The 849,564-nt window shown below is 35.2% G+C and overlaps 13 protein-coding genes and 9 long non-coding RNA genes across 46 annotated transcripts; 13 read left to right on the top strand and 9 right to left on the bottom strand.

The window, feature by feature from the left end:
- Positions 1–248: 248 nt before the first annotated feature.
- Positions 249–7,061, bottom strand: LOC127875041 (uncharacterized). The gene is made up of 2 exons (XM_052419842.1): positions 6,534–7,061; positions 249–841 (listed from the first exon to the last, which is right to left on the bottom strand). Exons 1-2 carry the CDS (start codon positions 6,869–6,871, stop codon positions 583–585), a joined length of 597 nt encoding a protein of 198 aa, XP_052275802.1. The 5' UTR covers positions 6,872–7,061; the 3' UTR covers positions 249–582.
- Positions 7,062–25,534: 18,473 nt separating this feature from the next.
- Positions 25,535–30,252, top strand: LOC127871224 (zinc finger protein 862-like). 3 transcript variants are annotated; one of them, XM_052413963.1, is made up of 7 exons: positions 25,535–26,320; positions 27,906–28,028; positions 28,309–28,523; positions 29,053–29,191; positions 29,388–29,664; positions 29,815–29,925; positions 30,130–30,252. In XM_052413963.1, exons 1-7 carry the CDS (start codon positions 25,881–25,883, stop codon positions 30,232–30,234), a joined length of 1,410 nt encoding a protein of 469 aa, XP_052269923.1. In that variant the 5' UTR covers positions 25,535–25,880; the 3' UTR covers positions 30,235–30,252. The 3 variants fall into 3 exon arrangements, with proteins under 3 accessions (XP_052269923.1, XP_052269924.1, XP_052269925.1); XM_052413965.1 differs by lacking the exon at positions 25,535–26,320 and adding an exon at positions 27,611–27,670 and having other exon boundaries at positions 27,910–28,028; XM_052413964.1 differs by lacking the exons at positions 27,906–28,028; positions 28,309–28,523; positions 29,053–29,191; ... (1 more) ...; positions 29,815–29,925; positions 30,130–30,252 and adding an exon at positions 27,034–27,298 and having other exon boundaries at positions 25,535–26,721.
- Positions 30,253–70,998: 40,746 nt separating this feature from the next.
- LOC127872545 (uncharacterized) lies at positions 70,999–107,130 on the top strand. The gene is made up of 4 exons (XM_052415870.1): positions 70,999–71,073; positions 71,957–72,163; positions 78,198–79,058; positions 106,893–107,130. The coding sequence occupies exons 1-4, from the start codon at positions 71,036–71,038 to the stop codon at positions 107,128–107,130; spliced, it is 1,344 nt and encodes a 447-aa protein (XP_052271830.1). The 5' UTR covers positions 70,999–71,035.
- LOC127871206 (uncharacterized) lies at positions 74,050–81,050 on the bottom strand. Its single transcript, XM_052413944.1, has 2 exons — positions 80,949–81,050; positions 74,050–76,555 (listed from the first exon to the last, which is right to left on the bottom strand). Exon 2 carries the CDS (start codon positions 76,444–76,446, stop codon positions 74,194–74,196), a length of 2,253 nt encoding a protein of 750 aa, XP_052269904.1. The 5' UTR covers positions 76,447–76,555; positions 80,949–81,050; the 3' UTR covers positions 74,050–74,193.
- Positions 87,958–705,893, bottom strand: LOC127871207 (uncharacterized). 7 transcript variants are annotated; one of them, XM_052413945.1, is made up of 18 exons: positions 705,166–705,892; positions 690,954–691,936; positions 689,755–690,116; positions 459,771–459,836; positions 275,861–276,213; positions 114,713–114,778; positions 109,726–109,872; positions 107,813–108,706; positions 105,536–107,239; positions 104,607–104,741; positions 103,080–103,152; positions 102,405–102,473; positions 101,673–101,942; positions 100,038–100,218; positions 99,377–99,617; positions 92,434–92,625; positions 89,869–91,824; positions 87,958–89,413 (listed from the first exon to the last, which is right to left on the bottom strand). In XM_052413945.1, the coding sequence occupies exons 1-3, from the start codon at positions 705,498–705,500 to the stop codon at positions 689,764–689,766; spliced, it is 1,671 nt and encodes a 556-aa protein (XP_052269905.1). In that variant the 5' UTR covers positions 705,501–705,892; the 3' UTR covers positions 87,958–89,413; positions 89,869–91,824; positions 92,434–92,625; positions 99,377–99,617; positions 100,038–100,218; positions 101,673–101,942; positions 102,405–102,473; positions 103,080–103,152; positions 104,607–104,741; positions 105,536–107,239; positions 107,813–108,706; positions 109,726–109,872; positions 114,713–114,778; positions 275,861–276,213; positions 459,771–459,836; positions 689,755–689,763. The 7 variants fall into 7 exon arrangements, with proteins under 7 accessions (XP_052269905.1, XP_052269907.1, XP_052269911.1 ...); XM_052413947.1 differs by lacking the exons at positions 87,958–89,413; positions 89,869–91,824; positions 92,434–92,625; ... (2 more) ...; positions 101,673–101,942; positions 102,405–102,473 and adding an exon at positions 102,495–102,652; XM_052413951.1 differs by lacking the exons at positions 87,958–89,413; positions 89,869–91,824; positions 92,434–92,625; ... (12 more) ...; positions 690,954–691,936; positions 705,166–705,892 and adding exons at positions 264,666–264,836; positions 266,206–266,318; positions 266,809–268,168; ... (2 more) ...; positions 485,661–486,640; positions 503,032–503,514.
- On the bottom strand, positions 108,551–128,420 carry LOC127872544 (uncharacterized). Its single transcript, XM_052415869.1, has 4 exons — positions 127,975–128,420; positions 116,805–117,603; positions 109,804–109,872; positions 108,551–108,706 (listed from the first exon to the last, which is right to left on the bottom strand). The coding sequence occupies exons 1-4, from the start codon at positions 128,307–128,309 to the stop codon at positions 108,551–108,553; spliced, it is 1,359 nt and encodes a 452-aa protein (XP_052271829.1). The 5' UTR covers positions 128,310–128,420.
- LOC127872543 (uncharacterized) lies at positions 313,328–313,975 on the bottom strand. Its single transcript, XM_052415868.1, has one exon. The coding sequence runs from the start codon at positions 313,973–313,975 to the stop codon at positions 313,328–313,330; it is 648 nt and encodes a 215-aa protein (XP_052271828.1).
- On the top strand, positions 353,982–359,287 carry LOC127871208 (piggyBac transposable element-derived protein 4-like). Its single transcript, XM_052413953.1, has 4 exons — positions 353,982–354,334; positions 356,190–356,324; positions 356,726–356,827; positions 357,328–359,287. The coding sequence occupies exon 4, from the start codon at positions 357,365–357,367 to the stop codon at positions 358,715–358,717; it is 1,353 nt and encodes a 450-aa protein (XP_052269913.1). The 5' UTR covers positions 353,982–354,334; positions 356,190–356,324; positions 356,726–356,827; positions 357,328–357,364; the 3' UTR covers positions 358,718–359,287.
- LOC127871217 (uncharacterized) lies at positions 375,502–605,109 on the top strand. The gene is made up of 3 exons (XR_008045224.1): positions 375,502–376,004; positions 376,883–376,998; positions 605,043–605,109. It is a non-coding gene; the product is annotated as an uncharacterized LOC127871217 (long non-coding RNA).
- LOC127871222 (uncharacterized) lies at positions 377,214–378,337 on the top strand. The gene is made up of 2 exons (XR_008045236.1): positions 377,214–377,407; positions 377,636–378,337. It is a non-coding gene; the product is annotated as an uncharacterized LOC127871222 (long non-coding RNA).
- Positions 381,187–384,116, top strand: LOC127871216 (uncharacterized). Its single transcript, XR_008045223.1, has 3 exons — positions 381,187–381,671; positions 382,920–383,109; positions 383,524–384,116. It is a non-coding gene; the product is annotated as an uncharacterized LOC127871216 (long non-coding RNA).
- LOC127871212 (uncharacterized) lies at positions 439,501–449,761 on the bottom strand. 4 transcript variants are annotated; one of them, XR_008045217.1, is made up of 6 exons: positions 448,899–449,761; positions 448,333–448,471; positions 447,492–447,714; positions 445,898–446,021; positions 444,694–444,933; positions 439,508–439,579 (listed from the first exon to the last, which is right to left on the bottom strand). XR_008045217.1 is itself a non-coding variant. In XM_052413959.1 (4 exons), exons 2-4 carry the CDS (start codon positions 445,972–445,974, stop codon positions 439,510–439,512), a joined length of 387 nt encoding a protein of 128 aa, XP_052269919.1. In that variant the 5' UTR covers positions 445,975–446,021; positions 447,492–447,737; the 3' UTR covers positions 439,501–439,509. The 4 variants fall into 4 exon arrangements, 1 of the variants encoding a protein (XP_052269919.1); XR_008045218.1 differs by lacking the exons at positions 448,333–448,471; positions 448,899–449,761 and adding an exon at positions 448,224–448,246 and having other exon boundaries at positions 439,514–439,579; XR_008045216.1 differs by lacking the exon at positions 448,333–448,471 and having other exon boundaries at positions 439,516–439,579; positions 448,899–449,588.
- LOC127871215 (uncharacterized) lies at positions 466,327–468,309 on the bottom strand. Its single transcript, XR_008045222.1, has 3 exons — positions 467,842–468,309; positions 467,174–467,284; positions 466,327–466,554 (listed from the first exon to the last, which is right to left on the bottom strand). It is a non-coding gene; the product is annotated as an uncharacterized LOC127871215 (long non-coding RNA).
- LOC127871221 (uncharacterized) lies at positions 504,576–506,671 on the top strand. Its single transcript, XR_008045235.1, has 3 exons — positions 504,576–504,846; positions 505,613–505,714; positions 506,214–506,671. It is a non-coding gene; the product is annotated as an uncharacterized LOC127871221 (long non-coding RNA).
- LOC127874932 (uncharacterized) lies at positions 605,452–624,017 on the top strand. Its single transcript, XM_052419626.1, has 7 exons — positions 605,452–605,737; positions 621,121–621,332; positions 621,598–621,777; positions 622,244–622,519; positions 622,716–622,956; positions 623,084–623,280; positions 623,444–624,017. The coding sequence occupies exons 1-7, from the start codon at positions 605,452–605,454 to the stop codon at positions 623,858–623,860; spliced, it is 1,809 nt and encodes a 602-aa protein (XP_052275586.1). The 3' UTR covers positions 623,861–624,017.
- LOC127871210 (uncharacterized) lies at positions 635,432–644,035 on the top strand. Of its 2 annotated transcripts, XM_052413957.1 has the most exons (5): positions 635,432–635,554; positions 636,738–636,953; positions 639,471–639,601; positions 640,968–641,433; positions 643,426–644,035. In XM_052413957.1, the coding sequence occupies exons 4-5, from the start codon at positions 641,014–641,016 to the stop codon at positions 643,765–643,767; spliced, it is 762 nt and encodes a 253-aa protein (XP_052269917.1). In that variant the 5' UTR covers positions 635,432–635,554; positions 636,738–636,953; positions 639,471–639,601; positions 640,968–641,013; the 3' UTR covers positions 643,768–644,035. The 2 variants fall into 2 exon arrangements, with proteins under 2 accessions (XP_052269917.1, XP_052269918.1); XM_052413958.1 differs by lacking the exons at positions 635,432–635,554; positions 636,738–636,953 and having other exon boundaries at positions 639,398–639,601.
- Positions 667,622–683,107, bottom strand: LOC127871213 (uncharacterized). 2 transcript variants are annotated; one of them, XR_008045219.1, is made up of 7 exons: positions 682,473–683,107; positions 681,513–681,586; positions 678,173–678,368; positions 677,064–677,232; positions 671,983–672,084; positions 671,153–671,291; positions 667,622–670,516 (listed from the first exon to the last, which is right to left on the bottom strand). XR_008045219.1 is itself a non-coding variant. In XM_052413961.1 (4 exons), the coding sequence occupies exons 1-4, from the start codon at positions 682,520–682,522 to the stop codon at positions 677,169–677,171; spliced, it is 384 nt and encodes a 127-aa protein (XP_052269921.1). In that variant the 5' UTR covers positions 682,523–683,107; the 3' UTR covers positions 676,601–677,168. The 2 variants fall into 2 exon arrangements, 1 of the variants encoding a protein (XP_052269921.1); XM_052413961.1 differs by lacking the exons at positions 667,622–670,516; positions 671,153–671,291; positions 671,983–672,084 and having other exon boundaries at positions 676,601–677,232.
- On the top strand, positions 673,441–675,658 carry LOC127871214 (uncharacterized). Of its 2 annotated transcripts, none has more exons than XR_008045220.1 (4): positions 673,441–673,780; positions 674,053–674,255; positions 674,555–674,721; positions 675,226–675,658. It is a non-coding gene; the product is annotated as an uncharacterized LOC127871214 (long non-coding RNA). The 2 variants fall into 2 exon arrangements; XR_008045221.1 differs by having other exon boundaries at positions 673,443–673,780; positions 674,555–674,717.
- Positions 687,835–688,410, top strand: LOC127871223 (uncharacterized). Its single transcript, XR_008045237.1, has 2 exons — positions 687,835–687,959; positions 688,284–688,410. It is a non-coding gene; the product is annotated as an uncharacterized LOC127871223 (long non-coding RNA).
- A 16,534-nt stretch (positions 705,894–722,427) lies between the features above and the next one.
- On the top strand, positions 722,428–728,649 carry LOC127871209 (uncharacterized). 3 transcript variants are annotated; one of them, XM_052413955.1, is made up of 5 exons: positions 722,428–722,557; positions 724,102–724,160; positions 725,456–725,574; positions 726,172–726,247; positions 727,146–728,649. In XM_052413955.1, exons 3-5 carry the CDS (start codon positions 725,476–725,478, stop codon positions 727,712–727,714), a joined length of 744 nt encoding a protein of 247 aa, XP_052269915.1. In that variant the 5' UTR covers positions 722,428–722,557; positions 724,102–724,160; positions 725,456–725,475; the 3' UTR covers positions 727,715–728,649. The 3 variants fall into 3 exon arrangements, with proteins under 3 accessions (XP_052269915.1, XP_052269914.1, XP_052269916.1); XM_052413954.1 differs by having other exon boundaries at positions 724,102–725,070; XM_052413956.1 differs by lacking the exon at positions 724,102–724,160 and having other exon boundaries at positions 722,461–722,490.
- A 95,816-nt stretch (positions 728,650–824,465) lies between these two features.
- On the top strand, positions 824,466–841,179 carry LOC127871218 (uncharacterized). 7 transcript variants are annotated; one of them, XR_008045230.1, is made up of 5 exons: positions 824,466–824,560; positions 837,932–838,080; positions 838,590–838,798; positions 839,777–839,933; positions 840,685–841,179. It is a non-coding gene; the product is annotated as an uncharacterized LOC127871218 (long non-coding RNA). The 7 variants fall into 7 exon arrangements; XR_008045229.1 differs by lacking the exons at positions 824,466–824,560; positions 837,932–838,080; positions 840,685–841,179 and adding an exon at positions 828,345–828,692 and having other exon boundaries at positions 839,777–840,256; XR_008045228.1 differs by lacking the exons at positions 824,466–824,560; positions 837,932–838,080; positions 838,590–838,798; positions 840,685–841,179 and adding exons at positions 828,345–828,692; positions 833,896–834,104 and having other exon boundaries at positions 839,777–840,256.
- LOC127871220 (uncharacterized) lies at positions 825,258–837,785 on the bottom strand. 3 transcript variants are annotated; one of them, XR_008045232.1, is made up of 2 exons: positions 837,652–837,785; positions 825,258–825,749 (listed from the first exon to the last, which is right to left on the bottom strand). It is a non-coding gene; the product is annotated as an uncharacterized LOC127871220 (long non-coding RNA). The 3 variants fall into 3 exon arrangements; XR_008045233.1 differs by lacking the exon at positions 837,652–837,785 and adding an exon at positions 832,958–833,091; XR_008045234.1 differs by lacking the exon at positions 837,652–837,785 and adding an exon at positions 828,264–828,397.
- Positions 841,180–849,564: the final 8,385 nt, after the last annotated feature.

The following is an 849,564-nucleotide window of genomic DNA, read 5'->3' as shown; positions in this document are numbered from 1 at the left end:
TTTAACTTAAGCTTCCTGCCTTTGGCAATCTGGCTCTGGCTTACTGTGATAACTGGACCTCATAATTGGCCACATAGCCACTGCAACTCAGTGGGTGTGATAAGAACATTTCCTGTATGATTCCATCCCTGAAATCCAAGTGACTCACCACCTGGTACTGCTGGTTCAGAAGCTTTACTCTCTTATTATTGGAGTCTGCAACCAGTAACTGTCCATTTGGGAGAGCACATACTGCTTTTATCGGCATATGTGTAAATCACTTGGCATTTTTACATTGTGCACAGACTTCCCATTCACAGTGAAAACATGGTTTGGAAAGTTCTCTTTTATAAATATATTAGACTGTTGTATATTTTCCAGACATTTTTTACTGGCAATAAAAGAGATTTCTTTACCCAGTACTTTCGGTATGGCTACATGGAGATGGAACAATTCATAGTGAAGTCTAATGCAGCTGTTTCTCACAACCTTGAGAGCAGCTTGTTTCAGGTTTAGCTCTTCTTTCTTCTCCTTAATAGTGCTTTTCTCAAAATCTGCTAATAAATATTTGATTTCCTCACGCATTTCACTGATTGGGTATTGCTATGTTTTATGTGTTGTATTAACTGTGCTGGTTTCACATTCGCGTAAATATGATACTATATTCACACGCGCATCACCATCCACAATAAGCCTCTCATGTTCTTTGTATGAAACCTTAAGAGACTTGATTCTGTCCTCCTGATACGTCTGACATTGTTTCAGTTGTGAAAGAGTATTTTCCGTGCTGACAGACAGGTTCTTGAAGTTGGTTGACTTCCCTCCGGCAGCCTGAGGTAATGGAGTTACTTGTACGCATAGTCTGAAATACACCACATGGGAGACAGTAAGTGATTGAATAGTAATCAACTGACCAATAACCAACTGTTACCCCGAAACGATATTAATTAGAATACAAATTAAAAGGGGCATTTTAACAAAAAAAATATTTAGGCACATACAATAACAATGCATATGTTACATCAATTCACATGTTACTTTTCTAGAGGCAATATTATATTGATTATTATTAAAATAAAAATATATAAATAAATATGTATCCATCTACTGTGTGTTTGGGAAATAATGCAAACCGCATTGAACAACAAATTGTGCATTTATTCATTATAATGATATTACCACTTTTAAGTAATGCCATTACTAGAATACATGTGTATAACATAAAGTTATGTATATTCAACTCATCATTATTATACTCATTGAAGTGCCACAAGACAAAATGTGTTTTTATTAAGACATTTTCAGTGTTTTCAGTGTTTCAAATTGAAACAAGGGCTGTTTGTAAAATGCATGCCCCCCATATGGGCTGTCCGTTGTAGTGGCAGCCATTGTGTGAATACGATTTTGTCACTGTGACCTTGACCTTTTGACCTTTGACCTAGTGACCTGAAAATCAATAGGGGTCATCTGTGGGTCACGATCAATGTAACTATGAAGTGTCATGATCCTAGGCAAAAGCGTTCTTGAGTTATCACCCAAAAATCATTTTACTATTTCGGGTCACCGTGACCTTGACCTTTGACCTTGTGACCTCAAAATCATTAGGGGTCATCTGCAAGTCATGATCAATCTACCCATGAAGTTTCATGATCCTAGGCGTATGCGTTCTTGAGTTATCATCCGAAAACCATTTTACTATTTCGGGTCACCGTGACCTTGACCTTTGACCTAGTGACCTCAAAATCAATAGGGGTCATCTGCGAGTCATGATCAATGTACCTATGAAGTTTCATGATCCTAGGCCTAAGCGTTCTTGAGTTATCGTCTGACAACCACCTGGTGGACGGACCCGACCGACCGACAGACCGACATGAGCAACGCAATATACCCCCTCTTCTTCGAAGGGGGGGCATAATAATTCTTATGAAATGGCAATCTAAGTATAAAATAAAATATGTGTTTGCATAAGCAGTTAATATGTTGTTTTTTACAATAATATTTTTCTTCTCTTTAAGGTTATAATTATGAGAACTTAATTCCTCTTTACTAATTGCTTTCTTGCATAAATTGGCATTAGCTTCACATACATAATAGATGAAGAATGATGTGATAATTCATACTTATTGTTAAATACTGTAAAAATTAACAATGGACAAGCACATACACTCAACCATTTCAACACAAAATCACAAGTATATTGACAATATTTGAAACTCCATTATTTTAATCAAGAGATAAATTCTTATTACCTTCTAACTGTAAAGCAATGGACAAATTCAAGTGATATTCAAAAGTATAATTTGCCCCCTTGGTGCAAAAAGGTATCATATGACATTGACAGAGAAGGCACATAGCAATCTTTGCACCAACATGGCAAATTGATCTTGCATATAAACATGTTATCATTTATGAAACCATTTCTTTGAATATAATAGTTTCAAAATGTTTAGCTCCCATCATAATTGTTGCATAATAGCCCACACTTGACTTTTCTTCTGTTTATAAAGAATGTAGAGCCTCATGTCATATAAGAATTAAAGATCAACATAGCATGAATAAAGAGGGCCATCATGGCCCTTAAGGGATAATCTGAGGTCCTGGACATGAATTGTGGAAGACTTCAACTGGTGGTCTATTGTTTGACCCCACTAGAAGTGTTAAGAATTTAGATCAAGATTTGACTTGGTGTCATTGTTTTCAAGAGGCATGTTATTAACGGTCATACCTCATACCAAGTTTCAATGAAATCAGGCCAAAGCACTTCCAAGATATGGGTCCGGACACAAAGTGCCGGACGGACAGACAGTCGGACAACGCCAAAACAATATCCCTCCACCTATGGCGAGGGATAAAAAAAAATGTGCAATTAATGTTATTCTACAAAGATGTCAACAAACCTTACTTTCAATTTTACCTAGTGATCTAGTTTATATCCAACATGACCAGTTTTGAACTCACTGATATCATATGAACAAAATTTAATGTTTATTACCAAGTTTCATAAAGATGGACTATACAAGTGTGTAATGTACTTTGTTCAAATGAATGATTTGTTTTTTAACCAAAACATGCATAATTATTGGCTGTTTGTATATACTTGAATTAAATATTTGTATAATTTTATGTCGCTTGATATGGTCCAAAAATAAAAAAAGTATGTTTGCTCTGATAGACCATGAATATGTTTAAGTGATTACATATTTATATTGTATTGGTCTGTAAATATGGTTGCTGGGCTGAATGTCTGATACTCTTCTTGAGCTTTCAGGAAGAATGCAATCTGGCTAAGATTTTAATTGGATAATGTTACTAAGTTTCATTAGACAATAATGTGGTCTTTAAGTGTTCACATGCTTTTTTTATTTTATCTAACAAACTATTTGTTTATAAACCATACACAAACCCAGTTTAATATGCATCGGGTATATCATTCTGACAAAAAGTTTCATAAAAAAAACTGGGCAATTTTTTTGTCCTCTAGAGTGTTCACAAGATTGTTCTTTCATGTTTTTTACCTCACATGGCCAGACTTGACACGTGGCTGACATATCATTAGGACAAAATGTTTTGAATGAATTTTATGAAGATTTTCCACTAAATTCCGTCCTTGGGTGTTCAAAAGGCAAATGTTGATAATGGACAAAGGATGACAAAGGACGACACAATTTCATCAAAATAGTTTCACCATGGGAATGTAGTGCTCAGGTGAGCTTTTAATGTGACGTGTAGAGCATTTGCAAGGTATCACCATCAGCATGTAAGAAACATGTCCCTCTGTCCGGCATGTATTTAAAAAGCTGGAACTAGTTTTTAACTTAGTGGCTATATGAATAGAAAAAACTCTGAAATAGTTTAATGAAGATCGGACAAATCAGACATTCCCAAAAGTATTTTAAGGTCACAGGATATGGGTCAAAGACATATATTTCCCGGTCTGGAAATTACATGAAAACTCAGATTTAAACTACAAATGTCAACAAACCGGCCACAAAATTATAATCAAAGCGCTGAAGGCACTGAAGTTGTTCTCTGTTGTCGTCCTTGATTAGCTTGTGTGCATTGCACAGGCTAATCAGTGTGCACAGGCAAATCAGTGTAAACAGGCTTATCAGTGTGCACAGGCTAATCAGTGTAAACAGGCTAATCAACAGGCTAATCAGTGTGCTAAGGCTAATCAGTGTGCACAGGCTAATCAGTGTGCACAGGCTAATCAGTGTACACAGGCTAATCAGTATGCATAGGCTTATCAGTGTGCACAGGCTAATTAGTGTACACAAGCTAATCAGTGTGCACAGGCTAATCAGTGTGCACAGGCAAATCAGTATGCACAGGCTAATCAATGTTCACAGGCTAATCAGTGTGCGCAGGCTAATCAGTGTGCATAGGCTAATCAGTGCACACAGGCTTATCAGTGTGTACAGGCTAATCAGTGTACACATGCTAATCAGTGTGCACAGGCTAATCAGTGTGCACAGGCTAATCAGTTTACATAGGCTAATCAGTGCACACAGGCTAATCAGTGTGTACAGGCTAATCAGTGTACACAGGCTAATCAGTGTACACAGGCTTATCAGTGTGCACAGGCTAATCAGTGTGCACAGGCTAATCAGTGTACATAGGCTAATCAGTGCACACAGGCTAATCAGTGTGTACAGGCTAATCAGTGTACACAGGCTAATCAGTATGCATAGGCTTATCAGTGTGCATAGGCTAATCAGTGTACACAGGCTTATCAGTGTGCACAGGCTAATCAGTGTGCACAGGCTATCAGTGTACACAGACTTATCAGTGTACACAGGCTAATCAGTGTACACAGACTAATCAGTGTGCACAGGCTAATCAGTGTGCACAGGCTAATCTTATTTGACATGCATTTAACCCTGTTTTCTATGCAAGCAGCCAATATGTAAAAACAGATTTAAATGATAAACACTAGACAGGCCAATGTTGTCTTACAACCTGGTAAATACACTCACTGAGTAGTAGAGCAGACGCTCCTATTGCGTTCGTTGTCTGCAGTGCAGACGGGCAGCGGTAATTGTTCCTAGCATAGAGAGTTATGGTTCTTATTATAGCTAAGGCTTCTAAGCACATACAGATTTGCAAAACAAGGTCTGTAAATTGACTCGACCAATCTAACGCGACCAACTAAAAAATCTATGAAAAGGCACTATTGACGTATATTTAATCTACACGAACTGTTAATACAAAGTTCCATGAATATTGGGCAAGACATGTGGCGCCTCTATAGTGTTCTTATGCAAATTGTTGATAACAGACAACAAACAACCATCATAAAGAAACAAAACTGAGAAAAGGTCACGATGAGAAGGTTAAAATGCAGGCTCAAACAAGCAAACATCAAGTGTGAACTATCCTCCATAAATAGAGTAAAGGAACATATGCATGAGACATTATACAGGCAAGTTGATTAAAGCCTTAAGGTATTGCTATAATATATACTACATTTGTTGCTGAAATGTTGCCAATGTCTTGTAATCCATATGCTTGAACTTTAAAATGTTATTTCAAAACAAACACAAATAAACAAATTAAAGCTCAAGAAAAATTCCACACAAGAAATGATTTTGAAAACCTAATATAACTTAATAATAGAATAATCCAAACAAATTAATGTGGATGATGGTAATAGCACAGAGGCAACGGAGCTGGGGCGGCTGGGGCAGCGACCGCCACCCCAATATTTTCGGCAAAAATGAAATTTCATCAAAGACATTTTTTTAAAATCATTTCAATACACATATATTTGAAAATATCTTTTCCACAAAGCAAGGTAATCATGCTTTCCGCGGTTATGACATGGTGTATTGTTGATTGTCATCACTCGCACGCGGAAATGTACGTGTCAATTATGTTGTGACCGGGGGTAATTAATTGGTCTCTTTTATAACAATAATCCCTTAATTATTGAGTAATTAAACCTGGAATCTTAAATTGTCTGTATGATCTAAGCCTTTGCTTCTTTCTATTAATATAAGGAAAGTATGACATGAAACAAATGTGCCTATATCCAATAGTCCTTAATTATCACAAAATTAAAGATACCTCAAGATACCTGAATTAATTGTAATAACTCAAAGTAATTCTATAATTTTTTAAACTTATTTAATGTTTTTTACCACTTTTGTGTCATTTCAATATGTGTACTCCAAACCAACAAACGAATTTCTAATTTCTAAAACGGAATTTCGGCACAAAAAAATCCTGAAGAACATTCTTTCAACCCACATGATACATATTGTTGTGTTGCCTGCTACAAAGTACAAACTGCTACATATAGTGATCACTTCTCCATCGTGTGTCTGTCTGTCACAACTTTTGTCATTCAAAAAATGCCTGCAATAGACGTGTATAAGGTCAGGTATCAGGCATAGCAACGCACCAAAATGCGCCATTTGATGCTAAAATTTGAAAAAAATTCCGGGGTACGCCGGACCCCCACCAACGGGAGGGGGATACCCTCTCCCATACCCACCCCATCCTACGCCCCAAATTGTTAATGTGCTTCCGACGCCCCTGTAATAATACGCTACCTGTGATTAAGCTCAACACATTTACAGCAGCACAGCTGACTGTGGTCTGCGCAGTACATTGTTATTTGTTCACACTTGTGTATGATGCATATTAAAAGAGAAGTCTCCATCTTCTGAGAAAGTGGCCACTTCATTATTTTATCCTTTCCATAAGGAGATTTTTTGAAAAACAACCAACCATGCTGTCTGTGGGAGTTTATACATCTTCTGCAGAAGTATTTAAGACATGTTTTACAATAAAAATCTGCATCTATTTCTACAGACCGTTCTTTCTCGCAGATTGTACAACAATAATATTTAAGCAAATCAAAATTTCTAGAAAATGCAGATGTCGCCATTTTGATAATTCACTTTCAACAAACAAGATTATACAATCTAAAATCAATTGAAATATTTATGTCCAAGTATATGTTTACAATAAATATCCCAGAAAACACACACAATTATTATTGAACACAGGCAAGTTATATGAAATTTTGAACTGAACTGAACAGCAACCAAGTTTACTGTCAAATGGCTCTTGTATGATAGGAGCAAACAGTGTAACTATGTAAACTGTCACCGTACTATTGGGTACTGAGTGTATTGATTACTTTAAACTGCACAAACAAGCTGTGTAGATAAAAACTTTATCCCAAAGTATTTAACACACCACATTTTTAATTGCTCTAATAATGCCATGTTATGAACATAGAATTATAATGACAATAAAGTAGGTTCTTACATAAATCAATTTTAGTATAATATATCTGATCATTTTCCTCAAACAGTATTTAAAACTGACAGTTAATATAATGATGTACATAATATGGAAGGGAATATTGGCCAGTACATGCATGCTGTTAGTTGATATTCTTATTTAACTACTGGCATATGCTTTCTGATACATGGCAGTTGCATTTTTCCTAGTTATCCACATGCTTTTGAAAATCTCCGCCGTCTGTATGTCCGTCCGTCCGTCCTGGCCACTATCTCTTCCTACACTATAAGCACTAGAACCTTGACACTTACAAACATGGTAGCTATGAGCATAAGTGCAACCCTGCACTATTTGGAATTTTGATCTTACCCCTGGGTCAAAAGTTATGGGGGTTGGGGTGGGGCCGGGTCAGGGATTTTCATTCATTTTTGTTAGGTTATTTTACACTAACTTCTTCATTTCTACACCGATTTACTTCAAATTGATACTGAACCTCTCTTATGACAATAGGGTCAATCTCAACAATGCATGGCCCCCCATTACCAGCCCTGGAGCGCCCCACCAACATAGACCACACCCACCCAAAATTGCCTTTTACTATAACTTCTTCTTTTCTACACCGATTTTCTTCAAATTGATACTGAACCTCTCTTATGACAATACGGTCAATCTCAACTATGCATGGCCCATTACCAACCCTGGGGCGCCCCTCCCACATAGGTCGCAGCCACCCAAAATTGCCTTTTACTAAAGCTTCTTCATTTCTACACTGATTCACTTCTAATTGATACTGAACTTCTCTATTAACAATACGGCCAATCTCAACTATGCATGGCCCCATTACCAGTAACCCTGGGGCGCCCCTGGGTCAAACATGCGGCGTGGACATACGCGTCGGAACTGCCGCGACATTTCTAGTTACAATTGATGTGCAAACATTCCATATTCTATGCCACATATTGATAAGTTTATAATCACTTCATAATTTATCTATCTTTACTTTGTGTGTGTTATTGACAACTGAAGTTAAACTTTCGAAATTTGTATTAACGCTATTTCTAAAGATGTTCTTTGTTCTTTAATGTTTAAACTATGTGCATTTGGCTATGCTGCTACTGAATTTAACTATCTGTTAACATCTTTGTGGATCTAAAGTACTTCTTATGTCGATTGCTATTGCGTCTCTGATTCAGAATTGGTCTTCTTTTCTGCATACACAGTCATTATATAATATTTCACGTTACAAAAAAGGGAACCAGTATTAAAACCCAAAAATTCCAGCATAAATTACTATTGATGGGTGATCACTCTTAACATCAAAATAAGACTTCCGATATCAAATGTGATACAGCAACTATATCCGAAATCCTCTGGAATGCGGTGAGCTAGTAAAAAACGTCCCCTTCTACATAGTGTCTATTGTTTTGACCAAAGTGATTTAAATCCCACTCTTAACACCTTATTCTTGTCAAATTGATTTGATACTTTTGATAATTGTACTTAGGCAGGGATCATATTTTCCAGCAACATCAATCGGTCTGGATTTAAATGGGGAAAAAGTGTCTGAATTTTTTTATCCGAAATTATGACAAATTGCATTAAAATATATACCATTGATTTTGCCATTCATGAAGAGGGTATAATAATGTACAAGTTAAATTGCCTTAAGCATATTTTTTAAACGGAACATACGAGTTTTCTCAATTGGTTTTTTCATTAGGGTTTTCATTGTTGTTTTGGTAACTGTTTTATCTGACTTTTCATCGTTGTCAATATTATTAATCTGTGTAAGTCTATACTGATGTTTTAAATCCTTGTCGACTCGATACTAGCTTACAAACATGCACTGAACCAAACAAATGTCTGTGCGTAGGTTGGCTACTGGCAATAATAAAACCAAATAGTTGAAAAACAAATTGTGTACATTATAGTTTGTTGTCGAATAAACCACGGCTGATAGTTAAGATGCGTAGGAATTAAATCACGAGTGCAAAGCACTAGTGATTAGAAACCACGCATCTTAACTTCCGGTCGTGGGTTATTCAACAACAAACAATAAAGTATACGAATTATTCCGATTCTAACACGATTTTTACTAAAGATTTATACAATGTTTATTATTTTTCTTGTGTACTATTTTATGTGAAGTTCCGCCCATAAAAATAACTTTCGGCTGTTCTTTCAATCAAAACCGCAACTTTCATTCATTTATTGCCGGATTATTACGCTAGTGGAAAATGTATCGGCATGTTTTGTTTAGTTACAGCGCGTGCTTTCAGTGTATAAGGTCCGCCCACAATTATTGCAGAATATCCAATTTTCTTCTTTGTTTATATGAAAGTTTACTGACTGTATCATGCACGAAATGCACAATTTCCACGAGGATAACATCGAGGTTTTAATCTCCGAAGTAACTGTCAACAATTTTATCGTGGACGAGCACACAATACGGACCGATTAATGTGCTAGGTATAAGCCAGTGAAATTATTGATTGATTTTCACACTGGGTTATTCACGCTTGACTAATACACAACCGCGTTCGTTGTTTGGGGTCATATGCTGATACTAGTAGGCTGACGAGCAATATACTGGTCCTGACCGGTTTAGAGACTGCAGTGAATGGTTATCACACCTTCGAGATAAGAATGTAATTAGGGTATGCTAGCATGTGCACTGCGTAATCGATTTCATGACATGGGAATTTTAGCAAACAGAATCGGACCGACTCTTTGGGATTTTCAATCGGTCTTTCATGACCCCAATCCGTTTAGGACCGACAAAAACCGAAAAAAATATGATCCCTGTACTTAGGTACACTTATGTAATTAGTATATTATACGGCTATTGTATATCTTTGTTTTGAGCAATTATCGATGTTAAGATAATGGGTAACTATAGTATTCTCCAAAATTTGCATAAGCAAAGGAAAAGACGGTTACACATCAGCCTCGTTATGAAATCCTATATAGCAGTAATACTAATAAATCATTATTATTTGAACTTGATTTTAAATAGACATCAAAATCCATTGAAGCTATAGCTTGTGAACGGATATTATTATCTGATAAGAGTATTCCATTTTATAAACAGTTATTCAGGTGGTATATCGATGGTCCCCATTCAAAATGCTGAACCTACATTTTTTTTGACATATTGTGATTTTTGCACTGTGTTACAGGGCAGGAAATCAGTGCGCACATGCCCAGAAAACGGTGAACCACCTAACCAATCAAAACACGCCAAACTGGCCATATGATAAAATGCTGAACTGTGATTGTGAGAATAAAATTATGCAAACATTCGAAGCTGATACTCAAAAATGTGAAGCTGAATATTATTGTAAAATGCGAAGCTGAATAATTTTTAACTGCTGCTTTTTGCATATAGTTATGAAAATGAAAAATTAGCCCTTCTGGAAAGTTGTGTTTTTGTAAGTTCGGCATTTGAAATGGGGACCATCAATATGCAAATGTGAAGTTTACAGTACATATCAAACTAAAAATAGTATAAATTACTTTTAACCCTTTCCCTGATAGACCCCTTATCTGATTTGCCACCCCAGGCCAATACCAGTCCTGCTGTTCTGATAACAGTGACTCCATATACAGCTGATAAGCCTGACTACACCATCTCAATAGGGTTATTTGGAAAATATTGGAAAATTTCTCAACTGTTACACCTGTCTTGTTTAGGCTTAATTTTCACTTAGATGCTTGCATTTTACATCATTTGTGTCAATGTAAATATTGTAGAGAAATAAATTCTCCTTCCAACCATATAAATTTTAAGTCTGTATTCTAATAAATAATACGAGGATATAACAAGTAATACAAGCGTATGCGAATGCAACAGGAAATGCAGTGAGAACCCCACCTTAAAATATTGAATTGTATACTGAAACATTCGGCGATTTATCTTTTGAATTGTCTGCATTTTGTTTCATTTCAGACTCCATGCAGTTTAACGATCATAATCTCTGTGCTTTATTACCCAAACTCGTTAGTTTCTGGACACATGTGCTACTGAAAATAGCCACCGCGATTGCGTTTTATGGCCCAGTGTCTAGTATCCCGTGTGTTTTATCCCTAAATGTTAGATAATTAATGCATGATTAATTATTATGTTGGTCAGTACAAAAGGCCTACTGAAAACCGCCGACTGCGTCTTTGTTTTATTGCTCAATTAAGCAGCGATAATCCAATATCCTGTGCCGTATTACAAAAACACCAACTTTAGATAAGCACGTGTCTGTCAAAACCATGATTTTATATGTCAGTAAATATATTGAAGTAATTCTCGTAAATGATCTCGGAAACGGGACTTGCTTTAAACATTTATCATTAAGATATTAATTTTCATAAGATAAATAAGAACCATACAAACATACACAGACAACATAAAATATAAATAATTATGACAAATTAAATGGAAAAAAAACGTTGGTAAATTTTCGAAAAATCACTTTTACTTTCTCCCAATTTCCAGAAAATGACTTGTACATATTGCATAAAATCTAAATATAGATGACGCTGTTAATTGGTCGTTGTAAAAGAATATTCATGAACTGCACACGTCACTTTGTGTGCAATCAGATACAGTACAATAATTGTTGCAATATTTAACAAACTAAAAAATGATAATGATACAGCGTTTATTTCTTTTATTTTATTCAAGGAAATGTATAAATCATTTGCAAGATACCCCGATACTTAAATGGAAATTCAATGCGAAGCTTTTACGTTGTTGTCTGCGCTACGCAGTTTTTGTGTATAAATAAATACACTCACGCCTATTTTCGCGCGCTTTTTGTCCAAACAAAGACTTGACACGAAAATATCATGGGCATATACATCTATTTATATCTGGCTACAATTTGTAACAGAACATTAACTGTACATGATGCGCGCACACCACATTAAGTTATTTACGCGTGTTGGACTACCCTTGTACCGATTGGACACCTATTTCTTCAAATCTTTAAATATAAACATATGCCGAAATTCATGTGATACTTGAGAAAAATGTCCGATGTTTGTGTTAATGAGTTTTTGGAGCACTTTTATCGTCAATATCAATCAGAATTTGCATTTGAAAATGGACATTGGGAATATACGGGATTATCGGGTAATGGATAGACACGGACAAATTCGCATGTATGCGGTAATCGATAGAGACGGTAATAAACGCATGTATCGGGGAATCGATAGACTCGGGATTATACGCATCTATCGGGGAAAGGGTTAAATAAGCAAATTGACTTTCATACATTTAATAATTCAGTTTGTATAGCAAATTATACATTTAAAAAAACGTTACCGTAAGACAACAACTAATATTATGATATATTATGTTTAAGATATTTACCATCAGTGTTCTAGTTTTTCATACAAATTTAATCCCCCATCAACGGCAGAGGGATATAGTTTTGACGTCAGTCTGTCAGTCCCTCCATCCGTGTGTCACAAACCTTTTAGTTATAGCCGTGGATATCAATTCAATGAATTTTGATCACTTGTTATCCCCCGCCAAAGGCAGGATATAATTTTGGCATTGTTTGTCCATCCATCAGTCCGTCCTTCTGCTGTCAGCCCATCTGTCAGCCGGTCAAACACTTTTTAGTTATGGTGGAGGATATCAAATCAACAAATTTGCTTGTTTCAAATTGCTCTAAGTGTATCAAATACCTATCGCAATACCGGTTAATGAGTATTCAAATATATTAAAATATGGATTGGCTGAATTTTTTTGCCCGCTCAAATTATAAATCAGTAAATTTTAAAAACACGAACTACGTTTGTGAAACACAATGCCTTCTACTGCACTTTGAAACTGCACAGCAGCTAGATCTATTATAGAGAAAAGTTTCAAGTCCAAGTCATGTTACTTTGTCAAAAATCAAAATGTTCAAGAACGAAACTCAAAGTTGATCTGTAAGTCAATTAGGGGTTTTCCTGCTATGTAAAATAGGCCGTAAAACAGACCCGATCCTAAAGCAAACCGACCCAATCCAAACCCGAAATTATAAAAAAAATCCCAATTCCCCATTCCCCCCCTTAGACACTTAGAAATAAGTGTCTTATGATTATTAGACTCTATATCTCAATTTAATTTTTTAAACATCCTACATGATATATAAATAAAATCTATAAAATGTTTTCCCAAAATGGCCAGGAAAATAAATGTTGTGTCAATATTTGATGATGAAAAAATCCCGAAATGGTCCTTTTTGTTGATACAAACAATTCCCAAATTTGCCACTTTTCTCGATAAAAACAAAACTCTATTTAACCAGATTTCTTTTGCAAAAACGGCTAGAAAACTCCATGGTAATGTAGGTACACTCTTACACCAAAACGTAGGTCAGTGTCTGAAATAGTCAAAAACCGATTCCAGACAGACAGACTGACGGACTGACGGTGAACAGTGAGACTGCCATATGCCACTCTATTGGGGGCATATACACACAATTGACCATTCACCAGCTGTCAATCAAACTCAAGCAATACTCAATCAGATTTCGTTTATTGCGGCCACAGTGTACGACAAACAAAGACTGTCGGAGTAATGGATAAAGCGTTTTATGAAAACACAACTCAGTGGGCGGTGCAATCGCGTATTTGGCGACTGGTCAATTATTTTTAATTTGAAAGTTATTTTCATTTAAGTAACCTTTTAATAGGTATAATATATCTTATATTGAGCTTGCATGGCCATTTATCTGAACGGAATTCACTGGGGAGAGATATCATGTTTAATATATTCAAGGCGTAACGGCTCTCACCAAGTACGTTTCTTTAATTCTCAATGACAGGATCAAAGAAGCACCCATAGCTTTGTATGAAAGACCTATTGAAGAACTATACATTCACTTAAACACTAATGGCTGCTTTTTGTATGATATAATAAATTTCAATTTAAAGTTGCAAAGTCATTTGAAAGTGACATAAATTCAATTAATTTGTAAGGCCACGACTTTTATTTTTATTGGTTTACAAAAATTATTTTGAAAATGGTCCATCGGGCGGTCGAAAAAAAAAAAAAAAAAAAAACATTGGAAAAAAAAGTTAATACTAATAACATCAGAACAAAGACAACATATCTTTTATAACCTTAACACAGAGACAAAAAATCAAATTATGCAATGAAACACATCTATATCTTTAAATGAAATGAGTCCTAACAGCACCTTTTGTAACATCAGGCAATTTTTAACACTCCATTACATGACATGCGTTCTTCTCTCATTAAAACGAAAAACTGCGCTTAATTTCCATAATTGGATGCGCACCATTACGCAATGCGATGCCCGTTGCATAAATCTTATATAAGATAAACTACTCATACACAAATTACCCGGTATGTGTTTGCTCTTACTCGACTTATGAGATCGTACATGAAAAAAAAAATCGAGGTAGATCGATCCATGCGTCGTCGCGGTAATGTTTGTCAAAGTTGTTGTTGTCATGAAAACTCGTTGATTTACAACGCAAAACGTCTTATTTGAACTGACGCGAATTAATTTAATCATATTTGTCAACTTCGCTTTTGCTTTATTTTGATAATTTAATCCAAAGTTTAATGTTAGCAAATGTTTTTTTACTGGAATTGTAAACAAGGAGTCAGTTAAAGTCTTTCGAAAATGTGCAGTCTGTGTGAATTGACAGTTTGACATCATCAAAGGAAAGCCGCTTTCTGTCGGAAGCAATAAAGCGACAAATTTCGCGCCGAAAAAATTGGCTTCCTTTGTCTAGCAATCAACATGCCGAACCAATCGTGTGTTGGTTTCTCAATTGTAATCCTCCAATTTAAAAATGCACGTGCATAGCTCCGCCTTCGAATCTTTTGCAGAGAACGGAGGTGGAGTTTAACGGTTAATTGAGCTAGTGTTTTACGCAAGTTGAGTTCCGATTTGCCGAAATTACTCGGCCCTAAGCATTGAAACGACAAATACATTTATCAATGATTTTCCGAGATATACCGATTTGTTCCGATTTCCAAACTTTCTGTACAGTTCCTATAAACTATGGCGGACGTGTTTACAAAATTCCTAAACACATATATCGTAAATAATGATAGTGTTTTATTGGATTATTTATACTAATTACCAAATACTTTTGTATCTACTATAATATCGGGTTTGTTTAATATAATTAACATGTTAAACAATATAGTTGCGTCACAGACTCGGAAATAAATTTTGATGGGGTCGACATTTTACTGACGCTGATTTTCTTATCGTCTGTAATTTTTACCCGAAATAAATTTTGACAAGTGCCCTTAAAAGGACTGGTACATAATGTGTCACATTGAAAAACATCCCGATCTCTGCAATATATGTGAACCAATCGTTGATTGTACTTACTTGATTTAATTCGCAACCGTACTCAAACCGGATCGTTTTTTTTCTCGTTTCGCTCGTTTTGCAGTGCGGTCGGGAATAAAATATTTTTAAAAAAGACGATTTTCCGATTTTATTTTTTTTCCCATTTTCCAAAAATTAGGGTCGGCGGTTTTGTAAACCAAGAAATATAAAAGTCGTGGCCTAAAGCAACTTAGTAAAACAATAGTTAGTTAGTTACACTAATTACAATAACAATTTAAGACCAATAATGGATTAATAGTTCATGTTATCAAAATAATTATAAAAATTAATCATTATCGGTAACAGACTTCTTATTTAAAATACTCAAACATATTGAAAATCCACAGATTATAACAAACAAGATGGTCTGAAAAGCCCAAATTCGCTCACCTCAGATACAAAGGAACTGACATGTTCTGTCCAGCCCAAGTTTCATGAAGAGTGAACTATTAATGTAACTTAAATAGTGCTAACAAGATTTTGATATAGCCATATAAGGATAAATTGCAAGCCCCCCTTGTGGCCATGTTTTTCAATAGACCAGAACCATTTTCAAACTCATCCAAGATATCATTAAAACAAATCTGACCAAGTTTCATGAAGATAATGGACAATAAATGTGACTTTAAGAGTGTAAACAAGTTTTTACCAAAACCGTAATTATAAGGAAAAATTTCCTGCCCACTGGCAGCCATGTTTTTTAACAAACCGGAACCATTTTGCAACTTGACCAAGATATCATTGCGAAAAAAATTCTGACAAAGTTTCATGAAGATCAGACAATAAATGTGGCCTTTACAGTGTTAACAAGGTTTTACGAAAGAAATATATAGCCACATTAGGAAAAAAGCCAACCAAAACCATCTTTCTTACTCATCCAGGATATCAAATATTCTGATAAGTTTCATGAAGATTGGACAATAAATGTGACGTTTGGAGTGTTAACAAGTTTTTACTACAGCCATACATGTATTATGAAAAATGCCCCAACCCTGGTGGCCATGTTTTTCAACCTACCAGAACCATTTTCGAACTCGTCCAAGATATCATTGGGACTATTCTTCTGACCAAGGTTCATAAAGATAGGACAATAAATGTGGCCTCCAGAGTGTTACCAAGGTTTTAATATAGCCATTTAAGGTAAAATGCCCAGCCCAATGGCTGCCATGTTTTTCAACCAACCAGACACATTATCGAATTCGCCCAAGTTATCATTAGGACAAATCTTCTTACCAAATTTCACGGAGATCGGACAATAAATGTAACCTCTAGAGTGTAAACAAGGCAAATATTTACGCCGCACGACGCCAAACACACAACAGACAAGGTGATCACAAGGTGAGCTTGTGCTCTGAGGTGAGCTAAACATGTACTTGAGAACCTCATTATTATCAAAGATGGACCACGTTTGACCAACTCTTTGCCAAACACTTTTTAAATAACTTAAGTGTTCCTCAATATTGAAATTATGACACTTCATTTGAACTTGCATATTCAACAAGAGCACCGCCTTGCGGGTGCAGACCGCTCATCTATTTTCTTTTTAAAGGTGAAGGGACTCTCATTTTCAATCACAAAGGAGGGAGGGGTGGAGTGAAGAGCGGTGCATTGTGTGGGGGGTGTGGACATTTATTACATTTTCTTCCAAAAATGCGAAAAAAAAGGGAAAAAAAAATCGGGGGGGTGGGGGGGGGGGGGGTGGGGGGGGGGGGTGGGATTCTTGGGTGCGATGGTTGGACGGTATTTCAAACATAAAATAATAAAATAAATATTTGTGTTTTTTAACCGTTTCATAAAAAAAAATGGGGGGCGGGTGAGGTGGGGGGATATAGTGTGAGGGTGTGGTGGTAATTTGTGAGATGATCTTAAAAAAAAAAAAAAAAAAAAATAGGGGGGGGGGGGGGGTTCGGGGGGGGGAGGGGGGGGTGGGGGGGGGATTGTTGGGTGCGATGGTTGACGGTATTTCAAACATAAAATAATCAAAATAAATAGTTTTGTTTTTTAACCGTTTAAAAAAAAAATTGGGGAGGGGGTGGGGTGGGGGGGGGGTATAGTGTGAGGGTGTGGTGGTCATTTGTGAGATGATCTTAAAAAAAAAAAAAAAAAAAAATAGGGGGGGGGGGGTTCGGGTGGGGGGAGGGGGGGTGGGGGGGGGGGGATTGTTGGGTGCGATGGTTTGGACGGTATTTCAAACATAAAATAATCAAAATAAATAGTTTTGTTTTTTAACCGTTTAAAAAAAAAATTGGGGAGGGGGTGGGGTGGGGGGGGGTATAGTGTGAGGGTGTGGTGGTCATTTGTGAGATGATCTTAAAAAAAAAAAAAAAAAAAAAAAAAAAAAAAAAATAGGGGGGGGGGGTTGGGGGGGGGGGGCACGGGCGATGGTTTGGGTGGAGTCTATTGTGGTATGTCAGGTAAGAGTAGTTTTGTCAAAGAATCAATCAAATCTAATCATAAATAAAGAAGTTATGGCAATTTTAGAGAAATTTAATAATTTGACCTTGAGAATCAAGGTCATTCAAAGGTCAAGGTAAAATTCAACTTGCCAGGTACAGTAACCTCATGATAGCATGAAAGTATTTGAAGTTTGAAAGCAATAGCCTTGATACTTAAGAAGTAAAGTGGATCGAAACACAAAATTTAACCATATATTCAAAGTTACTAAGTCAAAAAAGGGCCATAATTCCGTAAAAATGACATCCAGAGTTATGCAACTTGTCCTTTTACTGTACCCTTATGATAGTTTGCGAGTGTTCCAAGTATGATAGCAATATCTATGATACTTTAGGGGTAAAGTGGACCAAAACACAAAACTTAACCAAACTTTCAATTTTCTAAGTATAAAGGGCCCATAATTCCGTCCAAATGCCAGTCAGAGTTACATAACTTTGCCTGCACAGTCCCCTTACGGTAGTTAGTAAGTGTTGCAAGTATGAAAGCAATAGCTTTGATACTTAAGGAATAAAATGGACCTTAACACAAAACTTAACCAAAATTTTCAATTTTCTAAGTATAAAAAGGGCACATAATTCTGTCAAAATGCACGCCAGAGTTATCTAACTTTGCGTGCCCAGTCCCCTCATGATAGTAAGTAAGTGTACCAAGTTTGAATGCAATAGCATTGATACTTTCTGAAAAAAGTGGACCTAAACGCAAAACTTAACCAAAATTTTCAATTTTCTAAGTATAAAAAGGGCACATAATTCAGTCAAAATGCACGCCAGAGTTATCTAACTTTGCCTGCCCAGTCCCCTCATGATAGTAAGTAAGTGTACCAAGTTTGAATGCAATAGCATTGATACTTTCTGAGAAAAGTGGACCTAAACGCAAAACTTAACCGGACGCCGACGCCGACGCCGACGCCAAGGTGATGACAATAGCTCATAATTTTTTTTCAAAAAATAGATGAGCTAATAAAATCACTATTTCACACCAATAACTCTGGCCCCCACTTCAGTTATATGCAAGTAAAAATCTATTAGTAATATTGAAATTATATAACTATCTGTAAACGTGCAATTAGTTCAAAAGCTATTATTATCACAATGACGCCATTACCAAAATGTTGATCTTAAATGGATTGTACAGATTGCACATGATTTAAGTTATTTAGAGGAACAAATATTTCTACATCAGTAAAATTGACTTGAGCTTTGGCCAGACCAACACCAAGTGCGATCCACAGTGCCACTATAAAGCATACATCGATCTAAATTTATAGAAAGAAAATCATTTGCGTATTAAGAGTAATACTCTTTAAATTTACCATGAATTCAGCCAACAACCCAACATGAATTTATAAGCAGGATCATAATATAAGGTTTCTAAATTTCAATGAATAAAGTTGCTTAATTTGTTGCAATTGAGTAATTCCGGATTTTCATAATTCCGTCTTGACAGAGTTGTCGTTCGTGTGGGACAGTATACCTACTTCTGGTTTCAATATAAACACTAGGAAAATACTACTGCTGCATCTTTGAATGCCACAATTTTATAAGCAGAGTCAGTACATTTTCTGAAAAAATTACCAAAGGACTAATATAGTAATTATTCAAAAACAGACTGGGAAAGAGCAAATAGCCAGAAGAATTATATTCCAATGTTTTATAGACAGGTTTTTTCAGACCACTTCCCAGACGGTATCATGCCAAACTTTGTCGACCTAAAGAATCTTCAAAATGAGAATTTAACTCAACAAAGAGTTTTACTACAGCATGAACAAATCAGCGTTTATTTCTACAACCCCATCCAGAACTTTAAAACATTGTTTGTCTTAGATCATGATGAATTATAACACAAATTGGGACATACAATTATGATTTCAACAAATAAGCATCTTGTTTGGAACACAGTTAAAATGAAAAATAACGAAATTATAACGATATATATATTTGATAGTGACATATTCTTTTCAGAGAAGTTGACATTTCGTTATAATTTTTTTTTTTTTCAAAATGATGTTTTCGCTAATTGATATCATTAATTCACACGCCACCTGTGATTTGGAATGAGTATATACCAATGTGCAAGTACCGGTAATTTTTTTGGTCATATTTTCATTCACTTTCGAGATACACTTTAACCGTCAACAATGATGAAATTAGTAAAGGAGTGAAATAACGTGTTGTAAAATATATATCTTAAATTAAGCAATTTCCAACAGCCTTGCTGTTTAGCTAGCTGCTTAGTGACGCAGCTAGAGTTTCTGGTTACCACTTAGAAGACCGTGGTTCAATCCCCGGTTGGAGCTCAGGAATTTTCACTTTACTATTATTAACTTTCTACATTTGAATCACAATAATGGAGTTTATTTTGCAGCAAGATGAACATGAAAGTTATTTTTTAATGTTTTTGAAATTTTGTTTTCTCTTTAGAACATTACATACATACGAGCATTGTATATAGTACCGTAGGTTTCCACGTATAGCGCGCTCCCGTGTATAGCGCGCAGGCTGTTTTTTTAATGCAAAAATGGAGAAAAAAATATATAAAGACAATAAAACCACCAAATCGGACCGAAAATGGCCGCCATATTACTATCGCACAATCCAATAATCCGGGGCATTGGAAAGCTTAATTAAGCATTCAAAATATGAAGCGTCATTATGATTAGGAGCATGGGCTGCATAGCACTATACTTTTCTGACAATTTTGTAATTTTCTAGCAAAAGATTAACAGTCCACGTGCATTTCGTGAAAAACGTGAGAAAATAAGAATTAGTGTACATCGTGGGATTTTTCCACGGGGAAAGCATGGGCATTACCGGTAAATTTGAATGTCGCATGGGAGACAGGGATACAGTTGTTGAAGTACACCACTGTTGAACGTTCAATATTTATACTCACAAAATGCAATTGCATATCTTCACGTTCTCAAGTGTCATTTAGTGTCTCAAATGTCAATTAGCATCTTAACAAGTCGTGGCACATATTACTCAATAACATCTGCCAATTACGAAGTGCAAAATGACTCCCTTTCACACCTACTGCTACCCGCAAAAAAGACCTCGTTCGCACCTACCCTTGCCTGCTCTCCGGACTGTCGACAACAATCCCCATCGGAATTCATCAATAAAGAAGTGTAAAAACACAAACAAAGAAATGTCCGCAAGTTTATTCAAACAAATTTATTTTCGACCAAAACTTCTTCTACAGCATTCATATCTACAAGTAGCGACTTCTTGTTGTTTCGACAATGGCCCCCTCAGTTTGTACGATTATACTATACTTAAATTAAACTGCGCGTGTTTTTCACGTTTTCCTTTGATTAAAATACGCCGCTGTTAGTTAGCATAGTGTGGGAGTAAAACGATCAAATTAATTAATTATCACCTTTTTATTTCAATTGAAATTCGGCAGAAAGTTGTAACATCGACGACAAAGAACTAATTATTTAATTATCTTTAATTTAGATAGATAGTCAGCTTGGACATAATTAATTTATTGTCACGCTTATTTTCATTTTTAATCTTATAATATGACATTTGCGACCGGCCGCTATTTTGTTTGCAGACGACAATATTAACTGTGTATTCATAGCTCCGACCATTTTTACGTTTCATTCAATAACGTCTTTTCATGTGTAAGCGAGCTCAGTTTTGATTGGCCAGCTACCATGTGCACTTCAATAACAATAAGGTCAAGCGATGTCTCGATACAGGTGCAGACCAGTTTTCGTTCACTGTTCAAATTGCGAATACTTTCATTGAAACAAAGAGAAAAATATAGAAATCCAGTTTCGGGTTAAAATGGCGGCTGTTTTCAATGAAATTTTACGAGATTTTAATATTTTCGCAAATCGGATTTTTCTTGAGCCAAATTCTCAATATTTTCGCAAATGGCTCAAGTGGCGAACGACAGCGCGAGCCCTGATTATAGGGTGGTAGTTTTCTGGAAAAAAACATGGCGGACATTTTTATTATTTACTATTACACAACATATTTTTTACCAATTTAGCAGCCAGGATAGTGTTGTATCAATGTATAGCGCGCACCAGCTTTTTAATTTGAATTTTGGAGGTAAAACACTGCGCGCTATACGTGGAAACCTACGGTAATATGTATTTTATATATTAGTTTGGTATTTTATATACAGAGTATTTCATGTGCAGCTTTTTGATGGGTTCATGAATATAATTGTCTACTAACATTAATGTAAAAATCTAATTTGTATTTCAAGAATTGTACAAAAAACTACCTTTTTACATACAAATTAAATTAAGTTTGAACATAAGTATATATAGCATTTATAAATAAAATGCTGCATGTTAGAACAAGTTGCTATCTTCAATATTGCAAAAGTATTCATAAAATGAGCGATTTTGGCCACATATATTTGACCTCTGACCTTCAAGGATGACCTTAACCTTGACCTTTCATCACTCAAAATGTGCAGCTTCATGAGATACACATGCATGCCAAATATGAAGTTGCTATCTTCAAAATAGCAAAAGTTATTGCAAAATGTTAAAGTTGGCGCAAACAGACAGACAGACCAACAGACCAACAGACAGACAGGGCAAAAACAATATGTCCCCCACTACTATAGTGGGGGACATAAAAATAATTAGAACATGCTTAATTAAATTATATAATATGTTATGATTTGTTATATCATTATGGGAGACATAAGTAAATATTTTGACAAACTGACCAGACCCGTAATTGTTCATCTGCTTTAATTGTATTGTGTATACCGGTATGTCAAATCTGTGTTTAATACTATTTACAAATCTATACTGTGTAGGTCTTTTTAAATTTCCTCTGACAATAAAATATATACCGTCAATCTCTAGCCACAATGTGTTTATATCATTAATGTTTATTTCCCCCAGTCTATATATATTGTGTTTGCCCTGTCAGTTTGTTTGTTTGCATCAAACTTTAACATTTGCCATAACTTTTGCAATGTTGAAGATAGCAACTTAATATACAGTATGCATGTGTATCTCATAGAGCTGCACATTTTGAGTGGTGAAATGTCAAGAGAAACCTTCAAGGTCAAAGGTCTAATATAGGGGGGTGGGGACATAGTATTAAACAAACACATCTTGTTGTATTTGTAATACCAAGTATTATTTCCTTACATTTAATATGAATAGGTACTGAATAGTATGCTTTGTCTACTGCTATAATCAATAGTGCTGCAACAATACGCCAAAAACCGTATTGCAATATAATGTCAGTTTAAAAACCCGTATTGCAATATATTGCAATATATTGCTAAGTTATAACTTGTACTAAGTGCGAGAACAAATTGGATGTTCCGTCGCTACATTTTACACCATCATTACACCGCTTACAATATCCTACTCCTTCCTCCATCTCATTCATTTCTCTCTTCCTTTTAAGACTAAATATTCCCAAACAGCACTTTTTCCCTTGGAATTCTCTATAAAGTCAAACTCGGCGTTTGTTTCGTCTGCCATCTTGAGAACTATTATAAAAGCCGACAAAAAGGATAATAACCTTAAAGAGAATTGTGGATGTTGTAACTTATCAGAATGCTGTTACGTAATTTTTTTTTTGTCATTATTACTTCTGTTTATGATAACATCAATTTACATTTTTATCATGTAATTAATTGTTTTTTTTTCCTATTTCCATAAGCTTCTTCTTAAATTTAACAGTATGACATGCAAATGCAGATCTTGCGGACTCCCTTGTTACAACGCTACTCTGTAAAATAGACCTTTTAGAATGCTTTTTTTACGTAACAATTTATTTTTACTAAACAGTAAAACCGATTTGTTTTGTTCACCTTGATATCATTATTTCGGATGGATCTTCTGGCCGAAATGTGGATGAATTTTTGTAGAATGTTTGTACCGGTATGATGAAAATCGCATCGCAATACAATATGAGTATTGCGTATTGCGATACATACCGATATACCGGTATATTGTTGCAGCACTAATAATCAAGCTCAACAAAAAAATTAACATTCTGTAAAAATAACACTATAAAGAAGCATATAATTTCCCCATTAACAATACTGTTTTCAAGTCATATTATACAATACATTACATTATTTAAGGCTGATGGCCATGGTGCTAAATATTTTTCCAAAAATAACTTTTTCAATTTTGAATAAATCTATATGTTTGGGGTGCAAAGATAATGTTGGTTTATTAAAGGATTGTTATGAATACAAGCAATATAGGATTTATTAAACAAGCTGACTCTTTAACTAATTTCCAAACAATAACTGGATTTTACGACGTTTTTGCAGACAGTTCTAAAAAATACGGGATAAAGAGATATTGCTCTTTTGAGAATGTTCAAAATACTTGGGCGCAACCCTGTCCAAGGATGGACCATTACCGCTGAGGTCCTAATATGAACTGCTACAGCGTTGGCCAGACTGAGCCGGTTGTGGACAAGCAGTTCCATCAGCTTCCCCACCAAGTACAGGCTCTACATGTACCTCATAGTCCATCCTATTCTATGGCTTAGATACCTGGAGGCTTCCCGCAGACACAGAACACAGGATACAGGCATTTGAACATAAAAGTCTCCGATGATATATTAATTATGTATTAAAAATGTAATTCGATAACTTGAGAAATATAAAGGTGTCCTTTTGAAAACATACCTTGACAAAACTTCTGACAAACTGACTGACCAAAAAAAACTTTGAAATACTTTCTCCCTATTACTTTCACATGGAGTTGTATTATGGAATGGTCAGAAACTCAGTTGAATTCAGCTAAAATATCATGATAATAACTGTTTTGATAAGCGTTATGATGATTTGAAAAAAAAGGCTTCTAAGTTGTTCACAAAGCTTCATAACATCCACATAAAGAAAACGTCTCAGCCCAAAAAACAAGTTCATTTTGCAATTATTATACCAGATGTCATTTACATTGTGACCACTATGGTAAGGCCAAGTTTTCTTTACCCCAGGGGCATCAGTGCTATAACAAGTATAACACGAAACCATCGGAGACGGGTGATGCTCCCCAAAGGTTTTTTTGTCACAATATTGCACTATATATTCAGATAAAAGGAAACGTCTTGAGGGGCATAACTTTGGACAAAATAAAACGATGGATAGTTTAGCAATTTAAAAATTTCAAAGGGCCATAACTCTCTAAATAAATCATCTAACCAATCTAACCAGAACCCACAAATAACATGCGCATCTCCTCAAGGTAATTAAGCTTCCCATAAAGCTTCATTCAATTCCGGTCAGTAGTTGAGGAGAAATAGCCCGGACAAGAATTGCACTTTATGTACAGTTTATAGAAAATTTCAAAGGGCCATAACTCTGTGAAAAATCATCCGTCCAACCATAACCGGCTGATAATATGCACATCTCCTGTTGGTAGTGACTTCCCATAAAGTGTCATTGAATTCCCGTAATAAGTTGCTGAGAAATAGCTCGGACAAGAATTGCACTATATGTTAAATGGACAATTTCAAAGGGCCATAACCAGTCTTCGAATTAGCCTATAAGCCCGAAGCCCGAGTCGATTTTTTGGCCGGTCGGTCGATCATAAATGCATATAAAATAGCCCGACCGGTCGATTAAATTTTTGAGCGTAAAATTGTAAACATAGTGAAATAATTACATGAACACCGGTCAGTCACTTCGGGTTAAAGGCGTATCGGTCAATGGAAGTAGTCGGTACAAATCGTTAGCCAATAAACACGTCCGTGTTCCACTCTTACGGGACTCCGGAGATGGACGTAGTGTTACGATTGGTCCGTTTGTTCAAAGCGGACATCGACGTATGATGACTCATTAAAAAAAAATCCTTGCGTTAAAATCGCGCTCAAGATGGCGTTCAGCCAACTTCGATACCAGAGCGGGGCGTTACCAGGTAAAAAACGTAAGCAGCCGACCGACCCTGTATCTTCTAAAAGAGCTTACGAAGTCAAGAGAGTTCGAACATTTCAACAATCATGGCAATCAGGTAGAGAATGGCTGCAATACGATCCTGAAACGCAATTGATGCGGTGTCAATTATGCATCGAATTCTATGGACCCAGTAGCAATGACAATATATTTATAAAAGGCTCGTCGTATCTCCGCATTGATGGCATACAGCTACACGAAAATTCTCCGAATCATTTTAAAGCAGTTCAAGCCAAACAGGCAAAATCAACACCCAAGTCGTCTAGCACTGCAGCCAAAGCATTGAAGACCTTAAGACAGGCGGATTATGACAAACTTGTAAACAAGTTCAGAAATGCTCATGCTGTTTGCAAGAACAATTTAAGTTTTAAAACTTATGAGATGATATGCCAGCTCGATAAAATGAAGGGGTTGCCCACCAGTAGCCAGTATGAAAGTGACAAAGCTTGTGCTGAGTTTTGTACCTCCATATCCAGAACCACTCGCAATGACTCTTTATCAAGCATTAAAAGTGCAAATTGGTGTAGTCTCATGATTGATGGATCAACCGATTTCACTGGAGACGACATGGAATCCCTGTATGTGAGATCATCATCAAATGGTTATGTCCGAGACATTTTCCTCGACATTGGTTGCAGCGCATCAGCTTGTAGTGCAGACATTCATAGTCATGTACTACAAGTATTACAGGATCTGGAACTTACAGATGTCATGAAAGAAAAACTGGTTGGATTTTGCTCTGACGGGGCTGCAAATATGATGGGTAGGTCTTGTTTAAATGTATACGTAAAGGTTGAGGAGCTGTTATATAAGTTGATATTTATCAGTATAAAGAAGTGAAACTCCAGCTGTGTCAGAGTATAGCACTTTTATCATTTACCATCTTTTGTCCTTTTAAATGGCAAATTGCTTAACAGCACGGCACAATGGGAAACAACACAAAATAAAACATCATTGAATAAAGCTGGGGCCACCGCCTAAACTGTGTCATTTTACAATCTTTTATTCCAACATGTATCACGATTACCCATCAATGTTAAAAAATCGTCCACATATTGTCATTCATTGTATTCAGGTATCCACAGCGGTGTATCCTCTCTCCTGAAGAAGGATTGGCCCCACCTTGTGGTGACACATTGCGTTGCTCACAGGTTAGAGCTGGCATTTAAGGATGCCATGAAAAAGTGTGCCCCCAAGAACTATGAGAAGCTCACTAGTCTTCTCATGGGCCTCTTCTATCTGTTTCGTCGAAGTCCAAAGCAGAAGAAAGGTACAATGCAATCAGATATAATATTGATTAATAATAAAATTGAGAATTTGTAATGTTATCTGCAAAAGAAAACCACCCTTTATTATGAACTGTTTTCATATTTTTTGCAAATTATTAAATGATTTATTTATAATCCAATTTTATTAAATTAATTTAACTTTCAAGGAATTATCATGAATGTCAAAATAAAAAAAATATATGTGTTCAATTGTTAGGTCTTGAAAGAGCTGCGGAGGCTCTTCACATGAAAAGGCATTCTGATGTGATGCGTTTTCCAGTTGATACAGGAAGAGTTTATACCCTCTCGAGAATATATTGAGAGCTTTCTCGAAGTGTGGCAACCACCGTGTTCCCCCAATTCTAGTAGGTAGAAGCAAAGGCAGAAGGGTTAGCTAAGATGATGAGGGATGGAAACCTTATCCTGTACATGCTGTCACTAAAGGTAACTTGAAGGTTTTGCTTATTTTTTCTATAGTGAACTTCTAGCACTCAAACGTTTCTAACATATTTTTTTTTTAACATTAATGATTAATGATTACATATATTTGCAAAACAATAAAAAAAAAAAATTAAAATTATTAACAAAACATTAAAATCAATCTTATCTTGTTTTGTTAATGATTTTAATGTCAGTGTTCTTTGTTAAAATTTTTATAATAAAAGTTTTAAATACATTTTCAGCGCGTCATCAGCAACTTGCAGAGCCTCTCCCTGTACCTACAGACAGACCTCATCAGCCTCGCAGATGCTGCTCGACGAGTGCAGTCCTCAAAGACTGCCATCTCACAGCTGTGTGAGAAGTTAGTATTTTTGTAGTATTGATATTTGTATTGTTGTATTATATAAACTCACAGGGAAATATTATCCAATTGTTAGCCAAATTTACTGAACACAATAATGTATTCAACAATAAGTGGGTTTTCATGAAGAACAAGTTGTAGCAAATTTGATTTTTCTTCGGCAGCATTTTCTAATTTGAAGCTTGTGGTTAATTTTGTGAATAGCAGAGTAAGTCCTTGCAATTTTTTGCTAAAAGCTGATTTAGGTAATGATATTATCAGAGAATCGCTAAACTTTCAGAGATGATAGCACTGTCTCTGATGTAAGCGCATCAGAAACCTACAAGCAAGAGAAGCTTGTATTCAGAGGTGTTAAGGCTAAGGCAGATCAGAGTTCTCTTATAAAAGAGATTGTTGAAAATCTAGAGGCTAGATTTCCAACATCAGATCTTGTATCTGCAACGATGGTTTCTTCATTTAAAAACTGGCCGGACCTTACATCGGATGAAATTAAAGGTTTAACAACGTTGAAAGTGTTTGCTGGTGTTTGAAGTTAATTTCATCAAGTTGACAATGAAAGGGACCTGTTCACCGATTTTGATTAAAAAAATAAAATTGTGTTACTTATTAAACCGAAACATTTGAGGTTGAACAGGCCCCTTCCCATGTTTTTGTTTAAAGTGTTGTGTTCATGTAAAATGACATTATATTTCAGTTACTACAGTTACTTTGATTATCAGTTTTTTCAGTACCTTATAGGGCTGCCAGTGGATTCCTTTTTAAAATTATATTGTTTTACATTTTTAATCTTAGAAGAATTTACCCTCAAACATAATGTTTAAAACGATTTTGTAAACTAGTATGACGAAGTTAGAATGCAACTATTACCGGTATTTTCAAAGATTTCAATGGTTCCATAATGCTTTTGACATTCAGAAATAATATAAATTGATATTTGTCAGTCATTCACTTAGATTAAATATGCGTTGAAATTTGATAAGTGATTAAACATGATTTTGTATTTCTTAATGTGTATCCAATTTAGATAGCACTTTCGGAGACAAAGAAGTTGAGACTCTCTACAGGCAGTTTGAAGATGTTGCATTTGGGAAATCTAGTGAGGGCATCGCCTTAGAAGATGTGTTGGACCAATGGGCAACACTGAGGACACTGATCTACCACAGGTTTGTAATCTAAACTTACATAATATTCATTTCTTGTGATTAAAGTATGCTTTGAAATCAATTTCGCACTGTCCGTCTGTCTGTCCTTCTGAAATTCCGTCACACTTTGCGTTTAGGTTTTGTGTTTAGGTTTCGAAAAATGTTGAAAAAGGGGGCATATGTAATCCTACGGTGACAAGCCTTGTTTTATTTATAGATATCCATTCCAAGACAGGCAGAAGCTGACTTGGGTCACTGTAATGGGCAGCATGGCGGATCAGCAACTATATGCAGTGTTCACACTGATTGACATTACTCTGGCCCTGCCCCCCACCTCTGTCAAGTGCGAGACATCATTCTCCGCCATGAAGCTCCTCAAGAACAAGCGAAGGGGCCGTCTCCGTGCTGGACGCCTCAACGATGTGATGATGGTGAAGCTCACGTCTCCATCCATCAATGAATTTGACCCAGACCTTGCGATCAAGCACTGGATGGTAATTTTAAAGCCTATGTTATTATAGTTTTTTATTAGAAAAAATTAAATTTCAATTGTTATCATAACCGTTTCCTCATCAATGATGCAGGAATTAGTTATACTGTTATATAATTATTCATGATTGATTTAAGAGTAATTTCTTATTTAGACTTCAACACCCAGTGGACAACCCCGCAGAATCAAGAGAGAAGCCCCAGGATCCCAAGGGGACTGTATCGTGGTGTCAGAAGAGGACGAAAAAGATGTTGCCAGCAACAAGGTTACAACCCCTTAAATATATATTTAACTATAACTCATGTATACATTCATTAATTAATTGAATGATTAATGATAGGCAACCACAATTTTTGACAATAAAATAACGCATTGTTTTGGAAAATGACTTTTTATTTAGACAGACATCATTCTACTAAAAACAATCTAGCAAACATAACATTGTATGTGACATTGTGTGTCTTTCCAGGTGCCAGAGAACTCAGAATATGAAGATGATGATGATGATGATGACGATGAAGATATGGAGATGTCGGCGGAGCATGCCTTTTCTGTTGTTTTGAAAAATGAATAATAAATGTTGTAAATGGGACAGGCATATGTTTTTACTCATTAGAAGTAGTTATTTCTGATTAGAAATGAATATTTTTGTTGTTCCTAGCGAAACATTTATGTTTACCTTTTCGGGCTATTGAAAATGTCTTCGGGCTATTAAAAATTCTATCTAATTAGCCCGAAGGGCTATTGGTCTAAAAAAGTTAGCGTGAAGACTGGTTGATAGGGTTTAATGTTTAAGATGCAAAATTGATTTAATTACGGGGAGGGCTAATCTCTTATCTGATATTTAATATCTCAATATAACATACTGAATGGTGCAGGAAATAATAATATAATAAATATTATTCTAATTGCCTTTTAAAATGTCTGTTAATAGCTTTAAATCAAAATTCGTTTCAACTGTCGTGAGTCAAGTAATCAAATTAGGTAGGAGTGCTGGGACACACTCTGGGTCTTCACATAATGCGGCCTCTGGCCCGGAAAGTCACCTCATAAACAAGGTTTTCAGTAGATTTTCAAAACCAGGAGTCAAAATGACCCTAGGTCTCAAAATTATGAGGGGTCAAAATGAAAATGATAAGTTTATGGTCAAAATACTTTAGAAACTTGAAATGTTCCTAAATGCATGTTTAAGGTTTTGTAATAGCTTATTTATCATAATAATGAAGAAAACACTTTCTTAAAAGCTTTATTATTTCCATAAACGAGCATTTCTGTTGTTTTTTTCAAGTTGGATTGTAGAAAACAAATGTATCAAAATGATGCAAGGCTAATTTTTGGCAGGGTCAAAAATGAGAAAATTGCAAATTGCTTGCATCAACATGCAGGATTCTGCTTCAATTGAAATCACTGATAAAACTTAAAAATACACACACATTATCTATGATTATGATCATTCATTTTTTTTATAACACCCCCACTTCAGCTTAGGTAGATCATGTCTGATGGGTTAAACAATGCATGATCATCAGCATGGTTCTCAGTATCATTCCTGCCAATCCCTCTTAGAGTTATATTTTTGTCTACATTTAATCTCGATTAACATCACACACACCAGGGTGTAAATGAAAGGGTATATTACATATTTTAATCTCATCGGGATAGATTAATCAAACATCGTGGCATATTCACATTATTCAGGGATTGGCTACAATATTTTACCATTGGAAATGGATGTGAGATATAGGTACGAGTAATGATAGTCCAAGGGAGACAACTCAAAATTAAAAATTGTACCAAACTTTTTCCATTGGAAATGGAAGTGAGATATATCAGTAACGCAAGTCCAAGGGAGACAACTCAAAATTAAAAAATGTACCAAACTTCTCTGTTTGTCCAGGAATTATAAGTAAATTCACTTCATTGAATTTTAAAAGTTCTTAATGTCTTTATAAAACTGAAATACATACTGCATATACTTTTAGATATGAACTTAAGGCATGAACATGTCATAAACATGCTTTAATGTTACAGGTTAATTAATGAATTTTATGAAAAACACAATTTTAAATAATTTTACTAAATTGATACAAGTAATAAATAACAGGCTTGATAATGCCTTGATAATTGCTTAGAACAACTTAATATTGACTGCAATGAATAATGGTCTAAAATTGCAATTTTAAACACAAATTGACGACAGTTTACACACTGTGTGACACAGTATCAAATATGGATTTCTTCTTAATTGGGTTAGGACTAGTGACACTTTTCCAGTTTTTTTATCTTCTTTCCTGTTGCTTCAATGAAGACGTCAAACAATTATACTTGAAATGATAGGCAACACACATTTGACACCAGACAATGACTGACCAATATAGCATTTGAACCTCAGTTGATTGGGCTGCATGCCACTGATGCTGCGGCTGTTATTTATATCTATGTAATCTTACCTGACACGACTTGGCTTGTGATTCTTGCCTTGACAACTATCCGAGGCACATTCACTTCCACCCAAACAGGAGGGAGGTCAGTTCAGGTCCAGTGTCTGGCTTGAATGGTATTTCTGCTGCTCACTAGACAACCACTTTCACTTCCAACTCAACAGGAGAGAGGTCAGAATATGTCCAGTGTCTGGCTTGAGTTCTATTTTTGCTGCTCATTAGACAACAACTTTTACTTCCAACTCAACAGGAGTGGGCCAGAATAGTGTCAAGTGTTTGGCTTGAATTCCATTTCTGCTGCTCACTAGATAACTATCCCAACCACTGTCACTTCCACCTAAACAGGAGGGGGCCAGTATAGAGTCAAGTGTCTATCTTAAGTAAAATTTCTGCTGCTCACAATATAACTATTCCAACAACTGTCACTTCCACCTAGACAGGAGGGAGGTCCATAAATGTCCAGCATCTGGCTCAAGTTCTATTTCTCTTGCCTGCAATGCTTAAGCCCCTTGCTTGCCAAAGTGTCCTCTGTACATCAACTGTGTATTCAAAACAGAACAATAATTAGCTTATTAATTATTTCCCAAAAAGGTAAACAAACCTCTGTGAATACATATTATTAATGCCTTTATACATGTTTAGCCACCACCCACCCTACAGAATCTCAAATTATGTGTGAACAACATCTAATTGACATCAACGTACCAACATTGCTACCTGATTGTTTTTGGGAGGGTGCAGGGAGTGTTTTCATCTTAAACCCCCAACATATTTCAATGTTTTATTAAAGATTAATTATATCTTATTATTAAACTGAAATCATATTACAATTATCTCACTCAAATATGTTGCTATGTCTGCTCTACAAAACAAGTCAGGGATACAGGATGTAGAAGTAGACTAGTGTAAAATTGTGATTTTTTTAGAATGCAAAAAAAATGAAGATTAAGGAAAGTACTTGTGTTTTGTGTGTTCCTTGGCTATTAAAGAGCAATATGAATATTGCATTTATCAGCTAATCAGGTGTTTTCATGACTCTATTGATAGTAAAATAAAATACACCAATTAAATCAATGTGATGTTGTCCAGGCGTTCTCGTTCTTAATATAAACAACATCATTCACTACTTGCTTGGGTGACATAGTATATCGTCATGTTACTACTTGCTTGGGTGACGAAGTATATCGTTATGTTACTACTAGCTTGGGTGACGTAGAATATAGTTATGTCAGTCTACTTGCTTGGGTGACGTAGAATATAGTTATGTCACTACTTGCTTGGGTGATGTAGTATATCGTTATGCCACACCAAAAAGGAGATTTCTCTATTGAAATAAGCATAAGGACAACTAAACTTTAAACTTTGATTCACTTGTATATAAATGTAAACAGTATTCCTTCTTCTCATTATTGACTTTCCTCATTGTATCACAGGTGTTATCAACGCAATAGTATAAGGTAAGATTTGTTTAGATTCACAGTTCTCAATTTATAAAACATTGAACAAGAGTTCACAAATAACTATAGGTATACTATAGACAAGGACAAAAATGCTTTATAATCGCTAAAACAAAATATAAACAAGAGATGTGTTCGTCAGAAACAAAATGCCCCCTATTGCGCCGCTTTGAAATTAAAAAAATATTTTTTTTTTGACCTTTGACCTTGAAGGATGACCTTGTACTTAAACTTCCACCACTCAAAATGTGCAGCTTCATGAGAACGCCGCTTTGAATTTTTTTTTTGACCTTTGACCTTGAAGGAAAACCTCGACCTTGAACTTCCACCACTCAAAATGTGCAGCTTCATGAGAACGCCGCTTTGAATTTTGTGTTTTTTTTACCTTGAAGGATGACCTTGACCTTGAACTTCCACCACTCAAAATGTGCAGCTTCATGAGATACACAAGCATGCCAAATATCAAGTTTCTATCTTCAATAATGCAAAAGTTATGGCCAATGTTAAAGTTTTTTTTTCGGACGGACGGACGGACAGACTGACATACACACATACTGACATACTGACTGACAGACAGTTCAACTGCTATATGCCACCCTACCGGGGGTATAAAAACAATTAAATATTACAATAAATATCTTAACAATAGATATTCCACTTAAATGCTGACTTTGAAATAAAGTTTGAAAATTTACGTGTCTAAATAATTAAATAGGAAACACAAATTTAACTATTGTGGGTTTTTTTCACAATTTCGCATAATCACCACATGAAATGTGTGTTTTTATAGTCAAACCACACTAAGTGTTAGACGATACAAACAAGAGGCCCATGAGGGCCTGAATCGCTCTACTGCTATAAACACTGAGAAAGTTTGGAAAGAATAAGATGGAAACTGTGTACTTAATCGCGCAAACAAGGATAATTTTCTCAAATTCAAGGGGAGATTATTGTGTACTTATTTCTCCGATACTGCTCATATTCAATAGGGTTCAAGTCCTCATTGATATAAAGATACTGTGCAAATTTCTAAATAATTGGATGAAAACTGTGGAATTAATTGTGTAAACAAGCGGGACAGGGGGTTTTATCAAATTTTGGGGAAAGGGCCTGGCCTTTTTTGTGGGGAAAAAAATCGCGCAAAATGCCAGATTTTGGGGGAAAAAATCACACGAAACGCCGGATTTTGGGGAAAATAAGGAAAGTCTTAAATAATCAATTCATTATATTTTGCTGTTTTTAAAACAAAATCAAGGCAACAGATAATTTAATTATGCAATATGTTATATTTTCTAAACTGGATCAGGTTAACTTATGTATTTAAAGTTAAAAAAAAAAAATGTTTTTTTTTTTTTTTTTTTTTTTTAAAGCGGGTATATACGATTTTTTATATGTGTTTAATTGTAATATATTGATAAAATATGTTACAATAACACAAAATAGGCAAGAAAAATTATACATTAAAGCCGAATTTCATAAAATGCAGCAAAGACAAATTAGCGCCCCGAGCCGATAGTGACGTACATATTTTCCTACAATAACCGAAGCATTCGTCTGTGTATTAGGATCGGAGATAGTGTTCGTGTGTCGTATGAATAGATATAGTTGCAGGAATTCAAATAAACCGTTAAACTAAGTTTAGATGCACATCGTACATGTATGGTATACATGCTGGCGAATTCGGCTGTACAGCCGTTTTCAATTTCAGAATTAAATATCTGGCTTATTTTGCATTTTTCGACACATGTTCTTCTTAACTTTTATTTTAATTTATATTGAAACGTATATATAATAAGTTTTTTACACAGTTTATATAAATTCATAAGTATTTGACAAAATCGTATATACCCGCTTTAAGGGGAAAAAAAGGAAGTCTGGGGGAAAATTTACCTGCTGAGGGGGAAAAAAATCTGAGGGGAAAGGGCCGATTTTCGGCGGGTCCCAAAGAAGGAAAAAAAGCCCTGAATCTAGGGGAAAATTTACCAGATGAGGGGAAAAACAATCCGAGGGGAAAGGGGCGATTTTCGGCGGGTCACAAAGAAGGAAAAAAAAACCTGCGGGATTTCAAAATTTTCTCATATTCAATGGGAAGTCATTCTGGACTTATTGCTTGGATATTGCTCTTTTTAAAAAAGGGTATGAGTCCTCATTCATACAAAGACACTGTGCAAGTTTGCCAAGAATTGGATGAAAATTATTAACTTTATCACATAAAACAAGGGCTGTTTTTAAAACATGCATGCCCCCCATATGGGCTGTCAGTTGTAGTGGCAGCCATTGTGTGAATACGTTTTTTGTCACTGTGACCTTGACCTTTGACCTAGTGACCTGAACATCAATAGGGGTCATCTGCCAGTCATGATCAATGTACCTATGAAGTTTCATGATCCTAGGCGTAAGCTTTCTTCAGTTATCATCCGGAATTGTTTTTACTGTGTTGAGTCACCGTGACCTTGACCTTTGACCTAGTGACCTGAAAATCAATAGGGGTCATCTGCGAGTCATGATCAATGTACCTATGAAGTTTCATGATCCTAAGCGTAAGCGTTCTTGAGTTATCATCCGGAAACCATTTTACTGGTTCGAGTCACCGTGACCTTGACCTTTGACCTAGTGACCTGAAAATCAATAGGGGTCATCTGCGAGTCATGATCAATGTACCTATCAAGTTTCATGATCCTAGGTTAAGCGTTCTTGAGTTATCATCCGGAAACCATTTTACTGGTTCGAGTCACCGTGACCTTGATCTTTGACCTATTGACCTGAAAATTAATAGGGGTCATCTGCGAGTCATGATCAATGTACCTATGAAGTTTCATGATCCTAGGCGTAAGCGTTCTTGAGTTATCATCTGGAAACCATTTTACTGTTTCGAGTCACCGTGACCTTTACCTTTGACCTAGTGACCTGAAAATCAATAGGGGTCATCTGCAAGTCATGATCAATGTACCTATGAAGTTTCATGATCCTAGGCGTAAGCGTTCTTGAGTTATCATCCGGAAACCATTTTACTGGTTCAAGTCACCGTGACCTTGACCTTTGACCTAGTGACCTGAAAATCAATAGGGGTCATCTGCAAGTCATGATCAATGTACATATGAAGTTTCATGATTCTAGGCGTAAGCGTTCTTGAGTTATCATCTGGAAACCATTCGGTGGACCGACCGACGGACCAACCGACATGTGCAAAACAATATACCCTCTCTTCTTCGAAGGGGGGCTTAAAAACAGAATTTTTATTTTTTTCTCAAATTCAAGGGAAGATCATTCTGGACTTATAACTCCAATATTGCTCATTTTCAATAGGGTTTGACTCATCATTCAGATAAAGACACTGTGCAAGTTGGGAAATAATTGGATGAAAACTGTGGACTTTATTGCGTAAACAAGCCCTAAATTTCACAATTTTCTCAAATTCAAGGGGAGATAATTCTGGACTTTTTACTCTGATGTAACTCATTTTCAATAGGGTTCGAGTCCTCATTAATATAAAGACACTGAACAAGTTTGAAAAGAATCGGATGAAAACTGTGGACTTTATCGCCTAAACAAGAAAAAGTCTAACGCACGCACGGATGGACAGACGACGGAAACCACGCCATGACATAAGCTCTTCCGGCCTTCGGCTAGTAGAGCTAATTATACTACTTGAGTTCACATCATATTGTCCTCATAAAGATGGGTTGGGTATATGGAGAACTTATACTGCCTTGCTGAAGTTGCTGTATGAGCTAGCTTTTATAACGACGCGGTAGAGTGTCTGCCTGATTTGGATGCGGGAGGTCCCAGGCTCAATCCCCATTGTGGTTGGGGATTTTTCTGGCTGGGTAACATTGGCGCCCAACATGAAAAACCCTACATGTGTGTCAGACGTCCCTCATATGTCGTGGCTTCGGGAAATTTGTGGATGAATTTCACAATTGGAGGGTGTTTGTGTACAATTAAGCTGGGTTGGGAATAAGGAGAACTTGAACTGCCTTGCTATATGAGCTAGCCTTTATAGCGACACGTTAGTATCTGATTTGGAACCGGGAGGTCCCGGATTCGATCCCCATTGTGTTTGGAGATTTTTCTGGCTGGGTTACACTCATATGGCTTACTATGTGTTTATTTCTCTACCATCGGAATATATGGTATGTAAATATTTGATAAACACGCAGTTTTTGTTTTGATACATTCAAATCACACTTTCATTGCCGCTTCATGCAAAATGGGTCTTATGGCGTTTAAGCCAGCCCAGCTCAGGCCCCGTCTGCGCAAACAGCCTGAGCATTGGCGCAGTCTGGACAGAGGCAAAGCTTTCCCCTATAAATCACTCAAAAGTGGTTTATAATGGTCTCATTATGTATCTCCTGATCAGACAGGGCCCTCGTTTGGCCGGTTTTGGGTCCGAAATTCGGCCCCATTCCCCCCTTAAAATAGTATACTTTTTTCCCCTATTTCAGCTAAAAATTCCCCCCTCAAAAATATTTATTTTTTAATTTTTTTACTTGTATACCTATGTTGCCAGCTGGTATCTTGCTATAAACCTTTGATTAAATGTTTATGTAAATTACATTAAAATATAACCAGGGTTTTTTTTCCACTTTTTGGGAAGATGGCTTTGGATTTGGGAATTTTATCGGCATTTTCATGAAATTGGGAAAATAAATTTATTAGCCTTTTTTTCCACATGAAAAGTCCACTGATTAGGGAAATACTAAATTTGATATAACTCTTTATAATCATTCAAATTAAAAGAACAAAGTCATATAATACTTTGTTAGATGTAATTGAATTGAAATTGAGATAAAATACGCATTAGACTTCTTTCTAAAAAAAAAAAAAAAAAATTTTTTTTTTTTTTTTTTGGAAATTGGGAATTTTTTGCCACATTTTGGGAAAAAAGTATACTTTTTGGGATTGGGAACATAGCCGAATTTCGGCTATAAAATAGGGCCAAAAAAAAACCTGATAACAATTTTAAGTGTTGAATGGTTGGTGAAAAGATCTTGTAAAATTCCCCTTTTCGCCCAAAACAATGCGAAATTCCCCCCTCTAAGGGCCCCGGCTCCAAACCCCCAAAGTGTAGCAAGGGCCCTGCCAGACTGCAAGATGCGTAATCTGGGTGGGATATAGCTATGATTGGCGCATATGGCATAAGACCCATTTTTGCATGACGCAAGTCTTTAAAAACCTCATTGCTATTTGTAAATGGCACATTTTAGCACAATGCTTTACAATATAAAATTGAATTCAAAATAGCAAATATAGCAAACTGGCAAATTAGGGTAGCCTATTCAGGCGTTCAGGAACCATTTCCAGAGGTGCTGACAAGTACAGAAAACATTTGTGGTTAGATCATTAAACGATTTCCATCTCATTGAGACACTACTATTTCAGTAGTGTTTGTTAATCTCATCTTGAAAGCAAAACTGTGTTTATTTTTGACGTAGGAACAAAATGAAAGGATGTGCATAATGTCCATATTGCCATCTATCCATGTTTCAATTTTCATGAAAAAATATGAAGAACTTTTCAAGTTATCGCAGGATCCAGAAAAGCGTGACAGACAGACTGACAGACTGACTGACAGACTGCCTGACAGACAGAGCGCAAACCATAAGTCCGCTCCGGTGAAACCGGTAGGGGACAAAAAAATACATACATACCCTACCTAATGTTTGTTCAGCCGTTACCCGAACCGTACAATTTATTTTGTTTGGCCTGATCTTCATCAGGGTTTTCATTAGGATTCTTGTTAGCAGGCTTTTGAGTTATTTGAGGAGGCCAACCTGCTAGGGGGGTCCGGGCATGCCCCCCGGTAATTTTTGGTAATAAAGGTGCCAAATCGTGGCTTCTGAGCGATTTTGGGCACATATTTTACATGATTTTCGTCAGTTAAAATAGAGGATATTAATGTGAATTTCAAAGTCCTCAGGTTACATCAACTCTCAGGGGTGTCAATTGTCCCAAATTTGAAATCCTGAAAATAAAATCTGGGTGCCGATAGGGCCCATGGTAGGTTTAGGGCACACCCTGGACAGGGGTCCATGGGGCCAGAGGCCCCCGGAAGCACCTGCAATTTAGCTTATTTGAAACAAAGAAATCGCTTCTCCTGAGCTTTAAGACACCTGTATTTTAAAGAGATTCAAAACAGAAAAAATACTTTGGCTAGCAAATATCATAATCTATTTCTCTAAATTGTCATGTAGATGCATGGGTCTGAGGTGGAATGTCCCCGTCGGGTGCGAAGGGCCCGAGCACTAGCTTAATGTATAATTTCTGTGCAGTACATAACATGCATTCTTTACAGTATTAATGAAAATCAGTTAAACAAACACTGGACATTTTAACATTTTAATAAGTTGTAACTTCCAATAATGACAATGACATTTCAAAATATATAACTAAACCAATTTAAATGACTAGTCCACAAGTAGTAATTGCAAATAAGAAGAAGCAGTACAAACTGTAAACATCTTTATCACCTGTCAAACCAGGGGTGGCGAAATCAAATGTCCGAGTTGCCCGAGTCGTACATTTGCTTGACCTGGCAACTGATTTTTTTTCAATTAAGTTGTCCGTGGACAACCAGTCGGGTTGAGAAATACAAAAAAATAGATTGTATTCAAGCCGTTATTAAGTTTTACAAAACCGGATGTTGACACCCGATAACATTGTCAGTGCTATTTGCGGAGCAATCAAGCTAAAATATGGGCACTCTCCTGCGCAGTGGTCTCGCTTATTCTATAAGCATGATAAGAGACCAGGAGGCTAGCATGCCGCATTTTCAACATTCGGCCCGTCTGTTTAATAGGCAGTGTACAGACTGATTTGCTCGTTCATTCCGTACCTAAATGTTGAACGTTCGTCTTAAATTTAAAAATGCATTATTTATACCAGAGGGGAGGTATAAAACCCGGAAATTTCCGGAAAAACCCAGAGTGTGTCACATCGCTCCTACCTAACTAATTTTCTAGACTCACAAACGTCGGGACATTGGGACGTGAAAAGCCGATAGCCGAGACGGATTACGTACAGTTCCGTTGATTGGGTAAAGTATTCCGTTTGAATCAACTACAATTTATATTAAAGTTGAACAAAGACGGTAAAATAGTCATTATGTATAAAAAACATATATTTAATGTATAATTTGAACATTACATTTTCCGGCTTATTTCATCTGCAAAAATGAAAATTATATATTGAAATACTGTTTTAAAACACCGCTGTGGTTTTAACCGAGTTGAATGGTAGAACTCACTACATACAATTACGACTGACTTATAACATCATAACGTATTTTCAGGTGAGCTTATGAAGCAATAGTATACATTTAAAGCAAAATCACACTACTTCCTGAAGTGCAACTTACTCGCGTGTGCTTGATTGGTTTTCCAATTTTATAATTCAAACCCGAAACTAAAAAAGACAGGAAGAAATTAATTGAAATTCAACTGACACGGATGTAAAGACCGGAATATTATGTTGAGATAAAACACCAAATAACACGTAAACAGGAAAAAAATAGTTTTCCCTGACAAAGAAGAAAACTTGAACAATTGATGATATGATACGACACAATTGGACAGGAAGAAAATTCATTCAAATCCAACTGACATGGATGTAAAGACCGGAAGATTATGTTGAGATGATCATATGATACGACACAATTGGACGCGTTTGGCCAATCCGAAAACAATGGCGTAAATATTGAGCGAAGATATTTGGTAAACAAAATAATTATGTCAGCAATATATTTCGGCGTTTTACTAACAATATCCCGCTTATAAATCCGGTTGTGTACGCAAATATAAACACGTGTAATGTTTCAAGACACTTCATTTTTATACTTTGTTAATCAGTGCTTGCTAGCCTTCCTAATGCTTCATTTCTTATCAATGGCGTTGATACCATTTTTAAAATGCTGTAATACGTGTTAACCATGTAACAAACAACCCAAAACGTTATAACATAATACTACTGTTCTGAATGGTTTGATATAATGCAACCTTTGTGTCATAAACGCCTCATGATATTGTGAATAACCAGGATGACTGACCAAAAAGGTCAAAACACAAAATGCATTTGCAAAATGTGAACTCCTTTTGCCTGATGACAGGTTATCAACAACTATGCGGGTTTTGCAAGTCTATTATTTTAATAAAATACTTTTAAATACTGTTGCTCACAAAGATACAGGGCAGCGTATACATACAAGTCGTATTTAAAGACGAATGTGCTGTTCATGTACAACTTGGTTTGAATAAAATAAGATAATAAAAATGTCAAAACAAAAGCTAAATGGAAGAAGTTCAGGATTTATTTCGTTATTTCATTTAAAAACTTGTACTTTCGTAGTAATGGCAGTCAACATAGTTTTAAAATTAACCTGGAGATATGGTATGTGTTTGTCTTGTGTTAAACTTATTTTATTTACAACTTATTTTATGCGTTGTTTTTAAACGTGTATTCAAAAACAAACCATGCAAAATACGAAATTTGATATTGATCAAGTGTTACATTAATAGTTGTAATTGTATAGGTTAATAACATTTAAATGATGTGTCAATATTATATTCATGTTATTATCAAAATATGCTATGACGTAACGTCAAAAAGTCCGTCCATACAGAAAATTGCGCATGTGATGTACATGTTTTCTTAATAAAATTTTAATTTTTTAACATAGCGTCATGATAATTATATCAAACGAATCAGCTGAAAAATGCGCATTTCACAATATATAATACAAAAAAACCCCAGATATACCGACATTTAAGGAAAACCTATGCTTAAGTGATTATAAAGCTATTTATTTTTTCTATATTAATTATAATGTTATCCTAGTAGAGAGGTTCTCTAAGGTTTGTAAAACATGCAACAATAATGTTTTACAATATCAAATTAGCACTCTTGCAACATGTTAGCGTCCAAAGTTGGTAAAGTTGATTTCTTATGCCTAATTATGTTTTGCGTAAAATTCGGAAAAGATAAAAGTAATTATAAAAGCAATATTTTCTACCGACTTGAATTAAAATAATATCGTTGTGAAGGAAAATTTATGACGTTCCTAAAATATGCAAAAGAATTTTTTCAATATCAGATGAGCGCTGTAGGTTGGTATAAGTTGTTTGATTTCCCTACCAAGTTATGACATTTTCTGTTTTAAAGGTACAGTTTTAAAGCGTAAAATTGTTTCGGGTAACCCAACCCTACGTTTTTTTCCTTGCCGACCCTAAAATTTAGTTTGGAGTATTTAAAGTCGATTTTCGTGCAACACGTTTTTCTTTCGACATTATCACTTTACATGCATATATAAGGGATATAAGACATCCGGATAAAAACCCTCCCGTCAATTTCATAGGGGCGGACATAAGCTCTCCCGGCTTTTATTCGGAAATTTAAATATCGCTTACCGTTAAACTGAAATAATGACCCTTGGATTATTTTTTCAATATACTTAGTATAAGAATAATTTCTTGTGAACGCATCTCCTTTTATAATTTCAATGGATTTTCATTTATACTCATGGACAGTCTTCAGGGCGACATGCAGATGTACGTTAATGCCGGAAGTTATATATTGCCTATTATTTAGAAAGTTCTGGCCCTTGTAATTTTTGCCTCTTTTGACCTCAATTGCACAGGAATCTGTCGGACTCTACCTAATTCCCCCATACAGAGGCTGTATACTTATGTGTAAAGCTAATTCATGCTAACAATTCACTGTCTCAGTAAAACGGTTATTACCGTCAAAAACAGAATGTATATTAAAAATAAAGTTTTTATTTAGGAATGCATGTATGTTTCCTAATTAATAAAGAACACAATAATTTATACACTGTAACTCCAATATAACGCGGATGACGGGGTCCAAGCCACGCAACAGCGTTATAAACGGACAGCGTTATAAGTTTTGAGCTTATTTATTTAAGGGGCTATAAAAACAGGTATAGTATAGCCTATAATATAGGTCCTGTGTATTGTCATGCTGTGTTGTCATCCGCAAATACATGCATATATAAACTGAATCGAACGATAACAGTATACATACCGCTTTTCTAATGAGCACATTTATCCGATAATCCAATATAATTACATCACTTACGAAAAAATAATGTTAAACATTTATGACACGAAATATGTTTACGAACTTCGTAAACAAATTCATATGCCTACGCCATTTTTCAGAAAAATTAGTACAGTGCATTATGGGACACAGCTTTCATTGGACGAGCGAATTTAAATTTAGATTGAATGCAATACGATACATGTACAAAGAAATGTTTTATTGCATCATACGCAGCATGTAAAAAACGTGCTTTCCGTGGACTTTCTGATAACGGGCAAAAATTTAAGTGCATCTCTGTTAACTATTACACTGCGTTAGCATGTAAATAAATCGTCAGGATTTTACAATTTATTTTTCGTATACGTACTGAAACATTAAACACACACAAAGATATTTTTATTAATCAAGCATGTGTAGCATATAATAAACGATAACACACTTACACAGCCATAGTTTATACAATGAAATACAATACACGAAAAATACAAAACATAAACAGGTAATCGTTTTAAATAACTTTAATTTGATAATTATTCCGCTTGCACTTGCCTTATTGAAATTAGCGCACCGAACTGCTCTGATAGGGAATACATGTAACAAACACGGACTCGCGAGTTTTCACACCTTTATTTGCATTACACAACAGATTAACACCAATTAGCTGTCGAGTGTCGTTTAACCTCTAATCGATTAAAATCAATTAAACGGATGGAAAAAGCAATCAAGCTGTGATCGCTGGCTTCTTTGAATTTATGAAAATACATGAAGTTGCATAACATGGATTTGAATCAGAAATGGAAGGTTGGAGAAAAAACGGGATCCAAGGACCCCCCGCGTTATATTGGACACAGCGTTATAACGGACCGCACTATATTGGAGTTACAGTGTATGTTGAATAAGGTTGAGAATGTAATTTTGATCGAGGCAATTTTAAAACCCGCTTGTTAGTGATAATGTTATTCTATAATATCATAAAATATCCCTGTAAATGATTGGCAAATATGATGATCTTCTAAACACATCTAGAATATCACAACAATACTACGGAATTAAAAAAAAAACATGTTATTTTTTTAAAGATCGATTGTGTATTTTTGTAAATACTTATATTGAACTATATACAGTTTAATCCGTATCAACTCGCCATTTCACTTAAGTTTCTGTTTCTGGAATTATTTTCATTTGCATTATTTAGTCGTACAAAGTACGGTGTGTCATACCAGCAATAATGAGATTTGAGCTATGAATACACTGTATCAAAATTGAATAAACAAGATCCTTATTAGTAAATTCATTGTGAATTGGTCAACACTGGCCTAGCTGCTGATAGGATCTTCTCCAGAAATGAGATGCACGGTAGATTCGCTGCAGCCAAAACACAACTCATAGTGACACATATTTGTTCTTGAAAAAAATAAACACCATAGAAACGTCATTATAACCATCATGTTTCTTGATATTACTTGTTTTATCGCCCGTAATGAAGGAGGACGAGATTATTAATGGCACTATCCGGATTCCGTACTTTGATAATACTTGTTAAGATTTTCAAATACATTTTTAGAGTCCCCCAAACCGAAATTTTCATAAAGCACCACACTCGTGTCACTTATATTCAACGTTCTGAATGCCCAAATAACGATCGTTTGGTCACGCTTTGGTCAAGATTTGTGCCCGCCTCCGCCCCTCCCCTGTGATAACCTCACCAATTTCATGTAAAACTAAAGCGGTGGTATGCATGCGCGATAAGGATCTTCATCCTGCTTTGTCCCCACGACAGAAATGTCACATTTTCACGAGACTGAAACTTATTTTTCTCAATTTCTCTTGTATATACGGAAAAAGGATATATTATATTTTATTCACATCAAATCCTGTTCATTGTACATTAAACCATCATTACAGGTTGTTGTGTTCGTTATCGGTTCAAACGACATCGGCACAAAGACCCCGGTAATTGGGCAATGTTTTACACGTGTTGTGCATGACGTAAATTACATTAGCTGAGGTTTCTTTAATCTTAATTGCTGTTTTCCACATGTTACATTTAAGGGACTTGTGATATCGTCGAAGACATATAAACTTACTTATCTTCATTTTTACTATCGGTTACAAGTACCATCTTGGAAGTATAGTTGACTCAATAAATAATACAACTCCAAACAGAGGTGGCGCTAGAGATAACCGAACGTGATATGAAGCTCCGTGTTTTCATCAATAATAACGAAAAGAGGGCAATACAAGTAATTTACGCAAATATAATTAGATAACGCATCTGTCAGGATTGTACAAAATATCGTCATTCTATCATAATGTACGATTATTTTGGAAACACACACAATAGGGTTTTGAAAATTCTAATAAGATACATCGCTTCATATTACGTTAAGCGAATTATCAGGGTTTTTTTTTACTAAGAAAGTGACGCCGATATTTGGCGTCTTCCCCTACCAGAATTTTTCCCCTTAAAATACAATTTCCCCACCAAAAATATCATTTTTCACCAAAATATAATATTTTCTCTCTAAGAAATGTTTATTTTTCCTTGGGGCATTCGACAATTATCCAATTTGCACGTACGTACCATGTCCAACGAATTCGCGCTCTCTCTCTCTCTCCAGACGAACACACAACATCTGGGAATCCCAGTTATTCTAAATATAGCTCTTAAATAACGTCATGTAAACTGGGCAACTAATCGTAATAATCATGTGACTATTTTACTGGATACCGGTCTTGCGCGAGAAGGGTGTTTCGTCAATTAATTACCAGAAACCAGTCGAATTTTCATCCGGGCTATGTGCAAGCCGAGGTATAAACTAGTCCAAATAATTAGACGTAAGCTACCCCGCTAGTCCAAATAATTAGACGTAAGCTACCCCGCTTACGAATGTGCTTTCGATGTAAATCGACCTCATATTTATAGGGTCGATGTAAATCGACCTCATATTTATAGGGTCGATGTAAATCGACCTCATATTTATAGGAGTAAATCGACCTCATATTTATAGGAGTAAGGTATAAACGTGAAAACAGAAAAAAATGTCTCACAATTAGCGTTCTTACACAAACAAAATAAAACTTTCGAACTCGGAAGATACTGAACGCATCGAGGCATTTTTTAAGAAAGAATCATCGAAAACCGTTATAACCCAGCAGGATTCCGAGGTAATCAACATCGAACATTGTGAAAGTGAAAGTAGACAATCGGCAGCTGCCGCTCCTTTCCCTTCCAATACTGTAGCAAATCAAGATCGTCAACCCATTCATCATGAAATTGAAATCACAAAATTGACATCGTTCCCCGGCCCCAGTACAAAAATATAGTTGAAAACATTTCCCATTATTAGATCTACACCTGCAACTTTATTAAGGACTTTGACTTTAATACCTGTTAAATGTGTTTAAGAACAAAAAGGACAGAGACAAGTCTCTTTTGATGAGTTATAGACATTGAAATGAACAGTTTTTATTTTTTCCCCTTATATCTCTCTTTCGCACTCTTTTTTTCCCCTTTCACCCAGCGTCCAGCGTCTTCCCCTTTCTCTAAAAAAAAACCCTGATTATGCTGATGAATGTACGCTGTTTAATAATTGTGCATTATGGATGAACTAACAGATTCGAGTCCAATATCAATTATAAATAACGTTAATATCAAGTTGCATCTGCAGGAAGTTATTGTATCGTCAAAACAAGGCCGGTCATTTTAGGCATGTGGCAAATTGCAATTTAATTAGACACACGACAAAAAACACGACACACACTGGGGTCAGCGCATTAACATGGCCAATGCAAAGCAATGCATTGCCTAAGGTTTAGACACGGTTTAAGGGCGCCGAAACATTACACTTTGCCAAAAGAAAAAAAAAATTCAACAGCAAAACACTTATTAACCTAATTGCATGACAATTTCAATCAAACTACAATAAAAGAGAATACGCTTAATTTGATTAAACTATTCAACTACACAATGGTTGTATGTTCACCAGAGCAAAATAACTGTAACTTTCTAAGGCACAATGAAACAAGAGTTCCGCGGTCGGAGATGACCGCATTGAAGCCGGATTTTTGATTTAAATGACAGGAAAGTACCTTTCGTGTTTTTGTCAATGCAATACTTAAATTACTGAAATATTGTTCAAAGGTCAAAATGAAATGTAAGTACTTTTCAAGGCATGAGCAAACCTTGTGTTATGTTTTGAATGCATGCATATACATGAACAACAATGAACAACAATAACATTTAAGGTCACAAATATGAAAAAATCTCGGCTTATAGATTGATGTTGTCGGGCGGGCGGGGGGGGCGGGCTGGCGGGCCAAGCATACCAAAGTTATAACAATTTTAACATTTTAACATTGAAGGTCACAGTGACCTTGACCTTCAAATGAATGACATTGAAATGAGCAGTGGTGATCTTCTAGTACTGGCCAACCTTTATGTCAAGTTTGAAGACTCTAGGTACAAGCATACCAAAGTTATAACATGGAATAAGAACTTTAACATTTTTACCTACCAAAGTTATAAGAACTTTAACATTTTTACATTCAAGGTCACAGTGACCTTGACCTTAGAATGAATGACCTTGAAATGACCAGTGGTCATCTAAGTGTGCTTGCAAACCTTCATGTCAAGTTTGAAGACTCTATGTCCAAGCATACCAAAGTTATAACAATTTTAACATTTTAACATTTAAGGTCACAGTGACCTTGACCTTCAAATGAATGACATTGAAATGACCAGTGGTCATCTTCTAGTACTGGCCAATCTTTATTTCAAGTTTGAAGACTCTAGGTACAAGCATACCAAAGTTATAACATGAAATAAGAACTTTAACATTTTTACATTCAAGGTCACAGTGACCTTGACCTTCAAATGAATGACCTTGAAATGTCCAGTGGTTACTTACTAGTTCTGGCCAACCTTCATGTCAAGTTTCAAGACTCTAGGTCCAAGCATACCAAAGTTATAACAACTTTAACATTTTTACATTCAAGGTCACAGTGACCTTGACCTTCAAATGAATGACCTTGAAATGTCCAGTGGTTACTTACTAGTTCTGGCCAACCTTCATGTCAAGTTTCAAGACTCTAGGTCCAAGCATACCAAAGTTATAACAACTTTAACATTTTTATATTGAAGGTCACAGTGACCTTCACCTTCAAATGAATGACCTTGAAATGACCAGTGGTCATCTGTTAATCCTGGCCAACCTTCATGTCAAGTTTGAAGACTCTAGGTCCAAGCATACCAAAGTTATACCATGAAATAAGAACTTTAACATTTTTACATTCAAGGTCACAGTGACCTTGACCTTCAAATGAATGACCTTGAAATGACCAGTGGTTACTAACTAGTTATGGCCAACCTTCATGTCAAGTTTCAAGACTCTAGGTCCAAGCATACCAAAGTTATAACAACTTTAACATTTTTTATATTGAAGGTCACAGTGACCTTGACCTTCAAATGAATGACCTTGAAATGACCAGTGGTCATCTGTTAATCCTGGCCAACCTTCATGTCAAGTTTGAAGACTCTAGGTCCAAGCATACCAAAGTTATACCATGAAATAAAAACTTTAACATTTTCGAGCACGCATTTTCGAGCACGGATATTATAAAATAATAAGTTAACTCCAGAAATATGATCATGAGGGAAAATAGTCAAACCACCCTCTGTCATTTCCTTATTGCTCTCACGACAACAAAAGCCATCATATATACTATTTACCCTCAATATAATATATAAATCAAAATCATTCGTAGGCACTTATCAGGATCCTCTTTACAAAGGTACCATTATAATTAATATCGAATTTATAAAACTGTTTCCTCTAAACCACTTTTACCTTTTCCGGGTTTTCCATTAGGCATTTTTTGTGTGCGAAAAAAAACCTAAAAGTAGACCGACTTTGACCGCGATTTACAGACCAACCCCGACCCTGCAATACAATATGTTTACATCGTTAGAAGCTTTGGAGGCTCTTCTTTCCAACGGTACCATTATAATTCATATCGGACGAATAATAATGCATTTATAACCATTTTTACCTTTTCCGGGTTTTACCTAAAAGACTTCCGGGTTTTCCGGACATTTCCGGGTTTATACCTTCCCATACCAAATGTTGGCTTAATTTTAGCATCATTTTTTTCTCATGTTATTTCATACAAATTCGAGCATTGCCGGATAGTTACATTGCATATGGAAATGGCTGTCATAAAAATTCAGAAGTGTTTGTCGGATTACACATTTACTTATGCTCATTTGAGAATAAAACAAAACGTTTACAGTTGTGTGTAATTAATTTAACGAGTCTTTGTTAAAACGCTCAACGTGATGCAAAAATGTTTTGACAATATTACGCATGAAATGCACAATTTCCACGAGGATAACACCGTTGCCATCATCAGTTTTTTTTTTAAACTGGCCACTATTTTATCTGATTAGAATGGTACATGTGTAGGTATAACAATAAATGCATTTATAATTTATATAAATATTAAGTTTAACGGACAAGTGTAGTTCAGCAACGGACAAATTAAATTTCCTAAATTGTTGTCCGTGGACAACTATAGTTTTTTTGAGATTTCGCCACTCTTGCAAACAATAACATTCAATATAATTAACCTCTACTTAACACGCTCCCATTTTACCAAGAGTATGTGACTAGCAATTCAAATAATATTACCAAATGAGTAAGTTACCTTAAGAAAAATAAAGTCTGATAAACATCACAATAATTAAAACAATATTACTGAAGCATTTTATGAGCAAATACCTGAACATTTATAAGTAATACTGTGTTAAGAGTACACAATAAAACAGTACAATTACAGTGTTAACTCTTAGCACATGAGATCATTAAAACAGTTGCAAAAATTGACCTGTCAGACTGACAAAGAACAAACTCAATATTATGAACCTCCACTTAACACAATAACATTTTAACGAGAGTTTATGTCTAGCACTTCAAATGAAATTACCAAACGAGTATATTACTTCATAAATTACAGTCTGATATAAGATGAGTATATGTCTGGCACTTTAAGTGACATTAACAAATAGGTACATGAACATGACTTAATTAATAATTGCCACAACAATCATCATCTTATAATTCACTATCTGATTCAGATAGCGAATTAGCGGATGATGATTGTTGTGGCAACTAGACTAGATAATTCACTATCTGATGATTGTTGTGGCAACTGGACTAGTTGCCACAACAATCATCATCCGATAATTCACTATCTGATTCTGGATCACATTCCTTTGATTCCAGGTTAAGAATCAGGAGAGTTTGGGGCTCGAAAGCATTTATCCTAATGAAAGACTCACCCTCCTGTAAAATGTGGTAACAAATAAATCCACTTACCGCTCGGAGGATCAAAATTCCGCGGAGAAACCAAACATCAACGAAATCTGTCGAAAATCGAACAGAAAACGAAATGTAAGTGTAGCAGGAAAGTGCATTTATCCGGAGGTGCCGGTAAATGATAAACGTTAACAAAACTGGAACAAGATAACTTCAACAGCGAACTATCGTTCTTACTCGAAACACAAACGAAAAAGTCGTTTTTTGTGTGTTTTTTGACATATCCAATTGTTGCATTTGTCACAGTTTGTGACCTTGAATCAAAGTCGTACAGTCTCGTTACCCGCTCCGCGATTGGACAATTATATCGATACGACCAATGAGAAAGCAGTTAACATATATCGGTTAAGGTTGTTTACTTCCATTTCAGACAGTAAGTATATTAACGAATACTAAATATCTCGTCATCGTCATGAAAATTTGCCGATGTTTTTTTTTTTTTTAATTTTCTTTCCCAATTTGAGCCGGCATGAATAACATTTGAGGCGGTCAAATCGGCCGCCGGCCGCCTCCTAATGAAAACCCTGCTTCATATATTTAAATTTCAGATGGAGGACAAGATTTAAAAATACACAATAGCATGCATGTATCCCATTCGTGCAATTCTCTCTTTTTCGTGGGCCTGATCATTTATCCCTTAAGCCACATATTGCGAAAAAATCAGTGGCAGTCTTGCTTTGACCGTTGTACAGTACTGGACATGATTTCAATCAATATTATCCGGATTTAATCCTTTTAAACACCACTATCACTGTTCTGGCTTAAATAGTAATGTCTTAGCTTTGTTTTACCTGTGGACCTACATTTTAGTTTAGTTTTAGTTGGTTGATTAGCGTGTTGTTTTGTTCAATTTTTTATTTGTGTTAGGTATATCCCATACACCATCAGTCACTAACTGTGTAATGATTATATCTCAACCGGCTAGTACTCGATTACTCTGGGTGTATGGAAATAACAAGGGGTATAATGGAAAATACAGCATGGGCACATGACCCCTCTAAGCCAATCGGATTAGGTCATTTTTGCAGGAGGTGAGATATAATGACATACGCAACAGATGCGCACAGCAACGTACAATCTTATATGCCCTGCTTCATTGGCAAATCTATAATGAGCCTGTTGTTGTTCAGCAACAACTTGACATGCTCAGTTTGACATGCTACGAAATTATCCTTGTATAATCTTCTTATTGAGTTTATTGGTCCTGGAAAAGTTTGGCATTTGGGGAGGAAGGGAAATTTGGTCAGACTTCCAGGACAAATTTTGTACTATTTACCATTGACAGGCTGTACAAGGCTGCTATTTTGAGCAAAAACAATCAATGCTTTAGATAGAGTAATCAAACTAGACCTGCATTACATGTTGTATTGGCAATTCAGAGCATGGTATCAATTAACTTTAAACCTATTAACGGCCTAGTTCTGGCTACCATAACTTTAAATGTCGCTTTTTATGATTTTTGACTGGCGCGACTTTATAGTTATGGACCAACCCCAATAGGAAAGTCAACCAGAAATTCCCCAAAAGTTGACAGTTAACAAAGTCCGGTCCAAAACAGCTTTTAAATGCAGTTAGTGGCCCAAATCAACCACTTGATTGGAAAGATTGACATTTTTCACATTTAACCAATATATTCTTTCACAAAATACTATCTTAAACATTTAAAATGTATCTATTCTGCTCTTACATATCGAGAAAAACAGCGATGTGACAGACTTTCTTGAAATGCGAATCTCCGAGATTTCACGGTCATATGACGTTATATCTATTTTTAGTAACAAACCATGTGCTCAAGTGTTTTCAAATTCAGAATGACATTTCCCGGTACTAATGATTATTCTGGCTTGTTTTGTAAACAAATTGTAGTGTAAATACAAATTCAAAGTAAATATTATTTAAAATTACCTGATTCACACTGAAATCAGTCTTATAATCCACCAGATGTAAGTTGTTAAGCAAAAATAATATATTTCAGAAAACGAAAGTAATGTTTACAATTTAAGCATAAAATGTCCACAGGTACTTGAAAAAAAAATGTTGGTCCTTATATTTATAATAAGAGTAAAGGTATCCAACGATGATTTCACAGGTGTATTGAATAACACAATGCAACAGCATAAAAGATCAAACAATGCACACATATGTCATTGTGGTTGCCAGCAGGAAGCGTCCATCTATGATAAAAAACCTTTTATTTGATGAAAATCATCCAAAACAGCTAAAAGTTTCACATATAGCACCCCAAAATGAAAGTGTGCAATTCCGGACATCCAGCTGTCAGTAATGAATGAAGGCAATTTTCGGTCGATTGTTCACACTTAAACAAGAACTTTGCTATAAACTCCACGTACGTTTGTCATTTACTCAGTTTGCCATCGAATTATGTCGTTCTTTGGTAACAGCACAACAAAAATACTCAGAAAAAGTAGTAAATACACCAAATATTATATTTTATGTTCAAACTGAATCCATTTTATTGATGGAACGCGGTAAATGTTTATCTTGTTATCGATTGGTTGAATAAGTCGTAAATTATAGAACAAGTTTACCAATTTTATTTTCAACCAATGGAAACGTCTTCTGTCCGAAACACCGACTTCTGCCTCAAAATGATGGTCGTGAAAGTGAAAGTACACTAAATCTGTTGTTTCTTCTGAATTTCCGGCTTTTTACCGTTCAACTGGGACTTAAGCATGCCATAGCAGGCCTTGAAGAATCCACTCGACCGCTCGCATATGCGAGTGAAGTTGATGGTCGGGCGAGTAAAGTTTGTTAAATACTCGACCGACCGGGCGAGTGCTGTTTTTCAAGTTGAGAAATATAAATTCAGTTCCAGACTTCCTGCCACATAGAGACAAATTGCGAACAATTTTTGAACGAACAAAAAAAGAATTAGTACACAAAGAAACAGCACTTTTGTTTTGACAATGAAAAATGACGTCACAGGCACAGTAAAAATAATTCTCGTAATCGGCTGCGCTGTTTTCGTAGGCGTCAGTGCTCTTAGCTAATGGATTAAAAGTGAAAAAAACAGTGAAATATATTGGTCATTCCGTGAAGAATAAAATTTCATTTTAATGTAAATATAAACAAAAACAATACATAATTGGTTAATTATAATTCTTAATTAAAATTTAATTAAAAATAAACAGAAAAATAATTATTAATAAACAGAATATTTCATAATCAGAAGCCTTAGCCAAAATTTACCATATTGTAACCATTTGTCAATCAAGCGTGTCTTTCAGTAAAAGTTCGTCTGAGATATTTAAACTCAGCATGAAAAAGGGTTCTATTTAAAAATATCTGCAAGGTGGTGGAGACAGGGAACAGAAAGAAAGGTCATCAAAACGAGAAGCGGAAAGTATTGAAAAAAGGAAACAGGTGCAGAAAACGTAAGGAAAGCAAATAAAATCCATCAGATAATGTAGTTAGTGTCACTACGTTACGTAGGTTAAAGATTCTTGTTGATCATAACTATAAATATAGATATATTTTTTTAATGCAGGACGAGTTAAGATTTAAGTGAAGGGTGAGTGGATTGTCAGACTGGCTCTGGAAAAATTCTTCGAGGCCTGGTTCGAAGGCAAACTTAGTAAATGAAAAACATTCGTGGACTTTATAGCAATGTTCTTATTTTATTGTGAAAAATCGCCCGAAAATCGCCTTCATTCATTACTGACAGTTGGACGTCCGGAATTACACACAGTCCTTCCCAAAATTATAATTTATTGCCGGCCATGAGGTCCTATAATCATGCAGCTATTTCCGACCCAGACTGATTATTTCAGGCCCAAAAAGTAAAAAATGACGACGAAAGACAAAGATGATATTTTTACAATATTTTAATATTATCAGATTAATATACAAATCATGCATTTAATCATTCAGAATTGCCAAGATTTCTTTAGCATTTGTCTCTTCATCCTGAATATCTGAATCCTCTACTGAAGACACCTCCTCTGACTAATCTTCTTTCGTTAGATACCCATCAGGCATAGCCTTGGGTGGGCGCTAATAAGTAAATCGAGGAAGACCATCTCCCTGTATCATGAGCATATACTACTTAATCTTTTTTGCTAAGCTGTTGTAGGCTTGCATACCTTATAGTATTATACTAGTCTTAAAGTCAATCCCAATGCTTTTGAGGGAATTATTTGGATGTTGTTTTTTTTAATTATGGCAGAAAACTTTGTTGGTCCTGTATGTAGGTGTGAGTTTGTTACGTAAAAACCTCATTAAATATTTAATTTTACATAAAACCATCGAATCTTAACAGCCATTTGTCTACAGCTGCTGAAGGGTCATAAGCTGTAACATCTGCAGTGCTGAGTTTGATCATCATGAGAGTTTGGTTTGGCTCCTTCACCAAATTTTAATTGAAATGTTTTAAGATATTAAAAAATAAAATGAAAACAAAATCACCAGTTATATACAGTCGAAACTGACCTAACGGCCACCTGAATTTACCAGTCACCTGCAGACAACGGTCAGTCTGGAATCCCCCCGACGAAAAACACTATATTACACCTGAATTTAACGGCCACCTGTCCATAACGGCCAACGGCCACTATATTCAACCCCGAAATTGATGTTTGAACTGAAATCAACGGTCACGCGTCAGTTGTCTCGAGTCACGAAAATTAAAAACACTGCACATCATTAGTCCGTCTATTTTGCGGTTAAAGCGTTTGATAGCGGTAATTGCCTTTGATAATATAAAAGCGGCCCGCTGCGAGTAAACAAATAATAAGGTGTTGAGAAGGTTTGTTTTCCGGGGATAATTGTGGGGGTTTCTTCAACAGAAAGTATGTCAGAGTTTTTGACACGTTAAAAGTAATAATCGCTAATTAAATGACCGCTAATTAGTACATTGACTTACAAAATTGAGTATCGATTTTAAAATAACATTTTCGGATCACTCTTTAAAAGAGCTTTCTAGCGTCCACAACAATTTAAAAAGCAATCGGAATAATAAATTTCGGAATAACAATGAGTGGTTAACGTAAGTTCCTCACAATAAAGGAGCGAGTCAAGTGTTTGAAACTGTTTGAATCTGGAAAAAGTTTGCGTGTAATAGCAAGTGAGCTCTGTGTTGGATGTACGCAAGTATAGAGTGTGCTCAAGCGTAAGCGAGAAATTATGGAGTAGTATGAAACGAATGCAAATGTGAGTTTGAAGCGTTGTATTTTGTATGAGGTTGTTAAATTAAAATGCTTTTTGTGTGATGTTTGCGTACGAATAAATTTTAACAACCTTTTTGCGTCTTTTTCTTTGAATTAGAACGGTACAATATCACTGTACTATCGGTTTATGAAAGCGAATCCGCTTTTTAGACTTGTACGGACGTGACATCAACGGCACGTGACAAGTTTTATTTACTGAATGATCGAGATGCATGAGGAAACAATTATACTAGCGTTGCTAAAGTAATTGCTTTAGTTTAATAACGATATGAAATTAAATCAATCTATAAGATATTATGATATTATGCTTAGTTAAAGGCAATGAGCATTTGTTTAACACTGTATGCAAACTACTGGGTGGGGTAACGACGTAGCAATACTACCAACTGACAAACCATCTGAAAATTGTGATTCGAATTCAACGGTCACCTATGGACAACGGTCACTTTGGTCATTTCCCTCGACTGACAGCTGAATTCAGGTTTGACTGTATCTGGATACTGTGTAGATATTGTCAGATCGCTTCAAACACCTGTGTAGGTGTTGACAGATCGCGGGAAGATCACAATGACCTGTTTTAATTCCCTGCTTGCTAACGAATTAATCGGATATAACGGGAACCAAATGTATATGGTATCGATTCTCTCCCTTTGCGAATCTACTCATATAGTGATGACGTAGTGTGTAATTTGCATTGACGACGCAGCAAAAATCTTCGGATACCAGGGGTTTTCATCTGATTTTGGGGAAAGGGCCTGGCCTTTTTTTAGGGGAAAAAAATCGCGCAAAATGCTGGATTTTAGGAGAAAAAATCACACGAAACGCCGGATTTTGGGGAAAAAAAGGAAAGTCTTAAATAATCAATTCATTATATTTTGCTGTTTTTCAAAACAAAATCAAGGCAACAGATAATTTAATTATGCAATATGTTATATTTTCTACACTGGATCAGGTTAACTTATGTATTTAAAGTTAAAAAATTTTTTTTTTTTTTTTTTTAATTTTTTTAGGGAAAAAAAAAGGAAGTCTGGGAGAAAATTTACCTGCTGAGGGAAAAAAAAATCTGAGGGGAAAGGGCCGATTTTCAGCGGATCCCAAAGAAGGAAAAAAAGCCCTCGATACCGTATATGCACGTACGTCATTCAAGAAATGCAACCAATGAAACAATGTTTTACATGATTTGAGTATTCATAAATAGCTCGGTAAATTCCCACTTTTACCTTGAAACTTTAATGGAAATAGCTTATGGAATACCAAATTTGGCCATAATTTTATTACCGGACCCGAGGTCTGGCAATATTAGATTCATTTCCGGATTTTCCAAATTATTATCGGAAAAATCCGAGGGCCGACGGTATTTTGGAAAGACTGTACACACATTGATTTTGGGGTCATATTTGTAAAACTTTTAGCTGTTTTGGACATACTTGGTGGATTTTCATCAAATAAAGTTTTTTTTATCATAGATAGACCCTTCCTGCTGGCAACCACAACGTCATATGTGTGCATTGTTTGATCGTTTATGCTGTTGCATATTGTTATTCAATACACCTGTTGGATACCTTTACTCTTATTATACATTTAAGGAACAAATTTTTTTTTCAGGTACCTGTGTAAAATGTCAAGGTCGATCCAAAAGTATCCAAATGAAAACTAGTCACGTGACAAAGCGACAATGGCGTCAAAATTGTGAATTTCAGACTGATGATTTATTTTCATCTATTGTAAGATGCATTTGAAATATTTGAACCTTAAAATATTCCTCGATGGGGTAATTTATATTCATTCACCAATATATACCTGGATACCTGGATACCTGGATAGTAGGGCCATAAATTTTAGCTTTGAAGCTATCTTGGCCCGTCTTGTAAAGGTCTTCTTGTAAATTTTCTCACAAATTAGTATTTTACTAATTAATTTCATTGTGCGCATAACATGATGGTGCAAATTTTTTGACGTTCCAATTTTCCTTGTTCAGTCGGGTTTTAAAAAGGTTCACATTATTTGCAGAAATAGTTTCTTCACTCAGACTGTTCCAAAAAGAAATAGCTCTTATTGAGAATGAATTTAATTTGATGTTCTTCTTGCACTTAGGTGTTTGGAGTTTCAAGGAATGTCCACGCAGATCATTTTGAGAAAGAGAGAAAAGTTTATCCCATTTCAGACTGTCAATATTGTGCATGGATTTAAACAATTGGATCATATCAGCTCTATCACGTCTATACTCCAAGGTGACAAGACCAAGTTCCTTCAATCTCTTAGTGTAAGGAAGGTGATACAAGTTTGGCACAAGTTTGGTAGCTCTGCGCTGAATATCTTCAATTTTCTTAATATGTTTTTTTAAATGTGGAGACCATACACTTGATCCATATTCCAATGTGGGTCGCACAAGCGATTTATATAAATAATTAAACATGTCCTTGTCAAGATATTCAAATGTTCGGTGTATCAATCCCAGAATTCTTTGTGCTTTACATGTGATGTTAGATATGTGTTGATCAAAATTGAGCATGTTATCAAAAGTTATTCCCAGATCTTTTTCATTTGACACAGATTCTACATATACAAAATTTCCATCCTTCACTCTCATAGAGTATCTAAACACTTCTTCATTACTTCCTATGTGCATGACCTTACATTTATCGGCATTAAAGGACAATTTCCACTTTTCACTCCAATCACAAAGTTTGTCAAGATTAGTTTGAAGCTTTTCACACTCCTCAATGTTGGGAACTTGTGAATATAATTTAGTATCATCAGCAAAGATTTTCACTATTCCAGTGACAACATCGGGCAAGTCATTGATAAAGCAGAGAAATAAAATTGGTCCTAGTACGCTTCCTTGGGGTACTCCGCTTACTACATTAGCCAATGATGAGACAGATGAACCAACCCGTACGCACTGTATCCTATTATGTAAAAAGTCTTTCACCCAGTTGAAAAGTTGACCAACAATTCCCAATTTTTTCAGCTTAAACAGCAGCAAATCATGAGATACACGGTCAAACGCTTTGGCAAAATCAAGATAAATAATATCTATTGGTACTCCAGAGTCTTGCATATTTGCCCATTCATCAAAAATTTCTAGAAGCTGAATTACACAAGAACGTCCTGACATGAAACCATATTGAGCATCTGCAAAAAGTTTATTGGAAATCATATGAACTGTTAATCTTTCCCTCATCAATTTTTCACAAAGTTTGCATACAACTGATGTTAGACTAACAGGTCTATAGTTCGATGGGTCTTTTTTATTACCTTTTTTGAATATAGGCGACACAATGGCCTTTCTCCAATCATCTGGAATAACTCCTTCATTCAATGATTTATTGAAAAGCAATGTTAATGGTTTAACCAACTCATTTGAAGCTTCACTTAGTACCTTAGGATGAATACAGTCCGGTCCTGGTGACTTTTCTGGGTTTATTAACTTCAACACTTTTAAAACTTCAATTTCACTAAAAATTATGTGATTTAATATTTCAATATCATCTGTGATCTCTACATGTTCATTTGTTTCAATCTCTGTTTCTACAAATACACTGCTAAAAAAAGTGTTAAGTACATCAGCTTTATCTTCATTCGTTTCTGCCTCCGAATGATCAGGCTTGGTCAATGCACCAATAGTGTCTTTAGTTTTTCTTTTTGAGTTCACATACCTCCAGAAGGACTTATTATTATTTTTAACTTCTGAAGCTACTTTCTTCTCGTAAGATTTTTTACTATGTTTTATTGCCTTTGCACACTCTTGTCTGCTGCTTGCATAATTCTGATAAGCTATAGGTGATCTGGAGTATTTATACTTTTTCCAATACTTATTTTTCTTCTGTATTGCTAATCTAGCATTTTTATCCAACCACAATGGTGTCTGTGCACAACGATCATTTTCAAATTTACGTGTTGACTTAAGTGGAATATGTTTAGATGTTACCTCTTCCATAGTAGTTTTAAATAATGTCCATGCACTGTTTGTATCACTGTTAGTAAATAATAATTCCCAGTCCACAGAAGAAAGATCAGCCCTTATACTTTCGTAGTCACCTTTGAAATATTGACGCCTTTCTTGGTGTTCTGATTGATCATCTGTATATAAACATAGTTTGCAGCACACAACAGAATGATCACTTTTACCAATGGGCGCTGTAACAACAACTGAATTGTCCAGTACTATAGATTCATCTGTAGTGAATAAAAGGTCCAGACAGCTGGGATTATGACCCTCTCTAAAACGCGTACATTCCTTTACATGCTGATACATAAAACAATCCAACACTGTATCAAAGAATTGATGACCATCTGAGTTAATGACATAATTACATTCTAGAGTTGTCCAATTAATGTCTTTAAAATTAAAATCTCCCATTATAACATGGTGTGAATATTTTAATTTACAGGCTTTGTTGATTAATTCAAACAGTCTTAAATTGTTGTCACAATTAGAGTGGGGACTCCTGTAAATCATTCCAATTAAAATATTGTCTTTCCCTTTTAGTTTCAAATCACACCAGACATGTTCAGCAAATTTATTTGAATCCAATGCAACAACACTTGAAGCTTTCAGCATTTTTTTTACTAATAACATTACACCTCTGCTTCCATCTGTTATTGGGCAAAACACATCATATCGGTAGAAATGTATCCAAGAAAATGAGCTTTCTTTGATTTATAGCGTGACATAAATATGTTCCGACTATGGTTGACTTTCGATACGGGGTTGGCTTCAGCGTACAGGTATGTCAATACTATATTTATAAACTGTACGCTGAAGTTTCTTTAGCTATTAACGGCCATGCAAACGGGGTCGAACTTATCGTGGGGCGAATCATATCAGTGTCTTGATGTGGTTCAACGTCATTATTTATAATTAAATATATGGTTAACAAACAGTATGAATTCATTATTAAAAAGGCCTACCACACTTTCATCGTTGTTGTTGCAGAATGGAGCTTTATGGTCGTTTATTGGAAATGCACGAAATATTCCCGCGTTGTTTTCTGCGTCGATAATTTTTGAGTTAGTGAAAATAGCTTCTTTTAGATCTATTCGTTCCTCCGAATTTCGTACCAAAAATGTAAATAAATTCCGTTGCTATGCCGAATAATGATAAATGCCGAATAATGATAAACAAATGTATACATTTTCCTTGAAAATAATTTTGCCAAATAATATCAGTTGCTCCATAATCACATAAATTTCACAACAAGAGGCACTTTTGCTGCCTTCGTCGCAAGGGATATGATTGAAGACCGCAGAGGGCCCATATCCGCGGAAAGGGTTTTAAGTGAACGGAAATGGCAATATGTACTTTATTTTTAACCTTTACAAGCGTATAAACAATAGTATAATACATATCTCTTTTTAATACGTTCGCACGGAAAATTTCCCCCATTGTCATGAAATATTCATGATTCGCGAATTATTTTCAGGTCCAACGATAGTTAGATACTGAAAATGCCAAACACAGTGAAAAGGGCCAAACAGTTTCGTAAAAAGAACGAATGATGTCCTTTGTCGTTGAGTAAAATAAGAGCCTTGTGTCATATCGTACACAGCTTTATCTAACCAGTATCGATAATCAGTGTAAATATATATATATTACACATAGCTAAGTATATGTAAAGTCAAAATACGTATAGATGTAGGTCTACGAAAGTCTACATTTGTATCATATGCAATCACGAGATTTCGTAATTTTTGTATAATGTTCCACTGATAAGACGGAAACGCAAACCACAACGGAAAGCGGAAAGTCTGTACACTCGCGAACTATATTAATAGAACGTGAAACATATTAACAGATCGTTAATCAAGTACTATTATTTGTAAGCGACGGAAAATAAAAAAGTTAAATCATATTAAATTCTTAAATATTGTGTGCAATGCGTCCAACTAGACGTGTGAGCCGTTATACATGCCGCAAAAACTGTTACACTGATCTGTTTTTAAACACCTACTGTTGTAGCAGTATATATTACTTATGAAAGCTTGTAGGCGTAGTAATTTGTACTTTTGATACTTTCATCAAACGTTATAAATGATAATCAATAAAGCCAGTAAACAGCACTGTTACTTCCCCCGTACTACGAATGGGACTATAAATTAATTTTCTTTGAAATCTGTTTGGAAAACCATGCTTGGGAAATTTTTGTTCGATAAAAATGTCAATTCAAAAAGAATTTCATCAACTCGACAAATCATTTTCTGAACATTAATGATACATAAATGATTCATTTACACGTTTTATCTAAATTTATAGATTTCTGTAATCATATAAAAAAACTTTCAACGAAAATAGATAAGGCATAAGCACGCCATCGGCGGGACAGTTTATTAATGGACCCCGATGGACGGAATGCAGTGAGATTGTCGTAGAGTCTCAAGCGATCCAGGAACCATTTCTGCGTCGTTCCGCGGAAACCCAGCGTCTGCGTCTCATCGGTGTATCGTTGCGTTCTTCCGAGTTGCTGTTGCAAAGACGCCACCAGTAAGATGAACTTCGGGTTTTACTTAGAGGTATTTCCCGCGACATGGGGCGCTATTGCTGTTCCACCAAGCAAGATGTCCGTTTAACGCTGGTTCGTATACGAGCTTCTCACGTTGGCGCCCCGGGTTCGATCCACGCCCAAGGCCTATTTCGTTTGGTGGTCACCATTGAATGTATTTCAGCAAACACTTAAATACTGAGTAGCTGGAAATTGCAACTGTAGTTAAAAGTTAATTATGACTTTGTGAGTCGAGTCAGTAAATTAATTATAAGTGCTCGGACATACTCCGGGTACACACATAATGCAGCCTCCGGCGCGGTAGGACCTCATAAACTTCGATATGCACATACACGCTCGGTGTTCCCATGGCGTCTTTATGCTTTCTGGACACGTTTCAACGGCGCTATATTGTCATTAAAATCGTGTAGCGTAATATGCTCAGCAATTAATAACAATTTGTTTTGAGGCCGCAGTGGTTAACGGCCCAAGCTCTCTCAGTCGCCAAATTGATGTGAAATATATATTTTTTATTTTTGTTTAAAGTATATTATTGTACTCAGTGTGAAAAAGCGGATTATAATAACTCTCACCAAATACAACAATTGACATATGTATACTCTTTGTTTACAAGATTAATCAAGGTGTTTATTCGTAAGGCTTTAAGCTTCGGTCAGGTTTGTATCCATTTCAAGAAGGCAATGCGTTCGGTTATGATCCAACAATAGTAAAACATATCAATTTTCATACAGCCCATTGGTTTGGACGTCCTTTTTATGCATATGCATATGCGGCGTTAAAAATATACTGTAAACGGGTATTTTAAATAGTTTATGCCAACGTTCAATAAGCGCAATTATATGTTGTTGTTGTTTTTTTATTTTAAAAGTTGTTTTTAAATATTGTTTGACAAATAATTGCACTGAATGTTTGAACATGTTCTTAAATACATGTATATAAAACAATATCAGATGCCGGGCCATATGAAAACAGCATGATGCACTCCTGCTTTATGTAATTTAACGTGGATCAGATTCAAAAGCACACATATAAAATGTAAGTAAGCGCAAACCTGTAACGTTTGTATGTGATGAACAAAAATACGTATAAAGAACCGCTAAGACATCGTAATTGTCACCGGAATGTGCAAAATGTACCCTAAATCTCTCGCTATACAGACAAGTAGTTACCGAGTGAGCCTAACGGGCCGCGTACACAGCTACAGTTTGGTACAGGGACGGAAGCATATTTTCATTAAAACACTCACATATTTTTCCATAACATTAAAGAAAATAATGGTTCTTAAAAATTGTAAGACAATTTATTAAAACAAGTATAAGATACCATTAAAACAATTCTTCTGATATTCGAAATAAAGATTTCTTATTACAGCATATCGATGTTTCTTATTTGTAAATGTACTATAACTTACGTTACCTTATTAGAAAGGAATTTTACATTAAAATTCCTCTATGGAAGTGCATTGGTCCTTGTTCTCAGGAGTGAGAATATGCCCCGTTATAGTTTGAGCCGCTCTACGGGATAACTGGGCTAAATACATGTGCGAAAGTGTGTAAGTCTAATTAGGGACGACATTTACCGTCTAAACTGGATTTTAAATTTGGACGACATCTCCTTAAACGAACAAAAAATTCATTAAAAGTGGTAAGTGTCGTCGCTGATAAGCCGGTGCCGACTGCAAGACTTATCTAAGATGACACTTTACGCATTAAGCCCAGTTTTCCCAGAACGCTTCTCATTTGTATACGTGTATGTTATTCAAATGATTTAACTTTTTTATGTACCGGCATCTAAGATTATTGTATTTAATATAATATATTTTTTTATTAATGTTTTCAAGTTTCTTTTTTTTTCAGGAACACTCATTCCATGAATGTCTTATTTTTAAATATTCATGATTGAGGTATTGCTTTGGAAGATCACGGACCTTATTGCTTAATTGGTCAGCACACTTCTCGTGTTTCTGAACTATTATGACTTACGCAATAATAAGATGTCGTTTAAAGACTGCTCATAAGACAGATATCGATGAGGCGTAACGGCGTTTCCCTTATCGTCTGTGTTCTCTGGAAACTACATTAGCCATATTTGGTATTTTTTCGGAGAGCGAAACACGAGTTATTAAGGGAAATTGAGGCTGATCTACCGTTTATCATTATACACGCGATTTTATTCATTAAATATATGCGTGTATGCCATAAATAATTGCCCACGTGCATGTTATTGATAATTTGGTGATCTGTTCCGTGCACAGTACAGAATAGAGCCTCGTTCTGGAAAACCTGGGCTTCATGCATGTGGGTAAATTATCGTCCCAGATTAGACTGTGCAGTCCGCATATTCTAGTCAGGGACGACACTTGGTCTGCATGCATGTGGGTAAATTATCGTCCCAGATTAGACTGTGCAGTCCGCATATTCTAGTCAGGGACGACACTTTCCGCCAACACAAGATTGGCTTTTAGAATCCACTTTGTGTAAACGCAAAATTTCATAAAAGCGGCGTCTCTGAAAAGCCTGTGCAGACTACACAGGCTAACCTGTAACGACACTTTACGCATGCATTAAATCCATTTTACCAAGAGCGTAGCGTAAAGTTTTCACGAGGTTCTTGACTTTGACCAAGTGTTGACTAAATCATACGCAGTTTTGGATGTTACATCGTGTTCCAATTGTCGTGCAGGGTTTTTCTCACAGACCATAGCTATGCCTTATGATAAGATATTATCTAATATATTCTGGTCATATTCTTGCAAAATGTGTATCATGAAGCCGCCGTTCAAATAAAAATTAAAATACAATCCGCTTCAAAATTGACTAAGGTGGTTTCCGGAGAAAACAAACAGTAATATGTTTAGAGAAGTCTGCGCTATTAAACACGTGAAAGGATGAAAGAAGATTGCTAAGAACTATATGGACATGCTTAGTACGTATTTATTTAAATCTTTGACAACTGAGCTAAATGCTTGTTCGTGTGCACAGGCAAATCTGACACAACTCTTTCCGTCTAAACTGGATTTCTTTAAGAAGAGATTTCCTTTCAACGAAAATTACTACATGTATTAAAGCGGAAAGTGTCTTTCCTGAATAGCATGTGCACACTGAACAGGCATATATGAGACGGCACTTTATGCAAATGCATTAAACCTAGTTGTCAAAGGAAAAGGCTTATTTGAGGTATGTAGATTGAGAGATAATACAAACAGAAGTGTTGTAACATGAGTATGAACTACCGGTTCACGGGTATATTTTTTAAGAAATAATCGACGTGTAAGCGTTGGTTATTGTGGTAATACCTAACGGTTTGGAGTTCCGATGCGTAATAATTAAACCACGAGGGCGTAGCCCGAGTTGTTTGGTAACAAGCATCGGAACGACGAACCGTTGGTTATTACCGCAAAAACCAACGCTTACACGTCGATTATTTTGATTCTAACACAATTTCATTAATAAGTTATCCGCGATTTAAAGGTTATAAATGCGAATTATATTAACCGAACGTCCTCCACTTTCGCGAAAACGTGACGTCACCACAACGATGAAATCAAATGACGTCGTCTTCATTCATAAACAGTGCGCGGATAATCAAAGTGACGTCATACTAACAATCGTTGGTATATCGGGGTAATAGCCCACGGTAAGCTCCCTTCTCATTCTTATATGCATGCGTGTTCGACTGTGGTAGAATATGCATTTAATGTACCGGTATATAAATAAATAAATTATTACAGTCAGTTAACTTGTTCATTAATAACATCGACACTAACCATACTCATAAGGTAAAGGGATTAGTATTCCTATGTTATGAATAATAAGCACTCCGCAATCGAAGGGTTTTAGATCTCGTATGAAAAGCAAATGTATACCCTGAATGTTAATCCTAATATACCCACAGAGATGAATTAATGTATGTTTTTGATCTCAGTGCATGTTTATCTTAGCTCGAAGAGAATACACGTTTATCTTTATTTAAATGAAGTCACATGCTGACCGTGTATAATTTGTCACACGGTTTCTTATTTACTCCGTATGTTTTGATATAAATCGATTGGTCATTGTAGGCTCAGGTATTACTTAAAAGTACCCCGGGTATAATCTTTAGTATACTACAAAGTACGGGGTACGGGAGATGTATACTTAAATACCCTGGGGTATAGTCAAATGGCTTTAAGCGTATTTCCGTACCCAGGGTTCATTTAGTAAACTACTTTTAAGGAGTAGCTTAGTCGATAACGACCAATTGAGCTTTAATATTGGTTAGTGATTAATATACGTGTGCTGTCCTGTATCACATCGTGCGGGCCAGTAAGAAGACGTATAACAAATTTATCTTACCGAGCACCATTCATTTTCAAGCAAACCGTAAAGACAGAGCAGATTATAATGTATCTAATGACGTCATTTTGACGTTTTCATTACTTCCAGGAGGTCATTTAATGATACTGACTGCATATAAAAAGCAACTTGCCTAATATAGATAAAAACATGTACATGAGACCTAGCTTTGCCAACGAAAACAACGAGTATACTGAAAGTTAGGATAATTGTCCATGTTAAATCATGTTGCTTTTGATATTCAATCAGAAACGTTAAATGACGCAACGGAAGTAAACACAATTACGTAATAAAATAGGGTATAGCTAACGTTTGTCATAATATTACGTCGATGGTTGGGAAAGCATGGTACTCTATAACATCAATTAATGTTACGGCTGATTACTTGCCTCGCACGATGTATGCGCAGCCTTAAATGTATATTGAGCTAAGTAAAAAGTCGTTGTACTTACAATTCATCTGACAAAACCTGATACATGACTTGCATTGACTATAACAGTATATATGTGCAGAATAAGAAAGGTATAGAAAAAGAGAACACCCCTCTATATAAACCGTCGAATAATGAAAGAACGCATACTTGTTTCAAAATGCTGTTTTGAAAGAAGTAATTGCAAACATTTTCACTTGTTGTTTACTGCATTAGTTTCAATGTAATCGTGCATTCTTCTCGTTAGTGTCTTTTAGTTTTAAGATTCAACAACTGCGGCGTGTTGTCCGTAACATAATATTCAACTCTCTTCTATCTGAAAGCCCCAATCCCACTTATGAACCTGGTTCTGGGACAACTGAGCTTAGGCCATGTGCGTTAAGTGTCGTCTTGGATTAGAGTGTGCAGTCCGCAGAGGCTAATCAGGGACGACAGTGTTTCCGCTTTTATGGAATAGTTTGTTTAAATGAAGTACATGTATCTTTAACGAAAACCCATTTTGGGCGGACATTTTTCTAGAACGCGGCTCCTTGGTATACGTGTATGCTATTCAAATACTTTTTTTCATATACCGGCATCTAAGATTACTTTATTAAACCTTAATATAGTGTTCATTATGTTTTTAAATTTTTTTTTTCAGGAACACCTATCTTCAAATGTTAATTTTTAATATTCAATATTAAGGTAATGGTTTGCAAGATCATTGAACTTATTGCTTATGTTGGTCAGCACACAACTCATAATTCTGAACGAATAGGAGTTACGCAAGAAAGATTGCTCGCTCATAAGACGTATATTGAAGTGGCGTAACATTTTCCCTTATCGTCTGTGTTCTTCGAAAACTGCGTAAGCCATATTGGTTTTATTTTCGAAGACGGAAATATTTAAGATCATTAAACACTTCCCAATAGATTATGCTAAATAAAAACTCCCCACAACAAAAAGTGCCATGCGAAGGTTTATGTAAAGGGCTTAGTAACTGCTATGAGCTTTATATCTCGAACGAACAGCTTATGTACACCATGAATGTTAATAATATACCCACAGATATGAATTAATGTTTATTTTATTTTCGTTGGCATTTTTATCGTATCGTGAAAACAGAATACACGTTTTCATTGGTTAAATGAGGTCACATGCGGTCTGTGAGTTCAGGACCGTTTGTCATATCCGGGAGATAGTGCCGTCAGATGCGAGACAGGACGCGATATCCGTTCGGAGTGCATACGAAAGGACAACGGAACCATCTTGCTCGTCCGGGTACCCCAAAAGCGCCACCAGTAACAGAAGCACCGCACTTCTGTGTGCATTTGTCATACACAATCACCTTCTAAAAGTAATGGTCTTGACTGACAACGCATGTACATGTACCAACAGTTTTACAAGTACTAAATATAAGACTTAATACTTGGTTTTTCTCTTAATGGGCTTTAATCACAGATCGTTCAGACGGCAAAAAAAACAATGTAGATTTAATTGAGAAAGCAGACATTATATTTAAACAAACAGATTAAGCTCTTAAACAAACAAAAATAGCACGTTTTATGATAATAAATCAATCAAGATAAATCTTTGAATCGTTTGTAGTTTTGCTGACAGCTTGGGAACACAGGTGGTTAGCGTGTGGCTATGATATTAATTAGTGAAAACATCATTTTGAATGATAAATAATCATATTATAACGAAAAATTAACTTTTATGAAAAAAATTTTTTCACTATCAAATATATATATAACAAGGTATGCAACTCAAAATCACCCCAAAACGGGGTACATTGCTTTGAACAGCCATATCTTCATCAATTGTGCAGCGATTTTCACGATCTCGGTCTTATTCAACGCAGAAATGAATTTCCTTTCTGGAAATGTATATGTATTGCAGTATTTTTACAAACGCTGTGTCAACGTTTAAGAAATAACACGATACACAACTCGCATGACCCAGTTGACAGTGATCATGCTGTCTTTAAGACTGAAATTTTCACGGAGTAAAGGGCATCTTCCCTGCCAAGTTAATGTACCTCGATACCATAATTCAATAAAACGTATGAAAAAACATTACTACCGTGCTTGTCGTTTCATTATGCATCAAAACTAACTGTCCAGCGCCGTTTGAAACCTTTGTTTACATATATTTCAAGTGACCCATATTTTCAAAAACAAACGGTGTGCGTGCGGAGTTTTGTTACGGGTGATTTCATTGGTCCAAAGCGAAGGTGTGTCTTGGTTCCCAGCTTCTACACGATCTCATTAGTAAACGTGGGAACCGAAGTTTCCCGCGGTATGTCAAATTTGTACACTACGCAGTTTGTGTATACTGATTTTAATTACATAATGGATTTAAATGGTGAACAAATCGATGCGTTAAACAAGGTAACAAACGGTCACAATGTTTTAATACTTGGCTCAGCAGGCACTGGTAAAACGCACTTAATTAAACAGATAGAAAAATCATTAAAAAAGAATAACAAAAATGTAGCAATAACAGCCACCACTGGAATAGCATCTGCTCTCTATGCAAATGCGATGACCATTCACAAATGGTCGGGAATAGGCGACGGTCGCTACAACACGGGTGAAGTCAAGAGCGTAGTCGAACATTATGCTGAATTCGCAATTGTAAGAGACAGACTGAAAACAACAGATGTCCTTATAATTGACGAATGCTCAATGTTGAGCAAGAAGTTCTTCGAGTCATTAGACCAAGTTTGCCAAATTAGAAACCCGGATAAGTTGTTTGGTGGAATTCAACTAGTATTAAGTGGGGATTTTAAACAACTCCCCCCTGTTCCAAATCCCTTGTATGCTGAAGAAGGTGAATTTTGTTTTCAATCAGAATTATTTACAAAAGTGATACCCCACAGGATAATCCTTAGAGAAGTAGTAAGACAAAGCGAACCACATCTTATCAAGGCTATTAAAGAAGCTGCTGATGGTGAAATGTCAATTGATAGTATCAATTTCATTAAAACCCTAGAGAGACCATTGACAGACGCAAGTGACTGTGTAAAGCTGTTTTCTCGTAATGAAAAGGTTGATCAACACAATCGTGATTGTATACTTGAATACCCTGGAGAACTGTACGAGTTCAAGTCACACGATGACGGGGACAGACATTTTTTAGAAAAAATGATTGCACCAAAAATACTGTGGCTTAAAATTGGCTCACCAGTCATGCTGTTGAAAAATATATCAGATAAACTTGTAAATGGACTTCAAGGACATGTGCATAGCATCACAGACATGGGACCAGTGATAGAATTTACATCTCTGCAAACCAAATTACAGTTAGAAAAACACAGATTTGCAGGTAATTTATTTTTTGTTTGCTTATATATAAACAATAATATAATACATGACTATTGTGTACATTGCTTATCAATCTAGAATCTAGAATACATGGTTGATTATGTCTTAAACAGTTTAATTTAAAGTTATGAAAGAAGAAAGTTTAGATCAAAGATAAGATACAATACGATTTTTCACCTTGTAGATAGCTAAACAACTAAGTTACTTAATATTTAGTTTTCAGTCCATCAAAAAATGCAGAAGTTGCTGTACGCACTCAGTATCCAGTTAATCTGAGCTTTTCGATGACCATTCATAAATCTCAAGGATTAACTCTAAATAGGTGAGTAAATTTGTACATTTGCATGCAATCAAATACAATATTTGTTATTATTTAATATTACTGTGTAACTGGTCAAAATTTTACCTAAACATCAGTTACATTGTTACATTTCATTGTTTATTGGTCACATGCTTAAAGTTTTATTGCATAATATGAGCATACCTATTAACATATGCCACTGGTAAAGTACCATTTAATAACATTCCATAACAAACCCAAAATTAATTCCATCCATTAATACAACAAACATGTGACATGTCTGTCACTGTCAAAGTATCACATACATTTACATATGATATTTTCTTCAAAATTTGCTCAAAAATTCCCAATCTTAAGAATAAGCATAAATAATACAAAAGTTTACTTCTTTCTTTCAGTTAAAAATGCATACATTCTAAGATGCTATGTCCACAGTATTTTAATACATACTATACGTTATCCTTGTTTACAAATAAAAAGAATACCAAAATTCCCAATTGTGCATGTACTTTTTCCTGAAGAGATCAGAAAAAGACCCGTCCTTACATAACAGCTATTGATACACTACAGTGATAACAGACTTGGGTCCTATATTAGAACTTCTAAGAGAAAATTCAGTAAATTCTTAAATTTGTTTAAGTCATAGCCAGATGCATTAGTTTACTGGTAACTGTGCCTTACATAACATAATATATAAACAATAATATACATAATATTCGGAACAGTTTATTTTGTTTTCAATATTGTGAGTTGAAATTATTGGAATGAACGCAGTAAAATTAATCCCAAATGTTTATATTAGGAAGACTTTGTTTAATATTTCACTAAGAAGCTTTTATGATACCTGAACTTAACAATTATAACTATTTTCAACACAGTTTATCTAAATATGGTATATTTGTAGATTGGAAGTGGACTGTCACCAAATATTCAAACCAGGACAACTTGGGGTTGCACTTGGCCGTGCTAAATCTTCAGAGGGACTGAGGGTAATCAATTTCGATCCAACCTGTCATGTAATTAGTCAGCCAGAAGTGGTACAACTCTTCATGAACCAGCCCTCAATTTTGGAACATGAAGACCTGAGCTGCTGTAGACCAGGATTAAAGGGGTAATTACATTTCAGTATTTTAATATATGTACACAATACAGGTACTTTAATCTAGCAAAGATTTTGTTGAATTTGAGATTAAATGTAGGGTTCATGATTATATTGGAAAAGGCAACACACACATTTAAGTTATGGAATATCAAACAGTAACAAATCAAATATGACAATAGACATAATAATACACAGTTTACACCAAAATGATATACATGTAATTGCAAAAATGTACTATGACATTCATAAATGTTGATTTCCAATTATGCTCAAAGAAAGTGGTGAAATGGTTTAAATATCAAAAAGTCAACATTTTTTACTAAAGCAGCATCTCTTCCTAAACCACCTGGTTATTTTTGCCAAAACTTGGCAGGAATGAAGCTTTTTCAAAGTTGTTAATGGCCCTTAAGTCAACATCAGACCTCCCCAGGGTGTCATTGTGTTTTCCTTTTATTTTTAATTTCTGTAGATTTCTTAAAATATGTTGTCTTTGAATACATAATTACTTGCGAATGATAATATTTATGAGAAAGAAAAATAATAATTTTAAAGCTACAGTATCAGGGCAATACACCTGGATTAAGTAATTAATGACCAACAGCTTGTAAACTACTGCTCAGGTGTAGAATGTAAACACTACCTTTTTAACTCTAACTCAGTATTATGTGAAGTTGGGATAAGACATCAATTTGGGAATAATTTGTGTTTTTTCAAAAGTGCATATTATGCAGTTTTATATGTTGTATTTATTTAGTTTGGCAAATTATAATTAAAACAGATACTTGCATATATAATAGCATCATTTAAATTAATTTTACTGCAAAACTGGATTGTTTTTTTTTAATCCTCATGAAATGAAACTGTCCATGTGGTGCATGGACACAGTTTAACAATACAGTAAAAATGATGAAAATACAATCTTTGTTAATAAAAAAGTCATGGAAAATTGCTTATTAAGCTTGTAGTATAGATAAAATATTACAAAAAAAAATTGATTTCATTAAATTAATAGTTTTATTTGAGAAAATCACCAAAATGATGTCCATTTACAGTTTGATGTCTTATTCCAAATTCACATAATACAGTGTTTTCTGGTCTTTTTCAATTAAGTCTTATTCTTTAATGCCCTCTAAGAACGGCATATTAGTAACTTCTTAAAATATGCAGGCCAAGGTTATATTTGTACTAGTGTGCCAGCATTGGTTGACAATTATAACATTAAATTTTAACTCTTTACCACTTATATAAGTATTTTTATGCATTTGTATTTCCTATGAAAGTTAAATTTAATTAAATACCTTTCTTACTAGATAAGTTTTAAAGGCTTCATTTCAAACCCTTTGATACTGATGAGCAGCAAACAGCATAAAACTTGAACAGACTGCGAGTTACTCGCAGACTGTTCTGGTTTTATGCTGTTTGCTCATAGCCATTTTCACTTAGCTTCTATGTGGGAAAGGGTAAAAACAGTATACTTGTCAGAGAAAATATATCTGAGTGTTTTATCAAATTTATCAAATGAAAAAATAAAATAAAATTATGCACATATTTATTAACATTACACTAGTATCAAATAAGAACTTAAATATTTCTCCAGTTGTTCACATGGGGAAACTTCCAACATATCAGAATACCGGTAGTAGTACATCTTAGTATAATATGAAGTTAAGTGGGTTTTTTATATAATGTGGCATGTACTATAAAGTGAAACTGCCAATTAACCGTTTGCATGCTGGGAAATTTGTCGTCTGCTAAAATGTCGTCTGCTTAATTTCTAAAATTAGCATTTTCTTCGATTTTTTTCAAAAATTATCAGAATAGCAAACAGTTTGGATCCTGATGAGACGCCATGTTCTGTAGCGTCTCATCGGATCCAAACTGTTTGCAAAGGCCTTCAAAATTCGGTTCCCGCACTGAAAGGGTTAAGACAATCATTGTATTATAACAGGCTTATTTATAACCATACATTAATGGATTGAAACATTCTTGGAAAATAAATATCTGACAAATCTGGTCAAAATTTACACAGAACATGATCTTTACATTCTGATCACTTTTACTTTGCTTTTTTCATGGGATGTTGTTTTCATACTGATATTAGAAGTACCTTTTCTTAGTGCTAAATTGTAAGGTATAGCTGTAGCACGATTTTTGCCAGCATTTGCCTTTTGAGAAATAATTCCCTGACCAAGCACAATGCTATTGAGTGCTTTTCTATACTGCATTGCATTAGGGTTAGAATTAGCTCCATGGTATGTGGATCTCTGTTGATTAAATGTATTTTCTACAACATCCGAGTTAATTAATCCTGGTGTAATATACACTAGAGATTTCATGCCGAGATACACTTTACATAGATCTATCATCCCCAGTATACAAGACTGTATGTCTTCATGACATTGAATAGACATTATTTGTTTATTCCTTTCAACAGACTTTAATGAAGAATTATTCAATGAGGCAGTTTTCCAATCATCAAAGAAATTTGCAACACTCAACAAGTCATGCAATCGTGTATCATTCATTTGCTTTACAGGACGCATGTCTCTAAAAAAACTGACAAGTTTACTGGTGTACCTTAGAAGTTCAATTGCCCCATTTAAAACTACACCTTTAGAACCTAAATGTGTTTGATACTGAATCATAAGGTTAAGCATATCTGAATTAAGAACTTCATCCGCTAAATGATTCCGCATTTTTGATTGTGTGGACGGAAAAAAATGTTCATTGGATAATTTTCTGTGGATTTGCAATGCATTTCCTTTGTCCCAATGGTAACAATCAATGAACATTAGCCACTGTATAGTGTCACTTGTTGTCAAAGTAAGGAGTCGTGTTGAAGATTTGCATATCCCACTTTTTAGCAGATTATTTCTTATTTTTTTGATGACATGAGAACTGTCCATTATGAAAATCATGCTGGAAAATGAACAAGGGCTTAAAGCAACAAAATTTGAATTGAGGTTATTTATGTGCATAAATGTGCGGTTGCACTGGGCCCCATCCATGCATGTGTACAAGACGTTAAAGCCGAACATTCTTAAGAGATCCACTGCCTCCCAGAATAAGGGGTATAGCTCAGGTGCCTGAATTCCCCCTGACACAAAATGTGCAACAGGAAATCTGAACCCTGTTACACCTAGAAAGACAAGCTGTAAAGCATGGGACCCCAAACTCTTCTCATTTTTTCCTTTCCTCAATGTGTTTGACATATTTCCTTCTTCCCCAAGATCCACTAGACCAATTAACTCAATGACATCCCCATTTTTACAAAGTTGTACATCAGATTGAATTGACATTTCGTCAAATATCAGACCACCATAGAACCCTTCTGGAGGAAGTTTTTGCCTGGTGGCCTCTTCAAGCATCCATGTAAAGATGTTTCTGTCAAAACCCACATTCTGTTTGACAATATTTTTGTAATGGATAAGTGTAGATTTAGATGGAAGTAATAGGTAACCACTTTGCCTAAAAGATTCATAAGAATGTGGACTTCTGCAGTACCATTGGAGGCAAATGGATATCATTTCTTCAGTCCACCTCCTGCCTCTTGGGTCTTTATCTACATTTGACGCCTGACTTAAAAATAGTTGAACCATTTGTCCAGTTGCACCTGGTATTATTTTTTTTAATTTGTCAACTATCTCATCACCTTCTGAGTAAATGTCAGATTTCGTTTGATATTCCATTGTTGGTACATTTTGTAATGAAGCAGTTTTAGTCATTCTTTGGCACTTAATGCATGTGTTTGTCTTACAATTTAAGGGAGTAACCCTATTACATAGAACAGATCTCAAAATTCTGGATGATGCTTCAGTGCCAGTAGCCAGATTTTCAAGGATGTGGAAACGGGTCATTATTGTTTTATTGTTGATAATGACACCTTCACATAATCTGATTAAGCTCACAATCTTCAGGACAGTACCAATGCCTTTGCTGTTTTTTGTGAACCTGTTCGATATAGAAAGGTTGCCTAACTCAATTTCCTTACCAGATATTTCCAAAGACCATAAACCATTTTCCAAAAATGTTATCTCTTTGAAAATGTTATTCCCATTACTTCTAATATTGGCATCAATGGAGCATTTAAGATGGCTTGAGGTACATTCCACAATTGCAACATCATGGGGTAAACACTTCACTAGGTCAGACATGGTGCATGCTTCTTCTTGTAATGTTTGTAAAGCAAGCAATTTGACGCCTTTGTACTGGGTAACTCTACTTTTCAAGTTTGTTTGAAGTGTCTTTTTTTCTGTTGATGGAAATATGTTTGTAAACTGTTCAATTAGCATTCGTTTTGTAACAGGAACATAATTTTCATCCAATTCCGACTGGTAGGCCGAGTATAACTTATCTACTTGTATGCAGCTATTTTCATCTGCTTCTAACCGTTGGACCAGCCTGTGTTAAATAAATATAATGCGTAAATTATATGTGTTATTGTAACAGGGCTTTCAATTACTTTTGAAATTTGGAAGTCTTAACTTCATTGTCTCTGAATTTGGATTTTTTCTCACAAAATTTTGGTGTATAAGGTGACATTAATATGTTTATAACACTTTTCCATAGCTTTATGTAATCAATTATTATGTTCATTTATATATTTTTGCACATATTGCTAATTTGAATTATAATCAGTGATTGCACTTAATACCTCATTTATTGGATTTCAAAAATTTTGAAACTTCAAACTTTTGTTCATGAAAGCCCTGGTATTGGATACAAAATAGACGAAATCAACTAAATAATCAAATTATTTTGAATATGAAGTATTAACAAAATATTTTATAGAGTAATTGCTTAATATAATAAATATCATTCATTTCAATCCATAATTTAAAGCATTTCATAAGGTGAATATTTCAAATAAGACAGTAATTCTGATAATGTGTGTAATAAAGTACAAAGCAAACCGTTTCAAAATATTAAAATGAACAAAAAGGGTAACATAAATTTAGTTTAAATCACTGACTTACAATGTATATCACTGAGCACTTAATAAAATAAATTACAATTTGGTTATTAACCAACTCTTAAAGGGGCCTTTTCACAGATGTTTGCATGTATTGAATTTTGTCATAAAAGCTTAATTTTGATACATGCAAACATGGGATCAAGTAAAAAATCAAGAATACAATTTAAAAAAGAAGAAAAAAAGTAAACTTCAACAGGGCTCGAACCACTGACCCCTGGAGTCCTGGAGTAAAAGCCTACACACTTAGATCACTCAGCCAGCCGTGCTCTTACCATGATGGTTGTATTGAATTCTTTATATAAGCAATCCTCGTAGTTTCACTAAATATAACAACAACAACAGAACTCTACAAATTATTCAATAGTTTCATGCTGCAACACTCTATAATTTTCAGGTTTTAATGTCCCCCACTATAGTAGTAGGGAACATATTGTTTTTGCCCTGTCTGTTGGTTGGTCTGTTGGTTGGTTGGTTGGTCTGTTGGTTGGTTTGCGCCAACTTTAACATTTTGCAATAACTTTTGCTATATTGAAGATAGCAACTTCATATTTGGCATGCATGTGTATCTCATGAAGCTGCACATTTTGAGTGGTGAAAGGTCAAAGTCAAGGTCATCCTTCAAGGTCAGACGTCAAATATATGTGGCCCAAATCGCTTATTTTATGAATACTTTTGCAATATTGAAGATAGCAACTTGATATTTGGCATGAATGTATCTCATGGAGCTGCACATTTTGAGTGGTGAAAGGTCAAGGTCAAGGTCACCCTTCAAGGTCAGAGGTCAAATATATGTGTCCCAAATCCCTTATTTTATGAATACTTTTGCAATATTGAAGATAGCAACTTGGTATTTGGCATGCATGTGTATCTCATGGAGATGCACATTTTGAGTGGTGAAAGGTCAAGGTCATCCTTCAAGGTCAAAGGTCATATATAAGGGGACATAGTGTTTCACAAACACATCTCTTGTTTTAATTTTGTTAATTTACCAAAATGTGAAAAGGCCCCTTTAAAAGTGTAATGTGTTACTTTTGGGGTTATACTAAGTTGCTTCAATTCTCATTTCAGAAACACACAAGAGCCAAACCCACCAGGGATATATACATTGCAAGACATGCAGCTGATACAAGAGAGCATAGACAATGTGGAGATGAATGAAAATGTAACTAGCCAGGAAGAATTTGATAGTGAATTTGATGAACTGATCCTAAAAATAAGTAGTGTTAAAGATGATTTGAATCTTCCAGATGATTTAAATCTGGATCAAATTCTAGATCAGATATATTTCAAGAATCCAGTCACTGCAATGCAAGATCATGTAAATAGGATCATAAATGATATGAACAAAATAAAATACATTCAGTTCTGCAAAAAGGAGTATGCATTTTATTCAGCACTGATTGAGTCTTCAAACACTGAACCAATTCGGCCTTTTACAGCTAAACAGCAAACAGAGTTTTACTCTAATGTGCATGCTCATCAAACTAGTGCTGAATTCCGAATGAACTGTTTAACTTTATTCGAGGACTCGCGATTCACAGATGATCATGTCCACATTTGTTTTAATGTGTCTAATCAAATACGAAAATATGTGTTGCAGAGCAATGTTGAACGATTGCCAGTTGTTCAGCGACACATATCAAATAGATCTGTGACAAATGAATCACATGCAAGAGTAAGATACATTGGCAGTTACTGCATAGCTAAAATCCTGCACAAGAATAAACAAAAGAAAAAAAACAATATGTACAATTTAGACAGTGCCTCAATTAGTAAATACAATGATTCATTGAAGTTGGTTAATGTGTTAGAAAGTCTGAAGGTAGAAGAACAGTACATTCAGTCCATCACCAAAGAACCAGAGTCACTCATAGACATTGCATGCAAGCAATACGGACAAAGATTACTTACCAACATATCAGATGAATTGTACCATTTTTTCCTGGAACTTACTCGAAGAACCTTAGAATTGTTGATTGATGAAAATTTAAACAAGTATGGGAGTGAAATGTTTGAAAAGATCAAAGAAAAAATTCTGTCAAATAATACACTTTTCAAATCCTTTGCCAATACTATAGAACACAGTGTAAAGGACAAGCAGCTAGAACATGGTGTAACAAAGCAAGTTTATAATCTGATAATTGAACTTTTCCTGATGGTTATGGTTAATCAGTTTCGCAAAGACCTTCTTGAGAGTTTTAATATTAAGAAGAAAATGGCCCACAGGAAGCAAGTACGAGTTTCAGAGACAGGCATTCATGACAAAAAAACTTCAAGAAAAGGTAAGGCCCCAGCCGTTAAGAAGGCACAACTCAAAAAAGATGAACAACATGTGGAAGAAATTTCATCAGAGGAAGAATATGTAAGTGTTTCATATGATGAACCTAGTACATCTAGTGGTATATATGCTAAAAAGGGAGCGAGAAAGAAGAACATATCTTCACCAGTTTTTGAAGGTGAAATTTCTGAAGAAGGAAGTATTGCTGTTAAGTCCCAAATGGCTACTAAAGTCAAAAAGTCACACAAAAAAGGGAAAACAAGTAGCACAGGTAAAGGCCCAGCACCGAAGAAATTACAACACAAAGCAGGTCAACAAGGTGCACCAGGAATGTGCTCAAAGGAATTAACTTCTGGTGATTTGCCTGATGAGTCAATCACTTCAAGTGGTGTAGTAACAAGAAAAAGTGAAAGAAAGAGAAAGAAAATCCATATACCAGATTTTGAATGTGACTTCTCTGAAAACGAGTATACTGAAACATCCTCTCCAACTGACAAGACTGTTATGTCTTCTGGAGGAGATGAGGTTAAGTGTAAGATTTGTAAAAAGACTGACAATTATTTTCAAGGTCAGAATCAGTGGATACAGTGTGGTGGTTGTAAGTATTCGATACATCGACAGTGTGCTGGACTTCAACACCATATGAAGTGGAAGAAAGTGTTAAAAACAGGGAATCTATTTTTATGTTCATCATGTGAATAACAGTGGGTGTTTGTTAAATTTAGGAAACTTAGGTCAGTAATATTCGAGGTGATTAGCTGTACATTTCAGTTATTTTAAATTAAAGAAATTTAAACTTCAGATTTTGAAGTTTTAAGAGTGTACACAACAGAAGTATATTTTGTGTAATGTCTTTTTTTCTGTTTACTATGTGTTAACATGACCATTTCTTCAGTTTGCCAGTTAAACAGTAATAAAATGTAATGTTTTTTAATCACATAAACTGATCAACTGGGTTGGGATATTTGTGTAATACCTCACTTCAAAAACACATTTTTCTCATTATTTTATTTAAGAGTGATAAATTAATTAAATAGTTCATGCATGCTGCATTTACAAACCATAAGTTAATCTAAAAAGTGTTATATGGAAACAAGTACTCAATGAATTCATCGAGTACTTGAAATTATATCCATCTTTTTTATGTTATAAAATAATAATAAAAAATATTTGGGTAATACCCTTTTCTGGGCGAATCCTTATCTGTTGCTAAAATGAAACATTGTTGTTTAACAAAAACAATTAAAAACTTAATTATTTTTTCAAATGCAACTTCTGATTTCTTACAAAAATAAGTAATAAAGTAATGTCAGATGTGCTATTACTCTTGCTATTAAATAGTTTTCCTTCATTATTTTAGATACTATTATTGTGTTTTGGTAAGTCATATGTCACTTTTAATGTACCATGTTTTTTTAGTTTCATATTCTATTGCACATTTACAATATTTCCACAAATTGAAATTTTTTAATCTTAACATATACAGATCATAACTGAACCATGTTTACTTCTATACAAGCTGTATTTATAGGAATACATACCAGTCAAAATTTAATGTCCAAACCAAATACTTGTTTAGTTAAAGAAGTTTTAATTGTTCTACTTTTTTTTCTATTTGACAAGCAGTATAGCTATTATTTGGCATTATCAGTTAAATGTACATGTATAACCCATCATGTCATTAATGGGTTTTATGATAAACATGTATGGAAAGTTATTTTAATAATCAGGTCAAGTAAAATGGGTTGCAATTTACAGCGTTGTTTTGTTGTATGTATGCAAATATTGATTGTATTTGTTTGGGGATGAAAAGAGAAGTGATTGTTTCAGTTTATTGAAATCAGTACAATCTGGTAGTACAAAAATTAAAGTCTTTAATTAAAAAAAAATCGTTTTTAAGTTTAAAACATATAACAATTTCATTGTATGTATGTTTCACCAAAAATGTCTACAGCCGTTACTTGGTGTCTACCAGGGATGTATAATAGATCTTTTATACATCCCTGGTGTCTACTTTGCGTTGTTCAATCTATCTAGATGTATTCAAATGTAAACTGAAACAAACACTAATTAGCACCTCCCCTTTTTATTGTATTCCTAACAAAATCGATGTCGCGGCAATTACCAAGTTACTGCAGCCATAACTGGGCGTGTGCTGTTGTAAGGTGATCCACCAAACTTTTTTTCTGTTTAATAACCACACTGAAAACTACTAAAAGCAGATGACACAATCGAAGTGAATGTCTGATGATAATTCCGCCAATACGGTTCCCACGTTTACTAATGAGATCGTGTAGAAGCTGGGAACCAAGACACACCTTCGCTTTGGACCAATGAAATCACCCGTAACAAAACTCCGCACGCACACCGTTTGTTTTTGAAAATATGGGTCACTTGAAATATATGTAAACAAAGGTTTCAAACGGCGCTGGACAGTTAGTTTTGATGCATAATGAAACGACAAGCACGGTAGTAATGTTTTTTCATACGTTTTATTGAATTATGGTATCGAGGTACATTAACTTGGCAGGGAAGATGCCCTTTACTCCGTGAAAATTTCAGTCTTAAAGACAGCATGATCACTGTCAACTGGGTCATGCGAGTTGTGTATCGTGTTATTTCTTAAACGTTGACACAGCGTTTGTAAAAATACTGCAATACATATACATTTCCAGAAAGGAAATTCATTTCTGCGTTGAATAAGACCGAGATCGTGAAAATCGCTGCACAATTGATGAAGATATGGCTGTTCAAAGCAATGTACCCCGTTTTGGGGTGATTTTGAGTTGCATACCTTGTTATATATATATTTGATAGTGAAAAAAATTTTTTCATAAAAGTTAATTTTTCGTTATAATATGATTATTTATCATTCAAAATGATGTTTTCACTAATTAATATCATAGCCACACGCTAACCACCTGTGATACGAACGTTGATTGTTATTGTTTACATTTCGATATTTCCGCGCATGCGCATTGACTGGAGGGCAAAAACACTGGTTACATGTATAAAGGGCTTTTGCTTCGTCAATATTTTGATAACAAATGCGAAATAAAAATGAATATCTTTAAAAAAAATAGTGCTAATATATTATATTTAGTACCAATAAATGTATATTCACATATATATATATCGATCCCTCTTCATAAAAACAATGTAGTTATAAGCATCAGAGTAAACGTGGTGGGAATACTAAATACTGACAATCCCACAAAACAAAACAATGAAATTGCCTTATTGTTTCTGATAGTAAGACTTTAATAAATGCTATTGCAAAAATAATAAAACACTTATTAATTTGATAATAATTATTAGTGGTATGGATAGGTTTTTTTTTCATCAGCTTGTAAGAGGTGCATTTAAAGGGATCTTTTCACGCTTTGGTAAATTGACAAAATTGAAAAAAGTTGTTTCAGATTCGCACATTTTCGTTTTAGTTATGATATTTGTGAGGAAACAGTAATACTGAACAATTACCATGCTCTAATATAGCCATTATATGCATCTTTTGACGATTTTAAAACCTAAAAATTATAAAGTGTTGCAACGCGAAACGATTGAATAATTTGGAGAGTTCTGTTTTTGTCGTTAAATTTTGTGAAACTACGAAGATTGCTTATTTAAGGTATAAAATACATCAACTCTGTGTACTCGGCGGAATAGCTCAGTAGGCTAAAGCGTTTTTACTTCAGGACTCTGGCAGGACTCCAGGGGTCACTGGTTCGAAACCTGCTCCGGGCAATGTTCTTTTCCTTTTTCTAATGTTATTCTTGATTTTTTACTGGAGCTTTTACGATCCAATGTTTACATTTATCAATATAAAGCATTTAATGAATAAGTTAAAAAATGCCAAAATCTGTGAAAAGGCCCCTTTAATCAATTATCAAACAAAGCCAAAAACGGAATACATAAAAAATTTAAATGTTATGGTTATATACTTTTCCAATCAATAAATTTTCGTTTCGTTAACATTGAATGCCAATGTTAATAAATTTTATCATACAAACGCGGAAAAAAACCTGCATATTATGCAAATTGAATTGTCTTCGCATGTATATTGAAATCTCTTTACTAGTGACACGGAGCGTATATTGTCATCTAGAGTCCGTGCTGGTGATAATTAGTGATAGTTTAAAGTCTAGCATTCTATTATAAACACATTATAAATTTCATTTCTTTAACGCAAGTATTTTTTACCTTATTGTGATAGCTTCTTTTCATGATGGTATTGTGTACACTGAAGTAACGTAAAATCTTTACACGTACTAGCGAAGTTTACATTTGCCGGATCCCTTAATTACGTAGCAGTAATACTGCACAATATGTTAAAATTATATTTATTGAACACTGTATTATAATGATTCAATTAACTGGCTAATATAATGCACTAGTTCCTGTTAATCCATTTCTGACAGATTTCGTCATTTTGTAATGTTGAAATATTTTATTGAAGCCACTTTTCTTTTTTGCTTTAAAATTTGGCTTTACTGATTTCTCAAAATGCCAATTGATGTCATGGAGGTATCGTGAATTGTGTTTAATGAACAGACAATCGTCTGCAACATGTGGTTTATGGCATGGACCCAATGTGCCTTGGTTTATGACACCCTGTTGTCTTTGTCTGGACGGTCTCCGATCATAACGAGATAATCGATTTGTGATGAACAAAGGTGCAATTTAACACCTATGCTGCAGTCAAAACTGGTGTAACAATTAAATAAATCAATAACATTAATCGATAAAATTTATTTAATGTGTAACAAGGTTAGTTTTTTTAGACATATAGAGGTTACTACATGCATACAGGTATGTTGCTAAGATAAAATCTATCTATTTGTTGTTTGTCTTCATCCTCAATTGTTTTCGTTCATTAAATCTATTTTATTCTGAAAGAATTACAATTTCTGAGACTTGTTTTAACTTCAAATGGTCGCAAAGAAGTGCAAGTAGAGAAATTTTGTGGTAACCATATACCGTATGTGCTCTTAAATGGTTTTCCACTCCCGAGTTCGTTTGAAGTAAAAACAAATAATAACAATATTATTCAAAAATAAAGTTCCTTGCATGCTTATGTCTTTTCAGACATCATAATTAAAATTATATTTGATATTATGCATGATTATCAACAAAAACGTTGATTTTGTCAAGGCAGTACTATGAGATAGATATTGAGATAGAGCTTCTGTATATGCGCTTTTTGCCCTCCAGTAGAAACTCGGGTCATTTAGCAGGTGCGCGTGACGTCACTCGTCAACGTTCGTATAACAACACCGGAACATTATCCAGTGGTAACCATGACGATTTGTTCATCCACACGACGCGGGTCCGAAATCAGATGAAAGGAATATTTATATACTGCAATACATTGTAGTTATATGACGGAATTCCAAAAAAATATAGCATTGTTTCTAAATAAAGTGAAATTTTGTTGTTTTGTTTTGTAAATAAAAACGAACATCTGTTAACTTGTCAATTGAAAAATAAACTGAATACAGATGCGAATTCTGTTCAAGTACGAAGATATTCAAACCTTTAACTTGTTATTTTGGATTTTAATTTTAAAGAAAAATATAACGATAAACATTGAGTGAATTTTTGTAGGAGCGGAGCAGTTATGAACCTCGTTCTGGGAAAACGGGGTTTAATGCATTTGTGTAAAGTGTCGTCACAGGTTAGCCTGAACAGGCTTATATGGGACGACGCTTTACGCATTAATGCTTAAAGAAAATTGCAGTTTTAGAATAGTAAGTATTCGCTACTTAGTGAAATATTTTTTCTCTCGCTAATTTGCATTCGGTCTAAAAAAAGATCGAAATCCACGGGGTTATATATCGTCATGAAAACTGAGGTAAAGAACTAAAACAACTTTTGTCGACTTGTGAATATTCATGAGACACAAGTGCATATAACAGTAAAAAGTAGTTTGTACCTAGAGATTAGTTAAGTGCCTCCTCGTTTAGAAAGCAGAAAAGTAGCGAAAAAATAAGACCCTACAATATAACAAAGCCGCTTTTAGTTATCTGGGGGGGGGGGGGGGTCGGGTGGACTGAATAGATCCTGGAGGTGGTAAGAAAATAATGTTCTAAGGGTATCAATACGATAGACCAGCATATTTATCAAAATCCTCTCAAGGGTGACATATCATGTCTACCAAATGCCCCCTAAAAGGGGCGGGGCGTATATAAACGTCATAATGCTTGGTAACAAGCTATTTGTTGATTGATAATGCATATCTTCCGTTGTTCATATGCAATATCGAGTTGCAAGCGTTTTTTTCTTCGATAAATCAATCTCTGACACATATATTGATATGGCAAAGCCGTCACTATTGACCTACTAAACACAAATCAACACATAAATACCGACCACCATATGTAATATGAAAGCTATGTAATAAAGGATTCTCATGATTTTAAACGGAATAAAAGTGTGACCGCGGACTGATATACTAACAGAATTCGTTTGTATCCCAGTTGAGTGTGCATTTTTAGGCGTTTAAGATATAAAATAACATGACTTCTATGGAAAGAAATAATTGACAACCTATCGTTAAATTGCACTGTGAGAACAAATATACCGAAATAGAATAGTATCATGAGATAAGGAAAATTGTGTAATTATCTAACCACACGTGTGAGCTGTTCATATCTGATTAAACGAGTGCTTGATAAATATTTCATTTATTCAGTAAATAGACACAGTGACACTATTCTTAAATTATATAATCCAATATATACGTGAACACATCGCGATATATACAATAATAAATCGTATAAACTTTATAAACAGTGTATGCAATAAAAAAAATACAGTTACTAAATAATAGATTTACGACGGATACAAGATAAACATGTGGTGCACGTTGAGCAATATTAAGTTTTTAACTTAACTACGTCTAATTATATAAAATTGTCTGTTTTGAAATCGTATGTTTGCAATTAACGTCTTTTTATAGATATTCCATGTACTTTATATCTGGAGCGCTCATGTCGTGTGGTTGACCAGGCGATTTATAAGTAGAGTGACACACCACATCTTCATCTCCAAGCTTGTTTTCACAAATTCTAGCCTTCGTTGGACATTTTACAGTATCGGAGTAGGGTCTCTGATATTATTATATGTATGTTCGTCCTCATTTAAACTTATATGCATATCATCCGACTGAGAATTGTTCAGAAAATCCCCGACATGAGTCATAACTTGATCTTATTTTCAAGACGATCCTTTAAAACCAACAAAAACAATTAACATCAACGCCGTATATCTTTGAAAAAGATATTTCTTGTTTAAAATAATGAAGTTATATAGAAGTCGGAAAACGAATTTGATTTTTTTTCAATTGTGATAGCAACACAGAGTCAAGGTACAATAATATGACAACTTCAGGGATAGATATATACCTTAGCAACATTGGAACAACAAACTTGGTTTATCAAGTACACAAATATACAAACACATGATTATATCTCTCTACAAATAAACCACTGATTATAGTAGTGGTTGACCCTACATCATGATTCATATCATCAACAAAACACTCGTAATTGAATGAACTACTATAGAAAATATTCAATATAATAACAAAGACAGTTAAACATGTTTAAATAATTTTATCAAATATTCGGTTACACTTAACAGAAATACTTCAACATGTACTAGTAAAATACTCTTAACAATAAGGTCACAATTTAGAAAATATCAACGAAGGTCAAACTGGTGTGTAAAAATCATGCAGTCAATTAAGAAATCCCTGATAATTATGTGGTACACAAGCAATCAAAAAATGCCTTGGGGCTTTTTTGATTAAGTTCATTTTATGCAACAGAGCCTTTCCACTGCAAAAGGTCACTTTTGAGTAAGACGAACAAATGAAGACATGATTTTAAAATGGCATCCCACTTTTGTAAAATTCTAATAATAAGCATACATGTACTGGTATGGTTACCATTTAATTTTACTTAACATGCACACAAATTAATCAAAAAAGGTTTATTTTGTTTTCTATGTTACAATCAATATGATATGATTGAAATATGACATGTAGTTTAAATATTAAAACCTATTTGAATTAATTAACAACAGAACAAAAACAGCCATCCAAACAACTTGAATAAAAAAAAAGCACATTTTTTGGAAAATCTGACATTTGTTGCAGTTTTAAATCGAGAGATTTATTGAAACTTGCTTTTGTGATTGCACTTTTGGTTAATATGGAGAGGTCAACGTGAAGAATACTGTAACTCAACTGGTAAACTATCACAATTAAATATCAGCCATATATCAAGCATAGAATAATTAGCAAGTATTATATCATAGTTATAGTATAAAATATATCTCAAAGTGACATTTTTTTCAGAACATGTGATAATAAAAGTAAGAATAACAAAAAAATCAACACTGTATTGTCATTAAATTTAATATTTTTTTAAAATAAATTTGATTACATATAAATTCTGTTACAACACATAAATAAGTGTTTGTGGTGCAATGAGAATTCAATTGTATCTAAAGTTATAATAAAACATTTATTAACAATTGCAGTTATTATTTGCCATTTAGGTTCTTTCTATTGCCTTGCATCTAAAAGATGTACATAAAAAATTATAACATAAAACAGTTAATTGATCGAAATGATTTTTTTTACAATTGACACCAGCAAATGATTTGTTTTGCTTAATATCCACAATGGCACAATGTAAATATATATTGACTTGGTAAAAATATTCACTCATTTACTCACTTACAAATTTGTTTTTGTATATGAGTATGCACAGTTTATACAAAGCATCATGAAGTATTGTGTCCCAATACAAAGATCAAAACTAACGATAAACATTAAAGTAATAATTCAAATTGTGTCATTTACAATTAGCTACAGAAAATCAAATCATGAGCAATTACTAACAAGTTATGTCATCTTGATGCATGCTTACTAAAAGAAAAATTAAAATCTTAAGTTTAAAAAAAAATAAAAGCATTCCACTTAATAATAGATAGTTTCTAATCATTTAACAATCCATCACAATTCAAATTAAGATAATCTTCCAAATTTCATTTAATTAAAATAATCTTCCATCAAATGATGATAATTTAGGTTTTGTGTCTATTATCAGCTTACGGAAGATAAAATAATTTTGTCCTTAATTGATTAATATTTTTCTTTTATAATTTTCTGACACTACTCAAGATTCTTGTTTAAAAAGTCACTATAATGTGCAAACTGATGAGTATTGTATACAGACACAAAGACAGGCAAATCAAAATAGAAGCGTCCATGAATCTTTCTTAACAATTTCTTTAACTAGCACGTCTTACTATATTACTGGCAAAAACAATACTGTAGTTTGTCTTATTTCATGAAAAAAGCCGATAAATGTTTGAAAATTTATTCAAGTTAACAATACTATTTAAACAACTTTGCTTAAGTTTGAAATCAATGTAATAAAAAATAAGTTTATGTTCTATGTTTTATCAACATCTGGATCAAACTTTCGGAATACAGACAAAGTAGCAACACAGGCTTGCACTCTTTTGAACTTAAAAGAATACTTTACATAATTACTTTAAACAAGTAATCTTCACTTGATTATAATTAACTATATATATCACAAAAACATATAACAGCAAATCACTGAAAGCGTCATAAATCCCACAAGACACGAACTATAGTTTTCTCTTTACGCACAGCTTGGCTGGTCACATGACACAACATAGCTTGCCACATTAGTTTATTGCTGGTCACAGGGCTTGTACTTCTTTGTCATTCTGCAATGTTAGTCTGCACAATGCCACTGGGCTTCAACCTATCCCAAAATTCTAAGATGAGGGCTTCCATTGTAAGTGTACAGAACGGACAGCAAGACTTTAACACAGCCAATGCAGGCAATAAGAGACTAGCAAGTGTTAATTTATGTTTTTCACTGAGCATCCTAGATTGGACTAACCGCTGCAACAGACTGTCTTTCTGTTTCTGATTGGACGGTTTGGATTTGTCAATTGGCGTCTGAAAGAAAGGAAGACACGTTATTGCAAATTTCAGTTTATCTTTTTGTCTTGTTACCAATAAAAGCAGGAGATTATGAAAAGTTCTGCCATAGCGTGGTATCCCTTGTTATAATGCTATAATAAATAACAAGAGCACCGCATAACAGGTGCCACGCTCGGCTGCGGGTGCAGTTTTGAATAAATGAAAGCTTGCCAGATTTTTTTTTGTCTTGAAACTCCTTCAACCTCAAAAGAAACAAAACACAAAGATCAAAGAATGCAAGTTCAAATGCTGGTTTATATGTTTGGAGAGTTTTATAAACTGCAGAATTAGTATTCTTTTCTAAGTTAAGCTCGAGACAAATTTAAGACGAAAAGAATGACATATGGAGGAACAAAGGGAAATCTATATGATTCCACCCTCCTCTGTATGTGGGGCCATAACAATAGCCTGCACTTGTCTTGCAAACTCACCCAAGGTTCAAGCTCCACAATATTCATAGACTGTGGGTCCTGCACCATGGAGATAATGGATTCCTGTGAGGATGACCTTTGCTGGCTCGAGTTCTGCGATAGTAACTGCTTCCAAACCAAACTCAATGCCATGCAATCCATGTTTACTGGAAAAAAGTCGGTTGAGAAAAGGAACAAATAGTTTAAGAGAAAATGCAATCATATTTTGGACAAATGTACAGGACCGATGTTATGGTTCCACCCAGTAAACAGACTTGAGTGTCTCAGAGATTCATAGGCTTTCACATACATGTAAGCAAGCTTAAATAAACAGATATCATCAAAACCAATCTTCTTGCATTTAAATTTGGAGTTGGAAAACTACTAGAAATTGTGTAGTCATTCCTTGAATCAAACTAAAATAAACGATATTTGATGATTTTGGCGATAGAAAACAACAAGTTCACGAGTTTCTAAAACTATGATTGACAACAAGTATTTAATTAATCACCAAAAGCAACAAACTTTCTTTGTATTTGATTCCTATGTACAATAAAAAAAAATACGACAGCAAAGATAAAACTTTTTATATATGTGTATTGTGACATCATTGACGTGTGTGTTCAAATGTCAAACATTGTTGTTTTTCATAAGTATGATGGGAATGAAGCATCATAATTTGTGAATCTTCATCGCTAATAGATAGGTTTGTTGATATTTTATGATGGCGCATGTTTGTAGATATTCTACACACATTTTCATTTGTCAGGGAAAGTAACTGACAATGTTTGGCTGACGATGTTGCACAAAAAACAGTGCTTTTATTAATATATTTTTACTGCATTAAAAAATACAATGTCTTATATCTATCACTGATATTGAGGTTTCTTTCACCAAAAACATTCTTCATTCAACTGCAAATTTTGTTAATAAGGTTTGAATTAAAAAAACAACATATATGCCAATTTTAAGTAAAGCTGTTAAAAATGTTCATAGTATTTCTTTGTCTCCTCCCTTTTCTTGGGGTGTATCACCTCCTCATTGTAGTCATAGATGCAATGTTCAGATGTTACTTTTTTAACTATTAATGACAGAATAATATTTAAAGGTAGATTTTCATTAATATATTCGTGTTCCATAGGTAATTCATTTACTGTAAACAAATGAACACTTTTTAAAAGGACATGTCCATTTTTGTCCTCATGTGATGTTGTGCAGTCATTTTGTTACCTTGAAAAGATGAAACTGTAATTAAAAAGGAACTTGTTCATAATTGTTTAAATCAATTCTTTGGATATGTTATTGAAACGCAAAACATACAGTGTAAGGAATAATAAAAAAACAGAGATGTGTTTGTCAGAAACACAATGCCCCCTAATGCGCCGCTTTGATTTATTAATTGTTTTTTTATCATTTGGCAGGTACAGATAATTGTCTCCCTGTGAAGCTTATTACTTCCCTTGGATTTGTTTTTTTGACCTTTGACCTTGAAGGAAGAGCTTGACCTTTTACCACTCAAAATGAGCAGCTCCATTTAATACACATGCATGCCAAATATCAAGTTGCTTTCTGAAGAGACATAGAAGTTATGAGCATTTTTTGAAACCTAAACGCAGAAACGTAAACGCAAAGTGTGACGGAAAGACGGACGGTCCGATCACTATATGCCCTCCTTTGGGGGCATTAAATGTATTAAACAAGAGCACCACATAACAAGTGCCAACGCTAGGATGCGGGTGCAGTTTTGAATAAATGAGAGCTTGTCAGATTATTGTTTTCACAGTGACCTTGACCTTTGACCTAATGACCCAAAAACAGGTGTGGCGTGTAGAACTCATCAAGGTGCATCTACATTATAAAGTTTCAAAGTTGTAGGTGGAAGCACTTTGATTTTGGAGCAAAATGTCAAGGTTTTATCATGGCTCCGTCGCTGGCTATGACAGTACCTCAGGAAATACCTCTCTGAAAACAGCCGAGCTAAAAAAGAACAAAAAATAAACTCACAAAACTTGCCTTCAAAGCTATTCAAAACTGGAATCTTTAAAAATAAACAACCCCATGCATTAACCTATCAGTTATTCAAACTTGTACAGTAATTAACACAATGTTAACGTTAAACGTTAATTTAACAATAATTGTTAAAGTTTGGCTTTTTCTTTATTGTCATAACATTTCTTTCTCCTATGAAGGCTAGCATATAGCTGCAAATGCCAGTAAGATAAAGTAAAATAAACATGGGTTTTGTCGTAAAGGTAGAATGGACATGGGGCCTGCCTTGCAAACAAGATGTCCCTAGTATGATCCCAAGCTTTCAACAGTTTATTTATAAACTTACTTTCAATCATTGGGCAACCTAAGCTAGGTTTGCATACAAGCTACCAACACAAAATGTCAGTGTAACATCTCCTTCCAAACTAAAAATTTTAGCGAAAAAACATTTTTTTAGTTTCACTTGGTCTCCATGCACGACTTCTAAGTCCTGCCTGTAATATCCAAATCTAGTAACCAGGATTTTTAAACTTCGTTGTAAACATGCTTAATAAATAGGGTTAAACTACACTAAATATTGACTTTACAACAACTTACTTCTTTCATGAAGATCTTCTGAATTTCTAAAGTGACGTCTAAATGGCCCATTGATTAAAGATCTTGTTGCTCCTGCTGCTGCTGTTGCTGATGAAGCTAAGCCATCATCTGTTACTGCTATTGTTGGTGTTGTGGCCATGGCTGCTGTGTCTGTCTATTATGCTGTTGCTCTATTCTTAACTGTTGTTGTTGCTGCAATGCGCAATCTTGCAAAAACAGCATTTTTTAAAAATTAAACAACTTTATCCAGGCTGTCAAGTGACCTTTTTTCAAAAAGTAGGAAAAAATAGGAACTACTTTTGCAAGAAAAGTAGGAAAAAAGTAGGAAAAAGTAGGAACTTTTCCCTCAAAAGTAGGAATACATAATACTTATTTTTTAGACACAGGTCCAGGAAACATAGCTTGAAACAGAGCAGGAGTGCAATCACATGTTCTGTATGGATACCCACTTGAAGCTACCTTAAGGGCCCAGAAGATTTCAGCCTTTTGTACCTGTTCCTTGTGTGATGGATGTACTTGCATACAGATAGATTTATCCCCACAACCCTGAGAGCTGCTTGGCTTTTGGGCACTTCCAAACAAACGCTTTTGTGAATTATCATGCATGTATTTCATGTTTTCCTTGTGTTTTTATCCATCTGCATGACTTATAAGTTGATTAGCACCAGAATTACTACAAGATGGACTTCATTCAGACAGTACAATATCTTGCAAACTCATTGCCGGTATCTCTCTTGCACCATGATCCCAATGTTTTTCCACTGTTGTCCAACTTCTCCATCCATGAAGGGTTAAACTTTGTTTTCCCACTAGGAATTTTAGCACTTATAGTGTATCTATGATAATTAAGTTTCAAGCAAAGCTACCCTGATAAAGAAGTATACATGTAATTAGATGCTGTTCATTTTGGTGTATCATCAAATAAGTGGTCAGAGGTCTTCTGTGTATCGATATAAAAATGGTAATTATATTGTGCATGTTATATCCTTAAGCAGAAGACCAAATTTATTTAGTGATACACCAACTTGTTGTACAAGATTAATACTAGTATATAAAGCAGTGTAAATGCTCTGCTACAGCTACATTGTGAAACCTTTAAATTGACAATAGGGTGCAGTTATAATGACTTAAGTTACATTCAAAATGACTGGTCATTGCAGAGCAGATTATGCAACTGGAGATAGGACCTTATCACCTGACATCTTTTATGACAGCATTGATTGGGCAATGAAACAGTTGCACTACATTGTTTATTCCAGTTTCAAATAATGGCTTTTACATTATTGATGACTTTGCGGGAGTGTAACACCTTGAAGTTACCTCACTAGCAATGGCATCATTAGACAAGAATTGTGTTTGTCAGAAACACAATGCCCACTATTGCGCAGCTTTGAAATAAAATTTCAATATATCATTTGACAGGTTTAGAAATTATCTCCCTTTTAAAGCTTATTACTTCCCTTGGATTGTATTTTTTTACTTTTGACCTTGAAGGATGACCTTCACCTTTCACCACTAAAAATGTGCAGCTTCATGAGATACACATGCATGCCAAATATCAAGTTGCTATCTTCAATATTGCAAAAGTTATGGCCCATATTAAAGTTTTCGGACGGACACACACACACAGACAGACAGACAAACGGACTGACAGTACAACTGCAATATGCCACCCTACCGGGAGCATAAAAATGTATCAGGGCATTTAGGCTCTGTGCATTTATCTTTAATTACTAAACATGATGTACCTATGATATCAATAGAACATCATATCCGTTATCATGTAATACAGAATTTATTACATTATATTTGTAAATGATGAAAACTCGGCAAAGCATCAGTTTTATCTTTTTTCCAATAACTTGTGTAATAAATTCCATATTACATAACCACTCATACAATACATGTATCTCTATATCTCTACATTCCAAACAGCAATATCATGTAAACATGCATAAGGTTTGGTCAAATTGTTGTCAATGGAAACAAAATAAAACTGGAATAAACAATGGGTTCCCTCAGCTCTTGCATCACTGGGAACTGTGTAAGGTAGTGAAGTCTGCAGTGTACAAATGCTAAGGAAGTAAACAAGGCACTATTGTTACTTCAAAAAAAAACTTGGCAATAATTTTAAAAGTTACATAAGAAATAAATATTTATGCTCCTGAAGAGGTGCTAGCAGACAGTCAGCATGGGTTGTCAGGTCTCATCTAGATGAATGCACATTAACAGGGATACAGTCATGCCATAGATTCATTCATCCTGCAAGTTTACTAAATTAACTCTTTAAAAAAAAAAAATTCTCCATTGAAAATGAAAAAGTAGGAATAGTAGGAAGATTTGGTAAAAAAATAGGAAAAAGTAGGATCCTGATGAAAAAGTAGGAAATAGTAGGAAAAAGTAGGAAAAAGTATGACCGCTTGACAGCCTGTTTATCTCTATATCTCACAACAACAAAATTAAGTGGTTAAACAAATGCATAACATAATGCGCCTTCCATTTTATATCCAGGTGTACATGATATTATACACATTGTTCCTATACGTTTTCACAGAGCTTTTATGAATGAATATTTTCACCATTAACATACAAACAACTCGGATTTGTTGTTTGTTGAATTATGGGGACACAAAATAAAATGGAATAACTAATTTTGTTTTTCATTACATTATATGCGTATTGCAATACCATACAATATATATGTACTACAATATATTGGTATAATATTGGGTAATATAATTCTTTATTTGCATTTGCCGCTGTTTTAAACAGTATTTCAGTCATATAAATGCCATCAGTTAACATACTCACCCTTTTTTTTTGGGGGGGGGGGGCTATTCTGGTTATATTTGGTTGATCTAAATAACTGCCTTTCGTGAATCAGAGGTACGATATGAATGACCGTGGCAATAATTTCATGACTAATCACAGCCGATGTTATATGGCTTGGCTAAAGGTCAAACCTGTCATTTTCAGTTGTTTAGTCCAGCACTTTACAAACTGAATTAGCTAGCTCAGTTATGTCCATCATTGCATAATGCAATCATAAAAGTTGTGCTACATTTATGCATTTTGCGATACAATATGATTTAATGAAGTGAGGATAAAAGCATAAAGCAACACAATATAACTAAAGCTCAGCATAACATAAGTAAACCATGAAATGTGTTTGTCAGAAACACTGTCCCCTTCTGCGCCGATTTTGTTTAGTTTTTTTGACATTTGACTTTGAAGGATGACCTTGACCTTTTACCACTCAAAATGTGCAACTCCATGAGATACACATGCATGCCAAATATGAAGTTGCTATCTTCAATATAGCCAAAGTTATTGCAAAATGTTAAAGTTGGCGCAAACCAACAGACCAACCAACCAAAAGACAGGGCAAAAACAATATGTCCCCCACTATAGTGGGTGGGTGACATAAAAAGCATAAATACGCATTTGATTGAACAAACACAAAACATTTTGATTTCAAAATTCTTGAATAAAAATACGCATAAAAAGTAAGCCAACTTTGATCATTTTGTCACTTTACAAAAAGTACATGTAAAATACATCAATATTTGATAGTCGTCATCCAACACTTGTCCAACATGTCAGGTTTTGAAGTGGCCAGTCAATGGCTTTTTAAAGAATATAATATTTCGATGAACTTGTGATCTATGCTATTTTTACCTTTACTAAACCAATGTTTAGAAGAAGAGCACCGCACTGCGCATGCAGACTGCTCATCTATTTTTCTTTTTAAAGGTGTAGGGACCTATCTCAATTTCAATCACAAAGTAGGGAGGGGTGGAGTGGAGAGGGGTGTATAGTGTGGGGGTGTGGTCATTTATTACATTATCTTCCAAAAATGCCAAAAAAAAAATGCAAAAAAAAAAATTATTTATTTGTTTTGGGGGGGGGGGGATTCTTGGGTGTGATGGTTGGACGGTATTTCAAAAATAAAATAATAATAAATATTTGTTTTTTAACCATGTTCAAAAAATGGGGGGGGGAGGGTTGGGGGTATAGTGTGAGGGTGTGGTGGTCATTTGTTAGATGATCTTAATAAAAAAAGGGGGGGGGGGATTCGGGGGAAGGGGGGGGGGGCAGGGGCGTGGGGGATGGTTTGGGTGGAGTCTATTGTGGTATGTCAGGTAAGAGTTGTTTTGTCAAAGTATCAATCAAATCTAATCATGAATAAAGAAGTTATGGCAATTTTAGCAAAATTTAATAATTTGACCTTGTCTCTCAAGGGTCAAGGTAAAATTCAACTTGCCAGGTACAGTACCCTCATGATAGCATGAAAGTATTTGAAGTTTGAAAGCAATAGCCTTGATACTTTAGAAGTAAAGTGGATCTTAACACAAAATTAACCATATATTCAAAGTTACTAAGTCAAAAAAGGGCCATAATTTTGTAAAAATGACAACCAGAGTTATGCAACTTGTCCTTCACTGTCCCCTTATGATAGTTTGTCAGTCTTCCAAGTATGAAAGCAATATCTATGATACTTTAGGGGTAAAGTGGACCAAAACACAAAACTTAACCAAATTTTCAATTTTCTAAGTATAAAGGGCCCATAATTGCGTCAAAATGCCAGTCAGAGTAACATTACTTTCCCTGCACAGTCCCCTTATAATAGGTAGTAAGTGTTGCAATTATGAAAGCAATAGCTTTGATACTTTAGGAATAACGTGGACCAAAACACAAAACTTAACCAAATTTTAAATTTTCTAAGTATAAAAAGGGCACATAATTCTGTCAAAATGCCAGTCAGAGTAACATAACTTTGCATGCACAGTCACCTTATGATAGTTAGTAATTGTTGCAAGTATGAAAGCAATAGCTTTGATACTGTAGGAATAAAGTGGACCTAAACACAAAACTTAACAAAAAAATTCAATTTTCTAAGCATAAAAAGGGCACATAATTCTGTCAAAATGCAAGCCAGAGTTATCTAACTTTGCCTGCCCAGTCCCCTCATGATAGTTAGTAAGTGTACCAAGTTTGAAAGCAATAGCATTGATACTTTATGAGAAAAGTGGACCTAAACGCAAAACTTAACCGGACGCCAAGCTGATGACAATAGCTCATAATTTTTTTTTTCAAAAAATAGTTGAGCTAAAAACTGTCAAAGTAATTTCGAATGAGGAAAACATACTTTTGTGACTGTCAAATAATTGTTTAATCATACAAAAGTGTACTTTAATAATATGTTTCTCATTATATCATTATATTGTAATAATTTCTAATAAAAATAAAGTATTACAATAACGAATTCCCAAAACCATCAACGATATTCTACAGAGGACAAAGGTTTGTTCTTGATAACGTATAAAACAATATTCACGTTTTCAATAAGGGATTAAATTCAAAATAGAAAGTGCCTTAGTGACTCCATTTTTTCCCTATGTGTCTTGACAAGTCTTGGACACTACAACATGTTAATGACTAAGACCTTCAAACATTGGTGTAAAATGTGCAATTGTAAAAACATGAATTGATGATTTTTTTTAAGAACACAAATTTAAATCAGGGAGTAAAATATGAATTGCCATTAAAATTATCTGATATAATGCCTTTTTTCCAATATATTTACGTAAGTGAAATATGAAACTATGAAACTTTAGGGTGATAATTAGCTGTGGAGGCCAAAACTTCTGCAAGTGAATTTATATCTGAGATCAATATCTATTTAGATCTTTATCTCTCTTACTGCAATGGATTATAATAATGTTAATTTGATATTAAGCTGCAATGGCTTACATTTTTGCAAGATTTGTTTTATGGACGTTTTTGTTTTCGTCTAGAGAAATATATATATAAATTAAATCAAAATGTATAAAAGAAGTTTAGTATAAAAAAAGTTTATCTACTATTTATATTGTGATATTTTAACAATGTCATGTAACAACAAGTTATACAGGTCAACATCATACATGCCATAATTTTTCAGACCAATTCCGGGACATTGAGTTAAATTGTCCGGGACTTTTGCCGATTTTCCGGGACATGTATAAAATGTAGCGATATTAATAGACATATGCATTTTTGGTACGTTTATTTTTTGTTTCGCATCGTTAATTGCAAAAGTTAGAAAGCCTATCCGAAATACACTTGATCTATTAACGTCAAATTAAACATTACTACTTCCGTTACTCGATACAAGCCACGTGTTTTCAGTGTAAGCGTTCTAAACATAGATGGTTACGTAACTACCTTATTGTTATTAAGACCGGTGTGTAACGCGTAGTGGTTGATACACCTTTATTCATTTTTAACATTTATATAATAAAAATTACAACAATACAGTACCGTTAGATCGTCAACTCAAATCAATTCACAATACATACAACCAATCACAATAAAACAAATACAACAAAACAGTACAGGTAGATTGTCAACTTAAAATCCGGCCAGTCACACATTAATTTTTTACTCATCGATGTTGGACTTTAGATGTGTGAACAACTATCCTTTGCTCTTACGCAGCGGGAAATAATGACGTAGTAGATTAAAGTCAATTAACAACCACATTGAACAATGCCGCCTTTTCAGTTTGACCGCGAGTTCACCGGAGACAATCGATATGATAACAGGACCCCTATTAATTGATCGATTTTGACACGTAGCGTAGTCTGCCTATTCGGGTAGGCATTGTCATGGAGACGCTGCAGATATACACAGATTCGAGTTGCAGTTAAGCCTAAGATAAGGTACATGTATATATGGATTTTGTTAATTCCGGGACATTTGACAGATTTCCGGAACAGCGGGACAAGTTCTTCATTTCCGGGACTGTCCCGGACAATCCGGGACGTATGGCATGTATGTCAACATCATGTTAAATGGACCAAGGCAAACAATTACTTTAATAATCATTGTGTTATTTAAATATTTAAAACAAAAAGTTTGCACCAAGATCTTAATTTAAACGGACCATGTGCCATCTTACCTGTCTAACATTCCCATCTTGCCCAGACCACCAAAGCCCATGAGGCCTTGAACCTGACCCTGACGCAAAAGCGAGTACTGGGGCGAGTTGTAGGACTTCATCGTCATAGAAACGGCTCTGTACAGAGGACAGACCTGCTGTTGCGCCAGCAGTGGAATGGATCCGGATGAGATATTGTGCTGTGACATAAGTAGTGGATTGGCTAAGCAACACGGCAAGCCGATTGGCTCTGAGAGACAACCTAGAAAGAAGAGTGGGAGCTTTTTAGTTCAAATGTGTACATGTATTAATTTAAATCATTTATTGACAAACTTCAATACATGCCAAAATCTGTGAAAAGGTCCTTTTAATGATTTTTTTTTCTGATTAAATTACAGTTTTAAAGAAATTCATATTTTTGTTGTTGCACTACTAATTTATTAGTTTTCAAGCATATGCATTAGTGTTTTCGATGCATTATGCAATACAATATATAAATGATATATACTGAATTATAAAATTTGCAATTATATGTTTTGTATATATTGTTTTCTTAGTAACTTTATCAATATATCTATGTTTCTTACATGAATGAAGAGAGGGATTACATTAGGCAGATACAACATTCAAAATTACAAGTAACGTTCTAAACTCCACTACACAATATTAAAACAAACCATACTGAGCAGAAGTTAAAACGGCTAACTCCATCCCTGCTCCTGATTTAGCTGTTGCTGAGTGATCAAGGTTTGGTTGCATGGATACTGCTGGTAGCTAAATATGAAGCGCTGGTTTGGCTTCGTGTAAAGCTGTGCGCCATCAGAGAGAGATCTGTGACAATTGTTGTACCATGGGGCATCATGCTGTGAAAGAAAATAATCTACGGTTACATGGCTTCTTATGTATCACGTACGGTCAGAGAGTGTAGCTTAAACCAAATATATATTCACTACTCTGTATCACATCGTTCAGATTCAGTATGAAGCCCTGAAACAAATTTATGTTACCCAGTACATGTTTCATTTAACAGTATCAAACTTATAATAAGGCAAAATTAGCTACACTGCATGACGTCATCATGTTTATTTCCATGACGCCATTTAGTTTAAACCTATTTACTTTAGCTCGATTGCATAGAAAGCCTTAGGCTTATATAAACGCTCTCGAGTCTGTTTCCTAGGACTAGAACCAGTACTTGGTGTCTTTTGGGGAGATCTAAAGAACACTTCCACTTTGGGGATTGAACCCGTGACCTCCCAGTTGCTAGGCGGACACCATATCTATTACACCACGGCGACCTTATGACGCCATTTAACAACTCTAGAAGATGTAAAACTTGAGTATAAGTACTATTAATTTAAAAAATGTTGTCATTAGCTACCGGTACTTTACAATAATCACATGCAAAGACAAAAAGCTTTATATTGATTATTTGAATCATGTGCTTTTCTTCAAGGGCACATAACTCTGCAACAAATAGTGTGACATAGACAAAATGTAAGTCTTGCACTTCCAGGTAGTATGAACAACATACATAGAAAGTTTCATGTTGATATGCAAAAAACTAAACGATCAGTTCAGGACACGAGTATACATAAATTTACAAAGATGTTTCAGACCAAGATTTGTCTAAATTTAAGGGCACAAAACTAATATAATATTACAACATATGAAAACAATGCCTTGAACTTTTACATGGTGTAAACAACGTATAAATAATTTTCTATGTTAAAAGGCGGAAAACTACGCGACACAAAGTACACATGTACAATGTGGCAGGCATACATACCTACCGATAGATTGATTCAAATATATCCATGCAAACCAACCCAAGCAAACTTACTTTGAGGAGTATATTGGTTTCAGAATATCAGTTATGCAGTTTCAAACTGCCACTCTTCGATATGATACAGGGTATGTTACTTTATATTGGGCACAAAGCATAGCTTGGCCAATCAAAACCTTTATCTGTGAGAAAACCATCTCCACTTTATGGTGATGAGACAAACTATTATAAATTAAAAAAAAAATCCCCTGACCTACCAACCAACTGACAGAGTGACTCCTATATACCAATCATTATGGAACCTGACCTTACTTTCATCCTTTCACTTTCTTTATCTCTAATACCAATCACTATTACTAGTATTACTATGAACAGCAATGGGTTGTTTCACATACAAGCCTGCTAAACCCTGACCAAATTGCTAAGTTTTATATGATAATCGCTTGTTTCAAACGCTAATGACAATCTTGGATATACCCAGTCTCAAGCTTGGTTTGTGAGGGGTTAATAATTGTAAATTGAGATTCCCACCTGATATGCCATGTTGATCTACTGCTATTGGGAAGAGCCCGACAAGAGCTGTTGTCCAGGGGCATCATAACAACACATTGGGGCTAATGAGGCTTGTGCTAGGGGGCGGCTGGTGGACATCTTTGCGAGATTCGAACCAGGTTGATATTGGGCCTAGGATCCTGTTCCTCCTAAAAATCATGTTCTACGCACTGGCTCTGTTCATTAGCTCTGCGAGGTATTCCTGGAATGGAACCATGTTGATTGCCGCGTTGTCAAATAATTGAAGAGCTACAAAGGAATACATTTGAGCATAGAGGTGAGATTTAAGACCAACCTCATAGGAAGAGTGCTTTAAATACTTTACCCAACTTACCATATTGAAAAAACTGAAATTTGCAAAAATGTTAATGTTCATAAATAGTTGTATCTTTGCATTACAAATTAAATACTTGCACATATTTGAAATAGGTAAAGTTTAATTTAAGGGTGGTACACAACATTTAAATTAAAATCAGAGGTAGATTTTCCCGTCCGTTTATCAAGTATATATGGTATAACATCATTATAAAGCATGTGAAAAGTTGTAATTAACCAGTCAATAAACAAATAATTCACCAAAGGTGTGTGTATCAATATAAGTATTAACAATTACTACACATTTAATTTAATCCAATTTATTAAGCACGATACTAAAACAACCTAAGGTTTATGGAGACACTTTTGAGCCTGTTTTCTGGCTAGAAGGATTACTTTATGTCTTTGGAGGACTCCTTATAAGAATGCTCCAAGAGTGAGGATCCAAGCCTGACCTCCCAGTCGCTAGGAAGACAACATGTCTACTATGTCACACCAACAGTACATTTGAAAGCCTTGTACAGGGATAGGCTATTGATGCTGAAGCAGCTATTTGTTCTTATTGGGTCTTATCCTGTGGCTTTCTTTCTTCCTTGATCATGATCAAATTTTGGGCACTCTTGTTGTAAGCAAGACAACTAGACCTTTAAACATTGAAGCAAAAGTTTAGTATTTTTGTTAGTCAAATTCATTGCTTTACAAGTATTTAAAAAAAATGTTTAATTATATATTCATTAAAAATGCAACAATGTTCAATATCAAAAAACAAAGTACATGTTTATGACATGATATTTTGTGGATTTGTTGAATCAGAAATATTTGGTACATCCTAAATTACTGGATTAAATAATAATTAATATAGGTTTTAGACATAATGTTTGTTGATAATTTTATTTCATTTTTGAGCAGATCTACAAATATCCACAAATATTACAGATCAAGAATCAATAATGGCTGTACAGTATCAATTTAAATACTCCCAGGGGGGTGATCATATCCAGAACCTAATTGCTTAGTATACACCACATTAAATACATAACTGCCACCAATTATGCATGAGAAAAGACTCACCTGTTGAGATATAGGGCCACATTGGATTTGGGGAACATGGTCCTCTAAGCTTGAACTGGCAACGGTATGACCCCTGGAAACAAAACAAGACATCTATTTCAAAACATGTATTCCAAAACATAATACCAGTATATATCACCTTAACAAGAGCCGTCTCAAAGACAGCAAAAGCTTCACTACATGTATTCTCCAGCTTTGATAGAATAATGTATGTTTTCTGTCAGTCAACTTATATAAAATTACAACAAGGGCTGTTTGTAAAACATGCATGCCCCCATATGGGATGTCAGTTGTAGTGGCAGCCATTGTGTGAATACGTTTTTTGTCACTGTGATCTTGACCTTTGACCTAGTGACCTGAAAATCAATATGGGTCATTTGCCAGCCATGATCAATGTACCTATGAAGTTTCATGATCCTAGGCCTAATAATTCTTAAGTTATCATCAGGAAACCATTTTACTGTTTTGAGTCACTGTGACCTTGACCTTTGACCTAGTGACCTGAAAATTTATAGGGGTCATCTGCCAGTCATGATCAATGTACATATGAAGTTTCATGATCCTAGGCGTAAGAAGTCTTGAGTTATCATATGGAAACCATTTTACTATTTCGAGTCACTGTGACCTTAACCTTTGACCTAGTGACCTGAAAATCAATAGGGGTCATCTGCCAGTCATGAGCAATTGTAACGGCCAGGGTTACAGAAGCTGTGATAACCCAGCGCAATAACCCCTCCAGAACCAGATACAAATAAACGTGAACAATAAATCAATTTATTTACAACATTAAAATAAACTATTTACAGTATGATATGACTATGAAAAGAAATAAACAACAAAGTATGAACGTTAATGGCCAGTTAACGTAGTCACACTGTAGATGGTAGATGTAGTGGTGGAGCACTATTGAGTGTCACAACCTGAACCTATGTCCAGCCGTCAAATAAGTTTTATAAAAATGACATTGAATAAAAAAATGTGGCTGTTTGTTCCTCCTATTCAAGGGATATTTTTGTCATATATAAGGGAAAAACAAAACAAACGTTTGGCTTAAAGGCTTATTTTCAGCCAAAAAACCAGACACAACTTAATAATGATTTATGTCAACTGTTACCTATGGTATTTACCCAGTTTGACCAATTTCAAACAAACAATTCCCAATGGATGCCTTTCCCCAAAAGGTCAGAAGAATTATTGAAAAACTGACGTTGATGCAGCCCGCAGAGGTTAATCACTGAAAACACTTCCCTCTTTTATGGATTTTTTTGCATAAGTGATGTTTCTTCTCAACAAAAAAAAAATTTAAGCATATCTGGGAAGAAACTTAACGAACATGCATTAAACACCATTTTCCAAGACCATGAATCAATAATACCCAATAAGCGAGTATTTGTTTGAGAAAGTTGGGATTGTCATTAACATTCACTTAGATGATGTTTGTCTTGTTGGCTAATAATGTTTACTAAAACGGCAATGGAAAGTAAACTAAAACTAGAGTTATATTAGTGACAAGTGAATATGCCTTACAGGTCATGTTGCTGTACTGTTGCTGTTGGGAAAGAGATGTTCAGAGAGCAATGAGACCACGGTTGCATCATGAACCTGCCCCCCACGGCTACGGCTGCTTTTTGGGCACAGATTGGTACTAGTTTGACATTTGGCCTGAAATCCCAAACGGTCATGTTTAACGCAGTCAAACTGTTTAGTAGTTTGGTGAGGTTTTCAAGGAAGGGTGCCTTGTTCATTGACATGTTGTCCAATGAAATAATCACCAATGACATACAATTAGACAAAGGAACAAAACACAACAAAGCACTACAAAGTTTATCCATGTGAGCAGTACACTCAAATGCATATGCACAGTCGAGAAAATTACGCCTACTTGCAGAAATTCTGATTGCTTTTAAGCATAGAAAAGACCCAACTTTTCAGACAGTTTATACACCAATGAAACAAAGGACAAGAATGCCGACAAACTTCAACTGTTCAAAGGCTGTGTTACATTTAAGTGCAAAGGCAGACACGGATGATTTGCCAATTTTACCTTCATGCCAGGACCATATTTTTGAGCTGCTACAGACAATCTGGCTGGTGACTATAAAACTTGTCATGATATGAGCCGCGTTATGGGAAAACTGGGCTTAATGCATGTGCTTAAAGTGTCATCCAAGATTAGCCTGTGGTGTCCACACAAACATTTATATAAGGTCATCACGAAAGATAATGTTTGTTGGCAAAATATTAGCCTCATTCTTGGAAAAATGGGCTTCATGCATCTACATAAAGTGTCATACCAGATTAGCCTGTGCAGTCAACACATGCTAATCAAGGACGACATATTCTGCGTTTTTTGTATGTTAAGTTTAAAGAAAGGTTTTTCTTAGCAAAAATCCAGTCTATGCAGAAAGTTTCATATCTGAATAGCCTGTGTGTCATGGACACATATCCATACATACCACCCATACACAGAAAGTGACCCCATGCGTTCAGGCCTGGCTTAGGAGAGAGAGCCTGTTGTTCAGCTGTGCACCAGTCTGTAATTGTACGGGGTCCTGTAGGAAACAGCTAAAAAGTACTGGAATTTTATCTTTTTTTTAAATTGATCCTACACACACAAAAATGCATTTTAGTCGTAGTAGTGTGGTCATTAAGTTAACCTTTTCCTGGCCTTACTGAGTACATATACTTATGCCAGTAACAGACAATTGCCGTACTAGAATCAGAGAGAGAATGGCCATAGAAATTATTTCATAACCATTAAATTATTAAATTAACAAGTTATGAGGCTGACTCAATCCGAAAGCAAAATATGGCTCTTTTTTTTCAAAATACTTAGAAGAAAACAACATCTAGTCAAACAATAATTTGTAACCATTGTTACATAGAATATCCCCCAATGCCACAAGTCTATGAAGCATGAGGTTATATAATGTCTAAGTTTTGTAATTTTTAGAGTATTATGATACAAAATGTACATGCACAACCACGTATGAGATTAAACAATACCTGAAAGTTTGAATGCTTAACGTTGAATTGTAAGTGAACGCCCACAGACATATGAAAAGAGAGACAGACGTCTGTCCAAGGTGATTCCTATATACCCCAATTAGCCGGGGGCAATAATTAATTAATATCTTCACTTCATATTCTCACTCCAGGGGCATATTTGTAAACTGAAAACCTGGACAGGTGATTAATTTCAATTTATGTAAAAATATATTAAATTTTGTTACCTAATAATAAATGAAATGCAGATAATTTTTTTTAAATGTTGCCTGCATTTCAATAATTGTTTTATTTAAATAAAACATCAGTATTTTGTATAATTTATGCAAGGGGTTAATATACAAGTGAAAACAAACAAAAAAGTATGAAAATATGCCCTTACCCCCTATGGTTAAAACTGATATCAAATCAACTCTAATATGCATTTTATTAACTCAGTTTGAACAGTCAAAAACTGCAAAATTCCTGATTGGTAATAAGAACTTTTCTCCAAAAAGGTCAGTAAAGCTGATGTAATGTGAACTAAATGTGCAACTCTAAAGTCTTTAAAAACTGGGCTAAATGCATAAGTGTAGAGTTGTTCCAGATTTGCATGTACAGTCTGCACAAGCTAATCAGCCACGACACTTTCAGCTTTTATGGAATTCTTTGTTTTAAGGTACATTCGGAAAGTGTGGTCACAAATTAGCTTGGACAGACTTAACACGCTTTCGTGGGTAAAACACTTTAGGCACATGCATTAAGCCCTGTTTTCCCAGAGTGCAGCTGAAATACTTCCTGTTTTTGTTGCTGCTGCTGCTGCGACAGGGCCATAGACAGAGATTGTGTGAGTCTTGACGCCAAAGTCACCGCCCTGAACAGGGAATGTAGGCCAACACTGCTCCTCAGGCACAATATTAGAGAGCAACATATGGAGGTCAGTCACGTTAACAGACGAGTCACTCAGCGTCTGCTCTATCTGTGGATCAGATTGTTTCACCTCGAGCGACTCATCGGGACAGGAGTGGAACTCACCAAGGCTCAGCTATTGGAAGTGCTGATGTAGCCGCCTTGCGAGAAGATGTTCATAAGTGACGTGCTGAATTTCTTAAGCGAGTTTTAGTATATGTGCGAAATGATTCAACGATGTTCGTCTTGTTGGCTTATAATTTTATCTGAAAAGGAAATGGAACGTTAACCATAAAAAGTGTTTTTAGTGACAAATGAATAAGCCTTGAATATGAATACTGCTACACCTTTCTTACCATCTAAAATGTGTTTTTACCGCAAGTTATCACTCACAATAGCATTGTAATAATGAATAACATGCACACACAAATTAAATTGAAATGTTTGGGGCTTTAAACAGCAAGGAATACATGGAAAAGTACAGTATGTAGCAAGGTGTCATAATTATATATATATATTTTTTGAAACCGGCATAACTTCAGAAATTTAAAGGTGAGACTATACCACTTTAAATGTCACTGTGACACAATACAACTGTTTCTTAACAAATACTTAAAAAATTATAATTAGTGATATAAATATTAATGTCACTTATGACAATGTTAAACTTAAACGTGTTGGAACCTATTAAATATAAATAATTTTTTTCAAGCAAATCTTTAATTGGGAACTTAAGACAGTAATTATGGGACAAATATGGAATAGACTTTTTGATATTAGGAATGGTGCTGAATTTTTGCCCCAACTTTTACAAAGTAAATAACACTGTAAGGTCTCACCTGAAGCTTAAGAAGCAGAGATGACCTTCGAGCCTCGCTGATAACGCTAAATGCTGAGTTTGCGTTCTAACTAACGTTGGGTTGAGAGTCGAAGAGCAAACTGGATGACACATCAAAACTGCTGTCATTTTTCAACGCCTTCTTTATCGTCGAATCAATGTGAGGCTGTTTGGTCTTGAAGTGGTTAGTAACACACTCTGATGGGTTCACCTATAGCACCTTGTTGCAGATGGAATTCCCATCTGAGGCATGCCCCAGGGATGTACCATGCTTGACTCTTCACAACGAAGTTGGTACTGCCTTTCTTTGTTAGCAACTGCGTCAAAAATAAATGCATTCTCTTTGGACAGTTTGGACACCTGAGAGGACAAACCTGGACTGTCCCTTAAGTTTAGACCATCCAGGAGTATCCCCGGTGGAAAGCTTACACTTCTGACTTAAACTCTTCAAACATTCCCGTGATTTTTTCCTGTTCCTTGCTGCAGGTCTGTTTGTCCCAAAAAGAATGGAATGAGTTATCCAGCTTTGTATTTTTTCGTAATATTCAATTTAATGTCAAACAGCGAGAGCTGACTGTTAGTGTTACCATAACTGCTGCAATACCTTTTTATGTCTGTAACACTTCTACCACCTCCGGCACTTGAGTCTATCAAACCAATCAGGGCTCAAGTGCAGACTCAACACGGACATTGCGCTTGTTGAGAAAAATGTACAAACACTCTATGTGCTCAGAAATTGCTATGGGATGGAATTGTTAAACAATGCTGACTCTTTGATGCCGGAGGTCAAATGGGAGGAGCTAGGGGTCAGGGGAGGGGTCGTGCTTGACTGGGGCTCCAGCGGGCCCGACTTGTGTCGTTGCCGTACCAACTCTATATCAAGGCTGGTGCTCTTCTAAAAACATGGGTAATATGAAATAGTAAAACAGGTTTATATTACAATCTATAACAAAATATGCCTCTTGATAGGATGTGAAGGATTTCAGCGGCAAAACTTCAGTCTCATGAGTTTTGAATCTGGAATTTCACTGGTTCCTTGTCCGAAATAGCATGACATTTGATTCAGTCAAACCATTTGGTACTCAAACATCTAAATTGTTGGTCAATACTATATTAACCTGTCAATTCATAATTTATATTTTTAACTTGCAGATTGATGATGTAATTTTAAAAACCAATATGCATCTCATTAATATTATAAGGTGTTTTCCCAGATTAGCAAGTCAACATAATCAGGGAGGACAATGTCCCACTAGACTGGATTTTTATAAACAGTAGACTTCCTTTCAAAGAAAGATAACTTTAAAGAGGAAAGTTTTGTCCCTGATTATCCTGAGCGGACTGCACAGGCTAATCTGGGACAACAATTTAAGCGCATGTGTTTAGCCCTATTTTCTCAGAGCGCGGCTTATTTAGCTTTTTAGCCACTTCTTTCCTGCATAACAATAAAAATATCAGGGAACATCAACTTGTTAAAACTCTAATATGTTTAAATGGTACTCGTTCTATTAAGAACTTTTCTTTTATAATGCCCTCACTGATGTTTTACTGTACATTTATGTTTCAATAAATTGGAGGCAAAAAGTTAACATTAATGTCTTCTCAAAGTTAAAAAAACACAAACAAAATTTTACCATGCCAGATCCTTGATTGTTAAAATCTGATTAAATTTACAAAAGAAAAACATTCAAAAGTAAATTAATATGTAACGAAAGTTGAAGACAAAATAAGACCGCAACTAAAGAGAAACAACTCACTGCTGATGCAAATCTTCAGTTACTTCCTTTGTTATTGTAGGCTAAATAAATAAAAAGCAACTTAAGGAAACAACTCACTGCTGGTGCAAATCTTCAGTTTCTTCCTTTTTATTGTCCGTTAAATTAATTAAACAGCAATTAAAGGGGAACAACTCACTGCAGGTGCAGATCTTCAGTTCTCTCCCTTGTTAGTGTCGGCTAAAATGCAAACCCCAAACATGGAACGGCCACATACCCCGACATCACTGGACTTTGATACGGTCGAGCCTTTCACCAGACAGTTGTATTCTTTGCTGAGCAGTAGCTGTAACATGGAGCAAACCAATATGGAATATGGAAGCCCAGTTAGTCTTTTGAACTAAAACGTTAGTAATACACCAGCAATATTTTTCCCCAATTGTTTAAAGTACCTGAACCACACCAATTGGGAATAATAAGCCTGCTAATACCTGACAATTGGACAATTTGCAGTGTGAAATAATCTTCAAATTGGGAATTATGGGTCTTTTTGATTTCATGGAACTTAATTTCACAAATCCATCAACATATTCTTTTACATGTGTTTTTAGTGAAATGTTCAATTTCGGTGCTCATTTTATTAGTCCAATAGCATATAAGAAGGTGCCTTTTACGTGTTCTTTAAAAAGAAGAAAACACATGACTGTTCACATACACCTGGGAGTAAAATTCTAAGTAAAAGGCCACTTAACATAAACAACTACCAGCTAACACAACTAGTTTGCCCGTACTGTGAAGATGCCCAAAACTCCACATTTTCACAGTAACTAATACCATGGCACCGGTTTTTCCAAGTAATTTGCAAACATTAATTTGGTTTCATATGTTCAGTTGAGGAAAAATAAATGTTTCAGTTTAAAAATAACCAAAATCCCACAAACACAAATCAAATCACAGGGCTTGTTTTGTGTCATCCTTGTGAAGGGGCTGTGGCCCCCTCAGTATGTGAAAAAATGAGTCGCAAACTTTTCAAAATTGTGAACAAATGAGTCACAAACTGTTTAAAATTGTCAAAAAATGAGTCGCAAACTTTTCAAACTTATGAACAAATGAGTCATGAATTGTTCAAAATTGTCAAAAAATGAGTCGCAAACTTTTTACAATTGTGAAAATTTGAGTCACAAACTTTTTTAAATTGTGAATATTTGAGTCGTCAAATTATCAAATTTGTGGTAAAAAACAGCCATTACGTAAGAAAGAAAAAAAGCTCTAAATGTTCATGTCCCTTCCAGACAAAAAAACGTGCTGACTGACACAAAAAATTGGGTCCCCATCAATCAGATATATGTTGACATAACATTTTGGAGTTTTCAAAAAAATTACTTTTTTCTGGACACGTAAATTCATGGATTTCTGATTCTGGTGTTATGTGTTTGAATTGAATTCATGAATCAGTAAACCCACAAATTCAACGACAATTAATGTCCCACAAATAATAACGATTTTACAGTTTATAAAGTGTTTGCAATGCTTTATTTAAGTTTATTTCTACTATACATCAATAGCTTCTCTACATACGTTTTAATTGTATTCTTGCATTTTTTCTTCTTTCTTTATTTAAATAAATTAAGATTTCACAATCTAATAAGACTATGTTTACTAGCTTGACTACCCATTTACAGTAAGTAATAAATATCTCATACATTCCTAAGATAAGTATCGTTCAACAATTGTTTTTAATTTGCATGTACATGTACATCATTGTCTCATATTTGTTCTCATCAGAATTTATAAATACCCCTCTACAACAGATTTGAAGTAGACTTAACTTAAGCCCTGTTCTGGCAAAACTGGGCTTAATGCATGTGTAAAGTGTTGTCCCAAATTAGCCCGTGCAGTCCTCACAGGCTTACCTGAGACGACGCTTTCCATCAAGACTTGATTTTTGTTTAGAAGAAATCCCTTTAAACGAAAATTTCCTAAAAGCTGAACTATCATACTTGGATTAGTCTGTGTGCACACTGCATAGGCTTACCTGTGGATTGCACTTACAATGCCCCGTTTTCCAAAAATGATGCTCACATTATATCACCTTGTAAAACTCTGTAAAAGATTGTAGACTGTCTTCCTAGATTAGCATGTGCAGCCACACAGGCTTATCATGGAATTTCATTTAAATTAAAAAATCCATAAAGGGAAATGTGTTGTCCCTGATTTGCCAATATGGAATATGCAAACTGCACAGGCTAATCTGGGACAACACTTTACACACATGCATTAAGTCCTGTTTTCCCATGCAACCTTACATTGTTGCCATTGCATGCATGAAAACTAACTCTAAAGCTTTTATTACACTGTTCTTGGAATAAGGCCGGGGTCTTTCTTATTGAGAACAAATACATTCCATGGAATCATATTTATAAGCTTTATTAAATATCTCACAACTTTATAAAAACTCAAGGCCTAATGAGGATGACAGAAATTCTCGGGATGTTGTATAACTGAGGTTCCTGTATGCTAAGTTGGAAAGCATCGAGCTGAAGAAGAGTTTGAGTTTTTGATCCTCAGGTAAAACAAGTCCTGCTGTAAACATGATATACACAATAAAAGACGCCATTTTATGTTTTGTTAAATCATATCATTCTTGTCAATTTCATCTTTAACATTCTTAATACACAGGTTACACTGTAAACCATTATTATTTGAGGGACATTATTTATGTTGATTTTAAGGGTTCACTGATCCACAAATTTATCACACACAGAAAAATAACTAACACAAATTCATCATTTATTTTTCTGAACTGAGAAATCCACAAAATAAACTAATGTGAGTTTACACTATACAAACAAGTTAAGAGGATATTTTATCTTAAGTAAATTCATACTTTTCTTTTCCACCTCATATTTTTTGCATTCTTAATACATAGGGAATACATAAGCGGGTCTTTTCCTGGCATATTTATGGGTATGTGAAACGGACCCATAAGCAAAGCGTTTTTCTTTCTTTAACAAAGGCAGTTTGTAAAACATGCATGCCCCCAATATGGGCTGTCAGTTGTAGTGGCAGCCATGGTGTTAATACGTTTTTTGTCACTGTGACCTTGCCTTTGACCTAGTAACCTGAAAATCAATAGGGGTCATCTGCCAGTCATGATCAATGTATCTATGAAGTTTGATGATCCTAGGCCTAGGAGTATTCTTGAGACATCATTCGGAAACAATTTTACTGTGTCGAGTCACCGTGACCTTGACCTTTGACCTAGTGACCTGAAAATCAGAAGGGGTCATCTGCGTGTCATGATCAATGTACCTATGAAGTTTCATGATCCTAGGAGTAAGCAGTCTTGAGTTATCATCCAGAAACCATTTTACAGTGTCCAAGTCACCGTGACCTTGACCTTTAACATAGTGACCTGAAAGTCAATAGAGGTCATCTGTGAGTCATGATCAATGTACCTATGAAGTTTCATGATCCTAGGCATAAGCGTTCTTGCAGGGGGTTTTATCTGATTTTTGGGAAAGGGCCTGGCCTTTTTTGAGGGGAAAAAAATCGCGCAAAATACTGGATTTTGGGGGAAAAAATCACGCGAAACGCCGGATTTTGGGGAAAATAAGGAAAGTCTTAATTAATCAATTCAACATATTTTGCTGTTTTTAAAACAAAATCAAGGCAACAGATAATTTAATTATGCAATATGTTATATTTTCTACACTGGATCAGTTAACTTATGTATTAAAAGTAAAAAAAAAAAAAAAAAAATTTTTTTCTTAAGGTAAAAAAATGAAGTCTGGGGGAAAATTTACCTGCTGAGGGGAAAGAAAATCTGAGGGGAAAGGGCCGATTTTCGGCGGGTCCCAAAGAAGGAAAAAAAGCCCTGTCTTGAGTTATCATCCAGAAACCATTTTACTGTTCCCGGTCACCAAGACCTTGACCTTTGACCTAGTGACCTAAAAATAAATAGGGGTCATCTGCGAGTCATGATCTATGTACCTATGATGAAGTTTCCTGATCCTAGGCGTAAGTGATCTTGAGTTATCATCCAGAAACCATTTTACTGTTTAGGTCACTGTGACCTTGACCTTTGACCTAGTGACCTGAAAATCAATAGGGGTCATCTGCGAGTCATGAACAATGTACCTATGAAGTTTCATGATCCTAGGCGTAAGCGTTCTTGAGTTATCATCCGGAAACCATTTTTCTATTTCGGGTCACTGTGACCTTGACCTTTGACCTAGTGCCCTCAAAATCAATAGGGGTCATCAGCGAGTCATGATCAATGTACCTATGACGTTTCATGATCCTAGGCGTAAGCATTTTTGAGTTATCATCCGGAAACCATTTTTCTATTTTGGGTCACTGTGACCTTGACCTTTGACCTAGTGCCCTCAAAATCAATAGGGGTCATCAGCGAGTCATGATCAATGTACCTATGAAGTTTCATGATCCTAGGCATAAGCATTCTTGAGTTATCATCCGGAAACCATCTGGTGGACAGACATACAGACATAAGGACGGACCGACCGACATGAGCAAAACAATATACCCCCTCTTCTTAGAAGGGGGGCATAAAAAGAGAATTAGATCTCAAAGTGTGGATTAAAAGCGTTCATTGGTGACACCACATGTCTGCACATGTGTAGATACAGTTATTACGACAAGGGCTGTTTGTAAAACATGCATGCCCCCCACATGAGCTGTCAGTTGTAGTGGCAGCCATTGTGTGAATATGTTTTTTGTCACTGTGACCTTGACCTTTGACCTAGTGACCTGAATATCAATAGGGGTCATCTGCCAGTCATGATCAATGTACCTATGAAGTTTCATGATCCTAGACCTTAGCGTTCTTTAGTTATCATCAAGACACTATCTGGTGGACGGACAGAAGGACCGACTGACAGGCCGACATGTGCAAAACAATATACCCCCTCTGCTTCAAAAGGGGGGCATAATAAGTGCCTTATGATTAATATGTCTCAATTATATTTCAATAAGATCTAAAAAAAAGTATATTACTAGCATAATATGATTTTATTCTTTTAATTTTAAGTATTAGAAATAGTTATATTAAATTTGTTTTTCTGAAATCGATGGACTTTTCGCACGAAAAAAATAAAAATCCCAAAATTGCATTTTTTCCCAAATTGGCCATGAAAAGGCCTGATAATTAAAAACGTCTTCGTTACCTTCTGTGTATTCAGGTCATCCTTGTCCACCACATCCTCAGCATCCTTGTCCTGACTCAGCAGCGACTGGAGCAGCAAAATAGCTTGATGTTTTTCTTGTATGTATATTTAGGACTCACACAAATTTATATAAATGTAATGAAAATCAATAACAATGCTCAACAGCATAAAATATGGCAAATCAATAAATCTCACATCAAGTATTACCTTTCTGTAAACATTGCGTAAAATATCAATATATGCTTCTTCAAAGATAACTTAAACAATATTTTATTTAAAAAATATTCATCCATATACATTTTTTACATGGCATGGTGTTTATAGAAATGAAAGTCTCAAAATAGCCTCAGTTGCTATGTACATGTGCATCTATGTACAAATATGAAATTTTCAGTTGAAATGCTTTGTTTTTTCATGCACAGTTTACAAGAACTAAATGTTAGGACCATAATGACACAAATGATATGACAACATAACATAATATGCATTAAATCTAATGTTCCAACAAAACCCCTCACATTGTATAATCAGATAACAATATGTGCACATAAATTATTTGTATCTTTCACTACACACTTTACGTTGTATTGTAACATCACACACTACCATGTTCGTATGCTAAATAACACATTGTCATTAAAATACTAATCACTAATTACAACAACTAATACATACATGTACACACTATTCCACTCTGAACACCAGGATTGTGTTGCTATCCCACTGTCCCACAATGATGGAGGATGTTATGCTGCTGTAGCAGACTGACCGTGGGTCCCACACTCCATCCTCCCATGTAGCAAGATTAGCCAGCTTACTCTCTCCCTCCCAGCTCACCTGTAGTACAGTGTGGGACCAGTCTCCACAGACCAGCAGCACCTGGCCTGCAGGGGTCACATGTAGACCAGATGGGCGCAGTAGTGCTGAGTCTGGGTATGTAGCCAGGAGTGTGCCATCCCTGGCCAGGGTGAGAAGCTTGTCCCAGTAGCTGATGATGTACAGCCTGTCTCCTGTGGGACTCACAGCACACTTGTATACTGCAAAACAGAGTAACATCAAGATATTGAATTACTGTCAATGTTAAATAATCTTATTAAACATACTGCAGTGATATTGTATTACGCATATGTTGCTATAAAGAGGCCTTTACACATCTAAAATATATGCATACATTTCAATAATTTAATAGTTAAGCGTGACAATAAACTTCAGTAGCAGAGCTATTTAGTTAACGTTTGACATGTTGAAATGCGACTGTTGAGTAAGATATGAATTGAAGCAAAACAAGTACACAGATGGAAACAATTACACATACTGAAACAATTGAACAGTTCTATCAACAGGTAGACATATTGTACATGTACAATCATTTTACAACCACAAAATTAAGACCAGGTCAGAAAGTGTCTCTCTCCCAGGAACACAGTTTCTATTTATAGACATGTCATGTAGTGACAGTCAAAATACTTCATTACTCATGTTTATAAATCAATATTTCTGAATCTTGTTTTGGCTACAATGTACTGTAGCATTCAAAGGGCACATATGAATTATAGAACAAATATTTTATAATACATCAGCAGGTTTTCTGCTATTACATCTGAATTTTATTTTATTATCATCTCACAAAGTATGTAACTATAATTTATATTATTATTTTTTCAAAATAACAAGATAAAGGCCTAATGGGTCAATATTTGTTGATTAAAAAAATAAATCCCAACTCGGTTCATTTTGTCAATAAAAATTCCCAAATTTGTCATTGTATGGATTTAAAATAACACTTGTCATTGTATGGATTTAAAATAACACAATTTGACTAGACTCCTTTGTCCACAATGGCTAGACAAATCCCTGTACATAATACACATGTTATCAGGATGGATTCACCATGATTCTTACCTGTCCAATCAGCTGATCTATCTTGGTAGAGACTGCAGATCAGTTTGCCACTCAATGTGTATTTGTACAATTCTTTACCAGAGGTGACAAAAAGGTCTCCTTGGTGATGGGTAATACATGTACATTCATGTTGTAACTGAAACTTCCTGCCAGAGACAAGCTTTCCCTGGTTGACAGTGATAAACTGGACCTCATGTATCTTGCTATCATGGTCATTCACAGCCACTGCAACCTCACTGGATGTGATCAAACATATGTCATCTGGCCGAGCATTCACATCCCAGTGATTCACCACCTGGTACTGCTGGTTCAGCAGCCAGATCCTCTTTTTCTTCGAGTCTGCGACCAGCACCTGCCCATCAGTCAGAACACATATGCCTGCAATACTACATTCATATGAAACACTTGGTATTCTCACATTGTGCACAGACTTCCGCTGGACGTTAAACGCCTTGCCTGACTTTCCTAGCAGAGTCAATGCCTGCTGTATTATATGCTTACATTTTATGCTGGCTATAAGACAGAGCTCCTTATTATCTCCAATTTTCTGAACAAGTTCATGGAATTGTGACAAGTCATTGTGAAGAGTGGTGCATTTATGAATAGAACTTGTAACTGACCCTTTAATGCTTATAACTTCATCTTTCATCTCGTTAAGTTCCTTCGCAGTAATATTATCAAATTCATTCACGATAGAGAGAACACTCCTACACATCTCTTCTTTTAAATATTGCTCATTTCCGCCTGATGTACCCACAGAACTATTATCACATTCATCTATATAAGTATTTAAATTGCCACGCATTTGCTCTATCATAACTGCACTATGTTCCTTGTATGTTTTCTGCAATGACTGAATGCTGGCCTTCTGACTGATCTGCAGGGTTTTAATTTCCCCCAGGACAGTTTCCAGCTCCACTGACATCCCCTCCAGGCCAGTGGGCTGCGAGTTGGTCAGCTCCGAAATCTGGGTCACTTTACTGCACTGGCTGAAATAAACATGTACCAGCAAGGAATAGTCAGTGATATTATGTAATGCTTCAAACAAGTATAAAGTGTCAAATAAAAACATACATGGACAATAAATTAACGCTTCTTGGGCTGAATATGGGGGTATATAGATTTGCACTTTTCCATCCATCTGTGTGACTTTTCTGTCATATATAACTCAACATGTATCCCTGCAACTTTACAAGTACAGTAACCAGGCATGTGAGCTAATGCTCACCTCTATATGTTGTTTCTGTTGTTTTCATCATAATTGTAGTAATGTCTCATATTTATACATAAATGACATTTTAGAATATGTGTAGTGTAAAATAAACAGTATTGCTAGAAGAGGACTAACACTTTACATAAATATTTATCATTGTGTAATTTTACCCACATGCATAGTTTGATGTCTTTTTTCAACATACCCAGAGTTATGGCCCCTGTTTAGCAAAGAAATCACATTTAAAATTGTGTTGTGAGTAACTCAAAGAGTACAGCTGATAGAGGGATGAACTATTCTTAAAGTATAACCCACAGGGCCCTCACACTACTTTGGGGGAAGGGGTCCGCAGCCCTTAGGAGGGGGAATTTTCGCGGTGTTTCCCTTTTTGGGGGATTTTTTTACTTACTCTCTCATTATTTCATTTGTACATGTTTGCACTATATCCATTGCATTTTTCATAATTTAGTATGTTTGAAAAGATTAAATTGAAACAGAATTGAGATATAATAATCATGAGACACATCTTTCTATAAAAAAAAAAAAAAAAAAAAAAAAAAATTTTTTTTTTTTTTTAGGGGGAATTTTTCCCCCCAAAAGGGGAAAAAAGTATACTTTTCAGGTGGGACTGCCACCGAAATTCGGCGGCAGATTTGATAGATTGAGGGCCCTGACCCACCATGTAAAAGTATGCACCTTGATATTTTTTTTAAGTTTTTTTTTTAAATAAGAAGAGTTATGTGACAATCCCTTTAACCAAACGATAATATTTTTTCAATTGTGAGAAGCGTTACTCAAATAGAGGGATACTTCTACAGTAACATAGTAATTGTCAGGTTAACGTGTGCAACTCCATATGTTTGTTCATAATTTAAAGACATTTGTGCAGTTGTGGGACAAATTGGATTGTAGAGGTATCCATGTACTAAGAATACATTTCTAGTAGTTTATAATGTTTTCAGTTTTAGTATCATTGTACACCTTGACCACACTATCCATAATAACACATGCAAGAAAAGATCATTAATGCTCTACCATCCCACAAAAAACAAGCATGACGTATATTAAATGTCTATTCCCAAACTCAGTATGTACAGTCTAGCCTGTGATGAGCGACATATGACATGCAACCTGGTCTACTATCTCCCAATATTTGTTGTTATTTAACCTCTTGTGATTATTTTGCTATTGTTGTTGTCATGTGATCTATTTGTGGAAAAGTAAAGACGCCATTGTTAAATGTTTGAATGGTCTAGTTAGCGTGTGCAACTCCATATGTTTGTTCAAAATGTTCCTAATTATTCTTGAGTAATCATCAGGAAACCATTTTACTGTTTCGAGTCACTGTGACCTTGACCTTTGATCTAGTTACCTGAAAATCAATAGGGGTCATCTGCCAGTGATGATCAATGTACCTATGAAGTAAGCATTCTTGAGTTATCATCCGAATACCATTTTTCTAAGTTGAGTCACCGTGACATTTTAATTGTCAGGTAAACTCGTGCAACTCCATATGTTTCTTCATAATTTTTTGACATTAATGAAGTTGTCTTAAATGGGTTAAAATTCAATGATTAAATGCATTTAATAATGGCAGTACTGTAATATAACTTTTATCATAATTGAAAATCTGCTTATAATATTATTATGGGTATAACAGGAACTAAAACTGACTACTAAATCTTTATAATTTCATGTTATAATCTTCTGTGACCTTTGACCAATTGACTTTAAAATGGATTGACCTCTTAATTTTTCTCTATGTAAACATAAAACATGTTGCCTGGCTGTAGGTCAAAGCATTCCTTAGATATATTGTAGAACACAATTGGTCTACGGACCAACGGACTAAAGAACAGATGCAAAGCAAAATGACCCTGCTTCTTACAAAAGGGTCCTCTATTTCTAAATATAGTCCGAGTATTATCATTCTAGCCTGTGATAAGCGTCTTATCAAATGCAACCCAGCGATTTTTCTTCTTCTTTATAAAGTACCTATAAAAGGTAAACTTTCCCAATTGAAGAAAAACTACGAAATTCCAAATTGCTGTCTGAAAATTTCCAAAAAGAAAGGCAAATTAATTCTTTTTTTTTCAAGAAGTGCATTTTCTGCAAGTTAACAAACAAGTACAAGAGGGCCATGATGGCCCTGTATCGCTCTACTGCTGAAAAAGGCTGAACATTTTCTTGGCGTGTGCAAATACTTAAATATAGGCCCTATTTAAGCAAATGTACACTTTTGTGACCCCCTGGGCTAGGTCAAATTTAACCCCAGGGGCATAATTTGAGCAAACTTTGTAGAGGACTACTGTATCTCACTACATACGAAATGTGGTAGCCCTAGGTCCTAGAGTTAAGGGCAAAAATATTTTGAAAGTTTTCACAAAATAAGCAAGATATAAGCGTACACTACGCGCCCCGCGATTTTTGCCTAAATCACCGACCACCGCTTTAGGGCCGACATGGCAAATCGCAGTGATTCGCCGCAAATTGCGGTGAATCCACTCTGTGGTTGATTCACGGTGATTTCACTGCGACCATCTGGCGATAAAGATCAGCTGTAGAATCATTGCGAAAACACCGCAAATCGCCTTGATTCGCGGTGACAACTAGATTTAAATTTCAACTTATTAACTAATGTCATCACTATTGACGATCACATTAGATCGCGAAAATGTATTCCAATATATAAGTAAGTAAACACCGTACTTGCTGAATGTCAAATCCTGATTTACAAACAATATCTTTATTTGTTGAAATAACAATTGTACAGTACGGCTCACGCAAAACCAACAAAGTTCGCGGCTACAGATTCTTTTGTTCTCGAAGTTTCTCCGCAGCCACAACGAGTATTCACTTCGAAAGAAACAGGTACAGATAATAACCTGATATTTTTACTTCTACGCGATTGTTTTAACATTTCGTCAGCTTCTCTGCATACTTCATACAATTACAATCGGATGTCATCTGTCAATGATTGTGTAGGTCAGTTACCATACCGAGGAAATTTTTATAGTTTAATATCGGAAACGAGACTTGCTTTAAACGTCGAAATAAACGATATCTATTTGCTTGAGAATTGCTCAAATACACAGACGACACATATATATATAAATAATGTTGACCATTTGAATAAAATCAAATGTTGGTTTATTTGTAAAATTAATACTTTCACTTCGTCCTGATTTTCAGAAAATGACTTACATGTGCATCTAAATTTAAATTTACATATTGCTTCAGGTGATGTACGCTTCTCCAATCGCCATTGGGCTGCTAGATCTATTTAATAAAATAGAAGCGTGTAAAATTCATTTAATGAAACATTACTAATCGTTTGTCTTTACAATTTCTTGAGCAATGTTGAACAGCCTATACTTTTGAAAATGGAAGCTGTGATCATTCGGAATTATCGTTATTTTAAATGTTTCAAACATAGTTTGTTACACTTAAAATTAGGCGGTGAATTGTTTGATTTGGTGGCATTCTGTTTCATTTCGGACCCCATGCAATTTTTCAGATCATAATCTCTTTGCTTTATTACTCGAACTTGTTAGTTTCTGACCACGTGTGCTACTAAATGTAACCATAGGACTGTGTATTATGGTCCATGCAAGTTGCTTGGACCCGTGTTGAATGATCCTTAAATGTTAGATATCTACACTGTAACTCCAATATAGTGCGGTCCGTTATAACGCTGTGTCCAATATAACGCGGGGGGTCCTTGGATCCCGTTTTTTCTCCAACCTTCCATTTCTGATTCCAATCCATGTTATGCAACTACATGTATTTTCATAAATTCAAAGAAGCCAGCGATCACAGCTTGATTGCTTTATCCGTCCGTTTAACTGATTTTAATCGATTTGAGGTTAAACGACACTCGACAGCTAATTGGTGTTAATCTGTTGTGTAATGTCAATAAAGGTGTGAAAACTCGCGAGTCAGTGTTTATTACATGTATTCCCTATTAGAGCGGTTCGGTGCGCTAATTTCAATAAGGCAAGTGCAAGCGGTATATCAAGTTAAAGTTATTTGAAACGATTACCTGTTTATGTTTTGTATTTATCGTGTATTGTATTTCATTGTATAAACTATGGCTGTGTAAGTGTGTTATCGTTTATTATATGCTACACATGCTTGATAAATACAAATATCTTTGTGTGTGTTTAATGTTTCAGTACGTATACGAAAAATAAATTTAAAAATCCTGACGATTTATTTACATGCTAACGCAGTGTAATAGTTAACAGAGATGCTATTAAATTTTTGCCCGTTATCAGAAAGTCCACGGAAAGCACGTTTTTTACATGCTGCATATGACGCAATAAAACATTTCTTTGTACATGTATCGTGTTGCATTCAATCTAAATTTAAATGCGCTCGTCCAATGAAAGCTGTGTCCCATAATGCACTGTACTAATTTTTCTGACAAATGGCGTAGGCATATGAATTTGTTTACGAAGTTCGTAAACATATTTCTTGTCATAAATGTTAAACATTATTTTTTCGTAAGTGATGTAATTATATTGGATTATCGGATAAATGTGCACATTAGAAAAGCGGTATGTATACTGTTATCGTTCGATTCGGTTTATATGCATGTATTTGCGGATGACAACACAGCATGACGATACACAGGACCTATATTATAGGCTATACTTTACCTGTTTTTATAGCCCCTTAAATAAATAAGCTCAAAACTTATAACGCTGTCCGTTTATAACGCTGTTGCGTGGCTTGGACCCCGTCATCCGCGTTATATTGGAGTTACAGTGTAGTTGTCCGCCTGGGCAAGTGCAAAAAAGAACAAAGAGCATTTAATTTAGACTTTAATTACACTTTAATTGCTCTAATCATTTTGTTAAATGTTCAAAAATAAAAAAGGTTTTGTGGTGTATCATTTTGATCTTTATTAAAAAATATGAGGTTTAAAGTTAATGTGATATTTCCTGTTTGGGCAAGTGGCTTTACGTTCAGGGCAAGTAGATTTTTTAAGTTCTTGCCCAGCAGGGCAAGTTGGTTTTTAGGTTAATGTAGAGCCCTGGTTGGTTTGTACAAAAGTTCTACTGAAAACCGCCGACTGCATCTTTGTTTTATTATCCAATCAAGCCCCAAACATCCAATATCCGGTGTATTACCAGAAACAAACTTAAGATAAGCACGCGTTGTCTGTCAAAACAATGATTGTATAGCTGTTACCCATATATGCTCTCAGAGACTTTTATTTTTTAAAATTTAAATTGCTTAAAACATTTAAAATAACGATATTTATTTTCATTAGAATTGCTAATATATATATATATATATATATATATATATATATATATATATATATATATATATATATATATATATATATATATATATATATATTATATATAAAAGTTTGACAAATTCAATAAACAGATATTGGTTTATTTTCAGAAAATAAACTCACTTTCTTGATTCCCAGAAAATGATGTGTAAATGTTGCATTTAATCTAAATATAACTTAAGTTGTTTATTGGTCGTTGAAGAAGATCATGAACTGAACATGACACTTAAGTGTGTAGTCAGTATACAATACAATAATTGTTTGAGTAATAAAGGAACTGAAACATCGCAACGGTTACAATACAGCGTGTATGACATTCTTTAGGACTCTTATCATCAATATTAACCAGAATTCGCTTTTAAAATGGAAATAGAGCATATGCGGGATTATCGAGCAATGGATAAAGACGGAAGAAGTTGCATGAATGTGATTGAGACAGTTGAAACGTATGTATCGGGGAATCGAGAGACTCGGAGAAAATACGACGATTACATTACAATCAGTTATGAGTTCTCCATGGCTTCAAACTGTTAATTGCATAACCAATAACGCAATTATCACTCCTCCAGTTGCAGCATCATACAGCTAGGTATGAACACTGTTTTGTTTTATACGCAGCATTTAAAAAGTAAAAAATAACCTGTTACGCACAATGTTAATGTTTCATTTGATTCTGAAATGAGCTTTCTTAAATTTGTAATCCGCAACACACTTCCGAATTTTAATGCTAATGCTACATTAACAAATTCTAGCGTCAAATAAACAGTGCTAAAATATCCTTTGTCTCCATAAAAAGCGCGCGAAATTATGCAGACATGTACAACGTTGCATGGAAAGTTTGGGTGTATTTTGTGTTGTATAAAAACATTCATCATGTCAGATGATTTATGCGTGTTCAATGGGAAAAAAAACGCCCCGATTGGGCGTTATTTCATCACATCTTTAAATGGTAACAAACGCCAAAATGTACTTGATACTTGAGAATACAAAATGTAATTGCGAATGTGTGTGTGTCTTGAGAACTTTTATCGTAAATATTTACCGGAATTTCCTTTAAAACTGGAATATACGGAATTATCGGGTAATGATTAGCGATATCAACTGCATAATGTAAACGAAATGAAACTAATTTATATACACATAGTCAAACAATAGTTATAATAAGCTGATAATTAACAAAACAACAATTAAGTGTTGGTTATTGATGTGGCTTCATCTGCTAATTGTCTCAGCTAAAATATAATTGCAAAAACAACAAGCAATTATAAATCAACCAACTGCTGGATTCTTGACCACTCGTATGAGCCAACACATAATTACATGACATTTATGTGTGAAATACATACACTATGGGCAGGAAACAAACTAACTTGGCCAGCCACATTAAATGTGCTTATATGCTAATACATGTTGTCGTAAAAATAAAAACCAAAACAAATATGTCTGTTGATCGTTTTAATATAAAGACAATAATCATACAGTGCAATAAATGCACTCAAAGTAACTTAAAGTAATTAAGCCAATTCTATAAATGACAATGGCAAATGATTATTGGAATTTTATTAATACATGCCTGTGATAATCGTATTTTGTTTTAATTAATTCGATTTTTTTTATTTGCATTCTTTTAAAATAATTATTATTTATATCCGGATGACAGCAATTTCTTTAGAAATGGGAATGCAATCACTAAAAAAAAACAACAGCATGTTTTTTTATTAACTAATTAATCTTTTTTGAATCTGTGCCCATTAAATTAATTCTGATTTTAAATATAATTATAATTGTTCTTTTAAATTTCTTTGACTAACTAATCATTTAAAAAAGATTTTGATTTGAATATGCGCATGGACTCGGCGTCATGCCCCGGATCGCGGCTTGCCTTGGCATGTCTCGGCGGAAAGATGCGAAGCTTCGCTGCGAAATGCTTCAACGGCCGACTCGGCATCGACTCGTTGCGCATTGCCGCCGCGGATCGCAAAATATGTTTGTTCCACGTTGGCTGTACTGTAATTATTCTATTCTATTTTTTTTTTAAACTTTGATCAGTTTTTCCTCTTTGTTCTTTTTTTTGGTACGAATGTCGCCATGTTGTATTAGTCAAAGATTGTTGATGAATGTCCCAGAAGTGGTTTAAATGCAATGCCAAAGGCTTGAATAATGACAATAAGGATAAATCCAGAAATAAGCATTAGTGAAAAATATAATTGCCAACTAAGGCAAATGTGAAGTAAATACAAATGGACGGATTGGTCAATCAATATATACCTCACACATCAATCAAGGCCGGGGCATACACACTTTTGACTGATAAAATCCTAACAAGGGCTGTTTGTAAAACACACATGCCCCCAAATTGGCTGTCAGTTGCAGTGGCAGCCATTGTGTGATTACATTAGAAACCATTTTACTGCTTCAGGTCACTGCAGGGTTTTTTATCTGACTTTGGGGAAAGGGCCTGGCCTTTTTTGAGGGGAAAAAAATCGCGCGAAATGCCGGATTTTTGGGAAAAAAAGCACACGAAACGCCGGATTTTGGGGAAAATAAGGAAAGTCTTAAATACTCAATTTAACTTATTTTGCTGTTTTTAAAACAAATTCAAGGCAACAGATAATTTAATTATGCAATATGTTATATTTTCTACACTGGATCAGGTAAACTTTTGTATTTAAAGTTAAAAAAATAATTTATTTTTTTAGGGGAAAAAAATGAAGTCTGGGGGAAAATTTACCTGCTGAGGGGAATAAAAATCCGAGGGGAAAGGGCCGTTTTCGGCGGGTCCAAAAGACGGAAAAAAAGCCCTGCACTGTGACTTGACCTTTGACCTAGTGACCTGAAAATCAAAAAGGGTCATCTGCCATCTGCCATAATCAATGTACCTATGATCCTAGGCATTAGCGTTCTAGAGTTCTCATCCAGAAACCATTTTACTATTTCGGGTCACCGTGACCTTGACCTTTGACCTAGTGACCTGAAAGTTGCTAATCCACCGATAATTACGAGTAACGCCCATATTATATAAACTGGAATCACAGGTCATTTTTTATACTAACAAGTCATAATACTACAGATAAACATTAAGAAAACACATTTCCTCGATGAGATACATAAATTATCCGAGTAGAATTAATTGCTACGTCATGACCTTCGACATTGTATATGGCGGACGTATTTAAAATTAACATTGAACTCGTGTTCAATTAAAAAATGGCAATTCAAATTACAAGTAATGGTGATTCAATAATGGAGAAAGCATCAACTGGATGTAACAAACATTTGATAAGGTTTGTTAAACCAGATAACAAGGAAAATTTGGATAATTAAAGTTAAACTACTACTGGTAAGGCATTCTTAAGTGTATATAATTCGGACATGTATAGTAATCGGATAAACAGTAATAGATATACTAGATGTTCCATGCATTTAGATTGTGTTTTTGTACAAAAGCTATCATAGGGATGATGATAATATAATGAGGATAAATATGTGATGGAACGGTGCTACTGGTACACATCTTAAATTACTTAAATGTGTTAAAGACTTAAATGTGTTATGATGAAGTAGATTTAATGAGCATTTATTGTTTTTACAAATAAACATAGTATAGTGATAGAAATAATAAAAAGTTGTAAAATGAACATGTTTTGTTTTAGAAAAACTTAGTCGATATTGTTCGCACAAATTATTGATAAGTGTGTCCTTATCTTTGTGTACCAATTCATTAAAATATGTTGTGTTATTTATCATGGTATTTTTTATTTAATAAAGCAGTATAACTTTTTCAGATATTGTGTTACTCTTAGAGCATATTTGTATTAAAAAAATTGAATAATACAGACAAAAACACAATAAGCACGCTTCAAATTTGACCCCAGCATTTTTAAGTTTGACTCCTCAAAATTTCAGTCCAGGGGCATTGATGACTCCTGGTTTTTAAAATCTATTGAAATCCCTGATGATCGGTCCTCGCAGTGATTTTTTACAATTTTTCTCATCTGAGTCCTGAGACTCCATAACATGCAAAACTGCAAAGTCTCCGAATAAAAAAAACGAGTCAGGGGTTTTCCTCTCTTCATTGGAACCCTAACCTATGGATTTTGGGAAAAATTCTCGCTAAAATTACTGCTTTGGGAAATGAAAAAGCTGGTGTAAGTAAATATCTTTGGAAAATCTCCATGATTTTAATGAAATTTTTAATTGGGAAAGGGGCCTTTAACAGGCTCCTGATATATAAGGCTGAAAACCGCTGCTACTGCGAGTCCAAGTATTAAACTTTATTTTGTTGAAAATTCTATGCATTTTTGGGACTCACATAACTCAAAACTTTGCATCCCCAGATATTTTTGTGAGTCCAGGACGCAGGACTCACAGGTAAAAAAAAGCACTGTCCTCGATGCTCTCAAATTGCGTCACGTGATTCACACATTTTCAATGGGAATTCCCCCCATCCCACAATTCAATTTGTATATGAAATTGTGTAAAATGGCGGACATTTGTGTTTATGAAATTCTTTGAAACATTCATTGTCAATATTGGCCGTATTTTGGTTTGAAAATATAAATCGTAATAATACTGGATTATCCGGTAATGGATAGAGTTGGAACATGCAAAGATCTATCAATATTATATGTTTATTTATAGATTTAAGGAACATGTTTGTATCCATTGAAATCACAAGTAGGGTCTATTAAAATTATGAAATAAAAGTGGGACTTCAAAATTTATGTTTGGGATGTCCAAAATTTATGGTTTGGTAGTCAGGACTGCCAACTTTTAATTGCTAGCGGAAGCGCTGTTAATTATTAAAAACTAAAGGAATATAAATGTGTGAGATACCTGTGAATTGTTCCAACACATGCAGAGCAGCACAGCTGACTGTGGAAATGGCAAAACTTTGTCAGTGTTTCATCCTCATGCACCTCACACTTCCTGAGAAAATCTTCCACCGCCTTAGAAACTGGCCATTTCTTAATATCCTCCCTTCCACATGTCATATGTATTGTAAAAAACTGACTATGCAGGATAACACATTTTTTACAATAAAACCTTAAACATTTTTCACAATAAATGTCTGCAGATTCCGTAAGATTCTGCTCTAAGCAACGTGTGCAAGAAAAGTCTTCAACCATACGCAAACGTTTTGGAACCGAAGACAATGAACCTGTTGCCATTTTGTTACTGTTTATAATGTTAAAACCTTTTTGTTCAAATCGTTCAAGTATATTTCTTGTGAAATATGAAAGAAATAAAGCTAGTTCCAAAAGTTTATCAACCTTAGAAGTTAAACATAACACTGAAACACAGATAAATTCAAACACAAGATGTGCGATAAAACTTTTCAACCATAGGCCAACGTTTCACAACATTTGACAATGAACCTGCCGCCTATTTGATACTCTAGTGTATGAAGTTTTACATGTTAAAGTACATGTAGTTAAAGTATAATTCTGTTAAAATAGTCTATAATTCTGTAACCCGGATGGTTACGGCTGTGTTGTATCCCAATAAGCAAGACATCATAAATAAGATAGTTCACAGTTCACTTCTTTTAATAATGTAGGAATGCTTTTCAGTCCTTTATGAAATACATGCAGACGAGAATTCAAAAAGCGGCTAATCTTTCAGTATAAATCAGGATCTGAAATATATAAAACAATAAAATACTAAACAATAAAACAATAGTTCTGTTCTAGTGGCCTTAACATTTATTTTATATGACTCGACTACTCATATAAGATTCTGGTACAATAATGACAACAATATTCATAAATACACAAAACGCAGCATCAAAACCTGAAAAACAAGGGCTGTTTGTAAAACATGCATGCCCCCCATATGGGCTGTCAGTTGCAGTGGCAGCCATTGAGTGAATACGTTCTTTGGCACTGTGACCTTGACCTTTGACCTAGTGACCTGAAAATCAATAGGGGTCATCAGCAAGTCATGATCAATGTACCTATGAAGTTTCATGATCCTAGACGTCAGCGTTCTTGAGTTATCATCCAGAAACCATTTAACTGGTTCGAGTCAGTTTGACCTTGACCTTTGACCTAGTGACCTGAAAATCAATAGGGGTCATCTGCGACTCATGATCAATGTACCTATGATGTTTCGTGATCCTAGGCGCAAGCTTTCTTGAGTTATCATCCGGAAACCATTTTACTGTGTCAAGTCACTGTGACCTTTGACCTAGTGACCTGAAAGTCAATAGGGGTCATCTGCGAGTCATGATCAATGTACCTATGAAGTTTCATGATCGTAGGCGTAAGCGTTCTTGAGTTATCATCCGGAAACCATTTTTCAAAGTTGAGTCACTGTGACCTTGACCTTTGACCTAGTGACCTGAAAATCAATAGGGGTCATCTGCAAGTTATGATCAATGTACCTATGAAGTTTCATGATCCTAGGCGTCAGCGTTCTTGAGTTATCATCCAGAAACCATTTAACTGGTTCGAGTCAGTTTGACCTTGACCTTTGACCTAGTGACCTGAAAATCAATAGGGGTCATCTGCGAGTCATGATCAATGTTCCTATGAAGTTTCATGATCCTAGGTGTAAGCGTTCTTGAGTTATGTTCGGAAACCATATGGTGGACGGACCGACAGACATGAGCAAAACAATATACCCCCTATTCTTCGAAGGGGAGCATAATAAATTTTTGTATTTGAGGGGGGTATAATGTGGGGTATTGTCATTTATAAGATGATCTTTCAAAAATAAAAAAAGGGTTTTTTTAATATTGTTTTTGGGTGGGGAGGGGGGGCTGGGATTCTGGGTTGGGGCGTGGGGCATTGTTCGGGTGGAATCCATTGTTGTATTCAGTTAAGTGTTGTTTTGTCAAAGTATTAATAAAATCTTATCATAAATAAAGAAGTTATGGCAATTTAACTAAAATTTACTCTTGACCTTGAGAGTCATGGTCATTCAAAGGTAAAGGTCAAGTTGAACTTGGCAGGTACAGTACCCTCATGATGGTAAGAAAATATTTGCAGTTTGAAAGCAATAGCTTTGATACTTTATAAGTCAAGTGGATGTAAACACAAAATTTAACAAAATATTCAGTAACTAAGACAACAAGAGCTTGTCACAGTAGTGCCAAATCCCCGCCGAAATGTGTTTGCTTGTATGACAACATTTGTTTTAGAGAGTAGAATAATATTTGTAAAAACAAATAAAGGGAGATGATTCATTATGCTCCGGACAAAAATTAACTTTGAAATTAAATAAAGGGATATAATTCAAACACTAAGGTAGATAGAATTATGGTTCTTAGTCACTGCACTTCTCCTACTTGCCATATGTTTAAGTTTGAAGTTTCAAGTATTAATCCCTTCAGCAGATTTAGAGTTATGCTCCTGACAAAAATTTACTTTAAAATTATATAAAGGGGGAGATAATTAAAAAATTAAGGTAGATAGAGTTATGGTTCTTAGTCACTGCACTTCTCCTAGTTGCCATATGTTTATATTTCAAGTTTCAAGTAAATCCCTTTAGTACATTTATAGTTATGCTCCGGACAAAATTTACTTTAAAGTTATATAAAAGGGGAGATAATTCAAAAACTAAGGTAGATAGAGTTATGGTTCTTGGTCACTGCACTTTTCCTACATGCCATCTGTTTATATTTCAAGTTTTAAGTAAATCCCTTCAGTAGATTTAGAGTTATGCTCCGGACAAAAATTTACTTTAAAATTATATAAAAGGGAAGATAATTAAAAAACTAAGGTAGATAGAGTTATGGTTCTTGGTCACTGCACTTCTCCTAGTTGCCATCTGTTTATATTTCAAGTTTCAAGTAAATGCCTTCTGTAAATTTAGAGTTATGCTCCGGACAAAAATGTACTTTAAAATTATATAAAAGGGGAATTAATTCAAACACTAAGGTAGATAGAGTTGTGGTTCTTGGTCATTGCACTTCTCCTCGTTGCCATCTGTTTATATTTCAAGTTTCAAGTAAATCCCTTGAGTAGATTTAGAGTTATGCTCCGGACAAAAAATTACTTTAAAATCATATAAAAGGGGAGATAATTAAAAAACTAAGGTAGATAGAGTTATGGTTCTTGGTCACTGCACTTCTCCTACTTGCCATCTGTTTATATTCTAAGTTTAAAGTAAATCCATTGAATAGATTTGGAGTTATGCTCCGGACAAAGTTTAAGCCGGACGGACAGAGGGATGGACAGATGGATGGACAGACGGACAGGACCAATTACTATATCCCCTCCGAATTTTTTTTTTTTTCAGCGGGGATAAAAAAGGGCCATAATTCTTACAAAATGCTTGATACAGTTGTCTGCTCTTGTTTATAGGTTGGGGTAATGTTGGTAAAGAAGTATGCAAAATATTAAAGCAATATGTCCAGGGACATAAGAAATATTTGGGGTAGTACGCAAACTTTAACATAGATTTTAATAATATGCATATTGTAAGTGAAAAAAGGGCCATAATTCTTACAAAATGCTTGAAACAGATGTCTGCTCTTGTTAATAAATTGGGGTCATGTTGGTAAAGAAGTATGCAAAATATGAAAGCAATATGTGAAGGGACAATGAAATATTTGAGATGGTACGCAAACTTTAACATTTGCACACTTAGGCTAAAGGGAATGGAAATGCCGACGCCGGGGTGAGTAGGAAAGCTCCAATATATATATTTTATATATAAAAGTCGAGCTAAAATTAGTGAAAATCTCTGACTCGACCCCATCCCAACCCCCATTGGCCACTATCTCCTCCTACACTATTAGCATCTCAATATTTTGGTTAAGAGATTTTTTTCATCAGGGCTCAACATTAACAGTTGTCCTATTGCCCCTGACAAGTAAAAGTTGGGTCCGGGCAAGTTATTTTATAATCTAGTTGTCCGCCCAGGCAAGTGCAAAAAAGAACAAAGAGCATTAAATTTAGACTTTAATTAGACTTAAATTGCTGTAATCATTTTGTTAAATGTGCAAAAATAAAAAAAGGTTTTGTGGTGTATCATTTTGATCTTTATTAAAAAATATGAGGTTAACAGTTAATGTGCTATTTCATTTTTGGGCAAGTGGCTTTACGTTCAGGGCAAGTAGATTTTCTAAGTACTTGGTTTTGAGGTTAATGTTGAGCCCTGTTCATAACCAGATCAATGGCCATTTTAGCAAAAAATATTGTTGTTTAATTGTGAGAAGCGTAAATACAAAAATTATTGTTGAAATAGGGTTCAATGTTAAGGAACATATTAAGCCTTACTTGCACATCTTCATATTTGTTTATCATAATTGTTTAACATTTGTACAGTTTTAAGACAAATTATATTATATGGGTATACATGTACATTAACGTAAAGCATAATTCTATGTGTTTGTATTGTTTTCTACTTTAACCCTTAAAGCGCTGGAGCTGAATTTTAAAGGCCTTTGCAAACAGTTTGGATCCAGATGAGACGCCACAGAACGTGGCGTCTCATCAGGATCCAAACTGTTTGCTATTCTGATAGTATTATTTGAAAAAAAAATGAAGAAAATGCTAATTTTAGAAATTCAGCAGAAGACATTTTAGCAGACGACAAATTTCCCAGCATGCAAAGGGTTAAGTATTTGAAATCTTAACCACACTATCCATAATCTCATATGCAATCAGATATAATCAATGCTTCTCCACCCCACAAAAAGATGCTAAAGGCCCTTAGTATAATGTGGTCAGAAACAGCATTAGAGCAAATACATGTTTTTACTATAAACATTAAACTCAACAAGACTACTGCCAAGCAATAATTGTCCCCTACTGGCCCCAGCATTGTCAGAATTTTTCCACCATTGTCAGACTTTTTATATATGTGTTGCCATAGCAACCAGAAGTTTTGACGTAGGAAGAAAATGAAATGACATGCATAATTTCCATATTGCCATTTATCCATGTTTCAATTTTCATGAAAAAATATGAAGAACATTTGAAGCTATCGCAGGATCCACCATTTTCAGCAATATTTCTAATTTCAGCAATATTTCTAGTGTATTTGTTGCAATAGCAACCAGAATTCTTCACGTACATGTTGGAACAAAATGAAATGACGTGCATAATCTCCATATTGCATTTGTCCATGTTAAAAGTTTCATGAAACAAGATATGTGTTTGTCAGAAACACAATGCCCCCTAATGCGTCACTTTCAAGCCATAAATTTGACATTTGACCTTGAAGGATGACCTTGACCTTTCACCACTCAAAACATGTAGCTCCATGAGATACAAATGCATGCCAAATATCAACTTGCTATCTTCAATATAAAAAAATAAGGACCAAACTTTAACGAAGGTTAAAGTTTTAGGTAAGAAAAATACAATGATATTTGACCTTTGACCCTAAAGGATGACCTTGACTTTTCACCACTCGAAATGTGCAGCTCTGTGAGATACACATGCATGCCAAATATGAGTTGCTATCTTCCTGACTGACTGACTGACTGACTGACAAGACAGACAGACAGACAGACAGACAGACAGACAGACAGACAGACAGACAGACAGACAGACAGACAGACAGACAGACAGACAGACAGACAGACAGACAGACAGACAGACAGACAGACAGACAGACAGACAGACAGACAGACAGACAGACAGACAGACAGACAGACAGACAGACAGACAGACAGACAGACAGACAGACAGACAGACAGACAGACAGACAGACAGACAGACAGACAGACAGACAGACAGACAGACAGACAGACAGACAGACAGACAGGACAGACAGACAGACAGACAGACAGACAGACAGACAGACAGACAGACAGACAGACAGACAGACAGACAGACAGACAGACAGACAGACAGACAGACAGACAGACAGACAGACAGACAGACAGACAGGACAGACAGACAGACAGACAGACAGACAGACAGACAGACAGACAGACAGACAGACAGACAGACAGACAGACAGACAGACAGACAGACAGACAGACAGACAGACAGACAGACAGACAGACAGACAGACAGACAGACAGACAGACAGACAGACAGACAGACAGACAGACAGACAGACAGACAGACAGACAGACAGACAGACAGACAGACAGACAGACAGACAGACAGACAGACAGACAGACAGACAGACAGACAGACAGACAGACAGACAGACAGACAGACAGACAGACAGACAGACAGACAGACAGACAGACAGACAGACAGACAGACAGACAGACAGACAGACAGACAGACAGACAGACAGACAGACAGACAGACAGACAGACAGACAGACAGACAGACAGACAGACAGACAGACAGACAGACAGACAGACAGACAGACAGACAGACAGACAGACAGACAGACAGACAGACAGACAGACAGACAGACAGACAGACAGACAGACAGACAGACAGACAGACAGACAGACAGACAGACAGACAGACAGACAGACAGACAGACAGACAAGTGTGACAGACTGATGGACTCACAGACTCACGGACACACAGAGGGCACACCATAATTAAGTCCCCTCCGATGTTAAACACCAAACATTAAACCCCAGACCTTGTGGTTTCAGAGAATACAATTTTTAATCTTATTTACTACATCAGTCTAAATAAATCATTTGACCCATAGGCTTGGTAAGTTTTGACCACAGACTCGTGATTTGAGCAAACTTTGAAGAGGACTACCATACTTTGTTACACACAAAATATCAGTTTAAGAGAAGATTTTTTAAGGTTTATTTAGTTAACAATAAAGGTGTTTCTACATCTGATCACTTGGGGTGGAAAGTTTTGACCCCATCAACATGATTTGAAACAAACTGAGCAGAGAACCACTTAAAGTATTACATGCAAAATAACTAACAATCTAGGACCCTGTGGTTTCTGAGACGATTTGGTCAACATGTATATACTCACTGACAGATCAACAGACCAGAACAACCTCACAAAATGCTCACAACTCTTGTATACCTGACTAAAAAAAGTACATGATATTGGCTTACGTGTTTCAGATATCTACTTTTTACAAAGTATTAATAACGTCCAGAAGAATTATTACACCATTTAATATACATAGGTTCAGTTGTTCATGAAATTGTGTGCAAACACGAACAATTTCATATAATATTGTCTTACTTATTGTTAACCAAACTGCAAAAACTCAATGAAATTTAATCAAAGCAGATTTTTTTTTTGATCTGTGTGCATGTCCCTTTATGATATATTTTAACTGTTTGATAATAGGTTAACTTGTCAACCTTTTAAAAAGGTTTCAACTGTTTTGTAAATCCTGATCATTATTTTCTGAGGTCTAACCCAGAAACTAGTTACCTGAGTCAAACAGACAAAAGGATGGGCAGACGAGCATGGAGTATGACAGATATAATTAGCGGAGAATCTTGATTTACACACAAGTTAACTCAATTCCATTGAAACTGGAAATCAAACTTTATATTGATTATCAATAAAGTGATACATTAAGCTCCCATACGGTTGGAGAACATAAAATATATACATTGATAAAAAGGTTTATTGTTTAATATAAGATGTAGCCTGAAAGCCAAGTTGCGGACAGGTCATTAAGTAAATGTATGTAAGTTTGTTTTATCTGCAAAAATGTTATAAATCAAAGTCGATATTAGTTGACTGATTTTGTTCATTTATAGTTAAGGATAACATTAGAATGGGGCAATGATTTAGGTTTTCTTGAATTAAGTTATTGAAGATTTTATTTACATCTGTATAGTTATTATTTAATTGAATTTAAAAATGGCATTATATAATAAACATCTTTTTCAAACAGTAAGTAAATTAAAAGCTGACCAACAAATAACACGCATGTAATGATTAGGACATAAAAATAAAGTAACTGCTAACAATAATCTCAATGACTAACTATGGACGATAGTAATTTCATCATACAATACCATTATTTAAAATACTGATTAACAACATCTAAATTAAATTAATTAATTAAATCAGGTACCTGTGATTAAGCTCAACAGATTTGGAGCAGCACAACTCACTATGGCTATTACACAATGCTGTTAATTTTTCATTTTTGAGTGACTGTCTTGAAATTGCAGATGTCGCCATTTTGATAATTCCCTTTCAACAAACAAGATTTTACAATCTTAAATCAATTGTAATAATTATGTACAAGCATGTCTACAATGAATATCACAGAAAACACACAAACAATGTTATTAAAAACAAGCAAGTAATACGAAATTTCAAACTGAACAGCAACCAAGTTAACCGTCAAATGGCGTTTGTATGATAGGAGTAAACAGTGTCACTATGTACACTGTCACCTGACTATTGGGTTATGAGTGTATTGATTATTTTAAACTACACAAAACAAGGCTTTGTAGATAAACACTTTAAACCAGATTATTTAACACACCACACTTAATTGATCTAATAAATGACATGTTATGAACATGTAATTATAATTATAATAAAGTAGGTTCTTACATAAACCATTTTTATTATAATACATCAGATCCTTTTCCTCAAACATCAGGGCCGTCGTCGAACTTTTGAAAGTGGTCAGGCTCTAAGTGCCTTAGGCCTGCGAGCGCCGAAGTTACTAGGGGAGGGGGGGGGGGGGGCATGACCCCCCCAGCCCCCCCCCCCCCCGCCCCTGAAAACATTTTTGAACCAAAAAAGCTGAATTGTGACATCTGGGAGGTTTCGAGGATAAAGTGCACAATATTACTAAGTTACACGGCGACGCACCAGGCTCAATATTATTTGCAAATGCGATAAACTATGGAAAATAGTTTGAAAACAGTTTGTTAATTTGCTAAGTTGCAGTGCTGTGACACCTTTAAAAGTTATTCTCGAGCAACAAACTCCTCTGCAATTTTAGCTAAGTCAAGAGTGTCCGTTCTTTGCTTATGAACGTGCAGTCATAAGGTTGTTGGGTCTAGTTTGAGACATTGTGCTTAATAAGATATGTCCTAATTCGACGAAGCGCAGAGAACGTCCTCTTGCTTGTGGCATTTGTAGCTGGCATTGTCAGTAAGATTCGTGTACATATAATTATTATATACAATATGGCCTTCTTAGGTGTGCACCTTCTGTGGTAATAACTGCCAATGTTGGGATTCATTATTTGCAGTATAATATAAGATTAATTCTAAGTAGACATGAGCAGATTTGATTTATAAAAAGATAGGAATGTCCCGAATTGGCTTCCGTAGTTTTATATTTTGAGCAGAGGGACACCATGATATCGCCCTTTTTTCTTTTCTTTCCTTTTTTTGATTTGAAAAAACAGGGTCAAATGATTCTGATACAAGATCTGTCTCGTACCTTCAATTGAACGTCAGGCAGAAATCAACATCTGCACAAGAATTGCCGTCCTAGTTACGGTACAATATTGCATTTCTTATGTTCAGCTATAAGTATGGGTTTCTTGGACTATTCATTTCCTTCAATATGTGAACGAAGGGTATATAGCATTTTTCGTGTATTTTTATTATTGCAATATAGCGAATGTAATCATTTTACTTACTTTGATGTATTTCCTTTTCCTGTACCATCGTTTGTACCATCAGAAAACAACAAAGTTAGAAAACGGATAGAACTACCAGGATTTTATCACCTTTGCATCAGTTTTGTTTTAAAAATCGGTGTTTTTTTAAAATAAGGAAGCATGATAAAATATGTCTGATCCAGAGAAGATTAAGCAATTCATCTCCTAGCTCAGCCTTCTTTTCTCTTTTTTTTTGTCAAAAAGTGGTCAGGATATAGCCTCACCGGCCAACGTCCAACGACGGCCCTGAACATTATTTAAAACTTACAGTTACCACAATGATGTACAGTGATATATATGGAAGGGAATATTTGCCACTACATGCATGCTGTTGAATGATATTCTTATTTTAACTACTGGCATACCGTTATGCTTTTGATACATGTCAGTTTCATTTGTCCTAGTTACATTTGATGTGCAAACATTCCATCTTCTTTGCGGCATATTGGTAAGTTATAATCACTTCATAATTTATATATTTTTACTTTGTGTGTGTTATTAACAACTGCAGTTAAACGTTTTAAATTTGTATTAATGCTATTGTTAAAGATGATCTTTGTTTTATTATGTGCGTTTTGCTATGTTGCTACTGAATTTAACCATAACTAGCTGTTACCCTTGTCAAAAAATAACCCACTTTCATACCAAAACACACTTAAACCAACATAAAACTGTGTTTTTTCTTAGTTTTTCTTAGCGGAAGTTGGTTTTTGCTAATAAATGTGAGTTTTATGTGCGCTAAACTGTGCTTAACTGAGTTTAAAGTTGGTTATTTTAAGAAGATGTGTGTTTAAGCGAGTTTTTTTCTGTAAGAAGTCGGTTTTTTGTGTGTCAAAAGTGAGCCTTTTTATTTATGAGTTGGTTTATGTGTGTTTAAGTGTGTCTTTTTGTTTCATAAGGGAGTCTTTTACAACAGAAGTTGGTCTTTTTATAAACAGAAGTGGGTTTAAGCGAGTTTAACTTGGTCTTTTTGTAAATAAGTTGAGAGCTGCAACGAGGCTTAAAGACTCACTTTAACACACTTTTCAACAAGTTGGTCTTTTGTTTATTAATATAACTCATCAATGAAACAATAATTCTTCAATTGGGTCTTTGTTTGATGTTTTTAGCCATAAATAAAACAAGTCAATTGTAAAGGGGCTTTTTTTACAGCTTGTTTGCCATTGTCCCTATTGTACATTTGTGTGCTCCCCATAATTTTTAGGGAATATTGGATGAAAATGGCTCTTTCAGAACATCACAGTTTCACAGATGGACAACAAGTTTCACTGACAAAAACTATAACAATGGTCAAGCTTAGTTTTATACATGAAAATGAAAGAGTTTGTGTTTCACTTTGAATTTTTATCTTTATGTTTGTTTTTATTATTAACAATATCTTATGATTGTTTTATGTCTTAATTTTTTATTTTAAAAAAAAATCTCATATGATTGTTTATATTTGTTTAAAACAGTATTTACTTGTTAAATCTGCATATTTAAATAATTATGGTATTGGAAACATTATTTTGGAAATAATCTATTTATTTTTGTACATAAGTTATGCAAGATTTTGATATTTGCATATGATACCATCATATCCATTTTCTTAATTTGCAATAAAATAATAAAATGCCAAACATGACCTGTTTTACATAAACTGTCAACAAAATAACAAGACAATACCTAAAAACACCCTTATTTCACACCACTAACAATAAACAGATAACAATCTGTCAGGCATTCAGAGCTAAACAGGGTACTGATTAAGGGGCAGATAAGGCTACTGATGGGGTTTGCCTAGAGATAAGGCTGTGTGGAATAAGATATAAGGCTTTTGATTGGCTATTGCACTGAGGAAGTTATCTTTTTGAAAAAAACAACTTTTGAAAAACAAGCTGGTGTCAGCAATTGAATATTGAGCTAAATTTAATTCAGCAACATTAATATAAAGAAGTGAAAGACTAATAATGTTAGTGTAAAATGTCTTGAAATTCTGTCAGCATGAAGTATTGTGTGATGAAAACAATGTGTTTTTACTGCAATGTGGAAATCAATAATAAGTTGGTTGGAAAGGGGGTTGAACTGCCTGTTGTTGTTTTTGGAATACTGAAGAACAGTTTTAACAGGTTTGTATTGTCATTTCTTCACCCCTTTTCTATTTAGTTTATTGAATTAATTATGATCATTATCATATTTATGTATTGTCACTGGGAAATGTAAATGGATAAGTTATTGTATTGCAATTTAAAGGATAAACAACACATTTTGAAGCAAAAATAGATAAACTTACACATGAAATAGTGTAAATGTTGTGTACAGTGAATAATTATGGTTGTGTTTCATGGTTATTGTCATCTAAAATTTTATTTATATCTATTTCTGGTTATTACTGAACGGATTTCTTTCCCTCATACTTAATTAGAACTTATATATTTTCATTTTGAAGGTTAAACTCTTGCCACAAGGCAAAATTGACATCGATGGGAAGATCCTTTGGAAAGAATGTGCATCATCGCCTGCCTGATGTATGGACTTATAAACCTGGTTTTTACCCTGCCCAAGCTGGCAAACTTGAGGGGAACAAGAGTGGGAAAACCTCGCCCTGTCCTTGACCAAGAAAGCTCGATTTGTTGAGAGGTAAACTATACAGGTTATTGCATTTACAATGCCACCAGACCACACAGCCAAATGAGACCACGCATCTTGGTACATTTTCAAACTGCATTTTCTACCAAACGCAATTTCTTTTAATAATTGATGAAAAGTGCTAAGTCACATGTGATCACGGGATTAAAATTTCAAAAATAAACAAACAAAAACAACAAGCAAATAACTTAAATTTATTATTATTAAAGCAACAAGATTACCATAACAGCAATATTTCATAGTTAAGTGGAACGAAAACATAACCAATCAACATGTTTGAAGAATGCCTTGCCCTTTTGAAAGTGATATGGTATTAATCCTTTGCAGATCAACTGGCATAAGAGATGCTCAAGAGGAGAAGGACACAAGCAGCATCAATGGTACAACTACATGTCGCTCCAGCGCCCGCTTTCCAGGTCTCTACCAGCTGCTTTCCAGGTCCCTCCACCCGCCAAGATCAGGTCTAGGTCCCTGCACTGGCTGCTTTCCAGGTCCCCTAGCGGTCAAGGTCTCTCCAGTCGCTGCTGTGCAGGTCCCAACACTGTATGCCGTCAAGGTCCCTCCATAAGCTGAAATCCAGGTTCCTCATTCCACTGCGGTTCAGGTACCTCCAACAGCTAAGATCCAGGTCTCTGCAGCAGCTGCGGTCTAAATACTCCACCCGCAGTGGTCCATTGCGGTCAACCTTTTGTATCAAAATCTTCCATAAATGTCTATTATTGTATAATGTATTGTAAAAATAATCTGTTTTTATTAATTTACGGTGTACTATATTTGTCATATAAACATAATTTTCGTACACATTGTGTTTTTTTCCCTTTTAACCACATGGGGCTTATAATGAACTGTTGTAATTGCTTCACAAAAACCATTTTTTCTAGAACATATCAGTCCAAAATTATTTTTTTTCACACTGCAAAATCCCACAAAAGGCTCACAAAAAACCTACTTTCTTAAAAAAAACTCACTAAAACACTGTTAAAACCCACAAAAATCAACTTACCCAAACCCACAAATTGCTTTTGTTTTTTTCACAGATAAAATACTGTTAACTAGGTTTAAAGCGAGTTAAAAGCATGTTTTCACTGTGAAAAAAACTAACAAAGGCGTGTTTTCAGCTCACTTTTCGCTCACTTAAAAACCGTGTTTAGCCTGCTTATAGCTCACATAAAAAACACACTTTTTACCCACTTAAAACCAACTCCACAGACAGATGTTGGTCTAAGCATGTTTAAAAAACCTCAAAAAACCAACTTGTAGAAAATCATACTCAATTTAAACACACTTAAGATGGTTAAAAAACCCACTATGTTGGTTTAAAGCGAGTTAAACCAAGATTTAACTCAGAAAAAACCAAGTCGGTAAGCTAAAAAACCCAGTCGGTAAGCTAAAAGCGTGTCTGAAAAACCCGCTTTTAGCACAGTGCAAATACCGCAGAGTTAAACACAGATGCCTGAAAAAACTCACTTTAAACCCACTTAAGACGGTTAAAAAAAACACTATGTTGGCTTTAAGCGAGTTAAACCAAGATTCAACTCAGATAAAACCAAGTCGGTAAGCAAAAAGTGTTTAAAAGACTCGCTTTTAGCTCGGTGCCAATACCGCAGGGTTAAACCCAGTTTAAAACTGGGTTATAACCGGATTTTGCTCACTTTTTTGACAAGGGTAATATCTTTGTGGATCTATAGTACTTCTTAAGTCGAATGCTATTGCGTCTCTGATTCAGAATCAGTCTTCGTTTCTGAATACACAGCCATTATATAATATTTCACATTACAAAACAAGGAACCAGTATTGAAACCCCTCTAGCAAAAATTACTATTAATGGGTGATCACTTTAAACATCAAAATCAGACCTCCGATATCAACTGTGATAGTACAAATTAAAGGGTAACTCGTATTCTCCAAAGTGTGCATTAGCAAAGGAAAAGACAGTTACACATTCAGCCTCTCTATGTAATCCTATATGGCAGTAATACCAATAAATCAGTATTATTTTAACTTGATTTTAAATATACATCAGAATCCAATGAAGCCATAGCTTGTGAATTGATATTATTATGTGACAGAGTATTCCATTTTATAATCAGTTATTCAGGTAGTATATGCAAATATGAAGTCTACAGTACATATCAAACTTAAAATTGTATAAATTACTTTTTAATAAGCTAATTGCTGAAATGTATACCTTGAATCATGTTTGACCATGTTTAACCATGGTTGATTGTGCCATTGGCTTTGACTCTGGTTGATCATACTACATGTATGATCAGCAATCATTGGACATTGGTCTGACTGTGTTAAAAAGAACATGAAATATTGTTAGTTTAAAAAATTGTCAAATTCAAGTTTTTAAACATTGATATTAATTGTATAACTAGTGTCTGGTTCTAACTTTGTACGCAATAATGTAATATTTTAATCATGGTTTATAGTCTTTGTTTGACCATGATTGGAGGTCAACAGCAATTTCTATCTAATAAATCACTGTCCGTTTGATAAACATTCCACATTTTGATGAAAAAACAAGATGCTAGCTTTTATTATTAACCATGTAGTAAAATAAAAGTTTCTCAGCAGGTTCATGTTGTTGTTAATCATGATACTGATGTATTGTCCCTTGCTGACAATGATTCATGGTCAGAAGGCATCTTGTCTCTGTCTGTCCATGATTCATAGTCAACAACAAACTAAAAAATGTTTAGATGATACTTTATATTAAAGTCAGACAATGAATCATGGACACAATTTAGTTTTCTGACCATGATTAACAAATAATCAAACACATATACATTGAATAATACACAAACTTATGTCAGAAGCTGACATTACTAAAACACATTGTGCTAATGTTCCTTATTTATTCTGTTTTGTATTATCTACATGTATGTACAGGCTACATAATTGTGCAAAGGGCAGGCAATTAGCTGAGGCAATAGCTAGGGTTTCAGCCCAGTGAAAGTTTCAAGGACTGTTCAAGAACTGTTGATGAACTTCAAGAACTGTTGATGAACTTTAAGAACTGGTGATGAACTTCAAGAACTGGTGATGAACTTCAAAAACTGTTCATGAACTTCAAAAAACTGTTCATGAATTTCAAGAACTGCATGATCATGAACTCACAATATATGGGATGTTTCATTCAATAACTGTTTCATGAACTCTAGTGCATGCAACTTTAGTTCCTGACATGTAAGTTCATGAATGAGTAAATGAACTTGAAGTGCTTCTACCTACGAATTTCAAAGTTGTAGTCATTAGTACGATATTGCAATATGCAGCTGAATGCTGTACCTTTTATAGCAACTAAAATGCTGCTATAATTGGACCAAACTGAATGTGTAAGCCAGTTCAATAAGAAAAACAGGCATTAACTTCTTATATCGTGATATTACATATATTGACATATAATGCTAACAAAATAGTATGCAGGGATATGCGAGTACTTCTTGGCATGAAGGTGGGGGGGGGGGGGAAACACAGCACAACCATGAAGCATGTGGCTTGAATATACATTTCAGTCAACTAAAATTACTTTGCTTAGCATCTTGTGGGTATCGTTTTGGGAATGGGGCCGGGTCCCTTTGAATTGGGAAAATTTGTGGCGTTTAGACTAAAATTGGGAAAATAGTGTTGATGTTGTTTTGCTAAAAAATGCTTCAAAATTGAAGATACAAGTGTGTCCAGTATTATATTTACCTGCATGTTGGTTTAATTGAAATATAAAACATAAATATTTTTTTTTTGGAAACCTTCGATTATACTTTTTTCCATGTTGAATGAGTCAGATTACAGGACTCGATTTTGAATGAAAAAAAAACACTGACACATTGAATCTTTCCAAAACAACCACAGTTGTTGATTTGATAAACTTTGTTCATGGGTCTGTGAAAATCCTTGATATACAGTATAATAAATAAGTGTAGGGTAATAATTAAAAGGTAGCTATAAGTGTAGGGTAATTGTGTTAATGAATTGCAATTCTCCTCATTGATATCTACACACCCATAACGTTTCATATTCAAATCTTATAGCCTATATATACCCTTAACAAGAGCTGTGTTTGTGGAACACAATGCCCCCTACTGCGCCGCTTTGAAGCCATATATTTGACATTTGGCCTTAAAGATGACCTTGACCTTTCACCACACAAAATGTGCAGCTCTATGAGATACACATGCATGCCAAATATCAAGTTGCTATCATCAATATTGCAAAAGTTATGACCAAGGTTGAAGTTTTGGCACAGACACACACATGCAATGACAGACATACACATACAATGAAAGACATACACATACAATGACAGACATTCACATACAATGACAGACAGACACATACAATGACAGACATACACATACAATGACAGACAGACAGAAACAATATAACCCTGATCATTCGATCCGGGGCATAAACAGTTTCTTCGATTGGCATTTTTGTTTGCAGATCACTACATTTTAGGGGATTATTTCTATATAATTCTTTCAGTTAAAGATCCATGTTACAATAGCCCATGTCAGGATGGAGAAGAGTGTACTGGTTCCACGGCAAGATCTGTATTTGTATGGATGGGTGGCTGGGACTATTCTGTGAGACAGGTATGCATTTGCAGAAACAAGTATTGCTTTTAATGGAATTAACCGATTAATATATTTAACTCAGATTGTTGTCAATTAATTTAAATGAGCCGTGCTCTGGGAAAAGCGGGTTTAATGTAGTCAACACGGGCTAATCAGGGATGACTCTTTCCGTCTAAACTAGATTCTTGCTAAGAAGAGACTCTCTGTAAACGACACATACCATACAATGAAACGTTTCATCTCTGATTAGCCTGTGCAGACTGCACAGGCTTATCAGGGTTACACTTTACGCACACGAATTAAAACACCTTTCAGGGACAACACTTTCCGCCTAAACTAGATTTTTGCAAAGAAGATACTCTCTGTAAACGAAACATACCATAACATGACAAGTTTCATCTTTGATTAGCCTGTGCAGACTGCACAGGCTTATCTGTGTTACACTTTACGCACACGCATTAAAACCTTTTTCACAGAGCATTGCTCATTTAAGTAAATAGGAATAGTTTATTCTGAGTAACATTAAAAGTGAATTATTAAATAAAACTATCGCAGTTTAATTTGAAAATATTTATAACAAGCAATTTGTTTGTGAAACACCATATCCCCATAAATGTTACCTTTGACCTTGAAGGATGACCTTGACCTTTCACCACTCAAAATGTGCAGCTCCATGAGATACACGTGCATGCCAAATATCAAGTTGCTATCTTCAATATTGCAAAAGTTATGACCAAGGTTAAAGGTTTGGGACAGAATGACAGAGTGACAAAATGACTGAGTTACATAATGACAGAGTGACAGAATGACAGACACCCAGGCCAAAAACAATATACCCTCGATCATTGGATCCGGGGACGTAACAACAACACAGGGTAAAAACCCTTTAAAAAGTGCAGGGTTAAGGTTCTTGTGCATTGCACATCTTCCCATTAATTTCTACACAACCATGAAGATTCATGTTGAAATCTGTTAGCCTATCTGAGATATAGCCCTGAAAAGTTCTATCATACCAAAACAACACTTACATTTTCTTATCAATAGACCATCTGTCTATAATCTTTCTTGTTAAGAAGAACACTCACTGTTCTCAAGCAGTGGTTGAAGTGTGCGCTTATGACTTGGTATTAAAAACTTCCTTCTGCAGTATTTAGAGGTCGAATATTAAATTACAAGAATTTAATGTGACCATACAAATTGTTCAATTAAAACGTTAAATATCATTTACATCGTCTGTGCTCTAAACTTCGAAATGGTGTTGTTAAGTCTGAGAAAACATCACGCACTTAATAATGTAGTACAGTGACCCCGCGTTTATCCAGACACGTCCGTTCTGGTAGAAATTTCTGAATAAACAAATCGAACCAGTGCCGTTTCAAGAGTTAAATATTTACCTTATGACATAAACCTTATGTTTATGTACATTAACATACTTATTTTGCATCAAAAATGATATTTTCTTGTTAGGCAGACATTTATTTTAGTTAAAACTAGAGCTTTGACACAGACGTGACGTATACCCCATGTGACGCATTGACACAGACTATTTTGCACAAAACAAGAGAATCTAATTTATGTCGATTTTTAAGAATTATTATGCCATTATCATTTATAGCCATTTTGACCTTTGAACTCTTGAATTCTTTCACATGACACACAGTCCAATGACTGTGAACAAAATTAATGTACACAGTCATTTTAAAATCTCACAATGAATGACATTATATACTTATGTCACAGACAAGCTCATTTATGGCCATTTGTTACCTTTGAACTCAAAGTGTGACCTTGACCTTGGAGATATCGACGTAATTTATTTCGCGCAACACACCGTCCAATGATGGTGAACAAATGTGCCAATTGATTTTAAAATCCCACCATGAACGACATACTTATGGCCTGGACAAGGTCATTTATGACCATTTTTTACCTTTGAACTCAAAGTGTGGCCTTCACCTTGGAGATATCGACGTAATTCTATTGCGCAACACACCGTCCAATGATGGTGAACAAATGTGTCAAATGATTTTAAAATCTCACAATGAATGACATTAGAGTTATGGCCTGGACAAGCATTTGACCTTTGAACTCCAAGTGTGACCTTGACCTTTGAGATATCGACATACTTTTTTCACACAACACACTGTCCCATGATAGTGAACAATGTACCAAGTCATTTTAAAATCTAACAATAAATAACATAGTTATGGTCCGGACAAACTTTCAGTTTAAAACATACTTAGTGTCCCCGTGACCTAGTTTATTACCTTGCATGACCCATATTCAAGCTTGAACTAGACATCATCTAGATACAGCTTCTGACCAAGTTTGGCGAGGATCGGATGAAATTTCGGGACAGACCGACAGACCGACCGACGGACGGACAGACCAACAAAGTGACTCCTATATAGCCCCCATTACCAATGGTAATGGGGGTATAATAAAATGTTTGTTAAACAATGTAAATACAAAAACGTGTAACCGAAATTAAGAACATGTACATGTACACACATCAAGGGTGTTGAAGGCAAATGACAATAAAATATAAAACTGCGATACTGTTTGAATATCCTTATTTATAATTTGCTCATACAACAGAATGTTGAAATGATTAAAATAGCGGCGCGTTCGTTTTAAATGGATTGCTTAAATAATCCTAGCACAACTTTTCACGAACGATGACGGTCCGATTGTAATCAGCGTCTTAATTGGTCGTGTGTTCAGCTCATTAAAGACAATTAAGAATATCATTGCATCTTTTAAGATGCATTGTGTAATGCCAACATCAATCTTAGTTTTAAGTCGGAGTCGAATCATGTTTAGTCACGCCTATTAGCTTAAGCGCCTAATCACAATAATATTTCACGCCTCTGTGAGCGCACTTGTGTATAAACGATGGGATGGCCATTTAGCCTAAAACGACAATACTTCACGCCTCGGTGATTGTGCTTTTGTTTATACGGCGGGTGGGCGATTAAGCCCCCATGTTGGGAAGCATCCCTATTAACGAGACTTAATTAGAGCTAAATACACAGATCTGTGGCACGAAATCTACGTCCGGATTTGGAACGCGAGATGCCGGTCTAAACGGGGCAAAATACTGCATAATAAATCCGTTCCTCTTGACTTTCGTCCAGATCGCGAGATGGCTGGACTATCAAGATCCGGATAAACACGGGGTCACTGCATTTATATTAATGCAAATGTGGAAAGTGAAAGTAAAAACACAACAATTATACTATTTAACAAAAGAGATTCATTAAACTGATTCTACAATACTCTTTATTAAGTGTTGCTTACAGTCCTTATTATATAAGAAACAAGAAATATCTTTAAAAAGATATACGGAGTTGATGTTGTAATGTTTGTGACCAGTGAAAGGAGATGGAATGAAGCGACCATGTATTTTAATGAAGGTAGTGAGTGATAATAAGATAATATATTTTAATGTATTAACACATAAAAATGAAGAACAAGAAGAGGTGAAATTGCATGTTTTATTGTCAATAAGTATTGTAATAACTAGTTTTTCATAATTGAACGAGTAAGACATTAGTTTCAATAGAAAAAGAAAACATTCGCCACTGAAAAACTATGAACATAATGTTTGAATGAAATAAAAAGATAATGTGTTATAATGTGTACAGATGCTAGAAGAATGTAAACATAAAAGAGTCAATATTAGAAGCATCATAGTGATATGAAGTTTTTGCAGAAAAACAGAACTTTATAGAAACAAGAGGGCCATGATGGCCCTGTATCGCTCCACTGTTTTTTTATGCGAAAAAACGCGCAATGCGCATGGGTTGAAATATACTCAAGCATGTGACTTTCTATGTCTATCCCTCGTCCCATTAGGCGCTTAAAGTTGGAAGGGTGAGCATTTTTATATATGGAAAAAGTTACTACCGTGTTAACTAAACAGACTAAAAAGCCCGGGCATTGTTCCTTTGAAGCACAGTCCCATTGCTTATAACGTAAGTACATTTATCTCTCCAAAAGATATTGTCGTTCTTTCTATTTCACATATTTTTAGATGCTGAAGATCAAATATACGCATTTGATTTGAAACAGATTCACAAGACCCGTAGGAATCAAAATGCCTTAACCCTTTACCAAACGACACATTTTAGACTTTCCCAATTTGAACAAGATGTGTTCGTGAAACACAATGTCCCCCTATATGATGTTTGACCTTGTAGGATGACCTTGAATTTGTGAAGGATGACCTTGAACTTTCACCACTCAAAATGTGCAGCTCCATGAGATACACATGCATGCCAAATATCAAGTTGCTATCTTCAATATTGCAAAAGTATTCATAAAATAAGCGATTTGGGCCACATATATTTGACCTCTGACCTTGAAGGATGACCTTGACCTTGACCTTTCACCACTCAAAATGTGCAGCTCCATTAGATGCACATGCATGCCAAATATCAAGTTGCTATCTTCAATATTGCAAAAAGTATTTATAAAATAAGCGATTTGGGCCACATATATTTGACCTCTGACCTTGTAGGATGACCTTGACCTTCACCTTTCACCACTCAAAATGTGCAGCTCCATGAGATACACATGCATGCCAAATATCAAATTGCTATCTTCAATATTGCAAAAGTATTCATAAAATGAGCGATTTTGGCCACATATATTTGACCTCTGACCTTGAAGGATGACCTTGACCTTGACCTTTCACCTTTCAAAATGTGCAGCTTCATGAGATACACATGCATGCCAAATATGAAGTTGCTATCTTCAATATAGCAAAAGTTATTGCAAAATGTTAAAGTTGGCGCAAACAGACCAAGAGACAGACCAACAAACCAACACACCAACAGACCAACAGACAGGGCAAAAACAATATGTCCCCACTACTATAGTGGGGGACATAAAAAGGTTGCAGACGACAATTAAATTGTAATGGAATATTAAGGAAATAATCAGGTAGGGTAGAAATAATTGTGATAAAAGAAGAAATTGCTCATCTTGAGCAATTTCTCATTTTATCATAATTTTTTATAAAGTCGTCAGCTATAAACCTGTAAAATCCTGTTGGTGTTTGGTAAAGGGTTAATAATCTCTGGTTCCTTCTTAGAGCCTTTCACACATTTATAACAAATACAATAGTAGCATCTTTCTTTGTAAAGAATCATCTCAAACAAGGGCTGTTTGTAAAACATGCATGCCCCCCCATATGGGTTGTCAGTTGTAGTGGCAGCCATTGAGTGAATACATATTTTGGCACTGTGACCTTGACCTTTGACCTAGTGACCTGAAAATCAATAGGGGTCCATCTGTGAGTCATGATTAATGTACCTATGAAGTTTCATGATCCTAGGTGTAAGCTTTCTTTAGTTATCATCCGGAAACCATTTTTGTGTGTGAAGTCACTGTGACCTTGACCTTTGACCTAGTGACCTGAAAGTCAATAGGGGTCATCTGCGAGTCATGATAAATGTACCTATGAAGTTTCATGATCCTAGGCATAAGTGTTCTTGATTTATAATACGGAAACCATTTTCTAAGTTGAGTCACCGTGACCTTTGACCTAGTGACCTGAAAATCAATAGGGGTAATCTGCGAGTCATGATCCATGTACCCATGAAGTTTCATGATCCTAGGAATAAGCGTTCTTGAGTTATCATCCAGAAAACATTTTACTATTTCGGGTCACAGTGACCTTGACCTTTCACCTGAGAATCAATAGGGGTCATCTGCGAATCATGATCAATGCAACTATGAAGTTTCATGATCCTAGGCATAAAACGTTCTTCAGTTATCATTCGGAAACCATTTTACTATTTCCGGTCACCGTGACCTTGAACTTTGACCTAGTGACCTGAAAATCAATAGGGTTCATCTGCGAGTCATGATCAATGTACCTATCAAGTTTCATGATCATAGGCATAAGCGTTCTTGAGTTATCATCCGGAAAACATTTTACTATTTCGGGTCACCGTGACCTTGACCTTTGACCTAGTGACTTCAAAATCAGCAGGGGTCATCTGCGAGTCATGATCAATGTACCTTTGAAGTGTAATGATTCTAGGCCTAAGCGTTCTTGAGTTATCATCCAGAAACCATCTGGTGGACGGACATACGGATGACGGACGGACCGACATGTGCAAAACAATAAACACCCTCTTCTTCGAAGAGGGGCATACATATAATTAACAACCCACACATCCCTTAGACCAACAGGCCTGAGAATATTATGAAAATCTAAAGATTATTTCTTATATTTATAAATGTATTTAATTAAGTAATGCATATGACTTCTAAGATCAATTCATAACTTATATTAAGAAAATTATAAAATGATCAGAAATTTATATAGATGGTTGAGCAATTGACAATCATATCTCCACAATTCATGAGTCACAATTCACAAATGGAACAATGAATCATTAGTTATTAAAAAGCAGCATATAGACAGTTAAGAACATTGCACTTCATTAATTCCAACACCTTCTCTTGGATACAAAGTTTGAGTTTACAATGCAGAATCATATATTGACTTTTATGGAAATAATTATGTTCATGGAAGTTGTGTTTTAAAATCAATAAGATATTATTAAACTGGTTTAAACACAACAAAAAAGACATTAAATAAACACGTCATCAGAATTTTTTTTATCCGGATATATGGTCACTTTCGACATATTTAAATAAATCCCGACTTTTTTCAGTTTATAAGAAAAACATTCAGAACACAAGTTTTTACTTCAATTCCTTTGTAAGCAGTCACCATCTGATCTAAAATGGCACTAAATGACAGGGTTTTATCTAATGTTTACAAGATGTTGTTGTTGTTGTTGGTCACAGCCACACAGCCGCAGTAATCTCCCCGGGTAAACGTCATATGTTCAGTTTTGTGACCTCCCGGGACAGGGTCAAATTTGAGCCCTGGGGAATAATTTGAACAAATTTGGTAAAGAACTATTAGATATCACAACATACCAAATTTAGTAGCCCTAGGCTCTATAATTATGAACAAGAAGATGTTTGAAGTTTGCACAAAATAGGCCTTATTTAAGCATACATGTATGTTCATTTTTGTGACCCCTGGGGCAAGGTCAAATTTGTTCCCAGGGGCATAATTTGAAAAAACTAAGTAGAGAACTATTAGATGCAGGGGACAAAAATATTTCTAAACTGCACTCGTCCTGCAGGACAAGTGCATTAAAATTTTCACTCGTCCTGCAAACACATGCACTTGTCCTTAAAATATGGGTGAAATGAAGATTGCAAAGGGCTGATATGACTAATAAAGTTTCTTGTATCACTGCTAAATTGCTGCTTACTCAGTTGTTCATGCCAGCTGATCACAAAATAAATGTTAAGCAGTGAAATAAATTACTTTATTTATGAGGAACACACAATAAATAATTGAAGACAATTTTGTGTTTGCCGTTTTTCTAATACTCCCGTGCTTTCCGTTTCGGACGTTTGAACATCGCTACCGCCAACTTTAAAGAACGCTCGTATGTCAGACATTTTTCTGACGAAATTCAGACTGGTTTGAAACCGTAGATTCTACTTCGCGTTTAAATAATTCTTTAAAAATCAATACTTACAGTGAATGCATAGGTTGGTTCCCTGTCACCATGGACGCGCAAAGTTTACACCAAAAAGCCAATATTTACTGGGGACACAGTCTCGCATAACAACGTGCACCTGCTGTATGAAATTTACAATTACAATTTCCGGTTCATTCGCGATCTACTTTCGGAATAGATATGATTTAAGAAAATGATTTTATTTAATGAAAACAAGTCTTACTCGTCACAAAATACATATTTTAACATCAGCTTTTTTCACTCGTCCTGTAGGACGAGAGCTTTAGGGAAATTCACTCGTCCTTTCGAGATTTTACTCGTCAATACGAGCGGACGAGTGGTATTTTTGTCCCCTGAGATGTCACTACCTACCAAATTTGATAGAAATAGGCCCAATGGTTATGGACAAGAAGATTTTTATAGTTTGCACAAAATGGGCCCAATATAAGCATATGTTCAATTTTGTGACCCCTGGGGAACGGTCAAATTTGATCCCAGGGGCTTAATTTGAACAAACTTGGTGAGGACTATAAGATGTCATTACATACCAAATTTGGTAGCCCTATGCCATACGGTTATGGACAAGATTTTTAAAGTTTGCACAAAATAGGACTTATATAAGCAAATTGTTGATTTTTTGACCCCCCAGGGTGGGGTCAAATTTGACCCCAGGGGCATAATTTGAACAAACTTGGTAGAGGACTATTAGATGTCACTACATACAAAATTTGGTAGCCCTCGGCCCAATGGTTATGGACAAGAAGATTTTTAAAGTTTTCACAAAATAGGCCTTATTTCAGCAAATTTTCAATTTTTTGACCCCCCGAGGTAGGGTCAAATTTGATCCCAGGGGCTTAATTTGATGTCACTACATACCAAGTTTGGTAGCCCTAGGCCCAATGGTTCTTGACAAGAAGATTTATAAAGTTTGCACAAAATATGCCTTATATAAGCAAATTTTCAATTTTTTGACCCCCAGGGGCAAAGTCAAATTTGACCCCAGGGGCATCATTTGAACAAATTTGAAAGAGGTTCACCACAGAAACATTCCTGAGAAATTTCATCAAAATTGGACCAGTAGTTTAGGAGAAGATGTTTTAAGAATAAGTTAACGCACGCACGCACAGACGCACGCACGCACACACGACGGACACAGGACCATGACATAAGCCCCGCTGGCCTTTGGCCAGTGGAGCTAAAAATGAACAAAACAAAGTACAAAGAAACATATTTACACTAATAAACGCAAATATGGATTGCAATAAATCAAAGACAGATATATTTCCAACACCAAAATATTTCCTTAGTATCGCGGGCTACCGCCCCCAAACCTCCGCTTTGTCAATAGTGGTAAACAACTGTGTACCGGTAAAGTGCAATCTAGCCTGTTTTTGTAGTGTTTAGTGTGGCCGCTACGGCATGTAAACAATAGATTCGTTGAATTGTACAGACATGTGATTAATGCTATACTGATTCGTAAACTAATGAGAAACGTTTCGATGTAATGTTAAGAGGATGTATTGTATCATGACAGTTATTAATTTATTGTAATTAACATGTTATTTACAATATATTCATATTTCAGTTCAAATGATACTGTATGCATCCAATCTTTTAGTCTGGGAGCCAGACTACCAATGTTTACGGTGATTTTTGTATTATTAGCCAAAGTACAATTCGGTTTATTAATTTCGGACCTATCATGAATGAAGGTCATCTAAGGTCAAAAGTGACATTAAACAGCTACGCCAAAAAACAAGAATATAAGTAAAACTTATCAATGCTCCCCAATAATGCGCTAAGTTAATATATGAGTTAATTTTAAGAATGAGTTCCAGAAAAAGGCAATATATGTGTAAATCAACGAGCAAGAACAATTATTTATATCTCCCTTGAGATAAATTGTAAAGGAAAAACCTTCACTTTATAGGGATAATGATCGAGTTTCGTAGATATTTGTTTAGAGTATAACTTCTATTTAAAAAAAAATATGCACAAATTATAGATATCAGACTTAAGGGACACGCACAGAAATCATGTTTACAAAACTATTTATTGCTTTAAAATGTATTCCAATTCTAATTCAGTTTTCTATTACTGTTATAATATATTAAATCATATTAATAATATTTAAATCAGATTAATTGAGTGTCTGTATTATTGGCAGATGTTTTAAGCTATTATATTTGTTTATATTATTTACTATAAATATATATGTATATTCAACATGTACAATTTAAGAAACTTGCACTTTCGGACAAGCATAACTTTTCGTTTGGGAAGCAGTTCTGAGTAGCAAGCATAAAAGAGCCGGGAATCAGTAGTGAGTTGTAAGCTGGGAAACAGTAATGAGTAGTAAGCATAAAAAAAGACACATTGGAAAACCATGAGAATATTGGGAATCAGTACTGAATAGTAAGCATCAAAGAACCACAATGAATAACCATGAGAATATCAGGAATCAGTACTGAGAACATGTAGTAAGCATTAAAGAACCACACTGAAAAACCATGAGAATATCAGGAATCAGTACTGAGTAGTAAGCATTAAAGAACCGAGAATCAGTACTGAGTACTAAGCATGAAAGAGCTGGGAATCAGTACTGAGTGCTAAGCATGAAAGAGCCAAGAATCAGTACTGAGTACTAAGTATGAAAGAGCCCGGAATCAGTACTGGAATCAGTACTGAGTACTAAGCATGAAAGAGCCGGGAGTCAGTACTGAGTACTAAGCATGAAAGAGATGGGAATCAGTACTGAGTACTAAGCATGAAAGAGCCGGGAATCAGTACTGAGTACTAAGCATGAAAGAGATGGGAATCAGTACTAAGTACTAAGCATGAAAGAGCCGGGAATCAGTACTGAGTACTAAGCATGAAAGAGCCAGGAATCAGTACTGAGTACTAAGCATGAAAGAGCCGGGAATCAGTACTGAGTAGTAAGCTTGAAAGAGCCAAGAATCAGTACTGAGTACTAAGCATGAAAGAGCCGGGAATCAGTACTGAGTACTAAGCATGAAAGAGATGGGAATCAGTACTGAGTACTAAGCATGAAAGAGCCGGGAATCAGTACTGAGTAGTAAGCATGAAAGAGCCAGGAATCAGTACTGAGTACTAAGCATGAAAGAGCCGGGAATCAGTACTGAGTACTAAGCATGAAAGAGCCGGGAATCAGTACTGAGTACTAAGCATGAAAGAGCCGGGAATCAGTACTGAGTGCTAAGCATGAAAGAGCAAAGAATCAGTACTGAGTACTAAGCATGAAAGAGCCGGGAATCAGTACTGAGTACTTAAAGCATGAAAGAGCCAAGAATCAGTACTGAGTACTAAGCATGAAAAAGCCGGGAATCAGTACTGAGTACTAAGCATGAAAGAGCCGGGAATCAGTACTGAGTACTAAGCATGAAAGAGCCGGGAATCAGTACTGAGTACTAAGCATGAAAGAGCCGGGAATCAGTACTGAGTACTAAGCATGAAAGAGCCGGGAATCAGTACTGAGTGCTAAGCATGAAAGAGCCAAGAATCAGTACTGAGTAGTAAGCTTGAAAGAGCCGGGAATCAGTACTGAGTAGTCAACATGAAAGAGCCAGGAAATAGTTCTGAGTAGTAAGCAGGAAAGGGCCGGGAATCAGTACTGAGTAGTAAGCAGGGAATCAGTACTGAGTGCTAAGCATGAAAGAGTTGGGAATCAGTACTGAGTAGTAAGCTTGAAAGAGTCGGGAATCAGTACTGAGTAGTAAGTAGGGAATCAGTACTGAGTACTTAGCTTGAAACAGCCGGGAATCAGTACTGAGTGCTAAGCATGAAAGAGCCGGGAATCAGTACTGAGTACTAAGCATGAAAGAGCCGGGAATCAGTACTCAGTACTAAGCTTGAAAGAGCCGGGAATCAGTACTGAGTTAAGAGCTAGGAAATAGTACTAAGTAGTTAGCAGGAAAGGGCCGGGACTTCAATCAGTACTGAGTAGTAAGCAGGGAATCAGTACTGAGTAGTAAGTAGGGAATCAGTACTAAGTACTAAGCTTGAAACAGCCGGGAATCAGTACTGAGTAATAAGCAGGAAAGAGCCGGGAATCAGTAATGAGTGGTAAGCAGGGAATCAGTACTGAGTAGTAAGCAGGGAATCAGTACTGAGTAGTGAGCATGAAATAACCACAATGGAAAGCCATGAACATATCAGGAAGCAGTACTGAGTAGTAAGCATGAAAGAGCCGGGAATCAGTACTGAGTAGTAAGCAGGAAAGAGCCACAATGGAAAACCATGAGAATATTGGTATGACATGGTTGAAGACAAGATCATCAAGGGGTAAATTGGGTAAACATGTTACTTCTAGAATGCTCTTTTTTTTCATTTGACGTAGCCATCTAGTTTTTTCGACCTAGTTTTGTAATAGACATATTTTTTATTTAGACCAATGTTCTGACAAAGTTTCGTGAATATTTGAAATAAATATAATCTCTAGTGTGTTAACAGTGTAATTTTTTATAACGGGCAATGTGTGTTTAACAATGGAAATAAATGTCATCACAAAATCACTACGTAAGCACATTGTGCTTATGTTAGCTAAGAAGAAAACAAGCTAGGTACATCTGTATTAGAATTGACAAAGCACTGTGAACAGGGTTTTTATTCAACAAGTTTGTAAATAGGCTGGGGTCCTTGGCGTTGCAAGGCATTTGACTGAAACTGGTTAATCAAATTTATTATTTTTTTGCTTGCATTAACTATAAACTTGACTATAAAAGTGTTTTACCATAATAATACAATCATGTGCTCATTGAATCTTCTGAAAAAAAAGTTGTTGACCGGACTGGGGTTTTCATTCCATAAAAGCAAAATACTTTTTCTAGTGCTTACTCACAATGGGGGTATTGTTCTATTCTGTGTATGCTTCCGACATCACTTAGTTTTGATTGAACACTTCTCACTATCAACAGACCAGCTGTCACTTATCTTCCTTGTTATTGAAGAAGAACACTCATGTTTTTCGAGTAGCGGTTAAAGAGTGCTGACATGACTAAGTATTAAAATCTTCCTTTCGCAGTATGTAGATGGTGTGTATGTAGAGAGTGAATATTAAATTCTTACAATTGTAATGCTATCATAGCAAATTCAATTAAAAGCTTCTATATATTTGACAAGTTCAGTGTTTTAAACTTCAAATTGGCATTGATAAGTCAATGTTAACTTCATAACGTAGTATTCCTGTTTTATGCTAAGTTACTATTGATGAATATATTAAAATATATTTATATTAAATGTAATTTCCATGTCAGTCAGCAATTTAGAAGTTTATCAAATAATATATTTAGTTTAAAAGTACTACATGTTGTGTATAGATGATTGCTTCCGAATGTAGTTACCCTTTACCACTTTGATGCACATTTTGACTCATTTGAAGTCCCTTAGAAAGTTTAATTTAATACAATACCTTTCTTACTCGTTTTAAGTTTAAAGGCTTCATTTCCAACCATGAGCCACTGCATGATGAGCAGCAAACAGCATAAAACCTGAAGAGCATGCAAGTTACTCGCAGGATGTTCTGGTTATCCCCACGCTTTTTGAAAAAAAGGTGGGGATATTGTGGTTATCTCCGCCGTCCGTCCGTCCGTCCGTCTGTCTGTCCGTCCGTCCTGGCCACTATCTCCTCCTACACTAAAAGCACTAGAACCTTGAAACTTACACACATGGTAGCTATGAGCATATGTGCGACCCTGCACTATTTGGAATTTTGATCTGACCCCTGGGTCAAAAGTTATAGCGGTTGGGGTGGGGCCGCGTCAGAAATTTTCACTCATTTTTTTAGGTTATTTTACATTTACTTCTTTATTTCTACACCGATTCACTTCAAATTGATACTGGACCTCTCTTATGACAATACGGTCAATCTCAACCATGCATGGCCCCATTCCCAACCCTGGGGCGCCCCGCCCACATAGGCCACACCCACCAAAAATTTCCATTTACTGTAATTTTTTCATTTCTACACGGATTCACTTCAAATTGATACTGAACCTCTCTTATGACAATACGGTCAATCTCAACTATGCATGGCCCCATTACCAACCCTGGGGCCCCGCCCACATAGACCACACCCGCCCAAAATTGCCTTTTACTATAATTTCTTCATTTCTACACCGATTCACTTCAAATTGATACTGAACTTCTCTTATGACAATACGGTCAATCTCAACTATGCATGGCACAATTACCAACCCTGGGGCGCCCTGCCCACATATGTCACACCCACCCAAAATTGCCTTTTACTATAACTTCTTCATTTCTACACCAATTCACTTCTAATTGATGATGAACTTCTCTTATGACAATACGGTCAATCTCAGCTATGCATGGCCCCATTACCAACCCTGGGGCACACCTAGGTCAAACATTCGGCGTGGGGATACGCGTCGGCCTCTGCCGCGCCATTTCTAGTTTTATGATGGTTCCAAAAGCCATTTTCACTTTTATTTCAAGTGGCATGATATTAAGAAACTTTTTTTAGGTTTAAACAAGATATGTGCTTGTCAGATACACAATGTCCCCATTTGGACCGCTTTGAATCTATATATTTGACCTTTGACCTTGAAGGATGACCTTGACCTTTCACCGATCAAAATGTGCAGCTCCATGAGATACACATGCATGCCAAATATCAACTTGCTATCTTCAATATATTGCAAAAGTATTCATAAAATGAGCGATTTTGGTCCATATATTTGACCTCTGACCTTGAAGGATGACCTTGACCTTTCACCACTCAAAATGTGCCGCTCCATGAGATACACATGCATGCCAAATATCAAGTTGTTATCTTGAATATTGAAAACGTTATTGCAAATGTTTAAGTTGGAGCAAAGAAACAAACACTGTCAAAAACAAACCAACAGACAGGGCAAAAACAATATGTCAACCATTATCACTGGGGGCTGACGAGGTATAAGCGTAGTCCGTTTCGCTACGAAGTCAGGTATATGTTTTACTATGAAAACATTGTGTACATACACTACTTAATCAGGCGAGTTTCATCTTTTCTGGTGTTTATGGATTAGAGAACGGAACATCCAGAAACGGTAGGTACTTGTTTTCAATAACAAACTAATAACAAATGTGCGTAGTTTCAGCCTGTACATTTATTTTGAGGTAAAATCGAAATATTTTGATTTGAAGCAATGCATAAAGTGGTTATTATGTTAAAATAGCCAATTACGATAACTTAAATCGAATAAAACTACATTTTACTTTGATTCATTGTACATTACACATTTTAAAGTACAAAAACGTTTAGGAACATGTATTTTAATTATTCAAATGCTTTGTTTCGAAGGAAATTACAAGTCGCTTTATGTATAGGTTTCGCACAGAGTATGTATTGGTTGTGCTACGAAGTACAAATATAATGTATAGGTTACTCAACGAAGTCTCTGTATCCTTTTCAGGACATATCACATGCGGTTTGCAGTTACTGCAGACTACCATTTCCCAGTGCAAAAGATGCTGTGCTTAATTGTGCGCATGAGCATCCAAACGAAAAAGTTCCCTTTATGTGAGAGATGCCTTGTGACAGTACTGCACCAGGTGTACAATACAAAAATCGCACGTTCAATATTATGGGTGGCAACATTAAAAAGTATGCTGAAAATAATACATTCAATCCGGTTTCTGGCAAATTGATAATTCCGACAAAATCTACAGTGACAGAAAGTCCTGTCCGAAAGATATCACGAATTAACACGCCAATTGTCAGATATTTCCCGAGCCAGTGGTACCTTCGGACAATGTAGACACAACCGGGATGGAACCGTCAGAGCGCCGATTTAATTATGTACCGTAGCTATACCGGGACTCTGTCGGCATTCACCAGGCTCCCTGTAGCTCTGCCGGGGTCTGTTTGGGCCCCGGTGGAGCTATGGTGCCGTACCGGTGCAGTCCCGGTTGTTCACAGTGCCACGCCGGTCGTTGTTGGTCCTTCCCGGTGACTCGCGGTTCATCTCGGAGGTATTTAACATTTTAATATTTACCGGTGGAGCCCCGGTTGTCCCCGGTCGTCTACGGTTCATCCCGGTGCAGCACTGGTTCATCTCGGTATTGCCCCGGTTCATCCCGGTAGATGCCTGATCACGCGCCGGGGCTCCGCCGGCATCATAGTGAGACCGGACCTAAAGCGCATTGTAACACGAGGTAAATTTACCGGCCGTCATGTACACAGTAAACAATAACCTGTGACAGAAACCCACTGTCAAGCCTTAACAACAATACATTGATTAGGAAATTGCGGATTTGTGCCATTGGGATCCTACTTTCCACACCTTACGGCTGTTACAGGTGTTGATTTTACAGGTAAAATCATGTATACGAACATGAAATTCATCTCAAAATTAGTTGGCGATAACCAATTTTCAAGAAAATCGCTTTGACAGATAAAATGTAAAAATCAAAATCCGTATGAGATAAAGAAGGATCGAAGTTGGGACATGGGATTTACTTTGACATAAGCAGAGTTTCGAGATAACATAACGAGCATCGAATGTTATTTGATAAAGAATACCGTATGCTAAAAACCTATCGTCGGTCTCTATCCAAAAGAACGTATAAGGGATTGGCACAAGGTGAAGATGCGTAATTTATATTGAGACCGACGACAATAGGTTCTTGACTCTCAACTGTCGTCTTATATATGGATTTTCGATTTTGATCGTTTCCTTTGGCCTAGTCGTGAATTTAATTATATCATAATAATGTGCATTACCATGTCGACTGTGCGCTTCGGATCATGTTGTGTCGTTGTTACTATCTCTTCCTCAAAGGAAACATCCAGCCACTCCATGACTCTGTATTTAAAAAAAATCATGTTCTTTATTTCGCCTTTGAGAGATAACCAATACGTCCTCTGTGAGGAACGCATACACGCTAAAGCGTTGTCGTAGCGAGGCATATACGTATACTGTCAGAGACATGATCATACATAGTAATACTATTTAGCCTTTATTTCTGACAACTGGGTCACCCTATACATTTCTGAACACACCAAAGGCTTAACGATACATACATCAATATGGAAATTGTAAAATTGTGTCAATGAAACATAGTTGTACACCTTAATTGCATTTTTGTAAAATAAAACTTGACTTCGGTTTGATAAATCAGCGGTAAATTTAATGTTTAACGCATAAACCAGACACATGTTGAATCATAATTTGATGTAACAGACCTATGAAATGTCATTGTGCTTAAATTCAGAGTTTTGTTATTACAAAAGCATAATCTTACCTGTTTTAAACACAAATTTCCACTAATCCGTTCTTCGATGTCATGTGTATGTACACAATGTTTTCGTAGTAAAACATATACCCGACTTCGTAGCGAAACGGACTACGCTTATACCTCGTCAGCCCCCAGTGATTATTATAAGTGGTGGGGGACATAAAAATATATTATCTAGATCTCTGATGTACGTTGCCATAGAGGTGACATTTACTCCTCTTTTGTTTTAAATGCAATCCTCTTTTTCTATCGCGCTCCCACGACATATTAACTTGATGGAACGAAGTAGCTATGTCGTGGGAATGACTAAGTGAGTCGAGAAAATGAGTGTAGATAAGAGGTGTATATTATATTGAGTAATAAAGAGGGATGCAAAACTAAATGCATGAGAGAGGCAATGAAAATAAAAGCAGTGCTTTAAATAAAGGAGGATTGCACAAAACAATATACTGCACTCCTCTTTTATTTTGTTTTGCACTCCTCTGTTTTCTATCTGGATTTTTTCCCTATACTTAGTAAGCCTTCCCCACGACATAGCTAACTTGTAACATTCCCACGGAAAATAAGTCTATCCCCTCAATCGGTTAGCTGAAAAGCCAATAACCACATTAGCTAAAACTATTTTTAGAGGACCAAAATACAAGATGCAAGGAATATACTAAAGCAAAGAATATTTAACAGTCATTTTGTTATACAAATTGTGTGAACCTCTTTTTGTGACCAGCTTATACAACTGCATTCAAATTTAAACCACTGTTGTAGAGAATCACTATGCATTTACAACATTAGACATAAATTTACAAAACCTAAGTGACAAGCCCATTCAGAATATAGCATGTAAAAGTAGTTTTTTTTGGTCTATCTAAGTGTTTAAAAGGATGTGGTCCATGGAGTTCGGAATGTAATCTAGACTCCAGGATCATAACTATCATTTAGGATGTTAGTCAACATACAAAATAGTAAACCTATTAGCTTTGCATGTTGAGGGCGCTGATGGTGCATAGTATGTTGATATTTATAAAATCTACATAAACCATGTGACCCTTAACCATTCAGACCAAGTTTCTTTTGACTAAAACAAAATATAGCATTTATAGTGTCTATAAGTTTTTCTAAGCATTTAAATGGTAACCTAAGTTTTTAATACACTTAACTTAGAATTGACAGTTTTTGTGATATTGCGATGATACAAATTCGGACCAATGAATCATAAGAGTAGCTTCTACAGTTTCAACAATTTTTGCGTAACCTTTAACCTGTTGACCAGTTTTTATATCCATTGACCCAAATTTTATCGAGACCTAAATATTTTTCAGATAAACAGTTTTATTTCTATAGTGAAATTATGTGCATGAATTCGCTTGGAATATGTTTTTATTTGCCTTATCTTAATGTCGGAGTTTGCTTTACTAGATCTGTACTGTAACTGTGATCTACTTTTAGTGATTTTTTTCACCCAATTGGGAAGGGGTCCGGTACACATGCCCTTGGGAATTTTTCGCGTCATGAAACCATCAGATTGGGAAACAAGAGGGCCTGAAAGGCCCAAAGTCACTCACCTGAGATAACAAGATATTATTGGGACAAATCTTCTGACCAAGTTTCACGAATATCGGAAAATAAATGTGGCCTCTAGAGTGTTAACAAGGTTTTACTAGAGTTGCGACACCTTAAGGGTTTCGCGGGATGGAATGAGTGGAGAGTTCAAATCAAATTGAAAATCGATTATTTCAAAATAAAAAATTGGTACGAAAAAATATGTGGGCAGTGGGTACGAAAAAAAAAAAATTTGGGTAAGAAAACAAATTTGAATACGAAAAAAAAAGGGTACGAACAAAATAAAGGTACGAAAAACTATTTGGGTACGAAAAAAATGGGTACAAATAAAAAATTAGGTATGAACAAATTTGTGTACGAAAAAAATTTGAGTACGAACAAATGGGTACGAAAAAATTTGGGTACGAACAAATTTGTGTACGAAGAAATAATGGTTACGAACATAATATGGGCAGGAAAAAAAACTAATTTGGTTACGAAAACAAATTAGAGTACGAAAAAATAAAGGAAACAAACAAAATTAGGGTACGAAAACTATTTGGGTACGAAAAAAATGGGTACAAATAAAAATTTGGGTACGAAAAAATCTGGGTACGAAACAAATTTGGGTACTAAAAAAATGGGTACGAATTTTTTTATTTGGGTACGAAAAAAATGGGTATGAAAAAAAAATTGGGTACGAACAAATTTGGGTACGAAAAAGATTGGTACGAAAAAATAAATGGGTACGAACAAATTTGGGTACGAAAAACATTTGGGTACGAAAAAAATGGGTACAAAAAAAAATTGGGTACAAAAACAATTGGGAACAAAAAACATTTGGGTACGAAAAAATGGGTACGAAAAAAAAAATTGTTACGAAAAAAAATTTGGTACGAACAAAAATTAAGGTACGAAAAAAATGGGTACGAAAAAAATTGGGCACGAAAAAAAAGGGGTACGAAAAAAATGATTACGAAAATCGAAAAATTGGGGTATGAAAAATCTAATTTGAATTGTCTAGCCCGTGAATTGTCTCCTGGGGGTGAATTGTCTTGGGGTTGCTATTAAGGCTACATGTACTTCCGGCCAAGCCACGTGTTTATAGCGATTGCGCAATAAAAAACACCACTTTTTCGTGATTTAATCAAAAACTAGATTTTTCACAGTAATAACGAATACGCCAACAGGTAGATCGCGTTATATGTACAGTTAATGGAAAATTTCATAGGGCCATACATTGTAACTCTGTGAAAAATCATCTGACCAGAACCGGCTGATAATAAGCATGTCTCCTCTTGGTAGTGAAGCTTCCCATTAAGTTTAATTGAATTCCAGTCATTAGTTGCTGAGAAATAGCCCGGACAAAAATTGTGCACGGACGGACAGACGAAGCGGCGACTATATGCTCCCCCCTTAAAAAATTTGGGGAGAGCATAATAAAAAAGTTGTGGCAATTTAAAAGTGGTACGCAAACTTTAAAATAGATTTATCAATTATATGCTTATTCTTAGTGAAAAAAAGGCCATTATTGTTACAAAATGCTTGATACAGTTATCTGCTTTTGTTTATACATTGGGGTCATGTTGGTTAAGAAGCAAAATACATGTATGAAAGCAATATGTCAATGGACATAGGAAATATATTCGAGGTAGTACGCAAACATTCCAATGTGCGCACCTACGCCGGGGTGAGTAGGATAGGTCCACTATATATATTTCAAATATAATAGTCGAGCTAAAAAGTAAATATACTATAAACAACAAGCTTACCTCAATCACAATTTTAATGCAATACAGTTAAACAACAAGGGACAAAATTGTCACAAAACCAGGTTTTCATTGTGAAAAAAAATTCTGATAAAGGGAGAAAACTCAAACTGAACTTTTGAAATGACCAAAAAAAATTAACCCCCTTTGTAAGTTTTTTTTTTTTTTTTAAATCTATTTTTAGTCGTGGCGACCTTGACATTGGAGATATTGACGTGATTCTTTCGTGGGACACACCGTTCCATGATGGTGAACAAATGTGCCAAATGATTTTAAAATCTCACAATGAATGACATAGTTATGGCCAGGACAAGCTCATTTATGGCCATTTTTGACCTTTGAACTCAAAGTGTGACCTTGACCTTGGAGATATCGACGTAATTATTTCGCGCGACACACCGTCCAATGATGGTGAACAAATGTGCCAAATGATTTTAAAATCTGACAATGAACGACATAGTTATGGCCCGGACAAGCTTATTCCGCCAGCCCGCCAGCCAGCCAGCCAGCCCGCCCGCATTCGCCAATCTAATAACCAGTTTTTTCCTTCAGAAAACCTGGTTAATAAAGTTACAATGATATGCCAGGGATTGAAACTAACTTTTTGCTATTGTGGGCAACCATCTTTAGTATTTTGGTTGCCCAGATAAAGAATAACGAGCCCAGAAATATGAACATGTGAATATTATTATACATTTTTTTAATAAAATAATAGATAATTATATACATTTGCTGACAATACACATGTTCAATGCATGATGTATTATTATGAGCCTGAATTGAGTCATGTCCTATTCCTAAATAATGAATGTTATTTAACTAGTATTGATCCATGGTGATCAATTGTTTTTCAATTTTTATTGCACTGAATTGTTTTAAGATTTAAAAAAAAGAAGTTTACCAACTTTTGAAATTGAGTTGCCCAGGCCAAAATCTACTTGCCCCAGGCTCACGGGAAACCACATATTTCCATCCCTGTATGCTCTTCATTTTCTGATCTTCCATCCCATTCTCAAAATTAATTTTAAAGCACAATATTTTTTAATAACATTTGTATAAATTACTAACCATTATCACCCAAAACACAATTTTACAACGCTGTAATCGTGTCGTAGAGATTTAGTTTACTATTATCAGTGTTCTCTTTAAATACCGTCAGCCAGCGATTCTGCCGGTTACATTTACTCTTACATTTACATGACGGCTTCTTTTCCCAAATATATCAAGTAAATGTCATAAATGCTTTTGTTTTACTGCATAGTTGCCGGCCATATAACTGGTACTCAATTTTCTGGAAAACACTGAATTATGCATGACAAACACACAATACTTAAAATCTTAGATTCGTTTTTAAAATAAATTGACACTTCCAGCTTGTCGCCATTAAAATCCAAAGATTCAAATAATTTTCCACGAGGTACGTCAACAATTGCGTAATCAAATGAATGAAAAATAAAAGTAAAGAAAGCCGGTGTTTACATAAATTCCAGGTTGATAAACACAACAAGGTAAATGTACCTTGTAGTCGGTGAGATATAATAATAATACAGTTAGTAAGGCTCGTACCCTGGGTACGGTAAATATACTAAAACGTACCCAGAAATTTTAACACTAAATCGGTTGTTGTCGGGTATTTTGTAAAAATTAATTATGTTTACATTTATGTCAATTTTCTGTTCAATGGCATTTATATTATCAAAACTCATTGTTAAAATCAATGATGTGATTTAATTTTAAATCTTAAATTGTTTAAAGTCGCGTCATTGTATGACGTCGTCAAGTATAATATTTTCCGCGACATCGCACGCTCACTTTTTACCGTCATAGATTTTTTTAAAGAAACATTATTTGGTTTGCAAGGTCCGTTAAATGGGGAACACCATATTCGGTATTTATATTATGTTTTAAGAATTAATTCATGCTGTGTAATAAATATTGTATAAGATATTTCGATATTGATTGAAAATGTTTCAAATTGTTATTTATGAAACCTCTTATTCTAATGAGTGTATGCTATTATATTATACTTTGAAAAGCATATCTGTTGTACTATAATCTTATTATTCAAATTAAATCGTTAATTTAACAATGCTTGTCGTCAGTGTTAGTTGTAAATGCTTGTGATCATTGTCGTCAATGTTAGTCGTCAATCCTTATCGTCATTATACATGAAGGAAATAAAAGCAGAAACAGAGACGTATTCTTGATTACTTGCTTATTCCTACGGCGTCCTCTCAACACTCAAACTAAAAAGCATGTTGATGCAGATTTTTTAAAAGAGAAGGTTGTTTAAGGTTAACAATATTGTTTTACGTTATCGGTAGCATGTTTAACGACATCGGATTTTTGGCGGATATACAACTCGGATACAATCTAATATTTGCGGGTATGTTTAAGTTTATTTACCATACCCGGGGAACATGTAAGTAAAGTTAAGAGTACCCGGGGTACATGTACCGGTAAGTAGTACCCGAGCCGACAATGACCAATCGAGCATTCGTAAGTGATTGATGGTGTATGGGATAACATGCACTGAGGGTGTATATTTTTCATGAACAAGTCAATTGAAGGTGTTAGAGATGCATTGATCCATAACATTAATAAGGGTAATTAACCAAGGGCTTATTAAAATTAAAACGATGACATTACATTGTACCAGCTGTTTATTGTTGAGTACTGTAAGCTTGCAATATTTTAAATAATGTAAACAACCCACCTTGTATTAAGTTGGCACATTGTTGTCAGGTGTAGAAACTTTTTATACTTATTTCTGTAAAGTTGCACTGGCTGAACCAAAAGAATTATGTAGTCGTTTCTGAATAATCACGAAACAACCTACTAATGCATATATGCTTGCCAGTTACTGAGTTTGTGCATTTCCATTCATTATATTATCGGCCTTGGCAAACAGCGTACACCCAGATGAGACGCCGTGTGATGTCTGCTATTTCGTTACGCTGAAGATTTCCATATCCACGGGTGTTTTTGTGTCAAATGTTATGGTTTTTCAATAGATCGTATACTTATCTACAAAACAGCGAATTAGCGTTCACTTTACATCATCTATGTTATTTTGTTAATACTTTCTCGCGTTCTTTTCGAACCTGTATTGGCAGCCATTGGTCGACGCCGTCTGCTATTTCCAACGATGAAGATTTCCATATCCACTGGCGTTTTTTTATGTCAAATGTTAGTGTTTTCCAATTGATTGTATACTTATCTACAAAACGGATAAGTAGCGTTCACTTTACATCGTTTGTGATGATGTTATTTTGTAAATACTTTTAAAGCGTTCTTTCTGTCGAAGTCGGCCATTTTGACGTGTGTGAAAAAAATACCGACATTCCCGCAATTACCAAAATCCCCAGGAATCCCCGAGATCCCACGAAATCCCCATTAATATTGATTATTTATCGAAAAACTGCGTATTTTAATATAGATTGTAGCGAAATACACTGAAATCACTGATGAAACATTGTTTTTATCAAAGTTTGATTTCGGGGATTTCGGTAGGGTTTTCGGTATATCCACATACCGCATTTTGTAATTCCGGTTTTGTCAAACTTGCGAAACTTTTTCGTGATTTAATCAAAAACTAGATTTTTTCCCAGGTATAACGCCTACGCCAACAGGTAGATCGCATTCTGGTCCATTTACATGTCAAATTTCAGCAAAAGATACCGACCAGTTTTCAAGCGCCTCAAATCGCGACTATATGCCTCAACTTAATGAAACTTAGCCCCCTTTATCATTCGTTCGAATGAACGTCATCAATGATGACGTCCAATACATCACTCATTCCATATAAGGAAAAATGCCCCGCCCCCTGGCAGCCATGTTTTTCAACCAACCGGCATCATTTTAAAACTCGTCCAAGATATTATCTGGATGAATCTTCTGACCAAGTTTCATGAAGATCAGACAGTAAATGTGGCCTCTAGAGTGTTAACAAGATTTTACTATAGACATATATAGCCATATAAGGAAAAATGCCCCGCCCCTTGGCCATGTTTTTCAAGCAAACGTAACCATTTTCTAACTCATCCAAGATATCATTGAAACCAATCTTCTGACCAAATTTCATGAAGATTGGACAATAAATGTGGACTCTAGAGAGTTAAGAAGGCAAATGTTGACTGCGCACAACGGACGACGGACAAAATGCAATCACAAAAGCTCACCATGAGCACGCTGTGCTCAGGTGAGCTTAAATGAGTCGCAAAATCTCCAAATTGGGAAAATCAAGTTGTGATTGTACCAATTGAAGAATGGTATTTTAATGAATTTGCCTACACCATCTTCAACTTGTCCCACTGTTTCCAGTGTTTCATGAGCACCATTGCTCGGTGCATAGACTTTGTCATCAACATACTCAAGTATCATAGGACTTGTACAAATAGCTTCGTCATGTTCGTCATCAATCTGCATTTGGCTACTGTCATCTTGGACAATTTTTGTTGCAATTTGTGTCATGAAAACACATTAATTAATGCAAAATCAGAATACTTGTAGAAATTGTAAAATTATGTTTCTATGCATAGATATAGTACACTATTATCATATTTTCTTTGGCTGGGCACTTGTGCGTTCAAAAAATAAAATCATATATCATCTGAGCAACATTATTCTGACAGGTTAACTGTATCGTCAATGATCCATAGTCAATACTTTTGACAAACATTAAAATGTTCTCTATGTTATGTGCGTTCAAAAAATAAAATCATATATCATCTGAGCAACATTATTCTGACAGGTTAACTGTATCGTCAATGATCCATAGTCAATACTTTTGACAAACATTAAAATGTTCTCTATGTTATGTCTATTGCTTGGTTTGACACATTAGTAATAAATTGATTTTTGTTCACTTGTGAGAAATGTTAGCAATATATTTTTTTCCAAGTTGAAACTCTTTGTCAATAACAATTGTTCCATGTCACATGCCCGCAGGATTCCCTACACTGTCTGAAATTTTAACGCATTTCACGAAAATGCAATTAAATCAATTTGTAAAGAAAGATTCAAACAATATTTAAACTTATAAATGGATAAGACTACAAAATCAACTCCAGATTGCTGCATTTATCTGGCTATTGGTCATCACCACATTACTCATGTGTTTTCTTATTCAAGCTATTTCCGTTGTAAAAGTGCATGCTTTAATCTTATGTGATTTCTTTAAAGTGAATCTACACTGACTTTTTTAAAGGGGCCTTTTTATGTTTTGGTAAATTGACTTAATTAAACAAAGTTGTTTCAGATTCGCAAATTTTCGTTGCAGTTATGATATTTGTGAGGAAACAGAACTATCGAACATTTATCATTATCTAAAATATCCACTAAATATGCATCTTTTGAGAATTTAAAAATCTGATAATTATAAAGCGTTGCAATGCAAAACGATTCAATAATTTGGAGTGTTCTGTTGTTGTTGTTATATTTTTTGAAACTACGATTGCTTATATAAAGTATAAAATACATGTACATCCCTCATTGTATTAGCACAGATGGCCGATTGGTATAAGAGGTAGACTTTTACTCCAGGGGCCAGTGGTTCCAGTTGAGGGTTACTATTTAATGTTTATAATTGAATTTTTGCTTTTTTCCTGGAGCTTTTTAGATCCAATGTTTACATGTATCAATATAAAGCATTAAGTGACAAACTTCAATACATGCACAAATCTGTGAATAAGCACTTAAACAAGGGATCTCAAGTTTGACTATACAATTTACTTATGGCCAAATGCAATGGTGTTGTAACTGTGGTTTATAAGCCGATCTTACGTCATAACAGTGGTTTCACCAATTTTATAATTTTCAATTCTTAACAAAAAGCAATTTCGTTGAATTGATATCCCCCGCCTTATCCTCATTAATATCTAAACACCTATGAAGTTTCATGTTGAAACTTATATAGTGTCTGAGATATAGCCCTAAACGTTAGGGACAGACAGACAGATGGACGGACTGATAGGCAGACTGATGACTGACGCACGGACAATGACAAAGCTATATCACTCCGCCTTTTGCATTTAAATAAGCATAACACGTCATCTGAGTGGGAAACACAATTTGCAAAATCAGATATGCAAACAAAAAACAGCAACACATATTGTACTTTTGAATGTCAAATGTATGCTTTTGACAGTGTAAAGCTTAAAAGTAAATGCCAAACAGTTTAGAAAGGCTGTTTTTTGTGACATATTGTGAATATATTCGATTTGTAAAACTCTTGCATCAAAATTGTGAGATGGCTGACCCATGCAGGTCACACTCAAAGAAGTGAAAAAGCCCATCAATATGTATAGGTTTTGATTGCAGAATAACTCCATGATTTATTGCAGTAAAACCACATGATTTATCGCAAAACATCCTTGGATTTTAGTCTATGTCTACAGAAAATAGGTAGCGGGTGTTTGTAGAAGGATAATTAACAAGACTATTGCCAAGCAATAAAAGTCCCCTACCGGCTCCACCATTGTCAGAAATTCCACCATTGTCAGAATATTTTTTATATTTGTTGCCATAGCAACCAGAATTTTTGACGTAAGAACAAATTGAAAAGACGTGCATAATGTCCATATTGCCATCTATCCATGTTCCAAGTTTCATGAAAAAAATATTAAGAACTTTTAAAGTTATCACAGGATCCAGAAAACCACCATTTTCAGCATTATTTGTAGTCTATTTGTTGCCATAGCAACCATAATTTTTGACGAAGGAACAAAATTAAATGACGTGAACATTGTCCATATTGCCATCTATCCATGTTTCAAGTTTCATGAAAAAATATTAAGAACTTTTAATGTTATCGCAGGATCCAGAAAAAAACACCATTTTCAGCAGTATATCTAGTCTTTTTGTTACCATAGCAACCACAATTTTTGTCGTAGGAACAAAATAAAGTGACGTGCATAATGTCCATATTGCCATCTATCCATATTCCAAGTTTCATGAAAAAATATGAAGAACTTTTAGAGTTATCGCACAGGATCCAGAAAAAAACACCATTTTAAGCAGTATTTCTAGTCTATTTGTTGCCATAGCAACTAGAATTTTTTACGTAGGAACAAAATGAAATGACGTGCATAATGTCCATATTGCCATCTATCCATATTCCAAGTTTTATGAAAAATATCTTAAGAACTTTTAGAGTTATCGCAGGATCCAGAAAAAAACACCATTTTCAGCAGTATTTCTAGTCTATTTGTTGCCATAGCAACCACACATTTTGACGTAGGAACAAAATGAAATGACGTGCATAATGTCCATATTGCCATCTATCCATATTCCAAGTTTCATGAAAAAATACTAAGAACTTTTAGAGTTATTGCAGGATCCAGGAAAGTGTGACGGACGGACGAATACAAAACCATAAGTCCCCTCCGGTGAAACCGGTAGGGGACCAATTAGAACAAAATTAACTAGAGCTTTGTCACAGACCTGACGTATACCTCCACATGCTGCATTGACACAGACTAATTTGCATGCTGTCTTCACAAAACAAGAGAACCTAATTTATGGCAATTTTTAAGAATTATTATGCCATTATCATTTATGGCCATTTTGAACTTTTAATTCTTGAATTCTTTCACATGACACGCCGTCCAATGACTTTGAAAAAAACATTGATATAGTTATGGCTCGGACAAGATCATTTATGGCCATTTTTGACCTTTGAACTAAAAGTATACTGACCTTGGCCTTGGAGATATCCACACAATTCTTTCGCGCGACACACCGTCCAATGATGGTGAACAAATGTGCCAAATGATTTTAAAATCTCACAATGAACGGCATAGTAATGGCCCGGGCAAGCTCATTTATGGCCATCTTTTACCTTTGAGCTCAAACTGTGTGACCTTGACATTTAAGATATCGACGTAATTCTTTCTCGGACACACCGTCCGCTGATGGTGAACACCTATGGCAAATTATTTTAAAATCCCACAATGAACAACAAAGTAATGGCCAGGACAAGCATTTGACTTTTGAACCCCAAGTATGACCTTGGCCTTGGGCATATCGACGTAATTCTTTCGCGCACCACACCGTCCCATGATGGTGAACAAATGTACCCAGTCATTTTAAAATCTAACAATAAATGACATAGTTATGGTCCGGACAAAATTTCTGGACAGACAGACAGACCGACAGACAGACCGACAGACAAAGTGACTCCTATATAGGCCCTATTACCAATGGTGAAATTATAATGTAAATTGCAGTGAAATTTTTAACTCGTTAAAATTCACTTATGACTTCAATTTGAACCAAAACGTTTGCTCAAGACATTATTATAAGGCAAAAGGGACATTATTTATTGTATCTAGGTATGAAAACCATTGACATAAATGATAACAATAATTGTATATGCAGTTATATGCAAGTACTATACTGTCATAGATGATCTAGGAGAAAACATAGCACATTGATATATTTTATGTTAACATATACATGTCCGTCAATTACAATTTGTTTGCAAAGTTTATTGTGGGGCTTGTTTGAAATTGCATAATAAGAGTGCAGATTGAATCTTTTAAATACAAACCTCTTTAACCAATGCTTAGTAATACTAAAAATACTTTTCCAAGTAAGAAGTAACAATGAAAGCATTGTTAATTGAGTGTGTCTTTCAGTTTCAGTTTAAAATTTGTCATCATTAATAGACTAGCCCGCCTAAAATCTTCCTTGTTACGGAGAACACTGATTGTTATGAACTAGTGGCTGAAGTGTGTATTCTTGACTCTGTATTGAACCACTAAAGGACAATGTACCATTTATCCTCCTCCAGTCTGAAGGTTTAAATATCAAAAGTGCTTTTTGAAAGAGGCAGTAACAAAATTTCCTACTAAAAGTGTTTTTTTATAGATTGAACAATTTCAAGCATAAATGTTGTAAAAGAAAAGTTGGATTTCAGACTGAAATCTGCAAACAAAACTAGAGCTTTGTCACAGACGTGACGTATACCCTCATGTGCCGCATTGACACAGACTATTTTGCATGCTGTCTTCACTAAACAAGAGAATCTAATTTATGGCAATTTGGAAGAATTATTATGCAATTATCATTTAAAGCCATTTTGACCTTTGAACCCTTGAATTCTTTCACATGACACGCCGTCCAATGACTGTGAACAAAATTAATTTACAGAGTCATTTTAAAATCTAAAATAAACCACATAGTTATGGCCCGGACAAGCTCATTTATGGCAATTTTTTACCTTCGAACTCAAAGTGTGACCTTGACCTTGGAGATATCGACATACTTTTTTCGCCCGCCACACCGTCCAATGATGGTGAACAAATGTGCCGAATGATTTTAAAATCTCACAATGAATGACATAGTTATGGCCCGTACAAGCTCATTTATGGCCATTTTGACCTTTGAACTCAAAGTGTGACCTTGACCTTGACGATATTGACGTATTTTTTTTTCTTGCGACACACCTTCCAATGATGGTGAACAAATGTGCCAAATGATTTTTAAATCTCACAATGAACGACATAGTTATGGCCCGGACAAGCTCATTTATGGCCATTTTTGACCTTTGAACTCCAAGTGTGACCTTGACCTTTGAGATATCGACGTAATTATTTCGCGCGACACACTGTCAAATGATGGTGAATAAATGTGTTGAATTATTTTAAAATCTCACAATGAATGACATAGTTATGGCCCGGACAAGCTCATTTTGTGACTATTTTTTACATTTGAGATATTGACCTAGTTCTTTTGCATGACACGCAGCGTCCGTTGATGATGAGTAACTGTGCCAAATGATTTTAAAATCTTACAATGAACAACATATGAACGACATAGTTATTGCCTTGACAAGCTCATTTAAGGCCATTTTTTTATCTTTTAACTCAAAGTGTGACCTTGACCTTGGATATATCGACATAATTCTTTCGCGCGACACACCGTCCAATGATGGTGAACAAATTTGCCAAATGATTTTAAAATCTCACAATAAATGATAAAGTTATGGCCCAGAAAAGCATTTGACCTTTGAACTCCAGGGGTGACCTTAACCTTGGAGATATCGACGTACTTTTTTCACAAGACACACTGTCCCATTAGGGTGAACAAACGTACCAAGTAATTATAAAGTCTAACGATAAATATCAAAGTTTTGGTCCGGTTAAACTTTCTGTTTAAAACTCACTAAGTGTCCCCGCGACCTAGTTTTTGACTTGGCATGACCCATATTCAAACATGACCTAGACATCATCTACATACAAATTGTGACCAAGTTTGGTGAAGTTTCGGTACAGACCGACAGAGCGACAGACCAACCGACCGACAGACCAACCGAAAGACCAACAAAGTGACTCCTATATAGCTCCCATTACCAATGTTAATGGGGGTATAATAAAAAAATTCTTACACAAAAAAAGAGAACAAATGTTAATATGTATGTGCCACTTTCAGTCCATATCATACAGAACTAGATATGTCACAGACACTCATCCCCCATGGACACAGTCAAATTTAATCAAATATAAATTATAACCAAAAAATCTTCTTAATATACTTAATACTTGAGCAAAAAACTACAAACAGTCATAATTTTATGAAGCGCACATATATATATATCTCAACACATGAAAAATGACAGACATAATTTTGCAATAGTTGATTGCACAAAAAATGACTCCCTTTAAGATCACTTAAATATGACCTTTCTAAGGCTGTTAAGTGAAATTTGCCAGCATTTAAAGAAAAGTTGAGTTAAAAAACATATTTATTTTTTTGACCGTTGACCTTGAAGAATGACCTTGAGCTTCCAACACTCAAAATGTGCAGCTTCATGAGAACGCCGCTTTGAATTTATTTATTTTTTAATTTTATTTTTTACCTTTGACCTTGAAGGATGACCTTGACCTTGAACTTCCACAACTCAACATGTGCAGCTTCATAAGAACGCTGCTTTGAAATTATTATTTATTTGACCTTTGACCTTGAAGGATGAACTTGACCTTGAACTTCCACCACTCAAAATGTGCAGCTTCATGAGATACACATGCATGCCAAATATCAAGTTTCTATCTTCAATAATGCAAAAGTAATGGCCAACGTTAAACTTGATTTTTTTTTTCGGATGGACAGACAGACTGACATACACACATACTGACGGACAGTTAAACTGCTATATGCCGCCCTACCTAGAGCATAAAAAGTCTGATAAAGAGAGACAACTCAAAATCAAAATGTGCATTGTTACTGATTGTTCATAGTTACATAGTTGTTTCAAAATCAATATATTTTTAGTTGTGGCGACCTTGACCTTGGAGATATTGAAGTAATTCTTTCGCGCAACACACCATCCAATAATGGTGAACAAATGAGCCATATGATTTTGAAATCTCACAATGAATCACAAAGTAATGGCCCAGACAAGCTCATTTATGGCCAATTCTGACCTTCAAACTCAAATTGTGACCTTGACCTTGGAGATATCGACGTAATTCTTTCGCGCGACACACCACCTAATGATGGTGAACAAATGTGCCAAATTCTTTTTAAATCTGACAATGAACTACAAAGTTATGGCCCGGACAAGCTCATTTATGGCCATTTTTGACCTTCAAACTCAAATTGTGACCTTGACCTTGGAGATATCGACGTAATTCTATCGCGCGACATACCATCTAATGATGGTGAACAAATGTGCCAAATGATTTTAAAATCTGACAATGAACGACAAAGTTATGGCCCGGACAAGCTTGTGCCGCCCGCCAGCCCACCAGCCCGCCCGCCGACATCGCCAATCTAATAACCAGTGTCCAATAATGGTGAACAAATGTGCCAAATGATTTTAAAATGTCGCAATGAATGACATTGTAATGGCCCAGACAAGCTCATTTATGGCCATTTTTGACCATCAAACTCAAGTTGTGACCTTGACCTTGGAGATATCGACATGATTCTTTCGCGCGACACACCGTCTAATGATGGTGAACAAATGTGCCAAATGATTTTAAAATCTCACCATGAATCACAAAGTTATGGCCCTGACAAGCTCATTTATGGCCATTTTTGACCTTCAAACTCAAATTGTGACCTTGACCTTGGAGATATTGACGTAATTCATTCGCGTGACACACCGTCTAATGATGGTAAACAAATGTGCCAAATTATTTTAAAATTTGACAATGAACCACAAAGTTATGGCCCCAACAAGCTTGTTCCGCCCGCTGGCCCACCAGCCCGCCCGCCGACATCCCCAATCTAATAACCAGTTTTTTCCTTCTGAAAACCAGGTTAAAAACACAAAGGGCCATAACTCAGCACAAATTGGTGGCTGTCAAAATTCCGTTCTTTACTGATGTACTTAAACTATGAAAGTTATGGAAAGATTCACACAGAAGTAAAAGAGGAAATAATTAAACACATTTTGAGAATATATATTCTTTAGTGGCAAAAAACAGACACAAGGCCATAATTTTGGCAACACTCCACACATCAAAATTCCTTTCTTTAATATCATTTAAACATAAGGCTTCTCTTCAGTGCTTAATCAGCTCAGAAAAGAAGTTGTCCACTCCTGGAGATTTCCCTGCCTTCAGACTACGCACTCTCTCCTCCACCTCTTCCTTTAGTAAGCACGGACAATTGTCAACCACTTTCTGGTCTGAGATCGTACTGACAGAGAAAGCGCGCTGGTCAAAGCAGGTAGTTAAAGTAGTCGCTGGGTTAGATTTGAACAAAATACTATAAACAACCACTGATGATGTGACATAACAACTATGAAATCTGTGCTTTTTGATGAAAATACGCTTGGCGGTTTGGAGCTAATTGACAACTGACCTCTTACAAATGACAACAGACGACACGCCGCTGTGCCAGCTACTACCATAGCTCACCGCATTTTGTACTCAGGTGTGTAAAAAAAGAACCAGTACATTCGTTGAATTCATATCCCCCGAAACATAAATTGAGTTGTGGATGGGTGCAAATCCTTTGATATAAAGGTATACTCATAAATAATAATTAAGTGTATGGTAATTGGTTTATGAATTCTCCTCATTGATATCTAACACCCATGAATTTACATTTGAAATATGGTATTGCATCTGAGATATAGCCTTGAAAAGTTACATCATACAAAAACAGCCAAAGGCTTTAACTATGAGTTAAGAAAATGCAGGGTTATGGTTATGTTCATGTAACTTCTTTTCATTGATTTCTTCACATCCATGAATTATCATATCTGAGATATAACCATGTAAAATTCCATTGTACAAAAACAACAAAAGACAATAACTCTAATTTAAGAAAGTGAAGGGTCATGGTTCTTAGTCACGGAACTTCTCCTAATTACTATTGCTACACCCATGAAGTTTCATGTTGAAATCTTGCATGGCATCTGTGATAAAGCGCTAAAATGTTCCATGATACGGAAACAAAGGGCAATAACTCTTATTAAAGATAGTTTGAGTTATGTGTATTGTGCATGGCACTTCTCCTAATTGATATCTACACATCCATGAAGTGCCATGTTGATATCTTATATAGTTTCATAGATATAGCCCTAACAAGCTTTTTGACAGAAAGATGGACTAACTGACCGACTAACAGACGGAAAAGGCCATTTCTATATCCATCAGCCTTTGAGGGGGATAACAAGGACCATTATTCTGCCAAAAAGTGTTTCACTTAAAACCTCTTTACAAGCATATACATATAAAAACCATCCAACTGTGAAAGTTTAAAAGAGATCCACCCATTAGCTATAAAACAAAAGAGATACACAGCATAAGTTTCAAGACGGATGTTATCAAGGACAAACTTACGGATGGACAGTTTGATTGACAAGTACATTGCTAAATGCCTCCCACTCGGTGGGCCCATAAAATAATAAAAAATGACAAAATTCTGCTAAAATGGCACAAATTCCTTTCTATATAATTATATTTACATTAAGGTCATTCTACTATAAAAGTGTGAGCAAAATCGGCTCAGCAGTATAGGAGGAGTTGAGTACACACTTTCAAGGCCTATATAGTCCATAGAAAAATCAAAGCGCTAAAGGCACTAAAGTTGTTTGCAATTGCATAATATTAGACGCAATTCATTTTCCAAAATTAATCGCAAGATTGAAATTAACACAAGTCATTCAAATTTATAAAGAGTCTTTCTCGGCACGGATGCCGCAGTTATCAGGTTTATCGTACCTAAAAAAACTTGCTTGAAAAACGTGGTATTAATCTTGGTTTTTCAAAAGCAAAAAAGAAATTAAGCTGTGAAAGTTTTTTACAAACATTTGGCGCAAACTTAAGGAGAAATTGAGTACACAAAATATTTGGGCTTATATATTATTGAAAATCATACAATGGGCCATAATTCTGACACAACTAGTTGTCTTTACATGTATTTACGAATATTTGCACATAATGTCCCTCAGCTGTGAAAGTTTGAGCATAATCCACCTACAAGTTGAAAACACATTATTGATATCGGACACGGAAATAAAAAGTCCTTTTATTAATTTAACAGCAATAACTAGGTTAACAACCCAATTGTTCAATTTGGGATTGAAATATTCAATAATTGCTAAATTAATCGAGACTTGATGAAGATTGATTAAAATTCTATCAAACCAGTGTTCTTAGGGTTTACACGAGAGAACAGAGTGTGAAGGTCAAGGTCATTCTTTAGAGAAATAATAATGACTGATCAGTGCTGGGTGGGAACGAGCATGGTTAAGTAACCTAATAGCTCGGGTGGGCGTGTAAACCCTAAAAACACTGGTTTGATAGAATTTTAATCAATCTTCATCAAGTCTCGATTAATTTATCAATTCTATCAAACCAAGTGTTACTTAGGTTTTCCACGAGATTTTAGAGCTGCACTCAGTCATTATTAAAAAGGAGTATTAACCCCGCAATCAATTACGATTATAATCTGAATAAATATCACCATTATTTCATTATATTATAGCTATCATATATATAATAATGGTTATGTGTACGATACCTGTCCAACTAGTTACCACCTGTGGGTTGCAATATAGCCCTATTGTATGAGGACTCTGGAATAACTCTTTTGTAATATTGCTTGAAAGTCTTTGCAGAACTCCAGCCTGCCGCTTTCATGATGGTTCCTAACTGTAAACCACTTGCTCCTGCTGCCGATGTTGAAGCTGCTCTGCAGCTATGCGATTGAAACACAGCAGTGTCAATCCCGGATTTTTTCATTATAGACTTTATCCATCGTGCAATTGTACTTTTTGTTACCCCTTTAAAAGGAGGCGTAGTTGATATGAATAACTTTTCATCACTTTCAGTTCGAAAAGTTTTTGTTCTTGAAATGTAGTCATTAATTGTTTTTACAACACATAACTTTTCGTTAACGAAATATTTATCTAAGACTAATGGCTCTAAATGTTTATTTGGTTTTGAATGTTTTAATGGACTTGAGAAGTAAAGGACAACTGTATCACCCTCAGTTTTTACATCTTGTAGTTTTAATAGATGAATAGTCTGTCCTCTTTGTCCACTCAACAGCATAAGAAGAATAGCCAGTTTTTCAGACAATATCAGTAATGGCAATGTTTCATTAGATGACAATGACAGTATATGATTGAAAACTTTATTTACATCCCAAATAGTCCCATATTTTGGTAAATTTGGTCGTTTAGTGAACACTCCCCTCATAAATCGCTTAATTAAGGTTTCACTACCAATATCTCTATTGTGTAAAAGAGCACTAACTGAAGATATAGCTGACTTAGCAGTATTAATTGCGCTATAGCCTTTTCCATCTTCAAACATATTTGATAAAAATTTCAACACTATATGGGTAGGTGGATTAAACGGATCAATTTGTTCCTCACTAGAAAAACACAACCATCTTTTGAGATACGACCCATACTGCTGGCAAGTTGATTTTCTCCACGACTGCAAAATGATGTCGGTTGTAATTTCTGAAATTCCTCTATCTCTGAGACTCTGCCCGATAAGATGAAAGCTGCTAAACGCAGATTCCTGATTGGATGTTTCCTGTCTGTTTGTGCTGGAAGATGCAGACAGTTCATTGGGAGAATATAGGATTGGCCCGATATGTGATGCAGAAGAGTCGAAAACCATACTTGCGTTGACCAAATGGGTGCTATTAACACCACCCTGTATACTTGCTCTTTCACCACCTTTTGTATAGTTCTGCTTATGACACTGAAAGGAGGAAACATATACATATTTGCATAAATGTTCCAACTCATAGTGAAAGCATCTATCGCAATGGCACATTTATCTGGTTGGAAAGACACATATTTTGACTTTTGATTATTGAGTTTAGACGCAAACATGTCAATTTCAATAAATCCGAGTGTTTCTTCCAATTTATGAAATATTTCAGTCTTTAACATCCATTCCATATCATCGTTCAAATTTCTGGACAATCTGTCTGCTTCAAAGTTGTCCCCTCCCGGTACATGAGCAGCACTTATCCAAATGTGTTTATCTATAGCCCACAACCATAATTGTTTAGCAAGATTGTGTAATTTCTCTACTTTGCCCCCATAATTATTTATGTAAGCCACCGCAACGGAATTATCCATATATATCTTTGCATGCACTTTTCTCTCATTACAAAGTAACTTTTTCATAACCATTAACGCGCCTTTAAGTTCTAAGTAATTAATGTGTTCTTCTTTTTCAACCTCAGACCAGACTCCTTCAATAGTTGATCCATTAATATTATTTAAATCCCCCCCATCCTTTTTTACTAGCATCACTATGAATGATAACAAGCGGTTCTGGTAAAAAGATGGGTTTGTAACTGAGTTCTATATTTTTAATCCACCAGTCTAGAATCTCTTTCACATCCTCATGTATAGTCATTTTTGAATTAAAATTCCCAAAACATTTTTTCAGATTCTTGTCTCTCAAATGTTCCAAGTCTTTGTAATATAAAGCAGCGAATTGAACCCCTGGTTCACTAGCTACCATTTTTCCAATCAACTGGGAAAACTCACGAATAGTGACACTATATCATTTCGACATAGTGATGCACATTTGTAATAGATTTTCCGCTGGATCGGGTGTAAGCTGAACTGTCATATTGATCGAGTCTAAAATAAAACCCAGAAAAGTTATTTTCTGTGTGGGTATGAAAACTGATTTTTCCGGGTGAACTGTAAATCCTAATTTATCAACTAATCTAATAGTGTCATGAATGTTTTCCAAACAATCTTGGTAATTCTGACCTTTTAATAAACTATCATCAATATATGGAGTGTTGAAATGCCCAATTTTTCGAAGTGATGAATAAACAGGCTTTAAAACTTTGGTAAATACCCTCGGGCTGCAAGCCAGACCTTGAGGTAAAGTACAAAATTGATATCTTTTGTTATTCCAAATGAATCTCAAATATTTTCTATCAGATTCAGCTATAGGTATACTGAAATAAGCATCCTTTAAATCAATTGATCCAAAGAAGTCTCCTGGTTGAATGTTTGCTATAGCAGACTTCAGAGTTTCCATCTTGAAATGAATCTTTTCAACACAGTCATTGAATCTATTAAGATTTAATATAACTCTTACAGTTCCATCTTTCTTTGGTCTCATAAAAATATTGGAATAGTACTCATGTTTGTCAATTTTTTCAACTTTTTCAATTATCTTTTTGTCTAAAAATTTAGAAATTTCATCATCTATTTATTTTTGTTCCATTTGATTGAATTGTATTGGATTAGGCTTGAATGGCTGCCATGGGCTAAAAGTAATTTCTAATTTGTAACCACAAATTGTTTGGAGAATCCAGTTGTCAGATGTGACTTTTTCCCATTCTGATGTAAAATGCCGTAATTTTCCACCTTGAAACATATCTGGTGTATTGTTTATAAACAAACGAGGACTTACATCTAATATGGTCTCTTTCCCCTGTAGGACTGAGTCGAGGATTTCCCCCGGTAACTCTGACCTCTGCTTTTCCCGTAATAACCTTGGTTTTTTGACTGGGATGGGCCGGCTTTGAACTGGTATGGATGAGAAGTCCCTCTGCCCCTTGGGGCAGGGCGCTGGTATAAAAAAGGGGTTGATGTGAATTTTTGAGACCTTTTCTCCTCCTTTTCAATTTCCTCCACTTTGGAGTCAATATTATCTCCAAAAAGGTTTTAAGTGACAGGAATATCCAAGTCACAAACCTTTCTGTACCCAGCAGGGACAGCTGTCTTGATAATAGATTTTCTCTTCCTATTGCATTGATAAATGCCATTCGTAAGAATTTTAAAAGTGTCCTTTATTAGCTGAGGCAGTTTTGTTTGGTCCCCTTTGTTTTTCAGTATATCAAGACCCATTAAAGTAGGGATCATGGCTAACTTTATTTGTTTTTGAATATTTTGGAGAGCCAAATCCCCCTCTCTTTTGTCGCGAAGAGCAGTCCATAGTTCCTTATTGATTACAGGTACCTCTAAACGACAACAATTTTCGGGTACGAGGTACTTTGCCGACAATTCTTTAAATTGGTCCTCGGGCATTCCTTTATCTATGGCTTTATTAAATAATCCCGCGATTTTTTCGTCAATAGGCGGCCCGAAAACTTGGGAATCCTCGTACAATGAATTGAATTCCACCATGAAAGAATCAGCGTCATCTGTGCGGTCTTCATTTTCGGAGACTGACCCCTCCATTATGTCCGACAAACTATCTCCGATCACCGACCTTTCGGGCGATGATGATCTCTGAGCAGCCAAAGATGGTAGGGTTGACTCAGTACCCGTATGTTTGTCTAATTTTTGTTGCATTTTCGCAACAGTCAACACTAGATTTGACAGAAGTTCTGTCTGATCGCTATCGTACTTTCGTTTTTGACGTTCCATATTGTTTATTCGCTCCCACAATGCATTAGCGTTTCCGCCCTGCGCCAAGTCACATTGCGCATCCTCGCCGAGTCGATTCTGATTTTCAGAAATGGCGCAGTCGATTTCAATTTCTTGGGGCTTTCCCCCGAATTGAGTGTGAAACGAATTTGTTTCTGAGGGCCTTTCCGGATTTCCCGGAGTTTCGTTGGCCTTTCCAGCACTTATTTTTGCTAGTTCACGCGTTCTTTTCAGAACACAATCAAAGTACGAATCGTTCTTTTGTCCTTGCTTATGAGCCATTTCGGCTTCGATCTCTTTGTTCTTTCGATCAAAGAAATTAGCAATTGTTATCCAACGAATATCACAATAAATAACGGTTAATCCGCACTGTCAACACTTTATTATATCCGTCCAATTGTTCCCGTTTGTTTTACTGTTATTATTTTTGGTATTCCTGTACTTAAAAACTATTAATTAATTAATTATAAATTCAGATTTTTTCTCATGCAATGACCCTTCTATTCACTTTCTGTAAATGACCTTGACCTTCACACTCTGTTCTCTCGTGGAAAACCTAAGTAACACTTGGTTTGATAGAATTAAGTGTTTCATTACCAGTAAATGTCATGGTATCGCTATTTTTAAACAAGAGCACCGCATAACGGACGCCACGCTCGGCTGCGAAAGCTTGTCATAATTTTTTTTTTTTTTTAGAGGTCACAGTGACCTTGACCTTTGACCTAGTGACCCAAAATGGGTGTGGCGTGTAGAACTCATCAAGGTGCATCTACATATCAAGTTTCAAAGTTGTATGTGGAAGCACTTTGATTTTAGAGCCAATGTTAAGGTTTTTGTTAAAGTTTTATATTAGAGGTCACTATGACCTTGACCTTTGACATAGTGACCCAAAAATAGGTGTGGCATGTAGAACTCATCAAGGTGCAAGTACATAAAGTTTCAAAGTTGTAGATGGAAGCACTCTGATTTTAGAGCCTATGTTAAAGTTTGATATTAAAGGTCACAGTGACCTTGACCTTTGACTTAGTGACCCAAAAATGGGTGTGGCGTGTAGAACTCATCAAGGTGCATCTACATATGAAGTTTTAAAGTTGTAGGTGGAAGCACTTTTAGAGACAATGTTAAGGTTTTAGCACTACGCCTACGTCGGACGGCGGACGAGCTGGCTATGACAATAGCTCGGGTTTTCTCCAAAAACAGCCTTGCTAAAAATACATTTTACAAGTCAATGTCTTTAAATGAGACAACTGTCAATAAAATTATAACCGACAAGATGTTTTTCCTAAATATACCCAGTGTTTTTGTTCACTATTTTGAGAATGGGGCTGGTTCACTTTGATTTAAGAAGTATCACGTCTTATGTACTAAAAATTTGTAATTAATCTTGTTAATTTCATGCTAACAAATACTTTATAACGGATAATATGGAATGGGCCCCCATACTGGACCCAAATTTGAACAAAAAAAAACCACTGATACCATAGCAGGACAAATATGATTGGTTAATTGTCTTCTCAGCAGGGCCCTTAATTTTTGCACCATATAAACTATATTTATTCGGTCAAAAACACACATTCTTTATTTGACATTTAGTTTAACACTATCATTATAAATAAACTGTTCTGTGAATAATTCCATGAAATACCACCCCAAATATACATCAGTGAAATACCGCCCCATATTCACATCAGTGAAATACCACCTCACATTTACATGTACATCAGTGAATTATCATCTGATATTTACACTAATGAAGTACCACCCCATATTTACATCAGTAAAATACCACCCCATATTAACATCAGTGAAATACCACCCCATATTTACATCAGCAAAATACCACCCCATATAAACATCAGTGAAATACCACCCCATATTTACATCAGTGAAATACCTCCCCCATATTAACATCAGTGAAACACCACCTCATATAAACATCAGTGAAATACCACACCATATTAACATAAGTGAAATACCACCCCATATTTACATCAGTGAAACACCACCCCATATTTACATCAGTGAAACACCACCCCATATTTACATCAGTGAAACACCACCCCATATTTACATCAGTGAAACACCACCCCATATTTGTTGCGTAAATGCAAAGTTTTTGTTGTTGTGAAAGTTAGTTTTAATTAAGTTACGTTTCAAACTAGAAGTGTTACGCAAAATGTGCATGGTTCACGGACGATCATGCCTTTTCCGCCCATTCCTGTAGGGCCCCATTTCTGCCCAATTCCCAATCCAAAATCGAAAACTTTAATAAAGTAATAAAGAGCTTTTTCATTTATCTTTTGTTAGTTAAAAAAGCTAAAACTCATAAAATGCACAAAAAATGCTCAAATTTAAGTGCCTGGTTGACCACCACTAAAAGGCCTGTTGGTTTCACATTTTGGCCTGTTGGCTCAAAAGTTATTGAGATCCCAGCATACCACCCCAAATTTACATCAGTGAAATATTACCCCATATTTACAACAGTGAAATACCACTCCACATTAACATCAGTGAAAACAAGAGGGCCTGAAAGGCCCAAGGTATCCCCCGCAACATATGCTTTGTTTGAGGATGGGTGCAAATTGGACGGATGAACATAATGATAGATGGACGGACTGAGGACAATAACACAAAACTAAGACAAAGGAAGGTTCTTAAGCCTTCACAATTTATTTCATACCAAGTTTCAAAGAAATCCGCCAAAGCGCTTCCAAGATATGGCTCTGGACACAAAAATGCCTATAGTAAAAAGCATTTTTTCAAGATACAAAGGGCCATAAGTCTGTTTTTAACAGATGGTGTACAATGCCATTTGGTGTGCATCATCCTCTTATGCATATATATACTCATACCAAGTTTAAATGAAATCCGCCATAGCACTTCCAAGATATGGCTCCGGACACAAAAGTGCCTATAGTAAAAAGCATTTTTTCAAGATACAAAGGGCCATAAGTCTGTTTTTAACAGATGGTGTACAATGCCATTTGGCGTGCATCATCCTCTTATGCATATATATACTCATACCAAGTTTCAATGAAATCTGCCAAAGAACTTCCAAGATATGGCTCCGGACACTAAAAAGCATTTTTTCAAGATGGATACAAAGGGCCATAAGTCTGTTTTTAACAGATGGTGTACAATGCCATTTGGCGTGCATCATCCTCTTATGCATATATATACTCATACCAAGTTTAAATGAAATCCACCAAAGAACTTCCAAGATATGGCTCCGGACACAAAGTGCCGGACGGACGGACAGCCGGACGGACGGACAACGCCAAAACAATATCCCTCAGCCTCTGGCGGGGGATAATAACCTCAATCTTTAATGTTATTTTTTCGTAGCGCCCCCCCCCTTTCTCTTTTGTTCGAATGTTTTATCTAGTGCAGTATGGTTCCTTTTTCAGTTATTAATGTTTTTCTGTCCCTGACAACCATAATTGAATGCTGATGGGGCAAAGGTCCTGCAATAAATATATTATTAAATATTTATTAAATTTTATAAAATTATTTATTTAAATAATTAAGTAAGCCTTGTTCCAGCATTATCACTTTATATCAAATATATATATATACGTCTATATACGGCCTTAGTTCAATTACTTCAATATTCTAAATATTAATAGCTACGCGAACATCCTTAATTTTAATTTTGGACTAACATCCTGCGCCTTGCAGATATCGTCAAATGTTTGCGTAAAATCTACTTTTGTTTACATGGAAGGCAGATTGTTAGCCTGAAATCTATTAATGTTGACATTGAAGGCAGATGCAAACAGCATAAACGTGCAAAGAATATGAACATGAGCGCAATTATATCTGCCATTAATTTTCTTGCTGCATACAAGTATGGTAAGAAATCTAGGCCAAAACATCTGGATAAGACAGCTTCAGTAAAACAAGAGGGTCAACATTCATCCTTGTTGACTGTGAGTACTTAAATAGTGGATTTCTAGGAATAGCAGTTAATAAAAATTGCATCCATTTTCTGAATAAGTGGCTCTTGACTGACTTCATAGAAATACATGTTGAATGATATTAAGCACAAATCTTTCCCCATCACTGCCATGTCATGATAAAGATTCATAATTATATATATTGGGCACCTATTATACATATTTCCATGTGAGCTGGTAGGGTGTTGGTAGTGAGATTATGTTTAAAGCTGGACTTTTAAAACACATGATGAGACAGCAAACTTTTCACAAGAAACAGCTTGTTAGATACGATGTATAGATCAGTATCAATGTACAGTCAGTACTTGGTCCCTAGCTTTAAAAAAATACACAGTTTTGGATACAATGTTAATTGTATAAGTAAATGTTAAGGACTAGACATATAGCATGTGCATTGTGACCAGAGTGTTACTTTTTTATCAAAGATATTGGTGTTGTAGAATTTTATTTTAAAGCAGAACCACAAACATTGATAGGATGCAATGTGCTCACATGAGATAGGTTATTTTGGTTAACAGTGAAAATAAAATAAAGTACCAACTTGTCATGATTTAAGATTAGCAATGGTTAGCATCATTAAACTCAATTCCTGATTGTTTTAATCCAGTCAAAGGCCTGACTGGCCTTGGAGGTATACAAGAAAGAACACAAGAGCGCAAATGGTTCTGTGGCATTCATCTAAAACTGCATGAAACTAAACAAGAAATATCTTTTAAAAAAGATATACGGCGTTGATTGTGGTTGCAGTTAACGAAAGGTAAAGACTTCAATGAATGAGATCAAAGATAGCGAATGTCTTTTTCTGTGCAGTTCTTAGCTGCAGACAACGCAGTACGGGATGATACGGGGAGTTTTCGCGGCTTATTTTACATTATTACATATTGCTGGTCATAAATGTATAGATACAAAACAGAAAACCAAAAGAAGAATGGAAGTGAAATTAAAACATATAAGTCAACCGGCCACACGCGAAGTATCCGTATATATTTTTAATATTTATACGCGCGTTCTTCGAACAAACCTGTTTTAGTGGTTTGTCTGGCGTTGCTATTTGATTCGATTTTTAACAGTATCGAGAATCATTGCGCTCATGCTTAATTCATTAGTCGATATGATGGCATAATTCTTGTTAAATTAATTAAAAATAATATTTATCATAATATTGTTGTAAAACACATTAAGAATCTATTATTGACATACCATATGATATCGCTGGATATCTTCATTTAACATATGTCTGGTCTAAAGAAAATTCCAGTTCACCTAGTTCACGCTATATAATAGCGTCTTTATTATGTAACTATTATTTTCCTGGCCGCGAACTCCGATCAGCACATAGGGTAGAAACGCAGCGATGACCTGTATGTAAACTCTGACATTCAGACACAGTGGCCGCAAATTGACCCGATATACCTCGCGAGTTGAAATGCAATTCATTAAAGTGAGTCTTCGCTTCCACTGCTCTCTATACTTTAACATGTTAACATGTTGACAGGAATATAGAAGTTAGTAATAAATATGAGAAAATAGCCTTTAAGTGCAAACGCTCTCGCGCTGAAAATCTTCTGAAAATAAAAGGTGGACGCACAAACTGTATTGATGTCGAGATTGAGTGCAAAACTGTTCTATCTATTAAGCCTTTTCATTAGATATAAAATTGTTTCATGCTGAACACGCAGTAAAACAGTGTTACAAAGACGCGGACATGTTTCCAATGTTCTGGTCGTATTCTCAAATCAGCCAATGCAGTCAATGAAGTGTATTCATCTGTACTTGGCCGCGGGAAGTTTTATTTGAATTCTATTGGACGCTAACAAAGGTCAGGCTAAGGTGAAAAGCTGGCTTAACACAGCTTACGCCGAAAAAAACTTAGCAGGTGGTTTTCCCAAGGTTTTATCAAAAATTTTTAAAGAAAATTACCCAGCACCTTAAAGCCATGATTTTGAGATTTAAAAAAATAAATAAATATGAGTAACAAGAGTCAGAGCATTATCATCATTTTCTTCATCATCATTATCATTATCACAATCATCATTATCATTATCAAATAATAATCATAATATCTGTATAAATTTCATAATAATCGTCATCATCACCATCACCATCATGACAATCATGACAATCATCACCATCATCATCATCATCATCATCATCATCATCATCATCATCATCATCATCATCATCATTGTCATCATCATCATCATCATCACCATCATCATCATTAACATCATCATCATCAACATCATCATCAACATCATCATCATCGCCATCATCATCACCATCATCACCATCATCATCACTACCACCACCATCATCATCATCATCATCATCGTCATCATCATCATCATCATCACCATCATCATCATCATCATCATCATCATCATCATCATCATCATCATCATCTACTCCACCACCATCACCATCAACATCATCATCATCATCATCATCACCATCATTATCATCATCGTCGACTCCACCACCACCACCACCACCATCAACATCATCATCACCATCATGACAATCATCACCATCATCATCGTCATCATCGACTCCACCACCACCACCACCACCACCATCAACATCATCATCACCATCATGACAATCATCACCATCATCATCGTCATCATCGACTCCACCACCACCACCACCACCACCATCAACATCATCATCACCATCAGCATCATGACAATCATCACCATCATCATCATCATCATCATCACCATCAACGTCGTCGCCGCCCCGCGGCCACCGTCGTCATCATCATCATCATCATCATCGACTCCACCACCACCACCATCGCCATCATCATCATCAGCAGCAGCAGAAGCATCATCATCATCATCATCTTCCTCCTCCTCCTCATCATCATCTTCAACATCATCAACATCATTATCATCATCACCACCATCATCATCACCACCACCACCACCACCACCACCATCACCATCATCATAATCATCATCATTATCATCCTTCTCATCATTCTCATCATCATCATCATCTACATCATCATCTTCATCATTAACAATGATCATGCTTTTTTTGTCACAAACAGAAAAATACATGTACTATATTATATCATGTATATAAATGATGGGAAGATTAAATATTGTCATTTACAATAGACATTTGTTGTACACCATATAACAATTGCCTGTGTTATATGTTCTTTCAGAAACATACTGTTATAATTTATTGAACATACTGAGACCAATTTGTGTCAATTATTATCTGTCTTTTTTTTTAACACAGACCAACTCCACACAACTCAACAAAACCTTTTTTTGTAATATTATTTATAATTATTATTTATTTAAAAAAAATGTACACATGTTCTTAAATATCATTTATTGTGAAATCCAAATGTTTAAATAAATCATTACCCCAAAAGAATAAATAAATGTTTTACTGTAAAATCTTAGTACATGTATTGAGCATCTGTTTACAGGCTTTTAAGTCTTCTATTTTGATATGACAGAAGTGGTTGCATTTAATTATTAAAGATCTATATGCCTGATCTGATAAAAAAAATCTACTTGAAATAAGAATTTTATTAAGCAATGAGCATTATTTTTTGTGTTATACTACTGTATTGAATGACAGCGTTTTGTTTCTCATAGATGGTGACTAATTCCCCAGAAGTGGTTGTCACACTCTCCTCATTATTGCTTGTTATTAAATGTTACAATAATCTGACTTGGTCAGTGGCATCTCAGTTAGACCCCAAAGAAGTGCTTGTTAAGTTTGAGGTCAATGTCAAATTAAAAATGAAGTCCGGTATATAGGATATCCTAGCAATTGTCAAAATACAATGCCCTTGCATGAAACAAAGCTCTTCATACTCATAATTGATGCAAGATCAAATATGTCAATGATGGTTACTCTCAAACAGACAGACATAAAACAATGACTGGACAGCAAATTGAAATAAAACTTAGGGCAATACAAGGAGCTTGAATACTGACAATTATAACTAGAGCTTTGTCACAGGCGTGACGAATACCCCCACATGACGCATTGAAACAGAATATTTTGCATGTTGTCTTAACAAAAAAAGCGAACACCATGCTCAATGTTTAAAACGCACTAAGTGACCCCGTGACCTAGTTTTTGACCCAGCATTGCCCATGTTTGAACTTGATCTACACATCATCTACATTCAACTTCTGGCTAAGTGTGGTGAAGATCAGATGATAACTACTTGAATTAGAGAGCGGACACCATGCTCAATGTTTAAAATGCACTAAGTGAACCCGTGACCCCAGTTTTTGACCCGGCATGACCCATATTCGAACTTGACCTAGACATCACCTAGATATAACATCTGACCAAGTTTGGTGAAGATCGGATGAAAACAACTTTAATCAGAGAGCGGACACTTAATACGGAGCAACCGACACACTGACCAACAGACAAGCTCAACTTTGTTTGGTGGGGCATAATTAACCAAAAACTAGGCCAGAGTGAAAAATCCAAGTACAAAATGAGGTTAATTTCAAGAAGAAACTAAAGATGGGTAAATTTGGTGTAACCAAAATTTAGACTTTCTGAAGTTCCAAAGTTGGTCAATGTCAAAGTCAAGAAAGCAGGTGATTTTAGTTTATTAAGAGTGTTCATAGAAATCATCCATGTCAGCGTTTAAGCATTGTAGAAAGCGAAAATGTCGTTAGATGGAATGCATAAATTTTAGTTAACCCTTTCCCACTCGAAGCAATGTAAAAATGGCTATGTGAAAACAGCATAAAACAGAACAGCCTGTGAGTAACTTGCAGGCTGTTCAGGTTTTATGCTGTTTGCTGCTAATCAGTATTTAAGAGTTTGAAATGAAGCCTTTTAAACTTGCATCTAGTAAGATAGGTCTTTATTTAAATTTAACTTTCTGAGGGAATACAAATGCGTCAAAATTCGTATCTAAGTGGTAAAGGGATAAACAACAACAACAATATTTATTCAGCAATAAAGCTTATACAAGCTCTCAGCCAATATAAGCACTTAGCCTACAAGAAATTGGACTCTGCAGGCTACAAGAGATTGGACTCTGCAGCCTACAAGAGATTGGACTCTGCAGCCTAGAAGAGATTGGACTCTGCAGCCTACAAGAGATTGGACTCTGCATTATTCTAAACCAAAAGTAGGTAAGCGTCAACAGCAACGTGCAGTAAGGTTGATATGGGTGTGTTGGTAGTGTTCAAGTACAAAATCCATGCAAGTAAGAAAGATATGTGTTCACCGTGTAGAGATGGAAGGATGGGTCAATCAATATGTACCTCCCAAATCAGTCAATGCAGGGGCATACACAATATTTTTGGTCTTCTCATAAATATATTTATTTTAGTACTAGACACATTTTGCTGTCACTTATTATTATTATTGTGATCAAAGGAAATAACCACTGGTGAGGAGCGTCAAGCAGATCTGGTAAACGGAAGGGCATGCTTAAATGTTGACTGTGGAGAATAGATAGCTAAGTATTACAATCATGTACATCCTAGTTCATGCATACAACTACAACCAAATTAAAGATGATAAAGAGTAAACCACTTTACAGTCATATATGATAATTGCTAAAAATTGTTCTTTTTATTCATAGCTTAGGGTTAATACAAACAGTGCGAATTATTATCAGAAAACATAAGTGGGACAGCCACATACATTCGTACAAGAAAAGCCTAGCAAGGCAACATTAAGGTTATACAACTATCTACAACATAACATGTCTGCGCATTTTACTACAATTACCTAACAATTGTTTATATTAATTTTGTATGAGAGAAGTTTTGCCTAACTGCTCCAGATGTATGTTTTTGTTGTTAAAAACAATAAATACAGTAGAAATGTAATGAAGTAGTTTTTGGATAATTAACATGTATTAACTTACAAAAATGAGGTCTATGCCCTGCTATGTTGTAACCTTCTAGCTCTTGAGAAATATATCTAAGGGAACAATATGATATAACGCTGCCATTTGAAAAACTTGGATATCAACAAGAGCAGCAAATGAATGCAAAATCAATTGCATACATTACTGTAAAAAACAATTTCTTTGTCAAGGGATCGATCGCCATGATTGAGTTGTATTATGCAGCAAACACAATGACCTTAATGTTGTTTTATGCAGTGAACACGTTGGTCTCATTTACATGTATTTGTATTATGCGGCGAACATGTTTACCTTATTTAGTTGTATTATGCAGCGAACACAAGACCTGATTGTTGTTTTATGCAGCGCCCCCACATCAATTTACGAAGATCATTTCTAAGGGGTTAAACAATGTATGATCATCATCATGCTTCTAAGTGTATAACAGTCCTGCAAATCCCTCTTAGAGTAATATTAACCTCTACCTTTAATCTTGATTAACATCACAGGCATCAGGGTGTTATATTTTACTACACAATTGTACCACTCTTACCACACAGGCTTTTTTACTTAAATGAAGCATAAGACCACAAAAGCCAATAAGAAACATACAAATATTGCTACATTTATGAATATAATCAGTCAATTTGTTAGGGTCGAATGGTATAGCAAGACATTATACAAAATAAAATAAAATTCTGCAACAAAATTTGCTTTAATTTCCTTTGTTAAAATTATAAAGTAGTTTACTTAAGTTCAAATACATGTAATTCTTCAGAATGTGATTCAAACAGAAAAAAGGGAGAACAAACATAAATGTATGTTTCTCTCCTACCAGTTGATAATTTACAAATTATAATAAGTTTAAACAAAGTGAGAAATTTGAGTTGTAACCTATGTTACTATTTTTTATAACAGACAATGGGTATATTAAATATTCTAGTCTGATCGGGATATATGTTATTCCAACGTCATGGCATATTTACATTATTCAGGGATTGGTTGCAATATTTTACAATTGGTAGCATGAACCAATGATTTTTTTAAACATAAGTTATTGATCACAAATGATTGCAGGACTCCTATTAAGGGTTTCAGAATGCATTTTCTGTTTGTTTAAATGAATTACTCCGCGTATTTGTTAATGATTTTTATTTCGGAACAAGGGATTGCAAACTTTTAAATAATGCTATTGGATTTCTATCCAAAAACTGGTACTATGAGATTACTGGATAAAATGCTCACATTCTAAAAAACATTTATAATTCTGATGTTTATTCTTGAAAATGTATTTTCTTCACTAACAATAAATGCCACTTTTGCTCAGAAAGAACAGATACTGATGCTTAAGTTGTTTTTTTGTTTTTAATTTCAATCAGCATAAAGCCTATTTTCAAGTGCATTGTATATTCAGCAACAATGCAGAGTTCATTGACTTTTTATACTGAATAAAAACATGTTCAAGAAAAGTAAAACATTTCATTAAACACTCCATGTCTAAACAACAAAATAAAGGCAAAGTATATAGACATATCAGGTACTGTGAAACCATTATTATTCGTCAGACATTTTCGTCTTTTTCGTCCTTCGACCAATGGACGAATTCAAGATCCTAACGAACAATCATGTCCCATATTTGAAACAAATAAGACTGAATTACTGTAGGCATGAGGCAATTAAATCCAGCGTAATCCACGCATATACACAGGGCTCAAAATTAAGACTCGCACACTCACAAAATGCGAGTAAAAAAAGATTGGAAGGTAAGTTATAAGCCACTAGTATTTTTTGCAAGTAATGAAAAAGTGAAAAAAAAAACGAGTTATATTGCTAAATGCGTTCGACAGCATGAACGCTAAAGCGTAGGTCAATTTTTTGAACGTCCGAATACCCATATGCTGAAGCGCGCACCTTGTTTGTAGACTGGTATACTTATAGTATAGTACCCGGATGGTATTGATACAAAGAACATGAAACAGTCGACTATTCACACTCAAGTTAAATCCGGTTTTGACACAAAGGGGTGTACATTATACAGTGTACTGACAACTGACATTTCCTGTAAAACGCGAATGCAATAAGGCTGTATCGAATGCATCAACTTTGTTTAGGTAGAATAGTGTTGATTAGCGCTAATTGTTAACAACTTTATTACCCATTGTGTGTATTGTGTTTTTCAGGGGTCTTGCAGATTATACAGCCAATACGCGGTGAATCCAGATTAAAGACAATACTATTAAAAATATAAGGGACAGTTACTATCACCTGAAATAACAGACTTGTTAATTGGCATATGCCAAACAAGGCACACCTCCTGCAAGTGACTACCAAGTGTCACCCCTCTTTCCTCAGCACGAATTTTTTGCAACCGTGTATTACATGTATTACAAACATTGCAAACAAATCCGACGCTTTTTTATCAAAACCAGAAATGGACGAATTTAAGTGCTGACGAAATAGTCATTTTTTAAAAAGGACGAAATTTTGTGCCGACAAAAATAAATGGTTTCACAGTACTTCCTAATAGTAACATGACAATCCTAGGATGGCATCCTAGCAACCCAGTGATTAGTTCCTATGTTCCAATCAATCTGTTATGTTATTATTTTTTTAGGAAAACATTTTATGTTTGTAATATTTTTTTAATAAATCAATAAATTAACAAGAGTTCCGCGGTCGGAGATGACCGCATTGAAGCCGGATTTTTTATTTAAATGACAGGAAAGTACCTTTCGTGTTTTTGTCAATGCAATACTTAAATTACTGAAATATTGTTCAAAGGTCAAGTAAAGGACCTTTACGTCAAGTTTGAGATTCTAGGTCCAAGCATACCAAAGTTACAACAATTTTAACATTTTAACATTTAAGTTCACAGTGACCTTGACCTTCAAATGAATGACATTGAAATGAATGACCTTGAAATGACCAGTGGTCATCTAAGTGTGCTTGCAAACCTTTACGTCAAGTTTGAGATTCTAGGTCCAAGCATACCAAAGTTATAACAATTTTAACATTTTAACATTGAAGGTCACAGTGACCTTGACCTTCAAATGAATGACATTGAAATGAGCAGTGGTGATCTTCTAGTACTGGCCAACCTTTATGTCAAGTTTGAAGACTCTAGGTACAAGCATACCAAAGTTATAACATGGAATAAGAACTTTAACATTATTACCTACCAAAGTTATAAGAACTTTAACATTTTTACATTCAAGGTCACAGTGACCTTGACCTTAGAATGAATGACCTTGAAATGACCAGTGGTCATCTAAGTGTGCTTGCAAACCTTCATGTCAAGTTTGAAGACTCTATGTCCAAGCATACCAAAGTTATAACAATTTTAACATTTTAACATTTAAGGTCACAGTGACCTTGACCTTCAAATGAATGACATTGAAATGACCAGTGGTCATCTTCTAGTACTGGCCAATCTTTATTTCAAGTTTGAAGACTCTAGGTACAAGCATACCAAAGTTATAACATGAAATAAGAACTTTAACATTTTTATATTCAAGGTCACAGTGACCTTGACCTTCAAATGAATGACCTTGAAATGTCCAGTGGTTACTTACTAGTTCTGGCCAACCTTCATGTCAAGTTTCAAGACTCTAGGTCCAAGCATACCAAAGTTATAACAACTTTAACATTTTTACATTCAAGGTCACAGTGACCTTGACCTTCAAATGAATGACCTTGAAATGTCCAGTGGTTACTTACTAGTTCTGGCCAACCTTCATGTCAAGTTTCAAGACTCTAGGTCCAAGCATACCAAAGTTATAACAACTTTAACATTTTTATATTGAAGGTCACAGTGACCTTCACCTTCAAATGAATGACCTTGAAATGACCAGTGGTCATCTGTTAATCCTGGCCAACCTTCATGTCAAGTTTGAAGACTCTAGGTCCAAGCATACCAAAGTTATACCATGAAATAAGAACTTTAACATTTTTACATTCAAGGTCACAGTGACCTTGACCTTCAAATGAATGACCTTGAAATGACCAGTGGTTACTAACTAGTTATGGCCAACCTTCATGTCAAGTTTCAAGACTCTAGGTCCAAGCATACCAAAGTTATAACAACTTTAACATTTTTTATATTGAAGGTCACAGTGACCTTGACCTTCAAATGAATGACCTTGAAATGACCAGTGGTCATCTGTTAATCCTGGCCAACCTTCATGTCAAGTTTGAAGACTCTAGGTCCAAGCATACCAAAGTTATACCATGAAATAAGAACTTTAACATTTTCGAGCACGCCGCCACCCCGCCACCCCGCCACCCCGCCCGCCCGCCCGCCCGACAACATCAATCTATAAGCCGAGATTTTTTCGAAAAAAATCCGGCTAATAATGTTTTAGACTAATAAATAAAAACGTACTGATTTAAAGTGAATATTTTAAAAATTATTGGCATTTTATTTTACATGTGTAGCAAATTTAGCAAAATCTTAAACAAAGGCCTTTTTTCCAAACTATATATAATATTAATATTTTGTTAACAAAAAAATAAATTATGTGATAGCATTTTTAAATACAAAGAAATAACTCAAGATTTATCAGATACATGTATGTGGCATAATGTCCAAAATAAGTGGGTGGTCGAAGTTATAGGAATTTACGAAACTATCGAAAAAAAAATAACATGAAATATGTAGGGCCTGGGGGGTTCAAATATTGTATTCATTAAATTTGGGGCTTCTTTTTTAAGCAATTATATAAAGACTTCCTGACCAAAATCAAGGTAATATTACTTTAAAATCATTAACGTATTGGCATACACCAAGAAAGTTGTAGAATATTTGAAGGAAAACATACGCATTTATACGAAAACTTGTGATGTGAAATGTCCAATGGTTACGAAAACTACCGATCATTGTTTTTCCGAAAAACAGCATGTCGCAGTGTAAAAGAAACAAATGACTGCACCCAAATATTTTAATGTTACTGACTATAACGGCTTGATACATGTATGATTTTGCTTCTCATTTTATAAAGTGACAATATCAAGGCCGACACACTTGAAATATGAAGGATATTCTGTCCTTTGGACTATGTCTATCAATACAGTGTATATAAATACGATCGGCAACTTCCAAAACCAATCGGAAAATGTCGACAGGCACAAAATGTTTTTAAAATTCTTATTTATGCAAATATTCTACCACATTATGACATTTCTTGTGTATACCAATAAATAAATGATTTTCAAGCAATAGCACGTTGATTTTAATTAGGAACACTGTCTATAACTGTGAAAACATATATTCCAATCTTTTTGGTTTACAATTTTTGTGATGTTAATAGCTTGCATGTAGCATGGAATTGAATGTTCTGTCAGTATTTTGACTTTCTGGAGTGGGTGATTTCAGACTGTTTAATCCAACTAGAAAAGAGCTCTTAAACGTTAGTTAGACTCATGTAAAGTGAAGTAATAAAGAACCACTTTTGGTAAACAACCCAAATGTGACCTCCCTTGTTGGATCATGCTACATTTGGAAATGGAAGTGACATATACGAGTAATGCCAGTCCAAGGGAGATAACTCAAAATTATTTTTTTTACCAAACTTCTCTGTTTGTCCAGGAATTATTACTTAATTTCACTTCATGGAATTGTAGTTCTTAATGTCTTTATTAAACTAAAATACATACTGAATATACTTTTAGACATGAACTAAAGTCATAAACATGATGTTTGAGGTAAATATATTGAATTTATGAAATACTCATTCAAAATAATTTGACCACATTAATACTGGTGATAAATAACAGGCTTGATAATGAATTGACCAGTCGCCAACTCCGCCCACATTTTGTCGATCAGCCAATCAGATATCGATTTTTCACACACCCCTCAGCAACGCTTATCTGGCCGCCATTTTGTCCGACAAACAAAGCGTGTTGTACATATGGAATGGACGTAATTTTGAAGAGTTTACACAGATTTGATATCAAATGCATGATCATTACTGTTCAATCATTATTCAAAATTGTAGGTGCTATACATACTTTATAAAAGGTTATTATTTTATCTTTATTTCTTGAACATATGAACGAGTAATGAGAAAACAAACACAATAAATAGTTTAACCACACCAGGTGTGTGTTCTATAAAACGTGTTATACCGTTTGATGCACAATATTATTAAGCAGTTTGGGCAACATAATAATTGCCACACGTGCTTATTAATCTCAGCGTAATTGTCGATGATTAATAAATAACAGTATGTTGCATGGATCTCAGAATGAAGGAACATTAAGGCATTGTTAGGTACTGTACACAAGAAAAGAAAACTATTTCATTACTTAAATGATTTCCAATTATATATTTATTTTCTGTGGATCATAAACAAGGGAAATCCTTATAAATTGTTAACTTAAATATTGTTTTAACTAAAGTAAAAACGAAAAAAGGTGATTTCAACGCGGCTTAGCCAGCTTAGAGCGACTTCAAGTGTAAAATGTACGGCTTATAATACAACAACAACATTTCTAATACAACATATATTGATACGGGGAGAAATGTGAAAATTGCAATAAACATATAAGGGCCATCTTGTTATTAATAAGCAAATGCATAATATGCTAAATGTTTTCAATTCGAATGTTCGTGAACAGCACCGTAATACCAACATTTCATTTTTTGATTGTGAAATGTAACAGGTTCGCATTAAACATAAATGAAATAAAATGCATATTAGACTATCTGTTAATGAAACCACGAAATTAGGCCTGTATTAAATTATGGTTACAATCAAAATTTAATTTATATCTAAATAAAAAAAATCGGTGTCTTTTTAAAAATAACACAATAAAACAAAGATCTAAACATTTTTAATAAACAAAAAACCCATCATGATATGGATATGTCATTTGCATTTAATAAAAATATTTTCAAAATTATATATGAATAGCCACCGGGTTCACTGTCAGACGGTTGAATACAAGTTCAAATTCAATATGAAATAAATGCTCATTTTTACAACGGTTTTTTCATCAACTCCCTATATAATATGTATAAGAAATGTTTCTGATAGTCAGTCTGCCATTAACTCATTTATTTTGATTACGCCATTTCTCTCAAAAGTTATGATTGTATTAACGTTTTACAAAGCAGTTTAGTTTTGTGTGCGGCTTTAATAATTTATATTATAGAAAAGAGCATAATACATCATTACAAGTATAGAATTTCCCTCACGTAATCCGCTATACAGTCAAAACTGACCTAACGGCCACCTGAATTTACCGGTCACTTGCAGACAACGGTCAGTCTGGAATCCCCCCGACGAAAAACACTCTATTTTAAACCTGAATTTAACGGCCACCTGTCCATAACGGCCAACGGCCACTATATTTAACTCCAAAATTCATGTTTGAACTGAAATCAACGGTCACGCGTCAGTCGTCTCGAGTTGCGAAAATTAAAAACACTGCACATCATTTGTCCGTCTATTTTGCGGTTAAAGCGTTTGGTAGCGGTAATTGCCTTTGATATTATAAGAGCGGCCCGCTGCGAGTAAACAAATAATAAGGTGTTGAGAAGGTTTGTTTTCCGGGGATAATTGTGGCGGTTTCTTCAACAGAAAATATGTCAGAGTTTTTGACACGTTTAAAGTAATAATCGCTAATTATATGACCGCTAATTAGTACATTGTACTTACAACATTGAGTATCGATTTTAAAATAACATTTTCGGATCATTCTTTAAAAGAGCTTTCTAGCGTTCACAACACTTTTAAAAGCAATCGGAATAATAAATCACGGAATAACAATAAGTGGTAAACTTAAGTTCCTCACATTAGAGGAGCGAGTCAAATGTTTGAAACTATTTGCATCTGGAAAAAGTTCGCATGTAATAGCAAGTGAGCTCTGTGTTGGACGTACGCAAGTATTGAGTGTGCTTAAGCGTAAGCGAGAAATTATGGAGAAGTATGAATCAAATGCAAATGTGAGTTTGAAGCGTTGTATTTTGTATGAGGTTGTTAAATTAAAATGCCTTTTGTGTGATGTTTGCGTACGAATAAATTTTAACAAACTTTTTGCGCCTTTTTCTTTGAATTAGAACAGTACAATATCACCGTACTATCGGTTTATGAAAGCGAATCCGCTTTTTAGACTTGTACGGACGTGACGTAAACGGCACGTCACAAGTTTTATTTACTGAATGATGAGATGCATGAGTAAACAATTATACTAGCTTTGATAAATTCATTGCTTTAGTTTAATAACAATATGAAATTAAATCAATCTATAAGATGTTATTATCTATTATTCAATGTAAGTAAATTCTGTTATCATGCTTAGTTAACGGCAAAATGAGCATCTGTTCAACACTGTATGCAAACGACTGGGTGGGGTAACGAGGTAGCACTACTACCAACTGACAAACCATCTTAAAATTGTGATCCGAATTCAACGGTCACCTGTGGACAACAGTCACTTTGGCCATTTCCCTTGACTGACCGCTGAATTCAGGTTTGACTGTAATTGCGATCTGCTTGTCGGAGTTTTCTAATCACTAGACCACGTGACTATGTGGGCGGAGCGATCGATAATTTGGCGACTGGTCAATTGCTATGAACAACTTGCTATTATCTGGAATTAATAAATAATTTTCTTAAACTTCAATGTTCAACACAAATTTTCAACACACAGTATCAAATATGGATTTCTTCTCAATTGGGTAAGGACTGCAAAGACATGTCCAAATTTTCCTGTGGTTTAAAGGAAGATGTCAAAAGCCAAAAGTGGTACTTGAAATGACAGGCAACACACATTTGACAGCAGACAATGACGGATCACAATATCCCATACCTTAGAACTTAAACCATAGTTCAGCACGCAATCTGTGATTCGGCTGCATGCCACTGAGGCTGTGGCTGTTATTTAAATATAGTTGATCTTACCTGACAAGACTTGGCTTGTAATTCTTGACTTGACAACTATCCCAGCCGCAGTCACTTCCACCTCAACAAGTTGGAGGTAAGTACAGGTCCAGTGGCTGACTTGAGTTCAATTCCTGCTGCTCACTTGACAACTATTCCAACTCAAGTCACTTCCACCAAGACATGATGGAGGTCCGTACATGTCTAGTGTCTTGATTTAGTTCTGGTACCACTTTACTCACTAGACTACTATTCCAAGCAGTCAATGTCACCAAGACACTGGATCTTGTCAGTAGATTTCCAGGATCTGATTTAAGTTCAATTATTAATTCTGCTGCTCAACAGAAACTATAACAACTACACTCACTTCCACATGGACAGGAAACAGGTAAGTAGATGTCCTGTGTCTGGCTAGAATTCCATTTATTCTCAATACCCACAGAACATCTTTCACTGGCTGACCAATCTGTCTCCAGTACATCAACTGTGAATATACAAAAACAACAATGAATGAGATAATGAATCTGATTTTTGTAAGTAAAATTATTTGTAAAGAAATCCATTTTGTTCTCTATGTACATGTACTAAGTAGACCACCTGTTAGGGCAAAAAGTGCACCTAAAAGATAAGCATGTTTTTGCAAAAATTCATACCTGTATCTACGAATACTAATACGAATATTTATTTGCAGTCAAAGGCCACCAGCCCATAATACAGACACTGTTATTGCATTATTATATAAAATAAACTGAGTAGTTAAATAATACAAAGTCATATGATGCAACACACACATGCACTTTTCTAGAACAAATACTGCTATACATTATAATTTCAAGATTTTAAATATCAAAATGCAAGTATAAACATATTTATAAGGTAAGCCACAGATTATGATTCATTATCTATGCCAAACAATGTAATTATGCAGTTTTTTAACCAAAACATGGTTTACCTAATAATGAAATACCTATGACAAGTTAGCATGCACAATAGTAACATACGTATAAAGTAATCTAAGAATCATTATTCATTATCAAATATGAATAAACAATTTAATACAAGCATGCAGTATTAAAATGAACGCTAGTTTGCATGATAATTACGTAATTATTACATATTAGCATACACATACATATATATGTGTATATTTTATGGCAGTCTAAATACATGGGATTTACATTTTGGACATCTAATCCAAACGTTATAAATGCTGTGTGATATTGAATTGTCTTTGTACTTTATTACATTCAGACAAAAATTTGGCTATCAAAAATATGTGCTTGTCATTTTCATCGGCCATAAGCATATTAAATAAACATAAACGAACAGTTGCTATTTGATTCAGCCACTGCGGAATAAACAAATCGTGTCTAAGTGTGTTATACAATGGGCACTGCATAAACATATGGTACTCATCCTCTACAATATAGACATTTCGCATTAGACAAAATTTACAATATCTATGATTATGTGGTATGTTCAAGTGTCGGCCTTTCTCAATCATGAGATCGTGTCCGGAACATCGGGAATTTGAAAGACATCTTTTTAATGCGTAAGGCAACTCAATTGACAGATATTGTTCAACATTAAGTAATGTTTTGTATTCCCGATAATATTTCGCCTTATGAGAACTATCCATTTGAGCTTGGAGATTTTGCATAGCACAATCTTTAAGCCTTTTTTTGAATAAGAAGATGAACATTTTAGCATTTCCGACTTCGTTTGCTAACCAAATATAGCCAAAGCCATTCTCGAATATTACACTTTTCACATGTGTAGCCCAATTGGTTTTGCCTGATGAGTTGAGGTTTCGAAGAAGCATATACATTTGTCTCGGGTATCTGTTTGTTGGCATCTGAAGAATCCTGACCCAGTATGCTATGAGTTTACCCGTGTATGTCACATACAAAGGCAGTCGTCCACATTCAGACAAAGCAAAGAAATTTGACACATGTTTGTTCAAACCACAAAGCCGCTTACAGTAGTTGATGTGCACACGTTCAATACACTCTGCGTACTGGAAGCCCCATATTTCGGCTCAGAAGCACAGAATGGGCGTGATCATAGTGTCAAAAAGTTTGAACGCTTGTTTTGGGCTAAAATATCCAAAATGTTTCTGGTACCTATAAATGCTTCCTAAAGCTCTCATGGCTTGTTTTGCTAGCGTTTCTTCGTCATTGTCCATGATAACTTCGGCGTAAAGTACGGACCTAAATACTTATAAAAAGACACGACTTCTACATTTGCTCCTTTGTATGTCCAGTGTTCATATCGGCGTAGAGGACCACCATTTCTAAAAACCATGATCTTGGACTTGTCCAGATTCACTTTCATTTTAACTTTATCACAGAAAATTTGATATTGTTGATAAGTCGCTGCAATTGCACAGCTGTATCTGCTAGTCCCGAAACATCATCAGCATACATTAATACAAATAATCTATCGATTTCAGGACAGACATATATTCCATCGCCTTCTTTTGATCTCAAAAAGTTAACCAGATCATTCATGAACATGGACAAAATAATCGTCGACGACAAACAGCCTTGTTTTGTACCTATTTTACAGTCAAAGAAGTCTGTCAAGCCATTTTTAACTTTTAAACATGCTTTCATTTGACTATACATAGATTTTAACATATTTAAAAAACGACAATTAACACCATTTCTCGATAGACATTGCCAAATCTTCATATGATTACAATTGTCAAAAGCCTTAAGGTAGTCCACATAGAATACGTAGAAACGGCCTCCTTGTTTTGTTATATACTTTTGAATGATAGCTTGTAAATTGAATATGTTATCAACAGTTGAGTATCCGACCTAAAACCAGCCTGTGATTCATCAAGGACCATGTTGTCGTCACACCATGACATAAGTCTTAAATTGTTAAAATATTGACAAACACTTTGCTTATACTATTTGATAGCGAAATTGCCCTATAATTGTTTGGCTCTAAGGTTGATCCTTTTTTGTGAAGGGGAGTAATGATACTGCCACTCCAGTTTTCTGGAAATACCCCCGTTTCAAATATATGATTGAAAGTTCTTGTCAAAAATGGCACAATTCGTTCAGCAGTGAACTTAAACATTTCTATACAGAGACCATCGTAACCTGCTGCAGTATTGCTTTTTAGATCTTTTAAGCTCTTGCAGATCTCTTCACCCGTTATATATAGGTTTAAATAATCGGCATTTATCTCCCTTGCTAGCTCAGGAAGTGCGTCGATATGGTCACCATCATCCATTTCCGCATTGTCAAATAATTTACGGAAATAATTATACCAATCATCAGAAATCAAATCACTCGAATCGTTTCTACTTATATTAGCCTTTTTTAATTGATCCCAGAATTTCGCTGGATTGGCGCTATTGTTACATAACTGTTCACGTTTCGATCGCTGTAACTCTGATTTGTTTGTGTTACACGTTTGCTTAATCTTATTTCTGTTTAATTTATATTGTTCGAAGTCACCACTTGTGTTTGTCGTACGGAACTTCCTTAAAGCTCGATACTTCTCGTATAAAAGATTCGAACATTCTGTGTCCCACCATTCAGGTTGAGTAACATTATTTGATCTGTTATGCGGGCCGCAACGTTTCTTCTTCATACACGCGCCTGCCTGTTCAAAAACATTCATGAATGCGTTTAATTTGTCAAAAGCGTTTCCGTTTGGTGGCAGCCGTTCAAAGGCGGTATAATGCGTTTAGAAAAGTTCTATAAACGTTTCACAACAGCCTTCATTCCATTTAAAACAAATTTTCTTAAGTAAAATTCATTTTAATTATTAAATACTTACCTGTTATCTCTAGCTTACCCCTTTCCAAGGGAGTTATTTCATCCGGAAAATATTCAAGCGCTGGGAATCGTCCACCTCTATAAGAATCCAAATCAGGTTAAACATAGTACAATGCAACCTAACAGGAAATCAAGAACCACAACTCATCTTTCCTTTACGCAAACATAAAAAGGCGATGAGCGGGGTGGGAGGTGGGACTTACCGATAACAGGTAAGTATTTAATAATTAAAATGAATTTTACTTAAGAAAATTTGTTTTAATATCATAAATACGTTACCTGTTATCTCTAGCTGATTTTGCAGCTGCGGCGGGAAGGTTCGCATATTTTTTCCCATCACAGCAAAACCCATATAGAGGGTTTACAGCCAGAGATAGTAGAATCAAGTCCTCTTATAATCTTTGTTAGTACAGTATAGTACTTAATTCTCGGATGGCACCAGTGTACTTACGCCATAGAAGAAACTACAGTTTGAGCCACTACAAGAGGACCCAACTTATACAAATTGTCTTGTTGGCACTCAAGAGAACGAAGATAAAAAGAGGAAAAGGTGGTCGGATTCCTCCAGAAAGCAGCTTGAAGCACTTCAGATAGTGGGGTCTGATTAATATAAGCCCACGAAGCCGAAAGAGCTCTTAATTCATGCGGTCTTATCTTAAACAGGGATAAATCCCTCGATGAAAGAGAAGAATAAGCTTTCCTTATAGTCGAGGCTATCCAACGAGAAATAGAAGCCGCAGACACATCGCCCCCCCCTTTTAATGGAATGAAAAGTCTCTTGCGAGAACCTCGAATAGACTTTACCTTTTTAAGGTAGAACTTCAAAGCCCTAACCGGGCAAAGGAGTCTATCATCATCTTCATGTCCACAAGTTCTAGATAGACTTGGAACTTTGAAGGGTTTGGAAGCCATAGAGGGGAGTTGATTTTTAGCAAGGAATCCTGACTGACACAACAATGTAACAGAACCATCAGAAGAGTCAAAACGAAGATGACTATCCTCGATAGAAAGAGCATGAATTTCACTTCTCCGTTTGGCTGAAGCCATAGTAAGAAGGAAAACGGTCTTCCATGTTAGGAATTGTAATGAAGCCTGATCAAGAGGTTCATAGGGAGCCTTAATAAGGGAACCAAGCACACAAGCTAAATCCCATTTAGGAGCAAGTGTACGAGATACAGGACGACTAAGTTCCATAGCTCGAACAAGTTCTGAAATAGCTGGATCAGCACAGACTTGTGAAGACTTAGTGAAAGCCAATGTATGCGAAATCATAGATCTGTATCCTTTGATGGAACTAAGAGAAAGTTTCTTATCATCAAAAAGATAAATGAGAAAATCCGCTATTCGTCTAGCAGAGGGATTGAGGGGATTAATTTTCCCTCGAAAACACCAATTGGAGAAGAGTTTCCAACGAGCATCATAGACTGCTCTGGTGGATTTTCTCCTTGCCGAAGCAACGAGGGTTGAAGCCCTGACAGAAAAACATTTCTTCTGCAAAGATTGCCTGATAACGGCCAGACGTGTAAGTGGAACATTTTTGGGTCCGCATGTAGTCTGCCGCTTTGAGACAGAAGATCTGACCTGTGAGGAAGATTCCTGGGATAATCGTACAGGAGACTGAGAAGATCGTTGAACCAAGATCTTCTGGGCCACCAAGGGGCAATCAGGAGTATCCTGCAAGAGCTCACCCTGATTTTCCCCAATATTTGGGGAATTAGAATGGGTGGGGGATAGGCGTAAGCATCCAGTTGGTCCCATGCGAACGAAAGCGCGTCGATTGCCCACGCTGCTGGATCGTAAACTGGACTCACATACAGAGGAAGTCTGTGATTGTGTCTGGTTGCAAATAGATCGACCAGGGGATAACCGAACTTGAAAAAGATCTGGTTGGTCACTTCTTGATGAAGTGTCCACTCCGATGGAAGTAACTGGTGTTTGCGAGACAAACCATCCGCCAGGGCGTTGAGGCGACCTGGTATATATTTTGCCAGCAGATGAATGTTGAGTGTTTTGCAAAGAACAAGTAATTTTCTGGTTTCCAGATACAGGGATTGAGAATGTGTTCCCCCCTGTGCCTGGATGTAAGCCACCACAGATGTGTTGTCTGTTGACACCATCACACAAGAGTCTCGAAGATGTGATTGGAAATGAGATACAGCTAGAAATACTGCTCGCATTTCTAGATTGTTGATATGAAAGTGAGATTCCTGATGAGACCACAACCCTGAAATTATCAGACTGAGAGGTTCCAGGTGAGCACCCCACCCTTCCTTGCTCGCATCCGTTATTAGATATAATGACGGTTGCGGGGGAAGAAGGGGTACTCCTGCCAACAGAGTCTCCTCGTCTAGCCACCACTGAAGATGAGACCTTAAGGAGGGAAGGATTGGAATCTGTGTTAATAGATTGCCTGGAGACCATTTCCAACAAGCTGAGAGATAGTGCTGAAGAGGACGTAGGAAGAGACGTCCCAACTGCACAAAGTCTGCTACTGAGCTCAGGATACCGTTGAGAGAGAGGAATTCTTGAGCTGTTATATAAGATTGGGACAAAACCCAGTTGACCTTCATCAGAAGGTCTGATATACGTTGAATAGACACTCTGACCCGATTGATGTGGGTCAAGAAATTCATTCCCACAAACGTAAAGTCCTGTGAAGGAATGAGGTCTGATTTGTCTGCATTGAGAAGGAGCCCTAACGAGAGGAGCTCCTTCCAAGAGAATTCTAGGTTGTACAGAAGCAATTGACGATCGAGCTGGTGTAAGAGCCAGTCGTCGAAATACTGAAGAAGAATAATCCCGTGAACTCTGAGGTGTGATCCGACTGCCGACATTAGTTTGGTAAAAACTCGTGGGGCTGTCGCCAACCCGAAAGGCATAGACCGGAACTGGTAGACTTGGCCTTGAAAGGCGAATCGCAAGTACTTTCGGTAGTTGGGATGTATAGGAACATGGAAGTAAGCATCTTCCAGATCCAAAGACACCCCCCAGTGCAGGGGTTTGATGGATTCCCGTATGAAAGAAGGAGTCTCCATTTTGAAAGTTGGTTTGAGGAGATACATGTTGAACACTTTTAAATCTATTACTGGTCTCCAGGAACCATTTTTCTTTTGAACAAGAAAAAGACGACTGTAAAATCCTGGAGAATAAGGATCTTGAACCCTTTCTACCGCCTGTTTTTCCAAGAGCCCGAGAATGGACTCTGGAATATGTGGATGCCGAGATACCAGCTCTATAGGGACGCGAGAAAGTGGAGGCCTTTTTTCGAATTGAAAAGTCAGGCCTTTTGTCACAAGAGAATGAACCCATGCGTCTGAAGTAATTTGAAGCCATCGATTTGAGAAGTGGAAAAGTCTGGCCCCGACTGGTATTTCCGGCATCGGAGGTTGTGGCGGTAGAAAGGGAAGGGACCTAGGGCTGATAAGCAGGAGGTGCGCCCCTGCCGGTAGAAGGTTTGAAATTCCTCTGTCCCGGCTTGGGTTTGCCCTTTTTCCCAGAATCTTTATTAGAAGACTTGTGTGACAAAGAAGGTCTGTTATAGGAAGACTGCCTATTAGGACCTGACCGTGGATTAAAAGAAGGCTTTTTAGAGAAAAGGTTATTTCTCTTAGCCGTCTTGAATGCTGGAACTGCTGGTGGCCTAGAAGCAGGATGCTTAAAGACCCCTTGGGGTTGTCCAGAGTTGTTTCTAGCTAAAGAAGCATGAAGTTGGTCATCCTTGTCAGCTGTGATTGCTTCTTGTATCCTTCCACCAAAAAGAAACCCTGATGTGAGAGGAGCTGTTCTGAGCGAGTTCATACCAGGTTCCAACAGAAAATCTTTAGGTAAAGAAGTAAGGATAAGATCTCTACGAATCCTTAGCATCTCGGACATTGAAGAAGCAGAAGTGTGAGATAAGGCCAGTGTGGTCCGTGAGAGATGAATTAACAAATCACGGAGTTCCTCCGGAACAGATTCCGACCAATCACACACCATTTGTAAAATTGTCGCTAGCATGAAGTCAATTTGGTTAGTCAAACCTAATGATCTACGTTCCCTCATTTCCCAAGTTTCCAACATTGAAAACGGAACAGAAACTGAATTGGAACCACTTGGCATTACAAGAGATAGCTTGCTTATGTCCGGATCTGGAACCGGAAGTTTTGAAAAATCCAACCCAGAGGTTGCATGTGGTACAGGAGGTTTGTAACTTTTACTACCTTCCTGGTGTTTTGGATCAGCTAGTTCCTTAGGAATTTTCCATGTTTCTCCTCGTTTTGGAATAGTCTTATTAGCTGATTCCAATGATTGAAGAACAGATAGAACAGTAGAACCAATGGGAAGTCGTGGGTCAGGACGAGCCGTCGACTTAATAACCCTGTTGGGATCAAATGTACGAAAAAGTTGTTCTGTCACAGAAATCGTCGCATTTGAAGACAGTTCAGCAGGTCTTGGACAGTAATCTTCACCAAGAGTACGAAACATCAGTTCATAGATCTGACCAATCGGAGCTAAATATTGATCCGTCTCAACATTAGATTCTGCATCTGAATCAGCCTCACTCTCTACAACACCAGCGGTTTGTATAGAATCAGCAGGAACAGAAGTGAGAATATCTTGTACCGGATTGTAATTGTCTGGTAACAGCGAATGATCATCCCCGACGTCAGTAAACTGATAATGTAAACCGGAAGAAGGTAAATTATCAGCATTGACCGGTACAAAATGTCCCGCCGAATTCTGTATCCATAGTGTATCAGGATTCGACAGGGTAGCTGTAGGGGGTACACGACTAGATACTGTAGATGATACCCGTGGTGTTGACACTGACGCCGTAGTAGTGAGGTGAGCTCCTGAAGATGCAATACGTGTGGCAGTCAACGTTGGAACCGACACATTTGGCATGGAAACATGCGATTCCATAACGGAACACGATGGTGAACGACTATACGTATGGTAAGTCCGATGCTGTCTACGTGAACGTTGCCGACGTCCTCGTTTCCTGCAATGTCGAGATCTGGATCGGCTGCGCTGTCGAGATGTGGATCGGCTGCGATGTGATCGAGATTTTTTGGAATACCGTCTCCGTGAGTGACGACGTGATCGCTTATGAGCGCCGCGACGATGATAACTGCTCGACGAAGAAGAGCGTGTCCGATGTCCACTCCTTGATGAAGACGATGTATTCGACGACGAATCGGATGTAGAAGAATACGCCGATGATGAAGACCGAGTTCTTCTTGACCGGCGATTGGTGTTATAGGTGGCAGGCCCAACTGATGACTGTTGACCGGTGACCGGACCGGACCGGTGACCGGTGACCGGACCGGACCGGTGACCGGACCGGACCGGTGACCGGACCGGACCGGTGATCAATGACCGGACCGGACCGGTGACCGGACCGGACCGGTGACCGGACCGGACCGCTGACCTGACCGGACCGGTGACCGGACCGGTGACCGGACCGGACCGGTGACCGGACCGGTGACCGGACCGGACCGGTGACCGGACCGGACCGGTGACCGGTGACCGGACCGGACCGGTGACCGGACCGGACCGGTGACATGACCGGACCGGACCGGTGACATGACCGGTGACCGGACCGGACCGGACCGGTGACCGGCCGGTCATATTATGACCGGTTACGTCACCGGACAAAGACCGTAGAATGGCGGCTGCCATGTGGTCTGACATTGATCCAGTCGTTCCATGATCAATGTCGCCGGTATGCATGGTGTGAGTCATAAGATCTGATGACGATCGACTGACAACAACACCATCTTGCCCGGTACTCGGTGACTGACAAAACCGCTGGTCATCCTTGACCAGTGGAGTCACCGGGTAATCAACGTCGGATGGAGGTTCGTTGCGTTTGCGGCTGATCGACGTCCTCCGGCGACCTGCTTTTGTCCATACGTCGTAAGCCCACAAATCGCAAACCGCACATTTGTTATTAAATGTGCAACCGGTACATGCCAAGCAAGTATCGTGGGAATCCCACCATATGACCACAAGAACCTCTATCCTGTAAGTTCATTCTGAAATAAAAGAAACAGAAAGAACCTACAAAAAAACAAATTAATGATTATAAATTCAAATAAAAAGTTAAACCACAAAATGTAAACACAAAGAACGCTGTCCAATTGACCTCAATTACTTATTGGGGAATAGGCACGAATTCCTCGTGGTTCACGTGCTCATGACGTCATGTACATGAGCGACGATACAAACAAAGAAACCCAGCAAAAGCAGAAATATGACAATTACTGCAACAAAAAGTATAGAAATATAAACCGAATGATACAAATAAAAGATAAATAAACTTTATCCTTTTAAACTCCGCCAAAAACACAGTGAAAAGAACACATAAGTCCTGAGCCTAAAATAGGCGTGCACATGGTTTTATCCGGAAAGGAAAGATGAGTTGTGGTTCTTGATTTCCTGTTAGGTTGCATTGTACTATGTTTAACCTGATTTGGATTCTTATAGAGGTGGACGATTCCCAGCGCTTGAATATTTTCCGGATGAAATAACTCCCTTGGAAAGGGGTAAGCTAGAGATAACAGGTAACGTATTTATGATATTAAAATGGTGTGCAGTTTTTAGGTTTGAATAATCAACTGGGTGCGTATTTTTGCTGTTACACTTAAAATGCAGTTTTAACGGAAAGTGATCCGAAAAGTCTTCGCTCCCAACCTCGAAGTGACTAACATGCTCAAAAAGCGATGTTGGGAACAATATATAGTCAACTACACTTTTCCTGCCGTTTGTGGTACATGTGAATTCGCTTAATTTGTCACCATCTGATCGTCCGTTTAATGCATGAATGTCAAAAACGGAGCAAAGTTCACAGAGAGCAACACCAAACCTATTAAAGTAACATCTTTATTTCTTCGTGGCGTACAGAACGTGTCACTTGGATATGCAGTTTCACCGAATATATAATTGACGTCATCGTTTGGTATATAGTCTAGTTTGTCACTTTTCCTTGCGTTCAGGTCCCCGGCTGCTACTAAGTGTGCTGATGGGAAGTCTGATACAATGGCAAGAAGTTTATCCTGCAGACTTTCAATGCCATTTGTGGTAATGTCGTCGTAAATTGGTGATCTTTCTGGGGCAATGTACGTTAAGTACATGATTAAATCCTGCATAAGGCATAGAAACTCTTTCGATACAGTTAATATTACACAATCATCAAATTTGTCGTATATTTGCTTAAAGTGCTGACTAAACGTATTCCGCACAAAACTGTGACGCCCCCTGAGCCTCGCTTATTTCCACAGAACCTCATATTTGAGTAACACGTATAGCCACTTAAAAATTGATTAAATTCATCTGCACTTCTCTGCCAGGTTTCATAAAAAGCGATTATATCGAACGATTTACAAAATTTATCAAACAGTACATCATTTTCGTATTTCTTCAGAACTTGAATGTTTAATGAGCATATTTTAATATATGTACACCTATTTACATTGACACTGCAGTTTGGGCTTCAGCAGGACCCCTATTTAGGAACTAAAATGGGCATTTTAGTGTTGACGTTGAACACGTAAGTATCGCCGTCAACTATAAGTTTGTCCTACTTAAATCTCGCGGATTTGTTCTCTGATATGCACTGTTGCAGAAACGGATACAGTCCGGTGCGCGCTTTTACGATCCTTTCCGGTAGATCTTCCACTACCCTACCGGTTACGTGCCCCTGTTTTCGCTTTTGTCGAAAAGCATTTAACACTGCGTCGCGACTTTTTAACGCACAAAATCTAGCTAATACAGGACTATCTTTTTTGTTTGCAAGTCTATATGCGTAGTCCAATAGTGGTTCATCCTGATTCAACCCTAATTCGGTCGAAAAATAATAACAAAGTTTTTGTTCTATTTGAGAAGCGGTTTCATTTTCAGAGAAAGCTATGCCGTATATTTTAAGATTGTTTTTTCTAAGAGCCATATCATATTTTTCTTGTTTAAGTTCCATTTCGCTTAGTTTTTCCTCGTCAGTTTCATTTGTTCTGATAGTTTTGTAACAGAGGATTTTAGTTCCTCATTTTCATTGTATTTATATTCTTTATTAAATACCAAACACTACTTTGAAATCATGAATCATAGGATAAAAAATGTTCCAACTCTTATTGTGTTGAGTGTTGTTTTTTCAAATGTTTGTATAGCTCGATTAAATAAGATTTGAACAAGAGCTGTCAGAGGACAGCACGCTCCACTATCGAGTGCTTGACAGTATAACGTAAGCCATCATGGGGAAATTGTTCATATTCAATAATTTATTAGACGATCTTTCAAAAATAAAAAAAGGAAAAATAATTTATTTTTATTTTTTTTTGGGGGGGGGGGGTGCGGAGGGTTGAGAGGGGGTATAATGTGGGGTGTGGTCATTTATTAGACAATCTTTCGAGGGGTAGGGGGGGGGGGGTGAGAGGGGGGGTATAATGTAAGGTGTGGAAATTTATTATATGATGTTAAAAAAACATAAAAAATAAAAATTTGGAAGGGGGGGTAGGTTAGGGGGGGAAGGGATTCTGGGTAGGGGCGTGGGGTATTGTTTGGGTGGAATCCATTGTGGTATTCAGGTAAGTGTTGTTTTGTCAAAGTAATAATAAAATGTGATCATAAATAAAGAACTTATGGCAATTTAAGCAAAATGTTGAATTATCTAAGTGTAAAAGGGGCCATAATTATGTCAAAATGCTTGATACAGTGGTCTGCTCTTGTTTATAGGTTGGGGTCATGTTGGTAAACAAGTATGCAACATATAAAAGCAATATGTCAAAGGATTTAGGAAATATTTGGGGTAGTATGCAAACTTTAATATAGTTTTATCAATAATATGCATTTTTAGTATAAAAGGGGCAATAATTATTACAAAATGCTTGATAGAGTTGTCTGCTCTTGTTTATAGGTTGGGGTCATGTTGTTGAACAAGTATGCAAAATATGAAAGCAATATGTCAAGGGACAATGAAAATAAATGGGGTAGTACGAAAACTTTAACATTTGCTGCATATTCTAAGTGGAAAAGGGGCAATAATTATGACAAAATGCTTGATAGAGTTGTCTGCTATTTTTTATAGGTTGGGGTCATGTTGGTAAACAAGCATGCAAAATATGAAAGCAATAAGTCAAGGGACAAAGAAAATATTTGGGGTAGTACGAAAACTTTAACATTTGCACGCTAACGCAGACGCTATTTTTTTTTTATTACATCAAATATTTGTTCATTATATGATGTTAATTGCTCAAATGCATTTGTAATTATTTAACAGCCAGACAGCTTTTATTTTTAACTTAAACCTTTCCCTTAAATTGGGCTTAATTAGCATGCAACAAGCATTGAAGGAGTGTAGAAAGACAGCCCAAAGTCTTTAATGGAAAAATTCAGACATGGCGAAAGACCGTCACATTTTACAGGCCAGACTTGCCTACCAGGAGGAACAATTCAGTTGAAATTTGTACAGGCCTCAATTTTAAGTGTTTGACCGGTTAGTGCATAGTCTCGGCATGGCAAAGTAAATTCATAAAAGGGCAAACTGAACATTATTATAAAGCATTATTTCTTCTTGAATGCTCTGAGCTTTTATGAGTACATACGTACAGCTCAGAGGGTCTGGGAGTTGTATTATTGCAACTAACATAAGCATGAAAACTTTATTTGGGGAAATAAATTAAGGGTGTTAGTTTCAGTTTTTGGATATAATAACGCTTTAAACATATATACTTGAGTGTTATCGATGTATTAAGCTAAGAGTCTTTAATATATTTAATAAGTTTACCTTTACATATCCATTTCACTAACATGCCATTACAGTAAACTGTTTAGTGTGGCAAACATAATAAAGCAGAATATGCACATGAATCTGATTAAACACAGATCCAGTTGCATATAAATCAAATCATGTTTGTCTTTTATTTTGCATTTTCGAACGATAATCCTGTAACTGTTAGATGCATTTTTCTTTGCGAGTAGACTGCATTCCAATTTTCAAACACTTCGCCTACTGAATGTTATAAGTCATGTAACTGACATTTTTATACATTTTTACTTTTTTCCATTTTTGTTTATATTTAGGTGACATACCTCAACTGTTTAAATATTAAGTCAACCTTTTTGGTAAAAATAATGCTTTTATCAAATTTTCAAAATTGACTTAACAAACACATGAAATTTTCTGAATGTAAAAAGTAGCGTAACTGACATTTTGTTAAATTTTCAGGAGAAGCAAAAAAATGTTTTATTAAAATAATAAACATTTTTCCGTACTCAAATTTTCTGATAAGTATTATAATAACACTTGAAAAACTAAACAAAACTCCAAATTGATATGTCTTTTTTAAAACAATAAAAAAAATAAGAAAGGAGCAGTTACCATAATTTCAACACTGAAATATTATGAGCGCAAAAAATAACGTAAGTGCTCTTACTGTATTTTGGAAAATGTCTGAAAATATGCATTCCTGAACAATTCACAAAATGTCAGTTACCCTAGTTATTACATTCAGTAGACGACTTGTTCTGTGACATATAGTTCATACATTTCCAAAAAAAAAAAGAGTTTTATTTGTATCTAAAACGTATGCTCCATCGTAGAATGACACGCTCTTTTCATTAATCCATACTAATTATATGATGTCCGTCGTAAATTTGATAGTCATTTGTCCTCGCTGAGCATCGTTATTTCTTTTAATTGTCTGCCATCGTGGATCACGTTAACAACATGTGTACAACGAACGTAAACTCGTATATGTCCGACTACTTTCGCGAACCAATAGTTAAGTATGATGTCTTTCTGCCATTTTCACAGAACACCGCTGATCGCGAATCTGGTTATAGATGCTTGCATTACTGTCTATTCTGGGGCATATGAAAATCCAACCATCGGAGCGACCTAGATCGGTCAGAGGCCATAATAATGGACAGGGATATAGATACGCGCACGAATAAATATTGCAGTCGGCTCTTTTATGATCGGCGAAAAAAAACGAAAATAAAAAAAAATACGTTTTCAGAAATCGCAATACAAAATTTTGGGTCGGGAGGTAAAAAGTGGGTCGGTCGGTCGGTAAAGGGCAAACAAACTCAATTCTAAGTTAGGCCTAACGCTAAGGCAGACACTCACGCAGACGCTCACGCCGACGCCGGGGTGAGTAGGATAGCTCCACTATATATATTTCATATATAATAGTCAAGCTAAAAATTGGTTACCAATTGTTGAAGACATTACTAGGTTTTCTAGTTTTTTACCACAATTGACTTTAATTCAGACATACATGTACACTGTAGCCTTTATAATGACAAGATGAAGTTTCAATAAGATTTATAATTTAATAATGATTAATAAAACAGTACATTTGGATTTCATTTTGTAAATTAATGATTATTTTGTTATGATTAACATAATAATGCAATAAAGTATCAATATATTCACATCTTGAATCATGATGCAGTTAAATGTTATATTTTATTATGCTTGGGTTTTAAATTATGCATATTCTCTTATACATGGTGTTTATCTAATATGTTATTATTATAGTTTGTTCCCTTAACATTCTTGCAGTAATGTTTTGTTGTAAGATATAATAATCAACAAGATTTCTTTGAGAAACACAATGCCCCCCAGTAAGCCAAATATGAAGTTGCTATGTAGTTTATCAGGGTTGCCACCAACCTGATGAAATAAAATTCCCTGACTGCGAGTCATGATCAATCTACCCATGAAGTTTCATGATCCTAGGCATATGCGTTCTTGAGTTATCATCCGGAAACCATTTTACTATATTCGGGTCACCGTGACCTTGACCTTTGACCTAGTGACCTGAAAATCAATAGGGGTCATCTGCGAGTCATGATCAATCTACCCATAAAGTTTCAAGATTCTAAGCGTATGCGTTATTGAGTTATCATCCGGAAACCATTTTACTATTTCGGGTCACCGTGACCTTGACCTTTGACCTAGTGACCTGAAAATCAATAGGGATCATCTGCAAGTCATGATCAATCTACACATGAAGTTTCATGATCCTAGGCGTATGCGTTCTTGAGTTATCATCCGGAAACCATTTTACTATTTCGAATCACCGTGACCTTTGACCTAGTGACCTTAAATTCAATAGGGGTCATCTGCGAGTCATGATCAATCTACCCATGAAGTTTCATGATCCGAGGCGTATGCGTTCTTGAGTTATCATCCGGAAACCATTTTACTATTTCGGGTCACCGTGACCTTGACCTTTGACCTAGTGACCTCAAAATCAATAGGGGTCATCTGAGAGTCATGATCAATGTACCTATGAAGTTTCATGATCCTAGGCCCAAGTGTTCTTGAGTTATCGTCTGACAACCATCTGGTGGACGGACCGACCGACCAACCTACCGACCGACCGACATGAGCAAAGCAATATACCCCCTCTTCTTCGAAGGGGGGCATAATAAAAGTTTAAGAAATAGCTTCTCTTTTCTTTATGTTATTATCCACCGCCATAGGTGGACGGATATAGTTTTAGCATTGTCCGTCCGTAACAATATCTCAGAATTGCTTGAACCGATTCCATGGAAACTTGATATAAGTGTATATATCATTATATAATGATGTGTGTAAAATGCTGTTGCAATTCATTTGCAAATAACAGAGTAATGGCCTTTTTTACTTGAAAATAATCACACTATTGTGTCTGAAGCGAAATCTTTTTCAAATCGCGGTTGCAGATTTCGAAACCTGAACGCTGACCTCAAGTTCAAAGTCAAGGTCACAGGGGTAACAAATTATATGTGCATGGAAAGGTGTTGTCTAGATACATATGCATACTAAATATCGAATTGTTTCGAATCGCGGTCCAAGAAAAACCTCTGACCTGGCCTGACCAGGGTCAGATCAAAATGCCCAATAGCTCACTGTCGCACATATGCTCATAGCTACCATGTGTGTAAGTTTCAAGGTTCTAAGGCTAATAGTGTAGGAGGAGATAGTGGCCAGGACAGACAGACTTTTTCTCCAAAAAGTGTGGGGATAACAATATTGGATAACCATATGATATTGATAAAATAATTATGCATTTGTAATTATTTTCCTCAACAATCTGGAAAATATGTTGCGCAGCGTTTATATTTTGCTTTTAAATACTAAAGTCTGCATGGCTCCGTGGTAGCGCATTAGCTTTGGCTTCAAGAGGTCCCTGCTTCAAATTCATGGTATTTTTAATCATCTGTATTTTCTTGCTATAATAATTAGTTAAGAATATTTAAAACATTATTATAGATTTGTTAATCAACAATGACATGTTTCAAAAATACAAAACGTGAAATTCAATGTGAACTGTAAACAATTCCCTTTAAGTAATGAAAATAGGACATAAAACCACCCATTAAAAAATTGTGGGCGCAGTAATAGGGGCTTGTGTCTTCCATGGCCAAGTATTATTAACGTCAATATGTTTACCCAATTTTGAGGGTTTTTTCAACTTTTGACATGATAAAAAACCTTGCTTAAATTGATGTTCATTAAATGTTTTTAGCTTTGATTCTTACTCAACCATGAATTGGAGCAACAATATTTGAGTTAGCCTTCTACCTGTCAAAAGTTCTTAAGTAAAGCAGGGTTCGACATTAACTTTTGAAGCCACTTGTCCAGTCGGACAAGTAGACCATAATTTCACTTGCAAAAAGCAAATTGTCCTAACCATTATATCTTTATTCTGCTCAGTACTTTGCAAAATAATGAAATAATACCAAATGCTCAAATCATTAAGACTTGAATCGTTCAAATTACATGTAAACATAATTGTAGGCAATTTCAACACAAGAAAAACTGACTAGAATAACAGGAAAACTCAAGATTATTGATTTTTAAACATTATACAAAGCCATAATACCTGACAAAAACTTGTGTGTTGCCAGCATCAAACAGAAAATGTTAAAACTGATGTAAATGTACAGTACTTAACTAATATTTAAAAAAAAATCATTCTATACATAGGGAGGACGTCACTTCGTTAATTGTCTGTAAGATCGGTGTGTACCGGTGTCGTAAAATGCATATTCTTTACAAGGGAGAATATTCTTGCTATCTTGGCAAAGAAAAAAATGTTAAGGGTTGCTTCCCTTGTGAACAGTTCAGTGTAGTACATGTATCACATGGAACTATCGGAATATCTCGGGCTTCGACGATTAAACGTATACAAAATATACTCGGAAAAGTTGAGTGATATCTCCACAGAAATAATGGCTTTAAAGGCATTTTTTCTAAGTTATACAATTATAATTACCACTTGTCCTGTCAGACTAGCAAATTTCTTTATTTACTTGTTCGGACTAACAATTTGGTTGTCCGGGACAGTCGGACTACCTTTAATGTCCAGCCCTGTAAAGCTCAAGGTTCCAATATACTAAATCATAATGTATTAGTGCTGCAACAATACGCCAAAAACCGTATTGCAATATATTGTAAGTTCAAAAACCCGTATTGCAATATATCGCAATATATTGCTAACTTGTACCAAAATTATAACTTGCCAATTACCCAATAATCCCATAAATTCCAATTTTAAAGCAAATTCTGGTAAATATTTACTATAAATGTGCTCAAGAATAATAAGAAACACAAACATTTGCAAATTTTCTTAAGTATCAAATACATTTTTGCAATTGTTACTATTTAAAGATGTGATGAAATAACGTCCAACCGGGGCGTTTTTCCCACTGAACACGCGTAATTCAGCTGACGTGATGTTCCCGTTTTTATACTACACAAAATACACCCATACTTTCCATGCGACGTTCTACATGTCTGTATAATTTTCGCGCGCTTTTTATTGAGACAAAGGATAAAGCACTTTTTATTTGACGCTATAATTTTTTATTGTCGCGTTAGCATTCAAATTTGGAAGCGTGTTTCCAAAATTCGGATTACAAATAATGCTCAAATCAGAATCGAACGAAACATTTACAGCTGTGCGCAATTAATTCAACGATAATCTGTTTAAAAGCATCGAATGAATGCTCCCATGTAACAATGCTACTCCGTATAATACACTTTTTAGAATGCTTTTTTTACGTAAAAAATAATTTACACTGCAGTGCTTTGTTTTGTTTACCTATTTATCATTATTTTGGATGGCTTTTCTGGACGAAATGTGAATGAATTTTTGTAAAATTTTCGTACCGGTATGATGAAAATCATATCGCAATACAATATGCGGATTGCGTATTGCGATATATACCGATATACCGGTATATTGTTGCAGCCCTATAATGTATCCCTCCATGGTAGACAAAAGTGCTTATTTCTAACCAGTTTCTATTCTGCTATAAATGCCATTTAGCATTTGCAACCAAGCCTTTTTATGATTATTTCCTTTAAGTCTTTCTTTCCTATATGTGTGTTATATGTGTTGCGGCAGTTTATTTAACCGAGAATATATTTATAGCATCATCGATGATGCTATTATCACAACTCAATATTTTTGTTGTCAGTATCGTCAGAAATGACCGAGTTGGTTCATAATTCAAATGTCAGTGGTTCGATCCCAGGTGGGGTAAAAAAATTTGTTTACGTTTTTTTATATCCTCAATTTATTTCTTGTTTTGTAGCTTTTAAGTCATGTCGTTTAAATTGATCAATTTAAAGCATTTAATCACAAACTTCAAAACAAGCTGAAATCTGTGAACAAGTACATGTTAGTTGTTAATGATTAAGGTCGAGTTTGATACTGTATGGTATTATGTTTGTGATTAAATATTGTTTTTTATTAATGTCTTTTTGTAAGCTGTTGTGATCCCAGTTAAGATTGTAAACAATTTCTAATGTTTATGCATATTTCTTAGCATCTATGTACCGGTACTTGGGTTTTGCCAAATTGATGTATTTTTATAAAATTTGACGTAGACAATAGGGATAGGTACAACAAAAAATCTCGGTTAAAAGTGCGGTGACCCCCTTTTTTATTTGTGTTTTATGATGACAATACGTAGATGAAGATATTTGAGCAGTTTTGCAGAATTCTATTTGACAGAATTATTTTAAATTACATTTTGGTGTTAAAAATAGTAAAAAATTGATGTTTTTTGGGTCGACATAAAAATTAACAAAATTTTTGGCATTGTGTTGTTTAATTAAATGGTATTTTATGTATCTCAGCTTATATAACATCTATATGTTGTCTATTTCATAGGTTATTAATTGGTTTCAGGCAATTAGAGATTTTCCAGTTTAAATGAAAAAGTACATGTTATAAAAATGATGAATAAAATCAAAACAAGGCCGGTGACCCTATATTTTTATTTCATTTTTCATATAGTACGGGCAAAAGCCCTCCAAGCGGGCGTTGACCGTTCATACATATGAAAATTTAGACATAAAATTACATAAGAATACCACATATGGATGCGTCTCAAAAACATTTGCCACGCGACATATATTTTCGCGATGCTATTTATGACTTTGAACAAATCAAAAACACTTTGACATATGCTAAATCACATGTAAATACATACCTCAGGAAAAATTATATCAATGACACCATAATTGTGTAGCGAATCGCACTAAATATTCTCGCATTATTTGTTTTATTTTGCAACCGTTACAGAATTAAGACATTACTCAATTAATATCTCCCTTGAATACTCTTCTTCAGTGGGTATAAGCCGAAGACAGTGGTTCACTACATATAGTGACAGTCTGTACCAAACACAATTTACATGAACATAACCCGTCTTAAATATATTGTCGAATCTCAGATTTCTGTCGAATTTATTTGCTTTGATCTTTTCGATATCTTATTGTTATTATTATCCTGACAAATCACAAACGCTTGTTAAAAAATTATTTGTTTTAAACATTATAGTTGGCAACACTATTCTTCCAGTATTCTCGCGGTATTTCAATAACGACACCCTTCTGTTTATTTGTCAGAATTTGTGACGCATTTTCCATTCGCTCTCAGAAAGAAGTTTTACGTGTGATCATGAGCAATATTCTGGTAAGTTGTCCTTATTATCCACCAGAAACACATTTATTCACAAAATTCACAAAATTTAGAGATATCCCGATACCGTTGGATTTTCGTACCACAATATTACGTAAAAAATCTTCCAGATTCGAAATCAACAAAAAACAAGACATTTATCAATGGTCTGCATTATTGATCAAATTTTAAGATATTTGTTGGTTTTCCGTTTTTAGAAGCTGTTCTGCAAAGGCAAGAGCTGGGCATCATACAAGCCATTCTATCCAGCAAAACTGACAGTTTTGGTTTACAGAAATCAACAAAGGAGGGATTCCTGAACTATCAAAATTTCCAAGCTATACACACAGTTATTATCTGTTGGTTTACAGAAATCGACAAAGGAGGGATTCCTGAACTATCAAAATTTCCAAGCTATACACACAGTTATTATCTGTGGTGATCTTTATTGGTTCTGTTGGTTTACTTGGATGGAACATGTGTGAACTTTTATAGAACTTTGAAAAGTCTATATATGTCTATCTATAAACAAAAATCAGCTATGGTATAATAAGATCAGATGTGCAAACAATGTCAAAGGGTTGTTAAATTAACAATTTGAAGGCAATTATGCTGAAAAAATATGAAAGTTCCCATGCAAATTTTGTCTGTATGTATATATTGTCTGTAAGTGTATGCCAATAAATGTCAAACTAGTAATACAAAACTTACCACAAGTATGTAAAAGCACTACGTACCTGTGATCATTTTTAGTAAGAAAGTGTAATTGTAAACAGTAGCAAATAGCTTGTTTAGTAAATGCATAATGCAATTAATATGAATGCTGTTCTATTGTGTAATTAATAAATTGGTTGTTACTTGTAAATCCATGATAAATGTTTTATGGCTAGTACAAAACCAGGAAATAATCTACATGCGCATCCCGCGTCTATGACGCACAAATATCCAGGGTTTTATTGGGTTGTGGGAGAAGGGGCCTTTAGCCCTTATGTGGGGGAAATTTTACGCGGGATTTTCCACTTTGGGGAAAAATTGTGCTCGTGGGAATTTTCACGGCGTTCCCCTTTTTGTGGGATTTGTTTACTTACTCTCTCATTATTACAATAACTTTGTACATGTTTGCACTATATTCATTGTTTTTTCCATAATTTATTACTTTTTGCAAGATTAAATTGAAATAGAATTGAGATATTATAATCATGAGACACATCTTTCTATTAAAAAAACAAAAACAAGATGTGTTTGAGAAACACAATGTCCCCGTATATGATGTTGACCTCGTAGGATGACCTTGACCTTGACCCTTCACCACTCAAAATGTGCAGCTCCTTGAGATACACATGCATTTCAAATATAAAATTGCTAGCTTCAATATTGCAGAAGTGACATTACATGCGCAATTTTGACCCATATACTTGACCTTGAAGGATGACCTTGACCTTGACCTTTCACCACTCAAAATGTGCAGCTCCATGAGATACACATGCATGCCAAATATCAAGTTGCTATCTTCCATATTGCAAAAGTATTCATAAAATAAGCAATTTGGGCCACATATATTTGACCTTTGACCTTGAAGGATGACCTTGACCTTGACCTTTCACCACTCAAAATGTGCAGCTCCATGAGATACACATGCATGCCAAATATCAAGTTGCTATCTTCAATATTGCAAAAGTATTCATAAAATAGCGATTTTGGCCACATATATTTGACCTCTGACCTTGAAGGATGACCTTGACCTTGACCTTTCACCACTCAAAATGTGCAGCTCCATGAGATACACATGCATGCCAAATATCAAGTTGCTATCTTGAATATTGAAATACTGCAAAAGTGTACATTAAATTAGCGATTTTGACCCATATATTTGACCTTTGACCTTGAAGGATGACCTTGACCTCTTTACCACTCAAAATGTGCAGCTCAATGAGATACATATGCATGCCAAATATCAAGTTGCTATCTTCAATATTGCAAAAGTTATTGCAAAATGTTAAAGTTGGCGCAAACAGACAGACAGACAGACCAACAGACAGGGCAAAAACAATATGTCCCCCACTACTATAGTGGGGGACATAAAAACAACTTTTTTTTTTTTTTTAAGGGGGAATTTTTGGTTCTGAAAGGGGAAAAAACCAGCCTAGTTTGGTGGGGGAAGACGCCGATATTCGTCTGTTATATAAGGAAAAAAAAAACTGATATCGAAATAGACGCATAGTTTTGAAATATGTGCGTCCACTCGGACGCATTGCTGAAACGAATCAGTTTGCGCATACGCGAATCATCATAAGTACGAACCATCTTGGGTATGAGTCAAAAGTGTAGCGATGAACGCTGAGCTTAACCGAATGAGGCTTAAAGACAGCAACAATACTTTTGATTGGCTCCAGTCGAGCAGCTGCTGTATAATACGAACCAATTAGAATCGACCTTTTAAATAGATTGTGTTATGATATTTTTTAGAGTCCCCGGATAAAAACCTGCCTTCACTTTTTGTAACTTAGTCATAAATAATACAGAAAAATGCCTCCGAAATAAGATGTTGAAGCTAAATCCAAAACAAACAAGTCAACGGCTCGCAATTCGGACATTAACAATACTATAATCAGGTTCAAAATTCGGACGTTAACAATAATATTATAATTGACTTGCATCAAGTTGTAATGTTGTAACAGGTTACATTTATGAAACAGATAATGTAATAGCCTATGTGAAGGCAAACAAGATAGTGACAAACCTGAATTTGTTGTTTTGGTTTGCACATGTTTTGAGATTTTTTAAAGTTTAATGCAAAATATACTGTGAAACCATTTATTTTCGTCAGCACGAAATTTCGTCCCTTTTAAAAAAATGACTATTTCGTCAGCACTTAAATTCGTCCATTTCTGGTTTTAAAAAGAAAGCCTCCGATTTGTTTGTAATGTTTGTAATACATGAAATATGCGGTTGCAAAAAAAACATGCTGGGGAAAGAGGGGTGACACTTGGTAGTCACTTGCAGGAGGTGTGCCTTGTTTGGCATATGCCAATTAACAAGTCTGTTAATTCAGATGATAGTTACTGTCCCTTATTATTTTATGTTATTGGCACGGATAAGTGGGACTGAATAACCGTTAGCGAGTGTTTTAAACAACAAAGGTACGGGTTTTTATGTATATGTACAAAAATAGTAGATGCAGTTAACCCTTTCCTTGACAGGTACGCGTTTCCAAGACCCTATTGATTCCCTGTCAAATACGCTTATCTACGCCTGTATCGATTCCCTGTTATCTACGCATTTCTACTACCCTATCTATTACCTGATATAAACGCGTTTTTACGCGTCACGATTTAATTTGCTATTTAAATGCTTAAAATGACGTTTTAAGTGTAACAGAAATGCATATACACCTGCGTTCATCATTTTTCTAAACTGTCGAGTAAACATCCGGTAATGTTGCTATTTAAAGTTATGATGCAATTGGCGACCAATCAAGACGAGGGTTTACCATTTGACATGCGTAAATCACGTTCCGGGATGTGCGCACTTCAGGCATTTCGTAATGTCCTAAAATAACTGCTATTCTCGAACCATATTTAATTTGGACATTTTCCGAAAACGTATTAATAACTCGTTAAAAATGTCGCAAAAATAAACACGTCCCATAGGGATATAATATCATTTGGGTGTAAATCGATTTCATTCTTATTGTTGTTTGATTCCATTATATCGTAAATGTTTGTTTCCGAGATCATATACGACTATTACATCGATATGTTAAATGGCATGTACACTAAACTGTTTTTACAAACGACACGTGCTTATCTAAAGTTTGTGTTTCGTAATACACAGGATATTGGATTATCGGTGCTTGATTGGGCAATAAAACAAAGACGCAGTCGGCGGTCTTCAATATGCCTTTGAACTGACCAATAATAATTAATAGCGCACATGCTAATCTAACATTTAGGGATAAGAAACACGGGTTCTTGACACTTTGAATAAACATGTTTACCGGACGCAGCAGTAGTCTTCAGATGACATTGGCGCGCGTGCCATGTTACCTCGGCGTTTTGTAATTTGGTACACAAATACACGGGTTTGTTGGCGACTTCTGGGTTATAAAGTTATATGTCGGCGATCAGATAAACTGGAGTATTTGATAATAAACTTGGAATTTTGCAAATAAATACACAAATTGAAGACTTATTGAAGACGCCGACATTGCCGGATTTCGATCGGTAATAAAATGCAAAATGCAAATTAATTATATGAATATTCATGGCACATTATGCAACATCCAATTAAATTGTTACCGGTATCTATAAATGTTTGTAAATCATTAGGTGAATTAATGTAATAGAAATACCAAGTATCGTACGAATTTTATAAGAAATAATACAATTTATTTTGAAAATGCATGAAGTTGTTTGAGAAACTCTGTGTTTTTCTATAGTTATTTATAAGAATTTACATGAATTTTGAGGCTTGCAGAATGAATTTATAAAATAAAAAAATCTTCAAGAAAGAAGAATTGTAGTTTGGAAAGTAAGAAAAAAAATTAATATTCCAAAATATAATTATTTGTATTTGATTCAACACACCAACTTCGCAAAGTTTCTATATGAGCTGGAAAGAGATTTGCATTTAAATGCAGTAAAACACACAACGGTCAACTCTGCATGACTATAACTGACCAATAAATCAAGGTATAAACATACAGTTTACACCACAGGAAAGGAAATTTTATTAGCTTAAACTTTCATATTGTGTATTTTTCAATAATATTTCAATTTTTATGAGAATATCACGTTTAAAAGCAATGAGGGTCATAAAACAGCGTTTTTCCAATAATGCCTGTAAAGATGGGGTACTGATATTGATAAGATGGCTATCAGCCACTGGTCAGCAGGCAGCTAGGTCTTGTGGTAACTGGAGAGGCTTATATTGGCTAAATGGCTGTCAAGGAAAGGGTTAAAACCAAACAACCAAACACAATATGTTCTTTATTAATTTGTAATAAAAGCGCAGAATATATTTTAGTCAGGTGTTGATCACACATCGTCATATTCTAATTGCGTTTAATAGTATTGTCTTTAATCCGGATTTGTCGCGTGTTGGCTGTATAATCTGCAACAACCCTGAAAAACACAATACACACAATGGGTAATAAAGTTGTTAACAATTAGCGCTAATCAACACTATTCTACCTATTCTACCTAAACGAAGTCGACGCATTCGATACAGCCTTATTGCATTCGCTTTTGTCAGGAAATGTCAGTTGTCAGTACACTGTATAATGTACATCCCTTTGTGTCAAAACCGGATTTAAATTGATAGTCGATTGTTCCATGTTCTTTGTATCAATACCATCCGGGTACTATACTATAAGTATACCAGTCTACAAACAAGGTGCACGCTTCCGCATATGGGTATTCGGACGTTCAATCATTTATTCATTCAATCATTCGACCAGACCCCGCTGATGATATGCACATCTTCTCTTGGTAGTGAAGCTTCCCATAAAGTTTCATTGAATTCCGGTCATTAGTTGCTGAGAAATAGCCCGGACAAGAATTGCACTATATGTACAATTAATGGAAAATTTCAAAGGGCCATAACTCTGTGAAAAATCATCTGACTAGAATGCGCTGATAATATGAACATCCCCTCTTGGTAGTGAAGCTTCCCATAAAGTTTCATTGAATTCCGGTCATAAGTTGCTGTGAAATAGCCCGGACAAAAATTGTGCGCGGACGGACAGACACACGGACGAAGCGGCGACTATATGCTCCCCCCAAAATTTTTTGGGGGAGCTTTATAATAATTCAATTATGCTTTGGTAAGACATATTTTCTGATTTATAAAATATTTTGTAAAAAGTAAGATTTTTATATGATGTCTTATGTCAGGAAATTATACTTAAATTCTGCAATAAAAGTGAAATTTTATCTTTTTATGTTCTTTATAAAATCATTTATTAATCAAGTCAGCAACAGTCAATCTTGTTTTTTAATAACACTGTTTTAATTATGGAAGTGTGATAGTAATAAACTTTTTGTTTGTGTTTCAGTATAGAACAGATATCGGTATTTCATGAAGTGTATAAAGGCGATTTAATATTAACTACATGTACCTGGGCAGATGCATCCTGGTTGAAAGGAATTATATTGACTTACCGTAATAACTCTATGTTTTCGGACACTTAAAAATAATATTTTTTTTCGTGTCCGAAAACTTAGATACGAAAAATATTAACAAAATACAGGTGTCCGAAAACTTAGAGTCTAAAATGGAAGTGTCCGAAAATAGCGTCAATTGTATCAACGACTACCGGTAATAGCACGCGCTTGTAAAATACCATGCCGTATAGTATAAATTACAGTTTTACATGTTTGCACTGCATTTTAAATAATTGTAAATGCTTAATTTATTTGACAGAAAGTTACTTCAAGGTTGTACTTTCACCAACGAGTTCAAAAATGAGCATGTGATGTACCGATACACGCTTGTATGAACCTGTAATTAACGCAATAAAAAAGCAAACTATGAATTCTTTGTTTGTTCATTTCCGATAGTTGTTGTGTAACACCTTCCATTGTCTGAAAACTTGTAATAGGTTGCATCACAATTTGAAACATTTAGTATTTGTCAGTTATTTTACTGAGAAGGGGTAATACCATTGTGGTAGATAATTGAACTGTTAATTGGCACTACCCCTGGTTATTGTCATAACGCTTATACTATCGGGCGAAACCATTGTTTAATACCGGTTTACAAGGTTATTTATCCAATAACACAAATGTAACGGTCCATTGCCCTCAGGCATGCACCCGCAATGTTTTATGATGCTAATCTTGTTGTAAAACCCCATGATCGAAGTGTCATTAGATATCGAAAAAAATTCGAAATTTGGTAAAATAGCGCTGTAAAATATACTGTCCGAAAACTTAGAGACATAAATAACGGACGAAAACTCGTGTGTCCGAAAATAAAGAGTCACGAAAAATAATTATTTTTGCTAAAAAAGGGGGTGTCCGAAAACTTAGAGTGTCCGAAAACATAGAGTAATTACGGTACTTGGGCAACAGATTAGTCAACTGCATGTAATAACTTATGTTTTGTATATGCCATTAGTGACTGTTATCATTATTAGATTTCATACCCATTTACAATACCAAACATTGTAACTTTAATTTTGTTAATACATAGGCATCTGAACAATACAAAAGAACAAATAAAAACAATATTTATAGTTTGAATGTTTTGATACTTTTAATAGGAAGTTTTAATTAAGAATTTGCATGTGTAGGGTTTCCATTAAAGACAAAGATTTCATAACATACATGTATCTAAATTAATATACATGTAGTAACTGGTACATGCTCGAGTTTGGTGCATCGTGATGATTAACAGCCATGAGGGTTTCAATCATGACTGACAGTTTTGTTTCATTCCAAAATTAATTAAGGATACATTACATTTTGCGCTGGTACTTTTTATGTTCAATTTTTATTTAAAGAAATGTTGATATGGAATCAATCAAGGGATTTTTTGGGCCTCTTCTCTATGTGGACATAGAGCGCTACAGCTTGTTGGAGATTAAGAATACCGAGTACTTTTTTAAATAGAAAATCTGTGAATATTTATTCTAACAATAGAAATTAAAAACCAAAATATAAAGTAGAGAACATTTTCATGCTGGAATTTCATTCCAACAGTAAAAACTGAAACGATTGAAAATTATTTTTTCTTTTTGTATAAACTTATATTTTTAAATAACAACACAATATAAACCTTATATATAAGATTTTCATGGCTATGTCTTACTATGAGTAACCAAAATGTGCAAATAAGATTAATCAATGCCATAACATATCACATATTTTTTACTTCAAATAAGTGATGCATAAAATTGAGTGGACCCATTTAAAGTTTGGTTCTGTTGTAATGGTAATCCAAATAATAATATCAATAATACCAGTATGCTCACATCTTTAGGGTTTCAATATTTAAGGGACGTGTTCACAGGTTGATTAATTTTGACTTATGTAGGTAAAAGCCTTACATTGCTAGATTTTAACCACAGAATAGAATTTTAGAAGCAAAAACAACAGTAGAACAAGAGTACCGCCTTGCCGGTGCAGACCGCTCATCTATTTTCTTTTTAAAGGTGAAGGGACTCTCATTTTCAATCACAAAGGAGGGAGGGGTGGAGTAAAGAGGGGTGTATAGTGTGGGGTTGTGGACATTTATTATGTCATACATTTTTGGGTGCGATGGTTGGACGGTATTTCAAACATAACCGTTTAAAAAAATTAATTGGGGGGGGGGGGGGTGGGGTATAGTGTGAGGGTGTGGTGGTAATTTATGAGATGATCTTAAAAAAAAAAAAAAAAAAAAAAAAATTATTGGGGGGGGGGGGGGGTGGGGTGGGGGTATAGTGTGAGGGTGTGGTGGTCATTTGTGAAATGATATTAAAAAAAAAAAAAAAATAGGGGGGGGGGGGGGGAGGTGGGGGGGATGGGGGAGGGGGGGAGGGCACGGGGGACGGTTTGGGTGGAGTCTATTGTGGTATGTCAGGTAAGAGTAGTTTCGTCAAAGTATCAATCAAATCTAATCATAAATAAAGAAGTTATGGCAATTTTAGCAAAATTTAATAATTTGACCTTGAGAGTCAAGGTCATTCAAAGGTCAAGGTAAAATTCAACTTGCCAGGTACAGTAACCTCATGATAGCATGAAAGTATTTGAAGTTTGAAAGCAATAGCCTTGATACTTAAGAAGTAAAGTGGATGGAAACACAAAATTTAACCATATATTAGAAGGTACTAAGTCAAAAAAGGGCCATAATTCCGTAACAATGACAACCAGAGTTATGCAACTTGTCCTTTTACTGTACCCTTATGATAGTTTTTGAGTGTTCCAAGTATGAAAGCAATATCTATGATACTTTAGGGGTAAAGTGGACCAAAACATAAATCTTAACCAAATTTTCAATTTTCTAAGTATAAAGGGCCCATAATTCTGTCCAAATGCCAGTCAGAGTTACATAACTTTGCCTGCACGGTCCCCTTATATAGTTAATAAGTGTTGCAAGTATGAAAGCAATAGCTTTGATACTGTAGGAATAAAGTGGACCTAAACACAAAACTTAATCAAATTTTCAATTTTCTAAGTATAAAAAGGGCACATAATTCTGTCAAAATGCCAGTCAGAGTTATATTACTTTGCCTGCACAGTCCCCTTATGAAAGTTAGTAAGTGTTGCAAGTATGAAAGCAATAGCTTTGATGCTTAAGGAATAAAATGGACCTAAACACAAAACTTAACCAAAATTTTCAATTTTCTAAGTATAAAAAGGGCACATAATTCTGTCAAAATGCATGCCAGAGTTATCTAACTTTGCCTGCCCAGTCCCCTCATGATAGTAAGTAAGTGTAACAAGTTTGAATGCAATAGCATTGATACTCACTGAGAAAAGTGGACCTAAACGCAAAACTTAACCAAAATTTTCAATTTTCTAAGTATAAAAAGGGCACATAATTCTGTCAAAATGCACGCCAGAGTTATCTAACTTTGCCTGCCCAGTCCCCTCATGATAGTAAGTAAGTGTACCAAGTTTGAATGCAATAGCATTGATACTTTATGAGAAAAGTGGACCTAAACGCAAAACTTAACCGGACGCCAACGCCGACGCCGACGCCAAGGTGATGACAATAGCTCATAATTTTTTTTCAAAAAATAGATGAGCTAAAAAAAGATATGTCATGTTCAAACAAAGAAATAACTTGACACAAATCAAAATTGATTTTGATTTTTGATAAAAAATCACTAAACCATCCAACATACACCCCAGATTTATTGAAGCATAGTTGACAGCCGCAAAACCATGTTCCATAAGCCGCAGGGTCATGATTTATTGAAACCTAGTAGACTGCCGCTAAACCATGTTACATACGCGCCATGGTCTTGATTTATTAAAACATTGTAGACAGCCACTTAATCATGTTAAATACGCCCCAGGGTCATGATTTATTGAAACATAGTAGACAGCCACTAAATCATGTTAAATAAGCCACAGGGTCATTATTTATTGAAACATAGTAGACAGCCACTAAACCATGTGACATAATCTCTAGGGTCATGATTAAATAAAACATAGTAGACAGCCAATAAACCATGTTACATAAGCGCCAAAGCCATGATTAATCGAAACATAGTAGACAGCCACTTAACCATGTTATATAAGCCTTAGGGTCATGATTTAATGATAAATAATAGGCAATCACAAAACCATGTTACAATACATTTAAACCTAGTGTAAAGTAAATATTGTAACTGCACAAATATGTTTGGAATACCAACATTATTAAAGGCACCTTTCACAATGCAATAGTTTCCAGTGAAATAAACATAATTGTTTTGCATAACAATTGATGCCTTTCAATGTACATTTAATTATATTTGGTGAACTGAGGCTTTAAGAATCTCCTCAATTAAATCATTTCATTTAGTAATGTTACTTTAAAAATGCACCGCTCCACAGATTGGCAAAAGGACATTTATATTTTCAATAGATCCCAAAAAAGAAACAAGAGATGTGGTTGTCAGAAACACAATGCCCCCTATTGCGCCGCTTAGAAGCCATATATTTGACCTTTGACCTTGAAGGATGGCCTTGTCCTCTGACCACTGAAAATGTGCAGCTCCATAAGATACACATGCATGCCAAATATCAAGTTGCTATCTTCAATATTGCAAAAGTTATCGCAAAACTTTTACCAATGTTAACGTTTTGGGACAGACAGACATACAGACAGCCAAAAACAATATACCCCCAATCATTCGATCTGGGGGCATAAAAAGTACATTACATGGTAATATTGAAAAGGATCAAACATGTTTGCATAAAACTCTAGTAACATTTTTTGATGCTAGTTTGGAAATGACATGTATCACATACTTTATATAAAACTACACAGCAGATGTATACGTGAGTAGTAGAGCTGTGAGCACATTGGGCAATGGTAATATTCATATTTCAACCTATAAAGCTAAGACAAAATCTGGAATACAAAAGGTACAGGGTGTTCCCCTGAAGGAATAAGGTTTTAAAGCACACACTACTCATTAGCCATTGTATCTTTGCGAAATTGTATTACATTTCCACACAATTCTTCACATTTTGATATTAACCAACATGAACTTTAACTCATAAAGTTATTATTCAGGCCATATTATTCTTTTTAGTCATTGTCTACAGACTACATGTATAAACACTGTTACTCCAATGTAACGCGGATGACGGGGTCCAAGTCAAAGACAGAGATATAAACATACTATCATTATAAGTTCTGAGCATAAATTATGTAAAGGATGTGTGCAGTCCATATAAACAGACTCCCAGAGCCTTTGATAATTTGTGTTGTGACAGCTCAGCAACCCTTTGGGTAATACAGCTGAGAGTTGAATTATTGGAACAAAGTTGGGTTGTCATTGGCCAATACATGCGTATAAATCCTATTGTAGTGATGACTGCATACATACTGCTCTTCTAATACATGTAAAGATATATCCAAGCATCCTTTATAATTACTACATCAAACTAAATAAATTATTATGACCATAAATGACGCTAAAGGTGTTAACGAATTTCATCAACACAAACCAGTGGTTTTTCTTTCGTTCAAATTTGGTTCCAGTAGGGGGACCCATTCCAATTTAAAACAAGGGCACCGCCTAGCGGGTGCAGACCGCTCATCTATTTTTCTTTTATTTTTCTTTATTTTTTAGGGGGATTCAAGGGTGGGATGGTTGGACGGTCTTTTAAAAACAAAATAACAAAAATAAATAGTTGTGTTTTTTAACCATGTTTAAAAATATATATTTATTTTTTGGGTGGTGAGAGAGGGGTATAGTGTGGTCATTTATTAGATGATCTTTCAAAAATAAAAATAAAATTAAAAAAAAAAAATACTTTTTATTTGGGGGGGGATTCTGGGTTGGGGCGTGGTGGATGGTTTGGGTGGAGTCTATTGTGGTATGTCAGGTAAGTGTTGTTTTGTCAAAGTATCAATCAAATCTGATCATAAATAAAGAAGTAATGGCAATTTTAGCAAAATTTAATAATATGACCTTGAGAGTCAAGGTCATTCAAAGGACAAGGTCAAATTTAACTTGCCATGTACAGTGACCTCATGATAGCATGAAAGTATTTGAAGTTTGAAAACAATAGCATTGATACTTTAGAAGTAAAGTGGATGTAAACACAAAATTTAACCAAGTATTCAAAGTAAGTCAAAAAAGGGCCATAATTCCACCAAAATGAAAATCAGAGTTATGCAACTTGTCCTGTAGAGTCCCCTTATGATATTAGCGCGTATTCCAAGTCTCTAAGCAATAGCTATGATAGCTATAAAGTGGACCAAAACACACAAGGTAACGAAATTTTCAAATTGTCTAAGTATAAAGGGGCCATATATAATTCTGTCAAAAGGCCAGTCAGAGTTACATAACTTTGCCTTCACAGTCTCCGTATGATAGTTAATAAGTGTTGCAAGTATGAAAGCAATAGCTTTGATATTTTAGGAATAAAATTGGCCTAACACAAAACTTAACCAAATTTTCAATTTGCTAAGTATAAAAAGGGCACATAATTCTGTCAAAATGCCAGCCAGAGTTATCTTACTTTGCCTGCCCTGTCCCCTCATGATACATAGTAAGTGTACCAAGTTTGAATGCAATAGCTTTGATACTTTATGAGAAAAGTGGACCTAAACACAAAACTTAACCAGACGCCGATGGCGACGCAAAGGTGATGACAATAGCCCATATTTTTTTTTTTTAAATAGATTATTATCAGAAAAGCTTGCTAAAAGAATTTGCCACCTTTCCCTTACATGTATTATCATAAAAGCCTGCTGGAAGAACTGCCACTTTTCCCTTATTATCAGAAAAGCCTGCTTGAAGAATTTGCCACCTTTAATTCCCTTATTATCATATAAGCGCGCTTGAATAACTCGCCACCTTTCCCTTATTATCATATAAGCGCGCTTGAATAACTTGCTACCTTTCCCTTATTATCATATAAGCACGCTTGAATAACTTGCTACCTTTCCCTTATTATCATATGCGCTTGAATAACTTGCTACCTTTCCCTTATTATCATATAAGCCCGCTTGAATAACTTGCTACCTTTCCCTTATTATCAGAAAAGCCCGCTGGAACTTTCAACCTTTCTCCGAAAGGTTAAAAACAACACTGATTTCAATACCAGAGGTATTTTACGCAAACATGTCTAGTCAGTAATACAATACCAATAGTTTCTTTAGCGTGATTTTGATTTGCTTTATATTTTACAGCCTGTGCCTTTTCGATTGGGAAAAATAACACGATAAACCTGAGTTTGGAAAAATTTAAACATTATTTATAAGTATATAAATAGCAGTAAACATGTTTTTATACCAATTGTTTATAAGTGCATGTTTTAATTTATATAATAAAGTTCAGCTTAAATTTTTTCTTACAATCAAGATGGTGACAATCTTTGATTAATATCCTTTCATATGCATGTTAAAGGTGCCTTTCCACAGATTTTGGCATGTATCGAAGTTTGTAATTAAATGCTATATATTTATAAATGTAAACATTGAATCTAAAAACCTCCAGTAAAAACAAGAATACAATTAAACAAAGAAAAAAAAGTAACACACAACTTGGCTCGAACCACTGACTCCTGGGGTCCCGGAATAAAAGTCTACCGCTTTAGACCACTCGGCAATCTGTGCTCATACAATGTGGGATGTATTTTATACTTTATATAATCAATCCTTGTAGAATCACAAAATACAACGACAACAACAGATTATTCAATTGTTTTGCGTAGCAACGCTTTATAATTTTCAGGTTTTTTAATTGTCAAACGATGCATATAATGGATATTTTAGATCATGGTAAATGTTCAGTAGTGCTGTTTCCTCACAAATGTTATAACTAAAACGAAAATTTGCGATTGATCTGAAACAATCTTTTTTAATTTTGTCAATTTACCAAAACGTGAAGAGGCCCCGTTATACTTGCAATAATCTATATAATGACAAGTACACAGTTTTAACATAGACTTTTTCAATGTTATGAATTTAATACTGTAAATGATGTTTTTCTTTTATTAAATAAACTACAGTGAAATAATTAACAAATGTAAATATATACATTTAAGTGTTCTTGTTATTTTATTGATGTATTAATCTGAGTTTAATTTATATTTACCTTATATTCATATGTACCTTTCAATATCTTGCAACACTTTTTTTTCCTTCTTTGAGACGCGCAGAATATCGACCCTTTTTCCATGATCTATTTTTCCCCTATATAAGTTTACCTGATTCAGTGTAGAAAAAAGAAAAATATTGCATAATTAAATTATCAGTCGCCTTGAATTTCTTATAAAAACAGTAAAATATGATATATTGATAAATTAAAACTTTCCGTATTTTGCCCCAAAATGCGGCATTTCGCCTGATTTTTCCTCAAAAAAGGCCAGGTCCTTCCCCCATAATCAGATAAAAAAAACTATTGCATTATCAAATTCCAGTCCCATGTTTTTTTACTTAACTGCATATTGTGACAAGCAAAATAAAGTAGAATACGCATATTATAAATCTGATTATATAAAGATATGCTAACATATAAATCAATTCATGTTTGTCATTTCAAATTATAATCGTCAAAACTATTTTTACTTTATACAAGACTAAACACCAATTTATTAACACTCATTTCCGTGACATACAAAAGTAACATTCAATGTGTAAATTTCAAATAAATATGTGATGTTTGTAAATAAAATGTATTCACCATTATTAATAGAAATATGCATGACATTTACAGGGCTTGACACTAACTTTTTTTACCTACTGACCCAAAGGACCACCAGCTTTCAGAAATTACTGGTCCGCCAAGTTTTCAAGTGGTCCGACAATTTCTGTAATTTTAACTTAATTTCAACTTACTTTACGGACTATACACAATATATTGTGCATTTATAAAAAGAAAACTATACTGTATTAATTCAATATTAATTGTACACATGGTACAATAACATAACTCTAGCGCATAGGCTAAACACTATTTCATTCAACCAGAAAACAATTTTTGTACCTTAATCTTTAATCAACTACCAGTAAGTCCAGTTTGCAACAGAATCAAATCTCTGTATTATTACATCTCGAAAACTTGTTATCTTGAAAGCACGCACGTTTACTCTCCGGCAATATTAAAACATTATTCCGCGCCATACAGTGTAAATTCGCACGGTAAACAAAGTATATTCTGATGGTACTAAGATCGATAAAATGCTGATTATTGCTGCTTTTTCAAAATAATAAAAACCATTTTTTTCATTTCTCGATCCGAACGCTTCGAATTGTATGTTAATTTGTGTATCGATCAGGGCAAAGTCCGGAGACATTTGCGGAACGCAAATAGATTTTTTGATCTGACAACAGGTTTTTGTAATTCGAGCATGTAGAAAAATTAGAATTTCCAATATGTTGCTATTTTTATCCCGGTCTCGAGTTGGTACATAAAATTATGATGAAATTATCGGTTTATTATGAACATATAAAATTGTTTTATTGATGAAACGGTTTTCCACCAGTATTTCACAATAAGCTGGCCAGGATGTTTATCTGGTCCGACGGATCAACTAAATTTCTAGCTTCACTGGTCCTCCCTATTTTTTACTGACCCCGGGTCAACGGACCACCGTTAGTGTTGAGCCCTGCATTTATCCTGAATAACTATATTACATTGTGTATGTCCATAATTAAATTTGATTGTTTTTGTCATTTTCATGATAATGATATACGCGACAGAAGAACAAACCAACGTACAATAATTAGTCTGTTGTTTTTCAGCGACAACTTGACATGTTCAGTTTGACTAACTATGAAATTATCGCCGTATAGACCAGTTCACGCGTGACGTCACGCGCACCTGCGTGTTTACATCCGGGCTATATTGGTAGTCAAAAGAAAGATACAATCAATGGGGAGAAATTGAGCGTGATCAGTTAAATTTAAACGATTATATTTAGATTTTATTTTTCAACATGCCAACAAGTTGTTCTACGTTACTGAAACAAATAAGATTGAACACAATGAATAAATAGATCAAAACCAAATTAAAAACATTTACAAATTAACCATAATGTCTGGGCAGGGACCTTTACCCTGGTCCGGGAAAACTAACATTTTGAAACATTAAATAAACATTAAATTAAATTAAATGCAATAGTTTTCATTTGATTGTTTGCATCAATCTTAAAATCGTTTAAGCCTTTGTATACCGGTGTTTAATTGCCCCTTTGTTCTGCCTAATCCGATTATCTCGTTTTGATCAGATATTGTCCAGACCTAACTAACGCTCGATTGGTCATTGTCGGCTCGGGTACTACTTACATGTACCCCGGGTACTCTTAAGTATACTTACATGTACCCCGGGTACGGTAAATATACTAAAACATACCCGGGAAATTAAACGCTAAATCGGTCGTTGTCGGCTATTTTTTTTAAATTAATTATATACACATGTATGTCAATTTTCTGTAAAATGGCCTCTATATTATCGAAACTCATACTCACAAAGCATGTTGACGCAGTTTTTTTTTTAAAGAGAAGTTTGTTTAAGATAATCGGTAGCGCGTTTTACGACATCGGATTTTAGACGGGAATACAACTTGGGTACAGTCTAATATCGACCGGGTACGATTAAGTATATTTACCGTACCCGGGGTACATGTAAGTATACTTAAGAGTACCCGGGGTACATGTTAGTAGTACCCGAGCCGACAGTGACCAATCGAGCCTAACTAACAACATGGTGTCATAAATCACACTAGGTGGCAGATGACAGTCTGGTCATTAAACGCAATTGATGATGCCCCCATGTCTTCATTCTGGTAGTATTAAGTAACTAGGCATTTGGTTGAATAAATTTACCACCGACATACTTAACAGTTGCTTAAATTAGATATGTTACATAATTATTGTACAAATTTGAAGTCTATAGATTATTGGAAATTGAACACGGTAAAGAAAAAGACCCGTTTTATTTATATAAAAAAAAAGTATTTATGAATTATAAAATGTAAAAAAAAAATATTTAACATATTTAGCGGGCATCGGTTAATTATAAATACGTCATTCCGTATGAAGATGCAATGTTACGGCAATGAACGAAATACATCATAAAAACAAGAAATTACGTTTGACATCAATGGGGGTAAATAATAATGAAACAATGTGTATATATTATATTATATATGTATATATATTATTTTGTGTGTGTGTGTTTGTGCGTGTGTGTTAAATGTTAGATAGTTGTCACTCATACTCTATCACCAGTAACGAGTTTACAAAATACATGAATACACAGTTCAATTTGCATCATGTGAGGTTGTGTTTTTCCGTTAAATGTTAATATTCCTCAAGTCATTCTCTGAACAACACCCATCCAAATTAAAATTACATGTAAATACCGTCATGAATTTCGCTTTTAATAGGGCTTTGTAGTACGTTTATTTTCAATGAAACACTGACACATTCTAGCTATCACTAATTTTTTATTATTCTAGTTTACACATGCAATTGATATTTATAATTTTATAATAAGATGTATCATTATTTTTATTGAAGCTTTTCTGCAAATTATATACGGCTAATGCATAGAGCTCTTTGTTGCCTCGAATTGTCTGTCGTTCAGTCTTCAGACAATCTTAATTACTTTTATGCTAATGACGCGTTCTTTTAAAATGCAAATAAATGTGTTAATGCATTCTTTTGGCACTAAACATTATATTTTTAAAATATTATTTAGGTGTTGTTTTTTTAGTTTCTTTTCAATTTATTGACTAAACAAGTCTCGTTATCCATATGCTTTGCGTTAGCTGTAAGCAATGCTTTTGACTACCAGTGCATTGCGCATGCATGAAAATCGGGAATCAAAACAATAACAATGGACTGGCCTATAACCATCTTATTGAGCTTATTGTAAAAGCATGGCATTTTGGGGGCAAATTTCAACAAAACAATCACTGCTTTATATAGATTAATCAAACTAAACATGCATTACAGAAACCACGTGTTGTCTTAGCAACTAAGAGCACGGTATGAATTTACTCAAAAACCTGTTAAAGGAAGTTTATTAGCATCGGGCTCGGCCATGCAAACTGGATCGAACCGTCGTGGGGCGAATCATCAGTGTCATGATGTGGTTAATTGTACTTTTTTATGATTTAATATATGGTATACAAACACTATGAACTTATTATAAAAAGGACCTACCGCTCTTTCATCGTTGGTGTTGCAGAATGGAGCTTTGGTCGTTTATTTGATATACACAAATTATTCCCGCGTTGTTTACTGTGTCAATATTTTTTATGGTCGTGAAAATCGCTTCTTTTAGATCAATTCGTTCCTCCGAATTTCGTACCAAAAGTGTTAATAAATTCCTTATCCAAACTCGGTGATAGCGTCGCTGCTATGCCTAATCATGATACAGAAAAGGTATAAAATTTCATTTAAAAAAATGCCAACTAATATCAGTTGCTTCATAATCACATAAATTCAACAAGATGCCCTGTTGCTCCCTTCAGAATATCGCGAGGGGTATGATATCTACATCTACATCGACATCTACATGGTTTCATTAAAGTGTCATGGCTTGACATTTCTTTGACGGTGCGCAAGACAAAAGTATAAAGTAAAGTTAAAATAGTTAAGGTAGAAAAAAGTAAAGTAAGAGAGTGTAGTAGAGGCCCCAGTTACTTTTCACAGCCATCAGGTCAAGACCAATTTAGCTTCCGTGACAATACCAGGGCACAAGGCCCCGCCAACAAAGCTCAAGTCCGTCATCTAAATGCTTAGTTCGTAACAGGGAGGGTGTCCCCTTAGAAGGTTAGGCTGGATAGCCCACTTTTGAAGGATGCCAGAGAGGGGGCCTCAGCAACGGATGCTGGTAGGTTGTTCCAAATTGGTATACTGCGTGGGAAAAAGCTGTACTTGAGGGTATCAGATGTAGGAGTGACAAGCAAGAAGCCTGATCCGTGCGGGTGTCTAGGCATCTTTTTTGCGGTTTCAGGTATTTGTTGGCATCAATGTTAACCAGCTTGTTTACTATGCGGTGGAGCATTGTCAGTTGATGTTTAGTGCGGCGTGATTCGAGTGTTTCTAGGTTGAGCTCCTCCAGCATACTATCAACACTGCTTGTATTATGGACTCTGTTGGTTATAAAGCCACTGATACTGATATGACTAAGGAGCACAGAGGGCCCATATCCACGGAAAGGGTTTTAAGTGAACGGAAAGAGCAATATGTACCTTATTCTAAACCATTTCAATCGTATAAAAAATACTGTAATAAATATCTCCTTTAAAACGTTTGCATTGAAATGTTTCCTTATTGTCATGAAATATTCACAAATTATGTTCAGGTCCAACAATAGATAGATACTGAAAGGGTCAAAAAGTTTCGTAAAAAGAACGAATGATGCCATTTTTTCGTTGAGTAAAATAAGAGCCACATTATAAAACGTAATAACCAGAATCAATAAGCAGTGTAAATATATATTTCATTTATAATTGAGTATAGGTGTAGCCTACATGTACGTATAGATCTAGGTGTATTAAAGCCTACATTTCTATCATATGCAATCAAGTGATTTAGTAATTTGTGTATATTCCTCTGCCTAGACGAATACACAAACAACAACGGAAAGTCGGTAGTCTGTACACTCGTGAACCATATTGATAGAACGTAAAACATGTTCACAAATCGTTTATCAATTACTATTATGTGTAAGCGACTGAAAATAAATAAGTTAAATGCATATTAAATACTGAAATAAAGTGTACCATGAGTCCAACTAGACCTAAGAGCCGTTATACATGCCGCAAAATCTGTTACACTGATCTTTGTTTAACACCTATAATTATAGCTATATATATTACATATGAAATATATACCACCGCAGATTGCTTGTAGACGTAGTTATTTATACGTTCAATACTTTCAGCTGTTATTCATGTTATTAATTATATACAGCAAGGCCAGAAAACAGCAATGTTACCAATGTTACCTCCACAGTACTACGGGCAGGACCATAATTTAATATTCTTTAATATCTGTATGGAAAACCAAGCTTGGAATATGTTTTCGATAAAAATGTTAATTCAAAAAGAATTTCATCAACTCGACACATAACTTTCTTAACATTAATTATACATTTACCTGTTTTATCTAAATTTAAAATTTCTGTATTCATATTAAAAACTGCCAACGAAAACAGGTTGGCCAACCCACCAACACTATAAATTGAAAATATAAGTGAAAACTGACAATTAATATTAGCATAGAAGTAATGGTGTATCTTCTAGTGTTATAAACGTTAGACCTCAGTAAAAAAAATGAGTCCAGCCCATAAGGCATACGCACGCCATCGGCGCGACAGTTAAATACTGGACCCTGTGGACGGAATGCAGTAAGATTGTTGTAGAGTTTCAAGCGATCCACGATTGATTTCTGTGCCGTTCCGCGGATACACAGCGTCTGTTTTTCATCTGTGTATCTTTGCGTTCTACCTGGTCGCTGTTGCAAAGACGCCACCAATAAGATAAACTTCGGGATTTACTTAGAAATATTTCCCGCGACATGGCGCTATTAGTTCTCCACCAAGAAATATTTCCGTTTTACGCCATGGTTCGTACACGAGCATCTCACGTAGGAAACACGGGTTCGATCCCCGCTAAAGGCCAATGCCACCATTGATTGTTTTACAACAACCACTTTAAAACTGAGAAGCTGGGATTTGGAACTGTAGATAAAAGTTAATTCAAACTTGTGTGAGTCTAGTCAGTAAATTAATTATTAGCGCTCGGATATACACCGGCTACACACATAATGCAGTCTCCGGTGCCGAAGGACCTCATAAACTGCGATGTGCGCATACACGTTTGGTGTTCCCATAGCGTCTTTATGCTTTCTGGACACGCTTCAATGGTGTTATATTGACATTAAAATCGTGTAGCGTAAGGCTTTATGCTTTAGTCAGGTTTGTATCCATTTCAAGAAGGCAATTCGTTCGGTTATGATCCAACAATAATTTACATTATCTCCTTTCGTACAGTCCATTGGTTTGGTCATCCTTTTTATGCATATGAAACGGGGTAAAAATATACTGTTAACGCGTATTTCAATCAGTTTATGCCAGCGTCCAACCAGCGCAATTATATGTTCTCGACAAAACGTATGAATACAAATAAAATTAAAATAACTGTTGACGAAAATTGGAAATGAATATTTGAACATGTTCCTAAATACATGCATATACAACAATATCAGATGCCGGGCCATATGATAACAGCATTATGCACTACTGCTTCTATGTTATTTAAAGTGGAACAGATTCAAAAGCATAAACTAAATGTTTAATAAGTAAGCGCAAACCTGTAACGTGTGTATGTGATAAACAAAAATCCGTATAAGGTACCGCTAAAACATCGTGTCACGAATGTTGAAAATGTACCCTTAATCTCTCGCTATACAGATAGGTAGAGTTACAGAGTGAGCCTAGCAGGCCGAGTACACAGCTTAGCTGCTATACAGATAGGTAGAGTTACAGAGTGAGTCTAGCTGGCCGAGTACACAGCTTAGCTGCTATACAGATAGGTAGAGTTACAGAGTGAGCCTAGCTGGCCGAGTACACAGCTTAGCTGCTATACAGATAGGTAGAGTTACAGAGTGAGTCTAGCTGGCCGAGTACACAGCTTAGCTGCTATACAGATAGGTAGAGTTACAGAGTGAGCCTAGCTGGCCGAGTACACAGCTTAGCTGCTATACAGATAGTTAGAGTTACAGAGTGAGCCCAGCTGGCCGAGTACACAGCTTAGCTGCTATACAGATAGGTAGAGTTACAGAGTGAGCATAGCTGGCCGAGTACACAGCTTAGCTGCTATACAGATAGGTAGAGTTACAAAGTGAGCCTAGCTGGCCGAGTACACAGCTTAGCTGCTATACAGATAGGTAGAGTTACAGAGTGAGCCTAGCTGGCCGAGTACACAGCTTAGCTGCTATACAGATAGGTAGAGTTACAGAGTGAGCCTAGCTGGCCGAGTACACAGATTATCTGCTATACAGATAGGTAGAGTTACAGAGTGATCCTAGCTGCGAGTACACAACTTAGCTGCTATACAGATAGGTAGAGTTACAAAGTGAGCCTAGCTGGCCGAGTACACAGCTTAGCTGCTATACAGATAGGTAGAGATACAGAGTGAGCCTAGCTGGCCGAGTACACAGCTTAGCTGCTAAACAGAGAGGTAGAGTTACAGAGAGAGCCCAGCTGGCCGAGTACACAGCTTAGCTGCTGTACAGATAGGTAGAGTTACAGAGTGATCCTAACTGCGAGTACACAGCTTAGCTGCTATTCAGATAGGTAGAGTTACAGAGTGAGCCCAGCTGGCCGAGTACACAGCTTAGCTGCCATACAGATAGGTAGAGTTACAGAGTGAGCCTAGCTGGCCGAGTACACAGCTTAGCTGCTATACAGATAGGTAGAGTTACAGAGTGAGCCTAGCTGGCCGAGTATACAGCTTAGCTGCTAAAGTTTGGTACAGACACGAAGGCATATTTTCATTAAAACATTCACAAATTTTACCATAATATTAAAATAAATAATGAGAATTTCAAAATTTAAGTAAATTCAATAAAACAAGTATCAGATGCCATTAAACACTTTTTCTCAAATAAAGATTTATTTTTAAATGATATCGATGTTTCTTATTTGTAAATTTTCTAAAACTTATATTTTCTCCGTGGAAAGGAATTTTACATTGAAATCCCTCAATGGAAGTGCATTGGTCGCTTATCACAGGAGTGAGAATATACCCTGTTATAATTTTAGACGCGCTGTCTGATAACTGGGCTTAGTACATATAAGTGTCGTCCCAGATTAGCCTGTGCAGTCCGCACATGCATGCCTTGTAATTTAGACAGACTCGACATGTTTCTGTTCAGACATGTCACTGGTTTCGAGCATCAAATATTTCACTGGTTACGATCATGTCTCCGATCAACACATTGTCCTTCTAATAAAAACAACAGCATGCGATGACGTCATTTTGATCCATTATTATTTTCTTACACTTATTTGTTTTCGTTTCAACAAGTACAGCACGTACGGATGTAGTCAACATTATTGAGATTTGTTATAGGTAATTGACTGCAAATAATATATATAAACACGCTCACAATTATTAAATTTACGACAAGCTCGAAGCAGTTTTCGATCAGCAGAAAGGATATAGCTGATGCGATTACTTTAATATGTCAGTATGTAGGATTTGTCTCAATTGATTGAGCGAACTATGCAAACACTAAACTGAATTACGAATAAAGGTATTATAATTTTCAGCGCAAATATGCAATTAATGGAGACAATAGTGACATGTTTATTATAACAAATTTCACATTGCTATAAAAATATTTTTTCCTATAGAAGTGCAATAAAAAGTTTTTTACAATCACTACTCATACATTTTCTTCTTTATCGCGATTTTTTTAATTAAAAAAACACTTTGTTTCGGTCAAGTATCCGCGTCGACCATGCGCAGTTAGCTGACTTATCATATTTCAGCAGCCAGTCAGTCCTTTCCAATACCAGAAGTTACTCGCTCTTGGTTTCCGGCCAAGTATCCTCTTGCTGGATCCGGACTGCGTGTATGATGCCACCTGTCACCGCGCCTGTAGTACGCATTCACCGCGATCCCGGAAGGAGAGCCCACAGAAACCGGACGCACCTAGCGGAATCGCGGCACGGAGCGCTGTTGATCCTCAGATGTAAGTATCACGAGTCATAAGTAAATGATTGATGTTCGCTATAAATCTTTCACACGGTATCCTTTTGGTTGTTTGTTTATCGTTTTTTTCGCTCTCCGGTGCCAGCCTGTATGTTTAGATTACTTTTCTATCCATCGGGTGCTATATAGGAAATAGCACTGCACAAAAACAATCTTCCCTTTTTCCCATCCCTGATGAAATTTTACAATGCTCGTTCTGGGAATTCTAAGCTTAATGCATTCGCCCTAAGTGTCATCGCAGATTTACCTGTACAGTTCGCACAGGCTAAGCAGTGAAACCGCTTTCCGCCTTACCTGGATTTTCGATAAGATGACACTTCCTATTACACAAATTTCCATTAAAGCGGATTGGATTTGCTAAACACAAAAAACAACAACAACCGAAAAATTGTAAACCGTTATACAGGCCAATTAACATATTTTCTATAAAATGTATATTTAATGAATTTTTTAAAAATGAAATTAACAATTTTATGTATACTCGTCAAACAAAATAGATGCAATGCTTTAAAGGGATCTTTTCACGCTTTGGTAAATTGACAAAATTGAAAAAAGTTGTTTCAGATTCGTAAGTTTTCGTTTTAGTTATGATATTTGTGAGGAAACAGTAATACTGAACAATTACCATGCTCTTATATAGCCATTATATGCATCTTTTGACGATTTTAAAACCTAAAAATTATAAAGCGTTGCAACGCGAAACGATTGAATAATTTGGAGAGTTCTGTTTTTGTCGTTAAATTTTGTGAAACTACGAAGATTGCTTGTATAAGGTATAAAATACGTCAAGAGTGTGTACTCGGCGGAATAGCTCAGTAGGCTAAAGCGTTTTTACTTCAGGGGTCACTGGTTCGAAACCTGGTCCGGGCAATGTTCTTTTCCTTTTTTATTTTTTTTTCTTGATTTTTTACTGGAGCTTTTATGATCCAATGTTTACATTTATCAATATAAAGCATTTAATGAATAAGTTAAAAAAAATGCAAAAATCTGTGAAAAGGCCCCTTTAATTAAATCAGTTCCAAATGAATAGCAAATGATAGTAATTACCTTAAACAAGCGTTATTATATGAAAAATGGCGACCCCTGTCAACGATGACGCCTTGTTAATTGGGACATTTTTTTAAAGTAACTTTACCTATTAAAGGAAATGCATAAGATTATTTTTCACTTGCAACGCAAGTATTTGAAATTAACGCAGTGTTTTTGTCACGCGTTTCCATGTAATATGTTTGCCTCATTTTGATAAATGTCCGCCCCTTCAAATTGTATGATCGTTTTCTTCTTCAATAATTTAGCTACGTAACTATGTTTTTCATACTGTTTTCTGCCGCTTAAGCCGGTCCAGCCCTCTTGGTTTCAGTGACGCGGCAACGCCGGACGATCTAGCTTGCCCGGACGCCAATGTCGTGCGCAGTGACAACATCGACCGGATCGCCCCAGGTCTGCACATGCGCAGTGACAACATCGACCGGATCGCCCCAAGTCTGCACATGCGCAGTGACAACATCGACCGGATCGCCCCGAGTCTGCACATGCGCAGTGACACACCACCCAGTCGTCCGAACGCCGCAGTTTTCAGTTTCCGGAACAACGAAAACGTGTCCCACTCGAAGGTAAAAAATGGTTAAGACTCCACTTACACGATTGTATCTTTTTAACATTATATGTCCAGTTTTTGATAATGTTCTCAAACAACGTAACTTATTTAGTCCTGTAATGTTGGTGAAAAAAAATTAATTAAGTTGTATCTACCAGCTACTGATGATACTTTAAGTGATGCTTGATTGGTCAATTTAGACTGCACCCGAATATTATTCCCGCCTAAAATCCGACGTCGTAAAACGCGCTACGTAATACTAAACAAAATTATCTTTGAAGAAAAACTCAGCATGCCTTTAAGGCAGGAGTATCGATCATATAGTGGCTTTTTTCAGAATATTGGCATTAATATGAACATTATTAATATAAAAAAATAGCCGACAACGATCAATTACGCGTTAGAATTCCCGTGTGCGTGTTACTATATTGACCGTATCCGGGGTACATTTAAGTATACTTAAGCGTACCCGGGGCACAGTTAAGTAGTACCCGAGTCGACAATGACAAATCGAGCATAAGCGACACAAATCATAAAATGTATTAAAATTGCAAATACGCACCTTGATAAAATTAACCGTGTCGTAACTTAGTCACGTGACTGGTAGCTATCGATTAGCGCACATGGAAGCGCCGAAGTTATACATTTGGATGTACCCATATATCATTAGAAAGTCTACGTTTCGTAGCTTTCAGATATATAAATATGTATATAAAGTTTTTTTTCTGATTTGGGCAGCGAGTTATAACTTTAACTTTTGCAAATATCATACCGTTTTAGAATCTAGATTTACGGTTAACATGTTCGTACTTTATACAGATTTGAGGCGTTAATAATTGGAGTTCGGTTTTTAAAACTACCTCTTGCTTAGAAGAATAGAATTCTGTATACGATAGAAAAAAAGGGTTTAAAAATGAAAGTAAATAAGGAATGAAGGCGTACGAAAGTAGCGCGCGATCCTAACGCTCCGAACGTTTGGAGTTTTATAATCTAGGTTGACATGTTCGTACTTTATACCGATTTGTAGTGTTAATAATTGGAGTTCAGTTTATAACCTACATCTGACTAAGAAGAATAGAATTCTGTATACGATAGAGAAAAAAAAAACGGTTTTAAATGAATGTAAATAAGGAATGAAGGCGCACGAAAGTAGCGCGCGATCCTAACGCTCCGAACGTTTGGAGTTTTATAATCTAAGTTGACCTGTTCTTACTTTATACCGATTTGTTGCGTTTATATGTGGAGTTCAGTTTCAAAAAATTCATCTTGCGTAAGAGAATAGAATTCTGTATACGATAGAAATAACTGCAATAACCACTGTTGCTGCCGCTAGTATAACTTCTAATAATAATTATGAGGAAAATTAAATTAAGAATGCTTCTACTACAACACCCAGTATATCCAGTAATACTACTATTACTGCGTCTACCGCTATTGCTGCTGTTACTGCTATGACTACTACCCCTACTACAACCACTACTTATAAAATCACGAACATGGGCAGTGCCTAATACAGACTCAACTCAACGTTCCGGTGTGAAGTATCCAGTTTGATCCCCTCGATATCCGGTAGTCGCGACCAGGTGTCGAATCCCGCTGGGTCGTCGAATTTCGTACTACAGCGGATGTGTCAAAAGCTGTACAGTCGGGACTTCTGGTGGACACGGACCGGTTGGTGTTTTACCAGCACGATGACGTCACTATACGCGAAACCGCGGCCTATAGAAACTACACAGAGGTTGTTAACGCCCATGCCGTGATAGCGGCGTCTGCTGATAACGCAGTGCTCGGGAAACTTAAACGCGCAGTTTCCAGCGGTCGATGTCACTCAAGACGTTTAAGATATTATCAAGATAACTAAATGGAAGTGACTTTATGAAACTATGTGACTATGTCGTTATGTTAATTAAGGTTGTTTGAGATATGTACGCTAGCATGTACCAACAGTGACTCTATTAGTACTCATTCAAGTGGAATACTTACATAAACGCCATTTAAATTCAAAAATCCATATTCATTGTTGACAAAAATACGCTTCCCTATTGTTGTCGAAGCTTTTGTTTGTTTTGAATACTTAGGAATAGAATACATGTATGGATAATACTAACTTTTAACATATTGAATCATTTCTCACTTCAAACACAAAGTTATATCATGTATACATTAAACATATTTAGTACAAATATTCATCAGCTTTGTTGTCAAGACATTTTAGTTTAAAGCCCTCCCCGTCAGACAAATTGTGTGGACAAATTTGTGGACGGACCTACGAACTGACAGACAGACATGATGATGGACAGAGGGTTAGCCTACGGCCACCTATATCAGAACACATCTCTGAACACAAAGTCGTGTGTTGTTTTTTGGATCCATACAAACAAAACAATTTATTTGATTTTGTAACAATATATACAATAAACAAATATGACATGACACACATATAATATGTATACTATAAAAACAGCATGTTTAATATATCTGAAACAAGATTTTGGTACCAAATATATATTTATAACTTATTATGAACCATAATATCTTTCCTTTTGGTATACAAACCAATTTTGTTTACACCCTATAAAAATAACAATATATGATTTAAGAGCCCAAGAAAGTATCGCCCCTGATTAGCCTTTGCAGACTGCACAGGATAATCTGGTACTACACTTTACGCACATGCATAAAGCCCAGTTTTTCCCAGAGCCAGGCTCAAATAAACAATTCAAACTTATCCCTCAACATTGTTTCGTTCATAAACACATATAATAACAGCCATACTGATAAGGAAAGAACACTAGCTGTGGATAATTGATTCAAGTAAAACACTTTGGTTGCTCACTTGTAAAGATTCCCACATAAAAAGAGATTGCCCAGCAATATTGTCCCCTACCGGTGAAACTCAACCATTGTCAGTCTTTTTTAAAATATTTGTTGCCATAGCAACCAGAATTCTCGACGTAGGAACACAATGAAATGACATGCATAGTCTCCATATTGCCATCTATCCATGTTGCAAGTTTCATGAAAAAATATGAAGAACTTTTAAAGTTATCGCAGGATTCAGAAAAGTGTGACGGACTGACAGATAGACTGACAGACAGACTGACAGATGGAGCGCAAAACATAAGTCCCCTCAAGTTTAACCAGGTGGGGGACAAAAAGCAATAGATACAAAAAACTTGGAGATGTCGAGTTTTGCAATTCATTCAGAAAGCAAGTGACAGCAGTAAAGTTTTCCTCATAAATTTTTTTTTAGATACCAAACACTTGTTGGGAATTATGATTTATGCAATTCCTTATTAAAGTAAGTTATCGCAAATATTTTACCGAATGAAGATAGTGGGCTTTCTCTACAAATTGATACAGGAAAGTTGACTTATTTACCTAATTAAAAGAAAAAGTAAATTGATAAATATCTGATTGATCAATTAATTTAAAATAGCACAACAAGCTATAACCTAGAGAAAAATAAATGGTTGAATATAAGCATTGAATAGCACAGGGCTAGAATTGTTTTTATTATGTGAAAAATACTGAATAGGGGCAAGGTTTAGCATTTGATAATATCTACTGTTATCACTCATAACAAAATAATTGTTAAAAGACAAAAAAATTGTACGTGTGTTTCAATTCCTTGAAATGCTCAATTAAAATGTTACTGTGGGCATTATTTTGGGTTTACGGACATAATGAGATATCACAACAAAGCCAAACGGACTGTATTCTATATGAATGTTACTAGCTTGATTTGTAAATAGCAGAAACATTAAAATGTAATCAACAGTTAAGGTATAAAAACTAGCCTTGCTCTGTCAGTAAAGGCGTAATAATGTGTGTGTAAAGCGTCGTCCCAGACTAGCCTACGCAGTCCGCACAGGCTAACCAGGGACGACACTTTCCCCAAGACAGGATTTTGATAAAAGACTTCCTTAAAAAATTCACATAAATGGGATTATTGGGCTACATGCAAGTGCATGAAGTGTCGGCCCAAATTATCCTTGTCATAACAGGGATGAAACTTTCCGCTTTTTTGAAATTTATTGTTTAAACACAAATACAATATGTGCAGAAAGCATCTTTCCTGATAAGCCTGTGCAGTCCTGGGACGACACTTAACACACCATGCATTAAGCCTGTGCAGTCCTGGGACGACACTTAACACACCATGCATTAAGCCTGTGCAGTCCTGGGACGACACTTATCACACAATGCATTAAGCCTGTGCAGTCCTGGGACGACACTTAACACACCATGCATGAAGCCTGTGCAGTCCTGGGACGACACTTAACACACCATGCATTAAGCCTGTGTAGTCCTGGGACGACACTTAACACACAATGCATGAAGCCTGTGCAGTCCTGGGACGACACTTAACACACCATGCATTAAGTCTGTGCAGTCCTGGGACGACACTTAACACACCATGCATTAAGCCTGTGTAGTCCTGGGACGACACTTAACACACAATGCATGAAGCCTGTGCAGTCCTGGGACGACACTAAACACACCATGCATTAAGCCTGTGCAGTCCTGGGACGACACTTATCACACAATGCATTAAGCCTGTGCAGTCCTGGGACGACACTTAACACACAATGCATGAAGCCTGTGCAGTCCTGGGACGACACTTAACACACTATGCATTAAGTCTGTGCAGTCCTGGGACGACACTTATCACACAATGCATTAAGCCTGTGCAGTCCTGGGACGACACTTAACACACCATGCATTAAGCCTGTGCAGTCCTGGGACGACACTTAACACACAATGCATGAAGCCTGTGCAGTCCTGGGACGACACTTATTGCACCATGCATTAAGCCTGTGTAGTCCTGGGACGACATTAAACACACAATGCATTAAGCCTGTGTAGTCCTGGGACGACACTTATTGCACCATGCATTAAGCCTGTGTAGTCCTGGGACGACATTAAACACACAATGCATTAAGCCTGTGCAGTCCTGGGACGACATTAAACACACAATGCATTAAGCCTGTGCAGTCCTGGGACGACACTAAACACACAATGCATTAAGCCTGTGCAGTCCTGGGACGACATTAAACACACAATGCATGAAGCCTGTGCAGCGATGTGACGACACTAAACACACAATGCAATAAGTCCGTTTTTTCCAGAACCATGCTCAATTTAATCGATTTTTTGACACATTAGCCTTCCTTGCAACTACCCTTAACTAAGTAGCCTTCTTTGCAACTACCCTCAACTAAGTAGCCTTCCTTGCATCTACCCTCCACTAAGTAGCCTTCCTTGAATCTACCCTCAACTAAAAAACCTTTCTTGCAACTACCCTCAATTAAGTAGCCTTCCTTGCAACTACCCTCAACTAAGTAGCCTTCCTTGCAACTACCCTCAACTAAGTAGCCTTCCTTGCAACTACCTTCAACTAAGTAGCCTTCCTTGCAACTACCCTCAACTAAGTAGCGGCTCATCTGTATACGTGTAAGTTATTCACATAATTATTTTGTTCATATACCGGCATCTAATATTTTTTTATTTAACCTTTATATGTTGTTGATTAAAGTTTTTGTCAAGTTTCTTTTTTTCAGGAGCACTCATTTTTTAATGTGTATCTTTTAATATTCAAGATTATGGTATTGCTTTGGACGATCATTGAACTTATTGCTTAAGATGGTCAGCACACTGCTCATGGTTCTGAACTAATAGGACTTACACAATAATAATATGGCATTTAAAGATTGCTCAGAAAACGTATATTGAAGTGACGTCAAAATACCCTTATCGTCTGTGCTCTTCGGAAAGAGCGTTAGCCATATTGGGAATTCTTTTCGAAGACGGAAATATTAAAGATCAGTACTCACTGACCAATACGATAATGCTATATACAAACTGACCACAACGAAAAGTGCTATACTGTAGGAAAACCCTGTACAAGAAACTTTGGTGTAAAATATTAGAGTACAAACATTATGTAACTGTTCAGGATCTAAAAAGCGTTTCACGATGTCAAGTTCTTCCGTTTTACGGAGGATCTCTCATCAGGATCGGAATCATTTGTTTTGCGTAATGTGTACATAAATCTGCAGCTGCCGTCATCAAATTCGGAAATTCAGCTGCGTTTAAAATACAATTGAGCATTTTGTTTCTTATTAAGTCAACGTTATACGACAAAATATAGCATTGAAATGATGTTAGTTTTTTAGCGTTGAAATATTGGTTATTACTATAAGGATCATGTATTTGTTATGGTTAAACTTTATTTTACGAAGTATTCTTTGATTTTAGCATGTTTGTATCTTTCATTACATAATGATTATTTACGAGAAATACGTCATGCTTTCAAAGCTGCCCAAAGCCATTATTGCATTCGGTCGTAAATGTTTGGATATTGTCGCGGGAAGTTTAAATTTGTATATTGTCCCACAAAATATAAAAACGAGCATTTTGTTTCTCGTTAAATCAATTTTACCAGACCACATCTAACATTGAAATTTTGCTATTGCTACAAAGAACACGGATTGTGTTATGTTTAACTGTAATTCGTTGATTTCAAGCATTTACGGATCTTTATGGAAAATTAAAGACGATTTACCGTTGATCATTATTAACGCGGGTTATTAATTGATTATTGCCCATGTGCATGTTATAATCTGCAATTAATACTTAGGTGACATGTTCCGTGTAAAATACAAAATGGAGCCTCGTTCTGGAAAAAAGGGGGTTATGCATGTTCGTTAATTGCCGTCCCAAATTAGACTGTGCAGTTCACACAGGCTAATCAGTGAAGACACTTTGCGATAACACAAACTTGTCTTTTATAAAAGACTGCCTTTAAACGCAAATTTGTATAAAGCGTTAAGTGGCGTCTCTGATAAGTCTGTGTAGACTACACAGGCTAATTCGATACGAAACTTTAAGCATATGCATTAAGCCCAGTTTTCCCAGGTCGTAGCTCAATGTTTCAACGAGGTTCCTGTCTCAACTGACTGTGACCAGGTGTCGACTAGTTACATAGTGTTCCACCGATTGTCGTCAACGGATTTTTTCACAGACCATATAACTATGCCTTCTGTTTACTAGTATATGTCATATTCAGTATTTTCGCGTAAGGTGTATCATTAAGTCGCAGTTCAAATAATAGACATGCTCAGTAAGTATTTATTTAAGCCTCGGTCTGGGAAAACTGGGCTTAATGCTTGTTCGTATGCAATGGCTAATCTGGGACGACATTTTCCGCCAAACCTGGATTTTCGCTAAGATTGGACTTCCTTGAAATGCCAATAAGATATGCCTGTATGCACTGAACATGCTGACCCGGGACGATACTGTACGCACATGCATTAAACCCAGTTTTCCGAGAAAGAGGCCAATTTCATGTTTGAATTTTGGGAAAGTGTACACAAATAACCATTGCAACAGGAGTATGAACTTGTTAATCCACGGATATATTTTTATGCCTCTAATATACTGGTATATAAATAAAAAACATAAAAAACACATTATTACAGTCAGTTTACGTGTTCATTAATAATGTCTACACTAGCCACACTATAATGTCAAGTGATTAGTATGTATATGTTCTAAAACAATAGCACGCAGTTTCATATCTCGTGTGAACAGCTTATATATAGCCTGAATTTAAATCATAGTATATACCGCAGAGATGAATTCATGCATATTGTTGTAGTAACACGGCTCCTTATTCGCTGCGTACGGTGTAATAGGGTTAGTAAAATTCACTCTCGTTTACTTTCCTGTATCACAGCGTGCGGGGTAAGTAATATTGCGTGAAATGAATTTATCTAATCGAGTCAACTGCATTCTCCCGCAAAATCTTAAAACAGGACGAAAGTAAGGTATATTGTTTTTGAAGGCGTCATTCAACAGGGTGCAGGATCACGTGACTTTGATGGATTCCCAATTAAACGTTAATGAATGAAAACACACCGGTGGTGATTTTTTCAAATAACTTTTTAAAATATGTTATCTTAAGAATTTCGACTAGTGCTTAAAATAAATATTTTTATGCTGCTTATGGCAATGGGAAAAAAACATAAAAACTACTTTATTTGATAAGCGTGCTCCTGAAAAAAGTCGTTGTGTACTTCACGGTTATGCTGCACGCAACTTGAACTGTTGTTACCGATTTCAAGCGTATTCAAGAACTTATTCTTATACCTTAAGATATCTTTTATTTACGAAATACTTTTGCAAATGTATTGCAATAACTTAAGGTATTTAAAAAAAAATCATAACGGTGTGTTTGCATTATGTCCAGCCCGAGTGTAACTCCCTGAAAACCCCATTTAATTTGCACCCTGTTCAATGCTACTGACTGCGTGTGAAAAGCTACGGACCTCATATATATATATAGAACAAGATATGTGTTTGTCAGAAACACTAAGTCCCCTTCTGCGCCGCTTTGAAGCTATATATTTGACCTTTGACCTTGAAGGATGACCTTAACCTTGACCTTTGACCACTCAAAATGTGCAGCTCCATGAGATACACATGCATGCCAAATATCAAGTTGCTATCTTCAATATTGCAAAAGTTATGGCAAATGTTAAAGTTTGACGCAAACACACAAACAAACCAAGCAACAAACCAACAGACAGGGCAAACAATATGCCCCCACTATAGTGGTGGGGGACATGCAAATACATTGTCAACATGTGATCTTGCTTTGCAAAGAAATAAAGAGTATTATGTAAGGTGAGATAATTTTCTATATAAGCTTTGAGGCTTTTCACGTGCAGTTGGCAACGTTAAAACAGTAAGGTTAATGTTTGTCATGTTATTGCGTTGTATGCTGGAGAAGTAAAGGTACTCGATTAAATAAATTCATGACACGGCTTCTTATTGACCTCGCACAATGGGATACAGCTTAACATGTTTAATGGGCTAACTAAGAAGCCGTATAACTAATTATCGTGTCTACAATAATTTTTCAATATCTTGAATTAGCGATAACAGTAATTATGTACATCATTAGAAAGGTATGGAAGACGAAAACATCCTCTCTATATTGTCGAAAAAGTGCCTGGCTAAACCATCGAATAATTCAAAAAGGTATATTTGCTGCATTATGCTGTTTTACAATTAATTGTAAACACATATGCCTGTTCTTTAGTGCAACATTTTAAATGTTGCGTTAAGCGCATTCTTTTCATTAGCGTATTTTAAGTTTAAGATTCAACAACTTCAATGTGCTATCTGTAACTTTCATTCCCTTTTATGTAAAACCCCCGCTCCCTCCTCTTAAATAGAATATTGTCTCCGCATCTGGTGTCCCACTTGCCCCCTTCTCGCCTCTATTCCCAACGCCACTTCATCTAACACATAATCATGTCACCGCGTCTCGTTAACTTCGCGCCCAATATTACCCACGCTACCTCCTCTAACACATAATAACGTCACCGCGTCTGGTTTCTTAGTCGCCCACTACTCGCCTCCTACCCCTCCCCTTACAAATGATTATGCACACGCGCCTGATGTCCTACTCGCCCATACAACCTGGAGCTGGGGGACACAAGCCTCTCCGCGCTATCGTCGCGCTGGTCAAACGCACTACTCATATAATGTTTCAAATGATTTCTCACACTGTTCCACGTCGAGCCGTTGCAGCCGGAGCCGGCGGATTGCAGTGCGACTGTGAAGTTTGCTGAGTGTGAATACCGGACTGTCGGTCATATCCGGGAGGAAGCATCGTTTGCTGCGCGTCCAGGCATGAGGTCCGTTTCGAGTGCTTCCGGAGGGACCACAGACCAATGGTGCTCGTCCGGGAGCGGCAAAAGCGCCACCGGAATCAGAAGCGCCGCTCTTCGGTGTGTACCTGTCATACACAAATGACCTTGTAAAGTTAATGGTCTTTACTTACAACGCATGGACCAACATTGATAAAAGAACTCAATCTAACACTCTAGACTTTGTCCCAGTTTTTTTGTCGATACATTGGAAAACACATGCCTTACAAACATATATCAGACATTTAAACGTGAAAATGTAAAGCTTAATTTACTTATTGGTAGGGTTTAAGATGTGTGCATCCAAACGATATACGGTGAATGAAATATTTGTATTTAACAATTAATTCATATTATATATCACATTCCAAATGTTATAGTTTTGTTTGTAAAGTCATTGAACAAATTGTTGTTTTTGTTTCAAACATCTGAGAACAAGCCCACTTAAAACTTAGCTGGTTATTGAGCTACGGGAATAATATTTGAATTATTTTCTGATATAACTTTAAAACAAATTACCTATGATTTTAATTTTAAAGAATAAGACTATAGCTAACATTAAAAGAACGTTTGTAAGAGTGGAATAATAAAAAATAGTGATGACGCTTAATACAATAATAGTAACAACGTGTGTCGAAAGTAAAGGGTAGACGGAATTGGGATACTTATCAGGAAGCATGAAAAACGGATATGGATACTTACCTCTTCGTTCAGGAAGCAGAAAACAACGGAAGTGGGATACTTATAATATGTATTTATTATTTATTATTTTTATATAAACGAAGGTATACGCGATAGCATACAACTTCGCACGAGTTCAGTACAACCGTGTTTTTACACATTGTTCGTGCATATCAGGTACCTGTGCATATGTACACATTGCATGTATATTACCACGATTAAGACCAACTTATACGACTTTCCATAAAAAATTAACAGTTTGTTTTATTGAACAAGACCGCTGTGTGCTAATATAATAGATCCGTATTAAAAGGGAACAACAAACAATCAGTACTTTTGCGCCTTTTACAATTTCACCAGTCACAGTTATAATAGATGTCTTAACATTATGGAAGTAACCAAAGTTTCAATACAAAATTTTAAGCAGATTGGTTGCTTGATAAAAGCGCTCATCAAATATACGACAAATATCGGTTTACCAATATAAAGAAGTGAAACTCCAGCTGCTGGAGCAGTATTTAATTTTCATTATAAACAATTAGTTGGTCCTTTATCTTAGGCAAGTGACCGATTGCCCAAACAGTACAATACAGCACAATACATGTACAAAACAACATGAACACATATAAGAATAAAGCTGGGATCACCGCCTTGGAACGGTCAATGCAAAGCAGTCAAAACAAACCGTATTACGACCGACTTGGCTACATAGTTATATTTGCAAGTTACTATCGTAAAGTAATTAGTGCGAACATTGCACGATCATAGTTACACATCGTATCAATAAACTTGTATCGAAAGGATATTATATCTTGTATTTTCATAAGATTTACAATATTGAACATTATTTAGTGTTAAACCGTTCACAACAAATGAATTTTACTGCGGGAATGGTAACAATAGCTCTGCCTAAGCCCAATGTTACAACAGTGTCGTGTTCTGTTTAATGTATTTATTCTTCATTTAACAACTTAAGCTGATGAAACTTTCCAATCAGAATTCATCCAAATGTAATCGATTCTTTCTTGCTTTATGCGATTACCATGGGCCATGTTTGAACTAACATCTTAACCCATTTATGCCTAGCGTCCTGAAAAAAGGACATTGCAAACAGCGTAGACCCAGATGAGACGCCGCATAATGAGGCGTCTCATTTGGATCTGCGCTGTTTGCTCAAAGGAATTTCTGTAAGAAATATTCTAAAAATAGAAATAAATATACCAGACATCCGTAATTTTGGAAATAAATTGATCCAATTTAGAAGGATGGGAAAGTCCACTTAAGGCATAAATGGGTTAAACTTAACCTTGAATAATATCTTATACCATTTTTTTATCATATGTAATAATTGGCTTTGAGCTGTGTGTTATGTAAGGGGCATTTCCACGTTTTGGAAAATTGACCAAACTAAAAAAAGTGTATGATTTGCAAATTTTCGTTGTAGTTATGATATTTGTGAGGAAACAGTAATACTGAACATTTACCATGCTCTAAAATATCAATTATTTGCATCGTTTGACGATTTAAAAACCTGAACATTATAAAGCGTTGCAACGTGAACCGATTGAATAATGTGGAGCGTTCTGTTGTTGTGGTAATATTTTGTGACACTACGAGGATTGCTTATATAAAGTATAAAATACATCACTCATTGCATGAGCACTGATGGCCGAGTGGTCTAAGCGACAGACTTTTACTCCAGGAGTCAGTGGTTCGAGTCCAGTTGAGGGTTACTTTTTTTATTATTTAATATTATTCGTATTTTTTTCCGGAGATTTTAGAAACACTGTTCACAATTATCAATATTAAGCATTTAATGACAAACTTCAATACATTCAAAAGACTGTGAAAAGGTCCCTTTTAAATATTGTAACATAATTCTCGCTTTATTTTCCGTAGAAAAATACCACAATGTTTGTTTTTAAAACATAAATACAAAAAATACATTAAAAAGAGGTGTACGGACATCTTTGCTGTTATTGTATAAGCAAATTATAATGGTTTCTAGTATTATCAATAAAGACTCTGCCTTAATATGTAATTGACTTATGACAAATAACGAGGTATTAAATTTGCTTCGTATAATGTTTAACAAAAAATATTTGTTTACATAGTTGTCCTTAATTAAAAGTTGTTTCCGATGCCTTAAGTATATTTTTCTCTTCAGAATGTGTTTTGCTGTATTATTTTAACAGTTCAATTCATATATTGTCATTCACACAAGCAATTTTTTTTATAACAATGGTACGTAGAAATGAATGTGAAATATGATTTGTAAGGAATATGTTTTTCTTAAAATTATGAAGAATAATGAAATGTGACATAAGTGTTATACAGGACTTACGGGCGAGAGAACAGTTACAATAAAACAAAATGTGCTCCCCAGGTTCAATAGGGGAAAGCTATATATAAGTGGCAAGCCAATCCTTGAAGATTTTATTAGTTATAACAACAAACTATAACTAAACAATACTAGTCCACATAAATGGTTATGTACTTTATTGAGTGCATCATCAATATTAGATCAGGAAATACATTATTACCAACATCAACATGTTTAATTATTTACATACAACATTTTGTATAGAAATGATGGATAAAAACAACAGCATAAGTGTAGTGCGCTTTGTCTAAATACGAAAACCACAATAAAAGTACGTACGATTATATACAAAATTAAGCACAGTAAGGCAGAAAATATAAACACGTAAAAATAAATGCAACAAATGACCGGTTACAGTTTAGACACTATTTTAACTTATAATATTAAAATCCTCTTTAACAGTTATTTAACAGATATTTACACAATTCAGACATAGGCATAAACAATCATGCATGAATTTAGAAAGACCCTGATCAATATGAAGTACACAAGCGATTGATAAGTGCCTATGTGTACTTTCTATAGAGATTATTAATGTATTAATTTGCTTATTCAAAATGCTTATTTGGAGTGGACGAACATATTTTAAACATTATATTTCAACTTGCATTTGATACTGTTTTACGAATATATCTTATATTTGTGTTTGGTAACATTTTTTGTTTAGCTAAACATAAAAATTAACGCATAATGAGTGTAAGCCTCTATGTATCAATTTGATCAACATGTCACACAATTTACAAACATCAAGCTATTTTTAGCTATTCTACAACATAACAAACATGTTTCATGCATTCAATAAATGTTAAATATACACAACTCCAAGTTTAAGGAATTCTTAAAACATTTGCTGAACTTTAACAGTGGGAGATTTACAGAAAATGGCTCCATTGAAGGCACTGCACTGACATCAATTGTGGGAATGTTAACATTAAAGGTCAAACACATTGTTACAAAACTAATAAAATGTCAAACTTTATTATCAGCAAGACGTCAATACGTTCATGTTTACTATAAGCACAAACATAAGTGTTTATTCCACATAGCAGACATCCTTGTTTTTATTTTTTTAAGCAAATACTATTGCTCTCTAATTTACCAATAGAGACAATTGCATTTTTTGCCAATTGTTAGCATATGACAACCCTCTTCCTTAATTTGTGAAAGACTGATTTCAACTAACAAGGTACTAAATTTTCTTTAGATAATGTACAACAAAATTAAACCTATTTTAAGTAGTTGTTCTTAATTAATAGCAGTTGATATAACAAGGTGTTTGTATTTCATTGAGTACATTTTCCTCCTCAGAATCTGTTACTGTGCATTATTTTAACAGTTTAATACATATAATGAGGATTCACACAATCAATATTTTTATGACTATGGTTTGTACAAATTAATGTAAACAGTAAATAAATAATGTACATTTAAAAAACTATTGTTTCACAGTTGCTCTGTGTATAAATGTCAAAATATACCTCTACAATGTATGCAGTGATCAAGAGATATTGATTAAGATACTCAGTGATTAAAGAGAATACATTTTGGTCGTCTTCATATGCATATACAAATATAAAGCATTATAAACTATTATGTCCGAAAATAAATTTAAACACTTATGAGCATCTAAGTCTATGATCTAACAACACAAATTAACATTTATAACTTTTGCCATTTTTAATAAAATTTTCAGTTTTCCTTAAAGTTTTCCCAAAAATGCAAGAGCCATTCTCGACTATTAAACACACATTATCCATTGAAATCAACAAAGTACTGGTAGTAAATACAGAATCGATACTTTTAGGTACATTACATAAGTGTGCACACAATTGATTTAGATTTCCAAGAATGCTATTAAACAAGATTCTTGTTCGAATACTGACCCGAATGAGCAAATTTACTAGTTTTTTTTTTTAAGAAAGATTGATAAACAGAAAAAGCCGAAGCGTAAAACTTCTAAACCTTTCTTTACACTACTTTTATCTAGCTTATCTATAATACAGGTAAAAAAACAGAAAACTGAAACATGTTTTATAACATGAAAAAACTCCAATATTTTTTTAATGTTGTCCAAGTTATCAACCTCATTAAAACAGCTTTGTCACACTTTGAAAGTCTTTAATAAAAGTGTATTTCCCATTAGTTTACCATATCAGGATCACAATATGTAGTGATATTATAAAATAGACAAAGAGATTGCATATACGTGCAATATGCGTGCTTTTAAAATACTTAACATGCTATATTGAACACAATATTTCAACAAAAAGACTGACAGCATAACAATTCCCATAAAACATAAACTATTGTTTTTGTATGAATATAACATGGTTGGTCACATATAACATAAAACGTAAGCTATTGTGTTTTTTAATACAACTTGGCTGGCAACATACAACATGTGGCTGTTGACATGACTTTGTGGCTTTCCACTTGAATTGTTGTGATGTGTCATTCTGCCATTTCGATCTGAACAAGGTCATTCATTTTCACCCGTCATACCATTCAAAGAATCAGAGTAAGTGCTGACCAAACCAGGAGGTATGTGAAGACTAGCATATCTAAAACAGTATGTAACTGAGCTTCTTAGGTTTGACTGGGGTCAATATGTTAACAATTGCTGCAACAGGCTGTGTTCCTGATCGGATGGTTTGATTTCCTCAAATTGCATCTGAAATAAGAAAGACTCGTTACTGTAGATGTCAGTTTTGTATTTATTTTTATACCGATGACAAATCAAGAACAAGCACAGCACTTGGTATTTCAGTATGTAACAACTAATCTGACTTGAATCCATTGAGGCAATGATTGTCCTGAGCCTTTTTTTAAAATAATGATAGATAATAAATAGTTAAACTGGTTTGCCATCATGCCCCAACATTTTGCTTTTGTCTCCAAATTCCACTAATTTAAAAGACAAAGAACCAAAATACACAAGTAGGCAAGTTCACAGAATGGCAAATATCTTTGGTTTAATCACACTAGAAGCAATACTTTTTGAGTTTAGACTTGACATACAAATCCAACAGCTGGATGTACGTATGGACGAACCAATGTACATCTACATGCACTCACACAACTCTGAACTTTGGAGCATGTAAAAAACATTGACACAACAAGAACACTCACCTGTAGTTTGTTCTGCAAGGGTCCTGTACCTTGGATATACCAGAATGTTGAGATGATGACTGCTGCTGGTTCATGTGCTGTTATGATGTTCATAGACTGAGGGTTCCACACCATGACATGCCAGAAACTCCAATGATGACTGTTGCTGGTTCAAATGCTTCAAAAACAAACCAAAGCTTTTCTATCCGGGTTTCTGGAATTAAGTTGGTCATGTGTTAATTAAGACAACAATTTTTTAACACTTTACTAGCATTTCATAAAAATTGTAAAGTATCAAAATGCGGGTTCAACCCTGGCAACACACTTAATACTCTCTGAAAAAGCCATTAACTTTAAAAAATAGAGCTTTGTCATAGACATGGCGAACACCCCCACATGAAGAGCTGATGAAAAGAACTTGAAATGCTAGATGTATAAAACGCACCCATGAGCCAGCGACCTAGTTTTTGGCACGGCATGGCCCATGTTCGAACAATGCCTAGAGATCATCTAGATTAAACTTCTGACCAAGTTTGTTGAAGAGCGGATGATAAGTACTTGAAATAGAGAGCGGACACCAAACTGAATGTGTAAACCGCATTTAATGACCCCATGACCTAGTTTTTTGCCCGGCATGGCCCATGTTCGATAATGGCCTAGAGATCATCTATAAAAAAACTTCTGACCAAGGTTGGTGAAGAGCGGATGATAAGTACTTAAATAGAGAGCGGGCACCAACTGATTATGTAAAACGCATTAAGTGACGCTGTGACCTTGTTTTTGGCCCAGCATGGCCCATGTTCAATTGTTTCCTAGAGATCATCTAAATAAAACATCTAACCAAGTTTGTTGAAGTTTGGATGAAAGGTACTTTAATAAGAGAGCTGACAACATGCTGAATGTTTAAAACACACTAAGTGATACCATGCCCTAGGTTTTGATCCTGCATGACCCATATTCAAACTTGACCAAGACACCATCTAGATACAACTTCTGACAACGAGCGTAACTTCTGACAAAGTTTGGTGAAGATCGGATGTGAACAACCTGAACTAGAGAGCGAACACTTAATACGGATCGACCGTCAGACCGACAGACAGACAAGTTCACTCCTATATACCCCCTAAACTAAAACATCACTGACCCCTCTTTGTACTTCAATGTTATTTTAAAAACCACACTTACAGTTGATATGGAACATGATTTTGTAAAGAGTGAGAGTCAGATATGTTGGTACCTGCTGATAAATTGTTTGCTGTTGTTGTTGTTTTTGTTGTGGTTTTGAGTTTTAATATAACTCTATATGTTAAATTTAAAATGCAAATTTGAGGGTTTAACTTAAAACTTGTGCACTTTCTTCAAATTTCTTTATTTATAAGATAAAGTAGTTTGTGGTTGAACCCTTAAACTTAGATTAGATAAACTGGTCAATTAATTGAAGAGCAGAAACCCCAGTTTGTATTGGGTTTTACCTATTTGGTATTTGTGAAAGCTTTATTGCATCAAAGGGTTTAGGCTATTACGACTGGGTCTCCTGAATGCTTTGCCACAGTGGCCCCTTTTGCAAGGGCAAGGACACTTACCTATTGAGATGCAGAGTTTCATAATGTGAACATCGCTCACTGGGCTTGAACTTGTGAGTATAAGACCTCTGTGAACAGATAGAAAGACCTTAGGGCATCCCAGGAATGTGTCCCTGTAAACAAAATAATTCAATGCATTCTGAAATGGCATCAGTTATATTAGAAGTCAATCAATGTTGTTTGAGTAAACAAATATTTAAGAAATAAATTCTGTTCGAAGGATCTTTATACAAATGGGATATAAACTAAACACTTGATACAAACATAGCCTTCTATATATTGTACCCTTGATACAAACATTTTGTGTCCCTCTGGAACCAATATTTAAGTTACGTGCAACACTAAAAAGGTGGGACGGACATAAGGATGAAAGTAAGGACGGGGAGAATTACAGACAAGGACACATGTGTACGCCTCCCCCACTGAGCCCTTTCAAGGCAATACAAATTGCGGCTATTAAAAATATTTAACACTTACATAAATGATTTGTTTAAGTTAGCAGCCAGTATAGAGTTTTATCAATATTAAACACAAACTGTTTAAATTAAAATTTGGAGTGAAACACTGCACATTATAAATGGTTAAATTACATTACCTTCCTACCTTATTGACGAGGTAATCTTGGCCCCTGGCCAAGAAAGTATGGAGCCCCAGGTTCAGAGTGGCTCCACCCTGCGGGTAAAACTAGTTGAGCATTATACTCCAATGTCCTGGGCCAGGAAGTGTCACTGGGCGTCTGGGCCCAGCTGACCAGACAGCCTGTTGTTCAGCTAGGTATGGATCTATGATTGCATGGGTTCCTGTAGGAACAGGCTCTTAAAACAAAATCCAAGAATTTAGATAAATATTGAAAATAAATGAAGAAAATAATTTTAAAATGAGCTCAAGGCTTTAACATAATTATTTTACTAAAATTAAATATAATTTAACAATTCTATTAAAGCAGATTTTTATGCAAGGATAAACTTTTGGTTCAGAGGCTCACTTTCTGTCGAAAATATACAAAACTTAATTCCCTGACCTTCTATGATTAAAATTGATATCAGATCAAGTGCTATTTGCATTGTATTTACTAATTGTGATCAATTTAAAAGCACATAATTCCCATTTGATGATAGGAACTTTTAAGTCACATAAAATACTGATGTTAAGTGAAGTATACGAGTCTCATTCTGGGAAAATAGGGCTTAATGTATGTGCAGTCTGCACAGGCTAATCTGGGATGACACTTTAATAGGACTTGATGTATGTGCAGTCTGCACAGGCTTATCTGGGATGACACTTTAATAGGACTTGATGTATGTGCAGTCTGCACAGGCTTATCTGGGATGACACTTTAATAGGACTTGATGTATGTGCAGTCTGCACAGGCTAATCTGGGATGACACTTTAAGCACATACATGAAGCCCCATATCCCAGAACACCGCTAAGATACTACTTATTCTTATTGCTGCTGCTGCTTTGACCGGGCCAGCACTGCTCCGATACTTGTTGTTCTTATTGTTGCTGCTGCTGCTTTGACCGGGCCATAGACAGAGATGGAGCGAGTCCCGACGCCAAAGTTGCCACCTCAAACCCGGGAATTCTCAACAACAACTGTTGTTAAATGGTGTCAATCGCATACTGGCATAAGGTTCACATTATTCGAGAGCAACTTATCGAGGTAAGTTGCAATGAGGGACAAGTCACGCAACGCCTGCTCTATCTGTTGGATCAGATTGTTTTTGTGTAAGCGACTCGTCTAGAACAATTTGCTAAGCAACATCGATGCTGAAATGGAAGTCGAACTCGCCAAGGCTCCGCTGTAAAAAGTGTTGATGTAGCCAACACGGGAGAAGATGTTTGGAGGCTTGCTACTCTGACCCAAGACGATTTTGTGCTGAATTACTTAAGCGAAGGGGTCAGGATTGTCATCGACTTTCACTTCAACGATGTTTTTATCTTGGCGGCTTAAAGTGTTTGCTGAAAAGAAAATAGAAAGTAAACTAAAACCCGATTGGTTTAGACTTAGTGACAAATAAATTTGCCCTGCAACAAAATACTTAACACACCTGCTCTTCAATGCCAAACGTTGCGTCTATAATTGATATTTAGAATATTGCAATTATTGTTTTACCAATAAGAACTCAGAATAGCGTTGTATCAATATGTTATGCCCCAAAAACTTAATATTGAAAATTTTGGGTTTTAAACCGCAAAAAATACATAGTAAAGTACAGTTCATAGCAATGTGTAATACTGTTTTTTACAAGGGATGTGTTTGTCAGATACACACTGCGCCGCTTTGATTATATATTTTTGTTCTTGATTATACCCCTTTACAAATATTACTTCCCTTGAAAAAATGATATGTACCTGCCAAATGATAAATATAAATTATCTCCCTTTTAAGCGTGTTACTTCCATTTGATTCGTCTGTTTTATCCTTTTATCTTCAGGATGACTTTGACCTTTCACCACTTAAATTGTGCAACTCCATGAGATACACATGCATGCCAAATATCAAATTGTTTTTTTTTTATAATGCAAAAGTTATGGCCTATGTTAACGTTTTTGAGACGAACGGACTGACAGACAGTTCAACTGCTATTTTGCCACCCTACCGGGGGTATTAAAATAAATATAAAAAAACAGGCATGACTTCAGTAATTTTAAGTGCGAGACTTTCCCCATAAATAGTTTTGACTAAAACAACTTTCATTGTGAAACTTTACAACTTTAAATGTGAGAATTAACAACTTAAAATGTAAGACTACATTATTTTAGATGTGATACTCGGCAACTTTAACTGTAAAACAATGAACTGTTAACATGACACTAAACAACTTAAAATATGAGACTGTACACATTTAAATGTGCACAACTTATTACGCAAGATACTAGTTGATGTCTACATTTTATGCCATTGTTTTTGTAAGACAGACCTTAGATGTAAAGTTTAGTCACTGGCGTTGAAAGTGTGTGCATAAGGATATAAAAGCAGTATAGTGATTTTGTCTTTGCAAACATCCGGTTTCTAATTTAAACAAGCGTTCTTGAGTTATCATCCGGAAACCACCTGGTAGACCGACCGACAGACCGACCGACATGTGCAAAGCAATATACCCCCTCTTCTTCGAAGGGGGGCATAATAAAAATCATAATCAGTTATACATGAACACAAATACTTAAACAATTTAGAATTTTTGATTTGTATTTTAATTGTACTAAGTTTCAACTTATACAGCTTAATAAGGCAAGTAACTCATTGTTGCAACCTATCAAACACTTTTTTTGGCAAATATTGCATTGTAAATTTTAACCAGTAAATATTTATAAAAACAATATAGACTTTTTGAGGAATGGGGCTGAATTTAGGCCCAATCTTTGACAAAATTAATAACACTGTACGGTCTCACCTGAAGCTCAGAAGCTGAGCTGATATGCTGGCTTCGCAGATATTGTTAAGGGCCAAGTTTGAGTTCTGATAAACTTCGGGTTGAGAGTCGAAGGGCGTACCTTACAACAAAACTGGTGTCATGTTTTTAAGCCTCCTTTAGTCTCAATTCAATGCAATGCCGTTTGGGCTCGGAGTGCAAAACTGGGCGTGTTTACTTTTAGCAACTTGTTTTCAATAATGGGGGGAATTTGCGTCTGAGGTGCACCTCATGAATATATTGTGCGCTGAGGACAGTCCGTAACACTACTACTGTCCTAACTATCTACAGCAGATATTCTTCTGAATGAATCGTTTCGATTGTTCCTTGATTTGCTCCCGTTCCTCGCTGAATATATAGCTGTCTTATAAAGAATTAAACAAATTATTCAACGTTTCATTCTTCGTGAGATTCTTCGTGATGTCCACAGCGAGAACTAACTGTTAGCGTTAACTGTTAGCGTTACCATAAGTACTGCTATAACGTCTCGCTTCTGTAACACTCATCCTACTCGGGCACTAGAGCTAAACAAAACTACTCGGGCTTGCTTGGGGAAATCTCGACACAGACATTTTGGTTGTTCATAACAGCGCGTGAAAACTTGACGTGCTGAGGATTTATTGCAGAACAGACTTGTGTAACGATGCTGACCATTTGAAGCCGGAGGTCCAGTGGGAGGAGCTAGGAATCAGGGGAGGGAAAGGATTGTTTTGTGTTGGGGCTCCTGCAGGCCCGACTGGTGCTGTTGGTTGGCCAACTCGATATCAATGCTGGTGCTCTCCTGAAAACAACAACACTAGATTGGGGGATATGAACTTGTAACACATTTTTATATTACAATGTATAATACACTACATATATGCCTCTTGATTGGATGTGAAGGTTTTCAACAGCAAAACATAATTATCTGAATTTCTAATTTGGCATTTCATTGGTGCCTTGTCCCAGAGCTCCAGATAAGGGTCGTTTTTTCGTAATTACGAATTATTTTCAAGTCCGTTACGTATTTATTTTAAAATCTTGTCGTACCATTAAGAATTACAAAATCAAGTTATGAATATTATTTTTACATCGGTTCGTATCGATTTTTATTGAGTTCTTTTTGCGTATTAAAGATCTTTGCGGTGCTTATATAGAATGGTTATCGTGTTTATTTAACAAAGCGCATTTTTCCAATAAAAGCGGCGTATACAGTCTATCTGTCAAAAAACAATGGCGGCGCCCAGAGAGCGTCCTTAAAAACTGCAAAGCGTCCAAAACCACGCTTTTAACATATTGTACGCAAAGTGAGCCGAAGTTAAATGTTTAGAAAGACATTATAGAAAAGATCTTATTCGATGTTGTATGTTCAGTTGCCGACACAGTCGGAAAAGCTTAACAAAAACGCGACACGACGGGTCCCAACTTAAACACACAAAAAAAAAACATTGAACGAGTGGAAGGGACATGTCCCATGGCTAATCGTTGAAAAGATTGAAGGGGAGACCCGTTTAAAATGTGAAATATGTAAAAATGCATCTAAGGCATGCAATCTAAACACAGTTTGGTCATATGAAGGTATTGAAAAATTAAAATTGTAAAATACTGAAAAGACACTGTTGAACTCGTATAAATTAAGTTGCTAGTATGTTTATTTAGATTTTTTTGCATGAAAATAACCATAATTATTTATTTTTAGGTCATTCAGAAAAAATAAGAATTATTTTCCAAAACTTAGTAGTAACGTTAAGAATAAAATTTCAGAGTTAAGAATTATTTTTGAAAATCTGGTAGTAATTTAAGAATTTCACAAAACCTTATCTGGAGCTCTGCTTGTCCTAAATAGCAATTAATGAAAATTAATGCAATTAAACCATTTCGTATTAAAACATTAAAAGTGTTGGCTAATGCTTTAATAACCTGTAAATTCATAATTATTATTCTTACTTAACTTTCAGTGTAATTTTATAAGCCAAATTGCCGCTCATCAATATTTGAAGCTTTCTTCCCAGATTAGCATGTGAAATCCACATAAGCAAATCAGGGAGGACACTTTCTGACGATACTGGATGTTCACAAAAGAAGATACTTTATTTTCAACAAAACATACCTTTAAAGAGGTAATTGTTGTCCCTAAGTAGCCTGTGCGGACTGCACAGGCTAATCTGGGACTACAATCTAAGCACATGCATTAAGCCCTATTATTTCACAGCGTGGCTCATTGATGTTTCCTGCATAACAGCAAAAAAGAATGAACAATCATCAAGTTAAAAATAATAAATTGTTTATTGTACTCATAATCATAATCTGTTAACTTTTACAATTCTTTCACAGAGGATTCACTGTTGATACAAGTTTCAACAGGCAAATTCTTTGAATTGATATCCCCCGCCAATATGCTTCTGGACACAAAAGTGTTATATTTGACACTCAAAAAAGCATTTTTCAACATACAAAGGGCCATAGCTCCGTTATTAACAGATGGTGTACAATGCCATTTGGCGTGCATCATTCTCTTATCCATATATATACTCATACCAAGTTTCAGTGCAATCCGCTTAAGCACTTCCAAGATATGGCTCCGGACGAATGGACGGACGGAGGGACAACGCCAAAAAAATATACCTCCACCTATGGCTGGGGATAATAATAAATGGGAGGCAACAACTTCATATTAATGTATTCCCAAAGTAACAAAAACACACACACCATTTTTACCATGCCTTTACAAGTCTTTGGTGTTAAACTCTGAACGTAGAAATGTTTGAACAATGAAAATTATTATAATAATGCCTAATAAGACATATGGCTTCCATTGTCGGTGCTTAGATTTATAAAGGGCTTTCAAGAGCAAATAACATTAACTTATATAACAGAATACAGTAAATATGCTGTAAACTTCTTATATCTATATATAACTACTATATCGAAGAAGAAATATAATATTATCAAAACGTTTTTGGGCTTCTTTCAGTGTGAATTTGTGAGTTTAGAGGTGCTGAATACGAGTTTCTGTACTTTTTATTATCCCCCGCCATAGGCGGAGGGATATTGTTTTGGCGTTGTCTGTCAGTCTTTCCGTCCGTCCGTCTTTCCATCAGTCTGCCTGTCTGTTCGGAGCCATATCTTGGAAGTGCTTTGAAAGATTTCATTGAAACTTGGTATGAGTATGCATATGGATAAGAGGATGATGCACCCCAAATGGCATTGTACACCATCAGTTAATAACAGAGTTCTGGCCCTTTGTATCTTGAAAAATGCTTTTTGTGTGTCCGGAGCCATATTTTTGAAGTGCTTTAGCAGATTTCATTGAAACATGAAATGAGTATATAATATGGATGAGAGGATGATACACGCCAAATGGCATTGTACACCATCTGTTAATAACGGAGTTATGGCCCTTTGTATCTTGAAACAATGTTGTTTTGAGTGTCAAATATAATACTTTTGTGTCCAGAAGCATATTGGCGTGGGCTATCAATTCAACGAATTTGCTTGTTTAAATTATTTTCCCATACAAATTTTCCCATTTAATTATTTTTCTTTACACTTTTCAATACTCGTTTACTCCATGAAACAAAATGCATTTATTACATGTTACTAACAAGAACGCATAATATCTCGTGAAAAAATGGTGGTTTTATGTAAATCATGCTCCTTTGTGACTTGGCCTGTTTTGACAAAAAAAAACAACACTGTATACACAATGAAAACTTAACACCTCCTCGCAAACAGACTTTATACGGCATTAGATGGAATAGATTCCAATCAAATAGGCTTAATTAAATATCTCACAGCTTTATAAAAACTCAAGGCCTGCATGGGGGTGACAGAAATTATTGCGGTGTTATGTTTCTGAGGTATCTGTATCGGTAAGTTGGAAAGCATTGAGCTGGAGAAGGGTTTGAGTTATTGATCATCAACAGGGCTCGACATTAACTTTTGAAAGCCTCTTGTCCGATCGGACAAGTAGACCATATTCCACTTGTCCTGCACAAAAAGCAACTTGTCCTGATTATTATATCTTATTCTGCTCAGTACTTTGCAAAATAATGAAATAATGCAAAATGCTCAAATCATAAAGACTCTAATCGTATTTTTTTAAGTGTCCTGTGATTTTAAAGACAAAAAACCAAAGGAAAGCAGAATAGACATTTTTAAGCAGACGACATTGTACTAACGAAAACAAACCACAAATGAGAATGATGTCATAAAATCATTCTATACATAGAGATGACGTTGTTACGTTAATTGTCTGTAAGAACGGTGTGTGCCGGTGTCATAAAATGCATATTCTTTACAAGGGAGAATATTTGTGTTATCTTGGCAAAGAAAAATGTTAAGGGTTGCTTCCCTTGTGAACAGTGCGGTGTAGTATAACATGGAACTATCGGAATATTTTGCGCTTTGTCGTTTAAATGTAAACACAATATAATTGAAAAAGTTGTGTGGTAACTCCACAGAAATAACGGATTTAAAGGCATTTTTTTTCTAAGTAATTAATTTATAATTCATAATGACCACTTGTCCCGTCGGACTAGCAAATTCTTTATTTACTTGTCCGGACCAACAATTGGTTGTCCCGGACAGTTGGACTACCGTTAATTTCGAGCCCTGATCAAGTTAAATAAGTTGTACTGAAAACACGATAAACACAAGAATAGACGCCATTTTACCTTCTGTGAAATCATATCATATCATTCTCGTCCACTTCACTCATTTATATACTGCAAAAACATTATTATTCGTGGGACATTATTTTTTTTTTATTTTAAGGGTTGAACGATCCACAAATTAAATACAAACACACTGAAAAATAACTGACACAAATTCCATATTTATTGTTTCAAAACTGAGAAAGTCACACATTAACTACCACGTCCATGAAAGTCTTTTTTTAACAACAAAATAACATGCCGACGAATTTATATGATTTTACAAAAAACAAACAATTTAAAAGGATATTTTACCTTATGTAAATTCATACTATTTTTTTCCACCTCATCTTAATAAACAGGAAATACACAAGCAGGGCTTTTCCTGGAGTATTTATGGGTCTGTTAAACGGACCCATACCCAGCGATAGGCATATCCACTGTAAAGTACTGCGTCTTTTTAACGCTTCATATAAAGGTTATATATTTTTAAACCAATAGATTTTTATTAAGGCACCGCACCAACACTGCAAAGTTTTAAATTTATATCAATGGTACAGCCCAGTATAATCAGCTGTACATTTTATGGCCGTTTTCGACCTTTTTAAGCAGAGTTATATGTTAAGCAGTGTGCTCGGGCAATGGTTTTTAACCGAAGTCCCGAGGGTAAATAACCCCATTAGTCAGACCCATACCCAAAGTGTGTTATATGCTGTTCCTTATGAAAATTATATCTCAATTATGTTTCAATTATATCTAACAAAGTTTATAACTATTCTAATAGGATTTTATTCCTATTATTTGAAGTATTATTAATACTTATATTAAATGTGTTTTTCCCAAATCAATGGACTTTTAGCACGAAACAAATTCAAAATCCCAAAATTGCATTTTTTCCCAAAGTGGCCAAGAAAAGGCCTGACTAAGCGTCTCTTTTACCTTCTGCGTCATGCTTGTCCCCCACATCCTCAGCATCGTTGTCCCGATCCAGCAGCAACTGGAGTAGCAGAATAGCTCGATGTATTTCTTGTATGTATATTTAGGACTCACACACATTTATATAAATGTAATAAAAATCAATAAGACATGTTCAACATCATAAAATATGGCTAATTAATAAATCTCACATCAAGTGTTACCTTTCTGTAAACATTGCGTCAAATATCAATATAAACTCCTCCAAAGATTACTTAAACAATGTCATATTTTATTAAAAAAGTATTCATCCATATACATTTTTTACATGGCATGTTGTTTATAGAAATGAAAGTCTAAAAATAGCCTCAGTTGCTATGTTCATGTGCATATATGTAGAAATATTAAATTTTCAGTTGAAATGCTTTGTTTTTTCATGCAAAGTTTACAAGAACTAAATTTTAATGACACAAACGTTATGACAACATAACATAATATGCATTAGTTCTTATGTTCCAACAAAAACCCTCACATTGTATAATCAGATAACAATATGTGCACATAAATTATTTGTATCTTTAACTACACAAACAATGTTGTATTGTAACATCACACACTACTATGTTCGTATGCTAAACAACACATTGTCATTAAAATACTAATCACTAATTACAACAACTAATACATACATGTACACACTATTCCACTCTGAACACCAGGATGTTGTCATTATATTGTCCCACAATGATGGATGATGTGGTGCTGCTGTAGCAGACTGACAATGGGTCCCACACTCCATCCTCATGAGCAGCAAGATTAGCCAGCTTACTCTTCCCCTCCCAGCCCACCTGTAGTACAGTGGGGGGCCAGTGTCCACAGACCAGCACCTGGCCTGCAGGGGTCACATGTAGACCAGATGGGAGCCCTAGTGCTGGGTCTGTGTATGTAGCCAGGAGTGTGCCATCCCTGGCCAGGGTGAGAAGCTTGTAGCAGCTGGTGATGTACAGCCTGTCTCCTGTGGGACTCACAGCACACTTGTATACTGCAAAACAGAGTAACATCAAGATATTGAATTACTGTTAATGTTAAATAATCTTATTAAACATACTGCAGTGATATTGTATTACGCATATGTTGCTATAAATAAGCCTTTACACATCTAAAATATATGCATACATTTCAATGATTCAATAGTTAAGCGTGACATTAAACTTCAGTAGCAGAGCTATTTAGTTAACGTTTGACATGTTGAAATGCGACTGGTGAGTAAGATATGAATTAGAGCAAAATTACACAGATGGAAAGAATTACACATACAGAAACAATTGCACAGTTCAATCAACAGGTAAACATATTGTACATGTACAATCATTTAACAACCACAATATTAAGACCAGGTCAGAAAGTGTCTCTTTCCCAGGAACTCAGTTTCTATTTATAGACATGCCATGTAGTGACAGTCAAAATACTTCATTACTCATGTTTATAAATCAATAATAGTGAATCTTGTTTTGGCTACAATGCACTGTAGCATTCAAAGGGCACATATGAATTATAGAACAAATATTTTATAATACATCAGCGGGTTTTCTGCTATTAAATCTGAATTTTATTTTATTATCATCTCACAAAGTATATAACTATAATTTATAAGATTTTTTTCAAAATAATAAGATAATGGCCTAATGGGTCAATATTTGTTGATTAAAACAAGATGTGTTTGTGAAACACAATGTCCCCCTATATGATGTTTGACCTTGTAGGATGACCTTGACCTTGTGAAGGATGACCTTGACCTTGACCTTTCACCGCTCAAAATGTGCAGCTCCATGAGATACACATGCATGCCAAATATCAAGTTGCTATCTTCAATATTGCAAAAGTATTAATAAAATAAGCGATTTGGGCCACATATATTTGACCTCTGACCTTGAAGGATGACCTTGACCTTGACCTTTCACCACTCAAAATGTGCAGCTCCTTTGACCTAGTGACCTGAAAATCAATAGTGGTCATTTGCCAGTCATGATCGATGTACCTATGAAGTTTCATGATCCTTGGCATAAGCATTCTTGAGTTATCATCCGGCAACCATTTTACTATTTCAAGTCACTGTGACCATGATCTTTGACCTAGTGACCTGAAATCAATAGGGGTCATGTGCCAGTCATGATCAATGTACCTATGAAGTTTCATGATCCTAGGCCTAAGCATTCTTGAGTTATCATCTGGAAACCATCTGGTGGACGGACCGACAGACCAACATGTGCAAAATAATATAACCCCTCTTCTTTGAAGGGGGGCATTATAATATATGCAATCAAAATTAATTAATTATAGACAACGCATTTTTACTTAAACTTTTCATTAGAAAATAGTGCAAAAAACAACAACAGTTAAAAAATGTATGTTATATGACACTCAGATCATGCATATTTATACATGTATGTAGCAATATTATTCAATAACATTTCAAAACATCAAACCTTTATTTCTAGCTTATCACTTAGGCACTTGGTTATTTGAATTTGAGTATGAAGTACCTCCTTTGAATATAAATTGTATTGTTATTTGCATTTAATCAGTATATTTGTTTGTTGTTGTATTTATATAAAAGAAACATGCATTCATATCTTGCTATTACTTTTTTATAGGTGTTTGAAAGTGCTTATCAGTCATAATGACTCTTCAAGTCCAACGAGTTAGAGTAATTCCAGGGATCAGATTGAATGATTTCATGTGTAATAATATCAATATAAAGCGTCTCCAAAAATGGCTATTTATTCTTTATAAGGTTTGGCATTTATGTATATATTTATGTAGATATAATTTTAACTCAACAGTAACATGCCTCTAGTTCAAAGATTCTTAAGATTAACAACCACTTTTTTAATATGGATGTGAATGGTTTTTGTGAGAACAAAACATAACATACTTTATGTGGTAGGACTAGGAAATTAATATTAACTTTATTGAAAACCATTCAAATAAACATTAAGATTAATGTATGTATAATGATAAACTTATTTATTTTAGCTAGACTGCATCCAAAGCCTTAGGCTTATTGAGATACTCTCAAGTCTGTTTCCTGGGAAGAACCAGTACATAGTGTTTTTGTAAATATCATGAGAACCCTCCCCAAGAAGAGATCAAACCTGTGGCCTCCCAATGGCTAGGCAGGCACCATATCTACAATGCCACAACAAAATTATTAAACAATACAATATATAAATAAATAAATAAATATACACTACAGATCCGTTATATCGCGATTGACGGGGTCCAAAGATCGCGATCGCGATATATCCGGAGCGCGATATAAATCAAGACATGTCTGACTTAGTTTTTAAGCAGTTGATGTGCAGTTAATGTGTCAAATTTCATCAGTGTTTTCATTTTATGTACGGCGCTGCTTTATCTTTGTATCATAATAATTGCAAACCAATTTTACATGTACTTTTGTAAAACAACAACAAAAAATTTATTTGTATAAAATAATATCGTAATTAAAGTTTTGATTACCATGGAAATTGTAATGCCATTATTAATTTTTATTTTCAGGTACGCTCAGCGTAATATGCACCTACATTTGTGTAGTGTATTAAAGATATACACCTACATTTGTGTAGTGTAGAAACCTAGATTTACGCTACTTTCCTAGTTATTATTTTCACGTTTTAATTAGCGATATGGCACGTAATGCGCTTAAACAAATTATCGTTGCATTAATTACGCACAATGTTAATGTTTCGTTTGATTCTCAAATGAGCTTTACTAAATTTGTAATCCGAAACACGTTTCCGAATTTCAATGCTAATGCGACATTAACAAATTCTAGCGTCAAATAAACAGTGCTAAAATATCCTTTGTCTCCATAAAAAGCGCGCGAAAATTATGCAGACATGTAGAACGTCGCATGGAAAGTGAGAATGTATTTTGTGTTGTATAAAAAAATGAACATCACGTCAGGCGATTTACGCGTGTTAAGTGGGAAAAAAACGCCCCGATTGGACGTTATTTCATCACATCTTTAAATAGTAACAAATGCCAAAATGTATTTGATATTAAGAATAATTGCAAATGTGTGTGTGTACTGAGCACTTTTATGGTAAATATTTACTGGAGTTTGCTTTAAAACTGAAATATACGGGATTATCGGGTAATGATGAGCGATATCAATTGTATAATATAAACAAAATGAAACGACTGTAGATACGCATAGTCAAACAATAGTTATAATAAGCTGATAATTAACACAACGACAATTTAGTGTTTATTATTGATGTGGCTTCAAACTGCTAAATGTCTCAGCTAAAATATAATAGCAAAAACAACAAACTGACATTATTATCGAGAATGAGACACTAATAACTCAAGTGCTGCAAACAACTCAATCCGTGTTAAAGCAACACTGTCACTTAAGGTCTGTTTTCACGCTTCACTGCGTGTCAAGTATAAGCCGCGTAAAACGGGTGATCAATTACTAGCCAGAACCGGTTGTTATCGCAGTTTGCATATTGTCAGATTATAGCTTGTCAACGAATTTTTAAAAAAATGTGTTTTTGTGATCATTCTTGTCGGATTTTTGGGAGCCATAGCCGACTCGCGATATAATGGACAGCGCGATATAACGGATCGCGATGTAACGGAGTTGCAGTGCATACATATAAGAGTTATGTATTCCATTTATGCCAGGTCACATGCTGATGACACCAGTGTCGGTGATGGCAGCTCTGAAAGTGTCGGTGGGCAGGCATCTCCTGACGAGCATGAAATCTCCACAAATAACAAGCAAGAGGGCCATGAAAGCCCTGTATCACTCCACTGCTGAAGAAAAGGCTGAAACAAATATTCTTGGCATGTGCAAATACTTAAATATAGGCCCTATTTAAGCACATGTACACTTTTGTGACCCCCTGGGTTGGGTCAAATTTAACCTCAGGGGCATAATTTGAGCAAACGTTGTAGAGGACTACTATATCTCACTACATACAAAATGTGGTAGCCCTAGGTCCTATCGTTTAGGACAAGAATATTTTAAAACTTTTCACAAAATAAGCAAGATATGAGCGTATATAATGTTCAATTTTGTGACCCGCGGGTCAAATTTGACCCAAAGGGCATAATTTGAACAAACTTGGTATAAGAGGACCATAAGAATGATGTAACTGCATACCAAATTTGGTAGCAAAAGTCCCAATGGTTTTTGACAAGAAGATTTTTTTTAAAGATTTTACAAAATAGGCGCTATATACGCATTTATTCAATTTTGTGAATCCCCGGGGCAGGGTTAAAGTTGACCCAGAGGCATTATTTGAACAAATGTGGTAGAAGTTTATTAGATGTCTATTATATATGTAACATACCAAATTTGGTAGCCCTAGGCCCAATGGTTATGGACAAGAAGATTTTAAAGTTTTCGCAAAAAAGGCCCCATTTGTGTATGGTCAGTATTGTGACTCCCCGGGCATGGTAAAAATTGACCCAAGGGGCATAATTTGAACAAACTTGGTAGAGAACTATTAGATGTCACTACATACCGAATTTGGTAGCCCTATCATGCCTTGTAACACTTTTGTCCTAGTAAGCTGACTGAACTCAATTCGAACTATCATACATGTAGGGATGCTCTTAAGCCTTGGTTATTTGGCAGTCAGACCGATGTTAAAACGGTCACGAACTGCTTGTTTACTGGAGTTAGAATAAAATACTCCAATTAGACAGGGTGATGGAAAGTTTTGTTTACTTGCTGAGATCACGTTTTCTGGAACATGACCGTTTGTATAAGCATTTACATAAGCATTAGTATAAAAGAGGGGTATTTTAAATCGAGCCATTATTGATAGCAACTCGCACAGTAAACATTATAATTTTACGGCTTTACGGTAAGTGCAGGAGAGAGGGACATTTACTTTCTTGACGGATTATATTTGTGTTGGAGTATCTTGTTTCTTTCTTGTTTAGATCTTGTTCAATTTCTTTATAAGAATTACATACATTTACAATACAAATAAGAATAATATACATTTACAATACAACATATACAAACATTTTAAACAAGAATAAAAGACTATATATGCTATAAAAAGACTTGTTGCATTTAAACGAACCTGGAACATTTTAGTAAAAACAAAAAATTACACAACGCGACTTAAACGAACCTTTGAACACTAATATATTCACATAAGGGTAGAAGTGCCACAGCCTTATGGTTAAAGGACAGGAAGATTTTGTAAGTGTTCACAAAATAGGCACTATATAAGCATATAATCGATTTTGTGGCCCCAAGGGCAGGGTCAAATTTGACCCCTGGGGCATAATTTTACCAAACTAAATAAAGGACTATACAATGTCACTACATACCAAATTGTGTAGCCCTAGGCATAATTGTTATGGACAATATTTTTTTTTTAGTTTTCACAAAATAGGCATTATATAAGCATATGTTCAATTTTGTGACCCCCGGGGCAGGATCAAATTTGACCCCATGGATAAAATTTGAACAGATTTGGAAGAGGACTATTAGATGTCACTATATACCAAATTTGACAGCCCTAGACCGGATGGTTATGGACAAGAAGATTTTTTAAGTTTTCACAAAATAGACCTTATATAAGCATGTGTTCAGGTTTGTGACCCCGAGGCAGGGTCAAATTTGACCCAAGGGATAAAATTTGAACAAACTTGGTAGACAACTATAAGATGTCACTACATACAAAATTTGATAGCCCTAGGCCCGATGTTTATGGACAAGAAGATTTTTAAAGTTTTCACAAAATAGGCTCCATATAAGCGTATGTTCAATTTTGTGACCCCCACAGCAGGGTCAAATTTGACCCCAGGGGCATAATATAAACACACTTAGTAGAGGACTATAAGATGTCACTACATACCAAATTTGGTAGCCCTAGGCCCAATGGTTATGGACAAGCCATTAATAAGCATATATTCAATTTTGTGACCCCCGGGCAGTTTTAAATTTGACCCAGGGGCATATTGAACAAACTAAGAAGAGAACTATTAAATGTCACTACATGCCAAATTTGGTAGCCCTATGCCATACGGTTATGGACAAGAAGATTAAAAAAAAAATCCCACAATAGGCCTTATATAAGCATATGTTCAATTTTGTGACCCTCGGAGCAGGGTCAAACTTGAACCCAGGGGCATAATTTGAACAAACTTGGTAGAGTACTTTAAGATGCTACTACATACCGAATTTGGTAGCCCTATAGGCCCAATGGTTATGGACGAGAAGATTTGTAAAGTTTTCACAAAATAGACCCTATATAAGCAGATGTTCAATGTCGTGACCCCTGGGGAAGGGTCAAATTTGTCCCCAGGGGCATAATTTGAACAAATTTGGTAGAGGACTATTAGATGTCTTTACATACTTAATTTGATAGCCCTATGCCCAATAGTTATGGACGAGAAGATTTTGAAAGTTTTTACAAAATAGGCCTTATATAAGATTTTTTTATTATTTTGTGACCCCCGGGGCAGGGTCAAATTTTACCCCAGGGGCATAATTTGAACAAATTTGAAAAAAGTTTACCTCAGGAACATTCCTGAGAAATTTCATCAGAATTGGACCAGTTGTTTAGGAGAATAACATGCTTAAAGGAAAAGTTAGCGCACGGATGGACGCACGACGGACACAGGACCATGATATAAGCCCCGCTAGCCTTTGACCAATGGAGGCAAAAATCAGAAATAACCATCAAATATGTTAATGCCTCAGACGATAAAATCATGTTTTATACTGGCTTGCCAACTTTCGTTTTTTTTAATTCTTTGTTTTTGACATCGATTGAATTTGGTGCCTACGAGTTATGTTCTGAAAAACTGAAAACTGTTAAGATTGAGAAGGGCGTAAAAAAAGTTGACCTGTTGATGAGTTTCAATGACATAAAATAAATAAACAAATTATTTGAATTGTGATTCAACAAATTGAAAAAAAAAACTCTTCATTGCAAGTACTGTATTGATAAATAAAACATTTGTTAATTTTTAATGAGTTGTATCTTTTCATTGTATTGTTGTTCTTTGAGTGCTATGTACAGTCACATGTGACAGTAACATATACTTTTAAATCACATATATCACAGGCCATATAAGTATAGATTGATATATTTATCACAACAGTCCATATTTATTTCCCAATTGATTAAAACTAAGCAATTGGCCATGTGTTTATATAATGAACCAACAAAGACTTGAAGAATAATATGAAAATAGTTTTTATTGTTACTGTGCCCATATGAATTTATAAATGTATTTCTTTGATGTCAAAATGAAACACTTCAGGTATCTGTAAAAAAAAACTGTTGGAAACTTTCTTGGTTCATTATAAATGAGCATATATCTAATTACATAATTTTGCAGACATTTCTAAAAATTATGGGATACAGAGATATTGCTCATTTTTAGAATTTTCCACTTTTACCACAATTATTCCTAATTTTAATTGTATCTCTATTGATGGTTTTACTATATATATGAAGAACAAAAATTAAGGAGACACTCATCAAAAATATTCATAATCCAAGCAATTTAATTTCACGTGATTAAATCATTATCAGTAAAAAGCATTAATATTAACCGACTGGAAATTAAATCAGAATCTTAAAGCAAGCAGACGAATAAGGCACTTACTTAATAAATTAACTCTTTTTGGGAGGCACAAAACATTTGATCTAGAAAGACATTCTCCTAGCAGAGTTGTTGTTTGTGCCCCAACATACAACATCTCTATAGCGGGCTCAATTCCAGAAATCTTGGCGAAACACATCAATGTAATTTTACGCTCTTTCATGGAAATATCTAGGACACCAAGCATAATTTTTTAAGTATTTACCTTTAAAAACTGCATATATTGTTAATTTATTGAGATATTTAATAACAATTATGAGAACAACTTTCATGCCCATTTACGCAGATGACATCACTCCGCTAAAATGTAAACAAAGGCCAAAATGGTGATGAAAAGCAAGTGTTAATTTACAAACACATTGAAAGTTTTGTGTATGTTTATGTTAAATGTGTAATCAAATGAAATAGCTAATTATAGGAACATATCGTAAGTTTGCAATTTGGATAGATAGATAATATTTATTTTTGATAATTAATAGTGTATCATTGTATGAAGATAATGATCAATGTTTTTGTTTTGTTTTGTTCTGCTTATTTGGCTAGGCTGGTCTTGGTTATTGCTCTGTCATATATTTGTATACTACCATGTGCTTAATAACCACTTTGCCATGCTTATTTTATGTCTTTAATTGTCTTCATTAATTTGTAAGCTTACGGTTTAGATCAACGCAAATGTCTCAGTTATTATTTATTACTATTAGGTGCTTATCATTTTGCTTTATCTTTTGCTTTGTGTTGCTTATTTGGCTAGGCTGGTCTTGGTTATTGCTCTACCTCATATATATATATATATATATATATATATATATATATATATATATATATATATATATATATATATATATATATATATATACTACTATGTGCTTCTAGCATTTTTTTAAATTATTTGTTTTACGGGAGCGCCCGACCCTATTTTTCGACAAATAGAAATAAAAATAAGTCACTTTCGTTTTTTTAAATTTATATTTCACCCGCCGACCTGGTATTTTATCCAAAACTAGAATTTGCGGAGATTGCCGAAAGTGTTGTTCAAAATGTGTTTCTAATACGGGTTGTTTCGTTGTGCCAAGTCGACTTGTAAAGCGTCAGCGATTTTCATTGGCTATTGCAGCCAATACCACACGCTATTAGCCAATAGATGAGTATTTAACAAATGATTTTCATATTTCATTTCCGAAATGACCAACATTAACAACAACGAGACAAATGTAGCATATTTTAAAATCAAATTAATAAAAAACGGAGCAGAAACAATTTCAATTAGAAAAGTTAATCTTCAGAACACCATTGTTGATATCATGCCCATATTATGTGATATAAAATTAAACATAATAAGAGTTTTTGCAGAGGTGTCACCATCGATTATTTTCTGTGTGTTTAAATGATTTGGGAAGGTTTAATAAATGTGCGTATTTATTAAAATGTAGATCCTGTAATGTTTTTATAAAACATTTCTTTTTAGATAAAAATCAACATCCCGAAAATGTCCAAGAAGTACTACTTCACATTTCTTTATAATGAACATGAGGAATGAACCACAGGTACTTGCATCAATAATCCCATTCTCCAACCACCCATATATATTTTTTATTTAGAAAAAAAGTATTCAACACAGCTTCTGAAGAAAATTAGATTGGGTCCGGATGTCCGTATGGCCGTCAAAGTCACAAGAAAGTTTTAATTATATTTCTTAGCAAATTAACATGCTTATTATTCTACATTAACTTAAAACAAAACATTTTTTCTATATATTAAACTTTATAACTATTTTTATATCAACATTTTAACCATTTTCCCGGTACCTTTTGACCAAGTTACGTCAGTTTGGATCAGTTCATTTAATTGAATTTCTACAGAAGAAACCAAAGTTTTGACTTTCAAAATGTAATGAAAAAGCAAATGGAATTTATTTCTTAATTATTTGATCAGTTTTGTAAATCAGAAATACATCTTAATGTATTTTTCAAAAATGAGTTATTATTTAGCCGAAATATGATGTTCTATCAACTGTACATAATGTTTTCATACTGCAGGATTTGTTCTGCAGGGAATGCAAGTAAATTTATCACACCTCAGGCTCTGTTGATAAAATGTGCTCAATTGGCTCTATGTATTTGTTCCAAGGGTTATTATTATCTTCACTTTTATATAGCTCTCTCTGTTTATTATATATCCAAAACATGTTATTGCTGTTTCTCCTTAAAATAATACAGACAACACATTCCATAGAAATTTTCATTTGAACTTTAACTGTGAATAAGAGAGGAACAAAATAATATGTGCAAAAGTTTACACCATTTTATTTTTTACTCCAGGACTCCGGGGTCACTGGGTTCGAGCCCTGCTGCGGGCTACCTTTTTTTCCCTTTTTATATTATTCTATATTTTTTACTGGAGCTTTTTAGATCCAATATGTTTACATTTATCAATATAAAGCTTTAATTGACAAACTTCAAAACATGCCAAAATCTGTGAAAAGGCCCCTTTAATACTTACCAAGCACTATTAATTACTTTAGAAATGTTACTTCTGTGCTTGTTCAATATTTTGCTTTTAATGCTTTTTCAGTAAAAATCACAGGAGTTTGAAATTCTATCCATGAAGCTAATAATCTAATGGCTAAATAATAAAAACTAGACCCCTATATACTAATATAGTATATAGACTTACTATATAGGGGTCTATTTTTATTATTTTGCCACAAGATTAGCTTCATGTATAGAATTTCAAACTCCTGTGGTAAAAATTATACACATAATTAATGCTCAAGCATAATACATACTGGGCATTGTAAATATACTATGGTATTTTATGTTTTGATGACACATGATGAGAAAATTGTGCAGCCAGTCCGGGATTTTAACCAGGGACCCCTTGCTTTTCTGATTGAGCTAATGATATGCCAAAAAACATCTTCTGTTTAGTGACAATCACTAAGTTCGTGCACTAACATTTTCTTCTGCCAAGCTGGAATTTTTTCGAGAATTCGAGTCACGGGATCATTGTAAACTGGATCCATTCAAACCATGAACAGGTTTTGTTGAGAATAGATTGTGCCATGGTCCCACATTGGGCACCAAATGTTGCAGGATGGGACAACTGTACAGCCAATCCGGAACTCGAATCTTTTACCCCTGGCTATCAGGGCCAGTGTCTAGGATTATGCTGTTTACATGTGTACAATTAATAAACATGTAGTTAATTTCTTGATCACTATTTATGGTTACCTGTAACCTGCTAATTTGGAACTGCCACCATTGTGCGATCATACTATTGGACCTTTATATCAAGTTATGAGTAAATTGACTACCGTAACCTACATGTACATGTAGAATAGTAGATGATTGTTTCTTTGTTATAATGCTTAAAACTATAAATGTATAAACAGCAGTTCTAGGTCTTTATTGCCACTTACAGATATAATAAATTATGATAAATGAAATGCTTAACGTTGCTGAATTCTTAATTCCTGCCCTTGCTTTTCAAGAGAGAATACTTTCCAGTCAACCCATTTGAAAAGAGGTCAAATTTTCTTACACTTTCCTTTAAACAGGTTTACTAGGATATATGTGCTATCTTTAATTTCGATACATGACTAAGATTACATTTAGAACCATTCTTAATGTAATGTACATGTATCATGAAATTTGTTTAAAGTTTTATAATTCCAAGCATATTCTGAAACAGCTTGTGGTACAATAGGCCCCATATACAAATTATTCACAATATAAATAATATATTTTTAAACAAAAATACTATAAACATTTATTATCTTAATAAGTTAATTGTAATTATTACAATATAATAGTAATTAGTAAATTATCACAGTTATTGTTTAATGAATAAACTTCACTCCAATCAATGTTTACATTTATCAGTGCACTATTATGTACCCATTCATAATAATAGAATTCATGATTATGAATAGCATTCATATAGATAGAAATGGTTAGATCAAATTTTAATGCTAGAATATTTTTATTTTGAAGTGCTTGCATGTGCATGTATATTTATTGTTGTTTAGATTGAAAAGAGACTCAAAAATATGCTATTGGTATGGTACTGTATGTTGAAAAATAAATAAAGCTGAACATGAGGGATTAAACATTAAAAGTCAAGTTGTGTTTTCCTTTTTATTTTAATCATTTATTATTTAAGGAAAAGTATGCAAGTGTATGAAAGAAACAAGAGATGTGTTCATAAGAAACACAATGCCCCCTAGTGCACTGCTTTGAATTAAAAAAAAAAAAATTTACCTTTGACCTTGAAGGATGACCTTGACCTTGAAACTTCCAACACTCAAAAAGTGCAGCTTCATGAGAACGCCGCTTTGAAATATTTTTTTTACCTTTGACCTCGAAGCATGACCTTGAAGGATGACCTTGACCTTGAACTTTCACCACTCAAAATGTGCAGCTTCATGATAACGCTGCTTTGAATAAAAAAAAATGACATTTGACCTTGAAGGATGACCTTGACCTTGAAGGATGACCTTGGCCTTGAACTTCCACCACTCAAAATGTGCAGCTTCATGATAACGCAGCTTTGAATTTTTGTTTGACCTTGAAGAATAACCTTGACCTTGAAGGATGACCTTGACCTTGAACTTCCATCACTCAAAATGTGCAGTTTCATGAGAATGCCCCTTTGATTTTTGTTTTGTTTTTTTTTACCTTGAAGGATGACCTTGACCTTGAACTTCCACTACTCAAAATGTGCAGCTTCATGAGATACACATGCATGCAAAATATCAATGCTATCTTCAATATTAAAAAAATTATGACCGATGTTAAAGTTTTCGGACGGACAGACGCCATATATTTGACATTTTACCTTAAAGGATGACCTTCACCTTCACCTTTCACCACTCAAAATGTTCAGCTCCATGAGATACACATGCATGCCAAATATCAAGTTGCTATCTTCAATATTGAAAAAGTTATGACCAATGGAAAAGTTTTCAGACAGACAGACGCCATAAATTTGACATTTTACCTTGAAGGATGACCTTGACCTTTCATCACTCAATGTGCAGCTCCATGAGATACACATGCATGCCATATATCAAGTTGCTATCTTCAATAGTGAAAAAGTTATTTTTTTACCTTTGACCTTGAAGGATGACCTTGACCTTTCATCACTCAAAATGTGCAACTCCATGAGATACACATGCATGCCAAATATGAAGTTTCTATGTTCAATATTTCAAAAGTTATTGCAAAACTTACCTATCTTAAAGTTTGAAATTTTTTACCTTTGACCTTAAAGGATGGCCTTGACCTTTCACCACTCAAAATGTGCAGCTTCATGAGATACACATGCATGCCAAATATCAAGTTGCTTTGTTCAATATTTCAAAAGTTATTGCAAAACTTTACTATATTAAAGTTTTAAATTTTTGACCTTTGACCTTGAAGGATGACCTTGACCTTTCACCACTCAAAATGTGCAGCTCCATGAGATACACATGCATGCCAAATACCAAGTTGCTATGTTCAATATTTCAAAAGTTATTGCAAAACTTTACTATGTAAAGTTTTAAATTTTTGACCTTTGACCTTGAAGGATGACCTTGACCATGACCTTTTACCACTCAAAATGTGCAGCTCAATGAGATACACGTGCATGCCAAATATCAAGTTGCTATGTTCAATATTTCAAAAGTTATTGCAAAACTTTACTATGTAATGTTTTAAAAATTTTACCTTTGACCTTGAATGATGACCTTGACATTTCACCACTCAAAATGTGCAGCCCAATGAGATACACATGCATGCCAAATATCAAGTTGCTATGTTCAATATTTCAAAAGTTATTGCAAAACTTTACTATATAAAAGTTTGAAATATTTGACCTTTGACCTTGAAGGATGACCTTGACCTTTCACCACTCAAAATGTGCAGCTCCATGAGATACACATACATGCCAAATATCAAGTTGCTATGTTCAATATTTCAAAAGTTATTACAAAACTTAACTGTAAGGTTAAAGTTTTGGGACAGAATGACAGACAGAAAGACAGACAGACAGGCCAAAAGCAATATACCCCAGATCATTCGATCCGGGGGCATAAAAAGTATTAATTAAGGACATTCAAATTTACACCCCACCATCCCTTTTTCTCGTATTGCTTTCTATTATTAAACTCATCCTCAACACTTGCGAAGAATACCTAAAAAATCCTGTTATATGTAATCAAGTTTGTTTAAATGTGTGTACTTTGATGCATTGCTGAACCTTCTGAATATCCTGAATAATGATATTGACATTGAACAAAACAAGGACATGCACTACTGTATCAGCAATGCAGGTCTTTCCCCAGAAATTTGCACAGGGGAAAATATGTGTGATTTACAGGGTACTGGGTTACTCCTTTGAATTTATTTAATGTTAGGCACTTAACCAAATGTTATTGTACTTAAGAAAGTGCAATAATTGAACAAATATATATTTAAACTAATCAGCCTTTAAAAACATGATGAACCTTTAATGTCTTTCATGATATTGAAGAATTACAGCAACACAAATTGGTGAGATAAAGTAATAAATTAACTTAGATTCAGGCAGTAAGGTGCTTAAAGAGCCGGAGAAAAGGCATGAGTATTACAAGTATTGCAATTTATTATTTATTTAAAAGATCATGTAAAGAATTGAATTTATGTTATAGCAGCTTAATTTGATTCTGTGCAGTTTGGATTCTGTACTTTTTTGACAGATTGTCATATTTCTCTTATAAAATTTTGTATTTTTTAAACATATTCCTGAATGAACTTGTAAGTGTATGATAGATGCTTCCAGTTGTCCCCTTTCAGGATAAGCATGCGACAATGAAATGTATATTGTTAAAACAAAAATAACAAAACAACTGTACTGATGTTGGCCTGCAATTTATTTTAAGATGTGTATTTTACCATAGAATTAGTTTGAGTAAACATCTTCAGGGTCTACGTGCCAAACTGGCATTGCATTGGTAAAACATTAACAGACTGTTTACCTTTGTCAATATTTATATTCAACATTTCTCATTCACTCAAAATCTTGTCAAAGCAGCAACTAATTATTGATGATTTTGTATAATTTTATACTATTTTCTAATACAGATATACAGCTTTGACTCATTGTTAATATTGCAATATGTTCATTTAGTTAAATATGTGCATGAAATAAAATTTAATAGCACGCGCCCAGTTGTAAACTTCAAATACTATCAGATAAAGCAAAGCCAATGGGTGCGGCCATTTTGAATATGCGACTATGATCATGTGACTAAAAGTCACGTGTGGCAGAAAGTAGTCCGTGAGCCCATGACAGAGGTGAATGTAATGAACCGTAGTGTAAGAGAGTGCTAGGAGTGCTGTATTCGTAGAAGAACCCGGTCAATTAATTTTGTCCGTGGACATTCAAAATAAACAACACAACACTGAACTATGACCAATCGCAACACTCTAACACAATGTTATCAAGAAGATATTTAAACAGAAAAATCAGTTGAAAAACATCATAATGTATTCATCGTAAAATCAAGAAAATAATGTACTAAGTAAACTGGTATGAAATTACTGTTAAAACAATTTTTCTTTCAGAAACTGATAGTCAAGTGTGACAGTGACAGAAGAATATCAATCAATATTTAAAATAAACCCACATTACTGAGTTGAATGAATCAATGAAATACTTGACAGGAACGTAATATATTTAGGGAATCAATTGAATAATGCAACAGGCACAGTTTTAAAAGCAGAAAGCTTAATTATCAGTGGTGCTTAACTTTTACTGATGAAGAGCTTTTGGTTGTAAAGTTATATGGCAATACAGCATTAAAATACTAATGTACACAAACTAGTATATAAGTATATCTATCAATAAAGGAATAACTGTATACGTAAATTGAAATGAACAGTAAATATTACGATTTCAGAGATCTGAGAAGCATAAGTTAACTTGTTTTCTTTTGGTTCGTTTACTGGTTACCCGATACCTACCTGAATGCGAGACAACTCTTGTTTGCCCTTAGTTTCGAAAAGACCGAATATTTGATGTTAAGAAAAAATCGTTCCATTTAGTCGATAACGAAATTCCCCAATGTCCCATTTTATCGATTATAAAAATATCAATTTGACCAGACTCTTTTTCCTAAAATAGCTAGAAAATCTCTGTACATATCACACATGTTATTAGGATGAATCCACCATGATTCTTACCTTTTACACCACCTGATGTATCTTCATAGAGTCTGCAGACCAGTTTGCCACTCAATGTGAACTTGTACAGAGCAGTATCAGAGCAGGTATATAGGTCACCCTGGTTGTGGGCAATACTATGACAACTATTTTGTAACTTAAGCTTTCTGCCTTTGGCGAGTTGGCTCTGGCTTACTGTGATAAACTGGACCTCACCATTCACAGTCACTGCAACCTCAGTGGGTGTGATAAGACACATGTCCGGTGGGTCATTGTAGTGACTCACATTACAGTGGCTCACCACCTGGTACTGCTGGTTCAGAAGCTTGACTTTATTATTGCCATAGTCTGAAACCAGGACCTGTCCATTTGGGAGAGCACATATTGAATCGATCCCGCATGTGTTTGAATCACTTGGCATTTTTACATTGTAGACAGACTTCCCATTCACAGCTAAAGCCTTGTTTGAAAAGTTCTCTTTTATAAATATATCAGATTGTTGTATATTTTCCAGACATTTTTTACTGGCAATGAAAGAGAGTTCTTTACCCAGTACTTTCCGTATGGCTACATGGAGATGGAACAATTCATATTGAAGTCTAATGCAGCTGTTTCTCACAACTTTGAGAGGAGCTTGTTTCAGGTTTAGCTCTTCTTTCTTCTCCTTAATAGTGCTTTTCTCAAAATCTGCTAATAAATATTTGATTTCCTCACGCATTTCACTGATTGGGTATTGCATATGTTCATGTGTTGTATTAACTGTGCTGGTTTCACATTCACGTAAATACGATACTATATTCACACGCAAACCATCCACAATAAGCCTCTCATGTTCTTTGTATGAAACCTTAAGAGACTTCATTCTGTCCTCCTGATACGTCTCACATTGTTTCATTTGTGAATGAGTATTTTCCGTGCTGACAGACAGGTTCTTGAAGTCGATTGACTTCCCTCTGGCAGCCTGATGTAATGGAGTTACTTGTAAGCATGGTCTGAAAAACAACCACACAGGAGACAGTAAGTGATTGAATAGTAATCAACTGACCAATAACCAACTGTGTACCCCGAAACAATATTAATTATAATACAAATTTAAAGGGGCATTTTAACAAAAAAAATATTTCGGCACATACAATAACAATGCATGTTACATCAATTCACATGTGACTTTTTTAGAGGCAATACTATATTGATTATTATTAAAATAAAAATATATAAATAAATATGTATCTATCTTCTGTGTGTTTGGTAAATAATGCAAACGGCATTGAACAACAAATTGTGCATTTATTCATCATACTACGGTGGCACTTAGATGACATCACCGCTAAAAAAAAAGTCGGGAAAACGCAAGTTATGTTTTCCCGTCGCCCCCAAAAAAATGAACTCGGGGAAACACAAAATAAGTCTGTTTTAAGGATTTTTTTTTGCGACGGGAAAACAAAAGTTCTGTTTTCATGTCTTTTTTTTTGGAGCGGAAAACACAAGTTCTGTTTTCACGTCTCTTTTTTTTGAGACTTGAAAACACAATCGCTATATTGTGCGCACAAGATAATCGGCCAGTTTAGACGCGGATTATATGGAGGGAACATTTGAAAACGTCCTAAAGGCTAGTTCTGATATTACAAAAATACTACTACTACTACTACTAGTAGTAGGAAAACATAACTTGTGTTATCCCGACTTTTTTTTTTGGAGCGGTGATGTCACCTTAGTGCCACCGTATTATACTGATATAAACACTCTTTAGTAATGTCATTACTAGAATGCATGTGTATAACATAAAATTAACTCATCATTATTATACTGATTAAAGTGCCACAGGGCAAAGTGTGTTTTTATTAAGACATTCAGTGTTTTCAGTGTTTCAACTTGAAATAATTCTTATGAAATGGCAATCTTAGTATAAAATAAAATATGTTTTTGCATAAGCCGTTTATATGTCTCTTTTACTATAATATTTTTCTTTTTTTTTAAAGTTATAAATTATGAGAACTTAATTCCTCTTTACTAATTGCTTTCTTACATAAATTGGCATTAGCTTCATTAACAAATAGATGAAGAATGATGTGGTAATTCATACTTATTGTTAAATACTGTAACAAGGGCTGTTTGTAAAACATGCAGGCCCCCCTATTTGGGCTATAAGTTGTAGTAGCAGCCATTGTGTGAATACGTTTTTTATCCCCACGCTTTTTGAAAAAAAGGTGGGGATATTGTGGTGATCTCCGCCGTCCGTCCGTCCGTCTGTCTGTCCGTCCGTCTGTCCGTCCGTCCTGGCCACTATCTCCTCCTACACTAAAAGCACTAGAACCTTGAAATTTACACACATGGTAGCTATGAGCATATGTGCGACCCTGCACTATTTGGAATTTTGATCTGACCCCTGGGTCAAAAGTTATAGGGGTTGGGGTGGGGCCGCGTCAGAAATTATCACTCATTTTTTTAGGTTATTTTACATTTACTTCTTTATTTCTACACCGATTCACTTCAAATTGATACTGGACCTCACCTATGACAATACCGTCAATCTCAACCATGCATGGCCCCATTCCCAACCCTGGGGCGCCCCGCCCACATAGGCCACACCCACCAAAAATTTCCATTTACTATAATTTTTTCATTTCTACACGGATTCACTTCAAATTGATACTGAACTTTTGTTATGACATTAGGGTCAATCTCAACTATGCATGGCCCCAATCCCAACCCTGGGGCGCCCGCCCACATAGGCCACACCCACCAAAAAAATCCATTTACTATAAAAAAAATTTAGGTTATTTTACATTAACTTCTTCATTTCTACACTGATTCACTTCAAATTGATACTGAACCTCTCTTATGACAAAACGGTCAAACTCAACTATGCATGGCCCCGTTGCCAACCCTGGGGCGCCACGCCCACATAGACCACACCCGCCCAAAATTGCCTTTTACTATAATTTCTTCATTAATACACTGATTCACTTCAAATTGATACTGAACCTCTCTTATGACAATACGGTCAATCTCAACTATGCATGGCCCCATTACCAACCCTGGGGCACCCCGCCCACATAGGCCACACCCTCCCAAAATTGCCTTTTACTATAACTTCTTTATTTTTACACCCATTCACTTCTAATTGATACTGAACTTCTCTTATGACAATACAGTCAATCTCAACTATGCATGGCCCCATGATCAACCCTGGGGCGCCCTTGGGTCAAACATGCGGCGTGGGGATACGCGTCGGCCTCTGCCGCGCCATTTCTAGTTGTCACTGTGAATGGTGGTGGTGGTGGTGGTGGTGGTAGCAGAAGAAATAGTAGTAGAAGTAGTAGTAGTAGTAGTAGTAGTAGTAGTAGTAGTAGTAGTAGTAGTAGTAGTAGTAGTCTTAGTAGTAGTAGTAGTAGTAGTAGTAGTAGTAGTAGTAGTAGTAGTAGTAGTAGTAGTAGTAGTAGTAGTCGTAGTAGTCGTCGTCGTAGTTCGTCGTAGTCGTAGTAGTAGTCGTAGTAGTAGTCGTCGTCGTAGTCGTAGTCGTCGTCGTTGTCGTCGTCCTCGGTCGTCCTAGTCGCCGTAGTCGTCGTCGTCGTCGTAGTAGTCGTCGTCGTAGTCGTCGTCGTCGTCGTCCGTCGTAGTCGTAGTCGTAGTCTAGTCGTCGTCGTCGTCGTCGTCCCGTCGTCGTCGTCGTCTCGTAGAGTCGTAGTCGAAGTCGTCGTAGCCGTCGTCGTCGTCGTCGTTGTCGTAGTCGTCGGTCGTCCTCGTCGTCGTGTCGTCGTCGTCCGTCGTCGTCGTAGTCTCGTCGTCTTCGTCGTAGTAGTAATAGAGTCGTAGTAGTAGTAGGTGGTGGTCGCCGCCGCCCTCGTCGTAGTCGTAAGTAGTAGTAGTAGTAGTAGTAGTAGTAGTAGTAACAGTAGAAGTAGAAGTAGTAGTAGTAGTAGTAGTAGTAGTAGCAGCAGCAGCAGCAGCAGCAGCAGTCTAGTAGTAGTAGTAGTAGTAGTATGCATTACAAAAATGCTGTTAGCCTTACATTTGGTAGAATTTAAATATATTACAAGGGAGGCAAATCTGTAACAATAAATTTTAACTTATTGCAATTGTTTCCCCTGTAGTGTATTACCTCCCCTGTCCTGCTTATATTTATATTAATCAACAAAATTAAACATTAACACAATATTTAATATACAAAATATACAAAAAATCTCATATTCTGATAATATTTTTACTGATCCAGTAAAAGGATGATGTTTCATTGGACTGATAATTATAGATTTAGGATTACAGACCAGTTGCTTCAGTAATATTGTTCAGAGTGTGCCCTGTTGGCGTATGCATAAGTTGCATTATCATTCAAAAACCATTTTACTATTTCGAGTCACCTTGACCTTTGACCTAGTGACCTCAAAATCAATAGGGGTCATCTGCGAGTCATGATCAATGTACCTATGAAGTTTCATGATCCAAGGCTCAAGCGTTCTTGAGTTATCATCCGGAAACCACCTGGTGGACGGACGTACCGACACCTGGTGGACGTACATACCGACCGACCTACCAACATGAGCAAAGCAATATACCCACTCTTCTTCGAAGGGGGGCATACAAATTAACAATGGACTTGCACATGCACACATACACTCAACCATTTCGACACAAATCACAAGTATATTGACAAATATTGAAACTCCATAATTTTCAATCAAGAGATAAATTCTTGTTACCGTCTAATGTTATGCAATGGACAAATTTCAAGTGATTTTTCAAAAAGTATAATTTGCCCCGTTGGTGCATAAAGGTATCATATGACATTGAAATGAGAAGACACATAGCAATTTTTGCACCAACATGGCGAATTGATCTTGCATTTAAACATGTTATCATTTATGAAACCATTTCTTTGAATATAATAGTTTCAAAATGTTTAGCTTCCATCATAATTGGTTGCATAATAGCCCACACTTTACTTTCTTCTGAGTATAAAGAATGTAGGCATCATGTCAAATTATAATTGAACAAAAAACATAGTATGAATAAAGAAGGCCATCATGGCCCTTAAAGGGACTGTCAACCAGGACGACGAAGAAAAGAAAAGTTGTAAAATACCGCATTTGTTTTCAATTATTAGTTTATATTGATGGAAAAATCACGACTGGTATATTGCATAACTTGAAAAAAGTTCATATTTTCAGTATATAAGTTAATACAATTTCGCAAAGTGAAATTGAATGTACATCGCAAAAATATGTGACATAACGATATACACACTATAAATAACGCAAGTATATTGATCATTATATATATATATATAATGTATACACTTCACTACGCATGCACAATTTGCATTCCTGGATTTACCACGTGACGATGGTGTTCAATATACAGGCGTTATTTATATTTTTGCCTGGTAGTTACCTGGTAGACATACCCAGTAAAATTTATTAACGAATATACTGAAAATATGAAAACTTTACAACTTTTTTTCAAGTAATGTAATATACCAGTCGTGCTATTCTAATCAATATAAACTTATAATGGTAAAAACATACGGTATTTTACAACTTTTCTTTTCTTTTCTTGAGTTCCTGCACATGAATTGTGGAAGGCTTCAACTGGTGGTCTATTTTTTGACCCACTAGAGTGTTAAGAATTTAGTTTTAGATTTGACTTGGTGACATTGTTTCTAGACGCATGTTATCCACTTTCAGACTTGGCCTAGATATTGTCAAGATACCAGTACACATTCTGAGTTGTTTTCAGAATGAGTCATGAAATATGGTCTCTGTAGTTGCTTAAAGGATTTTCTTATTGTTCATCTGGTAAACTACTTTCAACACACAAATGACACAAAATTTGAACTCGGCCTTGACATATATTCAGGAAGCAGGATCACATGTCTTTAAAGGGTTCACTAATTCATGTCAATGGATGTAAACACACCGGTAAGTGATGCTTTTTTCACTCTAAATTCATGTAAATGGATGTAAACACACTGGTAAGTGATGCTTTTTTTAAATAACTTTTAAATCATTTTTTTTAAGAATTTCAAACAGTGCATTCACGACAGTTTTATATACGGTTTATGAAAGTGTGAAAACTATTACTTTATTTAATACGCCTTTGTTATTGGCCAAACATATGATGTGTAATGAATTCATATACACGGTTGTGCTGCATGCAACGTGAAATCTTGGCACCAATTTCAGGCGTATTCAATAATGAAGTTTTGTATGCGCCAGCTGCGCACATGAATCAGATTCATATTTGGCCTTAATACTGTCTAGATAAACATTCTAACAAAGTTTAAAGTTTCATTGATAATATATTAAAATGTGAATCTAAAGTGGTAAAAAAGATGGTACAAAACGGACACCTAACACTACAGCCACACACCGAACTACACCGAAAAGGGTGATTACAATTATAGCACTTCCTGGTCTGGTGATTAGAACAGCCCCAACATCTGGTGGTCATTTAAAAAAAATTGTTTAATGTTTATGCAGAACAGATATTATGACAGCACACTTTATCAATGTTTTGAGCAAGTTTCATTAGAAGTGGGTCACACATGTGACTTTTTGAGTGAAAAAAAAGATACATGTAATTTTACTGTAGCATTATAAGCAAAACTACCTGCTGCATTGAAGACATGTTTATTAATTGACTTTAATCATATCCTATTTTGTGGATAAATAACTCAAATAAATGTTCAGCAAGTTTCTAGGATATTGAGGAAGCATATAAACTTTCTACTGTGTGTTCATAATATTTGCTTTAAATATGACCTAGTCATCTAGCTTTGAACTCAACCTTGAAATCATTTTGACAAATGTAAACTGGACAAGTTTAAAAAGAATCGGATGAAAACTGTGGACTTTATCGGATAAACAATAAAAGTCTAATGCACGCACGCACACACACACACACAGACAGACAGACACCATGCCATCCCATAAGCTCTTCTGCCTTTGGCAGTAGAGCTTAAAAGTATGTTTGCTGTGAAAGACCATGAATATGTTTAAGCGATTACATATTTATATTGTATTGGTCTGTAAAATATGGTTGCTGGGCTGAATGTCTGATACTCTTCTTGAGCTTTCAGGAAGAATGCAATCTGGCTAAGATTTTACTTGGATAATGGTACTAAGTTTCATTTGACAATAAATGTGGTCTTTTAATGTTCGCATGCTTTTTTATTGTATCTAACAAACTATTTGTTTAAACCATACACAACCCAGTTTAAAATGAATTGGGTATATCAATCTGACAAAATGTTTCATAAAAAACTAGGCAATTTTGTTGTCCTCCAGAGTGTTCACAAGATTGTTCTTTCATGTAACCTAGTTTTTACCTCACATGACCAGACTTGAAATGTGGCTGACATATCATTAGGACAAAATGTTCTGAATAAACTTTATGAAGATTTTCCACTAAATTCTGTCCTTGGGTGTTCAAAAGGCAAATGTTGACGATGGACAAAGGACGACAAAAATTCATCAAAATAGTTTACCATGGTGATGTTGTGCTCAGGTGAGCTTTTAACATGACGTGTAGAGTATTTGCAAGGTATCACCATCGGCATGTAAGAAACATGTCCCTCTGTCCGGCATGTATTTAAAAAGCTGGAACTAGTTTTTAACTTAATAGTGGCTATATGAATAGAAAAAAACTCTGAAAAAGTTTAATGAAGATCGGACAAACCAGTCATTCCCAAAAGTATTTTAAGGTCACAGGATATTGGGTCAAAGACATTTATTTCCCGGTCTGGAAATTACATGAAAACTCAGATTTAAACTACAAATGTCAACAAACCGGCCACACAATTATAATCAAAGCGCTGAAGTTGTTTGCTGTTGTCCTCCTTGATTAGCTTAGGCTAATCAGTGTGCACAGGCTAATCAGTGTACACAGGCTAATCAGTGTGCACAGGTTAATCAGTGTATACAGGCTAATCAGTGTGCACAGGCTAATCAGTGTACACAGGCTAATCAGTGTGCACAGGCTAATCAGTGTACACAGGCTAATAAGTGTGCACAGGCTAATCAGTGTGCACAGGCTAATCAGTGTAAACAGGCTAATCAGTGTGCACAGGCTAATCAGTGTGCACAGGCTAATCAGTGTGCACAGGCTAATCAGTGTACACAGGTTAATCAGTGCGCACAGGCTAATCAGTGTATACAGGCTAATCAGTGTGCACAGGCTAATCAGTGTACACAGGCTAATCAGTGTGCACAGGCTAATCAGTGTGCACAGGCTAATCTTATTTGACATGCATTAAACCCTGTTTTCCCAGAAAGCAGGCAATATTTTAAAAATTTAAATGATAAACACTAGACAGGCCATGTCGCCTTACAAGCTGGTAAATACACTCACTGAGTAGTAGAGCAGACGCTCCTAAGTATTCGTCGTCTTCAGTGCAGACAGGCAGAGGTTATTGTTCCTAGCATAGTGAGTTACTGTTATTAGCATAGCTAAGGCTTCTAAGCACATACTGATTTGCAAAGATAGGTCTGTAAATTTACTCGACCAATCTAACGCGACCAACTAAAAATCAATGAAAAGGCACTATTGAGCGTATATTTAATCTACATGAACTGTTAATACAAAGTTCCATGAATATTGGGCAAGACATGTGGCGCCTCTATAGTGTTCATATGCAAATTGTTGATGACAGACAACAAACAACCAACATAAAGAAACAAAACTGAGAAAAGGTCACGATGAGAAGGTTAAAAATGCAGGCTCAAACAAGCAAACATCAAGTGTGAACTATCCTCCATAAATAGAGTAAAGGAACATATGCATGAGACATTATACAGGCAGGCTGATTAAAGCCTTAAGGTATTGCTATACTATATACTACATTTGTTGCTGAAATGTGGCCAATGCCTTGTAATCCTTATGCTTGAACTTTGAAATGTTATTTCAAACAAACACAAATTAACAAATTAAAGCTCAAGAAACAAGAGCACCGCCTTGTGGGTGCAGACCGCTCATCTATTTTCTTTTTAAAGGTGAAGGGACTCTCATTTTCAATCACAAAGGAGGGAGGAGTGGAGTGAAGAGGGGTGTATAGTGTGGGGTTGTGGACATTTATTACATTATCTTCCAAAAAAGCGAAAAAAAAAAAAAAAAAAAAAATCGGGGGGGGGGGGGGGGGGGGGGGGGGGGGTTGGGGGGGGGGGCGATGGGAGGGGGGGGGGTTTGGGTGCGATGGTTGGACGGTATTTCAAACATAACAGTTTTTAAAAAAAAAATGGGAGGGGGGGGGTATAGTGTGAGGGTGTGGTGGTAATTTGTGAGATGATCTTAAAAAAAAAAAAAAAAAAAAAAAAAAAATTGGGGGGGGGGGGGGGGGTTGGGGTGGGGGGGGTGGGGGGGGGTATAGTGTGAGGGTGTGGTGGTCATTTGTGAGATGATCTTAAAAAAAAAAAAAAAAAAAAAATTAGGGGGGGGGAGGGGGGAGGGGGGGGAGGGGGGAGGGGGGGAGGGCACGGGGGATGGTTTGGGTGGAGTCTATTGTGGTATGTCAGGTAAGAGTAGTTTCATCAAAGTATCAATCAAATCTAATCATAAATAAAGAAGTTATGGCAATTTTAGCAAAATTTAATAATTTGACCTTGAGAGTCAAGGTCATTCAAAGGTCAAAGTAAAATTCAAGTTGCCAGGTACAGTAACCTCATGATAGCATGTAAGTATTTGAAGTTTGAAAGCAATAGCCTTGATACTTAAGAAGTAAAGTGGATCGAAACACAAATTTAACCATATATTAAAAGTTACTAAGTCAAAAAAGGGCCATAATTCCGTAACAATGACAACCAGAGTTATAAAACTTGTCCTTTTACTGTACCCTTATGATAGTTTGTGAGTGTTCCAAGTATGAAAGCAATATCTATGATACTTTAGGGGTAAAGTGGACCAAAACATAAATCTTAACCAAATTTTCAATTTTCTAAGTATAAAGGGCCCATAATTCCGTCCAAATGCCAGTCAGAGTTACATAACTTTGCCTGCACGGTCCCCTTATGATAGTTCATAAATCTTGCAAGTATGAAAGCAATAGCTTTGATACTGTAGGAATAAAGTGGACCTAAATACAAAACTTAATCAAATTTTCAATTTTCTAAGTATAAAAAGGGCACATAATTCTGTCAAAATGCCAGTCAGAGTTACATTACTTTGCCTGCACAGTCCCCTTATGATAGTTAGTAAGTGTTGCAAGTATGAAAGCAATAGCTTTGATGCTTAAGGAATAAAATGGACCTAAACACAAAACTTAACCAAAATTGTCAATTTTCTAAGTATAAAAAGGGCACATAATTCTGTCAAAATGCATGCCAGAGTTATCTAACTTTGCCTGCCCAGTCCCCTCATGATAGTAAGTAAGTGTACCAAGTTTGAATGCAATAGCATTGATACTTACTGAGAAAAATGGAACTAAACGCAAAACTTAACCAAAATTTTCAATTTTTTAAGTATAAAAAGGGCACATAATTCTGTCAAAATGCACGCCAGAGTTATCTAACTTTGCCTGCCCAGTCCCCTCATGATAGTAAGTAAGTATACCAAGTTTGAATGCAATAGCATTGATACTTTCTGAGAAAAGTGGACCTAAACGCAAAACTTAACCGGACGCCGACGCCAACGCCAACGCCAACGCCAACGCCAACGCCGACGCCAAGGTGATGACAATAGCTCATAATTTTTTTTCAAAAAATAGATGAGCTAAAAATTGCACACAAGAAATGATTTTGAAAACCTTATATAACTTAATAAAATAATCCAAACAAATTAACATGGATGATGGTTATTGCACAGAGGCGTCGGAGCTTGGGCGGCAGGGGCGGCAGCCGATGCTCCAATATTTTCGGCAAAAATGAAATTTCGGCAAAGACCTTTACAAAAAATCATTTCAATACACGTATATTTGAAAAAATCTTTACCACGAAGCAAGGTAATCACGCTATCTCGGTTATGACACGTGTATTGTTGATTGTCATCACCCGCCCACGGAAATGTACGTGTCAATTGTGTTGCTATGGGGGGTAATTAATCGGTCTCATTTATAACAATAATCCCTTAATTATTAAGTAATTAAACCTGGGAATCTTTAATTGTCGGTATGATCTAATAAGCCTTTGCTTCTTTCTATTAATATAAAGAAAATTATGACATGAAACAAATGTGCCAATATCCAATAGTCCTTAATTATCACAAAATTAAAGATGCCTCAGGATACCTGAATTAATTGTTATAACTCAAATTAATTCTATAATTCTTAAAACTTATTTAATGGTTTTTACCACTTTTTGTGTCATTTCAATATGTGTACTCCAAACCAACCAACGAATTTCAAATTTCCAAAACATAATTTCGGCACAAAAAAATCCTGAAGAACGTTCTTTCAACCCACATGATCCCTATTATTGTGTCGCCTGCTACAAAGTACAAACTGCGACATATAGTGATCACTTCTCCATCGTGTGTCTGTCTGTCACAACTTTTGTAATTCAAAAAATGCCTGCAATAGAAGTGTATAAGGTCAGGTATCAGGCATAGCAACGCACCAAAATGTGCCATTTGCTGCTAAAATTTGAAAAAAATATCCGAGGTGCGCCGGACCCCCACCAACGGGAGGGGGATACCCTCTCCCATACCCACCCCATCGGCCGCCCCAAATAGTTAATGTGCTTCCGACGCCCCTGTTGCATACAGGTAATACAATGCAATAATTTATACTGATATAAAATAAGTAATAATAAGCTACCTGTGATTAAGCTCAACACATTTAGAGCAGCACAGCTGACTGTGGTCTGCGCAGTACATTGTTATTTGTTCACTCTTGTGTATGACGCATGTTAAAAGAGAAGTCTCCATCTTCTTAGAAAGTGGCCACTTCATTATTTTATCCTTTCCATAAGGAGATTTTTTGAAAAACAACCAACCATGCTGTCTGTGGGAGTTTATACATCTTCTGCAGAAGTATTTAAGACATGTTTTACAGTAAAAATCTGCATCTATTTCTACAGATCGTTCTTTCTCGCAGATTGTACAACAATAATATTTAACAAAATCATAATTTCTTGAAATTCCAGATGTCGCCATTTTGATAATTCACTTTCAACAAACAAGATTTTACAAACTAAAATCAATTGAAATATTTATGTCCAAGCGTGTGTACACTAAATATCCCAGAAAACACACACACATAATGTTATTAACACAGACAAGTTTTAAGAAATTTCGAACTGAACAGCAACCAAGTTAACCGTCAAATGGCGATTGTATTATAGGAGTAAACAGTGTAACTATGTATACTGTCACCTGACTATTGGGTACTGAGTGTATTGATTACTTTAAACTGCAAAAAACAAGCTTTGTAGATAAACACTTTAAACCAGATTTTTTAACACACCACATTTTAATTGCTCTAATACATGCCATGTTATGATAATATAATTATAATGATAATACAGAAGCTTGTTACATAAACAAATTTTATTACAATATATTAGATACTTTTCCTCAAAGAGCAGTTATAACTGACAAGTAATACTTGGCCATTTAAATGCAATTGCGCTAATTGACTATCGTGAATATTGCATACTGACATAGCAAAAGCCTAAGAGATACACCTTCTGTTTTAAACACATGAATGAATAACATTGACAACAAATGTGTTGGATGCATTCATTATTAGTTTCGGATGGGTCGTTGAGCCGTCTACTGAGAAAGTTGTGACCTTAATATTTTGTTAAACAATCAACATACTTGAAAGCTTTTCATACATATGTCCAACTGTTGTGTTTTTTTTACTTTTATTATATGGTTCCACTGATTAAGTCATTTTAAATATGGTACAGACAATAACTACCATTTAATAAAAATCTTGAAGCAGTCAATTACTACAAACATTCATTATTGTAGCTTGGGTGAACCAAATTTTCTTAAATCTTAGAATATACATTTAGTTGATGTGAATGTCAACTTACATTGGCAAAATGTTGAGTAGCAATCTTCAAATAGGTCCCAATCTAGGAGTGGATTAACAATATCATTAAGGTAAGCGTGACTTTTATACTATATTAAGTTTTTTATAAACTCTTGTTAAAGCTGCAATTGTATCATCAACTTATCCTACAAAACAGTTTCAGTTGCAATAGATATTTTAATATCCCAATTGTGTGCTTCGTTAAATTACAATTGTGTTTGATCATTTTGTTTATTTCTTAGACACTTTATGATGCTAATGATGTGTTGCTCATGGCAAGCCTCGCCATGTAATCCTTTCTTTAACGCATCTGACATATTCCAGTACTCAATGATACTTACATAGTATTCTGTCATATCTCTTTGAAAAACCACACACTGCATAAAATGCAGGCATTTGTATTGATGGTATTTAAACAGAATAAATGTGTCCTAGTTTATTGACACAGTCTGACAAGAAACTAACAAAAAGCTTAAATAAAGATAATATTTTAATTAAATTTTAACATTTCACGAAGTTGTTGTTTAGAATAAAGTATAGTCGTTTGTAGCCGTTTCTTTAGCTCATTTTCCTTAGGTCAATTTTCTAACATTTCAACCAATCAAATGCCCGAAAATAATAAACATCGGAACTACAGTGCTAAATTGACGTCATCGAACAGGGAACTCCCAGGATGAAGACAACTGTTTTACACAAAGAATGCTGATGCGTTGTTCGAAATTTAGTCACAATAAATACAGAGAAGAATTTAGAATATTTAAAAGCCGTAAATTTGATCATTTTTATATATTGTATCATTATGATCAATCAGGAGACGCTGGTTATTTACTCTGAAAATTCTCAGTTCCGGTTTCCGGTTCCGATATTACATGTGCAGATACCAAACTTTTCAAAAAAACAACCTGTAGATCTAAAGTCAAATATATGTGTTAACGTACATGTAATGCTCGCTTCTTGACAGTCTACTGATCAACCGAAGGACCTACCAACAAAAAGCAGAAAAACTCTTATAAAATTGGGAGCCCGAAGGACCTATTAACGAAAAGCAAAAGAACTCTTCTAAAATTGGGAGCACACTCTTTTTGGTTTGTTGATTTTGTTCAATAATAGTTCAGTCATGTTCAGTGTTAAGACCTACACTTGCACTTTTCTGGGATGAGCTCAGGTTTACCATTGAACAGTTTACCAGTGCAAAGTTCACATACCAATGCCAGTATCTGACAACTGTTATGGTTGCATCAGAGCTTTGGTTAGAATGACTATAGAACAATATGGGCTGGCAATACTTAACGGATCTGTAGACAGTAAGGCAGATGTGCAGGCTGGACTGCAGCTTTGCTGGTCGCTTTTGTTCAAAGACACATTTCGCACGACACCGCTAATAAACATCACAAGCTCACATTTTTGTAGTTCAAAAGGTTTCAGATTACGGTGCCAGGATGATTTCCTGTTACAAGCCCGGAGCTGTACCGTTGATAACTGACCTCATTACCCCTTGATCAATAAGTATCCACTGTTCTTTCTCTCAAGAAACCAATATACATGTATACCTTTGCATGATAACGATAATGGGTCGAAGAATTCTCAAGATATGTAGAAACAAATATACTGTGACAAACTCTTGTGACCTTGACCTTTGACCTGTAACCCTCAAAATTAATAGGAGCATTTTTGTTCTCACAAAATTATGTCATACCAATTTGCGTGGTTTTAGACAGACCAACTGACGGTCATGTGCAAAGCCATTCCTCAAAGCGACAATATTTAAGGCAATTAACAGGATTGATTTTAAACATTTTTATCCCCACGCTTTTTGAAAAAAAGGTGGGGATATTGTGGTTATCTCCGCCGTCCGTCCGTCCGTCTGTCCGTCCGTCTGTCTGTCCGTCCGTCCTGGCCACTATCTCCTCCTACACTAAAAGCACTAGAACCTTGAAACTTACACACATGGTAGCTATGAGCATATGTGCGACCCTGCACTATTTGGAATTTTGATCTGACCCCTGGGTCAAAAGTTATAGCGGTTGGGGTGGGGCCGCGTCAGAAATTATCACTCATTTTTTTAGGTTATTTTACATTTACTTCTTTATTTCTACACCGATTCACTTCAAATTGATACTGGACCTCCCTTATGACAATACGGTCAATCTCAACCATGCATGGCCCCATTCCCAACCCTGGGGCGCCCCGCCCACATAGGCCACACCCACCAAAAATTTCCATTTACTATAATTTTTTCATTTCTACACGGATTCACTTCAAATTGATACTGGACCTCTCTTATGACAATACGGTCAATCTCAACCATGCATGGCCCCATTCCCAACCCTGGGGCGCCCCGCCCACATAGGCCACACCCACCAAAAATTTCCATTTACTATAATTTTTTCATTTCTACACGGATTCACTTCAAATTGATACTGAACTTTTGTTATGACATTAGGGTCAATCTCAACTATGCATGGCCCCAATCCCAACCCTGGGGCGCCCGCCCACATAGGCCACACCCACCAAAAAATTCCCATTTACTATAATTTTTTCATTTCTACACGGATTCACTTCAAATTGATACTGAACTTCTCATATGACATTAGGGTCAATCTCAACTATGCATGGCCCCATAACCAACCCTGGGGCCCCGCCCACATAGACCACACCCACCCAAAATTGCCTTTACTATAATTTCTTCATTTCTACACCGATTCACTTCAAATTGATATTGAACTTCTCTTATGACAATACAGTCAATCTCAACTATGCATGGCCCCATTACCAACCCTGGGGCGCCCCGCCCACATAGACCACACCCACCCAAAATTGCCTTTTACTATAATTTCTTCATTTCTACACCGATTCACTTCAAATTGATACTGAACCTCTCTTATGACAATACGGTCAATCTCAACTATGCATGGCCCCATTACCAACTCTGGGGCCCCGCCCACATAGACCACACCCGCCCAAAATTGCCTTTTACTATAATTTCTTCATTTCTACACCGATTCACTTCAAATTGATACTGAACTTCTCTTATGACAATACGGTCAATCTCAACTATGCATGGCACAATTACCAACCCTGGGGCGCCCTGCCCAGATATGTCACACCCACCCAAAATTGCCTTTTACTATAACTTCTTCATTTCTACACCAATTCACTTGATGATGAACTTCTCTTATGACAATACGGTCAATCTCAGCTATGCATGGCCCCATTACCAACCCTGGGGCACACCTAGGTCAAACATTCGGCGTGGGGATACGCGTCGGCCTCTGCCGCGCCATTTCTAGTATGATAATGAATTTCAATAAGAAGCAATTCAAAAATTTATTTTGTAAAAATACAATTTCACAAAAATGCCTTGAAAATCGTTCATAAAGGAATATTAATATGTTGATAAGGGTAAAATTCTTACTGGAGTGGATTACATAGACAATAGGCAAATTTCTTATTGAAAATACTTTAACTACAGTTTTTACTGTGAACTAAATGCAAAACCTTGTATACCAAAGTTTACAGTTGTTTGAACATTTTTTTTCATAAAAGGAATATGCGGGAGAGGACAATCTAATTTGCTAAGATAATAAAATCTTATCATGTGTATTGACTTGTTTTCAAACATTATTAAAACTTGTTGGGCCATAGAACCTGTATTTTCTTTCCTATAATGTTATATGCATGTCTGTGTCAACTGAAAGGATTACAGTAGCTTAAAGCAGCATAAGGATAGACTTTCCTCTAAATTTAGGCACTATTTAAGAACTGCATTAATAATCATTAATTTAATTTATACCTCTTTTCAAGCTGAAATTAATCATTAAAATCAATGTTCTATTGATTAAATGGTTGAGACAAAAGAACCAAGAATGCCCTTGATCACTCAACTGTGTAATAGGGTCAACTGTTTCATACAATCCTTATAGAGGACAAACATACCACATGCATGTATCAAAGCTGTGTAATTTGTGTGTGTTTTTTAAGTTGTTAAGCTATGTAATTAATTTTTAAAATATTTAAGTTCCCACATCAACAAGCATGGCCAATTTTCATCCAAGATAATTATTTTAACAAACTTGGTAGATGACCGCTAAATGATGTTGCATGCCTGGTATATAACAACTCTGACTTGGCCTTTAAAGATGAGTTGTAATCTTATTCAAATATGTTCATCTATATCGCTTATTTGTCACTTGATCATGGTCAGTTTTGAAACCTGGGGTTGTAACTGTAACATTTGCAAAAGTCTCTTTAATTGATGATCACCAGTGATTTTTGTATAGACAATTTTAAGTATGGTTCTCATATTACAGCCATTAAAACTATATAGTCTAAGGCCTAAATTGATTTGGCAGGTATGAAAGCAATTCAATCTATTAAAAATCTTATTCAAATTGCCTGACACTACACTCACACAAAGAGATTTGCAGAGCGATTATATCTTATAAATATATTACAATGTTCAGGTATTCAATGGGTAGGGTAATCTGATTGTAGGAGCTATTGAAGCATGGGTACTGAAGAATTTTTTAAAGTTATAATTTGACCATAGAGGTATGATATTTCCACTATAATTATTCAAGTGTGTTATCAATTCAAATGATCAAATAAGCAATGTCAATTTTGTGTCATTAGTATAGTCAAGAGAAACATGCAAATAGATCTGTTATTCAGCTTTTAAAAATTGCTTTCACATTCCAACAGACCTAAGTTAAATTAATATACTCTATGGGCATTTCTTTTTGCAAAATTCTTTTAAAGCTATTGAGTTGGCCACAATTTATACATTATCTTATGCAACTACATTTCTTAATTTTATAATCAAACTTCAAAAATTTAAGATGTGTTTGTCAGAAACTCAATGCCCGCACCGCTTAGAAGCCATATATTTGACCTTTGACCTTAAATAATGACCTTGACCTGTCACCACTCAAAATGTGCAGCTCCATGAGATACACATGCATGCCAAATATCAAGTTGCTATCTTCAATATTGCAAAAGTTGTGGGCAATGTTTAAGTTTTCGGACGGACCAACTGACTGACGGACTGATTGACGGACAGTTCAACTGCTATATGTCCACCCTATGGGGGGCCATAAAAACCATTTACTGCTTCTGACATTAAATGATTGCGTTAACAATGATTTATTCATGTTAAGTTTTTTTATTTTCTAACAAGAAATATCTTTAAAAAAGATATACAGCGTTGATAGTTCAATGAATGAGATCAAGGATAGCGAATGTCTTTTTTCTGTGCAGTTCTTAGCTGCATCACACGCAGTACGGGATGTTACGCGGAGTTTTCGCGGCTTATTTTACATTTTTACATATTGCTGGTCATAAACCTATAGATACAAAACAGAAAACCAAAAGAAGAATGGAAGTGAAATTAAAACATACAAGTCAACCGGCCACACGAGAAGTATCCGTATTTATAGGCGCGTTCTTCGAACAAACCTGTTTTAGTGGTTTGATTCGATTATTAACAGTATCGATAATCATCGCTCTCATGCTTAATACATTGGCCAATATGGTGGAATAATTATTGTTAAATTAATCAAAAATAATATTTGTCATTGTTTTGTTGGAAACACATTAAGAATCTACATATTTCTGGTCTAAAGAAAATTCCAGGTCACCTAGTTCACGGATAGCGTATTTATTATATAACTATTATTTTACTGGCCGCGAACTCCGGAGATGACCTGTATATAAACTCTGACATTCATACACTGGCCGCGAATTGACCCGGGTTGAAATGCAATGTATTAAAGTGAGGCCTCGCTTCCACTGCTCTTAATACTTTTACATGTTAACATGTTGACAAGAATATGGAAGTAAGTACTAAAAATGAGAACATAGCCTTTAAATATAAACGCGTTGCACTGGTAATTCTCTGAAAATAAAAGGTGTACGCACAAACTGTATTTATGTCGAGAATTGAGTGTAAAACTGTTCTATCTATTAAGCCTTTTCATTAGAAATAAAATTGTTTCATGCAGTAAAACAGTGTTACAAAGACGCGGATATGTTTCCAATGTTCTGGTGGAATACTCAAATCAGCCAATGGAATAAATGTATTCATTCGTACCTAGCCGCGGGAAATTTTATTTGACTTGATTGGACACTTACAAAGGTCAGGAGAGGTGAAAAGCTGGCTTAATTCAGCTTACGCCGAAAAAATAGTAAACTCAATCTTGAATGGCCTTGTTACAATGTACACCGATCAAGGACATACATAACAAGTAAATTTGTTAAATTGATATCCCCGCTAAATAAAGTTTGTTTATGGATGGGTGCTAATCTCTTGATATACAGTATAATCCTTAAACAAAATAATTAAGTGTAACGTTATTGTTTATAAGCAGTTTAATTTTCCTAATTTATGTAAATAAATCCATGAGTTTCATGTTGAAATCTTGTAGCATATCTGATATAAAGCCTTGACATGTTACTTGATACATGTACAACAACAACAAGGGGTCATAACTCTTATTTGAGAAAGTGTAAGGTTATGGTTCTCGTGCAAAACAATTCTCCTTATTGATTTATACATCCATGAACTTTCATGTCGAAATCTGTATCGTATCGGATGTATTGACCTGAAAAGTTGCATCATTAAAAAAAAAGCAAGGGTCAATAACTCTTATTTAAGAAAGTGTAGGGTTATGGTTCTTATGCATAGCACTTCTCATTGATATCTACACACCCATGAAGTTGCATGCAAAAATATTGTACCATATCTGACATATAGTCCTGAACAATTACATCATACATAAATAACAATGGGCAATAACTCTTGTTTAAGACAGTGAAGGATTATGGTTATTGTACAAGGCATTTCTCCTTATTGATATCTATACACCCATGAAAATTCATGTTGGAATCTTGAATGGTATGTGATATATAACCATGAACATTTGCATGAAACAAAAAGAACAAACTTAAGGGCATTATAACTTTTGTTCGAAAAGTGGAGGGCTATGGTTCTTGTACAAGGCATGTCTCTTGCCGCCAGGGGAAGCCACCCACATCCCTCATGAGGGGGAATTTCGCGTCATTTTGGGCGAAAAGGGGAATTTTAGAAGATCTTTTCACCAACCATTCAACACCTCAAATTGCTATATTTTATTGTGATTCATATAAATATACATTAAATCAAAGGTAAGTAGCATTATACCAGCTGGCAACATAGGTATAAACATTTGGAGAGGGAATTTTTAGCTGAAAAAGGGGAAAAAAGTATAATTTTTTTGATGGGGGAAGCTGCCGATATTCGGCGGTAAAAAGTGCAAAACGAGGGCCCTGTACAACGTATATACACACATGAAGTTTCACGTTGGACTATTGTATGTGTGATAAAGCGCTGATAAAATACACCATAAAAAAGGGAAATAACTTTATTTAAGATAATGTGGGGTAATGGTTCTTGTGCATAATACACCTTCTCATTGATATCTATGCACACATGAAGTTTCATGTTGATATCTTGATTAGTTTCTGAGATTTAGCCCTGAAAAGTTATTGACGGACGGACAGACTCACAGACTGAGGCACAAGCTTATTCTATATCCTTCTGCCATTTTTGGGGAATAATAAGTGAGTAATGACAAAAAGGAGTTGATTGTTTCAGATCAGATAAATACACAGTTTTAAGGTGGTGAAGTACAAAGGTTTATAAAGACATGTTAAAGTTCTACATGAAAATAAGAATGTTAACCACAGACAAAAGCATTTCTAAAATAGCATACAGATATTTCTCTAGAGTACTGAAACAAGGTAATTTTCCAAAAGTATTCATACTTTATTAGTTTATTTTAACCCAAATTATTAGTGTTCTTTCTTGGGTTACCATAAATGGTGGAATTGCAGGGGAAGGGCTAGTTTATGTTATTATGTGTGACAGATTTTTTAAATCATTTTTTTATTTTGTTTTATAACTTTTCATATTACACTGTAACTCCAATATAGCGCGGTCAATGGTGTCCAAGCCGCGAAACAGCGTTAAAACGGATCCGCGTTATAGGTTTTGAGCTCATTTACTGCAGGGCGCTATAAACAAAACAGGTATAGAATAGCCTATAATATAGGTCATGTGACATGTTGCCATGCTGTGTTGACGCAAATACATGCATATAAACCGAATTGTATCGATAACAGTATACATACCGCTTTTCTTATGTGCACATTTATCCGATAATCCAATAAAATTGCAACATCACTAAAAAATAATTATCTTGAACATTAATGACGATATATGTTTAAGAAATTCGTAAACACAACTGTACGCATATATGCCATTGTCAGAAGTGTTAAAAGTACAGTGCATCTTCTTCTTCTTCTTCTTGGCGTTCGCTCTACACGATCACACCAGTTTCTTCGATAAATGATGTGGTCCGTCTCAGGTCATCCACGTCTCCATAAAGTTTCTGATGGAGGGTTGTGTCCTGGGGCCACTTTGTAGCTCGCTCCTGGTCGTGACGTTTACATCTTTGGAGGATGTGTTCGGCTGTTTGGTCTTCTGTGCCACACGGACAGGTCGGTGACGGGGCCAGTCTGTATTTTTTATGCATGTGTGCATTGAGTCGGTTGTGCCCTGATCGGAGTCTGACCATTATCACTTGCTCTGCCCTGCTTAGGAGATGATATGCATCTGCCTCTTGTCTTGGCCGGGTAAGTGATTTAATGATGGTAACTTTCTCCTTGTAGCTTACTTGCACAGGTGGCTGATCTAACTGAGCACCTTGTTTTGCCAGTTGGTCAGCATCTTCATTTCCGGCCACTCCACAGTGTGCTGGGATCCACTGGAGGGTCACGTTTAGGTTGGTGCTGATTCTTTGTAAGGCATTTGCAAGCTGAGGAACCTTGTTGTTGGTCAGGGCTTCTAATACAGACATGGCATCTGTAAAGAAGACTATCGAGTTGACATCTTCGGTCGAGTCTTCAATCATTGACACTGCCTTCATGAGGGCTAAAGTCTCTGCCCTGTAGTTGCTACAGTGCATTATGGGGCAGAGCTTTCATTGGACGAGCAACTTTAAATTAAGATTGAATGCAATACGACTCACGTACAAAAAATTGTTATATTGCGTTATACGCATGCAAAAAACGTGTTTCCCGGGGACTTTCTGATACCGCGCGAAAATGAAAGTGAAACTCTGTTAACAATTGCCAGTACACTGCGTTCGCATGTAAATAAATCGTCTGCATTATTTAATTTCTTATACACGAACTGAAAGAGATTAAATGACATAATACTAGAATGATAATAAAATGACAGAAAAAGTTGTTTTATACAGTAGGCAGTATATTTCACAGCCGCTCATTAAATATAGTTAAACTGCAACCATATCAAAGTAAGAATGTTTCAATCGTTTTGAATTACTTGAATTGTATAACTATCCCGCTTGCACTTAACTTATGGAAATTATCGCACTGAACCGCTCTGATGAGAAATACATGTAATAAACACTGACACGCGAGTTTTTCACACCTTTATTGACATTACACAACAGATTAACACCAATTAGCTGTCGGTGTTGTTTAACCTCGAGGCGATTATAATCGGTTCAACGGACGGTTGAATAAAGCAATCAACATGTGATTGCCGCCATCTTTGAATTGTCTTAAAATACATGAAGTTGCATAATACGGATTTGAATCAGAAATCAAATGGAAGGTTGGAGAAAAAATGGGATCCAAGCACCCTCCGCGTTATATTGGATTCAGCGTTATAACGGAGCGCGTTATATTGGAGTTACAGTGTAGTGCATAGAAAATATGACAGGAGCTGGAAACTAAGATCAATTGATAATGTTATCAATTATTGCAACACATAGATATTTTGACAGTTGTAATTTGATGATATGAGGTATCATGAATTATCTAAATTAAATATATTGCTAAAATGTATGTTATGAAGAATGAACTAATAATTATTAAAAATAAAAACCTAAGACGAAGTTAATATCTGCTTATTAAAAGTGAAAAGATACACATATATAAAAAAATAAATATTATTCATTAAATGACTTTTAATGGCAACCTTAAAGCCTTCTAACCTGTTGACCTCTGTGAGTGACTCAGGTAAAGAGTTCCAGAGTTTAATGCTGTTAAAAGAAAAGGATTTGGAACCATGACATTTGACCTTGGGTAAACAATACCCACCCTTTTTACTAAGCCCAGTGCTGTAATTATGCATAGAATCTTGGGAAACAAAGTGTTCACTCAAGTAATCTGGAAAAAGGCCATTTCTTATTTTGAAGACATGACATAACATTATTTGATTTACTCTCATGTGAACTGGTAACCAGTTGAGGGACTTAAAGTGAGATTGGTCAATATGAACTCTAGAATCAAGGTCAAGAACAAACCTAATTAACTTATTTTGACAGGTTTGTAACTTATTTCTTAAAGACTGAGTTATACTATTATACCAAACAGAACAAGCATAATCATAATGACACTGAATCAGTGACATTACAAGAAGTTTCTTCGTATGCAAAGTAAGGAAATCTTTCTTACGATAAAGGAATTTTAACCTAGAATTGGCCTTTTTCAAAAGAGACTCAGCCATTGAGCAGAAAGAGAGGTTTTGGTCAAGGGTAATTCCAAGATACTAAACGGATGATGTAGAAGCAATGGGTGTACCATTACAAGATATATCAATGCTAGATTGTGACCTAAGTTTTTGCTTTAACCCAAACACAATTGACTCAGTTTTACCTAAGTGCAATGACAACTTATTGTCGATCAACCATTGGCTAACCAAGTTCATATCATCTGTTAGTGCCTTTTCAACATCAAGTACACTTTTACCAGAAACAAGGATTCCAGAATCATCAGCATATAATAACAATTTATTTTTAACCACAGCTGACATATCATTCACGTAAATTAGAAAAAGAAGGGGTCCAAGGATTGAGCCTTGGGGTACACCACAGGTTATACTGGGCTTAGAAGAAAAGGTACCGGAGACATCAACAAGCTGGTTTCTATCCGACAAGTATGATTTGAACCAGTTTAAAACGCTATCACTAAGACCGGATGCACGAAGCTTCATGAGAAGAATTGAGTGGTCGACTGTATCAAACGCCTTCTGTAAATCTAACATAACCATGCCAACAATATTACCTTTATCATTTTCATACCTGATAAAATCTGTTAGGTGAATTAAACAAGTATCCGTGGAGAAGCCACTTCTAAAACCTGACTGAAATTTATACAATAATTTATTATCTTTAAAATAAGATTCAACCTGGTCATAAACTACCTTTTCAAGGATTTTAGAAATAACAATTAAAATGGACACAGGGTGGTAATTACCTACAGACAATTTGTCATCATTTTTATAGTAGTGTATTGCTTGTTTTTCACGAGGAAACAAAAGTATTATTTTTTCTCAGTGGCGCAGCAATGAGTAAAAAAGCTTATTTCCTATGAGCGCGAATGAATAAAGTCAACAATCTATGGAAACCAACAATTAAAAAATACCTGTTTAATGCTTGTTAGCCGTGTATTTATATTTTAAAATATTTAAATTTGATACTTTTGCGAGAATGATACGTCAAAATAATTTCGTCATTTTACAGTGTACCAGTTGACAATATCGATAATGTTCACCGTCATTGTTGGTATTTGAAACAATTCATTGATGATATTTCTCATTAAACCACGTGAGATAATTACAATATCAGTTATTAAGTTTTATGAGTTTACATAAAATGACAATTCGAAAATAACACGCTCTGTGTTTCATAAAAAACAATTGTACCATACAATGGTGTTTAAAGTTAATTAAAATTTGTGCGATAGTTTTAACCGCCTTAATCAAGTAATGTGAACTGTACATATAGAATTATTAAAGGATTAAAACTATTTTGAAACACATGTAAACACTTAAAATGTTAGATGCTTAATACTTAAACCACGTATCTGCCATTAATGTGAATTTCCTAATATGGCAACACAATTTCATTGTAAAAAGGTGATAGACCGAATAGTGTTCCCATATAATAATGCAAACAATCAAATAAATTAGGACAGAACAGAAGAGAACAGAAAGTTTATTCATATAACTTGAACATTTACAGTTCATCTTACATATACAAAACTGACAATATATAAGCAATAGGCACATGCATAGAAATGCGAAAGTGACCAAACTAGTACATAAAAAGGTGTTAAAAATGCACTAAGGCCATCGAATTACTCAACGTTTGCATTCAATGTATCAGTTCTCATTTTAAAAGCATTTTTACAATATATCGCGAGTTTATTTAGGACTTTGGTTTTATTATTTGTTAACAAAAGAATAAATGTATGCATACTAGGTCGGTTATAATAGAATTTGTCAATATACATTTTTCTTATATCTGTATAAAGAGGACATACAATTACAAAATGATATTCGTCTTCAATATCATTTGAGTTACATATATTACATTTGCGTTCGTTTTTAGGAATATCTGTATGTCTCCCAGATTCAAATTTTAACATGTGGGACGAAAGTCTTAATTTTGATATGTATTTCCTAAAATTAAAGTTTTGGATTATGTTAAGGTAATCAGATAGTTCAAATTAGGCAGAGATATTAATTGATATTAGATTATGGTTTCAACATCAAACGCAGATAGCTATCATACAGTTTAAGTTCCTATTTAAAGCTCAAATGTTGATGACAAAACTATATGTAAACACAGGGCGTTTACGGCCTGTAATTCCCACTATTTTATTTCAAAAATATATATATCAATATGTGTCACACCGTAACCTGGCATGGACGTGTGTATTACCCAATTATGCTCAGCTGGCTGACTCTTAAGACAAGGTCATATAAAGTTCAAAAGATAGCACCTTATTAAAGTCCCAGTTCATAGCTACATGTATATAAAATTTATATTAATAGGGCACTACGATCTATGAATGACATTAAAAGGTGTTCTCATACAAACTAAATTGTAATAAAGTTATTCAATTATTACAATTGCTTGAAAAACTGAATTGTTATAACGCCCGAAAGTGTGATACACTTATTTATTGGTTTAATATTGCCTCTGATCGCATTTTCAAACACAGATTATTGCAAAAGATAGTGTATACATGTATATAAAAGTGTATCTTAGTAAGATAATACAACCTATGAATGACAAAAAAATGTCTCCACATGCAACCTGAATTGTAATAAAGTCATTACATTATTACAATTGCTTGACAACCTGAATTAACCTTTAAATTATTTTTAGAGTTAAGCCCCTTTTTAACTTAGAACTTCTGGTTCAATAATTTGAATACTATCAAAGATAATCAATTTAGTCTTGGACTACTTCCTTATGGCGTCAAGACACTTGTTACAGTCTAGCTGGATAACTCTGTCCTCAATATTTTTAAAGTAATGACCATTTTTAACTTAGAATATGTTGTTAAATTTCTTAACCTTTAACACTATCAAAGATATTTAACTCAAACTTGAAAAACTTCTTTATTGCAACAAGACAATTGTGTAGGTCAAGGTCATAACTCGGTCAGCATATATTTGTAGAGTTATGCCACTTTTTAGCTCTACTATTATATTTGAAATATATATAGTGAAGCTATCCTACTCAACCCGGCGTGAGCGTTGGAATTTTAAAGTTTGCGTTCCACCTCAAATATTTTCTATGTCCCTTGACATATTGCATTTATATTTTGCATTTTTTTTACAAACATGACCCCAATCTATAAACAAGAGCAGACAACTGTATCAAGCATTTTGTAAGAATAATGTTCCTTTTTATACTTTGAAAATTGAAAATGTTGTTAAGTTTTGTGTTTAGGTGTACTTTATTCCTAAAGTATCAAAGCTAATTGCTTTCATACTTGCAACACTTACTAACTATAATTAGGGGACTGTGCAGACACCGTTATGTAACTCTGACTGGCATTTTGACAGAATTATGGCGCCTATTATTATTAGAAAATTGACAATTTGGTTAAGTTTTGTGTTTTGGTCCACTTTACTGCTCAAGTATCATAGCTGTTGCTTTCAGAACTGGAACACTCGATAACTATCATAAGGGGACTGCACAGGAAAAGTTGCATAGCTCTGGTTGGCATTTTGACGGAATTATGGCCCTTTCTTCTAAGTTACTTTAAATATTTTGTTAATTTGTTTGTATAGATCCATTTTACTTCTAAAGTATCTAGAATATTGCTTTCATACTTCAAATACTTTCTTGTTATCATGAGGGTACTGTACCTGGCAAGTTGAATTAGACATTGACCTTTGAATTAAATTGACTCCCAAGTTCAAATTATTAAATTGTGCTCAAATTGTCATAACTTCTTTATTTATGATCAGATTTGAATCATACTTTGACAAAACAACACTTACCTGACATACCACAGTGGACTCCACCCAAACAATACCCCATGCCCCACCCTAGAACCCCCCTCCCTCCCCCCAATTTGTTTTTGTTTTATTTTGTTCCTTTCTTTTTCTTATTTTTGAAAGAACATCTAATTAATGACCAAACCCCCACATTATACCCCCCTCTCCTCCCCGACCCCAATCCCAACCCCAATTTGTTTTAAACATGGTAAAAAAAAATATATATATTTATTTTTTTTTTGATGGACCGTCCAACCATCCCCCCATCCAAGCTATTGCTATCAAACTTGAACTAAAATATTATTAGTTTGTTTTATGTCTTTACAAATAGTCAATAGATTGTGGCAAATATTCCTGAACTCAAAATCGTCTATAAAGTACAACTTCTTTAAAACATAAGCGATCAATATGTTTCAATTATGGTCCTCTTCCACTTAGAATTTCACTATATTACCTTGAACTTATTGAATATGAACAATTTTCCATTGATGGCTTACATTATACTGTCAAGCACTCGAAAAATCGAAATCTGTTTTTTGACAGCTCTTGTTACATTATATTATTTTACGGATTGTATTATTATAGGATGTAACATAGTTAGTTATATTAAGAAGAAACATGCGGAAATAAAGCCGAGGTTTTACATATCCTTCATAAAGAAATACATTTGTAACATGAATATTAATCAACTGAAATGATCCAACAAACTGACTTAACAAATTCGTCACATTAAATCACATCAACCAACCCTCCTTGCACCATGTCAGCCCACAGGTGGTTAGCGTGTGGCTATGGTATTAATTAGTAAAAACATCATTTTGAATAAAAAAATAACCGAATTATAATGATAAATCAACTTCTCTGGAAAGAAAATTCACTATCAAATATATATTAAACAAGGTATTGAACTCAAAATCAACCGAACACTGGGTGCATCCCTTTGAACAGCAATAACTTCATCAATTTTGCAGCGATTTCCATGCACATGGAAATGAATTGCCTTTCTGGCAGTGTACATATCTTTTTTACATTCTGATTTTCACAGGACGATAAACTGCGTTTAAGCTGATGTTCTTCAAACTTTGATTTTCGCATATTTTAAGTCTACCTGTGCACTTTTTAACAACCTAAAGGGGTGTATGAATCTATACTGAAACACAATTCAGCTACTATCAAGTATATTTACTCAGTCATTATTTATGTGGTTAAATTGTCTTCATTTTTTAGGGGCCACAATATATCCATTTTACAATTATTTAATTAGAAGTACAAGATATTTCAAAATTGTTAACTGAATAGGATTACTGTACTTGTAATTTGATTCCATTCCAAGTATGGAGCTATTTTTCATGGTTGTTATGAGTGTAAAACTTGTAATGAAAGCATTCAACAGGTTTCAATTGAAATTGCCTGACATGACAATTTCGCAAAGAGTTATACAAGGCAGTTATTTGGAAAATATTTAACGCAGGTCATTAAGTTTGCATGGATATAACCGTATTCAAACATTCTGAAATATCCTATTGATAGTTTTGACAACTTAAGTGTAGATAATCAATATTGTGCGATTATAACTCAGCATGTGGTTATTGGATGAGATCATCATTTACCATAAATATATTCACTTGGGAGAGTGAATTCAGTTTTGAGCTATTGAAAGTTTTTTTTTCACAGAATTCAAATATAATTGGGCCATATACTACTTTGAAATTTGTTATTTGCACTCAACCTTGTCAAATAATGTATTCAACTCAAAGAAGGGAATGTTTTTCAAATCGCATACTAGAGAAAAAAATATAGCTCCTATTGTTCTGTTCCCACATGAATATTTATTTAAGTGACATGAATGAAATTGAGATAAGATAAGTGACGTCCCATGGGGTAACTTTTGTTCATAGAGGGTGTTTTCAATACACAGGAGTGGTGTCAATAAATTACATAGCTGGGTCATTACAATGGCACGTGAATGTGTATGTTTGATGTTGAATCACTAGTGACAATATTGATGGGTTGGTACTCAAGAAAAAAATCCCTTCTGTCAAAAACAAAGCAAATTCAATGTATTTGCTTAAAAATGCAATAATCTGCGGCTATTGAAATCTCTAGTCATATTTAGAAATGTTTTACAATGACCAAATTTGACCATAGGCAGTGTTTTATTTTCAACGTTTTGGGAATGCCGGCCAAGTTCCTATGGATTGGGAAAATTCGCGGCGTTTGGACTAAAATTGGGAAAAGTATTGTTGTTGTTGTTTTGCTAAAAGTGCTCCAAAAATGAGGATACAATATGTGTCACACCCTAACCTGGCATGGACATTGATTGATTGATTTTATTTGGTAAACATATGAACATTACATAGTTACTACATAATGCAGACAAGAGTTCCGCGGTCGGAGATGACCGCATTGAAGCCGGATTTTTGATTTAAATGACAGGAAAGTACCTTTCGTGTTTTTGTCAATGCAATACTTAAATTACTGAAATATTGTTCAAAGGTCAAAATGAAATGTAAGTACTTTTCAAGGCATGAGCAAACCTTGTGTTATGTTTTGAATGCATGCATATACATGAACAACAATAACATTTAAGGTCACAAATATGAACTTGAATTGACAATTAGGAAAGTTTGATCTGAATTTTTTTATTAGCAAATTAGTAACATATTGTTTGAAGTTTCCATCAATTTCATTATCAAATGTAAGAAAATAAACTTAGATGAAATAATACTATTTATTGTTTTGCTTTCACATACCTACACAGAAATCCAGACAGCCTTATGATCACTCCAAAAGGTTTCTATCACACCAGTTCTAGCAGATAGATTGGACACATAAATGTGCTTGCAAACCTTCATGTCAAGTTTGAAGACTCTATGTCCAAGCATACCAAAGTTATAACAATTTTAACATTTTAACATTTAAGGTCACAGTGACCTTGACCTTCAAATGAATGACATTGAAATGACCAGTGGTCATCTTCTAGTACTGGCCAATCTTTATTTCAAGTTTGAAGACTCTAGGTACAAGCATACCAAAGTTATAACATGAAATAAGAACTTTAACATTTTTACATTCAAGGTCACAGTGACCTTGACCTTCAAATGAATGACCTTGAAATGTCCAGTGGTTACTTACTAGTTCTGGCCAACCTTCATGTCAAGTTTCAAGACTCTAGGTCCAAGCATACCAAAGTTATAACAACTTTAACATTTTTACATTCAAGGTCACAGTGACCTTGACCTTCAAATGAATGACCTTGAAATGTCCAGTGGTTACTTACTAGTTCTGGCCAACCTTCATGTCAAGTTTCAAGACTCTAGGTCCAAGCATACCAAAGTTATAACAACTTTAACATTTTTATATTGAAGGTCACGGTGACCTTCACCTTCAAATGAATGACCTTGAAATGACCAGTGGTCATCTGTTAATCCTGGCCAACCTTCATGTCAAGTTTGAAGACTCTAGGTCCAAGCATACCAAAGTTATACCATGAAATAAGAACTTTAACATTTTTACATTCAAGGTCACAGTGACCTTGACCTTCAAATGAATGACCTTGAAATGACCAGTGGTTACTAACTAGTTATGGCCAACCTTCATGTCAAGTTTCAAGACTCTAGGTCCAAGCATACCAAAGTTATAACAACTTTAACATTTTTTATATTGAAGGTCACAGTGACCTTGACCTTCAAATGAATGACCTTGAAATGACCAGTGGTCATCTGTTAATCCTGGCCAACCTTCATGTCAAGTTTGAAGACTCTAGGTCCAAGCATACCAAAGTTATACCATGAAATAAGAACTTTAACATTTTCGAGCACGCCGCCACCCCGCCCGCCCCCCCGCCCGCCCGACAACATCAATCTATAAGCCGAGATTTTTTCGAAAAAAATCCGGCTAACAATATAAAATATATTATCACAGCAATATACATAGCAAACCATGAAATGCACACACAATACCAAGGATAACACAAAAAAGAGAAAAATGATTTTCACTTATTTCCATTGTGGTCCTTGATATTGGTGGCAGTAACCATGAAACAAACATGTATTAGATTTTAATAATGTATATGTATCAAGTATGTACTGTTTGATAAAGTATATTACTGATTAAGAATGAATAAATATAATCACATGCTCATTATTATCCCAGAAGTTGCATAAGAAAGTTACACACTGCATAGGTAGTTAATAAACACACTTTGTAGCATACTATAAGTTAAAGAATAATTATGAGATCCTTGCATCTTATTGATCATAAGACTTAAAAATGTATCACAGTATTTTAACAGAACATAAAATTCATAATAAAAATTATACTATAAAAAGCTATAAAGACTCTAAAAACTGTTTCTTGATGGCACCCTTGAAATTGTTAGGTTCAGGTACATCCGTGATGTTTTGAGGAAGATTGTTCCATAAACAGATACCATTATATGTAAATGTTTTAGAACCAAAACTTCCTACTCTTGGTTTGGAAAAACGACCAGAGTCTTCAAATGTAAAATTTTCAGCAAAATGATCAGATTCTGGCTGAGCTACCATATTAGACCTAGTACAACGATTATGTACGCCAGACACTGGCTTAAAATTCTCACCCATATACTCTGGTGCAAGGCCATTTTTAATCTTATGTACATGACAAAGTATGATCTGTTCTACTCTTTTTGAAACAGGCAGCCAACCTAAATGTGAAAACTGTTCTTGACCAACATGTGATCTGTTATCCATATTCAGACATGTGCGTTACCCAATTATGCTCAGCTGACTGACTCTTAAGATAAGGTCATATAAAGTTCAAACGATAGCACCTTATTAAAGTCCCAGTTCATAGCTATATATATGGGCAGAATCATAAGAAAACGTGTTTTTATTGAGGATATCACTGAAAATCCGGTTGAAATCGGTTGAAAACCAAAAATATAGTATTTTTAATTTGGGGTTGAGACGGTAAAGTACGAAAACCACCTAATAAATATTCATGATTCGACACGTTAATTTAAACCTAAACAAACAAAATTGCGGATACGGGCGCATTTAGCGGAGAGAATATTAGAACTGATGCAAATAAATCTGTTACAGACGGAGATTGAGTTTGCTAAATCTATGTAGGTATATTCCAAATGCTAATAATGTTTATCGAAAGCTAAACATAGATATAATTTGCATAACTCGCGACGCTGCAATGATTTTCATGTATTTATGATCATTTATATACATGTATTATTTTATCGATTCAAAACCGATTTTGACCAGGTTTTCGATTTTTCAATGAATTGAGGTAAAGTTTAGTTCTCGCTATACGATTTATATGCAAAACAACGATCTATTCCGCGAACTGGAACTTTTAAGTAAATGCATGGACTGAAAACACACGTGAATATTTAAAAATGATATGCATATATATCTTTCATGACTTTACATCCCTCAGTTTAAGTATAAATATATACATGTATATAGGTTAAACACATATGTTTTATCATAAACACTCTTTCTTTATATTTTCTATTCTTAAACACATTATTAACAAACTGAAATTATGACCCATATATTTTACTTTTTATGCACTTTTTATGCTACCATTGTTCTCAAAACAATTTATACAAACTACTCAAACTTTATCCGATAAAGGCTTAAAGGCTATGGGGTCGCTTTTTGCAATCACCAAAGACATGCATGTTCCTGTTAAAATAATGTTAAATTTGTTCGATTCTTGCCGTAATTACTCTATGTTTTCGGACACTCTTAGTTTTCAGACACTCCCTTTTTTAGCAAAAATAATTATTTTTCATGACTCTTAATTTTCGGACACACGATTTTTCGTCCATTATTTATGTCTCTAAGTTTTCGGACAGAATATTTTACAGCGCTATTTTACCAAATTTCAGTCCTGTTTTCGATATCTAATGACACTTCGATTACGGGGTTTTACAACCAGATTACCATCATAAAACATGGAAGGTGCATGCCTGAGGGCAACGGATCATTACATTGCGTTATTGGGTAAATAACGTGGTAAACCGGTATTAAACAATGGTTTCGCCCGATAGCATAAGCGTTATGACACTTACCATGGGCAGTACCAATTTACAGTTCAATTATCTACCGCAATGGTCTTACCCCTTCTAAGTAAAATAACTGTGGCAAATACTAAACGCTTCAAAGTGTGATGCACCCTATTGCAAGTTTTACGAACAATGGAAGGTGTTAGAAAACAACTATCTGAAATGAACAAACAAAGAATTCATAGTTTGCTTTTTTTGCGTTAATTACAGGTTCATACTAGCGAGTATCGGTACGTCACATCTCATCTTTGAACTCGTTGGTCAAAGTGCAAACTTGTAGTAACTTTCTGTCAAATAAATTAAGCATTTGAAATTATTTAAAATGCAGTGCAAATATATATTACTGTAATTTATACTGTACGGCATGGTATTTTACAAGCGCATGCTTTTACGGGTAGTCGTTGATACAATTGACGCTATATTCGGACACTTCAATTTTCGACCTCTAAGCTTAAGGACACCTGCATTTTGTGAATATTTTTTGTACCTATGTTTTCGGACACGAAACAAATTAATTATTTTTAAGTGTCCGAAAACATAGAGTAATTACGGTATGTTATTTCAATACTGTGTTATGCGTGTGAGGTTTGGGGGTTTGTAAATGCTGATGATATTGAAAGAGTTCATAGAAGATTTTTTAAACGAATACTTGGTGTGAAAATGAGTACCCCTATTTCAGCTGTGTACGGGGAACTAGGGCGATACCCATTATATATAAATCGCTATGTACGAATTATAAAATATTTTATAAAATTGTATACTGTTAAACAAACTAATTGTATATTATATAGTACACTATGTTATATGAGAAATGGTGCTGAAAATATAATACGATGTACCGGTAACAATTGGATTACCAAAGTACGGGACTTGCTTCAAAACACTGGTTTTGTAGATGTTTGGATGTATCCAGAATCAGTAAATGCAAGTGTATTTATTCCGATATTTAAAAATAGACTTATTGATATTTACATGTTGTACATAGGTTTGTGGCTTATAATGATTTAAATGTTAAAAGTTTATTAACTCTATACAAACAATTGAAACATCTATTTGAACTATCTGATTACCTTAAAATAATCCAAAACTTTAATTTAAGAAAATACATATCAAAATTTAGACTTTCTTCCCACATGTTAAAAATTGAATCTGGGAGACATATAAAAGGTCCTAAAAACGAACGCAAATGTATTATATGTACATGTAACTCAGCTGATATTGGAGTTAACAAACATTACAACCAAAGTCCTAAATAAACTCGCAATATATTGTAAAAATGCTTTTAAAATGAGAACTGATAAATTGAATGCAAACGTTGAGTGATGGCCTAAGTGCATTTTTAACACCTTTCTATTCTGTTCTGTTCTGTTCTGTTTTCAAAACCAAAGAAGAGCATTAAACAAAATTATATTGATTTTTTTTTTTAAATTATAATCTGCAATGCACTTCCGAAAAAAACACTCATGCAAATTTCTTTGTAAGTATTAAAATACAATTTAAAAGCAAGTGTGACACTTTCTTGTAAACGGCTATCAAATATTGATGTTTAGTCTATGTTTTGGATGTGATGTCTGTATGATGCATACAATTGTTAAATCATTAAAAAAAATCCATCAATGTATTACTATGACCATAAAATATATATGTATTTATCTATCGTATGTGTGTGTTTTAATTTGCCTTAAATAATGAAAAACATTATTATAGTAGACAATTTTAATTTGTAATTAAGTGCTTAATTGTCTGCGTAGATTCGAGCTATTTTTCAAAACTGGACACACAGCCTATGTGTCATCTCCTTTGGATTGATATGCCAAACACGGATGAGGCTTATCTATCTCTGCCGTCAAGTAAATTTGGTTCGCTATAGCATTTGACAGAGTAATTATTTGTCCTGGGCTAAGTGTAAGATTAACCTACCCCTCTAAAAGATTACAAACATCAATCATTTGCATTAACCGTTTCAAGGCGTTGATCCCAGTTTTTATTTAACAATATACTCGTACATTACATATAATCAGATCCGAGCAAAACGCGTGATACAAAATGCATATTGTATCCATATAAATTGCAATTTTATGCACAACACATGTTGTCCTTCATTTTGATTGTTAAAATTACCTATGATTTTAGCCAATTTCACATGAAGGGGAGATACTAATTCGTTTAACCTGTTCTGCCATTCTGTTAGCTTTAATAACAGCCGTCTTATGCAACACTATTAGTCAAACAACCACAGCTCATTCAATAAAATACCATAATTTTATAAGGATGCATATTATTAGTACGTCTGTTTGTTGTATTTTTTGCCTCATCAGATTTATTCAAAACCCACTTGTTCTTCATTGAAACCATTCCGGTGACATGTCATATTTAGAAGTAGGGGGCGCTGAGGGAAATAAATATGCAAGCATATGTGTAACATACTTATTCGGCTCAGCCAGAGGAAAAAGGGATGCACAAACAGACATCTTAATGCTGCAATTGTACATCATTGATGTTTTAGCAAAAACGACAGTATATGTCGAAACAATGTACTCGTTAACAAACATTGACAAAATGAAAAGGAAACTAAATATTTAGTGAAAAAAACGTTTGCGTTTCAAACTGGACACTTCGGGATAAATAAATATAAGTTCATTTCACTGCATGAATTTGAACTATAACCACTCGTGTACGATCTAGGGAGTTAAATGCGAAATTACTGTATCCGTTAAACCTTTATTATAAAAAAAATACACATAATATATATATAAATGAGAGAAAAAATCAAACATGAATACAGCATGAATCACTATAATGTAAAATGCACATGAGATCTTATTCATATACATAATTAGTATTTATCGATTAAGGGCAGGAACACTAAATTGAATGTTAATTTAGGATATAACTGATCTAGTCACAAATTACTGTCAAACCATTACGATTTGACAGGATGAGATTTCGTGTTTTTGTTTATTTAATGTGCTGTTAAATTCGTGGATTTCCTTTGTTCAAAAAACTAATTGCATACACATAACTGTACTATGTGAGCCAGACTTTACTGTCAAAAAGTGTGCTTCACTGTGGGAAGTGAGTCCCAAAATCGACATGTCTATTAAATAAACGACGCGTGCTACGCAAAACATGGAAGGTCACCATTGGAGAAGAGGTCATTCTCCCAAGCGTCATGTTAAAAGTGCATGTCCATTAAATGAACGACACCTGCTACGCAAATAATGGCATGTCACCATGGGAGAAGCTTCATACTCCCAAGTGTCATGTTAAAAGTGGATGTCCATTAAATGAACGACGCCTGCTACGCAAAACATTGCATGTCACCATGGGAGAAGAGGTCATACTCCCAAGTATCATGTTAAAAGTAGATGCCTATTACACAGATTAAAAAAATCAAATAAAACATTACGAAGCCATTGACTACACAATGTTTATACAGATCTGGTTTCACCTTGGCAGGGTTTAAGACGACAACGGTCAAATGCTGTCACCAGATGGTCCAAAAGGTCATACATTGTAATTCAAGGGGTGAATGGAAGACTGTTGTAACTCATATTAAATAAAGAAGGAGATACTGCAGTTTTCCGTTCAGCCCTCGGTATATTCTTTATATACAATTAAATACAACACACTGATTTGAAAAACTGTAAAGTGCCATTTAAAATTGCAGTACCGCCAATCCGAAACAAAACACCTTAAAGGGGCTTTTCACGTTTTGACTAAAAGATCAAGTTTAAAAAAAACAGTGTTTCAGATTCGCAAATTTTCTTTACAGTAACGATATTTGTGAGGAAACAGTAATGCTGAACATTTACCATGCTCTCAAATATCAATTATATGCATCTTTTGATGAATTAAAAACCTAAAATCTTATAAAGGGTTGCAACACGAAACAATTGAATAATGTGTAGAGTTCTGTTGTTGTCGTTATATTTTACGATACGACGAGGATTGCTGATATAAAGTATAAAAACATCATTCATTGTATGAGCACGGAAGGCAAATTTGCATCCTATCATCCTCAAAGTCGCATATACACAAACATTATAAATCCGCCCTCCGGTGCGTCTTTTTACTTAACACCTGAACTCGGTTAAAAGCTCTCATACATATGTATTACACCACTCACAAATCCATCCAAATCTACCAAAATCTACATAAGACTTTGTAAAAATAATAATCTTGCATCATGTTTGTGTGACGGGCACTATTGTTTTGTTTTATGCTTCATCTTCACTCGAGACAATGTGTAATTTCTTAATAATGGGTAGATTTGGGAAGATTTGGGTAGGTTTGGGTAGATTTGGGTATTAAGTCGTGTCGCCCGTCGCGAAATTATGCAAAATTTAACTGAATAACTTTCCAGCCACACTCGATCCACTACCGTTGTTTTTAATACAACTCAGAGAGACAATAAGGATTGAAAACTTACTTATTTCCATTAGAAATTGCATTTGTCATGTGTAAATTCTACATGATTTTGAATTAGTTTTGCTTTACGGAATGTCCAATGACACTCTTAGGCAATAAAAGCTGAAGGATCTGGAATGATCTGCTATTTGACTGTCACACATCAATAAATATCGACTTTTATATGTATCTTTTATCTTTTAAACAGAACCAGTCTGCATAAAAACAATACTCCTGAAAACAGTGCTAGGTTACATACAACTATGAAAATAAATATTCAGAACCGAAATTTTCAGGGGTGGATCCGTACCCGCGAATCTGAAGTTGGATCCGATATCATGGGATATTTCGGGTACCCGTTGCAGCCCTAACTACTACTACTACTACTACTACTACTACTGCTATTACTACTACTACCTCTACTACTACTACTCCTACTACTACTACAACCACCACCGCTACTGATACAACAACAACTACAACTGCAACTGCTACTACCTTTACAACAACAACAGCAACAACAACAATTTTGTCTGAAACAGCACTCAGATTTTTTTGTACAAAAATGCCTAAGTCCAGAATACTTGTAATCAAAGTACTGAAAGTACTGGTTTGACGATGCTTTTGAAGAGGATGGATATATAGAAGGTATTTGTTGGATTCGGTGGCATATCGATTTTCCCAGAAAAAATGCGAAAAATATCGATATTTTCACTGTTATTTTTCACTGTTAAAAAAGTGAAATACCAGTATATTTCAATGATATTTCTGTATAAATCACCGTAAAGCATAACATAAATAAGCATCCATTTATTAAGTTAATCTACATCACCGCAATTGTGTAATTTTTATTGCTTGTCATTTATCCGCAGGCCAATAGTTAATGGTTGAGGTGCAATCGTTTTCGTTCTTGGACACTTCATCCCTTCAATCAGTTCAATGAAATTTATTTACCAAAATATCTCATATTTGAACTTAAAATTCTTTTGGGAGAAATGGTCCAGACAACTGGATAAAACAGCAACAATATGCTAACCCATTATTTTTCGAGGAACATAATTGAGAATTCCTGTGCTAGCCCCCAATCACAGTATGTTGGGGTATAATAATTATCAAACTTTGTTTTTCTTCTCAAAAGATTGTCGTAGATTACAAATTGATGAATATATCATCCAAGACTACAAGTTTTAGAAAGCCATTTTTTCATTTATTTTTATTGATAAACAAGGTTTTGTAACAATCTATACTATACATAGATAGCTTTAACAGCACAATGTGGCTCATCTGAAACTGATTGTTTCCCAGTGGTGTTAACTAACTTTTCATGAAGATCTAGAAAAAAAGGCATTGTGAGTATGAACAAACTATTTGCGTCTATCCGATCTAGTTGAGTCTTGTTACCAAGATCCTACTTTTATTTATTTGAACATTCTGATCAACTGCCATGAAGATCAGGTAAAAAATGTAAGTTTTAACATGGATTTTAATGATTTTAGTTATTGATCAACTGCCTGGAAGCACATGACCCACTTTGGAACGTGACCTGTTAATCACTGAGACTAGACCTAAATGTTAAATATGCTACTTTCATGCTTGACTTTGAAATCATTTAAAATAATGTTCTTACCAATTTACAAGTGGATCAGAGAATGTGACCACTAAAGTATTAACAGACCTTTTCTTATATTTGACCTAGTTCCCTAATTTTTGATAAAATATGAAAACAAAAATGACAAAGAGGTGACTAGTTTCATAAGAATCTGGCAAAGAGGTGACACCCAAATTATCTTATGTGTTCACAATAAACTTTGGATTAAATACAACAAAGAGTGATAACAAAAGCTCACCTTGTCACATCATAACAAGTGAGCAAAATAACCAAAACTATGACATCATATAATTGCTCAGTTACTTCCAATAACAATAAAATGTTACTTTTGAAACAAATACAATACCTTCCCTTTCTTACTACAGGCTGTTCTAAAACAAGATAGACCTGTATCGCTCACCAAAAACTCCTTCTATAGTGTCAAAAACATGTGTATGATTTGACTAAGTTGTAACCTAGCTTTAGCCTGCCAGGACCAACTTGCAAATTCAGTTTTTGATTTGATTAAGATCATTGTAAGCAATTTTCATGAAAATCAGGAAGATAATGTGACCTGTAGAAAGGTAAAGGAAGTTTTCTATATTTTAACCTAATGACCTAGTTTTTGACAAACTACCAACTTTCAAACTGAAACTTTATTTCATCGAGATAACATTCAATTCTGTCCAATTTTCATGAAGATCTGGAAGAAAATGTGACCTCTGGAGTGTTCACTAACCTTTTCTGTGATTTGGTTTGTTGACCTAGTTTGGACCACATATGACCTACTTTCAAACTTAACCTAGAATTGACAGAGATGAACATTTACCACCATAAGACAAACAAGGGCTGTTTGTAAAACATGCATGCCCCCCATATGGGCTGTCAGTTGTAGTGGTAGCCACTGTGTGAATACATTTTTTGTAACTGTGACCTTGACATTTGACCTAGTAACCTGAAAATCAATAGGGATTATCTGCCAGTCATGATCAATTTACCTATGAAGTTTCATGATCCTAGGCCTTGCTTTTCTTGAGTTATCATCAGGAAACCTTTTTACTGTTTTGAGTCACTGTGACCTTGACCTTTGACCAAGTGATATGAAAATCAATAAGGGTTATATACCAGTCATGATCAATGTACCTATAAAGTTTAATGGTCCTAGGCGTAAGCATTTTTGAGATATCATCTGGATACTAGTTTAATGCTTTGAGTCACTTTGACCTTGACCTTTGACCTAGTGACCTAAACATCAATAGGGGTAATCTGCAAGTCATGATCAATGTACCTATGAATTTTCATGATCCTAGACGTAAGCATTCTTGAGTTATCATCTGGAAATCATTAAACTGTTTTGACTCACTGTGACCTTGACCTTTGACCTAATGACCTGAACATCAATAGGGGTCATCTGCGAGTCATGATCAATGTACCTTTGAAGTTTCATGATCCTATGCATAAGCTTTCTTGTGTTATCATCAGGAAACCATTTTACTGAGTCAAGTCACCGTGACCTTGACCTTTGGCCTAGTGACCTATAACTCAATAGAGGTCATCTGCGAGTCATGATCAATGTACCTAAGAAGATTCATGATCATAGGCCATTTTTCAAAGTTGAGTAACTGTGACCTTGAACTTTGACATAGTGACCTGAAAGGGGTCATCTGCAAGTCATGATCAATGTACCTATATAGTTTGATGATCCTAGGCATAAACGTTCTTGAGTTATCCTGAAACCATTTTACTATTTCGGGTCACCGTGACCTTGACCTTTGACATAGTGACCTGAAATTAAATAGGGATCATCTGCGAGTCATGATTAATGTATTTATGAAGTTTCATGATCCTAGGCATAAGCGTTCTTGAGTTATCATCCAGAAACCATTTAACTATTTCGGGTCACCGTGACCTTGACTTTTGACCTAGTGACCTCAAATGGGGTCATAATTTATGCGAGTCATGATCAATGTATCTATGAAATTTCATGATCCTAGGCATAAGCGTTCTGAGTTACCATCCGGAAACCATTTTACTATTTCGGGTCACCGTGAACTTGACCTAGTGACCTGAAAATCAATAGGGTTCATATGGGAGTCATGATCAATGAACCTATGAAGTTTCATGATCCTAGGCATAAGCGTTCTTGAGTTATCATCCGGAAACCATTTAACTATTTCAGGTCACAGTGACCTTGACGTTTGATATAGTGACCTGAACATCAATAGTGGTCAACTGCGAGTCATGATCAATCTACCTATCAAGTTTCATGATCCTAGGCATAAGTGTTCTTGAGTTATCATCCGGAAACCATTTTACTATTTCGGGTCACTGTGACCTTGACCTTTGACCTAGTGAACTGAAAATTAATAGGGGTCATCTTCGAGTCATGATCAATGTACCTATGAAGTTTCATGATCCTAGGCATAAGCGTTTTTAAGTTATCATCCGGAAACCATTTTACTATTTCTTTTTTTTGTTAAACGTCGTCAATTATTAATTGTATATAGATTTCTCTATAGTTTGAAAAACATTTAGGCAAAAAATTCTCATGTAAGATAAAATGCAAATAATTAATAAAATATTCCCTTTAATCAGTATGTTGGTTTATGGGTCAATAACAATATCACTTTGAACATTGAATTATTTAAAAGTTATAACAAACATTAAATGTTCTCCGAACAAATGACTCATAACACATATAACAGATTGATAGGAAGATATGAATAAATCAAGGTTGCTAGGTTGCCCGCCTAGAATGGTCCTGTTAGTATGGAATTACTTGATATATAAATTTATTAGCCTGTCGGTGTTGTAAAGACATAAAATATTTTATGAATGTCTCAAAGTGTAGAATTATTTTGCATTTAGTAAAAGAAAGGCAACATATAACCCTTAAGTGGCTGACAAGAACTTGTGGCTAAATACAACTAAAAAGAGGTATTATGATTCTTAAAAATAAAAGTAAACATCATTTTATATGAATTTTCTGATCAAAAGTGTTATTTTTAATGAATAGGGGAAATACATTTTCAAGAATAAACAATATAATTATAAATGTTTTGGCGAAGTGCATCATAGTATTATCATAGTACAGTTTTGGTCTGAAAATCCCGTAACATTTTTTAAATTTCATTATAAACACCTTGTTGCAAAAAAAATCATGAAAAATAGAAGTAACCTTTTAAAATAAAATAAACAAGGGCTGTTTGTAAAACATGCATGCCCCCCATATGGGCTCTCCGTTGTAGTGACAGCCATTGTGTGAATATGTTTTTTGTCAATGTGACCTTGACCTTTGACCTAGTGACCTGAAAATCAATAGGGGTCATCTGCGAGTCATGATCAATAAACCTATGAAGTTTCATGATCCTAGGCCCAAGCGATCTTGAGTTATCATCTGGAAAACCACCTGGTGGACGGAGGGACAGACCAACAGACCGACCGACATGTGCAAAGCAATAAACCCCCTCTTCTTCGAAGGGGGACATAAAAATGCTTTATATGACCTTAGATATTATTTTTGCAATCATTTTTCATAAATTACAAATGTTTAAAAAAATTATTGTTTCATGCTACTCATGGTACCAGTTTTTTGTCAGAAAATTAATCACACTTTTTAAAAATGCATTACCCCTTGTTGCCAAAAAATTCATGAAAAATATAATTTTCAAAGATATCCTTTAAAACAAAAAGAAAATGCCTTCTTAAACCTTAAATATTATTCCTTCAAGCATTTAACATCAATAATTTATGTTTGAAAAAATCATTGGTTCATGCTAAATACTGTTTGATATACTGTAAATAATGTAACTACACATCCAAGGAGTGAGTCCATCCATTGTCAGAAACCGCTCTTAAGCAAACAGCTTTCAAGCAACTGCAGGCTGAACTGGATCTAAACTGGCCACAATCGCCTCAATGTCTCTTTTACTGGGATATGGTTCATTTAACTTTAAAGGGATCTTTTCACGTTTTGGTAAATTGACAAAAATTGAAAAAAAGTTGTATCGGATTTGCAAATTTTCATTTTAGTAATGTTATTTTTAGGAACAGTATTACTAAACATTTACCATGGTCTAATATAGCCATTATATGCATCTTTTAACGATTTAAAAATTATAAAGCGTTGCAACGCGAAACGTTTGAATAATTTGGAGAGTTATGTTGTTGTTGTTTAATTGTGTGAAACTACGAAGATTGCTTATACTACGTATAAAATACGTCAACCATTTATACTTGCCAGAATAGTCGAGCAGGCTAATGTGTTTTTACTCCAGGACTAAGGGGGTCACTGGTTCGAGCCCAGCTGCGGACTACTTTTTTTTAAAGAATTTTATTTTGGATTTTTAACTGGAGCTTTTAATATCCAATGTTTACATTTATCAATATAAAGCATTTAATGACTTACTTCAAAACATGTCAAAATCTGTGAAAAGGCCCCTTTTAACATAATATCTACTCCTATAAATATGAGGTCAATATACATGGACTAAACGGTAAATTACGTCTAATTATTTGGACTGTAATGACATCAACTACTTAAATAGAAAGAAGAAAGAATTCATACTTACCAGTAATTTGACTAAAGAGTTTGTATTCAATGTTGTATTTCAGGACAGCTTGGTGATATGCAAATCCCATATGACATGTTGATATTGGGTATCATAGCCATTCAATAAGTCGCAAAATGCTTAAACAAAATTTATAAAGCAAAATGTGACTTAAATTGATAACTAAAAATACCAGTATCATCAGTATGCCAGTTTTGCCTTGTCAAACTGTCGAGATCCAGAAAGTGCTTCATTCACATTGAATATATCCTTCGAATTCCATTAATTGTTGCATTACTAAATAGCGAAACAAGCCGATTTAAGCTGTAAGAAAGTTTTGACACGAGTGTTATCAAGTCTCTCATGGGCGAAGCCATAGAAAGTGATCCATTCACATCGAATATATCCTTCAAATTCCATTCTTTGTTGTCATTAGCGGAGATTTAGTGAATAAATAATTCATATATCATAAATGACAGCTTCTAAATAGCGAAACAAGCCAATTTATGCAGTAAGAAAGTTTTAACTCGAGACTCTCATGGGGGCAGCCATTGTTGAATGTTGAAACACGAACGACAACTCTGCTAGGAGAATGTAATCAATGACGAGCAATCTCCTACGCAGTGGCGAATGCAAAAGGGAAGTAACTGAAAAATCGAGTTATCTCAATCGGACTGGCTCGGTCTTTTACATAGGCCGCCATTGTGAGAAAATTTTCTACTGGTTATGAAACCTTGGACGACGCTGTTCCAGCATCGTCAAAAATGACAAAGTGTTTTCAGCACACATCTGACTGTGAAATAGCCTGAAATAAACTAAGTCCTAATTTTCCGCATATAAAAGTGTATTTTCCGCATACAAAATCATTAAGCTTTCCGCATACAAAAATCTACTTTCCGCATATAAAAACCAAATGTCCGCAACAATATGCGGACAAATTATGCGGACATTTGTCCGCAATCTCATACAAAAATCAAATGTCCGCATTTTTTCAGTCTTTTTCCGCATTATTCCACATATTTCTTCATACTTTTACTCCTTTTCTGCATGCTTTAATACGGAAAATGTATAGCTGGGATGTATGTAATTATTTTGGCTAAAAACAATGATTGTGTTTAAAGCTTAATGTAAATAAAAAAAGTGTTTTATATATCTACATAATATTATGTGCATAGGAATTATGAGTTATATGTAAAATGTAAGTTTAAAAACAATTTAGAATTCTCTTTAAAAATCCTGAAATTCCTCCTAGAAACATTTTCTAAGACCAAAAATCCGTCTAGCCAAAGAGACTAAGTCAAGAATCCGTCTAAGAACATCATACAAATGTTTTTAAGTGTTTTTTTTCCAGTTATCATAGAAAGAAAAGTTTTTTTTTCCGCCTTTCTTACACGGAAAAAAATATTGCCCTCATTTTCCGTCTAATTAATTCTATTTTCCTACTAAGCCTTAGACGGATTTTCAAATTCCCTCAGGCGTTTAAAAAAAATAATCCGTATCCACCTAGTACTAGCAGGAAAAACTTATTTTTTCACATATTAAGGGCGGAATCCGTCTTATTTCCTGGTGGATTCTGCTTAATATTTTTGTACGGGTGCCACTCTCACCCTGCCACTGGGGGGAGTTACTATCAATTATATTCAAACAACACACGACAAACAATATTAACTGCCATGTTGTAGCCACTTTATGGATAAAACAAGAGATGTGTTTGTAAGAAACACAATGCCCCCTATTGCGCCACTTTGAAGCCATATATTTGACCTTTGACCTTGAAGGATGACCTTGACCTTGACCTCTCACCACTCAAAATGTGCAGCTCTATGAGATACACATGCAATCCAAATTTCAAGTTGCTATCTTAAATATTGCAAAAGTTGTGAGCAATGTTAAAGTTTTCGGAAGGAAGCACAGGCGGACTGACGGACATTTCAACTGCTATATGCCACCCTACCGGGGGCATAAGAAGCAGATTTAAAAATCAAAAGATGTTATCTAAATGTAACTTGTACGCAAAACACTGAATCATGAAGGTCACACACAACTATTATCAGATTTTGCAATAAACAAGCAATTTATGGCTTCAACAAAAAACACTCAAAACTGACATGGGATTGGTTTTCACAATAATAATAATACTAATACTGAACTATATGCTTATTTCTCAAAAACAGCAATCCCTGAAAGAAATGTGGAAATATTTTCTCCACCATCACAATATCTATGAGCATGCTTCATGTAGCAGCATACACATGCAAAGAACAAAACAAATTAATAACAAGAGATCTGTGCAAAACATGGATCCCTGCATTCCCACCCATTTGATGATGTCTATACCCTAAAGTTATAAATCAGCCAGCACAGGAATTCAGTACATTATTAAATATATAACTGGATCAGTTGATTGGCATATTCCTGTTTTCTCAAGTATAACTGTCATACTTATTTGCATTACTGTACATGTAGGTCAAAGCAATCTAAACATAGTCCATGCACATTTTAGTTGGTATAGGACAGACCTACAGATCTTCAAAGTTATTGTAAGACTGCATGATGAATAATAAAGTTAATATCCAGACAAGATTTTTTATGTCACAGCAGATTTAACTTAATTGGACCTTTAAGAGTGGGGAGACACATGTTACATGAAACAAAAATTATCTTATGTTTGTCATTAATTTTCTGGAAATTTTATTTTAAAATTGAATAGTGAACAACTATTCATTAAATCAGCTAAATTTCGCATTAACATAATAACTTTTGTATCTTATACTTTAAATGCATTTCTTTAAAACAGGCAGCAATAAACAATTATTATAGAAGACACAAACAAGTTTAATATTCATACCATTTAAGGATTGCATTAAATTGTGTTTGCTTTCATATGAATATGAACGCAATGGGCAAACCAATGCAATTGCATGATTCGCGCTATACCCAATTCTGCTATTATGATTCAATTAAGTATTCCTTATTAAAATGACTAAAATGACTAATTGCAATATATATATATATATATATATATATATATATATATATATATATATATAATATATAGTTGAATTGTTGAGTTGGAAGACTTTAATAAGCAAATATGTAATCAATATATAATTTGGTTAACATATTGCTTTACGATATGCTATTGAACTGCTTTTCTTTGCTAATCAATCACTTAGAACATTTCAAGATGGCAGATATGTGCAACGTTTTGTTGACTTGTAAGAATTTCGGAAAGAAGCGATGATTTTCCGTCAGTTATTGTTCATGTTCAATAAAAAACGGGCAAAATTGGTACCGAGCGCAAAGACGATGAAGCCTTAACAAATATATTAATTGTGTTCTCAATTGATTGCGCTTTTAAACAAATTTTCCCCAATCATCCCATCCTAAAAAAAAATCCAATCGGATTTGCATTGATCTCAAAATTGAACCTGGTGGGCTAAAATCTGGATTTCCGGAATAATCCGGAAAATCGACACCCCTGTGTGATCTACATGATTTCATTTGAAATCAATTTTAATGCTTAACTATTGAAAATCACAATTGTTTTATGACAAGAGGACCAGAGACTTCAGAGAACTGAACTTCTCGCAGCAATTTTTGAGACGTTTAAGATATAATTTTTAAACTTGGCCAAAATATCAGAGTTAAACAAGCTTTAACTATAGCCATATAATGAAAAATGCCCAACCCGCTGGCAGCCTGTTTTTCAACAGACAGGAACCATTTTCAAATTCAGCCCACTGATATCATTAGACTAAAATGTTTTAATCAAGATTATTTACAGAATAACCTGATGATTTATAACAGAATATCCCTATGATTCATCACAGAATAACCCTATGACTTATTGCAAAATAACCCCACGATTTATTGCAGAATAACCCAGAATAAGCCATTGATTTATTACAGAATAACACCATGAATTTTTGCAGAATAACTATATGATTTATTGCAGAATAACCCAGAATAACCCCATGATTTATCATTCTATACATAGATGGTGACGTCACTACGTTATTGTAACCTCTATGCTAAGAAGCATCACATTCCCCTGGTTTGGGGAATTATGCTTCCGCCAAAGTAGTACTGCGTAGGAATGAAAATGTTAATAGTGAAAGAAAAATTGTTTTCTATTGTGTGTTTAAAACGGAATGTTGTTTAAAGAAATGTTATTTTGTTTAAAGAAATGTTATTTAATTATGTTTAAATCTGATTTTGAATCTCTAGCTAACAAATTGAATCTCAGCTCAGATATCCTTAGTTTGACCTTATATTGTTGTTTTTTTTCAGACTCTGATGTGATCTGGTTACTAGAAAAATCTGATTATTGAAAGAAAACTTTCAAATTTCAGTGAAAGAAGGCATACATGCCATAATTTTTCAGACCAATTCCGGGACATTGAGTTAAATTGTCCGGGACTTTTGCCAATTTTCCGGGACATGTATAAAATATAGCGATATTTATAGACATATGCATTTTTGGTACGTTTTTTTTTGTTTCGCATCGTTAATTGCAAAAGTTCGAAAGCCTATCCGAAATACACTTGATCTATTAACGTCAAATTAAACATTACTACTTCCGTTACTAGATACCAGCCACGTGTTTTCAGTGTAAGCGTTCTAAACATAGATGGTGACGTCACTGCGTTATTGTTATTAAGACAGGTGTGTAACGCATAGTTGTTGATACGCCTTTATTCATTTATAACATTTATATAATAAAAAATACAACAATACAGTACCGTTAGATCGTCAAGTCAAATCAATTCAGTTTTTATATGCTTACTTTTTTACTCAACTTCTTTGTCGGTTAAACGTGCGAACTGCTTTTAATTTTTTACTCAGCGATGTTGGACTTCAGATGTGTGAACAACTATCCTTTGCCCTTACGCAGCGGGAAATAATGACGTAGTAGATTAAAGTCAATTAACAACCACATTAAACAATGCCGCCTTTTCGGTTTGACCGCGAACGTGAGACAATCAATATGATAACAGGACCCCTGTTAATTGATCGATTTTGACACGTAGCGTAGTCTGCCTATTCGGGTAGACATTGTCATGGAGACGCTGCAGATATACACAGATTCGCGGTGCAATGAAGCCTAAGATAAGGTACATGTATATATGGATTTTGTAAATTCCGGGACATTTGACAGATTTCCGGGACAGCGGGACAAGTTCTTCATTTCCGGGACTGTCCCGGACAATCCGGGACGTATGGCATGTATGAAGAAGGGCTACACAGACTTGACCATTGAGTCCAAAATAAAAATAAAAAAAATACTTTTTTCAACAGTTTAAAGGATATATGAAAACATACTTTAATTTATATTTCATGGTTTAGCATTTGCAACAAGTAAACTGAATAACAAACAAATACAAAAGAAAATTGCAAGTATTATCAAGATTTTTTATTTGTCAATTATAGAATGGTATTACAGAAATAATACCGGTTTGTTTCTGTCTTTTCTCACCAATATTGTTTTTTGTGAACATAGTAAACAGCTAGAGCTATCACTGAAGGTGATAAAAAAAACCTGCACTACCAAATACACAAATATAGAAAAACATGTTTCATTGTCACTATAAACTGTTTGAAAAGTGGTATTTTATTTGCACGTGACATTTTAAGATGCTATCATGTATTTAATGATATGCAAGGCGCCTACCTGGCTACCGAACACCTGAGAGCAATAAAACGCAAAGTTAAAATATGCTATCCCTCTGAAATAAACCCACCTATCCAAAACAAATTAACATAATTAATGTGGTATGTGATATCAAAATTATATTACAGACGTTGTCCATTGTATCATATTAACACCAAAAAATGTTGTTTTTTTAATTCACCACATGACATGGCAGTTAAGTTTCTAAAAAGAGATTATAGCTGATTGGTTACGAAATGTTAAATGTGTATATGATTATAAATGTAAATTTAGTTACAACCGGAATATAATGTTTCTTTGTATGATAAATACCCTGCTTTGGAATTTGTAAATTCCATCTATCAATTGAATCGCATAGAATGAAAATGAAATGCATAACAAAATATCAAGAAAAAAGCAAGTGTTATACAGAGGATAAACTCCTTTCGATGAATTCCTTTAAAAAAGCTATTTTCAATAATTCGGTAAAGTAATTCTTACTTTTCATACAGGACTTGAATACTTAAAAGGAAAGTCAACAAACCAGAGCTGTACCAAGCCATCTGTGTGACCTTGACAGTACCACCATCTTTGTTTGAAGATAAACTGGTCCATCAAGCTTTGTATTACTGCCAAGTTAGCATACAGTAAATGTAAATGTAAAACATTTATTTAGTCCATTTTTGGTGGACAACTTTGCTTTGGATTAAGTAATAAAAAGGAAAACGATATGCATGTACAATACATTGGCAATAACAACAAGTTGACATGTACATGCTATTATTATGAAAATCACATAAACTGGTTACTGAGCGGAAATTGCATGTTAAAAGGACTTTTTTAAATTGGCAATTACACATGATCTATCTGACATCAAAATATATAATTTCTGCAAACCTGAAAATAAAACGCTGTAATTATTATTAGGAAGACATGCCTTATTGGTGACCATTTTTAAGTTTTGCCAAGCTGTATAATGCTCCAATATGACAACTGACATCTACATTGTTACCTTACCTTAAAAAGGGAACATGAAATAGGTTTCTACATGGAACTGTTTAACATATTTGGCAAGTTATTTTGAAGAAGTGCATAATTACTATTGAAGTATCAGTCTGGATTGACCTTCGACCTGTAAGTGTGCGCTTGACTTTTAAGTAAGGTAGACAGGTGTTACATGTTAAACACCGTCTCCTAATGATGGTCTTATGTAATTATTCATTTTAAAATTGCATGCTGCATGATGAAGTTACTGTCTGTACAAACCTAAACACACACACATACAATAAGAGACACACAAATGCACACTCATACACTCAACCATTTCAACAGCTATACCATTGTTTCTGAAGCTGTCTCGTATAAAAAAAAAGATTTGTAACAAACATTACCCATGTATACCATCCAATGCTTTGACAGAGGCTTTGCAAACCTGCCATGGCTAAGTTCATGTGCACATAATTCTGGAGCATTCACATAACTGCGATTGAAAATTGTGTCATTTACAGTACAGCCAACGCGGAACAAACATACTTCGCGATCCATGGCGTCAAGGCGCAACAAGTCAATGCCGAGTCGGCAGTTGAAGCCGCATCAGTATGCAGCCGCACGTTGCATTTCGCCGCGATACTTCGCATCTGTCCATCGAGGCAAGCTGCACGATACGACGCCGAGTCGATGCGCATCATAAAATAAAATTATTTAAAAAATGTGTAGTTAGTCTATAAATTTGAAACGAACAATTATAATAATATTTAAAAACATAATTAATTTAATGTATCTATAACTGAATACTTTCTATATTTTCCATCACTACTCATTACCCGATAATCCAGTATATTCCATTTTTAAAGCAAATTCTGGTAAATATTTACGATAAAAGTTCTAATGAATTTCAAATAATACAAACATTCGCAATTTTTTAAAATTGTCAAATACATTTTGGCATTTGTTTCTATTTAAAGATGTGATGAAATAACGTCCAATGAGGTTTTTTTTTTCCACTGAACAGGCGTGAATCGCTTGACGTGATGTTCATGTTTCTATACAACACAAAATACATCCACACTTTCCATGCTTCGTTCTACATGTGACGTCTGCATAATTTTCGTGCACTTCTAATTGAGACAAAGGATAAAGCACCGTTTATTTGACGCTATAATTTAATTGTTAATGTTGCGAGCATTTTAATTCGTAAACATGTTTTGGATTACAAATTGAATATAGCTCATTTGAGAATCAAACAAAACATTTACAGTAGTGTGTAATTAATTCAACAATAATTTGTTTAGGTGCATTTAGTGTCGAATATTTTTGAGTGATAAGTATAATTATATAAATTATATAAATAGTCTATAAAGCATCATATAAAAATCATATTAAAACGTGAAAATAATAACTATGAAAGTAGCGTAAATCTAGGTTAAGACAGACCCGGCATCGTTGCGCGGATCGATGCCGCGTGCCTCGGCAATACGCCGCGTGAACACACGCCGCCGCCGAGTACTAATGTTCCGGCCGTGGCGTGACCGAGGATTATGTTTGTTTCGTGTTGGCTGTACTGTACATCGACACTTAATAGATCGCTTCACAAACATAGAACATATTATACAGACAAACCGACAGACTGACACACAGAAGGACGCCCTCTCTACACGGCAATAATGAGAAATAATATCTTCAATTCTTTGTTAAACATTTTTAGAGCACTGTGTGCTTGTGTATGTTGTTTATGAGTTTTTAAGAGTCTTTTCTCTGTATCATGTACAAACAAATACAATTGTAAATACAAAAAACACAAATGTTAACCCTTCCTGTGCGGCGACCGGATTTATCCGGTCAGGCAATTCTTAACCCGGCTCATGCGGCAACCGGATAAATCCGTCAAATCATACAATTTCCCATACTCCATTTAATAATCCTCCTTGTGAGGTTTACCGCATTAAGTTTAGTGGCATGTAACCTTGTTTGTTGAGTCAATTCGATTCGGCATAACTTTAGTTTATCGTTTGGCTTCCGTTCTTCAACGGCGTGGTCTCGCAGCCTTTTCAGGCGTATAATACTGTTTGTACAAGCTGTATACCACAACAGTGTACGTATAATTATTGTATACCCCAAGCCAGTTATTCTAAATTAGCACTTTCATATATTTATTCAGTATAAGTCATTTTTACAGTTTTGATGATGTTTTCGTACACGTGACGTTACGTACCAAGCTTTTTGAACATTTGTTCTAGTATTATTACTTTTATGTAATGAAAACTCTTTTTGATAGTATAAATTAATGTCACTGATATTAAGGGTTAAACGTTAAAATAATTGTGTGAATGTGAATCTGATTGATATCTTATATCATTGTGTTTCAGTCTAAACCTGTGAATAGTATCATGAATGGTGTGAATACAGAGTGAAAATATTCCTGGTTGTACTATTCCTGGTTGTATTATGCCTTTGAGGCAGAAAAGTTTAGAACTGTTCACGTACAATTTGTACAAGGAAGATGAACTGTGTATCCCTACACGAAGTAAATAATCTGATGACCAGATGACAGTGGTACATGTACTTGATGTAATTTCAGTTAAATGACTTTCAGAGTTAGAACATTAACGTGGAAAGCCATGGGTTCTTACGAAGAGAAGGTAAGCAAGTTTGAATCTCAGCTTGAAAAACATTGGAAGGTCATCTCAGATAGTATTGAAGAAAATGGAAACATTGACGAGTTAGACGAAATTCAAATTAAGTCGTTGAAGACTCAAATTGTGACAGATTTTAGAGAAGTTGATAGGATTGCCACAGAATTTCGAAGATTTCTTGAAAACACAAGAACGAAAGAAAGCATTGATAAAGATCGTGAAATTGCAGACAAATTAATTAGTTACCGTCAAATAACCAATGACTTTTTACGGTCTCTCAATCAGTCAGACGCTAAATCGTCTAGTTCGAGAACATCAAGTCAAGCCAGACTTAGAGCTGCTAAAGCACGTGTGGCCTTCGCGGAAGAACAAGCTTATTTAGAGAAAAAGAGAGCAGATGTCGAAAGACAAAAAGCAGAGCTGGAAATAGATTTGAAACTTCTGCAACAAAAAAGGGAGGCTGCACTCACAGAGGCAGAGTGCGAAAGTGTTAATGAAATTCCTGAACTTCCTGAAACTACAAAGAAACAACTAACTGCGGAATTCATTAACAATTTACCAGATAATGTAAACGTTGTGAATGAAACTGCAAGTGATCTAACAAAATTTCTGCTAAAAAAGGACTTGCTCTATTCAAGAATAACTTCATTCAATGACCAACCTGAAAACTACAATTCATGGAGACAGACTTTTAAAGCAGTCATGAGTGAAATTAGTGCCTCGCCGAGTGAAGAAATCGATATGTTGATAAAGTGGCTGGGTCCAACCAGTAAAAGACAAGCACTTTCCCTAAAATCAGCATATATCACTGATCCAGTAGAAGGACTTAACAAGGTTTGGACAAGACTAGATGAAAGGTTTGGCTCTCCCGAAAGTGTCTACCATGCTACCATGAAAAGACTGTCAGCTTTTCCCAAGATACCACCAAGGAATCCAACATTACTTTACGATCTGTCGGATCTGTTGTCCGAGATAGAGGGACTCAAAACCAACCCCAAGTTTTCCACAATATTATCATATTTTGATGCAGCGATAGGTATCAACCCCATAGTGTGTAAACTTCCGCACAACATTCAGGAGAAGTGGACCGCAGCAGCAACAAGGTACAAAGAAGTCAACGATGTTGCTTTCCCTCCCTTCAGTGAATTCTCGAAATTCATTCGACAACAGAGTAAGATAAGAAATGACCCAAGTTTCCATTACGAGACCGAGAGTCCGACGTTTGCGAATAGGTCTACTGCCGTAAACTCATGTCGTCACGAGAAACCACCAGTAACAGTCAAGAAGACATCGGTTCCTGAAAACAAGTGTCCCATACACAGAACACCACACACACTACAAGAGTGCAGAGTGTTTCAGGAAATGCCATACGAAAGTAGAAGAAAGTTGCTCAGTGAAAAAAGGTTGTGTTTCAAGTGTTATAGTAGTCAACATGTGGCCAAAGAATGTGGCAAAGATCTTTCTCATAGTGTCTATCAGAGTGATATTAAGAGGAATTCAGGAGCATCAGGGTACGACAAGAATCCAAGAGTCACCCCTCAACCTTCAGTATTCCAAGGCGGGGAGCAGAAGCCAACAGTGTCTGCTTCATGTACAGAGATAGAAATCTGTGAATCACAGTTTTGTTCAAAATCATGTTCAAAAATTGTTCTTGCAAATGTGTACTCTGAAAACAATTCTGATCATATGACTAGATGTTATTGTATTATTGATGAGCAAAGCAATAGATCTTTGATCAAACCAGAGCTCTTCTCATTGTTAGGCATTACTGGTGACAATTATGAATATGTGCTTAAAACATGTGGAGGTAGCAAAGTTGTTAGTGGCCGCAGGGCTAGCAATGTTGTTGTTGAATCACTTGATGGTAGTTGTTCCTATACTTTGCCAACTCTTATAGAGTGTTCTGACATACCAAATGATAACAAGAGCACCGCCTTGCGGGTGCAGACCGCTCATCTATTTTCTTTTTAAAGGTGAAGGGACTCTCATTTTCAATCACAAAGGAGGGAGGAGTGGAGTGAAGAGGGGTGTATAGTGTGGGGTTGTGGACATTTATTACATTATCTTCCAAAAAAGCGAAAAAAAAAAAAAAAAAAAAAAAAATCAGGGGGGGGGGGGGGGGGGGGGTTGGGGGGGCGATGGGGGGGGGGGGGTTTGGGTGCGATGGTTTGACGGTATTTCAAACATGGGGGGGGTAATTTGTGAGATGATCTTAAAAAAAATAAAAAAATAAAAAAATAAAATTGGGGGGGTGGGGTGGGGTGGGGGGGGGGTGGGGTGGGGGTATAGTGTGAGGGTGTGGTGGTCATTTGTGAGATGATCTTAAAAAAAAAAAAAAAAAAAAAAAAAAAAAAAAATAGGGGGGGGGGGGAGGGGGGGGGAGGGGGGAGGGGGGGGGAGGGGAGGGCACGGGGGATGGTTTGGGTGGAGTCTATTGTGGTATGTCAGGTAAGAGTAGTTTCATCAAAGTATCAATCAAATCTAATCATAAATAAAGAAGTTATGGCAATTTTAGCAAAATTTAATAATTTGACCTTGAGAGTCAAGGTCATTCAAAGGTCAAAGTAAAATTAAAAATGCCAGGTACAGTAACCTCATGATAGCATGTAAGTATTTGAAGTTTGAAAGCAATAGCCTTGATACTTAAGAAGTAAAGTGGATCGAAACACAAAATTTAACCATATATTAAAAGTTACTAAGTCAAAAAAGGGCCATAATTCCGTAACAATGACAACCAGAGTTATGCAACTTGTCCTTTTACTGTACCCTTATGATAGTTTGTGAGTGTTCCAAGTATGAAAGCAATATCTATGATACTTTAGGGGTAAAGTGGACCAAAACATAAATCTTAACCAAATTTTCAATTTTCTAAGTATAAAGGGCCCATAATTCCGTTCAAATGCCAGTCAGAGTTACATAACTTTGCCTGCACGGTCCCCTTATGATAGTCCATAAATCTTGCAAGTATGAAAGCAATAGCTTTGATACTGTAGGAATAAAGTGGACCTAAACACAAAACTTAATCAAATTTTCAATTTTCTAAGTATAAAAAGGGCACATAATTCTGTCAAAATGCCAGTCAGAGTTACATTACTTTGCCTGCACAGTCCCCTTATGATAGTTAAAAAGTGTTGCAAGTATGAAAGCAATAGCTTTAATGCTTAAGGAATAAAATGGACCTAAACACAAAACTTAACCAAAATTGTCAATTTTCTAAGTATAAAAAGGGCACATAATTCTGTCAAAATGCATGCCAGAGTTATCTAAATTTGCCTGCCCAGTCCCCTCATGATAGTAAGTAAGTGTACCAAGTTTGAATGCAATAGCATTGATACTTACTGAGAAAAGTGGAACTAAACGCAAAACTTAACCAAAATTTTCAATTTTTTAAGTATAAAAAGGGCACATAATTCTGTCAAAATGCACGCCAGAGTTATCTAACTTTGCCTGCCCAGTCCCCTCATGATAGTAAGTAAGTGTACCAAGTTTGAATGCAATAGCATTGATACTTTCTGAGAAAAGTGGACCTAAACGCAAAACTTAACCGGACGCCGACGCCAACGCCAACGCCAACGCCGACGCCAAGGTGATGACAATAGCTCATAATTTTTTTTCAAAAAATAGATGAGCTAAAAATGAGATTTGCACACCAGACAATGCTAGATGTCATGATCATTTGAAAAACATTGCTGATTATTTGCCAGATTTTGATGCTCAGACTGATGTATTGTTGTTGTTAGGTCGAGATGTAATAGAAGCACACCATGTGTTCGATCAAGTGCTTGGCCCTCCGGGTGCACCTTTTGCTCAGCGCTTAGGTTTGGGATGGGTAGTTGTTGGTGAATTATGTCTAGGTCAAATGCATGTACCAACTGTTGTAAATGTAAACAAGACATATGTACTTGATGATGGCAGAACCTCATTGTTTCAGCCTTGTTGTGATCATGTTTTGTCCGTGAAAGATCCGTTGTTCATTCGAACCCCTTCAGATGACAAGGTTTCCCTATCGATTGATGATCGAGAGTTTCTTAGTTGCATGGATGAGAAAGTCCATAAGAATTCTGATGGTAGTTGGGTTGCGCCTTTGCCTTTACGTTCAGACCGACCTCGGTTACCCAATAACAAGACTCAGGCTGTAAGAAGGACAGAATCTCTTCTCAAAGGTCTAGAGAAGGATCCTGGTAAGAAAACTCACTTTTTTGAGTTCATGGATAAGTTGTTTAAGAACAAACATGCTGAGTTAGCCCCTGATTTAGGTCCAAATGAAGAATGTTGGTATTTGCCAATATTTGGGGTGTATCACCCAAAGAAACCCAGTCAAGTTAGGGTTGTATTTGACTCGTCGGCCAAGTTTGAGGGTACTTCTCTCAATTCTGTGCTTTTACAAGGCCCAGACTTTACAAATAGTTTGCTTGGGGTCCTGCTCAGGTTTAGGAAAGATAAGATAGCTATTGTAGCTGATATAGAGCAGATGTTCTATTCATTCAGTGTAGAAGAGAGTCATAGAAATCTGATTCGATTCTTTTGGTTCCTGGACAATGATCCATCAAAAGAGTTAGTTGAATACCGTATGTGTAAGCATGTGTTCGGAAACAGTCCGTCACCAGCAATTGCCACGTACTGTCTTAGGAAGTCTGTTGAGGAGTCTGATAGTGAGGTCAAATCGTTTGTTAACAGAGACTTCTATGTCGATGATGGGTTGTCATCGCAGCCAACAGTAGAGAAAGCAGTTGATCTAGTTCAAAGAACTCAAAAATATTTGAGTGCTAGTAAGTTGCGTTTGCACAAGATCGCTTCAAATAGTCCAGAAGTTCTGAAACAGTTTCCCAATGATGACCTAGCTAAAGGTTTAAAAGATGTAGACCTTGATTGTGGTGAATTACCAATTCAGCGTAGCTTAGGAATTGTGTGGAGCATAGAAAATGATCGTTTCATGTTCAAAGTAGACATGTCAGCTCAAGCTGTCACAAAGAGAGGTATTCTGTCAACAATTAACAGTTTGTTCGATCCGCTAGGATTTCTAGCCCCCGTAGTGCTTGAAGGAAGATTGATCCTTCGAGAATTAGTATCTACTAAGGTAGATTGGGATGAAACTATTCCCCAGGACATTGCTAGGAAATGGGAAAACTGGATTAGTAAAGTAGCTAAGGTTACGTCTCTTGACATTCGTAGGAGTTACTTTGAGGGCTCAATAAGTGAGATGTCTGGACTTGAGTTGCATGTGTTTGCAGATGCTTCAGTTAGTGCAATTTCGGCAGTGGTGTATGTACTAGGGAATGCCTCAAACGGGGATAGACAAATAGGTTTCGTGTTGGGCAAAAGTAAATTGGCCCCAGAGCATGGTCACAGTGTCCCTAGGTTAGAGCTGTGTGCAGCAGTGTTAGCCTGTCAATTGTACCAATGTGTGTCGGAGCAGCTTGCCGTCAGTTTAACCAAGGTAGTGTTTTACACAGATAGTAGGGTAGTGCTCGGCTACATATGTAACAAAACAAGACGATTCTATCAGTATGTCAGTAATCGTGTTCTAAAGATTTTGCATGTTAGCAGTCCAAATCAATGGAACCATGTTCCCACCGAGTTAAACCCAGCAGACATAGGGAGTAGAGGAGCCAGTGTTGAACAGCTAAAGCAGAGTTCATGGTTAGTAGGACCAAATTTCCTTCTAGAGGAATGTCTGTCAAATCCTGAGCATTATCCTCTTATGGAACCAGATTGCGATAAGGAAATTCGTCCTGAAGTGGTAGTCAGGTCAACCAAAGTTGTTGTAGGGCAGTCGCTTGCTAGAAAAGTTAGTAAGTTCTCTACCTTTGATAAGTTAGTTAGAGCCCTGTCGACTCTCAGACACATAGCAGTTTCTTACCACAAGAACCTGCCTTGTAAAGGTTGGCACCTTTGTCCTGCAGCTAAGGATGTGCAGTTAAGGAATGAGGTCAAACTGTCATTGTACCGTGATGTCCAACTTGAATTTTACAGTAAAGAGGTTGAATGTCTCTCAGTTGGTAAGGCCCTACCTAGAGATAGTACCATTTTGTCTCTAGATCCAAAGCTTGGTTCTGATGGATTATTGCATGTTGGTGGTCGTCTGAGTAGAAGCAAGTTACCTTTGCTAGAGAAAAACCCAATAGTCCTACCTGGTAAACATGCCCTGTCTAGACTTTTGGTAGAACATCACCATAATTTGGTTCATCACCAAGGTAGAACATTTACTGAAGGTGCAGTCAGATCTGCAGGACTTTGGATCACTGGGGGTAAACGTCTCGTGTCATCAGTCATTCAGAAATGTGTAGTATGTAGACGACTAAGAGGACGTTTTGAATGTCAGAAAATGTCTGACTTACCTGAGGATAGGGTAGAGGAAGCATCACCCTTTAGCTATGTAGGTGTTGATGTTTTTGGCCCTTGGGAGGTGGTAGCTAGGCGGACCAGGGGTGGACATGCAGCTTCCAAGAGATGGGCTGTTCTGTTCACGTGTTTGGTTTTAAGGGCTGTCCATATTGAGGTTTTAGAGGATTTATCTTCTTCAGCCTTTACAAATGCTCTCCGTAGGTTTGTTTCGGTCCGAGGCAAGGTCAAAATGTATCGCTCGGATCGTGGCACTAACTTTGTTGGGGCCATTGATAACATTCAAGTTACAGCCATTAATGTAGAGGATGAAAGTGTAAAGGGATATCTTAAGAAGTCTGGTTCAGTCTGGGTATTCAACAGCCCTCATAGTTCACATATGGGAGGGGTCTGGGAACGGATGATAGGTGTTGCACGTCGGATCTTAGAAGCAATGTTACTTGGAGTGAAGAGCTTGTCTCATGATGTACTTGTGACCTTGATGGCTGAAGTGTCAGCTATCATCAATTCGCGCCCTATAGTGCCAGTCTCAAATGACCCTGAGGTCCCTGATGTGTTAAGCCCTTCCGCTCTTCTCACTCAAAAGTTGGAGTGTGATCAAGTGTCACTTGGTAACATGGATGTTAAAGATTTGTACAGAAGTCAATGGCAGCAAGTGCAGTATCTTGCTAATCAGTTTTGGGTCCGTTGAAGAAAAGAATATCTCCAGTCCTTGCAAGGTCGTAGGATATGGCATGAAGATCATGACCCTCTTAGGGTGGGCGATGTCGTACTTCTACGAGATGCAGAAGTTGCTCGAAACTTTTGGCCTATGGCCAGAGTAACGAGAACATTTTCAAGTCAAGATGGTTGTGTCCGCAAAGTGGGGGTCTGTGTTGCTAAAGACAAACAGAAGGTCTTTTATACTAGACCAGTTGTTGAGTTGGTGCTGCTTGTTAGTGCAGGCTCCAGTTAAGCATCAAGTTATGAAAAAGTGTAACATTTACTGACAGTATGGTTATATTGAGGTGTATTGAACTACTGGATAAGGTATATCCATATAAGATGTTAGCATTTAAATTGTTAGGATATAACATAAGATTACATGTGTAATGCTGTATTTTTTGTAAGTCTAGAGTGTATGTATGTACTATGTTCTTAAACTGATAATTGTGTATGTAAGAATGCAGAATATTCATTCATGAAAGTGTTATTTTGAGAAATAACAGGCGGGGAGTGTGAGGTTTATCGCATTAAGTTTAGTGGCGTGTAACCTTGTTTGTTGAGTCAATTCGATTCGGCATAACTTTAGTTTATCGTTTGGCTTCCGTTCTTCAACGGCGTGGTCTCGCAGCCTTTTCAGGCGTATAATACTGTTTGTACAAGCTGTATACCACAACAGTGTACGTATAATTATTGTATACCCCAAGCCAGTTATTCTAAATTAGCACTTTCATATATTTATTCAGTATAAGTCATTTTTACAGTTTTGATGATGTTTTCGTACACGTGACGTTACGTACCAAGCTTTTTGAACATTTGTTCTAGTATTATTACTTTTATGTAATGAAAACTCTTTTTGATAGTATAAATTAATGTCACTGATATTAAGGGTTAAACGTTAAAATAATTGTGTGAATGTGAATCTGATTGATATCTATATCATTGTGTTTCAGTCTAAACCTGTGAATAGTATCATGAATGGTGTGAATACAGAGTGAAAATATTCCTGGTTGTACTATTCCTGGTTGTATTATGCCTTTGAGGCAGAAAACTCCTCCTAGATAATCCAATGTTGTCATCAACATTCTTAAACATAATCCATTTCCTAAGTCTTTTCTCCAATATCTTTTAATATCCTTGTAATTGTTATTTGTATATTTCTTGCAACAAAATAAATCGTTTGTTGTGGTTTATATGTAACAATTTTTCCGCCATTTCGAACAAAAACAACAACTGGAAGTGGATTGCTTAATCTTTAAATTAATTAATAAATTAGAATGTCATGCTATATGTATTATATAATTTAAAATATAAATAGTTTTTCTATTTAATTTTGGTGATAGTTGATCACCTTGTCTTTGAAAATAAATAGCTTTTGTTAAAATAAAACGAGATTACTTCCTGTCAAAATGGCGGCCGCAATAGATGAAGTTACAATTGTCAGCACATTTGTGCTTGGAAAATACTTTTGTAGCAATGACATCTAAAATTAACGAGGTAAAAGCATACTATTTCTTGTGCTTTTAATGGATTTATTTTATTTACTATGTAATCAGATGGATTATGACGAAATCTTCTTCTGCAAAAGGTAGGTGAAAAAGTAGGTCATTATGTAAATTTGTGCATTCTACTTTCGTTTTGCATTGAACTTTAAAAATTTGTTTTAATGTTATTTTAAAATATAAATGATTGTAGAAACGTTAATTTTATATGAATAGTTGACTATACTTAAATTTTAATGAATATAATTGTTGCTCAGTTGATAAATCCGGAAGTGATCTAAGTGAAAAATTTGTCGTCTGTTGACATCGTTGTTGTTGTCAGTCCAAACCGTATACTGTCATATTCATTGAAATTTGCTAAAAGTAGGTATTAAAATATCATAATAAAATGAAGACATAGATTTTCTATAAACCCAAAACATTTTTGAACTTAAAATTTTTAACAATGGCAGATTATTTAGACTTTTTTCAAGAGCATTTTGCAGACCAAGACTCTGAGTTTTCAGATTCCGATTTTGAAGGGTTTGAGGAAGAGGACATTGTGGAAAGGGTGAGTTGTAATGTGTTAAACAGTACTCATATGAGTCAAAAACAATGATTTGTACATATTGACTTTATTTTTTATTTGAGTTATCTATATATTTTTATGCACCCTTTCGAAGAAAAGGGGGCATATAGTGATCGGACTGTCCGTCTGTCCATCCGTCTGCCTGTCCGTCTTTCCATCACACTTTGCGTTTAGGTTTTGAAAAATGCTCATAACTTCTATGTCCCTTGAGATATAACCTTCATATTTGGTATGCATGTGTATATAGACAAGGTGTTTCCATATGCACAATTTTTTTTTACCCCTGTGACCTTGACCTTGAACTTAGTTTCAGCGTTAAGGTTTCGAAATCTGCGTTTAGGTTTTGAAAAATGCTCGTAACTTCTATGCTCTTGAGATATAAACTTCATATTTGGTATGCATGTGTATATGGACAAGGCCTTTCCATACGCACACAAATTTTGACCCCTGCGACCTTGACCTTGAACTTAGTGTCCGTGTTTAGGTTTCAAAATTTGCGTTTAGGTTTTGAAAAATGCTCATAACTTCTATGCTCTTGAGATATAACCTTCATATTTGGTATGCATGTGTATATGGACAAGGCCTTTCCATACGCACACAAATTTTGACCCCTGTGACCTTGACCTTGAACTTAGTGTCCGTGTTTAGGTTTCGAAAACTTTGTTAGGCTTCGAAAAAAGCTCATAACTTCTATCAAGCGTTTATAGGGGGCATGAGTCATCCTATGGTGACAGCTCTTGTTGTTTGTATCATGTATAACATTGTAAACATGAAAATATTAAATGCATGCTAGTTTTTTTTCTTATTTCACATTACAACTTTAAGCATGTGTGTCTTAACTCTGTGGAAAAACAAAATGTTATTTATGTTGTTTTTTTTATGCATATGTAGTTATGTTTTTTATGCATATTTAGTTTTTTTTAATGCATATTTATGTATGTTTTCTATGCATATTGTTGCAGTTTTTAAAAAGATCATACATTGGCTACTTTATTAGTGATTCTTTTACTTTTTGCATCTAAATTGTTTTTATAGCAATAATGATTATTTTCACTTTTTGAGGTATTATTCATTAATACAATATTTTACTACATAAAACATGTGCATGTATCTAAGGTGATAGTTCTTCAGGTAGATTACAATATATTATGTAAACTCAGGTACACCTACAACTCTCATTACCAGGTCAGTTCTGGATAATTGCTTATCAATAAGGGATAATTGCTTATCAATGGGAATCTGGCACTAGTGTGTATTGAATGGTCAGGTTCATGATTTAGTGGATTTTTAGGTTAACCTTAAATTTAAGGTACATGACCTACATAACTGAATTTCAGGTACACCTTAAATTTAAGGTACATGACCTACATAACTGAATTTCAGGTACACCTTAAATTTTAGGTACATGACCTAAACTGTTTATTAGGTTAACCTAAGATTTCAGGTAGGGGGTTTACTATATAAACCTGATGTTATATTCAAAAGGGGGGGTTTTGGAATTAATTGCTAGGAGAGATGTATATATCATAAATATCAAATGCTTGACTTTAGTTGGAAATGTGAAAATAAATAGTGTATATAATGTAAATAAATGTAGTAGTAGAAACGAATGACTTTACTTAATTTCTACTAGCTCTGCTAGTTAAATGAGTTAAAAGAGAGTTTGTCCACTTTATGGACTGGTGGCAGCGTATTAACTTGACTGAATTATAAAATTCTAGTCAGGATATTTGTGCAAGACTAGACTTCGAGTTACTACCATCGAAGTTCTAATTTTGCGACAATATTTAGGTATGTTTTCTATGCATATTTAGGTATGTTTTTTATGCATTTTTAGGAAGAGGAGGAGGAAGAAGATCCGTTTGAGAACTGGATAGATGGCGACGGCCAAAAGGAAATTCTCAACTTTTCAGGACGAAAAGGCTTGTTGGTGGAAATGGACGTCGAATCAAACGCCCATGGATTATTTTAAGTATATATTGACCGAATTTTAAATGCATCACGCCATATTTATATATTTAGTTTATTTTTTAGTTTGATCCTATTTACCGGCGAAACCGGAGGTGACTTATGTGTTGCACTCTGTGTGTCTTCTGTGATTCTGTCTGTCACACTTATCTGGATCCTGTGATAACTTAAAAAGTTCTTCATACTTTTTCATGAAACTTGATGTCTTTGTTGGAGATCTAAAGAACACTTCCTCAGTGGGGATCGAACCTCTTGGGTCGCTTTTAAAGTATTTGTTTGGATATAATTATTAGAATGTCAATATGTAACAAAACTGATAAAGTGCCTTACAATACTAAATGAATTCGCAGCAATTCCCATCAAACAATGTTAAAAAAACTTGAGCATATTTTTGTACTTTTGCAGCAAGTTGATTGGCGATGTTGAATGCAACGAGATAGCTGTTGAGACGAACCGCTACGCGGATCAGCTAATAGCTGCGAAATAGCCATTGCCACCTTATTCAAGGTAAGCTAACCAAATGTTGAAGTCTGATGACATTATTAAGAATGTGAATTGAAAATATGATTTTAATCAAAAAGGACTATTTGAAATATTTGATAAACATCCCTTTCTCAAAATTTGTTAAAAACAAACTATTTTTTAATAATATTTGTATTGAATGCTAACCAATCTGAACCAACACACGATTTACGATTTAGCGTAATCCTGTCGCAGCGAGTTATTTTATTCCTATGGAAGATAAAATTACGCATGACAAACACACTATCGGAAATACTTTTGGATTCAGTTGATGCTTTAAAAAATGATGACAAGTCGAATGCGTTATTTTATTTAACAGTAAAATAACACATATGACTTGTCGTAATTAAAATCCAGAGTTTAAATGAAGTTAAGTTACACGAGATATGTATTTCATACTATTCGAGAGAAAAGGAGTCAAATAGTACAATAAATAATGCACGTGTTGGATTATGTTCTAAATAAAAATTGAAATATTTATTTAGGTTTAAAACATGGAAACCTACCACAGGTCCCGAGATCATGAGGTTCATAGCCATAATAATGGCCATGGGAATCGTCAACCAGTCCAACATCACCGATTACTGGTCAAGGGATCCAGTGTGTGAAACCCCATTCTTCCCATCCATCATGAATAGGGACAGATTTTTAAATTTAATCAGCTGCTTACATTTGGCCAATAATGAATTGTATGTGTCTCGGGGGCAGCCTGGATATAATCCATTGTTTAAATTGGGTACTGTGTATTCAACTGTCCTTGCCAGGTATCCTTTGCTATTCGGTCCAAACCAAGAATTGTCTATTGATGAAGGAAAGGTACCTTGGCGAGGCAACTTGCATTTCAAGGTTTACCACAAAAACAAACCCGTCAAATATGGTCTGCAGGCTTATATGCTTTGTGATGCATCAACTGGTTATTGTCTTAAGTTTCATCTGTATACAGGTAAAACATTTCGCCAAAACATTCTTGAGACAGGTCACGGCCGTACTTATGACTTATGCATGCACCTCTTAAAAGGTTATTTTGGAAAAGGTCATATTATGTATTGTGATAATTATTATTCATCGCCACGTCTATTTGTTGACCTATGGGAGCTTGGAGTTGGTGCATTGGGTACTGTAAGATCAAACCGAAAAGGAATACCAGCCTCTATTAGAGAAAAACACTTGCCTAACAGAGGTGACACGTTTTCACAACACACTGGTCAACTGTCAATTACAAAATACCTTGATTCAAAACCAGTCTTTTTGCTTTCCACCACATTGACGTCAGAAAAAATGTATACAGGAAAGAAAAATCCAGTTACACAAGAATTGATTAGCAAGCCCAAGATGGTCATAGCTTATGACAAATTTATGGGTGGTGTTGACAGAGCTGATCAGATGGTTTCAAATTCCAGGTCGAACATTAGAACAATGAAATGGTGGAAAAAGGTTTTCTTTCATGTTTTGAGTCTCACTGTTCTTAATTCTTACATAGCATACAAGCATAACTCTATCCACCCAATGTCACATTCGTCTTTCCGTAAAAAACTTGTATCACAACTTATTGAGTCTCATCCCCTTGACGCTTTGGTCACCCCTGTATCAGGACGTCCTAAGACACAGTTTCTGGAAAGACTAACAGCCAGACATTTCCCTTCCAAGATCCCCAATGACGGAAAGTCAAAGTCTCTGCAATGTGTTGTGTGCAATCCTGCAGTTGCACAGATGCTTGCCAGTCAGGGCCTTCCCAAAAAACGAAGACCAGGTCACGAAACTTCATTTAAATGTAGACAGTGTGATGTGTCACTGTGTATAGTCCCTTGTTTTGAGCTTTACCACACCATGCAGGATTACATACTGGCCTATAAAAGGTTACAAGCTGAAGAGTAGCTCACTGATGCATCAAAGCATCTCCCTGTCTGTGAATAAACCTTGAAAAGTATATTTTATAAATAAATGTACTAAAAGTTAATGTATTGACTTGTATGATATGTATTTGTATTGCAAATAATGCTATTAACTATAGATGAGTCTCATGCAAATGATATTATTGAAGTAGTACTATGATCGTCATACTTTTACATTGTAGTTTTTAGTAGATGTGTTTATTTGAAACATGGATACATTTTTACTGCACAAACAAGTGCTATTTAACTTTAAAAAAGCTAAATGTTAGTAATATTATAGATAATTACAAAGCTCCCAAAGTGTGTGTTGGAAGTAAAATGTTGCCATTACAATTGTATGTTTTATTTTTCATGATTAATTATTTGGTGTCCTTTCATTATGCAATAGCAAATGAAATTATGTTGATATAATAGCAGGTAAGTATAACCAGGCTGCCCCTTCAGACTTCATTTTATAATGTATTAAGCCTTGTTGCTTGAAATTAGATTTTATATAAATATATGCATATAAATATATATATATTTATAATATACATGATGGTGTTCTGAGAAAACTGGGCTTAATGCATGTGTGTAAAGTGTCATCCCTGTGCACAGGCTAATCAGGGACGACACTTTCCCTTTTTATGATATTTTTAGTTTCAAGGAAGTCCCTCCTTACCGAAAATCAGTTCTAGGCGGAAAGTGTCGTGCCTGATTAGCCTGTGCGGAGTGGACACGCTGATCTGGGATGACACTTTAAGCACATGCTTTAAGCCCAGTTTTCTCAGAACGCAACTCATATATATATTTATATGCATATATTTATATTATATATATATATAAGAAACACCCACTTATTATGATTTGATAAGGGGAATTAAATTCAATTAGTAATAACAATGTGCTATTACACTATCACAGTTTTATGATATTATTTAATTTTGCAAGATTATTTCTAATATTGTTAAATTTAACAGTGTTTTATGAAATGTAAGTTTATATTGTTGTAAAAAAACTTAAGTGTCTACTAAAATGTATTATAAAATCCACATTTTAATTTAATGTATATGTAAAAATAGAACATGATCCGTTTGATATGGGAATAACTTATTGTGTTTTTCATAACATTATTGATATGCTCAAATTTGAATAAAGACTTTAAAACTGCATTTGAAGTACAGACCAGGGTTTATTTCAGAAAAGAAAGTTAAGTTATAAAGTTACTGTTTGTATATTGTTCTTTGTACATTTTTGGTGTAGAATCTGTTCACTCTGTCTTCTATATTATGAAATTTCTTTAATATGTATTATCAAAATCGGAACTTAACAAAAGTGCTAATGACATGTGGATGTATGTTTAGATGTCCTGTTAGAAATAAGATTGAAACTGACCATGGGAAGTGTTATAATGATTTTTTAAACACAAAAAACCTGTTTTTTATCGTTGTTTCTATGGTAACCATTGTGTAACCATGGCTACAGATCAATCAAATGTGTATACGGTATGATTATTGTCAAACAAAATGTGTGACCAGTTAACATGGCAAAGTGTGTATTAATTGGACAGTTAAAACCAATGTAACATGTAATGCAAGTGAAGTAGGTCAATTTAGCATTATCAGGCCTTTTTTTGGTGTAAAATCTGTTCACTATGTCTCCTATATTATGACATGTCTTTAATATGTATTATCAATATCCGAACTTAACATAATTATGAATGCTATGTGGATGTATATATAGATGTCCTGTTAGAAATCAGTTTGAAACTGACCATATGAAGTGTTAAAAAGATGATTTAAACACAAAAAACCTGGTTTTTATTGTTGTTTCTATGGTAATCATGGCAACCGATCAATCAAATGTGTATATGGTATGATTATCGTCAAACAAAATGTGTGACCAGTTCACATGGCAAATTGTGTATTAATTGGACAGTTAAAACCAATTTAACATGTAATGCAAGTGAAGAAGGTACATTTAGCATAATCAGACCTTTTTTGGTGTAGAATCTGTTCTCTATGTCTTCTTTATTATGAATTTTCTTTAATATGTATTATCAATATCCGAACTTAACAAAAGTACAAATGATATGTGGATGTATATGTAGATTTCCCGTTAGAAAAAAGATTGAAACTGACAATTTAAAGTGTTATAAAGATGATTTAAACACAAAAAACTTGGTTTTTATCTTTGTTTCTATGGTAACCATGGCAACCGATCAATCAAATGTGTATACGGTATGATTATCGTCAAACAAAATGTGTGACCAGTTCACATGGAAAATTGTGTATTAATTGGACCGTTAAAACCAATGTAACATGTAATGCAAGTGAAGTATGTACATTTAGCATAATCAGGCCTTTTTTGGTGTAGAATCTGTTTACTATGTCTTCATTATTATGAAATTTCTTTAATATGTGTTTATCAATATCCGAACTTAACAAAAGTACAAATGATATGTGGTGTATATGTAGATTTCCCGTTAGAAAAAAGATTGAAACTGACAATTTAAAGTGTTATAAAGATGATTTAAACACAAAAAAACTGGTTTTTATCTTTGTTTCTATGGTAACCATGGCAACCGATCAATCAAATGTGTATACGGTATGATTATCGTCAAACAAAATGTGTGACCAGTTCACATGGAAAATTGTGTATTAATTGGACAGTTAAAACCAATTTAACATGTAATGCAAGTGAAGAAGGTACATTTAGCATAATCAGACCTTTTTTGGTGTAGAATCTGTTCACTATGTCTTCTTTATTATGAATTTTCTTTAATATGTATTATCAATATCCGAACTTAACAAAAGTACAAATGATATGTGGATGTATATGTAGATTTCCCGTTAGAAAAAAGATTGAAACTGACAATTTAAAGTGTTATAAAGATGATTTAAACACAAAAAACCTGGTTTTTATCTTTGTTTCTATGGTAACCATGGCAACCGATCAATCAAATGTGTATACTGTATGATTATCGTCAAACAAAATGTGTGACCAGTTCACATGGAAAATTGTGTATTAATTGGACCGTTAAAACCAATGTAACATGTAATGCAAGTGAAGTAGGTACATTTAGCATAATCAGGCCTAAACAAGTCAGCAATGGGATATATAACCTCATAAAACAATTCAGCACAGGAAGGGTTAAATTTAACAGTATGACATGCAAAAGCAGATCTTGCGGACTCCCATGTAACAACGCTACTCCGTATATTAGACTTTTTAGAATGCTATTTTTACGTACAATTTATTTTAACTAAACGCTGTTTTGTTTACCTTGTTATCATTATTTCGGATGGGTTTTCTGGACGAAATGTGGATGAATTTTTGCAGAATTTTCGTACCGGTATGATGAAAATTGTATCACAATACAATATGTGGATTGCGTATTGCGATATATACCGATATACCGGTATATTGTCGCAGCACTACTATCAGGGTTTTTTCTCCACTTTTTGGGAAGATAGCCAATGGCTTTGGAATTGGGAATTTTATCGGCATTTTCATGAATTTGGGAAAATTAATTCATTAGCCTTTTTTTCATATGAAAAGTCCACTGATTAGGGAAATACTAAATTTGATATAACTCTTTATAATTATTCAAATTAAAAGAACAAAATCATATTATTCTTTGTTAGATGTAATTGAATAAAAATTGAGATAAAATACGCATATGACACTTCTTTCAATTTTTTTTTTATTATTATTTTTTTTTTATACCGGTATATTTTTTGGGAAATTGGGAATTTTTTGCCACATTTTGGGAAAAAAGTATACTTTTTGGGATTGGGAACATAAATGAATTGTTATTACTTTACGGAATGGATAAAACGGTTAGTGCTCAAGACAAATATGTATCCATCTTTAGAGTGAATGAGCTCGACTTATCAAACAGCGTTTTTTTAAAATAGATTTGTAAGATATTCTACAAGTCTTCATTAACAGAGTCCCAGTTTTGACCAAGAGTTTGTTATTTTGGTAGTGTATCATTAACATAATCAACTCAAATGCTAATTCTTATGGTATTTTTTTATATCTCTTATTCAAATCAGACATTACAAACATTATGGCAAGTCATTCAGTAAACACCCATAAAGAGTAGTTTTTGTCTTAAAAACTAATAAACACAATACAATTGCAGAGAAATTATGTATCGTTATCGTGATTTAACAAACACCAAAACAGGAAGATTTATTTCAAAGCTTCACATGATAGAGATCTGAACAAGCAATTGGAATATTTCAAAATAAGCGAGCAAACCACGTACATGAAACAAAACCTGCCTATCCATGAATACACATGACAGCTTAGGCAAAATGTTATCTGAAGCATCACGAAGTTAATATAAATTCCTTTAGTTGAACGGTTTAAGACTAAACACACTTAGATGTTCGCTTCAAAATTGAATCGCTTGCCTACGCGAAAATCAGAACATGGTGCTGAAGTAATTAAATTTGTGAGTACCTTACCAGTGCACCTTGAAAAAGTGAAGATACGGAGAACATATTTGTTAATACAAACTGCACTAAGCGGTAATAATACAAAGTTCTTGTCAATGATGAGGAATAAGGAAACACGTACTGTTTAAAAAGAAGTAAACAAATCAATTTAAAGAGGAATTGTTACCAATTGCGCGAACAACTTAAATAACAGATACCCTGACCACAAACATTGTTTTAATAAACTGATGCATTTATTTAGAATAATTAGCTTTTAATTATGTTAAATACTATTTTGTTAAATATTTCATTGAAGACTACTTGGTTTAATAATGTTAATACTAATATTACGCAGTACATCCCACACTTTAACTATATGTTGCCTTCATGCACTATTGAAATTTACATTCTCTTTAAAGGAGCCTTTCAACATTTTGTTAAATTGATAAAATAAAAACAATGCTTCAGATTTGCACAGTTTCCTTGTAGTTATGATATTTGTGAGGAAAAACAAAAACTGAACAGTCATCATGCTCTAAAATATCTATTATATGCATCTTTTGACGATTTAAAAAATGAAAATGATAAAATGTTGCCATGCAAAATAATTGAATAATTTAAAGAGTTCTGTTGTTGTCGTTATATTGTGTGATACTACAAGGATTGCTTATATAAAGTATAAAATACATCACTCATTGTAATTGGCCGAGTGGTCTAAGCAATATACTTTTAGGTAAGTTGTCAGTGGTTCAAGCCCAGTTGAGGGTTTTCTTCTTTAATTGTATTCTTGTTTGTTACTGGACCATTTTAGATCCAATGTTTACATTTATCAAAATAAAACATTTAATGAAAAACTTCAATACATGTCTAAATCTGTGAAAAGGTCCCTTTAAAATAGGCATTACTACATGTAGTTGCCAACTGATACAATTTTCAGAAGTTCTTACCAATTTACATGCTTTTAGCAGCCCTTTTTCTGTCACAGTAAATTGTAAAGCTGTAATTTGCATCAGTTATTGGATTTTTTTTATGAAGCAGACACAATAAACTGCTGGGAAAAAAAAAATTACAAAATAAAAACTTAGTTATAGATTGTGGAGCAGTCAGTGAATACAGCTGGTAACAGTTGTCACCCCTGTAGAGTGGCAGTATTTCGCACACTGAAAAAGGGTTCTTTAAGGGTCTTTAAATACCTGAACGTGATCAGGGCTTTTTTTCCTGACTTTGTGAAGCGGCCCTGGCCCCTCACTTTGTGAAAAAATGAGTCGCGAACATGTCAAATTGTAAAAAATTGAGTCGCAAACTTTTTAAAATTGTGAAAAAACGAGTCGCAAACTTCTTAAAATTGTGAAATTCAAAGTTCAATGCATTAGTATAGTTAAAGCATGTTAAACACTTGAATATTATCATAAATTTCATTTCCTTAAGTAATGCAATAAAGGCATATTTTCCTTCTATGAATACTGTATTTGATACAATAACAACACATATACATATATCTGATTTGCAAAACATTCATGTACCAAATGCAACTAAAATACCTGGTCCCAACAATTCTTTACCACAAGAATAACATTTATAAACATAGAACATTTCAAGGGCACATAACTCAGACATGTTCTGGACTTTACAGCTTTAGAACTCTGTTCTTTTTACTCTTGAAAATGTCAATAATTCTCTCAAAATCTGAAGAGGAAAATTCCTTCTTCATGATAATTTTCATGTTCTGTGAGCCTGACCCTCGCCAGTGTATGATGATCTCCCTGGGAGGTTGTCATTTGATCTGAAACATTAGGTATACATTGAAAAACAGTACTTTTGTAAGAAATGTAAACAAGTTATTTTATTTTTCACATTTTTTCACAAAGCATAAATAGACTACATACAAATTTTGAATCATGAATATGTGTCATGAATATGCATTTAAATGAAAAAAATATATATGAAAAAACCACATTATTACATGTACTTTAACCAAGATTTCCAATCGTAAACAGATACGAATAACAAGTCTCGGTCATCAATACTAGGGGACGTTTTGACTAGGGGCCGTTTTGACTAGCTTCCATCATGATCAATACATAAGCCGCGGCAGATACTTTCACTTTTATCAAATGACTTTCCTTATAATGTTATCAATGTGCATGTTTCAAATCTTACCCTTCTGTAGAAAGCTTTTGTTTCTTTACTGTTATCCCAAATTTAAATAAATCGGGATTATTTGCGTTTTTTTTTTATTTTCTTCGTGTAGTAGAGAGCGTTCGGCGTCGCCATTTTTTATAGTGACGTTGCTGGGCAGAGCTTTTACTATTTACGCCGGTTTCACCGGTTACACAACACTTTAAAATCGATTAAAACAAACAAACATCGGTCACGCGAGTCGACAGTTTTTCGCGAATTCGGAATTAAAAACGAGGTTATGAAACTTATATTTCTGTTCCGAAATGGCCGTTTTTGACAGTTTTGAGCACAAAAAGTCCGTTTTTCACGATTTAAAACGGCCGTTTTTGTAAATATTCACGGCCATGTCAGGTTTGTGAATTGGCCGTGTCAAAATTGTGAAATGTCCGTCCACGGCCAATCGCAAAGAAGGAAAAAAAGCCCTGGAATTAAGTATCTTCTTTAATAAGCCAGTTATGGCGGAAAGTGTTGTCCCTGATTTGCCTTTGCAGACTGCACAGGCTGATCTGGGATGACACCTTATGCAAATGCCTTAATTTCCTTTTTCTTCGAGGGTGGTTTACATAGAGAAGATCTTTCCAATGTGTGGAAACCTTCAGATTGTTGAGCAGACACAGTATCAACCATGATATTATTAAGCTTGTTTAACCCATTTATGCCTAGTGGACTCTCCCATCCTTCTAAATTGGATCAATTTATTTCCAAAATTAGGGATGTCTAGTATATTTATTTCTATATTTAGAATATTTCTTAGAGAAATTCCTTTAAGCAAACAGGGCAGACCCTGATGAGACGCCGCATGATGATGCCATCATGTGGCGTCTCATCTGGGTCTACGCTGTTTGCCAAGGTCTTTTTTGCTAGACGCTAGGCATAAATGGGTTAATAGTTCTAGCAACTTAAATTATACTTTTAAAAGGGAAATCAAGTTGAAACAATATAGACCATTTTTAGTTAGTTATATGTTGTTTTTTGTGCAACCATATCATACCCAACCAACACCCATTACCAGTGACAATTGGGTAACTGTACCTTTGATGAGAATGATGAATGATTCTGAGGAAAAAATGCAAGTTACACGTGACTAATAGCATTATTACCATTCCAACCGGTCTCTAACAGGGTTGTCTAATTAGGTTACACAGCAAACAGAGAAGCTCCCATTTATTAACAGAATGATAATAAGCCATTTCTACCAGAATGATAATTTGCCTATTTCTCCAAATTGGAGGTATTCTCCCCATTACATTTCTGCCAAGTGATTACCCAATTTATCCTCCTGTTAGCTCATAACAAGCTATTGTTAATTGGCTTCATGAGATAATAACTGTTCATTTCCCCATCTCTCCCATTCACAAGCTATCTATAGATCACAGCTATCTTATTTTCAGGAAACTGATTTCGATACAAGATGTTACTTCTTGGTATTGCTGTAAGTACTATATGGGAAGTTCGTACTTATACATAGTACGACCTAATTATTTTTTTGTTGTTGTTGGTTTTGGTATTCCTCCCTTAAAATAATTTGAAAATCCAAAAAGACATCAACAGTATGAATAATTTCACAAAACAAAAAGTAGAAAAAGATTTGCTCCGTGGACAGAGAACTTGCTCTTGATTGGTCCTTGTTGGCTCAGGTACTACTTAACTCTTTCAGTGCTGGAACCGAATTTTGAAGGCCTTTGCAAACAGGTTGGATCCAGATGAGACGCCACAGAACGTGGCGTCTCATCAGGATCCAAACTGTTTGCTATTCTGATAGTATTCTTTGAAAAAAATATAAAAAAATGCTATTTTGAGAAATTCAGCAGACGACATTTTAGCAGACGACAAATTTCCCAGCATGCAAAGGGTTAAAAGTACTCTGGAATTTTATATTCAAGTTGATTGTTACCTAGCTTACAAAGGTCAGCTAAGATTTAAAGCTGGATTAGACAGCTATGCTGAAAAATACTTTGTGTGACTGAAAATATACTACAACATTTGATACAATAGACTATGCTGACTTGATTTATAGTAAAGCAGCATCACCAGCTGACTTGTGGGCAGAAACTATAAGACTATTAAGTAACAAATTGGTATTATCTATTAAACACATGTCAATGTATTTGTTTGAATTGTGGATAGTAAGATGTCAATTATAAACAATCTCAGCAAAGTTTAATTTTATGAAAAGTTTTGAGAGGTGGTTCTTTATGCATAACCGGTATTGTAGCTATATGGACTTTCGAGCTCAGATTTCAGAACTTTATAGTTTCTAGAGTAAGACAACTTGATGATTCTATTTGTTCAGCAGTACTGTTGGTGCATCCATAACAGCTCGCTATGTGTGGACACAACTTTGAATTATAGATGAGTTGAAAAAGTGCCCCTTTACCATTTAGATACGTATTTTGACGCATTTGTAGTCCCATAGAAAGTTAAATTTAATTGAAGACCTTTCTTACTAGATTCAAGTTTCTTAAAGGCTACATTTCCAACCCTTAGTTAATGAACAGCAAACAGCAAAAAACCTGAACAGACTGCGAGTTACTCGCAGGCTGTTCTGGTTTAATGCTGTTTGCAAAATCCATTTTCACTTTGCTTCTTATGGGGGAAACGGTTAACAGAAAACAAAAATTCTATTGAAGTGTCATCATTTTTGTAAGAACACATATCAACAAATTTCTTACATGCTTCAATTCCAAGACTACTTCTGGTGACAAATTATTGTTCTTATCAACTACTTTTATAACAGAACTATATACATTTCTTTTCTTTTTTTAATTAAGCTTTTGGCTTTTGATGCAATAGGTTTTTAATTGATAGTTGTAAGCTGAGCATCCTTGTCAGCTTGAAGTTCTTCAAAAGTTTGAATTATGGTTCAGTAATATAAAACTTTGTAGAGAGATGAAGACCTTTTGAATGTAACTAATTTATCCTGCTTAATTTGATATTTTGATTTATCATTTTTCACCACAAGAAACTATCGGAAACGTGCTCTAATAGGACGATTGATAATGGGACTGAATAAGAATTCAGAAGGTGTGATATTTAAGAAATAGTAAATCCCACTGAGGTCCCTATGGCATTATAGTGACCAGCCAGGCAGCCACAAACCCTATATGGACCGAAGCCGTAGGCTGAGGTCCATATACAGTTTTTGGCTGTCTGGCTGGTCACTATAATGCCATTGGGACCGAAGTGGAGTTTACTATTTCTTATATTACACCGAAGAGTATCCCCTGTATCACTGTACAGTGTTAAACCGGCTTTCCGTAGTTTTATTTTTCATGCAACTGAATGCGCAAACGATGACGTAAATTGTGTGACGTAGTTTCTTTGACGAAACATTCCAGTTGGAGCTAAATGCTCTGGATGTTTAGGACATGTCGGACGTGCTTTTTTGTTAACAGTTAGTTATTTGTTTAAGGCATCAAACGAATACAAAACGTATTTTGGATTGTGTGTTTATCATACATTATGTAAACTTCGATAGGAATACAATAAAATAGTGTGATTTAAAATGAGTTTCGGTAAAGGGATGGAAGAATAGAAAATGGAAGTGAATATTGTTTCGACTTTATTGTTTAAAAAATTGTATTAATGTTAACGTTGGCATTGAGGTTAGCGTGTCGTTTATTCTAAATTAAGTTTTTTTTGTACTCTTGTTAAAGCTGAAATAGTGTCAATGCTGTTCAATGACGCGTCAACACAGTGCACATATAGCGGTGTGTCACCCCGAAGGTCCATATACAAAAAAATAGTGACCGGTCCATATGCTCTAAGGTTTTTCGATCGCATTTTACAGACTGAAACCGGTCATATAGATATAGAAGGACCAATATCTCTGAGGTGTAATATTGACAAATATATCACCAGCAAGCGCACTAGTGTATTCCGTATGACACAAAAGTGCATTTTAATGACATTACCGTATTTTACCATGTAAAGCGCGCTACCATGTATAACGCGCATGCGATTTTTTAAAGCCAAAATGGAGAAAAAAAAGAATTCAAGACCAAAAACCTGAAAATTTGGCCGAAAATGGCCGCCATTCTTATATTGCGCTATCATTTAATCTGAGTTTTTCGGGCGCTTAATTTTTTGTTTTAAAGTAGGGAGCGTTTATACGATCAGGAGCATGGGTTGCATAGCACTATATTTTCGACAATTTTTAAGATTATTCTCTCGAAAACACCGTTATGTCCTTATTGCCGCTGCGCATGTTTTTTCAAGACCCCTGCGCGTTAAATTCGAACCACTATTACCTATTCCTCACATTTGAACAGTGTAACATTTTCATTACCTGCCGCTCACAACATCGTATGACATCTTCTTCTGCAGACCCGCAACATCTCAATGTCCAATTTTACGCAAATCGTCCGTGGATCCCATTTTATTTTTCATCGACTTAAATATTTCCCCATTAAGAGATGCTCCCCAATAAATCCAGTTTGACCCGGTATTTCGCGCCTTCACTGCGTCTAGTTGATAAGTATTTATAGTAAGACAAACAATACACCCGAACGCTCAATTCTATACAGTTGGCGTTATCGGCGTAAAGCCATTTGACAAATATTATTTGTTTGTCTCTATAAAAAGAAAATAAAACGAGTCTATATCTCTATTGTTGGTTTGTAACCTACGTAGTATACTCGCACAGTAGCATATTTATGCAGAGATCGGAAAATCATTGATAAATGTATTCGTCGTTTCAATGCTTAGGGCCTAGTAATTTCGGCAAATCGGAACTCAACTTACGTAAAACACTTGCTCAATTAACCGTTAAACTCCACCTCCGTTCTCTGCAAAAGGTTCGAAGGCGGAGCTTTGCACGTGCTATTATTTAATTGGACGATTGCCATTGAGGAACAAACACATGATTGGTTCGGCATGTTGATTGCTAGACAAAGGAAGCCAATTTTGTCGGCGAGAAACTTGTCGCTTTATTGCTTCAGACAGAAAGCGGCTTTCCTTTGATGACATCAAACTGTCAATTCACATAGAGTGCAAATTTTTGGAAATGCTAACATTAAACTTTGGATTAAATTATCAAAGTAAAGCAAAAGCGAAGTTGAGAAATATTATTGAAATAATTAGCCTCAGTTCAAATAAGACGTTTTGCGTTGTAAATCAACGAGTTTTCATGACAACAAAAACTTTAACAAACAATTCCGCGACGCACAGGGATCAATATACCTCGATTTTTTTTAATGAACAATCAATGAAGAAGTGTGAAAACACCAACAAAGACATTTTTTTTCATCTTTTAATTTTTGTCAAAACTATTACTACCCCGTTCATTCCTAACCTTTCTTTCGACAACGGCCCTGTCAGTCTATAACATTATAGGGTGTAGTTTTTTTGCAATAACAAAAATGGCGGCAATTGTGAAGATTTACGATTACGAAATGGATTTTTTGCAATTTAGCAACCAGGAAAGCGTTGTGTCAATGTATTACGCGCACTGAATTTTTATTTTGAAATTTGAAGGTAAAAAACTGCGCGCTATGCATGGTAAAATACGGTAAGCACTGGTTATTTGAAACCCTTGGTGTCGACAACATGGTACGGCCATTAACAATAAACAGGTGACAAATTTCATAATGGTTGCTAAGATATTAAAATGTCACTGATTAAAAGGATGATATTAATGAATCGAGAGCTTACCGAAGAGGCATGTTGCTTTTGATGTAAAAATGTGGAAAATATGTAAATATTAAAAAAAAAATTATGGGGCCATAACAATAAGTGTCTGTTTGAGGCATAAATTGCTCTAAAGCCTTTATGCGAGCTTGAAAGAGAAAGACTGAATCATTACAGGCCTGACCAGTAAGGTGTTAACCCTTTCAGTGCGGGAACCGAATTTTAAAGGCCTTTGCAAACAGTTTGGATCCAGATGAGACACCACAGAGTGTGGCGTCTCATCAGGATCCAAACTGTTTGCTATTATGATAGTATTCTTTGAAAAAAATCGAAGAAAATGCTAATTTTAGAAATTCAGCAGACGACATTTTAGCAGACGACAAATTTCCCAGCATGCAAAGGGTTAAAGCTCTTGTGTGTTTCATTACGTTTTAAGATATCCAATTTGTCAATAAACAGCTAGGTTAAAAAATAACCTTTGAATTTTGTTTGATTGATAAAGAATAATTTATTTTTTTTGCTTACGAAGATCTGTTGAAAAGATTTATGTGATGTGAAATGTCCAATGGTTACGAAAATTACCGATCGTCATTTTTCTGAAAAACAGCATGTCGCGGTTTACAAAAAACAAATGACTGCACCCAAATATTTTAATGTTACTGACTATAACGGGTTGATACATGTATGATTTTGCTTCTCATTTAGTAAAGTGACAATATCAAGGCCGACACACTTGAAATATGAAGGATATTCTGTCCTTTGGCCTATGTCTGTCAATACAGTGTATATAAATACGATCGGCAACTTCCGAAACCAATCGGAAAATGATGACAGGCACAAAATGTTTTTAAAATTCTTATTTCTGCAAATATTCTACCACATAATGACATTTCTTGTGTATACCAATAAATAAATGATTTTCAAGCAATAGCACGTTGATTTCAATCAGGAACACTGTCTATAACAGTGAAAACAAATATTCCAATCTTTTTGGTTCACAATTTTTGTGATGTAAATAGCTTGCATGCAGCATGAAATTGAATGTTCTGTCAGATAAGTGTTTCGACTTTCTGGAGTGGGTGATTTCAGACTGTTTAATCCAACTAGAAAAGAGCTCTTAAAAGTTAGTTAGACTCGTGTAAAGTGAAGTAATAAAGAACCACTTTTTGTAAACAACCAAAATGTGACCTCCCTTGTTGGATCATGCTACATTTGGAAATGGAAGTGACATATACGAGTAATGCCAGTCCAAGGGAGATAACTCAAAATTAAATTTTTTACCAAACTTCTCTGTTTGTCCAGGAATTATTACTTAATTTCACTTCATGGAATTGTAGAAGTTCTTAGTGTCTTTATTAAACTGAAATACATACTGAATATACTTTTAGACATGAACTAAAGTCATAAACATGATGTTTGAGGTAAATATATGGAATTTATGAAATACTCATTCAAAATAATTTGACCACATTAATACTGGTGATAAATAACAGGCTTGATAATGAATTGCTTAGAACAACTTACTTTTATCTGGAATTAATAAATAATTGTCTTAAACTTCAATGTTCAACACAAATTTTCAACACACAGTATCAAATAGGGATTTCTTCTCAATTGGGTAAGGACTGCAAAGACATGTCCAAATTTTCCTATGGTTTAAAGGAAGATGTCAAAAGCCAAAAGTGGTACTTGAAATGACAGGCAACACACATTTGACAGCAGACAATGACGGATCACAATATCCCATACCTAAGAACTTAAACCATAGTTAAGCACGCAATCTGTGATTCGGCTGCATGCCACTGAGGCTGTGGCTGTTATTGAAATATAGTTTATCTTACCTGCCAAGACTTGGCTGGTAATTCTTGACTTGACAACTATCCCAGCCGCAGTCACTTCCACCTCAACAAGTTGGAGGTAAGTACAGGTCCAGTTGCCGAGTTCAATTCCTGCTGCTCACTTGACAACTATTCCAGCTGCAGTCACTTCCACCAAGACATGATGGAGGTCCGTACATGTCTAGTGTCTTGATTTAGTTCTGTTACCATTACTCACTAGACTACTATTCCAACCAGTCATTGTCACCTAGACACTGGATCTTGTCAGTAGATTTCCAGGATCTGATTTAAGTTCAATTATTAATTCTGCTGCTCAACAGAAACTATAACAACTACACTCACTTCCACATGGACAGGTAAGTAGATGTCCTGTGTCTGGCTAGAATTCCATTTATTCTCAATACCAACAGAACATCTTTCACTGGCTGACCAATCTGTCTCCAGTACATCAACTGTGAATATACAAAAACAAAAATGAATGAGATAATGAATCTGATTTTTGTAAGTAAAATTATTTGTAAAGAAATCCATTTTGTTCACTACATACATGTACTAAGTAGACCACCTGTTAGAGCAAAAAGTGCACCTAAAAGATAAGCAGGTTTTTGCAAAAATTCATACCTGTATCTACATTGTATTTATATTCTTTATTAAATACCAAACACTACGTTGAAATCATGAATCATAGGATAAAAAATGTTCCAACTCTTATTGTGTTGAGTATTGTTTTTTTTTCAAATGTTTGTATAGCTCGATTAAATAAGATTTGAACAAGAGCTGTCAGAGGACAGCGCGCTCCATTATTCGAGTGCTTGACAGTATAACGTAACCCATCATGGGGAAATTGTCCATATTCAATAATTTATTAGACGATCTTTCAAAAATAAAAAAGGAAAAAATATTTATTTATTTTTTTTTTTTGGGGGGGCGGAGGGTTGAGAGGGGGTATAATGTGGGGTGTGGTCATTTATTAGACAATCGTTCCAAAAAAATCGGGGGGGGGGGGGGGGTAGAGGGGGTGAAGCTGAGAGGGGGGGGTATAATGTGAGGTGTGGAAAATTATTAGATGATGTTTAAAAATACATAAAAAATAAAAATTTGGGGGGGGGGGGTAGGTTGGGGGGGGGGGGGAAGGGATTCTGGGTAGGGGCGTGGGATCTTGTTTGGGTGGAATCCATTGTGGTATTCAGGTAAGTGTTGTTTTGTCAAAGTAATAATAAAATGTGATCATAAATAAAGAACTTATGGTAATTTAAGCAAAATGTTCAATTATCTAAAAGTAAAAGGGGCCATAATTATGTCAAAATGCTTGAAACAGTGGTCTGCTCTTGTTTATAGGTTATGGTTATGTTGGTAAACAAGTATGCAACATATAAAAGCAATATGTCAAAGGATATAGGAAATATTTGGGGTAGTACGCAAACTTTAATATAGTTTTATCAATAATATGCATTCTAAGTATAAAAGGGGCAATAATTATGACAAAATGCTTGATAGAGTTGTCTGCTCTTGTTTATAGGTTGGGGTGATGTTGTTAAACAAGTATGCAAAATATGAAAGCAATATGTCAAGGGACAATGAAAATAAATGGGGTAGTACGAAAACTTTAACATTTGCTGCATATTCTAAGTGGAAAAGGGGCCATAATTTTGACAAAATGCTTGATAGAGTTGTCTGCTATTGTTAATAGGTTGGGGTCATGTTGGTAAACAAGTATGCAAAATATGAAAGCAATAAGTCAAGGGACAAAGAAAATATTTGGGGTAGTACGAAAACTTTCACATTTGCACACTAACGCAGACGCTAATGCTAACGCAGACACTCACGCAGACGCTCACGCCGACGCCAGGGTGAGTAGGATAGCTCCACTATATATATTTTATATATTATAGTCGAGCTAAAAATTGGTTACCAATTGTTGAAGACATTACTAGGTTTTCTAGTTTTTGACCACAATTGACTTTAATTCACACATATACTGTAGCCTTTATAATGACAAGATGAAGTTTCAATAAGATTTATAATTTAATAATGATAAAACAGTACATTTGGATTTCATTTTGTATATAAATGATTTTTTTGTTATGATTTACATAATAATGCAATAAAGTATCAATATCTTCACATCTTGAATCATGATGCAGTTAAATGTTATATTTTATTATGTTTGGGTTTTAAATTATGCATATTCTCTTATACATGGTGTTGATCTAATATGTTATTATTATAGTTTGTTCGCTTAACATTCTTGCAGTACTGTTTTGTTGTAAGATATAATAATAAATAAAAAATTTAAGAAATAGCTTCTCTTTTCTTTTTGTTATTATCCACCGCCATAGGTGGACGGATATAGTTTTAGCATTGTCCGTCCGGAACAATATCTCAGAATTGCTTGAACGGATTTCATGGAAACTTGATATAAGTGTATATATCATAATATAATGATGTGTGTAAAATGCTGTTGCAATTCATTTGCAAATAACAGAGAAATGGCCTTTTTTACTTGAAAATAATCACACTATTGTGTCTGGAGAGTAATCTTGGAACTGCTTGTGCAGATTTCATTTAAACTTGGAATGAGTGTACATATTGATAAGAGGATGGTAAAGGTCAAATTGTCACTCAAACAATTGGTCAATAATGGAGTAATGGCCACTTTTTACATAAAAATACATGTTTATAATATTGGTATTTTAACTGCTTTTTGGATTTGATTGAACCTTTATTTAAGTGTATCATGTATGAATCTAAAGCAGTAGTTGTTTACAGAATTTGGCGTTGCAAGCATGTGGCGTGTGGTATCAATTTAACAAATGTGCTTGTTTGTTTATATTTTTATTAGGGATGGCAACGAATACCGATTTCGGTATTCGAATATTTGGTCATCCTTCCGAACGAATATTCGGATATTCGGTCAACATCTGTTGAAAAAAAGTCAACTTTGTTTACCGTACCATTACTCCATGAATTCTACTTTACAAAACAAAAATAAATTGTACTTATTTACAGTATAACATTATTAGGGGCGAAGATTTCCGACCAGAGTTCCGACAAATTGGGGAACTGCGCAGCCTGACAGAACTGATGTACCCTTGCTTGCAGTTACTGCTACAGCAACAGAGAAGGTACAGCAGAATATACACCAAGGTCTGCTGTTGTCCGACGATGCGTTATCCGTCGGCGTATTACCCGACAGGTAAATGAGACAAAATACCACAATCCTCGTAGCAAATATTAAATGCTTAGCAGTAAGTTTTATATAATTACAATTAACAGCAAACGTTGTATAAATAAAACTGTATACACTAATAAACGGTTTTATGAATCGCAATTGGTTCTAAGTTATGTAAAAACGCAATGCGGATAGGAATTGTGCCCTTTGGTTGACTCATTTTGCATAACGGGTCAGCCAATCAGGGGGAATTGTGCCAATAGGTTGCCCATTTTTGTGTAACGGGTCAGCCAATTGTGCGCTTTGATCTGAGTCATGTTCACTTGACAGTTAACATTTCCCGCGCCTAGCGTGCCCTTCTCGCGACTAAGAGAACGCTTTTAAAAGAAAGTTGCTTAAAAAAAACACTTCCATTTCACCTCCGGCATTTTTTTTCATGTCGCGTTCCATGTGTGCTTTTAACTCATGCCTTTAACATTGTCATTATTAATTAAGACTAATTTAGATTTTGTGTTCAAGTTAACGACATTTTGCAATACAAGTCCTAAGATTGGTTTTCTGTATATTCTTCGTCACTCCATCCTAATCCCCTGGTGGTGAAAGTCACTATGTTAGTGGAAAGGCAATTCCTAAAATTATCTGGGAACTATTTAAAGAAGCTACTTACGTTTTCTGATCGGGTGCGCATATTTATAATACAATCCATGCTTCTTAATTAACTAATAGTTTGATAATAATTGGTAGTAATCTTTGAAAAATAAATAACATACAATTAAATTAAACTCCCTGTGTACGTCAGATATTTGCGTTAGTAGTTAAATTAGTAAAAGTGTACCCAGATAATTAAATACAACGCTATAACTATTATAATTATGATACTATTTGTATGATAAAATCTTCAGACCGAATATTCGACTGGCGGTTAGAAATCGACTGATCACGCTGAGGAAGAGCTGGTGTGGTTGCTGCAACAGTTTCAGACAACACCCACACTGGTCAAGACTATAATATTCTGCAAGTGTGTAATTTTAATTCAATTCAATTCTGTTTTAATCAGAATGTTGGCTTGTTTGTTTAAAATTTATGTATGATGTACAATAGTGTGAAGATCTTTGTAATTGGGTAAACTACACTGTACTATGCTTTTCTATGTCTGTGTTCCTATACAAAAAAATCTTATATTACATGTATGTCAAAAAGATCTTCCTTTTGCGATTTCAGGTCATACAGGTGTGTATATCAAGTGTGGTCATGGTTGGTTATTCAACTCGGTGACACGTCTTACGACGGGGAGCACCGTAGCTACAACCGCGTTGTTGAAATGTTTACATCTTCAACAACGGACGCCACGAAGGAGAGGATTTCTAAATGATTTCCGGGCCGGAAGAGTTAGCGTTGTTGTGGCAACAGTCGCCTTTGGGCTTGGAGTAAGTTACTTTCACAATGATTATAATTCACTTCGACATTTTTTTCTCAATAAAACTATTATTTACTTAGTTAATAAAGTTTCTCTTATTCAATTTTGCTCAATCACGTTCATACCATATAAATTAAACTTGTATATCGTACGAAGTTAAAACATGAGTATGTATTTTTATTTAAAAAAAAGGTAAATCTTGATACTCAACAATGACATTTATTTTCTGTGATGGTAGATCGACATTCCAGACGTGTGGCTCGTGGTCCACTGGGGCGCAACGCGCTCTATCCTGTCTTACTGGCAGAGCCGGTAGCGATGGAGATCCCGCTCTTGCTCTAGTTTTCGCGTACCCTCGGTCCATAACGGATTGCCATGACGCTATGAAGACCATGGTGAATGGGACGGAATGCGTCAGACGTACCGTTCTGAAGGAGCTAAGAACTAAAGACATGAATCCTATTCCTGCCCAAGGCGATGGTTGTCAAGATGACACATGTGAAGTGTGTGTTTGCCAGTTGTGTATTTGTTGTAACAGATGCTCACGAAGCTGTACATGTTTTGGAGCGTGTCCGGACAAACTATTATGAAGTTCTCTTTATGTTGATTGTTTTGTGACCATTATCATGGGTTTAGCATTATTTCGATTGATTTTTTCTAGTAAATGTATGTCTATAATTAACACTTACACTGAATAGTACTAGTAGTGCTTATTTCACTGTTTACTGGCAGGTAGTAACATTTGTGCATGACATTGTTGATATTTATAATTATAATTGCCAAAGTACTTTGTCATTGGGGATACACAGCGTTGGGACAAGAACCAATTAATATGGTAGCATATTTTTCATTTGACGTGTTAGACTTGTTTCAATGTTCAATGTAGATGTATTCATTTTAACATGCTATTTTCATTGATGAAGTAAAGTTTTCTAATGTTGATGTGATCGTTTTGTGACCATTATTATGGGTTAAATGTTATTTCGATTGATTTATTTTCTTAAGTTTGTGTTTATAATTTAGACTTTCACCAAAACGTCGGTGAATACGGACCCATAGCACCTAGCAGAGTTGATGTTCATCCGTTGTGCAAACAATTGGTGTAATGCGCTAGCCAACAGCGACATTTTAATTCGGGAAATTGCGAACTGATCCAATATGGTTGATAAAAAGTACGAAAGAAAGACGAAGTCAATAAAAAGCAATTATTGCTTGCTTAAATGGTACCATTCGCATGAGTTTGTGGTTTAGGTTACAATATACTAAATACTCGTTTCATGTAGGGCTGTACTCTCTAAAAAAATATCATAGTTGACTCGAAGGCATGTTTTACTTCTTAAACTATTGTTCGGGTTTTATCTTTCGGAGATAATGGTAGGGCATAAATAGGTGTTCACCACCGAATCCCGGAAATATGATGAACTTGGAGACTTAAGTAAAGCCTTGCACTGAAAAAGGTTACATTCCACTAAGAAACGGCCGAAAAAAAGTTGCAAAAACAGTCGATTTTGATTAGCGTCAAGTTCTTTTTTGGTTTGAACATGACATATCTTTTTTATTGCATAAATCGATTCCGCTTAGAATGGCCTTTAAGAAAAGGTATGGTTATGGGGGTCTCTATGTTCAAAATGTTGAATTTATTTTCGCTCAACGTTGTCGCTTTTACATTGAATTATAGGGAAACTATTTAGTATATTGTGACCTTTAGAAAGGTAAACTTTGATAAGATCTTGCAGTTTCAGTGTTCCTTAACCCTTGCATTGTTGATAACATTTTGCACCCATGGCCAAGAGAGAGCGCATTGCAACTATCAGCAACCCATTGGGTTATAAAGCTGATAGTTGAATTATTGCAACTATATGGGTCTCTATGGCAGCATTGGCGTTTGATTTAGTGTAAAATAACCTCAAACATAAATTAAACGTATACGAAGCCGTCAGTCAATTGAACGCGTATTTGTGTACCGAATCAACCCACAAGTACGGGCAAAAGCCCGTGAAGCGGGCGTTGACCGTTCATACATATGGGAATTTAGACTTAAAATTACATGAGAATACCACATATGGATACGTCTCAAAAAAAATGGCCACGCGACATTTATTTTCGCGATGCTATTTATGGCCTTGAACAAATCAAAAACACTTTGACATATGCTAAATCACATGTAAATGCATACCTCAGGAAAAGTTATACAGGTTTTTTTTTCCACTTTTTGGGAAGATAGCCCATGGCTTTGGGATTGGGAATGTTATCGGCATTTTCATGAAATTGGGAAAATTAATTCATTAGCCATTTTTTCCAAACGAAAAGTTCACTTATTAGGAAATACTAAATTTGATAAACCGTATTTTTCGGGTTATATGTCGCACCGGAATGTAAGACGCATCCCCGCACATAAATCATCATAAAATATTCCCAAAAATGCAGTCACACGTTTATCCATTAAATGTTTAATCCTCTTTCGTGTTTTATTTCAGATAGAAAATTCATCTTAAAAACGATGCTGGCATTTGTTCTCTCACATGCTCATTGTATTGATATATTTTTTTCCATTAAATTTATTTGAACGTATTTATTTAAACAAAAACGTCATTCAGAACAATGTATTACCGGTAATATTTGACCCTATCCGCAAGCCGTTGCATTCGCACATTAGTATCGTTTTGTCAAAACATCGCAGTGTAAACACTGCTGATCATGTTTTCACAAATACCAAAAATCAATCAAGTCTTGACCAGATTTTCCTGTAAATCAGTACACAGAACATTTTCTGTTTCAATAATAAACTACCTAAATGAGCGTAACGTCAAAGATACAGCATTCTCTTCGCTACACAGTTTTTCTTCAACAATGTATACACCCACGGTAATTTTCGCGCGCTTTCTACCAGAACAAAGAAAAGTACATGAGCTATAGATGTGACTAGCATAAACGTGGCGTTAGCAATAAAATTGGAAATACGAATTTAAATAAGCGCATTTGATAATACAACAAAACAAAATAAAAAACAATTATTGTGTAATAAACTGCATTTTGGCTATAAATGCAGCATTTGCTGTTTCATAAAAAATAAATGTACCTTTTTATTAAAATAGTATAGCGATGTTTGTTTGTTTTAATGTGTATTGTTTGCAAAACTTTTGTAGCATAAAGTATACTGGCATTCTTTAATTGGTAACACGAGCATTTTTATGATGAATATTAAAATGAGGCCTGTTATGAGAAGGGCTAATATTCTTATCGTGATAATCTTAATATATAGAGAATATATGGTTGGTGACTTTTGATATCATGTGATATAAGACGAGTCGGATATGGCGTAGGAAAAGGCGAGGCTTGCCGAGCCTTTTCACACGCCATATCGGACGAGTCTTATATCACATGATATCAAAAGTCACCAACCATATATTCTATTTATTGTGCCACATTTTAAAGTAAATAAGAAAATATTCACAAAACAAACAAAAACAAACAACCGCTAAATTCATTGATAAATATGCAAATTAGAAGCAACCTGATTACATCCGCTAGCGTCTATGCATATATATTTACACATAAAAAAATAGTTCGAAAGTAAGCAACAATCAATCAAATTAAAACGCACATAATACAAAAACTAAAGCGAGAAATCGAAACTTAAAAGAACAATTTCTGCACTAAAAACACAATACCATATATATTTTACAATAACACATTCGACATGTACTTCCAAGAGTACACACCAACCGCTATTTTCAAAGCGAATGTGTAGAGTGAAAATTTCAAACAATTAATACAATAATCAAATGGAACGGGATTAAAACGTAGTGTGCAATTTGGAAGTGATAAGAGTGATTTATTTTTCAACTTGTCCATCTCCGTAATATACGTTTAGTTGTGAGATGTTCACAGTTTTCCCCAAAAAACAGGCAGGCCTTCACGTGCGAAATCAAAGTGGGTGGGGAACGTGTATTTCGAGTCGCTGGAACTTCATAATGAAGCTGCTTTTGTGCAATATTCAGCGACGTTACCAGCTGTGTGTTAGACGAAACGAAAATGCTTTGGTTTTGCATCGTGTTTTGAGACTGTCAGGGTGACATGATGGATTAATTGCTGTTTGACTGACAATAAATGAACATGTTTGTGTTTGGAGATTGCTGAGGTTAATATCTTCACAATTGGGAAATCACAACATAAGTTGACTGCCAGTTTGACCACTGATCTGCATAATATCAGTGGGAGAGCATGCTGAATCCCGCAGCTTCTGCACCATATGTTTCCTGGCCGAGTGGTTGGTAAGTTTCATTGTTATGTATGCATGCTTAAACACACATGTTTCGTTATTTGTGCCATTTTTTACACCCATTCTCATGCTGATGAACCAATGATCAGTGCCAGTTGTTCTACTGTCGCGAACTGTTTATTCAAAATTGTGGAAAAATGAGTTGCGCACTGTTCGAAATTGTGAAAAAATGAGACACGCACTGTACCAAAATTTGAAAAAATGAGTCGCGCACTGTTCAAAATTGTGGGAAACATTAGTTGCCCACTGTTTATTATGATTTCAAAATTGTGGAAAAATGAGTCGCACACTTTTCATAAATTAAATTTTGAAAAAATGAGTCACACGCTGTACAAAATTTGTAGAATGAGTTGCTCACTGTTCAAATTTTTGCAAAAAAATAAGTCATGCACTGTTCATTCAAAATTGTGGAAAAATGAGTTGCGCACTGTTCAAAATTGTGAAAAAATCATGTAACGTGCTGTACAAAATTTGGAATAATCATTTGCGCACTGTTCAAAAATGGGGGACAATTTTGTGGGGCACTGTTCTTTCAAAATTACAAAAAAATAAGTCACAAACTCTTAAATTGTGAAAACACATGAGTTGCGCATTGTTCAAAATTTGTAAAAATGAGTCGCGCACTGTTCAAAATTTGGAAAAAAAGGAGTCGCGCACTGTTTATTCAACATGGTGGAAAAATGAGTCGCGCACTGTTCACAATTTTAAAAAATGAGTTGCACACTGTTCAAAATTGTGAACAAATTGAGTCACGCACTGTTCATAAAAAAATTCACTGTTGAAAACTGTGAACAAATGAGTTGCGCGCTGTGCAACTTTTTTGAAAACATGTGTCGAAAACTGTTAAAAATTGTGTCGCCCACAGATCAACATTGTGAAAAATGAGTTGCAAACTTTTTTTAAATTGTGAAAATTTGAGTCCCGAACTTTTTTAAATTGTTAAAATTTGAGTCGCAAATTTCTCAAATTAGGAAAACAAACACATATTCCCTTAATAAGCAAAAAAAGCCCCGAGTCCATAATAAAAATATTTTAAGTTAAAAGAAATTCTTAATTATTTTTATATAAAGTGGAGTTTATACATTTTCATTTTGTATTAATAATATTGTGTCTATTAAAGTTGCAATTTGTTCAAGTTGTGCCATAAAAATGTTATTAAAACACTCTATTTTGAAATGTTATCTCCTGTTGGATTTGTTTTATTTTATTATAATATGAAAAGTTTTTCTTTTAATGGCAGAAAGTTGCGACCACACATTCCATGGGTGATGATATCTACCAAAATTCTTGGCGGCACAGTTCTACCCTTGTCAGTTGCACTTGTCCGAGTTTTTCTCTGCCTCTCAACCAACTCGAGATATCCCCCCCCCCCCCCCAACTGCATCCCGGCACAGCTTCACATCAACCCATCTAATTAATTTGTCGGAAAGGTAATACTTTTTTGTTGACAAATTTATTTTTGAGAGTATTTATGTAATTGTTTTATCTGAACATGTCATAAATCTATATGTCACTATATTTATAAAGTTTCAATTTTAATGCAAATTATATATCTGGATTTTTATTTTTAACCCTTTGCATGCTGAAAAATTTGTCGTCTGCTAAAATGTCGTCTGCTGAATTTGTAAAATAAGCATTTTCTTCATTTTTTTCAAAGATTACTATCAGAATAGCAAACAGTTTGGATCCAGATGAGACGCCACGTTTTGTGGCGTCTCATCTGGATCCAAACTGTTTGCAAAGGCCTTCAAAATTCGGTTCAAGCACTGAAAGGGTTAAAGCAGTTATGCAATGAATGTTTGATGATGTTTTTTCTTCTAAAGGAATCTTTATTTTATTTTCAGGTTGACCACACAAATTTCCTGTTTGGTTGTGGAGATAGAATCATTTTTTGTGTGAAAGTTTGATTTCAGACACTTAAAAATAATGAAATTGTCATGTATTATTAGGCATGGCAGGCATTAGCAAAGCATCTCAATCAAGTATTAATTATTTTACTTTGTCAATGTTAATTCTTTGTGTATGCTATTCACCTGTTTGCCTTGCTTTTTATAAGAATGACACAAAAAAGGAAAGCATTTGTCAAGTATTAGTTAATTTTTTTTATATAATCTTAGACGAGATGTTTAGTGAATATTTGTCATAAATTCTTCTTTAACTTGATCAAATCTGTCATATTTTATTTAAAACGTGTTAAGTATATTTGTGTTACGTTTTAAATGTTTATCATTACTGTTTTAAATTGTGTTCATCTGCAGCCAATGAATGGTAGGCTAGCGGTGCACATTTGTATTTGTTTAATTTTTTTCGATTGATTAATGCTCATTTAATTTATATTTCCCTATAGATATATACTTAATAAAGTGTTAGTTTTGTTTAAAAAAAAACAACTTATTGTTTATTAATGTTATAACTTCTGAATAAAATATGAATCGCTGTTTGTTTCCATTTAAATCAAAGGAGCGACATACCACGCCTACAAAAAAGAAGTTCTCAGAATGGGCGGGGCTAAAACATGGAACGCTAAAAAAAATCATTGAGTAAACCAAATATGGGCGGAGTTTTAAAACGGATATTGATGGGCGGAGCTTAAAAATGTTATCGGATGGGTATCCGATAACACTTTAAAATATCATGTCAGCGTCTCCAACGTAGATGCGCTGTCGTGGCATAATAAAAGTGTGCAGACGTGTGTCGTACCAGGCTTACCAATAAACGCTATTAATCCACACTGGGGACATCGTCTCCCATGGAGAGATTATGTTCGTTCATCTATCGCAGATGGTTAAAGGGTATTTGAGATCTCAGGTTTGCAGACATGTGGTATTGCAGGCATACCAATAAACGCTTGTAATGCACACTGGGGACATCGCTGACGGATTCTCCGATGTCGACGACCATGGCGAATAAATGATGTGAATTTGTATTGTCGACTTTACGCTCAGTGCATACAATGTAAGTTGTAACAGTTTGACGTCATAGCTTACACAGCGCGCGCCACCCATGACAACGTCTGAATTCATCACCCATGTTACACACAGTCCACGTTTTAAGTGTATACAGTGACTAAAAATTAAATCAGCACTGAACTATCTCATGTTTATATACATGTGCTCTTTTCAAACACGCAAAACACGTGGCTTGTATCTAGTAACGGATGTAGAAATGTTTAATTTGTCAATTGTTTAAAAGCAATTTACGATGTTAATTATAATTTATTCTTCTTGTTTAAATAATGTTTTTTTTGTGCATTGATCTTAAATGGATGTTAAATTTGTTTATTCCAGGTAAGATACATAAGTAATTTAACTAATTGGATATCGCGAAAAAATGTACCAAAAATACATGTATGACTTCATATATCGCTATTTGTATACATGTCCCGGAAAATCGGCAAATGTCCCGGAAAATTTAGCACAATATTTGTCCCGGAATCGGTCTGAAAATTTATGGCATGTATGGTATTGTGCCGTATCTGATTGTATACTTATTGTTGTATACTCTGCTTCTCATTGATATTGTGTTTGTTTGTTGTACTTTATTATTTTTTGTTTCAAATTGTTGTAAAAATCGTCAGGTTAGCTCGTAAAATAAATTTAGCAGACGACTACTTTTTTTGTTGCGGTGTTTAATTTACGTTACAGTACTGTATAGTACCCCAATAGTATCGTTAGTAGTGTGTAATCAACAATGTGTAAAATAAAATTGTGTGACAAAAAAAACAGCGAAACAAATTACCGGCAATGGTTATCAAACTCGCGGATTTATGCAATTCTGACTTAAAAATTTCACATTCTGACTTTAGAAAAATCGATTTTGTACATACATAAGACGCTCCGGGGCATACGACGCATGTTACTTTTGCCTGTAAAAAAGTCGCGACTTATACCCCGAAAAATACGGTAACACTTTATAATCATTAAAATTAAAAGAACAAAATCATAAAATACTTTGTTAGTTGTAATTGAATTAAAATTGAGATAAAATACGCATAAAACACTTCTTTACTTCTTTCTAAAAAATCTATAAAAAAAAATATAAAAAAAATATAATTTTTTTTTTTTTTTTTTTTTTGGAAATTGAGAATTTTTTGCCACATTTTGGGAAAAAAGTATACTTTTTGGGATTGGGAACATAGTCGTATTTTGGCTATAAAATCGGGCCAAAAAAAAACCTGTTATATCAATGACATCATAATTGTGTAGCGAATCACACTAAATATTCTCGCATTATTTTTTCTTCGCAACCGTTCCAAAATTAAGTCATTACTCAATTATCTCCCCTGAATGCTCTTCTTCAGTGGGTATAAGCCAAAGACTGGTTCACTACATATAGTGACAGTCTTTACCAAACACAATTTAGGTGAACATAACCCGTCTTTAATATATTGTCGAATCTCAGATTTCTGTCGAATTTATTTGCTTTGATCTTTTCGATATCTTATTGTTATCATTATCCTGACAAATCACAAAGGCTTGTTAAAAAAATATTTGTTTTAAACATTATAGCTGGCATCTCTATTCTTCCAGTATTCTCGCTGTATTTCAATAACGACACCCTACTGTTTATTTGTCAGAATTTGTGACGCATTTTCCATTCGCTCTCAGAAAGAAGTTTTTACTTGTGATCATGAGCAATATTCTGGTAAGTTGTCGTTGTTATCCACCAGAAACACATTTATTTTCAAAATTTAAAGATATTCCGATCTAACTTTTTAGTCTTTTAGCTTTAATTTTTAACGTATTTACACCTCGTCTGCTCGCACTTTACCGATATCCCGAAAGGTTACATATCACTATAATTAGTTAAGGCCTCAAACCACAAAATCCGATACCATTGGATTTTCGTACAACAATCTTACGTAAAAAATCTGCCAGATTCAAATCAACAAAAAACAAGACACTTATAAATTGTCTGCGTTATTGATCAAATTTTAAGATATTTGTTGGTTTTCCTTTTTTTAGAAGCTGTTCTGCGAAGGCAAGAGCTGGGCTTCATACAAGCCTATCTATCCAGCAAAACTGACAGTTTTGGTTTACAGAAATCAACAAAGGAGGGATTCCTGAACTATCATAATTTCCAAGCTATACACATCTGTTATTATCTGTGGTGATTTTTATTGGTTCTGTTGGTTTACTTGGATGGAACATGTGTGAACTTTTATAGAACTTTGAAAAGTCTATATATGTCTATCTATAAACAAAAATCATCTATGGTATAATAAGATCAGATGTGCAAACAATGTCAAAGGGTTGTTAAATTAACAATTTGAAGGCAATTATGCTGAAAAAATATGAAAGTTCCCATGCAAATAAATTTTGTCTGTATATCGACAAGTGTCTGCCGATAGTTGTCAAACTAGTAATACAAAACTTACCACAAGTATGTAAAAGCACTAAGTACCTGTGATCATTTTTAGTAAGATAGTGTAATTCTAAACAGTAGCAAATAGCTTGTTTAGTAAATGCATAATGCAATTGACCTTTCGACAGCGAGAGTGAAGCCACGCCCCCCGATTTCAAGGGAGGTCACTCCGCCGAAGTCCGTCATAAAACTGGCTACGCGAATCGGTACGTTGGAAGATATTCACAAAGATTTCGGTCCAAATTACATGAAATGTTTCTATTGCTATCATGTTTTATTTAAAATGTGTTAAATGTAATGTATTAAATAGGTGTTTAGCTCCCCTCAAAGATATAGTACCAGAAAGGCCGTTTACCAAAAAGGCTTCCCAAAAAGTCCGCATCAGTGAACCAAAAACGCCTCATGGTATACCAGAAAGGCCATACAATATTTTTATTATCATTGAATAGTTATGCTGAATATAATTATCATATCTATGAAATAGTCATAACTTTTTTATAAGTCTACTTAAAAGTTGTTAATCTATAGTCAAAGTCGGCCAATTATCGCAAATTATCACATACAGTATGCATTGTCGTTTGTCACAATACTTTTCATTGAGTAATAGATGTTTCAGTTTTTTAATTAAAAGCCGTTAATTTTGCAACCGATGGCAATATTGCAAATGTGGCAAAGGTAAGTAAATTTATTATATAAGAAGACAAAGAACGTTATATTGAAATCCGATATAACACATATCTATAATGCGTTTGGTCAAAATGACCCATGAGCATTGTTATAATCGTGTAACATAGTCAATGTCGTCAAAAAAGTAACATACACAATATATTATTAATTTCCTCTTAAACTATTTTTTGCAATGTTTAAAATATAAGAAGTTGAAAGAATTTTCATGTACAAAAAAAACTCGCTAATCAGACTGGCTATCAAAGTGTCAAGGGTCATTCACAGTTTGCGGCATCTGTTTTGATAACGGATTAGTAGAAAGCCCACATATGGTGTAAAATGACATTTATTGGCAACTATTGATAATTACATGCGCATTTTAAAATAGTTTCTTAACTTTTAACGATATACAACTAGCTACATTAAATTCGGAAGATTTAAACCGAAAGAAATAAAAATGCTCTATTTTATGTGATATTATTAAAAATTATAACTGATTGTCTTTATTATTACGCATTTCATTAGCATTAATAATCTAGTTAGCAAAGTTTAGAATATTTTTTTATTAGCCGACTGCATTAGAATGTCAAATTTATTTAACGTTAGCCACCTTTGAAAATATGGTTTTAAATGTTCCTTTCTAATTTCTCTATATAGAGGAAAAACAAGTAAAAAGTGATACTCGTTTTCTATAGCGTGTCCGGTGCAAAACTTACATATTCTATTTTCGCGTAGTATCTTATTATGACGACCTTAGAACAAACGTCGAGGTGTTTTGCTTTCGGGCGATAGCTTAATATGTTGAGATTAAGCTGTTCGTTGAGACGACTACAAAGACGAATCCAACGTTTGCATTTTTTAAAATTAGTACCCGGTTAATGGAACGGAAAAAACGTAGTTCCATCTTTTAACCGTTCTGGATACATTGTGTCTGAATAACAAGTGCCATAACAGCACCTTTTAAACATTTTCTTTGTTTAAAACACAGCATTACGTATAAGCTTATGTGACTAACAACGGCGAGTTTGACGGACAAAATGGCGGATAGAAACGGGCCTAATCTATGCAGTAATCTGATTGGTTAATAAGCCTGTCAATCAATCGGCTGTCGAAAGGTCAATTAATATGGTTTCCATTCTATTGTGTAATTAATAAATTGGTTGTTACTTGTCAATCCATGATAAATGTTTTAAGGCTAATACAAAACCAGCAATGTTAATTTTGTAAAAGGTAATACAATAACACCACTTTGTAATTTCATATACGTTAATATTCTTGAAATGTAGGTTGATGACAGTGTTTTAGTTTTACTTATTTTGTAACTATTATTTTATGTGCAAATAAATGATGTGAAGTGTTTGGTATCTCCACACAATACCACATACCTTTTTATATATGTACTGTGTTATGTGTTATTTGAATGTTTAAATAAAAAAATATGGATGATATAACATGATGCATTCTAATATTTGCATTCAAATTGTGACTATAGACAGAGCTCCAGATAAGGGCCGTACAGCCGTAAATACGTTGAAAGTCTACAAGAAGTACTAGGTAGAACAAGAAATGTACTTCGACGTACAATTTTCACCGACCCTTGAGTGTTAGCCAATCAGAAGACACCTTACGTCTGTTGCTTTTAGAGATATTTGACATTGAACATTATTATTATTATTATTATTTATACTGAATTATGCGACTATCGACCGCTTACTCATAGATATTGTGCGTATTTATTAAACATTATTATTATTATAATTAATACCAAATTATGCGACTATCGACCGCTAACTCATAGATATTGTGCGTATTTATTGACCTGGCGTGGCGGAATTAACCTCTGACTTATGCTAGTTATGGTTATCACAAAATACGACCAACGGGGAGGTTATAATACATTATTTATCCCGTTAATGCTTTGTAACTGTTTGGTTACCGTTGGGAATTTCCTACACAGTAATGCGCTGGACGGTCGTGATACTCCGCCCCGCATGATCAATAAATACTCACAATATGCTGAATAATTTTAATTTTAAAATGGTAACAATTGAATCTTCTTCAAATTTGTATGTAATCTATTTCAATGCATTAAATACTTAAAACTTCTATTTGTTGTTTTTTTGCCATTCTGATATTTTTATTCATTTTTTCCTCAATTAAAAAAGAGATTTTAAACATTTATTATGAATAAATCTGAAGGAAAAGCGGCTCAAGAGACTAGTGTTTTGATTGGCTGTTCAGAAAATGTGTACGTAGAAGTACAAACATGTATGTCGAAGTACAAATTGTACTTTGACGTACAAATATATACTTTGAAGTGTATTTTATATTTATGTCGACGTACAATTATTGTACTTTGCCGTACATTTCTCTTTTTAACTTGTAGGTCTTCTTGACTCAACCCAAATGGTACACCATAGTATGTCTTTAGGGTTATCTAAAGAATGCTCCCACTAAAGGGTTCAATACAGACACCTCCCAGTAACTAAGCCAGTTAGCAGACACCCCATCCACTAAACCACAGACACCGAACCAGCTATAAATTCTGTGGCTAGAAAAAAAAAATAATAAGATGCTAGATCTTTAAGCTTGGAACATGTATCACGTTTTAAGATTGATTTTTTTGGATGCATTACTAAATTATTGCAACAATTACAATATTTTGAACACAATCATGTCCATGTTTTTATTAAAAATACATGGTTATCAAAAAAAACTTTAAAAGCTTTTGCCCGTAAATTAGGTAGCACCTATAATCATATTATGAATTTGATGCCGTTAAAGCTTCCGACATGAATTCATGTCGGAACGATGCTATTGCAAAAAAACGTTAAACGGTTACATCGACCTCATATTTATAGGAGTAATTTTTAATACGGGCAAAAGCCCGCAAAGCGAGCGTTGACCGTTTATTTGTATCACTTTTCTGAAATACAAAGAGACATTACCTTATAGGGATACAAGTCAAATAATTTCTGCCGTCACCTATTTTCGCGATGGAAAATCATAGAGCGCTGGAGCACATAGGCACTTCGACAAACGCTATATGACACGTAGATGCATTCCTCGTGAAATAATACGGCATGGCAGTAATTATTAAGAAGCGAATCGTACTCTATGTTATTGTATTATGACTTTCTACGATCAAAATACGTCTGTTTGCCTCCCTGTGTGACACTTCCTGTTTCCCATAATGCATTGCAAATTGAAAATTGCTCTAGATGTTGTTAACAAAATCTTAAAAAAGATAACCTGTCTAAATTATTTGCGTACTTCCGGTTTACAAAACCGAATAAGATTAGTTTCGAATTAACTTCTTCAATTAAAAACCAATATTCTATAGTTAATATTATCCCTTTACATAAATAAACAATTGTTTAAAAGTTTAATTTGTTCACAACATGAACGGCCGCGTTTCTTTCGTCGACAACTATACATGTCTGTGTGACGTCACTGCTTTCGTCGATACGTCATTAAGAAGTAAAAATTGAAACTGACATACTCTGGTGGATGTTTACATTGTTGAAATTTAATAAACTAATGGAATGCACTCGATTGGTAAGTCATTATTCAATTAAAATATTGCGTTTGGTTACATGTCATAAACATCAATCTATATACATGTTATATTGCTAAAGATTACCTTTGATAACATGGGAACTGTTTTCGGCACATACAAAAATTCGCCGATTTTAAATTTAAGGTCATTATTATTCAGTCAAACTAATGGAACATAAAAGTTATCATTTTATTAAGTTTTGGAGTTATTTCTTGAGTATATTCTACGTGATTATTCTCAAGACCCTTTCTTTTGTGATGTATTAAGTTACGTTGTGATTGTAAACAATATTTCATCTCCGACTCATACTCGATCATTTTCGTACCAAACTGTTTCAAACTTTAAAAAATCAAACTGTGCTTACATACACATTGCAAATAGACTAATTCATATAGATTCTTTTTGATTTTCTTTTAGAAGCTGCATTGTCAAATGCTGGACTTCCCACATTCCATGCAGCATTCTGCTGAGCAAAACTGACTGCATGCTTTGTACTCAACAACGAAGCAATTCTGGACCTATAAAGCTTGACCGGGACTGAAACATTAGCAATTGTGACTCTGTAATGTTCAACGTTAGTGGACTGAAACTGCAATTATTGTTAAGAGACTCTGTATGTCTGTAAGCAAAAAGAATATACAGCAAAACAAATATCAGGTGTGAAAACAATGTGAAAGAATAGTGAAATTAACAATTTGCAATCAGGCATGTCAAATGAATTGTTGATATTAAAAAATGATAGTTCCCAGGCAGCTCTAGACGTTGTTTTCTGTATTTTTATTACTAGTATTATTTCATAAAATGTATGCCACAATTAAAAAGCACACTCTGTTTAGAGACCATTGTGTTGTCTCATTGTGTGATGATGACTTTGAGTAATACATTGTGCATCAAACAATATCTACTAAGTTGTTTTTAAGTATCAGATTTCTTGTTTATTACGTGCAGCTGCATGTGAAGTTTCAAAGTTGTAGGGGGAAGCAATTTGATTTTAGAGCCAATGTTAAGGTTTAAGCACAGCGGACGCCGGAAAACGAACTGGCTATGAAAATACCTCAGGTTTCTCCGAAAACAGCTGAGCTAAAAATGAGTTTCACATTGATTTTGTAAATTAGTAATGTAGTTAGAAGAACAAAATAATCAATTATTACATTTATTGATTATAAAAAAGTGCTGCTGGCATATTGGATGTGTACATCTAGCTATAAGAAGGTCCCTGTTTGATCCCCACTGGCACGGAGTGAGGGTTCTCAAAATCTTAAAATAAAATGAATAAGTAAAGATAGGGCTAAGTAAAGCCTTGTTGATTTGGGAGCTAAAAAAACTAAAATCTAATCGACCCAGGTTAAAGGCCGAGGCAAAATAAACCCAAGGCCGCATGAGCCTGCTATACTCTGAACAAGTATTGTGTCTACCCAGGAAATGGGCTTGAGTGTCTTAAAAAGCTTCCGACTTTCAGTGCTATCTATCTAAAATAAATTGATAAAAATTATTATTTTTAAAGAAACATTCTACACTAAGTCAATTATTTACCTGTGTACATGAATCATTTCAGTCTTGAAGGTTAATGAACTAGTCTTGATGGTTAGTGAACTATATAAAAGCACTATAACAATGAAACACTAGCATTTATAATATTGCAATTTTCCACAGAAATTATGCTGATGATAATTCTACACAATGATGCATTAATTTATAAGATATTTCTAAATTCCATTTCCACCAACAATTCCACTACAAGTTCAATTGCTTTGAACACAGTTGAAAATAACACTATACCACTCTAGTCTAGAAACTTGACACATGTGCTCAATTTCTCAACTTCTAAAATCATCTTCCACTGTGTGTTTTTTCGAGCATCCTCCTGACTTAATCAGCGTTTAATAGTATTGAACGCAAGAAAATTTATGTTCAAAACATTCCTCACAATGTAAAAATCTATATATATTTGCTTGATATAAAAGAAAACATGTCCCTCTCTAGTTTGAAGCACTAATCACTAGTGCTGCAACAATATACCGGTATATCGGTATATATCGCAATCCGCATATTGTATTGCGATACGATTTTCATCATACCGGTACGAAAATTTTACAAAAATGCATTCACATTCCGTCCAGAAAAGCCATCCGAAATAACGATATCAAGGTAAACAAAGCAAAGTCGTGTAAATAAATTTTTACGTAAAAATAGCATTCTAAAAAGTGTATTATACGGAGTAGCATTGTTACATGGGAGCATTCGTTCGATGCTTTTGAACAGATTATCGTTAAATTAATTGCGCACAACTGTGAATGTTTTGTCCAATTCTGAATTGAGCATTTTTAATTTGTAATCCGAATTTCGGAAACACACTTCCAAATTTTAATGCTTACGCGACAATAAAAAAATATCGCCAAATAAATAGTGCTTTATCCTTTGTCTCAATAAAAAAGGCGCGAAAATTATGCAGACATGTAGAACGTCGCATGGAAAGTATGGGTGTATTTTGTGTTGTATAAAAACGGGAACATATCACATCAGGCGAATTACCCGTGTTCAGTGAAAACAAAAACGTCCCGGTAGGACGTTATTTCATCACATCTTTAAATAGTAACAAATGCCATAATGTTTTTGATACTTAAGAAAATTTGCGAATGTTTGTGTTTTTTGTTATTCTTGAGCACATTTATAGTAAATATTTACCAGAATTTGTTTTTAAACTGGAGTATACGGGATTATCGGGTAATTGGCGAGTGATAATTCTGGTACAAGTTAGCAATATATTGCGATATATTGCGCTACGGGTTTTTGTACTGACAATATATTGCAATACGGTTTTTGGCGTATTGTTGCAGCACTACTAATCACATTCGGGCATGTGTACCGACATTCTTTCGGCCATTTTGAATTTCAAAAGTAGTCTGAAAACAAAATGGCGCCCACGTTAATCCAGAGGCTACTTGATGCAATAAAAAACCGGTTGGGTCCAGAGTGACTCAGGTTAAACATCTGTCCATTGTTTTTAACCTTTGATCTGTAACTCTCAACTTCGCTTCATATTTTCCTCAAGCCTTACTAACATACTAATTTATATGATCCTACCCTTAAGTGTTTTCTAGAAAGTGTTTTCATGCTACAAGCACCTGTGACCTCCACCTCTGATTGGTGAATCTTTAACTGAAAAGCTACTCCTTTCCTCTTAAAAACTCAGATAACTTTCATGATCATAGATGAAACCATTCTCTGCATATACCGGTATATCCTGCTGACAAAAACTGGTATAAGGTGAGCATTATTTTCAAGTTACAAGCAACTGTGACCTTGAACCATCTGACCAGTGTCTTCAAAATTGATAGGTGTTTGCTTCATCACGACTAACCAGCATTTCAATGAAGTTTATCATAGGTAACAGGGTTTTCGAGATGTCGTGTATAAACACATTTCATGTTACAAGCCTCTGTGACATTCACATTCGACCTAAAAATAAATAGGCATATTTTTGTCAAGCAACTAGCATACCAATATTAGTTATCCTAGGTCAAATTGTCTTCTTTTTTAATAATGCACGGAAATTAAACAGTCTACGGACCTACCAACGAAAAGCAAAACAAAAAAACATCTAAAATTGGGAGCACACTCTTTTTTGTTTGTTTATTGTATTCAATAATATTTTAGTCATGTTCAGTGTTAAGTTAACCTACACTCTCACTTTTCCTGGATGAGCTGGTTTACCAGTGCCAAGTTCACATACCAATGCCAGTATATGACAACTGTTATGGTTTTATACCCTTTAAAAACTTGTTGTTTTTTTTTAAATCCGCCCACTTTCCAGCCACAACAGCAAGACAGTTACTGGTGTTTATTTCATAGTAATATTCGCTCTATATCTCGACTTTACTCGGTGGGAAATTTCTTAGTGGGATGACCTAATTATGGCTCCACTAAGAAAATTTGCAGGGAGTAAAGTCGAGATACAAAGCGAATTTAAATATGAAATAAACGCTTATCACTTTTTAACTGATATGGCTGAAAAGTGAGCGTCGTTTAAAAATTAAACAAGAGTAATATAGGGTATAAAACGGCGATAAATAACTGTCTCGGCGTGGATGTCCCCATGTTGACGATCACGTGATTAACACCTCTGTTTAAGCAATACATATTTCCTTTTTTCCAGCAGAAATTTATCATTTAAAACAATGTTCAATTGATTAAATAGTTGAGACAAGAGAAGAATGCCCTTGATCATTCACCTGTGTGATGGGATGTGTCAAAATTTGGCAATTTAACAACTGCGACATGGAGTAATAACTGTAACAATATCTTTAGAGGATTCCTATCTGATGTAATATACCAAATGTCAAAGCATTAGACATTGCAGTTTCAAAGAAGGTTTTGAAAATTATTATGCTAAATAAGCCTATACAAAATGAAATCATGCGATACTAATGTAGTGTAACCAATTTTGACCTCAACAACTTTGTTCAAGACTTACACAATGTGACATACCAAATATAGGGGCCAGAACATACGAATTTGTTGTAGGTCTTTATTAATCATGAGACCACCAAAGCGCGGCCAGTTTTGACCGCAAGGGCATGGTTTGAACGAATTGTGTAGTGAATAATCAGAAGATAAATATTAAAGCTATGTTTTGTTTTAAGGATGATGATCTTTTTATTTATTTGAATAATATACGTCTATAGTAAGTCATTGACCTGTTGGGCTTGGTCAGTTTGGACAGCAAGGGCAATGCATATAAATGTTTACGACGCCATCTTGGAATTAAATTCCAACTAACCTGACTCAAATCCAGTAAGCTCCTGTATACACATGCCCCCATGAACATTCCCAGTCAACAAATAACAGCAGAAATTGACTGACCATAATAACAAGCCTGACAGAAATATTATATTTTCAATCATAAGGGAACTCATGTGTGAATTTTGTACCCTTAAATGACAATTCTAAAGGTGAAAATTTCATCCTGTCTTTTTGTCTAAACTTGAAAACTTAATAGAGCAACTGTTTGGCTAAAGCACCCAACATATATTTATACTGGTGTGTTTAAATCTATATATTTTAGCTTGATTGATAAAAGGCCCAAGATTTAATTTAGACACTCTAGAGTCTGTTATCTGAACCAGTCCTTGGTGTCCTCGAAGTAGATAGTGAGAAGACTTCCAACATGAAGGTAGACCCAAGACTGCCACACACCAAAAATAAGGTCAATGTCTGAGAGAGTTTGAAACGGATTCAAGACAGATGGATGAACAGTGAAACTGCCATATTCCACCCTACTGGGGGCATACAAACAAAATTATTTGTAATTTGAAAGTTATTTTCATTTTAGTAACCTTTCAATAGGTATTATAAATCTTCTATTGAGCTTCAAGCCTTGCAAGACCATTTAGCTGAACGGAATTCACTGGGGAGGGATATTTATTGTATTTAAGGCGTAACATTACTCTCCCCAAAGTGCGTTAATCTTCGTTTCTCAATGACAGGAACAAAGAAGCCCTGATTGCGTTGTATGAAAGACCTATTGAAGAACTATGCATACACTTATACACAAATGGCTGCTTGTTGTATGATACAGTTTCTTTTTTAATTGGAATTTAAAGCTGCAAAGTCATTTGAAAGTGACATTAATTCAATTACTATGTAAAGCAACTTATTTAAACAATAGTTGCACCAATTAAGATAAAAATTAAGGACCAATATGGGATTAATAATTCATGTTATCATTATTATTATAAAAACAAATAATTGCGAATCAAATACTTCTCATTTAAAATACTCAAACATACTGAAAGTCTCACAGAATAAAACAAACAAGGACAGTCTTCACGGTAATATGTTTAAACCACTAGCCAGAATTATGAAGCTTTATCTGAAACAGACAATAAATGTAATAGCCTGACTATTTAATGTAAAGAAGTGAAACAGTATTGCACTTCTATCATACACACCTTCGTGGTCATTTTTTTATGGCAAGGAACCAATTGCCAAAACGGTACAGCACGGCACAAAACGAAACAACATATACACATAGTAGAATAAAGCTGGGGTCAATAAAATTAATATAAATTATCAATTTTTAGTAGCCCGAATAACATTTCATCAGTCCCGGGCTGGCGGGCTTATAGTTAGTGTGAAGACTGCAAGAAGGCCTGAAAGGCCCATATTCGCTAACCTGAGATACAAAAGAACTGACACATTCTGTGCAGCCCAATATATCATTAGAACAAAATAATGTTCTGAACAAGTTTCAGAACAACGAACTATAAATGTAATTTTAACAAGAAATATCTTTAAAAAAGATATACGGCGTTGATTGTGGTTTGAGTTTGTGAAAGGTAAAGAGTTCAAAAAATGAGACCAAGGATTAGCGAATGTCTTTTTCTGTGCAGTTCTTAGCTGGATCACACGCAATACGGGATGTTACACGGAGTTTTCGCGGCTTATTTTACATCATTACATATTGCTGGTCATAAACCTATAGATACAAAACAGAAAACCAAATGAAGAATGGAAGTGAAATTTAAACATATGAGTCAACCGGCCACAAGCTAAGTATCCGTACATATTTTAAATATTTATACGCGCGTTCTTCGAACAAACCTGTTTTAGTGGTTTGTCGGGCATTGCTTTTTGATTCGATTATTAACAGTATCGAGAATCATCGCGCTCATGCTTAATACATTAGGCAATATGGTGGAATAATTCTTGTTAAATTAATTAAAAATAATATTTATCATGGTATTGTTGAAAACACATAAAGAATCTATTATTGAAATACCATAATTATATCGCTGAATATCTTCATTTAACATCTTTTGTGGTCTAAAGAAAATCTCAGTTCACCTAGTTCATGGATAGGGTCTATATTATATAACAAACTGGCCACGAACTCAGGTCAATACATAAGCGTCTTCGGACGCAGCGATGACCTGTAAATAAACCCTGATAACTCGCGGGTTGAAATGCAATGCATTAAAGTGAGGCCACGCTTCCACTCTTTTTATACTTTTACATGTTAACATGTTGATAGGAATATGAAAGTCAGTACTAAAATGAGAACATAGCCTTTAAGTAAAAACGCTGTTGCCTCTGAAAATAAAAGGTGGACGCACAAACTGTATTGATGTCGAGATTGAGTGTAAAATTGTTCTATCTATTAAGCCTTTTCATTAGAGATAAAATTGTTTCATGCTGAACACGCAGTAAAACAGTGTTACAAAGACGCGGACATGTTTCCAATGTTCTGATGGTATGCTCATATCAGCCTATGGGATAACTGAAGTGTATTCATTCTGAACTAGCCACGGGAAATTTTATTTGAATTTTATTGAACTAGCGCGCAGTTACAAAGGTCAGGTAAGGTGAAAAGCTGGCGTATACAGCTAACGCCGAAAAAAGCTAACAAGCTTTTACTATAGACATATAAGGATAAATTGCCGACCTGCTGTGGTCATGATTTTCAACAGACCGGAACCATTTTCGAACTCATCCAAGATATCATTAACATAAACGGTCTGACCAAGTTTCATGAAGAATGGACCGTAACATGTGACTTTAAGAGTGTCTACAAGTTTTTACCAAAATAATTAGAAGGAAAAATGCTCTGCCCCCTGGCGGCCATGTTTTTCAACCAACCGGAACCATTTCAAACTCTACCATCATTTCGACAAATATTCTGACTAAGTTTTATGAAAATTTGAAAATTAATTAAGCCTCTAGTTTTTTAACAAGGTTTTACTAAAGTCTAATAATTGAAAACCACCCCACCCCCTGGCGGCCATGTTTTGCAGGCCAACGGAACCATTTTCAAACTTGTCCAATATATGATCATTTGGACAAACCTTCTGTTCAAGTTTAGTGATGATCGGACAATAAATGTCACGTCTAGAGTGCTAACGAGGTTTTAATAATGCCATATAAGGAAACATGCCCCTCCCATGACGGCCATGTTTTTTAACCAACCAGAACCATTTTCAAACTCGTCCAAGATATCATAATGACAAATCTTCTAACCAAATTTAATGGAGATCAAGCAATAAATGTGGCCTCTAGTGTGTTAACAATGCAAATGTTTAGGCCGCACGACACACAACACACTACCTTACCATTAAACAATAATCGTGTTGCTATGTTAAACAGATTTTTAAATACATCAAATATTCGCGATTTAATTGCAATTTGGGATTTCAATAAAGAAACAAAAGATTTCTACAGAAGGGTTTTTTACAATGCACTTCTAAAATGAACATGGATTAAATTATAAGAAAAGTCATTTGAAATTTTGATGAAAGCACAATTGATTTATGTATTGATAACCAAGAGCAAAACTTGTTACTTTCATATGTTTGGGAGCGCCCTTCAACATGCAAGTTAAAATCTATTAGCAATTCAAATTAATAAAATATCTGTAAATGTAAAATTATAATGTTCAAAAGCTACTATTATCACTATAACGCCATTACCAAAATTATTATCTTCAATGGATTGTACAGATTGCACAAGTGATTGAGAGGAACAAATATTTCTACATCAGTAAAATTGACTTGCACTTTGATCAGACCCACACCATGTTTAATGCACAGTGCCGTTATGATAGCATCCATTAAAATTTATAGAAAGCAAACCATTTGTGACAAATATTATGAGTTATACTCTTTAAATTCACCATGAATTCAGCCATCAACCCAACATGAATTCATAAGCAGGATCATAATACATGTACAGTACACTCCACGCGTTTTGCCAAATTTCCTTCCATACTCCGCGGAGTTTGACCTGGAGGGAGATTAAGAAAATCCCGCGAGACGCTGCGTTTGCATGATTTTGGACGCGGCGGTTAACGATCAGGAAAACTGATAAGCTGACGCGGCGGCCCTCAGCGTTGGCAACGCGGGGGAAACTCCGCGTTTTACGAGATAACGATCAATTTAATTTTGTTTGACTTCCTGATTTTCAAATAAAATTACATTTATTACAAGTACATACATGTACATGTAGTATAATATTTACAATAAAAAAAAAACAACCAAGATAGATCGATCCCGACGTGGTTGCAGAAGTAGTTGTTGTTGTATAGAAAACTCGTTGATTTACAACAAACAAAACGTCGTCTTTTAACTAATACTTACCAATTAATATAAACACAGTTTGCAACATTTTATTTTGATAATTTAATCCAAAGTTTTCATGTTATCAGGTGATTTTCTATACTGAACATGTATACAAATGACCAAGGACCCTAAAAATCTCGCAAATCTAAGTGAATTGAAAGTTTGACGTAATCAAATAAAAGCCGCTTCCTGTCTGAAGGCATAACTTACTCAAGTAAACACGTTCAACGAATGCATAAGGAATGGTTTTAATTGTCGGAACAAAGTCAATTCTCTGCTCGCTAATGCATTTATTTTCTCTTTGAAGTTAGGTTATTCCATTGATTGCTAAAAGAAGGTGGTAACTATTGAGTTGATAGTTGCATTTAATATTCACAGTTGTATTCTTGTTGCGTCGACATTCAAAACAATGTTTACCAGTAATTATGGACCAAATCGGCAGTGACAGTCACACATTTTAATCCCTTTTGTCAAAACACGTCCACAGACAGCAGTCTACACAATAGGTCAGTACACGTCAAACACTTAAAATCCAGTTCCGCCCAAATGTCTTCTTTAATCAGTTTACAGTACAATTACTGTTAAAATAATTACTCTACTAAAATACCGTAACGATAAAGATTCCTCGTGTTCGATTTGAAATTACTTTGGAGGAAAACTTATTCCCGATATAATTTTGTTAAAAAATACCAAAGAAACTACCGAAAAATACCGAAATCAACAAAATTCAATGTTCTCTGCGCTACAAAGTTTGTATTAAAAAAATCAATTCACACATGCTTTGCAGGAGTATACCTTGACCTTGTACATTGCAGCATAATTTTCGCGCGCTTTTGTCGGGAAATATACATGATGACTGTATATTGGAAGCATTTGTAAACGTCGTGTTAACATTAAAAATCATAGTGTGTTTCGGATTACTAATTATTATTCTCATTTGGAAATTTTACGGAACATTTATTCTTCTCTTATATGTGTTATGATTTAAATATTAATTTGTCAAATGTCTTATATTCATTCATATTGTAGACGTACCTGTGAATTAAAAAACATAATTGTTATATGTTTTAATTTTCTATACAATTATCTTTTTTATACATGTACTACAGCATTTAAACAATTTATTATAACAATGTTTTTATTTTTTGGCAAGCCCAGTAGCACACTGCTAACGCGGCGTTGCGCAGCGGTCACTGATAAGAACGGAAATTGTCTGCATTTACCGACTAGGCTAAAGTAATACACGCCGCGGGAATTAGCGAACGCGGCGTAACGCCGAGCGTTTTATCGAGTTCACCTCGCTCTCTCAACGCCGCTTGAACACTCGCTAGCAGAAAAAACCCGCGGAGGGAGCGCGTTTTTTGGGTAAAAAACGCGTGGAGTGTACTGTATTAGTTTTCAAAATTTCAATGAATACATTTGCTCAATTTGTTGCAATTGAGTTATTGAGCGGAAACTATTATTTTATTTTAATAGTTGCGATGTAAATGAATGTCAGAATTCTTCTCTGGATTATCCGTATGAGTTTGTTTATATCCTTCTTTTGGGCTAAATTGACCATGTCTGAAGTTGTTTAGACTTAAATATTATGTATTGTACTTGTATTACGTTGCATAACAACTTTACAAACACAAAGAACACACATTTGATGTGGTATGTGACCTCAGATTTTAGTCCTCGATAATAAAACTGTTCAAAACATGCTCCTGGGGTAAAATTTGGCCATGACACAGGTCTTGATTTATTGAAACATAGTAGACAACCACTCAACCAGGTAACATAAGCCCCAGGGTCATGATTCATTGAAACATAGTAGACCGCCACTCAACCATGTTAGGTACGCCCCAGGGTCTTGAGTTATTGAAACATAGTAGACAGCCACTTAACCATGTAACATAAGCCCCAGGGTCTTGAGTTATTGAAACATAGTAGACAGCCACTAAACCATGTAACATAAGCCCCAGGGTCTTGAGTTATTGAAACATAGTAGATAGCCAATTAACCATGTAACATAAGCCAAAGGGTCTTGAGTTATTGAAACATAGTAGACAGCCACTAAACCATGTAACAAAAGCCCCAGGGTATTGAGTTATTGAAACCTAGTAGACAGCTACTCAACCACGTTACATAAGCCCCACGGTCTTGAGTTTTTGAAACATAGTAGACAGTCACTCAACCACGTAACACACACCCCAGGGTCTTGAGTTATTGAAACATAGTAGACAGCCGCTCAACCATGTTACATACACCCCAGGGTAATGATTTATTGAAACATAGTAGACAGCCACTAAACCAGGTTACATAAGCCCCAGGGTCATGATCTATTGATACATAGTAGACAGTCACTAAACCATGTTACATAAGCCCCAGGGTCATGCGTTATTGAAGAATTATGCAGGGGTTGCACTGGCCCCCTAAAAGTTGTTGCAACTTTTTTGCGACGAGAAAACCTTCAATTAATCTGACCTTATATTTATTAATCTGACCTTATATTTAATGACAATCATTGAAAAAACAAGCAAATTCGTTAAATTGATATCCCCCGCCAATATGTTTCTGGACACAAAAGTGTTATATTTGACACACAAAATAGCATTTTTTAAGATACAAAGGGCCATAACTCCGCTATTATCAGATGGTTTACAATGCCATTTGGTGTGCATCATCCTAGTATCCAATATATACTCATACCAAGTTTCAACTAGAAATGGCGCGGCAGAGGCCGACGCGTATCCCCACGCTGCATGTTTGACCCAAGGGCGCCCCAGGGTTGATCATGGGGCCATGCATAGTTGAGATTGACTGTATTGTCATAAGAGAAGTTCAGTATCAATTAGAAGTGAATGGGTGTAAAAATAAAGAAGTTATAGTAAAAGGCAATTTTGGGAGGGTGTGGCCTATGTGGGCGGGGTGCCCCAGGGTTGGTAATAGGGCCATGCATAGTTGAGATTGACCGTATTGTCATAAGAGAGGTTCAGTATCAATTTGAAGTGAATCAGTGTATTAATGAAGAAATTATAGTAAAAGGCAATTTTGGGCGGGTGTGGTCTATGTGGGCGTGGCGCCCCAGGGTTGGCAACGGGGCCATGCATAGTTGAGTTTGACCGTTTTGTCATAAGAGAGGTTCAGTATCAATTTGAAGTGAATCAGTGTAGAAATGAAGAAGTTAATGTAAAATAACCTAAAAAATTTTTATAGTAAATGGAATTTTTTGGTGGGTGTGGCCTATGTGGGCGGGCGCCCCAGGGTTGGGATTGGGGCCATGCATAGTTGAGATTGACCCTAATGTCATAACAAAAGTTCAGTATCAATTTGAAGTGAATCCGTGTAGAAATGAAAAAATTATAGTAAATGGAAATTTTTGGTGGGTGTGGCCTATGTGGGCGGGGCGCCCCAGGGTTGGGAATGGGGCCATGCATGGTTGAGATTAACCGTATTGTCATAAGAGAGGTCCAGTATCAATTTGAAGTAAATCGGTGTAGAAATAAAGAAGTAAATGTAAAATAACCTAAAAAAATGAGTGATAATTTCTGACGCGGCCCCACCCCAACCGCTATAACTTTTGACCCAGGGGTCAGATCAAAATTCCAAATAGTGCAGGGTCGCACATATGCTCATAGCTACCATGTGTGTAAGTTTCAAGGTTCTAGTGCTTTTAGTGTAGGAGGAGATAGTGGCCAGGACGGACGGACAGACAGACGGACGGACGGACAGACGGACGGACGGATGGACGGCGGAGATAACCACAATATCCCCACCTTTTTTTCAAAAAGCGTGGGGATAATGAAATCCATCAAAGCACTTCCAATAAATGGCTCCGGACAGACAGAAAGATGGACGGAAAGACGGACGGAAGGACGGACGGAAAGACGGACACACAACGCCAAAACAATATCCCTCCGCCGATGGCAGGGGATAACAAATTACAACTGAATAATGTCATTGACTACGTTATTACTGTAGCAACTATAATTTCCTATAATTTCCTTAATTACAAGAAGGCACTTTTATAAGTCTTAATACACTTTATTTATATATCTATATGATAAACATCAGAGGTGACCAAAATAATCAAATAATGTAATGTTGAGGCAGGCAAATCTTTTAATTGACTTAAACACAAGAGTTGGCACTGACAAGGAAGGAGTTCTTTGACACCATGGAGTGGTCCCCAGCAACAGCAATTGTCTTCTTTTTCTCCAGATGAACATGAACTTCTGATCACAAACACTACCTTGCCCCTTCACACCTGTTACAGAACATTATGGATGCACCCTCGCTCAAAACACTTGCATCTTATTGATTATGTTATCTCGAGAAAGAGTTACAGGCGGGATGTACAGGTGACCAAGTCAATGTCGGTTGCTAAATGCTGGACAGATCACCGAATCATCATTACCAAGCCCAATATACATATTCAGCCCAAACATCGTTGGCAAAGAAAGAAGACTCCTTAAACCTTAAACATTGCCAAGATAAAGACTGCCGGCTGCAAACTGTGCTTTGTGAATGCTCTGGAAGAGTGTTGCATTGGGCATCACTCAGAAAGCTGTTTTATGCTACAGCCACAGACACCCTTGGGGCAAGAAACACGAGGCCTGGTTTAGTAACGGCGTGTTGAAAGAAGTGTACAGACCCACTATGTTTGCTACCAAGCTTGCATAGACATGCGCATGGGGTCAACACTAGGGCTGTCACGATACGCCGTGAGCGTACCGCGGTATATCGTGGAACGTCAACACTGTATCGCGGTACGTACCGCGATTTTTTACAGAATATGTATCTGCGAAGAAAACAGCAGAATAACAAGTTTTACAAACTTTATTAAACTCAATAATCAGAAAACACTGGTATCATAGTATGACTAGAAACTGTAAAAGAAACTGTAATAAACTTGATAGAAGTAGTCATTGTTATTGTTCGCGTCTTTTTCTAAAATGTCCGCCATGTTGTTTACAATAGCTGTGACTACGATCTGTGTAAATCGAACGCTTCAAGGGCATGTTCAAAATGCGGAGTCAGCGGGCCCAGTATTGAAAATCCGTAGCGTTCTGACTCTTCCTCAACTTTCAGAATCTTAAGATAACATGATTCGGAAGTGCCATGCTTTGAACGATCGATATACTAAAGAAAGAAAATAAGAAATAAAATAAACATCTTTTGGATAATTATGAACTTATTTGCAAAGGAAATCTGTCCCTAATTCCAAAAAAGTTACGGACCCATACATCGCCGTATTTTAAACGTGAAAGTTAAACATCTACAAGTGGAAGCGCTTGCTTGACCTGGATATTAACGGATTATTTATTTAGCCCTTTTGAACCGCTTCTACATTTTTCAAAACGATATCTATATCAAAATTATTATGTAATGTATTTATATCTGTGCTAATATAATAATATTAAAAAAACCGGTGCGGCAACGCCGTACCGCGGTGCGATTTTTTTCACGACATGCACCGCGATATACCGGTATACCGGTGAATCGTGACAGCCCTAGTCAACACTTAATGACCCTTTGTTAATGAGTGTTTGTGACTGTTGTATGATATACGTTATAAAAGAAACTCATGTATTTGAAATAGTATGAGTGAAAATAAATGTTTTCAGGAAATGTTAAGTAATGCAGACCAACATAGAGACACATTGACTAAGTGATTTAAGTTTCTTCCCATTTACACATATTCCAAGTGGGAATATATTACTTGTTATGCAACTTGCCATGTACAGTCCCCTTATGATAGTTAGCGAGTTTTCCAAGTCGAAAAGCATTAGCTATGATACTTAAGGAGTAAAATGGACCAAAACACAAAATTTACCCAAATGTTCAATTATCTAAGTATAAACAGGGCCATAATTCTGTCAAAATAGCAGTCAGATTTACATAACTTTGCTTGCACAATCCCCTTATGATAGTAAGCGTTGCAAGTACATGTTTGTATGAAAGCAATAGCTTTGATACTTAAGGAATAAAGTGAACCTAAACACAACAAGATGTGTTTGTAAAACACAATGTCCCCCTATATGATGTTTGACCTTGAAGGATGACCTTGACCTTGACTCTTCACCACTCAAAATGTGCAGCTCCATGAGATACACAAGCATTTCAAATATAAAATTGCTATCTTCAATATTGCAAAAGTATTCATAAAATAAGCGATTTGGGCCACATATATTTGACCTCTCACCTTGAAGGATGACCTTGACCTTGACCTTTCACCACTCAAAATGTGCAGCTCCATGTGATACACATGCATGCCAAATATCAAGTTGCTATCTTCAATATTGCAAAAGTACTCATAAAATGAGCGACTTTGTCCACATAATTTTGACCTCTGACCTTTAAGGATGACCTTGACCTTTCACCACTCAAAATGTGCAGCTCCATGAGATACACATGCATGCAAAATATCAAGTTGATATCTTCAATATTGCAAAAGTATTCATAAAATAAGCGATTTGGGCCACATATATTTGACCTCTCACCTTAAAGGATGACCTTGACCTTAACCTTTCACCACTCAAAATGTGCAGCTCCATGAGATACACATGCATGCCAAATATCAAGTTGCTATCTTCAATATTGCAAAAGTACTCATAAAATGAGCGATTTTGTCCACATAATTTTGACCTTTGACCTTGAAGGATGACCTTGACCTTTCACCACTCAAAAGGTGCAGCTCGCTGAGATACATATGCATGCCAAATATCAAGTTGCTATCTTTAATATTGCAAATGTTTAAGTTGGCGCAAACCAACCAACAGACAGGGCAAAAACTATATGTCCCCCACTACTATAGTGGGGGACATAAAAATTAACCAAAATTCCAATTTTCTAAGTATAAAAAGGAAACATAATAAATTATACAAAATGCTTGATACAGTTGTCTGCTCTTGTTCATAGATTGGGGTACCGTTATGTTGGTAAAGAAGTATGGAAAATATGAAAGCAATATGTCAAGGGACATAGAAAATATTTGAGGTGGTATGCAAACTATAACATAAATTTATCAATAATATGCATATTCTAAGTGCAAAAAGGGTCACAATTCTTACAAAATGCTTGATACAGTTGTCTGCTCTGTTTATATATTGGGGTCATGTTGGTAAAGAAGTATGCAAAAGATGAAAGCAATATGTCAAGGGACAAAGAAAATATTTGAGGTAGTATGCAATTTTAACATATTAGATTAATCAATAATATGCATATTCTAAGTGGAAAAAGCGACATAATTCTTACAAAATGCTTGATACAGTTGTCTGCTCTTGTTTATAGATTGGGGTCATGTTGGTAAAGAATTATGCAAAATATGAAAGCAATATGTCAAGGGACATAGAAAAAATTTGAGCTGGTACGCACACTTTAACATAGATTTATCAATAATATGCATATTCTAATTTGAAAAAGGGCGTTCATTCTTACAAAATGCTTCATACAGTTGTCTTTAATTGTTTATAGATTGGGGTCATGTTGGTAAAGAATTATGCAAAATATGAAAGCAATATGTCAAGGGACATAGACAATATTTGAGGTGGTACACAAACTTTAACATAGATTCATCAATGATATGCATATTCTGGAAAAAGGGACATAGTTCTTACAAAATGCTTGATACAGTTGTCTGTTCTTGTTTATAGATTGGGGTCATGTTGGTAAAGAAGTATGCAAAATATGAAAGCAATATGTCAAGGGACAAAGAACATATTTGAGGTGGTACACAAACTTTAACATAGATTTATCAATAATAAGCATATTATTAGTCCAAAAAGAGCCTTAATTCTTACAAAGTGCTTGATACAGTTGCCTGCTCGCTTATATATTGGGGACATGTTGGTAAAGAAGTATGCAAAATCTGAAAGCAATATGTCATGGGACATAGAAAATATTTAAGATGGTATGCAAACTTTAACATAGATTTATCGATAATATGCATATTCTAAGTGGTTAAAGGGACATACTTTTTACAAAATGCTTGATACAGTTGTCTGCTCTTGTTTATAGATTGGGGTCATGTTGGTAAAGAAGTATGCAAAATCTGAAAGCAATATGTTATGGGACATAGACGATATTTGAGGTGGTACACAAACTTTAACAAAGATCTATCAATAATATGCATATTATTAGTCCAAAAAGAGCCTTAATTCTTACAAAGTGCTTGATACAGTTGTCTGCTCTTGTTTATAGATTGGGGTCATGTTGGTAAAGAAGTATGCAAAATCTGAAAGCAATATGTTAAGGGACATAGAAAATATTTGAGGTGGTTCGCAAACTTTAACAATCCAAGCCTCACGCTCACGCTGACACAGGGGTGTATAGGATTACTCCAATATATATATTTGGTATATAACAGTCGAGCTCAAAATTGTCGCCATGGCAATTTTAGTATGCATTGGACAATATAATGGTAGTAGTAATAATTAGTGCTGCAACAATACGCCAAAAACCGTATTGCAATATATTGTCAGTTCAAAACCCGTATGGCAATATATTGTTAACTTGTGCCAGAATTATAACTCGCCAGCTAATCACCAACAACCAACTTAATTACATGAACATAACCTTTGTATTGTTTGTTTAGGTTCTAGTTATAGCCTGACAGAGAATTGGGGATGTTTAAAAGCTGGTTGTGTAACTTATCAGAATGCTGTTACGTAAAAAAAAATTTTCATCATTATTACTCCTGTTTATAATAACATCAATTTACAGTTTTACAATGTATTATGCATTTTTTTCCCATTTCCACAAGATTCATCATAAATTTATCAGTATGACAAGCAAACACAGATCTTACGGACTCCCATGTATAAACGCTACTCCGTATAATAAACTTTTTAGAATGCGATTTTTACATAACAATTTATTTTTACTAAACACCAATTTGTTTTGTTTTTGTAACCTTGATATCATTATTTCGGATGGCTTTTTTGGACAAAATGTGGATGAAGTTTTGTAGAATGTTGTACCGGTATGATGAAATCGTATCGCAATACAATATGCGGATTGCGTACTGTGATATATACCGATATACCGGTATATTGTTGCAGCACTAGTTATAATATATAATATAATTTACATTAAGTTCCACTATACACATGCACACTATTAATAAGCGGACTTTAGTGAAGTTAAAATTTCATGGAAGTAGGTTTTGTATGGGAATGAGTTCAAATCCCACTAAAGGCATGTATGTAAAACAAAAAAATAAAACATCTTTTTAGATAAATACCGTTTTGAAAAGAAAGAATATGCATTGTCATGGGGAAATATTATGCATATGCCCCCTTTCAACATTTTGGATTTTCTGATAGGATACGTCACTCAATTAACTAACTTTGATTGAAAGAGGATAGGTTTTGAGGAGCCTTAAATCTTCTTGTGCCCACTGATGTCTGCTGATTCTTTTCAAAATTTTTGAATCTGTATATATGAACATAGAACAATATAACATTTATAAAGACGTATTTGTCACAGCTTAAATTGTTTTCAACAGACAGGGTCAAAGACGCTCAAGATAAATCGAAGACCAGTATGATAATAGACCAGTGTTGGTAGTGCTTTTGTTATTTAATTATGGCTATTACATTCAGTCAGATTAAAGAGATATGTTCCATTGTTTAAATATGCTTTGTAACTGAAGGATCTCAAAGCCCAAATTACAGCAATCATGTTAGAGGTCAACTTGTTATTATGTTGCAAAAAATATCACTGCTCAAGGGGAATTTTTTACAGTTAAACATTAGTCATTTTTTAAATATTAAGATTTTGAGATATTCTTTATAAATTTTTAGGGCTGGAAGGAGGACATACTTTTTTAAACATTTGTCCAATACTTAAGCAGTGTCTTTTCCGTGAAGAATCCAGTCCGGTATTTGGCCCCATTCTGAATGGAACAAAACTACATGTTTGTGAAACACAATGCCCCCTACTGAGCTTTGAAGCCGCAAGGCAGCTATTTTAGAAAAAATAAGACTTTGACCATGAAAGATGACTTTGACCTTTCACAACTCAAAATGTCCAGCTCCATGAGATACACATGCATGCCAAATATCAAGTTGCTATCTTCAATATTGCAAAAGTTATGAACAACCTTAAAGTTTTGGGACAGACAATGACAGACAGACAGACAGGCCAAAAACAATATACCCCCAAACATTTGATCCGGGTAATACAAAGTATACATTTTTCCCAAAAAGGGGACCTAAAAATTCCCAAATGAAGGTTTCGAAAAAACATTAGGACCTTAGTAAAATAATACTGAAAACACTTCTATCCCTAATTTGAAGCATTTTTTTTATTTTATAGCTAAGCAATAACAAGAGCACCGCCTTGCAGGTGCAGACCGCTCATCTATTTTCTTTTTAAAGGTGAAGGGACTCTCATTTTCAATCACAAAGGAGGGAGGGGTGGAGTAAAGAGGGGTGTATAGTGTGGGTTGTGGATATTTATTACATTATCTTCCAAAAAAGCGAAAAAAAAAAAAAATCGGGGGCGGGGGAGGGGGGGGGTGGCTGGGTGGGGGGGGTGGGGGGAAGGGCGATGGGGGGGGATTTTTTGGGTGCGATGGTTGGACGGTATTTCAAACATAACCGTTTAAAAAAAATAATTGGGGGGGGGGGGGTATAGTGTGAGGGTGTGGTGGTAATTTGTGAGATGATCTTAAAAAAAAAAAAAAAAAAAAAAAAAAAAAAAAAATTATTGGGGGGGTGGGTGGGGTGGGGGGTGGGGTGGGGGGTGGGGTGGGGGTGGGGTGGGGGTATAGTGTGAGGGTGTGGTGGTCATTTGTGACATGATATTAAAAAAAAAAATAGGGGGGGGAGGGGGGGATGGGGGAGGGGGGGGAGGGCACGGGGGACGGTTTGGGTGGAGTCTATTGTGGTATGTCAGGTAAGAGTAGTTTCGTCAAAGTATCAATCAAATCTAATCATAAATAAAGAAGTTATGGCAATTTTAGCAAAATTTAATAATTTGACCTTGAGAGTCAAGGTTATTCAAAGGTCAAGGTAAAATTCAACTTGCCAGGTACAGTAACCTCATGATAGCATGAAAGTATTTGAAGTTTGAAAGCAATAGCCTTGATACTTAAGAAGTAAAGTGGATCGAAACACAAAATTTAACCATATATTAGAAGGTACTAAGTCAAAAAAGGGCCATAATTCCGTAACAATGACAACCAGAGTTATGCAACTTGTCCTTTTACTGTACCCTTATGATAGTTTTTGAGTGTTCCAAGTATGAAAGCAATATCTATGATACTTTAGGGGTAAAGTGGATCAAAACATAAATCTTAACCAAATTTTCAATTTTCTAAGTATAAAGGGCCCATAATTCCGTCCAAATGCCAGTCAGAGTTACATAACTTTGCCTGCACGGTCCCCTTATATAGTTAATAAGTGTTGCAAGTATGAAAGCAATAGCTTTGATACTGTAGGAATAAAGTGGACCTAAACACAAAACTTAATCAAATTTTCAATTTTCTAAGTATAAAGGGCCCATAATTCCGTCCAAATGCCAGTCAGAGTTACATAACTTTGCCTGCACGGTCCCCTTATATAGTTAATAAGTGTTGCAAGTATGAAAGCAATAGCTTTGATACTGTAGGAATAAAGTGGACCTAAACACAAAACTTAATCAAATTTTCAATTTTCTAAGTATAAAAAGGGCACATAATTGTCAAAATGCCAGTCAGAGTTACATTACTTTGCCTGCACAGTCCCCTTATGAAAGTTAGTAATTGTTGCAAGTATGAAAGCAATAGCTTTGATGCTTAAGGAATAAAATGGACCTAAACACAAAACTTAACCAAAATTTTCAATTTTCTAAGTATAAAAAGGGCACATAATTCTGTCAGAATGCATGCCAGAGTTATCTAACTTTGCCTGCCCAGTCCCCTCATGATAGTAAGTAAGTGTAACAAGTTTGAATGCAATAGCATTGATACTCACTGAGAAAAGTGGACCTAAACGCAAAACTTAACCAAAATTTCAATTTTCTAAGTATAAAAAGGGCACATAATTCTGTCAAAATGCACGCCAGAGTTATCTAACTTTGCCTGCCCAGTCCCCTCATGATAGTAAGTAAGTGTACCAAGTTTGAATGCAATAGCATTGATACTTTCTGAGAAAAGTGAACCTAAACGCAAAACTTAACCGGACGCCAACGCCGACGCCGACGCCAAGGTGACAACAATAGCTCATAATTTTTTTTCCAAAATAGATGAGCTAAAAAAAGATATGTCATGTTCAAACAAAGAAATAACTTGACACAAATCAAAATCGATTTTGATTTTTGATAAAAAATCACTAAACCATCCAACATACACCCCAGATTTATTGAAGCATAGTTGACAGCCGCAAAACCATGTTCCATAAGCCGCAGGGTCATGATTTATTGAAACCTTAGTAGACTGCCGCTAAACCATGTTACATACGCGCCATGGTCTTGATTTATTAAAACATTGTAGACAGCCACTTAATCATGTTAAATACGCCCTAGGGTCATGATTTATTGAAACATAGTAGACAGCCACTAAATCATGTTAAATAAGCCACAGGGTCATTATTTATTGAAACATAGTAGACAGCCACTAAACCATGTGACATAATCTCTAGGGTCATGATTAAATAAAACATAGTAGACAGCCAATAAACCATGTTACATAAGCGCCAAAGCCATGATTAATCGAAACATAGTAGACAGCCACTTAACCATGTTATATAAGCCTTAGGGTCATGATTTAATGATAAATAATAGGCAACCACAAAACCATGTTACAATACATTTAAACCTAGTGTAAAGTAAATATTGTAACTGCACAAATATGTTTGGAATACCAACATTATTAAAGGCACCTTTCACAATGCAATAGTTTCCAGTGAAATAAACATAATTGTTTTGCATAACAACTGATGCCTTTCAATTCACATTTAATTACATTTGGTGAACTGAGGCTTTAAGAATCTCCTCAATTAAATCATTTCATTTAGTAATGTTACTTTAAAAAATGCACCGCTCCACAGATTGGCAAAAGGACATTTATATTTTCAATAGATCCCAAAAAAGAAACAAGAGATGTGGTTGTCAGAAACACAATGCCCCCTATTGCGCCGCTTAGAAGCCATATATTTGACCTTTGACCTTGAAGGATGACCTTGTCCTCTGACCACTGAAAATGTGCAGCTCCATAAGATACACATGCATGCCAAATATCAAGTTGCTATCTTCAATATTGCAAAAGTTATCGCAAAACTTTTACCAATGTTAACGTTTTGGGACAGACAGACATACAGACAGCCAAAAACAATATACCCCCAATCATTCGATCTGGGGGCATAAAAAGTACATTACACGGTAATATTGAAAAGGATCAAACATGTTTGCATAAAACTCTAGTAACATTTTTTGATGCTAGTTTGGAAATGACATGTATCACATACTTTATATAAAACTACACAGCAGATGTATACGTGAGTAGTAGAGCTGTGAGCACATTGGGCAATGGTAATATTCATATTTCAACCTATCAAGCTAAGACAAAATCTGGAATACAAAAGGTACAGGGTGTTCCCCTGAAGGAATAAGGTTTTAAAGCACACACTACCCATTAGCCATTGTATCTTTGCGAAATTGTATTACATTTCCACACAATTCTTCACATTTTGATATTAACCAACATGAACTTTAAATCCTAAAGTTATTATTCAGGCCATATTATTCTTTTTAGTCATAGTCTACAGATTACATGTATAAACACTGTTACTCCAATGTAACGCGGATGACGGGGTCCAAGTCAAAGACAGAGATATAAACATACTATCATTATAAGTTCTGAGCATAAATTATGTAAAGGATGTGTGCAGTCCATATAACACGCCGGGTATGCGAATACTTCGTTTACGGATGGCACTTCACTTACAGAGAACAACAAACGCCACGCGCGAGAGGTGAGTTCTTCAGCTTTTTTGTATTTATGTTCTGTTTATTTGGTTTTTAGACACAGAACATTGTTTGGGTGATTAATGGTATAGCACTTCGCATTGCGAAGAAAGAAATTCGCGGAAAAACGGTGAATTATTTAAAAAAAACGATAAAATTTCATCGATAATCAGCATGAATTGAATGATCAGTACATATTTAAACAAAATAAACATACTTGGAAATAAATCAAGAACGTGCTTACTATTCGAAATAAAAGATCAATATATCCAGTAATGTTACAACATGTTACATTTTAGTTTACTAATGTATTTGATAAAATTCAAATGTTTTAAGAGTCGCATGCACATTTTTCATCTGCACTTCGTTTACCGATCATCTAAAAAACAATGGCACTTCGTTTCCTGACATCTAGACACTTTTTTCCAGATATAACACACTCGTATTTTTTGAATCAAAAATGCAGAATTCGCTGTGGAATACTGTTAAAGTAAGCAGGCAATAAATAAAAATGTATGTACTTAGTACGCAAATAAAAAACGAATAACCGAAGCATGTTCTTATCCCTTTGAAATATGATTATGATTTGGTATAAATGTGAAAGATAAATGTTAAACAAATTGGATATGTCTAATGAGTAAAATCTATATGACCATATATTTTAAATTACGTTCTAAGCGGTTGATCTAAAGCATTTATCTTTATGTCCAAATGAAGGTACTAAGGCTATTTTCTTTTATATTAGATAGCATGTCATGAATAATCACTCTGCTTACACTGCCTCTCAGAGATTTATATCAGCAGCGATGCAGGTTCGAAATTCTATTGGAACTTTTTGGCTCAATGCCAATAAACGAAAATAGCAATAAAAGAACGGGCGGGGTTGATTTAATCACACGATAGTGGTGTAAAAATTATGCATATCCGTCTTTTTTTAAATATAAACACAACACATGCTGCATATGAAGTTCTATCCAATATAGCACCCTAAACTTCGTTTGTGTGGGTATACTAAGTATTGACTCCATAATATGACATTTAAACATTTTATGTACGCATTCCTTTTTTTCCAGAATCAGTTGATTTTACGATTTAATTTTAACCGTGATTCTTAAAACTCAACCAATACAGTGATTTAGGGTCAGGTGAATCGCACTTCGAGCAAACGTTAGCGTTGCGTAAGGGGAAGTGCTCCCTATAAGCAGGGCTCAAAATAGAGGGAGTTTTACCATTCTCTTTTTAATTTTGTTGCTACGCATAAGTATCGTCTTGATGATGCGATTCAAATAAGCACAACCGACATAGGATTTTATGAAGAACAAATGTGTATTTGCGTCATAAAGACCCCTTCACTACCGTTATCTAGAGCCCTGCTATAAGTAAAATTAAACACGATTGTGTTGATTCGCGTTATCCGTACACATTTATTTAATAATAAATATTATCTTATTTGAAAATTGCAATTATAATAAACATAGTATAAATTAATAGTCATGTGATTTTTGAAAAATATATTTAAAAAATGTTTCGTATGAATAGCCATAATATAAATAAATGCATTTGAGGTAGAAGATAAAACTCAGTTATTAGAGTGCTCGCTTTGTTGAAAGTCTCCGTAATCTGAAGTGCCCTTTATCGGTAAACAAAGTGCCTGCAACTTTATGTATGCCACCTATTACAAAATGTACTATCTTTGTTTATATTTCATTAAATGCTATCAAAATTTCAGTATTTGAAGCACAGTGATTACTCTACATGCTGGAATAGCAAAAAATTTCTTGCAATAATTCTAAGTAGTTTTATTTTGTTAAAATGTTTACTGTTCATCCAGTTTATGCTGTTTTCCGATCAAATTTTCTATTTTTTGGGCAAAACTGTTCCATTCTTCCGTGAAATTGTGTATTCCCAATACAAAAGGATACACCATTTATCAACTCGACCATGTGTCTTGTCTTAAAAACTAATCTTTAGGATATAACTTTAAATAAAACAGAGGAACTTACCTCTAGCGCGTGGCGTTTGTTGTTCTCTGTTAGTGAAGTGCCATCCGTAAACGAAGTATTCGCATACCCGGCGTGTATAAACAGACTCCCAGAGCCTTTGATAATTTGTGTTGTGACAGCTCAGCAACCCTTTGGGTAATACAGCTGAGAGTTGAATTATTGGAACAAAGTTGGGTTGTCATTGGCCAATACATGCGTATAAATCCTATTGTAGTGATGACTGCATACATACTGCTCTTCTAATACATGTAAAGATATATCCAATCATCCTTTATAATTACTACATCAAACTAAATAAATTATTATGACCATAAATGACGCTAAAGGTGTTAACGAATTTCATCAACACAAACCAGTGGTTTTTCTTTCGTTCAAATTTGGTTCCAGTAGGGGGACCCATTCCAATTTAAAACAAGGGCACCGCCTAGCGGGTGCAGACCGCTCATCTATTTTTCTTTTATTTTTATTTATTTTTTAGGGGGGATTCAAGGGTGGGATGGTTGGACGGTTTTTTAAAAACAAAATAACAAAAATAAATAGTTGTGTTTTTTAACCATGTTTAAAAAAAATATTTATTTTTTGGGTGGTGAGAGAGGGGTATAGTGTGGTCATTTATTAGATGATCTTTCAAAAATAAAAATAAAATTGAAAAAAAAAAATTACTTTTTATTTGGCGGGGGATTCTGGGTTGGGGCGTGGTGGATGGTTTGGGTGGAGTCTATTGTGATATGTCAGGTAAGTGTTGTTTTGTCAAAGTATCAATCAAATCTGATCATAAATAATGAAGTAATGGCAATTTTAGCAAAATTTAATAATATGACCTTGAAAGTCAAGGTCATTCAAAGGACAAGGTCAAATTTAACTTGCCAAGTACAGTGACCTCATGGTAGCATGAAAGTATTTGAAGTTTGAAAACAATAGCATTGATACTTTAGAAGTAAAGTGGATGTAAACACAAAATTTAACCAAGTATTCAAAGTAAGTCAAAAAAGGGCCATAATTCCACCAAAATGAAAATCAGAGTTATGCAACTTGTCCTGTAGAGTCCCCTTATGATATTAGCGCGTATTCCAAGTCTCTAAGCAATAGCTATGATAGCTATAAAGTGGACCAAAACACACAAGGTAGTGAAATTTTCAAATTGTCTAAGTATAAAGGGGCCATAATTCTGTCAAAAGGCCAGTCAGAGTTACATAACTTTGCCTTCACAGTCTCCGTATGATAGTTAATAAGTGTTGCAAGTATGAAAGCAATAGCTTTGATATTTTAGGAATAAAATTGACCTAACACAAAACTTAACCAAATTTTCAATTTGCTAAGTATAAAAAGGGCACATAATTCTGTCAAAATGCCAGCCAGAGTTATCTTACTTTGCCTGCCCAGTCCCCTCATGATTATAGTAAGTGTACCAAGTTTGAATGCAATAGCTTTGATACTTTATGAGAAAAGTGGACCTAAACACAAAACTTAACCAGACGCCGATGGCGACGCCAAGATGATGACAATAGCCCATATTTTTTTTTTTAAATAGATTATTATCAGAAAAGCTTGCTTAAAGAATTTGCCACCTTTCCCTTACATGTATTATCATAAAAGCCTGCTGGAAGAACTGCCACTTTTCCCTTATTATCAGAAAAGCCTGCTTGAAGAACTTGCCACCTTTAATTCCCTTATTATCATATAAGCGCGCTTGAATAACTCGCCACTTTTCCCTTATTATCATATAAGCGCGCTTGAATAACTTGCTACCTTTCCCTTATTATCATATAAGCACGCTTGAATAACTTGCTACCTTTCCCTTATTATCATATATGCGCTTGAATAACTTGCTACCTTTCCCTTATTATCATATAAGCCCGCTTGAATAACTTGCTACCTTTCCCTTATTATCAGAAAAGCCCGCTGGAACTTTCAACCTTTCTCCGAAAGGTTAAAAACAACACTGATTTCAATACCAGAGGTATTTTACGCAAACATGTCTAGTCAGTAATACAATACCAATAGTTTCTTTAGCGTGATTTTGATTTGCTTTATATTTTACAGCCTGTGCCTTTTCGATTGGGAAAAATAACATGATAAACCATGAGTTTGGGAAAATTTAAACATTATCTATAAGTATATAAATAGCAGTAAACATGTTTTTATACCAATTGTTTATAAGTGCATGTTTTAATTTATATAATAAAGTTCAGCTTAAATTTTTTCTTACAATCAAGATGGTGACAATCTTTGATTAATATCCTTTCATATGCATGTTAAAGATGCCTTTCCACAGATTTTGGCATGTATCGAAGTTTGTAATTAAATGCTATATATTTATAAATGTAAACATTGAATCTAAAAACCTCCAGTAAAAACAAGAATACAATTAAACAAAAAAAAAAGAGTAACACACAACTTAGCTCGAACCACTGACTCCTGGGGTCCCGGAATAAAAGTCTACCGCTTTAGACCACTCGGCAATCTGTGCTCATACAATGTGGGATGTATTTTATACTTTATATAATCAATCCTTGTAGAATCACAAAATACAACGACAACAACAGATTATTCAATTGTTTTGCGTAGCAACGCTTTATAATTTTCAGGTTTTTTAATCGTCAAACGATGCATATAATGGATATTTTAGATCATGGTAAATGTTCAGTAGTGCTGTTTCCTCACAAATGTTATAACTAAAACGAAAATTTGCGAATGATCTGAAACAATCTTTTTTAATTTTGTCAATTTACCAAAACGTGAAGAGGCCCCGTTATACTTGCAATAATCTATGTAATGACAAGTACACAGTTTTAACATAGACTTTTTCAATGTTATGAATTTAATACTGTAAATGATGTTTTTCTTTTATTAAATAAACTACAGTGAAATAATTAACAAATGTAAATATATACATTTAAGTGTTCTTGTTATTTTATTGATGTATTAATCTGAGTTTAATTTATATTTACCTTATATTCATATGTACCTTTCAATATCTTGCAACACTTTTTTTTCCTTCTTTGAGACGCGCAGAATATCGACCCTTTTTCCATGATCTATTTTTCCCCTATATAAGTTTACCTGATTCAGTGCAGAAAAAAGAAAAATATTGCATAATTAAATTATCAGTCGCCTTGAATTTCTTATAAAAACAGTAAAATATGTTATATTGATAAATTAAAACTTTCCGTATTTTGCCCCAAAATGCGGCATTTCGCCTGATTTTTCCTCAAAAAAGGCCAGGTCCTTCCCCCATAATCAGATTAAAAAAACTATTGCAATATCAAATTCCAGTCCCATGTTTTTTTACTTAACTGCATATTGTGACAAGCAAAATAAAGTAGAATACGCATATTATAAATCTGATTATATAAAGATATGCTAACATATAAATCAATTCATGTTTGTCATTTCAAATTATAATCGTCAAAACTATTTTTACTTTATACAAGACTAAACACCAATTTACTAACACTCATTTCCGTGACATACAAAAGTGACATTCAATGTGTAAATTTCCAATAAATATGTGATGTTTGTAAATAAAATGTATTCACCATTATTAATTGAAATATGCATGACATTTACAGGGCTTGACACTAACTTTTTTTACCTACTGACCCAAAGGACCACCAGCTTTCAGAAATTACTGGTCCGCCAAGTTTTCAAGTGGTCCGTCAATTTCTGTAATTTTAACTTAATTTCAACTTACTTTACGGACTATACACAATATATTGTGCATTTATAAAAAGAAAACTATACTGTATTAATTCAATATTAATTGTACACATGGTACAATAACATAACTCTAGCACATAGGCTAAACACTATTTCATTCAACCAGAAAACAATTTTTGTATCTTAATCTTTAATCAATAAGTCCAGTTTGCAACAGAATCAAATCTCTGTATTATTACATCTCGAAAACTTGTTATCTTGAAAGCACGCACGTTTACTCTCCGGCAATATTAAAACATTATTCCGCGCCATACAGTGTAAATTCGCACGGTAAACAAAGTATATTCTGATGGTACTAGGATCGATAAAATGCTGATTATTGCTGCTTTTTCAAAATAATAAATACCATTTTTTTCATTTCTCGATCCGAACGCTTCGAATTGTATGTTAATTTGTGTATCGATCAGGGCAAAGTCCGGAGACGTTTGCGGAACGCAAATAGATTTTTTGATCTGACAACAGGATTTTGTAATTCGAGAATGTAGAAAAATTAGAATGTCCAATATGTTGCTATTTTTATCCCGGTCTCGAGTCGGTACATAAAATTATGATGAAATTATCGGTTTATTATGAACCATGGTTAAAACAGAATTCTCAAACCTAAATTCAAGCTCTTTTCAAGGACTTTTCAAGGCCAAATTTTCATTTTCAAGGCCGAGAACCGTACGTTAGTTTCCTTAAAAAGTGCATTTTCAAGCAAATTTAACACAGTAAATATCATATATTTGCCTAAACAAATTAAACTTATTCCACAATAACACATACATGTTATTTCTAGTTATTACATACATGTTATCCATCCTTAACTCAATGAGTCTCACATACAGTTTGTCAACCAGTTCCGGATAATCAGCAGTTCCGATTAATTTGTATTTAATTTTCCATAATGCCCCAATAAAAACAAAATGATAAGTGTCTAAGGTATAGATTAGGTAAAGGAATAAATTAACAAAGTTTTAGCAAGAAATCTTTTGTAAATAGCTTACAGGGTGGAAAAATGCAGCAAAAAGGTGACCGGAACTGATTGAATGAGTTATGTTTTGAAATGTGCATATGGATATAGAAGGCTTTATTATTTTCAAATAAACTTTTTGCTGATTGAAAACAAATGCTATGACAATGTTTTGAAATACTAATTCTGTAAGCTGAATGATTTTTAATAATTTTCCTAAGGTTGAACTTTAATTGGCTATTTATGACAAAAACTGCATATGCCGTCTGACCTAACCTGTTATCATACAAAATAAATATTACCCTTTATTTTACATCTTCTCACATTGATACTAAATCCCGAAAAAAATTATTGTGGTAAAAAGAATAAACGTTTTTGCCTCGCGATTCTAAACTGGTGTACTGACTGTATGTATTTACTTTTGAAAGTTATTACAAACAAACACATTGCTCCTCAATTTCATGTTTTCTTTGTGGGTTTCCCCTTTCTCATGGCTTCTCAAAGCGCTTTCCCCCATCCCCTGACATCAACGGTCTTCATAGAGACCCGACAATGTGCTTTTTGAATGTCATTTGTTTTCTGTACCCAGGAATATTCAGTTAACCACCCTGGTTTGAAATGACACTTCCCCATCGCTGCGTTTTCACTCGCGAAAATTGATCACAATTGAGAACCTCTGACGTAGTACACATAATATGTGATGTGTATACATAACGTTTCGTACTCAATAGTTTACGAAACTTATATATTTCGTACTCAACTTTTTGCGCGAAGGAATTTATGATAATTTTCCCCTTAAGAACGATTTAAGTTTATAATAAAAGCGATGATACATGTAATTTTGAAAAGAAATAAACATTTTCAAGGCTTTTTTACATGAAATAAGCACTTTTCAAGCACTTTTTCAAGGCCAACCTTTGTTCAAGGGCTTTTCAAGCCTAGGACTCGTTTTTAAGCACTTTTTAAGCCCTGTGCGAACCCTGTGAACATATAAAATTGTTTTATTGATGAAACGGTTTTCCACCAGTATTTCACAATAAGCTGGCCAGGATGTTTATCTGGTCCGACGGATCAACTAAATTTCTAGCTTCACTGGTCCTCCCTATTTTTTACTGACCCCGGGTCAACGGACCACCGTTAGTGTTGAGCCCTGCATTTATCCTGAATAACTATATTACATTGTGTATGTCCATAATTAAATTTGATTGTTTTTGTCATTTTCATGATAATGATATACGCGACAGAAGAACAAACCAACGTACAATAATTAGTCTGTTGTTTTTCAGCAACAACTTGACATGTTCAGTTTGACTAACTATGAAATTATCGCCGTATAGACCAGTTCACGCGTGACGTCACGCGCACCTGCGTGTTTACATCCGGGCTATATTGGTAGTCAAAAGAAAGATACAATCAATGGGGAGAAATAGAGCGTGATCAGTTAAATTTAAACGATTATATTTAGATTTTATTTTTCAACATGCCAACAAGTTGTTATACGTTACTGAAACAAATAAGATTGAACACAATGAATAAATAGATCAAAACCAAATTAAAAACATTTACAAATTAACCATAATGTCTGGGCAGGGACCTTTACCCTGGTCCGGGAAAACTAACATTTTAAAACATTAAATAAACATTAAATTAAATTAAATGCAATAGATTGTTTGCATCAATCTTAAAATCGTTTAAGCCTTTGTATACCGGTGTTTAATTGCCCCTTTGTTCTGCCTAATCCGATTATCTCGTTTTGATCAGATATTGTCCAGACCTAACTAACGCTCGATTGGTCATTGTCGGCTCGGGTACTACTTACATGTACCCCGGGTACTCTTAAGTATACTTACATGTACCCCGGGTACGGTAAATATACTAAAATATACCCGGGAAATTTAACGCTAAATCGGTCGTTGTCGGCTATTTTTTTTAAATTAATTATATACACATGTATGTCAATTTTCTGTAAAATGGCCTCTATATTATCGAAACTCATACTCACAAAGCATGTTGATGCAGTTTTTTTTTAAAGAGAAGTTTGTTTAAGATAATCGGTAGCGCGTTTTACGACATCGGATTTTAGGCGGGAATACAACTCGGGTACAGTCTAATATCGACCGGGTACGATTAAGTATATTTACCGTACCCGGGGTACATGTAAGTATACTTAAGAGTACCCGGGGTACATGTTAGTAGTACCCGAGCCGACAGTGACCAATAGAGCCTTACTAACAACATGGTGTCATAAATCACACTAGGTGGCAGATGACAGTCTGGTCATTAAACGCAATTGATGATGCCCCCATGTCTTCATTCTGGTAGTATTAAGTAACTAGGCATTTGGTTGAATAAATTTACCACCGACATACTTAACAGTTGCTTAAATTAGATATGTTACATAATTATTGTACAAATTTGAAGTCTATAGATTATTGGAAATTGAACACGGTAAAGAAAAAGACCCGTTTTATTTATATAAAAAAAAAAGTATTTATGAATTATAAAATGTAAAAAAAAAAATTTAACATATTTAGCGGGCATCGGTTAATTATAAATACGTCATTCCGTATGAAGATGCAATGTTACGGCAATGCACGAAATACATCATAAAAACAAGAAATTACGTTTGACATCAATGGGGGTAAATAATAATGAAACAATGTGTATATATTATATTATATATGTATATATATTATTTTGTGTGTGTGTGTTTGTGCGTGTGTGTTAAATGTTAGATAGTTGTCACTCATACTCTATCACTAGTAACGAGTTTACAAAATACATGAATACACAGTTCAATTTGCATCATGTGAGGGTGTGATTTTCAGTTAAATGTTAATATTCCTCAAGTCATTCTCTGAACAACACCCATCCAAATTAAAATTACATGTAAATACCGTCATGAACTTCGCTTTTAATAGGGCTTTGTAGTACGTTTATTTTCAATGAAACACTGACACATTCTAGCTATCACTAATTTTTTATTATTCTAGTTTACACATGCAATTGATATTTATAATTTTATAATAAGATGTATCATTATTTTTATGGAAGCTTTTCTGAAAATTATTATACGGCTAATGCATAGAGCTCTTTGTTGCCTCGAATTGTCTGTCGTTCAGTCTTCAGACAATCTTAATTACTTTTATGCTAATGACGCGTTCTTTAAAATGCAAATAAATGTGTTAATGCATTCTTTTGGCACTAAACATTATATTTTTAAAATATTATTTAGGTGTTGTTTTTTTAGTTTCTTTTCGATTTATTGACTAAACAAGTCTCGTTATCCATATGCTTTGCGTTAGCTGTAAGCAATGCTTTTGACTACAAGTGCATTGCGCATGCATGAAAATCGGGAATCAAAACAATAACAATGAACTGGCCTATAACCATCTTATTGAGCTTATTGTAAAAGCATGGCATTTTGGGGGCAAATTTCAACAAAACAATCACTGCTTTATATAGATTAATCAAACTAAACATGCATTACAGAAACCACGTGTTGTCTTAGCAATTAAGAGCACGGTATGAATTTACTTAAAAACCTGTTAACGGAAGTTTATTAGCATCGGGCTCGGCCATGCAAACTGGATCGAACCGTCGTGGGGCGAATCATCAGTGTCATGATGTGGTTAATTGTACTTTTTTATGATTTAATATATGGTATACAAACACTATGAACTTATTATAAAAAGGACCTACCGCTCTTTCATCGTTGGTGTTGCAGAATGGAGCTTTGGTCGTTTATTTGATATACACAAATTATTCCCGCGTTGTTTACTGTGTCAATATTTTATATGGTCGTGAAAATCGCTTCTTTTAGATCAATTCGTTCCTCCGAATTTCGTACCAAAAGTGTTAATAAATTCCTTATCCAAACTCGGTGATAGCGTCGCTGCTATGCCTAATCATGATACAGAAAAGGTATAAAATTTCATTTAAAAAAATGCCAACTAATATCAGTTGCTTCATAATCACATAAATTCAACAAGATGCCCTGTTGCTCCCTTCAGAATATCGCGATGGGTATGATATCTACATCTACATCGACATCTACATGGTTTCATTAAAGTGTCATGGCTTGACATTTCTTTGACGGTGCGCAAGACAAAAGTATAAAGTAAAGTTAAAATAGTTAAGGTAGAAAAAAGTAAAGTAAGAGAGTGTAGTAGAGGCCCCAGTTACTTTTCACAGACATCAGGTCAAGACCAATTTAGCTTCCATGACGATACCAGGGCACAAGGCCCCGCCAACAAAGCTCAAGTCCGTCATTTAAATGCTTAGTTCGTAACTGGGAGGGTGTCCCCTTAGAAGGTTAGGCTGGATAGCCCAGTTTTGAAGGATGCCAGAGAGGGGGCCTCAGCAACGGATGCTGGTAGGTTGTTCCAAAGTGGTATACTGCGTGGGAAAAAGCTGTACTTGAGGGTATCAGATGTAGGAGTGACAAGCAAGAAGCCTGATCCGTGCGGGTGTCTAGGTATCTTTTTTGTGGTTTCAGGTATTTGTTGGCATCAATGTTAACCAGCTTGTTTACTATGCGGTGGAGCATTGTCAGTTGATGTTTAATGCGGCGTGATTCGAGTGTTTCTAGGTTTAGCTCCTCCAGCATACTATCAACACTGCTTGTAGTATGGACTCTGTTGGTTATAAAGCCACTGATACTGATATGACTTAGGAGCACAGAGGGCCCATATCCACGGAAAGGGTTTTAAGTGAACGGAACGAGCAATATGTACCTTATTCTAAACCATTTCAATCGTATAAAAAATACTGTAATAAATATCTCCTTTAAAACGTTTGCATTGAAATGTTTCCTTATTGTCATGAAATATTCACAAATTATGTTCAGGTCCAACAATAGATAGATACTGAAAGGGTCAAAAAGTTTCGTAAAAAGAACGAATGATGCCATTTTTTCGTTGAGAAAAATAAGAGCCACATTATAAAACGTAATAACCAGAATCAATAAGCAGTGTAAATATATATTTCATTTATAATTGAGTATAGGTGTAGCCTACATGTACGTATAGATCTAGGTGTATTAAAGCCTACATTTCTATCATATGCAATCAAGTGATTTAGTAATTTGTGTATATTCCTCTGCCTAGACGAATACACAAACAACAACGGAAAGTCGGTAGTCTGTACACTCGTGAACCATATTGATAGAACGTAAAACATGTTCACAAATCGTTTATCAATTACTATTATGTGTAAGCGACTGAAAATAAATAAGTTAAATGCATATTAAATACTGAAATAAAGTGTACCATGAGTCCAACTAGACCTAAGAGCCGTTATACATGCCGCAAAATCTGTTACACTGATCTTTGTTTAACACCTATAATTATAGCTATATATATTACATATGAAATATATACCACCGCAGATTGCTTGTAGACGTAGTTATTTATACGTTCAATACTTTCAGCTGTTATTCATGTTATTAATTATATACAGCAAGGCCAGAAAACAGCAATGTTACCAATGTTACCTCCACAGTACTACGGGCAGGACCATAATTTAATATTCTTTAATATCTGTATGGAAAACCAAGCTTGGAATATGTTTTCGATAAAAATGTTAATTCAAAAAGAATTTCATCAACTCGACACATAACTTTCTTAACATTAATTATACATTTACCTGTTTTATCTAAATTTAAAATTTCTGTATTCATATTAAAAACTGCCAACGATAACAGGTTGGCCAACCCACCAACACTATAAATTGGAAATATAAGTGAAAACTGACAATTAATATTAGCATAGAAGTAATGGTGTATCTTCTAGTGTTATAAACGTTAGACCTCAGTAAAAACAAGAAATATCTTTAAAAAAGATATACGGCGTTGATAGTTCAATGAATGAGATCAAGGATAGCGAATGTCTTTTTTTCTGTGCAGTTCTTAGCTGCATCACACGCAGTACGGGATGTTACGCGGAGTTTTCGCGGCTTATTTGACATTATTACATATTGCTGGTCATAAACCTATAGATACAAAACAGAAAACCGAAAGAAGAATGGAAGTGAAATTAAAACATACGAGTCAACCGGCCACACGAGAAGTATCCGTATTTATAGGCGCGTTCTTCGAACAAACCTATTTTAGTGGTTTGTCGGGCATTGCTATTTGATTCGATTATTAACAGTATCGATAATCATCGCGCTCATGCTTAATACATTGGTCAATATGGTGGAATAATTATTGTTAAATTAATCAAAAATAATATTTATCATTGTATTGTTGAAAACCCATTAAGAATCTACATATTTCTGGTCTAAAGAAAATTCCAGGTCACCTAGTTCACGGATAGCGTATTTATTATATAACTATTATTTTACTGGCTGCGAACTCCGGTGATGACCTGTATATAAACTCTGACATCCATACACTGGCCGCGAATTGACCCGCGTTGAAATGCAATGTATTAAAGTGAGGCCTCGCTTCCACTGCTCTTTATACTTTTACATGTTAACATGTTGACAAGAATATGGAAGTAAGTACTAAATATGAGAGCATAGCCTTTAAATATAAACGCGTTGCGCTGGCAATTCTCTGAAAATAAAAGGTGTACGCACAAACTGTATTGATGTCGAGAATTGAGTGTAAAACTGTTCTATCTATTAAGCCTTTTCATTAGAAATAAAATTGTTTCATGCAGTTAAACAGTGTTACAAAGACGCGGATATGTTTCCAATGTTCTGGTGGAATACTCAAATCAGCCAATGGAATAAATGAAGTGTATTCATTCGTACCTAGCCGCGGGAAATTTTATTTGAATTTTATTGGATACTTACAAAGGTCAGGAGAGGTGAAAAGCTGGCTTAAAGGGATCTTTTCACGATTTGGTAAATTGACAAAATTGAAAAAAGTTGTTTCAGATTCGTAAGTTTTCGTTTTAGTTATGATATTTGTGAGGAAACAGTAATACTGAACATTAACCATGCTCTAATATATCCATTATATGCATCTTTTGACGATTTTAAAACCTAAAAATTATAAAGCGTTGCACGCGAAACGATTGAATAATTTGGAGAGTTCTGTTTTTATAGTTAAATTTTGTGAAACTACGAAGATTGCTTATATAAGGTATAAAATACGTCAACCATGTGTACTAGGCGGAGTAGCTCAGTAGGTTAAAGCGTTTTTACTTCAGGACTCAGGCAGGACTCCAGGGGTCACTGGTTCGAAACCTGCTTCGGGCAATGTTCTTTTCCTCTTTTAATTTTTTTTCTTGATTTTTTACTGGAGCTTTTACGATCCAATGTTTACATTTATCAATATAAAGCATTTAACGAATAAGTTAAAAAAATGCCAAAATCTGTGAAAAGGCCCCTTTAATACAGCTTACGCCGAAAAATGAGTCCAGCCCATAAGGCATACGCACGCCATCGGCGCGACAGTTAAATACTGGACCCTGTGGACGGAATGCAGTAAGATTGTTGTAGAGTTTCAAGCGATCCACGATTGATTTCTGTGCCGTTCCGCGGATACACAGCGTCTGCGTTTCATCTGTGTATCGTTGCGTTCTACCTGGTCGCTGTTGCAAAGACGCCACCAATAAGATAAACTTCGGGATTTACTTAGAAATATTTCCCGCGACATGGCGCGCTATTAGTTCTCCACCAAGAAATATTTCCGTTTTACGCCATGGTACGTACACGAGCATCTCACGTTATTATTAGCGCTCGGACATACACCGGCTACACACATAATGCAGCCTCCGGTGCCGAAGGACCTCATTAGCTGCGATATGCGCATACACGTTTGGTGTTCCCATAGCGTCTTTATGCTTTCTTGACACGTTTCAACTGCGCTATATTGACATTAAAAATTGTGTAGCGTAATATGCTCAGCAATTAATAACAATTTGTTTTGAGGCCGCAGTGGTTAACGGCCCAAGCTCTCTCAGTCGCCAAATTGATGTGAAATATATATATATATATATTTTTTTTATTATTTTTAAGTATATTATTGTACTCGGTGTGAAAAAGCAGATTATAATAACTCTCACCAAATACAACAACTGACATATGTATACTCTTTGTATACAAGATTAATCAAGGGGTTTATTCGTAAGGCTTTATGCTTCGGTCAGGTTTGTATCCATTTCAAGAAGGCAATGCGTTCGGTTATGATCCAACACTAGTAAAACATATCAATTTTCATAAAAGCCCATTGGTTTGGACGTCCTTTTTATGCATATGCATATGCGGCGTTAAAAATATACTGTAAACGGGTATTTTAAATAGTTTATGCCAACGTTCAATATACGCAATTATATGTTGTTGTTGTTTTTTATGTTAAAAGTTGTTTTTAAATATGGTTTGACAAATAATTGCACTGAATATTTGAACATGTTCTTAAATACATGTATATAAAACAATATCAGATGCCGGGCCATATGAAAACAGCATGATGCACTCCTGCTTTATGTAATTTAACGTGGATCAGATTCAAAAGCACACATATAAAATGTAAGTTAGCGCTAACCTGTAACGTTTGTATGTGATGAACAAAAATCCGTATAAAGAACCGCTAAGACATCGTAATTGTCACCGGAATGTGCAAAATGTACCCTAAATCTCTCCCTATACAAACAAGTAGAGTTACCGAGTGAGCCTAGCGGGCCGCGTACACAGCTACAGTTTGGTACAGGGACGAAAGCATATTTTCATTTAAACACTCACATATTTTTCCATAACATTCAAGAAAATAATGGTTATTAAAAATTGTAAGACAATTTATTAAAACAAGTATAAGATGCCATTAAAACAATTCTTCTGATATTCTAAATAAAGATTTCTTATTACAGCATATCGATGTTTGTTATTTGTAAATGTACTATAACTTACGTTTCCTTATAAGACAGGAATTTTACATTAAAATTCCTCTATGGAAGTGCATTGGTCCTTGTTCTCAGGATTGAGAATATGCCCCGTTATAGTTTGAGCCGCTCTACGGGATAACTGGGCTAAATACATGTGCGAAAGTGTGTAAGTCTAATCAGGGACGACACTTTCCGTCTAAACTGGATTTTAAATTTGGACGACACCTCCTTAAACGAAAAAAAATCATTAAAAGTGGTAAGTGTCGTCCCTGATAAGCCGATGCGGAATGCAAGGCTTATCTAAGATGACACTTTACGCATTAAGCCCAGTTTTCCCAGAACGCTTCTCATTTGTATACGTGTATGTTATTCAAGTGATTTAACTTTTTTATGTACCGGCATCTAAGATTATTGTATTTAATATAAAATATTTTTTGAATAATGTTTTCAAGTTTCTTTTTTTTCACAAACACTCATTCCATTAATGTCTTATTTTTAAATATTCATGATTGAGGTATTGCTTTGGAAGATCACTGACCTTATTGCTTAATTGGTCAGCACACTACTCGTGTTTCTGAACTAATATGACTTACGCAATACTAAGATTCGTTTAAAGACTGCTCATAAGACGGATATCGATGAGGCGTAACCGTTTCCCTTATTGTCTGTGTTCTTTGGAAACTACATTACCCATATTGGGTATATTTTCGGAGAGCGAAACAGGGAAATTGAGGCTGATCTACCGCTTATCATTATACACGCGATTTTATTTTTTAAATATATGCCATTATCAATTGCCCACGTGCATGTTATTGATACTTTGGTGATCTGTTCCGTGTAAAATACAGAATGGAGCCTCGTTCTGGAAAACCTGGGCTTCATGCATGTGGGTAAATTATCGTCCCAGATTAGACTGTGCTGTCCGCATTCTAGTCAGGGACGACACTTTCCGCCTTCACAGGATTGTCTTTTAGAATCCACTTTCTGTAAACGCAAAATTCCATAAAAGCGGCGTCTCTGAAAAGCCTGTGCAGACTACACAGGCTAACCTACAACGACACTTTACGCATGCACTAAATCCATTCTTCCAAGAGCGTAGCGTAATGTTTTCACGAGGTTCTTGACTTTGACCAAGTGTTAACTAAATCATACGCAGTTTTGGATGTTACATCGTGTTCCAATTGTCGTGCAGGGATTTTCTCACATACCATAGCTATGCCTTATGATAAGATATTATCTAATATATTCTGGTCATATTCTTGCAAAATGTGTATCATGAAGCCGCCGTTCAAATAAAAATTAAAATACAATTCGCTTCAAAATTTACTAAGGTGGTTTCCGGAGAAAACAAACAGTAATATGTTTAGAGAAGTCTGCGCTATTAAACACGTGAAACGATGAAAGAAGATTGCTAAGAACTATATGGACATGCCTAGTACGTATTTATTTAAACATCGGTCTGTGACAACTGAGCTAAATGCTTGTTCGTGTGCACAGGCAAATCAGATACAACTCTTTAAGCATAAACTTTAAGTAGAGAATTCCTTTCAACGAAAATTACTATTAAAGCGGAAAGTGTCTTTCCTGAATAGCATGTGCACACTGAACAGGCATATACGAGACGGCACTTTATGCACATGCATTAAACCTAGTTGTCAAAGAAAAAGGCTTATTTGAGGCGTGTAGATTGAGACATAATACAAACAGAATAGCTGCAACATGAGTATTAACTACCGGTAATTAATTCACGGGTATATTTTTAAAGAAATAATCGACGTGTAAGCGTTGGTTATTGTGGTTATTACCAACGGTTTGGAGTTCCGATGCGTAGTAATTAAACCAAGAGGGCGTAGCCCGAGTTGTTTGGAAACAAGCATCGGAACGACGAACCGTTGGTTATTACCGCAATAACCAACGCTTACACGTCGATTATTTTGATTCTAACACAATTTCATTAATAAGTTATACGCGATTTAAAGGTTATAAATGCGGATTATATTAACCGAACTTCATCCACTTTTCCGCGAAAACGTGACGTCACCACAACGATGAAATCAAATGACGTCGTCTTCATTCATAAACAGTGCGCGGATAATCAAAGTGACGTCATACTAACAATCGTTGGTATATCGGGGTAATAGCCCACGGTAAGCTCCCTTCTCATTCTTATATGCATGCGTGTTCGACTGTGGTAGAATATGCATTTAATGTACCGGTATATAAATAAATAAATTATTACAGTCAGTTAACTTGTTCATTAATAACATCGACACTAACCATACTCATAAGGTAAAGGGATTAGTATTCCTATGTTATGAATAATAAGCACTCCGCAATCGAAGGGTTTTAGATCTCGTATGAAAAGCAAATGTATACCCTGAATGTTAATCCTAATATACCCACAGAGATGAATTAATGTATGTTTTTGATCTCAGTGCATGTTTATCTTAGCTCGAAGAGAATACACGTTTATCTTTATTTAAATGAAGTCACATGCTGACCGTGTATAATTTGTCACACGGTTTCTTATTTACTCCGTATGTTTTGATATAAATCGATTGGTCATTGTAGGCTCAGGTATTACTTAAAAGTACCCCGGGTATAATCTTTAGTATACTACAAAGTACGGGGTACGGGAGATGTATACTAAAATACCCTGGGGTATAGTCAAATGGCTTTAAGCGTATTTCCGTACCCAGGGTTCATTTAGTAAACTACTTTTAAGGAGTAGCTTAGTCGATAACGACCAATTGAGCTTTAATATTGGTTAATTATTAATATACGTGTGCTGTCCTGTTTCACATCGTGCGGGCCAGTAAGAAGACGTATAACAAATTTATCTTACCGAGCACCATTCATTTTCAAGCAAACCGTAAAGACAGAGCAGATTATAATGTATCTAATGACGTCATTTTGACGTTTTCATTACTTCCAGGAGGTCATTTAATGATACTGACTGCATATAAAAAGCAACTTGCCTAATATAGATAAAAACATGTACATGTGACCTAGCTTTGCCAACGAAAACAACGAGTATACTGAAAATTAGGATAATTGTCCATGTTAAATAATGTTGCTTTTGATATTCAATCAGAAACGTTAAATGACGCAACGGAAGTAAACACAATTACGTAATAAAATAGGGTATAGCTAACGTTTGTCATAATATTACGTCGATGGTTGGGAAAACATGGTACTCTATAACATCAATTAATGTTACGGCTGTTTACTTGCCTCGCACGATGTATGCGCAGCCTTAAATGTATATTGAGCTAAGTAAAAAGTCGTTGTACTTACAATTCATCTGACAAAACCTGATACATGACTTGCATTGACTATAACAGTATTTATGTGCAGAATAAGAAAGGTATAGAAAAAGAGAACACCCCTCTATATAAACCGTCGAATAATGAAAGAATGCATACTTGTTTCAAAATGCTGTTTTGAAAGAAGTAATTGCAAACATTTTCACTTGTTGTTTACTGCATTAGTTTCAATGTAATCGTGCATTCTTCTCGTTAGTGTCTTTTAGTTTTAAGATTCAACAACTGCGGCGTGTTTTCCGTAACACAATATTCAACTCTCTTCTATCTGAAAGCCCCAATCCCACTTATGAACCTGGTTCTGGGACAACTGAGCTTAGGCCATGTGCGTTAAGTGTCGTCTTGGATTAGAGTGTGCAGTCCGCAGAGGCTAATCAGGGACGACAGTGTTTCCGCTTTTATGGAATAGTTTGTTTAAATGAAGTACATGTATCTTTAACAAAACCCATTTTGGGCGGACATTTTTCTAGAACGCGGCTCCTTGGTATACGTGTATGTTATTCAAATACTTTTTTCATATACCGGCATCTAAGATTACTTTATTAAACCTTAATATAGTGTTCATGATGTTTTTAAAGTGTTTTTTTTCCAGGAACACCTATCTTCAAATGTTAATTTTTAATATTCAATATTAAGGTAATGGTTTGCAAGATCATTGAACTTATTGCTTATGTTGGTCAGCACACAACTCATAATTCTGAACGAATAGGAGTTACGCAAGAAAGATTGCTCGCTCATAGGACTTATATTGAAGTGGCGTAACATTTTCCCTTATCGTCTGTGTTCTTCGAAAACTGCGTAAGCCATATTGGTTTTATTTTCGAAGACGGAAATATTTAAGATCATTAAACACTTCCCAATAGATTATGCTAAATAAAAACTCCCCACAACAAAAAGTGCCATACGAAGGTTTATGTAAAGGGCTTAGTAACTGCTATGAGCTTTATATCTCGTACGAACAGCTTATGTACACCATGAATGTTAATAATATACCCACAGATATTAATGTTTATTTTATTTTCGTTGGCATTTTTATCGTATCGTGAAAACAGAATACACGTTTTCATTGGTTAAATGAGGTCACATGCGGTCTGTGAGTTCAGGACCGTTTGTCATATCCGGGAGATAGTGCCGTCAGATGCGAGACAGGACGCGATATCCGTTCGGAGTGCATACGAAAGGACGACGGAACCATCTTGCTCGTCCGGGCACCCCAAAAGCGCCACCGGTAACAGAAGCACCGCACTTCCGTGTGCATTTGTCATACACAATCACCTTCTAAAAGTAATGGTCTTGACTGACAACGCATGTACATGTACCAACAGTTTTACAAGTACTAAATATAAGACTTAATACTTGGTTTTCCTCTTAATTGGCTTTAATCACAGATCGTTCAGACGGCAAAAAAAACAATGTAGATTTAATTGAGAAAGCAGACATTATATTTAAACAAACAGATTAAGCTCTTAAACAAACAAAAATAGCACTTTTTATGATAATAAATCAATCAAGATAAATCTTTGAATCGTTTGTAGTTTTGCTGACAGCTTGGGAAAAGGCATTTATTACATGTATAACGACACCGGAACATTATCCAGTGGTAACCATGACGATTTGTTCATCCACACGACGCGGGTCCGAAATCAGGTGAAAGGAATATTTATATACTGCAATACATTGTAGTTATATGACGGAATTCCAAAAAATATAGCATTGTTTCTAAATAAAGTGAAATTTTGTTGTTTTGTTTTGTAAATAACAACGAACATCTGTTAACTTGTCAATTGAAAAATAAACTGAATACAGATGCGAATTCTGTTCAAGTACGAAGATATTCAAACCTTTAACTTGTTATTTTGGATTTTAATTTTAAAGAAAAATATAACGATAAACATTGAGTGAATTTTTGTAGGAGCGGAGCAGTTATGAACCTCGTTCTGGGAAAACGGGGTTTAATGCATTTGTGTAGTGTCGTCACAGGTTAGCCTGAACAGGCTTATATGGGACGACGCTTTACGCACAAGCATTAATGCTTAAAGAAAATTGCAGTTTTAGAATAGTAAGTATTCGCTACTTAGTGAAATATTTTTTCTCTCGCTAATTTGCATTCGGTCTAAAAAAAGATCGAAATCCACGGGGTTATATATCGTCATGAAAACTGAGGTAAAGAACTAAAACAATTTTTGTCGACTTGTGAATATTCATGAGACACAAGTGCATATAACAGTAAAAAGTAGTTTGTACCTAGAGATAGTTAAGTGCCTCCTCGTTTAGAAAGCAGAAAAGTAGCGAAAAAATAAGACCCTACAATATAACAAAGCCGCTTTTAGTTATCTGGGGGGGGGGGGGGGTCGGGTGGACTGAATAGATCCTGGAGGTGGTAAGAAAATAATGTTCTAAGGGTATCAATACGGTAGACCAGCATATTTATCAAAATCCTCTCAAGGGTGACATATCATGTCTACCAAATGCCCCCTAAAAGGGGCAGGGCGTATATAGACGTCATAATGCTTGGTAACGAGCTATTTGTTGATTGATAACGCATATCTTCCGTTGTTCATATGCAATAAAGAGTTGCAAGCGTTTTTTTCTTCGATAAATCAATCTCTGACACATATATTGATATGCCAAAGCCGTCACTATTGACCTACTAAACACAAATCAACACATAAATACCGACCACCATATGTAATATGAAAGCTCTGTAATAAATGATTCTCATGATTTTAAACGGAATAAAAGTGTGACCGCGGACTGATATACTAACAGAATTCGTTTGTATCCCAGTTGAGTGTGCATTTTTAGGCGTTCAAGATATAAAATAACATGACTTCTATGGAAAGAAATAATTGACAACCTATCGTTAAATTGCACTGTGAGAACAAATATACCGAAATAGAATAGTATCATGATATAAGGAAAATTGTGTAATTATCTAACCACACGTGTGAGCTGTTCATATCTGATTAAACGAGTGCTTGATAAATATTTTATTTATTCAGTAAATAGACACAGTGACACTACTCTTAAATTATATAATCCAATATATATGTGAACACATCGCGATATATACCATAATAAATCGTATAAACTTTATAAACAGTGTATGCAATAAAAAAATACAGTTAACTAAATAATAGATTTACGACGGATACAAGATAAACATGTGGTGCACGTTGAGCATTATTTAGTTTTTAATTTAACTACGTCTAATTATATAAAATTGTCTGTTTTGAAATCGTATGTTTGCAATTAACGTCTTTTTATAGATATTCCTTGTACTTTATATCTGGAGCGCTCATGTCGTGTGGTTGACCAGGCGATTTATAAGTAGAGTGACACACCACATCTTTATCTCCAAGCTTGTTTTCACAAATTCTAGCCTTCGTTGGACATTTTACAGTATCGGAGTAGGGTCTCTGATATTATTATATGTATGTTCGTCCTCATTTAAACTTATATGCATATCATCCGACTGAGAATTGTTCAGAAAAAAACATCCCCGACATGAGTCATAACTTGATCTTATTTTCATGACGATCCTTTAAAACCAACAAAAACAATTAACATCAACGCCGTATATCTTTGAAAAAGATATTTCTTGTTTAAAATAATGAAGTTATATAGAAGTCGGAAAACGAATTTGATTTTTTTTTAATTGTGATAGCAACACAGAGTCAAGGTACAATAATATGACAACTTCAGGGATAGATATATACCTTAGCAACATTGGAACAACAAACTTGGTTTATCAAGTACACAAATATACAAACACATGATTATATCCCTCTACAAATAAACCACTGATTATAGTAGTGGTTGACCCTAAACCATGATTCATATAATGTGATTTGGCTCAACAAAACACTATGGTAATTGAATGAACTACTATAGAAAATATTCAATTTAATTACAAAGACAGTTAAACATGTTTAAATAATTTTATCAAATATTCGGTTACACTTAACAGAAATACTTCAACATGTACTAGTAAAATACTCTTAACAATAAGGTCACAATTTAGAAAATATCAACAAAGGTCAAACTGGTGTGTAAAAAATAAGAAATCCCTGATAAGTACCGGTATGTGGTACACAAGCAATCAAAAAATGCCTTGGGGCTTTTTCGATAAAGTTCATTTTATGCAATAGAGCCTTTCCACTGCAAAAGGTCACTTTTGAGTAAGACGAACAAATGAAGACATGATTTTAAAATGGCATTTACTTTTACTTAACATACACACAAATTAATAAAAAAGGTTTATTTTGTTTTCTATGTTACAATCAATATGATATGATTGAAATATGACATGTAGTTTAAATATTAAAACCTATTTGAATTAATTAACAACAGAACAAAAACAGCCATTCAAACAACTTGAATAAAAAAAAGCACATTTTTTGGAAAGTCTGACATTTGTTGCAGTTTTAAATCGAGAGAATTATTGAAACTTGCTTTTGTGATTGCACTCTTGGTTAATGTGGAGAGGTCAACGTGAAGAATACTGTAACTCAACTGGTAAACTATCACAATTAAATATCAGCCATATATCAAGCATATAATAATTAGCAAGTATTATATCATAGTTATAGTATAAAATATATCTCAGTGACATTTTTTTCAGAACATGTGATAATAAAAGTAAGAATTACAAAAAATCAACCCTGTATTGTCATTAAATTTAATATTTTTATAAAATTAAATTAATTACATATAAATTCTGTTACAACACATAAACAAGTGTTTGTGGTGCAATGAGAATTCAATTGTATCTAAAGTAATAATAAAACATTTATTAACAATTGCAGTAATTGAAAATTTAAACCACATCACATTGCTCTCCCTTGTATGTAATTGATTTCAAATTTTCCAGTATAAATATTTTTAATTAAATATTTTTTCAAGCATTTGCTTAAATTATTATTGGACAGATAAAAAGTATGGTATACAAGTGTTTTTATTTGTCATTTAGGTTCTTTCTATTGCCTTGCATCTAAAAGATGTACATCAAAATTATAACATAAAACAGTTAATTGATCAAATTGATTTTTTTTTACAATTGACACCAGCAAATGATTTGTTTTGCTTAATATCCACAATGGCACAATGTAAATATATATTGACTTGGTCAAATTATTCACTCATTTACTCACTTGAAAATTTAATTTTTTATACGAGTATGCACAGTTTATACAAAGCATCATGAAGTATTGTGTCCCAATACAAAGATCAAAACTAACAATGAACATTTAACACTAACAAGTTATGTCATCTTGATGCATGCTTACTAAAAGAAAAATTAAAATCTTAAGTTTAAAAAAATTAAAAGCATTCCACTTAATTATAGATATTTTCTAATCATTAAACAAACCATTACAATTCAAATTAAGATAATCTTCCAAATTTCATTTAATTCAAATAATCTTCCATCAAATGATAATAATTTAGGTTTTGCGTCTATTATCAGCTTTTTGAAAATGCATACAGCTTTTATACAATTATTAAAAATTGTAACTAATTAATAAAGTACCGGTTTTCAATACAAAAATTGACAATTTACGGAAGATAAAATAATTTTGTCCTTAATTTATTAATATTTTTCTTTTATAATTTTCTGACACTACTCAAGATTCTTGTTTAAAAAGTGACTATAATGCGCAAACTGATTGTATTGTATACAGACACAAAGACAGGCAAATCAAAATAGAAGCGTCCATGAATATTTCTTAACCATTTCTTTTAACTGGCACGTCTTACTATATTACTGGAAAAAACAATACTGTAGTTTGTCTTATTTCATGTAAAAAGCCGATAAATGTTTGAAAATTTATTCAAGTTAACAATATTAGTTAAACAACTTTGCTTAAGTTTTAAATCAATGTAATAAAAAATATGTTTATGTTCTATGTTTTACCAACATCTGGATCAAACTTTCGAATACAGACAAAGTAGCAACACAGGCTTGCACTCTTTTGAACTTAAAATAATACTTTACATAATCACTTTAAACAAGTAATCTTCACTTGATTATAATTAACTATATATATCACAAAAACATATAAAAGCAAATCACTTAAAGCGTCATAAATCCCACAAGACATGAACTATAGTTTTCTCTTTACACACAGCTTGGCTGGTCACATGACACAACATAGCTGGCCACATTAGTTTATTGCTGGTCACAGGGCTTGTACTTCTTTGTCATTCTGCGATGTTAGTCTGCACCATGCCACTGGGTTTCGACCTATCCCAAAATTCTAAGGTGAGGGCTTCTATTTAAGTGTTCAGAATGGACAGCAAGGCTTTAAAACAGCCAATGCAGGCACTTAGGGACTAGCATGTGTTATGTTTATCACTAAGCATCCTAGGTTTGAATAACTGCTGCAACAGACTGTCTTTCTGATTGGACGGTTTGGATATTTTTCAATTGGCGTCTGAAAGAAAGGAAGACACGTTATTGCAAATTTCAGTCTATCTTTTCGTTTTGTTACCAATAAAAGCAGGAGATTATGAAAAGTTCTGCCATAGCGTGGTATCCCTTGTTATAAGGCTATAACTGGTAATAAATAACAAGAGCACCGCATAAAGGGTGCCACGCTCGGCTGCGGGTGCAGTTTTGAATAAATGAAAGCTTGTCAGATTATTTTTTTTAGGTCACAGTGACCTTAACCTTTGACGTAGTGACCCAAAAATGGGTGTGGCATGTAGAACTCATCAAGGTGCATCTACATATGAAGTTTCAAAGTTGTAGATTGAAGACTTTGATTTTAGAGCCAATGTTCAAAGATTGACAAAATGTCAAGGTTTTAGCACGACCCGAACGGCAGACGACACGACGGCGGACACAACGAGCTGGCTATGACAATACCTCGGATTCTCCGAAAACAGCCGAGCTAATACTACATAGTTTAGGAGAATAATAAGATTAAATTATAGATATTTAAATGTTTGTGTCTTTGTTTACCTCTTTATTCTAAATACCTTAAAGTCAAACCATCAATTTGGCAATTTTGGATGGAATATCGGAAAAAGATAATTTTTGCTGTAAGAAACAATATTACATATTATCAAAAGAATTTCTGAGAAAACTCTTACGTCCTAAATGAAGTAGGAACAAGGTTTTAAACCATGGTCACGAATGACCCAACATTCCACTTTTGTCTTGAAACTCCATTAACCTCAAAAGAAACAAAACACAAAGATCAAAGAGTGCAAGTTCAACAGCTGGTTTATATGTTTGGAGAGTTTTATCAACTGCAGAATTAGTATCCTTTTTTAAGTTAAGCTTGAGACAAAAATTAAGACAACAAGAATGACATATGGCGAAACAAAGGGAAATCTATATGACTCCACCCTCCTCTGTATGTTGGGCCATAACAATAGCCTGAGTTTGTCTTGCAAACTCACCCAAGGTTCAAGCTCCACAACGTTCATAGACTGTGGGTCCTGCACCATGGAGATACTGGATTCCTGTGAGAATGACCTTTGCTGGCTCGAGTTCTGCGATAGTAACTGCTTCCAAACCAAACTCAATGCCATGCAATCCATGTTTACTGGAAAAAAGTCAGTTGAGAAAAGGAACAAATAGTTTAAAAGAAAATACAATCATTTTTTGGACAAATGTACATGGCCGATGTTATGGTTCCACCCAGTAAACAGACTCGAGTGTCTCAGAGATTCATAGGCTTTCACATACAAGTAAGCGAGCTTAAATAAACAGATATCATCAAAACCAATCTTCTAGCAATTAAATTTGGAGTTGGAAAATTACTAGAAATTGTGTAGTCATTCCATGCAACCAAGCTTAAATAAACAATATTTGATGATTTTGGTGATAGAAAAAAACAAGTTCACGAGTTTATAAAACTATGATTGACAACAAGTATTTAATCAATCATCAAAAGCAACAAACTTTCTTTTTATTTGAATACGCAAGCAAAGCTTAAACTTCTTATACATGTGTATTGTGACATCATTAAAGTGTGTGTTCAAAAGTCAAACATTTTTTTTCTCCATAAGTATGATTGGAATAAAGCGTCATCCAGCTTCATAATTTGTGCATCTTCATCACTAATTGAGTTTTGTTGATATTTTATGATGGCGCATGTGTAGATATTCTACACACATTTTCATTTGTCAAGGAAAGTAACTGACACTGTTTGGCTGACGATGTTGAACGAAAACCATTGCTTTTATTAATATATTTTTACTGCATTAAACATGCAAAGTCTGATATCTTTCACAGATATTGAGGTTTCTCTCAACAAAAACATTCTTCATTCAACTGAAAACTTTTTTAATAAGGTTTGAACTAAAAACACATATATACCAATTTTAAGTAAAGCTGTTAAAAATTTCTTTGTATTTCTTTGTCTCACTTCCTCATTGTAGTCATAGATGCAATGTTCAGATGTTACCTCGTTTACTATTAATGACAGAATAATATTTAAAGGTATATGTTCATTAATATTTTCGTGTTCCATAGGCAATTCAGTTACAGTAAACATATAAACAATATTTAAAGGACATGTAATTTTTTTTCCTGATGTGATGTTGTGTAGTCATTTTGTAAGCTTCAAAAGATGAAACTGTAATTAAAAAGGAACTTGTTCATAATTGTTTAAATCAATTCTTTGAATATGTTATTGAAACGCAAAACATTCAGTGTATGGAATAATAAAAACAAGAGCTGTCTCCATAGGATGACATATGCCCCGATAAACGCTTTGATAGAAGTTATGAGCATTTTTTCGAAACCTAAACGCATTTTTTGAAACCTAAATACGGATCCTAAGTACAAGGTCAACGTCAAAGGGGTAAACATGTGTGTGCCTATGGAAAGGCCTTGTTCATATACACATGCATACCAAATATGAATGTTACATCACAAGCAATATAGAAGTTATGAGCATTTTTCGAAATCTAAACGAAAATTGTGACGGACAGACAGACGGATGGACAGTGTGATCACTATATGCACTCCTTCGGGGGCATAGAAAAGTATTAAACAAGAGCACTGCATAACAGGTGCCAACGCTTGGCTGTGGGTGCAGTTTTGAATAAATGAAAGCTTGTCAGAATTAGTTTTTTTTAGAGGTCACATTAACTTTGACCTGGTGACCTCAAAATAAAGCTTGTAGAACTCATCAAAGAGCATCTACATATGAAGTTTCAAAGTTGTAGGTGGAAGCACTTTGATTTTAGAGCAAAATGTCAAGGTTTTAGCACGATGCCGGCGAACGGAAGACAATAAGCTGGCTATGACAATACCTCGGGTTTTCTCCGAAAACAGCCGAGCTAAAAAAGAACAAAAAAGAAAATCACAAAACTTGCCTTCAAAGCTATTCAAAACTGAGATCTTAGAGATAAACAATCCCATGCATTAACATATCGGCTATTCAAACCTGTACAGTTGACCTTAATAACTGATAACTGCCTTTCGCAAATCAGAGGTACGAGATGAATGACCGTGGCAATAATTTCATGACTAATCACAGCCGCTGTTATATGGCTTGGCTAAAGGTCAAACCTATCATTTTCAGTTGTTTAGTCCAGCACTTTACAAACTGAATTAGCTAGCCCGGTTATGTCCATCATTGCATAATGCAATCATAAAAGTTGTGCTACATTTATGCATTTTGCGATACAATATGATTTGCCGTAAGTGAGGATAAAAGCATAAAGCAACCCAATATAACTAAAGCTCAGCATAACATAAGTATAAAAAGCATAAATACGCATTTGATTTAACAAAAACACCATTAAACATTTTGATTTCAAAATTCTTGAATAAAAATACGCACAAAAAGTAATCCAACTTTGATAATTTTGTCACTTTACAAAAAGTACATGTAAAATACATCAATATTTGATAGTCGTCATCCAACACTTGTCCAACATGTCAGGTTTTGAAGTGGCCAGTCAATGGCTTTTTAAAGAATATAATATTTCGATGAACTTGTGATCTACATCATTTTGACCTTTACTAAACCAATGTTTAGAAAAACTGTCAAAGTAATTTCGAATGAGGGAAACAGACCTTTGTGACTATCAAATAATTGTATAATCATACAAAAGTGTACTTTAATAATATGTTTCTCATTATTTGAATAATTTCTAATAAAAATAAAGTTTGCAATAACGAATTCCCAAAACCATAAACGATATTCTACAGAGGACAAAGGTTTGTTCTTGATAACGTATAAAACAATATTCACGTTTTCAATAAGGGATTAAATTCAAAACAGAAAGTGCCTTAGTGACTCCATTTTTTCCCTATGTGTCTAAGACCTTCAAACATTGGTGTAAAATGTGCAATTGTAAAAACATGAATTGATGATTTTTTTTTAAGAACAGAAATTTAAATCAGGGAGTAAAATATGAATTGCCATTAAAATTATCTGATATAATGCCTTTTTTCCAATATATTTACGTAAGTGAAATATGAAAATATGAAACTTTAGGTTGATAATTAGCTGTGGAGGCCAAAACTTGTGCAAGTGAATTTATATCTGAGATCAATATCTATTTAGATCTATATCTCTGTTACTGCAATGGATTATAATAATGTTAATTTGATATTAAGCTGCAATGGCTTACATTTTTGCAAGATTTGTTTTATGGGCGTTTTTGTTTGTGTCTAGAGAAATAAATATAAATTAAATCAAATGTATAACAAGGGACAAAATTGTCACAAAACCAGGTTTTCATTGTGAAAAAAAAATCTGATAAAGGGAGAAAACTCAAACTGAACTTTTGAAATGACCTCTATTTTTAGTCGTGGCGACCTTGACATTGGAGATATTGACGTGATTCTTTCGTGAGACACACCGTCCCATGATGGTGAACAAATGTGCCAAATGATTTTAAAATCTCACAATGAATGACATAGTTATGGCCAGGACAAGCTCATTTATGGCCATTTTTGACCTTTGAACTCAAAGTGTGACCTTGACCTTGGAGATATCGACGTAATTATTTTGCGCGACACACCGTCCAATGATGGTGAACAAATGTGCCAAATGATTTTAAAATCTGACTATGAACGACATAGTTATGGCTCGGACAAGCTCATTTATGGCCATTTTTGACCTTTGAACTCAAAGTGTGACCTTGACCTTGGAGATATCGACGTAATTATTTCGCGCGACACACCGTCCAATGATGGTGAACAAATGTGCCAAATGATTTTAAAATCTGACAATGAACAACATAGTTATGGCCCGGACAAGCTTATTCCGCCAGCCCGCCAGCCCGCCAGCCAGCCAGCCAGCCAGCCAGCCAGCCAGCCCGCCCGCATTCGCCAATCTAATAACCAGTTTTTTCCTTCGGAAAACCTGGTTAAAAAAAGTTTAGTATAAAAAAAGTTTATCTACTATTTGTATTGTGATATTTTAACAATGTCATGTAACAACAAGTTATACAGGTCAACATCGTGTTTAATGGACCAAGGCAAACAGTTAATTTAATAATCATTGTGTTATTTAAATATTGAAGACAAAAAGTTTGCACCAAGATCTTAATTTAAACAGACCATGTGCCATCTTACCTGTCTAACATTCCCATCTTGCCCAGACCACCAAAGCCCATGAGGCCTTGAACCTGACCCTGACGCAAAAGCAAGTACTGGGCGAGTTGTAGGACTTCATCGTCATAGAAACGGCTCTGTACAGAGAACAGACCTGCTGTTGCGCCAGCAGTGGAATGGATCCAGATGAGATATTGTGCTGCGACATAAGTAGTGGATTGGCTAAGCAACACAGCAAGCCGACTGGCTCTGAGAGGCAACCTAGACAGAAGAGTGGGAGCTTTTTAGTTCCAATGTGTACATGTATTAATTTAAAGCATTTATTGACAAACTTCAATACATGCCAAAATCTGTGAAAAGGTCCCTTTAATGATTTTTTTCCTGATTAAATTAAAGTTTTAAAGAATTCATATTTTTGTTGTTGCACTACTAATTTATTAGTTTTCAAGCATATGCATTAGTGTTTTCGATGCATTATGCAATACAATATATATGATATATACTGCTTTATAAAATTTGCAATTATATGTTTTGTATATATTGTTTTCTTAGTAACTTTATCAATATATCGTTGTTTCTTAAATGAATGAAGAGAGGGATTTCATTAGGCAGATACAACATTCAAAACAAGATGAGTTTGTGAAACACAATGTCCCCCTATATGACGTTTGACCTTGAAGGATGACCTTGACCTTGACATTTCACCACTCAAAATGTGCAGCTCCATGAGATACACATGCATGCCAAATATCAAGTTGCTATCTTCAATATTGCAAAAGTATTCATAAAATAAGCGATTTGGGCCACATATATTTGACCTTGAAGGATGACCTTGACCTTTCACCACTCAAAATGTGCAGCTCCATGAGATACACATGCATGCAAAATATCAAGTTGCTATCTTCAATATTGCAAAAGTATTCATAAAATGAGCGATTTTGGCCAAATATATTTGACCTCTGACCTTGAAGGATGACCTTGACCTTTCACCTCTCAAAATGTGCAGCTCCATGAGATACACATGCATGCCAAATATCAAGTTGCTATATTCAATATAGCAAAAGTTATTGCAAAATGTTAAAGTTGGCGCAAACAGACCAACCAACCAACAGACCAACCAACCAACAGACAGGGCAAAAACAATATGTCCCCCACTACTATAGTGGGGGACATAATTACAAGTAACGTTCTAAACTCCACTACACAATATTAAAACAAACCATACTGAGCAGACGTTGAAACGGCTAACTCCATCCCTGCTGCTGATTTATCTGTTGCTGAGTGATCAAGGTTTGGTTGCATGGATACTGCTGGTAGCTAAATATGAAGCGCTGGTTTGGGGCATCATGCTGTGAAAGAAAATAATCTACATTTACATGGCTTCTTATGTATCACGTACGGTCAAAGAGTGTAGCGTAAACCAAATATATACTAGTATTCACTACTCTGTATCACATCGTTCAGATTCAGTATGAAGCCCTGAAACAAATTTATGTTACCCAGTACATGTTTCATTTAACAGTATCAAACTTATAGCAAGGCAAAATTAGCTACACTGCATGACGTCATCATGTTTATTTCCATGACGCCATTTAGTTTAAACCTATTTACTTTAGCTCGATTGCATCGAAAGCCTTAGGCTTATATAAACGCTCTCGAGTCCGTTTCCTGGGCCTAGAACCAGTACTTGGTGTCTTTGGGGGAGATCTAAAGAACGCTCCCACAGTGGGGATCGAACCTGTGACCTCCCAGTTGCTATGCGGACACCATATCTATTACACCACGGCAACCTTATGACGCCATTTAACAACTCTAGAAGATGTAAAACTTGAGTATTAGTACTATTAATTTAAAAAATGTTGTCATTAGCTACCGGTACTTTACAATAATCACATGCAAAGACAAAAAGCATCATATTAATTATTTGAATCATGTGCTTTAGTTCAAGGGCACATTACCTTGCAACAAGTAGTGTGACATAGACAAAATGTAAGTATTGCACTTCCAGGTAGTATGAACAACATACATAGAAAGTTTCATGTTGATATGCAAAAAACTAAATGATCAGTTCAGGACACGAGTACACATAAATTTACAAAGATGTTTCTGAACCAAGGTTTGTCTAAATTTAAGGGCACAAAACTTATATAATATTACAACCTATGAAAACAATGCCTTGAACTTTTACATGGTATAAACAACGTATAAATAAATATTCATGTTAAAAGGCGGAAAACTACGCGACACAAAGTACACATGCACAATGTGGCAGGCATACATACCGACCGACAGATTGATTCAAATATACCCTTGCAAACCAACCCACGCAAACTTACTTTGAGGAGTATATTGGTTTCAGAATATTAGTTATGCAGTTTCAAACTGCCACTCTTCGATATGATACAGGGTATGTTACTTTATATTGGGCACAAAGCATAGCTTGGCCAATCAAAACCTTTATCTGTGAGAAAACCATCTACACTTTATGGTGATGAGACAAACTATTATAAATTTTAAAAAAATCCCCTGACCTACCAACCAACTGACAGAGTGACTCCAATATACCAAGGGTTGTCATTAGTAATTGGTTGCAAATCGAATTCTTTGTTTCAAATCATTATGGAACCTGACCTTACTTTCTTTATCTCTCATACCAATCACTATTACTAGTATTACTATGAACAGCAATGGGTTGTTTCACATACAAGCCTGCTAGACCCTAACCAAATTGCTAAGTTTTATATGATAATCGCTTGTTTCAAACGCTAATGACAATCTTGGATTGTGAGGGGTTAATAATTGTAAATTGACGTTCCCACCTGATATGCCATGTTGATCTACTGCTATTGGGAAGAGCCCAACAAGAGCTGTTGTCCAGGGGCATCATGACAACACCTTGGGGCTAACGAGGCTTGTGCTAGGGGGCGGCCGGTGGACATCTTCGCGAGATTGGAACCAGGTTGATATTGGGCCTAGGTTCCTATTCCTCCTAAAAATCATGTTCTACGCACTGGCTCTGTTCATTAGCTCTGCGAGGTATTCCTGGAATGGAACCATGTTGATTGCCGCGTTGTCAAATAATTGAAGAGCTACAAAGGAATACATTTGAGCATAGAGGTGAGATTTAAGACCAACCTCATAGGAAGAGTGCTTTAAATACTTTACCCAACTTACCATATTGAAAAAACTGAAATTTGCAAAAATGTAAATGTTCATAAATAGTTGTATCTTTGCATTACAAATTAAATACTTGCACATATTTGAAATAGGTAAAGTTTAATTTGAGGGTGGTACACAACATTTAAATTAAAATCAGAAGTAGATTTTCCCGTCCGTTTATCAAGTATATATGGTATAACATCATTATAAAGCATGTGAAAAGTTGTAATTAACCAGTCAATAAACAAATAATTCACCAAAGGTCTGTGTATCAATATAAGTATTAACAATTACTACACATTTCATTTAATCCAGTTTATTAAGCACGATTCTAAAACAACCTAAGGTTTATGGAGACACTTTTGAGCCTGTTTTCTGGCTAGAAGGATTACTTTATGTCTTTGGAGGACTCCTTATAAGAATGCTCCAAGAGTGAGGATCCAAGCCTGACCTCCCAGTCGCTAGGAAGACAACATGTCTACTATGTCACTACAATATTACATTTGAAAGCCTTGTACAGGGATAGGCTATTGATGCTGAAGCAGCTATTTGTTCTTATTGGGTCTTATCCTGTGGCTTTCTTTCTTCCTTGATCATGATCAAATTTTGGGCACTCTTGTTGTAAGCAAGACAACTAGACCTTTAAACATTGAAGCAAAAGTTTAGTATTTTTGTTAGTCAAATTCATTGCTTTACAAGTATTTAAAAAAACTGTTTAATTATATATTCATTAAAAATGCAACAATGTTAAATATCAAAAAACAAAGTACATGTTTATGACATGATATTTTGTGGATTTGTTGACTCAGAAATATTTGGTACATCCTAAATTACTGGATTAAATAATAATTAATATAGGTTTTAGACATAATGTTTGTTGATAATTTTATTTCATTTTTGAGCAGATCTACAAATATCAACAAATATTACAGATCAAGAATCAATAATGGCTGTACAGTATCAATTTAAATACTCCCAGGGGGGTGATCGTATCCAGAACCTAATTGCTTAGTATACACCACATTAAATACATAACTGCCACCAATTATGCATGAGAAAAGACTCACCTGTTGAGATATAGGGCCACATTGGATTTGGGGAACATGGTCCTCTAAGCTTGAACTGGCAAAGGTATGACCCCTGGAAACAAAACAAGACATCTATTTCAAAACATGTATTCCAAAACATGATACCAGTATATATCACCTTAACAAGAGCCGTCTCAAAGACAGCAAAAGCTTCACTACATGTATTCTCCAGCTTTGATAGAATAATGTATGTTTTCTGTCAGTCAACTTATATAAAATTACAACAAGGGCTGTTTGTAAAACATGCATGCCCCCATATGGGATGTCAGTTGTAGTGGCAGCCATTGTGTGAATACGTTTTTTGTCACTGTGATCTTGACCTTTGACCTAGTGACCTGAAAATCAATAGGGGTCATTTGCCAGCCATGATCAATGTACCTATGAAGTTTCATGATCCTAGGCCTAATAATTCTTAAGTTATCATCAGGAAACCATTTTACTGTTTTGAGTCACTGTGACCTTGACCTTTGACCTAGTGACCTGAAAATTTATAGGGGTCATCTGCCAGTCATGATCAATGTACCTATGAAGTTTCATGATCCTAGGCGTAAGAAGTCTTGAGTTATCATCCGGAAACCATTTTACTATTTCGAGTCACTGTGACCTTAACCTTTGACCTAGTGACCTGAAAATCAATAGGGGTCATCTGCCAGTCATGAGCAATTGTAACGGTCAGGGTTACAGAAGCTGTGATAACCCAGCGCAATAACCCCTCCAGAACCAGATACAAATAAACGTGAACAATAAATCAATTTATTTACAACATTAAAATAAACTATTTACAGTATGATATGACTATGAAAAGAAATAAACAACAAAGTATGAACGTTAATGGCCAGTTAACGTAGTCACACTGTAGATGGTAGATGTAGTGGTGGAGCACTATTGAGTGTCACAACCTGAACCTATGTCCAGTCGTCAAATAAGTTTTATAAAAATGACATTGAATAAAAAAATGTGGCTGTTTGTTCCTTCTATTCAAGGGATATTTTTGTCATATATAAGGGAAAAACAAAACAAACGTTTGGCTTAAAGGCTTATTTTCAGCCAAAAAACCAGACACAACTTAATAATGATTTATGTCAACTGTTACCTATGGTATTTACCCAGTTTGACCAATTTCAAACAAGCAATTCCCAATGGATGCCTTTCCCCAAAAGGTCAGAAGAATTATTGAAAAACTGACGTTTATGCAGCCCGCAGAGGTTAATCACTGAAAACACTTCCCTCTTTTATGGATTTTTTTGCATAAGTGATGTTTCTTCTCAACAAAAAAAAAAATTTAAGCATATCTGGGAAGAAACTTAACGAACATGCATTAAACACCATTTTCCAAGACCATGAATCAATAATACCCAATAAGCGAGTATTTGTTTGAGAAAGTTGGGATTGTCATTAACATTCACTTAGACGATGTTTGTCTTGTTGGCTAATAATGTTTACTAAAACGGCAATGGAAAGTAAACTAAAACTAGAGTTATATTAGTGACAAGTGAATATGCCTTAAAGGTCATGTTGCTGTACTGTTGCTGTTGGGAAAGAGATGTTCAGAGAGCAATGAGACCACGGTTGCATCATGAACCTGCCCCCCACGGCTACGGCTGCTTTTTGGGCACAGATTGGTACTAGTTTGACATTTGGCCTGGAATCCCAAACGGTCATGTTTAACGCAGTCAAACTGTTTATTAGTTTGGTGAGGTTTTCAAGGAAGGGTGCCTTGTTCATTGACATGTTGTCCAATGAAATAGTCACCAATGACATACAATTAGACAAAGGAACAAAACACAACAAAGCACTACAAAGTTTATCCATGTGAGCAGTACACTCAAATGCATATGCACAGTCGAGAAAATTAAGCCTACTTGCAGAAATTCTGATTGCTTTTAAGCATAGAAAAGACCCAACTTTTCAGACAGTTTATACACCAATGAAACGAAGGACAAGAATGCCGACAAACTTCAACTGTTTAAAGGCTGTGTTACATTTAAGTGCAAAGGCAGACACGGTTGATTTGCCAATTTTACCTTCATTCCAGGACCATATTTTTGAGCTGCTACAGACAATCTGGCTGGTGACTATAAAACTTGTCATGATATGAGCCGCGTTATGGGAAAACTGGGCTTAATGCATGTGCTTAGTGTCATCCAAGATTAGCCTGTGGTGTTTACAAAAACATTTATATAAGGTCATCACAAAAGATAATGTTTGTTGGCAAAATATAAGGCTCATTCTGGGAAAAATTGGCTTAATGCATCTGCATAAAGTGTCATCCCAGATTAGCCTGTGCAGTCAACACATGCTAATCAAGGACGACATATTCTGCGTTTTTTGTATTTTAAGTTTAAAGGAAGGTTTTTCTTAGCAAAAATCCAGTCTATGCAGAAAGTTTCATCCCTGATTAGCCTGTGTGTCATGGACACATATCCATACATACCACCCATACACAGGAAGTGACCCCATGCGTTCAGGCCAGGCTTAGGAGAGAGAGCCTGTTGTTCAGCTGTGCACCAATCTGTAATTGTACGGGGTCCTGTAGGAAACAGCTAAAAAGTACTGGAATTTTATCTTTTTTTTTAATTGATCCTACACACACAAAAATGCATTTTAGTCAAAGTAGTGTGGTCATTAAGTTAACCTTTTCCTGGCCTTACTGAGTACATATACTTATGCCAGTAACAGACAATTGCCGTACTAGAATCAGAGAGAGAATGGCCATAGAAATTATTTCATGACCATTAAATTATTAAATTAACAAGTTATGAGGCTGACTCAATCCGAAAGAAAAATATGGCTTTTTTTCTTCAAAATACTTAGAAGAAAACAACATCTAGTCAAACAATAATTTGTAACCATTGTTACATAGAATATCCCCCAATGCCACAAGTCTATGAAGCATGAGGTTATATAATGTCTAAGTTTTGTAATTTTTAGAGTATTATGATACAAAATGTACATGCACAACCACGTATGAGATTAAACAATACCTGAAAGTTTGAATGCTTAACGTTGAATTGTAAGTGAACGCCCACAGACATATGAAAAGAGAGACAGACGTCTGTCCAAGGTGATTCCTATATACCCCAATTAGCCGGGGGCAATAATTAATTAATATCTTCACTTCATATTCTCACTCCAGGGGCATATTTGTAAACTGAAAACCTGGACAGGTGATTAATTTCAATTTATGTAAAAATATATTAAATTTTGTTACCTAATAATAAATGAAATGCAGATAAAAAAATTTTAAATGTTGACTGCATTTCAATAATTGTTTTATTTAAATAAAACATCAGTATTTTGTATAATTTATGCAAGGGGTTAATATACAAGTGAAAACAAACAAAAAAGTATGAAAATATGCCCTTACCCCCTATGGTTAAAACTGATATCAAATCAATTCTAATATGCATTTTATTAACTCAGTTTGAACAGTCAAAAACTGCAAAATTCCTGATTGGTAATAAGAACTTTTCTCCAAAAAGGTCAGTAAAGCTGATGTAATGTGAACTAAATGTGCAACTCTAAAGTCTTTAAAAACTGGGCTAAATGCATAAGTGTAGAGTTGTTCCAGATTTGCATGTACAGTCTGCACAAGCTAATCAGCCACGACACTTTCAGCTTTTATGGAATTCTTTGTTTTAAGGTACATTCGGAAAGTGTGGTCACAAATTAGCTTGGACAATCTTAACACGCTTTCGTGGGTAAAACACTTTAGGCACATGCATTAAGCCCTGTTTTCCCAGAGTGCAGCTGAAATACTTCCTGTTTTTGTTGCTGCTGCTGCTGCGACAGGGCCATAGACAGAGATTGTGTGAGTCTTGACGCCAAAGTCACCGCCCTGAACAGGGACTGTAGGCCAACACTGCTCCTCAGGCACAATATTAGAGAGCAACATATGGAGGTCAGTCACGTTAACAGACGAGTCACTCAGCGTCTGCTCTATCTGTGGATCAGATTGTTTCACCTCGAGCGACTCATCGGGACAGGAGTGGAACTCACCAAGGCTCAGCTATTGGAAGTGCTGATGTAGCCGCCTTGCGAGAAGATGTTCATAAGTGACGTGCTGAATTTCTTAAGCGAGTTTTAGTATATGTGCGAAATGATTCAACGATGTTCGTCTTGTTGGCTTATAATTTTATCTGAAAAGGAAATGGAACGTTAACCATAAAAAGTGTTTTTAGTGACAAATGAATAAGCCTTGAATATGAATACTGCTACACCTTTCTTAACATCTAAAATGTGTTTTTACCGCAAGTTATCACTCACAATAGCATTGTAATAATGAATAACATGCACACACTTATTAAATTGAAATGTTTGGGGCTTAAAACAGCAAGGAATACATGGAAAAGTACAGTATGTAGCAAGGTGTCATAATTATATATATATATTTTTTGAAACCGGCATAACTTCAGAAATTTAAATGTGAGACTATGCCACTTTAAATGTCACTGTGACACAATACAACTGTTTCTTAACAAATACTTAAAAAAACTATAATTAGTGCTATAAATATTAATTTCACTTATGACAATGTTAAACTTAAACGTGTTGGAACCTATTAAATATAAATATTTTTTTTTCAAGCAAATCTTTAGTTGGGAACTTAAGACAGTAATTATGGGAAAAATATGGAATAGACTTTTTGATATTAGGAATGGTGCTGAATTTTTGCCCCAACTTTTACAAAGTAAATAACACTGTAAGGTCTCACCTGAAGCTTAAGAAGCAGAGATGACCTTCGAGCCTCGCTGATAACGCTAAATGCTGAGTTTGCGTTCTAACTAACGTTGGGTTGAGAGTCGAAGAGCAAACTGGATGACACATCAAAACTGCTGTCATTTTTCAACGCCTTCTTTATCGTCGAATCAATGTGAGGCTGAAGTGGTTAGTAACACACTCTGATGGGTTCACCTTTAGCACCTTGTTGCAGATGGAATTCCCACCTGAGGCATGCCCCAGGGATGTACCATGCTTGACTCTTCACAACGAAGTTGGTACTGCCTTTCTTTGTTAGCAACTGCGTCAAAAATAAATGCATTCTCTTTGGACAGTTTGGACACCTGAGAGGACAAACCTGGACTGTCCCTTAAGTTTAGACCATCCAGGAGTATCCCCGGTGGAAAGCTTACGCTTCTGACTTAAACTCTTCAAACATTCCCGTGATTTTCTCCTGTTCCTTGCTGCAGGTCTGTTTGTCCCAAAAAGAATGGAATGAGTTATCCAGCTTTGTATTTTTTCGTAATATTCAATTTAATGTCAAACAGCGAGAGCTGACTGTTAGTGTTACCATAACTGCTGCAATAACTTCTTATGTCTGTAACACTTCTACCACCTCCGGCACTTGAGTCTATCAAACCAATCAGGGCTCAAGTGCAGACTCAACACGGACATTGCGCTTGTTGAGAAAAATGTGCAAACACTCTATGTGCTCAGAAATTGCTATGGGATGGAATTGTTAAACAATGCTGACTCTTTGATGCCGGAGGTCAAATGGGAGGAGCTAGGGGTCAGGGGAGGGGTCGTGCTGGACTGGGGCTCCAGCGGGCCCGACTTGTGATGTTGCCGTATCAACTCTATATCAAGGCTGGTGCTCTTCTGAAAACATAGGTAATATGAACTAGTAAAACAGGTTTATATTACAATCTATAACAAAATATGCCTCTTGATAGGATGTGAAGGATTTCAGCGGCAAAACTTCAGTCTCATGAGTTTTGAATCTGGAATTTCACTGGTTCCTTGTCTGAAATAGCATGACATTTGATTCAGTCAAACCATTTGGTACTCAAACATCTAAATTGTTGGTCAATACTATATTAACCTGTTAATTCATAATTTATATTTTTAACTTGCAGATTGCAGATGTAATTTTAAAAACCAATATGCATCTCATTAATATTATAAGGTGTTTTCCCAGATTAGCAAGTCCACATGATCAGGGAGGACAATGTCCGACTAGACTGGATTTTCATAAAGAGGAGACTTCCTTTCAAAGAAAGATAACTTTAAAGAGGAAAGTTTTGTCCCTGATTATCCTGAGCGGACTGCACAGGCTAATCTGGGACAACAATTTAAGCACATGTGTTTAGCCCTATTTTCTCAGAGCGCGGCTTATTTAGCTTTTTAGCCACTTCTTTCCTGCATAACAATAAAAATATCAGGGAACATCAACTTGTTAAAACTCTAATATGTTTAAATGGTACTCGTTCTATTAAGAACTTTTCTTTTATAATGCCCTCACTGATGTTTTACTGTACATTTATGTTTCAATAAATTGGAGGCAAAAAGTTAACATTAATGTCTTCTCAAAGTTAAAAAAACACAAACAAAATTTTACCATGCCAGATCCTTGATTGTTAAAATCTGATTAAATTCACAAAAGAAAAACATTCAAAAGTAAATTAATATGTAACGAAAGTTGAAGACAAAATTAGACCGCAACTAAAGAGAAACAACTCACTGCTGATGCAAATCTTCAGTTACTTCCTTTGTTATTGTAGGCTAAATAAATAAAAAGCAACTTAAGGAAACAACTCACTGCTGGTGCAAATCTTCAGTTTTCTTCCTTTTTATTGTCCGTTAAATTAATTAAACAGCAATTAAAGGGGAACAACTCACTGCAGGTGCAGATCTTCAGTTCTCTCCCTTGTTAGTGTCGGCTAAAATGCAATCCCCAGACATGGAACGGCCACATACTCCGACATCACTGGACTTTGATACGGTCGAGCCTTTCACCAGACAGTTGTATTCTTTGCTGAGCAGTAGCTGTAACATGGAGCAAACCAATATGGAATATGGAAGCCCAGTTAGTCTTTTGAACTAGAACGTTAGTAATACACCAGCAATATTTTTTCCCAATTGTTTAAAGTACCTGAACCACACCAATTGGGAATAATAAGCGTGATAATACCTGACAACTGGACAATTTGCAGTGTGAAATAATCTTCAAATTGGGAATTATGGGTCTTTTTAATTTCATGGAACTTAATTTCACAAATCCATCAACATATTCTTTTACATGTGTTTTTAGTGAAATGTTCAATTTCAGTGCTCATTTTATTAGTCCAATAGCATATAAGAAGATGCCTTTTACATGTACTTAAAAAAGAAGAAAACACATGACTGTTCACATACACCTGGGAGTAAAATTCTAAGTAAAAGGCCACTTAACATGAACAACTACCAGCTAACACAACTAGTTTGCCCGTACTGTGAAGATGCCCAAAACTCCACATTTTCACAGTAACTAATACCATGGCACCGGTTTTTCCAAGTAATTTGCAAACATTAATTTGGTTTCATATGTTCAGTTGAGGAAAAATAAATGTTTCAGTTTAAAAATAACCAAAATCCCACAAACACAAATCAAATCACAGGGCTTGTTTTGTGTCATCCTTGTGAAGGGGCTGTGGCCCCCTCAGTATGTGAAAAAATGAGTCGCAAACTTTTCAAAATTGTGAACAAATGAGTCACAAACTGTTCAAAATTGTCAAAAAATGAGTGGCAAACTTTTCAAAATTATGAACAAATGAGTCATGAATTGTTCAAAATTGTCAAAAAATGAGTCGCAAACTTTTTACAATTGTGAAAATTTGAGTCACAAACTTTTTAAATTGTGAACATTTGAGTCGTCAAATTATCAAATTTGTGGTAAAAAACAGCCATTACGTAAGAAAGAAAAAAAGCTCTAAATGTTCATGTCCCTTCCAGACAAAAAAACGTGCTGACTGACACAAAAAATTGGGTCCCCATCAATCAGATATATGTTGACATAACATTTTGGAGTTTTCAAAAAATTACTTTTTTCTGGACACGTAAATTCATGGATTTCTGATTCTGGTGTTATGTGTTTGAATTGAATTCATGCATCAGTAAACCCACAAATTCAACGACAATTAATGTCCCACAAATAATAACTATTTTACAGTTTATAAAGTGTTTGCAATGCTTTATTTTATTTTATTTCTACTATACATCAATAGCTTCTCTACATACGTTTTTATTGTATTCTTGCATTTTTTCTTCTTTCTTTATTTAAATAAATTAAGATTTCACAATCTAATAAGACTATGTTTACTAGCTTGACTACCCATTTACAGTAAGTAATAAAAATCTCATACATTCCTAAGATAAGTATCGTTCAACAATTGTTTTTAATTTGCATGTACATGTACATCATTGTCTCATATTTGTTCTTATCAGAATTTATAAATACCCCTCTACAACAGATTTGAAGCAGACTTAACTTAAGCCCTGTTCTGGCAAAACTGGGCTTAATGCATGTGTATAGTGTTGTCCCAAATTAGCCCGTGCAGTCCTCACAGGCTTACCTGAGACGACGCTTTCCATCAAGACTTGATTTTTGTTTACAAGAAATCCCTTTTAACGAAAATTTCCTAAAAGCGTAAACTATCATACTTGATTAGTCTGTGTGCACACTGCTTAGGCTTACCAGTGGATTGCACTAACAATGCATTAAGCTCCATTTTCCAAAAACAATGCTCACATTATATCACCTTGTACAACTCTGTAACAGATTGTAGACTGTCTTGCTCTGAGAAAACAGGGCTTAATAAATGTTGCCCTAAGTGTCTCCCTAGATTAGCATGTGCAGCCACACAGGCTTATCATGGAATTTCTGCATAGATGGAATTTTGATTTAGAAAAAACTTCATTTAAATTAAAAACTCCATAAAAGGGGAATGTGTTGTCTGTGCGAACTGCACAGGCTAATCTGGGACAACACTTTACACACATGCATTAAGTCCTGTTTTCCCATAACATGCATCCTTACATTGTTGCCATTGCATGCATGAAAACTAACTCTAAAGCTTTTATTACACTGTTCTGGGAATGAGGCCGGGGTCCTTCTTATTGAGAACAAATGCATTCCATGGAATCATATTTATAAGCTTTATTAAATATCTCACAACTTTATAAAAACTCAAGGCCTTGTGAGGATGACAGAAATTCTCGGGGTGTTGTGTAACTGAGGTTCCTGTATGATAAGTTGGAAAGCATCGAGCTGAAGAAGAGTTTGAGTTATTGATCCTCAAGTAAAACAAGTCCTGCTGTAAACATGATATACACAATAAAAGACGCCATTTTATGTTTTGTTAAATCATATCATTCTTGTCAATTTCATCTTGTCAAAATTCCCCCTATTAATGCATGTGCTCAAATTCTTATCCCTTATAAGTCTGCGCAGTCTGCACACACTAATAGGGACAACACTTTCCTCTTCAAAGGTTTTTTTCGTTGAAAGGAAGTGTCCTTTTTACAAAAATCCAGTCTAGTCGTAAAGTGTCCTACCTGATAAGCTTATGTGGACTTGACATGCTTATCTGAGACGACAACAATTAATATTATTGATGAGCCGCATATTGGCTTATAAAATAACATCTCTGAAAGTTTAGTGAAAATTATCATTTTGAATTCACAGATTAGTATAACATTAGCCAACAATGTTTTAATACAAAATGGTTTAAGTATGCCCCCTTTCAAAGAAAAGGGGGCATATAGTGATCTGACTGTCCGTCTGTCTGTCTGTCCGTCTTTCCGTCACACTTTGCATTTAGGTTTCGAAAAATGCTCATAACTTCTATGTCCCTTGAGATATAACCTTCATATTTGGTATGCATGTGTATATGTACAAGGCCTTTCCATACGCACACAAATTTTTACCCCTGTGATCTTGACCTTGAACTTAGGGTCCGTGTTTAGGTTTCGAAATCTGCGTTTAGGTTTCAAAAAAACCTCATAACTTCTATGTCCCTTGAGATATAACATTCTTAATACACAGGTTACATTGTAAACCATTATTATTTCAGGGACATTATTTTGGTTGATTTTAAGGGTTCACTGATCCACAAATTTATCACACACAGAAAAGTAACTGACACAAATTCATCATTTATTTTTCTGAACTGAGAAATCCACAAAATAAACTAATGTGTCCGTAAAAGTCTTTTTGACCACGAAATTTCGGATGAATATATATATATATATATATATATGAGTTTACACTATACAAACAAGTAAAAAGGGTATTTTATCTTAAGTAAATTCATACTTTTCTTTTCCACCTCATCTTTTTTGCATTCTTAATACATAGGGAATACATAAGCAGGTCTTTTCCTTTTATGGGTATGTGAAACGGACCCATACGCAAAGCGTTTTTTCTTTCTTTAACAAGGGCTGTTTTGTAAAACATGCATGCCCCCAATATGGGCTGTCAGTTGTAGTGGCAGCCATGGTGTTTATATGTTTTTTGTCACTGTGACCTTGACCTTTGACTTAGTGACCTGAAAATCAATAGGGGTCATCTGCCAGTCATGATCAATGTATCTATGAAGTTTGATGATCCTAGGCTTAAGCATTCTGTAGTTATCATCCGGTAACCATTTGACTATTTCGAATCACTGTGGCCTTGACCTTTGACCTAGTGACCTGAAAATCAATAGGGGTCATCTGCCAGTCATGATCAATGTACCTATGAAGTTTCATGATCCTAGGCCTTAGCGTTCTTTAGTTATCATCAGGACACTATCTGGTGGACGGACAGAAGGACCGACATGTGCAAAACAATATACCCCCTCTTCTACAAATGGGGGGCATAATAAGTGCCTTATGATTAATATGTCTCAATTATATTTCAATAAGATCTAAAAAGAGTATATTACTAGCGTAATATGATTTTATTCTTTAAATTTAAGTTTTAGAAATAGTTATATTAAATTTGTTTTTCTGAAATCAATGGACTTTTCGCACACAAAAAATAAAAATCCCAAAATTGCATTTTTTCCCAAATTGGCCATGAAAAGGCCTGATAATTAAAAACGTCTTTGTTACCTTCTGTGTATTCAGGTCATCCTTGTCCACCACATCCTCAGCATCCTTGTCCTGACTCAGCAGCGACTGGAGCAGCAAAATAGCTTGATGTTTTTGTTGTATGTATATTTAGGATTCACACAAATTTATATAAATGTAATGAAAATCAATAACAAATGCTCAACAGCATAAAATGTGGCAAATTAATAAATCTCACATCAAGTGTTACCTTTCTGTAAACATTGCGTAAAATTCCAATATATGCGCCTCCAAAGATTACTTAAACAATATTTTATATAAAAAATATTCATCCATATACATTTCTTACATGGCATGGTGTTTATAGAAATGAAAGTCTAAAAATAGCCTTAGTTGCTATGTCCATGTGCATTTATGTACAAATATGAAATTTTCAGTTGAAATGCTTTGTTTTTTCATGCACAGTTTACAAGAACTAAATGTTAGGACCATAATGACACAAATGTTATGACACCATAACATAATATGCATTAGATCTAATGTTCCAACAAAAACCCTCACAGTGTGTAATTAGATAACAATATGTGTACATAAATTATTTGTATCTTAAACTACACACTTAATGTTGTATTGTAACATCACACACTACTATGTTTGTATGCTTAACAACACATGGTAATTGAAATACTAATTACAACAACTCATACATACATGTACACACTATTCCACTCTGAACACCAGGATGTCGTCGTCCCACCACTGTCCCACAATGATGGATGATGTGGTGCTGCTGTAGCAGACTGACCATGGTTGCCTCACTCCATCCTCCCCAGTAGCAAGATTAGCCAGCTTACTCTCTCCCTCCCAGCCCACCTGTAGTACAGTTTTGGACCATTGTCCACAGACCAGCACCTGGCCTGCAGGGGTCACATGTAGACCACATAGGCCACCTAGTGCTGGGTCTGTGTATGTAGCCAGGAGTGTGCCATCCCTGGCCAGGGTGAGAAGCTTCTGCTGCGGCCTGTAGCTGGAGATGTACAGCCTGTCTCCTGTGGGACTCACAGCACACCTGTCTACTACAAAACAGAGTAACATCAAGATATTGAATTACTGTCAATGTTAAATAATCTTATTAAACATACTGCAGTGATATTGTATTACGCATATGTTGTTATAAATAAGCCTTTACACATCTAAAATATATGCATAGATTCCAATAAAAAAATAGTTAAGAGTGACAATAAACTTCAGTATCAGTGTTATTGTGTAGAAGTTTGACATGTTGAAATGTGACTGAAGAAATATTGATGCGTTTTTATCTATTTTCTCACAAAACCAATAACAACCGCATAATGCTAAAATTAATTATTAAAATTATTACCTACCTTTGAACACTTCTTACAATCCAACCACAAGGCACAACAACTTAAATCTTTTAAGAGTACTTATTTATACAATGTTTTGAAATTTCTCAATTAATTGCATACATACGTTTGAAAACTTCTTAAAATCCAACTAAAGCTATTTAAAGAGTATCCATTTTATATAATTTGTTATTTGTTTATTTATAAAATATATTGCACTGTACAGTAATCTGACAACCACACAAATGCAAACAAGGTCAGAAAGTGTCTCTTTCCCAGGAACTCAGTTTCTATTTATAGACATGTCATGTAGTGACAGTCAAAGTACTTCATTACTCATGTTTATAAATCAATAATTCTGAAAACATGTATTATTTTGGCTACTGTAGCAATAAAATGGCACATATTCATTATAGAACAATTACTTTATATTATATCAGGGAGTTTCTGCTATGTAAAAATTGCCCTAAAAGGTACCCGATTCCAAACCAATATTGAACAAAAAAAATCCCAATTTCCATTGTTGTCTTTTTTTGTGTTTTTTTTTAAAGAAAGAAGTGTCTAATTAAGAAATAATTCGTGTACGTTATAGTTTGTTGTCGAATAACCCACGGCCGGAAGTTTAGATGCGTAGGGATTAAATCACGAGTGCGAAGCACGAGTGATTTGAAACCACGCATCTAAACTTCCGGCCGTGGGTTATTCGACAACAAACTATAACGTACACGAATTATTTCGATTCTAACACGATTTTTACTAAAGATTTATAGAATGTATCTTATTTTTCTTGCATACTATTTTATGTGAAGCTCCGCCCATAAAAATAGCTTTCGGCTGTTCTGTCGATCAGATCTCCGCCCTCAATAACAGCCAAACTGGATGGAAAAAAACCATTTCATTTCTCACGTTTGGTAAACTAAGAACAACAGCAACTTGCGTAAACTAACATGTTTTCACTAACGCCAGAGTGTTAAATCTACAAGAAAACAACTCCGATTCGAACTTCAGCCATTTTAGTATCGAAGCAGCAGACTAACACCGTGGGAAATTGGGTCAATTTTACGCAATCTGTTCATAGCGTAGTAGTTTGTCACGTGACTTTCATTCATAAAATACCGGATTATTACGCTGGTGGAAAATGTATCGGCATGTTTTGTTTTGTTTTGCTCAGCGCGTGCTTTCAGTGTATAAGCTCCGCCCATAAGTTATTGCAGAATAACCCACGCTTGATTTCCTTCTTTGTCTATAGAAAACAAGTCAAGTGCCGTGTTAGAATGCTTATTATATATGAATTTTATTCTATAATAACCTTACAAAGTATATAACTATAAATTATATGATTTTTTCCAAACTCCCAAGGTAAAGGCCTGATGTGGGACAATTTGGCATATATGAAATCATGCCACGAAAACCGCATGGATTAGAGCTATAAGCAGGCAAGATGCGATGCCAAACGGGAAGGTATCATTAGTGTATCGATATCTTATATGTCGATGTACATAAATATCGTATTTTTAGGAGTATTACACCATGTAGATGGCAAGCAGTATTATTATAAACATTTTATTTAGTATAAATCGGTAAAAAAAAAGAATTTGATTTAATATGGCCTCATTTTTTTTCTTTTTTTTTCTGTATTTATTTAAACCCTTGTGCGTATATTGATGTTGCAGATACACCAGGGTATGCTCTAATAATTGGTGGATAGAAATGGTCCAAACTCCATGAACAGGAACAAGGTGCCAACAAAATACCACGGGCAAAAGATCATTTCTATCTAGAAAGTAAAGACATGTAAATCTCAAATAAAGGTGATGAATTACCGTTTCAGCCTATCAACCCGTTTTAAATTATTTATACATCTCATGCTGTTATAGTATGTGAATATAATATAAACAAGTGCTGTTTGGAAAAAAATGCATGCCCTCCACATGGGCTGTCAATTGTAGTGGCAGCCATTGTGTGAATACGTTTTTTGTCAGTGACCTTGAACTTTGACCTAGTGACCTGAAAATTAATAGGGGTCATCTGCCAGTCATGATCAATGTACCTATGTAGTTTCATGATCCTAGGCCTTATTATTCTTGAGTTATCATCAGGAAACCATTTTACTGAGTCACTGTGACCTTGACCTATGACCTAGTGACCTGAAAATTAATAGGGGTCATCTGCCAGTCATTATCAATGTACCTATGAAGTGTAATGATCCTAGGCGTAAGTGTTCTTGAGTTATCATCCGGAAACCATTTTACAATTTCAAGTCACTGTGACTTTGACCTTTGATCTAGTGAGCTGTAAATCAATAGATTTTATCTGCCGGTCATTATCATTGTACCTGTGAAGATTCATGATCCTAGGCATAAGCATTCTTGAGTTATCATCCTGACACTATTTTACTGTTTCGAGTCACTGCACTGTGACCTTGACCTTTGACCTAGTGACCTGAAAATCAAAAGGGGTCATCTGCCAGTCATGATCAATGTTCCCATGAAGTTTCATGATCCTAGGCGTAAGTATTGTTGAGTTATCATCTGGAAACCATTTTACTGTTTTGAGTCACTGTGACCTTGACCTTTGACCTAGTGACCTGAAAATCAATACAGTTCATCTGCCAGTTATGATCAATGTACCTATGAAGTTTCATGATGCTAGGCCTAAGCATTCTTGAGTTATCATCCGGAAACCATTTTACTATTTCGAGTAACTGTGACCTTTACCTTTGTCCTAGTGACCTGAAAATCAATAGTGGTCATCTGCCAGTCATGATCGATGTACCTATGAAGTTTCATGATCCTAGGCATAAGCATTCTTGAGTCATCATCCGGAAACCATTTTACTATTTCAAGTCACTGTGACCTTGACCTTTGACCTAGTGACCTGAAAATCAATACGGGTCATCTGCCAGTTATGATCGATGTACCTATGAAGTTTCATGATCCTAGGCCTAAGCGTTCTTGAGTTATCATCCGGAAACCATCTGGTGGACAGACAGACAGACCAACATGTGCAAAACAATATACCCCCTCTTCTTCGAAGGGGGGCATAATCATATATGCAATCAAAGTTAATTAATTATAGACCGTGCATTTTTACTAAAACTTTTCATTACAAAATAGTGCAAAAAACAACAACAGTTAAAAAATGTATGTTCTATGACACTCAGATCATGCATATTTATACATGTATGTAGCAATATTATTCAATAACATTTGAAAACATCAGACCTTTATTTCTAGCTTATCACTTAGGCACTTGATTATTAGAATTTGAGTATGAAGTACCTCCTTTGAATATAAATTGTATTGTTATTTGCATTTAATCAGTATATTTGTGTGTTGTTGTATTTATATAAAAGAAACATGCATTTATATCTTGCTATTACTTTTTTATAGGTGTTTGAAACTGCTTATCAGTCATGATGACTCTTCAAGTCCACCAAGTTAGAGTAATTCCAGGGATCAGATTGAATGAATTCATGGGTTATGATATCAATATATATCGTCTCCAAAATTGGCTATTTGTTCTTTATAGGGTTTGGCATTTAAGTATATATTTATGTAGATATAATTTTAACTCAACAGTAACATGCCTCTAGTTCAAAGATTTTTAAGATTAACAACCACTTTTTGAATATGGACGTGAATGGTTTTTGTGAGAACAAAACATAAAATGCTTTATGTGGTAGGACTAGGAAATTAATATTTACTTTATTGAAAACCATTCAAATAAACATTAAGATTAATGTATGTATAAAAATAAACTTCTTCATTTTAGCTAGACTGCATCCAAAGCCTTAGGCTTATTGAGATACTCTCAAGTCTGTTTTCTGGGAAGAACCAGTACATAGTGTTTTTGTAAAGATCATGAGAACCCTCCCCAAGTAGGGATCAAACCTGTGGCCTCCCAATGGCTAGACAGGCACCATATCTACAATGCCACAACAAGATTATTAAACGATACAATTTATAAATAAATAAATAAATACTGTATATATAAGATTTATGTATTTCATGTATGCCAGGTCACATGCTGATGACACCAGTGTCGGTGATGGCAGTTCTGGAAGTGTCGGTGGGCAGGCATGTCCTGACGAGAATGAAATCTCCACAAATAACAAACAAGAGGGCCATGAAAGCCCTTTATCACTCCACTGCTGAAGAAAAGGCTGAAACAAATATTCTTGGCATGTGCAAATACTTAAATATTGGCCCTACCCGGGTGTACTTTGTCCAGGGTTTTCCATGGAAATCCATGGAAAATATGAGGCTGGAGTATTCTGACTAAGTTTCCAGCCTTTTCCAGCGTCAATATTTAAAAAAAAAGGGTGGAAAATTGTCCATGGTATGTGGAAATAGCCTGGAATAGTTTCCATGGTTTTCCAGGCTCCCTGGAATAATTACCATGGAACAATTTCCAGGGTTTTCCAGCCAGTATGGAATAAATACCGTCCGAATACTCCATGTAATCTGGAAAACCATGGAAAACCATGGATTTTTTTCCAGGGTTTTCCAGATTACATGGAGTATTCGGACGGTATTTTTTCCATGCTGGCTGGAAAACCCTGGAAAATGTTCCAGGGTTTTTCTTTGTTTAATATTCCATGGATGCCTGGTATAACATGGAAAATTGTCCAGCGTTTACCATGGTCACTGAATAGAAAAAGAAATTTCTGGTCTAAAAACAATATTCATGTATTAAATGAATACAATACTCGCAGCTTAAATAAATCATAATTTAAGGTTAGATTAAAACAAAACAAAAAATCAACATAATGCCTTAGTTTCTTCGATGTATTATTTTGTTCACAATTCATCAAAATATAACATCAGATTACAAATTGTGTTACATTTATTTAACAAATTATTCAGATCAAACAAGTGTTGTCTAATACATGCTTACAAAGCCTCTAGGTCCATTATCATAAATCAGGCCCTTACATAACAGAACAGGCCAACTTTAAAAGTTAAAAAGTATAATGCAACCTTAACAACATGTATTCAAAGTAACAAAATACAAGCAAGTCAAATAATATACAGTAACAATTCACGAACCCTGTACAAACAATATACAAGAAACAAAATGAAAAATTTAAGTTATTTTAGCTACTTCATGTTTGTCACAATACATGTAGCTGCCCATGAGCACAAGGATACTATTTTTCTCAGCTACTTTCACTTTAATGCAATTTAGGTGCTCAATTTCATTAAAATACTTTCATATAATTTTATTGTTCAAAGAAATTCAGAACATAATGCATGTACATGTATTACTTTCCAAGTGACAGTTTAAAATATAATTGCAAGTCTAAAACTTGTGAAGGCAGCTTAGTAAATTATAAGTACCCAGGTGGGATAAAATTACAGTTTTTAAAAACTTTTTTGTTAATTAGCTGGGCTTCAGTAGGTCGTGGATCTTTTATAGAACTTGTACTGCTGTTATACTGTACGGCTCCTGCATGATCTCTGAAAGAAAAACAAAGCAAACAATATTACAAGAAAGTCATAAGTTTTTTACATTCATCTGTAAAAGTAAATGTGCAGCAATCATATGATTGAATATCTATACTTCAATGCTCATTTATATTTTAATCTATTTTAGATATTTCATATCACTGCTCAATTCGGTACATCTGGCTTTTTTGTATTTGAGCGAACATTTACGATCCTAAGTAGTTAGCAAATATTTCTTTTCCATTTACTGAAATTTATTCTCTTAAAGTTTGCAAGCGGGCTTTAATCTACTTGCAAACAGGCAACCACACAGGAAAACTGAGACTTTCAAGTGAATAAATTGGTGATTTAACTTATATTTTTATATGACTCTCTTTTATTTTGAAATATATATTGTTGTTTTCTTAAATGCCCCAAAACGGGGTACACTAGCATGTATCTGGAAACTCAAACATATATAGGAATTTTATATTCAGATATTGCTATATGAAAGATATGCTAATTTGCTAATTCATATAAAAATAACCTGTAATTGAAACTAGACCAAAATATTGGATACCAAAAAGACAAAATACTTTCAGGTGGTTAACACTAAATTACTTATATGAGCCCGGGGCATAACAATATTTACCATGAATTTGTGGCCATGTTAGTCCTCTTGGTAAATGCGCCAAAAGAGCCGCTTTGCTGTCTTGGGTTATTTCCCTGCCAAACTCTGCAGTATCTTCCATCAACTGGTCAGCTACAGTTAAAGCACATAATGAAAATGTATATAGAAAATAATTCAAGTATTGTTTTAAATATTTAGTAAAATTGTCTTTAAATAATAACTTACAATGAAGTTAATACATCACAAAGCAAAGCATAACAAAATTTGTAGGTATGATTAGTACAAATTTATTATTGCTATAATTAGAATGATGTGTCATTCTATTGGTATGAAAATGCACAGTGAAACCTAAAACACAATGCTATTGGTTTAATTAATTTATTTATAAACATTAACAGCATTAATGAGCATTGAGTTCTCATCATGCACAGCACATAACTCCCTTAGCCTCAGTTCCCTAGCCATGCATTATAAACTTCCGATACTACATTCCAGCTTATTAATATCTCCACATAGGACTTCCTTTATCAAGCTGCAAACTGCACTTAGTGAAAATGTGTGTGACAGCTGCTTTTAAACTTCTATATTTGCCATACTTTTACCTAAAATGTCACATAAAAAAGGTCTACAATGATGACATAAGAAGAATAAATTTAAAGGAATATTTAGAAATAATGAAAAGCACAAACCTTCAGTTGTTGTTCTATTCCTAGACAGACTTCTGAAACACTTGTATGCATCACTTTTTAACAACATTTCATGTCACTTTCCAAATGATATCCATACATTATTATTTTAAGAAATTCTTGTTAATGGAAAAACTCATTAATTCTACTGTTTGTGAACATTACATTAACTTCATTTTAACAACAAGTTTAACCTGCAAGTTTTCTACAATACGCCAGAATTTCAATCTAACAGGTAAACTTTCTGTATTTGAACTCAGCCAATCAGAAAAGGCTGTGATATTTTATAACCAATAGATTAGCAGCAGACATATCTGACTCACACACAGGTTTATCAGATAGTTTGTTAATTGCAAACCTGGACTGTAGTTAAATATTGAGTGTGTATACACCTTGAACAGGGTTAAAGAATTTAAACTTGTAGACATTGCTTTGAAAGTTACTACTATTACTTCTACTACTAGTACTACTACTACTACTACTACTACTACTATTTCTGCAAAACTACTACTACTATTACAACAGCCACAACAACAACAACAACAACAACTACTACTACTACTACTACTACTACTACTACTACTACTACTACTACTACTACTACTACTACTACTTCTACTTATACTACTACTACTACTACTACTACTTCTACTACTACTACTATTACTACTACTACTACTGCTGCTACTACTGCTACTACTACTACTACTGCTTCAACTACTACTACTGCTTCAACTACTACTACTACTACTGCTACTGCTGCTGCTACTGCTGCTGCTGCTACTACTCCTCCTGCTGCTGCTGCTACTACTACTGCTACTGCTGCTGCTACTACTACTACAACTCCTGCTGCAGCGACTACTACTACTACTACTGCTACTGCTGCTGCTGCTGCTGTTACTACTACTACTACCACTACTACTACTACTACTACTACTACTAGTACTTCAACTACTATTGCTACTACTACTGCTACTGATGCTGCTGCTGCTGCTACTGCTACTACTGCTGCTGCTGCTACTTCTACTACTACTACTTCTACTACTACTACTTCTACTACTACTACTGCTGCTGCTGCTAATGCTACTTCCTTAACTACTACTACTACTGCTGCTACTAGTATTGTTATTATTATTTATACTACTATTGCTACCGTTACTGCTACTATTCCTGTAAATGCTAAAACAACAACACAATAATAACTGCTACTACTGCTACTGTCACTTAAATTTGCACCAATAGTATAATTATCAGTAGTTTAACTGCTTATACAACTTATACAACAACCACTTTTACTTCTACTCCTACAACATATTCTACTGCCAGCCTCAGCATTACTACTTCTACCACTACTACTACTACTATAACTACTACTATTTCTGCCCAAACTATGCACATTGTTTTATGTTTTATTCATATGTTGTGTAAATTGTTGAACTCTGATTTACTTTGAATAAAATGTGTTGCATTTTTATAAGTTATTTTCTCCTCTTATAAAGTCTAAGTTTTTTCCAGGGTCAGCTGAAAATGTTAGAGTCTTTTCCATGCTTAAAAAATTCTATGTTCCACTTTCCATGCTATCTGGAAATATTTTCCATGGTTATCCAGCCTTAATCCAGCGTTTTCCATTCCTTTTCCATGCTTTTCCATCCAAGGCTGGAAAATGCTTGGAAAAAAAGTCCACGTTTCATGGACATTTCTAGAAAAAAAGCCTGGAAAACCCTGGAAACTGTTTCAAATTCCAGGGATTTCCATGGAATTCCATGTTATACCATGGATTTCCAGCCTAAGTTCCATGATTACCCTGGACAATGTACACCCGGGAATTTAAGCACTTGTACACTTTTGTGACCCCCTGGGCTGGGTCAAATTTAACCTCAGGGGCATAATTTGAGCAAACTTTGTAGAGGACCACTATATCTCACTACATAAAAATGTGGTAGCCCTAGGTCCTAGAGTTAAAGACAATAATATTCTAAAAGTTTTCACAAAATAAGCAAGATATGAGCGTATATAATGTTCAATTTTGTGAACCGTGGGTCAAATTTGACCCAAAGGGCAAAATTTGAACAAACTTGGTATAAGAGGACTATAAGAATGATGTTACTGCATACCAAATTTGGTAGCAATGCTCCGAATGGTTTTTGACAAGAAGATTTTTTTTAAGATTTCACAAAATAGGCGCTTTATAAGCGTTTATTCAATTTTGTGAATCCCCAGGGCAGGGTTAAAGTTGACCCAGAGGCATTATTTGAACAAATGTGGTAGAAGTTTATTAGATGTCTATACATACCAAATTTGGTAGCCCTAGGCTCAATGGTTATGGACAAGAAGATTTTTAAAGTTTTCGCAAAATAGGCCCCATTAGTGTATGGTCAGTATTGTGACCCCCCGCGCAGGGTCAAATTTGACCCAAGGGGCATAATTTGAACAAACTTGGTAGAGAACTATAAGATGTCACTACATACCGAATTTGGTAGCCCTATCATGTTATAAAAAGACTTGTTGCATTCTTTCGCAAACTGATGAGTAGTTAAACGAACCTGGAACATTTAAGTCAAAACAAAAAATTACACAACGCGACTTAAACGAACCTTTGAACACAAATATATTCAAATAAGGGTAGAAGTGCCACAGCCTTATGGTTAAAAGACAGGAAGATTTTTTAAGTGTTCACAAAATAGGCACTATATAAGCATATAATCGATTTTGTGGCTCCCAGGGCAGGGTCAAATTTGACCCCTGGGGCATAACTTCAACAAACTAAATAAAGGACTATACAATATCACTACATACCAAATTGTGTAGCCCTAGGCATAATGGTTATGGACAATAATTTTTGTTTAAGTTTTCACAAAATAGGCATTATATAAGCATATGTTCAATTTTGTGACCCCCGGGGCAGGATCAAATTTGAACCCATGGATAAAATTTGAACAGATTTGGAAGAGGACTATTAGATGTCACTACATACCAAATTTGACAGCCCTAGACCCGATGGTTATGGACAAGAAGATTTTTAAAGTTTTCACAAAATAGGCTCCATATAAGCGTATGTTCAATTTTGTGACCCCCACGGCAGGGTCAAATTTGACCCCAGGGGCATAATATAAACACACTTAGTGGAGGACTATAAGATGTCACTACATACCAAATTTGGTAGCCCTAGGCCCAATGGTTATGGACAAGCCCTTTATAAGCTTATATTCAATTTTGTGACCCCCGGGCAGTTTTAAATTTGACCCCAGGGGCATATTGAACAAACTAAGAAGAGAACTATTATATGTCACTACATGCCAAATTTGGTAGCCCTTTGCCATATGGTTATGGACAAGAAGATTTAAAAAAAATCCCACAATAGGCCTTATATAAGCATATGTTCAATTTTGTGACCCTCGGAGCAGGTTCAAACTTGACCCCAGGGGCATAATTTGAACAAACTTGGTAGAGTACTATAAGATGCTACTACATACCGAATTTGGTAGCCCTATAGGCCCAATGGTTATGGACGAGGAGATTTGTTAAGTTTTCACAAAATAGACCCTACAGTACAGCCAAAGCGGAACAAACGTATTTCGCGATCCGCGGCGGCAAGGTGAAACGAGTCGATGCCGCATCAGTTGTTGAAGCCGCATCAGTATGCGGCGGCAAGTCGCATTTCGCCGCGAAACTTTGCATCTGTCCGCCGAGGCATGCCGCGATCCGCGACATGATGCTGAGTCGATGCGCATCATGAAATAAAATATCTTTTAAAAATTATTAGTTGCATGTAATTAACAAATTTTGAAATAACAATTATAATAATAATTACAAGAGTTCCGCGGTCGGAGATGACCGCATTGAAGCCGGATTTTTGATTTAAATGACAGGAAAGTACCTTTCGTGTTTTTGTCAATGCAATACTTAAATTACTGAAATATTGTTCAAAGGTCAAAATGAAATGTAAGTACTTTTCAAGGCATGAGCAAACCTTGTGTTATGTTTTGAATGCATGCATATACATGAACAACAATAACATTTAAGGTCACAAATATGAACTTGAATTGACAATTAGGAAAGTTTGATCTCAATTTTTTTATTAGCAAATTAGTAACATATTGTTTGAAGTTTCCATCAATTTCATTATCAAATGTAAGAAAATAAACTTAGATGAAATAATACTATTTATTGTTTTGCTTTCACATACCTACACAGAAATCCAGACAGCCTTATGATCACTCCAAAAGGTTTCTATCACACCAGTTCTAGCAGTGACCTTGACCTTAGAATGAATGACCTTGAAATGACCAGTGGTCATCTAAGTGTGCTTGCAAACCTTCATGTCAAGTTTGAAGACTCTATGTCCAAGCATACCAAAGTTATAACAATTTTAACATTTTAACATTTAAGGTCACAGTGACCTTGACCTTCAAATGAATGACCTTGAAATGACCAGTGGTCATCTGTTAATCCTGGCCAACCTTCATGTCAAGTTTGAAGACTCTAGGTCCAAGCATACCAAAGTTATACCATGAAATAAGAACTTTAACATTTTCGAGCACGCCGCCACCCTGCCCGCCCGCCCGCCCCCCCGCCCGCCCGACAACATCAATCTATAAGCCGAGATTTTTTCGAAAAAAATCCGGCTAAAAATCATAATAAATTTATTGTGCGCGGATTTTATTAGCATATACATGTAAGCATAGTTAATGTGTCTGACCAATTAAGTTTGTTTCCCGCCCGTAGTGTATGTATTTCACACATAAACAAGGTCACGTTATTATGTTTTCGCACATACAAGTGGTCAAGGCTCCAGCAAATGGTGGATTTATAAATTAATTGCATGTTGATTTTGTTATTATATTTAAGCTGAGAAAATTAGCAGTTTAAAGCCACATCAATAATCAAGACGGTGACGACGTATTTGTTGTTTTATTAATTATTAGCTTATTATAACTATTGTTTAAATATGCGTATATAAACACGTTTTATTTTGTTCATATTATATAGTTAATATGGCTACTAATTACCCGATAATCATGTATATTCCAGTTTTAAAGCAAATGCTGGTAAATATTTACAATACACAAACATTCTCGATATTTCCTTTAGTATCAAATACATTTTGGCATTTGTTACTATTTATAGAGATGATAAAATAACGTCTAATCGGGGCGGTTTTTTTCCACTTAACACGCGATTTACGCCTGACGTGATGTTCATGTATTAATACAACACAAAATACACCCAAAGTTTGCAAACGACGTTCTACATGTCTGCATAATTTTCGTGCGCTTTTTATGAAACTAAGGATATTTACGCACTGTTTATTTGACGCTAGAATTTGCCAAATGTCGCATTAGCATTAAAATTCGGAAGGGTGTTTCGGATTACAAATTTGATAATGATAATCGAACTAAACATTAACAGTTGCGTGTAATTAATTCTACGCTACACATACAGTCATGTATGTACATGTTGGTGGATATCTTTTCACTCGATCCACCGCGTACGTATGCGGCGGATTTACTCCGCGAAAGTACGCGAGGTTAATATAGACTCGGCGTCGTTGCGCGGATCGATGCCGAGTGCCATGGTGATACGCCACGTCAACACACGATTCGGCCGCGTACTTATAATCTGGCCGTGGCGTAGCCGCGGATTATGTTTGTGCCGCGTTGGCTGTACTTTATATAAGCAGATGTTCAATGTTGTGACCCCTGGGGAAGGGTCAAATATGTCCCCAGGGGCATAATTTGAACAAATTTGGTAGAGGACTATAAGATGTCTCTACATACTGAATTTGATAGCCCTATACCCAATAGTTATGGACGAGAAGATTTTGAAAGTTTTTACAAAATAGGCTTTATATAAGAATTTTTTTTATTTTGTGACCCCGGGGCAGGGTCAAATTTTACCCCAGGGGCATAATTTGAACAAATTTGAAAAAAGTTTACCTCAGGAACATTCCTGAGAAATTTCATCAGAATCATGTTTTATACTGGCTTGCCAACTTTCGTTTTTTTTAATTCTTTGTTTTTGACATCGATTGAATTTGGTGCCTACGAGTTATGTTCTGAAAAACTGAAAACTGTTAAGATTGAGAAGGGCGTAAAAAAAGTTGACCTGTTGATGAGTTTCAATGACATAAAATAAATAAACAAGTTATTTGAATTGTGATTCAACAAAATGAAAAAAAACCTCTTCATTGCAAGTACTGTATTGATAAATAAAACATTTGTTAATTTTTAATGAGTTGTATCTTTTCATTGTATTGTTGTTCTTTGAGTGCTATGTACAGTCACATGTGACAGTAACATATACTATCATATCACATATATCACAGGCCATATAAGTATAGATTGATATATTTATCACAACAGTCCATATTTATTTCCCAATTGATTAAAACTAAACAATTTGCCATGTGTTTATATAATGAACCAACAAAGACTTGAAGAATAATATGAAAATAGTTTTTATTGTTACTGTGCCCATATGAATTTATAAGTGTATTTCTTTGATGTCAAAATGAAACTCTTCAGGTATCTGTAAAAAATACTGTTGGAAACTTTCTTGGTTCATTATAAATGAGCATATATCTAATTACATAATTTTGCAGAGATTTCTAAAAATTATGGGATACAGAGATATTGCTCATTTTTAGAATTATCCACTTTTACCACAATTATTCCTAATTTTAATTGTATCTCTATTGATGGTTTTACTATATATATATGAAGAACAATGAAGAAAAATATTCATAATCCAAGCAATTTAATTTCACGTGATTAAATCAATTTATTAGTAAAAAGCATTAACATTAACCAACTGGAAATGAAATCAGAATCTTAAAGCAAGCAGACGAATAAGGCACTTACTTAATAAATTAACTCTTTTTGGGAGGCACAAAACATTTGATCTAGAAAGACATTCTCCTAGCAGAGTTGTCGTTCGCGCCTCAACGTACAACATCTCTATAGCGGGCTCAATTCCAGAAATCTTGGCGAACACACATCAATATAATTTTACGCTCTTTCATGGAAATATCTAGGACACCAAGCATAATATTTTATAATTACCTTTAAAAACTGCATATATTGTTAATTTATTGAGATATTTAATAACAATTAAAAGAACAATTTTCGTGCCCATTTACGCAGATGACATCACTCCGCAAAAATGTAAACAAAGGCCGAAATGGTGATGAAAAGCAAGTGTTAATCTACAAACACATTGAAAGTTTTGTGTATGTTTATGTTAAATGTGTAATCAAATGAAATAGCTAATTATGGGAACATATCGTAAGTTTGCAATTTGGACTGATAGATAATAATTATTTTTGATAATTAATAGTGTGTCATTGTATGAAGATAATGATCAATGTTTTTGTTTTGTTTTGTTCTGCTTATTTGGCTAGGCTGGTCTTGGTTATTGCTCTGTCATATATTTGTATACTACCATGTGCTTAATAGCCTCTTTGCCATGCTTATTTTATGTCTTTAATTGTCTTCATTAATTGACATGACGCCTTATCTATGATCGCTCCGCCCACTAGAATTGATCCACCAATCAGCGATCGATTAATCGGGCGCACTCGTTAGCAATGACCTGTCCGCCATTTTCTAGACAAGCTACATGTTTAGGTTCACTTTTATTCCAACGAGTTTCTTTTGTTTTCCTCTTTAAAAAAACGATTAAAAATGGTTAAACGGTGTCAATGGGGATTATGTAACTCGGACAATCAATATCCGGACAGATTAGTTGGTGACATTGAATTTATTTCGTTTCCAAAGCAGAAAAAAGATCTTGAGAAGTGTAAGAGATGGATAAAGTCATGCTGAAAATAAGGGATTTGACGTCCATTTCATCGTTATTTCCCCTAAAAATTCGGACAGAGTCAATGTACGGCTCATTAGCAAATTTTTTTCCTTGAATTCGTTGACGTAGAGAGCATCTATACGGCAAAAAATGTTCACCAAAATCATCGGGTATATCGCTTAACCGTATCATAGACATGTTCATCTGCATTACTTTATGAGAACTGAAACCCAGCATGAAGCCTAATTCATGCTGTGTTTTATTACTCTGATAGTAATGCACTTAATTGACATCATACATGTTATTTGAAGGTGACATGTGATATATAATCTTATTAACGGTATCTACACATTTGAACTCATGTGGTGTCACCAATAAACGCTTTTAATCCACACTAGGAGCTCGAATGCCTAGATCTCATTTTTAAACGAGTTTCGTTTATTTTGTTCGGATTAAAAAACGGAAATGAAATATGGCAAAAACGGTGTAAAAAGGGTTAATGCAACTCTGACATTTGTTATCCAGAAAGATGAGTTAGATGAATTAAATTTATACCATTTCCAACGCGGCAATGCGGTCTTGACAAGAGCGAGTGGAAGCTTCAAGAATTACCGAGATCCCCTTTATAGAACATTAATTTATTTCACAAACTTGAAATGTCGTATAAGCAATAACTAAGCATTATTTAGTATGTATTATGTCACGTGTGCATGTAAAATAATTCAGAATTTTGGTACCCAATTCGTGTAACTTTACGAAATCCCCGTTAAAAATCGCGTTTCTGTGTGTGTGTCAGAAACAAGTGAAAAACATTTTGTTATTATTTTAATAAAGACGTATCGATAAATGCTATTATAAAAGAGTTATTATTACTGATTTAGTTAACCAATAAATGCGGTAACTTCGGGGAAGTCGGTACCTGCGCGAGCGTCTGATATTGGTAGCCTTATTAATTTATAATAGCCTGACCGTATTCCATTTCGTACAACGCTAATTTTATATCAGACAATGTCCAAACTTACTGTGTTGTTTTTGCGCTTTAAATTATAGTGATTGATAAATGTCCCATAAGCAATGTTTAATATGATTAATATCACATTTATACGCAATAACATGTTGGATTGAGGTACCCACCCGGCGTCAGAAAGCGCGTAAAACTTCACCGAATTTCCATTGATAAAGCGCTATTTCGTGTCAAATACACGGGTAGGGGGGAATGTTTCGGTAATAATTTTGTTCATAACACGGGTAAATACCGGTGAAGTGTTAATTTATTGCAAATACCACCATTACACGTAATAACGGGTTCGATTTCGGTAAGCGCGCAAGCGTTTGAGAGCGTGTTTAATGTACCGACTTACCTGTTATAAATAGCTGATGTTCTCTTTAATCGTATATTTTTTGCATTTGCAGAATAACTAAATGGCATCAACCCCTTTACAAGTGTAATATGGTGTTAAACAAGTCCATAAAATCATTCAGAATATCGCGTAAATCTATATGCAGTCTATAGGCAAAGAAGCCATTTTGGTGTTAGCTTGTCTAGGTTTTCTTCCCGCTGAGCCACGTGATTAAGTGGGCGGAGCGATCACTAATAAGGCGTCATGTCAATTTGTAAGCTTACGGTTAAGATAAGCGCAAATCTCTCAGTTATTATTTATTATTTATTACTATTAGTTGCTTATCATGTTGCTTTATCTTTTGCTTTGTGTTGCTTATTTGGCAAGGCTGGTCTTGGTTATTGCTCAACCTCATATATATATATATACTACTATGTGCTTCTAAGGCCAGCATTTTTTTAATTATTTGTATTACAGCCGACCTGGTATTTTATTCAAAACTAGAAAAAAAAATTGCGGAGATTGCCGAAAGTGTTGTTCAAAATTTGTTTATAATACAGGTTGTTTCTTTGTGCCAAGTCGACCTGTAAAGCGTCAGCGATTTTCATTGGCTATTGCAGCCAATACCACAAGCTATTAGCCAATCGGTGAGTATTTAACAAATGATTTTCATATTGCATTTCCGAAATGACGGACATTAACAACAAAGAGACAAATGTAGCATATTTTAAAATCAAATTAATTAAAAACAGAGCAGAAACAATTTCAGTAAGAAAAGTTAATCTTCAGAACACCATTGTTGATATCATGCCCATATTATGTGATACAAAATTAAGAATAATTAGAGTTTTTGCAGAGGTGTCACCATCAATTACTTTCGGTGTGTTTAAACGATTTGGGTAGGTTTAATTAATGTGCGTATTTATTAAAATGTAGATCCTGATCTATTTTTATAGATAAAAATCAACATACTGAAAATGTCCAAGAAGTACTACTTCACGTTTCTTTATAATGAACATGAGGAATGAACCACAGGTACTTGCATCGATAATCCCATTCTCCACCCACCCATATATATTCTTTATTTAGAAAAAAGTTTTCAACACAGCTTCTGAAGAAAATTAGATTGGGTTCGGATGTCCGTATGTCCGTCAAAGTCACAAGAAAGTTTTAATTATATTTCTTAGCAAATTAACATGCTTATTATTCTACATTAACTTAAAACAAAACATTTTTTCCATATATTAAACTCTATAACTATTTTTATATCAACATTTTAACCATTTTCCCGGTACCTTTTGACCAAGTTACGTCAGTTTGGATCAGTTCATTTAATTGAATTTCTACAGAAGAAACCAAAGTTTTGACTTTCAAAATGTAATGAAAAAGCAAATGGAATTTATTTCTTAATTATTTGATCAGTTTTGTAAATCAGAAATACATCTTAATGTATTTTTCAAAAATGAGTTATTATTTAGCGGAAATATGATGTTCTATCAACTGTACATAATGTTTTCATACTGCAGGATTTGTTCTGCAGGGAATGCAAGTAAATTTATCACACCTCAGGCTCTGTTGATAAAATGTGCTCCATTGGTTCTATGTATTTGTTCCAAGGGTTATTATTATCTTCACTTTTATATAGCTCTCTCTGTTTATTATATATCCAAAACATGTTATTGCTGTTTCTCCTTAAAATAATACAGACAACACATTCCATAGAAATTTTCATTTGAACTTAAACTGTGAATAAGAGAGGAACAAAATAAAATGTGCAAAAGTTTACACCATTTTATTTTTTACTCCAGGACTCCGGGGTCACTGGTTCGAGCCCTGCTGCAGGCTACTTTTTTTCCCCTTTTTATATTATTCTATATTTTTTACTGGAGCTTTTTAGATCCAATATGTTTACATTTATCAATATAAAGCTTTAATTGACAAACTTCAAAACATGCCAAAATCTGTGAAAAGGCCCCTTTAATACTAAGCAAGCACTATTAATTTCTTTAGAAATGTTACTTCTGTGCTTGTTCAATATTTTGCTTTTAATGCTTTTCAGTAAAAAATCACAGGAGTTTGAAATTCTCTCCATGAAGCTAATAATCTAATGGCTAAATAATAAAAACTAGACCCCTATATACTAATATAGTATATAGACGTACTATATAGGGGTCTATTTTTATTATTTTGCCACAAGATTAGCTTCATGTATAGAATTTCAAACTCCTGTGGTAAAAATTATACACATAATTAATGCTCAAGCATAATACATACTGGGCATTTTAAATATACTATGGTATTTTATGTTTTGATGACACAGGATGAGAAAATTGTGCAGCCAGTCCGGGATTTTAACCAGGGACCCCTTGCTTTTCTGATTGAGCTAATGATATGCCAAAAAACATCTTCTGTTTATAGTAACAATCACTAAGTTCGTGCACTAACATTCTCTTCTGCCAAGCTGGAATTTTTTTGAGAATTCAAGTCACGGGGATCATTGTAAACCGGATCCATTCAAACCATGAACAGGTTATGTTGAGAATGGATTGTGCCATGGTCCCACATTGGGCACCAAATGTTGCAGGATGGGACAATTGTACAGCATGTCCGGAACTCGAATCTTTTACCCCTTGCTATCAGGGCCAGTGTCTAGGATTATGCTGTTTACATGTGTACAATTAATAAACATGTAGTTAATTTCTTGATCACTATTTATGGTTACCTGTAACCTGCTAATTTGGAACTGCCACCATCGTGCGATCATACTATTGGACATTAATCAAGTTCTGAGTAAATTGACTACCGTAGGTTTCCACGCATAGCGCGCAGTGTTTTACCTCCAATTTCAAATTAAAAAGCTGGTGCGCGCTATACATTGATACAACGCTATCCTGGCTGCTAAATTGGTAAAAAATATGTTGTATACGGGTAATCGTAAATAATCAAAATGGCCGCCATGTTTTTTTCCAGAAAACTACCACCCTATAATCGTACAGACTGAGGGGCCATTGTCGAAACAACAAGAAGTCGCTCCTGGTAGATATGAATGCGGTAGAAGAAGTTTTGGTATTAACATTTGAGAAACTAATTGACACTTGAGATCGTGAAGATATGCATGAGAACGTGAAGATATGCAATTACATTATGGGTGTATAAATATTGAACGTTGAACAGTGGTGTATCTCAACAATTGTATCCCTGTCTCCAATGCCACATTCAAATTAACTGGTAATGCCCATGCTTTCCCCGAGGAAAAATCACACGATGAACACTAATTCTTATTTTCTCACGTTTTTCACGAAATGCACGTGGACTATTAATCTTTTGCTAGAAAATTACAAAATTGTCAGAAAAGTATAGCGCTATGCAACCCATGCTCCTAATCATAATGACGCTTCCTATTTTGAATGCTTAATTAAGCTTTCCAATGCCCCGGATTATTGGATTGTGCAATAGAAAAATGGCGGCCATTTTCGGTCCGATTTGGTGGTTTTATTGTCTTTAAATATTTTTTCTCCATTTTTGCATTAAAAAAACAGCCTGCGCGCTATACACGGGAGCGCGCTATACGTGGTAACCTACATGTACATGTAGAATAGTAGATGATTGTTTCTTTGTCACAATGCTTAAAACTATGAATGTATAAACTGCAGTTCTAGGTCTTATTGCCACTTACAGATATAATAAATTATGATAAATGAAATGCTTAACGTTGCTGAATTCTTAATTCCTGCCCTTGCTTTTCAAGAAAGAATACTTTCCAGTCAACCCATTTGGAAAGAGGTCAAATTTTCTTACACTTTCCTTTAAACAGGTTTACTAGGATATATGTGCTATCTTTAATTTTGATACATGACTAAGATTACATTTAGAACCATTCTTAATGTAATGTACATGTATCATGAAATTTGTTTAAAGTTTTATAATTCCAAGCATATTCTGAAACAGCTTGTGGTACAATAGGCCCCATATACAAATTATTCACAATATAAATTATATATTTTTTAAACAAAAATACCATAAACATTTATTATCTTAATAAGTTAACTGTACAGAGCTCCAGATAAGGTTTTGTGAAATTCTTAAATTACTACCAGATTATCAAAAGAATTCTTAACTCTAAAATTTTATTCTTAACGTTACTACTAAGTTTTGGAAAATAATTCTTATTTTTTCTAAATGACCTAAAAATAAATAATAATGGTTATTTTCATGCAAAATAATCAAAATAAACATACTAGCAACTTTATTTATACGAGTTCAACAGTGTCTTTTCAGTATTATACAATTTTATTTTTCAAATACCTTCATATGCCCAAACTGTGCTTAGATTGCATGCTTTAGATGAATTTTTACATATTTCACAATTAAAACGGGTCTCCCCTTCAATCTTTTCAACGATTAGCCACGGGACTTGTCCCTTCCACTCGTTCAATGTTTTTTTTTGTGTTTAAGTTTGGACCCGTCGTGTCACGTTTTTGTTTAGCTTTTCCGACTGTGTCGGCAACTGAACATACAATATCGTATAAGATCTTTTCTATAATGTCTTTCTAAACATTTAACTTCAGCTCATGTTGCGTACAATATGTTAAAAGCATGTTTTTGTACGCTTTGCAGTTTTTTAGGACGCTCTCTGGGCGCTGCCATTGTTTTTTGACAGATAGACTGTATACGCCGCTTTTATTGGAAAAATGCGCTTTGTTAAACAAACCCAATAACCATTCTATATAAGCACCACAAAGATCTTCAATACGCGAAAAGAACTCAATAAAAATCGATATGAACCAATGTAAAAATAATATTCGTAACTTGATTTTTTAATTCTTAATGGTACGACAAGATTTTAAAATAAATACGTAACGGACTTGAAAATAATTCGTAATCACGAAAATACGACCCTTATCTGGAGCTCTGTTGTAATTATTACAATATAATAGTAATTAGTTAATTATCACAGTTATTGTTTAATGAATAAACTTGACTCCAATCAATATTTATTGTTGTTTTGATTGAAAAGAGACTCAAAAATATGCTATTGGTATGGTACTGTTTGTTGAAAAATAAATAAAGCTGAACATGAGGGATTAAACATTAAAAGTCAAGTTGTGTTTTCCTTTTTATTTTAATCATTTATTATTTATGGAAAAGTATGCAAGTGTATGAAAGAAACAAGAGATGTGTTCATCAGAAACACAATGCCCCCTAGTGCACCGCTTTGAATTAAAAAAAAAATAATTTTTACCTTTGACCTTGAAGGATGACCTTGACCTTGAGACTTCCACCACTCAAAAAGTGCAGCTTCATGAGAAGGCTGCTTTGAAATATATTTTTTTACCTTTGACCTCGAAGGATGACCTTGACCTTGAACTTCCACCACTCAAAATGTGCAGCTTCATGATAACGCTGCTTAGATTAAAAAAAAAATGACCTTGAAGGATGACCTTGACCTCGAAGGATGACCTTGGCCTTGAACTTCCACCACTCAAAATGTGCAGCTTCATGATAACGCAGCTTTGTATTTTTGTTTGACCTTGAAGGTTGACCTTGACCTTGAAGGATGACCTTGACCTTGAACTTTCACCACTCAAAATGTGCAGCTTCATGAGAATGCCCCTTTGAATTTTTTTTGTTTTTTTTTACCTTGAAGGATGACCTTGACCTTGAACTTCCACTACTCAAAATGTGCAGCTTCATGAGATACACATGCATGCAAAATATCAATGCTATCTTCAATATTAAAAAAGTTATGACCGATGTTAAAGTTTTCGGACGGACAGACGCCATATATTTGACATTTTACCTTGAAGGATGACCTTCACCTTCACCTTTCACCACTCAAAATGTTCAGCTCCATGAGATACGCATGCATGCCAAATATGAAGTTGCTATTTTCAATATTTCAAAAGTTATTGCAAAACTTAACTATCTTAAAGTTTGAAATTTTTTACCTTTGACCTTAAAGGATGACCTTGACCTTTCACTTCTCAAAATGTGCAGCTCCATGAGATACACATGCATGCCAAATATCAAGTTGCTTTGTTCAATATTTCAAAAGTTATTGCAAAACTTTACTATATTAAAGTTTTAAATTTTTGACATTAGACCTTGAAGGATGACCTTGACCTTTCACCACTCAAAATGTGCAGCTCCATGAGATACACATGCATGCCAAATACCAAGTTGCTATGTTCAATATGTCAAAAGTTATTGCAAAACTTTACTATGTAAAGTTTTAAATTTTTGACCTTTGACCTTGACCTTTTACCACTCAAAATTTGCAGCTCCATGAGATACACGTGCATGCCAAATATCAAGTTGCTATGTTCAATATTTCAAAAGTTATTGCAAAACTTTACTTTATAAAAGTTTGAATTTTTTTACCTTTGACCTTGAAGGATGACCTTGACCTTTCACCACTCAAAATGTGCAGCTCCATGAGATACACATACATGCCAAATATCAAGTTGCTATGTTCAATCTTTCAAAAGTTATTGCAAAACTTTACTGTAAGGTTAAAGTTTTGGGACAGAATGACAGACAGAAAGACAGGCCAAAAACAATATTCCCCCGATCATTCGATCCGGGGGCATAAAAAGTATTAATTAAGGACATTCGAATTTACACCCCACCATCCCATTTTCTCGTATTGCTTTCTATTATTAAACTCATCCTCTACACTTGCGAAGAATACCTAAAAAATCCTGTTATATGTAATCAAGTTTGTTTAAATGTGTGTACTTTGATGCATTGCTGAACCTTCTGAATATCCTGAATAACGATATTGACATTGAACAAAACAAGGACATGCACTACTGTATCAGCAATGCAGATCTTTTTCCAGAAATTTGCACAGGAGAAAATATGTGATTTACAGTGTACTGGGTTACTCCTTTGAATTAATTTCATGTTAGGCACTGTACTTAAGAAAGTGCAATAATTGAACAAATATAAGTAAACTAATCAGCCTTTAAAAACCGGATGAATCTTTAATGTCTTTCATGATATTGAAGAATTACAGCAACACAAATTGGTGAGATAAAGTAATAAATTAAAGATTCAGGCACTAAGGTGCTTAAAGAGCCGGGGAAAAGGCATGAGTATTACAAGTATTGCAATTTATTATTTAGTTAAAAGATCATGTAAAGAATTGAATTTATGTTATAGCAACATAATTTGATTCTGTGAAGTTTTGATACTATTCTTCTTTGACAGATTGTCATATTTCTCTTATATAATTTTGTATTTGTAAACATATTCCTGAATGAACTTGTAAGTGTATGATAGATGCTTCCAGTTGTCCCCTTTCAGGATAAGCATGGGACAATGAAATGTATGTTGTTAAAACAACAATAACAAAACAACTGTACTGATGTTGGCCTGCAATTTATTTTAAGATGTGTATTTTACCATAGAATTAGTTTGAGTAAACATCTTCAGGGTCTATGTGTACCAAACTGGCATTGCATTGGTAAAACATCAACAGACTGTTTACTTTGGTCAATATTTATATTCAACATTTCTCATTCACTCAAAATCTTGTCAAAGCAGCAACTACTTATTGATGCTTCTGTATATTATTTTCTAATACAGATATACAGCTTTGACTCATTGTTAATATTGCAATATATTCATTTAGTTAAATATGTGCATAAATAAAATTTAATAGCATATGCACCCAGTTGTAAACTTCAAATACTATCAGATAAAGCAAAGCCGATGGGTTGGCCATTTTGAATATGCGACTATAATCATGTGACTAAAAGTCACGTGCGGTAGAAAGTAGTCCGTGAGCCCACGACAGAGGTGAATGTAATGAACCGTAGTGCAAGAGAGTGCTAGAAGGAGTGCTGTATTCGAAGAAGGACCCGGTCATTTAATTTTGTCAGTGGACATTCAAAATAAACAACACAACACTGAACTATGACCAAACACAACACTCTCACACAGTATTATAAAGAAGATATTTAAAACAAAAAATCAGTTAAAAAACATCATAATGTATTTATCGTAAAATCAAGAAAATAAAGTTAACTGGTATGAAACTGCTGTTAAAACAATTTTTCTTTCAGAAACTGATAGTCAAGTGTGACAGTGACAGAAGAATATCAATCAATATTTAAAATAAACCCACATTAGTGAGGTGAATGAATCAATGAAAAACTTGACAGGAACGTAATAAATGTTGGGAATCAATTGAATAATGCAACAGGCACCGTTTTAAAAGCAGAAAGCTTAATTATCAGTGGTGCTTAACTTTTACTGATGAAGAGCTTTTGGTTGCAAAGTTATATGGCAATACAGCATTAAAATACTAATGTACACAAACTAGTATATAAGTATATCAATCAATAAAGAAATAACTGTATATGTAAATTGAAATGAACAGTAAATATTACGATTTCAGAGATCTGAGATGCATAACTTGTTTTCGTTTGGTTCGTTTACTTGTTACCCGATACCTACCTGAATGCGAGACAACTCTTGTTTGCCCTTAGTTTGGAAAAGACCAAATATTTGTTGTTAGAAAAAAATCGGTCCATTTAGTCGATAACAAAATTCCCCAATGTGCCATTTTATTGATTTTAAAAATATCAATTTGACCAGACTCTTTTTACTCAAATACCTAGAAAATCTCTGTACATATCACACATGTTATTAGGATGAATCCACCATGATTCTTACCTGTTACATAAGCTGATGTATCTTGATAGAGTCTGCAGACCAGTTTGCCACTCGATTTGTACTTGTACAGAGCAGTACCAGAGCAGATATATAGGTCACCCTGATTGTGGGCAATGCCTGTACATTCATGTTGTAACTTAAGCTTCCTGCTTTTGGCAAGCTGGCTCTGGCTTACTGTGATAAACTGGACCTCATCATGCACAGCCACTGCAACCTCAGTGGGTGTGAGAAGACACATGTCCAGTTGCATAATTTTATATTCAACCCTGAAATTCAAGTGACTCACCACATGGTACTGCTGGTTCAGAAGCTTTACTCTCTTATTAAAAGAGTCTGCAACCAGGACCTGTCCATTTGGGAGAGCACATACTGCTGTGATCCAGCATTCGTATGAATCACTTGGCATTTTCACATTGTGCACAGACTTCCCATTCACAGTGAAAACATGATTTGGAAAGTTCTCTTTTAAAAATATATCAGATTGTTGTATATTTTCCAGACATTTTGTACTGGCAATAAAAGAGAGTTCAGGTTTATCCAGTACTTTCGGTATGGCTACATGGAGATGGAACAATTCATAGTGAAGCCTGATGCAGCTGTTTCTCACAACCTTGATAGGAGCTTGTTTCAGGTTTAGCTCTTCTTTCTTCTCCTTAATAGTGCTTTTCTTAAAATCTGCTAATAAATATTTGATTTCCTCACGCATTTCACTTATAGGGTATTGCATATGTTCATGTGTTGTATTAACTGTGCTGGTTTCACATTCGCGTAAATACGATACTATATTCACACGCAAACCATCCACAATAAGCCTCTCATGCTCTTTGTATGAAACCTTAAGAGACATCATTCTGTCCTCCTGATACGTCTGACATTGTTTCAGTTGTGAAAGAGTATTTTCAGTTCTGACAGACAGCTTCTTGAAGTTGGTTGACTTCCCGCTGGCAGCCTGAGGTAATGGAGTTACTTGTAAGCATAGTCTGAAAAACAACCACACATGAGACAGTAAGTGATTGAATAGTAATCAAATGACCAATAACCAACTGTTTACCCCGAAACAATATTAATTATTATACAAATTTAAAGGGGCATTTTAACAAAAAAATATTAAGGCACATACAATAACAATGTATGATATATCAATTCACATGTGACTTTTTTAGATGCAATACTATATTGATTATTATTAAAATAAAAATATATAAATAACAAGGGCTGTTTGTAAAACATGCATGCCCCCCATATGGGCTGTCCGTTGTAGTGGCAGCCATTGTGTGAATACGTTTCTTGTCACTGTGACCTTGACCTTTGACCTAGTGACCTGAAAATCAATAGGAGTCATCTGCGAGTCATGATCAATGTACCTATGAAGTGTCATGATCCTAGGCAAAAGCGTTCTTTAGTTATCATCCGGAAACAATTTTACTGTTTCGGGTCACCATGACCTTGACCTTTGACATAGTGACCTGAAAATCAATATGGGTCATCTGTGAGTCATGATCAATGTACCTATGAAGTTTCATGATCCTAGGCGTAAGCGTTCTTGAATGATCATCCGGAAACCATTTAACTATTTCGGGTCACTGTGACCTTGACCTTTGACCTAGTGACCTCAAAATCAATAGGGGTCATCTGCAAGTCATGTTCAATCTACCAATGAAGTTTCATGATCCTAGGCATATGAGTTCTTGAGTTATCATCCGCAAACCATTTTACTATTTCGGGTCACCGAGACCTTGACCTTTGACCTAGTGACCTGAAAATCAACAGGGGTCATCTGCGAGTCATGATCTAGCTACCTATGAAGTTTCATAATCCTAGGCATATGCGTTCTTCAGTTATCATCCGGAAACCATTTTACTATTTTGGGTCACCGTGACCTTGAACTTTGACCTACTGACCTAAAAATCAATAGGGGTCATTTGCGAGTCATGATCTATCTACCTATGAAGTTTCATGATCCTAGGCATATGCGTTCTTGAGTTATCATCCGGAAACCATTTTACTATTTTGAGTCACCGTGACCTTGACCTAGTGACCTCAAAATCAATAGGGGTCATCTGCGAGTCATGATCAATGTACCTATGAAGTTTTATGATCCTAGACCCAAGCGTTCTTGAGTTATCATCCGGAAACCACCTGGTGGACAGACCGACCGACAGACCGACCGACAAACATGTGCAAAGCAATATACCCCCTCTTCTTCGAAGGGGGGCATAAAAATGTATCTATCTACTGTGTGTTTGGGAAATAATGCAAACCGCATTGAACAACAAATTGTGCATTTATTCATTATACTGATATTACAACTCTTTAATAATGTCATTACTAGAATGCATGTGTATAACATAAAGTTATGTATATTTAACTCATCATTATTATACTGATTAAAGTGCCACAGGACAAAGTGTGTTTATATTAAGACATTCAGTGTTTTCAGTGTTTCAAATTGAAATAATTTTTATGAAATGGCAATCTAAGTATAAAATAAAATATGTGTTTGCATAAGCAGTTAATATGTGTTTTTTACTATAATATTTTTCTTTCTTTTAAGGTTATAAATTATGAGAAATTAATTCCTCTTTACTAATTGCTTTCTTGCATAAATTGGCATCAGCTTCATTAATAAATAGATGAAGAATGATGTGATAATTCATACTTATTGTTAAATACTGTAAAAATTAACAATGGACTAGCACATACACACATACACTCAACCATTTCAACACAAATCACAAGTATATTGACAAATATTGAAACTCCATTATTTTTAATCAAGAGGTAAATTCTTATTACCGTCTAATGTAAAGCAATGGACAAATTTCAAGTGATTATTCAAAAGTATAATTTTCCCCCTTGGTGCAAAAAGGTATCATATGACATTGAAATGAGAAGGCACATAGCAATTTTTGCACCAACATGGCAAATTGATCTTGAATTTAAACATGTTATCATTTATGAAACCATTTCTTTGAATATAATAGTTTCAAAATGTTTAGCTCCCATCATAATTGGTTGCATACCGGTAATAGCCCACTCTTGACTTTCTTCTGAGTATAAAGAATGTAGGCATCATGTCATATTATAATTAAACAAAAAACATAGTATGAATAAAGAAAGCCATCATGGCCCTTAAAGGGGCTGTCAACCACGGCAACGAAGAAAATCAAAGTTGTAAAATACTGCATTTTTTTACAATTAGTAGTTTATATTGATTTAAAAAAATCACAACTGGTATATTACATAACTTGAAAAAAGTTCATATTTTCAGTATATTAAGTAATACAATTTCGCGATGTGAAATCAAAAGTACATCGGGAAAATTTGTGACATAACGATATACACACTACAAATAAGTATATTGATAATTTTATACATAAAATATATACAATTCACTACGCATGCATAATTTGCATTCCTGGGTTTACCACATGACGATGATGTTCAATCTACTGGCGTTATTTATATTTTTGCCTGGTAGTTACCTGGTAGACATACCCAGTAAAATTTATTACCGAATATACTGAAAATATGAAAATTTAACAACTTAGTTCAAGTAATGTAATATACCTGTCGTGCTATTATAATTCAGGGGTGGCGAAATCAAATGTCCGAGTTGCCCGAGTCGTACATTTGCTTGTCTGGGCAACTGACTTTTTTCAATTAAGTTGTCCGTGGACAACAAGTTTTTTAAAATTCGCGTCCAGGTATACAAAATACATTGTATTAAAGCCGTAATTAAGTTTTACAAAACCAGATGTTGACACGCGATTACATTGTCAGTGCTATTTGCGGAGCAATCAAGATAAAATACGTGCACTTTCCTGCACAGTGATCTTCCTTATTCTATAAGAGACAGGGAGCATGCCGCATTTTCAGCATTCGGCCCGACTGTTAGACATGTGTACAGACTTGTTTCTTTATTTTTACAATCAGACGGAAATAAAAAGTATCAATCTAAGATAATCAAAACACGGTCTACCTTGTTATTTAAGACGACTTTAATGGTAAAGATGAAACTTTTTTTTTAATCTTCAACAACGGACCAGAAACCCGAAGCTTTGAGCAGCCCACCTCCCAAAAAACTAAGAAAGATTATGATAAAAAATATGATCTAAGTAAACGCACCAGAACTTTTCAAGAAACTTGGCTAACAGATTTTCAATGGTTATATAATCAAATTGCTACCAGTAGCGGAGCCTCAGTCTGATTAGGTCCACATATTGGACTAGTTTAATTTGTTAAGATTACAATGTACTTATGTTCAGCACATTTGCAAGATTTAAAGTTTGAGAAAGTCTTTATATTGTTTATAATATACTGCTATAATGAATGTACCATTGAAATACAATTATAAACAAAACAAGCAAATCATACTCATTTTGATATATTCCACATTATTTAACATTAATCAATAAATGCGTTTATAATTTATATAAACATTAACGGACAAGTGTAGTTCAGCAACGGGCAAGTTAAATTTCCTAAATGGTTGTCGGTGGACAAGTATAGTTTTTGACGATGCTGGAACAACGTCGTTTAAGGTTTGATAACCAGTAAAAAAATTCTTCACAATGGGAACCTATGTAAAAGACCGAGCCAGTCCGATTGAGATAACTCGATTTTTCAGTTACTTCCCTTGGCATTCGCCACTGCGTAGGAGATTGCTCGTTGATTTTCATTGATAACATTCTCCTAGCAGAGTTGTCGTTCGTGTTGATAAAGGTAAATATTAATAGAACAGCATATCCTGGGGAAATAGATTCAATAAGTGTATCAGAACGTTAATTTAAAATTAGTAATTTTACATCCATTTTATTTTTATGGACCAATGAAACAACTATATATTTTCTCTATTTTGTTTGATATTTGTTCTCGATTTAGTAAATAAATTGCGAATAAAACATGTAATATTAACTTTTTACGTGATCACAAAACTAAAGAATGCGAACAATTTCGAACCTGCAAATTGTAAACGCTGCACTGCTATGATATATATAGATATAACAACATTTCTTTGCGTAATTGTCTGTCCCGCTAGCGCAGTGGTAAGGACGTTCGCTTTTTCACCTTTACGACACCGGTTCGATTCCCGCTTCCGGCGCAATGTTATATTTTGTATGTTTTGTGGTCACCATTCCGGACAGGTGTTTTTTTCCGGATAATCTCATCCCCCCCGCAGCATTTGACCATATAAAAAATTAAAAAAGTATTTCAGTACAAAACAAATAGCTGGAAATTGCAGCTATCATTCAAAATTCGTCCCAACTGTCGTCAATCTAATCTTATTAGGTAGGAATGCTGGACACACTCTGGGTCCCAACATTATGCAGCCTCAGCGCGGAGGTAACTCATTACCTTGGAAAAACACAAATACACAGACTGGGTGCAGCCTAGGCGCGTATAGACTCAAACAAGGCAACAAACTCAAGTGCGGGCACAATCATTAAAAATTTACATACTGTGAAACCATTTATTTTCGACAGCACAAAATTTCGGCATTTTTGCAAAAATGACGATTTCGTCAGCACTTAAATTCGCCGATTTCTGATTTTGAATTTTTAAAAAAATGCGTCAGTCACTATCCGATTTGTGTGAAATACATATTCGCGATCAATCGCAGTTGCGAAAAATCGTGGTACAAATGCGGGAACACACTTGATAATCACTGCAGGAGGTGGGGCCTGTTTGTCACATGCCAATTAACTAGTCTTTTGTTATCAAGGGACAGTAATGGACCCTCTTAATGTATGCCATTCACATGTTCATTGTTATGATTAGCGGACAAGTGGGATCGAATAACCGTTAACGAGTGTTTGTAACAACGAAGCCAATTGCCAATTAGTCTTAAAGCTGGACTGATTTAAAAAAAATTGTCCATGTTGTGTTGATGAAACAATGTTGTTTCCTGTTTTTTTGCTCTCTAAATGAAATGAAGTATTTTTTTGCAAGCAAATCAAACTAGTCACTTTTGTTTATTTTCTTGGGTATGTGTTCTAGTTGGTATGATTTTTATTAAAATGCTGTCAATACCATTTTAAAACTGTTTGTGTTATACGAAAGAGGTTCCAGTTTCTTAAGTGTTTTTTTTTCAAATAAAATGCTTTTTTATTCTGATATCAACATTAAAATTATAAACTCTATGTGTGTGTTTGTTCTTTAAAAGTAAACTACCGGTATATAAATCAATAATGTCAATAATTTAAAAATAAATAAATTGATACATATAAAATAGTAATAAGTGTGGTTAAACGCAAACAATCGAACAACAAACAGCAATTAAAATATTCTTTATTAATTTGTGATAAATACGCATGTTGATCACACATCGTCATCTTTTCATTTGGTTTATTATCTTTCATCGGCATTCGCTGCGTGATGGCTAATATGCAACACCCCTGAAAAACACAATGCACCTAATGGGTAATAAAGTTATAAACAATTAGCGCTAATTCATTACCATTCTACATAAACGAAGTCAACGCATTCGATACAGCTGTACTGCACACGCGTTTTAAAGAAGTGTAACGTGTCAGTTAAGTACCTTGTGTAATCTACATCCCTTTGTGTCAAAACCGGATTAATCTTGATTACGAAACAGCAGTGAATGTGTGCATGGATTATGTTGGAATTTAATGCCTCATGTCTACGGTAAAGTTTAAAATATTGTTCAACTAAGTGTTTGTTTTTGTTCAAACATAGAGCATGATTGTTCGTTAGGATCTTAAATTCGCCGATCGGTCGACTGACGAAATTTATGAAAATTAATGCCTGACGATTAATAATGGTTTCACAGTATTGAATACGATATTCTAACAGAAATTACACAACCACCTAAGTGTACATACCATATTTGATATTTCGTTCGATTGTAAGATTTCAGCATATACATGTATAAGGTCATTTTGCTATTAGTTAACTTATCCATATGTTCGTGGGCGAACTCGGATAGTCAAGTGCTCATACGATTGAGCTCACATGGTCCGGCTATGTGCTCATACCTACTTTCGAGAATCATCATGAAGGTATTGCCATACTTAATGAACAAGAATGTGACCCGCCTCCCAGTTTCGTTCAATGGGTCAAGTTACCCACGGGTACTACTTCCCCGTACCCCTAAACTTTTTTTCGTACCAAAAATGTTTCGTACGCAAATTTTTTTCGTACCAAATTTTTTTTCGTAACCAAAATTTTCGTACCCAAATTTTTTATCCTACCCTAATGTTCGTATCAACATACACAATTGTGGTGATATAGATAGACTTAAATTGATGTTTTATATCCTTCCTCTTCAAAAGCATCGTCACAGCAGTACTGTCAGTACTTTGATTTGAGATTTCGCCACCCCTGTAATCAATATAAACTTATAATGCTAAAAACATACGGTATTTTACAACTTTTCTTTTATTCGTCGTCGTGGTTGACAGTCCCTTTAAGGGCTAATCTGAGTTCCTGGACATGAATTGAAGGCTTCAACTGGTGGTCTATTGTTTGACCCCACTAGAGTGTTAAGAATTTAGTTTGAGATTTGACTTGGTGACAATGTTTCTAGACGCATGTTATCCACTTTCAGACTTGGCCTAGATATTGTCAAGATACCGGTACACATTCTGAGTTTTTTCCAGAATGAGTCATGAAATATGGTCTCTGTAGTTGCACAAAGGATTTTCTTATTGTTCATCTGGTAAACTACTTTCAACACACAAATGACACAAAATTTGAACTCGGCCTTGACATATATTCAGGAAGCAGGATCACATGACTTTAAAGGGTTCACTAATTCATGTCAATGGATGTAAACACACCGGTAAGTGATGCTTTTTTTCACTAATTCATGTCAATGGATGTAAACACACAGGTAAGTGATGCTTTTTTCAAATAACTTTAAAATCATTTTTTTAAAGAATTTCAAACAGCGCATACACGACAGTTTTATATATGGTTTATGACAGTGTGAAAAACATTGGAATTACTTTATTTAATAAGCCTTTGTTATTGGTCAAACATATGATGAGTAATGAATTCATATACACGGCTGTGCTGCATGCAACGTGAAATCTTCGCACCAATTTCAGGCGTATTCAATAATGAAGTTTTGCATGCACCGGCCGCGCACATGAATCAGATTCATATTTGGCCTTAATACTGTCTAGATAAACATTCTAACAAAGTTTAAAGTTTAATTGATAATATATTAACATGTGAATCTAAAGTGGTAACAAAGACGGTACAAAACGGACACCTAACACTACAGCCACACACCGAACTACACCGAAAAGGGTGATTACAATTATAGCACTTCCTGGTATGGTATTTAAAACAGCCCCAACATCTGGTGGTCATTTAAAAAAATTGTTTAATGTTTATGCAGAACAGATATTATGACAGCACACTTTATCAATGTTTTGAGCAAGTTTCATTAGAAGTGGGTCACACATATGACTTTTTGAGTGAAAAAAAAGATACATGTAATTTTACTGTAGCATTATAAGCAAAACTACCTGCAGCATTGAAGACATGTTTATAAATTGACTTTAATCATATCTTATTTTGTGGAGAAATAACTCGAATAAATGTTCAGCAAGTTTCTAGGATATTGAGGAAACATATAATACTTCTACTGTTTTTTAAATATTTTCTTTAAATACAACCTAGTCATCTAGCTTTGAACTCAACCTTGAAATCATTTGGACAAATGATATTACTTCAAAAGTTTTCAAATCGGCCGAGATATCATTGAAACAAATGCTTTCACGAGCATTATAAAATCAATTTGACCTATAGAGTTTTTATAAGATTTGTAATCATGCAGTTTTACATAGTGACTTAAACACAGTATTATGTGAAGTTGGAATAAGACATCAATTTGAGGAATAAATTGTGTTTTTTCAACAGTGCATAATACGCAGCTTTACAAGTTGTATTTATTGAGTTTTACAAAATATAATTAAAATATAAACGTGCATATATAACATCATTTAAATTTATTTTACTACAAAACTGGATTTTTTATTGATTTTTTAAAAATCCTAATAAAATGAAACTGTGTCCATGCGGCGCATGAACACAGTTTAAAAATGCAGTTAAAATTATTTAAAAAAAATCACTGTTAATGAAAGAGTCATAGAAAATTGCTTATTAAGCTTGAAGTATAGATAAAATAATACAAAAATAAAATCAGATCATGAAATGAATAGTTTTGTTTGAGAAAATCATCAAAATGATGCCCATTTCCAGTTTGATGTCTTATTCCCAATTCACATAATACATTGTTCTTAGTTTTTCACCCCACTTATCATTTATGATCTAGTCTGAGATATGAATGGGACAAATGTTCTTACCAAATGTCATGAAAAAAATATGCAACAAATGTTATCTACAAGTATGTCAACAAACCTTTTCTTCAATTTTACCTAGTGATCTAGTTTTACATCCAACATGACCAGTTTTGAACTCCACTGATATCATTTGAACAAAATTAAATGTTATTACCAAGTTTCATGAAGATGGACTATACATGTGAGTAATGTGCTTTGTACAAATGAATGATTTTTTTTTACTAATAACATGAATAATTATTGTCAGTTTGTATTTATTTGTATAAAATATTTGTATAATTTTATGTCGCTGGGGGCCTAAATTGCTCTACTGCTAAAACACTGTGCAAGATGAAAGCATAAGATGGAAACTATGAACTTAATCGCGCAAACAAGGAGAATTTTTCTCAAATTCAAGGGGAGATTATTGTGTACTTATATCTCCGATACTGCTCATATTCAATAGGGTTCAAGTCCTCATTGATTTTAAAGATACTGTGCAAATTTGGAAATAATTGGATGAAAAATGTGGAATTAATTACGTAAACAAGCGGATTTCAAAATTTTCTCACATTCAAGGGGAAGTCATTCTGGACTTATTGCTTCTATATTGCTCTTTTTAAACAGGGGCTGTTTGTAAAACATGCCCAATATGGGATGTCAGTTGTAGTGGCAGCATTGTGTGAATACTTTTTTGTCATTGTGACCTTGACCTTTGACCTAGTGACCTGAAAAATCATAAGGGGTCATCTGCCAGTCATGATCAATGTACCTATGAAGTTTCATGATCCTAGGGGTAAGCAATCTTGAGTTATCATCCGGAAACCTTTTTAATGTTTCGAGTCACTGTGACCTTGACCTTTGACCTAGTGACCTGAAAATCAATAGCGGTCATCTGCCAGTCATGATCAATGTACCTATGAAGTTGCATGATCCTAGGCCTAAGCATTATTGAGTTATCATCCGGAAACCATTTTACTATTTCGAGTCACTGTGACCTTCACCTTTGACCTGGTGACCTGAAAATCAATGGGGGTCATCTGCCAGTCATGATCAATGTACCTATGAAGTTTCTAGATCCTAGGCCTAAGCGTTCTTGAGTTATCATCTGGAAACCATCTGGTGGACGGACTGACAGACAGACCGACCGACGGACCGACATGTGCAAAACAATAATCCCCCTTTTCTTCGAAGGGGGGCATAAAAATATTCTGAAAAAGTTTAATGAAGATGGGACAAACCAGACATTCCCAAAAGTATTTAAAGGTCACACGACATTGGGTCCTGATGACTTCAAAAAATGTACAACCGGACTGGGATTCATAAGACCTATACATCACGTCATCAACTCAAATTTATTGACATAATGATAATTGGAACAAGAGCTGTCACCATAGGATGACATATGCCTATAAACGCTTTGATAGAAGTTATGAGCATTTTTCGAAACATAAACCCAGATTTCAAAACCTAAATGCAGACCCTAAGTTCAAGGTCAAGGTCACAGGGGTCAAAATGTTGTGGCGAATGAAAAGGCCTTGTCCATATACACATGCATACCAAATATGAAGGTTACATCTGAAGCGACATAGAAGTAATGAGCATTTTTCGAAACCTAAACGCAAAGTGTGACGGACAGACAGACAGACAGTGCGATCACTATATGCCCTCCTCCGGGGGTATAAAAATGAAATGAAAAACAAGAGGGCCATGATGGCCCTGAATCGCTCACCTGACTAACCTTGCTTCATGAACTTAAATTTTATTAGACCCATATACAATCCCAAGCCAAATTTTATTAATTAATACATTCTGACAAAATTTCATTAAGACGTGATGAAAACTGTGACCTCTCTCATCTACACAAGGTTTTACTAGAATTTGCCCGGTGACCTAATTTTTGACCCCAGATGACCCATATATGATCCAAAATCAGATATTATCAAGATAAACATTCTGACCATATTTCATTAAGATCATATGAAAACTATGACCTCTATTGTCTTCACAAAGTTTTTCTATGATTTGACCTAGTTTTTGACCCCAGATGACCCTAATACAATCCCAACCCAGATTTCATCAAGATTAATATTTTGGCCAAATTTCATAAAGATTTAATGAAAACTGTGACCTCTACTGTCTACAAAAGTTTGTTTTTTTAATCTGACCTAGTTTTTGACCCTAGATGACCCAAAGTCAATCCCAATCCAGATTTTAACAAGACAAACATTCTGACTATATTTCAATAAAATCTGATGAAAACTGTGACCTCTATAGTCTACACAAGGTTTTTCTATTATTTGACCTAGTGCCTAGTTGCTGACCCCAGATGACCCAAATACAATCCAAACAGGGCTCCTCTTGCCCAAAAATTTCTGTGGCCAACATTTTAGCCAAATGGAATTTTGTGTAGCCAAATTTTAGAAACTGTAGCCAAAGTTTTAGCAAAGCATTTGCAGGGGTCAAAGTTGGATATTTTGAAAATTCTGAACTTAAAGCTGGGGGCCAGGGGGGCCGCAGGGCCCTCGGTGGGTCCAGGGGACAAGGGGGCCAGAGGCCCCCAGAAGCTCCTGGATTCGACACATTTAAAGGGTGCCTGTACCTGTTCTGGTAATTCTATTTTCTTAAAAAAACAACATACACATATATTTAAAAATCTTCATGTATTTGATAAGGAAAACACAAAACTTAGTCAAAAGGCAATTCATTCACATGCACCCTCTGTCTGGCATGGACTCGACTGCAGGTGTTGCTTTTGAAGAACCAGATAAAACCTGTAACAGTGGTTACAAATTATATTTTTCACACATACTTTAAAAAAGTCAATAATACATGTTTAATTAATGCAGAATCAAATGTCACCATTTATATTCACAGAATCATGCTGCCAGAAGCCTCCACATACACCTAAGAAAATTGGGTATGGTGGCTTCTGCTAAACAGTTAAAATTGAAAATTTCAGCATGGGTTCCCCTAGTTTTTATCCCAATCGTTGTTTAAATGCTAAATAATTGTATCCTGGTGTGACCCAAATTTGACGATGTAACGGTTACAGGAAGCAATATTTAGCAAATAATTTAAGAAATAATGAATGTTTAATAGCACAAAATAATAATTTTAAACTTGGCTGTATTACTTTGAAATGATTCCAAGACAATAATCATCCATTTAATCGATAAAAATAGAACATCGTCGAATTAAGGTGTCTGCGAATTTGGATTACGGTAGGTTGCCCATATTTGTTTTACAAAAGTAAAAAAAAAAACATTTCTTGCTGCTGGGCTCATATGTTGGGGACAATAAAACATTTTATTTAACTAAAAATGACCTGTCCCAGTCAGCAAAAATGGCGTATTTGATCGTATTTTCAATTACTGTTAAAATTCTTTTCCTGATTTATGCTTTATTCAAAGGTCAAAATGTTTTAAAAGCTCACAATCAATGAATCATACGTTATTAATAAAAAAAAATTGGCAAATTTGCTAGATCTATCTTGCCGATTTTTGATGCAAAACAACCTAACCAGTAAACTTTAGCAACAGAAAATACAACCAAATTCGGGGTGTTAGTTTAAAAAAATAAAAACCCTACCTGGTTGGTCTTGATGGTTCTTATATTCTTTATGTGATAAGGGCCCTCTGCGTGGAGACGCAATGCCTTCTTCCCACAAGACTGATAATTTAGGGTTTTCTTACAAACTTCTCAAACCGCTTTTCCACAAGCTTCCACTTTTCTCAACCAGTTCACTACCCGCCCGTAGACTACAGCTGGGAATGGCCACCCATTATAAACTGTACGCTGAAGTTTCTTTAGCTACCAACAGGCAAGTATCTCGTTGCCATTTTTCTCAACTTAAGTCTAAACACAGCTTCCCATTCGGCATCAAATATACGCAAAAAGTACTCAAATTGATTTAAATCGGCAGCAATCTTTAATCTTTAATCAGATGTAATTGTTTATTTAATCCTCTACGATGTACAATTTGTTTTCACATCAGTAATTTGTCTCTATGACCGGTGTTAATGCCGACTGCGTATGAATTTTCAGGTCAATAACACGACGATGTATTGATGCACAGTCTACAGCTGAAAGCGGTTAATATCTGGGACGGCATGTCAGGAAAAAAATCAATACCGATAATTCGCATTGTTCATTAATTAAGCAACGATTAATAACACTTATCCTTTATGGATTTTCATGAAAGAAAAACCATAATAAAGAAAATTTTATTCTCTTTAATCTGATATATAAACAAGTTTGGAAAGAATTGGATGAAAAATTTGGACTTTATTGCATAAACACCATTTTCTCAATTCAAGGGGAGGTAATTCTGTACTTCATGGACCAATAATGCTCATTTTTTGTAGGGTTTGTGTCCTCATTGATATAAAGACACTGTGCAAATTTGGAAAGGATCGGACAAAAAATGTGGAAGATTTTTGAAAGTTTTCACAAAATAGGCAAAAACGAATAAACATGCAAAGTTCAACGAGCTCCTGCAGCCATGTTTTTTGACGAATCAAATTTCTTTGAACAACTTTTTCAGTGGAGCCTTCAAAGGTCCCTGTGAAATTTTTTGAAAATCTGATGAGCGGTTTCTGACAAGAAGATTTTTTAAGGTTTTTACCATATATGGTCATGGCGGCCATCTTGGTTATGTGATCAATTTTTTTTAACAATTCTTTTGTCCCATGACCTAGGGATGCTCCACATGAAATTTAGTTGAAATTGGCTCAATGGTTTAGTAGAAGAAGATGTTTACAAATTGTTTACACAGACAGACGGACGGACGGACGCCGGACGCTGAGTGATCACAATAGCTCACCCCGAGCTATCGCTCAGGTGAGCTAATAAACACAGCACTGAACAATTAACACTAACAAATCACAACACAATCACAGTATTCTTAAGAAAAATATTTAAACCAAAATGAAGTTAAAGACAATGCAAGTGTTCAATTGAAAATTCAGTAATTGTATACTGGCATGCACATTTCTGTGAACACCAATGTTTTCAGATGCCTATAGTTAGGTGTCACAATGACTGAAGAATGTAAATAAATTATTTCTACACAAAAACATCGCCTTTATACTTGAAAGGACTCAATGAAGTACCTCAAATAATTTAAACACATCTTGCTATCAATTACATAATTTTACAGACTAAGTTTTAAAAGCAATTCTAGGTATTTACAATATTATAATGAAATACATTTCCCGGTCTGAAAATTATATGCAAACTCAGAATTAAACTACAAATATCAACAAACCAACCACAAAGATATAAAAATCAATGAAAAAGCACTATTAAGCGTAAATTAATATCAACATCAACTGTATTAAATACCCGAATACAAGGATCTGAGTTGCAGAACATGTTTTGGTTTAACAGTAAAACCTATTAACACATTTACTTGCATAGGAGAAAGTATTCGGTGCGCATGTGCAGTAAAATTTCATGACTGTTAACAAAAAACGAGGTAATTTGTACTGCTCATATTTCATTCAAGCTCGCTTTTAGTTTTTTATGTTTTAATTCTATGAAATAAAGAAACTTTTGCTCTTTAATTATTTACTGGACATTTGGACCGACAACAAAGCATTTTCATTCGGACCTGTTTTCATAACGTTGGTCAGGTACGACGGTTTGGCACATTTAAGAATGTATGCGAACAATGCTTTTGTTGTATAGAGTTGAAAAACAGTTGTTTTTTTCAATTTGACTATGTGACCTACATTTTTTTATCTCACATAGCCCAGTTTCAAATTTGACAGAAATATTATTGAGGCAATTTATGTTCTTACCAAGTCCCATGAATATTGGGCAATACATGTGGCGCCTCTATAGTTTTCATTAGCTAATTGTTGGACAGACAACGAACAATCAACATAAAGAGATCAGGCTGAGAAAAGCTCACAATGAGCAGGTTATAAGCTCAAGTGAGTTAAAAAATGCAGGCTCAAACATTCAGCCATTAAGTGTGACCTATCCTTCATACATGTAAATTGGGTAAAGGAATACATGCATCAGACATTATACAGGCAGGTTGATTTAAGGTTTTTCTGAAATAAAGCTCGCATTGCCGCATGGGAGTCATTACATTATTTATGAGAAATTTACTGTTTATTAACTGTTGATTGTCACAGCTTTAGGTCCATCATGATTATTGCATTTACCATTTTGGGTGTACGGAAGAAACCCCCTCCGGAAGAAACCCCCTTCGCTAAAAACGGCAGGGCGGAAGAAACTCCCTTTCATTGTTTGCATACGCGGAAGAAACCCCCTCGCTAGTTTCGCATAGGCGGAACAAACCCCCTTCGAGTTTTCAGACAGGCGGAATAAACCCCCTTCCATAGCGGAACAAACCCCTTTCCAGACGATTTAGTTACATTCAAACGCATGGTAATTGTTTACAGAAATTCACTTTCATTGTCAGAAAGTTCCCGGGAAGCACGTTTTTTTGCATGATTCAATTTATTTTTAAAGACGAATGCTTCGGTTATTATAGGAAAATATGTACAAAATATCTTCGTCACTATCGGCTCTGGGCGCTAAATTTGTGTTTTTGTTATTTTTATCAATCTAGTACAAATTAACGCATATAAATGGTATAATCTCACTGAAACGAGTGCAAGACAAATTCACATGAGCATCTCATCATTAACAACTTGTGAACATACGGCCGGTACACCTCTTTACTCAGCACATAACAGTTTGGAAATAGATATTCGCACCTTCATTTAATTATATAAAAGGTCCTTTAATGTACCGGCTATTGTAAATAATGATGAGAAGTTGTGTCATGATCGGCGCCTTTGCGGCTCGTGTGAAGTTATGTTTTATTACCATCTTGATTAATTCTTCAGCTTGTGAACAAACGGCCGTTACACTCCTTTAATCAGATTTTCGCACCTTCTTTCAATTATCACGATAACGATGTTTGAGTTTCACAGATTGAATATTAGTGTGTATCATTAACAACTTCATTAACAACTTGTGAACAAACGGCCGGTACACTTCTTTACTGTAAATCCGAAACACATTCCCGTAAGTTGGTGTTAACGCGTTTTTAATACGAAACACACTTCCGAATGTAAATGTTACCGCAACGTTGAAATATTTTTGCAGTGTAAATTCTATTTTGTGTTTACTCTTTTTCTCAATAAAAAGGGCGCGAAAATTATGCAGCATATAAAGCGTGGGTGTATTGAGCGTTGTAACAAGCACACAACTAGTCAGGGGATTGATGCATGTTTGGTGGGAATATTTCATCAAGTCTATAAATAGTCACATATGCCGAAATTTATTTGATACAAGAGAAAAAATGGCAAGGTTTGTGTTAAAGAAATTATTGAAAGCTTTTATCGTTAATATTTACCAGAAAGTGCTTTAAAAATGTTATAAACGGGATTATTGGGAAATGAATATAAACTTGAAAAGTAGCAAGCATGCAGTAATAGAGTCGGGTTAAAACGTTTGTATTGGGGAATTGTTCGAGTCGGGATTTTACTACCTCTGCGGGAAAGACTTAACACTTAGGAAGGGGGTTTATTTCGCCTGTCTGAAAAAACGAAGGGGGTTTATTCCACCTGTCTGAAAACTCGAAGGGGGTTTGTTCCGCCTATGCAAAACTAGCGAGGGGGTTTCTTCCGGGTATGCAAACTATGAAAGGGGGTTTCTTCCGCCCTGCCGTTTTTAGCGAAGGGGGTTTCTTCCGAAGGGGGTTTATTCCGGTAATCACCATTTTGACTTGAAACAACAAAGAAAGAGTTTATAATTTAGTCATTTCAGTGAAGGACTTTTTACACTATGTTTTTTGCTGAAATATGGCCAATATCTTGTAATCCATATACTTGAACCATTGAAGAGTTATTTATTAACAAACACAAATTAACAAATTAAAGCTGAACAACAAATAGTTCACATGCACTGATTTGGAAATACTTACATAACTAATATTACAATAATCCAAACAAACTAAAATGGATGATGGTAATTGAATTATACAATGCAGTAATTTATACTGATATAAAATAAGCAATAATTTTAGCTACCTGTGATTAAGCTCAACACATTTAGAGCAGCACAGATGATTGTGGTCCGGGCAGAACATTGTTAACTTTTCACGCTTGTGTATGATGCATATTAAAAGAGAAGTCTCCATCTTCTTAGAAAGTGGCCACTTCCTTATTTTATCCTTTCCATAAGGATATTTTTTTAAAAACCACCAACCATGCTGTCTGTGGGAGTTTATACATGTTCTGCAGAAGTATTTAAGACATTTCCTACAGTAAAAATCTGCATCTATTTCTACAGACCGCTCTGTTTTGCAGATTGTACAACAATAATATTTAACCACATAAGAATTTCTAGAAATTCCAGATGTCGCCATTTTGTTAATTCACTTTCAACAAACAAGATTTTACAATCTAAAATAACTTGAAATAGTTATGTCCAAGCATATGTTTTACACACACCCACACAATGTTATTAAACATAGACAAGTGATATGAAATTTCTAACTGAACAGCACCCAAGTTAACCGTCAAATGGCACTTGTGTGATAGAGGTTAACAGTGTAACTATGCATACTGTCACATGACTATTGGGTAATGTGTGTTTTGATTACTTGAGTTTAAACTGTACCAAACAAGCTGTATAGATAAAACCTTTAAACCAAATTATTTAACACACCACATTTTTAATTGCTCTCATAAATGACATGTTATGAACATGGAATTATAATGATAATATTAACCCTTCCTGTGCGGCGACCGGATTTATCCGGTCAGGTAATTCTTAACCCGGCTCATGCGGCAACCGGATAAATCCGTCAAATCATACAATTTCACATACTCCATTTAATAATACTCCTCCTAGATAATCCAATGTTGTCATCAACGTTCTTAAACATAATCCATTTCCTAAGTCTTTTCTCCAATCTCTTTTAATATCCGTGTAATTTCTTATGTATATTTCTTGCAACAAAATAAATCTTTTGTTGTGGTTTAAATGTAACGATTTTTCCGCCATTTGGAACAAAAACAACAACTGGAAGTGGATTGCTTAATCTTTAAATTAATGAACGAATTAGGATGTCATGCTATTTATATTATATAATTTAAAATAAAAAAAGTTTTTCTATTCAATTTTGGTGATATTTGATCTTCTTGTTCATGAAAATAAATAGCTTTTGTTAAAATAGAACGAGATTACTTCCTGTCAAAATGGCGGCCGCATTGGATGGAGTTACAATTGTCAGCACATTTGTGCTTGGACAATACATTTGTAGCAATGACATCTAAAATTAACGACGTAAAAGCATAGAATTTCTTGTGCTTTTTATGGATTTAAATTATTTACTTCGTAACCAAATGGATTATGACGAAATTTTCTTCTGCAAATGGTAGGTGAAAAAGTAGGTCATTATGTAAATTTGTGCATTCTACTTTCGTTTTGAATTGAACTTTGCAAATTTGTTTTAATGTTATGTTAAAATATTAATGATTGTAGAAACGTGTATTTGGTATGAATAGTTAATATGGCACTTAAAATTTTAATGAATAGAATTGTTGCTCAGTTAATAATTCCGGAAGTGATCTAACCAAGTGAAAATATTTGTCGATTGTTGACATCGTTGTTGTTGTCATTTCAAACCGTATACTGTCATGTTCATTGAAATTTTCTAATAGTAGATATTAAAATATCATAATAAAATAAAGACATAAAAACTCAAAACAATTATGAAGTTGAAATTTTTATAAATGGCTGATTATTTAGACTTTTTCCAAGAACATTTTGCGGACGAAGACTCGGAGTTTTCAGACTCAGATTTTGAAGGGTTTGAGGAAGAGGATATTGTGGAAAGGGTGAGTTGCCATGTGTTAAACAGTACTCATATGGGTCAAAACAATTATTTGTACATAAAGACTTTATTTTTTAGTTGAGTAAACTATATATTTTGTTTTGTCATACATAACATTGCAAACATGAAAATATTAAATGCATGGTAGTTTTTTTTCTTATTTCACATTTCAACTTCTAACATGTGTTTCTAAAATCTGTGGAAAAAAAACAAAATGTTATTTATTGTATGTTTTTTATGCATATGTAGTTATGTTTTTTTATGCATATTTAACCCTTTGCATGCTGGGAAATTTGTCGTCTGCTAAAATGTCGTCTGCTAAAATGTCGTCTGCTGAATTTCTAAAATTAGCATTTTCTTCGATTTTTTAAAAAGAATATTATCAGAATAGCAAACAGTTTGGATCCTGATGAGACGCCACGTTCTGTGGCGTCTCATCTGGATCCAAACTGTTTGCAAAGGCCTTCAAAATTCGGTTCCCGCACTGAAAGGGTTAGGTATGTTTCACTGGTAGGGGACCATATTGCTTGACAATAGTCTTGTTTAAGCTAGATAGCTGGGCCTAGAACCAGTACTTGGTGTCTTTGGTGGAGATCTAAAGAACGCTTCCTCAGTGGGGATCGAACCTCTCGATCGTTTTTTAAGTATTTGGTTGCGTAAAATTATTAGAATGTCAATATGTTACAAAACTGATAAAGTGCCTTACAATACAAAAATGAATTTGAAGCAAACGACGTAAAAAACTTAAGCATATTTTTGTACTTTTGCAGCAAGTTGATTTGCGATATCGAATGCGAGGAGATTGCTGTGGAGACGAACCGCTACGCTGATCAGCTAATTGCAGCGAAACAGCCATTGCTACCTTTTTCAGGGTATAAGCTAACCAAATGTTAAAGTCTGGTCACATTTTTAAGATTGTGGATTGAAAATATTATTATAATCAAAAAGGACTATTGAAATATTTGATCATCATCCCTTTCTCATTAAATTTATTTAAACACACTATTTTTTAATAACATTTGTATCGAATGCTAATGAATCTGAACCAAAACATGATTTACAATTTAGCGTTATCCTGTCGCAGTGAGTTATTTTATTTCTATGGAAGTTTAAATTATGTATGACAAACACACAATCCGAAATACTTTTTTATTGTTTTGATGCTTTAAAAAATGACAAGTCGAATGTGTTTTTTTATTCAACACTAAAATAACACATCCGACTTGTTGTCATTAAAATCCAGAGTTTAAATGAAATTACGTTACATGAGATATGTATTTCATACTATACGAGAGCGAAAGAGTCATAAAGTACAATAAATAATGCACATGTTGAATTATGTTATAAATAAAAATTGAAATATTTATTTAGGTTTAAAAAATGGAAACCTATCACAGGTCGCGAGATCATGCAGTTCATAGCCATAATCATAGCCATGGGCATCGTCAACCAGACCAACGTCACAGATTATTGGTCAAGACACAGTTTCTGGAAAGACTAACAGCCAGACATTTCCCTTCCAAGATCCCCAATGACAGAAAGTCAAAGTCTCTGCAATGTGTTGTGTGCAATCCTGCAGTTGCACAGATGCTTGCCAGTCAGGGCCTTCCCAAAAAACATAGACCAGGTCACGAAACTGCATTTAAATGTAGACAGTGTGATTTGTCACTGTGTATAGTTAATGTATTGAATTGCCATGATATGTATTTGTATTGCAAATTATGCTATTAACTATAGATGAGTCTTATACAAATTATACCATTGAAGTAGTACTATGATCGTCATACTTTTAAATTGTAGTTTTTAGTAGATGTGTTGATTTGAAACATGGATATATTTTTTAGGGCTGCAACAATATACCGGTATATCGGTATATATCGCAATACGCAATCCGCATATTGTATTGCGATATGATTTTCATCATACCGGTACTAAAATTTTACAAAAATTCATTCACATTTCGTCCAGAAAAGCCATCCGAAATAATGATAAAAAGGTAAACAAAACAAAGCAGTGTAAATTATTTTTTACGTAAAAAAAGCATTCTAAAAAGTGTATTATACGGAGTAGCGTTGTTACATGGGAGCATTCATTCGATGCTTTTGAACAGATTATCGTTGAATTAATTGCGCACAGCTGTAAATGTTTCGTTCGATTCTGATTTGAGCATTATTTGTAATCCGAATTTCGGAAATACGCTTCCAAATTTGAATGCAAACGCGACAATAAAAAATTATAGCGTCAAATAAAAAGTGCTTTATCCTTTGTCTCAATAAAAAGCGCGCGAAAATTATACAGACATGTAGAACGTCGCATGGAAAGTATGGGTGTATTTTGTGTTGTATAAAAACGGGAACATCACGTCAGCTGAATTACGCGTGTTCAGTGGGAAAAACGCCCCGGTTGGACGTTATTTCATCACATCTTTAAATAGTAACAATTGCAAAAATGTATTTGATACTTAAGAAAATTTGCAAATGTTTGTGTTTCTTATTATTCTTGAGCACATTTATAATAAATATTTACCAGAATTTGCTTTAAAATTGGAATTTATGGGATTATTGGGTAATTGATTAATTGGCAAGTTATAATTTTGGTACAATTTAGCAATATATTGCGATATATTGCAATACGGGTTTTTGAACTGACAATATATTGCAATACGGTTTTTGGCGTATTGTTGCAGCACTAATATTTTTACTGCACAAACAAGTGCTATTTAACTTTAAAAAAGCCAAATGTTAGTAATATTATAGATTATTACAAAGCTCCCAAAGTGTGTGTTAGAAGTAAAATGTTGCCATTACAATTGTATTTTTTATTTTTCATGATTAATTATTTGGTGTCCTTTCATAATGCAATAGCAGGTAAGTATAACCAGGGCTTACCTGGCTGTCCCTTCAGACTTCATTTTATAATGTTTTCAACCTTGTTGCTTGAAATTAGATTTTATATAAATATATGCATATAAATATATATATATTTATAATATACATGATCGTGTTCTAGGAAAACTGGGCTTAATGCATGTGTGTAAAGTGTCATCCCAGATTAGCCTGTGCACAGGCTAATCTGGGATGACACTTTCCATTTTTATGGTATTTATGGTTTCAAGGAAGTCCCTCCTTACCGAAAATCAGTTCTAGGTGGAAAGTGTTGTCCCTGATTAGCCTGTGCGGAGTGGACACGCTGATCTGGGATGACACTTTAAGCACATACATTAAGCACAGGTTTCTCAGAACGCAACTCATATATAACATATATATAATAAATAAAAAAAAAACACCCACTTATTATGATTTGATAAGGGGAATTAAATTCAATAAGTAATAACAATGTGCTATAACACTATCACAGTTTTATGATATAATTTAATATTATTTAATTTTGCAAGATTATTTGTAATATTGTTAAATTAAACAGTGTTTGATGAAATGTAAGTTTATATTTTTGTAAAAAAAACTTAAGTGTCTACTAAAATGTATTATAAAATCCACATTTTTATGTATATTTAAAAAAGAACATGTTCCGTTTGATATGGGAATAACTAATTGTGTTTTTCATAACATTATTGATATGATCAAATTTGAATAAAGACTTTAAAACTGCGTTTGAAGTACAGACCATGGTTTATTTCAGAAAAGAAAGTTAAGTTATAAAGTTACTGTTTGTATATTGTTCTTTGTACATTTTTGGTGTAGAATCTGTTCACTATGACTTCTATATTATGAAATTTCTTTAATATTAAAAATCCGAACTTAAAATAAGTACTAATGATATGTGGATGTATGTATACATGTCCTGTTAGAAATAAGATTGAAATTGACCATGTGAAGTGTTATAAAGATGATTTAAACACAAAAAACCTGTTTTTTTATCGTTGTTTCTATGGTAACAATGGCAACAGATCAATCAAATATGTATACAGTATGATTATTGTCAAACAAAATGTGTGACCAGTTCACATGGCAAAATGTGTATTAATTGGACAGTTAAAACCAATGTAACATGTCATGCAAGTGAAGTAGGTCAATTTAGCATTATCAGGCCTTTTTTGGTGTAGAATCTGTTCACCATGTCTTCTTTATTATGAAATGTCTTTAATATGTATCATCAATATCCGAACTTAACAAACTTACGAATAATATGTGGATGTATATATAGATGTCCTGTTAGAAATCAGATTGAAACTGACCATGTGAAGTGTTATAAAGATGATTTAAACACAAAAAACCTGTTTTTTATCGTTGTTTCTATGGTAACCATGGCAACAGATCGATCAAATGTGTATACGATTATTGTCAAATAAAATGTGTGACCAGTTCACATGGCAAATTGTAATTGGACAGTTAAAACCAATCTAACATGTAATGCAAGTGAAGTAGGTCAATTTAGCATTATCAGGCCTTTTTTTGGTGTAGAATCTGTTCACTATGTCTTCTATTTTATGAAATGTCTTTAATATGTATTATCAATATCCGAACTTAACAAAAGTACGAATGATATGTGGATGTATATATAGATGTCCTGTCAGAAATCATATTGAAACTGACCATGTAAATTGATATAAAGAGGATTTAAACACAAACAAACTGTTTTTTATCGTTGTTTCTATGGTAACCATGGCAACAGATCAATCAAATATGTATACGGTATGATTATTGTCAAACAAAATGTGTGACCAGTTCACATGGCAAATTTTGTATTAATTGGACAGTTAAAACCAATGTAACATGTAATGCAAGTGAAGTAGGTCAATTTAGCATAATCAGGCCTAAACAAGTCAGCGATGGGATATATAACCTCATAAAACAATTCAGCACAGGAAGGGTTAAGCAGGTTCTTACATACACCAATTTTATTACAATATCAGATCCTTTCCCTCATACAGTATTAACAAGAGGGTCATGATGGCCCTAGCTGAATCGCTCCACTGTTTTTTATGCGAAAAAAGCGTGCAATGCGCATGGGTTGAAATGTACTCACGCATGTGTCTCTTTCTATCCCTCGTCCCACTGGGTTCTTAATATTGGAAAGGTGAGCATTTTTATTAATGGAAAATGTTACTACGGTGTTAACTAAAAAGACTAAAAAGCCCGGGAATTGTCGCACAGGTCCTTTGCTTATCGCGTAGGTACATTTATCTCTCCAAAAGATATTGTTGTTTTTTCTATTTCACATATTTTTAGATGCTGAAGATCAAATCTACGCTTGTTCTTCAAGATTAATGAAAGTTCCTTCATTCAATCATGAATCTTTTTCCATTAAATTCCAAAAAGTGTATGTAGGTTTCAAAGTTTCTGTTACTTATATACTTCAAGACAGCAGACTTTTTCCGCTCCATTTTGGGAAAACGCCTTACTGGAATTTTGGGAATTTCGCGTCGTGAAAACCCCAATTTTGGGAAAAAAGATAATCGCAAAATTGGCTAAATTGGGAAAAATTATCGCATGTAAATAGTGTTTCTTATATTTCAAAGAAGCCGTTAACTGGTAAAAAACGACTTTTAAAATTTTACAAAATATTATGAACATGTGTGATAAGTGCAGGTTTTTTCATCTGAATTTGGGGAAAAGGCCTGGCCTTTTTTGAGTTGTAAAAAATCGCGCGAAGCGCCGGATTTTGAGGAAAATAAGGAAAGTCTTAAAAAATCATTAACATATTTTACAGTTTTTAAAACAAATTCAAGGCAACAGATAATTTAATTATGCAAGACTTTTTTCTATTTTCTACACCGGATCAGGTTAACTTATATATTTTAAGGTTAATTTTTTTTTTGGAATTGGGAAAAAAAAATTTCAATTGGGATTTTTTTTTACCAGATTTGAATTGGGAATGGGGCCGAATTTCGGACCCGTGGCATAGGGCTGAAAAAGCCTGAGACATATGCAAAATATCTAATGACGTAGATCACCTGAACTATACTTCATTCTTGAGGCATTAGTGAGTGTAGCAGGATTGTTAATGTGGCGAAGAAATTGTTAATTGTACAAATAAGATATTTGCCTGAGGAAACATAAAGTTACGAGTTTTTTTGGTTCAGGTTCATGAGGTGCCGAAAGGCAGTAGGAATGATAACTTTGTAGAGGTTGTTTGTTAAACAAAGTAAATGTTTATGAGACAAAAATTTGAATTATAATTCATCAAGATGTTGATATCATGGCAACACTACTTGTATATGGCGTGAGGTTTAAAGAGATATCATGACAAACAATTAGCTTTAGAGCTCCAGAAAAGGGTCGTATTTTCGTAATTACGAATTATTTTCAAGTCCGTTACGTATTTATTTTAATATCTTGTCATACCATTCAGAATTACAAAATCAAGTTAGGAATATTATTTTTACATCGGTTCGTATCGATTTTTATTGAGTTCTTTTCGCGTATTTAAGATCTTTTTGGTGCTTATATAGAATGGTTATCGGGGTTGTTTAACAAATCGCATGTTTTCCAATAAAAATGGCTTGTACAGTCTGTCAAAAAACAATGGCGGCGCCCAGAGAGCGTTCAAAAAAATGCAAGGCGTGCAAAAACACGCTTTAAACATATTGTACGCAAGACATTATAGAAAAGATCTTATACGATGTTGAATGCTCAGTTGCCGACACAGTCGGAAAAGCTATATAAAAAAACGCGACCCGACTGGTGCAAATTTAAACAAAAAAAAATATTGAACGAGTGGAAGGGACAATTCCCGTGGCTAATCGTTGAAAAGATTGAAGGGAAGACCCGTTTTAATTGTGAAATATGTAAAAATTAATCGAAGGCAAGCAATCTAAGCACAGTTTGGGCATATGAAGGTATTTGAAAAATAAAATTGTATAATACTGAATAGACACTGTTGAACTCGTATAAATAAAGTTGCTAGTATTTTTATTTTTATTTTTTTGCTTGAAAATAACCATTATTATTTATTTTAGGTCATTTAGAAAAGTTAAGAATTATTTTCCAAAACTTAGTAGTAACGTTAAGAATAAAATTTCAGAGTTAAGAATTCTTTTTGAAAATCTGGTAGTTACATTAAGAATTTCACAAAACTTTATCTGAAGCTCTGAACTTGACCTAACTTACCTTTACTTTTTCCATCTGACGTTCCAATAGACCATAACTCCTTCTGAAGAGTTTGTTTTCGTTTTGAAAACAGGACTTCCGGTTTCAAAAAGGAGAAATTGCTCATTATGAGCAATTTCTCCTTATATCACAATAATTTTTATCCCACCCAGCCACTTTATAAATAGTCCTTTACAATTTTATTTCTCGTCTGCAATCTCTTTCAATTTGGGGCAGTCCAAAATGTGTTGTTTGGTAAAGGGTTAACATTTATGGAAAGTTAACATGTTGGTCTACCATTCACGCTCGACATGTATGCATTTCTCTCTTATAATTAAAAAGTTATTCCAAGTGTATTTCGATAAACTTTTAGTTTGAGACGAAAATAGTTTATTCATCCCATATCGAATAAATAGCAAAAACGCATAAACATGCAAAGTTCAACTTCCTGTGGCCATGTTTTTTGACGAATCAAATTTTCTTGAACAACTTTTTAATGGTAGCCTTAAGATGACTTTTTTTAACTTAGCCCTTTTTGATGTCTAAAATGTTGAACCACATATGTAATTTATCCATAGGAGTGGAAGGGTTGCTGTTCATCAAATGACCTAGGTGCTTAAACCTGAACAGAGTTACTTTTAGTTTTTCGTTCACATAATTTAGCTGTTAATTAATATAATTAAATACATTTTTTTAAAATTAAATATAAACAACAAAAGCTATACAGTGAATGGTACTAAAGCCTTTGAAAATTACTTGTCCATTTGTGCTGAAAAATGCTTCAAAATTGATAATACAAGTGTTTTCAGTATTATATTCACTAAAGTTGAACTTACATAGCTGGATGGAAGATGAACAAGATGTTGAGATCTTAAAAAAAAAATCAATTTGGAAATGTTAAGGTCTTGTTACTTGGGAAAAACATACTTTGTTTGCAAGTATCTTTAGTTACTTTCCGAGATATTGCAGGATCTAGTTCAGCGGACATTCAGACTGACGGACACGAAGAAGGACATACATACATAAAGATAGGTAGGGTAAACCTATAGTCCCCGTTAGTAAAACTAGTAGCGAAATAAACATATACATGAAACTGTTAAAAGTTCTAAACATCAAGGGCATAACTTCAGTTGTAGTTTTTTTCAATTTCACGAAGATTGGTTGAAATATTGCCCTTAGATAGCAAAATAATGCAAGGTCTAAGCACAAGAACAAAATTGTTAAGGTTTTATTAACTGGTTCTCAATCATAACACAAATACAGGGTATTTTTTTGCTTTGGTAAATTATATATTTTATATCATCAGCGATGATGATGTTTTAGAGATAACAAAAGATGTGTAAGTCAGAAACACAATGCCCCCTACGGCGCCACTTTATGGCAATATATTTGATTTTTGGCCTTGAAGATGACCTTGACCTTGACTTTCACCAATCCAAATGTGCAGCTCTATAAGATACACATACATACCAAATATCAAGTTACTATCTTCAATATTGCAAAAGTTGTGGGCAATGTTAAAGTTTTCGGACAGACTGACAGACAGACATACGGACTGACGGGCAATTAACTTCTACATGCCAACCTACCATGGGCATAAAAAAAAAGGACAAATAACATCGACATCTCTCTTTTTAGACTCGTTGAAAGTATAGCAAGTATGATGAAAAAATGCTTTATTTGAACCATTAAAGATAAATTATATGCAATCATCAACACATGAATATGCCGTCAGACTATCGAATTCTTATTAGGCAAGGAATACAATATCCTGATACAAATTTTATTTACAAAACAATTAAATATTACTATCATATATTCATTCTAAAATACACAGTTTGATAATTGATTAATAGATCTAAAACAAGATGCGTTTGTGAAACACAATGTCCCCCTATATGATGTTTGACCTTGAAGAATGACCTTGACCTTGTGAAGGATGACCTTGACCTTGACCTTTCACCGCTCAAAATGTGCAGCTCCATGAGATACACATGCATGCCAAATATCAAGTTGCTATCTTCAATATTGCAAAAGAATTCATAAAATAAGCGATTTGGGCCACATTTATTTGACCTCTGACCTTGAAGGATGACCTTGACCTTGACCTTTCATCACTTAAAATGTGCAGCTCCATGTGATGCACATGCATGCCAAATATCAAGTTGCTATCTTCAATATTGCAAAAGTATTTATAAAATAAGCGATTTGGGCCACATATATTTGACCTCTGACCTTGAAGGATGACATTGACCTTGACCTTTCACCACTCAAAATGTGCAGCTCCATGAGATACACATGCATGCCAAATATCAAGTTGCTATCTTCAATATTGCAAAAGTATTCATAAAATAAGCGATTTGGGCCTCATATATTTGACCTCTGACCTTGAAGGATGACCTTGACCTTGACCTTTCACCACTCAAAATGCGCAGCTTCATAAGATACATATGCATGCCAAATATGAAGTTGCTATCTTCAATATAGCAAAAGTTATTGCAAAATGTTAAAGTTGGCGCAAACAGACCAACAGACCAACAGACAGACAGGGCAAAAACAATATGTCCCCCACTACTATAGTGGGGGACATAAAAATAACAAGGGCTGTTTGTAAAACACGCATGCCCCCCAAATGGGCTGTCAGTTGTAGTGGCAGCCATTGTGTGAATACCTTAAAAACAATTAAATGCTTCAGGTCAGTGACCTTGACCTTTGACCTAGTCACCTGAAAATCAAAAGGGGTCATCTGCCAGTCATGATCAATGTACCTATGAAGTTTCATGATCCTAGGCCTAAGCATTCTTGAATTATCATCCGGAAACCATTTTACTGTTTCGAGTCACTGTGACGTTGACCTTCGACCTAGTCACCTGAAAATCCAAAGGGGTCATATGCCAGTGATGATCAATGTACCTATGAAGTTTCATGATCCTAGGCCTAAGCTTTCTTGAGTTATCATCCGGAAACCATTTGGTGGACGGACAGACCAACCGACCGACCGACCAACATGTGCAAAACGATATTACCCCTGATCTTCGAAGGGGGGCATAAATAGCAGGGAAATATTGAACTCATTAATTAATTAGCCATACAGACGGCTATGTTGATTAACATTTCGGTGTGTTGTAACCCTAAGATCTCAGTTTGGTGTAAACCAGATTTTGACCAAAACTTAGGTATACACACTGCCGCGAGTTTGATATGTTTGATTACTATATACACACTTCCGTGCGTTTGATATGTTAGGTTACTATATACACACTGCCGCGCGTTTGATATGTTAGGTTACTATATACACACTGCTGCGCGTTTGATATGTTAGATTACTATATACACACTGCCGCGCGTTTGATATGTTAGATTACTATATACACACTGCCGCGCAATTGATATGTTAGATTACTATATACACACTGCCGCGCGTTTGATATGTTAGGTTACTATATACACACTGCCGCGCGTTTGATATGTTAGATTACTATATACACACTGCCATGCGTTTGATAAGTTTTTGTTTTGATATGTAGTTATAGTGATAACAGAAGTGGTTTGAAGTGGTACCCAATCTTATCATCATACAGTTCAAATGACTTGGTCGTAACGCGTGCAGAAAAATGAAAGCCACTGTTGTAACAGCAATGTATAGAGCTTTTCACAAGCGGAATCAACAAAAAGTACCTCTCCAAATAGGGCTCTATGCCCCTCCATCCAAAGATTAGTTTATGAGGTCAACATGAAGTTACAGTTCTTTTGAGACCAAAAACAAAATAGTCTATAATGTGATTAAGCTGAAACACTTTTTTGTTCTGAACAGCAAGGAATAAACTCTGTGCCTTATTAAACCCCCGTTATAAGGCTGGCTATTAATTATTTTATTCTGGGGGGAGCCCTTCAGATTCCCATACATTGATGTTTGATAGTGACTGGGTTTGTTAACATAACAATGTTGGTTCGTGTTCTGAAAATTCTGGAAAAGATATGTAGTTTAGTCTTATTCTTCATTTATTTAACTTCATTTTTATCAGGAAACATAAACATATTAAATCTTAACCCTTGCATTTGTAAAGGGAGATGTATTTAATGTTTTTGCTATTTATTTCAATACTACACTTTAGTGACCTTCATATGCAGAGAAGCATATTGCTTTTAATAATTTTGAATACTCATTGACCTCTCATTAAAAAAAACTTTTATTGATGGCCATTGTTGTTTGGTTTTACACTCTGTATTAATCTTATTTCTGTCATTTTTAAATCCATCCATGCTTCAATAACAAGGTTATAATCCAGACAATACCTTGACTTCAACCTTTCAAAGGGCATTTCTTTATGTGCAAGTCGCTCTGTCTAACAACACTGGAAAACCATGCAATCTAATTTGAGAATATACATGTATTATAAGGCTGCATAAACTGTTGCTGCAAACAAAGTGATATGTGTAGATTAAATGCATATGACCTTTGACCTTGAACTTTGGTCTTGGACATAGGGACATAGGGACCTGTTATTTGCAAGTCACACAGATATTTTTAGATACATTCATGCTTGATAAAATATAACGAACACTTATCCAACAGTCCACGCGCCCATTCATAATATTCTAGTCAGAGCTATGGAAGGGAATATCCGCCAGTGCATGCATGCTGCTAAATTACAATTTCATTTTGCTTAATGACAATTGTAGTTTACTTCATGACAACACCATGTTGATATATTATATTACAATTGGCAATACCCGCGATTACATGCATGTTGCTAAATGACAATTGCATTTTGCTTTGTTTTATTTGTTTTAAAATAACTGCGTCTTCCTTGCGTGTTTATGCTTTTTTGTATCAGTTAGTGTTACATTACTTGCATACTTCGTTTTAATGTTTACTCGATGTATGCAAATCATGTATTCTTGCCAGTAAATGACAAATGAATCATTTCTGTTAAAAAGTTCATGTGCCTATCTTCATGTTGCTGAACTATCATCATTTTAATACTAAGTTATGCGTGAAAATGCATATTTATTGTAAGTTTTACTAAGCAAAATGACTTTAAAGCACAAGGCAGCAGCTATCATGAAGTAAGCCGAACGCCAACTGCACTAAGACGAACGCATTAGTAATACTAAATTCATATAAGAGACGGGGAACCAGAGTTTTCTATTAATTTTCGGTAGTTATCGGTAGTGTACGTAAAAATGTTAATTTTATGCACGGTGTTGTTACATATATACCCTGACAAATTTCTTCATCGCGCCATTTTAAATGTGTGGACACCTTTCAATTCTAAAAGGTCAAGTATTATTGTTTATTACGTAAATTGCATAATATTTTATTCTCCATTTCGAGCGCTAGGCTTTCATTTGGCTTTCGAGCAAATTGGCGTGATCTCTGATTATAAACTTGTTTTCATTTACGTTACAAACGTCGTGTTGAGCGAGTATTATCTGGATGTAGTGTTTTCCGGGGACGACACGAATTACCTAAATCTACCCAAATCAACCCAACTATTGTTTTGTTTTATGCTTCATCTTTACTCGAGACCATATGTAATTTTTCTCACAAAATTACTTTAATACATATAGGTTACACACCACTTACATAATGATATTCCCAAATCTACACAAAACAGTTGAAGTCTACACTGTGTATTAGCAACCTGCTGTGGTGATCCCAATCTTATCAGCTCAATACACAGGCACCTGGCTACTGCTTTAAAAACCCGTTGAATACAATAATACGAACTGATTAACCTTTTAATCCGTTTTATTTACCATATATTATTTTATATACACGTTCTATGCTAAATAATACAGGTAAAATCATTAGATACATTAAAAAAAAGCACGTTGTCACATATAAATAAGAAACATTAAAGACACCCTTACAGAAATGAAAAGGTAGCGGCTATCTAGCTGCTAGGCAGCCGAAATGGGTATCCTTGAGGTAGCGAAAGTCAGCCAGTAGCGGCTAGGTTGCGGCTGAATAGCCAAAACCTATAGACGGTACTGGCAACCTAAGCCGCAAGCCAAAAGGTAGCCAGAAACAGAACACAGTGGACTATTTCCAGTCTCTATAACGCTCACAATCTACAAAAAATTTGTGAAGTATTGCGTAAAATAAAGTTAACACCTTAATAATCAGTGTTCCTTATAGCAATAGCCAAAATTTTAACGCTATGTGTGGTATGATTACATAGATTTTTGTAGATACAAAATGCTCGTTTTTATTTATTTGTGGCTACAATTAATTCCCACGAATATATCAATTCATACGACACACTAACACCATTTTAGTGTCCATGTGTCGTATGAATAGATATGCAAAACAATAATAAAAACGAGCATTTTGTATCTAAAAACATCTATTTTACCAGACCACATCTGACGTTGAAATTTCGGCAATTGCCATAAGGAACACTGATTTTTAATTGGTTAAGTTTATTGTACGAACAATTGTACGAAATTTTCGTTGATTTTGAATAGTAATGTTACTTTAATTTGACAAATTTTCAGCCGCGAGTGGAAACTGTAGCCAAAAAAGTAGCCGAAAACTAAACTTTGGTACAATAACCTGTATTAAATGAACAAACTGTCAGCCGCTAGCGAAAACTGTAGACGGATGAACGAACGAACAGACGAACGGAAGAAGGGACGAACGAACGGACGGACGAAAGAATAGACAAACGAACGGACGCATGGATGAACGAAGGCATTGTGAACTCCACGGCACAAAACAGTCAAGAAACTCGGTCAGTGGAAACATCCGACTGCAGAACGAACAACCAAAAGCTTAGTTTAAATAGTGTTCAAGACAAACGAATTGACGGACGGACGAACGAATTGACGGACGGACGGACTAAATAAGGGACAAATGGCGCAAGGACAAACGAAGGAACGACCGAAGGTACGGATGGACATATGCATATGCGGACTGCACAGACTAATATGGGACGACACCTTACGCACATTCATTAAACCCCGTTTTCCAAAAGCGCATATGCCTAGAGTATTATTCAAGATTAGCCGACTCAGGCAACACAGGTTAATCTGGGACGCCTAAACTGGATGTTTGCTTCCTTTAAAGGAACAGTGCTATAAAAGCGGAAAATGTTGCGCGGGACTAGCTTGTGCAGTCCTAGAGTGTCAAACCAGACTAGTCGGCGCATTCCGCACAGGCTAATAGGGGCTGAATCATTACGGGATTTTGCTTAGAAAATACTTTCTTTAAAGGAAAAATACCATAAAGGCGGAAAGTGTTGTGCCGGATTAGCCTATGCGCACTTCAGAACATAGTCTCTGATGACACTTTAAGAACGTGAATCCAGAATAAGGCTCACTTTAACGCTTGTGAGAAATAGGGCGTGTCGATAGATTTTCCTAGCGTTTAATATAAAAAGAATAGATACAATCAAATTACGACTTTCGTTTTTTTTTTCGGTTTCGAAAATCTTTCCTGGAAAACCGTAAATATTTAAAATGCGGTCAAGTAGCATATTTTTGAAACCGCATCCTAAAAAAATATTTTCGCACATAAATTCCCAGGCTTTAAACCTGCCAATACAATTAAGGAAGGGAAACTATAACTGGGTTACCTTTGTTTCAACTCTATTTTGTTAGTTTAATATATATTAAACTAACAAAATAGAGTTGAAACAAAGGTAACCCAGTTATAGTTTATATTAACATGTGTATTTAGTATCCCTTTATTGGCCATATAACTCATTCAGCTTGACACTCATGTATAGGCTTATTATTGACTATACTTGTAATGCCTGCTGTAACCACTTTCGGTAATAGTTTTAATACACTGGGTCATATGAATGACAAGTTGCCTTCTCAATTTTTAAGTAATTATTGGAATTTTTGTTTATTACTTTAATAATTTATATGATAATATTGTGCATTACAAATGTAATTAATGCGTGTATTAAGTATCGTTTAAAGTACCTATCGAATTTCATTTAGTTTTTTTTCTAATCAAAAATATAGTTTAGGCGGAAAAGGTTGTCCCTAATTAGCCAGTGCGCTCTGCACATGCTAATCTAGGACGACACTCTACACACAAGCATTAAGCCACGTTTTCCCAGAATGAAGCTCATATACAAATATGAATGTTGCGTGTGATGGGAAAGATATGGGCAGAACGCCATAAACCAGGACGCTGGTGTGACAGGAAGGCGAAAAACAGTATTTTTACCGAAAAAGTCATTGGCGTCCTTACTACGACAATCGGAAATTTCCAGAAACACAATCTTAGGTCGCCGTAAGGACGCCAGTCCGGTGTGACAGGGCTAACGTAGTAACAAAGTAATACAAAACAATAAACCTCTCAAGTCATTTGTTTCACAAAGTCATGTCGAGCCTCGTGGTTCCGGTGTTACTTATTTATTAGCAAATAGGTCTTTAAAACTACTAAATTAGTACATCGGTATATGTGAGTTAGGGGGTAGGTAGCTATAGTGTAAATAGCAGACATGTAATATGAATACACAATTAGAGGTAGTTAGTGAACGAGAACAAAACTTATCCGTAACAAATATTACTAAAGATCGATGACACGAAACAATTAAGTGTCATTATTACACAAAGAAATCGCCTTCAACCCTTTATTTGCGTCCTCATTCCGCAGTCAGAAAAATGATATCAAAGGGTGAGGCATAGTCTTATTTTTTTTCGACGAAAAATGCCTAATGTTTCCTTATCAATTTCTTAAAACATGTTCGAGATTCTCAACAAAATAGCTGATATGCGTCATGAAAGTAAAAACATCAACATTAAATTGCTAATAGTAATTTGTGACGCAGCATTAGGCATGTTGCAGACAGCTATGTTTTTACCCACTCACCGCTTTTTAGTAAATGAGGCTATTGGAAGACGGTATTTCGACATAATGAATATTCATTGTATTTAAATGAGGCATTTATTTACGGAGGATTCCAGAGATAGTCGATATATCACGATCGATACCGAAGATTTTGATTTTTATGTTTAGAGTGATCTCCCGGCAATAGTAATTTACGCTGCAATTTGTGCTGGAATTATGTTTTTGAATACTGGTTCTCCTTTTCGTAACGTGAACTATTTATAATGGCGGTGTATGCAAAACCGAAAACTAATCCTAAATCAGAGACGCACTAGCAATCGACTTAAGAAGAAATATAGATCCACAAAGACATTAACAGCTTGTTAAATTCAGTAGCAACATAGCCAAATGCACATAGTAAAACAAAGAACGCCGTTAGAATTAGCATTCATACAAAAAGTCCAAAAGGTTAACTGCAGTTGTCAATAACACACACGCAGTAAAGATATATATGAATTAAATATCAATTTATCAATATGACACAAGTATATGAAGTGCTTGTGCAGCTAATGTAACTAGGCGAAATGCAACTACCATGTTACAGAATGCACATGACAGTTGTTAAAATAAGAATGTCATTTAACATCATGCATGCACTGGCGGAAATCCCCTTCCATAAGAGCAGCCTGATACTATGCACTGTTTCCAAACGCCATATACAAATCTTTATCCTTAACTAACACATTTCAGCTGCTTATACAAATGGTGTAGGTCTGAATAGTGAAAACATTTATCAGTAGCTCTTGTTATTTGATTGAAACTGAGATGTGCAAATTATTTATAACTGCTAAATGCATGTCTTAGAATAATATAGCAATATGCAAGAGATTATGCTGCACCTTTTATAGCAGCTAAAATGCTGCTATAATTTGGACCAAACATAATGTTTAAGCCAGTTCAATAAGAAAAAGAGGAATGCACTCTTATATCGAGATATTACATATATTTGACATATGATGCTCACAAATTTGTACGCAGGTATATACAAGTACTTCTTGGCATGAAGGTGGGGGAGGAAACACAGCACAGCCATGAAGCATGTGGCTTGAATATACATTTTAGTCAACTTAAATTACTTTGCATAGCATTTTGTGGGGATTGATTCACACAGTGCTTTTTCACCGTTTTGGGAATGGACCCGGTTCCTTTGGATTGGGAAAACTAGCGGCATTTAGACTAAAATTGGGAAAATAGCGTTGCTGTTGTTTTGCTATATAATGCTTCAAAATTGAGGATACATGTGTGTCTAGTATTATATTTACCTGCATGTTGGTTTAATTGAAATCTAAAAAATAATTTATTTTTTTGGAAACCTTCGATTTTATGTTTTTTCATGTTGAATGAGTCAGATTTCAGGACTCGATTTTGAATGAAAAAAAACTGACACATTGAATCTTTCCAAAACAACCACAGTTGTTGATTTGATAAACTTTGTTCATGGATCGGTGCAAATCCTTGATATACAGTATAATAAATAAGTGTGGGGTAATAATTAAAAGGTAGTAATAAGTGTAGGGTAATGGTGTTAATGAATTGCAATTCTGCTCATTGATATCTACACACCCATAACGTTTCATATTCAAATCTAATAGCCTATATGAGATATAGCCTTAACAAGAGCTGTGTTTGTGAAACACAATGCCCCTACTGTGGTTTTTCAAGCCAGATATTTGACATTTGGCCTTAAAGGATGACGTTGACCTTTCACCACACAAAATATGCAGCTCCATGAGATACACATGCATACGTTACTACCGTAAATTTGCGGCCATAAGTCGACCTAAAAACGCTCCCAAAATTGACTTTAAAAGTCAACTTATGGATGAGGTACTAAATAAAAATTAAAAAAAAAATATTTCTGTGCCGTTTTTTTTTAAGTAATAAATCTCCGAAGCGGAGGAATGATGACTGTTTACGGTAAGGCCGACTCGTCTTTTACTTAAATGTCCGCCGATAACAAAATACTGCATGTTTACATTGGTTTTTAATTCATTAATCTTCGTAATAAGTCCAAATAAAAACATGTAAAAATAACTTCGAAAATATTAAACATGTGTGACGTACGGTAAAGTGGCGAAATTTATACATAGCAATTTGTCTATTGATACATCGTCCGTTGTCTGCTAAGAACAATAGAAAATCGACTGCTGACACTTGTACCCATTTAAAGTTAATCCGTGTAAATACAAACTGTCAACAGGTGCAGGTGTCTTTATGCCACCAATTATCGCTTCTCGGCCTTTTGACAAAGATCAAAGTGTAAAGTGTAGTGTTGGCATCCTTTTGATCATTTGTCTTTATTGCGTCACGCCTAAAATAGTTATCCGTTAATGATATGCACAACGGTTCTGCTACAAACTACTTCTGACCAATCAAAAAAAATTACTATATCGTTGGAAACGCCTTAAACCAATTGCTATTGTTCAACTTCACATGGTATATTTTTTTATTGGATGAAGGTGTGGTTTCGTTGATTTATTCACAACTGTCCCACAATTTATGCATAATCGTTTCGTAAATAAATAGATCTTATCTTAGTGAAGATTTCATTCATTGTTTGATTATAATAATATTACGCACTCACCCTGGATTATTAAAAAGTGTAATAAGACATATTAAATACACAATTACTTTCGATTAGCTGCTTAGATAAGACGTTTTTCCAGAATGCAGAAAATATTCCTCGGATATCTCGTGATTTACGAATATGTATATAACAGTCGAATAACGAGCGATGCAAGTGTTGGTAAATTCACGTGTTTCATGCATAATGGCGAAAGCGTTTTTGATTATTTGAGAGCAAGCTACAATTATTTTGACCATACTGAGTATAATGAATTTCTGCGTTCAACATTTTAACGAATTTTCACATCAATAGCACTAACTTTTGAATACAAAAATATCTGCTCATAATATAAACACTGAAAGTTATTACGTTAAATGGGAAACTAATTTTGATTTGTGAAATATATATTAGGTTCTAAATAATCAATGATATGTTATTATGATTTTGAACAATAAAATATATTTTTCGTGATTATAAATAATTGAAACGTTGAATGTTTCGTTTTAAATATATTCTTATTATTAATATCCCAAATAATGTCAACTGCCAGTGCAAAAGCCCTCAGAACCATGACTAAAACGTCACTTAAACATGTCTGAGATATTGAGGAAATTTACCCCCCGACTTATGGCAGAGTCAAGGCAAAAAACCAAGATTTTCTAGCCACATTATACCCCTCGACTTATGGCCAAGGTAGACGTATGGCCGCGAATGTACGGTAAATATCAAGTTGCCATCATCAAAATCGCAAAAGTTATGACCAAGGTTAAAGTTTTGGGACAGACACACACATCATACCATGACAGACAGACATATACTATTATAAACAGACGCATACAATGACAGACAGACAGACAGGTCAAAAACAATATATCCCCAATCATTCGATCCGGGGCATAAACAGTTTCTTTGATTGGCATTTTTGTTTGCAGATCACCAAATGTTAGGGGATTATTTCTATATAAGTCTTTCAGTTAAAGATCCATGTTACAATAGCACATGTCAGAACAGAGGAGAGTGTACTGGTTCCGCGGCAAAGATAAGTATTTTTACGGACGGGTGGCTGGGACAATGCTGTGAGATAGGTATGCATTTGCAGAAACAAGTATTGCTTTTAATGGAATTTACCGCTTGATATATTTTACTCAGATTGTTGTTAATTAATTTAAATGAGCTCCGCTATGTGAAAAGCGGGTTTAATGCATGTGCGTAAAGTGTCGTTCCAGATTAGCCTGTGCAGTCCCCAGAGGCTAATCAGGGACGAAACTTTCCGCCTAAACTAGATTTTTGCAAAGAAGATGCTCTCTGTAAACGAAACATACCATAACATGACAAGTTTCATCTCTGATTAGCCTGTGCAGACTGCAAAGGCTTATCAGGGTTACACTTTACGCACATGCATTAAAACCCCTTTTCACAGAGCATGGCTCATTTAAGTAAATGTGAATAGTTTTATACTGAGTAAAATTATAAGTGAATTATTAAATAAAGCTATCGCAGTTTAATTTGAAAATATGTATGACAAACAATATCCAGTTGCTATCTTCAATATTGCAAAAGTTATGACCAATATTATAGTTTTGGGATGACAGAGTGACATAATGACAGAGTGACAGAATGACAGACAGACAGGTCATTAACAATATACCCCAATCAATCGATCCGGGGACATAACAACAACAAAGGGCAATAACTCTTAAAAAAGTGCAGGGTTATGGTTCTTGTGCATTGCACATCTTCCCATTAATTTCTACACAACCATGAAGTTTCATGTTTAAATCTTGTAGCATATCTGAGATATAGCCCTGAAAAGTTATATCCCAAAACAACAAACACTTTTCACTATCAATAGACCATCTGTCTATAATATTCTGTGTTAAGAAGAACACTCACTGTTCTCAAGCACTGGTTTAAGTGTGTGGTTATGACTTGGTATTAAAAACTTCCTTGTGCAGTATTTAGAGGTTGAATATTAAATTACAAGAATGTAATTTGACCATACAAATTGTTCAATTAAAACTTCCAATAGCATTTGCATCGTCTGTGCTCTAAACTTCGAAATGGTGTTGTTAAGTCTGAGAAAACATCACACACTTAATAATGTAGTACAGTGACCCCGCGTTTATCCAGACACGTCTGTTCTGGTAGAAATTTTCTAATAAACAAATCTTCCGGATTATCGAACCAGTGCCTTTTCGAGAGTTAAATATTTACCTTATGACATAAACCTTATGTTTATGTACATTTACATACTTATTTCGCATCAAAAATGATATTTTCTTGTTACGCAGACATTTAATTTGTTGAAAACAATAATTGAAGTAGAGCTTTGTCACAGATGTGACGTATTCCCCCACGTGCCGCATTGACACAGACTATTTTGCATGTTGTCTTCACAAAACAAGAGAAACTAATTTATGGTGATTTTTAAGAATTATTATGCCATTATCATTTATAGCCATTTTGACCTTTGAACTCTTGAATTCTTTCACATGACACACAGTCCAATGACTGTGAACAAAATTAATGTACAGAGTCATTTTAAAATCTCACAATGAATGACATTATATAGTTATGGCACAGACAAGCTCATTTATGGCCATTTGTTACCTTTGAACTCAAAGTATGACCTACACCTTGGATATATCGACGTAATTCGTTCGCTTGACACACCGTCCAATGATGGTGAACAAAAGAGCCAAATGATTTTAAAAACTCACAATAAACGACATAGTTATGGACCCAAGCTCATTTATGGCTATTTTTTACCTTTGAACTCAAAGTGTGACCTTGACCTTGGAGATATCAACGTAATTCTTCCGCGCGACACACCGTCCAATGATGGTTAGCAAATGTGCCAAAAGATTTTAAAAACTCACAATGAAGGACATAGTTATGGCCCCGACAAGCTCATTTAAGGCCATTTTTTACCTTTGAACTCAAAGTGTGACATTACCCTCGGAGATATCGACGTAATTCTTTCGCGCGACACACCATACAATGATGGTGATAAAATGTGCCAAATGATTTTAAATTCTCAAAATGAACAACATAGTTATGGCAAGGACAAGCTCATTTATTGCCATATTTGACCTTTGAACTTTAAGTGTGACCTTGACCTTGGAGATATCGACGTAATTCTTTGGCACAACACACCGTCCAATGATGGTGAACAAATGTGTCAAATGATTTTAAAATCTCACAATGAATGACATAAGAGTTATGGCCCGGACAAGCATTTGACCTTTAAACTCCAAGTGTGACCTTGACCTTTGAGATATCAACATACTTTTTTCACACGCCACAAGTACCAAGTCATTTTAAAATCTAACGATAAATAACATAGTTATGGTCCGGACAAACTTTCAGTTTAAAACACACTAAGTGACCCCGTGACCTAGTTTTTTACCTGGCATGACCCATATTCAAACTTGACCTTCACATCATCTAAATACAACTTCTGACCAAGTTTGGTGAAGATCAGATGAAATTTCAGGACAGACCGACAGACCGACCGACAGACGGACAGACCGACAAAGTGACTCCTATATAGCCCCCATTACCAATGGTAATTGGCGTATAATAAAATGTTTGTAAAACAATATATACTCAAACATGTAACCGAAATTGTACATGTACACACATCAAGGGTGTTGAAGGCAAATGACAATAAAATATAAAACTGCGAAATGATTAAAATAGCGACACGTAATGTTTGATGTGTTTTAAACAGATTGCTTAAATAATCCTAGCACAACTTTTCACGCACGATGACGGTTTGATTGTAATCAGCGTCTTAATTGGTCGCGTGTTCAGCTCATTAAAGACCTTTAAGAATATCATTGTATCATTTAAGATGCATTGTGTAATGCCGACATCAATCTACGTTTTAAGTCGGTGTCGATTCATGTTTAGTCACGCCTATTAGCTTTAGCGCCTAAACACAATTTTATTTCACGCCTCGGTGGGCGCGCTTTTGTTTAAACGATGGGATAGCAAATAAGCCTAAAACGACAATACTTCCTGCCTCGGTGATTGCGCTTTTGTTTATATGGTGGGTGGGCGATTAAGTCCCCATGTTGGGAAGCATCCCTATTAACGAGACATAATTACAGCTAAATACACAGATCGGTGTTGCGAAGTCCCAAGATTCCGGACTTAACGGGGCAAAATATTGCATAATAAATCCGTTCCCCTTGACTTACGTCTGCATCACGAGATTTCCGGACTATCGAGATCTGGATAAACGCGGGGTCACTGTATTTATATTAATGCAAATGTGGAAAGTGAAAGTAAAAGCACAACAATGATAATATTTAACAAAATAGATTCATTAAATTGATTCTACAATACTCTAAATTAAGTATTGCTTACAGTCCTTATCATATAAGAAAAACAAGAATATAAGTAAAACTTATCAATGCTCCCCAATAATGCTCTATTATATGGGTTTATTTTAAGAATGAGTTCCAGAAAAAGGCAATATATGTGCAAATCAATGAGCCAGAACAATTAGTTATATCTGCATTGAGAAAAATTGTAAAGGAAAAACCTGACAATATGCACAAGTCCACCCTAAAAGGACACTGTGATCAGTTTCACCATATAGGGATCATGATCAAGTTTCTGAGATATTTGTGTAGAGTATTTAAGAAAACATTATGCACAAATTATACATATCAGAATTATAAACAAGACCTTCAGATGACAGCGCGCTCTACTATTCGAGTGCATGACAGTATAACATAAGCCAGCATAAAGAAATTGTTTATATTCAATAATTTATAATGGAAGATCTTTCAAAAGTAAAAAAAGGAAAACAAAAAAATTGGGGGGGGGGGGCGGGGGGGTAGGGGGGTGAGAGGGGGGTATAATGTGGGGTGTGGGCATTTATTAGACGATCTTTCAAAAATAAAAAAAATGTTGTTTTTTTTTGGCGGGTGGGGTAGGGGGGTTGAGAAGGGGGTATAATGTGGGGTGGGGTCATTAATAAATCTTTCAAAAATAAAAAAATGAAAAAAAATGGGGCGGATGGAAGGTGAGGGGAGGGAGGCAGGGATTCTGGGTTGGGGCGTGGGGTATTGTTTGGGTGGAATCCATTGTGGTATTCAGGTAAGTGTTGTTTTGTCAAAGTATTAATAAAATCTGATCATAAATAAAGAAGTTATGGCAATTAATTTAAGCAAAATGTTTAATTATCTAAGTATAAAAGAGGCCATAATTCTGTAAAAATGCTTGAAACAGTTGTCTGCTCTTGTTTATAGGTTGGGGTCATGTTAGTAAACAAGTATGCAAAACGCAATATGTCAAGGGACATAGGAAATATTTGGGGTAGTGCGCAAACTTTAACATAGATTTATAAAAAATATGCATATTCTTAGTATAAAAGGGGCAATAATTATGTCAAAATGCTTGATACAGTCGTCTGCTCTTGTTTATAGGTTGGGGTCATGTTGGTAAATAAGTATGCAAAATATGAAAGCAACATGTCAAGGGACATTGAAAATATTTGGGGTAGTACGAAAACTTGAACATTTGCACGCAAACGCCAACGCGAACGCTAACGCCAACGCTGGGGTGAGTAGGATAGCTCCACTATATATATTTCATATATAATAGTCGAGCTAAAAAGCATTAATAATACAAACAAGGGACACGCACAGAAATCAGGTATTCCAAATTTAATGCATTTTTCAATCAATGTTATAATATATTAAATCATATAAATAGTATTTTAATAATCTATCAGATTAATTGAGTGTCTGTATTATTGGCTGATGTTTTAAGCAATTATATTTGTTCATTTTATTTATTATAAATATATATGTATATTCAACATGTACAATTTAAAAACTTGCACTTTCCGACCAGCATAACTTTTCATTTGGGAAGCAGTACTGAGTAGCAAGCATAAAAGAGTCGGGAATCAGTACTGAGATGTAAGCATGGAAGCAGTAATGAGTAGTAAGCATGAAAGAGACACATTGGAAAACCATGAGAATTTCGGGAATCAGTACTGAGCAGTAAGCATGAAAAAGCAGAGAATCAGTACTGAGTAGTAAGCATGAATGAACCACACTGGAAAACCATGAGAATATCGGGAATCAGTACCGAGTAGTAAGAATGAAAGAACCTCTATGGAAAACCATGAGAATATCGGGAATCAGTACGGAGTAGTAAGCTTGAAAGAGCCGAGAATCAGAACTGAGTAGTAAACATGGAAGAGCCGGGAAATAGTACTGAGTAGAAAGCAGGGAATCAGTACTGAGTAGTAAGCAGGAAATCAGTACTGAGTAGTAAGCATGAAAGAGCCGGGAATCAGTACTGAGTAGTAAGCATGAAAGAGCCGGGAATCAGTACTGAGTAGTAAGCATGAAAGAGCCGGGAATCAGTACTGAGTTGTTAACAGGGAATCAGTACTGAGTAGTAAGCAGGGAATCAGTACTGAGTAGTGAGCATGAAATAACCAAAATGGAAAGCCATGAGAATATTGGGAAGCAGTACTGAGTAGTCAGCATGAAAGAGCCGGGAATCAGAACTGAGTAGTAAGCATGAAAGAGCCACAATGGAAAACCATGAGAATATTGGTATGCCATGGTTGAAGACAAGACCATCAAGGGGTTAATTTGGTAAACATGTTACTTCTAGAATGCACTTTTTTTTTTCATTTGACGTAGGGATCTAGTTTTTGGACCTAGTTTTGTAATAGACGTATTTTTTATTTAGACCAATGTTCTGACACAGTTTCGTGAATATTTGAAATAAATATACTCTCAAGTGTTTTAACAGTGTAATTTTTGATAACGGGCAATGCATGTTTAACAATGGGAATAAATGTCATCACAAAATCACTACGTAAGCACATTGTGCTAATGTTAGCTAAGAAGAAAACAAGCTAGGTACATCTGTATTAGAATTGACAGAGCACTGTGAACAGGGTTTTTATTCAACAAGTTTGTAAATAGGCTGGGGTCCTTGGCGTTGCAAGGCTTTTGACTGAAACTGGTTTTTCGAATTTATTTTTTTCTGCTTACATTAACTATAAACTTGAGTATAAAAGTGTTTCAGCATAATAATACAATTATGTACACATTGTATATTCTGAAAACAAAGTTGTTGACCGAACTGGGGCTTTCATTCCATAAAAGCAAAATACTTTTTCTAGTGCATACTCACAATGGGGGTATTGTTCTATTCTGTGTATGCTTCCGACATCACTTAGTTTTGATTGAACACTTCTCACTATCAACAGACCAGCTGTCACTTATCTTCCTTGTTATTGAAGAAGAACACTCATGTTTTTCGAGTAGCGGTTAAAGTGTGCTGACATGACTAAGTATTAAAATCTTCCTTTCGCAGTATGTAGATGGTGTGTATGTAGAGAGTGAATATTAAATTCTTACAATTGTAATGCTATCATAGCAAATTCAATTAAAAGCTTCTATATATTTGACAAGTTCAGTGTTTTAAACTTCAAATTGGCATTGATAAGTCAATGTTAACTTCATAACGTAGTATTCCTGTTTTATGCTAAGTTACTATTGATGAATATATTAAAATATATTTATATTAAATGTAATTTCCATGTCAGTCAGCAATTTAGAATTTTATCAAATAATATATTTAGTTTAAAAGTACTACATGTTGTGTATAGATGATTGCTTCCGAATGTAGTTACCCTTTACCACTTTGATGCACATTTTGACTCATTTGAAGTCCCTTAGAAAGTTTAATTTAATACAATACCTTTCTTACTCGTTTTAAGTTTAAAGGCTTCATTTCCAACCATGAGCCACTGCATGATGAGCAGCAAACAGCATAAACCTGAAGAGCATGCGAGTTACTCGCAGGATGTTCTGGTTTTATGATGGTTCCAAAAGCCATTTTCACTTTTATTTCAAGTGGCATGATATTAAGAAACTTTTTTTAGGTTTAAACAAGATATGTGCTTGTCAGATACACAATGTCCCCATTTGGACCGCTTTGAATCTACATATTTGACCTTTGACCTTGAAGGATGACCTTGACCTTTCACCGATCAAAATGTGCAGCTCCATCAGATACACATGCATGCCAAATATCAACTTGCTATCTTCAATATATTGCAAAAGTATTCATAAAATGAGCGATTTTGGTCCATATATTTGACCTCTGACCTTGAAGGATGACCTTGACCTTTCACCACTCAAAATGTGCCGCTCCATGAGATACACATGCATGCCAAATATCAAGTTGTTATCTTGAATATTGAAAACGTTATTGCAAATGTTTAAGTTGGAGCAAAGAAACAAACACTGTCAAAAACAAACCAACAGACAGGGCAAAAACAATATGTCAACCATTATTATAAGTGGTGGGGGACATAAAAATGTATTATCTAGATCTCTGATGTACGTTGCCATAGAGGTGACATTTACTCCTCTTTTGTTTTAAATGCAATCCTCTTTTTCTATCGCGCTCCCACGACATATTAACTCGATGGAACGAATTAGCTATGTTGTGGGAATGACTTACTGAGTCAAGAAAATGAGTGTTGATAAGAGGTGTATATTATATCGAGTAATAAAGAGGGATGCAAAACTAAATGCATGAGAGAGGCAATGAAAATAAAAGCAGTGCTTTAAATAAAGAAGGATTGCATAAAACAATATACTGCACTCCTCTTTTATTTTGTTTTGCACTCCTCTGTTTTCTATCTGGATTTTTTCCCTATACTTAGTAAGCCGTCCCCACGACATAGCTAACTTGTAACATTCCCACGAAAAATAAGTCGATCCCCTCAATCTGTTAGCTGACAAGCCAATAACCACATTAGCTAAAACTATTTTTAGAGGACCAAAATACAAGATGCAAGGAATATACTAAAGCAAAGAATATTTAACAGTCATTTAGTTATACAAATTGTGTGAACCTCTTTTTGTGACCAGCTTATACAACTGCATTCAAATTTAAACCGCTGTTGTAGAGAATCACTATGCATTTACAACATTAGACATAAATTTACAAAACCTAAGAGACAAGCCCGTTCAGAATATAGCATGTAAAAGTAGGTTTTTTTGGTCTAACTAAGTGTTTAAAAGGATGTGGTCCATGGAGTTCGGAATGTAATCTAGACTCCAGGATCATAACTATCATTTAGGATGTTAGTCAATATACAAAATAGTAAACCTATTAGCTTTGCATGTTGAGGGCGCTGATGGTGCATAGTATGTTGATATTTATAAAATCTACATAAACCATGTGACCCTTAACCATTCAGACCAAGTTTCTTTTGACTAAAACAAAATATAGCATTTATAGTGTCTATAAGTTTTTCTAAGCATTTAAATGGTAACCTAAGTTTTTAATACACTTAACTTAGAAATGACAGTTTTTGTGATATTGCGATGATACAAATTCGGACCAATGAATCATAAGAGTAGCTTCTACAGTTTCAACAATTTTTGCGTAACCTTTAACCTGTTGACCAGTTTTTATATCCATTGACCCAAATTTTACCGAGACCTAAATATATTTCAGATAAACAGTTTTATTTCTATAGTGAAATTATGTGCATGAATTCGCTTGGAATATGTTTTAATTTGCCTTATCTTAATGTCGGAGTTTGCTTTACTAGATCTGTACTGTAACTGTGATCTACTTTTAGTGATTTTTTTCACCCAATTGGGAAGGGGTCCGGTACACATGCCCTTGGGAATTTTTCGCGTCATGAAATCATCAGATTGGGAAACAAGAGGGCCTGAAAGGCCCAAAGTCACTCACCTGAGATAACAAGATATTATTGGGACAAATCTTCTGACCAAGTTTCACGAATATCGGAAAATAAATGTGGCCTCTAGAGTGTTAACAAGGTTTTACTATAGCCATATAAGGAAAAATGCCCCGCCCCCTGGCAGCCATGTTTTTCAACCAACCGGCATCATTTTAAAACTCGTCCAAGATATTATCTGGATGAATCTTCTGACCAAGTTTCATGAAGATCAGACAGTAAATGTGGCCTCTAGAGTGTTAACAAGATTTTACTATAGACATATATAGCCATATAAGGAAAAATGCCCCGCCCCTTGGCCATATTTTTCAAGCAAACGTAACCATTTTCTAACTCATCCAAGATATCATTGAAACCAATCTTCTGACCAAATTTCATGAAGATTGGACAATAAATGTGGACTCTAGAGAGTTAACAAGGCAAATGTTGACGGCGCACAACGGACGACGGACAAAATGCAATCACAAAAGCTCACCATGAGCACGCTGTGCTCAGGTGAGCTTAATTGAGTCGCGAAATCTCCCAATTGGGAAAATCAAGTTGTGATTGTACCAATTGAAGAATGGTATTTTAATGAATTTGCCTACACCATCTTCAACTTGTCCCACTGTTTCCAGTGTTTCATGAGCACCATTGCTCGGTGCATAGACTTTGTCATCAACATACTCAAGTATCATAGGACTTGTACAAATAGCTTCGTCATGTTCGTCGTCAATCTGCATTTGGCTACTGTCATCTTGGACAATTTTTGTTGCAATTTGGGTGTGGTGTTGTCATGAAAACACATTAATTAATGCAAAATCAGAATACTTGTAGAAATTGTAAAATTATGTTTCTATGCATAGATATAGTACACTTTTATCATATTTTCTTTGGCTGGGCACTTGTGCGTTCAAAAAATAAAATCATATATCATCTGAGCAACATGTTATTCTGACAGATTAACTGTATCGTCAATGATCCATAGTCAATACTTTTGACAAACATTAAAATGTTCTCTATGTTATGTCTATTGCTTGGTTTGACACATTAGTAATAAATTGATTTTTGTTCTCTTGTGAGAAATGTTAGCAATATATTTTTTTCCAAGTTGAAACTCTTTGTCAATAACAATTGTTCCATGTCACATGCCCGCAGGATTCCCTACAATGTCTGAAATTTTAACGCATTTCACGAAAATGCAATTAAATCAATTTGTAAAGAAAGAATCAAACAATATTTAAACTTATAAATGGATAAGACTACAAAATCAACTCCAGATTGCTGCATTTATCTGGCTATCGGTCATCACCACATTACTCATGTGTTTTCTTATTCAAGCTATTTCCGTTGTAAAAGTGCATGCTTTAATCTTATGTGATTTCTTTAAAGTGAATCTACACTGACTTTTTTAAAGGGGCCTTTTCATGTTTTGGTAAATTGACTTAATTTAACAAAGTTGTTTCAGATTCGCAAATTTTCGTTGCAGTTATGATATTTGTGAGGAAACAGAACTATTGAACATTTATCATTATCTAAAATATGCACTATATATGCACTTTTTGAGAATTTAAAAATCTGATAATTATAAAGCGTTGCAATGCAAAACGATTCAAAAAATTTGGAGTGTTCTGTTGTTGTCGTTATATTTTTTGAAACTACAACGATTGCTTATATAAAGTATAAAATACATCCCTGATTGTATAAGCACAGATGGCCGAGTGGTATAAGAGGTAGACTTATACTCCAGGGGCCAGTGGTTCCAGTTGAGGGTTACTATTTAATGTTTATAATTGAATTTTTGCTTTTTTCCTGGAGCTTTTTAGATCCAATGTTTACATGTATCAATATAAAGCATTAAGTGACAAACTTCAATACATGCACAAATCTGTGAAAAAGCACTTAAACAAGGGATCTCAAGTTTGACTATACAATTTACTTATGGCCAAATGCAATGGTGTTGTAACTGTGGTTTATAAGCCGATCTTACGTCATAACAGTGGTTTCACCAATTTGATAATTTTCAATTCTTAACAAAAAGCAATTTTGTTGAATTGATATCCCCCGCCTTATCCTCATTAATATCTAAACACCTATGAAGTTTCATGTTGAAACTTATATAGTGTCTGAGATATAGCCCTAAACGTTAGGGACAGACAGACAGATGGACGGACTGATAGGCAGACTGATGACTGACGCACGGACAATGACAAAGCTATATCACTCCGCCTTTTGCATTTAAATAAGCATAACACGTTATCTGAGTGGGAAACACAATTTGCAAAATCAGAAATGCAAACAAAAAACAGCAACACATATTGTACTTTTGAATGTCAAATGTATGCTTTTGACAGTGTAAAGCTTAAAAGTACATGCCAAACAGTTTAGAAAGGCTGTTTTTTGTGACATATTGTGAATATATTCGATTTGTAAAACTCTTGCATCAAAATTGTGAGATGGCTGACCCATGCAGGTCACACTCAAAGAAGTAAAAAAGCCCATCAATATGTATAGGTTTTGATTGCAGAATAACTCCATGATTTATTGCAGTAAAACCACATGATTTATCGCAAAACATCCTTGAATTTTAGTCTACGTCTACAGAAAATAGGTCGCGGGTGTTTGTAGAAGGATAATTAACAAGACTATTGCCAAGCAATAAAAGTCCCCTACCGGCTCCACTATTGTCAGAAATTCCACCATTGTCAGAATATTTTTTTTATTTGTTGCCATAGAAACCAGAATTTTTGACATAGGAACACAATGAAATGACTTGCATAATGTCTATATTGCCATCTATCCATGTTCCAAGTTTCATGAAAAAATATTCAGAACTTTTAAAGTTATCGCAGGATCCAGAAAAAAACACCATTTTCAGCAGTATTTCTAGTCTATTTGTTGTCATAGCAACCAGAAATTTTGACGTAGGAACAAGATAAAATGACGTGCATAATGTCCATATTGTCATCTATCCATGTTTCAAGTTTCACGAAAAAATATTCAAAACTTTTAAAGTTATCGCAGGATCCAGAAAAAAAACACACCATTTTCAGCAGTATTTCTAGTCTATTTGTTGCCATAGCAACCACAATTTTTGACGTAAGAACAAAATTAAATGACGTGCATAATGTCCATATTGCCATCTATCCGTATTCCAAGTTTCATGAAAAAATATAAAGAACTTTTAGAGTTATCGCAGGATCCAGAAACAAGATGTGTTTGTAAAACACATTGTGCTCCTATATAACGTTTCCTCTACTGAATGTAATAAGTCATGTAACTGACATTTTTATACATTTTTACTTTTTTCCATTTTTGTGTTTATTAAGGTGACATACATCAACTGTTAAAATATTAAGTCAACCTTTTTGGTAAAAATAGTGTTTTTACCAAATTTTCGAAATTAACATTATCAATTTTCATGAGAAGCAAAAAACTGTTTTATTAAAACATGTTTTCGTACTCAAACTTTCTGATTAGTATTATAATAACACTTGAAAAACGAAACAAAACTCCAAAATTGATATGCCTTTTTTAAAACAATAAAAAATTAAGAAAGGGCCAGTTACCATAATTTCAACACTCAAATATTTTGAATGCAAAAAACCACGTAAGTGCTCTTACTGTATTTTAGAAAATGTCAGAAAATATGCATTCCTGAACAATTCACAAAATGTCAGTTACCCTAGTTATTACATTCAGTAGACGGTTTGACCTTGAAGGATGACCTAGACCTTGATCCTTCACCACTCAAAATGTGCAGCTCCATGAGATACACATGCATTTCAAATATAAAATTGCTAGCTTCAATATTGCAGAAGTGACATTACATGAGCAATTTTGACCCATATATTTGACCTTAAAGGATGACCTTCAACTTTCACCACTCAAAAGGTGCAGCTCCATAAGATACACATGCATGCCAAATATCAAGTTGCTATCTTCAATATTGCACAAGTATTCATAAAATAAGCGATTTGGGCCACATATATTTGACCTCTGACCTTGAAGGATTACCTTGACCTTTCCCCACTCAAAATGTGCAGCTCCATGAGATACGCATGCATGCCAAATATCAAGTTGCTATCTTCAATATTGCAAAACTACTCATAAAATAATCGATTTTGGCTACATATATTTGACATCTGACCTTGAAGGATGACCTTGACCTTGACCTTTCACCACTCAAAATGTGCAGCTCCATGAGATACACATGCATGCCAAATATCAAGTTGCTATCTTGACTATTGAAATACTGCAAAAGTGTACATTAAATGAGCGATTTAGACCCATATATTTGACCTTTGACCTTGAAGGATGACCTTGACCTTGACCTTTCACCACTCAAAATGTGCAGCTTCATGAGATACATATGCATGCCAAATATCAAGTTGCTATCTTCAATATTGCAAAAGTTATTGCAAATGTTAAAGTTGGCGCAAACCAACCAACAGACCAACCATTGACCAACAGAGCAACCAACAGACCAACCAACAGACAGGGCAAAAACAATATGTCCCCCGTTACTATAGTGGGGGAAATAAACATCACCATTTTAAGCAGTATTTCTAGTCTATTTGTTGTCATAGCAACTGGAATTTTCGATGTAGGAACAAAATGAAATAATGTGCATAATGTCCATATTGCCATCTATCCATATTCCAAGTTTCATGAAAAAATACAAAGAACTTTTAGAGTTATTGCAGGATCCAGAAAAGTGTGACGGACTGGCGGACGGACGGATACAAAACCATAAGTCCCCTCCAGTGAAACTGTTTGTGGACTAATTAAAACAAAATTAACTAGAGCTTTGTCACAGACCTGACGTATACCTCCACATGCTGCATTGACACAGACTATTTTGCATGCTGTCTTCACAAAACAAGAGAACCTAACTTATGGCAAGTTTTAAGAATTATTATGCCATTTTCATTTATCGCCATTTTGAACTTTTAATTCTTGAATTCTTTCACATGACACGCCGTCCAATGACTTTGAAAAAAACATTGAAAAAAACATTGATATAGTTATGGCTCGGACAAGATCATTTATGGCCATTTTTGACCTTTGAACTAAAAGTATATGACCTTGGCCTTGGAGATATCCACACAATTCTTTCGAGCGACACACCGTCCAATGATGGTGAACAAATGTGCCAAATGATTTTAAAATCTCGCAATGAACGACATAGTAATGGCCCGGACAAGCTCATTTATGGCCATCTTTTACCTTTGAGCTCAAACTGTATGACCTTGACATTTAAGATATCGATGTAATTCTTTCTCAGGACACACCGTCCGCTGATGGTGAACACATATGGCAAACTATTTTAAAATCTCACAATGAACAACAAAGTAATGGCCAGGACAAGCTTTTGACTTTTGAACTCCAAGTATGACCTTGGCCTTGGACATATCGACATAATTCTTTCGCGCACCACACCGTCCCTTGATGGTGAACAAATGTACCAAGTCATTTTAAAATCTAACAATAAATGACATAGTTATGGTCCGGACAAAATTTCTGGCCAGACAGACCAACTGACAAAGTGACTCCTATATAGGCCCTATTACCAATGGTGAAATTATAATGTTAATTGCAGTAAAATGTTTAACTCATTAAAATTCACTTATGACTTCAATTTGAACCAAAACGTTTGCTCAAGATATTATTATAAGGCAAAAGGGACATTATTTATTGTATCTAGGTATGAAAACCATTGACATAAATGATAACAATTGTATATGCAGTTATATGCAAGTACTATACTGTCATAGATGATCTAGGAGAAAACATAGCACATTGATATTTTTTATGTTAACATATACATGTCCGTCAATTACAATTTGTTTGCAAAGTTTATTGTGGGGCTTGTTTGAAATTGCATAATAAGAGTGCGGATTGAATCTTCTAAATACAAACCTCTTGAACCAATGCTTAGTAATACTAAAAATACTTTTCCAAGTAAGAAGTAACAATGAAAGCATTGTTAATTGAGTGTGTCTTTCAGTTTCAGTTTAAAATTTGTCATTATTAATAGACTAGGCCGCCTAAAATCTTCCTTGTTACGGAGAACACTGATTGTTATAAACTAGTGGCTGAAGTGTATATTCTTGACTCTGTATTGAACCACTAAAGAACAATGTACCATACATCCTCCTCCAGTCTGAATGTTTAAATATCAAAAGTGCTTTTTGAAAGAGGCAATAACAAAATTTCCAACTAAAAGTGTTTTTTTTATAGATTGAACAATTTCAAGCATAAATGTTGTAAAAGAAAAGTTGGATTTCAGACTGAAATCTGCAAACAAAACTAGAGCTTTGTCACAGACGTGACGTATACCCTCATGTGCCGCATTGACACAGACTATTTTGCATGCTTTCTTCACAAAACAAGAGAATCTAATTTATGGCAATTTGGAAGAATTATTATGCAATTATCATTTAAAGCCATTTTGACCATTGAACTCTTGAATTCTTTCACATGACACGCCGTCCAATGACTGTGAACAAAATTAATTTACAGAGTCATTTTAAAATCTAAAATAAACCACATAGTTATGGCCCGGACAAGCTCATTTATGGCAATTTTTTTAATTTGAACTCAAAGTGTGACCTTGACCTTGGAGATATCGACATACTTTTTTCACCCACCACACCGTCCAATGATGGTGAACAAATGTGCCGAATGATTTTAAAATCTCACAATGAATGACATAGTTATGGCCCGGACAAGCTCATTTATGGCCATTTTGACCTTTGAACTCAAAGTGTGACCTTGACCTTTGAGATATCAACGTAATTCTTTCGCGCGACACACTGTCAAATGATGGTGAAAAAATGTGTTGAATTATTTAAAAATCTCACAATGAATGACATAGTTATGGCCCGGACAAGCTCATTTTGTGACCATTTTTTACCTTTGAGATATTGACGTAGTTCTTTTGCACGACACACCGTCCGTTGATGATGGGTAACTGTGCCGAATGATTTTAAAATCTTACAATGAACGACATATGAACGACATAGTTATTCCCTTGACAAGCTCATTTAAGGCCATTTTTTTATCTTTTAACTCAAAGTGTGACCTTGACCGTGGATATATCGACATAATTCTTTCGCGCGACACACCGTCCAATGATGGTGAACAAATTTGCCAAATGATTTTAAAATCTCACAATAAATGATAAAGTTATGGCCCAGAAAAGCATTTGACCTTTGAACTCCAGGGGTGACCTTGACCTTGGAGATATCAACGTACTTTTTTCACACGACACACCGTTCCATTAGGGTGAACAAATGTACCAAGTAATTATAAAATTTAACGATAAATATCAAAGTTTTGGTCCGGTTAAACTTTCTGTTTAAAACTCACTAAGTGTCCCTGCGACCTAGTTTTTGACTTGGCATGACCCATATTCAAACATGACCTAGACAGTATCTACATACAAATTGTGACCAAGTTTGGTGAAGATCGGATAAAGTTTCGGTACAGACCAACAGAGCAACAGACCAACCGACCGACAGACCAACCGAAAGACCGACAAAGTGACTCCTATATAGCTCCCATTACCAATGTTAATGGGGGTATAATAAAAAATTCTTACACAAAAAAAGAGAACAAATGTAAATATGTATGTGCCGCTTTCAGTCCATTTCATACAGAACTAGATATGTCACAGACACTCATCCCCCATGGACACAGTCAAATTTAATCAAATATAAAATATAACCAAAAAATCTTCTTAATGTATAATACTTGAGCAAAATACTACAAACAGTCATAATTTTATGAAGCGCATATATATATATCTCAACACATGAAAAATGACAGACATAATTTTGCAATAGTTGATTGCACAAAAAATGACTCCCTTTAAGATCACTTAAATATGATCTTTCTAAGGCTGTTAAGTGAAATTTGCCGGCATTTAAAGAAAAGTTGAGTTAAAAAACATATTTATTTTTTTGACCTTTGACCTTGAAGAATGACCTTGAGCTTCCAACACTCAAAATGTGCAGCTTCATGAGAACGCCGCTTTGAATTTATTTATTTTTTAATTTTATTTTTTACCTTTGACCTTGAAGGATGACCTTGACCTTGAACTTCCACAACTCAACATGTGCAGCTTCATAAGAACGCTGCTTTGAAATTATTATTTATTTGACCTTTGACCTTGAAGGATGACCTTGACCTTGAACGTCCACCACTCAAAATGTTCAACTTCATGAGATACACATGCATGCCAAATATCAAGTTTCTATCTTCAATAATGCAAAAGTAATGGCCAACGTTAAACTTGAATTTTTTTTTCGGATGGACAGACAGACTGACATACACACATACTGACATACTGACGGACAGTTAAACTGCTATATGCCACCCTACCGGGAGCATAAAAAGTCTGATAAAGAGAGACAACTCAAAATCAAAATGTGCATTGTTACTGATTGTTCATAGTTACATAGTTGTTTCAAAATCAATATATTTTTAGTTGTGGCGACCTTGACCTTGGAGATATTGAAGTAATTCTTTCGCGCAACACACCATCCAATAATGGTGAACAAATGAGCCATATGATTTTAAAATCTCACAATGAATCACAAAGTAATGGCCCAGACAAGCTCATTTATGGCCATTTTTGACCTTCAAACTCAAATTGTGACCTTGACCTTGGAGATATCGACGTAATTCTTTCGCGGCACACCGCCTAATGATGGTGAACAAATGTGCCAAATTCTTTTTAAATCTGACAATGAACTACAAATTTATGGCCCGGACAAGCTCATTTATGGCCATTTTTGACCTTCAAATTCAAATAGTGACCTTGACCTTGGAGATATCGATGTAATTCTATCGCGCGACATACCATCTAATGATGGTGAACAAATGTGCCAAATGATTTTAAAATCTGACAATGAACAACAAAGTTATGGCCCGGACAAGCTTGTGCCGCCCGCCAGCCCACCAGCCCGCCCGCCGACATCGCCAATCTAATAACCAGTGTCCAATAATGGTGAACAAATGTGCCAAATGATTTTAAAATGTCACAATGAATGACATAGTTATGGCCCAGACAAGCTCATTTATGGCCATTTTTGACCATCAAACTCAAGTTGTGACCTTGACCTTGGAGATATCGACGTGATTCTTTCGCGCGACACACCCTCTAATGATGGTGAACAAATGTGCCAAATGATTTTAAAATCTCACCATGAATCACAAAGTTATGGCCCTGACAAGCTCATTTATGGCCATTTTTGACCTTCAAACTCACATTGTGACCTTGACCTTGGAGATATTGACGTAATTCATTCGCGTGACACACCGTCTAATGATGGTGAACAAATGTGCCAAATGATTTTAAAATTTGACAATGAACGAAGTTATGGCCCCAACAAGCTTGTTCCGCCGGCCGGCCCACCAGCCCGCCCGCCGACATCCCCAATCTAATAACCAGTTTTTTCCTTCGGAAAACCTGGTTAAAAACACAAAGGGCCATAACTCAGCACAAATTGGTGGCTGTCAAAATTCCGTTCTTTACTGATGTACTTAAACTATGAAAGTTAGGGAAAGATTCACACAAAAGTAAAAGAGGAAATAATAAAACACATTTTGAGAATATATATTCTTTAGTGGCAAAAAACAGACACAAGGCCTAATTTTGGCAACACTCCACACATTAAAATTCCTTTCTTTAATATCATTTAAACATAAGGCTTCTCTTCAGTGCTGAATCAGCTCAGAAAAGAAGTTGTCCACTCCTGGAGATTTCCCTGCCTTCAGACTACGCACTCTCTCCTCCACCTCTTCCTTTAGTAAGCACGGACAATCGTCAACCACTTTCTGGTCTGAGATCGTACTGACAGAGAAAGCGCGCTGGTCAAAGCAGGTAGTTAAAGTAGTCGCTGGGTTAGATTTGAACAAAATACTATAAACGACCACTGATGATGTGACATAACAACTATGAAATCTGTGCTTTTTGATGAAAATACGCTTGGCGGTTTGGAGCTAATTGACAACTGACCTCTTACAAATGACAACAGACGACACGCCGCTGGGCCAGCTACTACCATAGCTCACCGCATTTTGTACTCAGGTGTGTAAAAAAAGAACCAGTACATTCGTTGAATTCATATCCCCCGAAACATAAATTGAGTTGTGGATGGGTGCAAATCCTTTGATATAAAGGTATACTCATAAATAATAATTAAGTGTATGGTAATTGGTTTATGAATTCTCCTCATTGATATCTAACACCCATGAATTTACCTGTTGAAATATGGTATTGTATCTGAGATATAGCCTTGATAAGTTACATCATACAAAAACAGCCAAGGGCATTAACTATGAGTTAAGAAAATGCAGGGTTATGGTTATGTTCATGTAACTTCTTTTCATTGATTTCTTCACATCCATGAATTATCATATCTGAGATATAACCATGTAAAATTCCATTGTACAAAAACAACAAAAGACAATAACTCTAATTTAAGAAAGTGAAGGGTCATGGTTCTTAGTCACGGAACTTCTCCTAATTAATATTGATACACCCATGAAGTTTCATGTTGAAATCTTGCATGGCATCTGTGATAAAGCGCTAAAATGTTCCATGATACGGAAACAAAGGGCAATAACTCTTATTAAAGATAGTTTGAGTTATGTGTATTGTGCATGGCACTTCTCCTCATTGATATCTACACATCCATGAAGTGCCATGTTGATATCTTATATAGTTTCATAGATATAGCCCTAACAAGCTTTGTGACAGAAAGATGGACTAACTGACCGACTAACGGACGGAAAAGGCCATTTCTATATCCATCAGCCTTTGCGGGGGATAACAAGGACCATTATTCTGCCAAAAAGTGTTTCACTTAAAACCTCTTTACAAGCATATACATATAAAAACCATCCAACTGTGAAAGTTTGAAAGAGATCCACCCATTAGCTATAAAACAAAAGAGATACACAGCATAAGTTTCAAGACGGATGTTATCAAGGACGAACTTACGGATGGACAGTTTGATTGACAAGTACAGTACACTCCACGCGTTTTCCCCAAAAAACGCGCTCCCTCCGCAGGTTTTTTTCTGCTAGCGAGTGTTCACGCGGCGTTGAAAGAGTGAGGTGAACTCGATTAAACGCTCGGCGTTACGCCGCGTTCGCTTATTCCCGCGGCGTGTATTACTTTATAGGCTAGTTGGTAAATGCAGACACTTTCCGTTCTTATCAGTGATTGCCGCGCAACGCCGCGTTAGCAGTGTGCTACTGGGCATGCCAAGAAATAAAAACATTGTTATAATAAATTGTTTAAATACTGTAGTACATGTATAAAAAAGATAATTGTATAGAAAATTAATACGTATAAAAATTATGTTTTTTAATTCACAGGTATGTCTACAATATGAATTAGTCTAATATAATACATTTGACAAATTAATATTTAAATCATAACACATATGACACAAGAATAAATGTTCCGTAAAATTTCCAAATGAGAATAATAATAAGTAATCCGAAACACACTACGATTTTTAATTGTTAACACGACGTTTACAAATGCTTCCAATATACAGTCATCCCGACAAAAGCGCGCAAAAATTATGCTGCAATGTACAAGGTCAAGGTACAATATATACTCCTGCAAAGCGTGCGTGTATTGATTTTTTTATACAAACTTTATAGCGCAGAGAACATTGAATTTTGTTGATTTCGGTTAAAAGTTTCTTTGGTATTTATTAACGAAATTATATCGCGAATAAGTTGATATTTCCTCTAAAATAATTTCAAATCGAACACGCCGAATCTTTATCGTTACGGTATTTTAGTAGAGTAATTATTTTAACACTAATTGTATTGTAAACTGATTAAAGAAGACATCTGGGCGTAACTGGATTTTAAGTGTTTGACGTTATGAAAACACGCAAAGCTTGTCTACTGACCTATTGTGTAGACTGCTGTCTGCGGTGTTTTGACAAAAGGGATTAACATGTGTGAATGTCACTCTGCCGATTTGGTCCATAATTACTGGTAAACAATGTTTAGAATGTCGACGCAACAAGAATACAACTGTGAATATTAAGGATGTTCGATCGTTTTGTGAAAATTTTCAAAATATCCGGAATGCTATAATTTTTTGTATGGTGATTAATGGATCTGTATCTGAAATAAATATAAAACAAAAAAGGGAGGTCACCGTGAATAATTTTGAGATAACGAAGGTTTTTAAATGCCATGCGCGTTTGAAAAAAGGTCATATTTGCAGGGCATAAAATTGGAGGTACGTTAAAATGTTTGTGTGTAATACATTTAAAATGGCATAGTAATATTGAGATTGTATTGGATTAGCAACTGTAACATGTGTATGATCATACTGAACACTTTTAAAACCAAAAATATTGGAAATCGTAAAAAATAATGAGAAATAAGTATGACTAGTTTTTTGTTTGTTTTGAATTTTTTATTGCACAGTTCAAAATAGATAACATGCAATACAGATACATATTTCTGTTGATGTAATATTCATATTCATTTCAGGTTCTCAATAATTAAAGGAAACTAGCTTAGCATAAAAATGAAGTAAAGAAATTGATAGGTCACCGTGGATTTTTTTTTGCTACAGACATTTTAATATGGACTTAATTTCAAAAATATAATGACTAATATTGTAATAGTAATTAAAACATATCTATATAATAACTGCTCCATAACAATCAAATTAACAACTGAAATGTGATACACTAGAAATATTTATAATGTACATTAGTGCTGCAACAATACGCCAAAAACCGTATTGCAATATATTGTCAGTTCAAAAACCCGTATTGCAATATATCGCAATATATTGCTAACTTGTACCAAAATTATAACTTGCAAATTACCCGATAATCCCATAAATTCCAATTTTAAAGCAAATTTTGGTAAATATTTACTATAAATGTGCTCAAGAATAATAAGAAACACAAACATTCGCAAATTTTCTTAAGTATCAAATACATTTTTGAAATTGTTACTATTTAAAGATGTGATGAAATAACGTCCAACCGGGGCGTTTTTCCCACTGAACACGCGTAATTCAGCTGACGTGATGTTCCCGTTTTTATACAACACAAAATACACCCATACATTCCATGCGACGTTCTACATGTCTGTATAATTTTCGCGCGCTTTTTATTGAGACAAAGGATAAAGCACTTTTAATTTGACGCTATAATTTTTTATTGTCGCGTTAGCATTCAAATTTGGAAGCGTGTTTCCGAAATTCGGATTACAAATAATGCTCAAATCAGAATCGAACGAAACATTTACAGCTGTGCGCAATTAATTCAACGATAATCTGTTCAAAAGCATCGAATGAATGCTCCCATGGATGTAACAACGCTTCTCCGTATAATACACTTTTTAGAATGCTATTTTTACGTAAAAAATAATTTACACTGCGTTGTTTTGTTTACCTTTTTATCATTATTTCGGATGGCTTTTCTGGAAGAAATGTGAGTGAATTTTTGTAAAATTTTCGTACCGGTATGATGAAAATCATATCGCAATACAATATGCGGATTACGTATTGCGATATATACCGATATACCGGTATATTGTTGCAGCCCTAATGTACATTGTTATGAAAATATTTCAGATGTAACAAATGAAAAAAACAATGGTGATATTCAAAAAACATCTTAAATTACCCCACCCACCTGTTACCCATGTTGTGGGTTGTAAATTGAACATATGTATTATTTCAAAATTATTATTTTAGAACTGTGAGATGTTTATCTAAAGACAACAGGGCCATGATGGCCCTGTATCGCTCCACTGCTGAAAAAAAGGCTGAAACAAATATTCTACGCATGTGCAAATACTTAAATATAGGCCCTATTTAAGCACATGTACACTTTTGTGACCACCTGGGCTGGGTCAAATTTAACCCCAGGGACATTATTTGAGCAAACTTTGTAGAGGACTACTATATCTCACTACATACAAAATGTGGTAGCCCTAAGTCCTAGAGTTAAGGACAAGAGTATTTTAGAGTTTTCACAAAATAAGCAAAATATAAGCGTATATAATGTTCAATTTTGTGACCCGCGGGTCAGGGTCAAATTTGACCCAAAGGGCATAATTTGAACAAACTTAGAAGAAGACTATAAGATGTTCCTGCATACCAAATTTGGTAGCCGTATTCCGAATGGTTTTCGACAAGATTTTTAAAGATTTCACAAAATAGGCGCTTTATAAGCGTTTTTAAATTTCGTGACCCCCCGCGGCAGGGTCAAAGTTGACCCCAGAGGCATTATTTGAACAAAGTTGGTAGAGGTTTATTAGATGTCACTACATACGAAATTTGGTAGCCCTAGGCCCAATGGATATGGACAAGAGTATTTTAAAGTTTTCACAAAATAATCACTTTAATTATAAGCATATGTTCAGTTGTGTGACCCCCGGGGCAGTTTCAAATTTGACTCAAGGGGCATAATTTGAACAAACTCGGTAGAGAACTATTACATGTCACTAAATACCAAATTTGGTAGCCCTATGCCATACTGTTATGAACAAGAAGATTTTTTAAGTTTTCACAAAAAGGCCTTATATAAGCATATGTTCAATTTTGTGACCCTCAGGGCAGGATCAAACTTGACCCCAGGGGCATAATTTGAAAAGTATAAGATGCCACTACATACCAAATTTGGTAGCCCTATGTCCAATGGTTATGGACGAGAATATTTGTAAAGTTTTCACAAAATAGACCCTATATAAGCATATGTTCAATTTTGTGACCCCCGGGGCTGGGTCAAATTTGACCCCAGGGGCATAATTTGAACAAAATTGAAAGAGGTTCTTCCCAGAAACATTCCTCAAGAAATTTCATCAGAATTGGACCAGTAGTTTAGGAGAAGATGTTTAAAGGAAATGTTAACGCACGCACCCACAACGGACACAGGATCATGACATAAGCCCTGCTGGCCTTTGGCCAGTGGAGCTTAAAACAACATAGAATACAATAAGCGGGGAAATTATGTTTCACACACCATCTGTGGTTTAATGCACTGCCAAAAATATCTTACAACTTAGGTGAAACATGAGAAATACAACTGACATAAGAATCACAACTATGTTTGTCATCGAGAAGGAAAAACAATTATGTAACAGCTATTAGATTTCATAGCTAATCTATATACAAGATGCAAATTACAATTGGTTAGATGTCAGGCAACACATAACTCGCTATTGCACATGTTATTTTCTCTGATTTTGTTACTCTGATTTGTCCGTTTGTAACCTCTGACAGGGGGCTCCTCAAACCACTCAGTCCGTTTCTTTTTGATTCAATACTCAAATGTTTAAGTTGCAATCCACTTCCTGCAACTTTCCTTGTAACACCTTGACTTATAACTTTTGTATCAATCATGGTTTGCAAAGATTTGATGTTGGAAGCAACATTTAGTTACACATTGTATGCTAATACTGCTCGGTCATAGCTGAATGAATATTTGTTTACAGTATTTTGGTCAAGAGGAACAGAGTTCACTAACTTTTGTAAAGCTAAAACATCCTGTAGAGCGCCATGTGCCATGTATAATTCACCAATGACGTCTTTAACTAAATGTTCCCGCTTATATGATTTCATATTTGGTAATATTTCCTTTAACATTTTTAAGTATCTTAAAAGCCACAAATATTTTGCTGAAACTCAAACATTTTTCCACAAGTATGGACAGCATGGAGCAACACTTTACAATCAAATACACTCTATATTATGCCCAACTAAAATAACTGGTGAAAATTTCTGTTAAAATGTTATAAAACTTGTTAATGCAGATTCGATGAGGACAGCTGTTACTGTATGTCCGTTGACAAGCATAGAGTCGCCAACAACTGTCACTCCAGTTATTTCTGACGCTTTCAATGACATCTTCTTCTCAGGCATCACATATGTTGAAAACTGACCAGTTGAATGCACTGCAGCTATCTGAATTATGTGAGAAGTACGCTCTGAAAAAACAAAACAAAAACTTTACATAGAAATTGCACAAAATCCATTTTAGCTCCATTAATCAGAGAGCCTTGGGTCGCTCGCCCAAGTACAATGTAAACTTCTTAAAATACTTTTGCAGTGTTTACAATAAGCATAAAAGGGAAAAACATTGCCCCCCTCCCCAGGACAGGACTTATTTTGAAGCTTAATTTGAACAATCGTAGAAGAGGTTCCTTTACATCCATTCTCTATGCATTGTGGTTTAAGAGAGTTTTTCAGTTGAAAGGTTATTGATCGGAAACAATTTTCACACTTATTGTGACCTTGACCTTTGACCAAGTGACCATAATTTAAATAGGTGTTATATACTGTCCAATCCCTATGCACTTGGAAAGTAAAAAGCCAATCCGTGAGAAAGTTATTTATCGGAAACTAAATGATCTACCGACAGACCATTATCCAGCAAAACAATACTAACTCTCTCTTCCGAGGGGGGCATAATAACTGTTATTATGAAAATTGAAACACTCTTTTCTTCGATTCATGGATATATCAAAGTAAGTTTTTGGCATCTTATTTATTTATAAATCTAAGAAGCGAAGAGAAGAGTGTTTAAATTCTTAAATGATGCACAATAATATACTATAGCCAGTTGTGGGTAATGTAACATTGCATCATCAAAGTGGTATTTACTATCATTTTATCAATACAGATTAAGAATGATTTATTATATGAAAGCAAAATGAGAAATTAGTCTGAACAAAACTCTTGTTGCAATTCAATCATAGGCTAGATTGACCAACAATTCACACGATATCTCACATTGAGTTACTCAGCAGTAGCAAGTTGAATTATGTTACACATGTAAGTAAATATGTATATTTTTTAATAGAAGTTGAATTTTGAAGATTTAGAGTACCTAAATACCTGAATTGGACCAAGATAAACTTCTGTATGTGCAACACTGTGAATAAGGAATATGTTAAAAATAAACTTTACCTAACCCTCTTGTTTCCAAATCAAAGAAAACAAATTCCTTCCCAGTAGTGTCTAGCCCTGCTGGACCAGGCTTGGGTACAGGTGGGGGTAAAGTTGTAACTTCAACATCTTGGTCCTCTATGTTTGAACTGTATGTTGGTCCCGCTCGTACTTCTTGCACTGTCCTTTGAATGCCTGAACAGGAAAACAGAATTTCAAATTGGAAAATGTGCTTGCACCTTCATGGGTTATCTCCGATTTTTATTTAAAGAAATGATTACACAGCACATAAATGCTTTTACAATAACCAATTTACAAACATTAGCATATGCTTTTAAATGTTCCTACTACTTTGCATATCTATATAATTGATGGATCTATTGAAACAATCTCAAACAAGAAATGTGTCCACACAACACGGATGCCCCAAATTTCAACTTTGTAACAATATAAAAAATAATCCATACAATTGTAAGAAACCCAGGATTCCACATGGCCATGTTCGAACTTGGTCTAGCTTCTGACCAAGTTTGGTGAAGATCGGATGAAAACTATTTGAATTAGAGAGCAGGCACGAAAAGTATGACGGGCTGACCGACCGACCCACAGACAGTTCGAAAACTAAGTCGCCAATTTGGGGCATACACATGAAGATTACTGTGTTCTAAAAATAAAATGCCCACAATTAAAAATACCGTTCCAGTTTTTAGTCTAAATGCGTCGCTGTTTTGCTGCACGAGCAACAGCTATAGCCTTTCTTTTTTTGTGCTGAAGGTCACGGGGAAGGGCCAGTTTCGATGTGAAAGTCCCAGGTGAAACACCCAGTTTATGATTTACCTGAAACAGATTGCAGTAAATGACAGAACAGTTTACAATCCACAATGCTAGAATATGCTTATGCGGAATAAAATAATATGATATAATGTCAATAATTTACCAAAGTTACATAATTTTATAAGACCTAGAGATCTACATACACACAAATAATAATTAATTTAAGCCCTTTATTTTCAAAACCAATACGTATTAGACGAATTGAGATATTTATGTTTTGTAAACTTTCAAAATTTCATTGTTATTACCGGTATTAATTAATAGGGCTCCAGGAAGAAAATAAACTTATGTCACTTTAACCCTTTCAGTGCGGGAACCGAATTTTGAAGGCCTGTGCAAACAGTTTGGATCCAGATGAGAAGCCACAGAACGTGGCGTCTCATCAGGATCCAGACTGTTTGCTATTCTGATAGTATGATTTGAAAAAAATCGAAGAAAATGCTCATTTTAGAAATTTAGCAGACGTCATTTTAGCAGATGACAAATTTCCCAGCATGCAAAGGGTTAAAATATACATGTTTAACCAAGGACAACCAATGAACCATTCACATTCTACTGTAATTGTGTTTACTGGCAGTAAATGATTAATCAGACAATATATGAAGGAAAAATATAGCAAGTACAATATTAAAAAAATGTATGCATGTAGACTACACAGGAATAACATGTACTTTGAGATAACTATCTGAATGTATTCAAAAGTAATTTAGACAATAAATCATGATATAATGCACCAATGTACCAAAAAGACAAAAAAAGTCTTACCTAATGCAAGCTTTGTGTTCATGTCATAAACTCTGTCATGTTTCCGTCCAGTAGCCACATTATTGATGGCACCACAATTGCTACACTGTATTTCCAAAACACATGCCTGTCCGAATTCCCTGCTTCCTACTGTGTTAAGTAAATTAATGGGCACTTGGCAAGAACTGCATGCTGAAAGCGATTCGGCCAATGTGTCGAGTTCAACGACACGTCTACTAATTTTCCAACTGGCATCGCTGTTGTCACATTTGGTCACGCTTACCGACGATCCGATAGAAAAATCGTCAAAATAACAGTGGTCATACCGGAAATCTTGATTGTCGGTGGAAATAGTATTTCTATTGAAATCCATATTGTTCTTTGGAACGTTTAAAAAAAACTTTTAAGTTTCGTTTTGTATTCCGAATTATATCCAAATTAGACATTTTAAATGAAAATTATTAGCCAAGTATCTGATTCTCATTGTTGAGACATTATCGTTTCGTTATCAATAGACGCTTGTATTTGCACAGAAAATAACATCTACAGCGTAAGCAAGCATTTGATCAATGTCAATCACAAGTGACGTCAAGCAATCGAACGCTTGGTTTCATTGCAGTAAATCTCGAAAATATGTAAATGTCGAAAATTTATAGGCGCATAATCAAAACAGTAAAACTAGAATTTTCACTCGTTTATTTCAACCTAATCTTTTGAAACCGTGAAAATATATAAAGGTATTTAATTTTTACGATATAGAGAATCAATTACCGTAAAGTGGAAACGATCGAACATCCTTAAATGCAATTATCAACTCAATAGTTACCACCTTTTAGCAATCAAAGGAATAACCTACAAACAAAGAGAAAATCAATGCATTAGCGAGCAGAGAATTGATTTTGTTCCGACAATAAAAACCATTCCTTATGCATTCGTTGAATGAGTTTACTTGAGTAAGTTATGCCTTAAGACAGGAAGCGGCTTTTCTTTGATTACGTCAAACTGTCAATTAACACAGATTTGCGAGATTTTTAGGGTCCTTGGTCATTTGTATACATGTTCAGTATAGAAAATCACCTGCTAACATGAAAACTTTGGATTAAATTATCAAAATAAAAACAATTTTGCAAACTTTGTTTATATTAATTGGTAAGTATTAGTTTAAAGACGACGTTTTGTGTGTCGTAAATCAACGAGTTTTCTATACAACAACAACTACTTCTACAACCACGTCGGGATCGATCTATCTTGGTTGTTTTTTTTAATTGTAAATATTATACTACATGTACATGTATGTACTTGTAATAAATGTAATTTTATTTGAAAATCAGGAAGTCAAACAAAATTAAATTGATAGTTATCTCGTAAAACGCGGAGTTTCCCCCGCGTTGCCAACGCCGAGGGCTGCCGCGTCGGCTTATCAGTTTTGCCGATCGTTAACCGCCGCGTCCAAAATCATGCAAACGCCGCGTATAGCGGGATTTTCTTAATCTCCCTCCAGGTCGAAACCCGCGGAGTATGGAGCGAAATTGGGGAAAACGCGTGGAGTGTACTGTACATTGCTAAATGCCTCCCACTCGGTGGGCCCATAAAATAATAAAAAATGACAAAATTCTGCTAAAATGGCACAAATTCCTTTCTATATAATTATATTTACATTAAGGTCATTCTACTATAAAAGTGTGAGCAAAATCGGCTCAGCAGTTTAGGAGGAGTTGAGTACACACTTTCAAGGCCTATATAGTCCATAGAAAAATCAAAGCGCTGAAGGCACTAAAGTTGTTTGCAATTGCATAATATTAGACGCAATTCATTTTCCAAAATTAATCGCAAGATTGAAATTAACACAAGTCATTCAAATTTATAAAGAGTCTTTCTCGGCACAGATGCCGCAGTTATCAGGTTTATCGTACCTAAAAAAACTGAAAAACGTGGTATTAATCTTGGTTTTTCAAAAGCAAAAAAGAAATTAAGCTGTGAAAGTTTTTTACAAACATTTGGCGCAAACTTAAGGAGAAATTGAGTACACAAAATATTTGGGCTTATATATTATTGAAAATCATACAATGGGCCATAATTCGGACACAACTGGTTGTCTTTACATGTATTTACGAATATTTGCACACTAATGTCCCTCAGCTGTGAAAGTTTGAGCATGATCCACCTACAAGTTGAAAACACATTTTTGATATCGGACACGGAAATAAAAAGTCCTTTTATTAATAACAGCAATAACTAGGTAAACAACCCAATTGTTCAATTTGGGATTGAAATATTCAATAATTAAGTGTTTCATTACCAGTAAATGTCATGGTATTGCTATTTTTAAACAAGAGCACCGCATAACGGATGCCACGCTCGGCTGCGAAAGCTTGTCAGAATTGTTTAATTTTTTTTAGAGGTCACAGTGACCTTGACCTTTGACCTAGTGACCCAAAATGGGTGTGGCGTGTAGAACTCATCAAGGTGTATCTACATATCAAGTTTCAAAGTTGTATGTGGAAGCACTTTGATTTTAGAGGCAATGTTAAGGTTTTTGTTAAAGTTTTATATTAGAGGTCACTATGACCTTGACCTTTGACATAGTGACCCAAAAATGGGTGTGGCATGTAGAACTCATCAAGGTGCAACTACATAAAGTTTCAAAGTTGTAGATGGAAGCACTTTGATTTTAGAGCCTATGTTAAAATTTGATATTAAAGGTCACAGTGACCTTGACCTTTGACTTAGTGACCCAAAAATGGGTGTGGCGTGTAGAACTCATCAAGGTGCATCTACATATGAAGTTTCAAAGCTGTAGGTGGAAGCACTTTTAGAGACAATGTTAAGGTTTTAGCACGACGCCTACGTCGGACGGCGGACGAGCTGGCTATGACAATAGCTTGGGTTTTCTCCGAAAACAGCCTTGCTAAAAATACATTTTACAAGTCAATGTCTTTAAATGAGACAACTGTCAATACAATTATAATCGACAAGATGTTTGTCCTTAATATACCCAGTGTTTTTGTTCACTATTTTGAGAATGGGGCTGGTTCACTTTGATTTGAGAAGTATCACGTCTTATGTACTAAAAATTTGTAATTAATCTTGTAAATTTCATGCTAACAAATACTTTATAATGAAAAATATGGAATGGGCCCCCATACCAGACCCAAATTTGAACAAAAAAAAAACACTGATACCATAGCAGGACAAATATGATTGGTTAATTGTCTTCTGGGCCCTTAATTTTTGCACCATATAAACTATAGTTATTCGGTCAAAAACACACATTCTTTATTTGACATTAAGTTTAACGCTATCATTATAAATAAACTGTTCTGTGAATAATTCCATGAAATACCACCCCAAATATACATCAGTGAAATACCGCCCCATATTCACATCAGTAAAATACCACCTCATATTTACATGTACATCAGTGAATTATCATCCGATATTTACACTAATGAAGTACCACCCCATATTTACATCAGTAAAATACCACCCCATATTAACATAAGTGAAACACCACCCAATATATACATCAGTGAAATACCACCCCATATTAACATAAGTGAAATACCACCCCATATTTACATCAGTGAAACACCACCCCATATTTACATCAGTGAAACACCACCCCATATTTACATCAGTGAAACACCACCCCATATTTGTTGCGTAAATGCAAAGTTTTTGTTGTTGTGAAAGTTAGTTTTAATTAAGTTACGTTTCAAACTAGAAGTGTTGCGCAAAATGTGCATGGTTCACAGACGATCATGCCTTTTCCGCCCATTCCTGTAGGTCCCCATTTCTGCCCCATTCCCAATCTAAAATCGAAAATTTTAATAAAGTAATAAAGAGCTTTTTCATTTATTTTTTGTTAGTTAAAAAAGCTAAAATTCATAAAATGCACAAAAAATGCTCAAATTTAAGTGCCTGGTTGACCACCACTAGAAGGCCTGTTGGTTTCACATTTTGTCCTGTAACTTGGCTCATAAGTTATTGAGAACCCTGCATACCACCCCAAATTTACATCAGTGAAATATTACCCCATATTTACAACAGTGAAATACCACTCCACATTTACATCAGTGAAAATAACCTCAATCTTTAATGTTATTTTTTCGTAGCGCCCCGGGCCCCCCTTCTCTTTTGTGCGAATGTTTTATCTAGTGCAGTATGGCAGTATGGTTCCTTTTTCAGTTATTCATGTTTTTCTGTCCCTGACAACCATAATTGAATGCTGATGGGGCAAAGGTCCTGCAATAAATATTTTACTAAATATTTTATTAAATTTTATAAAATTATTTATTTAAATAATTAAGTAAGCCTTCTTCCAGCATTAGCACTTTATATCAAATATATATATACACTTCAACACCGTTATTTCGAACACCGATAATCCGAAGTCACCGTTATTTCAAAGTATTTTTCGGGTCCCGATTGTAGTTCTGCTTTGTTCAATGTAAAATTTCATTGTTAATCCGAACTTCGTTTAACCGAAGAAATCGTTAATTCGAAGTGTTTATGTCGGTCCAAACACTATAATTCGCACCTTATTATCAATCTTTAATCCGAAGTCAAAACTGCAAAACACTGAGCGTAATTTCACACCTATGTCGTCTGCGCGTTGTGCGTCAAAGCCGATAATTACACCTTTGTCGCCTGCGCGTAGCATGTTAATTTTATAATGTCATCAAAAGCCGACGACGAGGCCGACAACACATGAATGAACATGATATCTAATCAACGTGTGATCACATGCATCAACGACGTAAGGCAGTTCTGCGAGCAAAACACGGGCGGAAGCCAGTTCATCAATTTCCTTGACAAATTGGAGAAATATGTTACACGCGTCCAGTTTAGTGCTGCTAACGCCGGTGTTCAGAAAGACATCGCGTCTTATTTAAAAAAAAGTGAATTCATTTCCGAAAATGTATTCATATGTATTAACATGTATGATGCGCTATGCATTATATTTTATATGTTCTGTAATTAGAGAAAAATAAAAAGAAGAAAAAGAATCGTTTTATTCCTCCGTTTGTTACAAGTAGAAATCAATTGCTATCTGACTAGTTTACGTTTTTAAGTAAAACAATTATTAAAAGTACATGTACACTGTGACCCAACCATGCGAATTCCACAATGTTGTATTTTTTCAGGATCAAAGAAGTCGTCTGTCAAATGTTTATTTCGAATAATCGTTAATCCGAAGTTTTTTTAACGGTCCCGACGACTTCGAAATAACGGTGTTGAAGTGTATATGCGTCTGTATACGGCCATAGTTCAATTACTTAAATATTATAAATATTCATAGCTACGCAAACATCCTTAATTTTAATTTTGGACTAACATCCTGCGCCTTGCAGATATCGTCAAATGTTTGCGTAAAATCTACTTTTGTTTACATGGAAGGCAGATTGTTTGTGTGAAATCCACTAATGTTGACATTGAGGGCAGATGCAAACAGCATAAACGTGCAAAGAATATGAACATGAGCACAATTATATCTGCCATCAATTTTCTTGCTGCATACAAGTATGGTAAGAAATCTAGGCCAAAACATCTGGATAAGACAGCTTCAGTAAAACAAGAGGGTCAACATTCATCCTTGTTGATTGTGAGTACTTAAATAGTGGATTTCTAGGAATAGCAGTTAATAAAAAGTGGCTCTTGACTGACTTCATAGAAATACATGTTGAATGATATTAAGTACAAATCTTTCCCCATCACTGCCATGTCATGATAAAGATTCATAAGTATGTATATTGCGCACCTATTATACATATTTTCAAGTGAGCTGGTAGGGTGTTGAAAGTGAAGTTCTGTCTAAAGCTGGACTTTTAAAACACATGATGAGACAGCAAACTTTTCATAAGAAACAGCTTATAAGATACGATGTATAGATCAGTATCAATGTACAGTCAGTACTTGGTCCCTAGCCTTAAAAAAAATACACAGTTTTGGATAAAATGTCAATTGTATAAGTAAATGTTAACGACTAGACATATAGCATGTGCATTGTGACCAGAGTGTTACTTTTTTATCAAAGATGTTGGTGTTGTAGAATTTTATTTTTCAAGCAGAACCACAAACATTGATAGGATGCAATGTGCTCACATGAGATAGGTTATTTTGGTTAACAGTGAAAATAAAATAAAGTACCAACTTGTCATGATTTAAGATTAGCAATGGTAAGCATCATTAAACTCAATTCCTGATTGTTTTAATCCAGTCAAAAGCCTGACTGGCCATGGAGGTATACAAGAAAGAACACAAGAGCGCAAATGGTTCTGTGGCATTTATCTAAAACTGCATGAAACTAAAAAAACTTAGCAGGTGGTTTTTGCAAGGTTTTATCAAAAACTTCTAAAGAAATTTACCCAGCACCTTAAAGCCATGATTTTGAGAAAAAAATAAAAATAAATATGAGTAACAAGAGTCAGTGCATTATCATCATTTTCTTCATCATCATTATCATTATCACAATCATCATTATCAGTATCAAATAATAATCATAATATCTGTATAAATTTCATAATAATCGTCATCATCACCATCACCATCATGACAATCATCATCATCATCATCATCATCATCATCATCATCATCATCATTACCATCATCATCACCATCACCACCATCACCATCACCATCATCATCATCAACATCATCAACATCATCATCATCACATCATCATCATCATCATCATCATCATCATCATCATCGTCATCATCGACTCCACCACCACCATCACCATCGCCATCATCATCAGCAGCAGCAGCAGCAGCAGAAGGATCATCATCATCATGATCATCATCATCCTCTTCCTCCTCATCATCATCATCATCTTCAACATCATCACCATCATCATCACCACCACCACCACCACCACCATCATCATCTTCAACATCATCACCATCATCATCACCACCACCACCACCACCATCATCATCATCATCATCATCATCATCATCATCATCATTATCATCATCATCATCTACATCATCATCTTCATCATTAGCAATGATCATGCTTTTTTTTGTCACAAACAGAAAAATACATGTAATATATTATATAATGTATATAAACGATGGGAAGATTAAATATTGTCATTTACAATCAACATTTGTTGTACACCATATAACACTTGCCTGTGTTATATGTTCTTTCAGAAACATACTGTTATAATTTATTGAACATGCTGAGACCAATTTGTGTCAATTATTATCTTGTCTTTTTTTTTAACACAGACGAACTCCACAAAACTCCACAAAACCTTTTTTTGTAATATTATTTATAATTATTATTTATTTAAAAAAATGTACACATGTTCTTAAATCAAAAGAATAAATTAATGTTTTACTGTAAAATCTTAGTATTTAGCATCTGTTTACAGGCTTTTAAGTCTTCTATTTTGATATGACAGAAGTGGTTGCAGGGCCCTCAATCTGTCAAATCCACGGCCGAAATTCGGCTGCATTCCCCCCCTGAAAAGTATACTTTTTTCCCCTTTTGGAGGGAAAAATTCCCCCTTAAAAAAAATAAATAAATAAATTTATAGATAGATGTCTCATGATTATTATATCTCAATTCAATTTCATTTAATCTTGTCACACATACTAAATTATGAAATAAGCAATGAATATAGTGCAAACATGTACAAATGTAATAATTAGAGAGTAAGTTAAAAATCCCCCAATAAGGAAAACGCCGCGAATATTCCCCCTGCTATGGGTAGCGACCCGCTTCCCCTAAATTGGATTGAGGGCCCTGGGTTGCATTTAATTATTAAAGATCTATATGCCTGATCTGATAAAATAAAATCTACCTGAAATAAGAATTTTATTAAGCAATGAGCATTATTTTGTTTTACTGCTGTATTGAATGAGAGTTTTGTTTCTCATAGATGGTGACTAATTCCCCAATTGGTTGTCACACTCTCCTCATTATTGCTTGTTATTAAACGTTACAATAATTAATCTGACTTGGTCAGTGGCATCACAGTTAGATGCCAAAGAAGTGCTTGTTAAGTTTGAGGTCAATGTCAAATTAAAAATGAAGTCTGGTATATAGGATATCCTAGCAATTGTCCAAATACAATGCCCTTGCATGAAACAAAGCTCTTCATAATCATAATTGATGCAAGATCCAATATATTATTGATGGTTACTCTCAAACAGACAGACAAAAAACAATGACTGGACAGCAAATTGAAATAAAACTTAAGGCAATACAAGGAGCTTGAATAATGACAATTATAACTAGAGCTTTGTCACAGACGTGACGAATACCCCCACATGACGCATTGAAACAGAATATTTTGCATGTTGTCTTAACAAAAAAAGCGGACACCATGCTCAATGTTTAAAACGCACTAAGTGACCCCGTGACTTAGTTTTTGACCCAGCATTGCCCATGTTTGAACTTTGAACTACACATCATCTACATACAACTTCTGACTAAGTATGGTGAAGATCAGATGAAAAATACTTGAATTAGAGAGCGTACACCATGCTCAATGTTTAAAACGCACTAAGTGAACCCGTGACCCCAGTTTTTGTTCCGGCATGACCCATATTCGAACTTGACCTAGACATCACCTAGATATAACATCTGACCAAGTTTGGTGAAGATCGGATGAATACAACTTTAATCAGAGAACGGACACTTAATACGGAGCGACAGACCGACCGACCGACAGACAGACCGACCGACAGACAAGCTCAACTTTGTTTGGTGGGTTATAATTAACCAAGAACTAGGCCAGAGTGAAAAATCTAAGTACAAAATGAGGTTAATTTCAAGGAGAAACTAAAGATGGGTAAATTTGGTGTAACCAAAATTTAGACCTTCTGAGTTTAAGTCCCAAACTTGGTCAATGTCATATATAGTCAAGATGAAGCAGGTGATTTTAGTTTATTGAGAGTGTTCATACAAAATATCCATCCTAGTGTTTAAGCATTGTAGAAAGCGAAAATGTTGTTAGATGGAATGCGTCAATTTTAGTTAACTCTTTCCCACGCAAAGCAATGTAAAAATGGCTATGTGAAAACAGCATAAAACCAGAACAGCCTGTTAGTAACTCGCAGGCTGTTCAGGTTGTATGCTGTTTGCTGCTAATCAGTATATAAGGGTTGGAAATGAAGCCTTTTTAACTTGCATCTAGTAAGATAGGTCTTTATTTAAATTTAACTTTCTGAGGGAATAAAAATGCGTCAAAATACGTATCTAAGTGGTAAAGGGATAAACAACAACAACAACATTTATTTAGCAATAAAGCTTATACAAGCTCTCAGCCTATATAAGCTCTTAGCCTACAAGAGATTGGACTCTGCAGCCTACAAGAGATTGGACTCTGCATTAGTCTAAACCAAAAGTAGGTGAGCGTCAACAGCAACGTGCAGTAAGGTTGATATGGGTGTGTTGGTAGTGTTCAAGTACAAAATCCATGCAAGTAAGAAAGATTTGTGTTCACCGTGTAGAGATGGAAGGATGGGTCAATCAATATGTACCTCCCAAATCTGTCAATGCAGGGGCATACACAATATTTTTGGTCTTCTCATAAATATATTAATTTTAGTACTAGACACATTTTGCTGTCACTTGTTATTATTATTGTGATCAACGGAAATAACCACTGGTGAGGAGCGTCAGGCCGATTTGGTAAACGGAAGGGCATGCTTAAATGTTGACGGTGGAGAATAGATAGCTAAGTATTACAATCATGTACATCCTAGTTCATGCATACAACTACAACCAAATTAAACACGATAAAGAGTAAACCACTTTACAGTCATATCAGATAATTGCTTAAAATTGTTCTTTTTATTTTAAAAACAATAAATACAGTAGAAATGTAATGAAGCAGTTTTTGGATAATAAACATGTATTAACTTTCAAAAATGAGGTCTATGCCCTGCAATGTTGTAACCTTCTAGCTCTTGAGCAATATATCAAAGGGAACATATAACGCTGCCATTTGAAAAACTCGGATATCAACAAGAACAGCAAATTAACGCAAAATCAATTGCATACATTACTGTAAAAACTTATTTCTTTGTCATGGGATGGATCGCCATGATTTAGTTGTATTATGCAGCAAACACATTGACCTTATTGTTGTTTTATGCAGTGAACACGTTGGTCTCATTTACATGTATTGGTATTATGCGGCGAACATGTTTACCTTATTTAGTTGTATTATGCCGCGAACACAAGACCTGATTGTTGTTTTACGCAGCGCCCCCACATCAATTTACGTAGATCATTTCTTAGGGGTTAAACAATGTATGATCATCATCATGCTTCTAAGTGTATAACAGTCCTGCAAATCCCTCTTAGAGTAATATTTACCCCTACCTTTAATCTTGATTAACATCACAGACACCAGGGTGTTATATTTTACTACACAATATATGTATCCCGGAAAAAGCAACTTTTTGGAAATCCCACTAATCTGCTGGTACAAATAAACATGACCCATTTATAATCCTTTCAAAATCACACACTGTATCAACCGTTATTATCTAAAGGAAGCTATCATTGGTTGATATAACGGACCAGCAATGTTTGTACCGGGGTGATTAGTGGGTTTTTCTAAACTCGTGCTTTTCCAGGATCAGTCTATTGTACCACTCTTACCACACAGGCTTTTTTATTTAAATGAAGCACAAGACCACAAAAGCCAATAAGAAACATACAAATATTGCTACATTTATGAATATAATCAGTCAATATGTTAGGGTCGAATGGTATAGCAAGACAGTATACAAAATAAAATAAAATTCTGCAACAAAATTTGCTTTAATTTCCTTTGTTAAAATTATAAAGTAGTTTACTTAAGTTCAAATACATGTACTTCTTCAGAATGTGATTCAAACAGAAGAAAAAGAGAACAAACATAAATGTATGTTTCTCTCCTACCAGTTGATAATTTACAAATTATAATAAGTTTAAACAAGATGTGTTTGTGAAACACAATGTCCCCCTATATGATGTTTGACCTTGAAGGATGACCTTGACCTTGTGAAGGATGACCTTGACCTTGACCTCTGACCTTGAAGGATGACCTTTCACCACTCAAAATGTGCAGCTCTATGAGATACAAATGCATGCCAAATATCAAGTTGCTATCTTCAATATTGCAAAAGTAATAATAAAATAAGCGATTTGGGCCACATATATTTGACCTCTGACCTTGAAGGATGACCTTGACCTTGACCTTTCACCACTCAAAATGTGCAGCTCCATGAGATGCACATGCATGCCAATTATCAAGTTGCTATCTTCAATATTGCGAAAGTATTTATAAAATAAGCGATTTGGGCCACATATATTTGACCTCTGACCTTGAAGGATGACCTTGACCTTGACCTTTCACCACTCAAAATGTGCAGCTCCATGAGATACACATGCATGCCAAATATCAAGTTGCTATCTTCAATATTGCAAAAGTATTCATAAAATGAGTGATTTTGGCCACATATATTTGACCTCTGACCTTGAAGGATGACCTTGACCTTGACCTTTCACCACTCAAAATGTGCAGCTCCATGAGATACACATGCATGCCAAATATCAAGTTGCTATCTTCAATATTGCAAAAGTAATAATAAAATAAGCGATTTGGGCCACATATATTTGACCTCTGACCTTGAAGGATGACCTTTACCTTGACCTTTCACCACTCAAAATGTGCAGCTCCATGAGATGCACATGCATGCCAATTATCAAGTTGCTATCTTCAATATTGCGAAAGTATTTATAAAATAAGCGATTTGGGCCACATATATTTGACCTCTGACCTTGAAGGATGACCTTGACCTTTCACCACTCAAAATGTGCAGCTTCATGAGATACACATGCATGCCAAATATGAAGTTGCTATCTTCAATATAGCATAGGTTATTGCAAAATGTTAAAGTTGGCGCAAACAGACCAACAGACCAACAGACCAACGGACCAACAGACAGGGCAAAAACAATATGTCCCCCACTACTATAGTGGGGGACATAAAAAAGTGAGAAATTTGAGTTGTAACCTATGTTACTATTTTTTTATAACAGACAATGGGTATATTTATATTCTAGTCTGATCGGGATATATGTTATTCCAACATCATGGCATATTTACATTATTCAGGGATTGGTTGCAATATTTTACAATTGGTAGCATGAACCAATGATTTTTTAAAACATAAGTTATTGATTACAAATGATTGCAGGACTATTAAGGGTTTCAGAATGCATTTTCTGTTTGTTTAAATAAATTACTCCGCATATTTGTTAATGATTTTTATTACGGAACAAGGGATTGCAAACTTCTAAATAATAATGCTATTGGATTTCTATCCAAAAACTGGTACTTTGAGATTACTGGATAAAATGCTCACATTCTAAAAACATTTATAATTCTGATGTTTATTCTTGAAAATGTATCTTCTTCACTAACAATAAATGCCACTTTTGCTCAGAAAGAACAGATACTGATGCTTAAAATGTTTTTTTGTTTTTAATTTCAATCAGCATATTTTCAAGTGCATTGTATATTCAGCAACAATGCAGAGTTCATTGACTTTTTATACTGAATAAAAACATGTTAAAAAAACGAATTTTGAAGGCCTTTGCAAACAGTTTGGATCCAGATGAGACGCCACAGAACATGGCCTCTCATCAGGATCCAAACTGTTTGCTATTCTGATAGTATTCTTTGAAAAAAATCGAAGAAAATGCTAATTTTATAAATTCAGCAGACGACATTTTAGCAGACAACAAATTTCCCAGCATGCAAAGGGTTTAAGTGTCCACATGGCCAGTTACTCTCCAGACATTGAGTCATTCCTCTCTCTCATGACTTGATATTTTGATAACTGGTTTGAGCCACTCTCTTGGAAAACCAGACTTAATGCATTGTAATGTACCCCCGAGACTGGACTTTTGTTCAGACTAGATTTCCTTTAAAAAAAAAATCCATTAAAGCTGAAAGTGCTGTCCACGATCAGCCTTCGCGGACTGTACATTCTAATCTTGAAGACACTACACACACACATGTATTAAGCCCAGTTTTCCCAGTGTGGATAAATTATAATTTATCAATGAATAAAAATAAAGCCATTTGAATTTGTATAATAAAAGTAACCATGATGAGTACTTATACTGATAAGTATAACTTGTTAGTCGTTGAGCACTAAAATAAAAAATTCTTCTACTGCATTTTTTCGTAAGTACTTGCGTATCTTACATCAGATAATCCTAACTTAAATACATAAAAGTTTGAGAGTCAATATCAAGGGTGGCAAATAAGTTTGATGGCATTTTCGTCTGGGATGCATATGTCCGCTTGACTAAACACAACAGCTTGCTGGCATATTTATTGTACACATAATATTCACGGGCACTGATTGGGTTTTAATTACATTAACTTTGATGTCTGAAGATTTTGCTTCTCTTTGTAACTTGTTATGCCACGTCTTCTTTGTAGTACAGAACAATTGTTTTGGTCCCAATAAATTAATGGGTATAGATGCTGTTTGATCAATTATAAAGAGTTCAATTTTGTAAAGACTTAACAATGATATTAATTCTATACACTGGCTTAAGACATTACTAACAGCTAGCCTATTGATAAATTTGGTTTACTGGATCTTGATTCCTTGGCATTTTGTTTTCCCAGTCATAAAAAAGTCAATGACAGCCCTTAGCACATCTAAAAAAAGGGGGAGGGTTGGGCGTAGGGCAAGCCACCCTGTGATAAACCCACTAGCTACAAAACGCCATTTGAGACCACAGGCGAAGAGGATGAAATTAATGAAATTAATTGTTACAATATACTTTTTATATGTATTTAGAATGAATAATTAATAAGCCTGTCTGCGTTATTCTTGAAAAATTGCATTTTTAAATATTGTTTAAACATATTCAGTAATTTATAGCCTTGCATTATCTCCCGCCTATCTCCAATATTCCAAAGTGCTTCAATGCACATGCTCTTGGGTTTCATAACTCAGATTCAGTTCTGACATGCCCTGTGCCAGGTCACAGCAGGGGCTGAAACTATATTAGAATCATAGACATCACAGGGGCATGTCTTTTGGGAACAACTAAATAGCTTGAAATTTCAGCTATAATTCAAATTTCGTCCCAAATTATGTAAGTCTTGTATGCAAAGTAGGTAGGCGTGCTTGGACGCACTCCAGGTCCTCACATAAATCCACCTCAAGCGCAGGACATCATAAAATTGAAAATAAACATTACAACTGGGGCATATCTACTTGATTATTGGGGATTTGTAATAAATATCAGTAAAAATGCCAAAACACATCCAACAAGATCTTTAGCAGAATGTTGCTTCCCAATACAATGTTAACAAACTATCAATAAATAAAATAATTTTGTGTTATAAAGTGTACAGCAATTTTATGTTGAAAATCATAGAGGTTAGTTCTTAAACTGAAAAACCTTCTCAGCAGAAATTGAAGGTACTGCAAACACCCTATTGGATGTGCAGTACATGAGGTTTTGTTGTATATGGACATGGTGCATTATTGAAACATTAGTAATTTAGTCAGCAAATTATGTGTGTGTGTGCCAGGGGGGTGGGGGCGGTCATAGTAAATCTCTAAAACAGTTAAATACAACATGTCTAAATCCCATATTTGGTCTTAATCAACGTTTAATAACTTAAATAAAATGCTGTTGGTGATGATGATGATTCTGCCTGGACTTAATTTGTAATAAGAAGAGACTTACCTTTAAAGGGGCCTTTTCACAAATTTTGGCATGTATTGAAGTTTATCATTAAATTCTTTATATTGATAAATGTAAACATTGGATCTGAAAAGCTCTAGTAAAAATCAAGATTACAATTAATGAAAGAAACAAAATTAAACATCAACTTGGGTCGAGCCACTGACCCCTGGAGTAAAAGTCTATCGCTTAGACCGCTAGGCCATCTGTGCTCATACTATGATTGTTGTATTTTTTACTTAATATAAGTAATCCTCGTAGTGTCGCATAATTTAACGACAACAACAAAACTCTCCAAATTATTTAATCGTTTCCCGTTGCAACGCTTCATTTACAGGTTTTTAAATCGTCAAAAGATGCATATGATGGATATTTCAGAGCATGGTAAATGTTCAGTATTACTGTTTCCTCACAAATATCATAACTAAAACGAAAATTTGCGAATTTGAAATAATATTTGTTAATTTTATTTTCAATTAAGTAGAAGATTTCTTTAAAGAAAAGTCCTTCAAAGTGAAAAGTGTTGTCCCTGATAAGCATGAACAGACTGCTAATCTTGAACAACAATTTACGTACATTCATTTAGCACAGTTCTCCCAAAACGTAGCTCATATTATGATGACAAATCCGGAATCAAAACAAATCTAGGTATCTGGTACAAGAGATATGACCTTGTTCCAACATCAATCTGTATGATATCTGCAGCTTGAAGATATATCATATCTCTTGAAGCAATATCACCTGGTCAGTGGTTGGGTATGAATCATCCTATTAACACAAATACTATACTTTTTTCACTACACCTGGACCAATCGGAGCTATTGTACTAACCATTCTATCAAATGTCATATTTTTTTGCAGGTTGCATTTATCTCTGATTAGCAGATGCAGACTGCACAGGCTAATCTGGGACAACACTTTAGGCATGTGCATAAAACCATAATTTCGTACAGTGAGGCTTATTTGCAAGTGTCGGAAATAGACAGTTGCATATTCAAATACATATCTTTGTGTGATAAATAAAACAAATATAATGGGACATAATTACATTGTAAATTGAAACTGACAAATACAGAGCTGTAAATTTTGTAACGCCCCAAAACTGGTATAGGCTGTGCACTCGTATATTAACATGTACATGTACCGTAGGTTTCCACGTATAGCGCGCAGTGTTTTATCTCCAAAATTCAAATTAAAAAGCTGGTGTGCGCTATACATTGATACAACGCTATCCTGGCTGCTAAATTGGTAAAAAATATGTTGTGTAATCGTAAATAATAAAAATGGCCGCCGTGTTTTTTTCCAGAAAACTACCACGCTATAATCAGGGCTCGCGCTGTCGTTCGCCACTTGAGCCATTTGCGAAAATATTGAGAATTTGGCTCACGAAAAATCCGATTTGCGAAATTGCTAAAATCTCGTAAAATTTCATTGAAAACAGCCGCCATTTTAACCCGAAACTGGTTTTCTATATTTTTCTCTTTGTTTCAATGAAAGTATTCGCAATTTGAACAGTGAACGAAAACCGGTCTGCACCTGTATCGAGACATCGCTTGACCTTATTGTTATTGAAGTGCACATGGTAGCTAGCCAATCAAAACTGAGCTCGCTTACACATGAAATGACGTTGTTGAATGAAACGTAAAAATGGGTGGAGCTATGAATACACAGTTAAAATGGTCGTCTGCAAGCAAAATAGCGGCCAGTCGCAAATGTCGTATTATAAGATTAAAAATGAAAATAAGCGTGACAATAAATTAATTACGTCCAAGCTGACTATCGATAAACTGTGATAATTAAATAATTAGTTCTATGTCGTCGATGTTACAACTTTCTGCAGATTTTCGATTGAAATGAAAAGGTGATAATAATTTAATTTGATCGTTTTACTTACAAACTATGCTAACTAACAGCGGCGTATTTGAATCAAAGGAAAACATGAAAAACACGCGCGGTTTAATTTAAGTATAGTATAATCGTACAGACTGAGGGGCCGTTGTCGAAACAACAAGAAGTCGCTACTGGTAGATATGAATGCGGTAGAAGAAGTTTTGGTCGAAAATAAATTTGTTTGAATAAACTTGCGGACATTTCTTTGTTTGTGTTTTTACACTTCTTTATTGATGAATTCCGATAGGGATTGTTGTCGACAGTCCGGAGAGCAGGCAAGGGTAGGTGTGAACGAGGTCTTTTTTGCGGGTAACGGTAGGTGTGAAAGGGGGTCATTTTGCACTTCGTAATTGGCAGATGTTATTGAGTAATATGTGCCACGACTTGTTAAGACGCTAATTGACATTTGAGACACTAATTGACACTTGAGAACGTGAAGATATGCAATTGCATTTTGTGTGTATAATATTGAACGTTCAACAGTGGCGTACCTCAACAACTGTATCTCTGTCTCCCATGCGACATTCAAATTTACCGGTAATGCCCATGCTTTTCCCGAGGAAAAATCACACGATGTACACTAATTCTTATTTTCTCACGTTTTTCACGAAATGCACGTGGACAATCTTTTGCTAGAAACTTACAAAATTGTAAGAAAAGTATAGTGCTATGCAACCCATGCTCCTTGTCATAATGACGCTCCCTTTTTTGAATGCTTAATTAAGCTTTCCAATGCCCCAGATTATTGGATTGTGCAATAGTAAAATGGCGGCCTTTTTCGGTCCGATTTAGTGGTTTAATTGTCTTTAAATATTTTTTTTCTCCATTTTTGCATTTAAAAAACAGCCTGCGCGGTATACACGGGAGCGCGCTATACGTGGAAACCTACGGTATGTAACACATAAGTTACTTTAGAAAATAGTGCATTAGGGCCTAAGAACAAAATTACAAATAGTTTCAAACTTTGATCTGTCATTTCACCCTTATAAAGCAGATAATTTGAATAAAGAACACTCAAGCATAAAAGATGTACAAACATTGTGGAACCCTAAGTATTTGATAGAACTCATTAAGATTTTTGGCAAACCAATACTATGTTTTCCTTGTAAACCTTAGGAAACATTTTGAATAGTCTGGTTCCATTATTGTCACAATGTAATTCATATGGTATGTAAGAATTCCTGACAGAAAATGAATTGTCCACGAAAAGACTAGGTATTATGAAGATGTTTCTCTCACCTGTAAAGTTCACCACTATGCTATGAAAGAGAAACAACTGACACTGTAGGTAAGAACTGATTGATGTTCTATTTTGTTGTTTGTTAATGGAACAGCATAATGCTATCAAAGTTGGCAAGAAACTATACTCCACAAAAGAAACAGTTTAATATTAGTTGAAAGTAAAGTTCTAATAAATGCACATGTATCCATTAATAAGCAATAAGACTAAAGTATTTGCTCTTGATATGAGTTTATTGTACTTAACATTATGTTTTCCATCTCATGATTGTAATCGATAAAAACTTTCTCCATCACTTGTTATGTTAACATTCATAAATTCAATACATTGAAGCTAGATTATTAAAATGCTTATTCCTAAAAATTTACTCTGTATTATTTTCGCATGCAGTTAGTCAAAGGAAAGCATGCACCATGTTTTGGTGGGTAATTTTAATGACAGGTCATTAATAAAAACAATGGGTCTGGTTACTAGATTGGCTAAAGCCTTCTGCATGAGCATATTTAAGTTTTATGAGCCATTAAAATGCCCTAGACCTCTGAAAATAAAAAAGATTGATAGCACCCTGATGTTACTGTATATCCCCTAAAAGTACACTCCATGCAAGGTCAAGTTTCTTCCTTCTGATAGATTAAGGCTGGTATTCCATCTGTCTGTATCAGCATCCGCATATCCGCATACGCAAAAAAAAAGAACAAGTTGAAATGCACTTTATTCCATTCATCCACATCCGTATATCCGCATACGCAAAAGGCGCCCGAAAAAGAAGTTCCAGGGCTCAACATTACTTGTTGTCCTATTGCCCCTGGCAAGAAAAAGTTGGGTCTGGCCAAGTTATTTTATAATCTAGTTGTCCGCCCGGGCATGTGCAAAAAAAGAACAAAGAGCATTTAATTTAGACTTTAATTGCTGTAATCATTTTGTTTAATGTTCAAAAATAAAAAATGTTTTGTGGTGTATCATTTTGATCTTTATTAAAAAATATGAGGTTTACAGGTAATGTGATATTTCATGTTTAGGCAAGTGGCTTTACGTTCAGGGCAAGTAGATTTTCTAAGTACTTGCCCGGCAGGGCATGCTGGTTTTTAGCATAGGTGCTTGCACCTATGCTTATGGTATATACCACATTTTGAAAATCCACATCGGTCGGTTACCCTTTTTGAAGCCTTACCTGATCAAAAATCAGACGAAATATCTATTTAATTTAGCATATGGTAATTCTTACAATTTTTTTGGGGGAAACGTTTTTCTAACATTTTCTTCCAAGAATATTGCTGACACCGTTTTTAGTGAATTTTTCTATGACCGTTTTATGTCAAAAAATCTTCTTATAACCTAAAACAAATTTCGTTCGTAAAACAAATCTGTTCTTGTTGATAGTGACCTCACACCTAATTTATATGGGATCCCAATTTCTATTTCCTTCGTTTACTGTTCTGTGAGAGGTCAAATGTTTACATAACTGAATTAATAAGGCCCTGGTTAAAGTATATGTAACATTTCATCGGTTAATTATAAATAGAAATTAAAACATATTCTCAGCAGGAAGTGGGGCATAAAGCACTTTTATTCTTTGAAAATGTGTAAAAAATGGCGGAGTACGATGAATGTTTTCTGATTTATGACATGGATTCTGACGTGCCTTTCTATGGATTTGATGAAGTAGAGTTTAAAAGTAATAGAGATGTGTTAATTGAAGTTAAAATGATTTACTTTGAGCCAGAAATTTACGTTACGAGTAGAGTTAACGGTTTAAATGTGGCATCGGATTTAATGGATTCGCGCGAATTCTGGACGAGTGCTGTGTCTGTAAAATATTAAATGGAAAGCTGTAAATGTATCAAGTCGGAAAAGAAAACGGATGGTTGCATAATGGTATGCGTGAAATAATGTAATTCTACGTATTTATTTTCATAGTTATGTCATTTTGTAACCATTCACATTCGTCACTATTTGGAATTCCCGTTTCTAAAAATAGAGCATTTTGTTAACAAGGGGGGCGACTCGTGATGTCAGCAATCGTTAAGGCTACAATATACTAAATAATCGAGTCATGAAGGGCTGTACTTTCTAAACAAATCATCATATTTTCCTCGAAGGCATGTTATACACTTTGTTCTGGTTTTATCGTTTGGAGATATTGATAGGGTAAGCATAGGTGTTCACTACTTAATCCCTGAAATAGGATAAAGTTGGAGATTAAAGTGAAAAATGGCACTGCAAAAGGTTACAATCCACTAGAAAACAACCGAAAAAGGCGCAAAAACAGTCGATTTTGATTTGAGTCGAATTTGTTTTTGGTTTGAACATGACAAATCTTTTTTATTGCTTAAATCGATTCAGCTAAGAATGCCCGTCAAGAAAAGGTATGGTTATGGGGGTCTCTATGTGCAAAATGTTGTATTTATTTTCGCTCAAAGTTGTCGCTTTTACATCGAAACATATAAGGAAACTATTTAGTATATTTTGACCTAAACATTTACTTCAGCAGCAACTTCCCTGTATCTTGCAACTATGCTTTCAGCGCCATCGGCGCTCTCGTTAGGTTAATGTTGAGCCCTAAGAACGCTCAAGTGAGCATTCTAATGCGGATGCGGACAAGATACGGACGGCATTTAGCATGATGAGAGTAGCTGTCATCTCAAAAATCAACTGAAAAACTATCAAATTCGTGAAAAATTACCCGGAATTATACAACTAACTCAGTTCTGCACATCGGGACTCTGATTTTACTTCGAATGTTTGGAAAAGCATAGCCAAGGCACTTAAAGAAGATGTTTCAGGTATTTACCATTTGTATTCTTTTACAGACAGAATGATGATTTGTACCTTATAATTATCTACTTAAATTCAGGCTTGTCCTTCATAATAATTATCTCAATTATAATATTTAGTTTTATCCATATACAAAAATAAAGATACGCTCGACGTATGCGGATAAATGGAATATAGCGTCCGTTTTATGATTTTGCGGATACGGATGCGGATAGATGGAATACTAGCCTTAGCAGCAGGAAGAAAGTTCCAACTTTGATTTTTTCTCAATTTGTGTGCAGGATATGTGCGTGGATTACGTTGCATATTAATGTCTTTCAGTCTTCCTTTTGTTTTAACACTATACATAATAATTGGTAAGCAACTTAAATCCATCAATCGTTCTACTGACGAAATATTCAAAAATCAATGTTTGGCGATTAATAATAATTGTTTCACAGTATTAACTGTTATCTTTGATACGTCAGTTTGGATTGCACTGTGGTATCTGGGATGACACCTTACGTACATGCAATAATCCAATGACAGGACTCACATGCTTGCTGTGGGAAAACAGGGCTAAATGCATGTGCGTTACATGTTGTGCCAGATTAGCCTGTGCAGTCAGCGTAGGTTTATAAGGGATAATAATTTCTGCCTTTACTGGATTTTGCTTTTAAGAGACTTCCTTTGAACGAAATAGCCCCTTATGTTTAAAGTGGCGTCCCTATTGAGCCAATTCTGTGCTTATCTGGGACAACCCTTTACACTTGCATTAAGCCCCGTTTTCCCAGATTGAGACTCATGTATTTTTTAGCAGTACTGATGGGTGTTATTATTAGCAGAACTACAGCATACTTGCAGGTTAACTGTGCTCACCTAGCCAGGGTGCCCTCGTTATATCATTGAGCCCAGGTTTACAGTTTTAATTGACCATAAATGGTAGTGCTGCAACAATACGCCAAATCCGTATTGCAATATATTGTCAGTTCAAAAACCCGTATTGCAATATATCGCAATATATTGCTTACTTGTACCAAAATTATAACTTGCCAATTACCTGATAATCCTGTTTATTCCAGTTTTAAAGCAAATTCTGGTATATATTTACTATAAATGTGCTCAAGAATAACAAGAAACACAAACATTCGCAAATTTTCTTAAGTATCAAATACATTTTGGCATTTGTTACTATTTAAAGATGTGATGAAATAACGTCCAAGCGGGGCGTTTTTTTTCCACTGAACACGCGTAATTCACCTGACGTGATGTTCCCGTTTTTATACAACACAAAATACACCCATACTTTCCATGCCACGTTCTACGTGTCTGTATAATTTTCGCGCGCTTTTTATTGAGACAAAGGATAAAGCACTTTTTATTTGACGCTATAATTTTTTATTGTCGCATTAGCATTAAAATTTGGAAGCGTGTTTCCGAAATTCGGATTACAAATAATGCTCAAATCAGAATCGAACGAAACATTTACAGCTGTGCGCAATTAATTCAACGATAATCTGTTCAAAAGCATCAAACGAATGCTCCGATGTAACAACGCTACTCTGTATAATCTCATAATGCTATTTTTACGGATTTTTTATTTTACACTGCTTTGTTTTGTTTACCTTGTTATCATTATTTCGAATGGCTTTTCTGGACGAAATTTGAATGAATTTTTGTAAAATGTTCGTACCGGTATGATGAAAATCGTATCGCAATACAATATGAGAATTGCGTATTGCGATATATACCGATAAACCGGTATATTGTTGCAGCACTAATAAATGGAATGCATGTGGGCCTTGCACTATCAGATTACTGTTCTGTCTGATTAAAACAAGATTAATTGACCATACAAAAGGACTTATCAACAAGGTAAATTCGGAAACTTGATGAGAAAAACCTCACAACATGAAACTTTCCTCACAAAAATGAGTTCTAAAGGCAGTACATTTATTTCAGTTTTTTATTGAAGGTCGTGTTTTTCCAAATAATGTTCTGTCAGAATATAAATGTAATAATGAAATATAAACAAATCTAATGTCTGTTTGAGTTGTTTGGTTGACGAGTTATGCATTGTGTGTGTTTATTCATTAACATAAAAGTAACATGTGTATGTTTTATATATAAAACAAGGGCTGTTTGTAAAACATGCATGCCCCCCATATGGGCTCTCCGTTGTAGTGACAGCCATTGTGTAAATATGTTTTTATGTCACTGTGACCTTTGACCTAGTGACCTGAAAATCAATAGGGGTCATCTCACAGTCATGATCAATGTACCTATGAAGTTTCATGATCCTAGCCATAAGCGTTCTTGAGTTATCAACCGGAAACCATTTTACTATTTCGGGTCACTGTGACCTTGACCTTTGACCTAGTGACCTGAAAATCATTAGGGGTCATCTGCGAGTCATGATCAATCTACCTATCAAGTTTCATGATCCTAGGAATAAGCGTTCTTGAGTTATCATCCGGAAACCATTTTAATATTTCGGGTCACCGTGACCTTGACCTTTGACCTAGTGACCTGAAAATCAATAGGGGTCATTTGCGAGTCATGATCAATGTACATATGAAGTTTCATGATCCTAGGCATAAGCGTTCTTGAGATATCATCCGAAAACCATTTTACTATTTCGGGTCACCGTGACCTTGACCTTTGACCTAGTGATCTGAAAATCAACTGGGGTCATCTGCCAACCATTATCAATCTACCTATGAAGTGTCATGATCCTAGGCATAAGCGTTCTTGAGTTATCATCCGGAAACCATTTTACTATTTCGGGTCACTGTGACCTTGACCTTTGACCTAGTGACCTGAAAATCAATAGGGGTCATCTGAGAGTCATGATCAATCTACCTATCAAGTTTCATGATCCTAGGCCTTAGTGTTCTTGAGTTATCATCCGGAAACCATTTTACTATTTGGGGCCACTGTGACCTTGACCTTTGACCTAGTGACCTGAAAATCAATAGGAGTCAACTGCAAGTCATGATCAATCTACCTATCAAGTTCCATGATCCTAGACCTAAGCGTTCTTGAGTTATCATTCGGAAACCATTTTACTATTTCGGGTCACTGTGACCTTGACCTTTGACCTAGTGACCTCGAAATCAATAGGGATCATCTGCGAGTCATGATCAATGTACCTATGAAGTTTCATGATCCTAGGCATAAGCGTTCTTGAGTTATCATCCGGAAACCACCTGGTGGACCGACCGACAGACAGACCGATATACCGACATGTGCAAAGCTATATACCCCCTCTTCTTCGAAGGGGGGCATAAAAAACTCATGATAGTCCATAATTATCTTTAATCATGATTACGTCTTAGTAAAATGCAGAAAACAAACGAATATTTAGTTATCTGTGTACACGAAAAATAGCAATGCATAACAGCTGGAATATATAAGCCTCACTCTGAGAAAACGGGGCTTAATGCATGTGCGTAAAGTGTCGTCACAGATTAGCCTGTGCAGTATGCACAGGCTAATCAGGGACGATATTTTCCACTTTTATTGAAATTTTTGTTTGTAGGTAGTCTTTTCTGAACGAAAATCCAGTTTATGTGGAAAGTGTCTCATCTGTTTAGCCTTTGCCTCTGGGAGGACACTTTAAACACATGTATTAAGCCCCTTACAGCAAGGCTCACATGGAAGGATTGTTCAAACTTGAAATCTTTTTTATATATGTACCCATTTTTTAAGTAGCCAAAATATATTGTTACAGCTAAAAACCTCTATCTTTTTTCAAACTGACATCAAAGAGTTTTTATATCCAACACATGATGTTTGAAGCAATAATTTATCTATAACTTGTTAATCCCCTAGATGTTGGGATGCAAACCTAAGCATAGGAAGATTATTTATTTTGCTTTAACGACATTTTTACCACATACCATGAAAGGAATTGAATAAAATATAATTACATGTTATTAACCCATTCATAATAAAGCTGGTAAGCTATGTTACAACCCGTTTTGCAATAAACCCGTTTTGCAATAAAATTATTGCAAAACGGGTTGGAGTGTCTTATTGCAATTTTTTTTTTTTAAACAACCCGTTTTGCAATAAACCCGTTTTGCAATAAAATTATTGCAAAACGGGTTGGAGTGTTTTATTGCATTTTTTTTAACAACCCGTTTTGCAATAAACCCGTTTTGCAATAAAATCACCACACATTTATTTGCAATAATTTCATTGCAAAACGGGTTGGAGTGTCTTATTGCAATGAGAATTTTGTATAACAACCCGTTTTGCAATAAACCCGTTTTGCAATAAAATCATCACTCTTGTATTTATTCAAATGGATTGGAATAGTTAAAAGTGATGTTCAAATTTTGTATTTAAATAATATTGTTTTAAAATAGACAAAACTGTGAGTTAAAACTTAAAATTAAAAAGCATGGAAGGTGGTGAATTTCGAGATTTAATACGATAAAACAAAACAGAATGTGTGTCGAAACGTGTTGAAGTGTCTTCATGCAACGTCAGTTGTGAGTTACAAACCGTTTCGCAATACAATCATCACATATATACTATTTGTTTCAAATTGATTTGAAACGGCATAAAGGAAGTTTAAAATGTCGCCTGCAAGGTAAATATGATACAACTAAACTGAATGTATATATGAAGTGATTTTCACAAATTGGGAAATTAAGTGAAAACAACACAGAAGTGCAATAACTTTATTGCAAAACGGGTTGGAGCGTCTTATTGCAATTTGAAATTTTTATAACAACCCATTTTGCAATAATAACATGACACATGCATTAACTAATTCAAATGGAATGGAAAGATTAAAAAGGAAATTTAAAATATCGTATTGAAATAATATTATTTCCAAATATAGACAAAACTGTTAGTTTCCACTAAAAAGTAAAAAGCATTGAAGGCGATGCATTTCGAGATTGAATGCGATAAAACAATACAAAATGTAAATAGAAAGTGTTTCAACCTATTAAGTACTGAAGTGAAGATAACGCCGAAATGCAATAATTTACTTAAAAAACGTGTTGAAGTGTCTTCATGCAATGTGAGTTGTGTGTAACAAACCGTTTCGCAATAAAATCATCACATATATACTATTTTTTTCAAATTTCTTTGAAACGGCATAAAGTAAGTTTAAAATGTCGCCTTCAAGGTAAATATGATAAAACTAGAGTGAATGTATATATTTATGAAGTGATTTTCACCAATTGGGGAATTAAATGAAGACAACCCAGAAGTGCAATAATTTTATTGCAAAACGGGTTGGAGTGTTTTATTGCAATTTGTAATTTGTATAACAACCCGTTTTGCAATAAACCCGTTTTGCAATAATTTTATTGCAAAACGGGTTGGAGCGTTTTATTGCAATTTGATTTTTTTTATAACAACCCGTTTTGCAATAAACCCGTTCTGCAATAATACAATGACACGTGTATTAATTAATTCAAATTGATTGTAAACATTAAAAAGGAAATTTAAAATATCGTTTTTTTTTTATTTCCAAATATGGACAAAACTGTTAGTTTCCACTAAAAAGTAAAAAGCATTGAAGGCGATGCATTTCGAGATTTAATGCGATAAAACAATACAAAATGTATATAGAAAGTGTTTCAACCTATTTAGTACTGAAGTGAAGATAACGCCGAAATGCAATAATTTACTGAAAAAACGTGTTGAAGTGTCTTCATGCAATGTGAGTTGTGTGTAACAAACCGTTTCGCAATAAAATCATCACATATATACTATTTTTTCAAATTTCTTTGAAACGGCATAAAGTAAGTTTAAAATGTCGCCTGCAAGGTAAATATGATAAAACTAGGCTAAATGTATATATTTATGAAGTGATTTTCACCAATTGGGGAATTAAATTAAGACAACCCAGAAGTGCAATAATTTTATTGCAAAACGGGTTGGAGTGTTTTATTGCAATTTGTAATTTGTATAACAACCCGTTTTGCAATAAACCCGTTTTGCAATAATTTTATTGCAAAACGGGTTGGAGCGTCTTATTGCAATTTGAATTTTTTATAACAACCCGTTTTGCAATAAACCCGTTTTGCAATAATACAATGACACGTGTATTAATTAATTCAAATTGATTGTAAACATTAAAAAGGAAATTTAAAATATCGTTTTTTTTATATTTCCAAATATGGACAAAACTGTTAGTTTCCACTAAAAAGTAAAAAGCATTGAAGGCGATGCATTTCGAGATTTAATGCGATAAAACAATACAAAATGTATATAGAAAGTGTTTCAACCTATTTAGTACTGAAGTGAAGATAACGCCGAAATGCAATAATTTACTGAAAAAACGTGTTGAAGTGTCTTCATGCAATGTGAGTTGTGTGTAACAAACCGTTTCGCAATAAAATCATCACATATATACTATTTTTTCAAATTTCTTTGAAACGGCATAAAGTAAGTTTAAAATGTCGCCTGCAAGGTAAATATGATAAAACTAGGCTAAATGTATATATTTATGAAGTGATTTTCACCAATTGGGGAATTAAATTAAGACAACCCAGAAGTGCAATAATTTTATTGCAAAACGGGTTGGAGTGTTTTATTGCAATTTGTAATTTGTATAACAACCCGTTTTGCAATAAACCCGTTTTGCAATAATTTTATTGCAAAACGGGTTGGAGCGTCTTATTGCAATTTGAATTTTTTATAACAACCCGTTTTGCAATAAACCCGTTTTGCAATAATACAATGACACGTGTATTAATTAATTCAAATTGATTGTAAACATTAAAAAGGAAATTTAAAATATCGTTTTTTTTATATTTCCAAATATGGACAAAACTGTTAGTTTCCACTAAAAAGTAAAAAGCATTGAAGGCGATGCATTTCGAGATTTAATGCGATAAAACAATACAAAATGTATATAGAAAGTGTTTCAACCTATTTAGTACTGAAGTGAAGATAACGCCGAAATGCAATAATTTACTGAAAAAACGTGTTGAAGTGTCTTCATGCAATGTGAGTTGTGTGTAACAAACCGTTTCGCAATAAAATCATCACATATATACTATTTTTTTCAAATTTCTTTGAAACGGCATAAAGTAAGTTTAAAATGTCGCCTGCAAGGTAAATATGATAAAACTAGGCTGAATGTATATATTTATGAAGTGATTTTCACCAATTGGGGAATTAAATTAAGACAACCCAGAAGTGCAATAATTTTATTGCAAAACAGGTTGGAGTGTTTTATTGCAATTTGTAATTTGTATAACAACCCGTTTTGCAATAAACCCGTTTTGCAATAATTTTATTGCAAAACGGGTTGGAGCGTCTTATTGCAATTTGAATTTTTTATAACAACCCGTTTTGCAATAAACCCGTTTTGCAATAATACAATGACACATGTATTAATTAATTCAAATTGATTGTAAACATTAAAAAGGAAATTTAAAATATCGTTTTTTTTTATATTTCCAAATATGGACAAAACTGTTAGTTTCCACTAAAAAGTAAAAAGCATTGAAGGCGATGCATTTCGAGATTTAATGCGATAAAACAATACAAAATGTATATAGAAAGTGTTTCAACCTATTTAGTACTGAAGTGAAGATAACGCCGAAATGCAATAATTTACTGAAAAAACGTGTTGAAGTGTCTTCATGCAATGTGAGTTGTGTGTAACAAACCGTTTCGCAATAAAATCATCACATATATACTATTTTTTTCAAATTTCTTTGAAACGGCATAAAGTAAGTTTAAAATGTCGCCTGCAAGGTAAATATGATAAAACTAGGCTGAATGTATATATTTATGAAGTGATTTTCACCAATTGGGAATACACGAAGCGACGCGCGAGAATGTACCACTAAATATCACCCTTGTGTAGGTTGCCCAAAAGGCGATATATCGTGGTAAATATCGCGTGTCGCTTCGTGTATCGCGCAAAATATCGTGTGTGGCGCAAAATACCGTGTGTCGCTTTGAGTATCGCGCAAAATATCGTGTGTCGTGCAAAATATCGTGTATCGCTTCGTGTGTCGTGTGTCGCCCTTGATGAAAGAAGGGCGAGATTGTAGATGGCACTATCCGGATTCTGTAGGTAACTTAGATGTTTGTAGATACAAAATGCTCGTTGTTGTTGTTTTTTTTTTGCATAATTATTTCCATTTTACGGTATCTATTCAAACGACACATGAACACTAACGTGGTACCATTTTAGTGTTCGTGTGTCGCATGAATAGATATATTTGCGGGAAATTAAAATGGAATTAATTGTGCCACAAAAACATAAAAACGGGCATTTTGTATCTACAGAAATCTATGTTACCAGACCACATCGGGCGTGGAAATTTCGGCAATTGCTAGAAGGAACACTGATTTTAAATTGTTTAACTTTATTTTCCGAAATATTGTACGAAATGTTCGTTGATTTTGAGCAGTAATGGGGCTTTAACAAATACTCACATGTGTCTGGTGAGATCCTCTTTTCTTCTAAATTGCTTCTCACATCATGAATATTTTGACAAGCTGAGGTGCCTGTCCTCGTGCAGTTTTAACCCCCACTTGGTTTTGAGGGCATCCCCACAAAAACGACACACATGTGACATAACTGAATTACATGTTAAATATACCGATTAAACACAAACGGTATGCATCATGTTAGGAATTTTTACACAGCTAATGTATAATGTAAACACAGTATTCGAAGATATAGACCTTAAATAGCTTTTAAGAATATAACTTTTACGGGGTAATTATTTCGTGTTACAATTAGCAATTCGAAATGAATAATAAGATTTTAAACTTCAAAAAGTCGCAAGTAAAATGTAATGTATACATACATTTACTATTCATAACAGCTGACGATTGCTCTTGGGAAATTAACATGAACAACACACACACGCGTGTCGCGCTCGCACCATATCATTTACCATATTCGTTCATAAACGTCCAATTCCAAAGGAACTGTTTCACTTTTCGTACGTATTTATTTATACAGCACAGTTGCAGTTCTTATGTGTGCGTGGTAATAAATACTATCAAGCTTCTAAATCTTACTGTTTTGAACAGAAATATAATACTTGTTAAAGTAAATGTCATTATATTAGTTAACATATTTATGGGTGTGTCTAAAAGGTGGAAGGACCGCCTGCATATATATTCGTCTACTGCCGTTTGCATTGTTTGGCTACTGACGTTTGCCATTCTAAAATGTACTACTGACGTTTGCCATATTAGATTCTACTCTTTAAACGTATATTTATTATCCGAAACATATTTTCGAAAAACTTGGTAATATATGTTCGTCCGGTAACAAATAGATAGTTATGTGATCGTTTATTTTTGTAAACACCGACTCTTTGTGTGTTTAAATACGTTAGCTTCTACAATGAAAATTTGTGTCGAAGTGTTCTCGAAAACCAAAGCAACACACACCACACGTGATATACCGATCGCAAGCTTTATGCATGCTTTATTGCCTGCACCAGGTCGTATGAAAACCAGAGGACAATCAGCAGAGATATTGACAAAAACCTACCTGGTGTGGCTGTTATCCTTCGTAAAACGCCTACTGACGTTGACTTTTGGGGCCTCGTTACAGTTTTTGTTCATTCACAGTGTCCGTATACATTTGGAACTTCCTGAATACATTTTCTGATCAATTTGAATCAATTAGTATATATGTAATGATATTCCTGAAAACCGCGTTGTTATAAAAAAAATCACATTGCAAAAACACACTACAATAAACAAATTGAATTATGGGTTTTCTTCGCATAATTCCCATTTTTTTGGAAATCATTTTCTATAAAAATATTGTGTTGTTTTATCATATTTTCTGCTGCATTTAATATCTTGCCATGTATTTTATTATTTGGGCAAATCTTACAACCTGGTCTTAAAGCGGGTATATACGATTTTTATATGTGCTGAATTGTAAAATATTGATACAAATATGTTATAATAACACACAATATGCAAGAAAAATGATACATTTAAGGCGAATTTTATAAAATACAGCAAATACAAATTAGCGCCCCGAGCCGATTGTGACGAAGATAATTCGTAATAATTTTCCTACAATAACCGATGCATTCGTCTTTTTAGTAAGTGTTCATGTGTCGTATGAATCGATATCGCTGCAGGAATTTCAAATGAACCGTTAAACTAAATTTAGATTCACATCGTACATGCATGATATACATGCTGGTGAATTCGGCTGTACAGCCTTTTTCGATTTCAGAATTAAATATCTGGCTTATTTAGCATTTTTCGACACATGTTCTTCTTAACTTTTATTTTAGTTTATATTGCAATATATGTATAATAAGTTTTTTACACATTTTATATTAATCAATAAATATTTGACAAGATCGTATATACCCGCTTTAATATGTGTTTAACTTAAATCCGTACATACGACATTTGAAATGTTCATTTCAGAGTTTCAAATCAATTTGAATTAAATAATACATGTGTGATGATTTTATAGCAAAACGGGTTGTTATACAAATTACAAATTGCAATAAGACACTCCAGCCCGTTTTGCAATGAATTTTTGCAAATAAATGTGTGGTGATTTTATTGCAAAACGGGTTTATTGCAAAACGGGTTGTTAAAAAAAAATGCAATAAAACACTCCAACCCGTTTTGCAATAATTTTTTTGCAAAACGGGTTGTAAAAAAAAAATTGCAATAAGACACTCCAACCCGTTTTGCAATAATTTTATTGCAAAACGGGTTTATTGCAAAACGGGTTTTTATAAAAAATTCAAATTGCAATAAGACGCCCCAAAAACGGGTTGTTATACAAATTACAAATTGCAATAAAACACTCCAACCCGTTTTGCAATAAAATTATTGCACTTCTGGGTTGTCTTAATTTAATTCCCCAATTGGTGAAAATCACTTCATAAATATATACATTCAGCCTAGTTTTATCATATTTACCTTGCAGGCGACATTTTAAACTTACTTTATGCCGTTTCAAAGAAATTTGAAAAAAATAGTATATATGTGATGATTTTATTGCGAAACGGTTTGTTACACACAACTCACATTGCATGAAGACACTTCAACACGTTTTTTCAGTAAATTATTGCATTTCGGCGTTATCTTCACTTCAGTACTAAATAGGTTGAAACACTTTCTATATACATTTTGTATTGTTTTATCGCATTAAATCTCGAAATGCATCGCCTTCAATGCTTTTTACTTTTTAGTGGAAACTAACAGTTTTGTCCATATTTGGAAATATAAAAAAAACGATATTTTAAATTTCCTTTTTAATGTTTACAATCAATTTGAATTAATTAATACACGTGTCATTGTATTATTGCAAAACGGGTTTATTGCAAAACGGGTTGTTATAAAAAATTCAAATTGCAATAAAACGCTCCAACCCGTTTTGCAATAAAATTATTGCAAAACGGGTTTATTGCAAAACGGGTTGTTATACAAATTACAAATTGCAATAAAACACTCCAACCCGTTTTGCAATAAAATTATTGCACTTCTGGGTTGTCTTCATTTAATTCCCCAATTGGTGAAAATCACTTCATAAATATATACATTCACTCTAGTTTTATCATATTTACCTTGAAGGCGACATTTTAAACTTACTTTATTCCGTTTCAAAGAAATTTGAAACAAATAGTATATATGTGATGATTTTATTGCGAAACGGTTTGTTACACACAACTCACATTGCATGAAGACACTTCAACACGTTTTTTAAGTAAATTATTGCATTTCGGCGTTATCTTCACTTCAGTACTTAATAGGTTGAAACACTTTCTATTTACATTTTGTATTGTTTTATCGCATTCAATCTCGAAATGCATCGCCTTCAATGCTTTTTACTTTTTAGTGGAAACTAACAGTTTTGTCTATATTTGGAAATAATATTATTTCAATACGATATTTTAAATTTCCTTTTTAATCTTTCCATTCCATTTGAATTAGTTAATGCATGTGTCATGTTATTATTGCAAAATGGGTTGTTATAAAAATTTCAAATTGCAATAAGACGCTCCAACCCGTTTTGCAATAAAATTTTTGAAAAACGGGTTAATTGCTAAACAGGTTGTTTTAAAAATTACAAATTGCAATAAAACACTCCAACCCGTTTTGCAATAAAGTTATTGCACTTCTGTGTTGTTTTCACTTAATTTCCCAATTGGTGAAAATCACTTCATATATACATTCAGTTTAGTTGTATCATATTTACCTTGCAGGCGACATTTTAAACTTCCTTTATGCCGTTTCAAATCAATTTGAAACAAATAGTATATATGTGATGATTGTATTGCGAAACGGTTTGTAACTCACAACTGACGTTGCATGAAGACACTTCAACACGTTTCGACACACATTCTGTTTTGTTTTATCGTATTAAATCTCGAAATTCACCACCTTCCATGCTTTTTAATTTTAAGTTTTAACTCACAGTTTTGTCTATTTTAAAACAATATTATTTAAATACAAAATTTGAACATCACTTTTAACTATTCCAATCCATTTGAATAAATACAAGAGTGATGATTTTATTGCAAAACGGGTTTATTGCAAAACGGGTTGTTATACAAAATTCTCATTGCAATAAGACACTCCAACCCGTTTTGCAATGAAATTATTGCAAATAAATGTGTGGTGATTTTATTGCAAAACGGGTTTATTGCAAAACGGGTTGTTAAAAAAAATGCAATAAAACACTCCAACCCGTTTTGCAATAATTTTATTGCAAAACGGGTTTATTGCAAAACGGGTTGTTTAAAAAAAAAAAATTGCAATAAGACACTCCAACCCGTTTTGCAATAATTTTATTGCAAAACGGGTTTATTGCAAAACGGGTTGTAACAAAGCTAGTCATTTTTACTTTTGTATTAAAAAATTATAGTATAGTTTGAAAGAAAATTAAACCCCTCCTACAATAGATAATTATAACTTTCAGAACATGAGATCAAAGGGGTGCCCACATTTTGAAAACTGAGGCATGACTATTTAGCATGTGACCTATATTTTAACTATTTGCTTATCACCATGGCAATTAAAATCTTATTAGTGTGAAACCCAGCAACCACATTAAAGAATTAGAGCAGACTACAAAAGCGGGCTTCTCTTTAGTCTTTATCAATGATGTGAATTTCTCTTTGAAAATGAAATATTGCTCAGTTTTCATGCTAAATGATCTTGTATCATCTCTAGTCACCATGTTAAATATAGAAAGTTGTATATTGTTTTCAAGGAAAGTCATGTTGTCTGATCAATTGTTAAATACAACCAACATGGAGACTGTCATACTGGGAAGATTATAATTTATGTGCAATAAAAAATTTCTGTCTAATCATTGCATATACAAGCATAATTTAACTTCATTTGATGATCAAAAAGAAAAAGAACAAAGATCTCTGAACATAAGTATCACAGTATTTCTACATTAATTGACCATATTTAATGAATAAACACAACATTTTACAAAACATATAATAGCTCTATGTAAACATCAAAACCAAAAGAACTTTTTAAGAAGTAACATAATATAATAATCAGCAAAATTGTGCAAAACAAAAAAAATAATGTGCAATATCATTAGCTCAACATAGCTTGTAACAAAGAAAAAAAAAGTGCATTTGAGTACAGTATTGTACCAGATTAGCCTGTGAAGTCTGCACATGCTAATCTGGGAGAATCTTTTCCGCTTTAATGGTATTTTTCTTTTAAATGAAGTCTCTTCTAAACAAGAACCCACCCTGGACGGAAAGTGTAGTCCCTGAATTGCCTGTGTGGACTGCACAACCCACCCTAGACGGAAAGTGTAGTCCCTGAATTGCCTGTGTGGACTGCACAGGCTAATTACTGACCCATCTTGAACATAGGCAAGCATGAAGCCCCGTTTTCCCAGAGCCAGGTTTAACCCTTTGCATGCTGGGAAATTTGTCATCTGCAAAAATGTCGTCTGCTGAATTTCTAAAATAAGCATTTTCTTTGATTTTTTTCAAAGAATACTATCAGAGTAGCAAACAGTTTGGATCCTGATGAGACGCCACGTTCTGTGGCGTCTCATCTGGATCCAAACTGTTTGCAAAGGCCTTCAAAATTCGGTTCCCCGCACTGAAAGGGTTTAAGCCCCGTTTTCCCAGAGCCAGGTTTAATAGCTAGAACCATGTATATCCGTGCCAAGTTTAAATAAACAGCTGGTGAATTAATGAGATACCCAGCCAGTATGGGTCTATCAGTAGGATCTTTTGACATGAAAAGTGCATTATCTTCCTCTTCATAAACTTCCTGTGTGAGATGTAAATTTTCAATTATCAGGGCTCAGCACTAGGGCTGTTACCAAGCTCAGTGCAAGAAGGTTGTAGATGATGTGTTCTGTGTGCCTTTGATGGCTTCTTCTTGTTCCATGTGCCTAGAGGCATGTCATTTTGTCTGGCCCACTTGTGGTCAATTAAATTCACTGATAATCAGCTTGGAGCAAAAAAAATGAGGACTTGTATGGCCCCTGCACTGTTACTGATGATGGAACAGGAATTATTAACAACAGATGGCGACGCTAATATTCTAGGGCTTCAGATTAGAAAACAAATTTTATTAGAATGGTTGGTCTGCTGTTATGCATAAGTATGATGGATGTTTTTTGTAACTGTTTTGAGACTGACTGAAATAATATTGTTTTTTTAGGTTTACTGTTGTATCAAAGGCATTATGTTTGTTTGTTTCTTCATTTTTTGTTCTTTTTGATAGTTGCATTTTATGTAATAGTGTTTATCAGTGTTTCAATCATTGTATTAGGAAAGCTTAAATAAAGCACTCCAGAGAGCAGAGGGTCAGACCGCACATTGTCTGAAGATCCTTACAGGAAACTTAACCCATTTATGCCTAGTGGACTCTCCCATCCTTCTAAATTCGATCAATTTATTTTCAAAATTAGGGATGTCTAGTATATTTATTTCTATATTTAGAATATTTCTTACAGAAATTCCTATAAGCAAACAGCGCAGACCCTGATGAGACGCCGCATCATGCAGCGTCTCATCTGGGTCTACACTGTTTGCCAAGGCCTTTTTTCTAGACGCTTGAGGCATAAATGGGTTAATAGGTTTAGTAAATACAAGGCCAATTGAACTCTGCAACATGAATCTATAAGTAAACTGTTGCAGTTCTGTCTAATCAAAATGATATACCTGTTGTGTTAATTTGCACCTTGTGAACAGTAGTTGCTATTTTGATCTTTTCCAAAACAATTTCAAAAGAAAATGTGTCTGCTTGTAAATTTGGCCTAAGTGCTATGACAGCATATTAGGTTTGCATTTTTAATTTATGTTATAATATGTAACAAAAAACTTTTTTTTTTTTTTATAATTGTGTTATATTTCAAGTATTTTACAACAAAAACAAGGGCTGTTTGTAAAACATGCATGCCCCTCATATGGGCTGTCAGTTGTAGTGGCAGCCATTGTGTGAATATGTTTTTGTCACTGTGACCTTGACCTTTGATCTAGTGAACTGAACATCAATAGGGGTCATTTGCCAGTCATGATCAATGTACCTATGAAGTTTCATGATCCTAGGCGTTAGCGTTCTTGAGTTATCATCCGGAAACCATTTTTCTGTTTCGAGTCACTGTGACCTTGACCTTTGACCTAGTGACCTGAAAATCAATAGGGGTTATCTGCGAGTCATGTTCAATGTACCTATGAAGTTTCATGATCCTAGGTGTAAGCGTTCTTGAGTTATCATCCGGAAACCGTTTTACTATTTGGAGTCACTGTGACCTTGACCTTTGACCTAGTGACCTCAAAATCAATAGGGGTCATCTGCCAGTCATGAGCAATGTACCTTTGAAGTTTCATGATCCTAGGCATAAGTGTTCTTGAGTTATCATCCGGAAACCATTTGGTGGACGGACCTACCGACCTACCGACATGTGCAAAACAATATACCCCCTTCTCTTCGAAGGGGGGCATACAAAAAACATAACACAAAGTATTTCATGTACAGCATTTTGATGGGTACATAAATGTAATATAATAAATATAACTGTAGTACATTCAACATACATTCATATCACATTATACAATACAAACTAAATTAATGTTGAATATAAGTATGTATATCAATTAACATAAAATATTGCACATATGAGAATAAAACAGAAAGTGCTGAATTGCATTGTATACAACAACAACAACAACAACATTTATTTCGGCAATTAAGCTACAAATAAGCTTCTAGCCTACAATTAGATAAAGCAAATGGTAATTCTTCAGGTAAAGATTGCTGTGATTGTTAGTTGAATACAGAGGAAGAAAGTATATTAGTATTTTAGTATTAGTATTACAGTATTATTATATAATAATAGTAATATTATATATAATATTAGTATTACAGGTCAAAGATCGTGAATGCAATGTTAGTGCTTGATGGTCATTAAATATTTATTTGTTAACATAAACATAATATACCGAAATCGCTTTTTGGTACAATGTAGTATTAATGGTACCAATAATTCACATATACAGCATAGTATAAATGGTACATGTTATCGATGAAAAATGTTGACTAATGTACATATATATACATTAACATAGTAAAACTAGTATTTCAGTATACGGAAAACTGATAATTCAGAGTTTACAACAATGACAACAAATAAATATGTTATAAGCATTATTTATATTATGAGTTATGATTGGTTATGTCATTATATGAGATGTCAGTAAATATTTTAACCAGAGACCATATTTTTAATTCTTCTTCTGATCTAATTGTATTTCTGTAAATTTCAAAAGTTTGTTTCATACTGATAACAAGTCTGTAGTTTGAAGGAATTCTGGTTTTTTTCTTTGACAATAAAAGATATACCGTTTAAGCTCTAGGCATACTATATTTAAATCATTCATTTTTGGATTAATAATTCCAAGTACTTGATCCTGACATGTAATGTAAATATGTATGCTTGGTCTACTTCTACGAACAATATCAACAACAAATTTAATAATTTCCTGGGTATGCATGTGGACAGTACCAGAACAAGTGCATTATATTTTCAACTTCCAAATTACAGAATGTACATACATTATTAGCCACAATTGTCATTTTGAACATAAGGGATTTTGTCCCCAATATTCTGTGGACTATTCTGAACTGGAGCCATCTGATATAAGTTTCTTTAGTTATATTGAATACAAGTGCATGTACTTTTTTCCATTCAATATTTAAAAATGTTGAATTCCAGTTAGTATCACAAGCTGGAATGTCATTGTTTTTAATCTAAATGTTTTATAAATATGTTTCTCTTCTTTAGGGCTGGCTACTATTTTTTATGTAAGTTGGTAATATAGGTCCTTGAGTGTTTTTGTCAAAATTTGGCAGGTCTTCAAAATTGTCAATGTATTTCTTTATTAGTTTATTAATCCTTGGTACAATAGGAAGTGTACGTTTGTTCCAACTTGTGTATCCAAAGATTCTTTGGAAATAAAGCAGTTTCTTTCTACCATTATGTCTCTCACAAACCGAATACCTCTTTCATATAGACATTTGATATAGATATAGCTATTGCTAATTTTAAAATTATGATTATAAAAAAGAGGCATATCCAGAATATCATCACAATTCAATATTGGCAGCTTTTCAATATACAATATATAGTTTTTCAAAACATCAAGCCAAAATTTATTTTTTAAGTGCAAGCATATTTTTTCGGCATACATTTTACCAGAATTGAATACTATTTTAAAATCTATTAACGATCTAGCCAGTGAATAACAATTTCCTTTGTAACAAAAAACTGTTTATTTGCCATATTGTTTATAGTCGACCTTTAATTAAGGCCATGGATGGTTTTATGTAATATGCAAGGGGATGTTAATAACATTTACCACACATATCAGGGATATTCTTTAACCCATTTATGCCTAGCGTCTAGAAAAAAGGCCTTGGCAAACAGCGTAGACCCAGATGAGACGCCGCATGATGCGGCGTCTCATCTGGGTCTGCGCTGTTTGCTTATAAGAATTTCTGTAAGAAATATTTTAAATATAGAAATAAATATACTAGACATCCTTAATTTTGGCAATAAATTGATCCAATTTAGAAGGATGGGAGAGTCCACTAGGCATAAATGGGTTAATCGACTGGTCTCTTTGTCTAACCACAAGTGTGTCTTGTTTACTTTAGTCTGGGGCATAATTTTGAATTTATTTAACCCATTTATGCCTAGTGGACTCTCCCATCCTTCAACATTGGATCAATTTATTTTCAAAATAAGGGATGTCTAGCATATTTTTTTTTTTATTTAGAATATATCTTACAGAAATGTTTTTAAGCAAACAGCGCAGACCCAGATGAGATGCCGCATCATGCAGTGTCTCATCTGGATCTACACTGTTTGCCAAGTCCTTTTTTGTAGACGCTAGGCATAAATAAGTCAAGTTACCAACTTCAAACTTCATACATGGTTCAACTAGTTTTAAGGAAGAGTTCTGTGCAATAGAAGCATTGTTTTATGGAGTTAATGCCCTTTGCCCGTAGCCCTTTTCCAGTATGAAGATGTTCTTGAAGATATGGAGTTGCAGTTCTTGTTGTATAAGAAATCATGTGGCTTGCATGAGTGGACACTGAAATTAATATCCAATGCTCAATGCCATTTTGCACATATATGAAAAACTATATAAAAAAAAAAATCAGAAATAAATAAGCTGTGCTTTGGGAAAATAGGGCTTAATGTACATGTGTAAAGCGTTGCCTCAGATTTATAGCCTGTTAATGAGTCCGCACAGGCTAATCAGGGACAAAACATGCAGCTTTTATGGTATTATTTGTTTAAAGGAAGTTGCTTCTTATGGAAAATCCACTCAAGGCAGAAAGTGTCGTCCCTGATTGAATGCACAGGCTCATCTGGGACAGTTTTACTTAATGAAAGTGCATTAAGCCCCATTTTCCCATTTCAAGGCTCAAATAAATATTGAAAGATGTGAAAATTTAGTGAGTGCAATGCAGAATCTTACCTGCAATATGAAAGGATGCACTGAATCATATCTTCGCACATGTATTTGTAAATAATTTTATGATTTTCTTATCATGGTTCAAACCATCAGTATCTGGAATCTAATCAGGGCCTGATTATTTTGTTGACAGAGGTATCAGTAGTATTGACAGTTCTGTAGATTATTGTGGTATAGGATTACTTGATCACAAATGGATGTAATTAATGCATTAACAGTCATTGAACAGATCAGGGGTTTTTTTTAGAGAAAGGGGAAGACGCTGGACGCTGGGTGAAAGGGGAAAAAAAAGTGCGAAAGAGACATAATAGGGGAAAAAATAAAAACTGTTCATTTCAATGTCTATAACTCATCAAAAGAGGCATGTCTCTGTCCTTTTTGTTCTTAAACACATTTAACGCGTATTAAAGTCAAAGTTCTTAATAAAGTTGCAGGTGTAGATCTAATAATGGGAAATGTTTTCAACTATATTTCTGTAATGGGGCCGGGGGATGATGTCAATTTTGTGATTTCCATTTCATGATGAATGGGTTGACGATCTTGATCTGCTACAGTATTGGAAGGGAAAGGAGCGGCAGCTGCCGATTGTCCACTTTCACTTTCACAATGTTCGATGTTGATTACCTCAGAATCCTGCTGGGTTATAACGGTTTTCGATGATTATTTCTTACAAAATGCCTCGATGCGTTCAGTATCTTCCGAGTCCGAACGTTTTATTTTGTTTGTGTAAGAACGCCAATTGTTAGACATTTTGTCTGTTTTCACGTTTATATCTTGGCCTGCATATAGCCCGGATGAAAATTCGACTGGTTTCCGGTAATTAATTGACGAAACACCCTTCTCGCGCAAGATCGGTATTCAGTAAAATAGTCACATGATTATAAGGATTAGTTGCCCAGTTTACATGACGTAATTTAAGAGCTATATTTAGAATAACTGGGATTCCCAGATTTTGTGTGTTCGTCTGGAGAGAGAGAGCGAGATCGTTGTACATGGTGCAAATTGGATAATTGTCGAATGCCCAAAGAAAAAATAAACATTTCTTTGAGAGAAAATATTATATTTTGGTGAAAAATGATATTTTTGGTGGGGAAATTGTATTTTGAGGGGAAAAATTCTGGTAGGGGAAGACGCCGAATATCGGCGTCACTTTGTTAGTAAAAAAAACCCCTGCAGATAGATACAAAAGAGGGCATCAAAGGAATTTCAAGGGATTTAAGGGGTTAGGGGTCTATGGTTGACCCTTCTGCCTTTAGTAAGAGTATTGTATTACATGTGAAACAAATGTTACTAAATTGATAAGCAGACTAAATACATGTGATAAATTGAGTCGTGTTCTGAGAAATCTGGGCATAATGCATGTGCGTAAAGTGTCGCCCCAGATTAGCCTGTGCAGTCCACACAGGTTCATCAGGGATGACACTTTCCGCCTAAACTTGTTTTTCAGTAAGGAGGGACTTCCTTGAAACTAAAAATACCATAAAAGCGGAAAGTGTCGTCCCTGCGGACTGCACAGGCTGATCTGGGACGACACTTTGCGCACATGCATTATGCCAAGTTTTCTCAGAACACGACTCAATTTTAGTTCCAGGTTAGCCTGTCCTGTCTGCTTATCTTAATCAAGGATGACACTTTCGGCTTTTATGGATTTTTTTCATCAAATTGATGTTTTCATGTTTCCCAGTCTATCATGGAAACATATTGTTTTTTCCATGTCTGTCTGTTGGTTTGTTTGCATCAAACTTTAACATTGGCCATAACTTTTGCTATATTGAATATAGCAACTTGATATTTGGCATGCATGTGTATCTCATGGAGCTGCACATTTTGAGTGGTGACAGTCAAGGTCATCCTTCAAGGTCCAAGGTCAAATATATGGGGGGACATAGTGTTTCACTAAAACATCTTGTTTCTAAATGAAAATTCAGTATAGGTGGAAAGTGTTGTTCCAAATTAACCTGTGTAAACTGCACAGTCTGATCTCTGACAATTATTTTACCCACATGCATGAAGTCAGGTTTTCCCTAGAGACCTTTACATTTATCAATTAAATGCATACCAAGTCATAAAATTGGCTTTTAGTCTTTGTAACCCCAATCTAATTGGTTATAATAGCGTATTGAAAAAAAGAAAGCTTGTTATTATGTTGACATTAGCATTATGTCATAAGCATGATTTGATGCATTTGTATGTTAGTATATAATTCTAATTGTTCTTGACTTTGTGTACATATACATAAAGTCATTCAAGAAAATGCCTACTAAAAAAACGCCCTTGAAAAAACTACATTTGTGTATGTGAGATGTATATGGGGCTGATGTTAGTCAATTATATTGTATATTGATTATGCGACAAACATAGGAGCAGAAGGTGAAGCGAATAACATGGGGTTACTCAAATAATACACTAGTAACTGTTAAATACATTTGTCTTATGTATATTAGGAAGTCCCTTAAACATGTGCTATCTAAATGTTCATTCTCGGTGCACTTTTCTTCAATCTAATCCCAGTGTAAGATTAGCGTTTCAGCAGTTGTTTTTTTAACTATTAGGAAACTTGATAAGGAAGCTTAGCTTATAACTATTTATTTCAACTCTAATGCATCGAAAGCCATAAGCTCATAAACGAAATAAAAAATATTTATATTTGGTGTTATGTTATTAAAGAATTGGATAAGAACACAAATTTCTCTCCTGAGTTTCTTGAGATTAATTGTTTGCTTTATTTTTCAAAAATTCTTAATCCTTGGTAGGATAAGAGGATAAGTAAGTGGTATAAATGAGACACATTCTACGAAATCTGGGCTTAACACATGTTTGTAAAGTGTCGTTCCAGATTAGCCTCATTGCACAGTCCACAAAGGCTAATCAGGGACGACACTTTACCTTTATATTATTTATGTTTGAATTAAGTATCTTCTTTGCAATAAGCCAGTTATGGCGGAAAGTGTTGTCCCTGATTAGCCTTTGCAGACTGCACAGGCTGATCTGGGATGACACCTTATGCAAATGCCTTAATTTCCTTTTTCTTTGAGGGTGGTTTACATAGAGAAGATCTTTCCAATGTGTGGATTGAACCCTTGACCTTCAGATTGTTGAGCAGACACAGTATCAACCATGATATTATTAAGCTTGTTTAACCCATTTATGCCTAGTGGACTCTCCCATTCTTCTAAATTGGATCAATTTATTTCCAAAATTAGGGATGTCTAGTATATTTATTCTTATATTTAAAATATTTCTTAGAGAAATTCCTTTAAGCAAACAGCGCAGACCCTGATGAGACGCCGCATGATGATGCCATCATGTGGCGTCTCATCTGGGTCTACGCTGTTTGCCAAGGTCTTTTTTTCTAGACGCTAGGCATAAATGGGTTAATAGTTCTAGCAACTTAAATTATACTTTTAAAAGGGAAATCAAGTTGAAACAATATAGACCATTTTTAGTTAGTTTTATGTTGTTTTTTGTGCAAACCATATCATACCCAACCAACACTCATTACCAGTGACAATTGGGTAACTGTACCTTTGATGAGAATGATGAATGATTCTGAGGAAAAAATGCAAGTTACACCTGACTAATAGCATTATTACTAGGGATGGCAACGAATACCGATTTTGGTATTCGAATATTCGGTCATCCTTTCGAACGAATATTCGGATATTCGGTCAACATCTGTTGGAAAAAAGTCAACTTTGTTTACCGTACCATTACTCCAAGAATTCTACTTTCGTTTTTACCGGAAGTGCACCGGAAGTGACTAAATATTGACACAGCATTGCCGTCGATAATTCGAAGCTGATTTTGTTGATTACTTTTTATTGTTAAAATTAAATGACAAAAACTGTTTTTAAACTATTAATATTGTACATCAACAATAGAACGAGGAACATTATATTACATGACGACAAAATAATTACATGACAAAACAGAACTTAAACGAATTATGTACATAGCCACAACACACTTTGAACCTGTTTAACAGACTAAACAGTCAGTCTTTTAAAGTTGCCACGTTTAAAAGTTACTTGGATCGGCGACTTCTTATCGGATGATGTCGTGAAATACTTCCAAGCAGCGGAAGGCGTAGGTGGCATTTTGCTTGGACAGAGATTTACTTTATGCGTGTAGCAATTATAATATTTTCAATTAAATGAGGGCGAACTACCAAAAACATTTCTTTAAGTATAATACCTGATTGAATATTGAGTAATTAATTAAAGTTTGGACCATACGATACGCAAATACTCGTTAGAGGTTGATTAAATTATTTTCTAAAAGCTTTTTTGATTGGACAACGTGATTCTTACCATACGATCTCTTTGTTTTTCACACCAAGTCGGCACTTCCTTCACTAATTTAATCTTGGATCATTTTAAATGTAATTCGAGTTATTAGATCAAGACGGGTCGGTGGTTTAATTGCTATACGGTCTTATTCGTTTTTTACACCAAGTTGGCTTTTCCTTTACTCATTTAATCTTTGATAATTTTAAATGTAATTCGAGTCATTGGATCAAGTGCAGGTCGGTGTTTTGATTGCCGACGCGATTTGCACCTATCATAATTTTGACACAAAGTGTCTGTCTTTGTTAGGCAATTAGCGGGATTTATGACCGGTATACTGTCATCACCATAGCGACGCATTATCGCGCCTAGCAGGAATAAACATTGTGACACGAGGAACAACTTTTTTTAACAATGTTTGAAGCAAATTTCACGAATACAAAGTCTTTGAAATTACTCGATTTTTTTATTTTTCTTCCGAATATTCGATTCGGAAAACTGTATCCGAATATTCGGTCCGGGACCGAATATTCGGATATTCGTTGACATCCCTAATTATTACCATTCCAACCGGTCTCTAACAGGGTTGTCTAATTAGGTTACACAGCAAACAGAGAAGCTCACATTTATTAACAGAATGATAATAAGCCATTTCTACCAGAATGATAATTTGCCTATTTCTCCAAATTGGAGGTATTCTCCCCATTCCATTTCTGCCAAGTGATTACCCAATTTATCCTCCTGTTAGCTCATAAAAAGCTATTGTTAATTGGCTTCATGAGATAATAACTGTTCATTTCCCCATCTCTCCCATTCACAAGCTATCTATAGATCACAGCTATCTTATTTTCAGGAAACTGATTTAGATACAAGATGTTACTTCTTGGTATTGCTGTAAGTACTATATGGGAAGTTCGTACTTATACATAGTACGACCTAATTATTTTTTTGTTGTTGTTGGTTTTGGTATTCCTCCCTTAAAATAATTTGAAAATCCAAAAAGACATCAACAGTATGAATAATTTCACAAAACAAAAAGTAGAAAAAGATTTGCTCCGTGGACAGAGAACTTGCCCTTGATTGGTCCTTGTTGGCTCAGGTACTACTTAACTCTTTCAGTGCTGGAACCGAATTTTGAAGGCCTTTGCAAACAGGTTGGATCCAGATGAGACGCCACAGAACGTGGCGTCTCATCAGGATCCAAACTGTTTGCTATTCTGATAGTATTCTTTGAAAAAAATATAAAAGAATGCTATTTTGAGAAATTCAGCAGACGACATTTTAGCAGACGACAAATTTCCCAGCATGCAAAGGGTTAAAAGTACTCTGGAATTTTATATTCAAGTTGATTGTTACCTAGCTTACAAAGGTCAGCTAAGATGTAAAGCTGGATTAGACAGCTATGCTGAAAAATACATTGTGTGACTGAAAATATACTACAACATTTGATACAATAGACTATGCTGACTTGATTTATAGTCAAGCAGCATCACCAGCTGACTTGTGGGCAGAAACTATAAGACTATTAAGTAACAAATTGGTATTATCTATTAAACACATGTCAATGTATTTGTTTGAATTGTGGATAGTAAGATGTCAATTATAAACAATCTCAGCAAAGTTTAATTTTATGAAAAGTTTTGAGAGGTGGTTCTTTATGCATAACCGGTATTGTAGCTATATGGACTTTCGAGCTCAGATTTCAGAACTTTATAGTTTCTAGAGTAAGACAACTTGATGATTCTATTTGTTCAGCAGTACTGTTGGTGCATCCATAACAGCTCGCTATGTGTGGACACAACTTTGAATTATAGATGAGTTGAAAAAGTGCCCCTTTACCATTTAGATACCTATTTTGACGCATTTGTAGTCCCATAGAAAGTTAAATTTAATTGAAGACCTTTCTTACTAGATTCAAGTTTCTTAAAGGCTACATTTCCAACCCTTAGTTAATGAACAGCAAACAGCATCAAACCTGAACAGACTGCGAGTTACTCGCAGGCTGTTCTGGTTTAATGCTGTTTGCAAAATCCATTTTCACTTTGCTTCTTATGGGGGAAACGGTTAACAGAAAACAAAAATTCTATTGAAGTGTCATCATTTTTGTATGAACACATATCAACAAATTTCTTACATGCTTCAATTCCAAGACTACTTCTGGTGACAAATTATTGTTCTTATCAACTACTTTTATAACAGAACTATATACATTTCTTTTCTTTTTTTAATTAAGCTTTTGGCTTTTGATGCAATAGGTTTTTAATTGATAGTTGTAAGCTGAGCATCCTTGTCAGCTTGAAGTTCTTCAAAAGTTTGAATTATGGTTCAGTAACTTTGTAGAGAGATAGTAAATCCCACTGAGGTCCCTATGGCATTATAGTGACCAGCCAGGCAGCCACAAACCCTATATGGACCGAAGCCGTAGGCTGAGGTCCATATACAGTTTTTGGCTGTCTGGCTGGTCACTATAATGCCATTGGGACCGAAGTGGAGTTTACTATTTCTTATATTACACCGAAGAGTATCCCCTGTATCACTGTACAGTGTTAAACCGGCTTTCCGTAGTTTTATTTTTCATGCAACTGAATGCGCAAACGATGACGTAAATTGTGTGACGTAGTTTCTTTGACGAAATATTCCAGTTGGAGCTAAATGCTCTGGATGTTTAGGACATGTCGGACGTGCTATTTTGTTAACAATTAGTTATTTGTTTAAGGCATCAAACGAATGCAAAACGTATTTTGGATTGTGTGTTTATCATACATTATGTAAACTTCGATAGGAATACAATAAAATAGTGTGATTTAAAATGAGTTTCGATAAAGGGATGGAAGAATAGAAAATGGAAGTGAATATCGTTTCGACTTTATTGTTTTAAACATTGTATTAACGTTAACGTTGGCATTGAGGTTAGCGTGTCGTTTATTCTAAATTAAGTTTTTTTTTGTACTCTTGTTAAAGCTGAAATAGTGTCAATGCTGTTCAATGACGCGTCAACACAGTGCACATATAGCGGTGTGTAACCCCGAAGGTCCATATACAAAAAAATAGTGACCGGTCCATATGCTCTAAGGTTTTTCGATCGCATTTTACAGACTGAAACCGGTCATATAGATATAGAAGGACCAATATCTCTGAGGTGTAATATTGACAAATATATCACCAGCAAGCGCACTAATGTATTCCGTATGACACAAAAGTGCATTTTAATGACATTGAGCACTGGTTATTTGAAACCCTTGGTGTCGACAAAATGGTACGGCCATTAACAATAAACAGGTGACAAATTTCATAATGGTTGCTAAGATATGAAAATGTCACTGATTAAAAGGATGATATTAATGAATCGAGAGCTTACCGATGAGGCATGTTGCTTTTGATGTAAAAATGTGGAAAATATGTAAATATTAAAAAAAAAATTATGGGGCCATAACAATAAGTGTCTGTTTGAGGCATAAATTACTCTAAAGCCTTTATGCGAGCTTGAAAGAGAAAGACTGAATCATTACAGGCCTGACCAGTAAGGTGTTAACCCTTTCAGTGCGGGAACTGAATTTTAAAGGCCTTTGCAAACAGTTTGGATCCAGATGAGACACCACAGAGTGTGGCGTCTCATCAGGATCCAAACTGTTTGCTATTATGATGGTATTCTTTGAAAAAAATCGAAGAAAATGCTAATTTTAGAAATTCAGCAGACGACATTTTAGCAGACGACAAATTTCCCAGCATGCAAAGGGTTAAAGCTCTTGTGTGTTTCATTACGTTTTAAGATATCCAATTTGTCAATAAACAGCTAGGTTAAAAAATAACCTTTGAATTTTGTTTGATTGATAAAGAATAATTTATTTTTTTTGCTTACGAAGATCTGTTGAAAAGATTTATGTGATGTGAAATGTCCAATGGTTACGAAAATTACGGATCGTCATTTTTCTGAAAAACAGCATGTCGCGGTTTACAAAAAACAAATGACTGCACCCAAATATTTTAATGTTACTGACTATAACGGGTTGATACATGTATGATTTTGCTTCTCATTTAGTAAAGTGACAATATCAAGGCCGACACACTTGAAATATGAAGGATATTCTGTCCTTTGGCCTATGTCTATCAATACAGTGTATATAAATATGATCGGCAACTTCCGAAACCAATCGGAAAATGTTGACAGGCACAAAATGTTTTTAAAATTCTTATTTCTGCAAATATTCTACCACATAATGACATTTCTTGTGTATACCAATAAATAAATGATTTTCAAGCAATAGCACGTTGATTTCAATCAGGAACACTGTCTATAACAGTGAAAACAAATATTCCAATCTTTTTGGTTTACAATTTTTGTGATGTAAATAGCTTGCATGCAGCATGATATTGAATGTTCTGTCAGATTAGTGTTTCGACTTTCTGGAGTGGGTGATTTCAGACTGTTTAATCCAACTAGAAAAGAGCTCTTAAAAGTTAGTTAGACTCATGTAAAGTGAAGTAATAAAGAACCACTTTTTGTAAACAACCAAAATGTGACCTCCCTTGTTGGATCATGCTACATTTGGAAATGGAAGTGACATATACGAGTAATGCCAGTCCAAGGGTGATAACTCAAAATTAAATTTTTTACCAAACTTCTCTGTTTGTCCAGGAATTATTACTTAATTTCACTTCATGGAATTGTAGAAGTTCTTAGTGTCTTTATTAAACTGAAATACATACTGAATATACTTTTAGACATGAACTAAAGTCATAAACATGATGTTTGAGGTAAATATATGGAATTTATGAAATACTCATTCAAAATAATTTGACCACATTAATACTGGTGATAAATAACAGGCTTGATAATGAATTGCTTATAACAACTTACTTTTATCTGGAATTAATAAATAATTGTCTTAAACTTCAATGTTCAACACAAATTTTCAACACACAGTATCAAATAGGGATTTCTTCTCAATTGGGTAAGGACTGCAAAGACATGTCCAAATTTGCCTATGGTTTAAAGGAAGATGTCAAAAGCCAAAAGTGGTACTTGAAATGACAGGCATTACAAATTTGACAGCAGACAATGACGGATCACAATATCCCATACCTAAGAACTTAAACCATAGTTAAGCACGCAATCTGTGATTCGGCTGCATGCCACTGAGGCTGTGGCTGTTATTGAAATATAGTTTATCTTACCTGCCAAGACTTGGCTGGTAATTCTTGACTTGACAACTATCCCAGCCACAGTCACTTCCACCTCAACAAGTTGGAGGTAAGTACAGGTCCAGTTGCTGACTTGAGTTCAATTCCTGCTGCTCACTTGACAACTATTCCAGCCGCAGTCACTTCCACCAAGACATGATGGAGGTCCGTACATGTCTAGTGTCTTGATTTAGTTCTGTTACCACTACTCACTAGACTACTATTCCAACCAGTCAATGTCGCCTAGACACTGGATCTTGTCAGTAGATTTCCAGGATCTGATTTAAGTTCAATTATTAATTCTGCTGCTCAACAGAAACTGTAACAACTAAACTCACTTCCACATGGACAGGTAAGTAGATGTCCTGTGTCTGGCTAGAATTCCATTTATTCTCAATACCAACAGAACATCTTTCACTGGCTGACCAATCTGTCTCCAGTACATCAACTGTGAATATACAAAACAAAAATCAATGAGATAATGAATCTGATTTTTGTAAGTAAAATTATTTGTAAAGAAATCCATTTTGTTCACTACATACATGTACTAAGTAGACCACCTGTTAGAGCAAAAAGTGCACCTAAAAGATAAGCAGGTTTTTGCAAAAATTCATACCTGTATCTACATTGTATTTATATTCTTTATTAAATACCAAACACTACGTTGAAATCATGAATCATAGGATAAAAAATGTTCCAACTCTTATTGTGTTGAGTCTTGTTTTTTTTCAAATGTTTGTATAGCTCGATTAAATAAGATTTGAACAAGAGCTGTCAGAGGACAGCGCACTCCATTATTCGAGTGCTTGACAGTATAACGTAACCCATCATGGGGAAATTGTCCATATTCAATAATTTATTAGACGATCTTTCAAAAATAAAAAAAGGAAAAAATATTTTATTTTTTTTTTTTTTGGGGGGGGGGGGGGGGGGGGGGGTGGGGGGGCGGAGGGTTGAGAGAGGGTATAATGTGGGGTGTGGTCATTTATTAGACAATCTTTCAAAAAAATCAGGGGGGGTAGAGGGGGTGAAGGTGAGAGGGGGGGGTATAATGTGAGGTGTGGAAATTTATTAGATGATGTTTAAAAAAACATAAAAAATAAAAATTTGGGGGGGGTAGGTTGGGGGGGGAAGGGATTCTGGGTAGGGGCGTGGGATCTTGTTTGGGTGGAATCCATTGTGGTATTCAGGTAAGTGTTGTTTTGTCAAAGTAATAATAAAATGTGATCATAAATAAAGAACTTATGGTAATTTAAGCAAAATGTTCAATTATCTAAAAGTAAAAGGGGCCATAATTATGTCAAAATGCTTGAAACAGTGGTCTGCTCTTGTTTATAGGTTGTGGTTATGTTGGTAAACAAGTATGCAACATATAAAAGCAATATGTCAAAGGATATAGGAAATATTTGGGGTAGTACGCAAACTTTAATATAGTTTTATCAATAATATGCATTCTAAGTATAAAAGGGGCAATAATTATGACAAAATGCTTGATAGAGTTGTCTGCTCTTGTTTATAGGTTGGGGTGATGTTGTTAAACAAGTATGCAAAATATGAAAGCAATATGTCACGGGACAATGAAAATAAATGGGGTAGTACGAAAACTTTAACATTTGCTGCATATTCTAAGTGGAAAAGGGGCCATAATTTTTACAAAATGCTTGATAGAGTTGTCTGCTATTGTTAATAGGTTGGGGTCATGTTGGTAAACAAGTATGCAAAATATGAAAGCAATAAGTCAAGGGACAAAGAAAATATTTGGGGTAGAACGAAAACTTTCACATTTGCACACTAACGCAGACGCTAACGCTAACGCAGACACTCACGCAGACGCTCACGCCGACGCCGGGGTGAGTAGGATAGCTCCACTATATATATTTTATATATTATAGTCGAGCTAAAAATTGGTTACCAATTGTTGAAGACATTACTAGGTTTTCTAGTTTTTGACCACAATTGACTTTAATTCACACATATACTGTAGCCTTTATAATGACAAGATGAAGTTTCAAAAAGATTTATAATTTAATAATGATAAAACAGTACATTTGGATTTCATTTTGTATATAAATGATTATTTTGTTATGATTTACATAATAATGCAATAAAGTATCAATATCTTCACATCTTGAATCATGATGCAGTTAAATGTTATATTTTATTATGTTTGGGTTTTAAATTATGCATATTCTCTTATACATGGTGTTGATCTAATATGTTATTATTATAGTTTGTTCGCTTAACATTCTTGCAGTACTGTTTTGTTGTAAGATATAATAATAAATAAAAAATTTAAGAAATAGCTTCTCTTTTCTTTTTGTTATTATCCACCGCCATAGGTGGACGGATATAGTTTTAGCATTGTCCGTCCGGAACAATATCTCAGAATTGCTTGAACGGATTTCATGGAAACTTGATATCAGTGTATATATCATAATATAATGATGTGTGTAAAATGCTGTTGCAATTCATTTGCAAATAACAGAGTAATGGCCTTTTTTGCTTGAAAATAATCACACTATTGTGTCTGGAGAGTAATCTTGGAACTGCTTGTGCAGATTTCATTTAAACTTGGAATGAGTGTACATATTGATAAGAGGATGGTAAAGGTCAAATTGTCACTCAAACAATTGGTCAATAATGGAGTTATGGCCACTTTTTACATAAAAATACATGTTTATAATATTGGTATTTTAACTGCTTTGTTGGATTTGATTGAACCTTTATTTAAGTGTATCATGTATGAATCTAAAGCAGTAGTTGTTTACAGAATTTGGCGTTGCAAGCATGTGGCGTGTGGTATCAATTTAACAAATGTGCTTGTTTGTTTATATTTTTATTAGGGATGGCAACGAATACCGATTTCGGTATTCGAATATTTGGTCATCCTTCCGAACGAATATTCGGATATTCGGTCAACATCTGTTGAAAAAAAGTCAACTTTGTTTACCGTACCATTACTCCATGAATTCTACTTTACAAAACAAAAATAAATTGTACTTATTTACAGTATAACATTATTAGGGGCGAAGATTTCCGACCAGAGTTCCGACAAATTGGGGAACTGCGCAGCCTGACAGAACTGATGTACCCTTGCTTGCAGTTACTGCTACAGCAACAGAGAAGGTACAGCAGAATATACACCAAGGTCTGCTGTTGTCCGACGATGCGTTATCCGTCGGCGTATTACCCGACAGGTAAATGAGACAAAATACCACAATCCTCGTAGCAAATATTAAATGCTTAGCAGTAAGTTTTATATAATTACAATTAACAGCAAACGTCGTATAAATAAAACTGTATCCACTAATAAACGGTTTTATGAATCGCAATTGGTTCTAAGTTATGTAAAAACACAACGCGGATAGGAATTGTGCCCTTTGGTTGACTCATTTTGCATAACGGGTCAGCAAATCGGGGGGAATTGTGCCAATAGGTTGCCCAATTTTGTGTAACGGGTCAGCCAATCGTGCGCTGTGATCTGAGTCATGTTCACTTGACAGTTAACATTTCCCGCGCCTAGCGTGCCCTTCTCGCGACTAAGAGAACGCTTTTAAAAGAAAGTTGCTTAAAAAAAACACTTCCATTTCACCTCTGGCATTTTTTTTCATGTCGCCTTCCATGTGTGCTTTTAACTCATGCCTTTAACATTGTCATGCATTAATTAAGACTAATTTAGAGTTTGTGTTCAAGTTAACGACATTTTGCAATACATGTCCTAAGATTGGTTTTCTGTATATTCTTCGTCACTCCATCCTAATCCCCGGGTGGTGAAAGTCACTATGTTAGTGGAAAGGCAATTCCTAAAATTATCTGGGAACTATTTAAAGAAGCTACTTACGTTTTCTGATCGGGTGCGCATATTTATAATACAATCCATGCTTCTTAATTAACTAATAGTTTGATAATAATTGGTAGTAATCTTTGAAAAATAAATAACATACAATTTAATTAAACTCCCTGTGTACGTCAGATATTTGCGTTAGTAAATAAATTAGTAAAAGTGTACCCAGATAATTAAATACAACGCTATAACTATTATAATTATGATACTATTTGTATGATAAAATCTTCAGACCGAATATTCGACTGGCGGTTAGAAATCGACTGATCACGCTGAGGAAGAGCTGGTGTGGTTGCTGCATCAGTTTCAGACAACACTCACACTGGTCAAGTCACTATAATATTCTGCAAGTGTGTAATTTTAATTCAATTCAATTCTGTTTTAATCAGAATGTTGGCTTGTTTGTTTAAAATTTATGTATGATGTACAATAGTGTGAAGATCTTTGTAATTGGGTAAACTACACTGTACTATGCTTTTCTATGTCTGTGTTCCTATAAAAAAAAATCTTATATTACATGTATGTCAAAAAAATCTTCCTTTTGCGATTTCAGGTCGTACAGGTGTGTATATCAAGTGTGGTCATGGTTGGTTATTCAACTCGGTGACATGTCTTACGACGGGGAGCACCGTAGCTACAACCGCGTTGTTGAAATGTTTACATCTTCAACAACGAACGCCACGAAGGAGAGGATTTCTAAATGATTTCCGGGCCGGAAGAGTTAGCGTTGTTGTGGCAACAGTCGCCTTTGGGCTTGGAGTAAGTTACTTTCACAATGATTATAACTCACTTCGACATTTTTTTCTCAATAAAACTATTATTTACTTAGTAAATAAAGTTTCTCTTATTCAATTTTGCTCAATCACGTTCATACCATATAAATTAAACTTGTATATCGTACGAAGTTAAAACATGAGTATGTATTTTTATTTAAAAAAAAAGGTAAATCTTGATACTCAACAATGACATTTATTTTCTGTGATGGTAGATCGACATTCCGGACGTGTGGCTCGTGGTCCACTGGGGCGCACGGCGCTCTATCCTGTCTTACTGGCAGAGCCGGTAGCGATGGAGATCCCGCTCTTGCTCTAGTTTTCGCGTACCCGCGGTCCATAACGGATTGCCATGACGCTATGCATACCATGGTGAATGGGACGGAATGCGTCAGGCGTACCGTTCTGAAGGAGCTAAGAACTAAAGACATGAATCCTATTCCTGCCCAAGGCGATGGTTGTCAAGATGACACATGTGAAGTGTGTGTTTGCCAGTTGTGTATTTGTTGTAACAGATGCTCACGAAGCTGTACATGTTTTGGAGCGTGTCCGGACAAACTATTATGAAGTTCTCTTTATGTTGATTGTTTTGTGACCATTATCATGGGTTTAGCATTATTTCGATTGATTTTTTCTAGTAAATGTATGTCTATAATTAACACTTACACTGAATAGTACTAGTAGTGCTTATTTCACTGTTTACTGGCAGGTAGTAACATTTGTGCATGACATTGTTGATATTTATAATTATAATTGCCTAAGTACTTTGTCATTGGGGATACACAGCGTTGGGACAAGAACCAATTAATATGGTAGCATATTTTTCATTTGACGTGTTAGACTTGTTTCAATGTTCAATGTAGATGTATTCATTTTAACATGCTATTTTCATTGATGAAGTAAAGTTTTCTAATGTTGATGTGATCGTTTTGTGACCATTATTATGGGTTAAATGTTATTTCGATTGATTTATTTTCTTAAGTTTGTGTTTATAATTTAGACTTTCACCAAAACGTCGGTGAATACGGACCCATAGCACCTAGCAGAGTTGATGTTCATCCGTTGTGCAAACAATTGGTGTAATGCGCTAGCCAACAGCGACATTTTAATTCGGGAAATTGCGAACTGATCCAATATGGTTGATAAAAAGTACGAAAGAAAGACGAAGTCAATAAAAAGCAATTATTGCTTGCTTAAATGGTACCTTCGCATGAGTTTGTGGTTTAGGTTACAATATACTAAATACTCGTTTCATGTAGGGCTGTACTCTCTAAAAAAATATCAAAGTTGACTCGAAGGCATGTTTTACTTCTTAAACTATTGTTCGGGTTTTATCTTTCGGAGATAATGGTAGGGCATAAATAGGTGTTCACCACCGAATCCCTGAAATATGATGAACTTGGAGACTTAAGTAAAGCCTTGCACTGAAAAAGGTTACATTCCACTAAGAAACGGCCGAAAAAAAGTTGCAAAAACAGTCGATTTTGATTAGCGTCAAGTTCTTTTTTGGTTTGAACATGATATATTTTTTTTATTGCATAAATCGATTCCGCTAAGAATGGCCTTTAAGAAAAGGTATGGTTATGGGGGTCTCTATGTTCAAAATGTTGAATTTATTTTCGCTCAACGTTGTCGCTTTTACATTGAATTATAGGGAAACTATTTAGTATATTGTGACCTTTAGACAGGTAAACTTTGATAAAATCTTGCAGTTTCAGTGTTCCTTAACCCTTGCATTGTTGATAACATTTTGCACCCATGGCCAAGAGAGAGCGCATTGCAACTATCAGCAACCCATTGGGTTATAAAGCTGATAGTTGAATTATTGCAACTATATGGGTCTCTATGGCAGCATTGGCGTTTGATTAAGTGTAAAATAACCTAAAACATAAATTAAACGTATACGAAGCCGTCAGTCAATTGAACGCGTATTTGTGTACCGAATCAACCCACTAGTACGGGCAAAAGCCCGTGAAGCGGGCGTTGACCGTTCATACATATGGGAATTTAGACTTAAAATTACATGAGAATACCACATATGGATACGTCTCAAAAAAAATTGCCACGCGACATTTATTTTCGCGATGCTATTTATGGCCTTGAACAAATCAAAAACACTTTGACATATGCTAAATCACATGTAAATGCATACCTCAGGAAAAGTTATACAGGGTTTTTTTTCCACTTTTTGGGAAGATAGCCCATGGCTTTGGGATTGGGAATTTTATCGGCATTTTCATGAAATTGGGAAAATTAATTCATTAGCCATTTTTTCCAAACGAAAAGTCCACTTATTAGGGAAATACTAAATTTGATATAACAATTTATAATCATTAAAATTAAAAGAAAAAAATCATAAAATACTTTGTTAGTTGTAATTGAATTAAAATTGAGATAAAATACGCATAAAACACTTCTTTACTTCTTTCTAAAAAATCTATAAAAAAAAATATAAAAAAAATAATTTTTTTTTTTTTTTTTTTTTTTTTTTTGGAAATTGGGAATTTTTTGCCACATTTTGGGAAAAAAGTATACTTTTTGGGATTGGGATCATAGTCGTATTTTGGCTATAAAATCGGGCCAAAAAAAAACCTGTTATATCAATGACATCATAATTGTGTAGCGAATCACACTAAATATTCTCGCATTATTTTTTCTTCGCAACCGTTCCAAAATTAAGTCATTACTCAATTATCTCCCCTGAATGCTCTTCTTCAGTGAGTATAAGCCAAAGACTGGTTCACTACATATAGTGACAGTCTTTACCAAACACAATTTAGGTGAACATAACCCGTCTTTAATATATTGTCGAATCTCAGATTTCTGTCGAATTTATTTGCTTTGATCTTTTCGATATCTTATTGTTATTATTATCCTGACAAATCACAAAGGCTTGTTAAAAAAATATTTGTTTTAAACATTATAGCTGGCATCTCTATTCTTCCAGTATTCTCGCGGTATTTCAATAACGACACCCTACTGTTTATTTGTCAGAATTTGTGACGCATTTTCCATTCGCTCTCAGAAAGAAGTTTTTACTTGTGATCATGAGCAATATTCTGGTAAGTTGTCGTTGTTATCCACCAGAAACACATTTATTTTCAAAATTTAAAGATATTCCGATCTAACTTTTTAGTCTTTTAGCTTTATTTTTTTACGTATTTACACCTCGTCTGCTCGCACTTTACCGATATCCCAAAAGGTTACATATCACTATAATTAGTTAAGGCCTCAAACCACAAAATCCGATACCATTGGATTTTCGTACAACAATCTTACGTAAAAAATCTGCCAGATTCAAATCAACAAAAAACAAGACACTTATAAATTGTCTGCGTTATTGATCAAATTTTAAGATATTTGTTGGTTTTCCTTTTTTTAGAAGCTGTTCTGCGAAGGCAAGAGCTGGGCTTCATACAAGCCTATCTATCCAGCAAAACTGACAGTTTTGGTTTACAGAAATCAACAAAGGAGGGATTCCTGAACTATCATAATTTCCAAGCTATACACATTTGTTATTATCTGTGGTGATTTTTATTGGTTCTGTTGGTTTACTTGGATGGAACATGTGTGAACTTTTATAGAACTTTGAAAAGTCTATATATGTCTATCTATAAACAAAAATCATCTATGGTATAATAAGATCAGATGTGCAAACAATGTCAAAGGGTTGTTAAATTAACAATTTGAAGGCAATTATGCTGAAAAAATATGAAAGTTCCCATGCAAATTTTGTCTGTATATCGACAAGTGTCTGCCGATAGTTGTCAAACTAGTAATACAAAACTTACCACAAGTATGTAAAAGCACTAAGTACCTGTGATCATTTTTAGTAAGATAGTGTAATTCTAAACAGTAGCGAATAGCTTGTTTAGTAAATGCATAATGCAATTAATATGGTTTCCATTCTATTGTGTAATTAATAAATTGGTTGTTACTTGTCAATCCATGATAAATGTTTTAAGGCTAATACAAAACCAGCAATGTTAATTTTGTAAAAGGTAATACAATAACACCACTTTGTAATTTCATATACGTTAATATTCTTGAAATGTAGGTTGATGACAGTGTTTTAGTTTTACTTATTTTGTAACTATTATTTTATGTGCAAATAAATGATGTGAAGTGTTTGGTATCTCCACACAATACCACATACCTTTTTATATATGTACTGTGCTATGTGTTATTTGAATGTTTAAATAAAAAAATATGGATGATATAACATGATGCATTCTAATATTTGCATTCAAATTGTGACTATAGACAGAGCTCCAGATAAGGGCCGTACAGCCGTAAATACGTCGAAAGTCTACAAGAAGTACTAGGTAGAACAAGAAATGTACTTCGACGTACAATTTTCACCGACCCTTGAGTGTTAGCCAATCAGAAGACACCTTACGTCTGTTGCTTTTAGAGATATTTGACATTGAACATTATTATTATTATTATTATTTATACTGAATTATGCGACTATCGACCGCTTACTCATAGATATTGTGCGTATTTATTAAACATTATTATTATTATAATTAATACCAAATTATGCGACTATCGACCGCTAACTCATAGATATTGTGCGTATTTATTGACCTGGCGTGGCGGAATTAACCTCTGACTTATGCAAGTTATGGTTATCACAAAATACGACCAACGGGGAGATTATAATACATTATTTATCCCGTTAATGCTTTGTAACTGTTTGGTTACCGTTGGGAATTTCCTACACAGTAATGCGCTGGACGGTCGTGATACTCCGCCCCGCATGATCAATAAATACTCACAATATGCTGAATAATTTTAATTTTAAAAAGGTAACAATTGAATCTTCTTCAAATTTGTATATAATCTATTTCAATGCATTAAATACTTAAAACTTCTATTTGTTGTTTTTTTGCCATTCTGATATTTTTATTCATTTTTTCCTCAATTAAAAAAGAGATTTTAAACATTTATTATGAATAAATCTGAAGGAAAAGCGGCTCAAGAGACTAGTGTTTTGATTGGCTGTTCAGAAAATGTGTACGTAGAAGTACAAACATGTATGTCGAAGTACAAATTGTACTTTGACGTACAAATATATACTTTGAAGTGTATTTTATATTTATGTCGACGTACAATTATTGTTCTTTGCCGTACATTTCTCTTTTTAACTTGTAGGTCTTCTTGACTCAACCCAAATGGTACGCCATAGTATGTCTTTAGGGTTATCTAAAGAATGCTCCCACTAAAGGGTTCAATACAGACACCTCCCAGTGACTAAGCCAGTTAGCAGACACCCCATCCACTAAACCACAGACACCGAACCAGCTATAAATTCTGTGGCTAGAAAAAAAAAAAAATAAGATGCTAGATCTTTAAGCTTGGAACATGTATCACGTTTTAAGATTGATTTTTTTGGATGCATTACTAAATTATTGCAACAATTATAATATTTTGAACACAATCATGTCCATGTATTTATTAAAAATACATGGTTATCAAAAAAAACTTTAAAAGCTTTTGCCCGTAAATTAGGTAGCACCTATAATCATATTATGAATTTGATGCCGTTAAAGCTTCCGACATGAATTCATGTCGAAACGATGCTATTGCAAAAAAACGTTAAACGATATGAGGTCGATGTAAATCGACCTCATATTTATAGGAGTAATTTTTAATACGGGCAAAAGCCCGCAAAGCCGGCGTTGACCGTTTATTTGTATCACTTTTCTGAAATACAAAGAGACATTACCTTATAGGGATACAAGTCAAATAATTTCTGCCGTCACCTATTTTCGCGATGGAAAATCATAGAGCGCTGGAGCACATAGGCACTTCGACAAACGCTATATGACACGTAGATGCATTCCTCGTGAAATAATACGGCATGGCAGTAATTATTAAGAAGCGAATCGTACTCTATGTTATTATATTATGACTTTCTACGATCAAAATACGTCTGTTTGCCTCCCTGTGTGACACTTCCTGTTTCCCATAATGCATTGCAAATTGAAAATTGCTCTAGATGTTGTTAACAAAATCTTAAAAAAGATAACCCGTCTAAATTATTTGCGTACTTTCGGTTTACAAAACCGAATAAGATTAGTTTCGAATTAACTTCTTCAATTAAAAACCAATATTCTATAGTTAATATTATTCCTTTACATAAATAAACAATTGTTTAAAAGTTTAATTTGTTCACAACATGAACGGCCGCGTTTCTTTCGTCGACAACTATACATGTCTGTGTGACGTCACTGCTTTCGTCGATACGTCATTAAGAAGTAAAAATTGAAACTGACATACTCTGGTGGATGTTTACATTGTTGAAATTTAATAAATAAATGGAATGCACTCGATTGGTAAGTCATTATTCAATTAAAATATTGCGTTTGGTTACATGTCATAAACATCAATCTATATACATGTTATATTGCTAAAGATTACCTTTGATAACATGGGAACTGTTTTCGGCACATACAAAAATTCGCCGATTTTAAATTTAAGGTCATTATTATTCAGTCAAACTAATGGAACATAAAAGTTATCATTTTATTAAGTTTTGGAGTTATTTCTTGAGTATATTCTACGTGATTATTCTCAAGACCCTTTCTTTTGTGATGTATTAAGTTACGTTGTGATTGTAAACAATATTGCATCTCCGACTCATACTCGATCATTTTCGTACCAAACTGTTTCAAACTTTAAAAAATCAAACTGTGCTTACATACACATTGGAAATAGACTAATTCATATAGATTCTTTTTGATTTTCTTTTAGAAGCTGCATTGTCAAATGCTGGACTTCACACATTCCATGCAGCATTCTGCTGAGCAAAACTGACTGCATGCTTTGTACTCAACAACGAAGCAATTCTGGACCTATAAAGCTTGACCGGGACTGAAACATTAGCAATTGTGACTCTGTAATGTTCAACCTTAGTGGACTGTAAAGAAACTGCAATTATTGTGAAGAGACTGTATGTCTGTAAGCAAAAAGAATATACAGCATAACAAATATCAGGTGTGAAAACAATGTGAAAAAATAGTGAAATTAACAATTTGCAATCAGGCATGTCAAATGAATTGTTGATATTAAAAATGTCGCAAAATTTTAGAACTTCGATGGTAGTAACTCGAAGTCTAGTCTTGCACAAATATCCTGACTAGAATTTTATAATTCAGTCAAGTTAATACGCTGCCACCAGTCCATAAAGTGGACAAACTCTCTTTTAACTCATTTAACTAGCAGAGCTAGTAGAAATTAAGTAAAGTCATTTCTTTCTATTACTACATTTTATTTACATTATATACACAATTTATTTTCACATTTCCAACTAAAGTCAAGCATTTGATATTTATGATATATACATCTCTCCTATCAATTAATTCCAAGCCCCCTTTTTGAATATAACATCAGGTTTATATAGTAAACCCCCTACCTGAAATCTTAGGTTAACCTAATAAACAGTTTAGGTCATGTACCTTAAATTTAAGGTGTACCTGAAATTCAGTTATGTAGGTCATGTACCTTAAATTTAAGGTGTACCTGAAATTCAGTTATGTAGGTCATGTACCTTAAATTTAAGGTTAACCTAAAAATCCACTAAATCATGAACCTGACCATTCAATACACACTAGTGCCAGATTCCCATTGATAAGCAATTATCCCTTATTGATAAGCAATTATCCAGAACTGACCTGGTAATGAGAGTTGTAGGTGTACCTGAGTTTACATAATATATTGTAATCTACCTGAAGAACTATCACCTTAGATACATGCACATGTTTTATGTAGTAAATATTGATACCAGTATTAATGGATAATACCTCAAAAAGTGAAAATAATCATTATTGCTATAAAAACAATTTAGATGCAAAAAGTAAAAGAATCACTAATAAAGTAGCCAATGTATGATATTTAAAAACTGCAACACTACTCCCCCCTCAGCTTGACAACCCCTGGTGTCAAATAAGCGAAAAACAATATATCAAATCCAAATAAATCAATCACATTATATATATATATATGTTCGAAGATTGAAAAATGAATATATGAAGTTATATGCCAAATACATAATCATACAATCATCATTTTTGAAAATGGTCCCAAAACATAAGAATTCATTCAAGTTATATCAAAGTTCATAATCATGCAATCATCATTTTTGAAAATGGTCCTAAAACATAAGAATTCATTCATTATACAAATGAATGCAAATATAAAATAATTGTAGTGAATGTCTCTTTTACTACATTTAAAAGTCCAAGAATATTTGAAAAGTTAATGAAATTAAATCCCGTCACTTAAATCCAATTCGCCTGGAATATTATGTTCAGTCACACACAAAAATAAAATATTTATGTACATTGTTTTAAAAATAAAACACAAGAAAAAAAACTAATCCATATTAAACGAAATGAAATTGTTCTGATCATTGTCTAGTCGTTTCGCTCCATACACTCCAAACGCTCCACACGGACATCAACCATCCCTCATGCCTACCCACGCATGGTCAACAATGTGGCCTGACCATGGTGGACCCTCCTGGGCTACTTACCCGCGACTGCCTCGTCTAGGGCGGCAGAGGCGGGCCTGATACACAGGCGAAATTATTTGTAAACGCTTCATTTTTTTAACATATCCAGGGTGGTTTCTGAGATTTTGATCAGATAGTTTTTCAATGTTTGGTCTTCCTGCTTGTGGTTTATATAGGCGTTAAAAAGTTCTTGTTGATATTGCAGTGTTTTTTTCATGGCATCCAGAATTTCATCATTTTTCTCCTTAATCATTGCTTTTAATTTATTGGTAGTTTCCGTAATGGTCTTTTCTAATTTCTGGATTTTTGCACATTTGACTTGATCTCGAATAATAAGTCCTCAACTTTTCTAGTAATCACTAAAGGTCCTTTCATATTATTGGCTCTAATTTTCTTCAAAGTTTTATCAAAATAGTGTTCCAGAGCTTCCACGTTATAAGAAATTAGTATTTTATCTTAATCACAATCTCAATTCCGTCTTTTTATTGATCGTAAATTGTCGTGTTAAATAATAGCTTCTTTAAAGGTTAGATGTTTAATTTCCACTGTCATTCTTTTACTCTCATGTCCTTACATGGGAGTTTACGGAACATAAATTAATACACCATTCCTTAAGTATATGTAATATGTCCCATTTTAGCCACAATACGAATTGCTGGTGATTTACCAGCAATCACATTTCTAGTTGGTTTATAAGGACTTTTCCCCAACCAGGTGATATGACCCATGTACGGCTGAGTCATTCTTTTGCAACTTTGCCCATGATCCATGTACATCTGGATCATTCTATTGCAGTTGTTGTAATACTTCATGTAAAAAAGTAAAACATAGAGCGAGGGCTTGAACTGTACGTGGACAGTGAGGGTAGGGTCAAAGTCACCAGATTCAATCCAAGTATTCCCTCTCCCACACCTTTCGGAGATACTCCATGTTCACTTTCAAAAGACTTGTCTCGGATCCTGAGACTCGATACGCTGCCAGTGATTTTGTGAAATCCATTCTTCACAACACTTGTTATAGTGGCTAAATACACAACGAAAACGTTCCAACGTATTAAAAAGAATGTACAGCATGTAAACGTGTACATCCATAATTTATCCTGGAAGCGGAAACGTTCCTGGTAAATACGAATTTTAATCTTTCAAACGGAAAATTACCAGTTATGATACTGATAATTGCAGCTAACAACACGACTAAAATAATCCACCAGTAGAGAAATGATCGTACAGCATGAAAACTTGTACATCCTGTATTTATCCCGGAAGAGGAAGTATTCCTGGTGAATAAAGGTACCACATCATCTACTTTCACAAATTCTAACGATTCATGTTGCCGAAGTTTTGAACTACCCTTGCAGCCCTCACATCGAAAATTATATTCCTTCATATCGCATGAAATCTGGAATAAACTATCCCCGTTCAAATGCTTGGTGCCCATTTGATGTTCAAATTTAAAATTGAATTGTACCATCATCACAGAATTAATCCACTTTTGACAACTACATGTAAGTGTGTACAACACTACACACTCCAATTCACATATTTGATGCAACACCACCAAAATTGCACATATAAATTCCATCATCTTTCAGAATATACCACAACTTTTTGACACAATTATTAATTTTGTGTGTTCATCAAACACATGTACATCATAATCACTTTTTTTTCTATCACATTTGTTTTAAATGACAAAACCGTAAATTAAACATTTCAATCACATTAATTCCATTCTCAATATCTTCAGCATTCCTTATTCTGCTCCTCGGTTTGTATTGGACACTCGCTCTTATAATGCCCAAGATTGTGACAATTAAAACACTCAACGTTGGATATATTATTCCGTTTGTACTTCCTATGGTCATTTCTATCGTGACCACCACTGTTGTAATGATTTCTAAGACAAGCAGCTGCACCCCACAATCCGATCTGTCCAGCAATGATTGCTAAACCAAAACTCGAAACAATAACAATCACGAAAATTAAACTTTCTAAATTTTCCATCTTCGTAGATTCTCAGAATTCTATCATCATTTAGAATAACTGCTTGCACGTGTTAAAGTCCCTAATCCAGCCGTCTGCACGAGTGTTGCACAATCGCACATGTTAAAGTCTCTAATCCAGCCGTCTGCACGAGTGTTGCACAATCGCACGTGTTAAAGTCTCTAATCCCACCGCTTGGCACCAGTGTCGCAAAATTTTAGAACTTCGATGGTAGTAACTCGAAGTCTAGTCTTGCACAAATATCCTGACTAGAATTTTATAATTCAGTCAAGTTAATACGCTGCCACCAGTCCATAAAGTGGACAAACTCTCTTTTAACTCATTTAACTAGCAGAGCTAGTAGAAATTAAGTAAAGTCATTTCTTTCTACTACTACATTTTATTTACATTATATACACAATTTATTTTCACATTTCCAACTAAAGTCAAGCATTTGATATTTATGATATATACATCTCTCCTATCAATTAATTCCAAGCCCCCTTTTTGAATATAACATCAGGTTTATATAGTAACCCCCCTACCTGAAATCTTAGGTTAACCTAATAAACAGTTTAGGTCATGTACCTTAAATTTAAGGTGTACCTGAAATTCAGTTATGTAGGTCATGTACCTTAAATTTAAGGTGTACCTGAAATTCAGTTATGTAGGTCATGTACCTTAAATTTAAGGTTAACCTAAAAATCCACTAAATCATGAACCTGACCATTCAATACACACTAGTGCCAGATTCCCATTGATAAGCAATTATCCCTTATTGATAAGCAATTATCCAGAACTGACCTGGTAATGAGAGTTGTAGGTGTACCTGAGTTTACATAATATATTGTAATCTACCTGAAGAACTATCACCTTAGATACATGCACATGTTTTATGTAGTAAATATTGATACCAGTATTAATGGATAATACCTCAAAAAGTGAAAATAATCATTATTGCTATAAAAACAATTTAGATGCAAAAAGTAAAAGAATCACTAATAAAGTAGCCAATGTATGATATTTAAAAACTGCAACAAAAATGATAGTTCCCAGGCAGCTCTAGACGTTTGTTTCTGTATTTCTGTTACTAGAATTTATTCATTAAATGTATGCATCAATTAAAAAGCACACTCTGTTTAGAGACCATTGTGTTGTCTCATTGTGTGATGATGACTTTGAGTAATACATTGTACATTAAACAATATCTACTAAGTTGTTTTTAAGTATCGGATTTCTTGTTTATTATATAAATGAATTTTAATTTTTGCTTAAATATAAATGTGCATAATGCAGTGCCAGTAGCACACTTTGCAATATTTTAATTACAAAAGAGTGTGTTGTACACTTGAACTTATACCTATAATTAATAATCCTTGCTTAAAAATTCATTTGACACACCTGAGACCATGTTGTGTATTACCATTATTATTTTGCACATTATGCTGACACTTTGAAAAAATTGCAAATAAGCGAAAAGCAGACGTTTAGTCTTGTCAACTGTCTCTGATTACCACTGATTACTTACTTTTGAAGACCATATAAGAAGCGAAAGTGTAGGATACGGTATTCATTTTATTTGATGACTGCTTGTTATTATTTCTTCATAGAAGGCGTACTGGATGAGTGGAGTATTTCTTTTGGTTCTACATCTTTGATGAAGTCAACTCATTGACATTTAGTGCCATGACTGAGCGTGTTTTTTAACTAACAAACACGTGGTAGGAACTTACGGAATATATGCAAACTCATAACAGTGTGTCTAATACTATATGTGTTGAGTGCACAGAAACAAGGGCGAGAAGATAAGGGTATAAATGAACATACTGAATGTGTTATTTTGTTAATGAGCTTGAACATACAAAAACTTGACTTTAATCAATTGGGATGTACATGCAGTTTAATAATCGGGTTGTTATTTTATAATCATATTCATGTGGAAACTGCCTCATTCACATGCAATACGCAGCTGCTGTCTATATGTTTAATGCCACATTCCATAATGACTGAGTATCTTTACTTTCATAACATGAAAATGAATTAAATGAAATGAAAATAAAAAAAATAATGTAATTAAATTCAGGTGAAAAATATTTGATTATATTTTATTTAAATATGGTTTGGTAAATTATTTACTGGTAAAACAATTCTTGTTGATAACAGTAAATTCGTGATAATAAGTATGTTGTTGTTTATTTTTTGTCTCACACATAAAGTGACAGGTACACTCATATATTTAGCGTTAAGCTTATAATGTGGGTCTTCATCATAAACCTAAATTTTTGCTACTAGTATTTTCTCCTTAGCACCAACCCAGTAATGTTCAATCTGTGTATGCCATAAGCGATAGTTTTTACCAACTGTTAATTCCTGAGGATTCAGAAAAATACAATAAGTTTACCACATTTCATGACATAAGCTCTAATAGTGCGGAAGATATGCAAAGAGTATTGTGTCCAAAGCCAAAGGTGATATTTCTGGTCTGTGTAATTTTGCGCAGTGAATGAGGTCTTTGCACTTCTTTCAAGATAGACGCAAACACTCCCGCAAGCATTGTTGCATTTATATATTTATTAATATTAATTAAGTACAAAAAGTTTTTCATTTACATATGCAGGGGATACATTTACGAGGTTAATGATTTAGACATGGGACCAAAATAATGAAGTACAGCACCTTTCTTTTTTATGCTTAAGTTAAATAAAATCGTTTTAGAAATAATCTTGCCCTAAAACATTAATGGCATCCCTGCATATGGAAAACATCAATAAAACACAGTTTCGCGAGATTTTTATTTTATTTTTTTTTAAATTCTAACATTGTTTTTAAAAAATGGAAACAAAAAATGAAATACATGTTTAAGAGTTTGAAAACAGTACAAGGGGTTACTATACAAAAAGCTTCATAAACTTGTTTAAGATTTAAACAAATTATATTTTATTGTTTTGCTAAATTACATATTGTTTTGTAAAGAAATTGAATGTTTTGTTGCATGATAATGTGCAGACTAGTGCTGCAACAATATACCGGTATATCGGTATATATCGCAATACGCAATCTGCATATTGTATTGCGATACGATTTTCATCATACCGGTACAAAAATTTTACAAAAATTAATTCACATTTCGTCCAGAAAAGCCATCCAAAATAATGATAACAAGGTAAACAAAATAAGCAGTGTAATTTTGTGTTTCGTTAAAATAGCATTCTGAATAGTATATTATACGAAGTAACGTTGTTACATCGGAGCATTCGTTCGATGCTTTTGAACAGATTATCGTTGAATTAATTGCGCACAGCTGTAAATGTTTCGTTCGATTCTAAATTGAGCATTTTTAAATTTGTAATCCAAATTTCGGAAATACGCTTCAAAATTTTAATGCTAATGTGACAATAAAAAAATATAGCGTCAAATAAAAAGTGCTTTATCCTTTGTCTCAATAAAGAGCGCGCGAAAATGATACAGACATGTAGGACATCGCATGGAAAGTATGGGTGTATTTTGTGTTGAATAAAAATGGGAACATCACGTCAGGTGAATTACGCGTGTTCAGTGGAAAAAAAATGCCTGGGTTGGACGTTATTTCATCACATCTTTAAATAGTAACAAATGCCAAAATGTATTTGATATATAAGAAAAGTTGCGAATGATTGTGTGTCTTGTTATTCTTGAGCATATTTACCGGCATATAGTAAATATTTACCAAAATTTGCTTTAAAACTGGAATATTCGGGATTATCGGATAAATGGCAAGTTATAATTTTGGTACAAGTTAGCAATATATTGCGATATATTGCAATACGGGTTTTTTAACTGACAATATATTGCAATACGGTTTTTGGCGTATTGTTGCAGCACTAGTGCAGACATATATTACCTGTGTTATCTTTATCAAACATTAAATAAGCTTTTGCACGTAAATTAGGTAGCACATATTATCATATTAAGAATCCTTCATCCGTATAGAATATATTTGTAAACAGTATTTACTGTTTCAATCCTCATTTGATTGATGTGTAATATCTAATGGTACATGTTATTTGTGTCGTATCTATCTGGAAAACAATGCCGCCCGTTTCATTATGGGTCTCTACTGGTCAGCGAGTATTTGTCGGACAGCAGTATTTATCGGACGTTCTATTTATTTCGTGTATTTTAACCCATTAGCACAATTTTCTACGTCACATCCTTACGCGCGATTGTTTTCTCAATGTTGACACCAGAAATTCGTTGAAAGGCAAGTATTGTAGTTAAATAATTGTAATGTTTACAAATTGTGTCGCAATGAAATGTGACCTCCGCGCGGGGGATATTAATAGTACGCGCATGCGCAAAATAATTCACTCAATAAGGCCCGACCTGTGTTCTTGACATTTTCGGTCGTCTGCTACAATACACCAAACCTCCATTGTTTTTTCTTAAAACCTCATATTTTACACGAAACTGATGTAGTCATCAGCAACAAACTATTTCAATTATTGATTTGTTTACATTAAAAACTCGAAACACTTTTTTATAAACAGATATCGTATTTGCTTGCAAAATGTTTATAGTTAACGCTTTGATTAAAGGGAAACAAATCTTATTGACGACTATATACATTCTATATACATTCACTGCTGGGATTTTCGCCCTTGATGGGTTTGTAATAGCTGTGTTTCGTAATATTGAATAGTCTAATCTATGTTAATGTTTGCATAGTTTAAGTTATTTTACGAATAAACCCCACATTTGATACACAAATATAAGGAATGCTAGCATTAATTAAACGACTTAAAAAGGATAATGGTATATTTAAGTGTCTGTTTTACAATTAGAATGTAATGCAAAAATGGATTGAATTGCAGAAAACAAATGCAATCAAGGGAAAAGACACAGATGCAGCGTGCCGTCTCTGCTGTTAGGCAGCACAAAATGAAAATTAGGGTCGCTGCACGGGAATTCAATGTTCCACGTAGTACATTATCAGATCATGTACATGGGCGTGTTGGCGAGACACGCCCAGGTCCAGTGAGCCTATTAAACGATGAGGAAGAGGGGGCTCTTGTGAGTTATCTATTATACATGGCGGATCATGGTTTCCCAATGACACGAAACAGAACCCGTGTTTATATTCGGGAAATCATTAAGCAAGGAGGTTGGTTCGATCATTTATGTTTACAATTTATAAGTCTGTAATCTTATTATGAATACTGTGCATGTAATTGAAATGTTTTACCCTTGACTGGTTCATTTACCACGGACACGTATATTCCTTTATAATTATACGTCTTTATAACATGGTCCCGCCCCTACATCACAGTTATTGTTGTATTATATGATATTATGTAGATTTACTTTCGAACTACTGTACAGGTAGGACATATCCGTATAAGGTGTCAGAGAATGGGCCGTCAGACGAATGGTTCCGAAAATTGTTTGCGCGCAACCCGGAACTTCAGGAACGGACGCCCGAGAGTTTGGATCCGGCACGTTCCTCAATGTCGAGGGAGGATGTCATATACCCATTCTTTGACTTTCTGGACAAAACCCTCACACAGTATGGTGTAAAAGATAAACCATCACAAGTAAGTTGTTTTATATCGTAAACGGGTCTATATCAACTGACATCAATATGGAATACTTATATGAATTTAGTGAAAATATAAGTTCGTTTTTTTAAGGTTTTCTTTTTTCTTTTTATTTGTTAATGTCATTTATAAAATTATTTTACTTTAAGAAACATCGGAATTTAATAAAAACGAAGACAAACCTATTTACTTACTGATAAAATAATTAGTGCATTCAAATCGTAAATTTCATTGCTTACACACTTACTTATACGTAATTAAGATATTCAACTGTGACGAGACCGGTTGGTCGGGAAAAGAAAAAGCCAAAGAGAAAGTTATTACTGGAAAAAGGGAGCACACCATCAGCCGGAAAGTTATGGGCGGTGGAGGAAACCATATAACCGCGCACCTTTGCGTTTGTGCAGATGGGCGGTTTCTCCCTACAATGATTATTTTCAAGGTAATTGTATTCTGTATAAATGCAGTGAATTGTTTAAGCACTTAAATATTATTCAAGCTTAAACGCTTACAGATTATGAAATTGTAATATAATATTTGAGCCTTGTTCTGAGAAAACTGATCTTAACGCATGTGCGTAAAGTGTCATCCCAGATAAGCATGTGCAGTCCGCCTAAATTTTATTTTCGGTAAGGAGGGACTTCCTTGGAACTAAAAATACCATACAAGCGGAAAGTTTCGTCCCTGATTAGCCTCTGCGGACTGCACAGGCTAATCTGGGACGACACTTTACGCACATGCATTAAGCTCAATTTTCTCAGAACACGACTCATTTAAACTCAAATGGAAAAAATATGATAATATATCAACCATGTATTTTTGTTTATAGTTTTGTACGTAATATACATGCTTTTATGTCATGCCCAAGGTACTTGGTGATACATGTTTAAATTTGAAAAATCATACAGGGTTCATTGCCACACACGCGTTTTACCGACGGCGTGCCAGACACATGGCTCTATGGGAGCAGCTCGACGGGGTATATCGACCATGAGTTGTTTCAAACATGGTTCATGAAAGGATTTCTGCCCCACTGTGGGCGAGCAAGGCCGGTTGTCTTGATCATGGACAATCATGACGCACACATTTCCCTACCAGTTATTCAGGCGGCCAGGGCGAACGATGTTGTGCTGATCGGGTTTCCAGGCCATACCACGCACATCTTGCAGCCGTTGGATGTGAAGGTATCTCAAACTCAATAGCATCCTAGTCAAAAGCCTAAATCGTTGAATAATTTATTAACAAGGCTAAACAATCAAACTAACATTGTACTCGTATGCATTTAGTCACATAAAAACACGTAAGGTAAATGAGGACTTACATAACAAGTGTTTTATTTGAATAAACATGTATTGATTGATTTTTAAAAAACATTTTCAGATAATTGGCCCGTTAAAGACAAACATGGCATCACTTGCGTCTGATCTGGGAATTGTTTGCCCGTCCTTGACTATAGGGAAATCCAAATACCCTGTTTTACTGAAGTATGCGATGGACCGCATCACACCGTCTACCATCATAGGGGCTTTTGTCAAAGCTGGTATCGTCCCACTAGACAGGGGAGCCATAGACGAGTCCCAGCTTATACCGGCGATGTTTCCCGCTGTGCAAAATATTAATGGTACGGTTTACCTGCAAGATGATTATCTAAAATAACGTATGTTTAAAAAAAAATGATACACACATTGCACACATCCTCATATTTATTTATTAGTTTTTCATATTATGAACATATGCGTTCTTTTTAGATGACAACTCGGCCCAGACATGTAAAGAATGTGGACGTTTCACGGTTAACCCTCTTGTCAAGGCCGGTCTAGTGCCTGAGTCACTTGCTGACATTTTAGTTCCACCAGCGTCAAAACCTGCAGCTCAACGAAATAAAAGAAGAATAGTTACCGAGGGACGAGTAATAAGTGGTGACGAAATACTGAAGGAGTTAATGGTAAGGCGTAGGTATTTAATCACCATAATACAACACTATCCAACATTCAGAAGCAGTGCACATTTTGTATGTATCACTGTACATTAACACTTATTTCGTTATAACTGTCTCGTGTCATATCAAATCGTATTACATGCATTTTACAATGGTTTTCCTCCGATAGGAACGAGAGAAAGCTTCCGCCGAGAAAGACCGTCGAGATGCGCAGCGAGCTTTGGAAGCCGACGAAAGGAAAAGAATGAAAGAGCAGGGAGAAATTGAAAAGATTAAGAGAAAAGAGGAACGTGTTGAAAAGCGATTGGCCAGGGAACAGGAACAGAAGAAAAAAGCGGACGAGAAAATGGATAGAGGGAAACTTGCTAACAAGAAGTTTACGTGTGGAGTCTGTTGTATGAGAGGGAGGGTGTTGGATGAGAGCAAGGGCATTGTGTGGTTCGGGTGTGATGAGAAAGTGTGTGGCAAATGGTACCATTTTGAATGTTTGCATCGTAGCGAGCAAGAATACTTACGAGAGAGTATGGAAGAGGGAGAAAGCTGGTATTGTAAGGCATGTAAGCCATGGCTGTATTGTGAAGAGTGAATGGCTGTGTCCCTTGTGTTTCTCGTGCACGAGATTCGTGTAAGCTGCTTTTGACGTTTGTGATGTATTGATTATTATAAAACCTTATGTATTGAATGAAACACGTTTTTGGTATTAAATAATCATCATATTATAAATAATACCAATGCAATGATAATTTATAGCCTTGTTTCTCTACCAATATGAAATTATCTCACGTTTATTTATTAATGCGATGACCGTACAACATTTTTAAAGAGACATCAAAAACGGATATTCTTGTATGCACTGATATTGGATTCCAATTGTAACTCTATTAATACACACTGACGAATACATTTTGCACCATTAAATAAATACATTCACGTGTTTCTATCGTTTCAGTTCAGAAAAATACCATTTTAAACATAATTTGTTGCGATTTACTTAAATCATATAAATGTCTGGAAAATACTCCTATATAGTGTAAAATTACCTCCCTTTGATGACCCCATATGCGGGCCTCGTACATACGCATGCGCACATCAAAATCCGACTATGTTTACATGCACTTGTACATGACGAACCCAAGATTTATCGGTAAACTTTTCATGCCGTAATTTGCATTATTAAGGAAGTAATCCACGAAAAACCGTGAATTTCGTCCGACAAATACTCGCTGACCAGTATGGCAGCATTGGCATTTGAGTTAGTGTAAAATAACCTCAAACATAAATTGAACGTATACGAAGCCGTCAGTCAATTGAACGCGTATTTGTGTACCGAAGCAACCCACTAGTAGTTTTATCAATAAGAAAAGTAAGAGAATGTTACCTTTTCATCTGAAAACTGTTTATTTTCGTGTTAGATTGGTAGACGATTTCCCGCAAAAGGTTATAAATCTAACCTCCTTTTGAAGAACGTTGCTTACATCTTTAACAAGTAATAATATTTAAGTCGAGACGGCAAGTTGGGTCGGTCTCAACTGAAATGAGATTTGAAGGGATTTTTTCACAGATTTTGGCATGCATTAAAGTTCACCATTAAATGCGTTATATTGATCAATTTAAACATTGGATCTAAAAAGCTGCAATAAAAAACTAGAATAATAATAAAAAAAAGAAACCCTCAACAGGGCTCGAACCACTGACACCAGTGAGGAGTAAAAGTCTAAGGCTTAGACCACACGGGCATCCGTGCTCATAAAATGAATGATGTATTTTAAACTTCATATAGCAATCCTCGTAGTGTCACACAATATAACGACAGCAACAGAACTATCCAAATTAGTAAATCGTTTCGCGTTGCAACTATTTGCAGCAATTATTTTCAGGTTTGTAAATCGTCAAAAGATGCAAATATTGGATTTTTAGAGCATGTTAAATGTTCAGTATTACCGTTTCCTCACAAATATCATAACTACAACGAACATTTGCGTATCTGAAACCATTTTTTGTAATTTGTCAAATTACCAAAACGTGAAAAGGCCCCTTATTATTATAATACACTTCAACACCGTTATTTCGAACACCGATAATCCGAAGTCACCGTTATTTCGAAGTATTTTTCAGGTCCCGATTTTGGTTCTCCTTTGTTTAATGTAAAATTTCATTGTTAATCCGAACTTCGTTAAACCGAAGAAATCGTTAATTCGAAGTGATTTAGTCGGTCCCAACACTATAATTCGCACCTAATTATCAATCTTTAATCCGAAGTCAAAACTGCAAAATAAGGTGCGTAATTTCACACCTTTGTCGTGGCGCGTAAAAAGCCGATCATTACACCTTTGTCGTCTGCGCGAACGCCGTTGTTCAGAGATACATCGCGTATTAGTTTAAAAAAATGTTTAATTTCCGAAAATGTATTCATATGTATGTATGTCTGATAATTTGTGCTATTCTTTATATTTTATATGTTCTGTAATAAGACAAATATAAAAACAAGAAAAAGAATCGTTTTGTTCCTCCGTTTGTTACAAGTGGAAATCTATTTGCTATCTGACTAGTTTACGCTTTTAAGTAAGCGTGTAACAAAACCACGCGAATTCCACAACGTTTCATTTTTACAGAATCAGAAAAGTCTTCTGTCAAATGTTTATTTCGAATTATCGTTAATCCGAAGTTTTTTTAACGGTCCCGACGACTTCGAAATAACGGTGTTGAAGTGTACATGTATAGGTATGTTTAATTAAATGGTGACTGCAAAATTGCGAACCATCTGTTCTTTTTTCTGGGTAGGTTTTATTACGCCACATTTGTCGTGTATTTACATCGTCGATACTCACGTTCGGTAATACCTGCTATTCATCTTGAAATCGGTGTATGTTGAATTTTGCCTCGCTCTTGGAAAACTGGTCTTGATTCAAGTGCGTAAAGCGACGTCCCAGATTAGCCTGTGCAGTCGGTCTGTGATTAGCCTGTGCGGGATTATCTAGAACGAAATTTTACGCACATGCATTAAGCCTCGTTTACCCATAGCGCGGCGCAATTCTAATGGCCGTTTTCAAAAAAGTTTGGGACGTGCGGAATACGCAACATACCGATTTAATGCAACGGCATTATGAGGTAAGTCTACAAAGGATATATGCTACAAGCACACATCTATACAAAATCCAGATATATTTTCCGATTTGCTATGCGGTTTGTTGGCATTTTGTTCGGTTAACATTTTCTTGTTCAAAGTTTATGTTTAGTGTGTTTACGATCTGATGCTTTATGTAGAATCTAATCGGATTCTTAATACACACAAAAATAAAACATACAAAACTGGGACAACTGGACATAATGCACGTGCTTCCAGCACGTGGGCTAGGTGTGGTTCCATTTTTTTGCACGTGGAAATGTTGAAACGCAATTTAATTCTATTTTTATTTAAATTTAATTATTTTAGGAGGGTTCTTACATAAGGAAAACATAAAATTAATTTACAAAACAATTAAGCTCGTATGAATATTCAGGAGCGCAATCGCGCACTTTGTATTTTACAGACTTAGTAGTCACTACCTTTCTCACTTGTTAAAGCGTCTGATCGTCACGGATGAATGATTTTATCGTTAGCTTGCACATATTGTAGTCAAATGATCACATGTGAAATTTCAAATAAATATATTCACTCATTACTGAGCTATGTTAGTTTTAAAAAGTATTGCGTTAGAAAAACAACAATTGTTGTAAATGGCGATATACATGTTATTCCGATTTAATTTCAATATCATAATCCTAGGTAAATTTTTGCACGAGGAAAACATAACAGTAATGAAAGAAAAACAATATGGCTCGTATGGATATTCAGGAGCGAAACTGTTCAATCGGCATGTTGCAAGCCGGTCAATTATTATGACGTGTAAGTTTATGCGTTTTACTTTTCACATTGTTATTATTTAACGTTGTACGAGTTTGCGAATTTGATCTTTGAAGTAACGTTTTAAATTTGGTAAGTTTTATTTTATTTTTTTCAATTTCAATTTAATTTTCATGTATTATCAGATATGTGTAGAATTATCCATGGTCGAAATTTAAACACAAGCCGTTCAAAAATAAGGGAGCTATATTGATATGATAAAGTGATGTATTAGAAAAGTCTAAAAGTGTACTCGAAGGTTGTTGATAGAAACAGGTTGCCTTTATTGTGTGTGTGTTTTCACTGAATATAAATATATGACCAGTCTGTAACTTTTTACCACCTTCTCAGAGAGTTCTCTGGATTCTAGCACAGTGTGATGCCTAATTGTTATCATTTGCCATGGACAGCCTAACTGACCAAAAATTTATGATCCAAGATAAGAATCCTTCTATCTGCCAGCATGCACATGTGTTTCTGACCTGACTGATAAGCCCCTTTCTAAACATTGTGGCAGTTGTGTGAGCTTCCACTGGGCTGTGGTACAGTGAGGCAGTACAATTAGATACAACACATGTATTAGTTTGTTTTCAAAACTTTGTGATATTTTGGTTTTATTAGTTTATACTATACTTATATCTGAAGATATGTCGGGAAGATAACACTTATGGTAAGTTAACTTTTTAATCTTTTAAATTTCGTTTGATAAATTGTTTTTGTTAGATGGGCGCTTTAGCGCCCGTCTAAAGTACTTAGTGTGAAATTCAGGTCGATACGACTAGGGATGATTAACCCAATACCCGATTGCGTATCCGCGCAAGAAAGAGTTGTATAATTTATGCAAGAGGTTTGAGTTCTCCAATTATGTGTATTCACAAATGGCAACATTATATTAATATCGTGTTACATTCAATATTTTCGAACGGTGTTTTATAGAAAAGAATCAATAAACAATGATCGTATTGTACGTGTCGCGTAGGAGATTGTTTATGAATGATTAAAATAGTCCACTTTCTGCTGCGTGTGCGTGACGTAGTATTTTCGCTCAGCTCATTCATAAATCTGAGGCTGGCGATAAACAAAGGGGAGTCCGTGTGAGAATAACGCAGTAGTATAAGGTTACGCTTGTTTATATTCACAGGTCTCAATTAATAATACGTTGACCACGAGTTCAACAATTATTACAGGGATACGATAGACAACATAAAAAAATGTTTCATTATCGCTGAAACTGTTAAAAAAACATTTAAATATTACAATAATATTCTCTAAAAAATGTAGTCTTGCTGTTTTGAAATAAGGTTTGGAATTTTGTTTTCTAAATAACTTAATTCAAAACAAAAGTTTAATTATAGTGTTTTTGACTTGTTAGTCGCATATTTACCGCATTATAATGTGTGTTATAATAGGCAAACCATACATTAGTAAAATTCAATCTGCCTTCGCACATATAAGGAATGGGTCAATTAGGTGCTGCGTTTCCTTTGCTTACTTCAGTTAGAGGTCAATTATTTAAGTAATAGCAATCACAAGGCTCCGACTTCAAAGGAATTGCGGAGCTTTCTTACATAATAAAAGTCGTAGTCGCATGGTATTTGCGTTTTGCGTCCTATTTGGTCACGTGGTTCTTTTTCCCGGTAGTTTTGGCATTCATGATATATGAGGCTATTAATAGATGCGTCTGTCGATAAACAAAGGAAAGTTTACGGGTTATAACAACGCAATAGGTTACGCTCTCGCATACAACTCAATGACGTAGTACAGGTCGTAAAATGAGAGATTCGGGAAAAAGTTGACGCTTATTTATATCAAAGACCCATATTATCTATAGGTCTTTGTTTATATTCTCAATGTATAAAACGTTGAACATAAGTTCAACAATAACTTCAGCGATACGATAGACAAAAAAAAGTTTCATAATTGCTAAACCCGAATATAACAATTTATAATAATAATACGAATGCAATAGCATAAGGTTAGTAGAAGGTTAAGCTTGTTTATATTCACAATTCTCAATACATAGACAGTTGGATATGAGTTCATGAATTACTACAGGCATACTATAGGCAACCTCGAAAATGCTTTTTAATCGCTAAAACCGAAAACAACCTAATCTATTATATTAAATATATTTATAACAATAAATGTCTTTTAAAAATGTAGTCGGCGTATACGCTGACTTTGAAATAAAGTTAGCAATTTACTTTTCTAAATAATTAAATACAATTAAACAAAAGTTTACCTATTGTGTTGTGTTTTTCACTTGTAAGCTGCATATTCACCGCATGAAATGTGTGTTAGCATTGTCAAACCACACATTAGTGTGAGTAAAATAAAAAATATACTACGGGAGAGCACTTCATATGTGTCCTCATATGCCTTGTTATGAGTATCTTTCTTCACTATCGAAATATATCGTATGTTTATATTTGATTTAAACGCAGTTTTGTTTCGACACATTTAAATCACACGTCAATAGCGCCGTCATGCGAAAATGGGTCTTATGCGTTTCGGCAAGCGTTTGTTAAACCCAACATGTGCTTTTGCGCAGTCAGGCCATAGGCGACGCTGTTCGCTTTAAAATCACTCAATATGTTATGTTTCTCCTTACCAGAAGGAGTGATAGCTGAGTGGGCTATTTATATGATGGGCGCATATGGAATAAGACCCATTTTCACATGACGAGGGTCATTACAAATCTCATTGCGAATTGAAAATGCCACATTTAAGAACAATCCTTTTTGATACAAAATTGAATTGAAAATAGCAAACTTGTTAATTATGGCAGCCTATCCACACATTAAGGAATGATTTCCAGACGTGCTGACCAAGTACGGCAAACATTGTGGTATGATACTTAAACGATTTTCTCTTATCGTGACACTATACTATTTCGCTAATGATTGTTTTCTCATCTTGGAGGCGAAAGTGAAATTCTGCGAGATGGATTGTAACGCGTAATTGTAACAGGGCCACAATTTGTGTCGTTTGAGCATACAGAGAGTAGTCCGGAATTCCTTACACTGAACAGTGCTACATCCTTTGAATTGAGCACATACGCAGTGATGTTGCAAAAATTCAGAGGTTGTATCTCGAATCAGCTTATTAAATATTCGAAAATATTCATGCGTGTCTGTTGGCGTTATGTAAAAGTCACTAAGATGAAAACTGAAACAGCTACGCCTAAAAGCGCACGAGTGCTCTATACCTATGTTTATGTTAGCGTTGTTGACACCGTGTTCGGGTAATAAGTAAAGCATAAACAGCAATGTTAATATACTTTTATTCCTCCATATACAAGATACGAAGATTGTTGTATATTTTGAATTTGTATATGGTGTCAAAAATCAAAAGTTTTGTACACGGAATTTTCATTATGAATTTATATTCTTGGTGAGATAGTCATTTGATATTAGAAAAAAATATTCCTTTAATATGATGGTTCCTGCAAATTTTCTTTATATTAAGTTATCATTACCATTTTCATCATACTTTCTATGCTTTCAGAACTTCCAAAAAGCATGTTGTTTTTATTTTGTCTTAGTTATTTCTATTAAATAATAAGGATGATAAAAATGCACACAAAACTCGACCCGTGCGCTATGACACACACTTTATAAAGTTGAATGGCGTGTGTTCATTTCAAACTTGCGATTGATTTTCAAAAATGAATTGCGTGTTAAATTATGCAATAGCGAACATCTTCAGTGCCTTCAGCGCTTTGATTTATTAATGCAATTCTCTCTGTTTTAATTTAATTCCTTTTTGTGGTGTTAAAATATGAAAAAAAAATTGGTATAATTAAAACTCACGAAATTAAGACATTTTCACGGGATATATGGTAGGTTCGCGCAAAATGTGCCCAAACCAAGATATTAATTATGGGTTTTAGCTGCACATGTTGGGAGTTGTTTTATTTACGCTCGATTGGTAATTGTCGGCTCGGGTACTACTTACATGTACCCCGGGTACGGTCAATATACATAAATGTACCCGTTATTTTAACACTAAATCGGCCGTTTTCGGCTATTAATTTAAATTAATTATTTTTACTTTTCTGTTAATTTTCTGTTAAATGGCCCCTGTATATTATTAAAATCTATAATCAAAAAGCATTTTGATGCAGTTTTTTTAAAGAAAAGTTTGTTTAAGATATTAAGCAATATCGTTTCACGGTAAAATGGTCTAAGCACGCTTTACGACATCGGATTTTGTGCGGGAGTACAACTCGGGTACAGTCTTATATCGACCAGTTATGTTAAAGTATATTTACCGTGCCTGGGGTACACATGTACATGTACGTATACTAAAGAGTACAAGGGGTACATGTAAGTAGTACCCGAGCCGACAATGAGTTACCAGTTTAGTTACCAGTGTATATTGAAAAATACAGCAACTGCACTTCTATAATGTTTGCTGATTTAGGAGAAATTATATACTTTAAAGTTGATTAATTTGTTTTTTTTTCAAGTGCTCTATACTGGTTGATAATGAAATTTTCAAAAACATTTAAGATAGTAAGAGAACAAGTTCCTGGCTCAAGTTCATTTGAGAGTTTCATAACTATTTCGAGGATTTGTTTTCTGTTTTAACAAAGACTGAGAAAGGATTACGAAGATTTAATTTAAAACGCTCTCTACAAAAGTACACAGGAGGAATAACTTCCACAAATGGAAAGGATGCTATACCTGTTATTTCTGTTCTACAATATTGTTTTGCGCATATCGATACATCACAGGCTTGCAAAAAACTAGCACTTCAAATTCAGAAATAAGTATTGTGTGACAGTAGTGAAGAAAAAGAAGACTGCCTATCGTCGTTTGAACTGTATAAGCTTGTTTCAAAAACAAGGTTCCACGATGCAGACATTCTTTATCCCAAAATGCCATCAAATTTCCCATGACACGGTAATGAAAACGATTATTCAAAACCAACACTTCAGAGCCAGTCTCTTTTTATGCAGCGATCAGGAAATCACACTGAACGAGGAATTGTTTGTGCAGTTATACAAGACTCTTAACTGCCCAAAGAAATATGTCAACACGAAAATCTCATATGAGGAGGTAAGAGCGCTTACCATCGCGAAGAAACTTGATGCAACCCAGAAAAGTTGCGTTAGAACTGCAGATCACAGGAAATGGCTCCCGTCGGAGTCTGCTGTATTGAGACTTGCACAGCTTATGAATCTACAGATTAAATATCTAGAAACAATGGGAACACACAATGCTACACTACCAAACTTCTTACAAAGTCCCTGTCTCAGAAAAATCTCAGCTGGTGAAATAGAATATGACTTTGGACCAGAGTCAAGTTTTCAAACTCTGACAGACAGACCTGCCTGAATTCATTGCTCCACCAGCCCGAAATAAAAGACTCTTAGACATTACACCTCAAAGTGGAAAACGGCGGAAACGCATACTTACGTCCACACCAAGGCGGTGAATAGCACAAATTTTAAAGAAACAAAGTGAAATAAAAAAATCAATTAAAAATCCGGTTTTGAAATAAAATCAATTAAAATGATGTTATTATATTACTATGCAAGTTTATATTTATATTTTAATTATAATTTGTTAAACTAAATAAATACAACTTGTAAAGCTGCATATTATGCACTGTTGAAAAAACTCAATTTATTCCGAAATTGATGTCTTATTCCAACTTCAAATAATAGTGTGTTATATATTGGTATTGCCATTTGCTTGTATATATATAATCTATTACTTAACATTCTATAACAGTACTATAACAGTACTGGGTCACGTCACGTCTGTGACAAAGCTCTAGTACGAATACTGTTGTCATGTTGTTTGACGTGCTTTTAAACTGAGCCGCGTATTGCGAAAACGGGTCTTATGTCTTAGGAGTTCCGAGTTCCAACTTGTTTTCTTATTTCTCATAATCTTTGTAATTGTTATCAAGACTTTTCTTTTTTCATTTATACGAATACTGTCGTCATGTTATTGGACGTGCTTAAATAAACAACTTTTGAAACTGTATAATTAATTTTGATGTTATTGTGTTATATATCATTGACACAACTCTTAAATTGTATTGTATTATATCATTATGCTATGTATTATGGGCCGGAGGCCTTGATTTACTCAATAAACTGTTCTGTTCTGTTCTGCAGTATACTATTTTTATGTTATTTTTAACATAGAAGAACATAGAAGAAATTAAGAATAATGGAAATGTATCAAAGTTTGATTACCGCGCAAACTAAGCATTGTGAATTTTGATTCATTGTGCCAACTACGTCTATCACTAATTGAGCGTCTGTGGGTGTTTTCTCATACTACATTTTCATCACTTGTTAGGTGATTTTTTATTGAATGCTAAGACAATATTGTCATGAGCATATAAACGTTCATACTGACTTCACTGTACATATTGGGTATTGCCGTTTACTTGTATTAATTTTATAAACATATTATTCAACAGAAGGCTAATGTACAGTAAACAATTTAGAAATATGAAAATGTATCAAATTTATATATGTACGAGTGTGAGAATTTCGTTTCTTTAATATTGTGTATTATTCAATTATCGTTTTATTTTCAATTTTCTGACATCGTTTAAATACATAAAGCCTGAAAATGATTAAATCTTGATAAATGTACTCTGCAAACAAGAAAGGTAAATCTTGATTTTGAAGGTTATTCTGATTCTGATTTCTATCTCCAGAAACTTATAATTGAAATTATTTCTTTATTGGTTTCATAGAGTATCCATTTGATATGTGTTCAAATATCTTAAATGTGATTATATAAAGTGTATTATTATGTAATCTTGTTTTGATAGGAAGTTCCCATTTAAATTACATATTTTGTGTTAATTGTTAAAGACATGCATTTAATAATCCTATTGTGAAATAAATATATTTAACAGTTCATATAGCTTTTATCACTGACCACTGATATCAACATCTGGAATAGAGCCCAGTGAGAGGGTAATTAATTACCTAGGATTCATGCCTCTGTGGTCTGTGGTCATTATCAATTTGTTCAGGGCAATTCATGCTGGTTTTCTAACGGTATCAGACACTACCTGGTTGAGTAAGCGAAGTGGTAAAAAGTTACAGACTGTGACCAGCACTCTAGGAAAACGGCGCTTAATGCATGTGCGTAAAGTGTTGTCCCAGATAAGACTGTCAGCTAATTAGACACAACACCTTCCGCTTAAACTGGATTTTCCTTTTTTAACGAAAACTTGCATAACAGCGGAAAGAGTCGTCCCTGATTAGCCTGTGAAGTCCACATCTGGGATTACACTATACGCAGCATATTCATTAGTCCCCATTTTCAAAGAGTGCGCCTCATTTTTTTCACCTAGCTCGATTTTGTTCACATAAAAAAAGCTATACTTCATTGTAAATCAAATAATAACATATGCATGTCAGAATAGATAGTCATCGCAAAGTATTGTTACGTTACACAATGATATAATGTAGACACGGAACCATTTAAGAAATTTGGAATGTTTACAACTAATCATTAATAAAATAGATGACTAATTAATATATTTAGTCCAAAAGTCTTACGATCTTAGTTTTTGCTTGTACATGTAATTGTATTATCCGAAAATATGTAAACATTTTGCCATGAAATGCGAGAATACAATTTAATATATAGCCACGAATTGCTAGAATACAGGTTACATTATTTGAATGAAGGATTATCGTATTGATGTTTACTGTTATTAAACGTGTCTACTACCAAAATTTATTTTTATAATGATTTGTTATATGCTAAAATTTTTACAATAATAACGGGAATATTTATTTAAAAAAATACATTCATCAGGAATCAAACTTTGTTCTGGTGAGGTAAATCAATCGCACAGGGCGATTCAGAGGCCTAAAAGTCACTACTAAAATTTCACATTCTACACGCTGTCATTGAAACGCCGGGAGGTCACTCGTTCGCTCCCTTCTGTGGGAGCGTTCTGTCTTCATCTCCCAAAGACACAGAGTGAAACCAAGAAACGGACTCGAGAGCGTTTCGATAAACCTGGGGCAGTTTACGCAATCGAGCTAAAATAAATATGTTTAAACTAAACGCTGTCAGTAATGCAGAATGTATTGTTCTTAAAATTATCGACGATAAGAGTTGCAAATGCTTCATCATTTTATTCATTGTTATTGACTACTATCCATATACGAAGCGATGTCTAGAGTGAAATATATCTACATTTATTTGAATCTATGACTTTCTTTTAGTTATGAAAAAACGTTTTTGGTTTTTGGCTTTTAAAATGCGGTTTCGTTACCAAGGTAATACCGACATCGAGCCAGGCGCTCATACTTAAGAAAGGCGTACTGACGGAGGATGAAGTGCGACCGACGTCGTCGGGACATTGGCCGGGATCTCAGTGCTCTGTGCCGACAGGTGTGAGGTAATAATGAAAGTGATTCTGATGATTATGCGGATAATGATGGAGATAGTGTTGATGGTGTTGGTTTTGGTGGTGGTGATGATGATGATGATAATGATGATGATGATTATGATTAACGAAATACTACCTCTACTTCAACATCAACAAATACTATCACTATTACAACCGCTGCCGCTACCGTTGCCGTTACCACTACAATCACCACCACCACTATAACCTCTGCCACTGATACTGCTAATGCTAATGCTACTGTTTCTGCTTCTGCTGCAACTACTACTACTACTACTACTACTACTACTACTACTACTACTACTACTACTACAACTACTACTACTACTACTACTACTACTACTACTACTACTACTATTACTACTACTACTACTACTACTGCAACAACAACAACAACAACTACTACTACTACTACAACCACTACTACTACTACTGCTACTACTACTACTACTACTACTACTACTACTACCACTACTACTACTACTACTACTACTACTACTACTACTACTACTACTACTACTACTACTACTACTACTACTACTACTTCTACTACTACTATTACAACAACAACAGCAACAAAGCAACAACAACAACAACAACTACTACTACTACTACTACTACTACTACTACTACTACTATATTACTACTACTACTACTACTACTACTACTACTACTACTACTACTACTACTACTACTACTACTACTACTACTTCTACTACTACTATTACAACAACAACAGCAACAAAGCAACAACAACAACAACTACTACTACTACTACTACTACTACTACTACTACTACTACTACTACTACTACTACTACTACTACTACTATATTACTACTACTACTACTACTACTACTACTACTACTACTACTACTACTACTACTACTACTACTACTACTACTACTACTTCTGCTACCACAACAACAACAATAGTAACAACAACTACTACTTTTATTATTGCTACTGCTACTGCTGCTTTTGCTGCTGATGATTTATTTGCATGCTGCTGTTGCTATGTTTATAAATCGGGTCCCCTATGCGCGTTACGTACTAATAACAACTACTAACAACTTAAATACTATATACAGTGTTATATTGTATCAGTTTAATGTCAGTATAATAACACTCAATGTGCGCTTGTATTTTTATATGTTAATGTTTTTCGTTCCAAGATCAGGTCCCCAGTACGCGTTCCGTACCCCGGCCCACTGCAGCATCGTGACCGTCTACAACTTTGGGCAGGGGCTTGTGGGCGGGGGAGAGACATGCCGGACCCGGACGCTATGCACGTCTTTGGGCGCGAGTCTGCGCAGCTCTTCAAGCATCAACCGCTACCGAGGGGTTACACCAGCATCCTCGCATTCGACCCAGACTCGAAATCTTATCAGGTAACCGAACAACGAAGTGTGCCCGACTCGCAATTTGATGATGGCGTCATCATGTTGACGTCATATAGTTGTTATTTCAACGAAATTCCATATTAACTTTTGTTCAAATGTAAAACAAATCGACGAATATGCTTAAAATGGTATTATTTTATTTACACATCTAATTTTGGGAGGAAAGGCGAGGGCACAACAAGATTATGACGAGCCTCATTCTCGGAGACGGAAAGCTGATATTTATGTTTATGCATAAAAATCGATCCCAGCTAAGCTTGTGCAGTCCGCAGCTAATCAGTGACTAAACTTTCCGCTTTTTTGGATTTTATCGTTATTTAAAACGAATTCTCTTCTGTACGAAAATTAAATTTATGCGGAGAGTGTCGTCCCTATTAGCCTTTGCAGACTGCACAGGCTAATATGAAATGGCACTTTACGCACATGCATTAATCCTAGAATGAGGCTTTAACACGTTTCGGTAAATTGACAAATTTAAAAAATGCTTCAGATTCGCAAATGTTCGTTGTAGTTATGATATTTGTGCGGAAACATTAATACTGAACATTTACCATGCTTTAAAATATCCATTGTTTGACGTTTTAAAAACCTGAAAATTATAAAGCGTTGCAACGTGAAACAATTGAATAGTTTGTTGGGGTCGTTATATTTTGTGATACAACGAGGATTGCTTAAAAAGAGTATAAAATTCACTACCCATTGTATGAGCGCGGATGGCCGAATTGTCTATGCGATAGCATTTTACGCCAGGGATCAGTGTTGCGAGCCCAGTTGGGGGTTACTTTTTCTTTCTTTAATTTTATTATTTTCTTTTACTGGAGCTTTTTAGATCTAATGTATAAATTTAGCAATATAAAGCATTTAATGACAAACGTCATAACATGCCAAAAATCTGTGAAAAGGCCCTTTAACACTCTTACCTTACTAAAGCACAATTTCTATTCTCAAAGTGGCGTGCGAAGGGTGGGTCTGGTTCCTCCATGGAAGTTGATAAAGTGGACAGCCGGCCCACTTCCGGTCGGTGTCGGCCCTTTACCGCCGGGCCTGACAGATCGTCCATCTCTGCAAAGGTAAATGGTCGGTAATTGAATACAGCCCGTCTTATAGAACATCATACGACACATATTTAGCCCTGGGAAAACCGGCCTTAATGCATGTGCGTAAAGTATCGTCCCATAATAGCCTGTGCAGTTTGCTAGATGTTCGATAATTCTGTTACTGCCTTTAAACAAAACATGCCATACAATCACAAAGTGTCATCCCATATTAGCCTGTGCAGTTTGCTAGATGTTCGATAATTATTTTACTGCCTTTAAACAAAACATGCCATACAATCAGAAAGTGTCGTCCCAGATTAGCCTGCTCGAACTGTACATGCTTATCTTGGACGACACTTGAGTTTACGCTCACAAAAAGCCCCTTTTTTCCGAGCGGGTTTTATCTTTAGTTACGGTGCAATTTTTGATGAAGTACAAAAACACGTCTTAACCTCTTTGATAACTTTTCTTTCAATAATTCTATTAAATTCCTATCAATAGTTTACACTCCCTTTATTTAAAAATAATATTTATGATTGATGTCTATTAACGGTGAGTATACAATTAAGCCGTCACTGTAATTGTCCGTACAATATTTGATAATACATGACCAAGGTACCTTTTGAACACCTTCGTAAATTTCGTAATTTTAATAATAAATGTGCTTCTATTTATTTTGCTGGTTCGTTTGGGGCACATTTTACAATTGTGTTATGAAGAATCTTTGAATTGCGCAAAGCTTTTGAATTAAAGCACTGAATTAAGTCGTATGCCTGCTTCGCCGTTCCCCTTCAAAAATCGGTGCATACCTTGTAATTTAGACAAACTCGACATGTTCACATTCAGATATGTCACTGGTTCCGAGCATGTTTCAGTTCAACACATTGCCTTTCTTATAAAAAACAACAACATGCGATGACGTCATTTGTATCGATTATTATTTTCTGACAAATATTTTTTGTTTCAATAAGTACAGCAAGTACGACTCTAGACAACATTAATGACATACGTTATAGGCTGTTGATTGCAAATAATATACATGCATAATCATTCTAACCGCTCACAATTTAAAAAAAAACACGACAAGCACGAAGCAGCTTTCGACCAGCAAACAGGAAATAACCGCTGCGATTACTTTAATCAGTCAGTCTGTAGGATTTGTCGCAATTGGTTGAGCGATATATAAAACTAAACATAATAGCTTACAGATAAATTATACTGTTTAGTGCAGACAATTACAAGTAAATAAATAAAATACTGATATGTTCATACATTTCATTGTTTTGTATATTTTGACATTTCCCAGTTATTATGCAAACTCGACGGTATAACAAACACCAATATACCTTACTTTGTTATCACGATTTTGTGATTATAAAAACTATGTTTGGGGAAGTAAGCTGACATATCAGCAGCCAATCAGTCCTTTCCAGTACCAAAAGTTACTCGCTCTTGGTTTTCGGCCCAGTACCCTTTTGCTGGACCCGGACTGCGTGCATGACGCCACCAGCCACCATGCGCCGCGATCCCGGAGAGAGAGCCCACAGAAACCGGACGCACATAGCGGGACCGCGGAACGGGGCGCTGTTGATCAGAGATGTAAGTATCACGTGTCATAAGTCAATGTTTGCTGTTCGCTATAAATCTTTCACACGGTATTCTATGGGGTGTTTGTGTATCTTTTGTTCGCTATCAGGTGATCGCCAGATCTATGTTGAGATCACTTTTCTATCCATCGGATGCTAGGCAGGAAATATAACTGCAAAAACAAACTTCCCTTTTTCCCATCCCCGATGAAAATTAACATGCCTCGTTCTTGGAATTCTAGGCCCCATGTAAATCCGCCTTACCTGGATTTACGTTAAGATGACATTTCATTTTTAACACAAATTTCCTTAAAGCGGATTGGATTTGCTTAACATAAAAAACAACAACAACCGAATAATTCTAAACCGTTATGTAGTCCGTTATATAGTCCAATTAAACTACATTCTGAAAAGAATATATTTAATGAAATTTTTAAAATAAAATTTACAATTTTATTAATAATCGTCAAAAGAAAATAGATGTAATGTTTTAATAAAACCAGTTCCAAGTGAGTGTCAAATGTATCAAATATTAATTACCTTAAACCATTGTTATTATACGAAAATTACCTCTGTCGACGATGACGCCTTGTAATTTCAATAATAATAAATTATCAACTCATGCTTGATGTCGTTATTTTTAACAAAATGAGTTCCACGTGCACGAAAATGTTTTGACAGCTGAGCACAAGAGCTAATCGTAACATTATTTTAAATTAACTGTGGTCATTGTCGGCTCGGTTACTACTCAAATGTACCCCGGGTACTCTTAAGTATACTTAATTGTACCCCGGGTACGGAAAACATACTGAAACGTAACGTTGAATTCTAACGCTAAATTTGTTGTTCTCGGCTATTTTAGTCAAATAAACAATATTCATATTTATGTCCATATCCTGTGAAATGGCATAAATATTATCGAAACTCCAACTCAAAAAAGCATGTCGAGGCAGGTTTTGTTCAAAGAGATGGGTTTTTTTTCGTATTTTGTAGCGCGTTTTACGACATCGAATTTTGGGCGGGAATAAATTTTCTCAATTGGTCTAAATTTTCCGGATACGTGTTAGTATATTTTCCGTAGCCGAGGTACATTTGGTATACTTATGAGTACCCGGGGTACAGTTAAGTAGTATCCGAGCCGAATATGACCAATCGAGCCTTAAAAGAGGAAATGCATTTTTTTTCTCTTTTAACGCAAGTATTTGAAATAATCTCACGTTTTTTTTCCCACGCGTTACCATTTAATATGTTTGCCTCATGTTGATATATGCCCGCTACTTTAAATCGTATGACCGTTTTTTTCTTTAACAATTTAGTTACATATGTATTTTATTTCCTGTTTTATGTCCCTTAAGCCGGTCCCGCCCTCTCGGTTTCAGTGACGCGGCAACGCCGGATGATCAAGCTTGCCCGGACGCGAATGTAATGCGCAGTGACAACATCGACCGGATCGCCCCCAGTCTGCACATGCGCAGTGACAACATCGACCGGATCGCCCCAAGTCTGCACATGCGCAGTGACAACATCGACCGGATCGCAACAAGTCTACACACGCGCAGTGACACAGCGACCGGATCGCCACAAGTCTGCACATGCGCAGTGACAACATCGACCGGATCGCCCCAAGTCTGCACATGCGCAGTGACAACATCGACCGGATCGCACCAAGTCTGCACACGCGCAGTGACAACATCGACCGGATCGCCCAAAGTCTGCACATGTGCAGTGACAACATTGACCGGATCGCCCCTAGTCTGCACATGCGCAGTGACACAAACACCACCCAGTCGGCCGAACGCCGCAGTTTTCAGTTTCCGGAACAACGAAAACGTGTCCCACTCGGAGGTAAAATTGTAAGACTCCACTTGCACGACGCATTGTGTGACATTCTATGTCGACTTTTTTTATTATTTTCGCAAACAACGTAACTTATTTAGAAACTGTACCTTATAAGTTGTGTGATGTTAGTGAATACAACGAATTTAAGTTGTATCTACCAGCTACTGATACTATAACAGACGTTCGATAGGTCATTGTCGGCTCGGATACTACTTACATGTACCCCGGGTACTCATAAGTATACTTACATGTACCCCGGGTACGATAAATAAACTAAAACGTATCCGGGAAATTTAACGCATAATCGGCCGTTGTCGGCTATTTTGTTTTTAAGTATATTTACATTTATGTCAATTGTCTGTAAAATGACCTCTATATTATCGTAACTCATACTCAAAAAGCATGTTCATGCATTTTTTTTAAATATAAGTTTGTTTAAAGGGTCCGTCCAAACATATTTTGTCATGTCATAAATGTATTGAAGCTTGTCAGTAAATGCGTTATATTGATAAATTTAAATATTGGAACTTAAAATCTCTAGTAAAAAAACAAGAATACAATTTAAAAAAAGGAAAAAAGTAATCCTCAACAGGGCTCGAACCACTGACCCCTGGAGTCACGGAGTAAAAAGTCTCCCGCCTTGACCACTCGACCATCCACGCTCATGATGCAAGCGGATTTATGTTTTACCTATATAAGAAATCCTCGTAGTTTCCCAAAAATCTGTTGGACGGCCCCTTTAAAATAATCGGTAGTGCGTTTTACGACATCGGATTTTGGGCGGGAATCCAATACGGGTACAGTCTAATATCGACCGGGTACGATTAAGTATATACCGTACCCGGTGTACATGTAAGTATACTTAAGATACCCGGGGCACATGTAAATAGTACCCGAGCCGACAATGATCAATCAAGCATAATTGACACTCGATTGGCCAATTTAGACTGTACCCGTGTATTATTCCCGCCCAAAATTCGATGTTGTAAAACGCGCTACGGATTCGAAACAAAATTCTCTTTAAAAAACTCCTTAACATGCTTTTAAGGAAGAAGTGTCGATAATATAGAGGCTATTTTACAGAATATTGACATAAATATGAATATAATTAATTTAAAAAAAATATAGCAGACAACGATCAATTAAGGCTCGATTGGTCATTGTCGGCTCGGGTACTACTTACATGTACCCCGGGTACTCTTAAGTATACTTACATGTACCCCGGGTACGGTAAATATACTAAAACGTACCCGGGAAATATGACGTTAAATCGGTCGTTGTCGGTTATTTTTTTTATATTAAATTATATTCACATTTATGTCAATTTTCTGTAAAGTGGCCTCTATATTATCGAAACTCATACTCAAAAAACATGTTGATGCAGTTTTTATTTAAAGAGAAGTTTGTTTAAGATAATCGGTAGCGCGTTTTACGACATCGGATTTTTTGCGGGAATACAACTCGGGTACAGTCTAATATTAACCCGGTACGTTTAAGTATATTTACCTCACCCGGGGTATATGTAAGTATACTTAAGAGTACCCGGAGTACATGTAAGTAGTACCCGAGCCGACAATGACCAATCGAGCTCAATTAAGCGTAAGAATTCCCGGGCACGTGTTATTTTATTTACCGTACCCGGGGTACATTAAAGTAGTACCAGAGCCGACAATTACCAATCGAGCATAAGTGACACAAATCATAAAATGTATTATAATTGCAAAGACGGACCTTGATGAAATATTTCCGTCGTACTACGTAGATAAAAAATGTCTATAAATAAACTACATATGTACTAGGTAACTACAATTACAACTGTTGCTTCTGCTAGTACTGCTTGTATTACTCATATTAATAACTATTAGGAAAATTAAATAAAGAATGCTTCTACAATAACAATCAGTACAACTTTAATACTACTATTATTGCGTTTAACGCTTTTGCTGCTATTGCTACTTCTACTACATCTACAACTACTACTTATCAAATCACGAACAGGTGCAGTACCTAATACAGACTCAACTCGACGTTCCTGTACGAAGTATCCAGTTCGATCCCCTCGATATCCGGTCGGCGCGACACGGGGTCAACTCCCGCTGGGTCGTCGAATTTTGTACTATAGCGGATATGGCAAAAGCTATACAGCCGGAACTTCAAGTGGGCACGGACCGGCTGGTGTTCTACCCGCATGATGACGTCACTACACGCGAAATCGCTGCCTATAGAAACTACATGGAGGTTGTTAACGCTCATGCAGTGATAGCGGCGTCGGCTGATAACGCAGTGCGCGGGAAACTTAAAAACGCAGTTTCCAGCGGTCGACGTCACTCACGACCTTAAAGATACTATGAAGATATGAGCTAATTTGAATTGACTTTGAAATCATGTCATTATGCTAATTTGTGTCGTTTGGTATATGTACCATAGCGTGTACCAATAATGACGCGATTTTTTGAGTCAGGTTAAGATTCAAGAGGGATAATTTCATTACCGTCATTTTAATTCAACCATCCACATACATTAAGGTACATATACGCTTCCTTTTTTTAGTTTCAGTTTTTGTTTGTTTTAAATACTGTGAATATAATACATGTATTGATAATAATAACTTCTAACTTATTGATTCATTTTCCACTTAAAACACAAATTATATCATGTATATATGAAACAGATTTAGAACAAATATAAATAACTTTCATTTCCAGATATTTTAGTTTAAGGCCCTTTCTTATCAAATAACGTCAGGCAAATTTTGTGGTCGGACGTACCAACTGACAGACAGACATGATGATGGACAGAGGGTTAGCCTACAGCCACCATTATCAGAATACATTTCTGAACACAAAGTCGTGTGGTTTCGGATCCATACTAACAAAACAATTTATGTGATTTTGTAATATTATATACAATACACAAATGTGACAGGACGCACATAAATGTTATATTAATACTATAAAACAGCATGTTAAGTATGTCTGCAAAACGAGATTTTGGTACAAAATATATATTCATATCTTATTATGTACCATAATATCTTTTCCTTTGGTATTCAAACTATAAGCCATACATACCAATTTGTTTACACCCTATAAAAATAACAATATATATCACACCATCTACAAAATATTCTCTCATTGGCTGTTTGACGTCACATGATGAACCCATATATTCTATATGGTGTCAGTAGACTATATGGGGCAGTAGAAATATAATAATACTGGTTATATGTTACCATAATTGTTAATTTGATGAGTTGGAAAGTAGTTGGGGTGATATAATTGTTACAGGGTTAGTTACTGGTCCGATACGGGATAAACGGTTCCGTGGAAAACCTTCGGTCTCGCCCCGAAATGGTTTCCACAGAACCGTATATCCCGAATTAGGTCCGTAACTAACCCTGTAACTACGCCCCGATATGGTTTTCCACAGAACCGTATATCCCGTATCAGGTGTGTACCTAACCCTGTAACTACGCCCCGACATGGTTTTCCACAGAACCGTATATCCCGTATCGGATGCGTACCTAACCCTGTAACTACGCCCCGATATGGTTTTCCACAGAACCGTATATCCCGTATCAGGTGTGTACCTAACCCTGTAACTAACAGGTCTTAATGCATGTGACAAGTGGTTTCCCAGTCAGGATACTTTCCGCGTCAATTGTATCAAAATTAAGACTAAAAATGTTGCCCCTGATTAGCCTGTACGGACTGCACTGGATAATCTGGCACTTCACTTTACGCTGTACGGACTGCACTGGATAATCTGGCACTTCACTTTACGCTGTACGAACTGCACTGGATAATCTGGCACTTCACTTTACGCTGTACGGACTGCACTGGATAATCTGGCACTTCACTTTACGTTGTACGGACTGCACTGGATAATCTGGCACTTCACTTTACGCTGTACGGACTGCACTGGATAATCTGGCACTTCACTTTACGCTGTACGGACTGCACTGGATAATCTGGCACTTCACTTTACGCTGTACCGACTGCACTGGATAATCTGGCACTTCACTTTACGCTGTACGGACTGCACTGGGTAATCTGGCACTTCACTCCACGCTGTACGGACTGCACTGGATAATCTGGCACTTCACTTTACGCACATGCATTTAGTCCCTGTACGGACTGCACTGGATAATCTGGCACTTCACTTTACGCACATGCATTTAGTCCCTGTACGGACTGCACTGGATAATCTGGCACTTCACTTTTCGCACATGCATTTAGTCCTTGTACAGACTGCACTGGATAATCTGGCACTTCACTTTTCGCACATGCATTTAGTCCCTGTACGGACTGCACTGGATAATCTGGCACTTCACTTTTCGCACATGCATTTAGTCCCTGTACGGACTGCACTGGATAATCTGGCACTTCACTTTTCGCACATGCATTTAGTCCTTGTACAGACTGCACTGGATAATCTGGCACTTCACTTTACGCACATGCATTTAGTCCCTGTACGGACTACACTGGATAATCTGGCACTTCACTTTAAGCACATGCATTTAGTCCCTGTACGGACTGCACTGGATAATCTGGCACTTCACTTTTCGCACATGCATTTAGTCCCTGTACGGACTGCACTGGATAATCTGGCACTTCACTTTACGCACATGCATTTAGTCCCTGTACGGACTGCACTGGATAATCTGGCACTTCACTTTACGCACATGCATTTAGTCCCTGTACGGACTGCACTGGATAATCTGGCACTTCACTTTTCGCACATGCATTTAGTCCTTGTACAGACTGCACTGGATAATCTGGCACTTCACTTTTCGCACATGCATTTAGTCCCTGTACGGACTGCACTGGATAATCTGGCACTTCACTTTTCGCACATGCATTTAGTCCCTGTACGGACTGCACTGGATAATCTGGCACTTCACTTTTCGCACATGCATTTAGTCCTTGTACAGACTGCACTGGATAATCTGGCACTTCACTTTACGCACATGCATTTAGTCCTTGTACGGACTGCACTGGATAATCTGGCACTTCACTTTAAGCACATGCATTTAGTCCCTGTACGGACTGCACTGGATAATCTGGCACTTCACTTTTCGCACATGCATTTAGTCCCTGTACGGACTGCACTGGATAATCTGGCACTTCACATTACGCACATGCATTTAGTCCCTGTACGGACTGCACTGGATAATCTGGCACTTCACTTTACGCACATGCATTTAGTCCCTGTACGGACTGCACTGGATAATCTGGCACTTCACTTTACGCACATGCATTTAGTCCCTGTACGGACTGCACTGGATAATCTGGCACTTCACTTTAAGCACATGCATTTAGTCCCTGTACAGACTGCACTGGATAATCTGGCACTTCACTTTTCGCACATGCATTTAGTCCCTGTACGGACTGCACAGGCTAATCTGGCACTTCACTTTTCGCACATGCATTTAGTCCTTGTACAGACTGCACTGGATAATCTGGCACTTCACTTTTCGCACATGCATTTAGTCCCTGTACATACTGCACAGGCTAATCTGGCACTTCACTTTACGCACATGCATTTAGTCCCTGTACAGACTGCACTGGATAATCTGGCACTTCACTTTTCGCACATGCATCAAGCCCAGTTTTTCCCAGAGCTAGGCTCAAATGAACAATTCAAACTTGTCCCTCAACATTGTTTCATTCATAAAATCGTACATAAAAAACAAACACAAATAATTACAATCACAAGAAAAGAACACTAGCTGTGATTATTTGATAAAGTAAAACTCTTTGGTTGCTCACTTGTAAAGATTCCCAAATAAAAAGCAATAGATACAAAACACTTGTTGGAAATGGTGAGTTATGCAATTCATTATGAATATGAGTTATCCCATATATTTTACCGCAATGAAGAAAGTGGGCATTATACACATATTGATACAGGAAAGTTTATTTATTTACCTAATTTAAGAAGACGTAAATTGCTGAATATGTGATTTATCAATTTTATTATAATAGCACACCAAGCAATAATCTAAAGAAAAATATATGGATGAAAATAATACTTATACTTGTATCAAACAGGGCTAGAATAATTTGTATTTTGTAAAAACTACTGAATTGCGGCAAGGTTTAGCATTTGATAATATCTACCATTATCATTCCAAAAAAATTATTGCCTAAAGGACAAACAATATACGTGGGTTTCAACTCCTCAAAATGCTCTATACAATATTTATTTTGGGCAATATTTTGGGTTTAATGACATAATGAGAAATAACAACCATAGCCAACCAACTATTTTCTTTACATATCTTACTAGCGTGATTAGTGAATAGCAGAAGCATTAACATGTCATCAAATGTTTAGGTATATATATATAGTAATCTTGCTCTTGAAGAAAAGGCGTAATAATGTGTGTGTAAAGCGTCGTACCATATGAGCCTACGCAGTCCGCACAGGCTATTTAGGGACGACACTTTCCTAAATACAGGATGTTGCTAAGAGACTTCCTTACAAAAAAACTTCACATATATTACGGAATAACTGACACTGCCTTCAGTTCATGTAAGATTTAGGTTAATATATATAAGCTAAAGCAATAAATTGAATGTTCATGAACAATATTGGCAAGTTTCAAGCCGCTCGCACAGGTGTTTGGTGCGTGGCCTATTCACTAAAACACTATCAATCACTTTGACAACATGAACATACAAAAATATGATATAATATATGCGATCATATATAATTCATCACAATTTCTTTTTGTCATGGTGATAAACAATGTTATTTTATGACTTATTGAGAGTGTTTTAGTGACTCGGTTACGCGCCAAACACCTGTGGTGGCTTGGTATGATGCACAAAATACAAAACAAAACAAAACAATGCCCAGTCAACAAATAATATCCTTAATAAGGGAAAGAAATCACCATCCAGCTTTAGACTTAAGCAGGGCTCTGGGATAATTTGGCTAGATGCAAGTGCATTAAGTGTCGGCCCAAATTAGCATGTGCACTTTGCACAGTCTTAACAGGGATGACATTTACCGCTTTCATGATTTTTTTGTTTAAACAAAAAATCTTATCCGTGCAGAAAGCATATTTCCTGAATAACCTGAGCAGTCCTGTGACGACACTAAACACACAATGCATTAAGCCTGTGCAGCCCTGGGACGACACTAAACACACAATGCATTAAGCCTGTGCAGTCCTGTGACGACACTAAACACACAATGCATTAAGCCTGTGCAGCCCTGGGACGACACTAAACACACTATGCATTAAGCCTGCAGCCCTGTGACGACACTAAACACACAATGCATTAAGCCTGTGCAGTCCTGGGACGACACTTATCACACAATGCATTAAGCCTGCAGCCCTGTGACGACACTAAACACACAATGCATTAAGCCTGAGCAGTCCAGGGACGACACTTATCACACAATGCATTAAGCCTGGTGGTCCCAGAGCCATGCTCAATTTAATCGATTTTTTGGACACAGTATCCTCCCTTGCAACTACCCTCAACTAAGTAGCCTTCCTTGCAACTACCCTCATCTAAGTAGCCTCCCTTGCAACTACCCTCAACTAAGTAGCCTTCCTTGCAACTACCTTCATCTAAGTAGCCTCCCTCGCAACTACCCTCAACTAAGTAGCCTTCCTTGCAACTACCCTCATCTAAGTAGCCTTCCTTGCAACTACCCTCAACTAAATAGCCGTCCTTGCAACTACCCTCAACTAAGTAGCCTTCCTTGCAACTACCCTCAACTAAGTAGCCTTCCTTGCAACTACCCTCATCTAAGTAGACTGCCTTGCAACTACCTTCATCTAAGTTGTCTTCCTTGCAACTACCCTCAACTAAGAAGCCTCCCTTGCAACTACCCTCAACTAAGCAGCCTTCCTTGCAACTACACTCAACTAAGTAGCCTTCCTTGCAACTACCCTCAACTAAGTAGCGGCTCATCTGTATACGTGTAAGTTATTCACATAATTATTTTATTCATATACCGGCATCTAATATTATTTTATTTAACATTTATATGTTGTTGATTAAAGTTTTTGTCAAGTTTCTTTTTTTCAGGAACACTCATTTTTAAATGTGTATCTTTTAATATTCAAGATTATGGTATTGCTTGGGACGATCATTGAACTTATTGCTTAAGATGGTCAGCACACTGCTCATGATTCTGAACTAATAGGACTTACACCATAATAATATGTCCTTTAAAGATTGCTCAGAAGTCGTATATTGAAGCGACGTAACAATACCCTTATCGTCTGTGCTCTTCGGAAAGAGCGTTAGCCATATTGGGAATTCTTTTCGAAGACGGAAATATTAAAGATCAGTACACACTGCCCAATACGATAATGCTATATACAAACTGACCACAACGAAAAGCGCTATACATTAGGAAAACCCTGTACAAGAAACATTGGTGTAAAAATATTAGAGTGCAAACATTATGTAACTTTTCAGGATCTAAAAAGCGTATCACAATGTCAAGTTCTTCCGTTTTACGGAGGATCTCTTATCTGGATCGGAATCATTCGTTTTGCTTAATGTGTACATAAATCTGCAACTGCCGTCATCAAATTCCGAAATTCAGCTGCGTTTAAAATACGGGAGGCGGAAAACTACAACGGGCGAGGCATGGTCAGGGGTGATAACCCCAAAAAAGGGTTAGGGTAAGGGTTACGGTTAGGGGTCGGGTTAGGGTTAGGGTTGGGTTTAAGCTAACCCAAACCCTAACCCGACCCCTAACACTAACCCAAACCCTAACCCTAACCCTCTAACCCCCCTTGCGCAATACCATACCATGCCTCGCCCGTTGTAGTTTTCCGCCCCCCCTTAAAATACAACCGAGCATTTCGTTTCTTATTAAATCAACGTTATACGACAAAATATAACGTTGAAATGATGTAGTTTTTTTAGCGTTGAAATGTTGGTTATTACTATTAGGATCATGTATTTGTTATGGTTAAACTTTATTTTAAGAAGTATTCTTTGATTTTAGCATGTTTGTATCTTTCATTACATAATGATTATTACAAGAAATACGTCATGCTTTCAAAGCTTCCCAAAGCCATTCTTGCATTCGCTCGTAAATGTTCGGATATTGTCGCGGGAAATTTAAATTGGTATATCGGCCCACAAAACATAAAAACGAGCATTTTGTTTCTCGTTAAATCAATTTTACCAGACCAAATCTAGCATTGAAGTTTTGCTAGTGTTACAAGGAACACGGATTGTGTTATGTTTAACTTTAAATTCGTTGATTTCCAGCATTTACGGATCTTTATGGAAAATTAAAGACGATTTACCGTTGATCATTATTAACGCGGGTTATTAATTGATTATTGCCCATGTGCATGTTATAATCTGCAATTAATACTTAGGTGACATGTTGCGTGTATATTACAAAATGGAGCCTCGTTCTGGAAAAAAGGCCGTTATGCATGTTCGTTAATTGCCGTCCCAAATTAGACTGTGCAGTTCGCACAGGCTTATCAGGGACGACACTTTGCGCTAACACAAACTTGTCTTTTATAAAAGACTGCCTTTAAATGCAAAATTGCATAAAAGCATTAAGTGGCGTCTCTGATAAATCTGTGTAGACTACACAGGCTAATTCGATACGAAACTTTAAGCATATGCATTAAGCCCAGTTTTCCCAGGTCGTAGCTCAATGTTTCAACAAGGTTCCTGTCTCAACTGACTGTGACCAGGTGTCGACTAGTTACATAGTGTTCCACCGATTGTAGTCAACGGATTTTCTCACAGAACATATAACTATGCCTTCTGTTTATATGTCATATTCAGTATTTTCGCGTAAGGTGTATCATTAAGTCGCAGTTCAAATAATAGACATGCACAGGAAGTATTTATTTAAGCCTCGGTCTGGGAAAACTGGGCTTAATGCTTGTTCGTATGCAATGGCTAATCTGGGACATTTTCCGCCTAACCTGGATTTTCGCTAAGAATGGACTTCCTTGAAACGACAATAAGATATGCCTGTATGCACTGAACAGGCTAACCCGGGACGAAACTGTACGCACATGCATTAAACCCAGTTTTCCGAGAAAGAGGCCAATTTAATGTTTGAATGTTGGGAAAGTGTACACAAATAACCATTGCAACAGGAGTATGAACTTGTTAATCCACGGATATATTTTTATGCATCTAATATACTGGTATATAAATACAAAACATAAAAAAACACATTATTACAGTCAGTTACGTGTTCATTAATAATGTCTACACTTGCCACACTATAATGTAAAGTGATAAGTATGTATATGTTCTAAAACAATAGCACGCAGTTTCATATCTCGTTTGAACAGGTTATATATAACCTGAATTTAAATCATAGGTTATACACGCAGAGATGAATTCATGCATATTGTTGTTCTCAGATACATTCTATTTTACCTTTAACAGAATACATGTTTTTAATTGCAAATATGAGATCATAAGCTGACCGTGTATTAACGGCTCCTTATTCGCTGCGTACGATGTAATAGGGTTAGTAAAATTCACTCTCGTTTACTTTCCTGTATCACAGCGTGCGGGGTAAGTAAAATTGCGTGAAATGAATTTATCTTATCGAGTCAACTGCATTCTCCCGCAAAATCTTTAAAACAGGACGAAAGTAAGGTATATTGTGTTTGAAGGCGTCATTCAACCGGGTGCAGGATCACGTGACTTTGATGGATTCCCAATTAAACGTTAATTAATGAAAACACACCGGTGGTGATTTTTTCAAATAACTTTTTAAAATATGTTTTCTTAAGAATTTCGACTAGTGCTTAAAATAAATATTTTTATGCTGCTTATGGCAATGGGAAAAACATAAAAATTACTTTATTTGATAAGCGTGCTCCTAAAAAAAGTCGTTGTGTACTGCACGGTTATGCTGCACGCAACTTGAAATGTTGTTACCGATTTCAAGCGTATTCAAGGACTTATTCTTATACCTTAAGAAATCTTTTATGCACGAAATATTTTTACAAATGTATTGCAATAACTTAAGATATTAAAACAAAAATTCCTAACGGTGTGTTTGCATTATGTCCAGCCCGTGTGTAACTCCCTGAAAACCCACTTTAATTTGCACCCTGTTCAATGCTACTGACTGCGTGTGAAAAGCTACGGACCTTATATAGAGCAATATATGTGTTTGTCTGAAACACTATGTCCCCTTCTGCGCCGCTTTGAAGCTATATATTTGACCTTTGACCTTGAAGGATGACATTAACCTTGACCTTTGACCACTCAAAATGTGCAGCTCCATGAGATACACATGCATGCCAAATATCAAGTTACTATCTTCAATATTGCAAAAGTTATGGCAAATGTTAAAGTTTGACGCAAACACACAAACAAACAAAGCAACAAACCAACAAACCAACAGACAGGGCAAAAATAATATGTCCCCCACTATAATGGTGGTGGACATACAAAAACATTGTCAACATGCTTTGCAAAGAAATAAAGAGTATTATGTAAGGTGAGATAATTTTCCATATAAGCTTCGAGGCTTTTCACGTGCAGTCGGCAACGTTAAAACAATAAGGTTAATGTTTGTCATGTTATTGCGTTGTATGCTGGAGAAATAAAGGTACTCGATTAAATAAATTCATGACACGGCTTCTTATTGACCTCGCTTAATGTGATACAGCTTAATATGTTTAATGGGCTAACTAAGAAGCCATATAACTAATTATCTTGTCTACAATAAATTTTAAATATCTTGAATTAGCGATAACAGTAATTATGTGCATCATTAGAAAGGTATGGAAGACGAAAACATCCTCTTTATATTGTCGAAAAAAGTACCTGGCTAAACCATCGAATAATTCAAGAAGGTATATTTGCTGCATTATGCTGTTTTACAACAATTAATTGTTAACACATATGCCTGTTCTTTAGTGCAACATTTTTAATGTTGCGTTAAGCGCATTCTTTTCATTAGTGTATTTTAATTTTAAGATTCAACAACTACAATGTGCTATCTGTAACTTTCACTCCCTTTTATGTAAAAAACCCGCTCCCTCCTCTTGAATAGAATATTGTCTCCGCATCTGGTGTCCCACTCGCCCCCTACTCGCCTCTATTCCCAACGCCACTTCATCTAACACAGAATCATGTCACCGCGTCTCGTTAACTTCGCGCCCAATATTACCCACGCTACCTCCTCTGACACATAATAACGTCACCGCGTCTGGTTTCTTAGTCGCCCACTACTCGCCTCCTACCCCTCCCCTTACAAATGATTATGCACACGCGCCTGATGTCCTACTCGCCCATACAACCTGGAGCTGGGGGACACAAGCCTTTCCGCGCTATCGTCGCGCTGGTCAAACGCACTTCTCATCTAATGTTTCAAATGATTTCTCAGTGTTCCACGTCGAGCCGTTGAAGCCGGAGCCGGCGGATCGCAGTGCGACTGCGAGGTTTGCTCAGCGTGAATACCGGACTGTCGGTCATATCCGGGAGGAAGCGCCGTTTGCTGCGCGTCCGGGCATGAGGTCCGTTTCGAGTGCTTCCGGAGGGACAACAGACCAATGGTGCTCGTCCGGGAGCGGCGAAAGCGCCACCGGAACCAGAAGCGCCGCTCTTCGGTGTGAACCTGTCATACACAAATGACCTTGTAAAGTTAACGGTCTAAACCTACAACGCATGGACCAACATTGATAAATGAACTCAATCTAACACTCTAGACTTTGTCCCAGCTTAATGGGACTGGTAAACAGATAAATGAGACAGCAAATAAAATGTGGTATATTGAAAAAGATAGCATTCATGCTATTTAAACAAACGAAACACAACATATGAATATTTCGTTTTGTTTCTTGATAGGTAAATCAATAGCGTTTGTAACGTTTTTGTCGATGCATTGGAAAACACATGCTTTTGCCTCCCTGACGGGTTTCTTGCCCGATCGATAGTGGTTCCGAGATCAATCCTCGATGGCGAACGCGGCTTGTTGAGTTGCGATACATTTCACGAAGTGCGAGAAGGGTGTTAGTATCAATGACTGGATCAGGATCATAAACACCGGAAATTGATAAAAGTTTGTGAAATAGTCTATCGTGCCATACCCTGTCAAAGGCCTGACGAGCGTCCAGAAAACATAGATATACACTTGATCCCTGATAGAAGCGAGTATACCGTCCTTGCACCGGCTTAATAAAATCGATTCATAAAGCTTTAGCAGCGTTGACGATAGTGTAATTGCTCGGTTATTATAAGGCTGGTCTCGCCCCTTCTCCCGCCTTTAAACAGTGTAATAATCTCACCTTCCTTAAGTTTGTCAGGTCTGCTCCACCCACTTCCTGTCTGACAACATACTCCCAGTGTGAATCGAAGTCCGGTGAGCTTGAAGGGGTGTACAGGTCTTTAAAGTATTTCGCCCACTGCTCCGTTATTTCCTCCCGGCTTCTGTACATATTCCCATCGAAGTTGATGCCACCTCCTATGTCGGCACCGGATCCCCGTTTCCTTAAGTTTACTGTCCACCAGAAACTCACACTGTCATGTACAGAGTCATATTCGAGTTTATGGTCAAGTTCTGTCATAAATTGTTCACCGCACCGCCGCATGGCCCTCCGGAAATGTGCTTTAACCGCTTTATACTCACGATATTCCTTGTGCTGTGCGCCCCGTGGTCTACCAGCGCTGCACCACGCGGCACGTGACGAGCTCATAATTATGCGCATGTAGTTCCGTGAGCTCCTTTGTCTAGAACGGTTTCAAATGACGCCTTTTACGTTTAGTGGGGAAACATGTATTGGCACAATCACGCATACTGCTACACAGCACCGAATACTATTCATTTGCATGTATAGCTTTCTATTTGTAACAACTTTAGATAATGTTTCACACATGATTTATACTTGTACAAAAAGTAACTGTGAAATAAACAAAATATGCAACCTATGAATTCTGTGTTTGTTCGTCCGTCGTTGTCTAACACCTTCAATTGTTTGTGTAAGAATAGGCGTCCATTACGTTTTCTGGAATGTAAAGTTGTTGTCATAGGTGTGAAACCATTGTTTAAGTAAATATTTAGAACAAGACAAATGAACAGAGTTAATTCAGGGTACAGACTTTGATACTAGCATAAGAATGGTAATTAAATGATAAAATAAAAATAAAGTTAAAAGCAAAAGCAGATATTCACTTTTCATAAAAAAACTGCCATGTTCTTACATCTCACACATTTTCGCTAATAAATGATCCCCTAGACTAGTAAATTTAAAATCACAAAATTATTTTCCGGCTAGAGATGTTTGTTTGAAAGCAATTTTCACATAAAATATATTAATAAAGACAACGCAGTTTTAGACTAAACCATATACTTTTTAATAAGAATGGTTTGCCTCTACATGAAATCGATACTTTAAAAAGAAATAATAATAAAGAAATAATAAATCTTTAGAAAACAAAGATATGTACTATTCAATAAAAAAAATCTGTCTCGTTATTGAATCCTATACATTTTCTTAATGGGTATATCTGGAACTATATATATTTTTTTATAAAGAAATAATAATGTCTTTTTCAAAGGTAGATATCTGATTTTCAAAGAAATTGTATATCTCGGTCATAAATCTTTAAAATTTTGCTAATTAACATCTGCGGAATTATTAACGCTAAAATCATAAAGTTTACTTCAGGCTACGGAAATGACCTTTATAATTATCTTCGAATAAAAACATTCAATAAAGAAATAATTGTGTCTTAAGCAAAGGCATAACTGAAAGGATTTATTTAAAAAAATACAGCAAAGTCGGCCTTAAACATTACGTGAAGAATTTGACAGATAACAGCGATCTACATGTCACCCATATAAATGAAAGTCTTTCAGTGCCAACTAAATAAATGGAAATTGCAGCAATTAAGCAAAATTCGCCCCGCCTTTTGTAAGCATAGTAAGCTGATTGGGTTTGAGTGCTTGGACACACGCCGGGTTCTCACATAATACAGCATCGGCTGCGTAAAGACCTTTGTATTTTCGGAATACCCACACACGTCACGTGAAGGTTATTTAATAACAAGTTTAGATATACCCTGGAATATTTACATGATCTGCAATGTTTTTTTAAACCAGTATTTTTTTACATGCTTTATTTGATGATGGTTCTACATGTTATGTAATAAATTGATTTAAGTAAAACAGTGCAACGGTAGTTTATCTTTATTTGCTTTATAATTTATGTATGTTAATGAACTATATTCCATTACTTTCTTAGAATTTGAATTATAAAATATGAGAAAGGTACACATTTTATTGAAATGTTTTATAAATTAATGATCTTCTTACATACTCAAATAGAGCAATCTCGATGAATATGTAAGGATACCAAATTCAAGAAGTTAGCTTTATTGTAAGAGCATTACCATGCCGGGGGGACTACTTGGCTATGTTTGGAAGTCACTCCAGCAGCTGTTCTCTCCCTTTAATTCTTCAAAGAAGCGAACTGACTATTTTCCCAAAATGATTCATAAAAGAAATAATACTCTTGTCTAAGCATATTGCGATTGTAAAGCGTGTACAGGTTTATTCAATATAAAAATGTTCAGCAGATCAAAAACATGTTTGCATTCTTCTCGATTGTTAAAAGGAATTGTTACGTTTATGAATGATCATAAATTAAAATTGATAATATTAAACACATCTGGAACGATCTTCAACGGCGAAAGCAATGCGTGTTAGAATTTACTTATGTTTTTGGATTATTTGTACACTATTCCAAATGCATACATAATTATTGTATTATATTAAAACATGTAAACGCAGATCTATCAGTATATGGACAGGTTTTTGCATCTGGTACAATAGTTGTTGATTTCTGTTATTTAATTTGATTTGACATTATTTGTCATTATCAATGATGTTTTCACTTACTATAATAAAAAAACATATTGATAAGTGTCAATGAGTCTCGTTCTGGTAAAACCGGGCATAATGCATGCTCTGTCCGCAAAGGCTTATCACGGGCGACACTTTCTGCCTAGAGTGGATTTTCGTTTAAAAGAGACCTTCTTTAAACGAAACATTCCTTAAAGTGAAAAGTTTCATTCCTGCTAAGCCTATGCGGACTGCACGGGTTGATCTGTGACGGCAGTTTACACTCATTCATTCAGCCCAGTTACCCCAGATTGCGAGTCTACTATACTTTAAAATTAAGGTATTCTTTTGAAGACAAATACCTTCCGAGTATTCTTACGCAAGCAATGTTAAATACACAGATATCACTGGAACAAGCACTTATTGAGATAAGTATACAACTTGATTAACTGTGAAAACAGAAGTCAATAAGTGTGACCCCTGTCTGGGGATCACAGGCCAACATACACCATGCTGTTGGTTACATAGACGCTAACAAGTGGCACATGTAAAACGTATCGTATCTCTACAGGAGACTCAAACCATTCTGTTTTAAACAGCTGTTATTAAGACCTTAGTTTACTAAAATATTTTTTAATATTAATTCTTAATCAACATCTCTTTGAAGTGTATTTAATGAGCACAAAAGACGATCAATTATGGACTTTACAATAACTCAGTTCCTACCAGGACCATTCTTGGTCTGTAAATTAATAGAGTAACAAAATGTCAAAATGTCTTCTTTTAATTGTTAATGTATCGCTCAAATGTTTTTATTTCCGAAACGGGCACCCAGCTTGAGAAGCTTAAAATTGATTTGTAAAATTATCATTGGATTTATCAGTGGATGACATATAAATGATGATTTTTGTTGCAAAATAAGTATTTGTTCCATGTGAGTAATAAAAAGATGATAAATGGAGCATAATCCGATTACGTAAACATAATATGACCATGAACGTTTTATTTAACATGTTTACGCTCAGAGCACACATATACATCGTATTGTCGCATTCTCCTTGCCTTACATAGAGTGAAATTGAACTTTGTGCCATAGAGTTCTTAGTTTTTACATTGTTAATAACAAAGTGGTAGTGTCGGTTGAACCAGCGTGGTAAAAGTTGTTTCCGATCAAGGGCGTCTAGAGCTTAGTTGTCACTATACAGAACATATAGAGGTACGTGCGTGGTTAAAATAGTTGTCACTATTCAGAGCATATAGAGCTACGTACGTGGAAACAATAGTTGTCACTATACAGAACATATAGAGGTACGTGCGTGGTTAAAATAGTTGTCACTATACAGAGCATATAGAGCTACGTGCGTGGTTACAATAGTTGTCACTATAGATAGCATATAGAGCTACGTGCGTGGTTACCATAGTTGTCACTATACAGAGCATATAGAGCTACGTGCGTGGTTACAATAGTTGTCACTATACAGAGCATATAGAGCTACGTGTGTGGTTACAATAGTTGTCACTATACAGAGCATATAGAGCTACGTGTGTGGTTACAATAGTTGTCACTATACAGAGCATATAGAACTACGTGTGTGGTTACAATAGTTGTCACTATACAGAGCATATAGAGCTACGTGTGTGGTTACAATAGTTGTCAATATACAGAGCATATAGAGGCAGCGTGCGTGGTTACCATAGTTGTCACTATTAAGAGCGTCCGGAGCTACAAGTTTAATTACACTAATTGTCGCTATACAGAGCATATAGAGCTACTCGCGTGGTTACACTAAGTGTCGCTATACAGAGCATAGGGTTAGCTACGTGCGTGGTTACACTAAGTGTCGCTATACAGAGCATCGGGTTAGCTACGTGCTTGGTTACACTAAGTGTCGCTATACAGAGCATAGGGTTAGCTACGTGCGTGGTTACACTAAGTGTCGCTATACAGAGCATAGGGTTAGCTACGTGCGTGGTTACACTAGTTGCCACTATACAGAGCATAGGGTTAGCTACGTGCGTGGTTACACTAAGTGTCGCTATGCAGAGCATAGGGTTAGCTACGCGCGTGGTTACACTAAGTGTCGCTATGCAGAGCATAGGGTTAGCTACGCGCGTGGTTACACTAAGTGTCGCTATGCAGAGCATATAGAGCTGCGTGCGTGGTTACACTAGTTGTCACTATACAGAGCATATAGAGCTACTTGCGTGGTTACACTAATTGTGGCTATACAAAACATATAGAACTACGTGCGTGGTTACAGTAGTTGTCACTATACAGAGCATATAACGCTACGTGCGTGGTTAGCCTAGTAACCATGTCGCTATACAGAGCATATAAAGCTACGTGCGTGGTTACACTAGTTGTCACAAGACAGAGCATATAGAGCTTCGTGTTTGGTAACAATAGTTGTCGCTATACAGAGCATATAAAGCTACGTGCGTGGTTACACTAGTTGTCACAAGACAGAGCATATAGAGCTTCGTGTTTGGTAACAATAGTTGTCACTATACAGAGCATATAACGCTACGTGCGTGGTTAAAATAGTTGTCGATATACAGAGCATATAGAGCTACGTACGTGGTTGAAATAGTTGTCGCTATGTATACAGAGCATAAAGAGGTACGTGCGTAGTTACAATAGTTGTCGATATACCGGTACAGAACATATAGAGCAACGTACGTGGTTGAAATAGTTGTCGCTATGTATACAGAACATATAGAGCTACGAACGTGGTTGCAATAGTTGTCGCTATGTATACAGTGCATATAGAGCTACGTGTGTGGTTACAATAGTTGTCTCTATACAGTGCATATAAAGCTATGTGCCTGTTAATAATAATTGTCGCTATACAGCTTTTGTTACTTTTGTAAATTTTGGCTTGTATTACTACTTTACTATACAAAAGGTTATCAGTCTATTGTTATAAGGCTGTGTACGACGCGCGTTGAACTAGAGCCAAACTTTCTACTTTGATATAAAGAGCACTATCTATGTTCATGTGTGTTGTCCATATGATTTACATTTCTAACTTTATTTTAAAACGATATTGTCCACTTTTGAAAATGAATTTACGGTGTTTACAAACCAACCAAACCGAAAGTGAAACTGGATACATTGCGTTTTGCGATGTAAACACTAAATATTTGTTCAGTTTAAGGAAGCGAAACGATTTCAGAAGATAAACTATCTATGCAATACAGACTATAATTCTATGTTCTCGTCCTTTCGTGGTCCTTAACTATTTATACCGCTGTACATATGCAGTACTAAATAAGCCAAAAGCATACAATTTTAATTGTGTACCCCCCTACATGCATGGCTGATAACTACCTTCCCCGGAGTATTAAATGCAAATTCACTTTTAACAGGTATACTAGATTATGAAAGACTGACACCTCATCTCCAGAGGCGTAGCGACAGTATTCGGCGCCCGTGTACAATCTATAAATTGTGCGCACCACCCATCTCCTCGTGAATCATTGGAATACAGCATGCGGTGCCATTGAAAAATAAGAGCACAATAGTCGATAACATAATAACACTATCACCAAACAAGGCAAAGGTTTACGACGCACAACGGACGACGCACGATGGACAAAAGGCGAACACAAGCGACACGATATGAAGATAATTTGGAGAAAACTAAATGTATACTTTTACAACGACAACAATGATGATATTAAGTCTTTTTTTCAACAGCCACCCAATGCGCCCATTAATAAAATTCATCATACTTAATTGATTTTTTTCGGCCCCATGCCCTCAAATTTGGCAATGATAGCATCAAAATCTATTGTTCAACTGTTTCCTTAGTTTAAGTGCAATATCACAGAGGCGATCTGTCCCACCGATGCCCTGAGATATGAGAGAATTGGCTTAAGTTTGCCAAAGTAACGCTCACAACTGGCTATTGATACTGAAATGGTTAAAATAATTTGCAGCGCAATGCGCAAATTGGAAAGACAACATTACCATACGACTCAATGAAAGAAAAACGTTTCAAAGGTGTCGATGGTAAGGCATATTACCTCTCGTAGTAAGTTACATTGTTCAGTCCTCAATCTGGTTGAACAGTTCTTTGCATTCAATATCATTGCCAAAACAATTTGCTAAATCAAAGAAATTACGTTATCTTTCAATGTAAATGCGAAAACATCGCCACTTTATTACGGCAATATGTGAGCTACTTAACCCGTAGGCTTAAATAGAGGAAATAATATCACACATAAAACACACACATGGATTCTTCACTTGAAGATTGAGCACATTCTTACAAAATACGGCCGCATTAAATCGCCGATCTCTTCTTTATATAATACGTTCAATAGACTGAACCTAAACCACCTATCTACTTATTCTTTACAAAACATACTTTCTTAAATGGACATTTTCACGTTCTGGAAAATTGACAAAATTAAAAAACAAGTGTTTCATTTTCGTTGTAGTTATGATATTTGTCAGAAAACAGTCATACTGATCATTTACCATGCTCTTAAATATCCAGTATAGGCATCTTTTGACGATTTAAAAACCTGAAAATTATGAAGCGCTGCAACATCGATCGAATATAGTTTTTACTGGTTCCCGCTATCATACACTCTAAGGCAACACTTTTATATTATGTTCGTTAATACTAAGATCCCTGGGTGTGGGGGTGGGGGCGGTTAACTTCCTATATACGGGTATGTAGGAAAATATGGGGTGTGTTTTTCGACTACAATCATAGATATGGGTATGGTTTTGAGCATTTAAGTATAGATATGGGTATTGAAATCAGAAATTTGCTTGTATATTAATGCATAACGAAATTTGCTTGTATATAAATGCATATAGATTTGAAAGTATCAGTATCAAAATGGATATGATAAATTTCATTATTGTATATAAATGGGTATAAAACAGTAAATTTCAGTAGCGAGAAAGATGCAGAAACTTGACTGTTTTTATCGGTTTGTACAATTTTGACGGACGGGATTGTGTGCATATTTTCATTTCCTGTCGAAGAATGCAGTTTGCTGGTTGACGGTAAGACGGCCTCACTATTAGGCTGTACAGATCGCCCAGGTTGGTCGATAAGCTTCGGGGCGCAGGACTTCGCCACGCCGTCTGTATCGCTTCCATTGGTTTTCTCTGAAGTAACGATTGGGGAGGCTATAGCTGCGTTTGAGTCGCAATCGCCGCGTTCGGTGATCGCTGATTTACTAGTGGCAACGGTGTCGCTAATGGAATGGGCAGTGGCGAGAGAATGTACCTCAGATGGATGCAGTTTTGACTGGTCAACATTTCCTGGACTTAACGGGAACAGTCAACAACGTTTGAACCAATGGATCACGTTCTCAATCTTTGTGACATCTTCCCAACATTTTCGGAAAAAAACTGGAATTTGCCTTTTAGTGAAACTTTGGCCTAGATGTTCTGTTAGCCAGTACTTCGCTTTTCTTGTATTGAAATGGGTCCGCTTTTTCAAAGGTATTGTATACAAATGGGTCTGCTTTTTCAGACATCTTGTACAAAAATGGGTCACATTTCGGAAGTCTCAGTGAGACACCTCTACCTTAAAATCTGGGTAGTTACCCCCCCCCCCCCCCCCCCCCCCCGGGCTAAAATCGTTTAACAATTTGTGTACGTAGGTCGGCTTTTGTTTTGTTATTTTTAAGGAATTTTTGTCCCGACTTCAATAAAATTGTTCAATGACAGAGATGTTTTAAATCATTTTGTTACATTATTTCTTTATATGAAAACCTTTATTGAAAAAATACAGCGGTTTAATCTGGAATACCAAGTACCGGCACCTACAATTAAGTTTGGTGGACTAGTTTGGTTGGTAACTAGTGGAAACAAAAAACACTATTTGCGTAATGTTCATTTCACCGTATAAAAGCATTATAACCCTTGACTAAACAATGTGTCGCTATCTATTCCCGTGCTCGTCTGTGAAAGGTCATCCTCTAAATTCAAGGTCAAGGTCATAAATTTTCGTTTCAATACGTCACTTTGTCACGCCTGGTTGAATTGTTATTTACCTTCGGATCAGTATTCCACTCGATGACTTATGATGGTAGAAATACTAAAGAACTGTATGTTTTGTGGCTAGAATTTGCTAACTTTACATGATTCAATCATGCACAATACAATTCGGCAATGCTCTTTTTTTTAAATTTTTGTTTCAATACGTCACTTCATCACGCCTGTTTGAATTGTTATTTAACTTCGGATCAGTATTTCCCTCGATGACTAATGATGGTAGAAATACTAAAGAACTGTATGTTTTTGTGGCTAGAATCTGCTATCTTTGCATGAACAATACACTTCGGCAATGCTTTCATTCAAGTGAGCCTTACTCACAAATGTTCTTCTTACGCGTGGGCCCAGATAATGTTTCACAATTGCTTTAGAAAACTAAGAAAAAGCACCTCTCTAAAATGCGCGTCTTTGTCTGGCTTTGTCTCAGAACGCGTGCATCGCTGTCGTATTTCCAGAAAGAGGCCACCGGTAAGCTCAGAACTGGTTCTTCATTGTCTGGTCCCCATTCGCTCTATCTGGAAGACTGGTGGAAGTCAAACACAAATACAATGAATCCTCTTCGGGCGCCCTCTCATGATGGCGTCTGGGGCTAATTGCCCCCATCCCCTGCCCTTCCCTCGCTACACCTCTGCTCATCTCCCCAATTATACTTTGTGTGGCTCATTCTCAGCACAAACCCATTCAGAGAGAAAACTACAGTGTAAAAAGACCACTGGATTTGACAATTCTGGCTGACCAAGAAAAAGACCACTGGATTTGACAATTCTGGCTGACCAAGAAATGTTATCAGTTAATATAAATAACACTTCCAGTTCAAAATACATTGTATATCAAATATGACATTGGCTTACAAAGAAAATAATACAACGGTTGATATTTTCAATATTGACTGTTACAATTTGATACTGTTTAAGCTTCTCAGTATACTGTGTCTTAAAATAAAAAATCCTAAATTATGCAGTAGAAACATACATATGTTTATTACTAGTTTTACAAGTATATAATCATATATCATAATATATTTTTATTAATGGTCAATCAAATTAAGTTTACTGATAGATCTATGGTCTGATTTGAGTTTTTTCTATTGGAACCAAATTTACATCACATTAGCTAGAGACGTAGACATCTATATATCTGTATAAGCTAATTGCTTGTCTGTAAGTACTTTATAAATCATGGATTACTATTTTACTGAGTCAGCCTAAATATTTATATTAATAGTGTTTAAACAGAGATTTACATTTGTACATTTCAATTGAAGATGCAACAAGATTATGAGGATAAATGTATAAATTAATAAAGAATCAATAACAAAAACAAATTGTGCATTTTTTCAGTTTTTTGTGAAAGGATTTGAAGTAATTGTATATTTGTGAACTATAATTTATGAAAAATTGAATTAATAGATCAAATTTTGAATGGGCATCATTTTGTTGATTTTCTCAGACAAAACTGTTAATTTCCTATACAGAATGTATTATTGTAATAGTCATTCTATTATTACAAGAAGTACAACAAGCTATTTTCCATGACTTTTTAATTAATAGTATTTGTAATGGCATATTTTATCATTCGACTGAATTTATAAACTGTGTTCATGCAAGCATAGACACGGTTTCATTTTTTTGACTATTAAAAAATCATATTAAAGATTACATTTTGATGTAGCATAGGTTTTATATGCACGTGTCTATTACACTTAAAAATTAAAATAGCATATTATACATTATTGAACAGATTATTCCAAGATTGATATCTTATTCTGACTTCGCACAGTGCAGTTCAATATTTGAACATTGTATTGAACTGTATAGGAAGCTATAGTTTTGAAGTACAGCAATACAAAATGCATAATGCCTATCACAAGTAGACCATATTAGGCATAAATCATCTTGCCATAACGTTTATAAACCATATTACATGAGTGGTGTCATATTACAATTTAAGCCTATAATTTACCTTAACAATGTGAAATGATATTTTTTAGACCTTTAAGTGGTGAAAAGATAAAAATGCAACATAGTTACTGTAATTAAGTAAATTAAGTGACAGTTTAACTGATGTGTTTGTTTGGATGCGCATGTAGATATATCATGTTTTATGCAGAGAAAAATAGCAAGAAAAGGAGTTTCACATTGTTTTAGTAAGTAAGAAACAAAGTTTTTGGACAGAATCATCAACTATTATACTTATTGATTACCTATACAAAAGGTTTTGCTGGCATATTGAATATGGTGTCCATCTACCTATAAAATGGTCCCTGTTTGATCCCTTCTGGCACTGAGTTAGAGTTCGCTAAATCACCTTTAAAGAATATGCATCAGTAAAGATAGGACCATGTGAGAGTAGCAGGGTTTGGTGTAAGGAGAACTTATACTGCCTTGCTATATAAGCTAGCTTTTATGGCAGCGTGGTATAATGTCTGCCTGATTTGGAACCTGGCAATCCCTTGTTCAAACCACAAGGATTGGTTGGGGATTTTTCTGGCTGGGTTACATTGGCGCCCAACAAAAAACATATAGCTATATAAGGAAAAATGCCCTGCCCCTTGGAAGCCATGTTTTGCAAGCAAACGTAACCATTTTCAAACTCATCCAAGATATCATTGAGACAAATCTTCTGACCAAATTTCATGAAGATTGAACAATAAATGTGGCCTCTAGAGTGTTAACAAAGTTTTACTAAAGCCATATATAGCCATATATAGCCATATCATGGTGACCATGTTTTTTAAGCAACCATTTCAAACCCAACCGTCGTATCCAGAAAACACATGTTCTGACCAAATTTCAGGAAGATTGGACCAAAAATGTGACTTCTAGAGTGTTCATATGTTTTCACTGTAAACATATAGAGAAAACTGCCCCGCCCCCTGGCGGTCGTGTTTTTTCACCAATCTGGACCATTTTCGAACCTGTCTGAGATATCAATGAAACCAATGTTTTGACCAAGTTTCATGATTATTGGGCAAAGATTGTGACTTTAAGAGTGTTCACAAGGTTTCTCTATAGCCATATAAGGAATACTGCCCCGCCAGGTGAGCTCAAAAACACCATGTGTGTCAGACGTCCCACAGATGTCATGGCAATAGGAAATTCCTGGAAAAATTTCACACTTGGAGGAGGTGTATGTAGAAGGGTTCGGTATAAGGAGAACTTATACTGCCTTGCTATATGAGCTAGCTTTTAAAGCGACACAGTAGTTTCTGCCTGATTTGGAACCGGGAGGTCCTGGGTTCGATTCCCATGGTGGTCGGGGATTTTTCTGGCTGGGTTACACAAGCATTGTTGACTTGGGGCTAATAATCCTGGAGCCAAAATTGACCCAGGTTTAAGGCCAAATAAGCATGATCCTGTTATACACGGAACAAGTATTGGTTCTACCGAGGAAACAGGATTGAGTGTTTTAGTAAGCTTCAGCCTTTCAGTGCAAGTTATCTAAAATTAATAACTACCGGTATTTGTTGAAATAAACATTCTGTACAGATTCAATTATTTATTTTACCTGTATGTAAGAATCTTTCCAATCCTGAAGGTCAGTTAACTATTTCAAAAGCACCATAACTATGAATTTTTTTTTAATTGTTTTGAATATTGCGTTCTTCAAAAATGATGCTGATGATAATTCGACACGATTAGGAATGATAATATATTTCTAAATTCCATTTTCACTAACAATTCCAATACCAGTTCAATTGCTTTGAACACAGTTGAAAATAACACTTTTACACTGTGGAAACGTTCTACATACTATATTTCCACTGTTTTTTTCCCCAAGCATCTTAGGGATTTAAACATTTTCTCTGACTTTTATAAATATGCAGCCATATTGAAAATAGTTAAAAAGGGCGACCATTAGACCATAGGCAGATTCAAGCGATCAATCGTCTGCTGATCCAGAGTGGTTAAGCAGCTACGCCCAAAAATATAGGTCATGTGATATTTGAGAAAATACTTGATGCAATAAAAGTTCAGTTTTTTACATCCATCATTTAACCAGCTACTCTCCATTTAAAGAAATGCTACCAACGGTTAAGGTCTCATTATAAAGTGTCCAACATTAAAACGAATCTGTAGTACACAACAATGCTTTTTCTACCAAATTTTCAGATGAATATTCCACCCTAAAGTCATGGTAAGTGCCCATACATGAAATTATGTCAAGCAATAAATGGTGTTGATTTATTTAGAAAGTAAAGCATACTGCATTGCACAACTGCAATATTAAGTATATTGTAACTTCTACAGACAAAACACTGGTTATAGAAATAGTGGACGAAAATAAACATGAAAATAAACATGAGTAATGGAATGTGCTTTGTCTTATAACAACAACAATGCGAGACTATACACAATATTTCATTTAATTAGCAATACAAAATTAACAAATCACAATAACTTAAACAGACACCCGTTTACAGTTTAGAGAAACATGTACATGTTTACTATAACAAGAGCACCCCATAATGGGTGCCACGCTCGGCTGCGGGTGCAGTTTTGAATGAATGAAAGCTTGTACAAATTTGTTTTTTTAAGAGGTCACCGCAACCTTGACCTTTGACCTAGTGACCCCAAAATAGGTGTGGCGTGTAGAACTCATCAATGTGCATCTACATATGAAGTTTCAAAGTTTTAGGTGGAAGCACTTTGATTTTAGAGCAAAATTTAAAGGTTTTAGCACGACGCGGACGTCGGACGACACAACGAGCTGGCTATGACAATACCTCGTTTTTTTTTTCCGAAAACAGGTGAGCTAAAAAAAAACTTAACAGTAATGTCAAATATTGAAGATATTTACAAAAGCAATTAAAAAGAAGTCTACATAAGAGTTTATACACCCTATATCTACTAATGGAAAATGTTTATTTAACGTAAATGATAAAAATCACACATGATTGAAACATTTCATCTTAAAAGTACAAACATAGTCCAATACCAATAAGCTTGTATGATAACATTTTTGGGGGCTAAGCATGCATACAAATTATTGCAAATTTTTTATTTTGTTTTCTATTTATCAATTTGATTTATCTAAACATGACAATATCTAAACATGACACACAATTTATACATATAAAGTTATTTTCAGTCGTTCAACAAAAGAACAAACATGTCACATGCATTCAATAAAAGTTCAATATAAACAACCACAATTTTAGGGAAATCTGGATTTAAGACATACGTGTATGCTGAAGTTTTAAACTAGGAGAATTACGGAAATTGAACCCCAGTGAATTCACTCCACTGACAGCTATGTGGACTGGTCAACGTTACACAAACTGTAACAAAACTAGTTAAATGATACAATTCTCTAATAGCAATAGATCTACGTCAATACTTATCAAGTACTTTAAATACAAGTATAATATTATTGTTGAAATATACACAATTCATAAACGTCACATTTACACAACTTTACACATTGTGTGATCATGCAAATGTAATTTTTCAAATAATGTCATTACTGATGCATTTTGTTATTACACTTGGTGTTTATGTAACAATAAGTATCACATTTTACCTAAACTATTACTTCCTGAAACAAGCATATATTTTCTAAAGTGTTTATTCCACAAAATCCTTTTAGACATTCACCTATAGCCGAGTATATAGTGCAAAACAATTAGAAATGTATTTACTTGTTATGTCGAGTTGTAAAACACAGTTATTATCTAACAAAATAGATATCTTTTGCAAATAATAGTACTCGCTAATATTGCCAATAGAGGCCATTGCAATTCTTGGCAATTGTTAGCATATGACATCACTCTCCCTTAATTTTAATTGACTGATTTCAAATTTCAAGGTATTATTTTTTCTTTAGTTTATGTAAAAAAAAATACATTTTAAATAGTTGCTAAAATTCATTCAATGAAAAACATTGCATATAACAAGGTGTTTATATTGCCTTAACTATCTTTTTCTCTTCAAAATATGTCATGCTGCATTATTTAAACAGTTTAATACGTATATGAGCATTTACACAAGAAATGTTGTTTCAGAACAATTGTTTGTACAAATAAATGTAAACAGTGAGTCATCTTATAAAAATGGCAACATTAAATAAACAGTTTATACTGAACATACAATTGTTTCGCAGTATACATGGCAAAATATACCTATATTCAGTGATCAGAAATCTTGGTTAAGATACAGGTGTACTCACTGATTTAAGAGGGTTGTCTCAATGCGCATATACAAATATATGGCATAATAAACTGTTATGTCAAAAAACAAACTTTAAAACTTACCAGCATGTAAGTCTATGATATAACAACACAATTTAACAATCATAACTTTTGCCATTTTTCATAAAATACTTTCATATTTGTTTAATTCTCATTTACATAAAAAGCTTTCCCAATAACACAAGAGTCATACTCTAATCATTTAACAAACTGCAGCCATTGACATCAACCAAGTACTGGTAGTAAATACAGAATCAATAATGTTAGGTAGATTAAATGATTTTTCCCAGAATTTATTTATACATGTATTCCCATGAAATATTATGCTACTTAACAAGATTCTTGATCGAATACTGACCCCCGGGTGAGCCAATCGACTTATATTGTTTCAGAAAGATTGATAGACAGACAATACCGATATTTCATAACTCTCAGCCTTTCTGAAGAATTTTTTTAAGTAGCACATCTATATTACTGGTAAAAAACAGAAAACATGAACATGTTTCATTACAGTTACCAGCATCATTAAAACAGCTTTGACAATATTAAAATAAAATTGTAGCATTATCAGGATCAAAATCTGTAGTGAAAATTTCATAATACAGACAAAGACATTGGATAGACGTGTAATATGTGTGCTTACGATAATAATTTTTACATACTATATTTTACCAAAATTTTCAACATAAAATGACTGAGAGCATCATATTTCCCATAAAACATATACTTGTGTTGTCCTTTGAATACAACTTGGCTGGTCACATAAGAAATGTGGCTGTTGACATGACTTTTTGGCTTTCCACTCGACTTGTTGTGATATGTCATTCTGCCATTTCGATCTGAACAAGTTCATTTATTTTCCATCCGTCACAAAATTCAAAGTTGAAACCTGTGAGAGTAAGTGCTGAACATACCAGGAGGTATGTAGACTAGCACATCTTAAACAGTATATATCTCTGAGCTTCATAGGTTTGACTGGGGTAAATACGGTAACCACTGCTGCAACAGGCTGTAATTCTGATTGGCCAGTTTTCTTTCGTCCATGGGTGTCTGAAAAAAAGAAGACACATTAATGAAAAGTCAGTTTTTCATTATATTTTTGATAAAGATGAAAAAAATTAACAAGCACTGCCTGCCGTAGGGTGTTAAAACTTATCTGATTTGAATCCAGAGAGGAAATAATGGTCCTGAGACTATTGATAAAATAATAATCGACTATACATATTATAGGTGAAGTATAACCTCTTTATATACAATTACTATTGGATGGGATTTGATACAGATAATTCTTTCCATTGGAAAAATAGTACCTAATTATTAATGACAATAAGCTGATGGCCCAAAACACGTGCATTGGGGCAAGAGTTTTTATGAGAAAACTCATATCTCTTTTGTGAAGTAGGAAACAAGAGTTGGTCACCATGGTCACGGACGCACCCACATTTTTCTTTTGTCACAAAACTCCACTTACGTCAAAGAAAGTGAACAAAGTTACACAGGAAGGTAAGTTCATATGATGGAACATATGTTTGATTTCATCACATAAGACGCAATAGTTTCAGTAGACAAACAAATCCGTTAGCTGAAGCGAAAGACGTATGGACGGACTACGTTAAATCTACATTCAACCACCCATCTCTTAAATTGGTGCCATGCAAAAAGCATGCACAGGACTTGAAAACTCACCCAAGGTTCCCTATGTTCATAGACTGAGGGTCGTGCACCATGGCGATGACAGAATATCGAGACGATTATTGCAGCTGATGTTTGTGCCTTGTGTGCGAATGCTTTCGGAGCAGACTCTACGCTTTGCAATCAGGGTTTTCTGGAAATAAAGTCAATCATGTGTCAAACGAGACAATACTAGCATGATTTGGACTTTTTTTTCCAAGACTCCCAAGTACTGGTTCAACCCGGCCACACTTGTGATTTTCTTAATAAGCCATAAACTTTCATATAAACAAGGTAAAATAAAGAGGCTTAACTAAAGCCTTGTGTCCACAAAGTTCCAGAGTTGGAAAGCCTCTTAAAACTTAACATACAGTCAATGCAATGACGCCAAATATTATAAATTAGTTTAATTTTTTGTTTGTTGGTAATGACCAATTTTTTTGAAGAGTTTTTATATAAAAAACAATTAATAAACTTATTCTAACAAAAGTGGTATATATATTTGATGATTCACCAAATACAACACATTTTGAAAAAGTTGATTTACATAAGTTGGGGACAATCACTCAGAGGTGGTTATCACCTAATAGTTATGATGCAGATTTATTAGTGTCTATTTCGTATTAATATTCGCTCTATATCTCTACTTTACTCACAACAAAATTTCTTAGCGGGATCACAAAATTACAGCTCCCGCTAAGAAAATACGTGGCGAGTCAAGTCGAGATATAAGCGTATATTAATACAAAACAAATACTAATCACTTTCTTACTGTTATGGCTGGAAATAAAGCGGCATTTAAAAATTAATAAAACTAGTAAAGGCTATAAAACAGCGAACCATACCAGTCTTGGCATGGACGTCGCCATCTTGACTTGCACGTGATTACCCCCCCCTGATCACTTCTTCCCTGCCATTGATGCCATGTTGTTCAGTCATCTTGTTAACTGCAAATGACGGAGAATCCCTTGCAAAAAGTTAACCCACTTTCATACCAAAACACACTTAAACCAACATAAAACTGTGTTTTTTCTAAGTTTTTCTGAGCGGAAGTTGGTTTTTGCTAATAAAAGCGAGTTTTATGTGAGCTAAACTGTGCTTAACTGAGTTTAAAGTTGGTTTTTTTAAAGTAGATGTGTGTTAAAGCGAGTTTTTTTGCTGTAAGAAGTTGGTTTTTTATGTGTCAAAAGTGAGTCTTTTTATTTATGAGTTGGTTTATGTGTGTTTAAGTGTGTCTTTTTGTTTCATAAGCGAGTCTTTTACAACAGAAGTGGGTCTTTTTATAAACGGAAGTGGGTTAAAGCGAGTTTAAGTTGGTCTTTTTATAAATAATTTGAAAGCCGCAACAAGGCTAAAAGACTCACTTTAACACACTTATCAATAAGTTGGTCTTTTGTTTATTAACATAACTCAACAATAAAACAATAATTCTTCAACTAGGTCTTTGTTTCATGTTTATAGCCATATATTATCAAGGTGAATTGTAAAGGGGCTTTTTTACAGCTTGTTTGCCATTGCACCTTTTGTACATTTATGGGCTCCCCATAATTTTAAGGAAACATTGGATAAAAATTGCTCTTTCAGAACATCACAGGTTCACAGATACTATAAAAATGTTAAAATGTTCAAACTTAGTTTTATACCTGAATATGAAATTGTTTGTCTTTCACTTTGAATCAATACATAAATATTAAATATATTATAAGAACAATCACACATCTATAAAAATGTGAATACTTCCATTTAATTCATGTTCTTTGGAGAATTCAATAGACTTACAGTGTGTTTTTTTATTCATTTTTTGAGGGGGAGAGTGACACTGTTTCTATAATAAATAAAACTAGTTTCAGTGTGAAAGTGTTGATTAATATATGGAAACTTATGTGGGCTTGCCAGCATCAATTATATCTCCTCAACATAAAAACAATAACTATTTTAACTTTCTTATACTGATATTTAACCCCAATACAATTAATGCCTACCACATTGACCTTTAACATACAATTTAAAAGGCAATAAAAATAAATAATATTTATACTATTAATATTATTTGCTAACACCATTCAGCATGTTTTTTTTAAATATTCACAATTAAATATAATATGCTAAGGGTGCTGTGTATTATTCAATAAATACATATATGTTGGTGTTGAAATCAGTAGATATTTCTCAGATTTAGTAATTGGCTGACACACATAAGAGATTAGCCCTCCCCCCCCCCCCCCCCCCAATTAAATCATAAACATTAATTCTTATCACAGTATCAGTGCTCCATCTATAGGCCTAACAAAGGGGTGTTGATAGACTTTTGATTGGCTGAGCAACCATCTATTTGAAAACAAGCGACTTTGATTGGCTGGAGACAGGAAGTTATGTTTTGAAAACAAAGGGGGTTTTCATCAACTGACTTTGAGCTTTAAGGTATAATTGAGTAACATTAAGACTTATAATTCTAGTTTAAAATGTCTTGAATAACTTTCAGCATGAAGTATTGTGTGGTGAAAACAATGTGTATGTACTACAATGTGTAAATCAACAATAAGTTTGTTGCAAAGGAGATTCAAAGTGGATGGTTAAAGTGATATGGTCTCATAATTCATCAACTGCCTGTTATCTTGGAATACTGAAGAACAGTTGTTTTAGGTTTGTATTTTCATTTTTACATCACTTTTTTATTTAGTTTTATATTGAATTAATTATGATCATTATCATATTTATGTATTGTCACTGGGAAATGTAAATGGATAAGTATAAATGTAATGCAATTATAAGGAAAAACAACACCATTTGAATAATTATGGCTGTATTTTATGATTATTGTCATCTTAAATGTTATTTATACCTATTTCTGGTCATTAATGAACAGATTTCTTTCCCACATATTCAATGAAAACTTTTATATTTTAAATTTGAAGGTTAGACTCCCAAGGTGAAATTTACATTGATTGGAAGATTCTTTGGATAGAATATTCCTGCCAAAAGACAGCAGAAGGGGGACTAACTGATGTATGGATTTTGACACCAGATTTTACCCTGCACAAGCAGCCCAACTTGAGTAGATCAGGAGTGGGAAAACCGAGCCCTGTCCCTGACCAAAGAAAGTTGGATTTGTTGAGAGGTAAAACTATACAGGTTTTAGCATTTGAAAGGCATCACACTTCCGACCAGTCCACACAGCCAAATGAGACCACATATCTTGGTACATTTTCAAACAGTATTTTCTACCACACGTAATTTCTTTTAATTATTTATGACAAGCGTTAAGTCACATGTGATCACAGGATTTAAATTGCCAAAAATAAACAAACAAAAACAACAAGCAAACAAACTTATTTTGATTTAAATTAATAATATTTATAGTAACAAGATATACCATAACAGCAATATTTATCACTTACATTATAAAATATCTTTCAGGACCTGATCTCAAATGAGATCATGCACAAGACGCACCTCGCAAAGGCCATGACAGTATAGTTTTCAGACCTGATCAGCTGGTGACTGCTCTATGAAGTGCTGTTCAACCTCCCCTAAGGGGGAGATTCGAGAGGGTCTCCTGATTGCTGAACACTACGCCATGGTTGGTATGATTCTTTTTTATAGGGAAAAAGAGGATTTAAATATATAGGTGTTCTACTGCCTCCATATTCATTTTGAAACAAACATAATGCAATTGATTCAAATTTGACTCCAGCACATAATCTGTCTTGCGTTAATTTAATACTAATGCTAAAATTTAAGAGTTACTAAAAATTGTGTTTGTGTATAAAAGTTTTGAGAATTTAACACATAGGCAGACAAAAATAACCTCAGTATAAAGTTAACGATCAAGCTCTAATTTTGAACGATATAAAAAATTCAAGCAACAGTAATTTGCCTCCTTGATTCAAAAACCTCTTTTGAAATCCTTCTAATGTAGATGATGTTAAAATGGGATATCTGAACTGATGATATTGATGTAAAAGTTTATTCCACCAAAATCAAGTCATTCAGATCAGACTTGATTTGGGTGGAATAAACTTCTACATGTTTTTTTAATACTGTAATGTATAGTAAAATCCTGCATTGATTGTTCATATACATTTCAGTTGTCATCTCCAAAAAGTTTGCCCTGCCCATATCAACAGTGGAAGAGAACATGAGATGGGCCTTGAGGAGGCTTCGTGTCATGTACTGCGGGGAGAATATATAAACTGTTTAGTGCTGAGCAATATGTTCATTTGTTCATAGGTGTAAATATGTGTAAAGGGCTATTCCAGGAAAAGATAGGATGAAGGATTCCTTAATGTTGTCATTTTATAAATCCGGTACCACCAACACAGTTAAAAACAATTATTATTAATTTTATCCTCTGTATCACCCCTCACTAACTGAAACTGTATATAATCATGGTTCATACCCTTCCTCCCATTTTTACCTGTGGTAGCCCAAAGAGGAGAATGTTATTTATTTTAATTTATTATGTTAAATGTGCTCGCATATTGTGATAATGTATCTTGGGTAGATGTTTTCCTGGTTTTGTTAAAATGCACTGTAAAAATGTTCACATTATTTGTTTTTTTTAATATAAACATTGTTTTTTTGCAAATTGTGTGTGTCTTTTATTTATAATCACATGGGGCTTGTAATGATCTGTTGTGATTTTATCTCAAATAACCTTTTTACCATTAAGGTGTAAATATTTTTTTTACAAAGGTTACAGGTCAAACAAGCAAAATTTTATGATCCCTTAAGCGAACAAAAGACTCACAAAAACCAACTTAAACACACTATTGTAGACAGAAGTGTGTTTAAGTTGGTTTTTTGTGAGTTTTGGTATGTTGGTTTTTTTGTGGGTTTTGGTATGTTGGTTTTTTGTGAGTTTTGGTATGTTGGTTTTTGTGAGTTTTTTCTGTGTAAAACTCAGTTTTAACCAAGTTGGTAAAAAAACCCACTTTAAACACAGAAAAAACCAACATACCAAAACTCACAAAAAACCAACATACCGAAACTCACAAAAAACCAACATACCAAAACTCACAAAAAAACAACTTACCAAAGCCCACATTTATGTAACAAGTGAGTTTTTTCTGTGTTTAACTCAGTTTTAACCAAGTTGGTAAAAATACCCACTTTAAACACAGAAAAAACCAACTTACCAAAACTCGCAAAAAACCAACATACCGAAACTCACAAAAAACCAACTTACCAAAACTCACAAAAAACCAACTTACCAAAGCCCACATTTATGTAACAAGTGAGTTTTTTCTGTGTTTAACTCAGTTTTAACCAAGTTGGTAAAAATACCCACTTTAAACACAGAAAAAACCAACTTACCAAAACTCACAAAAACCAACATACCAAAACCCACTAAAAACCAACTGCCAATACCGCTTGGTTTAACACGGATAAAACTCGTGTTTAACTCGAGTTTTACACACTTATTTGGGAAGGGATATACTGCAGGAAAATGTTCAAAGATAGATTCCAGTTCTGCAATAAATCCGTTTGCAGTAAAAAACATATTGAGATTTCTTTAAAGGGAAAGAGGTTATTCTTTCTGCAGACATTGTGTTTACTGAGAAAGATAGTGACATATTTAAAGGAAAATGTTTAAGACCTGTTCTGCAGTCATTTTGTTTTAAGATATAGTGGTCATCGAGTTCTCAATATATTTTTACAAACATTATTAAAACCAATAAAATACAGTTTATGGAATAACCTAAAATAATTAAAATAATAAAAATTAAGGACGTAAAATTAAAAAAACTGCCTCTATTTGGATTCCAAACTTGGGTAATTTATATTTGTATTCAAGGCAGTAAAAGCATATTGCGATACTATACACTATGTACCGCAATATATTGGTATAAGTTGTAGTCATATGTTTATTCATTTAAAATTGTTGCCATTTTTTTAGTAATGCCAATGAGGTCTGTCAACTTACCCACACAATCTGTGAACAAGTCCCTTTAAGATCTTTCATTTTCTTACTGCCGTGAACATTTAAGCTGATGTGACCTTAAACCTGACTCCCAGGTGTGTACAGTGGTCATGTCAAGTGGCAGCTGATAATTTCATTGCTTGGCACCGAGTGGTTTAGGGTGATCCTCGACCTAATTAGGAGAAGAGAAATCATAGAAAATATAAATCAAAGCAAAGTCAAATATATCAATATGTTTAGATATTTCCTGAAACACATGTTATTTAGATATATTTTGAAACAAATATAATGTGTTCATCATAATGTGTTTGAGGCAAAATGTTAAGAAATACATTTTTTGATGTTTGCCATTAATACAATAGTTATCATGCATATGCATCTGTGGTGTTAACATATTGTGCTATATAACGCTCTCACATTGAAATTAACAAATATTTTCAATAACTCAATTAGGTTTTATTTAAAACAATCCATATAGAGCGGACGGTGCAATAGACTGCGGTGCATAGTCATTTATAATATAAGTTACACAGCCTCTGAATTCCCATGTATGATGAGATACAGAGACAGTACATTAACATTGTGCAAGAGAGTCATGACTGGGCCAATGATAAGTTAGAGCTTTGTCACAAAATGTCAACTTACCCTCAACCCATACTCCACGGGGTTTACACAATTGATGTTTCATTATAATTCCCTTGAGAAATATGGACGTGGTTTAATCAGATACAATACAATCCTATAACATTATATGCAGACAAAGCACCACTCTGAATGACTAACCTTCAGAAAAATGACTCCATTATTATGACTCTGTGAAAATGTAGTAAAATGTATGTGTGAAAAGTATCCACTTCGATAAGCCTGTGAAATTTGCACAGGCTTATCACTGACAACACTCTGCCTAAACCAGATTTTTGCAAGAAGAGACTACCTAAATACAAAAAAATACCATTAAAGCAGAAAGTGTCGTCCCAGATAAGCCTGTGTGGACGACACTTAAGGCACATGCGTTATTTTAGAGAAAAGCACCATTGTAATTATCCAGTCAACAATTAAAGGAGACATTCACCAAAGGTGAGTCTCGATATACGTTTTCCCAAGCCTCATACATTTGAAAGAGCTCAGCAATGGCACTGTTAATTGTTGAATTGTGGGTATTGTTGCTGCTTTTGCTACTGCTGCTGCTGCTGATGTTGCTATTGAGACTGAAGCAGCAAATATCTGCATGTCTTACTGTTGTGACCTCTATTTCTCTCTGTGGCGCTTCATCTTTAGCTTCGGTTGTTGCACAAGAGACTGACGGACCTTTAAACATGAATGAAAAGAAAACGTGCATATTTGTCTCAAATTAAATGCCAAGCGTATTTCAAGTTCACTGACCAAAACACTCTATATTCCTTAAATGTTAACATTTTCTTTTAAAACAATCTCAAAGTTCCTTAGTAGAAAACAGTCTAAATGGTTCTGCATTGAAAATCCTCTGAAAGTTGTTAATTGAAACAAGAGGTTCATGATGGCCCTAAAGCGCTTACCTGAGTTAAACGTTGGTAGAAGACTCGACCTGGTGCAAGATCGGAATTCAATTTTGAACTTTGCTTAGATATTGTCAAGATGAACATTCGAAAAAGTTTCATCAAGATTGAGACATGTATGTGACTTCTACTGCGAAAACAAGGATTTAAAAAGATTAACTAGTTTTGGATGCATGTCACATAAATTAAAACTCAGCCTAAAATGAAAAGATAAACATTTTGACAAAGTGTCATCAAATCAACTCATAAATGTGGCCTTTAGAGTAGCAAGATTTTTCTACTATAATAACTAGTCACCTAGTTTTTGGACGCACAATCCCTTATTCCAACTTGCCATTGTCAAGATATGCATTCTCTCAAAGTTTAATCAAGATTGAGTCATAAATGTGGCCTCTATATTGGCATCAAGGGTTTCTAAAGATTTGACCTGGTGACATAGTTACATAGTTTTTAGATGCATGTGACCTCCATACAAAATCAGCCTAGATATTGTACAGATAAACATTCTTACCATCTAATGCAAAGGCAAAAATACAAGTGACCCCTTCCTATATAAATGGCAGTTTTATTACGATAATTACCTTTTATATGGAACTTGATTTTGTAAAGAGATAAAAAGTCAGTTTGCTTGGTGCCTATAGATAATTTGTATGTTGTTTCTCTTGATGGTCAATTTTAATTTTAGGGTTTAGCGTGAAACTGTTGTATCTTTTTCACATTTCTATATGAGATGCAATAGTTTCAAACTTATTGAAATAAGATATAATGGTAAATTAAGTGAAGTGCAGAAAACTGAGTTTGCATTTGGATTTTACCAATTTGTTACAGCTTGATTACATCAAAGTCTTTTAGTTATAAGGGCCACATTCTGTGAATATTGGGCTTAATGCACGTCCAGTCTGCACAGGCTATTCAGGGACACAACTTTCGGCCACGACAGGATTTTCATGTAGAAGAGACATCCTTAAACAAAAAATTCCCCAAAAGTGTAAAGTGTAGTCCATTATAAGCCTGTACAGACTGCACAAGCTAATCTGGGGCGAGACTTAAACCAGCACGTGCATTAAGACCTCTTTTCCCAGAACTAGTCTTATTATGAATGGGCCTCAGGGATGGTGGTCACAGCTGTGCCACAGTGATCCCTTTTCCAATGGCCAGGGACTTACCTCAGTTTTTATATATATATTTATTTGGGGCTGTTATTCGGCCCCTTTTAAAATGTAACAAAATATAGATTTTTACAAAATGACTGAATATAATTAACATTTGAAGGATTCCAAAACAAATGTACAATTTTTTGCAATATTAAGTTCATTTTCCTAATCAGCTCTACAAGTTGAACCATAGCAAATATAATATTGAACACACTTTTATCCTCAGTATTAAAGCAATTGTTAGCAAAAACAACCACAACACCAATGTCTCCATTTTACTTAAAACAACACAGTTTTTCAAAATCCAAAGGGCCCCAGCCCCAATCCAAAAGTGGTGAAACAAGCAAATTTGTTGAATTTATATCCCCCGCCAATATCAAAATTGTGACAGAGGGATGGACTGACAGACAATGCCAATTGAATATCCCTCCACCTTAAGTGCGGGGGAGGGGGGGGGGGGAGTAATTAATGTAAATGTACAAGAAACTAAGAATGGTTGATGAAGATGGGCCCAACATGTGCATATTATAAGTATTTGGGAAAATCAAAAACTTACAACATAACATTTTAGGCATATATTTTTTTTATAAATGAAATGCATTTATGTACGAACAAGTTTCATTGAAACGCACAAAAGAAGTTCCACAATATGCTTCTGGAAACACAAGTTTTCTGGATAGACGGACAACGCCAAAACAATCTTATCCAGATAAAAGGATTGATGGACAACGCCAAAACAATATCCTCCTCCAGATAAAATTATGACAGAAGGAAGGACATACAAGTCAGCGACTATATGCTCTCCCTTGTTGGAGCACAAAATCTCTAACCTGTAATTTCTAAGTACAAAGATGTATACATAATTCTGGAAAAAATGCTGGTCAGTAAAGGGGTTTAGCATAGGACCTTACATGAAGCATTTGTGTAACCTTGACCCTTGCATATAGTATATTGTGTGACGTTGACCTTAACCTTAGACATGAGCCTTAACCCTAGACATGAATCTTACATACGACACACAGCAAGGCAGAAGATTTAAAAGAATTATAAAATGTAATTACAGAATCCACTGAGCATAGTAAAATAATGGCTAAGTAATAAATATTTCTACAAATGTGTGACCTTTGATGTGTGACCTTGACTTTGGTCACAAACACATAGGTCTTGCACTGCCTGATATTTGAAGAAAATTACATCAGGCCATTTTGTGAATCAATTTAGTATGGTAGAATCCTTACTAAATAAAGCATATTTAATCAAAATGTGTGATTTTTATATTTGTGTGTGACTTTGACCACGAGCCTAGCAACCTGGATCTTATATTTGACACTCTGCTAATTAGTAGAGAAATGACTAAATAATGTGTGACCTTGACCTTAGCCCCTAGGATTATAAGTGTTGAATGTGAAGCACCCCCAGATGATTGGCAACAACTTTGGCAAGTTTCATGGCTCTGGCTCATGTGTTAAAGGAGATAAAGCTCTAAGCTTATATTATAAAGCATTTTTTCAAGATACAAAGGGTCATAACTCCATTATTAACAAATAGTGTACAATGCCCATTTGGCGTGAATCATCCTCTTATCCATATATATACTCATACCAAGTTTCAATGAAATCCACCAAAGCACTTCCAAGATATAGCTCCAGACACAAAAGTGCCAGATTGACTGAATCACGGACGGAAAGACGGATGGACAGACAACGCCAATACAATATACCTCCCCCTATGGCGGGGGATAACAAACTATTACTGGGACTTACCTGTTGAGATGTATTGCCTGTGTTGCAGTTGGGTTACATTTTTCTCTGGGACTGAACTTGTGAGGATAAGGCACCTGTGAACGGATAGAAAGATCTTAACAAATCCCAGAAATATATTCAATACATTTGGAAATGGCATCAGTTACATGGACCAAATATGAAACCAAGAGGTGTTGTGGTTTAACCAAATGTTTTTTCGAAGGATTTACCTGTCAATGACCACTAGGGCCAGGGGCATTAATCAAACAAACACTGTAGAGGACCTCTAGAGTATGCTCCATACCAAATATGAAACACTTGGGCTTTGAAGTTGCAGAAAAAGATTTCTTGTCCCTAAATATGTTTATGTCAAACTGGGAAATCCTAGGGCTATTCCAGTTGACCCCAGAGACATAATTTGGTAATATTTTGAAAGGACTCACTTTACACTGTTGCACACCAAACATTAAACCTCTTGGCTATGGGTTTCAAAAACAAAGAAAAAAATGAACACCCAAGGAACATTCCTGTGAGGTTTCATTTAATTCTTTCATGAGCTTCAGGAGAAAATGTCCCTTGACAAAACGTTTACAAACAGAAATACATCGCAAAAGGATGAACAGAAGATACCATGATATCCAAAATGCATCCACAGTTTCAGGCCTTTAGTAGCAAAAAATCTGACAAAATACATCACTTCAATTATGTCAAAGATATCAAATCAAAATATGGAGGTTCCCAAGTTCACATGCTTTTTTAAATAAATGCAAAGTTTCAATCCCTCTTGCACAATACTTTTTTTAGCTAGGGCGGCCACACAAGGGAAAGAGATGGACGAAAGGATGGAAGGACAGACAAAATCACGGATGAGGGCAAATCTTCATACCCCTCCTTACCTCATATAGTGGGGACATTAATATTAATCCATATTCTTTCAAAAATTATTTGAATGACTGCGATACTGTTTGCATAACAACCTACCTTGTAAATGAGGTGGTCTTGCCTCTAAGCAGGGAAGTTTGGAGTCCCATGGGTAGACTGGCTGTACCCTAGGGGTAGGAGCTTTGCCCAAAATTCCTGACCCAAGAGCTCGACACCTACACCCAGGAATTGTTTTTGGATGTGGGGGCCCAACTGGCCAGAGAGCCTATTGTTGTTCAGATGTGTACAGATGTGTGATTGTATGGGGTCCTGTAGGAACCGGAAAATCTAGAAATCCTGGAATTTTATCAGTTTTTAATAGACCTCTACACAAACAAGAGCTGTCAGAGGACAGCACGCTCGGCTATTTGAGTGCTTGACAGTATAACGTAATCCATCATGGGGAAATTGTTCATATTCAATAAGGTCAAGGTAATATAGTCATATTCTAAGTGGAAGAGGACCATAATTGAAACATATTGATCCCTTATGTTTAAAAAAAGTTGTACTTTATAGACGATTCTGAGTTCAGGTATATTTTCTACAATCTCTTTAACATTTGTAATGACATAAAACAAACTAATAAGATTTTATTTTAAGTTTGATAGCAATAGCTTGGGTGGGATGGTTGGACAATCCATCCAAAATAAAGTAAATAAATATTTGTGGATTTTTTTTAACTATGTTTCAAAGAAGAAAAAAGCTTTTTGGGTGTGGGGGATGGGTGGGGGTAGAGAGGGGGGTATAATTTGGGTGTGTGGTCATTTATTAGATGATCTTTCAAAAATTTAAAAAAAAATAAAAAAAATTAATGTTTTTTTTTTGGGGGGGGGGGATTCCGGGGTGGGGCGTGGGGGATGGTTTCGGTGGAGTCATTGTGTTATGTCAGGTAAGTGTTGTTATGTCAAAGTATGAATCAAATCTGATCCTTAATAAAGAAGTTATGGCAATTTAATTAAAATTTATTAAGTTGACATTGAGAGTCAAGGTCATTCAAAGGTCAATGTCAAATTTAACTGGCCAGGTACAGTACCCTCATGATAATTAGAAAGTATTTGAAGTTTGAAAGCAATAGCCTTGATACTTAAGAAGTAAAGTGGATCTAAACACAAAATTTAACAAAATATTCAGTTACGAAGACAAAAAAAGGCAATAATTCCGTTTAAATGCCAACCAGAGTTATGCAACTTGCCCTGTACAGTCCCCTTACGATAGTTTTCCAAGTCTGAAAGCAATAGCTATGATACTTAAGGAGTAAAATGGACCAAAACAAAAAACTTAACCAAATGTTAAATTATCTAAGTATAAAAGGGCCCATAATTCTGTCAAAATGCCATTAAAAGTTACATAACTTTGCATGCACAGTCCCCTTACGATAGTTAGTGAGTGTTGCAAGTATGTAAACAATAGCTTTGATACTTTAGGAATAAAGTGAACCTAAACACAAAACTTAACAAAAGTTTCAATTTTCTACGTATAAAAAGGGAACATAGTTCTTACAAAATGCTTGATATAGTTGTCTGCTCTTGATTATAGATTGTGGTCATGTTGTTCAAGATGTATGCAAAAAATAAAAGCAATATTAGTTATTACAATGTACATAGAAAATATTTGATGTGGTACGCAAACTTTAACATAGATTTATCAATAGTATGCATATTCTAAGTGGAAAAAGAGCCATAATTCTTACAAAATGCCTGTTACAGTTGTCTGCTCCTGTTTAAAGATTGAAGTCATGTTGGTAAAGAAGTATCCAAAAGATGAAAGCAATATGTTCAGGGACATAACAAATATTTGAGGTGGTATGCAAACTTTAGCATAAATTTATCAATAATATGCATATTATAAGTGAAAAAGGACCATAATTCTTACAAAATGCTTGATAAAGTTGTCCGCTCTTATTCATAGGTTGGGTTCATGTTGCTTAAGAAGTATGCAAAATATAAAAGCAATATATCAAGAGAAATATTTGAGATGGTACGCAAACTTTAACATTCCTACGCTCACGGGAACGCCGAAGCCGGGGTGAGTAGGATAGCTCCACTATATATATGTCATAATAGTCGAGCTAATAAAAATGCATTTTAGTCAGAGTAGTGTTGTCATTAAGTTAACCTTTTCCTGGATTAACTCAATGCATAAACTTATGCCAGTAACAGACTTGTGCCGTACTAGAATCATTGAGAGAATGGACATGAACATTATTTCATGACCATTCAATTAACAAGTTATATGGCTGACTATATCCCAAAGCAAAATATGTTTTTTTTAATTCTTTGAAGAAAACACTATCTTCTAATCTGTATAAAAATACTATAAGATAAAAGGTGTTATTGCTTTCTAGTCAAACAATAATTTGTTATCATTGTGACAAAAATATCACCCAATGATGCAAGTCATAATATGTCGCATGATGTTATAGATTGTCTAAGTGTTGTAATTTTCAGTGAAATATGAAACAAAATTTAGATGCACAACCTCATATGAGAATGAAAATACCTGAAAGTTTGAATGCTGAACGTTGAATTTGTAAGTGAACACCCACAGGCCACAAACATTTACTAAGACCGACAGACATCCATCCAAGGTGATTCCTATATACCCCAATCATCACAGGGGTATAATGAATAAATATCTTCAGGGCATATTCTTACTCCAGCGGCATATTTGTATACTGAAAACTTGGACAGGTGGTTAATTTTAATTTATAGATATCCTTATTTAAAAATAAATGCAGATAATTATTTCATAGAATGTTGACTGCATTTCAATGATTGTTTAATTAAAATTAACCAGCATTTCATAGGTATTTTCTTTAATTTATGCAAGGGGAATTTTGTAAATATACATGTGAAAAACAAAACAAAAACCTTTTGGTTTAGAGGCTGAATTTTTGAACAAAAATGTATGAAAATATGCCCTGACCCTTTATGATTAAAACTGATATCAAATCAACTCTTATATGTATTTATTTACTCAGTTTGACCAATTTACAATTTAAAAACACAAAATTCCTGATCAGTAATAGGAACTTTTCTACAGAAAGGTCAGCAAAAAGCTGATGTAACGTGAACTAAATGTGCAACTCTAAACTCATTAAAAACTGGGCTAAATGCATTTATAGCGTAAAGAGTTGTTCCAGATTTGCCTGTACAAACTAATCAGCCACGACACTTTCAGCTTTTATGGAATTCTTTGTTTGAAGGTATATTCGGAAAGTGTGGTCACAAATTAGCTTGGGCAGACTTAACACGCTTTTGTGGGTAAAACACTTAAGGCACATGCATTAAGCCATGTTTTCACAGAGCGCAGCTGAAATACTTCCTGTTTTTGTTGCTGCTGCTGCCATAGCCAGAGATTGTGTGAGTCTTGACGCCAAAGTCACCACCCTGAACCGGGAAGGTAGGACAACGCTGCTCCTCAGGCGTCAGGTTCATATTATTGGAGAGCAACATATGGAGGTCAGTCACTTTAAGAGGCGAGTCACTCAGCGCCTGCTCTATCTGTGGATCAGATTGTTTCACCTCGAGTGACTCGTCGTGATGAAAGTTGAACTCACCAAGGCTCAGCTGTTGGAAGTGTAGATTTAGCGCCTTGTGAGAATATGTTAAAAGGTGGCGTGCTGAATTTCCTGAGCGAGTTGTAGTATTTGTGCACTAAGTGGATTGGGATTGCCTAAACATTCATGATGTTTGTCTTGTTTGCTTATAATGTTTTCTGAAAAGGAAATAGAAAGTAAACTAACAAGAGCTGTCAGAGGACAGCGCGCTCGACTATTCGAGTGCTTGACAGTATAACGTAAGCCATCATGGGGAAATTGTTCATATTCAATAATTTATAAGACCATCTTTCAAAAATAGAAAAAGGAAAAACAAAAATTGTTTTTTGGAGGGAGGGGGGGGGGGTTTAGAGGGGGGTATAATGTGGGGTTTGGTCATTTATTAGACGATCTTTCAAAAATAAAAAAAAGGAAAAAAAGGGGGGGGGGGTAGGGGGGAGTAGGGGGGGTGAGAGGGGGTATAATGTGGGGTTGGGTAATTTATTAGATGATGTTTAAAAAAAAAATTAGGGGGGGAGGTTGGGGGGGGGGGGGGTAGGGGGGTGAGAGGAGGGTATAATGTGAGGTGTGGTTATTTATAAGATGATGTTTAAAAAAAAAATTGGGGGGAGGGGGAGGCTGGGGGGGGAAGGGATTCTGGGTAGGGGCGTGGGGTATTGTTTTGGGTGGAATCCATTGTGGTATTCAGGTAAGTGTTGTTTTGTCAAAGTAATAATAAAATGTGATCATAAATAGAGAAGTTATGGCAATTTATGTAAGTGTAAAAGGGGCCATAATTATGTCAAAATGATACAGTGGTCTGCTCTTGTTTATAGGTTGGGGTCATGTTGGTAAAGAAGTATTCAAAATATGAAAGCAATATGTCAAGGGACAATTAAAACAATTGGGGTAGTACAAAACTTTAACATTTGCACGCTAACGGAAACAGCAACGGAAACAGAAACGCCGACATGAGTAGGATAGCTCTACTATATATATTTCATATATAATAGTCGAGCTAAAAATAGAATGTTTTTAGTGACAAATGAATATGCCTTGACAATGTATGTTGAAACACCTTACTTAACACACCTGCTTTTTAATGCAACACATTGAGTCTATATTTTATATAATCAGGATTGCATAATGATTTATTTTTCTCAAGTTAGCATTCACAATAGCATTGTAATAATGAATAACGCGCACCAACATGTTAAATCGAAATTTTGGGGTTTTAAACAGTGAGGAATACATGGTAAAGTACATTATGTAGCAAGCTGCCATATTTATCTGTACATTAAAAAAACAGGAATAACTTAAGCACTTTTAGACATGACACTATACAACTTTAAATATGACGCAATACAACATTTTGCTAACGAATACTTGAAAATTTAGAATCAGTGCTATAAATATAAATGTTCAACTTATAGAGCTGAATAAGGAAATGAACTCAATGTCACAACCCATTCAAAACAGTATTTGTTTTGGCAAACATTTAATTGGGAATTAAGCCAGTAATTATCGAAAAATATGGAATAGACTTTTTGAGATTAGGAATGCTTTGACCAAATAAATAACACTGTAAGGTCTCACCTGAAGCTCAAGATGCAGAGATGACATTCTAGCCTCGGTGATATTGCTTAGGGCCCAGTTTGAGTTCTACCTAACATCAGGTTGAGAGCCAAAGGGCATACTGGACCACAAAACAAAACTGCTGTCATTTTTCAACGCCTTCTCAAGCGCCGACTCAATGCCAGGCTGTTAAGGATTGGAGTGGGAAGTTACAAACCCTGATGGGTTCACCTTTAGCATCTTGTTTCAGCTGTTGGTCGAACTTCCCGCCTGAGGCATGGCCATGGATGCTCTGAGTGTTCACAACAAAGTAGGTGCTGCCTTTCTAAGTTAGCAACTGCGTCAAAAGTGCGTTCTCTTTGGACAGTTTGGACACCTGTGAGGACAAACCGGGACTGTCCGTAAAGTTACGACTGTCCAGGAGTATGCCAGTGGTAAGCTTACACTTCCAACTAAAACTCTACAAATATTCCTTGATTTTCTCTTGTTACTTTCCGTTGTATTGTTTGTCCCAAAAAGAATGGAACGAGTTATCCAACTTTGTATTTATTGATATTAGTTGTGAAGTCCAACATTGAGAACTGACTGTACATGTTGCCATAACTTCTGCAATAAGTCCTTGTGTCTGTAACACTTGTCCCATCTCTGGCACTCGGGTCTAACAAACCAAACAGGCTCAAGTGCGGATCACTCGACACGAAAATTGTGGTTGATGAGAACCATGTGTGAAAACTCTTTGTGCTAAAAATTTTTTATAGGAGGAATTTGTTCAACGATGCTGACCCTTTGAAGCTGGAAGTCAAATGGGAGAAGCTAGGGGTCAGGGGAGGGGTCGTGCTTGACTTGAGGCTTGTGCGGGCCCGACTGGTGCTGTTGCCGTACCAACTCTATATCAAAACCGGGGCTCTCCTGAAAACATGGGAAATATGAACTGGTACAAAAGGTTTATATTAAAATCTATAACAAACCATGTCTCTTAATAAGAGTTGAAGTTTTTCAAAGGCAAAACTTCATTCTCATGAATTTTGAACTTGGCATTTCACTGGTTCCTTATCCAAAATAACATGACAATTGATTCAATCAAACCATATCGTACTCAAACATCATTTAAAGTGTTTGTCAATACTTTATTAATCTGTCAATTCATAATTAATATTTTTAACTTTAATGCAATCCCCAGACATGGAAAGGCCGCGTTCCCCCCCACATCACTGGACTGTAAATGGCCAGCCTTTCACCAGACAGTTGTCTTCTTTGCTGAGCGAGTAGCTGTAACGTTGAGTGAACCAATATGGAATATGCATACTGCACAGGCTAATCTGGGACAACACTTTACACACATGCATTAAGTCCTGTTTTCCCATGCAGCCTTACATTGTTGCCATTGCATGCATGAAAACTAACTCTAAAGCTTTTATTACACTGTGCTGGGAATGAGGCCAGGGTCCTTCTTATTGAGAACAAATGTATTCCATGGAATCATATTTATAAGCTTTATTAAATATCTCACAACTTTATGAAAAGGCCTGATAATTAAAACGTCTTTGTTACCTTCTGTGTATTCAGGTCATCCTTGTCCACCACATCCTTGGCATCCTTGTTCTGACTCAGCAGCGACTGGAGCAGCAAAATAGCTTGATGTTTTTCTTGAATTTTAGGACTCACATAAATTTATATAAATGTAATGAAAATCAATAACAGATGTTCAACAGCATAAAATATGGCAAATTAATAAATCTCACATCAAGTGTTACCTTTCTGTAAACATTGCGTAAAATATCAATATATGCTCCTCCAAAGATTACTTAAACAATATTTTATTTAAAAAATATTCATCCATATACATTTCTTACATGGCATGGTGTTTATAGAAATGAAAGTCTAAAAATAGCCTCAGTTGCTATGTACATGTGCATTTATGTACAAATATGAAATTTTCAGTTGAAATGCTTTGTTTTTTTCATGCACAGTTTACAAGAACTAAATGTTAGGACCATAATGACACAAATGTTATGACAACATAACATAATATGCATTAGATCTAATGTTCCAACAAAAACCCTCACATTGTATAAGCAGATAACAATATGTGTACATGTACATAAATTATTTGTATCTTTAACTACACACTTTATGTTGTATTGTAACATCACACACTACTATGTTTGTATGCTAAACAACACATTGTAATTAAAATACTAATCACTAATTACAACTACTAATACATACATGTACACACTATTCCACTCTGAACACCAGGATGTTGTCCCCCAGCTGTCCCACAATGATGGATGATGTGGAGCTGCTGTAGCAGACTGACTGTGGGTACCACACTCCATCCTTCTGAGTAGCAAGATTAGCCAGCTTACTCTCTCCCTCCCAGCCCACCTGTAGTACAGTGTTGGGCCGGTTTCCACAGACCAGCGCCTGGCCTGCAGGCGTCACATGGAGACCAGATAGGCTATCTGGTGCTGGGTCTGTGTATGTAGCCAGGAGTGTGCCATCCCTGGCCAGGGTGAGAAGCTTCTGCTGCCTGTATCTGCTGGTGATGTACAGCCTGTCTCCTGTGGGACTCACAGCACACTTGTATACTGCAAAACAGAGTTACATCAAGATATTGAATTACTGTCGATGTTAAATAATCTTATTAAACATACTGCAGTGATATTGTATTACGCATATGTTGCTATATAAAGGCCTTTACACATCTAAAATATATGCATACATTTCAATGATTTAATAGTTAAGCGTGACAATAAACTTCAGTAGCAGAGCTATTGTGTTAACGTTTGACATGTTGAAATGCGACTGGTGAGTTAGATATGAATTGAAGCAAAACAATTACACAGATGGAAACAATTACACATACTGAAACAATTGAACAGTTCTATCAACAGGTAAACATATTGTACATGTACAATCATTTTACAACCACAAAATTAAGACAGGGTCAGAAAGTGTCTCTCTCCCAGGAACTCAGTTTCTATTTATAGACATGCCATGTAGTGACAGTCAAAATACTTTATTACTCATGTTTATAAATCAATATTTCTGAATCTTGTTTTGGCTACAATGTACTGTAGCATTCAAAGGGCACATTGGAGTTATATAACAAATATTTTATAATACATCAGCGGGTTTTCTGCTATTACATCTGAATTTCATTTTATTATTATCTCACAAAGTATATAACTATAATTTATATGGTTATTTTTTTCAAAATAACTAGATAAAGGCCTAATGGGTCAATATTTGTTGATTAAAAAAATAAATCCCAACTCGGTTATTTAGTCGATAAAAATTCCCAAATTTGTCATTGTATGGATTTAAAATAACACAATTTGACTAAACTCCTTTTCTAACAATGGCTAGAAAAATCCCTGTACATAATAGGTATGTTATCAAGATGAATTCACCATGATTCTTACCTGTGTCATAAGCATCTTCATAGAGTCTGCAGACCTGTTTGCCACTCAGTGTGTACTTGAACAGAGCAGTACCAGAGCAGATAAACAGTTCACCCTCGTGGTGGTCAATACCTATACATGTATGTTGTAACTCAAGCTTCCTACCAAGAGTGAGCTGGCTCTGGGTGACTGTAATAAACTGGACATTATGTGTGTTGCTAGCATTATCATCCAGAGCCACCGCAACCTCACTGGGTGTGATCTGACACATGTCCCATACATATTCAGTCACATCACAGTGACTCACCACCTGGTACTGCTGGTTCAGCAGCTTGCACCTCTTATTCTCCCAGTCTGCGACCAGCACCTGCCCATCAGTCAGAACACATATGCCACTGATACAACATACATCTGAATCACTTGGTATTCTCACATTGTGCTTAGTATTACTCTGGACATTAAACGCCTTGCCTGACTTTCCCAGCAGAGTCAGTGCCTGCTGTATTATATGCTTACATTTTATGCTGGCTATAAGGCAGAGCTCCTTATTATCTCCAATTTTCTTAACAATTTCATGGAATTGTGACAAGTCATTGTGAAGACTGGTGCATTTATGAATAGAACTTGTAACTGACCCTTTAATGCTTATAACTTCATCTTTCATCTCGTTAAGTTCCTTCGCAGTAATATTATCAAATTCATTCACGATAGAAACAACATTCCTACATATCTCTTCTTTTAAATATTGCTCATTTCCGCCTGATGTACCCACAGAATTATTATCACATTCATCTATATAAGTATTTAAATTGCCACACATTTGCTCTATCATAACTTCCCTATGTTCATTGTATGTTCTCTGCAATGACTGAATGCTGGCCTCCTTACTGATCTGCAGGGTTTTAATTTCCCCCAGGACAGTTTCCAGTTCCACTGAGAGCCCCTCTGGGCCTGAGGGCTGCGTGTTGGTCAGCTCCAAAATCTGGGTCACTTTACTGCACTGGCTGAAATAAACAATTAATACATGTACATACCAAGGAATAGTCAGTGATATTATGAAATGCTTCAAACAAGTATAAAGTGTCAAATAAAAACATACATGGACAATAAATTAACGCTTCTTGGGCTTAATATGGGGTATATTTGGTTTTTCCCTTTTTCCATCCATCTGCGTGACTTTTCTGTTGTATATAACTCCACATGTATTCCTGCAACTTAACAAGTACAGTAACCAGGCATGTGAGCTAATGCGCACTTCTATATGTTGTTTCTGTTGTTTTCATCATAATTGTAGTAATGTCTTATATTTATACAAAAATGACATTTTAACATATGTGCAGTGTAAAATAAACAGTATTGCTTGCTACAAGAGGACTATCACTTTACATAAATATTTATCATTGTGTAATTTTACCCACATGCATAGTTTGATATGTCTTTTTCAACATACCCAGAGTTATGGCCCTGTTTAGCAAAGAAATCACATTTAAAATTGTGGTGTGAGTAACTCAAAGAGTACAGCTGATAGAGGGATGAACTATTCTTAAAGTATAGCCCACCATGTGAAATTATGCACCTTGATATTTTTTTAAAGTTTTTTTTTACATAAGAAGAGTTATGTGACAATCCCTTTAACCAAACAATATTTTTTCAATTGTGAGAAGCGTTACTCAAATAGAGGGATACTTCTACAGTAACATAGTAATTGTCAGGTTAACTTGTGCAACTCCATGTTTGTTCATAATTTAAAGAGATTTGTGCAGTTGTGGGACAAATTAGATTGTAGAGGTATCCATGTACTAAGAATACATTTCTAGAAGTTAATATTGTTTTCAGTTTTAGTATCATTGTAAACCTTGACCACACTATCCATAATAACACATGCAAGAAAAGATCATAAATGCTCTTCCATGTCTATTCCCAAACTCAGTATGTCCAGTCTAGCCTGTGATGAGCGACTTATGACATGCAACCTGGTCTACTATCTCCCAATATTTGTTGTTGTTATTTAACCTCTTGTGATTATTTTGCTTTTGTTGTTGTCATGTGATCTATTTGTGGCAAAGAAAAGACGCCATTGTTAAATGTTTGAATGGTCAGGTTAGCGTGTGCAACTCCATATGTTTGTTCAAAATGTTCCTAATTATTCTTGAGTTATCATCAGGAAACCATTTTACTGTTTTGAGTCACTGTGACCTTGACCTTTGACCTAGTTACCTGAAAATCAATAGGGGTCATCTGCCAGTGATGATCAATGTACCTATGAAGTTTCATGATCCTAGGCGTAAGCATTCTTGAGTTATCATCCGAAAACCATTTTTCTAAGTTGAGTCACCGTGACATTTTAATTGTCAGGTAAACTCGTGCAACTCCATATGTTTCTTCATAATTTTTTTACATAAATGAAGTTGTCTTCAATGGGTTAAAATTCATGCATTTATTAATGGCAGTACTGTAATATAACTTTTATCATAATTGAAAATCTGCTTAAAATATTATTATGAGTATAACAGGAACTAAAACTGACTACTAAATCTTTATAATTTCATGTTGTATTCTTCTGTGACCTTTGACCTATTGACCTTAAAATGGATTGACCTCTTAATTTTCCTCGATGTAACAGTGCCCCAGATATATAAGCTGCGTATCGGCATTTTTCACCCTATTAAAATGTTTAAATACGCAAAGAAATTCAATATAATGCGTATTGAAAACGCAATCAATTTGACTTATATGCTTATTCTTTAAATTTGATGCGTACGATATGAGTCTCGATCGAAAATGCTTCGCTCAATTTTGGTAATTTTTAATTGGAATAATTATCGTACGGCGGCGAAGATTTTATTCATTCAACAGTGAGCAAGCGCCTGGGTGACGGAGGAGCAAAACAGTCGAAGTTATTCAAACGCTATGCGGACTAAATTTCAAAACAAATTAAGCGTCTGACCAAAATATTTATGACGTGCATTTGTAAAGTGTCTGTACTTTCAGTTTCTATAACGATGCGTAATAAAAATATCCATGTGAGGTCGAAAGACATGCGCGATTGTTGCGCTAAATGTATGTCGATCGCAAACTTTTTCCAACCACGTACAAACAACGCAATCATTTGTGTTATCGATTTCTTATCTACTGTGTATGCAGCAGTTGAAAGAAGCTAGTTGACATCCAAAAACATGACGGAAAGTCCGACTCCGTGATTGAAAAAAACTGTCAAAAGTGGTAAAAGTCATATCCCTGATTAGAAATGGTTTACGTTGATTGGGCAGAAATAAAAGTTGAAATGTGCATACTGCAACCAGTCTGTGCAACAAAAGTAAAGCATACATGAGTTTGAGGTATAAATGTTAATAACATATTTCACCCTTTTTAAAAACTGAAATCACCCTATTTTTCAAAATCAACGGGTGAAAACCCTATTACCCAAATAATTATCTGGGGCACTGATGTAAACATAAAACATGTTGCCTGGCTGTAGGTCAAAGCATTCCCTAGATATATTGTGGAACACAATTGGTCTACGGACCAACGGACTAAAGAACAGATGCAAAGCAAAATAACCCTGCTTCTTACAAACTGGTCCTCTATTTCTAAATATAGTCTGAGTATTAACATTCTAGCCTGTGATAAGCGGCTTATAAAATGAAACCCAGCGATTTTTTTTTCTTCTTTATAAAGTACCTGTAAAAGGTATACTTTCCAAATTGAAGAAAAACTACGAAATTCCAAATTGCTGTCTGAAAATTCCCAAAAAGAAAGGCAAATTCATTCATTTTTTTTTTTCAAAAAGTGCTTTTTCTGCAAGTTAACAAACAAGTACAAGAGGGCCATGATGGCCCTGTATCGCTCCACTGCTGAAAAAGGCTGAAAATATTCTTGGTGTGTGCAAATACTTAAATATAGGCCCTATTTAAGCAAATGTACACTTTTTGACCCCTGGGCTAGGTCAAATTTAACCCCAGGGGCATAATTTGAGCAAACTTTGTAGAGGACTACTATATCTCACTACATACGAAATGTGGTAGCCCTAGGTCCTAGAGTTAAGGACAAGAATATTTTGAAAGTTTTCACAAAATAAGCAAGATATAAGCGTACATGTAATATGTTTGTAAAAGCATTCAAACATAATACACAATAGCACTTGTCATCAGCAAAATTTCAATAGCAACTTATATACCAATTATGGCCATACAACTTTTACAGTTAGCACTTTGAAGGCTTTTTTTACCTGACCCGAAAAAATATTATCCTTAAACAATTGACATGTGTTGAAAACCATATAGCATATCCCTTTATGCTATGTACTTTCAGAGCTCCAGATAAGGGTCGTATTTTCGTAATTACGAATTATTTACAAGTCTGTTACGTATTTATTTTAAAATCTTGTCGTACCATTAAGAATTACAAAATCAAGTTACGAATATTATTTTTACATCAGTTCGTATCGATTTTTATTGAGTTCTTTTCGCTTATTAAAGATCTTTGCGGTGCTTATATAGAATGGTGATCGGGTTTGTTTAACAAAGCGCATTATTTCCAATAAAAGCGGCGTATACAGTTTATCTGTTAAAAAACAATGGCGGCTTTGAAGGATGACCTTGATCTTGTGAAGGATGACCTTGACATTGACCTTTCACCACTCAAAATGTGCAGCTCCATGAGATACACATGCATGCCAAATATCAAGTTGCTAAATTCAATATTGCAAAAGTATTCATAAAATAAGCGATTTGGGCCAAATATATTTGACCTCTGACCTTGAAGGATGACCTTGACCTTGACCTTTCACCACTCAAAATGTGCAGCTCCATGAGATGCACATGCATGCCAAATATCAAGTTGCTATCTTCAATAATGCAAAAGTATTTATAAAATAAGCGATTTGGGCCACATATATTTGACCTCTGACCTTGAAGGATGACCTTGACCTTTCACCACTCAAAATGTGCAGCTACATGAGATACACATGCATGCCAAATATCAAGTTGCTATCTTCAATATTGCAAAAGTATTCATAAAATGAGCGATTTTGGCCATATATATTTGACCTTTGACCTTGAAGGATGACCTTGACCTTTCACCACTCAAAATGTGCAGCTTTATGAGATACACATGCATGCCAAATATGAAGTTGCTATCTTCAATATAGCAAAAGTTATTGCAAAATGTTAAAGTTGGCGCAAACAGACAGACCAACAGACAGGGCAAAAACATTGAAAGAGTGGAAGGGACAAGCTCCGTGGCTAATCGTTGAAAAGATTGAATGGGAGACCCGGTCACCAGTTTAATTGTGAAATATGTAAAAAGTCATCTAAGGCATGCAATCTAAGCACAGTTTTAGCATATGAAGGTATTTGAAAAATAAAATTGTATAATACTGAAAAGACACTGTTGAGCTCGTATAAATAAAGTTGCTAGAATGTTTATTTTGATTTTTTTTGCATGAAAATAACCATTATTATATATTTTTTGGTCATTTAGAAAAAATAAGAATATTTTCCAAAACTTAGTAGTAACGTTAAGAATAAAATTTCAGAGTTAAGAATTATTTTTGAAAATCTGGTAGTAATTTAAGAATTTCACAAAACCTATCTGGAGCTCTGTACTTTGTGAAACAATTGTTTTAATGTATGAAACCAATTTGTGAACATTATTATCTGTCTACTCCAAATTAACATTGACCAACTCTAAAAAAAACTATTTTGGTAATAAATAATATTTATTTCATACAATATTTGTATACATATTCTCAAATATCATTGCTAGCGAATCAGAAAGTTTCAATAGGTCATCATTCCGAAAAAAATGAGTTAATGGTTTTGTGTAGAAGCGTAGTGTTGAGCACCCGCTTACAGTTTACAGTTTTAAATTATACTATGTTAATATGAAAGAAGTGGTTTCATTTTTTTTTGGATGCTTGATCTACATTACAGCCAACGCAGAACAAACATAATCTGCGGCTACACCACGGCCCAAAATTTAGTATGTGGCGGCCGTGTCAAGTGTTCACGCGGCGTATTGCTGAGGCACTCGGCATCAATCTGCGCAACTATGCCGAGTCTGTTTTAACCTCGCGTACTTTCACGGAGTAAATCCGCCGCATACTACGCGACAGATTGAGTGAAAAGATATACAGCTACATGTACATTTGTGTAGCATAGAAACCTAGATTTATGCTACTTTCATATTTATTATTTTCACGTTTTAATAAGCGATATGGCACGTAGTGCGCTTAAACAAATTATTGTTGAATAAATTACTCACAATGTTAATGTTTCGTTCCATTCTGAAATGAGCTTTCTTAAATTTGTAATCCGCAACACGCTTCCGAATTTTAATGCTAATGCTACATTAACAAATTCTAGCTTCAAATAAACAGTGCTAAAATATCCTTTGTCTCCATAAAAAGAGCGCGAAAATTATGCAGACATGTACAACGTCGCATGGAAAGTTTGGGTGTATTTTGTGTTGTATAAAAACATTCATCACGTCAGGCGATTTATGCGTGTTCAATGGGGAAAAAAAACGCCCCGATTGGGCGATATTTCATAACATCTTTAAATGGTAACAAACGCCAAAATGTACTTGATACTTAAGAATAATTGCGAATATGTGTGTGTCTTGAGCACTTTTATCGTAAATATTTACCGGAATTTCCTTTAAAACTGTAATATACGGGATTATCGGGTAATGATTAGCGATATCAACTGTATAATATAAACAAAATTAAACTAATTTATATACACATAGTCAAACAATAGTAATAATAAGCTGATAATTAACAAAACAACAATTAAGTGTTGGTTATTGATGTGGCTTCAAACTGCTAATTGTCTCAGCTAAAATATAATAGCAAAAACAACAAGCAATTATAAATCAACCAACTGCTGGATTCTTGACCACTCGTATGTGCCAACACATAATTACGTGACATTTATGTGTGAAATACAAACACTATGGGCAGGAAACAAACTAACTTGGCCAGCCACATTAAATGTGCTTATATGCTAATACATGTTGTCGTAAAAATTAAACCCTAAACAAATATGTCATTTTAATATAAAGACAATAATCATACAGTGCAATAAACATACACAAAGTAATTTAAAGTACTTAAGCCGATTCTATAAATGACGATGGCAAATGATTATTGGAATTTTATAAATACATGCCTGTGATAATCGTATTTTGTTTTAAATAATTCGATTTTTTTTATTTGCATTCTTTTAAAATAATAATTATTTATATCCGGATGACAGCAATTTCTTTAGAAATGGGAATGCAATCACTAAAAACAAAACAGCATGTTTTTTTATTAACTAATTTATCTATTTTGAATCTGGGCGCATTAAATTAATTATGATTTTAAATATAATTATAATTGTTCTTTTAAATTTCTTTGACTAACTTATCATTTAAAAAAGATTTTGATTTGAAGATGCGCATGCCGGACTCGGCGTCATGTCGCGGATCGCTGCTTGCCTCGGCATGTCTCGGCGGAAAGATGCGAAGCTTCGCTGCGAAATGCTTCAATGGCCGACTTGGCATCGACTCGTTGCGCATTGCCGCCGCTGATCGCAAAATAATTATGTTTGTTCCACGTTGGCTGTACTGTAATTAATCTATTCTATTTTTTTTTAAACTTTGATCATTTTTTCCTCTTTGTTCTTTTTTTTTGGTACGAATGTCTTAAAATTTCACCCATAATGTATTAGTCAAAGATTGTTGATGAATGTCCCATAAGTGGTTTAAATGCAATGCCAAAAGCTTGAATAATGACAATAAGGATAAATCCAGAAATAAGCATTAGTGAAAAATATAATTGCCACCTAAGGCAAATGTGAAGTAAAGTACAAATGGACGGATTGGTCAATCAATATATACCTCACACAAAGTGTTCTGCCGTGAATTTTTACTGTTGGGGACATGGACCCTTTAGGGTTAAAAAAGTGGGGACAAAAAGGAACAAGGGCTGTTTGTAAAACATGCATGCTCCCCATATGGGCTCTCAGTTGTAGTGACAGCCATTTTGTAAATATGTTTTTTGTCACTGTGACCTTGACCTTTGACCTTGTGCCCTGAAAATCAATAGGGTCATCTGCCAGTCATGATCAATGTACCTATGAAGTTTCATGATCCTAGCCATAAGCTTTCTTGAGTTATCATCCGGAAACCATTTTACTATTTCAGGTCACTGTGACCTTGACCTTTGACCTAGTGACCTGAAAATCAATAGGGGTCATCTGCCAGTCATGATCAATCTACCTATTAAGTTTCATGATCCTAGGCATAAGCGTTCTTGAGTTATCATCCGGAAACCATTTTACTATTTCGGGTCACCGTGACATTGACCTATGACCTAGTGACCTGAAAATCAATAGGGGTCATCTGCTAGTCATGATCAATCTACCTATCAAGTTTCATGGTCCTAGGCATAAGCGTTCTTGAATTATCATCCGGAAACCATTTTACTATTTCGGGTCACCGTGACCTTGACCTTTGACCTTGTGACCTGAAAATCAATAGGGGTCATCTGCTAGTCATGATCAATCTACCTATCAAGTTTCTTGATCCTATGCATAAGCGTTCTTGAATTATCATCCGGAAACCATTTTACTATTTTGGGTCAGTGACCTTGACCTTTGACCTAGTGACCTCAAAATCAATAGGGGTCATCTGCGAGTCATGATCAATGTACCTATGAAGTTTCATGATCCTAGGCCAAAGCGTTCTTGAGTTATCGTCTGACAACCACCTGGTGGACGGACCGACCGACCGACATGAGCAAAGCAAGATACCCCCTCTTCTTCGAAGGGGGGCATAAAAATATGGGGACAGAGAAATATATTTGTAGCAGAATTTAATTTTCAGAAACTAATTATATTTTACTTGCACTCTTAAAGGGGCCTTTTCACAGATTTTGGCATTTTTTAACTTATTCATTAAATGCTTTATATTGATAAATGTAAACATTGGATCGTAAAAGCTCCAGTAAAAAATCAAGAAAAAAATTAAAAAAAGGAAAAGAACATTGCCCGGAGCAGGTTTCGAACCAGTGACCCTTGGAGTCCTGCCAGAGTCCTGAAGTAAAAACGCTTTAGCCTACTGAGCTATTCCGCCGAGTACACATTCTTGACGTATTTTATACCTTATATAAGCAATCTTCGTAGTTTCACAAAATTTAACGATAAAAACAGAACTCTCCAAAATATTCAATCGTTTCGCGTTGCAATGCTTTATAATTTTTAGGTTTTAAAATCCTCAAAAGATGCATATAATGGCTATATTAGAGCATGGTTAATGTTCAGTATTACTGTTTCCTCACAAATATCATAACTAAAACGAAAACTTACGAATCTGAAACAACTTTTTTCAATTTTGTCAATTTACCAAAGCGTGAAAAGATCCCTTTAAATTTGCTTGTTTTCCACAGGAGGTAACATTCTAATTCAACCATGAATATTTAAAAAACTTTTTAAAACTGTCAAACAATAGTCATCATATTTACAAAACTTTCAACAGATTTATGGTCATTACACTCAGCATTGCGTGTCAAAGTACTAATTCGATAATTAGAATTACCGATAGTTAAGGCGTTTTTTTGGGCTTCATGCACAAAGTGTATGTCATTTTGTTGTTGTCAAACAGTGACCAATACAATTTTCGAAGCCAATTTGCTTGGAACGTATGTTTAGGGCCAGGGGTAGACTTTTTTGTCATTGCTAAGGATGTTGGGACTTGGGGAGACTCTGTTGGGGTGTTGTTATTATTATCGTCATATTTTCTAATTTGACTTGCCGGAGTACAAAAACTAAAATGGATTTTGTTTTCTTCGGCCGGTCACTGTCCGCCATTTTGATTGGTTGTTATAATCTTAACTTACCAATGCAATAAAGTGTTATTAAAGTAAATTTACCATTGGCTGCAAAATGACGTCACGTCCAATGAAATAATTCGTTTTGATTACACACTCACTCGATTACTTTACCGACTTACCAATTTCATTGATTATTTTTAATTACTAATTCCTGTGCGCTCGCGGACCCATATACGGAAAACGGGTGGGGACAAATCTTTTATTTTTGCACCAATGACGCAAGGGCGCATCCACGGCAGAACACTGCTCACACATCAATCAAGGCCGGGGCATACACACTATTGACTGATAAAATCCTAACAAGGGCTGTTTGTAAAACACACATGCCCCCAAATGGGATGTCAGATGCAGTGGCAGCCATTGTGTGATTAAGTTAGAAACCATTTTACTGCTTCAGGTCACTGTGACTTGACCTTTGACCAAGTGACCTGAAAATCAAAAAGGGTCATCTGCCATCTGTCATAATCAATGACCCTACGATCCTAGGCATAAGCGTTCTTGAGTTCTCATCCAGAAACCATTTTACTATTTCGGGTCACCGTGACCTTGACCTTTGACCTAGTGACCTGAAAGTTGCTAATCCACCGATAATTACGAGTAACACCCATATTATATAAACTGGAATCACAGTTCATTTTTTATACTAACAAGTCATAATACTACACATAAACATTAAGAAAACACATTTCCTCAATGAGATATATAAATTATCCGAGTAGAATTAAATTGCTAAGTCATGACCTTCGACATTGTAAATGGCAGACGTATTGTAAATTAACATTGAACCCGCGTTCAATTAAAAAATGGCGATTCAAATTACAAGTAATGGTGATTCAATAATGGAGAAAGCATTAACTGGATGTAACAAACATTTGATAAGGTTTGTTAAACCTGATAACAACAAGGAAAATTTGGATGATTAAAGTTAAACTACTACTGGTAAGGCATTCTTAAGTGTATATATTTCGGACATGTATAGTAATGGGATCAACAGTAATAGATATACAAGATGTTCCATGCATTAAGATTGTGTTTTTGTACAAAAGCTATCATAGGGATGATGATAATAAAATGAGGATAAATATAGGATGGAACGGTGCTACTGGTACATATCTTAATTTACTTATGTGTCAAAGACTTAAATGTGTTATGATGAAGTAGATTTTAATGAGCATTTATTGTTTTTACAAATAAACATAGTATAGTGATAGAAATAATAAAAAGTTGTAAAATAAACATGTTTTGTTTTTGAAAAACTTAAAGTCGATATTGTTCACACAAATTATTGATATTGTGTCCTTATCTTTGTGTACCAATTCATTAAAATATGTTGTGTTATTTATCATGGTATTTTTATTTAATAAAGCAGCATAACTTTTTAAGATATTGTGTTACTCTTAGAGCATATTTTTATTTAAAAAAATGAATAATACAGACAAAAACACAATAAACTCGCTTCAAAATTGACCCCAGCATTTTTCAATTTGATTCCTCAAAATTTCAGCCCAGGGGTCATTAACTTCTGGTTTTTAAAATCTATTTAAATCCTTCATGATCGGTCCTTGAAGTGATTTTTTACAATTTTTCTTATCCGAGTCCTGGGACTCCATAACCTGCAAATCTAAGACTCCTTGAATCGAAAAAACGAGTCAGGGGTTTTCCTCGCTTCATTGGAAAGAGGCCCTAGCCTATGGATTTTGGGAAGAATTCTCGCTAAAATTACTGCTTTGGGAAATGAAAAAGCTGGTGTAAGTAAGGATCTTTGGAAAACTGCACGATTTTAATGAAATTTTTAATTGGGAAGGGGCCTTTAATAGGCTCCTGATATATAAGGCTGAAAACCGCTGCTACTGCGATTCCAAGTATTAAACTTTTTTTTTTTTTTTGAAGATTCTATGCATTTTTGGGACTCGCATAACTCAAAACTTTGCATCCCCAGATATTTTTGTGAGTCCAGGACGCAGGACTCACGGTAAAAAAAATGAGTGTCCTCGATGCTCTCAAATTGTGTCACCTGATTCACACATGTTCAATAGGAATTCCCCCATCCCACAAATAAATTTGTACAGTACAGCCAAGGCGGCACAAACATAATCCGCGGCTACGCCACGGCCAGATTATTAGTACGCGGCGGCCGAATCGTGTGTTCACGCGGCGTATCGCTGTGGCACTCGGCATGGATCCCCGCAACGACGCAGAGTCTGTATTAACCTCGCGTACTTTCGCGGAGTAAATCCGCCGCATATGTACGCAGCAGATTGAGTGAAAAGATATCCACCTACATGCACATACATGTATGTGTAGCGTAGAATTAATTACACGCAACTGTTAATGTTTCGTACGATTATCATTCTTAAATTTGTAATCCAAAACACACTTCCAAATTTTAATGCTTATGCGACCTTTGGCAAATTCTAGCGTCAAATAAACAGTGCTAAAATATCCTTTGTTTCTTAAAAAGCGCGCGAAAATTATGCAGACATGTAGAACGTCGTTTGGAAAGTTTGGGTGTATTTTGTGTTGTATAAATACACGAACATCACGTCAGGCGTAAATCGCGTGTTCAGTGGGAAAAAAACGCCCCGATTAGACGTTATTTCATCATCTCTATGAATAGTAACAAATGCCAAAATGTATATGATACTTAAGGAAATATCGAGAATGTTTGTGTATCGTAAATATTTACCAGCATTTGCTTTAAAACTGGAATATACGGGATTATCGGGTAATTAGTAGCGATATTAACTGCATAATATGAACAAAATAAAACGTGTTTATATACGCATATTCAAACAATAGTTATAATAAGCTGATAATAAACAAAACAACAAATACGTCGTCACCGTCTTGATTATTGATGTGGCTTCAAACTGCTAATTTTCTCAGCTTAAATATAATAGCAAAATCAACATGCAATTAATTTATAAATCCACCATATGCTGGAGCCTTGACCACTCGTATGTGCGAAAACATAATAACATGACCTTGTATATGTGTGAAATACATACACTACGGGCGGGAAACAAACTTTATTGGCCAGACACATTAACTATGCTTACATGTATATGCTAATACAATCCGCGCACAATAAATTTATTATGATTTTAATTAATATTATAACAATCTCTTGCACGACGGTCACATTACATTCACCTCTGTGTTGGGCTCAGAACGGACTATTGCTATGAAAGCGTCTCATTCATGTCATGATCATTCGAAGCGTTCATCATTGAGGTTACAGTATACTAAACAATCTCTTGCACGACGGTTACATTGCATTAACTGCATTAAAGAAAACCATCTCATACCATGATATCTTATATCAGGCTTAATTAATTATTAAAATTGATATGTTTTTTTTATGTTAAGAAACCAACATACATAAATACGTCGAAACAATGCCTAACGTCACTGAATAAAAAATATGTACAATTGTTTACATTTGTGAAGTGCGTGGAATGATTACATCTGTGTAAATGGGCAATAAAATAGTTCCAAAGAGTTGCATTAAAACTCACAAGTTTTTGCACGATTTTTCGTACATTTAAAAGTCATATTTCTTAATTAAATGCATGCGATCTTAAATATCCACACAAATATACATTGTATGCGTTTGTTCGGTTTTAGCTATTTGGTAGACAAAATGGCGTGCTGAGCCTTATGCAGAGTTGTATGTGAGAGCAAGGAACGACAACTCTGCGTGGAGATTGATTATTATAATAGTTCTTTCAAAATTTGTTAACTACATGTAACTAATAATTTTAAAAAGATTTTTTATTTCATGATGCGCATCGACTCGGCATCATGTAGCGGATCGCGGCATGCCTCGGCGGACAGATGCGAAGTTTTGCGGCGAAATGCGACTTGCCGCCGCATACTGACGCGGCTTCAACGTCTGACGCGGCATCGACTTGTTTCGCCTTGCCGCCGCGGATCGAGAAATACGTTTGTTCCGCTTTGGCTGTACTGTATATGCACAAATAAATTTGTATATGCACTCGTGTAAAATGGCGGACATTTGAGTTTATGAAATTCTTTGACACATTCATTGGCCGTATTTTGGTTTTGAAAATATAAATCGTAATAATACTGGATTATCCGGTAATGGATAGAGTTGGAACATGAAAAGATCTATCAATAGTATATGTTTATTTATAGATTTAAGGAACATGTTTGTATCCATCGAAATCACAATCATTAGGGTCTATTAAAATTATGAAATAAAAGTGGGACTTCAAAATTTATGTTTGGGATGTCCAAAATTTATGGTTTGGAAGTCAGGACTTCCAACTTTTAAAAGCTAGCGAAAGCGCTGTTAATTATTAATAACTAAAGGAATATAAATGTGTGAGATACCTGTGAATTGTTCCAACACATGTAGAGCAGCACAGCTGACGGTGGTCATAGCAAAACTGTGTCAGTGTTTCATCCTCATGCACCTCACACTTCCTGAGAAAATCTTCCACTGCCTTAGAAACTGGCCATTTCTTAATATCCTCCCTTCCACATGTCATATGTTTTGTAAAAAACTGACTATGCAGGATAACACATTTTTTACAATAAAACCCTTCACATTTTTCACAATAAATGTCTGCAGATTCCGTAAGATTCTGCTCTAAACAACGTGTGCAAGAAAAGTCTCCAACCATACGCAAACGTTTTGGAACCGAAGACAATGAATCTGTTGCCATTTTGTTACTGTTTATAATGTTAAAACCTTTTTTTTCAAATCGTTCAAGTATATTTCTTGTGAAATATGAAAGAAATAAAGCTAGTTCCAAAAGTTTATCAAACTAAGAAGTTAAAATTAACACTGAAACACAGATGAATTCAAACACAAGATGTGCGATAAAACTTTTCAACCAAAGGCCAACGTTTCACAACATTAGACAATGAACCTGTCGCCAATTTTGATACTCTAGTGTATTAAGTTTTACATGTTAAAGTACATGCAGTTAAAGTATAATTCTGTTAAAATAGTCTATAATACTGTAACCCAGATGGTTACGGCTGTGTTGTATCCCAATAAACAAGACATCATAAATAAGATAGTTCACAGTTCACTTCTTTTAATAATGTAGGAATGCTTTTCAGTCCTTTATGAAATACATGCAGATGAAAATTGATATAGCAGTTAATCCGACAGTATAAATCAGGATCTGAAATATATAAAACAATAAAATGCTTAACAATAAAACAATAGTTCTGTTCTAGTGGCCTTAACATTTATTTTATATGACTCAACTACTCATAAGATTTAGGTACAACAATGACAAAAATAATCATAAATACACAAACGCAGCATCAAAAACCTTAAAAACAAGGGATGTTTGTAAAACATGCATGCCCCCCATATGGGCTGTCAGTTGTAGTGGCAGCCATTGTGTGAATACGTTCTTTGGCACTGTGACCTTGACCTTTGACCTAGTGACCTGAAAATCAATAGGGGTCATCTGCGAGTCATGATAAATGTACCTATTAAGTTTCATGATCCTAGGCATAGGCTTTCTTGAGTTATCATCCGGAAACCACTTTACTGTGTCAAGTCACCGTGGCCTTTGACCTAGTGACCTGAAAGTCAATAGGGGTCATCGGCCAGTCATGATCAATGTACCTATGAAGTTTCATGATCGTAGGCGTAGGCGTTCTTGAGTTATCATCCGGAAAACATTTTTCTAAGTTGAGTCACCGTGACCTTGACCTTTGACCTAGTGACCTGAAAATCAATAGGGGTCATTTGCGAGTCATGATCAATGTACCTATGAAGTTTCATGATCCTAGGCATAAGCTGAGTTATCATCCAGAAACCATTTTGCTATTTCGGGTCACCGTGACCTTGACCTTTGACCTAGTGACCTGAAAATCTATAGGGGTCATCTGCGAGTCATGATCAATGTACTTATGAAGTTTCATGATCCTAGGCGTAAGCGTTCTTGAGTTATCATCTGGAAACCATTTTTCAAAGTTGAGTCACTGTGACCTTGACCTTTGACCTAGTGACCTGAAAATCAATAGGGGTCATTTGCAAGTCATGATCAATGTTCCTATGAAGTTTCATGAGCCTAGGCATAAGCGTTCTTGAGTTATCATCCAGAAACCATTTAACTGATTCGAGTCAGTGTGACCTTGACCTTTGACCTAGTGACCTGAAAATCAATAGGGGTCATCTGCGAGTCATGATCAATGTACCTATGAAGATTCATGATCCTAGGTGTAAGCGTTCTTGAGTTATCATCAGGAAACCATCTGGTGGACGGACTGACGGACCGATTATCTCTCAAAAATAAATAAATTTTTGTATTTGAGGGGGGTATAATGTGGGGTATGGTAATTTATTAGATGATCTTTCAAAAATAAATAAACCGCTTCGCCATGAGCGCATGATACGCCCGTCGTTCGCCAATGAAGTAGTAAGGTAATAAATAACCCTTTGAATAATTTTTTTACTTCAGTTTATTTGTATTTGAATACATGGTTTATTTTATAAGTACATGAACATGGAGCGCCGTCTCCTTGACATTCATACCATATCTTTTTTTGAGTATATGTATGCATTTCTTTAGAGGATATGGAGTTGAAGTAAACCTGTTATAGATATTTTGACCAATAATAAAAGAGAAATGTAGATGGGTAAGTGGTAGTGTACAATCGGAATAGAAAAAAGCTCACCTTGTTCAATTTTTCAGGGATACTAAAAAAAAAAAAAAAAAAATCCATCGAAGGATATTTGAGCTACAGTAGGACATTCAATGAAATCACGAAATTTTGACGAACAAAGTCCCATAACTCTGGAACGACAATTCAGAATTCCGTCAAAAACGAAAGGGGATCAGGGTTTATCAATATTAAGATTGTGTTAAAATTTGAAGAAAATCTGTCAAAGGATATTTGACGTAGCGTACGACATTAACAGACGGACGGACGGACGGCTACGGTAGGACATTCAATGAAATCACGAAATTTTGACGAACAAAGTCCCATAACTCTGGAACGACAATTCAGAATTCCGTCAAAAACGAAAGGGGATCAGGGTTTATCAATATTAAGATTGTGTTGAAATTTGAAAAAAATCCATCGAAGGATATTTGAGCTACAGTAGGACATTCAATGAAATCACGAAATTTTGACGAACAAAGTCCCATAACTCTGGAACAACAATTCAGAATTCCGTCAAAAACAAAAGGGGATCAGGGTTTATCAATATTAAGATTGTGTTAAAATTTGAAGAAAATCTGTCAAAGGATATTTGACGTATCGTACGACATTAACAGACGGACGGACAGACGGACGCGGGGTATACCATAATACGTCCCGTCATAGACGGGCGTATAAAAAAGGATTTTTTAAAATTGTTTTTGGGAGGGGAGGGGGGGGGGGGGGGGGCAGGGATTCTGGGTTGGGGCGTGGGGTATTGTTCGGGTGGAATCCATTGTTGTATTCAGTAAAGTGCTGTTTTGTCAAAGTATTAATACAATCTTATCATAAATAAAGAAGTTATGGCAATTTAACTAAAATTTACTCTTGACCTTGAGAGTCATGGTCATTCAAAGGTAAAGGTCAAATTGAACTTGGCAGGTACAGTACCCTCATAATGGTAAGAAAATATTTGAAGTTTGAAAGCAATTGCTTTGATACTTTATAAGTCAAGTGGATCTAAACACAAAATTTAACAAAATATTCAGTAACTAAGACAACAAGAGCTTGTCACAGTAGTGCCAAATCCCCGCCGAAATGCGTTTGCTTGTATGACAACATTTGTTTTAGAGAGAAGAATAATATTTGTAAAAACAAATAAAGGGAGATGATTCATTATGCTCCAGACAAAAATTTACTTTAAAATTAAATAAAGGGATATAATTCAAACACTAAGGTAGATAGAGTTATGGTTCTTAGTCACTGCACTTCTCCTACTTGCCATCTGTTTAAGTTTGAAGTTTCAAGTAAATCCCTTCAGTAGATTTAGAGTTATGCTCCTGAGAGTTGTGGTTCTTGGTCACTGCACTTCTCCTAGTTGCCATATGTTTATATTTCAAGTTTCAAGTAAATCCCTTTAGTACATTAAGAGTTATGCTCCGGACAAAATTTACTTTAAAGTTATATAAAAGAGGAGATAATTCAAAAACTAAGGTAGATAGGGTTATGGTTCTTGGTCACTGCACTTCTCTTAGTTGCCATCTGTTTATATTTCAAGTTTCAAGTAAATCCCTTCAGTAGATTTAGAGTTATGCTCCGGACAAATATGTACTTTAAAATTATATAAAAGGGGAGATAATTCAAAAACTAAGGTAGATAGAGTTGTGGTTCTTGGTCACTGCACTTCTCCTAGTTGCAATCTGTTTATATTTAAAGTTTCAAGTAAATCCCTTCAGTAGATTTCCAGTTATGCTCCGGACAAAAAATTAATTGAAAATCATATAAAAGGGGAGATAATTCAAAAACTAAGGTAGATAGAGTTGTGTTTCTTGGTAACTGCACTTCTCCTAGTTGCCATCTGTTTATATTTCAAGTTTCAAGTAAATCCCTTCAGTAGATTTAGAGTTATGCTCCAGACAAAAATGTACTTTAAAATTTTATAAAAGGGGAGATAATTCAAAAACTAAGGTTATGTTGTGGTTCTTGGTCACTGCACTTCTCCTAGTTGCCATCTGTTTATATTTCAAGTTTCAAGTAAATCCCTTCAGTAGATTTAGAGTTATGCTCCGGACAAAAATTTATTTTAAAATCATATAAAAGGGGAGATAATTCAAAAACTAAGGTAGATAGAGTTATGGTTCTTGGTCACTGCACTTCTCCTAGTTGCCATCTGTTTATATTTCAAGTTTCAAGTAAATCCCTTCAGTAGATTTAGAGTTATGCTCCGGACAAAAATTTACTTTAAAATCATATAAAAGGGGAGATAATTCAAAAACTAAGGTAGATAGAGTTATGGTTCTTGGTCACTGCACTTTTCCTAGTTGCCATCTGTTTATATTCTAAGTTTAAAGTTAATCCATTGAATAGATTTGGAGTTGTGCTCCGGACAAAGTTTCAGCCGGACGGACAGACAGACGGACAGACGGACAGGACCAATTACTATATCCCCTCCGAAAAAAATTTCGGCGGGGATAAAAAAGGGCCATTATTCTTACAAATGCTTGATAAAATTGTCTGCTTTTGTTTATAGGTTGGGTCATGTTGGTAAAGAAGTTTGCAAAATATGAAAGCAATATGTCAAGGGACAATGAAAATATTTGAGGTGGTACGCAAATTTTAACATAGATTTATCAATAATATGCATATTCTAAGTAACAAAAGGGCCATAATTCTTACAAAATGCTTGATACAGTTGTCAGCTCTTGTTTATAGGTTGAGGTCATGTTGGTAAAGAAGTATGCAAAATATTAAAGCAATATGTCAAGGGACATAAGAAATATTTGGGGTAGTACGCAAACTTTTACATAGATTTATAAATAATATGCATATTGTAAGTGAAAAAAGGGCCATAATTCTTACAAAATGCTTGAAACAGATGACTGCTCTTGTTAATAAATTGGGGTCATGTTGGTAAAGAAGTATGCAAAATATGAAAACAATATGTGAAGGGACAATGAAATATTTGAGGTGGAACGCAAACTTTAATATTTGCACGCTTACGCTAACGGGAACGGAAACGCCGACGCCGGGGTGAGTAGGAAAGCTCCAATATATATATTATATATATAATAGTCGAGCTAAAATTAGTAAAATCTCTGACTCGGCCCCATCCCAACCCCCATTGGCCACTATCTCCTCCTACACTATTAGCACTAGAAGCTTGAAACTTAAACACATGGTAGGTATGAGTACATGTACGATAGTGCACTATTTGGAATTTTCATCTGGCCCCTGGGTCAAAAGTTATGCCGCATGTTGTTAGTAAAATGAGTGAAAATCTCTGACCCAGCCCCACCTCAACCCCCATAACTTTTGACCCAGTGATCAAATACAAATTCCAAATAGTGCACTGTCATTAATATGCTCGAAGTTACCATATGTTTCAGTTTCAAAGTTCTAGTGCATATAGTGTAGGAGGAAATAGTGGCCAGGACAGACAGTCAGACGGGGGAGATAACCACATAATCCCCATGCTTCTAATGCGTGGGGATAATAACCAGCATTAGTGGACTTGTGTACCTCTTTATTTAAGTTATGATTTTATTTACATTTTCTTCCTTATGTCTTTTTTAAATACAAAAATGACATTTAAAAAAATGTGTCATTTGAAACTATAACAGTATTTGTGCAAGAGGGCTAAACTTTTACATATATTTGTACTGTCGTGTTAAGCTGCTCCATATTTTGGTTCATTTCCGTACGACAAAAAAAAGAGTTATCGCCCCTTTTTATTAAACACATTACATGTTTAAATTGTGTCGTGCGTAACTCAAACAGTATAGCTAATTAAGGGATGAATCATATGAACATATTGCCAAGAATGTCAACTTATGCATCTCAATATTTTGGTTAAGAGATTTTCTTCATAACCAGATCAATGGCCATTTTAGCAAAAAATATTGTTGTTTAATTGTGAGAAGCGTAAATACAAAAATTATTGTTGAAATAGGGTTCAATCTTAAGGAACATATTAAGCCTTACTTGCACATCTTCATATTTGTTTATCATAATTGTTTAACATTTGTACAGTTTTAAGACAAACTAGTGACCTCAAAATTGATAGGGGTCATCTGCGAGTCATGATCAATCTACCCATGAAGTTTCGTGATCCTAGGCGTATGTGTTCTTGAGTTATTATCCGGAAACCATTTTACTATTTCGGGTCACCGTGACCTTGACCTTTGACCTAGTGACCTCAACATTGATAGGGGTCATCTGCGAGTCATGATCAATCTACCCATGAAGTTTCATGATCCTAGGCGTATGCGTTCTTGAGTTATCATCCGGAAACCATTTTACTATTTCGGGTCACCGTGACCTTGACCTTTGACCTAGTGACCTCAAAATCAATAGGGGTCATCTGCGAGTCATGATCAATCTACCCATGAAGTATCATGATCCTAAGCGTATGCGTTCTTGAGTTATCATCCGAAAACCATTTTACTATTTCGGGTCACCGTGACCTTGACCTTTGACCTAGTGACCTCAAAATCAATAGGGGTCATCTGCGAGTCATGATCAATCTACCTATGAAGTTTCATGATCCTAGGCGTATGCGTTCTCGAGTTATCATACGACAACCACCTGGTGGACGGACCGACCGACCGACCTACCGACCGACCGACCTACCGACCGACCGACATGAGCAAAGCAATATACCCCCTCTTCTTCGAAAGGGGGCATAATTATATTACATGGGTATACATGTACATGTACTTAAAGCATAATTCTATGTGTTTGTATTGTTTTCTACTTTAAGTATTTGAAATCTTAACCACACTATCCATAATCTCATATGCAATCAGATATAATCAATGCTTCTCCACCCCACAAAAAGATGCTAAAGGCCCTTAGTATAATGCCACTCACCAAAGACATATAGAAACTAACCTGTTATGTGTAGATTTTGTAATGTCTGTGTAGTAACTTTAATAGTTTTTATCTAGGTATTTTACTCTGCATGACAAACACTTTATGTGGTCAGAAAAAGCATTAGAGCAAATACATGTTTTTACTATAAACATTAAACTCAACAAGACTACTGCCAAGCAATATGTGTCCCCTACTAGCCCCAGCATTGTCAGAATTTTTCCACCATTGTCAGATTTTTTATATATTTGTTGCCATAGCAACAAGAATTTTTGACGTAGCAAGAAAATGAAATGACGTGCATAATTTCCATATTGCCATTTTTCAATTTTCATGAAAAAATATGAAGAACTTTTAAAGCTATCGCAGGATCCACCATTTTCAGCAATATTTGTAATTTCAGCAATATTTCTAGTGTATTTGTTGCAATAGCAACCAGAATTCTTGACGTACATGTTGGAACAAAATGAAATGACGTGCATAATCTCCATATTGCATTTGTCCACGTTAAAAATTTCATGAAACAAGAGATGTGTTTGTCAGAAACACAATGCCCCCTAATGCGTCGCTTTCAAGCCATAAATTTGACATTTGACCTTGAAGGATGACCTTGACCTTTCACCACTCAAAACATGTTGCTCCATGAGATACAAATGCAAGCCAAATATCAACTTGCTATCTTCAATATTAAAAAAGTTATGACCAAACTTAAACGAAGGTTAAAATTTTAGGTAAGAAAAATACAATGATATTTGACCTTTGACCCTAAAGGATGACCTTGACTTTTCACCACTCAAAATGTGCAGCTCTGTGAGATACACATGCATGCCAAATATGAGTTGCTATCTTCCTTCCTTCCTTCCTTCCTTCCTTCCTTCCTTCCATCCATCCTTCCTTCCTTCCTTCCTTCCTTCCTTCCTTCCTTCCTTCCTTCCTTCCTTCCTTCCTTCCTTCCTTCCTTCCTTCCTTCCTTCCTTCCTTCCTTCCTTCCTTCCTTCCTGACAGACAGACAGACAGACAGACAGACAGACAGACAGACAGACAGACAGACAGACAGACAAGTGTGACAGACTGATGGACTCATCGACTCACAGACACACAGAGGGCACACCATAATTAAGTCCCCTCCGATGTTAAACACCAAACATTAAACCCAGACCCTTGTGGTTTCAGAGAATACAATTTTTAATTGTTATTTACTACATCAGTCTAAATAAATCATTGTATACCTGACTAAAAAAAGTACATGATATTGGCTTACATGTTTCAGATATCTACTTTTTACAAAGTATTAATAATGTCCAGGAGAATCATTAGACCATTTAATTTACATAGGTTCACTTGTTCATGAAATTGTGTGCAAACACAAACAATATCATATAATATTGTCTTACTTATTGTTAACCAAACGGCAAAAACTCAATGAAATTTAATCAAAGCGGACTTTTTTTTGGATCTGTGTGCATGTCCCTTTATAGTATATTTTAACTGTTTGGTAATAGGTTAACTTGTCAACCCTTAAAAAAGGTTTCAACTGTTTTGTCAATTCTGATCATTATTTTCTGAGGTCTAACCCAGAAACTAGTTACCCGAGTCAAACAGACAAAAGGATGGGCAGACAAGCATGGAGTATGACAGATATAATTAGCGGAGAATCTTGATTTACATACAAGTTAACTCAATACCATCGAAACTCGAAATCAAACTTTATATTGATTATCAATAAAGTGATAGATTAAGCTCCCACCCGGTTGGGGAACATAAAATATATACATTGATAAAAAGGTTTATTGTTTAATATAAGATGTAGCCTGAAAGCCAAGTCATTAAGTAAATGTATGTAAGTTTGTTCTATCTGCAAAAATGTTATAAATCAAAGTCAATATTAGTTGACTGGTTTTGTTCATTTATAGTTAAGGATAACATTAGAATGGGACAATGATTTAGGTTTTCTTGAAATTAAGTTATTGAAGATTTGATTTACATTTGTATAGTTATTATTAAATTGAATTTAAAAATGGCATTATATAAAAAACATCTTTTTCAAACAGTAAGTAAATTAAAAGCTGACCAACAAATAAAATGCATGTAATGATTAGGAAATAAAAATAAAGCAACTGCTAACAATAATCTCAATGACTAACTATGGACGATAGTAATTTCATCATACAATACCATTATTTATAATACTGATAAACAACATATTAATTAAATTAATTAATTAAATCAGGTACCTGTGATTAAGCTCAACAGATCTGGAGCAGCACAGCTCACTATGGCTATTGCACAATATTGATAATTTTTCAATTTTTGTGTGAATGTCTTGAAATTGCAGATGTCGCCATTTTGATAATTCACTTTCAACAAACAAGATTTAAAATCAATTGTACTATTTATGTTCAAGCATGTGTACAATAAATATCCCAGAAAACACACAAACAATGTTATTTAACACAGACAAGTAATACGAAATTTCGAACTGAACAGCAACCACGTTAACCGTCAAATGGCGCTTGTATGATAGGAGTAAACAGTGTAACTATGTACACTGTCACCTGACTATTGGGTTATGAGTGTATTGATTACTTTAAACTGCACAAAACAAGGCTTTGTAGATAAACACTTTAAACCAGATTATTTAACACACCACATTTTTAATTGCTCTTATAAATGACATGTTATGAACATGTAATTATAATCATAATAAATTAGGTTCTAACATAAACCAATTTTATTACAAAACAGTACAGCTCACGCAAAACCAACAAAATCCAGATGGTCAATTCCGAGTCGACTCTGCGAACACAAGATTGGGTCTGACTCCGCGGATCGCGGAATATGTTTGTTTTGCGTGAGCTGTACTGTACATCAGATCCTTTTCCTCAAACAGTATTTAAAACTTACAGTTAATACAATGATGTACAGTGATATCATATATATGGAAGGGAATATCCCCCAGTACATGCATGAATTAAATAATATTCTTATTTTAACAACTGGCATACCGGTATGCTTTCTGATACATGTCACGTTGCATTTTTATGCCCCCGGTATGGTGGCATATAGCAGTTGAACTGTCCGTCAGTCAGTATGTCAGTGTGTCAGTCTGTCCATCTGTCCGAAGACTTTAATGGCCATAACTTTTTCAATATTGAACATAACAACTTGATATTAAGGCATGCATGTGTATCTCATAGAGCTGCACATTTTGAGTTGTGAAAGGTGAAGGTCAAGGTCATTCTTCAAGGTCAAATTTCAAGTATATGGCGTCTGTCCGTCAGTCCAAAAACTTAAAAATTGGCCATAACTTTTTCAATATTGAAGATAGCAACTTGATATTTTGCATGCAAATGTATCTCATGGAGTTGCACATTTTGAGCTTTGAAAGGTGAAGGTTAAGGTCATCCTTCAAGGTCAAATGTCAAATATATGGTGTCTGTCTGTCCGTCCGAAAAACTTTAACATTGGCCATCATTTTTTCAATATTAAAGAAAGCAACTTGATATTTGGCAAGCATGTATATCTCATGAAGCTGCACATTTTGAAAGGTAAAACGTCAAGGTCAAGTTCATCCTTCAAGGTTAAAGGTCAAATTTATGGCATTTGTCTGTCCGTCCAAAAACTAACTTTAGCCATAACGTTTTTATGCCACTGAAGGGTGGCATATAGTTTTTTAACTGCCTGTCTGTCTGTTCAACAGTCTGTCCATCAGTGCGTTCGTCCGAAAACTTTAACATTGCCCATAACTATTGCAATATTGAAGATAGCAACTTGATATTTGGCATGCATGTGTATCTCATGGAGCTGAACATTTTGAGTGGTGAAAGGTTAAGGTCAAGGTCATCCTTCTAGGTCAAAGGTCAAATTGTGCAATATTGAAGATAGTAACTTAATATTTGGCATGCATGTGTATTTCATGGAGCTGCACATTTTGAGTGGTGAAAGGGCAAGTTAATCCTTCAAGATAAACGTCAAAGGTCAAATTTTGAAATATTGAAGCTAGCCACTTGATATTTGGCATTCATGCATATCTCATGGAGCTGCAAATTATGAGTGGTGAAAGGTCAAGGTCATCCTTCAAGGTTAAGGTTAAAGTTCAAATTTTGCAATATCGAATATAGCAACTCCATATTTGGCATGCATGCGTATCTCATGGAGCTGCACATTTTCAGTGGTGAAAGGTCAAGGTCACCCTTCAAGGTCAAATATAAAATATATGGCTTCAAAGCGGCGCAGTAGGGGCATTGTGTTTCACGAAAACAGCTCTTGTTCCTAGTTACATTTGATGAGCAAACATTCTAACTTCTTTGTCACCTATTGATAAGTTAATAATCACTTCATAATTAAAATATCTTTACTTTGTGGTAGGTATTGAAAACTGCAGTTAAACTTTTGAAATTATTAGTAATGCTATTTTTAAAGATGTTCTTCGTTTTACTAAGTGCATTTGGCTATGATGCTACTGAATTAAACTATAACTTGCTGTTAAATATCTTTGTGGATCTATAGTTCTTCTTAAGTTGATTGCTATAATTGCGTCTCTGATTCAGAATTAGTTTTTGTTTCTGCATAAACCAACATTATTAATATTTCACGTTACAAAAAAGGGAACCAGTATTAAAACTCCCAAATTTTAGCACAAATTACTATTGACGGGTGATCATTATAAACATCAAAATCAGACCTTCGATATAATCAGTGAAACAGCAACTATCTCCAGAATCTGCCATAAGGTGGTGAGTGAGTTAAAAACTTCCCCTAATACATAGTGTCTATTGTTCGACCGAATTGATTTAAATCCCACTCTCAACATCTTATTCTTGTCAAAATCAATTTGACACTTTTGATACTTGTACTTAGGTACAATTATGTATAGTATTATACAGCTATTGTATACATTTGTTTTGTGCAATTCTCGATGCCAAGATAATGGGTAACTCGTATTCTCCAAAATTTGCATTAGCAAAGGAAAAGACAGTTACAAATTCAGCCTCCTTATGAAATCCTATATTGCAGTAATAATTATATATTAGTATTATTTTAACTTGATTTTAAATAGACATCAAAATCCAATGAAGCCATAGCTTGTGAATTGATATTTTTATGTGATATAGTATTCCATTTCATACACAGTTATTCAGGTAGTATATGCATATGCAAACCATCAGTGTTCTAGTTTTTCATGTTAATTTTATCCCCCACCAAAGGCAGAGGGATATAGAGTTTTATCTTTGTCTGTCGGACTCTGTCCATCCATTTATCATTCCCTCCGTCCATGTGTCACGAACCTTTTAGTGATTGCGGTGGATATCAATTCAAGGCATTAACTTTTTATCCCCCGCCAAAGGCGATTGGATATAGTTTTTGGCATTATTTATCCACCCATCAGTCAGTCTGCCTGTCAGTATGTCTGTCAGAGGGTCAATAACTGTTTTGTTATTGTGGCGGATATCAATAAAACAAATGTGCTTGTTTCAAAATGATCTCATTGCATTAAATACCTATCTCGATACGGGTTAACAGTATTCGAATATAGTACAATATGGATTCGCTATATTGTTTTAGCCATTGAGATTATAAATCGGTAAATTTTAAAAACAAGAGTTCTGTTTGTGAAACACAATATTTGCTTCTGTACATTGAAGCTGCACGGCAGCTATTATATAGAAAATTGTCAATTCCAAGGCCCGATTCTTAGTCAAAAACCAATATGCCAGAACAAAACTCAAAGTTGATCTGTAAGACTCATGTAGGTAGACTCACACACCAAAAAATATGGTCAGTATCTAAAAGAGTTTGAAACGGATTCCAGACAGACAGACGAACTGACAGATGAACAGTGAGACTGCCATATGCCACCCTACTGAAGGCATAACAAGAGGCCCATAAGGGCCTGAATCGCTCTACTGCTATAAACACTGTATAAGTTTGGAAAGAATAAGATGGAAACTGTGTAATTAATCGCGCAAACTCAACAAGGAGAATTTTCTCAAATTCAAGGGGAGATTATTGTGTACTTATTTCTCTGATACTGCTCATATTTAATAGGGTTCAAGTCCTCATTGATATAAAGATGCTGTGCAAATTTGGAAATAATTGGATGAAAACTGTGGAATTAATGGCGTAAACCAGCGGGATTTCAAATTTTTCTCATATTGAAGGGGAAGTCATTCTGGACTTATTGCTTCGATATTGCTCTTTTTAAAAAAGGGCTGTTTGTAAAACATGCCCCATATGGGCTGTCAGTAACGTAGTGGCAGCATTGTGTGAATACGTTTTGTGTCACTGTTACCTTGACCTTTGACCTAGTGACCTGAAAATCATTAGGGGTCATCTGCCAGTCATGATCAATGTACCTATGAAGTTTCATGATTCTAGGTGTAAGCATTCTTGAGTTATCATCTGGAAACCGTTTTACTATTTCATGACACTGTGACCTTGACCTTTGACTTAGTGACCTGAAAATCAATAGGGGTCATTTGCCAGTCATGATCAATGTACCTATGAAGTTCCATGATCCTTGGCGTGAGCATTCTTGAGTTATCATCCGGAAACCATTTTACTGTTTCGAGTCACTGTGACCTTTGATCTAGTGACCTGAAAATCAATAGGGGTCGTCTGCCAGTCATGACCAATGTACCTATGAAGTTTCATGATCCTAGGCATAAGCACTCTTGAGATATCATCCGGAAACACTTTTACAGTTTCGAGTCACTGTGACCTTGACCTTTTACCTAGTGACCTGAAAATCAATAGGGTCATTTGCCAGTCATGATCAATGTACTTATGAAGTTTCATGAACCTAGGTGTAAGCATTCTTGAGTTATAATCCGGGAACCATTTTACTATTTCGAGACACTGAGACCTCCACCTTTGACCTAGTAACCTGAAAATAAATAGAGTCATCTGCCAGTCATGATCAATGTACCTATGAAGTTTCATGATCCTAGGCCTAAGCGTTGTTGAGTTATCATCTGGAAACCATTTTACTATTTCGTGTCACTGTGACCTTGACCTTTGACCTAGTGACCTGAAAATCAATAGGGGTCATTTGCCAGTCATGATCAATGTACCTATGAAGTTCCATGATCCTAGGCATGAGCATTCTTGAGTTATCATCCGGAAACCATTTTACTGTTTCGAGTCACTGTGACCTTGACCTTTGATCTAGTGACCTGAAAATCAATAGGGGTCGTCTGCCAGTCATGATCAATGTACCTATGAAGTTTCATGATCCTAGGCATAAGCATTCTTGAGTTATCATCCGGAAACCATTTTACAGTTTCGAGTCACTGTGACCTTGACCTTTGACCTAGTGACCTGAAAATCAATAGGGGTCGTTTGCCAGTCATGATCAATGTACTTATGAAGTTTCATGAACCTTGGTGTAAGCATTCTTGAGTTATAATCCGGCAACCATTTTACTATTTCGAGACACTGTGACCTCGACCTTTGACCTAGTGACCTGAAAATAAATAGAGTCATCTGCCAGTCATGATCAATGTACCTATGAAGTTTCATGATCCTAGGCCTAAGCGTTATTGAGTTATCATCCGGAAACCATTTTACTATTTCAAGTCCCTTTGAACATGACCTTTTACCTAGTGATCTGAAAATTAATAGGGGTCATCTGCCAGTCATGATCAATGTATCTATGAAGTTTCATGATCCTATGTGTAAGCATTCTTGAGTCATCATCCGGAAACCTTTTTACTATTTCAAGTCACTGTGACCTTGACTTTTGACCTAGTGACCTGAAAATCAATAGGTGTCATCTGCCAGTCATGAGCAATGTACCTATGAAGTTTCATGATCCTAGGCCTCAGCATTCTTGAGTTATCATCCGGAAACCATCAGATAGACGGACCGACCTACCGACGGACCGACTGACTGACATGTGCAAAACAATATACCCCCTCTTCTTCGAAGGGGGGCATAAAAATACAACTTGTTATGCGTACTATGTAAAGTAACATAATTCATTGGTAAATTTTACACTTTTACAATTGAAGTTTTGCACACAATTTTTGTATGTAAACAAAATGAAACATTGATTTAATTTCTCAACGAAGCTCTCTGGGTTGAAACTAAGTTAACACTAGTTCTGGCTACCATAACTTTAAATGTCGCTTTTTATGATTTTTCACAGGCGCAACTTTATAGTTATTGACCAACGCCATTAGGAAAGTCAACCAGAAATTCCCGAAAAGTTGACAGTTAACAAAGACCGGTCCAAAACAGCTTTTAAATGCAGTTATTCAGTTTAAGTTATTGGCCCAAATCAACCACTTGATCGGAATGGTTGACATTTTTCACATTTAACTGAAATAATCTTTCACAAAATAATATCTTAAACATTTGAAATTTATCATTTCTGCTCTTACATATCGAGGAAAACAGCAATGTGACAGACTTTCTTGAAATGTGAATCTCTCGAGATTTCACGGTCATATGACGTTATTTCTATTTTTAGTAACATACCATATGCTTAAGTGTTTTCAAATTCAGAATGACATTTCCCGGTATTTTAGATTATTCTGGCTTGTTTTGTAAACAAATGGTAGTGTAAATACAAACTCAAGGTAAATATTATTTAAAACTACCTGATTCACAGTGAAATCATTCTTATAATCCACCAGACGTTAGTTGTTAATCACAAATAATAGATTTCAGAAAACAAAAGTAATGTTTACAATTTCAGCAAAAAATGTCAAGGTCGATCTGAAAGTATCCAAATGAAAACTCGTCACGTGACAAAGTGAAAATGGTGTCAAAATTGTGAATTTCCGACTGATATGAGTTATTTTCATCTATTGTACGATGCATTTGAAACATTGGAATATTCCCCGATGCAGTAATTTATATTCATTCACCAATATATGTAGAAATGTATCCAAGAAAACGAGCTTTCTTTGATTTATAGCATGACATAAATATGTTACGACTCTGGTTGACTTTCGATACATGGTTGGCTTCAGTGTACAGGTATGCCAATACTATATAAAATTGTACGCTGAAGTTTCTTAAGCTAAGTTAACACTTATTCTCAATTTAAAAGTATTTGTAAGCATACAATAAAATACACTATAATTTAAAAATGTTAGTGGAAACAATGCTATTGCCCCCAAGATACAAGGCCCAGACCCCTTCCCAAAATTCTGAAAGGTACATGGCATTTTTACTGAAACATGACAATGTATAGCTAATTATAACAGAATACAACAAACCAACACAATATCAATCAGTTGAAAAAGACTGATTGAATGTAGTGGATTTCGGTCAAACCAACCCTAAATGTCCATGCAATGCACAGGTTTAATGGCTGCAATGTACTAAAAGTGCAAAGGGTTGTTAAACAATAATGCGTAAATGACCTTAGTCATGTTACAAACCATCAAATATTTTATGTGTGTTTGCTTGTTTAGTTGTATCTGTTATATTAACCACACTAATTGGTCTCTACAGTATACTTCTTCACAATAGAATCTCTCTACATGACAACAACCTACTCACAATATGTTATACCTCCATCCAAACTAAATGTATTAATCAGAAATTATAATATTAAAAGACAGTGACCTTGAAACAAATGCAATCTCAATCTTGGTCCACACTAAGCTAACCACACAATTTCTGTGTACAGGGGGTTTCTGCTATGTCAAAAAGGCCGTAAAACCCACCCGATCCCAAAACAAACGGACCCGATCCCAAACCGAAATTAAAAAAAATAATCCCAGAATTATCTTATGACTTATGATTATTAGACTCTTTATCTCAATTTTATTTTTTAAACAACCTACAAAATATATAACAATGATAAATATTATTTTTATCATAGGGACCGTTAAGTAAAAATATTCTATTATACTATATATGTGAGAGGGAACGCGATTTTGACTATTCGGGCGCTAACGTCACAACGCGAAAAAACGTGTGACAAAAACATGTTTGAAATTACACTCATTTTTTCGTTCGTTTGCGTGCACAAAATAGACGAAAAACCTACATGAGAAACCTACATTGTTTCGAATATTGACAAATGAATCAAGAAAATCGTTTTTCTTCCGTTATATAGTATAAATTAACCGTAGATGTCTGCGGATTTTACATAATGAGAGTTTTATCTGACTGGTTGCCACGATGTAAAATTTCCGGTTTTGTAATTGACACATTTGTTTGGTAAAACGCTTTTATTTCCGCTATTAAGTAAGCAACTGAGTGTTAATTGGATCGTTATTTGTACGAGGTAAGTGTTATCTATTGCTTTACATGTCTACCTAATTTTGATAATAAACTATTCATTTGAATAGCTTTAATTTAATTGACCCGGAAGTAATTGTGGGTTGTGGGAATCAGTGTTGACAGTTTAAAATGTCGGCAACTGAAAATGTCGGCAGGTTAATACAAATGTTTTTATGAAAATCATTAAAAATGAGCCAGTTTACATCATCCCAGGCATCAACTATTCCCTACATGCTAGATTCATCACAGAATGACCCCGAATTTATTAATGAACTAAAGGAAGTTGATCAACTGTATTTCCAGGAAAATGTTTCTTCACATTCCCCTCCCATTGTTGAAAGGTCCCTTCTCGCCACTCTTATTAATAGTGATGAGTGTGACAGCTTTGATGGTGTATTTGATAACAATTAAATTGTTGGTGATGAATGTCCAACTAATTCTTTTGTTGAATGCATGCCCACACATGGAAGAAATGAGGACAATGAAGAGTTAGAAATTATCAATAGAATGCGCCAAGACTCTTGTCAATGTATGTCAATTAATCGCAAACCTTGTTCGATGGTGGTAGACTTTGACAGTTTAGTTTCTTACAGAAATTCATGTTTAGAAATGAGTAGAAGTGAGCGGGAATTAGTGATCAAGAGCAGCTTATTTGCACACCGGGTTAATACTTCACAGACCTCAACAAACAGAAAAAAGGAAAAAATACGTAAAAAGCCATCACAAACATATTTTTTTATGGGGCAGAAAATTTGCAAGAAAACGTTTGTGTTTGCAAATGCCATTTCATGCAGTACATTGCAAAAAATTGCTATTTCTCTTGATAAAGATGGTATTTTGCCCAGGGTGCACGGAAACACTGGAAAACTTCCAGCAAATGCCTTATGCTTTGAAGATAGGCAAAATGTTAAAGATTTTATTCATGAATACGCTACTGAAAATGCACTCCCTCTACCAGGACGCCTGCCCAACTGCCCAGATCGCACAATGCTGCTCTTGCCTTCTGATAAATCAATTGCACAAGTGCATGATTTGTATAACCAAAGTGCTGAACTGTCCCATTACAGACAGATTTCATTAAAGACATTTAGATCACTTTGGAATGACCTATGTCCACAAATTGCGCTGGCAAAGCCAATGACTGACTTGTGTATGACATGTCAAACATTTGGGTCTAAGTTAAGTCAAACAGGCCAATTTACTGATGAACAAAAAAATGAAATTGTCATTAGTTATAAGTCCCACTTGGATCTGGCTCACAAGCAAAGAGAACAGTACAGAGAGATGACAGCAAGTAGCAAGCAAATTTTCTTAAATGAAAACTTACATGAAGGTGTGCATTACCATACAAAAATATGTTGGAGTAGCATATGGATAATAATAATAATAATACACTTTCACAAAATGCTGTTATAAAATAAATATGCCTTCTAACCTTATGAGCTTCAGATGTGCCAACAAATGCTTATTCAATTCTTGTAAAATATTTCTCCTGAAATTTATTGTCTCCTTTTTAAGTTTTCAAAACTCAGTTTTGTTTGTTTGCAGGGGCCGAGCCTTGTAGCAGAGACATCTGCTACCACTATTCATGGGACTTTGCACAGAATGTGTGTAACCGGACCGGGGCAAATCTGTGCCCTTGTTGTTAATGGCACAACACAACTCGCTTTCTGCGTTTACTCTTTTATTCATTTATAGTTCACATTATTTTCAACAAATTCCATCTTTATATATTACATTCTTAAGCATTCCTTCTTAACTCTATTAAATTCTTATCAGATCTTCTTTAACAAATTCCATCCTCCTATTTCCAACTGTCTCTCTAACTTGTAACTGACTTTCTAACTTTTCTCTTACTGACCTCTACTTCCTTCCTTCATCAACTAACTTGTCACTCTTTTGAAACCCTCTCATCCCTAATACCAAGTCACACCCACACATCTCACTGACCAATCCTATCTCTCATTCATCCATCGATCATACAGATCCTTAATGCCAAGTCACACCCACACATCTCACTGACCAATCCTATCTATCTCTCATCCAACATACAGTACCTTACTTCCTTACTTCTATAAGACTGTAATTAATTAGCACCTAGTCTAAGAATCTTTAGTCACAGTCATTATTTATAGCTAGAGCTGATAAGCATACAGTCAGCATACAGTCTGCATATTGAGTGTGAATTTAACATGAGAAGACTTCCAAGACTGTAACTAACACAATGTAATCAATATCAAGTTAAACATGTGGTTCCAAGTAACCTTCTACTGCAATTCAGTAGACAAAGAAATCATATTCAAACATATTCACAGAAATCAATTCAATATCTTTAAAACTGTAACTATTGTATTGTATGAATTTATAATGTACTCAATAAAAAATCAAATAATAATATAATAATATTTGTAACTCTGTGACATGTGCATTACCCCCATCATGCACAGCAAGTGGGCCCAATATACTTCTGCAGCCCCAGAAAATGCCATGTCTTTGGCATGTGTGCAGAAGGGTCAGGTAAAGGCATAATGTTATCTCATCTTCTCAGCAGAATTGACAAATTAACACCCCTTGGGATGAACTGAGTTATATTCCACATATTTGAATACACACTAAAATGCCATTATTTTTTATCCAGTTATTAATTTTTTAGTCACAGTAATTGTGTTAATTTGACTGAAAGCCTGAAAGGTTGAACCGGTTCCGCTTCTGGTGTGAAATAATAAAAGAGTAAAATGCAATAGTTAAACAATAATAATTTATTAATTTATTGCTAATAAATATCATGATTTAATTGTTCTTTTGTTGCAGTACCATATTGATGTTTTTACAATCTTTTGTTGCAGTACCATATAAATTTTGTTACAACATCATTTCATTCTGTTTTTTTTTTCTTTCACAGGAAAACAAGTGTTCTATCTAATGGATGAAGCAGAACTGCCAGAGAAGGGTGCTGAAAGTGTTGTCAGCTTGGCTCACCATCATTTCCAACACTTTGGTGTTGGAGAAAAGCATGCAGAGGTAATAATATAACAATAATAATAATAACCTATTTGATTTAAATACATGCCTTATGTTGCCTGCAGTATTTTGTTATTTCTTATTGTGTTTCTGTTAGATATTTTATCTGTTGTCAAATTTAATTAATTTTGTTGGAACATATCATTCATTAGAGTTAACACGGTGTCTGGAGCCTACTTTTTATGCATCCTTCTTCGAAGAAGATGGGGTATATTGTTTTTGGCCTGTCTGTCCGTCATTGTTTCTTTCTGTGTGTATGTCTTAAAACTTTTACCTCTAGGGTAAAGTTTTGTCATAACTTTTGCATTATTGATGACAGCATCTTGATACTTGGCATGCATGTGTATCTCATGGAGCTGCACATTTTTAGTGGTGAAAGGTCAAGGTCATCCTTCTAGGTCAAAGGTCTAAGGTCAACAACAACAAAAATTCAAATTGGCGCATTTGGGTGCATTGTGTTTCTGACAAACACATCTCTTGTTCATTACTCTTTATACAATAAATATATCTCCTTTTGCATTGTGATAAATTTCCACAGATTTATGTTTTTTGGTTAAATATTTACTTCTATTTTGCTTAAGCAATTTGCAATTTCAGATCCACTTTGATAATGCAGTTGGACAAAACAAGAACCACACAGTGATTTGGTATGCCATGTGGCGGACTCTGACAGGTATGCGTTTTGAATTTTCTTACTGATGAGTTTGTTTAAGTATCCATAAACTCAAGAGTTTGGTGATTTTTATGTTTAATCTCTAACTTTTGTATGCCCCCTTCTTCGAAGAAGAGGGGGTATATTGTTTTTGGCCTGTCTGTCTGTCATTCTGTCTGTCCCAAAAATTTAAGGTCAAAATATGGAACTTTAACCCTTTCAGTGCGGGAACCGAATTTTAAAGGCCTTTGCAAACAGTTTGGATCCAGATGAGACGCCACAGAACGTGGCGTCTCATCAGGATCCAAACTGTTTGCTATTCTGATAGTATTCTTTGAAAAAAAATCGAAGAAAATGCTAATTCTAGAACTTCAGCAGACGACAATTTAGCAGACGACAAATTTCCCAGCATGCAAAGGGTTAAGGTCAAAATATGGAACTTTAAGTCAAAATATGGACATTTTATTTCAAAGCGGTGCAGTAGGGGGCATTGTGTTTCTGACTAACACATCTCTTGTTTGTTTTTGTTTTATGCCCCCGTTAGGGGTGCATTTAGCAGTTGAACTGTCCGTCAGTCTGTCTGTCCGTCCGAAAACTTTAACATTGGTCATAACTTTTGCATTATTGAAGATAGAAACTTCATATTTGGCATGCATGTGTATCTCACAGAGCTGCACATTTTGAGTGGTGAAAGGTCAAGGTCATCCTTAAAGGTCAGAGGTAAAAAAAAAAAAAAAATCAAAGCGGCACAGTAGGGGGCATTGTGTTTCTGACAAACACATCTCTTGTTTTAAGATTTTTTATAAGAAAGATAACATGATAAATTGTGATGACCTGTCAGAACCATATAAACATATCATTAAAAATGTGCATTAAATATCAGATTCATTGTTATGACAATGTCACCTTGCATTTGCAGGACTCCATGAAACCATGAGCCTGAACTGCATGATTACTGGACACACCAAGTTTGCCCCAGACTACCACTTTGGCATCTGGAAGCTTAAGTGGAGGTCATCCAATGCAGAGACCATGGAGGAGATTGCTGGTAGTGTTACAGCTTCATCAAAGTCAGGCCACAATGTTCCACAGCTGGTCCAAGATGACAACAAACCGGTTGTCTTCTTCGCTTGGAAAACTTACCTGGAACAGTTTTTCAAGCCATTGAAAAACATAACCAAGTACCACCATTTTACTATGGATCGGTCGAAACCAGGTATTGTTACCTGTAAGGAGAACATGGATTCGGAAGAAATGTGTTTCAATATATTGAAGCCTTTGAGTCCGGCAGCTGGAGAACTCCCACCCACCAAACCAGCCCTGGGCCTTGACCTGCGCAGACAGTGGTATTTGTATGACTCAATTAGCCCATTCTTCAGAGCATACAATGCCAGGGATACTGTGTGTCCAAAACCATCAAAGCCAAAAGTTAAAAACCAAGGAATGGACAGTGACAGCCTACCTAGAAAAAGGAAGCACAGCCTTTAACCGTTATCTTAACACCATGGCAACTAAAGTGTTCCCTCAGCCTTGTAGTAATACATCAAGATTTATCAATGTATTTCATCCATTTAATGTGAGGTTTTACACATGTATGTATGACAGAGATAATATTAATTTAAATATCGGTAGTGTTACAGATGAAACACAAACATTGCTGTTATGTTCAATATAAAACTTGCTATGACATATTTTTGACAAAGTGCCATTAGGTTTGTGGTCTCTTCTTTTTCTAAATGTAAATATTGTTTTAAATTTTCGTTTTAAAAATGTGCATACCAACCTATTTGAATGTGTGATCATACATGTGTTTATAATGTTTGCCATTTATTTGTTGAAAAGAGATAATGCCACCTTTATTCGATTATATAAGGCGGAAAGAATAACAATTCAAGTAGTGTTTCCATAGCAACAGGAAAATTATTAAGGTTATTTATTAATAGGTCCAGTTTACAACAACAAATAAAAAGTATATTTATATATATATTATACAGTTATAGGCTTACACTCCATGGAATCTTTAAAAAGACTCATCTTAATTTGTATGTTATGGTGAAAAAAACTTAATATTAAACACATTATAACATACTTTAAAATGTCCAAATAATGCAAACCGGTTCAGTATTGTTACTCTATGTATCAAAATTAAGGCTTTTAAAGCAGGTTCAATGTATTTCTCTCCTAACATATTTGTTTAAATACTACAAAATGTTTAATTTTATCATTTCAACCATTTAAGGTATATTTTTACCACGGTTGCCATGGCAACCATTTTAAGAGTTAATTTGAGATTGTTATGGAATCATCTTAAAGGAATAATATGTTCTGGGTTGCAGTAGATTTATTCCATTACTTGTTTGTTGGTTTGAAGTTGTTAACCTTGAATGTTTACATTAACTTGTAAATAAATTATTTAAAAGTAACAGCTTGATGTTTCTCAGGTTTCCCATTTCTTCAGTTGCACCTTATGTAGGAAAATCGTCATAACTTTTTTATTTTTTGGATTTGTACGCTCAAATTTTAGATTTAGGTTATTGAATAGTCCTTTTGTTTGAAACAATAAAAATCTCATTTTGTGATTCTTGAGCCAGAATAGTCATTTTCCCATTCCCTCTCACATATGTAGACACAAATATACTGTGACAAACTCTTGTGACCTTGACCTTTGACCTGTAACCCTCAAAATTAATAGGAGCATTTTTGTTCTCACAAAATAATGTCATACCAATTTGCGTGGTTTTAGACAGACCAACTGACGGTCATGTGCAAAGCCATTCCTCAAAGCGACAATATTTTAGGCAATTAACTGTTGAGGATTGATTTTAAACATTTTATGATAATGAATTTCAATAAGAAGCCATTCAAGAATTTATTTTGTACAAAATACAATTTCACAAAATGCCTTGAAAATCGTTCATAAAGGAATATTAATATGTTGATAAGGGTAAAATTCTTATTGGAGTGGATAACGTAGACAATAGGCAAATTTCTTATTGAAAATACTTTAACTACAGTTTCTACTGTGAACTAAATGCAAAACCTTGTATACCAAAGTTTACAGTTATTTGAACATTTCTTTTTTCATAAAAGGAATATGCGGGAGAGGACAATCTAATTTGCTATTAAAATCTTGTCATAAGTATTGACTTGCTTTCAAACATTATTAAAACTTGTTGGGCCATAGAACCTGTATTTTCTTTCCTATAATGTTATATGCATGTTTGTGTCAACTGAAAGGAATACAGTAGCTTAAAGCAGAATAAGGATAGACTTTCCTCTAAATATAGGCACTATTTAAGCACTGCATTAAATATAGGCACTATTTAAGCACTGCATTAAATATAGGCACTATTTAAGCACTGCATTAATAATCATTAATTTCATTTATACCTCTTTTCAAGCAGAAATTTATCAATGAAAACAATGTTCAATTGATTAAATGGTTGAGACAAGAGAACCACATACATGTATCAAAGCTGTGTAATTTGTGTGTGTTTTTTAAGTTGTTAAGCTATGCAATTAAATTTTAAAATATTTAAGTTCCCACATCAACAAGCATGGCCAATTTTCACCCAAGATAATTATTTTAACAAAGTTGGTAGATGACCGCTAAATGATGTTGCATGCCTGGTATATAACTACTCTGACTTGGCCTTTAAAGATGAGTTGTAATCTTATTCAAATATGTACATCTATATCGCTTATTTGTCACTTGATCATGGTCAGTTTTGAAACCTGGGGTTGTAACTGTAACATCTGCAAAAGTCTCTTTAAGTGATGATCACCAGTATTTTTGTATAGACAATTTATTTTAAGTTTGGTTCTCATATTACAGCCATTAAAACTATATAGTCTAAGGCCTAAATTGATTTGGCAGGTATGAAAGCAATTCAATCTATTAAAAATCTTATTCAAATTGCCTGACACTACACTCACACAAAGAGATTTGCAGAGCAATTATATCTAATGAAAATATTACAATGTTCAGGTATTCACGGGGTAGGGTAATCTGATTGTAGGAGCTATTGAAGCATAGGTACTGAAGAATTTTTTTAAGTCATAATTTGACCATAGAGGTATGATATTTCCACTATAATTATTCAAGTGTGTTATCAATTCAAATGATCAAATAAGCAATGTCAATTTTGTGTCATTAGTATAGTCAAGAGAAACATGCAAATAGATCTGTTATTCAGCTTTTAAAAATTGCTTTCACATTCCAACAGACCTAAGTTAAATTAATATACTCTATGGGCATTTCTTTTTTGCAAAAATCTTTTAAAGCTATTGAGTTGGTCACAATTTATACATTATCGTATGCAACTACATTTCTTAATTTTATAATCAAACTTCAAAAATTTAAGATGTGTTTGTCAGAAACGCAATGCCCGCACCGCTAAGAAGCCATATATTTGACCTTTGACCTTAAATAATGACCTTGACCTTTCACCACTCAAAATGTGCAGCTCCATGAGATACACATGCATGCCAAATATCAAGTTGCTATCTTCAATATTGCAAAAGTTATGGGCAATGTTTAAGTTTTTGGACGGACCAACTGACTGACGGACTGATTGACGGACAGTTCAACTGCTATACGTCCACGCTATGTCCAACCATTTACCGCTACTGACATTAAATGATTGCGTTAACAATGATTTATTCATGTTAAGTTTTTTTATTTTCTAAAAAACAGCAAACTCAATCTTGAATGGCCTTGTAACAATGTTCACCGAGCAAGGACATACATAACAAGTAAATTTGTTAAATTGACATCCCCGCTAAATATAGTTTGTTTATGGATGGGTGCTAATCTCTTGATATACAGTATAATCCTTAAACAAAATAATTAAATGTAAGGTTATTGTTTATAAGCAGTTTAATTTTCCTAATTTATATAAATAAACCCATGAGTTTCATGTTGAAATCTTGTAGCATATCTGATATAAAGCCTTGACATGTTACTTGATACATGTACAACAACAACAAAGGGTCATAACTCTTATTTGAGAAAGTGTAAGGTTATGGTTCTCGTGCAAAACAATTCTCCTTATTGATTTATACATCCATGAACTTTCATGTCGAAATCTGTATCGTATCAAATGTTTTGACCTGAAAAAATGCATCATTAAAAAAGCAAGGGTCAATAACTCTTATTAAGAAAGTGTAGGGTTATGGTTCTTATGCATAGCACTTCTCATTGATATCTACACACCCATGACGTATGATGCAAAATGTTGTACCATATTTGACATAAAGTCCTGAACAATTACATCATACATAAATAACAATGGGCAATAACTCTAGTTTAAGACAGTGAAGGGTTATGGTTATTGAACAAGGCATTTCTCCTTATTTATATATATACACCCATGAAAATTCATGTTGAAATCTTGAATTGTATGTGATCTATAACCATGAACATTTGCATCATACAAAAAGAAAAAACTTAAGGGCATTAACTTTTGTTCAAAAAGTGGAGGGCTATGGTTCTTGTACAAGGCATTTCTCCTGATCAATATATATCAGGGCCCTCTCTTGCCGCCAGGGGAAGCCACCCACATCCCTCATGAGAGGGAATTTTGCGTCATTTTTGGCGAAAAGGGGAATTTTAGAAGATCTTTTCACCAACCATTCTACACCTTAAATTGCTATATTTTAATGTGATTTATATAAATATACATTAAATCAAAGGTAAGTAGCATTATACCAGCTGGCAACATAGGTATAAACATTTGGAGAGGGAATTTTTAGCTGAAAAAGGGGAAAAAAGTATACTTTTTTCATGGGGGAAGCCACGGATATTCGGCGGTAAAAATTGCAAAACGAGGGCCCTGTATATACACAAATGAAGTTCATGTTGGACTATTGTACAGTACAGCCAAAGCGGCACAAACATAATCCGCGGCTACGCCACGGCCAGATTATTAGTACGCAGCGGCCGAATCGTGTGTTGACGCGGCGTATCACCGTGGCACTCGGCTTCGATCCGCGCAACGAAGCCGCGTCTGTAGTTAACCTAGTGTACTTTCGCGGAGTAAATCCGCCGCATACGTACGTGGCGGATTGAGTGAAAAGATATCCACCTACATGTACATACATGTATGTGTAGCGTAGAATTAATTTACTCGCAACTGTTAATGTTTCGTTCGATTATCATTATTAAATTTGTAATCCAAAACACACTTCCAAATTTTAATGCTAACGCGACATTTGGCAATTTCTAGCATCAAATAAACAGTGCTAAAATATCCTTTGTTTCATAAAAAGCGCGCGCGAAAATTATGCAGACATGTAGAACATCGTTTGGAAAGTTTGGGTGTATTTTGTGTTGTATAAATACATGAACATCACGTCATGCGTAAATCGTGTGTTCAGTGGAAAAAAAAACGCCCCGATTAGACTTTATTTCATCATCTCTATAAATAGTAAAAAATGCCAAAATGTATTTGATACTAAAGGAAATATCAAGAATGTTTGTTTATCGTAAATATTTACCAGCATTTGCTTCAAAACTGGAATATACAGGATTATCGGGTTATTAGTAGCGATATTAACTATATAATATGAACAAAATAAAACGTGTTTATATACGCATATTCAAACAATAGTTATAATAAGCTGATAATTAACAAAACAACAAATACGAAGTCACCGTCTTGATTATTGATGAGGCTTCAAGCTGCTAATTTTCTCAGCTTAAATATAATAGCAAAATCAACATGCAATTAATTTATAAATCCACCATATGCAGGAGCCTTGACCACTAATGTATGTGCGAAAACATAATTACGTGACCTTGTTTATGTGTGAAATACATACACTACAGGCGGGAACAAACTTAATTGGCCAGACACATTAACTATGCTTACATGTATATGCTAATACAATCCGCGCACAATAAATGTATTATGATTTTAATTATTATTATAGTTGTTCTTTCAAAGTTTGTTAACTACATGTAACTAATAATTTTTAAAAGATTTTTTATTTTATGTTGCGCATCGACTCGGCATCATGTCCATATCGCAGCATGCCTTGGCGGACAGATGCGAAGTTTCGCGGCAAAATGCGACTTGCCGCCGCATACTGACGCGGCTTCAACGACTGACGCGGCATCAACTCGTTTCAGCTTGCCGCCGCGGATCGCAAAATACGTTTGTTCCGCTTTGGCTGTACTGTATGTAAGATATAGCCCTGATAAAACACATCATAAAAAAGGGCAATAACTCTTATTTAAGATAATGTAGGGTAATGGTTCCTGTGCATGACACTTCTTCTCATTGATATCTATACACACATGAAGTTTCATGTTGATATCTTGTTTTGTTTCTGAGATTTACCCCTGAAAAGTTATTGACCGACGGACCGACTGACAGACTGAGGCACAAGCTTATTCTATATCCTTCCGCCTTTTTTGGGGAATAATAACTGAGTAATAACAAAAAGGAGTTGATTGTTTCAGAACAGATAAATACACTGTTTTAAGGTTGTGAAGTACAAAGGTTTAAACACATGTTAAAGTTCTACATGAAAATAAGAATGTTAACCACAGACAAAAGCGTTTCTAAAATAGCATACAGATATTCCTCTAGAGTACCATAGGTTTCCACGTATAGCGCGCTCCCGTGTATAGCGCGCAGGCTGTTTTTTAAATGCAACAAGAGTGCCAAACTGTCACAAGATACGCCCGTTCGAAGGTTTTGGACACCATGCTCAATGCTTGAAAGTGTCCTCAAGACCTAGTTATTGACCCGGCATGACCCATATTTGAACTTGACCTAGATATCACTTAGATGTAACATCTGACTAAATTTGGTGAAGATCAGATGAAAACTACTTCAATTAAAGAGCGGACAACATGCTTAATGCTTGAAATGCACTATGTGACCTCGTTTTTGACCCGGCATGACCCATGTTCGAACTTGACCTACATATCATCTAGACACAACTTCTGACCAAATTAGGTGAAGATCAGATGAAAACTACTTCAATTAGAGAGCGGACACCATGCTAAATGCTTGAAATGCACTAAGTAACCTCGTGACCTAGTTTTTGACCCGGCATGACCCATATTTGAACTTGACCTACATATCATCTAGACACAACTTCTGACCAAATTTGGTGAAGATCGGATGAATACAATTTGAATTAGAGTCCGGACAAAGTGGCGCCGTTGAAAATGCACTAATTGACCCTATGACCTAGTTTTTGACCCGGCATGACCCATATTCGAACTTGGCCTATATATCAACTAGATGCAACTGCTGACCAAGTTTGGTGAAGATCGGATGAATACAATTTGAAATAGAGTCCGGACAAAGTGGCCCCTTTGAAAATGCACTTATTGACCCTATGACCTAGTTTTTGACCCGGCATGACCCATATTCGAACTTGGCCTAGATATCAACTAGATACAACTGCTGACCAAGTTTGGTGAAGATCGGATGAATACAATTTGAAATAGAGTCCGGACAAAGTGGCCCCTTTGAAAATGCACTTATTGACCCTATGACCTAGTTTTTGACCCGGCATGACCCATATTCGAACTTGGCCTAGATATCAACTAGATGCAACTGCTGACCAAGTTTGGTGAAGATCGGATGAATACAATTTGAATTAGAGTCCGGACAAAGTGATGCCTTCCGCCCGCCGCCCGCCGCCCGCCCGCCGCCAAGGGGTTTCACATAATACGTCCCGTATTTTATACGGGCGTATAAAAATGGAGAAAAAAATATTTAAAGACAATAAAACCACCAAATCGGACCGAAAATGGCAGCCATATTACTATCGCACAATCCAATAATCCGGGGCATTGGAAAGCTTAATTAAGCATTCAAAATATGAAGCGTCATTATGATTAGGAGCATGGGTTGCATAGCACTATACTTTTCTGACAATTTTGTAATTTTCTAGCAAAAGATTAACAGTCCACGTGCATTTCGTGAAAAACGTGAAAAAATAAGAATTAGTGTACATCGTGGGATTTTTCCACGGGGAAAGCATGGGCATTACCGGTAAATTTGAATGTCACATGGGAGACAGGGATGCAGTTGTTGAAGTACACCACTGTTGAACGTTCAATATTTATTCTCACAAAATGCAATTGCATATCTTCACGTTCTCAAGTGTCATTTAGTGTCTCAAATGTCAATTAGCATCTTAACAAGTCGTGGCACATATTACTCAATAACATCTGCCAATTACGAAGTGCAAAATGACCCCCTTTCACACCTACTGCTACCCGCAAAAAAGACCTCGTTCGCACCTACCCTTGCCTGCTCTCCGGACTGTCGACAACAATCCCCATCAAAATTCATCAATTAAGAAGTGTAAAAACACAAACAAAGAAATGTCCGCAAGTTTATTCAAACAAATTTATTTTCGACCAAAACTTCTTCTACCGCATTCATATCTACAAGTAGCGACTTCTTGTTGTTTCGACAATGGCCCCCTCAGTCTGTACGATTATACTATACTTAAATTAAACCGCGCGTGTTTTTCACGTTTTCCTTTGATTAAAATACGCCGCTGTTAGTTAGCATAGTGTGTGAGTAAAACGATCAAATTTATTAATTATCACCTTTTTATTTCAATTGAAAATCGGCAGAAAGTTGTAACATCGACGACAAAGAACTAATTATTTAATTATCACTCTTTAATTTAGATCGATAGTCAGCTTGGACATAATTAATTTATTGTCACGCTTATTTTCATTTTTAATCTTATAATACGACATTTGCGACCAGCCGGTATTTTGTTTGCAGACGACAATATTAACTGTGTATTCATAGCTCCACCCATTTTTACGTTTCATTCAATACCGTCATTTCATGTGTAAGCGAGCTCAGTTTTGATTGGCCAGCTACCAAGCCATTTTTAGTATATTTTTGTTTTTAATTTGTAAACACTGTAACATACTGTAAATGTACTTTTACTGCTATAATATTTCCTTTAGTACAATATATAGTGAACAACCTGTAAGTGTACGCTTAGCTGTATTTACAAATCAAGACTACCAGATTAGATCAATATATAGTGAACAACCTGTTAGTGTAGCTGTATTTACAAATCAAGACTACCAGATCAGATCAATATATAGTGAACAACCTGTTATAGTGTAGCTGTATTTACAAATCAAGACTTCCAGATCAGAGACAAGTATAAGAATACATACATGTAAATAGGAGATTATCAAAGTATTGATAAAAACCCTCAATGTTGCAAGTAAAAACAACTTAAAACAAGAGCACCGACTTGCGGGTGCAGACCGCTGATCTATTTTCTTTTTAAAGGTGAAGGGACTCTCAATTTCAATCACAAAGGAGGGAGGGGTGGAGTGAAGAGGGGTGTATAGTGTGGGTGTGTGGACATTTATTACATAAAAATATGCAAAAAAAAAAATTCGGGGGGGGGGGGGGGGGGGGGGGGGGGGGGGATTCTTGGGTGCGAAGGTTGGACAGTATTTCGAACATAAAATAATAAAAATAAATATTTGTGTTTTTTAACCGTTTAAAAAATAAATTGGGCGGGGGTGAAGTGGGGGGGGGGGGGGTATAGTGTGAGGGTGTGGTGGTAATTTGTGAGATGATCTTGAAAAAAAAAAAAATTAGGGGGGGGATTCGGTGGCCTGGGGAGGGATTCTTGGGTGTGATGGTTGGACGGCATTTCAAACATAAAATAATAAAAATAAATAGTTTTTTAACCGTTTAAAAAAAATTCGGGGGGGGGGGGGGGGGGTGGGGGTGGGGGTGTATAGTGTGAGGGTGTGGTGGTCATTTGTGAGATGTTCTTAAAAAAAAAAATAGGGGGGGATTCGTGGGGGGAGGGGGGGGGGCACGGGGGATGGTTTGGGTGGAGTCTATTGTGGTATATCAGGTAAGAGTAGTTTTGTCAAAGTATCAATCAAATCTAATCATAAATAAAGAAGTTATGGCAATTTTAGCAAAATTTAATAATTTGACCTTGAGAGTCAAGGTCATTCAAAGGTCAAGGTAAAATTCAACTTGCCAGGTACAGTAACCTCATGATAGCATGAAAGTATTTGAAGTTTGAAAGCAATAGCCTTGATACTTAAGTAGTAAAGTGGATCGAAACACAAAATTTAACCATATATTCAAAGTCACTAAGTCAAAAAAGGGCCATAATTCCGTAAAAATGACATCCAGAGTTATGCAACTTGTCCTTTTACTGTACCCTTATGATAGTTTGCGAGTGTTCCAAGTATGAAAGCAATATGTATGATATTTTAGGGGTAAAGTGGACCAAAACACAAAACTTAACCAAACTTTCAATTTTCTAAGTATAAAGGGCCCATAATTCCGTCCAAATGCCAGTCAGAGTTACATAACTTTGCCTGCACAGTCTCCTTATGATAGTTAATAATTGTTGCAAGTATGAAAGCAATAGCTTTGATACTGTAGGAATAAAGTGGACCTAAACACAAAACTTAACCAAATTTTCTATTTTCTAAGTATAAAAAGGGCACATAATTCTGTCAAAATGCCAGTCAGAGTTACATTACTTTGCCTGCACAGTCCCCTTATGATAGTTAGTAAGTGTTGCAAGTATGAAAGCAATAGCTTTGATACTTAAGGAATAAAATGGACCTAAACACAAAACTTAACCAAAATGTTCAATTTTCTAAGTATAAAAATGGCACATAATTCTGTCAAAATGCATGCCAGAGTTATCTAACTTTGCCTGCCCAGTCCCCTCATGACAGTAAGTAAGTGTGCCAAGTTTGAATGCAATAGCATTGATACTTTCTGAAAAAAGTGGACCTAAACGCAAAACTTAACCAAAATCTTCAATTTTCTAAGTATAAAAAGGGCACATAATTCAGTCAAAATGCACGCCAGAGTTATCTAACTTTGCCTGCCTAGTCCCCTCATGATAGTAAGTAAGTGTACCAAGTTTGAATGCAATAGCATTGATACTTTCTGAGAAAAGTGGACCTAAACGCAAAACTTAACCGGACGCCGACGCCAAGGTGATGACAATAGCTCATAATTTTTTTTCAAAAAATAGATGAGCTAATAAATAAAAATCATCAAAATAAATTGCTACAAACCAACAATTGTTTGATATATAACAGAAACTCATGTATTACATACCAACGGACAAACACATTGACTAAGTGATTTGTGTGATGGGCACTATTGTTTTGTTTTATGCTTAATCTTTACTCGAGACAATGTGTCAATTTCCTAATAATGGGTAGATTTTGCATCATTCTGCAAGAAGCGTTTACTACTTATTGAGGCAGGAAGAAAGTGAAACAATTACATATAAATCCATAAGAAACAAGATGTGTTTGTGAAACACAATGTCCCCCTTTATGACGTTTGACCTTGAAGGATGACCTTGACCTTGACCTTTCACCACTCAAAATGCGCAGCTCCATAAGTTACACATGCATGCAAAATATCAAGTTGCTATCTTCAATATTGCAAAAGAATTAATAAAATAAGCGATTTGGGCCACATATATTTGACCTCTGACCTTGAAGGATGACCTTGACCTTGACTTTTCGCCACTCAAAATGTGCAGCTCCATGAGATACACATGCATGCCAAATATCAAGTTGCTATCTTCAATATTGCAAAAGTATTCATAAAATGAGCGATTTTGGCCACATATATTTGACCTCTGACCTTGAAGGATGACCTTGACCTTGACCTTTCACCACTCAAAATGTGCAGCTCCATGAGATACACATGCATGCCAAATATCAAGTTGCTATATTCAATATAGCAAAAGTTATTGCAAAATGTTAAAGTTGGCGCAAACCAACCAACCAACCAACAGACCAACAGACAGGGCAAAAACAATATGTCCCCCACTACTATAGTGGGGGACATAAAAAACAATGAAAAGGTTCTTATTTTCTTTTTTGTTTTCTTTCTCTTTTGTGTCCTTGATGTAATGAAGGCCAATAAATATATAATGTAGTTAAAGATGGCTCCCATTAAACGAGCATTGTCGTTTGATGGTTAAAAAATGCGGATGCATAACTATGGCTTAAACGGATGCGTAGTAGTTGTTATGCTATGTATCTATAGAGTATATAGAGATCATTTAACTGTTCAAACCCAATTATACTATCCGAATCTTGGCTTAATTGCACTGCTTTCATATTAATATTCTTTATATGCGTTAAATAGAACTGTCGCAAAAATAGTGTATTCAAAATACTGAAGCTGACAGTTTATATTTATTTCAGTTTCAGTTATGTCATTGTATTTGTCCAATCTGACACGTAACGCAAATTGCTAGTGTCCTATTATCTTGGCGTAGGTATTGTACGTTATGTTTTGTAAAGATTTATCAAATTACTTTGAATAGCACACGTAGGATGCAAAAAGGTGTCAGCTTGTTATTTGCTGTTCAGTTTGAGTTACCGATTTGTTTTTGCAAATGCCCCAAAACTAGCGTAAATGTAATAACCCAACTATTTTGAAATAAACTTATCAACTCATATATTGTATAAAATTGTATCAATTTTTCTCATACATTCAAAAGGAAATATTTCATGTGGGTGCAATCATTTGCTCATAAAATGTTAAATTTATAAGAATAACAAGGGCTGTTTGTAAAACATGCATGCCCCCCATATGGGCTGTCCGTTATAGTGGCAGCCATTGTGTGAATACGTTTTTTGTCACTGTGACCTTGACCTTTGACCTAGTGACCTGCAAATCAATACGGGTCATCTGCAAGTCATGATCAATGAACCTATGAAGTGTCATGATCCTAGGCAAAAGCGTTCTTAAGTTATCATCTGGAAACCATTTAACTATTTCGGGTCACCTTGACCTTGACCTTTGACCTAGCGACCTGAAAATCAATAGGTGTCATCTGCGAGTCATGATCAATCTACCCATGAAGTTTCATGATCCTAACCATATGTGTTCTTGAGTTATCATCCGGAAACCATTTTACTATTTCGGATTACCGTGACCTTGACCTTTTACCTAGTGACCTCAAAATCAATAGGGGTCATCTGCAAGTCATGATCTATCTACCTATGAAGTTTCATGATCCTAGGCATATGCGTTCTTGAGTTATCATCCGGAAACCATTTTACTATTTCGGGTCACCGTGACCTTGACCTTTGACCTAGTGACCTCAAAATCAATAGGGGTCATCTGCAAGTCATGATCAATCTACCTATGAAGTTTCATGATCCTAGGCATATGCGTTCTTGAGTTATCATCCGGAAACCACCTGGTGGACGGACCGACCGACAGACCAACCGACAGACCGACATGTGCAAAGCAATATACCCCCTCTTCTTCGAAGGGGGGCATAACAATGTTCATTATTGTTTAAAATATTTTAATTTATATACACCGTCCGATTGTTTAAGTTTTCTAAAACCTTCTTTAAAAGATCATTCAAAGTTATTGTCTTTTCAAACGAGGCTCTGTTTTCTGGCAAAAAAACAATTTTTTTCTATTGAATAGCTTGCATGAACACTCCTTGCGTGCTCAGCGTTGCGATATTTGAACAAACAAAAAGTCATTTTGAAATAGTATATATATTTATAATTTTGCGCTGTTAAATAATGCACTACATTCAACAGTTTGGCGTCCTAACGAAATGTAAATATAAAAAAAGATCCAGGGTTTTGTATGCTGGAATTCATTCAGAATTAATTAACTGCCATAAAAATTGTATGGGGTGTATTGATGAAATTTGGTAATGTCCTCGTAAACAGTTTACCTGTTTTGTATACCCGGTATTGCATGCTTCTTCATGTGTGCTCTGTTTACTAGCCATACCTTGTAAAGGCCTGTAAATCAAGTATTACGGTACGTGCACAAACACATAACATGTCTCGAAAACCGAAACTATGTCTACATGCCATTGAATACTAAATTAGATTTTACCTTTCGATAAACACCCATTACGATCAATCCTTATAACCTGCGGCCTATCCCGGATCTCTTAGCTTTCTACAAATTATATGACACCATATATATATATACTATTTTTGGGGGATTAAAACTTCAGGGATATAATAGCTGTATTTACACACCGATACATGCTGGTCGATGCTAATAGACTAAACCATATGCGATTGCATTCATGTGTATATGTCTAATATGATACGAGTTTGTGCCATACTTAAAAATTGACCGATTGCTGAACATAATGTTGTGTTTTTATTGTAAATAAAGGCGGACTTTTTGCATCCTTTGAGGTACTTACGAATTGCAAATAAAACTGGAAGAACAATTTGCCGTTGAAATATTATGAAATATTTGTGCGGTAAATACAACATATGTATTCAGATGTATAAGATTGCTCGCTCTCCTTTATCTGGCTTATATTGTTGTCCCTACTTGAAATGTATTTTGGAAATGTTTTGAGGAACAAGGTTTTATTTTCTTCTAATAATATAATTATTGATGTTAGTGATTAACAATTAAAATTTGAACTACATTTAATTATATCATACGAAGCAATTTTTATGCTTTCCGAACATGTCATTTTAATTATTAGCAGTTGCGTTACAATGCAATATTTAGGCGATGTTTTCACACTGTTTATGTGTTTGAGGGCGTTAAATTAAAGGAAACGTGCTCATTCTGAACACTACCATCTGAATAATGTACCTGGATGTGTACTTTTTAACTATCTCATCGAGTAAAAAGTATGTAGTGTTAAATCGTAGCGCTAATCACGGCAAAGTTTTTCTGTTTACCACGCTTTAACGATATAAGATATATGTTTTAGAGTTAAAACTTTAAATGCAATTCACAATGCATAGCCATACAATGCTTGCGAATTATCAACTTTCATGTTTGGCAGTAGGCTGCTCCTTATTGGCAAGTGTCCAAATCTTACATGCTTCACAACAGGTAAACAAAACCTATTCAGATACAGGTTACTCCCGTAGTCGTTAATACTTTAGAGTTGTAATAAAAACACATGCTATAAATGGACAATAACTTGCTGTCGTATTATTTATGACATGCCTTTTAATTTAGATACGTACTTCTAGCCTTTGTTCACACTATCAGAAATGAGCTGGCGCATACAAGGGAAACATTATACTCAAGGATAAAATATTACTTGGCTTTAAAATTAAACGTTAACAAAATCAAAACTTTGTTTATGAGAAGGACATTTGTAAACGCAATTCAACCACACATATAATGCAAAATGTATCTGTTTAAACAGCTTGCATTAGTTGACAATACATTAATAACACATTATGAGAGAGCAAAACGTCCTATTCTACCTCTTAAGGTACACAAACATGTTTTTTTAATAAATATCAAAGTCTTCTGTGTTTAACGGTAATGTTAAAACAGGAGTATTACTGAGATGGTGCATACATACATGTAGATTGTATGAGTGGGTTTAAGTAGTGTATTGCTTGTCTTTCACGAGGAAACAAAAATATTATTTTTTCTCAGTGGCGCAGCTATGAGTAAAAAAGCTTATTTCCTATGAGCGCAAATGAATAAAGTCAACAATCTATGGAAACCAACATTAAAAAAATATCTGTTTAATGCTTGTCAGCCGTGTATTTATATTTAAAAAAAATTAAATTGATACTTTTGCAAGAATGATAGTGTCATTACGTCAAAATAATTTCGTCATTTTACAGTGTACCAGTTGACAATTATATCGATAATGTTCACCGTCATTGTTGGTATTTGAAACAATTAATTGATGATATTTCTCATTAAACCACATGAGATAATTACAATATCAGTTATTAAGTTGTATGAGTTTACATAAAATGACAATTCGAAAATAACACGCTCTGTGTTTGATAAAAAACAATTGTACCATAAAATGGTGTTTAAAGTAAATTTGTGCGAAAGTTTTAACCGCCCAAATCAAGTTATGTGAACTGTACATATAGAATTGTACCTGACAATTAACTCTGCACTCTGGGGGTTGGGATATTAAAGATAATGCTTGAATTAAAGTACCGGACATGAGCTTGTGTTCGCTGTTTTGCTTTACACAGGCGATTGGTTATTAGTTAAAGTACACAAGTCAAATGTTAGTATACATAACGACTTCTACAAGCTATAGCTTCCTGATTTATTAAAGGATTAAAACTATTTTGAAACACATGTAAACACTTAAAATGTTAAATGCTTAATACTTAAACCACGTATCTGCCATAAATGTGAATTTCCTAATATGGCAACACAATTTCATTGTAAAAAGGTGATCGACCGAATAGTGTTCCCATACAATAATGCAAACAATCAAATAAATTAGGCAGAGATATTAATTGATATTAGGTTATGGGTTCAACATAAACGCAGATAGCTATCATACAGTTTAAGTTTCTATTTAAAGCTCAAATGTTGAAGACAACAAAACTATATGTAAACACAGGGCGTTTACGGCCTGTGTTTCCCACAATTTTATTAAAAAAATATATAATTATATATCAATATGTGTCACACCGTAACCTGGCATGGACGTGTGCGTTACCCAATTATGCTCAGCTGGCTGACTCTTAAGACAAGGTCATATAAAGTTCAAACGATAGCACCTTATTAACGTCCCAGTTCATAGCTACATGTATATAAAATTTATATTAATAGGACACTACGATCTATGAATGACATTAAAAGGTGTTCTCATACAAACTAAATTGCAATAAAGTTATTCAATTATTACAATCGCTTGAAAAACTGAATTGTTATACGCCCGAAAGTGTGATACACTTATTTATTGGTTTAATATTGCCTCTGATCGCATTTTCAAACACAGATTATTGCAAAAGATAGTGTATACATGTATATAAAAGTGTATCTCTATGAATGACAAAAAATGAGTCCACATGCAACCTGAATTGTAATAAAGTCATTAAATTATTACAATTGCTTGACAACCTGAATTAACCTTTAAATTATTTTTAGAGTTAAGCCCCTTTTTAACTTAGAATTTCAGGTTCAATAATTTGAATACTATCAAGGATAATCAATTTAATCTTGGACTACTTCCTTATGGCCATACATGCCATAATTTTTCAGACCAATTTCGGGACATTGAGTTAAATTGTCCGGGACTTTTGCCGATTTTCCGGGACATGTATAAAATGTAGCGATATTTATAGACATATGCATTTTTGGTACGTTTTTTTTGTTGTTTCGCATCGTTAATTGCAGAAGTTCGAAAGCCTATCCGAAATACACTTGATCTATTAACGTCAAATTAAACATTACTACTTCCGTTACTCATACATGCCATATGTCCCGATCTCAGCGGGACAGTCCCGCTTTTGGGCCCTTTGTCCCGCCGTCCCGCCATGAGACGATTTGTCCCGACATTCGTAAAAAACGATGTAAGGTGTATAGGTTCCCAATAAAATTCGCTATTCAAGCTCTGTTTCGCTAACACTTTACACCACTAATCCACTTAACACCGCTAATCCCTTTATTGCCCCCCAATTAACAATCCGATTCTACTTATCGTGTGTACCAGTGTTGTTTATGACACCTTATCAGCGATTTATCGGCTAATTATTGATTTCATCAGGCATTCACACCATGGTGGTCTTCAAAATAGTGGTCGCTTATTGCTATCGATAGTTTTATTATAATAAAATAAATGTTGAAAATGTGTTTATTTTGTATTTGTTTGAAACGGTTTAAAAAACAATTGTTTTGTAAAATTAACGCTACGTCATAAATGAGTCTTTTACATGTAATGTTAAGTTCCAATATAGCGGGATATTCCGAATGTGCAATATACCAAAATCGCAACAAACAGTCCAATAAGTGATACCCATCCTGTCTAGTGTAATTGTAATAAAAACAACGAGGTGCTATGCATGACAGTTTGACCCTACTCCAATTAAGCTAACTGAGGAGCTGCGCCATGAGCGCATGATACGCCCGTCGTTCGCCAATGAAGTAGTAAGGTAATAAATAACCCTTTCAATCATTTTTTTACTTCAGTTTATTTGTATTTGAATACATGGTTTATTTTATAAGTACATGAGCATGGAGCGCCGTCTCCTTGACATTCAACAAAGTCCCATAACTCTGGAACAACAATTCAGAATTCCGTCAAAAACGAAAGGGGATCAGGGTTTATCAATATTAAGATTGTGTTGAAATTTGAAAAAAATCCATCGAAGGATATTTGAGCTACGGTAGGACATTCAATGAAATCACGAAATTTTGACGAACAAAGTCCCATAACTCTGGAACGACAAATCAGAATTCCGTCAAAAACGAAAGGGGATCAGGGTTTATCAATATTAAGATTGTGTTGAAATTTGAAAAAAATCCATCGAAGGATATTTGAGCTACAGTAGGACATTCAATGAAATCACGAAATTTTGACGAACAAAGTCCCATAACTCTGGAACGACAATTCAGAATTCCGTCAAAAACGAAAGGGGATCAGGGTTTATCAATATTAAGATTGTGTTGAAATTTGAAAAAAATCCATCGAAGGATATTTGAGCTACAGTAGGACATTCAATGAAATCACAAAATTTTGACGAACAAAGTCCCATAACTCTGGAACGACAATTCAGAATTCCGTCAAAAACGAAAGGGGATCAGGGTTTATCAATATTAAGATTGTGTTAAAATTTGAAGAAAATCTGTCAAAGGATATTTGACGTAGCGTACGACATTAACAGACAGACGGACGGACGGACAGACGGACGGACGGACAGACGGACGGACGGACGGACAGACGCGGGGTATAAAAACAACGAGGTGCTATGCATGACAGTTTGACCCTACTCCAATTAAGCCGCGACAATTGACAAGTAACAAACTGCGCATGGACACATGCTTAAAAAAACATCGCAACAAACAGTAAAAGAGTTACCCATCTTGTCTTGTGTTATTGTAATAAAAACAACGTGTTGTTATTCATGACAGTTTGACAATATCCCATTACAGCGCCTGACAATTCACAATTCAGTTTAATCTGTGTATATAGGAAGAAAACAAAATACGGAAATGTGTACGGCCGCGCATTCCGTGTGTAACTGATGTAACTGTTCGGTAGATAGTGTACTGTAACCCGTTCTTTCAGTCAACTGGATAGCCTCCCCTGCGTTAAAGTTTGCCATTGAAATTAATATAATGAGTATTGTTGTCGTAATGTTCTGGATTTTGTACTCTTAAACAGATGAATATTATCTTCGTTGTTTGCTATAGTCTTAATTAATAAAACTGTTATTGTTATGTTTTAGATTTCATGCTTCATATCAGATGTTTTATGTCTTGAATAAAAGTATCAAGAGTTTTTGTTAGTACTATACTGACTATAGTAAAGGTGGAATGATAGATCGTTTTAGGTGTCCTGCTTTTTGGTCAAATGTCCCGAAATTTTTTATGGAATGTCCCGCTTTGGACCTAAAAAATAATGGCATGTATGCCGTTACTAGATACAAGCCACGTGTTTTCAGTGTAAGCGTTCTAAACATGGATGGTGACATCACTGCGTTATTGTTATTAAGACCGGTGTGTAACGCGTAGTTGTTGATACGCCTTTATTCATTTACGCTGGGCGTTTTGACATGGCAAACGCAATACAAATTCACTTATTATTTTTAACGTTATCTTTACTCGGGGTTTAGAACAAGACAATAATAAACCTAGTGAGAATGATGTTTTTATATGCTTACTTTTTTACTCAATTTCTTTGTCGGTTAAACGTGCGCACATAAACTGCTTTTAATTTTTTACGGTACTCAGCGATGTTGGACTTCAGATGTGTGAATAACTACCCTTTGCCCTTACGCAGCGGGAAATAATGACGTAGTAGATTCGAGTCAATTAACAACCACATTAAACAATGTTCGACAATCGATATGATAACAGGACCCCTGTTAATTGATCGATTTTGACACTTAGCGTAGTCTGCCTATTCGGGTAGGCATTGTCATGGAGACGCTGCAGATATACACAGATTCGAGGTGCAGTAAAGCCTAAGATAAGGTACAAGTATGTATGGATTGTGTAAATTCCGGGACATTTGACAGATTTCCGGGACAGCGGGACAAGTTCTTCATTTCCGGGACTGTCCCGGACAATCCGGGACGTATGGCATGTATGCTTATGGCGTCAAGTCACATGTTACATTCTAGCTGGATAACTCTGTCCTCAATATTTTTAAAGTAATGACCATTTTTAACTTAGAATATGTTGTTAAATTTCTTAACCTTTAACAGTCCAGGGTTTTTTATCTGATTTTGGGGAAAGGGCCTGGCCTTTTTTGAGGGGAAAAAAATCGCGCGAAACGTTGAATTTTGGGGGGAAAAAATCTGCGAAAAGCCGGATTTTGGCGAAAATAAGGAAAGTCTAAAATAATCAATTTAACATATTTTACTGTTTTTAAAACAAATTCAAGGCAACAGATAATTTAATTATGCAATATTTTTCTAGTTTCTACAGTGGATCAGGTGAACTTATATATAAAAAGGGAAAAAAAAAAAAAAAATCTTTTTTTTTTTTTTTTTTGGAGGGTAAAATGAAATCTAGGGGAAAATTTACCAGCTGAGGGGAAAAAAAATCAGAGGGGAAAGGGCCAATTTTCGGCGGGTCCCAAAGAAGGAAAAAAAAACCTGAACACTATCAAAGATATTTAACTCAAACTTGAAAAACTTCTTTATTGCAACAAGACAATTGTGTAGGTCAAGGTCATAACTCGGTCAGCATTATTTGTAGAGTTATGCCACTTTTTAGCTCGACTATTATATTTGAAATATATATAGTGAAGCTATCCTACTCAACCCGGCATGAGCGTTGGAATTTTAAAGTTTGCGTTCCACCTCAAATATTTTCTATGTCCCTTGACATACCGATTTATATTTTGCATTTTTTTTACAAACATGACCCCAATCTATAAACAAGAGCAGACAACTGTATCACGCATTTTGTAAGAATTATGTCCCTTTTTTTCACTTAGAATATGCATATTATTGATAAATCTATGTTCAAGTTTTGCGTACCACCTCAAATATTTTTTAAGTCCCTTGACATATTGCTTTCATATTTTGCATACTTCTTAACCAACATGACCCCAATCTATAAACAAGAGCAGACAACTGTATCAAGCATTTTGTAAGAATAATGTTCCTTTTTATACTTTGAAAATTGAAAATGTTGTTAAGTTTTGTGTTTAGGTCTACTTTATTCCTAAAGTATCAAAGCTAATTGCTTTCATACTTGCAACACTTACTAACTATAATGAGAGGACTGTGCAGACACCGCTATGTAACTCTGACTGGCATTTTGACAGAATTATGGCGCCTATTATTATTAGAAAATTGACAATTTGGTTAAGTTTTGTGTTTTGGTCCACTTTACTGCTCAAGTATCATAGCTGTTGCTTTCAGAACTGGAACACTCGATAACTATCATAAGGGGACTGCACAGGAAAAGTTGCATATCTCTGGTTGGCATTTTGAAGGAATTTTATAATGGCCCTTTTTTCTAAGTTACTTTAAATATTTTGTTAATTTTTTTGTATAGATCCATTTTACTTCTAAAGTATCAAGAATATTGCTTTCAAACTTCAAATACTTTCTTGTTATCATGAGGGTACTGTACCTGGCAAGTTGAATTAGACATTGACCTTTGAATTAAATTGACTCCCAAGTTCAAATTATTAAATTGTGCTAATATTGTCATAACTTCTTTATTTATGATCAGATTTGAATCATACTTTGACAAAACAACACTTACCTGACATACCACAGTGGACTCCACCCAAACCATACCCCACGCCCCACCCTAGAACCCCCCCCTTCCCCCAATTTGTTTTTGTTTTATTTTGTTCCTTTCCTTTTTCTTATTTTTGAAAGAACATCTACTTAATGACCAAACCCCCACATTATACCCCCCTCTCCACCCGACCCCAATCCAAACCCCAATTTGTTTTAAACATGGTAAAAAACAAATATGTATTAATTTTATTTTTGATGGACCGTCCAACCATCCTCCCACCCAAGCTATTGCTATCAAACTTGAACTTAAATATTATTAGTTTGTTTTATGTCTTTACAAATAGTCAATAGATTGTGGCAAATATTCCTGAACTCAGAATCGTCTATAAAGTACAACTTCTTTAAAACATAAGCGATAAATATGTTTCAATTATGGTCCTCTTCCACTTAGAATTTGACTATATTACCTTGAACTTATTGAATATGAACAATTTTCCATTGATGGCTTACGTTATACTGTCAAGCACTCGAAAAGTCGAAATCTGTCTTTTGACAGCTCTTGTTACATTATATTATTTTACGGATTGTATTATTATAGGATGAAACATAGTTAGTTATATTAAGAAGAAACATGCGGAAATAAAGCCGAGGTTTTACATATCCTTCATAAAGAAATACATTTGTAACATGAATATTAATCAACTGAAATGATCCAACAAATTCGGACTTAACAAATTCGTCACATTAAATCACATCAACCAGCCCTCCTTGTGCCTTTTCAGCCCACAGGTGGTTAGCGTGTGGCTATGGTATTAATTAGTAAAAACATCATTTTGAATAAAAAAATAACCGAATTATAACGATAAATCAACTTCTCTGGAAAGAAAATTCACTATCAAATATATATTAAACAAGGTATTGAACTCAAAATCAACCGAACACTGGGTGCATCGCTTTGAACAGCAATAACTTCATCAATTTTGCAGCGATTTCCATGCACATGGTCTTATTCAACGCAGAAATGAATTGCCTTTCTGGCAATGTACATATCTTTTTTACATTCTGATTTGCACAGGACGATATACTGCGTTTAAGCTGCTGTTCTTCAAACTTTGATTTTCGCATATTTTAAGTCTACCTGTGCACTTTTTAACAACCTAAAGGGGTGTATGAATCTATACTGAAACACAATTCAGCTTCTATCAAGTATATTTACTCAGTCATTATTTATGTGCTTGATTGGTCTTCATTTTTTAGGGGCCACAATATATCCATTTTACAATTATTTAATTAGAAGTACAAGATATTTCAAAACTGTTAACTGAATAGGATTACTGTACTTGTAATTTGATTCCATTCCAAGTATGGGGCTATTTTTCATGGTTGTTATGAGTGTAAAACTTGTAATGAAAGCATTCAACTGGTTTTAATTGAAATTGCCTGACATGGCAATTTCGCAAAGAGTTATACAATTTAAGGCAGTTATTTGGAAAATATTTAACGCAGGTCATTAAGTTTGCATGGATAAAACCGTATTCAAACATTCTGAAATATCCTATTGATAGTTTTGACAACTTAAGTGTAGATAATCAATATTGTGCGATTATAACTCAGCATGTAGTTATTTGATGAGATCATCATTTACCATAAATATATTCACTTGAGAGGGTGAATACAGTTTTGAGCTATTGAAAACTTTTTTTTCACATAATTCAAATATAATTGGGCCATATACTACTATGAAATTTGTTATTTGCACTCAACCTTGTCAAATAATTTATTCAACTCAAAGAAGTGAATGTTTTTCAAATCGCATACTAGAGAAAAAAATAAAGCTCCGATTGTTCTGTTACCACATGAATATTTATTTAAGTGACATGAATGAAATTGAGATAAGTGACGTCCCATGGGGGCATTTATTCATAGAGGGTGTTTTCAATACACAGCAGTGGTGACAATTAATTACATAGCTGGGTCATTACAATGGCACGTGAATGTGTATGTTTGATGTTGAATCACTAGTGACAATATTGATGGGTTGGTACTCAAGAAAAAAATCCCTTCTGTCAAAAACAAAGCAAATTCAATGTATTTGCTTAAAAATGCAATAATCTGCGGCTATTGAAATCTCTAGTCAAATTTAGAAATGTTTTACAATGACTAAATTTGACCATAGGCAGTGTTTTATTTTCAACGTTTTGGGAATGCCGGCCAAGTTCCTATGGATTGGGAAAATTCGCTGCGTTTCGACTAAAATTGGGAAAATTATTGTTGTTGTTGTTTTGCTAAAAGTGCTCCCAAAATGAGGATACAATATGTGTCACACCATAACCTGGCATGGACGTGTGCGTTACCCAATTATGCTCAGCTGACTGACTCTTAAGACAAGGTCATATAAAGTTCAAACGATAGCACCTTATTAAAGGGGCCTTTTCACAGATTTTGGCATTTTTTAACTTATTCATTAAATGCTTTATATCGATAAATGTAAACATTGGATCGTAAAAGCTCCAGTAAAAAATCAAGAATAAAATTAAAAAAAAGGAAAAGAACATTGCCCGGACCAGGTTTCGAACCAGTGACCCCTGGAGTCCTGCCAGAGTCCTGAAGTAAAAACGCTCTAGCCTACTGAGCTATTCCGCCGAGTACATACACGTGATGTATTTTATACCTTATATAAGCAATCTGCGTAGTTTCACAAAATTTAACGACAAAAACAGAACTCTCCAAATTATTCAATCGTTTCGCGTTGCAACGCTTTATAATTTTTAGGTTTTAAAATCGTCAAAAGATGCATATAATGGCTATATTAGACCATGGTAAAAGTTCAGTATTACTGTTTCCTCACAAATATCATAACTAAAACGAAAATTTGCGAATCTGAAACAACTTTTTTCAATTTTGTCAATTTACCAAAGCGTGAAAAGATCCCTTTAAAGCCCCAGTTCATAGCTATATATATGGGCAGAATCATAAGAAAACGTGTTTTTATTGAGGATATCACTGAAAATTGGGTTAAAATCGGTTGAAAACCAAAAATATAGTGATTTTTATTTTGGGGTCGAGACGAACTACGAAAACGACCTTATAAATATTCATAATTCGACACTTTAATTCAAACCTAAACAAACCTAAACAAACAAAATTGCGGATACGGGCGCATTTAGCGGAGAGAATATTAGAACTGATGCAAATAAATCTGTTACAGACGGAGATTGAGTTTGCTAAATCTATGAAGGTATATTCAAAATGCTAATAATATTTATCGAAAACTAAACATAGATATAATTTGCATAACGCGCGACGCTGCAACGATTTTCATGTATTTATGATCATTTATATACATGTATTATTTTATCGATTCAAAACCGATTTTGACCAGGTTTTCGATTTTTCAATGAATTGAGGTAAAGTTTAGTTTATTCCGATATTTAAAAATAGACTTATTGATATTTACATAGGCTTGTGGCTTAAAATGATTTAAATGTAAAAAATTCATTAACTCTATACAAACAATTGAAACATCGATTTGAACTATCTGATTACCTAAACATAATCCAAACCTTTAATTTAAGAAAATACATATCAAAATTAAGAATTTCATCCCACATGTTTAAAATTGAATCTGGGAGACATATAAATAGTCCTAAAAACAAACGCAAATGTATTATATGTAACTCAGGTGATATTGAAGAGGAATACCATCTTGTAATTGTATGTCCTCTTTATACCGATATAAGAAAAATGTATATTGACAAATTCTAGTATTATACCCGTCTGTAGATCTGCCGTGGAATCATATGAAATTCTATGGAAATCGTTAGATGGAATTCCGTGGAATATTGGCACTAACTTTCCATCCGATTCCATGCAATCAATGGAAAAGTGAATAAAAAACAGAAGGGGGACTTGATATGGGATGGAATTCCATAAAATGCCATGGAATTCCATAGAATTCCGTGGCATTCCATATAATGCCATGGCATTCCATAGAATGCCGTGGAATTCCATAGAATGCCGTGGAATTCCATAGAATGCCGTGGAATTCCATAGAACGCCGTGGAATTCCATAGAATGCTGTGGAATTCCATAGAATGCCATGGAATTCCATAGAATGCCGTGGAATTCCATAGAATGCCGTGGAATTCCATAGAATGCTGTGGAATTCCATAGAATGCCGTGGAATTCCGTGAAAAGCTATGGAATTTAATAAAAAGCTGGAATAGAAAAAAATACAGATTATAGATCAAAGGCATTTTATTGATTTTGAAAAACAAATGTGAATGTAAGTAAAGGTTTCATCATAGAAGTTAAACAAGAACAAGATCTGGCATCAATCATTAACCACACACATGCAGTCACAGTACATATTCAAAAATGAGTGGTTTTACATTTTCATAAAGTACCAACTCTCTTAACCACAGGCATGCATGCACAAGTTCAAAAACACATCCATAAACATGCAGGCATATACAGGTGAGAAAAGAAAAACTTATAAAAGGCACAATATAAAACATAGAAGTAGAATTTTACATTTCTCTTATGACAAATATACTTCCTTTCTCACATAACTATGTTCATAAACACACACAATTACATACACACACACATCACGCACAATTGTTCTAGAGTTTTTTCTCATAAATTTTAACGTTCAACAACTGTTCCTTATTAATTCTAGAACACTTTCAGTATGATAACAGAAGTTCAGTTCTAGTTGATGTGTTCCAGTACAATTCTAGAAAAGTTCCGAAGGTTAACTTCAAATATTTAAGTCTGAAACCAACTTTCTAGAAAACAAATTCCCATGCAGACAGCCAGTATTCAAGTACTGAGCATAGTTAATAATAATACATAACAAATTAACAACTGTTGTAAATTTGTTATTTATTATACTATGCTCAGTACTGTTGAACACGGACTTATTTCAATTATCCAAGTTTCAAATTCCTAAATTAAAAAAACAACAAATAAATTCAGACAAAAAACAAACACAAAATACGATTCACAAAATAAATAACTGGTCTTTTTAGCTCATCTATTTTTTGAAAAAAAATTATGAGCTATTGTCATCACCTTGGCGTCGGCGTCGGCGTCTGCGTCGGCGTCCGGTTAAGTTTTGCGTTTAGGTCCACTTTTCTCAGAAAGTATCAATGCTATTGCATTCAAACTTGGTACACTTACTTACTATCATGAGAGGACTGGGCAGGCAAAGTTAGATAACTCTGGCGTGCATTTTGACCGAATTATGTGCCCTTTTTATACTTAGAAAATTGAAAATTCTGGTTAAGTTTTGTGTTTAGGTCCATTTTATTCCTTAAGTATCAAAGCTATTGCTTTCATACTTGCAACACTTACTAACTATCATAAGGGGACTGTGCAGGCAAAGTGATGTAACTCTGACTGGCATTTTGACAGAATTATGTGCCCTTTTTATACTTAGAAAATTGAAAATTTGTTTAAGTTTTGTGTTTAGGTCCACTTTACCCCTAAAGTATCATAGATATTGCTTTCATACTTGGAACACTTGCAAACTATCATAAGGGTACAGTAAAAGGACAAGTTGCATAACTCTGGCTGTCATTTTTACCGAATTATGGCCCTTTTTTGACTTAGTAACTTTGAATATATGGTTAAATTTTGTGTTTCGATCCACTTTACTTCTTAAGTATCAAGGCTATTGCTTTCAAACTTCAAATACTTTCATGCTATCATGAGATTACTGTACCTGGCAAGTTGAATTTTACCTTGACCTTTGAATGACCTTGACTCTCAAGGTCAAATTATTAAATTTTGCTAAAATTGCCATTACTTCTTTATTTATGATTAGATTTGATTGATACTTTGACAAAACTACTCTTACCTGACATACCACAATAGACTCCACCCAAACCATCCCCCGTGCCCTCCCCCCCCGAATCCCCCCCATTTTTTTTTTATCATCTCACAAATGACCACCACACTCTCACACTATACCCCTACCCCCCCCCACCCCACCCCCCACCCCCAATTTTTTTTAAACGGTTAAAAAATACAAATATATTTTTTATTATTTTATGTTTGAAATACCGTCTAACCATCGCACCCAAGAATCCCCCCTTCCCCCCACCCGAATCCCCCCCTAAATCTCACAAATGACCACCACACTCTCACACTATACCCCTACCCCCCCACCCCACCCCCCACCCCCAATTTTTGTTAAACGGTTAAAAAACACAAATATGTATTTTCATTATTTTATGTTTGAAATACCGTCCAACCATCGCACCCAAGAATCCCCCCCCCCCTCAATTTTATAAAAAAAAAATCATTTTTTTCGCATTTTTGGAAAATAATGTAATAAATGTCCACACACCCACACTATACACCCCTCTTCACTCCACCCCTCCCTCCTTTGTGATTGAAAATGAGAGTCCCTTCACCTTTAAAAAGAAAATAGATGAGCGGTCTGCACCCGCAAGGCGGTGCTCTTGTTTATACAAGAAGTAACCAAAATAAAACATGTCACCAGCCACAGATTGCCAGGCTTAACACAGAGGCTAGTTTTTAAAAATGTTTGTCCAAGTCTTCGGGCACTGCCATTTTCCTTTTCTTCTGAGAATATTGAACACCAGTCACTGCCTCCGGGTCCTTTTTGGTATGAGGTACATTGTATACTGCTCACGTGTGCTCTACAGAATAAAAAATCATAAAAATGTCTAAAGCAAAGAGTTATTTACATTCAAACTATAACAAGAGATTGCAAAGCAATATGGTCCCCTACCTGTTAAACTTCACTTTTTTAAGTTTGTTAAATATATTTGTTGCCATAGCAACCAGAATTCTTGCATAATAAACAACATGAAATGACGTGCAAAATGTCCTTATTGTCATCTGTTCATGTTTGAAGTTTCATGAAAAAATACTTAGAACTTTTAAAGTTATCCCAGGATCCAGAAAAGTGTAACTGACTTAGACCAATATATTGAATTCCAAAAAGAAAAATACTTTCAGGTGGCTAACATTAAATAACTAATATCTAGCCCAGGGCATGACAATATTTACCATGAATTTGTGGCCCTGTAAGTCCTCTTGGTAAATGCGCTTAAAGAGCCGCTTTGCTGTTGGATTATTTCCCTGCCAAACTCTGCAGTATCTTCCATCAACTGGTCAATGGTAATTAAAGCACATAATGAAAATGTATAGGGAACGTAATTCATGAATTGTTTTAAATATTAAGTTGTTAAATGGTCTTTAGAAAGAGAACTAAAAACGAAGTGAATACATCGCAAAGCACTAAGCATAACTTAATTTGTTGGTATGATTAGTACAAATTTATTATTGCTATAATTAGAATGATGTGTAATTCTATTGGTATGAAAATGCACACTCAGATACCTAAAAACCAATTCCATTGGTTTAATTTTTTATTTACAAGCAAATACGTTGAATTGATATCCCCCACCAACATGCTTCTGGACACATAAGTATTATATTTGACACTCAAACAAGCATTTTTTAAAGATACAAAGGGCCATAACTCCGTTTTTAACAGATGGTGTACAATTCCATTTGGCGTGCATCATCCTCTTATCCATATATATACTTGAACCAGGTTTCAATGAAATCCGCCAAAGCACTTCCAGGATATGGCCTTGGACACACAAAAAAGCATTTTTTCAAGATACAAAGGGCCATAACTTTGTTATTAACTAATGGTGTACAATGCCATTTGGCATGCATCATCCTCTTATCCATATACATACTCATACCAAGTTTCAGTGAAATCTGCCAAAGCACTTCCAAGATATGGCTACGGACGGATGGAAAGACGGACAGACGGAAGGATGGAAGGACGGACAGACAACGCCAAAACAATATCCCTCCGCCTATGGAGGGGGATAATAATAAACATTAACCCCATTAATGAGCATTGAGTGCTCAACATGCACAGTACAAAACTTCCTTAGCCTGCAGTTCCATAACCTTGCATGATAAAATTCCGATACTACATTCAACGTTATTAATTTCTCCACATAGGTCTTATTACTTCCTTTTTCAACCTGCAAACTCCACTAGGTGAAAATTTGGGTGACAGCTGCTTTTAAACTAATATTTGCCATACTAAAACCTCAAATATCACATAAAAAGGTCTACAATAATGTCATAAGAAGATTAAATTTAAAGGAATATTTAGAAATAATAAAAATCACAAACCTTCAGTTGTTGTTCTATTCCTATAGACAGACTGCTCAAACACTGTATGCATCACTCTTTAGCAATATTTCATGTCACTTTCCAAATGATATAAATACATAAGTATTTTAAGAAAGTGTTTTTAATGGAAAAACTAATGAACTCTTCTGTTTGTTAAATGTCTTTAACTTTATTTTAACAAGTTAAACCAGTACATTGTCCACCATGTTTCATCTTTCAATCTAACAGGTAAACTTTCTGTATTTGAATTCAGCCAATTAGAAAAGGCTGTTATATCTTATAACCAATAGATTTGCAGCAAACATACCCAACATCTGATGTACAACACATGCTTGGCTTATCAGATAGATTGTTATTTGACAACCTGATGGGATACCAAAGGGGTCGAAACTTTTACTTCTGCTAGAGCAGAAAAAAATTCTGCTCGAGCAGCATTTAAATGCTGCTCGACCAGCAAAATGCTGCTCGAGCAGCAAATTTACTGCTCGACCAGCATTTTTTCTGCTCGAGCAGAAAAATCCTGCTCGACCAGCATTTATTTTTAGATTATGGCATTAGCCAATCAGAACTCTTGTTTTATTTGCCATTCGCTTAATAAGAAAATCGATCATAAATGTCTAACGGCTGTTAAAACTTTTGCGAAAATCACGAAGATGGCTGATAAGAATTGCTCAATGGGTGCGCAAGTGTAGGTTCTCTGTTTCTATCGATTTACTTTCTTAATGATTCTTAATAATTGCTTCCGACACAGGTGCCGATTGCCTGTGATTGTGCCTTTCTGGTTAACATTGTTTACGTTTCTCTTTCTCCGCATACATGTATATCTGCTGTGCTAACTTCTACAATTATCCAAAATATCATGTCTGTTAACCAGTTCTCAGTGCCCCAGATAAGCTGCGTATCTGCGTCTTTCACCCAATTAAAATGTATAAAAATGCAAAGAAATACAATATCATGAGTATTGAAAACGCAACCAATTTGACTTTTACGCAAATTCGTCAAATTAACGATACAAAACTTCGATTAAAAATGCTTTGCTCATTTTAGGTATTTTCTCTTTGGAATTATTATCGTAACGCGGTGACGCTTACATTCAGCAAGCTCAGCCAATAGTCATAGTTATTCACACGCTATGCGTTTTCAATTTGACCTAATTCGTCGCCCATTGTGCATGTATTTGTAAAGCGTCTGTATTTTCAGTTTCTATTACGATGCGAAATAAAAATAGCTAAGAGAGGTCGAAAGACGTCCAAGATAGTTGCGCCAAAATATCAGCCGATCGCAAACTGTTTCTAATCAAGAAAGCAAGAGCCAATAAGTGTTATCGATTTTGTTAGAAACCGTGTATACAGCAGTTGAGTTGACATCCAAAAAACATGATGGAAAGTCTATGACTTAACAAACCTGTCAAAAGTATAAAAAGGCATGTCATTGGTTAGAAATTGTCGACATTTTTTAAAGTTTTTATCATTGACAGTTTCAAGGATTAAAGATATTACGAAACATCAGTTTATTAAAATTTATGATGATAGTTTACAGTTCTATTGAATCAATACAAGTGTGCAGTGTCAACAGAAGTAAATCAGCAATTATTTTAAGGTATGCATTTTTATTACTCATATCACTCTATATGAAGAATGGAATCGCCCTATTTTTCAAAATCAATGGTTGAAAACTCTATTTCCCAAATAATTATCTGGGGCACTGAGTTCTCGAGGACTTTTCTCAATTTCAATGTAAATTATTTTTCACCCAGGCCAATTAGCTTGTTCAAAGCTAGCAATAGGTAAAATGTGAGTTGTGCCTGAATTACAAGTTGTTTAATTTTTACATAATTGAAATGTTTACAATTTACTATTTATTGAATAACTTGGCAGTGCATAATTAAGTTCTGGGATGTTATTTTCAGCTCTGAACTGCAAAAAAAATGCATAATAATTACATTGGTGGCACTATAATGAGTTACCTTTCATCTGTCCTTTCATTTAAATGTCCCTAAAGCAGACTTCCCAAACTTTGCAGAAAGAGTTTAGGCATTGTATTACACACTCATTTTAACCATTGTACAACATGTCTTGATGGAAATAATTTCGATGAAAAATATTTGCAGGAAATAATTTTTCCATTGCGAATCGTTTGTATCTTTTTATCTTTATTCTGAAATGCCCCTCTTAAGAATAATGTCATATGTATAGCTGGTTTAGAATTAAGGATGATGATATGTCCTAACAGCATTTTGTCATGTCATTTACTGTTCTTCTTAACCTACATGTATTTGAATATTCAGTCCACATATAACTACGCCCATATGTTGTGGACATTTTCATACAAGAATACAAACAGGAATATGTATTTGAGTTTGCTGTTTAAATTGACAGTCAATCGGAGGGTAACAGGTTTGTTTTTAACCAGAAGTGAGAAACTAAACGCAATTTGCAGGGAAAAAAATATCTCTTTATACCACTTAAGTATATTTGCATCACAGGAGCTCTCGTGTCGTGAGGTTGAGGAAACTAGTGTTGAATCCAAAATATTTAGCATCATGGACTCAAAAGTGAGAAGCCAAGTCAGACACCGCAAAATGTAAAATAATCTGTCAGATGTTTGGTCCGACAGGCTACGAAATTCTGTCAGACTGAAGGATAATTTCTGGATTCACTTATTAGCATACCTGATAATAGCATATTTCTGTTATTAGCATATAGAATGTCAAAGCACAGATTAATTCTTAAATTTCAATGTATTTTTCTTCTATTAATAGCATAATTTTTAACCCCAATATTCAGAATTCACTTAAGTCTTTATAGCATAGAACATTCTCAGAATGCCAAGAAAATATGCTTTAAATCTGCAAAAATATGCTAAAATGCAAATGCAAATACCTTAGAATACAATTCCATTTGTTAAATAGTTATCTTAAACATCAATCATATACAATGTTGAATTTAAATTTACTTTGACGATCAATTATTAACAGATTTGACTTATTGTATGCCCCTAGTTGCTATATTTATGCTAAAATGTGTGTTCCTGTTAAAAGCATATTCCTGTTATTAGCATAATTTTTGCTGACATGGTATGCTAAGAACAGGAATCCACTGTAGCAACATATTAATCAGGAATTATGGTTTGAATCCGTGAACTATTATTTTTAATGGTGAAAGAAAATCTCCATGGCGCGTTTTCAAAAATTCCTAATCAAGCTTGGTAAAAGAACACACAGAATAGCAAATTTATTACAGCGCCAACTTCCGGGTAAAAATGATTGATTTTTCTTATATTCCGTAAAGACAAATGCCGCATCATATCCTATGGGTGATTTAAAAAATAATGAAGCCTAAATAAAACATGCATTTATTTTCTTACCATTAAGCATGTTTGAGTTCTTTTTCTATCTTACAGAAGTGTTTCCATGTGATTAACTTAAATGTGAAAATTCTTCTCAATAACTTGCTTCATTAACAAAATATATTGAACAAGGGCTGTTTGTAAAACATGCATGCCCCCCATATGGGCTGTGCGTTGTACTGGCAGCCATTGTGTGAATACGACTTTTGTCACTGTGACCTTGACCTTTGACCTAGTGACCTGAAAATCAATAGGGGTCATCTGCAAGTCACGATCAATGTACCTATGAAGTGTCATGATCCTAGGCAAAAGCGTTCTTGAAATATCATCCGAAAATCATTTAACTACTTCCGGTCACCGTGACCTTGACTTTTGACCTTGTGACCTCAAAATCAATAGGGGTCATCTACAAGTCATGATCAATCTACCTATGAAGTTTTATGATCCTAGGCGTATGTGTTCTTGAGTTATCATCTGGAAACCATTTTACTATTTCGGGTCACCGTGACCTTGACCTTTGACCTAGCGACCTGAAAATCAATAGGGGTCATCTGCAAGTCATGATCAATCTACATATAAAGTTTCATGATCCTAGGCATATTGGTTCTTGAATTATCATCCAAAAATCATTTTACTATTTTGGGTTACCGTGACCTTGACCTTTGAGCTAGTGACCTCAAAATCAATAGGGGTCATTTGCAAGTCATGATCAATCTACCCATGAAGTTTCATGATCCTAGGCGTATGCGTTCTTGAGTTATCATCCGGAAACCATTTTACTATTTCGGGCCACCGTGACCTTGACCTTTGACCTAGTGACCTGAAAATCAATAGGGGTCATCTGCAAGTCATGATCAATGTACCTATGAAGTTTCATGATCCTAGGCCCAAGCGTTCTTGAGTTATCATCTGACAACCACCTGGTGGACGGACGGACCTACTGACCTACCGACCGACTGACCGACCGACATGAGCAAAGCAATATACCCCCTCTTCTTCGAAGGGGGGCATAAAAATATCCTTAAAATTGCCCCAAGTGTACTGGTTTTGGGTGACATTTTATGTAAAAGGCAATTTTCAATTCTATACTTCAATAAAACTTTCAGAAATATTAGGTATTGCCATCATTTAATGAATATAAAAATGCATATGCTTTAAGAAAAATAAAACAATGCTTCTTACTTAGGTTGATATCTCTTGTAGCAAGTGTTCAAAGCAATGATGTTCTTGTCAATTTTGTGCCACAATTTTCAACTCTCTTCACGTATATTAAGAGGTGGCATCATAAAGTGCTTCAATATTTAAAGGCAAAAAGGGTCCTTTTAACCCAGTCACATGTTTTTTCTACACATTTGTGCAGGTATTATACAATCATTTGTTCATGTAAATTTTGAACAGCTGAATACTAAATGTGGTCAGAATTTGTCCCTGTCCCAAGTGTACATTTTGCAAGAAAGTTATTTTAAATTTTTCATAAGATAGAATTTTCAAGGTTTTACATCATTTTCTTCAAACCATTAATGCTTATCACTAGATGTACTGAAAATTTGATGCCAAAACCTTGTGAACTTTTTTTGCAATACAAATATCGCATTGTCCCAAGTGAATGAAATTTTTATCATGTTTGATGGACAGGTGATATCTTTTAAAAAATAAACAAAGGCACTAATTTTCTGGAAAGAAGTACACAGAAGGGTGTAATCTCCAAGAGAAAAAGGTGGTTTCTTCACTCTGGGGGTGAACTACTCTTATTATATGGGTATGTCTCCATATATTGTCTTCAGAAGAAAAATATAAGCATGTAAATGATAATGTGTGGGAAGTATATTTGACTTTACCATAACATTATTACAAAAATACATTTCCTCTTCTCAAATTAATGTCAATTTTAATCAAAATGTTTCTCCAATAATCTTCAATGTTAGCCTGAAGTTGGTTTTTAAATGTTGTACAAGTACACTTGGGACACAAAATGAATGTTTTTCTTATAAACCTCCAGAAAGTGAAAACAAACTTACATTATAGCAGAATTAATGATTAAATTTCGATTTAATAAAGCATTCAAAAGCAACTGAAAAAAAGCCAAAATAAAAGTTGAACATGGTCAAATGTCAAATATGATGGATGACTAAGTCTTTCAGACACTTATAATTAAACCACGCAGACTGTAACCCTTGTGGTACAATTCTTACACATCTAAACTAAAAACCATGTTAAAACCTTCGATAAACAACGGTATAGCACTTATTATTATTTCATTCATTTTTAATGACACATTACCAAAATATATAGAGGATATATTGTATTACAGAGGAAGGTCAAGTAAGAGGACATCGTGTTTAATGTATAAAGTATAAAAAGAACAAGGTCTAATTTATAAAGAACAAGGTCCAATATATATAGAAAATAATGTTTAATATATAGAGAGCAAGGTCTAATATATAGAACAGCGAATTATATGTGTCTTGTTCTGAGAAAACTGGGCTTAATTCATGTGCGGAAAGTCTCGTCCCTGATTAGCCTGTGCAGACTGCACAGGCTAATCAGGGACGAGACTTTCCGCTTTTATGGTATTTTTAGTTTGAAGGAAGTCCCTTCTTACCGAAAATCAAGTTTAAGCGGAAAGTGTTCCTGATAAGCCGGTGAGGACTGCACAGGCTAATCTGGGACGACACTTTCGCACATGAATTTAGCCCAGTTTTATCAGATCAAGACACATATTATAGAAAACGAGGTCAGATATTATAAAAAAATATAAACATGTATTTTGTATACAGAACCATGTTCAATATTTATAGAAAAGCGTCCAATATATAGAGAACACAATATTAGATCAACTTCAAGTATAGAGAGCAATGTCTTATATATAGATATCAAATTCCAACATATTGAAGAGGCATAATGTCTTATATTTAAAGATCAAGGTCAATGCCATAGAGAACAATGTGTAATATGTAGAGAACATCATTTGATATTTAGAGAACAATGTATGCTATCCATTTGTATAGAGAACAATGCCCAGCATATAGATCTCCAGCATATAGAGAGCAATGTCAAATAGATCTTTATTATATAGAACAAGATAAATTATGAAATCAAAGTCAAATATATACAACTATGTGAAATATATTGAAAACCAGGTCAAATGTATCTACAATTTGTGAAATATATGTGTTTTTTTATGGGAAATACAGATCTATGACACACTGCATAATTATGGAGATTCCTTATGCCTCTGTTATCCCATCGGTTATAAACAATTTTTGCATTGTCATGGGGAAATACTATGCATTTATGTCCCTTTAAACATTTTGGATTTTCTGATACGATACTTCACTCAATTAACAAACTTTGTTTGAAAGAGGTAAGGTCATGCTTTTTCCGCTCCATTTTGGGAATACGCCACACTGGAATTTTGGGAATTTCGCGTCGTGAAAACCCCCATTTTGGGAAAAAAAATATTCCCAAAATTGGCTTAATTGGGAAAAATTATCGCATGTAAATAGTGTTTCTTATATTTCAAAGAAGCCGTTAACTGGTAAATAACGACTGTTTTGATAACTTATTATTAAAATTTTACAAAGTATTATAAACATGTAAGATAAGAGCAGGTTTATTTAATCTGAATTTGGGGAAAAGGCCTGGTCTTTTTTGAGGTGACAAAAATCGTGCTAAGTGCCGGATTTTGAGGAAAATAAGGAAAGTCTTACATTAATCATTAACATATTTTAAAGTTTCTAAAACGAATTCAAGGCAACAGATAATTTAATTATGCAACACTTTCTATTTTCTACACCGGATCAGGTTAACTGATATATTTTAAGGTAAAAAAAAAAAAAAAAATATTTTTTTTGGAATTGGGAACTTTTTTTTTCAATTGGGAAAAAAACAACCAGATTTACATTAGGAATGGGGTCGAATTTCGGACCCGTGGCATAGGGCGGAAAAAGCCTGTAGGTTTTGAGGAGCCTTAAAACTTCTTGTGCCAACTGATGTCTGCCAACTGATGTAATGCGCATTAAATGCGCATGTTATTGGCACCGTATTTTTTGCTTAACAAGTGCATTTTATTCTGTTAAAAAAAACACTTGTTACTAGTGTGTTTATACATATAAGTGTATTTTTTCCACGAAATACACTCAAGTGCGTTTATTATGATAATAAGTGCGCTTAAGTCTATTTTTAAGCGCATTTATACACTTGAGTGTATTTTAAGACATACAAATAATACACTTCATGGTCAAAGTAAATTTTTTAATACGCATTAATACACTCATACAAATAATACACTTCATTGAGTATTCAAAGTGAATTTTTTTAGCACATTAATACACTTGAGTGCATTTCCAGACATACAAATAAAACACTTCATTGAGTTTTCAAAGTGAATTTTTGTAAGCGCATTAATACACTTGAGTGCATTTCCACTGATACAAATAATACACATTACAAAATTGAAAGTGAATTTTTTAAGCGCATTAATACACTTGAGTGCATTCCCGGTCATACAAATAATACACCTTACAGTATGAAAAGTGAATTTTAAGCGCATTAATACACTTGAGTTCATTTTCAGTCATACAAATGATACACTTAAAGTGTTGGAAGTGAATTTTTTAAGCGCATTATATGCTCAAGTGTACTTTTCATTACTTCAAATTAAAATGCTTAAAAATTTACCAAATTTAAAAAAAATCCCAGCATTTTGAAGCCAGCATTCATTCTTTAAATGAAAGGTTTGTGTAAACACATACATAAACAAGAGTGCCAAACTGTCACAAGATACGCCCGTTTTAAGACTTTGGACAACTTGATAACTTTACCATGACCCATATTTGAACTTGACCTACATATCATCTAGACACAACTTCTGACCAAAGTTGGTGAAGATCTGATGAAAACTACTTCAATTAGAGAGCAGACACCATGCTAAATGCTTGAAATGCACTACGGGACCTCGTGACCTAGTTTTTAACCTGGCAAGACCCATATTTGAACTTGACCTACATGAAGATATTGTCTAGACACAACTTCTGACCAAAGTTGGTGAAGATCGGATGAAAACTACTTCAATTAGAGAGCACTTGCTAAATGCTTGAAATGGTTTAAGTGACCCTGTGACCTAGTTTTTGACCTGGAATGACCCATATTCCAACTTGACCTAAATACTGTCTAGATACAACTTCTGACCAAGTTTGGTGAAGATTGGATGAAAACTACTTCAATTAGAGAGTGGACACCATGCTAAATGCTTGAAATGCACTAAGTGACCCTGTGACCTAGTTTTTGACCCAGCATGACCCATATTCGAACTTGACCTAGATATTGTCTAGATACAACTTCTGACCAAGTTTGGTGAAGATCGGATGAATACAATTTGAATTAGAGTCCGGACAAAGTGGCGCCGTTGAAAATGCACTAATTGACCCTATGACCTAGTTTTTGACCCGGCATGACCCATATTCGAACTTGGCCTATATATCAACTAGATGCAACTGCTGACCAAGTTTGGTGAAGATCGGATGAATACAATTTGAAATAGAGTCCGGACAAAGTGGCCCCTTTGAAAATGCACTTATTGACCCTATGACCTAGTTTTTGACCCGGCATGACCCATATTCGAACTTGGCCTAGATATCAACTAGATGCAACTGCTGACCAAGTTTGGTGAAGATCGGATGAATACAATTTGAATTAGAGTCCGGACAAAGTGATGCCTTCCGCCCGCCGCCCGCCGCCCGCCGCCCGCCGCCAAGGGGTTTCACATAATACGTCCCGTATTTTATACGGGCGTATAAAAACAAAAAGTACAATTCAATAGATAAGTACACACTTTATTAGAATGTAAAACCTTAAAAAAACTAAAACAAATGTTACATATCTACATAAGAGAGGATTCAAACGGGCTATTGCCTAACTGGAATTAACAACTTTAAATATCAAGCTCATACCAGTGATTTTTCTCCCCTCTGATTACCAGTTACTGATTAACAGCCAAATACAGGTGGTTTCCGCTTCAAAAATATTAAAGTTTTCCCCTCCTTAAGCTGAAATGTTTTCCCTATCATTTACTAGATTTTTATATATTACATTAATTCCAAATCCCTTTTTAATATGGACAAAAGCAGCACATTCAATTCAATCATATTCTCAGGGTCTTCCCCAGGCCATTTAAGCGCCCCTTGCCGGGGCGCTTGAATTTCGAAATCAGAGTCCCCGGGGCGCTTGAAATTTTCCGATCAGTGTATTCTTCAGTAAAAGAAAGTGGAGATTGTCCAAAAAAATCAAGGTTTTCCTATCAGTGTATCAATATTCCCTGTTTTAAAAGGGCACTCGGTACCTACTTTCACAAGTAATCGCCATAAACACCACATGGGGTAATGGATAATCCACTGATAAGAGAATAGCATAACGCGCATATCGATTATTCTAGCCACATTACACGGTCATTTAAATGCTGACAAGGATGTATCTGGTAACTTTCCAGTCGTCAAACTGTGAAGTTCATCGTCCAATCGGTTACGCGAATGCTTATGAGGGCGGGGTTAACTATCGACCATTATTTTTGATTGACGTCGGGCATTAGTAAGAAGTTTTACCATTTGAGTAATATAAACCGGTAATAAGTACAGTACAGAACATTAAAGACGGTTTAGGGCATCATCATCACACCTTTTTACTGTAAACAAGTGTTACCTATGACTCATAATTAATACGAAAAATTAATTGCAAGTGGTAAACAATTAATTATTATAGCGAGTAAGTTGTGCAAATGACTCCCGGTTACAATTATGTGACAACAATTTATTTAATTCCAGTACATGTATATTTCAACATGTCCATTTATAGAACTGATTAACCTCGTTATTCTGACATTTATTCGACACGTAATGCGCTTTAACAAATTTTCGTTGAATTAATTACGCACACTTGTAAATGTTTCGTCCGATAATCGATAGTTAGAAGACTGATGATGGCAACCGGCCGTGATCCTCGTGGACAACGTGAATTTCATGCATAATTCCGTCAAAACATTGATTCGACTCGTAAAGTGTTTAAACAAATTATCGTTGAATTTATAACGCAACGGTTAATATTTGTGGAAATCTCAAATGGGAATAATTAAATTTGTAATCCGAAACCCATTCCCGTAAGTCGATGTTAACGCGTTTTTAATCCGAAACACACTTCCGAATGTAAATGTAACCGCAACGTTAAATATTTTTGCTTCAAATTAGCAGTGCAAATTTATTTTGTGTCGAATCTTTTTCTCAATTAAAAAGAGCGCGAAAATAATGCAGCATGTAAAACGTCGCGTCTATTGCATACAAATTGCGTGTATTGAGCGTTTTAACAAGCATACAACAGGTCAGGGGATTGACGCATATTCTGAGGCAATATTTCAGCAAATCTATAAATAGTCACTTAAAAAATGGCAAGGATTGTGTTAATGAAATAACTGAAAGCTTTTATCGTAAATATTTACCAGAAAGAGATTGATTAAAACGGAATAAACGGGATTATCGGATAATAAATAGAAACTTGAAAAATAGTAAGTATACAGTAATAGAGTCGGGTTGAAACGGATGTACTGGGGAATCGTTCGAGTCGGGATTTTACTATATGTGCGGAAAAGTTTTAAAACAATTAAACAATATAAAAAAAATATATTTTTAAATGACTGGGGGATTTTTTTGAGAGTCATAGCGCACCAAATGACGTCTTTTGACGCTGTTTTTCTTTGAGTTATAACGCACCACAGAACGTGAATTGACACGTTAAATTAAAAAAAAATCAACGTCAGGAGGGGACACCCCTCCCGATCGGCCCCGGGGCGCCTGAAAAAATTCCTGGGGAAGGCACTGTATTCTGGATCGTAATATATGATTAATGAACCGTATTCATGAAATTTATACCTTATTTTTAAGATCTTCCTTTTTTGTTCATTATTGCGCTAAAATATGCCCTTCTGAGAGCAAGAATATACAGGTTGTTTTGAATTTCCAAAGAAAATCACTGCATACATGCTGACAATATTTAGCAGTTTAGCCCCTGTCACTATATTTGTTGTTATACACTGTTCCTTACAAAGAATGCATTCATAAACCACCCTTTATAGAGGAGTTCACCAGCTGATCAGGTCTGAATACTACTGTCATGGTCTGCGAAGCGCTTCTCGTGCATGATCTCATTTGAGATAAGGTCCTGAAAGATATTTTATAATGTAAGTGTTAAATATTGCTGTTATGGTAATCTTGTTCAACTGTTGCTATAAATATCTTAAATTTAAATCAAAACAAGTTTGTTGGCTTGTTGTTTTTGTTTGTTTATTTTTGCAATTTTAATCTCGTGATCATATGTGACTAACCGCTTTTCATAAATAATTTTAAAAAATTACGTTTGGTAGAAAATACTGTTTATAAATGTACTAATATATGTGGTCTCCTTTGGCTGTGTGAACTGGTCGGAAGTGTGACGTCTTTAAAATGCAATAACCTTTATTATATAGTTTTACCTCTCAACAAATCCATCTTTTCTTGGTCAAGGAGAAGCTACAGGGCGCGGTTTCCCACTCCTGTTCCCCTAAAGTTGGCCTGCTCGTGCAGGGTAAAACCTGGTATAAATGTCCATACATTAGGTAGTCCCCCTTTTGCTCCCTTTTTTGGCAGGTGATGATGCACATTCTGTCCAATGGATCTTCCGATAAATGTAAACTTCACCTTCAAATATAAAATATAAAAGTTCTTATTAAATATGGGGGAAAGAAATCTGTTCATTAATGACAAGAAATAGGTATAAATAAATTTTAAGATGACAATAACCATAAAATACAGCCATAATAATTCAAATGGTGTTTTTTTTCCTTAAAATTGCATTACATTTACTTATCCATTTACATTTCCCAGTGACAATACATAAATATGATAATGATCATAATTAATTAAATTAAAAAGAGATGCAGAAATGACAATACAAACCTGTTACAGCTGTTTTTCAGTATTCCAAAAAAAACGGCAGTTGTTGAACTATGAGACCATATCACTTTAACCACCCACTTTGAATCTTCTTTGCAACAAACTTATTGTTGATTTACACATTGTTTACAAAAAATAATTTCCTGTGCTCCAAATAACTTGCTGTGCTCCAACCAATCAAAAGTGGTTTGTTTTAAAATAGATGGTTCCAGAACCAATCAAAAGTCTATAAACACCCCTTTGTTTGGGCTAGATGGAGCACTGATAGGGATTAGTGTTTATGATGCTAATGGATCTCTTATCTGATCCTGATCTTATCTGATATTTATTGAATAATACACAGCACACTTAGCACATTATATTTAATTGTGAATATTTCAATTTAACATACTGAATGGTGTTAGCAAATAATAATAATATTATAAAAAATATTTAAATTGTCTTTTAAAATGTATGTTAATAGTCAATGTGGTAGACATTAATTGAATTGGGGTTAAATATCAGTGTAAGAAAGTTCAAATACTTATTTTTTATGTTGTGGAGATATAATTGATTCTGGCATGCCCACATAATATTTTTGACACTTTCAATATTTTTAATTAGTTACCCACAGCCTGATTTAGTTGTACTTTTCCATTTAAAAGCTGCTCTACTGATTCACATATTTTATGAGCTGACAAATTGCAACAATAAGACCATAAACATTATGTGAAGATAAAAAAGAATTCAGTACAATCCTCCTATTAAACACTATATCTCTGTCCTTAAACTTCAGTTAGTTGCTATAGTGTTGCTCTTTTTTATGAAGATGCTGCATCATGCACTAAAACTACACTTGTACAGAAAGAATTTTTTTTTTGCAAATCAGAAGATACACTAATATGCACAAAAAATGCACTTCATTGAAAAAATGCACTTATTGCATAAAAGATGCACTTTGGCTACAGAAGATACACTAAAAGTACAGTAAAATACACTTAAAGATAATGAAAATACAGAAAAAATGCACTTTTGTGCACTTAATTATGAAAAAAATGCAGAAAAAATACACTTTTCGGTTAAAATGCAGAAAAAATACACTTTTTAAAGAGTATTTTGTTAAAAAGTGCATTTTATTTTGAGAAGGGATTACATTCAGTCAGATTCAAGAGATATGTTCCATTGTTTAAATATGCTTTGTAACTGAAGGTCATTATCTCAAAGCCCAAATTACAGCAATCATCTTAGAGGTCAACTTGTTATTATGTTGCAACAAATATCACTGCTCATGGGGAATTTTTTACAGCTAAACATAAGCCATTTTTTAAATATTAAGATTTTGAGAAACCATACATTTAAACCTAGTGTAAAGTTAATATTCTAACTGCACAAATAGTTTTGGAATACCAACATAATTAAAGGCACCTCTCACAATGCAATAGTTTCCAGTGAAATAAACATAACTGTTTTGCATAACAACTGCCTTTCAATTTACATTAAATTATATTTGGTGAACTGAGGCTTTAAGAATCTACTCAATTAAATCATTTCATTTAGTAATGTTACTTTTAAAAAATGCACCGCTCCACGGATTGGCAAAAGGACATTTATATTTTCAATAGATCCAAAAAAAGAAACAAGAGATGTGTTTGTCAGAAACACAATGCCCCCTATTGCGCCGCTTTGGAGCCATATATTTGACCTTTGACCTTGAAGGATGACCTTGTCCTTTGACCACTGAAAATGTGCAGCTGCATGAGATACACATGCATGCCAAATATCAAGTTGCTATCTTCAATATTGCAAAAGTTATCGCAAAACTTTAACCAAGGTTAAAGTTTTGGGACAGACAGACAGGCAAAAAACAATATACCCCCAATCATTCGATCCGGGGACATAAAAAGTACACTACCGTAAATACTCTATGTTTTCAGACACTTAAAAATTATTAATTTTGTTTGTGTCCGAAAACTTAGATACGAAAAATATTCACAAAATACAGGTGTCCAAAAACTTAGAGTCGAATATTGAAGTGAACGAAAATAGAGTCAATTGTATCAACGACTACCGGTGATAGCACATGCTCGTGCTTTTTGTTTTCTAAGCCTCGCATGATAAACCTGATCTATAATCAACACTAACCTATTATTCTATTTATCCCACTTTTTATTCAGTAAACTTTTTTTATTTAAACAAAATAAGTTTTCACGAGTGTTTGTCGTACTTTGATAATGACTGTAGTGTAACTAAGGTCAGTGTATTACTCCGCGTTCCAAAAATAACCGCTGATCAAATAATCATTTTTTTAAATCAGAATATCGTTCTGTAACAAAGTGTCGAGCGTTATTAATTACAATTTTAATCATATTGAATTGCAAATCTTTAAGTTTTATGATATCAATATGACATTAAGTTGTTATACAAGGAAATACATTTGTTATAAAACAACAACAGAACCTATTTGCATAGTGTTAAATTTACCTAATACTTGAGGTTTTAATAAAAATAAATGACAAAAAAACACGTTTTTTTGCTACTTTCCTTTGTTTTAAGGTCATTAAGATTGACAAACATTTGAGATTGTTTTTATTATTGATGCACTTGGCAAACACAGGTGACGAGGTTCGTGGGAAAAAGTAGTCCCGGTTCGGCAGTTGATGACGTCATTTCGTGCCATTGATTATAGCCTTGCCGTTGATTATAGATGAAATTTAATAAACGGGGCTTTAATCAACCGATTTCGCTGTAAAAGTGGGATAAAATACCATTTATATATGTTTGCACTGCAATTTAAATAAGTTTAAGCACATGTTTAATTTATTATACAGAAAGTTACTATAAGGTTGTACTTTGACCAACAAGTTCAAAGATGAGCATGTAATGTACCGATACTCGTTAGTATGAACCTGTAACTAACCCAATAAAAAAAGCTATGAATTATTTGTGTGTTCATTTCCAATAGTTGTTGTCTATTGAAATAATATTGAACAAAGATATATACCCGGTAACATTAAACATACTGCTTCCTTAATACAGCATCAATGCAAATGCTATCGGGCGAAACCATTCTTTAAAAGCAGTTTACAAGATAATTTACAAAATAACGCAAATGTAATGGTCCGTTGCCCTCAGGCATGCACCTGCCTGGTTTTATGATGTTAATCTGGTTGTAAAACCCCATGATCAAAGTGTCATTAGATATCGAAAATTGGTAAAATAGCGCTGTAAAATGTACTGTCTGAAAACTTAGAGACATTAATTATGGTAGAAAACTCGTGTGTCCGAAAATTAAGTCATGAAAAATAATTATTTTTGCTAAAAACGGGGGTGTCCGAAAACTTAGAGTGTCCAAACACATAGAGTAATTACGGTAATATTGAAAAGGATCAAACATGTTTGCATAAAACTCTAGTAACATTTTTTGATGCTAGTTTGGAAATGACATGTATCACATACTTTATATAAAACTACACAGAAGATGTACACGTGAGTAGTAGAGCTGTGAGCACATTGGGCAATGGTGATATTAATATTTCAACCTATAAAGCTAAGACAAAATCTGGAATACAAAAGGTACAGGGTGTTCCCCTGAAGGAATAAGGTTTTAAAGCACACACTACTCATTAGCCATTGTATCTTAGCGAAATTGTATTTCAATTCCACACAATTCTTCACAATGTGATATTAACCAACATCAACTTTAACTCATAAAGTTATTATTCAGGCCATATTATTCTTTTTCGTCATAGTCTACAGACTACATGTATAAACACTGTTACTCCAATATAACGCGGATGACGGGGTCCAAGTCAAAGACAGAGTTATAAACATATTATCATTATAAGTTCTGAGCATAAATTATGTAAAGGTTGTGTGCAGTCCATATAAACAGACTCCCAGAGCATTTGATAATTTTTGTTGTGACAGCTCAGCTACCCTTTGGGTTATACAGCTGAGAGTTGAATTATTGGAACAAGGTTGGGTTGTCATTGGCCAATACATGCGTATAAATCCTATCGTAGTGATGACTGCATACATACTGCTTTTCTAATACATGTAAAGATATATCCGATTATTCTATATAATTACTACATCGAACAAAATTAATTATTATGACCATAAATGACGCTAAAGGTGTTAACGAATTTCATCAACACAAACCAGTGGTTTTTCTTTCGTTCAAATTTGGTTCCAGTAGGGGGACCCATTCCAATTTAAAACAATTAAGGGCACCGCCTAGCGGGTGCAGACCGCTCATCTATTTTTCTTTTAATTTTATTAATTTTTTAGGGGGGATTCAAGGGTGGGATGGTTGGACGGTCTTTTAAAAACAAAATAACAAAAATAAATAGTTGTGTTTTTTAACCATGTTTAAAAAAATATATTTATTTTTTGGGGGGGGGGGGGTGAGAGAGGGGTATAGTGTGGTCATTTATTAGATGATCTTTCAAAAATAAAAATAAAGTTGAAAAAAAAAAATTACTTTTTATTTTGGGGGGATTCTGGGTTGGGGCGTGGTGGATGGTTTGGGTGGAGTCTATTGTGGTATGTCAGGTAAGTGTTGTTTTGTCAAAGTATCAATCAAATCTGATCATAAATAAAGAAGTTATGGAAATTTTAGCAAAATTTAATAATATGACCTTGAGAGTCAAGGTCATTCAAAGGACAAGGTCAAATTTAACTTGCCAAGTACAGTAACCTCATGATAGCATGAAAGTATTTGAAGTTTGAAACCAATAGCATTGATACTTTAGAAGTAAAGTGGATGTTAACACAAAATTTAACCAAGTATTCAAAGTAAGTCTAAAAAGGGCCATAATTCCACCAAAATGAAAATCAGAGTTATGCAACTTGTCCTGTAGAGTCCCCTTATGATATTAGCGCGTGTTCCAAGTCTCTAAGCAATAGCTTTGATAGCTATAAAGTGGACCAAAACACACAACGTAACGAAATTTTCAAATAGTCTAAGTATCAAGGGGCCATAATTCTGTCAAAAGGCCAGTCAGAGTTACATAACTTTGCCTTCACAGTCTCCTTATGATAGTAAATAAGTGTTGCAAGTATGAAAGCAATAGCTTTGATATTTTAGGAATAAAATTGACCTAACACAAAACTTAACCAAATTTTCAATTTGCTAAGTATAAAAAGGGCACATAATTCTGTCAAAATGCCAGCCAGAGTTATCTTACTTTGCCTGCCCTGTTCCCTCATGATACATACAGTACAGCCAAAGCGGAACAAACGTTTTTCGCAATCCACGGCTGCAAGGTGAAACGAGTCGATGCCGCGTCAGTTGTTGAAGCCGCGTCAGAATGCGGCGGTATTCGCATTTCGCCGCGAAACTTCGCATCTGTCCGCCGAGGCATGCCGCTATCCGCGACATGATGCCGAGTCGATGCGCATCATGAAATAAAAAATCTTTTGAAAAATTATTAGTTACATGTAGTTAACACATTTTGAAAGAACAATTATAATAATAATTAAAATCATAATAAATTTATTGTGCGCAGATTGTATAAGCATATACATGTAAGCATAGTTAATGTGTCTGGCCAATTAAGTTTGTTTCCCGCCTGTAGTGTATGTATTTCACACATAAACAAGGTCACGTAATTATGATTTTTTTCGCACATACAAGTGGTCAAGGCTCCAGCATATGGTGGATTTATAAATTAATTGCATGTTGATTTTGTTATTATATGCAAGCTGAGAAAATTAGCAGTTTGAAGCCACATTAATAATCAAGACGGTGACGACGTATTTGTTGTTTTGTTAATTATCAGCTTATTATAACTATTGTTTGAATATGCGTATATAAACACGTTTTATTTTATCATATTATATAGTTAATATCGCTACTAATTACCCGATAATCCCGTATATTCCAGTTTTGAAGCAAATGCTGGTAAATATTTACGATACACAAACATTCTCGATATTTCCTTTAGTATCAAATACAGTTTGGCATTTGTTACTATTTATAGAGATGATGAAATAACATTTAATCGGGGCCTTTTTTCACACTGAACACTGTCATACATGCCATAATTTTTTAGGTCCAAAGCGGGACATTCCATAAAAAATTGTTGGGACATTTGACCCAAAAGCGGGACACCTAAAACGATTTATCATTCCACCTTTACTGTAGTCAGTATAGTACTAACAAATACTCTTGATACTTTCATTCAAGACATAAAACATAAGATATGAAGCATGGAATGTAAAACATAACAATAACAGTATTATAAAATAAGACAATAGCAAACAACGAGGATAATATTCATCTTTTTAGGGTACAAAATCTAGAACATTACGACAACAATACTCATTATATTAATTTCAATGGCAAACATTAACGCAGGGGAGGCTATCCAGTACACTGAAAGTATGGGTTACAGTAAACTATCTACCGAACAGTTACATCAGTTACACACGGAATGCGCGGCCGTACACATTTCAGAGGTAGGTTTTTGGTGGAAGCAAACCGTCTTTGTGTTCATTTTAACTCTCAACAACGCCTCAACCGTTTTTACACCAACAAAAACAAAAGGACAAAAGAAGTCTATGGATGCTTTACTCGAATTATTTTTCTCTAATGTTAATAATCATATTTTGTTTTCTTCTTATATACACAGATTTAACTGAATTGTGAATTGTCAGGCGCTGTATTGGGGTAGTGTCAAACTGTCATGAATAACAACACGTTGTTTTTATTACAATAACACAAGACAAGATGGGTACCACTTTTACTGTTTGTTGCGATGTTTTTTTAAGCATGTATCCATGCGCTGTTTGTTACTTGTCAATTGTCGCGGCTTAATTGGAGTAGGGTCAAACTGTCATGCATAGCACCTCGTGGTTTTTAGCTTAATTGGAGTAGGGTCAAACTGTCATGCATAGCACCTCGTTGTTTTTATTACATATACACCCAATTACACTAGACAGGATGGGTATCACTTATTGGACTGTTTGTTGCGATTTTGGTATATTGTACATTCGGATTATCCCGCTATTTATGAACTAAACATTGAATGTAAAAGACTCATTAATGACGTAGAGTTAATTTTACAAAACAATTGTTTTGTAAACCGTTTCAAACAAATACAAAAATAAACACATTTTCAACATTTATTTCATTATAATACAACTATCGATAGCAATAAGCGACCACTATCTTGAAGACCACCATGGTGTGAATGCCTGATGAAATCAATAATTAGCCGATAAATCGCTGATAAGGTGTCATAAACAACACTGGTACACACGATAAGTAGAATCGGATTGTTAATTGGGGACAATAAAGGGATTAGCGGGGGTAAGTGTAAGCGAAACAGAGCTTGAATAGCGAATTTTATTGGGAACCTATAGACCTTACATCGTTTTTTACGAATGTCGGGACAAATCGTCTCATATCGGGACGGCGGGACAAAGGGCCCAAAAGCGGGACTGTCCCGCCGAGATCGGGACGTATGGCATGTATGCTGAACACTCGATTTACGCCTGACGTGATGTTCATGTATTTATACAACACAAAATACACCCAAACTTTCAAAACGACGTTCTACATGTCTGCATAATTTTCGCGCAATTTTGATTAAACAAAGGATATTTTAGCACTGTTTATTTGACGCTAGAATTTGCTAAATGTCGCGTTAGCATTAAAATTCAGAACGAAACATAAACAGTTGCGCGTAATTAATTCTACGCTACACATACATGTATGTACATGTAGGTGGATATCTTTTCACTCGATCCGCCGCGTACGTATGCGGCGGATTTACTTCTCGAAAGTACGCGAGGTTAATACAGACTCGGCGTTGTTGCGCGGATCGATGCCGAGTGCCACGGTGATACGCCGCTTCAACACACGATTCGGCCGCCGCGTACTAATAGTCTGGCTGTGGCAAAGACGCGGATTATGTTTGTGCCGCTTTGGCTGTACTGTAGTAAGTGTACCAAGTTTGAATGCAATAGCTTTGATACTTTATGAGAAAAGTGGACCTAAACACAAAACTTAACAAGACGCCGATGGCGACGCCAAGGTGATGACAATAGCGCATATTTTTTTTTTTTCAAATAGATGAGCTAAAAAAGTATATGTTTCCCAAATGAGACCTAAAAAAATCAATTGAAGGTTTACAAAAAATATTCTTTTGTTTCATTAGTCTAAACATGTCATTCATCTCCAAATCCAGCTATATAAGTTGAACCTTAGAAAATAAAATATTGAAATCACTTAAATTATCAATTATGAATATGAAGTATTTGTAAGTGTAAAATAAACTAGAAATGGCGCGGCAGAGGCCGACGCGTATCCCCACGCCGAATGTTTGACCTAGGTGTGCCCCAGGGTTGGTAATGGGGCCATGCATAGCTGAGATTGACCGTATTGTCATAAGAGAAGTTCATCATCAATTAGAAGTGAATTGGTGTAGAAATGAAGAAGTTATAGTAAAAGGCAATTTTGTAAGGGTGTGGTCTATGTGGGCGGGGCGCCCCAGGGTTGGTAATTGTGCCATGCATAGTTGAGATTGACTGTATTGTCATAAGAGAAGTTCAATATCAATTTGAAGTGAATCGGTGTAGAAATGAAGAAATTATAGTAAAGGCAATTTTTGGTGGGTGTGGTCTATGTGGGCGGGGCCCCAGGGTTGGTTATGGGGCCATGCATAGTTGAGATTGACCCTAATGTCATAAGAGAAGTTCAGTATCAATTAGAAGTGAATCCGTGTAGAAATGAAAAAATTATAGTAAATGGAATTTTTTGCTGGGTGTGGCCTATGTGGGCGGGCGCCCCAGGGTTGGGATTGGGGCCATGCATAGTTGAGATTGACCCTAATGTCATAACAAAAGTTCAGTATCAATTTGAAGTGAATCCGTGTAGAAATGAAAAAATTATAGTAAATGGAAATTTTTGGTGGGTGTGGCCTATGTGGGCGGGGCGCCCCAGGGTTGGGAATGGGGCCATGCATGGTTGAGATTGACCGTATTGTCATAAGAGAGGTCCAGTATCAATTTGAAGTGAATCGGTGTAGAAATAAAGAAGTAAATGTAAAATAACCTAAAAAAATGAGTGATAATTTCTGACGCGGCCCCACCCCAACTGCTATAACTTTTGACCCAGGGGTCAGATCAAAATTCCAAATAGTGCAGGGTCGCACATATGCTCATAGCTACCATGTGTGTAAGTTTCAAGGTTCTAGTGCTTTTAGTGTAGGAGGAGATAGTGGCCAGGACGGACGGACGGACGGACAGACGGACGGACGGCGGAGATAACCACAATATCCCCACCTTTTTTTCAAAAAGCCTGGGGATAACAATATGAATTTCCCAATTTAGGTACAAAGACGTGATATTTCCCAATCAAAAGGGACCCGACCCCATTCCCAAAATTGTGAAGAAAAAAAACTGCAAACAAACGCAATTATTAAGTGTAAAACGAACAGTGCATTTAAATATGGGACAGCTGTTTGATAGGGCACTGTTCAGATTGTATTGTAACAACCAATGGACGAGTGAGTTTAAATGAGATAGAATGCAATATAATACAAAGCCATGCTTAAGTGTGTCATGCTCAGTCACGCAAAAAACATGCTTCGCGGGAGTTTCCTTAAAATCGCGCGAAAATGAAAGTGGCTTGCTGTAAACAATTACCCTAGGTTTGGATGGAACTAATCATATAGATTGCTTATTAAGTTTCTCTTTGCCTGTGACTTTTTCAATTGCATTTTAGCAGACAATATTAAAATTCATATTGTCTACAAATAACAATGAAATAAAACATGTATGGTAAAACTTGTCAAAGCTGTCAATGATTTAAAAGATCAATAGATCATACATGAAACACATGCTATTTTCACACCAGTATTGCAACAAACAATAATTGAAGGTATCTAAAAAAATAAATTAATAAAACATATTTAGTTAAATTATGTAGTTTCCCTATGCAGCTCTATGTCTTCAACCGGAGTAAATATAATATTGACAACTTGACAACATTTAATTATCAATTTTAAGGTAATATGAAGACTTCACGACGCCAATTTTCCCAATTTCAGAGTTTTTCGCACACAATTTTCCAAATTGGACTGGTACCGGTACTTTTCCCAATTGGGCAAAAAAAAACGCTGAAGAAATACAAACTTTTAATATTTACATCACTCTTAGCACAGAATTGATAAATAACTAATGACCAGTAAAATTTAAGCATGAAAGTGTTACAAAATAATTAAGATTTTTCACTGTATAATCATGCTTATCAACAAAAATATAATGAAAAAACTGTCCACCTTTCCCTTACTATCATAAAAGCCTGATGAAAGAAATGCCACCTTCACCTTATTATCAGAAAAGCCTGCTGAAAGAACTTGCTACCTTTCCCTTTGATGTATTATCATAAAAGCCTGCTGGAAGAACTGCCACCTTTCCCTTATTATCATATAAGCCCGCTTGAAGAACTTGCCACCTTTCCCTTGTTATCATAAAAGCCTGCTGGAAGAACTGCTACCTTTCCCTTATTATCATAAAAGCCTGCTGGAAGAACTTGCCACCTTTCGCTTATTATCATATAAGCCCGCTTGAAGAACTTGCCACCTTTCCCTTATTATCATATAAGCCCGCTTATCATATAAGCCCGCTTGAAGAACTTGCCACCTTTCCCTTATTATCATATAAGCTCGCTTGAAGAACTTACCACCTTTCCCTTATTATCATAAAAGCCGGCTGGAAGGACTTGCCACCTTTCTCCCAAAGGTTAAGAACACTTATTTCAATACCTGACGTACATGTGTATACCAATAGTTTCTTTAGCATGATTTTGATTTGCTTTATATTTTACAGCCAGACTGTGCCTTTTCAATTGGGAAAAATAACACGATAAACCACGAGTTTGGGAAAACTTAAACATTATTTATATGAATATAAAAATCAGTAAACATGTATTTATCCCAATTGTTTATAAGTGCATGTTTTAATTTATATAATAAAGCTCTGCTTAATTTCTTCTGACAATCAAGACTTTGACAATCTTTGATTAATATCCTTTCACATGCATGTTAAAGGTGCCTTTTTACAGAATTTGGCATGTATTGAAGTTTGTCATTAAATGCTATATATTAATAAATGTTAACATTAAATCTAAAAACCTCCATTAAAAAAAACAAGAATACAATTAAACAAAGAAAAAAAATTGACCCACAACTAGACTCGAACCACTGACTCCTGGGGTCCCGGAATAAAAGTCTACCCACCACTTTAGACCACTCGGAAATATCTGTGCTCATACAATGAGGGATGTATTTTATACTTTATACAAGAGTTCCGCGGTCGGAGATGACCGCATTGAAGCCGGATTTTTGATTTAAATGACAGGAAAGTACCTTTCGTGTTTTTGTCAATGTCCTTGAAATTACCAGTGGTAAGCATACCAAAGTTAAATCATGAAAAAAATATTCACATTTAAGGTCACTGTCAATTGAAAGACTTTAAAATGACCAGTTGTTCTCTTGACCAGTGGTCATCTGTTAGTCATGGCAAAGTCCATGTCCAAGCATACGAAAGTTAAAACAACTTTTAATTTTTAACATTCAAGGTCACAGTGACCTTGACCTTCAATGACCTTAAAATGACCAATTGTCATCTACTAGTGCTGGCCAACCTTCATGTCCAGTTTGAAGACTGTAAGTCCAAGCATAAGAAAGTTATACCATGAAATAAGAATTTTAACATTTTTACATTCAAGGTCACGGTGACCTTGACCTTAAAATGACCAGTGGTCATCTACTAGTTCTGGCCAACCTTCATATCAAGTTTGAAGACTCTAGGTCTAAGCATACCAAAGTATTAACAACTTTAACATATTTACATCCAAGGTCACAGTGACCTCGACCTTCAAATGAATGACCTTGAAATGACCAGTGGTCATCTAAGTGTGCTTGCAAACCTTTACGTCAAGTTTGAGATTCTAGGTCCAAGCATACCAAAGTTACAACAATTTTAACATTTTAACATTTAAGTTCACAGTGACCTTGACCTTCAAATGAATGACATTGAAATGAATGACCTTGAAATGACCAGTGGTCATCTAAGTGTGCTTGCAAACCTTTACGTCAAGTTTGAGATTCTAGGTCCAAGCATACCAAAGTTATAACAATTTTAACATTTTAACATTGAAGGTCACAGTGACCTTGACCTTCAAATGAATGACATTGAAATGAGCAGTGGTGATCTTCTAGTACTGGCCAACCTTTATGTCAAGTTTGAAGACTCTAGGTACAAGCATACCAAAGTTATAACATGGAATAAGAACTTTAACATTTTTACCTACCAAAGTTATAAGAACTTTAACATTTTTACATTCAAGGTCACAGTGACCTTGACCTTAGAATGAATGACCTTGAAATGACCAGTGGTCATCTAAGTGTGCTTGCAAACCTTCATGTCAAGTTTGAAGACTCTATGTCCAAGCATACCAAAGTTATAACAATTTTAACATTTTAACATTTAAGGTCACAGTGACCTTGACCTTCAAATGAATGACATTGAAATGACCAGTGGTCATCTTCTAGTACTGGCCAATCTTTATTTCAAGTTTGAAGACTCTAGGTACAAGCATACCAAAGTTATAACATGAAATAAGAACTTTAACATTTTTACATTCAAGGTCACAGTGACCTTGACCTTCAAATGAATGACCTTGAAATGTCCAGTGGTTACTTACTAGTTCTGGCCAACCTTCATGTCAAGTTTCAAGACTCTAGGTCCAAGCATACCAAAGTTATAACAACTTTAACATTTTTACATTCAAGGTCACAGTGACCTTGACCTTCAAATGAATGACCTTGAAATGTCCAGTGGTTACTTACTAGTTCTGGCCAACCTTCATGTCAAGTTTCAAGACTCTAGGTCCAAGCATACCAAAGTTATAACAACTTTAACATTTTTATATTGAAGGTCACAGTGACCTTCACCTTCAAATGAATGACATTGAAATGACCAGTGGTCATCTGTTAATCCTGGCCAACCTTCATGTCAAGTTTGAAGACTCTAGGTCCAAGCATACCAAAGTTATACCATGAAATAAGAACTTTAACATTTTTATATCAAGGTCACAGTGACCTTGACCTTCAAATGAATGACCTTGAAATGACCAGTGGTTACTAACTAGTTATGGCCAACCTTCATGTCAAGTTTCAAGACTCTAGGTCCAAGCATACCAAAGTTATAACAACTTTAACATTTTTTATATTGAAGGTCACAGTGACCTTGACCTTCAAATGAATGACCTTGAAATGACCAGTGGTCATCTGTTAATCCTGGCCAACCTTCATGTCAAGTTTGAAGACTCTAGGTCCAAGCATACCAAAGTTATACCATGAAATAAGAACTTTAACATTTTCGAGCACGCCGCCACCCCGCCCGCCCGCCCCGCCCGACAACATCAATCTATAAGCCGAGATTTTTTCGAAAAAAATCCGGCTAATAAACAATCCTTGTAGAATCACAAAATATAACGACAACAACAGATTATTCAATCGTTTTGCGTAGCATTGCTTTATAATTTTCAGGTTTTTTAATCGTCAAACGATGCATATAATGGATATTTTAGATCATGGTAAATGTTCAGTAGTGCTGTTTCCTGACAAATGTTATAACTAAAACAAAAATTTGCGAATGATCTGAAACAACCTTTTTTAATTTTGTCAATTTACCAAAATGTGAAAAGGCCCCGTTATACTTGCAATAATCTATATAATGACAAGTACACAGTTTTAACATAGACTTTTTCAATGCTATGAATTTAATACTGTAAATGAATTTTTTTGTCTTTTATTAAATAAACCACATGGAAATCATTAACAAATGTATATATATACACTTCAGGGTTCGACATTAACTTTTTTTACAGCAAGACCGTCGGACCAGCTCCTCTTACAATGTACTAGCCCGAACCTGATGTCTACTGGACCATAAATGAACACAATTGTGTCATGTAACTGTTGCATCAGGATATATCAGTAAATAATCAGTGAACACCAGATTTTTTTATGCATAGAGTAAAACAATAAAATAACCCTTTATTTTGCTTTTCTTCGTCAAATTCAAGCCATGGGAACTGACTCGATTTTCCATCTAGGATAAAATTGATGTTTTCATTTTTCTTCATATTTACGTTTCGTGTCAGTTAAGCGTCGGATTCTTTTTTATTAACTGATTTGTCGGACAAAAATCCGAACTTAAACAAAGCCATTCTTTAAATTACATTATCTTGTCTGCTACGCAAAAATGTTCATTGACGATACCGATTTTGGATAGAAGTCGTAATATCATGCACTACAGTTTTACGACATTGCAGAAAATCATTAATATTCATGACAACTTGACCAATTGAAACAAGCAATTTCTGCAGGAAGACCTCCTTTGCGTCTAAAAATAGCGATGAATCATGTGAATGCTCCGCGTTTATTTAAATATACTAGTTTTGTTTTAATGTAAATAACGGATACAAGAGTAATTTCACGCATTAAAAGTAAAGTTTTCACAGTAGTTATTTATAGTTATATGAATCAGTATAGATTTTTTATGTATGACCAGTCGGACAAGCTGGCCCGCAGTTTTACTAGCCAATCTTACTAGACAATGTCTGTCAGACGTGCCTTAGTGTCGAACCCTGCACTTAAGTGTTCTTGTTATTTTATTGATGTATTAATCTGAGTTTAATTTATATTTACCTTATATTCATATGTACCTTACAATATCTTGCAGCACTTTTTTTTCCTTCTTTAAGACGCGCCAAATATCGACCCTTTTTCCATGATCTATTTTTCCCCTATATAAGTTTACCTGATTCAGTGTAGAAAAAAGAAAACTATTGCATAATTAAATTATCAGTCGCCTTGAATTTCTTATAAAAACAGTAAAATATGTTATATTGATTAATTAAAATTTTCCGTATTTTGCCCCAAAATGCGGCATTTTGCCTGATTTTTCCCTCAAAAAGGGCCAGGTCCTTCCCCCATAATTAGATAAAAAACTATTGCAATATCAAATTCCAGTCCCATGTTTTTTTTACTTAACTGCATATTGTGACAAGCACAATAAAGTAGAATACGCATATTATAAATCGGATTATATAAAGATATGCTAACATATAAATCAATTCATGTTTGTCATATCAAATTATAATCGTCAAAACTATTTTTACTTTATACAAGACTTAACACCAATTTACTAACACTCATTTCCGTGACATACAAAAGTAACATTCAATGTGTAAATTTCAAATAAATATGATATGTTTGTAAATAAAATGTATTCACCATTATTAATTGAAATATGCATGACATTTACAGGGCTTGACACTAACTTTTTTTACCTACTGACCCAAAGGACCACCAGCTTTCAGAAATTACTGGTCCTCCAAGTTTTCAAGTGGTCCGACAATTTCTGTAATTTTAACTAATTTCAACTTACTTTACGGACTATACACAATATATTGTGCATTTATAAAAAGAAAACTATACTGTATTAATTCAATATTAATTGTACACATGGTGCAATAACATAACTCTAGCACATAGGCTAAACACTATTTCATTCAACAGGGATTTCAATAGATTTTAAAAACAAGGAGTCAATGACCCCTGGTCTGAAATTTTGAGGAGTCAAATTGAAAAATGTTGGGGTCAATTTTGAAGCGCAAAAATAGGTGTACAAGAATTGTGTTTTTGTCTGTATTATTCTTTTTTTTTTAATGACATAATTTGCATACAAAATGATATATAGGAACACAAGTAATATCATACTCTTTTCATAAATAATACTATTGCTAACCCCTTAATTCCCCTTATTACTGGTATCTACTTATTTATAATTCATTTAACTAGCACCATTACTACTTTTGTTCACTATAAATTACTTGCAGTTATTCACAAGTGTCACTTCTTAGGTACGTTAAATGTATTGGCCAACAAAAATGTTGTTGTTGTTGTTGAATTAGTCGTAAATTGGCATATTTTTTTTAAGATTCAAAGGGACTTTCTCACTGAGTTTATTTATTCCACTGTGAGTTTTTCATTCTAAAAAATACACGTACCTAGTTGCAATTTAGGTACTTTTGCAACACGCACGCTTTCCACGAGTGACAGTCGACAGCAACAATTTTGCGCTCTTATTAAAACACGGGTTTTACAAGGCATTCAGGTATAGTGTTTGGTGTACGCTGTTGATCGAAATTTGTACCAGCAAATAATGTGGCTGAGAAAAACGATATGCTTCAGTTTTATAAATGGACATGATGAAATATACATGTACTGAAATTGAAGTGTTGCCGCATAAAATTGTAATATGGGTATCGTTTTCACAACTTTCTCGCCATAAGTAATCAATTGCTCACCATAAAGGTGTGATGATGATGCTCGGCACCGTCTTTTAAAGTACTTTTTAAATACCGAATTACAACTTTCACAAACAATTAATCCGAGCCGAGTTAACACAGTTCACAAACGATTGTGTAACGGTTACGATTTAAGCAATTAAGTTAGTCAATGACGTCACATGAAATACATTTAAAGTTCTCAATTCGCTAGACGCTACCCGCTTATCGGCGCCACTTCAAAGGGCTGCTTTGAACTTTCATGACCACGTGCTGTATTGTGTAAACTTATTTCGCAAAAAGTGTAACTAAGTATGGCGCTGTGTTCGTTGTCACGTTAATTGGTCTTTCCGATATAAACAATTGTTGAACTCGCAGTTTGGATTTAAGTGTTGACAATTTATAATACGGGTCAAAAAGAAACTTGGAGTGTATGTCAATTAATAGTTGCTCGTTTTGCTTACAAAGCAATTAGTCAAAGGTGTTGTGTTTGGATTGTATTATGGATTACGCACCATAATTCAAAGGAACTGTTTTAACGGCATATGCATGTGCTTCTAATTTCCCAATTAATGCGCATACGCACTCTTTAAACGATGACATGTTTATTGAAAGAGATTAGATAAGATAAACGACGCCTGTGGTATCCCTCTATGTATTGACCGAGTTTCCAATACTGGGGCATGAATGTCAATCAGAAGCATAAAGGGATTTACATCAACATATGGTTAGATGTTAACTGATTGACGCGCGGGTCAAATTTTCGGTGCGTCAAAATGACGCACGACAAAAAAAATGTTCTGGTCAAAAACGAGTCATTTTCAAATTGCTCGCGTCAAAACGCGGGATTCTGCGTCTATTGAAATCCCTGATTCAACCAGAAAACAATTTTTGTAGCTTAATCTTTAATCAACTACCAGTAAGTCCAGTTTGCAACAGAATCAAATCTCTGTATTATTACATCTCGAAAACTTGTTATCTTGAAAGCACGCACGTTTACTCTCCGGTAATATTAAAACATTATTCGGCGCCATACAGTGTAAATTCGCACGGTAAACAAAGTATATTCTGATGGTACTAGGATCGATAAAATGCTGATCATTGCTGCTTTTTCAAAATAATAAATACCATTTTTTTCATTTCTCGATCCGAACGCTTCGAATTTTATGTTAATTTGTGTATCGATCAGGGCAAAGTCCGGAGACATTTGCGGAACGCAAATAGATTTTTGATCTGACAACAAGTTTTTGTAATTCGAGCATGTAGAAAAATTAGAATTTCCAATATGTTGTTATTTTTATCCCCGTCTCGAGTCGGTACATAAAATTATGATGAGATTATCAGTTTATTATGAACATATAAAATTGTTTTATTGATGAAACGGTTTTCCATCAGTATTTCACAATAAGCTGGCCAGGATGTTTATCTGTTCCGACGGATCAACTAAATTTCTAGCTTCACTGGTCCTCCCTATTTTTTACTGACCCCGGGTCAACGGACCACCGTTAGTGTTGAGCCCTGCATTTATCCTGAATAACTACATTGTGTATGTCCAAAATTAAATTTGATTGTTTTTGTCATTTTCATGATAATGATATACACGACAGAAGAGCAAACCAACGTACAATAATTAGTCTGTTGTTTTTCAGCGACAACTTGACATGTTCAGTTTGACTAACTATGAAATTATCCCCGTATAACCATCTTATTGAGCTTATTGTAAAAGCATGGCATTTTGGGGGCAAATTTCAACAAAACAATCACTGCTTTATATAGATTAATCAAACTAAACATGCATTACAGAAACCACGTGTTGTCTTAGCAATTAAGAGCACGGTATGAATTAACTTAAAAACCTGTTAACGGAAGTTTATTAGCATCGGGCTCGGCCATGCAAACTGGATCGAACCGTAGTGGGGCGAATCATCAGTGTCATGATTAGTCAATATAAATTGCCGCCTTAAGAGTCTTTTGATGATTTTTGCTTTGGCAGACTCTTGGCGTCAATAGTCCACTCTATCTTTTTAATAGCGAGAGTTCCGACACGAATTTCGGTCGCATCACTCCTGAATTTAAATACACACATATTTGTGACTATTGTGAAAGAACGTTGCCTAAATAGTATTAATTGAGCAAAATATATCGAAATTAACCTGTTAATAAACTATATTTCGAGTTTGTTTCATCCAATATAAATGCTTGTATAGTAAAGGGTTCATGTTATCTCCCTTGAACTGGAGGTTAAATTCAACTATGTTTGTAACTGAGTTCAAACACAAAAATTAAGTGTGCAATATGCGCAAAACAGTAAGAAATGAAATTGGAAATAGTAAGAAGATGAAGAAAAAAAAGAATTATAACTATTATAACTCAAAATATTAGAATCGACAGTAACAAAATACCCCAAAAGTAAAAGGTACGAAATAGCTATGGTACGAAATAACAACAACAACAACAATGCCAAAATGGCTGCCTTTGAGAAAATGATCGCTCCATGTCTATGATTTTAGATGTTATACAGGTAATTTTTGTGATTTAAGTTCATATTTTTCAAACAAAAGGTAGATTTCAGATACATACACTTGTAAATACTGTAATTCTCATAATAATATTGTATTTATTTTTCGTTATGGTTTTTACAGACCGGAGTTTCAGCGTTCAGATTTATTCTGAACGCGAATTATTTCAGCTATGTCATGATGTGGTTAATTGTACTTTTTTATGATTTAATATATGGTATACAAACACTATGAACTTATTATAGAAAGGACCTACCGCTCTTTCATCGTTGGTGTTGCAGAATGGAGCTTTGGTCGTTTATTTGATATACACAAATTATTCCCGCGTTGTTTACTGTGTCAATATTTTATATGGTCGTGAAAATCGCTTCTTTTAGATCAATTCGTTTCTCCGAATTTCGTACCAAAAATGTTAATAAATTCCTTATCCAAACTCGGTGATAGCGTCGCTGCTATGCCTAATCATGATACAGAAAAGGTATAAAATTTCATTTAAAAAAATGCCAACTAATATCAGTTGCTTCATAATAACATAAATTCAACAAGACGCCCTGTTGCTCCCTTCAGAATATCGCGAGGGGTATGATATCTACATCTACATCGACATCTACATGGTTTCATCAAAGTGTCATGGCTTGACATTTCTTTGACGGTGCGCAAGACAAAAGTATAAAGTAAAGTTAAAATAGTAAAGGTAGAAAAAAGTAAAGTAAGAGAGTGTAGTAGAGGCCCCAGTTACTTTTCACAGCCATCAGGTCAAGACCAATTTAGCTTCCGTGACGATACCAGGGCAAAAGGCTCCGCCAACAAAGCTCAAGTCCGTCATCTAAATGCTTAGTTCGTAACTGGGAGGGTGTCCCCTTAGAAGGTTAGGCTGGATAGCCCACTTTTGAAGGATGCCAGAGAGGGGGCCTCAGCAACGGATGCTGGTAGGTTGTTCCAAAGTGGTATACTGCGTGGGAAAAAGCTGTTCTTGAGGGTATCAGATGTAGGAGTGACAAGCAAGAAGCCTGATCCGTGCGGGTGTCTAGGCATCTTTTTTGTGGTTTCAGGTATTTGTTGGCATCAATGTTAACCAGCTTGTTTACTATGCGGTGGAGCATTGTCAGTTGATATTTAGTGCGGCGTGATTCGAGTGTTTCTAGGTTGAGCTCCTCCAGCATACTATCAACACTGCTTGTGTTATGGACTCTGTTGGTTATAAAGCCACTGATACTGATATGACTAAGGAGCACAGTAGGCCCATATCCACGGAAAGGGTTTTAAGTGAACGGAAAGAGCAATATGTACATTATTCTAAACCATTTCAATCGTATAAAAATACTGTAATAAATATCTCTTTTAAAGCGTTTGCATTGGAATGTTTCCCCAGTGTCATGAAATATTCACAAATTATGTTCAGGTCCAACAATAGAAAGATACTGAAAGGGTCAAAAAGTTTCGTAAAAAGAACGAATGATGCCATTTTTTCGTTGAGTAAAATAAGAGCCACATTACAAAACGTAATAACCAGAATCAATAAGCAGTGTAAATATATACTTCATTTATAATTGAGTATAGGTGTAGCCTACATGTACGTATAGATCTAGGTGTATTAAAGCCTACATTTCTATCATATGCAATCAAGTGATTTCGTAATTTGTGTATATTCCTCTGCCTAGACGAATACACAAACAACAACAGAAAGTGGGTAGTCTGTACACTCGTGAACTATATTGATAAAACGTAAAACATGTTCATAAATCGTTAATCAAATACTAGTTTGTGCAAGCGACTGGAAATTAATAAGTTAAATGCATATTAAATACTGAAATAAAGTGTACCATGAGTCCAACTAGACCTAAGAGCCGTTATACATGTCGCAAAATCTGTTACACTGATCTTTGTTTAACACCTATTATTATAGCTTTATATATTACATATGAAATATATACCACCGCATATTGCTTGTAGGCGTAGTTATTTATACGTTCAATACTTTCAGCAATTTATTAATGTTATTAATCATATACAGCAAGGCCAGAAAACAGCAATGTTACCAATGTTACCTCCAGGTACTACGGGTCGACAGAACCATAAATTAATATTCTTTGATATCCGAATGGATAACCAAGCTTGGAATATGTTTTCAATAAAAATATTAATTCAAAAAGAATTTCATTAACTCGACAAATAACTTTTTAAACATTAATTATACATTTATTTTACCTGTTTTATCTAAATTTGAAATTTCTGTATTCATATTAAAACCTGCCAACGAAAACAGGTTGGCCAACCCACCAACACTATGAATTGGAAATATAAGTGAAAACTGACAATTAATATTAGCATAGAAGGATAGGTGTATCTTCTAGTGTTATAAACGTTAGACCTCAGTAAAAAAATGAGTCCAGCCCATAAGGCATACACACGCCATCGGCGCGACTGTTAAATACTGGACCCTGTGGACGGAATGCAGTAAGATTATTGTAGAGTCTCAAGCGATCCACGATTGATTTATGTGCTGTTCCGCGGATACACAGCGTCTGCGTTTCTTCTGTGTATCGTTGCGTTCTACCTGGTCGCTGTTGCAAAGACGCCACCAATTAGATAAACTTCGGGATTTACTTACAAATATTTCCCGCGACATGGCGCTATTAGTTCTCCACCAAGAAATATTTCCGTTTAACGCCATGGTTCGTACACGAGCATCTCACGTAGGCGACCCAGGTTCGATCCCCGCTAAAGGCCAATGCCACCATTGATTGTTTTACAGCAAACACTTTAATACTGAGAAGCTGGGATTTGCAACTGTAGATAAAAGTTAATTCATACTTGTGTGAGTCTAGTCAGTAAATTAATTATAAGCGCTCGGACATACCCCGGCTACACACATAATGCAGCCTCCGGTACCGAAGGACCTCATAAACTGCGATGTGCGCATACACGTTTGGTGTTCCCATGGCGTCTTTATGCTTTCTGGACACGTTTCAATGGCGTTATATTGACATTTAAATCGTATAGCGTAAGGCTTTATGCTTTAGTCAGGTTTGTATCCATTTCAAGAAGGCAATTCGTTCGGTTATGATCCAACAATAATTTGCATTATCTCCTTTCGTACATTCCATTGGTTTGGTCATCCTTTTTATGCATATGAAACGGGGTAAAAATATACTGTTAACGGGTATTTCAATCAGTTTATGCCAAGGCCAAACAGCGCAATTATATGGTCTCGACAAAACGTATGAATACAAATAAAATTAACATAATTGTTTACGAAAATTGGAAATGAATATTTGAACATGTTCCTAAATACACGCATATACAACAATATCTGATGCCGGGCCATATGATAACAGCATTATGCACTACTGCTTCTATGTTATTTAAAGTGGAACAGATTCAAAAGCATACACAAAAAGTTTAACAAGTAAGCGCAAACCTGTAACGTGTGTATGTGATAAACAAAAATCCGTATAAGGTACCGCTAAAACATCGTGTCACGAATGTTGAAAATGTACCCTAAATCTCTCGCTATACATATAGGTAGAGTTACAGAGTGAGCCTAGCTGGCCGAGTACACAGCTTAGCTGCTATATAGATAGGTAGAGTTACAGAGTGAGCCTAGCTGGCCGAGTTCACAGCTTAGCTGCTATACAGATATGTAGAGTTACAGAGTGAGCCTAGCTGGCCGAGTTCACAGCTTAGCTGCTATACAGATAGGTAGAGTTACAGAGTGAGTCAGCTGGCCAAGTACACAGCTTAGCTGCTATACAGATAGGTAGGGCTACAGAGTGAGCCCAGCTGGCCGAGTACACAGCTTAGCTGCTATACAGATAGGTAGAGTTACCGAGTGAGCCTAGCTGGCCGTGTACACAGCTTAGCTGCTATACAGATAGGTAGAGTTACAGAGTGAGCCCAGCTGGCCGAGTACACAGCTTAGCTGCTATACAGATAGGTAGAGTTACAGAGTGAGCCTAGCTGGCCGAGTACACAGCTTAGCTGCTATACAGATAGGTAGAGTTACAGAGTGAGTCAGCTGGCCAAGTACACAGCTTAGCTGCTATACAGATAGGTAGAGTTACAGAGTGAGCCTAGCTGGCCGAGTACACAGCTTAGCTGCTATACAGATAGGTAGAGTTACAGAGTGAGCCTAGCTGGCCAAGTACACAGCTTAGCTGCTATACAGATAGGTAGAGTTACAGAGTGAGCCTAGCTGGCCGAGTACACAGCTTAGCTGCTATACAGATAGGTAGAGTTACAGATTGAGCCTAGCTGGCCGAGTTCACAGCTTAGCTGCTATACAGATAGGTAGAGTTACAGAGTGAGCCTAGCTGGCCAAGTACACAGCTTAGCTGCTATACAGATAGGTAGAGTTACAGAGTGAGTCAGCTGGCCGAGTACACAGCTTAGCTGCTATACAGATAGGTTGAGCTACAGAGTGAGCCTAGCTGGCCAAGAACACAGCTTAGCTGCTATACAGATAGGTAGAGTTACAGAGTGAGCCCAGCTGGCCGAGTACACAGCTTAGCTGCTATACAGATAGGTTGAGTTACAGAGTGAGCCTAGCTGGCCAAGTACACAGCTTAGCTGTTATACAGATAGGTAGAGTTACAGAGTGAGCCCAGCTGGCCGAGTACACAGCTTAGCTGCTATGCAGATAGGTAGAGTTACAGATTTAGCCTAGCTGGCCCAGTTCACAGCTTAGCTGCTATACAGATAGGTAGAGTTACAGAGTGAGCCTAGCTGGCCGAGTACACAGCTTAGCTGCTAAAGTTTGGTACAGGGACCAAGACATATTTTCATTAAAACATTCACAAATGTTAACATAATATTAAAATAAATAATTGGAATTTCAAAATTTAATTCAATTCAATAAAACAAGTATCAGATGCCATTAAACACCTTTTCTCAAATAAAGATTTATTATTTAATGATATCGATGTTTCTTATTTGTAAATTTACTAAAACTTATATTTTCTCCGTGGTAAGGAATTTTACATTGAAATCCCTCAATGGAAGTGCATTGGTCGCTTTTCACAGGAGTGAGAATATACCCTGTTATTATTTTAGCCGCGCTGTCGGATAACTGGGCTTAGTACATGTAAGTGTAGTCCCAGATTAACCTATGCAGTCCGCACCTGCTAACCAGGGACGACAATTTCCGTCTAAAATGGATTTTCATTTAAAAGATACCTCCTTAAACGTAAACTTCAATTAATTGGAAAAGTGTCGTCCCTCATAAGCCTGTGCGGACTGCACAGGCTTATCTAGGTCGACACTTCATATATTGTTGTGGCGTAAAATTTCCCCTTATCATCTGTGTTCTTTGGAAACTGCTTTAGCCATATTGAGTACTTTTGCGGAGATCGAAAACAGTGTAAATAAGGGAAATTGGGGATTAGCTACCGTTGATCATTATACAAGCGATTGTATTAATTGATTATATGCGTGTATGACATAAATAATTGCCCACGTGCATGTTATTGATACTTTGGTGATCTATTCCGTGTAAAGTATATAATGGAGCCTCGTTGTGGAAAACCTGGGCTTCCATTAATCGCGACCTACTGTTAATGCCGACAAGCGGGGTCGGCCCTATTGTAAGGCAACATGTTCTTAAACTTCTGAGAGACACGGGATACCTTGATACTATATAAGTGAACTAGATACATCGTGTATAAATCGTGCACATAAATATACCGATAACGAGATTCTACTGTGAATGCTTTATTGAATAAATCAATAGTCTTACAGTATATATGTGTACTTCGCATTTACGGGAATGGACAGCGATGTGGGGATTAGTTACAATGAATACAACATATAATATTGTTTATTTCTGATATATTATAAAGATCCTCATATATCTGAACTAATTTTTCTTAAACTATATACTAACAATAAATAATTTTGCTATGTAATCCATGTGCAAAATAAACACAAATCTATGAAGTTATAGATTACTTTTAAGCCATCAACGTTTTATAATTACTTCCACTGCAATGGAAAATATATAAGAAAACTCACATTCTTCCAACAATCAAAATCTAAATTTTTCTTTCTCCAAACTTTTTTTCTGGTGGAATTCAATTTAAAACTAGAAATATTCCCGCATTTAATAAATTAAATAAGCGATCTAAAAGCCATTCTAAAAATCTCGCGTTAACTTGAATACATTCAGCTTATCGGAATGTTTAAAGGAAATACGTTACGGATAAACGTGTTCCCTGCGAATTGTGATTATGAACCGCGTGCCAGTGCCAGTCGTTCTCCAATGTTTAAAGGAAATACGTTTACGGATAAACGTGTTCCCTGCGAATTGTGATAATGAACCGCGTGCCCGTGCCAGTCGTTCTCCAATGTATAAAGGAAATACGTTTACGGATAAACGTGTTCCCTGCGAATTGTGATAATGAACCACGTGCTGGTGCCAGTCGTTCTCCAATGTTTAAAGGAAATACGTTTACGGATAAACGTGTTCCCTGCGAAATGCGATAATGAACCGCGTGCCGGTGCCAGTCGTTCTCCAATGTTTAAAGGAAATACGTTTACGGATAAACGTGTTCCCTGCGAATTGTGATAATGAACCGCGTGCCCGTGCCAGTCGTTCTTCAATGTTTAAAGGAAATACGTTTACGGATAAACGTGTTCCCTGCGAATTGTGATAATGAACCGCGTGCCCATGCCAGTCGTTCTTCAATGTTTAAAGGAAATACGTTTACGGATAAACGTGTTCACTGCGAATTGTGATAATGAACCGCGTGCCCGTGCCAGTCGTTCTTCAATGTTTAAAGGAAATACGTTTACGGATAAACGTGTTCCCTGCGAATTGTGATAATGAACCGCGTGCCCGTGCCAGTCGTTCTTCAATGTTTAAAGGAAATACGTTTACGGATAAACGTGTTCCCTGCGAATTGTGATAATGAACCGCGTGCCCGTGCCAGTCGTTCTTCAATGTTTGAAGGAAATACGTTTACAGATAAACGTGTTCCCTGCGAATTGTGATAATGAACCGCGTGCCCGTGCCAGTCGTTCTTCAATAACGCAATGTCCATTCAGAGCAGATTATTTAGATTATTTATTTGCATTGACGATAGTCTAAGCATAGAATTCAAGAAAACCTTTGTGTTATATAACAGACTATTGAATTTTGACAATAAAAAAAGCTGTTCATAAGTACTCGGTATGAATTGTAGTGATATTTTCATTTACTTGTCATTTGATTTTCTAGATTGTATGATTGGACATGTTATGCAATTTATGGTATATTACATAAAAATTGAAGCGATAATACATTGAATCGATTATATAATTTATTAAGTAACAATTTCCTCATTGTTTTAATGCTGCATGACATGCATTATGTAACTGATGCCTACGTTTCATTTGAACGTGACTATTATGTATGTCGTCATTTCGTTAAATCACATCGAACTTTATGGTTCGTAATATCTAAATTTATGAAATTTTTCCTCCGTTAATAATGGACTCAGTTTGTTCTGAAGAAAGCAGATAACTGCAGTTTCAAATATTCTATCAATTAAACTTATTGACGAAGTCGCTCTTAATATTTATATAATGAATCCGACTTATGTAAATCATCACCAAATGTATTATATTGTTCTAGCTCATATGATTCATACATCTTCCAATTGAAATACTGTTGATGATTTTTCTAGCAACATCCGCTTAAAAATATTTTTCGCTCTTTAAAATACTTGTACATACTTTGATCAACAAAATCGCAGCTGAACTGTTACAATATAAAGAAGTGAAACTCCAGCTGCTGGAGCAGTATTGAATTTTCATTAAAAACAATTAGTTGGTCCTTTATTTAAGGCAAGTGACCGATTGCCCAAACAGTACAAAACAGCACAATACAGCACAATACAAACCAACATAAACACAAAATATGAATAAAGCTGGGGTCACAGCCTTGGAACGGTCAATGCAAAGCATTGGGGGTTTAAACCTGGTTATAGAGCGCTCAACCTCACACTTGGCCCAGCAATATTCATAATACATTTAAGTGTAAATAAAATTTAACGTCATAGCATTGTAACTCAAATTAAACAATAATAAAAGGGAATTAAAACGCATTCAATTTAATTACTATTTAATTACTCAATTGCATTGAAGATACAAGAGTAACAGAATTACAACTTTTTGACGAACGATCAAATAAAACTATTTACAATTGTCAACTACATTCCTTCTTTATAGAAAAGATTTGAGAATATAGAATCATAGAGTTAATATCTCAGATAATCATCGCGCAAAAACAGGAAGAAGCAGCAATAATGGGTGTAAAAATTCCATATTACATAGCTTGGTTGTTTATGTGACTGCTAAACAAATTAAAAATAATTAAATCAAACAAGAAACGCCCATCAGAGAGAAAATATAAATAAAATGGAACGTTATTTATCCCATTTTCACAGCGACATTGACGGTATAACACGTTGTGGAATATACTTGCTTGTATTCAACACTGTGGAATATACCTGTCGCGTGCACGGACTACTTTTTAAATGACGTCATGCGATATGCGCTAAAATTAGGTCGATTGGTTCATTGATCGAATTTTAAGGTCATCCATTAGAAGAAACTGTGCATAGTTTGCAGAAATATATATATATGACATATTCACCAAAAGAAATGTTGAAATAAAATATAAAATTACACGATTTTTGTTATATTTTTTATTTATATTTACCTCACCACTGAATGATTTTTTATAAGAAACAAAGTCGACAAAACTTAAGCTTCAAAATTATACGACCTTCAACCTTTAAATCTAGTTCATATGACATAATTTTTCGCCATCCGTATAATGAATCAGCTGATTGATGGCGTCATAAAATGACATACTTATTGCGTCATTTTCCCCATTTTTTTGATGATTTATTATAAACGCGACTTATTTCACATGTTTTCTACATGTACTGTAGATCTATGTCGACATATCTGAATTGTCAATTGATCACATTTTCCTTATTTCGTGTAATGTGCATTGTTTATAACCAAAGCATATAGATCTACTTTTGACATTTAACTTAAATATTAAGAATGTACAACAAGCCATACACGTATCGCACAGTTCATGAATAATCTGCTATGTTTGCTTTCCTATTTAATTCACGTTAGGCATAGAGCTGTGTAAAGTATAAGATGGTAAAAATAGCACCACACTGGAATTGGGAACGTCCCATTTTGTACACGGGTATTTTCTGCTCATTTATCTGTTGTGTACTGGAATGTTTTCCATTCTTTGTGTATTTATATATTAAATTATTTTCTCGTACAATAAGGGCATTTACCATAGATAAATAAAACATTGTGCAAGTTTAAACATAATTATGTTTGTATGCAGAAATCTGCAAATGCAACCGAGTTTACCAACGGCTATTATTAGATAAACTGCTCCGGTTCATTTGAACAGCAGTAATGTACAGTAAATGACGTAGCGTGTAACGAAGAAGAAAGTTTATCGCGTTCATAAACTCATTTGAATTAAGTGATAGAATGGCATAAGGGTCTTTATTTAACTATGCTAAAATAATTATTAAAGACCCTAGATGCAAAATCGTCAATTTTTGAGTTAAATGGATTATTAGATGGATTTTAAAGGATAATTAAAGAGAAGATACTAGTTCTTACGTGTTTTGATTTCTGTTTGTACTTTTGTCGTTCCCTGTTCTCGGGGAATACTCCTATAAATATGAGGTCGATTTACATCGACAGCGGGGTAGCTCACGTCTAATTATTTGGACTACTCGGGGAAATGATTTTAACATGGGCGCCATTGATGCATCGGATCACACACGGCATACCCTTAACATTATATAAAAACACGTTCTGCGCGTCCTTAAATTCGTCGTCCGAAGTCGGAAAACGTATTGCCCTGTATATTTTGTCAAATGAAGTGTCAGTCGCTGTTGTCTGTTTACTCGTCAAAATTGTCAAGGTCGTCGATAGCTAAAGAAACTTCAGCGTACAGTTTATTTAGTATTTACAGACCTGTACAAAGTCGACCCAGTCAAAAATCATAAAAAGCGACATTTAAAGTTATGGTAGCCAGAACTAGGTCGTCGATGGTGTACATGTATGTTGACATCGACAGCATTTTGTCAGTAGCAATCGCCGCCATATTGGATTTTGATCATTTTCTTTCGAAAATAAAATGAATTATAGTAAAGTAAAATCATCTTTTCGCGGTCGTTATGTGTTAAAATTCGCATACTGCGTAAAATTGAATGTAGGCATATGGTGATATTTTTACTTGATTACAGTTTATGTGTGAATTTTTTAAAGACTATTTTGCGTACCAGAACAAATACATGTATATCACTACGCATGGTTAAATTTGTTAGATTTTAAGCGCTTTTATGACTGAATTAAAATTATTGTTAAGGTTATTAGATCTATTTATGTTAAATGTCACGTTGAAAAAATCAAATGGGATAAATAGAATACTAGGATTAGCGTTGAATACAGAGAAGTTTATGTTGCTCGGCTCGAACACCGAAAGCGCTCGCCAAGGCTCGCGCTTCCGGCGTTCTAAGCCTCGCAACATAAACTTCTCTGTATTCAACGCTAACCTAGTATTCTCTATAAACCCAATGACCTATGCATGTAGATTACAACTGGGAAAGTCGGTCGTATGACGTCACAAAAATCCATAATGACATAATGACGTGAACAAATTCCAAGGGCAGTACTTAATAAAAATATTAATAGGGCTGTGCTACTAATAAAACAAGTTTAGGTGATTTAATATTAAGAAGCAAATGAATAAAAATGGTAATTCCATTAAAGCGACATTATTGGAATCAAACAGTATATAGGTGTTTTGACAACTGAAGACAGAAATGATTTGATGTACGATTTGAGTCCAAATGTAGTTTACATGCAGATTTATTCATACGACACAATGACACAATTTTATTCAACAGTGAAAAATGCCTATAATGTAGTATTCATGCAGATTTGTTCATACGACACAATGACACAATTTTATTCAACAGTGAAAAATGCCTATAATATCACTAATGATTCCAAATTTAAGGGAAGAAAGATATAGTGAATCGAAAACCATCAAACACGTGTTTTTAAGTACATAAGCATCGTATCCTTTTGATAAAAACAAGTTAATTAAATTGAAAAGTTTAATATGAACATTTGGTTTAACATATTTTAATTTGCGGACACGCTTCAAAACATCTCCGTAAAATGATGGATGGGATATTCCATTATTTAAATGCCATTTTAAAGAAACATTATATTTTGAAATTAAATCACCATACTTAGAGTAAAATCTAGCAAATTTATTTCTTAGGTTATGATACAAAAAGCCTTGTTTTAGCAATTTTTTAGTTAATATTAGATTACTTTCATTAAAATCTTTAATACACGAACATGCTCTTGCATAACGTACCAACTGCGAAATGTAAATACCATAGGAAGGTCCTTTAGGGATGTTGCCATCTAGAAACGGAAAATTCACAATTTCAAAGTTAAAATCGTCCCGTTTGTCGTATAAACTAGTTTTGATCAAATTATTATTAATAGTTAAATGTAAGTCTAAATACGCAGTGTCTGTATTGGATATACACGAACTATTTAAGTCTAGTTCTTTTGGGTAGATTTTGTGAATATATTGTTCAAATAATGGATTATCTAAATTAAGTATGTCATCAATGTACCTACTAGAAAGGTTAAAACAATTAATCAAATCTACTTGCTTAGTTTTAGATAATTCTAACATAAATTCGCTTTCATAATAATATAAAAAAAGGTCAGCTATAAGTGGCGCACAATTAGTACCCATAGGAACGCCAATAATTTGTTTAAATATTTTACCATTAAATTCAACAAACAAGTTATCCAAAAGAAACGCAAGTGCTGAACAAAAGTCAAGACCAGTCCAAATGATGTAATTATCTAATATCTGATTAGTAAAAAAAGCTGTTTTAGTGTTTAAAGCTAGATACAAACATTTCTCTCTAACAAAAGTTTTTTCAATCAAAGAAACAAGTTTGGATTTTATTAAAGCGTGAGGAAGCGTTGTATATAGTGTCGAAAAATCATAAGTACTTACCTGTGACACCTTATATTTTTTATTTTCAATTTTATCAATAACTTCTAAGGTGTTTTTTATTGACCAAAATAGGTTAATATTACTATTTTCATAAACTTTATTACAAAATTTAGCTATATGATATCTAATAGCACTCAATGCAGATGTAAGATACACTGATAATTGTTTGGTGGTACAAGACACTGAATTAGCGATAAAACGACTTTTCTATGGCGTCTTATGTAATTTAGGTATCCAGTAAAGTGATGGCAATTTCTTGTCAGTAATAATGACTATTACATTTAACTTTATGCATTGGGCAATATGGTCGGTAATAATTTCATTAGGTTGCTTATTGTAAAAAACATTTGTAAACATTTAAGAATTGTATTTACATTCGTCAATTCGTCTATTTGGCGTCTACGTATCAACGAACAGGCAAAACAATGTTCTTAACTAAGCATTCAAAAATTGTAATTATAGTTTGAACTAATTAAATATCACGGAGTAGTATTATATTTTTTAATAACAGCACCGATAATAAAATTGTTATTGAGAAGTTACTGAACACATTAATATTTAACAGTACACTTTGCATCATGATCTCAGCAGTACACTTTGCATCATGATCACATCAGTACACTTTACATCATGATCACAGCAGTAAACTTTGCACCATGATCACAGCAGTAGTTTGGTTTCAACCGTACGATCGAACATCAATGTATAAATTGAATATTTTGCGTATATATTCGAGCGTCAGCGAACATGATACCACGATCTCATGCGAATTCGAAAATTGTATTACACGGCTTCTTTAAAGTTTCACAATGAAAACTAGTGACCGACCTGTGAAAATGTCAGAAAGGAAGACAACCCAAGCATACTTTTTGAGAACATGCACTGTGGTGACAACCCTTGCTATATTACCTATACGTATAATTCAATATTCATGATAAAAAATACAAATTATAACCTGCGATTTGAGGCGCTTGAAAACTGGTCGGTAACTTTTGCTGAAATTTGACATGTATATGGACCAGAATGCGATCTACCTGTTGGCGTAGGCGTTACACCTGGGAAAAATCTAGTTTTTTTATTAAATCACGAAAAAGTTTCGCAAGTTTGACAAAACCGGAATTACAAAATGCGGTATGTGGATATACCGAATTCCTACCGAAATCCCCGAAATCAAACTTTGATAAAAACAATATTTCATTAGTGATTTCAGTGTATTTCGCAACAATCTATAATAAAATACGCAGATTTTCGATAAATAAACAATATTAATGGGGATTTCGTGGGATCTCGGGGTTTCCTGGGGATTTTGGTAATTGCGGGAATGTCGGTATTTTTTCACACCCGTCAAAATGGCCGACCTCTACAGAAAGAACGCTTAAAAAGTATTTACAAAATAACATTATCACAAACGATATAAAGTGAACGCTACTTATCCGTTTTGTAGATAAGTATACGATCCATTGGAAAACACTAACATTTGACATAAAAAAAACGCCAGTGGATATGGAAATCTTCAGCTTTCGAAATAGCAGACGGCGTCGACCAATGGCTGCCAATACAGGTTCGAAAAGAACGCGAGAAAGGATTAACACAATAACATAATTCAAAATGATGTAAAGTGAACGCTAATTCGCTGTTTTGTAGATAAATATACGATCTATTGAAAAACCATAACATTTGACATAAAAACACTCGTGGATATGGAAATCTTCTGCGTAACGAAATAGCAGACAGCACACGGCGTCTTAGTCCAAATAATTAGACGTAAGCTACCCCGCTTATGTAAATCGACCTTAATTTATAGGAGTAACGGCGTCTCATCTGACTGAGTCTACGCTGTTTGCCAAGGCCGATTGCATAATGAATGGAAATGCACAAACTCAGTAACTGGCAAGCATATATGCATTAGTAGGTTGTTTCGTGATTATTTAGAAACGACTACATAATTCTTTTGGTTCAGCCAGTGCAACTTTACAGAAATAAGTATAAAAAGTTTCTACACCTGACAACAATGTGCCAACTTAATACATGGTAAGTTGTTTACATTATTTAAAATATTGCAAGCTTACAGTATACAACAATAAACAGCTGGTACAATGTAATGTCATCGTTTTAATTTTAATAAGCCCGTGGTTAATTACCCTTTTTTATCTTATGGAGCAATGCATCTCTAACACCTTCAATTGACTTGTTCATGAAAAATATACACCCTCAGTGCATGTTATCCCATACACCATCACTCATTCACTAAGGCTCAATTGGTCATTCTCGGCTCGGGTACTACTTACCGGTACATGTACCCCGGGTACTCAGTCTCTTAACTTTACTTACATGTACCCCGGGTACAGTAAATAAACTTAAACATACCCGCAAATATTAGATTGTATCCGAGTTGTATATCTGCCCAATATCCGATGTCGTTAAACATGCTACAGATAACGTAAAACAATATTGTTTACCTTAAACAACCTTCTCTTTTAAAAAATCTGCATCAACATGCTTTTTAGTATGAGTGTTGAGAGGACGCCGTAGGAATAAGCAAGTAATCAAGAATACATCTCTGTTTCTGTTTTTTTTTCTTCATGTATAATGACGATAAGGATTGACAACTAACATTGACGACAATGATCACAAGCATTTACGACTAACACTGACAACAAGCATTGGCGACTAGATGTAACATTGACGATTCTCTACAATAAATGAAATTAACAATAAAAAATGAATAATAAGATTATAGTACAACAGATATGCTTTTCAAAGTATAATATAATAGCATACACACATTAGAATAAGAGGTTTCATTAATAACAATTTGAACCATTTTCAATCAATATTGAAATATCTTATACAATATTTATTACACAGCATGAATTAATTGTTAAAACATAATATAAATACCAAATATGGTGTTCCCCATTTAACGGACCTCGCAAACCAAATAATGTTTCTTTAAAAAAATCTATGGCGGTAAAAAGTGAACGTGCAACGTCGCGGAAAATATTATACTTGACGACGTCATACAATGATGCGACTTTAAACAATTTAAGATTTAAAATTAAATCACATTAATGATTTTAACAATGAGTTTTGATAATATAAATGCCATTTAACAGAAAATTGACATAAATGTGAACATAATTAATTTTTACAAAATAGCCGACAACAACCGATTTAGTGTTAAAATTCCCGGGTATGTTTTAGTATATTTACCGTACCCAGGGTTTGGGCCTTACTTACTGTATTATTATTATATCTCACCGACTACCTTTACCTTGTTGTGTTTATCAACCTGAAATTTATGTAAAATCCGGCTTTCTTTACTTTTATTTTTCATTCATTTGATTACACAATTGTTGACGTATCTCGTGGAAAATTATTTGAATCTTTGGATTTTTATGACGACAAGCTGGAAGTGTCAATTTATTTTAAAAACGAATCTAAGATGTATTTACATGTAAGTATTGTGTTTTTGTCATGCATAATTCAGTGTTTTCCAGAAAAATTTGAGTAGCCAGTTATATGGCCGGCAACTATGCAGTAAAACGAAAGCATTTGTGACATTTACTTGATATATTTGGGAAAAGTAGCCGGCATCAAGAGTAAATGTAACCGGCAAAATCGCTGGTTGCCGGTATTTAAGTTAAGAGAACACTGATACTAGTAAACTAAATCTCTACGACAGGATTACAGCTTTGTAAAATTGTTATTTGGGTGATAATGGTTAGCAATTCATACAAATGTTATTAACAAATATTGTGCTTTAAAATTAATTTTGAGAATGGGATGGAAGAACAGAAAATGAAGAGCATACAGGGATGGAAATAAGTGGTTTCCCGTGAGCCCGGGGCAAGTAGATTTTGGCCTGGGCAACTCATTTTCAAAAGTTGGTAAACTTCTTTTTTTTTAAAGCTTAAAACAATACAGTGCAATAAAAATTGAAAAACAATTGATCACCATGGATCAATACTAGTTAAATAACATTCATTATTTAGGAATAGGACATGATTCAATTCAGGCTCATAATAATACATCATGCATTGAACATGTGTATTGTCAGCAAATGTATAAAATTATCTATTATTTTATTAAAAGAATGTATAATAATATTCACATGTTGATACATGTTGTATTTCTGGGCTGGTTATTCTTTATCTGGGCAACCAAAATACTAAAGATGGTTGCCCACAATAGTAAAAAATTAGTTTCAATCCCTGGCATATCATTGTAACTTTATTGTTTAACTGCATTGCATTAAAGTTGTGATTGAGGTTAGCTTGTTGTTTATAGTATATTTACTTTTTAGCTCGACTATTATATATGAAATATATATAGTGGAGCTATCCTACTCACCCCGGCGTTGGCGCGCGCATTGGAATGTTTGCGTACCACCTCAAATATATTTCCTATGTCCATTGACATATTGCTTTTTTATTTTGCATACTTCTTTACCAACATAACCCCAATCTATAAACATGAGCAGACAACTGTATCAAGCATTTTAACAGAATTAGGCCCTTTTTCACTTAGAATATGCATATTATAGATAAATCTATGTTAAAGTTTGCATACCACTTGAAATATTTTCTATGTCCCTTGACATATTGCCTTCATACATGTATTTTGCTTCTTAACCAACATGACCCCAATGTATAAACACAAGCAGATAACTGTATCAAGCATTTTGTAACAATTATGGTCTTTTTTTCACAAAGAATAAGCATATAATTGATAAATCTATTTTAAAGTTTGCGTACCACCTTTAAATTGCCACAACTTCTTTATTATGCTCCCCTCAAATTTTTTAAGGGTGGAGCATATAGTCGCCGCTTCGTCTGTCCGTCCGTGCACAATTTTTGTCCGGGCTGTTTCTCAGCAACTAATGACTGGAATTCAATTAAACTTAATGGAAAGCTTCACTACCAAGAGGAGACATGCATATTATCAGCCGGTTCTGGTCGGATGATTTTTCACAGAGTTACAATGTATGGCCCTTTGAAATTTTCCATTAACTGTACATTAAGTGCAATTCTTGTCCGGGCTATTTCTCAGAAACCAATGACCGGCATTCAATGAAATTTATGGGAAACTTCACTACCAAGAGGACATGTGCATATTATCAGCCGGTTCTCGTCGGATGATTTTTCACAGGGTTATGACCCTTTGAAATTTTCCATTGAACATATAGTGCAATTCTTGTCCGAGCTATTTCTCAGCAACTTATAATGGGAATTCACTGAAACTTCATGGAAAGCTTCACTACCAACAGGAGATGTGCATATTATCAGCCGGTTATGGTCGGTTGATTTTTCACAGAGTAATGGCCCTTTAATATTTTCTATAAACTGTACATATTTATGTCGTGCAATTCTTGTCCGGGCTATTTCTCCCCAACTACTGACTGGAATACAATGAAGCTTTATGGGAAGCTTAACTACCTCTAGGAGATGCGCATGTTATAAGTGGGTTCGGGTTAGATGATTTATTTAGAGAGTTATGGCCCTTTGAAATTTTTAAGTTACTTAACCATCCATTGTATATTGTCCAAAGTTATGCCCCTCAAGACGTTTCCTTTTATCTGAATATATAGTGCAATATTATGACCAAAAAACCTTTGGGGAGCATCACCCGTCTCCGATTGTTTCTTGTTTATCATCAAATTTGATTCATGCTTTGACAAAACAACACTAACCTGACATACCACAATGGACACCACCCAAATATGAAATAAAATCTTATTAGTTTGTTTTATGTCTTTAAAATGTTAAATGTTTTCGTACCAAAATAGTTTTCGTACCTTCATTTTTTTCGTTCCCTATATTTTTTCGTACTCTAATTTGTTTTTGTAACCAAATTTTTTTTCGTACCTAAATTTTTTTCGTAACCATTTTTTTTCGTACCCAAATTTTTTTCGTACCCATTTTTTTCGTACCCAAATTTTTTTCGTACCCAAATTTGTTCGTACCCAATTTTTTTTCGAACCCATTTTTTTCGTACCAAAATGTTTTTCGTACCCAAATTTGTTCGTACCCAAATTTGTTTTCGTACCTAAATTGTTTCGTACCCAAATTTTTGTCGAAATAATCGGCTTTCAATTTGATTTGATCTCCCCACTCATTCCATCCCGCGAAACCCTTAAGGTTCATGTAGAGGCTTCATTTTGAAAAATGTGGGACCCCAAGCATTGAACTCAAATTTGACTAAAGGAAGAGTGCCACATTGAAAATGTATACATATATGCTTTAAAGGATGTTTTTCCTTCAAACTGCTACCAATTTTGTACATCAACGTATCATACCATCCACAAAATCAATCAAAATACAAAGCGATTTTAACACTAAAATATACATTATTTTCAAAAATCTGAATCATGTTTATTCCACGTATTTCGGCGGAAAATTATATAACTAGTGAATAATATCGACATTGACGAGGGCAAGTTACGCTTAAATAGTAAAAAAAGTTTACATATCTAGAAATATCAAAACTCGAACACATGTCATTTCATCACCATGGGGGCAGCCATTTGTAAATTCATAACATAGAAAGAAACATGCTAAAAACTAACTCATCGCCTAATTGACATTCCAAACGGTTGACGATGACAAATGCATTGGATTGTAATATTTCCGTTGATGTTTGCAAACTGCACGATCAGACCTCATAAACACTCAAAAGAATAACTATGTAAGAAGCATTTCACCAATGTTTACAATTGTTGTCGAATCACCATACTTATATTATTGCGCATAAAATAGTACGCTTACAGACTGACAGAAAGATCGATACGTATCTCAGTTAAATTCATCACGGTATACTATTCTATTGATAATATATAATAACACATCGCTTTAACAATATAAAAGGAGAAATAATCCTTTTAAACAAAGTTTTTAATATCGTAAGTGAAAACAACGGAAGTTAGATGGATATTCTGTGAGATGCACTTCGGCTCCAGAAAAAACAATACAAATAAACTAAAAAAGACGTGTGGGGGACAATTTTCAGCTGGAAAATATTTGAAATAGGGTAAGTGATGATATCTCTACGTGGTCATTTCTGTTATTGAGTGCGATCTCTTGCTGATTAATGTTAATAGTTGTTTTACTAGTTGCGAACCAACTGTCAAAATATGTTTGTGTTTTCTCAGGTATGTGTATACACATACCCGGTTTTCTCACTACTGCATGTGGTTTCGACTGATTTGTTTTGCACGTTTTTCTACGGAGCACAGCGAGGGTCACGCTTTCAAAATGGGTAGAAGTAATCGAAATATAAAATCAATCAGTTTGCCAATTTCTTTATAATTCTTTACAATTTTATATGTCGTCTGCAATCTATTTCAATTTTAGATGGTTTAAATTTGCAATTTGGTTGAGAGGTAAATAACAAAATTGTTAAGCCTTTGAAAAAGAATTGTGACTCTTACTATCCACAATACCTGGATTTTTAAAAAGTAGTTACGTTTTAGTTATTTTTAGAACTTTGTTTAGGAAATTTATCCAAAATAGGCAGTTGAATAAAAACTCATTTGTTGTTTTATGACAATAATTTTCTGTGAAATGTTGCTAACTTGACCTTGTATATGTATATAGCTTTGTATTTATTCAACTTAAGGTAGTGCATATCCTTCCTAACTTTAGATTGAGATTTTGTAAATTAGTGTAAAAATGTATTGGTTTTAAACAAAAATATGAATAAAGCACACAAATATTGAATGTCAAAAATGTGTTTATGTTATTCTATCCGTCTTTAGCTTTAAAATGATATATAGTTTGACCATATTGTACCACATTGAATGAAGAAAAACCAAAGCGAATTTTTAATGAATTTTATCCCCCCCCCCCCCCCCCATGAACCTTAAGGTGTCGCAACTCTAGTACTTTAAGTCATAAAAAACATCAAGTTTACAAAAAAGTGCTAACATTACTACTCGAATAAATTAAATAATTTGAAATTGTCATGTTCCATTGTAAAGACATCCTTAATAATATCTTCACAATAAAGAATGTCTATTGGCCATGAATAATAGTTCGAGTACCTATGACGATTCGACGATATATTCTTCAAGAAGTCTGATAATCTATCGTCGGGCTTTTTATGTCGAATATGCAAAAAAGTGCTTAGATTATACAAATACCATCCTCGTCCTTATCAGCATCACCCTAATCGCCACGTGATCACCACAAACAGAATCAATACCATCATCGTCGTCTGTGTTTTTATCATACACCATCGTATTTATCATCATCATGTACACGAAATTTTTAAAAATCGTTACGTGTCGGTTCAGGAAAGAGCTGGTCGGCGTAGATCTCTCCGGCCATCCGGCTAGCTCATGAAAACAAGATGGGTTGTGGTCCATAATTGCTGCAGATGGAACTTAGAATACAGATGTCATGGTTTATTCTATATGTTGAAAGTGGGTCTTTATGTAAACCAGGATAGGAAACAATCAATATTCTCATGCCAGATATTAAAGTGTAATGCATGTAAAATGCGATGTATAACATAGGTGATGCAATGCAGGTAATTCAGACATTTGACGGATATTTTCTTCGCTATTATTATTCTTTGAAATAACGAATACGCTTAAACTTTCACAATAAGCAACAAGATAACTTACCCATTACCAGTACGTTTTCCTTACCTGCATTTTTGCTTCCATATATAAACAAGAAATATCAAGATATTCAGCGTATATTCTGACTTGTAAATAAAGTTAGAAAATTTACGTTGTTAAATAATAAAATTAAATAAAAAAAGAGTTTATTTGTTGATGTTGTTATTGTTTTCATTTGTTAGTCGTATATTCATCGCATTTAATCTGTGTTATTAAGTGCACGTATATTCAAACCACACAATAGTGTTCGTAGATAAAAATTATAGAACGAGAGATCACAGAATTTATGTGTGTAATCACATGGCTTATGATGAGTTTAGTTCTACACCATCGAAATAAACGGTGTGTTAATATTTGATTAACATGCAGTTTTTTTCGATACATTCAAAATAACACTTTCAGAGCCACCTCATGCGAAAATAGGTATTATGGCGAGCGTAGTTCAAGCCCAGCCTGCGCAAATGCGCAGTCTGGCAAGGAGCTGCACGGTCCTTTATTAAATCACGCAAGTTTTCATGGTCTCATTAGGTATCTCCTAACCAGACTGCGAGATGCGCAGGCGGGGCCAAAGCTACGCTGGCCGCATATGGCATTTCGCATGACGCGGGTCTTTAAAAATTGTATTGCGTCTTGTATATAGAAAATCTAAGTACACTACTTTTCGATAGAAAATTGAAGTCAAACTGTGTTCTTTATAGCAAACTGGCACATTTCGGTAGCCTACTCAGGCTATGAGGAAATATTTTCAAACGGGCTGACTAAGTAGAGTACGGCACAAAATTTTGATAAGATAATTTAACGACAACCTTATCATGACATTATACTACATTTGTATTTCGGTAGTGTTCATTTTGTCATCTTGAAAGAAATACTGTGTTGTCAAAGTTAATCGATGTTCCATTATGTCTTCTCCTAACAACTTAGTGACCGTGTAATGACTTTGAAATTCTGAGATTGATTTAAACGCGTAATTGTAACTGGGCCAATGTTTGTGTTTTTGTGTCGTATATATATGTATGCAGATAGTAGACCGGAGTTCATTACAATGCACAGTGATCATCCTACATGCTGTACACAGACGCAGTGATGTGGCCAAAGTTCTGGGATATTTTTCTCGAAGCAGCTAATGGAATACTCGAATGTTTTAATTCGGGTCTCCTGGAATTATGTAAAGGTCATTTAAAGTGCAAAGCTGGGTTAAACAGCTATGCCGAAAAAACAGGGTACGTTTCCACAATAGTCTCTTGTGTTACAATTTGCAAGTCGATGGCTTGCGAAGCCGGAAGTAGTGTGATATGAGCTGTGATATATGTCATGTACACACTCCAATTAATAGAAAAAATTACTTTATCTGCAACATGGCTCATATTCTTCCAATATGAAATAAAAACATTACATCAATGTTCGCTCGATCAGTGAACTTTCTCAAATTTTCCCTGCATATGTGTCAGCGTCTAGTCGTCTGCAATGAAATACTAGAACACGGAAGAAACTGTTCACACTACAAACATGTGACTAACAAAATGTTATTTTGCGCCATTATATCGGTGTAGTTTTGTCATGTCTATATAGTATATACATTTACAATTTAAGCGGACAACTTAAAATCACAGTGGTGGTGCGAAATGGTGTCTCGAGATCGATCCCTACCAAGACAGCGTTTGGCAGAATATTTAATAGAAGACAAAATGAATTGTCTCTACTCAAACATCGCTTTTAACACCGGCCCAATAAGTTAATGTGTTTGCAAGAAATCCCAGTATGTCTTGGATTGATATTTTGCAAATCATTGCGTTTATTATTACCAGTGACACTAACCCAAAATATATTAATAGTAATTAATGTTTGTTCTCTCAGAGAATGCATTATTTCCGTTTGGTAGCGATCTATCTATGTGTTTGTCCTTTCGGAAATACGCCTGAAACTGATGAAATCAACCGAAAATAAAACATGCAGTCAATCTTTAATAAGTAGGTTGATACTGTATACATTAAATTGCTACAAATTGTTTTTTACCAAAAAATAATGCTGATATTTTGCAAATTTTTTAGGTTGTTTCGATCGTTTTTAATTCATTAAATGAAAACAAAACCATTACGTCGATGTTTGTTACAACTTAACGGTATTGGCCTTCTTTCGGTTTAGGTGTCGTGCATGAATCTCTGGAAATTGTCATTACAAGTATCTAAGTAAAACAAAACAAACTTTGGAGAGCGTCTCCTACATTGCCGTCTGACTGACGTCTGTATCTGACTCAGCGTCGTCTGAATGGGTCAATACGTACAACAAAATGTCGTCGGCTTCAGGAAAATCAATGGGAAACAGAAAAATACGCTGAAATAAAATAAAATGAGTATCAAAATAAATTTGACATCAGCAATTATATTTTATCACAAGCCATGTGGTTATTATATAGAAGTTATACATGTAATTCATTGTTAAAAAGGGTAAAAGTAAGGACGGAATACCATACAGTCAGGCGAAGCGATATAGACGTATTATGTTTTATATTCCATTACATTTTTTGACAAACATAAATTATTTATCATTAACCATTTAGAATAAAAACAAACACATTTGTTAAGGTGTCATGACAAGCAGGGTATTTTATTTCTTGAAACACACGCACGGAGTGGGTGTTTGTATCTTACACGGCTATTTACACATAAATGCAAGAAACAAATCTTCTGACGATTGTATGTGTTCAATGAGCAACAGATATCGACTCCAATGGCACCGCTCAGTTGAAGAGTCTCGAGACGTCAGTAAACGTTGCGACATCCTCATATATTTAAGAACTGAAACGATACTAAATCCATTCTGTAGAGCACGTCGTTATACGTATCATTAAACATGCTTATGCGTTACATGTGAATAATTGAATATTATTAATACCCATCAGACGTCAAGCCTAAACTCAAAATCATACAATTGCACAATTTAACTACACAATTCAAAATCACAAGCCCAACCAAGGACGCCACGGCCCTAACAACCGCCCGTCCGCCGCCGATGCCCAAAAAGCACCGAGGACGCCCCCTATGCCCATCCACAACGCCTATTTGCGAAAAGTACATAAAGTGAAGCATTAGTTTTTATTAAAGCAGCTGCGATAATTACAAGATTTATTCATTACCATCAATTAAGAGAAGTGCACATGACTTCACGTACACCCCAAACAATAATCGGTGGTAACGAACGATTCAGGTGTAACCGCGAGCGGGATACGCAACCCTACTGCTCATTTTTCATTTTTCTTTTAATGGCAGGGGGACGTATGAGGACCCATGGCTCAAGACCGGTGTCTAGGTGCCTTCATCACCTCCTGAAACCTCTAATGTTAGAGAAATCTACAAATAATCAGCTGTTACTATATCGTAAACGTCAAGTATTCTTTTTAGAAAACTATGTAAATCCCATGGTAAAATGTCCCCAATGCCCCTTTCTATCTCAAGTCAGTCATCCGTCTGCTCTCATAAAACTCACTGAAACACATAAAACATAATATTAACATCAACACACAAACAGAGCTTAAATAAATAAAACGATTTAAATCAAGTCTTCGCTCTACCCTGCTTGCCTGTCGAATGACTAAACCTACAAATCTGTGCACGAGGAAATCTTGATTTCCGCACCATTGGACATATATCACCTTCAAAAACCTGTATAACCAGTTTATTCATTCACACAACGATAATAAATACATTTATGTTTTATATTCCATTACATTTTATGACAAATATAAATTATTTATCATCTAACCATTTAGAATAAAAACAAACACATTTGTTTAGGTGTCATGACAAGCAGGGTATTTTATCGACAGAAAAAGAACGGGGCAAAAAAACGACGCACAACTAACAACATACAACACCAAGTACCATATATATTTACAAATCCAAACGTGAAGAAACAATTGTTTGTGTTTCATCCGAATCTCTCACGCAGCGATCCTAAGCGCCAACAGTCTTCCACTGCCCGTGCTTTTTTAACACTATCAGATACACCGCTATTTGCAACAGCAGTTGCTTCCCCTGACCGAAATGAATGCAACCCGTGAACATTAGGTTTAAGTCAAATTTCACGAAAGATGTGGTGCAAAACATCTAATTGTCTACTGTAACTCATCTGCTTTGAGCCAACTAAAATGTATTTATTCATTTTCTTACAATTTGCTATGTTTCTAAACGAAACATATATTGCAATATCTAGAATAGTTTCTACCAAGATACATTTTTTCAAGTAGAAGACAGGGCATAAAACTGCATTTGTTTTACAAAATGTCAAAACCTGTTCGCCCTTGCACAAATGAACCATTTTACTATTGAAAATAATAATTATAGCACAATCCTCAAAAAATCTTGTATCGCATCCTTTCAATTCAAAGTCCCCAAACCGCAAACCCCCCCAAAAAACGCACCAAACACACCGTTACAAATCTCAAATCAAAGAATCAAAGCCTCTACACATCCGCTTTAGTCACTAAGCACCTCCGAACCAGCGGCCCAGAATTGGCCCTTTTCAATCCATCATCAGAAAACACAACCAGACCAGAATTACAACGACCACACGATCCCACAACCCCATGAGCCCACGAAATGCCACACACAATCGCGTCTACCCCAGAGGCAGACAGACACGAAACACACACACCAACATTTTAAATTGACTTTCTGTAACAAAACCGTTTCCCTTGCTTTCTTTTTTGCAAGTATTTTCCAATTTGAAATAAATATTACCCTTGCTATCTTTTTTGCAAGTATTATACTTTTAAAACTATTATTTTTAACCCTTGCTTTCTTTTTTGCAAGCACTGTTTTTGCTTTCTTTTTTGCAAATATTCCATTCCTCGTGTACTGTACACGACTTCGTTAGCACCAGGTGCAAACGGACATACACCAACATGGTTTCTATACATACTTAATGGCTATACAAAAACAACATCCATTGAATAATTTCTACACATATAAACACGTGAAAAATCCCAGCTATACCATAAGTATAGCAAAACAGTCAAACCATTCATATCACCGATTCACATATAAACGACATATAGTATAGTTAAATTCGAATAGCAAGAACATGTCTTGAAAAAGGTCTTGAACTGAAACAGAGTGGTTATTACTCATACAAATAGTTTGCCCTTTGTCAAACACAATAATATCCTTCTCAAAGTGCATTTGTACATTACCAGCCTCAAATAAGAATGGCCAAAATGCTGCACTAGACCATCTGTGTACCACCAAAACGCCATATGCGTTGCATTCTAGAAAGTGCAAAATTGTTTTTCCTACGAGATAAATAGGGGCATCAACCAATTCAAATCGGCACCCCAAAATTGTGTAAAGCAATCTGCTTCCGTTTCAAAATCAAAGAATTTTGAATTATATCTTTAAGTATTTCTATTTTTAAAAGTAGCCAAGCGATCAATCAAAAACGGACCCGAGCTACCATTTAAATACTCAAAGAAATCTCGTGAGATTTACCAATCATCTGTATTGCTCATTTTACTTATACTGTCGGCAATGGAGTTTATTTCTCTTGGAACCCATTGTATTTCTAGTCCTATATTCATCTTCAAACACATACTAAAAATGCTTAGTGCTAGATCATGTTACTCAAGTTTAGAACTTCCTACCTTTACCAACTTTACACGTGATTCAGAGTCAGAAAACCTCTTAACAGCCCCCCCCCCCCCCCTTAAAAAATTCCCATAGGCACGTAAAACTAGAACTACTCCATTAATTATTCTATAAGTAGAAATTGTATTGCAATCGTCATTTAACCATATATCGTGAAAAATTAAACCTTACATATCAACAATATAAGCCCCACCAACAAACCCACTTGCATCACTGTAAACTTTTAAAACTTCGACACATGTAGTTTTACTAAAATGTCTTGATTGTATGCCATCTATGCGACCTAACCAAATTATAAATTCGGAAATAAATAAGCTATCTGGTTCAAGGGCTATAACTCTATGCAATGACGGTCTAGAAACGATTTCAGAATAAAGATATCTAGTCATTTACCTTGCCAGACTACCTATAACAGGCATCATTGAAACAATTTTCCCCGTACATCTAGCTAAAGCCCTTGCCGAAACCATTGGCATGGAAGAAAATACCTTTAAAAGAGTATTTTTAAAATCAGTTATTTTTCTATCGGGAATTTCAAAAGAAAACATTTGGCTATCCCAGATTAATCCTACCCATTCTAGCCTCTGAACTGGTACTTATATTGGCTTGTCCTCATTGATCACAAATCCAGCTTCCGGCTTCATTCACGGCTACACTTGATTGACTAACAACATGAGGGATGTCTTTAAATACTTCAATACAGCCATTATTTTACATATTCTGCACCGACTCGTTAACATCTGCTAATCTATCTGCTTTAAAGCTGATTGGTTATTTCCAGATACACATTTTTCAGGTAATTGTAAGAATGGTAATGTGTAAGCGCCGACAATACAGTCAATGATATCAGGATTGGCACCAATGATTTTCCGAAAAAAAAGGACATGCCTCTCTTTAAACTACATTTTACAAGAGAAAAACGTGAGAAATGATACTTTTCTTCACAATGTGCGTATTATATGTAAACCAAACACGTCAATCAATTCTCCTCTATCCCCGAGGGCCTACCTTCTTGACCGCTACCACGTGGTCGCTACGTGTGTCCATTTACTGTGCCAGCCCTGTCCCCGCCGGCGAAGCGATCTCTCCTCTCATCCTGACTGTCCATATTAATAAATTGCCAACTCCAATACGAAACAAAAATAAATCAAATTTCACAATTAAATGTGGTTGAGAAAATAAATAAAACGATTTAAATCAAGTCTTCGCTCTACCCTGCTTGCCTGTCGAATGACTAAACCTACAAATCTGTGCACGAGGAAATCTTGATTTCCGCACCATTGGACATATATCACCTTCAAAAACCTGTATAACCAGTTTTATCATTCACACAACGATAATAAATACATTTATATCGGATGACAACAGTTTCAAATCGCCACTTCAAGACCTCAAGCATCATTTCAAAGAGCGAGATTATCCGGAAAAAAATTATCGATTGTGCATTTGAAAAAGATTCTGCCCTATCTCAAGAAGACGCATTACAGTCCTGCTATAAAGCAAAAACAAAAGTTATCCCATTTACAGTGGAATATAATCCGTCATTGCCAAACATAGGAGCCGAAATAAACAAGTACTGGGTCATACTTAACCTGTCACAGAAAGAAGAAGTGAGAAGTGTGTATGAAAATTATAAGCCCATACTGGCGTTAAAAAGGCCTAACAATATAGGAAACTTCATTACACGTGCTCAATTTACGAACAGTTTGAACAGTTCACGTGCGTCCAGTGCCTGTGGAAGAACACGTTGCTCCCATTGTAAATCCATGCACGTTGGAGAAAAATGTAAAAGTACCGTAACAGGCGAGCAATGTAATTTACAGAAGAATATGAATTGTGCATCTAAAGATGTAATATACCTCATTACATGTAAACAGTGTAAGAATCAGTACGTTGGACAAACCATGCAACCGGTGTCAAAAAGAATGAACAGTCATCGATTTGACATAAGAAACTTGTCTAATCCTGAATTTTTAAATTTGGTCGCATCGCATCACATTTTAATGAAGATCACCACAGCGAAAATGACTTTTCCTTTAGTGTTTGGGGGGAACGCTTCCACATGGGGTGTTTGGGGGGAACGCTCCCACATGGGATAGTACTTGTTGTTGTTTTTTTTGTTTTTTTTTTTTGGGGGGGGGGGGGGGAGAACGCTCACAAATGGGCTAGTACTTGGTGTTTTTTTGTTGTTGTTTTTTTTTTTTGGGGGGGGACGCTCCCACATGGGCTAGTACTTGGTGTTTGGTGAGGAACACTCCCACATGGGCTAGTACTTGGTGTTTTTTTTTTTGGGGGGAGACGCTCCCTTATGGGGAATAAACTAAACTTCGAACCGAAGAAGGTCAGTATGCGGACACCATATCCATGACACCACGGCGACCTTGACAATACTTACGTTTGTCCGTGGAATAAATATCTTAGTGCTTGCAGATGGAGTAATGTGCTTACGCTACCGTATACAGTTGGCATATTTATAATGGATTGTTAAAACAGTCGCTTTCAATTTTACCGACATTTACATGTATAGTTAAGAAACTTAATAAAACAAATTTATGAGACAATTTAACAATTTTCAGACTCGCTGCGTTTTTCACGTCACGAAGATTTTTTGACCGTCATACGTACATAAGAAACATTGAATAGTTTAAAATGAATATTTACATTCCGCAAAATGATATTCGTCTGTTTATCGGTGACGAAAATATAACAATTGATTATCATTTTTGCGCGTGAACAAGCACTCACGATAAATTTATATACTAAGTATATTAGGGCGAATTTTGATTTAAATTTAGTTCATACTATAAAAACAAAATGTTCAAAAGAGATGTTGAGTAAAGATATGTTTTAATCACACTGAATAGAAATGTTTGAGTATCAGGACGCAACAAACATGTTTTTAAATCCAATGAGCACGTGTTCTGTGTTGATAATAACGTGAATGTTCTTAGGATGTAAGGTTTTATTGTAATTTCAAAAGATGTTAATTTCAAGTTGAAACAGTGTATGCAGACCTTTCGAATATACCGATGGGTCGAGAATGTAGATTTATTGTTTGTGAATACGAAGACAAGTTTTTAATTTACTTATTAAGCAAGTTTTTATTTTTATTGGCATAGGCATTTATTTTTAAAACAATTTAGTAGAAAATATAAAAAATTCGTCAATTATAAAAAAAATGATGTATGCAGTATGGCATCATCAAACATATAGAAAGTACACACAACTGTTTTGCCTGTACATAGGGACCTTCTTACAGACTGATAATTTAATTGAAAGATTTGCATTGAAACGTAGTGTACTTGTTAGCTTTCAGTTATTTTTTATCCATGAAGAGTTTTACCATTTTATTACTAAAAACCATTTTTCAGTTTGTCAAAGTCATTGTCAAATCTGTATTACATCATTCAAATAGTTAAATAACAAGTGAAAGAACTTTAAACACACAATAAACAACTAACACTTTTGTCCTGAAACTCAAAAGCAACTTGTAACACTAAAATACATTTAAGATTAAACAATAAATAAATAAAAAATGTATTATAACATGCGATGATTTTATAAGATTGCATATAGTTTTGAAGTTAACAGTATTTGCCTGATATCTCCTATGCGTGGAAATGAAATTGAGCTGCGTTCTTGGAAAACGGGGCTTAATGCATTTGCGTAAGGGGGTCGCCCAAAATAAGCTTGTGTTGTCCGCACAGGTTAATCAGGGACGACACGTTTTGTTTCTACGTAGTTTTCGTTTAAAAGAAGTCTCTCCTAAATGAACATCCAGTCATGATGTTATTTGTCGTGTCTGATGAGACTGTGCGGACTACACAGGCTGATCTTGCATGAGACATTTCGCACATGCATTAAGAATAGTTGTCACACAAAGAGGTTAAATTATTGATTCCATTTAAGATCACGTGTCTGCGAATAAAGACTCCGAAGAAAGAGTGAAATCTGTCCTGAAGTCACTGACAAGGTATAGTATATTCATTGTCACTCATGTCTTTAATTATCAGCATTTATTAACAGTAAAGCTGCCTTGGTAAGTTATTCAACATAAAATGTGCGATTTTGTCCTAGAAATTTAATAAATATCATTAAGGCGATTTGTTGGATTCGCAGCGTATGAGACATATGTGTAAGCTATAACACGAAACAAAAATATATGCATACAGTGGCGAAGTGAATAATGTGTCCGCGATCGGGAGGTCACGGTTTCTAGACCTACTGTGGGATCGTGCTTTAGATTTCCCAAATAAACACCAAATATTGGTTCTAGTCCCTGGAAGCGGACTTGAGAGCGTTTCAATTAAGCCTTATGCTTTCTATGCAATCGAGCTAAATGAATATTTTTTAACTAATACATACATACGCATATTCAAACACATTTTTCCATTTCATTCGAAAACACAAGAATCAGCACAGGAACCTGGAAAGTTGTATTCCAATTCGCTGCGAGACGGAGGTTCCCTTTATGCCGACGGTATGACTAGAGCCTTCTCCGGCGCCATTTCCGGCGGCGGCAGTGGATCGGATACGATTACTCTCAATGCAGCGAATCGAATAATTGAGAACATTATGGCCAGTTGCGACACCAATAAACTTCTCGTGGAAACCCTCGAGAAGTTGATCAACCTCCGAGACGTCGTGAAAAAATAGACAACAGCGCAATGGAAGTCGGGCGAACGCGGAACTGAATTCAGAACTAGTCGGAATGGATAATGAACAGTCACAAGCAAAAGGCCAAAATCGGAACCGGCTGTTGCTGAGCGCGACTTCCATAACAAAAACTGCTTCAAGCTTGGGCAGATCTGCGGCTTCTAACGAGACTCCTGCTCCGCGCGCGATACAAAATACTGCTCTTGAAACGCACCGCTGTGCTGCATCGGGCTTTCCGGCGGCGGAAATTTCCTCCTAAGTGACAGTTACGGGAACTGCGTGCCGATCTACGACTCCTACACGTGCGAAGAGGATGCAGATGATGTACAAAGATTGGCAGCGTTAAGCGGCCGTTGCACCGGACATGACACAATTAATAGGTGTAGGCGCCTGCTAGCGCGGGTTGTTGTGTTTTTATCATAAGCTCTCGTTTAACAACGTTGTTCTTCGCGTGCGTTAGTTTGTTCGGGGATATTTCAAGAAGAATACTGTATATGATTTGTGATCACTTACTATTTAATGTAGAATGTTCATTATGATTTTTTTGTTTGAACTATTATTAAATGAGTGCCTTAGTATTTATCTTACTACACATACGCAGGGTGCATAGATTCAGTACAATCGTCATTATTCTGTGACATCGTGATTACTCGTGTGACATCGTGATTACCCGTGTGACATCGTGATTACTCGTGTGACACCGTGATTACTTATGCGACATGGTGATTACTCGTGTGAATCGTGATTTCTCGTTCTACATCGTGATTACTCTTGTGAAATCGTGATTATTCTGTGTCATGAATTTTCATTAATTTCGTGGGTTAACCGATTTTCAATTTGAAGACCACAACGAACAATTAGTTCTTGTTAGGTTTTATTGTTTGTTTTGAATGGGGGGGGGGGGGGGGCACAGTTCAATGATTTTACGAGTCCACAAATGTGTAAGTTTTTCATCCACGAGTTTTATTTATAATTTGATTTTTATTTACTTTGCTTTAACGCTCTGCACGATTTAGAAACCTCTCATTTAACAAAAGTGTAGAAAAAACAAACAGCCGATTAAAATGTGTATACTTAAATTCCCCTTTTAATGCACATTTCATATACAAAAGTACTTTTAACGTCGCTTACAGTCATTTTTAATGTGTATTTTATATGAAGTCATGTTTATTATTCCCATATGTGTCGTATGTCATATTTAACTCCGATGTTTACACTTTTAAGTCATGTACGTTGAGTGTCCATCTAATTAATAAAATACTTTAACGAAAAAAAAAAGTTTTATCCCGATACCTAAATGAAATCACGACTATTATTGATGATGCTGATTCTGTAAAAAGTAACCCTCGATATGGAAACACAGGATTTTATGCATGTTCGTAAAGTGTTCTGGGAACACGGGGTTTAATACATGTTCGTAAAGTGTTCTGGGAACACGGGGTTTAATACATGTTCGTAAAGTGTTCTGGGAACACAGGATTTAATGCATGTTCGTAAAGTGTTCTGGGAACACGGACATGAGTTAATGCATGTTCGTAAAGTGGTATGGGAACACGGGGTTTAATACATGTTCGTCAAGTGTTCTGGGAACACGGGGTTTAATGCATGTTCGTAAAGTGTTCTGGAAACACGGGGTATAATGCATGTTCGTAAAGTGTTCTGGGAACACATGAGTTAATGCATGTTCGTAAAGTGGTCTGGGACCACGGGGTTTAATACATGTTCGTAAAGTGGTCTGGGAACACAGGATTTAATGCATGTTCGTAAAGTGTTCTGGGAACACGGGGTATAATGCATGTTCGTAAAGTGGTCTTGGAACACAGGATTTAAGGCATGTTCGTAAAGTGGTCTGGGAACACGGGGTTTAATACATGTTCGTAAAGTGTTCTGGGAACACGGGGTTTAATGCATGTTCGTAAAGTGTTCTGGGAACACGGGGTATAATGCATGTTCGTAAAGTGGTCTAGGAACACAGGATTTAATGCATGTTCGTAAAGTGGTCTGGTAACACGGGGTTTACTGAATGTTCGTAGAGTGGTCTGGCAACACGGGGTTTAACGCATGTTCGTTAAGTGTTCTGGGAACTCGGGGTTTACTGCATGTTCGTAAAGTGTTCTGGGAACACAGGAGTTAATGCATGTTCGTAAAATGGTCTGGTAACACGGGGTTTAATGAATGTTCGTAGAGTGGTCTTGGAACACGGAGTTAAATGTATGTTCTTAAAGTGTTCTGGGAACACGGGGTTTAATACATGTTCGTTAAGTGTTCTGGGAACACAGGAGTTCATGCATGTTCGTAAAGTGGTCTGGTAACACGGGGTTTATTGAATGTTCGTAGAGTGGTCTGGGAACACGGAGTTTAATGCATGTTCGTAAAGTGTTCTGGGAACACGGGGTATAATGCATGTTCGTAAAGTGTTCTGGGAACACGGGGTATAATACATGATCGTAAAGTGGTCTGGGAACACAGAATTTAATGCATGTTCGTAAAGTGGTCTGGTAACACGGGGTTTACTGAATGTTCGTAGAGTGGTCTGGCAACACGGGGTTTAACGCATGTTCGTTAAGTGTTCTGGGAACTCGGGGTTTACTGCATGTTCGTAAAGTGGTCTGGGAACACGGGGTTTAAGGCGTGCTCGTTAAGTGTTCTTGGAACACGGGTTTTACTGCAAATTTGTAAAGTGTTCTGGTAACACGAGGTCTAAAAAAATGTTCGTTAAGTGTTCTGGAAACAAGGGGGTTTGATGCATGTTCGTATAGTGGTCTGGGAACACGGGATATAATGCATGTTTGTAAAGTGTCGTCAGAAGCAACACTTTCCGTTTTTAATGTTCTTTTTGTCCGAAGGAAGTCTTTTTTTAACGAAGACCATGTATTAGAGGAAACGGTCATCCTTGATAAGAGGATCTGACGATAATAGACTTATTTAATACAGGTATAAAGTATATTTTATCCAAGCTCGGTTTCATTTGTTGAATATGAAGCAAGAACATGAAGCATACTTGTACCAAGTAAATATTCTTTCCTTCATTATACTAATACATGGAAAATTCATTCGAATATTTAAACATGCTGGTTAATAGGAAAAGGGTCCAGAATTCCGTATGTTAAAATGTAATTTTTCAGTGTATGCTGCATCAGTTGACACGTTTTTAACCACATCTGAAAAGTAAAACAATCAACAAACATCCTCAGCTAATGGCAAAATTGTCATTATAGCCCGCGTATCTAAATCACTTTGCGTTTCATTCGTTAAATGACGGCTAATAAACTAGTTAGGCGATAATGTTGAGCTGACCGGTGACGTCGGCTATCCAGCCGTAATAAGCTTGCACGGAAGCAGTGACGCTAGGGACAACAGGCAGATTCCGAACCCGAAACGGATTATTTCTTTAGCTCCCATTTTCCAGTCCCCAGCCGACACAACAGCGGACCGCCAGAATCACCCCGTTTAGGTCAAACAGTTTGGTTTAGCATGTTTTCATTTAAACAACAATAATAGAAACAACAACAATATTTTTTTCCGTAAAAATAACAAACTCATAGTCTACAGCCGAGATACTATGTCGAAATCACAATCGTATTTTGCAATGTTTGGTGACATTTGCGTTCAGATTCTGATAATTATTAAATAGCCTGTTTTCATTGGTCCGCATGCATACAATTAGTTTTTCATGATCTTATTTTTTATAAACTTAAAATGTGGTCCATTTTGATCTGATTCTTTACGAGAGTGTGTCATCACACCAGGATGTCGTTACACTGTATATCGGTTTTACATTCATGTTATAGAAATTGTAAGTTGGAAATGAGCAGTCTCACTAATAATGACGAATATCCCCCCCCCCCCCCACACACACACACACACCTAACACCCGCATTTAAAACCCGACAGAATGTCGCACGTTGTACGCATTTAAAACCCGACAGAATGTCGCACGTTGTAACAACCAAGTTAAACAAATTGTAATATACGAGATCGGCAGTCTCAATCATGAAGCAAATACTATACCAAATTTTCACTTGCGAAGCTTACGCGAAAAAGCTTGTAAATAAGCAACCCGTTTGTAATATCGGGGCTTAATGCACGTGTGTAAAGTGATGTCCATATTAGCCGCCCACACAGTAGGACGGAACTTACCACTGAGTCTTGATTTTGGTTTAGAAGAGACTTCCTTTATATCGAACAATTCCATATTAAAGGAGAGTGTCGTCCCTGATTAGCCTGTAATCCCCTTTTTGCAATAGTGAGGATCATATGAATATGTCATTTGCATTAAATAAATGAATTGCGCACAACTATATACTCATTATGATACTGGAGTTTCATTTCTCATATATATCTAATGGATGTTGCATTATATTGAGAACTTACGTCTCATAGATTTAAAGCCATACAACATATTTTATTACTTTATTACTTTGATATATTCCATTTCAGGTTTCAAAATTAATAAGCAATCCGGCATTCTGCATTCACAAGATATATGACCGATACAGGGAATCTAGATGAACAAATATGACTATCAAGAAACTTTGAATAATAACATATAGTATGCAAGATTATATAATGCAGGTATGCGTTATGGCATGCAATTCTACAGCAGCTAGACGATTTCCATTCTCTAATCTACCAGAAATTTTGCACTGAGTTTTAAGCTTTAGAACATTTGTGAACGGCTCATTAATATTACTTAAAGCAACATTAACACATTGAATCGCAAAGTAACAATTATGATTTGACATTCGGATTAACATTACCGTTTGAGTTTATGAGATTGACACATGGGAAAATGCTAATATTTAAAATCATCAGATTTAAATTATAACAAACACTGACGAATAACAAATTCAGTTACAAGTCATGTACATAACTCTTCAAAGCGTTAAAATAAGGGACACATAACATTTAGAGGAGCTTTAACTTTTTAGTAATGAATCAAACAAGCATTCTCATTACGTTAAACGATTGTTAACAAATCGTAAATATATAATATATTATGAAACCTTGTAAAGTATCAAATTCATTTTCTAGCGTACTAGTAATAATGTTTTCCATCTTAAGCATATATACATTTCAGAAAAAAAAATGCCTCAAAGACAAGTTCTGATATATGCTTGCGCTATCAATAAATGTCATGGATATTAATAAACAAGATAAACGTTTGAGTAATATCACAACTGGTTCACGCCGGGTATGCGAATACTTCGTTGACGGATGGCACTTCACTAACAGAGAACAACAAACGCCACGCGCGAGAGGTAAGTTCCTCTGTTTTATTTAAAGTTATATCCCAAAGATTAGTTTTTAAGACAAGACACATGGTCAAGTTGATAAATGGTGTATCCTTTTGTATTGGGAATACACAATTTCACGGAAGAATGGTACAGTTTTGCCCAAAAAATAGAAAATTCGATCGGAAAACAGCATAAACTGGATGAACAGTAAACATTTTAACAAAATAAAACTACTTAGAAATATTGCAAGAAATTGTTTGCTATTCCAGCATGTAGAGTTATCACTGTGCTTCAAATACTGAAATTTTGATAGTATTCAATGAAATATAAACAAAGATAGTGCATGTTGTAATAGGTGGCATACATAAAGTTGCAGGCACTTTGTTTACCGATAAAGGGCACTTCAGATTACGGAGACTTTCAACAAAGCGGGCACTCTAATAACTGAGTTTTATCTTCTACCTTAGATGCATTTATTTGTATTATGGCTATTCATACGAAACATTTTGAAAATATATTTTTCAAAAATCACATTACTATTAATTTATACTATGTTTATTATAATTGCAATTTTCAAATAAGATAATATTTATTATTAAATAAATGTGTACATAATGAACTTGTTTTTTATTGGTAACTTGAGATTCAGAGAAATGAAAATACAACGGATAATGCGGATCAACACAATCGTGTTTAATTTGACTTATAGCAGAGCTCTAGATAACGGTAGTGAAGGGGTCTTTATGAGGCAAATACACATCTGTTCTTCATAAAATCCTATGTCGGCTGTGCTTATTTGAATCGCATCATCAAATGGTCTTGAAATTTAGAATTCTGCCAATATATCTTCCCACAGTTTGGAAATGGACATTTCTTGTCATAGTTCACAACCTCTACCTCATGGGTTTTCTTGTGGAATTCCATATAGTTACGAGTGGAAAAAACCTTTCCAGAACTTTCGCACATGATTGGCCTATGTTTGTCCTCGATGTGTTTCCTTTTATCTTCCTCAGTCTTAAAGAACTGAGTGCACACTGAGCACTTTATGCATCCATCCTCATGTGTCTTCAAATGACGATTCAAGTAGGCTTTCCTAGCATAACTGGCCTCACAAATTACACACGAGAACCGTTCGCTAGTACACAATTCTTCTTCTAAACTAATGTCCAACAACGAACCGTCGGCGGAATTCATAAGCTCCGATTCACTCATCCTGTAATAAATAATTGTGTCACGTATATGCAACTTCATATGCAGCATGTGTTGTGTTTATATTAAAAACAAAGACGGATATGCATAACTTTTAACACCACTGTCGTGTGATTAAATCGACCCGCCCGTTCTTTTATTGCTATTTTCGTTTACTGGCATTGAGCCAAAAAGTTCCAATAGAATTTCGGACCTGCATCGCTGCTGATATTAATCTCTGAGAGGCAGTTTAAGCAGAGTGATTATTCATGACATGCTATCTAATATGTAAGTAAATAGCCTTAGTACCTTCATTTGGACATAAAGATAAATGCTTTAGATCAACCGTTTAGAACGTAATTTAAAATATATGGTCATATAGATTTCACTCATTAGACATATCCATTATGTTTAACATTTATCTTTTACATTTATACCAAATCATAATCATATTTCAAAGGGATAAGAACATGCTTCGGTAATTCGTTTTTTATTTGCGTACTAAGTACATACATTTTTATTTATTGCCTGCTTACTTTAACAGTATTCCACAGCGAATTCTGCATTTTTGATTCACAAAAACGAGTGTGTTATATCCAGAAACAAGAAATATCTTTAAAAAAGATATACGGCGTAAATAGTTTAATGAATGAGATCAAGGATAGCGAATGTCTTTTTCTGTGCAGTTCTTAGCTGCATCACACGCAGTACGGGATGTTACGCGGAGTTTTCGCGGCTTATTTTACATTATAACATATGTTAACCTATAGATACAAAACAGAAAACCAAAAGAAGAATGGAAGTGAAATTTAAACATATGAGTCAACCGGCCACACGAGAAGTATCCGTATTTATAGGCGCGTTCTTCGAACAAACCTGTTTAAGAGGTTTGTCGGGCATTGCTATTTGATTCGATTATTAACAGTATCGAGAATCATCGTGCTCATGCTTAAAGTGATATTATGGGCATTTTGCACTGTTGAATTGAACTGAAAAGAACTGAAAAGAATTAACAGGTCAAAATAGTTAGTTAAAATGTGGTTACTGATCAATTATCTGCAACTCACCTTGCTACCAGTTGTTTATAAAAATAAAAAATTATATTCGATATTCTTACGTGACCCACCCAGTCCTGTAAGCCGAAATGATCCGTAAAACAATATTGTGTCTTTGTGTCGTATGAACAAATCTGCACTAAAACTAAATTTAAGTTCAACTCGTAAACGCCTGATCAGTTGTCAAACGAAAGTACGGTTGATATTCAAATGCATTATTTTTCTCTTTCTGGTATATTGTTTTAGTATGTTGATGCTGCATTAATTAATATAAGTGTATATGAAGTAGAAACATCAAAAATAATCAACGGTTGCGATAGACACCTATAAACTGTTACATGCTCATAATATCACTTTAGTACATTAGGCAATATGGTGGAATAATTATTGTTAAATTTATCAAAAATAATATTTATCATTGTATTGTTGAAAACACATTAAGAATCTATTATTGACATACCATAATTATATTGCTGAATATCTTCATTTAACATATTTCTGGTCTAAAGAAAATTCGAGGTCACCTAGTTCACGGATAGCGTCTTTATTATATAACGATTATTTTACTGGCCGCGAACTCCGGTGATGACCTGTATATAAACTCTGAATGTCCGCGAATTGACCCGAAAACTCGCGAATTGAAATGCAATGCTTTAAAGTGAGGCCTCGCTTCCGCTGCTCTTTATACTTTTACATGTTAACATGTTGACAGGAATATGGAAGTAAGTACTAAATATGAGAACATAGCCTTTTAAGTATAAACGCTTTTGCGCTGGTAATACTCTGAAAATAAAAGGTATACGCACAAACTGTATTGATGTCGAGAATTGAGTGTAAAACTGTTCTATCTATTAAGCCTTTTCATTAGAGATAAAATTGTTTCATACAGTAAAACAGTGTTACAAAGACGCGGATATGTTTCCAATGTTCTGGTGGTATACTCAAATCAGCCAATGGAATAAATGAAGTGTATTCATTCGTACCTAGCCGCGGGAAATTTTATTTGAATTTTATTGGACACTTACAAAGGTCAGGCTAAGGTGAAAAGCTGGCTTATGCAGCTTACGCCGAAAAAGTGTCTAGATGTCGGGAAACGAAGTGTCATTGTTTTTTAGATGATCGGTAAACGAAGTGCAGATGAAAAATGTGCATGCGACTCTTAAAAATTTGAATTTTCTCAAATACATTAGTAAACTAAAATGTAACATGTTGTAACATTACTGGATATATTGATCTTTTATTTCGAATAGTAAGCACGTTCTTGATTTATTTCCAAGTATGTTTATTTTGTTAAAATATGTACTGTTCATTCAATTCATGCTGATTATCGATGGAATTTTATCGTTTTTTTTAATAATTCACCGTTTTTCCGCGAATTTCTTTCTTCGCAATACGAAGTGCTAAACCATTAATCACCCAAACAATGTTCTGTCTCTAAAAACCAAATAAACAGAACATAAATACAAAAAAGCTGAAGAACTCACCTCTCGCGCGTGGCTTTTGTTGTTCTCTGTTAGTGAAGTGCCATCCGTCAACGAAGTATTCGCATACCGGCGTGTTGATGCTTTCTGATTTGTTTTCAGCTGAGAAACACTTTGTTCAACTTTCTTTAAGTGACTTGCTTATGACTTTTGCATCAGCGGAAGTGGTAAATTAGCTACATTCTGCATGTAAACAGTACATGTACTACATACACACTGCGCGTATTTTTGTAATGCTCTGTGACTGACTATAATTAACAGATGTGTTGTTTTTTCACCGCAGTTGAGCACGGTGCAGACGGTGCGCGCGTGTTGAACTGGTACCACCGTCAGTTAACGGAAGCTGCGCACGAGCGCTACTGCGCAGATTTTGCGCAGAAAAGCGTCTTCATAGCAACCTAGCTGATTTCTTCGCGGGAACCTGGGCCAATGGTAGTATTGTGCATAATTATGATATGTATGGACAGTTAGTCGTTATATCAGAAAGATAATCACAATAACGAGTATGCAAAATATGAAAATATAAGTTGATTGTTCAATCAGGCGCAATTTGCTATGTGAGTCTTTGATAATTTTTGATCCTCCAATAAAGAAGTATAATGAGGAACATTATCGTATTCATGAGTTTTTAAACGTTTCGTTATTTTCGAATTGCCTCAAGTCATTTTTAAATAGAGACTTTTGACATTGGTTTTACTAATTCACTCCCTGTAATATCGAAATTTTCACCGAAAATACATGTAACCAAATTCATGTGCTAGCACGTGAGTATCTATATAAGTCTCGCTTTAGGAAAACCGGACTTAATGCATGTGCTTACATTGTCCCGGATTAGCCTGTGCTGACTGCAGAGGCTAATCCGGGAAGCACTTTACGCACATGCATAAAGGCCAGTTTTCCGAGAATGATGCTAAAATAAGCTTTAAAGTGTTTTATTCCAGGGAGAAAAAGCCGTATACGAACGATGAAGGGGAGGTAATAGAAGAGAACCGCTATGGGACGTCACAGCCCTTTCGCTTCAGAGAGGATGACTACAACAATCGGGCTCTCAACAATCTGCCCTATCTCCGCTTGCACGCGGGTCACGTTGACCTTCTCAAGAAGGAGTGTCTCGCCAATGTGCACTTTGGTTACACGCACTTCTTGTTGAGTAAGCTTTATGGTTAAGAAATGTTATATCGTATGTTATAATTACTCACTTAAATTGTTTCGACCTAACCCTCTACTATTGGTTTTAGTTGTCGTTTACTGTCATTGTTACCACTGTAACTAGTGTGTGCGGACTTAGTTACCTGATGTAATTGAAGACTGATAAAATGACTTTTTTACCTGTTTAAATACACGTTAAAGTGAGACTGCACGATTTTGTCAAATATTCATTAATTTACGTCAAATGTGTAAAAAAAAACTTATTATACATATATTTCAATATAAATTAAAATGAAAGTTAAGAAGAACATGTGTCGAAAAATGCGAAATAAGCCAGATATTTAATTCTGAAGTCGAAAATGTCTGTGTAGTCGAATCCCGGGAGTCGAATTCGCCAGCATGTATATCATGCATGTACGATGTGAATCTAAATTTAGTTTTAGCGCAGATTCGTTCATACGACACAAAGACACAATTTTGTTTTAAGGATCATTTTAATTTCCTGCAACGATATCTATTCATACGACAAACAACACTAACTCCGACCCTAATAAAAAGACGAATGCTTCGGTTAGTGTAGGAAAATATGTACGAAATATCTTCGTCACAATCGGCTCGGGGCGCTAATTTGTCTATGCTTCATTTTATGAAATTCGTCTTCAAGGTTTAATTTTCCTATTTCGTGTTATTCTAACATATTTTTATCAATTTAACACATATAAAAATCGTGCAGTCTCACTCTACTTTAGATTGTTTGAGCTTTTTATGTGAACATTATCTATAGCTTTTAAAAAATAAGTAAGTAAACTTTGCTCGGTAACATTTTTAGCTTTTCGTTAAAAACATATGAAGATAGATAATAGTACATGTTTTTACTGTCAAAATAAAAAAAACACTGTCTCTTGTATTAACACTGGAACATGAGCCAAACGCGTCTTAAAGTATGTATTTCACGCATGTTTCTCGCGGCTCTCCCAGGGCGCTTTTAGACGACTTCACGGCGGCCAAAGCGGCATTCCCGGGGAAACCCCTGATCAAGTGCATTCTGGAGGCGCTTCTGCTCGCCCGGAATGGCCTGCAGATGGATCCGGTTCAGTTCATGCTTCAGCTACTAGGGCGCCTGGAGGACAACGAAGTTTGAAATAGGACTGATATGAGCCTCGTTTCAAGAAAGCTGATCTTAATGCATCTGCTCAAAGTGTTGTCCCAGATAACCCTGTGCAGTCCACACATTCTAATCAGGGACGATACTTTTCGCCGAAACTGGATTTGCGTTCAGAAGAGACTTCTTTTTAACGAAAAATTCCATATAAGCGGAAAGTTGCTGCCTGTTCTGGCTAATCTGGGACGACAGTTTATTTACATGCGTTAAGCCCAGTTTTCCCAGAACAAGACGCATATTTATAAACTTATATTAAGGTAAAACAAGAATACATAATCATTTTTGTACATCTCCGGTAGCACTTGAATAATAGATAATTGAATAAGAGATCTGCTAGTCAAATATCGTTATTACTTAAGAAACCCCGCGCATACAAGTGGAACACTCTTTTCACCCAAAATAATCAAAATATGCTGTTTGATGTTACAATACGTTATATTTTTACAGGCATTTAACAAGGAAAATCACCGAGAAATGTTTTCTTAAAAGTTCTGTATGAATTGAGCCGCTTCATGCGAACACTGTTCTTTTGCCGTATGTGGTCAGCGAAGCCCCAGGCCAGCCTGTGCATTCATTCAATCGGATCAGGAGCTACCCTGTCTGCTATTGACATCACGAAATATCGCGTGACTTTAAAGAGAACAAAGTAACTCCTGACCAGAGTGCGCAATCGGCATACGACCCATATTCGCATGACGCGGCTCAATGCAGTGTTTTGTTTCAGACAACAGCCGAGTTCAAGCAGCGCTTACGTGAATATAGCTCAAAAGTGTGGTTCGAGCCCGATGTCAACATCCTGGAGCGTCCCGGGGGTCAACTGCTTCACGGCATTCACGTGCACACGTCCGAAATTTACATGATGACGATTACGTCATGTGGACATTATGTAATCACAGGTGCATTATACGTTATGGCTTAACTTTATAAAAGAGTTGCTTTTTTGGGGCGGGTTTACGAAACTGAATTAACGTTTTTAGTTTCGCAATTTTCGACATGTATAAATTGTAAGAGTGGATATTTTATTACAGTTTTGAACTTTCTTTATCAACATATATAAGCGTAATCGAGGCCACATATTTCCATTTCGATGAAACAAATATTGCACGAGAGAGGTCGGTATTTACCGTTTACTGGTATATTGTTTTAGTATGTTGATGCTGCATTAATTAATATAAGTGTATATGAAGTAGAAACATCAAAAATAATCAACGGTTGCGATAGACACCTATAAACTGTTACATGCTCATAATATCACTTTAGTACATTAGGCAATATGGTGGAATAATTATTGTTAAATTTATCAAAAATAATATTTATCATTGTATTGTTGAAAACACATTAAGAATCTATTATTGACATACCATAATTATATTGCTGAATATCTTCATTTAACATATTTCTGGTCTAAAGAAAATTCGAGGTCACCTAGTTCACGGATAGCGTCTTTATTATATAACGATTATTTTACTGGCCGCGAACTCCGGTGATGACCTGTATATAAACTCTGAATGTCCGCGAATTGACCCGAAAACTCGCGAATTGAAATGCAATGCTTTAAAGTGAGGCCTCGCTTCCGCTGCTCTTTATACTTTTACATGTTAACATGTTGACAGGAATATGGAAGTAAGTACTAAATATGAGAACATAGCCTTTTAAGTATAAACGCTTTTGCGCTGGTAATACTCTGAAAATAAAAGGTATACGCACAAACTGTATTGATGTCGAGAATTGAGTGTAAAACTGTTCTATCTATTAAGCCTTTTCATTAGAGATAAAATTGTTTCATACAGTAAAACAGTGTTACAAAGACGCGGATATGTTTCCAATGTTCTGGTGGTATACTCAAATCAGCCAATGGAATAAATGAAGTGTATTCATTCGTACCTAGCCGCGGGAAATTTTATTTGAATTTTATTGGACACTTACAAAGGTCAGGCTAAGGTGAAAAGCTGGCTTATGCAGCTTACGCCGAAAAAGTGTCTAGATGTCGGGAAACGAAGTGTCATTGTTTTTTAGATGATCGGTAAACGAAGTGCAGATGAAAAATGTGCATGCGACTCTTAAAAAATTTGAATTTTCTCAAATACATTAGTAAACTAAAATGTAACATGTTGTAACATTACTGGATATATTGATCTTTTATTTCGAATAGTAAGCACGTTCTTGATTTATTTCCAAGTATGTTTATTTTGTTAAAATATGTACTGTTCATTCAATTCATGCTGATTATCGATGGAATTTTATCGTTTTTTTTAATAATTCACCGTTTTTCCGCGAATTTCTTTCTTCGCAATACGAAGTGCTAAACCATTAATCACCCAAACAATGTTCTGTCTCTAAAAACCAAATAAACAGAACATAAATACAAAAAAGCTGAAGAACTCACCTCTCGCGCGTGGCTTTTGTTGTTCTCTGTTAGTGAAGTGCCATCCGTCAACGAAGTATTCGCATACCGGCGTGTTGATGCTTTCTGATTTGTTTTCAGCTGAGAAACACTTTGTTCAACTTTCTTTAAGTGACTTGCTTATGACTTTTGCATCAGCGGAAGTGGTAAATTAGCTACATTCTGCATGTAAACAGTACATGTACTACATACACACTGCGCGTATTTTTGTAATGCTCTGTGACTGACTATAATTAACAGATGTGTTGTTTTTTCACCGCAGTTGAGCACGGTGCAGACGGTGCGCGCGTGTTGAACTGGTACCACCGTCAGTTAACGGAAGCTGCGCACGAGCGCTACTGCGCAGATTTTGCGCAGAAAAGCGTCTTCATAGCAACCTAGCTGATTTCTTCGCGGGAACCTGGGCCAATGGTAGTATTGTGCATAATTATGATATGTATGGACAGTTAGTCGTTATATCAGAAAGATAATCACAATAACGAGTATGCAAAATATGAAAATATAAGTTGATTGTTCAATCAGGCGCAATTTGCTATGTGAGTCTTTGATAATTTTTGATCCTCCAATAAAGAAGTATAATGAGGAACATTATCGTATTCATGAGTTTTTAAACGTTTCGTTATTTTCGAATTGCCTCAAGTCATTTTTAAATAGAGACTTTTGACATTGGTTTTACTAATTCACTCCCTGTAATATCGAAATTTTCACCGAAAATACATGTAACCAAATTCATGTGCTAGCACGTGAGTATCTATATAAGTCTCGCTTTAGGAAAACCGGACTTAATGCATGTGCTTACATTGTCCCGGATTAGCCTGTGCTGACTGCAGAGGCTAATCCGGGAAGCACTTTACGCACATGCATAAAGGCCAGTTTTCCGAGAATGATGCTAAAATAAGCTTTAAAGTGTTTTATTCCAGGGAGAAAAAGCCGTATACGAACGATGAAGGGGAGGTAATAGAAGAGAACCGCTATGGGACGTCACAGCCCTTTCGCTTCAGAGAGGATGACTACAACAATCGGGCTCTCAACAATCTGCCCTATCTCCGCTTGCACGCGGGTCACGTTGACCTTCTCAAGAAGGAGTGTCTCGCCAATGTGCACTTTGGTTACACGCACTTCTTGTTGAGTAAGCTTTATGGTTAAGAAATGTTATATCGTATGTTATAATTACTCACTTAAATTGTTTCGACCTAACCCTCTACTATTGGTTTTAGTTGTCGTTTACTGTCATTGTTACCACTGTAACTAGTGTGTGCGGACTTAGTTACCTGATGTAATTGAAGACTGATAAAATGACTTTTTTACCTGTTTAAATACACGTTAAAGTGAGACTGCACGATTTTGTCAAATATTCATTAATTTACGTCAAATGTGTAAAAAAAAACTTACTATACATATATTTCAATATAAATTAAAATGAAAGTTAAGAAGAACATGTGTCGAAAAATGCGAAATAAGCCAGATATTTAATTCTGAAGTCGAAAATGTCTGTGTAGTCGAATCCCGGGAGTCGAATTCGCCAGCATGTATATCATGCATGTACGATGTGAATCTAAATTTAGTTTTAGCGCAGATTCGTTCATACGACACAAAGACACAATTTTGTTTTAAGGATCATTTTAATTTCCTGCAACGATATCTATTCATACGACAAACAACACTAACTCCGACCCTAATAAAAAGACGAATGCTTCGGTTATTGTAGGAAAATATGTACGAACTATCTTCGTCACAATCGGCTCGGGGCGCTAATTTGTCTATGCTTCATTTTATGAAATTCGTCTTCAAGGTTTAATTTTCCTATTTCGTGTTATTCTAACATATTTTTATCAATTTAACACATATAAAAATCGTGCAGTCTCACTCTACTTTAGATTGTTTGAGCTTTTTATGTGAACATTATCTATAGCTTTTAAAAAATAAGTAAGTAAACTTTGCTCGGTAACATTTTTAGCTTTTCGTTAAAAACATATGAAGATAGATAATAGTACATGTTTTTACTGTCAAAATAAAAAAAACACTGTCTCTTGTATTAACACTGGAACATGAGCCAAACGCGTCTTAAAGTATGTATTTCACGCATGTTTCTCGCGGCTCTCCCAGGGCGCTTTTAGACGACTTCACGGCGGCCAAAGCGGCATTCCCGGGGAAACCCCTGATCAAGTGCATTCTGGAGGCGCTTCTGCTCGCCCGGAATGGCCTGCAGATGGATCCGGTTCAGTTCATGCTTCAGCTACTAGGGCGCCTGGAGGACAACGAAGTTTGAAATAGGACTGATATGAGCCTCGTTTCAAGAAAGCTGATCTTAATGCATCTGCTCAAAGTGTTGTCCCAGATAACCCTGTGCAGTCCACACATTCTAATCAGGGACGATACTTTTCGCCGAAACTGGATTTGCGTTCAGAAGAGACTTCTTTTTAACGAAAAATTCCATATAAGCGGAAAGTTGCTGCCTGTTCTGGCTAATCTGGGACGACAGTTTATTTACATGCGTTAAGCCCAGTTTTCCCAGAACAAGACGCATATTTATAAACTTATATTAAGGTAAAACAAGAATACATAATCATTTTTGTACATCTCCGGTAGCACTTGAATAATAGATAATTGAATAAGAGATCTGCTAGTCAAATATCGTTATTACTTAAGAAACCCCGCGCATACAAGTGGAACACTCTTTTCACCCAAAATAATCAAAATATGCTGTTTGATGTTACAATACGTTATATTTTTACAGGCATTTAACAAGGAAAATCACCGAGAAATGTTTTCTTAAAAGTTCTGTATGAATTGAGCCGCTTCATGCGAACACTGTTCTTTTGCCGTATGTGGTCAGCGAAGCCCCAGGCCAGCCTGTGCATTCATTCAATCGGATCAGGAGCTACCCTGTCTGCTATTGACATCACGAAATATCGCGTGACTTTAAAGAGAACAAAGTAACTCCTGACCAGAGTGCGCAATCGGCATACGACCCATATTCGCATGACGCGGCTCAATGCAGTGTTTTGTTTCAGACAACAGCCGAGTTCAAGCAGCGCTTACGTGAATATAGCTCAAAAGTGTGGTTCGAGCCCGATGTCAACATCCTGGAGCGTCCCGGGGGTCAACTGCTTCACGGCATTCACGTGCACACGTCCGAAATTTACATGATGACGATTACGTCATGTGGACATTATGTAATCACAGGTGCATTATACGTTATGGCTTAACTTTATAAAAGAGTTGCTTTTTTGGGGCGGGTTTACGAAACTGAATTAACGTTTTTAGTTTCGCAATTTTCGACATGTATAAATTGTAAGAGTGGATATTTTATTACAGTTTTGAACTTTCTTTATCAACATATATAAGCGTAATCGAGGCCACATATTTCCATTTCGATGAAACAAATATTGCACGAGAGAGGTCGGTATTTACCGTTTACTGGTATATTGTTTTAGTATGTTGATGCTGCATTAATTAATATAAGTGTATATGAAGTAGAAACATCAAAAATAATCAACGGTTGCGATAGACACCTATAAACTGTTGCATGCTCATAATATCACTTTAGTACATTAGGCAATATGGTGGAATAATTATTGTTAAATTTATCAAAAATAATATTTATCATTGTATTGTTGAAAACACATTAAGAATCTATTATTGACATACCATAATTATATTGCTGAATATCTTCATTTAACATATTTCTGGTCTAAAGAAAATTCGAGGTCACCTAGTTCACGGATAGCGTCTTTATTATATAACGATTATTTTACTGGCCGCGAACTCCGGTGATGACCTGTATATAAACTCTGAATGTCCGCGAATTGACCCGAAAACTCGCGAATTGAAATGCAATGCTTTAAAGTGAGGCCTCGCTTCCGCTGCTCTTTATACTTTTACATGTTAACATGTTGACAGGAATATGGAAGTAAGTACTAAATATGAGAACATAGCCTTTTAAGTATAAACGCTTTTGCGCTGGTAATACTCTGAAAATAAAAGGTATACGCACAAACTGTATTGATGTCGAGAATTGAGTGTAAAACTGTTCTATCTATTAAGCCTTTTCATTAGAGATAAAATTGTTTCATACAGTAAAACAGTGTTACAAAGACGCGGATATGTTTCCAATGTTCTGGTGGTATACTCAAATCAGCCAATGGAATAAATGAAGTGTATTCATTCGTACCTAGCCGCGGGAAATTTTATTTGAATTTTATTGGACACTTACAAAGGTCAGGCTAAGGTGAAAAGCTGGCTTATGCAGCTTACGCCGAAAAAGTGTCTAGATGTCGGGAAACGAAGTGTCATTGTTTTTTAGATGATCGGTAAACGAAGTGCAGATGAAAAATGTGCATGCGACTCTTAAAAAATTTGAATTTTCTCAAATACATTAGTAAACTAAAATGTAACATGTTGTAACATTACTGGATATATTGATCTTTTATTTCGAATAGTAAGCACGTTCTTGATTTATTTCCAAGTATGTTTATTTTGTTAAAATATGTACTGTTCATTCAATTCATGCTGATTATCGATGGAATTTTATCGTTTTTTTTAATAATTCACCGTTTTTCCGCGAATTTCTTTCTTCGCAATACGAAGTGCTAAACCATTAATCACCCAAACAATGTTCTGTCTCTAAAAACCAAATAAACAGAACATAAATACAAAAAAGCTGAAGAACTCACCTCTCGCGCGTGGCTTTTGTTGTTCTCTGTTAGTGAAGTGCCATCCGTCAACGAAGTATTCGCATACCGGCGTGTTGATGCTTTCTGATTTGTTTTCAGCTGAGAAACACTTTGTTCAACTTTCTTTAAGTGACTTGCTTATGACTTTTGCATCAGCGGAAGTGGTAAATTAGCTACATTCTGCATGTAAACAGTACATGTACTACATACACACTGCGCGTATTTTTGTAATGCTCTGTGACTGACTATAATTAACAGATGTGTTGTTTTTTCACCGCAGTTGAGCACGGTGCAGACGGTGCGCGCGTGTTGAACTGGTACCACCGTCAGTTAACGGAAGCTGCGCACGAGCGCTACTGCGCAGATTTTGCGCAGAAAAGCGTCTTCATAGCAACCTAGCTGATTTCTTCGCGGGAACCTGGGCCAATGGTAGTATTGTGCATAATTATGATATGTATGGACAGTTAGTCGTTATATCAGAAAGATAATCACAATAACGAGTATGCAAAATATGAAAATATAAGTTGATTGTTCAATCAGGCGCAATTTGCTATGTGAGTCTTTGATAATTTTTGATCCTCCAATAAAGAAGTATAATGAGGAACATTATCGTATTCATGAGTTTTTAAACGTTTCGTTATTTTCGAATTGCCTCAAGTCATTTTTAAATAGAGACTTTTGACATTGGTTTTACTAATTCACTCCCTGTAATATCGAAATTTTCACCGAAAATACATGTAACCAAATTCATGTGCTAGCACGTGAGTATCTATATAAGTCTCGCTTTAGGAAAACCGGACTTAATGCATGTGCTTACATTGTCCCGGATTAGCCTGTGCTGACTGCAGAGGCTAATCCGGGAAGCACTTTACGCACATGCATAAAGGCCAGTTTTCCGAGAATGATGCTAAAATAAGCTTTAAAGTGTTTTATTCCAGGGAGAAAAAGCCGTATACGAACGATGAAGGGGAGGTAATAGAAGAGAACCGCTATGGGACGTCACAGCCCTTTCGCTTCAGAGAGGATGACTACAACAATCGGGCTCTCAACAATCTGCCCTATCTCCGCTTGCACGCGGGTCACGTTGACCTTCTCAAGAAGGAGTGTCTCGCCAATGTGCACTTTGGTTACACGCACTTCTTGTTGAGTAAGCTTTATGGTTAAGAAATGTTATATCGTATGTTATAATTACTCACTTAAATTGTTTCGACCTAACCCTCTACTATTGGTTTTAGTTGTCGTTTACTGTCATTGTTACCACTGTAACTAGTGTGTGCGGACTTAGTTACCTGATGTAATTGAAGACTGATAAAATGACTTTTTTACCTGTTTAAATACACGTTAAAGTGAGACTGCACGATTTTGTCAAATATTCATTAATTTACGTCAAATGTGTAAAAAAAAACTTATTATACATATATTTCAATATAAATTAAAATGAAAGTTAAGAAGAACATGTGTCGAAAAATGCGAAATAAGCCAGATATTTAATTCTGAAGTCGAAAATGTCTGTGTAGTCGAATCCCGGGAGTCGAATTCGCCAGCATGTATATCATGCATGTACGATGTGAATCTAAATTTAGTTTTAGCGCAGATTCGTTCATACGACACAAAGACACAATTTTGTTTTAAGGATCATTTTAATTTCCTGCAACGATATCTATTCATACGACAAACAACACTAACTCCGACCCTAATAAAAAGACGAATGCTTCGGTTATTGTAGGAAAATATGTACGAAATATCTTCGTCACAATCGGCTCGGGGCGCTAATTTGTCTATGCTTCATTTTATGAAATTCGTCTTCAAGGTTTAATTTTCCTATTTCGTGTTATTCTAACATATTTTTATCAATTTAACACATATAAAAATCGTGCAGTCTCACTCTAATTTAGATTGTTTGAGCTTTTTATGTGAACATTATCTATAGCTTTTAAAAAATAAGTAAGTAAACTTTGCTCGGTAACATTTTTAGCTTTTCGTTAAAAACATATGAAGATAGATAATAGTACATGTTTTTACTGTCAAAATAAAAAAAAACACTGTCTCTTGTATTAACACTGGAACATGAGCCAAACGCGTCTTAAAGTATGTATTTCACGCATGTTTCTCGCGGCTCTCCCAGGGCGCTTTTAGACGACTTCACGGCGGCCAAAGCGGCATTCCCGGGGAAACCCCTGATCAAGTGCATTCTGGAGGCGCTTCTGCTCGCCCGGAATGGCCTGCAGATGGATCCGGTTCAGTTCATGCTTCAGCTACTAGGGCGCCTGGAGGACAACGAAGTTTGAAATAGGACTGATATGAGCCTCGTTTCAAGAAAGCTGATCTTAATGCATCTGCTCAAAGTGTTGTCCCAGATAACCCTGTGCAGTCCACACATTCTAATCAGGGACGATACTTTTCGCCGAAACTGGATTTGCGTTCAGAAGAGACTTCTTTTTAACGAAAAATTCCATATAAGCGGAAAGTTGCTGCCTGTTCTGGCTAATCTGGGACGACAGTTTATTTACATGCGTTAAGCCCAGTTTTCCCAGAACAAGACGCATATTTATAAACTTATATTAAGGTAAAACAAGAATACATAATCATTTTTGTACATCTCCGGTAGCACTTGAATAATAGATAATTGAATAAGAGATCTGCTAGTCAAATATCGTTATTACTTAAGAAACCCCGCGCATACAAGTGGAACACTCTTTTCACCCAAAATAATCAAAATATGCTGTTTGATGTTACAATACGTTATATTTTTACAGGCATTTAACAAGGAAAATCACCGAGAAATGTTTTCTTAAAAGTTCTGTATGAATTGAGCCGCTTCATGCGAACACTGTTCTTTTGCCGTATGTGGTCAGCGAAGCCCCAGGCCAGCCTGTGCATTCATTCAATCGGATCAGGAGCTACCCTGTCTGCTATTGACATCACGAAATATCGCGTGACTTTAAAGAGAACAAAGTAACTCCTGACCAGAGTGCGCAATCGGCATACGACCCATATTCGCATGACGCGGCTCAATGCAGTGTTTTGTTTCAGACAACAGCCGAGTTCAAGCAGCGCTTACGTGAATATAGCTCAAAAGTGTGGTTCGAGCCCGATGTCAACATCCTGGAGCGTCCCGGGGGTCAACTGCTTCACGGCATTCACGTGCACACGTCCGAAATTTACATGATGACGATTACGTCATGTGGACATTATGTAATCACAGGTGCATTATACGTTATGGCTTAACTTTATAAAAGAGTTGCTTTTTTGGGGCGGGTTTACGAAACTGAATTAACGTTTTTAGTTTCGCAATTTTCGACATGTATAAATTGTAAGAGTGGATATTTTATTACAGTTTTGAACTTTCTTTATCAACATATATAAGCGTAATCGAGGCCACATATTTCCATTACGATGAAACAAATATTGCACGAGAGAGGTCGGTATTTACCGTTTAATGGTGTGATGAAAAATGAAATAATTCACAGTCATCTACAGAAACGAAACCAAAATAAATTGGTTCTAAAATGTAAACAAACGTGAAACGCTAAACAAGATGGTCTCATATAGAGAGATTATTAACGCTTGACCTTCTTTAGTCTGCGGGTCGTTGGGGGAGATCAAAATCTGGAACATCAAGGTCGACCCCCACGGTTGCTACGCAATGTGACGGGTAAAGGTCAGTCTAGAAAGGTCGCGTTTTGTCATGGCGATGAGTGGATCGCCATAAAATTTGGCAACGTAATAAAAGTGAAAGGTCTGCAAACAGGTGAGCATTACCAATAAAAAACTCTATATTGAAAATTTGAAATATATATTTTTGATTGTGTATGTATGCATGTTTATTTGTATTTTGCTAGTCTTTGAAATATTAAAATGTGTTCTTATCATAAATCATCAATTAACATATTTTTACAAACAAACAGAACATCAACACAATAATTAGGCCAAGCCGAAACTGACTTTATCTATATACTAGGATAGAACTTGTCACGTGTTTCTTTTCAAACAATCTATTGTTATTCAACGGTGTTGGAGGTTACTGACGAATTTTCGGGGCGAATAAATTATATGAAATAAAATAGCAACGAATGTCGGATAATTTTATCAACAATCAGTTCTGATTCGCTGTAAATTCATAAACACAACGTCATTTCACCTCTCAGAGAAAATATATACTTAAAATGTAAAATGCATACCGGTTTTTAAAATGTATCTTCAAAATTTAAAAGTAGCAATTAAACTCCATAAATCTTAACAGGCATGAAATTATTATTATTATTTACTTTTTTATATAAAAAAAAACACAACTAAAACATACAAACATATCACGATTACCGGTAATTGCAAAAAATTGGTAGTTTGCACGCTGCAGTTGCATTCAACTCTTATACGGTTGCAATGATGCAGTCGATAGTTTGTTCGTTTGCGACCGGATTACCCCTTGTTAAATCCCCGCTCAAGGTGCGCTCTTAGAATCATCTCAAAAGACATTAATACGTTGGTCTTGCTATGAAATGGAATCGATTCAACTGACAAAAGTTTCCGATGTTATATGGTTTTAATAAAAAAGATTATATAACCTTCATTATCGCATTCCTGTTTGCAGGTAAACAATGTATGGACATACCGCTACTCAACAGCGATTTGGTAACAGCGTAAAGTGTGTTCCCAGTTAAGCGTGTGCAGTCCGCACAGACTATGTATACAAGTATTTGCTAAGATAAAGAATGTATTAGAGACTCGCTATGGGAAAACGGTTCTTCTTGCTTGTGTGTTAAGTTTGGTGCCAGATAAGACTGTGAAGTCCTCTTGCCAGTGCGTAAAGTGTGGTCCCAGATAAGACTGTAAAGTCTTCTTGCTAGTACGTAAATTGTGGTGCCAGATAAGACTGTAAAGTCTTCTTGCTAGTACGTAAAGTGTGGTGCCAGATAAGACTGTAAAGTCTTCTTGCTAGTACGTAAAGTGTAGTCCCAGATAAGACTGTAAAGTCTTCTTGCTAGTACGTAAAGTGTGGTGCCAGATAAGACTGTAAAGTCTTCTTGCTAGTACGTAAAGTGTGGTCCCAGATAAGACTGTAAAGTCTTCTTGCTAGTACGTAAAGTGTGGTGCCAGATAAGACTGTAAAGTCTTTTTGCTAGTACGTAAAGTGTGGTCCCAGATAAGACTGTAAAGTCTTCTTGCTAGTACGTAAAGTGTGGTCCCAGATAAGACTGTAAAGTCTTCTTGCTAGTACGTAAAGTGTGGTCCCAGATAAGACTGTAAAGTCTTCTTGCTAGTACGCAAAGTGTGGTGCCAGATAAGACTGTGAAGTCTTCTTGCTAGTACGTAAAGTGTGGTGCCAGATAAGACTGTAAAGTCTTCTTGCTAGTTCGTAAAGTGTGGTCCCAGATAAGACTGTGAAGTCCTCTTGCTAGTTCGTAAAGTGTGGTGCCAGATAAGACTGTAAAGTCTTCTTGCTAGTACGTAAAGTGTGGTGCCAGATAAGACAGTGAAGTCTTCTTGCTAGTTCGTAAAGTGTGGTGCCAGATAAGACTGTGCAGTCTTCTTGCTAGTTTGTAAAGTGTGGTGCCAGATAAGACTGTGAAGTCTTCTTGCTAGTACGTAAAGTGTGGTGCCAGATAAGACTGTGCAGTCTTCTTGCTAGTTCGTAAAGTGTGGTGCCATATAAGACTGTGAAGTCTTCTTGCTAGTTCGTAAAGTGTGGTCCCAGATAAGACTGTGAAGTCTTCTTGCTAGTTCGTAAAGTGTGGTGCCAGATAAGACTGTGAAGTCTTCTTGCTAGTTCGTAAAGTGTGGTCCCAGATTAGTCTGTGAAGTCCTCTTGCTAGTTCGTAAAGTGTGGTGCCAGATAAGACTGTGAAGTCTTCTTGCTCGTTCGTAAAGTGTGGTCCCAGATAAGACTGTAAAGTCTTCTTGCTAGTTCGTAAAGTGTGGTCCCAGATAAGACTGTAAAGTCTTCTTGCTAGTTCGTAAAGTGTGGTCCCAGATAAGACTGTGAAGTCCTCTTGCTAGTTCGTAAAGTGTGGTCCCAGATAAGACTGTAAAGTCTTCTTGCTAGTTCGTAAAGTGTGGTCCCAGATAAGACTGTGAAGTCTTCTTGCTAGTACGTAAAGTGAGGTGCCAGATAAGACTGTGAAGTCCTCTTGCTAGTACGTAAAGTGTGGTCCCAGATAAGACTGTAAAGTCTTCTTGCTAGTTCGTAAAGTGTGGTCCCAGATAAGACTGTGAAGTCCTCTTGCTAGTTCGTAAAGTGTGGTCCCAGATAAGACTGTAAAGTCTTCTTGCTAGTTCGTAAAGTGTGGTCCCAGATAAGACTGTGAAGTCCTCTTGCTAGTTCGTAAAGTGTGGTCCCAGATAAGACTGTGAAGTCTTCTTGCTAGTACGTAAAGTGTAGTCCCAGATAAGACTGTAAAGTCTTCTTGCTAGTACGTAAAGTGTGGTCCCAGATAAGACTGTGAAGTCCTCTTGCTAGTTCGTAAAGTGTGGTGCCAGATAAGACTGTGAAGTCTTCTTGCTAGTACGTAAAGTGTGGTGCCAGATAAGACTGTGCAGTCTTCTTGCTAGTTTGTAAAGTGTGGTCCCAGATAAGACTGTGCAGTCTTCTTGCTAGTTTGTAAAGTGTGGTCCCAGATAAGACTGTGAAGTCTTCTTGCTAGTACGTAAAGTGTGGTGCCAGATAAGACTGTGCAGTCTTCTTGCTAGTTCGTAAAGTGTAGTCCCAGATAAGACTGTGAAGTCCTCTTGCTAGTTCGTAAAGTGTGGTCCCAGATAAGACTGTGAAGTCCTCTTGCTAGTTCGTAAAGTGTGGTCCCAGATAAGACTGTGAAGTCTTCTTGCTAGTACGTAAAGTGTAGTCCCAGATAAGACTGTAAAGTCTTCTTGCTAGTTCGTAAAGTGTGGTGCCAGATAAGACTGTGCAGTCTTCTTGCTAGTTCGTAAAGTGTGGTGCCATATAAGACTGTGAAGTCTTCTTGCTAGTTCGTAAAGTGTGGTCCCAGATAAGACTGTGAAGTCTTCTTGCTAGTTCGTAAAGTGTGGTGCCAGATAAGACTGTGAAGTCTTCTTGCTAGTTCGTAAAGTGTGGTCCCAGATTAGTCTGTGAAGTCCTCTTGCTAGTTCGTAAAGTGTGGTGCCAGATAAGACTGTGAAGTCTTCTTGCTAGTACGTAAAGTGTGGTGCCAGATAAGACTGTGCAGTCTTCTTGCTAGTACGTAAAGTGTGGTGCCAGATAAGACTGTAAAGTCTTCTTGCTAGTTCGTAAAGTGTGGTCCCAGATAAGACTGTGAAGTCCTCTTGCTAGTTCGTAAAGTGTGGTGCCAGATAAGACTGTAAAGTCTTCTTGCTAGTACGTAAAGTGTGGTGCCAGATAAGACAGTGAAGTCTTCTTGCTAGTTCGTAAAGTGTGGTGCCAGATAAGACTGTGCAGTCTTCTTGCTAGTTTGTAAAGTGTGGTGCCAGATAAGACTGTGAAGTCTTCTTGCTAGTACGTAAAGTGTGGTGCCAGATAAGACTGTGCAGTCTTCTTGCTAGTTCGTAAAGTGTGGTGCCATATAAGACTGTGAAGTCTTCTTGCTAGTTCGTAAAGTGTGGTCCCAGATAAGACTGTGAAGTCTTCTTGCTAGTTCGTAAAGTGTGGTGCCAGATAAGACTGTGAAGTCTTCTTGCTAGTTCGTAAAGTGTGGTCCCAGATTAGTCTGTGAAGTCCTCTTGCTAGTTCGTAAAGTGTGGTGCCAGATAAGACTGTGAAGTCTTCTTGCTCGTTCGTAAAGTGTGGTCCCAGATAAGACTGTAAAGTCTTCTTGCTAGTTCGTAAAGTGTGGTCCCAGATAAGACTGTAAAGTCTTCTTGCTAGTTCGTAAAGTGTGGTCCCAGATAAGACTGTGAAGTCCTCTTGCTAGTTCGTAAAGTGTGGTCCCAGATAAGACTGTAAAGTCTTCTTGCTAGTTCGTAAAGTGTGGTCCCAGATAAGACTGTGAAGTCTTCTTGCTAGTACGTAAAGTGAGGTGCCAGATAAGACTGTGAAGTCCTCTTGCTAGTACGTAAAGTGTGGTCCCAGATAAGACTGTAAAGTCTTCTTGCTAGTTCGTAAAGTGTGGTCCCAGATAAGACTGTGAAGTCCTCTTGCTAGTTCGTAAAGTGTGGTCCCAGATAAGACTGTAAAGTCTTCTTGCTAGTTCGTAAAGTGTGGTCCCAGATAAGACTGTGAAGTCCTCTTGCTAGTTCGTAAAGTGTGGTCCCAGATAAGACTGTGAAGTCTTCTTGCTAGTACGTAAAGTGTAGTCCCAGATAAGACTGTAAAGTCTTCTTGCTAGTTCGTAAAGTGTGGTCCCAGATAAGACTGTGAAGTCCTCTTGCTAGTTCGTAAAGTGTGGTGCCAGATAAGACTGTGAAGTCTTCTTGCTAGTACGTAAAGTGTGGTGCCAGATAAGACTGTGCAGTCTTCTTGCTAGTTTGTAAAGTGTGGTCCCAGATAAGACTGTGCAGTCTTCTTGCTAGTTTGTAAAGTGTGGTCCCAGATAAGACTGTGAAGTCTTCTTGCTAGTACGTAAAGTGTGGTGCCAGATAAGACTGTGCAGTCTTCTTGCTAGTTCGTAAAGTGTAGTCCCAGATAAGACTGTGAAGTCCTCTTGCTAGTTCGTAAAGTGTGGTCCCAGATAAGACTGTGAAGTCCTCTTGCTAGTTCGTAAAGTGTGGTCCCAGATAAGACTGTGAAGTCTTCTTGCTAGTACGTAAAGTGTAGTCCCAGATAAGACTGTAAAGTCTTCTTGCTAGTTCGTAAAGTGTGGTGCCAGATAAGACTGTGCAGTCTTCTTGCTAGTTCGTAAAGTGTGGTGCCATATAAGACTGTGAAGTCTTCTTGCTAGTTCGTAAAGTGTGGTCCCAGATAAGACTGTGAAGTCTTCTTGCTAGTTCGTAAAGTGTGGTGCCAGATAAGACTGTGAAGTCTTCTTGCTAGTTCGTAAAGTGTGGTCCCAGATTAGTCTGTGAAGTCCTCTTGCTAGTTCGTAAAGTGTGGTGCCAGATAAGACTGTGAAGTCTTCTTGCTAGTACGTAAAGTGTGGTGCCAGATAAGACTGTGCAGTCTTATTGCTAGTACGTAAAGTGTGGTCCCAGATAAGACTGTAAAGTCTTCTTGCTAGTTCGTAAAGTGTGGTCCCAGATAAGACTGTGAAGTCCTCTTGCTAGTTCGTAAAGTGTGGTCCCAGATAAGACTGTGAAGTCTTCTTGCTAGTACGTAAAGTGTGGTGCCAGATAAGACTGTGCAGTCCTCTTGCTAGTTCGTAAAGTGTGGTCCCAGATAAGACTGTAAAGTCTTCTTGCTAGTTCGTAAAGTGTGGTCCCAGATAAGACTGTGAAGTCTTCTTGCTAGTACGTAAAGTGTGGTGCCAGATAAGACTGTGAAGTCCTCTTGCTAGTTCGTAAAGTGTGGTCCCAGATAAGACTGTGAAGTCTTCTTGCTAGTTCGTAAAGTGTGGTGCCAGATAAGACTGTGAAGTCTTCTTGCTAGTACGTAAAGTGTAGTCCCAGATAAGACTGTAAAGTCTTCTTGCTAGTTCGTAAAGTGTGGTCCCAGATAAGACTGTGAAGTCCTCTTGCTAGTTCGTAAAGTGTGGTCCCAGATAAGACTGTGAAGTCTTCTTGCTAGTACGTAAAGTGTAGTCCCAGATAAGACTCTAAAGTCTTCTTGCTAGTTCGTAAAGTGTGGTGCCAGATAAGACTGTGCAGTCTTTTTGCTAGTTCGTAAAGTGTGGTGCCATATAAGACTGTGAAGTCTTCTTGCTAGTTCGTAAAGTGTGGTCCCAGATAAGACTGTGAAGTCTTCTTGCTAGTTCTTAAAGTGTGGTGCCAGATAAGACTGTGAAGTCTTCTTGCTAGTTCGTAAAGTGTGGTCCCAGATTAGTCTGTGAAGTCCTCTTGCTAGTTCGTAAAGTGTGGTGCCAGATAAGACTGTGAAGTCTTCTTGCTAGTTCGTAATGTGGTCCCAGATAAGACTGTGCAGTCCTCTTGCTAGTTCGTAAAGTGTGGTGCCAGATAAGACTGTGAAGTCCTCTTGCTAGTTCGTAAAGTGTGGTGCCAGATAAGACTGTGCAGTCCTCTTGCTAGTTCGTAAAGTGTGGTCCCAGATAAGACTGTGAAGTCTTCTTGCTAGTACGTAAAGTGTAGTCCCAGATAAGCGTGACTAGTCCGAACAGACTATATATGTATACAAGTATTGACTTAGATAAAGAATGTTTTAGAGACTTTCTATTGGAAATCGGGTCTTCTTGCTTGTACGTAAAGTGTGGTTCCAGATAAGCCTGTGCAGTCTGAACAGACTAATTAGGGACGACACATTCCGCTTTATGGTATTTTTCCTTTAAAGAAAATCCAATTTAGGCGGAAGTGTCGTCCCTGATCAGCGTGTCCGGACTGCACAGCCGAATAAGGACGATACTTAACGCACAGTCATAAAGCCAGTTTTCCCAGAGCAAGGCTCCTTTGTATAACTTTCTTTTTTTTAGCCGACTATAGTCTCCAGGCCCGTACCCAGGCCATGGGCCCAGGGGCCCCGGCCCCCTAGCTGGCTGTCGAACTATGATTTTTTTTAAATAATCGGCCCACTGCAATTTTTTCTCGGCAAGGGCCCACAGTATACTTTACCTCAAAACAAAAGAGCAGCTATGTTTTATTGTCCCTGATAAACAAGGGGATAAACGCTCGCCAATTGAGATAAGCCTCTAGGCAATGTGTTCTTATCGCCTTGTACACACTTCCCCGATCAGTCCCCCATTGTGATCATGAATGCTTCATCTATCGATGGTGATGTAACATGTATTTTGATACGTGCAGCAAATGGAAGCAACTGCTACAGGAGTTCGTAGACTATGGTCTGATAATTGCCGTCGCAAGTTTTTTTTCTTTTTTGAGAAGGCCCTTGACGTATTTTTCCCTTCTAAAAGTTTTTTTTTTAAACCTTTTATTGGGAATTTTTAGGTCCCAATATATACTTTTTGCATTGAGAATAGGGCCCTGAATTTGAACCGGAACAAAAACACTGACAAAGGTATTTAAACTGAGTATTTATAATTTTTGAAAGGAAATCACTGAAAAAGACTACGATAAGATAGTTAACATGTTTGTTTAAAAGAAAAACAGATTCATAAATTTGCCGAGCAAGAGATAAGAATTTGGCAGAATTCAGTATTTAAAATAATTGAGTACCGAGAATTGAGTAATATCAACCTATTAATGGTAAAAAAATGAAAATTGAAACAACAAATCGATCTCATTATAGAAGTTAACCTGATCCAGTGTAGAAAAATATTGTATAATTAAATTATCTCTTTCCTTGAATTTGTTTGAAAACAGTAAAATATGTTAAATTGATTATTTAAGACTTTCGTTATTTCCCCAAAAAATTAGGCGTTTCGCGCATTTTTTTCTCAAAAATGACAAGGTCTTTCCCAAAAATCAAATTAAAAAAAACCTGTGACGTTATTGAATTGTGGAAAAAAATGGTGGAAGCAATACGAGAGTTGATGTGGATAATCGTCAGTTTAAACCTGTAAGTTTCGGAAATCTAAAGCTTTTAATATTGTTGTGAATTCACACCAATGTTTAAAGTTTTAGACTTCCGAAATGTGCTGATTTACTTGTTATATTCCATTAATTCATATCACAAAATACGTTTTTTATAAGCATTAAAATTCACCTTGCAAAGTGCCAAATTAAAAAAAAGTATATATATATATGGAGGGGGGGACCCCTCCCAAACCCTCCCCGGTTGGGCCCCCCAGTAAAAAAAATCCTGGGTACGGTCCTGGTCTCTGCATCCGCAGTATAAACTTCTCTATCGACGGCAGATTTATCTACTATATAAGCTACGGATCCCTCGAATTTCATAACACTGCCACACTGCAAGTAATTCTTCCTTTGTTCGGGGTTTTA

This window comes from Dreissena polymorpha, chromosome 3 (genome assembly GCF_020536995.1).
Source record: "Dreissena polymorpha isolate Duluth1 chromosome 3, UMN_Dpol_1.0, whole genome shotgun sequence".
NCBI classification, from domain to species: Eukaryota; Metazoa; Mollusca; class Bivalvia; order Myida; family Dreissenidae; genus Dreissena; species Dreissena polymorpha.
This window is presented reverse-complemented; position numbering and strand designations above follow the sequence as displayed.

Bases quoted from the DNA above. Each gene is read 5' to 3' on its own strand.
- LOC127875041 (XM_052419842.1), bottom strand. From the start codon at position 6,871: ATGGCGACATCTGCATTTTCTAGAAATTTTGATTTGCTTAAATATTAT. The intron at 842-6,533 runs GTAGCGTATTAT...GGTGTATTTCAG, and splicing joins TGTGTTGAGCTTAATCACAG to ACTATGCGTACAAGTAACTC.
- LOC127871224 (XM_052413963.1), top strand. From the start codon at position 25,881: ATGGCGTTCAGCCAACTTCGATACCAGAGCGGGGCGTTACCAGGTAAA. The intron at 28,524-29,052 runs GTTTAACAACGT...TATCCAATTTAG, and splicing joins TACATCGGATGAAATTAAAG to ATAGCACTTTCGGAGACAAA. The intron at 29,192-29,387 runs GTTTGTAATCTA...TTTTATTTATAG, and splicing joins AGGACACTGATCTACCACAG to ATATCCATTCCAAGACAGGC.
- LOC127871212 (XM_052413959.1), bottom strand. From the start codon at position 445,974: ATGCAACCAAACCTTGATCACTCAGCAACAGATAAATCAGCAGCAGGG. The intron at 444,934-445,897 runs GTATGGTTTGTT...TCTTCTGTCTAG, and splicing joins GCCGTTTCAACGTCTGCTCA to GTTGCCTCTCAGAGCCAGTC. The intron at 439,580-444,693 runs GTAAGATGGCAC...CCTTTCTTTCAG, and splicing joins AAGATGGGAATGTTAGACAG to ACGCCAATTGAAAAATATCC.
- LOC127871209 (XM_052413954.1), top strand. The intron at 725,575-726,171 runs GTAATAATATAA...TTGCAATTTCAG, and splicing joins TTGGAGAAAAGCATGCAGAG to ATCCACTTTGATAATGCAGT. The intron at 726,248-727,145 runs GTATGCGTTTTG...TTGCATTTGCAG, and splicing joins CATGTGGCGGACTCTGACAG to GACTCCATGAAACCATGAGC.
- LOC127872545 (XM_052415870.1), top strand. From the start codon at position 71,036: ATGACCATTCATAAATCTCAAGGATTAACTCTAAATAG. The intron at 72,164-78,197 runs GTAATTACATTT...TTCTCATTTCAG, and splicing joins TGTAGACCAGGATTAAAGGG to AAACACACAAGAGCCAAACC. The intron at 79,059-106,892 runs GTACCATTTTTT...CTGCTGCGACAG, and splicing joins ACCAACATATCAGATGAATT to GGCCATAGACAGAGATTGTG.
- LOC127874932 (XM_052419626.1), top strand. From the start codon at position 605,452: ATGACATTTATTTTCTGTGATGGTAGATCGACATTCCGGACGTGTGGC. The intron at 621,778-622,243 runs GTAATTGTATTC...AAAATCATACAG, and splicing joins CTACAATGATTATTTTCAAG to GGTTCATTGCCACACACGCG. The intron at 623,281-623,443 runs GTAAGGCGTAGG...TTCCTCCGATAG, and splicing joins AAATACTGAAGGAGTTAATG to GAACGAGAGAAAGCTTCCGC.
- LOC127872544 (XM_052415869.1), bottom strand. From the start codon at position 128,309: ATGGCAACAGGTTCATTGTCTTCGGTTCCAAAACGTTTGCGTATGGTT. The intron at 117,604-127,974 runs GTATCTCACACA...TGTTTATTTCAG, and splicing joins TGTGTTGGAACAATTCACAG to CCAGTGCAGTAAAGTGACCC. The intron at 109,873-116,804 runs GTCCAGTTTATC...TCCATGTTACAG, and splicing joins ATGATAGCAAGATACATGAG to CTACTGCTCAGCAAAGAATA.
- LOC127871213 (XM_052413961.1), bottom strand. From the start codon at position 682,522: ATGGGACTCCAAACTTCCCTGCTTAGAGGCAAGACCACCTCATTTACA. The intron at 681,587-682,472 runs GTAGGTTGTTAT...ATCCGTTCACAG, and splicing joins AAGACCACCTCATTTACAAG to GTGCCTTATCCTCACAAGTT. The intron at 678,369-681,512 runs GTAAGTCCCAGT...TCATGTTTAAAG, and splicing joins CAGGCAATACATCTCAACAG to GTCCGTCAGTCTCTTGTGCA.
- LOC127872543 (XM_052415868.1), bottom strand. From the start codon at position 313,975: ATGCACTGTAGCAACTACAGGGCAGAGACTTTAGCCCTCATGAAGGCA.
- LOC127871208 (XM_052413953.1), top strand. From the start codon at position 357,365: ATGAGGTTCATAGCCATAATAATGGCCATGGGAATCGTCAACCAGTCC.
- LOC127871206 (XM_052413944.1), bottom strand. From the start codon at position 76,446: ATGCTAATTGAACAGTTTACAAACATATTTCCATCAACAGAAAAAAAG.
- LOC127871210 (XM_052413957.1), top strand. From the start codon at position 641,014: ATGCGCAGTGACAACATCGACCGGATCGCCCCCAGTCTGCACATGCGC. The intron at 641,434-643,425 runs GTAAAATTGTAA...AATCACGAACAG, and splicing joins AAAACGTGTCCCACTCGGAG to GTGCAGTACCTAATACAGAC.
- LOC127871207 (XM_052413949.1), bottom strand. From the start codon at position 705,500: ATGGCAACAGATTCATTGTCTTCGGTTCCAAAACGTTTGCGTATGGTT. The intron at 691,937-705,165 runs GTATCTCACACA...TGTTTATTTCAG, and splicing joins TGTGTTGGAACAATTCACAG to CCAGTGCAGTAAAGTGACCC. The intron at 690,117-690,953 runs GTAAGAATCATG...TCTGTTTTGCAG, and splicing joins TGAAGATGCTTATGACACAG to TATACAAGTGTGCTGTGAGT.